The 972,017-nt window shown below is 44.4% G+C and overlaps 10 protein-coding genes, 2 long non-coding RNA genes and 1 pseudogene across 78 annotated transcripts; 6 read left to right on the forward strand and 7 right to left on the reverse strand.

Annotated features, from left to right (window-relative positions):
- Window positions 1-53,713: 53,713 nt before the first annotated feature.
- On the reverse strand, window positions 53,714-59,310 carry LOC108407386 (uncharacterized). Of its 23 annotated transcripts, none has more exons than XR_012123746.1 (9): window positions 58,818-59,304; window positions 58,273-58,404; window positions 58,099-58,171; window positions 57,327-57,998; window positions 56,864-56,972; window positions 56,445-56,491; window positions 56,058-56,230; window positions 54,561-54,821; window positions 53,714-54,452 (listed from the first exon to the last, which is right to left on the reverse strand). XR_012123746.1 is itself a non-coding variant. In XM_073218779.1 (6 exons), the coding sequence occupies exons 1-6, from the start codon at window positions 58,826-58,828 to the stop codon at window positions 53,799-53,801; spliced, it is 1,125 nt and encodes a 374-aa protein (XP_073074880.1). In that variant the 5' UTR covers window positions 58,829-59,310; the 3' UTR covers window positions 53,714-53,798. The 23 variants fall into 23 exon arrangements, 4 of the variants coding, with proteins under 4 accessions (XP_073074880.1, XP_073074879.1, XP_073074878.1 ...); XR_012123747.1 differs by having other exon boundaries at window positions 56,445-56,540; XR_012123739.1 differs by lacking the exon at window positions 56,864-56,972 and having other exon boundaries at window positions 53,847-53,906; window positions 54,374-54,452; window positions 56,445-56,585; window positions 58,818-59,305.
- A 101,983-nt stretch (window positions 59,311-161,293) lies between these two features.
- On the reverse strand, window positions 161,294-228,852 carry LOC108403398 (uncharacterized). 16 transcript variants are annotated; one of them, XM_073218795.1, is made up of 12 exons: window positions 228,702-228,852; window positions 227,461-227,548; window positions 225,580-225,753; window positions 200,943-201,044; window positions 200,284-200,440; window positions 199,852-199,954; window positions 199,128-199,268; window positions 198,851-198,979; window positions 192,721-192,962; window positions 191,891-192,520; window positions 190,224-190,362; window positions 161,294-163,174 (listed from the first exon to the last, which is right to left on the reverse strand). In XM_073218795.1, the coding sequence occupies exon 12, from the start codon at window positions 162,930-162,932 to the stop codon at window positions 161,901-161,903; it is 1,032 nt and encodes a 343-aa protein (XP_073074896.1). In that variant the 5' UTR covers window positions 162,933-163,174; window positions 190,224-190,362; window positions 191,891-192,520; window positions 192,721-192,962; window positions 198,851-198,979; window positions 199,128-199,268; window positions 199,852-199,954; window positions 200,284-200,440; window positions 200,943-201,044; window positions 225,580-225,753; window positions 227,461-227,548; window positions 228,702-228,852; the 3' UTR covers window positions 161,294-161,900. The 16 variants fall into 16 exon arrangements, 14 of the variants coding, with proteins under 14 accessions (XP_073074896.1, XP_073074888.1, XP_073074889.1 ...); XM_073218787.1 differs by adding an exon at window positions 166,054-166,162 and having other exon boundaries at window positions 227,461-228,815; XM_073218788.1 differs by having other exon boundaries at window positions 191,891-192,537; window positions 227,461-228,815.
- A 204-nt stretch (window positions 228,853-229,056) lies between these two features.
- Window positions 229,057-281,114, forward strand: SH2D4A (SH2 domain containing 4A). 3 transcript variants are annotated; one of them, XM_037015023.2, is made up of 10 exons: window positions 229,057-229,196; window positions 233,444-233,823; window positions 243,825-243,984; window positions 245,292-245,463; window positions 258,828-258,908; window positions 262,595-262,706; window positions 264,328-264,538; window positions 267,219-267,349; window positions 280,050-280,270; window positions 280,697-281,114. In XM_037015023.2, exons 2-10 carry the CDS (start codon window positions 233,643-233,645, stop codon window positions 280,787-280,789), a joined length of 1,362 nt encoding a protein of 453 aa, XP_036870918.2. In that variant the 5' UTR covers window positions 229,057-229,196; window positions 233,444-233,642; the 3' UTR covers window positions 280,790-281,114. The 3 variants fall into 3 exon arrangements, with proteins under 3 accessions (XP_036870918.2, XP_036870919.2, XP_073074886.1); XM_073218785.1 differs by having other exon boundaries at window positions 229,059-229,196; window positions 233,619-233,823; XM_037015024.2 differs by lacking the exon at window positions 258,828-258,908.
- A 1,643-nt stretch (window positions 281,115-282,757) lies between these two features.
- On the reverse strand, window positions 282,758-286,310 carry LOC118971788 (uncharacterized). The gene is made up of 3 exons (XR_005060452.2): window positions 286,042-286,310; window positions 285,640-285,768; window positions 282,758-282,996 (listed from the first exon to the last, which is right to left on the reverse strand). It is a non-coding gene; the product is annotated as an uncharacterized lncRNA (long non-coding RNA).
- A 3,466-nt stretch (window positions 286,311-289,776) lies between these two features.
- Window positions 289,777-655,884, reverse strand: CSGALNACT1 (chondroitin sulfate N-acetylgalactosaminyltransferase 1). 8 transcript variants are annotated; one of them, XM_073218782.1, is made up of 11 exons: window positions 655,728-655,876; window positions 552,638-552,742; window positions 475,109-475,209; window positions 391,221-391,291; window positions 389,881-390,778; window positions 339,259-339,475; window positions 318,707-318,808; window positions 301,748-301,926; window positions 300,647-300,741; window positions 293,989-294,070; window positions 289,777-291,412 (listed from the first exon to the last, which is right to left on the reverse strand). In XM_073218782.1, the coding sequence occupies exons 5-11, from the start codon at window positions 390,500-390,502 to the stop codon at window positions 291,123-291,125; spliced, it is 1,587 nt and encodes a 528-aa protein (XP_073074883.1). In that variant the 5' UTR covers window positions 390,503-390,778; window positions 391,221-391,291; window positions 475,109-475,209; window positions 552,638-552,742; window positions 655,728-655,876; the 3' UTR covers window positions 289,777-291,122. The 8 variants fall into 8 exon arrangements, with proteins under 8 accessions (XP_073074883.1, XP_036870912.1, XP_073074884.1 ...); XM_037015017.2 differs by lacking the exon at window positions 552,638-552,742 and having other exon boundaries at window positions 655,728-655,884; XM_073218783.1 differs by lacking the exons at window positions 552,638-552,742; window positions 655,728-655,876 and adding an exon at window positions 635,694-635,718.
- Window positions 516,233-523,805, forward strand: LOC140845279 (uncharacterized). Its single transcript, XM_073219273.1, has 4 exons — window positions 516,233-516,254; window positions 516,993-517,713; window positions 517,857-520,594; window positions 521,344-523,805. The coding sequence occupies exons 1-4, from the start codon at window positions 516,233-516,235 to the stop codon at window positions 521,346-521,348; spliced, it is 3,486 nt and encodes a 1,161-aa protein (XP_073075374.1). The 3' UTR covers window positions 521,349-523,805.
- LOC140845084 (uncharacterized) lies at window positions 523,814-532,374 on the reverse strand. The gene is given in 3 exon segments (XM_073218781.1): window positions 523,814-529,835; window positions 529,838-531,797; window positions 531,799-532,374. Coding segments are annotated over 3 exon segments (3,567 nt in total). The 5' UTR covers window positions 532,198-532,374; the 3' UTR covers window positions 523,814-528,627.
- A 69,532-nt stretch (window positions 655,885-725,416) lies between the features above and the next one.
- On the forward strand, window positions 725,417-753,070 carry INTS10 (integrator complex subunit 10). 12 transcript variants are annotated; one of them, XR_012123758.1, is made up of 18 exons: window positions 725,418-725,661; window positions 726,040-726,107; window positions 727,767-727,870; window positions 728,894-729,033; window positions 730,791-730,872; window positions 731,365-731,505; window positions 731,930-732,101; window positions 732,572-732,741; window positions 733,480-733,613; window positions 737,580-737,736; window positions 738,887-738,969; window positions 739,566-739,718; window positions 742,425-742,533; window positions 745,706-745,785; window positions 746,862-746,995; window positions 747,936-748,029; window positions 750,727-750,804; window positions 752,788-752,802. XR_012123758.1 is itself a non-coding variant. In XM_037015003.2 (18 exons), exons 1-18 carry the CDS (start codon window positions 725,485-725,487, stop codon window positions 752,942-752,944), a joined length of 2,346 nt encoding a protein of 781 aa, XP_036870898.2. In that variant the 5' UTR covers window positions 725,419-725,484; the 3' UTR covers window positions 752,945-753,070. The 12 variants fall into 12 exon arrangements, 11 of the variants coding, with proteins under 11 accessions (XP_036870903.2, XP_036870898.2, XP_036870901.2 ...); XM_037015003.2 differs by having other exon boundaries at window positions 725,419-725,661; window positions 746,862-747,024; window positions 752,704-753,070; XM_037015006.2 differs by having other exon boundaries at window positions 725,419-725,661; window positions 746,862-747,024; window positions 752,788-753,070.
- An 8,366-nt stretch (window positions 753,071-761,436) lies between these two features.
- Window positions 761,437-790,591, forward strand: CHRNB3 (cholinergic receptor nicotinic beta 3 subunit). Of its 10 annotated transcripts, XM_073218805.1 has the most exons (8): window positions 764,759-764,901; window positions 767,787-767,938; window positions 769,101-769,145; window positions 776,968-777,054; window positions 781,771-781,880; window positions 782,121-782,270; window positions 782,730-783,003; window positions 785,500-790,591. In XM_073218805.1, exons 1-8 carry the CDS (start codon window positions 764,820-764,822, stop codon window positions 785,632-785,634), a joined length of 1,035 nt encoding a protein of 344 aa, XP_073074906.1. In that variant the 5' UTR covers window positions 764,759-764,819; the 3' UTR covers window positions 785,635-790,591. The 10 variants fall into 10 exon arrangements, with proteins under 10 accessions (XP_073074899.1, XP_073074902.1, XP_073074906.1 ...); XM_073218798.1 differs by lacking the exon at window positions 764,759-764,901 and adding an exon at window positions 761,437-761,637 and having other exon boundaries at window positions 782,121-783,003; XM_073218801.1 differs by lacking the exon at window positions 764,759-764,901 and adding an exon at window positions 764,497-764,752 and having other exon boundaries at window positions 782,121-783,003.
- Window positions 790,592-797,577: 6,986 nt separating this feature from the next.
- CHRNA6 (cholinergic receptor nicotinic alpha 6 subunit) lies at window positions 797,578-813,558 on the reverse strand. The gene is made up of 6 exons (XM_017655622.3): window positions 813,436-813,558; window positions 811,571-811,710; window positions 803,548-803,592; window positions 802,681-802,790; window positions 801,603-802,581; window positions 797,578-800,269 (listed from the first exon to the last, which is right to left on the reverse strand). Exons 1-6 carry the CDS (start codon window positions 813,512-813,514, stop codon window positions 800,138-800,140), a joined length of 1,485 nt encoding a protein of 494 aa, XP_017511111.1. The 5' UTR covers window positions 813,515-813,558; the 3' UTR covers window positions 797,578-800,137.
- A 32,801-nt stretch (window positions 813,559-846,359) lies between these two features.
- Window positions 846,360-856,388, forward strand: LOC118971796 (uncharacterized). The gene is made up of 2 exons (XR_012123761.1): window positions 846,360-846,555; window positions 856,023-856,388. It is a non-coding gene; the product is annotated as an uncharacterized lncRNA (long non-coding RNA).
- A 2,345-nt stretch (window positions 856,389-858,733) lies between these two features.
- On the reverse strand, window positions 858,734-912,530 carry HGSNAT (heparan-alpha-glucosaminide N-acetyltransferase). Its single transcript, XM_073218807.1, is given in 19 exon segments — window positions 858,734-861,329; window positions 868,251-868,363; window positions 868,472-868,542; window positions 869,163-869,240; window positions 870,889-870,975; window positions 871,993-872,119; window positions 872,449-872,570; window positions 874,564-874,679; window positions 875,801-875,961; window positions 878,446-878,476; window positions 879,190-879,266; window positions 881,101-881,189; window positions 881,846-881,915; window positions 884,554-884,623; window positions 888,045-888,166; window positions 888,385-888,521; window positions 907,340-907,449; window positions 912,337-912,446; window positions 912,448-912,530. Coding segments are annotated over 19 exon segments (1,956 nt in total). The 3' UTR covers window positions 858,734-861,147.
- Window positions 912,531-923,137: 10,607 nt separating this feature from the next.
- LOC140845280 (cytochrome c oxidase subunit 3-like) lies at window positions 923,138-925,666 on the forward strand (annotated as a pseudogene).
- The last annotated feature ends 46,351 nt before the right edge of the window (window positions 925,667-972,017 follow it).

Consider the following 972,017-nt stretch of genomic DNA (forward strand, 5'->3'; position numbering starts at 1 on the left):
CTGAGTAACGGGAGGGGCGCTGTAGCGGCGCTTCCTCGCGGGAAGGGGCTCGGGACTCGCTCCACGCGTTTGCCTCCGCGGGAGTCGTGCTCACACCGCGCGCAGTGCCGCCTCGGGCCGCCCCACACCGAAAGCGCGGCCGCGGGCAGCGCCCCTAAAACTGCGGTTTAACCGAAAGCGCCGCAGACACCGGCCGTTTCCCCTCTGACCGGGGACCACGGAGGCAGGGGCGGGAAGGCGCCCTCCCCGGGCTCAGGGAGCGGAGACCTGAAGCCGCCTCTGCAACGTCGCGGCAGGGAGAGCGCCTCGCCTTCAAGCTCGGAGCGGGTCGGGCCGAAGCCCCGGGTGGAGCCCCTGGGCGCCCGCCGTGGCGGCCTGTCGTGTATTTGTGTCACAGCTTTACCGTCACCGAGACGGGTCTTACTCCTTTGACCGCAAGAACGTACCCGAATAAAGGGACGTGACCAACACGGCCCAGCTTTGTTCTGGGGATGGAGGTCCGGGCTCTTGGCGGCCCGCGGAGCCGGAATGAGGGAGTGGATGCATTTATGCAAGTTCGTTCCAACTTCTGACAAAGCATAGGTCCATCTCCCCCTGCCAGAGCAGCAGTGGGTTAGATGTGTAGGTTTAAAGCACCCCAGTTCCTGGGGCATGTTTCTCCTTCATGGATCGTTCCTTCATCCTTAGGAAATACACTCCCGGTGGGCCTATTCCCAGTGAACTTCTGCTTTCCGTGAACCTTGGGATCTAATGATTTTGTTAACAAAGAGGAGTTAGACCAAGTAGGAAATGGAGATGCTACCTGGGACTTGACCACGGGGCTGGTGGCCTTTACCTGGAAAATGAACTCATGAAAAGAAAAAGGTCAAGGATTTTAGCTGAATCTAAAAATACCAGCTATACCCAGACATAACTATTCATATGGAAGCAGAATGGACCTAGAGTTACATAAGTTTTCTTATTAAGGGACCTGGGAATAGACACCTGTAATCTGAGCCTGTTTCATCAATTATAAAATGAGGATAATACTATCTTGCCTAGTTGTTACTAGCCTGAGGAATTGTGTAAAGTTCCTGGCCCTTAGTAAATGTTCAGTAAAGGGGTATTTCAAAAGGTTAAGTAACAGAATTGTGTTTCCCATTCTAATCACACAGGACATTTTCTGTTTTCTCACTGAATTCAAAACGTTTCAAGATCTTAGCAACAAACCTGATTACATCTACTAAAACATCCATTTTTCCTTGCCTAAATAACCAAAGGTATAATTGTTGGAGATTCTAATCAATGTAAATTAACCAGTGTTACCACTTCTGAGTTGGTAAAACCCAAAGCAAATCACATTAAGATGACATTTCATTTTGCCAGCATGTATTTTGTGTGTAAATACTTTGTTAGGCTTTTTGAAATATTGGAAATAGAGTAAGAATCCCCATTTCTGACCCTGTTCCACAGAGATCCTGGGCACCTGGCTCAAATGAGCACAGTCGTGCTCAAGTTCAGTGTCAGCATACACAGACATCCACTTTGGTAAGAGGAGGGAGCAGGCACACAGGCCAGCGAGGAGCAGCAGCCCTGAAAGAGGCACGAGCTGGTCCACGTTTGTCCAGTACCACATCCCTCCCCCAGCTCCGTTCGTGAACCTAGGGTATGTTGTGTGGAAAGAGAAGCTATAGAAAGGCAAGACATTAGATATCGGAGGTCAAAAGAAGAAGGTAAAAATGAAATTAAAATGTTCTCATGCATTATTCATGAATACAGTTAATCCTTCCTATTTCTAAGGACCAGTTTGAAATACCAGATTATGTAACATGTACTTGGGGGTACAAAAGTGAATATTTACTTAGACTAGAAAAAATTCAAATGCTAAAATAAAGTTGACAAATTCCACAAACATTACCAAATCCAAAAAACAATCACATATGTTAATTAGCTTCCTGCATAGTATTTTTATTAATTAGCTTACTAAAATACCTCTATAATACTTTACCCCCATGTGTTTTGGCTGCATACCCTTTTTTTTCTTTAAATGGATTAGTGACTGCACACTCTCGATCATCTCTTTAGAATGATTTTTTAAAACAGCTTTATTGAGATATAATTCATACACCATCCAATCCACCCTTTTAAAGTGTACAAGTCAATGGTTTTTCATAGACTCACAGAGTTGTGTAACCATCCCCATGGTCAATTTTACAACATTTTATTACCCCAAAAAGACACCTTCTACTCTTAGCAGTCACTCATTTTCCTCCCATCACCTCAGCCCTTGGGAACCACTAATCTACTTTCTGTCTAGGGGGATTTGCCTGTTCCAGACATTTTATATAAATAGAATCATGCAACATGTGGTCTTTTAATGACTGGCTTCTTTCACTTGGCGTAATATTTTCAGTGCTCATCCATGTTGTAGCATGATTCAGAACTTCATTCCTTTTTGTTGCCAAATAATATTCCACCATAGGGATAGGCCACATTTTATTGATCTATTCCACTTTTTGGCTTTTATGAATAATGTTGCTGTAATTGTTTGTGTACAGGTCTTTGTGTGGATTTTACATTTTCATTTCTCTTGAGTAAATATCTAAAGTAGAATCTGGGTCACATGCAGCCTCCCACTCTATGAGAAAATGCTCTGCCATTAAAATAATTGCTGAAGCTAGTGGGGAAAAGTCCCTATTTCCCTCAAAAAACAAATCACTTTTTCAGAATTATTTAACAAATGAAAAGGAATTGTTTCCAAAACAGTGTTGTATTGAAGGGGGATTCCATACAAAATATTTCTTTGCTGAAATAAGCATTTCACTTGTAATATTTTTTTCCAGAGTAGAAATTACCTATGGGAATTACCAGTGCCTGTGTGTGTTCAAGTTATGAAAGTACTCTGGCATTTCTCCATGAAGGCAGCACAGCATAGTAACACCACTGCTCTGCTCTCAGTGACAAGGAGACCAACGAAGCCATTACTTGACCCGGAGTCAGGAGACCAGTAGGTCCCAGCTCCACCACTGTCTAACATGGGATGCAGCCTTCTTGTTCCTAAGCCTCCATTTCCTTGTCTATGAATAGGAAAGATTGACTTTCCCACTTGGAGAATTCCAGAATTCTGGGATTTAAAGAGCTTTAATTAAAGGCATTTATTATTTTCATGATCCTCACAGTCTTTCTGGCAAGACTTTAGTGACAATGGCAAATCCCAGAAGCTGAATCTCTAAATGTTCTGAATTGTGAACTTCAAGAAATTTCCACCAGCAGCATTCTCCAGAGAGCAGAGACCTTATTCACACCCTGTTCATTTACTTACTCTTGTCTCCAGTACAGGACACATTGCCAGCCACAGAGGTGGTGCTCAGCAAATGTTCACTGGGCGCAGAAATGAATGAATCCTCTCTCTCTTAATTTGTATGAATTCTCTCTGTCTTGGGAGAGAATAGCATGTGGTTTAAGAATTCCTTTGATTTCAGTGGCTCTAAAATGTTGATAAACATTGTCAACAAGGTAGGTAGAAGGACCTCAGAGAATTCTTGTCACAAAATACATGCATTATGAACTCTTATGTTTAAGAATTTCTATAAATTTTAGTGTTTCTGAAAGGAGAGAAATCTATCAGGTCTCTCCCTATGTCCCATTACAGACTCTCCTTTGGGACAGAACTGCTCAATTACCTGCAAAGGAGGCAAGCGCCTGGGGCTGAGCTCTGACAGCGGCTCTGTTACTTCACTTTGAAGCTCTGTGAGCCCAGCTCTTTCTGTCTACTGAGTCATATAACTCCACACTCAGGAGCCCTGGAGAAAAAGATTTTTTTTCCCTTCAAGATCAGCTTTATTGACGTATAATTTACATACTGTAAAACTCACCAATTATGTTGTGATATTGTTACGTACAATAAAAAATGTGTATTTGGTCTCTGTCCCCATTCCTGACACAGAGCTCCTAAAACCCTCAGAACTTCCTAAGCAATGAGAGCATAAAAGTGGTTTTTGTTATGCTAAGGAGGTGACTTTGGGGGTCTCCCCAACCTGAGGATGGGAGCTGGTTGCCAGAACCAACCATGTGATTAGAGGGTTGGGACTTTGAGTCCTACCCCAGAGGAAAGGAGAGAGGGGCTGGAGGATGAATCCATTCCAAAGGCCAATGATTTAGTCTACTATGCCTGTGTAATGAAGCCTCCATAAAAACCCGAAAGGATGAGGTCCAGAGAGCTTCCAGGCTGGCGAACACGCTGACCCTTGTGGGGAGCCGTGCCCCTGAGAAGGTGTGAGGGCTCCTGACTTCTCCACAGACCTTGGCAGTTGCATCTCCTCCAGCTGGCTGTTCCTGAGTTATATCCTTTTCTAATAACCATGATCTAGTAAGAAAATGTTTCCCAGAGTCCTGTGAGCTGCTCTAGCCAATTAATTGAGCTCAAGGAGGGGGTTGTGGGAACCTCCAATCTATAGCTGATCAGTCAGAGGCCCAGGTGACAACCTGGCAGGACGGGGGGCTCAGTCTTGCCCTTAGTCCCTTAAAGACTAAGCCCTTAACCTGTATGATCTGATGCTATCTCTGGGTAGATGGTGTCAGAATTGCGTTGAATTGTGGGACACCCAGCTATTGTCAGAGAATTGCTTCGTGTTATGGGGGAAAAAACCGACATACGTTGGGACTGGTGATCAGAATCACTAAACATACAATTCAGTGGGCTCTGGCAAATGTGTAGAGTTGTATGAATCACCACTGCGACCAAGATATTTCACCTCTTACCTCTCCCCGGCAAAATTCATGCCCTTATGCAGTCAGCCCTCCCTCCAGACCCCAGATCCTAGCAGCTAGTGACATGCTTTTCTCTCACCCTAGTCTTGTCTTTTCTAGAATTCCATATAAATAAAATGAAATATTTTGTTGTCTGCCTGCTTTTACATACCACACTGCTTTTAAGATTGATATGTGTTTTTATGTGGATCTGTAGTTCATTCCTTTTTATTGTTGACTAGAACACTTTCCATTGTGTGGAGATGTAATTTATCTACCAGTTGATGGACATTTGGGTTGTGTCCACTTTTGGCTATTACAAAGCAAATGTTATAAACATATATGTTCAATTTTTTGTGTGTCCATTTTTTTTCTTGGATAATACTCAGAAGTAGTAATTGCTGGATCATATGGTTAATGTGTGTTTAACTTTAATTTTAATGCCAGTTTTCCAAAGTAGCCATATTATTTTGCATTCTTATCTGCAGTATATGAGAGTTACAGCATTCTACATCACTGTCAACACTTTGTATTACCAGGTTTCTTTTTCTGGCCTTGTGCATGGTTAGTGGTATCTCACTGTAGTTTAACTAGCATTTAATGATGAATGATACTGAGTATCCTCTCATGGGCTTGTTTTCAGTTTGTATGTCTTCTTTCATAAAGCATCTGTTTAAAATCTTTTGCCCATTTTTTAAAAACAGATGATTTTTTTCTCCTATGGGTTTGTGTTTTTCATGTCGCAAGAAATTTTTGCCTAAAAATGTCACAAAGATTTTCTCCTATGCTTGCTTGTAGAAGTTTTACAGTTTTAACTCCTATGTTTAATTAAAAACTTAATTTTTATATATGGTATGAGTCAAGAGTCAAGGTTCCTTTCTTCCATATGGATAGCCCATTGTTCTAACACCATTTTTGAAAAGATAATCCTTTCCTCACATAATTATCTTGTTCAAAATCAAATGATCATATATGCATGAGTCTATTTTTGAACACTCTCTTCTATACCATTGATCTATGTGTCTGTCTTTTCACTAATACACAGTCCTAATTACTAGCTTAACAGTACATCTTGAGATGAGATAGTGTAAATATTGCAACTTTGTTCTTTCAATTACCTAACCAAAATTGTTCTGGCTCCTCTAAGTTCTTTAAATTTCCATATAAATTTGAAAATCAACTTGTTAATTTCTTTAAAGATGTCTACTAAGATTCCAGCTGGGATAGCATTGAATCTACAGATCAGTTTGAGAGAATTAACATGAATTTCAACCATACTTAGTCTTTTGAAATATGAACATGTCATGTATATCCATTCATTTAAGTCTCCTTTGACAATGCTATGTAGTTTTCATCATACATTACATGCACATTTTTTATTAAAGATACTGAGTTTATACTCAAATATTTCATGCTTTTTGATGCTATTGTAAATGTTATTTTTATTATACTTTACAATTTTTTTACTGTTAATATAAAGAAATTTTATTTGTATATATTTATCTTGTATCCGGCAATCTTACTAAAATCACTTATTCTACTAGTTTTAAATAATTCTTTATGATTTCCTACATAGCTGATCATGTCATTTGTGAATAAGGACAGTTTTACTCCTTGCTTTACTACACTGATCAAGAACTATAGTACAATATTACATGGAATTGATAAAAACAGATATTCTTGCCTAGTTTCTGATCTTGGGAGAAAGCATTTAGTCTTTGCCTGTTAGGATGATACTAGCTATAAGTTTTTGGCAATAGGTGCCTTTAATTGGATTGAAAAAGTTTCCTTCTATTTCTAGTTTGTTGAGAGGTTTTGTTTTTATTTGTAATCATGAATGAGTGTTGAATTTTGTCAAATGCTTTTTCTGCATCTATTGAGATATTCATATAATTTTTCTTATGCTGTAATGTTGATGGATTACATTGATTGATTCTCACATGTTGAACCAACTTTACATTCCTGAGATAAACCTCACTTGATCATGATATATTATCATATTAGTCTGCCAAAGCAGCCATAACAGAACACTACAGGCTGCGTGGCTTAAACAGCAGAAATTAATTTTTTCATGGTTCTGAAGGCTAGGTGTCCATGATCAAGGTACCAAGCAAGTTCGGTTTCTTATGAGGCCTCTCTTCCTGGCTTGCAGACAATCGCCTTCTTGCTATGTCCTCACATGGTTTTCCTCTGTGTGTGCACATTCCTGGTGTCTTTCTCTCTTATGAGGACACCAGTCCTATTGGATTAGGGGTCCACCCTTATGATCTCATTCAACCTTAATTACCTCCTTAAAACCCCTACCTCTAAACACAGTCATAAGGGGCAGGGTGGGGAGGGGATAGAGTTTTAACTTACTATCTTTGAAGGACATAATTCAGTTCATAACAATTTGGTTTTTAACAATGATACCATTTATATGTTGCTGCATTCAACTTGCTAATCATTTTTACTATTTTTGCATCTACATTTATGAAGGATAGTGGTCTTTAGTTTCTTTTATTTTTCTGGTTTGAGTATTATACTAATGCTGGCCTCATAAAATAAGTTAGGAAGTGTTTTCTCTTCTCATACTTTCTAGAAAAGTTCCTATGGAATCAGTATTATTTCTTCCTTAAATGTTTGCTGTAATTTACTTGTATCTATCCCTTGTGTTTGTATGTTTAGTATAGTACTTGGAAACAAAGGTGAAAGCCAGATTGATTAATTTTGTAATTTAAGCTATATTGACCTGCTACTGATTTTTTTTAGGTAAGAAAATATTTCCAAATAAAGTATTAGTGTGTTCAGCATTAATGTCAGAGTGTAGGACTTACCTTTCATTCTGTTGTGAATATAAGTTGAATATGCCCATATTATTGCTAAAGAACTTCTGAAACTATTGACATTAAGAAGGAGGGCTACTTAAGGGCTCTAAAATTTGTCACTTGGTAAAAATGCCACATAGACACACACACATAAAACAAGCGCTTATCTTTGAATCCATTTTGTGCCGAGAATAGAGTTTCTATATGATTATTACAAGTTGTTTAGTGGATAGAGACACACAGTCATCATATTTCTGGATATGAGATTGTTTTCTCCTTTAATTGTTTTCTCATTTATGGTTTACTACAGAAAGTGCCTGAACAGGACATACTAGTTTAACAGGACATACTAGTTTACACCATCCACACTGTCACAGGGTTTCCAGTAAATGATTGATTCTAGAATGGCTATCTGTAAAAGGACATTTTTCTCTTCTCTTTTACTCCCTATTTTGTTCTTCAAACCTCAATCTTTAATCCCTCCCAAGAATAGTTTCTGCTGCATTTGAAGGGTCTGTGTGGATGTAAGACTTAAAGGTAAAAATCCAGGCAGATTTTAAGCCTCTGTCCTCTGTCTCTCTGCTTTGTGCTCGTCTTTTCCTTCTGTCTCCTTTCTGCTTGGTACTGTTTCCTTTTCCCAGCCTTGGTTACCTCCCTAGGAGTCACCTTCTCATTTATTTCCCCCTCAGCTCCCTGAATTCTCTTCAAGGGTCTTGCCTGTTGCATAGTGATAGCCACACTCCCGGAACCTCAGCCCTGGGTGGTGGGGATGGACTGACATGGTGCCCACCACAAGCCTGTAACTCTGTGGATTTCATCAGATCTGTGCAGACGTTTAGCATCTGGGCCAGAGCTGTCACCATACAGGGTTGACGAAAGGAAGAATAAGAACAAGAAAAATGATGAGAAAGAAGTCCACACTGTTTAAAACCTAGATTGGTACAATGCCTGCTCACCCGTAGCAGAGTTAAATATCTATACATATTTAGGAATAGATACTTAGGGAAATGTGACTATAGGCAGAGAACGTTCTGGATATTAAGTAAAATAATATGTAATTTTAGAACACTGCGAGCCACAAACTTAAGGAAACTAATTGGAAAAAAATCTCCATTTGAAAAGAACCTAAGGGATTTCAGAGGAAAACCTGGCAGAGACTGGTAGTCAAAATTTGTGGATGTTTTTCAGGGCAAAAGTGTGAAAGAGAAAAGTTCAGTTCATATAATACCATTTAACCAGGAATGCTGTCACAAACATGGGTCCCCCAAGTATTACATCGAGGTAAGAATCCAGTGTAGGAAAGGCTGAAGGATGAAAACTGAAGTCCTTCCTCTTTCCCCTCCCAAAATTCATGGAAACCTATGGACCTGGAAATCATCTGTTTCAGCCTCACCCCAAAAGCAGGAAGCCCTTATGCAATATTTTTAATAGGTGACCTTCCAGTTTCTGCTTCATTGCCTCTGGTGACAGAGAAGTGAGTCATTGCCTCAATAAAGCAGCCCATCCCATTTTTAAAAGAAAAATCCTCCACTAATAAAGAGCTAACACTACTTACCACGTAGCAGGCACAGGCCTGACAGTTTTCTCGGTGCATTAATTTGGTAACCCCCACCTGACTGCATGCAGCAGGCCTGCGGCTTAGAGCAGGTAGCTGACCACAGAAGAGACGAGGTCTGGACTTAGGCCCAGGCTGCTCACTCCAGAGCGGTGGCAGCAACCCCTACGCCATGAGGCTGCAGATTGCACCATCTTCCACCGTTCACTCCAGTCTGGACCCAGAGGACAAGTTCCCAGGCCAGCCCCTCTCCCTCACCCGGAGCCCTTCAGACATTTGAAGATGGCAACTGTGCCATCTCCCTGTGCTTCCCCACAGTGCCTCTAATGGCAAAACTTTTGAAGCCTCTTCTCTTTCATTCTGATGACACTCTTGTCAGGATGGGTACCCAGGAACAAACACAACAGGTAAGACAGAAACAGAGTAATAACAAATGTTTCCAGTTCTCAGATTCAGTAAAGGAAAATGTGTATGGAAACAAATATAAAAATTATATTTATAAATATTTGCTATTGCATCTATTTATGCATACTTGCAAATCTTTTCATTGTGAACATAGGAATCCTCATTCTAAGCACATTAGAGTGCTACATAATGATGATTTATCACCCAAACTGAATTACGTTTCAGGAGCTAAGAACGAATTTGATGGATGCAGCCCTTTCTGTGTATATCTACTTACTACCATGGCAACCAATTAAAATAGGCTTCCTTAATTAATTTGTTGGTAAAGCACTATGAAGATGAAAACTACTATTAACAGATACAGTGTTTAGCAACATGAGTGTTAGTATCATAAATAGTGATGTGTTTATGGCCAGAATTATACCAATTCATTTTCCATTAACAGCAAGAATTTCATTGTTGAATTAAGAAGAGGATTTTTGAAAACATTTCTTCCCTTTTATTTTTAAAACAAATTGTCTTGCCTCTCTTGACCAAATCTTAGTCAGCTTACAATATACACTGAGGCAGAAGAGAACATTAATACACACAGTGGTAACCAAAGCTTCCTCGTGGAAAAGGAATTTCTTCTGATGGCGGTGGTGATGGTCAGAGGGCTGAACAGATTACCAGGGGTGCAGAGCCGGGGGACTCTCACATCATCTACTGGGAACTATTTCTGGAAATGGCACAAGGTTTTGTTTGTGGGGAGCTTAGATCCCCTGATCTTGCCAAACTCCCCTAACTCCCCCAATGCTTTTGCATTCCTAGTAGAAACAGCCACTTGCCATGTAGATGGAGTTCCATGACCACCACCTCAGCCCCCCTCCAAATACTCTGGCCCCAAGTCTGTTCCAGGTTGAAATCTGGAGCTGCCGCTGCTCTTCCCCACCCCCTGCCATGACCCCCTGAGTTTACAGCTGAGCTCCTACCATGGAATTTAGAAGTGGGAAGACCCGCCAGAGGCCCACTAATCCAGCTCCCTGCATTCTCTCAGGGAAAGTGTTTTACAGGTGAGGAAACATGAAGTTCAGGGGTACCTGAACTCAGAGGGGGCAGGGCAGGGCGGGGCAGGGCTCCATCTGGATCCTGGTCGGTTATGTGGCTGGAGCTGGAAGTCATATCCAGGGGCAGGTGGAGAATGCCACCAGGGGTCCTTCCTAGCAGACCCATGAGCCTCTGGCTGGGTCCATTGGCTGGATTAAATGGACTTTCTCATTGCCAGTAACTGAAATGTCCTCTTTTACAGGAGGGTGATGAGTGGATGCTCAGACCTGGCTCCCCTTTAGATGGTAGCCCACCCAGTACCTAGCTAGGGACAGAACAGGCCAAGGGGGGAAGAAGGACAAATGTGACGTCAGGACTTCCCTTCCTCTGAATGACCTGCACTTTCCTGTCTCAGCTCTGACGCTTTCCACACTCCCTAATGCCCATCAACATGCCCTGTGCTCCGGCCCTCACTGCATGGAGAATTCACCCACCCTCCTCTCTGGCCCCCATGGCACAGGACAATTCACCCACCCCCTGCTCTGGCCCCCACAGCATGGAGAATTTGCCTATCCTTAGGTCATCCTGGGTGACTGACAAAGGATCATAGATCAGGCATGACCAGCATCTTCATTTTCAGGTTGTGTAACTGTGGTTTAAATGAATCCTTTAAGGAGTCACCAACAATGGCAAGTTCCAGGCCTATGGCTGATCAGGAAGAACTTTCTGTGCTGAAGAATCCAACCTGAGGAATAGAGGTTGTTGGCTGGCAAGGTACCAAAGGGGATGCTGTTGACACACACCTTCTAAGAAACTACCTGCTGGAAGGATAATGTGCAGGGAATTCAGGTGACATTGGACCAGATAGCCTTTCAACTGCCTCTAACTTGATTTGATGTTGACCAACAGCAACTTGGTGAGGCTGTCTGGGGTATGCCTTAGGGCTCTACCCTGAGCTCTGCGGTGCTCATCAAACTTGATTGCTTCAGAATGTTGGAATTATTTGGCCAACAGGTGGCATCAGATGGAAAGGCCCTGCAGGCCCTCACCAAGCTGGGGCTGTGGACAGATCTAATAGGATAATACTGGAATATGCTTCCCTTTATCAAAATATCCATATCTCTTCTCACCTCTGTGATCTGTTTTGTGCTCCTGTCTTAACATTTACCTTCTCTTCCCTAAAACAAAGTTCCATGCCTCAATTTTTGATGTGTTTCCTTTCTTTACAGGATTTTGTTCATTCAGGAGATTTCCCTTGACCCTGTTAATCCCCCAAATTTATATTTTATCTTTCTCCTTCATTCATAGTCCAAACTCTTGCCAAGAGAAATAGTATCTGAATTTATTGAGCAGTTACTACATGTCAGGTACTGGGCTAAAAAATATACATGGATCATTTCATTTATTTTTCATAGTACTTTTATGTGCTAGATATTAATTTTATCCCTGTTTAATATATGAGGCAATAAGGTTCAGAGAGACTAAAAATCTTGCCAGAGGACCTACAATAAATGCTGAAGTCCAGATCCAAATCCAGGCAGTTTGATTCTGGAGCTCTTAATCACCAAGCCCTCATCCTCATTATCTCAAGCCCCAGCGGTCCGACCATTTACCCCACACTGCTGGAACTGCCTCTCTCCTGCCGAGTCCTTGTCCTACTCAATCTCCCCTAGGCTGGCCTTCTTTCTTTCTTGACTTTATGAAACCACCTGGATCCTTTTTTCTCTGTAAAACTCTTCGGTATATAAGCTATGTAGTCCTATGTGACCAACAAAGGACTCTTATAAATCAGGCATTACCAATGTCTTCATTCCCAGTTTATGTGTTTGTAGTTTACAAAAATCCTCCAGTCCCTTAAGCCTAAGGAGTAATTGAAAGTGGCAATTTCAAGGCTGATGTCAGATGGGTGGGGGACAGTGACAGAGAGCCATGGTGATACATATAACAGCAGCGCACGGGGCTCAGGATGGATTCCTATGGCGCCCCATCAGCAGCCTCTCCCAGTTGCCACTGACCAACACTGAATCAAGTTGCAGTTGATTCAACACATTCTTTTTAGAGTCTCAGGGCTGGAGGGCTTCTGGCCTTAGCCTTCTTTACTTCTCCTTTTCTCAAAATGTTTTCCTTTATCCACCCTTGGCAATCTCATCTTTTCCTGCAGTGCCAATTTCAAAATCAATGCAGAAATCTGAGCTCGTTTCTGAGTTTACATTTTTACGTCTATGGCACATGACACATGACCCTGAGTGTCCCAGGGACTCCTCCAGCTCGGCATGTCCAAAGCTGGTTTGTCATATTCCCTTTACCATTTTATCTACACTCCTACCTCTTCTCCTGCTGACTCAAATGAGATGGTATGACGTTATGGGAAGAACACAAGTCTGGAAAATCAAAAGACATGCTCCCAGCCCTGACATACTGGCTACGTGATCTCAAGGTCATCATTCAACCGTGTCTCTAGATAAGGTGTGGACTAGATGATAGATGACCTCATCTCTGTAGTCCTAACTCCTGGTGTCCCACCTCTGTCATTCTTTCAACCACCCACAGATGGAATCTTAGAGTCACCTTTCACCCCACATAAATCCAGTCTTGAAATGGAAATATTTCTAATTGACCAATTTATTCATAAATAATTAAGTGATTCATTCTATCAGAATATACTTATAGAATATCCAATAGGTGACAACACTAGGGAACACAGTAGAGAAGGACAGACACAGTCCCTACCTTGTGGAGCTTACAGTCCAGAGGGGGACTAGTAAACATCTACACAAACACTAAATAATGAGAAGGGGCAATAGAGCTATGAAGAAAAGGCAGCTAGACGGCTTGCCAGCGACCTGGTGGGAGGGATGTATTTCAGCTGGAGTGGTCTGAGGAGGCGGTAGTGGAGCATTGATGTCACTTAATGAGGAGGTTTCCCACACAAAGATGCAGCAACGAGTCCTGAGGCACAGGGAACAGCCGGCAAAGGTTGGGAAATGGGGACAGCAGGGAGACCACGGGTCAGGAGAGGCCTGCGGAGAGGGTAGGAGGTGAGGGCGGGAAGCCAGGGGGCCTAAGGCCACATGGTAAGAGTTTGGATTTAGATGTTCAGTGTGGTGGGAATACTTTAGAGAATTTGGGGGCCCAAGAATAACTTGGCCTGATTCTGCTTGCAAAAGATCCCTGGCTGCTATGTGGAGAATAGGCCATGGGGCTGGACAGAGTGACCACAGGAAGACCTGTTCAGATTCGGTCACCCAGGTGAGAGAATGGACTTGGACCAGAATATTAGTGCAGGTGATGAGCTTGCTGCATAAGTAAGCCATGTCCCTTATTATTGGAGGTGTCCTAGAAAAGGAGGGAATGAGGATGTCTTCTGTGAGTTGTGCTTGGACAATGATAACGCAAGGCTTCTTCAACTCCAACATTCTACACATTGTGAAATCAATCCCATTTTAGGTACAGCCTGCCTTATTTGCCTTTTATATTGCCTCCCACATCCTGAAATCAGAAGCCCAATGGGAAAAGCATTTACTCAGGGAAGGACAAAACCAACTGGAGCTGGTCTAGCTAATTATCCTGTCTTAATAGCTCACGTACCTCTAATGTGGGAGTTGGGCTACTGAGCACTGCATAGTGAGTGGGCCCCACTGCAGGACACTAACAAGTTACCAGAATCTCCTGAGCCTTAAATTCATGGTAAAAGGGTTATAAATTTGTGAAAATTAAATGAGAGAATGTATGTGAAAGCAATAAAATTATAAAGTTCTATAGAAAACTGTTACTCTTCTTTAATTTAGATAAAACTTAATTTATTCAAATGAAATCAGTATAAAAGGTACGATTAAATATTTTCTAATGTGCAACGTCACTTCACAAAGCTGTAACTGCTGGAAATGCTATGCCTCTTGCCCTTACCTGGGCTGTGCATAAAGACAGCTAAAAACCGTCAGTCAGGGTATAGCAGATAAACATACTGACTATATGCCCAGGCAGCTGCTCAGTAGTTGAGATGAAAGGAAGGACTGGTCCCAACCAGCTCTGGAAGCACACTATTCCTCTCTGTTTTGAGCTTGTCAGCAAAAATTTTCTGACGTATTATCTTTTCTCATTAAAAGGCAACCAAAAGCTTGATTGCTAATACTATTTCAAAATTGTGCTTTTCCTGTGTGGCTTTATAGAGTAAAAAGAATGAAGGAACATATGTGAACAACAGACACGAGACAAAGACATCAGTGGTACTTTAAGGGAAAAGCAATTTCTCTTTTCATTAAAATTGTTTTGTTTTATGTGTATGTGTTTACATGGGAACAAAACAAAACTGATGAGAAACAGCTGGATGAACATGTGGTTTTAAAAAGATTACATAATAAAAGAGAAGGAAGAGATTCAAATTCCCACGTGGCACCTAACATACGGTATTTCGTCCCTGTAGGCTCCATTTTATTTTTTTTTAGGATATCAAATTCCAAAGTGATTTCACAGGTGACCTAGATTCTAGGATTACATTCTGCAAAGTTATTTCCCTTCCATATGTGCAGTGAAATGTGGAGCATGACTCCCATATGAGTGTGCGTCTCCAGCATGTTCTCCAAGGAAACCCAGGCACACATTTAAAAGCAAAATGTCAGGCATGATAAATCTAGGTCTATAATACACAAAGTAAAGAAAATCGTGTGTAAGAGCAGGACATCAGTGACTGAAATATCAAAAACCTTCAATTCTGTCCTAGCAAAGTAGGTTGCCTACAAAGTTGACCAGGTCTAGACACCAACGGAATTTCTGCAGTTTTCTTTAAAAAAAAAAAAAAGTCTGGGATATAAGCACTTCGTGAAAGCAGTTTATTTATGGGTCATGAAAACTCAAAATAACTAAATTCATGAAGAGCTCAAAGGAGTACCATAAATCCACATAATGCTGTTCGGCGTAGGCTTGGCATTTTAATTTCCTTCGTAATGCTTGCATTTGCTGCCAGTTCAACTGTCTTTTTTAAATTGAATTAAATGCCTATGAAACAACCGTACTTTCTAAAAAGAAAAACATAGCTTTACAAGAGAAGAAAAATCTCACTCCTTTCCAGTTAAGTACGATGTCCACCTTGGTAAAACTTAAGAAAGTCTAGTCAGCTAGTGGGCTGGCCACTGATGCAGAGGTGGGAATTACAGAAAGACGTGGTCCTCGCTTCCTCCCACCTCCTCGTCCCAATAATCTGGTTCTTGTCCATAACGACCTTGACCTCATAGAAAGAAAAGGTCTATAAAAAGTGAGTGGAACAGAAAGAGTAGGAAAAAAGAGTGACTGCCCGAGACCGGAAGCCGGCGAACCAGGGGCCGGCTCTCGGTCTGGCGTCAGACCACACATTCCGTCACGTTCTATCGCCGCACAGTATCTCTGTGCGTGAGAATTCATGTGTGCACTCACGTCACACCAACAATACTTCAAAATGGCTGTAGTGGTAGTTCAGGGTCACAGAGCTTCCCGTGTGCCGCGCGACCCCGCCGGACAGACCCCGCCTCTGTGCGGCGGCCCGCGAGCCCCGCGGACCTGCCGGGGCGGGCTCGAGGGGGGCGGAGTCCGCCTGCGGCTCCGGCAGGCCCCGTTCAGGCGCAAAGACTGGGCCCCGTGCCCGCATGCTCTGTCCCGTCTCAGACGCCCAGAGGCATCAGCAGCTTTGGGCTTCCTGCAGGCCGGAAGTCCTCCCGCGCGGGCGGCGGGGCTGCGTCCCAGGGCGAGGCCCGGAGCACCGCCTCCAGGACCCGGCACAGGACTGGGTCCCGCCCCGCCGCAGCCGCCCCGCCCGCCATCTGCAGCCACCCCTGCGGTGGTCTCCACAGCCGGCCCCGCCTCTGCCTGCCCCTCCGCCCGCCTCCTCCTTGTCCGTGTCTGTCACTTTCCTCCGTGCCTCTCTGTTTATCACTTTTACGCAGGCCCTCATGACCTCACAACTGAATTACTCCGTGGGTCTACCTACCTGCTTTTTCTCCCCTCTCAAATCCCGCGCGCTTCCCGATGCCAGCCTGTGTCTTCAAATGCAGCGTTTCTTTCTCTCAGCCAGCCTGGTGTAATGCCGAGGGCCCAGGCTTAGGGGCATCAGTGAGATTCGAATCTAGGCCCCGTCTGTAATTAGTCTAAAGCCACTCTATCCTTAAACCCAGCTACTAATCTGCAAATGTGTTAATCTCCACATGCTTGTCAGACAGATTAAATGAGGTTATATTGATTATATTTTACACAGCATCTAGCACAGTAACCAGCTTTTAGCAGATATTGAATGATGTAAGTTATGACCTGTTCTTTCTCACTGTATTTAGTGTTATCAACTCATTCCATAGCCTTTAGTCATCAAGACCCAATACCCAGGGCTTTGTCTCTACGAGTTTGCAGTCTGATGAAGACAAAGACATAAAAATAATTACAATTAAATGTGGAAAATACTGTGAGATCGAAATAATTATGGAGTCCTATGAGAAAGAACCCTGCCTGTGGTGTATAGCATGAAGCTTCTCAGAATCGGTTCTCCAAGGATGGAGAGATGGGGAAGGCAACAGAGAAAATGTGAAGGCTTAGCCATGTTGCAGGAAGACAGGGAGATGAGACTTTTAAAGAAGCCCAGGTCTGAACTGCGCAAATCAAAGAGTGCCGTTATAAGAGTTGGACTTCATTTCTTACAGGCTATGTGGAAAAAGATTTAAGGAGAGGGTGATATAAAGCCAAGAGATTCACAATCCCATTGGGAAAGTTGGATAAAGGGCCTGGAGGGTATTTCCCTCCCACACCTTTTATTTTGACTGTATCAGAAGTGTTAAGGGAGTTGAGACTGACAGTAGCCAAACTCCCTTAAACACAGCCAAGTATCTTTTCTGAAGAAATAATAAGCATTTCTAGGCAACATCATGGAGCTCTTAAAAATAACAGTAGCTGTTTTCTGGGACTGATTCTTCAGAAGTTCACCCAAGTGATTAGAGAACTCTTTGCCCATGCAACGAAGAAGTCTCTATAGAATGAGAGAAAGGTAATAATAATCCTTTGCCTCCATAACATCTTCTCCATTAAACGGGGGAGGAAATACTGGAAATGGGAGGAAGTAAAAGAAACCAGCCACAGGATTCAGCCACAAATCATCTAGTTTGGAGAGACTTGAGAGGTGGCAATTAACAGCTGTTGGGCACCACCTAGGTGCCAGCCTTATGCCAGATGCTTTACACACATTATCTCCTTTACTCCTCACAGTAACCAAAGGTGGGCATTTGTATTCCCAGTTGAATTCAGGGCTTGCATCGGTCTAATCTTACTAGAGTCTTAAATATTTTCCTTTAAATCTTCTTTTTTAGCCATAACTATTATCACTTACTCTGTGTCCTTACTAGGCTGCTACCAAAGGCAGCTGAAATTAATATCAAGTTTGGTTTGAGTAGGCCAACTCTGACTGGGATTATCCAATAGGAGACAAGAGAATGTTGTATAGAACAAGAACGAAATAAGTAGATCTTATGCTCTCAGACCTGATGCAGAACCTGATTTTATTCATCATTTTAGCACTGAGAGATTTCCTTTCTTGGGCTATCATTATTCATTCAACAAATATGAGTGCAGTTTCCCGCACCATGCATCTGGCTGAAGTCAGACTTAACAAAGGGCTATGCCTACTTCTTACTGAGTCTGGGCACTGTACCCTTTATCATTTCCTTCTGCCTCTTGACATGCCCAAGTGGAACCTGGCCTTGAATTTCCAAAGCGAGCTAAACTTTTTTCTTACAAGTTGGATGCAATGTTGCATTACCCAAGTCAAACTGCAGATGCTAATCCTTTCGGTAAGATTGGATGAGGTTTTGTTAAAGCTGACAAAAGAAGTTTCCAAGAAATACTACTAAATAGTATTTAATTCTGTATTTAATCCTGAAGCTTACTATCATTCAAGTCTTGGCAAGTGAAATGGTTGGTTAGCTCTGCAGTAGAAGAAAAGGCTTTAAAATGGGTAGAGACAGGGACAAAGTTCTCAGGTGTGGACCTCAGGTGAACACTTGTCTTTGATCAAGAGTGGTCTCTACACATCTTCAGCACACGTAGTACCTGGAGAATTAGGAGTTAAATCTTCCAGCTTTCAGCCCTGGACCAACAGCTGCCAGCAATTACATTTGTTAGCATCCTCCACAAACCCTCTACCCTTCTGGGACTGTCTGCCAGCAGGCCTTTTATTTCTGTGTATGGGGGACATAAATCTCCTTGCAGGAAGCAGAAACTCAGCTAGGTGCTTGAGCAGACGAAGTACTTAAGAGTGTCAGCTGAGAAATGCAGTGCCAGCAAGCTGTTTATTTGCTAATGACAAGATGCACTGCTGATGTGGAAGCCTGGAGGTCTGTACCTGCAGTTCTCAGCTCTCTGGGGCAGCCTACATATGCCTGCACGTGGCCTCCAGGACACCTCAGGATGAGTGTACTGTGCAGGCTCATCACAAGCAGGGGAGTCAGGCTGTGTCACTGGAGGGGAAACAAGATTTTTTTTTATAATAAAATACCTCCTAGGCAGATGATAGAATTCTGCTATTAGGGATTCATACCCTGGATAAGCATCATTACTCTTCCTACAGTCTTATGGAATGCAAACCTCTGGGAGTGTGCAGGGGACAGATGAGTGTAAGAGGGAGATAAAGAGTGTGGGTGGAGAAAGAAACACAACCTTTGTTTCCTAAAGAACTACACTGTTGAGCTCCCAGGGGCAGGGGCCATGTCTGTCTATTCACGTGTTTTCCCACACCTTCATAACATCTGGCACAAGGTAGGCATTCCAAAGGGACATGCTGAATGATGTGAACTAACTGTGCGGAGAGCCAGCCCTTCTTCTCTAAGAATGGGGACCCATTAGAACAAGGGTCCCAAGGTGCTTTGGGCAGAAGCTGGCATCACACTGCCCTGGGGCTGATGCTCTGGCCAGGTGGGCCACCTGCTCTGAAGTTTCTGCTGTGAGGTGGCATCTACTCACTGAGTGTCCCATGGTTAGATTTTTTTTAAGTGATGCTTCCTGCAAATTCGCCTTGTAACCTTGCTTCTGCAGCAGCCCCCCTGACCAGCCTGCCAGCAGCCTTGCCCAAAGCTAAAAAGAAGCCGTGTGTACACACATAAAGACTTCAAAGAAGGGCAGACAGCTTCTGCTTCACGCTCCTGAAGGCCCCACCAGGAGCACCAGCCAGGGGGAGGCTGGCCTTGATGGCCACCCACTGGGACCAAAATTAACCCAAATGCCAGTGAGCCTGGTGGGACAATGGAGCCAGCTCTTCAGCACTTCAAACAGAAGTGTCCCCACCCTCTCTGCTGGCAACCATTGTCTCGGAGGTGAGAGCAGCCAGAGAGGTTCCTCATGGGGTCCTTTATGAGGAGAAGGTGTACTTTGTCTCCCCATTGAAAGGCAATGCCTTTGGAAGTCAGATTCCTGGAAAAATGGTTTATAGCCCTCAGTGAGGTGAAAGTCATTTACAAAGACAAGTGGATAAAATAGTGAGAGGTGCTCAGCTGCTGAATGAATACTTCATGGACTCCAAGCATTTCTGCTGCTAAAGTGCTAGCTTCTGTCCCCTTGGAAGAGAAATGAGGAACAGAGGAGACTCAAATCATAACACGGTCAGCAAACACGAGACCTGAGAGAGGCTGAGCTGGAGGAGCAGAGAGGTCGCTTGCTCGTGGATCCGCAAGCAGGCTCATTCACTAAACTGAGGAACCTGCCACAGAGTCAGATTTATTCTCTACAAGCAGGAGAGCAAGGACACTGAGCCAGGGTTCCTCATTTACAAGGGTTTGGTGGAGCTCCGTCCGGCTCTGTGTTGGTCTGCGGGGGCCGCTGTAACAGCTGTCGGGCTGAAGCGACAGAGGCTTGTTTCCTCACCGCTCTGGGGCGGGGACAGCTGTGATGAAGGCATTGCCCCTTCCCTGTATGTTCTCACCGCTGCCTCTCAGTTGTCTTCATCTCTTCCTATAAGGACACTTACATTGGATTAGGGCCTATATTACCTCATTTTACCTTCATCATCTCTCTAAAGGCTCCATCTCCAAGCACAGTCACATTCTGAGGTACTGGGAATTCCTACTTCAGCATATGAATTTGGGTGGGGGCACGGTTCACCCATAACAGACTTGAAAAGGAGGTGATATTCTTCAAAAAGGTGGGAAGAGAGCATGTCCCATCACGGTCATCCTACACAGAGGCAGGAGGTCAGCAAGCTACTAGCCTAAGTCATGTGCATGCATGAACTTGCTGTGCCTCCAAGATCTAGGAGAGAAGGCGATGGCCAAGATGGCTTCATTTTCTCATCTAAGTGAAAAAAGGTGAAAACCGAGGCATTTTCCCTCCATGGCTCTTAAGCCTGCATGAAGTTGTGAGGCAGCAGTTACCTGGCAGAATCCAGAGTCGGAAGCCAGACTGCCTGCATTTGATTCCATTCCTGCCACTTGTTAGCTTAACCTCTTACTTGACTGACCCATTAATGAAAAACAAGCACATCAAGGGAAGGAATGGAACAATTAAAATCCTTAGTTCCGGCCAGTACCTAGTAGAAAGTGGAAAGTCTTGAAGAAGCCAAGATTTTGATAAAATAACACTTTTGTTCCAACAAGCCAGCCCATTTGTGATGGAGACTGCAATAATTCTTAGATCAAGAACTCATTCCTTAGGATGTAGGTCAAGGCCACATCAGATCTGCTAAGTTACAGGTCTATAATATGCAAATTAGAAAAAAAAAGAAAGTGTTCTAATTTACGTGCCTCCAACTCTCCTGGGCCTGTGAGGTAAAACTGAATGTGCTCTTTGAACTAACCGCAAAAATGTGGTGGTCTCACCATCTACACCATCACCTACATCCTCACTTGTCAGACAAATAATGGCTATGAAGCTTAGACAAAATGAAAAAGATACAGTACTCAACAAATGGGCTGAAGATGTCCTGTGGGCCACGCCCTAGTCCCATACACCATCTCCCAACTGTTCCACTGTCCAGAGGAGGAAACCAGCATCAAGAAGAAGAGTTTGCCCAAAGTCACTGAGCTCCTGAGATAGAACCAGTGACTCTCAATGCCAAGGCTGGCACCCTTCCAGTTTCACCAAACCCCTCGATGCGGTGCCTCATCCAGCAGCTGGAGCGCTCCTTTACCCACACAGCTTATCATGTCCCCTTTTTGCGTGCAGAGCTTCGGCAACTTCTTATCCTGGCCTGTGAGACCCTCCCCTGTGGTGTGTCTCCACCTTACATGCATGTTCCCAGCCTCCCACAGCACCCCCTCACCAGCCCCTGCCAGCCCTGTGGCCTCGTCAGCTCCCTCCCTTGAGGGCTCTGCACAGGCCACCTCCATCTCAGTCTCGAAAGCCAGCCCTCACCCTCAGTTCCTGATTCCATTGGTCAGGGTCCAGGGAAGCTGCCTTCTGGGATTAGACTACCTGCTCTATTATTCTCTCTCCTAAGACCCAGCCTTGCCTCTTTTTGGCACTGACCATAGTTCATAGTTATTCGCATGATTAAAGCTTGTCTTCTTCAGCTATCTATAAACTCCATGAGTGCAAGGACCTTGTCAGTTTTTGCTCATTAAGGGGCTCCAACACCCCCATGGTGTTGACAAATAGTAGACTGTAAGTACTTTCTGAATGAATTAATTGATGAATGCATTTGCACACATGTTCTCCCTTTCTATTTATTTTGCTGCTGGAATGGGGAAACTGGCTCAGGGGTAGTAGGAAGGCTTAGGAAATGAAAACACCCCATTGGAATAACTACTCCTTGCTGCAAACACCTGCAGAACTACTGGCTATTGGGTCAGGGAAAGAACATGTTTCACTACCATCTTCCCCTACTGGTCTGAGAGCAGGGGCCACCTTCCATTCTTTATTATACCCACTGCCCACTAGCACAGGGCAGGCACTCACACATTGGTTGAAGGGGGCAGAAGCTCAAAATGTTGCTGAAAATGGCCGACTGCAGAAGATGCTAGAAAGAAATGGTATGACACAGAAATAAGATCTCCCAGCTTGGATGTAGAGAAGTTTAAGCACAGGTTGATGGATTAACTCGAGGAAGGAACAGGAAACTCTCTTCCTTTGACAGCATAACAAAGGAAGAGAAAACAGATGGAGGAATAAAATAGACAAAGTGGATGGGGAATGGGGCATTTGTGCCAGGTGCCCCCAATTTGCCTGTGTCAGCCTGTCCTGTGAGGTCCTGAAGTAGGCGTGTGGGGAGTGGGAGAATGGATGGAAGCTGAAGACTGTGAGGATGGTCCAGAAAAGCCAGTGTGGTGGTAAAGCCAGAAAGTCAATAAAAAACAGGGACCGTTATAAAAGCAGGTGTCAGGAGTGGAGGGTTAGTTTGCTATGAATATGTATATGGGCCCCTTGGAATTTCTCCAACTGTGCTTCAATACTTCGACTCAGAGCTTGAGGAGGGGGTGGAGGCTCGGAGTCGCAGTCATCAAGGAGTCCAGGCTGCGGAAGGAGTCCAGTGACTCCCGGCGGGGGCAGGCTGTCTGTGCAAAGCAGGAGAAGCCAGTCCCGGGAAATCCTGGGGACGCCAAAGCTCGGCCCCCGAGGCAGTGAGAGGGCTCACAGGGTGCCCCAGGACACAGACCGCCCATGGGGGGCAGCCGCCTGGGGACAGACCAGAGTGCCCGTGGGAAGAGCAGCCCTGCCGTGTTTGCTCGCGGAGGGCCTGCTGGGTGTCCGCCTGGGCGTCGCACGGATACCACCTCGAGTCCTCACTGTGCAGGAAGGCCGGCGGGAGCGGCGGGGCGCCGGCAGGCCCGAAGGGACCGTGGGGCTGGGACGGTGGCAGCCCCGGAGTGACACTGCCACTGCGCAGGCCGTCGACATGGGAGCTCGTTACGTTACTCGTAGTTCAAGTAGAAAGAAATCATCAGCCAGGTGTGAAAGCCATCCTGGGGGTGAAAGTGGGTCTGGAGAGCATGGTGGGCCCCTGGAGCAACAAGCTAAAGGCAGGTAGAGGGGGCAGGTGAGGAGGCACGGTGCTTCTGGAACCAGCGCTGGGAGGGTGGGATTATCCTCACACACACACACCCCAACGCACATGCACTCACGTGCACGCACGCGCGCACACACACACACACACACACACACACACACACACACACACACACACATGTTCACACTCCTTCCCTCTGGACCGTGAGAATAGGAGAATGTGGGGTCCTCAGGGAAAGGAGATCGGGGGCAGAGTTTTCTAGAGAAAGGCAAGTTTCTTCTAAGATGCGGGGATGAAGTAAAGCTAGAAAGGGATTCACAGTGAGATGGAAACACCCACAGCGCAATCAAGAGAGAACACAGCCCCGTGAGGAGGCTGCGCTGAGGCGCCCAGGCCCAGAGATCGTCTTGACCATCCCATTCAAGTCCACATGGCTGGGCTGGAGCTGGCAGGTTGGTGTTTGCCCGCAAATCACCGCGAGTCCCCAGGCTCGTGCTTGTGTCCTAGCTTCACAGAGCACTGATGGCTCCAGTGGTGAGCAGGGTTGCGTGACGCAGACCAGGCAGGCAAAGCCGTGCCGTTAAAAATGCTTTGCTGATAAGCAGCCTGCCCAGCCAAGGGAACTCAGATGGTTTGGCGTTTGCCCAAATAAAAGAGATTTTCCCAGGAGAGCAGCCTGATGATCCCATGTTCCAGCACATACAAGGCCACTTCCACAGTCACAAAGGTTTCAGTCTGGTGAATTATCTTGAAGATAATAAAATTAACGGGGTCCCTCCCATTAGAAGCGCCCTGGTGGCAGCCAGGGTACTGGATTCTGGAAGACAAATGCCCCAGAGACCTCGGCAGCAGTCTTTGCAAAGATGAGGGAAGCCACCACTGCGACGGTGTGCCTCCCTACCACTGCTTCCCGCCTGGACGCCCTGCTCCCACTGTGGCCTTTTCACACTCCTCAGGGCAGGAAGGACTAATGTCTCCCCCAGGCGGGACTACTAGTTGAGATAGAGCCAGGAATATATGGGATGTTTGGGAAGAGGGGCTGTGGGAAGAAGATAGGAGGAAAGGAGTCTCGCTAAAGAGGGACCCGAAACAATTCAAGCGGCGTGGCAACAGTGGGTGAAGATACGCCGAACACATGCTTACATCCAGCTTTCTCCAATCTTAATGCTATGCCATATTTGCTCTAGATTTTTCTAAGGGAAATTATACCTTACAGACATATCTGAGGCCCTCTGTGTATCCCTTCCTGGTCTCTTGTCCTCTGCTGACCCCTCCGTGGGGTTAACAGCCACTGTTCAGAATTCATCATGCCTGTGCATGTTTGGAACTTTTAATACACACTTGTATTATCCATGAAGAGTGTACAATATTGTTTCTCAGGGTTTTAACACTTCTTCAAATGTAGTCCTGGTCTGTGAGTCATCATTGTGCATTTGCATTTTTTCACACAGTATTGTTTTCTAGAGTTTTATCCATGTTAATAGTGGTAGCTCAAGTTTTTCCAGTCCATCTGCTTTATCGTATTCTATTGAATAAGTATGTTATGATTTCTCCATCTTTCCTACTTGCTTCCATAGTTTAGCTCTTACAAACAATAATGCAGTAAAACATTTCAACATGGTTCCTCAGTTACATGTGCTAGATGTTGTAACAGGGATAGACCTAAAAGTAGAATTTTTGTTAAAAACATTTTAAACTGTACATTCCTCTTATGAGAAAATGATTTGTCTATTTTGTTCACTACAGTATCCCCTATATCTAGAATATTGCCTAGAAGAACACGTACTAATGATTATTTGTTGAGCAAATGAATGAATAAAATTTTTGTTTTTATTTCCCTAAACAAGGACTCCTTTGGCTTGTTTCTCTCTGGTCCAGAAAGTCTCTTCTGCTTCTGTCCCTGTGTAGCAGCATTCAGACGTGGGATTGCTACATAGCACTGCCAGGCCGGGCCTATAAAGTCCCCCAAGTGGGATCATCCCCGTGCTGTGCCCTTGTGCTGGCTTGCTGCTGTCAGGCTCTTTGGAAGCTACATGTAATGTGTGCAGAGCCACGTGAGTGAGTCACAGGACGGAAAACAGCCTCCCGCTGCTCCAAAACACACATTTTGGATTGTTCATGAATTAAAAGTCAGCTTATATTGTGTGAAGCCACTGAGCCTTTGGGGTTTATCTGTAGGAGCGCCCAGCCTTACCCCAAATAACCCCAGAATAACGGCTACCTTCATGGGGATCACTGCCCTGTGCCTGGCAGAGTTAGTGTCATGCTGCAGAGATCAAGAGTGTTGATGGAGGAAAGAAGAAAGATGGGAAGGGAGGGTAAAAAGGAGGAGGGCGAGGGAGGGTGGAACGATGCTCCCCAGCTCTGCGTTCCTGAGGCATGGATCCAGGCCCTTTGTCCCCTCGGTCCCCATTGTCTTCCTCCCATCTCCCCTACTTTTTTTTATGCTGAAGAACACAGCAGGGCATCTTCACATGGGAATTTACCAAATGTAGCCTAGGAGATTCAGATTTCTGGTAAACTTACTTTTAATAATACCTGAGAGCTAAACGGAATGAATCTGAAACTATTTTATAAAAACAGGATTTAAAAAAGGCCTGTTCTCAAACAGGAATCATAATAATAAATTTTCCCCTTAATAACATCTAATAATGCAAACAATTTTTAATCCTGGTAAACCTGCGATTCTAGGCTTGAGGGACTTTTGAACTAAGTCATTTGAAAATAAGAATATAATATACATTACACATTATAGATGTATACGGTACTCTATATATTGCCAGCACAAAGCAAATTTGTGGTAGAAGCTTCTCTGTCCTGTTCCTTCTCCTTCCTGGGCATGGGGAACTGTACGCATTCAGCCCCCTCGCAGGTACGCAGCCAGTGTGATGGGCCCTAGCCAGGGTGAGGAAGGAATGTGTGTGTCACTCTGCTCTGTGACAGTGAAATGCCTCTGCATGGCCCTCTTGATCTGTCTTCTCTTTACTTACTTGACTTTGCATGAGCAAGAAAATACCTTTGCTGTGTTAATTCTCTGAGATTCAGGATGTGCTGTGTTGCCAAGGAACAGTTTAGCCTAACAAATACAACTACGAGTGAGTTACTGAGAGGCAGATCATACTTAACTAACGACCCATCTACTTCCTACATGACTTGGAGGCTTTTCAGGGATCTGCACCCTAGTGCTAGGTGAAAGGACTAAGCTATGTATTTCAGTGTCAAGATAGCAACAAAAGGCCAAAGGTTTAAAAAGGGCAGGTGTACCAGGTGCTCAGGATAAAGGATATTGACAAAGCAAAATTACACAATTCAGACCAGTATGTTGAAATCCTAGACCCAACTGAGTCCACATTCTGCTCTGTGACCTATTGCAGATTTAATCTTCTCGATGGTTCCTTTTCCTATATTCAGATTACATTTAACAGGATTGGAAAGTCTTTCTGCCAAACTAAGGTAGATGCAGGACTCAGTGCCACCCAGCCTCAGCCTTCATGCCAATGCACACAGCAGGATGACACATTGCTGCCCACATTATCTGCTCTGGTGCTAAAAATGCCACTATGTGTCTTATTAAAGATACATTCTTCTGAAAAGTTATTCTATTATCTTGAATAACTGTGTTTCTTGGTCTGATTTTCTTTCTCCCTTGATGTTAAGTACCATGCCCCTTGTTGCTGTTGAGTTTTAATCTCATTTTAATGCAATCATTTACAGCAACTTCCTGATGATGTAATTTCTTCCCTGTCATCTTTTTCAAATACAAGTGGATGGAAGATAATTCTTTCAATGCAAAATCTAAAACTCAGAAGCCACAGAAGAAGCCTGTTGTGGCATCTGGACAGTTTGTTACATTGCAGCTTTGCGAATGGAGATAAAGCACGTTGTCCGTTCTAGGCCCTAATTAAGCCAGACAGAGCATGTGCATTTGTATTAAATCCAAACCGGGTCTTGGAACTCCTTTCCCTCAGTAGAAGAGAAGCTTGTCAGATTTTTTACTCCTTGTGCAATTGCAGGGTAAAGAGGCTCCTGATGGAGAGTCTGGACAGATTCCGTGCAGGCAATCTAACTAACACAGAAAATGCACTGGCAAACCAAGATCCGGCCATGCAGAGTCTGTGTTAGTGAGGCAGCTATTATCATTTCAAATGTCAACAGGCAGCAAACATTCTATTCAGACTCCAAAATGCATGTTTGTCTGTGTACTTTCTTCATTACCAGGCTGCCTTCCACAGCAGATCTTCCAAACCCTTTCCTGGATTCCTAGTTTCCATATTCTGAGCATAAGTGAGCACTAGTATCTGTCCAGTACACATATGTCCAAATATCCCTTGCTAATCCCATCCTTGGTTACATGGATTCAAAACAAATGAATGACAAAAATACAGATGAAACAGAAATATAAAAATACAATGAAGAGATTCACCTTGTGGAAAGTTGCAAAAAGAAGTTGGGTAGAAGCTTGCTTTGCTCCCCAAACGTTCCTTCTCTCCTGGGCTGTTGGAGATGATGACCTTGACTTGCTCTTCATCAAGAAACTGTAAGACCTTGGACAAGGCTATGAGCTTTCATCTGCCCTGTCCAAACCACATGACAGCTGCCTTTGCCCTCACCTGTCTTCTCAGCTTCTGATGAGCCCACGATGCTGCTTTGTCTCTCTCCTCCTTGATGCTGTGCGCCTCAGTTCTCCCTCTGACTCTGCACCACCAGTACCCACAGCCCTGGGCTGCCTTTCTTGGCACACACACATATTTTACTGACTCTTCACACATCTCTCCATTCAGGGCCTCAGTTCTCTTCTCTCTTTCAGAGCCACTTCTCAAAGACTGGCTCTTCAACCCACTGGAATTTGCCTCCTCTCCCGTTTTTCCACTGAATCTTGTCAAGGTCTCCATGCTGCCTCATTTCAACAGTGTTGGACACAGTGAACCCTTTAAGCTACTAACACAGCAAGAACTCTGTCTGCCACCCTTGCTAGTCCTTCTGTGTTCCTTTGCAGGGTCCAGGACTGATATTCAGCTGGTCTGTACCAGGGCGGTGTATCAGTTGCCAGAAAATTTCAATAGTTCATACTGGTTGTAAGTAGCTACTGTCGTGTGCTGCTCCTGCCCCAGCCCTTCTGCTGTCTTGGCCCCTCCTCTGGACCCACTAAATATCTGCTTAGTCCCACACAGCTGGGGGCCTCTGGGACCCTGTTTCAGAGTTGCCACTGGCATCTGTTTTGACTGGCCAGTGTCTGTGCCTGAACTTGCGGCCACTTGGACTCCTCTGCTGCCTGGTCTACAAATGTTTTAGAGGCCCAAAGCTTTGTCCCAAACTCTACCATTTTCCCTCTCTCCCTGAGTGATTTCACCTGTATCTGTTGATTGAAATATCTCCAATATGCTAATGATTCCTAAACTTCTATCTTCAGCCCCATCTTCTCACCAGAGTTCAAGTGCTTCCCCAACATTTCCATCTGGATGAATTCAGAGTCATCTCAGACTTTACATCCCAACTAAGTTCTTAATCTATGACCCCCACCACCCCCGCACATCAATTTATCTGCCCATAGTCTTTGCCATAGTCCAGTTGCCCAAGAGTCTTCCTTAACCCCCCCTTGACTCATCCATTTCCTTCCCTTCTTCTGCCAGTTCCATAGGGTAATGTACCCTGTGCTAATCTCCATATCATTGCTCTCCTGAACCACTGAATACCTCCATGCTGTGTTCCCTGCTTCCATTTTTTACTGTATCCAATCTGTTTTCCTCACAGTGCTCAGAGGGATCTAAAAATATACATCCTAGTATAGTATCCCCCAGCCTCAAACTCTTCAGTGACTTCCCATAGCAATTGGAATAAACCAGAACACATAAGTAGTGAGTCAACCACACTACTTCCTGTTTTCTTTCTGGAATCTCATCACATAGGCCATCTTTCAATTCACCAAGCCTTTTCCAACCTTAGGACCTTTGCATCCCTACCTGAAATGCTCTTCCCTTCTACTCTTTTGGAAATTCTTCCCAGCCTCAGGTCTTACATGACATCTATGAGAGGTCTTTCTTAGATACCAAATGTAAAGTATGCCCTTCTATATCCTCCCATTATTTTCACCCAAAGTCTCTGTTCTTTTTCTTTGTAGTACCTTCCTCAATCTGTAATTCTATTTTGTAGTCTTTCTCCCTAATTAGGGAGTAGGCTATAAGAGGGTAGGAACCCTATCTATTACATCATATTATATACCAAGAGCCTGACGCTGCCACAAAAGAAAAAAGCTTTTGTCTTGCCAATGGGTTTCAGCCCTGGGCAAGTTCACTATGGATTCAGTGTGACCAAAGAAAATGACAGCCAAACATTCTTGGGGTGAAAGGGTTATACCCAACTTTATTTCCAGGTGGCAGGTCAGTCACTAAAATCCTGTTCACTCAGGGTGAGTCTGCATGCAGCAAGCTGGTCTCTGCCTCTGGACCCCTCTGTCCACACAGCTCTCCCGCACAGCCATCCTCTGGGCCTCTCTGCACAGTCATCTCGCACAGCCATCCTCTGGGCCTCTGTCCTCAGCGCTGCCACCACTCCAGCCTCTGCTCTGCTCTCCTGCAGCCTTGCAGCCCTGCCACTGTGTTGCACCCAGAGCATGGGCAGAGCTCTTTATATAGAGTCAACAGCCATGTATTGCCCATAGGTGTGCAGTGAGCTAGTCAGCCAGGACCAGGTAAGAATCCTGGTCATAGGAACTCTCATTTTATCCACACTCCACCCCTCCAGGAATCTCTCCTCTCGATCTATGTGCCCTTAGTCCTCTGCAATGGTCCCTGTGCAAGGAAGCTCAAACATTATTCTCCAGCCTGTCCAGCAAAAAGTCTTGCAGACACACAGGCCAGACTCATGACTCTGTCTCTGACCTCTGCCTCGTTGGTCTTAATGGCTGGAACTGCTGCTCTGGTTTCAGTTGTTGCCATAGCTCCAGTAAGATCTTATTTGGCTTCCCGTCTAATTTCCTTCCATCTACTCCTGCCCGTATCAAATCAACCCACATCTGGGTCCTTGTAACCCTCATGAGGCTTCTCAAATTCCTCCTGTGAGTAACAGGTCTTATTTCTTTCTGGGTTCCTGTTGCTTCAGCTACTGTACGTGTCACCTCGCATTTTGTAATCACTGCCTCAAGGCGGGCTGCACTGTCAGGGAAGAGCTTTCCCATCTCTGATCTTGACAGAACAATTCCATCCACCCCTAAGTCCCACAGCCACTGGCTCAGCCTGAGTATAGGGGCAGACCATAGAGTGCTCCCCGACCCTGGGAGGGAGCTGCTCTTCTCCCTGGGGAACTCTCAGCTGCTGGGTCTTTATTTTCTTCACAACCATTGGGCATGCTTTCAATACAGGAGGCGCCAGTGCCTCCGGCACCACCCCTTCATCCTTCCCCAGCTCCTCCATTTCTGAGGCTGATGGCACCTTTCTCTCCCCTCCCCCGAGTGCCTCCTCTGCTACAGCGCCTCCCAGCAATGCCAGCTCAGTCTTCAGAAGGTCTCTTACCTTCAGCTCAATGCTTCACAGCTGACGTTCTCGCACCACCTCCACCTGTGCTTCCCTCAGGAGTTTGTCCTTTTCCTTGATGGCCTCTTCCTCCTTTCACCTGGCAGAACTGCCATCTCATCTCCAATGGCACCTTGCTGCCGGCACTCTCGTGCTGCCTCCTTCCGCATCAATGCCATCTCCTTCCTTGGAATCTACTGAAGTCTGCAGCTCACATTCTTGCGCTGCCATTTCTTGGGTCTCCTCTGTAGACCTTTTTAAGACTGTGAGAAGCAGCCAACCCACAGTCCCTGCTGCCTCACGGGCACTCTGCTTCTCAAAGGATCTGCTTACTATATCAAGAGCCACCCCTACTGCCTCAGGTGTCACGTCCACTTGCCTCCAGTCCTGGGGTGGGGCCCAGTCCTCTAGGAGACAAGCCACCTCAGGCCACATACCCATTGGGGGACAATCCACTGTCTCCCCATTCACAGGGGCAGCCCACTGAGGCACCCCTCCCTTAAGGGCAGCCTGTCTTTTTCCTTGGTCAACAATGAACCCTGAGGACTCTTGCCAATTGTCTTGCCAATGGGTTTCAGCCCCGGGCAAGTTCGCTATGGATTCAGTGTGACCAAAGAAAATGACAGCCAAATGTTCTTGGGGTGAAAGGATTATACCCAACTTTATTTCCAGTTGGCAGGTCAGTCACTAAAATCCTGTTCACTCAGAGCGACTCTGCATGCAGCAAGCCGGTCTCTGCCTCTGGGCCCCTCTGTCCACACAGCCGTCCCGCACAGTGGTCCTCCAGGCCTCTCTGCACTGTTGTCCTGCACAGCCATCCTCTGGGCCTCTGTCCTTGGTGCTGCCACCACTCCAGCCTCTGCTCTGCTCTCCTACAGCCTTGCAGCTCTGCCACCATGTCATGTCCAGAGCACTGGGCGGAGCTCTTTTTATAGAGTCAAAAGCCATGTATTGCCCATAGGTGTGCAGTGAGCTAGTCAACCACGGCCAGGTGAAAATCCTGGCCACAGGAACTCTCATTTTATCCACAGCTTTCCTTAGATTTCCTGGTCAACCAAACTCTTCCCATTGAGCCACACAGTCAGCTGTCTAATGGTGATAACGTCAGAAAAGGGCTTTAAGTAAACCATAGAACAAATAGAAGCCTTTCACACTCAGAATTATAAAATCAAGATGTATATGATTTCACTCAATGAAAGCATATTTTTAGGACCTACCAGTTTAATAAAGCACATGTATTTGCAACTTGAGATTTTTCAGCTGCTGGCCAGTGGAAGGGTATAAGGAAGTACCTATTTATGTCAGTATAAGAAAGCTAACATTTATGTGCCAGTCCATAGGGTGTGCATTCACATTCAACATCTCTTCTTTCCACACCAACCCTCTAAAGCAGAAGGTCTCAACATTGGCCAGACATGGTTATTACTCAGAATCCTTAAAATACTGATGCTTGCATCCAACCTCAGAGATTCGGATATATTTGTATAGTTATATATTTATTTTAACAGGTATCAGAAAACATATAATTAAAATATCAAATCTTCAGGGATATTTATTTAAGGAAAGAAATCATGGAGGTAATATATAAATTACATTACTGAAGTTTCTTGGAAACACTGTGAGGCCAAGCTAAGTTCCTACAGAAGTCAGAAAACTCTTGTTCTTTAGGAAAGTGCCCTTTCCAATCTGCAGGATCCTCTCAAGGTGGTGCTGGGCATTGCTGGGCTGTCTAGCAGCAGAAGGGAAAAAACCAGGCTCTTAGAGCAACTGGTTAGCCTCATCCTCTCTTAATAAAAGGCCACCTTCCCACCCGTGACCCCTCCCTCACTGCATAGCAGCTGTGCACCTCTCTTTTCTCACATTCATAAGTTGCAAAGAGAGAAAAATTACAGTTGAGGAGCAGGCAGGATAATTCTATAGGTGCCTGGTGGCAGGGAGGTTCAGGACCCCAGACCAAGTTTGGAGGTAACCCCTGAAAGCTCAGATCACATTGTAATTTTTGCTGCTCCCCAGTGGTCAGAAGACACAGGATAGGCTCTGCGCCTCTGTTTCCCAGCACAAGGGAAGGTAGATTCCAATATTCAGAGACCACCCTGTCCTCCGCAGGCCCTCTTGATTTAGCCCACTGGTGTGAGGGAAGAATGCAGGAGACAGGAGATACGAGAGGTGCTGTCTTCCAAGGACAACTGTACAGACTGAGGCTGGCTCCTGAGAGAAGGATGCCTCGGGAACCATGCAGCATGGGAGCAGAGGGTTATTGAGGTTGCCCTTTGGAGATGGACAGGGAGCGCAAGAAGCTGCTATTGTCATCTGTTCCATGAAGACTATCAAGCAGCACTTGTGAGGTTCAAGTTGGCACAATATGGGGACATGTGGGTTCATTTCTTTACATTTGACAAAAATATTTCTAAGAAGAAACAGCGTTGGACTATACTGACATTTTAGAGCTAGAACCACACTGAAGAATGATGTCAGCTGATCACACAGGGTGGCCTGTGCTCCTTTGAAGAGCTGCAAACGAGGGTCCTGGCCCTGATGTAAAAAACTAATGCCCAAGAATGTCTGAGGGCAACCACCTGACAACAGATTCAGAAACGTTATTGGGCCGTTGCTGTGTGCAAAGTGGATACCAAGGATGAGAAGGGCACAGGGGACCTTCTCAGCACTCTGGACAGGACACCTTTAGGGAAATTCTACCAAGCAAATGTAAAGTGTTGTTAGTTTAAAAAATAAGGCCTAGTTAGAGCTTTCTCAAATCAAGGGAGTGGGCTTAGCAGGGAATCCTAATTTTTTCAGCATTTAGAATTGAATTCTTGCTAAATTGTTCTTCAGAAAAACAGTGAACAAGTACATATTCACCTAATAAGAAGACTCGCTTTTGCAGTAAATTTCAAGGAAAACTGTGGATTATTTTGTATAAATAGATACCTATAGTCAAGGAAAAACTCCAGATTTTCATTGGTGTTTTTGTTGCTTAGCTTTCATGTATAAATTTCATTGTATTTTACTTGTTTAGCTTTCACATGTAAGTACAAAACTGACATGTCACATTTTTCCTATATTCTATATAATTGCTTAAAATTTGTCCTTTTATCTCTCATTGTATATATTTTTTAAATATCAAAAATTGACTTCATCTTACAGAAGTGATTAATATCTTTCTGATTAATGCTATACGATGATGATGCCAAATGCTTATATAACTCTATGTTTAAGTCATGTCAGTATTACACCTATATTACCATATCTAAACCTCATAACAACTCTGTAAAATACGAATTGTTATTCTCTCCAGTTTACAGAAGAGAAAGCTGAAGCATGGAGATATTACGGATTTAGCAAGCTGTCACCTCATTTGTATATAATGATGCTTTAATTAACAACATGGCCTCAAAAGAAATTGGTCACATTAAAAAAAATTATTCCTGCAGAAGCTGTAAAGGTTCTGGTTCCAGATATGATAGAATATGCACACATACCCTTTTTCTCACTGAACACAACAGTAAAACCTAGACAGAATGACTGGCTCAGTTATTTGAAGACCCTGCAAAGGAAATCTACACCAGCAAGCAGACCTGGGAAGAACACTGGAATTCAAAACAGCACTACTGGTGGTACACTCACTATTTTGCTTTCCTTCCAGCATCCCCTAACTTGAAGTTGAGGCAGCTGGAGATGTGGATGTGAACACCATGATGCAGGAGGGGAGAAGCCAGGAACAATAGGTCATCTTTATGCAAAAAAAGTATACCTCAATTTAAATCTCATAGAAAAAATAACTAAAAATGGATCATAGACTTAAATGTAAAACCTACAACTATAATACGTTAAGAAGAAAACAAGTGAAAATCTCATGACTTAGAGTTAGGCGAAGTTAGGTGATATTCCATAAGCGTGATCTATATAAAAAAAAGTGATAAATTGTAGTTCATCAAAAAATAAAATCTTTTGTTCTGTGAAGGACACTGTTAAGAAATTGAAAAGGCAAGCTACAGACTGATAAAATGTTTACAAGTCACATATCAGACAAAGGACCTGTATCCAGAATATATAAGGAACACTCTAAACTCAAGAAAAACAATTAAAAATAACTCAATAAATGGAAAATGGGCAAAGGACTTGAACCGTTGCTTCACTGGGGGGGTTATAAGGATAGCCACTAGGGAGTGCAAACTAAAACCATGAGGACATACCACCATGCACATATTAGAAAGGCAAAACTAAGAAAATTCTGTAAATACCAAATGCTGGCCAGGATGAGGAGAAACTAGACCTCATACATTGCTGGCAGAACTGCAAATGGCAGGGCCATTCTGGAAAAAAATGCTTGACAGATTTTTTATAGTTAAACATACACTTACTATATAACCCAGCAATCTCTCTCCTGAGTATTTTCCCTAAATAAATGAAAATTTATGTTCACACAGAACCTACCAAAACTTAAAAACAGCCCAAATGTCTTTCAAAGGGTAAATGGATGAATAAAGTGTGGAACATGCTTATAATGTTCCTCAGCAATAAAAAGGAACAAAGTATTGATATATGCAATGATTAATAACTTGTTGAATTTCAAAATTGTTGAGATTTGCTAGGTCAAAGCAGGAAGTCTCAAAAGCTTGCCTATTTTATCATTCCATTTTTATGACATTCTTAAGAAACAAAACTATTGTAATAAAGAACAGATCAGTAGTTCGAGGGATGCTGACTGGGGGCATAGCTTAAGCAAGTTTTTTGGGGGGTGATGTGACAATTGTATTTCCTGGTATAATATGTGTGCTTGGCTACACAAATTTAAATATATGTGTGTGTGTGTTAAAATTCATACAACTGTACACACACATGTCAATTTTACTTTATGAGAGTAGTGTAAAATCTAACTCCACTAGAGAGGTCCAGCTAAAGTATTGCCCACATCGCTTCCTTTTCCTGGAATTGGGGTGAGGAAGCACATAATTTGGAGGAAATGTTTCTCAGAGTGGGGGAGGGTGCCACCTCCTTATCTAGATAATTTTGATGGCACGTGGCTCGTCAGTCCCTAGGCCAGCAGGGTGAGAGAGGACGGTAGGGTGGAACACACCCAGCAGAGAGAAAGTGAGGGCATGCTGTCCTATTCTCTGTGGCTTTGGGGATAAACGCAAAAACTCAGCTGGTTTCTGTGACCCAAGTGAGGCTGCTTGAGGGACGGGCGCCAACAGCTGGTCCTTGCGCTCGCTCTGGGAGGGTTACAGCCTGTTCATGCAGGGCAGGGTCCCAAGCCCCGACACCGCTGACCGGCTGCGCCGGAGCTGAACGCCACCCATGAAAACTGCGTGCAGCCTGCACTGGCTCCGTTCAGCAGAGACCGTGACACAGGACGACTGAGGGCTAAGCCGCGGGCACTCCGTCCACGCAAACGCACCCCGCTGTGGCTGAGGCGCCTCGCCCTGCCTGGAACCGGGCCAGGCAGGGCCGGCGGGGGAGAGGCAGGGCCGGGCTCCTGAGCTCCGCGGGGGGACGCGGCGAAGAGAACGCGGGCCCTGAGGACAGGAAGCGTGCGTGCCAGCCCTCAGCTACTTCCAACAGCAGCGCCACAGCTGCTCCTGGGCAAAAGTGGCCGAGCAGCAGGGAGACATTTTAGCTTTCAGAAAAGTGGAAAGTTTCAGCCAGTAGATCAGATGGGACTGAGATGCTGTGTTTGACGAGATCAAATGCGTCCCCCCTAACCCTCAACTCCAACCTGGACAGGGAGCTTATGAGAGCAAGTTTGTTATCAGTCATTAAAAAAACATTAAAATTTTCTGTTTTGAGAATGCTGAGTTGAGACCTTTAATCAGTCCCACGACAGAAAGAAGAAAAGTTAAGGGAACAGATTCTGGAGACAACAAAAGTAGATGGGAAAGAAACCGCTGTTCATAGGAGGTTCATGGTTTTCTTTCTCCTGGATCACTTCTTCTTTCCAGCCTTCCAGGATCCCCAGCATCTCTGCGGCCAGCCTTCCGCGCAGGATACCTGCCGGGCACCTCTGTCTGATGCGGCCGCGGGCCTGGTGGCTCTGCTCAGCGCGCGCCGGGGACCAGCCGGTCGGCAGGCTGCGTGGGCGGCCGTCACTAGTGCTTGAGACGGAGCCTGGAGCCGAGGCGCCCTAAATGCCGCCGGCCTTTCCCACGATAGCCTTTATATTGTATCGTGATGTCTAGAGGGTCTTAACCCCTTGAAACATCAGGTATTGTTGGGCTGGGGTTGGCTTTCTTCGTCTGTGAATAACATTAGGTGAAGGAAGTGAATGCATTTGGAAGTCTGGGGATTTAAGAGGGTTGTGGTTTCAGGCGACTACATGAAAGTAAGACAATGGAGTTTCCAAGAAGCAGCTACAGGAATAGCTATATAGAGACTTTGCTCTCAATACTTCTTATGTATCAATATATAGATATCTATAGCTTCACTTATATGGTTACTGCTTTCCTTACGTCTGTAGTCACAGAGCTCTGTAGATCTTACATACAGTTCAGCACGAACATACTGATACATGTCAGGTCTTGTTAGTGTGAAACCCAGTTGATAACTGTCCCACCGTTACGCCTGTTTTTCATTGATAGGATGGAATTCTCCTTTATGATCTCCTCAACTACAAGGTTAACTAAAGGAGGAGAAAGAAATAAAAGATGATACACGGAAGCAAGGACTCACACAAGGGCATGAGGCTTCAGAACGGCAGGTGGCTCAGAGGTGGCCTGGCCGGGGTTGTCTAGCTATCTTCTTTGGTCAGGTATCAACAGCCCCTTGTTGAAGGCTCTGGCTTCTACCTACTCTGACTGGCCCTTTCTTTGACCCTTTTCAATCAGCCACAGTGGGACTCATTCATTAGCCATGGTTTCCTTCACAGCCCTGGCACACTTTGCAGGCATCAGCCAGGTGCCCACCTCCCCTGTGGGTGTCTGATTATGTCTCATTTATTCTCTCCCCTACCCATTTTCCTATAACAGCCTAGAATTTCTTAAAAAGAGGTCAGTGAAATCATAGTTGACAGTCCTTATAAATACACACACACACACACACCCCACATTTACAAAGCACACAAACAAAAAAGATAAAATAATCTAGTTTGTCAAAATCCTTCCAGTTGGAAAACATTTGGGGAAATAAAAAAAGGACATGGTTATTTATTTTATCATCAATGACAAGATAGAACTGACTCAGTGATTCCACCAACAAGATCGTCAGATGGCAGATGCTGGGCCTGAGTCAGGAGTAGACAGGTATTACTATTTTTTTAATTACTATTTTTGCTTGTTTGCTGGTAAACTTGCAAGATGATACGTTTAAAAACAGCACTTCCCACACTGAGCACCGGCAGCTCCCTTTATGTTACACTCCTCTTCCTTCAAGATCATGGCTGTCTCCTTCCCAGACTTGCTGACAACTTGCCCTGCCCCGCCCTGGATGAGACTCATCACATACAATTGTATTTGCTCGTCTCACACCTGTCTCTCCTCCCCTGCCTTCCCGAAGGAACTGTGGGCACCTCTGCAGACATTCAGCATTTCTGACGCTTCTCTTGTTCATTGTCCAGGACACAAATTAACCCAACACACTGTTTAAATATTCAAGCTTGTGGTTACACAATGTATAACTGAAAAGAAAAGAAAAATGCTAATTGCTGTAGACTTAGAGGGATTCTCCAACAGCATAATTGGAGCAGAGCAGCCTCAGTTAACTTACTGAATCTCATAGTCACACCGGGGTCACACTGGTAGTTGGAAGAGAAAGATAAGTAAAGGGCAGTCTGTAAGCTCAGGATGCTATCAGCTCCAATCCATCCTGCAGATGAGGAAACTGAAGCTCAGGAGAGTGAAGTGACTTGCCCAAGATACTCAGAGAAGGGCATAAATATCACCTTCTTCCTCCAGTGTTACCCCCTCACACACCTACACTAATATTGTTGCATATGAAACATCTGTTAAATTCCTAGTGGGATTTTTAACTTAAATAACTTAAAAAAAGGAATCTTTAGAAGTATTATCAATAAATGGCAACCGATATCATGTTCTATAAGTAGAAGATAAACACTAACATTCTTTAAAATACATTAGGTTTAAATAAAAATAATGAAAGTTGTGTTATCACCTAAAGTCCACATTTTGAGAAACATTACATCAAAATCCATGCTGACCAATCAGATAGATCAGTGTGCATTTCACATAGATGTTAGCATGTACCTGTGGTATGACCCACATCTGAAAAAACAATCTTTTCAAAGTCATATCTATTTGATTTGATCTGTTTTACCCCAAATGCAAAAGAAAAGAAAATTCAGAACCATTTAAAACCAGTCAAGAAAAAGGTCTGTTAGCTCTGCAAATGTGAATGTGCCAATAGGTATTCAGCAGGAAACAGAGCTAAGAAATCAATTCGAAGGCATGTGTAAGACAGCGAGACTTGAAGAATTCAGAATTAAAAAGTTTTAAAAAGGCAGAGAAAAACAGCACTAGTTCCTACCTGACAATTTATTTAGACTTTGGTGAAAATTAGAGTTGACAGTTTTATTGACTCTGAAAGAAGTTCCTGTGTCTCTGTGGATAAAACACTGTAGTTTCTGAATATAGGAAAAAACAAGTCTTTATTAATCCAAATATTTTCTAAATTGGGCATTCTGATTGCAGTTTACTGAGGATTAACCAGAAAAATATTTTTAACTATCACTGTTAAAAACAACTTGAAAATATGAAGGCATAATTTTCTGTCAGGCTTAATACAGAGTAGAGCAATGCCACATTTTTTTGATTATTTGTGATACTGTGGTGGCTCAGGCTAAATCTTGATTTTAAATGCTTTCTGTCTCCTGACACCAGTGATGAGCTGGCAGAGTTCTGTGTCGCGTGCCCTGTCCTCGCCGGCAAGAACAGCATGCAACAACAGCAGGATTCTTCTGCAGAAAGCTTTATTCTTCAGCTCTTTGTGAAACAAATGAGTTGGGCAGGACCCAGAGGGGAAGGAGAGGCTTGCTTATATAGTTCTCATGCTCTGACCTGGTTGGTGCGGCTCCATATGCCTTATTAGCATAACCATTTGGTGGGTCTCATTGGTCCTTATGCCAAGGCGCAATTAGCATGTAGTTTAGTGGTGTGGGATGATTTGTCATTAGGAAGTTCGGGGCCTTCCGGCTGCCCTGCATTGGGCGCTATTTTCTGAGCGCGGCTGCCAACATCTCCCCCTTTTTTGTCTAACAGAAGCTCAAGGCGGAACTTGCCAGCATAGGCGGAGACAGAGGCCTGACCTCCATCATACTTCTTGATGCCCCCTTTTTGGAGAGGGGTTCTGGGCATCTACCCCTATGCAGTCAGGCATGCCTCTCAGAGGGGTCCAAGACCTCTTGCAGTGCTTTGCCTCGCATCCTCTGGCTGGCGTTGGGACTGCTTGGTACAAAGGGTTTGGATCCTTTTTCTCAACCCTCTTGCACCATGAGCTTCTTAAAGAAAGCTGTGATTAAGCATTGAGGTACTCGGGCCTGGTGCAGTGCCACATGGGCTCAGGGTGCAAGAGCTACCTCAAGCTAAAGCCGAGCTTCCTTCTTAAGCATGTTGAGCCACACTTGGGGAGAGGCGCCAACGTCTATCGCCATTAGGGCTTGAGCAAGGATCACCTTGTCCTGCTTATGTTGGTTGCGGAGTCTGCATAACAACCAGAGTAAGAGCATGAGACCTCCAAGCAGGAACACGCCCATCCCAGCCATGCCCGCCCACTCCTTGACGTGGGAGAGAGCTCTGAGGAACTAGGAAGAGAGTCCTTCCGCTACGGAGATATCTAGACGGGTGGAGTTGATGTGGATAATTTCTCGCCGCAGCTCTTCTAGTGTCCCATCGAAGTCCTGGGACCAGTTTCCTGAAAGATACTGGGACAGGTCTCGTGACAGATTAGTGAAAGCATTTAATACTTCTGTTAGCGATCCTGGCTTGTTTGTGGCTCTGTAATATGGCTGCGGCTAGGCCTGCGTTGGTGAGTGGTCCTCCTATTTCTCTACAGGCTTTCAACCAGGCATGTATCCCTTTTTGTTTCCAGGGTGTTATCGCCTGTCTGCATTCCTTGGTACATTGTTCAAATACTAATTGCTCCACTAGGGGCATTGCTTGTTCCTGATCTCCAAATATTCTGCCTGCGGCCTCCATCATACGAGCGACAAAGTCAGAAAATGGCTCGCTCAGCCCCTGAATAATTTTTGTCAAATTGCCTGATACTTCTCCTTTGTTGGTGAGGGCTTTCCATGCCTTGGCGGCGCACGTGTTTATTTGTGCGTATACCTGTAAGGGAAAGGCGGTCTGGTTGGCTGCCCACTGTCCTTGGCCCGTCAGCATATCATATGACCACGCAGGCTGTCCTTCGGCCACGTTTGCGCGTGCCTGGGTCATGCTGATATCATGCCACAATGCCTTCCATTCTATGTATTGCCCCATACTAGAAAGGCATGCCTTAGTTACATATTGCCAGTCTGCGGGTGTCATGGCTGTCTCTGTTAGTCTTTCAATTTGTGCTATGGTGTAGTTAGCACTGACTTCATAAGCCCGAACGGATTCTGCTAACTCCTTAACTTGTTTATGGCTCAGGGGCTGGTGAGAGCGTACGCCATTATCCTCAAATACAGGAAACATTTGTCTAATTGCCTGAAGAGTATCTGGGTGGCAAAAGGAGAGTGCGCCACTCACGTAAGGTGGCGGGGCAAAGGGCGTCGGGGGACACCCTGCTTTCATTTTTTCCTTGGTCTGCTTTTCAACTTTGCTGGTTCCCTTACTTCTACACTCTGCGGTTTTATTTTCTTCCCCTTCCTCTGCGGACGTTAATTCCTCCTCAGATTCCCTATTGGAGAGTTGGAGGTCCCTCAACTCTTTCCAGGGGTATTTACTATTTTCTCCGAGGCGATCGTCACTCGCTTCTCGGGGCTCTTTCGCTTTTGCCCTAGGCGGGCTTTCTCCCTCACTCTGAGGTTTCTTTACCTTCGTTTTTGTGGCCTTTTTTCGGCCGCGCGCGCTCTCTGTTTCCCGTTCCGTTTCTGACATGCTCTCTTGGATATCTGTCAATGCTCTCTGACCTTCTTTTATTACCTTTTCACATCTCTCATCTTGCAGACAAGCTCTAATCAGTTTCCAGAGGGGCCTGGTGCCTCCCCTCAGGCTACCCTCCTCCTCCTCTCTATCAAGCTCTTTCCCCAGTTTGTCCCAGCTCGGGATTGAGAGGGACCCTGAACAAATGAACCAGGGGGCCACATGGTCTATCTCCTTCACAAAAGATCCTAAGACTTTGCTGGAGACCTTCAAGTTTCGCTCTTTGAGAGCTGTCTGCAGCGCCGTGACTAATGACGGTGCATTCCCCATGGTGCCTCCTTATTTACAGAGAACCATCAACCATCATCCTAAAAAGCAGGGGCCTCTCGGAACTTACCCCTCCGGGCTTTCTTCTGACCTGCAGTTCTGAATCCTCTCCAGATGTCTGAAGGGTCCTCCCTGTGCCGGTGATGTTCTGGTTCCCGGGATTCGGCGACTTGTCGCGTGCCCTGTCCTCGCCGGCAAGAACAGCACGCAACAACAGCAGGATTCTTCTGCAGAAAGCTTTATTCTTCAGCTCTTTGTGAAACAAATGAGTTGGGCAGGACCCAGAGGGGAAGGAGAGGCTTGCTTATATAGTTCTCATGCTCTGACCTGGTTGGTGCGGCTCCATATGCCTTATTAGCATAACCATTTGGTGGGTCTCATTGGTCCTTATGCCAAGGCGCAATTAGCATGTAGTTTAGTGGTGTGGGATGATTTGTCATTAGGAAGTTCGGGGCCTTCCAGCTGCCCTGCATTGGGCGCTATTTTCTGAGCGCGGCTGCCAACAGTTCTGCTTTATTTATGTGACCCCATTTGACTCTTTCCACATCACGGCAAGACAATATTACGATCCCTTTTGTGCAGATGAATAAATTAAGCTATCAAGAACTTAAATGACTCACCTGGAGACAAACAGCGAGAGTAATAAGGACGTTTGGCATCCATCGGATTTCTAAACTCATGCTTGTCATCCCAAGTATTGGGAGAGCACAGAATCCTGGCCCGGGGTGCAGTCAGAGTGACATTCCTTCATCTTAAAATATGTGAGCTGGCTTTTTTTCCCTAACACATTATAATCGGTCAATTACCTTAAACCTTAGATATAATACAAAAAGAAATTCAGGTTAATTGAGAACTCCAGGTAGCTGATTTCTAGTTAACTACGCTTTAATAGTATGTAAATCCTAATAATTACACATGTTGTCAGTGAGCTCCTAGATGAAATGCCACTGGACATGGGTGTGCTTAACCTGCTTCTTTTGAAGTTCAGCTGGCAACATTCTAATAATACTGAGTCTAAATGGTGCCCAGCAAGTCCTTCTCTGAACATTATGAGGTCAACCCTAGCCCAGATACTTTCAAATGAAACTTTTCAGAGCTATGCTTAAAATGTCAGGAACAAAACTGCTAGCTCCCGCTGTATTTCCTCATATTCATACGTTTTTTCCAACCAGTAATTTCAAGAATTGAGAAAAAGAACCTGTGGAATCAATGCCTTTGAGGCTTTAGCCAGAATTATTCCATTTTAAAATAGCGAACAACTGGGGTTTTGTGTGTGTGTGTGTGTGTGTGTGTGTGTGTGTGTATGTGTGTTTGTGAACTTTTACAGTTTTTGCCACATGACAGATACCAGAGAGTTTCATTAAAATCATTACAGAATCTTATTACTCAAGGCTTATAGATAATTAGGTTCTGCAATCCATCTGTCTTATGAGAAATTTTTACTTCAAGGAGATTTTACTTCTCATAAACCCTGGCACCTCTGACTGCATGTATACAAACCATCCCATCTCTCTCTTTCCTGAACTAGAAAACCGCCAGTTTTCCTTTCGCAAACAACTCTCTCCCTCAGGGAGCAGAGGGCGAGGAGCAAGCCCCCTGCCCCCAGCAGCCCCTGGCTCACTCGCGCCAGGTGATGCCCCCTCCCAGTTCATTTCACACCATCCACCAAGTCCCGCAGGGGCTGGCCGGCCTTTGAGGCTTGTCCAGCTTCCCTTCCTCCCCAGTCAGCCCGGTGCCCCACTGGCTGCACCACAGCCCCGTGTCAGCGCCAACTAGCCCGGAGCCTGGGGCGTGCTTCCCACCTCTTGTGCCTTGATTTCTTTGGTCTGCAAGTAGAAAACAGACCCTACCTGGTGGGGTTGTCCCAAAGGTTAAATGACAGACTGCACATCACATAAGGACATATAATAAATGTTAACTGTGTCAACATATTATTAACCCGGGTACTGTTACCCCCAGCAGGGAGCTTCCCCTCTCCGCTCAACCCAGGCTGGGTGCCCCGTTACACATTCCCTCAGACCCTGACTTTCCCTGTAACGCTCGCCACACTCAGTTACTTCAGTGTCTGTCTTCTCAGCTGGATTATATCCACTTCAAAATCAGGTCTGTCTGTATTACTATTTTTATTTATATCCTTAGGGTCCAGCACAGAACCTGAAAATGAATGTTTGTTAAGTGAGTGAAAGTTAATTGCTGAAGGTGTAAGATGGTTGATTTCTTTGGGTACACATTCAATTCTCATTTTTAAAAATAGGTCAGTTTGCAGGAACCATGAGAGAAATTGGTATGTGCTACACCTTAGTTTGTGGTGTGATTCAGAGGAAAAACCATGATGGCACCAATGATATCTAAGCTGTCTCAAGGGTCATGATGTGTTTATGCCTTATTCCATCTCAGAGGCTCACAGAACATGAGTTGGGAGAAACTCCAGAGTCGCCTCATACACAGCTTCCTTGGCGAGGAGGGGAAACCAAAAGCTGGCATGGCACAGACCCAAAGGGCCCCTGCAGGAAGGGCCCCAGGAGAGCCTGGGACTCTGACCACGTGCTCTATGAGCTCAAACCCCGCTGGGCATCACTCAGATAACGTATGAAGGACAGGAAACCCCACCAAACTGGGCAGGTGGGACTGGAAGGTGGAATTACAGTTTGGTGGTCCAGTCTTCCCTAGGACTTCAGGGTGGCACTCCAGGCTCCGGGGGGACAGCGGCTGTGTATGGGCTGAGGGGACCGGGCTAGGGGGACAGCTGCTGTGTATGGGCAGAGGGGACCGGGCTAGGGGGACAGCCGCTGTGTACGGGCTGAGGGGAAGAGCAGCAGGCCGGTGAGGCAGGCACAGAGCTGCTCCCAGAGCCACAGCAGTCACCGCGCTGTGAGTCATGTCCTCCCGTCTGAGCCCACCAGGTAACTGCTGGGCTTATCAAACGCGGCCCTTTGTCCTGCTTTCTGGCCAGCTTGGAGTGAGGTTTCCTGGCATCTGCCTGTGCATTCTGTCTCTTCTGCCAACTGCAGCCGTCTCCCTTTTGCTTTCTAGCATGGAACACCTGGGGGCTGAAGGAAAACCACGCCCTCAGTGAGACATATGGGAAACGCCTCTGACAACATGTGGAGACAATGATCTGCTCGCCCGAAGCTAACCTGGTTCATCCTTGACAGCTCTGGGCCACCTGCTGGCAATGCAGGACTCACTGCCCATTTCCCTGCTTTGGGCTCCTCCGCAGCCTGTGTGGGGGTGCCTGCCAGAGCCCCCAGAGTGCCTGAGGAGAGCGGGTGGCCCAGCGGAACACTTAGGAACAGCTGAGCTCAGATGGGGGAAGGCTAAGGTCAGGGACTTTTTAAAACATGAAGTCAGACACAGGTTGTCTTTAGTCTTCCCTCCTGATACTGGGAGAGCTGATGTGGAAGGTGGGTGACATACAGACCCGCTGGGGCTGGGCTCTCTGTGACCATGGGCACCACAGTGGTGCTTCCTCTGGGCTCCTCGGCTTCCTCTGAAGGGGTGGGCTGGACAGGTGGGTGGGCCAGGAGGTCCTTCCCACCGTCCGTCACTACCCTTGCAGCACCCGCCCCCAAAGCTTGGTATGCCTCATAATTCTATAGAAACATCCACATTCCCATAAGGCCCAGCCCACAGTTCTGATGGGCACTGTTAACACACCTTGAATTAAGGTCAAGCTAACACAGGGCAAGCTGTTTTTTGTGTCTAACCTCAACAGAAGAATCATAATTATTTACTTTCAGCAGCTTAAATGCAAATATCATTCATTAAATCTTTACAATGGTTCTAATGAATGCCATTCATTTTCATCTGTAGTCTCAAAGAATTACACAGAGGAGCTTGTCAATTTACTATAAATGATGAGTCTTATATATGCTGCGGGAACTACTGGCCCTCTAATTTCCATAAGGGCTTAGCTTGCCTGAGATAACCTAAGAACAAAGCTTCATTCTTCCTGGGGGGTAAGACAATGGAAAGAGCAGAGGAGAATGTGAAGAGGGGGCCCGCCAACTAGCCAGCCAACCAGAGTCAAGAGAAGAGCTTGGGCAGAAGCCCTTCTTACACAAAATGCCACAAATCATGCACTCATTTAGGGCAAGTCCGTGCAGACGTGGATCCCATCTTCTGGGAAAGGAGATAAAAATTGCACATTAATTCCTGGAACTGGGTTGCAAGTAACAAGGTCACTGTCATTATGGTAGTACCTATAATGTACCGAGAACTTTATTCTGTGCAGGAACTCTGCCAAGTGCTTGATGTTCATGGTAAAAAGGATGCTTACAGCAACAGAAGGGTAGAAAGAAAAAGAGGCTCAAAGACATTAATTTGCCCAAGATCACTCAGTTAGCTGAGTTCAAGTTCTGGTTCAACACTAGAGCCAACTCCAAACGAGGGTTGCTAGATAAAAAACAGGACGCCAGTTAAATCTAAATGTCAGATGAACAACATATAATTATACTGAAAAGTATATAAGTATGTCCCAAATATTGCTATTTTGTTAAATCTAGCAACTCTACTCCAAATGTCATCCTATAAAACTGTTCTTAAGTAATTTGGATTTCAAGACTAGGAGTGATTCCTTCTGGTTAGGAGTATCACAAAATAACCTAATTGCCTGTGTGTGATATTGTGATTAACAATACATATTTAGTCTTTGTCCAGTTCCTGGCATAAAGCTCCTAAAACTCTTGGAACTTCCTAAAAGATAAGAGCCATGAAGGTGACTTTTGTTATGTTAACAAGGTAACTTTTGGAAAGCCCCTAAGGTTGGGAGCTGGTCAGGAGGTCTGGGGAGAGTGGTGCCCTCAGGGAGGGCATGGAAGCTGAGACCTTCCCCCAGATTTTCCCTGTTCATCGTTTCCATCTGGCTGTGGAGTTATATCCCTTTGTAATAAACCAGAGATCTAGCAAGGAAACTGTTTCTCTGAGTTCTGTGAGCCACTCTAGCAAATCAATGGGACCTGAGAAGGGAATCATGGGAACCTCTGATCTACAACTGGTTGGTCAGAAGCCCAGGCGACACCTAGAACTTGCCACTGGCGTCTGAATTTGAGGGCAGGAAAGTCTTGTGGGACTGAGCCTCCTGCCTGTGGGATGTGGCGCTCTCTCCAGGTAAATGGTGTCAGAAATGAACTGAATTGTAGGACACCCAGCTGGAGTCTGAGAATTGGTTGGTGGTGTGGGAAAACCTCCACACACTGGAATTTGAAGCAGAAGTAGACTGTAATTCTGGGTACACCAGCCCTGATTCAGACGAATCATGGTGGCTACAAGAAGCATCAGGCTTAGACAAAATTGTTATGTAGGTAATATTTGTTTTTAGTGTGATAAGCCTAGTAACGTTTAAACTTTTTTCCTGAACCCCAGCATCAAAATCATTTGAGCATTTGCCAGCAAAATATACATATTTATTTATAATTTATATAGTAATACTATTATATTAATATATCATGTACACTGTAAAACTCAAAATCAAGTTTCAAAAGATGAGATATAAAAATCTAAAAAGGAGTACTGCCTTTTCCCTAATTCCTGACCTTGCCTTAGAACCCTGGGCCCCGCGGGACCTCACTCTCCCCATTCCAGAGCTCTCTCTTGTGTTCCTGGGGATGGCTAAGCCTTGGTAGTTTTTTTTTTTTTTTTGCTATTATTAATATACAATTACATGAGCAATATTATGGTTACTACACTCCGCTTATTATCAAGAACCCACCACATACCCCATTTCAGTCACTGTCCATCAGCGTAGTAAGATGCTATAGAATCACTACTTGTCTTCTCTGTGTTATACTGCCTTTCCCGTATCCCCCCCCAATTACATTATGTGTACTAATCGTAATACTCCTTATCCCTCCCTTCCCACCCATCCTCCCCAGTCCCTTTCCCTTTGGTAACTGTTAGTCCATTCTTGTGTTCTGTGAGTCTGCTGCTGTTTTGTTCCTTCAGTTTTTGCTTTGTTCTTATACTCCACAGATGAGTGAAATAATTTGATACTTGTCTTTCTCTGCCTGGCTTATTTCACTGAGCATAATACCCTCTAGCTCCATCCATGTTGTTGCAAATGGTAGGATTTGTTTCTTCTTATGCCTGAATAATATTCCATTGTGTATATGTACCACCTCTTCTTTATCCATTCATCTACTGATGGACATTTAGGTTGCTTCCATTTCTTGGCTATTGTAAATAGTGCTGTGATAAACATAGGAGTGCATATGTCTTTTTCAAACTGGGATCCTGCATTCTTAGGGTAAATTCCTAGGAATGGAATTCCTGGGTCAAATGGTATTTCTATTTTGAGATTTTTAGGAACCTCCATACTGCTTTCCACAATGATTGAACTAATTTACATTCCCACCAGCAGTGTAGGAGGGTTCCCCTTTCTCCACAACCTCGTCAACATTTGTTGTTGTTTGTCTTTTGGATGGCGGCCATTCTAACTGGTGTGAGGTGATATCTCATTGTGGTTTTAATTTGCATTTCTCTGATGATTAGTGATGTGGAGCATATTTTCGTGTGCTTGTTGGTCATCTGAATTTCTTCTTTGGAGAACTGTCTGTTCAGCTCCTCTGCCCATTTTGTAATTGGCTTATTTGCTTTTTGTTTGTTGAGGTGTGTGAGCTCTTTATATAATTTGGATGTCAACCCTTTGTCGGATCCGTCATTTATGAATATATTCTCCAATACTGTAGGATGTCATTTTGTTCTATTGATGGTGTCCTTTGCTCTACAGAAACTTTTCAGCTTGATATAGTCCCACTTGTTCATTTTTGCTTTTGTTTCCCTTGCCCGGGGAGATATGTTCATGAAGAAGTCGCTCATGTTTATGTCCAAAAGATTTTTGCCAATGTTTTTTTCTAAGAATTTTATGGTTTCGTGAGGAGACCACAAGTCAAGCCTATGCCCAACAACACCCCCGCCCTTTACCCCATCCTTGAAAGCCTTAAAAGACAGAATAATCCCCAAGCTTTCAGTGAGCCTCCTCCCTGAGAACGCCTGCACTTTCCTTTAAGTGCATACTTTTAAGTAAAGCTTTCTCACTGCTCATGTTATTGCAGCTTGTCTTTTTGCTATTTCATTTTATTTCCAAGTCTTCACTTTGTCTCCATTTTACTCCTAATAAGTAGGAAGGGGCTGCTAAGGGCTCAGATTTGGGCCTGCATGTTTCTGTCACCTGGTGACCCGGATGGAACTGTCGCTGTGTGATCTGCTCTTAGTGGCCTACCTGAAAATCTCCTTTCTTTGGGAAGTTCTCAGAAAATAGTCTCACTCTATCCTGTGCTCTGTGGCTGCCCCAAATCCTGAGGTGGTAGGAGCATGTCTCCATGCCGTGCAGATCCAAGCGGACACAGGACGCCAGGTGACCCTGGCTTCAGGAGCTGGCAAGGGAATCTGCCCTTGGCCCAGGTCTTCCCTCTTTCCTTCTGTACTTTCCTGCTCTCTGCTGCCTGCAAGGCTGCTGCCATTACCTGCTGCTCTCACTCTAATGAATTCTTTCCTTACCCACACTAGTCTGACCTACTCAGGAATTCTTTCCTGCTCAGCGTCAGAACCTTCCCCAGGTTGAGGTTTTACCTGATGTGCAGGGAGAGACTTCCCCAGACGCAGCTGCCCGGCAACAACTCTTTTTTACCATTTACCTTCACCATTATTTTTATTTGTTATTTGTGCTACAGTTATAGAACACTTGAAATCCTCTTTGGAAAAAAAATTCAGTGTATATAAACAAAATCCCCTGAGATCTCTGTGCTTATGGCCTGGGATAAATGGGATGACATTTTAATTGTTACCTTGTCTATAGTCAGAGTGAGAACTCAGTGATGAATAATCAAGCTCCTTGCTGATAAAATGGAATTTTCAAATGATAATACATTGGAAGTGCTTGAATAATGCCCTAGAGCTTTTTAGCTCATAAGCTGCTGCACCTGGTAATTGAAAGGTGACTGCAAATTCACACATCCAGAAAATTGAAAGTTAAATTCCAGAAAGCTAAAACTGACTAAATATGCTCACAGGAAATACACCCAACACAAAGGGCAGCCAAAAAATCCACAGCTGCTGGTTGCTTAGAATGAAGGAAAGTGAACTTCCTGAAAGGACAGCCCGGCAACAGCCAGGGAGGTTAACCCTGGAGCTGCCACTGTTTCTTCTGCCCACCTTTTGTCTTTCACTGGTACAGTTCAGCTCCAGGCCTGACTTCTCGATTCATGGGTCAGGAGCCCCACTGAGCTGCTCTAAAGCTGAAGGGGTCCCATGCAGAACCCGAGGTGTATCTGCTTAGATCAGAAGCCCACTTTCACCTAACAAACTTCCATTCAATAAAAACTTGTAGCATCATATTATCTCAAGGGCAAAGATATTTGAAAGGCAAAATTTATCATGTCATAGCCAGGAGCAGATTCTGAGAGTAAATCTGTTTATGAACCACATCAGGCAATAATTTCATTCTAATGTATTGCTTAGTTCAGGGATGGTCTTTTTAAAAATCTCCCCTAAGTCTATAAAAACTGGCTTCCCTCAAATCTAAGAAGGCTCAGGTGGGACACTTATACAATTTTAGATGTCAATGTTCTGAAAGTGGGGGGTCATCGATTGGGTCGGCTGACCACAACGGCCCCCCTCACCTCCACATCCCATCAGTTCCTAAAACTCTCCTGTCTTGCCAATGGGTTTCAGCCCCGGCCAAGTTCGCTACGGATTCAGTGTGACCAAAGAAATTGACAGCAAAACGTTCTTGGGGTGAAAGGGTTATATCCAACTTTATTTCCAGGTGGCAGGTCAGTCACTAAAATCTTATTCACTCAGAGCAAGTCTGCATGCAGCAAGCCAGTCTCTGCCTCTGGGCCCCTCTGTCCACACAGCCTTCCTGCACAGTGGTCCTCCAGACCTCTCTGCACAGCCATCCCGCACAGCTGTCCTCTGGGCCTCTGTCCTCGGCACTGCCACCACTCCAGCCTCTGCTCTACTTTCCTGCAGCCTTGCAGCCCTGCCACCTGTCGTGCCCAGAGCACTGGGTGGAGCTCTTTTTATAGAGTCAACAGCCATGTATTGCTCACAGGTGTGCAATGAGCTAGTCAACCACAGCCAGTTGAGAATCCTGGCCACAAGAACTCTCATTTTATCCACATCTCCCTTTCCCAGATTTACCTGGTTATAGCCATCTCTGGTCTCTCAGCAGACCTGACAGTGCCAGTACAATGTGAGCCACACCCATCCCCACCTTAGAAGATTGGTGGGCATCCAACCCCTGTGGACCAAGGAGCCTTCAGGGGGATTGGGAAGCAGGTCTTAAAAGATTGCAGCCTTAGTCTGGCTTCTGGTTGGTCCTGAGGACCATTGACATTTTTGCCCTTGGGTTCTGCCAGACTCTACACTTTTACACGTGTCCTCCTTCTAATGAGCCTTACTTAGGGTTAAGTTGCCTTGATGGTTTCTATTACACATAACCAAGAATCCTAACTGAATCTACAAGAGATAGAAAACTTTTGCACAAGGGTACAAAACTTCAAAGTTAAACTGAGGCAATCTGTTGGAACTGATTCAAACTAGCCAGGCAAGGACAAATCTCTTGGCATTCTAGGCCTTAATTCCTAACTGGGATTGATTTTCAATATTGCCTTTGCTGAGTAATTGATTCAAGCACAGATAAAGCACAGAACAATCCTCTTCAGCAAACTTTTTTCTTTTTAATATGGGAGAATACAAAAACACAACTTCTTTGTGTATATTTATAAAAAAAACTCAGTATTAGTCTTTTTGTCTGAATCCCTCAGGCTAAACTTAATACTTGACTGATGCTACCAATATCTGATAAAAAGAAAAACAAATTAACACTGGAGAGTAGAAAATTGGGTGTATATTGGAATAAAATTATACTTTAGATCCTATTTATCCTCTGGATACTAGAGTGGCATCTAATTTTTACCAAAAAAGGAATTTCCCACCATGTAGTGACTTCTGAATACAATGGGCTTTTAGAGATTTGTCATTCATCAAAGACTGTAGTTTGGGTTGAGATTTCACAAATATAGGCACAAATGGATCAGCAGGAACATCATGGAGTCAGAAGGGAGGAGACCAGTGCCCAGTCTTGTCGTGTGACAGGTAATTAAGGAATAATAAGTTCAGGAATTAAGACCCAGAAGGACGAGACTTGCCCTTACTCAGCTAGGCTGGATTAGAGAGGGGCCGGAACCCCCAGGTCCCAGCTGCACGCCGGGGCCTACCTCCATGTCGCAGGTACCCCCGGCTGTGAAGTGGTCCGTGCGCCCTCTGCCCTCTGCTCTGGTCAAGGTGCTGACGTGTGTGTGCCTCCCCACGGGCAGCCTGCGCAGCAAGCCACAGGACGCACGTGATCAAGCCCAAAGGGGAGGGTGGTGGGGGAAAGGAGGGAGAGAACACTGCCATGGGGATGCAAACCACGAGGCAAAAAAGAACTGAACCCATTCTGCTACCTCAGCTTTGTTTACTCACGTAGTAAATCAAGACATCCGTGTCAAGACCGATGCAGTGTAAAATAGTCTAGAAATAAGCTTATAGCAACATCTTTTAAAAAGGGACGCCACTGCCCATTTATTCACATTGGTATCAAAATTACAACATAGGCATTTGTACACATTCCCCTTTTGTTCTAGTTTCATTTTAATAATTCCAATTTGTTCACCAGGGAGGGTTCACAGAAAAGCAGACTTATGTAAAATGCCATTTCATGGGCAGAACAGTTTCTAAATTTACAAGAGGCCAGAAATATCAAACAGGCTTAGGTGATTGTTCACCCCAGATGAGATAAATGACCTCTTCCTGGGATTAAGTATACCAAGGAGTCAGTATTCGACTCCACAAGAGAGTTTCCTCCACTAGAATCCTGTCAGAGAAGGAAATTGCAATCACTAGGGGTAGATGGCTTGCAGTTCTGGCCCTTAAAATTCTGTGGTGGGGATTTGTGTCAGTACTGACTCTTCCACATCACTGAAAGCTCCAGCCTTTCAGAGGTTCATGCATTCATTCAACTAATTGTTAGGCACCTGCTCTGTGCCGGGCACTGTGCTCTTCATGAATATAACTGTTCTTGCTCCCCACCAGATCCCCCTGAGAAGGGCATGCTTCCCTGTAGTGAAGTCATTTGACAAAAGGGTTACTTTTAGAAACAAGCTGAGGTAGATGAAATTTAATTGTTTTAATACTTCTACTCCGTGAGATGATTTCATTTCTCTCTGGATTCAGAGATCCTTACTTATCACAGGACGTCGGAACTGGGAGGCCTCCAAGAACACTGAGGTACCCTAGCTTGTCCCGTGAGGTGCGGGGGGCTGCTTAGCTAGTTGGCTCCTGGGACCATGGCTTCACTTTCCTCCTTGAACTGCAGTGCCCGTGACCTTTCTATGAAAACTGTCTATCAAAAATTTCACGTATTTACAGACATATTTCAGACACTGGTTTTATTTTACGGCAAAACCATCCAAGACGCAGAAAGTTAAAACCATTTTGTCTAGTGGGTTAGCCGGGCCTGCCTGTAGGGAATGAGCCCACCATCAGGAGTCCGGCCCCGGCACCTCCTGCACACCACGCCTGCTGTCTTGACCGTTCCCACTTTTCCTCTGTGCTCTGGTGAGGAAAACTCCACAAGTGACTGCTTTTGAGGTGAGAGGGAGAGGACAGGGAAGACCGAAATAGAGAGGTGGGCCTTCTGGGAAATTCAAAGCTACAACTAAAAATTTGGTGGGGTTTGTGAAAAGGGGCTTTGGGGAGAAATTCTTGAAATATAGTCACTGCTCATTTTCTGATTTCATTTATATACCAAAAGCCATGTTAGTTCAAAGCACAAAGACCTAGTTTAAAAAAATATTTGGAGATTTCCCAAAATGATTGTGGAAAAGCTTTTTTTCCTGTCTTTTTGAGTTGTGTCTGTTTTCTGTCTTTGTGGGGGGCTTCTTATCTTTAGTCCCAAGCCTGAGTCACATGTGGACAGTCCCCCACGTTCCCACAGAGCCGGCAGGATGTGGGGCCCCGGAAACTGGGCAGGCAGGCTCTGGCCAGACCATGGAACATCTGGTTCACACCGAGGGACTCACCACAGGGCTGCTGTGGCCTGCAGCTGGCACGGCCCAGAGCTGGAGCCCGTGTCTTCCAGGTCCTTCTAGAGGGCGGTGCCTGTTGACACACGGCAGGATCCTGAGGCCCGACATCCCTGAGGCCTTCTCCTACCAGAGAGAGTAAGGGGGCTCCACCAGAGAGAGTAAGGGGGAAGTCTAGACTCACCATCCCAGGAGTGGCCGAGTGCCTCCCAAGGATGTCTCACCCTCTCGGGAGATGGAGAGAGAAGAGGGCGGGGGCCCTGGCCTCAGTGTGAAAAATTGGAGTGCCACCCTGAGCCCCCGTCTCCTCATCTTGATCCCGAGCAGCAACTGACTGTTGTCAAGCATCTGCTTCCTCATCTGTGAAGTGGGGATAGTCATGCATATCCTCATGGAGCCCCGAGGTCCTGGGAAGCCCTCTGCAGGCAGCAGAGCGTCAGGATGTCTGCTAAAGCCAAGTCACAGCGTGAACTACGAGCGACTGACATGGGTCACCACACTCACTCGTGGCACTTGCAAGATGGAGGCCAGCAGTCCCCCTTGGAGCCCATTCGTGTCCCTACGAGAGAGTGAGCGCAGCCACTGGGAGCACCACAAGGGAGAGCTTGGTGCTTGAGATCCAGACTCTCCTGCTTGGAAAGTTCATACGAGGGCCTCAAATCTTTGGGAAATGCAGGAATGGATTTTGCTTCCATGTAAGAACGCTTCACTTTAATAAATATAACCGATCACATGTTTATCTGAGTATATCCAGTCAAAGGCCCCACTAAGGCCAACCAAGGACGTCACCACTCACAGCTGGCAAGGAGAGACTTTTAACCAGCCTTTGGCCACTTTGCTGGGAGAGAACCAGGGGATTCTCATGCACTACTCAGGCCCAAGGATACTTAGTCCGCTCAGGGTGGGGCAGATGGGGACCTGTCTGCTGATCTTGCTCCTTTAATACCCAGGACCGGGCAGGGCCGGCGGGTTACTAACAGCTGAGGCGGTTAAAGGGCCTGTGACCTGAGGGCACAGATTTTCCAGCTCCTGCTCCTGGTGCAGGGGCCACGGGCGCCTGGTCAGCAGGGTCAAGAATGAGGTTGTGCAGCCCTGCTTCCCTGCCAGGCCCTCGGGCCCCACCCCACCCCACCTCGGCTCCATGGCTCTGGCTCCATGGCTTCCCTGGTCCTACCCAGTGTCCCCTGATGTTGTCGCTCTCCTTCTGTCCCCTGAAGGCAGGGCTACTACTGCGGGTCCCTTTCACAGGACAGCACTTCAGTGTACAAATCTCCATGGCAACTATGAGCCAGGGCATGTCATCAAGTGTTCTCTGGATGGAAACTGGGAGCTCTGGTGGTTTGCTCAAGGTTAGGACATGAACCTGGGGTTTCTAAGTTTCGAGCCAGAAACCCTGTGATCCGTACTTCAGATGCGGCAGATGCCTGCTGGCTCATTAGCAAAAGTGGCTCAATGAGGCAGACAAGGTAGAAATCTACCCACATGGACCAACTCCCAGAGGGCCTACCCCCAGGGAAATGGGGACAGCGCTGAAGCTTTGGCTTGTCCCAGAAGGTGGGAGGGGACACAGGGAAACATGAAGTTTCCAAGACATCAGAGCAGCATTGAAGTACACAAACAACCACTGTGTGAGCCCCATGCAGAGGCTGAGCCCTGACGCAGAGGCTGAGCCCTGACGCACCGGCGAGTCGCTCCTCCTAAGCCCCACAGGAAATGATGATACAAGAACAACGGTGGAATGTAAACTGTTTCTCAAAGAAGCGTGCTAGCATCCCTCTTCTCCCAAGAGTCCCCCTCCCAGGAGCACTGGGGCTCCCCTTCTCCCTGGTTCCTCACTCCGGCTGCCCAGGCACCCTGTTGAAAGGAGAAAGGGAGGGAGGGTGGTGTGGAGGGTGTGTGGGGGACAGCCACAGAATCCAGATGAGCAGCACCACATCTGAGCCACGGAAGGCCCCCTTCCCATGTGAATTCCACCCGTTTCCCCTGGGACTTCCTCAAGAGTCCCCTCCATGCTGACCCACACATGCAAGAGTGCCCCCTCCTCTGTCTCACGCACCCTCATCCTCACCTTCAGCACTGTCACGAACACACATGCAGAATAGGAAGATGCCCCTGCTGTTGGAAAAGGCAGCAAGAAAGCATCCTTTTACCATGTCCGCCAGAGCTGGGGGAAGAGGGCAGGCTGGCTCAGGCACGCACAATGAGGAGGCTGAGTCAGGACACAGAGAGTAGGATGCTAATGACAAGGAGCAGGGGTGGCCAGGAGCAGGCGCAGAGCCCGGAGAGACCTGGAGACCCCGGGGCAACCTCTCTTCCTGATGGGAAATGAGGCCAGCAGGCTGATGCCCAGGGCTCTGAGGCCACTTGGAGGAGGGCTAGGAGGTGGACGGGAGTCCCAGAAGGTCAAGTGTGTAAGGAGATGGCTGCCCTCCAGTTCTGGAAACTCCACAAGCTCACGGGAGCCTCCCCAGAGTCCCCAGTGCTCACTCTGGAAAACAGGTTTTGCATTTCCCTTGTCCTCTGGAAGGAGGGTTTATGCATAGCCACTTCACTCTCATCTGAAACTGGGGCTACGAAGTTCTATTTCTCAGGGTTGCTGTGAGGACACGAGAATACGTGGGCTATGAAAACTCCAGCAGAGCGGCAGCACTTTGCAGGGCCATAAGGTGCCTCCTCACCCCTTCCCTTGGGTCTCTGCAGCAAGTAGGCATGCCACCTGGCCTGGCCTCTCTTGGCTTTGGTAGGGGGCTTGGCAAACAGATATTCATGCTCTTCTTCCAAACAAAAGGCTGCTAGTGGCTGGGACAGTGGCCGAGCACAGAGGAAGGAGCCAGGCCTGGGGAAAGGTGGCAGGGAAACCTGAGCAAGAGGAATGGGGCCCCACTGGGCACAGCTGCACCCACCCCATTCTCCCGCCTGGCGGGGGATTCAGCCACACACACTTTCTTACCTTGAGAGGCAGGGTGGCAGGCGGGGCCAGGGAGCTCTTGCTGGTCTGAATGGGCGGGTGGCATCGGTAGAGCCGCGCCCTCCTGGGCTGCGCCATGGTACCTGTGTCCTCCCCGCAGTTCTCTGGGAGCATGTGGCAGGTGACACCACCTCCCAGCAGCACAGCCCTGTCATCACAGTCAGGGTGAGCTTGGATGGCCTGTGGCATCAAGCAGCCCAAGGCATCCCAAGACAGAGGGTCGGCACCCCACAGGCCCTGGGGGGCAGCAAGGAGAGGCCAGAGCTCGCAGCTCGCGCCATCACTCATGACGGGAGCTGGGCTAGGCAGCCCGCGTGGCAGGGGCGGGAGCCCTGCAGGTTTCCTGCAGGCAGGGGCCAAGGAAGGCCTGCACATGCCACCCCTCCTCACATCCACACCCCAGGGGTTGTCCTCCCCCTCCGTGTCCTGCGCAGCGGGGCGACTGCAAGCAGCTGGCTGCGTCCCACGGCTGCCCTTCAGCAGGCGCAGAGGACGGGCAGCCAAGTGCTGTGCGTGCCCGAGGTCCGGGCCTGCCAAGAAGCCAGTCCTGGGATGTGGGAAGACGCGTTCCTCCCCCAGGCTCCCTGGGGCTGCTGTCCGGGCTGGGGCAGCTGGAGACAGGGAGGAGAGTCCTCGGGCTGGGGGGGCCTGCAGCTGGATGAGGGGGAAGGAAGTTTCATCTGCTGTTGCTGGGCTGTTCAGCCGTTTCCTCCAGGGAGGTAGGGCTGGTCCTCGCCGGGGTCGAGTTTCAGACCTGAGTGCCCAGGGAGGCGAACGCCAGTAGCAGCTGCGTGCAGAGCTGACCAGGCCCCTGGACCCACCGGCAGCTGGAGGAAGCCAAGGACACACCGCCAGCACGGGGGTGAGGGGGTCTCCAGGGAGCAGGGAGCAGCGGGATCCTGGCCATGGGACGGGACTCTGCACTCACGTCACAGACTCATAGAAACAGACAGACGGTGCAGAGCCGTTGGGGACTGAGCACTGGGAGGGGATGGTCACGAAGTGGCCCCTCTCACGTTGGTGTGTCCACTCTCCGTCTTCACTGTCTCCCTCTACACATCTGAAATGAAAATAACAAAATTATTCACTTCATTGTTAAATCGTCAATCTGTATTATGCACACCAGCTATTTGGTGTCTGGCCTGGAGACACTGTGGGATTTACAGATGAAGCCCCTGATACACGTCAAAGCACCCCTTTAATCCGCTTGCTGGCACTAGGAGCACAGGGCTGTAAACAGCCTCAGGGCTCTGAGGAATTTCCACTTTAAATTCTGTGGCTATTCAGGAGTTCCCCAGAGGAAGTCCCACAGACACACACACAAAATACTTGACACCACACACACAAATAAACAAAATAAAGACAAAAGGGTGAAAAAGAGAAAATAAGGAAAAGAGAGAGAGAGATGAAATAAGAAAAAATATTCCGGTAACAATCAAATGGAAAGTTGTTTTTTTTTTTAAATACTTGTACCTGCTTAACATGTGAGTACAGCAGCCATCCCATAAGCTCCTGAGGCGCCGGCATGCTGAGGGCTACCGCATGTTGCTGTTGGGGAACCTTCTGAGTCCACTTAACTCGCTCCTAGGGAGGGAGCGGACGCGTTGGGAAAGGTTGTCTCTTTCTCAGTTCCTACTTGATTGAACAGGAAGCAGGCACTCATCCTGTTCCTGGAGACAAACTGAGCAGGTGGCTGAGAAAGCTGGCTGCTCTGTGCAGAACTCAGGCTGTCTCCCAGGTCCGCAGCGGCCCTGGCTGACCCCCCAGCCAGGGCGCATCTTGGAGATCTCAGATGGGTGTGCGGGCCTGTTTAAACCTCTTCACACAGCCCGTTCACCACGCTTACGCAGCTCTGCCCACATTTCCAGCAGCAGGCAAATGACGGTCTGCATTTCCTCAGAAATGTGTCCACAGGCCACCACAATCCCTTCATAACAAGCACCACTACAGAGAAAACCTGAGCAGAACAATATCATGTCCAACTCTTAGAGGCACCCCTTGAAATAGTGATATGTTCATCTGATGACACTAATTTTCAACCAAACTCTTGTGTGAGTGTCATCCAGCCTTTTTTAGGTAATTATGTAATTTCTCACTCTCCTATGAAAATATTTGCTTGAACACTGTAATCACTCAACAAATACTAGTTAACCAACCAGTTAACTAATTAACTGATTGACGGCTAATAAGGCAAGGAGCTATGGACGAGAAGCAACTATTTTTTGTAGCTTCTAGTGCTAGTGCTGCCAAGCATTACACAAGGTGCCTGACATTATTCGGGCCATGACACAGTCCTGCGAGCCAGCAGCGTGTCCTCCATTTGGCACCTGAGGAGCATGAGCTCTGGGCATGAACCATCACCCGATGCCTTTTTACCACAACTGCCCGAGACAGGCAGGGGCTTTACAGGGCGACTGGGTGGCTAATTTCACCTCAGCTCCAAACAAAACAATGCACTGATGGTGGGGGTGGGGTGGGTCCAGGACACTCTGTCCTCCAGCTTTCGGTTTGAAAACCTACCCAGAGGTGATTGCAATCAAATATTTCATTTCTTAGTTACGTGGGCTGGAAAAGGAAGTGAAGAAATGGTGGACAGAGGGGACCTATTTGGAGGACACATGATGTCATATGCCTTCTTAGGACACCCGTAAGTGTTTGGGACACACTTTTAAGGGGCTGGAGTTCTGTATGAAAATAACAGGTAAGTGCCAGAGACATGGGGGTTTCTACAGTGATGTAAACAGCCAGTGATAGAGAGCCTGTGCTCTGGGGCCAGACTGACATTTCTCTGTGTCTGCTGTGTGGCTGTGTGATCTTGAGTAAGTTACTTAACCTCACTGATAATGTATCCTTTCTTCCAAGATGAGGTAACAATACCTACTTCATATATTGTTGAGAGGATTAAGGAAAAGTGCATGTAAAGGGCTTACTTAACATCATATGTGGCACACAATGGTTTCTCAATAAATGTTAGCAACCCTTAGAATTTATAGCCACACACAGTTGAGGCCTAGAGAAAACTGGCTGGCCCAATGGAACCACTCGAGCTGTCACATGAGATGTATCTATTTTTCTTTTTTTAACCTACATGGACAATTGCGTGCATGTTTTTATGCTCTCTATCTGATGGGTAAGCACGTAGGAGCTGAGGAATTAATTGGGATGTGGGAAAAGTCAAGAGAGTTTGGGGTCTGGAGACATCTGTTTGAGTCCTAGAATGATCGTTTATGAGGTGTGACTCACAGCAAGTCTCTAAACCTGGGAGAAATAAATGTCTGCTCTTCCTACCCTACAGAATTGTTTTGAAGGCCAAATAGGATAATCTGTGTGAGAACATTTTGTAAACACAAAATGAGTATATATTGTCTTTAAGTCAGGAAGAGCTGTTAAAATAAAACCATTTATAATAACTCTAAACTAAATAAATCATTGTCTCTGATTTCTCTGAAGACTCAAGATTTCTTTGTCTGGAAGGATTCTACCTTGACTTCATATTTCTCCACCACCTCTGACCTTCAAGATTCATCTGGTGTGAATGCAAACCACACAATTCAAGCTATAATCTCTATCTTCTAGTGATTTCTTCCCATCACTTCTAGAGAAGAGTGAAACATTCTAGCATCTTAAGGGGGCAAGGAGAGAGGGTCCTGGGGAGGGGTGTCAGAGCACTCACGTCTCTCACGTCACCCTATGACGGCCTTATGACATGGGCAGCATGGTCCCCATTCTACAAGTGCAGGAAAAGAGACTGGGAAGATGAAGTTACCTGCCTAATGCAACGTGGTTTGGGGGGCAGGACAGAGGCTTGCATCCAGGCGTGGTTCTTTCCTGTCCTTGCCGTGGCCAGTGGCCTCATCCACACAGCTCGCCAGCTTGTTTGCACCTCCCATCTCCAAAGCCTGGATTCCCATGTGTGTCCCCTTTCCTAACCAGGGGGCTTTATTCTCCCTAAAGTTGTTTCCCTAGTGTTTTTAAGGGCTTAAATGCTTTGAGATGTCACAAAATGATACCTTATCAAGATCTGTTGTCTGAGTTGAAGAAAAATAATTCTCCTACCAATGGTGATTCCAGAGTGCAAGTGTTCCTGGAAATACTTCGTTCAGAGTTTTAAGCTGAGGGAGTGGCAGCCTGCCGCTCGACACCGTGCATCTTCTCAGAAGGTGGAGTCCGCTGCAGTCTGTCCTTGGCAGTTAAACTGGGGGCCGTTTGGAGTCACTGTGCCCCATTCCGTTGTGACCTGTTGGTCACTCACAGTCTGACAGAAAGAAAAGGGGAGAGTAACTATAGCCCTCTCCTGCGTTTCGAAAACGCATCCTTGAGCCCAGAAAGAATGACAGTAAGGCAGAGGTGGGGGTGAGGTGAGCTCGGCAGAAATGAATCCTGAATAGTCAGGGAGGCACGAAGAGGCTAGAACAGGGCGTGTCAGGGACACAGATGCGGGGACTGAACTGAAGCACGTGAGCTAGGGCAGTGAGAGCCTCGCCATAGCACTGAGCACCCCATCCTTGCCATGTCATGTAAGGCTTCAAGGTTTTCCAGAACGTTCTGGTGCTGGTTAGAAATACACCTTCACAGTTGTAGCTCAGTTTCTTCCATTATCACAAGATTTGCCTGGCAGTGGACTAGATGGTACTGCTGATGAGAACTACTGTTTACTGGACGTCTGCTGTACGCCTGACCCTGCCGTGGGCACTTTGTGTATGTATTCACTCTGCTCCTCAGAGCAAGGTCAACATTAGGATCTCTGTCTTGGGGACAGGGACCTTGAAGTCTGCAGAAGTGAAACCATCTTCCCGAGGCGCTGTAGCAATCTGGTGCATGTCGACCAGGTCGTTCAGGCTCCCAAGTCCGTGCTCCTTCCTGACGCTCCCCAGTGCAAATAGCTAGGGACCAACTTATCTTCTATTTTATTAATGAAGGCTTGAGCCTTGGAGGGGTTATTTTCTTGCACTCTCTCCCACATGGGGGCACATGGCCGCTTAGCTCCCCCACCTGTGGCTTTCTTCAGACTCACTGCCCCGTGACCACTGCTTGCCTCTCCCCCAAAAGCAAGCCCGGCTCATTTCTTCAGGAAAGGACACCATGTCAGATATTCCCCTTTCGATGATTATTTATGGAAGAGCCAGATGGGGACACTTGGGAAGTATTCTCATTAGAGCCTTTTCTCCCTTTACTGGCTGCCTCCCTGACCCGTACACGCATGGGTGTGTTTTGAACGATTCTTTGCATTTTAGGCTGCTGTGTGCCTATCCTGGCATCTGATTGTACAGCCTGGCTGCTTTTGAAGTAAATGGGCGCTGCTGGCCTGAGGTGGCTGACAGGAGGAGCCGTTCTGTCGTTAAGTCTACGCCTGAAGGGCCACCGCCCATTCCAGAGCCGCTCAGGGCCTCCCTAGGGCCCCCCGGGGGCTTCCTCCTCCCCATCAGCCAATTCCAAAGCAGTGTGCTGGGACCCCAGGTCTGCCATGCCCGTGACCTGTGTGAAGACCACCCGTCCAGGCAGGGTTTGCGTGGACCCTCCCTGCTTTTCCAGACTCGTCACCCCGCTCCCGTGTCGCCCGTCCCGGGCCCGCCATGCAGGGCCTGCCTCAGACCCTTGCTCTGGCTCTTCCCCAGCTAGGCAGCACCACCTCCTGGGGGCCCACCTGGCTTCTACCAGCCTCCTTTCATCCTTGCAGACACTCTAGCCATTAGTAATCCTTCCCTTTCTCAAACTTTCTGCCAATAACATTTACTCTGATGCCAATCACATGTCGTTCATTCCCTGTGGTGAAAGTAAGAAAGAAAAAGGAAATAAAGAAAGAAGTTTTTGAAGGGTTTAAGATATCTCCTCTTTTCTAACTCCTGAATCAGTCTCAAAAGCCATTCAACTTATTTTAGCGTTGAAACTCTTTGTCCAATAAGTGAAACTTGCCTAAGTTGTAAACTCAGACCGGAACTACACATGGGTAAACTTTTTCATGCACCAGACAACAAAATTATCTGAAACACTATCAAAGAATGACTAATTCAGCAGCAAGTTTGAAAAGCTGTGTGTCTGATACTGAGTTGCACAATGGGGCACTATTTAAATAGAAGCAAAGGAGGGTCCTCAGGCCTTAATAAAGGCAATTACTGAACATGTACTGACTGGACACCCGCACATACCCTGCAGTAATACTGTCCTTTAGGAATGCCCTGCATAAAGGCTTCAAAGAGAAAATGGGACCCCAGTCTTTCTTGGGGAGGAGAATCTTTTGCTCTAGTCCCTAATTGCTGCAAGAATGATGATACAGAAATCAAGAACCAGTCACCTGGATCAGTGTCAAACACAATTTCTAGTCCAAGAGAGGCATGATTTGATCCCTTAAGCAGCAGGAAGAGAAAAATCTAGAACCTAAGAAGGCCAGATAACATTTGGGATTGATATTTGTCCAAAATGGATCCCTGTCTTAGTTTTAGGACTTCTGGGCCTCTGCTGCCCTCCGCAAGAGGTGCTTCAGGACGAGGGGTCGTGATGCTGGGACTGGAGAGGAGCGTCTGAACCTGGCGCCTTCTTTTCAGGCTAGACAAGTTGATGGAACAATGGATATGTGCGAAGAGCAGGTAGAGGCCTGCCTGAAAGCCTGAGTTCTCCCAGGATTCACATGCTGGAACCTGGTCCCATCGCTATGGCTTTGGGAGGTGGGGCCTCTGGGCAGTTGCCAGGTCATAAGGATGGAGCCCGTTTGGCGGGATTCGTGTCCTTGTGAAGAGAGGCCAGAGGGCATTGCTCCCCATCTGCCATGTGAGGATGTGGCAGGAAGCCATCAGTGTGCAGCCAGGACTCTCACCACACACTGAATCGGCACCTGGATGGTGTATTTCCCAGCCTGCAGAACTGTGAACAATAAGTTCCTATTGTTGGTAAGCCACTGAGTTTATGTTATTTTGTGATAGCCCCCAAGCTGACCCACATGGAAACTGATAGTATGAAATGGGAAGGCTGTAATAACAACTATCTAAAAATGTGGAGGCAGCTTTGAAACTGGGTCGTAGGTCAGGCTGAAGAGCTTTAGGTGCACTGGGTGAAGCTGAGTGCATCACAGAGGGATTTTCCCAAGCAATCCTGACGAGAGCTCAGAAAGGAAAGGTGGGCTGGAGAGAAAGTTTCCATTGTGGATGATATAGCAGTAATTGTGCACAGAATGTTGGGAGAAATGCAGACAGCAAAGGCCATCTGAAGAGGTTGTAGGTGAAAATAAGGACAGCGAGAAAAGGCAATCTTCCTTATAAAGGGGCAAAGAACTTGGCTGAACTGTGTTTCTGTCCTAGTGTTTTATGGAAGGTAGCACTTGTCAGTGATGAGACTGGATAGTTGGCTGGGAAGATTTCTAAACGAAATGTTGAAGGAGGGGCTTGGTTCCTTCTGACTTCTTACAGTAAAGTGTTGAGAAGAGAGAAATGGTTTACAGATGGAATTTTTAAGCAAAAAAGAACTACAACTTAAAGATTTGGAAAGTCCTCATATTGCAAAAACTGAGAAAGCCTGTGTAGAAGAGAACACTTAGGGTTTGGCCAACTGCCAAGTAAGATACATCATAAACTTTAGGTCACCTGGAGGTGAGAATAGGGGAAGGAGGGCCATTTAGCAAACATTTACTTACTTACGGATGAGTCTCTATAATGGCAGCGTTTAGAGCACACATCACAGCACGTCATTACAGTGTCTAGCTAATTAATTGAGCTTCCTTAATTGTTTGAAGTCTGCTTCCCCCAGCACCAGGGCAGGCATCATGGGGTTTTGTTCTCCACACTATACCTAGTCCCTAGCACAGAGTTTAGCACACAGTAGATGTTCAGAGGGTATTTGTTAAATGAAAAAATGGCATATAAATGGACACATTCATGCCTCTAATAAGTTTGTAATCTAATGGGAAGAACAGGCAAACAAGCAGCTTTCATGTAAAACAGAATGTGATACATACTGAATGATTTCCGAGAGGCCAATTCTCTGGAGCTGTCAGGGAATGCTCAGGAACAAGGGCCATTTGAGGAGGGCCTTGTGGGTCAGCATTTCAACACGTAAAGCCCAAGGAGTCTTGCAATCAAGGCTGGGGAAGCCAGAGGAAAGGCCCAGAAACGGGAAACACAGCCAGTTCAGGGCCCAGCACATGGCTCAGAGGACGGAGCACATGCAGAGCATGGGTGTTTACAGTGGAAACAAAGGCAGGCCTGCGTAGGGCCCTGCAAGCCGAGTGAAGGGGTCTCCTAAGGTTTTGGGGCAGGAGGCTACTTTGAGTCATCAGCATATCATTTCAGTCCCTCAGCCCCACAAACCTTTCTTGGGGATCTGGCAAAAGCTACCTCACTCTGCCGGGCACGAAGGAAGAGGGCTGATGATGTGGCCACAGACTCACAGGTTGTGCCCCACCAGCCCTCACAGTGCCCACGGGCACCCTGTCTGAAGTGTGAGCAGGGGCTCTGAGGTGGCTGCAGCCTCCCCACTGGTGTGTCTGCCAGGCTTCAGTGCTATTCTCTGTGGCTTGGGCAGCACATGGAGACGCTGCCACAGAGCGACCTTTCTGCTAGAGAACCCAGCGTCCATGTTGGGGCAGGGGGCACCAAAAGGGCAGGATCCAGCTCAGCTCTGCCACAGGAGCGGCAGTGCTTCTCCCGTTCTGGGCCTGTCAGTGGGAAATTGTGCAATTAGCAGGGCCTTAGTCATCCTGAAAGGCCACACCAAGTAGAAGAGGGGGAGTGGGTAGAGAACAGAAAGTGACATTAATAGTACAACTGTTGGAAATCAGAATGCTTTCATTAGGTCTACACATATGTTTAAATAACGAAAAATAGCTATTATGTGGAATTTATCACATAATTGTATTAGGACCTCTTTTTCAACTTAGCATCACTCCCATCCCCTGGTAGTCAGGATGCCTTATGTGTGGGAGAGGAGAAGGTCCTTCCATAGGATGCAATTTGAAAGATGCCAGGAAGGCCTGCTTGGCCTAAAAGATGCTCATCAGAGTGACACAGATGCTTACAGATTAGTTTCTGGGTTAATACTGTTTTAGGGGTGCAGGTGGGCCTTCCTTCAAAACACTACTTACTCTGGGAGGAGCATGCCCACATATCCCCAATCGTCGGTGCAAGTCCTTTTCCAGGCTGCCTCGTTATAGACTGCCCAGGTCAGCACCTGAGATGGGGACCCGGTGGCAGGAGGAAAGAATGAGACATAGGCAGGCTGGGGAGAAGCCTTACCAGCATCACCAAGCAAATGGCACACAAGTCAAGGGCATGGGGTGGCTCATGAAGATAAAGTCCTACAACAGCACAGATTTATTGGGCTCAGTGTTTGCAACTGTAGTTGGAGAATTTTCCTGTAGTCGTTTTTTACTAAAATGACTTTTAAAATATGGCAAACGATGCAAAATAAATTTTTAAGGCAAGTTTCATTCTTTATAGTTTCTTGTTATTACAAATATTTGCTTCAAAAAAAAGTGTGCCAGCATGTGTACACAAATGACTGTGCTTTTTATTGGTTTTGCCTTTAGTAATAGGAAAAAAACTGTTAACACCCTTTAAAAAAAATCCTGCCAAGCAGAAAGTTCAGAACAGCTGAGGAAAGAGGCGCTTACATGGCACACGAATGGATTTTCTTCCCCCATGGGCTCTGTCCTCAGTCACCAGGGGCCCATGCACGGGGCAGGCGGGGCAGAAGTGTGTGTTAGAGGAGATGAGGGGCGGGAGAATAGTTAGATGATTTGTTTGAGAACAAACTTCTCAGATGCTTCGAGTCTTCTGCTGCTAAGGACTCACGCTCCCACAGGGAGGATAGGCCTCAGCTTTGAAGTGAGAATGCCCTTCCTCTGCCTCTTCCAGTTGGGGTGATCTTGGACTAGGCACTTGGTCTTTCTGAGCCTCATTTCTCACCTATAAAATGCAAGTAATAATTTTGTCTCCCTGCAGAAGAAGAAGCAAGGACTAAATGAGATAATACATAAGGAAGCAGTTTACAGAATAGATATTGCTATGTACAGGTGAGTTATTTTTCTGAATAGATGGCCCCACTCAAGGTTACAAAATATTCTGATTATGTTTTCCTGGGGGATCCTCACGCAAATCTTGAAAGATGAATAGGAATTCGCCAAAGAGGAGGGAGTGCATTTGCGAGCAGAGTGTGTTTATGTTCCCAATGAGCAAAACACACACAAAGGAACTGTGAGACACGTAGTTTGCGGGACTGGCTGTTGTGTGCAGACTGGGCACAGAGGGAGCAGAGATGAGCCCCAGGTGACTTGGCTTGGAGTACTAAACAAAGGTTTGAGGCAGGCAGGCGTGATTCTTTGGGGCATTATATGCCTTGTTAGGTATTTAGCTGTTGTGTTTAGTGGAATTTTAATAAACACATGTGTTTTAAAGCCTCTATAGTCAAGCAAGTTAAAGATCAAATAGTCCCGTTTCTTTACTGCAGGACTTGTCAGAGCCTTTAATGTGCTAATACGTTAAAATGCTAATAGCATTCTACCGTAAATCTTCAACAGGGGAACGTACATGGCCATATTTTTTCATATTGTTTCATGGGGCCTTTTCCTGGCCGCGACTGCGCCTGGAGCTCCCACGGCCCAGGGGTTTCCATCAGCTCCACACGCTGGGACAAGCTGCCACCGCCAAGCCCCGTGTACCAGGCCCACCCGTGCCCGCTTGCAGATGCCGCGGCAACTTTCCGGCTTCCTCTGATGCCCATCTGCGTGGGGGGACACCCCTCCTGGCCTCCTTTCCAGGGGCCCCGGCTCCCCCGCGGAAGGTGAGGGTCTCAGCTCCGCTGCTGGTGCGCCCGGGCCCGCAGCCCCGACTGTCCAGGGTGGTGCCCCTCCTTCCCACGGTGGACGCCCACATCCCGGTCTCCGCGGAGGGGAGGGCGCAGGGCACTCGGAGGAGGCCGGGCCGGCCTCGAACTCACGCCGCTGGCACCCGGGAGGGTGGGTGGCTTCTGCCACCGGCGGCCGCCCAACGCCCGCCGGGAGCAGTCCTGGCCCTCGAGGCCCATGGGTCTCCCCTGTGAGGGCTGTTCCGGTCCCTCCTTTTCCTGCGTGTTTTCTTCGGGATGAACCTCCCTTGTCCTTCATCTACCCAGGGATGAATACGATGCTCTCTGTCTCTACAGCTAAAGTGGAGACTGATTTATTCAGCTGTCTTTCATAAGAGCTCCATTTTTTTTTCTCTTTTGAGCATTTTCTCTGGCTCCCACCGGGCTAAGGGTGCTCAGCAGGTGGCAGCGAGGACTCACTGGGCAGAGTCCGCGAGGAAGGGCGTCTGGGGGGTTCCTCCAGTCGGCGGTGAGCTCCGCTTCCGTGGCCGCGGCCCCTCCTGCCCCACCGGCAGAAAACCAGGCACACCGTGCGGTGCGTTGGCTGCCCTTGAAGGGTTTGGCTTTTGAGATGAATAAACATGTGAATGAAACAGCCCTTTGGGGTCCTCTGCTAGAGACGCGCTTCTCGGCATCTGCTCGGTTCAATCCTTTCTCTCCTGTTGACCTCCTTGGTGTTTGGCCTCTTTCTTCTCCAGGTACTTTGGGTAGAATTAGTCATTGATTGCTTGTTTTTAAATACAGCTTTAAAATCTCTATGACTATTTTTGAAGTTTTAAAGTAATCACTTTTTCCAGGCACCTCTTCAGCCCAGATGCTTTGAAGGGATGGCCCGTGGACTCCAGGGCTGGTGCACATGCCCGAATAGGAGCACTTCTCCCCGTTGAAAGCAATCTGGTTTGGAAGGAGTGAGAGGTTGCTTGTGTTTAAAAATAAGCAGCTGAACATGGGAGGCTTTTTCCAATTACTGTGGAAAGATACTTTCGGGCCTGGTTAGCCCCCAGACCACAAACTATAAACGTTTTCCAGCTTATGGTAAGAAACATATTCTGAGATAATCTAGGACACTCATTCAAAAACTACGATAATTTCAACATGTCAAATCCAGGGCTGGACTATATAATCAAGTCAAATATTATTAATTGTTAGGGAAGAATGTAATTACTATATGACAGTGTGACCATACATTCAGATAGTCTGTTTACCTTTTAAAAGAATATCTTCTATCATCTATCTATCTATCTATCTATCTATCTATCTATCTATCTATCTATCTATCTATCTATCATCTATCTATCTATCCTGTCTGTCTACTTGTCTTCTATCTATATAGCTGCAGAATCATTTTTGTTCTTCCAGCTGCTTTGCCTCCAATCCCTTCCTAGTTTAATCCATCCCCAATATTGCTGCTAGAGATACTTGCCTATGACAAGTGACATGTGACAGAGAAAGGAATTTCTGGCACTTGTAAAAAGCTACTGGCTTGGTGGAGCATGGGATTGACCAAGGCACGGGGGCAGTGGGCATTTGTGAGGCTGTGGATGGACAGTGAGCTAGGAACCCTGGAGAGGCTGTGGGCTTCCCCAGGCGGGACCCTTGCTCAGTTAGACTGGATGGCAGTGGCTGGCATGGGAGCATGGTGTTGACACCCGAGAGCCTGAGGGACAGTGGTGGCTGAAGCAGAGGAGGGAAGATGGTGTGACACAGGAGGTGAAGAAATGGAGAAGCTGGGGAACTGAAATGGCCTTTCCTGGGAATGTCAAAGTCACCAGGACTGGCAGCATTTGGGGGTCCGGGGATGCAGAGGAGTGACTGGGAGGTGAGGAAACAAGGTGGAAGTGTGTGACATGGACACTATGTCAAAGGGCAAAGGTTTGGCAGAACAAGGGGACCAGTGGTCTAGAGGTGGCAGAGGGCTGCCAGGAGGCCACCCTGGTTACGTGGGCTGTGGAATCAAAAACAGGCTTTACAACAGGATATACATTCTTCTCAAGTGCACATGGAACATTCTCCAGAATAGATCACATAATAGCTCACAAAAAGAGCCTCAGTAAAGTCCAAAATATTGAAATTCTACCAACCAATTTTTCAGACCACAAAGGTATAAAAGTAGAAATAAATTCTACAAAGAAAACAAAAAGGCTCACAAACACATGGAGGCTTAACAACATGCTACTAAATAATCAATGGATCAATGAACAAATCAAAATAGAGATCAAGGAATATATAGAAACAAATGACAACAACAACACAAAGCACCAACTTCTGTGGGACGCAGCGAAACCAGTCTTAAGAGGAAAGTATATAGCAATCCAGGCACACTTGAAGAAGGAAGAACAATCCCAAATGAATAGTCTAACATCACAATTATTAAAACTGGAAAAAGAAGAACAAATGAGGCCTAAAGTCAGCAGAAGGAGGGACATAATAAAGATCAGAGAAGAAATAAACAAAATTGAGAAGAATAAAACAATAGCAAAAATCAACGAAACCAAGAGCTGGTTCTTTGAGAAAATAAACAAAATAGATAAGCCTCTAGCCAAACTTATTAAGAGAAAAAGAGAATCAACACAAATCAACATAATCAGAAATGAGAATCGAAAAATCATGACAGGCTCCACAGAAATACAAAGAATTATTAAAGACTACTATGAAAACCTATATGCCAACAAACTGGAAAACCTAGAAGAAATGGACAACTTCCTAGAAAAATACAACCTCCCAAGACTGACCAAGGAAGAAACACAAAAGTTAAACAAACCAATTACGAGCAAAGAAATTGAAACGGTAATCAAAAAACTACCCAAGAACAAAACCCCAGGGCCGGACGTATTTACCTCGGAATTTTATCAGACACACAGAGAAGACATAATACCCATTCTCCTTAAAGTGTTCCAAAAAATACAAGAGGAGGGAATACTCCCAAACTCATTCTATGAAGCCAACATCACCCTAATACCAAAACCAGGCAAAGACCCCACCAAAAAAGAAAATTACAGACCAATATCCCTGATGAATGTAGATGCAAAAATACTCAATAAAATATTAGCAAACAGAATTCAACAGTATATCAAAAGGATCATACACCATGACCAAGTGGGATTCATCCCAGGGATGCAAGGATGGTACAACATTCGAAAATCCATCAACATCATCCACCACATCAACAAAAAGAAAGACAAAAACCACATGATCATCTCCATAGATGCTGAAAAAGCATTTGACAAAATTCAACATCCATTCATGATAAAAACTCTCAGCAAAATGGGAATAGAGGGCAAGTACCTCAACATAATAAAGGCCATATATGATAAACCCACAGCCAGCATTATACTGAACAGCGGGAAGCTGAAAGCATTTCCTCTGAGATCGGGAACCAGACAGGGATGCCCACTCTCCCCACTGTTATTTAACATAGTACTGGAGGTCCTAGCCACGGCAATCACACAAAACAAAGAAATACAAGGAATCCAGATTGGTAAAGGAGAAGTTAAACTGTCACTATTTGCAGATGATATGATACTGTACATAAAAAACCCTAAAGACTCCACTCCAAAACTACTAGAACTGATATCAGAATACAGCAAAGTTGCAGGATACAAAATTAACACACAGAAATCTGTAGCTTTCCTATACACTAACAATGAATCAATAGAAAGACAAATCAGGAAAACAATTCCATTCACCATTGCATCAAAAAGAATAAAATACCTAGGAATAAACCTAACCAAAGAAGTGAAAGACTTATACTCTGAAAACTACAAGTCACTCTTAAGAGAAATTAAAGGGGACACTAATAAATGGAAACTCATCCCATGCTCATGGCTAGGAATAATTAATATCATCAAAATGGCCATCCTGCCCAAAGCAATATACAGATTTGATGCAATCCCTATCAAATTACCAGCAACATTCTTCAATGAATTGGAACGAATAATTCAAAAATTCATATGGAAACACCAAAGACCCCGAATAGCCAAAGCAATCCTGAAAAAGAAGAATAAAGTAGGGGCAATCTCACTCCCCAACTTCAAGCTCTACTACAAAGCCATAGTAATCAAGACAATTTGGTACTGGCACAAGAACAGAGCCACACACCAGTGGAACAGATTAGAGACTCCAGAAATTAACCCAAACATATATGGTCAATTAATATTTGATAAAGGAGCCATGGACATACAATGGCAAAATGACAGTCTCTTCAACAGATGGTGCTGGCAAAACTGGACAGCTACTTGTAGGAGAATGAAACTGGACCATTGTCTAACCCCATATACAAAAGTAAAATCAAAATGGGTCAAAGACCTGAATGTAAGTCATGAAACCATTAAACTCTTGGAAAAAAACATAGGCAAAAACCTCTTAGCCATAAACATGAGTGACCTATTCTTGAACATATCTCCCCGGGCAAGGAAAACAACAGCAAAAATGAGCAAGTGGGACTACATTAAGCTGAAAAGCTTCTGTACAGTGAAAGACACCATCAATAGAACAAAAAGGAACCCTACAGTATGGGAGAATATATTTGAAAATGACAGATCCGATAAAGGCTTGACATCCAGAATATATAAAGAGCTCACATGCCTCAACAAACAAAAAACAAATAACCCAATTAAAAAATGGGCAGAGGAACTGAACAGACAGTTCTCTAAAAAAGAAATACAGATGGCCAACAGACACATGAAAAGATGCTCCACATCGCTAATTATCAGAGAAATGCAAATTAAAACTACAATGAGGTATCACCTCACACCAGTAAGGATAGCTGCCATCCAAAAGACAAACAACAACAAATGTTGGCGAGGCTGTGGAGAAAGGGGAGCCCTCCTACACTGCTGGTGGGAATGTAAATTAGTTCAACCATTGTGGAAAGCAGTATGGAGGTTCATCAAAATGCTCAAAACAGACCTACCATTTGACCCAGGAATTCCACTCCTAGGAATTTACCCTAAGAACGCAGCAATCAAGTTTGAGAAAGACAGATGCACCCCTATGTTTATCGCAGCACTATTTACAATAGCCAAGAATTGGAAGCAACCTAAATGTCCATCTGTAGATGAATGGATAAAGAAGATGTGGTACATATACACAATGGAATACTACTCAGCCATAAGAAGTGGAAAAATCCAACCATTTGCAGCAACATGGATGGAGCTGGAGAGTATTATGCTCAGTGAAATAAGCCAAGCAGATAAAGAGAAATACCAAATGATTTCACTCATCTGAGGAGTGTAGGAACAAAGGAAAAACTGAAGGAACAAAACAGCAGTGGAATTACAGAACCCAAAAATGGACTAACAGGTACCAAAGGGAAAGGAACTGGGGAGGATGGGTGGGCAGGGAGGGATAAGGGGGGGGAAGAAGAAGGGGGATATTAAGATTAGCATGCATGGCGGGGGAGGGAGAAAGGGGAGGGTGGGCTGTACAACACAGAGAGGACAAGTAGTGATACTACAACATTTTGCTAAGCTGATGGACAGTAACCGTAATATGGTTTTTAGGGGGATATAGGGGAGAGCATAGTAAACATAGTATTCTTCATTTAAGTGTAGATTAAAGATTTAAAAAAAAAGAAAGAAAGAAAGAAAGTAAAGGGGGATTACTCCTTGATAGGATAAAACTATTGGTAAATCAAAGATCAACGCATGCTTTAAATATCCTTAATGTTGATCACTTAAAGGGTGTCAGATGATCAGCTATGGAGGTACTCTTTTCTGATAATATTCCTTTCTCTTAATTAAAAAAAAAAAGCAGTTCCTGTGTGCTGACCTCCAATGAGTTCTGCACAGTGATATAGAGGGCATGTCAAAGTGTGGGCAAAGGGTCTGTTTGTTTCTATGCAGAAGATCAAGGCCTAGCTTGGATACCCAGAAAATGAACTAAGATACGATATGAGGAGGAGCTTCCGGCATCAGCACTCTCTGGAGGACTTGTGCCGGGGGATGATCATCAAAAAGCCTCCACAGGGATCCGGACGATGCTGCGGTTGTGGCTGCATCCAGCCCACCGTCTCCTGGACTTGCCATTGGAATGAGGAGGGAGATGTCTAGGCTGGCATGTGCATACAGTGAGACAACGAATTTGACCGGATCTGTACTGTTGGAACTCAACCAGGAGTTGGGAGGGGTGCAAGTTGTAGCACTCCAAAATCTTATGACTATAGACTATCTACGGTTAAAAGAACATATGGGATGTGAACAGATCCCAGAAATGGGTTGCTTTAATTTGTCTGATTTCTCTCAGACTGTTCAAGTACAGTTGGACAATATCCATCATATCATAGACAAATTTTCACAAATGCCTAGGGTGCCTAAATGGTTTTCTTGGCTCCACTGGAGATGGATGGTAATTATAGATTTGCTTTGTTTATGTCACCATATTCCTATTATGTTAATATGTGAGCACAAATTAGTTGGTAGTTTAAAACCTATACATACTTAAGGTATTCTACAAGAAGATATGTCAAAGAAATAATCAATCCTCCCATGTTTTCTTCCATATGCTACCTCTATAGCTTTCCTTCTTCCTTCCTAATTACAACCCTTAAATAGAATTCATGCCTCATATCAAATTTACCGAGTATCATAATTCCTCCAGGTGGTAAAGATACCTCGAGACAAGTGCTGGGCATAGAAGCCACAGGGCATAAATCTGCAAAGAAGTAAAAAGCTAACCTTTGCAAACAATATTGCTTTTCTCTCACTTACCAACTTTACATTTCCCTGTATGGCCCCGGAAGATGACTGGTTAGCCAGAGACGGGTAAGATTCCTCAAGGGAGGAACAACCTAAGGCAGGCACAGTTGCAGGGGGGCCATCAGGTGAGAAATTGGGGATCAACAGAGGTGAGGCTCAGAACCTAACCCCCCCTATTTTGAGAGAAATCTTCTGCATCCGTGGATGTTTTGCTGCCCTTGTCTAGTTTGGATTAATACTTAGTCCATAGGCACACACCTGATCATCTGATCATCTACATTTGCCCTCTTACAGCACTAAACTATGTTTTCTACCTTTATCTTGCATCTACCTACCACTTCAGCATTTTATTAAAAATAAAAATAATAATAATAATAAAGGGACAAATGTGGGATCAACATATAAATCAAGTATAAAAATCAAATGAATATTCATATTTGACCTGATTGTTTAATAGTTCATAATGCGTGATCAAAACTGAAAGTTTCTGTGATGAATGCCCTTGTACTGTTCACTATGTAAGAATTCATTCACCATGTAAGAACTTGTTCGTTATGCTTCAGAAGATTGGAGACTGACGAGAATTAGGCTTGAGATGGATTAATGATTGTACATTGAGCATTGAGTCTCCTATACAGAATTTTATTGTTGTTAACAACCATTTGATCAATAAATATGAGAGATGCCCACTCAAAAAAAAAACAAAACAGGCTTTAGCAGCTGTGGGAGAAGTGCCTTCATGGGAGTTTCAGGAGGGAACAGATGGTGAACGGACAAATCAGGGCACAGATGCAGAAGTGTGGCTGCAGGCCTGGGAGGTGGAGCCAGGGTGCTGGCCCCCAGGGGTTTCCGAGGCTGAGGCAGGGGGCTTGCCGGCCTCTTAGCAGAGGGACTGGACCAGGGCAGCGACTTCCCCTCGGATGCCGTCCATGCTGGGGCCTCGAAGCTCCCTGAACACCCTGCGTTCTCCCGCAGCTGGCCTCTGCCCCCAGGGGCCCTCCCCACAGAGGCCCCATTTTCCTTCCATCTCTCATGCCTGACATAGTGCCATGCTTCCTGCAAGACATTTCCAGTCACCGACTGAATCGGTGTAACTGGAAAGAGGTGTGGAATTCTAAACAGAGGCTCTGAAATAATTTTTTCCCTTTTTCAGCAGAAAACCTCTTTTCTGCACATCCTCGAGGGAGGTGAGGCGTTCCCCCCCAGGGAGGGAGGCCCTGTATTCCTAAGGCACCCACCTGCCCCTCCAGGGATGGACATGAGCCGTGTGCTGCCCAGGGTGGGCTCCAGGCAGGAGGCCAGGGTGAGGCTTTGGTGAAGGAGGGCCAAGGAGGGGTGGGGGGCCTGGGAGGAGGCCCGGGTGGAAGGGGCAGACAGCAGAGGAGAGAAAGCTGGGACCAGGGGCCCCATGCAGGGCTGCAGAGCCAGGGCCGGCCTGGGTCCTCCCTGGGTGGGGCATCGCTCACCTGAGCAGAGCCCTCTCCTGTTCATTGCCCAGGCCGCTGTACCGCGGCTCTGCTGCTTTCTAGCCAGGGGCCTCGTGCATGTGAGCCAAGGGCTCCGGGTAGGTTTACTGGGTTAATGCACCATCCTGCGAGGGGTGTGGGAGGGTATCATCCCCCACATTTTCCTGGAGATTCTGCGGCATAACAAGGTTAAGACAATATTCATGTGTTACTTAAACTGTAACTGACAGAGCAGGAGCAAGAATCCTGGCAGCATCTCGCCATTTGTTTTAGCTCAGCTATCCACTCCCCTGAATGAAGAGAATGCATGTCAGAAAAGAAAGGCAGAATGGTATGATTCTGCATTAAAATGATCCTTTTCCAAAGAGAATCTTTTGTAAAACTTGGGCCTTGTGTTTGAATCAAAAAGAGGCCATGTAAAGGTAATTTCCTGGTAAGGACACTGCAATAGTAATAGTGTAAAGATTGGAGTGAATGTGGACAGGACCACGGATTGTAAGTAATCCCCCCTGACTTTTCTTCCATACTTAGTTTACTATTTTTATGTTCTGTTTTCAATAGAAATATGTGAGAAAATCTCAACTTTACAAGCAGGCAGCAGCTAATAGCATCTGTTGAATTGCTGTTAAAAAGAATCACAGATCCAGTGTCGCTGCTGCTCCTGGAAGATAGAAAGAACGTCCTTGAGGCTAGAGCCACGTCGGAGGCGCCCCCACCCAGGGCTCTCCTCCTGGGATGCGCAGGGCCCTGGGCATTCACTGGGGACCCTATGGGTTGAATGCCACAGCCCCAGGTGCCTTTTGTGATTTTGCTCATCAGCATGCAGTTGAGAAGCAGAAGAGATGACTAAGGAGAAGGCTGGTAAATGGGAGGCAGGCGAAGCTGCAAATGCTGTCATCCTCATATCCTCGTCAAGTACACTCATTATCAGACACCTCCCCTTACCCCCGCCACCCCAGCCACCTCCCAGCTGTCATATGACACCTCCAGCTGGCATTTCCTGAGCCAATTCCTACTGAGGTAGACACGAAGTCTCAGGACCTCAGATCTGTCATTGCAGATTAGACCTGTGGCTGTAACCTGTGCGGCCTGGGGGCCCGAGGCCAAGCCTTCCTCTGAGTCCTGCCAGTAGACGGTAAACCTGACCAGATTGATGTCCACCCTTAGAGAGTGGGTGGCAGTTACCCACAGGGGGTGTGGACTGTGCCTGGAAGGGAGCAACAGGGAATCTCTGGAGCCTGTTCAGATTTGGGAAAGCCCACTGAGCTGCTGTGCGCTTATGGTATGTGCACTTTTCTGTGTGTATATTATAATGTACGGAAGAGTCGAAGGAAGGCAGGCAAGTGTGGAGGGAGGAAGTCAGGGAGGACTGATTGTACAGCCAGGGGAGCAGCCTGAACCCAACTCGGGAGGCATTGTGTGCCTCTAGCTGCTCGGCTGGGATAAAACCTGACAGCTGCATTATTCTGGGAAGATTAATTTGACTGTGAAGAGCAGTTCAAGAGGCAAGAGAATGAGGAGTCGCCACCATGGCCTCAGGCTGGGTGATGAGGAGTTGGATTAGATGGGCATCGACAGTGGCGCCAATAGCTGCAAAAGGAGCCAGTTTCAAAGTTGCTACTGCAGTAATGACCGTATGCAGCACACACCGCGGCTGCCTTCCATCAGCCAGTACTTAATATTGGGTTGCATAAAATTAAAACTTGATTTGTTTAAATAGTGGTCCTCATTCTTGCTGTTATCAGGTGGGAAGGGTCCAGGCCATCCTGCTTAGATGTACGTGCTCAAGTCTGTGGCTGAGCTCCAGAGCTCTGGGCCTGAACAGCCACCATCCCCAGATTTGTGCCATCCGTCAGGAGGCACTGAGTGAGGGCAGCAAGCCACTCTAGCACAGACCAGACAAATGGTTGCAGCATGAACCTTGTTTTTTTTTGTTTTGTTTTGTTTTTGAAAACATCATGATAAGCCTTCCAGATAGAACTAGTACATTTTTTTTTTTTAGTGATTTTTTTTTTTTGAGTGGGCATCTCTCATATTTATTGATCAAATGGTTGTTAACAACAATAAAATTCAGTATAGGGGGGTCAACGCTCAATGTACAATCATTAATCCATCTCAAGCCTAATTCTCGTCAGTCTCCAATCTTCTGAAGCATAACGAACAAGTTCTTACATGGTGAACGAATTCTTACATAGTGAATAAATTCTTACATGGTGAACAGTACAAGGGCATTCATCACAGAAACTTTCGGTTTTGATCATGCATTATGACCTATAAACAATCAGGTCAAATATGAATATTCGTTTGATTTTTGTACTTGATTTATATGTGGATCCCACATTTGTCCCTTTATTATTATTATTTTTATTTTTAATAAAATGCTGAAGTGGTAGGTAGATGCAAGATAAAGGTAGAAAACATAGTTTAGTGCTGTAAGAAGGCAAATGTAAATGATCAGATGATCAGGTGTGTGCCTATGGACTAAGTATTAATCTAGGCTAGACAAGGGCAGCAAGACATCCACGGATGCAGAAGATTTCTCTCAAAGCAGGGGGGGTGAGGTTCTGAGCCTCACCTCTGTTGATCCCCAAATTCTCACCTGATGGCCCCCCTGCAACTGTGCCTGCCTTAGGTTGTTCCTCCCTTGAGGAATCTTACCCGTCTCTGGCTAACCAGTCATCTTCCGGGGCCATACAGGGAAATGTAAAGTTGGTAAGTGAGAGAGAAGCCACATTGTTTGCAAAGGTTAGCTTTTTACTTCTTTGCAGATTTATGCCCTGTGGCTTCTATGCCCAGCACTTGTCTCGAGGTATCTTTACCACCTGGAGGAATTATGATACTCGGTAAATTCGATATGAGGCACGAATTCTATTTAAGGGTTGTAATTAGGAAGGAAGAAGAAAAGCTATAGAGGTAGCATATGAAGGAAACATGGGAGGATTGATTATTTCTTTGACATATCTTCTTGTATAGTACCTTAAGTATGTATAGGTTTTAAACTACTAACTAATTTGCACACACATATTAACATAATAGGAATACGGTGACATAAACAAAGCAAATCTATAATTACCATCCATCTCCAGTGAAGCCAAGAAAACCATTTAGGCACCCTAGGCATTTGTGAAAATTTATCTATGATATGATGGATATTGTCCAACTGTACTTGAACCATCAGACAAATTAAAGCAGCCCATTTCTGGGATCTGTTCACATCCCATATGTTCTTTTAACCATAGATAGTCTATAGTCATGAGATTTTGGAGTGCTACAACTTGCACCCCTCCCAACTCCTGGTTGAGTTCCAACAGTACAGATCCGGTCAAATTCGTTGTCTCACTGTATGCACATGCCAGCCTAGACATCTCCCTCCTCATTCCAATGGCAAGTCCAGGAGACGGTGGGCTGGATGCAGCCACAACCGCAGCATCGTCCGGATCCCTGTGGAGGCTTTTTGATGATCATCCCCCGGCACAAGTCCTCCAGAGAGTGCTGATGCCGGAAGCTCCTCCTCATATCGTATCTTAGTTCATTTTCTGGGTATCCAAGCTAGGCCTTGATCTTCTGCATAGAAACAAACAGACCCTTTGCCCACCCTTTGACATGCCCTCTATACCACTGTGCAGAGCTCATTGGAGGTCAGCACACAGTAACTGCTTTTTTTTTTTTTTTTTAATTAAGAGAAAGGAATATTATCAGAAAAGAGTACCTCCATAGCTGATCATCTGACACCCCTTAAGTGATCAACATTAAGGATATTTAAAGCATGCGTTGATCTTTGATTTATCAATAGTTTTATCCTGTTAAGGAGTAATCCCCCTTTTCTTTCTTTCTTTCTTTCTTTTTTTTTTTTTTTAATTTTTAATCTACACTTACATGAAGAATACTATGTTTACTATGCTCTCCCCTATATCAGGTTCCCACTAACAACTACATTACGGTTACTGTCCATCAGCTTAGCAAAATGTTGTAGAGTCACTACTTGTCCTCTCTGTGTTGTGCAGCCCACCCTCCCCTTTCTCCCTCCCCACCATGCATGCTAATCTTAATACCCCCCTTCTTCTTCCCCCGCCTTATCCCTCCTTGCCCACCCATCCTCCCCAGTTCCTTTCCCTTTGGTACCTGTTAGTCCATTTTTGGGTTCTGTAATTCCACTGCTGTTTTGTTCCTTCAGTTTTTCCTTTGTTCCTACACTCCTCAGATGAGTGAAATCATTTGGTATTTCTCTTTATCTGCTTGGCTTATTTCACTGAGCATAATACTCTCCAGCTCCATCCATGTTGCTGCAAATGGTTGGATTTTTCCACTTCTTATGGCTGAGTAGTATTCCATTGTGTATATGTACCACATGTTCTTTATCCATTCATCTACCGATGGACATTTAGGTTGCTTCCAATTCTTGGCTATTGTAAATAGTGCTGCGATAAACATAGGGGTGCATCTGTCTTTCTCAAACTTGATTGCTGCGTTCTTAGGGTAAATTCCTAGGAGTGGAATTCCTGGGTCAAATGGTAGGTCTGTTTTGAGCATTTTGATGAACCTCCATACTGCTTTCCACAATGGTTGAACTAATTTACATTCCCACCAGCAGTGTAGGAGGGCTCCCCTTTCTCCACAGCCTCGCCAACATTTGTTGTTGTTTGTCTTTTGGATGGCAGCTATCCTTACTGGTGTGAGGTGATACCTCATTGTAGTTTTAATTTGCATTTCTCTGATAATTAGCGATGTGGAGCATCTTTTCATGTGTCTGTTGGCCATCTGTATTTCTTTTTTGGAAAACTGTCTGTTCAGATCCTCTGCCCATTTTTTAATTGGGTTATTTGTTTTTTGTTTGTTGAGGGGTGTGAGCTCTTTATATATTTTGGACGTCAAGCCTTTATCGGATCTATCATTTTCAAATATATTCTCCCATACTGTAGGGTTCCTTTTTGTTCTATTGATGGTGTCTTTCACTGTACAGAAGCTTTTCAGCTTAATGTAGTCCTACTTGCTCATTTTTGCTGTTGTTTTCCTTGCCCGGGGAGATATGTTCAAGAAGAGATCACTCATGTTTATGTCTAAGAGGTTTTTGCCTATGTTTTTTTCCAAAAGTTTATTGGTTTCATGACTTACATTCAGGTCTTTGATCCATTTTGATTTTACCTTTGTATATGGGGTTAGACAATGGTCCAGTTTCATTCTCCTACATGTAGCTGTCCAGTTTTGCCAGCACCATCTGTTGAAGAGACTGTCATTTTGCCATTGTATGTCCATGGCTCCTTTATCAAATATTAATTGACCATATATGTTTGGGTTAATTTCTGGAGTCTCTAATCTGTTCCACTGGTGTGTGGCTCTGTTCTTGTGCCAGTACCAAATTGTCTTGATTACTATGGCTTTGTAGTAGAGCTTGAAGTTGGGGAGTGAGATTGCCCCTACTTTATTCTTCTTTTTCAGGATTGCTTTGGCTATTCGGGGTCTTTGGTGTTTCCATATGAATTTTTGAATTATTTGTTCCAATTCATTGAAGAATGTTACTGGTAATTTGATAGGGATTGCATCAAATCTGTATATTGCTTTGGGCAGGATGGCCATTTTGATGATATTAATTATTCCTAGCCATGAGCATGGGATGAGTTTCCATTTATTAGTGTCCCCTTTAATTTCTCTTAAGAGTGACTTGTAGTTTTCAGAGTATAAGTCTTTCACTTCTTTGGTTAGGTTTATTCCTAGGTGTTTTATTCTTTTTGATGCAATGGTGAATGGAATTGTTTTCCTGATTTCTCTTTCTATTGATTCGTTGTTAGTGTATAGGAAAGCTACAGATTTCTGTGTGTTAATTTTGTATCCTGCAACTTTGCTGTATTCCGATATCAGTTCTAGTAGTTTTGGAGTGGAGTCTTTAGGGTTTTTTATGTACAGTATCATATCATCTGCAAATAGTGACAGTTTAACTTCTTCTTTAACAATCTGGATTCCTTGTATTTCTTTGTTTTGTGTGATTGCCGTGGCTAGGATCTCCAGTACTATGTTAAATAACAGTGGGGAGAGTGGGCATCCCTGTCTTGTTCCCGATCTCAGAGGAAATGCTTTCAGCTTCCCGCTGTTCAGTATAATGCTGGCTGTGGGTTTATCATATATGGCCTTTATTATGTTGAGGTACTTGCCCTCTATTCCCATTTTGCTGAGAGTTTTTATCATGAATGGATGTTGAATTTTGCCAAATGCTTTTTCAGCATCTATGGAGATGATCATGTGGTTTTTGTCTTTCTTTTTGTTGATGTGGTGGATGATGTTGATGGATTTTTGAATGTTGTACCATCCTTGCATCCCTGGGATGAACCCCACTTGGTCATGGTGTATGATCCTTTTGATATACTGTTGAGTTCTGTTTGCTAATATTTTATTGAGTATTTTTGCATCTACATTCATCAGGGATATTGGTCTGTAATTTTCTTTTTTGGTGGGGTCTTTGCCTGGTTTTGGTATTAGGGTGATGTTGGCCTCATAGAATGAGTTTGGGAGTATTCCCTCCTCTTGTATTTTTTGGAACACTTTAAGGAGAATGGGTATTATGTCTTCTCTGTGTGTCAGATAAAATTCCGAGGTAAATCCGTCCGGCCCCGGGGTTTTGTTCTTGGGTAGTTTTTTGATTACTGTTTCAATTTCTTTGCTTGTAATTGGTTTGTTTAACTTTTGTGTTTCTTCCTTGGTCAGACTTGGGAGGTTGTATTTTTCTAGGAAGTTGTCCATTTCTTCTAGGTTTTCCAGCTTGTTGGCGTATAGGTTTTCATAGTAGTCTTTAATAATTTTTTGTATTTCTGTGGAGCCTGTCATGATTTTTCCATTCTCATTTCTGATTATGTTGATTTGTGTTGACTCTCTTTTTCTCTTAATAAGTTTGGCTAGAGGCTTATCTATTTTGTTTATTTTCTCAAAGAACCAGCTCTTGGTTTCGTTGATTTTTGCTATTGTTTTATTCTTCTCAATTTTGTTTATTTCTTCTCTGATCTTTATTATGTCCCTCCTTCTGCTGACTTTAGGCCTCATTTGTTCTTCTTTTTCCAGTTTTAATAATTGTGATGTTAGACTATTCATTTGGGATTGTTCTTCCTTCTTCACGTGTGCCTGGATTGCTATATACTTTCCTCTTACGACTGCTTTCGCTGCATCCCACAGAAGTTGGGGCTTAGTGTTGTTGTTGTCATTTGTTTCTATATATTCCTTGATCTCTATTTTGATTTGTTCATTGATCCATTGATTATTTAGTAGCATGTTGTTAAGCCTCCATGTGTTTGTGAGCCTTTTTGTTTTCTTTGTAGAATTTATTTCTACTTTTATACCTTTGTGGTCTGAAAAATTGGTTGGTAGAATTTCCATATTTTGGACTTTACTGAGGCTCTTTTTGTGAGCTAGTATGTGGTCTATTCTGGAGAATGTTCCATGTGCACTTGAGAAGAATGTATATCCTGTTGCTTTTGGATATAGAGTTCTATAGATGTCTATTACGTGCATCTGTTCTAATGTGTTGTTCAGTGCCTGTGTGTCTTTACTTATGTTCTGCCCGGTGGATCTATCCTTTGGGGTGAGTGGTGTCTTGAAGTCTCCTACAATGAATGCATTGCAGTCTATTTCCCTCTTTAGTTCTGTTAGTATTTGCTTCACATATGCTGGTGCTCCTGTATTGGGTGCATATATATTTAGAATGGTTATATCCTCTTGTTGGACTGAGCCCTTTATCATTATGTAGTATCCTTCTTTATCTCTTGTTACTTTCTTTGTTTTGAAGTCTATTTTGTCTGATATTAGTACTGCAACCCCTGCTTTCTTCTCACTGTTGTTTGCCTGAAATATGTTTTTCCATCCCTTGACTTTTAGTCTATGCTTATCTTTGGGTTTAAGGTGAGTTTCTTGTAAGCAGCATATAGATGGGTCTTGCTTTTTTTATCCATTCTATTACTCTATGTCTTTTGATTGGTGCATTAAGTCCATTTACATTTAGGGTGATTATTGAGAGATATGTACTTATTGCCATTGCACGCTTTAGATTCGTGGTTACCAAAGGTTCAAGGTTAGCTTCTTTAGTATCTTACTGCCTAACTTATCTCGCTTATTGAGCTGTTATATACACTGTCTGGAGATTCTTTTCTTCTCTCCCTTCTTATTCCTCCTCCTCCATTCTTCACATGTTGTGTGTTTTGTCCTGTGCTCTTTTTAGGGGTGCTCCCATCTAGAGCAGTCCCTGTAGGATGCCCTGTAGAGGTGGTTTGTGGGAAGCAAATTCCCTCAGCTTTTGCTTGTCTGGGAATTGTTTCATCCCGCCATCATATTTAAATGATAGTCGTGCTGGATACAGTATCCTTGGTTCAAGGCCCTTCTGTTTCATTGCATTAAGTATATCATGCCATTCTCTTCTGGCCTGTAGGGTTTCTGTTGAGAAGTCTGATGTTAGCCTGATGGGTTTTCCTTTATAGGTGACCTTTTTCTCTCTAGCTGCCTTTAAAACTCTTTCCTTGTCCTTGATCCTTGCCATTTTAATTACTATGTGTCTTGGTGTTGTCCTCCTTGGATCCTTTCTGTTGGGAGTTTTGTGTAATTCCATGGTCTGTTCGATTATTTCCTCCCCCAGTTTGGGGAAGTTTTCAGCAATTATTTCTTCAAAGAGACTTTCTATCCCTTTTCCTCTTTCTTCTTCTTCTGGTATCCCTATAATACGAATATTATTCCTTTTGGCTTGGTCACATAGTTCTCTTAGTGTTGTTTCATTCCTGGAGATCCTTTTATCTCTCTCTATGTCAGCTTCTATACGTTCCTGTTCTCTGGCTTCTATTCCTTCAATGGCCTCTTGCATCTTATCCATTCTGCTTATAAATCCTTCCAGGGATTGTTTCACTTCTGTGATCTCCTTCCTGACCTCTGTGATCTCCTTCCGGACTTCATCCCACTGCTCTTGCATTTTTCTCTGCATCTCATCCCACTGCTCTTGCATTTTTCTCTGCACCTCATCCCATTGCTCTTGCATTTTTCTCTGCATCTCTGTCAGCATGTTCATGATTTTTATTTTGAATTCTTTTTCAGGAGGACTAGTTAGGTCTGTCTCCCTCTCAGGTGTTGTCTCTGTGATCTTTGTCTGCCTGTAGTTTTGCCTTTTCATGGTGATAGAGATAGTTTGCAGAGCTGGTACAAGTGACCACTGGAAGAGCTTCCCTTCTTGTTGGTTTGTGGCCTTTTCCTGGGAGAATAGCGACCTCTAGTTGCTTGTGCTGGGCAGGTGTGCGCAGACAGGGCTTCTGCTTCCTGCCCAGTTGCTTTGTGGTTTATCTCCGCTGTTGCTGTGGGCTTGGCCTGGCTGGGGCTGTTCCTCCAAAATGGTGGAGCCCCGTTGGAGTGGGAGCGGCCGTGGGGCTATTTATCTCAGTAAGGGGCCTCTGTGCTCCCTGCTGCCCAGGGGGTTAGAGTGCCCAGAGATCCCCAGATTCCCTGCCTCTGGTCTAAGTGACCTGTCCTGCCCCTTTAAGACTTCCAAAAAGCACTCTCCAAACCAAAACAACAACAGCAACAATGCGAGAGGGAACAGAAAGAAAAAAAAGGAAAAAACACGCGATTTTATTTATTTTTTTGTCCTCAGGTGCCGGTCCCAGGCACCCGCTCACTGGTCCTGCTGCCCTGTCTCTCTAGCACCAGGGTCCCTGTCCTTTTAAGGCTTCCAAAAAGCACCCACCCACCGGTCCCGCAGGGAAGGAACGCTCGATATTCTTTGTCCTCAGGCACTGGTCCCAGGCACCTGCTCACCAGTCCCGCCACCCTGCCTCCCTAGCACCGGGGTCCCTGTCCCTTTAAGGCTTCCAAAAAGCACTTGCCAAAAAGAGAGAAAAAAAGGGGAAAAACGCGCGATTTCCTCCGTCCTCAGGTGCCGGTCTCAGGCACCTGCCCACCGGTCCCACAGGGAAAAACGCACGATATTCTTTGTCCTCAGGCACCGGTCCCAGGCACCCGCTCACCAGTCTCGCCACCCTGCCTCCCTATCACCGGGGTCCCTGTCCCTTTAAGGCTTCCAAAAAGCACTCGCAAAAAAGAGAGAAAAAAAAAAAGGGGAAAAACGCGCGATTTCCTCTGTCCTCAAGTGCCGGTCTCAGGCACCCGCCCCCCCGGTCCTGCAGGGAAAAACGTGGGATATTCTTTGTCCTCAGGCGCCGGTCCCAGGCATCTGCTCACCAGTCCCGCCACCCTGCCTCCCTAGCACCGGGGTCCCTGTCCCTTTAAGGCTTCCAAAAAGCGCTCGCCAAAAAGAGAAAAAAAAGGGAAAAACGCGCGATTTCCTCCGTCCTCAGGCACCGGTCTCAGGCACCCGCCCGCCGGTCCCGCAGGGAGAAACGTGGGATATTCTTTGTCCTCAGGCGCCGGTCCCAGGCACCTGCTCACCGGTCCCGCCACCCTGCCTCCCTAGCAATGGGGGCCCGTCCCTTTAAGGCTTCAAAAAAGCACTCGCCAAAAAAAAAACCGCTCTGGTTTCTTTCCACCCACCGGGAGCTGGGGGGAGGGGCGCTCGGGTCCCGCCGGGCCGGGGCTTGTATCTTACCCCCTTCGCAAGGCGCTGGGTTCTTGCAGGTGTGGATGTGGTCTGCATGTTGTCCTGTGTCCTGTGGTCTCTATTTTAGGAAGATTTTTCTTTGTTATATTTTCATAGCTCTATGTGTTTTGGGGAGGAGATTTCCACTGCTCTACTCACGCCGCCCCCAGAACTAGTACATTTTTTAAGGACTCCTTCAATAGATAATTTATTGGCTGAATACTTGAGATTAAAGAAGATATTGCTGTCCTAAGCATATAATGAAGATTTTAAAGTTGGCTTGCACAGATCAAATCTCATCCTTTGAAAAAATAGTATGAAGGATGTATTAGCCCTGGGTCCTTAGTAGAATTTGGATTTCCACAAATCTTCAATTTTCCACAATCCCAAATTAACAAACTCAGAATGACACAAATTTGTTGAAATGTAATGCAAACTAAACATTGTGGTGCATGTTCTTAGAATTCAACAGAATATTGACATCTGAATTCACATTATGCACCTCATTTAATTTCTGTGTGATGAACCAACAGAAATAGATAAATTGCTGACAGGCTGACTTTCTGCCAGCTCCCAGGAGGAAAACAAAGGTTCCCAGTCAGGTGAGGGAGGAGTTCTGGTTCATTAATTTACCTAAATCCATAATTATGTACACCAGTAATTTGTATGTGCTGCACTATTATTATTATTTAGCTTTGCCATGATGCAGTCATTGAAAGATAATCCAATTTTATTAAGTTCTTCAAAGCCTTGGAGATTCTCCATGATAAGCTGCTGCTCTGCTCATTAGCACTGACCTCTATGATTTGTTTATTTGGATATTTTTTTTGCCTCCTGCCTCCAAGTTAACACCCCCTTTGTTCCATAATCCACACTGTCATTGTGTCCTCTTGACCCAGAAGAGAGGCAGATGAATGGAAGAACTGATGCCAACGTTTCAGCTTCTGCAAACAGGCAAGAGGCCCAAATGCCCACTCACTTGACTCTGATTTATTTGGAAACAAAGAAGAAAGGAGGAGAAAGAATTCAAGGTCTTCCTGAATTCATCTTTAAGCACCACTGTACGTGATGGGACCACATCGTGCATGGCACATAGTAAGTCCTATGTCAGTAACATTTGTGATGCTGTCTCTTGTTGGCATTTTTGAGCATTTCCATGTCAGTCTTGTGTTCTACCTCGAGCTTTGTCCAAGGGGGCTGTATCCCCACTCCAATTCCCAGCCAGCTGAGCAGCCTTCTGCCACCTTCAGAAAGAATCGGGTGCAATACCCAGCAAGATGGGTGGTGCTTGCTGAGGAGGCACACAGCCTGTGCAGAAGACGGGGCAGCATCGTGCGCAGAATCCAGAGATCTCGGCGGCACGCACAAGAGGAACATGAGCAGTCCCTAGGTCTAGTAGTCAGGTGACAAGTGGATTCTGAAGTTCTAAGGGTTTAGAACAAATAAAATGAAGTTTTACCTCACACAGTTGATAAGAAACTGAAAAAATTCACTACTGGAAAGGTTCATGTAGGAAATATAATTGAACTATGGAGTGTCCAACATATTTAACAACTGCCCTCCAAAGAGCTATAATGAAACTATATCATACAAGCTACCTAAAAACTTGAGAAATTTTATATAATTTCAAAAACAAATAAAGCAGAATTTAAATTAAATGTATTTCACAAATATAGTAATATAAAAACATGGAAACTTGGAACAAAGGATAGAGGGATTTACAAAAATGAAAATAAGTGTGGTTAAGCTTTGGGCAGTTTTTGGCATTCTTTATCCAAAAAGCTATTTAATGTACTATTGCTCTACATTAGTATTTATCTGCTATATCATTTTCCATGCATTTATCTCAACTTTTTGGTGCTACTATGTTTTAGGTATATAAATAGTATATAGCTGGATTTTTTTCCCTCCCTCTCTCTTTGATTTACTTTGTTTCTAACTTACAAAGTTAATAACATTTATATTCATTGTGTTTATTGATATATTTAGACTTGTTTGTACCATTGTTACTATTTTGTTTATTGACTTTCACTATGCCTCTTTTCCCCTCTCCTTGCCTTTTAAAAAATTTAACAAGATTTTTATCCATTTGTTTTTCTATGCTCATTTTTTCATCTTCTTGTTTACAAGCTAAATATTCCTTTTTTTTCAATAATCTTTTCTGAGTAAACAAGCCTCATTATAATCAATACCTTAATCTTCTCCACAAAATACTTTATTTATATGTAGAATGCTTTATTACAAACTAGACCTCATTTTTCTTATAAACCCCATAGTCTCTCATTTATCTCCTTACCCTTCCATCCTATATCTCAGAATTCCATCTGGATCATCCTCCTCTATCTTTAAGAAGTTTCCTTAGCAAAGTTCTGCTGGTGACCATCCTCTGAGCCTTTGTTTATCTAAAATTGGTGTTATTTCACTCTTAATTTATTTTATTTTATTTTGGTATCATTAATGTACAATTATATGTGCAACATTGTGGTTACTACATTCCCCCCATTATTCAAGTCCCACCACATACCCCATTACAGTCACTGTCCATCAGCACAGTGTTCACTGTGCTATACTGACTCCCCCATGTCCCCCACCCACATACATTACATGTGCTCATCGTAACACCTCCTTTTTACCCCTTATCCCTCCCTTCCCACCCATCCTCCCCAGTCCCTTTCCCTTTGGTAACTGTCAGTCCATTCTTGGGTTCTGTGAGTCTACTGCTGTTTTGTTCCTTCAGTTTTTGCTTCTTATACTCCACAGATGAGTGAAATCACTTGAAACTTGTCTTATTCTGCCTGGTTTATTTCACTGAGCATAATATCCTCTAGCTCCATCCATGTTGTTGCAAATGGTAGGATTTGTTTTCTTCTTATGGCTGAATAATATTCCATTGTGCATATGTACCGCATCTTCTTTATCCATTCATCTACTGATGGACACTTAGGTTGCTTCCATTTCTTGGCTATTGTAAATAGTGCTGCGATAAACATAGGGGTGCATATGTCATTTTCACACTGGGCTGCTGCATTCTTAGGGTAAATTCCTAGGAATGGAATTCCTGGGTCAAATGGCATTTCTATTTTGAGATTTTTGAGGAACCTCCATACTGCTTTCCACAACGGTTGAGCTACTTTACATTCCCACCAGCAGTGTAGGAGGATTCCTCTTTCTTCACAACCTTGCCAACATTTGTTTTTGTTTGTCTTTTGGAATATTGGCCATCCTAACTGGTATGAGGTGATATCTCATTGTGGTTTTAATTTGCATTTCTCTGATGATTAGCCATATGGAGCATATTTTCATGTGTCTGTTGGCTATCTGAATTTCTTCTTTGGAGAAGTGCCTGTTCAGCTCTCTGCCCATTTTTTAATTGGCTTATTTGCTTTTTGTTTATTGAGGTGCATGAGCTCTTTATATAATTTAGATGCCAACCCCTTATCGGGTATGTTATTTATGAATATATTCTCCCATACTGTAGGATGTCTATTTGTTCTGCTGGTGGTATTTTTTGCTGTACAGAAGCTTTTTAGTTTGATATAGTCCCACTTGTTCATTTTTGCTTTTGTTTCCCTTGCCCGGGGAGATATGTTCATGAAGAAGTTGCTTATGTTTATGTCCAAGAGATTTTTGCCTATGTTTTTTCCTAAGAGTTTTATAGTTTTGTGACTTACATTCAGGTCTTTGATCCATTTTGAATTTACTTTTGTGTATGGGGTTAGACAATGATCCAGTTTTATTCTCTTACATGTAGCTGTCTGGTTTTTCCAACACCAGTGGTTGAAGAGGCTGTCATTTCCCCATTGTATATCCATGGCTCCTTTATCATATACTAATTGACCATATATGTTTGGGTTAATGTCTGGACTCTCTAGTCTGTTCCATTGGTCTATGGGTCTGTTCTTGTGCCAGTACCAAATTGTCTTGATTACTGTGCCTTTGTAGTAGAGCTTGAAGTTGAGAAGCATAATCCCCCCAGCTTTATTCTTCCTTCTCAGGATTGCTTTAGCTATTAGGGGTCTTTTGTGGTTCCATATGAAATTTAGAACAATTTGCTCTAGTTCATTGAAGAATGCTGTTGGTATTTTGATAGGAATTGCATTGAATCTTTAGATTCCTTTAGGCAGGATGGCCATTTTGACAATATCAATTCTTTCTATACATGGACACGGGATGTGTTTCCACTTATTGGTATCTTCTTTAATTTCTTTCATGAGTGTCTTATAGTTTTCAGGGTATAGGTCTTTCACTTCCTTGGTTTGGTTTATTCCTAGGTATTTTATTCTTTTTGATGCAATTGGAAATGGAATTGTTTTCCTGATTTCTCCTTCTGTAAGTTCATCATTAGTGTCTAGGAAAGCAAAAGATTTCTGTGTATTAATTTTGTATCCCGCAACTTTGCTGAATTCAGATATTAGATCTAGTAGTTTTGGAGTGGATTCTTTAGTGTTTTTTATGTACAATATCATTTCATCTGCAAACAGGGAGAGGTTGACTTCTTCCTTACCAATCTGGATTCCTTGTATTTCTTTGTTTTGTCTGACTGCCGTGGCTAGGACCTCCAGTACTATGATGAATAACAGTAGGGAGAGTGGGTATCCCTGCCTTGCTCCCAATCTTAGAGGAAAATCTTTCAGTTTCCTGCTGTTAAGTATAATGTTGTCTGTGGGTTTGTCATATGTGGCCTTTATTATGTTGAGGTACTTGTCCTCTATACTCATTTTGTTGAGAGTTTTGATCATGAATGAATGTTGAATTTTGTCGAATGCTTTTTCAGCATCTATGGAGATGATCATGTGGTTTTTGTCCTTCTTTTTGTTGATGTGGTGGATGATGTTGATGGATTTTCGAATGTTGTACCATCCTTGCGTCCCTGGAATAAATCCTGCTTGATCATGATGAATGATATTTTTGATTTATTTTTGAATTTGGTTTGCTAATATTTTGTTGAGTATTTTTGCATCTATGTTCATTAGGGATATTGGTCTGTAATTTTCTTTTTTTGCTGTGTCTTTGCCTGGTTTTGGTAATAGAGTGATGTTGGCCTCTAGAATGAGTTTGGGAGTATTCCCTCCTCTTCTACTTTTTGGAAATCTTTAAAGAGGATGGGTCTTAGGTCTTCACTAAATGCTTGATAAAATTCAGCTGTGAGACCATCTGGTCCAGGAGTTTCATTCTTAGATAGTGTTTTGATTACCAATTCAATTTCCTTGCTGGTAATTGGTCTATTCAGATTTTCTTTTTCTTCCTGGGTTAGCCTTGGAAGGTTCTATTTTTCTAGAAAGTTGCCCATTTCTTCTAGGTTATCCAGTTTGTTACCATATAATTTTTCATAGTATTCTCTCATAATTCTATGTATTTCTGCAGTGTCTATAGTGATATTTCCTAGCTTATTTCTGATTCTGTTTATATGTGTAGATTCTCTTTTTCTCTTGATAAGTCTGGCTAGGGGTTTATCTACTTTGCTTATTTTCTCAAAGAACTAGCTCCTGCTTTCAGTGATTCTTTCTATTATTTTATTCTTCTCAATTTTATTTATTTCTGCTCTAATCTTTATTATGTCCCTCCTTCTACTGACTTTGGGCCTCATTTGTTCTTCCTTTTCTAGTTTCATTAATTGTGAGTTTAGACTATTCATATGGGATTGTTCTTCTTTCCTGAGGTAGGCCTGTATTGCAATATACTTCCTTCTTAGCATGGCTTTCAGTGCATCCCACAGATTTTGCAGTGTTGAATTATTATTGTCATTTGTCTTCATATATTGCTTGATCTCTGTTTTTAGTTTGTTTCACTGATTACTGTTCCATCATTGATCCACTGATTACTTAGGAGCATGTTATTAAGCCATCATGTGTTTGTGAACTTTTTCATTTTATTTGTGTAATTTATTTCTAGTTTCATACCTTTGTGATCTGAGAAGCTGGTTGGTACAATTTCAATCTTTTTGAATTTATTGAGACTCTTTTTGTGGCCTAGTGTATGATCTATTCTTGAAAATGTTCCATGGGCACTTGAGAAGAATGTGTATCCTGTTGCTTTTGGATGGAGTGTTCTGTAGATGTCTGTTAGGTCCATCTGTTCTAATACATTGTTCAGTGTCTCTGTCTCCTTGCTTATTTTCTGTCTGGCTGATCTGTCCTTTGGAGTGAGTGGTGTGTTGAAGTCTCCTAAAATGAATGCATTACATTCTATTCCCCCCTTTAATTCTGTTAGTATTTGTTTCACATATGTAGGTGCTCCTGTGTTGAGTGCATAGATATTTATAATGGTTATATCCTCTTGTTGGACTGAGCCCTTTATCATTATGTAATGTCCTTCTTTGTCTTTTGTTACTTTCTTTGTTTTGAAGTCTATTTTGTCTGGTTCAAGTACTGCAACTCCTGCTTTTTTCTCCCTGTTAGTTGCATCAAATGTCTTTTTCCATCCCTTTACTTTCAGTCTGTGTATGTCTTTGGGTTTGAAGTGAGTCTCTTATAGGCAGCATATAGACAGGCCTTTTTTTTTTATCCACTCAGTGACTCCATGTCTTTTGATTGGTGCATTCAGACCATTTACATTTAGGGTGATTATCGATAGGTATGTACTTATTGCCATTGCAGGCTGTAAGTTTGTGGTTACCTAAGGTTCAAGGGTAATTCCCTTACTATCTAACAGTCTAATTTAACTCATTTTATATGCTATTACAAACCCAACCTAAAAGTTCTTTTTTTCTCCTCCTTTTTCTTCCTCCTCCATTCTTTATACATTGGGTATCTTGTTCTGTACTCTTTGTCTATCCCTTGATTGACTTTGGGGGTAGTTGATTTGATTTTGCATCTGTTTAGTAAGTAATTGTTCTACTTTGCTGTGGTTTTATTTCCCCTGGTGACATCTCTTTAGCCTTAGGAATACTTCCATCTATAGCAGTCTTTCCAGAATGTACTGTACAGGTGGTTTGTAGGAGGTAAATTCTCTCAGCTTTTGCATATCTGAAAATTGTTTAATCCCTCCTTCAAATTTAAGTGATAATCTTGCCGGGTAGAGTATTCTTAGTTCAAGGCCCTTCTGCTTCATTGCATTAAATATATCATGCCACTCCCTTCTGGCCTGTCAGGTTTTTGCTGAGAAATCTGATAATAGCCTGATGGGTTTTCCTTTGTACGTGTTCTTTTTTCTCTAGCTGCTTTTAAAAGTCTGTCCTTATCCTTGATCTTTGCCATTTTAATTATTATATGTCTTAGTGTTGTCTTCCTTGGGTCCCCTGTGTGGGGAGATCTGTGTACCTTCATGGCTTGAGAGACTCTCTCCTTCCCCAGATTGGGGAACTTTTCAGCAATTACCTCCTCAATGACACTTTCTGTCCCTTTTTCTTTCTCTTCTTCTTCTGGTACCCCTATAATGTAAATATTGCTCCATTTGAATTTGTCACACAATTTTCTCAATATTCTTTCATTCTTAGAGATCTTTTATTTCTTCCTGTACCTCAGCTTCTTTGTATTCCTCTTCTCCGATTTCTGTTCCATTTGACTGTCTCTTCTACTACATCTGAGGTGCTTTTAAATCCTTCCATTGTATGTTTCATTTCAGATACAGAATTTCTTAATGATTGAATCCCCATCTTAAATATGTTCCTGAGTTCTTGAATCTTATTCTGTACCTCCATGAGCATGTTTATGATTTTTATTTTGAACTCTCTTTCAGGAAGACTGATGAATTCAGTTTCATTTGGCCCCTTTTCTGGGGTTTGTGAGATTTTGGTCTGAAACAGGTTCCTTTGATGTTTCATTTCTATGTGGTGCCCTCTAGTGCCCAGAGACTCCAGTCTCTGGAGCTGCTCAGCCCCTAGAGTGAGGTTGCAGGTCATAGGGGAGCAGAGCTGGTGCCTGGGGAGAGGAAAGACCTGTTTCCTGATTCCCGGCTGCAGTGCCTGTCTCCAGTATCAGAGCCAGTGGGCCGAGCACACAGGTGTAAGCCTCTTTACTTTGAGTCTCCAGCTGCTGTAGGCGGGGCCTCCCTCTGGCTGGCCTGACACCAGCACAGTGACAGCCGGTTTGCAAACTGGTGCTGGCAGGCCAGGAGGAAGGCTCGGCAGGCTGTGTGTCAGAGTGGGGGGCCTCGGAGCTAAGTAGCCAGCCAGGGGGATGGAGTTCCTGAAGCTTCTCAAAGTTTCCAACCAGCTGGGCAGAATGCGCCCAGACAACCTTGTCTAGCTCTCCCCTCCCGCACAGCAAGCTCCATGCAAACCCCGCCCCTTCAGCAGCCCTTTCTCTGCTAGGAAGCCTGTCAGCCTTTCCCTTGTCCCAGAGCAGCCGGGTGTGGATCCCCTCCTCCAGAAACGGCTGGAAACTCAGTCTCTCAAGCACTCCTCTTGTCCCAGCTCCCCAACGTCCAGAGCACCACACAATATAGGTTTCTGCTTACAAAGCAGACCTCCAGGGCTGGGTGATCAGCAGTCCCAGGCTTCCACCCTCTCCCGGCTCTGTTTATCTTCCTCCCGCCCATGAGCTGAGATAGGGAAAGGGCCTGGGTCCTGCCAGATCAAGGCTTTGGTACGTTACCCTGTTTTGTGAGGTCTGCTCTGTTCCTGAGGTCTGCGTGCAGTCTGGTGCAGCCTTCTTTCCTGTTGCTGTTTTAGGGTTAGTTGTGTTAATTGTATTTTCATACTATATGTGGTTTTGGGATTGGGAGGAGTTCTCTGTCTCACCTGTCATGCCACCATCTTGAATCCAAGTCCTCCTATTTCACTCTTTTTTTGAAAAACAGTTTTTCCAAGTTTTCATTCCCTAACTGCTGATATTATCCCAGTTCCCGGCTTCTTTTCATGTGTGTGCTAGCTGGTAAGCTTGACCACCTTTCCTGTGTGATCTGCACTTTCCCTTTGGCCCCTTGAAGGTCTCCCTGCTTAGATATTTTGCAGTTTCACTGTAGTGCAGCTAAGTGTACTTTTTATTTGTCCTACTGGTAAGTTTTCTCTCATCAGGAGCCCATTTCTTCTCTTCCATGATCACCCCTCCTCCCTTTTTTCTGTTATCTACTCTGGGGTTCTGATTGCACATGTGTGGGGTTCTCATTCTATCCTTCATGCCCATTATCACTCCCATATTTTCTATGTTTGGACTAATACAGTCTCTCTTCAGCTGTGTTTAATCCACTATTTAACCTGTTAATTGAGCTTTTAATTTCAACAATGATATCTCTCACTTTTAAAAGTTCCATCCGGTTCTTTTGTAAATCACTGATCATTTTGCTCCTTGATCAGATTTATGATTTCATCCCTCCTTTCTATAAACAATGCATATTTAATTATTATGTATTCTTTATCTAATAATTTCACAATATGAAGTCCTTGGGGGGCTTAATTCTGTTTATTTCCTTTCTCTGTGACAGTGTGACTTGTTATATTTGTGGTTTTGAGAATGTCTTTGAACTCATATGTGCTTGATCTTAAATCATGGAAATCATGCCGGTTTCTTCAGACTTTGTGCCTGCTTTTGTTACTGCTGAAACTGGCCCTGTCTCAGTCCCCTCTACAGACCGCCAGTGAATGCCAGAATGGGAGCCTACTGTACCCACCTGGTGCCCCCAAGGCTTCAGGTCCCGACTGCAGTACAACTTTTAGCCTTTGTGTTCAGGGAAATATGGACATTTCTCCTTTGCTTACTGCTCCTGGCTCTGAGCCTGCTTTTGTTTCACTGACGGTGGGCCTGGAGGGGAGCTGGGGGCTGGAGCCTGTGGGAGTGTTCCTTTACCTCTCATGAGCCCAGCCATGCTTTAAAAGCAATGATTTATCTCAGTAGAGATGTCTTCCTCAGCTCTGACTCCTTCAGCACCTAACACGGTGTTTGGCGCTGTATTTATTTAATGAATGGATAATAAAAAGGCTATAAAAGCATTCATTGAGTATAGCCTTGTGTCAGTCTCTATACCTTTAGAAAGCAGTATCCTATTTAATCTTCCCAATAACCTTACAAGATCAATATGTTTATTATTTACATATTTTACAAATAGTAAATGGCAGCAGTGACCCTAACCCAAGTCTGTTCTCCTCCAAAAGTCTATGTACGTAATTACTATGCGTGTTGTTTCAGCAAAATGAATGAATAAATATAAAAACCATTCATTACTTCAATTGGTAAACATTTATTGCAGATTTACTAAGATCCAAACGATGTTCTTAGGTACTCAAAATATAGAGGTGAACATATGGGAAAAAAGTCTCACCTGTATGGCGCTTACATCATTCAGGATGGAGAGAGACAACAGAAACATGTAATTTAAGTAAATTTATAATAAGGAATTTGTATATATATTTATAATTTACATATTTACAATAAGGAATTTATATGTATAAAGTTATATTTAAGGAAGATTGAGATTGCCACAAGCTAGGCAAGACTTTACTATTTTACTTTAAGTGGTCAGAGAAAATCTCACTGATAGATGATATCTGAGCAGAATAAATGAATGAATGACTTTAAATTTTAGCTGTCTTGGTATGATATGAGACAAACTACATATCGTTTAAACATAAAATAAGATTTCCTTTAACAAAGGTCATTTTTACTAGTAAATGGTTATTTTTGAACATTAGTGTATTGCATTTATACTATCTATGGCTGCTATTTAAGATGCTGAGGTTCATCTTATTTTCACTTCTCTGATAAATCTAGGAGGTTAGAGAATAATGCTTATTAACATGAGTTTGAATTCTATTTCAGTTCTTAGCTGTGTAATGTTTGGTAATTTACCTTTTCAGTCTCAATTTCATCTTTCAAGTGGAAATAAAATATAGTATCTTCCTTATGCAATTATTAAACAAGCCCATACATATAATATGCAGAAAACAGTGCCTATAATAAATGTTAGATATTATTCTCATTTTATAGTTGTGAAAACTAAATGCAGCTGGTTCCCACAAAAGAACATTGAAAAAATCTAAAATCCCTGATTCCAAAGAGAAACCAAACTACATAAACACACATGAATTTCATTTCTGAATCATCTCAACACTCGTTTATTAGCATGTTAGTTAGTTAAGTTGCAACCAACAGAAGTTCAGAGTTAAAGTCAACAGATACCTGGTTTTGCAAATTTCTTTGCAAGAAGACAGATGGGCAACACTCTTCCTATTGCAGTTTCCTCCAATATTGGATTCGAATTGTGACTTCTACTTTGCCAAGGAATGACCCAATTCTTAGCATGAATCAAGTGTATTTCACTAGTTTATTGGAAGTATTAGAAATTATTTTTAGTAGCTGATGGTCTTTATTTTTGTTTATAAACATAGCAGAATAAATATGAAAGGAAAGTCAAAATAGGAGACATTCTTTTTTCAGAAGAATCACTAATTGCTCAGGATTTGGGTGCCAGCCTTTTCTAAATGTTCAGATCCCTGCCCTGTCCAATACAGTGGCCAGTAGTCATATGTGGCCTCTGGGCGCTTGAAATATGTCTGATGCAAATTGAGGTGTTCTTTAAGTATAAAATATACACAAGATTTCAAAGATGTGAAAAAAGAATGTGAAATATTTTATTAGTTTTTATACTAATTACATATGAGAAAGTTAATGTTTTGGATATATTGGCTTAAATAAAATGTATTGCTAAAATTAATTTCACTTGTTTATCCTTTTTCAATTGGCAAGTGTGGCTCACATTATGTTTCTATTAGACAGCACTGAGTGCTGGTCTAATAATTGGTCTGCATAGCTACCAGGAGTCCTTTCTGACACAGCCCTTGTGACTTAGCCCAGCCGAGAACCTTCCCCACTGAGGGGGTCTGAAGACCAAGAAAAAGACATTTTTAGTTCATAGACTGACAGCTTTCCCAAATCAAACAGAAAAATTGGTTCACAATCAAAAAAAGCAACTTTATTTCACAATGACTACATTTGTTATGCTTGTGAATACCCAAAATATGGATACAAAATATGCTCAATATCCAAAATACAAAATTTCAGAGTTTGCTTCCACTTTTAACCCCATCTAACTTGGACTGTGAGCACAGGGTTCAGTGGGGAGACAAACGGAGCAGATAGAACAAAAGGTCAGAAATGTCTTTTTGTCATCAGATTTCTTGGGCTGCTTAGAGGAATGATACTGGTAACACAGATAATGGTGAAAGATGGAGTGAGATTCCCCAAGATAATTATTTGAAAACTCACATAGTAACTATGATTCACCAGTTCCAACAATTAACAAAATCCTCCTCTTGGGTGTGTAATTAACAAGGATCTATGTATCTGAGCATCAACTTCCCCTCTATCCAGACACAATGACAGGTCACAGCCAGGGTCACACAGGGGTAAGCACTGTTGTCTTTTGCTCAAGCTCTGTTGTGAAGGGTCCAGGGGAAACAGAGGCTGGAGAAGACAGGAGAAGGATGGTCCCCTGACAAACCAAGAAAGCATTTTCCTCTGTGCAGGATGTAGAGGGCATAGTCTTTTAACTTTAATTACAGGTTCACCATCTTTTATGCACAATTCCAAGAAAAAAAATCTCTGAAAATTGAAAGATTTTTCAGAATTCATTTGAAGGAAAAACTGATCTGAACTGATGGGAGGCTATTGTGTGTGTCTTTATCCGGTTGAGTGTGTGGTTCACACATTAAACTGCAGTCATGCTAGTAAGTTCACCTATGAGCTGCTTCCCCAGTCACCCTGGGGCTGTCGCATCATGTGCAGCATGTCTGAAATAGATTATCTTTTCAAAGCCCAAAACATTTGTAATCCAAAGCACATCTGATCCCACGAATTTGAGAAGAGGGACTGTGAGCTTACTGTGCGGTCCCATAGCCCAGGAGGCGAGGGAGGAACCTGGCTCCCCCTACCCATTTTTTCTCCTAATAGCCATTTCCCCAAAAGTTACTTTTCCCTTTGGTGTTTAGCTCCTCATTAGCCTCCCCACCCCAAATGCAAAGGTAACTTACTAGATGATTTAACGGTTGCCAGATATGTTTCAAATACACTGTGACAATGTGCATGCTGTCTATGACATGGGCCAGTCTTTGTTGGCAAGCCTACAGGACATTCTACAAACCACATTCACCTTCTCTAAACTGACTGAAACAGAAAAAGGATATATAGGATCTTTTTAATACAACCACAAAGAGAAAAAGAATTCCATGCATAGTAAGAGAGTAATGTGTGAAGATACACTCTGTTAAGATCATAAATTATTTTGAGAAACTATGCAACATTCTAATCTATTGAGAGAGCTTCATTGTTCTCAGATTTCCTATAAGAAACACGGTTTTAATTCATTTTCATGAAAGATTTCAAGGATTTGGCAACTAAAGTGTAAGTAGATCTGATTTACCTTAGCCAGGAAGTCAGAGAAAAAATCCTACATTGTTTCTTTAACACTTCCAATGATCTGGCCTTGGTGAAAGTATTTACTTTTCCTTCTGGGAATCATTTCCTTGGTGACTATTCATATACACTCCAGATGGATGTTGTGTATTTGGTACTGCTTACCAACCCTTGGACCTAAATTTTATTTTACATGATGACAGTACGTAAGAAAACTCATAAAAAAGATATATACTTTTTTTTGTCTTAAAAAAAGCTAATCTTCCCATTTTTCTCTCTGTTGGGAGAGAGCAAATTATGTAACTCTCTTTATAACTCACCACACGCAGTGATCATGGTCAAATGTCTGCCAATTACTATTTGTTTGCTTTTGAGTGCGTACTGTTGCTCTGGTAAAATTCAGAACTCTGGTGTAGTCAGCTACGTGGTACACAGACACGATGGACTTCTCAAACCTTGTGCCCTACAGGTCTGTTGGGGACCTTCTCATCCTCCTGCCTGAGGTCATCTTAGTCCTGACTTGAGAATCCAGACAAGGTTATCTAGGCCCTTCTGCAATCAATCCCAGGTCCCCTAAGGAAGCTGAACTTGACCTCATGTCAAGGCTGGCTCATTTTCTCCCTGGAGCCTGAGTCTCACACTGCTTCTCCCGTCTCTCTCACAGTTCCCAACTCCAGCTCAAAGAGAGGACTGTCAGACTGTCTCCTCCCAGGACTGATACTATCAGATGTGTTTCTGGGTTGTAAACTTTTATTTGGCTCATATTTTTAGGCATGTTGGTCTTTTGCCATTTAAATCAATTCTTATAGGTTTTGGGAATGGATTCAAATGAACACTGATTTAACCGGCTCACCGATCCTGACCTCCATGGAAGACGGGAGAGAAGGCACCCATGCACAGATAATTTCCCTGTAATGTGTGAAACCACTGTGCTCTTATGTCAGTGGTGGTGTTTTGGCTCTGCTCTTGCTTCCCTCTTTCTGGGATTCAGTATCATTTCTGCCCGAGTCTTGTGAGAATGTATGAAAGTTCTCCTCTAACTCGGCCTAAGGGCATGGGAGGCATCCCTTAAATTGGACCGTCTATACTTCCTTGTGGGCTTTCAGGTGCCCCACCCACACTGTGTTCACTCAGCTTGAACGATGGCATTTTCACACCTGGAACACGACAGCAGTCACCCCGGGAGCACAGGGACCTGAGGACTCAGCCCTCCTCTGCTTCCCCAAGGGTGTCACCCAGTGTGGCTGGAAGAATTCTCCACAAACTCCTCCCCAGTGGAAATCTACAGTACAGTCTCCATTAGCCATTTGTTTATTATCTGGAGCACAAAGTTGTTTCTAATGCTCCAAATACTAATTTCTAGAGGACACCATTTTTTTTGCAATGTTTATTTGGGATATAACACATATAACAGTATTCACCATTTTAAAGTGGTTTTAGTATATCCACAATGTTGTGCAACTGTCACCACTATATATTCCAGAACAATTTTCACAACCAAAAAGAACTGCCGTACCTGTTAGCAGTCTCTTCCTGGAAACCACCACTCTACTTTCTTTCTGTATGGATTTGCCAATTCTGGACATTTCAAATAAATGGAATAATACAATATGTGGCCTTTGGCATCTGACTTTCTATTTTAGTTAATACAGTATTTTCAAGGTTCATCCATGTTATAGTGTGTATCAGAGCTTCATTCCTTCACAAGGCTAAATAATATCCCACTATATGGATAGACCATATTTTGTTCAATGGACAACATTTGGGTTGTTTCATTTGGAGCTATTTTGAAATATTGCTGCTATGAAAATTTGTGTACAAGTTTTTGTGTGAACATGTTTTTACTTCTCTTGGTTGTATGCTGAAGAGCAGAATTGCTGAGTCATTCGTAACTCCGCTTAACTCTTTGAACAAATGCAAAACTGTTGTCTATGGCAGCTGCACCATCTTACCGTCCCAGCCAAGATGCATGAGGGCTCCAATCCCCCCACGGCCTCGTCAGCACTTGTCATTACCTCTCTGCTCATTACAGCCATCCTAGTGGGTGTGAAGCAACATCTCATCTAGTTTTAATTTGCACTTCCATGGTGACTAATAATGTTGAGCATCTTTTTACATGTTTTGGCCATTTACATATCATTTTTGGAGAAATGTAGTCAACTCCTTTGTTCCTTTTAAAATTGGATTTTTAAAATTGATTTGAGGAATTCTTTACACATTCTGGATACTGGAGTCTTACCAGATTATATGATTTGCAAATATTTCCCCCTGCTCTGTTCACTTCTTGTGTCTTTTGGTCCACGAAAGGTTTTAATTTTCATGAAGTTCAGCTTATCTTTTTTTTTTTTTTTGGTTCCTTGAGGTTCTAGAGCCCCTTTTAAAAGAAATTAAATGTATGTGGAAACCCACTGTATAAAAGGGACAGAAAGTGAAGGTGCTCTGGTGAAGATGAAGTGGGGATCCCCCACCTCTGATTGCAGTGGAAGTCTCCCAGCACATCAGTTCTCTGGGGTCTGGTGAGGAGATGGAAGCCTTTAGGGCTGATCTCTAAATACTCATCTTCCTCGACTTACAATAGGGTTATGCCCTGGTAAGCCCATCTGCTTTTAATATGTCTAACCTACTGAGTATCAGCTCAGCTCAGCCACCTTGAACATGCTCAGAACACTTCCATGGCTTACAGTTGGGAAAATCACCTAATGCAAGGCCTACTCTGATGAAGTGCTGACTCTCTCATGTAATGGACTGAATACTATACTGAAAGTGAAAAACAGAACGGCTGTGTGGAGACAGGATGGCTGTCAGCCTGCGGGGTGCTATGGCTGACTGGGAGCAGCACTCCGCGCCCTGCCCTGCATAACGAGAGAGGATCACAACACAAGTCACTAGCCCAGGAAGAGATCTAAATTCAAAGTTCAAAGTATGGCTTCTACTGAATGCATATCACCTACACACCAGCATAATGTCTGTTGTAAGTGGGGGACCATCTCTGTCCGTGTTTCGTCACCTGCCTTGGTGCTCTACAAAAAACATGATTTCCGTTACTGGCACACAGGCTTACAAAAGAAAATAAATCAGTGAATGTGGGGAAGTGTTTGTGAACTTTAATGGGCAGGAAAATGAAGTGAGAGCTCATAGAGAATCATAATGAAATGAGTCTCAATGGGGACCTAGTCTAGTACCAGGCTATGTACACGTTAGGTGAGAGTTCTCACAGAGAGATTTTCAACACGCTGCCTCTGGAGATGGCTGAGATCCCCACAACTTTCTCAGGGAGTCTGTGAGGTTAAAACTATTTTCATAATAATCCTAAGACACTATTTGCCTTTTTCACCCACATTCTCTCACAAGTATACTATAGTTTCCTATGATGTCATTTTTCTAACAGCTAATGGAGTATCTGTGTATTCTTGTGTTTTATAACTTTCTCAGATTTACTTTACAATATATGTAGCTAACTTACATATATGTATCTCATCTATTTACTTATATACTTATCTACCAAGCTCTCATACAAACAAATACCAATAGCTCTTACAGGATTCAGTGATTTTTAACCTTGTAAAGGGATCCTGAGACCAAAAGTTTAAGAATGTTTGTCTAAAGAGAGTATAACTAATTATATTTTCTGTGATATATTTTATTTCTTCTATTTTGTAAAGAAAATGAAACATGAGAAAAATATGGGATATATAGTTGTATGCTTGTTTAAAACTCATTAATTGTAAATATAAGAATTGGGTCAATTAGACACTTTACTAATACATGTTTATGCCTCAATTTAAAAATAATTTTAAAATTTAGACATAAAAAAAGAATTCTGGTGTTGAAAAAAGTAGAAAATAAATAGCTTTCCACAAATCCCAGATAATTGTTCAGATCATTAATATTTGCAAAAATTATCAATATTTGCATAAAAGGAGGAGTGATTTTACAAAAGCAGATTTTACCTCCCTACTAATTATTACCCCATTCCTAAAGAATCTTTACCTTAGAACCCCTCTCAGAAACTAAAGGAGAAAATATCTCACAAGTGATGGGCAGGTTCTCAAAAATGAAATTCTATTGGTGCATGATATATAAAAATCAGACTTCTATTTGAAGGTGGAGGAGATACATGTGCAGACTGGAACAGCAGAGGCAGATATAGAGGGTGAAATTGTATTTGGGGACTGAGCCAGCTTGTTCTCTTCTACTCACTTCTTCCTACTTGGATTGTGTGACACAGACCAACTCTAGTCCTGGGGAGGGCAGTTGTTAGAAATGAAGCACCTTCTAGGTGGGATCACGATAATCTGGGGGTGAGGAGATGGTGGCTATGCAGCACCAATCCCTTCCCGTCTCCTTGGCTTATTAAAGAGCTCTAAGATTGGGAGAGAAAGGAGGGGAAGAAGCAGTGTAAAGTCCATGTGTACTGCCCCATCTCCACCTTCCAGAATGAGTTGGGAGGTAACCAGGAGAAGCTTTAAGGTTTGGGGCTCCAAAGGAGAGAAGGTTTGGCGTATAGCCTATGGTGAGGAGTAGCCAGCCTTGGAGAGCATGCTTACCCCACTCCATGCCATCCTGCAGGTGCAAAGCAGAAAGCAAATCACCATGTATGAGCCCCAACAGGCAATCTCATTCAGCTCCATGGCTCCAGGGGCAGCTTATGTGCCAGCAGTTTCCAAGTGCCATCTCCAGGCCCAACCTTCCTTCTCATCTTTACGCTAAGACATCCAACTGCCTATTCACCATGTCCATTCAGACCCCTCATAAGCATTATAAATTCAATGTTGAAAGCCCAATTTAAGCCTTCCCCCATTCACATTGCTCCTTTGCCATTGTTTCCAATATAAGTTAATGACATCATTCCCTAGCTCAATAACACGGACATCTCTGTGTGGATGTTTAACAGCACTCTCAAAGGGTGTGAAGAACTCCTGGCTTTTTATGCCTAGTCTTTGCCATAGCAGCCAGTGGTATCACCAGCCAGGTCAACAGTAGTCCTTACCTGGGCTTCATTTTGGGGGACTTCAACACACCACTCACTCCAAAGGACAGATCAACCAGACAGAAAAAAAGTAAGGAGAGAGAGGTATTGAACAATGTATCAGAACAGATGGACCTAATAGACATCTACAGAACACTCCACCCAAAAGCAACAGGATACACATTCTTCTCAAGTGCACATGGAACATTTTCAAGAATAGATCATATACTAGGCCACAAAAAGAGCCTCAGTAAATTTTAAAAGATTGAAACTGTACTAACCAGCTTCTAGACCACAAAGGTATGAAACTAGAAAAGCAAAGAAAACAAAAAAGCCCACAAACACATGGAGGCTTAACAACATGCTCCTAAATGACCAATGGATCAATGACCAAATAAAAACAGAGATCAAGCATTATATGGAGAGAAATGACAACAATAATTCAACACCGCAAAAGCTGTGGGACGCAGTGAAAGCCGTGCTAAGAGGAAACTATATTGCAATACAGGCCTATTTCAGGAAAGAAGAACAATCCCACATGAACTGTCTGAATTCACAATTAACAAAACTAGAAAAAGAATAACAAATGAGGCTCAAGGTCAGTACAAGGAGGGACATAATAAAGATTAGAGCAGAAATAAATAAAATCAAGAAGAATAAAATAATAGAAAGAATCAATGAAAGCAGGAGCTGGTTTTTCGAGAAAATAAACAAAATAGAAAAACTCCTAGCCAGGCTTATCAAGAAAAAAAGAGAGTCTACACACATAAACACAATCAGAAATGAAAAAGAAAAAATCACTATGGACACTACAGAAATACAAATAATTATGAAGGAATACTATGAAAAATTATATGGTAACAAACTGGATAACCTAGAAGAAATGGACAACGTTCTAGAAAAATACAACTTTCCAAGGTTGACCCAGGAAGAAACAGAAAATCTAAACAGACCAATTACCAACAACAAAATTGAATTGGTAATCAAAAAACTACCTAAGAACAAAACCCCTGGACCAGATGGCTTCATAAATTTTATGAAACATTTAGTGAGGACATAATACCCATTCTTCTTAAAGTTTTCCAAAAAGTAGAAGAGGAGGGAATACTTCCAAATTCATTCTAAGAGGCCAGTATCACTCGAATATCAAAACCAGGTAAAGACACCACAAAAAAAGAAAATTACAGACTAAAAATATCCCTGATGAACATAGATGCAAAAATACTCAACAAAATATTAGAAAACCAAATACAAAAATACATCAAAAACATCATCCATCATGATCAAGTAGGATTTATTCCATGGATACAAGGATTGTACAATATTACAAAAATCCATCAACATCATCCAACACATCAACAAAAGGACAAAAATACATGATCATCTCCATGGACGCCAAAAAAGTATTCAACAAAATTCAACATCCATTCATGATAAAAACTCACAACAAAATGGGTATAGAGGGCAAGTACATCAACATAATAAAGGCCATATTTGACAAACCCACAGCCAACATCATATTTAACAGTCAGAAGCTGAAAGCCTATCCTTTGAGGAGGGAAATAAGACAAGGATGCCCACTCTCTCCACTTTTACTCAACATAGTTCTGGAGGTCCTTGCCACTGCAATCAGACAACACAAAGAAATAAAAGGCATCCAGATTGGTAAAGAAAAAGTTAAACTGTCTCTGTTTGCAGATGACATGATATTGTACATAAAAAACCCTTAAGAATCCACTCCAAAACTACTAGATCTAATATCTCAATTCAGCAAAGTTGCAGGATAGAAAATTAATGCACAGAAATATGTTGCATTCCTTTACACTAAGGATGAACTAACAGAAAGAGAAATCAGGAAAAAAATTCTATTCACAATTGCATCAAAAAAAATAAAATATCTAGGAATAAACTTAACCAAGGAAATGAAAGACCTATACCCTGAAAACTGTAAGACACTCATAGAGAAATTAAAGAAGATACCAATAAATGGAAACATATCTTATGCTCATGGATACAAAGACTTGATATTGTCAAAATGGCCATCCTGTCTAAAGAAATCTACAGATTCAGTGTAATTCTTATCAAAATGTCAACAGCATTCTTCAACAAACTTGAGCAGATAGTTCTAAAGTTCATATGGTACCACAAAAGACCCAGAATAGCCAAAGCAATCCTGAGAAGGAAGATAAAGCTGGGGGGATTACACTCCCCAACTTTAATCTCTACTACAAAGCACAGTAATCAAGACAATTTGGTACTGTCACAAGAACTGACCCATAGACCAATGGAGCAGACTAGAGAGTCCAGATATAAACCCAAGCATATATGGTCAATTAATATATGATAAAGGAGCCATGTATATACAATGGGGAAATGACAGCCTCTTCAACAATTGGTGTTGGCAAAACCGGACAGCTACATGCAAGAGAATGAAACTGGATTATTGTCTAATCCCATACACAAAAGTAAACTCAAAATGGATCAAAGACCTGAATGTAAGTCATGAAACCATAAAACTCTTAGAAGAAAACATAGGCAAAAATCTCTTGAATATAAACATGAGCAACTTTTTTCATGAACGCATTTCTTCAAGCAAGGGAAACATAATAAAAAATGAACAAATGGAACTACATCATGCTAAAAAGCTTCTGTACAGCAAAGGACACCATCAGTAGAACAAAAAGGCATCCTACAGTATGAGAGAATATATTTGTAAATGGAATATCCAAAAAGGGGTTAACATCCAAAATATATAAAGAACTCACATGCCTCAACACACAAAAAGCAAATAACCCTATTAAAAAATGAGTGGGGGATATGAACAGACACTTCTCCAAAGAAGAAATTCAGATGGCCAACAGGCACATGAAACGATGCTCCACATTGCTAATTATCAGGGAAATGCAAATTAAAACCACAATGAGATATCACATCACACCAGTTAGGATGGCCAACATGGAAAAGACTAGGAACAACAAATGTTGGTGAGGATGCAGAGAAAGGGAAACCCTCCTACCAGTGGGAATGTAAACTAGGTCAACCACTGTATAAAGCAGTATTGAAGTTCCTCAAAAAATTCAAAATAGAAATACCATTTGACCCAGGTATTCCACTCCTAGAAATTTACCCTAAGAATGCAGGATCCCAGTTTCAAAAAGACATGTGCACCCCTATGTTTATCACAGCAGTATTTACAATAGCCAAGAAATGGAGGCAACCTAAGTGTCCATCAGTAGATGAATGGATACAGAAGATGTGGTACATATACACATGGAATATTATTCAGCCATAAGAAGAAAATAAATCCTACCATTTGCAACAACATGGATGGAGCTAGAGGGTATTATGCTCAGTGAAATAAGCCAGGCGGAGAAAGACAAGTACCAAATGATTTCACTCACATGTGGAGTATAAGAACAAAGAAAAATCTGAAGGAACAAAACAGCAGCAGAATCACAGAACCCAAGAATGGACTAACAGTTACCAAAGGGAGAGGGACTGGAGAGGATGGGTGGGAAGGGAGGGATAAGGGGAATAAGGGGCATTACGATTAGCACACATAATGTAAGGGGTGGGGGCACAGGGAAGACAGTGTAGCACAGAGAATACAAGTATTGACTCTATAGCATCTTACTACACTGATGTACAGTGACTGTAATGGTGTATGTGGTGGGGACTTGATAATGGGGGGAATCTAGTAACCACAGTGTTGCTCATGTGATTTGATATTAGTGATACCAAAATAAAAAAAGAATTGGTGGGGGATATGAATAGACAATTCTCCAAAGAAGAAACTGAGATGGCCAACAGGCACATGAAAAGATTGTTCATGTCACTAATTATAAGGGAAATGCAAATAAAAACCACAATGAGATATCACCTCACACCAGTAAGGATGGCCAGCATTGAAAAGACTAAGAACAACAAATGCTGGCGAGGATACAGAGAAAGGGAACCGAACCCTCATACACTGCTGGTGGGAATGTAAGCTACTTCAACCATTGTGGAAAGCAGTATGGAGTTTCCTCAAAAAACTAAAAATAGAAATACCATTTGACCCGGGAATTCCACTCTTGGAATTTACCCAAAGAATACAAGTTCTCAGATTTAAAAAGACATATGTACCGCTATGTTTATTGCAGTGCTATTTACAATAGCCAAGATATGGCTGCAACCTAAGTGTTCATCAATAGGTGAATGGATAAAGAAGATGTGGTACATATACACAATGGAATACTATTCAGCCATAATAAGAAAACATATCCTACCATTTGCAACAGCATGGGTGGAGCTAGAGGGTATTATGCTCAGGGAAATAAGCCAGGCAGAGAAAGACAAGTACCAAATGATTTCCCTCCTTTGTGGAGTATAACAATGAAGCAAAACTGAAGGAACAAAACAGCAGCAGACTCACAGACTCCAAGAAGGGACTAGCGATTATGAAAGGAGAGGGGTGGGGGAGGGCAGGTGGGGGAGGGAGGGAGAATGGGATTGAGGGGCACTATGATTGGTACATATGGTGTGGGGGTATCATGGGGAAGACAGTGTAGCACGAGAAGGCAAATAGTGACTCTGTGGCATCTACTACACCAATGGGCAGTGACTGCAATGGGGCATGGGGGTACCTAATATTATGGTGAATGTAGCAACCACATTGTTTTTCATGTTAAACCTTCACAAGAGTGTATTTCAATAATACCTTAATGAAAATAAAACAAAACAAAAAAATTAAGTTCGGTTTATAGAGTAATGAGCAGAAAGTAGAGATTCTATACAGCCTCTTCCCCCACATGCATTTTCCTGATATTAGTGTCTTGCATTCTGTGGTACATTTGTTACAAATGGTGAACCAGTAGTCACACCTCATTATTAAATACAGTCCATGGTTCACATTCAGAGTCACTCTTCATGTTGCACAATGCTATGAGTTTTGACAACTGTCTAAGGACATGCATGCTTATTGGCCACTTATGTATCTTCTTTGGAGATTTCAGTGTAATATGGAGTAGTTCCACTGCCTTAAAATCCCCTATGCTCCACCTACTTAGCCCGCCTCAATTCCTCTTCAACTCTCAGTGTCCACTGATCATTTTGCTCTCTTTCATTTTGCCTCTTCCAGAATGTCATATCATTGGAATTACATAGTATGTGCCATCAGACTGGCTTCTTTCAGTTAGCAAAATGCATTTAAGTTTCCTCCATGTCTTTTTGTGGCTTGATAGCTCACTTCTTATTGCTGAATAATAGCTTATTGTATGGATGTACTAACATTTATCTATTCACCTATTGAAGAATATGTCTGTGTTTCCAAGTCTGGCAATTATGAATGAAGCTGCTATCAACATTTATGTGCAGGACTTGTGTGGATTTAAATTTTCAGCTCATTTGGGTAAATACCAAAGAGTGTGATTGCTGGATCAGATAGTTAAGAATATGTTTAGCTTTGTAAGAAATTGTCAAAGTATCTTCCAAAGTGGCTGCACATTTTGCATTCCCACCAGCAAAGAATGAGAGTTCCTGTTGCCCCACATCCTCACCAGCATTTGGTGTTTGGGATTCTAAGCATTGTAATAGCCATACAGTTTGTTTTAATTTGCAATTTTCCTGATGACATTGGAAAGATATTGACCATTTTTGCAGATACTTATTGCTCTCTATATATCTTCTTTGCTGAATGTCTGTTCAGATCTCTTATTTTTATAATTGGGTTGTTTGTTCCTTATTGAGTTTTAAGAGTTTTTTTATATACTTTGTGTACAAGTTCTTTATATGTTTTGCGAATATTTTCTCCCCGTTTTTGGCTTGTTCTTTCATTCTCTTAATAGTATCTTTCACAAAGCAGAAGTTAAATTTTAAGAAAGTCCAACTTCTAAATTTTTTTTCTTTCATGAATTGTAGTTTTTGGTGTTGGATTTAAAAAGTCATCACCAAATGCACCATTTAGATTTTCTCATATGTTATCACAGAATATATGTGATTTACATTTAGGTCTGTGATCCATTTTGAGCTAATTTGGGGGAAGGATGTGTGACCTGCACCCAGACAGATTTGTTTGTGGGTGGATACCCAGTTGTTTCAGCACCACCTGTGGAAAAACTATCCTTTCTCTATTGAACTGCCTTTATATCTTTGTCAAGGATCACTTGACTATATTTACGGGGGTCTATTTCTAGCCAAAACATGTGAGAATTGCTTATATCAGGTAACTGAGTTTGGTAGGAAACATAGGTTCTAAGAAATATCTATAATGTTTTTGTCACTGGTAAGATTGTATCTCATTCTAATTCTAATTAGTAGGCATCCTTCACTGAAATGAAATGGGATTTTAATAAATGATGATTGTGGCTACTCTAAAATAATAATAGACATTTGCTATGTGCCAGTCTCCACCCGTGCTCTGCACAGAGGCCTCAGCAGTGCTTAGACACCATTCTTCCTCAGGGAGCTCAGTCTAACAGAGAAGCAGACACTGAAAGGGACTTTGCACGTGGTGTGTGAATGCTGCCACTCAATTCAGGGTGCTAGAGATCAAGAGAAGTAAAAGATTTGAACAGACACCCAGCAAAGAAGATGCATGGAGGGCAAGCATCTGAAAAAATGCTCAACATTTTATGTCATCAGGAAATAACAAATTAAAACAAACTATACAGCCATCAGTATGGTTAGAATCCAAGAGTTTGCACAGCCAAAACTGTAGCTTAGTGTTTAGTGCATGTGCAAATTCTTTCAAAGTATTTAAAAAAGAAAATATGATGGTCCATTGTGGTACAACGATCAGCCCTGAGTGTAAGTACAGTTTGGGGCACTACACTTTAAGAGGGATCTTGAGAATCCAGAATCTGCGCAACATACAAATGACTAAGACACCAAAATTCGTCCCAGGGAAGAGAAGAATGATATACCATCATTTCAACCAGCTGCCCTATGCAGGAGACACTGAACCCAGTCCGTGTGGTTTCAGAGGGCAAGAAATATGTGTGTTGATGCATGTGTTAATGTTACAAGGAGGTAGATTCTTACTCAATGCAAGAATTTCCAAACAACTCGATCTATTGAAAAGCAGAACAGGCTACTTCACGAGGTGACCAGCTCCTGTCTTAACAAGGCTTTAGACCAAGACTGAGTGACCTTCAGACAAGGATGGTGTGGGGTGGGGACCAAAGGCCTGTCCCCTGAGCACAGCACACTGTGGGAGGGGCTGGCTTCCGGGAGGCAGTGCTCAACAGGGCCATTAAGGTAAAATGCTAAAGAAGGGTCACTCGCAGGCTTCGGTCCACTCTCTGAAGATGAAGTAAATGCCAAAATAAAGGCATTTATACAATTATTGAAATAAACTGGAAGTTTTCTTTGTTGTTTTATGTGTTATGTCTGATTTTTCCCCTCTATTTCTTTACCTCCTGCTCTCCCTGAAATCACCTCCACAACCAAGTTTGCCATGATCACTTTAGTTTATGCCTTAAACCCTGAAAAATTAAAAATAATAAAACCAGAGAAGAAACCATCCCTGTCCTCACGCAGCATCTGCCTCAGGCTGGCCATTTACCTGCCAGCACCGTGGGTCAGCCCACCACCTGGCGTTCACCTGGCCGTTTTTCTTTCTTGCCTGCTGCCACATGGCTGCCTCTGTCCTTAGCTGGGCTCTCTTCTATCCTGACCTCTGGCCCGCTCACAGCTGGCGATTCCCCAGGACCTTCAGCCTTGGCTTGGATGTCTTGGTTCCCAGGGTTTGGTTGACTCTTGTTACCCTGGTTGCTGCCATATTCTCCTGGATCTTAGTCATTTGAATCTTTTCTAATCTGCAGCAGCCAGTGGAGAGGCCCTGCCTACTGTCCCTACCCACCCTGCTGCCCATGTAGGGCAATGCCTCTGTGTCTGCGCTTGGCTGAGATCCCACAGCTCTGCTGTCAGGCTGGAGCACCGAAGGTGGGGCGGGTGGTGGACAGCGCTGAGAGCAGAGGCTTGGAAATGAGCCCCGCAGGGTCACATCTGGAAGAAACTTAGAGATTATAGAGCTTCATTAAAAGAGAGACTAATGCCCAGAGAAAAGCCGGCCTAAGCCACAGGGCTGTTTGGCGGCAGAGCCTCTATGAAAATCTGGTCCTTGCTGCCGAATCTCTCAGTCTGTACTCGGGTGCACTGTGACCTTGGGCAAGGAAGTGTTTTCCTGTCTCGGAGCCTCGGTTCCCTCGTCTCCCAGAAGCGCGTGGTAATACCTTCCCTACACGCAACAGAAGTTGTTTTGAGAATTAAATAGGACCGAATGTGTAGAAAAGATTATAAAGTCTCAAATGCTATATAGATGCAGTTTATGATGAAGTCTTTCAATTGCCTTCCCGACAGGCAATAGGTATTTACTAATGTACCTTATTGTTCTTGTGCTTATTTTTTGAGGTATAATATGTACATGTTAAAGACACAAAGAAATACATGACACCAACCAAAGGTTAGACTTGACTTACCTACCTGGGGCTGATCACAAGAATAATAACCACTTGACTAATCAAGTTAGCTAAGGCTTTGAAGAATAGTGAATGTTGTTGCATTTTTCATGATTACTCTACTTTTTCTTCAGAATCTGTAAGGTGAGTTCAATGAAATTATACGTACAGTTTATTTATTTGCTTATTCACTTTGGGGGAGGTGGGAGGCATTCACAGCCACTGTAAATTGGCAAAATCTTAAATATCCACAACTTTTTTTCTCAGTAATTCTACTCCTAGACATCAGTTATACCAAATAACATAATGGGGCAAAAACACACACACAAGATGTTTACAGCAGCATTGTCCGTAACAGGCAAAAATGAGAAATAATCCAAATGCACGTCAACAGGATATTGGCCAAAGGAGGGGACATCTGCAGAGTCCGGCTCCCTGAGAGGATGGCACCGATGCCCACACGCTGACACACAGGTGCGTGGTGTGAAGGCAAAGCCGAGCAGCACAGAGTGACTATGTTCCTAGGGGCAGGCTCCTGAAAACACATGTCGTGCTCACCAGTGTATGCACAGAACAGTAGGGAGAACACTGGGAATTTCATCAAGTCATATATTTATATTGTTTGCAATTTTTTTTAATTAAAGTATCATTGATATACAATCTTATGTTGGTTTCAAATATACAATACAACACAGTGGCTCACCAGTTACCCACAATGTTATTACATCCTCACCCCCTCCACTGTGGTTACTAAGATGTTACAGAATCTTGACTGTGTTCTCTGTGCTGTCCTGCCATCCCTGTGACCAGTTTACATTGTGATCAGGAATTATTATGCCCCTTTGTTCTCCTCCCCCTCCCCCCACGCACCCCACCCCCTCTCCCTTGGTAACCACTAGTCCCTTCTTGGTGTCTATGAGTCCACTGCTGTTTTATTCCTCCTGTTTTGCTTTACATATAATTTGTGTTTGTATATTTACTTTGGTCTCAGATAATCTGTAGGACTAGGAAGGAAAAAGAAGGTAACCATAATCTGAAGTTTGTCTCAATCTTCTGAACTTAACTAAAAGGAATAGAGGAAACAGCATTAGATTTGAACCAAGAGGCTTAGACTTGGGAAAGCTTGGATTTACGTAATTGGATAATTTACATAATTCATCCTGTCTCAGGTCATTGCCGTATCAGTAAAGCACAATAACATACTTCTGCTCATACCAACAGATATGTTTAGTTTCACATATACTGTTGGTCCACACGTTTAACATTCTTTTCCTGCCGACTAACCTTTATAAAAGGAGATTCCATATGAAACCCCCAATTTGGCACCCTGGACGCACATTCCCGGGGCCACAGAGGCCCAGGGACACTGCCACTGACCACTGGGCCTGCCTCTTGTTTTTACTACACTGGAATTTTTCTTGTAATAGAGTGCAAAGGAAAGTGAAGCATCTCTTAGATTCATGTCTTTATCACAAATTAAAAAGTGAAAGCTAGATTATAAGGAGAAACAAGAGAACAAGAGGGAGTGTGTTCTTTGTAAAAGAATAAGCTTACCCGGTTAATATATAAATGAAACATATCTGTGTCCGGAGCATGTCCTTGAACGCTTTTATAAAACAAACCCAGCCTGAATCTTGTGCTCCTTACTCCACCATGTTATACAATTTAACAAGTATGTGTCAGCATCCACTTATCCATTATTTATTTCTCCTCCTCTCTTCTATTTACCAGGATATGAATTGCATTTATGATCGTGAAACTCCTCTGTGACCTTGAGGCACTCTATGATAATATTTTGTAGATTATCTAATACATTTCAAGTGTCGCCTCCAATCTGAGTATGAATACCTCATTTTTAATATCCCCCCATTTCTAGCCTTATATTCCATATTAGGGAATATGAATTTAAGGAACCAAAGGACAGACCATAGCTAGTATGCCCACCATATGCTATAGGAAATCACTCACATTAGGTGTAAAAATTGACATATAGCATAAGAGCGATTTTAAAGTCCAAAAGCTAGCCAATATGCATTTCCTTCTGGAAGACACCATTATTAGCTTGTGGGTAACACGTTCTAACTTTATTTAAAGGCATTTAGACACATGTCCAAGCACCCAGGCTAGAAACTCAGAGTTACCTTTGGGGGGTCCTTCTGCTTCACTTTCTGCATTAATTTAGCTACTGCGTTTCATGAATTCTATCCTAAAAGCCTCTGGAAGCTGTATAATGTTCTCCATCCTCACTGTCTGATCATTGCAATAATTTTTTAAGTCTTCCTGCCTTCCCCCCACCCTGTTGTATTCCTTGTGTGGTATATACTTATATATCATATCTACACACACATGGGGTACCACCTCTCTTACCCCTGCGGTCTCCTATTTTTTGGTGAGGCTCTAAGCGCTCACCATGTCTCTTCAACCTCAGTTGTGATCATTTCTTACTCCATTCAGACCCCAGCACTCATTCATGAATTTCACAAATATTTATCACATATCTTTAATCTTCTGAGTGTTTTTCTAGGCTCAGAGGACACAGCAGACAAAAATCTCGGTCCTTCTGGAGCTTATATCCTGGCAATGAGTTGTAGACAGCACATAATGAACAAAATAAACATGGGAATACAAAGTGTGTTTGATAGTTATATATATCGTGAGAAAAGTAGGAAAAGAAGAGGAGAGAGTACAAGAGGAGAGGCTGCAACTTACATAAGGGGATCAGGAAGACTGCCTGGGAAGGGTCCCCGAGGAATAGCTGGAGGGGGTGGCAAGTGTGCCTGGGGGGCTGGAGGCAGAGCCAGGCTCTGAGGGTGGAGAAGGGGTTCAAGAAGGGGAGAGGGGGGGGAGGCAATGGGCGTGAGAGATCACACGGGCCCTTGGTCCGCCACAGCCAGGATGTTAGCTGTCCTCTATGCCGAGGACAGACGGTTGTGGGCGACCCTGTGGGCGATGACGGTGGCGAGGACCAGGTGGAAGCAACAGAGCAAGCGAGACGTGCTCAGGTTCTGGATTCTTCCAGCGAGCTGGGAGCTGCCGATGCCGTGGACATGGGATGCAGGAGAGATGCAGAGTGACTCCTAGGCACTCGGCTTGAGCAACCGAAGGACGCATGTACACGAAGTAAGAAAAGGGAGACCACGGGAGAAGCTGATGGTGGTGGGGCGGAGGGAAGAGGGGCTCCTTTAGGGTTTTCCTCGGTGCGAGAAGCTCGCTGGAGACCCACGGGGACACACTGAGAAGGTGGTTGGAGGTGAGGCTCCCCAGCCTCGGGGCAGCAGCTCTCAGCTCTCCGTCAAGACGGTGCTCTTGTCTCCCTGCTCTGAGCTTGCTTTAAAGGTACTTTCCTTGTGGCCTCCACTTCCCACTTACTGCTTTGCACTGTGATCATTAACTCATCTTGGATCCTTTCACCGTGCTGTCCCACTACTCACCCTCAGCACGATGCCTGATACAAAATAAATAATCAAGAGGTTCACCGAATTAACTGAAACCTGAGGCGGTGGGGACAGGAGGGGCTGCATAGTTTCCTACATTCAGTTGTTAGGTTTCTTGATGTACGTTGCTGTTTTTCCTCTCCCATAAAAAAGCTGTTTGGAACATACTGTTTTAATCAATGTGAATTAAATTCTATTTTTGTTGATGTGCTTTCTTGGTATTTCCTTGGGCAGACCACTTATCAAGCATGAGTAATATCTGGCACATAGTTTCCAATGGCTTCCTATGATTATTAAATCAATGATTGGCTGAATTACTGGGAAAGGAAATACCTAGAAAGAGAATGCCCCAGTTTCTCGAAAATGGTGCTAAAGAGAAGACAGGACAGTATACAAGCATTAACAATGATGTTCCTTTGGGGACACTTGAATTCTTATGGAAACTTGGAACCATTTTTAAAGTATAATTTCAGCAGCCAGTGACTTAGTAATGATAGCTTGGCTCTGAAAATTGAATGCATTTATTGTGTCTTTCTTTAATGTTTGGCATATTTTTAAGATAAAAACTCATTTTAATAAATTCTCCCTCATACCTCTCTACCTTCCCCAGCCCACCAGTCCCTATCTGGAGCCTAACCTGGTTAATAGCCTTTTCTGAGACTATCTAAGCCTTAATATATATTTATATTTACATCTATCCTATTTTTTATATACAAATGGACCCCGACTGCATAGTTTTTTCTATCACATAGTTTTCTTTCATTTAACATATCATATGCATGTTTATCAAATAATGTATGCTCATACATACAGTTTCTTCTTGTCAACCGCTCCCTAATATCCTACTGTATAGGTGGGCCATAATCTAATTAAAAATATTCTACTTTTGTCGGACATTTATTGTGGTTATAAAAAATGCTACCGTGAACTGTGTATACACACACATATATACCTAGAGATACATATAGCTACATTAGCATTAAGTACTTATGTATGTATTATGTATCTGTATATATAGGCATATCTATGTATACATAGCCACAAAATTGTTCACGTATATATATATGTCCTTGGATGTATAAATATATATATATTTTATTTATATTTATATTTACATAATATATATATTTATATTTATATAAATATATATATTTAATGCTAATTATCTACAGGATACTGATTAAAAATGCACTTGCTTTTCTAATTTTTGGCAGATAATCAACAACTGAGAAAACCAGCAAGATACACAGATGTCCACACACACATAGGCTGCCCAAAATCTAATCAAGACCCAGATTTCTATTCTTGAAGCCTCACGAACCAAGCCACCTACACCCATTTTCGAGAAGGCTACCTGGCCGGAAAGCAGGCGGCAGATGTCGGCCCTGCGCAGGTTCACCTGACGGAGTTGCACTGCATCCAGGTTGTATCACTGCTCCACAGCCGTCCTGACAGCCGGGTCACAGGCGGCCGAGGTGATGTCATGGTGCTGCCCTGGTGGGTGGGCGCCAGAGTGTGACTCACACCTCTGCCCTGAAACGCTCCACTGTCATCTGCTCCGGGTGGAGGGGGGCCTGACTCACTTGCTCAGTCCCGCAGCACACCCTCAAGTCTGCTCGTGGAGCCTCCACGTGGGGACAGTGACGCCATCATGCCCTCCTCTCCAGCAGGAGGTCGAGGTACCGAGAGCCCCAGTGGAGGATGATCTTCGGCTGTGCAGAATGTGGCTTATTCCTGGATGTCCGCCCCCTCCTCCCTCCCGACCCCCACGGCCACTCCTCGGCTCCCTAAAGGCACTTTAAATGCAAATGGATCATTAAATAGAACTCAGCAAGCATGGCCTGGGGACGCTATGACTAGACATTGCAGTTCCTTCTGCGTGCTTGCTGACAGACACACACCTGCCTATAAATCACGCCAGAGCGAGCCTTCCGAGCGAAGTCGGCCTTCCCGGGGAGCGGCGAGCAGCCTCCCTGCTTTGCTTGGGTTCCCGCCCCTGTGCCGAAGCCCCCGCCTGTCCGCCGCCTCCAGATGCCCTCGGGCCTGTGCTGAGAGCCACGGGCACGGGCACAGGCACGGGCACTACGGGGTGAACTCGCTGCCGTCTCTCCACGTTTGCTCTGTTCCTTCGCTTTCTCCTCTCTCTCCCTCAGGGGCCCCTGCTTCTTCCAAAACACGCCCCGGTTTCCTCATTTTCCTCTGGTGTCAGCGTCCAAATTGCGCAAACGTCTGGTCTGTGTTTGTCCAGATCTTTCTGTCTCGCCGAATTTTTCTGGGACAGGCTCTTTTCGTGGAAGGAGGGGCTGTGGCTCTGCCGGGAAACCTGGTTCATTAGCAGGTCGGGAAGGACGGGCTTTCAAGTGCAGCCCTTGGTGAGAGTGCTCCCTCCCCAGCACACACAGACACACACACACACACACACACACACACACACACACACACACACACACACACACACGCCTTGCCCTCCTAAGCCATTCACCGCTTCATGTTAAAAGCCAGGTAATCCTGTTACACCTTCGAGCCGTCCTGAGGTTCATGGTGTTGGCAGATGGGAGGGATGGAGACGCGCCCACACAGAAGAGGTGAGGCAGGAGGGGGGCGTGTTTGTTTCATCGTCTGGGTAAAACGCTGTTACAGGTGGGCCAGGATGGGAAGGCTCTGAGCCTGCTCCCGGCGAGGGGCTTGTTCTGAGCGATGGTTTTCATGTTAGCTGCCTTTCCTATGTTCTTCTAAACTGGCCAGTTGGAAGCACCCATCTGCCATTTGCAGGGACCACTCCTTGTGCCACCCTCCCCACTTCATTCTATGCTTTGACAGTGCAGCTTGTCCCAGAGCCGCCCAGATATCCCCCCGAGCTGGCAGCCGCCCGCCCGGTCCTAGGAACCACGGCACCCGCCTGGCCCCGGAAGCCCCCAGGTGGAGCCCTCCTGGACTCACCCCTGGGCTCGCGACCAGCCCTGCCTGCCTGTCCCCACGCCGCCTGGCCACCTGCCCTCCACCCCACTCCAGGCCCACTAGCCTTTTTCCCTGTCCAGCTAGAACCCCTTAAACTTGACCCTTTGCCCTTTGTGCTCTCCTTTCCTCACTTCACATGATTTGCTCCTTCTTTTCATTCAGATCTCAGCCTCTGCGACATATTTTAGACTTTCCCCAGTGACCCCATTCTCTTCCACAGCGCTTATTTTCATCTTTACACAGCATTTGCCACGAACTGACTCCAGAATCTCAGAGTATGACCTTATTTGGAAATAGGGTCTTTGCAGATGTAGGTAGTTAAGGATTTCCAAAACATCACCCCAGGCTTAGGACTGGCTTAAATTCAATGTTTGGCGTCCTTATGAGAAGAGGAGAAACATGCAGACAGAGCGAGCGAAGGCGCAGGAAGGCAAAGGCAGAGATCAGAGCCATACAGTTACCAGTCAAGGAGTGGCAGGGGCCACCAGAAACAGGAGGGTAAGGAAGGGTCTGCCCTGCAGCCTTCATCTCAGGCTTCTAGCATCCAGAACTGTGAGAGAAGGAATTTCTGTTGTGTAAGCCACCTGTTTGTACAGCAGCCCTACGAAATTGGTACCCAGTCTGGTTGTTGAAAGTTTTGCCAGGGGCACATTGGGAACCAGTGGGAGGACATCAGTTGCTGGGATGAAGTACCAGGTGTGATGAGTCTGGAGGAAACCTGACCTACAATGGCAGTGGAATTCGGGAGCTGGTACTAAGGTAAGTTGACACCCTAGACAAGGTCATGAAAATCTGAGAACTTACAGAGACTGAGAGCCGATGTGGAGGCCCAGGGACCTCTGTGCAGGGTGCAAAGAGGCCCTCGCCTCCTGGGGGGCAGGGGGCAGGGAATGCTACCAGGTTGGGACCTACCGTCAGAATGCAAAGCTCCAAAGAAGGCGACGCTTCCGACAAGGACATGTGGGTCGGTTCCAGCTCCCCTCCAACCCAGAAACTCGTAACCCCCCAGGCCCTCCGGGCCCACAGTGGGCCCACCCCCCTTTGCAGAGCAGCACTCCCCGTGGCATGAGGACAGAGTGGAGACCTTTACCCACAAGACATGTGTCCCCATCAGAGCCTGCCCCCACTGGCCTCTTGACCCATCCTGTAATTACGGTTAGAGCTCAGCATGACCCAGGTGCTGAGGATCAGTAAGCCTGCGCCTCCTCTGAGAGGAGTGGCTCCTGAGGGCTCCCAGTGCGCCTCCTGGGGGCTAGTCCTGTCGTGGGGCCTATACCAGGAAATCCTACCAAAGCAACAAGCACCGTCATCGTCTCGGAGTCTGACTATTTGCATACAACTTCACATTTTTAAATAAGTTTCAATAAATAAAAAAGGAAATTAGGAACAAAGGCGGAGAAACCAGTATCCATAAATCTCCCACAGCGGACTTGACAGCTCTGAGAGCTCCATAAATGACTCCCAAATTCTCTGAGCTTCCGGTCACGTGTGTGAGTGGATTTAAGAACATCTCATCTGTAATAGTTCCATGCAAACTTACAATTTGCTAATTGCAAGACTGCCTGAAACTAAAAGCAGGCTTTGCATACCATAAGCCCTCTTGCATGTCAGAATCAAAGGGCTCTCAAGAGATTTCAGGTTTACAGTCACATTCATGATTGGAAATTTGTGGGTTTAGCATTTTCTATTAGGTTGTTTCCTATCTGTAGGTTTGAGATCGGAGAATTGAGAATATGCAGGTTTGGTCATGGAACATTCGTTGGGAATAATGAAGTTTTCTCAGTACCTCTGAACCACCCCAAGGAAGACACTTGATTTAAAGTTCATGCGATGTGCACTGTGCCTTCACTAATTAGATTACCTGGGACTAAATGTGAAGAGTTAAATAATTTCTTAACAGAAAAGTTCTAATGATGATGTAACCCAGAGGGGAGCTAGCAAAGACGCTTCTACTTCAAGCCAATGGGCTTTGGTGACCTTGAACTCCAGTAAAGGCAGAAATGGTAGGAGCAGACATGGCCCCAGGGCTGTCCAGCAAGCCCCAGCCAGTTGGCTCGCTTCTCAGGGCTCCTCCAGCACAGGCTGCCGCACAAAGAGAGGAGGCTTTATATTGTGGCTGTTTAAGGACTTAGTCTCAGCCAGTGCTAATTTCCTTTCTGTCATGCTGACCAACTGGGCAGAGGAGGCAAGATCTGGGGACAAAGACATATGAAGTCATGGCTTTCCACACCCAAGTCCCTCACCTCATTAGAAATGAAGCAGTACAGAGGTGCTGGCATGAAAGAATTAAAACCTAATAGCTAATGCAAAGGAATTCATTCTATCAATTCATCCACATCAAGAAAGGGAAAAAACAACCCATAGAATGGGAGAACATATAAGCAAATCGCTTATCTGATGAGGGGCTGGAATCCAGAATATACAAAGAACTCTTAGAACTCAATAACAAATAACAAATAAACTAATTAAAAATGATCAAAGTCTTTGAGTAGAAATTTCTCCAAAAAAGGTATACAAATGGTCAATAGGCACATTGGAAAGATGTTCAACATCATTAGCTGCTTAGAAAAGCAAATCAGACCCACATGAAGTATTATTAGGATACTAGAATAAAAAAGACAGATAATAATAAATGTTGGTGAAGATGTGGAGAAATCGGGAACCCTACACGGTGCTGGTGAAGATCTAAAATCATGCTGGTGCTTTGGAAAAGTCTGGCAGGTCTCCTGAAGATTAAACATAGAATTACCACTCACACAACAGTCCCACTCCCAGGCATCTGCCCAAGAAAAATGAAAACACATCCACACAAAATCCTCTACACCAATGTTCACAAGCGTCAAAAAGTAAAACGACCTGAATGCTTACCCACTGATGAGTGGGTAACAAACTGTGGTCCACCTGCACAGCAGAATGTTTTTCAGCTGTAAAGAATCATGAAGTGATACACGTGTCAACATACATGAACCCTACAAACACATGCCAGGTGAAAGGGGGCGGCCACAGGTGGCAACATGCTGCATGATTGCCCTTCTGTGGTGGGTCTGCAGTGGGGAGCCTGACGAGACTGAGCAGCTTAGGACTGCAGGATGGTTGAAAGAGGGAGACGGTCACTGAGCATGGGTTTCTGCCCCTTCAGGACCCTAAAGCCGCTGAGTTGAACTCTGCCCTTCAAGCAGCTGAACATAATGACGTGGAGCTTCTATCTCAATAAAAATGCTTAAAAATGTTTAAATTAACTTCATTCCATGAAGACTGCTCTCTCTGTCTTCCTCCCTGTCCATCTGTCTGTCTCTCTCTCTTCCTCCCTGTCTGTCTGTCTCTCTCTTCCTCCCTGTCTGTCTCTCTCTGTCTTCCTCCCTGTCCATCTGTCTGTCTCTCTCTGTCTTCCTCCCTGTCCATCTGTCTGTCTCTCTTCCTCCCTGTCTGTCTCTCCTCCTCCCTGTCTGTCTGTCTTCCTCCCTGTCTGTCTGTCTTCCACCCTGTCTGTCTTCTCTCTCTCCTCCTCCCTGTCCATCTGTCTGTCTCTCTTCCTCCCTGTCTGTCTCCCTCCCTCCCTGCCCATCTGTTTGTCTGTCTTCCTCCCTGTCTGTCTCTCCTCCTCCCTGTGTGTCTCTCTCCCTCCTCACTCTCTGCCACCTTTCTGACTTTGGCGCACTCAACCCGCAGTACTGGCAGAGGCGGGGGAGCGACCCCCTGGGCAGAGGTGCCCCACAGGGAGGAGGTGAGCCCAGCCCTCTTGCACAGAGAACACGCCCCATTAGAGGAGAGAGTCCAGAGGAGAGGCTGGCCCATTGGAATTCGGTCCCTCTGATTTCAGTACTGGTGGAGGCCTCCCCTTCCCCACCTTCCCCCTACCTCCCATCACTGTACTGTGAGGAGGGGAGGCCCAGAGATGCGGACGGACTCACTCAGAGTCACACAGCCTGTACAGTGGCAGCCCCAGGACTTGGGAGCAGGCCTCTTTGATTCTCCATTCTGTTCTTACTTTTATTTGTAATAATCTTGGTCAGATTTCCCCCATCTTGCCTTGTGGTGAGATCAGTTTAAAAACTGGACCTACAGGTTGGTGGTTTAGAGCCCAGGGTGCAGGGCGGGTAGGCTCGGGAAGGCATGGGAGCCTGGGCCACCCCCTGGGTGGGCCGTGGGTGTGCAGGTATGAGGCCCATGAAGGATGGGACAGGCTCTTTCATTCAAGATTGAACAAGGTCCTGAGACAAGATCATTGGAGTGGGAAAGACCTTACAAATAGAAGGGACAGAGGGGATGAAGACAGAGAATGGGAACACATGCTTAAAGAAAAGCTAGTGCTCTGGTTTGGGGACATTTGGGGTCATGATGTGGGTGCATCCTGCAGCCCACAGGGAGACAGGTGAACTTGCCCAGCAAGCGCCAGGGTGGAGAGGCCAACGCCGCCAGGCAGGCCTGTCCTCCGCACTGGCTGTCCCTGTAGGACGGAGAAGAGCCAGGGCCCTCGTGCTGCCCAGCAAGCTGTCTGTGCCCTGGCCACAACGCCAGACAAGCCTCTGAAATATATTCCATCCTTCAGAGCAGGAGGCCGGGGCTGGAAAAATCCTGAAGTGACCGGAACAGCCTTGCGGAAACAGGCTTAGTTGGAACTACTAGCTTTCCTAACATCAGGAATAACGGGGCTTAAGATAGATGTGGGAAAACACAGTTATTGGAAAACAGGATTATACGGTTAGTGAGAGGAAAACAGAGGCAGATGGGTTTCTGCACCCTCAAGGCTGCCTGTGAGAGTCCTGTTCGCTGCTCACAGGAGGGCAGCGGCCACTCCGAAGGAAGCTGTTGGTCTGAGGGGGCCAGGTGTCTGGGTTAGCACGCGGAGGCCTGTTCCTTCAGATGACTGTTCCATTCCATTCCATTTGCTAAAATAAAGTCCTGCATTTTCCATCTATGTGTTATAACTAAGGCCTAAGCAGAAACACCAAACCCACAAGAAAAATCAACACATTTCCTTTTCTTCTAAACTGAAGGCATGCTTTGGAAATGTGGAATTTCCTTTCAAACGTTTCTCTTAAAACATCCCTACCCACAATCTCCATCTTGTTTAAAAAGTACATTTTTACTAAGGGAAACCTGTAAGTACCTTTATTGCAATAAACTTAAACAGACCACAAGTACACTCAAAAGACTCCAAACTGTGGTGAAATTATACAGACATTTTGACAATTTGAATTTTGACTTTTACTTACATTTTTATGAAATCAAAACAATAGGAAAACCTATTCTAATTTCTTTCAGTCAATTTTAGGATAACCACTTGGTCCCAGGACAATCTATGGCAGCAACGGGTTTTAGAAGACTGATTTTGGCGACTCCAGTGAATGCCAGTAGGAGTGCCAAGTGGGCCTGGCTCTCCCGGGAACTCCCCGGGGGCTGGGGCACGCCACCTCCTGCCGCTGGCTCTCATCAACTCATCCCTAAAATGAGCAGGCCCCTGCGACCTCTGGGCCTTGTCCGGCTGCCACACTCTTTGGTTCTCTTTTTTTTTCATGAAACTTTAGATTCACAGCTTAACAACTGAATCCCTTAGAACTGAAGCTTTTTTCTCCTAATAACACATCCACTGGAAGTAGTTTTGTTAATTTTCTTAAAGGTTGACTCAGAATTTATCCCTATACACTAGGCGATCGGGGTATCATACAGACAGGATGGCAGAAAGACAGACACTTGCAGGCAGCCGGGGCCAAGTCAGCAGGAAGAGGCCACCAGATCTCCCTGAGCTGAGTGGGAGTGTCCTAGCAGCCCCGCGGGTGCCAGGACAGCCCCTCCAGCCGGGGCAGGGGAGGGCCCATGAGCATGGCATGTGTGGAGGCCCCTGCCCACCCCCACCCACGTCAGAGGCAGGACATCCCCCCCGCACACTCAGAGGCCAACCCGGAGGAGTGGGACGGGTCTGGAGAGCTGAGAATAACAGTTGAGGCAGTTATCCCAAGACAGGTAGTTCAGTGGGCTGCTTAAATGATTGGATCAAAACAAACAAACAAATAAATTACTGGATCAAATTCAGTTTACAAAACTATAGTAAACTTGGTTGTTTTATCTCCTGAGCAAGAGGTGTAGAGGTAGGAGTTGTCATTTGTGAAGAAGTCCAGAATATCTATAAACAAATTAAAGCTACAATTTATCTGCAAAACTGAGTATGGTAGGCCTTTGTTTAAAAAAAAACCCCTGTTCTGCATGTGAACAGTGAACTACAGCAAGGTGTGGGGAGTGTTGTAGGAAAACGGTATCACGGTGCTTACCGTGTGTCAGGCGCTGTCCGAAGCACATAACACCGGTCAGCCCACTGACAGCTTAACGTAGGCCGTGCTGTTTTCATCCCCATTGTGCAGATGAGGAAACTAGACACAGAGAGGTTAGTAACTGGCTCAAAATCACACCGTCTGTCTTTGAAAACAGCTTACAAACAAGATGTTATATGCAGTCACGGAGGAGGCCAGCCAGAAGCTCATGACAGTTGATCATTTAATAATTTCCTCCAGAATATCTATTCTCAAAACATCTTTGTGTGTGTGCTTGTGTGTCCTATTTGATTTTCTGTAAATATTATTGGGATGACAAGTGTGCAAAAAAGAAAGGAAAACAACCTCATTTTCATGAAATGGTGCTAATAAAATGAATAGTCTTTGTAGCCATCTGTGAAGACAGCTCACAGGGTGTATCAGTGATGTGATCACAGCAAAGCTCCCATTGGCCTCCGTGTTGTATTCATACAAACTGTTTTATTTCATTATTTTAATCCTTTCTTTGCTTTTTTTCTTTCCCATTTAAAAGTACCCTGACCTGCATTCTCTTTTTAAATTCATCTGTGTCATTTTTATTTCTTTGGCTTTATTACTTCATCTTATCCTTAGCTTCATCAATTTTAACCATCAGAGTGTTTTTATTTCTACTGAGCTAAAAAGGAGGTTTCTTGTTTTGTTTTCTCTCAGAGCCTCCAATCCCCCTGGAGGTGGTACTACCTCCCTTTGTTATTAGTTTTGGGGAACGTGAACAATCTTTGCTGATTCTTTTAACCCAGCAACTCAACTCTGTACATAATCCATCATTCAAGTCCCTCCATCTGAACCTCGTGGACTGACTGTTCTTCTTCCGACAGCCCTGAGGGACACAGCGGTACTCATCTTTGCCTCCCCCTCCCTTTTATAATTATAATAGAGTTATGTGTTTATTGTGGGAATTTTGGAAAACAAAGCATGCATAAAAAAGAAAATAAAACCAGCCAGCAGCCTACCAAAAAGAGATAATCCTTACTGACTTACACATTGTATCTCCTATTGGTGTATGAGAGGAGAGAGCCATAGGTAAATTGTGTGTATCCTATTTCTTTAAACATTCTTCAATTTAATTTTTAGTGGTTGCCTATTATTCTGTAGTATTTTAACTGTCTTGTGAAATTTGGATTATAGATTATTTTCTGCCCGTAACAGAAATTCAGTCAATTTACTGTAACAGAGGTCAATTTACTATAACAGAGGTCAATTTACTGTGTCATTCAATCAGCTCAGTCCCTTACACATTAGTGCTGTTCATTCATAGACACATCATTTGCCTCATCCCGTCAAAGATGTAGACTAGTTTGCAGAGATAAAATACAGCAAAAGAAAGGGAATTTTAAATATAGAAGAATAAAAGAGAAAATCAGCATAGTACAATGAGATGGATCTGAGTGGGGACAGACTCCAACACTATGCCCAGGATCTTAGAAAGTGGCCCCGAACTTGATGCTAAGCTTTCTGATAACCCAGGCAGAGAAGAGAACTCTAGAAGTTACTCAATTCAGAATATCTGTGAAAGAAAAGCAGTCAGTCCCTCAGGAGCAGAGCTGACAGAAAGGCATCAACTAAATGGTTTTCCACTAACCTTCACAGTGAGGGCAGCGAGGAATTTCACACAGCTGTTCCTCACGAGACCTGCGTACAGAAGTGAGGGCGTCCTGCCAAACTGTGGTTCAGGGAAAGCAACTCTATAGGGGCCCAGTGGGATGCATTTCTGGTATACAGCTCTTGATCTGGCTAACCCAGGAGGGGAGCTCAGAGAACCTACAGGAAAGAGGAAAAAATCAGCAAAGATTGTTCACGTTCCCCAAAACTAATAACAATCTGAACAGAACTGAAAACAAAGTAGATAGTCAGTGAAGCTAAAAATTCAAAACATGGCCCAAATAACAGATCAGACAAAACTAAAGAGACCAATGACCTGAGAAAATACCCCAGAACTCAGCTCAGAGATAAAACATTCTCAGATACGAATGACAATAAATTCAAGATCAGATTTAACTTGGCCCTTACTTAGCACTCAGTTTGGGCAGCCCTGGACGGGGTTCTTTATAAATATCATTTCACTTACCCTTGTGATATTCCTTTCTTCAGATGGGTTAACTGAGGCACAGAGAGTCTGACTTGCTCACCAAAGCCTTACGGTTGGGATGTAGGCAGCTGCCTGAGCAGAGGAAACACCGGGAGGCCCCGACGCCGGGCCATCCATCTGCTGCTCAGCCCCACGGTATGCAGTAGTGTTGTCTCTTTCCAACACCTAAATAATCCCCTCTTGACTGTATAGTCTCTGCCAGCTGCCAACGGCAGTATTTTGCTCTTCCCCACAACGACATGTATCAAAGATTTCTGCAAAGGCTCTTGACTTCCCTACCTACTATTTCCTCTTCGATCCCCTCTCTCACCTGTATTACATTCCCCTGGGCTTCAGATGCAGATATGCATGATTGCCTCTTTGGTACTGCAAAGTTAACATACCTAAAACAAATCTCTTCATCCCTTGTCATCCTCATTTTTATTACACAAATGTAACAAATATATGAAAACAAATTATCTCTCCACAAGACACTGATTAATGACAAAGAGAAAAGGAAGCTTTGCTGGTATAAATGACCTCAATCAAGGAAAGTTAATCACCAATCATGTGACAAACAGATACTGGGCGACTCTTGATGTGATTCACTGAGAAGGATTCAGCATCACTTCTGTGGTCTTCCTTCCAGGAATATATGACCTAAATCTAATCTTAAGCAAACATCTGACAAATTAGGGAAAATCAGACCTACATTAACTGTCCCAGATTTTAAGGAAACTAAAGAGATTATATGAACAACTGCTAAATGCGATGTGCAGTCCTGGATTGGATCCTGGACCAGAAAAAAACAATTATTTCTCTTTGGCTGTAAAAGATAATATGAGACATTTAGTGACATTTGAAAGCTATGTAGATAATATTTATGAGTGTCTAAATATTGATTTCCTGATCTTGATAATTGTCCTGTGGGTATGGAGCAGAATGAAGGTGTTTGTTGGAAATACACATTCGTAGGGGTAAATGGCATTATGTCTGAAACTTATTCTAAAATAGTTTGATTGAAATAAACAAGCATCACTGCCCTATACAGAAAATGATGAAGCACAATGGGTACGTCACCAACGTTTGGGGAATCTGGGCGAAGTATATACAGGAATTTTTGTGTTGTTTTTGCAACTTTTCTGTAAGCCAGTTATTTCAAAATGAAATGTTACACACACACACACATGCACACCACAGATGGAGCAAATGGGCACCCACCTGCCACCCAGCTGCAGTTATCTTCAGCGCATGGCTGACTCCGCTGCACCTTAACCTGCACCTCCTTGCTCCGCTGGCACTCTGCTGTACTTCCGAACAGTTCAACGAATTACTTCCTGTTGAACCTCACAGGAGCCCTACCAGAGGAAGAGTAGGAATCACCCTGTTGCATGGGCAGTCGGGACGGAGAAGGGTTAGGAGACTTGCCTTCGCCCACAGCCGGTCAGCGGCACCCGCGGGACGCAAAGGGCTTTCTGACTTGGGTTCATCTCAGCGAGCGTCATTCATCTGAAGTAGTACGTGTGGAAACCGCAGCACAGCGGGGTCTCTGGGCGTCTCCTCTTCCAGGGCCTGTGCCGCCGTCGTCCCCTAACCAGCCCCACAGCTCCGAGCTCTACAGGAGACAAGCCCAGCACCTCCAGACCCCTGAGTGCCACCTTCCAGTAGGTCACCTCTACCTTTCGGGGAAAACTTTGCTCTTTCCTCAGGGCTCTGGTACCTCTTTGCACGAACCTTCCTGTCGGTCTCTCCAGCCGGAATGTGAGCTCCTCGATGGTGAGTCTATATCTTCACCCCTTGGGTCCCAGCCGCTCAAATTAGTAAGTAATGATGAGCGAGTTTAACACAGGGACTATTTGTTTACAAAGATGTGAGCAGGTTTAGGAAGATGAGAGGAATCCCTCAGTAGCCTCTCCTCTGTTCTCCCATCCCCTCCCTGCCCCACCCTAGACCCGACCGCTCCCAGGAACCCTTCTGGCATCAGGCAAGGCATACGGATAGGGCTGCTGATGGGTGAGCCCTGCTAGCAGGTACAGCAGACCCTAGCCAGAAGCCAGACGGCAAAGGAGCCCCCTGGTGGGGGCCAGCGCCCCAGGCCCCGGGCAGGGAGGAGGGGGCGGCTGGGACACACGACCACACCCCTGCACCCCCGGCACATCGCCGAGCGGTGACATTTGAGTGGGATGTAGAGTGGATGATAGTGTGTAAGTACTTAGAATGGTGTATAGTATTGATTTCCTTTGCACACGGTGCGCAGAGATATTTTTTATTGAATTGCTGATTCTTAGATAATGCTTGTCAGTGTACCCTGGAAATAGAGAAAACATCTCCCATTATTGCTACAGCATATTTAGCAGTTTAAATTAGAGACACACCAACCAAGCCAAAGTTTAAAGTGTTAGGCTGTCAAGATGACCTTAAATTTCTAAACCAAAGCAAAAAGCGACTGTTCTATTTAAGAATGTTACAGCCCTGCTACGTGAATTCAGCTAAATATCTTGTATACCCCTAAATATGAGAAAAATCTACTTCTTGTTTTATTTTTCTCGCCCAAACACTGAAACCCCTCCGGCCGTTCAGTAGTGACAACACCTTGAGAGCTGGACAGAAGGGCAAGCACAGTCGCAGCCTCTGGTAACTCCACACAAGCGTCCGTTGCGCCCCCTCTGGAGATGCAGCAGAGACGCGGGGACTCCCTGCAGGGGCTGCCAGGGCTCCAGAGCAGGCACTGTGGGTCCTGTATGCCAAAGCTTGTCTTCCCTGGCTCTCAGAGTCTCTGCTTTGGGAATTTTGCAACATACTCCTGGTTTCAAAGGTCACTCCGTATTCATTTCTTGAATCAATCTTTTTATCAACACCCTGCAGTGTTTGCCTCACACACTTGGATTCCTTGAACATTTGTAATTAATAGACTGAAGTTGTGGCTCTAAGAACAAACTCACCAGTGACCACAAAGATGCTGGAATTTAATAGCTTAAGCCGTTAATCACAGGGCAGCTGGGCTAGGATGCACACCTGCTATCTAAGTATAATCAGTGATAGCACATTCTCCTTTCCTCAAAGTCTTCCGATTTGGTCATAAATTACATGGTCGCTCTACTGATTGGTCATTCCTACTGACTGGAAGATTGGTCGTTCCAATCTTCAGAACTTCATTGCACATGGATGATAGCATGCACCATGGAGCAGCTCACTGACACTGAAACTGCAGTATCTCGGCCAGTTTGTGGACTTATTGCTGTATTGTATTAGTTTCCCCGTGGCTGCTGTAACAAATCAGCACCAACTTGGTGGCTTAACATAGCAGAAACCCATTTGTTCACAGTTCTGGACGTCAGCAGTCCACAGCCTGGCCTGGGCCAGCCTGCATGCCTTCTGAGGCTCGAGGGGCATCTGTTCTTCACCCCTGCCAGCGCCTGTGGCTGTTGGCACCCCTGGCTGTCCCCGGGTCTGCAGCCACACCACTCCTCATCTTCTGTGTCCTCTCCCTCTGTGTCACTCTCACGAGGACACTGTCATTGGAGCTAGGTCCCCTGGGATAACACAGGATGAGCTCTTCATCTCAAAACCCTCTACCTAATTGTATCTGCAAATACTTTTCTCTTTCAGGCAAGGTCCCATTCACAGGGCCCAGGGGCTAGGACTTGGACAGATCTTTTTGGGGACCACCACTCAACCCACTACATGTATTAATAAAGTCAGGCTTACGGGATTTCTGTGCTACATTTTGGAGATCCTGTTGTGTCACTTACACTTAACACCACTACAAATTAAAAACCAATGGAGGATGGGTTCCCTGTCCCATGCCCTGAGAACTCTTTCCATAACCCTTTTCACAGGAAATTAGTCCAATTCACCCAGAGTCCATGGACGGTGCAAGGCAGAGGGGAGGCCCAGAACTTAAGGGGGCACCAAACCTTCAGCCTTCAGGATAAGCACTATGATTACACATTATATTTTATACTATTCAATCATGTTTTATTCTGTATCACATTATGTATGGTGACGACTGGGGTACTGGCGTCCCTTGAAGTGAGCACCGCGGTGAAGGCCTCCTTGGCCTCACCCTGCAGCTCCATCTTCAGCTGCTTTCCTTTGTAAGATCAGACGTCACAGACCCTGTGTTTGTGGCTTTCATAATGACTGTATGAAATCTGCTTGTTCCTTTCCTCCCTCAGTATTTCTCAGGATCATAATCCACATCTCAGTAAACAAAAATAGTAACTGTTTCAAAGGATTAAGCTTTCCTCAGTTCCATCCTGCCCCCTCACCACCAGCCTGCCCCACAGTCTCTTTCTGTCCTGGAGCCCAGAGGAAAAACAGACTTTCTGATTTTCCCTTTTTGAAGTGGCCACAAGCCAGTGAAGACCATATTTTTTCTGGATTGAAAAGGCATTTCCATCAATCAATAAATAGCTGTTGGGTGTCTGTTGAAGGGGACTTAGTTTTTTCCCCCAGAAGTTAATTTTATTTTTAGACCTCCCCTTAGCATAAGTGCTGCCATTTCAAGGATCCTACCTCAGCCAATCAGGACACAGATCCTACTTCAGCCAATCGGGACCCGGATCCTACCTCAGCCAATCGGAGCTTTGGCTCTCTCCTCACCAGTCAGCAAGAAGCCCACCAACCACCCTTAGACCCTGCCAATGGACCAGAGCCACGACCTCTCACCCCACCAACCTAGACCCAGCCAATCAGCCAAGGCCACACCTCTCACCCCACCAACCGCCCCTAGATCCCCAATAAAACCTTTGTACTTTTAAAACTCGCTCCCTTTCTCTGCCATCTTGCCACTGCGTTGGCGCTGATGAGAGACTGAGCTCGAGCTAGCTCGAATAAAGGCTCTTTGCTTTTGCATCAGTGTTGGCTCCTTGGCGGTCTTCTGGAATTCACAACTTTGAGCACAACATTTGTAAGTGTGTCCCCCCAACCCCAATAAAAAAACACTCAGGATCTTATGCTCCTTCACTTGTCAACACATATTGATTGATACATTACCACCATTCTATCTCATTCCGACAAGTCACATTCAAAGTCACGAAAATCGCAAGCCACCACTCTGAAAGGCTGGCGTGGCAGGCAATTATCTTGTGAGCTAAGCCAGCAGGACCTGAGAACACCTGGCCCAAAAGACCTCTGAGTCCTTCCTTACCTGAGCCCGGTTCTCTCAAATCTCCCGTCTATAGAATTCCAGCTATTCTGACATTGCCCTCCTCCACCCCTGAGGGCTCTCCAGGCTTCAGAGATCCTTCCCCAAAGAGTCTTGGTCTGAACCTCTGTTCCTGACTCAGAGTCCTCCCCGAGTGGGGAGTGTGAGGGGTGGATCTAAGCAGCCCCACGGAGGGCCTCCCACAGCACCTCTGAGTCTCCTAAGGGCCTGCTCAGCTTCACCTTCAGAGCAGAGTGGAACTTCATGGCTGGCTTCCTTCCTGAGCAATTACTTCTTCAAAGTCACTGCATTGGCATGACGTCAAGCCAGGAGGAGGTAGTAAATTGTGTGGACACAAGTTGAATCTGTTATGTCTCTGTGTTTCCAAATACAAATGCTTAAGAAACAAAGAGAATTTCTTGCTTAGTCTTTTCTATCTCGCCCAAACATATGCATCTGGTGACTGTTAACTAAGTCATTAATAGCTTATTGATGGACTGAATCCCTGGTATTTCTGTTCAGCTTGATTTTGCTTACTGACCACCGTCAAAAGTCATTGTTTTTAAAGAGCTGTAAAACCATAGCCTTAGGAGCTTGTAAAGGAAAATAATTTATCCTTTTGTCAAGCCCAAAAACTTTTGTTATAATATGGTTTATTAAATAAACCACTGGGTTGGGAATTATAAAAATACATTCCCAATCTTTCAGTTTTTGCACCGTAAACTAGTAGGAGAGGTACAGCCATTCAATCAATAATTTAACACCTACTAAAAATATGAGGCAATATATGGGTTGCCTATTATCCTGGAGAATAGTCACTCATAATCTAAATCACAGATTTATTGGCTTTTGCATGCGATGTTTGCAGATTATTATTTTTTAAGTTATGTCTTGGAATACTAGTATTAAGAGTTACAGAAAGCACATACAGTTGGGCAATAAAGTAACCTGGGAGTTTGTTGGGAAAGGAGTTTTCAGTCTGAGACTAAGAAAAAAAAATGGAAAACAAATGAGACTGAATAACCTAGAAAATAGAATTGAGAATGTCTATTCTAGTCACAGCTATAACAGGATTGTTTCTCGGGAGCAGTTTAGATAACCAGTACATGACTTTGTTATCATTTTATATATTAGAAGAGGAAGGTGCTGGTGGAAGGGAGAGTCAGCAAGCAGAACAAAAGAGAAGGGAAAGGTGAAGGCTAAGAGGACCTCCTTGGCTGGCTCCACCCCTCCTGGTGGCTACTGTCACTTTTGCACCCAATTCTCACTTGAAAAGTTAAGGGAAGCAATCCAGATGAGGCAGTTCAAAGACATGCCTGACAATTGTCTTGCCTGAGCATTTTCAGCCCCAGACAAGTTCACTGCAGAACTTTGGTGAGACCAAGAAATGACAACAGAGCGTTACTTGGGTAAAGGGATTTATGACCAGCTTTATTCTCATGGTGGCAGGTCGAGCCCTAGAATCAGTTCTGTGTCCAGCAGTCTGCCGGTCTGAATCCTCCTTCTCTTTGCCTCCACCCAGAGCACTGGGCAGAGCTCTTTATATAGTGACTCAGTCAGTAATAGCTCATTGTCTACAGGTGTGGAAGCAGTAGCCTAGCAGGAGGCCAGTTACATCATCAAGTACTTTAGGGTCAGGTGAGAGTCCTGGCCATGGGAACTTCCATTTTTCCCACACCACCACCAACCAAATGTACTATTGTGGCTGTTTCCCAAGGTTTTCCCTAAGATCACTCTGCTAACGCAGGGATCACCAGCTCTTTTAGACTGGCTGGATGTGACAGGACACCAAACGCTTGGAAAGCACAATGTTTAGGCACTTCTGCTGCTGTGTGCATTTAACACTCAAAGCAATTCCACTGTTCTTTAGCAGCCCCGTACCACCCTGCCAGAGTTACTGGTCTCCGGGTATGTCCCACCTGCGCGGCCCCAAGTCATCGCCAGGTGGCACCCACAGCCACTCCCAAGCTGGGTCCCGTGGAGCTGACTTTCTCATAGTTCTGAGCATGTGCTCATGACAGCTCCTCACTCTCCTGTCTCTTTTGACACTTGGGCTTTAAAAAAAGTTGGAATATCATATGGGGAATATTTAAAAAGCAGACTGGTGTCTACAGATGATTCAAAAGCCATAAAAACATAAAACTTTTAAAAAAGTGAGGCCAAACCAAGAAAAACATGTTCTAGGGCATCTTACACCACCGCTTTGAATAGGGTCGCAGGTAATCCTAGTAGTATCTGAACTCCAAAGCTGTAATTTCCAGAAAAAGACACTTAGTGCCCTGTGCTGGGGCTGGATTCAATCCTGCTAGCTGGGTGGATGACAGCTAATTAAATACTGTGATGTCAGAGTCCAGCCAGATCGACATGCAACTGGATAGTGGACTGGACAGCTTTTGTGTATAAATGGGTCCAGGCTCAACAACAGCCACCTGCCAGTGAATCTTATGGTTCATTTGCAAAGGCAACACCAAGGAGCAGCATCCCACAGTGGCCAGCTCCGAGAGCAAGGGGATGGGGCTTCCTCATCTCGGTTGTTTTATCTGTGCCGCATTACACTTTGGAGGTCACAGAGAGAGTAGGCTTTTAAATATAATTTCCTCAATAAGTGTTCATCAAAACTTTAAAATCCCACATTAATCTTTCAGTTTCTCTTGCAAACTCAGAGAGCAGAAATAGAAACTGATGTAAATCATGGCGTGTAATGATCAGGCTGTGAGCCTCTGCTCAAGCAGCCACTTCCACAATGCAGTCTCTGAGCTTCCAGGTCAAGCTTTCTGCTTCCTTCTCCCTCAGGGAGAAGATGCACACAAGTCTCACATCTTATTTTGGCATCTGTGGATAAAGTGAAGGTTCCTGTGCCCAGGATTCTCACCTGGCCCTGGCTGGCTAGCTCGCCTGGAACCTGTTTGGAAAGCAAAACTCTCCAGCTACCCCAGAACCACAGAATCAGAAACTCTGGAGGAAAGGCCCAGAAATCTGTATGGAGCAAGCCCTCCAGGTGATTCTGATACAAGGCAACGTTTGAGAACAACATCTTGGTTCTTTATTACTGATTACCATGACATTATTATAAATTAAGCAAAAGGAAATACTCAGTTGTACATTTTCCGTCTCTTCTCACATCTGCTAATTCAGCAAGACAGTTTTGGAATTGTGTTCACATGTACCTAAAACATAAATACTCAACTCCTCCTTTTGGAAATGGAATTCCGTAAGGATATTTGCCTGCTATTTGCCAACTACTTCTGAAGAGACATTAGACCTTGGAAAGACTCTGTAGCAGAGTTCCTGACATTGTAGATGAATCCAAAGGGTAGAAGTTGTGTAGCTTCAGAGTCTGGATGGTGTTTTATTAGACGGGGCAGCTTAAATTTCCACAGTAACTAGTGAGCACTCTGAACTCAAAAATGACATGTGAAACAAAACTAAACATGAAGGAATAAACAGCAACTTTTTCTTTAGACAAAATGTATGGCAATATTTGGGAGACTGAAGGAAACACAAATAATATGCAGTATCATTAGCATGATCAACCCTTCCAGCTTGAATCAAAGCTATGTCTTCTCCCAGTGTAAACCCTGGAAGCTGTCTAGGATAGTGTCTTGCCAATTGGTTTCATCCCCGGACAAGTTCACTATGGATTCAATGAAACCAAAGAAATGACAGTAGAACGTTCTTGGAGTGAAAGGGTTATACCCAACTTTATTTCCAGGGGGCAGGTCAGTCTCTAGAATCCCATCCACTCAGAGCGAGTCTGCACGCAGCAAGCAGGTCTCTGCCTCTGGGCCTCCCTGTCTGCACAGCTGTCCTCTGGGCCTCTCCACCCCCGCAGCCATCTGAGTCTCTATCCTTGGCGCTGCTCTCCTGCAGCCTTGAAGTCAGGCCACAGTGTTGCCCAGAGCACTGGGCAGAGCTCTTTATATTATATAGAGCCAGTAACAATGTATTGCTGCGCATGTGCAGTGAGCAAGCTGACGAGGTTCAGTGAGAATCCTGGCCACAGGAACCTTCATTTTATCAACAGATGGACACAAGTAGAAAACAAGGTCAGGAAAGGGAAAGTCTCCTGATCAAGCTTCACAACCTAAGCGCACAGCTGTAAATGAACGCTTCTTGGAAAATTATCAAGAGTGTTCACATTCCTCTGAAAGTTAAGTCTTGAAAAAGGACAATTGAAGCCTGATAAAATCTCTACATCCTCCAAAAATCAGTACACTGGGCTTTGCATGAGTGCTAGAAATGAACTTCACTATGACTGTGAGCAGTGTCGCAATAAATGAACTTTGGACCTCTAAATTCTCAGCTTCCTATCTGGTATGATCAGGTCTCGATCATGCTTACTGCTACCAAGGGGGCAGGAAGGGCTTTTGGAATTTCTAGAGCTTCCAGGTCAGGCTTTCTGCTTCCTTCTCCCTCAGGTCATGAGATGCACACAAGTCTTACATCTTATTTTGGCATCTGTGGATAAAGTGAAAGTTCCTGTGGCCAGTATTCTCACCTGGCCCTGGTCCTCAAGCTCACTACACACGTGTGAGCAATACGTCGTTATGGACTCTATATAAAGAGCTCTGCCCACTTGCTCTGGGTGACACTGTGACACGGCTGCAAGGCTGCAGGAGAGCAGAGGAGAGGCTGGAGTGGTGGCAGCGCTGAGGACAGAGATTGAGATGGCCGCGGGGGTGGAGAGGCCCAAGGACAGAGACCGGCTTGCTGCGTGCAGACTCGCTCTGAGTGGATGGGATTCTAGTGACAGACCTGCCACCTGGAAATAAAGTTGGATATAAACCCTTTCACCCCAAGAACATCCTACTGTCATTTCTGTGGTCACATTGAATCCATAGAGAACTTGTCCGGGGATGAAACCCATTGGCAAGACAGCATCTTTGCTACTTTTCAAGTTTTCCCCTCCCAGTTTAGCATTTGCACTACTTCTTTTGTCTCACCTTCTGTTTTTTGGAGGACAGTCTTGAAAGTGCAGTTTTGGGGGTTATTACTGGTTTTCAGTAAAACAGCCCTGTGAGCAAGAAGGAAAAAAGAGCAGAAAAGAAAAAAAATGGAAGAGGAAGGAAGACTCCGCTGAAGTGAGAAGCAGGCGAGTAACCACTCTCTGCCTACGTGAATCCACAGCGTAAACAGATCCTCTAACTTGGGGAGCCCGGGCCCAGAGCCCCAGCAAGGCCTCGCTAGGTGATTTCCTGCAGGGCTCTCCAGGCCGCGGGAAACAAGCGCTGTGTGCCTTGTAAAAAGTACCGCCGTCTTCTAAATAAAGACACAGAACCTGCGCCCCAACAACATTTTCTGCAGCGCCTCCTCCCTAGCTGCCCCGAGGGCCGCTTGCGCCGCTGGGTGCGTGGACGCAGGCCGCGGGCACAGGGCTGCCCTGTAGCGCCTTTCGTGCAGACGCTCACTCCCAGGTGCAGGGCCCAGATCCAAGTTTTTACATATCCTCATAAAAACCCGGTTTTGTTCTGACCCAGTTCAACAGCCAGCGCACGCCGGAGAGAAGGCCCAGGGCGTCCGTCAGCAGAGCAGCCTCCCTCCCGCATGAGGGTGAGGCGGGAAGGGGAGCTTCTGGGCCAGCGGCCCGAGCCCTCGACTCCGCGATGCCCACAGGAAGGAGAGAGGACGGAGGGCAGAGGATGGCTGCACCACTGTGTCACCAGGGGGGACACAGTAAGAGCCCCCTCCACGGCCGCGTCCCAGACGGTGAGTCGGCAGCGAGCTGGAGGACGGGAGGGACGCCGGAGAGGGGACAGGAGGGCAGGCGGCGTCCAGGCCATGCCTGGGCACGTTCGTGGGCAGGGAGAAAGGAGCAAAGAGACGAGGAAAACTGTAGGAAATGGCGTAAATCCCCAGAGAAGGGAGAAGGAGAAAGGCCGTTGGCAAAGATGAAAAAACACTGGTTTTAGAAATGGGGTTTCTTTTTCCTCTAAGATAGGAGGGAGAACAAGATGGGTGAATATATGGTAACTTAAGGGAAACCGAGGCATGATGCATCTCATGGCCTCTTTCCTGGTGAGCCAGGCGGCCAGGCCCTCTGCGGAGGCCTGACGGACGGGGCACAGGGGCACACTGAGTTCACGTACAGATGTCAGGGACACTGGCTCCAGGGACCAATGCTTAGAAAACAAAAAACTTAATTTATCTTTTTCCCCTACGTAAAACAGCGCATTAAAATGAGGGGAAGAGTGCTGCTCGGCGAGGCCGGGAGGTGACCCCCGTGGGCGCCACCGTCGTCCGGAGAGCGGCCATGGCCGACGGGCCTCGGATCTGAGCGCAGGCACGGAGACCTCGGCGGCTCCCGCTGGGGACGAAAGCAGCGCCCCCACGAGGCCGGGCACCGTCTGCCCCGTGGCCTCCTGCAGCGCCAGCTGGGCAACCTCGCCTTGGCCTCCCCTCGGGTGTCCCTGGTCCGCCTGCCAGCGCAGGTCAGGGAGAGAGCACAGCCCAAGGGGGCGATCCGCACCCCCTTCGAGGCGCCCCTTTCCAGCCTCCTCCGAGGCAGGAGGAGCCCGTGCCAGGCCCAGCGGAGCGCCAAGGCAAGCGGGTGTCGGCAGAGCGCCACGTAGTGTGCCCTGCTCCCCACACAGCACAGGGAGCCCCAGGAAGCTGGGGTTTTATTAAAAAAAGGAGGATATTCACCCTTCCATTTAGACACTGATCCAATATGTGTAACAACCTTTTATAAAATATTAAGCCTAAATTGTGTGCAAGCACAAAAGTACATACATACTAGCCTTGAGCACTGATTATGTTATGAACAGTGAAGCTGCCGCAGGGTAAAAAGTGACGCTGTGAGGTATGGATGCACAGGTGAGCTGTGGGTACCTGCCAGCTACAAAACAATTCACTTAGGCACTGTTCAGCCAATTACTCTTTTCTAAAAGTATATTGAGAGGATAAATATCTACTGACTCTTGCATAACTAACACAAGCTGATATAGAGCAAGATTTAAAGAAACACAAACATCCAGGCATTTTTGGTATTGTATGAACTAGAATTCAAATCTAATATTTCTGACTTTGAGAAGAGACTCACTGAGCCTTTTCTTAAGATCAGAAATTAAAGCTTATTGTTTTAGCTACCAGGCCTCTACTTACTTCCTTTTTCTAATTATTAGGACTTTATGTGTATCTCCTAATTATTCCAGGAATCTAAATTTCCATGGATCTTCTTTCCTAGAAGAAATTTACTTTTCCTCCTCTCGCCTCCCAAACCCTGAATGTTCTCTTCCTCACAGCTAGAAGAAAAAATAGAAAAAAAAAAGCCATGGCATACACTGTATTTTCCTGTGTCTTTCTTCAGTTGTCATAAAATGTTGCCTTGGCAATTAAGTGACTAACTTCCTCTAAACTCCTCCCTTCATTTTCAGAATTGTGTGTTGCACCGAATAATTTCTTTGCTTAACCTTGAGACTCTTAGTCCTAAGAGACATCCTTTTCTCTTTTCATTTTATTAGGATATAACTGACATATAACACTATGTAAGTTTAAGGTGTACAGCATAATGACAGGACCTTCATATATCATGAAATAATGAAGAGACTTCTTAAATAGCTCAAGAATTTTTTCTGAACATTTTAAAATCATGCCACACCCAAAAGGTTTTTTAGCCAAGCTATCCAATAGTTTCTTAAAAATATGTTTAGAAAAACTAATTTAAAGCATTTTGTTATACCTTTCATTATCTTCCCACTGTCAAATTTGTTGAATATACCCATTTTTATGCATGAGTTTAGGGCAAATTTCTCTCTGAATTTATTTATTTATTCAGCACACTTATTTTTATCTCCAGTCACTACTGAAGTCTCATAAGATAGTTGTGAAAATGATATAATTAGTGTAAATTTATTATATGGAATGTAAAACACTTTAGAGGTGAGCAACTGCTGTAACAATGTTGGCTGCTATTATTACCATTTCAGGAGAAAATATTATTTATTCTGATAGTTGGCCTGTATTTTCTGACTAAAAAATCTACAAGTTTGTTTTTTTTCCAGAAAAGGCAACTGAAAGCCAAATTTTTTAAAGATATTAAACTCCTTGTTTAAAAGTGAACAGGTATTGTGGTCAACCCAACATTTCCTATTAAAACTTCAGGCATAATACGGATATAGAACAGAACAACTTCAAAGCTAAATATGAGATGTAGACTACAGAGGGACATTATGTTTGCTATCATTTCTCAAGCCACTCTCTCAAATTCTAAATTACCAGCATCTACTGATATATCACTGAGGTCATGTTTTCCTGAGCTCGCCTAAAGTCTGGCTCCAGTAAAACCGTGTGAGTCACAGTCTGCTCTTTTGTAACTGGAACAAAAAATTAAATTCTGTAAAAGTTGTAAAATACTGCAGCACTGTACCATACTGTGCTAGATTATATGGCCTTCAGAATGCGGGGCATGGGGGATGAAGCCTTTCATACACGGTGATTGCATAGTAGTGTGAAAGTATGTGTTTCAAACTACAGGCACCCAGATAGGTCTCCAGGAGCTCAACTAGGAAGAAACCAAACAGCTCAGAGAAGCCCAAATATGTGGTTTCTCCCTTTAATGGTGGGGACTTTTTGTCCTGTGAAGGTCTACTGACAATGCCCAGGTGTTTAAAGAGAAATCAACTCAAAATAGATGAAGGGGATCGAGAGGTATAAACTTCCAATTACAAAATAAAAGTCACCAGAATGAAGGTACAGCATAAGGACTATAGCCAATACTATTGTAATATCTTTGTATGGTGACAGATGGTAACCACCTACTGCAGTGAGCATGTCCCAATGTATAAAATGTTGAATCACTTGTACACTTGAAACTAATACAATATTGTGTATCAACTACTTTTCAATAAAAAATTTTTAATGTAAAGAAACCAACTGAAGACTTCATGTAGATTCAAAGGAATTTAATTTTTGAGACAAGTGTATAAAATAATCCAATCACTTTGCAAATTAAGAACAGATGATACAGAACTTTACAAAAGTAATATATATTTAGAAAGGCAGAGAGGAGGGAAAAAAAGGGACCAAAGGGGGAGAATCAGGAGAAGGAAAAAGGAGAAGTACAGCCACAGAGACACTTCACAGAAGCAGAGAGACAAGTCAGGGAAGTCACAGGCAGAGGCAAAGTGACACAGGAAAATGATTAAAAGAGTTCGTTCTACATTAAAGAAGAGAAAAAGATTTTCCATATTTGTTTTCAAACTTAAACATTTATTTTTAAATATGAATTCATTGATCAAATTGTGGGGTTTCCATTGCCTTGGGTCACAATCATGTGCCTACGCATAAAATGTGCATCCAGCTCATAGCTTTTAGGGTAATTTTTTTAAATGTGTTTCATTTTAGTTGGCTTTCACTATGGCAGAAGTATAAATACAATCCTTGTAAAGAAAAATCAGTGTGACCCAATCAAGGGAATTAAGGCCATATAGGAGGCTCCATTTGAGTTGGACCTCAACCTCCTGAAGTGAAAAATATATATAAACTTATTAAGGACATTTTCAAACATACAGTAAAGTGGAGAGAATAGTAAATAAATTCATATACTCATCACCCAACATCTACAGTGATTAACACATTGTCAATCTCATTGCAGCTCCCCCTGCCCCCTTCCACCCCACACACAGGCAGAGAGGATGAATGAGGTGCCTCTATGTGTATATGTAGTTTCAAATGGGGGGACACATACACATTATAGTTGAAGTGAAATTATATCTCAATCACCCCTGAAATGGCAATAACTGCAGCTCATATTGTTACAGCACTTGATTACCTGTAGACACTTTCCTAAGTGAATTAGCACACTAGTGCTGATCAAAGTGTGGTCTAAAACCTAGCAATGCCAGGATCATCAGGAGCCTTTCTGGAAATGCGAACTCTCAGGTCCTGTCTAGACCACTGAATCAGGATCTCTGGAGCTCAGTCTTCTGTGTTTTAATTCTGTGTTTTATTCTCTAGGTGATTCGGATGCACATACAAGTTTGAGAAGCAATGTTTGCAAGCAAATTGCACATAACATGTCATGTGACCTTAGGTACTTCCACATGAACCTGTAACTGATATTACTACATCTAGCAAAATGAAGAGTGATTCCCTAATGACACCCAACCTAGGGTTGTCCTGGGGCCCTCTCGGCTCTGGTCAGTCCAGTTTATGCCCATTGTTCTGAATTATTATTATTACCACCACGCCTTTTCACTCTCAAAGGTGTCCCAGTTAGTGTTTTAGAACTGCTGTGTGCTTTCTGTTCCTGCTGTCTGGACCGAAGCATCTAGAGTAGTTGTCCTATGCTGACCTGCCATTGTAGGCTGCACGTAGAGAGGACAGATAAGGCAGTCTGTTAAGTTCGCAGGTCTTTTGTATTGAGATAAATGTTACTCCAGGCTCTGTACACGAGGAAGTGCACTTGGGAAGCCTTAGCACCCCCTGTACTTGACCCTGAGCCTTAAGCCTGAGCCTGGTGCCTTCATGTGAGATGTTGGCATTCATGTGAGAGGGGATAAATGCATTTTGTACATGGTTGGGATGTGGATTATTATAGCCAGAGGATAAACTGTGGTATCTGTAAGATCAATTCTAGCCGGAATAAGCAGGCAAAGAGAGGCAACAAAGGGCCAGGTAATTTATTTAAATACCCCCGGGTGAGATTCTGTGGCCTTATTGTCAGAGGCCAGAGAAGTCACACCCAGTTAGGGAGGTGGGGCGCTTATAAGGGATCAGGAGGGGGAGGAGTGGGCAAGCTATCTTAGGGGGTGTTGAGAGGTATGATTGGCTAAAGGTGACATAATAGTCAACTAGAAACTTTTTTCTTTCCAAGAGGGAGGAGACTGACATCCGGGTCTTAGTTGGCACATCAGGATGGAATTTAGGGAGAGCTGTCCCCTTTCTATATACGGCACGGACTTTGGGGTCTGGTCTGTTCTCCCCCTATGGCATCTCTCTGTTCTGTTTGCATGTCCTTGTTTTTCCTTTCTCCAGCCTAACAGTATATATTTCCCCAAAATGAACAACACTCCTGATCTCACTGACCCTTCCAGAACTTTTCAACTCTGCCATCAAGAGATGGAGTTTATGGAATTTACCCTTGATCTTGGGTAGGGCTTGGGGACTGTCTCAGCGGATAGAGTCTGGCAGAAGTGACGGAGGATGCCTCCCAAGGCAAGGCCATCAGCGGCAGCACAGTCTCCTCCCGTCTCTCTCTCGAGACTCTAGCTTTTGGAGCCGTGTGTCCCCATGCAAAAGTCTGGGGCTGCCACGCCACAAGGAAGCATAAACTAGCCAATAGAAGAGACCCGTGGAGAAAGAGGGGCCTACCCATCGCCAGATCCTCCAGCACACTGCCAATGCCACCACAGCCACCAGCAAAGATGCCACACAAGACACGGAGCCAGAACTGCTCACTTGAGCCACCCCCACATTCCTGACTCACAAAACCATGAGGAATCTGCAGGAGAGTGATAGTCTCAGAGTTAGCTGCTGTGTGATACTGTGTGACTGGAACAGATTTTGCTCCTTGCTCACAAAGTAAGAGAAATTCCAATTCCTTATGAAATTTAAACTCAAAAAAGAAACTTAGGAACAGTGGCTGAAGGACAGCTCAAGCTTTAGAAATTCATTCTGAAATGTAAGAGATGTTGGTTAATTTAATACATATCATCTGTAAGTTAAAGTAATCGGACTGCTTACACTCTGCTCTGCAACAAGGAGACCTAATGTCTGAATCTTCTAGCCAACACTTATTTGATAGGAGACTTTAATTGTTCCCACAGAATTAAACTAGGTTTAAAAAAAATTCTAGTCGGTACAAATTAGGATAATACATAAAAAGAACAACACCGCCAAAAGGAAACATACTCTGGGAATAAAATTGGGACTACTGTTCTCAGGTCTTCATCAGTTATTATAAAATTTGTTGTGAATGGAAATAATAAGCTATTGGATAGAACTTACCCTGTGAGTCAAAATAATATCCCTTTCAAGAATAACTGACCAATCAAATTCATCTAAAGAAAATTGGGAGCTTACAGAAGTTTTGAAAACGTTAACTTCTATCATTCGATATTACCATAGTCACTATATGGATCTAATTTCCAATGGTATTACTTCATCATATTAAAAAATAGCACCAAACTCTTGCCTTGAATCAAGTAGTAAGCAACAATAATGCTGGGTCATATACTTTTGGCCCCAAAGAAGTATCTGAGCTGTTTGTAAGCATAGAAAAGGCATCACATTACTGAGGCAATAGAGTGTCACTGTGGCTGTGATTTGATAATTAAAACAAGTTAGCATTTCCACTTTTAGGTGGTTATTGTGGTTTTCTTCTGAAAGCTTCTGGAGTCTCAGCACATTTCATCATATTTAATGGGTGTTCCCTCTTTTGATTTTTAACAGGAGACAGGTAAGGCTCGAAAGAACCAAAACCTGCTCTATAAAGCTTATCCCACCGCCCAACTCAAGCTGTAAAAAAGGCTGATGTGATGCAGGAAGAGCGCCGGGACATCTGCTCCGAAGGGGCCACAGTGTGCGGGCTCTCCTGCACCACCCGCGTCCTGGCCTGGGGAGGAGGAGAGGATGCTGCGCCCTGGCCAGGAGCCAAGCGGGCCCCGTGCAGAACCCGTGCAGAACCTTGGCACAGCATGAAGGTGGGCTGAGAGGCGCTGCCGGGTCAGGGCAGAAAGTGAAAGGGCTGCACTGGGAGAGCACTGCCCTCCACGAAAGGCCATGCCGAGGGCCACATGTCTTCCTGAGGGTCAGCGGGGCAGGCGCGGATGGGGGCCCAGTGGGTCCCGTACAAAGGGTTGCTTCCCCAAGGCCTTCTGCCAGGGCCAAGCCCACTTCACTTCAGCGCCATGGAACTGGGGGCAGAGCTCAGTCAGGGGGCCTGGGGGTTAGAAGAGGCTGAAGGTGCCCGGCCAGCTAAGCCAAGACCCACTTTCCTGGAGCTCAGCCGGAGGCACCCGGAGGGAATTCTTGCTCCTGAAAGCTCCTTCTCCCCCAGAAAAGGAATCGTTGGTGTGGATCCAGCATGTAGAGGGCGCAGCCCCGGCCCGGGGGCTTGGAGCCACACCGGGAGGGCTCCTGGGCCTCCGTGCCCCTTCCTGGGCCGGCGAACCAGCCGTCGGTGGGCGGTGCTCACGGCGGGCTCAGGCGTGAAGGTGGCCGGAGAGCCAACGCGCGGTAACCAGGCCTTCTTATTTCCTGTTGCCCAGGCTCTGGTACTTGGGGCCTTGCCAACCCGACAGACGGCCCCTCCCAAGGCCGGCCGAATGCTGGGTGACAAAGACCTGCCTGCGGGGCATTTTTCTTACACCGGCCCACCAAGCCCACTCCCACCGCCTCCTCCCTGGGAGGCCGCTCTGCGCGCTGCAGCCCCCGCCCTCGTCACCGCAGGGCCAAGTGCGGGGAGCTGGGGGCGATGCAGACCCGCCCGTCCTGATCCGCGGCCCCGGGAGGCACGGGAGAGGCGGTGCCGGTCCTCCCCTCGACCCTCGGCCGCCTGCGGCGCTGTGCTCTCTGCTGCACGCCTCTCACTTCTGGCGAACTGAGTAAAGGCTTCTCGCGGCAGTCATTTCTCTGCACATCCTAGCAGACGAGCAGAACGATCCCAGCACCCTACGGACAGGAAGCCGCCCGCCCAGGGCTTCCTGGCATGAAACACGCGCGGGGATGGGGAAGCCTCTCCCTCAGTGGGGCTTGGCGCTTGATTACTTCCCACTGGTTTGGGCATTAATTACCAGTGTGCGACTCTTGTAACTGTGCTGGAGACGATGCTGTGTTCTCTAGGGGAAGAGGGCCGAGGACCTCCGTGGGACCCGCGTGAGAGTCTACAGGTTCTGGGGAGAAAGAATTTGAAGACACAAGTAGTTGGACAGAACCGAGTTGTTTTCGCCTTGATCCTACTGCATTCGGCTTATTTCATGGTCTGGCTGTGTAACAAAAATACACAAATATATCAATCACCACTCAGTTACTTGAGAAAGGAAGTCCTTTGTGACAATGAAATGCTCTAAGGGAAAATGTATTTCAGAACATTCTGGACAAAAGACATCCTGAGACATGGTTATTTGTAGTGACTAAAGTACAGTATCACACTAATAGCGCATTACTTAACTCTAGTTTTATTTAGAAATGTCCTCTCTCTTGTCCAGTTTTGTCTATAATACATAATTGGAAATTTCTCTGAAAACTGCCTCAAGTAGAGGCCTGAACATATATTGGAAATCTTGACACATCCTTTGACTTGCAGTCTTTCTTTTAGCAATTGATCTTAACTAATTAAAAAGATGTACCAAATATTAAGAAAGGATATTGACTGTAGCATTATTTACAGTGATAAAACTTGGAGACATCCTGTAATCAATAACAGATTGAAGAATATTTCCCTTAATTAATTACAGTGTGTCATGCAAAGGAATACTGTTCTGTTATATAAAATGATGCTGTAGGTCAGTGTTTCTCAAACTTGTTGCAATATTGCCTCTCTAAGCAGTCTCTTTAGATGTTTTTTCTTAGTAGTTCCCCCCCAACCTGTTTTCCCCCCAAAGTTTTAATTCATAGATGGACTGTACATCTGTATGTACTGTGGTCCCTTGGTGAGTCAGACCACTGTAAAAATCTAAGATTTTCTCCCCCAAGAACCAATATTTTACAACCTGGGGGCAGTACCAAACTCACTGTATGTTGTTGATGAATGTGCATCCCCATGGAAAGATGTTCATATTTTGGAAAGTAAAAAAATAGGATGTACAATATAATCCACACTTTGTTTATTTGTAAATGGGTATAGAAAAACGTCCAGAAGTTTCTATAATGTTATTGGTACTGGTTATCTCTGATGGAAACCAGACCTAATATGTACTCATCCCCCATCATGAGTGGGCGTTTGTCACCATTTGCCCGTATAATAGCCCCCTGAGGTTCTGCAGGCCTGCAGTGGGGCCAGGCAGGCCGCAAGCATAGCGTTTTGCACAAGCTGGCATTTAGCAAATGGTAGCTATTTTTGTTATCTTATTACTGTACTGCTCTCTCACTGTAGAGGCTCTGTATGGTTTTTAGACTAAGACAGCACAGGTGGAAAGGTATAAGGAGCCCATGGAGTGAGATCGCCTGGGTGTGACTCTGCGCTGTCACTGGGTAGCCATAGATGGGCCACTTAATCATCTGTTCTGCTTCCTCACTCATTAAATGATGCTGATGACAGAAAGTTACCTACCTCATAGGGTGGTCATGAGGGTTAAGGAAATTAACCCATAGGATGTGCTTAGAACAGTGTCTGGTATCCAGCCAGCACTCTATAAATGCTGGCTTTTATTTTCTTACTTAATCCTCATAATGAGTGCATGGGGGGTATAATTATTTCAATTTTGCAGATGAGAAGATTGACGCTCAGAAGGGTTGAATAATGGAATGATGGTGGCTGAGGGGAAGGACGTCTGAAAATAGGAGACACTGAACAGGCATCCAAGGGTAACGCAAAGGCCAGAAGGTGAGAGGTGCCAGAGGTGAGTTTTGCCAGCTTCTCATCCAGCCTGTGGTGAACACTGCCTACACACATGCACAGTGCACGTTTCACATTCACACTCACACATCTGCCGTGTACTCCTGGGACACTGCGGAGGCACAGGACTGGGGAAAGTGCACAGTCTGGGGGCTGAATCCTGGCCCCACCACCACTAGCTAAGCGACTCTATGGTATACAGCCTCCCTCTGAGACAGTTTCCTTACCTGTTAAAACAGGACCGTAACATCCACCTCATGAGTCAGTAAAAAAACATTAAATGAGAACAGCCACCATGTAATGGGTATGTTACGTTATACAAATGACACAGCAAGCCCTCCACCAAGGCCACTTGCCCTCTGCTGTGCTTCCCATCCCCAGCCGAGGGACACACACCGCTCAGCAAGCAGCTCCTCCCTTCCCAGTGCCAGCCAAGGAGGTACTGTATTCATCTGCCGACCCGGCCGGTTCTCCTCGCTGTCCCTGGGTCCAGCAGCAGGCCGTGCTTCGGGAGGAGAGAGGAGAAACACCTCGCCCTAACTCTGGAGTGGCACTCGGGACAGGTAGGGGACAGTCACATAAATACAGCACTAGAGTACAGCATTACGCAGCACCCATGTGACAGGCATAGGCTGCTTTCAAAAGACTTAATAACATTCCATTTCAAGCTGCAAAGATTCCCTGAATAAACCTTTCCTCATTCTGCCTTCCCTGCCAAACTATATTTGTCTCTGAGATTTGTAACCATCCCCAAGGGTCATTAGCACTTGTCTCACTTTCTATGGGCCTCTTCTCCCATCAAATTGTGATTTTTTTCTCTTTCTTTAGAACAATGTCGTTTCTCCTGCAAGTGACTTCCTTTGCCTGCTGTAAAACCTCTCTCAAGGGCTAGAAACCACAGAAACTCGGTGTTGACTTAAAGGAATCCAGAACACAACACTTAGGAAAAGAAGGTTGAGGAAGTGTGGCCCAGTAAATCTCTGTGTTTCTAATATGCACGTGCTTGCAGGGTGACCAGAGGGATGAGAACTCTTACAGGTGAAAGTTAGTTGGGTAAAAAGAAAAACACTTACGATGAAGCCTGTAAAACAATGGGGAGGGTTACCTTTCCTGCAGACATTCCCTGGAAGACAGAAAGAGTGCTTCCTAAAGATGGAGAGATGTACAACATAACTGTTTCAAGATCCATGTCCTCCAGCTGGGGGAAAGCATAGACTAATAAATACAACAAATATTTATGGAGTAACAAACATTCAGCACCAGGTGCCGGCATCTGGGATGCATCAGTAAACAAAAGAGCCAAACTTCTCCCTTGTTGGACTTAGCTTCTAGTTAGGACAATAAATATAATAATACACAAAGCATGTCTTAGAACGTATTAATTGCTAACTAAAAAAAAAAAAACAGTGCTAGCTAAGAAACAGAGCTAGTCAGGGTGATGATAGGGATGTGAGGGTGTAATTTTAAATAGGTGTTCAGCATAGGTATCACTGGGGTGTTGTTTAAGTGAAGACTTGAAGTGGGCGAGATAGAGAGTCATGCCAACAGCCGAAGACACACGTTCCAGGTGGGTGAACAGCCAATGTGAAAACCCTGAGGCAGGAACGTGCATGATGTGTTTGAAGAACCATAAGGAGACCAGATGAGGAGGAGATGAGGTAAGAGAGATGATGGCAGAGCAACAGATGTCAGGAGGACTTGGAGGCCATTCATTGGCAGGACTGTGGTTTTTACTCCAAGACAACAAGGAGCCATTGAAGGGGCTTCTGTGAAGAAGAGTAAGTGATCTGACTTGTGCTTTAAAAGGGTCACTCAGGCCGCTGTGCTGAAAACATACATGGAGGCGCATGTGAGGAAGCAGGGAGAGCAGGCACTGCAGTGATCCTGGTGGGGGGCTAGGGCCCGGGGGCCAACTGTCCAGGTTCTGGATGTTTCTGAAGGCAGAGCTGAGCAGAGCTCCTGGACTGGCTGGAGCATGAGAAAAGAAGAATCAAGAATGACCCTGAAGTTTCTGGAAGGATGGAGATGCTATTAATGGAGAAAGATTGTACACAGAGATCTAAGAGGAGTTTGGGATCTGTTAAATTTGGACATTTGTAGCAGCTTTGAACTGTGTCAGCCCAGCTAAGATAAAGCACATTTCCCAGAATTTCCTTCCCTGTAATGTTCCAGGTTACACAGGCCATGAGACAAACCTGCATGGAGTCTGGAAGGTGAAGCCGACGCAGCAGCCATTACATCCTGAAGGTGAGCAGAGGCCTTGCCCACGTGGCCACCGGTGTGCCTTGCTGCCCCCCATCGGGCGCCTCCAGCCCCCAACAGATCTCCTTCAGCCTTGCCGATTCCTGGGCCAAGGACATGCGCAGCCCAGTGGCAAAGGGAACCAGGTCTCGCTGCAGGTCATCCGTGTCGCAGAAGTGGAGGCCGCGAGACGGATGTGGTTCCAGTTTGTCGTGCTCCGAACCTCTTCAGGTCCAGTTCTTCGACTGTAACTACGACTTCAGGCCCACACCTGGTGCACCGCCAAGGGCTTTCCATGGGTTTCTTCACATGCTCCCACCGCTGCACAGGTTCCAAGCCCTGTAAGGAAACCCCGCGGCTGCCTTTCCGGGGCTCCGCCCTTCTCGCTGGACTCTGACACTGTCCAGGTGGGGCGCCGGGCAGGCACCGGGTTCCAGGGAAAGGCCCCGGCCGGGTGCATTCATTTGGGATTCATCAACATCAAATTGAAATCTGAAGCCACAGGCTGGATTCGATCACCCAAAGGGATAGCGTATGAATAGAAGACGAAGGTGTCCGAGAACCAGGCCTTTGGGAACGCCACAGCAAAGATGGGGGCACAGCCATAGGGGGCAGGGAGAGCGACCCCCGAGGCAGGGGAAGGCGGACGAGCACGTGCAGCTCCCAGGGAAGAAGGCAGGTGTGGGGGAGGCCGTGCACCGCTGTCACGCTCCACGGCTGAGGACGGTGCAGGCCTTGGAGCGGCCGTTGTGTGCAGCGGCTGGAGTCCGACGAGTTGGGGCCTGGAAACTGCAGTTTGGGAGGAAGTAGGATGAGAAGAATCGGGGAGGATAACTCTTAGAAATGTCTTTGTGGAGGAGCAGAGAAATGGTGAGGAAAAACATGAGGTCAATACAAAGCTGGGTTTTTTTTAAAATATGGGAGGAATAAAACCTGTATGCCTTCTGGTGGGGCTGATTCAGTAGAGGGGGTGCAGATGCTGGAGAGAGGGGCAGCGCTGGAGGAGCGCCCCGGGGTGGGTGGCAGGGCATGGGGTCCAGTCGCGGAGGGTGCTGCGTGCGGGGCGGGAAACTCGGGCCCCCAGCCTCCTGATCAGCCGCGTCCTGCGTGCGTGGGACTCTCTTCTGAGTACCTTGTTCTCTCAGTGAGGTAGAAAACAGAGCCATCAGCTGAGAGGCGGAGTAAAGGGAGAGGTGTTGGGATTTTTAAGAGGGGAGAAGGCATGAAACATTTCTCTAGTGTGGCCACCAGGCAGCGTTAGGGCCCATGCGAGAAGCAGGTCATGAATTGAAGGTGAGACCACGTGGCGTGAGTGCGTGGGGGCCAGCTCGGTGGCCCACATGCAGCAGTGAAGACAGCAAGGGTGGCTTTAGCCAGATCTGTAGTCTTGTCCAGTGAGGACAATAAGAGAGAGACGTGTGTGCAGGGATGCAGGTGTATGCAAGGGGGCGATCGTGAAAACCCACAGTAGCATTTTAACTGGGTAAAGGGGGAAGAGAGTAGCCGATGGTCGACGGAATGAAGGTCCCCGGGGGGTCAAAGGACGGTTGGAATGGAAGTTTAGAAGGAGTGAAGTGGGGAGCCGGGAGATGGAGGCTGTCAGGGGAGTGCGTGAAAAGAAGACCATGGAAGGCAGGAGAGATCGGTAATGATGTGAAAGTGAGGGGCTGAGGTCAGCAGAGGACAGGACCCCTGGGGAACAGGACTGAGGAACTGGCAGACCAGGACACTGGAAGGATCACATACATGATTCATGTGGGGAGAGTGTTGAAAAGAATGGTAGTGATTCAGGAGCTAAAATGGTGGGAAATGAGGGGCCTGACCTGATCACCTCCGAGTCACTCACTGATGAGGGCGGGATCCCTGCCTTGAGCGGTTAGAGCTGGCTGAACACGAGGTGCTCTGCACTGCACGCTGTGATGGGCAGTGGCTCATCGGCCACAGGGACCGACAGCTCAGGGCTGAAGGCACCTTGGCTGTGCGGGGCCTCAGGGGGCCTGCACTCAAGAGCAGCCTGAGCCCGCAGAAGCTGTGGGAGTCAGGCTCTGCAGTAATGAGAGGGTGTGGTGCCTGGTTCCTGCAGGAGGATGTGCCCGGCTTGTCTGAGTACTTTTGCAGGCTGGCAGGGAAGTGACCTTGTTAAGTTTGAGGACCAGGTGGAGAACAGCTGGTCCAAGGGATAGGGGAACCAGGGCATAGGGCCTCTCCGCTGGGAGGGAGGCCTATCTGATGAAAGCAGGGTAACTCATGATTAGGCCTGCAGGCCCTGGGCTCAAAGATGTCAGGGCAGTATTTGAAATTTTAGGCTTCACAATATGATTGGCCCAAGTTGATAATGTCAGCAATGAGAAGGTCACAGTCTGATGGCTCAAGATCAGAGCTGGAGATCTCTGGACCAGGGGAAGGGGTGTGCAAGCCAGCCCCTTGGTGGGCCAGGGAGGGGCACAGAGGCCCTGCTGACTTGACCAGCTGTCAGCTACAAAATCTTGGATTAATCTCAGGGCTTCCCTTTTTATGTGTATGAAATGAGGAGTTGGAATAGTTCTTAACTTTAAGAACAGTTGGTTCTTAAACGGCAGTTAAGAGTAATAGTACTGAAGGTAACTTTCAGCCCACAATACTTGATTTCAGCCAGCTTGCCTCCCCATGGTATAGGGCAAACAACAGGCCCAACGTATGGCAGCCCCTTTAGGCAACCACGGCCGGTCATCCGGCATGTCAGTGCACTTTCTGTTAGCAGAGCCGTCCCAGAGCCACTCACCATGATTCCCTCCCTGCAGCAGCCCCTTCTGCCGTTGCCTCTCCCCACCTTCACTTCTAACGTCCGACTTCCTTGTCCTGGACACCACACCTGTTCTTCACTGGGATCCTAATGCTCCAGTGCCCTCGCCCTCCACTTGAGTCTTCATCTCAGCCTCCTGGAGCAACCTGAGCTGCCCAGGTTAGCCTCAGTTTCTCTCATAGCCCTCACCCCCTCCATCACTTCTTGAGCAAGACTAAGCCAACCACAGCATTTGCAGACTGCCCTGGCTGACCCGGGTCTGCCTACAGAGAGCAGAATGTTCCCTCCTCTCTGCACACAGACATCTGTACAAAGCCAGAGCAGAGAGGTCTGGAATCGGCCTCTGCTGTCACGCAGACCCTGAGTGCAGAGTGCGGGGGCTGCTGCGGGTCAGACTTGTCTCTCCTTTTCCGCTCCTGCTTTCCTTCAACATCCTCCTTATGCAAAGGCTGATTCTCCGACCAGCAATTCTGCATAAATTGCAGGGTTCATAGGCCTCAGAGGCCCCCCCACTCAGGGACAGACCCTCTAGAGTCCCATGGGTCCCCGTAGGGTCTCTACCTTGGCCAGGATCCCTTCTGGGGATTTCTTTCCCCACTCTTCACAGACAGAGAATATCCAGAACAGAGGCTGAGAAGGCTCCATCCCTCCCTCACCTCGAGGAAGTGAAATCCCCAGGGCAGAGGAGGGGAAACATCGCATCTCAGGATTGTAAGAGGAGAGACGAGTCTGACCTGCAGCTGCTCTTTGTGTAAGCATCAGCTGCCTTTAGAGGGAACGTGCCCACCCCGGGGTGGTAGCTGCTCGCTCTGGCCGACAGGTTTCCCCTCGACATTCCACAAACCACAGTGGTTGCACGTTTAGGCATTTCCTCACTTGAAGATAGTAAAGGACAATATAAACAGCCAATTTAGTGGGTACGATTACAAAAATTAAGACAATTTTTATGGATGAGTAGAAAGTAAAAAGTTACCTTTTCTACTTGTTTTTTGCAGTTTAAATGCCCAGGTTTTCTTTAGAAATAGGTGACATCTTCTTCAAATATTTTTCCTGATTATAGGTTTTCTTTGTAATGTATTTGTCATCAGCCCAGTGCTTTGGTTACAGTTTTGTCTCTGTAACACTAAGGATGTTATTACATGGAGGGCAAAAAGCAAAGGTTTTAAAAAAATGGAACTAGATCTTTTTAGATCAGGAAAGATTTAGGCTTTTCAATAAGATCACCCTTAGTGTGTGTTCATGAACACAACTTCCGCGAGTCAATGTTTCAGATTATACTGAAAGAAAAGCATAATTCAGTGGCCATCATGTGCCTAGATCCTGAGATTCCAAGCCCCTGGCAATCTGATTCTATGAGTAGATTTAGATGGTAAAACCAAGCATATTTTTCTGACTCCCCTTCCCCAAAAGAAAACATACCCCACAGCAGCCAAACAAAAGAGCCCAGACCACCTCTCCCACCATGTGAGAATTCTTATTTTTACATACTCATGGTTATAGAAAAAATTTTTAAGGACCCAAACACTTCTTCCTAAAATATATCCTTGCCGGTATTCTGCTTCATATGGAAGTCCAGCCCCAGTCACTGACCTACCAGGTGCATCTGCTCAGGCCCTGGAGACGCTCCTCTTTGCTCTGAGGTTGGGTCTGGGACTTAAATACAGAAGCCTTCAGTCAAGCTGCTGGTGCCAGGGGCAACAGTCCCCACCCCTCCTCCTTACAATCTTACAGTTACTTTCTTCCTCACCCTCCTTCTCTTCTACACTGCAGGCCACGACGAAAATCACAGTCTTGGTTTATTTGTCAAGGAAAATGTGTGAAATGTACACGTATCAAGCAAAATGAGAATCATCAGTTGCAAAATGATTTAAGTTTCTTCAAATAGATATAGCTAAGGCCATGTGCTCTCTGCTTGGATATATCTGTCAAAAGAGTGAGTTTCTCAATGGTGTGAACATAACAATCGGAGAAAGGGAGCTGGAGGGAAACGGGACCCTTCAGCTCTGACCTTTAACCTGAAGCTCACCACAGAAGTGCCCTGTTAGCTAAAGTCAGAGAAGCGGTGGCCTCTTACAGAGCCCAAGATGTCACACGATTATACACAGGGTGGTAACCTGCAGTTTATTTTAACAGTCTTTCAAGTTAAAAATACAGGATGGGAGGGTTGCAAGTGAAAAGCCATCTCAGCTTATTTCACTTTTATAAATAAGGTCAAAAGGTTCCATTCTGTTATCATCCTCTATCTTTCAACCCCAGCTATATTACCTTCCTCCTCATACACATTTTAATGATACAAACAAACTCTAATGAGGTTCAACTTAAAAAAAATTAGTATAAATGCATAGATTTTTGTTTTCCCAAGGTTTCTGGCATGCTCTATGGTGATACCATAAGCAAACAATCTTAGGATATTTACTTTTACAACCCACATTGAAAACTATCTTATACCTGAGAAAAATTTTCCATCTCTATATGAAGCAGTTTTGCTCACTTGGCACATAAAATACAGGCAGGAATCACAAACACAGGGCATGGCAAGAGGTTGTGAGAAATTCAGGTTTTCTCACTATTTGCTACTTTGATTTATGCCATTTTCACAAATGCGGGCACAGCCAAGACAAGTAGCACATGCGGGTCTACCCAACGTCCAAGAAGCTGACCCCAAAGAAAGCCAGACAGAGAGGCTGCACCCTGACCCCTCAGATTTGGCATTTACTGGGGCTTAGGGGGCTTTGCATCTTGTGAACTCTAACCCTTTCCCAGGTATACCCTGGTGTGCTTCACCTGTGATAAGGTAATGTGACAGCCACAACAGACAGTACCAGTAAACGCGGGCAATGTAACATATCACTGTAAATTGTAGGGAAGAGAAAAAATATCTGGGGAGAGTTTCCAGCACTTTAAGTAGCTTGGAAAATGACGATGACAGGTAAACGTAACATAAACTCAAAGATCAATGAACAGAAATGCTCCATTTGTCAGAGCTTATCTGTTAAAGATGATTCCCATTGTTTCAAGGTCAGTGAGAGCACAGGGTCATGTGAAATAGCACGTTTAGCAGAAAAATCTGCTAAAGACTGGGTTCCCATACACTGCCTTACATATTATCTATCCCCTAAGCGCCAAACTAGAAATTACCCTGGATCAATATCAGTATCAAAATTACAGGATAGTTATTCTATTGGTTTTTCAATTATTATTTTCCTCCAGGGCACATTTGTGGCCTTATTTCCTAGAAATATTTTGTTTAGTTACATAGAAATCTATGGAGAATTCCCACATAAATGCATAAATGTCTCATGATGTCATTGGTGGCCGATTCTCACTTGTGCCTGACACCCATTCACTGGGCACATTCTGCAGGCAGTGAAGAACCAAGAGGGATCCTGGCCAGCATCCGCCGGGGGTTAGCATGCCTGATGAAATTCTGCGTACAATGACACATTGTTTGTGACTGTGACACAGGCATCCTTACCTGCTTCCGGACTTGCTTTTGTATTTATCTGAGCAGTAAACATTTTCCAAAGACCAGACTGTTGTGAAGAGAAGTCCTCTGGTTTCCCTGCAGTGAGGAGGCCTATGCCTCTGCTGTGCCTTTGCTGTGGCACATCCTCTTCAGCTCTAGTGCCCGTTTCCCATGAAGGGCACCTGCCTCTGCCATGTCTCAGAATCCACTCCACTCCACTCATCTTTTCTAAGTCAGAGAAGGGTGCCACCCCACCACGTATGATATGCTATTTTACTTGGAGAACGATTATAAGGGACACAACACATTTACAGATTTTCAACAGTAGAATTGATCTCATTTCTTTTTCTTTTTTCCTAAATATTTTTCTTCTCATTATAAAAGAATAAAGGCTCATTACACAAAATTTGGAAATTCCAGAAAGGTACAAAGTACAAAAGTGATAACACAAATCAGTCTCATGACCATCAGCCAGAGATAATCGCTCTGGTAATGAGAGTCACAGAGATAGTTATCGGAGATAATAATCATAGAGATAATTAACACAGAGAAAATGTTTTTTTTTCTGGTCCTTTTTTCTATTCAGATATTTATTTTTAATAATAGATAGTATTGCGTCCTGTTTTCTCCACCAAACCTTGTATTTGGAATATGTATGTCCCCAACTTCGATTTCTACATAATAATCATTATTTATTTACTTCTTTCCCCATTCTGGAGCATTTAGACATTTCCCAATTTTTTATTATTTTAAAAGATGATATTGAGAGTATCTTTCTAGACACTTTTAGATTGTCCCTCTTCATTAAAGCAATGATCCATCCAGCAGTTCTGCATGTAAATAAAGGGTTTCAGTCATCTGTGAGGTGAGGGCTGCCATTACATTTTCTTCAGATGAGAGGCCCAGAGAAATTCTATGACTCATCTGGGGCCACGTAACTTGTTATTTGAAAATTGTAATTCTTTGATTTTTTTTCACTTCCTCCATCTCTCATGCGCACACACTAAGTCTTTCCTTTTGAATTTACTTTTTTAAAACCCCCATTTATTTTGGCTTTTATTAACCTTTGCCACCCTGTTCCAGACCCTTCCTTGTACCCATGCCCCAAAGCCACCCAGACGGCCTTCCTGTCTCTGAGACCTCCTTATTCTAATCGTCCCTGCAAATCACTATCCGGTGGATCGTTCTTTACACAACTATCTAGTTCAGAAATGTCACTGACTTCTTACTGAAACCCTACCTGAAATACAAGCACCTTTGCCTGGTTCTCAAAGCCCCCCTTTCCCACCCAATCTGTCTGCTCACTATCCCCTCCATGGCTTCCTGCCTTCTTCTTATAGGACTCACCCATCCAGAATATTCTTTTGTTTCCGCTCAGCTCTGCAAACCTTACTCAGTCCTCTAAGGCCCGGCTTAGTTTCATTACTCCAAGAAATAAAGGGAGCCTCCCATTGGGTTTGAAGTTGGTTGACCTGAGTTCAGAACTCTGCTTTGCTAGTTTTGCTGGGAAATTTGGCAGGAAATAATTATTTCCTTTGAGCCTATTTCTGCATACGCAAATATGAAAGATTATACTAATACCTGGCCCTATATCGACCTCTCAGGATCCTAGGAAGGAGTGAACGGGTGTTACAGTTTAGGTAAGCTGCTAAGTGCTTTGCAAATGACAGGAAATATCACCTACCTTTGAACCAGTTCAGTGTCCAGGTCTGTGCCACATAATGGAGCACTGACTTACATCCTGTCCCATCATACTCGCTCCTTATTTTATGCATGTTGGTTATTCTTTGTCACCTTGGCTGTGAGGTTTGAATTCAATAGCATGTCTTACATTTCTTCTATAACCCCACAGCCTAACAATGCACCTTATCTTAATGACTGTGGGGCTAATACAGATGCTGTCTAGCTGGTAAGGTCTAGATTTGGGTCACATTGGGATCTAGGTATAAATGGAAGAGCCCCAGCCTTCTGGAAGTCGTCTGGAGTAGGAAAATCTTACACTTTTGGGAGTCCCAGAAGACTGAGATCAAGGTAAACCTTCGTGAAGTGTGGAAAATATACTCTGTCTGTGCCTTGCCCTTCAGAGATATTCACTGAATTTTCACAACAACCATTATTAAGTACTTACTGAAATCAGCAAGAGAAGCAGGGATGTCCTGTAGACATCCAGCATAATACCCAGGCCTTTAGGTATCTTTATCAGAAAGGCCAGGTCACCTAATCAAGGTATGTTGTTAAAGATGGTCTGCTGATGACCTACTTATAAATTACTCATTTAATCTGAAATGCGTTCCCCAGTTTTGATTATCTAGTTACTACAGACCTAAGGAGCACTTTCCACTAATAAGTCTACCCTAAAAAAGTCAGTTCTAGGGTTAAGGCTAGAGTTAGGGTTAGTGCTATACTGAGGCTTAGAGTTGGGGTTACAATTAGCTTTGTGGTTAATGTTATAGTTAAATTCAGCTTAAGATGAGGGGTAGATTTTGGCTGTGGATGTAGATTCATGTTAGAGTTGGTGTTATACTTAGGATTAGGGTTGGGGGATAGTTAGGGGTAAGGCTACAGTTTAGGTCACAGTTAAGGTCAGAGTCTGGTTTGATTCCCAGACACAAAGGACACAGAGAGGTATTCCTGAAACTTCCACTTTATGTCTTAAAGGACAATAGGCCTTTCCCATTTTTACCAGCTGCCCAGGGCCTAATAAAGCACTGTTGAGAAAGTGCCTTCATTTTATAGTATTCCAAGATTAAGCACACCTTCACAGCTTTTCATAGTTTATCAGAGTGTTTTTCAAAACTCTCTGATCCTGAAAAGGCAAGGCACACTTCCAGTGGCAATGTTAACACCCTAAGGATCAACTTGTAGGCCATATTCAGTGTGTTCTGCCTCTTGCCACATGCCCAACCGCCTATACAAACACTGACACCATTAGAGAAAAAAGCCATGATCTGGAAGCCACTGGAATTTACCCAAAAACTATGTTTTCAAATAAACACTATATGCTTTTGAAGCACTAGTCATCTGTCAAGCACCATAAACAGAAAACCCAAACTATTTTTAATAAAATCATGCTTCCAGATTGTTAGATGTCACTCACATTTCCATTTCCAGCCTGGATCCCCTTCTCAAACTACAAACTTGGATTTCCAATGAATGAATGATGTCCCCACATGCACTTGAAGTTCAGGAAGTCCCACAGCGAGCCCAGTGTCTCCCCGACTCTCATCCAACTCACCTGCGTCTTCTTTTCCTTTAATGGCGGCACCATTTACCAGGCACTCCAAACAAAACAGGAAACTTCACTCAACTTTCCTCACCTCCCACTGTCCCATCCTATCGCAAAAATTCTATCAAATCTCTTTTGTGCCTCCCACCCTGTCCTCGGATAGACACTTATCACCTCTTGCCTAAATCATTGCAACAGTCTCTTAAATAACCTTCAAATAATTTTCCAACTTTCAAGCTCTTCCTTGTCCAATCTGTTCCCCAACATTGTCACTAAAATGGGAGATCTTTGTCATGTCCCCGATCAGCTGGAAATCTTTCCTAGATTCCATTCTAGAGCCCTTCTATGAAACCTTTCTCATTCCTCTTTCCCTAGAATGTTCATCCTCCTTTGCATCCTGCTGTACCTTGCAAGTCTATGATTGCACTTACCACACTTCATCACACTTGTCTCCCTGGAACACATGGCAGGCTTCTGGAAGCCAGAACTGTCTCACCCATCCCCGCACCGCCAGGGCACTGGAGAGCACCTGTCACACAGTGAGTGCCCACCAAATTCTGCTGAAAGAAAATCACTCATGGGATTAAGTAACTCTCACAGATCCTCTTTATACATGAGTAAGTCCAGTCCAAAATAAAACTTATGCTGTGTAAGGTTTCTTTAAAAAGCACACCCTGCATCTCAACAGGAAGTTACAGATTAATAAACAGCTGACAGAACAAACTGAGTAGATTCCAGTGAATCACCCTCAGCAGTTCAGTTGCTGTTGAACAGAGGCAGAGAGAGCAGAGAGGAGGCGAACCACCACTCTTCACTGGTGGAAGACTTTGCAAGATGCTCAAAAGCTCTGGGGATCAGGGCATACATAGCATGGTGGTGAACTATGGCACCACTTACACTGTGGTGAACAGTCAGGCCCAGAAAAAAGCGATAACAGAAATGAATTTGGGAGGCTCTGTGAGCACAGAGACTGAACTAATGCGATTTGTGGCCACCGAGTGTCCAGCACACCCCACCTCGTCCTCATGTGTACCACAGAGCCTCTGGGTGGTGTATTCTCAGATGTTTAGTTACTATTCATGAGAATACAACCTATATAGACAGCACATGGCTCTCTGTAACTATTGTCTGTCTGTGCTGTCAGAGAACTAAGGCTGGTAGGGCTGGTTTCACAATTTTAAAACCAAGGAACCTGCTACCCATGTGCCTTAGGGAACTGACGGCCTAGACGCAGCCCTGCGCACGGACTCTGGGTACTAGATCCAGTTCTACCACCTAAAGCTGGAAAAATGCTAAACCACAGCACCTTGCATGGTAGAGCCTGTTGAGAGTCCCGAGGACAGCGTTCACTTGGGAAGGCGGACATGGTGGAGGGAGCAGAGGGGGTGGCTGCTGGGAGACGAGGTACAGGGGTGGGGGCCAGACCCACCAGAACAGAGCTCTGGTGCGCCAGCTCCGTGGCCACCACACCTGAAGGCTCAAGAGCCGATCTGCAGGTGCAAGCCTTCCTTGGGTTTGCCCTGCTGCCCTCCATGCTTCCAACTCGGGACCAAACAGGAAGAGCCAGCACACCTCCCCACACCCAGGACCTTGCCTCGTTTCGGTCCCACGGCCTGCAGTGAGGGTCTGCCTGGGGCCCCGTTTGCCGCCGGGAAACTTTCCTCCTCCCCGCCGGCCTCTGAGCCTGTGTCCAGGTGAGGCAGTGGCTGGCTCCGAGGACAGCAAGCTCCGAGCGAATACCCTGCTGGCCCCCATCGGCTTTCCACCCCGGTTCTTCGGGGCAACCGGAGAGCCAGCCGCTGCGGCGGGAGTAGGACCGACGGGGCGGGGGCACTGGGCTCTCGCCAGGGCACTCCCGAGTTCCGTGCGTGCTCAGCGGCGCAGGCAGAGGGCCAGGGCGGGCCCGTGGGCCGCGGGAGCGGGAAGGGACACCAGGGCCCCCGCGCGGGGCGGGCCCGGGCCGGGCCGCTCTGCAGGCTGTGTGCCGGGACCCCGCCGCAGAGCCCCGTCCGCGCAGCCGGTCCCGGAGCCGGGGCGGGGCGCGGCGGGGCCCTCCGAGCCCGAGGACGGCCGGCACAGCCCCCGAGGGCAGTGGCCAAGCTGCCGAAAACGCGCGGTCGGCGACCACACCCCGCTGCCTATGGCCGAGCGGGCACTTGCAGGGAACCCCAGGCAAACGGGTGCCCGTAGGGACTGAGAGGCCAGCAGATGCGGCGGACTGGGGCATCTCCAGGGCCAAGGGGCACCTAGAGCCCCACAGCCCGGGCGGCGGTGTGGTTGCTCGTGGCGGTGCGCACCCTCTCCGTGACAAACTTCGGGTACGCTTCTGCAACTGGGGGCACAGGTGACTTCAGCTGGTACTGCAGTTGGTAGGGGAGACACCGTTCAGGTTTCCATTGTCCGTGGGACAGTGTTGTAGCGGCTGTCTCTGGAAGCCTTCATTTGCAGTGTCTCTTTCCTTGGCTTATTCTGTAAAGAAAATAGTAACAGCTAATAACTTGGTGAGTCATTTGGATGCATGAGAAGCTATCGGGAACGCAGCCATCACTTGCTCAGATAAAACAAGGACGTTGATGATTAGCAGCATGGTACGCCGGCTCACGTCTGGAGACAGAACGGAACCTCCACACTTCAGTCCCTTCCAGACCCATTTGGAATGCCTTTGAATACATACTGTGTATTGTTAATTGTTCTTATTCCCACGGTTCATTTAGATGCCCGTGCTCCACCACAACAGACTGGCAATAAAATAAAACATGCTTTGTGAGGACATCTGCATTTAAAAATAGGTGGTGAGAAAAAGCCAGAAGGAAACAGTACAGTATAAAATAGTTTTTACAGAAAGTCCATACCTTCAACTCAGGAAATCCATGGCTACTGTCTTAAAGCTGCCTGATGGGGGGTTTCAGTTGTTCACCAAGGGACCCAGAACACTACTAACGACTGGTGTCACATCCTGGATGAAGAGGGAATACCTATGGAGCTGGCAAAAGCAAGTGCAGATGTTTCCCAAAGGCTTAGGTTCCTATGCCTGACATTTGGAAATTCTCCAGATACCGAGCCAACCTGACCGGCCAGCCTGCTGAGATACTAAAGCTCCCTGGAGCCTTTCCTGGTGGGCCCACGCCGAAGCGTCCTGTAGCGGCTCTGACAAACTCCCACCAACGGGCGGCTTAAAACAACAAATCCTTGCTCTCACAGTTCTGAAGGCCGGTTAGAGGCCCAAGGTCAGGGCCACGCTTTCTCTGAGGCTCCAAGGAAGAACTGTCCTTGCCTCTTCTGGCAACTCTTGGTGTGCTTAGCTTGCGGCCCCTCATCCACTCTCTGCCTCATCTTCCCCTATGTGTCTGTGTCCGTGCTTCCCTCTTCTGATAAGGACTAGTTGCTGGACTAGGGCCCACCTTATATAGTATGACCCCATCTTAGTTACAACTGCAAAGACCATATTTCCAAATAAGGTCATCTTCACATGTACTGGAGTGAGGCCTGAACATACCTCTTTGGGAGGCACAATTTAACCCACATGCTTGAGGTACCCAAAAGAAGTAAATGCCAGCATGCCAGGATCACTTGTGTGTATGATTACTGGTGATAACTTCCATACTGTGAGAGCCATTTGTTGCCTTGAAATGTAGCACCAAAAGGCCCCTGAGGGTTGTCTATGTTTAGAGGAAACAGATTTCAATGAACTCATACATAATAATAAAAATAGAGAAAAAAAAAGGCTCATTAATAGGGCTTGGCCATAACGCCGTGTACTTGCAAGATCTAGTCCTACTGATAATACAACCTAGTAAAAGGTAAAACAAGAGTGATGTTTTGGGACAGAGGCAAACGGTAACAGTCACTGAGAGTGATGCTAGTAATGATGGATGGCCCGGTGTTAAAGGCAGCCCATGGGGGACTTACAATGGTACTAACAGGAACAGATGAAGGTAAAAAAAAGCCTCCAACATTCTTACCAATGACCACCTCAAGAGCACTGTCAACGCAGGGGATGGGGTAGGCATGCTCGCGAGGGCATCTCCAGATGCCTTCAGTTTCAGCTGACTGTCCATGTGGCTTCCATAGGAGCATGTGTTGTCCAAGATTCTCCTCTTACCGCTGCATTTCTCTGGGTGGGTCTCATAATGGATGTTTTTGCTATCCTTGTGCTGGCAACTGAAAAGCCAGTCAAGCCCCTTTCCTCAGCAAACCTTATCAAATGGGAATCTCTCTTGTCCATTTCAGTTATAAAATTGATGATTTTACAGTCACTTTTAGTCTTACGTGGGTGATATCCTTTCTGACAGTATAAGAAACACTACCCCATATGCTCTTTCTACTTGTTATACAATGGTATTTAATACTTCCATGATGTCACTTTTTAATGAAATCTCCAGGAAGCTTTGTGGCAAAATAAATATATATAAGAGATTTTTTAATAACAGTATCTTTTACCTAACTGCCAGGGGCCCATTTGTTGAACAATTTTGCATTGTGCCATATGGGAGACAGGTGTTCAACTGTACAAATTTTAGTCCAGACTTGGTTACAGTGCATTTTCCTAGGAGTAGAGGTGTTAATGTGGGTTGTTCTAAACTACCATTTCAAATGGCTTTGTGGAGCCTGTTATAACACTTTCACTGGAGGAAAGAAGTAAGCTGTGAAGAGTCAGGATTAAAGTAACAAGCAAAGATCCATTGTGGGTTCTGCACCCAAGCAGAATCACAGGCCAGAACAGAATGCAGGGCATTTAATCCTTCCTTCATTCACTGTCCTCATCAGGTCATCCAGTATAAGGAAAGGGAATCTTTCAGAATTTCCCCAAATTCCATCTTAAATACCATATCTATCCTAATAACAAAATGCATTTTTAATTTTTTTCTAAAAATTTACATTTTATTTTTATAATAAACGTGATTTGAGTATCTTCACTGCTCCATTGTAAAGCTGTTGAGAGTGAAGGAAACATGTTATATTTTAGACTGAGAGGTAATATGGGAATTATTTATAACCAAAATGTGGACGAGAGAAAATATCCTATTTTATTTCCTTTGATCTTTTTTTTTAGAGGTCCAAGAGCAAAATTATTAATAAATTAATAACATGCTGTTAATAAAAATCAGCTACATTATAGAAGATAAAGGCATATTTAGAAGGCAAAGTATGTTCTTTGAAACTACTAATTTTTTGTTATATACTGCAGGTAAATAATACATGTTATAAGAAGACAGGCAACATGAGTGCTTTCTAAAAATACAGGCAGCTGTGGTCTAATATCATAGACTTTGAAGTAATTTGTTCTTTAAGTACAGTTGCTCTTTATAGTTACTAAAAAGAAAAGTAGAAAAACTCAAAATGCCAACCTTTTCTCTCTTTATTATCTGGCCCAAGTTACCACCGAACTGCCCTCTCACTGGGCCTGAGACATGACCAGGGCCCCGTGAGGAACCAAGCACAGGAGTAAGAGGATTACTGAAAAAAAGTAAGATAAATAATTGACTTTTGCCTGTGCGATAACTGTAATCATTGAAATGTGCCTCATTTTTCCCTTTAGACACCCTTGCCTGAGTTAACTTTAAGATTTTGGCTGGAGAGTTTCATGTTTTCATTTGCCACCAAACCCCAGCAACGTTGCTCTTCATTACCCACCACTAGAGAACAACTGAATCCCTGCCCTCCTTTATTTCTGCTCAGTTGTTCCACATACTGAACTTGAAATGATCCCCAGAGACAGGGCACACCGCCTGGGCACAGGGGTCAGGGAATGGGACCCTTTCACTCTGTTCCTCTCCTTATTATCTATGTAGGTTCTCTCAGTAAGTCAGGCACTTGAAAACCCCAGTGTGGACAAAACGAGTGTCACAGGGAGCAGAACCATGCTTCTTGTTTTCAGGCGACTTCTGTGAGAAGCAAACTTTGCAGAGCATGGATACGCTTGATAAAGGCTTAGGTTACAGATCAAAGAACCCAGGGAACTCCTGGGCCTATGGATGGCGGCCTCCTGTGTGCCAGAGAACCCAGTGAGAATTCAGGTGGCAAAAAATAGAATAAGCTTCATATTCTACTTGGGACTTTGTAAAACTTATAATTTTACTAATAGATACTGCTTTTTCCTAAAAAGGACAGAGGATCTTCCTGTGATGGCTGTGATTTGTGTTCTTGGACAACTAGTGACAGGAACCACCTAAGCAAGCCTAGTAATTGGAGGAACCCAAACCAAAGCCTCCTAAGAAAAAGTGGGCATATTGATTGTACCTATGGCAGTGTTAACTTTAAACACGGCAAAGAGAAATTTTATTTAAGTAATAAAAAATGAATTTATTTGGGAATAGCACAGTAATTGCAATTCAGATCAAGCAAACTATGGTGAACCTTAGGAAATCCAGAGAGACAAAGGGAAGATCAGCTTTTATGAGGTTTTAGGAGGAAATCGGAGAGGTTTGAGATGGTGGGAGTTTCTCACTGGCTGCAGGCGGTGGCTGTTACAGGGCAGGGCTCTTCCTGCCTTTCCTCAAAGGCGGAAGACAAATTCCTTTATGAAAAGTACCCTCTTGTTGAAATAACTCTTTTTCTCCTTTCCGCTGGTTATGCAGGCTGCAGGGAGGGGCACGTGCAGGAGGGCGCCCCCTGCAGGGCTTCCCGGCTCCATTTGAAATGAGGGTTCCTTTATTTTCACAAAATCATGGAAACATCTCTTATCTGGATTATTTGAATGCCTTCATAATAGTGGATTTTCAAAAAAATTAATTTGCTGGTTTCTGTAATTAATACATTTAAAATAATCACTGATTTAAAACAATCAGTGTGGGGAAAAAAAGATGGTGGCATGAGAAGAATGGCAGAAGTCTCCTCCCAAAACCACACATATTTTGAAAATACAGCAAGTACAATTATTCCTAAAAGGGTGACCAGAAGTAAGAGTGCACCAACCTGTGTACATCTGGGAGAAGTGAACATCTCAGGGAAAGGGTAAAGTACAAAGCCGTGACCCAGCAGGACCAAGCACTCTCCCCACCCCAGCTCACCAGCAGGAGGAAAAGAATCAGAGCAGGGAGGGAGAGGAAGCACAGAACTGTTAACTACCCAGCCCTAGAAATCTACCCCAGGAGCACAGACACACATAGCGTGGTGCTCTGGAGATGAGAGGGGCTGAAAGGCAAAGTCTGAGACTAAGACTGCGAACAGGTTCCCACAAGCAGCTGCCCTGGCACAAAAGAAAAGCAAGCACTTTAAGGGACCTCTCAACAGTCAGAGGGCTGCTAAAGGGGCAAGGATTTAGGAAAAGGACAAAATCAGCTGGGCACATTCAGCCTAGCAGGTTGGGAACTTTCAGGAGCTTCAGATGCTCCATCCCCCTGGTTGGCAATGCAGACCCGAGGTCCCTCACAAGCTATGCAGGCTGCCACTCCTTCCTCCCCACCATACCTGCTTACAAACCTGCCAGAAGGCAGTCCCACCTACAGCAACTACACAGCTTAATGCACAGGCTTCTCGCTGCGTGTGGTTAACCAGCTCAGACACCAGAGACAGGCACCATGACTGGGAAGCATGAAAGGGCTTTGCCCTTCCTGCAAACAACTATGCCACTAGGCTGCAAGCCCCTCCATCACCCTAGGCCATCCCAAGAGCCAACCGCCCAGTGCAGCTTAGGGGATTAACACAGAGGCTACTCCTGGCATGCAGCTAACCAGCTCAGACACCAGGGACGGACATGGCGACAGGGAAGCACGAAAGGGTTTTGTCCTTGTGGCAGACACATGCACTGCTCGCCTGCAACCCCCCGCCATTGCCCTAAGCCATCCCGAGGGCTGCCCTGCCCATGGCAGCTTAGGGGATCACTGAAAGGCTGCTCCCTATGCACGGTTAACCAGCACAGACAGTGGAGACAGACATGGTGACTGGGAAGCAAAAAAGGGCTTTGTCCTTGCAGCAGATGCCTGCACCGCTCCTGGCTATGCCCCTACCATCCCCCTAGGCCATCCTGAGGGCTGTCCCGCCCACAGCAGCTTAGGGGATCAACCCAGAGGCTGATCCCTGGGCACAGTTAACTGGCACAGACAGCGGAGACAGGCACAGTGCCAGGAATCAAGAAAGGACTTTGTCCTCCCAGATGACACCCATGCCACTTGCTTGCGACCCCTCCCATCACTCCAGGGCAATGAAAAGGCAGGAGAACTTTGTTTAATCCATAATTCCTCAAACACCAGAAAGAGGGCTCAGTGAGACTGAAATAATCAATCTTCCTGAAAAACAATTCGAAATAAAAGTCACAAGCATGCTAATGGAGCTACAGAAAAATATTCAAGAGCTAAGGGATGAATTCAGGAGGGAGATGACTGAAATGAAACAAACAATGGAGGGATTTTAAAGCAGATTAGATGATGTAGAGGAGACAGTAAATGGAATAGAAATTAGAGAACAGGAATACAGAGAAGCTGAGGCAGAGGGAGAAAAAAGGACCTCTAGGAATGAAAGAATATTGAGAGAACTCGGTGACCAATCCAAACAGAACAATATATGCATTATAGGGGCACCAGAAGAAGAGAGAATAAAAGGGATAGAAAGTGTCTTTGAAGAAATAATTGCTGAAAAACTCCCCAATCTGGGCAAGATCTCCCAACATAAGGGACCCAAGGAGGACAACACCAAGACATATAATAATTAAAATGGCAAAGATAAAGGACAAGGACAGAGTATTAAAAGTAGCCAGAGAAAGGAAAAAGGTCACCTACAAAGGAAAACCCATTAGGCTATCATTAGACTTCTCAACAGAAACCCTACAGGCCAGAAGAGAATGGCACCATATACTTAATGCAATGAAACAGAAGGGCCTTGAACCAAGAATACTGTATCCAGCAAGATTATCATTTAAATTTGAAGGACGGATTAAACAATTCCCAAATAAGCAAAAGTTGAGGGAATTTACCTCCCACAAACTGTCTCTACAGGATATTTTAAAGGGACTGCTCTAGACGAAAGTGCACCTATGACTAAATAGCTATCACCAGAGAAAATAAAACCACAGCAAACAAAGTAGACCAATTAAATACTAACCAAATGCTAAATTAAATCAGTTACCCACAAAGTCAGTCAAGGGATACATAAAGAGTACAGAACATGACACCTAACATATAAAGAGTGGAGGAGGAAGAAAAAGAAGGGGGGGAAGAAAAGAATCTTCAGATTGTGTTTAAAATAGCACAATAAGTGAGTTAAGGTAGACTGCTAGATAGTAAAGAACCTGCCCTTGAACTTTTGGTAACCATGAATCTAAAGCCTGCAATGGCAATAAGTACATATTTATCAATAATCACCTAAATGTAAATGGACTGAATGCAACAATCAAAAGACATAGAATTACAGAATGGATAAAAAAGCAAGACACATCTATATGCTGCCTACAATAGACTCACTTCAAACCCAACATACACAGACTAAAAGTGAAGGGATGGAAAAAGATATTTCATGCAAACAAGAGGGAGAAAAAAGCAGGAGTTGCAATACTTGCATCAAATAAAATAAGACTTCAAAACAAAGAAAGTAACAAGAGACAAAGAAGAACAGTACATAATGATGAAGGGGTCAGTTCAAAAAGAAGATATAACCATTATAAATATCTATGCACTTGACATAGCATCCAAATATGTACAACAAATATTAACAGAATTAAAGGGGGAAATAGAATGCAATGAATTCATTTTAGGAAACTCCAACACACCACTTACTCCAAAGGACAGATCCACCAGACAGAAAATAAGTAAGGACACAGAGGCACTGAACAACACTAGAACAGATGGATCTAAGAGACATCTACCAAACACTCCACCCCAAAGCAGGAGTATACAGATTCTTCTCAAGTGCACATGGAACATTTTCCAGAATAGACCACATACTAGGTCACAAAAAGAGCCTCAGAAAATTCAAAAAGATTGAAATTGTACCGAACCAATTTCTCATATCGCAAAGGTATGAAAATAGAAATAAATTGTACAAATAAAACATAAAGGCTCACAAACACATGGAGGCTTAAGAACATGCTCCTAAATAACCAATGGATCAATAACAAAATTAAAACAGAGATCAAGCAATATATGAAGACAAATGAAAACAACAGCTCAATGCCCCAACTTCTGTGGGATGCAGCAAAGGCAGGTCTAAAAGGAAAGTATATAGCAATTCAGACCTATTTAAAGAAGGAAGAACAATCCCAAATGAACGGTCTACATTCACAATTATTGAAACTCAAAAAAGAAGAACAAATAAGTTCCAAAAGTCAGTAGAAGGAGGGACATAATAAAGATCAGAGAAGAAATAAATAAAATTGAGAAGAATAAAATAGAAGGAATTAATGACACTTAGAGCTGGCTCTTTGAGAAAATAAACAAAATAGATAACCCCCTGGCCAGCCTTATAAAGAAAAAACGAGAATCTACACACATAAACAGAATCAGAAATGAGAAAGGAAAAATCACTATGGACACCACCAAAATACAAAGAATTATTAGAGAATACTATGAAAAATTATATGCTAAGAAACTGGATAATCTAGAAGAAATGGAAAACTTTCTATAAAAAATATAACCATCCAAGACTGACCCATGAAGAAACAGAAAATCTGAACAGACCAAATACCAGCAATGAAATTGAATCAGTAATCAAAAACTACCCAGGAACAAAAACCCCAGACCATGGCTTCACTGCTGAATTTTATCAGATATTTAGTTAGAGAAGACATAATACCCATTCTCCTTAAAGTTTTCTGAGAAATAGAAGAAGAGGGAATACTTCCAAACTTATTCTATGAAGCCAGCATCACTCTAATACCAAAGCCAGGAAAAGACACTACAAAAAAAGACAACTACAGACTAATATCCCCAAATAACATAGATGCAAAAATACTCAACAAAATATTAGCAAGGTGAATTCAAAAATACATCAAAAAGATCATGCACCATGATCAAGTAGGATTTATTCCAGGGATGTAAGGATGGTACAATATTAGAAAATCCATCAACATCATCTACCACATCAACAAAAAGGATAAAAACCACATGATCATAGATGCTGAAAAAACATTTGACAAAATTCAACACCCATTCATGCTAAACACTCTCAACAAAATGGGTATAGAGGGCAAGTACCTCAACATAATAAAGGCCATATATGACAAACCCACAGACAACATTATACTTAACAGCAAGAAGCTGAAAGCTTTTCCCCTAATATCAGAAACAAGACAAGGATGCCCACTCTCCCCACTTTTACTCAACATAGTACTGGAGGTGCTCGCCACAGCAATAAGACAACACAAAGAAATAAAAGGCATCCAGACTGGTAAGGAAGAAGGCAAACTGTCACTGTTTGCAGATGACATGATATTGTACATAACAAACCCTAAAGAATCTACTCCAAAACTACTAGAACTAATATTTGAATTCAGCAAAGTTGCAGGATACAAAATTAATACACAGAAATCTGTTGCACTCCTATACACTAACGATGAACTAGCAGAAAGAGAAATCAGGAAAACAATTCCACTCACAATTACATTAAAAAGAATAAAATACCTAGGAATAAACCTAACCAAGGAAGTGAAATACCTATGCCCTACTACAAGATACTCCCAAGAGAAATTAAAGAGGACACTAATAAGTGGAAATTCACCCCATGCTCTTGGGTAGGAAGAATTAATATTGTCAAAAAGGCCATCCTGCCTAAACAATCTAAAGATTCGATGCAATCCCTATCAAAATACCAAAAGCATTCTTCAATGAACTGGAACAAATACTTCTAAAATTCATATGGAACCACAAGACCCTGAATAGTCAAAGCAATCCTGAGAAGGAAAAAAGAAAGCAGGGTGGAATCTCGCTCCCCAACTTCAAACTCTACTACAAAGCACAGTAATCAAGACAATTTGGTACTGGCACAAGAACAGACTCATAAATCAATGGAATAAAATAGCCCAGATATAAACCCACACATATATGGTCAATTAATACATGATAAAGGAGCCATAGACATACAATGGGGAAATGACAGCCTCTTCAACACCTGGTGTTGGCAAAACTGGATCACTGTCTAACCCCACACAAAAGTAAACTCAAAATGGATCAAAGACCTGAATGTAAGTCATGAAACCATAAAACTCTTAGAAGAAAACATAGGCAAAACCCTCTTGAATATAAACATTAGAAACTTTTTCATGAACATATCTCCTCAGTCAAGGGAAACAAAAGGAAAAATGAACAAGTGGGACTATATAAAAAATGAAAAGCTTTTGTACAGCAAAGGACACTACCAGTAGTACAAAAAGGAATCCTAGAGTGTGGGAGAATATATTCATAAATGACATATCTGATAAGGGGTTGACATCCAAATTATATAAAGAACTCAGGTGCCTCAACAATCAAAAAGCAAACAACCCAATTAAAAAATGGGCAGAGGATCTGAACAGACACTTCTCCAAAGAAGAAATTCAGATGGCCAACAGGCACATGAGAAGATGCTCCACATCACTAGTCATCAGAGAAATTCAATTTAAAACCACAATGAGATATCAGCTCAGACCAGTTAGGATGGCCAACATCCAAAAGACAAACAACAACAAATGCTGGCAAGGATGTGGAGAAAGGGGAACCCTCCTACACTGCTGGTGAGAATGTAAATTAGTTCCACCATTGTGGAAAGCTGTATGGAAGTTCCTCAAAAAACTAGAAATAGAAATTTGACTCAGGAATTCCACTCCTAGGAATTTACTCTAAGAAAACCAGATCCCAGTTTCAAAAAGACATATGCACCCCAATGTTTATTGCAGCACTATTTACAATAGCCAAGAAATGGAAGCAACCTAAGTGTCCATCAGTAGATGAATGGATAAAGAATATATGGTACATATACACAATGGAATATTATTCAGCCATAAGAAGAAAACAAATCCTACCATTTGCAACAACATGGATGGAGCTAGAGGGTATTATGCTCAGTGAAATAAGCCAGGTGGAGAAGACAAGTATCAAATGATTTCACTCATCTGTGGAGTATAAGAACAAAGCAAAAACTGAAGGAACAAAATAGCAGCAGACTCACAAAACCCAAGGATGGACTAACAGTTATCAAAGGGAAAGGGACTGGGGAGGATGGGTGGGAAGGGAGGGATAAGGGGATTAAGGGGCATTATGATTAGCACACATAATATAGGGGGCACAGGGAAGGAAGTACAGAGAAGATGAGTACTGACTCTTTAGCATCTTACTGTGCTGATGGACCATGCCTGTAATGGGGTAAGTGGTGAGGACTTGATAATAGGGGGAATGTATTAACCACAATGCTGCTCATGTGAAACCTGAGCATAAGGTTGTATATCAATGATATCTTAATAAAAATAATAGAATAAAATAAACCAAATCTTAGCAAATTCAAGAAGATTCAAATCATACCAGTATATTATTTGATTATAATGAGAAGAAACCAATAAGAAGCAAAATGGAAAATTCACAATGCATGGAAATTAAATAACACTTTCCTGAACAATCGATGGATCAAAGAACAAATTAAACAGTACATTAAAAAGTTCTTGAGACAAATGAAAATTAAAACATATCACAGCAAAACTTGGGAGATGTGGCAAAAGCAGATCTAAGAGGGAAATTCATAGCAATTAATACCCCCAGTAAGAAGCTAGAAAGATCACAAATAAACAACCTAACTCTATACCTTATGGATCTAGAAAAAAGAACAAACAGCCCACAGTTAGCAGAAGGTAGGAAATAATAATGATTAGAGCAGAAACAAATGATATATAGCATAGGAAAATAATAGTAAAGATTAACCAAACTCAGAGTTGGTTCTTTGGAAAGATAAAATGCAGAATTTTTTTGCTAGGAAAAAGAAAGAGGACCCAAATCAACTAAACTACAAGTGAAAAAGGAGACATTACATCTGACACCACAGAAATGTTTTATCATAAATATTTAAAAATATTTATCACAAAAGGCTACTATGAACAACTATATGCCAACAAACTGGACAATCTAGAAGAAACAGAAAATATATAAGAAACATACAAACTACCAACATTGGATCAGGAAAAAATAGAAAGTCTGAGTAGATCAATTACTAATAAGGAGACTGAATCAGTAATCAAAAATCTCACAATGAAGAAAATCCCATGACCACATAGCTTCACTGGTAAATGTTACTAAACATTTAAAAAAGTAATAATGACAACACTTCTCAAATTTTTCTAAAAAAAATCAAAATGAGGGAATACTGCCAAACCCATTTTACAATACCAGCATCAACCTGATATCAAAGCTAGAAAAGCACACTACCAAAAATGAAAACTACAGACCAGTACCCTTGATGAATACAGACGTAGAAATTCTCAATAAAATACTAGCAAGCTGAATTTATCAGAACCTTAAAAGGATCATTGACCTGATCAAATGGGATTTATTCTTGGGATTCAAGGATGGTTTAATGTATGAAAATAGATCAATGTGATACATCATATTAACAGAAGTAAAGAGGAAACCATATGCTCATCTCAACAAATGCAAAAAAACCACATTTGACAAAGTTCAACATCTGTTCATGGTAAAAACATCTAACAAATTAGGTATAGAAGTAACATACCTCAATGTAATAAAGGCCATATATGATAAGCCCACAGCTAAGATCACACTCAATGGTGAAAGGTTCAAAACTTCCCATTTAAGGCCAAAAACAAGATAAGGGTGTCAACTCTCACTACTCCTATTCAACATACTACTGGAAGTTCTTGCCAGAGAAACCAGTCAAGAAAAAGGAAAAAAAGGCATCAGAATTGGAAAAGAAGTAAAATAGTCTCTATTTGCAGATAACATGACTTTATATATAGAAAATCCTAAAGACTCCACAAAAAAACTGTTGGAGGTAACCAATAAATTCAGTAAAGTAGCAGGAAACAAATTTAACATACAAAAATCAGTCTTTTTATATAAAAATGATAAATTATCAAGATGGCGGCGTGAGCAGAGCAGTGGAAATCTCCTCCCAAAAACACATAGAGCTATGAAAATATAACAAAGAAAAATCTTCCTAAAATAGAGCCCACAGGACACAGGACAACATCCAGACCACATCCACACCTGCAAGAACCCAGCGCCTTGCAAAGGGGGTAAGATACAAGCCCCGGCCCGGTGGAACCTGAGCGCCCCTCCCCCCGGCTTCCGGCGGGTGGAAAGAAACCGCAGCGGTTTTTTTTTTTTTTTTTGGCGAGTGCTTTTTGGAAGCCTTAAAGGGAGAGGGACCCCATTGCTAGGGAGGCAGGGTGGCGGGACTGGTGAGTGGGTGCCTGGGACCGGCACTTGAGGACGGAGGAAATCGCACATTTTTCCCCTTTATTTTTTCTCTTTTGGTGAGTGCTTTTTGGAAGCATTAAAGGGACAGGGACCCCAGTGCAAGGGAGACAGGGCGGCGGGACTAGTGAGCGGGTGCCTGGGACTGGCGCCTGAGGACAAAGAATATCCCGCGTTTTTCCCTGCGGGACCGGTGGGCAGGTGCCTGAGACCGGCACTTGAGGACGGAGGAAATTGCATGTTTTTCCCTTTTTTTCCTCTTTTTGGCGAGTGCTTTATGGAAGCCTTAAAGGGACAGGGATCCCGGTGCTAGGGAGGCAGGGCGGTGGGACTGGTGAGAGGGTGCCTGGGACCGGTGCCTGAGGACAAAGAATATCCCGCGTTTTTCCCTGTGGGACCGGTGGGCGGGTGCCTGAGACCGGCACCTGAGGACGGAGGAAATTGCGCATTTTTCCCCTTTTTCTTTTCTTTCTCTTTTTGGTGAGTGCTTTTTGGAAGCCTTAAAGGGACAGGGACCCTGGTGCTAGGGAGGCAGGGCGGCGGGACTGGTGAGCGGGTGCCTGGGACCGGCGCCTGAGGACAAAGAATATCGCGCGTTTTTCCCTGAAGGACCAGTGGGCGGGTGATTTTTGGAAGCCTTGAAGGAACAGGGGCCCTGGTGCTAGGGAGGCAGGGCAGCAGGACCAGTGAGCGGGTGCCTGGGACCGGCGCCTGAGGACAAAAAACAAAAATCAAGTGTTTTTTCCTTTTTTTTTTTTTTCTGTTCCCTCTCTAATTGTTGCTGTTGTTGTTTTGGTTAGGAAAGTGCTTTTTGGAAGTCTTAAAGGGGCAGGACAGGTCACCTAGACCAGAGGCAGGGAATCTGGGGATCTCTGGGCACTCTAACCCCCTGGGCAGCAGGGAGCACAGAGGCCCCTTACAGAGATAAATAGCCTCCCAGCTGCTCCCACTCCAACGGGGCTCCACCATTTTGGAGGAGAAGCCCCAGCCAGGCCATGCCAACAGCAACAGCGGAGATAAACCCCATAGCAACTGGGCAGGAAGCAGAAGCCCTGTCTGCACACAGCTGCCCAGCACAAGCCACTAGAGGTCGCTATTCTCCCAGGAGAGGAAGGCCACAAACCAACAAGAAGAGAAGCTCTTTCAGCGGTAACTTGTACCAGCTCTGCACACTATCTCTATCACCATGAAAAGACAAAACTACAGGCAGACAAAGATCACAGAGACAACACCTGAGAAGGAGACAGACCTAACCAGTCCTCCTGAAAAAGAATTCAAAATAAAAATCATGAACATGCTGGCAGAGATGCAGAGAAAAATGCAAGAGCAATGGTATGAGATGCAGAGAAAAATGCAAGAGCAGTGGGATGAAGTCCGGAGGGAGATCACAGATGTCAGGAAGGAGATCACAGAAGTGAAACAATCCCTGGAAGGATTTATAAGCAGAATGGATAAGATGCAAGAGGCCATTGAAGGAATAGAAGCCAGAGAACAGGAACGTATAGAAGCTGACAGAGAGAGAGATAAAAGGATCTCCAGGAATGAAACAACACTAAGAGAACTATGTGACCAAGCCAAAAGGAATAATATTCGTATTATAGGGATACCAGAAGAAGAAGAAAGAGGAAAAGGGATAGAAAGTCTCTTTGAAGAAATAATTGCTGAAAACTTCCCCAAACTGGGGGAGGAAATAATTGAACAGTCCATGGAATTACACAGAACCCCCAACAGAAAGGATCCAAGGAGAACAACACCAAGACACATAGTAATTAAAATGGCAAGGATCAAGGACAAGGAAAGAGTTTTAAAGGCAGCTAGAGAGAAAAAGGTCACCTATAAAGGAAAACCCATCAGGCTAACATCAGACTTCTCAACAGAAACCCTACAGGCCAGAAGAGAATGGCATGATATACTTAATGCAATGAAACAGAAGGGCCTTGAACCAAGGATACTGTATCCAGCACGACTATCATTTAAATATGATGGCGGGATTAAACAATTCCCAGACAAGCAAAAGCTGAGGGAATTTGCTTCCCACAAACCACCTCTACAGGGCATCCTACAGGGACTTCTCTAAATGGGAAGACCCCTAAAAAGAGCACAGAACAAAACACACAACATATGAAGAATGGAGGAGGAGGAATAAGAAGGGAGAGAAGAAAAGAATCTCCAGACAGTGTATATAACAGCTCAATAAGCGAGCTAAGTTAGGCAGTAAGATACTAAAGAAGCTAACCTTGAACCTTTGGTAACCACGAATCTAAAGCCTGCAATGGCAATAAATACATATCTCTCAATAGTCACCCTAAATGTAAATGGACTTAATGCACCAATCAAAAGACACAGAGTAATAGAATGGATAAAAAAGAAAGACCCATCTATATGCTGCTTACAAGAAACTCACCTTAAACCCAAAGATAAGCATAGACTAAAAGTCAAGGGATGGAAAAACATATTTCAGGCAAACAACAGTGAGAAGAAAGCAGGGGTTGCAGTACTAATATCAGACAAAATAGACTTCAAAACAAAGAAAGTAACAAGAGATAAAGAAGGACACTACATAATGATAAAGGGCTCCGTCCAACAAGAGGATATAACCATTCTAAATATATATGCACCCAATACAGGAGCATCAACATATGTGAAGCAAATACTAACAGAACTAAAGAGGGAAATAGACTGCAATGCATTCATTTTAGGAGACTTCAACACACCACTCACCCCGAAGGATAGATCCACAGGGCAGAAAATAAGTAAGGACACAGAGGCACTGAACAACACCCTAGAATAGATGGACCTAATAGACATCCATAGAACTCTACATCCAAAAGCAACAGGATATACATTCTTCTCAAGTGCACATGGAACATTCTCCAGAATAGACCACATACTAGCTCACAAAAAGAGCCTTAGTAAACTCCAAAATATTGAAATTCTACCAACCAATTTTTCAGACCACAAAGGTATAAAAGTAGAAATAAATTCTACAAAGAAAACAAAAAGGCTCACAAACACATGGAGGCTTAACAACATGGTACTAAATAATCAACGGATCAATGAACAAATCAAAATAGAGATCAAGGAATATATAGAAACAAATGACAACAACAACACTAAGCCCCAACTTCTGTGGGATGCAGCAAAACCAGTCTTAAGAGGAAAGTATATAGCAATCCAGGCACACTTGAAGAAGGAAGAACAATCCCAAATGAATAGTCTAACATCACAATTATCAAAACTGGAAAAAGAAGAACAAATGAGGCCTAAAGTCAGCAGAAGGAGGGACATAATAAAGATCAGAGAAGAAATAAACAAAATTTAGAAGAATAAAACAATAGCAAAAATCAACGAAACCAAGAGCTGGTTCTTTGAGAAAATAAACAAAATAGATAAGCCTCAAGCCAAACTTATTAAGAGAAAAAGAGAATCAACACAAATCAACAGAATCAGAAATGAGAATGGAAAAATCACGACAGACTCCACAGAAATACAAAGAATTATTAAAGACTACTATGAAAACCTATATGCCAACAAGCTGGAAAACGTAGAAGAAATGGACAACTTCCTAGAAAAATACAACCTCCCAAGACTGACCAAGGAAGAAACACAAAAGTTAAACAAACCAATTACGAGCAAAGAAATTGAAACGGTAATCAAAAAACTACCTAAGAACAAAACCCCGGGGCCAGACAGATTTACCTCGGAATTTTATCAGACACACAGAGAAGACATAATACCCATTCTCCTTAAAGTGTTCCACAAAATAGAAGAAGAGGGAATACTCCCAAACTCATTCTATGAAGCCAACATCACCCTAATACCAAAACCAGGTAAAGACCTCACCAAAAAAGAAAATTACAGACCAATATCCCTGATGAATGTAGATGCAAAAATACTCAATAAAATATTAGCAAACAGAATTCAACAGTATATCAAAAGGATCATACACCATGACCAAGTGGGATTCATCCCAGGGATGCAAGGATGGTACAACATTCGAAAATCCATCAACATCATCCACCACATCAACACAAAGAAAGACAAAAACCACATGATCATCTCCATAGATGCTGAAAAAGCATTTGACAAAATTCAACATCCATTCATGATAAAAACCCTCAGCAAAATGGGAATAGAGGGCAAGTACCTCAACATAATAAAGGCCATATATGATAAACCCACAGCCAGCATTACACTGAACAGCGAGAAGCTGAAAGCATTTCCTCTGAGATCGGGAACCAGACAGGGATGCCCACTCTCCCCACTGTTATTTAACATAGTACTGGAGGTCCTAGCCACGGCAATCAGACAAAACAAAGAAATACAAGGAATCCAGATTGTTAAAGAAGAAGTTAAACTGTCACTATTTGCAGATGATATGATACTGTACATAAAAAACCCTAAAGACTCCACTCCAAAACTACTAGAACTGATATCAGAATACAGCAAAGTTGCAGGATACAAAATTAACACACAGAAATCTGTAGCTTTCCTATACACTAACAGTGAATCAATAGAAAGAGAAATCAGGAAAACAATTCCATTCACCATTGCATCAAAAAGGATAAAATACCTAGGAATAAACCTAACCAAAGAAGTGAAAGACTTATACTCTGAAAACTATAAGTCACTCTTAAGAGAAATTAAAGGGGACACTAATAAATAGAAACTCATCCCATGCTCATGGCTAGGAAGAATTAATATCATCAAAATGGCCATCCTGCCCAAAGCAATATACAGATTTGATGCAATCCCTATCAAATTACCAGCAACATTCTTCAATGAATTGGAACAAATGATTCAAAAATTCATATGGAAACACCAAAGACCCCGAATAGCCAAAGCAATCCTGAAAAAGAAGAATAAAGTAGGGGCAATCTCACTCCCCAACTTCAAGCTCTACTACAAAGCCATAGTAATCAAGACAATTTGGTACTGGCACAAGAACAGAGCCACAGACCAGTGGAACAGATTAGAGACTCCAGACATTAACCCAAACATATATGGTCAATTAATATTTGATAAAGGAGCCATGGACATACAATGGCAAAATGACAGTCTCTTCAACAGATGGTGCTGGCAAAACTGGACAGCTACATGTAGGAGAATGAAACTGGACCATTGTCTAACCCCATATACAAAGGTAAACTCAAAATGGATCAAAGACCTAAATGTAAGTCATGAAACCATTAAACTCTTGGAAAAAAACATAGGCAAAAACCTCTTAGCCATAAACATGAGTGACCTATTCTTGAACATATCTCCCCGGGCAAGGAAAACAACAGCAAAAATGAGCAAGTGGGACTACATTAAGCTGAAAAGCTTCTGTACAGCGAAGGACACCATCAATAGAACAAAAAGGAACCCTACAGTATGGGAGAATATATTTGAAAATGACACATCCGATAAAGGCTTGACGTCCAGAATATATAAAGAGCTCACATGCCTCAACAAACAAAAAACAAATAACCCAATTAAAAAATGGGCAGAGGAACTGAACAGAGAGTTCTCTAAAAAAGAAATACAGATGGCCAACAGACACATGAAAAGATGCTCCACATCGCTAATTATCAGAGAAATGCAAATTAAAACTACAATGAGGTATCACCTCACACCAGTAAGGATAGCTGTCATCCAAAAGACAAACAACAACAAATGTTGGCGAGGCTGTGGAGAAAGGGGAACCCTCCTACACTGCTGGTGGGAATGTAAATTAGTTCAACCATTGTGGAAAGCAGTATGGAGGTTCATCAAAATGCTCAAAACAGACCTACCAGTTGACCCAGGAATTCCACTCCTAGGAATTTACCCTAAGAACGCAGCAATCAAGTTTGAGAAAGACAGATGCACCCCTATGTTTATCGCAGCACTATTTACAATAGCCAAGAATTGGAAGCAACCTAAATGTCCATCGGTAGATGAATGGATAAAGAAGATGTGGTACATATACACAATGGAATACTACTCAGCCATGAGAAGTGGAAAAATCCAACCATTTGCAGCAACATAGATGGACCTGGAGAGTATTACGCTCAGTGGAATAAGCCAAGCAGAGAAAGAGAAATACCAAATGATTTCACTCATCTGAGGAGTATAGGAACAAAGGAAAAACTGAAGGAACAAAACAGCAGCGGAATTACAGAACCCAAAAATGGACTAACAAGTACCAAAGGGAAAGGAACTGGGGAGGATGGGTGGGTAGGGAGGGATAAGGGGGAAGAAGAAGAAGGGGGGTATTAAGATTAGCATGCATGGGGGGGAGGGAGAAAGTGGAGGGTGGGCTGCACAACACAGAGAGGACAAGTAGTGACTTTACAACATTTTGCTAAGCTGATGGACAGTAACCGTAATGTGGTTGTTAGGGGGGACCTGATATAGGGGAGAGCATAGTAAACTTAGTATTCTTCATGTAGGTATAGATTAAAAATTTAAAAAAAAAAGGAAAGAAAGAAAGAAAGAAAAGGGGGATTACTCCTTGATAGGATAAAACCATTGGTAAATCAAAGATCAACGCATGCTTTAAATATCCTTAATGTTGATCACTTAAAGGGTGTCAGATGATCAGCTATGGAGGTACTCTTTTCTGATAATATTCCTTTCTCTTAATAATTAAAAAAAAAAAAAAGCAGTTACTGTGTGCTGACCTCCAATGAGTTCTGCACAGTGGTACAGAGGGCATGCCTAAGTGTGGGCAAAGGGTCTGTTTGTTTCTATGCAGAAGATCAAGGCCTAGCTTGGATACCCAGAAAATGAACTAAGATACAATATGAGGAGGAGCTTCTGGCATCAGCACTCTCTGGAGGACTTGTGCCAGGGGATGATCATCCGGACGATGCTGCGGTTGTGGCTGCATCCAGCCCACCGTCTCCTGGACTTGCCATTGGAATGAGGAGGGAGATGTCTAGGCTGGCATGTGCATACAGTGAGACAACGAATTTGACCGGATCTGTACTGTTGGAACTCAACCAGGAGTTGGGAGGGGTGCAAGGTGTAGCACTCCAAAATCTTATGACTATAGACTATCTACGGTTAAAAGAACATATGGGATGTGAACAGATCCCAGAAATGGGCTGCTTTAATTTGTCTGATTGTTCAAGTACAGTTGGACAATATCCATCATATCGTAGATAAATTTTCACAAATGCCTAGGGTGCCTAAATGGTTTTCTTGGCTTCACTGGAGATGGATGGTAATTATAGATTTGCTTTGTTTATGTCACCGTATTCCTATTATGTTAATATGTGTGTGCAAATTAGTTAGTAGTTTAAAACCTATACATACTTAAGGTACTCTACAAGAAGATATGTCAAAGAAATAATCAATCCTCCCATGTTTCCTTCCATATGCTACATCTGTAGCTTTTCTTCTTTCTTCCTAATTACAACCCTTAAATAGAATTCGTGCCTCATATCGAATTACCGAGTATCATAATTCCTCCAGGTGGTAAAGATACCTCGAGACAAGTGCTGGGCATAGAAGCCACAGGGCATAAATCTGCAAAGAAGTAAAAAGCTAACCTTTTCAAACAATATGGCTTCTCTCTCACTTACCAACTTTACATTTCCCTGTATGGCCCCGGAAGATGACTGGTTAGCCAGAGACGGGTAAGATTCCTCAAGGGAGGAACAACCTAAGACAGGCACAGTCGCAGGGGGGGGCCATCAGGTGAGAATTTGGGGATCAACAGAGGTGAGGCTCAGAACCTCACCCCCCCTGCTTTGAGAGAAATCTTCTGCATCCGTGGATGTTTTGCTGCCCTTGTCTAGCCTGGATTAATACTTAGTCCATAGGCACACACCTGATCATCTGATCATCTACATTTGCCCTCTTACAGCACTAAACTATGTTTTCTACCTTTATCTTGCATCTACCTACCACTTCAGCATTTTATTAAAAATAAAAATAGTAATAATAATAAAGGGAGAAATGTGGGATCAACATATAAATCAAGTTCAAAAATCAAATGAATATTCATATTTGACCTGATTGTTTATAGGTCATAATGCATGATCAAAACCGAAAGTTTCTGTGATGAATGCCCTTGTACTGTTCACCATGTAAGAATTTATTCACTATGTAAGAATTCGTTCACCATGTAAGAACTTGTTCGTTATGCTTCAGAAGATTGGAGACTGACGAGAATTAGACTTGAGATGGATTAATGATTGTACATTGAGCATTGACCCCCCTATACTGAATTTTATTGTTGTTAACAACCATTTGATCAATAAATATGAGATGCCCTCTCAAACAAACAAAAAAAAAACATAAAAAAAAAATCGAACGAATATTCATATCTGACCTGATTGTTTATAATTCATAATGCATGATCAAAACGGAAAGTTTCTGTAATGAATGCCCTTGTACTGTTTACCATGTAAGAACTTATTCACTATGTAAGAACTCGTTCACCATGTAAGAACTTGTTCATTATGCTTCAGAAGATTGGAGACTGATGAGAATTAGGCTTGAGATGGATTAATGATTGTGCATTGAGCATTGACCCCCCTATACAGAATTTTATTGTTGTTCACAACCATTTGATCAATAAATATGAGAGATGACCTCTCAAAAAAAAAATGACAAATTATCTGAAACAGAAATAAAATGATCCCATTTACAACAGCATCAAAAAACAATAAAATACTCAGGAATAAGTCTAACCAAGAGGTGAAAGATCTCTAGTATGAAAACTACAAGACATTGATCAAAGCAATTAAAGAAGACACAAATAAATGAAAAGGTATCATTTGTGCATGGGTTGGAAGAACTAACATTGTTAAAATTTCTTTACCACAAAAAGCCATCTATAGATTCAATACAATCCCTATCAAGGTTTCAATAGCATTTTATACAGAAGTAGAAAAAAAACTCCTAAAATTTATATGGAACCACACAAGACCCTAAATAGCCAAAGCAATCCTGAGAAAAAACAAAGCAGGAAGTATCATACTTCATGATTTCAAGCTATACTATAAAACTATAATAATCAAATCAGTATGGTACTGGTAGGAAAACAGACACACAGACTATATATATATAGTCAACTAGCATTTGACAAGGAAGCCAAGAATACCCAATGGTGAAAAGACAATCTATTCAATAAATGGTACTGGGAAAACTGGTTATTCACATGTAAAAGAATGAAACTCAACCCCATCTTACACCATTCACAAAAATTAAATTGAAATGTATTAAAGACTTAAAAACCATAAGACCTGAAACCATGAAACTCCTAGAAGAAAATGTAGGAAAAAAGCTCCTTGACAGGGGTCTTGGCAATGATTTTTTTTTCTGTGACACCTAAAGCACAAAATCAAAAATCAACAAGTGGGACCACCTCAAACTAAAAAGCTTCTGAACAGCAAAAGAAACTATCAACGAAGCGAAAGACAATATAAGGAATGGGAAAAGATATTTGCAAACCAAATATCTGATAAGGGATTAATATCCAAAATATATAAAGAGCTCATAACACTCAATAGCAAAGAAACAAATAATACAATTTAAAAATAAGCAAAAGACCTGAATAGATATTTCTTCAAAGACATGAAAAGACGCTTAACTTCCCTAAGTCATGGGGGAAACGCAAATCAAAACCGCAGTGAACCATCCGCATTTACGCCTTCACAGTTTTTGTCGGCCTGGCCTAGCCAGGTGCCTCTGACTCAGGGTATCTCACCAGGGCGCAGGCAGTAAGTCTGGGCTTTCCTGCGGGAGAATCTGCTCCCAAACTCACTCACGTGGCTCTTGGCAGGTCTCAGAAATCCACTTCTAAGTTCAGTCACACGGCTGTTCACAAGCCGCAGGCCCTGAGTGTTGCTCCCACACACCACCAGTTCCTTGCCTGTGAGCCTCTTTATAAGGCTTCCCCACTGCACGGCACCCTGTTCCCTCAAAGCCGGGGCTGGGAGAGAAAAGGAGAGCCACAGAGGGCCAGATGACGTCACCGTGTTTCTGTAACCTGAACATGGAATGACATCCGATCAGCTCACCATATCCTGTTTGCTAGAAGAGAGTTACAAAGTCCAGCCCACACTCAAGGGCAGTGAGATTACACAAGGGCATGAATCCCAGGAGGTAGAGATCATTGACAGCCATTTCAGAGGCTGCCTACCAGTGTGTGTGTGTGTGTGTGTGTGTGTGTGTGTGTGTGTTTAAATGCTCTTTAAAAAGTCATGTGTACTTAGTGGTCTATTTAATTTTTAAATTTGTCTTTGTGCCAGTTTTTATGTTTTCTATGAATTATATGATTCAGGATTTATCAGTTATTCATTAATAACTGTTTTTTTTCTGTAATTATTTCCCCTTTTTATTATGTGTTTTGTACCTTTGGATCTTCTTTTTCCCTTTATATATCTTTCTTACTAATCCTTTTGACAAACTAGCTGCTGGCTTTGTTAATCTGTTGGTATTTTTCTTCTCATTAATTTCTGTCCTTATTTTTGTTTCATGTTTCTTTGTGTTTGTTCTACTGCATTTTCCAAACTCTTGAGATGAACAATTTTTGGTGATTTTTTACCTTTTTTATTCTCTATTAAACATAGTTAAGGCTATGATTTTATCTCAAAGTACCCCGTTAGCTGTTTCACAGATTTTAACATGCAGTATAAGCATTTATTTATAATTATAAGCATTTATTCATTTTCTTTATTTCCCCTTAAAACCAAGGCTCACTTAGTAATGCGCTACTAAATTTCCAAGCGTAAAGGATTTTTGAAGTTACACCTTTTCTATTAATTTCTAATTTTACTGAATAAACTACAGTTTCTACTTCAATAAATTGTAAGTTGCAAGTCCTCAGGGAGCCTTTATCTATGCGGAGCCTGAGCAGAAGCTGCAGTATCTCCTTGCTCTCTTCCTGGGCGTCTGTGTCCAGCCCTCACAGGCCTGGCTTCTGTGAAGGGCTCGCTCTGTCCCTGCACCGTGGGGCCAGCAGCATCTCTCTTGTCCCCGGCCATGCCCCAGGGCAGCTGTGGTGTCGTGCGAAGTCACCCTGGCTCAGTGCCACTCTCATTCTCAGCACCTGAGCATTTCCCTTTCCTGCCAGCTCAGCTCTGTGTGAAAGGGCTGTTTGGACTATGCAGTGTAGCACTGCAAAGTGATTGAAATAGGAAGATTTTCAGGTAACCTGGTTTTCTGTTACTTATAACTGGAACAAATTCAAACAATACAGACAGATGTACAATGAAAGTCCATACTAGCAATCTCAGTCTACAGAGCAAACCTCTGTGAAAAGTACAGCCTCTTTCTGTAAAACTTGTCTCTAAGCTTTATATAGTCTATGCATTTGGGGTGACAGACGTGAGAGATCCCAGCTCTGTTACAAACAACCTGGGGGGACCTGGAGAAAAACCATTAACTTCTGTAGACGTGTTTTTCTCCTTTGGGAAATGAAGGGGCTAAGTGTTGGGGACCGCCTTTGTCTTCTCACATGTTTGTAGGCAGGATGGGAAAGCACCTTCCCCCATGTCTGAACGCAGCATGGGAAAGCACCAGCTTGAGAACAGCTGGTGCAGTCCTTGGAAGTTATCTGCCCACAAAAACATATCTTGTCCTCCTCACTCTGAAAATAGGGAGACCTTGAAGATGTGTGGAAACACTGCCCCTGCTTCTGGCTATGCCCTTCCCCCACTTGCCGATATGGTGGGAATGGAGAACAAAAAACATTCTGTTTACGCATTCCATGAGTAACTAACAGGAACCCTGCTATAGCTCAGTTGGTACAGCATGGGACTCCTAACCTCAGAGTCGTGAGTTTGAGCCGAACTGGAGCAGCTGAGGCAAGCAAGAGGGCTAGTGGCTGGCAGTGTGAAGGAGCATCAGCCTTCCCCATCTGCCCAGCTAGCTCAGTCCGTAGAGCATGAGACTCTTACTCTCAGAGTTGTGAGATCAAGCTCAACTAGGAGTGGCAGAGGGAAGCAGCCAGGCTGCTGGCTGGGGACGTGTGGGAGCGTCAGCCCTCCCAGTTCTTTCTTTCTTTATTTTCTTCGCCCCCCTTCTGCACTTCAGGACCTGCTCAACTAGGCGCGGCTGGACCGCGTCAGCTAAGGAGACACTAAGATGTAGCATTAATAAGCTTATTTTTTTCTCTGACTTCTTACTTAGTCTGTCCTTTTTTGGTTTCTGTATTTTTTTCATGGAAGTAGACTGTGGTTAGTAATATATAGCTTTTCTGTAATTAAAAGGGGAAAAGGTTAGAGGGTTTATGTAATGTCTAAGGTCCTTTTAAGCACAAAAACCTCTTTGTGGTTATCTATATGAATAGTCCTGATAACCTAGACAGGTATTCCAAACCCGCTATACACCAGAATCACCCGGGAGCATATGTTAACAATGTTAAATATATAGAATCTTGGCTTTGAAGAAGAGTCCTAGGAAATTCTGATAAGCAGCTGGTGGAACATGGAGTAAAGCTGTGGCATCTGGAACTGGCCTCATCAGTGGCCCCGGGGACTGCCCAAGGGCATTGCTCACGTCACTGCAAAGCCATTCTGCATAAGGACTGTGAGGTCCCTGTGCTGACCTTGGACAGGATCCTTCCTCTCCCTGGGCCTCAGCTGCTACTTCTATGAAATGAAGGTTTTCATTCTCTTCAAACCTGGACACTACCCATTCACAATACAGATGCAGGGCTATCTTGTACCAAAGCTGCCGTTCATAGTAGGACATCTCTCTGCCCAGAGATGGCCCTCCACAGAATCCCAAGAGGACACTTGTTCTTCCAGTCCTGTGCTCCTGGGTGTGGTTCACTGAGCCACCTGAACCTTTCCTCCTGCCAAGCGGCAATATTTGGTAATCATTCTTATTCCAAGGGGGTGGTCCATCCTTCCTAGGGATGTAGGCCCTCAGGCATGGGCAATGTGTAACCCAAAGAAATAAATTATGTGTAAAATTAAATATCTGCTGGGCTGATATATGGGAGACTGGGAGGTGGGGCATGTTGCAGGTTCTGTTTATTTCAGACTTTTTCCTTAAATGGACCACCCATATTTACTGAGGATGAGGAAAACCCTACTTGTCTGTTAGTCTTGCATCATTCATTCATTCACTCTACTTTGAAGGAGTCAGAGTCCCTGGGCTCAGGGAGCTTGGGTCTAATGGAGACACATATTTGTAACATAAAAGCCCAGGAGAGGTGGGACTAACACACTGAGAGGAGGCGGAAGGCCCCAGAGAAGCCGACCTCTGATCCCCTCCAGATGGGGGTGGAGGAGCGCAGACGGGTGGGGACTGGCCCCTGTTTACAAGGGGGCTGGTGCTAGCAGAGGGGCCAGCTGGGTCGGTGTGAGCTGGGAGGTGCCGAGGGGCACCATCTGCCTGTGTTCACACTCCAGGTCTTCCCAGGACCTCTTCTTCTAGTTACTTCTCTTAATAAGAGTGAACAAAATCACTAGTGTCCATATTACTTTCCTCCTGTGAACAAATTTAATTATTCTTCTGTGGAGTATCTGAGTTCCACATCATTAAATAATTAGGGACCTGAATGAGCACTGTTTTAAGACTCATTTGCTACTTCTTAGACTATGAAATGAAAGATGCTTAATTTCCTAATACCAGCGTGGGGGGAGGGATCAAGTTAATCCTGTTAGGGACATCGTTATGTAATAACTGATTAGTGAGGAATGTGGTGTCTTCTAGCACAGTCCCGGCACTTTTTTGGGGGGCAGGGGGCAGGTAGGGGGGCAATGCAAAGAGGTCTGGGCACCTGATCATAGCTAGCCTGGACTCTGGGTTTGAGGTACTTCACTTCTGCCACTTGGCCCATTTTATATAGATGGGCAAACTGACTCAGAAAAGTGAAAGCTCCTAGAGGTGACTTGTTCATCCCATTGTATCACACTAACGGATACACACATGGCTTTTGTAGCTTGTACCAGATGCTAGAAGTATTCACTGGAATCATCTGTGGAACTTAAGGAAACGCAGATTTCCAGGGCCTACCCAGACGAATTCAACTGGGCATTCAGGGGTGGGGCCGAGGCATGTTTATTTTGTTGTAAGCTCTCAGAGTGATTCTGATGAGTACCACTGATTAAGAACCAGCATTATCATATGCTCTCTTTCTACTTAAGTTACTGGCTTATTTGGTTTGTTTATTTGTTTTTCCGCTTTTCACCAGAACCGTTTCTGTTAACATATCTACAGCCAGCACTTTGGTGCTTCACCTCTGCGCACTTTGCCTAACTCACCCTTTATTTCTTCAGGACTGTAGCACTTAGGAAGGCTGGATTCCTCAACGGATTGTCTTGTCTGTAAAAGGATCACATGACGATGCTGTCGGATTCCAGGAAGAAATCCTGGGCACGCCTCTTTGGCTTTGAACAAAACCTAGAAAGTAAGGGTTCTTTTCTGAATGTGGGACGTGAGTCTCGTACTGACGTCAGTGGCTTCCAGGGCCTCTGGAAGCCTACAGTGCCGTCTGCTGGAAGAACTTATTATTTCATGCAATCTTAGGAAGTTGACGGTGTGAACCTCAAAAACACAAAAATGCAAAAGCCATCAAGCACTCGATGCAGGCCCACACACTGCAGGCAGACGGAGGCCCTCTAGAAGGGGCATTCTGCCCACAGGACGGAGGCACGAGAGCAGCGGAGAGAGGGAGGCAGGCAGGAAGGACAGTGGATTACTGCACTTCAGTCAGGCCGTCTCTATGTTAACTGTCGCACACATGCTCTCTAAAGCCAGTGTACAGCTGGACAGATTTATTATGAGTTGCCCAGGAGTAACGGCATTCAATATGATACATAACATATATGCTCCTTAAACGAAAACAGCAAAAGCCTGATATTAGAACCCATGGACCTGCTCTACAATGAATGATTACATTTTACGCCAACAAGAGATTCTAAGCTATCAAAATAGCTCTCCGCTTGATAAGTCTTGCTTAAAATAATAACTACAAAGGGTAAACAGACCTAGGAACTACCCCAGCTAGAAGCAAAACTGATGGGCTTTGACAGGTTCTAAGGAGGAGAAAGGAAAGGCACTATTTCAGAGGAATGGTCTGGCAAGCGATGACAGCTATTTACAAGGAGGAAAAATTCAACCTGGGGATAAGCCAGAAACCTAAAATATAAAACACCAATAAGATTCTGGAAATTTTAATCTGGGATTTTTCAGTTCTATGAACTGCAGGAGTTGATGGCTGCTCTCAGGTGGGCTGCCATCACTGTCACCACAGCAGAGACTCTTTGTCATTGATGATGCTGTGCGTAGGAATGCAAAACCCAGCTCTAAAAAATGAAAATGTATTAGTTTCCTCATTCCACATCTAGCACAACCAGGCATTGTTTATTCCTTTGAATAGCATACATTCCCAGACTAAGGGGGAAGTCTGTGCAGGTGCACCTGGCCTCTAGCTCACCTGCCCTCGGAGCTTCTGTTCCCTAACGCCCGTGTGAATAGTGGACACCCACCCCGGACAGCATCTTCCATTAGCTGGGGGTCTCCCACACTGCGCTGCTGATGTACACAGGGGCAGGACGTTTGCGTGAGGCCACCTGAGTCCCTGTGCTGGGAGATCCTCAGGGCCCCTTGGAAGTCAGGCTCCCCCCGGGGTACCCCAACAGCCCACACCCTGGCCCCAGCCAGGACTGCAAGGATTTTAAGTTCCTAGTATATCGGGCGTCAGGGAAAATAGCTACTGGTTTTGCAATAGCGTGGACCTTGACATTGCTGAGTCCTCCAGAAGTCCCTGCCGGCTGCCAAGTCCGGCCCTGCAAGGCCTGCCCCGCGGACTGATGCCCGACGCCCGGGGCGCTGTCACCGCCGCCCCCAGCTGCGCAGCCCGCCCCGCCCGCCTGCCGCCAGGCAACACGCCCACCCGGCCTGTTGGCTAAGTCCTGCCCTTGCTCACCGGGCCGTCTTCTAGGGTCAGCGTTTCTCCACACTGAGCTGTTGGTGAAGAGCTGTGAATAGCAGTTACCTGGGGACACCCTCGGGTCTCCCGGGCTTCCTGGACTAGGGAACTGCGGCGCAGCCACAACTACCAGGCTCCTCCCACCCCGCAGCCCCGGTCAGACCCGAATTAGCTTCTGCGATGGCATGAGGCCTGGCTCTGTGATCCCGCGAGGTGTGGCGACTGGGTTCCACACCTGTTTCTGAGCAGGGTGGGCCCTTTTCTCTCTGTGTGGACCTCATAAGTCCATGCCTGCATCCGAAAGATCAATACGCGGCCCTGACCCAGAGGCCCTTTCCAAGGGGCCTGGTTTTCGCTGGGAGCGGAGAACGCACGCGCAGTTCTCCGCCTGCCCTCCTGCACTCGGGCCTCCCATTCCGGCCCCGCTGGACGGGCGCCCCCCACCCGGCAGGGCCCCTCCTGGAGCCCGGGCTTCCTGCACCGCACTCCTGGGGTGCAGAGGGCACTGTCCTCTGAGAGAAACCCCTCTTGGCCCTGTGCTGGCGGATCTCCCGCAGGTGTCTCTCATCAGGGGGTTTCCAGGCTGGGCCCAGGATGGCAAGGCTGAGGACTTCCAGGGGATCTCATCTGCAGGGTACAGGGAACTGTGTTATGAAGCAGGGTGGATCTTAGCATATTGTGAGTCCCCCAGAAGTCCCCACCAGGGCTCCAGCCCATTCCTGGCTATCTGACCGCAGTTGTGCACTGTCTGCTCCGCCATCTGTCTCCCATCCACCACTCCCGCCTCAGCACCCTCAGCCTGTCCAGGCGTGCCTGCCCCCACTTACCAGGACATCCTCTAGCTTAGGCTTTCTCCTCCTGCACTACTGATGAACAACTTGGCATGGTGGCCACCGCCAACCACCTATGTTCCTGCTGTCTTCAGAGCTCTCCGGGCTTGGTTGGCAATCACGATTCCCAGGTGTCTGCCACCCCACGGAGCTCTGGTGAGGCCTGCAGTGGATTCTGAGATTCCTGCCAGTCCTGGCTCCGAGATCCTGCGAGGTGTGGCTTCAGGGGCCTGTAGGTACTGCGTTTTGGAGCACAATGAACTGCGGTGAGCCCGTGGGATTCCCGCTTGAGGCCCAGACCATCCCTGCACTACCCAACCCGGGACCCATGCCAGGTGGCTGGCTGCGAGGTCGGGGGCGCTGGCCCATGCGCACTTTGTCGCCAGGGCACCTCCTGCTCTTCAGCCTCCAGGGCCTTTAGGACTGTGTGAACAGGGGCCGCCCCAGCCCAGCGGGCCATCTTCCAATAGCTAGGGTTGCCTGCACTGCAGTGCTGATGACAGGGGTGAAGGGCTTTTCAACGAGTCCCCTTGAGGCCCTGGGCTGGGGGACTCAGAGCCTCTAGGGAGTCAGATGTCCCAGACCTCTCTCAATAGCAAACTTGCAGCGGACCCAGGACAGCAAGTCTGAGGCGTTCCTGGATCTGGCCTCGGGGAGCACAGGTGACTCACTTCTGGAGCAGCACGCACCTTGAAATCTCTGAGTTCCTCATAATTCCACACTGGGCGCCCCGCACATACCCCTGAGGCCCATATGGTGGGGGCAGGGAGGGGTAGAGGGCGAAATCCCCCGGGTCCTGGTTGCTGAGTCACTGTGTCCCGAGTATTATGCATGTCCTCCTGCACAGCTGTTGCCACTAATCAGCCTGCTCTGCCTGTTGGACCTGCACCTTGCTCACCGCTCCATCTTCCTAATCTGTGGTGCTCTGCTGTGGTCCACTGCTGAAGAGCTTGGAATGGTGGCTATCTTGGGACCCCAGAGGGCAGTCCTGTCCTTATTTGACTAGGGGCCTGTCCAGCAATCATGATTCCATGGTGTTCCCATCCCACAAGCCCTGGTCAGGTGCAGAATGGCTTCCAAGATCCCACAAGAGTTGGCTTTGTGATCACGAGAAATCTGGGGCCACAGGAATTAGCTACTTTATTTTGGAGCATGATATGGCCACTTCTGGCCCCTGCTGTATCCCTGCCTGTGGCTCAAACTCTCCTGACATGGACCTGACACAGAGGCTGGACCAGCAAGCCTGGATTTAGCTTCAGCGCAGCCAACACGTGTGCACTTCACACCTGGCCGCGGGCCGGGAGGGGTCCCAAACTCCTCCCCGTGTCAGTGTGAGGCATGAGTGCAGGTGGCTCTCTGCTCCAGGACACAGCCCTGCTGTGCTGGGCGGTCCTTATCCACACAGGCTGGGGGCGCCTAGAAACCCGAGGGCAGGAATTGCCTGGGGAGTCAAGTGCCTCCACACGTGCCCACCAGGGCATCCTCCTCCGAGACAGGGTACCTAAGGCACCCACACCACATCTCAAGGGATCTTAGAGCCACACCAGGCACAATCTCAGGATCCATTTCAGGCCTCACCAGAGCTCCAGGAGGTGGAAGACACCTGGGAATCATGAAGGCCCAACACCCCCCAGTCTCTCTAAAGTCAGCAGGAATGTGTGGGGGCTGATGTTAGCTCCCATACAGACTTCCTCCTGAATGGCAAAGGGCGGCGGGAAAAGGCTGCCCTAGGGAGATGTCCTGGTGGCAGAGGGCAGGCCCCACTCTACAGGCAAAGAGGGTCTGATGCCTGGTGGTAAGATAGGTGGGAGTGAAAGTGGATTTGCAAGCCTCTGAGACTCAGCCAGCAGGCACCCTCCCTTCAGTCCCTCTGTTTGGGACCTCTTGGGGATGGACTGGACCCTGTATACACTCCTGGGGGACCCACAGATGGTTTGGTCCACCACGCTCCAAAAGAGAGCCACCTGTTGCCCTGAAGCCAGATCCCCTGGAACTCCAGAGCCTTGCCATCCTGGGCACAGCCTGGAATCCCCGTGATGAGAGACCCCTGGGAGGCCTGCCTCCCACATACGCTCTGAGATCCGCCAGCACAGGGCCAAGAGGGGTTTCACTCAGAGGACCGTGCCCTCTGCGCACCCGGAGTGTGGCGCAGGAAGCTCGGGCTCCATGAGGGGGGCCCTACCAGCTGGGAGGCCCTGTCCTGCTGGCCGAATGGGAGCCCCGAGGGCAGGGAGGGACCTGTGCTTGGGTTATCCCCCGGGAGGAAAGTGAGGCTCCTGACTGGGGTCCTGGGTCAGGGCTGAGAGTTGGTATGGGTGGTATGGGTGCAGGCGGAGACTTGTGAGGTCCTCAAGGGGCCAAAGGGCCCATCTTGTACCAAAACAGAGGTGCCAATTCCTTTGCCACCAGATCTTGTGGAATATTGAGTGCCATTCCAGGCCTGATCTGGGCTATGAGCAATAGAAGACACCTGAGAATGACTTTGGACTCATAGTGCCAAAGGACAGCAGGGCATAGGGTGTTTGGAAGTGACCACCACTTTATCATCTTCATCCATGGAGCTGTGTGGAGAAACTCTGCCCAGGAAAATGGCCTGGTAGGTGGGGCAGGCCCTTCCCAATGGCTGCAGGCCTGCTCTCTGGGGGCAGGTGTGCAGGAAGTAGTGTGACTCAGCATCCAGGCATCCTCAGATCTGTCCCTGTGTCCAGGCCTTGTATGGAAGGACCAGCCCCTTGTGCAAATTTCTGGTGGACCCACAGAAATTGCACAGTCCATCCCCCTCCAAAACAGAGTTGCCTGCTATTCTGAAGCCAGATCTCCTGGGAACTCCTTAGCCTTGCTGTCCAAAACAATTCCAGGGGCTCTGCAGGGGAGAGACACCTGGGAAAGCAGGTTCGCCTGGCATCCTCTTGGACACGTCCACAGGGGTCTGATTCAAATGACCTTACCTACTCTGTGTCAGGAGTACAGTGCAGGGAACCCCTAGTCAATGGCCTGTAAGACTGCTTTGCCCACTGTCCACACAAACCTAGAGGTTCCGGATGCCTGAGGGCAGGAGGTACATGGGGAGAAGGGTGCATGCCTGTGCCTCACTGGCCAGGCAGCCCGGCTCTCTGGAGCCAGTCCCCAGGTCAGGGGTGTGTGGAGATAGCTCCAGACACAGACGGGCACTTGTAAGGGTCACACGAGGATACTGGGTTCACCAGTCTCCAGGACAGAGTAGCTTATTGCCCGATATCACATCTCTGGAGATTTTGAAGCAAGATCAGGTGGAATCCCTGAAGCCATGTTGGGCCTGATCTGAGCTATGTGGGATGGGAGACACATAGGAATCTTGATTACCAGATAGGCCCCTGGTGCCCCTAAAGACAGCAGGGGCCCTACAGGGGCTGATGGTAACCATCCAAAATGTCCTCATTATTGGTGCAGTGTGGGGACAGGCTGCCCCAGGAAGATGGCCTGGGAAAGGACAGGCCCTATCCACATGCCAAGAGGGCCTGATGCCTGAGGGCTGGTGCACGGGAGTGACCTGCACATGAGCGGGCCACTGTGACAGCCTCCAGGTGCCATGGGATGGTTCCAGGATCTGGGACTTGTGGGAATGGGCCAGGCCCCTTGTGGGGACTTTCGGGGGATACACGGTGGTGCTGAGGCCCACTCTGCTTCAGAACATAGTTATCTGCACCTTTGTAGTCAAGTCTCAAGGAACCCCGTAGCCTTGCCATCCTAGACATGTCCAGGAAGACACCTGACTCCTTCAGAGGCCCTTAGCGTCTCCGTGACACAGGTCCACAAGGGGTCTGACTCTAAAGACCTTCCCCATTCGGCAGTGTAAATGCAGTGCCGGGAATGCCTGACCCCAGGAAGAGGGCCTGCGGGGTCAGGTGGCACCTGCTCACACACACCTGGGGTCTTGGGTACCTTAGGCAAGTGTGTGGGGGTGAACCCATGTGTGCAGGCCATGGCACTAAGCATCCAGGCTCTCTGAATTCAGCCCCCGAGTCTTGCCCTTGTAAGGACAGGCTTGGCCATGGTAGGGACTTCTGGGGGCCATACAGTTCCACCAAGGTCCATCCTGCCCCCCAGAAGGAGTTGCCAGTTCTCCTGAAGCCAAATGTATGTAGAATCCATATACACCACAGATGCATGCGTATGGAAACAAGAACTGCACTGTAACAAATACAGCAATATATATATACTTCTTAATCGCAAGACTCAACTTAGTAACATAATTGTTCCCTAATTTGCATATTTAATACAATTTCAGAGCTGGCAGGCAGTATGAATCAGAGTACCTCCTATATCAATGGTGGCTTTGTGAAGCCATACGATCCTTTGGAAAGCAAGTTGGCAACATGTATAAAGAACCATAAAAATAGTAAATCTCCTTGGCCCGTAATTCTGCCTCTGGGAATGTATCCTAAGGATAAAATCCAACTATAAGGAAAACCATTTGCTCACAGAGGCTGGTGCAGTACTTACAATAATGAAAAATGGAAGCAATTAAAATGCTAACTAATGGAGAATGATTATGGTCCATCACAGAAGGAATATTATGCAGATATTAAAATTCCTGCACAGGAAATAATGTTAAGGAACAAAGTACAGGTCTCTATTGGTACAGGAGTAAAAAGCTTAGAAGCAAATGTCTAAGAAATTACTCTCTAAGCAAGGCAGTAGTGACTTCTTACTAAATGATTTACAATGTTCCTGCCTTAATAAAAGAAAAGTGAAATGAGTATAATTGAGTTAGAAAAGTACTTTCAGTCTTTGTGATTCAACAAACTGCATACAAATGAGAGGTGGGAAATTTTGGCCTGCCAGATAGCACTAGTTACTTGTTCATTTTTTCTTAATTGCAAACGTGGTGCCAAAGAAGAAGAAAACAGTTCTTGAATGTTTTTGGTATGCCTTGGAAATCAAATCCATTCAATGTGAGCAAACATTCTATCTCAAAGTGACCACTGCATAGAGCAGGCCAGGATACACACCCGATCTGCACAAACCAAGCCAGGGGGGTGTGCTGTCTTCCCTCCGGGACACTTGACCGAGTGTTCCAAAGCACCAGGGTATTCATTTCCAGTGAGAGGGACGTCTGCCCCATGAACTGGCACAAGGACCACAAGCAGTGGGCGTTCTCAGCTTTATAGCCAGCCCCACACGGGAGGCCGAGCCATCCATAGCACTGCGCAGCCCTCTGCACTGGGACGACGCGTCCCGAAGCTCCGCGGCTCTCAGCCAGGGCGAACCTCCCCTGGCCCCGGCCCGCACCTGGAGGAAGGCCAGCCCCCTCCTTCAACCCTCTGTCTCCATTCTCCTTCCCTGCCCTGCCTGGGCCCCTTGGGGGACGTGCATCCCCAGGTTCTCCTGCCTGCCGGCTTCCAGCTGGATGCCAGGGGGAGGCACCCACAGGCAGATGCAGGGCAGGAAGAGAAAGAGTCAGGGTACTTCCCCAGCTGCCCACGGTGGGCCGGCAGCTTGGCTTTTAGGCCCAGTGATGCGGCTCCTCCCTCTGGCCTCCGGCCCCCAGGGCGGTGATAGCGCCCCTCTGGGCAGAATCTCCAGATGCTTACCATCTCTTGTTCACTTAGCCTTATCCACACCATCATAAATGACCAAATTTACTAAACACTCCTTAATGAACCCTCTGAGTGTGCCATCTGTTTGCTTCCAGGACCCAGACCAATGCAATCTCACTGTCGGGGTTTGACATGCAGACACTCCATTGTCTCTAGTTCAAAGGTGAAACAACAGTCCAGTAGTTTTCTAGATCAGCGCAGTCCAGTAGAGCTTCCTGTGACAGGACCTTCATCTGTGCTGACCGCTTAATAGCCACTAGCCACATCAGCACTTGGAATGTGACTAGTGAGGCTGGGAGACTGAATTTTTAATTTGACTTGATTTAATTTAAATGTAAATATCCACATGTGGCCACCATGTTGGTAGCACAGGTCTAGCTACTTAGTCAAGTACTGCTGGTCTGGTAGTTATTATTTGTCCTTCAAATGACATATCAGGTATCTCATTTTATGGTAACAGTCTTCCTAATTTCCTGGTTTTTAGTAAAAAACTCACCACAGGCCCCAGGACTTATCACAAAATTATCCAAAGAGGTCAAACAACTTACCAAAGTGAGGTGTGAGACAGTAGCTATGGAGTGTTGAATAAACAATGGTTCTTGCCCGTAATCAGGGGGAGGTGCAGCCCTGCTGCTACACAGGACTTGCTTCAGGGGGTTCCACATTCTGCCCTGTTTCTGTTGGGGAAATGGAACAAAATTTCTCCCTTTATCCTGATAGGGGGTGAATTTTAAATATTTGTATTATTATTTATATTGCCTTATAATAGCAAATAGATAATAATATAACAATAGGGAGTAGGTTCGAGGAGGAGGAGAGACTTACTGATGTGGATCAGGTGGAGGAACTGATGTGCACGAGCCACGCTTTTTCCTCCTCTTAGGAGCCAGCTGCCTGAGGGAAGCCCGCTGGCTCTCTGCTCTCCCCTCCATCAGGAAGCCACCTGGGCAGTGGCCTAGTGGGGGGCTGGAACCGACCCAGGCCCAGTGTCAGAAAGCCTCTGCACAGCAGTTAGAAGCACTGCCCTAGCACCCACAGGCTTCGAGGAGTCAGTTAGGGCTCCCATCTGCCTTACTCTGATTCCTCAAATGGTTCAGAACTTGGAAAAGAATGGTGCTGGGACTCTTCAAAGACTCCAGTTTAAGAACAAGTAAGTGTTCCACGATGTTGACAGTGATGCCATCTGAAATGGCAGGAAAGCCGGCAAGGGCATAAGGTAGCCCCCGCAAAGGCCCCTGTGAAAGGCGGGGTGCATAGGAAGCGCAGGAGCAGGGGAGCAGATCAAGCCTCAGTATCCCCGTGTGTCTGAGCGGAGCATGCTTCCCCTGTTACTTTATCAGTTAGGCATGTGGCTCCATGACAGAAGGCACTTTGTTTTGTTCACTGCTGACTCTTCAGCCCCTAGCATTCTGATGGGCACATAGTAGTTGCTCAATGAATATTTTTGAATGAATAAACAAAACACAGTCACCATAGTAGACTTCTTTTACAGGTGAATGAACCCAGGCCAAGGGGACTTGATTCCCCAGGGGAGATGGCTCATTCTCACCAGAACCCTGCTTTGCAGCTCCCACTCCGGTGCCCGTCCCAGGATAACGTGCCGCCTTTCCTCCAGCCTGCCTCCCAGCTCCAGGCTGTTGGCAGTCTCTCACCTTTAAGCAAATTCACCGGAATGCTCTTTAATCTTTGAGTTTAATTTTTTGCGCTAGTCAGACAAAGTGGTTCATCTTCCCAAAATATGACTTGTTTACCAGTCCTCTGTGCATGCTCTTCTCACTAATTACAGTAGGCAATGCCTTGCCAAACCAGGCCCCTTAAAGCCCATTTAAGCCTTCTCTCCTCTAAGAGCTCCTTACCGGTCATCATTACCTAGCTTTAACAGCACCATAAAAGCAGTTATTTTATCTACTTAACAATATCTTCTGAGCTACGGTAGTTTGAGTAGAACTGAAAGATGTTGGTTTGCCCGCCCAGCTTTCACCTTTCTGTCTTTCTCCATCCTGTCCACGATGCAGGGTGGGTCCCAGAGGTTCTGTTTGTACTCTGATTCTGTCTCCCGGTCGTAGATGATTAATCCAGGCATGAACGGCTGACCCCACTTAGGCTGATCAGATGTTCCTCCCAGCAACTGGAATTTTCTAGTTGAGAGACACAGAGCCTTAGGGGAGGCCCGGGGGGAACGGAGGGGAGGTCCCTGCTGCTGCATGTAGGGTGTAGCAACCTAGACAGAAAATTCTCGAATCTGCCTGCTGAGCTTCCTGCAGCTCCCTGGTCCCTGCTGTTTCCAGGGTCTGGGTTTTCAGCCCTTCCCTGGGCTTTCCCCACCCCCCAGCATCTTTCCAGCACATTCTTTCATAGTAGCCAGTTAGAGTTCTTTCTGTGAATTGGTATCAAATTAAGACACAATCCAAATTCCTCACCTTGAAGATAATAACTCGAGGCCTGCAGATAGCTTTGTGGGCGTGTCCGTCCTCTTCTCTCCCATCAGCCTGTCACCTTTCTCCTACCTCCCCCCACACACACCTGCCTCCTGCTCACCAGAGAGCCTGGGACCCCCCTCACGCCTGTACACCATCTTGCCCCTCTCCCCACCTGCATGGCCCCGCTTTAAGGAAGGGTTTGAATTTTATTTTTTTTTACCTTTTTTACAAAGAGTGCAGTTTCTATCCCCATCCACCTTGTACCGTTGCTTCCCAACCTTGGGAGACTTGGAAGCTTTGAGAATGGCTCTCAGAGTTGTATCTATATAAAAAGATCATATAAATGCTTTAATGTAGAATTAATGCTGAATAAGGCTGATCAGGAAAGAGCTCTTAGAGGAAAGGTTTGAATGGGCATTTAAAGGGACCCGGTTTGATGAGACACTGCCTATTGTAGCTGGCGAGAATAGCTTTATAAAACACGTGTTGCTTTTATGGACATTTTGGCCTTGGTCTCTCCACAGCCACACATCCCTGGTCATCCATCAAGGCCATTTGCTCACTAGCTTCCCAGTTGAGATAGTATAAAAACCACTGTTTAAGAACAAGACTCCACCGATTATCTGCATGAGTTTTATCAGCTCGATGATTTAAAAACCAAATTCTGGATTCCATAATAGGAGCTCATGCTTCCAGCTGGAAGAGTTCACTTTTATTTGCAGCTCTGCTTTTCTGCAGGACTGTGGACAAGGAACTGGATTGTGTTGAGACAGTCCTCTAAATGTCGGGAAGTGACAGCACACATGGATGGGAAGAGAAACTGCCTAATTTATTATAAAATAAATTAAATATGAACACTGACAATTTTATTTATTTACTTTAAATTCTTTGTGAGAAAACCTAGTATATTTGTTTCTGGGACTGGATGTCTTTCAGGAACTCACATTATTCTTTGATTTTTTTTTAGAAAAGATAACTTAAAAAAAAAGAAAGATAACTTTTTACCATAACTATTCCATTATATTCACAAAGATGGGCCATTTAATTCTAATTTTAAAATAAATAAAAAAGGAGACTTGAGGTCCCTTGGGGAGTAAAGGAGAATACTTATTTTCCAGATTAATTCCGAAGTTTTGTTTATTAGTTATGGCTTGACTTTTAATAACTAATGATAATCTAGTAGCTGTACATTTCTTATTTCATTTTTTTCAGTTATACTAAGTATTGCACCATCTCCAGCAGTCTTGATGTGTCTTTAAGGAGTTTAAAATCCAAAGGTAGAGACAAGAATTTCACATATGAAGCAATCCCATGACCTCAGGCGGAACAGATCTGCCTTCCATAGAGGTCAAGAAGCAGGAAATTATTGTACAAATATGCTTATGATTGTCAGAGAATGGTTTCCCTTTCAAAAGGGTTGTACTGATTGACTCCCCAGCAATTCAAATTGTGAAACACACTTAGTGAGGTAACATATTATCCAATGACTCTAAAAACTGACATGCTTCATGAATGACATCTTTAAGTATTTAAGGAAAAGAGGATAATTTTCAAGCCATGTTTCATAGCCACTTAAATAACACCATTATCCAAGGAACTGAGTAAAGTACAGAGACACCTGAAAGACTTATTTCCTTGTGTGATGTCAGTTGAAAAGCCAGTTCAGCAGCTTCTCTCCTAGATGGGCGGGCGTGGTGGCCCAGAGGCATGAGCTCCAGTCGGATGCATACCCCATGAGTGACTTGGGGGTGTGTTGGTTGTTCTGCGACAGAGGAAGCCAGCACTCCAGATAGATGAGCTTCTATGGACGCCAAACATAGTTGGTTGACACAAATTCAAGAGGAACATGAAATATGACAAAGAAGACACCTGATCTGTTCTTCAATCCAGGATGAACAGAATGCGTAAAGGTTAAGAACGCAAACTTGGGAGACCAATAGCCTGAATTGGTATCCTAGCTTTAGCTAGAATCTTGAGGAGTAACTTCTTGGCCTGTTACCTCATCTGTAATGTGGACATAACAAAAGGCTTATTACAATGGTTAAATGGATAAAAGCATGTAAGACATGCGGTGCCAGGCACACAGTAAACAATCAATGTAAGGCATTTTTTCACTAAAGCCTATTTGAATTGTTTCTGAAAGGATACACCAGTGCACACAGGGCAGCAGTCTCTGCACCCTTGTCCTCAGAACCATATTCAGTTGTATAAAACAACTGGGGTAAAGAAAATCTTCAGGATGGGAGTATTTGGTGCATCCACTTTTTGTATCATTTCCGTCTGCACGTGTACCTACATTTCTGTTGTCTACCTGGGTTACATGACCTAGAACTATGTAGCTCTCAAGGTAGATAACCTCCGGGATGGCAGTAATAAGCTGCAATCATTTCATCAATTTTTCTATTTCAAAGTATATGGTAGGCAGAGGACAAAAGTAGGGCCAAGCAAAGAGAGAAGAGGGGGCATCAGAACCTGGGCTTCCTAGAGAGAGGAGGGAGGGTGCTGCCCTGGTAGTGTTTTGAGTACTGAGTCCTGTGACATCTCTGCTGCCAATGGACCTTTTAGGAGAGAGGTAGTGATCAGGACATTTAAAGTTTGAGTGATATTTTTGCTCAAATAATCCTGGTCTTCTGCTACAGGAGCCTGGTAGAAATCTACCTGAAATCTTCAATCTGAAAAATGCTATCCTTTCCCCCTGGACCTAAAGCCTGAGGGCAAAAGCTTGATCTTCCCTGCTTTTCTACATATTCCCTACTGAGCACTGTGCTTAGAACATATTAGTACTCAGCACATGTTTTTGACTGCTGGGTCAGATCCTGGAAACTTGTAACTGGGGATAATTCAAATAGTTCAGATCTACATGGGTGCCAGTGCATTTGAACCCCTCCCTTTGGAAGTCTTGGGGGACAGCCAGAGAGTGGGCAATGGATTTGGGAAGGCTCTCCAAGTGAACTCTCGAAATCGTAAAGAGTTCTAGTCTCCAAAGCCTCCTATGCTGCCAAGCTCTCCCTAACCAGCACCGCGCAATGAATCTGATGTCATCTGACCTTTGGCACACGGCAGAGTGGTTCAGAAACTCATCTAGGTGCCTGATCAAGAGAAGCACCAGAAGGATCTTTACATCCTCCCAGACACTTGTTCTTGATGAATCTCCAGCAAACTACTTCACTGATCAATGTTTATTTGACACATCAATGCTAAATATAACTAGACTGCCTTTGAGAACAACAACAAAAAATTAAGGATTACAGCAACACACCTCTAGCCCTACTGATACAACTAGAATTTCTAGTCTTGAATCATTTCAACACTTAGGCCTCAAGTCATTAGATGCCTGATTTTTTAAAGGAAAAGGAAATAGATTGATAAATGGATAAATGTTATCATGGGCTAGAAAAACCAAACTAGTGAATTTTAAAAATCTCCCTCATTTGTTCTTTATTGTGACTATGTATAGAATATTTGTTGGAACTTGGATACTTATTGCATATGTCTTTAATTACATTTAGCTCATATTCTCTATCTAATTGGTTGTCTACTCAAGATTCATGAAATTGCAGAATTTCAGACTTTTAGACTACTTTCCTTATAAATCCTTCATTACATAGATGAGGAGACGGGGGCTGGGGAGAGGCATGGCTGTGCACTGTCCTCCCCCACATTTGTACTGTCAGAGCCAAGATGAGCCCCTGGGTATCCCCATCCCTCTTTCTACCTTCAGCTGGTCTTACTCTGCTTCCAAACTCTCATCTCTTTTTCAACCATGGGCCAGTCTACAAGACAACAGGATTCAGTTTGTAGGGACTCATTTCCAGGGGCATAGATGTTTTAGTTAATGATTAATTTACTACTTCCAGAAGTGGAACTGCAAAAAGGTTCTTCTGTCCCCTAATGAGTTGAGTTCCCTGCTGAAGGACACGACCACCCAGATGAGGGAACACAGAGGCCAGCCCGGTGCTGCTTGTTGCCGCTCTGAGATGCACTTAGGGAAGCAGAGTCTCCGGCTACAAAGAGTACACAGGCAGAGGGCAGCACATGCTCACAGGGCAGGGGCAGGGGACAGCAGCTGGGGAAAGAAGCGGTTCCAGGAGAGTTGCAAGGATTCCAACAGAACAGTAGGAACCAGAGTTGACATCGTTCCGCAGGCTGAGAACCCAGAGATTCTGGCCATCACGAGGCTCATGGTCCCGGCCTCTCACTGAGAGTGGCCATGTCACCATGAGCTACATTGCTCATAAATGACAATAACCCACCAGCCCTTTCAAGTTTCCTTAGTCAAAGCCAATTATATGCTTGCAAGCAAAAACATTTGTGCCTAAAAACTGCACTCTAACACATTTTTGTTATTTTCATTATACTGCAGTATTTACAGGTATAGTCTGTGGAAGGGAACTCTTCTTTATTTAATAAATAAAGAGAAGAAGTCTCTGTACCTGGTTACATTTGCTCTGAGATTCCAGATTCCGCCAATAAAGGGACTCAGTTTGGGACCCATACAAATGTGGATGATTAATGAAAATAAAGAACTCAACATTTTCTTTAATTAAAATACATAAACAAATACTTTTTAAAATTTATCTTTCTGGCTATTTGGCCAGTCCAGGGTCCAACAGAATTTTGCATGGTGGTAAGTGGAGCAGTTTTCAGTGTTCCATTTTCACAGAGGATGGAGCATCTGGGCCCCTGTGAACCCTACTTGGTGGACTGGTATTCTGGCAACTCATGTGGCGGTTACTAGCTCTGCTTAGTGACTGCCCTCAAGAGGATTCCCCAGCTAAGGGTTAGGCCATTTAAGGATGCAACATGCCAGTTCAAGGAACCTAAAAACCTTCGCAAGTTGGGCCATTGTCACCTCATGGGAATCAGAACTCCTTTCTTTTATGAGAATCTAAAGGAAGCATATTTACCACATTGTGCCATTCATTTAATTCTCTTCCTAATGATTCATCTATTGTGTAGTTTAACAACTGACCTTTTAAACTCTCACTTGCTCTAATTCCAGCTCAAAGGTCGCAGGACTTTCCCACGGCATAGTCCTTCTTACTTTTCCTCCAGATCTTGGGCATGCCCTGACCATCCAGGGTGAGAGATGCATCTTAATTTTAGACAGAAGGTCGCCTTTATTCTGCCATGCTTCTCACACTGATGGGGCAACTATGTAAACATGGCTTTTAAAGTCTGTTAGAAATGTGTTTCTGTAATATCTTAAGTCTTAACCATAAGATTGTAAACTGGTAGAGCCATTTTTCATATGTTATCAGGATGGTGATAAGGGATGGGAGGGTTAACACCAAAAACCTGACTCCAGGATTTGTAAAGGTAATCCTTTATTTCACTTGTTTCTCAGACATTAGTGAAGTTCCTACTAGCTGCCAGGCGTTTTACTGGGTTCTGAGGTTACAACAAAGAATGAGACAAACTTTTCTCTTAAGAAAGGTACAGGTTTCGTAGGGCAGAAGACCTAATTATAACTGGATGTTATAAAATATCAAGCAGGTGCTGTGAGGAGTACATAACAGGCATTGTGGGAGCACTCAGAAGGGGCACCTAACTCTGTAGTGGCGGAGAGGCGGTCAGGGGCTGGGGTGGGGGCTGGAGTGGCGATGCAGGCAGGAGAAAGGGAAGAGCCTTCCAGGCAGAAGCGATGGCACGAACACAGGCGGAGAAAGCACAGCCAGCGTGGAGCGGCAAGCAGCTAATGAACTATTGGCACTGCTGAAGCCTAAGCTGGAGAGAAGGTGAGGCGTGAGGCTGGAGAGGGGGGCAGGGATCCGCCTCCCCGAGAGATGATGGGTTTTGAGATGTAATGATATAGTTGGTTTAAAATTGTTAATATCTCTTTTTTGGATTTGGAGAGGATAAAATGGGAAGAAAGGACACAAGTTAGGAGACTAGATCAGTTAGAAATTCAGAAAGATGATGAGACCCTGGACCAAGACAGCAAAACTAGAAGGGCTCTGATGAATTTGAGAAATATTCAGGCATTAGAATTGACATGGCCTGATGAGAATTAACATGGGATGAGAGATAATAAAGAAAAAAGAAATGCTGAGAATAACTTGAAGGAGGGGTTGATATAACAAACTAAGAGAGTCTAGACTAAAGGAGGAAAGATTAATTCTGTTTGTGCTATGCTGAGTTGACATCCAGGTGTGATGTTCAAGTGGGCATGTTAATCAGGGATTTTACTGTCCAAGAGCAAATTTGAAGGAAGAGGTCTGGACTAGGGGCACAGATTTGGGAGGCGTCTACATACCTGTGGGTGCAAAAAATGCAAGTAGACAGTCACCAGAGTCCATTAGAGTCATAAGACTCAGCGGAGTGATGGGCTTAGGAACCCCAGGAAGTGGGAGAGGAGAAGTGGACGATGATGGGCCCCTGAAGAAGCATAAAGGACTGCTTAGAGAGGTAAGGAAGACCAGGAGAGCAGGCAGTCATGGAAGCAGAAGACTCTAGCGGCTATATAACAGGAGCAGAGAGGGCATAACAAGTATCCACAGCAGATTCTTGTGCAAAATATAGTCACCGTGAGCCTGCCATGGAAGCAGAAGACTCTGTCAGCTATATAATGGTGTAGACAAGGCAACACAAGTATCCACAGCAGGTTCTCATAGAAAATACAGTCAGTGCGAGCCAGCCACAGAAGCAGAAGACTCTCACGGCTAAATCACAGAAGCAGAAAAGGCAAAACAACTATCCACAGCAGGTTCTCATGCAAAATATAGTCACTGCGAGGTTCTCGTGCCAAGTATAGTCACTGCGAGGTTTTTGTGCAAAATATAATCACCGCAAGCCTGCCACGGAAACAGAAGTCTATGTCAGCTATATAACGGTAGTAGACAAGGCAACACAAGTATCCGCGGCAGGTTCTTGTGCAAAATATAGTCACTGCGAGGTTCGGATTCTCCTGGTATCACTCTCAGGGATGAGTCAAGTCACACATCTGGGGATTTGAAAACTGAAGGTTGTTGATCTTTCAACAAAACTGGAAGTTTCTTTAGAATGTCAACTAGTTGAAAGAAATCAAATTCTTCGATAACAGCTGGTATCTACGAAAGCAATGAGAAAGAAATGTGTAAAGAACAAAACAAGTCTGAAAAAACGTTGAGACAGGAAATCAGAAACCTTAAAACCCACATGACAATGATTTCTCTGGAACACAACAATACGGAACAGTGCCGATGGGAGACTGAAGAAAGAGCAAGACAGGAAACGATGGAAAAACTAAAAGAAGTCGACTGGTTTTTACAGGTTAATTTATTAATCAGTAACAGTAATGTGCCTTAATTCATCTCCCTGCAGATTACATTTTGGATGTATACATTATCTCTGTTTCCTCTACTTACAGCAGTCGGTTTTATAGATTTCTGGGAGGATGGCAGCATCCCTTTAAATGTTTCAGTTTCCATCATTATCACAAAATCTACCAAATGATTCTCACTAGACAGTCATTTAAAATTTTTAAGACTGGTTGGGTATAAGACAAGAGGAAAAGAAAATTGTGATTGAAAAATTATACCGTACTCTTGGATTATACTGTTTAGATATTTTAACCCTAGATTGTTATTCTTTGAATTGTCAGATTATATGAGTAGTAAAATAAGAATGATTCGACTTAAAAAAAAAAAGAAAGAAAGGAGAGGATAGATGGAGAACATGGAAGAAGCAGAAAGGGGTGGAGTTTAGACTAGAATTAAAGGGGATGACCTTCCCAAGTAGAAGGCACTGCGATTGAAGAAAGGAGACACGAAGGGTATGGAGAGAGATGGAGCTTCAAGTGGGGATGTGAAGCTGAAGGATTACAGGGGACGTTCTTCACACTTGTAGCTGGCAAGTATCTTGACCACCCCTCTTATATTTGAAGAACTTCCCGCATTATGACCCTGTCCCTGCAAGGTAGGAACCAGAGCTCATTCTCCTGTCATCCCCTGCTGTGACGACGAGGTATGCGTTCCAACTTCCACCAGTCGGATGCTCTGATATATGTTGACTTGAAAGGGGGCACCATGAAGAGGGGAACATATGCAGACCCCATATTTGGGCAAGTAAAGTGAAGTGTTTATCTCTTCAAATGCACTAGGAACTTCTGACCTGGCCAGTTGTGAGCATCATCAGTGCACTGTCCAAGCTGAAGTTTGGATTCTGGCAGTGGTGTTTACTACAACAGCCCCCATGGCGTGGTTGGGGCTGGAGAGCTTCCAAGCTGGCTCTCTGGATGAAATAATATCTAACAAGTATGGCATTTAGCCAGTAGGCTGGATTCTGTTGTTTATAACAAAGATTCCCTGACTGATGCAGCCACCATGTCTAAAAGCATCAGTTTTCTCCAGAAAGGGGGCAAGGTAATAGGCGGAAATTGAGGGCTAGCATCTTGAAGAGTGTGACAGTGGTTTAGAGGGCTTGATAAGGACACTGAGAGAAGCTGACCCAAGACTGACAGAAGGGAAGCCTGCAGGTCCAGCTGAAGTCAGAGCATGACTCACAGGACCCCCTATTTCCATGACTGTGGATTTTCTTTCTCCAGAAGAATAAGGTAGGGAGTAAGGGAAGTGAAGGTGATGGTAAGAAATCAACCAAGGAGGATTATGTTGGGGTGGGGAGAGAGGAAGGGAACAGAGGTGGATGCTAAGCCAATAAAATTGGAGGAATCAAGAGAATCAGTTCCTTTGAGCTAAATGAGCAATATAGTGGGAGCAAGCTCATGAGAAGACTGGGAGAACAGCACCTTGTGGCCAGCAGTTACAGAGCTCAAATACTCAGTATTATAGGGAGAGAAGATCCGGGTCTTGGGCAGATCCAAAGGAGTAGAGGTTGTCTCTGGATGAAAGAGACCCAGGAACGTGAGCTATGCTGTAGGCTTCATCATACGTCTACATAGACGGGTGAAATTTTTAAAAATGATCGTCAGAATTGGAGTGGATGTATGTGTGCGTGTGTGTGTGTGTGTGTGTATCAGGTCTCAAAGTCTATGCATGAGAGTGCTTGGGAGCTGAGTAGGTTAAAGTGGAGAAAGGGATGAAATGGTATAGCCTGACATAGGAGTTTGGAACCATGGAATGAACTTTAATACAGAAACATAATGGACTAGACGCAGCAGTGGTGGGTAAATATGTTTAGAAAGGAGACAGGGCCAGAGTTAAGGTTTACAAAACCTAGTGTAGCAGTAAATAAGAAAATGGACTAGTAGAGGGAGAAGGTGGTAGTCATGTCCTGGCTGTCCTCATTTGGTAAATGAAGGTCATCAGGAGAGGTGAGATCTGGTGAGCAATAACTGATCTCAAATTTCATTTTGTCTAAAGTACTTCTAGTACCCGTGAGATAGAACAGGGAAATGGGACAAGGGTCATGTCATTATAAAATCAATTTAGCCTGTGAAAAGGGCCCAGCATATATTTTACCTTGATCTATGTGCTGTTTAAGTAACTTTGTAAGCAGGCCAAGAGATAGACCTTTGAAGTGTAACTGAATCTATGTGGATAAAGAATGCCAAGATCCAGATCAACACAATCACCTAAATAACCCTATCCTGAAGACAAAACTTCAAAGGAGTCAGGAATCACCTGTATATGGCCTGCCTTATGCCTACCCTTACCCAAAGGCCCTATAAAACCCTAAACCCTCGAGCCTGCCTCCTATCTCCCACACTCCCATCTGAGTGTGTACTGTCTTATCAAATACATTTTCCTGTTGCATAAGCCTACTGCACTTATCTCTGAACTTTTCCCTGATAAAGACAAAAACTCCCCAACCTGCACCTCCAGAGGAAAATGTCTCTTTGCTATTTCATTCTTCTATTTCAACTTTCTAGTCTTAACACAATCCTTTTCTCTCTCCCTGTTTTATTTCAGACCAGTAGGGAAATGGAAGTTCTCAGAACGTAATCTCACTCCAACCAGTGCTCTATAGCTCCCCCAAATTCTGGAATAATAGGGATACAATTCCTGCACTATGCAGATCAAGTGGACACCAGACGCCAGGTGACCCTGGTTTCAGGAGTTGGCAAGGGATTTTCCCTGTGCTGAGCAGGAGGTCAACGAACTCCCCTCCCCTCCCTCTGCTCTGCCTTGCTCTCTGCTGCCTGCACAGCTGCTGACATCCACTTCTACTCTTGCTTTAATGAATTCCTTCCTTGCTGGAACTTGTCTGACCTGACTGAGAATTCTTTCCTGATCAGAGTCAAGAGCCCACTCCACTCTGGGTTGAGGGTCTGACAAGTGCACTGGGAGACACCTCCCAAGACACAGCTGCCCAGAAACACCCGAACTAACTAGGCCACACCCGAGACCAGATGAGACTCCTTCAGACGAAACTGTTCCCACATACTCTGAAGCCTTCTTTTGCTCAGGCTAACCATCCCAATTCCTTTAACCATCTGTACTCATGCATTCTTCTCTGGGAACACTATACTTCTTGGTTGTGATTGATTGTGGCACTCAAAAATCAAACAAAAGTTTCCAGAGGCAGCCTGCCAGTAGAGTGTGGCGGAACTGGGTAGCCTTCTCTTCCTACAGCCTGACATTGCTTTGCTGAGCCAAAAGCCAGACCTGACATCATTCACTGTGACGCCCCACTTCTCTCTGTTCCCTTCACATGTATTTGTGCCTGAACAAAATTTGCTCACCGACGACAAGTAAGGAGAACAAGGTGAATAATGATGTTGTTAATGATGCAGCTCAGAGCGCTGCGGCGACAGGCATTCCACAGATCCAGGCTTAGCACTCAAGAGGTAGGCAATGAATAGGTTTTCTTTCATTCTGTTTGTTTGTTTGTTTGTTCAACCTGAACCTTACGTATAGAACAGACTATGTGCTTGACCAGGGACCTGCTCTCCTAATACCCAAGTCACCTCTGGATTTAAATCCGGTAGTGCCAGTTCAAAGTCTTCCTGGGGCTTCCAGCGGTGCCTTGCTCACCCCCACTCAGTGGCGACATCCTGGGAAACTCGGACTCTTCCATCAGAAAGAAGCACTCAACACTCTGCTCCTACTTAGCAATCTGTTGTTTGTATAATTATACCCTTAGGCTTAATGAAAATTAAAATCTATTAAAAATGTACTTCAAATTCACTTATAGTTAGAAGTTGAGGTCTGTTTGCTGTGGAACAATCACCTCTTCTCAGAAAAACAAACCACATGATCATATATCAGACCACAGTCTCATACTCAGCATACCAGCTAAACAAGGTAAACCAAAGTTAATCATAAACAGGAAGAAACATAGTTTGGGGAGTGAAAGTCTCAGTGCTGCAAGATCTGGTTTGGGGCCACTCCTTTCTACTGTTCCTACTGGTTAATGTTAAACATGGTAAAAACAAAATTTATGAGAAATTATGCATTTTATTCATAGCATTGAAAAGCAGAGGACATATCAAATCAATTAATTATAAACATTGAAAACCACATAGAACATTAGATAAGAAGTCCTCAAATGTGTGGTTTAAAGTAAATGAAAGTGGAGACTACATGCCCACGGGGATGGGGAGGGAGGTTGTGCAAACATCACTGGGTTGTGGTTTGTCTGTACAAAGATTGATTGAGATCTGAATTCTAGCCTTTAATGCCCCTAAGTTAGGAAGGAAAAAAGGGGGGAGGGGGAGATGGAAGGAAGGAGGGAAGGAACAGAAGGAGGGAGGAAGGGAAGAAGGAAGGGAGGGAGGTAAGGAAGTCCTTGTAGGAAGCACCACAGTGGTTTTTTTCTAATTTTTGAGTTGTCCAGATTCTACACATCAGATGTCTGCAGAAACAAGCCATCCCAAGACACAAGGGAATAAATTCCTACACAGCTGAGTTTCCATGGGCATGTTGTTCACATTCTAGAGAGTTCTGTGTTGGACTGTGTGGTAGACTGTCACACTAATGGTTCCCAGTGGTTCACACCTCCCAGTATCCATGCCACTGGGCAATCCACCCTACACAGCTCTGGGCACTGCCATGCGCTTGCCTCTGCCAGCAGAACATCAGCTAGTGTGCTGCTCCATGACAGGACGGTGCCTGGGGAATGCTGCCCTGCTGTGAAGAAACAGGCCCAGATTCCTTGAGGGTGGAAGGCCCCATGCAAGGAGAGGACCCACCGTTTGAGCCACCCCAGGGTCCAGCAGGCCTGCAAGAGCAAGTCCAGGCGAGACCAGCAGGATGGCCATCCAGCCAGCCCACAGGTCCATGAGGAATAGTCAAGTGCTACTGCTCAGAGTCTCTAGGCTTGGGGGTATTTGTTATGCAGCAAAAGATGACTGATACAAGCTGGAAAGATCAGACCAGAGGACTAAAAATTTCTAGTTAAGAAAATGTTCCTAAAATCCTAGAGTCTTCTAACCTTATTACATGTTCTGCCTCACTGACAATCCCAAAGGCCTCTGTGATCGCCCCATGAATCTCCACCGTTCCCTTACCAAGAAACTCAGGATAAGTAGGCAATGTAAGGCACATTTTATGATAAAGAAGGGGAGGAAACCTTTTCCTTTCTTCACTTCTAGGTTCTGTGGCTCGTCTAATAATAAAGTTGATATTAAAGAGATTAACAGGAGAAAAACAAATTTAAGTTCATATGTATGGGAGCACATAAAAATATGAAAATCAAAGTGACAGTGATCAAAGCCATGGTCTTTATACATTTTAGACAAAGAAACAGTAAGTTTATGAAGAACTGACAAGACAAAGGCTTGGGGCAGTCGATTGGTGAAGAAGTAACAGGGCCTGTTCAGGCAGCCTTCACACCCTGAGTCCCCGGCTCTGGTGATGAGATGTCTCTCTACATCGCGGCCCAGGGAGGGCACCTTCCACATGGGAGACTTATTTCTTGCTTTCAGGGAGACAAAGAAGGACTACAGTTCTTTTTTGCCCTGGCTGTTTCTTTTTTTTTTTTTTGAGAGGGCATCTCTCATATTTATTGATCAAATGGTTGTTAACAACAATAAAATTCTGTATAGGGGACTCAATGCTCAATGCACAATCATTAATCCATCTCAAGCCTAATTCTCATCAGTCTCCAATCTTCTGAAGCATAATGAACAAGTTCTTACATGGTGAACGAATTCTTACATAGTGAATAAGTTCTTACACGGTGAACAGTACAAGGGCATTCATCACAGAAACTTTCAGTTTTGATCACGCATTATGAACTATAAACAATCAGGTCAAATATGAATATTCATTTGACTTTTATACTTGATTTATATGTGGATCCCACATTTCTCCCTTTATTATTATTATTTTTTTTATTTTTAATAAAATGCTGAAGTGGTAGGTAGATGCAAGATAAAGGTAGAAAACATAGTTTAGTGTTGTAGGAGAGCAATTGTAGATGATCATGTGTGTGCCTGTAGACTATGTGCTAATCCGAGCTAGACAAGGGCAATAAAACATCCACGGATGCAGACGCTTTCTCTCAAAACAGGCGGGGGTGAGGTTCTAAGCTTCACCACTGTTGTTCCCTGATTTCTCACCTGATGGCCCCCCTGCGACTGTGCCTGTCTTAGGTTGTTCCTCCCTTGAGGAATCTTACCCGTCTCTGGCTAACCAGTCATCTTCCTGGGCTATACAGGGAAATGTAAAGTTGGTAAGTGAGAGAGAAGCCATATTGTTTGAAAAGGTTAGCTTTTTACTTCTTTGCAGATTTATGCCCTGTGGCTTATATGCTCAGCACTTGTCTCGAGGTATCTTTACCACCTGGAGGAATTATGATGCTTGGTAAATTCGATATGAGGCACGAATTCTATTTAAGGGTTGTGATTAGGAAGGAAGAAGAAAAGCTATAGAGGTAGCATATGAAGGAAACATGGGAGGATTGATTATTTCTTTGACATATCTTCTTGTAGAGTACTTTAAGCATGCATAGGTTTTAAACTACTAACTAACTTGTGCACACATATTAACATAATAGGAATACGGTGACATAAACTAAGCAGATCTATAATTACCAGCCATCTCCAGTGAAGCCAAGAAAACCAGTTAGCCACCTTAGGCATTTGTGAAAATTTGTCTATGATATGATGGATATTGTCCAACTGTACTTGAACAGTCTGAGATAAATCAGACAAATTAAAGCAACCCATTTCTGGGATCTGTTCACATCCCGTATGTTCTTTTAACTGTAGATAGTCTATAGTCGTAAGATTTTGGAGCGCTACAACTTGCACCCTTCCCAACTCCTGGTTGAGTTCCAACAGTACAGATCCACTCAAATTTGTTGTCTCACTGTATGCACATGCCACCCTGGCTGTTTCTTAGGTAACTTTAAAATAATCCATATGTCATAGTGGCCCATGTGGGGCAGCCTACCCTGAGCCCCATCAATCACCATCAGGGTTTGACACACGTAGGATGCAGAATCCCCCACACTGGTGCAATACGTCTTCCCCTGAACACTTACAGCTTTGTGTCTGTGGCTTCTGTAGTATATACACTTTCCTCCCCTCTATTAAAGTTATTCCAGTTGGTTTTGTTCATGACTTTCCCCCTTTTTGATATTATGCCCATCGACATCTGGGGCTGTTTCTTTTCATTACCCTCTATCCCAGCAATAACAGGCACTTACTGCATGTTTGACAAGCAAGCAGATACAATCATTCATTTCCACAGGAACTCCATACCTGTAGGTCTTAGCATGTCATATGAGTAGTAAGAAGAGAAGGAGAGCCACAGGGGGCTTTTCTTCTTAACTAGAATATCCTGGAAGTAGCTCTCCAAATTCTGTCTACATTTTTTGCCCTACCAACAAAAAATTTCATTATAAATATATATAACTCTCAGGAAATACTATGAGAAGTTCAATAAAACAGAATTCCATTCAACTTCAGTATTTGTTAAGTTGAATCAAGATGAAAATTTTAAAAAATACATTATCTAACAAGTATTTTCAGACCACATCAAGAGCTCCATCAACTGCTACATTCTTTGCCTTGATTTGTGTGCTCATAAGTCCATCTTTACATAGTCATTTCTTCACTGGGTATGGGAGGATGTAAAAATAAATAAAATACACAAGCATCGATCTGAAGGAATTCGTAACCTAATTAGAGTACCAAGAACAATTAAATTATTGAATAACAATTCAAAATGGTATATTACTAAAATTGCAAGACCAATCATATAAATAACACTCTTTTTAGGTCAGAGTTCTAGAAATGCTATGTATTTCAAAGCAATAGTTAACTCAAATGTGTGTCATTCACATCCTAGGGATGAAAGATTTATATCATTGCATATAATGAATGGTGACTTGAAAAATAATAAAACTTCAAGGGAAAATAAAAATAGAGGCATATGATTCCGTGATAGGAAAATAATATAATCCCTATAAAATTATCTCCTCCTTTCATACAAAAGAGCATCTCATTTCAGAACAGTTAAGTTATATAAGTCATTCCTGGGGCTAAGATAATTCCACACACACACACACACACACACACACACACACACACACACACACACACAAACCCTGGTAATTTATTAGCTTACAAAGCTATATAACCTTAACTTCCAAAAATGAGTTTACCCAGACTTTTCAGGGAGGCACTGAATTTCTCTGGACTGATTTTCTTGAGTTTGTCTCTGGACAAACACAAATTTAGATTCATTCATTTCTCAACAAACATGTTTTAAGTCCTTGCTCTGTACTGTGCACTGTGCTAGGTCCTAGGGATGCGAATACAATGAAACAAAGTTCTAGCCTTCCTATACATGTATGGGAAATGACAGTGCCAGAGGCAGGCAGGTGTAGGGGACAGAGACTTGGACCATATGGTAGAAGTCATGAATTCCATCTGGTCCCACCACTACACAGGCTATTGTGTAAACAAGGCAAATCATCAAATTGGCCTGTAACTGAGGGTCCTCATTTGTCAAATAAGATCAAAAGGCCTACCTTACCAAACATACTGTGAGGACTGAATGAAATAATGGCTTGAAAGTCCTCTGAAATGTTAAGCTGTACAGTTTATGGTGTCATTACTTATAGCACAAAAAGAGGATTAGAAACTATTTCCATCTAGCATTAAGTGACATATATTACTTCCTTGGAATCTAACTAGGAAATATTTTAAAAAACAGTAAGATTTGGGTTTTTTGTTCCTGCTATGTTACTTAGACTTTTATTTAGCCAACTTAGGAGGGATGCTCCCATGTAGCAAAATTAACAATAAAATTCATGCTTTAGAGGAGGTGTTGCTCAGGATGACGGCGTAGGAGGATCCTGAACTCACTTCGTCCCACAGATACAACACATCTACAGCTCCATAGGCAAAAATTCTCTCTGAAAAAAACCTGAGAACAGATAAAAATCCTCCAAAACAAGAGACAAAAAGGCCACATTGAGATGGATGGAGAGGCCAAGATGCAACCTTGCCAAAACCCCACCCCTGGCATAGTGACCTACGACAGCAAGAAGCTGGGAAGGTTCTCTCAGATGTGGTGCTTCTCCCTGAGGAGAGAGGGGTTTGTGCCTCCCGGTAGGCACCCAAGCCCTTGGGACGTAACTGGAGAGAGGAGCCCCCAAAACATCTGGCTTCAGAGACCAATGAGGCTCATGTTGAGGAGAAACAGGGCTATAGGGAAAGAGATGCAGCTCTTAGGGGGCTTACACACATACTCGGTTCCCCATGACCCAGTGCAGAAGTAACACATTGAAAAGCACCTAGACAACAGGTGAGCGAGACCCCTTTGCCACCCTTAAGGTATTTGCAGGAGAGGCAGAAGCCTGGAGGGACTCTTGAGGGATGGATGTGCTGGCAGCCACCATTTCTGGTGTTCTTTCTCTACCTTGCTAGTGCCTGCACAGGTGGGCACAATTTTTTCAGTTTCACTCTAGCCTGCTGGCACCAGTGAGCAAATGCCCCACCCTCTGTGTCACTCCTCAGCCACCACCAGATCTGACAGGACTAAAACAACTGGAAAGACAGTTTGAGAGACAACAAAGAGCTACATGCAAGGGAAAGATAAGTTTCATCTCGCACACAGCCCACTCCTTTGAGACTGAGACAGCTATTTCACTTCTTACCCTGAAACACTCAGAGAGTCAAGCAAAAAGAGAAAACAGAAGTATATGTTCTGAATGAAAGATAAAGATAAAACTCCAGCAAAAATCCTTAATGAAGTAGAGGTAAGTAATTTACCTGTAAAGTATTCAAAGGAATAGTCATAAAGATATCCACTGAACTCAGGAGAAGAATGGATGTACAGAGTGAGAACTTCCACAAAGAGATAGAAAATATGAGAAAGTACCAAACAGAAGTCATAAAGCTAAAGAACACAATAACCAAAAAAAAAATACACTAAAGGGTTTCAGCAGCAGACTGGATGAAGCAGAGGAAAGAATCAGAATGAGCCAGAAGATGGGGTAGTGCAATTCACCCAAATAGGGCAACAAAAAGAAAAAATAATTTTTAAAAGTGAAGATAGCATAAGGGACCTATGGAACAACATCAAGTGGAATAATATTCATGTTATAGAGGTCTCAGAAGGCGAGGAGAGAGCAAGGGACAGAAAATTTCTTGGGAGAAATAATAGCTGGAAACATCCTGAACCTGGGGAAAGAAACAGACCTCCAGATCCAGACCTAATGAGCCTAGAGATTTCCAAACAAAATGAACCCAAAGAGACCCAGTATAATTGAGACCCAGTATAATTAAAATCTCAAAAGTTAAAGAGAGAATCTTAAAGTCAACAAGAGAAAAATAATTTGTTACATACAAGGGACTATCAGCATATTTTTCAGCAGAAACTTTATAAGCCAGAAGGGAGTGACATGATATATTCACATTGCTGAGAAAAAAGAAGCTTCCAACCAAAAATACTCTACCCAGAAAGACTATCATTCAGAATTGAAGAAGCAATAATGAGTTTTCCAGACAAGCAGAAGCTAAGTGAGTTTATCACCACTAAATCAGCCTCAATAAAATGCAAAAGGGACTTCTTTCAAATGAAAAGGGCACTGATTAGTAAAAAGAAAACATAAGAAAGTAAAAATCTCACTGCTAAAGGTATATATATATATATATATATATATATATGAGATAAAAGTAGTGAATTAATCACTTATAATGCTAATATGAAGATTAAAAGACAAAAGCAGTAAAAATAAATATAACTACAAAAATTAGATAAAGGGATCCACAAAATAAAAAGAAAATGTGACTTCAAAAACATAAAGCATGAGTGGGGGAGTAAAAACAGGTTTAGAATGTGCTCAAATTTAACTTGCCATTAACTTAAAATACACTATTATATATTTAATTTCTTATATGTGAGCCATATGGTAATCACAAAGCAAAAACCTATGTTAGATAGACAAAAGATAATGAGAAAGGATCTCAGCATGACACTACATTAAAGCATAAAAGAAGAAAGCAAAAGGAGAAAGAAACAGAGAGAAACTACAAAACTACAGAGAGGAAGTAAAAAAAGTACCATGAGTACATACTTATTAAAAATCACTTTAAATATAAATCAACTAAATAATCCAATCAAAAGATATACAGTAACTGAATGGATTAAAAAACAAGACCTATCTATATGCTGCCTATAAGAAACACATTTCAGATGTTAAGACATACACAGACTGAAAGTGAAAGAATGGGGAAAATGTTTCATACAAATGAAAAACAAAAGAAATTGGAGCAGCTATATTTATATCAGATAAAACAGACTTTGAGCAAAGACTGCAATAAAAGACAAAGATGAGTATTACATAATAATAGAAGGGTCAATCTAACAAGAAGCTATAACACTTGTAAATATTTATGTACCCAACATAGGAGTACCTAAATATATAAAGTAAATAATAACAGACCTTAAGGCATAAATTGCCAGCAGTAAAATAATAGTAGGGGGCTTTAATACCCCTCTTACATTAATGGATAGATAATCCAGACACAGAATCCATAAGGAAACATCAGCTTTAAATGACACATTAGACCAGATAGACTTAATAGATTTATACAGAACATTCTATCCAAAAGCAACAGAATACACATTCCTCTCAGGTGCACATGGAACGTTCTCAGGATAGATCACAGGTTAGGTCACAACTAAGTCTTAATAAATTAAAAAAGATTAAAACCATATCAAACATCTTTTCTGACCACAATGGAATGAAACTAGGAATCAATTACTAGAAGAAAACTGGAAAAAATCCCAAATCAAATGTGGAGATTAAGCAACATACTATTGAATAACCAGTGGATCAATGAAGAAAATCAAAGGAGAAATTTTATAAATATGTTGAGACCAAAAAAAAGGGGAATACAATGAATCAAACCTATGGGATGCAACAAAAGCATGCAAAGGGAGAAGATTATAGCAATAAAGCTGTACCTCAAACTAGAAATATTTCAAGCAATATAACTTTACACCTAAAGGAACTAGAAAAAAATGGATAAAGCTCAAAGTTCGTAGAAGGAAGTAATAAAAACCAGAGTGAAATAAGTGAATAGAGGCCAAAAACAACAGAAAAAAAATCAATGAAACTAAAAACTGGTTCTTTGAAAAGATAAAACTGACAAATGTTTAGCTAGACTCACTAAGAAAAAAACAGAGAAGGCCTGTATAAAATCAGAAATGAGAAAGGAGAAGTTATAAATTATACCATGGAAATGTGACCATAAGGGACTAGGTGAACAATTATACACTAAAAATTGGATAACCTAGAAGAAATGAATAAATCCCTAGAAACATATACTCTTTCAAGACTGAATCATGAAGAAATAGAATATCTATATAGACTGATTACTAGTAAGGAGAATGAATCAATAACCGAAAACCTCCCAACAATTAAAGTCCAATACTAGGCAGCTTCACTGGTGAATTCTACTTAACATTCAAGAAAGATTTCATACTTACCCTTCTTAGTTATTCCAAAACAACAGCAAAGAGGGAATGCTTCCAAACTCATTTTATAAGGCCAGCATTACCCTGATACCAAAATCAGACAAGGACACCACAAAAAAAAGAAAATTACAGACCAGACCAGTATCCCTGATGAACAAAGATACAAAAATCCTCAACAAAATACTAGCAAACCAAATTCAACAATACATTAAAAGATTAAACACCTTGGTCAAGTGGGATTTATTCCAAGGATGCAAGGATGGTTCAATATCTGCAAAGCAATCTATCTGTTACAACACATTAATTAAATGAAGGCTAAAAATCATAGGAGCATCTCAGTAGATGCAGACCAAGCATTTGATAAAATTCAACATCCATTTATGATAGGAGCTTTCAATAAAGTGGGTATAGGTGGAACATACCTCAACATAATAAAGGCAATATATGACAAGCCCTCAGTTAACATCATACTCAATGATGTAAAGGTAAAAGCTTTTGCTATAACATCAGGACAAATATGCCCATTCTTGTCACTTTTATTCAACATAGTATTGAAGCCAGAATAATTAGGCAAGAGAAAGAAATAAAAGGCATCCAAATTGGAAAGGGGGCAAAACTGTCACTATTTGTGCACATGATTTTATATACAGAAAACCCTTAAGACTCCACCAAAAACTACTAGAAATAATAAATGAATTCAATAAAGTTACAGAGTATACACTCAAAAATCGGTTGCAATTTTATATACTAAGAGCACACTATAAGAAAAAGAAATTAAGAAAACAATCCCCCACTTAAAATTGCATCAAAAAGAATAAGACACCTAGGAATAAATTTAATCAAGGGCATGAAAGACCTGTCCACTGCAAACTATAAGACAAGATGATGGTAAAATAAATTGAAGGAAACACAGACAAATGCAAAATTATTCCACGCTCATAGATTGGAAGAATCAGTGTTAAAATTTCCGTATTACCCAAAGGAATCTACAATTTAATACATTACCTATCAAAATCTCAATAGTGTTTTTCACAGAAAGAGAATAATTTTAAAATTTGTATGGAACCATAAAAGATACCAAATAATCAAAGTAATTTTGAGAAAGAAAAATAAAGCTGGACACATACCCAGATTTTAAGCTGTATCAGAAAGGTTTAGTAATCAAAAGAATATGTATTGGCCTAAAAACAGACACATAGATCAATGAAACAGGATAGAGAGCCCAGAAATAAACTGATGCATTTATGGTCAAATAATTTATGACAAAGGACCCAGGAATATACAATAGGGAAAGGACAAAAGTCTCTTCAATAAATGGTGCTGGGAAAACTGGACAGCTACAAGCAAAAGAATGAAACTGGTCCCCTATCTTACACCATACACAAAAATTAACTCAAAATGTACCAAAGACCTGAATATCAGACTAGAAACCAAAAACTCTTAGAAGAAAATAGAGGTGGCAAGCTCCTTGACATCACTCTTGGCGACATTTTTCTTTATCTGGTTCCAGAGACAATGGAGACAAAATCAAACATAAATAAATGGGGTTACATAAAACTAAAAAGCCTCTGCACAGTTAAAGAAACCATCATCAAAATGAAAAGGTAAGCTACTGAATGGGAGAAGATATTTGCAAATCATATATCCAAAAAGGAGTTACTATCCAAAATATATAAAGAACTCACATAACTTAATAACAAAAAAAACCTGACTAAAACATGGGCAGAGGACCTGGATAGACATTTTTCTAGAGGGGACACACTGATGACCAACAGACACCTGGAAAGATGCTCAACATCACTAATCCTCAGGGAAATGCAAATCAAAACACAGGGAGATGCCACTGCACACCTGTCAGGATGGGTAATATCAAAGAGACAAATAACAAGTGTTGGCGAGGATGTGGGGAAACGGTGCACCTTGTGCACTATAGCGGGAGTGCTAATCAGAGCAGCCGCTGGAAAACAGTATCCAGGTTCCTCCAAAAATTAAATATAGCCAAAGCAATATTTATCGAGCAATTCCATCTCTGGGTATTTACTTGAAGAAAACAAAAACAGTAATTCAAAAAGATATATGCACTTCCATGTTCACTGCAGTGTTATTTCAATAGCCAAGATTAATTTGGAAAAACCTAAACATCTACTGATGTATGAACAGATAAAGAAGAGGTAGTATGTGTGTGTGTGTGTGTGTGTGTGTGTGTATACACACACACACATATATATATATAATGGAATACTACTCAGCCACAAAAAAGAATGAAATCTTGCCATTTGGGACAACAAAGATGGGCCTTGAGGGTATTACACTATGTGAAATAAGTCTACAGAGAAAGATAAATACTGTATGATTTCACTTACATGTGGAATCTAAAAGCAAACAAAACAAAACCCATAGATACTGCAAACTGGTTGGCGGCTGTGCAAAACCTCAAAATCATTTCTGGAGACCAGATGCATTCCTCCTCCCTTTCTTACGTGGGCCTTTCCCCTGCAGGGAAGGAGTGTGGCTCTGAGGCTCCATGGGAAAGCGCCAGAGGAAAGGAAAGATCACCAGGAGATCCAATGAGCTCTGTATTCATCTTTAAAAGTCACCTCCATTCTCTTTATTCTCCTGGTGTTGATTCCTCTGCTCCTCTCATTTTTCCCCTCCTTCTTCTCCCGCTTCCCCCTTTGGTCAGAACCTGAGGAAACACCCAGAACTGACTTGACTGTTCCAGCAATACCCATTACTATACTGCAGAGGGTCACAGCCCCAGATGTTTTCTCCAGAGGGATTAGCCTGACAGTCTGACGTGGCACCTGCTGGCCTTCTACTCCCATCTCAGTGCTGTCAGTCAAGAATGGAGTGAGTCCTCTTATCCAATGGCTGGCCCTGGGCTCGTGGACCCCGAAGGCAGCTGGAGTCTGCCTCTTCAAGAGACAGAGGTGCTTTACATCGGGAGAGAAACACGAGTAATGGTTCCCCTCAGTCTTCCTCCTGAATTCAGTAAGGTTAATGAGCTAGTTGTTAATGTAAGTATAGTACCTTGGTAATGATTACATTACAGATTCAGAGTACCTCTGAAACTCTTTAATTCTGGATATGCCACTAACTAGTTCCATGATGGCTGACCTTGCTTCCCCCGTCTTTTTTTTTTTTCAGCTACAAAATGAAGTTCAGATAATGCCCGGATTCCTCCTAGCCCTAAACATTGTGTGCTTTATTATCTTCTACTGAGGAGTTGTAAAGATGTAGCATTCATTCCCAGTGAGTGTTGGCAAGTGTGGTTATAGAAATTCCATGTGGATACAGATTCCTTTCTCCAAAGGGAGTCTGCTATCTTGCATATTTCTCTGTATAACATGATCTGTCATTTACTGGACATAACCTTCCACTATAGTGGATGCTGTGCAAATTTCTTTGTCATTAAAATATGAACTGCTAATGAGAATCAACTGCCTCAAACTTGAACAATGGCACTCATCACTGAGGCCCTGGCTGGCTCTCACGTGAATACCACTTAGAGGAAGAGGCAGAGCGTCTGACTTTATCCAAAGGTAGAAGGAACTTCAACTTATAGCTAGTCTTTAGGCAGAGTAAAACTGCGGGAAATGGTTCTGTGGGAAAGGGAAGCATTCTGGGAGCAGAACTTGAGCTATCTTCAGGAAGGACAAGGACCTGACTGAGCTGCCTGGAGCCCTGGGTGGGAGTGGGGAGTCTGAGCCAGAAAGGGAAGTGCTTCGTTCGACTAAACAGCCGGAGGGAACAGTGGGTTTCATAACCAGGAAGCAGTGAAAGGAAAGAGGCGAAGCTGGAATACACTGGGCAGCTACAATGGGCCAGACCCCAGCATCTCTCGCACTGCATGTAATTGCCACTCTATTAATTGATGGGCTGAGTTTGGTGGAACACCCATCCCAAGACAAGGCTGGGGACACATTCCAAGACTAGAACCTAGAAGATGAACATCTAGCTTCATGCTTATTCTAGTAAAATCTAGGGGCTGTCATTACTACTACTTTAAAATCTGCTGTAACCAATTAGCTGTTCATTTTTAGTGCTTCTCAATGTTGGCCACACTTTAGGATACCCTGGGATACTTTGAAAAAATGTTGATATTTGTGCTCCTTCCCATGCCAATCAATAAAAAGTCCTTGGAGGAAGGGACAAAGGGACAAACACTAAGAAGTCTCCCGAAGTTATTTTAATGTTTTTGAAAACTACATCTGTGCTCACTGGCAGTAAACCCCTATAAAACTAAAATAATGAGTGTACTATTTACAAAGACTGCAAAATTATTAGGAAATTGAAACCTGATTCTGAATGTGGTCCAAGGAAGAGACGAGGTTTTGGTTTCATTAGCATTAGTAGACCTGCTCAGAGCTCCTGGGAAGATCCAAGTCCCTTCCTCAGAGCTTTGATCTGTAAAAGAGCACTGGTGACCATGGACTATTCACAGATGTCTCATGTCACCTGTGGTAGGGGTTGTCCAATTCCACCCACAGTCTGAGGTCAGTAGTTCATCTGGGCCACTGGTGGCTTACCACTGCATTGCAGAGGCACAAGAAACACAGAATGTCTTATCAACAAACCACAGCGTGGATTTTGAGGAAACATTTCATAAAGATAATTCAGGGAGAAACATACAAAAATTAGAGCCATTAATTCAAAAATTAATGTGAAGACCATTAAATCATCTTGATATTTACAAAGATGAAAAGCAAAAGCCCATAGAGAGTCATACAGGAATGGAAATGGTTCAGAATCAATCCAACTGCTGGCAGAGAACTAAAATCATAGTAGATCTTCAGTATATTTTTTTATGATTAGTGACAGCTACATTTTGAGATTTAATCAATTTTTAGCAGAGTTGAAGTGTTAGTCTTTCTGATCTACTTCATTCACTGTGGGACAAATGTGTAACTTCTTTGAGAATTAAACATGTGGTTGGATTTCTGATGCTCTAAATATGACAGGAAAAATATTGGTGTTTTTCCTGTTTCTAATCTGAAGGCAACTTTCATTTTCTGTAGAATTTAAACACAAACTGACCTTCACGTATGAAAAGTGAGAAGTGGCTTCTCTAGTCTTTCTGGCAGCAACGGGGGCTGCTGTGTCACACCGCTGTGGGGGTGCCGTGCACTGGGGAGTCTCTGCCTGGCCCCTCCAGCTGGATGGTTCCATGCACGTGGCTGTACAGCTCTGGAACGGCTCCTAAGCAGCACTCTAAAAGGAATGCGAGGGAGCAGGCCCATAAAATGTAAGCCATGTGTTTCATGTCCATTCCAACAAATTAATGACACATTTTTAAACTAGTGTATAGCAAATAGATACTAGCTTTTCTCTTAGAACACTGGCCCTGGGTGGGCATCAGGGCACTCCTGAACATGAGCGCTGGAGTTGCCCATCATACACGGCTTGGACTCGCCCTTGGCCAGCCAGCAGTGGAGGCTCAGCCCCTGTCCCAGTCCAAGGCTGGCCGCCCAGACCCCACCTTGCCAACCTGGGAAGGCAGCAGTCCTCCCCGAGACGTGTCCTATGTCACGAAGTGGGGAAATGTTTTCTGCAAGAGCCCTGGCCATAGGGAAGGGCAAAGTAATTGAGGACCTCTTAAGAAGTAACAGAACCACTTGATATATTTTTAAAGCAATCTAAAACAGTTTGTTTACTTTTGAAAACAAGGATGAATAATTTCTCTTCCAGATTATGCCAACTGAAAGAGGAGATGGAAAAGAAAAGGAGTAAAAGGGGGAAGGTGGTAGAGGAGAAGAGAGGTGAAGTGAAGAGGATGGAGAAGGAGCAACAGGAATTGTTGGAGAAGGGAGGTATTTACAAATATGGGAAAGAAGCACATGAATAGAAGAATGGGAAGGAAACAAGAACAGAAAAAGAGATACTAGATTCCAAGTTGAGTGAATGACTGTAGTATTTGTGCACAGTCTGCACTCCTCAGGCTGGAACATCTGTTCAGCTGAAAGGCACTGCCTAGGCATTGGGTGCCTAGGTGCTGGGCAGGATTCAAACTTGCACAGGACTGAGCCTTGCCATCAAGACATGCATGATTCCATGGATGCACAACACTCACACACAGCTACTGTGCAGGCTGGGCTGCATGGAAGATGGCAGCAGGCGCCCTGGTGGTCTGCTCTCTGCTGTCCCTCGGTCCCTACAGGACCTGTACCTACCAGGTCTTCACTAAATGGTTTTCAGGTGTGTTAAATGCTAATTTGTCATCTAAGTGTTATGAACATGAAAAAGGCAGGGAAGATTTCCTCAAGATTGATGCTGAACGGGTGGGCGGATTTTCATAGAGCAAGATGTGGGGCAAGACATTTTAGACAAAGGCTGCAGTGTGAAACAGCAGAGCCTGTGTACGTGTAGGGACCAGAAGCTCCAGGTTATTTAAATGCAGGGTTTGTAGTAGGAAGATGGTAAAGTGGAGGGAGATTAGTGTCAGATGATCTAGTCCTTGAAGGCTGGCAAGAGGTTTAGTATAACTTTGGACAGGAAGGTGGAGTGGGCATCAAAGATTTTTTAGCAACCAAATGAAGGATCAGAGTTAAGATTAAAAAGATGGATTTGGCAACTGCATTCAGAAATGTCTGAGCTGGAGAGCCTCTAACTGTTCTGAAAACATGATCTGCAGCTCCGTCTTTGATCCAATTGTTGGAGTGCTTATTCGAAATGCAGATGCCTGAACCTGGCACATATTTCTTGGCTCTGGGGTGAGGTCCTAGATCTGCGTTTAAGTAAGTTATCCAGTGTATGAAATTTTCTGTACACAAAAGCTAGTTAAAAGTGGCTTAGAAACAAGACCAGTGAGGAGGTACATTGGTTATCTATTGCTGTGTAACACCTCCCAGAAGTTAGTGGCTTATATAACACAGGTTCACTGCCTCAGTGTTGTACGTCAGGAATTCAAGAGTGACTTACTTGGGTGGGTGTGTGTATCCGCAGTGAAGCTTAAGCACAGCCATCAAAAGGCTCGTCTGCAGTTGGCAGATCCACTTCCAAGCTTGTCCTGTGGCAGGTGGCAGGTGACAGGAGTCCTGAGTTCCACTCCACGTGGGCCTCTCCACAGGATTGCTCACGACATGGCAGCTGGCTTCCCTCAGAGTGAATGATCCCGAATGGGAGACACCCACGCACCCAGACAAACTGTAAGGTCTTCTATAACCTGACCTCAGAATTGACATACCAGAAGGTGCGGGGAACAGGAGTCGTCGTCTAGATATCACAGTAGGCAAAATCCATAGCCTAAGTGTGAAGTGGTAACTTGAAAATTATAGTAGGTGATGTGAAATGATATGAGCTAATGTTTGAACACCTACATATGCCTATGTTCTAAGCACTTGACTTGTATTATCTCATTCAACCCTCACAACAGAATGAGACAGACGCTGCTATTATCCAGAGAGGGAAACTGGAGCGCAGAGAGGTTAAGTGGATTCGTTGGGCGTGGAAAGAGTTTGCATGTAGGGGAAGACGACTGGCTGTGACCAGTGTCCTGTGGGATTTTTACTGGCGGATGAACCACCCCTTATGGTTCTTCAACTGTTCAGCCCATGCAGTCTGGGCTGGCCAGAGCAGCTAACCAGGGGCAAGTGACGGTCCAGCCAAAAGCAATCCACAGGCCATTTCATAGGCAGGGGAAACAAAACCAGACCAGAAATTCCCCGATAGGATCCCTAGAATGGTTCCTAAATAGCTAAGTCTGGAGGACTGATCTCAGCCCCAGGGCTCTAACTTCGAGCATCTTCTGCAGTCCAAAGACACAAGGAAAGACAGTTTCGTTTTTGAACAGAGTAGGTGAGGCTCCTGACTCCTGGATGCCCTGTTTCAGGTGCCCCCAATACATGCAATCTGGGTTTCCCCAAAGCAGGCTGTTTTCTCCACACATTCTGAGTGTTCCTCTAGGATGGAAAATGCCCTCCAACGTTTCTACCTGCTTCTGCTGAACTTCCTCCAAGAATTCCAGTGGGCTCCTTCCTTCAACCTGTTCTTGCTACAATTCACAAGATTCTTTGGCTTTCTTTCCTGTTCTCCAGATTTCTTTCATTTTCTCTCCCTGCTCAGTTGTTTTCAGTCACCAGCTTTCCAGCCTTTCCCCTCCTTGGTCCTGTCCTACAAACCACACCTGTTCTGATAAGGGGATGAGAGTCTGATAAACTTACTTAATGTCAACAAAAGAGAAAGAAAGAAAAGTAAGTTCCAGAGTCGCAGGAGCAAAACCTGAGAGGTGAGCTGCCTGGGCCTGCGGGCCTGGTGTCACCGAGAAGGGCCTGCCCGCCTCCGCAGGCCCCACCTTGCCAGAAACCCGGAGCTCCGGGTGGAGAAGGGGCCGGGCCGCTGGCAGTAATAACGTCCACAGGTCCCGGGATGGGGACGCGCCACCGCCGAGTGCAGGCGGCGCGGTGGGCCTGCAGCCCGCCGCCCGCAATGGCCTCCGGACGCCGCGCTGGGGCGCGTCCAGGCGACAGGGTGGGGCCCCGCTCCCCGTCAGTCACCCGGCATGTGCGCCGCGGGTGGGGCCGCTGTTGGCCGACGTCCCGGCCGGCCGGGTGTTCGTCCCGCCAGCTGGGGCCGCTCGCGCCGCCTCTGCCTTCCGCTGCCCCCGACGGCTCCAGCGGCCCGTCTGGACGCGGCGGACGCCCGGGCGGCCTGAGCAGGTGGGTGCCGGGGGGCGGGCGGCCGGGAGGCGCGGCGGCGGAGGCGCTCGGCGGTTGGTGGGGGCCCCGCGGGGCGGCACGCGCCCTCCCCGGCCCGGCGGCCCAGGTGCGGGCGCTGCGCGCGGCGGTGTCGGTGTCGGGTGTCGGGTCGGCTGGCGGGCGGGGAACGGCTGGGCTCGGGCTCGGGCAGGAGGGCCTCCGCCGCCCCGCACGCTCCGCGCCCCCGCCCGCGGCCCGCGCGCTGTGCGGTGGGGCCGGGCCCGCGCCCCAACTGGGAGGGCGCCGACCCCCGCCGCGCTGCAGGTAGCCCCAGGCCGTGCCTCTGCCGCCCCCGCGGGACCTTTCGCGGCCCGGGCGCCCCCCGCGCGCTCCCGCCCCCGGGGTGCCGCTGAGCCGGCGCGGCTGGGCCCGGGGCCGCCCTCCCCCGACAGGGGCCGGGCGGAAAGCAGGCGCGGGCGCCCCTCTCTGTCTGAACGTGGTCTCCTCGCTTAACAGGCTGTCGTTTGATCGTCACTAGAGACGACTTGGATCCGCCGGGGTTTTTTTTTAAGTGAATACGCGGAAGGCATATGTGGGCATAGATTTGGCTTATCAGTGGAATTTTCTAGATAAATCCTCGTGTACAGTACTTTCAGATCTCCGAGGAATGGTGTATATTTACAAGACTTAACCAAACTGTTGTCATCTCTGGTAATTCACTTTATCCAGGAAAACAGCCCTTTTGCAGATAAACTATTAGGTAACGTTGAATGAGATAACTGAAAGTTTGAAACGTGGCTGTTTTAAAAGAACTGGAACTCAAACTATATTCTGCACATTAACGTTATTCTGCCCGTGTTACAATATTTTTGTGATTTAGGCTGCATCTCAGGCTTTTCTTTAGGTCTCAGCGTCGTTAAGAAGGGTTTGTTTTGTAGAACAGGGCTGTGGGAGGTGTGACAGGCCACATGTCCTAGGAAACAAATGATCCTGTGACCCCTTAGGAAAAAAAAAATGTTTTTTAAATAAATAGCAGATGTGGGCTTGTGGCTTGTCATTTCTCTTTTAAGAAAATGATGTAAAAGAAAAAAAGAGAATTAGCCGCGCTTTTGTTTTCATTGGACCTTGAGTAACTGGATGTTTGGTGTACTGGGTGTCAGCCGGAAAGCATGGGAGTCAGCACAGCACTGACTGTCCCTGCGGGAGTGAAGGCGGGAAAAACCCTGTTTGGTGAATTTCCTCATTCCGACTTCCTCTCCCCTGGCGCCTCTGGTCTCTGTAACTTCACGCAGATCATGCGGCACCACGGTGCGCAGTGCAGGCCCTCATTTCACAGATGAGGAAAGTGAATCCAGGGAAATGAAAGGGCATCCCGACATCACACTGCTCGTGAGGGGCACAGCTGGGAGTCCAGCTGGGGTCCCCCCTGGCTGTCCTGTGAGCACCCTGTCTGTGAGTTTGCCGTCTGAAAGCGCAGGCGAGGAGAGCGGATCCACCCTGTGGGCATCAACAGCCTTAGAGTGGCATGCATGTTGCTCAGCGTGCCGACCACACAGTCGTCAGCTGGGTCCTCCGTTTTCTCCGAGGACACAGTCCTTCTGTCAGGATCCACTAGTTAACTTCCATGCTAAAAATCCCATGTCTGTTAAGAAAGACAAAACAAAACTGTGTGTGCGTCTTCTTACAAGTGCTGTGGAATGGTTCCCACTTGGCAAAAGCAGCACCGTTGGTCGGCTCCTGGTGGCTGTGTGAGAGCCGAGACAAGGAGGCTCTGCCCCCTGGCTGAGGCAGGCAACAGCACCCACACCTGGGCCAGCATTCCTGCAGCTCCCGGCTGCCTTTCCTGGGCTAGAGGGCGTTTTTTCAACGCCTGGCCTCCCCCAGCTTATCTGCAGTCCCAGGATGAGGCTCCTGCCCTCGAGAGGCCCTGTGCATTGGGCCCCTCCATTCAGCTTCGTGGCCGTAGCATGAATTTGCACGTCTTCATTCTGAAATTCCACATCCCGATGATGTTCTTATTCTGGGCTCACAAAGAAACTCCACTGGGCTGTGGGAGTGCAGTAAACCCGACTGAGAGCCATGCTCCACCCTGACACTCACCCGCCCTTCATCTGTGAAGTGGGAGTGAGGACGCATGAGTTGATGCATGTAAGGTGCTGCAGGCAGTGGCTGGCACAGAGGGGACAGCTCTTGTAAGGTGTGTTTGGGGGCCTGGGGGTGGGCTGTGGGGGTGGGGATACGTGCATTTGATGCTTTCAAGGTTTTAGTTTTTAGGCCCCTTCATACAGTCACTATTGCTGGGATTCACCCCATTCAGAGTGGGATACAGAGCAGAAACCTCAGACTTCCTCAGGCCCCTCATTTTCTGCCAGGTCTGATTTCTGTGGCCGTCAGTGTTACTTTTAAAGGATGTGCTAACATCAGGACACTTTCTGGAATGTCAAGGAGTCCTCCACTTTGTTGTCTTACCACCTCACCTCAAAGCACTGGAGTCACATGGTCCAGGAGCCACATTCTTCCCAAGTTCCTCTCGTCTGCAGACAGGAGCTCAGCCTCTGGAAACCTGGCCTTCAGGATGGCTTGAGTTGGCCCTGACCCTCGAGAAGCTGTTAGAACCCCAAAGTCAAGAAAACATTACAGGACATCAATTCCGTGGCCATTCCAGCCTTTGAGGGTCACCTCAAGACAAAATCTGACGCTAGAAAGAGAGCTGAGAGGGGCGTGACTGACTGAGTTTTAATTCTTTTTTTATTTTCTCACAATATTGTGTTCCACTTGGGTGCCTGGAGTTGAATGTTGCAGGAGATTGTAAGGTACAGTTAGCAAGGTGCTTGTAACCTCAGTAAGGGGCCCTGCACATGACCATTAGTTAGTGAACCTAATGAGGTGCTCTGTATGCAAACCACCGTGGGCGCCTCAACTGTTGAGCATGCTTGTCTCAAAGACTGGTGTGAATGGAGAAACCATTTGGAAGAAAAGGAGGAAGAGGGAAACTGAAGGCTCCCAGGGAGTGTCGCTGTCTGACTGTGTCAGTGACAGGTGGAGAGCTAGGAGGAGCCATGTGTGACTAAGTGACTCGCCTGTAGTTTAAGAGCATTTGGACTTAGTTTCGAGAAACAAGATGTTTGAGAGGGCATGGCTAGATGAGATTATTGAGGCGTTGTAAGCACCATATTATTAGTCAATGTTTTAGAACACAGGTGATCCTGAAAAGTCACATAGCAAGCTTTTTTTGTGTCTCCTGTTATATTTAAGCAGATTAAAAGGTTTTTTTTCCCAGAATGGAAATGTGTAACTAGTTTCCTTCTGATTATAGAAGTATGATGGTTTGCAGTTTTTTTTAAAAAAATCTGCCAATTAGAAATGTGTAGAATGGACTGAAACCTCAGTGGAATTGCCACCTCCCTCCCCGCTTTCAGACAAGCTTTCACCGTGAAGCCATGTGTGTCCACCTGAGGCCATGGCTGTGTTTTGAGGTTTTGTGCCCTCTAATAAGCTCTTTTATAAAGCAAGCGTGCTTTGTGATGAACCTTGTTATCTCTTCACTCCCTGGGTTATCAGGGGAATTCAGATTTTATGAAATTAGATTATCTGGACGAGGTATACCTAGGGCCCGGTGACCGTCCATATGTGCATGAACGTTCTCTCCTGCGCGCATGCTCCTTCCGTGCTCCCAGCAGGGTGTCTGGAAATTGCATTGTCCTTTGGTGAAGATGAAAATACCTAATTGTGTTTATTTAGTGTTACTTTTAAAGGGAAATGGGAACATTGCATTGTAGTCTAATTTTTAGTTCTTCTTTTGCATTCCCTGCACACAGCTCTGTTTTGGTTTGGTTTGGAGTGGGTAATACTAGAAAATCTCACAAACAGTATTTTCTTTTCAAATAAGTTGTTTGGAAGGAGCCTTTTTGTTTCTTCCTGTGCCTTGTTTTGTTTCTTTTCTCAGCTACAGTGTGGTGGTTAGGCTCAGAGGTAGTAATATGTCTGCTTAGTTGGGAGAAAGTCAAGCCTCTATTAATTTTTTTTTGTTTCCCTGAGATTGACCTGTAAAAAGTTAGGGTTTGTCTTGGGTTTTTGATCAAGTGTCTTTGGAAATTACAGGGTAGAGGTTACACAAACTCTTAGCGAAGCGTGTCTTGGCTTTTCTTCTCTTTTCCCCTGAAAGGAAAGCGACACTGTATTTCCTCCAGGCTTTATTCATAAGCCCACCCTTGCCAGGTATCTACTCCTTCTAATACCGCCTGCTTTTTGGATGTTTCTCTCTGCAGGTTCACGAACGGTGTTTTGAACGGGGTGTTTGGTGCTGAGAACCGAGAGCGGGCTTGCTGAGTTACTGTCCGAGTGGCTCGGGATCGCCCCGAGGCTCTGGGCAGCTGTGGGTGCGACCAAGTCCAGCCCAAGTGGGGTTCACTGGGACACCATTTTCAAGAAGTTTCCCTGCAGGTGTAATACTCCAGGCCTGCAAAGATGCTGAAACAGATACTGTCAGAGATGTACATCGATCCTGATCTTCTGGCAGAGCTCAGTGAAGAGCAGAAGCAGATCCTGTTCTTCAAGATGAGGGAGGAACAGATCCGCCGATGGAAAGAAAGAGAAGCAGCAATGGAAAAACAGGAGAGCTTGCCAGAGAAATCCAGACCCGAGAAAGGTGAGCTTCCCCACGACTCTTCCGTGAATGTGTTAGTACAGTAGCTCCCGGCTGGTTTTAACATTTCACATACTAAGCAGCAAGTCAGGGCACATTCCAGTTTAGTAGGTGGACCCTAAATGCTATTGAGATTTTAATAGTGCAACTTAAGGACTTTTGGTCTACACTCACACACACGTATGCTCACACTCACAGTGGTGACTGTTGTGGTGTAGCCAAGAGCAGATCTCTTACTTCACACCAGGCTGACCTGAAGCTGAAGTAAAAAGTCACCTGCAGAGTTTGATTTGAGGGTAATGAGGTTTCTATCTGCCTTAGTGTCACAGATTCCTTGTATTCTACCACCAGCATACAAAGTCCTTGTATCAGCATCTTGATAGTGATTGTGTTTGTATATCTTAAGAGGTTTTTCTTTGAGTTACCTTTGTTTTAGGGAAACGTCCTCTTAAAATGCAAGTACTGCTGTCAGGAGAAGCATCATAATACTGATTTTTTAGTGTTAGTTGATTTTTCAGGTGTATTTCTTCCTGTCTCAAGGAATCTCGGTAGCTTGAGAGGACCTTTGGAGGCCATGAGAGAGAACTCTGTACATAAAGTATGTTCACACAGACAGAAAAGCACGCAGTAGCCACTCCCACCCCCCTGCCAAATTCTGTCATGGATGAATACCTAAGTTGTTTAAAAAAAGTTTTCAAGGTCCTTTCCACAGACATTCAGGACCAATTTCTCCTTGTTTTTCATTAAGCCAGGAGAAATAAATTTTGATTGAACCATTCAGGGTTTCAAAGATTGAGAAAACGAATCTCGTATGCTCGTAGATAACAGACAAAAACGAAGGAAGCCAGTTTAGGACCTTCATCTTATACTGCCTGTTATTAAAACCTTTCCAATGAAGCCTTTATAATGATGGAGACATAGCTATGAGTGTCTCATTTTCTGTTGTCATTGTCAGTGTTAGTAGCTGCCATTTGTGAATTACCTGTTTTGCCTGACACAGCAAAGCACTTTGGCCCACATTATGTCTCATCTTCACCAAACGTCCACAAAGTCGGTATTAAGTGTCCTGCATTACAGATGAAGAAACTTTAGAATCTGAGAAGTTAAGCCATATATGCAAGGTCACACTGCCAGCAGGTGCCCAGATCTGTTGGATTTCACAGTACTCTACATGAATTTTTCCTTTAACAAGTAACATGTGCGAACTGAGGCAGGACCCTCGTGGCTTTCTGACCTGGTTTATGCGTCCCTTGCATTCTTCACTCAGAGTTCATCAGCTGTAACTGGTCTCTGGGACCACGGTGTCTGGCCAGTGGGTTTCAGCCCCGGGCAAGTTCACTGTGGAGTCAGTGGGACCGAAAATGACGGTGGGCTGTTCTTGGGGTAAAAGGGTTTATACCCAACTTTACTCCCATGGTGGCAGGTGATGCACTAGGGTCCCATCCACTCAGAGCAAGTCTGCACACAGCAAGCCAGTCTCTGCCTCTGGGCCTCTCTGCCCCTGCAGCCGTCTCAGTCTCTGTTCTCAGTGCTGCCACCACATCAGCCTCTGCTCTCCTGCAGCCCTGCCAGCCCTGCAGCACAGAGCACTGAAGGGCTCTTTATATAGAGTCAGTAGCAACGCATTGCCTACACATGTGTAGTGAGCTAGCCAGCCAGGGCCAGGTGAGAGTCCTGGCCACAGGCACCTTCCCTTTCTCCACACTTGGTCATTGTGGGCAGAGTATATTGGTGTGGTGGGTGGCTACTAAGCCTTCAGGGTGCTTGCCCCTCGAAGCAAGGGCCTAGACTCTATAAGACTTTGGGCTTCTTCTATTTGCTGAGCTGGTCTCCTTGTGATGACTGAAGACAATAATTTCAATTTCTTTGCTTAAATTCTTCATTTGCAGAGTTTTGAATCTGCCTCTCAGAAAACCTATATTTATTAGTTAAATGAAAAAGTACATTTATATACACAGTGAGAAGTTCTACCGCTATTTCATGTCAACAGTCCATTACTCTCTTAAATTTCACACTTGGAAAAATACTGAAGTCATTCCTTTTCTGACTACACAACAGGGAAGGTTTGAAATTCTTCCCATTTTCCCTAAAAAGACAGCAGTGCTCTTTCATCTTGTTCTGCCCTTGAAGACAAGGCCCCCAGTAGTGCAAGGCAGTGTCCGCACGGCTGGGGCTCCCCGGGGGTGTACCTGTGCTGCAGACCTGCTCAGCCCCTGGCCACTGTTTGTCAAGACCTCCCTGTGAGCTGCTCCCACCAGGCCTGTGCTCCCTGCTCCCCCAACTCCTGAATCCCCCCCACCCAATACATGTTGCTTTCTTATAGCTGTTCTCAGCCAGGGTGTGTTTTTGGAGACTGTCCTTTTCTCGGTTTGTTAATGTATGGTATGCCCACCTCCCATTCCCTTGCACCCTTCCAGCTGACACTTAGCAGCTTTCATTTCCCTATACAGTCAACTATGGTGGGTTTTCATAGCGTCATGAAAATGTCTGCACTTTATGTATCCCAGGAACCTGTCCACCTTCCAATCATTTTTAAGGCTAAAGTAGAAGGGGCTGAACAACAATCAGAAGTATGGATTTAACTCAGAAATAGATCATAAAATCATTTCAAAAGGCAGTGGGACATGTGATTCCCAGAGAGCAGAGAATTCTGGACCTCGTCTGCCCACTGGGGTGCACACGTGTAACGAGGGGCCCAGAGCCAGCTGCCCCGTCCAGAACAGTAGCCACTAGCCTCCTGTGGCGGCCAAGCACATGAAATGAAGGTGGTCTGGGTTGAGGTATGTTTAGAATGTAAATTACAGATTCCAAAGACTTAGGAAGAGCAAGAAAATAATGTAAAATACTACATTTATAATTTTATATTCACTGTCTATTGACATACAATACTTTGTGTAATTTGGGTGAAATAAAATACATTACAATTATTTTCACCTGTTTCTTCTGATTTTTTTTTTAATGGCACTACTATAAAAGATGTAATTACAGTTGTAATTTGGACGGCGCTGCTCTAGGTCATAAATGGAGCACCAGCCCGTGCTTATTGACTGGATGGCATGTGGTACCCTGAGCTCAGTGCCTAAGTGTATTGTCTCATTAAGGAATCAGCACCGAGCCTGAAGCTGGATTACTGTTCAGTTTGTAGCTGAGGAAAGGGAGCTAAGGGGCACTGCCTGCCTGCCTGGGGCAATGCCTAGACAGTGATGGAGCACCGGCCAGCTGGGCCCCCTTGCCCCCCGAGCTGGTGCTGCCAACAAGCACGCTCCTTGTCAAGCGCGCCTGGGGCCTACTGAGAGTCACTGCTGCCTGCGGGGCCTTGCGTGATCTCACATGTGCACTTGCGTCAGGGCTCTCCTGTGGGGCCTTTATCATGTGTGATTTTTTTCTGGAAACACAAACCTAGGCGGCGTCCATGTAGTGAGCAGAGGAGGGCCGCCCGGTACTTGTTGCACTGGGTCTCTCCGGCCAGGACCCAGTCACCAAGGTGCAGGAGCAGCTGTGTGTGTGCCCTTGAAACAGATTGAGCTTGTGCAGCTTCGTTTGCTGGCTTCTCCTTCTCCCAGATGGGCCCGGTCCTGTACGTGGAGCCTTCCCCTCTCCATGAGGCCCTGGCTTTGCCACGGGCTCTGCCACCTGCCGCGTCTCCCTCCTGAGCCCACCCACGGTCCTGCCTGCTGGAGTCAGTTCTTACCCCACCTGTCCCTCGGCCTCAGCCGGCTCTGTTGGGTTGCCTCTCCCAGTTCGAATCTTTCTTGGTGTCCTGGGTCTCTTGCTCTCTCCATGATTGTTTATTCTTTGTCTCTGCCTGACTCCTTAGCATCCACAATCCCAGGGTGCCTCACTCTACCCTGGATACTTGGAACCTTGAGGCTTATAGACAACTTTGAGAATTTACTGAAAGTTTGGGCCTTGGAAAATGCACACAGACCACATTTTGTGTATAGTTTCTCAATGTTCAAAACTCCCCAGAGCTCATTCACAGACTCTCGAGCTCACAGATGCTGGGTTAAGGCCTCTGTATTGTCTCTCTGGGGCAACACCACCTAGATGCCAGTGACTCTCAAGCACCTGTTGCCAAGTCAGGCCTCTCACCTGAGCTTTGGTCCCAGTGCCAGGACCCACTGAGCACGTCTGCTCAGAAGACCCTTCAGCCCTGCAAGCTTGGTGAAAACCGAGTTCATCAGTGTCACCCAGTCGTTCCCCACCCCCGCCCTGCCCCTCATCCCCTGTCCCCTTGAGAGCACTGCGTTCTCCTTAGTCACCGAAGCCAGGAGCCTGGCAGCTACCCTGGTTACTGCCTAACCTCACCAGGCACCTAGTCACTGAACCTGGCAGATTTTACACCGTCTGCTCTGTTCCATAGAGCTTTTCTCCTCCTGAGGTCCTGTCTGTTAGTAAGTGCCAGGCATAAGCATTGTATTTATGGTATTTCATTTAATCCTTGAAAGAATCCAGTAAGGTAAACATCATCCACATTATTCTTACAAATAAGGAAACAAATGTAGGGAAAGTAATTTGTAGGGTCAGAGGAGGCAGGATTTGAACCCAGGTCCAGATCCACCCCAAGCCTGTCAGAACCGCTGGTGTGGGCCTGGTTTCCTGTCCCCCCGACACTGAGCTCGACGGTTTAACTGGGCCTGGCTTCTTGGGCGGGGAGCCCTGGGGTGGCACACGTGTGTTCATCCATCTCGGCCGCCGGCGCCAGGGCTTCTTCCGGCCCCTCTTGACTGCTCTCCGCTTGGCTGTGCTGCCCCTGCTGCCCCAGCTGCAGGGCCCTGCACGCTCTCCAACTTCCTCTCTGTCCCTTTGTCTCCACAAGAAACATACAAATATATTAAAGTTTTGATGAACTTCGGTGTTAGTAGCTACCAGTCAATGCAGGTTAACAAATCTAGAAAACAACAGGGAAGGCAACAGTCCTAAGTAGTTTCAGGAAATTCCAATAGGACTCTGCCTGGGTCTTCATTAATATGCTCGTGGGGCTGAATCTTGCCCGAACTGGCCGTCTTGCTCTTTGGGGCTGGGGGAAACAGTGACCCCACATTCCAGGGTGCCCAGCGCAGCCCTGGTTACCTGCACTGTCCTGGTGTCCTTTCTGGTCTCCTTTTTGCTCTCAAAGGTATTTCAGTCTGGACGATTCATGATGAGGCTGTCCTAAACACAGGTTTGCAGACTCATGGCTGGCTTTGAATTCTGGCTCTGATTCACTACTTCTGTGATCTTGGGCAAGTCACTTACCCACCCTGAGCCTCAATTTCTTCATTGGAAACAGGGTTCAGAACATCCTGGGTGATGCTGTCCCTAGTGGCAGACATGGCACAGGCATCAGCCTGAGGGGATGCGGCCAGAGCACCTGAGTCCAGGAGGCCCACCCCGCTGGGCAGGCAGGCATCTTTTAGTTCCTGGGTGGGGGGCTGGGATGTCCCAGACGAGCCATCAGAGAGGTGGGAGATCCTTGGGAGGTGGGGAGTTTAGGGAAGTTGATCAGTTTTTAAGCAGCCTGGGGATTGGTTGGCAGGTTCCCTGCCTTCCTCCGCCCTGATGACACCCCCATTGTATTTCACACGTACACTTGTCAGGAGGCCTGGTGTGGATGCTCTTCTGCCTCCCATTCACCCAGTCCTTGGTCTTCTCTTGGGGAACAGGGCATAGAATCTCTCTCACCCTCTCGCCCTCACCTGGCGCTGTGGCTGTCCTTCTGAGTTGGATCCAGTTGGGGTGGAGACCAGGTGCTAACTCTCTGAAGCGTGGCATAGACCCCGGAGGGCTGTGTTTGCACGGCTGCCCCTGCGGAGACGAGCCACACGGAACCCTCCAGGTGCCCTGCTCCCCTGCAGGCCTGCCTGCCAGGGAGCCATCAGGCAGAGAGAAGGTGTGAGCAGGGCTGTGCTCTAACCGGAGTGAGTCCAGCTGCTTCCTTGCCAAGGACGTGATGTGATAGTTTACAACACTGCCTGGGTAGAGGTTTCCTATGGGGAATGAGGTGTGAGTCCCTGCACAGCAGTTCTGTGTTGGTGTGGTACCGAGCAGGAAAGTTGATTCTAGAAGTTCTCAAGGATCCTTAAGATGGCAAACATGAACAACACTGCAGTATACAAACATGGTTCAACAACTGGGAAAAAACTTATAATAAATGGAAGTGCTGTTAAAAGGTCCCTTGCTCACTGTCCTCTGATTAAAGAGTGTGTATAGTTTCAAGGTGAAGCAGATGGAAAGTCTAGAATGCCTGGACAGCACTAACATGACAAGTACGTGCCCCTTTGGGGTCCCTTAAGTTCATACCTTTACCTTTACAGGAAGTACACTGGAGACAGAAACGTGGTTCCATGCAGACCCGATTTCAGCTCTTACCAGACCGGAGCTCCTCTCCTCTCCGGTCAGCACTCTTCTCTTTACATGTTCCCTGCACGTCCTTCTATCCATTCCTCCCTGGCCTGGTCCCGGCATCCTTCGCCCTCCACTTCCCACAGCTCGGGGGTCAGGCCTGGCCATGCGTCCCCTATGTAAAGAACTCGGCTCCTAGGCTGCTCCTCCTGTCTGCGGCCCGCAGCACAGTGCCAGGAACACAGCAGATGCTCAATAAATGTTTATTAACTGATCCCTTTTTTTCCTTTGTAATCAGGACTCTTTTTCCTCCCTTTCTTCTGCCTCCAGAAGGAGCCATGCTTCTCCAAGTTCTCTCCTAGGCTTCATTCTCTGTAGGTTCATCCATGCTGGTGGCTTTGCTGATGACACTGATTAAATAGTCCCCAGATTTACACTGTCAATCTCCACCTTGCTCCTGAGCTCCACTTCTGTATTTCACTCTCCGTGTAGATTCCAGGTCAAATGAAAACCCACTTGCCTGCATTTCCAAACCAGCTCACTTTCTTCCTCCCCCTTTAATTTTCTTGGTGTCCCTGTTCTGCTTATTAGCCGCTCCCCCTCAGGTGGTGAGTCTCAAACTGCTGGCATCATGTTTGAGTCCTTCCTTGACTGGGCACCTGAAGCTGACTGCCCCATGAGGCATCCTTTCCCTCACCCAGGCCCCAGTGCCCCTGCTGTCCCCTCGCTGAACAGCCCCCTCGCACTCCCTGGCCCACCCCACATGCTGACATGCCGTGTTGCTCCTGAGTCACTTCTCTGACCTGGGGCCACCCACACAGAGACACTCACAGGCCAGTCCTTGGCCACTCAGTCAAGACATGGGACTCTTGCTTTTGTAGAATTTGTCGCGTGATGGGTCTGCGAGGTTGGGCTTATTACTCTGTTCTATCCAAAAGGGGACTCCGGCTCAGAGAGGTGAAGTGCTGCACACATGGATGCATAAACAGCTGATAGCAACACTGGGATTTTAATCTCACTTCTGGCTCATGCCACCAGGGCTGAAGTGTAAACCTTTTGGCCAGTATCTGGGACTTGTCCTTGGTGTTGTGCTGAACCCATGGCTGGGTGGCTCCTAAGGCCTCTCAGCTCTGGCTGAGCCCCTCATTCCCGTGGCCCCTCCCCGAGTCCCTTGTCTGATCTTTGATTATGCTTTGTTCTGGGCACCGCTCCCACCCCACTGTCTAAATTCCATTTCTGTCCTCCAAACCACCGTACAAAGGCCTTCTCTTCTGATTTCTTCTCTGCCCTCCATCCTACGAACCCTGTCTGGACTCAGAATCTACTGCGTGGCAGTGAGTGTCCCCGGCCCTGCAAACTGGTGCACCCTTCTGGAGCATTCCCATGGTGCCCTTTACCGCTCTCGCCCCAAGTTGCATTACTTCTAGAATTAGTTAATTGTTCAGTGTCTGCCACCTCCAGCTACAAAGCAGGTTCCTGAGGGCAGATGTGGTCACTCTTGTCACATATCTACAATGCGTCTACCTCAGGTCCTGGCACATGGGTGAAATCTGTTAAACAAGGGGCCTACTGCCTAGCTCTTCTCTCCCGGGCTGTAGGCAGCCACACCTACCTTATCCCTATGTCCCCACAGCCCCCAGATCTGCCTTGTGTGCAGAGCCTGCTCAGTGAGTTCTGTGGAATGAGGGCATCGGGGCTGAGCCTTACGTCACCAGCCGACTCTGTCCCCCAGGGATAGGGAGTTGTGTGCAGACACTGCTGCGCAGTAAGGGGCAGTCACACGAGGTTGCCATCAGTGCCGACTGTGCACAGCCAGTCTTGACATGGGCCACATCTGATGTCTTTTCACCCCCAAACCACTGTTGCTTTTCTCCCCAGGCGCATGTCCCACTCCTCCTTTTAGGATATCAGGGTCCCCTCGTTCGGCTCCCTTCTACTGGTAGTGTCCGCTCACAGGCAGCAGGGCTGCCACCCCCAGCCAGGCGCAGCACCTTCTCCCCTGAGAGCTCTGGCCCTGTGCCCTCTCTGCAGCCGGCCTCGGGGGAGGGAAGCACATGCGGGCCAAGCAGGGCTGCTGGAGCCTCTGTTTCCCTCTCTTTGCCTCCCTGACGCTCCCCACCCTCCTCTAGGATGGCTTTCTCCTGGAGGGAGTCTCTTAGGTGTAAGCTGAGAGAGGGAAACCATGAGAAACCTTATTAGTTGCCCTAAGAGAGTGTCACAAGGGGAGGTTACTGAGGTAGGAGCGCTTTCCCAAGTAAATAACTCAGCTGGCGTCTCCTGGAGCCAAGCTGGCCAGGGCCGTGCCCCCCAGGGCACACTTGGGGGTCCGTCTTCCCTTCAGACCTGGGAGCCTTTCTCTGTTTCCCCACTTGTGAAAACAGGGGGAGGCCAGCTTCCTTCTGGATGGTGCCTTTGGCTCCTTAGACGGTGGTGCTGTCCCCAGCCTCCCCTGGAGTTGAGAACTTTATTCTGCTGCAGGGAGTCCCCGCTGCACGGAGAATAGTGGAAGGGGGCAAAATGAAGGACAGGCCTGACTTTGGGCAGGTTTTTGATGGGCCCTGAGGCAACAGTAGGAAGGAGGGCAACAATTCATTGGGCAGAAGATTACACTTAGTGTAAGAACACAAGGTGGGGTCCCAGAGTGGGTTTCCAGCCCACCAGCATGGCCTGGCCTGTGTTCCTGGCAGGTGCCCCATTTCACATGTGCACACCACTGGCTAGTCTGGGGGTCCTTGGGAGCTGGGGGTCTTGACTAGAGCCAACTGTGGACTATAATGGCCCAACCATAATGGGAAGGTCTGCTTTGGGGCCTTTAGATTTAGGGACCACACCTCTTGGCCTCTGCTTGGTGTGCTCCAGCTTCCCTAGGCTTCAGGGAGCATGGCCGGGAGGCTGCACCGTAGGAGCAGGGAACTAGAAGGTAATACAACCCCTGCAACCAATTGTAAACAAGGGTTATTTAAGTAGCTTCACCAGGTATCACACTACCAGAAGTATTACCTTCTCACAAACTGGTGTGAATCTCTGAGTAGCCGTATAAGTAGACGATAGAAGGGTGATGACAGCAGTTAACCTCCCCTGAACTCCCGTCATGTAGCAGGCACTGTGAAGTTCCAGCATACATCGCCTGCCTACTCCCCACAGCAGCCTCTGTAACACACTAGTATTCCCATTTTGCAGATGAAGAAATTGAGGCTTACAGAGATGAAGTCATTGTCCAAGTAACAGAACTAGAGAGTGGCTAGGATCTAAACTAAAGCCAGTTGAACTCTGAAAGGCATGTTTTTTACCCAGAATGAAGCCTGTAAAGATAGTGGAAACACCAAAGCCTGGAGCAGCTGTGGACTTCTGGGTTACAGGGCAATTTTAGGCTTCAGAGATTCTGACATCTGCCCTGTTCCCCTAAAGGACAATGTAAATAATGCACGCTTTCTTCCCATCTCACCTTCTTCGCTTAGAAAGCAGACATGCTCAGAGACCACATTCATCCTGTTCCACAGCAAACATGGCAGCCGCCACTTCCACTGCCCCCTGGGAAGGGTGCTTGCTTCTGAACAGGCTGGAGGTGTTCCACCTCAAATAATTTTCTTTTCCTGAAGACCCAAATACTTCAGCGATGGGTAGTGTACTAACCCGTGACTAGAGGTGTTTGTTGAGTACGAATCTTGTTCTGCTTGCAGAGAACAGCAAGTCTGTCCGCTGGAAACTGGGAGCCAATAAGGAAGTCTGGGTCTGGGTGATGGGAGAACACCACCTAGACAAGCCCTACGATGTGCTCTGTAATGAAATCATTGCCAAGAGGGCTCAGCTGAAAGCAGAGGAGGAAGCAGAAGAACCGAGGTATGAGGTCTGCAAGTTGGTCAGGCTGGCTGGACGTCGTAGGGCACGGGGCTGCCTCTTGCTCACAGTACCAGCGCGGAGAGTGAGGTGGGATCTCAGGGTCATGAACGAAATTTGCGATCTCTCTGGGAGGTTTCTGTAGACTTGGGGTGACTCCCTTCATTCCCACAAAGCTGTCAGATCAGCTGTCTCATCCCCCGACTTGTCATTCCGGCTTTGATGTGGATGTGGCTTCCCCAGCGACTGCTGGCTTCAGTCTCCTCCTGCCCGAGCAATGCAGGATAAGTGAGACATGCAGCTACTGCTGAAGCTTCAGGCCCCTGGAGAAGAGTGCTTCCATGGGGGTGGCAGAGCCACAGGCCCTCAGGTGCCTACACTGTCCTGGGCTCTGGGAATTCAGACATGAACCGGGGGTTTCCAGTGTAGGGGGAGAATCAGGCAGATACACAGGCTGTGCTACGCACTATAATTAAGTTATAAACAGAGCATTAACTGAGCCTGTCCTCCTCCACACAAGAGGTGAAATCGGAATTGAACCTTGAAAGTTATGTAGCATTTTCCAACTGCAGGTCAGGAAGGAAATTGCAGGCAGAGGGCATAATCCTGACTTCTAGACAATAGGTATGACTGGCTGGGTAATGAGTTCTTCTGAGTGTTTGGGGTACAGATAGGCGGAAGTCGGAGAGAAGGGGCCACACCCTAAAGTACCTGGGAGGCCAGATTTGGGAGTTTGGATCTTATTTGGTGGACAGTGAGGAGGCTTTTGAACGAGGAAGTGACACGATCAACCGTGGGGTGGTGGTGGAGCCCTCTGCTGGAGGCCAGGTGGCCTTAGGGAGCCTGTGATCCCTTGAGTGCTGACAGCCCTGCCAGAGCTGGTGAAAGAGAAATCACACGTGGACCTCGGTTCAGTTCCCAAGGGCGGGGGATGCTGCCCTCCAGCCCCGTACCTTGGGCCTACAGAGGTGAAGGAATTATTGGGGGCTGATCACAGGAAAGCACTGTGCTCGAGCAGTGCAGCTCCTGAACCCAGAGTTGGGCGGACCTGGGTTCAAATCCTGACTGTGCCACTCTGTGGCCTTGGATAAATAATATAATTGTTTTGAGACTCTTACTTTGATAAAGCGAGGATTACAATGCCTTCCCACCGGGTTGTTCTGACTGTTACATTAATGTCTCTACAATACCTAGCACTCGGCAAATGGTATCTGTTTCTGCTTTTCACGTGATGGGAAGGTAGACATTTGCTTTGGATAAGCTTTCCACGTGGAAGGTGGTCCTGATCACTCCACACCTGCCTCTCTTAGAAAACCTCAGTGCGGAGACTTCACCAGTAGCGTGCAGACACAATCACAGCGCCCTGACCGGCGAGCGGCAGGTGCCCGGGACCCACAGCGCGTCGGCGAGGAAGCCTCCGCAGGGGCGGCACCGAGGCCGGGCCCTGGAGCGGACCGGCCCCCCGGGCCGGAGGAGACCCGGGTGAGTCCCATTCCTGCTAGGGGAGGGGGCTGCGCACCAGGCTCCTCCCAGCCCCTCTGAGGGACCCCCCCCCCCGCCGGGAGGCCCCCCGCCCGCCTCACGGGGGCCTTTGGCTCCCCTGTTGCTTCGCAAGGCAGGCAGAGCGACCCTTCCCACGGGGCTGAAGGTGCAAAGAAAGAAAATTTTGCCCGTTAAGGTATTTTGAGGGCATATTTTCTCTTGTTATATGGCTTCTATCACAGGGCCGGCCACGATTTTGTGAAGGGCCAGAGAGTAAACGCCTGAGGCTCCATGGCCCGCAGGGTCTCTGCGACGAGAGGGGGCAAATGACTGCGTGTGGCTGGGCCCCCACGCAGTGCTGCTTACAGCGGGCTAGGCCCCGGGCTGTGGTTCGCTGACCCCTGCCCTGCAACGCGGGTGCGCTCGTGACCTAACTACAACCGTTGGGTCTCCCCTTTGAGGACCAAATGGCAGAGCCTCCGGCTCCCAGATTCGGCCTCTGACTGTAGGGCGGTCAAGTTCTCAGGACAGCAGGATTTCATCCTCAGACTGATATGAAGTCGCTCACATTTCAGTCGGTTTGAGAAGCTCTAACATAATTTGCTGCTTAGATTATACTTGGGTAGAACAACAAAACTGATCACCAAGCACCTTCTTCTGCCAGGAATGTAATTACCCTGATAATTAACGGGGTTCGCAGTTGTTTGACTTCTGTTCAGGTCCCCAGCTCTGCCACCGTGGCTGTAGATGCTCTCCCCCTCCTTGAGGCTGTCAGGTGGGGACGCAGGTATCCCTCCTGCGTCCTTCTGGGCCCATCAGTGGCAGACCGCGTACTGCTGTGCTCTCATTGGCCCCTCAGCGCTGCGGCCTGGTGGCTCTCTGTGTTCGTCCATTCTGCAGGTGAGGAACCTGAGGCTAGGGACAGTCGCCCAGCCTGCCCAAAGTCTTACAGTGATAAAAGACTGGACCATGGTTCAAACCTCAGCCTGCAAGACTCCTAGGTCACTGCTCAGCTGCTGTCCTAGATTAATAGAAGGGTGAAGAAGCTTCTTAAAGGCTACAAATAAGAGGCAGAAAGCTTTTGGAGTCTGAAATTCCAAGATTTGTTTATGTTCCTGGGACAGCCCTGGGCACTGTCTTCACATCTGCATGAAGCGCCCCTGCTTCCCCAGGCCTGACCACGCTGCCTCCAATCAGCTAGCTCCCTTTCCAGCACCCCTAAAATGAGGAGCTGTGAGGGCAGCAATGGAGCACTGCCTTCAAGAGCATTAAGTGGGGATGCTCTTCCTTGGCTTGAATCACAATGCTTTCCTAGAAAAGGAATTTCAGAAATAGGACAAAAGATTAAAATGGAAGTTACAATAGATACCATGGTTATTATTCGTTTACTATATCACAAATATTATAGGGAGGGTGGCACTCTTCCATTCCTCAGATACTTGCTAAACCATCAAATGAAGAGAGATTGGGGTGGGGGTAAGACAACATTCAGGGGCAAGGAACAGGGAAAAGTAGGGGAGAGTTTCTCACATTCCCACTTTTCATCTTCCCCTGTGTTGAGGAAATACTTTCACTGTCTTAAAAAATATAGACAATAGACAGAGTGAGAGAGAGAGAGAGAGAGAGAGAGAGTGAGCTCAAGGGTCTTTGATCGATAGACTGACAGACAGTGAGGAGCAGATCCCAAGACTGACTGATTCACTCATTCATTCAGAAAGCAGCCCCTCTGTGCCAGGCACTGAGATTGCAGTGCAGGAGTTACAACAGACTCACTGCTGTCATGACTCTGTAGTCGAGGAAGCAGGGAGAGACTTCCCGTAAGGAGAAGAAGTGCTCCAGGGAAAGGGGTATGTCCTGTGCACCCCTTCCCCTAGACCCTGAGCAATCCCAGGGCGTGCAGGGGTTTTTGCAGAGAACTTGGAGCTGGTGATGACAACAGGAAGGCTGAGGTGGGCGGTCCCAGCAAAGGGACCGTGTGGGCAGAGGCTGTGGTTGGGGTGTAGAAGAGCAGGAGGAGAACATGTGACTGAGGGGGTGTGGGCAACGCCAGGCAGGACTGGCTTTTGGGGGTGATGTATGTGTTTTGACCCTGTTTTTCAAGAACAATTATAAATTGTCAGGGATTTTTGAGCAAGGGGTTGATCTGGTCAGGTTTATATTTTGAGAGAAGACGATCATTCGTGAATCAGAGTGGGTAGAGGAGCTCTGTATTTCTAGCACAACCCAGCCTTCTAAGCTTGGGGGTGTCATCAGCATAAACAGGACTATCTAAGGGAAGAGCCAGTTTTAAAGGAGATGAGTCTAGAGCCATCAAGGATTTCCCATGCTGCTCAAGGTGGTAATGGTAGAAACACACTGATTTCATACATAATAATATGGACGTACAATGTGACTTAGAGCCCACACACCTTTTTCTCATGTGGTCACTTCTTTGCACAGTACTCCTGTGAAGGTACGGTGCAAATATTTTCTCTTTTGTCCAGATGAAGAAACTATTGCTCAGAGAGATGAAGTGATTTGCCCCCAAATCACAGAAAGTCCTGTTTTGTGTATCTACTTTAATTCCCACTCTTGTCATGAGCTTGATGTATGTACAGCAGAGTTCATCACCTTCCCCAGATCTGCTCCTTCAGACAAGAGCCCTGGTGAGAAATCGGGTCAAGAGCCCCAGGCAGTACCCAGGACATGTTTGCAAAATGCAGCCCAGGTGTGTGCCATAACCGTTTCCACATTCCAGCCCTCATTCATTTCAACTATACTATCTATAAGGATGCTGTCATGTTTTTAAGATGTAATTATCTATGCAAGAGCTAAAATATGTGATAGAAAGGTCTCCAAGTGGTTGTTACAAAGTCAGTGATTGCAATGCTGATCGGAATGTCCAAGGAAGGATTTAAAGAGCAATCCATATTCCAGAATTATAAACGATATTCAAAGAAAATAAGCTATAGATTTACTAAAGTAAAATGGTCTTGTTGGATTTTATATAAATTTCTACATGACAGATCATCACCAGGAAATGTGCCCCATGTTCTAGTGAGGCTCTTCATGCCTGAATCTGAAAATACTCTTCTTGCTGGTCTGGTCTAAGTTGCTCTTTCTAGTTAGCAGTGACCCCTTTATACTGAGACGAAGATAAGATTGGATTTCTGTACCTCCATCAGCCAGGGTTTTTCAGATATGTGCGGATTATCTTTAAAAAGTCTGGGGCAAATGTAATCAGGGACCCCTTTGGACCCTTGTAGCACTTAGGGAAAATCCCATGGTTACCCCCTCATTATCCTCCTTTACCCACTAATATTTTGAATAAGAAGAAATCAGGTTCACAGAACACCAAGCCAGCTTCAGAGAAAGAGAACACTACATCCTAAGAACACAGCTAGGAGCCTGGGTGCCCCTCGGTGAAACAGGCAGATTTGCTGTAGTGCTGGGGTGGTGGTGGTCTGGTGAGGAATTTCACATTTTAAATACATGTCACCCTGCACAGCTGTCATAATACTCAATCACTGTTTCGCTCCATCCTCACAGCAACCGTAATGTGGAACGGGGTCGTGTTTACACCCAGTGGAGGCATTACAGGCAATGGTTTGTGCAAACCGGGGCCTGCGCACTGGCCCCCCCACCTGCCCCGGGAAAGGCCCCTCTGTGTCTTAATGATCACAACACTGCCATTAGACGTTTTGCTTTTCTTTTCGCTAAAGCAGAAGTGCTTTAGACCTAGATGTTGTCCGCCTTAACTTTAAACAAAAGAGCTTTTCCTGTAAGAAAACACGAAGAAGTGAGGAAGCAGAGGAGAAACAGACACAACGGACTCTCGCCCCCGCAGCCTGGGGACAGTGTGGTCCACAGCCGCCCCTCCCCACGCTTCCCCCCGCAGCTGCTTCTCAGGTGGGCAGCGTGGCTTCGCTGCCCGGCTGGGTCAGCCTGAGCCTGGGCGGCAGGGTTTATCACGTGGGTGAGCCGGGTGAATCCCAGGCCCTTTTGGAGCCTGCATTTTTCTCATCTATAAAAGCTGGGAATTACAAAGCCTGCCTTGCTCATCTCAAGGCTTTTTCTAAAAATTACACGAGATAACATGAGGAATGCTTGGAAAAGTGCAAATCCCAGTACGAACCCGAGGGCTTCTTTTTACTAAAAATACTTTAAGCCATGCCTCTTCTGTGTGAGTGTCCTGTGCACGGGCTGCACGTGCTAGCATCTTGCAGGGTCAGGATGGGTGGCTTGAATCCTTCCTTCCTTGAGCAGATTTGTCAGGCGTCTCACACGTGCAGTGGTAGGTGGTGGAGCCACCTGGGAGGCCCGCGGCAAGGTCTTTGTCATTCAGGAGTTGGGATAGAAGAGAAGCACTTAGAAAGCACTGAGGAAGGCCGGGCATAATCACACTCTGGGTGGGGAGCAGCCTGCTCCGCTGGTTTGCCGCAGGTGGGGAAAGGGGGAGGCCTGAGGCCTGGGGAAGAGGAGTCAGCAGGCGTGGTGGTAAGAATGTGAGAAGCTTCCCACGTGAGGACGCAGGGAGGAGAGCAGCCTGACTGGATAAAGGGCTTTCTGGGACGCAGGGAAGGCATGTTTGTGAAGGTACTGGGAGGTCACAGGAAGAGGAATCAGGCTCGTCTCATGTATTCGCTTTCTATTGCTGCCAAAGCAAATTAACTTGAAACTTAATGGCCTAAAATAACACCTGTTTGTCATCTCACAGAAACTTAGGCTGGCACATGCCTTGCCTGGGCTCTCTGTTTTTGGGTCTCACAAGGCGGACCTCAAGGTGGTGGCTGAGATGGATTCCTGCCTGGAAGCTTGGGAAAGGAATCGCTTCCGTGCTTATTCCGACCGTTGGCCATAGGAGTTAGCTGTAGGGACAGAATTCGTTTGCTGAGATGATGCCTCCTATGTTTTCTTCCAGCTCTAAGCTGTTGTTTCCTAAACAACACTTATGCCCACATGAGCTGAAGTAGAACACTGTTCTCACATCTACAGCTGTGAAGGAGGTTACAGTGAAAAGCCACAGCATGAGGTCTGGACTCTCCGTACAAGCAAAAGGTAGGCAGACGTGTGAGGTCCAGGTCCAGTAGCACAGGGCTGAGGTTAACTCAGTTTCATTTCTGGAAATAAAATACAAATCACGTCTTCCTTGGTCAAATGGCAAGCCTATCTTGAGTTTCTCAACACAGCCCTCCAGCCCTAGACTCAAAACTTTTTCTTGGCCCACCTGGGAAATAGCTGAACTCCTTACATGTACAAGATGTAGAGGGCCGTTCTCTTCCCTCTGTGGAAACAGAGCTAAACAGCTCAGTCCACACGTTTGCACCTGGATTATTTTATACCAAGGTAACAGCATTTTGTATCTCCATTGGCAGATGGCTTTGATCCAAGGAGATCTCTTCTAGAACAATGAAATATTTGCCCCCGTACCAAGGGTGAGAAATAGCCCAGGAAGCAAGTCTGGGGGCTTGGAGAAAAGTAATTTGATTCCTGGCCCAGGTTTAGAAGATGGGGGCAGGGGGTCCAGTCTCAGAGCACCTTTCCACACACTCAACATAATTTTTACAAAATATTTTTTAAAGAACATATTTATGTGGATTTAAAATTTTCATTCTAACAAGTAGGTAGCCAAAAGTCAGACTACCAATTGATACCAGACACCTGAAACCATACTGCTGATACCGTAGAGGGCTTCTAGGACCCTCGGCAGCTTTGTGACTGGGGTCTTTTTAGGAATCATCCCTCTATAAAATAGTGTCTCAGAGAGCAACATTGTCTGTTACAAAGGAAGCTGAGAAGGCTTAAAAACATGAGGATGCTTGCCCAACATCCTCTGATAAAAGCAGCAAGAATTGTCCCCTGAGTCCTTCAATTATAGGATGCTGTTCCTAGCACGAGCCTGGCCTCAGTCCCTTCCATCTGTCAGATGAAGAGGTAGAGGCAGTGGCGTCCCCGTGGTTTGTGTGACCTGAGAGGAGGCTGACAGAAGCCTCTGTGAGAGCCGAGTGTAAGGTCTTTATTCTGAAGGGCTGGGGCTTCTGCAAACATCAGTCCTCATTTTTGGCAGTGGGATAGTGCTTGGGAAACTCTGAAATGCTGCTGTAGTGAGAGTGTCACCGTTCTCAGTGGACCAGAGCAAACGCTCAGTGTACTGGCCCCTGTCACTGAGCTGCTGGCGATGGTAAATAGCATTTGGCTGCCCCCCAGTACCTGGCTGGGACGCGCAGGTCAGGAAGCAGATGCTGCTCCTGGCATAGCCAGGGCTGGTGGGGAGCCCGCGGAGCCAGAGTGAATGACAGGTGATGTGTGGCGGGACATTCACCCCCTGCGGGCAGTCTGGCAGGAGCTGGGAGGGCCCCACAGCTGAGTAGGGACCAGTGGGGACCCTCTGAATGTGGTCGGTCTCCCCCAGCCTGCAGGAGCGCCTGCAGGGAGAGAACAGTACAGTGCTGAGGGGCTGGGGCAATGGCAGAGTTTGCTACTGCAGGGTCAGCCCCTTGGCGGTTCTCTGCGTATCTGTAATTTGTAGGCTGGGGACTCCTTATAATCAGCAGGCTGACTGTCCTTGCCCCGAAGGGGACCTTGAGTAAGACTATATCTTCTCACTTTTAGGTTTTATCTTCAGAGAATTACTGGTTATTTTTATAGAAATGGCCTTCAGAGTGGACCACACTGCAAAACAGGATATTAAAAAATTTAGAACACAAACATCTGGGATTCAAAGCATTAAAAAAAAAAGACCTTGAGGCTAGCAGCTTAAAAAACCTCGAGCAAGATTTGCCCCTACATATCTTGTTTAAACAAACAAAGTTAGAGATGAGGTCTCCTGCCTGTCCACACCTGCTGTGTACACAGGCACAAGTGTATGCACACACAGCATACACATACATACGTGTCCCACACTGCCCCAAGGCTCTGATACCTGCATTTAAATCTGCCATTTCACTGTAACTGACATGCTGCTAAGTGTACATTTTCACTATAAACTTGACACTGAAATCATGTGGTTTTCAGTTATAATTTTAAGTGTTACTCTAACTCATAGCATCATGTTCCCAGTACTAGACAGAAGGGCAGGAGCAACCTCTAAGATGATTTTCAGGCATAACGGAAGACTTCCACTGGGCATTCTCCTATCCGTATACCCCTCCCAAACCAGAGTTAAGCCTGCCGTCTACTCGGAAACAGCAGGTCTCTCAAACCAGGCTGGAGTTGTTTGTCGTTATAAAGGAGAAATTCAGGAGCAGGACACTTAGATCAGACCACTTCTTTGAAAGACAGAAAAGAATACGTTGGATTGTATTTTGGCCCCTTATTCATGTCCGGGTGCCACTGTATAGCATCCAGAACGAAGGGTCTCTTGTGGCTTGGTTTCTCTGTGAAGGGCGAGCAGCAGCATAAGAGCTCAGGTCCTCGGCTGAAGCACCAAAGGTGAGATGGGAAAATGTATTCTTGAAATGCAGACTAGAATTTTAAGGATTGAGTTGGTTGTGAAGAGAAAAAAGGGCTAATCCCAATCCAGTAACTGTTCCCCTTCATGTGTATTCCCTTCTCATATATGTGCAGAAGCATCTCAGTTATTTTTTGTGAGAGAAAATATTGGCATACCAGGCAGAAACAGACAAGGAATTAATCATGCTTATTTTATTAATTCAGGAGTAGAGCCATAAGCAGTTACACAATTATCCAAGCAGTTTCCATATAATGGTAATAGAATTTCATGCTAGTTGGTAATGTAAAATTTTACATAAGATATAACCGCAAAATCCTAGGGCCTTAAAAGTCATGTAAGCTGTTGTGTTTTAAAAAGCAGTATGTTATATAAAAAGCTTACTATAAAGTAAATTACGAAAGAGAAAAACATTTCTAGTCTTGAGAGTTGTAGCTATGAAGTTGGTAACAATTCTACTTTGCATGATTGCAAGTGATGCTTGCAAGAATTCACTTATCCAACTTACTAGAAGTAGTGTGCCAGCAAGAAAAATATGGAATCCTGAGCCAGGAGATGTGGGTCCTGTGGACCACTGAGAGTGGTCATTTAACCCCTCTGGGCCTTAGTCCCCTTATCTAAAAAAATGCCTATTATAATAGCTACATATCACTGGGTAGGATATGAGAATCAAATGAAATAATGTACTTAAAAGTGTTTTTGTATGGCAGAAATGTTACTTCCTATTATTATTTATAATTAGGTTCCTATTTTCAGTTCACGAAGACTTCCCAAATCAATCATGTTTTTAAGACTCCTTGCCTATTGTCTTAACAATCCCTTATTACATCATGCTTATACTTTATGTTTAATAATTATTTTATTTCCCTGGCTTATCTTCTGTTTCTCTTTCTTGGCTCGTACATCAGGTATTTCCCTGGTGAGAGTAAGCACGGCCTTTGAAGCTCTCCCACACGTGAAATGCTTTACCAGTTCTGCCTTCCTGTGTTCTCTGAGGCTGTTAAGCCCAGTGCTGCTGTCTGAAGCTTGTTTTGAAGGGTTACCCGGGAGAGGTGTGGTGGGAGTGGACACACGCTCCCCCTGTGTGACAGTGCAGTGCTCTGATCCACTCAAAATGAACTCAGACACTAAAGACGATGCATTATTTAAAGAGGTGCCATTAAATGGCACAGCATGGTACAGTGTGCAGTACTTTTAAGTCAAGCTGCCCAGATGTTCTGTGCATGGAGTTCACCAGGAACAATGTTAGGGAAATGGAGAAAAGATTTACTATGGTCTCTGTTGTCCTAATTCAGTAAAATCATCCCACAGGGATCATGCACCATATCGTCAGCAGTAACATTGACTGGCCCATTTATCATCTTGTTAGTCTAGTTGGCCTTGGGAAAATATCTCCACTCCCTCTGTAATTATTCTTCATTAGCTTTATCAAAGCACAGTTCAATTTTCTGCCTCTCTCACTGTTTAGAAAGTGAACACTAGATCCCAGTATGCTCAAAAGCTTAATATTATAGTCATCATTTGGAAATTCCCTTTTTATTTTAAAAGGCTGGAATAGGAATGCTCTGAGTATTCCAACAAGCTGGTTAGCAAGATGGGTGAGTTACAGGCCATTGATTTCCTGAGAAGTTGAATCCAGTCTATTCTGATTAATATTAAAACTAGACTGAATATCTTTTGAGTGGTTGAGAAAGTGTTTCATGAATTTAGAGCAGGTTCGTTCATTCACCAAATTCATTGAGGTCCTACTCAATGCCAGTCACTTCTGTTTGCTGAGGCTCCAGATGTCAGTGAAATTGAGCTGACATGGTCTTTGCCCTTATGAAAGTTATTATTCCAACCATCAGTCTACTAGGAAATACCACAGATGTAAATGTGAGAACAGGGTGAGTAATACTTAACCTAGTATTTTGTTATAAAAAAATCTCTTGATTTTAGCTCATTAGTTCACCATTTTTATCTTCGCCATAAAAACTGAGTGCTGAATATGTTCTGTTTATTGGAACTTCCCGGTTTATTTACAATTAAAGGTGCTTGGCATTTGATCACATAGCGCTACTTTTAAACAAAGTGAATATTAAGTTAGAAGCCAGAATGAGCCATTTTTCAGAGTTTTGAAAGTGATTATCATTAGAACGATCCCCACCTGGCACAGGTCTCTGAGGAAAGGGCACTCTGTGACCATGTAGCATGGATGCTGCTAGCTGCATCTTTTGATAACCCAGCTGCTTATGCAGATTTGAATCGCCCTATTTCCAAGTTTATACATACATGCACAGGTACACTGTCCTTTGGCCAGTGCACACGGGCTCCTCTCCAGGTCGGAGCGGGGCTGCTCTGACCCAGAAAGGCCCATTCTGACTCAGTGTCTGCAGGAGGTCCACTAGCTTCTCATGCCTTTGGCTTTCAAGTTTCCTCTTTATTTTCTGGAGCTTTTGCATAAATATTCTATAGCAGTTTTTATTTTTAAATAAAGCAAATATGAAGCACGGTAAAGGGACAGTACATGCTTTGGCACTGTTTGAGGGTTGAAATGAAGATCAGTGATATCTTGGACTTGAAAGTGCTTTGTAAGCAAAAATGATGCAGGCAGTTGGGTACTTTCTCTATCTCTTGTGTTACCAATGGGAGTGGCCAAGAGTCTATTTCCTGGAATGAGGTCATAGAAGCTTCAGGGAGGGCATTATCCTCTCCAGGAAGCCTCTTCATCTTCGTGCCAGGAATGTATTCCTGAGGTTGTCTCTCCTGGGTATTGGCATCATAAACCCTCACTTTGGAGACACTAATCTGGTTGTTTTTTTAGTAAAGGAAGTCCTTTTGGACCATACTGTTTTCAGTCTGTCACACTGTGCTTGGAGTATTTTGTGGATTTGTAGAACATGCAAGTGTATCTGCATGAACTTGCTCTACACAAGCCTTGATTACATTCTTCATATTATTTTAGCACTTCAGAAGAATGGCAGTCTTGGTTTACCTTGAAAAACTAAGGATTTTTTTAAAAAAGAAAATTAGAATTTTTATAAATGTTCTTGGTACATATGAATAGTTTTAGAATTTACAGTATGTTTTAACATACAGAAGTATTTGAGTAAAAATACTGACCTCCGGGTTTGTTGTTAAACTAATCAATTGTTAATGCTGAAACTCTTCTATTCAGGAACCACCTTTGAACTTCCTTATGCTGAAAACAAAACGCAGAACAGCAAAGAAAGGCTGCAATTCTGAATGTCACCAGTAGGTGGCGCTAGCAGTCACAGCGGTCCTTTCGGTCCCAGGCATCATTTCCACGTCATTGTCTGGCTCATGTGCCTGTGTTTAGTTTTTAATTATTTTAAGAAAATTGATAATATCAACATATCTGACAAGTGCTAGAACATTGACCATGTTGAAAGTGCTGATAAAAAGAGGCACATGAGGATGATAGGCAAAAAGTAAGATAAAAAAAGTTAAGTGGTGAGAAAACAGTGTTTTAAGTGTGCATGAGATGAACAGTTCAATGAACAGAACAACTCAAGGGACAAAGAATAACCCACACAATATGTTTAAAGTGTTGTCCCCGTGCAGAGGCAGTGATTGTCAAGTGATGGGGGAAAAATGTTTGACCAAGTGGAGTATATATGGGCTAAAAGAGCAGTGTCAAATGCCTGTTAGCCTGATGCTAATTCAAGAAACAGCTAAGAATTTTTGTTCAGAAGCTTACAGGCCGAGCTTAGTGGAGATGCTGCCAAAGCTCTGCCAGTTGTATAGGTCTAGGTCTATCTGAGACAAACAAGCGGACAGACTGGGAGTACAGCTAACATGGTTGGGGCAATATCTCTAGTACTCGAGGAGGAAGGGAGGTGGTTACCTGCCTCCTAATCTTCAACATAGAGGAAACTGATCCTTTTGGCAAAATGATGCCTCTGAGATCTTATACCACTGAGGAAAAGGTGAGTGAGCCTGTTCTTAAAGCTCACCTTCCTTATGATGGAAATGTAGTCAGAGACTGCACCCCAGGCCCTTCAAAGTCATCGTGAACTTTTGAACAGACAGACTTACCCAGCAGCTGTTGGAGCAGTTCTAACCTGTTTGTAAGTAGGAGAACTGCTTACTCTACCATTCTATTTTAGATGCAGAGCAGCTGTGCATACTTTTATGATATTAAAATAAGGTTGTAAAACCTACAGGATTCATTATTCTGCCAAGTAATAAGCATAAAAAATATTCTGACTGATGACTTATTTTCTTGTCATCACAATGTTGACATAGTGGAAAAAGCATAAACTCTGGCACAAGCCAGCTGTGTGACCCCAGGAAGCTATACAACTCCACTGAGATTCAGTTTCTTCATCTGAAAATTGGGTATCATGTTGCCCATCCATCATAGATGTTGTGAGGAGTCAGAATAATACTGAGTCACTGACAAAGGGCCTAGTCATCACAGGCCTCCGGTGACTTGCAGCCATTAGTGGAATTAGCATTAATTGCATTCCCCCTAATTAATAAAAGAGCTCAGCGGACAGCTTGACATGAGCCACTAGTTGTTATGGCCAGTTTATCAGCTAAGAAAGACTAAACTTTTGTAACAAATAGACCAAACAGGCAGTGGTCAACACCCAACAGAAGCTCATCGTTCCCCCTTATACCATCCAGGATGGGTGCTCTGGTTCAGAAAGGCTTGGGTCCACACAGACACTCAGGGACTCGGGCTCTTGGTGGCTCTGCCTTGTTGACTAGTAGCATGACTGCCTTCACCATCTCGGCCCAGAGGAAGGGGGCAGAGGCCTAGAGGTGTGGAGAAGGGGGTTTGCAGGGCCTGTATAGAAGGGGCAACTGCCAGTCATCACATGCCTTACACTGGAGGGAACTCTCCCATGAGCACACCTGACTGCTAGCACCGAGGGGAATGCAGCATGGCTGTACAGCCGCGCACCCAGTGACTGTGAAGAAGGCACATTGAGGTGCCCATACTGGTTTGTTACACAGCATGGTGATGATCCTGAAGTACCCTCCGTGCACCACGCTTAATGCTGATACCAACCTTTTGCCAACAATTTGCTGACAGTTTCTGTTCTGTGCCAACATTCAGACATGCATCTTCAGACATGAGGCACATACGTCATGATAATGTGGGTTGTGGATGGCTGCATGGGGCTCTCAGGGCATGTAGTTGCCCATACCTGGACTTGGCCCCGACTCTGCACTCAGGCCAGGTACAGGGTGGCGGGGTCCTGTGTAGCTGACCTGGTCTTAAAGGTCATTGGCGTGGTATGCCAGCTCAGTCACAATGCCAGAGGGCTTGGCACATGGCAGGCCAGATTGTCCAGGGAATCCAGCCAGTGGGTGTGGGAACCCCACTGGCAGGAGTCGCCTCCTGGAAATCCTTCTAGAAGCAGAAACTCAGACACTGGGCTGGATAAGGGGGGTGATGTGATGGGGCAAGCATATGATCAGGCAGGGAAAGTGGGCAGGGCTCCCGGACAGCAAGCTGGCACTGCAGGCATGCCTCCAGGCCTAGACTGGGGGCATAGTAGTCAGATGGCAAAGTCAAAGCATTTCTTTGGTCTAACCTTAAACAGGATAGGGCAGAGCAGGGATTCAGGAAGGAAGAAGAGAATTTAAGTTAAGCTTTAACATTGATGCCTGGAAGTCACCCCAGGGGCCTTGGGACCAGCTGGGAGCAAGACACTCAAACCCACTTGTCCTTTGCAAACCACCAGCTCCTGGGTGTTGGGCAGGAATTCCTTTCCAAGCCCTCCGTGGGGAGGCTTGCATACCTGCTGCCTCAGTCAGCTGGCTCAGGAGTTCAGGTGCTGGTGGGAAACAGGGGTCAACCCCACTGTGCCCAAGGGGGCAGTACAGGGAACATTGAAACGAAGGAAGCATTAGGAAATTATTCTCTAAAATTGCATTGCAGCTCTACACAGTATAAAAATGTGTTTCATTTAATTTTTAGTCACCCTCCAGTTCCTCAAGAAATATTCAACGAATGTTGGCAGATTCTATCAATCGTATGAAGGCATATGGATTTCACCAGGTAAAAGAGTTACGTTCTGTCTTCAGGGGCTAAATGCATAGCCATTTCCACTAATGTTTCCAAAATTGGTGTATGAGTCTCATGCAAACGTGAAAGTAAGCAGCAGACGTGGAGTCTGTCTTTAAAAGCTGTGAACCTAGCTTTTAAACCTACCTGTTTATCTGGAGTTGGAAGAGTCTTGGTAAACAGACAAACAGATGCCAAGCTGTATCTGCTAAGATCCTCTCTGAACATCTGAAACTGATGCTAACATGGGCTGCAGGATGAAGCATTCAATTTGGCAGAAAGAATGAATTCAGATTAAGTTCCTGATGTGTTCTTGTTCCTGAGAGGCTGTCCCTTTATGATGAGCAGCCTCCTATGCCATCCATGTCCCCTATGCGAGGAGCCGGGGCATTAGGATTTCTCTCATTTCCATCCATAGATTCCCCTATGGGTGGTGCCTGCATTCTCCATCCTGCTACATTGTTATCATATCATATGTTGCTCACAATAAATGAGTACAGACTGACACTAGGAAGCCATGGTAGGATTTGACCTGCACAAAGTCGGAAGAAATGAGGTGAGATAGGAAGCTGTAAGGAGAAGGTCCTGAGTGACCACCGGCCTGAGATGGGGGCCGTGGTGGAGGCAAGCCCCCAGCTGCATTCTGTGGACATGCATGAACTGCGTAGCTCCCCTGGAGATTTCAAGACAGCATATGAGTTCTTGGTGTGCACACTGCTTGTAGAATACATCCCTGCTTCTAAATGGCAGCAATAGAGTATCTGAAGATCCTCAGTAACACTGCCCAGATTGCATCAGATCATTTTAAATGAGGATGGCTGAGAAAGACGAAGGACCACATGCTGACCTGACTCACCTTTGTTGGGTGTCCCCCAGGTGCCAGGTGCTGTTACAGGCTTTGGGAACACAGTGAACAAAACACACATCACCCCTGCCTCCACAAAGCTCATTCTGGCTGGGAGTGACAGACCACAGTGCATCTGTGCAGTCAGGTGGTCACAGCTCTGTGGAGGACAGTAATGCAGGGCGAGGTTGCTGAGGGATGCCGGGAGCGTGCATGTTGGTTTTTATAGCGGTGGCCGGCAAAGGCTGCTCTGAGGAGTAGAGACCTGGGGAATGAGGGACGGAGCAGCAGGCACGGCTGAGCGAAAGTATGTTCCACGCAGAGGAAACCGCAAGCATGAAGGCACCGAAGCAAGGGCTCGACATGATCAAAGAATGGCGGGGAGGTCAGTGTTGGAGGGCTCAGGAATCATAGACCCTCATTAGGAGTTTGGTAACTAGATCTTATTTCAAGCCATCATGAAAGATGAAATCATCTAGAGAGTGAGTTCAGATGGAAAGAAGGGTGGTCGGAGGCTGCGGCACGGCAGTGTCTCGCTTGGCCCGAGGTCTCTTGTCTCTAATATAAGGGGGGTGGACCAGATCAGTGGTTCTCAAACATTTTTAGACATGAGACAGCCAGACTCACAGTCTTCTACCCTCTCATGAGCATGCCCAGAGCCACATGCCTTCCATCCTTCTCCAGCCTACGGACTCAGAGTGAGTGAGCGGATCGCTTACCAAGCTGCTCTGCAAAAAGGAATAAAACAGAGCCTTCCTACTCTGGGGGCAGTTGAGAGGGTCTAATGAGAAAACTGGTGGCAAGTGTTTCCACCTACAGGGCAGGATGAGAGGCTTTCTATAGGAGATGATTTGGCACCGACTCTCCACACCCAGCCCCCTGGCGTCTGGATGTGTCCGGCCTCTGCTCGGCTGCCCTTCCCCCTGGCCTTCACCTTGATCTTGGCTTGGTTCCTAGTTCCCCTTCCTAGACCTGCATGCTTACAGAAAAACTCTTATAAAGAAGAAGTGATAGTTGTCTAAGTAAAGAAAATAACAATCACCTTGTAAAGATTTTACTGAAAAGTGCATTTTCTGGAGGAATTCTTAGAGAAACTAGACAAGCTCTTCTAGCTGCTCTGCATAAAAACAGTGGTCAGGGCCATCTCCTCTGCTGTTACCCTGTGAAACCATTAATTTTGTCTCCTTTCCCACTGAGCCTGTACATAATTACACTACAGATTGAAAAGGAATATGACATTAAATAGAGCACTTTCAGACAGCCCCATCTTACCAACCAAGTTCCTCCTACATTATTTATTTAGTATTTTCCCTTCAGTAGACTTTGTAGACTTCGTGCTTTTCCTAAACAACAGTAGCTGTGAGATCATAGTTTAATGTTGTAACCATACTTTTTTCTAATCTAAAGTTTGAATCATTTAAAAATATGCATGGGAAGGATGAACAAAACTGCATCCACTTTGAAGGGGTATTTTTTCTTTCTGTTTAAGCTTAGATGTTGCTAGCAGCCCTTTTAATGTAATTCCAGGTTTTGTAAACAGCTTCATAAAGGGATGACAAATTTTAACAATCATTTCAAACACCGGAAGTTGTTCTTTCATTTTTATAATATTGGCAAATAAAGAGGGCTTAGGTCTGGGCAGGAGAAGAATGGGGGAAAAAAGGAAAACAATCAATACACAAAAGTTTAGTTACATCTGAAGTGAAGAGCAGTTAATGAATTATCATCTTCCACTCTGTGATTTATGACTTTTCATGATGAAGGAAAACAAGTTTCACAACATCAAAGTTTGTATTTTAGTTGTGGTGAAATAATTTAACAGCAAGAAAGTCTTTATCTTTCTATAGGAAAACACAACAGGAAAAACCTGTCATTTTTGTGATGGAGAACAAAGTGGTCAGTCTGCCCTGGCCCTCTCAGCTTGCTTCATTATTTAGGTGATCGAGGCTTTTATTTAGTTCACCAAGTTGTAAATTCAGTATTTTTATATGCACTCAGAAGGCTGCACCTGGATAAACAAAGTACATATTAGGTCTAAGCAATTTGGTGTTAGTTTCTCTTCAGTTAAAAACTAGTTTCCTTCAATGTACTTAATGCCACTGAACTGTACACTTGAAATGGTAAGATGGGAAAATTTTATGCTGTGTATTTTACCACAATTTTTCAAAAAGGTTAAAAGGGTCATTTTTATGTTATATGTATTTTACCATAATAAAAAAAACTTCCCTTTTTAAGGAAGGCTCGTGTTATATTTTCCCTTATCAGAGATGATGCTTTGTAAAAATGTTCCCTTTTTTTTAAAACAAAAAAGTGTTCCTTTTTGAGACACCTAAAATCAGGTATAAGTACCACATTTTCAGACACATGGTTCAAGGGCTCTAGGAACATCCCACTGTTCTATGGGAGAGACACTCTGCACTGCAGTGTGCATCCTGGTGCCACAGAACAGAGTTGACAGACTTTTCAGTGAGTTCAGTTTAAAGCTGATAAGACCTAGGTCTAAGGAAAATAAATTATTGAGTACTTACTATGTGTTACACACTGTCCTGGGTACATTGAAAAAACTATTTAACCCTCCTTATAACCCTATGAAATGTTACAAATTTTCTAATTTTGCTTAGAGGAAAATAGCGTGAGAGAGGAGGTATAGTAACCAGCCATGTGGTTGTTCAGCAATGTAGCAGCAGATCTGGCTTCAGGTAGCAATGGCTCCAGGCCTTCCCCACACACTGAATGGGGACTTGAATGTGAACCAGGGGTTCCCAGCGCACTCACAGAAGACACGGAAGACTACCGGAGTCTTCACTGGTGTTTCATTTCTGTTTTTTTTAAACAGAAGAAAGAATCCATAAAGAAAACACAAGATGAAGAAATAAAACAAATAGATGAGGAAAGAACCAAGCAGATTTATAAAAGCTGGAAAGAAGATTCAGAGTGGCAGGCGTCTTGTGAGTATCTATGAGTCCACGACACCTCAGAATCTCTAAGCCAGTTGGTTCACTTATTAAAATGATCAATCCAGGAAGTACTTAAAGTAGTTGTTGAGAGATGTTTTAACACTGAATTATTATTCAGACACTTACGAGCCACTTGTTGAATAGAAAGGTTCTCCATTCATCTTTGTACCACCCAAATCATGATGGTTTATGGCTATGAAAAACGTGTTCTGGAAAAGTGTTTAATGACCTTGGAGTATGTTTGTATCTTTGTGGCTTGAAGAAGAAAAAATATTATAAAATAGTATAAAAATATCCCCAATTTAAAATGTCTAAATATAGAGGAGCACAACCAGCAGGTTACTCATATGAAAGTCAGTTTTCTTGGAAAAGTGGGCTTTGAGATTATTTGAATTCTTGTTTTGCTGTATTTTTGTAAATTTCCAACAGTGAGCACACCCTAATGCTGTAATCCGAAGAACACAGTGACAACAGGCTGGGTGTGTCAGCATCCCTCCCGTGCCTGTGGCTCAGCTGACTCCTTTCTGAGCCAGCAGGGCCAGAGAGAGGCCTCCTCGGGGAAGCTGGTGCAGAGGAGGGCAGAGCCGGGCATGCTCGTGGGCACTAAAATTCAGGTTTGGGACAATTAGGGCTTCCGTCTGCCTCAGAGAAGGAAGCCTGAACTCAAGGCAGATGAGGAAGAGAACGGGAGGATGCTGGGAATCCTACCTACGGTTCCATTACCATGGACACCATTAAAATGACATTTTTTTGTGAAATGAAAATATTTGCAAGATCCAGTCACTTCTATGTAGTGAAATCCTGGTGTAATGGAATATTTCTGGTATCTCTTTGAAGTCAACTATAACAGGATTTGGCCAATAAAGCCTGACATGTAAATACACTCAGTAAAAATTATTCTTACAGCTTGCATTAGAGTCTTTTAATACTATGTTGCTAAAACAGAAACAAAAACAGTAAACCTTCTATTTTACAAAGCAATATTAAAAGGCAGGCTTTGGGTACTTTTAGGTGTGCTGACACATTCTAGGATTGTCTCTATGTGAGAGTCACTTTATTTTTTGTGCCGCTGGCCAGTTCATGCTTGGTCCAGCCCACTGGAGGCTCGGAGTGTTACCCGCGGCGAGCCTCACTGCCACTTCTGTCCACAGCCATGAGCCACTGAGCAGCCCCTAATGAGGCTGGTCTTTGCTGGTGGCTCAGAGTACGTGACAGCCTGCACTCGAGTGTGTAAGGGATGTGATGCTCCCTGCTATTCAGAGGCCCTCTGCCAACTGGAAACCTCACTTAGACTGTGAGTCCTCACTTGGTCTTGCCAGCTACAGGGGATTCTCCATTTCTACCTCGTCCCCTCCCCCTCCTCTTCCTTTTCTCTCCTTCTCAGGAAGGCCCGAAACTCCCAGACAGAGGAAGTCCGCAGTGAAGGCTGGGCAGTGTGAATGTGCGGGGCTTGGCTCTGCGTGGGAGGGTTGGTAGTGACGGCTCATTTCCACCAGCGGGCGACACCTCTGCTGAGCGCTGAGCGCCTGCTCTGTTCTCCACCTGCCGTGCTGATTCTTCACCATCCCTCTGGGCTGACGAGGGCCTTTCTCCAACCCCTTTGTTCTTCTAGTGCAAAAATCCAAAGCAGCAGATGAGAAGAGGCGTTCCTTGGCCAAACAAGCACGGGAGGACTACAAGAGGTTGTCCTTAGCAGCCCAAAAGGGAAGAAGCAATGAGGGACCACGAGGCTCCCCAGCTGTTCCACAGAAACCCAAAAGGCCCCCCCTTCCACCCAAACCTCAGTTCCTAAACCCAGTGGGATACCTTCGAATACCTGTTAGGTAAGAAGCCACACATGGCTTTGAGCACTGGGCTGCAGTGGGCTGATGATGGAGGGGGACCAAGTGGCTGCCTGTGTAATTGAATTGAATTCAACCTCACCTCTGAGCCTGTCTTCTCAGCTACCTGGTCTGGCATTCATCCCTTTATCTGTAAAATACCTGCAGTTACTATGATTAGTGTACCCAGTAACTTAGAGCAGATGCACACTGAATTCAGTAACTTCCTGACCACTGCCCACCCCCACCAAGAGGCAGCAGGCGAGCCAGAGAGGGGAGACGAGGACCCCTCAGGGGTCTCATCGGTGTAGAATGGCACTCTTGGTGGCAAGAGAATATCAGAGGGCTTGCTGACTTCCACGTCAGTGAGCTGCGTCTTCATGGCTCAGGACTAAAGGTTCCATGGTGATTCTCATTCTGAGACGCAGAGCCAGGCTCACAGGAGAGTCGGGTGATGTCCCAGTTTCGGGTGAACCCTCCTCTGGGTCATGGCAGTGGTCTTGCCTTCTAGTGGAGGAATTAGGCCAAGAAATTTGTTTTGAAAAATCCCTGAAGAAAAATACAGCGATGTCACAGCAGAAACCCCTTCTCCCTTATGTGACCTGATTATAAAATGATTTTCTCCTGGTTATTGATATTATATGACTTTTTCTATATTCTGACAGGTAGAAGGACACTAAAATATACAGGGGAAGTCAAAAATGGAATGAAGCAGAACTGTCTAAAGTCTTGCCTTCTGATATAAAAATTAAAAATTCTTCTCTGTACCAAGAACTCTCCCTTTGCTTAGAGCCAGCAGTTATCTTCAGGGGTTTTTCCTGATGGGGATTATGACCTCAGAAGAAACACGAAGGTGGACCTTTTCCTCCACTATGATTATTTCTGCTTACTCAGCCGAAAGCTCCCATTTGGGGATTTGGGGCCCAGCACTAAATGGCTGTGTTCTACAGAGTGACAGCCTGGGGGTGATGTTTTCTCTTTGAACAAGACTAAATGAGACAGGCAATCAGGAAACGGGTTCCCGCCGCTCTGTGACCAGTCATAAAGGGGGAGCCTCCTGCGCAGGGCCTGAGCCGTGCTCCAGCTCGCTGGGGCGTGTTGGATGCAGATCCCGGCCGGGCCGCCTGCCCATCCACCCTGCCCTGCAGGCTCCAGCCCTGGTGCGGGTGTGACATGTAACAGGCTCACACCCACAGTATTTTAGAGCACAGCGTCTGTGAGTAACAGCAGTGAAGGTGGCCTTCAATAACGGCAATTCTTGTGTTAAGCTGTGCTTGGTGAGCTCACGTTTTCTGACTTACTGCATGAAGTGCTCCTTGTGAGGCACCCCGACTGAGTGGGCTGTGGCTTTAAACAGTGATGAACGAGGTCAGCAGGAGCCACCCAGGAGGGGACAGAGACTGGTTGTCCTTGGAGTTTTTGCTTCATCTCCCAAAGGAAGAAGCACCCAGTTTGAACGCTTGTAAGAGAATGTACATGTGATCCCATGTATGTGCGGTGTCTGCCCCCCAGGAGAGTCAAATACTGGAGGCTGTTTTCATCAAAGTGCTAGCTGCATGTGAATATGCATATGTACACATGTGTAAGTACACCTGACATGTGTGCCACCTGTAACTCCTGGTAGTATATGTTACAATCAAAAGCATAAAGAGCCATCGGTTAATCACATGACAGGCCATTCCAGTAGCTTTTCCAAACTCGTTGTTTTTGCATTGAATTATGCTCAAAATGAGCAGGCTGTTGTTTGGGACTTGGGAATATGTTTATTACATTTCAGTATTACCATCTGTAATGGAAATAGACTTCCACCCCAGAACTTAAGTTCTGCTACTGAATGCATTTTGAAAGGATTCTGCGGCTGTATCTTTTTCTTACCAATCTTCAAACACTCTTCTTTCTTTTCTTTAAATTTATGAGACTGTCTTTCAGCAGAACTAAACCTCTTCAAAGTGTGGGAGAGAAAAAAGCAAGTCAGGGAGGTGAGTGGAAACAGGAAGAAGAGAAAATACGAGGATTAAATGCTAGGAAAGAAGTTCATTTTATTGCATTTGAATTGTTTGCAGAAACATGCTCTCCAGAAGAACACTGCCAGAGGTGTATTTCACTTCTTAATGCTTTTTCCCCTGATTTTAATTGGGAGTTAATGGAGCTTTTATTCATATTAAATGAATTAAAATCTGTGTATTAACACAGCAGTAGCTCGTACCCCTGACTAGCTCTGTAGGTGGAAGGGCAGGTGGCAGATTGATGTTCGTGCCTGTTTCCTGCCCTTGAGAAGTTGTGTGACAGCAGTGTGTGGGTCCCGCTTCCCATTAGCTCAGCCCATGCAATTGGATCTTCAGATGTCTGTGGTTTTCACCTTCTCCCTCCCTCCCTCTCTCCCTCTTTCTCTTTCTATATATGTGTTGTGTATTACACACACACATGTTCATATGCACACATATCTACATGACACATCAATGCACACACATGTACACACATACATGTGTACACATATATGTGCACACATATATGTGCATACGTATAAATACATACACACACCTATACATATATATATATATACAGCCTTCAAGAATCATATAAACACACACACACACACACACACACACACACACATATAAAATCTGATTTTTGAAGGTTTTGTTTTTAAAAATCTAACTTGAAAAACTTTCATAAATACCAGAAACCCAGGCGTGACAAGGACGGCGTCCAGCTCTGCCCAGGAGGACATCGTGCGGTGGTTTAAAGAGCAGCAGATGCCGCTGCGGGCGGGCTTCGAGCAAAGCTCAGACAGCATAGCACCCTGGTTCCACGGTGAGTGCAGAGCCCCTGGGCGCAGTCTCTGTGGACGGTGGGTGTGGCTGTGTTAGCCCCCCTGGAGGGCAGAAGGAGGAACAGACTCCTTTTCTCTGCTGCCCAAGGAGAGTCTGAAATCATCTGCACAAAGCAGTCTGTCTGAGGTTCCTCAGTGAGCTGCATTCTTGTGACGAACTTAGGAAGCGGTCGGGGCCCTGGGCTCTGTGGGTTCACATACCACCACCAGTAAAACGCCCCTGGGCTGGTGGGAAGCAGAGCCTGCTGCTCACCTCCACCAGGGCGCTCTGTGGACTCCCATCAGATCCCATCAAATGGTGCTGCCGTCCGGGCGCAGAGCCTGGGCTCAGCAGTCAGGCCAGCCCCTTGCTGCCAGCCAAGGGCCCTGGAGCAAATGCCTTCCTTCTGGGTGGCAGGTTGGCTGAGCCTTGTTTGCCTCAGCTGGGAAGTGAAGGCCTCGAACGCTGGACCTTTCAGTGAGAAACTGGTTTTGATCCTTATTGTGGGGCACCGTCAAGGCTGCAGCAGAGCTCCTAGGAGCCTGAGCAGCTGTTGGCTGATAAACCGTCTCTTCCCTTGACCCTAGAAATGTGATTGATTCAAGGCTGTCTGTCCAGCTCACATTTCACAGAGCCCCAAGCTCCTTGGGTGGCAAGGAAAGGAAGTGACTCCCTGCCCCAGGAGGCCTCTGTAAGGGCCGCGACGTGGGCTGACCAGCTCTGCGGACAGCGAAAGCACTTTGAAACAGAAGTGAGGTTGTCCCTGAGCTCGCACCTGCTGGAGGGTGTCTTGGTTTGCGTCACGTCTAGGGCTTTTCTTGGAGAAGCGTGGGGCCCCAAACCTGGGCCAGGTCTCCTCTCCCGCTCGGGCTATGTGGAGGCAAAATGGGGCACGTGCTCTGTGGGTGCCAGTTCCATGACCCGTGAAACAGGCTACTGCTTCTGAACTTCTAGAGGGAGGAGCTGGAATCAAAGTTCAAGGGCAAGAGAGACCCTGAAATGCACACTGGCCTCCACTTGCCAGGCACCGTTTGACCATCCCAAGCAAATCTAGATACACAGAGGCCGTGGGGCTCAGCTCTCCCTGGGCATTCAGCCCCACTGGCCAAGTGGGACTCGGGGAGGGCCCACTGAAGAGATTCTCGGATTCTTACTCATTTATTGTTAGTTTTCCTTAGAGCCAAAGCACATGTCAGCTTCCCCCTGGAGCAGTTTGATGTTAGGACCCAGACGGACTGGCATAGAGGCGAGCTGGTGCTCTCGTGGCTGCCTCCTGGTGTTCCAGGGGGTTGGAGACCTGGGCCTGCTTCGAGGTGGCGTGCACGGGTCCCTCCCCAGGGCGCTTTTCCTCCCGCACCCTGGGGGGACTTCCCTGTGGATCTGTAGCCCCCCTTGCTAAACGGTGCAACCACAGAATTGTGAATACTCAAAGCCGGGAGTTTGGGCAGAGGGCTTTGTGAAGGAACTCTGTGGTTGGTATTTTTCTATTTTTTTTTTAATATTCTGGAGATGTGGTTAATATTGGTTCATTTGGAGATTTAATGCTCGCAGTCATTTTGGAGGGCTGTGAAAATGCTGTCGTGCATATCTGAAAGCCTCCTGCCTTGCTGAGACCTTTCAGTGGGAGAAAGTTCTGGGTTTCATCATGATGTGAATGACCGGGTCCATTTGGCCTCCTAGATTGGCCTCCAGCCTGGTCTCCATCTCTGTCCCCTCCTCACCATAACCAAACTGCAGTGAGAGGAAAACCCAAGGCCCCTCCGGGCTCCACAGAGCCCGCTTGGTGGCTGCTCCAGACCTGTCCGAAACCGCATCCCCTGCCTCGCTGGCTGCTCCCCGACAGTCATCTCCCTCCTGCCCCTGCACACGGTGCTTGTGCCTACCTCAGGCCTTAGCAGTTATCTGTCTTGAAAGTCCTCCATGGCCAGTTCTCAGGGAACTGGCTCACATGCTCCTGGAGGCTCAGGGGCCCCACATCTGCTGCTCAGGCAGCAGGCTGGGACGCGGGAGCCTGCAGCTCAGCTCACAGCCCGGCTCTGCGGGGCCCCTTCCGGCTCAGGACGGCCAGTCCCGTCCCGTCAGGCTTTCCATGGAGTGCTGGGGCTCCCCCACAGCCTGGAGGATTCTGCTCCCTTCCCTCATCCAATGAGTGATTTTTCTGACTGAAATACTTAAATGAAAGAGAGTGTGGAGGAAACTCTAAACCCAACGTGTAGCAAGTGTTCCCCCCACTCTCCAGACACGGTGAGTGTTAGATCTGCATTTACTTCATGCCTCCTTTTCTTAGGAAGAAATGAAACCTGACAGCGAATTAAGGCCCCCGTTTTTACTTCCTTCTCGATTCTATTTCCTTCTCTCCTTCTCCACAAGTGAACCACTCTTGTGAGGCGGTCCTTCTATCCATATTTTTATACTTTTATTATATATGTGTGTATTTCTGTAAAATATATTAGTAATATATAGAACATGCTTGTATATCTTTCTAGAAAACATATATATAGTATTGTATTTAACATTTACATGGTATTATACACATTCTTCTGCAACTTTTAACATTATGTTCTTTGGATTCTTTTGTTTATAAATATAGACTGGATCATTCATTTTACATACTGTACAGTATTTTATAATATACATATATGTTATTTATAATGTACTTACATATGCTATAAAACATGTTTTATATGTGTACAGTAAGATAATTATATTTTATTACACATGCACATCATTGATTCATCCCTTCTACATTTGGTACAGTTTTTTGCTGTTACAGAAAATGATACACTGTACATCCTTGCCCGTGTTTCATTGTGAAATTTCTTCAGGGTGTATATCTAGAAGTGGAACTGCTGGGATGCAGGGTGTGTGCATCTCTAATTATATTAAGCATTGCCAGGTGCCCTCCAAAGCGACGATGAACCCATACTCCCACCTGCTGTGCCGCAGAGCCTGTTTTCCCACCTTCTTGCCATACCTGGTGTTGCCAGGCTCCTTTCCCACTAGTCTTAGGGGCCCACTGTGCCCACATTATTTTAATTTGCACCGATTTGTAGTGAGGTTGAGCCTTTCAAGGTTCCTGGCTGGGTGAGTGTCTTCTTCTGTAATTATTTGTAATCGTTTGACCATTTTTCCAATAAATTGAGTTTTTAATATTGATCTATAGGCTTGGGATATTCTAGGTGCTGATCCTCTGTCAGATGAGGGGTTGCATGTATCTTCTACTTTGTGATTTGCCTGTTAGCTTTTGTGCACAGTTTGAGGTGTAGATGTTTTTCATTTCAGTGAGGTTGAGTTTAGCTATTTTTCCTATGGCTTTTGATTGTTTTATAATACACAATCCACCTATAATTTGTTTTTGTGTATGAGCTGTGGTGTAGAGACCCAATTTATTCTTTTTCATACAAGTGGCCAATTGTCTCAACATCATTCATTACATAATTAAATAGTTCTTCCTTTCTCCACTTGATTTGTAATGCTACCTCGGTTGATGCCATGATCCCGTATATGGGGATTACTGTGTAGAAAAGGCTTGAGCAGGTCAGGTTCTCCCTCCTACTCCTTTGAATTGTCTTAACTTTTCTTGGCCCCTTGATATGCTCACAAAACTGTTAGGGGAACATGTCAAGGAATGGGAATATTTGAATGGAATTGCATTGAATTTATAGATTAATTTGGAGAGATAATTGCCATCTTTGTTATTGTATCTTTCCATCCATGGACATGGTAAATCTCTCCTTACATTTCATTTTAAATTGTTAGATTAATTTCCCACACATACATGTACCTTTAAAAAAAGGCAAATTAGATTTGCCCTATGTACTGATAATTTGTTTGTATTTTAAAAGGATTTCTAAAAATCATGTAATTGGCTGTTATTGGTGTAAGGAATTATGTTTTTATATGTTGATCTTGAATCTAGTCACCCTGTTGAACTCTCTTACTAACTCTAATTAATTCAAACAAAAAATTGTTTGTCAGAAGATTCTGTTAGAGCTTAAGGGCAATATGTGCCAAGCATTATACTGCACACTTATTTCCACCGTATGGGAAAAGAACCTAGGAACTAAGATGTTGAGTTCTTTCCAACATCTACCACTAGCTGGGGGCAGGGTCCACATCCAGACCCCAACCCATCTAACTTCAAACCCACAGCCTGGCTGACTGCTAACAGTGGGGGCTCCCACATCATGTGCTTTATATAACCTGTGAAATTTTAATCAGTGGACAGTAATAGCACAGAGATTGTTTCTTCAATAAAGGAATGAGTTCTCTAAATCTCACTGTCAATGGAGAGGTCCCAGTGGCCAGGAGCCCTCCTTCAGCAGTGTTGCCCCTTCCCCAACCAGGAGAAGAAGGAAAAACCACATTTTTATGTGGACACTGTTTTGCTCACTCCCAGGTAGAATCCTAGGAAGCAGATATTTAACATTCAGACCTTTAATAAGGTGCCCCAAGTGTTTGGGATAATAGAAATGCAGGCAATATTACGATTGTGGCAGTGGTTACCCAACTGTATACCTTTGCCAAAACAAATTCGTGAATTCTGCTGTATGTAAATTATATCTCAAGCTGATTTTTTTTTTAATGGAATACTCCCAAATTAGCACAGAGTTTTCTTAGTTCCTAGCGGGCTTGGCACAAGACTCCAAGATGAGCATGCCAGGTTTGAGTGGCATTTTCTCCCTTGTAGTAGCATCTACACTGTAGAGTAGGTTTCTAAAAGTAACTCGGCTAATCCACGTACAGAGCATTTCTATTATTAGGGCTTACCAGCCCTGAGCCGTTCAAGGGTCAGCTCATCCTGCCCTTCTCTTCATTCTAATCCTGACCTCACCACAAAATCCTGTCATGTACAAGCAGTAAGCAGCTTCCATAAAGTAGACCTTAATCACTACAAAAATGCCCTGTGCTAGTCCACAAGTATTTGTTTAGGACCTGTCCTTAAAAAGCCCAGAAGCCAGGAGGTCATCCCAGAAGGCTTCGTGCTTTGGAAGGATGAAAGGACAGCAGCCCTTCAAACAGGGCGTAAAGCTGTCTGGAGCATCTGGCAGAGCCCTGCCAGTTAGGGTTGAGTGGGTGCTGGGAGGGGGATGCAGCGCGTCCAGCACTGCTGGTGTCTTATATTCTGTTTCCTAGATTGGTTATCTCCACACCAGACTTGATTAAGTCTGCAATTTTGTCTCCTGAAGGATTGTTTCCTTCTCTCTTCATCTCCTTTTATCTCCTCGAGCCCTGTGGTCCTTCACTGATCAGTTCAGGACCAGCTTGACCCTCAAATACAAGTCTAGCTTTTATTCATCTCCCTCTTGCATCTGGTCAGCACAGGGTAGCAGGCTTGAGGATGGGCCTCATGGTCTAGAATGTCCGTAAGTTGGTGGCAAACGCTGGGGAGCCCACCTGGCTAAATTTAACATCCTGATATGCAAAGTCGTTTTCCTTATTCTGAGTCTCCAAAGTGTGTTAGTGTATCATTCACTGTACTCAGTAACATGCTTTTTTTATGCTTCATGGAGAAACGGGCCAAAGAACAACAGCAAAAAAAAAAACCCCGAAGCTTGAAGGTCTGTCCAGAAACCCACAGATGCATTTCTTCATCCTGTCCACCAGCATTTTCCTACTTGTGTTAAATACACAACAATGTCCAGGAGCTTAGCAGCCAGCAAGGACCATGAGTGGGAAGGTGGGAATAAAATAGAAATGAATGTATAAACAAATTCCTGATTTAGGAATTTTCTAATTGCTTCTGTTGTTTTTAGGAGAATTCACTTGCTTTATGCATCAGTAGTGGATCATTATTCCCCTGAAATGTAATTAACACTTACTCAAATATGGATACAATTAGATTGTCCATCAGATATTTCCACCCTGATTTGTTCCTTGCCAGTGTCTTCTGCAGTTATGACATATAATTGAACCTATCCTGCAAACATTTTAGTCCCAATATTTTATGTGTTAAGCTACTTAAAAAGCAAATCCCTTTAACATCGGATATCAGCACAGTTCACACTGCAGCTGTTTTGATTACTTCTATTTTTACACATCCCTCCAGACTGCCATTCTCCTTGGGGAGGAAGTTCTGCCCATCTCTGCAGAGGCAGATCCTCCCTGTAACTCAAGTCCCAAGAGATGCTGTGGCCCGGGGGTGTCCAGTGTCCCTCTCCTCCTGGCACTGTGCCTTCCACAGCCCATTTAGGAGTGAGTGCACTGCAATCCCAAGATTTGTTTGGGGATAAAATTTTAATGAATCCGGGAATTAGCTCCCATAAGTGATAATCTGTCCTTTAATTCTTTTGCTGAGGAGTGGAGATTTTTTCACTGTAGATTCATCAAAATTCTGCCCACCTCCCACAAAGGGATTTCCAAGGTTCTGTCTTAACTAAACATAAATTACTGACTCGTGTGACTTCTCAAAGTCACACAAAAGTACACATCCTGCCTCATTTGAACATATGATTCATACACTTCATGGAGTGTGACAGGCTGTGGCCAGTGGCTGGAATATGTCACTGCTTGTCTGTGGCAAAGAAGGGCAGCTGGCAGTCCCTTCCTGCCCTTGAGACAGACCAGCAAGGCTTCAGCATGAAGCCCTGGGAATCCACTTACATTTCAGCATGAAGGCTTCATCGACACTCATGACATCGAAACATTTTGTCTGGATTATTCTTCATCGCTCTCCTGTGTGACTGCCTGTAGAAGTGCAGTTTTCTGAAGTAGCTGAAGATGAAACAGATGCTAAAGCTACACACATTTATTCAGATTTCAGAAGAGCTAGCTTTTCTGCAGCAAATCCTGTGCAGCGCTGGCTTTTCTGGAAGACCCTGACATCATCTATGCCCCAGTGCGGCCAGCTTACTGCAGAGATGTTAGTATCTTTTTCCACTGATGTTGAGAGTTGTCCATTAACCCCAAAGCCTTCTCTGACTTGAGTTTTTCCAGCAGGTATGGGGCCTGCCTGCGCGGGAGCTCACAGCCCCGTTCCAGACACCGGGGGGCTCCAGCCTTCCCATCCCCTTTGGGCGCAGGGGGGACCTAAAGGGACCTCGAGGCCAGGGAGAGGTGGTGGGTGGGTGAGGGGCAAAGGAGAGTGCCTCTCAAGGGGGGTTCTGCTGCTGAGAGAAGTATTTTGAAATCCACACTGTCGTCAGGCTTTCTTTGCTGTCACATGCTTTGTGTACTGGATTTCTACTGCCCCAGCCAGAGGGCGTTGACACCACTTCTCTCCGCCAGGGGAAGAGGTGGCAGAGTGTAGGGGTTAAGAGGCACCTCTGGGGCCACACTGCCTGAGTCCAAAGCCCAGGTCCCCACCGGCCAGCTGCGTGGCCTCAGGCAGGTCCCACGACTGCTGTACTGACGGTCACGCAGAGAATGTATTGCTTGCCACATAGGGTTGTTCTGAAGACCCGGTGAGTTCACATGTAAGTACCTGGAACAAGGCCCCAGGCTTTGGCTGTAATTTTAACCTTTGATTATTAAGGAGACGCGATGGACCATAGTTTAAGAGCTCTGAGCACTTTCCTCCTGCCCCAGGCGCCCAAGCCCACAAGACTGAATGCCGGCCACTCCGTGCGTCTCCATCCCGATAGAGACTGAGGCTGGTCCCAGAGCCTCTCGGAAACACTTCCTTTCAACACGGAAGGGGTGAAGGAGAGCATAACGTAGGAGGCAGCTGAAGGGGGAAAATACCGAGCTGTCTTTCAACTGTAAGACCCCCAGGGGCTAATGTGGTCACTCTTGAGTCCGGCAGGGTTGTCACTTGGAAATAAGTTTTAAGTGGAAACTTTTAAGTCAGTTTTTCTTTCATTCACCCCCTTCTCTGGGCAGACTGCAGTATGGGACTTGGAGGTCGCCTGAGTAGCAGAGGCGCGCCCCTTCATGACGCTGCCTGGCGCCGTCCCCCTGCACTGCATTCTGGGCAGCCAAGAGGCAGAGACAGTATGAGCAGCAGAGCCATAGGGCAGCGCCCAGGTGGCCCAGCAGCCCCGCGCATGCGCAGTGAGGACGTGGGGGGCTTTTCTGTCCTCAGGAGTGTGAACCTGAGCTTGGGAGAGGTGGCAGAGGTCACTGATAGTGCAGGTGACTTAATCACTGAAGACTGTGCCTTTATGTTGCCCAGGTGAGACATGAACACCTCTTTGTGCAATAAATGCTCATATTTTATTTTCAGCCAATTCCAGGAAAAGTCCATGAGCCTGGGGGCATAAAAGCTGACTGGTGAGAGTGGGGGACAGAGCCCTGGCCCACCACGAGTCCTGTAGCCTGGGGCCTGCGCCCTTCCCGCCGCGGGTCCCCCACCTGCAGAAAGGGGATGGTAGTAGGCTTGTGTGGGGCACGTGGGAGGACGCCGTGGAAGGGCCCGTGGAGGCGTGCTGAGCGGCGTGAGGTGCCAGCGCAGGGATGGCGCTGTGGGTGGGCTGCCTGGGGTCAGCGCGCCGTGACGGCTCGGTGATTCAGTTCTCTCGCTGGTTACTAGAGGTCAGCGACACAGCCTTTGCCCGGCGCTGTGAGGACCGTGAGGTCCTGCACACTTGGAGGAGTGCCAGGCCGACGGTGAGAGCTGCAGGTGCCGTTGTTATCTGGTTCTCTTCCACTTGGTTTTAAGCACCTATTTTCCAGATGCTGGAAGTAGGGCAGGCAGATGTGCATATATAAACAAAGTGAAGCCTGGCAGTGCTGCAGAGAAACATGGAGGGCACCTTTGGGCCACTGGTAACAATTCTCAGGCCACAGGTAGTGGCTGCTTTTAAGTGCCCCTGGGAAGGAAGTTTCTGACTTGATTATAATGAATTTATTTGTTAGCTCTTTCCTGAGCGTCTTCTAAGTGACAGGTGCTGAGAAATAGATAAGATGTGGTAGTTGCTTTCTAGGAGCTCACAGGACAGGGGTGGGGCAGGGAGACACACAGCAGAATGTGCTGTGAGCACTGACAGAGCTGTGACTGCGGGAGCTGAGGTTGGGGGGGAGCCCGTGAGGCCTCGAGTGGGCCGGGTGAATACCCAGCTGGGGCGGGAGCAGGCAAGATCTTGTGTGGGCCAGGTGAGTGCCCACCTGGGGCGGGAGCAGGAGAGACCTCCGGTGGCCCGGGTAAGTGCCCAGCTGGGGTGGGAACCCCTGACACCTCAGGTAGGCTGGGTGAGTGCCCAGCTGGGGTGGGAACCCCTGACACCTCAGGTGGGCCAGGTGAGTGCCCAGCTGGGGTAGGAGTAGGTGAGACCTCGGGTGGGCCGGGTGAGTGCCCAGCTGGGGTGGGAGTAGGGGAGACCTTGGATAGGCAGTCAGCTGGAGGTAGAAGTGGGAGCTTAGCGGGCCTAGGGGAACCTGAGACCTACAGCTCAGGGGGAAATCAGGAAGCTTCGTGCCATTGAGCTGGCTCTTGGAGAATGAGTTGGTACTTCGGGGAGGAAGCTGTGGAGCGGGGCACCAGTGGGCCTGTCCTCCTTCTGTAGGAGTGTCACTGCTGCTGGGTTTCCAGCCAGCACCCTCCTAGAGTTTCTGAGTTTTTTCAGGTCTCCTGAGAACTGTTCACCCTCTCCAGTGGTTTTCCTGGGCCTGCCAGGGAGCCTTAAACCTCCACTCCAGAGGGCCTTACAGCTGCACTGTCCAGTGTGACCACTGGCCACATGTGGCTTTTTATATTGAAATTAATGAAAATTAAATAAAATTAAAGGTTGAGTTCTCTCAGTCACACTGACCGCATTTCAGCTGCTCAGTAGGCACATGTGGCCAGCAAGGTATTTCCATCATCACAGGGAATTCTGTGGAACAGTACTGTTCTAGAAGCACCTGGCATCATGCAGCGAGGGGCGCTTGCCCTCAACTCCAGCCATGTGAACCTCCGAGCTCGCAGAAGCCGGCGCGGCTACCACAGCCTCTTCAGAAGACCCTGTGCAGGGTCCTTGGTGTCTGCTGGGCCCTGTAGTTCTGCCGCACCCTGCCCGGATTCAGCTCTAAACACACTGCCCCTGTGTGGAGGAGACCTGGTGTATTTCAAAAACTGATGATGTTTATTTACCCCTTTTCACTAGCACAGAAATCCTCCTATGACATCTGAAAGGTTTGGTTCTTTTAATATGTGGGAAGAGAGCTGGTAAAAATGAGGCAGCCTGGGGTGTCACCACTTTTGGAGAGGCTGGGTGGAGACCACGGCTTCAGAATTCCGAGTCGTGCCCGGGGAAGTCGATCAGGGGATAAGTACTGTGAGGAGGCAGCCTGCGTCCACAGTGATTAGTACCTGACCCTGGATTTTGGCTTTGCGTTCGAGAGCTCTATTTGTGGGCAGCCCAGGCTCACTGCTGGCCAGCTGGCGCAGCCAGCCCACTGCTGTTGTTGGGATCGTGAGAAATTATACATGGACCTGCATCAGTGGAGGCTCCAAGAGAGGGTGCTCTTCAGGAACGGCAGTCCTGCTGTGATGCAATAGCACAGCCTCGGCTCCGCAGCGCTTTCCTTCCGAGTCTGCTGTCAGTACCGGGGTGTTCAGCAGCTTCCTGAATAAAATCATTTTATTGTGTTCCGGTGTCTGTGGAGGGTAGACAGTGCCCAGGTGTATGTGTAAGGGTAATAATTTCAGATTGAGAGGCTCTCAGGCAGTTTGAGGTGGAGCTACTCTGACCTGATTTCAGGAGGAATTCAGCCCAGGGTTGGTTATAATTCTCCAGAATAGCTCTTGTTTGGGGAACCGAAATCCATCTGGGTAACATTCAGATGTAAATTACACCATCTGCCTAAGCAACTGCGGATTGCACAGTTAGCCTGCTGTGAGTCTGGAGGAGAGAGAAGTCTTGTCCCTAACGCCGCCCCACTGTCCCTCATGGTTTATCAGCCCCTGGGCTCTGCAGGGCAGTAACTGGGTGGGTGAAACTGTCCCTGGTCATGTGCGGTCACCGGGCAGCCTGGTTACCTGTTGCCTTGTTTCCACTTTTGGTGTCACCTGAAATTGATCAGCGGGACAGGTGTGTTTGGAAAGCTAAATCGGCCCCGGCAAGCAGCGTGGTGTTCGCTAGCCCTGGCTGGGCCTCCTCTGAGCGCCTGACATGGCTGGCACGGCAGCCATGCCCAGGTCCCCACTGTCCCCAGAGGCTCAGAACCTGCTGTGCCTATAGATGCCAGCGGATCCATCTCACCCAGGAGAGGCAGGGAGCTACAGGCTGTGCTGGAGATAACATGCAGGCCGCAGATGCTTCCAGGCAACACAGTGGAGTGGGAGGCCCTGCAGGACAGGACAGGAGACTGCCTCACTTCAGGGCCCCTTCCTGTGTGTGGGGAGACTGCCAGGCCTCCCCGCACCTCATTCTCACCCCGCCATCACTGCACCTGAGCCTCCTGCCCCGCGCTTTGGAGAGCAGGCCCTGGGGGCCCCCGGATGGAGCACAGGAGAAGGCAGGACAGAGGCTGGGTCAATCTTTGCTGGGGAAGAACAGGCAGTTTTTATTAAAGTTCTGCTAAAAAAATTTATAAATAAATGTTTCATTTTACATTTTACTCTGGATAATTGGGTTCGATTCTCAATTAACTTCATTAATAAGAGTAACAGACTATGATAATCCATTGCCTTTTCACTGGGAGGGTTTTGTCTGTTTGTTTTCCTAATAATATCCTGAGTATCACCCCGGAGCTGATGGTGGCATCTGTCTGCTGAAGTGAAAAGGGCCTCTAGGAGAATGTGGCTCCTCCTCCCAAGTGGAGCTCGCTGGATAACATGCCCTGTCTTTCTGAGAGGCGTTTGTGCGCATTCTGTGTGTGTGATAACATCACGATTCATCTGAGGAATTAAATAGGAGTAAGAAGGAAACTGTATATGAGTCAGACCTCATGGGCTTGGACAAATTAGGCAAAAGGCTGGTCTGAATTAGTGTGAATTCATGAGGCATATGAGCTATAAATGTGTGTGTGTGTGTGTGTGTGTGTAATATATACATTGTATATATAATGTATATGTAATGTGTTACACAGAATGTAATATATGTCATATATAACTTCATGTATATGAAGCATTTCATTCTTTTGAATACATATGAAGACATGTGAAGACATAAGTGTGTAAACATTTACACACACACGTAAGTACAGATACACTTTTATTCCTTGAATGCCAATAAACGCCATGTAGGAGCAGTTGCAGCACAGGGTGTTCAGCAGGCCTGGGGCGGCCCTGGTTCTTCACTAACCTGCCGACTCCCAGGCTGGTGTCTCTCAGCATCAGCACGATCGGCATTTGGGGCCAGATCACTCTTTGCTGGGGGGTGCCCTGGGCTCAGTGGGAGGTTTAGCAGTGCACCAGCCCCACCGGCCAGTGACAACCAAATCTATCTCTGCCATGTCCAGACGCTGCTCTAGCCGAGAGCCACTGTTCAGGACTAGGATCCTTTCTCAGGCCTCACCAAGTGCCTCCCTGGCCCAGCCCTCCCAGTAGGCCTGGCAAGGGCTCCCCAGGCTCAGCAGCCATCTCACACCTATGCCACCGAACCCGGGTGTGGGAGGGAAATGGATTCTCCAGGTCACATGTGTGCCCCCGGCCCTTGGCTTCCTCAGCCTTCCCTCGCCAATGGCCAAATGTTAGGCACGCTGCTGTGCTGCATGCCTGAGAGCCTCAAGGTGGGCTTCAAGTTGCCCTTCCCTTTCACTAATCGCGACCCACACAGCTGTGCTAAACAGACGAGTTTTGGAAATGGTCTGGCCGAACCTCCTGCTTTTCCTTCCCACAGGCATTCTCACGCTAAAGAGAGCCAACGAGCTTCTGAGCACCTGCGTGCCAGGCAGCTTTCTGATCCGCGTCAGCGAAAGGATCAAAGGCTACGCCCTGTCCTACCTGTCCGAGGACGGCTGCAAGCATTTCCTCATAGACGCCTCTGGGGACTCCTACAGCTTCCTGGGGGTGGACCGGCTGCAGCACACCTCGCTGGCGGCGCTGGTGGAATACCATAAGGTAGGGCGCCCTACAGACTTCATTTCCATGAGTTGTGATCCTGCAGCTGCTCTAATCACGAAAGGCAGTTCCACGGGAAAAGACTGAGACAAGTAATGGAGGGACGAGCCTTTGAGTATTCTGCCTGATAATCAGGAGGAATTGCATTTCCTTGCCCTGGAAGCTGGTCCCTCCTAAGATACTTAGGGAGACCCCACTGGGGCAGGGAATATAGGCGATGCTAAGTGTCTGTGCTTACTGTGCCCATCTGAGAATGCTCTTAGCTTAGAACCTGAGCCCGGGAGGGAAAACCAGTCAAACTTTGTGTGAGTCCCGGGGAGGCAGGAAGCGACATGCTCTGCAGACGTGGGAAGGGCACCACCGTTATTTCGACTGTCCTAACAACCTGCCCCACAGCCCGCCTGACCTGTGTCTTCTGATTCCCAGGAGGAGCCCCTCACTTCCCTGGGGCAGGAGCGCCTTCTGTACCCCTGCGGTCAGCAGGACCAGCCGCCCGACTACATGGAGCTGTTTGGGTGATGGCCCCCAGCGTGTCCCGCGGCCTCCAGCCGGGCTTTCCTCTGGACAAATACTGATGAAATGGACATCTATGCGTGAGGCCAAAGTCCCCCTGCAGCGAGCCAGTACCTGTCAACCCAAGTATCTCAGAGCCCCCTGGAAATCCCTGCGCCAACGTTGGGCTTCAGTGTTAAAAGTACCTCTGCATCATGAGTTCCCAAAGAAAAGGGAGAAGACCCCCAATTTCAGCAGCTATCTAAGCTGAAGGATGTACCCTTAATGACGTATGTTAGTAAAAACAATAGAGAAACTGAAGCCCATTAGGGATGAAGGAGTACTTCAAGAACCGTAGCTGTGTGAGCTCCTTCCTGACCTCCACACGCCGTCTTTGCATCATCTCAAAAAGTCTCGGGTCCTGTTTGCACGAAGTTCCATGCTGGCCTCGGGAGGCTAGCAAGGAAGCCTTTCCTAGAGGCTGAGGTGACCCGGCAGACACAGTGCCCCTTGGGGGCGGGTGGGAGCCAGGATGGAAGGCACACAGGGAAACCCAAGCTGGTAATGCACATTGAATGAGGAGTTTTAAAATGTAGGATTTTAACAAGAGAGGCTCAACTCGTTGGGGGGAAAACAAACCGCCGCTGCGCACTGTGGCGGGGTAGCGTGCGTCCCGGACGCTTCCTCACCGAGAACTGGGGCCGGCCCTCACCCCATGCGCCTCGGCCCCTGTGGGCTACCCCGGACGGGGATATGCGCACGCCGGCGGAGGCCCCACTTACCAGTGACAGTGGCGGACCCGCGGACCGTTCGGGTGCTGTTTGCGGGGGGCTGTGTCCCCAAAAAGAGATGCTGGCGTGCAGCCCCGTGCCCGTGCCCTGCTGCGGGCCCGGGGTCTCTGCTGGCGCGTCAGGGTCAGAGGCGGTCCCACCGCGGGTGGCGGGCCGGAATCCGCGCCGGCGGCGGGGGGAGGAGTGGGGGGCTCGGACAGAGGCGCTCGGCGGGGCGGCTGCAGGCCGCGGCTCTCTGGGGCCTGGGACGGAGGCGCCGCCCGGCAACCTGATTTCAGACTTCCAGAAGTGAGAGAGGGGCGTGTCTCGTTCGACGCCACGGGACCCCGCGGCCGACTGTCAGGGCGGCCTGGGGGACGAAGACGGAAGTTTGTGTCGTTTCTGGGCCTGCCGCGCGTCGTGCGCCGTTTATTGCTGTGCAGCCTCATGATACAGCAGGCGCGGGCGTGGCGGCGGCGCCCGCCTGGCCCTGCAGGCGTCTTGGGCGCCCCACACCGCCGCGGGAGCCCAGCCCCAGCCCGGCGTCAGCACAAGAACGACGCAGAGGGCTGCGCAGCTGCTTGGGGAAAATACCAGTTGACAATGTAAAACAACCAGAGAAGGCAGGGCGGGTGGGGCTGGGGGGCGGGTGCCTGTGCTCCACTGAAAGGGCTTTTAAACAGACCATTGTTAGGAGTCTCTTGAAATTTCCATGTGGTTTCCAGTGTCTGAGAGAGGCTTTTGTTCCTAAGTGTGATTACACAGCCATGACATTACAGAGAGCACAGCGCTGGGCGTCGGAGACTTCTACTCCGTCCCCATCTCTGCCCATCCCTGCTCTGCGAATCGGACAGGTTCCTTTACCTCTCTGAACCTCAGGTTTCATTTCTAATTTTAAAAAAGGCATCTTTTATATTGAGATATAATTGACATTTAACACAATTAGTTTCAGGTGTACAACATAATGATTCAGTATTTGTATATGCTGCAAGAATGATCAGCACAATGAGTCTAGTTACCATCCGTCACCATAAAAGTTACAAAAAAAGTTTTTCTTATGAGATTAAGATTTACTCTCAGCAACTTCCAAATACGTAATACAGTGTTACTGACTATAGTCACCATGCTATACATCTGCATGACTCATTTATTTTGTAACTGGACATTTGTACCTCTTGATCCCCTTCACCCAATCCGCCCACCCCAGAAATCCCTTCCCCTTGGGTGCCCACCTGTCTGTTCTCTGTATTCATGAGTTTTGTTGATTTGTTTTTATGTACCACATATATGTGAAGTACTATGGTATTTGTCTTTCTCTGTCCAGCTTGTTTAGCGTAATACCCTCTAGGTCCATCCATCTTGTCACAAATGGCAAGATTTCATTCAATGGCTGAGTTGTGTCCATTGCATATATCTTCTTTATCCATTCTTTGTCCACATCTTCTTTATCCACTCATCTAATGGCTTAAATAATTCAGAAATGAGTTAAAACAAAATGGGGTGGAAAAGGCCTGAATTCTCATCCTAGCTCTGCTCTCAAACTCCTGGCACTAGTTAGACACTTCCACTGATAGACATTTCCATTGCTTCCATATCTTGGCTATTGTAAATAATGCTTCAATGAACGGGGGATGGGGGTGCAGATATCTTTTTGAATTAGTGTTTTGTTTTCTTCAGATAAATACCCAGAAGTAAAATTGCTGGATCGTATGATAGTTCTATTTTTTATTTTAAGAAGGTATTTGAACTAGGTGATCTTTATTATTTTCATCAAGCTCTGAAATCTTAAGGTTCTGGAATAAACAGAAAAGTACACTCTTGTCACTAATCATAATGAAGACATAAGGTCCCAGCATCATCCTCTGCCTAAAATAACCCTGGAGGAAATAGAATCACATCCACATATAACTACACTAAGTGACATCCTACTGGAGGAACATTTAGAAAACAGGAAATAACCTGACCTATTTAACCTGTATTATAACGGGAGCAGACTGGAGTTCTGTGCTGTTTTATCCTGTTGTTGTTGCTATTCAGAGGAATAAACCATCCAGTGTTTGATGACATGACGACAAGCAGTAATACTTGAAATTCTTGGGAGGGAGAATGGCTTAAATAATTCAGAAATGAGTTAAAACAAAATGGGGTGGAAAAGGCCTGAATTCTCATCCTAGCTCTGCTTTCACACTCCTGACACTAGTTATGGCCTAAGGCAAGGATGTCCAAACCCTGGCCCTGGTCCTCTAAGCAAGCCCAGATCCCTGACCTGCCCATCTGTGGTCCGTTGGTCTGGCATGCTGCCCTCCGGTAACCACCCAAGTTCTAATCTCAGGCACTCTGGCCTGCCTATCTCTTTGGGCCTGTGTGCAAATGCCACCCTCTGCTCACAGTGACGCTTCTCTCCTTCGACTCCCTCAGTAAGTCTGCAGTCTTGTCTTATAGTCATCCCAGACATTCTGGCTGCCACCTCCCTCCTGCCAGACCTTCACAGACCCATCAATCCCCTCAGGTAACCTGAAGGCCCCTGGTTCTGGTCTCCAGCCCCACCAGCTACAGTGGGATGCCCAAGGAAGTTACTTTGTCCCTCAGAGTCACCAGCAGTGCTGAGCAATATCAACTATTAGTAGGCTCAAACCTTATACCAAGAAGAGGGAAAACATGGGATAGTTAAGAAAAAGATCAAAGAGAAAGAAGGAAAATTGAAAATGAGACATGGACAGGTCACTTAAAATATCTCAGGGCATTTACAAAACCAAAAACCCCTATCTGGGCTGACACTATAGAATTAACCATCCCTTTAAGTGTAAAGCAATGGCATATGCTAATATGGCATAAAATCTAATTTTAGATAAAGAAAAAAATTCATTTTTTTCTTTTACAATTTTTACAATTTTATAATTTTTATGATGTTATAATTTTATAATTTTTACAATCGCTGCTTCCTGTAGACACAGCTTTCTTCACATGCTAGAGTCCAAACATGTTGTGGGCTTCAAACATATATGCCCTGGGAGTCCTGCCATTTGGTGCACAGAAGACACAAGAAATGATGCATAGAGTGCACGGCGGTTTTTCCAGCAGGGCCCTCTGCTTTCATTTTTATCAAATGCATTCATTTCCATCTGCATTGCAAGGATGTTTTTTTAGAACCTAAGTTTTCTACAATTACATCTTTAAATAATACTTCTGTTTGTGCGCCCCCACCCCACTCAGGAAGAGTTATAAATCTTAGATTTCTTTGCCTTCCATTTTTATAATTTTATCCTCATTGTTTTCATCTCTCCATCCTTTTCTGTTGTTTTCGGAGAGCTTCTCATGGCTTTCCTGTCCACATCACATTAAATTTTCTGCAGTGTTAATTCTGCTCCTACTGCCTGCAATGTGGATTTCAGTACTTCTATTTCCAGTTTACATGCTGTGCTTCCTTATCAAGGAATCCTTCCTATGCAAGGATCTTTAGACTTCCTACTGCCGCCCCAGATTGAGAACTGTCAGGACGCTTAAATGATAAAAGTGCCCTCTTATTATTGTGTAGTAAAAACACATTATTTGCACTCCACAGATCCCTTATCAACTCAGCTTATATAACCAGTGGGCTCTGTATCCTAATGGCCTATTTTCTAGAGTCTCTAGGATGAATTTCAAGGGGGAAACTTTTAAAGAGTAAGGGATGAAAGGATGGATCACACAATACACTAGCCAGTTGTCTCGCAGAGGAACAGCTCGCTTAGCTTGGATTTGAATGGCATAGGGAATGCGTTCTCTGATGTCTGGCTTTGACAGCCCCCAACTTAACAGTGGGCAGTCTTTACCTCCAAATTAGTCATTAACAAACTGGTCTGGCTGCCCTGGGATTCCTGATCACAGATGCCCAAGTACTTGCCTCCCTTTTTGACCAGACTTACTACAAACCCAGGTCCTTGTCTCTGCCCCGTCTCCTGAAAAGGTCAGGCAGTACCAGCAACACTACGCCTGACTTCGGGAGGCCAAGCCCCGCCCCCTCCCCAGTGTAGATGTTCCCTCATGAAGTCTCCCTGCAACGGAGCCAGCGTCGGGGACCCGTCACCGTGCTGCCCCTCAGCAGGCAGACCGAGGCAAGCCCCTTACCTTTGCAGCTGCTCTTGGAGGTGTGGCAGGGCTCCAATCAGGCCCCCACCAGGCACCCCCATCTGCCGGCCCCACTTGCTCGGCCGTCATGTTCCGTCATGTTCGCATGGCTCTGTTGGAGACCCAGGACTAGAAAGACGAACAAGCTAAGTAGGTATGTTTTTCCTCTGGCTTTTTTAAAATTTAACTTGAGGGGTTTTGTGTTTTAAATTTTTATGCATTTATTTTTACATTTTTATTTTTCTTAAACTTTTCAAATGGGGTTCACCATCCTAGCAGGCCAGGTAGTATTTATTTTAGTTCCTTAAACACTGGAGAGGGGGGTGTTCTGGTCGTGGGCTGGTCGTGGGCTGGAAGCTGGGGAGACCTGCGGAGGCAGATGGAATTGCCAGCAGTACTCACCTCCTTTCCGGCTGAAGTGTCTGACTCTCAGGATGACCAGGAGTCCAGTTCACCGGGCGACCCTCCAGGGAACCACCTGCAGCAGGCAAGCCATCTGCACAGGCAGCTGCCAGGCTGAGGGCGCTGGGTGCTGGGGCAGTGGCCTCCCTGAGCTCTGGGTGGTGCGAGCTGGACGCAGCCCTGAGGCGGCACGGGCTTCTCCCCCGCAGAAGGGCGGGAAGGTCAGCATAGCCAGCGGCTGCAGGAGACTCTGTCTGCAGGGCGGGCTCCAGGATCTGCGGTGCAGAGGCCTTTAGAGAGGCCCCTCTGCTGACCAAGGGAAAGACAACCCCCACCCACCAGCACAGGCCCCACCGTTTCTGTCAACAGCGAAGCACGGAGTCCTGCCAGGAGAAGCAGCTTTGAATTCAGGTAGGAAGCTGATCAGAGCGAGGATCACACAGAGCTGCCCGTTACTGGACGGGTTTGGAAGGGAAACACGCCCATCCTTCTGAGGGACACAAAGGGCTTTCTCTCTGATCAGCACTCTTCAGGAACAATGTCAAAGCTTTTGCAAAAAGCAAGTATTCCCCGCTGCCCTCCCCTCCTCCTCTAGGCGGTCTTTAGGTCCCAGGACTTGGGGGCCTGCGGAGGGTGGTTTCTGAGGCCTGAACCCGCTGACAACCAGCAGCCAGAGGCACGGGCAACTGGCTCCGCGTCCTGGGTGTCCGTGTTAGCAGGCTCCCGCTCACCGTCAGGGGTGGCGCTCAGGTGCGGCGGGGGAGCAGGAAACCAGGGGAAACTGCCCACAAGAGGATAGGCTCCGGACTCACCCCAGGCCAAAGCCAGGCACCTGCCAGCCCCGCCAGTCCCCCACCCACCAGGCCTCTGGGCCAGGATGTGGGGCTTGGAGCCCGCCGCCAGCTGGCTGGGTCTCAGGGCCAGGTCCCGACCACTCCCAAGCCTCAGCTTTTCTGTACCTGGAAAATAGAAGTTAACAATGTTGTCTTAGCAGGCTCACCCTGTGCACATTACGTGCCTGGCTCTGCCTTTACTTCAACGACCTCTAATGCTTCTCTACTGCCTAGGGGACCATCAACTCCAAATTACTGAGCATGCCATTTGAGGGAGAAATTACCCATTATATCTTCCACTCCCGGCAACCTTTCTCCAGCTTTACTGAAACTGTGTTCAGAATGACAGAAATAAAGGACAACAGTGCACACGACAGGTTCCTCTCTCATGTGTGACCAGGCACAGCCTCTGCTCGCACCCAAGAGTTGCTGGGCATGCCCGGATGCAGAGAGACCCTGAGACTGCAGATCTGGTATTAACAGTGGGACCCAGCCACCTGCCACGCGCCTCCACAGCCTCAGGACTCACACTTACAACATTTCATCTCCACAGCAGTCACCTGACAGGGATGTGCTCACATGCATCACCCCGATGAGGAAATGGGGATGGGGTGCCTAGCAACTGCATTAAGGTCACATAGGCTGCACATTAAAGAACTGGAATTTCAACCCTGGCAGCTGTCTGGGGAAGCCATTAATACCATGTAAACTACTGTGTGTACCTCAATATAAAAATGTTTTTTAAAAATAAGGTAGACCAACATATACTGACGTGCTAAGCTATTCAATATGTTTTGTTAGGAGATAAAAGTATGTGCAAAACAATTTAAAATATAACTGCTGCACTGAACCGAGCCCAGGTGAGAGAAAATTAGATAAAATGGGATGATTTTCTCTGAAACAAAGTGCACTGAAATCAGATTCTGGTTAGCTCTTCTTTTCAGCGTTGGTATTCAGTGTATTATTTCCTAACTTGGTTCAGGCAGAACCTTAAAAATAGGTGTGACATCTTTTACCTGATAAAGATCCCGCCGCCTGTCTCATCACTGGTGTGTGGAGGCAGGTTGGCCACATGAGTGCAGAAGAGGGGCTAGAAAGTAGACAATTGGTGGGAAAGGGTGCACAGTCAGGTGTGGGGGGCTGGCAGCAGGGGTGTGCTGGAGAGCAGCCTTTTGGGCCTGGGAGGCCTGGCGGGTGGCCTCTGCCAGGCACCCGCTTCCTGGTGTAACGGCTCCCACTGTGCCTGACTCCAAGCGTGGGAAGAGGTGTGGACGAGCGGCTCCCACACCCACACTGCTGCTTGGAGGGCTCAGGCCTAGTGCAGTAGAGACCCCTGCTCCTGTGCGGGGACTCGGCCAGTGACCAGGCAGCTTATACGCAGTGACACGGAGGGAGGCGACAAGGGGGACAGTGAGGCAAGCCTGAGCCTCTGGCTCCTGTGGTGCATCTCTCCTATGGATGCGTGTGCCCACCTCCAAGGACAGGCCTAGTGGCCCTTCCTTTGTGGCTACAGTTGGATTGCGAGCTCCTCTGATGGTTCCCGTGGGGCCTCTGCCAGCCCGGCCGTTGTCCGCGTCTCGGTGGGGAGGGGGCAGGTCCTGTGAGGCCCCTGCTGAAGCCCCACTGTGATGGCATTTGGAGGTGGGCCTCTGGAAGGCAAGCAGGTGGTGAGGGTGGCGCCTGAGATGGGATGCGGGTCCCTTTAAGAGCAGGAGGACAGCTGGCCCCCTGTTGGCTCTTGGCCACATGGGGCTGCACGGAGAAGGGTCCTGATCAGACACCGGATCGGCAGCCCCTTGACCTTGGATTCCCAGCCCCCACAACCTTGAGAAACCACTTGCGGTTTAAGCCACCCAGTCCGTGGCATTTTTGGTACAGCCGCCCAGACTCATGTGCCCTCATAGACAAGCTAAGACAGAGGGTTACTGACTATGCTTTAAAAAGAGAGAAGACATTTAATATTGTGCTGTTTCCTCTTCTCTTCTGCTACCTTCAGCAACTTTTAAAACCCATTCATAGCCATTGTCTCGGCCTGTGTGATACACAGTTTAAACAAGCAGAACTGCAGAGAGCAGGACACCCAGGTGCAGCCGAGTCCCCGGCCAAGGCACCTGTGCCCCACAGCCAGTGTGATGAGCAGCACATCCTCCCAGCACCGGGGGAACACAGCAGGACAGGAGTGTGCGGTGCGCCCCACTGAGTCCTCAGGGCCACAGGAGAGACGGCAGATGCGCGCCTGAATCAGTGTCACCATCATACGTGGAAACAGGACACACGATGAGTCAAAAGGGGCCTTGGACATAATGTCTCAATTTCTTCTCATTAAAAAGGACAAATAAAATGTATTAACAGCTAGGTTTTTCCTTACTCTTTTCTCTAGATCAGTGGTTCTCCAACCAGGGGTGGTTTTGCCCCAGGGGACATTGGGCGCTGACCACAGAGACTGTGGCTGTCACCCTCGGTGAGGGGCGCTCCTGGCGCCAATGGGCAGGGGCCAGGGATGCTGGCAAACACCCTCCAGCACGGGGGACACACAGGACAGCGCCTGCAACTGTCGAGAGTGCCTAGGCTGGGAAACCCAGGGCTGTGCACAGGAAGCTGTTTTCCAAAAACTAAAGCCATGATCTTCTTGCTCCAAAAAGAAATCATACCCACAAATCATGTTTTATTAGTTGTCCAGTGCCACCTTCCAGTCATATCCTGTGTTTTAATTGAATTTTATGAACTACCAGTACAAATCAATACAATGTATGTTTTTTTTATACACCGATGGCTTGAATGTTCTTGAAGCTTTTGAACAATATGTAGACTGTGGACACATAGAGGGCAAGGAATCAGAGGTAACAACTAGCTTGTGCATCTGGTGCTGGCTAATGAATAATTTTCACATGAATGAAACCACTCAATGTTAACTGTATTTTTTTTTAATAGTTAGAAACTGTAATAAAATGCAATTTTCAAAAGCATCTTGGTGACTGAATAGAACTGCTTAATTTAAAAAATAATTAAGTTACTTCCCCCTAGATTGGGGCCATGTAGCAAAATCTACCCATCTGACTCTGGCAGGTGAAAGGATCTTTGACAGAATACATTTCTTCTGCATTTCTTCCTATGAAAGCCAGAAGCCAGGAAGAGCACCTCCTTTGGAAAGAGACTGTTTGGTTCGCACAGTACACTTTGGTTTATTGAGACAGGTAAGAAAGTGGTCCCATTTCTCCTGAGGAGAAAATGTGTTTTTCTGAGTTGTGAATAAATCAAGATATCACTAGTCTGAACAAGTTTCCTTTCCTCTTAAGGTAAAAAATATATCTTTATTTTCTCCAGTGTTCAGCTGCTCCTTTTGGGAAATACTCTTCAGATGAATTCTTTCTAAGTCCTGGTCTATCAGGAGCCCTACCCAGTGCCTCCCCAGTATTTGACACATGTCCTTGGATATGGGTATCAATCTGATGCTCCTAACTGGAAGTTCTTACAATACATCTAAAACTGTCTTCCTAAAAAATATAAAGATGTATACTAACTTGTGCTCTCTTAGTAAGGCTTGCAAATTGGTAATTAAATAAGCAGAATATAACTCGTAAGCAAAAAGAAAAAGTGCATTTTTAAATGAAATTAACAAACGGAGATGGTCAAAACTATAACCAAGAAGTTGAGCAGATTATTTTTGGTTAATCTTGGGGAAAAATGCCACAATAGGTTTTTTGTCTTTTTTAATCCATTTGGTTTTGCTTAATACACTCAGAAGTTTCGGGATGAATTTATCTTTGAATTTCACATGGTCTCCTTGCCTGCCTTCTGATATTTTCGAATCCTTAGACACTAGAGCTCTACTGAATAATCATTCACGTGGGGAACAATGTGCTTGCCTCTCATTCTAATGAACTTTTTACAAAATCAGTCTTAATTCATGAATATTTCAGTGGGCATAGAAAAGAACAGATCTCACTTGCTATAAACACAATCAAAACCTCCCGCCATTAGGCTTCTAATCTCACAATCATTCTGCCTTTGTTGGGCATGGCACGGGCTCTGCATCTGGGTTCCTCTGCAGGCAAAGGGTGAGATTTTATTCCTGTTACAAAGCCAAATAGGCAGAAAGAAACTGGAGGCTTCCCCTCATCTCTTTGACTGATCCGTTAGATTCTTGTTTCACCCTCCACAGGCCTCTTGTCCCTGTTTGCAGACACTCCTTCAGGAATTGCAAAAGCTAAAAAAATAGAATGTCTCCCCAGTGCTACCCCTGGGAGTTCATGTTTTCTTGCTACCCGTCTTCTGTCTCTGTTTGCGCAGGTGAGCCTCTATCTCGGGCCTGAAGACCAGCATGCCCAGCTGCCCGTGGGATGCCTCATTCATGGCTTTGGACTGCATGCACATCTTGTACTGCTCGGGCGCCAGCTCGTCCACACAGTGCTTCTCGTGCCACAAGTGGAAGAGGCCCCGCACGGGTGTCCGCACCACCACCAGGTTGCTGTGCAGGTACTTGCGATAAAGGTGCACGTCCTCCCCACCCCAACCTTTGATGTCCAAGTCAAACCCACCTGCGGGAGAGAGAGCACACGCGGGGTCGGGCTGGCAGGGAGAGAGCCCACACGGGGTTGGGCTGGCGGGGAGAGAGCACACGCGGGGCCGGGCTGGTGGGGAGAGAGCACACGCAGGGTCAGGCTGGCAGGCGCCACTGGGCCTCCTCTGCTTTCCTGGCCTGCACAAGCTCCAGAGAAGGGACATCTGCGGAGAGGGTCTCACTGCCCTGCACGTGACCATATGTCCCTCCAGGTCAAGAACTCAGAGCCCCCGCACAGGGAAGCACCCTGGCAGCCGGCACCCACCTGAGGGACAAGGCTGTACCCAGCATTCCCGGCGGCTGCCCGCTTCTGGAGCCGGGGGCAGCACTAACAGAGAGCCCCAGCCTTGGACGAAGAGCCAAAGCGGCCCAACTTTTTGACGTGCCACCTCTGAATGCAAACTCTTGTGCATCTGTGTGAGTGTGGACCCCACCTGTCATTCTGGCAGCACGAGAGCACTGGGAACCCGGAATGAAAAACTCAAGAGCCCACAAAAGCGCTCATCCTTCCCCAGACTGACGTGCTCCAGAGAGGCTGTGTGTGTGGCCCCGGCTGGTGAGCGAGTCGTGGTAGAGGGATGGCCTCACAGGCAGCCCTGAAGTCCCACTCGGACCCTTGCCTCACTTCCTGGCGGACTGCCCCACAGAGTGAGGGGTGCTCCGCAAAGCCTCAACCGTGTGAGCCGAGAGGCCCCCTGTCTGTCCTTTCGCTAAAGCCCACTGCGACCCAAATGGAACCAAAGGGGCTTCTTTTGATCGTGTTCTTTGTGTGCTTAGGAGGTTCATTCCACAAGAAACAGTGAGGTGGCTCTCAGCCACGGCTCTCAGTCACTGTGTAGCCCTCTGTCCCCTTCAGCCCCCAAGCTGTGAGGCTCTGACCATGGCTGTCGCCGGAACCACGGAGGGGCTGCGCTCAGGGAGAACCACGCCCAGCCCTGTGGCCCCTCGGTGGAGAGGAGGCAAAGGAAGGTGGGTGTGTGTGAGTCAAGGGCCTGGAATTTATGTCTTGGTTCTCATACAAGCTGCCACTTTACCTCTCCTGGGTTTGGGTCTCTTTACCCTGAAATGAAGCAGGTGTCAGAATCAAACAAGACCATAATGTAAGGGGCTTGTCTTGCTCATCTGTAACTGATATATCATCACAGGCAGCATTACAAGTTATCAAATAGAAGATGCACAAGGAAGACGCTTGCCAATTGAGGCCACGCTGCAAAGAATGAGCAGGGTTCAGATGTGGCCCAAAGGTCAGAGGTCATGGAAGGGTTTGCTGAGGTGCGCCCTTCCCAGCCTGCCATGCTCGCATTTTTCAGTTACAGCCATGCCCCACCTTTAGGAAAATCCGATATGATATAAACCCAAATTTGATGAGCATACATCATGCTCAAATAATCTTATCTTCTATGTAGAAATACAGAGTTCTCAAAATGGAAATCTCTTTCAGAAACTTTTAAAAATATGCCACTTCAGGAAATTTGATTTGTACATAATCAGTAAGGAATATTTCTTGGAAAAATTAAAAAACACCTGGGGTTCGCTGCTGGGTGTCTAAGAACAGCCCCTACACAGAGACCAAAGTCCCGGGTGCTCTGCTGCTTCTTAGAGGACTTGACTTCAAGGTTTTTATTTGTTCCTTTTGAACCCAGTAATTTCCGTAAGGGTTCTGCAGTCCCTGTAGTCGACCTCACTTCTGAACAAAAACCTGGGGCCGCTCAGATCCACTCACTGACCTTAAGAGAAGCTTTAGGCCCCAGGCCGGGGGAGTAGACGATAAAGGGGCAAGAGGAGCGGGCTCCGGGAGCCTGGGGAACCTGGGAGGGGCACCTCCATGCTGGGGGAGTGCAGGGGCTCCCCAACGCCATCCCAACTTGGGGTCCACCCTGAGCCCAAGATAAGGTTTCCGAACGGCTCACCCACACCTTGGTCACATATAAGCCACAACTCCATGTCCTCCTGAGGCACATGGGTGGGGCTCACTCCAGGCAGGTGGGGCGGCACATCCATGGGGACATTCTATGCTCATCCTATGTCCCTCGGAGCCCGTGTGTGTGCATGCATGTGTGTGTGTGTGTGTGCGTGTGTGTGTGCATGTGTGCATGCATGTGTGCTGATGGTAACTATACACTCAGCCAGAGCTTGAAGTGACACCCAGAATATTCAAGGTTCAGCAGAGAGAAATTTGGATCTTTTTTGATATGTCATTTTCCAAAATTCCCCACCTTGCCCTTATTTTTTAACGGACTCCCAACTGTGGAGGCCAGTATGTTCTACAGGAGAGGCAGCAGGATGGAGGCCCTGGGGAACTTGCCTCAGCTGCCTCTGTGCAGAAAAATTACCTTCTCCTGAGTGTGCCTCATTCGGGGAGACAGCGATGACAGGCGAAGGAGCCCCACACTCCCAGGGCCCCTCTCAGTCCTGCCTCCATGCCCACAGGAGGGGCGCCTTCTCAGGGATGCTTCCAGCCGCTGCCCAGAACCCAGCCCGCCTGGCCCGGGCCCCTCACTGGCCTCAGGTGGCAGCAGAGAGGCGGACCTGCCACCAGCCTGGGTGCCTTACCTACGTTGATGAAGTCAGACCGATACTGACATGTCATCCCAAACCCAAAGTCTCTCCAGAATCCAGTTTCCTTCTTTATGACCTGCAGGGAAAGTGCCATCATTGGAGGGGGAAGGACAGAGCGGATGTAGAACAACAGAGCATCTACCGCAGCGTGTGAGCTGTTCGCCACCCAGTGGGGGCCTGGGCCACCCACACCCGCAGCCCGGGGGCTGGCAGGCGGACCTGAGGCCCCCCGGACGGCCAGCCACACTGGACACTCGCTGGCCCCGAGATGAAGCCTGGGATTTTGGAATCTCTGACTGGAACGTTTCTAGGATGTAGGCATGAAACACACACACACACACATACATACTCTCACACTCACTCTCAACGCTTAAAAACAAACCAGAAGAGCAAGATTTTGAGCAGGGCCATGGAAAAGCCACCTACATGTCTCTCCCCACACCAGAGCCAGGAGAACTGGAGGCCACGGCCTCTCACCCTGAGCCGAGCAGGGAGCCAGCAGAGGGCTCTGGAAGTTGAGAAGAAGGGCAGAGAACAACTCGGAATTCGGCCGCTGGCACAGTGCACACGCAGGACTCCCGGGGGACCCTCGGCTAACTTGCCTGCCAGGGAGCAGGGTGCTCGGTGTCCAGGCTCCTAGGACAGGCTGCGCCCATTCAGCTCCAGACTGTCCCACAGCCAAACGGCTCCCCAGCACGTGCAGTGGTGCCAGGCTGCAGGGCCGCCGAGGGGCCATCCAGGCCGCGACTGTCTTTAGACAGCGAGGCCTGGCTTCGCCTGGGCTCTTCCTCTGCAGGTAAATCTCCATTGTGTTTGCTGAAGCAGCAAGACTTTTTAAACACATCTGTTTACGTATATTTTGGCTGAGATAATGCCGGGATGGTTCTGAGACCTTACTAGTTCTTTGTCATGATTCATTCTTGTAGTTAACATGGGGCAGAGACGACAGGAAGCCCCCCCCACCCCCCAGGGAAATGGAGCCACCAGGCCCCGCCCATGAGGATCCCTGCCTCATCCATCCATCCGGGTGCCTGGCTCTGCTCCCCGCGGATTAGCCACTGTGTGTGTGGCGGAGTGGGTGGGGGGGACGGGACGGGTTGTAGGGGGGAGCGGGGCGAAGCAGCGTCTTGTCCTAACCTGACCGCTGGCTGGTGTCTTTGCCCCAGGCAGGTCCTTTGCTTCTTCCAGCCTCTATTTCCTTCCCCCTGAAGGAGGAGGTAGAGCCTAAGCACCCCTAAAGGCTCTTCTTGCTCTAACACCCAAACACTTCCCCTCCCTCTGCTATTCCACCTTCCCCAGCTTTGATCTCCACCAGAGGTAAAATACATTCGACAGATGGCTTGCAGAGGGGTGGATAAACTTACAAATTCTTTTACTCTGTAACTTAGGACACCATCTTGTTCTCATTACACCCTACACAGGATGCCTCCTGCACTGCCATTAGCCTGCATCAGGGCTGCCCATGGAAAATCCTTTGGCCCGTGTGCCCCCGGCAGATGCTCTCCAGTGCTTCTGCAGAAGAAAGGCCTGTTATAGAGTGTCTCCCACGGGACAAGACAATGTCATTGGTATTAACTGGAAAGAATTTGCAGGGCAGGAAAAATCTCCACTGAGTCATTTCTTAAAAATGGTTTCTGTTTCCTCCCCATCATGCCTGGTGCACAGTTTGATGCCCTTCCCACCAGCCAGGACATGGGTCCTTCTAAGCTTCCAGATAAAAATGGAGTCAAAGAGAAGTGCCAGGACCCAAGCTTCAGATATTTGGCTGAGGTCTTTACAGACTCTCAAAGAGTAAGCCCCACAGAGGAAAAACAATGGGCCAGGAACTCAGACAGAAGGACGACAGGGATTGCAGGAGGGAGACACCCCAGGCCCCATGCTGAGCAGACGCTGAGCCCAGCAAGGCTGAACAAGGTGAAGAGTGACCCTCAGCTAGGGACGGCGTGACAGAGAAGGCCTGACTGATGAGCTCGGGAATGCACTATATAAATGCTTAGTGACACTGGCTTTAATGTTGGCTGGCCACAAAAGGCCGCTGTGTGAGGAGCTCATTGAAATTCAGGCCTTGGTGAGGACTGCCCACCATCTGGTTGGCCCACAGCGCGCAGTGTCGGTGAGATGCACACACCCCACCTGGAGTGGTGCCCGCAGTGAGCGGCCTAGCTTAGGGAGCATGCTCAGGTGCTCAGGGCTCAGACCACAGTCTGCTCCTGTGAAGGCCCCGCAGTGGTTCTCACCGCATCCTCCCTGACGCACTTAGAATAAAATCCACGAGGATGCCACCAGCCTGCCTCACCCATCTCGTGTCCCTTTCCAGGCCCTTCCATTCTGCCCTTGAATGCACCATGGTCACAGGCTGCACGGGCTTACTGCCTGGCCACCCTCTCCCTGCTCACCACTGGGCTCGTCCCAATGTCACTGGCTCAGAGTGGTCATCCGAACCCTCCCAGTGAGTGTCACCCCCACCAAGGTCACTCTCTATACTGTCACCTGGCTTATTTTCTCTGGCACACCATGGCTCTCTGAAATTTGCCTGTGATGTACCTGTGTCTGCTGACCATCCCCATAGGTAAACATAAGCTCAGAGCCATGGTCATGCTCACAGTTGTGTCCGCAGCACCCAGGCCACTGTCCCGCACACAGCAGATACTCAATAAACACTTCCCCACTGGGTGGGTGAGCAGCGGTCCCAGGGCAGAGGCGGCTACATGCCCGTGGAGACAGATGTGGCTCAGTCGGGAGTTCTTGTTGACTAGTTCAGCAAAGGCCGAGGAATTCCAATGGGAAAACTCAGAATCGTGTGGCTCTGGACCACCTTCCTGGGGTCTAAGCAGAGGGCTTTGCCCCAGACATAAGGAGCCGCACGGCTGTGTGCAAACATTCAAGCACACACACACTAGCGATGTCCACTATCGCAGAGGAGGGGACCCGAAGACAAAGATTACATCCAAAAGAAAAACATCCCCTCCTTTTCTGAGCTGCACTAATCTGCTTCCAGTGACAGCCTCATTTTAAAGACTGCCTTCCAAGGGCCAGCGCCTCTCAGCTCTCCGCAGCTCCCTGTATCTCCTATATGGTCTCCGCAGAGACTGGAGAGAACTCACCAGAAAGGACCGTTGTCAAGCCTGCTCTCCACAGGAACCTGCAGAACCACAGCTCCATGGGTGAGTCACTCGGCAGGGGGAGTATTTTTCTATTAGGCCCAAAACACAAATAGGAGCCTCTCCCCAGAGATGTGGGAAGGAGGCCGCCCTGCAGCTGCGCCTGTCCGGGTGGTGGTGCTGATTTGGATGGCTACCCGTGCAACAACCTGGGCCCTTCAATAAAGGGACTAACATACTCATGCAGAGTATTTTTCCTCTACATCAGAGGGCGTCTCCCAAGAGGCGAAGCTTTGTGTGAACAGTCTCACAGTCGGCAGAAAGTCCAGTGGCAGGCTGCCCAAGCAGGCCCCAGGCCCCACCTGCAGAAGGCTTTGTGCTCTGCAGCTGCCATCCTGAAATTCCTCATAGTTTTTGACCAAAGGCCCTGCATTTTCACTGTGTGCTGGGCCATGCTGATTATGCAGCCAGTCCTGCCCGCGAGCAGCAGACACCCTGAGCTTCAGAGGCTTCTGTGGCTGGGCAGGGTGCCCCGCGCCCCACACTGTCTGGGCCCTGAGGGTGCAGCGGTCACACCACACAGGACTCAGGGGCAGCAGGGAGCATGCATTCCTTGTGGCGTGGACGTAGAGTGACTTGCCCAGGATCACTGAGGCCTAGACCAACACCAAAAGTCCTGTGACAACACCTGTTGCTTAAAAAAAATATTCTGGAGCCGCAGCTTCCAAAGAAGTGGTTTAGGAATAGACCTCGAATGCCAACTCCTCCAAGATGGACACTAATCCACATTTTTCTACAAGTCTTTTATCAGCATCTGCATTTGAAAAAATGAAGTATCTCCTGAAGGGTGTCATGCTGGACAAAGACCCCCCGTCCAGGCTCCCTCTGTTCTAGGAATCTGTACTCTTGAGCCAGATCCCATGCCCTCCTGGAAGCCCTCTGAGGCCAAGCAGTGTGCCCCTGCCTCCAGGCCCCATCACGTGGGGTAGCACCTGAGTCCGACTCTGCCACTTAGTCTGAGCAAGTAACGCAGGGGTCTAAGCTTCCAGTTCCTCACCTGTGCACCGAGCACAGCTGTCCTCACCCAGAACCACACGAGGGCGGCACAGGGCTGGCTCACAAAAGGCTGCCCAGGTGGCATCTGGCAGGATTGCATTTCATACCCTGGGAGCGCCTGCTTCTTGAATAAAGAAAAGCAGACTGAAAGGATAGTGTGCCCAGTCAGCAATTTCTAGAAATTTAAGCTGAAATGCAGGTCAGTGGTCAAGTACCTTTGGAGAGGGGTGACCACAGGCTGCGGAGAATGGGAGCCAGTACCTACTGGCATGTGAACAGGTGGTACAAAGGAACCAGATTTAGATGGCTTCCATTCTGCTGAAGCTCTCATCTAGATCCTAAGCAAGTCTGTTCCTACCGTACCAGGGCAAGGACACCCCGCTCCGGCCTGAGTTCTGCTGCCAGCTGGCGGTGTGATCTTGGGCAGGTCCGTGAGAAGGAAGTGAGAGAGTGGAATGGTCTCGCGGATCACTTCTGAGTACATGAAACTGCTCAGGCATTCTGCCTCCCCCTCTAACTCCCAGTCAGGTCTCTGTAGGCAGCACGTGCTCAAGAGAGAATCTCAGCAATAGCTCTCCTTTCCAGAGGGGGAGCCCTTCGTCTCAGAGACAACGGCTGTGCTTCTCTGGACTAAACTAAACACCAAAGCCTGAAATGGCAGACATAGGTGCTCTAGGAAAAGTCTAAGGTAGAAGCGAATGTCAAAGGGTACAGGATAGTCTGAGACTCTAGCCATGGACACAGCATCTGAACTCTGTTTCTGGCTGGGCCACGAATTCTGAGGATCTGAGGAACTGGCTTAGCTGTGCCCTCCCTCTAGCTTCTCTTTGTACCTGCTTCCCTGCAGGAATGGTAATAAAAGCACAAAACTTTTAAGGTGTGAAAAGAATTCTTTGCAAGCAAATAAGATCTTTATGAGTTTAAAGTCAAAATATTAATCACATTGAGTATCAAATGGGAATCAGTACTTAATTTAAAATCAAAGGAACTTTTATTGTGATGGGTTGAAAGAAAATAAATCCTGTATCCCATTCCCCCTGAAGCTTAGAACTATTACAGAAAGGGAATGAGATGTTTTCCTGTCTCAACAGGGGCAATATTGCCCCAAAATAGATAAACATTAGTTCTTTTGAAGGGAAAATCTCTTACTGTGTTTATGTATAAAGCAGATATATACATACAATGCATGAATAGTTTATTCAGCAGCCCTGTGGGATTAGGATTTCACTGGGGGAGGAGAGACCATGTCATTACTGTGCCGTACGGTTTGGCCCAGAGTGACACCAGGCAAGGACATGGTTGAGGAGCAAGCCTTGTCCGACCTGAGGGGACACGCTGAAACTTTCCAGCAAAGGTCATTACATCAGTTGCCAGAGGGTCCCTGTAGGCAGGCACAGATGGGGCTGAAGAGAACACGTTTTGCTACTTTGGGAAGCTTCCATACAGAATCGGTCTTTCAAAAGAGTTTCATAGACCACGTTTTCAAGGTAAATCATGTTACTCTGAGAGTGCACAGAAGCAGGAGAGACTTGTCCTTTCACATCTTCCTGTTTACACAGAGATTTCCCTTCTCCACCCTGAGAGGTTCTTGATGGGGAGAAACACAGCTCTGCTAACCAGGAGACAGAGCTACCCACAGCAGTGAGAACAGACAGCCCTGCGGTCAGATGCCCCTCGGAGCTACAACACAGCGCGGGACAGACTCAAGAGATCTCTGTGCAGGGAAAGATCACAGCCCAACTTGGGGTGACAACAGCGACGGGAAACTTGGTCTTGGGTATGTGCTCATGTGTGGTGCAGAGACCCCCCTTCCGGCTGCACCTCATCCTCCCACTGCCGGCACTGCTTCTCTGCTGGATGGACTAGGGGCCACCACTCCCAACAGGGCCCTCCCAGCTCACAGAGATCCTTGGTGGCTGTGTGGTCCACTACCCATCACTTCCGCAGCCATGATACTGCTTTGAAAGCCACCTCACCGGTGACACGTCTGAGGCTAACACCCACCCCATGACACCACGTTGTCAGGGATGGCGGCATGACGGATGGACACTGGGAGTGGCCCCTGCTGCCCATGGACCCACTTGCTGCGTGCCCTGGGGCGAGCCGCCCACTGCCACCTCGGTTTCCATCTGTCCAATGGGAGCATAAATCTCACCTTTCTTATCTTATAGGATTTTGTAATAATAAAGAAAAAATGTGCTGTTCCCACAATGCAATAATACTAGTTTCCAAAACCCACAGAAGGAAACTATGACGGTGTGAAATTACCTTTCTCTAAGGCACTGTTCCTGTTTATTTTTCACCTTTAAATATTGCAAAAACTTTTCATCAACAAGACGCTGGAAGCAAAGGCCAGAACGTCTGTCTGCCAAACTTAAAAATTACCACGGGAATCAGTCCACAGATTCCCACTCACCTTTACTCATGGTCAGGTGCCCCTGGTAATGAAAGACATGAAACAGCCACAGAAAGGCTCCTGCGGGGTGATTACTCACCAGCTGTTGTTCCAAGGGAGGGACCGCATCCTGGTGGCCGTATATTATACCTGGATTGTACTGGCTGAAAAGGACTGGGTAAAACACCTTCTTCCCTGCAAACCAGAAAACAAACACTTGCTTAAGTGACAGATAGAACTGTTGTGGCTGTTCATTTATAGTCAGCCCCCATGAAATAAACCAGATATTTGTACCACTCTTCCTCTTCCCATCACTCAACGCCAAAACAGATCTGAGACATTCTGCATAGGGTAGACGAGATAGACTGATCCTCAGATGCCTCTGATCTCCTGGGATTACTCAAAATATCGACGGTGGGTGGCCCTTGCGCTAGTGGAGTGGGTGTGAGAGAGACACCTGGTGTCCCCGCCCTACTGTGCAGGAGAGCACGGTAGGAAAATGGCGGACTCGGATTTAGAAGACTCGGATTTAGAAGACCCGGACTGTCTCGGACCCAGCTCTCCTGCAGATGAGCTCTGTGGGCCAGGCAAGCCCCTAAAGTTCCCAGAACCTCAGCTCCCTTTTGTGTTGGCTCCTGGGGCAGTCTGAAGGGTCGCTAGATGGGCCGGAGTGAGCTCGGGCATCAGGAGCAGTTGGGGAGCCCAGAGCAGGAGCTCTTTACCAATTTACACAGAAGAGTTTTGATATTTTAACAACTCCCATGTCTGTTCCAGCATTTACCAGCTGAATACCAGCTTTGCCTACAAAAGTAATTTTCACATTGCGGGTTCTCTCTGCTCAGAGCCGTCCCCCCAGGACTGCCCCCAGCTACTCCCTTCCCGTCAGCTTCGGGCAGCTTCTCCAGATCCACGCTCTCTCCTGTGCATGTTCACTAACACTAACTTCCTGGCTGAAAATGGAAAACATTCTATGAACACAAACTCGGGACAAAGAGTCCCAGAATTATGCTGGCTGACAGGCCCACACTGTGACATCAAAGGAGAAATCATACCAGATGGTTTCCTTTTCTTTGTCACTGGTGGTAAAATAAGGGAGACTTAGAAGCAGGATGTCAGAGTCAACTGTGAAGAGAACAGTGTCTGAACGTGAGAAGCCAGACAGCAGAGGGACAGGACACAAGCCAACCGCACACGCCCCTACCTGGCTGGGTGTTCAGCCTGCACGTGTTCAGGAATTCGGAGGTGAAGTAGATGTCTACATCACAGAAGAAGAGAAGGACGTTGCTTCCCTTCCAGAAGCGGGCTCCGACATCGAGCCCCTTTCCCCGAGAAAACTCCCCGTTCAGCTGGATGAAGGTGAAGTTCCTGAAGTTGGCAGCCCTAGAAGGGACAGAGGACACGGTCAATTGCGGGCCCACACTTCCAGGCCGGCAGCAGCCCGTGGGAAATCCGGATCAGACCGGGCCCACCTGTTCCTCCCCATGTTTCTCTTGTAGCCCTGAGGGCACTGGGGCGACCCCGGCAGCTAGAGAATGCCCCAGGCTCACTGAAACTCGGCGGGATTAAAGGTGCCAAGACCACTTTGAGAAGTTTTGACACCAACTTTTTAAAATGTCCCCATGTTGAATACTGTACTGTCATGGCTGGTGAACATTCTCTGTGATGCAGCCGATGTGAGCCTGGGAAGGCCAGGTCAGCAGAGGCCAGAAAGACCTCCATGCCTCCTGAGCCTCCTGGGTGAAACCCCTGCACCAAAGAAGGGAGCTGACACTGGAATGGCCTCATCTAACGCCCTTCCGTCGCACCCGGCTCCAGGGCTCGGGCCCGACGGACCTGGTGTGCGTCTGTCCCCAGACAAGTTAAACCTAGAGGCCGTCCCCACCCGAAACAGGAGAGCACGGTAGGAAAATGGCGGACTCGGATTTAGAAGACTCGGATTTAGAAGACCCGGACTGTCTCGGACCCAGCTCTCCTGCAGATGAGCTCTGTGGGCCAGGCAAGCCCCTAAAGTTCCCAGAACCTCAGCTCCCGACTCTGTGAGGTGGGAGTACCACCACCCTCCTTAACAATCTCACGATTATTACACATAAACACTGCAGCGTAGAAAAGCGCTATTAAGCATCAGCTATGGCCACTACTAGCACAGGCGCAGACTCCCAGACCAGTGGTAGGGAAACTGGGGTATTTCCTCATTTGGCTGTTCTTTCCCAGGAACACAGAACCTTCCAAAATGGGCCATGTCTTGAGCAGAAGTCCCAGGACTTCATTTAGCGCCTAGTCAGACACGGCCTGTCATCTATCAGACAGAACTAGAGAACCACTTTTCATCCTATTCTAGCTCCTATTTCTTCTCCCGCAGTGGCCTGGCATTTGGAAAATGCCCATTTCCTGCCAGCACTGCCCTGCTCTCACACCTGAGCCCTCCCCACTCCCCACCCTCGCTCCCTTTCCCAGCTTCTCTCTAAGCTCAATGTAGTCAAACCAGGTGCAGAAACCCATTTCCATTTTTAAAGTCTGTATTCCAAGTAACGGTCTCGGGTAAAGGTACACACGAACACAGAGTGCTAAGCTTTCAAGTGCCAAGGTGTGCTTGCATCTGGTAACTTAATCAGTGCAGCCGGTTCTGCTGCCCCTTCCTTGATTCATCTTCTTCCTTCAGATCTAGAAGGTAGCTTGGTTGTATATCTTGGGAATCTGTGGGCCCAACCTCGTCTGAGTCCGATGCCAGACATGCCTTCAATCTAGACCAAGGCAGGGAGCCTGGGGACTGGAAGAGCACTGTGTCTGAGTCAGGACACCCGGATCCAGGGCAGGGAACTGTGCCGGGCCCCTGGGGGTGCTCAGCAGAGTTTGTGAATAAACGCACGACTAGATGAATGAGTCTTGGCCTGCTCTGTCTCTAATTTACTTGGGACAAGTCACTTCACCTCTGTTTCCTCACTGCGAAGTCTGCCAGGCGCGGAGCCCCAAGGCTCCCTGACCTCGCCCATGCCGCTCCCCTGGGCTGCTGCTCAGTTTAGTACCGCTCCACCGTCGCCGGGGTTCCCCTCCTTCGAAAGTTCACCCGGACTCTTTGGTGGGTAGGTGCCCAGTGCACGTTTCCTGTGAGCAGCCCTGAAGTCACGCTCCAGCGCCTGCCCAGCACTCGGTGTGACCCGCACCCAGGACAGCGTCATGGCCCCGGCCCAGAGACGTCCCGCGGAGTGCGGCCTTGCGGCCATGTTCACATCCCCTGGAGGTTTCTACAGTCCAGCTCCTGGGAGGCGGGCCCAATCCACTTCTCCCTGCCCTGTTTGGTCGGTTTCCGGAGCATTCTCCTGGGGGACACCTGGGTTGTCACCTGCTCGTCTAAGGGGCTCTCCAGCTACACCTCACAGGATCCATCCCCTGTCATGTGCCCGTCTTTCTCTCAAAGCCAGTGGGTCTCAGTTCATTTCCCAAGGTCCGTACTCTGTGGGACCCTCCATGACTGCGGGATCTCTGTTAGTCATATGCAGACCTTCCTCATGCTAGCTGCATCTGACTCCTATGCAGGTGCCTCCTCCCAGTAGTTCTCCAGGGTCTATCATTAGATAGTTCCAATATAAAAATGCTTTCTATTTGAACAACAGCAAGCAGCTTTCACCAAGGGAAGAGGAATGTAGTTCCTTAATATGCAGCATTAAAAGAACTGCCAGATTTTCCTCCTGGAACAGCTACTGTCCATTTGTGCAGATGTACCAAATATTTACAAAATTTAAGTCATGTTGAACACTTAAATAAGAGTATAAAGCATCATTAGAGATGAGGTAACACTGTTAAAGTATGACAAGCCTGTTGGTGATTAATCATTGAGTGGATGGTAGAGAGACAGCTGAGTGCTATAGATCTGGAGGGGGAGGGCGGCAATGCGGTGGAGGCACTTGCTCAGTGCACCGGTCAGTCAAGGTTGTTCAGTCCCAGAGTCCCCCAGACCTGGTAGAGCTGTAGCAGGGGAGGGGCAGGGGCTGGCTTACCTCTCAGTCATGGGCACACAGGTGGAGAGAACACTGAGCCTAGTGCTTGAGATGAACTTAATTTGAAATAACTTTTCTTAAAAAGTCTTAAAACATCAACTTCTAGACTTCAGTGTGTTCCCCTAGAGAAAGAGAATTCAGGAAAACTGATGCAGGGGGCCCTCCAGATGGCCTAATGCAAATGGTGATCTGCTTCCTTCTCTTCACACAACCTCTCTTCAAGATGAGGCGGTCGTGGTACATGTGTGGCACTACCCAACCTGAATATGCAGTGTCCGCAGGCCACACAGTGAGCTGCAGGACATGGCACCTGCTCTGTACCCCCATGGTCCACACAGCAGCCCCTCCACCGCCCGGGGCCAGTGCATATGTGGCACCAGCAGCCTCTGCCTCCCATACCCCTGCACCCGCAGAGACCACCCCCCAGCTCTGCCTGGCTTCCCCACACACCCTGACCAGCCTGGGCAGCAGGAGACAAATGTCGTCACTGCTAGCCTGGCAGCATGCATATGTGACAGCGCTGCACGGAGGGCTCATCAGGGAGCTGGCAGGAGCGTGCAGAGGCAGGGTGGGGACGGTCATCGCCGGCCTCGGAAGCACCGTCAGCCAATCATGGGCACTGAAAAGGCCCAGGGTGAACTCTCCCATCCACCTCGGTCCCCAGTGTGGCTGCCAGGTCACTCACTGCTCAGCTGAGTCGTCTGCAGATGGACAGAGGTCCCCATCCCCCCTCCTGACCCCTCCACCCCAGCCCGTCCCATGAGCAGCCAGGATATGGAAGAATTCCTCCTCTCTCTTGCCATCAGGAAGGGCCTCTGATAATTAGCAAGTGTTCTTTGCTAAGACAGACGACTGAGCTGAAAACACGAGAAAAAGAATTGGAACTTCATTCCCCTCTTTTCCAGAACAGACAGAGAAATATACTGCCAGAGGGAAACCCTCTTCTCATCGCAAACTCAGCGGCACCAGCCCCAGAACACAGGATGCAACACGATGAGGAGAACTTGGCTTCTGCAAGATAGCCAGCCCCTTTCCTCAAGACACCCCATACCTTCCTTCAGAAACACTGCTCGTCAGGCAAGGGGCCTGCTCTCTAGGCCAGAATACCTCCCGCTCAACAGCGCACGAAGCAGGATATTCAGAGGCAGCAAAGTCACACACAGGCAAGGACACGTTTCAATGCAAAGCACTGATTTGCCCCAGCGGCGTCTGGCAGTTGGGTTGGGAATGTGCACAACAGCCACAAGGCTACAACCCCAAAATGCAGACCATAGAGGTTCACAGGCAGGGACCCCATTTTGGCCTCTGTCCATAACCACCCCCTTGACAGTGACCAGCCAGAAGATGGTTGCTGATGGCATGCACATGGCTGGGGCCTCTTCTTTCTGCTCAGTGGTCCCCCCTGGACCACTTCCTCCATCTGCTGCAGTGAAAATCCCCCTCACTCTTCATGGCCCATGTCAAGCCCATGCCACAGCATTCACGCCACGGTGCAAACTGAAGTGCCCTCTCCAGGCTCCAGGGTGCTGCCCAGTCTTGCCTCTCTTGTCCTAAGCCTGGTGCTTCCCTGTTGCCTTGGCTTGGACACATATGCACTTGCCAACCTAGCAGGCTCTACGCCCTCGGGGGGCTGCCTATCCATCTTCAGAGATGGTCTGGCCTGTGCAGTAAGCAGCACCCGGGGGGTCTGTGCAGGCTTGGGGGGCCAGGGAAGCAGAGAAGCAGAGGCTGCTGGTGCCACACATGCTCTGACCCCATGGTGGGGAGGGTCTGCTGTGTGGACTGTGAGTGCCATATGCTGCAGACCAATAAACACTGGCTGAATCGAGAGGAATCAATGGAAAACACTGAGGTGCACTTCAGGTCTGTTCCTGTGGGGGGAGGGTGTCACTGCCCCAAGATGCCTCCTTCTGCCCTCAGGTGGGCACTGGAGGAGCCCCCACCCTTCATGAGCCCCCTCCCACATCAGAAAGAGTCTCCAACCAACAGATTCCAAACAAGAGGCACAAACCCAACCTTGTAAGAAGACGACAAATATGTAAATAACAGTCAAAAAGAGAGCTGAGGAAAATAAGGTGCCCTTTGGTTCAAAATATTTAATTTACCCATACAAAGGAATGTAATCTTTAATGGCATGCCAGAAGTGACAGCCTGGTCAGAAATGTGCTTCCTTCCTGGCAGTTGGAGGCAGTACACTCTGCGCTCTGTTATTTCCTATTACAGGTCAGATGTGCAGCTCCAAAAGGCCACTCATAATTATTTCTTCTTGAATTACATTATCAACAGATCAAACTCTTGAGTTTCTTATTCAAGTTCTTTCTTTTACACAATAAATCTGGTGTGTGGGGACCCCTCCCAGTCATATGTAATCATTCTGACTGAGCTTACAATGACCTGAGAAAGCTACTGTTTCTACTGGAGATTTAATTTCTCTAATTGAATTGCAGTTCCCAGAATTGTGGATTTAAAAGTGATAAGAGATCTTGCTGTCTAATAAGATTTACTCTCATACAGACTTCTTCCCACCATTGCAAGGCGATTCTCTTAATGTGACATTTCCCACAATAGCCCTTCAAAAAAAATAAACAGTATTACATTCAAGGTGTAATGAAAAATTTTAAATCTAACAGCCCTAAATATTGAAATTACTTGTGAGTTCTACGTACTGAAGACATCTGAATAGAGTAAAGAATTTAAAACTAAACATAGCCTCAGCCAGTTTTCCATAGCAGGCACTTTCAACAACTTAGAATTTTCCAGATTCTGAGCTTATATGAGCCTGCTTAGACAACTCTGTTCTAGCAATTTTCTTTTGAAGCAATAAACAAATGGACAAACTTTTAACTAGACTACCTAAGAAAATAAGAGAGATGACGCAGATTAATAAAATTATACATGAAAGAGGAGACATTACAACCTATAAGCACAAAGTATAAGATACTACTATGAAGAAGGATATGCCACCAAATTAGATAACTTAGAGGAAATGGACAAATTCCTAGAAACTCACAACTTATCAAGACTGAATCATGAAGAAATAGAAAATCGAAACAGACCGATAATGACTAAAGAGATTGAACCAGTAATAAAAAATCTCCCAACCAGCAGAGTGCAGAGAACACTGAGCCTAGTGCTTGAGATGAACTTAATTTGGAAAAACTTATTTTAAAAAGTCTTAAAACATCAACTTCTCCCCAGCCCCACTGTGGCCCCTGGTGGCCACCAGGTTGTGGCTGTTGCTATGCTTGTGGGCGGTCGGGCTTCAGGGCTGCTGAAGAGCCAAGGGGACTGGGGTAAGGCAGGTGGGAGCTCCGCAAAGTTCCCTGCTCACACCAAGATTTAGTCATTTTTCTTGGATAAACACTTTCTAGAGTGTTGCAAGCTTTAATTTACAGAGTTCTTACATAGCTGATTCTGACCATTTTTAACAGTTTTCTCACTGCTTTTATGGAGAAGAGTGTTTGAAGAGGACTTTATTTCACCATTTGCTGACATTGCCTTCCTTTCAACTGTTACATTATATTCCATTGTATGAGCTTAATGTTGCTTAATTCTTTTCATAATGTATTTTCCAAATATTTTTATTTGGAAAAATTTTAAACCTTTGGAAATGTAAGAGTAGTATAAAAACCCACATACCCTTCACCTAGATTCACCGAGGGTTAACTTTTTCTTTTGTTCCTTCCTGCCTTCTTCTTTCTTCCTCAGAACAATTTGGGAATTAGTTGCAGACATCAGGACAACTTTACCCTCAAAGATAAGTATCTCCCCCCAAACCAGGACACTCTCCTTTGTCACATAACAATAATGACACTCAGTGAATTTACCACTGTTACAATACTATAACCTATAGGCCATATTTGAATAACCCAAAGAACAATTTAGAATGCCTAAAAATACAGGCATGTCTCCATAAAGAGCTGGCACACAGAGCAAAATCCCGCTTAGCAACTTCTCTGGCCAATGCCAGGTGAGATGCCACTGGTCTGAGATGCTGCCTTAACCTGTGAGGTGCTTCCCAGGGTGCTTCATTGTATGAATTCTTTCACTTTAGCAGATGGGATTATCCAAGCATTTCTTGTTTAAGAAAAAAGTAATATAAGGCAACAATTCTGCTCAAATTTCAAAAACAAAACAGAGCAATATTTCTCCCCCAATTTTCTTCTCATACGTCCTAATAAAATCTTCCTGGGAGTACATGTCAAACAAATTCCTTCAAAGAGGCATGAAATGCTGACACACACATGGCAGGACCCTGAAAACACAACTAGCCCTCTCTTCTGTCACATACTTGCAAGACTAAGGTGGTATCTCATTGCTAGCACTTTGATCTGGATAATTCCTCTGAAAGTGCTTTCGTGTCCTCTTGACTGGACAAAGATGGAATCACAATAGTAAACTTCAACTCACACTACATCTACCAGTTACAATTTTTTAAAAATTCATAATGCATAGCTCCAAGCAAATGTCTATCCAGACCATCATTTCTGATGATATTGGCCATGGACCACCATATCAACATCACACGTGAAATGCATTCTAAGTGTTGGCTCCCAACCTTGATCTACTGACAGAATTTCTGGGGCTGGATTCTAGGAATATGTATTTTAAAAAGTACCCCAGGTTATTCCAATGCACATGTATATTTGAGAACCACTGAGCTAGTCATTTAATCTGAGACTAATTAAAACTTAATATGGAAAACTATGGAATAAGAACCAGATACTGAGAACCAATTTGTACTGTATATCTATGGCAATGACTTTCAAGGATTTTTTTACCACAACCCATAGAAAGGAATATAGTATACATCAGGACACAGTACACATACACACACACATGCATGCATGCGCACACACACAGTAAAATTTCATGAAGCAATATTTTTCCTCACTACCTCTGATGTACTCTGACATCTTCTATCCTATTCTATTTCAATTTTTTAAGAACACTGGACATAAACCACTAAATCTATTTCACAACCCTCTAAATGAATCACAAATTGCAGTTTGCAAAACACTGACCTATAACAATCAACTGAAATGTTAAGCTCAATTGAGTAAACAAAAACCTAGAGAGAAAGAAAAAACACTGCACACTTGTTGTTAAAGTAGATTTTTAAAAGATATTCTTAACATATAAACATTTAGCTGGATTTATAAGAGTTTAATAAAAGTACTGCTATCCAAATGAAATAAATTTCATTTAGACTGATTTCAAATCTTATTACTTTCAACTCACAATTATGGATTTTGAAGGGAGTATGTTGGAGTGAAAGTCTGACTCAACGCTAAGAGCACGAGTCCTGGAAGTGAACAAATGAGGCTTGGCCACTGGCTCTCCCAGGTGTCAGGGACGGCAGCCTCTCTAAGCCTCAGATTTGTCATCTAGAAATGGGCTCACAAAAGCATCTATCCCCTAAGGTTGCTGTGAGTATTAAATAAGATAATTCATTAAGTAGTAATGGCTAATATTATTCAAAGATAAGATATGTTTGAACAAAAGTTTTACCATCTAAAAGAATGATGAAAATATTTAAATAAGGCTTCTTATATAAGTGTTCATATAGATTATTAAGTACACAAATTTACTAAGTACCTGGTATTATCATTCTCTTGATCAACCAACATTGAGCATTTTCTCAGAAGGTTCAATGCTAAGTACTGGAGTAACCAAGAGGCATGTGATGCGCTATCACTTAGTAAGCACCTTATGATCTACTCAGGGCAGTGGGAAGAACTGTAAATAGCCAAATCGTATGTCTAATGCCAAATAGAAGAGATGCTGAAGGGGAGTATGGTTGGAGTTCAGAAAGGAGAGGTCAGGAGGTCAGGGAAAGCTCCTGGGGAGGGGACTCAGGTGGGGATGGAAGGGTGGGGGTTCCCTGAAGTGGAGGGGGATGGGGGAATGCCAAGAAGAAGACAATAACGCGAGTAAAGACAAAGGGGCAGTAAGTCATCAAGTCAAGGTTGGAAAAGAGAGACAGTTGGGGTACCAGGCGAGGGCAACAGGTCATCAGGAAGGGTCACCAGGAAGGTGGAACAGCAGGGCGGCAACATGAAGTCAGCTCACACCGGCTGCCGGTGGGACATTCCAGGACAGGTGATGTGACAAAGCAACACTGCGGGGGGCGGGGGGTGCCAAGACATCAACCCTGCAGACACCCACAGCTAACAGAATGAGGGCGTCGACACAGAAAGACGGGGTCCAATAGGTGTCGACAAAGCTCCCGTAGCCCCACTTTAGGGCGCTGATTGCCTCAGCCTCTAGCACGAGGTTCTCTGTTATGAGAGGATTAACCTTTGGAAATCTTCCAAAATTTTAAGCAAACCATCCATGCCAATCCCATGATTTACTTCTCTTGTTCAGAGCCTATTTATTTTTTGCTCACCAAGCAACCTTCTGATGGAGAATTGCTCTTGCCAGGTAATTGGATATGAAGAAGAATGCTTGATAATTAGAGTCGATAAGCATTTCATCAGTAGAAAGCGTACTCCCCTAACAACATCTAAACTGGCCTCCCACGTACCTGACTCGTGTAAGTTTGGTTATGCGTATCTATTGGCAAATGTCTGGTCATCTTTTGATGTGCTCAGAAGGTGTCAGACCCAACAGGGCTGGGGCTCTCAGTCCTAGCTGCACCTGAGAGTCACCTGAATAGCTACCTATGAAATCCTCAGAATGGGGTGGCTGGCTGCACTCGGGCCTCTTGTGGGCAGCCCTTGGGACCACTGCTTTCTCAGACACCACATGTTAGAATCATCTAGGAAGTTTTTAAAAAGACCTGTGCCAAGGGATGGATACTCCAGAGATTTTAAAACCTAACAACTGGACAGAGAACAAGGATTGTAATAATTCACAGTTGTCATTCCTAAGCAGAGATTAAAGGATACTACAGTGCACTGGAGTCAAGAAATTTCTATTTCACTTCCATGTAGGACCTTCAATTATTATATTCTCTTTGATCTCCCTCCAACAGGGGCCATGACTTTAACCTACACTAGTTTTAAACTCCTAACTCCTTATTGCTTTAGAACAGAGGTCAGCAAACTTCCACCATAAAGGACCAGGTAGTAAAGAGCCCAGACTTTGCGAGCCACATGGTTTCTGTCACAACTGCTCCACTCTGTAGCTGCAGCATGAAAGTGGCCATAAATTACAGGCAAACAAGTGGATGCACCTGCACCTGCATTCCAATGAAATTTTATTTACAAAAACAAGTAGTGGACAAAATTTGGCTTCAGAAAGTTTTAGCAATTATAATTAGCATTGTGATCTTGTGCCCATTGATCCAAAACTAGCAACAAACCAAGAAAATAAACACAGAAGTGCACTCAGTCTTGGAATCTTGTCCTTTGAGTATCCTCTTGCTGTTTACCAGGAGCTGGAAACAGGCCCTGGTTACCTTTAGGCACAGTGACCTACTCAAGCTATTTCTGCCACTGAGCACTACTGATCATGCTGTAGCTTCACTTGTGAAAAAGCTGCCCGCACCTCCCCAGCCCCCACCCTGGTTAATCCCCTGAAGCCCCGCTAACCCTCCAGGGCGAGCCGGAGGGCAGGGCAGCACTGCCATTCCAACTTCCTCACTAGGAGAAAATGCCACAGACATTCATTTACTAAATGAATCCTTGTTTTATAATTTTGGTCAGGAAAAAACCATCTCTGCCTCTTTTGAATGCATTTATTCCTTCATGTAACTGATTAATGAGCTATAAATATACAACCCTGACTCTGAAGTTTTTGGTCAAATAATTTCTGCCTGATGTGGATTAAAGATAGTGGCATGAGAGGAGAGACAGAGGCTTCCTCCTAAAACCGTATACAATTAGAAAACTAGTGCAACTAATCCTGAAAGAGCAACAGGAAACAGAACTGCACCAGACTGCACACACCTGGAGAAAAGAGCAGACCTCACAGAACAGGGTAATGTACCAAATCCATGTCCCGGCAGAACCCAAGCCCCTCCCTGACCCCAGCTCACCAGCGGGAGAAAGAGAAACTGAGCGGGGAGGGAGTGGAGGCCTGGGACTGCTGAATACCTAGCTCCGGAGATCTGCGCTGGGAGCACAAACTTACATTTCATGGTGCCTTCCTGATACTCATGTGATTACAGTGTTGGAAAGCTAATACAGGCAGAATTCCTGGAGAGACTGAGATTCTAGCCACATGTGGAAGCAGGGATCCATATCCGACTGCTCTGGGACAAAAGCTTATACCTGTGTGCTCGGCCCACTGGATCAGGCAGTGGAGACAGGCACAGCAGCCGGGAAGCAGGGAACAGCTCTTTCCTTCCCCCAGGCACCAGTACCGCTCCCCTGTGATTCCCAACATTGCTTCAGGGGCTGAGCAGCTCCAGAATAGAGCTTCTGGACACTAGAGGGCACCATATACAAATATGAAAGGCCAAAGAAACCTGGTCCAGAGTAAAATTAATATAACCCTGGAGAAAAATTTAAATGACATGAACCTTATGGCTCTTCCTGAAAGGGAGTTCAAAATAAAAATCATCAACATGCTAATGGAGGTACGCAAGATATCCAAGAACTCAGGAATGAATTCAGGTCAGAGATCCAATCATTGAAGAGCACAATGGAGGGTATTAAAAGAAGGTTGGGTAAGGTGGAGGAGACAATAAATGAAATAGAAACTAGAGAAGAGGAATACAAAAAAGCTGAGGTATAGAGAGAAAAAAGGATCTCTAAGAATGAAAGAATATTGAGAGAACTGTGTGACAAAACCAAACAGAACAATATTCACATTATAGGGATACCAGAAGAAGAAGAGAGAGAGAAAGGGATAGAAAGTGTCTTTGAGGAGGTAGTTGCTGAAAACTTCCCCAATCTGGGGAAGGACATAGTCTCTCAGGCCATGGAGATCCACAGATCTCCCAACACAAGGGACCCAAGGAGGACAACACCAAGACATATAATAATTAAAATGGGAAAGATCAAGGATAAGGACAGACTGACTATTAAAAGTAGCCAGAGACAGAAATAAGATCACACACAAAAGAAAGCCCATCAGACTAACATCAGACTTCTCAGCAGAAACCTTACAGGCCAGAAGGGAGTGGCATGATGTATTCAATGCCATGAAGCAGAAGAGCCTGGAACCAAGATAAATTTATCTGGCAAGATTATCATTTAAATTTGAAGGAGGGATTAAACAATTTCCAGATAAGCAAAAACTGAGAGAATTTACCTCCCACAAACCATCTCTACAGTCTATTTTGGAGGGACTGCTATAGATGGAAGTGTTCCTAAGGTTGAATAGCTGTCACCACAGGTAATAAAACCACAGTAAAGAAAGTAGAACAGCTAATTATGAAGCAAATGCAAAATTAAATTAACTAGCCCCAAAGTCAATCAAGGGATAGATGAAGAATACATGATACCTAATATATAAAGAATGGAGGAGGAAGAAAAAGGAGGAGAAAAAGAAAAGAACCTTTAGATTATGTTTGTAACAGAATATTAAGTGAGTTAAGTTAGACTCTTAGATAGTAAGGAAATTAACCTTGAACTTTTTGGTAACCACAAATCTAAAGCCTGCAACAGCAACAAGTACATACGTATCAATAATCACCCTAAATGTAAATGGACTGAATGCACAAATCAAAAGACATAGAGTCACTAAATGGGTAAAAAAACAAGACCCATCTATATGCTGCCTACAAGAGACTCACTTTAAACCCAAAGATATACACAGACTAAAAGTGAAGGGATGGAAAAAGATATTTCATGCAACTAACAGAGAAAAAAGCAGGAGTTCTAGTACTTGTATCAGACAAAATAGACTTCAAAACAAAGAAAGTAACAAGAGACAAAGAAGGACATTACATAATGATAAAGGGGTCAATCCAACAAGAAGATAAAACCATTATACATATCTGTACTCCCAACACAGGAGCACCCACATATGTGAAACAAACACTAACAGGAATAAAAGGAGAAATAGAATGCAATGCATTCATTCTAGGAGACTTCAACACACCACTCACTCTGAAGGACAGATCAACCAGACAGAAGATAAGTAAGGAGACAGAGGCACTGAACAACACAACAGAACAGATGGACCTAACAGGCATCTACAGAACTCTACACCCAAAAGCAACAGAATACACATTCTTCTCTAGTGCACATGGAACATTTTCAAGAATAGATCCATATACTAGGCCACAAAAAGAGCCTCAGTAAATTTAAAAAGATTGAAATTGTATGAACCACTTTCTCAGATCACAAAGGTATGAAACTAGAAATAAATTATGCAAAGAAAATGAAAAATCCCACAAACACATGGAGGCCTCACAACATGCTCCTAAATAACCAATGGATCAATGACCAAATAAAAACAAAGATCAAGCAATATATGGAGACAAATGTCAACAATAATTCAACACTGCAAAATCTGTGGGACGCAGCCAAGGCTGTGCTAAGAGGAATGTATATTCCAATAAAGGCCTACCTCAAGAAAGAATCCCATACAAGCAGTCTAACCTCACAATTAATGAAACTAGAAAAAGAACAACAAATGAGGCCTGAAGTAGGGACATAATAAAGATTAGAGCAGAAATAAATAAAATTGAGAAGAATAAAACAATAGAAAGAATCAATGAAAGCAGGAGCTGGTTCTTCGAGAAATAAACAAAATAGATAAATCCCTAGCCAGACTTATCAAGAAAAAAAGAGAGTCTACACACATAAACAGAATCAGAAATGAGAAAGGAAAAATCACTATGGACACCACAGAAATATAAAGAATTATGAGCAAATACTATGAAAAATTATATGCTAACAAACTGGATAACCTAGAAGAAATGGACAACTTTCTAGAAAAATATAACCTTCCAAGACTGACCAAGGAAGAAACAGAAAATCTGAACAGACTAATTACCAGCAATGAAATTGAACTGGTAATCAAAAACCTACGTAAGAACAAAACTCCTGGACCAGATGGCTTCACCGCTGAATTTTATCAAACATTTAGTGAAGACCTAATACCCATTCTTTTTAAAGTTTTCCAAAAAATAGAAGAGGAGGGAATACTTCCAAACTCATTCTATGAGGCCAACATCGCTCTAATACCAAAACCAGGCAAAGACACCACAAAATAAGAAAATTACAGACCAATATCCTTGATGAACATAGATGCAAAAATACTTAACAAAATATTAGCAAACTGAATTAAAAAATACATAAAAAAAACATCCATCATGATCAAGTAGGATTTATGCTGGGGATGCAAGGATGGTACAACATTCGAAAATCCATCACCATCATCCACCACATCGATAAAAAGGACAAAAACCACATGATCATCTCCATAGATGCTGAAAAAGCATTCGACAAAATTCAACATCGATTCATAACAAAAACTCTTGATAAAATGGGTATACAGGGCAAGTACCTCAACATAATAAAGGCTATATATGACAAACCCACAGCCAACATTATACTTAACAGCAGGAAGCTGAAAGCTTTTCCTTTAAGATCGGGAACAAGACAAGGATGCCCACTCTCCCCAATTCCATTCATCATAGTACTGGAGGTCCTAGCCACAGCGATCAGACAACACAAAGAAAGAAAAGGCGTCCAGATTGGCAAGGAAGAAGTTAAACTGTCCCTATTTGCAGATGACATGATATTGTACATAAAAAACCCTAAAGACTCCACTCCGAAACTACTAGAACTAATATCTGAATTCAGCAAAGTTGCAGGATACAAAATTAATACACAGAAATCTGTGGCTTTCCTATGCGCTAACAATGAACTAGCAGAGGGAGAAATCAGGAAAACAATTCCATTCACAACTGCATCAAAAAGAATAAAATACCTAGGAATAAACCTAACCAAGGAAGTGAAAGACCTATACCCTGAAAACTACAAGACACTCATGAGGGAAATTAAAGAAGACACCAATAAATGGAAACACATCCCACGCTCATGGATAGGAAGAATTAATATTGTCAAAATGGCCATCCTGCCTAAAGCAATCTATAGATTCAGTGCAATTCCTATCAAAATGCCAACAGCATTCTTCAACAAACTAGAGAAAATCATCCTAAAATTCATATAGAACCACAGAAGACCTCGAATAGCCAAAGCAATCCTGAGAAGGAAGAATAAAGCAGGGGGAGTTACGCTCCCCAACTCCAAGCTCTACTACAAAGCCACAGTAATCAAGACAATTTGGTATTGGCACAAGAACAGACCCATAGACCAGTGGAACAGACTAGAGAGCCCTGATATAAGCCCAATCATATATGGTCAATTAATATATGATAAAGGAGCCATGGACATACAATGGGGAAATGACAGCCTCTTCAACAGATGGTGTTGGCAGAACTGGACAGCTACATGCAAGAGAATGAAACTGGATTATTGTTTAACCCCATACAGAAAAGTAAACTCAAAATGGATTAAAGACTTGAATGTAAGTCATGAAACCATAAAACTCTTAGAAGACAGCATAGGCAATCATCTCCTGAATATAAGCATGAGCAACTTCTTCCTGAATCCATCTCCTCGAGAAAGGGAAACAAAAGCAAAAATGAACTCATGGGACTACATCAAACTAAAAACTTTTGGTACAGCAAAGGACATCATCAACAAAACAAAAAGGCATCCTACAGTATGGGAGAATATAGTGGTAAATGACATATCTGACAAGAGGTTAACATCCAAAATATATAAAGAACTTACACACCTCAACACCCAAAAAGCAAATAACCCGATTAACAAATGGGCAGAGGATATAAAGAGACAGTTCTCCAAAGAAGAAATTCAGATGGCCAACAGGCACATGAGAAGATGCTCCACATCACTAATCATCAGGGAAATGCAAATTAAAACCACAATGAGATATCACCTCACACCAATAAGGATGGCCAGCATCAAAAAGACCAAGAACAACAAATGCTGGTGAGGATGCGGAGAAGGGGGAACCCTCCTACACTGCTGGTGGGAATGTAAGCTAGTTCAACCATTGTGGAAAGCAATATGGAGGTTCCTCAAAAAACTAAAAAAGAAATACCATTTGACCCCAGAATCCCACTCCTTGGAATTTACCCAAAGAATACAACTTCTCAGATTCAGAAAGACATGTGCACTTCTGTGTTTATCACAGCACTTTTTACAATAGCCAAGATATGGAAGCAACCTAAGTGTCCATCAGGAGGTGAATGGATAAAGAAGATGTGGTACATATACACAATGGAATACTATTCAGCCATAAGAAAGAAACAAATCTGACCATGTGCAACAACATGGATGGAGCTGGAGGACATTATGCTCAGTGAAATAAGCCAGGTGGAGAAAGACAAGTGCCAAATGATTTCACTCATTTGTGGAGTGTAACAATGAAGCAAAACTGAAGGAACAAAATGGCAGCAGACTCACAGACTCCAAGAATGAACTAGTGGTTACCAAAGGCGAGGGGTGGGGAAGGGGGTGGGGAGGGAGGGAGAAGGGGATTGAGGGGTATTATGTTTAGTACACATGGTGTGGGGGATCACGGGGAGAACAGTGTATCACAGAGAAGGGACATAGTGGATCTCTGGCCACTTGCTGCACTGATGGACAGTGACTGCACTGGGGTATGGGTGGGGACTTGATAATATGGGTAAATGTAGTAACCACATTGTTTCTTCATGTGAAAGCTTTGTAAGAGTGTATATCAATCGTACCTTTAAAAAATAATAATAATAATAATTTCTGCCCAACTGGGTACATTTAATCACGGATCGTGCCCCAGCCATCCCTTTGGGCTTCCCCCTAATCTCTCAAAATGCATCCTGGATGAAAATCAGAAGGGTGAGGCCATTTGCCAAGTGGGCGAGACTTGTGCAGGGACAGTCTCTCAGTTTCCGGGCTGTGGCTGAGCAGGAGCTCCCTGCACAGCTCCACGCTCCGGAATTCCCCCTCTGCGACCTTACCGAGTTCCCCTCCGCGGTGTTGAGGGCTGACAGCCAGCCATGCAGAAGCCCAGAGGCCCGTGTTCCCACCCTTGCTGCTTCCAGGGGAAGCTACACACAGGACCAGCAACCAACCAGCCTCCCTGTTCGCCCGTGTTAGTGAAAATAAAACTACAGCAGAAGGCCCAGCCGGGAGGTGTGCTCCTGAGCGTTGCCATGATTCCTTATTACAGGTGCACATAGCACTTACCTAGACGTGTTTTCAAGTATCCCTTTGACCTCGTTCATTTCTTCCTTCCCAAAGTAAACAACGGTGAGATGGATTCTCCCATCCTGTTGAATGCACATCTCCCTAGAAAACAAAACACACATCTGTTTGGGCCTGTTTTCACATTAATAAGCAATGCCCAAACAAACGCCTATTTGGTGAAGTGCAAATGAGTCTTAAAGTAAGTGAACTGCCGGGAAAGCAGAGATGGGGACCTAGGCATTTCTGGCTGGCATCACAATTACGTATTTTTGTCATTTACCTTACCAAGAAAACAGTGAAATTTGAACATACAGATCGGATCAGAAAACTCAGATGCAAGAGGTGTGGGTCCCATCTGCCACAGGCCTTGCCCCCGGGGCCGTCCAGTGGCATGGAAAGGGCACTGGCCCTTCTTTGCTGAAACAAGTCTATGAAGTACAGAAGACACCAATTCCATGGGCAGGTGAGGAAGCTCAAGTCCAGAGGGGGTAAGACTAGCATCCTTGTTGACTTTCCTTGTGTGTACCAGACACAAACAGTCTAAAGAGGTAAAGACATTGTGCCAGGCAGGGCTCCAGACGCCTCAGTGTCACAGCGTGATGGCAAGGCCAAAGCACAGCTGCTGTGTCTCACCCTCCCAAGCAGACCCAGTGCCCCGCACTGCGGCCCCACTTCCCCTCTGTGATGGAGTTTTAGGCACCTGGCTCCGAGGTCTGAGAGCTAGGCCTCTGGCTCTGGACTGGTCTCGACGTGCCTTCCCCACCACAGCCATCTGTAACCTGCCCATGTCCTATTCTCTCAATGGTAACCCCAACCTAAGCTGGTGAGAGCCTCTGCTGAGGGTTGACTTCATATATGTGTGTAATACCTGTGCAAATGTATATGTAGACATGTGCATATATGTGTGTATATGACTATGTGCTTATGTATACATGTACATGTGTACACATATGTATATGTCTGCAGAATTTTAACAGGAGTTTTCTGGAAGCAAGTTAATGACAGATTCTACCGGTGGGATGATACTGTGTGACATTTGGTATTCTACACGCTCTTCCATTTTATTCCTTTTGTCTCTGTGTTAGTTTTTATCCTTAACCCCCAAATAACATTCCACATCATAGCTTTCCAGAAATCCCTGAGTCCTAATCTAGTCAATGCTTTTTATGACATTAAAAAGGAGTGACTGTCTACCTGGGGTTTCTGGGAGAAACCCAAAGAAATAGAGGATATGGTTCCTGCTCTCAAAAAACTTTTCTGAGAAAAAAAAAATGAGCTCAAGTAATATAATGACACCCCATGGTACTAACCAAAAGTATGCAGAATCAGAAAGCATGGCAAAAACCGTGGGCTGGAACCGCTGGGGACTTAAAGGACAGATGGGGTGGAGGTAAAGAGGAGGAAGAAGGGAATTCTAGTTGGAAGACGCATCTGGGAAGAGTCTACCACCAGGGCAAGAGGCACACAAGGGCTCACCCTGGTCCCAGGCTTGCTTCTCAGAATTGCTTCTTGCCTGTGGAAGACAGGAAGAGCTGCCCCTGAAGCCTGGTCTAATGGTGGAGGTCTCAAAAGCAGGCAAGGGACCAGGATCAGAGGGCTGGGTGCAACCACGTGCTTCAAAACTGTGAGCTCCCTCCCAGCCCGGTCCCTGCAGACAGAATCACCAACTACGGACAACGAAATTCCCTGTACACAGAAGAGTCCTTTGCAAACCTGCCAGATGACATTTAACTTCCTTTTCCAGGGTGGAATAAAAGCAGACTCCCAGCACCAAGCCCCCAAAAATCCAGGCTTTAAAATTGTGTGTGCAGCTGGAAGATGTCCATCCCCAATCAGGAGAGGGCCGCCCACTGTGCCTGAACAAAAAGCACTCTCGTTTTTCTAGCAACATCTTTGCCAGCATTTTAAAATCCATTCAAAGCACTTCCTGTTTTCATGGATAAAACAGAAATACACTGAACATTTATTCTTTATTCACCAGCTGAGGCTTCCCCAAAAGGCAATGCAGGGTTTGTTCTGAGGCCCACCTCCAGGGTTCTCTTCCACTTATTCATTTCTGCCTTCCTTTATTCATTCAACAAACAGTAACTAAACAAATAAACAGCATGCCATGTGCCTGATGCTCCATTAGGGCATCTTAAAAAATGAGCAAGAGATTTCTGCCTGTGCAAGCTCTCCATCTACTGTGTATGACTGAAACTATTGATAATGCAGTGAACAAATGCTCTGGGAGAGAAAGAGCATGGTACCTGGAAACACAGTCTCCACCTTCTCTGAACGATCTTGCAATTCTTGGGTTTTTCTAAACAATTCTCAGTAGACCCCACCCCCTGGAAAGATGTGTGTGACAGAGTGTGCATGTGGGTGACTGTGTACATGGAGACACCTGTTTAGGTGTAATTATTTGCTACCACCTGGATCTCTCGAGCTGGTTTATGCACCCCTGACAGCACATATCTTAACAACCACAGTAGCATTATAGCAAAACCTTCAGAACGAATTTCAGGGAACCCAACTTCTTAAGATGCCATTGGGCAAGCTCTTATATCATGGCTGCTTTGCATTACTAGCTCCACATCCTATTTGGTCCTTCTTCCATCTTAACCTGGAAGCCTAAAAATTCTGTTTCTATTTCACAAGGACCTTGTCTCTTAGGACTTTTTTTCTGGAAAACAGCAGTTTCCTCTCCCCCAGGATATTGTAGCACAGAGACCAATTAAGATATATTTTCAGTCACAACATGTATCACAGTTGCTTACACATCTATGTCTTTATTTCCCAAGAGGCCAAAAGCACGGACCTGTCCGAGGTCCATCACAAATTCGCACAGCTGTGCTGCAGAGGAGGCCCTGTTCACACCCTCAGTGAACAGGTCTGGAAACGAGCTCCAGCGGCTGCCCAGGCTGTGGGGTGGCTAGGCATGCCGTGTGGGTTTCCTGAGTACCAGCTAGGCATCTGCCAACCCCTGGTGGCCTTGGCAGGAGGAAGAATGTGCCGGAAAAGCTGCCGAGTCACACAGGAAGAAAACTGCCGAGTCACAAAGTGGGTGGAAATGAGGACCTGGTACTGCCTGAAGAGGGACAGGAGTGATCTGAGGCCTTCTGGGATCTGGCTTTAAAATACAATAGTCTTCTTTTGGCTTGGTTGACGTTGGGGTCTGCTCCCCCATGTCAATCCCAGCCCCCAGCCCAAGCTGAACATATACACAATCCCTCTATTCTGTTACTCGAGCAGGCCGGTCAGTGTTGGGAAATGGGGCTGGTTTTGCCTTTAATCAGGCAGTCAGGACCTCCTCTCCCAGTTGCCCATTTCACAACAGCAAACGAGATCATTTCCCAACTGACTGTTTTCCGCTCTTGGGTAGACGTCTACATAATCTATGGCTCAGATGAAATAAGAAACCAATTCCATTATCTAAATAAGGTGAACGATGTCAATTAGTGTTTCTCAAACATATTAGCCATAAAATCTTCCTGGGTGCAACACTGTGTGAAGTGAGGAAGGATCTGTGGGAGCAGTAGGGGGTGTGAAGAGGTGACAGAGCTACACTGTGAACATGACAGCCGCTTCTCTTTTGAGAAACATGAAGGCCAGAGGTCTGTCTCCATTGCGCTCCCACCTTTGATGACCTGAGGCCTTTCTATTACACTGCAAATCACACCAGCTTAGCCTATATTTGGGCTCATTTCAATCTCAGAGAGTCTACTGTTATTGTTTTAAAAGAATCCAGAAATGTCCAGAAATATCTTAATGGATCAAGGCAGAAAAAGGATTTTAAAAATTGCTAAAGGAAATTCAAGTCAAAGATGTCCCTGGTGCTGCCTTAAAATGTCCTGAGTGGGATGAGAAAAGAGTCCAGAGAAGAAAAGAAAGCAGAAGATTAAACCAAAAATAACAGCAAAATCTGAGGAGAATCAGAGCAACATGAGAAAGGGTTCTCAGTCCAACTAGAAGCAGTCAAAATAAAAATCAAGCAAACTTGGAATGAATTGGGATTTTTGAAAATCGTAAAAAGTCATTTCCATAAAAATCCATTTTTTCTGGGAGAGGCTCAGAGATTAAGACACAAAGAGACTCCAGAGCTCTACTATTGTGAGGTTCTTCCCGCTACCCCCCAATGAAGGACACAGGGAAGTAACAAACCCACTTTCCAGAAGCCAAGGGAACGAAGCAGCCAGAAAGCAAATGTGAGGACAGTTTCAAAGGAAAAATCACAAGGATGTCAGCCAGGGAAGGAGAGTGAAAAGCCATCTCATCTCCAAGAACAAGGGCATCACTGAGCACACGGGCCCCCCAGAGGCCCTGCGACACCAGATCATGGCCATCCATGCTGCTCCCACCAGGGGCACTGGGGCTTTTATTCCGAGTCAGGGAGATGATAGCATTGAAGCTTTAGCTTCATAATTTCTTGTAAATCCTAGGAACATTGCACAGGTAATGCTCACTGCCTCTTAAATAAAGGCTATTAGGGTCTAGTGCTAAGGAAAAGGCTTGTCTCCCCAGTAAAGAGCAGCCTTCTTTTCCCTGAGGGCTGCAGTAAACTAGTCTTTGTTTTTCCATTTTCCCCTTGTCTGCCAGGAAGCTCAGAGGTGGAGTTTTTGACAAGCTGCAGTTGTTTCTCTTAGCCCCAGCTTCCAGATATCCTGGCCACCATTCCACATTCCCCATTGTTACTGAATGTTTGCCCACTGAGTTTTATGAAAATGGCTTTATTAAATTTGTATTATTTTGTAAACACAAATAATTTTTAGGGTTAGTTGAGATGATTATAATCTCAGTCCATGTACTCCATGCATCCAGGAATCAATTTTGTCAGCAGGCCCCCACTGACACACTCCTGGAGCATGACAGCTTGGTCTCTAGTTCCTGCAGACTGTACCCCACGCAGGGACATGGCCCCAAGTGAGCCAGTCTCTCAGGCCCAGCTTCCCAGGGGCCACTCTGTGTCCTGTGGCCAGGCCTGTTCCCTCTAGGGAATTCCATGTTCTTCATCTATTTCTTCTGTCCAAAAAGGCACATGAGTTATAATTCTTAGCCATTCAGGTCTTTTCTAGGTGAATAACTAGCAAAGTGATGCTGAAGGGGAAGAAGTCCCCAAAACCATAGTAACCAGTGTCCAAGCTGTGAGGGTCCCATTGGTGCCAGTCCTTTGGTTATAGAAGATACTGAGGCCCTTGGACAACCTGCAGAAGACTGATCAGCCAAATGGCATCCAAGTAAAGGATGTTTCCATTTTAAAGGAGATACACCAGAAGGAGAATGTTTTAAATAAATTAGTCCAAAACAGCGATCATTATAAACCATGTGCCAAAAATGGTGAAAAACGGCAAAGTTTTGCCACCAGTAAGTGACCCATAAAGGGGACATAATCTTCCATCTGAAACATCCCAAAGGAGAGGCCATGGAAAGAAATGGAGGGCTCTGTTTCAGCTTCACGAGACTCCTGCTCCCGCTGCTCCTGCAGGAGAGGAGGTGGAGAGGCTGCCAGTCAGGGAGAGGCCGCCCGACCCCCACTGCGGGACCCCAGCACAGAGGGGTGGCAGGGAACCAACTGGTCTCCCCATGTCACAGAGGAAGGAGAGGAGGAGGGTGGAACTATCTTAGCCAGGCTCTGTGAACTGGCGCCTGCGCCAAAGGTGGACTTGGCAGAATCAAAGGCAAAAAGGCCGTCACATTTATTCAGGTACTTCCCAAGGGCAGGGCAGGAGGGTAGGAGATGCTGACAGGCCGGTGAAGCATCCTGGATGCATCCCCCATTAAGTGGAGTGCCCAGACCCACCTCTTCCCCCTTTGCCGACATGAGGGATAGGTAAGAGCTCCTCACCACAATGGGAGGAGGCTGAGATGAAGTAGGTAAGCAAGTGGGTGAGTCTCTGACGTGCAGCTCAGCCTCAGTGGAGGCCCGGCCTCAGCGCCCAGTGATCTGCCCCTGGAGGGCAAAGCTCTGCCTGCAGTGAGGCAGCCGGAGCCGACGCCTCCTGGAACAGCACCCCGGGGCTCCAAGAGCCCCAGGAGCTGGGGCCCTCCAGGGAGGGCACACAAAGCCTCTGGGGGGTTCTTCCTCTCTCCACCCATTCTCTCATACCATGATTATATGAATAGAACAGTGACACCGAGTCCTTAAAACGGAGCCAGAAGTGGTCCACACACAGTCCCCCACCAGCAAGGGGAGGAGGCCAAGGAGAACCCAACTTCCAATATGGGAGCGAACGGACAGTCCAGGTGGCCTTACGTGAGCTGGGCACAGAGAGGAGGGGAGACATCAGGGCAGCCCCAGGTCAGGAACAACAAAATGAAAGCAAGAAACAGAAGGAATTAAGAAAGCAACAGTGTTCACAAAGCAAATGAAGGCTTAGTCTTAAAGAAAGGGAGCCAAGATGGTGGCATGAGTAGGTCAGTGGGAATCTCCTCCCAAAAACATATATTTTTGAAAATACAACAAATACAACTATCCCTAAAAGAGAGACCAGAAGATACAGGACAACAGCCAGACTACATCCACACCCACAAGAACCCAGCGCCTCGTGAAGGGGCACCCGCCATAGCAGAGTAGTAGCCCAAGGCTAGCCATGCCCACAGCAAGGGAGCTTCATCCATAGCAGCTGGGCAAGAAACAGACCCAGTCTACGCACAACTTCCCAACACAGGCCGCTAGGGGTTGCTGTTGTCCCAGTAAAGAAAGGCCAGGAGCCAAGTGGAGAGGGTCTTGGCTCTCCCAGTTGACAGACGAGTCAATAGCATACCACTGCATCTATCAACATGAAAAGGCAAAAAAATTTGATCCAGACCAGACTAACCCAGACGTCCTCCACATCCTCCCCTGAGAAAAATCTGGGGAGAAAGATTTAACCAATCTTCCTGAAAAGGAATTCAAAACAAAAGTCATAACCATGCTGATGGACTTGCAGAGAAATATGCAAGAACTAAGGAGGGAGAATACAGAAATAAAACAATTTCTGGAAGGACTTCAAAGCAGAATGGACGAGATGCAAGAGACCATTAATAGACTAGAAATCCGAGAACAGGAAAGTAGAGAAGCTGATGCAGAGAGAGATAAAAGGATCTCCAGGAATGAAAGAATATTAAGAGAACTGTGTGAACATTCGAAACAGAACAATATTCACATTATAGGGGTACCAGAAGAAGAAGAAGAGAGAAAAAGGGATAGAAAGTATCTTTGAAGAAATAATTGCTGAAAACTTCCCCAAACTAGGGGAGGAAGTGGCCTCTCAGACCACAGAAGCACACAGAACTCCCATGACAAGGGACCCAGGGAGGACAACACCAAGATACATAATAATTAAAATGGCAAAGATCAAAGACAAGGACAGAGTATTAAAGGCAGCCAGAGAGAAAAAAAGAAAAAAAAAGGTCACCTACAAAGGAAAACCCATCAGGCTATCATCAGACTTCTCAACAGAAACCTTACAGGCCAGAAGAGAATGACATGATATATTTAATGAAATGAAACAGAAGGGCCTTGAACCAAGGATACTGTATCCAGCACAATTATCATTTAAATATGAAGGAGGGATTAAACAATTCCCAGATGAAAGAAAATGTAAATCAGAAGAAAATGTCTTACAAACGTTTCACACTTTCTTAATAAAAATGTTAATTCAATTTTAAAAAGTACAAAGAGGAAATGATAAAAGACACAGATTAACCAGCACATTTCAGGCTCAGAAAGTAAGTTGACAGCCAAAACAAACAGAAGTAATAAATTAAAAATAGCGAGGTAGAGAATAGATAGATCTGGAAATCAAATTCCTCACATAAAGGAAATGCTTACGTGAAAGCAAATAACAGCCTAAGGCTCTAACAAACAGGGAGAAGCTGATAAATGCGGACCTGTGACACACACAGCTGTGTCTGTGAGGCAGGGAACCCAACCAGCGGAGCAGGGCGAGCACTCAAAATTAAAACCAAAAACAATTTCCCTGAAATGAAGGAATCCACAAAACAAAAAAGGAAGTTGAATTACAGGAAATGCTCAGAAAGACACTGAGAGGAGACCTACCTAGATTAAGTCATCAGGGTTCAAGACCAAAGAACGGCTTCCTCAGGCCTCGAGGCGCAAGTCAGTTATTTTCAGGACAGAGAAAATAAAGTTTTCCTTATGCTTCTCCACAGCATCATCAGATGCCAGAAGAAAATCCTTAGGAAAGAAACTTGGTCCCAAGAAGTTTCAGCCAAGTTACCATTACACTCTAAGGACAATAGCTGGACGTTCCATTCTCAAGCACTCACGACTCCACCTGAAAAGATTTCCTGACCATGAAATCTAGCCAACCAAGGTCTCAGGAATGAAGGGACTCCTACCAGAGAACTGCCATGAATAAACGAAGCCCCCACTTAAACACAGAACTGTGGTTCTAAGAGAATGTAAAGACCGAGAACCCTGACAAGGTGAAAATAACAGATGGCTAACAAAAATTGGAGGATGGGGCAAAAGAGACAAAGTGTAACCATGCTAGTTTCCTCTCCTCATTGTAACTTTTCAATCAATCCAGTTTAAAATTAAAATAGGTAGTAAAAAATATATAATAATTCCAACCTTTTCTGATGAGTAAAATCACTTTTTTAACGTTAGAGGAATCTCTTATGAACTAGTATCTCTTATAGCAGAGAAACATTTCTTAAAGATCAGCAATTGCGGGGGCGGAGCCAGGATGGCTGCGTGAGTAGAGCAGTGGAAATCTCCTCCCAAAAACACATACATCTATGAAAATATAACAAAGAAACCTCTTCCTAAAATAGAGACCAGAGGACACAGGACAACATCCAGACCACATCCACACCTGCAAGAACCCAGTGCCTTGCGAAGGGGGTAAGATACAAGCCCCGGCCCTACGGGACCCGAGCGCCCCTCCCCCTGACTTCCGGCGGGTGGAAAGAAACCGGAGCGGTTTCTTTTTTTTGGCGACTGCTTTTTGGAAGCCTTAAAGGGACAGGGACCCTGGTGCTAGGGAGGCAGGGCGGCGGGACTGGTGAGCGGGTGCCTGGGACCGGCACCTGAGGACAAAGAATATCGCACATTTTTCCCTGCGGGACCGGTGGGCGGGTGCCTGAGACCGGCACCTGAGGACGGAGGAAATTGCGCATTTTTCCCCCTTTTTTTTTCTCTTTTTGGCGAGTGCTTTTTGGAAGCCTTAAAGTGACAGGGACCCCAATACCAGCGAAACAGGGCAGCAAGACTGGTGAGTGGGTGCCTGAGACCGGCACCTGGGGACAAAGAAAATCGTGCGTTTTTCCCAATACTAAGGAGGCAGGGCGGCGGGACCAGTGGGCGGGGGCCTGGGGCTGGCGCCTGAGGACAAAGAAAATCGCGCGTTTCTCCCGTTTTTTTCTTTTTCGCAAGTGCTCTTTGGAGGCCTCACGGGGACAGGGACCCCAGTGCCAGGGAGGCAGGGTGGCAGGGCAGCAGGGCCGGTGAGCAGGTGCCTGGGACTGGCGCCTGGGGACGAAGAGGGTCGCGCATTTCTCCCTTTTTTTTGGCGAGTGTTTTTTGGAGGCCTTGGAGGGACAGGGACCCCAGTGCCAGGGAGGCAGGGTGGTAGGACCGGTGGGTGGGTGCCTGGGACCGGCGCCTGAGGACAAACAATATTGCACATTTTTCCCTTTTTTTTTTTTGGCAGGTGCTTTTTGGAAGCCTTGAAGGGACAGGGACCCCGGTGCTAGGCAGGCAGGGCAGCAGGACCAGTGAGCAGGTGCCTGGGACTGGCGCCTAAGGACAAAAAAATCGAGTGTTTTTCCCTTTTTTTTTTTTTTTGTTCCTGTTTCCCCTCTCATTGTTGCTGTTGTGGTTTTGGTTTGGAGAGTGCTTTTTGGAAGTCTTAAAGGGGTGGGACAGGACACTTAGAGCAGAGATCTGGAGATCTCTGGGCATTCGAACCCCTGGGCAACAAGGAGCACAGAGGCCCCTAACGGAGATAAATAGCCTCCCAGCCGCTCCCCCTCCAATGGGGCTCCACCATTTTGGAGGAGCAGCCCCAGCCAGGCCACACCCACAGCAACAGCAGAGATAAACTCCATAGCAAAAGGGCAGGTAGCAGAAGCCCTGTCTGTGCACAGCTGACAAGCATAAGCCACTAGAGGTCGCTATTCTCCCAGGAGAGGAAGGCCACAAACCAACAAGAAGGGAAGCTCTTCCAGCGGTCACTCGTACCAGCTCTGCAAACTATCTCTATCACCATGAAAAGGCAAAACTATGGGCAGACAAAGATAACAGAGACAACACCTGAGAAGGAGACAGACCTAACCAGTCCTGAAAAAGAATTAAAAATAAAAATCACGAACATGCTGACAGAGATGCAGAGAAAAATGCAAGAGCAATGGGATGAGATGCAGAGAAAAATGCAAGAGCAATGGGATGAAGTCCGGAGGGAGATCACAGATCTCAGGAAGGAGATCACAGAAGTGAAACAATCCCTGGAAGAATTTATAAGCAGAATGGATAAGATGCAAGAGGCCATTGAAGGAATAGAAGCCAGAGAACAGGAACGTATAGAAGCTGACATAGAGAGAGATAAAAGGATCTCCAGGAATGAAACAACACTAAGAGAAATATGTGACCAATCCAAAAGGAATAATATTCGTATTATAGGGGTACCAGTAGAAGAAGAAAGAGGAAAAGGGATAGAAAATCTCTTTGAAGAAATAATTGCTGAAAACTTCCCCAAACTGGGGGAGGAAATAATCGAACAGACTATGGAATTACACAGAACCCCCAACAGAAAGGATCCAAGGAGGACAACACCAAGACACATAGTAATTAAAATGGCAAGGATCAAGGACAAGGAAAGAGTTTTAAAGGCAGCTAGAGAGAAAAAGGTCACCTATAAAGGAAAACCTATCAGGCTAACATCAGACTTCTCAACAGAAACCCTACAGGCCAGAAGAGAATGGCATGATATACATAATGCAATGAAACAGAAGGGTCTTGAACCAAGGATACTGTATCCAGCACGACTATCATTTAAATATGATGGCGGGATTAAACAATTCCCAGACAAGCAAAAGCTGAGGGAATTTGCTTCCCACAAACCACCTCTACAGGGCATCCTACAGGGACTGCTCTAGATGGGAGCACCCCTAAAAAGAGCACAGAACAAAACACACAACATATGAAGAATGGAGGAGGAGGAATAAGAAGGGAGAGAAGAAAAGAATCTCCAGACAGTGTATATAACAGCTCAATAAGCGAACTAAGTTAGGCAGTAAGATACTAAAGAAGCTGACCTTGAACTTTTGGTAACCACGAATCTAAAGCCTGCAATGGCAATAAGTACATATCTCTCCATAGTCACCCTAAATGTAAATGGACTTAATGCACCAATCAAAAGACACAGAATAAAGAATGGATAAAAAAGCAAGACCCATCTATATGCTGCTTACAAGAAACTCACCTTAAACCCAAAGACAAGCACAGACTAAAAGTCAAGGGATGGAAAAACATATTTCAGGCAAACAACAGTGAGAAGAAAGCAGGGGTTGCAGTACTAATATCAGACAAAATAGACTTCAAAACAAAGAAAGTAACAAGAGATAAAGAAGGACACTACATAATGATAAAGGGCTCAGTCCAACAAGAGGATATAACCATTCTAAATATATATGCACCCAACACAGGAGCACCAGCATATGTGAAACAAATACTAACAGAACTAAAGAGGGAAATAGACTGAAATGCATTCATTTTAGGAGACTTCAACACACCACTCACCCCAAAGGATAGATCCACTGGGCAGAAAATAAGTAAGGACACACAGGCACTGAACAACACACTAGAACAGATGGACCTAATAGACATCTATAGAACTCTACATCCAAAAGCAACAGGATATACATTCTTCTCAAGTGCACATGGAACATTCTCCAAAATAGACCACATACTAGCTCACAAAAAGAGCCTCAGTAAATTCCAAAATATTGAAATTCTACCAACCAATTTTTCAGACCACAAAGGTATAAAAGTAGAAATAAATTATACAAAGAAAACAAAAAGGCTCACAAACACATGGAGGCTTAACAACATGCTACTAAATAATCAATGGATCAATGAACAAATCAAAATAGACATCAAGGAATATATAGAAACAAATGACAACAACAACACAAAGCCCCAACTTCTGTGGGACGCAGCGAAAGAAGCCTTAAGAGGAAAGTATATAGCAATCCAGGCACACTTGAAGAAGGATGAACAATCCCAAATGAATAGTCTAACATCACAATTATTGAAACTGGAAAAAGAAGAACAAATGAGGCCTAAGTCAGCAGAAGGAGGGACATAATAAAGATCAGAGAAGAAATAAACAAAATTGAGAAGAATAAAACAATAGCAAAAATCAACGAAACCAAGAGCTGGTTCTTTGAGAAAATAAACAAAATAGATAAGCCTCAAGCCAAACTTATTAAGAGAAAAAGAGAATCAACACAAATCAACAGAATCAGAAATGAGAATGGAAAAATCACGACAGACTCCACAGAAATACAAAGAATTATTAAAGACTACTATGAAAACCTATATGCCAACAAGCTGGAAAACCTAGAAGAAATGGACAACTTCCTAGAAAAATACAACCTTCCAAGACTGACCAAGGAAGAAACACAAAAGTTAAACAAACCAATTACAAGCAAAGAAATTGAAACAGTAGTCAAAAAACTACCCAAGAAAAAAACCCCGGGGCTGGATGGATTTACCTCGGAATTTTATCAGACACACAGAGAAGACATAATACCCATTCTCCTTAAAGTGTTCCACAAAATAGAAGAAGAGGGAATACTCCCAAACTCATTCTATGAAGCCAACATCACCCTAATAGCAAAACCAGGCAAAGACCCCTCCAAAAAAGAAAACTACAGACCAATATCCCTGATGAATGTAGATGCAAAAATACTCAATAAAATATTAGCAAACAGAATTCAACAGTATATCAAAAGGATCATACACCATGACCAAGTGGGATTCATCCCAGGGATGCAAGGATGGTACAACATTCGAAAATCCATCAACATCATCCACCACATCAACAGAAAGAAAGACAAAAACCACATGATCATCTCCATAGATGCTGAAAAAGCATTTGACAAAATTCAACATCCATTCATGATAAAAACTCTCAGCAAAATGGGAATAGAGAGCAAGTACCTCAACATAATAAAGGCCATATATGATAAACCCACAGCCAGCATTATACTGAACAGCAAGAAGCTGAAAACATTTCCTCTGAGATCGGGAACCAGACAGGGATGCCCACTCTCCCCACTGTTATTTAACATAGTACTAGAGGTCCTAGCCACGGCAATCAGACAAAACAAAGAAATACAAGGAATCCAGATTGGTAAAGAAGAAGTTAAACTGTCACTATTTGCAGATGATATGATACTGTACATAGAAAACCCTAAAGACTCCACTCCAAAACTACTAGAACTGATATCGGAATACAGCAAAGTTGCAGGATACAAAACTAACACACAGAAATCTGTAGCTTTCCTATACACTAACAATGAATCAATAGAAAGAGAAATCAGGAAAACAATTCCATTCACCATTGCATCAAAAACAATAAAATACCTAGGAATAAACCTAACCAAAGAAGTGAAAGACTTATACTCTGAAAACTACAAGTCACTCTTAAGAGAAATTAAAGGGGACACTACCAAATGGAAACTCATCCCATGCTCGTGGCTAGGAAGAATTAATATCGTCAAAATGGCCATCCTACCCAAAGCAATATACAGATTTGATGCAATCCCTATCAAACTACCAGCAACATTCTTCAATGAACTGGAACAAATAATTCAAAAATTCATATGGAAACACCAAAGACCCTGAACAGCCAAAGCAATCCTGAGAAAGAAGAATAAAGTAGGGGGGATGTCACTCCCCAACTTCAAGCTCTACTATAAAGCCATAGTAATCAAGACAATTTGGTACCGGCACAAGAACAGAGCCACAGACCAGTGGTACAGACTAGAGACTCCAGACATTAACCCAAACATATATGGTCAATTAGTATTTGATAAAGGAACCATGGACATACAATGACAAAATGACAGTCTCTTCAACAGATGGTGCTGGCAAAACTGGACAGCTACATGTAGGAGAATGAAACTGGACCATTGTCTAACCCCATATACAAAGGTAAACTCAAAATGGATCAAAGACCTGAATGTAAGTCACGAAACCATTAAACTCTTGGAAAAAAACATAGGCAAAAACCTCTTAGCCATAAACATGAGTGACTTCTTCTTGAACATATCTCCCCGGGCAAGGAAAACAACAGCAAAAATGAGCAAGTGGGACTACATTAAGCTGAAAAGCTTCTGTACAGCGAAAGACACCATCAATAGAACTAAAAGGAACCCTACAGTATGGGAGAATATATTTGAAAATGACAGATCCGATAAAGGCTTGATGTCCAGCATATATAAAGAGCTCACACACCTTAACAAACAAAAAACAAATAACCCAATTAAAAAATGGGCAGAGGAACTGAACAGACAGTTCTCTAAAAAAGAAATACAGATGGCCAACAGACACATGAAAACATGCTCCACATCGCTAATTATCAGAGAAATGCAAATTAAAACTACAATGAGGTATCACCTCACGCCAGTAAGGATAGCTGCCATCCAAAAGACAAACAACAACAAATGTTGGCGAGGCTGTGGAGAAAGGGGAACCCTCCTGCACTGCTGGTGGGAATGTAAATTAGTTCAACCATTGTGGAAAGCAGTATGGAGATTCATCAAAATGCTCAAAACAGACCTACCATTTGACCCAGGAATTCCACTCCTAGGAATTTACCCTAAGAACGCAGCAATCAAGTTTGAGAAAGACAGATGCACCCCTATGTTTATCGCAGCACTATTTACAATAGCCAAGAATTGGAAGCAATCTAAATGTCCATCGGTAGATGAATGGATAAAGAAGATGTGGTACATATACACAATGGAATACTACTCAGCCATAAGAAGTGGAAAAATCCAACCATTTGCAGCAACATGTATGGAGCTGGAGAGTATTATGCTCAGTGAAATAAGCCAAGTGGAGAAAGAGAAATACCAAATGATTTCACTCATCTGAGGAGTATAAGAACAAAGGAAAAACTGAAGGAACAAAACAGCAGCGGAATTACAGAACCCAAAATGGACTAACAGGTACCAAAGGGAAAGGAACTGGGGAGGATGGGTGGGCAGGGAGGGATAAGGGGGGGGAAGAAGAAGGGGGTATTAAGATTAGCATGTATGGGGGGGGGAGGGAGAAAGGGGAGGGTGGGCTGTACAACACAGAGAGGACAAGTAGTGAGTCTACAACATTTTGCTAAGCTGATGGACAGTAACCGTAATGTGGTTGTTAGGGGGGACCTGATATAGGGGAGAGCATAGTAAACATAGTATTCTTTATGTAAGTGTAGATTAAAGATAAAAAAGAAAGAAAGAAAGAAAGAAAAGGGGGATTACTCCTTGATAAAACTATTGGTAAATCAAAGATCAATGCATGCTTTAAATATCCTTAATGTTGATCACTTAAAGGGTGTCAGATGATCAGCTATGGAGGTACTCTTTTCTGATAATATTCCTTTCTCTTAATAAAAAAAAAAAAAGCAGTTCCTGTGTGCTGACCTCCAATGAGTTCTGCACAGTGGTATAGAGGGTATTTCAAAGTGTGGGCAAAGGGTCTGTTTGTTTCTATGCAGAAGAACAAGGCCTAGCTTGGATACCCAGAAAATGAACTAAGATACGATATGAGGAGGAGCTTCCGGCATCAGCACTCTCTGGAGGACTTGTGCCAGGGGGATGATCATCAAAAAGCCTCCACAGGGATCTGGGCGATGCTGCGGTTGTGGCTGCATCCAGCCCACCGTTTCCTGGACTTGCCATTGGAATGGGGAGGGAGATGTCTAGGCTGGCATGTGCATACAGTGAGACAACGAATTTGACCGGATCTGTACTGTTGGAACTTAACCAGGAGTTGGGAGGGGTGCAAGTTATAGCACTCCAAAATCTTATGACTATAGACTATCTACGGTTAAAAGAACATATGGGATGTGAACAGATCCCAGAAATGGGCTGCTTTAATTTGTCTGATTTCTCTCAGACTGTTCAAGTACAGTTGGACAATATCCATCATATCATAGACAAATTTTCACAAATGCCTAGGGTGCCTAAATGGTTTTCTTGGCTTCACTGGAGATGGATGGTAATTATAGATTTGCTTTGTTTATGTCACCGTATTCCTATTATGTTAATATGTGAGCACAAATTAGTTGGTAGTTTAAAACCTATACATGCTTAAGGTACTCTACAAGAAGATATGTCAAAGAAATAATCAATCCTCCCATGTTTTCTTCCATATGCTACCCCTATAGCTCTTCTTCCTCCTTCCTAATTACAACCCTTAAATAGAATTCGTGCCTCATATCGAATTTACCGAGCATCATAATTCCTCCAGGTGGTGAGACAAGTGCTGGTCATAGAAGCCACAGGGCATAAATCTGCAAAGAAGTAAAAAGCTAACCCTTTCAAACAATATGGCTTCTCTCTCACTTACCAACTTTACATTTCCCTGTATGGCCCCGAAAGATGACTGGTTAGCCAGAGACGAGTAAGATTCCTCAAGGGAGGAACAACCTAAGACAGGCACAGTCACAGGGGGGCCATCAGGTGAGAAATTGAGGATCAACAGAGGCTCAGAACCTCACCCCCCCCTGTTTTGAGAGAAATCTTCTGCATCCGTGGATGTTTTGCTGCCCTTGTCTGGCTTGGATTAACACATAGTCTACAGGCACACACCTGATCATCACAATTGCTCTCTTACAACACTAAACTATGTTTTCTACCTTTATCTTGCATCTACCTACCACTTCAGCATTTTATTAAAAATAAAAATAATAATAATAATAAAGGGAGAAATGTGGGATCCACATATAAATCAAGTATAAAAATCAAACGAATATTCATATTTGACCTGATTGTTTATAGTTCATAATGCGTGATCAAAACCGAAGTTTCTGTGATGAATGCCCTTGTACTGTTCACCATGTAAGAATTTATTCACTATGTAAGAATTCGTTCACCATGTAAGAACTTGTTCGTTATGCTTCAGACGATTGGAGACTGATGAGAATTAGGCTTGAGATGGATTAATGATTGTACATTGAGCATTGACCCCCCTACACAGAATTTTATTGTTGTTAAAAAAAAAATTAGGGGAAATAGTAAAAAAAAAGATCAGCAATTGCTTCTGTGATACTTCAGATGCCATTCTATAAATTTAAGAAAGGTAAGACTTAATTCTTTATTTAGAAATAGAATAGATCACATATCTTATGTTGTATTAAATTAGTTCTAGCTAGCAAGTTATTCTATCTGCATATATACAGTAAAAGATATCTAGAATGGTATTCAATTAATGTTCAAAATGGTTAATTTGGGGAAGGCAGGGTCAGGAGTTAATTTTTAAGTAATTTATTCCTTATTGTATTCTATATTGTTTTACATCTTATGATAGCCATGTATCACTACAAACTAATAAATGTTTAAATTGCAAAAGCCAAAAGAGCCTTTCATTGAATTTGTAAACAAAACATAAGACACATCATAACTCTATAAAAATTTATAAAATAGAATTCAAAAGAAGGAAATAAAAATCACTTATAGTACCATCTTCAGTGCCAAGTAGAATTAATGGTTTCCAATCCTGGGATGGAAGGAACTTCATAAAGACAACACCTAATATTTAAGAAATAGCACCTCATATTTTCTCCCAATATTCTTGCATCATATTAATTGCATTTAGATGTTTAATGTACCAGAAGGTATTTGGGGATTGTGTGAAATAAGGATTGAATTTTTTCTGCCGTGCTCGGTGGGTTGTCCTAAAGCCATGCACTGAACATCCATTCTCTGCTGGAGGATATGGAATGCCACCTTTTACAAAGTTCTGACATGGAAGGAATACCCTCTGGTTTGAGCACCCACTCTCGCTTCCTTTTTTTCTTTCAGAGACCTTGACACACTCAGAAACCCTGGACTGCACAGCAAATGCCCACTCAAGCATCCTGCCCTTGGGACCCCTTCTGTGTCCCATGGCCCCTGGTCTCTCTTTCCACTGCAGCTTCTCCCTCTACTCTCAGTGGGGGCAGGCACTGCAGCTGCACTTGTCTCCTCACCCCTCCACCTGGTCGAGCATCTGGAACACATACAGGCCTCCAAAGTCCGCCCACCCACCCTGTCCTGCCTATGTGCAAGTACGGGCACCTGACTGGTGAGCCAAGAGAAAAGGCCCTAGGATTTTGGTTCGTTATTTCAGCATCTCACTTTGGGAGAGTTGTAACCTACTAATTTTATTTTTTTTCAACAATATTTCCCTTCTGGTTTTATTCATATTGTCAGTTACTTGCAATTCCCGTGACACAAAGGCACTAGCCAATCATACATACCCCTGCTCTTCCAGGTCCTGGGGTCCTTCCCTGAGCAGACAGTCTTTTAGGGCAAGCACACTTTACCTTAGGGCAAACACACCTTACCTTAGGTCAAGCACACCTTACCTTAGGGCAAACACACCTTACCTTAGGGCAAGCCACCTTACCTTAGGGCAAGCATACTGTACCTTAGGGCAAACACACCTTACCTTAGGGCAAGCCACCTTACCTTAGTGCAAGCATACTGTACCTTAGGGCAAGCACACCTTACCTTAGGGCAAGCACACCTTACCTTAGTGCAAGCATACTGTACCTTAGGGCAAACACAACTTTCCTTAGTGCAAGCACACCTTACCTTAGGGCAAACACACTTTACCTTAGGGCAAATACACCTTTCCTTAGTGCAAGCACACCTTACTTTAGGGGAAGCATGCCTCACCTTAGGGCAAGCACCATCTCACAAGCCCAGCACAATCAGGGACTGGCCTGTGTTTGGAAGCAAATCTCAGGGCCCTTCGCTAGGCTACCTGTAGGCAGCTTCCCAGCCAAAGGGACTTCCCATACAGCAGTCCTAGAAACGGGCTCACCAGCTGCTGCTAGCAGTGGCTCAACTTACTACCCAGCACCAATCATAGGATCGGTCCTTCTTAGGAGGAAGGCTTAGTCAGCCCACAGCACTGCCGTTCTAATGAGACAACAGGCAGAGGACATGGGACACCAGAGGTTGGCCAAGAGGAAGCTGGAGCTGCAGACACTCCAGAGCCAGAGGGAAAGCCCACAGGCAAGTGGCTGTGCCCAAGGGGGTGCTCTACAAACTGGGGACAACTGCGAAGATCAGCCCATCCTACTCTCCATGATTTCATAGTCAAGGGCACAACTCTTGAACCTGGGGACGAAAGACAAAGGGGGTAGTGGCAGCATTCTTCAGATGCTGGAAGGCGACGATGCAGGCTAAGAGCGAATGGATTTGCTAAGACCTAGCACTAGGCACACGGGGGAGATGACAGGGAAGTGTCCTCAGGGCCCAGGCATGGTGCGCTCCCTGCCCAGAGCCTGCCCTGTGAGGTAGGTAGGCAGTTGCCTGGTGTACACACACACACGTGCACACGCGCGCATGCACACGCATGCACACACAGCTCAGAGGACAGACGTGAGGGCTCCAACTGAGGGATTCCAAATCAAGGGAGGGTCAGAGCAGAAGACAGCCAGGACCACTAGATCCTGACCTTAAAACCAAACGAGTAAAGTATAATTCTTCAACTGTAAAAATTTTTACAAAGAAGGCTTTCATTATCCAGAATTAGAGGAAGCATCAGCCACACCCTTACACTGAGCTTACTGCCGCTTAATAATGTGAATTTAATAAGATTAAAAGTAAGTTTGGTCTTCCAATTTATCACTGGATACATCACTTTCTATCTTTAAAATAAGCTGGCTAGGTAAGCTGCTTGACCTCAACTAGTATGTGCACGTTGGCCGTCAGAGCACCAACAGGGACGAAACGATAGGCACTCGGACCCACGGACAGCTACCTCACGCCTCTGAAAACAAAACCCTGTTAGTCTCCCTCAGCAGCTCAAATACAAGAGCTTGGAAACGGCCTGGCATAATTCCGAATTTCATCTCTGAGGAAACGCAGGTCAGAGTAAGAAACAGGGTCTGACCCCGTCCTGGCCTCCGCCAGGTCTGCGCAGCAAGTGAAGCCGGCGCCCAGCGAAGGAGCTCACCCCGCAGCCCCAGCACCTGGCCAGCTGGGCCTGCCCTGGAGCCTGGAGAGGGCCCACTGCTGTGGTGGAGCAGCACGTCCCCTGCTGTTCACAAACCTGAGCCCAAACTCAAGTCAGAAGGGAGCACAGCGGGCACTGGGCCACCTTCAGATCCATGAGATGCCAGCCCGTCCTTATTTTCACTTCTGAAGGTAAATCTGCTTACCTAGCAGTTTTCTAATTGTTTTAGAGAAAGGCAAATACAAATGATAAACTCCACACAAAGAAACCGGAGCTGAACACGAAGGAAAGGGGCCTTTGTTCCTGGCAGGGGAAATGAGGGAGATGACGGGAAATGGTATCAGCACAGAACACACACCACACTGCAGAAGATAAACACGGGCTAACAACAAACCTGAAATTCTGCATGAACTGCCGGAACTTGCCCACCCTCCTTGCCAGCGGCACGATGACATTGATAAGTGTGTGGGCCATGCTGAGTCTTTCTTTCTTTACTTTCATGATGGGGCCAAATGGTCGAAACAAGACAAGCCGTCTGAATTCATGCTTCTGGTCCCCTCTGAACGTCAGTTCATACAAAGTGCCTTTATCCTTTTCTGTGCGGTAGATCCCTGTTAAACGAAACACAAGGAAAGATAGTTTTAAAGTTAACCTTGGCTTCTGAGTGCTTTTTTTTAATAGCCAAGATCTAGCACAAAATTTCTTTTTTTTTAATTAGATCTCTACAGTTAATAATTATGAGAAAACTCAACATCTTCCCACTTGAAAAAAATTCCATAAGAAATCAAAATACCATCAATTTAAAAATCACAGTTATAAAGATTTCATAAAAACATAGGGAAAAGTTTGTAATGTTAAATATAAAACTGTATTTATACTATTCAGAGGCATTAAAAGAAGGACTGTAAAGAAACATGCCAAAATAAGACTGGCTGTGGTGGGGAGTGGAATTATATGTTTTTTTTCTTTTCTGCTATTACCCACATTTTCTGCAATATGATCAAGTATATATTATAATTGTTATATTTATTTAGCTTAAAAGATGTGTTGAAATTATCTCTTAGAAATAATAGCCATTTCAGATGATCTGACCATAGTGACTCCTATTTGGAGTGGCTCAGGGCCAGTCCCATGGGTCATGTGGCCCTCTGGAACCTTCTGGAACCTTCTGGAAGCATCAAACAACACACCAAGTACCCAGCACAGTGGCAGGCACACATGTTATCTGATCACACGTCATCTTTCTCACCTCTGAGGAGCAGTACAGCTCAGGGCCTCAGAGCAGACTATTGGGAGGTTCGTTGCTGGACCCCCAACTGCTCCGCTTCCTCACTGGCACTGAAACTCCACACGGTCGCACCTGTCAGGCTGTGGATGGGAGCCAGCAGCTCAGCTCAGGATGCGCCTCCCCAGGGCCCGAGCTGACAGAGTTTCTCTATTTAAGGAGCAGATGTGTCCCTGGTGCCTGAGTTCCACTGCCTTCCTATGTCACTGGCACTGTGGGTGTTTTTTCTACAGTCAGAGAAAAGCCCCATAAATTCAACAAATCACCAGATAAGCTCTTTCACTTTTATCTTCGATTTGCCATGTTTTCCATTCCACGTCTCTTCCTTCCTCTTACTCCCCAGGTCAGCTAGGAGGAACCCGCCAGTCTCTGAGCAGCTTCTAAAGTTAATCTCCAGCAAGGACCTGCCCAGGGTCAGTTCCAGAGCTCAAGGCCTCTCTCAAACCACTCCTCTCCTTTCTTCCTTGCCCTCCCTGTAACTACAGGACTTCCTCACAAACACCGCCAGGTTCTTTTCTCTGTCCTTTGCCTTGGAGCTTTTCATCCTACAGCAGCTTTCACGGCCTCTTTGATCCTGTTCAAAGTTTACATCCATCAGCTGCAGAGAGAGGAGTTCGTCCGGGCAGACGGCCAAGGGAGCCGCATGTCTCAGCTGTCCCAGGGGGCTGCCTACAAGTTCTGAGCATGCAGCCTGCTGGCAGCCAGTGCAGGTGACTTACGGACCCAGGCACAGAGGCACAAAGCCTGAGTTCCCTTCCAAAGCCTTCATTGATTCTGGGCTAACAGGGCATACCGTGCAGGACCTTAAAGTCAGGGAAGCTGAGCTCGTGTGGGAACAGGATTCAGCATCCCTGCAGGGGCTCTCCGTGGAAGAAGAAGAAGGTTCATTTCTGAGGAAGCTCAAAGGCCTTCTTTGAAAATGTGAAGTGGTTCCTTTCAAAGTCTGTTAATTCTTTCAAGCAATTAGTACTCAGAGAGGAAACAGGCCCTTCCCACCTCTAAGACCGTCTACAGCAGCTGTGTGAACCCCCAGCTCCCAGGGCCCAAGCTGAGCTGAGTGAGGAGGAGGCGCACTTGGTAACAGAGCATCTCCGCAAAGCAGCAGTAAGACTGCCACGCTTCTGCTGCTCGGTGCCAGCAGGTGCACCATCTCGACACAGCAGTAAATGTGCAAAAGGCTGCTGACAGTTTAACTTGCAGATGAAAATGTATGTGGGCTGCAGATTGTTTTTTGAATTGAGTCATTTTCTTTCTCAGCACCAGGATAAGAATCACTAACTTTTTAAGATCTGAATCTACAGATTGGAAAATACAGGTAGAAATAGATACAAACCCACCTCAAGGGATGGACCTCTATTTATAAAAAACCAGAGAATGCAATAATTCTTATAATGATTCCTACAACATGTAAGAACGCCTTTGTGGGCATCGGCTGGCAGGCAGGTTGCTGGCTTCCAGTGCAGCCCCTTCCTCTCAGGGAGGCCAGGACAGCCAGGCTGATCTTGGGCACCATGACTTCATTTGTATATTCATTGCCTTGTCCACCGTAGACCTTGAAAGAGTTGTTACATCAACTTTTCACATTATTTCCCCATATTCGGCCTTATCAAGTTAATTATGCCTTACAAATCTGATTGCAGGTCCCTTAATTCCATCTGTTTTAAATAAGTTACTTAAAACTGTCTTGCAACCTATGTCTACCAAAACACCCAGCCCACCACGCCCTAGGCACACCCTCCCACACCTGCATACAGAGAGCACCATCTCCTAGCACGAAGCACAACATCTAAGGGGATCTTTGTGCCTCCTGGAAATCTTCAGTGGTGGAAACACAGAAGGGCTGAAAGCCAGAGGGGTCGGGTTACTCCAAGGCAAGAGTGTTTTTGCAGTCACTAGACTGGCAGGTACAATGAGAAACACAAAGCAAAGCGGGGTTGCACAGGACACTACTGTTTTGATGCACAGTGCAAATTAAAGACCAAAGGAAGAACTTTGGAGCGAGCTCAGGCACCCGAACTGGCCCTGTCCTTTCCCTTGTGTCTCTTCATCAGTGCTGAGCTCACTCTCAGTCTGGTGATTCCACTCCCCGCACAAGCAGCCTAATGCCCTCACCTCATCCTATGCAAGGGGCCAGGCCCGAGGTGGGGGACGCCTCCAAGTGTCCCAGATACAGCTCCACGGCCTGTTGGAAACGTCTGCTCCTTCACTAGGCAAGGAGCTCCCCAGGTGCAGGCCCCCTCCCTACATCCTGTCTTCAACTTAGGACATCAGAAATCAAGATGCTGAAGGTCAGGGAGGTACCACTCCTGACCCTCACTCGACATGAAGGTACACAGGTGGTGGCCGGTGAGGCCCCACTGATCCCAGAAGGCATCCACTTTCATCCCCACTTTTCCTACCTGCTGGTATGGCACCTCGGTCTCCCAGCTGGATAACTGCAGCCCTCTGCCAAGCCACAGCCCGCTTCCAGGGCCCAGTCCACCCTGCACACATCCTCCAGCCCACGGCCTTCCTACAGTAGCTCTCAACCTGCATCCCTCCCTCAAAAGAAGCTGCCACCAACTGCCCACGGACTGCAGAATATACTACCAATACCAAGGCCAAGCCTTCAAAACCTTCCAGAACCTGACCCCCCTCTGCTGTCCTAACTGTGGGTCTTGCCCCTGCTTCATGGGAAATCTGGGCACCAGTGAGGCTGGTTTGTATTGAGCACATACAACTACTCTCCCTTTGGAGAAACAGTGAAGCCCCCCTTCAGGGCTGGTGGGAATGGAGAATATCCTGTGGGAAACAGTTTGGCAGTTCCTCAAAAAGCTGAACAGAATCAAATGATCCAGCAATTCCACTTCTGGATATGCACCCAAAAGAAATGAAATCAGAGACTTCAAAAGGTATGTGTGCACACATGTTCATACCAGCATTCCTCAAAATAGCTGAAAGATGGAAACAATCCAAACCTTCATCCACACGTGGATGGATAAAGTGTGGTCTATACATCCATGCAATGGAGTATTACTCAGCCTTAAAAAGGAAGGAAATTCTGACACCTGCTACAGCATGAAGGAACCTTAAAAACATGTGCTCAGTGAAATAATCCAGGCACCAAAGGACAAAAACTGTTTGGCTGTGCTTCCATGAGGGCTGTAGAGTCAAATTCAGAGAGACAGAAAGTAGATCGGGGGCTCTCAAGGGCTTGGGGAACAGGGAATGGGGAGTGAGTGTTTAATGGGTACAGAGTTTCTGTTTGACATGATCAAAAAGTTCTAGAAATGGGCAGTGATGATGGTTCATAACAGTATGAATGTACTTAATGTCACTGAACTGTACACTTTAAAATGGTTCAAATGGTAAATTTTTTGTTATCTATATTTTACACAATAACTGCTTTCCTCTGAAAAGGCTTTGTACTTTCAAGACCCACTTCCCCATCAGCCTACCTTTCCCCTTCTGCCCTTTCTAAATCTGAACCTCCCCCTGGAAGACACCCATGACATTCTCAGTCCACAGGGGTCGTTCAATCCTCCAGACACTTTGGTCTTAGAACTTTTTAAACTCCCCTCTGCTGAACTACTTCTTGACACATGAGAACATGACAGGACTCTGGAGGCCATCCCGTCCAGCCTCCCCATTTTACAGACAAGCAAACCGAGACCAGAGAAGTTGATTTGCCTACAATAACCAAAATTGACAGCCTCTGGCAGGAATGTACCCCTGTGCAAGGCTTTCCTCCCTAGAGGTCGCTTTTCATATGAAACAGTAACAGCTCAGAGTGTATGAAAGCAGGAATGTAAAAACAGACTCAGAATAAACCATATAAAGTCTGTAGTAAAACTACTGTTTTTAACTCACTTACCCACAGATCATCCTCACATCTACCCTCAGAGATTTTCTTTGACTTTAACACACAGATGTGACAGCTGTTAAATAACAATCATCAGCTAAGTGAAGTCAGAGAAAGACAAATACCATATGATTTCACTCATATGAGGAATCTAAAAACAAAACAAATGAACAAACAAAACAGAAACAGACTAAAAAACACAGAGAACAGACTGGTGGTTGCAGTAAGGGATTGGTGTAGAGGGATGGGTAAATAGGTGAAGGGGATCAAGAAATACAAAATTCCAGTTATAAAATAAGTAAGTTACAGGGATAAAGGTACAGCATAGGGAATATAGCCAATACTATTGTCATAACTTTGTATGGTGAGAGACAGGAACCACACCTATCACAGTGAGCATTTCCTGATGTATGTAACAACTGAAACCAATGTAATATTGTATAGCAACTATGTTCCAATTTTAAAAAGTCATTTCACCTGACAAGATCCCTGATTCAAAAAGACATATGCAACCCTATGTTTGTCACAGCACTATTTACAATAGCCAAGATATGGAAGCAACCTAAGTGTCCATGAGTAGATGAATGGATAAAGAAGAGGTGGTACATACACACAATGGAATATTATTCAACCATAAGAAAACAAATCCTACCATTTGCAACAAACACGGGTGGAGCTAGAGGGTATTATGCTCAGTGAAATAAGCTAGGTGGAGAAAGACAAGTACCAAATGATTTCACTCATCTGTGGAGGATAACAACAAAGCAAAACTGAAGGAACAAAACAGCAGCAGACTCACAGACTCCAAGAAGGGACTAGTGGTTACTAAAGGGGAGGGATTGGGGAAGGTGGAGGGGATAGGGAGGGGATAAAGGGGCACAATAATTTGCAATCACAGTGTAGGTTGGTCACAGGGATGGCAGTACAGCATGGAGAGTACAGTTAATGATTCTGTCACATCTTACTACGTCAATGGACAGAGACCACACTGCAAGGGCTGAGGACTTGATAACATGGGTGCATGTTGAACCACTGTGCTGTGTATTTGAAACCAACATAACACTGTGTATCAATGACACTTTAATTTTTAAAAAAGTCATTTCACCTGAAAAAAATAACAATCACCTGAAATCATAATCTACAACACAATAAAAATGGAAAATTTTGTAAGGGGTGGTTTTCATAAAAAAGAATTCTAACAAGAAAAAAAGAAAAGAAAATGGGAAGAGAATATCTCTAACAGGCAGAAATGCTGACAGTAGTAAATAGTGACAGGTCACCTCCTGACAGCAGAGGAGGATGAATAATTTTTTTTTTAATTTTAAATGTTTCAAATCACTTAATGTAAAGAAAAAACACTGCACCCATGGCAATTGCCTTTAAAGACATCATTTACTCTGTTACACTGTAAGAGCATATTCTCCTTACTCTGTTCAAAAAGAGAAACAGAAAGGTTTTACTCCACAAGAGTAGTTTTTAACTATTCTGGTGCTTCAGGCACCTAGAAAATTCTGCTTAAACAGAATATCTCGTTTCAGGCCACGTGTGATAAATGAGACATACAGTGCCATCTGTTCTCAGCTCTATTAGGGAATGTAGTAGACATCTGACATTTATGAAAGGTATGTTCTGAGACTGCCATAATCCAGAAATGCTCAGATACCATAAATGTAAATGATTTTCCCCATAAAAACACTAAAAGTACCCATTTCAAGGTTTTTTCTCACCTGCCAGGTTACGGAAATGCCTGTATACACCTTGCTTTCTCCTGCATCACAGTGCAGCAGTTCACAGCAACTTCGGGACATGTCCTGACTCAAGTTTATCCCTATTTTCAACTCCCACTACACATTTCTTTTACTTGATAAAAAATGGTCGCACTGACTGATGTCCTTGCCAAAGCAATTCATGAATTGCCTTTATTTGCACTTGGTGTGTATTTGTTTTTGTCACAGATTCATGCAGACAAATTCAACACCTGGTTCTTAATCTATCAGCAATTCCTAAAACCTCACTCCCTGAGAGCCCCTCCTTACCTAATCACTGGTAGTAACATTTGACCTTATTTTCAGAGCCACTCCTCCCTTCCCCCACAAAACTACAACCTGCCTATTGCTTCATGAAGCCCATTGGACATTTGACAATAAACAGGAAGCAGTCATGTCATGATTCTGATGCGGCGGTGGGCTGGGATCCTCACCAGGCGGCCCGCCGGCCTCCCGTGATTCAGCCACACAGCGTGGTCATGGTTATCTTTGCCCTTACCGATCTTTCCTGCGGGCATGATTGACCGTGGGTTGTGTTCTGTATTAGAGATATTCAGATGAACATGATAAAGACACAGAGTCCTGAGAAACCCCATTCTAGAGACAGGCGGATGGGTGAGCAGACCTGGCATAAAGAGATGATGATCACCCAAGGAGCCTGCCCGAGGCGTGAGCCAACAGGAGGGGCCCACCTGCTGGGGCACGCGGCCAGTCCAGCAGAAGCTACTTAACGGGAACCGAAGACTGAGTGGGTGTTTGCCAAGGCTACAACACCAGAGAGGGCGTCTCCAAAACACAACAGCATAAGCCAAGACGGTGAAAAAAACGAAACAGGATCCAACCTAAGGCAGTTCAGCGAAGCTGCAGTACAAAACGTGGTATTGGAGATAAAGCTGGCAAGTCAGGTGGCCTCGCCCCGTGGGCCCCTAAGTCCCGGAGCGCGCAGGGCAGTGCAGCTGGCCTTCAACGGGGGCCACCAGATGGTGCTCGCGCCCGCCCCGTGGGGCCGTGTGGGGCGTGGATGGGCGGCAGGGCATGAGATCGGAGAGCACCGAGGGGAGAGCCACCAGGATTCGGCAAGAAAAGACAAAGGCCAAAGAGGCCGGCGGCAGTGGAGATGTAAAGTGGAAAAACAAGAGCGAACTTGGTTAGTAGAAGGGACGGCAGTGGTGGAGAAATGCAGCATGTAGGAAAGGGGTTGGGGGAGGTGGGCTCGGGCGCGCTGGCTGGAGGGGCCGCCAGAGCAGGTCTGAGCTCGGAAGATAGGTAAGCAGTCAGGACCCCCAGCAGGGCGCTGAAGCGGGGGCACCTGGGGCACACATCCTGCAGGGCAGAGCGCGTGATCAGCGAAGGAGACGGGCAGGTGAGTCAAGTCGCATGGAGACAAGTCCTCAGGGGGCAGCGGGGGCCCCGGGGACACAAGGCGTCACTCAGCAGCGCCAGTGTCACAGCAAGGCGAATGGGGTTGGGGACGCAATGGCCCACTGGATGAAGCAGGACACCCCCGTGGCCTGACCAGTACTGGTTTCAGAGAAGTGACGGACAAGAGCAGATGGGAAAGATGAGAACAAGTAGCAGGAGGGAGTGGAGGGAAGGGAGTATTTTTCTTTCAGTGCCTTGAAGCTGCCGATTTTCTGCCTCAGGGCCTCTGCGTTTTCTTTCCCCTCTGTCTGGGATGCTTCCTGCCTGGGTACCAGGTCCTGGACCGCTAGACCCTTCTCACCTTCTGGGCTGCAACACGAGAGCCACCCCCTCGAAGAGGCCTCCCCTAGGCTGTCTCTCTGCCGCCTCCCAAGTGACCATTTCCATGTTTTCATGGCACGTCCTCTGAATGTGTCTGCTCACCACCCACTACTGCTCCCACCAGAGAAGGCAAGCCCAGGAGAAACCAGATCCCCCTCTGCAACCCTCCTGAAGACGCACGGCCCGGAGGAGGGACCCAATGCAGCAGCGGAGAAGCGGAGGCACAGACTGAGCTGTGTTCTCTTAAAAAAAAAAAAAAAAAAAAACCTGGGGAAAAGAAACAACCCCTTCATATGCTGAGGGGAAGGCAGAAACAGAAACAGATAATGCGGATACCTGCATGGAATGAGAAAGAGAGGGGTGGGCAACCAGGACGGACAAGGGCTCGGGCAGAAAAGGGGCACCTGCTCCCCAGTGTGGACAGGAGGGCAGGGGGGCTTGGGGCAAGGACCCAAAGGAAGCCATGGGAACCCCGTCCTTCAGCTCTCAGGAGCAGAAGGCGGGGCTGGCACTGCGGGGGGCCATGAGGGGGAGGGGCGGGGCGGGGAGCACGAGGGCTGGGCGGAGGTCACCAGTGTGGGCTCCCGTCCTGTTCCTCCGGCTGCACTGGGAGCAGGGAAAGGAGGAGGAGGGTGGTGCCCACCCCAGGCCCGGACTGGGCTCTGCGGGACAGGCGTGCAGGCGGGGGCCAGGGGCCGCAGGAACCCAGGGGTCTGGGTGGCAGATGGAGGGGCAGACCCCGAGGCGGGGCGGGTCAAAGGACGCAAAATGCAGTGGGGAAACCAAGGAGGAAGCGACCGAGTGTCAGGAGCAGTCAAAGAGGTCACGGAAATGTATTTCAGAGTGTGTAATGAGAAAGCTCTTGCGGGAGATGAGCCCCGCATGCGGCCACTCTGGAACCGGCCCCCTCTCTCCCTCCACGCCCTCACGCTGGCCGACCACACAGGTGCTGCTCAAGACCCCATCTTCTTCACCCTGAGTTCTTGCTCTTCAAAGACTGTGGGTTTCTTAGGGAGCAGATGGCAGATCCATCAATGTCTATAATCTGACTCCAAGAAACCACAGGTGAAAAATCACACCTACTAGGGGCCTGCCTGGGCTCACGATGCCCCCCAGGCTAGACAGCAGTGGTGGGGACCGAGATGGGGGCATCCTGCAGGGATTCCAGAGCAAACATACGAGGAAGGGAAGTTAGGGTCACCATTATCAGGGGAGGTTTCCCAACAGCTCTGCGACTTCCTCTCCAAACGCCTGGGGCGGTACCTCCAGGATGTGGAGGAAAAGCAGAAAACTTAAGATACAGATAGCAGCAACAAGCAGGCGTTGAAAAGGTCAAAGAGTAAGGGATGTGTGACTGTTCTGTTGTCTCCGGCTAACCTCACGCAACTTACCCTGGGCCTAACGGCACGTCCATGACCCCAGCCCGTGTTTCTCAGACCACGTTCACAAATACCATCTTGAGTCTAAAAAGGTCTTCCAAAGAGTAAGCCATGTACCCATTTGCTTTTACAGATGTGTGAACTGAGGTCTTTACAGAAGTTAAACAGTAACTTGTTCAATGTCACAAATGATATGATGGGTACAAGGACTGTGAATTTAAGAACATGTCACAGTGAAGCTTTCTAAAAGTAAATTAACTCTACCACCAGAAGGATGTTTACAAGTCTTCTTTCTTTTCTGTTCTTCCTTTCTTTTTGAGATTGACTTGAGGATAGAAAAAGATCAATAAATATATGTCAGAAAGCTAATCCACCTTCCAAAGCATATCAGGAAAGTCAGCCTTAAACCTCCCCTTTGAAATTTAAGATAATATATTATTGATTCCTTGACATCAATTTCCTCATCTTCAAGAGATGGGATTGATAATAATAACTATTTCTTCATAGGGCTGCCGTGAATATTAAATAAACTGTTCGGGTAAACACACAGCCCGGTACACAGGGCATACTCAGTGACGTCAGCTAGAGCAGGGCTGATGGCAGCTGTCAGCACTGCCATCACCATCACGTCCTCCCTCTCGGCCCCACCGGTCGTTCAATGCATCACTGCCCTCGCTCAGGCCGGTTGGGGCTCCAGAGCAAGCCCTCCTCCTGCCACGCTATGCCCTGCCTTAAACATGCTTGGAAGCTGTACCAATCATTTATTTTCTAAGGTCATCGCTGTGGATCCAGAAATAGAGGAGAATATTTGATATTCTGGTAAAAAGCCTTGTGATCAACAATAAACATATAGAGTATTTGAGTCAAGGTTAGTTTTTTTTTTTTTTTTTTTTTTTGAGAGGGCATCTCTCATATTTATTGATCAAATGGTTGTTAACAACAATAAAATTCAGTATAGGGGGGTCAATGCTCAATGTACAATCATTAATCCATCTCAAGCCTAATTCTCGTCAGTCTCCAATCTTCTGAAGCATAACGAACAAGTTCTTACATGGTGAACGAATTCTTACAGAGTGAATAAATTCTTACATGGTGAACAGTACAAGGGCATTCATCACAGAAACTTTCGGTTTTGATCATGCAATATGACCTATAAACCATCAGGTCAAATATGAATATTCATTTGATTTTTGTACTTGATTTATATGTTGATCCCACATTTCTCCTATTATTATTATTATTTTTATTTTTAATAAAATGCTGAAGTGGTAGGTAGATGCAAGATAAAGGTAGAAAACATAGTTTAGTGCTGTAAGAAGGCAAATGTAGATGATCAGATGATCAGGTGTGTGCCTATGGACTAAGTATTAATCCAGGCTAGACAAGAGCAGCAAGACATCCACGGATGCAGAAGATTTCTCTCAAAGCAGGGGGGGTGAGGTTCTGAGCCTCACCTCTGTTGATACCCAAATTCTCACCTGATGGCCCCCCTGCGACTGTGCCTGTCTTAGGTTGTTCCTCCCTTGAGGAATCTTACCCGTCTCTGGCTAACCAGTCATCTTCCGGGGCCATACAGGGAAATGTAAAGTTGGTAAGTGAGAGAGAAGCCATATTGTTTGCAAAGGTTAGCTTTTAACTTCTTTGCAGATTTATGCCCTGTGGCTTCTATGCCCAGCACTTGTCTCGAGGTATCTTTACCACCTGGAGGAATTATGATACTCGGTAAATTCGATATGAGGCACGAATTCTATTTAAGGTTTGTAATTAGGAAGGAAGAAGAAAAGCTATAGATGTAGCATATGAAGGAAACTTGGGAGGATTGATTATTTCTTTGACATATCTTCTTGTATAGTACCTTAAGTATGTATAGGTTTTAAACTACTAACTAATTTGCACACACATATTAACATAATAGGAATACGGTGACATAAACAAAGCAAATCTATAATTACCAGCCATCTCCAGTGAAGCCAAGAAAACCATTTAGGCACCCTAGGCATTTGTGAAAATTTATCTATGATATGATGGATATTTTCGAACTGTACTTGAACCATCAGACAATTTAAAGCAGCCCATTTCTGGGATCTGTTCACATCCCATATGTTCTTTTAACCATAGATAGTCTATAGTCATGAGATTTTGGGGTGCTACAACTTGCACCCCTCCCAACTCCTGGTTGAGTTCCAACAGTACAGATCCAGTCAAATTCGTTGTCTCACTGTATGCACATGCCAGCCTAGACATCTCCCTCCTCCTTCTTATGGCAAGTCCAGGAGACGGTGGGCTGGATGCAGCCACAACCGCAGCATCGTCCGGATCCCTGTGGAGGCTTTTTGATGATCATCCCCCGGCACGAGTCCTCCAGAGAGTGCTGATGCTGGAAGCTCCTCCTCATATCGTATCTTAGTTCATTTTCTGGGTATCCAAGCTAGGCCTTGATCTTCTGCGTAGAAACAAACAGACCCTTTGCCCACACTTTGACATGCCCTCTATACCACTGTGCAGAACTCATTGGAGGTCAGCACACAGTAACTGCTTTTTTTTTTTTTTTTTAATTAAGAGAAAGGAATATTATCAGAAAAGAGTACCTCCATAGCTGATCATCTGACACCCTTTAAGTGATCAACATTAAGGATATTTAAAGCATGCGTTGATCTTTGATTTACCAATAGTTTTATGCTGTTAAGGAGTAATCCCCCTTTTCTTTCTTTCTTTCTTTTTTTTTTTTAAATTTTTAATCTACACTTACCTGAAGAATACTATGTTTACTATGCTCTCCCCTATATCAGGTCCCCCCTAACAACCACATTACGGTTACTGTCCATCAGCTTAGCAAAATGTGGTAGAGTCACTACTTGTCCTCTCTGTGTTGTGCAGCCCACCCTCCCCTTTCTCCCTCCCCCCCATGCATGCTAATCTTAATACCCCCCTTCTTCTTCCCCCCCCTTATCCCTCCCTGCCCACCCATCCTCCCCAGTTCCTTTCCCTTTGGTACCTGTTAGTCCATTTTTGGGTTCTGTAATTCTGCTGCTGTTTTGTTCCTTCAGTTTTTCCTTTGTTCCTATACTCCTCAGATGAGTGAAATCATTTGGTATTTCTCTTTCTCCGCTTGGCTTATTTCACTGAGCATAATACTCTCCAGCTCCATCCATGTTGCTGCAAATGGTTGGATTTTTCCACTTCTTATGGCTGAGTAGTATTCCATTGTGTATATGTACCACATCTTCTTTATCCATTCATCTACAGATGGACATTTAGGTTGCTTCCAATTCTTGGCTATTGTAAATAGTGCTGCGATAAACATAGGAGTGCATCTGTCTTTCTCAAACTTGATTGCTGCGTTCTTAGGGTAAATTCCTAGGAGTGGAATTCCTGGGTCAAATGGTAGGTCTGTTTTGAGCATTTTGATGCACCTCCATACTGCTTTCCACAATGGTTGAACTAATTTACATTCCCACCAGCAGTGTAGGAGGGTTCCCTTTTCTCCACAGCCTCGCCAACATTTGTTGTTGTTTGTCTTTTGGATGGCAGCTATCCTTACTGGTGTGAGGTGATACCTCATTGTAGTTTTAATTTGCATTTCTCTGATAATTAGCGATGTGGAGCATCTTTTCATGTGTCTCTTGGCCATCTGTATTTCTTTTTTGGAGAACTGTCTGTTCAGTTCCTCTGCCCATTTTTTAATTGGGTTATTTGTTTTTTGTTTGTTGAGGCATGTGAGCTCTTTATATATTCTGGACGTCAAGCCTTTATCAGATCTGTCATTTTCAAATATATTCTCCCATACTGTAGGGTTCCTTTTTGTTCTATTGATGGTGTCTTTCGCTGTACAGAAGCTTTTCAGCTTAATGTAGTCCCACTTGCTCATTTTTGCTGTTGTTTTCCTTGCCCGGGGAGATATGTTCAAGAAGAGATCACTCATGTTTATGTCTAAGAGGTTTTTGCCTATGTTTTTTTCCAAGAGTTTAATGGTTTCGTGACTTACATTCAGGTCTTTGATCCATTTTGAGTTTACCTTTGTATATGGGGTTAGACAATGGTCCAGTTTCATTCTCCTACATGTAGCTGTCCAGTTTTGCCAGCACCATCTGTTGAAGAGACTGTCATTTTGCCATTGTATGTCCATGGCTCCTTTATCAAATATTAATTGACCATATATGTTTGGGTTAATTTCTGGGGTCTCTAATCTGTTCCACTGGTCTGTGGCTCTGTTCTTGTGCCAGTACCAAATTGTCTTGATTACTATGGCTTTGTAGTAGAGCTTGAAGTTGGGGAGTGAGATCCCCCCTACTTTATTCTTCTTTTTCAGGATTGCTTTGGCTATTCGGGGTCTTTGGTGTTTCCATATGAATTTTTGAATTATTTGTTCCAATTCATTGAAGAATGTTGCTGGTAATTTGAGAGGGATTGCATCAAATTTGTATATTGCTTTCGGCAGGATGGCCATTTTGACGATATTAATTCTTCCTAGCCATGAGCATGGGATGAGTTTCCATTTATTAGTGTCCCCTTTAATTTCTCTTAAGAGTGACTTGTAGTTTTCAGAGTATAAGTCTTTCACTTCCTTGGTTAGGTTTATTCCTAGGTATTTTATTCTTTTTGATGCAATGGTGAATGGAATTGTTTTCCTGATTTCTCTTTCTATTGATTCGTTGTTAGTGTATAGGAAAGCTACAGATTTCTGTGTGTTGATTTTGTATCCTGCAACTTTGCTGTATTCCGATATCAGTTCTAGTAGTTTTGGAGTGGAGTCTTTAGGGTTTTCTATGTACAGTATCATATCATCTGCAAATAGTGACAGTTTAACTTCTTCTTTACCAATCTGGATTCCTTGTATTTCTTTGTTTTGTCTGATTGCCGTGGCTAGGACCTCCAGTACTATGTTAAATAACAGTGGGGAGAGTGGGCATCCCTGTCTGGTTCCCGATCTCAGTGGAAATGCTTTCAGCTTCTCGCTGTTCAGTATAATGCTGGCTGTGGGTTTATCATATATGGCCTTTATTATGTTGAGGTACTTGCCCTCTATTCCCATTTTGCTGAGAGTTTTTATCATGAATGGATGTTGAATTTTGTCAAATGCTTTTTCAGCATCTATGGAGATGATCATGTGGTTTTTGTCTTTCTTTTTGTTGATGTGGTGGATGATGTTGATGGATTTTCGAATGTTGTACCATCCTTGCATCCCTGGGATGAACCCCACTTGGTCATGGTGTATGATCCTTTTGATATACTGTTGAATTCTGTTTGCTAATATTTTATTGAGTATTTTTGCATCTACATTCATCAGGGATATTGGTCTGTAATTTTCTTTTTTGGTGGGGTCTTTTCCTGGTTTTGGTATTAGGGTGATGTTGGCTTCATAGAATGAGTTTGGGAGTATTCCCTCTTCTTCTATTTTGTGGAACACTTTAAGGAGAATGGGTATTATGTCTTCTCTGTGTGTCTGATAAAATTCCGAGGTAAATCCGTCCGGCCCCGGGGTTTTGTTCTTGGGTAGTTTTTTGATTACTGTTTCAATTTCTTTGCTTGTAATTGGTTTGTTTAACTTTTGTGTTTCTTCCTTGGTCAGTCTTGGAAGGTTGTATTTTTCTAGGAAGTTGTCCATTTCTTCTAGGTTTTCCAGCTTGTTGGCATATAGGTTTTCATAGTAGTCTTTAATAATTCTTTGTATTTCTGTGGAGTCTGTCGTGATTTTTCCATTCTCATTTCTGATTATGTTGATTTGTGTTGACTCTCTTTTTCTCTTAATAAGTTGGGCTAGAGGCTTATCTGTTTTGTTTGTTTTCTCAAAGAACCAGCTCTTGGTTTCGTTGATTTTTGCTATTGTTTTATTCTTCTCAATTTTGTTTATTTCTTCTCTGATCTTTATTATGTCCCTCCTTCTGCTGACTTTAGGCCTCATTTGTTCTTCTTTTTCCAGTTTTAATAATTGTGATGTTAGACTATTCATTTGGGATTGTTCTTCCTTCTTCAAGTGTGCCTGGATTGCTATATACTTTCCTCTTAAGACTGCTTTCGCTGCATCCCACAGAAGTTGGGGCTTAGTGTTGTTGTTGTCATTTGTTTCTATATATTCCTTGATCTCTATTTTGATTTGTTCATTGATCCATTGATTATTTAGTAGCATGTTGTTAAGCCTCCATGTGTTTGTGAGCCTTTTTGTTTTCTTTGTAGAATTTATTTCTACTTTCATACCTTTGTGGTCTGAAAAATTGGTTGGTAGAATTTCAATATTGTGGAATTTACTGAGGCTCTTTTTGTGAGCTAGTATGTGGTCTATTCTGGAGAATGTTCCATGTGCACTTGAGAAGAATGTATATCCTGTTGCTTTTGGATGTAAAGTTCTATAGATGTCTATTAGGTCCATCTGTTCTAGTGTGTTGTTCAGTGCCTGTGTGTCTTTACTTATTTTCTGCCCGGTGGATCTATCCTTTGGGGTGAGTGGTGTGTTGAAGTCTCCTACAATGAATGCATTGCAGTCTATTTCCCTCTTTAGTTCTGTTAGTATTTGCTTCACATATGCTGGTGCTCCTGTATTGGGTGCATATATATTTAGAATGGTTATATCCTCTTGTTGGACTAAGCCCTTTATCATTATGTAGTGGCCTTCTTTATCTCTTGTTACTTTCTTTGTTTTGAAGTCTATTTTGTCTGATATTAGTACTGCAACCCCTGCTTTCTTCTCACTGTTGTTTGCCTGAAATATGTTTTTCCATCCCTTGACTTTTAGTCTATGCTTATCTTTGGATTTAAGGTGAGTTTCTTGTAAGCAGCATATAGATGGGTCTTGCTTTTTTATCCATTCTATTACTCTATGTCTTTTGATTGGTGCATTAAGTCCATTTACATTTAGGGTGACTATTGAAAGATATGTACTTATTGCCATTGCAGGCTTTAGATTCGTGGTTACCAAAGGTTCAAGGTTAGCTTCTTTAGTATCTTACTGCCTAACTTAGCTCGCTTATTGAGCTGTTATATACACTGTCTGGAGAGTCTTTTCTTCTCTCCCTTCTTATTCCTCCTCCTCCATTCTTCATATGTTGTGTGTTTTGTTCTGTGCTCTTTTTAGGGGTGCTCCCATCTAGAGCAGTCCCTGTAGGATGCCCTGTAGAGGTGGTTTGTGGGAAGCAAATTCCCTCAGCTTTTGCTTGTCTGGGAATTGTTTGATCCCACCATCATATTTAAATGATAGTCGTGCTGGATACAGTATCCTTGGTTCAAGGCCCTTCTGTTTCATTGCATTAAGTATATCATGCCATTCTCTTCTGGCCTGTAGGGTTTCTGTTGAGAAGTCTGATGTTAGCCTGATTGGTTTTCCTTTATAGGTGACCTTTTTCTCTCTAGCTGCCTTTAAAACTCTTTCCTTGTCCTTGATCCTTGCCATTTTAATTATTATGTGTCTTGGTGTTGTCCTCCTTGGATCCTTTCTGTTGGGGGTTCTGTATAATTCCATGGTCTGTTCGATTATTTCCTCCCCCAGTTTGGGGAAGTTTTCAGCAATTATTTCTTCAAAGACACTTTCTATCCCTTTTCCTCTTTCTTCCTCTTCTGGTATCCCTATAATACGAATGTTTTTCCTTTTGTATTGGTCACATATTTCTCTTAGTGTTGTTTCATTCCTGGAGATCCTTTTATCTCTCTCTATGTCAGCTTCTATACGTTTCTGTTCTCTGGCTTCTATTCCTTCAATGGCCTCTTGCATCTTATCCATTCTGCTTATAAATCCTTCCAGGGATTGTTTCACTTCTGTGATCTCTTTCCTGACATCTGTGATCTCCTTCCGGACTTCATCCCACTGCTCTTGCATTTTTCTCTGCATCTCATCCCACTGCTCTTGCATTTTTCTCTGCATCTCATCCCATTGCTCTTGCATTTTTCTCTGCATCTCTGTCAGCATGTTCATGATTTTTATTTTGAATTCTTTTTCAGGAAGACTAGTTAGGTCTGTCTCCTTCTCAGGTGTTGTCTCTGTGATCTTTGTCTGCCTGTAGTTTTGCCTTTTCATGGTGATAGAGATAGTTTGCAGAGCTGGTACAAGTGACCGCTGGAAGAGCTTCCCTTCTTGTTGGTTTGTAGCCTTTTCCTGGGTGAATAGCGACCTCTAGTGGCTTGTGCTGGGCAGCTGCGCGCAGACAGGGCTTCTGCTTCCTGCCCAGTTGCTTTGGGGTTTATCTCCGCTGTTGCTGTGGGCTTGGCCTGGCTGGGGCTGTTCCTCCAAAATGGTGGAGCCCCGTTGGAGGGGGAGCAGCCAGGAGACTATTTATCTCCGTAAGGGGCCTCTGTGCTCCCTGCTGCCCAGGGGGTTAGAGTGCCCAGAGATCCCCAGATTCCCTGCTTCTGGTCTAAGTGACCTGTCCTGCCCCTTTAAGATTTCCAAAAAGCACTCCCCTTCACAAGGCGCTGGGTTCTTGCAGGTGTGGATGTTGTCTGGATGTTGTCCTGTGTCCTGTGGTCTCTATTTTAGGAAGATTTTTCTTTGTTATATTTTCATAGCTCTATGTGTTTTTGGGAGGAGATTTCCACTGCTCTACTCACGCCGCCATCTTGGCTCCCCAAGGTTAGTTTTTTAGCAGTATGGCAATAGGAGCTTTTTAGCCTTTGCTTAAGAAATTTGTTTTATGCATAGTATCAACTAGAATTTCTATTTCTAATGCATAGAATCAACTGGAATTTTCAGATGATTGACCCCACGGTCGTCTGTCAGATATCATGACCTTTTACCTGACTGTGGCCCTTCCCCCATGACTCACTGATTGGTAAAGCCCTGCACCATATCACATCCCCGCTGACAGCAACATGATTAGGCTGGCCTCCTGCCGCAGGCAGACACTCCCCTCTCTGGCTACCACGGACAGCCTCTGCACCCGGCCAGCTCCCATGCCAGAGGCACATGGTCTCATCCTGGCTTCACCACTCACTTTGTACTACCTAAAACAAGATAGAGGGTTCTTGTTCTTGGTCTTAAAAATCAAATCACCTTGTATGTTCAAAGCATCAAGAGCAACTGCTTTGTACTTTAAAGAACATCATAAGCTGCATCTCTCCTAAGCATTTATTTTATTTGACTAATTCATCTAATTAGTCGGTGGTGAGAGTTCAGTTTAGCTTTTCAAAAAGGCTACAGGATCAAATCACTAGACATTTGGGGAAAAATTTCTGCTGGAATTTCTCAACTACAGATAAACCACAGCAAGCTTAGGAGCAAAAAATGAATCAGGAGAGCTAGAATATAGGTCACAATTTTCTACTGTAATAGACATTAGTTGACTGGACTCGTTTCTGTCGGTAGAAACTGGTACGCTTTAGAAAATACAGGTCCTTGGACCCTACACCAGACCTATTAAGTTGGGTCTAAGGCCTAGCCTCTGGGAATGATCAGTTTACCCCAGATGGGTACAAACGTTAAACAGTACAAATGAAGAACTGGCCATTGTAATGAGTGATAATGGTCCACATCAGTGGGGTTTCTGATGAGAGGGAAGCTATGACCCAATGCTCACAGTGCTGCACTGTGCCAAGGCTTCAGCGTCTCCTTCATGACAGAGAGAAAGGCTGGAGCTCAGGCCCAAACTTTGGCAGTGCTTTACATGAAATCTGAATAGAGGCATACCTCAGAGATGGTGAGAGTTAGGCTCCAAACCACCACAATCAAAGGAGCATTCCATAAAAGCAAGCCAGAGGAATTCTGGGGTTTCCTGGTGCATATAAACTTATGCTTACACTACACTGTGGTCTGGTGTGTGTGCAATAACATTTTGTCTAAAAAAATAACATACATCTGAGTTACGCTGAGGAGGAGCTGTGTAATAGGAAGACTTAATATGGGGCAGGCGAGAGGGACCCTCCAGGCACCAGACCGGCATGCGCAGTAGGGTACCGCAGAGTGGAGGAAGAAAAGGGCCAGGCAGGAAGGTGGGGCCAGGGGCCAGGGGAGGGACACAGCAAGACAGGAGGCTGAAGGGCCAGGCGTTTCTAAATCACAGGAGGCCCAACTGTCGCGCTAAGGAGGTCTTGCCATTTGCCACCACATAGGTTTTGGGTTTTGCTTGGATACTGGTTTGTGGATTTTCTGTTATTTTTTGGACAACTGCTATAGCTAAAATATAGCAATCTGAATCTTAAGCTGTAAAAAAGAGCATTCTGAGTACCAGGAAGTTTTGAAGAAAGACCCCTTGGGATTAGCTTTCACCTGGAAGGACGAATCCAGGGCCATGCTGTCTGCTGCATCCCTAGAAATACAGACCCAGACATGGATGCACATCCCACAAGAAAACAGACACATGAAGAGAAAGTGAAAAGCACTTTCCTGCGAGATGGAAAGAGTACTAAGCAAAACTTCAGCACGGACTCTGGGGAGCTGTGACATATGTTAATCCAACAGGCACATCCTTTATAATCTTATAACCTGCTCAGAATGCCACGCCGTGCTACAATCATGCTAACCCCAGTAAGGCGGCATGTCATTAAGCGCCACCTTAGACAACAAAGCCGGGGAACGTTCTCACAGAGAGAGTCTGGTCCAGGAAGAAGAGAGACCTGAGTTTTAATTCCGTTCAACCATTAACCTGCTCCATGACTTCAGACACAGTATTCTCAGAGCTTCTGTTTCCTCAAGCATAAAACACAGGCACTTAGAACATACAACTCACTGCATCCAAGAAAAAGCAATGGTCCAGAAGAAACACAACTCTAATCTTAGAATCAGGAGAGCCAGTGCCTCTACAAAATTCCTACAGTAGCTTTAGGAACATATAACAAGACTGAGGTACTACCAAAGCATAAAACAATTCCATAGGAAGTCAAAACATCACCATCTATTAGATATGCAACCTTTACTTGATCGTTTAATACAAGGAATCATGTTAACTCGGAGAATCTATGAGAACAGATAATCTATGAGAACTATTAGGTAGTACACCCTAAATATGCTCTCTCAAATAAGTTATGTCCCCCAAATTATTCAACAATGTTCTCATCAAGGGGATGGGTCTATGTCCCCGCCTTGAATATGAGGGGCTTGTGGCCACTTTGACTCAGAAACAATGGTGGAGTGACGAAGCCTCCACTGCGTCTACAGGGCATTTTCTCTCGGAGCCCAGACTGTCTTGGAAGAAGCCCAGCGGGCCCGCGGTCCCCCTGCTGTGCAGTCACACTCAAGGGACAGGCCGCTGTGGGCAGGTGGTCAGCAGACCGGGTCCTCTAGCCATCAGCCCAGTTGCCCAATCGGTGAGTGAATGAGCCTCCAGATGTCTCCGTTCCCCCAGCCATCCAGCCACCCCAGCCTTCCAGCTTCCCAGATGAGCCCCCGCACGTGCTGGGACAGACAAGCCATCCCCACTGCGTCATTTCCAAACTCCTGACCCACAGAATGTTAGCATATGAAAATGGTACTCTCAAGCCACTGAATTCTGAAACAATCTGTGATGCATAATCAGCCCCTGAGTAACCAGTGACAGCGTGTAAATGTGTGAATATGCTATGCTGCTCACTAAGAGCAGATGCAAACGGTATCCGTTACCATGCACACAGTGCTGACATTCTCCCATGACACAGTAGCTGTGTGCCAGAACATCAGGCCACCCACCTCAGCAAGGCACTGTGCAGAGAGCTCCCCAGACAGGACTAAAACTTTCCAAAGAAAAAATTTCTGGGCCCACTAAACATATGGACAAATGGGCAACTGAGACCCTGAACCCCACACAAGTAAGCATGGCAACAATAAATTTAGCCTAGAAAACTTTTCAAGTGGGTGATATCAAGCTTTTATTTTGGCCATAAAATCATGCCAATAAGCAAAGACCCCTGGGTCAAGTACTACTGATAACTATTTTTGATTTAATCTCTTGGTGAATTCTCTAAAATAAAAGTGTACCCTGATTATGTAAATAGTTAACCTGGAAGACATAAATTCTAACATATCGATGATTACCTTAAGTCTCAATGATCTAAATATACCAATTAAAAGGAAAGGATTGACACAGTGGATTAAAAATATACACACATACAAACAATACAACTAGAGGCCAATTATAAGAACCTCACTTAAAATTCACGAATGACATAGGTTAATGGAAAGAAAAGAGGATGGAGAAAGATATGCCATGCAAACAGAAAAGAAGGAGAAGCTATATAAGATAAAGTAGACTTGAGAACAAAGAAAATTATACTAGAGACAAAGAAGGACATTATATAGTGATAAAAGGATCAATCCAACAGGAAGACAGAGTGTTCCTAAATGTGCATGCACCAAAGAACCGAGCCTCACCACACTTTATGCTGGGAGAAATAGACAATTCCACAATTACACATGGGGACTTAATCCTCTTTTCAGCAGCTAATAGAACTACTAGATATAAAATCAGTAAGTATCAGAACACAATCAACCAACAGTATCTAATCGATATATATAGAGAGAATATTCCACCCCAAAATATCATGATGTACATATTCTCAAGCACCTATAGAACCTTCTACAAGACAGACTATATCTTGGGCTATAAAATAAACCAACAATTTTAAAAGAATTGAAATCATACAGAGTATGCTCTCCAATCATAATGGATTCAAAGTAGACACCAATAACAGAAAGGCAAGAAAATCTCTAACACTTAGAAATTAAACAAAGAACTTCTAAATAATCCAGAAGTTAAGGAGGGAGTCTCAGAGAAAATTTTAAAAATACATTCAACTAAACAGTGAGCTTGCTGTATGAGCTTGTGAGAGTTGATTTTATAGGACATCCACCAAAAATAATTACTTGGAAAACAATTGATTTTAAGTCATTTATCTGACAAGCACATATAGGTCTGTTATCTGTTAAGCCATCCCTAATTCACAACAATACGAGTATGAGTAAGCATGCCTGAACACCTAGAGCAGTGCCTGGCACATCATGATGCTCAGTCAATATTTGTTGAATGAATCAACACTTGACTCTCTGTGCGAACTCGGTAACAGATGGCCTTTGAATCTTTCTTTGCCTCTGTGTCCTCACTTGTAAAATAAAATGATCATGAAAAAAGACCTATCTCATGAGGTTCTCATGAGGATTGAAATACATAGAAGCACTTAATACACAAAATATTCTAAGCACTCAGTGAGCATTAGCTAGCATATTATTTGGTGGTCTGGGAAGAAAGACTTCAGTGCCCACTCAAATGAAGGTCATGTGCTAGTTAAAGAGAAGGTCAAATACACATTATGATGTTCCTCAAAGAGTGGCCCAATTTCCAGGGTCCAGCTCCCCGAACAGGCACAGGCTGGAGAGCTCTTACCTACAAGGCTACCCCAGTTCCAGCCAGGTGGTTCCTTTAAAGCAGTGTGTCACAACCCAGGCTGCACACTGAAATCACCTGGGAGCTCTAAAAATCCCGATGCCCAGGCCCCACCCCCAGAGAGTCTGACTTACTTAGTCTGCCATGTGGCCTGGACAACCCGAGAGGCTGTCATGCACAGCCGAGGTGGGAAAGCACTGCCTTAGGGAATGCGGCTTCCACTCTGCCACGATTCAGTGATTCCCAAAGGGAGCCATCCGGTGCTGGTACTCTTCAGAATGATGCTGGTAGCTAAGTGATGAGGAGAACAATGCTGCCCTCTATCCCCTACTGAGCTGCTCCATTACTCTAAATCGCTTTGGTAAAGGAGCGTTAATGCTGCAGAGACCGAATGCGGCAGGAGCTTTTCTCCTTAAGGGCCTAATATTCAAATGAAACCAGAATGACCACCGGAATCCGGGTGGGCTTCCAGCCTCGTGGTTGCTCTTCTCTTTCGGTACATGGCACATCTTTGCTGCGTGTGCGAAGGTCGGGATCTGGATGAGCGCTGGTTTTCTCTGGACACAAAATCCCTTTCAGGCTGTTAGCATTGGGCTGGTGGACGCTTCCGTGAGAAGAACCCAGGGAGGATACTGGGAGCACGAGGACATAGCAAATGGCTTCGATGGTGTTACAGACACAAGGGGCAAAGCATGAACGCCGTGGGTAAGCGGTCCATGAGTGACGTGCGATGCGGTGTCGTGATGGTGGAGACGGAGTTGGGGATAGATGAGGAAATACCACGCTTCAGGACAGGGATCAATCTGTAGAACTTGTGTAAAAACTTGTGCTGGGTCCAGGCCCATCTACTCCAGGAAAGACGGCAGTCATCACAGCTGACAGGATGAGCCACCTCCCGGGCCACAGCCACCAGCCACCCCTGTGTGGGAGTTGGTTCTCTGGGCACGCTCGGGGGAAGGTCGCTAAGGACTGGAGGCCTCAGCCCCTGCTGAGAAGCGGGTCCCAACGTGCCCTCTGCAGGAGTGATCCCGGTGCCCAGCAGGCTGGCCTTTGGTCATCAATATTAGTAATTTGACAGGCTGGATTTCTTCTTTTTCTTCATTATTATTCTCTGGTAAAATCTGGATACTCCATGTGTCACTCTTCTCACCAATTCTGTTTTAATCTCCTTCATATGCTTATGACATCTTGACCATAGTAGTTGAGGCTTACAGAGAAATCTGGTGCCACATAGAAGGAATAGAGTTCAAAAGGTGTGCAAAGCGCTGTTACAGCCAGGCAAATACCCAGAATTAAGGGACATAATACAGACCCAGAAACCCTGGGCAGTTAGCATTCCTCACTCAGCACCCTCACAGGATGAGGTTTAGTAAGTCCTGGGGCGACACCCATACATCGTATGTAAGAAAGATTCCTGTCCGTGAGTCACACTAGCACCTGTCTTCAGCAAAGAAGTCCGCCCTGCACAGTGGGGCTCGCAAAGCACCATGTGTGACACATACAAACGCTGGGATGACAGAGTCCTTTTTGTAGCAGAGCCCTAAAAGAATAATTCCCAATATGGCTTATTTTTTTAAGTCTGAATTACAAATAATGACAGCAATGCAGCATTTCAGCTGCCTCCTTAAATTCTGATTAGTGAACAAGTAGTATATCTTATTCAAACCTAGCAAAGTGCCCAGAAGCTGAAGCCTCACTGGGAACCTCTAATTCTCTGAGTAATGCAGTGTCTGGACTGCCTTGCATTTCAGAGTGCAATGTGTACTTACAAGCAGTTTCTCTGGAAATGCTCTCTTCGCATTCACGTTCCCACCGCGCTTCCCCACAGTGAGTGATCATGAGATTAGAAGCGGCTCCCACAGCACGGGCCAGGCTGCCCACCAGGCAAGCTCCACCTGCATGGGGTTACCTCCCTGCTCACACACCTCAAGTGTTCCCCGTCGCTGGGAACGTCCACTGCAAGTCTCTTTCTCTAAGTTTCAAAGGTTGTCATTAATCAGACACTAGCCCGACCGTGGGCAGGTTCTTGTGTGCGGCTGATAAAATCACAACAACTTGCAGTCACACATTGCTCCCCTCTGGCCTTGCGGCCACTGTTTGGTCCATGCTCTGTCCAATGGCGCCTTCTGTGGCCCGGGTGCTTGCCCTTGCAGCCCGCCGTGCACTCCCAGCTGGCACCTTACTAATCACTGTCCTGTTTTTATCTTTCTGGTCACATTTTCCCAATGAGAGCAGACATTTTATCTTACTTTAAAATCTTTGCTACACCTGGGGCCTGACAATGGGTAGGCATGTGGCAGGAATCCAATAACCCTATGGGGATAGGTCTGACCACAGAGGCTGCAGTGTGCCTGGGAATATATAGTCTCTACTCACTGTCCAACCCCAAGGACTTCAGCAAAGCTACCCAAACTCCCTGTGACCCAAATCACAGTGCAGGAACACCTGAGTGGGTCTCAGAACCACTGAGGGAAAGAATACAAAACTGGGCCACAAATACATTCTCACTGTCAAAACCCATTTCTATAAACTCAATGCCCAGCACAGAGCTGGAGCACAGGAGGTGCTCAGCACGTTTGCTGTGTGATCACGCAACGTGCCACATTACTGGGGTGTGGATGCCGCAACCACAATTCAGGGTTTAAATCAACAAACATGTTTCCACCCCATTTTATGTGGGAAGAATTATAGAGATACAAGGATAAAACACTATTTTCTCTTCCTAAATAAACTTTTTAACCCTCCTATAAATATTCCAAAAAATTTTCTATAAACTACAGCTACCGCACAGGATGGAGGCAAACATGTGTCCCTCATGAGATCTCCTTCACAAACTCTCCGTTTCTTATCCATTAAATACATGTACACACACACACACACACACAAACTCCCCCCGAATACACGCACGTGCTCAGAACAGCTACTACTATTGGGCTTCTTTCTTCTCCTTTACTGCTCAGCATCAATGTCAGAGAGTTTTCTACTTTGATGGACATGTTCTTAATCTGTGCTGTCAAATGGCTACTGGGCACTTGAAATATGGCTGTAGAACATGAGGAATTGGTTTTTTATTTTACATCACTAATTAATTTTAATTTTAATAGCCACGTATGCTGAGTGGCTTCGGTGTGGGACAGAGCCGCTGGGTCCTGGTCTACATCCAGCGACTCCACTTCCTTCCGGTCCTCGGCCCACTGCCCTGGTATTTCCTCCCTGGCATAGCACCGAAAACGCCCCCCCAACCCAGACCATCAGCGATGCCTTGCAGCCAAATCCAACAGACACAGCGCTCCTCCCTGGCCCTGCCTCTCACCAGCACCCAGTGTGAACACCTTCTCTCTGCATCCACACTGCCTGCTTGCCTTGGCTTTCAAGATCCCAAACTCTTCTGATCTCCAGCCCACTTCCTTGGCTGTTCAGAGGAAGGTGCCCCGCCTCTGCCTGACCCCAGCTGTGAGCAGCCCCCAGAGTTCTGGACTCAGGTCTCTTCACTTGAAACCCTGCCACCAAACAGTCTCCTCCGTCTCCGCAGCCCAAGTACGTCCCAACTTGACTTCTGTCTTGAGCTCCAAACCCACACCGCAGTAACCTTGGCCACCTCCCAGCACATGCCCCAGAGACACCTCAGGTCACCGGCCCGCACTGGGATGATCACCTCCCCGTTGCCCTAGCCCTTCCCCGTCCAAGGAGCAGCGCCCGCCCGGTGCCGGCACTAAAGGAGCTGCCCTGACCTGAGACAGCCACTCCTTCCCCCGAGGGGCCCCCAGCAAGCTTTATGTAAATGGCAGTTTCTGTTACCGCATAAGGACTCATCATCTCTGGAACTGTCCCCTTCTTTCCTCCCCAGTTCTGCTCCTGCAGGTGAGGCCAGCAACTTCCCAGCCCGAATCACTACCAAGGATCTCTGCCTCTGCAGGCCAAGTCCCTCCAGGGCCCTGACCACAGAGCAGCTGGGTGCTGTTTCCACTACCGGGGGGCATCACCCTTCTGGTCCACCCCTTCACAGCTCCCAGGTGAGGCCCAAATGCATGGGAAACTAAGGAGCTTTGTCCTCTGGATCTCAGTGACATCCCAGCCTCATCCAACATGCTCTGACCCCGAACTCAAAGCTCCGGCCATCATGGGCTCCAGCCCCCAGAGTCCCCAAGCCCTGCCTTGTCCCTGGAGCTTTGAATATTGTCACTACTGCCACCCACCCCCAGCCCACCTCTTCCCCTCCCAAAGGTGGGCCTGACAGCTCCTTCCTGCATGCTCCCAGAAGTCTGGCTGTGATCCCGGTGATCCACAATACAAAACTCTCAGCAGCTTGTCTTATGCACTAAACGGATCGCCTGCTGACCTGGATGCCCACCCAGGGCCCAGCGTAGGGAGACTCTTCATTCACCATTGTTTCAGTGCCTCACTTAATGTAAGTACTTAAAATGTTATGGAGTGAGTGAAATGAATATATATGTATATCAACATTTTAATAGATTTATACTTTACTCTGATATTCGGACTATACTTGACATTTTCCTTTCAAAAGTCATTTCCCCTGGCTGCAGGACGCAAGGCCTCCAGACCCCCATATGCCAACGACGACCATTGTTATGTGAATTGTATCCCTCTGGAATCCATATGCTAACCCCCAGTACTCAGGATGTGACTGTATTTGGAGAAAGGACCTCTGAAGAGATTAAATTAAAATGAGGCCATTAAAGCAGGCCCTAATCCAATCTGGCTGGGGTCCTTCTGACAAGAGGGGTCAGGACACAGTGGCCCCAAGGGCGCGTGAGCACAGGAGAGGCCCATGGGAGGACGTGGGAGTGGGCATCCATCTGCCAGCCAGAGAGAAGGGCTTTGGAAGAAACCACAGCTGCTGGCACCTTGACCAATGACTTCCAGTCCCTAGAACTGTAAGAAAATAAATCTCTGCTGTTTAAGCCACTCTATATGCTGTTGTGTTCTGTGGCCTCCCAGATGTACAGTGTGCATGTGTGTGTGTTTTAGGAAATCTATTACCAGAGTACATACCTTATAATTTTCTCAAAAACAAGCTTCATGCACTTTAGACATCTGAAAGGCATTTGTAACTTACAAAACAGACTCTGTTCCCCTTCCCCTTCCCCCGCCAACACACACAGCCTTGCACACATACACATCCCCACCCAGAGTCCCCCCATGTCCCCGAGCAGCAGTACACCCCCAGCTGCTCAGCTGAGACCCACAGGGCCCTCTCCAGCTCCGTTCTTGCTCTCAGCCATCCCTCAGCAAACCAGGCTGTGCTCCCTTCAAGAGATGCCCAGAGTCCAACCTGGCTGACACCCCCCCATCACCAAGCCCCTGCAGCTGGTGCCTGGTCACCGTGACAGCCACCTGGCAGTGCCCCACATCACCCTGCCTCCCACAGTGCACGCCAACACAGCACCCTAAGTAACCCTTCTAGAACTGAAGTCAGATCATGTCACACCCTTGCTTACCAGCCAGGGGCTTCCCACCTCCCAGGATAAGGCCCCGAGTCCCCAGGATGGCGCACGTGGGCCCTGGCTCCGCCTCCCCCCACCCGCTCTCCTCCAGCCCATGGGCGGCTCCTGCCCACAACGGCGCACCAGCCACTCCTCTTGGCAACCGTTTTCCTCCCTCCCCCTCCAGGCTCCTGCTCAGATAGCACCTTGTCCACAAGGCTTGGTCTGTCCTATTTAAGACTGTAGTACTCTTCCCAGGCCCTACGGCCCTTAGACTCCATTCCTTTCCTATAAAGGGAATCACCTTGGCTCTTCCTATATAACTCGCCTATGGAGAGATTTGTGTTCATTCTCTCCCCAAGCCAGCACGCCCGCCCTGCGAGCCCGGCTGTCTGTCCGGGTTCTCCCTGCTGGGCGGCCAGGCACAGGACATGCCGCACAGAGTGGGCCTCAGGGCCGTGCAGGGTGAACGGGGCCAGGCCAGGCTAGCTGCCGGCTCATGCGGCTGGGCACGGCTCTCAGGACCTACTACGCGTACTCCTAGGAGGCCAAGGCAAAGCGAGATCCTTTGCCCATTACGGCACGATAACCCACATCCAGATGCCAACTCACACTTTTTACTTCCCTTCTGAAGAGCTTAAATTTTTTCTCAAGCTGACGGCTTTAAAGAGCATAAATTTTATTCCTGAAAGCTTGTACTGCAGCATTTACTCATGTTCTGTCCTGGAGGCTCATCTATCATGTTAATATTTGACAAGCACAATGAAATAAACTATATCCTAAACACAATATGGCTTTAAAGAGACAATATCACTCCAACCAACACCCCAGGAAGGGCACATGTCCCCTCCCAGTGGAAGCTGTGGTATCTGGAAATACAAGGATGAGCTGCCTTTCCTGCTGCTCATGCTTTATCAGATTGGTTCCAGACCCAAAGCACCCTGGATGCCCCGCCTGCACAACAGGAAGGTCCTGGCACAGCCCGCAGTCGAGGAAGGGGCCACCCAGTGTCAAGACCACAGTCGAGACTGTGCCAGATGCAAATGGCAGAGCAGATGAGCCTGGGCCAGAGAAACCAGAGCCTAGCGACAATGAACACGATGAATGGAAAGTCAGTATCAGGTAAAATTCCAGACGGGAAGAACGGCCAGGCATTGACAGTCTCAGCTGTTCATGAGCTCCAAGAGGCGAGAAGTTACGCCCGTCACAAACTGCCTGCAGCTTCTGCCAGGGGCTCAGTGACATGCCTGCTGCTCACAGTGGTGCTCAGCACAGAAGTGTCTTTTCACACGCCAGCTGAGAGACCCTTCCTGTGCCATCCATCTCCTAACTGGATTCCAACTGGGAAAACACTGCAGAGACCGTGAAAACACTGCAGAGACCATGAAAACACTGCAGAGACCGAGCTCCCTGAGAATGGAACACAGCAGCACAAAGAAATGAGACAGAATGAAAACTCCCATTCCAAGATATGCTCAAATAAATGTGAATGAATCCTGGTACTCATCCTAGATCCCAAATCCACATGTTATATACTTGCTAAGAGACAACAGATACTGGGACACACAAAAACTATGATTAATACACTGCAAACATTTTAAATATGACCACTGATAACCACAACATTAACATGGGGTTAGGTCAGAACTGCAGCATTGCAAAGAGAATTTTCTTAAAACTTCTTCACTGGAGAACTTTAAATTTTTCTAATATTAAGTGATATTCTGGAGATAAGTCAAGAAAAAGAAATGACCCTACCACTATCTCAGTAACGTCTTAGAGAAAATCAACTCTTGAAGAGTATGAAGAGACAGGGAAGGAGTCTAAAATAATTCTGGGCTATAAAAATGCTTTCTCCAGGCCTACCAAGAAATGATAAACACAGTATTACAAACACAGTAATAATAATAATTAACATTTACTGTGCCAGGCATGGCACTATGTATATTAACCCATTTATTCCTTGCAATGGCCCCATGAGGTATTAATAATGTTCATTTCACAGATAGAGAAACAGAAGCAGATTTAACTCAACACAGTTAGTTAAGTGGCTCAGCTGAGATTTAAATACAGGCAGCCAGACTGCAAAGCCAGACTTATAAGATGGCATAGGGATAGGATTATCTAATAAATGCTCCCCACTGTGAGGTAACAGAGGCTCTACTGGTCTCTGTCCCTGGTTCCTGACACACAACTCCAGAAACCCTCGTAATGTCTTGGGTGATAAGAGTCTTCTGTTTGGTGAATCAGTGACTCTCGGTGGCTCCTGTGTGGTGCTGCTCACTAGAAAGAATGAGCCATGATTAGCAGCTTGGAATTTTCAGCCCTGCCTCCCCACCCCACCGCTCTCTGGAAAAGAGAGAACGGCAAAAAATGGAGTTAATGATCAATCATGCCTATGTGATGAAACATCTGTAAAAATTCCAGAAGTACAGGGTTCGGGGAGCTTCCCAGTTGGTGAAGAGGTGGAGGTGCAGGGAGCATGGCACGCCCCGCTTCCCACACACCTGCCCTACGCATCTCCTCCATCTGATGGTTGTCTGTATCCTTTACCATATCCTTCTACAATAAACTGGTAATCTAGTAAGCAACCTGTTTGAGTTCTGTGAGCTGCTCTAGCAAATTAACCAAGCCCAAGGAGGGGTCATGGAAACCTCCCACCTACAGCAGGCTGGACAGAAGCACGGGTGGCAACGTGGACCTGCAATTGGCATCTGAAGTCAGGGGCAGGTGGGGAGGAGTCTCATGGGACTGAGCCCTTAGTCTGTGGGATCTGACTGTCTCTAGGAAGATGGTGTCAGAACTGAGTTAAATTGTAGGACACCCATGGATGCTGGAGAATTGCTTGGTAGATGTGTGGAACACCGGAATCAGGCATAGAGCCCTTTTACCAGCCACAAATCATAGTAAAAGTAGAGGGTTTTCACTTTACATTGAGCCAGGATTGTTGAAAATTAAAGCTGTGTAGTTATGATTGTGTGTAAGTATGTCCAAAACAAAGAATGGCCCCTATATGAAGGGCAGAAGACATATTTCCTGCAGGTACAGTATAGCGATGAGAGATGGGGAGGCCAGGTCCCACCTACGGTGGTCAGTAATGGAGAGTGGTGTGACTTGCATGGGACTGGGGGAGCCTTGGAAAAGCAGGAAGATGGACCAAGGGAGAGACCCAGGGCGATTACTAAAATAGAAACGCCACACACACAACTGAATTAGCTTTTTACTGTAAAGACTCAAATCAGAATACACAGACATGTGAAGGAATAAAAGTGTCACATGAAATCAACACTGCCAAACATTTACTGAATAGTACAGTAATTATTTTTATGTGTTTAGACCTTAAATTCCTAGTCTTTCTCTCAGAGGACAAATCGAATAAGCAAAAATTTACTGATCCCTCTGTAGAGCCATCCTTTCCCCAGGTCTCAAAGGCAGCATTCTCCTTCCTCCTGGGCAAGGTCAGTCCCTCTCCCTGTGCTCTTGTTCCTACACCCTCTGTGAGTTCCTTTATTCACTCAACAAATATTTATCAGTATCTATGTACCAGGCACTCTGCTTAAGTGTTAGGGCTAAAGAATGGAATGAGAGGTGGTCCATCATCTCAGCCTAGTGGGGGAACCCAGAAGACAACAATCACAGGCCCCAAGCACCATGCCATCAAGTGTCCTGCCTGGCATTTTCACTGGCTCTCAGCCAAACAGCACTGAGGAGCTCCAAATTTAAACTGAAACAGAACAAACTCTCCTTCTGCCTTTTTGCTAGGAACCGTCTCCTTGGGAAGCCAAGATGAGCCCCTATTGCACATCTTCTGGGGCTACAAGTTCTAAGCAAAGCCTCTGTCCACAACTTGAATGGCACAACAGGAGTGAAATTCTGCTCCCAGCTCAGAAAATGGCCAATTGCTTCTGTGGACTAATTACTACCAGGACCAGCTGCTTTCACAGACCATCTGTTCTCCCAGTGTCCCCAAAATATCTCTCACTTCTGGGATTCAAGCACAAGAGCCAACACATTCAGAAGCCAGTCCTGATCAGTAGCCTTTCTCTTCCATCTGACTTTCCAGCTCCTCTTCAAACAGCACATGGAACACTACTAATTTAGGTATTCTAAATATATGGCACATAAGACAGCCCAGGCTATAGATGGAAGCCACATATGAGAGGCTGCTGCAGCTCACACTAGTTTTCACAAACCAACTGCAGAACATATTTTTGGAAAAAAAGGGAAAGGGGAGAGACAGTCTAAAAAAAAAACAAAGGCACCTAACAGCAGGGTCTTTTTTGAAGAGAAGAAAGAAGAGGTGTTTTGTCCCTCTTCCTCTCACCATTTAAAACTCCTATTCCTCTAGGAGTACGAAGAAGGATTTTTAAAAAGTCAGAAAGCAGCGAAAGATGCCACAAGGGAAGAATCTGGATGGAGAGCCCCGGAGCTGCTGGCTGTGTCAGTGGCAAAGAGGTTCTGGCAAACGGCTGCCTAGGAGCCTTGAGGCCCTAAAGCTCCAGCTTGCAGAGCTGCCTGGTGAGGGTGAGCCGGCGTCCACACAGAGCTTTTTGCTGAGCTGCTCCCTCCAGCATGGACATCTGCCTCCATCACACTGAAGGCAGAGACGGGAGCCAGGGCACATAGCTGTATTCAGACTTCTTCCGAGGGGCCGGTAACCACCTGCCTGAAAGCTACTCTCACCATTGCGGGCTGGCTGCCTCCTCCAGTCTCCGTATTTAGGGAACACTGGTCAAGACTGACAAAGCAACCTACCACTTTTGTTTCTCTCTTCCTGAATGTCCAGACATCCGAGGAAGCAGGAAGTGCCCTGTACCACCACCTTGAATTCTGTGTGTGTTTGAACCACCAACTTTGTCACCTTTTAAAGTCAAACATCATTTTGTTTTTTAATCATGTCAACATGATTCCAGTATTGTTATATCTTTTATGCAGAGTATAAGAGCAACAGTTTTTCAAAGAAGAATATTTGGAAAACGCAGCATTGCCTAGAATTCTGCCACTTAGGAATATAATCATAAATGCTTCGATAAAATATTTTCATCCCCTCAGTCTTTTTTTCTTTACACAGATAGATGCAAACTTTATAATTATTTTCACAAGTAAAATTATAGTTTTTCTTATGGCATAGGCTTTGCCCAATTTTACTTAATAGTTGCTGGATAAATTATTTTTAGCTGCTGCAAAATATCTCACTATATAGATACTGCATGATTTTACCAGTGTCCCCTTGGCAGACATCAGGGTTGTTCCTATTTTTTCACTATCATAAATACTCCCTGATGAATATTCTTGATATGAATTTCATGGGCATTTCTAAGTTTTCAGAAATGCAATTACAGTTGACCCTTGAACAACACAGGTTTGAACTGGATGGGACTACTTGTACATGGATTTTTTTCAATAAATGTATTAGAAACTTTTTGGAGATTTGCAACAGTTTGAAAAACTCTCAAAGACAAAGTGCATAGCCTAGAAATATTGAAAAACTGAAAAGAAAGTTAGGTATGTCATAATGCATAAAATATGTATAGATACTAGTCTATTTTGTCATTTACTACCATAAAAGCTACAGGAAGCCATTAGTAGCTAAGTTTTGGGGAGTCAGAGATTATAGATGGATCTTTGACAGTGTGGGGGTCAGTGCCCTGTGCCCCCAGGTTGTTCAAGGGCCAACTGCACTGGAAAAGTCATGAACATCATAAAGGTTCTTGATAAAAATTAGAGAACACTTGTACCAGTTTATATACTCTCATCACTGAATAACGAGAGTAATAATTTCACCTCACCCTCACCAATGCCCTGTACTCACTGTTTTTCTATTATGGCAATTTAGTATTCTACGTTTGCTTTAAGTTTTATCTCTTTCTCACTTTTTCATGTATATATAAGACACCTGTGACTCTTCTTTTGGGGTCTGTTCTTATCTTTTTCCCTTTTCTCTTTCATGATGTTTGTCTGGATTTCAGTTTAAGCAAGACCTACACCATGCTCATGTGTATCTTTAACCCACTAAGTAAGGTCCTTTTAGATCTCACTCAGCACTTCCTGAGCGTCTCTCTGTTGTCCAGTAATCCGCACAGGATATGACTGACCGAATAAATCTGGTACATAACTGAAGAGTACTAAGACACACTTTTATAACCCACACTTTATACGAGGCCATATAGTCTACTATTTTTCATTTGTGGGTAGAGGTTACAGAGATTAATGACTCCATTAAACATGGAGGGAAAGCCGAAGTACACTCTGTCCTATTAATAAACTCTGTTTCCTTACTGATCATAAACATTCATAATTTGAGAAGGCTCATCCATGAACTTGAAAGTGAATAGCATGTTTAAAACAGAGCCTTCTAGGAGCACTGGCAACTGGTGAGACTCCTTTAGAAGACGTCTAGAAAATTACAGGATTTAAGTAACGAATATTAACTCCCCGGGAATCAGGAAGGCCCTTCTCAGGGACCCACACAGCCCTCATTCTGAGATGAACCAGTCTACCCTTGGGCTGTGCCCGGCATGCAGAAGGCATTCAGAAGGGTTGTTGAACAATAATCATCCCATATAAGTACGTGCACTTGCTAGTGTCTCCAGGCTCCAGCCCCCACTACTCCTGTTTCCTGGAGTCCGGCTGACCCCAAACCTCTCCCGGTGGCCAGTGTCTCGGGCTCCATGCCACCTTCCCGGCTCAGGCTGGCCCGCCAACTGGTGCCAACCTTCACCTGTGCTGGGCCCAGTGCCCCAGTGGGCCTGGCTCTGCCCTCATGGCTTCCCCTCACCAGCTGCAGGCCTGGCTGTGCTCTCTGGTAGCCACTCCAGCCCGTCAGCTTCTCCTGGGCCTCCAGGCCAACAGCACCCCACCCAGCAAAGGCACACTGGCTCCCGGCTGGGCTCCCTGGATGTTCGGCCTCCATCGCATGATAACACGTTTGGAAGATCGTTTCCAAATTGGAAATTCATTTTTAAGGCAATCAATGGCCATGGTCGAGACATATAAACAGAGATTTTCATATTTGTCTTGAATTAAGCTTAAAATGAAAATGTGACCTAGGTTTTACTTTGTTGAGCCTCCCCAGCCTCGGGTCTGACCAGGTTTGTGTCTTACATCAGAAGGATATGCTTTAGCACTTACCTAAGTGGGAAAGAGGTTTGACACCAGCAAATACCACAGCCACCCTAAACTCTTTTTTGACAGGGCCATGATATACATACATATGTTCATAGTAGCTTTTTCATTAAACACTCTTGAGAAACGACAATGGAAAGCCCAGGATGCCTGGTTGGACCTAATAAGGCCATATGTGAACACACACAGCATCCTGCCCTGCGTCGGTCCCACTGCTGGACCCTCCGTGCAGGAAATGTCATCATGTCACCTATTTTTAAAGCCTTTTCATCAGTCTCCCAGGTTCCTCCTTTCTTTTGAGGACAGAGATTGTGTGGCAGTTATTTTTATCTATTTACAAGTGGTTTTATTGAGATATAATTCACATACCAAACAATTCACCCTTTAAAGGGTCTAAGTTGGCTTCCTCACTGTACTCAGGGGCGTGCAGCCATGTTCGCAATCTAAGTTTAGAGTGTTTCCTCTCCATACCAAAGAAACCTGCACCTGTTAGCAGTCCCTGCTCCCCCCTGAAACCTAGAGTCCTAGGCAAACAATAGTCTCCTCTCTGCATCTATAGATCTGCCTGCTGGACATTTCATGTAGTTTTTATGTCTGCGTTCTTTCACCCAGCAGATTGTTTTCAAGGGACATCCACGTTCTAGCGTGTATCCATACTTCATTGCTTCCTATGACAAAATAATGTCTGTTGTATGGATATGTCACATTTTGTTTATCGTTCCATCCTTTGATGGACATTTGGATGGTTTCCACCATTGGCCATTATGAACTGCTGCTAGGAACATTTGTGCACAAGTTTCTGTGTGAATGTATGCTTCCACTTCTCATGGGTTCATTCCTGGGAGTAGAATTGCTGGGTCATATGGTAATGGTATGTTTACCATTTTGAGGAAAGGCCAAACTCTTTTCCAAACCTGCCTCTACCCTCAAATATACCCTCTACCCCTCATGAAGCAAACATAACCATGATTTTAATGGTCAATATGCCCCATGGGATGAACTATAAACCCTTAGCATGTAAACCCCTTGTAATCCTGGCCCTGCCTACCTCCTCAGGGTCGTCCCTTGCCATGCTTCTCCTCCCACCCAGACCCATCGTGCTCCTGCTTACCCCCCAGCAATACCTGACTGCCTGTGGCCCCTGGAATGCCCCAAGCTTCCACACGCCTCCATGTTCTGCCCGAAGCCCTCCCCTCCCCATAGCTCATGCACACCTTAGGCCTGAACAATTCTTACTCATTTTTCAAAACCCGGCAGAAGGGTAGCCTTCCTTCTGCAGGCCACCTTACCGCTAATTCTCTCCCCCATGCCACTTGTTTGAGTGTAGCTCTGAGCAGTCAACACCTATGTACGTGGGCGACCCCCCTCCCCCACTGGCTCTGGGGCTTGTGAAGGGGACAGGGACCACGTGTGTAACTCTGTCCACGCCCAGCACCAACGAAGCCTGGGGCTTAGGGTATGTCTGATGGGAGAACAGAGTCATGCCTGTCCAAGCCTCTCAAAATCTCAAAGCACAGATCTCCGTCTCCCACCGCCACTCACCCCTGCACTTAACAAGCTGGGAAGTTCTGAGTCACACCTTACCTGATGACCTCCTCCTGCAATTTAGGTTCCTCCTGGCTCTGTTCTCTACCACCAGCGTATCCCTACAAAATCTCACAGATGAAGTCACTTCTCAGAGTTGCATTTTCCACCACCACTGATAAACTCCATGGAACCACCAAGGTCGGAAAGGCCTGTTCCTTCATCTACGTCCACAGTAACACAAGAGGCCAGGGACAGGAGGGCCGCTGGCCTTAGCCAAGCACTCCCTCACAGAGCCCCTCTTCCCGCTGTCCCCTCCCCCAGCTCTGCAACTCCAGGTCCGAGAATGAGAAGAAAGTCATCTGGGCATTAGGCTGGGCAGACCTCTCTCTCTGAGGAGGAGCAAGCCTGTTTCTCTCTGAGGATGATGACTTCTGCGCAGGAACCCCAGTGGAGGCAGAGAGGAAAACCCCAGGGGAGAGAGAGGAAAGACGCTTCCCTGTCTTGCTTACAGTCAAAATAATCTCATCACTGCCTCCCATAGGCTCTCTTTCCCTGGTAAATCAGATAGATTCTAACATGTGCAGAAAGGCTCTGGCAGCTGCTGAGACAGACAGTTACACTGCAAAGGAAATACAGGGGTAGGCCTCTAGTTACAAATGGGCTGTGTTCTAAAGGTTATCTGTTAGTCACCGCAAAGGGCCAGAAGCAGTACCATCTGTTGTGGTGAAGTCCTCAGACCCGCCCACCTCGTTCCTGCAGGACAGCACTGATAGGCTGTACCAGTCGGCCCAGCAGCTAACTGAAGTCATTCCCAGGCATAACTTCAGAAGTCAGAACAGCGTTATGAGTGTGGGAAGATCCCCCACACACACCCCATCCCCCACAGGACAGGCAGGGGGTTGGGGAGGGGGAACTGGGGATGCGGGAGCTCTAAGTCACTGGCGGTGGCTTACAGGATACAGGCTCCGGGCCGTGGGATGGGCGGAGGAAGGGAGGGAGGAGCGGTGACTGCCGGGGACAAGCCGAGAGGAGGAACAGGACAGGATTCAGAGGGAGAGTGCAGGCTTCTGGGGTTTCAAAGTCTTGGCTTCATTTCCTAACCAACGGCTTGAAGAGGGGCAGGATTAAGGATTAAGAGATGGGGCAGCGGAGTGGACACCTCAGCTGCTGCCACGTCTCAGGCCCACAGTGGGAGGCGGAACACTCACGACAACGCCTTCTCCCTCCCCTCTGTTGCCCTTTCACCTCCCTGTCCAGCTAACAGCCTCATGTCCACCCTGGTATGAGGGCAATAGGGATTCCAGGAGCACTGAGGTGAGAGGAAGGACAGAGAAGGATGCCCCCAGATTCTGGCAACGAGGAGATGGGTGGCTCAGTACCCCCAGGCCGGGGAAGCATGCTTGTAAATTATAAACTGTCACAATAAGGATGATTTTACTTCATGATAATACAGCACTTGAGAGAAGAAATACAAGTACCTACCCTTAACCACTAAAACTCAAAGACAGGGACATGATAGAAGATAGAGTTTTAAGCAACAGTGCCATTTCTTTGATTCATGGCCATAGAAAAGTGATCATGGAATGTGAGGTTTCTGCTCCAAGAAAACCTTCTAATAATGGATTTCCAGATTTGGAATGTTACCACGACATTCCCACTCATGAATAAAATCAACACAATTCAGGTTATCTTTAAGCCATCGTATGGCACATGATGGCTGGAACTAGATTGTGAGAAGAGATTATGGATTTGCAGAGAAACGGAAGTAGACAAAGTGGTCAACAGGTTCTAAAATATTACTTTAGAAAGTGGTTTCACACTTCTGCTTCCCCCTCAGGAAGCTTATAGGGAGCTTGAGGAAGCATCACTCACAATGAAAAAGAGCTGATTTACTTCAAATGCAAGACTTTCGAGCTCAGTGGATGGTGGGCTGAGATCACGGAACAGATCACAGAGCAGCCTGCAGGCAGAGAAGAGCCACGAGCACCTGCCTGCTGGGGCAGAGGCAACGGGAAGCGGGAAAGCAGAACCTCCAAGAACGATGAAGGACAAGCATAGGCTGGCAGGAAGGGTGGCCCAGGTTCAGAAATGTGGAGAAATCTGCACTCTCTTGCTGGCTCCTTCTCCAGGAACCTCACTGGGTGCTTACAAAAGATTCAGAGAGCTCCTCAGGAGAGTGTCCCTGTGATGCAGGCCCAGGGAGGGAACAGCAGCCACATGGGAGGGGTAAGGAATGCCCCCCTACACCTTCCCTGCTGCCTCCTGTCCATGGAACAGATGTGTTGGTGGGCAGCCCCCAGGGAGCTGGTGATGGCTCAGTGCAGCGGGAGGAGGAATATCAGAGCCTTATTCCTGGGGGTGGGACAGAAGCCCCACTGACATGGTGCCTGTGTAGAGCAGAGATTTCATCAGAACACCGGAGGTCACCCCATTCCCCACTGCCCCACACAGCTGAGCTGACAAGCTGACAGTACAACTGCTGGGATGGGATAGGAGAGATGCACCAGGACCTCCCCCAGGTGCAGAGCAAGGAAGGACAGACCTCAGGGCTTAGCACACAGCCCTCCAGCAACCTCCACCCTGTACCCAGGCATCTCTAAGGAGTGAAGCCTGTGGGGTCCTGAGGGTGACCACACTGACAATAGACCTCAGACCCAGCCCAACTCCTGAGCAAGCCAGCTCCCCCCACAGACACACATGAGGGCCTGAGAGGGGGAAGTGGGCCCTTTCCAGGTGTAAGCACCATTTATCTCCCTCTCTACTGCCTACACAGTATGCAGCTTTCAACAAAAGTTATGAGGCATGGGAAAAGGCAAGAAAAAATCCAAGATACAAAGCAGTCAGCAGAACCAGACTCAGACATGACACAGGTGCTGGAAATACCTGAGAAGGCATTTAACATAACTATGATGAACACATTACAGGCTCCAGTGGGAAAAGCAGACAGTGTGTGATCAGATGGGTAGCACCAGCAGAGAATGGAAATGATGAGAATCAAATGGAAAAGCTAGAATTAAAAATACAGCAACAGAGACAAAGAACACCTTGGATGGGCTCAGCCATAGCTTTCTGCTTGCTCAGGAAAGAACTTGAGGTAGGTCAGTAAAAGTTGCCCAAACTGAAACACAAAGAGAGCAAAAGTCAAAACAAACAGAACATCCAAGAGCTGTGAGACTATGGTGAGCATCATGACATGCACATAATTGGGATTCCAGAAGACAGAAGGAATGGGGCAAAGAAATATTTAAAGAAATATTGGCTTGTAATTTCCCAAAATGAATGACGGACACCAAATCACAGACCTAAGAAGCTCAGAGAACACCAAGTTGGAGAAATACAAAAACAAAACAAAGCCTAAGCAGGACTTCTTTCATATTATGGCACTAGTGTCGTCTTCCCGGTGGTTATGGAAAGTATTGACATTAGGGGAAGCTGGGTGAGGAGTAGACAGGAACTCTGCATGCTACTTTTCAAACTCTTCTGTGACTCTAAAATTACTTCAAAATAAAGAGTTTTTAAAAAATGATTTTAGCATTAGGTGCTACTTTGAGAATATGTCAGTAATACCTAGAGGGCAGAAAACGAAAATACCTTCTAAAGAAGCTACTTTCTGCACCCACTTAGCCTCAACCTCTGGCTAAATGTGGAGTTTAAATCAGATGTATGTTTGATCCCAGGAACTCAACTACTATTTATGGTATTAGTTCTATAGAAGATACCCTCTCGTCCAAACAACTAATTTACAATGGAACTTTCAGAGCAGAGCAGATTTGTAAGGTATTGTGTATACCTTGGATTTTATATAAGCTTTCCTTCCAAAGGTTTCAAGCAGTTTCTTTTATATGTATGGATTGTGTAGTGCACACAGTGGGTATGGATTGTGTAGTGCACCATGGATATGGTAGCTGCAAGTTGAATGAGGCATGGGGAGAAAAAAGGATCTCTAAGAATGAAAGAATATTGAGAGAACTGTGTGACCAATCCAAACGGAACAATATTCACATTATAGGGGTACCAGAAGAAGAAGAGAGAGAAAAAAGGATAGAAAGTGTCATTGAGGAGGTAATTGCAGAAAACGTCCCCAGTCTGGGGAAGGAGATAGTTTCTCAAGCTGTGGAGGTGCGCAGATCTCCCAACATAAGGAAGACAACATCAAGACATACAATAATTAAAATGGCAAAGATCACAGACAAAGACAGACTTTTAAAAGCAGCTAGAGAGAAAAAAGATCACCTACAAAGGGAAAACCCATCAGGCTATCATCAGATTTCCCAACAGAAATCTTACAGGCCAGAAGGGAGTGGCATGATATATTTAACACAATGAAGCAGAAGGGCATTGAACTAAGAATACTCTACCTGGCAAGGTTATCATTTAAATTTGAAGGAGGGATTAAACAATTATCAGATAAGCAAAAGCTGAGAGAAGTTACCTCCCACAAACCACCTCTACAGTGCATTTTGGAGGGACTCCTATAGATGGAAGTACTTCTAAGGCTAAATAGATGTCACCAGGGGAAATAAAACCACAGGAAAGTAGAACAATTAATTACTAAGCAAATGCAAAATCAAATCAACTACTGAAAAAGTCAATCAAGGGACAGACAAAGAGTACAGAATATAAAGGATGGAGGAGGAAGAAAAAGGAGGAAAAAAAAAGAACCTTTAGGTTGTGTTTGTAATAGCATATTAAGTGAGTTAAATTAGATTGTTAGATAGTAAGGGAATTACCCTTGAACCTTTGGTAACCACAAATCTAAAGCCTGCAATGGCAATAAGTACATACCTATCAATAATCACCCTAAATGTAAATGGTATTAGCGCACCAATCAAAAGACATAGAGTCACTGAAAGGATAAAAAACAAGACCCATCTATATGCTGCCTACAAGAGACTCACTTCAAACCCAAAGACATACACAGATTGAAAGTAAAGGGATGTAAAAAGATATTTCACGCAACTAATAGGGAGAAAAATGCAGGAGTTGCAGTACTTGTATGAGACAAAATAGACATCAAAAAAAAAGAAAGTAACAAGAGACAAAGAAGGACATTACATAATGATAAAGGGGCCAGTCCAACAAGAGGATATAACTATTATAAATATTATAAATAACAGAATTAAAGGGGGAAACAGAATGCAATGCATTCATTTTAGGAGACTTCAACACACCACTCACTCCAAAGGATAGATCCACCAGACAAAAAAATAAGTAAGGAGACAGAGGCACTGAAGAATGTATTAGAACAGATGGACCTAACGGACATCTATAGAACACTCCATCCAAAAGCAACATGATACACATACTTCTCAAATGCACATGGAACATTTTCAAGAATAGATCATATACTAGGTCACGAACAGAATCAGTAAATTCAAAAAGATTGAAATTGTACCAACCAGCTTCTCAGATCACGAGGGTATGAAACTAGAAATAAATTACACAAAGAAAACAAAAAAGCCAACAAACACATGGAGGCTTAATAACATAGTCCTAAACAACCAATGGATCAATGACCAAATAAAACCAGAGATCAAGCAATATACGGAGACAAATGATAACAATAATTCAACACTGCAAAATCTGTGGGATGCAACAAAGGCTGTCCTAAGAGGGAAGTATATTGCAATATAGGCCTATCTCAGGAAAGAAGAACAATCCCAAATGAACAATCTAAACTCACAACTAATGAAACAAGAAAAAAAAATGAAGCCCAAAGTCAGTAGAAGGAGGGACATAATAAAGATTAGAGGAGAAATAAATAAAATCAAGAAGAATAAAACAATAGAAAGAATCAATGAAAGTAGGAGCTGGTTCTTCGAGAAAATAAACAAAATAGATAAACCCCTAGCGAGACTTATCAAGAAAAAAAGAGTCTACACACATAAACCGAATCAGAAATGAGAACGGAAAAATCACTACGGACAACACAGAAATACAAAGAATTATGAGCAAATACTATGAAAAATTATATGTTAACAAACTGGATAACCTAGAAGAAATGGACAACTTTCTAGAAAAAAACAACCTTCCAAGACTGACCCAAGAAGAAACAGAAAATCTGAATAGACTAATTACCAGCAATGAAATTGAATTAGTAATAAAAAAAATGACCTAAGAACAAGATGGTTTTACTGCTGAATTTTACCAAACATTTAGTGAAGACCTAATACCCATCCTCCTTAAAGTTTGTCAAAAAAGTAGAAGAGGAGGGAATACTTCCAAACTCATTCTAAGAGACCAGCATCAATCTAATACCAAAACCAGGCAAAGACACCACAAAAAAAGAAAATTACAGATCAATATCCCTGATGAACATAGATGCAAAAATACTCAACAAAATATTAGCAAACTGAATTAAAAAATAAATCAATAAGATCATCCATCATGATCAAGTAGAATTTATTCCAGGGATGCACGGATGGTACAACATTTGAAAATGCATCAAATATCATCCACCACATCAACAAAAAGGAGGACACAAACCATATGATCATCTCCATAGATTCTGAAAAAGCATTCGACAACCTTCAACATCCATTCATGATAAAAACTCTCAACAAAATGGGTAAGGGGGCAAGTACCTCAACATAATAAAGGCCATATATGATAAACCCACAGCCAACATCATATTTAACAGCGAGAAGCCAAAAGCTTTTCCCTTAAGATCGGGAACAAGACAAGGATGCCCACTCTCCCCACTATTTTTCAACATAGTTCTGAAGGTCCTAGTCACAGCAATCAGACAACACAAAGAAATACAAGGCATCCAGATTGGCAAGGAAGAATTTAAACTGTCTCTCTTTGCAGATGACATGATACTGTAGATAAAAAACACTAAAGGCTCCACTCAAAACTACCAGATCTAATATCTGAATTTAGCAAAGTTGCAGCATACAATGTTAATACACAGAAATCTGTTGCATTCCTAGACACTAACAGTGAATTAGCAGAAAGAGAAATCAGGAAAACAATTTCATTCACAGTTGCATCAAAAAGAATAAAATACCTAGGAATAAACCTAACCAAGGAAGTGAAAGATCTATAGTCTGAAAACTACAAGACACTCATGAGAGAAACTAAAGAAGATTAGGAAGAATTAATATTGTCAAAATGGCCATCCTGCCTAAAGCAATCTACAGATTCAATGCAATCCCTATCAAAACACCAACAGCATTCTTCAATGAACTAGAGCAAATAATTCTAAAATTCATGTGGAACCATAAAAGACCCTGAATAGCCAGAGCAATCCTAAGAAGAAAGAATAAAGCTGGGGTGATTATGCTCCCTGACTTCACATTTTACTACAAAGCCACAGTAATCAAAACAATTTGGTACTGGCACCGAAGAGACCCATAGATCGATGGAACAGAATAGAGAGCCCAGATATAAACCCAAGCATATATGGTCAACTAATATACAATAAAGGAGTCATGGACATACAATGGGGAAATGACAGCCTCTTCAACAGCTGGTGTTGGCAAAACTGGACAGCTACAAGTAAGAGAATGAAACTGGATCATTGTCTAACCCCATACACAAAAGTAAACTTGAAATTGATCAAAGACCTGAATGTAAGTCATGAAACCATAAAACTCTTAGAGGAAAACATAGGCAAAACTCTCCTGAACATAAACATGAGCAACTTTTTCTTGAATGTACCTCCTTGGGCAAGGGAAACAAAAGCAAAAATGAACATATGGGACTACATCAAGATAAAAGGCTTCTATACAGCAAAGGACACCAACAGTAGAACAAAAAGGCATCCTACAGTATGGGAGAATATATTCGTAAATGACATATCTAACATGGGGTTAACATCCAAAATACATAAAGAACTCACATGCCTCAACACCCAAAAAGCAAATAATCCTATTAAAAAATGGGCAAAGGATATGAACAGACAATTCTCCAAAGAAGAAATTCAGATGGTCAACAGGCACATGAAAAGATGCTCCACATCACTAATTATCAGGAAAATGCAAAGTAAAACCACAATGAGATATCACCTCATACCAGTTAGGATGACCAACATCAAAAAGACTAGGAAAAACAAATGCTAGCAAGGATGCGGAGAAAGGGGAACCCTCCTACACTGCTGGTGGGAATGTAAATTAGCTCAACCATTGTGGAAAGCAATATGGAGGTTCCTCAAAAAACTAAAAATATAAATACCATTTGATGCAGGAATTCCACTCCTAGGAATTTATCCAAAGAATACAAGTTCTCAGATTCAAAAAGACATATGCACCCCTATGTTTATTGTAGCACTATTTACAATAGCCAAGATATGGAAGCAACCTAAGCATCCATCAGTAGATGAATGGATAAAGAAGATGTGGTACATATACACAATGGAGTATTATTCAGGCATAAGAAGAAAAAAATTCCTACCATTTGCAGCAACATGGATGGAGCTAGAGGGTATTATGCTCAGTGAAATAAGCCAGGCAGAGAAAGACAAGCACCAAATGATTTCCCTCATTTGTGGAGCATAACAGTGAAGGAACAAAACAGCAGCAGACTCACAGACTCCAAGAAGAGACTAGATGTTACCAAAGAGGAGGGGTGGGGTGGAAGGCATTGGGTGTGGAGAGAGGTAGAAGGGGATTGTGGGGTATCATGACTGGTGCACATGGTGTGTGTGGGGTTATGGGGAAGACAGTGTAGCACAGAGAAGCCAAGTAGTGACTCTGTGGCATCTTACCACACTGATGGACAGTGACTGCAATGGGGTATGGGGGTGACTCGATAATATGGGTGGATATAGTAACCACAATGTTTTTCATGGGAAACCTTCATAAGAGTGTATATCAATGATACCTTAATTTGAGAAAAAACAAAAGTACAAACCCTTTCTATGAGCATCATTCCCATGACTGGGCAGGCTAGAGTGTGAACAGCATCCCCTATGCAACCATCGTGGTTGAAGGGGCCCCTTACCCAGGGCCCCCCACCACTCCCTTCCCGCTTCTGTGGGGTGTCAGTCAGGCATTTCTCCATCAGGCCTTTGCCCACTGTTCTTGCCAATGCCACGTTCCTCCACGCCAGACACCCCAGGACGCTGCAACACTCTCTCATAGCACATTCTCAACAAGAAACATAGGAAGAACAAAACACCTCCATTAAAAAAAAAATCTCCTGAACAGGACTGCCTTGAGTACAATAAAAACACTAACAAAACATCACTTCTGTCATCTTGCAACAACATACTCTGTACACACAGATGTATGTCACACTCAGCTCCCACCTCTCCCAGCAGTAGGAGGTTGACAGAGCTGACGCTCAGCAAGGTGTCAGGATCAGCGTGGCACAGCTCAGTTTCTTGGCCCATCTTCCTCTTTCCTTGCCTTTCCCTCCAGACTCTCAACCTTGGAGGTAGGAATGCTAACCTAGTTTGCAGGGCCTGGTGCAAAATGAAAACGTAGGGTCCATTGTTTGAGTGGGAGCAAGAATGTCAAAATATGCTGTGACAGCAGAGCATGTATCCTAGCGTGAGCTCCTCTGCTTGTCCTAATGGAGGCCAGACTCTGCCCACTGGGGGACTCCAAGGCTGGGCTAGTTTCTTCTCACCATCACCGCACAAAGAATTCCTCCTACCTGAGCCCTAGGGACCTTGTGCCCTGGAGATACTGGCTGAGAACTGAGGCCAGCGCAGGACCTGAAGTCCTCTTGCTGTCTTGCCTGCCAGCAGGTCTCTCTGCTCCATTCCCATCCACACACCCTTCAAACACATGCCAGACCCACAGAATCCCTGCTTCCTCTTACTTCTACACCATGACCCCCGGAAGCCCCCCAAATACCCAGAAATGCACCTGAAATCCTTACCTCGTCTCCCCTAGTCACAAGGTGGCTGAGAAGGAAGCATACGGCTGAAAGGCCGACTGAGGAAAGGGCCCCCAGGGAAGTCCCCAGAGCCCCAAGCACTGGCCCATGGCACTGCATTTGACTCGTCTAAGGAAGCTCTAGCAAAGCACTCCAGGGCATCTCTCAGGGGTCCTGGCGAGACCCGAGGAACAGAAGTCAAAAACTCGGTCTCCTTGTGGCTGGTCTTAGCTTCCCAGAAAGCACAAGGTCCAGGGTGTGGAGCACAGGAGACCAGGCCTTGCTGGGAGGGCAGCTACCAAGGTGTTTTAGCTGCTTCTAGATCCTGTTTAGGATGCATCTCCAGGGGTCCTTGAACCCTCCAATGTCCTGTGGATCTGGTTTGGCTCCATCTCACCCCAAAACCAACTCTTTTAGTATCTAACACACTCTTGCCACCGCTAAATCGCGCAAAAGCTGGAGGAGGGCGAGCTGCACAGGCTGGTGGCAGAAGAGCAACCCCTGGCAACAGAGGACACGAATGCTTCCCAGAGCGCTGGGCAGCAGACGTGGTCATGGGTGGTAACGGAGGAAAAACTCAGAAAGCTGAACTGCTTTATGGAATGATGCCACATTTATGACTGCCGAACAGTCCAAGAGTTGTTTTTACAGTCATGAAATTCAAGCCAAAAATTGTGCCACTCAGATTTAAATAGGAATCTATATCCCACACTGAAGGAATAGCTAAGCCACACACATAAAGAGAGGTTTCCAGTTTACTCGAGGAGATAAACAGCCAGGCATCCTTAAACATGGGACCTGATCTTTGTTTTTCTACTTTAACTTCTCTCCCCAGATGGTTGTAAAAAATAATTCAAGCTATCATGTGAGAATCCAAAGCAGAAATCAGTGCCAATGAACATCTTGGGAAAAGAGGAAAAGGCCGAGGTTGCTCCCTCCATGTTTTAGAGATAGATGATAATTAAATCAATAGGTAATAAATTAGTCATCGACACCTTGTTCTCCACCCACGAGCTTCACAGAACTGTAGAAAGTGGCCATAGTCAGACCAGACTGCACAAATAATCCATTTGACTTCCTCCTTTTAGGGAGGATTTGCCCAAAGGGTAGGTGCCATGCTCTGGGTCACCCAGCAGAGTGGGTAGCAGAGCAGGAGTGGTGGCTTGGCAAAGCAAAAATAAAGGAATAGAAATATTTTGCAAAAGACTGGGACTGAGAAGGACTTGGAGGATGTCTAAGTCGAGTCTCTTACTGACAGATCAGGAAACGGAGTCTCAAGGAGGGTCAGGGTCTTGGTCAAAGCCACACAGCATCCCAGGCAAATGCCATCAAGCCACCTGCCCCGAGGTCTTACATAATTATTACCATCTGGAAGCATTCCACAGGCTTTTATTATTATTTCTTTAAACAAAAACAATCCCATCTACATTTAGGGTCCCACAAAACTGTCACTTCCATCTAGAACAGTGAGCGTGTGGAACCCCCACTTGCACTCTGAACTTTCTCCATGGGCTTCCACTAAACTGCTCCAGCTTTTGGACCACTGACACTGTAAACACAAAATCAATATAAAGGTTTGATTTCCTTTTAGAAACCTAAATAAATTATTTGAAAGATCTACTTCACCCCCATTTTGTAATGTATATAATTGAATCATTATGTTGTACACCTGAAACCAATATATCATCTATCAACTCTATCTGAATTTTAAATATATATATATATATACTTCACTCTGACAAGGTCCCCAGGTTCTAACTCATTATAGAAAACAGATTTCCAATCAGACCGTTTCCATTCCATTCTTTCTCCTTCACTAGGTATAGGTCTAAGAATCGCAAACCAGGACTGAAAAGGTCCTCAAACGTGATCCAGTCCACCCGCCTTCCTGATGCTAGAATCGGGGGTTACAGCCTGACCATGGGACCCTCCAGCGGGTGACAGGACTTCCACCTTGTTGAAACATCACTATGTAAAAGCTTCTCCATATGCTGAATTTACTCTACCTCCCTGCAGCTCCCTCTGACTAGAGGAAATGCTGAAAATGCCCCATTTCCTGAGAATATACAACATAGCCTGCACAATCTTTTGTGGTAAGAATGAAAAATGAAATAAGCTGTGCTTCTTATGACAGTCAAATATGTATAAGTATGTCTATTTATAGTGTCTATTTACTCATCGTATGAAAACAGCTGACCAGACCTTCACAAAGTTTGGCCTCAAAACACAGGCTGTGTAGCACCCATGAGAGCAGCATTGGGCAGCTATGGAACCGTGTCCCTAATGGGAAGTCAGCCTCACCGCAGAGCCAATAAACCCAGAGACAAGAGGCCTACGTCACCACCTATCGAGAACAACAGGCCCTAAAATGCTGTACAGAGAAAAGTAGGCAGAAATTTCAAATATGGAGGCAGATTAAAAATCACAAGGGCAAACATTCCAAACTGCAGGCTCTGATAGGTAATCAAGCTCTTTCAAATGGCTTTGCATGTGGGCAGCTCTTACAGCACATTCCGGGGCCAGCTAGGAGGATGATGTACGTGGAAAGGCTTCAGGTGCTCTAAAACACTGTAGAACGCGATGCCACTGCATTGTGGTACTTCCACTCGCCCTGAGTACTCACCCGATACTTACACCTGCCAGCTAATGAATGTGCTAGGTGTTTTTAGCAGCTCACATAAATGAGGTTTTTTTTAAATCCTGACACCAAACGCTTGCTCTTGTAAAAGATTTCTTTACTTAGCTCTAGGTATGTGACAAATGACACTACACTAAATTGCATGAATTTATGGTTCGCATACAAAGTAGAAAATATCATAAGGGAAAGTGTCCAAAGAGAACAGGCATAGGCAGCGGCCGGAGGGTTTCTGATCCCAGCAGGCCCATGAGGTGTCACGGCCAGTGCAGGGACAGGATGATGTGGACACACCCTCATGTCTGGGAAGTTGGAGTAGATTCTACCCAGAAATGGGAAGAACTGGCTGTCCGCCGAGGCACTTTCTCGCCCAAATTATCAGTTGATTTTTGAACTAGTAACAATGGGAAAATTGGTAAGAAGCAGTTACTCATGAGTCTTCCAAGAAACTAGACAAGGCCACTTTCTTCTAAACTTAGATACAAACACAAACTAATAGCAGGGTTTCCTGCATCCATGAAAAAAGGACAGGCTTTCATCTCATTAGTTTCCAGGAACCCAGACAATCTGTGTAACATAACCTAGAGCTTAAGACCACGGAATCAGACTTCCCAGGTTCAAATCCTTGCTCTGTCACTTCCTAACTGAGGAAACTTAGGTAATTTACTTAATTAACCTGAACTTCAATTTCTTCACCCCCTAATGGGGTCAGTCTGAGGAGAAAGTGAATTAAATTAGTAAGTGTAAAGTTCCTAGAACAGTACCTGGCACATGGTTACTATTATTCTGTTCATAGGCCTGAAAATCGGGCCCAATCTCTAGATGGGCTGGAGAAGGGACAAATTAAAGCCTATCATTCTCTATTAGGTTTCAAAGTTCTATATATTTGGTTCATTTTTAAAAAACGAAAGCCAGGAAGTTCTACCTTCTGCCAAGCCACAGTGAAGCTGCCCACTCAAGGGCTGTGCTTTCCTTGACCAGACAGCCGAGACAGGCGTTTCTGGAGAATAAAGATTCGCACCATCGACCTTTGGTGTTGCCCACATAAAACTTCCCCCCACCCCAGCCATCCCCGAAGCCCCCTGCTGGACTCCTGAGACTAGGACCTACTGGGTGCCTGGGCCCAGGGGCCTTTTCTTCTATTTTCCACCCCAATTCACAAATTTGCCAACCTTCAATGAAATCCGAGGCCGTGTACGACCGCTGATTCGGGCCGTTCTCCACAGGGCTGTTCAGGGTCTCCAAGGCTGATTCAATAGCTTCCACCAGCTCATCCCGCTTGTCCTTCCTCACGGGCTTCTCCTCGGGGTGGCGGGTCAGGCCCGTCTCCAGCTGGTACACTTTCTGCAGCGTGAAGCTATCGAAAGGCACCGCGGCGTACTCGGTGGCCAGCTTGGCGCCGGTGTGCACCTCTGCCTTGTCCACCTGGGAGTGCAGGAAGGCCAGCAGGTCAGCCTGGGTTTTCTCAGGGGCGCCCTGGTCCGGGCCCAGACCCGCGGCGTCACTGGCGCGGTCCTGGGCACCCCTGAGCTGCTCGCTCCTCTCCTGCAGCTCCTCCTTGAGCTGCACGATCTGCCTCTTGAGGCTGCTGACGTAGTTGCGCTGCTGCTCTTCCCACTCCTGCAGCTGGTACCCTTCCTTGCCCGTGGGGCCACTGGCCCTGGGCAGCGCGCGCTGCTCGTCGTCGCCTCTCGGAGTGCAGGCCAGCATGTAGAGGACGGAGATGGCGCAGCAGAGCAGCACCGGGAGGAGCACGACCCGGGAGACACACGCGAGCAGCCCCCGGCGCACCATCGCCACTCAGCAGTCGCAGTGCACCCGGGACTGGTGGCGTCCTCGCGGCCCGGCCTCCCCGAACTAGACCGCAGGCGGCGTGGTCTTCATGAATGGCCTTCATCCATTCCTTCTACAGGGCGTCTTGGCCCTTGGAGTCAACCACCTCGTGGAGCAGCTGTCCTGCTTCTAAAGTATGATGTCCCAGGCAGAGCGATGAGTCAGGGGAAACCTCCAGGTGCTCACCCTCATTCCCATCACAGGCCTCCAGATGTGCAGCGGACGACAAGCAGGGACCTGGGGAAGGACCAAACAGCAGGAACTTTTAATCAAGATAACAGCACCCTCATGTTCACTAGGACAATCAGTATTCAGAAGACCTCTCACGAGGTTTAGGGAAAATGTGCATGACCAGTGATTAAATGTTGTTAGTTGTTTGTAAATCAGATGCAAATATGCATCTCCAGAGTAACACATATGCAAAACAAAGGATGCCAGGAAAAGACTGGAAGAAAATATGGCAAAAAGTGCATTCTATCTAGATGGAAGGATTAATAACGGGGTTTTTCTGCTTCTCTATATTTGTCTGTATCTTGTAAATTTTCCACAGGCTCGTATTATTTGGTGGTCTAAAGGGAAAAAGCAAAACTTTAAAGACACTACAGTTGCAGACAGGGACTTCAGCCAGGGCCTGCAACAGCATGGGTGGGGGTGAGAGGTGAGGCCCACTCGTGCTTACCTGTACGCACACATTCAGCACAGGCTGAGAGCTGGCACCAAACAGTTTCAAGGTTTCTGATGAGGAAGCACCTGGAAGTTCAAATATGCACACAGTCAATGGGGAGAACATAGTCAGAAGGAATCAGGGGACCATTGTCCCTGCCAGCTCCCCAATTCTGCTTGCAGATGGGGTGAGGAGTTTACCATAACAAGGGGTGGGGCTGCGAGAATGGAGAGCAGAGGTATTGCCTGTCAGAGCTCCGATCTCAGGCATGCCTCTGCTCCAGCCTCCAGAGGAGCCCCGCATCCTGGCTGCTGCTCGGGAATCCAGGCGAATCACAGGGCCTTTCATGCAGATACACGCTCCATGCCTGGCCTCCAGACCCCTGTGATGAACGCGGAGCCATCCTGACTGCCTCCCTGCTCTGCCGCCCATCATGTACACCCTGCAGCCCACTCTTTCCCTAAGCCCCGGTCCCCATCTCCCTCTTCCCACCTGAGCCAGGGAAAAGAAAGAATGGTAAGTAGAAAATACATCAAACAAAATTTCTTGCTCAGGGAAATGTTTATAAAGTCTTCCTAGATGTTTCTCTTTATATCACGTCTTTTAAAAACAAACTCCCTGAGGGTACCGTGTGCTGGTCCTTTTATAAAAATTCAAAATCTTTAATAATCCCTACCCTAACTAAATTATTCTTTACATGGTCTTCACTCGACCCAGAAATCCAGATTGTGGGCCAGTATGGCCTCATACACCAGTGGTCTACTCTATTTATGACTGGAGAAAGGACTCCAGTCAATCAGCAACTTCAGGTCCCCTGAGAGAAGAGAGAGGTGTCCCTTCTAGCACCCTCTCCATGCCGAAAACACAGGAAACAGTAACGGGCTCACTGACTTTGTCTGAATATTCACCTACTGCGCACTATGCCCACACATAAGGTTCCTCTTCTGTTACTCTGACATGCCTCTTACAGATACCATTATGTTATCAAAACAGTTTATTTCTCAATTTTCCTTAAAACTTTAATGCAAAACATTCTCTCCAATATTCCGCCTGGCCTGAGGTTTCTGTCTCCTGTAATTTAGAACAATATGCAGTTATTAGTGCTCTGTTTAAGTGCATGCTTAGCCCTGGAAGCCTTTTCTGTCTGATGAAAATCTTGGAATTTGTATAATTACTATAATTCTGTGATTAAAAACATCTCAGCTTTGGTATTCAGGCACCTTGCTGTTTTTAATGAAATCTCTTTGATGAACTCATTATATCCAAGTATTAAATTACCAGTGAAGACATGTTACCACATTATTCTGCCACTTTAAAGACTTTTGCTTTAAATGGTTTGTCATTAGGGACAAAACAAGTGAATCCAAAAACAAAAATGGAACACTCACCATTTACTGTGCTGCAGAAAACAAAGTATGCAATCTTTCCAGCAGATTTTTAATGGAATAATTGTTAGATTTGCATAATAAATTGAAATCATGTTGGTTAACTGAAGCAATGTATTGAAGCTATGGCTAAAGAAATTTAAAACAGTACAATAGTTATTGTGTTCCATTCCATAAGTCTCCTCCCAGTCTAATCCGGCTTTTGAAATTCACTCGTATAAATTTCAACGTTATTTAGTATTCCATTCTTATGGCTATAAAAGAAGAAAAAAAAGCAGATCTTAGGAAGAAATAACTTTTTAAAAGAAATAACAAAAAGGCATAAAAATTACTGCCAAAGCAGCAGTGATGAATTTCTCCTTTTAAATGTCAGGAGCAGATAATGCACATCAGTAACAAGTTTTCTAAGGATTTCAGCAATCCAACCCGTAGTCAGAATCATAACAACTGGCTAAACGATAGAGGCTACGGGCATCTGCTTGCAAAAGTCAGAAGATTCTTGCTTCTGTGCATACTTTGAGGTTTTTCATTTGGCAGCACAGAACGTCATTCTTCTTTTTTCTTTTTTTTATTAAGGTATCATTGATACACAATCTTATGCTCATGTTTCACATGAGCAACATTGTGGTGACTACATTCCCCCTATTATCAAGTCCCCACCACATACTCCTTTACAGTCACTGTCCATCAGCATAGCAAGATGTTATAGAGTCACTACTTGTCTTCTCTGTGCTATACTTCCTTCCCTGTGCCCCCCCTGTATTATGTGTGCTAATCATAATGCCCTTTAATCCCCTTATCCCTCCCTTCCCACCCACCTTCCAGAGTCCCTTTCCCGTTGGTAACTGTTAGTCCATTCTTGGGTTCTGGGAGTCTGCTGCTGCAGAACATCATTCTTGAGAGCAGATGTTCCTCAACTACCTCCATCACACACAGGAAAGAACACCTTGAGCAGATGTAACCAGACCAAACATACAGCTAACCCACAGAGGCACGTGCAGTTTCTCCCTCTCTGTGGAGGCATCAGGAGAATTGAAGAGTTAACATTTATAATGTGTTTACAGACTTGCTAATGGAAAGCACTGTGTAATTACCAAGCCCTATTACAAGTTAGAAATGACAGTGAAAATATGGTTTTATGTGATCACAGCAGCATTGTGCTACTATTTTAAAAATGTAGCCAAGGCACCCAGATTTTAGACCAGCTCAGTCTTTGGGGGTGTTTGGTAACAGGGAAGGAGGGTGGAGTGGAAAACAAGATGGAGCCCTTCTCAATAACCGATTTTAGGACCTTTGGGAGCAGAGAGATGCATATTCCCTTTTTTTTTAAATTACAGAAAGTCCTTTGTGCTCACTGGTTTTCTTGCCATTTATTTTTAAACACCCATCCTTACTAATTGCTCTCACCAGTCATTTCCTGACCTTGGTCAAACCCCAAGGATGGCTCAGTCACACACTTGCCCAAAACACTGGATTTATTGATGAGATGGAAAGGAACATCCAAGCACATGGCTTGGCTGGCATTCTCACCATCTGGGCCACAAAATGGCGAGTAGAAGCCTCCGCACAGTCCACTGTGAAGGCAGAACAGTGCTGCACAGCGACACTTCCTAGTACCCACCCAGGTCTGAGCACGCCCTGAGGCAAGGTTATCCACAGACCTCAGACTGGAAGGTTCTCAGTGCAGACTGCTGTTCTGTCATCCTTGGTCTATAATGACCCTAAGAACTTTTTCCCTAGGTAGGGGGCTGCTTAAGGAACATACACTACTTTCTGAACATTTAAGGCAGACAGTCTGGAAGACACAGAGCTTATGGAAGACTCAGACCCCAGGTGCAAGTGGTCCGATAGCCTGATATCCTGCCCAGACCAGGAAGCACCCCAGTTACCCCCCAGGCCTCCAAATAACACAGCACAGACCCAACAGTGGGTCAGCACCACCATCTACTCCATCTGGGATACTGTCGTTATTCATCCTTACAACAATAGTTACAAGGGATGAAAGAATGAAGCAAGTGCAAATTGCAACATCGTTTATAAGCTTGGAGTGGAATTGAGGCCTTATCAAACCACATATAGGAGCCCAACAGGCACACACCATTAGAATGGGTATGAAGTGTGAGTGCCAAGCTCCCACCCACCAAATGCTTGTGGGAGCTAGGGGGGAGGTTGAGAAGTATAGATAAATGCATTTTAAAATAATGAAAGTTTAAAATAAATGTCAGGAATCAACACGTGTTCAGATAGGCAATGGCTACAGGTACTGTTTGTCTTCCATCTGAGAGGGGAGGCTCTGAGAGGGTGAAAGCAGGACAGGTCCACATCTGGTCCAGGGTCTACCATGAACCCCAGATGGGCCCAAAGGGACCTCAGTCGGGAATTCCCAAACTGAAATCAAAACAAAAAATAGCAAAAAGAGTTTGGAGCTGTTTCCCAGCTTTTTAGTGTGTGGAGTTGTGATTAATCTCTGTGCTTTGGCCCCCAATTCTTTTTGCCACATTTCCCTTTTCCTGCTTCCAAGGAGGGAAGAAGGAACCAGAATGGTCTCTGCACTAATACCAGGTCCACTGCACCAGAAAAGCCAGCCCTGGCATCTGTGGGGACTCAGGAAAGCGAGTCCCGGGGAGAGCAGTCCTGGGGTCACACAGCACAGCTTCAAGCGCGATGCAGCTGTTGATTAACTAGGAGAGGACTGACTCAAAGCAAGCAGCCATGGCAGCCAAGCACCCTCCTGCGAAGCAGTGGATGCCAGGAAGCTGCCGAGCTCCAAGGTGTGACCGCACCTTACTGTGCCCGGAAGCTGACGTAGCAGGGTTCAGGTGTCTTGGGCAAGGATAAGAAATAAGGCTCACCAAATGCTTCTACCATGTGCCATCTGTGGCTTTAATACACTTCCAGATACAGAGACCCAGAGCCACATGAGTGCTCCCTCAGGGTCAAGGGCGGGAACCTGGTGTCCTGTCAGGTGGCCCTGCAGGCCCCCCGAGGGCCGTCAGAGAATCACTGGGCCTTCTCACTAAACCTCACATGGTCATGGATCCCTGTTCTCCCAGACTAGAGAACCGCAGCTTGGGGAGTCCAGGTGATTGGCCGCAGGGCTAGCAGGCATCCACATCACAAACGCCTCCAGCAGCCTGACACCTCAGAGGGCACACAGAGCACACAACATGTGCAGAACTGAACCAGACCAGCCGAGGGAGGCAGAGTCCAGCCAGGGGGCTGCAGAGGAGGAGCAGGCACACAGAGGGCAGAGGCGGCAGGGAAGCCCCAGGACTGGCACAGCAGGGCCTCCGAGGAGAGCGGAGCAGGCTCCGGGACCCAAAGTGTGGCCCGCAGGCCGAGCTGGGGATGCACACAGCACCCTCTCACTATCTTGGGCTCCCCTGGGTGACACCCTGCTTTAGTGCCAATAGGGCAGCCCTACTGCACTAAAAGAAAAGCCTGTTTTCCTCTGGCACCTGTTGTTGCCTCGTGGCTGGTGTGAGGCCTTCTCCCAGGACGTCATCCTGTGCTCTTCAGCAGCCAGTCCTGGGCATCAGTCAGCACAAGGCCAGGGCGGGGTCTGCCCTGGGTCCCCTGAGAGAAGGGCACGAGCACAGCTGGGCCCCCCGGGTGCCCAGCACACCCCGAATGAGAGCCCCCTGGAGACACTGATGGGAAAGGCTGCCCCCATGCCCAGGAGTCATTTGACGTGTTTTGCTGGCATGTCTGCGGTGAGAAGGATTATGGAGGAAACTGCTACTTTTAGTCAAGACAAAATAAACAGCCTGGTTCCTCCAGCTTGTCCTCTTCCCACTTACAAGGAAGGCATGGGCACTCAAATAAGGGGCTCTCTTTTAGGAAGTGGTTATTATATAACAGGACCAGAGGAAGCATGGAATCGTGCAGAATTATTTTAGAAACCCCATGCAGCTAGATCAGCAAAGCCTTCTCTCTCTGAATATGTGAACAGAAGCAGTAACATAGAAAAATTAACAGGGGGATGTTCTATTACATTAATGCAAGGGGCATCATGATTTTTCACACAAACAAAACCCAAGCTGATTGTGGACAATATTTTTCAGGTTCTGGTGCTAGCCCACTGCCTGTGAGCAGGAGGGTCTGGCACTCCTCACCCTTCCCTCCACTTCCCACGCCCAGCACCTGGTGCCAACCCTGTGCTGTCGTCAGCAACACCTGCTGGGCTAGCTGATGATTAAGGTATCGGCTAAACACATTTCAAGATACTACTATAAAGAAATTTACCTGCAATAGACATTGTCCTATTTGCAGTTTAATACTATTTAACATCCCACTAGCATGTTCTCTCTGCATCACTCTTAAAATTTTCCATGCTCTGTCTATACACTGTCACCTTCTTATCTGGACCCCACTCGATCGCATCTCCCTCCTCCTCCTCTGATGCTTCTTATGGGGCAGGTCCTATTCACATCATGCCCATTTTGCAGATAAGTATCCTGAAGCAGAGGTTAGTCACTTGCTCAAGTGACCCAGCCATGAAATGACAAAACTGGGTTTGTGATCCAGGTAGTGCCTCTCTGTTGCCTGTGCTGTTAATGACTATGCCACATCGCTTCACTTGATTTACAACACGCTCTAACAGAGGCGTGTTCATCGTAAAGGGAACACCCAGAGACAGAGAAGGTTGACCTAGGAGTGCATGGTGAACGCTTCAGGAAGCAGTGCTTGGGTGTAAGGGGGCAGGAGAGGAGCTGGACAGCTTTTAGAGCAAAGGACCCTGATCTCGGACCTCCAGTTTCCAAAATATTCTCCAGCTGTGAGAAGTCAATGTTTTTTAAGCCCCCAGTCCATAGTAGTTTTGTTTTGTTTTTTGGAGGGAGGTTCCTTTTTTTATTGAAGTATAGTTGATATACAATATTATATTGGTTCCAGGTATACAACACAGTTACTTGACAGTATTTATATTACTAAACGCTCACCACATTAAGTGTGGTTATGGTTACCATCTATTAACATAGAAAGATATTACAATTGTCTATATTCCTGTTACTAATTTATTTTATAATTGGAAATTTGTACCCCTTGATCCTCTTCACCTATTTTAACCATCTCCCCACCCCTCCCCTATGGCAACCACCATTTTGACCTCTGTTTATGAGTCTATTTCTATGTGAGTCTATTTCTGGTTTGTTTTTTCTTTTTTAGATCCCATATATAAGTGAAATCATATGGTATTAAGTCTTTCTCTGGCTCATTTCATTTAGCATAATACCCTCTTCAGGGTGACTTTCCTGTCTCTGAACCCCACTGACTCCATCCTGGGGCACCCAATACCTCAAAGCCCTCAAGGGTCTGCTCTGCAGGGTCCTCCCTGTAACCCAGCTCCAAGAGCGCATTCTCTAGGGACCTTCCCCGAGGGTGAAGGTTCCCAAGCCCAGGCTTCTCACCTGAACCTAAACTGCTTGGTGATGTCACTGGCCTCCTGCTAGGCTACTGCTTGCATGCCCTAGGCAATGAGCTACTAGTGACTGAGTCACAACATAAAGAGCTCTGCCCAGTGCTCTGGGGGGAGGCTGAGGCGAAGGAGGATTACAGACCTGCAGACTTGGATGCAGACGTGATCCTAGTGCTTGCCCTATCGCTGCTGGGAGAACAAGTCCGGTAATAAACCTTTCACCCCAAGAACGTTCCATTGTCATTCCTTGGTCTCACCGAATCCACAGTGACCTTGCCCAGGGCTGAAACCCTCAGGCAAGACACATGCGTCCAGCCTACAAGGAGCGGATCCCTATCCTGTCCCGGCGTGGTGTTCTCACTGCCATGCAGTGACCCGTTTCAGTCAGAGCGAGTATTACTGTGTCAGTCAGTGTTCAGACCCTTTCCGGCAGACAGTGCCTGGGATTTCTCCCGCCTCCCCCTTCTGTGGACGCGCAGGCTCCTGAAGGGAGGGGAAGGGCCGGTCCCCTCGCAATCTCTCTACTTCTGCCTGCTGCCTGAGTTTTCCCTTCCCATTCTCAAGAACACGGCCCGGGTGCCACCACACCATCTACCAGTGCTCGGGGTCCCTGTAAACTCCATGCGTGACCATCAGCCTTGGTCCTTTTTTGTCCTTCTGTTGTCTCCTTCTTTCCTTCTCTCAACAAAGCCTAGCTTTTGGAATATAAAATGCTTGCTTTCAGATTCTTGTCTCGCTATGGACCTTGAAAGAAACTCTCGTTTTGATCCCAGAAGCCCGGCCATGCCTACTTTATCCAGGCAGAATGCACCCAACTCCAGAAACACTGAAGATCCACGTTTCAGAGGGTGTATAGCTGCGGAGCAACGAGAAACAACAAGGGGTCCTGGGAACAAGAACGCATTGGGCTGGTGTTTTCTAAAACCTTATCCGTATTACAAAAGCCTTTTGTAGTCATCCTCTCTCGCCTATCCCCTTAAACATCTCTGGGTCTTAGGTTCTGACCCTACCTCCCTAGCTGGTATCCCCATTCCACATCCTCCTCCATAGCTGCCGTTACAGTTTTCCCAAACTCACAGCTTCAATCATGATTTTTAAAAATATGTAACTGGAAAACTCCTCATGCTGACCTTCGAAGGCCCTCTAATTTGGACCTCCTGCACCCTGCCGCCACACAGCCTACAACAGACCAGCGGCAGGAGGGCTCAGATGAGAGCTGGCACCCGAAGAGTGAGTGAGGGCTCCATCTCCACGCTGCCCACGCACTTGTGCCTGGAGTCAGACCGCCCAGCCCTGGGATGGCGTCGCACAGACCCCCACCTCTCTGGACCACAGGGGAACTAGAAAAGAAGCTGCTTGTCAACTGTGCTCTGCAGTTTCCTACCACGGTGCCTTTGTTCATATGATCTTTGAAACAGTCTTCTGTTCCATTCCCTTCTTTTAATTTATCCCTTTCCAAATTCTACACCTTCTTCGAGACTTACTTTAAATACTACATTCTCCATGAAGCTTTTCTTTACTGCTGTATATTCTACCCTGCTTGGTCTTGAAGCCCTCCAAGTTCACCTCTCTCCTGGCTCGCGTCACATTCTCTTTCAGATCCCATCTTTTTGTGTATTTCACATCCTCCTAACAGACCATAGGTCCTGGGAGAATAAGGATCGGATCTTGCCCATTCTGTGCATCAACACCATAAAGGGCCCAGAATAAAATTCCATTTCCATTTGTTGAGCAACTACAATGTATTTATAATGCTCCCTGCTGTATAGTTTAGAAGACATTTCTAAAGATTCTTTTCTTCAGGAAATATGAAATCTAATTGGGGAGAAAAAAATTTAGACAGATGAAAAGTAAAACTTAAACAGAAATTTTTAAAAAGGTCAAAACCATGAGGGAAGGAAAAAGAGAATCTTCAGTATTAACCAAAAAGTACAGCTTCCAAAATTTCCTGGCGAGTCTCTCCTCACCCTCCCTTCACACCAAATCAATTATTTTGAGGAAGTCAGATCCAGTGCTTGGTCTTCTTTCAAAAGACTAAATTTAGAGTGAATACAATAATGGAAACATATCCTATTCAGTGATGTGTGAAAAACCGAATAAATTTTTGGAAAAAAATACTTGGTATTAGTAAGCACATAGCTGGATATAACATTCAGCTGCATACCAGTGGTTATATAAACAAGAGGCAAATTTCAGGGGAATTGATGCTGACCTCTCACATTGCTGCAGATGGTGGTGTGTCAGAGGGAAACACACCAATCATAACCCTGTAGCAGCCATGAGGCCACAGGCCGGAGATTAAATGAAATCCTCCAAGAACTCTCTTGGAAGAATGGAAGGAAGAGGGAACATAAAATTGAATCAGAAATGGAAAAGCCCCAAGTGACCTAAACTCCCTCACACATATCTAAAATGCACAAGGAATGACACTTTAAAGAGGCATAAAAAATGCCTGGAAAAAAAATTAAATAATAAAAATAGGCCATTTATTAGGACTGATCTTGCATGTGGTAATATTTTTTTCCTCTCCAAGCAGGGAGTTTGTGATCCAAACAGTTCGGGTGATCATTCCAATATATTTTGTGTACAGCCATTGCACTTCACAGTATTCACTCCCGGAAGAAGCTTCAAGCCCAGAAAGCTGTCAAGATATATGTGGTGGCTGACACGGCCAAAACGGGTTGCCAGGTTCAGGAAGTGAGGCCACGGAGTCAGGGATGAGCGCCAGGAGAGTGTCTAGAGAGCGGAACAGCAAAGGCTTACAACCACCTGCAGGAAGGGAAAGCATGTGCGAAGAGATAGGTTTCTAACATACTTAAAAAATTTAACCCTATTTCCAAATCATCAGTGCTGTGCCTATAATCCGCAAGTAGACCACATCGTACAATAAGAAAAGAAATATTCTCTCTCATGTTTAATTTTATGGAATAATCAGTGACACTTTCAGCTCTTTATCTAAAGGTCTGCAAGAAAAATTTAAGGGTGTTCTCCTAGAACTCAGAGAGGGTTTTTCCTCTAAGCTGCTCCTTAAATGATTTCCAAAACCAATGATCTACCACAGCTTAGTAATTTACAACTTCTGTTCCAATGCTCGCCGTAAAAAATCAGATAAAAGTTAATTATGTACTATTTAAAACAGACCTCCTTGTAATGGGTGATTCATCAACTGAACTCTCCTGATTAGAAGGTTTAGAAAAAATACACGTTCTCAAAATCACTAGTTCAATTAAAGGTTCATTAATAACACTAATATTTTACTTATGTATGTATTTATTATTTTTCTTAATTTTTATTGAGGTACATACAATAAATGCACAAATCTTAGTATACAGCTTGATGAATTTTGACATGTGTACACACTGTAACATCACCATCACCCAGATCACCTTATCAAACATTCTAACACAACTATATTTCCCCTTCACCTACCTCACCCATTCCCTCCCCTATGGCAACCACCAGTCTGTTCTCTACATTTGAGCCAATTTCTATTTTGTTTGCTGTTTTTTACATCCCACATGAGTGAAATCACATGGTGTTTGTCATTGTCTGACTTAGCAAAACACCCTCCACGTCCGTCCATGTTATCCCAAAGGCAAGATTTCATTCTCTTTTTTTTTGAGTAACATTCCATTGTATAAATGTACCACATATTTAACCATTCATCTACCAACGGACACCTGGGTTGCTTCCTTACCTTGGCTATTGTAAATAATGCTGCAATAAAATAGGGGTGCACATATCTTTTCAAATAAGTGATTTTGTTTTCTTTGGAAAAATTCCCAGAAGTGGAGTTACTGGGTTGTGTGAGTTTTTTTGAGAAACCCCGTAACACTTTCTGTAATGGCGGCACCAATATTTGTTTCCACCAACATTGTAGGAGGGTTCCCTTTTTCCACATCCTCACCAGCACTTGTTTTTTGTCTTGGTGAGATTAGCCATTCTAACAAGTATTAGGTGATATCTCATTGTGGATTTGGTTTGCATTTCCCTGATGATTAGTGATGTGGAGCATCTTTCCATGTGCCTGTTGGCCATCTGTAGGAGTTCTTTGGAAAAATGTCTGTTCGGGTCCTCTGCCCACTTTAAAATCAGATTATTTGTTTTCTGGTTTTGAGTTGCTTGAGTTCTGTATATTTTCGGTTATTAACCCCTTATTGGGCTTATCATTTGTAAACACATTCTCCCACTCAGTGCCTTTTCATTTTGTTGGTTTCCTTTACTGTGAAGGAGCTTTTTAGTTTGATGTAGTCCCACTTGTTTATTTTTGCTTGTTTCCCTTGCCTGGGGACATGTGTCCAGAAAAAGTTACTAATGCTGATGTTCAAGACTTTTCTGCCTGTTTTCTTTTAGTTCTAAGGCTTCAGGTCTTACATTTAGGTCTTTACTCCATTTTGAATTTATTTTTGTGTGTGGTGTAAGACAGTGGTTGAGTTTCATTATTTTGCATGTAACTGCCCAGCTTTCCCAATACCACTTATTGAAGAGGTCTTTTCTCCTTTGTCTTGCCTCCTTTGTCATATATTAATTGGCCATATATGCATGGGTTTATTTCTGGGCCATTTGTACTGTTTCACTGATTTGTGGTACATGTGCCAGTACTCTACCATTTTGATAATTACAGCTTTGAGTATAGTTTTCAACCAGAAGTGGAATACTTCCAGTGGGTTCAAATTTTCTATTTCTTCCTGGTTCAGTCTTGGAAGACTGCACGCTTCTAGGAAATTATCCATTTCTTCCTGGTTGTCCAATATATAATTTTCATAGCAATCTTTAATAATTGTTCATATTTCTGTGATGTTGGTTGTAACTTCTCTTTCATTTCGATTTTGAGTCCTTTTCTTGATGAGTCTAGCTGAAGGTCTGTCAATTTTAACTTTTCAAAGAACCAGCTCTTAGTTTCATTGATCTTTTGTATTATTTTCTTAGTCTGTATTTCATTTATTTCTGGTCTAATCTTTATTACTTCTCTCTTTCTACTAACTTTGGGGCTTTGTTCTTCTTTTCCTAGTTCCTTTAGGTGTACAGTAAGGTTGAGATTTTTACTGTTTCTAGAGGTAGGTGTGTGTGTACTGCTGTAAACTTCCTTTAGACTACTTTGACTTGCATCCCCAAGATTTTGAGCCATTGTGTTTTTATTTTCATTATTCTCCAAGCATTTTAAAATTTCCACTTTGATTTCTTCATTGACCCACTGGTTGTTTAGTAACATGCTAATATTTAGCCTCCATGTCTTTTTTTTCCCATTTATTTTGTGTAATTGGTTTCTGGTTTCATACCATTGTGGTCAGAGAAGATAATTGGTATGATTTTAATCTTAAATCTACTGAGTCTTGTTTTGGGGCCTAACGTGTGATATATCCTGGAGATGTTCTATATGAACTTGAAATGAATGTGTATTCTAATGCTTTTGGATTGAATGTTCTACATACCTATTAAGTCCACTTAGTCTAACATGTTATTCAAAACCACTGTTTCCTTGTTGATCTTCTGTCTGAATGATCTATTCACTGATGTAAATGGGGTGTTAACTATTGTATTATTGTCAGTTTCTCCCTTTATGTCTGTTAACATTTGCTTTATATATTTAGGTGCTCCTCTGTTGGGTGCATAGTCACTTACTATTGATATATCTTCTTGCTGGACTGAGCATTTTATTGTTATACAATGTCCTTGTCTCTTGTTATAGTCTTTGTTTTAAAGTCTATTTTGTCTGATATAAGTACTGCTAGTCCAGATTTTTGTTCATTTCTATTTTTGTGAAATAGAAATCCTCAGTTTCAGTCTGTGTGTTTTTAGGTGTGAAGTGATTCTCTTGCAAGTAGCATATAGATGGGTCTTGTTTTTTTATCCATTCAGTCACTCCACGTGGATTGGAGCATTTAGTCCATTTACATTTAAATTGACAGTTATGTACTTATTGCCATTTTTTAACTGTTTTCTGTTTGGTTTTGTAATTCTCTGATCCTTTCTTCTTTTGCTGTCTTCCATTGTGCACAATGACTTTCTTTAGTGTTATATGACTGGATTCCTTTTTTTTTACTTTTTGTGTATTTATTATAGGCTTTTGGCTTGTGATTACCATGGGGTTTGTATATAGCAGTCCATGCTAAGTTGATGGTTGCTTAAGTTTGAATTCATATTAATAGCACTACATTTTTTTATTCTCCCTCCTCCATGTTTGTGTTTTGATATTTTCTTTACACCTTTTTATTTAGTGATCCATTTAACTAATATTTTAGATATAACTGATTTATTATTTTTAGACTTCTGATCTCCAGTACTCTTTTTCCAAGTGTGTTTTATACTTAGCTTGTCTTCTTCCTACTGTTGTTTGAGCACATGTTTTATTGTCGTTGTCTGTCAAATTGGTACTGGCTACTGGCTGGGAGCCCATCTAACGGTGGTGGTGGGGAGATTCCTTTCTAGAATGGCCACTCCATGTGGGTACTCAAGCTCTTTTGCAGCACGTGGCTGCGTTCCAAGAACTAGTGCTCAACAGTCAGATGAAGAGATGCAGGGCAAGGTACGGGGAAAGGGCTTCCCCGCTCTTTGAGTGCACCTCTCCCCAGGCTCCACCAGCCAACACAAACTTTTTAAACATTTTTAATCATTCCAACAATGATTAATTGACCCACATCAAGAATGAAAAGTATAATTTTATTTCTCATAACTGAGGTAAACATACTGTTCCAGTTTAATTTCTGGAAATTAAAAATCTAAACATGATTCCCATTGTTAAGACAGTGAATTGAACCCATTTATTTAGACTAATGTATATACCATATTAACATGTTATAGAAGAAAAGGCACAAGGATCTTATCAACTGATGTGAAAAGGCATTTGATGAATTTAACATACATTCATTATAAAAACTCTAAGGAAACTAAGACTAGAAGGAACTTCCTCAACTTGATAAAGAATATCTACAAAATAACCTACAACTAAAATTAACTACAACTCAATGGTAAAATAAAGAATTGGGAACAGAACAAGGATGGCCATTTTTACAACATTTATTAGATCTAATACTGAAAGTTCTAGCTAGTACAACAGTCAACAAAAGGAAATAAAGGGCATATACATTAGAAATAAATAAACTGCCCATATTTGCAGATGACATGATTGTCTATATGGAAATACAAAAATAACTTGTATCTACATACTATCAATGAACAGACAGACACTGAAATTAGAAATATAATAGCATTTATAAGCACTCAAAAAACTGAAATACTTAGGTGAAAAATCTAACAATACACGACCTGTGTGCTGAAAACTGCAGAGTACTGATAAAAGAATTCAAAGATCTAAATAAATGAATTCATGGGCTGGAAAACATATTCCTAAATTGGAAGACTCACCATAGGAAAGAAATAAATTATCTCCAAACTGATATACATATTTAATGCAATGCCTATAAAAATTTCACCAAAATTGTTTTATACATACACACTACATTATTCTAAGATGTATATGAGAAGGCAAATGAACTGGAATAGCTAGAACAATTTGAAAAAGAAGAATAAAATGGGAGGAATCAGTCTACCCATTTCAAGAATATATAGCTACAGTAATCACGACTATGATACTGGCAGAGGGACAGACACATAGATCAATGAACCTGAAATAAGTGCAATGATATGCCTAACTGATTTTTTATAAAGGTGAAAAGTAATTCAATGGGGGATGAATAACCTTTTCAACAAATAGTATTGGAGTAACCGAGCATCCACAGCCCCGCAACATCCCCTCAAAAAAGAATCTTAACCAAAGTGTGACACCTTATACAAAATTAACTCAAAATGGATCACAGATTTAAATGTAAGATGTTAAACTATAAAGCTTTTAGAAAAAAAGGTAGGAGAAATTATTTGGAATCTAAGACCAGACAGAGAGTTCTTTGATTGACACCAAAGAGCCAATGAGCTGTGCTTTGGCCGGGGCAAGCTATCTAGGATTGTTGGAAGGTCAGTGGAGATGACAGGGCTTGTCTCCTTCTCTCTGTGCTTGGTCAGGGTCATGCAGTCGGTCTTTTTCCTGTCCGCTCGCTCCCATGATGGCCCCACACTAGCTTAGCCTCTTCCTCTGAGCCCACCACACTCATTCTTCCTCCAGGCTAGTGCACCTCTCTTCTCTCTGCCTGCAGTGTTCCCCTGAGGCCTCTGCCCTCCTGACTCCTTCTCGTCTGGCAGGGCTCAGCTCAGACACGTTCTCCTTAAAGGTCCTGTGCTGATCACACGCCAGAACGTGGTGCTGATGCCAGACACACTCTCTCACATTTTGTTTCATTCTCTTCACAGAGGAGGAATCTTAGTGCATAGAGCAGGGTCTGGCACTCAGAAGACACTCAGTGAGTACATTTTTACTCGGGGGAGGATGAAAGGAAGTACCTTTTTACCAAAGGAAGGAGGAGAGGGAACTGAGACCAAGATCTCTATAAATCATGAATATCATGTATTTCCTGTTAGGTATGAAATGTCCTCTTAAAAAATGCCGAGCAATGTAATGCAACCAAGATTATCCTGATAAATATATGCTTCCCAGATTAAAGGAGGTGGAAGTCCTACTAAATACAGCACAGGTCAGACCACCTGGAATCTGCAATAGTGACATGCAGCACAGCAGTATTTATCCTTGAGAACAAACCTGAGATGACCGGTACCAGACATGGTAGCTGCAGTGGTGGTGACCCCCCCACACCCATTCTAGGACATGATTCCCTCCTGCACCCCTGCTGAGGGGATGGTCTTGGGCTGCTGCACACGGATGGCCAGCAAGTTAGCCTCGAGGGGCTGGCAGGAAAAGAGAGGAGACCTTTGAGGAAGCCCAGAAAGAAAGTCCCTGTCCAGGAGTGGTGGTGGAGAGCTGGCCGTCAGAGTCCTCCCTCCGCATGAGGAATCACAGAGATTCGGTCACTGGTTGGGGTGAGTCACACAGAGATGCAGAGAGCAGCAGAGCCACAAGACACCAGACTAAAGATCACAGACTCCTGACACTACACAGGACATAAAACAACATCTCTACAAATTGCCCCAGATCCTGAAAAATAGTTTCTGATTCCCATGAGATTTCTGCCTCTCCACTGTTTCTCTACCATCTCCCAGCTCATGTGTTACTTGGGAATTTGTTCCCTTACTACGAAAATAGTCTAACAACCTAAATATGCAACCAGAAAATCTTGTCCAATCCAGTTAATTGTGATCCTTCCATCTGTTAGATTATTATACGGATGCTTTAAATGATTGTGAAACAGGCTGTGTGGAAACACAGATAAAGGATTCATACTACCACGTCACCTGGGTCAGGATTATAAAGAAGATCCCCTATAAAGAAGATCCCCTGCTCCCGGGTTCCCACCACACTGTGGGGCACAAAAATGACTACATTTGAGTTCCAAGACTCACACAGTAAGTGCTTATAAATCTCTGTTGGTAAACAGATGTTTGCACTGTGGTTTCCACTAAGGAGAAACCATTACACAAAGTAAGAAACCGGAAGGAAAAACACCAGAATGAGTGTTTTTCAAATTTAGTGACATGGACAGCCAGGTTCTTTGTGATCTGCCTCAACTCCTAGCCCTCCCTTCTCAGACTCTGTGCTTTGTCATAGGTCTCTCGGCAGGCCGCACTTTCTCCTCACCCGTAGATCTCTGTCCTGGGCCCTCTGCCTGGGCATCCTTCCTCTTCCTCCACCACCTTTGCCTGAATAATCCCCATTCATCCTTCAGCAGCCACTGGGATGTCACCTTCCAGGAAGCCTCGTGTGACCCCACGTTAAACGGCCACCCTTGTGCTCATGTAAGGCAGCGCTCCTCGCTGGAGCTGGGGCTGCCTGCTCACGCCACCCTGTCCACCCTGCTCTGTCCCCAGACTGTGCGTCACTTAAAGAAAGAACTGTGCTTACTCCTTGTCACCTCCACCCACCACAAGCCATGCCTGTATCCATACAGAAGGCACAATCATTTTCTCTGGGTTATAACAAATTTTGGGGTTATAACAAATTTTTTCAATTGTTAATGTGGCTTTTACAGGTTTTCAATATTTGTTTTAATAGAAATGCTTTTGTAATAGAAATAAATACAATTCTTGAATGTTTCTCTGTACCCGTTCCTTAAAATAAGTGTCTCAAACAGAAGAATAGAGGTCCGCTTTTAAACGAAGCCACCTTAGGCTCATGTGAAATACTGCTTTGGGCAGCTCTCACGTGAACCTCACAGTTGACAAGGGCATGGCTGCCAAACTATAGATTTAGACGGAGCCCAGACAGTGAATCTGCTCCTTGCCAGAGGCAACGAAATAAAGCAGAGCACACAGGTGGAACATGTGCTCCCACCACAGAGACTAGGTTTATTTCTCTGACTCAATCTTTAGAAAAATACAATGTAATAGGATTTACCTTTGCAGCTTTTTAAATACACAGTTTAAAAGACATCGAGAACAAGTTATCCCTGAGTAACTTGCATTACTGAAATAGTAAACATTATAGTAAGCATGAAACCTCTAATGTGTAAAATAGCAAGAATATGAAATGTAAAAAGTTTTCTCCAATGGTGAAGCAAAAAAACTATAGAGCTTCTTAGTAACTCTGAAGAAAAAGTCTGTGTTTTACTACTTTAGAAATATGTAAAACTAAACCAAAGCTGACCCCAAATAAACATGCACTACTTGAATGACCTTCTTTTTTGAACCACTCTGATGTTATAAGTTCTACAGAGGACTGGAAACTGGCTCATCCAGGTATTTCATTATCATTCTAGAGAAGCATGGAAGGTGGCCCCATAGCTATGCTGGGAGAAAACCAGGGCGGATTGACGAAGCCCGGCAGCTGACAGTGCTGACAGCCCTTGCAGAGTTTTCCCCATTCGGCGAGTCTGGGTTTCATCCATCAGCCTGGGGAACTGTGGACACGTCGCTCATGCTCCAAACGGAGGCGGTGTGTCAAGAAAGGAGAACCCGCTTGAAGACAACGAAGAAAGAGACTGTAGTTGATAGAAGGGACTTTGGGCATCTTTCCCTCCAACAGGAGAAGCTTTCAAAGACAAAGGGGAGAACCCAGCCCCTCCTTCAGGCACTTTCCATTTTCAGTGACTTAGCTTAGGACCAGGACAGAACCTGGTCTGCACAGGGACAGGTGGGGGTGGAGCTGAAGCAAGCAAGGCCACTCTCATGTCATCTCTGAAGCTAGAAACTCATCTTTCTCCAGTGAACCTATTAAAGCCATATTTCTGGACCTGACCGACCACAGGCCAAGTCTTGCTGGCCCAGGGAGGCCTGTCCACAGCCAGGAAACCGCTGCTGTGTTTGGTGTCCCACCATCTGCAGCAGAACATCCTCTTGGTAAGCAGAGGTGCAGGGAATGCAACCCCCAAAAAGACTTTTCTATGGGACAATTAACATTTAACTGAAGATTCAAATTCACAGGTAAGTCTTTCAAGGAAAAGGTAATTGTGAGAATTTTCTCATGGACTTATCCTGGAAAAGCAGCCCTTGGCCATCACTCGTTTTTGGTTTGATAATAACAGAGGCTAAGAAAGTAGAACATGCTACCACTGATTGTGCCCGTGAGTTGCCAGCTGGCAAATCTGCCAACACCAAAGGCGTTTTGTTATTCCTTCCCAAGACCAGGCTTCCAATGTAACAGGCACTCAACAAATGCTTCTGGGTGAAAGAAATGAGTTTATGAGAGAGATGAGGTAGCAAAACAATGGAGAAAAAGAAAACTCTGAAGAAGTAAATGAGCCAAATTATCAGACTAAGTCACAATACATTTTTCCGCCACACAGTCTCCGGGAAGCCAAATGAGGAAGATGCCGTGGGGCAGACACTGAGGCTCTATTATTCTAAAGCAACACTAAAAGGAAAATGTCATATGCTTCCACTTGTGTGAGGCCCTTAGCCCGGTGAGATTCAGAGGCAGGTGGCTGCCAGGGGTGGGGAGGAGGCAGGGATGGTAGTCAGGGTTTAATGGGTACAGAATTTCAATTTTGCAACATAAAAAGAGTTATGCAGATGGTTGGTGGTGCTGACTCCCCAACAATGTGAGTACATTTAATGACACTGAACTTAAGTGAACAACTGAACACTTAAAAATGTTTATGATGGTATATTTTATGTTATGCGTATTAAAACTTTTAATTAAATTTTTTAATTAATTAAAATTCTTAATTTTTTAAAAAGTAGTTTAAGTGGCAGTTTGTTACATATACTTTACCATAACTTTAAATTAATATCGTAATACATCAAAATCATTGACGTGTATACTTTAAATAGTTGCTCTGTATAATATGTCATCGAGAAAGTGAAGGTTCCTGTGGCCAGGATTCTCACCAGGCCCTGGTCAGCTAGCTCACTACACACGTGTGGGTAATACGTTGCCATTGACTCTGTATAAAGAGCTCTGCCAGTGCTCCATGTGACACAGTGACATGGCAGCAAGGTTGCAGGAGAGCAGAGATGGGAGTGGTGGCAGCGCCGAGGACAGAGACTGAGACAGCTGCGGGGATAGACGCGCCCAGGGACAGAGACCGGCTTGCTGCATGCAGACTCGCTCTGAGTGGACGGGATTCTAGTGACTGACCTACCACCGTGGGAATAAAGTTGGGTATAAATCCTTTCACCCCAAGAATGTTCCACTGTCATTTTCTCAGTCTCATTGAATCCATAGTGAACTTGCCTGGGTCTGAAACCCACTGGCAAGACATATGTGAACTCAAGGAAACTGTTTTCAAAAAAGAAGAAATTGGTCCTTCCAATGTGACGAATTCCCAATTTAATTGAATCAACAGCATCTGAGGCCCCCCCTGCCAGAATCACAACCCAATACTTGATGAATTGATGCCTGCTAGATGGTGCAGATCATTAGAGATGAGCAAAATCAGGCTGCTTAAAGGGACTGACCCAAGTATCCATGCTTCTCTCTGTGTGACCTTCCATCTACTCCTTGCTCATCATGCAATTATTTATAGAGTCCTGCCAAATTGCCAATAAAATAGTATCTTAAAAGTTGTCTTCATGTCTATCCAAACTCATTTGAAAACTAAAACACAAGTAACTGTTCTTCACAAAGAACTCCAAGTCAGCCAAGCTGAGGTCTCGCCACTGCAGCCGAGGTCCCTGCCCAAGGCCCCTAGAAGAGCATCGCATTAGGGGCCAGCGTGCGGGGTGCTCCTGTGGCTTCACATGGTCAGTTAGCTAGTGGGGTGTTCTTCCCAGAGGAAGCTGCCAGCAGCTGGATCATCAGAAGCCTCTTGCCTAGAAATATCTGACAGTGATTTTCCAAAAACATTTCCGAGAACCACCAATGCCTCAGAGCAGACTCTCATGATATTTTTACACCCAAGAATATAATAGACACAAAAAAGATATCCTGAGACTTACTGGCTAAAAAAGAAATATGTTAGCCAAGAGGTGAGGCTTTCATGATGCCAAAGGATGATGCAACAACAGAAACACTCTTTTGCTGAAAGTCTTCTCATCACTTACTGAGATTTTTTGAGGCTTAATGTAACAGGTACCCAAATGAGGGAGAGAAGTAAAACCTCTTTACTCCTTATTTGTGGTCCAAGCTTGATCATTAGGAATCAGAAATGCATTCAGATATTTAGTAGAATACAGTACAGTTGCTCTAGGGATTTTCATACATCAAAAATAATAATTTATGGATAAAGAAGTGTGGTACATACATACAATGGAACATTACTCAGCCATAAAAAAGAATGAAATCATGCCATTTGCAACAACATGGATGGACTTAGAAGGTATTATGCTAAGTGAAATAATTCAGACAGAGAAGGGCAAATATCATATGATTCCACTTTTATGTGGAATCTAAAACAAATCAACAAACAACAGAAATCGACTCAAACACAGAACAGGCTGGTGGTTACCATAGGGCAGGGGTTGGGGGATGAGGTGAAATAAGTGAAGGGAATAAAGAGGTACAAACTTCCAGTTATAAAATAAATTAGTCAACAGGGATGGAAGTACACCATAGGAAAGATAGTCTATAACATCATATTATCTTTGTACAGTGACAGATGGTAATTACATTTACTGTGGTGAGCATTTTGTAACAATATATAATTGTTGAATCACTGTGTTGTACACCTGAAACCAATATAGTATTGTATATGAACTATATCTAAATAAAAAAGAGTTATTTAAAATTTCTTGGAAAAAAGAGATAGATCACTGATATGTAAAATAAATTTTGACTAGTAAATAATACTGAGATGGGAAAGAAAGAGCAAAACTTAAATAAAAGGCAAGCAGGACAAGACAGCTACTGCCTGCCCCAAGGGACTGGGGTGTGTCCCAGGGGCCCGTGGTGACAAGGGGCATGGTGAGCAGCTACTATCTAAGTTTCTATGATATTCCAAGCACTAGATTAAGAAATCTGTACATGTGATATGGCACATTGCTCGTGCTAACTCTGAAGTTGTAAGTCTAGGAGAGTCCAAAGCTGGAAGCAGACCATTATAGGATCGAGCATGGAATGTTTCAAGTTAAGTAGTGCACTTAGAGCACACATCAGTCCAGGCACAGTCAGCACCGGCCACTGAAGTCAGAAGAGGCAACTGGCCCACGTCATTACAGCTGGAATTTCCTCAAGGATGACAGATTTGAGGGTTACAATCTTTTTATTGAAACATAGTTGATATATAATATCATATTGGTTTAAGGTGTACAACATAGTGATTCAACAATTATATACATCATGAATGCATGGTTTCCACGTGTGAACACATTTGAATTCCAATGGTGCCGGCAGCTTTACGCCGGCAGCTTTACCAATGCCTGATAAACATTACAGAAGAAAGCGGGTAACACATGTGTGAATGACAGAGCTACATCCTCACAGATCCCAATGTCAAATATCAAATCAGCCCTAACTCGGAACCCATGTTTCATGACATATTAAAAACTATATCACCTTTTCAATATATTCCAAAAGCTCATTGCTGTTAGTTACTCTCAAAGAAATATTATTTAAAATATTATGTGAAATACGCTAAAAATTTACACAGGCAAATATACTTTCATGTAAATGTATTTATTTTACTTTTACCAAAATAATAGATACATACAACTTTAAAATCAAATGGTACTTTATGGCTGACAATTTAGAACAGCAGTTCCCTGCCCTCCCCAACCTCCCATTCTTGAGTCACAGGGACCAAAAGCAATCATTTTCAACACTTTTCACTGTGTCTTTCAATATTTACCCTCATATTTTAACTAATATTCATCAACTACTTCTTACCCAATTTTTAATGTCTCTTGGTTTCTTACTGTACAAAATGAGGGTTTAACTCTCCTACCCTCTGCACATACTTCCCCTGCCCCCTGCCTCCAAAATCCTCTCAATTTAATTCTATCGCAATTTTTGGCTACAAAAATACTCAGTATTTGCATTACATTATTACATATGTTTAAATATTGTTCAGAACTGAGCCCAACAGTATTATCAAATTTCCTTTCTCATACAAACTTTTATTTCCCCTGATATTATCTCAATTTTTCTTTTTTTTTCCTGTGTCTAACACTAATTTTCCCCATTCTTTAAGACAGATCCCAAAAACTCATCCATCCCAGATAAACGCATTAGGTGACCTTTCTCACTGTTACTTGCTACCATCTCTCCTGGCCTCTCCATCCTCCTGCCCAATCTGGGAAGGATGTCCTCCAGGAGTCACCCGGGAATGTCTCCGTACCTCCCATCAGAACTTCCTTCACCTTCCCCTAGTTCCTGAATAATTTCTGGCTTATTCTCTCATCTTGGAAGAGCACTTCCTCCAGGAACTACCCAAAAAAGCGTGCCTAAGAGGCCAGTTTTTGAGGCCTTGCACGTCTATCTGAGAACAGCCTTGTTTTATTTAGCCTGGCATGTGCTTGATGGTTTAGCCAGACACAGGGTTCCAGACTGGAGATCGCTTTCTCTCGGATTTGGAAGGTAGAGCTCTATTTCTTTTAGGCTCCACTATTGGAGTTAAGATGTCAGAAACCAGATATTAGCCTGCTTCCTGAGCCTTTATATGCAACCTACTTTTTTCTGTTCAAACTTCGGAGAAATTTTAATTTTATTCAGAGACTAACAGATACGTCTTAGAATTGGTCTGATTTTCCTTCACTGTGCAGGCCCTTCATGTGCCCTTCTATATGGAAATTTATGTCCCTTGATTTTGTAAAAGTATTCTGTATCATTCTTCTACAATTTTCCCCTGCATTTTCTTTCTAAAACTCTTATTAATTAGATTTTGAACTTCCTTCCTAATAAGGAGTCTCTTATTTCCTCCTCTTTTCTCTCATGTTTTCTGTCTCTGTCTTTCCATTCTGCTTTCTGGGAGGTGCCATCACGTTCCAACTCTTCACTGAATATTCCATTTCTGCTATCATTATTTTTAGTATCCAAGCCCTCTTTCATGAATGCAGTCTCTTAGAGAACATCAATTGTAATTTTTGAAGTTTTTTCCCCCTGCTTGTCCCTCTTTTTCTTTTGAGCCTCCTTTCCTGACTGTTCATTCGTTTTGGTCCCATTTGTTCATGTTAGAGGCTGTCCTCAAATACGTGGTGATCCCTGGCTGTCCAGCATGAGCCCTGAAAGGCTGAACTTAGGTGCTGTGATTAAGTGGGAATCCTGGTGTTTTATGGAAGGCTAGGCTCCTATGTCTGTTCTCCTCAACTGGTCAGTGTCCCAGAGAAGGATCCTCTATTACTCTAACCCAGGGATGGAGGGCGCTATGGGTGGTTGTCGGGGTTCTGGGGCCCAGAGGGAGACAGCCCCTCTCCATGTGTAGATTTCTACAGAACATTCTTACTTTCTTTAAGTAGGAATTTTCTTCACACTTTCTTCTGTATCTGTTGTGTCCAAGTGCAAAGCTTCTCTGTCTGGCCTAAGTTCTTTAGAAAATGCACCTGCTGGGGTGTTTGTCCAGTGTCTGGGGTGGAAGAGGGTCTCACTGCTCCTTATTTGGGCTTCCCACCCATCACCACTTTTGACCTCCCCCTTCACCCCCTATCCCCTGGTGCAGCTCTGGTCCCAAGTGCACAGCCTTTCTGGTCCTGACCACAAATCCCTCTCTTCAAGTGGGCTTCCCTTTCTGTGGGTGCTTGGCTCTCAGCTGTCTCCCCTCTAATAATTCAATACCCATTCACCCACTGGCTTTCTATCTTCCAAAACTGTGTTGACATCCCTCACCTACAGGCTGTATCCTCCCATTTTCCTTGACCCTGTGGATTTACACCTTTTTTTGTCTGTTACCTGTCATATGGGGTAGTCTTAGGAAGCAAAGATAAACAAATGTTTTCAAACTGCCACAATGAGCCAGAAGTGCAAACAGCTTTCCACCATGAAAATCTCAGCTCACAAGTCTTATTTAGAGAGCCCTTTAAAATAAAGTATCACCCCGATAGATAAACTAGCACTTGGTCATGCATTGGCAAAATATTAGGTTCAAATTTTGAGCCTATAAATCATAATTTATAGATGACATGGAGAGAAATACAATGGGATATAAAAACAGTAATTAGAGGATTTGAAACTGGCTCAAGAGAAAGAGTTAAACATATTATATCATGAAAAGAAGGCCGATGGGGGATTTAGTAATGGCCATCAAGTAGATGGAAGACTATTACAGACACAAGATGAGTGGCCCAATTTCTGTTTCCATTTGAAGCAGAGTAAGAAAACACATTTGAGACAAAGCATAAGGAAAATTCACTGAAAGCATAGTACATTAACTACCAGGAGAGGGTGTGGAATTTTCTGTTCTGAAATTACATTAAAAGTGAGAACTGTCAACTTCCTAGAGGTAAAATTCTGCACTAGATGATACATTAAATTCCTTCTAGCTGGATGTTTCTTTTCCCTCCAATAGATCTGTATGCAGAAAGTGATCACTGCTATTTCAAGCTTCCTTTTCTGCTAACAAAAACATCATTCTTGTGGGAATAAGAGAGGTTATTTCTAAAGCAAATTCCTTTCAACTTCAAGATTCACACTAATTTTTCAGTGAAATTAAAGATTGACTTTCTACACATTAAAAGCTGCATTCAACATGTGGGTAGCACTTCAATATTGAGACACAATTTAGCATTGCGGAAGCTTTAGATTTTGCTTTGTAATAAGGTGTAGTTTAAAAAGTATGTTTCCGGGGGAGCCAAAATGGCAGTGTGAGTAGGACAGGAGGAATCTCCTCCCAAAAACATATATATTTTTGAAAATAAAACAAATACAACTATCCCTAAAAGAAAGACCATAAGACACAGGACAACAGTCAGAATACATCCACACGTGCGAGAGCCCAGGACCTGGTGAAAGGGGTAAGATACAAGCCCCGGCCCGGCGGGACCCGAGCGCCCCTCACCCCAGCTCCCGGCGGGAGGAGAAGAGTCAGAGCAGGGAGGGAGAGGGAGCCCAGGACTGCCAAACACCCAGCCCTAGCCATCCGCACCAGAGCGCAGACACAGTGCATGCGTGGGGTGCTGGAAACTAGGGAAACAGGGCAGTAAGACCTCTGAGCAGGTTCTGAAGCTGATGCCCCTGTGACAAAGAAAAGAGACTGCTTTTTGAAAGTCTTAAAGGGACGGGGACGCAACAGCTGGACAGAAACAACACAGGTCACAGTCCAGCAGCTGGAAATTACAGGGAAAACTGGGTGCATTAACCACCTGGGCAACAGCTCTGAGACCCCTCATGGAAGTAAACAGCCAAAGAGTCCCCCATCCATTACCCCTTCGGGGCATGGCGAAAGCAGAGAAGCAGCCAAAGGTGGGTCACACCCTCAGCAAGGGAGCTTCCTCCATATTGGCGGGGAAAGACACAAAGACACAGTCTACACGCAATTACCCAACACAAGCCACTAGGGGTTGCAGTTGTCCCAGTAAAGAAAGGCCAGTAGCAAGTGGAAAGTTTGGCCCACCCACCTGACAGTCAATAGCACCAATTAACATGAAAAGGCAAAAAAAATATGATCCAGACAAGACTAACCCAGACAGCTTCGGCATCTGCTACATCTTCCCCTGAGAAGGAACCTGGGGAGATAGATTTAACCAGTCCTCCTGAAAAAGAATTCAAAACAAAAGTCATAACCATCCTGATTGACTTGCAGAAAAATATGCAAGAACTAAGTAAAGGAGAATACAGAAATAAAACAAGCTCTGGAAGGACTTCAAAACAGAATGGACGAGATGCAAGAGACCATTAATGGACTAGAAAACAGAGAACAGGAACGCAGAGAAGCTGATGCAGAGAGAGATAATAGGATCTCCAGGAATGAAAGAATTCTAAGAGAGCTGAGTGACCAATCAAAATGGAACAATATCCACATTAAAGGGGTACCAGAAGAAGAAGAGAGAGAAAAAGGGATAGAAAGTGTCTTTGAAGAAATAATTACTGAAAACTTCCCCAAACTAGGGGAGGAAATGGCCTCTCAGACCACAGAGGTACACAGAATCCCCATGACAAGGGATCCAAGGAGGGCAACACCAAGACACATGATAATTAAAATGGCAAAGATCAAAGACAAGGACAAAGTATTAAAGGCAGCCAGAGAGGAAAAAAAGGTTTCCTACAAAGGAAAACCCATCAGGCTATCATCAGACTTCTCAACAGAAACCCTACAGGCCAGAAGAGAATGGCATGATATACTTAATGCAATGAAACAGAAGGGCCTTGAGCCAAGACTACTGTATCCAGCACAAATATCATTTAAATATGAAGGGGGGATTAAACAATTCCCAGACAAGCAAAAGATGAGAGAATTTGCCTCCCACAAACCATCTCTACAGGGCACCCTACAGGGACTGCTCTAGATGGAAGCACTCCTAAAAAGAGCACAGAACAAAACACCCAACATATGAAGAAGGGAGGAGGAGGAATAAGAAGGGAGAGAAATAAAGAATCATAAGACCGTGTTTATAATAGCTCAACAAGAGAGTTAAGTTAGACAGTAAGATAGCAAAGAAGCTAACCCTGAACCTTTGGTACAACAAACTTAAAGCCTGCAATGGCAATAAGTACATACTTTTCAATAATCACCCTAAATGTAAATGGACTGAATGCACCAATCAAAAGACACAGAGTAATAGAATGGAGGAAAAAGCAACATCCATCCATATGCTGCTTACAAGAGACTCACGTCAAACCCAAAGACATGCACAGACTTAAAGACAAGGGATGGAAAAAGATATTTAATGCAAACAACAGAGAGAAAACAGCAGGTGTTGCAATACTAGTATCAGACAAAATGGACTTCAAAATAAAGAAAGTAACAAAAGATAAAGAAGGACATTACATAATCATAAAGGGCTCAGTCCAACAAGAGGATATAACCATTATAAATATACATATACCCAATACAGGAGCACCAACATATCTGAAACAAATACTAACAGAACTAAAGGAGGAAATAGAATGCAATGCATTCATTCTGGGAGACTTCAACACACCAATCACTCCAAAGGACAGATCCATCAGACAGAAAATAAGTCAGGACACAGAGGCACTGAGCAACACGCTAGAACAGATGAACCTAATAGACATCTACATAACTCTACATCCAAAAGGAACAAGATACACATTCTTCTCAAGTGCACATGGAACACTCTCCAGAACAGACCACATACTAGGCCACAAAAAGAGCCTCAGTAAATTCCAAAAGATTGAAATACTACCAACCAATTTTTCAGACCACAAAGGCATAAAACTAGAAATAAACTGTACAAAGAAAGCAAAAGGGCTTACAAACACATGGAGGCTTAACAACACGCTCCTAAATAATCAATGGATCAACGACCAAATCAAAATGGAGATCCAGCAATATATGGAAACAAACGACAACAACAACACAAAGACCCAACTACTGTGGGATACAGCAAAAGCAGTCTTAAGAGGAAAGTATATAGCAATCCAGGCATATTTAAAGAAGGAAGAACAATCCCAAATAAATGGTCTAATGTCATAACTATCGAAATTGGAAAAAGAAGAACAAATGAGGCCTAAGGTCAGCAGAAGGAGGGACATAATAAAGATGAGAGAAGAAATAAATAAAATTGAGAAGAATAAAACAATAGCAAAAATCAATGAAACCAACAGCTGGTTCTTCGAGAAAATAAAATAGACAAGCCTCTAGCCAGACTTATTAAGAGGAAAAGAGAGTCAACACAAATCAACAGAATCAGAAACAAGAAAGGAAAAATCATGACGGACCCCACAGAAATAAAAAGAATTATTAGAGAGTACTATGAAAACCTATATGCTAACAAACTGGGAAACCTAGGAGAAATGGACAACTTCCTAGAAAAATACAACCTTCCAAGACCGACCCAGAAAGAAACAGAAAATCTAAACAGACCAAATATCAGCAACGAAATTTAAGTGGTAATCAAAAAACTACCCAAGAACAAATCCCCCGGGCCAGATGGATTCACCTCGGAATCTTATCAGACATACAGGGAAGACATAATGTCATTCTCCTTAAAGTTTTCTAAAAAATAGGAGAGGAGGGAATACCCCCAAACTCATTCTATGAAGCCAACATCACCCTAATACCAAAACCAGGCAAAGACCCCACCAGAAAAGAAAACTACAGACCAATATCCCTGATGAATGTAGATGCAAAAATACTCAATAAAATATTAGCAAACAGAATTCAACAGTATATCAAAAGGATCATACACCATGACCAAGTGGGATTCATCCCAGGGATGCAAGGATGGTACAACATTCGAAAATCCATCAACATCATCCACCACATCAACAGAAAGAAAGACAAAAACCACATGATCATCTCCATAGATGCTGAAAAAGCATTTGACAAAATTCAACATCCATTCATGATAAAAACTCTCAGCAAAATGGGAATAGAGAGCAAGTACCTCAACATAATAAAGGCCATATATGATAAACCCACAGCCAGCATTATACTGAACAGCAAGAGCTGAAAGCATTTCCTCTGAGATCGGGAACCAGACAGGGATGCCCACTCTCCCCACTGTTATTTAACATAGTACTAGAGGTCCTAGCCACGGCAATCAGACAAAACAAAGAAATACAAGGAATCCAGATTGGTAAAGAAGAAGTTAAACTGTCACTATTTGCAGATGATATGATACTGTACATAGAAAACCCTAAAGACTCCACTCCAAAACTACTAGAACTGATATCGGAATACAGCAAAGTTGCAGGATACAAAACTAACACACAGAAATCTGTAGCTTTCCTATACACTAACAATGAATCAATAGAAAGAGAAATCAGGAAAACAATTCCATTCACCATTGCATCAAAAACAATAAAATACCTAGGAATAAACCTAACCAAAGAAGTGAAAGACTTATACTCTGAAAACTACAAGTCACTCTTAAGAGAAATTAAAGGGGACACTACCAAATGGAAACTCATCCCATGCTCGTGGCTAGGAAGAATTAATATCGTCAAAATGGCCATCCTACCCAAAGCAATATACAGATTTGATGCAATCCCTCTCAAATTACCAGCAACATTCTTCAATGAACTGGAACAAATAATTCAAAAATTCATATGGAAACACCAAACACCCTGAACAGCCAAAGCAATCCTGAGAAAGAAGAATAAAGTAGGGGGGATGTCACTCCCCAACTTCAAGCTCTACTATAAAGCCATAGTAATCAAGACAATTTGGTACCGGCACAAGAACAGAGCCACAGACCAGTGGTACAGACTAGAGACTCCAGACATTAACCCAAACATATATGGTCAATTAGTATTTGATAAAGGAGCCATGGACATACAATGACAAAATGACAGTCTCTTCAACAGATGGTGCTGGCAAAACTGCACAGCTACATGTAGGAGAATGAAACTGGACCATTGTCTAACCCCATATACAAAGGTAAACTCAAAATGGATCAGAGACCTGAATGTAAGTCACGAAACCATTAAACTCTTGGAAAAAAGCATAGGCAAAAACCTCTTAGCCATAAACATGAGTGACTTCTTCTTGAACATATCTCCCCGGGCAAGGAAAACAACAGCAAAAATGAGCAAGTGGGACTACATTAAGCTGAAAAGCTTCTGTACAGCGAAAGACACCATCAATAGAACTAAAAGGAACCCTACAGTATGGGAGAATATATTTGTAAATGACAGATCTGATAAAGGCTTGACATCCAAAATATATAAAGAGCTCACACACCTCAACAAACAAAAAACAAATAACCGAATTAAAAAATGGGCAGAGGAACTGAACAGACAGTTCTCCAAAAAAGAAATACAGATGGCCAACAGACACATGAAAAGATGCTCCACATCGCTAATTATCAGATAAATGCAAATTAAAACTACAATGAGGTATCACCTCACACCAGTAAGGATCGCTGCCATCCAAAAGACAAACAACAACAAATGTTGGCGAGGCTGTGGAGAAAGGGGAACCCTCCTACACTGCTGGTGGGAATGTAAATTAGTTCAACCATTGTGGAAAGCAGTATGGAGGTTCATCAAAATGCTCAAAACAGACTTACCATTTGACCCAGGAATTCCACTCCTAGGAATTTACCCTAAGAACGCAGCAATCAAGTTTGAGAAAGACAGATGCACTCTTATGTTTATCGCAGCACTATTTACAATAGCCAAGAATTGGAAGCAACCTAAATGTCCATCGGTAGATGAATGGATAAAGAAGATGTGGTACATATACACAATGGAATACTACTCAGCCATAAGAAGAGGGCAAATCCTACCATTTGCAGCAACATGGATGGAGCTGGAGGGTATTATGCTCAGTGAAATAAGCCAAGTGGAGAAAGAGAAATACCAAATGATTTCACTCATCTGTGGAGTATAAGAACAAAGGAAAAAAACTGAAGGAACAAAACAGCAGCGGAATCACAGAACCCAAGAATGGACTAACAGGTACCAAAGGGATAGGGACTGGGGAGGATGGGTGGGTAGGGAGGGATAAGGGGGGGGAGAAGAAGGGGGGTATTAAGATTAGCATGCATAATGGTGGGGTGGGAGAAAGGGGAGGGCTGTACAACACAGAGAAGACAAGTAGTGCTTCTACAACATTTTGCTATGCTGATGGACAGTGACTGTAAAGGGGTTTATAGGGGGGACCTGGTATAGGGGAGAGCCTAGTAAACATAATATTGTTCATGTAAGTGTAGATTAATGATAACAAAAAAAAAAGAAAGAAAGAAAAGGGAGATTACTCCCTGATAGCATAAAACTAACTGTAAATCAACGATTGGTGCATGCTTTAAATATCCTTAATTTTGATCACTTAAAGGGTGTCAGATGATCGGCTATCGAGGTACATTTTTCTGATAATATTTCTTTCTCTTAAAAAAAAAGCAGTTCCTGTGTGATGACCTCCAATGAGTTCTACACAATGGTATAAAGGGCATATCAAAGTGTGGGCAAAGGGTCTGTTTGTGTTTATACAGAGGATCAAAGCCTAATTTGGCTACCCAGAAAATGAACTAAGATACAATATGAAGAAGAACTTCCAACATCAGCACTCTCTGGAAGAGACATACCAGAAGATGATCATCAAAAAAACCTCAACAAAGATCCAGGCGATGCTGCAGTAGTAGCTGCATTCATCCCACCAGTTCCTCGACTTACCATTGGAATGAAGAAGGAGATATCTAAGCTAACCTGTGCATACAGTAAAACAACAAATTTGACTGGATCTATACTGTTGGAACTCAACCAATAATTAGGAGAAGTGCAAGTTGTAGCACTCCAAACTCTTATAACTACAGACTATCTACTGTTATAAGAACATACAGGATGTGAACAGTCCCCAGGAATGGGTTGTTTTAATTTGTCTGATTTCTCTCAGACTGTTCAAGTTCAGTTGGACAATATCCACCATATCATATATAAGTTTTCACAAATGCCTAGGGTGCCTAACTGGCTTTCTTGGTTTCACTGGATATGGCTGGTAATTATAGGTCTGCTTTGGTTATGTAACTGTATTCCTAGTATGTTAATGTGTGTATGCAATTTAATTAGTAGTTTAAAACCTATACATGCTTAAGTTACTCTACAAGAAGATATGTCAAAGAAATAATCAATCTTCCCACGTTATCTTCCATCTGCTACTCCTATAGCATTTCTTCTTCCTTCCTAAATACAACCCTTAAATAGAATTCGTGCCTCATATCGAATTTATCAAGTATCATAATTCTTCCAAATGGTAAAGATACCTCAAGACAAATACTGGACATAAAAGCCACAGGGTATGAATCTGCAAAGAAGTAAAAAGCTAACCTTTTCAAAGAATATTGCCTCTCTCTCACTTACCAACTTTACATTTCCCTGCATGGCCCCAGAAGATGACTGGTTAGCCAGAGACGGGTAAGATTCCTCAAGGGAGGAACAACCTAAGACAGGCACAGTCACAGGGGGGCCATCAGGTGAGAAATTGGGGATCAACAGAGGTGAGGCTTAGAACCTCACCCCGCCTGTTTTGAGAGAAATCTTCTGCATTCGGGGATGTTTTATTGCCCTTGTCTAGCTTGGATTAATGCTTAGTCTACAGGCACACACCTGATCATCTAAATTTGCTCTCTTACAGCACTAAACTATGTTTTCTACCTTTATCTTGCATCTACCTATCACTTCAGCATTTTATTAAAAATAATAATAATAATAATAAGGGGGAAAAGTGGGATTCACATATAAATCAAGTATAAAAATCAAATGAATATTCATATTTGATCTGATTGTTTATAGTTCATAATGTGTGATCAAAACTGAAAGTTTCTGTGATGACTGCCCTTGTACTGTTCACCAAGTAAGAACTTATTCACTATGTAAGAACTTGTTAACCATGTAAGAACTTGTTCGTTATGCTTCAGAAGATTGGAGACTGACAAGAATTAGGCTTAGGGTGGATTAATGATTGTACATTGAGCATTGAGTCCCCTGTACAGAATTTTATTGTTGTTAACAACCATTTGATCAATAAATATGAGAGATGCCCTCTCAAAAAAAATAATAAATTTTTTTAAAAAAGTATGTTTCCTCATGTGAAAAGACTCGTGAAAATAGAGTCAAACTTCAGCTCAACAGAATGTTTATAAGGTCAGGAGGTCAAGTACTTCTCCTTTCCCATTCACCTTCAAGAATGACTAACCAAAAATGGGTCAGTGGCTACTAAGGGGCCACTGGTAGGGACAGCCAGAGGAGAACGGACTTCAGATGGATGAAGGCACAGCCAGGGACATGGCAAAGGCTCAAGCACATCCCCTGACCCCGTCATGCCCTTGGTGGTTATGCTGTTGTCATTAAAGAAATACAGCTTTGTGTCTGCTTGTTTTTAGTACATAAGTTTGAGCCTGCCTCACACCACACACACAAATCAGTTCCGGGTGGGCTGAAGACCTAAACATGGGACATTAAACAAAGCTTTTAGGAAAAAAAGATAATACCTTCCTGACCTCTGATTAGGAAAATATTTCCTGTATAAGACAGAAAAGCACTATCCACAAATACTGCTTAACTGGACCAGGATACAATAAAACATCTTTTTATTGAAAGGTATGCTAAAGGAAGTTAAAAGGCAAGTCACAGTGTGGCAAAAGGTGTCTGTGACACAGTTATATGTGTTCAGATCATTTGAATCCGAAACACACTTTTTTAAAACTCCTACAAATCAAAATGAAAATGATAATCCAACAGCAAAGAAGAAATCCAAATGGCCAACTGACATGTAAAAATGAGTGCAACTTCATCAGTCATTAGCAAAATGTAAATAAAAACTACAGTAAGATGGCACTCTACACCCACCAGAGTAACAATTATTTTTTAAAACCTGACAACATGTTGCATAAATTTGTATAACATCTTTAGAAAACTGTTTGGCAATATTTAGTAGAGTGGAAGATATAGATGCTTTATAAGCAGCAATTCCATTCCTCAAATATATATGTAGCAAAAATATGAGTATACATTCATCAGGATACTTGTGCAAGAGGATTCCTAGCAGCATAATTTATAATACTGTAAAACTGGAAACAACTCCATGGCCATGAATAGCAGACTGGGTAAATAAATTAACATATATTCTTATAATGCAATATTTTGCAGCAAGTAAAATGCACTAGATCTAGATGCAACCGTGGGAATGAGTCTCACAGAAATTAAGTTTTAAGCCAAAGAAACTGGACACAAAGAAATAACTCCAGCTAGGTGTGATTCTGTTTCATGATCCCACTTAAAGTTTATGTCCAAAAAAGTGGTTAGGAATCCATAGTTAGGGCGTGGAACTACAAAGACATTCAAGGACGTAACAACCTTGCCGATCTGAATGGTGGTTACTCTGGGTAAGAGCGGGCACTGTGACTGGGAAGGGACACAGCAGAGCCTCTGCAGGACTGGCCGTGTCCTGGTTCTGGATCTGGACGCTGGTAACATAGTTGTTTGCTTGGGATAATTCTGTCAGCTGTATGTTTATGCTGCTATGCACTTCTTTGTAACTAGGTTCTATTTCAAAATTTATAAGGAGAACACATCCAGCATTACACAAAGTGGATACTCCAGTTCCCATTGCACACTCACAAAATAACAACTACTGGCAACTTGGTGTGTATCCTTCCAGATGTGCCTGCAGCTTTCCTGATAACTGAAAAAGAACTACAAGGACAGAACCCCACATGGACTCATGCAACCCCAAACGCCCCGCCGGCGCACTCCAGGGGGAGGTTGGCGAGCCTCCTTGTCACGGGCTGAGTCAGAACCCCCTGCGGCTCCCAGCGCTCCAGCTCCATCACAGTGAGGACACAGGACCCAAGGCGAATAACAGATCAACTACTTTCTTACATACGAGTAGAATTTGAAATTTAAAAAAATACCATTTACATTAGCACCCAAGAACACAAAATACTTAGATACAAACCTAACAAAATACATAGAAGATTCAGGTGAGAAGACTGCAAAACTCTGCAAAATCAAGGAATTAAGTCAATGGAGAGCCTGAGACTGACTCAGTGTTGTCAAGATGTCAGTTCTTCCTACTTTGATCTATAGATTCAGGGCAATCCCAGTCAAAATCTCAGCAGGTTGTTCTGTGCATATCAATCAAACTGACTCTCAAGTTTACAGTGAGAGGCTGAAGACCTGGAATAGCAGCCATGACATGGAGGAAAAAAGGTGGAGGGCAGGCCTACCTGACCAGACACGGAACCCATGTCTTTGTTTTTAAATTGAAGGCATTCCGCACTATCTGACATTTTGGCCACGGGCGGGAGTTGCTTGATAACAACTTTTAAAGGTGCTGTGTCATATGGCATATGTCTCACTGGTCATCGATCCGCTGTTGCGGGGAAGGCTGTGCGTGACCTGGAGTGGGTGGTGGGGTCGCCAGCTGAGACAGCGTGCAGACAGAAGCCCAGGCAGTGGGGCAAAGTGAGGGGCTGATGGGGACGGCCAAGCCTGGGGTGCCGGTGGCACACCCAGGAAGACATGATTGCCCAGGTGTGACTGCGGATCCAGTGCTTGAGGGAGAGGCTGAGCCTGTTGGAGTTTGTCAGTCATCTGTCCACAGGTGAATGAAACCAAGATGAGAAGGCTGTGGGGCAGGGTTAGGGGGCAGGCCGAGGGTGGGACCCCACCTCACAGCATGTCACATGGAGGGAGGAGCCTGCATGGGACAACAGGGAAGGTCCAGTGTTCTGGAAGCCGAAGGGCTGGAGTCTGAAGAAGCAGAGTGACAGACGAGCAGGTGCAATAGGAAGTGCTGCACCTCCCAAGATTCTCAGGACTTCATCTGCTACCCCGAAGTACTCCTTGACCAAAGTATTTGAAGTCTGTCCAGTAGACTGATGCATAATTCCCACGAACCTGTAAAGAGCCCAACAAGGCCCTGACACTGGCTCACCGGAGACATATGAGCATTCAGACACAGCTCTGTGGTCACGACACCATTTAGTGCCCCAAACCATATTCTTTGCAATTGCACTTGGCATGTTACAAGCCAGCAGCTTCCACGGGCATTAAGAATATCCATCCTGGCAGCATGAGAGGAGAGACAGAGGCTTCCTCCTAAAACTGGATACAATTAGAAAATATAGTTGGCACAACTAAATCCTGAGAGAGCAACAGGAAAGAGGACACGTCAGACTGCACAAACCTGGAGAAAAGAGCAGACCTCAGCGAACGGGGTAACGTACCAGAGCTGTGCCCCAGCAGGACCCAAGCCCCTCCCCAAGCCAAGCTCACCAGCGAGAGGAAGAGAAATGGAGCAGGGAGGGGGTGGAAGGCTGAGGACGGCTGAATAACTAGCTCCGGATACCTGCACTGGGAGCACAAACCTACATTTCATGGTGCTTTCATGAGACTCACATGACTACCATAGGGTTGGAAAGTTAATACAGGCAGAGTTCCTGGGGAGACTGGGATTCCGGCTGCTTGTGGAAAGCAGGGATCCATATTTGGCTGCTCTGGAACAAAAACTTATACCTGTATGACAGGCCCACTGGCTCAGGCAGTGGAGACAGGGACAGCGGCCGGTAGGTGGGAAACAGCTCTTTCCTCACCCCAGGCACCAGTACCGCTCCCCTGCGACCCCAAACACTGCTTCAGGGGATGAGCAGCTCCACAGATACAGCTTCTGGACACTAGAGGGTGCCATATACAAACATGAAACACCAAAGGAACCTTGTCCAGAGTAAAATTGTTAATACAACTCCCGAGAAAGATTTAAATGATATGGACATCATGGCTCTTCCTGAAAGGGAGTTCAAAATAAAAATCATCAACATGCTAATGGAGGTATGGAAAGACATCCAAGAAGTCAGGAATGAATTCAGGTTGGAAATCCAATCGTTGAAGAGCATGATGGAGGGTATTAAAAGCAGGCTGGATACAGTGGAGGAGACAATAAATGAAATAGAAACTAGAGAAGAGGAATACAAAGAAGCCGAGGCACAGAGAAAAAAAGGGATCTCTAAGAATTAAAGAATATTGAGAGAACTGTGTGACCAATCCAAGTGGAACAATATTCGCATTATAGGGATACCAGAAGAAGAAGAGATAGAAAAAGGGATAGAAAGTGTCTTTGAGGAGGGAGTTGCTGAAAACTTCCCCAATCTGGGGAAAGACATAGGCTCTCAGGCCATGGAGATCCACAGATCTCCCAACACAAGGGACCCAAGGAGGACAACACCAAGACACATAGTAATTAAAATGGGAAAGATCAAGGATAAAGAGAGACTGCTAAAAGCAGCAGGAGAGAGAAATAAGATCACATACAAAGGAAAGCCCATCAGGCTAACATGAGACTTCTCAGCAGAAACCTTACAGGCCAGAAGGGAGTGGCATGATGTATTCAATGCCATGAAGCAGAAGAGCCTGGAACCAAGATAAATTTATCTGGCAAGATTATCATTTAAATTTGAAGGAGGGATTAAACAATTTCCAGATAAGCAAAAGCTGAGAGAATTTACCTCCCACAAACCATCTCTACAGTCTATTTTGGAGGGACTGCTATAGATGGAAGTGTTCCTAAGGTTGAATAGCTGTCACCAGAGGTAATAAAACCACAGTAAAGAAAGTAGAACAGCTAATTAGGAAGCAAATGCAAAATTAATTTAACTATCCCCAAAGTCAATGAAGGGATAGACAAAACGTACAGAATTTCATACCTAATATATAAAGAATGAAGGATGAAGAAAAAGAAGGAGAAATAGAAAAGAACCTTTAGATTGTGTTTATAACAGCATACTAAGTGAGTTAAGTTAGACTCTTAGATAGTAAGGAAAGTAACCTGGAACCTTTGGTAATGATGAATCTAAAGACTGAAATGGCAGTAAGTACATACGTATCGATAATCACCCTAAACGTAAATGGACTGAATGCACCAATCAAAAGACAGAGAGTCACAGAATGGATAGAAAAAAAAGACCCATCTATATGCTGCTTACAAGAGACTCACCTTAAACCCAAACACATGCACAGACTAAAAGTCAAGGGATGGAAAAAGATATTTCATGAAAACAATAGGGAGAAAAAAGCAGGTGTTGCAGTACTAGTATCAGACAAATAGACTTCAAAACAAAGAAATTAACAAGAGATAAAGAAGGACATTACATAATGATAAATGGCTCAGTCCAACAAGAGGATATAAGCATTATAAATACATACACACCCAACACAGGAGCACCAGCATATGTGAAACAAATACTAACAGAACTAAAGGAGAAAATAGAATGCAATGCATTCACTTTAGGAGACTTCAACACACCATTCACCCCAAAGGACAGATACACCAGACAGAAAATAAGTAAGGACACAGAGGCACTGAACAACACACTAGAACAGATGGACCTAACACAAATCTACACAACCCTACACCCAAAAGCAACAGGATACACATTCTTCTCAAGTGCACATGGAACATTCTCCAGAATAGACCACATACTAGACCACAAAAAGAGCTTCAGTAAATTCAGAAACATTGAAATTCTACCAACCAACTTTTCAGACCACAAAGGTATAAAACTAGAAATAAATTGTACAAAGAAAACAAAAAGGCTCACAAACACATGGAGGCTCAACAACATGCTCCTAAATAGTCAATGGATCAATGACCAAATTAAAATGGAGATCCAGCAATATATGGAAATAAATGACAACAACAACACAAAGCCCCAACCTCTGTGGGATGCAGCAAAAGCAGTCTTAAGAGGAAAGTATATAGCAATACAGGCATATTTAAAGAAGGAAGAACAAACCCTAATGAATAGTCTAATGGCACAATTGTCAAAATCAGAAAAAGAAGAACAAATGAGGCCTAAAGTCAGCAGAAGGAGGGACATAAAAAAGATCGGAAAAAGAAATAAATAAAATTGAGAAGAATAAAACAATAGAAAAAAATCAATGAAACCAAGAGGTGGTTCTTTGAGAAAATAAACAAAATAGATAAGCCTCTAGCCAGACTTATAAAGAGAAAAAGAGAATCAACACACATCAACAGAATCAGAAACGAGAAAGGAAACATCACAACGGACCCCATAGAAATAAAAAGAATTATTAGAGACTACTATGAAAACCTATATGCTGAGAAGCTGGAAAACCTAGAAGAAATTGACAACTTCCTAGAAAAATACAACCTTCCAAGACTGACCAAGGAAGAAACACAAAATCTAAACACACCAATTACCAGCAAAGAAATTGAAGCGGTAATCAAAAAACTACCCAAGAACAAAACCCCCAGGCCAGATGGATTCACCTCGGAATTTTATCAGACATATAGAAAAGATATAATTCCCATTCTCCTCAAAGTTTTCCAAAAAATAGAAGAGGAGGGAATACTCCCAAACTCATTCTATGAAGCCAACATCACCCTATACCAAAACCAGGCAAAGACCCCACCAAAAAAGAAAACTACAGACCAATATCCCTGATGAAAGTAGGTGCAAAAATACTCAACAAAATATTAGCAAACTGAATTCAAAAATACATCAAAAGGATTGTACACCATGACCAAGTGGGATTCATCCCAGGGATGCAAGCATGGTACAACATTTGAAAATCCATCAACATCATCCACCACATCAACAAAAGAAAGACAAAAACCACATAATCATCTCCATAGATGCTGAAAAAGCATTCGACAAAATTCAACATCCATTCATGATAAAATATCTCAACAAAATAGGTATAGAGGGCAGGTACCTCAACATAATAAAGGCCATATATGATAAACCCACAGCCAACATCATACTGAACAGCGAGAGGCTGAAAGCTTTTCCTCTGAGATCGGGAACAAGACAGGGATGCCCACTGTCCCCACTGTTATTCAACATAGTACTGGATGTCCTAGCCTCAGCCATCAGACAAAACAAAGAAATACAAGGAATCTAAATTGGTAAAGAAGAAGTCAAACTGTCACTATTTGCAGATGACATGATATTGTACATAAAAAACTCTAAAGACTCCACTCCAAAACTACTAGTACTGATATTGGAATACAGCAAATTTGCAGGATACAAAATTAACACACAGAAATCTGTGGCTTTCCTATACACTAACAATGAACGAATAGAAAGAGAAATCAGGAAAACAATTCCATTCACAATTGCATCAAAAAGAATAAAATACCTAGGAATAAACCTTACCAAGGAAGTGAAAGACCTATACCCTGAAAACTACAAGACACTCTTAAGAGAAATTAAAGAGGACACTAACAAATGGAAACTCATCCCATGCTCCTGGCTAGGAAGAATTAATATAGTCAAAATGGCCATACTGCCCAAAGCAATATACAGATTTGACACAATCCCTATCAAAATACCAGCAGCATTCTTCAACGAACTAGAACAAATAGTTCAAAAATTCATATGGAAACACCAAAGACTCTGAATGGCCAAAGCAATACTGAGAAGGAAGAATAAAGTTGGGGGAATCTCGCTCCCCAACTTCAAGTTCTACTATAAAGCCACAGTAATCAAGACAGTTTGGTACTGGCACAGAAACAGAGCTACAGACCAGTGGAACAGAATAGGACCCCATATATTAACCCAAACATTTATGGTCAATTAATATGTGATAAAGGAGCCATGGACATAGAATGGGGAAATGACAGTCTTTTCAACAGATGGTGCTGGCAAAACTGGACAGCTACATGTAAGAGTATGAAACTGGATCATTGTCTAACCCCATACACAAAACTAAATTCGAAATGGATCAAAGACCTGAATGTAAGTCATGAAACCATAAAACTCTTAGAAAAAAACAGGCAAAAATCTCTTGGACATAAACATGAGTGACTTCTTCATGAATATATCTCCCTGGGCAAGGGAAACAAAAGCAAAAATGAACAAGTGGGACTATATCAAGCTGAAAAGCTTCTGTACAGGAAAGGACACCATCAATAGAACAAAAAGGTTCCCTACAGTATGGGAGAATATATTCATAAATGGCAGATCCAATAAAGGATTGATATCCAAAATATATAAAGAGCTCACTCACCTCAACAAACAAAAAGCAAATAATCCAATTAAAAAATGGGCAGAGGAGCTGAACAGACAGTTCTCCAAAGAAGAAATTCAGATAGCCAACAGACACATGAAAAGATGCTCCACATCACTAGTTATCAGAGAAATGCAAATTAAAACCACAATGAGATATCACCTCACACCAGTAAGGATCACCACCATCCAAAAGACAAACAACAACAAATGTTGGTGAGGTTTCAGAGAAAGGAGAACCCTCCTACATTGCTGTTTGGAATGCAAATTAGCTCAACCATTGTGGAAAGCAGTATGGAGGTTCCTCCAAAATGCTCAAAATAGAAATACCATTTGACCCAGGAATTCCACTTTTAGGAATTTACCCTAAGAATGCAACACTCCAGTTTGAAAAAGACAGATGCACCCCTATGTTTATTGCAGCACTATTTACAATAGCCAAGAAATGGAAGTAACCTAAAGGTCCAACAGTAGATGAATGGATAAAGAAGATGTGGTACATATACACAATGGAATATTATTCAGCCATAAGAAGAAAACAACTCCTACCATTTGCAACAACATGGATGGAGCTAGAGGGTATTATGCTCAGTGAAATAAGCCAGGCGGAGAAAGACAAGTACCAAATGATTTCACTCATATGTGGAGTATAAGAACAAAGAAAAACTGAAGGAACAAAACAGCAGAAAAATCACAGAACCCAAGAATGGACTAACGGTTACCAAAGGGAAAGGGACTGGGCAGGAGGGGTGGGGAGGGAGGGATAAGGGCAGGGAAAAAGAAAGGGGGTCTAACAATTAGCATGTACAATGGGGGAGCATAGGGAGGGATGTGCAACACAGAGAAGACAAGTAGTGAGTCTACAGCATCTTACTACATTGATGAACAGTGACTGTAATGGGGTTTGTTGTGGGGGACTTGCTGAAGGGGGGAATCTAGTAACCATAATGTTCTTCATGTAATTGTAGATTAATGATAATAAAATGAATAATAAATTAAAGAAAAAAGAATATCCATCTCTACTAATATAAGCTTACAAGATTAAATATAGCATCACCTTTATAGGCTCTGCCTAAAACTGAAATGTGTCTGTTTGGTGGGAAATATTCAACCTAGTATCTACACTGCTGGTACAAATGCAGCCCTGTGCACATGCACCAGCTCCATGCACTCCCCCCTTGGAGACTTAGAAGTGGGGAGAGTCATGGAAATGGAAGGATTTTGCCCCTGGAATCCCATTTTTAAAACAGCCATCTGGAATGTGTATTCTATGGTGTATTTTCCCCTCAAAGATAAGAACAATCGGACTAGTTGTTGTGATGATAAGCATCAGCAACATTGTGCATTAACAAACTACATGAAAAGGGATATTTTACTAGTGAATGAAATTTTAGCATGTGTTTCTTTTCATATAGAGCAGGGGGGAACGGGCAGCAATCAGCATTCAGGAAACTCAGGGCTGCTCTCCAGGAGTGCGCTCCCCGGTCCATGTAATGAGCTGGCACCATCAGAACTCGGCATTCTTGGGACTGTTTTGTATGCAAGCTCCTATCTGCAAGTGGGCACAAACTGACAGATTCTTTTTTTTTCCCAGGATAATTCCCTTAAGTGACAATATGCAGAGCTACGATACTTGTATTACTGCACCACCTATCTGGAATAAATCTGACCTCAAAAAGACTTAGCAATTTTCAGGTCAATGCAGAGATTAAAGGGAAACATAATTTCTAGGTGGAAACTAAACCTGACTCAGTTGCAGACATTTACAGTAAATCAGCTACAAAGTTAGTGACACCTGTGGGCAAGGCCTGTAAACAAACCTTACTGGCAGATGAGGAAGACCATCTGCCCAGAAAACAAAGTCTTCAACCTTGACTAGAACATCCTCCAGAAAAGCAAAGCATCATCATTCCCTTATTTCAAACTATATTACAGAGTTACAGTAGTAACTGTGGTTTTGGCATAAAAACACACAGAGCAATGGAACAGAATAGAGAGCTGAGAAATAAGCCCACACATACATGGTCAATCCATTTACAACAAAGAATCCAAGACTATACAATGGGGAAATGACAGACTCTTCAATAAATAGTGTCAGCAAAACTGGACAGCCACGTGCAAAAGACTGAAAACTCATCTATCTTTCACCACACACAAAAATTAACTCAAAATGGATTAAAGACTTGAACATAAGATTTGAAACCACAAAACTCCTAAAAGAAAACAGGCAGTCAGCTACTTGCTATCAGCTTTGGTGATGATTTTTTGAGTCTGACAACAACAGCAAAAATAAGTAAATGGGACCACATTACACTAAAAGCTTCTACACAGCAAAGTAAACCCTCAACAAAGTAAAAGAGTAATCTACTGAATGGGAGAAAATATGTGCAAGTCAATTATCTGATAAGGGCTTAATATCCAAATATATAAAGAACACATACAATGCAAGAGCAAAAAACAATCCAATTAAAAAATGGACAGAAGATGTGAACAGACGTTTTTCTAAAGAAGACATGCAGATGGCCAACAGGCACATGAAAAGATGCTCCATGTCACCAATCAGTCACCAGGGAAATGCAAATGCAAATCCAAACCACAGTAAGATACCACCTCACACCTGTCAGAATGGCTAGTATCAAAAAGACAAGAAATGTAACAAGTGTTGGCAAGGATGTGCAGAAAAGGGAGCCCTCCTACACTTGGTGGGAATGTAAACTGGTGCAGCCACTATAGAAGACAGTATAGAGGTTCCTCAAAAAATTAAAACTGTAACAACCATACAACCCAGTAATTCCACTTCAGGTATTCACCTGAAGAAAACACAACACTAACTCTGAAAGATATCTGCACCCCATGATTACTGCAGCATTATTGACAATAGCCAAGACTTGGAGGCAACCTAAGTGTCCAGAGATGGAGGAATGGATAAGGAAGGTCTGAGGGTGGGGGAGGGCGGGGGAGGGGCGGGGAGCACGAAAGGAAGGACTCGCGGACCCCCGCTGCCTTGTTACTAGAAACCACCAGGAGGCCCAGAGCAAAAAATAACTCGACGGGAAGCTAATGATACTTTCAAGACGCAGCAGGGTGGGGAAGGCCACTGGCCGCAACTGAGGGCTGCAGGGAGAAGAGTAGCGCCAGGGGCCAGGGAGACAGGCAGGTGAGGAGGGCCTGGGCCCCATGGGAGTCACGGGGGCCACTCCTTCTGGAACGGCACCCCTCATTCCCACCTTTCTCACTCCTGAGCCCTACCGTGTCTGGGCCCTTCCCTCCTCTTCTGCCCCAAGCCTCTGCCCTCCTCTCCTGCTGGCGCTCCTGTGCGGCCTGCACCAGCGAGGGTGGGGAGCTGCACTGTGGATGCCCTTCTCTGCCCCGCCTTCTCCCAAACCCTGAGGCTGCCTGCGGCCTGACGAGATTCGGGGTCCGAAGGCACTGACACTCTGGCTTTAAGATGTATCATTCACGATGCAACTTTGAAAATTCATGGTCTTTTTGTTGTAATTGTTGTTGTTGCAAAAGTCAAATTTTGTTGATTGTAGTACTGAGACTCTATACATTTCTCGGTTTTGTTTCATTTTTATTTATTTTATTTTAGCATCATTAATATACAACTACATGAGCAACATTGTGGTTACTACATTTCCCCCATTATCAAGTCCCCACCACATACCCCATTTCAGTCATTGTCCATCAGCATAGTAAGATACCATAGAGTCACTATTTGTCTCCACTGTGCTGTACTGACTTCCCCATGCCCCCCCTCTACATTATGTGTGCTAATTGTAATGCCCCTCATCCCCTTACCCCTCCCTTCCCTCCTATCCTCCCCAGTCCCATTTCCTTTGGTAACTGTTAGTCCATTCTTGGTTCTGAGTTGGCTGCTGTTTTGTTCCTTCAGTTTTTGCATTGTTCTTATGCTCCAGAGATGAGTGAAATCATTTGGTTCTTGTCTTTCTCCACCTCCCTTATTTCACTGAGCATAATACCCTCTAGCTCCATTCATGTTGTTGCAAATGGTAGGATTTGTTTTATTCTTAAGGCTGAATAATATTCCATTGTGTATATGTACCACATCTTCTTTATCCATTCATCTACTGATGGACACTTAGGTTGCTTCCATTTCTTGGCTATTGTAAATAGTGCTGCAATAAACACAGGGGTGTATATGTCTTTTTGAATCTGAGAAGCTGTTTTCTTTAGGTAAATACCTAGGAGTGGAGTTCCTGGGTCAAATGGTACTCCTATTTTTAGTTTTTTGAGGAACCTCCATACTGCTTTCCACAATGGTTGAACTAATTTACATTCCCACCAGCAGTGTAGGAGGGTTCCCCTTTCTCCACAACCTGGCCAACATTTGTTGTTGTTTGTCTTTTGGATGGTGGCGATCCTTACTGGTGTGAGGTGATATCTCATTGTGGTTTTAATTTGCATTTCTCTGATGATTAGTGCTGTGGAGCATCTTTTCATGTGCGTGTTGGTCATCTAAATTTCTTTGGAGAGGTGTCTGTTCAGATCCTCGGCCCATTTTTCAATTGGATTATTTGATTTTTGTTTGCTGAGGTGTGTGAGCTCTTTCTGTATTTTGGAAGTCAACCCCTTATTGGATATGCCTTTTTGTTCTACTGATGGTGTCCTTTGTTGTACTTTGATATAGTACTGCGTGTTCATTTTTGCTATTGTTTCCCTTGCCTGAGGAGATATGTTCATGAAGAAGTTGTTCATGTTTATATTCAAGAAAGTTTTGCCTATGTTTTCTTCTAAAAGTTTTATGGTTTCATGACTTACATTCAGGTCTTTGATCCATTTCAAATTTACTTTTGTGTATGGGGTTAGACAGTAATCCAGTTTCATTCTCTTACATGCACCTGTCCAGTTTTGCCAACACCAGCTGTTGAAGAGGCTGTCTGTCATTTCCCCATTGTATATCCATGGCTACTTTATTGTATATTAATTGGCCATATATGTTTGGGTTAATATCTGGGCTCTCTATTCTGTTCCACTGGTCTATGGGTCTGTTCTTGTGCCAGTACCAAATTTTCCTGATTACTGTGGCTTTGGAGTAGAGCTTGAAGTTTGGAAGTTAGATTCCCCCATCTTTATTCTTCCTTCTCAGGATTGCTTTGGCTATTCAGGGTATTTTGTGGTTCCATATGAATTTTTGAACTATTTGTTTCAGTTCATTGAAGAATGCTGTTGGTATTTTAATAGGGATTGCATTGAATCTGTAGATTCCTTTAGGCAGGATGGCCATTTTGACAATATTAATTCTTCCTAGCCAAGAGGATGGGATGAATTTCCATTTATTAGTGTCCTCTTTATTTCTCTTCAGAGTGTCTTGTAGTTTTCAGGGTATAGGTCTTTCACTTCTGTGCTTAGGTTTCTTCCTAGGTATTTTTATTCTTTTTGATGCAATTGTGAATGGAATTGTTTTTCTGATTTCTTTTTCTGCTAGTTCATCATTAGTATATAGGAAAACAACAGATTTCTGTGTTTTGTATCCTGCAACTTTGCTGAATTCAGACATTCTAGTAGTTTTGGAGTGAATTCTCTAGGGTTTTATATGTACAATATAATGTCATCGGCAAATAGTGACAGTTTGACTTCTTCCTTACCAATCTGGATTCCTTGTATTTCTTTGTGCTGTCTGATGGCCGAGGCTAGGACCTCCAGTACTATGTTGAATAAAAGTGGGGAGAGTGGGCATCCCTGCATTTTTCCCAATCTTAGGTGAAAAGCTTTCAGCTTCTCGCTGTTAAGTATGATGTTGGCTGTGTGTTTGTCATATATGGCCTTTATTATGTTGAAATACTTGCCCTCTATACTCATTTTGTTGAGAGTTTTTATCATGAATGGATGTTGAATTTTGTCAAATGCCTTCTCATCATTTATGGAGATGATCATGTGGTTTTTGTCTTTCTTTTTGTTGATGTGGTGGATGATGTTGATGGATTTTCGAATGTTGTACCATCCTTGCACCCCTTAGATGAATCCCACTTGATCATGATGTATGATCCTCTTGATGTATTTTTGAATTCGGCTTGCTAATATTTTTTGAGTATTTTTGCATCTATGTTCATCAGGGATATTAGTCTGTAGTTTTCTTTTTTCTGGTGTCTTTGCCTGGTTTTCATATTAGAGTGATGCTGGCATCATATAATGAGTTTGGAAGTATTCCATCCTCTTCTATTTTTTGGAAAACTTTAAGGAGAATGGGTATTATGTCTTCTCTAAATGTGTGATAAAATTCAACAGTGAATCCATCTGGTCCAGGAATTTTGTTCTTGGGTTGTTTTTTGATCACCAATTCAATTTCATTGCTGGTAATTGGTCTGTTTAGATTCTCTGTTTCTTCCTGGGTCAGTCTTAGAAGGTTGTATTTTTTTAGAAAGTTGTCCATTTCTTCTAGGTTATCCAGTTTGTTAGCATATACTTTTTCATAGTATTCTCTAATAGTTCTTTGTATTTCTGTGGTGTCCATAGTGATTTTTCCTTTCTCATTTCTGATTCTGTTTATGTGTGTAGACCTCCTTTTTTCTTGATAAGTTTGGCTCAGACTTTATCTATTTTGTTCATTTTCTCAAAGAACCAGTTCTTGGTTTCACTGATTTTTTTCTATTGTTTTATTCTTCTCAATTTTATTTATTTCTTCTCTGATCTTTATTATGTCCATCCCTCTGCTGACTTTGGGCCTCATTTGTTTTTCTTTTTCCAGTTTCAATAATTGTGACTTTAAACTATTCATTTGGGATTGTTGTTCCTTCTTTAAATAGGCCTGGATTGCTATATACTTTCCTCTTAGAGCTGCCTTCACTGTGTCCCACAAAGTTGGGGCATTGTGCTGTTGTTTTCATTTGTTTCCATATATTGCTTGATCTCTGTTTTAATTTGGTCATTGATCCATTGATTATTTAGGAGCATGTTGTTAAGCCTCCATGTGTTTGTGAGCCTTTTTGTTTTCTTTGTACGATTTATTTCTAGTTTTATACATTTGTGATCGAGAAGTTGGTTTTTACAATTTCAATATTTTTTAATTTATTGAGGTTATTTTTGTGGCCTAGTATATGATCTATTCTTGAAAATGTTTCATGTGCACTTGAGAAGAAAGTGTGTCCTGCTGCTTTTGGGTAGAATGTTCTATAGATGTCTGTTAGACCCATTTGTTCCAATGTGTTGTTCAGTGCCTCTGTCTCCTTACTTATTTTCTGCTGGTTGATCTGTCCTTTCAAGTGAATGGTGTGTTGAAGTCTCCTAAAATGAATGCATTGCATTCTATTCCCCCTTTAATTCTGTTAGTATTTGTTTCACACACATAGATGCTCCTGTGTTTGGTGCATAGATATTTATAATGGTTATATCTTCTTGTTGGATTGACTCCTTTATCATTATGTAATGTCTTTCTTTATGTCTTGTTACTTTCTTTGTTTTGAAGTCTATTTTGTCTGATACAAGTACTGCAACACCTGCTTTTTTCTCCCTATTTTTGCATGAAATATCTTTTTCCATCCCTTGACTTAAAAGTCCATGTATATCTGTGTATATCTTTGGGTTTGAAGTGAGTCTCCTGTAAGCAGCATATAGATGGGTCTTGCTTTTTTATCCATTCTGTAACTCTCTGTCTTTTGATTGGTGCATTCAGACCATTTACATTTAGGGTGATTGTCGATAGATAGTACTTATTGCTATTGCAGGCTTTGGATTCATGTTTACCAAAAGTTCAAGGGCAGCTTTTTTACTATTTAACCATCTAACTTAACTCACTTATTATACTATTATAAACACAGTCTGATGATTCTTTATTTCGCTCCCTTCCTTTTCTTCCTCCTCCACTCTATATATATTAAGTGTTTTATTTTGTACTGTTTGTGTTTCCCTTGACTGAATTTGTGGATAGCTGATTTTATTTTGCATTTAGTATTTAGCTGGTCTACTTCCTTTGCTGTGGTTTTATTTTCTCTAATGACAGTTCTTTAGCTTTAGGCATACTTCCATCTAGAGCAGTCCCTTTAAGATAAATTGTAGAGATAGTTTGTGGGAGGTAAATTCCCTCAACTTTTGCTTTTCTGGGAATTATTTAATCCCTCTTTCAAATTTAAATGATAATCTTGCTGGATACAGTATTTTTGGTTCAAGGCCCTACTGTTTCATTGCACTGAGTATATCATGCCATTCCCTTCTTGCCTGTAAAGTTTCTGCTGTGAAATTTGATGATAGCCTGATGGGTTTTCCTTTGTAGGTTATCTTTTTTCTCTCTCTGGCTCCTTTTAATACTCTGTCCTTGTCTTTGATCTTTGCCATTTTAATTATTGTATGTATTGGTGTTGTCTTCCTCAGGTCCCTTGTCTTGAGAGATATGTAGACTTCCATGGTCTGAGAGACTATTTCCTTCCCCAGTTTGGGGAAGTTTTCAGCAATTATTATCTATCTCTTTCTCTCTCTTCTTCTTCTTCTAGTACCCCTATAATGCAAATATTGTTCTGTTTGGATTGGTCACACAGTTCTCTTAATATTCTTTCATTCCTAGAGATCCTGTTATCTCTCTTTGCCTCAGGTTCTCTGTATTCCTGTTCTCTGATTTCTATTCCTTTAACAGTCTCTTCCACCTCATCCAGTCTGCTTTTCAATCCTTCCATTGTTTATTTCATTTCTATTATCTGACTCCTGAATTCATCCCTTAACTCTTGAATATTTTTCTGTAGCTCCATTAGCATGCTTATGACTTTTATTTTGAATTCTTTTTAGAAACATTTGTGATTTCAATCTCACCAAGCTCTCTCTCTGGTGTTTGAGGGATCTGGGACTTAAAAAGGTTCTTCTGCCTTTTCATGGTAATGGGAGTGGTCGCCGGCAAGTGCATGTGTCAGCTGGGAGAACCAAGTCCCTTCCTGCTTGCCAGTCACCTTGCCCTTCTCTGCTATCTATACTGGTTAACCGCACACAGGGAGACATCTCTGGGTTAATCCCCTGAGCTGCCATGCATGGGGTAGCCATCGGGACGGCTTATGGAAGTGGCAGGGATTGCAGGCGAGCGGCACATGTTCTGCCAGGAGAACAGAGCCCCTTCATGCCTTCCAGACTCTGCGCCCATTTCCAACTGTCTGTACTGGTCAACCATGTGCAGAGAGCAGTCTGTCTCTGGGTCTGGGCCAGTTAGCTGTGCACAGTGAGAAGCCTCTGTGTTAAGCTGTGTGGTTGCTGTAGGCGGGGCTGCTCCCCCACTGGTCCGCAACAATGGTGGGTCAGCCGGTTTGCTTGTATTGCCAGTTGGAGGGAAGGAATGGGAGGCTGCTTATTGCCATGAGGGGCCTAGGAGCTGCATTGCCAACCATGGGGTTAGGGCGCCTGAGGTTCCTTAAAGTTTCCAAGACTTTAAAGCACCCGCTTTTCTTTTGTCCCAGGGCAGGTGGCTGTGGAATGTGTTCACAGTCTTAGTCTCAGATTTTGCTTTTCTGCTCCTCTGATATCTAGAGCACCATGCAATGTGTGTCTGTGCTCCCAGGGCAGATTTCTAGGGCTGGGTAGTTAACAGTACTGTGCTTCCACTCCCTCCCCACTCTGATTCTTTTCCTCCCACAGGTGAGCTGGTGTTGGAGGAGTGCTCGGGTCCCACCAGGTCACAGCTTTGTATCTTACCCTTTTCTGTGAGATGTTGGATTCTTGCAGATGTAGCCTGGTTGGTGTACTGTATCTTCTGGTCACTCTTTCAGGAATAGTTGTATTTGCTGTATTTTCAAAATATATATGGTTGGGGGGGAGATTTCCACCACCCTACTCATGCCACCATCTTTTCCTCCTCACTCCATTCCTGGTCTTTTAAAGTGTGTTTTCTAATTAGTTTGATTTGCTCATTTCACACAAATTTTTTAGGCTCACCCAAAACATTTATTTTGAAGTTGCCTTTCACACAGAATGGTAATGACTTAGAAACAATAGGAAAAAGCACACAGAAGCAATAGCAAGCCACAGGTGACCTGCGGCCATCACCCGCTGCTCTGCTCTGTGAAAGCCTGTCCTCACCTTCCACCTGTTGTCCAGAGGGCCCAGTGCAACGGTCACCATCATCACTCCGGCTCTGTCTGCTCTCTGCAAGCCCCACAGCCCTGCCTGCTCCGGGTCCTCCTGCAGGGCTCACCATGACTTACCACCATAGCCTCCTAAGTGCTCTCCCTGCCTCCTCTTGTTTCCTTGACCCATCCTGCATGGTCTCTGGCCCAGATGTCCTAACCACAAGTCTGCTCAGCCCTCTCAGCCTCTGACAAACTCCCAGTGGCTCAGCCTTACATGCCCTGCACACACGCAGAGCCTGCAGCTCACCCCCGGGGCCTTGCCTCCCACGGCCAACTCCTTCCAGCTACCCCCACCCCATGGCTCCACTCCGTGGCTATTTCTGAGGCCTGGAAGGTGTGTGCCCACAGTTCTACTCACCTACTCCTTCAAAGAATATTCCTTTCCCTGGGAACTTCCCCATCCTGATTTGATCCTTCTGTGTTCTATGCACCTGCAGGACTTCGCTGAAACTTAAGTTGAAGCATTTAATTCACTTAGCTTGTCTACTGCCAACTCTCCATTTTCCTCCCCAAACCTGACCCTCCCCTGGGCTTCTCTGTCTCAGTCTTCGGAGCTGCCATCCCACCCACCTGGCTGCTCTGACTAGGAATGCCTCCTGATGCCTTTCTCTCTCCTCCCCCATATGCAGTCCACCAGGACTACCTCCAGAATGTGGCCCAGCTGATGACTCCTCTCCAGCCCACTCCTGGGGCCATGGCCACTACCTCCTGATGGCTCCCCTTGTCTGGTTCTGTACCCCTTCACCCCTTCTCCACAAAGGAGCCAGAGAGGCATTTAAGAACATAAAGCCATCATCCCTTTTGTTTAAAGGACTCCACTGACATTCCATGGATTTTTAAATAAAATTCCTACCTTTTCAAAACTCTAAATTTCCATGCTGGATTCATATTAGATTAGGATTCCTTTGGAAACAAAACAAAATTTTCTTTTAAAAAAGTGGGGGGGAGCAACAAAAATGGATGTCAGGTTCCACCCTCAGAGATTCTGACCTAATGTGTTTGGAATGAGATCCAGGTAAGTTTTTGAAGTTCCTGCAGGCATTTCTGATGTGAGCCAGGAGCTGAGCACCACAGGAAGAGGTGACTGACCCCAACTCCCTCTAACCTCACTTCCCACCACAGACCCTTCACCCACTGTGCATCCTTTTCTGGTTCCTCAAAGACGTCAGGCTCATTCTTGCCTTGGGGGCCTCTGTAAAAGCTGTTCCCACTGCTCCCTCCCCGCCCCCTATCCAGTCCACCCTACGGCTTCCTCCTTCATGTCCCACCTGCATTCACCTTAAATACTACCCCCTTAAAGGGGCCTTCCTGGGGCACCCAAACAAAAGAAGCCACTGGTCATTCTGTAGCGTATCTGACTTTAATTCTCTGCCTGGCGTATTCTCTAATATAGCTGACCCTTAAATAACTCTCGGGTTCAGGCCACGGATCCCCCTCTGCACAGTCAAAAATATATATATAACTTTTTGACTACCAAAAACTTAACTACTAATAACTGCTGTTGACCGGAAGCTTTACTGGCAACAGTTGATTAGCATATATTTTGTATGTCACAGGTATTATATACTATATTATTACAATGAAGTAAGCCAAAGAAAAGAAAATGTTCTTTCCAATTGTACAAATCTCCAAAAAGTTTTCCAATTAAAAAAAATCCATATATAATTAGAGCCTCACAGTTCAAACCCGTGTTATTCAAGGGTTAACTGCATTTATTTTGTATATTAGTTGTTCTCCCCACTAGAACACACTCCATGAAAGTAAAATCTTTATCTGTGTTCATCACAGTTCTCCAAGCTCCTAGAACAGTGCCTGGCAAGCAGCAGGCATCCAGTAAATATTTGTTGAAGAAATGAATGATAAGCAAGTGAACATACCCAGGTCACCTCCATCTGTCATGCTGAGTGGTGCTTTGCCCATGAAAGGACCTCAATGAGTCCATTCCCTTTCACAACTGAAAATTACCATTATATTTCAAATTTGGCCAAACTTTACAGGGTATAGTCATCCTTACAAAAAAACATCCTTTTCCTACCCTATATATAGAGAAAAGAACTCATTTATCCAACTTTCAGAAAAGTTCTAAAACTGATAAAATATACTCCCAGACTGACTATGTTTAATATAACACATCCCTTCAATCTCTTCTGGCATGAATGTAGCTCCTCTAGGTAACGCTGTAGACTGCTTCCTTGCCAGACTACAACTACTGTATCTTCAACATCATGTGAATTTTTTAACTAAATCTTTTAACCTATATTTATGACATTGATTCATATAATCAAATTGTTAGAGGTATCTTTCAATTTAACATCCTCCAATAATCAGCTTTAGTGAAAACAAACAGGAAGTCCAACAAGAGAGGTATTCAAATATTATTTTCTCTAGCTCTACTTTCTGGACATTAAAAGTAGAGGCAACTCTATTCATACATTAAAGAAACACAAGGCTGATCAGGCCTTTAAGTGTCTGTTTCTAGTTATCTTGAGAACATCATCATCATCAAAAAAATGGATTTCACTTTTTAGTGGGCTGCATGATGGTCTCCAAAAAGATCCCATGTTGTGACCTCTAGAATCTTGGACCATTAGCTTACAGGGCAAAAAATAACCTTACCTTATATGGCAGAAGATGTGAATAAGTTAGTGATCTTGAGAGCAGGCACTTATCCAGGATTATCTGGGTGGGCCTAAATGCAATCCTGTGGACTTTTATAAGATAAAGACAGAGTCAGTTCTGACACAGAAGAGGAGAAAGCAATGTGATCCTGGAGGGAGAGCCTGGAGCAATGCGCCAAAAGCCAAGGAATGCCTGGGACTTCCAGAAGCCCCAAGAGCAAGGAATGGGTCTCCCTAGAGGAAGCACAGCCCTGCGGACACCTTGACTTTCGGCTGCTGGCCTCCAGAACTGCAAGAGAATAAATTTTCACTGCTTTAAGCTTCCTAGTTTGTGGTCATTTGTTCCTCAGCCATAGTAAACAGATACACTCTTAATTATCACTAATACATCCTGGACATTATGAAAAGTATGATACAAGAAATTTGACAGCTATCAAAAACAAGTTTTTGTTTCAAGATAAATAAATTCCTTTAACATTTATAGTCTAAATTAAAGTATAATTTAAGTACATTCAGTTTCCATTTTGCAGGACAGATCTAAAATATGGTGCTCCATATTCATGTTGACTTGAAGCCACTCACTTGATGTCTCTGTAAGGTAGTTTCCCATCTAAAAATATAAGAGTTACAGGGACAATGTGGAAAAGGATGATAATGGGCTACTCCTCCAAAACTCAATAGTCTTAGGGCTAAAATAGTCCTTGAAGAATACTCAGCACCAATGCTCATTCTCAGGAAGGGGACACAGGGCCCAGGAGGATGAGGCCCTTGCCATGGTCTCACAACAGTCGTTCCAGGTCTCTCAGTTCTGGCTCAGAGCCCTTTTCCCAGCAATTTGCTGCCTACAGAAGGACAAAGATGATATTCTCTGTTCACCTATCCTCTGGTTTCTTCCTCCAGTAACACGGCTAAGTTTTCTTGGATTCCATGCAAACACCCAGTCACGTTTAAGGCTAATGGCAAAATATGGGGATGGAATACAGATTGTTTCAAAACTCTCAAGCCTAGGCTTGATGGAGGGAAAGAAATGACAAAAAGAAACCCACAATATACTGTGATGACAATGAGCCAAGCCAGATTTTCACTAGCTCAAAAAGGAAGCCTTAGGCAGTTACAAACATCAATTCTTCCAGCATCAATTACCCAAGAAAGTGAAAGGATCTGCCTGGAAGCCCTGCCAGGAATACCAAACAATCTAAAAGATCACATTTTAATGAGTGTGTGTCTGCCCTACCACCTTCCCACTAAAGAGTCAATGTGACAAAGTTTGTGATAAATTTAATCATCCATCAGGATAAATATTCCTAACTGGGTGTAGAAGGCAACATCCTTAATTTGATAAAAGGTAATTATAAAAACCCTGCAATAGGCATCCATACTTACTGATTAAATGTTCCAAAGTTTTCCCCTTGGGATAAAGAATAAAATAAGAATACCCATCACCACCACTTCCCTTCAACATTGTACTCAAGACCCAGGCCTATGCAGTAAGGCAAGAAAAACAAATAAAAATTATAAGGAATGGAAAAGAAGAAAAAATTATCATTATTTTATGCTAAGTCAATATACATGTAGGAAATCCAAAAGAAAGCAGAGATATTATAGTTAGTAAGGGAGTTGTTTAACAAGTTTGCTAGATACAAAATGCAATATGGAAAAATCAGTGGTTTTCCCATTACCTAGCACAAAGAGTTAGGAAATGAAAGATACCAGAAAGTTTTTTTAAAAGATACCACTGACTCTATTATCAAAAATATAAAGTATGAAGAAATTGATTTTACAAAAGATGTACAAAACCTATACTAGGAAAGCCATATAACTTCACTGGGTTTTCCAAAAGTAACCAGGTGTACATAAGTTTTAGTCCCAACAAATAAAAGAAAAAATAGATTGGATATAATTATCACCCTATATTCTCATTCAAACATTGGTTTCGAACTCTATAGATCTTGGTGTGTCATATAAAAATTCTGATTAGACAGGTATAATGTAGGTTTGATGGTACTGGAATTCTTAACATTATCTCAACTTTTAACTAACCATTGAAGAAACATTTTAATTTCCAGACTAAGTACTACAGTAACTGTGAAAAACAAAAAGATGTTAAGTCACTTAATTTTATCAGTATAAAGCAAGTGTGTTGAAATATAAGATCTGAAGTGGGATTTTTATGGATATACATAAAATTTTGACACATCTGAGATTCTATGAACCAATCCACTAAGAAAAAATGGTCTAAATCAATGGTATATATTGGGGTATATATTGGTATATAATGGTATACATTGGTATATAATGGGGCCAATTCATCCTTGAATGAGAATTATTTAGAATTTCTGCCTTATTTTTCAGTCATTCTCCTGTTAGAGCTACCTTTAAATGTAGATGGAATAGACAGATTGCCTTAATGTGATGTCTATAAGACAGATTTCTCAAAATTCTCCATTAGCCTGAAAACATCCGAAATATAAGCATAATGGTTAATTCCCCTGAGATAAAACACAATGTCTCCTGGAATCCATTTTTAAAAGGAAAATACTTCTCAGAGGAGGTAACACATATGGGCCACTAACCAATTTTAATACCAAACTGAACCTACTGACTCACAAGCCTGATTTGGGGGAACCAATTCTGCTAATGAAGAAGAGAAAGGCAAAGCAGTCTTAGGGATTCAGACCCAGAGTACACAGGGCTACCATTAGCCAGATGGGTTGGCACAGTGAGGTATCCTGGCAAGTACAAAGTTAACACAGTTACAGCACTGAAGGAAAAGTGAAAAGACGCTAGAGAGAGGCCTCACGCACTAGAAAATTTAGCCAAAGACACGGTCCTGCTGTCAAGATGTGCTGGACAAACTACCAGCGACAGCGCTTTCCCATATCCTGCCTCATGCTGCTTATGATCTGTTCACTACGGCACCCTAATGGAACATGGTAGGCCCATAAAAGCAGGGGTTTTGTTTCATTCTCTTACAGACCCCATGGCACAGTAAAGCCCTTTAAATTCAGTAGATACTCAATAATAGCAGTTAGTGAATTAAAAATTCATTTAAAAACAAGTAACTCAAATGTTGGCGAGGATGTGGAGAAAGGGGAACCCTCCTACACTGCTGATGGGAATGTAAATTAGTTCAATCATTGTGGAAAGCAGTACGGAGGTTCTTCAAAAAACTAAAAATAGAAATACCATTTGACCCAGGAATTCCACTTCTAGGAATTTACCCTAAGAATGTAGCAGCCCAGTTTGAAAAAGACATACACACCCCTATGTTTATCACAGCACTATTTACAATAGCCAAGAAATGGAAGCAACCTAAGTGTCCATCAGTAGATGAATGGATAAAGAAAATGCAGTACATATACACAATGGAATATTATTCAGCCATAAGAAGAAGACAAATTCTACCATTTGCAAAAACATGGATGGAGCTAGAGGATATTATGCTTAGCGAAATAAGCCAGGTGGAGAAAAACAAGTATCAGTATCAAATTATTTCACTCATCTGTGGAGTATAAGAACAGAGTAAAAACTGAAGGAACAAAACAGCAGCGGAATCACAGAACCCAAGAATGGACTAACAGTTACCAAAGGAAAAGGGACTGAAGAGGATGGGTGGGAAGGGAGGGATAAGGGGAAAAGGAGGCATTACGATTAGCATGCATAATGTAGTCAGGGCAAACACAGGGATGGCAGTATAGCACAGAGAAGACAAGTAGTGATTTTATAGCATCTTACTATGCTGACGGACAGTCACTGTAATGGGGTATGTAGTGGGGACTTAATAATTGGGGGTGTCTAGTAACCAGAATGTTGCTCATGTAATTGTACATTAATGATACCAAAACCAGAAAATAAAAATAAATAAAGCAAGTGAGTTCTGAGGATATAAAAATTGTATTTTTTAATTAGAACAGCAATTTTTTAATGGTAAAAGTTGGTTATTGACAATACCAAGTGTTGAGAAAGATGGAGAGCAAATGGAACATGCATACATGGCTGGTGGGAGTCTAAACCAATGCAGCCAACTTGGAAAACCATCTAGGGGTGGGTTCTAAAGAAACACCAAGGCCTTACTCTATGACCCAGTAATTCAGGAACAGATATGTCTACCAGAAAACACGTAAAAGGAAATTCAGAGAGACTTTATTCACAACAGCCAAAAATTAGAAAACACAAATTGTCCATCAACAGGAAAATGGACAGATTTTAACACATTCATACAATGGATTACTACACAACAACAAAGAACAAAACAGGGCTATATGCAGCTACAAAGATCTATCTCATAGGTTCAGTTAAAGAAGCCAGACACAAAGGAGTACATATTTTATAATCCCACTTACATGAAATTCAAAAACAGCAAACTAGGCCAAGATGCTGGATTAGATGAGAAGTCAGAATAGTACTTTTGGGGGAAGGTTATTAACCAAGAGGGGGCAGATAGGGAGCGTTTTTTTTTTGGTGCTAGATGTGTTTTAAGTTTTTATCTGTGTGATGACTAAGTGGGTAAAACTCTGTTGAACTGTACACTTAAGAGTTGTGCACTTAATCTAAATTATACTCATTAAAAATGTAAATAAGGGAAAATATTGGTTGTCTTCCCATGCTTAATATTTGTTTTAATCACTTTAATTATGGGAAGCCAATTTTCTTTAAATGTATTATTGCTGTTGGCTGTAATCTGAATGTCTGAACACTTGGAAGGACCCTTTAGCCAATCAAATAAGAAACAGTATACCTCTCCCCTATGTAGATGGAGAAGCCGTGATGTCTCCAGAATTTGCTGATCATTAACATCTAAAAGGAGCCTTAAGCAAAATGCAGACACAAATGAAGAGCAAGAGGTAATGAGGACAGGCACGGGAATGGGTGACACTCCAACTTCATGACTGAAGGGTCCCGAAGGGGCTGAACGCAGCGACTTATGCTACCCGAGGGTGCCACTAATTTAAAAAGACATGTACAGAAATGGCTCTGATTCCTGAAGCTCTACATTTCATATGCCTAAGACACTCATGTGCTAAGCTTTCCATCCTGAATGAGCCAGTCCCTCACTAAAGACCTATTCCTCAGAGAGTCTTAGAAGCCTGGAGGAGGAGGCACTGGGGAATTACTACTGACCTAAGTCTGGTGTCTCTGTGGTGGAAGTCTCTGTGATGGAAGTACAAACAGCCACTGAGAGCAGTCAGAAATCAGAGCCAGGGAGTCACAGTCAGCCGCCACCCTTGTCTGTTGACTAATGTGGCAAATATATGATTTGCACTAAAAATGTGCTAAACATTTTAAGTTAATGGTTAAAATAGAAAGTTTTTGAAAGTGATTCCAGATGAAAATTTCCTGTATTTTAAAAAATTCTATTGAACAGCCATAGAGAAAAGCATTAACTTCAGTGCTCACATGGAAAATGGCCTGAGGTATTTAGCCACTGACTTTTCAGAGCTTTAAAGCACCCCTGCAGTCCACCAGCAAGATGGGAATAGAAACCTTTGACCTTTCTTCTGTCAGCCCAGGTCTACCTGAAAGTTAATGCATGATCCATCTGACTTTCTTAGAAACAGATACTCTAAGTGTTCTGTATGGCCTCCTAGACAGATGAGTTGGATTCATTTAAAAATATTTAGATTAAAAGTGCCTGCCTCATTTTCATTACATTATTTTTCCCCTTCAATGGACTTCCCACACGAATGGGAACATGCTCGTCATATGTCACATTCCAGTTTCGCATTTTAAATGGCTCAATAAAATCATCCCCATCAAGGATTTTCCTCCTACTGAAAACAGTAAGTTCTGCCTGTCAACCGGAGAAACATCAGTGGCAACAACGCATGTAAATTCTTCCCCTTCTAGTAGCAGTAATATTTGCACGAGCTTTTTTAATTTTGCAGCTGTGTCTCGCCGCATCCCCAGCGTCGCCAGACTGTGTCCGAGAGGCTCTAAGCGTTTGTCTATCTGCGGAATTTCACCTCCCCTGATGAAAGGGACGAAAAGACTTAAAATTCACGCCACTGGTTTTCTCTCTTGTCATTCCTTATGAATATGATGCGGTGAGAGAAACACAGTATTCTAGGTTCAACTCTGATCCTAAGAGAAAAATCACAGTGGTTTTCAGAGCAGGCCAACACAGAAGTCATGAGAGCAGAAAGCAGCGATATTCAGGGGTCCAGTGACCAGGGCCCGGACCCCAAATGGGCGGAGGCTCCAGCGGCCGGCAGACGGCACCACAGGGCTCACCCACGCAGCCAACATCACAACCGCCCCGCGGTTCACGCTGATGCTGTTCACCCGACTACAGACAGACACTTCACCTTCAGGTGGGTGACGCTGCCAGGCGCACTTGCTATGCAAAACGAAGGAAATTGGATAGCAAATGCCAAAAATGCCATTTTATAAGGCAAAGATTCAATGTTTACACAACTTCATGGTCTCTATTCCGGGTCACTTATGACAATTCACACTGAAGTTTTTCACAGATGCCCATAAAAGACAAAAGATATTTTTTCATTCTGTCCTAATTAAGAGAAATAACCTGAAAAGAGATATAGTCGAGTACTTTCTCTGGAAAACTGCTGTGGTCCTAAAAATCATATTTAGAAAGCAAGAAAACAATAAAAAGGATTCAGAGTCAAACTTGCACATGTTATGACCTATGGAAATGACACTAAATAAGAAATACATCGAGGACAAAGGATGAAACAAACCAAAGGCGAGTTAGCACCTCCCACCAGCAGGTCATTTAAAAGGACGTGGCTTTACAGCTGGCAGCATTCAGGGGTTTTCCTCTGATTTAAAGAAGCGAGTCCAGCGTGGTCCGTCCCTGCTCACCTCCCCACCCGGCAGGTCAGCCCTCACCCCACCTTTCCACAAACACTGACCTGTGAGAACCAGCGGTGCACAAGGCCGCCGTGCCATGTGAGCCAAGCCAAACTTCTCCCTCTGGTCTTTTTAAAATCTGTCCATGGGAGGGGGCCTTGCCTTGCTCCACGCCAGTGCCAAGTCCTTTCTGTCACTAAGAGTTGGTCAGTCATCACTTGGAGATCAGATCCCCAATCCCTTTCAGTAACAGTAACTCCACATTCAATATGGAGCTCCGTCCACTTCCAGGGCTAGGCTGGGGTCGCACCCACAGTCCTGGGGAGGCAGGTGGGCCGGGCTTTCCTCGCACAGCCACTGGTCCCCTCAGTGTGGGGTGGTAACGAAGGTGAAGGAGTATAAGAAAGGCCCTCCTAAACTGTTTCCATCATCCCGTCCTGGGCCTGGCAGATGGCGAAAGCTCATTCTTCCTGCTTTAATGGGCTCTTGGGAGATTCTCATCACTGGGAACCCCTCTTCCAGGTCCCTTGGCCTGAGTAAATGCATCTCAGTGCCATCAACCTCCACAACCCCTTGGAATCCGGCATCTATTTCCAGCCTCTTGCTGTTGGGGACCCTCTGTAGGCCCTGCTCGTCAGAGGCTGCTCTCTAGTGCGTGGCTCACCTCTGGTGCACTGACAACAATCATTTAACCTTTCTCAGCTCAACTGAACCTGCAGGAGCAGGCAGAGCACAGTGCCAGAGCCAAGGGCCATAGCCAGCCCATCACTGGTCACCCCCCAGCCATGGAATCCCTGCCCCAGGAGCCCCGCCCCATCCCACAAGGCATGGGGTAACAGGGCCGGCTGTGTCCAAGATCCTCTCTCCTCCCCAGAGTCGGACCAGTTTACAGCAGTGGGGCTGGTTTACAAAACTGCCTTGTCTGCCAACTCACACATCTATTGAATTTGGATCCCCAGTGGAAAAAGCAATTTTAGAATTCCATTACACCTCGCCTCTATAACCAAGTGCCAAAGACACTCAGCTGACTGAGTAACACAGTGGCTTCATTTTTTCCAATAACAGCTACTGGTTGCACACACTGTGTGCCCCTCTCCCCCTGGGAAGGGAGTGACTGTTACTCTCAGTCCATCTCAAAACATTTGAGTCACTTTTGGTTATATGAATAGTCCAGCATGTACACCACCACCTATGAAATATTCTTGCCTAAAAATAATTGAACCTAAATCAAACCAAGTTTCTAAACCCACCTACTGGCTTACAGGTATATACCAGGGATAGAGAAACAAGTCCAATGTCACCACTAGGAAGCACTCCGTGGGGAAGGTGAAAGTTTCTATAAAACAAGTGAATGGGCTTCTCCACCAGATCAATGTCAGGAACTAAAACAAAGAGAGCAGAAGGGCGGGACAACTATATGTAAAAAGACACAAAGTACACTAACCAAGTGCAAACCGTGGACCTTCCCTGTATACAAATGTGAAAAGCAACTGTGAAAAGATGCCTTTGAAACAACTGGGGAAATTTGAATGTGGATTGAGTGTTATCTGATATTAAGGAATTAATACTGATTTTGGTAGAAACAATAATGGCATAATGGTATTGCAAAAAATAAAGTCCTTATCTGTTAGAAATATACACAAAGGTATTTACATGTGAAATGACCTAGTGGCTAGGGCTTGCATTATAAAAGTCCCACAAAGGTTTTTTTTAAATAAAATAAAAGTTGGGAAACAACAGAAGAAACAAGCTTGGCAAAATGATAACTGTTGAGGTTGGTCTACTTTTGTACACACATGGCCCTTGAACAACATGGGTTTGAACTGCACAGGACCACTTATAAGTGGGGTTTTTTTTCAATAAATGTGTTGGAAAACATTTTTTGAGATTTGCAACATTCTGAAAAGACATTTTTCTTTTCTCTAGCTTTCTTTATTGTGAGAATACAGTATACAATACATACAACATATAAAATACGTGTGATTGTTTATGTTATCAGTAAGGCTTCCTGTCAACAGTGGGCTATTAGCACTTAAATTTTCGGAGAACCAAAAGTTACATGTGAATTTTCAGCCATGCAGGGGGTTGGCCTCTCTGACCTCCTCCGGGAAGAGGAGAGGAGCGACCTTTATGCGCACATGTGCACAGAGCCTACTTCCTTCTCTGTCCCTGGTGTCTTGTAAGCCACTTGTAAAAGTGTGACACACCAGTGCTTCTTGCACTTGGAAACAGCCTGGGGGCTGCATTTGGCCTTGAAGAGCTTTTAATTTTGTTCTCAACAGGACACTTGCTCTTCTGCCAGGGCTGGGGGAGTCACATAAGGCATTCAGCACCTCCCAGCACCTTGGGGCCTCTGCCAGACATCAGGTTACCACCCCAGGCAGCGAACATAGCAAGGTGCACACGACACACTCCCACGGGCTTTAAAATCACAAGGAAGGAATTTAGGAAAGGATCTGCCACTTCCCAGCCATCTGACTTGAATGAGAAACTGGAGCCAGCACTGGAGTTAAGACTGGGTCTGTAACTGGAAAATGGGAGAGGTGGCAGAGATGACTCCCAGATCATGGGACACTCGGCCAACAACTGAGCAAAACTGCTGGCATCACGAATCCAGCCCTCTGCCACAGTTCATTCGAAAGTAAAATAAAGAGCTAGCTGGCACGGCAGATGAGTGGATCCTGTAGGTGTGGTTGCACTAAATGGGATGGTGGAACAAGTTATGCACGCCATAGCCTGCTTTCCCTCAGCCAACCACCTGGGGCAGGTCCCAGGTCAGCCCCAGGCTCCGCGGGTCAGGTGGTGGGCACAGACGACCCGACACAGGCAGCGTGTGTGTCCACCAGGCCAGCCCCTCTGCCACTGGCACTTAGCATCATAACTTACAGTCATTTCACATTCTCTCTCTCCAAAGTTCAGTCCTATTATGTGAGCCAGGCCAGCACACGGCCAGCTGAGAGGACTGTACGATGAACCCCAGAAGTGGACACTTGTCACACTCTGGGACTCAGTGTACACCCTTCCTATACTTGTTCCTTCTGCCCTGAGGAAGAAGGCATCTATTTCCTCAGCCTCTCTTGTATTTAGAGTGAACTATCACCTCCAGACTTTGAGTAAAAGCAACTTTTCTTTAAGTCTCTGTCTTTGGAAGTGGCTCAGCCTGTCTCTAAAACACAAGCAAAATGAGAAGATTCTGTTCTGTAGGACTGCAGACCTACTATCTCTGTATACCTATGGATTCACCCCTGGTGTGTGTGTGTGTGTGTGTGTGTGTGTGTGTGTGTGTGTGTGTGTGTGCACGTGTGTGCACAGTACTGCTCACACCTGGTCACACAGCTCCCTCTACCTGCACAGCCAAGTTTCTCAGAATAGTGCCCCCCTGGCTGCCCATGTTCTTTCTCTCCACTCCTCAATCTAGCTGCCGGCTCCACCACCCCACTCAAACTGCTCTTTCACCCCTTTTTCCGTACCCTCTACCTCCTGCCTCTGGCAGCCACTAATGTATTTCTGTTCTCTGTGTCTATGAGCTCAGTTTTTGTCGTATTTTATTTGGTTTTTTTTTTAATTTCACATATAAATGAGATTTTATGTTATTTGTTCTCTGCCTCACTCATTCCACTTAGTGTGATGCCCTAAAGGTCCACCCATGTTGTCTCAAATGACACAATTTCATTCTTTTTATGGCTCAGTAATATTCCATTGTGTGTATAAATATATTTTCTTTATTCATCCATCAGTGGAAATGGGTGAAGGGGGTCAAAAGGTACAAACCTCCAGTTATAAAATAAGTAAGTCATGGACTGGTAGGCACAGCATGGTGACTATAGTTAAAAATATCATATTACATACCTGAAAGCTGCTAAGAGAGGAAATCTTAAAGGTTCTCATGATTTAAGATAAAAATTTTGTGATTTGTGGTGGTGGATGATAACTAGATTTACTGTGGTGGTCATTCTGAAATACAAATAGTGAATCATTACACTTTATACCTGAAACTAATATAATGTTGTATGTCAATTATGCCTCAGTAAAAATAAAGAAACAAACAATTCTTCCTGAGGCCACCATGATTTCCCTCCAAAGCCCTGAGTGCCAAACCCTAGGGATATTTCTGAGTCCCCGTCTCAGCTCAGCGCTGCCATCATTCCCTCCTTCCTTACACTGTCCTTCCTCTGGGCTCCCACCACCCCACCCTCTCCTGGAGACCCCTGACCCCTCAGGCTGCTCTGCTTGGCTCTGCCAGCTCCAGCGCCCCCAAGACGGTTCCACGAGGGAGCCCCAAAAGCTGTCCTCTTCCTCTTGTCCCAGACAGGCCTACCCTCCCTGCTGGCAGTCCCCATCTGCTGCCTACCCTAAAGCTGCCAAAACTCTCTCTGGGTTTCAGACGCATTTATCCAACTCCCTACAAATACTCCGCACTCAGATGTTTAATTGATTTGATTGGTTAACTGGTTTACCTCCAAAGCTGAACTCCAGATCCCCCACCAGATCCCTCCTCCCCGCTTTCTACATACCAGCGCCTGCAGCCACTCAGGTGTTCATGTTTGAAGCCCATTCCTACTCACTCCCTTCTGTTTGTTCTAATTCCAGAATTTCTCTTAAGCCTGTCCACTTGCTCCGCCCCTGTCATAATCCCAGTCCAACCCAGCATCATCCATGCCTGGATCACTGCAATGGCTTCCAGTGGGGCTGCTACTCCACAGTTGCTGCCTCTGATCCATGAACCACACAGCAGCCAGCCACCACCTTAAACCACAAAACTCCACCTGCTCGAAACCCTGCAGTGGCTTTCCCACCGCTTTTAGGAAATGTTCCATGCTCCTTAGCATGGCCTAAAAGGCCCAGCTACAAGCCTACCTCGTGTCACTCCCCCGACCCCCTCCCTGCACACCCTCTACACTCTGGAAAGCCATGCTGGCACTTTCTCAGTTGTTCAAATGAACCAAGTTCTTGGTTCTCAGAATCTGCACACATGCTATTTCTTCTAGAAAGCTCTTCTCCTTCTCTTTGCCTGGTTAATTCCTTTTCTGTCTTCAATTTTCATCCAACACTTCCAAAGGGGAACATTCTCTATAACCTTTCCCCAAGTCTAAATTAAGTCACCCATTCATTCTTTTTAATAATGCTTTTTACTTTTCCTCTGTAGAATTTACAATTTGTAATTATATATAGATGGAAACAGAGGCAAAGAGACATAAATATTTGTTTCTACAACTAGGCTACATGATCCTCAAGAGCAGGCATTAGGCTTACTTAGTTCACAGCATATTCATTAATGAATTAAGAAAAAGCTAATGGGTGAATACAAATAGTATATATCATGATTAGAACAGTTATTTATTTTTAAAAAGTTATAGTATTTTCCAGCTTTATTAAGCTATAATTGATTTATAGCATTGCATCAATTTAAGATGTACACTGTAATGATTTATGCATAAACTGCAAGATGATTACGTGTTTACATTTCTCTCAACTGTGAATGGCACCATGTATGGTCTACATTTGAAGTTCTGATACATTGTTTACAGTAGTAAATGACAAAATAGACAAGTATCTACATATATTTTATGCATTCATGACATACATTTTTCTTAATTTTTTAGTATTTCTAGACTACACAATTCATCTCTGTGAGTATGTTCAGCTGCAAATCCCCCCAAAATTTTCCAATATGAAAAAAATCTGCATATAAGACCACCCACACACTTCAAACCCCTGCTGTTCAAGAGTCAGCTGTATTTTGCTAGCAATCTGATCTTGATCATTTTGATCCAATAAAAAATACTATCTTCAGTAGATTACTTTTCAACTCTTCTTAAAGAGAAAGACAGAAATGTGGAAAAACACTCATTTTCAAAGGGATTCACCAAGATTTTATATATATTGTCCTCTTTTTCTTTAATCCTAAAGCTATTTTCCTTCTTTCATTTTTTTATTGAGGTATCACTGACATATTAGTTTCAGACATACAATATGATTTAATATTTTATATATTATGAAATAATCACCACAATAAGTCTAGTTAACACCCACCACCATATATAGTTACATAATTTTTTGTGTGATGAGAATTTTTAAGGTTTACACTCTAACTTTGAAATATGCAATACAGTATTTCCTACCTATAGTAACCATGCTGTCTATTACATCTCCATGACATATTTATTTTATAATGGGAAGTTTGTACCTTTTTACGCCCTTCAACCACCTCCCAACCTCTGGCAATATCCAGAGTTAAAAATAGTTATAATACTAGCATACTCCTTTTTCTGAAGTAAAACCTTGTTTTGAATAGACAATACTTCCACACATACTGCATCCACGGAAAAGGGTTGCAAAATAATTCCAAAATGTAAAGGCACAATCATGTGACACTAAGTTTCCACAGGGAGCAACTAGGAAAGCTGGACTGAAGGAGAGGAGGGGGAGGAGGGGGAGGGGGAGGGGAGGGACTTTCTAAAGTGAAAGAGATGTCAGTAGAAAATTTCCAAACAGAAGCACAGAGGGAAAAAAATTGAAAATACATAAAAGAGCTTAAGCGACTATGCATAAAGTGAAGGTGCCTGTGGCCAGGACTCTCACCTGGCCCTGGTCGGCCAGCTCACTACATGTGTGGGCACTACTACTGACTCTACATAAAGAGCTCCGCCCAGTGCTCTGGCAGGGCTGCAGGAGAGCAGAGCAGAGGCTGGAGTGGTGGCAGCACCTAGGACAGAGACTGAGATGGCCGTGGGGGCGGAGAGGCCCAGAGGCAAAGACCGGCTTGCTGCGTGCAGACTCGCTCTGAGTGGACAAGATTCTAGTGACTGACCTGTCACCATGGGAATAAAGTTGAGTATAACCCTTTCACCCCAAGAACATTTTACTGTCACTTCTCTGGTCACACTGAATCCACAGTGAACTTGGCCAGGGCTGAAACCCACTGGCTAGACAGTGACACACAACACAGGGATTAAAAAAACTAGCAATACAACTGGTATCCCAAAAGAAAAAAGAGGAGAAAGAAGTCAGAGCTGTAGAGATAGTCACCAAGAGTTTTCCAAAACTGAATATATCAAGCCACAGATCCAAGAAGCTGCATGAACCACAATTATGGGAAATATAAAGAACACACACCAAAAACCCTATATAGTTATGGGGAAAATGGAAGTTCTTATGGCCAGGACCCTCACCTGACCCTAAACTACTTGACGATGTAACTGGTCTCCTGCTAGGCTACTGCTTCCACACCCACAGGCAATTAGCTATTACTGTCTGAGTCACTATATAAAGAGCTCTGCCCAGTGCTCTGGGAGAAGGCAGAGATGAGGGAGGGATCACAGACCTGCAGACTGCTGGATGCAGACGTGATTCTAGTGCTCAACCTACCACTGGGAGAATAAAGCCGGGTATAAACCATTTACCCCAAGAATGTTCCCTTGTCATTTCTTGGTCTCACCGAATCCACAGTGAACTTGCCCAGGGCTGAAACCTTCAGGCAAGACAACAGTAAAACCGCTGAAAACCAAATATAAAGAGAAAATTTTAGAAGCATCCAGATAGGGGTAGGTGGGGAAGTAATGCAGATATAAACAGCATATTCAGGCCTGACTCATTGTTTCATGCTCAATTACGGCATTTTGATAGTTTCTCCCACCTACTTCGCTATTTAAATCAAACTAAGGACTAAAGTTTATAGAATACTCTCCTAAAGTCCCAAAGTTAAATTTTTTTATTAATTTTGGGCAGATTCCACAAGATATCAATTGCAGCATACAAATTTTCTTTTTCTTTTTTTTAATTTCAAAAACCTGTCAGTGAATAAAAAGACTTTTATTGAAGTCTAATACTTCCCTCTGCTAAAATAAATACAGAAAATATATCAGCTACTGAGAATCAACACTATAGCAACATATATCCATAATCACTTTCCAGGAATGCAAGGCCCATAAAGTAGAGAATAAAAATGAGTTATTAGCCTGTGTGGTAAGACTGATCTCTTAGCAGACAGACAGCTGCTGTGGTAAATATTTAAGAGTGGTGAGTTTATCACAATTTCAAAGGACTCAGAAAATTATCCTGATTTTTCCTGGCTCAGAAAATTATTCGTCTTGATTAACAGGGTAAGATTCAGATGCAAAGCCTTAAAGATAATTTTGTGATAATAATCTACCAGCCCAGGCTCTGTCTGAGCTGTCTTTACCCAAATGAGTCCTGGAAATGCTGGGACAGAAAAATGACACTTAAATGCAAAAGTGTCCTGTCACTCAGGCCCAAGGAGGCCAGGGCTGTGCTAGGCACAGAGCTGACAATATGTCTGCACTGCCTGGCACTGTAGTCATTATCCTAGTGAATCACAGCATAATGGAAGAACACAATTCAAGTTTTCACAGGTGATTCGGAGAAACCAACAGAAGAAAATTTGGGGGAAAAAATTGAGACTTCTCTTGAAAGATGACTCCTTAGGCCATTCAAATCTGTAATGCATGTTGGCAACTCCACAGAGTGCAGGCTGAGGAAAAGAACCCCTAAAATGCCCATTTCCCCTCAAAGTCTGGCATTTTAATTGAAAGAGTCTGACGTTGTCTCTGGCTCATGTGTGAAGGAAACCATCTGGCTGCAGGAGTGACATACACAGCCAACTGAGTGACTCAGTCCCTCAACCACCACAACTGGCTCAGAGATGGACCCCTGACCCCATCGAAGCCAATGACAGTAGCCTTGGGATTTGCTGGGAAGACTAAGAGAGAAGCATGCACACTCTGCAGCTAGTCTTAAATCTAGAGATGCTGTAATCCTTTCCACCACCTAATAATGAAGCCAACATAAAGAGCGGAGACACTGAATCAAGGAATACCAGGGGCAGTTGCCTCTGTACATTTACAAAAGCCAATATAAAAAAAATTTTGACTGGAGCCAGTATGAGCTGGGTTTTCTATTTCTTGTAACTGAAAGAGTCTGAACCGATAGGCTCATGCTAGAGAAAGGCAGCCATTTTTACAGGTACCATTGTGAGAAGCTGCAAGCGATTTCTCAGCAGGAAGTCCTGGCAACTGGAGTCATCAACAGCCAAGTTAGACCACGGAGGCCAGACACCAACAAGGACACATGCACTTTGAAGAAAAAAATTCTAAGCTGCACTGAAGCCTGTGCAAAAACTATGGAGTGTATATAGTCTCCGAATAGCATTAAAAGTAGGGTCTTTTGATTCCATGCTAAGTGACCTTTTCCCCAGAAGTCATCAGGCTGCCAAATGTATCTGCCTTTCTGATGATAATAAGCAAGTATAATTCAGGGTAATGTAACAGCAAAGAACTATATTCAATTTTCACTATAATTATCAACCACTATAAATCTAATTATTTTGATTATAGGCTCCGGTTGGGATTATGCTCACTTGCAGGCATTCAGTTTCAACTTATTTAAACTCTCCAGTCACCTTCCTGGTACCTTTCACGAGAAAAGTCACACAGCCTCCGCATTTGGGTTTGAAACGGCCAGTGATTGTTCTGCAGTAACTGAGCAACTGAAATAAAATTTCAAGGGCTTCTCAATTCTCCTGGCCACCTGTTCTTCCTTGGGGTCTGAGAGGACTCAAGCCAATGAGGCTGAACACTGACAGCTGTCACTCTATGTAGCCTGCAGCTTTGGGGCTATGTGTCTGTCACTCTGTTATGATTGAATGACACATAAGAAGCACAAACTGGGCCAAGCCTAATAATCTATTACATTAATAGTCATGGCTAAAGTGTTTATTAAAAACACTCCAATTAAAGGCAACAGTATCTATGGTGACAAAATAAGAAGTCGTGTCTGCCACCACCAGCCACGTGACTTTTGAAAGATCACTAGCCTCTGTACTTTTTCATCTGTAGAATATAATAATCAAATTAAATGATCACCACCTAGAGCTAACATTTGAGAAATCTGTGCTCCCTAAACCTAGAGGCTCACAGTCATGTGCCTCCAGGGCAATGGCATTTGGTATTCTGTGATTACATTACAGGGACGGTTAGTTAATATTACTCATGCTGAGTTTCTGCAAGTTGATGGTGATTTTCACATTAGAATTTCAAACTGGGCTGAAATAAGGTATTTATTTTGATAGAGTAAGGCTTAGATTGGAGTTTGAATTAAGAGAAAGCTTAGGCTACCAGTTAACTTGGGTTCATATTTATTTTACTAATGTTAGCTTTACATTATATAGTGATACACTATTTCCTCCAGGAAATTTGTATGCCATTATAAAATTCTAATGAAGTAGTTAATGCCACTATGTTCTAGACATAAGGCACACTGCTAGTGAACACTATTAATTGCTTATTCAAAAACCAATTGCCCATTTACAAAACCTAAGACATATACCTAAAAGTATGCTCAGCAGAGAAAATGAATGCATCCTCTGCCTCCGTACTCTTTTCTTTCACAGTCCATTCCAGAATGACTGGAACAGACAGTCCCAGGTCCAGGACTGTAGCAGTTTACAGTCAGCAATAAAGTATTATAAGGCACCTCTTTATTTAAGACTGTTGGCACCACTATCACTGATACCAAAACAGACAGCAGGATGGAGCTGGGGAGCATCAAAAGACTTAAATTTCTATTTTCTAGAAATTTCTAGAATTTCTTAAATTCTAGCCCCATTGCTACCTTCTGACAGGTTATTTTTTCTCTCTCTGAGCCTCCAGGTTTCATCTTTATTTAAAGAACCAGTAGGAAGTACTTCCCAGGGCTGTTGCATGAAAGAAATGAGGGAATTATGTATATCAAATAGATGGCGCAGCGCTCAGAACAGTGTGTGGAAACCGGCTCCCTCTCCCCTCCTCTTCCTCCAGCCCACCCCTAAGCGAGTCACTGCAGAGCACAGCACAGAGGAGGCTGCCTGGCAGCGGCTCTCTCCTCCCACCACAGCAAGGTCACAGTGAGGGCTGCTTTCCACCTGGTTTCCACCCGCAGCAGCGACTGGCCTCATTCCGCAGCAGGTGAGGGAGGCACATGTGGTCCTCGTCACAGCACCTCGTCGGCCATGCAAAGGTGACTGTCTGTCATCTCTGCTTAAACATCCAGTGATGTGGCCTTTTCCACAAGCTACCGTAGGTTTGCTGGGTGGCCTCGGCGCCCTCAGCCCTCCCCTGGGCCCTTTCCTGGCAACACCATGGGAGAGCTTACCAACAAAGCAGATTCCCACGTGTGAGTGCCTCCCTTGAGGAGCTCAGGAAAGGACCTCCAACAGAGCTGCCCCTCTTGACCACTTCTGTTCCCCTCCCAGCAACCTCCAGGAGCTCACCCGCAAGGGAATGTGCCAGCACCCCAGCACGTGATAGCCAGAGGAGGGAGACCCGGGGGCTGACCACCTCTGAGCCAGACCATCATATCTATTTTCTTTCAACATGAAATGTTGCCCTTTAGGAAACATGTCCAAGATCAAAAAGAGTTGTGAGATGGAGACACCTCTGCAGCCTTGGAGAAAAGAAATGAAATGTAGCAGCCTCTTCCAGGCAGGGAGATTCTCAATTTCCAGAACATACAAGCCCAATGGGGAGCTTCTCAAAGATGTAGGTCACCTGCACCACACAGGCCGCATAATCAGAAATTGCAGGACTGGGCTTGGGAGGTGTATCTCCTGAAAGGGCCAAGTCAGAGCTTGAGAAACGCTGGCTTACTCGATGACCACCAGTGAGATGCCACTCAAACGTGGAATCGGGTTTCCATCATGGGCATGTGCTGCTCAAAGGCTGGCTGGGGGGCAGTTCTTAAAAGGGCTGAGAAATGTCCTGCTGGAAAGGGTGCTGTGAAGGGGGCTGGGAACCACAGGTCAAACCAAGCATCTGTCTTTACCTTAAATGCCCAGAACCTTTAAGAAGCAGGGTGAGCTGTGCCCTAGAGCAGAAGATTCCTATACAGTATTTTTTTTCAAACTATCTGATCAGAAAATTCTCCTTTTGAGAGCATCCCAGAGCAACCATCATCTGTGGAAAACACTATGGGAAGTACTGGTCTGAGGTAATTGTCCTCCATTGATTGTCTAGAGGTTTCTGGAAAGGACCATCCAGTAAAAACAATCATTTCGAAGTGTGTTTGTGCTCCTGCCCTCAGGGCTGGAGTTCAGGAAAGGGCCATCACTGAAAACTGGTTCCACTAGAAAATGAGCATAGCATCAGGTGAGGAGGACACTTTTCCCCACTTCTCTCCACCTAGCATGCTACTGTGAACTCAACAGTTTCCTAACTGAGTCCCAACATAAACAAACCTAAGTAATCAATAATAACTAGGAGGTTGTGAATGAAAATGAGACAGTGCACACCCCACCAAATTTCCCTGAAGAAAGTTGCCAGGCATATTCACATTCTCAGCAATTCTGAAAACTGCCTTGCGTAAGGATGAGGCTACCACGTGCTGTTATTCTACAAGCCAGTGACCAGGACACAAACACCTCTGTGTCCCAAGAGGTCCTCAAAACGGGGCTGCCTCCCAACTTCAGGTCAGGTATGTCACAGTCACCAAGGGGCGTGGCTTTCTTCTCTGTGCCCCCTTCTTAAGTCTCCACACAAGCAACAGACAACCAGCTCTGATTAACTACACACCCATACTACCTTTTCTAACAAACATTACAAATACACAACAACCAAACAGCCAGAGGAAAGGTGGTAACTGCACACAGCGTGGTGAGCATTTCACAGTGTGTGTTAACTGTCAATTCAGTATGCTGTACACCTGAAACTAATAGTGTGTATCAACTATATTTGTAGTTTTTTTAAAAAGCCATAGGCAGGGTATTAAGTTGGTCATAACAAATACTATCATCAATATCATTTTCTAGCCAATGAGAACTCTTTGCAAACATTATTATTATTTCTGTATATGAAATAAACTTAATCTAAGCAAACTTAAAAAGAATCCAGTAACACATATTCTACCAGAATGCTGACTGTTTAAGTATAAACACCACCCACAAATATTACCCATAAATGATAGTGTGCCATGTACACCATTTCCAGATTGTTGAGTACATCCTATGTAGGAGTTGGAAATATAGCAGCGAACTGAGATAAAAATTTCTGCCCTCATGAAGTTTTTAGCAGATCTAGGAATCCAAAGATTCAGCAAGTTAACTGGAGTTCTGTCATTTCCATTTCTTCCAAGGTTCATCCACTATAGTAGTTTAAGGTCCCTCTGATCACAAATATCTTGCATTCTTACAGCTGAAAGAAATGCCTTCAGGAGCTCTGGGCATGGCCTGAATTCAAGGCAGGTGGACAGGGGGCCTGGATCCCGGCTGTACTTACATGTTACCTTAGATGGTCCTTATACTTCTCTGGGTCTCAGAATCCCGATCTGTTAAACAAGGAGTGAGTCAAGCGCAGTGGCCCAGGGGTGTCTGGAAGTGTATAGGGGCAGGGGCACATTCTGGCTGGCACAGTGACACAGCGAGCAGGCCCAGGAATGCTGGATGCCCTGCATTCTGCAGGGTGAGCCTGACTCAGGTCACTGAGCTTTGGAGATCTGAGCTGGGGACATGCCCGAGATCTGCTGTATTCAATCTGGGGTCTTTTCAGGACACCATGCCATTCTATTCTTCTAAGGACTGTCCAGGGTGACACACTCCCTGATTTCATTTGGAATATAACCCTATAGCCTGGGTCATAGGCTGGGGCAGGCTGTGGAGCTGCCTTAGAGGGAAAGCCATCTGCCAAGACCCCCATGCTGACGTCCTCTGTCTGGGTACAGCAGGCAGCCACGAGTTACCATTCTAAAGCTACCCATCTTTTCATAGATGAATCTCAAATACCTAAAATTTAAATTATCATGTCAATTAGATTTAATTCTACTAGGATGTAGCTAATTTTCACAGCTATTGTATCTTGCTGTGCAAAGATACAAATCTTATTACAACCTAAGATTTACAGCATTCTTCCAAAGCCTGAAGTGAATAATGCTAAAATATGTTACAAGAAAATCACTAATCCATAGAAAATAAGCAGCCTGTGGGGAGAAACATATGGGAACAAACCAAAAAGTACGAAAATCTTATCAAATTAACCATGTAGTCAAACAGCTATTCTTCTATTCACTGGAAAACAGGGTGTAATGCAATACTATCCGAGAGGTAAAATCAGGCCTCTCTAGGACCATGCTATGGGCTCCTTGAGGGCAAGAGCTGTTAAACTCCTCCCCAAGTCTCCAGCATCTAGCAATGGCTGACTTCAAGCTAACATTTGTTAAATTAATTAATTCATTAATTAACCAACAAATGCCAGAATTCAAACTGCGTCAGCTGGGTAAAGAAAAGGGAGGGAGCAGTGATCAGAGATTGGTTTTTCCACTTCAGAATAATGTAAAAGTTGCTATCATGTTAGTTAATGCTGACAACAATTTACTGCATGCCTACTATGTGCCTGGTACTTCACAAGCACCAATCTCAATCCTTACAACAACTCTAAAAGGTACCATCTGAGAGGGGGGTGGAGCCAAGATGGTGGCGTGAGTAGGACAGTGGGAATCGCCTCCCAAAAACATATATATTTTTGAAAATACAACAAATACAACTATCCCTAAAAGAGAGACCAGAAGACACAGGACAACAGCCAGACTCCATCCACACCTGCAAGAACCCAGCGCCTGGTGACAGGGGTAAGATACAAGCTGCAGCCCGGCGGGACCTGAGGCCCCTCACCCCAGCTCCCGGCGGGAGGAGAGGAGTCAGAGCAGGGAGGGAGAGGGAGCCCAGGACTGCTAAACACCCAGCCCTAGCCATTCGCACCAGAGCACAGACACACTGAGTGCGTGGGGTGCTGGAAACTAGGGAAGCAGGACAGTAAGACCTGTGAGCAGGTCCCACAGCGGGCGCCCCTGGGACAAAGAAAAGCGAGTCCTTTTTGAAAGTCTTAAAGGGACAGGGACCCCACTGCCAGACGGAAGCATCCCGGGTCACAGTCCAGCAGCTGGAAATTCCAGGGAACTCTGGGTGCACCAACCCCCTGGGCAACAGCTCTGAGACCCCTCACGGAGGTAAACAGCCAAACAGCCCCCAGTCCATTACCCCTCCGGGGCCCCACCATAGCAGAGTAGCAGCCTGAGGCTGGCAATGCCCACAGCAAGGGAGCTTCCTCCATACCGGCCAGGCAAGATACAGAGACCCAGTCTACACGCAATTGCCCAACACAAGCCACTAGGGGTCGCAGTTGTCCCAGTAAAGAAAGGCCAGGAGCAAGTGAAGAGTCTTGACTCTCCCAGCTGACAGACGAGTCAATAGCATACCACTGCACCTATCAACATGAAAAGGCAAAAAAATTTGATCCAGACAAGACTAACCCAGACAGCTTCGACATCTTCTACATCTTCCCCTGAGAAGGAACCTGGGGAGATAGATTTAACCAATCTTCCTGAAAAAGAATTCAAAACAAAAGTCATAACCATGCTGATGGACTTGTAGAGAAATATGCAAGAACTAAGGAGGGAGAATACAGAAATAAAACAATCTCTGGAAGGACTTCAAAGCAGAATGGACGAGATGCAAGAGACCATTAATGGACTAGAAAACAGAGAACAGGAACGCAGAGAAGCTGATGCAGAGAGAGATAAAAGGATCTCCAGGAATGGAAGAATTTTAAGAGAACTGTGTGACCAATCCAAATGGAACAATATTTGCATCATAGGAGTACCAGAAGAAGAAGAGAGAGAAAAAGGGATAGAAAGTGTCTTTGAAGAAATAATTGCTGAAAACTTCCCCAAACTAGGGAGGAAATGGCCTCTCAGACCACAGAGGTACACAGAACTCCCATGACAAGGAATCCAAGGAGGGCAACACCAAGACACATAATAATTAAAATGGCAAAGATCAAAGACAAGGACAAAGTATTAAAGGCAGCCAGAGAGAAAAAAAGGTCACCTACAAAGGAAAACCCATCAGGCTATCATCAGACTTCTCAACAGAAACCTTACAGGCCAGAAGAGAATGGCATGATATATTTAATGCAATTAAACAGAAGGGCCTCGAACCAAGAATACTATATCCAGCACAATTATCATTTAAATATGAAGGAGGGATTAAACAATTCCCAGACAAGCAAAAGTTGAGGGAATTTGCCTCCCACAAACCACCTCTACAGGGCATCTTACAGGGACTGCTCTAGATGGGAGCACTCCTAAAAAGAGCACAGAACAAAACACCCAACATATGAAGAAGGGAGGAGGAGGAATAAGAAGGGAGAGAAATAAAGAATCATCAGACCATGTTTATAATAGCTCAATAAGCGAGTTAAGTTAGACAGTAAGGTAGTAAACAAGCTAACCTTGAACCTTTGGTAACCATGAATCTAAGGCCTGCAATGGCAATAAGTACACATCTTTCAATAATTACCCTAAATGTAAATGGACTGAATGCACCAATCAAAAGACACAGAGTAATAGAATGGATAAAAAAGCAAGACCCATCTATATGCTGCTTACAAGAAACTCACCTCAAACCCAAAGACATGCACAGACTTAAAGTCAAGGGATGGAAAAACATATTTCATGCAAACAACAGAGAGAAAACAGCAGGTGTTGCAATACTAGTATCAGACAAAATAGACTTCAAAATAAAGTAACAAAAGATAAAGAAGGACATTACATAATGATAAAGGGCTCAGTCCAACAAGAGGATATAACCATTATAAATATATATGCACCCAATACGGGAGCACCAGCATACAGAATTAAAGGAGGAAATAGAATGCAATGCAATCATTCTAGGAGACTTCAACACACCACTCACTCTAAAAGGTACCATCCGTCCTATTTTCCAGATGGAGAAAGTGAATGCCAGAGGGGTTATGTAACGCAGAACACATGGCTACAAGAAATAGTGCTGAGGTTCCAATCCTGTCTCTGGAGCCCTGTGATGCCAAACTGCCCCTCCTCTGGGAAAGGTCCAGCAATGACCCTAACACCAAACTTAATCCACAAGTCAGCCCAGGGCGGGAGGGAGCCTGGAGGAAGATAAGCCAAGTCTTGGCGAACGAGCAGGAACAGGCCCAGGAGATGAGCGTGGGAGGATCTCCCAGGGAGGGGATCCAGCAAGGGTGCTGGCCCCGGGGGAACGGGGCCCTGCCAGGGAGCACAGGGGGTGGGGCAGCATGGCCGTACACCAGGACACGGGCCACCCAGGAGGTGCTGGGATGCAGCCAGCAGATTTCAGACCTGGGATGCAGCCTGAGCAATGACACACTTTAGAGAGGCCATGGGGTGGCAGGGTGGAGGGTGAGGAAGGCAGGGAGACAGGCAGGGAGAGCCCAGAGTGGCCCAAGCTGAAGTGATAAATAAGGGCCTGAGATACCTCTTCCAGTAGAGCAGAAGGGAGGTGGACAAATTTGAGAACAGGCGGGCACGACGGTGGCACTTGGTGACAGACCGCATAAGCACGGTGAATGGAAGTAAGGATGTCATCAGGGATGCCTTCCGGGTATCTGGTTTGGGTAACCGGGTGGGAGCTCAGCTGGGGACACTGGTGGAACGGGCTGGTGGGCATGCTGGATGGATGGCCAGGGGCCCACGGTAGCACGAGCTGGGGGATAAACACAGAAGTCAGCAGAAAAGGGATGACAGATCGCCACTGAGACTGCAAGAAACTACACAGTTGGTTCAGAATGAGAACCAGAGACTGGAACACTGCCGTGTAAGGGCCAAAAAGATGACTCTGCAGGGACAGCCAGAGAAGCAGGGGAAACCACAGCGCTTGTCGTCACATTACACCAGCCACAGGAAGTGAGCTTCAAGGACAGCGGTCAAAGTGTCCAACGCTGGAGAGAAGTCCGGTTGCACCTGATATCCACAATCTGGCTTTCTAAGTACTAAAAGTTTGAGTTAAGACACCTTCCATCAAATTACAGTGAGATGAACAATAGCACTGAGATGGAAACACACAACATGGATTTCAGGCAAAGAAAAGTTAGAGGATCGGGCAACACGAACACCACACTACTGGCCCGCACGCGGGCGGCTAACCCACCGGTGGGTGCAGCTCATGGCAGCCTGAGGCCGCGACTCAAATTAGGACAGTTGTTCTAAGGCTCTGGGTAAGTGTTTTAGTTCACTTGCTGCAAAAAAATTTATCACAGAAGTCAAATTTATAAATCATAAGATAGTATTTAATTTAGGTTTAATTTAATCCTTTTTTACCCCTATTAAGACCTCAGTTCCTTGGCATATATCCCACAGACTTGGGACAGGTTAGCTATTCACATGTTTTATAAACTTATAAAGTACATATAATGATACAAGTAGTCCTGACTCCAAGCTTTCATTATATATGAAATTTAGGTTCTGCTATAAATTCTGTGGGACATTCTTCCAAGAGATTCCTTTCCTACTTAAAATAGCCTAGTTGATCTCTATTTCTTACAACCAAGAATCCAAAATAATAATAATATCCAATATTTTAAGTTGCCGGGAATAGAATTTTAACTATTAGCTATAATTATGTTCTAAGAGAATAAACATTTTAAATTTTAATACATAGGAAAAAAGACCAGAAGCTCAAAGTGTAAGTTTTTCCTTTACAGTGAATATTAGCTCTTTGAAAACATCACTTTATTTTTCTCATTTCTCTGCAGATGACTGACACCTTCACCAGAGACTGGATTCCAGTTCAAGAACTGGCACTTAGTAACCACAAGTGCATTTAAAGTTTAACATGTGGTAAGCCCCATATGTTTGTTGAGCTGAAAATGTACAACTCTTTGTTAAAACATTTAAGTGTAAACATTAACTAATATTTCTAATCACCATCTATTTTTAAGGGACTTTAGGAAAAATTTTTAAGTATCAATGTGGATTAGCTTCCCGGTGGTCAAGATGAATTTTGTTTTCCTTTTTTCTAGAGTCCCTGACCATAATAAGATCATGTTTGTAACATGAAAGAAAATGCAAGCAACAGTTGAGCTGGAATTTTCCAGAAGGTTATATTTCTTTCTTTTTCCCACCCTCCAACTCTAATTTTCATCCCCACTTTTCCCTCAACCCTTTACACACCACCAGATCCTTCTCCAACAGATCCTTCCCTTCCCTTCACAGCAAACGTGCCCCATATCAAGTTTCGTTTTAAGTTCTTCAGGGAAGAAAGATATGATGCAGTGGATCAGAACCTTTGAATAAAAGAGAACTGCTTCCTAGGAGTCAGCTGAACAGCGTGAAACGGCTCTCTTTCCAGCACCAGAGGGTTATTTACGATTTTGGAGCTACAGTTTTGCACATGCAAGGTTCAGCAGTGTGATAGGGGAGAAAAATGACGTAGGCGGGTGCCGCATGAGCAATCAAATCAAACCTGGAGTTTGTCATGCCCTCTGCTTGTGGCCGAACAAACATTTCTGCTCTTAATCATAAGAGTAATTTTTTAAGTGTCACACAAGCATTTCTGGATGAGCAGTAAGATTGTATTATCTTTGTTGAAGAAAAACAGGTGAAGAAGTTGATATTTTGAATCAGATTTTAACTGCAAATATAGGCAACAATAAGAAAAGGAGAAATAAAGCCTAAAATTAAATTCTGATGATCTTATCAATGTAAATAGTCATTTTTGTTACATAATAGATTTTTAAATAAAAAAGTGATTTAAAAATCTGAGCAAATAAAAAATAAAGTGCAAGGAAGAGAAAGTCCCCAAATCAAAGAAATTTCTTTCAATTTCTTTTACTCTTAAAGAATTAATTCTCTTTTTAAAAGCAAGGTCTTTGACTTAGTTTTTGTTATTTTTAACTGTGGTAAAACATATAGGACATAAAATTTGCCATCTCAATGATTTTTAAGTTTACAGATCAGTAGTGTTCAGTATATTCACACTGTTGTGCAACCAATCTCCAGAACTTTCCATCTTGGAAAATTGACACCCTGTACCAATTAAACAACATTCCATTCTCCCTGTCCTCTGCCCCTGGCACCCACCCTTCCACTTTCTGTCTCTATGAACCTCATAGAAGGGGAAGCACACGGGATTTGTCTTTTTGTGACTGGCTTATTTCACTTCACAGAATGTCCACCAGGTTCATTCATGTTGTAGGTGTCAGGACACCCTTGGTTTCTAAGGTTGAATGCTGTCCCGTTCCCCCTATAGATCACATCTGTTAATCTACTCATCTTCTGATGAACACTTATTTCCAACCTTCCAACTTACTTTTTCAACAATTTAACTCGGCAGGCACTGGTGCTAAAGCCAGACCACCTGTGTTCAAATCCCTCATCTCCACTGCAGCACAGAAAATACAAATGTTAAATATAATATTGTATATTAGCTACACTTCAGTAAAAAATATCCCAAAAATTGGGTAAAGGAAAGATAGGCACGCCCTGGAAAGCAAGTGCTTGGTGAATGAAAACACTGCCATTGCTGGGTTTTCAGATACCAGAAATTCATTCCAACATTTGTTCATGAGTATGAACAAACACATCCTGGATGTGGAAAGTGCAGAGATAGGGCGTCTTCCAGGACAGTGGTGGCCAAAGGACAGCCGTGGGACAGGCAGATAACCACCAGCACTGGAGAAATGGGGTGACAGGCAGTGGGAGAGCGCTGCCCCACCCTGGGTTGGCGTCAGGGTGGGCTTTCCAGAGCTGAGTCCTAGAGAAGGAAAGAGTCGGGAGGGCACGCAAGGCAGGAGGCGCTGCAGGCAGGGGACAGCAGAGCCAGCTGTGCAGGGGAGGCTGAGGCTCAGGACGGGAGGTGGGAAGCTAACTCAGGGAAAAGGGAAAGCCCCCAAACTGACCAGAAAAGACAGAAAGAGGCCTAAACAAATGTCCGTCAATACGAGGAAATGAAAGCCCGTGCGGAGGCGTGTGTCCCTGGATGCCCATTCTGGCACCAGCGTGGATCTCCTGACCCGTGCCTGTGGGGCTGCCTCACCTGCTGGAAACAAACCACAGTTCAGGGGAGAAGGGGAAGCTGTAGCAGCAAAAGCTGACGTGCATTAAAAGCTTATGGACTTGATGTTGCACCTCATTCCATTAAATGGGAATATTTTAGAAGTCTAAGACACGTCCCACAAAAGGCCACTTTACACAATACAAACTATTTAATTCTCCAGTTTTTCAAATACGAGGAACTTGTCACATCACTACATTATAGTTCTATATTAGTATTTATTTATAATGCCCACTTTATTCAAAAACAACACTGAATCAACTACCATCTTATGCTATATGGCAGTCACGTTTTATAGGTTATAAAATTGCAAAAAAACCTACAAGGTTATTTGCCTATGAAAAGAGTTTCTAGTCCAAGACACTAGCCAGGAGCTCACCGGACCACCAAAATGAGAACAGAAAGGTCTGAACCCTGCTCAGGGAAGAGTCAGGACACCGCTGTGCCAGTAGTGATGATGATGCAATGCCACGTGCCCGCAAGGAGGACGCAGAAGGGCAGGGGTTGGGGGAGGCACTTCAGGGTGCAAACACCCCTTATGGACTTTGCCATTCACTCCCCCATGCATCCCCTCCCCTAGTGCCTCACGGTGCCAGGAGCTGTTCTGGGTGTTGGAGGTGTCTGCCCAGGAATGCTCCATGGAGGACATTGCTGCTAAAAACTAAGTAAAAGTTCCCTGGGTGGGGTGGCCAGAAGGAAGCTATTCCAGGCAGAAAGAAGAGTGTGGGGTCCAACCGAGCTTCAAGGGGTTATAGCACGGGGGTGGGGATAGGCTGGGGGCGGGCCCAGGAGCACTCCTTTCCCTTGGCAGGAGGGAAGGGACTAGGGTATGTGGGAATGAGGATACCCTGCAGGGTGGGGAAAGGCTGGGAGCACAGCAACAGGACATGGAGTGTGGGTAAAAGCACTGTGAGCGGCCCATCACGGAGAGGGAATGCTGGTGGAACAGGCTGCAAGAAGGACATGCCCAGGACACCAGGAGGGCCCCGCTGGCAAACCGCCTATGGCCTAACGCTGTGAAACATTCCAATCAATTAGCTATCCCCGCTTGGATTCCATGACCACCAGCTGTCCGTGTGCTGTATCTGCCTACCAGTCGGAGAATATAACCCAGGTGCTCTTTCCCCAGGGTCCACATTTGTTCCTCACAAGTTTGGGGGGGACCCACTGCTAAAGGACACTTGAGTCCCTGGGCCTCTGAAGGACTCAATCTATCAGGAGCAGCTCCTGGAAAACTGCTTTCCCAAGCTGATGGCACTGCCAGGTGGAGCCTCTGCTCAGGACCCATCAAAACCCAGCTCGGGCCACACGGCATTGCCCTTGTGCCACCCTGTCCTGCTACTCTGCTGGCTTCATGTTAGAGCATTGACTTCCTGTAACTCTGTGTCTGGCCAAGGAGGCTTCAATGAGCTTTTGATGGCTTCTCTCTTTTGTGAAGTTGCCTTTGGCTCTTTTCTACTATTATCCCAAGGTTGTAATAATTACAGTCCACCTGGGGTTCTAATGATGATGTTCTCACCTTCCTCATCTGACTCATTCTCAAAAACGCTAAACACCACAGACCTAAGATTACAACAAATCCATGTGCCCCTTAAGTTAGTCCTGACTCGCTTAGGCCTCTTAGCCACTTGACTTTTGACTCTGAACATGACTTGTGAAGAACTGTCCTTTGGTTACTTTCATTTGTATTATTAACTTTTGGGCAAGGTTGTTTTTATTGTTCTATTATTAGTAACTCAGTTACAATTCCTCTTAAGCCCCACATACTCTGGTATGTAAGTATAAAGCAGTTCATCATGCAAAATCAAATAAAATGCTTTGACTTCTACTCTTTTATCTTAATGAGTGTAACAAAAGTAAAAATAATAAAATTCACAATCCTGAACAAAACCTCTGTAGAAATTTGTTAAATGAAGAGGAAGGGCAAGGGAAGCTTCTTCAAGATAAGTATACACTGAGCACAGCTGACCTGTTTCCACCTTCATGTCTGCTGAACCATTTCTACAGAAAACTAAAAAAGGTCTGCCCTGCTGAAGACACAAACCATATAAGCCATTTCCCATTTCATACTGTTAATGTTGAAATGCAACATTATGAAGTCCCTAAAGTTCTCAGGGTTTTTTTTAACTTTAGTTTTGCCAGATGTAATAAAATATCTTATTGCAGAGAAACTCAAAATGACGGGTTACAAGACCAGAACTAAAACAACATTTATATTTGTCCTCAGACTAACATCAACCATACAAAGCCATTAGGGTCCTCCTACACTAAGAGTTCCACAAAGTATACCCCTAAGATATTAAAAGTTAGAAAATAAGATCATTCTTCAATTTCCTAACCATTTTATTTAAATAATTACTTTGTAGCATGGTCAAAATTATGGTGCCCACTTGATCCTGGGGTAAATATTTGAGAAAGATTAAAACTCTGTCACAACTTCCAAAAGGAAAACAAATGTTCCTATTCAAATGAACATTTTTTTTTAAGAATTATGCAGTTCTTCTAACTACATTATGGGTTTAAGTCATTTGCCACTTTAATAAGAGATAAATTCTGAATAAGTTTGGAAAGTTAAATGTAGATTACAAGCTTTACCAAGTGAATAGGATTCCTTTGAAAAAGTATTCATATCTTAAAATAGTAATTTGTTATTAATCAGACTATTCAAAGTAAAATGAAACTGAACACATTTCAAACATAGCCAGAATACCGAATACAACTCAAGATGAAACCCAGGTTCGCTTCTTAAGTAATTTATGATTAAATAGGCTCACTTACCTGGAAGCCTAAGAAAAGCAGGTCAGGAAGGAGCTGGGAACTACAGCATTCCTCCACTGGGCAAATATACCTCGGCTTCCCTCCTTGAAACAAAACGGAATCTAAAATATAAAAAAATAAAATAAAACAAAAATAAGAGGTAGCTCCTGTGCATCTCCCTGTCTCCAACGTAGGTTATACTAGAAAATGGTAAAATCTGAAATCATTTAAGATACCAAATACAAACTCATCCTAAGTATTGCCACACACACAAAAAAAAACCAGGATGGTATTTTCCCCTCCCTATTTTAAGGGGTTCGATACAAAATATTCGTTTAAAAGAACACGCGTAAGCGAGGTTTAAAGTAAATGGTGGAAGCCATGTAGAACCGTGTTCGGAGCCACATTCGAGAACGAAAAAAAACACCGAAAAACACACCCCCACAAGCAAACCTCGCCAGGCAGAAACGTGCCCGCGGCCCACGCGCTGCGTCCTGGCCTCGCCCGGGGAGGCTCGGTCCGCGCGACCGCCGCTCGGCTCCAGAGCTACGGGGCCAGGGTCGGGGCCGGGGCCGGGGCCGGGCCGGGCCTCCCCCCCCGCCGCCCCCACCGAACGCGCTGTGCTCGGCGCCACCAGTTTTTTTTTTTTTTGATGGTTCCAGGAGATGAAATGTTAAAAATATATATCAAGTCCTCCTGGAAGTTTCCCCAGGGAAGGAAAGGGCGCGCACGCCGCGATGGGCTCCGAGGGCGCCAGAGGGACCCGGCCCTCCTCCCGGGTGCGCCCCGCCCGGCCGCCGCGGCGGAAGGACCCCTGGGACCCCAGTTCCAGTCCCGCGGCCCCGAGGCCCCGCCGGGCTCCCCCGACCCAACCGCGCCTTTGTGGAATTCCGCCGGGGGCCCAGATGTGTCCACGAAGATAACAGCAGATGCAGGAGAAAACAAGCAAAACATTCTGGAGGCAGAGGCAGGAGAAATGTTCTGGAAAAGCCTCCTGCAGAATGAGCGTTAAGAATGCTATCTTCAATTAAGATTATTGAAGATTGAAGAATTATTAAGATTATAAGAAAGACTTATCTTTCCCAAGAGTTTTCATAATGTTACCTCATCTGTCTTTATAATTCAAGTAATAGCAAAAAGTAAACAAAAAAAAAAGATTTGAATACTATTGTTCTCATGTCACATGCTGGAATTAAAAATAGTCCAGAATGGTTAAGAGGAGGCCAAAGACATAAGCGCAGGTCTGTGACCCTAGTGCCTTTTCCATCTTTTCCATGGGGACGCGCCCCCCACCCCAGTCACTGCAGAAGACCTATCTCGTTCTGGTTTCTTTCTTCAGCTAAGTTGGAAGTTTTTCCTCTGAGACTTTGCCATTAACATGGTCAGAAGTGTGAAGTTACTACCATGGAAGTTTGGGGTCTGTTTATATCCACGAGCTTACCTGTTTACTGTGGGTTCAGTGTTAAAGGGGGCTGGCCAGCCTGAGCCCCATCATCCCAGGCCCCCACGGTCCCCCATTTCCAGCAGGACTGCAGGCTGCCGCTCTGGCTTTGCTCTCACAACCCACTTCCGCCTCTGCCTGGCTAATTAATCTGTGTCTAAATGGAACTGCAGTTGGCAGAAAGACAGCAATGCCAAAGTGGAATAATCACTTGGACCTGAATCTGCCTCGTTTTCCATCCTTGACAACAAATAATGTGACTCCAGAGCCTGCAGGCCAAGGGTTGAAATGAGTTTGTAATTTGGCTTCCATTCTCATTCTCAACCACTTAAATTTTCTTTTCTGTCTTTTAGCGATGCAGGGAGCACCTTTGCAGGCCACATCGCTGATGTGGGTGTTACTGATATCCTTAATGAACATTCCTTGCCATCTAAATAAAAGGGGCAAAAGTCCACATCATCTCAAACCACACTTGCTTTAATAATGAAACTAGATCCACTGTGAGCTCGTATCTCATATGATGATTAACATTCTAGTTCATACTTCTCACTCCAGCAACGTGAAGAGAAATGTTCACCGTGTTTTCATCCAACAGAGTCTACGTTCATCCAGCCTCCAAGCCTTCCTAGCAATGCCAGGCTGCAGGTTAAGAGCCATGGAGGGTGTAGCTCCTCCCTCTTTTCCTACTGCGAGAACTCATTAAGGCTCTGATCCCTGGTTCTGGCAAGTACATTGTCTCCTTAGTAGGTCCAAACATCGGCTCCCCAAGAAGGGAGTCATCTGGAGCTAGATGGAGGACGAAAGAGATGGGAAGGCAGGAGTGCTGACAAGGCTCCCTTAGAGATTTGCACAGAAAGGGAATCAGCACCGTGGATTCCTGAAGGTAAACCGCAGGTATGCTACCGAGGAGTGGGTGTGTCCAAGTGGACACTCCCCTGCTACGAGGGGAGGCAACAGCACCTGCACAGGGGCCGCACTCCACGCACTGGGCCAACTGCACGGCCTGTGAACTCATCTATCCCCACAACAACACCATTGGTGTGTGTATGTTAACATACCCATTTTACAAATGGGGAAAATGAGGCTCCAAGGTGTTAAGAAACCTCCCCGACTAGCATATGATAAAGCAGGAGTTTTCTGACTTCAAAACCAAGGTCTGAAAAGAAAAAGGAAAACAAGCCATTACTTTCTGTTATGCAGCACTGCCTCACATGCAAATGCCAGGCCTCACACGTGGTTCTCTATGGGGAATGGGGCTTCATAGGAGCTTATATTGCATTAAAGTGATGCCCTGGTAGACATGCTGCCAGCATGTAAAGGCTGCCATTGAGGCCTTGAGACTCGGCCTTCAAGAGAAATCACTGTGACACAAATGTACTCTCAGACAATCTTCCTGGGTATCAAAGAAAGAGGCAACAAGTGCTAGAAGTATAAGCTCACTCCAGGAAAGCAGCTGCAGGTACACAGAATATACAAACACAGTGCCTCGCTCTGTCCTGTTTGGAAATAGCTTTCAACCACACCCCTCACCCAGGATCCAGGTGTAAGGTCCCCTCTCTTGCCATCTGATGCCCTGGGTGTTCTCAACAGTTTTGCAGGAACCTTGAGGGTTATGAGGAGCTCATGTGGCCTCACAAGCTGTAGTTATGGTAAAAAGGAGGCAAGAGAAGCCGAAAGTGTGTGAGAGCAGCTGGGAGAATGTCCATGGAAAAAGCACAGACTTGCGATTTGCAAGTGTCCCAGCTGGGATTAGAATGGTTGGGAGGGGGCTGCCCCACTCCACCCCCACAGTAACAGAGTTAGACAAACGTTCATTAGCAGTGCTTCACAAATAAGTCAGCTTTTAATCATGCTAAAGAGAGACGACCAGCAATCAACTACTGAAAAGAGCAATCAAAAACGTGGGAAAAGTGCACACTGAAATCAGTAATATTTTAACAGTGCGGGAACCCATTCTATTCAGTGTATAATTAATACGTGAAAGTTCCTGGCACTTTAATTTCTGAAGAGCTTCAAAAATACAGTTGGTCCAATGGTGTGACAATACCCATCCATGTGTCTTAAGTTCCAAGGACTTAAATATCAATCTTTAAATCTTTAGTCCATCTAAACCGTGTGTCAGACACATTGATTCCTGAAATGTGAAGTATAAGAAGAGAAGATTAAAAGGCTGTGCCTAAAATAACAACTGAAAAGCACCAAAATATGGCAGAGACTAGCTATGTGTCTGCCAACCCAAGCTGCCTGGTGAGATTTTCTTTGTGCATATGTGAATATGTTTCAAAATCTTGATGGTAATGTTTTTTATTTGCATAAACCAGTGGAGTCCTCTATGTTATGGTAATGGAAGACAGCATGCACAGGGTCAGGAACTATGCGGCCAGTTGCTAAAATTATCTTCCTCAAGACTATGTTTTCAAAAAAGAAAGTGTTCTTGAATGCTACACATTACAAATCTCATGTTACTATATTCTTGACCACATTCCTTCCACATTAAATAATTTTACTGAAAATAGTATGTTTTAGGGCACAACTGGCTTTAAAAGTCATGAGTTGTCCCCCCACCACCTCCAAATATTGCTGTTCTGTCTGTGAAATGAAAAACAGGATCTCCACGTCCTGGTCTAGAGTATACAGAGCAGACTAAATGAGGAGACACCTCTTTTTCCTAATCCTTCCAATTAGGTAGGTGGCCTCTTTTTTCTTCACTTCAATTTCTTGCTCTGATAAATGGGAACAATCTCAGATACTATTAGCAGAACTACCAAGACTATGAACAAAATTACATGAGTTCCCTGGTAGAACTATCTTCACATTTTTAACACGTGAACCACTAATATGATGGAGAATGAAATGACTCACTTACTGAATAGAGGCACAAATCATATGATGTTAGAGCAGAAAGAAAGACAGACTGATTTGGAGTAGAGAGGACCAGAGCTACAGACTGGTCTCTTGGAAAGAAACTAAATTGCTCTGTTTGCCATTGGAGGTTAGCCCGGTAACAGATGATTCTTCTGAATCAGTTACGATACAGACAGACGGTTGATGTGCCTCCATGAAAGAGAGCTGTTCTCCAGCACCCAGTCCACACCACCAGTCACACTTACATGCAACTGTTCATTTTATTAGACAGCCTCTCCCAGTAAACTCTTCTGGGCCAGCCCTGGCCCTCTCAGGCACTGCAGCTGCCTGGCTTGTGCTAAATACAGTCACAGACACTTGTGAGGCAGGAACAGCGTTTCAGGGAGATCAGCTATATGCAATTCTGTGCAGAGTAAGAGATTGGGTTTTCGTCTGCTATCGGCGGAATGTTTGTGCCCCCCAAAATTCGGATGTTGAAATTCAGATCCCAGTGTGACAGTATTTGGAGTGGGCCTTTTGGAGGACCCTCATGAGTAGGATCAGTGCCCTTGTAGGAAAAGGCCACACTGCTTGCTAGCATTTTTTTTCCAAGTAAGGCTATAAGGAGAAGCCGGCAGTCTGCAGCCTGGAAGGCAGGCTCTCAGCAGAACCGAACCATGCTGACACCACGACCTTGGCTTTCCAGCCTCCAGAACTGAGAGAAGTAAATGACCATTGTTAATAAGCTACACAGTTTGTGATATTTTGTAACAGCCTGAAATAAGGCGTTATCTTAAATGCATTACTGTGAGACTTCAGGTGAGTCCATAACTTCTTAGGTCTCTGATCCTAGATCTTTTAAAGGTGTTGGACTGCGTGATTCTCAGGGAAGGCGGGCGCTGTTTGTCCGTGGCCACCCCACCCCCACCAAGAATCCCCGGGTATGAGGAGGCCTGTTGCAGGTGGCAGCTAGCTGCACAAATAAATGTGCAAGGCAGTGTTTAGACTCAGATGTTAAGACCAGGGAAGGGGAGCTTCCAAAAGTACAAGCTCTTGTTAAGACTTACAGTATGGCCTTCCTGCGTAGAAGGATTTTACCTGACTAGTGGGTAACGGGAACTTGACAGTCATAACCACAGGTTTGTCTCACAGAGCTGGCTGGAGTCAGGCAAGCCCAGTGGTCCACTCAACAAGGTAAACTCACCCCCAAGGAAGACACAACGCTCAAGAACAGCTCAGTGAGGACGCAGTTTCCCAGGAAACAGGACCCCTACATGGGCAGCCCCAAGAGAGCAAATCATACCATGCAACATGTCACACCAACCAGACCGGCCCCGGCACAATGGAAGCAGCACCCTAGAGGGAGCAGGAGTTTGTTGCTCAGAAATTCCAGACCTGCCATTAAGTTGTTTTGTGACCTTGAGCTGGTCTCCTGCAAAATACAAGTCTGAGCCAGCTAATTTCCAAATTACCTTCCAGTACAGAACTGCACTTACTTTTTATTGTTCTACATAAAAATCTATCTGCTACTAGAATCCTTGTAGTATCTTTAAGGTCAGTATATACATCTCCTCTATGGGATCATTTTTTAAATCACTGCATTCCCAGCCTTCCCAGGCAAGAGCACTCAAGACTGCCACCCAGAACACAAGCTGCACGTGCAGAGTGGGTAAGGCATGTTTCCTCTGGCTTCTTTATGATTCCCTCTGGCTAAATTCTACCCTCTGCACTTCCGAGTTGTCCGTACTCTGGCTCTAAGGCTTGATCTATATAGTATCCATAGGGTTCATGGCACTGTGATAAATGAAGAAATTAAATCTTTCACCAAACTTGAGTGGGCATTTTGGATGGGAAGTTTTATCTTCTCCCTTCCCAGATGCAGGAATATCAATAGCTGAGAGACACTATGATGTTGGTAAGAAGTCATTACAAAAATGGACTCGCCTCACAAATGATCTTTCTTTATCTTGTAAATGTGTTATTTTTGCTGTATCAATTTTTTTGTGTGTCATGTTATGCTCCAGCTGTGAGGGAATTGAGAACACACTGTCCACATTTTCCAAAAGAGACTGTACCATTAACAGAATAAATATTTCACCATGAAAATGAAAACTGTATGTAAACATTTAAATAATCAAATTTAGTCAATCAATTCACTTGGTTAAGCCAATGGAAGATTGCCTTTTTTTTAATATGGAGAGCCAAGGAGATGGGAGAAAATTTTAATCTTGTGTTTAAATAAATAAACAGTAATATTGCTTATAGACGTCATTTTTAAAATATGCATACAGAACATAAATGGGTATTTCTCTCAGGGAACCTACAGTTGTTGTACATGATGTAGTCAGTATACTGGGTAACAATAAAATAGAAAGAGCAAGCATGAAACACAGATATTGACTCAATAAATATTTAAAAATCATTAAAATGTGTTTTCATTCCATACCATGGCCAGTTAAGCAAGAGAGGGGTAAAGATTAAACAAACAAAAAAATTATTGGAATACTCAGTAATAAAAACAAATGAATTACAGGTACATGTACCAACACAGATGATAACATGAAAGGAACCAAATATACTGTATGAAACATACAGAAACATATGAAACCAGAAAACTTACAGTATGATTCCATAAGTTCCATACATTTTTATATAAAATTCTAGCAGATCATTGGGGAGGGAGTGAGGTCATGTGTGGGAGGCATCAGCGGAGCACATGAAAACTCTCCTGGTGATGTGTGTATGTTCATTCCTTGATTGTGGTGATGGTTCCATACATGTACCAAAATCAATCAAAGTATACACTTCAAATATGTGACTTTATTATATATGAATTATACCTCAATAAGCTATACAAATTATTGAGTAAAGAGACAAAAACAGGGAAAAATATTTAAAGATGGAGTAGTTAAATTTGGAGCAATTAAGATAGTTGTTGGACAAAAAGCTATCGGAAAAATAAGCTACACCAAGCCTGTAAAAGACTACCAGAGAAAGATTTCTGGCTGCTGGAAGTTCAAGAGGTTTTACAATCCCAGAAAAATCTTTCTGAGCACCCAAAGACCATGCCTAGACAACACTCATCCCTTCCTCAAAACAAAAACACACACACACACACACACACACACACACACACACATATGTATTATTTCTTTAAGATTTTGACAAAGTAGTTGTAACTGCCCACAGAATGGTAGTATCGGTGACTGGCATTTATTGGCCACTTACTATAAACCAGGCCCCAGTCAAATGGATTATCCCGTTTAATCCTTACCTGAGGAACCTAACAGGTGGCACTGGTACAGTCCTCCGTTTTACCGATGAGGATACTGAGGTTCAGAGAGGCTGGGTAACTTGCTCAATGCCCCCACCTTCCCAGTAGTGGGGCTGGACGTTGAACTCAGGTGGTCTGATTCCTGAGTCAAGCTCTTGAAGTGAAATTTCTCTCCCTCTGCTAGACAGACAGATCCTGGAACGGTGCTGACGCACACATCTGACGGCTCAAAGGAACTCTTTGTGCATTAAAGCTACATTTCTAACTCTGAAGGCTAATCTTTTGTGTGGCAGAGGCAGAAAAGGTCCGTAAAGAAGGGATGGTGGAAGGCAGGGGAATTGCAGCGAGGCGGAGTAGGAAAAATAATGGCCGGAAATCACCAGACTTGGTTTGGGCCGTGCCTGCACTGGCAGCTGTAAACCGGGGCAGGCCATTTCTCGTCCCTGGGTCTGTTTCCTCCATGGTAAAATTAACGGTTTGAACCCATCGGCTTCTAAGACTTGCAGCTCTGTGATTCTGCCAGTCCTTTTTTAGGGAACCCTGCTTGCATCATGCAACCTGGGTCAAAAACTTTCCATGACAACAAATACGTTGCAGATACAAAGGCCCCCCACCCCTAAAACACCTGGACTCCTCCCACAGCTGGCACACCCCTTCATTACTTCCTAAGGGTACTGTGGTCCCTAGGAGCAGCCCTGAAGGAAGACCCAAGGGGGGGAGGAGGGCCTGCAAGCAAGGCCCCCCACGTTCTTCCGAGCACTCCCACAATCTTTTCACATCAAAAACCCTCAGAGCTGATGTGGGCTTCCAGGTGGCGAAAGGAGGCACCCACCGCCCAGCAGCTCTCCCCGTTTTCCCTGTGAGCTTCAGACCCCTGAGTGCACTGTGTTCTGAGTGCACTGCGGCTGCAGGTGTCAAACTCCATTTATTTCCATTTTTAAAGTGGCTATTCTCTCTTTGCACTAAAAACACACCAATTTCTCTTTTTAAATGATGGATTTTGTGACCCTTTGAGGAGAAATAAAAAAATAAGAGCAACTAAATAAGTCAATGGCAAACCATTTCAATGTCTGTAAAACCTTCTCCTTTATCACAAAAGAAAAGGAAGAGAAAGCAGCTGGAAAAAACGCAGCTGGTTGGGAACTTGATATCTTTAGGAACAACTTCTCATGAATTTTCATCTCCATATCTAGGGGTTTCAGCCAGCTTGAAAATTATTTCTGAGAAAAGCATTTCTCATGTGTGAGAACTACTTTCACAATGTATTATTGGTAAGGCAAACTCAAAAATTATGAGGAATAAAATCTCTATGTTCTTCTACACATTTAGTCTGTGTTTTATACACTATTTTCATAGATATCTTATTCTAGCTCAGAACATATAATTTATGTTTTTACTTTATTTTTATTGACTCACTCAGGAATCACTGTACTGAATTAAACCAAATATTAAAATACATAGATTATGCTTTTCCCACATAAAACCAGAGATTTACAGATTCACCTCCAACCTTTTTCATTGCACAGACGTTGGTTTTCCATGGTTGAGCTCACTAAGTGCACACTGTTTTTTAACATTTTGCTGCAATTCTCCATGTATCCACTTAGTCCCTATCTCTGTCATTTTAAGTGGGGAAAAATTCTGCTGTATTGCTAAAATTGTTTAATTAGCTATCTTTCAGCTTAATTTTTCCCACATTATTATAACCCAGTCAATCATTAGAAAATAAATAAATTTTGCTTTTCTTCTCTGAGATGTTCTTCAGGCTATACTCTGAAAAGTGAGGTTAACAGTTTAAAGACCATAATCAGCTGGGTGATTTTTATCACAAATTGCCAGTACCAATTTGCCAACTCACCAGAGAAAAAATGAGCCTAGCTTTTTTTTCTCCATGGTCCCTTTAACACCAGAATTTGGGGGTTTATTTATTTTAGGGTGCTTTCAAAAGAATGATGTCACATCTTTCAGTTCTTTGAATCTTTCATGTGTTTGTTTAGTAATCTGAGTGCCTCTTTATAAAAATATGTATCGGGGTGGAGCCAAGATGGCGGAGTGAGTAGAGCAGCGGAAATCTCCTCCCAAAACCACATATATCTATGAAAATATAACAAAGACAATTCTTCCTAGAATAAAGACAAGAGTACACAGGACAACATCCAGACCACATCCACACCTGCAAGAACCCAGCGCCTCCCAAAGGGGCAGCCCAAGCCAGGCCATGCCCAAAGCAACAGCAGAGATGAACTCCATAGCAGCCGGGCAGGAAGCAGAAGCCCTGTCTGTGTGCAGCTACCCAGCACAAGCCACTAGAGGTCACTATTCTCCCAGGAGAGGAAGGCCACAAACCAACAAGAAGGGAAGTTCTTCCAGCCGTCACTAGTCCCAGCTCTGCAAACTATTCCTATCACCATGAAAAGACAAAATTACAGGCAAACCAAGATCACAGAGACATGAGAGGAGACAGACCTAACCAGTCTTCCTGAAAAAGAATTCAAAATAAAAATCATAAACATGCTGACAGAGATGCAGAGAAATACGCAAGAGAAATGGGATGAAGTCCAGAGGGAGATCACAGATGTCAGAAAGGAGATTACAGAAATGAAACAAACTCTGGAAGGATTTATAAGTAGAATGGATAAGATGCAAGACACCATTGATGGAACTGAAACCAGAGAACAGGAACGCATAGAAGCTGACATAGAGATAAAAGGATCTCCAGGAATGAAACAATATTAAGAGAACTGTGTGACCAATCCAAAAGGAACAATATCCGTATTATAGGGGTACCAGAAGAAGAACAGAGAGGAAAAGGGATGGAAAGTATCTTGGAAGAAATAATTCCTGAAAACTTCCCAAACTGGGGGAGGAAATAATTGAACAGACCACGGAAATACACAGAACCCCCAACAGAAAGGATCCAAGGAGGCCAACACCAAGAAACATAATAATTAAAATGGCACAGATCAAGGACAAGAAAAGAGCTTTAAAGGCAGCTAGAGAGAAAAAGGTCACATATAAAGGAAAACCCACCAGGCTAACATCAGACTTCTCGACAGAAACCCTACAGGCCAGAAGAGAATGGCATGATACATTTAATGCAATTAAACAGAAGGGCCTTGAACCAAGGATACGGTATCCAGAACAACTATCATTTAAATATGATGGTGGGATTAAACAATTCCCAAACAAGCAAAAGCTGAGGGAATTTGCTTCCCACAAACCACCTCTAGAGGGCATCCTACAGGGACTGCTCTAGATGGGAGCACTCCTAGAAAGAGCACAGAACAAAACATACAACATATGAAGAATGGAGGAGGAGGAATAAGAAGGAAGAGAAGAAAACAATCTCCAGACAGTGTATATAACAGCTCAATAAGCGAGCTAAGTTAGGCGGTAAGATACTAAAGAGGCTAACCTTGAACCTTTGGTAACCACGAATTTAAAGCCTGCAATGGCAATAAGTACATATCTTTCAATAGTCACCTAAATGTAAATGGACTGAATGCACTAATCAAAAGACACAGAGTAATAGAATGGATAAAAAAGCAAGACCCATCTATATGCTGCTAACAAGAAACTCACCTCAAACCCAAAGACATGTACAGACTAAAAGTCAAGGGATGGAAAAACATATTTCAGGCAAACAACAGCGAGAAGAAAGCAGGGGTTGCAGTACTAATATCAGACAAAATAGACTTCAAAACAAAGAAAGTAACAAGAGATAAAGAAGGACACTACATAATGATAAAGGGCTCAGTCCAACAAGAGGATATAACCATTCTAAATATATATGCACCCAACACAGGAGCACCAGCATATGTGAAACAAATACTAACAGAACTAAAGGGGGAAATAGACTGTAATGCATTCATTTTAGGAGACTTCAACACACCACTCACCGCAAAGGATAGATCCACTGGGCAGAAAATAAGTAATGACAGGGAAGCACTGAACAACACAGTAGAGCAGATGGACCTAACAGACATCTATAGAACTCTACATCCAAAAGCAACAGGATATACATTCTTCTCAAGCACACATGGAACATTCTCCATAATAGACCACATACTAGCCCACAAAAAGAGCCTCAGAAAAATCCAAAATATGAAATTCTACCAACCAAAAGTAGAAATAAATTCTACAAAGAAAACAAAAAGGCTCACAAACACATGGAGGCTTAACAACATGCTCCTAAATTATCAATAGATCAATGAACAAATTAAAATAGAGATCAAGGAATATATAGAAACAAATGACAACAACAACACAAAGCCCCAACTTCTGTGGGACGCAGCGAAAGCAGTCCTAAGAGGAAAGCATATAGCAATCCAGGCACACTTGAGGAAGGAAGAACAATCCCAAATGAATATTATCGAAATTGGAAAAAGAAGAACAAGTGAGGCCTAAAGTCAGCAGAAGGAGGGACATAATAAAGATCAGAGAAGAAATAAACAAAATTGAGAAGAATAAAACAATAGCAAAAATCAATTAAACCAAGAGCTGCTTCTTTGAGAAAATAAACAAAATAGATAAGCCTCCAGCCAAACTTATTAAGAGAAAAAGAGAATCAACACAAATCAACAGAATCAGAAATAAAAATGGAAAAATCACAACAGACTCCACAGAAATACAAAGAATTATTAAAGACTACTATGAAAACCTATATGCCAACAAGCTGGAAAACCTAGAAGAAATGGACAACTTCCTAGAAAAATACAACCTTCCAAGACTGACGAAGGAAGAAACAGAGAATCTAAACAGACCAGTTACCAAGAACGAAATTGAAGTGGTAGTCAAAAAACTACCCAAGAGCAAAACCCCTGGTCCAGAGGGATTTACTGTGGAACTTTATCAGACATACAGAAAAGACATAATTCGCATTCTCGTTAAAGTTTTCCAAAAAATAGAAGAAGTGGGAATACTTTCAGACTCATTCAATGAAGACAGCATCACCCTAATACCAAAAGTAGGCAAAGACCCCACCAAAAAAGAAAACAACAGACCAATATACCTGATGAACATAGATGCAAAAATACTCAATAAAATATTAGCAAACCGAATTCAAAAATACATCAAGAGGATCATACACCATGACCAAGTGGGATTCATCCCAGGGATGCAAGGATGGTACAACATTCGAAAATCCATCAACATCTTCCACCACATAAACAAAAAGGACAAAAACCACATGATTATCTCCTTAGATGCTGAAAAAGCATTCAACAAAATTCAACATCCATACATGATAAAAACTCTCAACAAAATGGGTATAGAGGGCAAGTACCTCAACATAATAATGGCCATATATGATAAACCCACAGCCAACATCATACTTAACAGCAAGAAACTGAAAGCTTTTCCTCTCAGATTGGGAACAAGACAGGGATGCTCACTCTCCCCACTGTATTCAACATAGTACTGGAGGTCCTAGCCACAGCAATTAGACAAAATAAAGAAATACAAGGAATCCAGATTGGTAAAGAAGAAGTCAAACTGTCACTATTTGCAGATGACATGATATTGTACATAAAAAATCCTAAAGACTCCACTCCAAAACTACTAGAACTAATATCAGAATACAGCAAAGTTGTAGGATACAAAATTAACACACAGAAATCTGTGGCATTCCTATACACTAAAAATGACCTAGCAGAAAGAGAAATCACGAAAACAATTCCATTCACAATTGCATCAAAAAGAATAAAATACCTACAAATAAACCTAACCAAGGAAGTGAAAGACTTATACCCTGAAAACTACAAGACACTCTTAAGAGAAATTAAAGAGGACACTAACAAATGGAAACACATCCCATGCTCCTGGCTAGGAAGAATTAATATCATCAAAATGGCCATCTTGCCCAAAGCAATGTACAGATTCGATGCACTATCAAATTACCAACAACATTCTTCAACGAACTGGAACAAATAGTTCAAAAATTTATATGGAAACACCAAAGACCCCAAATAGCCAAAGCAATCCTGAAAAAGAAGAATAAAGTGGAAGGAATATCGCTCCCCAACTTCAAGCTCTACTACAAAGCCACAGTAATCAAGACAATTTGGTGCTCAAACAAGAACAGAGCCACAGACCAGTGGAACAGAATAGAGAGTCCATATATTAACCCAAACATATATGGTCAATTAATATACAATAAAGTAGCCATGGATATACAATGGGGAAATGACAGACAGCCTCTTCAATGGTTGGTGCTGGTAAAACTGGACAGCTACATGTAAGAGAATGAAACTGGATCATTGTCTAACCCCATACACAAAAAGTAAATCTGAAATGGATCAACGACCTGAATGTAAGTCATGAAACCATAAAACTCTTAGAAAAAAACAGAGGCAAAAATCTCTTGCACAAGAATGGAATAACAGTTACCAAAGGGAAAGGAACTGGGGAGGGTGGGTGCAAAGGGAGGGATAAGGGGGGGATAAAAAGAAAGGGGGCATTATGATTAGCATGTATAATGGGGGGGACATGGGGATGGCTGTGCAACACAGAGAAGACAAGTAGTGATTCTACAGCATCTTACTATGCTGATGGACAGTGACTGTAATGCTGTAATGTGGTTTGTGGGGGGGACCTGGTGATGGGGGGAGTCTAATAAACATAATGTTCTTCATGTAATTGTAGATCAATGACACCAAAAAAAAAGTCTCTTGGACATAAACATGAGCGAGTTTTTCAAGAACATATCTCCCCAGGCAAGGGAAACAAAAGCAAAAATGAACAAGTGGGACTCTATCAAACTACAAAGCTTCTGTACAGCAAAGGACACCATCAATAGAACAAAAAGGCATCCTACAGTATGGGATAATATATTCATAAATGATAGATCTGATAAAGGGTTGACATCCAAAATATATAAAGAGCTCAGGCACCTCAACAAACAAAAAGAAAATAATCCAATTAAAAAATGGGCAGAGGAACTGAACAGACAGTTCTCCAAAGAAGAAATTCAGATGGCCAACAGGCACATGAAAAGATGCTCCACATCGCTAATCACCAGAGAAATGCAAATTAAAACCACAATGAGATATCACCTCACACTGGTAAGGATCGCCACCCTCCAAAAGACAAACAACACAAATGTCGGCGAGGTTGTGGAGAAAGGCGAACCCTCCTACACTGCTGGTCGAAATGTAAATTAGTTCAACCATTGTGGAAAGCAGTATGGAGGTTCCTCAGAATGCTCAAAATAGACTTACCATTTGACCCAGGAATTCCACTCCTAGGAATTTACCCTAAGAATGCAGCAGCCTAGTTTGAAAAAGACATATGCACCCCTATGTTTATGGCAGCACTATCTACAAGAGGCAAGAAATGGAAGCAACCTAAGTGTCCATCAGTAGATGAATGGATAAAGAAAAGGTGGTACATATACACAATGGAATATTATTCAGCCATAAGAAGAAAACAAATCTTACCATTTGCAACAACATGGAAGGATCTAGAGGGTATTATGCTCAGGGAAATAAGCCAGGCTGAGAAAGACAAGTATCAAATGATTTTTCACTCATACGTGGAGTATAAGAATAAAGAAAAACTAAAGGAACAAAACAGTAGCAGAATCACAGAACCCAAGAATGGACTAACAGTTACCAAAGGGAAAGCATCTAGGAAGGATGGGGGGAAAGGAGGGATAAAGGGGGGGGGGGCAGGAAGTGAAAGGGGGCATTACAATTAACATGTATAATGTGGGGGGGGCACAGTGAGGGCTGTGCAACACAGAGAAGACAAGTAGTGATTCTACGGCATCTTACTACACTGATGGACAGTGACTGTAATGGGGTTTGGGGTGGGACTTCGTGATGGGGTGAGTCTAGTAAATATAATGTTCCTCCTGTAATTGTAGATTAATGATACCAAAATAAATAAATAAATAACCAAATAAATAAATAAGTAAATAAAGTTTATAAAACAAAGGGCTATCAAATGTGACTCTAAGGTTGGTATTTACAGACCCAAAAGAATCTTTAGCAATCATGGTGTCCAACTACCCATTCTCCTAGAACCACAGTCCAGAGAGGTAACATGACTCCCCAGCATCCTTGGCTAGTATTTTCTCCTAACAGAGCTGCATCTGTCATCTTTTCTAATTTTTTCCCTCCCACTGGATTTATGTAACACAATGATCACCACCGTCCATATGCTTCTACACTGAGCTCTTTACTCTTTCTAATGGAAAAAAGCACAGGTGGTTGAACAGACAAATCTCTCCTCTCTCATTCATCCAGCAGAAATGTACCAAGTGCCTCCAAAGTGTCAAGTTCTACAATGGGGTCACAGTCACTGCCCTCTAGGAGCTCACAGGCTTTCTGTGCCCCCATCACCCACAGGGTGGAAGATTGTGCCGAACTGGGGGCATGTGCAGCGAGGCAGAGGAAAAGGGAATCCTGTCAGACTAGACTGGGGCATGAGAGGCAGATGGGAGCAGATGGGGAAGAAATGGGGGATAGGAAAATAGTATTCCAGGCAGGGCACTCACAGAAAAGGCACAGACACAAGGAAGTGTGACAGAGTTCCAGACCTGCAAGGAGCTCAGCATGCCATGAATTTCAGACATTTGTGGCAAGTGGGAGCAGGTGGGGCTGAGGGAAGCCAACTTCTGCAGAGGGAAGGAACCATGTCCCACTGCAATGGAACCATGAAAGCAATTTAAGTGATAATCTGAAATGCTCATTGTAGGGAAAATCCCAGTTCCCATGGCCAGGATTCTCACCTGACCCTAATCTACTTGATGATATAATTGGCCTACTGTTGGCTAATTCTTCCACACCTGCGGGCATGAGCCATTACTGTCTGTGTTGCTACACAAAGAGCTCCGCCCAATGCTCGGTCCGGAGGTGAACTGAGGCAAATTACAGACTTGCCAGTTACAAACGTGATCCTAGCACCTGACCTGCCACTGTGAGAAAAAGGTTTGGCATAAACCCTTTTACTTCCAACATTACTGTCTTGCCAATGGGTTTCAGCACCAAGCAAGCTCACTATGAATTCAATGTGGCCAAAGAAATGACAATGGAACGTTCTTGAGTGAAAGGATTATACCCAACTTTATTCCCATGGTGGCAGGTCAATCACTAGAATCCCATCCAATCAGAGCAAGTCTGCATGCAGCAAGCTGGTCTCTGCCTCTGGGCCCCTCTGTTTGCACAGCTGTCCTCTGGGCCCCTCTGCCCACACAGCCATCCTCTGGGCCTCTCTGCCCACACAGCTGTCCTCTGGGCTTCTCTGCCTGCACAGCCATCAACTGGGCCTCTGTCCTTGGCGCTGACATGACTCCTGCCTCTGCTCTGCTCTCCTGCAGCCGTGCCACCATGTCTCGCAGAGCACTGGGTGGAGCTCTTTGTATAGAGTCAATAACAATGTATTACCCGCCCACCATTTGTAATGAGCTTGCCAACCAGGGCCAGGTGAGAATCCTGGCCACAAGAACCTTCATTTTATCCACAATTATATTATCATGTTTCTGTCTCACTGAATCCATAGTGAACTTGCCAGGAGCAGGAAACCCCTCTTGCACAGAGCTACAGTCATATTCACGTTTCAAATGCTCTTTGAAGGGCCATGCGGAGGCTGGGCTGGAGAGTTGAAGACCCAGCGTGTAGGACTAAGCAGCAGGCTCCAGCAGTTGCCCCCTGGAAGGACTGGGGCAGGGCCAGATGAGGGGCAGGTTCCAGAGACACCAAGACACATGGTCAGCATGGGGGTCACGGTCATGAAAGCTGGGGGCTAAAGGGTGCTATGCACAGCTTTAAATTTCTTTTTTTTTCAAACAACATTTTTGCATCCTTTACACATTCATGGCACTACAACAATAAGGGCCAGACCTCACACTTTAAGTTTCAAGGGATACTGACTGAACTCTGGCAATAAAAAGGGAAGCAGGGGCCAGTGAGGTTACTTGAGAGACAAGGGACAAACAGCAGAGATGTGCTGAAATATCACAGAATGATACAGTGATAACAGTGCCATGAGAACTTGGGTTCAAGTCCCAGTCTGGCCTCTTGAAACCTTGGGTAAGTTATCCTTTTTAAACTGTTTTCTCATTTCTAAAATGAGGGTAATGATGGAACCTACCTTAGGAGGTTAATTAGGAGACTGATAGAAGGCGAAACCGCAAGGTGAGCCCTTGTTTAAATGATCACTATTATCACATGGTAGAGAGGGTTTCCCAGGGCTAGAAGAGATTTTTTTTTTACAATATTACCTTTTACTGTTAAGATATCCCTAGTTCTGGGTATTAGGCAAGAAAGAAAGTATCAACATGCTGAAAGGTAGCAACTGACTTAAAGTGCTGTCAGATGCTCCTCAGTTGCAAGCAGGTCATAGAAGGAACAAAGGTCCTGATGCGGGGACTATGAGATGCACCCACAGCCCAAATCTGTCAGGGGAACTGAGGGAAGTAAAAGCTTAAAAGGTGAGGACACTGTAACAGAAAAATATTTTAGCCAAAAGGAGAGGAATGAAATGTTTTTTCATTCTGAATAGATAAGCAGAGAAACTCAATGCTATTTTTTAAAAAGGGAGATAACAGAAATGCAACAACTGATAGAAGAGCTTAAGAGCAGATTAGATGAGGTGCAAGAGACTGTTAATGGAATAGAAATCAGAGAACAGGAATACAGAGAAGCTGAGGCAGAGACAGATAAAAGGATGTCCAGGAATGAAAGAATATTAAGAAAACTGTGTGACCAATCCAGATGGAACAATATTCACATTAGGGGTACCAGAAGAAGAAGAGAGAGGAAAAGGGATACAAAGTGTCTCTGAAGAAATAATTGCTGAGAACTTTCCAAAGCTAGGGAAGGAAACAGCCTCTCAGACCATGGAAGCCCACAGATGTCCCAACACAAGGGAACCAAGGAGGACAACACCAACACATATCATAATTGAAATGGCAAAGATCAAAGACAAACACAGAGTATTAAAGGCAGCCAGAAAGAGAAAAATGACTACCTACAAAGGAAAACCCATCAGGCTATCATCAGACTTCTCAACAGAAACCTTACAGGCCAGAACAGAATGGCATGATATACTTACTGCAATGAAACAGAAGGGCCTTGAACCAAAAATACTGTATCCAGCACAATCATCATTTAAATTTGAAACAGAGGTTAAACAATTTCCAGAGAAGCAAAAGTTGAGGTAATTGCCTCCCACAAACCACCTCTACAGGGTATTTAAAAGGAACTGCTCCAGATGGAAGCACTCCTAAGGCTAAATAGATGTGACTAGAGAAAGTAAAATCACAGCAAAGAAAGCAGACCAACCAAATATGAACTAAAGGCAAAAAATAAAATCAACCCAAAAAAGCAGTCAAAGGAAACACAAAAGAGCACAGAATAAAACACCAAACATATAAAGAATGGAGGAGGAGGAATAAGAAGGGAGAGAAATAAAGAATCACCAGACAATGTCTATAATAGCTCAATAAGTGAGTTAAGTTAGGCAGTAAGATACTAAAGAAGCTAACCTTGAACCTTTGGTAACCATGACTCTAAAGCCTGGAATGGCAATAAGTACTTATCTTTCAATAATCACCCCAAATGTAAATGGACTGAAAGCACCAATCAAAAGACACATACTAACAGCATGGATAAAAAAGCAAGACCCATCTATATGCTGCTTACAAGAGACCCACCTCAAACCCAAAGACATACACAGACTAAAAGTGAAGGATGGAAAAAGGCATTTCATGCAAACAATAGGGAGAAAAAAGCAGGTGTTGCAGTACTAGTATCAGACAAAATAGACTTCAAACAAACGAAGTAACCAAAGATAAAGAAGGACATTACATAAAGAAAAATGGGTCAGTCCAACAAGAGGATATAACCATTATAAATATCTACGCATGCAACACAGGAGCACCGACATATGTAACACAAATACTAACAGAATTAAAGGAGAAAATAGCATGCAATGGAGGAGGCTTCAACACACCACTCACTCCAAAGGACAGATCAACCAGACAGAAAATAAGTAAGGACACAGAGGCACTGAACAACACACTAGAACAGATGGACCTAACAGACATCTACAGAACTCTACACCCTAGAGCAGCAGGATACACATTCTTCTCAAGTTCACACAGAACATTCTCCAGAATAGACCACATACCAGGCCACAAAAAAGCCTCAGTAAATTAAAAAAGATTGAAATTCTACCAACCAAATTCTCAGATCACAAAGGTACATAACTAGAAATAAATTGTACAAAGAAAATAAAAAGCCTCACAAACATATGGAGGCTTAACACATGCTCCTAAATAAACAATGGACCAAAGACCAAATTAAAACAGATATCAAGCAATATATGGAAACAAATGAAGAAAACAGCAAAAAGCCCCAACTTTGTGGGACACTGCAAATGCAATTCTAAGCGAAAAGTATATAGCAATCCAGGCCTACTTAAAGAAGGAAGAACAATCCCAAATGAATAGTCTAAATTCACAATTATTGAAACTGGGAAAAGAAGAACAAATGAGACCCAAAGTCAGTAGAGGGAGGGACATAATAAAGATCAGAGAAGAAATAAATAAAATGAGAATAAAATAATAGAAAAAAAAATCAATGAAACCAAGAGCTGGTTCTTTGAGAAAATAAACAAAATGGATAAACCCCTAGCCAGACTTCTTAAGAGAAAAAGAGAATCTACACACATCAACAGAATCAGAAATGAGAAAGGAAAATCATGATGGACACCACAGAACTACAAAGAATTATTAGAGAATACTATGAAAATATATATGCTAACAAACTGGATAACCTAGAAGAAATGGACAACTTCCTAGAAAAATACAATCTTCCAAGTCTGACCAAGGAAGAAAAAGAAAATCTAAACAGACCAGTTACCAGCAATGAAATCGAAGGGGTAATCAAAAAAGTACCCAAGAGCAAAACTCCCGGGTCAGATGAATTCACTGCTAAATTTTATCAGACATATAGAGAAGATATAATACCCATTCTCCTTAAAGTTTTCTAAAAAATATAAGAGGAGGGAATACTTCAAACTCACTTTATGAAGCCCGCATCACTCTAATACCCAAACCAGGCAAACACCACATAAAAAAAGAAAATTACAGAACAATATCCCTGAAGAACATAGATGTGAAAATACTCAAAAAAGTATTAGCAAAATGAATTCGAAAGTACATCAAGAGGATCATACACCATAATCAAGTGGAATTTATCCCAGGGATGCAAGGATGGTACAATATCAGAAAATCCATCAATACCATCCACCACATCAACAAAAGGAAAAACCAAATCCTCATAATCATCTCCATAGATGCTGAAAAAACATTCGACAAAATTCAACATTCATTCATGATAAAAACTCTCAAAAAATGGGTATAGAGGGCAAGTACTCCAACATAATAAAGGCCGTATATGACAAACCCACAGCCAACATCATACTTAACAGTGAGAAGCTGAAAGCTTTTAACCTAAGATTGGGAAAAAGACAAGGATGCCCACTCTCCCCACTTTTATTCAACATAGTACTGGAGGTCCTAGCCATGGCAATCAGACAGCACAAAGAAATACAAGGAATCCAGATTGGTAAGGAAGAAGTCAAACTGTCACTATTTGCAGATGACATGATATTTTATGTTAAAAACCCTTAAGAATCCACTCCAAAACTACTAGATCTAATCTCTGAATTCAGCAAAGTTGCAGGATACAAAATTAATACACAGAAATCTGTTGCATTCCTATACACTAATGATGAACTAGCAGAAAGAGAAATCACAAAAACAATTCCATTCACAAATACATCAAAAGGAATAAAATACCTAGAATAAACCTACCAAGGAAGTGAAAGACCTACACCCTGAAAACTACAAGACACTTCTCAGAGAAATTAAAGAGGACACTAATAAATGGAAATTCATCCCATGCTCTTGGGTAGGAAGAATTATATTATCAAAATGGCCATCCAGCCCAAAGCAATATACAGATTCAATGCAATCCCTATCAAAATACCAACAGTATCCTTCAACGAACTGAAACTAATAGTTGTAAAATTCATATGGAACCACAAAAGACCCTGAATAGCCAAAGCAATCCTGAGAAGGAAGAACAAAGCAGGGGGGGATCTCGCTTCCCAACTTCAAGCTCTACTCCAAAGCCACAGTAATCAAGACAATTTGGTACTGGCACAAGAACAGAGCCACAGACCAGTGGAACAGATTAGAGACTCCAGACATTAACCCAAACATACATGGTCAATTAATATTTGATAAAGGAGCCATGGATATGGCAGTCTCTTCAACAGATGGTGCTGGCAAAACTGGATAGCTACATGTAAGAGAATGAAACTGGACCATTGTCTAACCCCATACACAAAAGTAAATTCGAAATGGATCAAAGACCTGAATATAAGTCATGAAACCATAAAACTCTTAGAAAAAAACATAGGCAAAAATCTCATGGACATAAACATATCTCCCCGGGCAAGGGAAACAAAGGCAAAAATGAACAAGTGGGACTCTATCAAGCTGAAAAGCTTCTGTACAGCAAAAGACACCATCAATAGAACAAAAAGGTACTCTACAGTGTGGGAGAATATATTTGTAAATGACAGATCTGATAAAGGCTTGTCATCCAAAATGTATAAAGAGCTCACCCACCACAACAAACAAAAAACAAATAATCCAATTAAAAAATGGGCTGAGGAACTGAACAGTTCTCTAAGAAAGAAATTCAGATGGCCAACAGACACATGAAAGATGCTCCACATCGCTAATTATCAGAGAAATGCAAATTAAAACCACAATGAGATATCACCTCACACCAGTAAGGATGGCTACCATCCAAAAGACAAACAACAACAAATGCTGGCGATGTTGTGGAGAAAGGGGCACCCTCCTACACTGCTGGTGGGAATGTAAATCAGTCCAACCATTGTGGAAAGCAGTATGGAGGTTCCTCAAAATGCTCAAAATAGAAATACCATTTGACCCAGGAATTCCACTTCTAGCAATTTACCCTAAGAATGCAGCACTCCAGTTTGAAAAAGACAGATGCACCCCTATGTTTATCGCAGCACTATTTACAATAACCAAGAATTGGAAGCAACCTAAGTGTCCATCAGTAGATGAATGGATAAAGAAGAGGTGGTACATATACACAATGGAATATTATTCAGCCATAAGAAGAAAACAAATCCTACCATTTGCAACAACATGGATGGAGCTAGAGGGTATTATGCTCAGTGAAATAAGACAAGCAGAGAAAGACAAATACCAAATGATTTCACTCATCTGTGGAAAAACTGAAGGAACAAAACAGCAGCAGAATTACAGAACCCAAGAATGGACTAAGAGGTACCAAAGGGAAAGGGACTGGGAAGGATAGATGGGTAGGGAGGGATAAGGTGGGGGGGGAGAGGAAAGGGGGTATTATGATTAGCATGTATAATGTGGGGGGTGGGAGAAAGGGGAGGGCTGTGCAACACAGAGAAGACAAGTAGTGATTCTACAACATTTTGCTATGCTGATGGACAGTGACTGTCATGGGGTTTGTGGGGGGGACTTGGTGAAGGGGGAGAGCCTAGTAAACATAATATTCTTCATGTAATTGTAGATTAGTGATAACAAAAAAAAAAGAGAAAGGAAAGGGGGATTACTCCCTGATAGGATAAAACTAACTGCAAATCAATGATTAATACATGCTTTACATATCCTTAGTTTTAATCTTTTAAAGGGTATCAGATGATCAGCTATGGAAGTACATTTTTCTGATAATATTCCTTTCTCCTAAAAAAAAAAAAAAAAGCGGTTCCTGTGTGGTGATCTCCAATAGTTCTTCACAATGGTATAAAGGTCATATCAAAGTGTGGGCAAAGGGTTTGTTTGTGTTTATACAGAGGATCAAAGCCTAATTTGGCTACCCAGAAAATGAATTAAGATATGATATGAAGAACTTCCAACATCAACATCCTCTGGAAGAGTCATTCCAGAATATGATCATCAAAATACTTCAACAAAGATCCTGGCACTGTTGCAGTTGTAGCTGCATTCATCCCACCGGTTTCTGGACTTGCCATTGGAATGAAGAAGGAGATATCTAAGCTGGCCTGTGCATACAGTAAAACAACAAATTTGACTGGATCTATATTGTCGGAACTCAGCCAAGAATAAGGAGAAGTGCACATTGCAGTGCTCCAAAATCGTGCGACTATCTACTGTTAAAAGAACATATGGAATGTGAACAGTTCCCAGGAATGTGTTGTTTTAATTTGTCTGATTTTTCTCAAACTATTCAGATTCAGTTAGACAATATCCATCATATCATTGATAAGTTTTCACAAATGCCTAGGGTACCTAACTGGTTTTCTTGGTTTCACTGGATATGGCTGGCTGGTAATTGTAGGTCTGCTTTTGTTATGTAGCTGTATTCCTATTATGTTAATGTGTGTTCACAATTTAATTAGTAGTTTAAAACCTATATATGCTTATATTACTCTACAAGAAGATATGTCAAAGAAATAATCAATCTTCCTATGTTTTCTTCCATCTGCTACTTCTATAGCTTTTCTTCTTCCTTCCTAATTACAATAGTAGAATTCGTGCCTCATATGGAAATTCCCAAGTATCATAATTCTTCCAAGTGGTAAAGATACCTCAAGACAAATGCTGGACATAGAAGCCACAGGGCATAAATCTGCAAAGAAGTAAAAAGCTAACCTTTTCAAAGAATATTGCTTCTCTCTCACTTACCAACTTTACATTTCCCTGTATGGCCCCAGAAGATGACTGGTTAGCCAGAGACGGGTAAGATTCCTCAAGGGAGGAACAACCTAAGACAGGCACAGTCGCAGGGGGGCCATCAGGTGAGAAATTGGGGATCCACAGAGATGAGGCTTAGAACTTCACCCCCCACTGTTTTGAGAGAAATTTTCTGCATCTGTGGATGTTTTGTTGCCCTTGTCTAGCTTGGATTAATACTTAGTCTATAGGCACAGACCTGATCATCTACATTTGCCCTCTTACAGCACTAAATTATGTTTTCTACCTTTATCTTGCATCTACCTACCACTTCAGCATTTTATTAAAAAAAATAATAATAATAATAAGGGAGAAATGTGGGATTCACATATAAATCAAGTATAAAAATCAAACAAATAATCATATCTGACTTGATTGTTTATAGTTCATGATGCGTGATCAAAACCGAAAGTTTCTGTGATATGACTGCCCTTGCACTGTTCACCATGTAAGAACTTATTCACTATGTAAGAACTTGTTCGTTATGCTTCAGAAGACTGGAGACTGTTAAGAATTAGGCTTGGGGTTGATTAATGATTGTGCATTGAGTCCCCTATACAGAATTTTATTGTTGTTAACACTGGATCAATAAATATGAAAGATGCCCTCTAAAAAAGAAAAAAAACTACAAATGCATAAAACCTACAAAAATAGGTTTTTTCGGGCTTGAAAAACTTTTCTTATTCACCACAACTGAGGATTTCCACGTCCTGCTGAAATGCTTGCGTGCTTTAGACTGTATTTCCTGTAGCCCAGGTAAATTATAAAGCACTTAGAATATCATAACAAATACAATATTCAAATGATAATTTAAAATTTTTTAATCATTCAACCATATGTTAATTAGAGTAAATAATGCTAAGTGCTATAATCCATACCCCAAAACCTCAACAAAGGTTGAATTCTCTTTTGAATCACCATTTAATACAGTTAATGGAGGCACTCTCCTCCACATGGTTACTCAAGGAATCAGGCTGCTACCACCTTCCTGCTTTAGTATCACCCGGGTACCATGCAGCTAGCAGAAGCAGATGCGTGCACAGGGAGATCAAATCAAATCCTTAGCCGTCTCAGCCTGGAAGTGACACATCTGGGTTACACTCAGATTCCACTGGCCAGGACTAGTCGATGACCTTTCCTAGCTGCAAAGGGGCTGACAAATGCAGTCCTCCCAGTGATCAGAAGGAAAGTGAAACAGTTTATTAAACACTTAACACTGTCTCAGCCTCAAATAGATATCAAACCTCACAGTCTAGAAGGAAGAAGGAAAGGAAGTAGCATTCACTGACTTTGGGTGCCAAGTTTAATGCTAAGAACTTTACAAACACTGTGTTTAATCAGTAATAAAACTTGTGAACCAGATGCCATTACCCCCACTTCATACAGGAAGAAACTGAAGCATAGAGTTATGAAACTATTAAGTGAGGAATTAGACCCAGATCAAAGCCAAGGCCCATGTCTCTTCCTCAATCATCTCCAGGCGCTCTGAGTGTGGTCTGTGGCCCTTGCATCGGAGTCTCCTGAGGTACCTTTTCCAATTGCAGGTTCCAGAGTCCACACCTCACCTGCTGAACAAGAATCTCTAGGGTATAGGGGCCTGCACTTCCCACACATTTCTAAGGGAACTCTTCACTATCGATCATGTTATCTCTGTAATACAATAATGAAATTCTTAATAATCCCTTCCAAGAAAGTAGAAAAATGTATGGAAAAGAGGTAAGACTCAGTAGGTCTAGAGGGAAGACTTTGTAGCAAACTGAAAATCCTAGAAATCAAAGATTCAGAGGCCATGGACACTGGTCCTAGACCAGTCAACCTTCTGAGTGACCTCACTGAATCTGTTCCAAAGAGAGATCACATTTTCTCCATGAAAAAAGCAAATACAGAATGAGGAAAGTAATAATGACATTACAACAATGACTGATTCCAGCAAGGCTTCTTGTAGATATAGACAAGCTTCTTCTATAATTTATATGGAAAGGCCAAAGAACTAAAATAGCTATAAAATTTTTGAAAAAGAAGAATAAAGTTAGAGGAATCCCAATACCCAACTATAAGGCTTACTATATAACTACAGTAATCAAGATAATGACACATAGATGAACAGAGTGGATTTAAGACCCCAGAAATAGCTCTACAGAAGTATGGCCAATGGATTTTTTACAAAGACACAAAAGCAATTGAATGGAGGATGGACTGGATTCTCAACAAATGGTGCTAGAACAACCAGATATCCATACCAAAAAGGAAAAAGGAAGAATTTCAATCTAAAACTCACATGTTAAAAATCAAAATGGATCCTAGATCTCAATGTAAAATGTAAACATATAAAACTTTTGGGAAAAAACTTGGGTGAAAATCTTTTTGTGACTTAGATTTAGGCAAAGAAATATTAGCAAACCACCAAAAGCATAGTTGAGGAGAAAGTGCTTGTTATTTTTATATGGTTTTATTGTTTTTTAAGAATGGGAACATAAAATGGGCTATTGAAAATTTAAGATGCTTTCTAACAATTTTTCAGGGTAGATGTGCTACATGATTTTGAAGAAAAAAGTCAATAAACTAAAAACTTTTCTTCTGCAAAGTATCATGTGAAAAAGATTAAGAGACAAGCCACAAAAAGGCAGAAAATATCTGCAAATCACGTATCTCACAAAGGGCTTATATTCTGAATATACAAAGAACTTCTCTAAACTCAATAGTGAGAAAACAGAGAGTCCTAATATTTTTAAATGGCAAACAAAACACTGGAACAGACCTTCAAAAGAGAATATACGGATGGCAGATAAGTACATGAAGAGATGTTCAACATCATTAGCCAGTAGGGAAATGTAAATTAAAGCCACAATGAGACACCTCTTCACATAATGATAACACCAAATTCTGGCAAGGATGCAGACACTGCCGGTGGAAATGCAAAATGGTACAGCCACTCAAGAAAACGGTTTGATAGTTTTTTTTAACTTAAATATGCCCTTAACTTATGACTCGGCAATCACACATTTAGGTATTTATCCTTTGAGAAATGTACATGCAAATGTACATGCAAAATGTACATGAATTTTCAGAGTAGCTTTATCTGTAATAGCCAAAAAGCTGACGACAATCCAAATGTCTTTCAAGAAGTAAGTGGAGGAACTGTGGTGCATGTATGCAGTGGGCTACACCTCGGGAATAAGAAGGAATCAACTGCTGATCACAGTGGGCTTGGTGGTGGGGACTTGCAATATGGGTGGATGTCGAAACCACAATGTTGGTCATGTGAAACCTTCCTAAGACTGTATATCAATGATGCCTTAATTTAAAAGACGCTTTCTTGACCATTTAAGGAGGGGTAAACTAGGACAGATTAGAGGCCCATTGACTCTCCCAGACCTTCAAGCAGGAGAGAATGTGCTCTCACTGGCCGTTCATCCTACAAAAACCTAACAAACCCATGTCACCTGCCCATGCCAGGCCCCACAGAGCCACTTTATATATGTTATCAGCTAATTATAAAGCAGCTGTGACCATTCCCATTTTATAGGCAAGCAAACTGAGCTCCAGAGAGGCCGAGCTTCAAAGGCCCCCAGCTGCCCATGGGTGGTGGATGAGACTGAAACCCAGCTATCTCTGCCCTCACAGACCAGACCTTTCCCCTGAATTACAGCACTGTGAGCTGGAGCCTTAGGGTCTGGAGAATCCCCTGCCTGCTGGCATGAAACTGGACCAAATAATTCAATGACAGTCCCTTCCAGTTACAAAAGTCTACCATCAAAATGCTACTCTTACGATCAGCACACATAACCTGGGTTGGGGGGCACAGGGAAGGCAGTATAGCACAGAGAGGTAGTGACTCTATAGCATCTTACTACGCTGATGGACAGTGACTGTAACGGGACATGTGGTGGGGACTTGATAATGGGGGGAATCCAATAACCACAATGTTGCCTATGTGATTTTATGTTAATGATATCAAAATTTTTTAAAATGGTATACTCACCTGACTTTACATCAGCTCCATCTCCGCTCATCATTCTCAGAATCTTCTTTTAGGAATTCAATTTTGTCCAAGAGGTTTTAACACATGTTTCTAATTATCATTCTGCTTACAACATCCCTGTGGCATATGATAAATTGAATCGGAAGACACAAAACAGAAGAAGTATGCACAGTGATGCCCATTTACAGATGAGAAACCACGCAGTCCAGTAAGTCAGGTGTGGCATCAAAATCAATCAGAACTGTGGATGAGAGCAGAGACCCAGGGAGCTGGGAGTGCAACGTGCTGAAGACTTCAAACCAGAACCAGGACAGCTCAGTGGAAGCCACCGCAGAGTAAAGGCCACACTGGGAGGGCTCCCCATCCAGCCAACAGCACCCAGTGATGGTCACTGGCCCCCCAGCTGGTTTGGTCATCCATTTGCTACTGGAAGACATTTTGGTTGCTCTTAATTTTGGTCAATCAACAAATAGAAGTGCTACAAACATTTGTGTGCAGGTCTGTGTTGGACATAAGTTTTCAGTTCATTTAGGTAAATGACCAGGAGCATGATGGCTGGATCATAGGGTGACAAATGTTTAGCTTTGCAAGAAACTGCAAAGTGTCTTCCAAAGCAGCTGCAGCTTTTGCATCCCCACTGGCACTGAATGAGAGCTCCTGTCACCCCAGATCCTCACCAGCCCAAAATGGTGCTGTCAGCGCTTTCATCCAACAGGTGTGTACTGGTATCTCATTGTTGTTACAACCCACGTGAATTTTTTTAAAGCAGTCTGTTCAACTCCCTAAAGGGAAAAGTACTAATAAACATCATGACAAACTGCCAGGATTCAGCCCATAAGTGTCATACTCAGAAATTCTAATCAAACAAGACAGCTCTGTTGAGAGAAAAAATTATTCAGAACAATTCATTACTATTGCTGAAGGCAGAGCTGGTATTATTTGGTACCAGAAATACACTGTTCTTGGAAAAGACAAAGCAAAATGTGTCCCTTTCTTACTAATATACTAAAATGAAGTTTGAAGGGCATAAAGATATCTAAAGTACAAAGATAAAAGTTGTCTTCTGTTGACTACTAAGCATGTAAGGTCATTTTCTTTGACCTTTTGCAGGATTTCGCTTTGCTTAACAAGTTTTCCTCAGAGTTACGCAGACATTGCACAATCCTAAATTGCTCTGTATCATTTCTAAGGCACAAGAAGCTGCGGCTGGGGAGATGGGAAGGTCTGGGGTTTTCCTTCTTCTATAAGCTTCTCCAGATGTTCTCTGAACTTTTATGGGAAGTGGAGCCACAGCATCACGGGCAGAAAGCCTCTGCTGTCCATTAGGACACCTGCTGTGGCTGCAATTTTCAAATAGTGAAAGGCATTTTCTTACTATGTTTATTTGAAAGCACCATGTCACACCTGCACATTTATATAATGGCCTTGATGCTCATTAACTCTCTAAAGAGTCAGGCAATAAAATGCAAAAAAAAAAAAAAAAAAAAAAAAAAGATGCCTGAGGAAAGAAAATTTCATTCAATTTCTTAATTTTCACAAACACGTGAATCTGTCATAGTTATGACTTTATGATTATTAAATTTAACATAATCAAAATCATGTAGCACATCTACCCTGAAAAATTGTTAGAAAGCATCTTAAATTTTCAACAGCCCATTTTATGTTTCCATTCTTAAAAAACAATAAAACCATTTAAAAATAACAATCACTTTCTCCTCAACTATGGATCTGCTATTTAGGGTAGCACCTCAAAAGCCTTGGAAATAGTCCTTCATTAGATGGCAAAGATGCATGAAAACCTTTCGAAACCAAATGGCAAAACATTTAAGAAAAGCAGCAAAAAAGCATTTGTTGGGAATAAATTTCACATTTGGATACCTTTTCTTTGTGCTTTCATTACTGCATTTTTTTGAGGGAACATTCAAATTCTTAATTCTGGCCGCATACACGAAATGATGCTAGGTATCCCAATATTTTATATGGAAACTAGACATCCTCTAGTCTAAGAAACTTCAGGTAAAATGCTGAAAACCCCACTCTTCTGTAGTGCTGGGAAAATCCTCTCCATTATTCTGCTGTCAAGCTAAGCAGAGTGACTATGCATTCCGCTGAGAGCTTTTTTATGGAGAGTTTTGAGGCTACTAAGGGTAAAATGCTGCATAACTTTAGAAACATTTCCAGTGAGGGACTTCAGCCGAGAGAATACTTGGTACTGTCGCTGAACTGAAGGTGTCTTGTCTGGGTCAGCCATACATGCTCACTAATCCTGTTGTGGCATCTCCAGGACAGAAGAGCTGCAGACGTTTAATACAGCACAAGTAAATGGAAGAGTTTTGTAATCCATTTCTTTCCTTTTTCACCCTACAGCTTGAGAAACATACTGCTCCCACCCACACCAATGATGGAAGCTTTCCGGCACAGTTATGGGCTGTCTCTGACCCTCACGGTCAGCCATGCGGGAGGCCACGGCATGTCAGAGTCAAGGGCTTGGGGTGCGGAGGCAGCTCTCTGTCCAGCTTCCTCTGCCCGCTCCTTGTCTGTGGTAGCACCAGGGGTCTCGGGCTCCTCCTTCACTGTCTGTTGCGTTGCTGAACTTCCTCAGCGTTTGGGGGCCACTTCATAAAGGGATGGGCAGAAGGGAGCAGATCTGAGGCGTCCAGGGTGGGGCAGGCAGGGAGCCTTACCAGCCTCCTCTGCATCTTTTCACTGCCCCATCTTTTCCAGCTTCTTAGAACACTGCTCGCACAGTTTCTCAAATGTAATGGTAGCATTCCCAGAAACAATATATAAAAGACCCAGAATTTCAGGGAGAATAATGTCTCTGAAATCAGCACGACTTTGCATAGCTGAGCTCACTTAACTAGAGAAGGGCCTACTTTTTTTTAAAATTCTGCATTTCTTTGTCTCTGACAAGTACTAACAGGTCCCACAAAGTCACACTGGTTTATTATCTTGTGTACACTTGGACAGCACACCCATCTGGCCCTCACAGCAGCAGCAGTTCACTGGTGTCTCGTGTGCACAGCCACCAGTGTTTTCCCCAACCACACACACCTCTGTAATATCCTCCTAGAATGCTCTGTTCAATGCAAATAGCTTGAGGACCTTTCTTCTCAGAGGTTTTATGAAGCTTTTTCACCTTGATTATGCCATGCATCCTTTTATAACATTTGAATGTGGATGCTTCCATAGGCTAATCAGAATCCTCAAAACAGGGGTTTCAAAGGGATCATTCATTAAAGCAAGCTGTGATTTGCACTGTGTCGTCTTTTTCATTAAAGTGTCTTCAGGAAACTGTTCTGCCTTAAAGGCTCTCTGTCCCAGCTGATGTGCAGCCAACTCCACCCCACCCCCCTTTCCAGGAAAAACCTTTATCTTCTCAAGTTAGAGCTGTTATTTTCATATTTGGTAACAGCAGCAATCATTCTTTTTTATTTACCATATGCAGTTGGTAAGATTTTTATTTTATTGTTTTTCTTTCCACTTTATGATAATGTTCTCTTTTTTATATGATAATGTCATAAGCCTTATTTTCCCTTCTGTTAGGTCTTGATTATTCTCCCCAAAGGCTGATATTTAAAATAAAAGCATTTAAAACTTTATGCTAGCAGAATGGTTATGTGGCCATATGTGTGTATGAGAGAAATAAGCCTACAGATATTGTTAATATTATTCTGTGCAAATTAAGTCTATGGCAGCACATGTAATAAGCAGGTTCCCTTCGGGGCCGATGTAACTGTAAAACTGAAGGTAAAGTCCTAAAAAGGAAATAAGTAAGAGGGAGGGGAAATAACCAGGACTAACCCGACCTCCTAAGCATCATTTGCATCTGACACGGAAAACTGCAGCCCAAGAAAGGGAGGAAAGTGCTTCCCTTCTCCCTTCTAGGTTCTTTGGCTGGTCTAAGAATTAAATTGACTGAGATTATTAAGAGAAAACAAATTCGATCTCATATGTATAGGAGCTCCCACAGTATGAGCTCAAAGAAGTGACCAGGGCAGGCAAGTTTTATACCTTTCAGCAAGGAAGCAATAAATCGGTAAAGATTTGACACGATGAAGGTTAGTGAATTGGTGAAGGAGCAACAAGCTTTGCTGATACAGACTTCTCTGCCCTGGACCCCCACCTCTGGTGACAGGTTGGCCTTCTACCGAGCTGGCACAGGGAGGGCACCTGCCATGTGGGGGTTTAACCTCCGGCTCCTGGCAGGACAAAGGAGGTCAGAAGGTCATTCTTGCACTAGCTGTTTTTCAAGTAATTTTAATTCAAAATAATTGATACATCAAAATGACCTACCCTGGGATGGCCTACTCTGCCATCGCTAAATTAACCTGGCCAGCTTTTTGTTGTTTTTTAACGAGCACACCAGAGCTGGTGCCTCTTGCGGACATTAGCTGAGGCCGACCAGAGGAATCAGCTAAACAGCCCCTTCCAGGTCGTCTGGAGTGGCTCGCAGACACTGGTGAAACTGAAGCCAGAGGACAGGGTTCCAGGAAGCATCCATTTCAGGGAGGAGAGGGAAGGGCAGTGGGGGAAGCTTAGTGGCTTGACAACCATCCCAAACGGTCAGTTTCTTGAGACCAGGCGCTTAGTAAGACTTCTCTCCAGCCTCCCGCCCCCTCCTCCCCACCTGCGGGAACACTTCCTGTGCCCAGAACTCCCTCCCCACCTCGCAGCACAGCCAGCCCCACCTCGCCCTCTAGGGCTCAGCTCCAACGTCAGCTCCTGAGCTGGGGCGGGTCACGGCCCCGTCCACAACTGCAGCAGGCAGAGCAGAGGAGGCGAAGGACAAGGACAAGGACAGCCTGGAGGGCGGAGGTGCCGTGAGGCCACCCAGAGTGGCAGCCTCAGCCCACCAAGGCCAACGTGTCTTTGGGCTCAGCTAGCCCTGGACCTACCTGCCCTCTTCTTCCTACCCTGCAAGGTTTCTCATCGCAGTTGGTGTTGTCCCAATTAATTACGGTCCTCAGAAGCATCAAAAATGTTATCCCAAAGTGAAGCAAAAGAAGCAGGGTAAATTGGAAAGGGAAAAAAAGAATAAAGGGACATATAATACTCTCAATGTATTATAAGTGAATGAAATCTAAATGCACAGAAGTCTGACCCACCTGGAATTTAAACAGTTTCAGGAGCCCTTTGCAGGAGGTGGTTATGTGAACGGGCTGAAACAACAGGAACGCAAAGGAAGTATCACTCAGTCACCACCTCCGCCAGCCAAGGTAGTGTCAGGTCCCTGCTCCTACTGTGAAAGGGCTGAACTAGGCCTCTGGGAGGATATTTTGTAAATTCAATAGGTTACCATTATTTTTACAGACCACATTCTGATATAAATTCTGATTTTACAGACCACACGCAAAGACTTACGTAAATTCAAGGTCAGTTAAAACCACCACATATATAATTTGCCAAAGGCTTTTAATACTATAAATGCCTACTTTCGTGTTCTTTCTCTGAACTTTTATGGCTTCCAATACAGAGATGTGTCACCATGATCTATTCTCTCATGAATCTTCCCTCTCTGATCAGCACTCTGGGAAAGGAAAAATCGAGAGGAAAGGTAAACGTTTCCCTAACCACTCTAAAAGTACAAAATTAAAGAGGCCCATTACCCACTAATGAAAATGTTACATTTAAATGAAATCTCATTTTCAAGTGACCCAACTGCAGAACAATCAACAAAAACAGGCTTTATCTCTAACTGGGAGAAAGAAAGGCGTAGCCTGCTTGCCTTAGTTCTGAAGGGTTACAGTTAAACAATGTGGGGTGAACGTGTCTATAAGATGGGGTCTAAGGAAAATATGCTGGGTATTCTTTTTAATTAATGGAAATTTTGCTCCCAAACTTGCACAGAAACGTTTTGGTTTATTCACTGACCTGTTAAAGCACTCTCCACGGATTGTAAAAATCTGTTATATTACATCTGAAGCGACGTGAGGCAGGGCTGATGTAAGATCAGGGCACGTGCAGTGGGCCGTGGGCTGCACATCCCAGCAGGACTGAGGGCTCCCAGGAGGCCCAGGGAGGGACTGGCTACAGGGCATCAGGCCTGGGAGATACCCAGCAGAGGAGACAAATACTGAGAGAGTGACATCACAACAGGCTTTGGGAAACAGACCACTGGGGCCAGTAGGTTAACACATTTGACAAAGAAGATTCTCCTCTGACACCTACAAAGGAAGAGGTTGCTTTTCTTTATTAGGCATCAGACAACCTGCCCCCTCCACGTCACCATATACAGGTGGCAAAACATTAAAGAGTTTCCTGAGCTTATAGTGACACATCCATTTGCAACACTCACTTTTAAAAGGACAGTTTCTGAAAACTTACATAATAAAAGGATAAGGGGAAAGGGATTGGAAGGGGGGAGCTAAATAATTTCATTTAAATTAACATCATTTTGGTCTAATGAGACATCTGGAAAGATTATAACAAGGAGCTTTATCTTATAGCTTTTTATGTAACATACAGTACATTTTTTTGCAAAGAAAACAACTAAATATACCAACATTAACATATTTGGTTATTTTCTTGTAAGAACCTTAAAGCTTGTTGCCTGTGGAAACCTGCCCAAGACCAAGGCGTGAGGTGGGCGTCAGCAGTCACCCCACGGTATCTTCATGCAGCGCCTACACCTCCCCAGGTCCATGGTCTGCTCTGGCAACTATTATTCCCACGTGAGATGAGCCCAGAGAAGTGGCTTAGCTACATGTAACAGAGAATCTGTGATGAATCAGTCCGATGAACCAGGTTCCCAAATCCCAAATCCAGTACCTTTATTATTCTCCCCTTCACTGAAGTCAAGTTTTCTTTGGAAGAAATTTTCCTCAAGAAAGGTAGTATTGACTGGTGGTAAAGAGTATGGGCTTCAAAAACAAACAAACCTAAATTCCAGGCCTTCCTCTGCCATACACATACCAGCTGTGTAACTTTGAACAAGTGACCTATCCACCCTGGGCCTCAGTTTATGATCTGTAAACTGGTGATAACTACATAATGGACCTACGATAGCCATTACCATCACACGCCAATCCCTGTTTCCTCCCCTTCCCAGCACACAGTGGACTGTACTTCCCAGCACACAGCGGACTGTACTTCCCAGCCCCCTGCCTTTGGATGGAGCCCTGTGACTTGCTCGGAGCCACAGAAGTGAACATATGTAGGGCACATGGCTTCCAGGTCTAGAAAGTGAGAAGTCCGTGCATGATGCCATAGCCTCCCTCTTTCCCAGCCTGGGCATGAGGTGGCAGAGACGTGCTAAGGTCACCAAGGCACCTCCTGACGTGTGTGTGGCCCAGGTATGGTGAGCTGAACTTTGCTGCGTGAAACCCACTGAAAACCCCCACCACAGGGTTGGGGCCACAGTGCACCCTAGCACCCTGACCGTGTGGGGCCGGGGCCACAGCACACCCTAGTACCCTGACCGTGTGCTCCTCATGCCTCTTGTCATGAAGATTTAGTGGAATTACAGAGGAAGTTCTTAATTCAGTAACTTGTGTGGTCACCAGTCCATAAACGTCAGCCCCCGTTGTGATCTGGAAGGGGGGTGAATGTAAGAACTAGGACTATAGCCGCGAGACACCTAACAGATGGTCTCTCTATCCCCACAGATGTTCGTGGAGCAGCCCCCACGTGCAGGTGCCGTGCGGGAGCCGGATATGTGACAGAGCGAGGCAGGGCACACAGCCCCAAGAAATGAACATCTATAAAAGCTGTCCTGTGTCCCTTTCTGAGGGAGCGTAGGCCCCATTCTTCCAGTGCCTTGGGAAAGGATGAGCCTGGGCTGGCAAGCATCTGAGGGATGACAGCACCCACCCAGGAGGCTCCCGAGGCCTCCACGCAGCCCACACACGGGACCCACTGCCCACCCCCACCTGCTGCTGAGAGCCCCGTGTGTCCAACGCACCTCGTGGAAATGACAGACACGCAAGTGAAAGACCTCTGGTTTCCATCAGGATATTCCAGTGAACAGACAGGTCACAAGAATCAACATCTTACAGTGCATCCTCTTGCCCCTGCCAGGAGTCCAGCTCACTTTATGAAATATGTCAGCCCTATATATATATACACACACAGATACATATTTACATATGCCTATGTATGTACGTATATGTAAACACACTCACACACACAAATCTCCCAGTATTTTAATCTCACTGTGTTTTCTTTGTTTTTCAAAATTATACATTTCTTGAGCAGGAAATTCTCCAAAGACTCCTTGGAGTTCAGCTGCTAGAATATTCTTGACTGAGCACCAAACTGCTGCTAGACACATGCTTACTGTGGTAGCTTTGAGTCCCTGATACAACCATGTCTTCATTTACGTGGGAAAAGTGATTGCATCTGGAAAATGTATATACTTGCATTCAATACTCAGAATCAGCACCCACTGCATCCAAAAAACACCACTATTAATTGTAGGCAGATTCCTGTAGAATTTAACAGTGAGGCCCTGTAGCATTTCTTAGTAGTCAATCTGTCACACTCAAATCTAATTTAAATTTCCAACGACTTTGCTTCAGAAGTTTTTCCATGAAATTTGGTCTTTCCCTGACTTGCCTGCTGTAAATTCTATTAACCAAACTCTGCAGGGCCCTATGACACTCTTGAGTAATTCTACATTTGGGGAAGAAAAAAAAAAAGATTGTGAGGCCTCTAGCAAACACCTCAAACATTTCAGAGAGTAAATTTAGGAGCTTAGGGGTTCTATTATAGTTTGTCTTTTCAGATTATTCAATGGCTGAACAACTGTATTTTCCAAGACACAGGGGAGAAACCCTTCTGAACCCCATTAGAGTTTGGACCCACGTGGTGGGCCGAGGCTGCTCAATCGTGAGCCCAGGGCTGACCCGGGCCTCTCCTGCCCTTACTTCAACAACAGTGGTAACATCTGGAGCAGAGGCAGATCAGTAGCACTTCTTCTGGCCCATCTCTCTCAAGTTCCTCTTTTCCCAGGGTTTCCAGCTCTCGAGGGGTAGGGATGTACCAGCACTGCACCAGTCTGCAGTGACAGGAGGTCCTGTCTCTTCTTGCAGCCATCTCTCTGCCTCACGCCTCCTCCTGAGACCACGCAGAAGTATTCCAGCTCCTTCAGGATACACAGGAGTCTCCCCTGAGCCCCTCCCCTGCCTGAGCCTGACAGACCCCCATTCCCTGTCCTGTCCCTGGGCAGTCCGGCCTTTTCTCTGGTGGAAATGGATGCAAGTGAATCGGATAATAAACAGATCACACCAGGTTAGCAAAATGCTTTACTCGAGGTGAGAGGATTCTACAAAATAGCACTGCTGCTTCTCTGTTTTTAAAATACATAAAAACATTTTTAAATGTAGAGAGAAAGCAAAGGAAGAAAGAAACAAAGCCTGTGAACATTTGTTAATAGTCTCATATAAGATTACCTGAGATACATTCAACAAACAAAAACCACCCCAGAAATGTACTGCCGAGCAGCAAGGGAGTGGAAGCTCCGACTTAAATTCACGCAGGCTCCAGGGCCTTCAGTGTGCTTGCCAGCCTGCCACAGGGTGCCCCCAGCAAACTCTATCTGTAAAGAGCCAGACAGTAAATATTTTAAGCTTTGTGGGCCACATAAGGTTTCTGCTGCATATTCTTCATTGGTTTGTTTTACAATCCATTAAAAGCGTAAAAAACACTCTAGTGGGAAGGCCGTTTCTGGCAGCATTGGGCCATATTTGCCCATTTGCAGGCTGCAGTCACACAGTTCTGCCTTAAAACATCTTTGGTGCTCAGAAAGGGATGCATGATAACCATCTAACCCAGCAAAATTATTGATGAAACAGAGCTTTTGTTTAAGAGGGAAGTGCCTTTTCAAATAACCACTAAAAGAGCTCAGTTCTACCTAAATTAATTTAGTGGTTTATCTCACTAACATCCAACAGAAATCCTGGAGCTGTCTGTGTTCCCTTTGGTTATTATTTTGTTAGATTTTTGCTTTAGGGTAGGAGGAGGAGGTCAGGGGAGACAGAGGATAAGGAATTTGGAAAAAGGTTTCGATGATTTATATTTTAGAAAATTAAAAAGTTAAAATAAGTTTGGGACAATAACTCTAAGGAGAAATACAACCTCTCATATAATAAAAGATATTACAAAGCTACTGTAATTAAGAGTATAATGCTAGGTAAAAAAGAAACAGAAGAATAAAACTAAACACCATAGAGGCAGACCCTAAGACATGAATACATGATGAAGTAATGGCAAAAATCTGTGGTGATACCATGGCTTATTCAACAAAAATATTGCTGGGTCAACTGATTATCTATAGAGGGAAATTAAGTTAGAGGGGCTTTTTTAATCTCAAAATGTACTCCAAAACAAATCCCAAGTAAATCATAAAGTTTTAAAATTCCATTAGAGGAGCTAGAAAAAATATAGTTAAGTATAATTATTTTTCTTCTGTATGGGAAAAAGCTTTCTATAACTATGACAGAAATCAAAAACATACACACAAGATATAAATGACTACTTAAAAGTTAAAATGAGGAAATTGAATTAATGTATTTTTACATGGTAAATTTTATAGTCTTATGTACACTGTAATATACAGTATTAATATGGTAAAGAAATATCAGTAAATTTAAAACATGTAAACATCAAAAAAAATTTTTAATAAAAGCCAAAAACGAATTAGGAAAATATTTTCAAAAATATAATAAAAACAGGGTCAATATCCTTAATATATAAAGACCCCGTATAAGCTGTAAGAAATACACCAAACTTCGATAAAATGTAGAGAGTTTCTTTAAAGAAGATAAAAAGTTAATATACAGATAAAAATGGCTAGAATGGAAATTCACCAGAGGGTAAATAACCTGGCAAGCATTATGTACCAAGAACCTTTAAAGTGGTCTACTTTTTGACATATTAATTTCATTTCAAGGAATTAATCTAAATGAACCAATTGTAAATTTTAGATTGATGCACTAAGATGTACACAGGAACATTATTCATAAAACTGGGAACAATTTAAATGCCTAATACTGGATAATGGTTAGCAAGTTATGGCATATACATACTATTGAGACAGGGACCATGGGTGTAGTCAGAGTAGGGTGAGGGCCCTCCAGGGAAAAGCAGGGCGGAATATTTACAGTGAGAGCAATGTAACAATGGGCAAAGAAGTCCCCATTGAAACTCTGTTAAGCATTATGCAAAGTCAAGGTCTCACTAATTCTCTAGGGAAAGATACCTAAGAATACAGACATCTTCAGTGAGATCAGTTAAAGGTCAAAAGGACAGGAGCAACTTGGCCTGGAATGTTGCTGTTCTGCAAGGGTATCAGCATAACCCATGACCCTGCTGTCAGCCCTGGCAATCAGGCTAGGACCCAGCCCACCTTGAGGACAGGGCAGGTGATGCAAGTCCACACTGTAAAGGAGGGCAGAGGGCATCAAGAGTCAGGAAAGAGGACTAATAACATTTAACCTAACTGCCTGTGTGCTTTGTTCTCAGCATGGGCCATCCAGTTTTGAATAAACAACACGAGGCTAAGCTTAGAAATGCGCCTGCTTTAAGTTAGATAACTAGAAGTGGGCAACAGCCTGGGGGCGTGATCCGTGATAAGTCACATAGACATGCTTGGGTAAGCAAGAGATAACAATTGAAGCGGTCAAGCAGCTGGAGTGTTTCCTGAAAGATTACAATATAGAATGTGTTTTAAAATTATTGGTTGTAGAAATGCGCGGGCTTCTATGTAACGCTGTGAAAATCCTATATAAGCAATACCTAAAGTTGCCTGGGGGTCGGCAGCTCGGACTCGGCCTGCGTGTCAGGGGAGGTGCTGTCGACCCCAGCTTGCTGGCTGAATAAAGACTTTGCCTGTATTTACATCTCTATGCCTGTGTAGTTTGTTCTCTGGAGAAGCCTCGGAAGCCCGGACCCTAACATTTGAGGGCTCGTCCGGGATACGAGCGGCTTCCCTGAGAACAAAGGACAGCTGGAGGCAAGGTCTAATTGTCCGGACGGGGCAGTGTAATTCGAGGGTTGCCCCCTCGTGTCTGCATAAATCCATTATAAAGCAGGAGTCGCCATCCCGTGTATGGTCTTGGGTTAGTGGTCCCGAGTGAGGAAGTCCGGGTTGGTAGTCCCGGTCCCCAGGTTAGCGACCCTGGGTGAAGCCCAGGTAACCAATCCTGGCCCTAAGGTCCCAGTGACTCGGCCTTAGGAAGGCAAGTCCGATCGGCAGAAAACTGGCACCCGAGGAGGAAGGGATCGAGCTTGTCACCCTGCGGCAGTCCGAGTGGACGCCCTTTGGGAGAATTACGAGAGTTTTTGAGGACCCTGAAAGTGGTGAGTGTGGTGTGCACCAGAGTGGGAGAAGGACCGGTCCAAATGAGTGTGATCAGATGTGGTGTGTGTGCTTGGTGTCATCATTGATTGTTTTACTGTGTTTTGGTTTTGGTTTATATTTCTTTTTGCACTTCTCATTTTAAGTTTCCTTGTTCTAAAGTTCTCCTGCTCTCTCCGTTCCTCCTTTCTGCCACTACATCATTCCCTGTGGGCACGGGTCGAGCAATTAAAAGCCATTAGGGTGCCCGCCGCTAGAAGACTCCCATGACAGGATAAGGGGGTCACAGCCACGAATCCCAGATAAAGTCGCGTCCCCCGCGGAAAAAAAAACTGTGCAATGACAGGCACTCGTTCACAAGCACATACAACAGTCATTTTGTTTGAAGTGGCATCTTCATCCTTCGCCTTTGTCTCCCTCATAGTCTTTTTCCTTCTTCTTTCTCATCATGGGTCAGACTCAGGCTACTCCTAAGAGTCTGATCCTCTCTCATTTCCCCAAAGTCAAGGAACAGGTCTTAAGTATGAACCTTGGCATCAAGAAGGGTAAGCTCGACACCTTTTGCTCAGTCGAGTGGCCTTCCTTCAGAGTAGGCTGGCCAGCCCAGGGGTCTCTTTCTTTGGACCTTATTGGCAAGATCAAAGCCATTATCTCCTGGCCAGGTCCTGAGGGCCACCCTGACCAACTTCCCTATATTCTTGTCTGGGAAAATTTGGCCGAGAATCCCCCTTCCTGGTTGGAGCCCTTTTTGGTGGAGAAACCTCATACTGACCCACAAAAGACCACCGTCCTAGATGCCCAGGAAAAATTAAAGCCCTCTGATCGCAGAGCCAGAAATCCTGTGCGCCCAAGTGCGCCGCCTGTCCTCCCCGACAGTTCTCCTCTTTATCCCCTCCCGCCGATTGAGCAGCCACCCCCTTATGTAGAGGAGAGGGGTGAAGCTGCCGGGGGAACAGAAAATGCGGCTAGGGAACCTAGCGAGAACCAGGCGGCTGCAGCTTCCACAGACTCTTCAGCAGAGGGAGACGGGAGGCCGGAAAAAGCTTCCTCACACTCCCCCGCCCTGGCCCCACGCTGGGCGCCAGGTAGAACTGGAGGAGAACAGCTAAGGTCTCGAGGGGCCAGGGAATAAGAAGGGGAGGCTCCCTCCTCCACCTCAGAAGGAGCAGTGCCGGTTCTGCCTGTGCATGCCATTGGTACCGGCATTGCTCAGCAATATCAATATTGGCCCTTTTCATCTAGTGACCTTTATAATTGGAGGACTCAGAATCCTCCCTTCTCAGAGGACCCCAAGTGTCTTAGAGGTTTAGTGGAGTCCATTATGTTTACCCATCGTCCCCCATGGGACGACTGCCAGCAATTACTCCGCACTCTCTTCACAACGGAAGAACGAGAGCGTATCCTCAATGAAGCCAGGAAAAATGTCCTCGGAGAAAATGGAAGACCCACTACCCTCCAGCCCATCATCGACGAGGTGTTCCCACTTACACGCCCAGATTGGGACTTCAGAACTGCAGAAGGTAGGGAGCGTCTCCGGGTCTACTGCCAGACTCTGATGAACGGTCTCCGGGTGGCCGCCAGACGGCCCACTAACTTGGCTAAGGTAAAAACTATTGTTCAGGGGGAAATGGAAAGCCCAGCCGCGTATCTGGAAAGGCTGTTTGACGCTTACCGGCAGTATACTCCCATAAACCCGGAAGCAGAGGAACATAGGTCAGCTGTAGTCCTCTCATTTATCAACCAGGCAGCCCCCGATATCCGGAGAAAACTCCACAAGCGGGAGGACCTAGGGGAGATCTCTATTAGGGAACTGCTGCAGCAGGCAGAAAAAGTCTTCAATGCTAGAGAAACTCTGGAAGATAGAGAAGAAAGGCTGAGGAAAGAGAAATGGGTAATGCAGGAGAAAAATAGGAAGGAAGACAGAGAATTTCAGAAAAGGGAGAACAAGAGGCAGAGGGAGGAGATTGCCAGGATATTCCTGGCCGGGGTGAAGGAGGGTCCTAGGCCACCTCGAGGAACAGGATCCCGACAATCCCGACTAGGACAAGATCAGTGCACCCTGTGTAAGAGATATGGACATTGGAAGAGGGAGTGCCCCTAAAGGAGGGAACAAGGGAGAGGGAACCCTGTTAAGACCCTGAACCTAGGAGAGGAAGATTGACGGGGACGGGCTCGGCACCCCTCCCCGAGTCCTGGGTAACCCTGTGCGTGGAGGGGACTCCCATTGGGTTTATGGTAGATACTGGGGCACAGTATTCAGTTCTCAACCAGGCCCACGGCCCCCTAAACCTAGGATGCACAAGTATAGTCCAGGGAGCGACAGGGTCCAGGATATGTGCCCGGACTACTAACAGAAAAGTGGACCTAGGAAGGCATCAGGTCTCTCACTCATTCCTGGTCGTACCCGAGAGCCCCGCACCGTTGCTGGGCAGAGATTTATTAACCAAGGTCGGGGCTCGCATTCATTTTGAACCCGAAGGGATAAAAATCATGGACAAAGAAGGGCAGCCCCTACAACCGGCGCATGTGCTAACTCTGTCCCTGGCCGACGAACATGGTCTGTTACAGGCGGATCAAGAAAAGGGGGGCCAGGGAGAAATGGACTCTTGGGTACAGAAGTTTCCTTCCGCATGGGCCGAGACTGGAGGAATTGGTCTCACCAAACACCTATCCCCACTCATTGTTCAACTCAAAGCTGCAGCTCTACCCATCTGGGTCCAGCAATATCCAATGCCAGAAGAGGCTAGAAAAGGGATAGCACCCCATATCCATAGACTGTTAGAGACAGGAATCCTTAAGACCTGCCAATCTGCATGGAATATGCCTCTGCTTCCAGTGAGGAAGCCTGGCAGTAAAGATTATAGGCCAGTGCAAGACTTGCAGAAAGTCAATGAGAGGGTGGAAGACATCCATCCTACAGTGCCTAACCCTTACACCTTACTCAGCCACCTGCCACCCACGCATGTGTGGTATACTACTCTGGACCTGAAAGATGCCTTCTTTAGTATTCCACTCTCTGAAGTTAGTCAGCCTTTGTTTGCCTTTGAGTTGCAAGAGCCAGGGGGAGGAAGAAAAGGGCAGCTTACCTGGACTAGACTGCCTCAGGGCTTCAAGAACTCTCCCACCTTATTCAATGAAGCCCTAAGCCAGGACTTGGAGCCCTTTCGCAGGAGCCACCCCCACGTGACGTTGTTGCAGTATATAGATGATCTGTTGTTGGCCACAGAAACCCGTAAAGAGTGCGAAGAAGCCACGGGGAACTTGCTGGCTGAACTAGGCGAACTGGGATATCGGGCCAGTGCCAAGAAAGCCCACATCTGCCAGAGGTCAGTAGTCTACTTGGGGTACAAAATATCTAATGGGGCCAGGTGGCTAACACGGGCCATGAATCAAACTGTCCTAGCTATCCCCGTCCCTTCCTCACCCCGGGCAGTGAGAGAATTTCTTGGCTCAGCCGGGTTTTGCAGGCTCTGGATTCCAGGGTATGCAGAAATAGCCTGGCTGCTCTATGAAGCAACCAAAGAAGGGCCGGGCTGGCAATGGACGCAGGAACAACAAGAGGCGTTTGACAGATTAAAAGCAGCTCTCCTCCGGGCCCCTGCCCTATCTCTGCCAGACCCAGAAAAACCCTTTATCCTGTTTGTAGATGAAAAGAAGGGAGTGGCTAAAGGAGTTCTGGCTCAGCAGCTGGGCCCGTGGAAGAGACCTGTGGCTTATTTGTCCAAGCGGCTAGACCCAGTGGCCTCCGGGTGGCCACCTTGTCTGCGTATCCTAGCAGCCATCGCTCTACTGGTAAGAGAGGCACACAAGCTGACTTTTGGCCAAAATCTGAGAATAACAGCCCCACATACCGTGGAGGGGATCCTCAATCATCCTCCGGGAAAATGGATGACGAACGCAAGACTCATCCACTATCAAGGGCTCCTACTAGATTCTCCCCGAATCGCCTTCTCTGACCCGGTAACCCTAAATCCTGCCACCCTTCTGCCGGACCCAGATCTGATGACCCCCATCCATGACTGTAGAGATATCCTTTCCGAAATTATCCAGGTGCGAGCAGGCCTGAAAGACACCCTGTTACTGAACTGTGAGCTAAATTGGTATACGGATGGGAGCAGCTTTGTGCAGGAGGGGGTCAGGAGAGCAGGGGAAGAAGTAGTAACCCACGAAGGGGAAGTTGTCTGGAGCACAGCTCTGCCCCCTGGCACCTCAGCACAGAAGGCGGAACTTATTGCTCTCGCTGAGGCCCTGGAAAGAGCGGAAGGCAAGCGGGCCAACATTTACACAGAGAGCAGATATGCCTTTGGCACTGTTCATGTCCACGGTGCCATCTACCGAGAAAGAGGATTCCGTTCCACGGAAGGAAAGGGACTGAGGAATCTGCAAGAAGTCCAAAGACTACTAACTGTCGAAAAACCCAAAGCGGTAGCAATTATACATGTACCGGGCCACCAATCAAGGAAGACACCTGAGGCCGTCGGCAACAGCCATGCTGATGCGGAAGCTAAAAGGGCAGCCCTCTCGGACTCCCTTGTACTTGCAGCCCTCGAAATACCCATACCTGAACTGCCCGCCTTGCCACCCAAACCTGAGTATTCCCCCCAGGATCTTGAGTGGATTAAGAAACAAGTCTCGGGGAAAGTGCTTAGGGAGGGAAACTGGAGTAGGGACCAAGAAGGTAGGTTGATCCTGCCTGAAGCATTGGGACAGTACATGCTTGCTAATCTGCACAAGTCCACCCATCTAGGCTGGAAAAAGCTGCTCAGCCTTTTCCAGTCTGCGCAGTTGGTGTTTCCCCACCAGAATGAGGCAGCTCGTCAGATCACGAATGAATGCAGTAGCTGTGCAAGGCTAAGACCAGCCCCAAGAGGGCTGCACCCGGCAGGTACCCAGGAAAGGGGGAGGGCTCCAGGGAGGAGTTGGGAAATAGACTTCACCGAAATAAAACCAGGAAAGTATGGATACAAGTATTTGCTGGTTATGGTAGATACTTTCTCTGGGTGGGTGGAGGCCTTTCCAACCAAGCATGAGACTAGCCAGGTAGTAGCAAAAAGATTAATTGAGGAAATCATCCCCAGATATGGGGTCCCTGAAGCAATAGGTTCCGATAACGGCCTGGCTTTCGTTAGCAAAGTCCTGCAAGGACTAGCCCTAGCTTTGGGAGTAGATTGGAAGTTACATTGTGCTTATAACCCACAAAGCTCTGGGCAAGTAGAAAGAATGAATCGGACCCTGAAGGAGACCCTTTCTAAATTGGTATTGGAGACTGGCGGGGACTGGGTGACCCTCCTTCCCTTAGCCATCTTCCGTGCTCGGAACTCCCCCTATGTACATAGTTTAACTCCATTTGAGATAATGTACGGGGCTCCTCCACCCATAATCCGGCGAGTGCAGCTTCCCGGTGTAGAGGACCCGTCCCCTGACTATCTGAAGGTGTTGCAAGCTCTTGCTAAAGTGCAGCAGGAAATCTGGCCCCTGATCAGAGCGTATTACGAGGGCAGGAAAATTCCGAGCCCGGAACATGGCATAGTCCCAGGGGATATGGTGTGGGTCAAGAGACACCAAGTGAAGGCTCTTGAGCCCAGGTGGAAAGGACCTTACGTTGTATTGTTTACCACCCCCACTGCTCTCAAGGTTGACGGTATCGCTCCTTGGGTGCACCACACCCACGTTCGGAAGATCCTGCCTCATCAGGATCCAGGGGCCCACAAGGAGGAGTGGAAGGTGCAGCAGCATCCTGCGAATCCCCTGAAACTACACCTAAGATGAAGATGAAGGGGATCCTGCTGATAAGTGCCTTAGTATGGACCTTAAAGGGAACCACATCTGTGACCAGCCCCCCCCCCCGCCATGGGGCCTGACCTGGGTGCTGGTCAACGGCGCAACTGGGGAAGTCATCAGTACCACAGAACACAGTGCGCCACTCGGAACCTGGTGGCCTGACCTGTTTTTCTGCCTTCAACGGATTAACCAAGGTTACCGGACCCTTTGGGGAATCGCCCCTTCAGCTGGCACTCAGGCCCAGGGATTTTATGCCTGCCCAAAAGCAGGTAAAGGAGAATCATGTGGGTGGGGGCCCTTCTGGTGTGCCAAATTGATCTGTGTAACCTCAAATGATGGGGGTCAGAAATGGCCGGTTACAAAAGGGGATGCTGTCAAATTTTCTTATGTCAACCAGGGCCTCCCATGTCACGTGCAAAGGGACAGGGCTTGTGACGGGGACCAGGATTGGGTACGAATTCAATTCACTGAGATGGGCAAAAAGACTGAGGTGTCACGTTGGATAAGAGGGCTAACATGGGGGATAAAGTACTGTAAATCTTGGGGACATGAGGAAGAAGGCTCAACCCTCACCATTAAATTAACCGCGTTAGCTCCCACCGCCGCCGTAGGTCCCAACCCGGTTATAAATCCCCAGAAACCTTCAATCCAAGATAAGGGCCTGAGCAAAAAGGATGAGAAAATGCCGACCAGGACGCTTGCTCCAGAACCCACGAGAGGACTGGGTCCATCGACCTCTGGGTTATGGGCCCAGCACACTCCCTCCGGGTTAGATAATCCCATGTGGGAAATGGTGCAGGCAGTAGTAGAGACTCTTAACCACACCACTTCCTCCCTCACTGATCCCTGTTGGCTATGCTACCCAGGTTCACCCCCCTTCTACAAGGCAATCGGGATAAATGGCTCCTACACTATCAACAACTCCCATCCCACCTACTGGGACGGGAGACCATGGAGACTTACAATCGCTCAAGTCTCTATTGCTGGTACATGTGTAGGCACAGTCCCGACGGCCCAGAGCCAGTTATGCTCCTCCTATAATAGCACCCCGTGGGAGCAAGGAAAGTGGATTATACCCTCCTCGGGTTGGTGGCTCTGTTCAAAGACAGGCCTCACCCCGGCCCTATCCACCTCTGTGTTCAATACTAATAATGAGTTTTGTGTGCTGGTGGCCATTCTACCTCGCCTAATATATCGTTCTCATGACTCTCTCCTTTCTTATTGGGAAGAAAGGCCGAATCCCCACCGGAGCAAGAGGGAGGCTGTTACTACCCTGACCATTGGGATCCTCGTCTCCCTAGGGATAGCAGGGGCAGGCACTGGGGTCGCAGCCCTCGTGACACGGGAAAAAGGGCTCACAACCCTGAGGCTGGCAGTTGACAGGGACCTAGAACAGCTCTGACAGTCAGTATCAAACCTGGAGCAATCCCTCACCTCCTTGGCAGAGATGGTCCTACAGAACCGAAGAGGCCTGGACCTCTTGTTCTTAAAAGAAGGTGGGCTATGCGCAGCCCTAAAAGAAGAATGCTGTTTCTATGTAGATAAGACAGGTGCAGTTAGAGATTCCTTAGCCAAACTGAAAAAAGAACTTGACAGGCGGCGTAAAGAATATGAAAGCAGCAGCAGCGAAGGCTGGTTTGAATCTTGGTTTAAGCACAAGCCATGGTTTGCTACCCTCCTCTCGGCCGTTGCAGGGCCACTGGTCATCCTGCTGCTTTTGCTTACCATCGGCCCGTGTATAATAAATAGGCTGCTTAAGTTTGTGCAAGAGAAGTTTGACACCGTCCAACTCCTAGTCCTTCGCCAAAAATATCAGGCCCTAGATACCACTGCGGAAGATTCCTTAGTCTGATCAAGAAAAGGGGGGGAGATGTAAAGGAGGGCAGAGGGCATCAAGAGTCAGGAAAGAGGACTAATAACATTTAACCTAACTGCCTGTGTGCTTTGTTCTCAGCATGGGCCACCCAGTTTTGAATAAACAACCCGAGGCTAAGCTTAGAAATGCGCCTGCTTTAAGTTAGATAACTAGAAGTGGGCAACAGCCTGGGGGCGTGATCCGTGATAAGTCACATGGACATGCTTGGGTAAGCAAGAGATAACAATTGAAGCGGTCAAGCAGCTGGAGTGTTTCCTGAAAGATTACAATATAGAATGTGTTTTAAAATTATTGGTTGTAGAAATGCGCGGGCTTCTATGTAACGCTGTGAAAATCCTATATAAGCAATACCTAAAGTTGCCTGGGGGTTGGCAGCTCAGACTCGGCCTGCGTGTCAGGGGAGGTGCTGTCGACCCCAGCTTGCTGGCTGAATAAAGACTTTGCCTGTATTTACATCTCTATGCCTGTGTAGTTTGTTCTCTGGAGAAGCCTCGGAAGCCCGGACCCTAACACACACCCCTAAGTTTTTTTCACGTTCTCGAAAAATCCTCGACTGCCTATAAAACCCCCTAGACAACGCACCACTACAGGCTCTCTTGTCCCCTCCTGGCATGAGCCAGGAACTCTATTCTCTCACTTTATTTCAAATAAAAGCCTGTACCTTGCTCTCCTACCTTGAGTGTGAAGCTCATTCTTCGGCTTCATGAACAAGAACCCTGGCATCACTATGAAATATTATATTGCCATTAAAATTGTCCTCATAAGGAATTTTTAATGATAAAGAATTTATCATCTATATTAAATGAGAAAGAAAACAAAATTGTGTATGGGTTGGGATCTTAGGTGTGATAAAATGCATACTTTCATGCACATACACACAAGGACTAAACAGTAATATACCAAAATGTTCAACAGTGGTTATCTCTAGAGAGTGAGATTATGGGTGGTTATTATTTTATTCTTTTTATATTTCTACATTTTCCACAATTAATATACATTAAGTTCCCAGTCAGAAAAGACACACCTTAAGGACAGATCTCAGCCCCTCCAAAAACAGACAGTAAAAAAGGAAATGTTGATACCCTAAACCAGAATTACAGAACTGAAAATTATCTCAGGCATCTAATATGCTTTGTATTGCAGATTAATATTCATTATAAGTATTTTGTGAAACTGAAACATATTCTAAATTTGTCAAGATCTCCCAACCTGCAGTCAGCCTGATATTAATAATATTCCTAGGCAAGCGGGCAGCAGAATGCTCCACATAGGCAAGACACAGATATAAGAGTAAAAATCAGTATCAGTAAAAGGAAAAGATCCGTGTAAAAAAAAAAAAAGCCCTGTAAGCAGCAAAGTTTAATTCATTAAAAGGAAAAAAAATCAATGACCTCGATTTTGATACTAGACTGTATTAGAGCACACATGATGATTAACTTAGACTTGCTCTCACTGTGGCAGGAAGCTGGGAAACAGGATTATACAACTACTTGATGCTAATAAGATGAACAAAGGAAACAATGTACTGGGACTGTCAATAGGGAGAAATGAGTAACTCTGGGAAGCGTGATGCAATAGTACTAAGATACAACAGAAGGGTGTGGCTCAGACACCCTCTAGTTAGGACACAGGGGTCTAATCCAAATGCAGGCAACAAAAGGTGTGCGAAGTGCTGAAGTGGCAAGTCCATTCTGGTGGAAAGGGAAACCACGTCCTGGAAACAGTGTGGACCGTGGAGTCACACGACAGGGGCTGGAAACCCAGCATGCGCACTGACATGCTGTGTGCTCCTCAGCAAGATTCTAGCCTCTGAGACCATCTCCTCTGCTGTCACACATGAACACTAATCAACCTCGCAGACAGGGTGTAAGGTTTGGGACAGTACACCCTGGACACGCGGTGCAAATGTCAAACCCAGCAGCCCTGGTGCCGGGGGCACTGTTCTCCCTTTGCCGGCCCACTCGCAACCACTGGGAGAAAACCTTGCTTGGTGCCGGCAGGGTCCTGGGGCAGGTAGGGAGCAGATGATACAGCTGTCACCGCAAGCCTCACACTCCCTGCCAGTTCCCCCAGAGGGTGCTGGCCGGGGCTCTGTTCCACCACACCTCAACCCAGACTCCAAACAGCCTGGAACAGAACTGGGGACAACATGGATGGAAAAACAGGAAAAATAATCCCCAGAAGAGGAACAAAATAATGTCGGAGGGGAGGAGTGGGGAGGGGAGAAGCATGTTACAGAAAATACAAAGCCTTACAATTATAGGAAAAATAACAAGAAATAAATAAAGAATGAGACATCAACAAATGTAAAAAAAACTTAGTGAGTAACAATTTAAAAGATGTTGAACACAAAGGATGAAGAGAATTGGCAGTGATGGGATGAATGAAGACAAGAATCAGTACTTTCTACTGAGTAGAAAGACAAGAGAAAAACACTAGAATACAAGGTCATGTGTAAAATAAGAATGCTGCCTGGTGTGCGTCAGGGTCCTAAGAGAATTAGACAGTGACTGTTAGGGTCCAGGACTCCGGGGTTTCCCAGAGAACAAGACACACAGACACGGAGATGAAAATCCAAGCAAAGTCTTTATTCAGCCAGCAAGCTGGGGTCGACAGCACCTCCCCTGACACGCAGGCCGAGTCCGAGCTGCCGACCCCCAAGCAACTTTAGGTATGGTTTATATGGGATTTCTACAGTCATTGCACCAGAGCCTGCACATTACCCCAACCAATGAATTTGAAACACATTCTATACTTTGGCCAATAAAATTGGAACAGGGATACACCAGGTGCCTGACCTTTGCACAAGCATTCCTATGTGACTTATCACGAGTTTCGACCCCAGGGGGGTCGTTTACTTCTAGTTATCTAACTTAGGGTAGGGTCCAGGAATGTTAGCCTCATGTAGTTTCTATGAAAACTGGGTGGCTCAGCCCTGTTCCCTGCATTCCTCTACATTCCCCCCTTTTCTTGATTAAACTGAGGAATCTTCCACAGCGGCATCCAGGGCCTGATATTTCTGTCGAAGGACGAGAAGTTGGACAGCGTTAACCCTTTCCCGCACAAACCTAAGCAGCCTATTTACTATGCACGGACCAATCGTAAGCAATAACAGCAGGATGACCAGTGGCCCTGTAACAGCCGAGAGTAGGGTAGCAAACCAAAGTTTGTATTTGAACCAAGAGTCAAACCAGCTTTCGCTACTGTCATATTCTTTACGCCTCTTCTCTAGATCTTTCTTTAGTTTGGCCAGGGAATCTCTGACTGCACCTGTTTTGTCTACATAGAAGCAACACTCTTCCTTTAAGGCCGTGCACAGTCCACCTTCTTTTAAGAACAGGAGGTCCAGGCCCCTTCTGTTTTGTAGGACCACCTCAGCTAAGGAGGTAAGAGATTGTTCCAAGTCTGATATTGTCTTTCGAAGTTGTTCTAGGTCCCTGTCGACAGCCCGCCTCAGAGCTGTGAGCCCCTGTTCTCGAGTTACAAGGGCAGCAACCCCTGTGCCAGCCCCTGCCATCCCTAGGGCAAAAAGGGCCCCAATGGTCAAGGCAGTAATAACTTCCCTTTTTTCCCAGTGGGGGTTTGGCCATTCTTCCCAATAAGAAAGGAGGGTCTCATGAGAACGATATACTAGGCGTGGTAGAATGGCCACAAGTACACAAAACTCACTGTTAGCATTAAACACAGAGGTGGATATGGCTGGGGTGAGGCCTGTCTTTAAACAGAGCCACCAACCCGAGGAGGGTATAATCCATTTGTCCTGCTTCCATGTATTGTACATGTAGGACGAGAATAACTGGCTCCGGACTATCGGGACTGAGCTCACACAGGTTCCCGTGACTGAGACCTGAGCGATTGTAATTCCCCTCGGCCCCCTGTCTAATAAGTGGGATAGGAGTCGTTAATGGTGTAGGAGCCATTTATCCCAATTGCTTCATAGAAGGGGGGTGAACCTGGATAGCATAACCAACAGGGATCGGTGAGGGAGGGAGTGGTGTGGTTCAGAGTCTCTGCAAATGCCTGCACCATTTCCCATAAGGGGTTACCTAACCCAGAGAGACCCGAACCCGGTTTTCTTGCAGGCCCTGGAATCAGCTTCACCGATGTAGCTTCCTTGAGAGTCCATACGAAGGCACTTATCAGCAGGATCCCCTTCATCTTCGGCTTAGGTGTATTTTGAGGGGATTCGCAGGATGCTGCTGCACTTTCCACTCTTCCTAGTGATCACCCAGGTTTTTGTGAAGCAGGATTTTCCGAACGTGGGTGTGATGCACCCAAGGAGCGATACCATCAACCTTGAGAGCAGTGGGGGTGGTAAACAATACAATGTAAGGTCCCTTCCACCTGGGTTCAAGAGTCCTTACTTGGTGTCTTTTGACCCATACCGTATCCCCAGGGACTATGCCATGTTCCGGGCTCGGAATTTTCCCGCCCTCGTAATATGCTCTGATTAGGGGCCAGATTTCCTGCTGCACTTTGGCAAGAGCCTGCAAAACATTCAGATAGTCAGGGGCCAGGTTCTCTGCACCGGGAAGCTGCACTCGCCGAATTATGGGTGGAAGAGCCCCGTACATTATCTCAAATGGAGTTAAACCATGTACATAGGGGGAGTTCCGAGTACGGAAGATGGCTAAGGGAAGGAGGGTCACCCAGTCCCCGCCAGTCTCCAATACCAATTTAGAAAGGGTCTCCTTTAGGGTCCGATTCATTCTTTCTACCTGCCCAGAGCTTTGTGGATTATAAGCACAGTGTAACTTCCAATCTATTCCCAAAGCTCGGGCTAATCCTTGCAGGATTTTGCTTACGAAAGCCAGGCCGTTATCGGAACCTATTGCTTCAGGGACCCCATACCTGGGGATGATTTCCTCAATTAATCTTTTTGCTACTACCTGGCTAGTCTCATGCTTGGTTGGAAAAGCCTCCACCCACACAGAGAAAGTATCTACCATAACCAGCAAATACTTGTATCCATACTTTCCTGGTTTTACTTCGGTGAAGTTTATTTCCCAGTTCCTCCCTGGAGCCCTCCCCCTTTCCCGGGTACCTGCTGGGTGCAGCCCTCTAGGGGCTGGTCTTAGCATTGCACAGCTACTGCATTCTTTTGGGATCTGACGAGCTGCCTCATTTTGGTGGGGAAACACCAACTGCGCAGACTGAAAAAGGCTGAGCAGCTTTTTCCGGCCTAGATGGGTGGACTTATGCAGATTAGCAAGCATCTACTGTCCTAATGCTTCTGGCAGGATCAACCTACCTTCTTGGTCTCACCTCCAGTTTCCCTCCCCAGACACTTCTCCCGATACTTGTTTCCTAATCCACTCAAGATGCTGGGGGGAATACTCAGGTTTGGGTGGCAAGGCGGGCAGTTCAGGTATGGGTATTTCGAGGGCTGCAAGTACAAGGGAGTCTGAGAGGGCTGCCCTCTTAGCTTCCGCATCAGCATGGCTGTTGCCGACGGCCTCAGGTGTCTTCCTTGATTGGTGGCCCAGTACATGTATAACTGCTACCGCTTTGGGTTTTTCGACAGCTAGTAGTCTTTGGACTTCTTGCAGATTCCTCAGTCCCTTTCCTTCCGCGGAACGGAATCCTCTTTCTCGGTAGATGGCACCGTGGACATGAACAGTGCCAAAGGCATATCTGCTCTCTGTGTAAATGTTGGCCCGCTTGCCTTCTGCTCTTTCCAGGGCCTCACCGAGAGCAATAAGTTCCACCTTCTGTGCTGAGGTGCCAGGGGGCAGAGCTGTGCTCCAGACAACTTCCCCTTCGTGGGTTACTACTGCTGCCCCTGCTCTCCTGACCCCCTCCTGCACAAAGCTGCTCCCATCCGTACACCAATTTAGCTCACAGTTTGGTAACGGTGTGTCTTTCAGGTCTGCTCGCACCTGGATAATTTCGGAAAGGATGTCTCTACAGTCGTGGGTGGGGGTCAACAGATCTGGGTCCAGCAGAAGGGTGGCAGGATTTAGGGTTACCGGGTCAGAGAAGGCGATTCGGGGAGAATCTAGTAGCAGCCCTTCATAGTGGGTGAGTCTTGATTTCATCATCCATATTCCTGGAGGATGCCTGAGGATCCCTTCTACGGTATGTGGGTCTGTTACTCTCAGGTTCTGGCCAAAAGTCAGCTTGTCTGCCTCCTTTACCAGTAGAGCGATAGCTGCTAGGATACACAGACAAGGGGGCCACCTGGAGGCCACTGGGTCTAGCCGCTTGGACAAATAGGCCACAGGTCTTTTCCACGGGCCCAGCTGCTGAGCCAGGACTCCTTTAGCCACTCCCTTCTTTTCATCTATAAACAGGATAAAGGGTTTTTCTGGGTCTGGCAGAGATAGGGCGGGGGCCCGGAGGAGAGCTTCTTTTAGTCTATCAAAAGCCTCTTGTTGTTCCTGAGTCCATTGCCAGCCCGGCCCTTCTTTGGTTGCTTCATATAGCGGTCAGGCTATTTCTGCGTACCCTGGAATCCAGAGCCTGCAAACCCAGCTGAGCCAAGAAATTCTCTCACTGCCCGGGGTGAGGAAGGGATGGGGTTAGTCAGGATAGTTTGTTTCATGGCCTGCGTTAGCCACCTGCCCCCATTAGATATTTTGTACCCCAAGTAGACCACTGACCTCTGACAGATGTGGGCTTTCTTGGCGCTGGCTCGATATCCCAGTTCATCCAGTTCATCCAGCAAGTTCCCCGTGGCTTCTTCGCACTCCTCACGGGTTTCTGTGGCCAGCAACAGGTCATTCACATACTGCAGCAGTGTCACACGGGGGTGGCTCCTGTGAAAGGGCTCCAGGTCCTGGCTTAGGGCTTCATTGAATAAAGTGGGAGAGTTCTTGAAGCCCTGTGGTAGTCTAGTCCAGGTAAGCTGCCCTTTTCTTCCTCCCCCTGGCTCTTGCCACTCAAAGGCAAACAAAGGCTGACTAACTTCAGAGAGTGGGATACTAAAGAAGGCATCTTTCAGGTCCAGAGTAGTATACCACACATGTGTAGGTGGCAGGTGGCTGAGTAGGATGTAAGGATTGGGCACTGTAGGATGGATGTCTTCTACCCTCTCATTGACCTTTCGCAAGTCCTGCACCGGTCGGTAATCTCTACTGCCAGGCTTCCTCACTGGAAGCAGGGGCATATTCCGTGCAGATTGGCAGGTTTTAAGGATTCCTGTTTCCAACAGTCTATGGATATGGGGTGCTATCCCTTTCCTAGCCTCTTCCGGCATTGGATATTGCCGGACCTGGATGGGTAGAGCTGCGGCTTTGAGTTGAACAACGACCGGGGATAGATGTTTAGCGAGACCAATTCCTCCGGTCTCGGCCCATGCGGAAGGGAACCTCTGCAACCAAGAGTCCATTTCTCCCTGGCCCCCCTTTTCTTGATCCGCCTGAAACAGACGATGTTCGTCGGCCAGGGACAGAGTTAACACATGCGCCGGTTGTAGGGGCTGCCCTTCTTTGTCCATGATTTTTATCTCTTCGGGTTCAAAATGAATGCGCGCCCCAACCTTGGTTAGTAAGTCTCTACCTAACAACGGTGCAGGGCTCTCAGGTATGACCAGAAATGAGTGAGAGACCTGATGCCTTCCTAGGTCCACTTTTCTGCTAGTGGTCCAGGTACATTTCTTGGACCCTTTCGCTCCCTGGACTATACTTGTGCATCCTGGGCTCAGGGGACCGTGGGCCTGGTTGAGAACTGAATATTGTGCCCCAGTATCTACCATGAACCCAATGGGAGTCCCCTCCACGCACAGGGTTAACCAGGACTCGGGGAGGGGTGCCGAGCCCCGTCCCCATCAATCCTCCTTTCCTAGGTACAGGGTTTTAACGGGGTTCCCTCCTCCTTGTTCCCCCCTTTGGGGGCACTCCCTCTTCCAATGTCCATATCTCTTACACAGGGCGCATTGATCTCGTCCTAGTCGGGATTGACGGGGTCCTGTTCCTCGAGGTGGCCTAGGGCCCTCCTTCACCCCAGCCAGGAATATCCTGGCCATCTCCTCCCTCTGCTTCTTGTTCTCCCTTTTCTGAAATTCTCTGTCTTCCTTCCTATTTTTCTCCTGCATTACCCATTTCTCTTTCCTCAGCCTTTCCTCTCTATCCTCTGAAGTTTCCCTAGCATTGAAGACCTTCTCCACCTGCTGCAGCAGTTCCCTAATAGAGATCTCCCCGGGGTCCTCCCGCTTGTGGAGTTTTCTCCGGATATCAGGGGCTGCCTGGTTGATGAATGAGAGGACTACAGCTGACCTATGTTCCTCTGCTTCCGGGATTATGGGGGTGTACTGCCTGTAAGCGTCAAACAGCCTTTCCAGATACGTGGCTGGGCTTTCCATTTCCCCCTGAACGATAGTTTTTACCTTAGCCAGGTTAGTGGGCCGTCTGGTGGCTGCCCGGAGACCGGTCATCAGAGTCTGGCGGTAGACCCAGAGACGCTCCCTACGTTCTGCAGTCCCGAAGTCCCAATCCGGGTGCGTTAAGTGGGAACGCCTCATCGATGATGGGCTGGAGGGTAGTGGGTCTTCCATTCTCTCTGAGGACATTTCTCCTGGCCTCATTGAGGATACACTCTCGCTCTTCCATCGTGAAGAGAGTGCGGAGCAATTGCTGGCAGTCGTCCCATGTGGGACGATGGGTAAACATAATGGACTCCACCAGACCTATAAGACACTTGGGGTCCTCTGAGAAGGGAGGGTTCTGAGTCCTCCAATTATAGAGGTCACTAGATGAAAAGGGCCAGTATTGATATTGTTGAGCGATGCCTGTACCGATGGCATGCACAGGCAGAACCGGCACTGCTCCTTCTGAGGTGGAGGAGGGAGCCTCCCCTTCTTGTTCCCTGGCCCCCCGAGGCCTTAACTGCATTCCTCCTGCTCTACCTGGTGCCCAGCATGGGGCCAGGGTGGGGAGTGTGGGGAATGTCTTTCCGGCCTCCTGCCTTCCTCTGCTGAAGAGTCTGGGGAAGCTGCGGCCGCCTGGTTCCCGCTGGGTTCCCTGGCCTCGTTTTCTATCCTCCCGGCAGCTTCACCCCTCTCCTCCACATACGGGGGTGGCTGCTCAATCGGCAGAAGGGGGTAAAGAGGAGAACTGTCAGGGAGGACAGGCGGTGCAGTCGGGTTTTTGGCCCTGCGATTAGGGGACTTTAAATCTTCCTGGGTAACTAGGACGGAGGCTCTTGGTTGGTCGGTGTGAGGTTTCTCCACCAAAAAGGGCCTCAGCCAGGAAGGGGGATTCTTAGCCAAATTTTCCCAAACAAGGATATAGGGAAGTTGGTTGGGGTGGCCCTCAGGGTTTGGCCAGGAGATAACGGCTTTGACCTTGTCTATAAGGTCCATGGGAAGAGACCCCTGGGTCGGCCAGCCTACTCCAAAGGAAGGCCACTCGGCCGAGCAAAAAGCATCGAGCCTACCTTTCTCGATATTAAGACCCATATTCAGGGCCTGTTTCCTAACCTTCAGAAAGTGGGAAAGGATCAGACCTTTAGGAGTAGTCTGAGTCTGGCCCATAGTGAAAAATACGAGGAAGACAAGGGTAAAAGGTAGAGATGCCACTCTAACAAGATGACTGGTGTATGTGCTTGTGAACGGGTGCCTGTTGTTGCAGTTTTTCTTCTGCGGGGGACGCGAATTTATCTGGGATTCACAGCTGTGACCCCCTTATCCTGTCACGGGAGTCTTCTAGCGGCGGGCGCCCTAATGGCTCTTAATTGCCCGACCCGTGCCCGCAGGGAATGATTTAGTGGCAGAGAGGAGGAACGGAAAGAACAGGGAACCTTAGAACAGGGAGACTTAAAATAAAAAGCGCAGAAAGAAATATAAACCGAAACCAAAACACAATAAAACAATCAATGATAACACTAAGCACACACACCACATCTGATCGCACTCATTCGGACCGGTCCTTCTTTCACTCTGGTGCGCACCACACTCACCACTTTCAGGATCCTCAAAAACTCTCGTGATTCTCCCGAAAGGCGTCCACTCAGACTGCCGCAGGGTGACGAGCTCGATCCCTTCCTCCTCGGGTGCCAGGTTCCTGCTGATCGGACTTGCTTTCCTAAGGCCGAGTCACTCGGACCCTAGGGCCAGGATTAGTCACCTGGACTTCACCCAGGGTCACTAATCCGGGGGCCGGGACTACCAACCCGGACTTTCTCACTCGGGGTCACTAACCCGAGACCATACACGGGATGGTGACTCCTGCTTTATAATGGATTTATGCAGACACGAGGGGGCGACCCTCGAATTACACCGCCCCATCCGGACAATTAGACCTTGCCTCCAGCAGTCCTTTGTTCTCAGGGAAGCCGCGCGGATCCCGGACGAGCCCCCAAATGTTAGGGTCCAGGACTCCGGGGTTTCCCAGAGAACAAGACACACAGACACGGAGATGAAAATCCAAGCAAAGTCTTTATTCAGCCAGCAAGCTGGGGTCGACAGCACCTCCCCTGACACGCAGGCCGAGTCCGAGCTGCCGACCCCCAAGCAACTTTAGGTATGGTTTATATGGGATTTCTACAGTCATTGCACCAGAGCCTGCACATTACCCCAACCAATGAATTTGAAACACATTCTATACTTTGGCCAATAAAATTGGAACAGGGATACACCAGGTGCCTGACCTTTGCACAAGCATTCCTATGTGACTTATCACGAGTTTCGACCCCAGGGGGGTCGTTTACTTCTAGTTATCTAACTTAGGGTAGGGTCCAGGAATGTTAGCCTCATGTAGTTTCTATGAAAACTGGGTGGCTCAGCCCTGTTCCCTGCATTCCTCTACATGACCTTGCTGAGAGAGAGCAAGCAGGGGAGAGCGAGAGGGACAGAGACACAGGGACAGAGGAGCAAGCCTGCGGGCTCCAGGCATCAGGAGCTGATGAAAGACTCTGGGTGGTATTGCTGATCACTGGGAAGCTAAAGGACAATTCTGACATGTCAGTTAATTAAGCCTCTGTTTTCAGAGAGGCAATAAAGATAATCTGCCATCACTGAAAATCATTAGCAACATGAAAATGGATCGTAATTATATTACAGGAAGTTGAACTGGGTGTATTAAGGAGCCCTTACTTAGAAAAGAGCATTGTGCCAGGCAAATGCTAGGGCTCCAAACACTGGTATAGGCAATGCTATTTGTAGCCGGCAGGGCAGCATGGTGGGTAAGGAAGCCCCATCTTCAGTGTGAGAAAGCCCAGGCGTGAATCTCAACACTGTCTCCTTACTACTTTGCACATGTCAGTTAATCTCTCTAAGCCTTCATTTTTCATCTACCTCACTGGGGTGTGTGATAGTTAACACTTAATTGACAAAAAGACCCAGCACATAGTAAAAGTCACATAAACGGTACGGATTTTAAGGTTTCAGAGCATCTATTGTGTTGAGCTAGGTTCTCTAAAGGGGGTAGAAAGACACACCTGCACAAGGTGAAGATCTTGTCAAGTTGCTAAGGAAGAACCAGGACAGCTGTGTTGATAGTCTGGTGCTCCCCTTTCGCAGAAACCACACGTCATCTCCTTTGTCTAAGCCACCAGGTCAGCACCAGATGCCTGTGCGATGCAGCTCACCACAGGGTATCTGCCACCCCTCCTGTCCCCTGGGCCCATAAACAAGAGCTGGCCTTCTGCGGCCCCATGGCAGCCCCCAGAGCTGCCCAGCAAACATCACAAGCCGCCCTGAGGCCAACCCTGGAGTCCGGCCGCAGCAACAACGGCATTCCTTCCGGGCTGGGAGAGTTCAGCAGAGAGCCCTGTGCTGTGGACCCCCTGCACCAGGTGCCACATTCAACACACCTGGTGGCCCACAAGTATTTCCCGACTGATGCCAGTGACTGAAAGTGGCTGTGTGTTTACATGCCTCTTGGAATGCACTGACCTATGTTTCTGTCAATTCCTCAGCTCATCTGAATATCCAAAAGAACCTAGCATTCACCTGCTAAATTGGTTAAAAACGTGTATTTTGGTGCTGATGGTAATTCTCACCCAGACCAGAGCTGTATTTTTGGGGATCAGTATATCATATACTCTGGAAAAGTCAATGGCTGAATTACTTACAAAATGTAAAATAGATAAGGGGATGGCAAACATTTTGGATTGCTCCAAAGTTACTAACCAAAGTGCAAAGGTCACATGTTACAGGATACTAGATTCTGGTCTTACTTACTTTGGAGATTATATTAATTTTTAAAAGTATTTAGAAGAAACGGTTTTGCCTACTTCCTAAGTAAAAGCTGTCTGGCCAGCTTGGCAGCAAGAATTTGCATAATGAGATATTTGAGTAAAAGAAAGAGGCTCTCGCTGTTGTATCAATCTCAAAAAATGAATGCAAGAGCACTAAAAAGCCAAGACATTGCGAGGGGCACTCGGGAAGCCAGGCACTGACGAAACTAAAAGAGGAAATCACTGTGTTGGGGGTTTTCCAGACTCTTTGTTTTGTTTCCGTGGCTCAAGGATACTTTAGAAGTTAGTGAATACAATGGCCCTCAGTGCATATGATACAGATCTGCTTTAAAAACAGCTCGCTACACTACCTGGTTGCTCCTCTGAACATTCACCAAAGTATTATCTTCCTACCCTACCCACCAACCCATTCCAAAGAATCCAGCAATCTTAACCAAATCCCCAAATATATGTGTGTGTGGGGGGGGGGGGTATGTTTATTATATAATTCATGAACAAAATCATATCTTTTTAAGTTACAATTAAAATCTGACTGTCAAAACAAGCATGAGAATACTTACTGGTGATATTTACTCTCTGGAGGCAAATCATCGATATCTAGCAAAATGAACACCTCTGCTTTGACCATTTCTAAATGCCATTTCTGGAAACTTACCCTACAGACAAATGATCACATGTACACATGCCGTTTCACCCAAGCTATCTGTAATATCATAAGAATGGAAACAACCTAAATGTCCACCAATAGGAGTTGGATAAAAAAATTACATCCATAAAACACAATATTGTACAGCCATGAAAAAGAATGTGGCAGTTCTATACATAGTAAAATGAACCAATCTCCACATTGTTAGAGGAAGATCTCACACTGCTAGGTTAAAAAAAAATGCAAAGAGTGGAAGTATATAGAGTGTGCTACTATTTTTATATAAGTAAATGCTCACACATAGTATTACGTTAATATTTGTAGAGTGTATTCTGTACACCACAAATTATTCTTAGCACTTTACATGAATTATCTCATTAGCTCCCCTCAACAACTCTGAAAGAAACTATTAATATACCCATCTTACAGATGAGAAAACTGAGGCCCAGTAAAGTTGCCCTTTGCCCAAGGTCACAGAGCTAATGGTGTAGGTTCAAACTCTGTCTGGCCTCAGAACTCACCCAATATAGTCTCCATATACTGAAATTCCCTAAGCTATACACTATCTCTGCAAGTGTTCCTAAGTAACTGGTATGAAGATTTGTCCCCATGGAGAGAACTGCCTGGCTAGTGGGTGGGAATGGGAAGGAGATTAACTTTCACTGTAACTGCTGAATTCTGTATATGTGTGTGACTTGTCCAAAAGTAAACAAACAAATGCAATAATTTTTTACTGTGCTTGGATTAATTGGCAAAAGGATCGTATGAATTACTGTTTAAAAATTATGTATTTTTAAAGAAATGCAGTTTGATTCCTATATTTACTTGTCTTATATTTAATTAGTCAATCACTTTTTATAAGAACTTGAAAAAAATGGGAAATAAAATCTCATCCAGTACAGAATTCATAGTTATGCACACAAGCAATTTCCAATATAATCAAAGATAAAACAAAAATTTCAAGATAAAATGTGCACACATAAAAACAGCAATTAAGCCCAACACGACAAGTGAGGGTTAATGTTTGTTCATTTGCCACCGATTTTCCCAGACTCCCATCAAAGACAGTAGTTTTAGACTTTGTAATTCCTATATAAAGAAATTAAATGCATGTTAGGTTGTGGAAAGAACAGAAGTGTACTCGACCTGTCTCTTCATCATGATTTCTCTCCAACAGTAATGAAGAAAAAACAACAGAATTTTTCTGGTAGGGGAAACATTCAAAATAAAATATAAAACCACACCATCAAACACACAAAAGCTATGACAAGCCTGGGAGGCAGGGCCCTATGTTGGGTGTGTTTCTCTGAAACACAAGGTCAGTGGTCCAGAGCAGCGCTGCTCACACTTAAATGTGCAATGGGCTCTTGTTAAAATACAGATTCTGATTCACTAAGTCTGGGGCGGGACCCAAGACTGCATTTCTAACAAGCCCCCAAGTGAGTCTGTACTCTGGTGGGCCCACCGCAGGCTCCCCGGCGAGGCGTCAGGCAATCCGTGTAGTTAAAAGCAGCTACGAGCTGATAGATGAAGCTGCAGAACTAAATCGCAACTCTTCAAATCTTAACCCCTTCAGAAGCATTTGAAAATTCAGCAAAGAAACAGATTTGCATGGATTTGTATTTTCCCTTGAAAACTCAGCACTGTGACGTAAAGAATAAAAATGTACCTGTAAATACACTGCTTTCTTTCAAATCTGGTGCACGATTCTAAGCAGAATTGAAAAGTTTCAGAAGAGAATCTGGTTTCAAGAATGGTTGAGAAGAGCTAATAATTAGCATACTACTTTATGCCCAAGGGAGCAAGTTTGAAGCACTTAAATTTTTTCAGCTTAATCAAAACTCAGCGGATGAGCACCATGAACACGTTCAGCAGCCGCCGAACAAAGGGGCTGATGACAGGCCAGTACGGTCTCTGTGCTCCCGGGGGTTAGACGCCGAGACAGTGCCGGGCCCCTGTCACCACTAGGGTCTCTCACAGGACGCAGATGGCTCAAAAATGCGCGGACGGTGGAAACGATGCATTGCGAGCTGAGGAAACCCAAAGCAACGAGACAGCACCGCTGGGATCAGGGATACGTGGGGGTTTTGGTGATGACTCCAAGGGCAGTCTTGGCTTAGCAAATGTGCAGAAAAGCAACCGCAGCAAGCAGAATAAACCAGCACGTCCCGGGCCACAGAGGGTGGGCCAGGGCCACGGGGGGTGGGGGTGGGGATGCTGCCCTGCTTTGGCACCCGGCCCTTAGGAGGCGCTGAGACGCGGTGCACTGCTAGGGCAGGAGTCGAACAGGCGGAAGTCTGATCGCATTTACAATCGATCTAATTTAAACTGTGGACAGTTCCGGAGAAAGGCGTCCCAGGCAGGGTCCCGCAGAGCCAGAGCGGTCTCAGACCGACGAGCACAGAGGGGTCCTCTGAGGTCGGCCGTCACCCTGGGCCTCGGTTTGACCAACTGTACAGAGGTCAGCAAGCTTTTCTGACTGCTGTGCAAAAGCAGCTCTATGCAATATGTAATTGAGTGAATTTGAGCGTTGGCCTTGTGGCAATAAAACTTTATTTTACATAACAGGCAGCAGGTGGCTGGATTTGTCAGTGCCCCTGAATTGTGAAATGGGGGTGGTAAAAGCTTTCCTGGTGTTAAATATTTTTGGGTCAATATCAAAGGGGGAGTTGAATAATTTATAAGTGATACTGCATATCAATTCAAATATTCATTGGCAATAAGCACCTATGCACACCTAGGAACATCTGTATCTCGCTCCTCTTTACCCCCATGCCTCCTAACTTGGGTTGAAGTGTCTCCCTGAATCCACCTCCTGTCTTCTCGGGAACCCCGCCCCCTAAATCTTCTCCTTTCCAGTGCCTCTAACTTCCCTTTCTGTGCTGCCACCTTCCGTGAGCAAACACACAGCACGGGGCCACCCCAAACACCAGAATTAATAGCCGCCACTTCTTGGTCCTTGTGCCTCTACACCTACCACTCCGGCCATACTCGGCTCCAAGAGGCACCCATCTGTACCAGATGCCCCCACTCCTCAGCTCTTGGCACTTAAGGTCCTGGTTACCTGGAGTTGGACCCCATTACTCTTACATAATACCCTTTGCCAGAATAAGGAGACACTTCTCAGTCATTAACTTACCTGAGCCTCTCCAGCGAGGGAAACGGCTGGCAGCCACCCCTTCCTTCACAGTCTCCCCAAGGGGCTCCCCAGACACGCCTCCTCACACCTCCTGGGCCTCCCTGGCCTCCCAGCCTTCCTCACATGCCCCTCGTCCCTCAGATGTTTTCATTCACCAGCTTTCTGCTCTGAGCCTCCTCTCTGCACGTGTATCATTTTTGGAATATAGGCTTGAGAGTCATAAACTTACTGTTTTAATTAAAGCCATGAAAGCGAATTATGAACTGATGCAAACCAAATCCGCCACCTTCTCTTCAGACCTGCTCATCCTGGATCTGCCGCCCCCACCCACAGAACGAGCATTCACCCCGTTACCCAAGAAGAGTTCTTCTGCCCCCTTCTCTTCCCCTTCAGCCTACATGCCCAACTGACGGGCATCGCCTGTGAGTTTTAGTTTCCCCATAGTTGGCACATCTTGCCAAATGAATACAGTGAACACTTCTCAAATTTACTGCGACCTGAGCTCTCGGCAGTGTTGACCCTGTTGAGCTCGCCCTCAGTGGGCAGCACCCTCTTCTCCGATTTTTGAGGTCACATATTTGTGCCTCTTTGGGCACCTGCCCCCATTGCCGGCTGGAGGCTCCTTCTCTATGGTCCGCTGTGTGCCTCGGGGTCCCAAGCAGAGTCCTGATCTGGCCCCACGGCCTTAAGTCCCATCTATCTAGAGGCCTTCAGTACCAAATCTGAACCTTTAGCCGTACATTTCTCTTGAGCATCAGACCATTACACCCACTACCCACACACATTTCCAACTAGTTATCAAGGGCACAATAATGGATATAGTTGGATTTTATTTTCATTGAAGTATAGTTGGTATACAATATCATATTGGTTTCAGGTATACATAGCTCACAGTGATTTGACATTTACATACATTACAAAATGCTCACCACGGTAAGTATAGTTAATCATTTGTCACCATACAAAGTTATAACAATATTTATGACTATATTCCCTATGCTCTACCATCATCCCTGCAACTTGTTTATTTCATAACTGGATGTTGGTGCCTCTTAATCTCCTTCCCTTATTTCACACATCCCCCTACTCTTCTCCTTTATGACAACTACCAGTTTGCTCTCTGTATTTATGAGTCTATTTCTGTTCCTTTGTTCACTCATGTTTTGTTTTTTAGATTCTAATAAAAGTAATATCATAGATATTTGTCTCTATTTCACTTAGCATAATACCCATGTTGTCACAAATGGCAAGATTTCATCCCTTTTTATGGCTGAGTGATATTCCATTGCATATACATACCACATCTTTTTTATCCATTCCCCTATCACTGCACACTCAGGTTGCTTCCAGATCTTGGCTTCCGCAGCTGTACTTTTTGTTTGCCTGGCATTCCCCCACTGTACAGTAATGGTACTTCTCTTGTGAGGAACCCATCCTGGGTGGCTTACCCCAGCATCCCAGCACAGGTAGGGTCAAAGCCTGGTCAACACAACCCTGCACCCCTCTCTGTGCCCATCTTGGGAAGAGTGCCTTGCTCAACAATCACGGAAAACACACCTTAGAGTGAGGTAGGACCTCCACATTAGGACATAAACATCAGTCATTAAGTCATAAGAGTCACTGAACATAATATTTTCCAGTTGTTTTTCCAAATACAAAATAAATAGAAGAACTAGAACGTTCAATCACTTTCTTGCCCTGTTAATATCACAGTGAGCTTTAAATTTCAAATGGGAGGGGAAGGAGTTTAAACATGTTTAAAGGTTACCATTTAAAATCTGACCAATCACACTAGGAAGCTACACCTGTGAATGTGTGGCATGCTGAAGAGAAAGCAGAGCTTTGTGGTCAGTTGAAGCCATGTCCAAATCACAGTAGTTGCCCCTTAATGGCTGAGTGACAAGGATAAGTCATTTTGCCTCCGGTTCCCCATCTTTAAAATGTGGATCTTGTTGAATCTTTAAAGATTTAGACCATGTAATTTATAAAAAGTGCCCAGTATCAGATAAAGCAACCTCAAAATTTTAAAGAAAGCATTTTCCTATTCTTGCTAAAAAAATAATTTTTAAAAGTTCTAAAATCACCCGATTTTGGAAAAGAGTTGGAAAAGAAGAAAAACTGTGACATGCATTCACTCACTTAACAATTTGTGAAAAATATACTGATTAATAATCAAATAAATTTTAGGGCATAATATTGGTAGAAAAGAATGGCTTCACATTTCTTTGGAAAACAGTGATTGCTGTAAATCATTTTTCTGGAATGATATGAAGGTTTTCCTCTGTAACACATCTGTAAGTCTTTTATGAACAGATGTTTTATATAACAAACTTCAGTCAGTGAGATGATGCAAAAAAACCAAAGCTCTCTCTAGCATAGCACGCCATCACCCAGAGAAGCTCGTACCCACTATGACAGCCTTCCTGAACTATACATGTGGGACTTAAAGAATCTTTATGCACCATCCAAATCACTAGGCTTTTGCAATCCTTTGCTTAGTAGGTTCACATCCTATTATTCAATTAAATTCTTTACCTTGAATTATTGAACAAAAATATTCCAACTATCTGCTTGAAGCCCTCCACTGAGTGCAATGGAACACTGAAATATGAGTAAAACATGCTGCTGTCATTCTGGTAATGGAGATTTAAAAAGAATAACTAACAGAAAGTAGTAAATTTGTTATAAATGCACTGCTGCCACTATGGGAATTCAGAACAGGGGTGCCATTTGGAGTCAGAGCTGGGGCGTAGGGATGTCTTCTCAGAAGAGGAATTACTTGAGTAAAGCACTGGAGGCCAGGCAGGACTGATGGGGCAGAAAAGGCTGGGAACATGTCAGGCAGAAGGAGGGCAGCTTGTGCCTCACACACTCCAGGGACACCATTCACTTCATAGTCATCTTGGATTTTAACATTATTATGAAAATTTTCCGACAGATGGCAATAAAGTAGCTCAAGAAATGAGTGCTTTTTTCTAATTTGCACAACGTCATGATATAACAAGCAGTATGGCTACCTCCCAAGGACTCTAAGAAAATCTGACTGTCTCAAACCCTCTGGATATATGAAGGAGGAAAAATATCTCCCCTGAAAACCTGCCATCAAAGTCTGACCCTCACATGCGACCTCTAGTCCAAATTCACAGTACTTGGGTGGCCTGGAAAACTGCAAGCAAAAAATCAGTTCTAAGGGGCTCCCAGATTGTAGTATTCTCAGGAAATCTGGCAGCAGCAGGCACAGCTCCTCTAGAGGAATCTCCCTTCCATCTAGACCTCCAAGCCCCACAGGTAAATACCCAAACCATTAAGTTCAATCCTGAAGTCACAAATATACAGCAGCAAGAACCAGCAGAAACCAGATCAGCAAAGACTTTGGATATTAGAACTATCAAATACAAAATATAAAACAATTATGTTTAAAGACATGAAAGTAGCAATTGATAGAGTACAAAACAAGAAACTATTAAAATACGCAAAAATTTTAACTAAATAAAACTTTGAGAAATAAAAGCATTTAAGATACCTAATGTTTAAAACACAAAGGACAGACCAGACACACATGAAGAGACAATATGTGAACGTGATAAAGCTGAAGACATTTTGAAGAATAAAGCAGAGAAAGAGATAGAAAATTTAATAAGAGGTTAAAAGACATGAGGATGTTGAAGATGTCTGACAGAGGCAACTGGATTTCCATGAGAAAGGAAAAGAGAATGGATCAGAGGCAGCACAGGAAGAAGTGATGGCCGGGTAGTGTCTAGAACTGATGAGACCCCAATCCACAGACGCAGAAGGCCCAAATCCAGAGCAGACTCATGAGAAGAGGCCCTCACCGAGGCACCAGGCAGCACCAAGGACAAAGAGACCTGTGGCTGGAAGGTTCCTGTGGCCGGGATTCTCACCGGGCCCTGGCCGGCTTGCTCACTACACACATGTGGGCAGTACATTGTTATTGACTCTGTATAAAGAGCTCCGCCCAGTGCTCTGGGCTGTACAGCTGCAGGAGAGCAGAGGCTGGAGTAGTGGCAGCGCCAAGGACAGAGACTGAGACGGCTGTCGGGGTAGAGGCCCAGAGGCAGGGACCAGCTTGCTGCCTGCAGACTCGCTCTGAGTGGACGGGATTCTAGTGATTGACCTGCCACCATGGGAATAAAGTTGGGTATAAACCTTTCACCCCAAGAACGTTCCATTGTCATTTTTCAGTCTCATTGAATCTATAGTGAACTTGTCTGGGTCTGAAACCCATTGGCAAGACAAGACCTTAAAAGCAGCCAGAAAGAAAAGACAGATTACCTTCAAAGGAACAATCATTAGCTGATTTCTCAAAGGCTACAAGTCAAAAACCAGTGGAATAATACTTTCAGTGTAATGACAGAAAATAAATGTCAATCTAGCATTAATATGGGTTGAGGGACTATCCTAAGAACAAGGGCAAAATAAATATATCCCAGAAAGAGAATCCAAACAGAGGGAAGGGAAAAGAAAGTTCAAAGTACAGAGGTCTGGCGATGGGCACGTGGTTGGGATGTTTGGGAAAGGCCGGTATTATGGGACGGAGTCAAGGCAGGAGATGAGGGGTGCCATCAGAGCAGATTATATGGGCTGTTAAGGGTGATTTTAAGGGCTGGAGCTTCTCCACTGGGAAAGTCAATGGAGATCCCAATAAGACACGTTGGCTGAGTCCCACACTGTTGAGTGCCCAGACGTCAGTTGGACGGCCTGATGCACAGAAGTCTCAGGCATTAGCTTTGTGGTCTAATTACCTGATCTTTAAAGCTCTTCTCAGCCTTGAAATCTTATTCAGACAGAACAATGATAGAAGAACTATGGTTAATTACTATTCAACCAACCACTCTTTATTAAAATACGTTTCAAGACAGTAACTTCCAAGAAAAGCCAAGAAAGGAATTCCAAAATCCAAGCAAGATGTATGCACCACCAGATTTTCATCAGTTATGGCTTTTAGAAAACTTCAACTCCTTTAAGGTAATTTTGAGGCCAAAAAATAATACATGGTGGTGGAAGACCTGAACAGACATTTTTTCCAAAGAAGAAATACAGATGGCCAACAGGCGTGTGAAAAGATGCTCTGCAATGCTAATCATCAGGGAAATGCAAAACAAAACCACTAGATATCACCTCACTCCAGTTAGAATGGCCATTATCTAAATGACAAGAAGTAACAAGTATTGGTGAGGATGTGGACAACCGGGAATCCTTCTATACTGTTGGTGGGAATGTCAATTGGTACAGCCACTGTGGAAAGCACTATGGAGGTTCCTCAAAAAACTAAAAGTAGAAATACTATTTGACCCAGTAATTCCACTTCTAGAAATTTACCCAAAGAAAATAAAATCCTGGATTCAAAAAGATTATGCATCCCTAGGTTTACTGCCACATTATTTACAATAGCCAAGTTATGGAAGCAACCTAAGTGTCCATCAAAAATGGATGAATAAAGAAATGTGGTACATATACACAATGGAATATTATTCAGCAAAAAAAAGAATGAAAGAAACATGGATGGACCTAGAGGGTATTACGCTCAGTGAAATAAGCTAGGTGGAAAAAGACAAATATCATATGATTCCACTTTTTTGAAGCCATGTCCAAATCACAGTATTTTTGTGAAATATAAAAACTAAGCAAAACAGAATGAACAAAACAGCAGTAGACTCAGAAGTGACTAGAGGTTAACATGGGTGAGGGGGATAAAGGGGCATAAAATCTCAATCATAATATAAGTTGGTTACGGGGACAGTAGTACAGCGTGGAGAATACAGCAAATGATTCTGTAACATCTTCCAATGTTGACAGAAAGTAACCACCTAGGGGGGTGAGGATTTAATAATATGGGTAACTGTTTTACCACTGTGTTGTATATTTGAAATCAGTATAAGATTGTATATTATATATTAACAATTATTCAATTATTTTTAACAGCATTAAAAAAAAAGCAGTATAGCCAACCATGTACTAGCTAGGTAACCCTCGCCAAGCTAAACATTATAAACCTCAGATTCCCCATCTGTAATAATATATAACAGGAATATTAAGAATATTAAAAAGATGGGCCATAAAAAAACGTAACTCATAGTGTTGTTCACCTTCTAATCTCTCAGACGCTGTTGGTTGTCGAGTATGATCTTAGAGTGTCATATTCAGAAGCCATTCCCTGAAGGCCAGTTACATTTGTTGAAGTTGTGAATAACTAGCTGCATAAATGGTTTTTCTATTGTAAGTAATCCAATCATTTGTTCAATTCTCACTGAAAAGGCAAGTTTTTCTTTCCAACTCTCGTGTCTTTGTCATATACGTTTTCTACAGGATGGCTTTGGCATGTTAATATTCAGTGTACCCAAGGGAAATATATATATATTCTGGGCAAATTTATCAAGAATCTTGTAGAAGAAGAGCAAGCAATGGTACTTCTTTGCCCATCACGTGAAATTCATCTAAAAAGCCCAGTCCTGCGCTGCCTATGTCGTCCCCCATTACATCCCACTAGTAACTCTCAGCTCTAAACGACTCTTCCTGTGCCTCACTACGTCATAATCCTTCAGTGCGGCAATTCCCTTGTCCTAGACGTTCTCCATACTCTCTTTGCATCAACGCAAAACATTAATTCTCATCACCCATTCACACACTTCCACAAAGCCTTCTGCTCGTAGTCGTGTAACAAACCTGAATGTTCCTCAGGAGTAAACAGCAGTCATATGAATCCCCCAGGATTTGTATCTCTGCATTGGCTCTAAAAATATTTGAATTGAATCTGCCCAGACCTTATAAATTACCGTGAAAGTATTTTTCATCAAAACCGCATATCAGGAAAAAAAAAACAGGTATCAGCTTCAATTCTCATTTTCTTTATTTGCATAAGAGCATAGAATGCATGTCCTGTTAACCTCTGCCTAGATTGTTGGCTAAAAATCGGCAGCTCATCCAGTCTTGCTTACTGTGTTGCCTAGAACAGGGCCATCAAAGCACACACCCATCCAGCCAGGCCCCACACAGGGGCTTCCTGCCAAGCTAAAAGTGCCGACCTTTTTTTTGCCTGAAGAGATGGCAGCAAATCATGGCAAACGTAACAGTGGCTCACATTTATTGAATGCTTACCATATGCTTGACTCTGTGCTCAGAGCTTTCTAAACAAAAATCATTTAATACTCTAACAATACAAGGTAGGTACTGTGTGGTCCCTGGTTTACGAAGGGGGAACTGAGGCACAGAGAAGCCAAGCAACTTACCAGTCTCACACCGAGGATGTGGCAGGGCCTTGATTTTAAGCTTGATTACTCTATGGGGCTCATGGTTAAGGGTACATAACGGGTTCACACTGTTAAGCACAATTTCCCACACACATCTCTAAAGGGTGTACTGTACCATCCCAGTCTTCTGTGGGATGAGAGAGGATAAGAATGGCTGCCCCCCACGCCACCCCAACACACAGCACACACAAAAGATAAAGGTGTGCGGTCTGGGGGCCAGACAGGCTTCTCACTATGTGACCATCACTTCATCTCCCCAAGCCTCCATTTCCTCCTGTGTAAATGGGGACAATTACACCTTCTGTCGCTGCCGGCAGTGGAAGCAGCAGGACGCAAGCCCACCACCTTCCCATACACGACGGTGCCGTATCCTCCGGAAATGTGGGGCCATCTAAAAAGTCTGGGGCTCTGAGTTCATCAGTGCACCATTGCACAGGAAGCACTAGATAGCAGAGCAAGCCACCCCCACCCCCGCCCGCCCCCGAACTGCTCCACCAGCCGACAGGAGCATGCTTAGAGCCCACCTCCCTGCAGCTGCCCACATCAGGACCATGGCCTCGGACGCGAAAATTACCAGCACCTGGAACCCCAACGTCTCCGCCGCCCAGCGCACACACTCCCCCTACACCCGCAAAGCGCAATGCCCTCAGATGGGGATCGCATCCCCCAAGCCTCCTCGACTGACCTCATTCCAGGGAGGAGGGCTTTTCAGTCCTCCCAGCTCCAAGCAGGGAGTGCTCCAAGCCTCGTCCCACCAGCCCCGCGGGGCTCAGCTCGGGGCACCTGAGGATGAGTAGCCGCAGGGCAGGCCCCTCTGGCTCGCCCACCCACTGGTCCCATGGGGGACACTGCCGGGTGCGCACACACTCCTATGCAGCACGGAGCAGAGCTGTTTATAAACCAAGGTAAAAACGGTCTAGAATCTAAGGACGCACCAGACCAAGTGTCTGTGTGGGCATCTGGGCATAGTAGTTTTTGTTAAACAGATCTTTTTTAATATCACATTCAGCAGGTAGCCTGGATCAGAAGAGACATAGTATCTCCAGCCTTGATCCATTTCGTGATGACCTGTGTTACCTTCCTTACAAAAATAATGGGCCAGGGTTCATGATGCGTGATCAAAACTGAAAGTTTCTGTGATATGACTGCCCTTGCACACTGTTCACCATGTAAGAACTTATTCACTATGTAAGAACTTGTTCACCATGTAAGAACTTGTTCATTATGCTTCAGAAGATTGGAGACTGTTGAGAATTAGGCTTGGGGTTGATTAATGATTGTGCATTGAGTCCCCTATACAGAATTTTATTGTTGTTAACAACCATTTGATCAATAAATATGAGAGATGCCCTCTCAAAAAAAAAATAATAATAATAATCATGGGCCAGGCGCCTAGAACTATCTGCCCTGTGGGAGGCCAGCCCCCTGCAGGACCCTCCAGGGCAGGTGCGGCTCAGCTTCTGATGGACGTCCTTAGGGTTCTGCTCCCGACACACAGAGGCGTGAGCACGTCCTGCCTTCCCATCTCGGTGACAAAGTTCATATGTGAATAATGTCTCCCCTCATTACACCTGAACTTATTTTGACCAAAAAGTGCCCTTTCTTCCTAACATTTCAAGATTTGGGGAACAAGTCCATATTCCACATCAACCATTCCCCTTCCTAATTTTCACTCTTCTGGGATTAAGAGGTTGGATATTTTTAGAGAATCCCTACTTAGCAGCTCCATCCCACACGTCATTTTAAGTCCCTCTTTGCATTTTCACCAGCTCCTGCTCTTTCTTGAAATTCAGTGATTAAACCTGCTACATAAATTTATGTTACCAACACTCCTACTAATTTAAAAAGTCAAAGTTAAATGTTACAGTGATGTTTTGGTTTAAAACGTTTGCCTGATCCAATAATTGTATGCAATCAAAATAGTTAATAAGTATGTATTACTAATAAACAGTATTTCCTCTTCCTGGGAAAGCCTCCCATTATTCTATCATTTCCTTTTTCCTGATAAGAGATCTTTGAGTCCTCAGTAAAAACACAAGTATTGAGAACTCTTCTGCTAGGTGGACCTGAGTTGCGTGCAGTGAACACACCAGGAAGAGGTGACATTTGCTCCAATCCATTCCCTGGTGACAGTGGCCCATACGGCGATGCTCATCCCAGGCTCTGTCCCGCCCAGAGGGGCGGGGACACAGTAAGACCACCTGCAGTGACAGCAGCAGGGCTGCCACCTTCCCACCCCACTCAGAAGGCCACTTTGGGCCTTCAGCACCTCCCAGGGAGAAAACAGCACTGCCCCAAGTGCTCCACTGCCAGGCCCCTAAGGGCAGGACCCGCGCATCACCTGCCCACAGTGCCAAGTGCACCCGTGCTGACAGAAGGGGAGGACAGAGGCCAGTGGGCACCGCCCGTCTGGGAGAGGACCCTGAGGACGGAGCTTCTCTGTCCCTCTATCTATCGTGTTTCTCTGCAGTCAGGACCACTCTGCTTGCGTGATGCACGAATCCCCAAAACAGTGAGGAAAACAGTTCCCTGGAACAATATCGGCACAGTTAGAGAACCAGGGCTGGAGGGGGACTTTCCCACCTTCCACGACTTAGGGTCAAGTCTGCACATTTTGTATGTTTTTAACCTCCCATCATGGCTTAAGTCTAAAATACTATGAGAACTCTGTTTTCATTCAGGAATTATTTTTCTTTTAAACCTCTCCATCAACTCCAGAAAATCTAAAAGCACATGTACTAAATATCACTCACTACAATTAAATACACCCAGGGCAAATTTCAAATTTAAAACAAGCAATGACCTCAGTCCCAGTTTACTTCTCCCCCCCTGGGATGGGGGTTCCTACAATGGGCTTTCATGCTTCCTGAGTTTGGAATAGATGATCCTGGAGGCTGCAGAGATGGCCTGTTGACATGCCAGGCATGCATGGCCAGGGATGGCAGCATTTTCTTCAGCTCTGACAACTCAAACCTTAGACAAAGTTAACAGGGATGGGGGCAGGGAGGTAGGGGAAAGTGCATGTATGATCTTAAGGAGACAAACTTATTACCTGAAACAACTTGGGGGAAATGTAGTACTATATTTCTGTGTTTCTGTATTTCTACATTCAAGACTATGTTGTGCAAAATTTCAATTCAACAAGAAGGAATCTTAGGTATATGAGATCGGGTAAGAGTCAAGGAGATGGCCTGGCACCCCCACCCCCCTCGCTCCCAGCATTACAATCCTTCCTGCTTGACGTTACCTTGAAATTGTCTTCAGGTCTGGGTTAAAACAGACACTGGCAACTTTAAAACAACAGACAAATGTCACTTCCTATATAAGACTAAGAGTGACACTCTCCTCATAGCAAAGGTTTTCCAATTACCAGCAGAGGGTCTCCCAGCTGGAGAGAGCATGTCCAGTACTGGGACATGATCCCACGGCCCTGGGGGCACCCAGGCAATGGCTCAGAGCTAAACCCTTAGAAATAGAGCAGGTTAGTTCCCATTACCTCTTGGTATTGATATATTCTCACCAAGTGGAAATATACCCGGGGCAAATCTCAGACCCACATTTATGCTAAAAACATTTCCCAAAGCTGTAAATCTACAAGTGAAATGAAGACATTGCTGTTTTTACAAGGTTGCTGAATAAAGAAACAGCATTTTTTTACCCAGCTTCAAATTATCCTGATCAATAAACTTGGAGACTTGTAAGAATAAAAGACTGATTTGTTTGTAAAAATATTCACTGCTGAACTGTGTTAAATACCATGATTTCTTCAGACTTTTAACACAGTGTTTAAAAATAGTTACAACACATCTATTTAGATCCAGCTCACCTCCTAAGATAATACACAGCAGCCAGAACTCGGAAGAAAGGATAAAGAAACAGCAACGGTCTCAAAGGTGCCCAGACCCTGAGTGGGCCTGTGATGGAATAAATGCTCTTATGCACAGCCCGTGCTGGAATCTCCCTGCACAGTGATGACTCACCTCCCCTCCTCCTGACATCAACCCAGGGATGCCAGGGGCCTCACCACCATCACTGCTGCCTTGCAACCCCTGGGGCAGAACCACAGTCCACCTGATGCAGAACTAGGCTCTGCCGTTAGAACCTATGTAGATTTGTAGCCAAGGACGGCATGGTCCTCCCATGTTAACTACCCAAAGGACATGAACTTCCCCCACACTTTAACACATTATGCTAAGATGTAGGAGTAGTTACATTTGGAATAAAATCATTCCCTGGGTAAAATGCAAACTCTATTCATTTATATTTAACTTTTCAACTTCCAGTAGGTCCCCTCCAGACTGGCCTCCCAGGATGAGGTCAGGGGCCAAATGCACCTAACACATTCTTGGTGATTTTCCCGTCTTCTTATCTTCACCTCGCACCTTACCAATCAAAGCTTTCTCATCTTCTCACATTTTCTACATTCGCTTCCACAGAGAAGTCTAAATTTAGGTTACTTTCATTCTTTTTGGAGTCATTTCTGATTGTTTAGCTTAAGTCTGGGCAACCTTTAAGATACTTCCATTTATTTCTGTGAAATGTTAAGTAACCGGAGGTGTCCTGTGCCCTCCTAATAAAGCTCATGAACTTAGATCAACACACTGGAAGAAGAGAAACATGATATCTCATTGTTGTTCCCTTGGCTCCATAGCCCGAGTCACTGGCCTTTTGCAGCAGACGCTAAATGTCGATGCTCTAGGGGAACTAAGTAGGGTGAAAAGAAAAAGATGGCGGCATAACTAGGGTAGAGGAAATCTCCTCCAAAAAACATATATATTTTCAAAATACACCAAATACAACTATTCCTAACACAGTGACCAGAAGTTACAGTACAACAGTCAGGCTACATCTACATCTGTGAGAACCCAGCATCTCATGGAAAAGGGTAAGATACAAAGCCGCTATGTGGTGGGACCCAAGCACACCCCCAAACCCAGCTCACCAGTGGGAGGAAAAGAATCAGAGCAGGGAGGGAGTGGAAGCACAGGACTGCTAAATAACCAACCCTAGTAATCTGCACCGGGAGCACAAACACACATTGCATGGTGCTCTGGATATTAGAGGAGCAGAAAAGTAAAATCCAAGACTAAGACTGAGAACATGTTTCCATAGCTGACTACCCAGGGACAAAAGAAAAGGAGGCGCTTTAAAAATCTCAAAGGGACAGGGGTTTAACAGGTGAACAAAATCTTCCTGGTACACTCAGCCCAGCTGGCTGAGAACTGTAATGATTGTGAGGTACCCTAACTACCTGGTTGGCAATGCAGCTCCAAGGCCCCTCATGGCGATAAGCAGCCTGCTGTTTCTTCCCCTCCACTGCACTGCAAGCAAACCAGCTGACCCGACATTGCTGCAGAACAGCTGGGAGAAGCCCTGCCTACAGCAACCACACAGCTTAACACACAGGCTTCTCCCTGTGTGCAGCTAACTGGCCCAGACCTAGAGGCTGCTCCCTGAAAGCAGTTAACTGGCACAGACAGCGGAGAGAGGTGCAGAGACCAGGAGGCATGAAGGGGCCTTGTTCTCACAACAGAACATGCACCACTTGTCTGCAACCCCCGTCAGTACCCTGGGCCAACCTGAGGGCTGACCCACCCAAGGCAGCTTTGGGGATTAACCTAGAGGCTGCTCCCTGTGTGTGGCTGACTGGCACAGAGGAGATGGGTATCAACACCAGGAGGCACAAAGGGGCCTTGTCCTTGCAGCAGATACACGCACTGCTGGCATGCAATCTGCATCAGTGCCCTAGGCAATCCTAAGGGCAGCCCTTACCATGCAGCTTGGGGGATTAACCCAGAGGCTGCTCCAGGCGTGCAGCTGACTGGCACAGAGGAGATGGGCATCAACACTGGGAGGCACAAAGGGGCCTTGTCCTTGTGGCAGACACATGCACTGCTGGAATGCAATCCCCGCCAGTGCCCTCAGCCATCCCAAGAGCCGCTCTGCCCATGGCAGCATAGGGGATTAACCCAGAAGCTGCTCCCTATGCACAGTTAACTGGCACAGACAGCAGAGACAGGTGAGGCAACCAGCAAGGAGGAAGGGACTTTGCTCTCCCAGCTGAAAAACACCCCACTCACCAGTGACCACTCCCATTACCATGAAAAGGCAGAAGAACTGCGTTCAGTCCAAAATCTCTCAAACACCAGAAGGAGGGCTTGGTGAGACTGAAATCACCAATCTTCCTGCAAAAGAATTCAAAATAACAGTCATAAGCATGCTGATGGAGCTACAGAGAAATATTCAAGAGCTAAGGGATGAATTCAGGAGGGAAATGACAAAAATGAAACAAATAATGGAAGATTTTAAGAGCAGACTGGATGAGATGGAAGAGACTGTTAATGGACTAGATAGAAATCAGAGAACAGGAATACAGAGAAGCTGAGGCAGAGAGAGATAAAAGGATCTCTAGAAATGAAAGAATATTAAGAGAACTGTGTGACCAATAGACACAGAACAATATTTGCATTATAGGGGTAACAGAAGAAGAAGAGAAAGAAAAAGTGATAGAAAGTGTCTTTGAAGAAATGGTTGCTGAAAAATTCCCCAATATGGGGAAAGAAATAATCTCTCAGGCCATGGAATTCCACAGACCTACCAACAAAAGGAACCCAAGGAGGACAACACTGAGACATATAATAATTTAAATGGCAAAGATCAAAGAAAAGGACAGAGTATTAAAATGAGCCAGAGAGATAAAAAAGCTCACCTACAAAGGAAAACCCATCAGGCTATCACCAGACTTCTCAGCAGAAATCTTACAGGCCAGAAGGGAGTGGCATGATATATTCAATGCAATGAAACAGAAGGGTCTCGAAACAATAACACTCTACCCAGCAAGATTATCATTTAAATTTGAAGGAGGTATTAAACAATTTCCAGAGAAGCAAAAGTTGAAGAAATTTACCTCCCACAAACCATCTCTACAGTGTATTTTAAAGGGACTGCTCTAGATGGAAGTATGCCTAAGGCTAAATAGCTGTCACCAAAGAAAATAAAACCACAGCAAAGGAAGTACTACAGCTAAATACTAAATAAATGCAAAATAAAATTAGCTATCCACAAAGTCAGTCAAGGGAAACACAAACAGGACAGAATAAAACACCTAACATATAAAGAGTGGAGGAGGAAGAAAAAGAAGGCAGAGAAATAAAGAATCATCAGGCTGTGTTTATAATAGTGTAATAAGTGAGTTAATTTAGATGGTTAGATAGTAAAGAAGCTGCCCTTGAACCTTTGGTAACCACAAATCCAAAGCCTGCAATGGCAATAAGTACATATCTATCGATAACCACCCTAAATGTAAATGGACTGAATGTACCAATCAAAAGCCATAGAGTTACAGAATGGATAAAAAAGCAAGACCCATCTATATGCTGCCTACAAGAGACTCACTTCAAACCCAAAGACATATACAGACTAAAAGTCAAGGGATGGAAAAAGATATTTCATGCAAAAATAGGGAGAAAAAAGCAGGTGTTGCAGTACTAGTATCAGACAAAATAGACTTCAAAACAAAGAAACTAACAAGAGACAAAGAGGACATTACATAATCATAAAGGGGTCAGTCCAACAAGAAGATATAACCATTATAAATACCTATGCACCCAACACAGGAGCACCTACATATGTGAAAGAAATACTAAAGAGGGAAATAAATGCAATGCATTCATTTTAGGAAGCTTCAACAAACCAATCACTCCAAAGGACAGATCAACCAGACAGAAAATAAGTAAGGACACAGAGGCACTGAACAACACACTAGAACAGATGGACTAACAGATATCTATAGAAGATTCCACCCAAAAGCAGCAGGATACACATTCTTCTCAAGTGCACATGGAACATTCTCCAGAATAGACCACATACTAGGCCACAAAAAGAGCCTCAGAAAATTCCAAAAGATTGAAATTCTACCAGCCAACTTCTCAGACCACAAAGGTATATAACTAGAAATAAATTATACAAAGAAAACAAAAAGGCTCACAAATACATGGAGGCTTAACAACATGCTACTAAATAATCAATGGATCAATGACCAAATTAAAACAGAGATCAAACAATATATGGAGACAAATGAAAACAACAGCACAAAGCCCCAACTTCTGTGGGATGCAGCAAAGGCAGTTCTAAGAGGAATGTATATAGCAATACAGGCCTATTTAAAGAAGGAAGGAACAATCGCAAATGAATAGTCTCATGTCACAATTATTGAAACTGGAAAAAGAAGAATGAGGCCCAAAGTCAATAGAGGGAGGGACATAATAAAGATCAGAGAAGAAATAAATAAAATGAGAAGAATGAAACAATTTAAAAAATCAATGAAACCAAGAGCTGGTTCTTTGAGAAAATAAACAAAATAGATAAACCCCTAGCCAGACTTATTAAGACAAAAAGAGAATCTACACACATCAACAGAATCAGAGATGAGAAAGGAAAAATCATGATGGACAATACAGAAATACAAAGAATTATTAGAGAATAATATGAAAATCTATATGCTAACAAACTGGATAACCTGCAAGAAATGGACAACTTTCTAGAAAAATACAACCTTCCAAGACTGACCAAGGAAGAAACAGAAAATCTAAACAGATCAATTAACAGCAATGAAAATGAATCAGTAATCAAAAAACTACCCAGGAACAAAACGGCTGGACCAGATGCATTCACCACTGAATTTTATCAGACATTTTGGAGAAGACATAATACCCATTCTCCCTAAAGTTTTCCAAAAAATCAAAGAGGAGGGAATACTTTCAGACTCATTCTATGAAGCCAGCATCACTCTAATATCAAAACCAGGCAAAGACACCACAAAAAAAGAAAACTACAGACCAATATCCCTGATGAACATAGATCCAAAAATACTCAACAAAATATTAGCAAACCAAATTCAAAAATTCATCAAGAGAATCGTAGTGGGATTCATCTCAGGAATGCAAGGATGGTACAACATTCGAAAATCCATCAACATCATCCACCACAACAACAAAAAGAAAGACAAAAACCACATGATCATCTCCATAAATGATGAGAAGGCATTTGACAAAATTCAACATACATTCATGATAAAAACTCTCAACAAAATGAGTATAGAGGGCAAGTACCTCAGCATAATAAAGGCCATATATGACAAACCCATAGCCAACATCATACTTAATAGTGAGAAGCTGAAGGCTTTTCCCCTAAGATCGGGAACAAGTCAAGGATGCCCACTCTCCCCACTTTTATTCAGCATAGTACTGGAGGTCCTAGCCATGACAATCAGACAACACAAAGAAATTAAAGTCATCCAGATTGGTAAAGAAGAAGCCAAACTGTGACTGTTTGTGGATGACATGATATTGTAGATAAAAAGCCCTAAAGAATCCACTCCAAAACTACTAGATCCAATATCTGAATTCAGCAAAGTTGCAGGATACAAAATCAATACACAGAAATCTGTTGCACTCCTATATGCTAATGATGAACTAGCAGAAAGAGAAATCAGGAAAACAATTCCATTCACAATGGCATCAAAAAGAATAAAATATTTAGGAATAAACCTAAGCAAGGAAGTGACAGACATATACCCTGAAAACAAGACACTCTTAAGAGAAATTAAAGAGGACACTAATAAATGGAAATTCATCCCATGCTCTTGGGTAGGAAGAATTATATTATCAAAATGGCCATCCAGCCCAAAGCAATATACAGATTCAATGCAATCCCTATCAAAATACCAACAGTATCCTTCAACGAACTGAAACTAATAGTTGTAAAATTCATATGGAACCACAAAAGACCCTGAATAGCCAAAGCAATCCTGAGAAGGAAGAACAAAGCAGGGGGGATCTTGCTTCCCAACTTCAAGCTCTACTCCAAAGCCACAGTAATCAAGACAATTTGGTACTGGCACAAGAACAGAGCCACAGACCAGTGGGACAGATTAGAGACTCCAGACATTAACCCAAACATATATGGTCAATTAATATTTGATAAAGGAGCCATGGACATACAATGGCGAAATGACAGTCTCTTCAACAGATGGTGCTGGCAAAACTGGACAGCTACATGTAGGAGAATGAAACTGGACCATTGTCTAACCCCATACACAAAAGTAAATTCAAAATAGATCAAAGACCTGAATGTAAGTCATGAAACCATTAAACTCTTAGAATAAAACATAGGCAAAACTTTCTTGAATATAAACATGAACAACTTCTTCATGAACATATCTCCCTTGGCAGGGGAAACAAAAGCAAAAATGAACAAGTGGGACTATATTAAACTAAAAGGCTTCTGTTCAGCAAAGGACACCATCAGTAGAACAAAAAGACATCCTACAGTATGGGAGAATATATTCATAAATGACATATCTGATAAGGGGTTGAGATCCAAATTATATAAAGAGCTAACACACATCAACAAAGAGAAAATAATCCAATTAAAAAATGGGCAGAGGAGCTGAACAGACACTTCTCCAAAGATGAAATTCAGATGGCCAACAGACACATGTAAAGATGCTCCACATTGCTAGTCATCAGAGAAATGCAAATTAAAACCACAATGAGATATCACCTCACACCAGCCAGGATGGCCAACATCCAAAAGGCAAACAACAGCAAATGTTGGCAAGGATGTGGAGAGAAGGGAACCTTCCTACACTGCTGGTGGGAATGTAAACTAGTTGAACCATTGTAGAAAGCAGTAAGGAGGTTCCTCAAAAAACTCAAAACAGAAATACCATTCAACCCAGGAATTCCACTCCTAGGAATTTACCCTAAGAATGCAGGAGCCCAGTTTGAAAAAGACAGATGCACTCCTGTGTTTATTGCAGCATTATTTACAATAGCCAAGAAATGGAAGCAACCTAAGTGTCCATCAGTAGATGAATGGATAAAGAAGGTGTGGTACATGTACATATACACAATGGAATATTATTCAGCCATAAGAAGAAAACAAATCCTACCATTTGCAACAACATGGATGGAGCTAGAGGGTATTATGCTCAGTGAAATAAGTCAGGCGGAGAAAAACAAGTACCAAATGATTTCACTCATCTGTGGAGCATAAGAACAAAGCAAAAACTGAAAGAACAAAACAGCAGCAGCCTCACAGAACCCAAGAATGGACTAACAGTTGCCAAAGGGAAAGGGACTGGTGAGGGTTGAGGGGGTGAGAAGGGAGGGAGAAGAGGAATCAGGGGCATTATGAGTAGCAAACATAAAACGTGGGGTGGGGCACAAAGAAGGCAGTATAGCACAGAGAAGACAAGTAGTGACTCTATAGCATCTCACTACACTGATGGACAGTGACTGTAATGGGGTATGTGGTGGGGACTTGATAATGGGGGCAATCCAGTAACCACAATATTGCTCATGTAATTGTATATTAATGATACCAAAATAAAAAACAATAAATGAATAAATAAACATCCCTGTTCATGGTCTTCCTTTTCCAACCATGAGAATGGAGGCCCAGAGAAACTCCACAGCTTGCCCCAGGCCCAGGAAGAAAACCGCATCTTTTTTATTTTTCCCTATCCTTCTAGCCACTTCACCCAAGGCACTTACTAACACTTTCTCCTCAAAAGACTGAATTTCTATTCTACACTTGCACTTAAAGCATGAAGTGAGTTGAGCATTACTTCACACAAGAGAAGCAGGTGGAGACTGGTACACTCCCTTTAAACCAAACACCACAGGGTGTGGACAGACCAGACCCTAAATCCAACACAGCCACAAAATGATAGGCAGTTAAAACCCAGTGTCTCTCCCTCAAAGGAGGAGCACTTCCAAAAAGCTAAGTGGGTCATTTGCTGCTTCATGAGAGAGAATGAGATAAGAATCACAGCCCATAAATCACTCTAAGTTACACCACAGAGAATGGAATGTAGGATTAGAGCATCCCCAGGTTTCACTGTAAGGGTATTACATAGTCCGAAGAATTCAAAAATTTGAGAAAGGCAAATGAAAAAAGTATTAAACTCCATGAGTGTTCATGGAATTTCCTTCAACTAAATATTTTAAAAGGAAATATATTAAAGAACAGATTATTACTCCTCTGAAAATGAGCACAGTAATGCTGAATGGAAGGAACTACAAAAATCCAGATGTTAGAAGATGCTGGAAGTGCATTAAGAAAATAAAAACCTGAGCAGCATACTTTGTATCCTGAAGCTTTTTCAAGGTGAAAGAAAAAAAATGCCTCCAAAATGTGAAGCACAGCAATCTATACAGTGAAAAAAATAGTTTTGACAAGTATTTTTTTGTTTTTTATTCAAAAATGAAAAAAAGAAAGGTGAAAATCACACATAATGTCACCATTTCTTTTCAGAGCACATTAAGTGAGAAGTGACCGTCCCTCCCTCCATTCCTCAGTCCCGGTCTCATCCCTGCAGTGACCTCCAGGGAGCAGTCTGGGGACAGGTGCATGTGTGCATCCACAGACATGCACACACACGTGCACACACACACACACTTTCACAGGAACAGGCAAACATTCCCCAGAGAAGTCTTCAATCTGCTTTCTTTCTGAATACATCATGGAATGCAAAAACTAAAAAAAAGTAAAAAGTTGAGTCTTTTTTAAGTAATAAAAAAAGAATTCTTAAGTCATTGATCAATTACTTGAGGAGTAACTGAGACCCAAAGAGTCTGAGCTGTATACTTGTAAACTGCAAACCTATTTTAAATGAGAAAATTATATAAATCATATAGGGTTAGGAATACATACTTGCTAAACCTTTTCAAATATTATGAAAAATAATGTATGGATTTCCAGGGATCATGGTTCGCCCTCCTCCCCAAAATGCTTAAAAACAAAAACAGCCAGTTTGAGATGACTATTCTACACAAAGCAACAGATAGAAAAAAACATTCAGATCAGCCTACTTACTGCACAGATGCAGGATCACTCACACTGGTGGGATTCAAACAGCATCACAAGGTTTCTGATACAGCAGGTTCCTTAGAGTCCAGACACATGGATTCTATTCAGTATTTTAATAATTTGCTTTATGGCTCCATGAGAAAATAATTTCACCATTTAAACTTTACTCCCATTTCTCCACCAGTAGTTTGGGTACAGCTGCAAATTCAAGCTCTACCCCAATCCAGAAGTTATGCGACCTCCGGATCAGGAGAACCTATGTTTCTAGAAGCAAACAACTTTCTCTTTGATTTTATGCCCTCACTTAGTAAATTTCATTATGAGATGAAAATCACCATTAAAAGTACCACAGATATCAAAAGCATATGGTTACTCTTCTATTTATCAAACCAAATAAAAACGTAAACTTTTTCATTCAGAACCCATTTGTGACACCCAAAGGTCCGTGGGAGGCTGTAAACAAAGCCGCCCGCTGCACAGGAAGGCTTTCCCCCTGGGGCCCAATTCCGCTTGGAGCTGCGTCTCTGGCCCCGCCCCTCGCTGGGCCCCCGCGGTCCTGCTCAGGAACAGCCCACAGTTCTGGACACCTTCACCGGTCCTCTTTGATGTTGTTACCTACACCAGGAACCCTCTAACTCCCCGGTATCTTCTATCTCCCACCTAACAAAATTCATAGTTCTGGGCTCACCACCGTGTCCCCTATTCACACAAGTTCACCTGCACCCAGGTCACATGCACTCTCCCTCCTTTAAACCTCCAATAGTGTATCTTTCCTTCTTCTCTAGGGCATTGTTTACGTGCTTAGAAATCCCACCTCTACCAGTTCATGGACTCCTTTCAGCCGACCTTTACAGTTCCCTCCAGGCCTTATGTGGCACCTTGCAAATAGGAGAATCTCAGTGAACATTTACTGAATTAAATAATCTCTTATATAATACTCTGCTTCCTGAACACCAATCTGTATTCCCTGAATAAAAATTGTACAATTTTAACAGCAAAAGGTTATTGCAGCCAAGTTATATCCTGAACATTTCACCAGTTTATTAGCTTTTAAATTATTCATATCAAACTGTCATTAAATATACATGTGCCTACATATAGAATACCTTCGAAAGCGCCCCAATCACTGCCCCCAGATCATCCTTACGCCACTTCTGAAGGGTCACAAACAAATCTGGATACAGGAAACCCAGGACCAGCCAACCAGGATGTGAGAACAACCTGGGGATGAGCTCTTCCTGCTCTACTGAACACAAGTAGGAAACAGAGACCTTGTTCTCCGGCAGCTTGTCATTACTTGCAGAAAAAAGGTAACACCTGAGACATATGGAACATATGTGCCTGATGTATCTCTACGGTTTCTGCGTTAAAACAGATTCGGCCTGGCCCCTCGGTCACTGCCTGCACCACACGCGTCTCCCCCGAAGGCCAGCTGGGCGGCGCAGGGACTGGGCCTGTCAGGCAGGCGCCCTTGAGTGCTGTGTGCTCGGCCCTCTGCGGGTGCCGGGGGGACTCGGGGGAGGACGAGCCGTAAAAAGAAGGCAGGACTCAAGCTGGCGTTTGAAGAAAACATAGAATTTGAAACAGTGACTGGGAAAAATGCACCCTAGGAAGGAGAAGTAGGAGCGAGGCACAGAGCAGCCCTGCGCTGGGGTAGGTGGGGGAAATAGTGGACAGGGAGGCTCAGCCCCCAGCCCACAGTCAGCACGGGGCCCCGACCTGCGCCCCCGACAATGTCGCCTACAAGGGAAGCCTTGCAGAAGCGAGATGGGGCCGCCAGCCACTTCCCCCTGATGAACTGGTGAGGTCTAGACAAGGAATATGTGGGCAACACACGTTTTCAAACTTTTTCTCTAATTACAGAGATAATCCATGTTTACTACAGAAAATGTAGAAAATCAGGAAAAGGAAAAAGGAAAAATCAACCATAATAATCCAACCACATTTCCTTCATCATTTCTTCAATAAGTATGATATTTATCAGGACCTGCCCTGCCCCAGACACTGCACCAGGCTTTTCAGACACATCGGAAAAACACACCCCTGCCCTCCTACAGGCTGCACTCTATCAGGAGGGAAAGACAACAGGCAGTAGTATGGACAGTGAATTGTACAGCTTGTTAGCGGGAGGTAAGCACAGAAAGGTAAAGGGCGGGGCAGGGAGGTGCCTGGGGGCTGCGGGGGGCGGTGGGGGGACAGCTGCAATTTCAACGAAGTGGGGGAGGCCGGACTTAGAATGAGGCATCACCACACTGGGCCTTTGGTTTCACAGGGGTTTTCCCACTTACTAGATGATGAGCATATTCCCATTATTCTTTTACAACACGACTTTTAATGACTGTCGAGAACTCCATCTCGTGAATGCACTGTATTTAATTCCACCATTCTGCTCTATGGAGCAATTGGATTTTCTCCTTTTTTTAAACTATTATACATAAGGCTTCTATTTTCTCAAGAATAATGGGAGGAAGTGGAATTACATAGACTTGAACACAAACAGCAGTCAAGGCGCATGGCAGACCTAACGGCACAGGGCAGCAACATCTGGAAGGTAGGGGCTCAGGACTCTCCCGCTCTCTGGCAAGGTTCCTGCCACCCCCCGTGACAGCCTTTCATCAGACTCACAGAGGTGCTCTGGCTCCCTTAAGTCCATGGAGAGGAAATGCTGGGGCAAAATACCTCTAAAAACAGAAATCAGTCAAAGGGAGAAATAAAGTTTAAAACCCGCTTATTGCTTACAAACTGCGGTCCAACTGTCTCCCCTGCTCCAGAAGGAAGCCATCCAGCCAGCCCCTCCCCTTAACCTCTCAGGTTCAGACACGCCTCCATTGCCCAGGTCATTACCCACTGACATGGAGATGACCTTCTCTCCACCCCTGAGGATATGCAAATGCACTAAAGCCAGGCGAGATATTCTGGAAATGTTACAATTTTACCCACAGGCCACCCCTCCAGAAATCTCACCTTACAATCTACTTGTTCCCCCTCTTCCACAATGGTCCCTGGGCGAGAAAACTGGGGCATTGTAACCAGACTAATGACATAACAATAGCAACAGCAATAAAATCATGACTGTCCTCAAGCTGGAGGATTCAACCAGGTTCAAAGTCTTATGCAGATCAAGTCCATAGCTCATCCACTCCATAGGCAGGCAGGAGCCGAGGGTTCAAAGCAATCATCAGGCGGCAGCTGCAGCCAGGTGGCACATTCAAGCCACAAGGACTGTAGGAGAAAATAACCTTAAGAGCTATAAGATACATGTTTTAATGACACCAGCGTAGGCAAATCTTGTCCATCAGGCAGGGTACATGCAAGAGAGTGGTCCTGTGATAAAACAGTGGCAAGAATGGGATCTCATCCTGGTCTATTTACCAGACTTTCACCCCCCTCCGTGTGGGAGTTACAGGTGGGTCAATATACAGAGCTACAGGAGGTACATGCACTGGCCATAAAGATAAAACAAATTTCCCCACAAGATGCTCTTACCTCCTGGACGTTTTGGGTACACTACCGTGACCTTTGGGGGCCATTCAGCAGTTATTCCAGGAGTACACATCAGGCCAGCTTCCAGGCCTTTCCCCCAAGGTGCCAGAAGGGCCAGACATTGCTAGTCCATGTGTCAAAATGTCCAGGGCCAGGTCCATTCAAGTGTCCCCAGGACTTAATGCAGTAGGGGCTGGCAGCAGTATGTTGCTCTGCTGGCCATATCCTGGCTTCAATAGCTCTTCTTTGGTTTGCACATACAGCTGTATAGGAGGCAGCAAGGTGTGTGAGCACGTCCACAGGGCTCAAAGCTCCTTTACGTGGCTTCTCATTCAAACACGGCAGCACCATCCATAGGCGAAATGACCAACCACGTAGACTACTGGTGTCCAACTTCAGGCCTGATTTCAACAAACCGTTGTACCTCTCTATCATGCCTGCCCCAGTAGGATTATATGGTACGTGAAATTTCCACTTTATTCCTAACTGCTGCACCCATCCTTGTAATGCATGTCCAGTAAAGTGGGTGCCTTGATTGCTCTCAATCACCTCCATCCAGCCACAGGCTGCAAAGAGATCTCCAGGCCCCTCTTGATGGTTTGCTGATCTGCACAAACTGCAGGAAAAGCTACCAATAGTCCAGTAGCCATGTCCACACAAGTCATGGCATACGTTATCCTTCTGATAAGGGCAGAGACCCAGTATAGTCTATCTACCACCTGACAAGGGGTATTGGCCCCCTTACTATTGTCCCATGTTGCTGTGGGACTCTCTGTAAATCCCTCTTAGAGCACACAAGGCACTCCTTCCGGGCACTGCTGACTTCAAAGGTCAACGGCAAGCCCCACCTATGGGCTACAGCCTACATTGTCTTGCCCTGTGTGCAACAAACACTGATATAGCCATTGGGCCCCATCAGAGGCAGGCTTTCCTTCTGGGCAGTGCACATGGGCCAGTGTGTCTGCTTCATCACTCCTTGGGGATGCCAAAGGCAAATGGCCAGCAACATGATATATGGTACCTGCCTTAGTCTGACCAGAGGCCCATAGGTCTTGCCACAGCTCTTGCCCCCAAAGGGGCCGGTGACCAACCATCCAGTTGGCATGGTACCATGTCAGTAGCCACAGGGTCAAGCCCCGATAGATAGCCCAGCTGTCAGTGCAGACAACTATGGGAGAGGGCTCCTGAGTGATCATGAGCCATACTGTCTGCTACTCAGCCCACTGGCTGCTCTTCCCCTCTCCATCCTCCATCCACATTGCCTCAGTTTTAGGATGGAAAGCCACAGCCCTCCACTTGGGGGGCTGCCCACGACTGGAGCCATCTGTGTACCAAGCATCTTCAGGTATAGGGGCTTTTCTCTCCTGATAAGGACTCTCAGCTACCAATGCTCAAAATCAAGTCTTTCCTGCTTTCCACTGGTATAGGTCACTGGCCCCAGTAAGTGTTAGAGTTCTCCACTTAAGGGGCTGGTAGAGAGGGCGCTGTGCTGCTGCAAATATGTGCCCCATTTGGCCAGTGTAGGTGTCTGTGCCATGCCACTCCATGTCCTTTGGGTCCAGTCTTGCACCCACCCTGTGATGGAATAGGTGAATATTACCTTGGTTGGAGCTGCTCCGGTGATGGGGTCCATAGCCATCAAGGTGTGGTACACAGCAGCCAGTTGCTTCTCTGTCAAGGTGTACCAGACTTCTGCTCCTTTCCATAGTTGTGACCAGTATCCAATAGGTTGCTGTGTCCGTTCAAGCCGCTGCCAAAGACCCCATCCATAACCATCTTCGGTTACATGAACATCTAGCTCACAGGGCCTTAACGAGTCCATTACATTCAAGGCCTATACAGCCTTGGACTGCCCACTTGGCAGCAGTAAAAGCAGCTGCACATGTCTCATACTCTTTCGTACCAACCGGCATAAGGGCTTCAGAATCTGTGCCAAGTGCAGGATAAACACTCTCCAGTAGCCCAAAAGACCCAAAAACTCTTGTAATACTGCCACAGAGGTAGGGGTGGGGAAAGCCTGGACTTTGTCTATAACTGATTCAACTTTAGTTTTACCTGACCAGACAAGCCCCAAGAATTTCAGACTAACCAGGACCCTGAACCTTGGTGCTGTTCACAGCCCATCCTTTTTCCTGTAGATGTTGCAACAGCCTAAGAACTGCCCCTTTCAAATCTGCAAGAGAATCAGATGTGAGCATAATATCATCAATGTAGTGATACAGTGGCCAGGTCCTGGGCTAAAGCCCATGACAAATGGTGGGACTGTGGAGGTATCCCTGTGGAAGGACAGTGAATGTCCACTGCCAGCCTTCCCACATGAAGGCAAACTGTTCCTGGCTTTCCTGTGCTATGTTAATAGAGAAGAAGCCATTAGCAAGGTCTACTATATAATGACACATTCCCAGTTCATGGCTGAGGGTGTCCAGAATGTCTGCTATAGAGGGGACAGCAGCATGCAAAGGGGATGTGACTTTATTTAATTCTCTGTAGTTGACAGTCTTATGCCAGGAGCCATCTGGCTTTCTCACTGGCCACACTGGGGAATTAAAAGGGCTGTGAGTGGGCTGTATAATGCCCACCCTCTCCAACTCCTGGAGAGTTTCTCCAATTTCCTTGTGCCCCTCCAAGCAATTCATACTGCTTAATATTTGTCACCCGCCGATGTACAGGCAGAGCTATGGGTGGGTGCTTAGCATGTCCCCTCAGAACTGCCTTTACCAGACGTACCCTCAGTCTGAACTCACCTGAAGTAGTCTGTAACAGGCCCTGCAGGATATCTACCCCCAAAATATATTCAGGGATGGGAGAAATGTACACAGTATCCTCCTTTGGGGGTAAACGCCCTAGCCCTTCACTCTAATTGCCTTCCCCCTATAGCATCTATCACAGCAGGGGTCCCAGAAAACCGCTCAGGGTTGCCATGAATCAGAGAACACTTGGCTCCGGTGTCCACCAGTGCCAGGACACGCTGTAAATTCACAGAGGACCAATAAATTGCTAATTCTACATGTGGCCTCTGGTCCCCACCAAAGTGGGGACTTTGACCCGGCCCTCAGTCTAACCGCCATGCCCAATCATTGTCCTGTGGGCATGAGGGCTCAGGCGAGTCCTGAGTACTGTGTCCCAGGAAGTGTTGCAGGGACACAGGCTGTGTAAGACCCAATGGCCTTATTCTGGTCTGCACTTCCCCCCAGTGAGGAGACGAAGGCCACGGCAGATTGATGCAAGCAAGAGGTTTATTATTATTCCAGCTAGCTGGGGTCCAAGTGTCTGCCCAACACAGCGGGTTTCAACAAGGACCCCGAGCACTCAAAGCCAAGGGTTTATATAACATTTTCAAAGCACTTAACTCATAGTAATTTCCCACAGCTATACATTATTCTTGCAAGACATACATGCTGGGGTTAAGCAGGAGCAAGATAAGACCACTCCTCAATTGTCAGGGCAGTTCCGCACAATAAGCTTGGTATGTAGGATTAACTGACCAAGGCTAGCTGACCATGGGTCACCACTGCCTGATTCCACTGCTCATGATTGATTAACTTGTTTTTCAAAGCCTTACCCAGTTTCTGTTTTTCTTTTTAAGTCACACACACTCAGAAAATGGCTTCTAGGCCCTTAAGATGGCTATGCTTATGCTAACCTATTTCCATTCTAACATTCCCCTCTTCATCTTGTACCTATTTCAATCATGAAACTAAGGGTCATCTGTTTGGTCAACACTCTGATAGTTCTGTCTCAACACCATGATTTGCACGGTGCTAATGCGTTCTTTGATAAAGGTAACACATGGAGTGACTCTGGTTTGGCAGGCCCACCACCTGTTAGAATAAGCTGGGGTGGTGCTGATTACTTCTGTCCTGTTGCAGAGGGAGGTGTAAGTTTTAGGAACTTTCCCAATGCAGGTTCTTTGCCTACTTACAGAGGATAAAGTGAGTCTTGGTCCCTGTCTCATTCTCCTCTCTACAGATAGAGACTCTAGCTGCTGCTAGGGAAAAGGGGCAATGACCACTCTGGCTGCTTCCTGCTGAGAAGGGGGCGCAGTAAAGGGTGCAGCTAGGTCTCCATCACTGGTCAGTTGAGAGGGCCTCAGAAGGTTGGCGCTTCTATTCTGGGTTTCATTTCTATTACTATTTGCAGTTTTGTGGCTTCTAGGCAAGATAAAACAAATTGTGTTATTAGGTTATATAGCAACATCTGGAGTTGGATTTTCCATTCTGGAAGGACAAACTTGAGTATTAGGATTTAGTATGGATAAGGCTGCATTATTGAAACAATACTTTTCTCTAAAATCACTCTCATTTTTATTAGAAGTAACCAGGTTAAGAAAATAATTAACAGCTGGCTTGATTATTTGCACAAGTGCAGCAAGAAGAGCAATTGATTACACAGGCTCTTTTAAATATGCTTTCCTGGAACTTTTTGTAAGGAATTTCAGATTGAACTTTTAAAGGCCTCTTGAGGCCAGACAGCCAAGCCAGACTTGCCATCAGGCTTTGCCTGCAGTGCCTGTAGATTTGGATGAATTCTTCTCTTCTCGAGATCTCTGCACCTGCCAGGAAGTGACCTTCTTTCTCTCACCTGGTAAGGCTGCTGGGAACTCTGTAAGCAAGGTACCAGGCCTGTTCTTCCAAGGGGCTTTGTTGGCTTTATAAAGTCAATCTTAGTTCTTTAAAGTTGTTCACATCTGAGTCCATGCACATGTCTCTCAGGTATGACATTCCAGTCAAAGCCCTGGCAGTGTAACCAGTGTTCTTAATTAGTCTTCTCACAAGGAAAGCAGATTCTTATTGAACTAGTGCAAATAAACATACTGCCATGGAATACAAAAATAGTCACTGAAAGTTTTTAAACTCTGGAGGGATCAGGTAGAGAGAAGGATGTTTCAATTCTGAGTCATTTACTAAACTGTTGTCAGCTTAAGAGAACAAGCTTAAAACACTTTATCAGCAACATTTGAACTAATACCTGTTCTGCTGAAATCCAGTTCTTTACTAGTTTAGGAATAATAAAACAGTGACTATAAATGACAAAAGACTTACAAATGACAATGGTTAAAGATCTGATGAGAGCTTACTGTAAGACAGTTGACATAAGGAAATTCTGATATTTCTGTAATACAAAACATTCAGTAACAAAGTTTAGCATCATTCTCTTTGACAGTGCTTTCCTGGTATATATATATATCAGATAAATAAGCCAAATTAGTCAAATACTTTCTCTAATGAGAAAAAAACTCCTCTGACATGTTCCAGGGGCCCTCTGGAAAATATCAGAGTTAACTAGAGGCAAAAGCACCTTTTTGCATTTAATTCTTTTAGAACTGTCTATCATTACACATTTATTGTCAATATACCCAGCACAGTAAACAAGATACCTTAAAAAGGTGGGGCAGCAGGGTAGACTGCTGCTGTCAGTTTTTAAAGACAATATATAGAAAGTCAAAATAATTCTAGGTTACCAAGCATTCTTGAGAGAATGGTAGCAGATGGTAGATTCCTCTGCTTTCATCTTCAGGAGGGGAAAAAAAGCTACAATAAGAATTCACATTTAGCTGAAAGAACTGTCTAAACTCAAGGCAGAGTATAATATCACCAGGCATACAAAAGACCTGTTAGAGATACATACAAAGAATGAATATGGCTATAGTCAAATTCAACTTAAAAGTTTAAGCAGAATCTCAAATTTAAATGTCTCTTTCCTTCACACTGATATTCAGATCTGACCAGAAACATGCTTTGAGATGAAAGAGATAAGGCATTTTACCTCTTCATTTAGGGATTGAGAAATGATGATCTTTGGCTTTCTAACCAGCCATTTCATTCATGGCGTCAATAGGGGGTTGTGGTGACATGGAAATGTATGCTGGATATTTGGATGGTTTAAAGATTATATACAATCAATAGCTTATAAACAGTGAAAATAATAAGAACATAATTCAGCATAAGTGTCCAAGACCAGATATAAAAAAGCACAGAAAGTGCTTAAGTCTACAGGTCTTCCCTGAAAGCTTCAAGAATGTTTTACTCTTTAATAGTAGATAGAGCTTTTAATAGAATTTGCATAGCAGCTTATAAGACCATTTGCATTAAAAAATATGCAGAGTCCTCCATGTTTTTTAAAACATACAAACATATCCACAGCATATAAATTAAACAAGAAGACCTGGTGGTTCTCAAAAAAATCAATTACAACGTTTCTCAAAAGTGGTCATCCATCTAAACCTTTACAGTGAAACCTGTTTTTCTGGGAGAAACATAATCTTGTCCAGATTCTACACAGTTTAATTTTTAAGAATAAATTTTGGTTTGTTAACTAAGTGCATTTAATCAGCTGAAAAAAGCTTTGTCACCATTCTGCTTAGGAGGATAAATTAAGAAAACAAATAATCAGTAACAACTTTAATCATTTGTTGGTTACAGATTTTTCTACTTATAAAAATATATGGAATAAATAATTCAATTTCTCATGCCATGCAATCGTTGTCAATAACAAAATATTTCAAAGGCAAATAAAGGTTACACAGTTATTAACAAAGTTTAGCTTTTAGTCTTTTTAATATTAAGATCTCATTTTTTAAAAAATATTCGGCAACTCACTGAGATTTTAAGCATGAGAAACTGCTTTGATAAAACAATTAGAGAACCTTTTGCAATCTTTCAACATTAAGAGCAGACTTACAGTTAAAGAAAACTTTTTTTTTTAACTGGAAACGAGATTCTAATTTTGCTGTGTACTTGATATCAAGACTCACTTGCTTTAATTTCACATACCACGACTATATCTGTAAGAATATAGTAATTTATTCTTCATTTGCCCCATGGTCCCAAGCACATAAATTGGTGAGAATTATGCCTGGACTTGCCTGGGGCTTGACTGGGTTTATCCCCCCTTATCTCTAAACATCCTGACCCTCCCCCAAAGCAACAGGCTGAGCGGATCCCCCACAACAAAAGGCACCACCCTGCTGCACCACACTGCTCTCTCTCTTTGTCTCTCTTTAAATAAATAGCTGTACTTTAGAACAAAGTTACTTTCTTTTATCAAAAAACACATTCTTTAGCATGCAGACTGAAGGGTCCCCACCAGTAAGATGGCAAACTTCCGGCTTCTCTTGGGGTGGGGGGGTCCTCGGTTCCCGCCACGGCCACCTGAAGCCCAATCACCTCTCACCCCACTCCCAATCCCAGCACCTAGCCAACAGCCACCAGCCCCATAGAAGTAACACCACAATCACCCTATGCCCCTTCCTATATAACCCAGCACCTTTCCCTAATAAAGTGGAATTCTCTGCTGAATTGCTGCTGTGTGTCACTCCTTTCCTTTCATTGGTGCCGAAACCCGGGAGACGGGACACCCCAACTGGGCCCTGTCTTCCCCCCGACACCAGCAGCAGCTTGCCCTCGTCCTCTTTTTCCGGTGCTGGCTCATCACACTCACCACTTCTCTCCGGCCTTAAGTTTTCAAGCTATCACAGTGCCATTGACCGTGATCGTCCGGCAAGGCCCTGATGCTCGGGGACGAGGAGGGAACTCTCCCCGCCTCAGGCCTTCACGGCTGCGGCGGACCCTCAGACCCCTCCTCGAACAGCCATAAACCCTCGCCTCAGGCCTTAAACTTTTTAAGCAAAATTTCCCCAGAGTGGGCCACTCTTCCTCGAGCTATCGCAGTGCCATTGACCATGATTGTCCGGCAAGGCCCTGACGCTCGGGGACAAAGAGGGAACTCTCCCCGCCTCAGGCCTTCACGGCTGCGGCGGACCCTCAGGCCCCTCTTCCAACAGCCATAAACCCCCGCCTCAGGCCCTAAACATTTTAAGCAAAATTTCCCTAGAGTGAGCCACTCTTCTCCCAGCTATGGCAGTGCCATTGACCGTGATACTCCGGCAAGGCCCTGATGCTCGGGGACGAGGAGGGAACTCTCCCCGCCTCAGGCCTTGACGGCTGCAGCGGACCCTCAGGCCCCTCCTCTGACAGTCATAAATCCCCGCCTCAAGCCTTCACGGCAGCGGCGGAACCTCAGGCCCCTCCTCCGACAGCCATAAATCCCCGCCTCAAGCCTTCACGGCTGTGGCGGACCCTCAGGCCCCTCCTCCGACAGCCATAAATGCCCGCCTCAGGCCTTCATGGGTGCGGCAGACCCTTCATTCCCCCTTCAGGCCCCCCTACAACAGCCATAAACAAGATGACTCTTTTGCAGATGAGAACGCTCCCTCCCCTCCCACTCCTTCTGTTCCGTCCACTGAAATCTGTTCTGTCTGCCGAAAACTCCCAGCTCTAGGTACCTCGTGACTCCGGCAAACTGCCTTCTTAGGGAAGTCTGGGTGATGACCCACACTTCCTAAGAAATTCCGACTCATGTACAAGTTTCCGCAGACCACCAAGGATCATCAGGGACACCCTTTGTCTCCTTGCGGTCTGCTTCCAGTCCGAGAATCTCCGTTTGTCTTCCCCTGTTTGTCTCCTTCTCTGTCCTTTAGCCATGGGAGCCTCCTCATCCCTCCCTGAAAGTTCACCTCTTGAATGCCTGCTTAAGCATCTGGCTACCCTCTCCCTGATGCCTGATATAAAACCAAAACTTCTCCGTAAATACTGCTCCCAAGATTGGCCGACATACCCCCTAGACAATAACAACCAATGGCCCACAGGGGGAACTCTTGATCCTAACATCACTCGCGATCTCTTTAACTACTGCCAGCGCCTGAAAAAATGGAAGGAGATTCCCTATATCGAAGCTTTTCGCCTCCTAGCTCAAAATCCCAGCCTCTGCACCACCTGCTCCCCACCACAAGTTCTCCTAGCCTGCAAGCCGTCTCCCTCCCCTCCACACACTCCCAGTCCCTCTTCAATTACCTTTGACCTGGCCAATGAGCCTCCGCCATACAGACTTCCCCCTTCGGCCCCTCCCCCTCCTACAACCCCTCCACCCTCCGCCGCCGCTACTGCCCCTTTCCCCGCGGCGGAAGCCTCCTGTCCTCTCCCTTCCCCTTCTTCTCCTACAACAGCCCCACCCCCTTCCTCCACCGCCGCCACCGCTGCCTCTTTCCCCGCGGCGGAAGCCTCCCGTCCTCTCCCTTCCCCTTCTTCTCGTACAACACCCCCTCTCCCTTCCTCTCCCGCCACACCGCTGCATCTTTCCCCACGTCAGAACCCTCCCATCCTCTCCCTTCCCCCTTCTCCCCTCCCTCCACCACCAACTCCTCCCCCACCTCACCCCCTCCTCCTCCATCCCCCTCACTTCCCCCCTCCTGCAGATCGAGCCTGAGCCTTTCAGCCCCCCTCTAACTGAGTTCCAGGAGCCTCCTCCGTCTTTGCACCCACAGACTCGGTCCCGAGGGCCTCCCAAAATTATCGCAGCTTTGCCCCCATCACCTGTTTCTCCCGCACAGACTGAGCCAGAACCCTTCAGTCCCCCTCAGACCTGGTCCCGAGGGCCTCCCAAAATTATCGCCCCCCTCCGGGAAGTAGCAGGATCAGAAGGCATCATGCGCGTTCATGTCCCTTTCTCCTTAGGAGATTTAGCCCAACTAGAGAAACGCCTAGGTTCCTTTTCACTGATCCCATGACATACATCAGGGAGTTTCAATGGACTCTCCAGTCTTACAGCCTCACACATCATGACATTTTCATGGTCCTGGCCAATACTCTCCTCCCTGAAGAGCGTAGACGAGTTTGGGACTTCGCCCAAACGCACGCTACTGAAACCCACAGGACTAACCCCACCTATCCCCCTGGCCCCACTGCTGTCCCGAACAAGACCCACACTGGGATTATAACACTGCCGTGGGTCTCCACTCTCGAGATATAATTGCCTCGTGCTTAATAGAAGGTCTAAAAAAGGCAGCTCGTAAAGTAGTCAATTTCCAAAAGCTCCAAAACATAATTCAAAAGAGAGATGAAACCCCCTCCGAGTTCTTAGACAGACTCACTCAAGCCCTATTACAGTATACCAGCCTGGACCCAAAAACACTTGAGGAAGACATGTCCTTATGACATACTTCCTAGCTCAAAGCTACCCCGACATTAAAGCTAAACTCAAAAAGTTAGAACAGGGCCCCGATACCCCACAGACTGAGATTCTAACAGTGGCCTTTAAAGTCTTCCATAACCGGGAGGAGGAGAAAGAACGCCGTAAACAAAAGGCTGATCGGACCAATTTCCAGATGTTGGCCCAGCTGATAAAACCACAACCTGGGCGCCCCTCTACAAACAAGCCCCCTTTAAGAGCTTGTTTCAAGTGCAGAAAAGAGGGACATTGGTCAAGGGTGTGCCCCTCCCCCAGATCTCGTACCACCCCATGCCCCAGATGCCACAAAAAGGGTCACTGGGGGTCTGATTGCCCAACCACTGGAAGGGGAGGCTGGACGAACAACCCCCATCCTAAGCCCACCGTAGTGGGGCTAGCAGAAGAAGATTGACGGGGCCCGGGGGCTTCTCACCCGACCATTTCCATCACCAAACAGGAGCCCAGGTTACTTTTAACAATAGACGCCCCATCTCCTTCCTCCTAGATACAGGAGCCACCTTCTCAGTTTTGCAAGAATACCAGGGCCCTACCATGCCAGCCATTACTCCTATAGTCGGGGTAGGAGGTAAACAGATTTTCCCATTAAAACCCCCCCCTTTTATGCGCAATCCTAGACAATCCCATACCTTTCTCCCACTCCTTCCTAGTTATGCCCCAGTGTCCCATCCCTTTACTAGGAAGGGACATCCTTTCCCTCCTCCACGTTTCCATAACTATATCCACTCCCACAGCCCCCAGTATTGCCTTTCTGATGGCCCTCATAGCTGACGGCCCCTCTCTACCCAATGAAAGCTCCAGTTTCACCCTCATATACCCTGTAAATCCCAAAGTTTGGGACATTACCAGCCCCTCCATAGCTCTATGTCCTCCTGCCTCTATCAAATTACGTGACCCCTCTCAGTATATCTGTCAGGCCCAATATCCCCTAACCACTTCAGCCCTCATAGGCCTCCAATCCATCATTCAAGATCTCTTAAACAAAAATTAACTCAGACCCACTCACTCCCCGTTTAATACCCCCATATTAGCTGTTAAAAAAACCAACGGATCTTTCTGCCTTGTCCAAGACCTTCGCCTTATCAACATGGACGTTGTCCCTATCCATCCCTTAGTTCCAAATCCATACACCCTTTTATCGCAGATCCCTGCCTCAGCATCCCACTTCTCAGTCCTAGATCTTAAGGACGCATTTTTTTCTATCCCTCTAGACCCCTCCTCCAAAGATTTTTTCACCTTCACCTGGACGGACCCATGCACCAGACATTCTGAACAACTTACATCGACAGTTTTGCCACAAGGCTTCCGAGATAGTCCCTATATTTTTGGACAAGTTCTAGCTCAAGACCTCAAACAGTTTCATCAGGATCACGCCGAGTCCACTTTATTACAATATGTAGATGATCTTCTACTCTGCAGTCCCTCGTGGGAACAGTCTCAACTTGACACCGTGTCTCTACTTAACCTTCTAGCTTCCAGAGGTTACTGGGTATCCCCCATCAAAGCTCAAATCTCTTCCCCTTCTGTCACTTACCTTGGATTCCTTCTGTCTCAACAAAGAAAGTCCATTACCTTAGACAGAAAAAGACTCCTCTCTGACCTGCCCGTTCCCAAAACCAAGACAGAAATCCTTTCCTTTCTAGGCCTGGCTGGGTATTTTAGAGCATGGATTCCTAACTTCTCCCTGTTGGCAAGACCCCTATATGACCTCAGGAAGGGCCCCCCTGAAGAACCATTATCATCCTCACCCTGACACTCCTTCATTAAGCTCCATCAAGCCCTTGTGGAAGCTCCAGCTCTCCATCTCCCTGATTTGTCAAACCCTTCTCATTATACATTCATGAGAGGTCCAGTCAAGCTCTAGGAGTCCTAGGCCAATATTATGGCCCATCCTTCGCCCCAGTAGCTTATCTCTCCAAGCAATTAGACCCCACAGTTCGGGGATGGTCTCCCTGCCTACGGGCATTAGCCACTGGACAGCTCTTGCAGAAAGAAGCTCATAAACTAACATTCGGAGCACCCCTTACCATTCTGTCCCCACATCACCTAAAAGATCTCTTAACCTAAAAAGTTTACAGACTCTCCCTCCCTCCAGACTCCTGACCTTACTATCCTCTTTCCTCCAAAATCCAAACATTTCTTTCCTCCCCTGCCAGCCCCTGAATCCGGCCACTCTTCTTCCTCTACCCTACTCTCCTCATACTCCCTCGCATGATTGCCTAGAATCCCTTCACAACTTCCTTCCGTGCCACTCCACGATCTCCGAAGGAGTCCTCTCACACTCCGACCTCATCTGGTTTACTGATGGGTCCTCCTTTAAACATGAGGGCACCCACTACTCAGGATACGCAGTAGTATCCCTCGAAGATGTCATTGAGGCATGAGCCCTAACCCCTGGTACAACCAATCAGCAGGCCGAACTCATTGCAGCCACCAGAGCTTGCACTGTGGCCCGGGACACGTCTCTCACATTGTACACTGACTCCAAGTACATATTCCACATTCTCTTGTCTCACGTGGCAGTATGGAAAGAACGAGGCCTCCTCACCACAAAAGGAAATTCCATAACTAATTCAGCCTTAATTACTAAACTTCTAGAGGCTTCACAACTCCCACATCGACTAGGCATACTCCACTGCAAATCACATCAAAAGGATGACTCCCCCATTGCAAGAGGTAACAACAAAGCCGACAGAGTAGCCCGGTCAGTTGCCCTATCAGAAGACACACCAGACAACAATCCGTCTGCCCTTGCAGTTTTAGCCTTATCACAAGACACCCTCTGCTCCCAGGACAGAGTCTCTCTTCCGCCTCTTACATGATCTGTTCCATCCCAGCCGCCAATCCTTGATCCATTTTTTACAATCTTTTTTTCCTCTCTCTCCTGAAGACAAAACCCTACTTAACCAAATCACCTGCAAATGCACCATCTGCCAACGCACTAATCCTAATACCCCCCTCAAGGCCCGACCCTTCCCAGCACATCAAGCAAGAGGTAATGTCCCCGCTGCAGACTGGCAAATAGACTTCACTAACATACCCCCTGTACGGCGTACCAGATACCTACTCGTGTTAGTAGATATATTTTCAGGATGGGTCGAAGCTTTCCCCACCACTAAAAAACGAGAGTCCGCGGTTGCCTCTATCCTCCTCACCCAGATCTTTCCTAGGTTCGGGATGCCCACTTCCCTCCAATCAGATAACGGCCCTGAGTTCACTGCCCAAATTATCCAGAACCTCTCCAAGTCGCTCTCACTCCCCTGGCATTTACATTGTCCTTATCGACCACAAGCTTCGGGAAAAGTAGAAAGAGCCAATAGGACTCTAAAAGACATCCTGACCAAACTATCTCTAGAACTACACCTTGACTGTGTTCACTTGCTTCCCTTAGCTCTACTCTGCATTCAAGCCCTCCCAAAGAAACCTTCCTTCTTGTCGCCCTTTGAGATCATGTATGGCCGCCCAATTCTACCCCCGGGACTCCCTTCCCACAAAGGACCAATTTCTCCCAATATGGCCCACTACTCTCTCTCCTCCGCACTGAATTGTGGAAATATCAGGATTGGCTCCTTCCTGATTCATCTGCCTCCCAAAATCCTCCTGTCTTACAGCCTGGCCAACTAGTGTTTTATAAGCCACCAGAGGATCGGCCCTCTCTCACCCCGAAATGGGAAGGTCCACACCCAGTTATTCTCTGCACCTCCTTGGCTGCCAAGCTCTCACTGCCTGATAACTCTGTCACCCCTTGGATTCATATCTCCAGGTTGAAACCAAATACCCAAGACCCACCTTCTCTGGACACCCAAGACCCATCAGTCACAATCCAGAGTCCCTCGGATACAGCTCAAGACGCTGTCTACTCTACCATGCCTCATCCCTCTGATCTCTTGAAGCTCCGCATCTCCCATGCACCCCCTTTGCCGTCCATACCCAAATCATGACTTTTTCCTCCTTTACTGCTCTCTCGCTTTTTTTCCTCATTCCTATTGTCATCCCCGCCACCCCACCCTCCTTTGTATGGTGATTCAAAGTCAGGCAGACTTACACACAGCATCAAACAAAAGTTACTGCCCTCATTGCCACATCAGACTGCCCTCTGAAAGGCTGCTCTGAGCCTTTGTACCTCCACTTTCCTCCCTCCACCGAAGTGTTCACTTACAGCTACCTTTATTCTCCCTACCTCTGCTTCCTCTATGACCAAAGACAAGCCTATTGCAAGCGATGGCAAGACACTTACAGGGGATATCCCTACTGGTCTTGTGCCATTCACTACATGGGTGACTTCCAGTACCCACAGTATTACTCCTCCAACCGTTTCATGAAATATCCCAACGGCACAATCTCCTTATCAATCCCAGATCCCTGGGACTCTCGATGGGCCGCTGGAGTCACAGCCTCAGTTTAATATGGGGGGTCCTCGACCCGCCACGGTACCCTTCATATATCTCGAGAGTATGTTCCCTCTTGCTCCCAGATCTCTCAAGTTGCATCAGATAGCAGACATTCCGAAAAAGTCATTATCCAAACTCTTGAAGGCACCTCTTCATCTTCTTATTCCTCCTACTCTTGGTTACAGCTCATTCAGGACACCACCAACTTTCTCAACCACACACTCAACACCGCCAATTGTTTCCTGTGCACATCACTACAGCGCCCACTGCTGGCCGCCGTGCCCCTTAATATTTCCAACTACTCCTTCCATGCAGAAGGACAACCCCTCCACCCCCTGGCAGACATACCCCTATGGGAACCAGAATACGCAGATAATCTCACCATCCACGACTGTGTAGGCCCAACTCCACCCCCCTCCAGCGCACTTCACTGCCTCTCTATCTACACCCCTACCTCCAGCTCTAAGACTTTTACACAACCGGGACACTTCTTTTGGTGTAATGGCAGTCTTTTCAACTCACTGCTTCTCAACTCCGATACACCCTGCATTCTCGTCACCCTAATCCCACAGCTTATACTTTACAGCATGGCAGACTTCCTTGAGCTCCAACCTCCCTTGCCGTCGTGCACAAAAAGGGCTACTTTCCTTCCCACCATGGTCGGTATTTCTTTGATCACCTCAGCCATTGGGGCAGGGTTTTCGAGAGAAGCCATGGGTCACTCTCTATGGGCAGTTAGAAATCTCAACGCCAAACTTGAGGGAGCCCTGACATCCACTGCCGATTCCCTAGCCTCTCTCCAAAGACAGGTCACTTCGCTAGCTAAGGTCCCCTTCAAAACCGGCAGGCCCTAGATCTGCTTACAGCCGAGAAGGGCGGCACCTGCGTCTTCCTCCAGGAAGAGTGCTGCTATTACATCAACGAATCCGGCATTGTAGAAACTGACATCACCAAACTCACCGCCCTTGCCTCCAGTCTCCACTCTGCTTCCAATTCCAACCCATTCTCTTCAATACTAACAAACCCCCTCCTGACCTGGGTCTGGCCCACTGCAGGCCCCATAATAGTCATTCTTCTCATCTGTCTCTTCTTACCCTGTATAATAAAGTTCATCAAATCCCAAGTCGGAAAAATCTCTAATCAAGCTTTCAACCAGCTTTTACTCAGGAACTACCAGCTTCTGGCCACAGAAGATCCCTCACCATCACGTAACCTCCTCACCACACGCTGAGATGGACCCCTCTCTCCACTGGAAACTGTTTCTGGAAACAATAGCTGCAGACGCCAGGCTCCTGACACCCATATCCTCTTGGCACTATTGGAATCAACAGGTCCTCGACCTATGGTTACAGGGAACCTTCATTGATTTCCAACCTGAAGAAGTCCACATCTACTGATCCTTACTGTGCGGAATCCTATCAACCCTTTCCTCCCAATCCTCAAGCCCTCACTCCCTTCTCCGCCCCTGTTCAGCAAGAAGCAGTCAGAGAGAAAGCAACGTCCACAACCCCACAGAGGAGAAAGGGGGGAATGAAGGGTCCCCACCAGTAAGATGGCAAACTTCCGGCTTCTCTTCGGCGTCCTCAGTTCCCGCCGGCACCACCTGTAGCCCAATCACCTCTCGCCCCCCTCCCAATCCCAGCACCTAGCCAACAGCCACCAGCCCCGTAGAAGTAACACGACAATCATCCTATGCCCCTTCCTATATAACCCAGCACCTTTCCCTAATAAAGCGGAATTCTCCGGTGAATTGCTGCTGTGTGTCAATCCTTTCCTTTCACAGACGAGTTTTCATTCTTTATACTTTCTCTTATTAAAACATACATCTTTTAACATAGAGAAATGTTTTCTTTATTACTTTAAGTTGTTTTAATTAGAACTTAAAACCATTAGAAACTTTAATTTCCAGTGAACACTGAGAAGTAGGCTATTGTAAACTGTTAAACTAACATTCTTTAGATTGACAAATTTATTAACACATTTTATAATTTCTGTAACCATGAGCTTGACAGCACAATCTCTCACTAAACATAGAGTATATCTTCTTAACTTAGCAAAACTTTAAGGTTTTAGGTTACTACAAAGATTCTCAGGCTGTAGGTAGGTATACACACTGTAACACAATTAAAAAGGTGTTCACTTGCCACATTCATTTAGTTCACTCATTTGTGACAACTATGCTAGATTACTTACAAGACCTTTTAAAGGGCCCCCACCAGTAAGATGGCGAACTACCGGCTTCTCTTTGGGGGGTCCTCTGTTCCTGCCAGCGCCACCTGAAGCCCAATCACCTCTCACCCCCCTCCCAATCCCAGCACCTAGCCAACAGCCACCAGCCCTGTAGAAGTGACACCACAATCACTCCATGCCCCTTCCTACATAACCCAGCACCTTTCCCTAATAAAGCGGAATTCTCTGGTGAATTGCTGCTGTGTGTCGCTCCTTTCCTTTCACTGGTGCCGAAACCCGGGAGACGGGACACCCCAAATGGGCCCCGTCTTCCCCCCGACACCAGCAGCAGCTTGCCCTCATCCTCTTTTTCTGGCGCTGGCTCATCACTCTCACCACTCCTCTCTGGCCTTTAGGTAAGTTTTCCCCCCGGGGTGGGCCACTCTTCCCCGAGCTATCGCAGTGCCATTGACCGTGATCGTCCTGCAAAGCCCTGACGCTCGGGGACGAGGAGGGAACTCTCCCCGCCTCAGGCCTTCACGGCTGTGGCGGACCCTCAGGCCCCTCCTCCAACAGCCATAAATCCCCGCCTCAGGCCTTCACGGCTGCGGCGGACCCTCAGGCCCCTCCTCCAACAGCCATAAATCCCCACTTAAGGCCTTCAGAGCTGCGGTGGACCCTCAGGCCCCCCTCCAACAGCCATAAACGAAGTGACTCCTTTGCGGATGAGAACGCTTCCTTTTTCCCCCCTCCTCCTTCCGTTCTGTCTGCCGAAATCCGTTCCGTCCGCCAAAAATTCCTAGTACTAGATACCTCGTGAGTCCAGCACTCTGCCTTCTTAGAGAAGTCTGGGTGATGACCCACACTTCCTAAGAAATTCCGACTTGTATACGAGTTTCCGCAGACCACCAGGGATCACCAGGGACGCCCTTTGTCTCCTTGCGGTCTGCCTCCAGTCCGAGGATCTCCATTCGTCTTTCCCTGTTTGTCTCCTTCTCTGTCCTTCAGCCATGGGAGCCTCCTCATCCCTCCCTGAAAGTTCACCTCTTGAATGCCTGCTCAAGTATCTAGCCACCCTCTCCCTGACACCTGATATAATACCAAAACTTCTCTGTAAATACTGCTCCCAAGATTGGCCAACATACCCCCTAGACAATAACAACCAATGGCCCGCAGGGGGCACTCTTGATCCTAACATCACTCGCAATCTTTTTAACTACTGCCAGCACCTGAAAAAATGGAAGGAGTTTCCCTATATAGAAGCTTTCTGCCTCCTCCTCCCCCTGCCCCCCCAAGTTCTCCTAGCTTGCAAGCCGCCGCCCCCGCAGAAGCCTCCCGTTCATTCCCTTCCCCTTCTTCTCCTACAACAGCCCTTCTCCCTTCCTCCCCCATCATCTCCTCCCCATCTCACCTCCTCTGCCTTCATCCCCCACGGATTAAGCCTGAGCCATTCAGCCCCCCTTTAACTAAGCCCGGGGGGCCTCCTCCGTCTTTGCTCTCATCACCTGTTTCTCCCCTGTTGGGGACCGCCTTTGTCTTCTCACATGTTTGTAGGGAGAATGGGAAAGCACCTTCCCCTATGTCTGAACGCAGCATAGGAAAACACAAGCTTGAGAACAACTGGTGCAGTCCTTGGAAGTAATCTGTCCACAAAAACATATCTTGTCCTCGAAGACGAGCCGAGACTCCTCACTCTGAAAATAGGGAGACCTTGAAGATGTGTAGAAACACTGCCCCTGCTTCTAGCTATGCCCTTCCCCCACTTGCCAATGTGGCAGGAATGGAGAACAAAGAACATTTTGTTTACACATTCCATAAGCAACTAACTAGAGCCCTGCTGTAGCTCAGTTGGTAAAGCATGGGCCTTTTAACCTCAGAGTCGTGAGTTCAAGCCCAACTGGAGAAGAAAAGCAAGCAGCTGGGCTGCTGGCTGGTGATGTGTGGGAGCGTCAGCCCTCCCAGTTCTTTCTTTCTTTCTTTATTTCCTTCGCCACCCCCCCTCCACACTTCAGGACCTGCTGGACTAGGTGCAGCTGGACCGCGTCACTCCCCCACAGACTGAGCCAGAACCCTTCACTCCCCCTCAGACTCGGTCCCGAGGGCCTCCCAAAATTATCGACCCCCTCTGGGACATAGCTTAGACAGACTCACTCAAGCCCTATTAAAGTATACCAGCCTTGACCCAGAAACGCCTGATAGAAGACATGTCCTTATGACATACTTCCTAGCTCAAAGCTACCCCGACATTAAAGCTAAACTCAAAAAGTTAGAACAGGGCCCCGCTACCCCACAGACTGAGATTCTAACAGTGGCCTTTAAAGTCTTCCATAACCGGGAGGAGGAGAAAGAACGCCGTAAACAAAAGGCTGATCAGGCTAATTTCCAAATGTTGGCCCAGCTGATAAAACCACAACCTGGGCGCCCCTCTACAAACAAGCCCCCTCTAAGAGCTTGTTTCAAGTGCAGAAAAGAAGGGCATTGGTCAAGGGCATGCCCCTCCCGCAGATCTCCTACCACCCCATGCCCCAGATGCCACAAAAAGGGTCACTGGGGGTCTGATTGCCCAGCCACCCGAAGGGGAGGCTGGATGAACAACCCCCATCCTAAGCCCGCCATAGTGGGACTGGCAGAAGAAGACTGACGGGGCCCGGGGGCTTCTCGCCTGACCATTTCCATCACCAAACAGGAGCCCAGTATTACTTTAATAGTAGATGGTCGCCCCATCTCCTTCCTCCTAGATACAGGAGCCACATTCTCAGTCTTGCAGGCATACCGGGGCCCTAGCACACCTGCCGTTACTCCTATAGTTGGGGTAGGAGGTAAACAGATTTTCCCGTTAAACCCCCCCCCTTTTATGCACAATCCTAAACAATCCCATACCTTTCACCCACTCCTTCCTGGTTATACCCCAGTGTCCCATGCCTTTACTAAGACGGGACATCCTTTCCCTCCTCCACGTTTCCATAACTATATCCACTCCCACAGCCCCCAGTATTCCCTTTCTGATGGCCCTCATAGCTGACGGCCCCTCTCTACCCAATGAAAGCTCCAGTTTCACCCTCATATACCCTGTAAATCCCAAAGTTTGGGACATTACCAGCCCCTCCATAGCTCTATGTCCTCCTGCCTCTATCAAATTACGTGACCCCTCTCAGTAAATCTGTCAGGCCCAATATCCCCTAACCACTTCAGCCCTCATAGGCCTCCAACCCATCATCCAAGATCTCTTAAACAAAAATTACCTCAGACCCACTCACTCCCCGTTTAATACCCCCATATTAGCTGTTAAAAAACCAATGGATCTTTCTGCCTTGTCCAAGACCTTTGCCTCAACATGGCCGTTGTCCCTATCCATCCCTTAGTTCCAAATCCATACACCCTTTTATCACAGATCCCTGCCTCAGCCTCCCACTTCTCAGTCCCAGATCTCAAGGACGCATTTTTTTCTATCCCTCTGGACCCCTCCTCCCAAGACTTCTTCGCCTTCACCTGGACGGACCCATACACAAGACACTCTGAACAACTCACTTGACAGTTTTGCCACAAGGCTTCCGAGATAGTCCCATATTTTTGGACAGGTCCTAGCTCAGGACCTCAAACAGTTTAATCACAATAACTCCAAGTCCACCTTATTACAATACATGGACGATCTTCTACTCTGCAGTCCCTCGTGGAACAGTCTCAACTTGACACTGCCTCCCTACTTAACCTTCTAGCTTCCAGAAGTTACCAGGTATCCCCTGTCAAAGCTCAAATCTCTTCCCCTTCTGTCACTTACCTCAAATTCCTCCTATCTCAACAAAGAAAGTCCATTACCTTAGACAGAAAACAGCTCCTCTCTGACCTGCCCGTTCCCAAAACCAAGACAGAAATCCTTTCCCTTCTAGGTCTGGCTGGTTATTTTAGAGCGTGGATCCCTAACCTCTCCCTGTCAGCAAGACCCCTATACGACCTCAGCAAGGGCCCCCCTGAAGAACCGTTATCCTCCTCACCCCGACACTCCTTCACTAAGCTCCATCAAGCCCTTGTGGAAGCACCAGCTCTCCATCTTCCTGATTTGTCGAAGCCCATCTCATTACACATTCATGAGAGGTCCAGTCAAGCTCTAGGAGTCCTAGGCCAATATTATGGCCCATCCTTTGCCCCAGTAGCTTATCTCTCTAAGCAATTAGACCCCACAGTTGGGGATGGGCCCCCTGCGGACGGGCATTAGCCGCTGGGCAGCTCTTGCAGAAGGAAGCTCATAAACTGACATTCAGGGCGCCCCTTACCATTCTATCCCCACATCACCTAAAAGATCTCTTAACCTACAAAAGTTAACAGACTTTCCCTCCCTCCAGACTCCTGACCTTACTGTCCTCTTTCCTCCAAAATCCCGTTCACTCCCTTTGCCATACATACCCGAATCACGACTTTTTCCTCCTTTACTGCTCTCTCGCTTTTTTTCCTCATTCCTATTGTCTTCCCCGCCACACAGCCTCCTTTGTATGGCGATTCAAAGTCAGACAAACTTACACACAGCATCAAACAAAAGTTACTGCCCTCATTGCCACATCAGACTGCCCTCTGAAAAGCTGCTCTGAGCCTTTATACCTCCACTTTCCTTCCTCCACCGAAGTGTTCACTAGCAGCTACCTTTATTCTCCCTACCTCTGCTTCCTCTATGACCAAAAACAAGCCTATTGAAGGCGATGGCCAGACACCTAGGGGAGATGTCCCTACTGGTCTTGCACCATTCACTACATGGGTAACTCCCAGTACCCGCAGTATTACTCCTCCAACCATTTCATGAAATATTCCAACGGCTCATTCTCCTTATCAATCCCAGATCCCTGGGACTCTCGATGAGCTGCCAGAGTCACAGCCTCAGTTTACTACGGGGGTCCTCGACCCGCCACGGTACCCTTCATATTTCTCGAGAGTATGTTCCCTCTCACTCCCAGATCTCTCAAGTTGCATCAGATATCAGACATCCCGAAAAAGTCATTATACAAACTCTTGACGGCGCCTCTTCATCTCCTTATCCCCACCCCTCTTCCAATTTCTCCTACTCTTTGTTACAGCTCATTCAGGACACCACCATCTTTTTCAACTACACCCTCAACACCACCAATTGTTTCTTGTGCACATCACTACAGCGCCCACCGCTGGCCACCGTGCCCCTTAATATTTCCAACTACTCCTTCCATCCAGACAACCCCTCTGCCCCCTGGCAGACATACCCCTATGAGAACCAGAATACGCAGATAATCTCACCATCCACCACTGTGTAGGCCTGATTCCACCCTCCTCCAGTGCACTTCACTGCCTCCCAACTCCAGCACACCCTGCATTCTCGTCACCCTAATCCCACAGTTTACACTTTACAGCATGGCGGAATTCCTTGAGCTCCTCCCTTGCCGTTGCACACAAAAAGGGCTGCTTTCCTTCCCATCATGGTTGGTATCTCTTTGACCACCTCAGCCATTGAGGCAGGATTTTCTGCGGGAGGCTTGAGTCACTCTCTATGGGCAATTAGTGCTCTCAACGCCAAACTTGAGGGAGCCCTGACATCCACTGCCGATTCCCTAGCCTCTCTCCAAAGACAGGTCACTTCGCTAGCTAAGGTCCCCTTCAAAACTGGCAGGCCCTAGATCTGCTTACAGCCGAGAAGGGCGGCACCTGCGTCTTCCTCCAGGAAGAGTGCTGCTATTACATCAACGAATCCGGCATTGTAGAAACTGACATCACCAAACTCACCGCCCTTGCCTCCAGTCTCCACTCTGCTTCCAATTCCAACCCATCTCATCAGTACTAACAAACCCCCTTCCTCACCTGGCTCTGGCCCACTGCAGGCCCCATAATAATCATTCTTCTCGCCTGTCTCTTCTTATCCTGTATAATAAAGTTCATCAAATCCCAAATCGGAAAATCTCTAATCAAACTTTCAACCAGCTTTTACTCAGGCACTATCAGCTTCTGGCCACAGAAGATCCCTCACCCTCACGTAACCTCCTCACCACACGCTGAGATGGACCCCTCTCTCCGCTGGAAACTGTTCCTGGAAACAATGGCCGTAGACACCTGGCTCCTGACACCCATATCCTCTTGGCACCATTGGAATCAACAGGTCCTCGACCTATGGTTACAGGGAACCTTCATTGATTTCCAACCTGAAGAAGTCCACATCTACTGATCCTTACTGTGGGGAGTCCTATCAACCCTTTCCTCCCAATCCTCAAGCCCTCACTCCCTTCTCCACCCCCGTTCAGCAGGAAGCAGTCAGAGAGAAAGCAACGTCCACAACCCCATAGAGGAGAAAGGGGGGAATGACGGCCCCCACCAGTAAGATGGCGAACTTCCGGCTTCTCTTTGGGGTCCTCGGTTCCCACCAGCGCCACCTGTAGCCCAATCACCTCTCGCCCCCCTCCCAATCCCAGCACCTAGCCAACAGCCACCAGCCCCGTAGAAGTAACACCACAATCACCCCATGCCCCTTCCTACATAACCCAGCACATTTCCCTAATAAAGCGGAATTCTCTAGTGAATTGCTGCTGTGTGTCGCTCCTTTCCTTTCACCTTTACTGAATATTAGACAAAGCCAAGCCTTTAAGCATTTTATTCTTAAAAGATTTAGCAGATAACATGACTTAAATGACCTTAGGTAAACTTAGGCAGCTGATAACCACAAGGACATGCCCGCCTCAGGCAAACTCAAATTAGCATTAATGCTTAACATTTTTTATCAGGTTTTCTGGATTTTTAGAATGCCCAATTTTCACAAGCGCTTGTCTTTAAATCAATTTCATTAATACCATCCGGAGGTAGAAAGCTATATCCATTTACACACTTAGGGGGTCATCTGAGTCTGTCCCATTTCTTATGTCAACAAGACTAAGACAAACACGACAAACAACAAACAGGCGCCTACAGAGAAGAATCTGCCATGGCCGCGGAGGCAAAACTGAAACTGAGTTGAAGGCTTGTCAGACTGCAGCGGCAGCTGACTTTCCTCACAGATGAGGACCTCATCCTCCCGACGGGGGCAAGGGATGTCTCCCAAGACCCTTGGCCAGTGACCTGCCAGCACGTCCGCCTAAGTCAATGCCGACCAAGATACAGATTGGAGCTCCTACAGGCTTATACAGGCTTGTTCGCAAACAAAAACACTGGGTGCGCTCACCATCCGGCAAGGCACTTTCTGATTAAACACAGAACGTTCTTACAGGTTTGACAAGAGATACACAGACACAAACACAGTAATACCTGGCCAGGGTAAGCCTCCGATCCTTGGCTTGTCGTTCCTCTGGGAGGGGGGGCACGCCATCCCGGACGAGCCCCCAAATGTAAGACCCAATGGCCTTATTCCGGTCTGTGCTTCCCCCCAGTGAGGAGACGAAGGCCACGGCAGATCGATGCAACAAGCAAGAGGTTGATTATTATTCCAGCTAGCTGGGGTCCAAGTGTCTGCCCAGCACAGCGAGTTTCAACAAGGACCCCGAGCACTCAAAGCCAAGGGTTTATATAGCATTTTCAAAGCACTTAACTCATAGTAATTTCCCACAGCTATACATTATTCTTGCAAGACATACATCCTGGGGTTAGGCAGAAGCAAGATAAGACCACTCCTCAATTGTCAGGGTGGTTCCACACGATAAGCTTGGTATGTAGGATTAACTGACCAAGGCTAGCTGACCAGGGGTCACCACTGCCTGATTCCAGTGCTCATGATTGATTAACTGGTTTTTCAAAGCCTTACCCAGTTCCTGTTTTTCTTTTTAAGTCACACACACTCAGAAAATGGCTTCTAGGCCCTTACGATGGCTACTCTTATGCTAACCTATTTCTATTCTTACAGCCGGGCATAGGCCTTGATTCTGGTTTCCGTGTCCTGGACCTCAGTGGCTGAAACTGCTGCTCTGGCTTTAATTGGTGCCACAGTTCTAACAATACTCTATTGGGCTGCCCATTGAGTTTTGCTTTCACTACCCCGGCCTTTATCAGATCAACCCACACCCGAGTCCTCGAGACCTTCACAGGGCCCTTTGCACCTCTCCTTTCAGTGTGGCCCGCACTTCCCTCCGAGCCCTTATTGTTTCAACCTCCCCCAGATCTGCTAAAGTACGAGTAGCCTCACTTATGGGTTGCCCTAGGTGGGGGGAAGAGTATTCACTAGGGACCCAAAGAGAGATGTGGGAGCTGTATGCAGCACTAGGTTTCTCATTCCTATAGAGAACATCTCCTCATTAGGGCTGTGGTGGTCCATATTATAGACGATGTTTTTCATAGCCAATTCCCGCAGTACCTGTTGGAGCTCTGCATACATTTCCAACTACTGGGAAAATATGGTAAATCGCCTTGATTAGGCCACACTACCCTGATGGCAGCCATTCCAGGAGTGTCCGATTCCCTGAAGCATGACGGGCATTTTGCAACTGCTGCCAGAGGGAAGAGGGAGTCCTCAGGGAAGCCATTCTACTCAGTACCCTACACAACAATGTTCTCCACCCCCATGTCCCAGAGACGTAAAAGCCATGTAGGCAGAGATTCCAATGGCCTCTGCCTATACCAGACCCTCATGTCCACCAGCTCATCCTGGCTATGGGGGTGGAGAGTGGAGTGCTCCACAACCTGGGGAGGGGCTGCTCCTCCCCCTGAGGAGCCTGCGGTTGTTTCCTTTTTATTTTCTTAATTACAGCTAGGCAGGCCTTTAAAACAGGAGGAGATGGTACCTCCGGCAGTGGCCTGGGTAGCAGATCCGCCAATGGCCCCGCCTCCTCCTTTTCTCCCTCGGGCTCCTCCACTGACATCTCCTCCTCCACCATTTCTGGGGCTGAAGGCACCCCTCTTTCCTCCCCCTCCCCCACGGCCTGCTGCAGCACGGCTTCTCCTGTCGTCTCCCCCTTGTCGCTGCTACAGAATCTTCTAGAAGCATGAGCTGCCTTTTCAGTAACTGTGTCTCTTCTTTAACAGCATCTCACAGGTTATCGCTCAGCTCCTCCAAGCGATGCTGAAGTGCGTCTCTCTCCCGCCTAAGTCCCCCCTCTCTCCTGTATAACATTTTCCATTATCTTGATGAAAAGAGACCCTACAATGCCAGCCGCTACACAACCCCCTAAGGTCTCCAAGCAGTCCTCCAAGTCACGAGAGGCTAATTCTGCAGCTTCTGGTGTTTCCACCCATCCCCAGTTCTGGGGAAGGCCCCACCCCTCTAGGAGGTACTATACCCTAGACCAGTTCCCCACTAGGGGTTCCCAAGTTGGAAGCCCCACAGCTGGGGGGATAATAACAGGTGAGGTGGCACCTTCTGCTGCTGCATCTGCTGGGGCCTCCCCACCATCCACAGGAGCAGCCCTCCCAAAGGTCGCACCCATTATGACAGATTTCGGGTTCAGAGGAATCCTGCCAACTGCTGCCAGATGTGAGTTCAGTAAGAGGAAATTCCAGGGCAAAATACCTCTAAAAACCGAAATCAGTGAAAGGGAGAAATAAAGTTTAAAACCCATTTACTGCTTACAAACTGCAGTCCAGGGCCGTCTCTCTCCCCTGCTCTGGAAGGAAGCCAGCCAGCCAGCCCCTCCCTTTAACCTCTCAGGTTCAGACACACCCTCTGTTGCTCAGGTAATTACCCACTGACATGGAGATGAACTTCTCTCCATCCCTGAGGATATGCAAATACACCAAAGCCAGGCGAGATATTCTGGAAATGTTACAATTTTACCCACACTTCCCCATCGCTTCACTAGCAGCTACTGTGTGTATCAGAGAGGAGCTCTCCCTAGCTGCCTAGCTAGGATAGTGGCTGGTACAGAGCAGAACATGCAATATCTATTTTGGATTAATAAATGAATTAAAAAGTGATGGAGTACTCAAAAAATTCTCTGGCTTTCATACAGCTGGGGAGATGCTAGCAATTTTTCCCCCCACTAGGCTTCCTTCCAGCAAGGGGGATGCATCATCCCCACAGATACTCAGCATCTCCTTGACGGGGCAATGAATGATTTCCCCTTAGTGCCTATTACTCTCCAAATGTGATGCCAAATAGTGTACAGAGACTATGCAGAAAGCATTTCTGTTACTTTCCCTCCTCCTAGTCATTTAAAGATGACAATTATATAATACTGTACTCTTGAAACATAAATGAGAAGTATGTCTTTTAAGAGTTCATAAACCACCATTCATCCTAAATTCCAACTGTAGCTTTATAAACTACTTCATCAAAAACAAGAAACAAAACAATAACTTATACTATCACATAAAGGAGGAAAAGGCTTAGAATGATGTGTAAAAAGCTTTGCAAACAAGAACAACTGCACTCAAAAAGCAAAAAAAGAAGGTGAGAGGCGGGACCGGGGAAAAAAAAAAAAAAAGCAAAAAAAGAACAAGAGGACCCATCAGTTATTTACCACCTAAGCGGGTCTGGTATGGGCCATGCTGCCGAGCAGTGAAAATTTCATTGCTGGGCAGTGGGGGACTCTGAGTGGTAAGCACTCTCCTTCACTATGAGAATAACATCCTCAAAATCCTTCTCTCCAAAGCCCACTTCCAGAAGTTAGAAGTAAATCCAGAAAGCCATCTCCAAAGACTTCCTAATTTATAATGAAGCCTTAGAAAGAACTAGAGGAAAGCATCCTCTTACACTCACCAGTGGTAAGAACACACACTTGGGGTAACAACTATCCTTTCTGGGAACACACTCATCCATTGCACTACAAATGGACCGATGCAAAGAACAAAGGTGATATGGGTCTCAGAGTCTTCACTGGGTTTCTAGGTTTAAGTATTTGAGCCACGTAAGGACTGCATCTTCACAAGTGTCTTGGCTGTGCTTTGGAGGAGCTGGAAAGAGAGGTGAGGACTCCAGCCTCAGCAAGTGGCTGTTGGAAGTTGCTCATACTCAGGACAGCTGTTCACTCAGTCATGATCAGGGGACCTGGTCACAGCCGAGCAACACAGCAGGGATCATGAGGCCAAAGTGCCATGTACAACGAGGTCTGTGCTGGCTTCCACGCTGCTATGTCCCACCATTGCTGGCCTTCAAAAGCACTTTGGGCATGAGCTAAGTGTTTCCATCTTCATTCCAGCAGCCGTCCTCAGAAAGCTGGCCCCATGAGGACCAAGCACCCAGTCCAAGTATCTAAGAGTTAGAAATTAATTCATCTGCTTCCACCAGGGCACTAATGTTCTGTACACCAAAGGGAGGCTTGTGGACATCAACATCTTAGAACACTTACTACCATAACAATCCTGCATCTTTCTCTTAACATAGTGTTTTCAGAAAAGATTGGAAAGTTACCCTACCAAATTCCTTTCTGTGAAGAGATACTCTGAATATATTATTTGTCCTTTGTTTTGTCCATTCATCAAATATTTATTGAGTGCCAGTCATGTGCCAGGCACTGTTCTAGGCACCTTAGAGACAATACTGGAAAAATAAATATGAAGAACTTGTCATCAAAGAGCCCAGCTAATGAGAGGAAACATACAAATGAGTAACATGTCAGATTTGATGAACACTATGTGCAAGGTAAGAGGGGATGAAGATGGCAGGAGGGCTCTCTCAGAAGGTGATATCTGAGTGGAGATTAGAAGGTGGGTGAAAGGCAGAGCCCTGCAGGTACCTGGAGGAGGAGCTCTCCAGGTGAGGAACTGGTGCAAAGGCCCTGAGGCAGGGGTACAATAGACGAGTTGAAGAACAGGCAGGAGCTGTGTGGCTAGAGCCAAAAGAGTAAGAGAACAATGGGAAAAGCAGAAATAGGGATGGTTAGAGACCACCTTGGGCCTCTGAGGTCATGTGGGGACTTTACCTTTTATACAAAGTGAGGTGAGTAGTCACTGATAGAGGTGGGGGGCTGAGCCAAAACTTGACATATTCTGACTTCCTAGAGAGTGAAAAACACACTGAGGGGGAAGAGTGGAGGCAAGGACAACAGCTATGAGGACGTCACTGTCTGGAGGTAAGAGATGGTGATACCATGGGTGTGGTAAGACAATGTCTGAGTTTAGCTATAATTGGGAAGTGGTGCCAGGATGGCTAATGCTTTGGATGTGGGCATGAGCCAAGGCGAGGAGGCATCCATGGCTCCAGGTGTGTGGCCTGAGCAGTGGAAGGATGGCAGTCCCGTTCCTAGGAGGGGAGGACTGGGGGAGGAGGGGTGGGCGGGCAGGTCAAGAGCTCAGCGTCAGACCTGTGAGGCTGAGATGGCTGGCTGGCATCCAGAATAAGTGCAGTTCAGGGGAGAGGTGCCAGCAGGACACAGAAATCTGGATGTTGCCAATCAGGCACTTAAAATTGTGGAAATATCAATGCGGTGAACACCCAGGACACGCGTCCTCCCTCTAACTGCCACTAGAAACTCTGGATAAAAGTGACTGCCTGAGGACTATGAAGAGGAAACAAAAGCAGGCCGATTATGGCTACAGCAATTAAAACGGTGTGGCACTGGCACACAGACAGATAGAGACCAACAGGACAGACTAGAGAGCCCTGGACCCTCAGGCATTCGGTCAGCTGCTTTTTGACAAGGATGCCGAGACCATCCAGTGGGGGAAGGGATGGTCTTTTCAACTAAAGGTGCAGGGAGACTGTATACCACATGCAAAAGAAGCTGGGCCCTCACCTAACTCCACAATCAAAAATTAACTCAAAACTGGATCAAAGACCAAGAACTATAAACTTTTAGAAGAAAACATAGGGCAAAAACTTCATGACATTGGATTGGCAAGGGTTTCTTGGATACCAAAGGCACAGCCAACAAAAGATAAGAGAATCAAATTAGAGTTCATGAAAATTTAAAACTTTTCTGAACCAAGGACAGTATCAACAGAGTTAAAAGGCAATGCTTTTAACAGAATGGGAGAAAAGATTTTCAAATCATGTATCTGATAAGGAATTTATATCCAGAACACATAGAAACTCAACAACAAAAGAACAAAGTAATTAAAAAATGGGTAAAGGATTTGAATAGATATTTCTCCAAAGGTGTACAAATGGCCAATAATCTCACAAATCTGATCATTAGAAGTATGTACATCAAAATTACTACGAGATACCACCTCACACCCATTAGGATGGCTATTATAAAATAAAGTTTAAAAAAACAGAAAATGAAAAGTGTTTAATGAGGATGTGGAGAAACTGTTTTCCAGAATGAAACCCTTATTCGCTGTGGGTAGAATGTGAATGGCGCAGCCATTCTAGAAAACAGTATGTCAGCTCCTCAAAAAAATGAAAAATGGAATTATCATATGCTTCAGCAATTCCACTTGCATATATACCCAAAATAATTGAAAGCAGCATCACAAAGAGCCATTTGCACTCCCATGTTTAGCAGCATTATTCACAATAGCTAAAATGTAGAAGCAATGTGTCCATCAATAGGCAAACAGATAAGCAAAAGTGGTATATCCACAAAATGGAGTATTAGTCAGCCTTTAAAAAGGAAGGCATTCTGACATATGCCACAGTAGGGATGGACTCTGAGCTAAGTGAAATAAGCCAGTCAAAAAAAAGATAAATATTGTACGGTTCTACATTCCTAAGATATTTAGAGCAGTCAAATTCACAGGGACAGAAAGGAGAATGGCGGTTTCCAGGGGCCGGAGGGAGGCAGGAGACGGGAGTCAGTGTCTAACGAGTACAGGGCTCCCATTTTACAAGATGAAAAGAGCTGTGGGGATGGTGGTGGTGGTGGTTATACAACATTACAAATGTATGTCATACTACTGAACTGTACACTTAAAATGGCTAACATAGTAAATTTTATGTTATGTATGTGTATTTGACCACAATATAAAAAATTTTGTAAAAGATCAGGAAGATTGTGGAAATGAGTCAAAAATTGGACAAGTGACCTATAAAGGCTTACTCCCCACTCCCCACTTCCACGCCCCCATCTGTCTCTCCCCCTTTCGTCTTGAGGCTGTGCCCCAAGGATGGGCCCCAATCGCAGAGGGTCACAGTCAGATAAATCTTAGAAATGCCAGGCATGTGGCTCCTGCGAGCCAACAAGTGTGAGTGGAACTAAAGGGAACCCCCTAATTCTGTGTGGCCTCCCTGAGTCTCAGGCGCACCCCTGAGTGACACTTGGGCCGGACAGACCCAAAACAGACAGCAAAGCTTAGGAAACTCAGCTATGTTAGAATTGCCGTTCACTCAGAGAGGGTGAGCCAGAATGCGTGGCCTGAACGTAACCATGCTGACTGCCTGTTAAAACAACTAACCTTCTCAGCAGGGACGGTGGTGGCTTCCTCTCTAAGGAGCACTGCAAGTCACAGGTGATGGGGCTTCCAAACTGCCCGACAAACACACCCTACTAAGAGCTACTCAGCCACCTTATCAACACATTTCCAAAGTCACTGCTGCAGGTCTAATCCCAAACCGTAGACAATCACTTTAACCTTAACACCCAGCACTGGGGCAGAGGCACTGACAGGAGGTATAAAGAGGTCTCTATTTGCTTTCTGGCCTAAAGGCGATTGGATGGTGCAAATTAATGTAAAATGCTGAAACCCAGTAAATAGACACAGGTCAGGAGACGGGAAACTCCAGGTCAAGAATTCCGCTAATGACCAGCCACGGAACACAAAAACCATTCCCAGAGAAGCAGCAGAAAGGGTAACTCAGTCTTAAGAGTTTCATCTCATTTAGTCCTCAAGGCTAAGTAGTTACTGCTGACGTCTGACATAAATGCAAAATCAGGAACCTGACAGAGAAAGCAGGCAGGCTTAAGGGATACCCCTGTGCCCCCAGCCCGTTAGGGAAAGAAGGTCTGGGACTGATGGTGCAGGGAGCAGTCGAGAGAAATGCCAGAGCTGGAAGGATGCAGAGGCAGCAGAGAGGGAGCTCAAGTATGGACAACAAAATAATCATAAAGAAGGAAGAAATTCTGTACCTCCTGACCCATGAGGCAGATTGCTCTGGAGTGATAGAAAATAGTGCCAAATTCAGGAGGTGCCAAAATGCACAAAGAAACCCAGTAAGGAGCAGACAGGAGCAGACTCCTGGCAGTGACAGTGACAGCAAGAGACACCACACAGTGGTAGACGCCTGCGGGTGGGCACAGCGCTCGGGGCTTCACGGGAATCCCGTGTCCTGCTGATGTTATCCCTTCCTTCATTTTACAGATGAGGAAACAGTCTCACAGATATTATGCAATCACACCTATAGAAAACAAATTTCATAGTGACAAAAACAGTAGATATTATTCTGTGTACTGGAACTCATAAAGAATTCCAACAATTAACTCAGCATGCAAATCAATCTCGTTTTAAAGTTTGGACAGAGACACTGAAAACATTGAGCAAATGACCCCTCCAGCTGCCTTTAAATTCTAAAAAGCTACAATTATTGCTGCCTCTCTTCAAATATCTTCTCATCTTAATGTGGTCACATGGATGAAATCTACTGAGCACTCATGGTGGTGGGACCCCCCCCTGCCATCTTTTTCTAAGGCTCCTGTGGACACAGGTGGGTCCGGCAGGGTGTGCCATGGCTCCAGGTGGCCCTGCTCACCTCCACGGGCCCTTTGCCCCCAGGCAGATGCAGGTGCTCAGATCCTCTGGTGATCAAAACACCAGCCTTTCCTCCTGACGCTACAAGAAGTCCACAAGATAGGAGCAGAGGCCTGGGCCCAGATGAGGCTTTGTGTTTGGTTTTACAGAAACCACTTCACATTCTCTGATGACAGTTTCCTCACCTATAAAAACATACGGAACTAGACTAAAATCCAGACCTTCAGAGCTGCAAGGGCCCCCACCCCCATCGGGTTAGATTTGATTCAATCCATTTAGTGAGGTACACAGAGCACCTTCAGATTCTAAATTTTAAAAATAACAGCCACAGTGACAAACACATTTTGTTCTGAAAGCTCATTTGTAAATCAGTTTTGAAAACTGGAAATGTACTTCTCCATAGAAATAATGTGATGAGAGACAAGCTTCTGTGTCAACCCGCAAAAGCCTATTCATTTGTAAAATACCTGAATGTAGTCCTCCTCTAATAATATCACAGCTCCCTGGCGTGCAAAGGAAGTATCTCCAGCTCCCCGTAAAGCCATCACCAAGAATCAGGAAGAAGGAAATCCTTGGGCAAAAAAAAGAATGGAAAATGGGGATGGGAACAAAGTGACAGGTCCTGGGAGGATGAGGGAGGCTGAGGCCAAAAATGAGGAGCAGGCCAAACAGGTGTGTAAGAGCAGAGAGAGCAGCAGCCAAAGGCCATCTGCTCTCCGTTCCTCTCCAGCCCTGCCACTGGTTCCTTCCGTCGGGAGCTAACACGGAAGCCAGATAAGGAAGCCCTGGGGACTGGGAAGGACTGGGGAGGAGAGGAGTCTGAGACAGGCAGGACACGTCCTCTGGGTCTAATCAGACGGGTGGTCAATCTGTACACATGCTGCCTACGATACACAAGTAACAAAAGAGCATCTTTTAAGATGAAAAGTTGGCACATCCCAGCCTTGGATCTCACCCCTGAGAGCTAATCCCCTGCTCTGGGGTCCCAGGCTCCCACCTGCTCCGTCTGCTCCCCCATCTCCATCCCCTGCCCTGAGTCCGGGCTGGGCCCATGCCCTGCGCATCATGCTTAGAGGACCCTGCTCACACCTTCTCCAGCCACACACATCCACGGGGCAAGGAGTCCACAGAGCCCCCAGATGTGCCTGCCTGGCCCCCGCCCTGCCTGTGGACCTCAGCACAGGTCCTGGGACCTGCTCCAGTCCCTCCTGGGCCCATTCTCCCAGCAGTGGACGCCTCCTCTGGTCTGCACAGGCAGGCTGTGTGCAGGAGGGGCAGGCACACCTGGGACTGTGGCCAGGGCAGTTCTCCCAGCGGTGGACGCCTCCTCCGGTCTGCACAGGAGGGCTGTGTGCAGGAGGGGCAGGCACACCTGGGACTGTGGCCAGGGTAGTCTACACATCCCACAGGGAGACTCTGCGCAAGAAACTTGAGGAGCACAAGAAATCTAAGTTTGAATCTGGCCATCCAGGTTGTTACAAAGTTATATTTATCAAACAAGGAGGATAGAACTTAATTCGATAGGTTGACTTATTACTGAAACATGTATTTGGACACAGTGTGTGAGTTTCCATTTGTGCTCCTGCCATAAGCACAGCATGCTATGGGTGGGGCTGGCTCTCCTGCCTGCTGCCGGCCGGGGTGCCTCAAAGGACCAGTCAGAATGTGTGTTCAGGAGCTGGCAAGCTAACTGATTTCCCTTCTTTGGGGCTCTTCTTAATTAGAAATACAATGATTCCCAGCACTCCCCCAAGAGAAGGTTCCCCAAGTTCCACTCCCACCGGGGACACTGCCCTCTGCCACCACCCACACAGGAGATCAGAGAGATGACCCCTGCCATCTCAGCATCCCTGGGGCTATGGGCATTCCCCTTCCCTGCTCTGCTGACACCAGCTCACACTGGGGTGTAAAGCCCACAAATTAAGTTGCTCTAATGTGAAACAACGTTCAAGTAAATTGTTCTAAATCACAAGTAAGTCACAGATACTGGCCTCAGGTTACTCACCTCCAGCACAGCTTAGCAAGGCTGCAGGTCTGGCTGCTCATGTCTGAGACCCGGGTCTCAGCAGCCTTTCCAGCATGTGGAGGCGGGCGTTGCAGCCAGGGGCCGCAAGCGTGGCAGCAGACCACCGTGAGCATGCCCGCAGGTATCTGGGAAGCCCCTGCCACCCATGTTCATCTAGGCCCAGGTCAGTGTGCTGAGCTGCTCTACTCAATGAAGAGCAACCAGAACAAGTTCACTCTGAACACAGTGTCCCTAGGCACCCAATTCGCTACCATCAGAGGGTCAAGACAGGGTGACCGGTAAGCAGTGGGCACTACCGAGGGCTGTCACTGAGGTAAATGGCAGACCAGCGCATGTGATCTGATCTCTGCTACAGCTAAATCTGTGCTACGTGACTCAGGCTTTTGATGATTCATAACAAATTCTACAAGTTCTGTACATCCTAGCCTCGCCCCAGCTTCACTCATTTATTATAATTAGTATTACAACATTTGATCAGCATAACATATGACATATAACATATGACAATCATTATGTCCAGTGACCCTGCCTGATGAGGCCACCATGGCCACGTCCTCAGGCCCTGGCCACCTCCCACCTCCCCCTGGCCTAAGGGCCAGCTAAGCTGTTCTAGCATTTTATCAAGGTTTTATTCATCAGAAACCACTCCAAAAATGGGCTTCAAAAAGTGGGAACAAGGTAAAAAGATCTGACAATTGGAAAACTATTTGAATTACTAAGAATTTCCTAAGGTGTCAAATCCCTTTTTAAAAAGCCCTTCTCTATACAAGTGAAATGTCTTTAGTAGATGTAGAAATTAAATCTGTTTCTTCTTGAGTTAGTTTTGGTAGTTTGTATCAAGGAATTTGTCCATTTCATGTAAGTTTTTGGATTTGTTGGAATAAAGTTGTTCACAATAAAAAAAAAAAAGCCCTTCTCTATACCAATAGCAGCCGTTAGAAAAGACTACGGGAGAGGAATAGGAGATCCCTGTGGCAACAAAAGCAAAAAATAACTACTTAGACCTGAATATTAAAAATTTGCCAAAAAACAAAAAAGTACCAATCATAATAAAGGAAAACAGAATAAATAAAGAGAAATATCACATTCCTGGAAAACATATTTTAATAATATATAGATTTCACCTCTTTAAGGGCTTAATACCAATCCATTCAAATCCCAACAGAATTTTGCTTTTTCTGGAAGCTGTCAAAAATGATTCTGAATATCATCTGGATTAATAAATATGTGAGAAGTAAGAAAAAATTTTTAAAGAAAAGCTATTGCGGGACAGGGCAAGACCCCATCCCACCAAGCACAAGGATCAAGTGCGGTGACTGAGTGACGGACCCATAAAAAACAGGCCTATCGGTGCAAAAGAACAGAAAATTCAGAAACAGCTAAAAAATGGTTTTGAAGCAACTGGTTAAAATCTGGAAAAGACAATAATAAAAAATTAGATCCCTACTTCAAAACAATCGCCACACAGATGATGACTTAAACACACATGCTTCCTCTATTGGTCAGAAAAACTTAGGTGGTAAATGCATAACTCATATCTCATCCTTTGCAGAAGTTTGGTTTAGAAACGAGTTGAGTGGCTCTGAAAGAGATGCCTCACTGAAAAAAGTTATAGATGCACATATCGCAACAATAATTTAAATGTATACAGAGCTCTACAGATGTGCAAATTATTAAAAAAGAAATGAACTAATGATGAAATTCTTTTCATTCAGCAATTAGCATGAATTATGACTTGGATTATATTACTCTTTCCATGCTGTATGCTTGAGACCATTAACCACACTAATAATTCCCGGAATGTCTTCAACCATTTCTCATGTGTCACAGGAACTGTAGCTTCTCAAGACACGTGACTCCACAGATGAAATGCCACTGGCCCATTATTTACTCTTAATCAGTGGTTTTTACTCCTTAGAAAGAAAAAAGACTACAGTGAATACTGTCATTACTGTAATACTGTCTTTTACAACTATAGATCCTAAAGCAAAAAAAACACTATAATTTTTCAACTGCTTACACGTCCAGGTCAATTTTGTGTCTAAGTCAAAATATGGAAAAGTGACTGAAGCAGATACGATATAGCCCACAGAGAAAAACAGGTTTTCTAATAAAATGTAAACACCCTCATGGACCTATGAGACTACAAATCATCAGTTCCTTACATGTGTATAGTGCTCTGCTGGTAACAGCTTTTACAGTTTAGAAAGTGCTTTTTGGAAGTGATCAATCATGTGACATCCATCCAAAGTGTGTGTCATACCGTTTTACAGATGACCAGTTGACGCTCAGAGAGAGAGTGAGTCTGACTACATCAGCAGATGGTCCCTGCGGCCACCTGTGGGGCTCCGTGCAGCCCTCCACGGCCCGGGTCTTCCCACGGCCTGTTTTGCGTCAGTGGGTGATTTGGGGAGATAGGGTTTGCTGGGGAGGTCTCTGAGGTTGGGGGAAGGGGAAGTCACAGACACAGATCCCGGTGGGGGTCCCTGAGACGGTTGCAGAGCGCATCAACAGGGAGACTGGTTTTTATTTCGAACTTCCCTGCTCTGCTGGGAAACAGAATGGCAGACCCAAGGTCACACCCTGCCAGGGAAGGAAAGAGGTCGCCCATGAACATCTTCCTACAGGCGGAGCGCCTTCGTTCTGCAGCAATTGTTCATCAGGTATCTACTGTGTACCACGCTCTGCCAGGATCCCCGCATTTCAGAAGCCGGAAGAGAAACTGAGTCACGTAGGTGATCAAGAACACCACCACCTTACTTTTACACTGGTTCTTTGTATTGGCTCAAGTCCCCCATCCTTGAAAAAATTAAACATAGAGAGAAAGACAAGAAACAGAACATTCTCTCAACTCACTGTCACCACCTTGTTACGGTCCCTGCTGTCTTCTTGTCTCAGCCGAGCTTTGCGAAAGCCCGTCCACCCCCTGGCCCCACAGCACACGCCTGATGAACCCGGTCAGCACGTACCCAGTGGGCCGAGATGGACTCCAATCGGCAGCGGGCCCGAAGTGAGGGGAGTCTCCTTCAGAAACACCAGTCACATGCTCGTCAGAGGCTCCTCCTGCGCGGCGACAGCACCAAAGCGCGTCCTCAAGCCCTTGCGCACTCCTGTAGCCCGCAGGTGTGGTTTGTGGCTCCCTGCCCTTCGACCCGGGCTGATGGGTGGAGGACGGCGGAGACCAAGGCAGCCGTGAAGACTGCCTCACGGCTTCCCACCTGGCTCTCCTGATGATGGCTCTGGGGGCCCGGCTACCACAGCACAGGGAAGGCCAGCAGCCCCGCGGGGGGTCTACGGGGACAGGGGCCGGGCTCCCCGCCCCCGCCCCCGCCCGGCCGAGCCCCCAGTCTGCTGCTGGTGCCGGCTCGCAGCTGGGCAAGTGGCCGTCCTGGAAGAGGCTTCTCGAGCCCCTCCCGCCCGCGCTGAACCTGCGCAGCTGATGCGCACAAAGTGAAGCTTTCTGAGCCAAGCGCTGAGCCACTCTGTTTGGGAAAGGTTTGCTACGCGGCAATAAATAACTGATAGGTAGGACTATAGGGACCCTGGCTTCCACTTAAAAATTCCACAAGAAAGATGGTGAAAATTTCCTATTATTAAACCCAATCTATAAAATACAATACTATATTGTAGAGACAACTGGAAAACTGCAGGTACAAATTTACCAGGATCTGAATAAAACTGTCTTTCAAAGAAAAGGTCACAAGCAGTTATTTTCTGATAGATTGCCCACTATTCATTGGGCAATTGATACATGAATACTTCTGGAAACAGTTCCTAAAGTGACAGAAAATATAATTTTATATCTTTTCTTTCCAGAAGGCAGCATTAATTGCATTTGCAGCCAAGTAAAGCTGTTGTTAAATCTTTATTATCCAGATTACCTGTATTGTTATAAATTCATCAATTTTTCTAATGTAATTCATGTCCCAGGACATAGATTTCTCTACTTGGAGTGTTTTAACTCACTCTTTCAGCACAGGAAACATGAGGAAGCTGCTGCAAGTCTGATATACAGAATGTTAAATAGCAAAATAGCCCACAGTTCTCCTTAGAATTTGGCTGCAGTGTACCAAAAGGAAAGAACAGATACCACATATAAAACAGCCTTTCCTTTATAAGCAAAGCCCCCTAGTAATAAACTACATGAGATATTCAAATTGCTTGATCATAATAAAGCTGTTTAAAAATACATGGCTGAAATTCACATTTGCAGTCTGGACATGGAACAATAAAGATACTCTGAGTTAATAATTAATGTGCGATGCAAATCCAATAGGGAAGGAGGTGGTGTGTCGCGCACACCATCCCACCGTTTTTACCTTTCCAGCCCCAGGTCTTCCTGTGGGCTGTTCCGCTCAATAGGTGACTTGGGAAATTAGGTGGTCTGTTGGTAAGGAGTCTGAGACCAGGGGTGAGAGTCAGCAGGAGTGCTGCAGTATCCACCAACATGAGAGACTGATTATTACTAATATCACAGGTCTGTTGTGAAACAAAATGCCAGGCTATAGGCCATACCCTGAGGTGGGAGGGAAGAGGTCTGAGCATGGAGGGGGACACCATACTCCGCAGGCCACGGGCCCAGGAGGGTGCAGAGGGTCCCTCCCTGAACGCCTCCGAGTCTCACCGCCTCAGACAATCCGACTGGCCTCAGCCAGCAGGGCCATCTGCACCAAAAGGTAAAAAGCCCACTGATCAATCCAAACAGGGCCCAATTTTCTAAAAACTGTGACCTACCAATCCAGTTTCACCACAGAATGAAGTTTAAGAAACCCGCAAGGGCTGTCAGACCAAACCACAAAGTCCACAGGTGGTCAGCGGCCTGGCCCAGGGCGGCAGCCAGCAGGGCCTGCAGCACCAGAGGCCTAATGACAGTCCAGGCTGACCCATGCCAGGTCCTGGGCTGCAACACCAACACCAGCCCGAGCAGTGAGCTCCTGCCGCAGATCCCTGGCCTCAGGGCCTTGAGCTAGTGACACGGCCTGTTTCAGCCCCGTTCCTGTGCCACAGGGTGTAGATGACACCACCTGCCCGAGGAGCTGAGGCACTAATCCAGCGGTTCTCAAAGTGCATCCCAGGAGGAACCCCAGCACCACCTGGAAGCTAGTGAGAGATGCATGTTCTCAGGCACCCCCAGACCTGCTGAATAACCGAGGGGGAGGCCAGAGGAAAGGAAGCTAAGAAGCCCTGTTGGTGATTCTGAGTCGCACTAAGGTTTGAAGATCGCTGTGTGGCTGTTCTTAAAACACTTCACACAGTGCCTAGTACACATTAACAGTTGGATAAATGGAAATTGTCACTGTTACAAATAGCTGAACCCTGCTTACCTCCCCCCCTCACCCCGTGCAGGCATCACCGTGCTCTGCTTCCATGTGTGCTCGTTGTCTGTGATGATCGCGTGGGGACAGTGACAAGGACGATGGGGATGATAAAAGGGTAATTTTTCTAAACAGAGTGACTGGAAGGGAGACAGAGACCAGCTGAGGATTTATATGACTGACTCAGAAAAGTGTTGCCTCTGTGGCCATCCAGGATGGGATGGCATGAAAGCAGCCTTTTATACAGACCTTCTCTATATCGGTACTCATCCTAGAGCCTCAGAGGCCACGTAAAGGGAGGTTTGGGGGCCCTGGTCAGAGGCCGGCTGCTGGGCCTTCACATGGTGGTGTGAAATCTAACAAGGAGGCCTGCACCCTGAAAGGCCACCACCCCCAGGTCTCACTGAGCTTCCCATGGACCAGAGGAGCACAGCAACCTGACACCCACGGGCCCCCGGGCACAGCTGGGGAAAGCCGGGTGAGTCCTACACTTCGGGCTCCTTGGCCCTTCCGGGGAGGCTTCCTCTGTGGCTCCAGAAGAATCTCTCAAGCTACAGTGGCCTCCGATCAGCACAAAACTTGCCACAACCCTCTGCCATCCTGAGGTCTGTGTGCTGGTCATTTGCCTGTTGGTGACTTGATCCATTCCCTCCCCTCCCCTCCTTTTTCCACACTCACTTGCCAAAGGGCTCTGGCTGGGTTTAGGTAGAAGGATGGAAGGGAGGAAGAAGCCAGAGTATTTCTTGCCCTTCCTCTCTCTGATGTGGCTGGAATCTCCAAGGCGGCCTTCTCCTCCCCGTTGGTTCCAGCTCCCCGCAGAGAGGCCTTCCCTCCAATGTCCCAGATGCTTCTGGGAGCCTCCACACAGATCCAGCTCTGGGCCTCTGGTAACAGTGCCCCCACCCACCAGCCCTGCTTCGTTCCACCAGCCTCAAGGGTGGGAGGGGTTTCCTGCTATTGCTAATCACTAAGTGACCTCACTGTCCGCTCCTTGACCCTCAGATCTTCCAGAGACCTTTGTCACTAAGTCCCGGCCCTGAAGGGCTTCTGTCCGACCAAGCGGGCCGTGACAAAGGCAGCCTCTTCTCACAGCTTGGTCCAGACCGTGCCTTAGCTGATGCCTGCCCACCTGACTGAGCTCCCTCCTGAACTCAGAAGCAGTTAACACACAAGCTGAGATTCTTGATAAATATCTTATATTTTAAATTTTTCCCAAGAGCAGCCATATACTGGGTTAATCAGTGAATTTGTGACTTGAAATAACAATCCAACTGGCCCAAAACTCACCTGATATTTTCACAACTTTCCACTTCCTTTTGGCTAGAAAGATACAACAGATGTGCAAACTAGAGGCAGAACACAGTGTTCCAGAAAAGGATTATTGCCTTTTGGCAACTGCCTGCATAAGTGCAATAAATACACTATTAATGACTGCTAGCTGGATGCTTCTTGTTTTGTAGAGATCTAACCCATTTCAAGTCTCACATGCCACTGAAATCACTGAATTATCCTTAATGACAAACCTTAGAAAGCTCAAATTCCTTAATTAATTTTTCAAAAAGTTAAAAATGTTAAAAAGCAGAAGAGAGACAACCGCACAGACAGCAAACTCATGCTGCTTCTGACTTGGGGCTGCAGCTGGGACCTGCAGCGCAGGGCCTTCCTGGGCAGCCAGGCAGGGCATCAGTACTGTTCCCTACTGTGCTACAGAGTTTGGTAACATTTAGTGCCCGTGAGACCTTCTACAAGTGGAAAGGGAAACTGCTACAAGTGTCTGACCACCTTAATATGTGCTTCTCAGTCCTCCTGTCATTATTGCTATTCCCTGGTTGTCATTAAGCAAATGCAGGGGGCTGTCTTAAGAAAAAGCACATTAAGAAAAAGAAGAAAGAAAAGAAACAGACACAAATTTTCTAAAACAATCCATGGCACAAACACCCAGGGTCCCTCAGATTTTGTGCTGTGCCCCCCTTCTATCTGACAGGCCCAGCAGACCAGATGCTGAGGTCCCCCTCTCGGCCAGAGTCCAGTATTTTCACCCCACTTAATGCTGCAAATGGTGATATAAAGACCCCAGAAAAGTTGTCTATAGAAACATCAATGTGAAATTTAGTGCATTTTCAAAGTACATTGTTATTTTTATCCTAAAACCATTGGCTTAATATTAAGCTCCTACAGAATTGGAAACAATTTAAATCATAATGACTTAATTTGAAAAATAAGACTTAGACTTTTATTATTTCTTCCCACTCAAGTTTCTGGGTGATTGCATCCCTGAAAACTTACAAAAGGAAAAAAAATCACTAAGAAATTTTAATATGTGGGTCTTGTCCTGGTTCTTGTCTCTGCTCTGCCGCTACCCAGGTGTATGACCATGAGTGTATTTCATAATCTCTCTCCTAGCCTCACTTTCTTTCTGAAAAAACAAGCAAGTGGTTGGCCCCTTCCCAGCCTAAAATATTCCAATTATCATAACTGTACAACTGGCTCTAAATTAATAAGAATCTAAGAAATGCAGGTTTTAATTCCAGGTAAATTTGAAGCCTGATGGAATCAAAACACGGGCTCTCTGACTTCGACAATTGTTCTGGAGGCTACACTGGAGTTTGGGGCAGAGATTGTGAATGTAAGAAAAACAATGTAAAGACAAAGGAATATCTGTGATTTCAAATAGCTTCCAGAAGTTACTAAGGTTTCACATGATCTCATGCACATGCTTTTTAACTTGGACTCAAAAGCTTTTCTTTCAGCACAGATTTATTTATATTTCTAAATGATCTAGCCTGACAGCGTCCGAGGAAGGGAAAAATCAAACATCCCACTATGGGAACCTTCCTCCTGTCACAAAGCCATTAGAGCTACTGAAAAACGATGGCACTGCTTAGTTTTATTTATAGTTTCTTTTTAATAAAATGAAAAATGAACACGAAAACACTCCGAATATAAATTTTAAAGACCTTCAAGATCCAAGACCAGCAGCAAAACTATATACATAGACACAAGCCTATAAATAGTCCTTTCTTTTTAATGTGTAGAAAGGACGGCTTATGACTCCTGCTGAGTTTTGCCTTTCTCCAATACATCATGAATAACAGATTAGATATCCTGCAGCCCAGGTCACTGTCATCAGGAATTTGGGGACCTCACAACGTGACACAGATTCAGTCTCCAACTTAAGTTTTATACAATCTGTCCTAAACACTGCTGACTACCCCCCAGTATAACCTAATAAAGCCAGACACTCTGGGCCGTATTTTTCCAGTCACCTAGCCTTAAATCAACTAACCACATTACCCCAAATTAGGCTTAGGAACAGGAAAAGGGAAAAGAACATTTGTTTATACTTACTGCTTCAAGAACTGTACCCCAATTAATCAGACAAAACTTTCTACATTTTTAATACCCCCTCATAACACTTGATATGTAATTCTTGAGAACAATGACCGCAACACTGTCATTAAACCCCTTGAGGAGGGGTCAGCAAACTTCCTAGTTGAAGGCCCAAGAGTAAATAATTTAGGGTTTGCTGGCTGAGAGGCAAAACTGAGGATATCATGTAGGTAAGTATATAACAAGAGAGCACACAAATGTCTTCATATTTTTATTGACAAAATTCAACAGACAGTGACAACTGACTCTAACACAGATCTGCTTAGGACAGAATGCCTGTGAGAGGGACATTTCACTTACTTGCGGTTTAGAGTTACTCTTCCCTGTCATCATATCAGATGCAAACATTCCCCTGTGAACACCATTCCTAGCTTGTGGGCAGTGCAAAAACAGGCCTACACCTGGCTGAGCCCTGCTTTACACCTTACAACATGTTTTCGCTACTCATCCATTTCTCCATTTCATCTTTCAAAACAACATTTGAGCAGCATGTACCACACGCCAGGTGCTCCCCAGGATGATGAGGATAAGGAAAGGGCGAGTCGGGCTCCCATGTATATGCACATGACTTAAAGACAGGTCTGCCCACAGGGGCGCACTACGTGCTCAGAAGACGTAAATACCGTGAGACGGGGTGGATGAGTCAGGTGGGGCGGCAACAACACGGAGGAAGCAGCCCTGTGACCCAGCCGGGCTGCTCCGTGGTTAAAAGCCCAAAGTCTAGAGTGAGACTGGGGCCTTCACATCCCAGCTGCCAGCTGCTAGCTTGGTGACTCTAAGCAAGATCCTGAACATCCCTGCACCTCCTTTCCCAACTGCAAAGTGGGAGTGGTAAGGATGGTGCCTACCCTCCAGGTGCCACAGCAGACTCAGCAGACTGACCCATGCAGAGCATCCAGAACACTGACAGATGCGCCTGAGCCCACGCAAGCCTTGGCCGCTCTCCTCACCACAGAGAGGGAGCAATGAGCTGAATCTGACATGGTGAGGGGGGTTTTCCCAGGAGGACAAGGTGGAGAGCCTTCCAGGCAGAACACAGTGAGTGCAGACAACACATGCATGAAAAGCAGCCCTTGTGATTTGGTGTAGTCTGAAAGTGAGGTGGTTGAGAGGCAGGTGAGGAACATGGCAAGAACACACGGCAGAGGCTGTGTGTACCATTCACAGCAACGGGTCCTTGATCCTACAGGCAAGAGGGTGCATGTGCTGTAGGAGATGGTGCATCTGCATGGTGGGATCTAGCAGCAGCATGGAGGATGGCCAGGAGACAGTGAGGATGGAGACACAGCAATGAGGGAAGGGGCTAGGGCAGCAGTGACCATGGCCTGGAAAAGAGAAATGGTGGTTGAAGACACAGAGTCGGGGACCGGGGACCATGCCAAGCAGTTCCATAGTCTTGGTGACCTAGCTGTGGGTCACAAGAGAAACGACGGGAGGAATCGGAAGGACACCAAGATCTCTGGCCTTGTTGAAAGATGAATGGTGGGAGTCACCATGAGGGGAATTCCAGTGCGGGTCCAGACAGCACAGTGGACCAGTGAGCACGGGGAGGCCCAGCCGAATGCCTGCAAGACAAGCAGCACGAAATCCCAGGGCAGTAGAACAGAAGGAGGAGAGAGATGAATGGTCAGGGAAACCTGGAGATGGACCAAGTGAAACTGGGGTGGGGTGATGGCAGAGAGTGAGGGGCGGCGCACACCTGGGAATGGGGCACCTGAACACACCAGGCCACAGGCCTGCTGTGGGGCCAGCAGAATGCGTGGCAGTGACATGCTGATGTCAGGAGCTCAGAAAAGGAGGCCTGGGAATGCAGCTTCAGGGTTATCAGAAAATCTGTGGTGGGTGATGTTCCCCTGGAGAGAGTAAGGAGGATCAGACAAGGGGGAGAAACAGGACACAGAGAACTACCTAAAGGAGAGGAAACGCCAAAGAGAAAGGGCACCCTGGGAACCAGTAAGGAAGGTCAGGAATGAACACAGACAGTCAAATGGTGCAGAGCAGTCACGGAAGATGGAAGCCCGGGGCACCCCAATCAGACTGTCATGGTGAGAGGGTCAGGGCCATCTCCAGGGAAGCCTGAACTTCAGGGGTGAGGAGCGAATGGGAAGTATAAGGCGGCAGCAAACCACAGGCTGCTGGAGTCCCACTTCTGGAAGCATATCCAAAGGAAAGGAAAGCACCATCTCAAAAAGGGTGTCTCTGCCCCTGCTCACGGGCACTACTCACAACCGCCCGCTGTCCACCAAGGTGAATACTCACAACAGACGTTATTCCACAAAGGCCACTGAAACAACCTAAGCATCTATCAACAGATGAATGGATAAGGAAGAAGCAGTACATATACACAATGGAATATTATCAGCCATAAAAAAGAGGAAATCCTGCCCTTTGTGACAACATGGAGGGACTTGAGGGCATTCTGCTAAGTGAAGTAAGCCAGGCAGGGAAATTCAAGTACCTCATGTTCTCACTTATATGTGGAATATAAAAACTCCGAACTCATAGAAACAGAGTGGAATGGTGGTTACCAGGGCTGGGGGTGGAGGAAATGGGGGAAGAGGTTGCTCAAAGGGTACAAACTCCCAGCTATAAAATGAAGTTATGGAAACCTACTGTACACCATGGTGGCTGTAATTAACAATACTGTATTATAGGCTGGAAAGTTCTTAGAAGACATCTTAAACATTATAACCACACACCAAAAAACAAGAAATGGTAATTATGTGAGGGGATAGAGGAGTTAGCTGACCTTAGTGTGGCAATCTTTGCGCATTATATACATGTACCAAATCATGGCTGGTACACCTTAAACTTACATGTTATATGTCAGTAACACCTCAATAAAGATGGGAAAAAACTCCAGGTTCATGGGGGCAGGCACGGAGAGGTAGTTGTAAAAGACCAGTCCCACGAGGTGCCCATGTTTATGACTTTTTTTTACAGATAAAGGAAATAAGGCCCAGATATTTGTCCAAGGTGCCCCAGGTAGAAGTGGGAAATGTGGAATTCAGTTCCATGCTTTCCAGCTAGTTCCAAAACCAACACTCTTTCAACCATAACACTTTGGAAACATCATGTTCTTGCAAGCAGAAACCTACAGCTAGGAGCAGTGGATTCAAATAGTAACCACAATGCGCTTTGTTAATGCTTTAATGCTAATTAATTAAAATTCACATTTGGATGGCACAAAGCATGGGGCAGTTATCACGTCAATATCCATACAACCTTCCCGGCAGACAGTCACACTGTGCAGAAAATGAAATGAGGCTTGCAGCTAAGGAAGTACAAGGATTAAGCACAGTGCAGTGATTCATGACAGAGTTAATATGGAGATACTGCCTTAAAATTTAGGTAGATACCTAAATAGGTAGCCACGCCAATTAGGATGGGTACTATCAAGAAAACGGAAAACAGCAAGTGTTGGTGAGGATGTGGAGAAACTGGAACACTTGTGCCCTGTTGGTGGGAATGTAAAATGGTGCAGCTGCCATGGAAAACAGCATGGCAGTTTTTCAAAAAGTTAAAAATAGATTTACCATATGATCCAGCAATGTCACTCCTGGGTATGTGCCAGAGAGAACAGAAAGCAGGTTCCCATTGAAACATTTATACACCTGTATTCAGAGCAGCATTATTTGTACTCGCCAAATGGCAGAGGCAACCTAGCTGCCCATCAACAAATGAACAGATAACCAAAATGTGGTCTATACATACAATGGAGTATCACTCAACCTTCAAAAAGAAGGAAATTCGGACACCTGCTACAACATGGACCTTGCTAAGTGAAAAAAAGCCAGTCACAAATGGACAAATACTGTGTGATTACACTTACATGAAGAACGAAAATTGGTCAAATTCATACAAAGTAGGCTGGCAGTTGCTGGGGGCTGGCAGGATACAGAGGTGTTGTTTCACTGGTATAAAGTTTCAGTTTTGCAAAATGAAGAGTCCTGGAGATGGATTATGGTGAGAGTCACACCATGTGAATGCACACAATGCCACTGACCTATACACGCAATGGTGAAGATGGGAAGTTTTATGTGTATTTCACACAATTAACACAGAAACTCAGGTATTATTTCTTATTTTAAAATAAGAAATGAGACAAGATGAGGGCAAGTCCCTTGTCTGTAGTTACATGACTGTTCCCTGCAGAACTGGGCCCAGACCCCACAGCGCCTGCTCCGGGCACACGGCCTGAGCTGACCGGTCATGGGTGCGCTTCCAGCTTCAACTGTGATCCGAGGGAAAGAAAGTCATTATCACCGCCGTGGGCCTCACTCATGTACAAACCCTGCCTGATGACCTTTATCTGCAGAATCAGGCTAATTACCTTCCTTCTATGTGTCTCATGATGATATCTGTAGTGTTTTTATATTACTGTCAACCTACAGACAGAAATATGACAGGTGAGGCATGGACCACGTGACAAAGTCCAGACCACAAAGTGATGTGAACTGGACTATAGCTGAGATGCCCCCCACACCTATACTGACAAGTGATTGAGCTCACAACATCCGATGCTCCCATCTGCTCTCTAATTCTCTTTTCTTTCTTGAACAAACTTCTTAAAGGCAAAACTTAACATGTGCTAAAACTGAAAGATCAGTTAAATGATTAGACTACCTGGGAGAAGGCCATCAATTGCTAACCTGAAACAGACAAAATCCTTCGAAGCTCTTGGCGAGCTTTCCTGCAGTGAGGTCCCTCTGGGGCAGAGACCTACCACTAGCTGCCCACACAATACCCAGCCTTCCCTGTTTTCTTAGTAACAGGACATTTGTATTTTTGAGGGGAACAAAGTGCCAGAGAAATAACCTTTCCCAACATGCCCTGAAAACAGAGATGGCCAGTGAGCTGCCAGAGCAAATCCCCAGGCCAGGTACTAGGGAGGAGTGTTAGAGGGCTGGCTGTCCCATGCCCCCGAGCTATGGGCTCCCTGAGGGCAGCACCAGGCCTGGGTTGCTCTTCCAGCTACACTGCACATGGGTGGTCCCTCCTTTAAGTTTTGAATAAATGAACAGGAATGCTCTGAATTAGCTGCATTTCATGGTTAATTAGGCAAATGAGTTGGACATTATCACTTTCTCCCCTCCCTCCCCCTTCCCCCACCTCTCCCACCCCTGGAAAAACGGGCAAGAAGTGACTGTGGCACCCGAGAGGACCGAAGATGATTCACAGGGCCTGTAAGTCACCCTCCCCTCCAGACTCGTCTCCCAGGGTGCCGGGCGGGTTCCCCTGAAGCAGCACTACTGCTGAAGCAGCAGGGGCTGAGCCAGGGCTCCGCCTGGAATGAGCCCCCCTTGGGACGCCCACCTAACTTGAAAAATTATTTCTTAGGAGAGCACCTGACCGAGGAGGACAAGGTTTGGGCCAACTAGCCTGTGACAATTTATTATTAACATTCTTTTTTTTTCTGAAAGCCTCTGTTCTAGGGCCTCAAAAGAAACCTTTTGACTGACAGACTGTGAGATTATAAACTGACGTCTGTTAAACGTCAAAGTGGTTGCCTGACCCAGAGACATCCCGGCACAAAAACATCAAGAAAGGTCAGTCACTGTCACACTTTTGATCCCCTGGGCCTTCCAACTGGCTTTGTAAACCCCACACCACCCCCTTTCCAGGGGGCCTGGCTTCTCTTTCCATGGGCTCCCCAGATTACAAGCTATCTCTAATAAACTCCACCTGCTTCCTTTCTTTCGAGTTCAGTGTTCATTTCTGTAACAGTGAAACTCAGGAACCTGGCCTTGGGGGTCTGCTAACACTGGGACAGTCCCGGGCAAACTGGGTACGGTCACCCTCCTCAGAGCCCACATTCCAATCAGTTCCTCAGAGGAGGACTGGGGTTTAACAGACATGCTTCCAAAATCCACCCGGAAACACCCTGAAAGTGACATTAGATATGAGCAGAAACACAGTGCAGCTTCCAGCTCCACTCTGAGAGAAGGTGGGAGCTCAGCAGAGGGAGGGACGTGCAGGTCCTGAGAGCGGGAGTGAGGCTGGACCAGGGGAGGCAGGTCCGCTCACTTCCACCGCCACGGTCACCGATCACCCAACCCTGCTCTATTCTCACATGCAGTGGCTGAACGACACAGTATTTCCTACATGCAGAGGACCACACGCAGGGCAGACATCTGATTAGGAAGCTCACCAGTCGGCTCGGCAGATGTGAGCCCACCAACCCCCTCAGACCCACAGTGGCCCTGACCACACTGCTTCCCATGGGAGGCCCGTCAAGGTATTTTAATTTCCATTAGTCAGGCTCTTTGAGCCACTGATTAAAGTAATGACTACTCCAGATTGTAGGATGTTTTCCTAAACCTGGTCTCCCCTGATTAGGGCACTCTGGGCAGGACCCTGAGTGGGGAAGGCTTCCTTCCTTCACCAGCCCAGTGCAAACAGCCAAGGTGCTCCAAGTCCTCATCCTCAAAACCTGCTCCCAGCATCCACGGGGAGCCGGGAGGGTCCTGACAACCAGGTGTGCACGAACCATTACATTATAGGTACTCAGCTACATACAAGCCAAAGAGGCAGACTGCACCCAGAGAGGCTTTTCACATGTAAGGAAGACATGAGAAAGGCCACCTCCTCCTGCCCCTCTATCCTTCCTCCATCTCCACTCACTCTCCTCTCCACTCCCTGGGAGCTTTCAAACCTGGAGAGATAGAAGTTCAGGGGAGAGGGTGTAATCGTCAGTGGGAGTGGGGGGCAGCAAGTGCCCCCAGCCTGGAGAGGCCTGATGCCCTGTTATCCCTCTCATGATTTCCAGAGTAGGCATACATCCCAACTCTGTCACTGTCACGTATGCGGACATGGACCTGTTAAATAACCTCTCTGAGCCTGTTTCCCATCTGTTAATGACCATACCCAACCCCAGGAAAGGGTCACATCAGATAAGTATGCAGATGTCCCTCAAACTGATTATTATTACAAACACATGTGAGTTGGTATTTTTGGTTTTGTTGCCATTATTCATTAGGAGATAATGAGGGCAAGGTCAGGAAACAGGGCCAGGGCCAAAATCAAGGACAAGTTGCCTACATTCTCATTAAATGCTTACAAAGAGACAGCTACATCTTTCTAGGAAAGAAGTTAACACTTTCTTAGATCTTAGAAAAAGGACTTGAATTTATGCTCCATGGCCCTTCGATGCCTCTTGATAGTAAATTCATTCTCATTTAACAAATATTTTTTATGTATGTGTTATGCCAGGCACAGCACTGGGCACCAAGAATAAGTGATAAATGAGAAAGTGAGGTCCTGCCCTCAAGGGGCTTATATTCTGGCTTGCGGAGGGAAGAAAACTCGCAAGTGAACAAACTAACAGACATTCCAGATGAGGCCAGCGCTGGAAGGAAATAAACAGTGCAACACCTCACCCTAGCTGGTGCAGGGTGAGGGCTGGTCAAGGAAAGTGCAATTTGAACTAAGAGAATACCAGCTAGTGCTCATGGGTCTAGGCCAGTTCAAGAGCCTAGAAGGCGGCCTGCATGCTCTAAAGCAGTGCTTCTGAATTGGCAAACGGGGGACCCCCAGTGGGTCCTTTGGCGCCCAAGTCAGCCCCGCGGGCTGGGCGTGGGGAGTTCGCCAGGCTGCCCGGTGGTTCCGAGACTCAGCCCAGGTGAGCACCACACAGGTAAGACTAAAGAAGGCTAAGGACAGCGCCCCTGCGCACACAAGGATTGAGGCCTTCCTCTTTAAAGGCTACCTGGGGCCCTGGCTCAGGTCACCAACCACACAGTACAGGAGGGGAAGGCCAGGCGGAGGGCACTGGTGGTAGATGTGGATGATGAGTCACTGCCTGTGGTGACTTTACAGCCTAGAAGTGGCCAAGGCAATGTGCGCAGATCACAGACTCCCCGGAGGCTCCGTCTTTCCTCCGTATGGATGCTTCTAGGAAAACACTGCAACCACATCAGCTTAACCCACATCCCTGGACATTATCTGTGACTTCTGATTTAAAGTGTTTTTTAAAATGCCAAAAAGGAAGGCATCAATTAATTATCATTATCTCTGTCAATCCATAAAGTGTGTAATTAAAAATTAAAACAGCATGACTATGCATGGGGAGTGAAAAAAGTTTATATCCATGCATCAGGAGTAATGAGCCTCTGAGAGCACCTGGGCCAGGCTGCCGCTGTCCTGCAGCCTCCACGGCGCGGATCACAGAGCGGGAAATCACCTGCAAGAGGGATGCTCCCTGTAGAGGCAGGTCACCTATGCCATCACAGGCTCATGCGCTGGGTGACAGAAAACGCAGCGAATTCACCAGGGAGGGAGAGGGAACCAAAAGCACTTTTACCAGAAATATCTTGTTTCTTTCATGGAAAGAGACCTGAAGCGAACATGGCATGACTTTAATATTCATTCATTCAGGGAGGGGTCCTGTTGTATTACTCCCTATACTTTCTGTACAAAAAAGAAAAGAGAACATATTTAAAGGGTAAAACATCTTCACTTAACATTTCTTGCACAATGTGCTAAACTGGGCTGAAACCCTGTAATTACTTCTTACCACTACTCCTTGCCAGTTTTGGAGATCGTGCTCCTGAATTCAGCAGCAGTGTCCGTGTCTCCCTGTTACATCCGTGCTCAAGTGCCGGGGAGAGCGCCGACAGGCCCTCACAGGTCGTCTGTCTCACATTCTCTTTTATTCTGTTGAGTCACCACCTTAAGCTCCTCTGACGCTCTTCCTGATAGCAGCACTGCAGGAGGAAGGACTAAAAAGACAGCGTCCATATTCCCCCGGAAAGACGCTGTGCTGCACTCATGCACCAGAACCCTGCCACTGGCTCAGATTCCTGGTCAACATTTACATAGTCCGTTTTTTTCTTAATTTGTGCTTTCAATATAAGCATATTTCAGAGGGCAATATAATTTTGGATTCTCCCATGTTTTTAAAGGACAATTCATAGTCCTTGTGCTAAGTCAGGCCCAATAAAAAGTAAGTACTCATCCAGAGTGATCATTGAGCAGGGCTGGGGGAAAAAAAGACAGAAGCTCAAAGTTTTAAAGCTGCTATTTTCTTCCTGAAATGTTTAGCAATCTATTTTACAGCAGTAGAAAATACTTTCCTCCTGCAAGAAGGTGGGGCGGGGAGGAAGCAGAAAGAGACAAAGGAGTTAAGTCTGACCAGTTCGGCCATAAATTTCAAGAAGGTTCACTTTGGTGGTGAAACAGTGGATTAAATCCTTCGTGCTGGAAGCCGGGGGGGGGGGGGGGGGGCAACGCGCTCCAGCACGGTGGTGTCTGTTGAGAGGGCCATCACCAATACAACTTACAAAGGAAGAACAACCCGTAGAAACACTAACGCCCTGCAGACTTCCCCTGGCGGGGATGCAAACCCTCCCACTTGGCCCCTCCCACTGCCTGGCACGCCACCCGCTTTCCTTCTGCTCCTGGTGTCACGTGGCTTTGACTGCTCCCAAGACCCCCAGTGTGACCTCATCTCCGTCCACAGGTGAGGCCCAAGATCACAGGCTACTAACATGGTTGAGGCCATGTCGGAACTCAGAGATGATCAAGACCAAACCTCTGGCTCCTTCCTTAATACTCCAGACAACCTCACAGGACAATAAGAGGACGGCTGTGCCGAAGTAGGTCTCGCTGCCTTGGGTGGGGCCCAGTGAAGGCACCTTGCCTGTTCACTCTGCCTGCCTCCAGTCACTGAGCAACTTCTGAAATCCCACCTGTTGTCCGTGTGGCCTGGGAGCGCTTCCACCAAACTACCACAGCCTGGGGATTCTCCCAGAGCCCGCCCTCATATGCACCAAGTCTCTGCACCCCAACCACGACCATCCAAAAGACCAAAGCAGCAACCATTGCATCTTTTAAATTGCTTCCCTGGCCAAACAGTACCCAAAACATGTAAAAAGTGCAGAGATGGGCAACATCTGTTACCCCACTAAAGACAGGTGGCCGGCTCAGTGAGGTGCCTAAATGCACAGACAGGAACATAACAGTGTGTCCACAACTGTGCAGAGGGAAGCACTTGACAGAGTGCACCCCGGCTGTCACTGTGAACAGTGAGTCCCATAACCCTGACTGAGTGCTGCCCGGCTACTGGGGAACCAGGCAGAACACACAAACATCGTCATGAGGAAGCGTGGCCACGACCTCACCCTCCAAATCAAAAAACACTTTCAACAAACAGCTTAGAATGTTCTCTCTTCCTCCCATCTCTTTAGGGAAGGCCTCCTGACTGTCTCCTTCTACTGATAACCGCTTTCTCCTGAATTACCAAATTTTCCTGAGCAACGGTTTGTGCTGACTTGTGAGCTCCTGAGCTGTTTCACATGGAAGTGCCTCTGCTATGTGAACGGTGCACAGAGCAGGTGGACATTCTGCTGTCAGGGAAGGTGAGCCAGAGATGATGAGCCACATAGGAGACAGACTTTATCTGGGGAGCAGGGAAGGCAGAGCAGCAGGGAGGGAAGTCCACGACAGGGCTTCAGGGAGGAGGCATTTCAGCGGCTTCAGCTGCTGAGTTAGACTTCTCTAGAAGAAAATTTGTAAAGGGGAGAGAGGCTTAGTAGGCATATGGATTGAATTGTATCTCCCCAAGAAGACATGAGGGGTCCCTAACCCCCAGTATCGCACAATGGGACTTGATCTAGAAACAGTGTTGTCACAGATGTTCCCAGGGGTAAGGTGAGGTCATAATGGAGCAGGCTGGGCCCTTAGTTCAGTATCACTGGTGCCCTTGTAGGAAGACAGAGACATGCAGGGAGAGGGCCGCGTGACAACAGTCAGAGGCGGAGAGGTGCAGTCGCAAGCCAGGGCACCTGGGGTGCTGGCCACCCGGAGAGGCTGGCCCAGGCAAGGGCGCACTCTCCACGACAGCCTTCAGAGGGCACATGGCCCAGCCCACACCGCAATTTCAGACTTCCGGCCTCCAGAACTGAGACAATAAATTTGTTTTTCTAAGTCATCCAGTGTGAGGTACTTGGTTAGGGCAGCCTTAGGAAACCCATACAGTAGGGACGGGAAGACAGAGCACAAGCAAGATGCAGTGAAAGGAAACCACAAGACACACCCTGAAAACTCTCCCACGTGCAGGAGCCCTGCACCCTGCTTCCCTCCGCTCGGTCCTCCCTCCGCGTCCTCCCTCCGCGTCCGAGGGCTCTCTAGCTTCTCCTCCCCTCCTTTCAGCCTCTTTGTACAGGGGATCCGTTTCTCCTTCCGAAGGCTAGCTCTCCACCGATAAACTTGACCCAATTACTCCCCACACATCTCAAGACCTTACTCCAGTGACCTGACGCTTCTGCTGTCGCTGGGCCCGCCGCGGATGCTTCCAGCGATCCCACTGCCTCCCTCCGACTCGCCACCTGCAGGCCACCCATCTTCTCCTTTGGAAAGCGGCCTATGGTGGAGTCTGTTCACCGCTCAACCCTGTGTTAAAGTGTCCTCTCCCGACTCCCCCAGGGCAGCTGTCCTGGAAGGATGCCGGTCAGGCTCCTGGTCACAGGGCCTGAAGGGCACTTTCCTTCTCATTCTCTGCAAACTCCACCCTGTTTGATGCTGACATCCACTTCCTCCCCACTTGAAATGCTCTCTCAGTCTCCTGGCTTCCGACGGATCTGCTTCCCTTTATCTCCACTTACCCCAAAGACTGCAACTTATCTGTCTCCTTCATATGCCCAAGACAATCCAGGTGTTAACTGCTGTGCTCTGTGTAGACTTCTATTACAGCAACTACGCCAAGTATTTGCCTTCGGATTTACAATACGCATCTTCAACTAAGCAGAGCTCACTTCTGGATGCTACCACACCGCTCCTCAGGTAGTGTAAGCGCCTTGCCATGGCGTATTCCGAATTCCTCACTCCCATTACTTGTGCAATAGTTGACGTACATTTTTAAAGGTAGGTTAGAAATATACAATGTATTTTTATAAATATATAAAATATACAAAAAGCAACTACTTTTGCTCTGGACAGTGTTCTCTGTATAGCATTAAAAACAGGAAAAACTGAATTTTATTTTATCCTCATTTGTTCAGTTTCTAAGGCTCTTCACTCCTTCAGGTAGATCCAATATTGTAACTGGTATCATAATCCTTCTTCCTAAAACCTCTCTTGAATACATACTCTTTAGAGTATGTAATCTGGCAATGAATTTCCAGTTTTTGTTTGTCTGGGAAAATCTTTCTTTCCATTTTTGAAACAGACTCACATGAGGCACAGAATTCTGGGTTGATAGCGCTTTGCTTTTAGCCCTTTAAAAATGTTACTCCATTATATTCCAAATTGCATAGTTTCAGAAAAGGGGTCTGACTAAAAAAAGACTGTCTCTTATTCTTTCATTCACAGCAGTTTGAATATCATGTGTTTTGGTTTGTTGCATTTATCCTGCCTGGTATTGTCTGAGTTCTTAGGTCCATGATCTAAGTGTCAGTAATTTGGAGAATTTCTCAGCCATTAGTTCTTCAAATATCTTTTTTCTTCCCCATTCTCTTTCTTTCACATCTCCTGGTAGTCCCACAACGTATATGTTAGACTGACATTATCCCACCACTCTTCGGTGGTCGTCTTATTTGTTTTGTTCTGTTCTTACTGATTTTACTTTCCCTTTGTCTTCATTTTTCAGTGTGGGTAATTCTATTGACCCATCTGACCTTGCACATTGTCCATCTTTCCTACCAACATTTAGCCTCTTTAATCATCATTGTTAGTTTAATTAAACTCCCTAACAGGTAGTCCCAACACCCATGACATATTTGAGTCAGGTTCTAAAGATTGCTTTGTCTCCTGGGGTCTTTTTTTCTCACTTTTTCATATGCCTAGTAATTTTTTATTGATAGTTGGACGCCTTATGTCACAGAGTGGAGACTGAAGTAAACATTTTTACTGCCTTTCCTTCTGTGTGAGGGTTTGAGTCAATCTAATTGGGAGCTGGGCTGACGCTATGGTTATCCTCAGGGTCCCACAGGCCAGCAATATCCCATGTCCATGCGAGCGTGGCATGCTGGAGTCTGTTTCCTGATGACTGCTTCACCCTCTGCCCTACACCTTTCCTTTGCATCATGCCTCAGAGGTCTGCCTCCTCAAATCACTCATTAGCCTGGTGGTGGAGTGGGGAGGGTGTCCTCTCCTGTTCCAATTAAGCCCCAGCCTGACAGGTACTGCATCCCTGGATCTCGGGGGCATGGGCCACTCTGCAATCCTGCCCATCCTTCACTGATCCCACCCTCCCCTGCAGCCGCAGTCCTGACTCTAGCTTGTAATTGTGCCCTTCCTCCAGGGCTGCGATCTGCTTTCCTGTTTTCTTCTCCAGCTACAGAGAGATTTCACAGCGCCCTGAAAGTGATGGTGCCTGTTGCCCCTCCCTCAGAGCAAAGCTTCTGTTCTGTAGGGAGATTAGGGGAGCTCCTTGCCCTGCCCACAGCAGCTTCTGGTTCCTCCCCCATTTCTACCTCATGTGGCGCAGTAAGGACAGAGGTACAAAAGCCATTTGGAAAGCTTGACAATGACAGAAGAGCAGAAACCCACAGCATCCTGGGACACTGACATGGAGGAGCTGCCACACCAGCCCTAGATCACAGCCTCTGCCCTTCCCGTTGTAGGAGGAAAACATCCCCCTGCACTGCAGGCCAGAGCTTAAGGTTTTCTGTCACATGCAGCTGAACTGTGGTGCAGGAAGTGCTGTACTTACAGAGGAGAGAAACAGATCAGACCTGTTCCCAGCCCCAGGTGGTTCCAATCTGTCAGGAGAGACCAGAGACTCAGACGAATGATCACAGTACCAGGTGGAATGTGACAAGCACTTGGGCCATAGCCCAGGTGCTAAAGAGAACCCAGAAGAGGGAGAAAGGGCTTCTAGCTAAAAGCATTTAAATTGGGCCACTTCACACTAAAATATCACATTTACCTCACCTGGAAAAACACTAGTCAATCCAAGGGAATAAATTTCTACTGGTGGAATTGTATCCTTTTGAGTGTCTTAGTGGCTAATTCTGAGTGGGGGCGCCCCGTCCACAGCCAGGGCTCAGGAGTGGCTGGCCGGGCACGGGCATGGGAGCACATCACTCTGCGCTCTCCACGCAGCTTCTCCTTCTCCTGCCCACCCAGCCACGTTTTTCTCAGAGAGTCCTAAGTGGGCATTCTCAGGGCCCAAATGGAAAACACCTCCCCCGTCCCTCACTAGATGTCCTGGCGCTGCTGGCTCATGCCCAGAAATGCCCTGGCAGCGCAGCTCCCCAGATGAGGGTTTGGGCCGCTTTTTTAAACCATCACAGCAGGAGCCTTGATGAGGAGCCGGAGCCAAACACCTGCTCTGAAGGTGGCCTGCCGAGGCTGTGACGACAGGCCCATGCAGAAGCCTTGGGGACATCTGACCTCCGGTCCTGGGGTGCTGCATGGCCAGGACAGCCAAAAAAACAGACCCAGGGCTTGACAGTAGGCTTCTGGATAACAGGAGGCTGGGGCAGTGCATGGAGTCTCAGGAAACAGTGACCCAACTGTGCGGCCCAGCCCTCTCCCTCCCTGCTGGAACTCAGCCACCCTGAAGTGTTCACCATTGGGTTTTGAGGTCAGACTACTCAGGAGCTGTGTGCGGACATCCACCATGTCTTCCCTGCAGAATCACCAGGTGAGCCCTCTGTCACCAGCCACCTCCACCACGGGCTACCAGGGCCGCACCCTCCACCCGAACTTAATGGCCTGTTGCCCCTTCTTCCAGTCCGAGTCCCTGACTCGCCCACACGGAGGAGCCAGCCTCGTACCCACCCAGGCCATGAGCAGCACTGCCCTGTGCTTTCAACATGCCACACTGCTTTGAAAAGCATCCCTGCCTGCTGGAGCTTGGGCACAAGGCCAAAAGGCCAGGCAGAGGGCACCGGGCTGGGCATAAACCCCATCTTACTCTCTATAGCTGACACCCCTCAGGTCTGCACCCTTTCCTAGGAGGCCCCCAGTCCTCCTTGTAAACAACACCCTGCGACCTCCCAGCCAAACCCTCAAGTCCTCTGCCTCTGCAGACCACACTCCGCCTGTGCAAAAGGATTCAGAACCCAAAAGTGTGAAGAGCGCTGTTTTCACTGTGAAATCCATAACTACAAAAATATTTTAACTAAAACACATAAGCTGCAACAAGTGAACAGAATCCTGTCTGTCATCTAAAAGGTTAAATTTGAAAGCCATGTCTTCTGTGCATATCACGTAGCAGGAAAATACCATGCACTACATTGAAAACACATTTGTGTATAATGAGCTGGACCACATATGCTAATTAATACACGCTAATTGGCTTTGGCCATTTCTTTTACATAAAGTCAATATTTTTATGGATCATTAACTGTATCCCTTAGCATATTAATTTCAAAAGAAAAATGAATGGCTATAAAAACAAATTCTCTGGTGCAACCAATATAAAGATTTAAAACTAAAATGTTGCTGTAGTAGAATGTGCTAAAGTCAAGCTATTGAGTGGCAGAGCCAAGATAGAAATGTGTGGCCACGAAACTCCCAACACCACCTGTACACCATTTCCCTATACTGGTGCCCATGGGCGGTTACTGGGGAGATGTGCAGACGGGCGTGGGTGGCCACCAGATGCAGTCTGCCCAGCCACCCCTCGGGAGGCCTCACAGCCCTGGGACTCACTGCGGCCCAGAGTCATGGTGGCGCACTTGCCTTGCACACCAGGAACCCAGTGTAACAAGCAAGTGCACAGTCATCGCCCAAAGAGGCTCAGATTAACCAAGCCCAGAGTGCTGGGCCTAGAGCACCATTCCTTCCGCAATGGGAAATCACACCACAGGGACCAGCATATTCTCCCAAATAGCAAGATCTGTAATATGGGATCCCAAGCAATTATCAGAGTGTTGCTGGGGAAACCAGAATGAGGATGGAGCCAGCAAGTCTTTCCAGAACAGCTACACTATTTGGATCTCCCTGGCTGTCACTCCCTGCCACTATCTCTGCTCTAGGGACAAAGTGTGGACTGACAATTCCAATGTCCATGTCCCAAGATCTTCCCTTTTCAGTGTCTCCACCTTGGAGCATGCCTCCTCTGCTCACACATTCTAACTCACTTAGGCTACCCTCCCACTGAAGCCCAGGGAACTCTTCACCTCTTTTAAAAGATGCAGCATACTGGACTCTGGCCCAAAGACCCAACAGATGGCTGTCAAAATTGAAGGTCAATTCTTATTTCCCTTATTTTCAAGTTCTCATATTTGGGAGGACTTTTGGTATCAGCCTAAAAAACTGAAAACAATGTTGTACCTGTGTATGTGTTCCCTATTTTCAGCACACTAATAAAAAACAAGTGTGTTAATAAAAAACCTCTGACCATTAGCAATGTATGTTAGCACTACATATTAGCACAGTATCACTGAAAATGTCACATCATTTTCATCCTGTCCAAAGACCAGGTACTAATCTGAAAAAGAATAAATGTTTATCTCAAATCTTAAGGGTAGCTGCCTTTGTTGGTTCTCAGATTAGCAAGAGTAAAAAAAGGAAATGGAAATTATAAATCTAACCACTAACAAGCAGATGCAGCTAGGATAAAGAAAGAAGGTGAAGACAGGCGGAGGGAGACAAGTCAACAGACCTATTTTCCTGTTCAAGGGTACAGGGGTCATGACTAGTTCCTCCCACACTGCGTGACTTTCTTTTTGGAAAAAATACCTCCTTTGAGAAGTTCATAATTAAGCTTAATGATACACCGTCACTGTTTAATGGTACTCTACGTGAGAAAATTCCATAGACACTTCGGAAAATTCAAGTGGCTATATTATGATCTGTGAGCATTCCTGGTCCCAAATTCAAATGAAAGTAAAAAAAAGTCTGGCTTGAAACAGAGCTCTGACCTATGTAGTTCCACTCTTAACCAAAGAATCCATCTTTAAAAATTAGTAGTAGTAATAGATTACCATTTATTTTGAGGAGGGAGGCTTCAAATACCCCATTTATAAAACTTAGGATTTTCTGGCTCTTGGGTGTATTTGTGCCTAAATTCCCCCCAAACAAGTGGGGTTTCTGCACAGTACCTTCCTGCTGGCTCCCTAATTTCCAATCAGCCGAGCAGGGCTTCCCCAGGTAGGCAAGGCCAACCCAGCAGCTCATATTCATTTCCTATGGCTGTGGTGACAAACGGCCACCGACTTGGTGGCTTGACACAGCACTTACTTATTCTCTTCCAGTCATGAGATCTGTCCAAAATGGGTCTGACTGGGTCAAATGAAGGAGTCAGCACGGCTGCATTTCTCCTTAGACTCCAGGAGCATCTTCTAGAACAGAATCCCTTTCTGTACCTTTTCCAGGTTCCAGAAGCCACCTTCATTCTTTGGCTGGTGGCTCCTCCTCCAAAGCTAGCAATGCCGGTTCCATTTTTCTCACATTGCACCAGTCTGGGTTTCTGTCGTCCATGTCACGTCTCCTCTGACTCACGTAGGACTTGTGAGTACATCGAGCTGCCCAGATGACCCAGAATAATCTCCCACCTCTAGGTCCTGAACCCTAGTCCCTCTGCAAAGCCCTCTTCACCTTGTCGGGTAACATGCCTGGTGATTTCAGGGATTCAGATGCCACCAGCTTGGAGGCCATCACCCAGCCTGCACAACGTGCTCAGCTAACAAACAAGGCAACGACGATGCAGAGAGTGCAAACCTCAGCACAGACATAAGTCTGTTCCGCTCAGACATCCCAGGTCCCTCAGCCTTAGGGCTGCCTGCACAGACACACTCCATGCTGTGTGTGGCATGACCTTCAGGGAGGTTAGAGGGGTGGCATGGAGGGGGCACAGGTGGGAGGGAAAGGGCATCACATGCACTTGGCACCCCCACATTCCCCTCATATCTCCAGGCCCACCTTGTGTGGGCAGGGAGTTTGACCCTCAGCCCCTCCTTGACCCCTGCTGCTTCTGAATGGGGGGAGAAGGCAGGGGGTGGGGGGCTTCATCACGGCTGTCTGATGCATGAACTGCAACCTCACTTTTGCCCATGACCGCTGCTATTTAACTTGACCTTGATTTCATCCTTACCCATAAGCTTCATCAGATCCAGATTAAGCCGTCTTCACCTAACAGCATGGGTAACTGTCCATTACCAGACAGGTAGAGAATTCCAAGGTGCATCTTGCCGGTGCAGCGTACCCTGCACACAGCTAAAGGGCTGGGGGAGTCCTGAAACACACGGCTATCAGCATCACAACCTGCTGGTTCCCCAAGACACTGGAGAGCATCCAGTGTGGCTCTGGACACAGCTCAGTTAAGTATGATGAAGCCCAGGACAAAGCGCTAATAGATCTGAACTTCAGCAAAGACTCCGTGGCCATTAGGGAGGGTCATGGGACCTTGATTCCTAGCAAAATATTGGTAATTCTGCCTGAATTGCTTAAGTTAGAAAGCATATAAATGCCACATATTTGGACTTTTTTTTAATACTGTAAACAGTTACAAGCTTTAAGATAAATGAAAACTAAATTTTAATGCAGCAATATTCAGGACCTTTAATAAATGAAATAGCCCTATGGTCCTAACATGATGCACAATAGAGAAAAAAATTTCTTAAGACACAAAAAAGTTAACTACCTTAATAAATATGGCTCATCCATGCAAATTAATATTTCACAGCTGCTTTTGTGAAATGGAAACAATACTTATTCATAGAATGGGTATAACACTGTGTGAACAATACAATATCAACTATGTAAAAATATATTAAGAGATGGTGGAAAGTATGTCAAATGTTGGCAGAGATTTCCTCTGTATGGCAAGTGCTACCAGTTTGAGATCTTTAGCTGTAAACATCAGGGACCAATTCTGACTACCTTCAATAAAAGGGGTTTTATGGCGATACTGGGAGTTCTGGGGATTGAAAGCTAGGAAGCCAAACTTGTAAATAAGTAGGAACTCAGGAAGCTGGAGGCTTCCTGGTGGCAGCTTCAGGAATGTCCCCCCACAGGAATGCTGGCCAGAGTGCCACCTCCAGGAAGAAGCAAGCAACAGCATTTTTAATCTCTGTTGCTCTCTGCACAGGAATGTTCCGTCCCCTCAGCCCCAGTCACACACCCACCGCCAGGGTCGGGGTGGCAGCGCGCCTGCTGTCCGACCCCACTAGACTCAATGGAGAGAGTGGTAATCCCCCGAAAGGAACTGGTGGGCTTGTGGGAAGGAATGGATGATGGACAATTTAGATTCCTACAATTCCACTTCAGTAAAATTGAGAGTGACTTATTTCTCTTTCTGAAGTATTTTCTTTAGTTGGTGGGTTTCTTACAATGACGAAGTTACTTTTATCAATATAATTGTTGTCTTTTTTTAAACACGTGGTGAAGACTGCTGGCTGCCCATAACCTCTGCTCTCCCCTTTTTCCTAAAACCATGGCTAGATTACAGCTCCCATCTTTCCCTGCCAGTAAGTTTGGCCGTGTGGCCACAGCAGGTGACCAGGTTCCCCCAGTGGGAGGCAAGCAAAAGTACAGCAGGCCGGCTGCCCAGGGGCAGAGGGCAGAAGGCAAGCCACCGCCACACTTCCTTCCCTCCCCTGCCGGGGGCCGAGCACGGATGCCATCCAGCCCCCATCGCACTAATGGCAACAGTGCCCAAAAGAGGTTGGAGCAATGATTTGGAAGGAACCTGTGTCCCTTTGCTGACTCCTTGCAGCACAAGTGGCCTGCTCACCCGGAATGCTCCCCTCAGACCATTTGAGGGGGAAATAAAAACCTGTACTTCCTTAACACTCTAAAATTATTGTGGAGTTTCGTGGTTGTAACCTGCTGGCTTTATCCTAATTAAACACAGCAGCAGCAGGTGTCCTTACAAGGGTGTCCGTAGCTCTGCTAGCCACACTCGGGGGGTCTGTGCCTAGTGGGGAGCGAAGTTCACACTGAGGACAGACGCAGGCTTAACCCTGGGCCCTGCCACTTAGCAGAGGCCCAGCCTGGCGAGGAAGGCACCACCAGGGCCTCAGTCTCTGCATCTGTAAAATGGAGCTGACTGCAGTGCCTGCCTCACAAGGGCGTTCTGAGGATTTAGGGAGTTAGTCTACGGAAGGCACAGTAGTGACTAGCACAAGGAGTCACTATTCTACTTTCTGCACTATTTCCAAAACAATCATCCCACTTTTTACAGTCATATTTCAGCAACTGGACTTGGAAAAAATGAACACATCTAAAGGTAGGCCCTAAAAATAAAAACAGAACAAGGATGAAGGCTAAAATATGCAGCGTTATTTGTTTGTAGAGCAAGAATTATTAATGTAACGGTAAGAATTATCTGTTTGAGATGCCCAAAGAAATGCACCACCTCACTGGGGTGAGCTGAAGATAAGAATTTTATTCTAAATGCTTCTGGGGGTTCGGGTCAGAGCTTTGATCTTATTTGCACAGCCTCAGCCTGATCTGAGCACACCTTTCTGACTTAGAGGCCACATGCTCGCTCTGCATTTCAGCCCACGATTTATGCAGCTGGTGAATAAAGTGCTATTCATTCCACCAGGGGCAAACTACTGCTGCATAAAAAGGTGGCTTGTTAATTCATTTCTCCAGTTTTAATACTTTCTTAGAATTTCTACCAAAAATACTGGAATGTTTTTAGATGCACATTACTGCCCTGGGGGAAAATTAACCCTTTCCTCCACCCAAGAGGCTTCACTTGCCTTCAACATGGGCCTTTCACGACAGTGAAATAAAAGAGGATTAAAATAAAATTGTCCTTCAAGCAAACAGCCAGCTTTCCAAGGAGCAATGGCTTACAAATGTCAAGTTCCTAAACAAGTTTACTAAGGGAAACTTTTTAACTGTTCCCTTTCTTATTTATGCTGAATATATTTCCCCAAGGCAATTAACACAAATCTCCTCTTATTTCTGCTTTAAAACTATCTCAAGGATATTTCCATAACAGTATTGACCAGTTAAATATGACCTCAGGTTCAACTAGCAGTTGAAATGTACCACTATGGATAAAAAGGAAAGAGTATCTTTTGAATATTAGCACATACCCTCCAAAGCCTTTGGGCAACTAACCTAGGCAGTTAAACAGCACAAAGTAACACAGGGAGTTAAGGCGGACACAGCTCACTCGGACCCTTCCTTATTCATGTGTTTGCTTACTCACCTGTTACATGATTGGTTGCGTATTTCTAGACAGTGCTCAGGTACAACTGGTACCCATTCCTACCCATTGTTTGTCATGCCTCTGTGGGGCAGAACTTAGGACTAGTGGGTAGAAAATGCAGAGAACACAGCGAAAACTTTCATACTGTGCATCCAGACTGGGAATGACTGCCCTGTAAAGTAGTGAGTTTGCTGTCCTGAGAAGTATCCAAACATAGATGGGCAGCTCAGGGCGTTAGAGAGAGGCATCAGATCAGAGAGGGCTGCCTGGGCTAGATACAGGCTCCCTGTACTCGCAGAGCCTCGGGCCTTGCCAAGCCAGAGCAAAGGGCTCTGGCTTCCTTCCCTTCCATCTGATGCTGTTACGGTCCTGACGTCCCAGCCCAGGGAGAGCCTGCCGCAGGGACGCGGGCACATGCCTAAGAATGTGACAGGCGCACCCTCCCCCCTCCTCACCTCTGCCTTGACCACACAGAGAAGGGTGACCCCAGCTGACCCAGCCCCTGGGGGCCTCCTGGGGCCCCTGCTGACAGGTGCTCCACAGCAGCCAGGAGGAAGAGCTGAACGGTGTCCCTCGAGGAAGCCCCCAGCCCTCCATCCCGGGGAGTGCCTGCCACCTTTTCATGAGGCGCCATCATTTTTTATGCTGCAATGCCTCCAGCCCTGTGGAGGGAGCTCAGATGAGCTCTCAGCTGGAGCAATAAGGACACGAGCAGGACAAAGTTGCTGATGTCACCCGCCAGGCCCTGCGTGCAGAGGGGGAGGCCTCAGGCAGGGGCACCAGCAGAGCCCTCCAGACTGGGGACCTGCTAGGCAATCCTTCCAAATCGTTCTGGTGGTGCCCACGGAGCCTTCAGAGATTCCCGATCTACAATCCCAGCTCCGCGTCGGGTACAGAAAAGCAGAGCTCTCCCTCCTGGAGAAGGAACCACATGAGAAGTCCTCACACGCCATCTTCACACTCTCAGGATCACCGCTCCTGCCCAAACGCCCTACACCCACCAGAGGACCGTGAAGGCCCGACAGCACCCAGGGAAACGGGACCCATGGCCACGCCCGGCCCAGACCGGCCCTGGAGGCCGACCGTTTGGTCACCGAGAGAAGCTGCAGGTGGTGGAAGGTACTTTTGCTACGACCAAAAATGCCCCGCACTGTGGAACTTGCATCCTGTGCCGGCTGAAGCAGGGGTCACCAGGTCTGAATGGGCCACTGTTCTGAATGGCCTTGACCCCCTCGGGGGTGCGGGGCAGGCAGGAAGGAAAATGCCCGCGGCAGGCCCACAGGCGGGAAGGCTGGGACGGCGCTCCGGCCTGCCCGCCGTCCATCCTGGCACGGAGCCCCGGCCACGCTCCCCCACAGACCCGCCCAGGGACAAGGGCAGGACGGACCCCCGTGGGCCACGAGAGCCCCGGGGCCCAGCACGCCTCCCTCAGACTGTTCTCCCGAGCACAGTCCTCTGAGCTGCTGGCATCCATTTTCTGTGAAACAATTCTTGGACGCCTCCCCTCTAGTCTTCGTGCAAACTAGACTCCAACTGCCTGGGCCCACCTCCTGTCTGGTCCAGGCCTGGCCCTCAGGCAGGCCGAAAACAGCTCTCGACCAGGCCAGCGGAACCCCACTCCCGGCTCTGTCACAGCACCAGGACCCCCGCCAGCGTCTGCAGGACTTTGGGCAGAAACCCTGGAGAAGTGGTGGGAACACTTGCAGCAGCTCTCAGGAACTAACCTCAGCAGGGACCCCACTGGGCTCAGGGGTGTGAGGCCATGGAGGACCCCTCCAGGACAGAAGTCATCAGCCCTCCACGGACAGGCATTCTGTGACACAGCACTTCACCACTCAAAGACCTGCACCCTGTGATGCCACTTTGCATAACGAAATCCCTATAGGCCAGCTAGAATGCAGCACCTCAAAATAACCAGTAGTGAAAATAAGCTCCCGGAATACAGTTGACGGTTTTGTTACATCTTACCGCACTGATGGACAGTGACCACACTGCTGGGGTGAGGACTTGATGACATGGGTGCATGTTGAACCCCTGTCCTATGTCTTTGAAATCAACATAAGATTGTATATCAATGACACTTTAAAAAAATAAAAGAAGAAAAATGTATTTCAAGGGGAGAGATCATTTTTAAAATGGGTGAGGCAGTAAAAACCCCATAGAGATGCTGAGACATACACTCCAATAAAGGAAATATAATCTTTTTAATGAAGAGAACTTCTAGATCCAGGTATTTGAAAATTGTTGTTAAGGGAAGAAGTTTTTTTTGGTATGTTTAATATACAATCACTTGACAACACTTTGGTCACTAGACTCCCCCTATTATCAAGTCCCCCTCACATACCCCATTACACTCACTGTCCATCACCCTAGTAAGATGCTATAGAATCATTACCTTGTCTTCTCTGCACATACTGCCTTTCCCGTGTCCCTCCTGCTACATTATGTGTGCTAATCGTCCCCCTATTTCCCCCTTACCCTCCCTTCCCACCCATCCTCCCCAGTCCCTTTCCCTTTGGTAACGTTAGTTCATTCTTGGGTTCTGTGAGTCTGCTGCTGTTGTTCCTTCAGTTTCTGCTTTCCTCTTATACTCCACATATGAGTGAAATCATTTGAGACTTTTTCTCCACCTGGCTTATTTCACTGAGCATAATACCCTCCATTGTTGCAAATGGTAGGATTTGTTTTCTTCTTATGGCTGGATAATATTCCATAGTGTATATGTACCACATCTTCTTTATCTATTCATCTACTGATGGACACTAAGGTTGCTTCCATTTCTTGGCTATTGTAAATAGTGCAGTGATAAACACAGGGGTGCATATGTCTTTTTCAAACTGGGCTGCTGCATTCTTAGGGTAAATTCCTAGAAGTGGAATTCCTGGGTCAAATAGTATTTCTATTTTGAGCTTTTTGAGGAACCTCCATACTGCTTTCCACAATGGTTGAACTAATTTACATTCCCACCAGCAGTGTAGGAGGGTTCCCCTTTCTCCACAACCTCACCAACATTTGTTGTTGCTTGTCTTTTGGATGGTGGCCATCCTAACTGGTGTGAGGTGATATCTCATTGTGGTTTTAATTGGCATTTCTCTGATGATTAGCCATGTGGAACATCTTTTCATGTGCCTGTTGGCCATCTGAATTTCTTCTTTGGAGAAGTGTCTGTTCAGATCCTTTGCCCATTTTTTAATTGGATTATTTGCTTTTTGTTTGTTGAGGTGCATGAGCTCCTTATATAATTTGGATGTCAACCCCTTATTGGATCTGTTACTTGTGAATATATTCTCCCATACTGTAGGATGTCTTTTTGTTCTACTGATGGTGTCCTTTGCTGTACAGAAGCTTTGTAGTTTGATATAGTCCCACTTGTTCATTTTTGCTTTTGTTTCCCTTGCTCAGGGAGATATGTCCATGGAGAAGTTGCTCATGTTTACATTCAAGAGAGTTTTGCCTGTATTTTCTTCTAAGAATTTTATGGTTTCATGACTTACATTTAGATCTTTGATCTTTTTGAAGTTTACTTTTGTGTATGGGGTTAGACATTGATCCAGTTTCATTCTCTTACATGTAGCTGTCCAGTTTTGCCAACATCAGCTGTTGAAGAGGCTGTCATTTCCCCATTGTATATCCATGGCTCCATTACCATATATTAATTGACCGTATATGTTTGGGTGAATATCTGGACTCTCTAGTCTGTTCCATTGCTCTATGGGTCTGTTCTTGTGCCAGTACCAAATTGTCTTTTCTTGATTACTGTGGCGTTGTAGTAGAGCTTGAAGTTGGGGAGCCTAATCCCCCTGCTTTATTCTTCCTTCTCAGGATTTCTTTGGCTATTCAGGGTCTTTGGTGGTTCCATATGAATTTTAGAACTATTTGCTCTAGTTCATTGAAGAATACTGTAGGTATTTTAATAGGAGTTGCATTGAATCTATAGATTGCTTTAGGCAGGATGGCCATTTTGACAATACTAATTCTTTCTAGCCAAGAGCATGGGATGAATTTCCATTTATTAGTGTCCTCTTTAATTTCTCTTAAGAGTGCCTTTCCACTGACGCAGAGCAGCTGGGTGTGGATCCCGTCCTCCACAAATGGCTGGAATCTCAGTCTCTCAAGCACTCTGCCTGTCCCAGCTCCCCAACCCCAGCAACCTTCAGAGCACCACACAGTGTAGGTCTGTGGTCCAAAGCAGACCTCCAGGGCTGGGTGTTCAGCAGTCCCAGGCTTCCACCCGCTCCCTGCTCCATTTCTCTTCCTCCCGCCGGTGAGCTGGGGTGGAGGAAGGGCTCAGATCCTGCCGGACCAAGGCTTTGGTACATTACCCTGTTTCGTGAGGTCTACTTGGTTCATGAGGTCTGTGTGCAGTCTGGTGCAGCCTTCTTTCTTGTTGCTATTTTATGGTTAGTTGTACTAATAAACTATATTTTCATACTATTTGTGGTTTGGGGAGGAGTTCTCCATCTCACCTCTCACGCCACCATCTTGAATCTCCTAAACAAGGTTTTTAATATGTTATTCTGTTGGTAAGGAAATTTTTTAAATCACCAATTTTATAAAATTCAATAAAATGATTCATAAATGCAAAAAAAGTAATAAGCTCCTGAGAGTTCTGGAGAGGGACAATGGATACGGCTGCACAACAATGTGACTGTATTTAATGTCACTGAATGGTACACTCAGAAGTGGTTGAGATGGTAAATTTGATGCTATGTACATTTTTAAAAAGCTCTTGTTTAGGCTTTAAGTCTTGATCAACAGCAAATATTTGCTTGTCAACATCCTCTGTAATTTTTTACTAAGAGCTTCTTTTAAACTGTTGCCATCATTAATGATTTAGAAAATGAATCAAAATGCTGAATCAAATAATAGCCAAGTTGTCAGACCAGGTGCAACTCTTTGGCATTTCAATTATATATGGCATTAGAGTTTTGACCTCCATAATGCATCGATAGTACATAGAAAACAAGTCCATTTCTTTAAAAAGTGTCATTTGCCAAACCCTTTCTTAAAATCATTTCTAAATCTTCCAAGTTAAGAGAATTAGGAAATGTAAATTAGTGCTGTAATCTGGATCAATATAGCTTTAATCAGCTCCCCCCTTTTTCTAGAACTTAGTGTGCCAAAAATGGCATGTTTTCAAATAAACTAACAAAATGGTTAACTGTATTCCTCCTCCTGTCTTTGATGGATATTAACTAAAAAGAAAAACCTACACTCAAAAACACTATTTTTAATTTCCTGAAATATAGAAGTTAGAGACTTTTTAAGAGTATATTTCTACAACAAGACTCACCAGTTTAAGAACAGTACCCGCCTACTGTGGTTAATCCCATCAGCTACCATTAGACACGTACTGGAATTAGACACTGAGCTCAGGGACCACCTCTTGAAAACCAGAACATGAAAACAAAAATTCTGACTCGCTGTACTTGACCTTCCACTTCGATATTAAATTTCCCCAACCTGAAATCAGAATGAAAAGCAGCTGCTGTCTTCATGTAACTTTTCCAGGGCACTGGGCACCTGTACACCAGCACTTAGCAGGTCTCGACGGGCATGTGTCAGAGGAGAAACAAGAATCACGCCAAGGTCCAAGGGGTTACGATCTATACCAAAAGAAGGATTCACAGACACTACTTTTGGCAACAGAACAAGTTGTAAAAAGGTTTCACATATGCACCTTTATAAATTATGTCATTTCAAAATATTATGTCATTTCCTTGCCATATGAATTGCTATTATATTACTTTGTGTTACTGCATCCTATGAAGGAAAGCTGGTGGGTTTTTGTTATGGAATGTAAATAATTACCTAATTTATCTAGTTAGTAACTTTGATACTGGATTTGTTGGCCATTCTTTTTTTTTTTTTGGTATCATTGATCTACAGTTATGTCAGGGACCTTATGTTTACTACACTCCCCCCATCACCAAATCCCCCCCCAACAAACCCCATTACAGTCACTGTCCATCAGCGTAGTAAGATGCTGTGGAATCACTACTTGTCTTCTCTGTGTTGCACAGCCCTCCCCATGCCCCCCACACACTATACATGCTAGTAATGCCACCTTTCTTTTCCACTGCCCTTATCCCTCCCTTCCCACCTGTCCTCCCCAGTCCCTTTCCCTTTGGTAACTGTTAGTCCATTCTTGGGTTCTGTGATTCTGCTGCTGTTTTGTTCCTTCAGTTTTTTCTTTGTTCTTTGTTCTTACACTCCACATATGAGTGAAATCATTTGGTACTTGTCTTTCTCCACCTGTTGGCCATTCCTTTTTAAAAGAAGAACATGTAGAGGTCTCAAATTCATTTTGGGAGTATGAAGATAAAACATAAATAACTAAAAAGCAGAATATTCATATTTTCAAATGGATATACTTCCTAAACATCCCTTTATGCTGAAAAACACAGCAGATGGCACAGACCTGAAAGATGATTTCTGAGCACTCATAACATAATTTGATAAAGAGTAGAACATTTGGACAGAAGTGGGGAGAAGAGGCAGGATCACCCTAACAAAACCCAATCTTTTATATTTCTTTTGTTTTATACAGTAGTGCTTTATATGGAAGGTGTCCAAGAAATCCAAGTGAAATAAAAATAAAATCCTACCCATATAATCTAAACACAATTTTATAAAGCCCTCTCGTCAATTAGGAAAATGCTCCTTGTGGTATGTTACCAATTATAAGGTAACATCCAAAGCCCGGACTCTACCAGTGGTCATTGTGAGATTCTATTTAAGTGTAAAATAGATTCCATTACTTTTCGCTTCAAAGACCTATACTTGCCATTAGTAAGAATAAATCAATTCCCTGATCAGGATAACCACCAAGTCAAACTTCATTGTCTCAAAACTTTCTGATTCAGGAGTTTGCAGCTTTGGACACACAGAGTGTTACACTGCCATGAAATGTTGTTGACCTCCTCCACAAACCCTAAGCCACAATTTTAATCTAAGGGTAACAGAAGCAACACACAAGGCATTTGTGTGCCAAGAGCTCCAGGTCCTTCCATCGGCACAGGAGCATCACATGCTGATGTAGGCACACTTTTTGCACACACCTCAAATATACACATGCTGATCTTTTGCAAATCAAAACAAGATTCAAACAAACAAGAGATACCTTTTTGAGATAAAGGAAAATTTATTTAGTTTTCTCTCATTAATGCATTTCAATCATATTTTCTTATTAATCATCTATATCATCATTTTGAAAAACTAATAGTAATTCCTTTCTCTGGAGGTATTGTAATGGTTCAACCATGTCTATTGATTGGTACTTAGGATTATTTTCCCTATACACAGGGCTTCAATAACCATGCTTTATATACATCTTTGGATACTAATCTGATGATCTTCTTAGGATGAATCTTCAGAAGCAGATTTACTAGGTTAGAATATGTGTGTTTTTTTTTAATTGACGTATAATTGGCCTAAATTGCATTAGTTTCAGGTGTACAATGTAATGATGTTTGTATATATTGCCAAACCTATCCATCACCACACAGTTACAAGAGAAGGGAAATTTAAATGGCATGAATAGTAGGTGATTTTTAAAGGATGATATTTTGCAGGTGAGAAAATGGCATGGTGCTTATGTACAATAAAGACTTTAGAAAGTTGAGCTATGTATAATATTCAGGTGCTGTATTTTTCACCTGTTACTCAAGCAGGTCCTATAATTCTCTGGCCATGTATAAGTAACAGGAAGCCCTAAAATTACTTTAAGTCACAAGAAACAATTGTGATTCAGAAAATGGAATATTCAGGTCAATGTATTAATCCATCCTTTAAGTAAGGCCCAGTGCACTGTCTCATATGCCCAGCTAAGATATGCACAGGTGGGCCATCAGCTTCTGAATTTCCTCCCACCTCCTCCCCACCTTGCTGGCTGCTGTTACTCTCTCCTCCAGGGCTGGAACATGTAGAGAAAGGCCACTTGACTGCTACTGTCATGAAAATGAAGTGAACTAGGTTGCTGGCTGCCTCCCAATATCTTCCTCTTTATAAAAAAGAATCCCAATTTTAAGCTAGGCCCAACAACAAGCTTCTATTTCCTAGTCTCTCTCAGAGGTAGGCATGACCCTATGACTGAACTCTGGCTCATGAGATGTAAGCAGAAATGCCAGGTGCTGTATCCTGAAAGAATCCTTAAGAGAGGCCAGACCCTCCCTCTGCCATTCCTTTCCCTGGGATGCCTGGAACATAACATGATGGCTGGAGCTGCAGCAGCTCCCTCTGACCACGAGTATGGGGCCACATTCATGGGCTGTGGGGCCAGTGGCCTGGGACGCTTGTCCTGGTAAGCGTGTGGAGCCACCATCCCACCCCTGAATCGCCTACTTCCTGACTTAGTCTATGTACGAGAGAAATGAGCTTCTATTTTGTGTTACCATTGTCCTTCCACTGATATGCAGGTAGATTTGCTCATTACCAGCAAACATGGCTTCACATTCTCTGGACCAGCAGATACTTGAACCCGGCTCCCTATCTCTCACGGGTGCTTTTGTGGGTTCTCCAGGAGCTCCCCTCACAATCCTTATGACATGAGTGATGCATTCAATTCCTCTGTGTGCCACCCCACCCCAGCCCGACGTCACTCCAAAGCTCTCTGCTGGCTGTGCCTCTTGGGCAGAGGTCAAACGGTCCCAGGCTGGCTCTCCACCCCTGCATGGGCCACATCTGGTCTATGGGGAGCACCAACAAGCACTCCAGCAAACTTGGCAGTGGGGGGAGCCCTACCTAACCCTCACCACCAAAACATCTCAGCAGAGTCAGGCCCAGCCCACCATGCTCCCAGCTGGAGGAGACATGGAAGGCGATTCCCAGGTGGCCTCTCCCCAGCTTGTAGTGGAGAGCAGCAACCCCACCTCCCACTTCCTCCATGAAAAGGGGGTGATGCAGACTCACAGCAGAGGCTTCGAGTAAATCTCCTTACAAATCCTGTATTGGTGCTTTTTATACCCTCAGGGTGAGGAGGATTTCCAGGAGCTGTGAAAGTGGTGTGCAGACATTTCCTTTGAAAAAGCCAGTCTTGCTCTTTGTCGCTGATGTTAGCAGCTCTTATCTTTAGGTGTTAAGTCAAATTTTCCAATTCAACGGCCTGTCACAAAGACAACAAGCTATGTGAGGAAGCACATGTGTGGTAAAACCCCCAAGAAAAGCACAGAAATGGCTAGCACAGCATTTGGAGGAACAGATACTCCCGGGGGAAAGTGGGGGTGGAGGAAGGAAGGAGGATGACCAGTAAGCACGTGTGAGGGGTGCACAGGGAAGGTTCTAGATGCTTAGCTGGATAGTTGCTCACTTTATTATTATAAATTAAAATGTACACACATCCATATACATATATTCATCTGTAACTTACGGATTTAAGAGTAAACAAGACACGAGAGGGATCATGGGAAGATAGTGGCATGAGTAGTTCAGAGGAAATCTCCTCCCCAAAACATATATATTTATGAAAATACAATAAATACAACTATTCCTAAAAGAGACACCAGTGGATGCAGTACAACAGCCAGGATACATCTACATCTGTGAGACCTCAGCATCACATGAAAGGGGTAAGATACAAGCCTTGGCCAGGCGGGAGCTGAACACTCCCCCACCCCAAAACCCAGCGGGAAGAAAGGAGTCGGAATGGGGAGGGAGTGAAAGCCCAGGACTGCTAAACAACCAGCTCTAGAAGTCTGCACCTGGAACGCAGACACAAGGTGCACGGGGTGCTGGATATTAGAGAAACAGAAAAGCAAAACCTGTGGGCAGGTCCCTGCAACTGGTGCCCCAGAGACAAAAGAAAAGCAAGTGCTTTCTGCAAGTCTTAAAGAGACAGGGACCCCATAGCTGGACGAAGTCGTCCCGGCACACTTAGCCAGCAGCTGGTAATCCCGGGGAACCTTAGGCGCCCTAAACCCTGGGGAGGCAGCGCAGCTCTGAAGCCCCTCACAGCACTAAACAGCCTGCCAGTCATTCCTCCAACTGGAGAAGACCCCAACACACCAGCCCAGTAGCAGGAGAGGGGTAGTGCGTGCCAGGGGTGGCTGCACCAGAAGGGACCAGGAGCAGATTGTGTGCACCAATGGCGCCACAGGAGCCCAGGAGAGGCTTGTGTGAGCCCACAGCAGTGGCAACCAAACAGCCCTCGTGCGGCTCACGTGCACCGGCAGCAGTGGAGTCAGAGGAGCCCGGTAGAGGCCTACGTGGGAGAGCCCCGCGTGCACCTGCAGTGGTGCCAGAGGGAGCAGGCGCGGTCCCAGCAGCTGACCGGAATCCCAGCCCAACGCACAGCCACCCAGGCCAGACCCAAAGGCCGCTGCTGGTACACAGCTGCCCAGCAGGGGCGCCGCTATCATGGAGGAGCGCACCTGGTGTGCCTGCCACTCCCTGCAGGGCTCCACGCTGTTCTGATGATGACCCCACCCACAGCAGCTTAGGGGACTAACCTCTTCTCCCAGCTGACACACCTGCAACCTGCCTACAGCCATCGCTATCATCAAGAAAAGGCAAAAAACTTTAGTCCAGTCCAAAATAGTTCAGACAACCCCTGAGAGGATCTGCAGAGACAGACCTAACCAGTCTCCCTGAAAAAGAATTCAAAATAAAAATCATAAACATGCTGACAGAGCTGCAGAGAAATATACAAGAGCTAAGGGATGATGTCTGGAGGGAGATTACAGACGTCCGGAGGGAGACTGCAGAAGTGAAACAAACTCTGGAAGGATTTATAAGCAGAATGGATAAGATGAAAGGGGCCATTAATGGAATAGAAACCAGAGAACAGGAACGCATAGAAGCTGATACAGAGAGAGATAAGGATCTCCAGGAATGAAACAATATTAAGAGAACTGTGTGACCAATCCAAAAGGAACAATACCTGCATTATAGGGGTACCAGAGGAAGAAGAGAGAGAAAAAGGGATAGAAAGTGTCTTTGAAGAAATAATTGCTGAGAACTTCCCCAAACTGGGGGAGGAAATAGTTGCTCAGACTATGGAGGCACACAGAACTCCCGAGAGACGGGACCCAGAGAGGACAACACCAAGACACATAATAATTAAAATGAAAAAGATCAAGGACAAGGACAGAGTATTAAAGACAGCCAGAGAGAGAAAAAAGGTCACCTACAAAGGAAAACCCATCAGGCTATCAACAGACTTCTCAACAGAAACCTTACAGGCCAGAAGAGATTGGCATGATATATTTAGTGAATGAAACAGAAGGGCCTTGAACCAAGGATACTGTATCTGGCACGATTATCATTTAAATATGAAGGAGGGATTAAACAATTCCCAGACAAGCAAAAGTTGAAGGAATCTGCCTCCCACAAACCACTCCACAGGTTATCTTAGAGGGACTGCTCTAGATGGGAGCACTCCTAAAAAGAGAACAGAACAAAACACCCAACATATGAAGAATGGAGGAGGAGGAATAAGAAGGGAGAGAAATAATCATCAGACTGTGTTTATAATAGCTCAATAAGCGAGTTAAGTTAGACAGTAAGGTAGTAAACAAGCTAACCTTGAACCTTTGGTAACCATGAATCTAAGGCCTGCAATGGCAATAAGTACATATCTTTCAATAATCACCCTAAATGTAAATGGACTGAATGCACCAATCAAAAGACACAGAGTAATAGAATGGATAAAAAAGCAAGACCCATCTATATGCTGCTTACAAGAGACTCACCTCAAACCCAAAGACATGCACAGACTAAAAGTCAAGGGATGGAAAAAGTATTTCATGCAAAGAACAAGGAGAAAAGAGCAGGTGTTGCAGTACTAGTATCAGACAAAATAGACTTCAAAACAAAGAAAGTAACAACAGACAAAGAATGACATTACATAATGATAAAGGGGTCAGCCCAACAAGAGGATATAACCAATATAAATATCTTTACACCCAATACAGGAGCATCAACATATGTGAAACAAATACTAACAGAATTAAAGGAGGAAATAGAATGCAATGCATTCATTTTAGGAGACTTCAACACACCACTCACTCCAAAGGACAGATCCACCAGACAGAAAATAACTAAGGACACAGAGGCACTGAACAACACACTAGAACAGATGGACTTAATAGACATCTATAGAACTCTACACTCAAAAGCAACAGGATACACATTCTTCTCAAGAGCACATGGAACATTCTCCAAAATAGACCACATACTAGGCCACAAAAAGAGCCTCAGTAAATTCAAAAAGATTGAAATTCTACCAACCAACTTCTCACACCACAAAGGTATAAAACTAGAAATAAGCTGTACAAAGAAATCAAACAGGCTCACAAACACATGGAGGCTTAACAACATGCTCCTAAATAATCAATGGATCAATGACCAAATTAAAATGGAAATCCAGTAATATATGGAAACAAATGAAAACAACACAAAGCCCCAACTTCTGTGGGACACAGCAAAAGCAGTCTTAAGAGGAAAGTATATAGCAATCCAGGCATATTTAAAGAAGGAAGAACAATCCCAAATGAATACTCTAATGTCATAATTAACGAAATTGGAAAAAGAAGAACAAATGAGGTCTAAGGTCAGCAGACAGAGGGATACAAAAAAGATCAGAGAAGAAATAAATAAAATTGAGAAGAATAAAACAATAGAAAAAAATCAATGAAACCAAAAGCTGGTTCTTCGAGAAAATAAACAAAATAGATAAGCCTCTAGCCAGACTTATTAAGAGAAAAAGAGAATGAACACACATCAACAGAATCAGAAACAAGAAAGGAAAAATCAAGATGGACCCCACAGAAATACAAAGAATTATTAGTGAGTACTACGAAAACCTATATGCTAACAAGCTGGAAAACCTAGGAGAAATGGACAACTTCCTAGAAAAATACAACCTTCCAAGACTGACCCAGAAAGAAACAGAAAATCTAAAGAGACCAATTATCAGCAACGAAATAAAAAACTACCCAAGAACAAAACCCCGGGACAGATGGATTTACCTCGGAATTTATCAGACATACACAGAAGACATAATACCCATTCTCCTTGAAGTTTTCCAAAAAATAGAAGAGGAGGGAATACTCCCAAACTCATTCTATGAAGCCAACATCACCCTAATACCAAAACCAGGAAAAGACCCCACCAAAAAAAGCTACAGACCAATATGCCTGATGAACGTAGATGCAAAGATACTCAATAAAATATTAGCAAACCGAATTCAAAAATATATCAAAAGGATCATACACCATGACCAAGTGGAATTCATCCCAGGGATGCAAGGATGGTACAACATTCGAAAATCCATCAACATCATACACCACATCAACAAAAAGAAGGACAAAAACCACATGATCATCTCCATAGATGCTGAAAAAGCATTAGACAAAACTCAACATCCATTTATGATAAAAACTCTCAACAAAATGGGCATAGAGGGCAAGTACCTCAACATAATAAAGGCCATATATGATAAACCCACAGCTAACATCATACGGAACATTAAGAGGCTGAAAGCTTTTCCTCTGAGATGGAGAACAAGTCAGGGATGCGCACTCTCCCCACTGTTATTCAACATAGTACTGGAGGTCCTAGCCACGGCAATCAGACAAAACAAAGAAATACAAGGAATCCAGATTGGTAAAGAAGAAGTCAAACTGTCACTATTTGCAGATGACATGATATTGTACATAAAAAACCCTAAAGACTCCACTGCAAAACTACTAGAACTAATATCGGAATTCAGCTAATTTGCAGGATACAAAATTAAAACACAGAAATCTGTAGCTTTCATATACACTAACAATGAACTAATAGAAAGAGAAATCAGGAAAACAATTCCATTCACAATAGCATCAAAAAGAATAAAATACCTAGGAATAAACCTAACTAAGGAAGTGAAAGACTTATACCCTGAAAACTACAAGACACTCTCAAGAGAAATTAAAGAGGACAGTAACAAATGGAAACTCATCCCATGCTCCTGGCTAGGAAGAATTAATATCATCAAAATGGCCATCCTGCCCAAAGCAATATACAGATTCGATGCAATGCCTATCAAATTACCAACAGCATTATTCAATGAACTGGAACAAATAGTTCAAAAATTCATATGGAACCACCAAAGACCCCGAATAGCCAAAGCAATCCTGAGAAGGAAGAATGAAGTGGGGGGGGATCTCACTCCCCAATTTCAAGCTCTACTACAAAGCCACAGTAATCAAGACAATTTGGTACTGGCACAAGAACAGAGCCACAGACCAGTGGAACAGAATAGAGACTCCAGATATTAACCCAAACATATATGGCCAATTAATATATGATAAAAGGAGCCATGGACACACAGTGGGGAAATGACAGCCTCTTCAACAGATGGTGCTGGCAAAACTGGAAAGCTACATGGAAGAGAATAAAACTGGATCACTGTCTAACCCCATACACAAAAGTAAATTTGAAATGGATCAAAGACCTGAATGTAAGTCATGAAACCATAAAACTCTTAGAAAAAAACATAGGCAAAAATCTCATGGACATAAACGTGAGTGACTTCTTCATGAACATATCTCCCCGGGCAAGGGAAACAAAGGCAAAAATGAACAAGTGGGACTCTATCAAGCTGAAAAGCTTCTGTACAGCAAAGGGCACCATCAATAGAACAAAAAGGTACCCTACAGTATGGGAGAATATATTCATAAATGACAGATCCGATAAAGGATTGACATCCAAAATATATAAAGAGCTCACACACCTCAACAAACAAAAAGCAAATAATCCAATTAAAAAATGGGCAGAGGAGCTGAACAGACAGTTCTCTAAAGAAGAAATCCAGATGGCCAACAGGCACATGAAAAGATGCTGCACATCGCTAATCATCAGAGAAATGCAAATTAAAACCACAATGAGATATCACCTCACACCAGTAAGGATCGCCACCATCCAAAAGACAAACAACAACAAATGTTGGCAAGGTTGTGGAGAAAGGGGCACCCTCCTACACTGCTGGTGGGAATGTAAATTAGTTCAACCATTGTGGAAAGCAGTATGGAGGTTCCTCAGAATGCTCAAAATAGAAATACCATTTGACCCAGGAATTCCACTTCTAGCAATTTACCCTAAGAATGCAGCACTTCAGTTTGAAAAAGACAGATGCACCCCTATGTTTATCGCTGTACTATTTACAATAGCCAAGATTTGGAAGCTACCTAAATGTCCATCAGTAGATGAATGGATAAAGAAGATGTGGTACATATACACAATGGAATATTATTCAGCCATAAGAATAAAACAGATCTGACCATTCACAACAACATTGATGGAGCTAGAGGGTATTATGCTCAGTGAAATAAGCCAGGCAGAGAAAGACAAGCACCAAATGATTTCACTCATATGTGGAGTATGAGAACAAAAGAAAACTAAAGGAACAAAACAGCAGCAGAATCATAGAACCCAAGAATGGACTAACAGTTATGAAAGGGAAAGGGACTGGGGAGGATGGGTGGGAAGGGAGGGATAAGGGCGGGGAAAAAGAAAGAGGGCATTAGGATTAGCAAGTATAGTGCGTGGGGGGCACGGGGAGGGCTGTGCAACACAGAGAAGACAAGTAGTGATTTTACAGCATCTTACTACACAGATGGACAGTGACTGTGAAGGGGTATGTGGGGGGGACTTGGTGAAGGGGGGAGCCTAGTAAACATAATGTTCCTCATGTAATTGTATATTAATGATTCCAAAAAAAAAAAAAAAAGAATACTGGGTAGAAAATCAGAGTTTACCACAATTCACACAATGGAATGTCATATAGCCATTTATTTTTGAAGAATATTTATTGACATGGGAAAATGCCCACATTGTTAAAGAAGGAAGCAGGATACAAATTTGTAAACACCACATGACCCCAGTTTTATAGTAAAATAAGTTATATATGCATAGAAAAAAAAAGAGTAAACAAGACACAAGATAACATCTAAACTCCACACAAAACAATTTGGAAATTAGATTGCAGTCTGAGAAATAGGCTATGAACTCAACACAAAGTGGAGGAAGCCAGTCAAAAAATGACTTCTACAACCGGCTGAGGGATTTCCTCCAAAGATCAGAGTGCTGTCCTTAGGATTTCTGGAGAGGTGGTTAGCTCTGTGGCAGGACAGTGCCCTTAGCATGTCTGATCTACTTCCTCATCTGGATGACAGGAGAAAGCATTCGGGATGCTCGTCGGCACCTCGGGGTGATCTGTGGTAAAAAAGCCTGCCAGCCTGCAGAGCTGAAAAGGAGTCTTGGCCAAAAACTGAGGTGCGCTGACCCCACTTGCTGACTTACTATGGCTATACCGATGCTGCCTGGGCCATCGGGGCGTGGTACAAAGTCTTCTGAATGCTCTCTGTGTCACTTCTGTGATTCCAAAGCAATGCTCTGACTATGAGCTGGCACCTGCAGAGCTGTCTGCGGGAAAAGAGGTGCTGATCGTGTAGATGTTACTGCTGGGGCTACTGAGGCAATGTCAGCTGTGTTATAATTAATGATGACAGCCACCATTTCTGTGTCTTGCCCCACGTGATCCTCACAGTAATCTTATCCTGCTGAGGCTGCAAGGGAAAGTGACAGAGAGCAATGGCCTGCTGAGATTCACACCCCAGCTCTGACCCTCAACAGCTGTATAACCTTGAGCACCACAGCAGCTTTGGGCCTCAGCCTCCTCACCTGTAAAGTGGAAACAGTGGCTGCACTTACCTCACAGGGTTATTGTGAGAAGTAGATTGCCCTAAAGCAGAGACAGCAGCTGTCACACATGGAGGACAATCGAAAGGTTTGCTTTCAATTCCCATTTTACAGACAAAACAACTGAGGCTCAGAATGGTAAAGTAACTTGACTAAGTTCCATCACTAGCATATGGCAGCTAGTCTAACCCAAATGAGTTAGGCTTCAGACCACATGTGCTTAACCACCATGCTTGTTATCAAGCATGACAGTTACCTGCCAAGGTAAATGAACCCTGTGCAGCTGGATCCTCCTCACTCAGGGCCTCATGATGGCCATGCAGGCTGAGAAAAGCCAGACTCTGGGCCTTGGAAACACAGGACCTGACCTTCCAGCTGAGCCTGGTCTGGCCCAGCAGCGGCCAACCTCCCCTAGGACAGCCCAGGGCTGCTGTCTGGTCCTGCCGGACTCCCTACTGAACAAAGACTCTCAAAGGCAGGCACTGGCTTTGAGTTCTCAGTTTCCAGCCACATGCCAATTTGCAAATATAAAACAATCAATGCTCCTGTCTCCCCAGAGTGATTCTGATTATACCAACAAACTTTCCTCCTAAACCTTGCTAACCCACCCAGGCCGAGGCACACTGTACCCAGCCCTGAAGGGCCCAGGGAGTGTGAGATGGTCTGAACGTCATTGTCCGTGGGGCCCCTGCTGCCTGAAGAGGCAGTGCAGGGCTCGGGTGCCATCTCCACTGCTGACATCCCCAGTGAACTGGGCTGAGCCACGCTGCCTCTCCGGGCTTCAGCCTCCCCGTTCAGGGAAAAATAAGACCAGATGATCCGTGAGTTCCCATCCATTCTTCCATCTTTATAGCCATATTTTAATTCAGAGCCAAATCTCATTTTGATTTGAACATACTCAAAAACAACTCAAAATATATTCTCACTTTAAAAAGATACACAGGCTGCTTTCTATCATGCATAAATGGAAAGCAGTCCTGTGCCATTTGCAATTGTTAAGGGATAAAGGCACTTTCAAAACCCCAGCATAAGCTGCTGGGACCACTGAGAGGGAAAATCTTTTAGCATGATATCTATGCATTACATGAAACTGATGGCCTAAAAGTTTTTCTCCCTAAGAATAATAAGCAATAAACAAGACCTACTCCTAATCTGGTTCACACCAATCAGCCCTGGATTACAGGTGTGAGCATGGCTTGCCCACGTTTGTGCCTCCATTAGCAGACTGCAGACTTTTTATTTAGAAATTTAAATAATAAATGAGAAAGTACTATGAACACCTCAAAAAAAGACAAATTCATTACAGTGATTGTCTCAGAATGGATGCCAGCTCACTTAAAGCTACTAGAGGGACTCAGGATCTTATTTTGGGCCTTGTGCTAATAAAAAGCCTGTTACTTAATCAGCAATGCAAGTACATTTTGAACTAGCACAGAAGAAATAAGTTGAAAAGTAAGTTATGAATCACATGGACTTCCAGGTGGTTTGGTATCTAAAATTATTCTGTTTATATAAGTAGCATGTACGAAACGTGACTACTTACTGACTGGTTTTCTTTGCTCCCAAACATCATTGTAACTTCTATTTTTATCCTTTAAAGCTATTTTAAGATTCCTTAATTAAGACAGATTAATTTCATCAGATATAGCTGTTCAGATGCCTGATTCATGAAAAATGCAAACTACAGATAATAAATTTCTCCACTGCTTTTTAGAAGGTTTCATAATCTTTGTAGCATGACCCTTCTTCACGGCCAACGGTGTTGACCCCTTCATCAAACTGTCATGTGCAATACGAGTACACTGGACTCAGACAGAAGGAAAGAAGACAAATCATCCGGGAAGCTAAGGTATGGCACAGGTAACGACCGGGCTATTATTCTGAATGAAAACACCATTGCACTGAAAACTCTGCCTAATTAGATTTCACACAAGGGGGGAAATGCTTTAATATTTAACAAGTATAATGGTGTAATCAATGTACATAAATCAGGCCTGATAAGGAACACTGCTTATTAAAGAGAGAGACAGATGGCAATGGGAAAGGTATAATCATTAAATGTAAAATCTCACAGGCTCCAACTGTGCACACCAGCCACGAACTTTCAAATTACTACTCTGAACCCAGACACTCCATGCATTATTTAGTCCTGTCCTCTTTCTCAGACGATTACAGATACAACGACGCTACAGCGTTAATAAAATAACTTGGTTCAAGTAGATCACCTCTGCTGCTTCAAAAAGCCATCTTTTCTTAACCACTTTGGCTGCTGTCAAGATCCCAGTGAGTCAAGATGTCCAACTACTCTTACAATCATCTCAGTGAGATAATTAGTCTTCCTTTTTATCACCGTCAAGAACACTTAATGTGTTGGAAGCCTTCCTGATTTTATTAAATCCACCCAACCTACCACAAGATTATGAAAACATAATTTGTTTATAGGTAGCTTTGAAGAAAACACAAAGTAAGAAAACAGTATGAAGGAATATTGTTTAAAAGCCATGTTTATGAACTGCAAAGTATGGTAAAAGAAACTTCTAAGGGTGGGTTCTCTGGTCTCTGCAAAGTTAGCTTTAGACTGAAATACAGAGATCCTAGAAGGCAACTTTCTCATTTGTGAACACAGTTCCTTACTAATCCTATTGACTATTAAATTGCTGCATTTCTTCATTCCACATATTTATTGAGAACATACTGTGCCTCCACACTGTGCTAGACTCCTTGGAATATATATATTTTTTAAAACTGTAAGTGAGGGTCCATATGCTCCAGGAGTCGACAGTCCTGTCCAAGTGGGACACATGAGCAACTACAGTGCCCGCCACCCAGAATGCCTGGTTGTGCTTGGCACCCAGGGAGCCACTACAGCAGTCCTGGGAGTGGGGCTTTAATGGCAAACAGACCTATGCTCAGATGCTGATTCTGCCTGTCATGGTCATCTGACCCAGCCAAAGTATGTTATCTATAAGAATCTCAGGTCTTTAAGTATTTTTGTAAGGGTTTTTAAAAATTCCACCAACAATGTGCTTCAGAGAGTATTTAGCACATCACAAATTCCTTCCTAACCTTCTGCCATCTCTGCATTCCCAGGAGAAGATGGGTCTCATTTAATTGAAAATCCAACCACTCAGCCGTAGTGATGCCCATTCCCACATAGATCTCTCTCTTTGGAACAAACAACCCCATCTTTGACTTGTGTCCATAAACAAACTCCTCCAGAAATGTTCTCATCAAAGCTCTCCAGAAAGATCATGGATGTGAAGTGCAGAGAACAAAGGACTCACACGGTAACCCACTAGCTGGATGTGCACAGACAAAGTTGAGATCACTTACAGTCCATTTGATTCATGTCTCTTACTGCCATCATTTCCATTTCTGATGTTAAAAAATCAACAGGAAAAGAAAGTCAATGCCCTTGGCCTTACTTAGAATTGCCACGCAAGGTGTTCTACATGTCACTGAGCCTCAACTTTATGATGCATTCCCTACTCTGTGCTTCCCTTTGCTGCGAACTCCTTGAGGTCAGAAACCCATCTTTTAATCTACACACCTCTAGCCACGACCACAGTGCCGAGCACACAGTAGGACCTCCATAACCAGAACCCTAACGACCTGAGAGCAGGCATCACCATAGGGGCACCTAAATACCTACCAGCCAGCCAGTCATGGGACCTAGGGACCTTGGATGGCCCATCAAGAGCAGTGTGATGGAAGCAAGGGACCTGGGTTCCATTCCTAACAATGCTGTTCCACTAAGGAGCTGGGTCATCTTGGATAAGTCACTTCACCTCTCTAGTCTCTGTTCATCTGCAAAATATGGAGATAGTCCAAATGATCTCTAACATGAATGATTTCTGCAAACACTGCTAGATCAAATGATCTCAGAGATACTATTATTTCTATTGATGTATTATTGCTAACCAGTGGTCTTCCCATTACTTCTAACTCCAACAAGTCATTGAAAAGACCACTAAATGAAGTCTACAAACCCTTCAGGGCCCAAGAATCCCTTTTAAATGCACAATTTTGCTGTTTCAAAGACTTCTAGTCCATAGAGATAAAAGAAATGAACATGTCCAGTTTTACTCAAAGCTTCTCCATTCATTCTCTGACCCTCGTTCCTGAGTGACTAAGAGCATCAGTAACAGCCATCCATTCCACACTGGCATGACTTCTGCACCCACGATCATCAGCTGGTCATTTATTAAGACCAGGGAAAGGAGTTTCAAGATGCTGGGGCCTCCCGCGTGTCTTCACCCTAGGCCACACCATCTCCATGAGCCAAGCACACACCTCCTCATGCCTTCAGGCAACCAGACAGTTGTATAAAACACTGACACCAGCCTCCCACCTGCCCTCAAACCCTGAGGAAAAGTGCCAACACTCACTTATCACCCTTGGCACTAATAAAACTCGCCAAATGGAGAGAATGGGAAAGACACTGCAGTCCTGGTCACCAGCAAGCAAATGATAAGTAGAGTTGGCTCCTGGGGCCACTGTCTTGAGGGGGAGGAACCCAAAAGCTTATAGATTCTCCCACCTCATTTCCATCAGAACATAAGCATTTAGACACCTGCTCTGCATAAAGGCTCCAAATTCTCATTGCCTCTGTCGTCCACACTAGCAATAGCCCAGGCATGGGGTCTAGACTCATTCTCAAGAGAAGACAGAAAGGTGATTCCATTGACACTGAATAAATTCTCTGTATTCCTAAGGATACTAAGGGAAGACACCCTCAGGATTTTTCATTACTTAAGTAAATAATATCTTCTCTACAAAGATAAAATATTTTTGAGGCAGCACGAGACCTAAGGTGTTTAATCAGCTTACTCAATCCAACAGAGAAACTTGATTTATGCTCAGATTTTGGCTTGGGCCACAATTTGGACTGATGAATCCATTCACAGTCCATAAATTTCAATGCTTCCTATTTGAATGTCCCTTGAGACTCAATGATTAGATGTCTAGGTTAGGGACTAAAACTTCTCTCATGCCATAAAGTGAGTCAGCTCTGGGATCCTTTCCCCACCAATCTAGTCTTCTTCTGTACCTCCTAGTATACCCCGCTATCTGGAGGAGAGATACCACAGAAAAACAAAACAAAACAAAAGACTCCTCAAACCTGGCACTCTCCTGTTAGTCAGCCCCAGAAATCTCTGGGCCATGGGTTTAGTGAAAAACCAAAAAGTCCATCCCCAGCAAACAGCATGCTTTAGAGAGAAGCCAGAGCTTGCAGGTCATGGGTGCATCCAGAGAAATAGCTCCCCTAACACAAGTCTCCTCCCCTTGGTTCCCATTATGTACCCACCATCATACTTTCGTAAATCTTATTTCTAGGCAAATAAGATACCCAAATGTACCCTCGGTATTTTGAGTTACTTATTCCTAAGGAGGCTCAAGAAGTCCCTATTTCCTACCCATTTGGATACAGAGTAGATGGGAAATAGGAAAAGGACAGCTGATCAAAGTAGCCAAGGGACATTACAAATTCACTTTCACAACAAGTCCCAGTCACTAAGTGGTTCCAACACTGTAAGCTACGTAACGACACCAAGGGTGGTTTTCTGGGCTTAGTGTCCGTACCCAAGCCTCTTATCAGAGTGGCATATACACTATGGGGGCCCCAAGACATATATGGTTATAATCATGTAAAACTTATGAACATTAAAAACTATCCAAAAGTAAATTAGAAGATTCAAGGGCAAATACAGAATGCTTCTCCTCATTTTCCAAATGCTCCTCGATCCCTGCTTTCTGTTCCATGCCCCCTCCCTGTGGGCCTTTCCATGACAACAACTGATGTGTACTAAGTGTCTACCTTGTGCTAAGCAGTTACGTACGTGGCCTAAATCAGTCAGTAAACCACCCAATAAGACAGGTTCTATTGCCGTCACCTAAGAGATGAGAAACCTGGAATGTTGGGGATGAAGTAGCTTGTCGGAGACCAGAGTTAAGGCGTCGTGAAACTGGGGGAACTGACTCCCTCCCAAGTCCGCTCCCCGAGGCGCCACTGCCTCATTCAGGTCCTTGTGTTCCTGTTTTCTCTGATAGGAGTGCTTGGCATATATTTATTCCACTCACTTTCCCAAGAGCCATATGAACTCTTTGGAATTCACTTCAAGGACTATTCTTTCCACAAACTCTCCTTCTGTTGTTTCATTAAAGTTTGCTTGCTTGTTTCATTTTAATACACTCTATTAATTCTAAAAAATGGGCTTTTGAAAATTACGGTAACTTGCTATAAACAAACTGTTCCCCAATTCAACATTGCTTTTAATTTTTTAACATTTAAGAAGAAAAAAACCTGAATCAAGCTTCTCTTGCACCAGGGCAGGTTCTGTTTGCTTATTTGCAGAAGGGCTGCTTTATGCCTATGTACCAATGCATAATAAATAAGGAATCCAGGCCTCCTGCTCCCTGGTTTGAGGTAGACGTTCTGAACTATAACGATTTGTAAAAGCCGCATTCCCTCCCCACCGCAGGCAGCACCTCCCCTGGACACAGAACAAGGCGCCCATCATTATGAAACCACTAGGAACATCTCTCTAAAAACACTCCTGATTTCAGAACACAGTCCACTCTACAGCAATGCCAGCAGAACCCTGGGCAGAGCCCCGTGGACCTGGCCCTCGCCTCACCATGAGACAAATATGGGTGTATTTAACCAACTCTCTAATGGGGTGGAGGGGGGAGAGGCTTGTTTTCCTGGGACACCAACTAACCCTTGAAGGTTTAGAGCAAGAACTGTCACAACTAGGAGTTCTGCCATAGCCTCCTGCTGAGGGAGGGTGCACTGCTTCGGGAACACCCGGTCGTTAAGGACAGCAGAGAGCTAGAAGTCTGTACAAGCACAGCCATCTGAGGCTGCAGACAGGCTGCAGACCGCTTCCCAGCTACTCGGGAGAGCCCACCCGACCTGGAGCAGCGCAGCCAAGCCACGTGACCCAACCCAAACTGCTCACGTTCTTGCCTTGCCCTCCACCTAGATCCAAAATTCCATCTACTTAGCCCACCTCAAGCTTCATCACTGACTTACTCCAATTTCCGCAAGACCTGAGTTCTTGGCTACTCCCCAAAAGAGCCTCTCACCCTCAGGCCTTGGGCCCACGCCTTATTCTACACCATAGGCACCTATCCTGGGCCCCAAGCTGCCAGTGCCTCCTGAAATTCATCCTCTCCCAGCCAGCCTGGGGACAGCCAGAATGGGGCAGCTCACGAACCACCCAACATCACTCCCAGATCTGTCCAGCCCCCAAGGGGGAGAAGCAAAGAGGAATGGTGTAAGTGCATGCATCGCAGTCCACCCTGCATTTTAGGTATCTTTCTCTACCACCCCAACCCCATGAGTGTGTGGACGAGAGCGGGGAGAGAAGGGAGTGGTGAGAAGACACAGGTTAAGAGGAAAGACACCACTATCAGTCGGTGCCTACCACCTCACATAGCTGACACTTTCCCTTTACACCTCATTTACTTCTTGCAACAGTGTGTAAGGTATGGTCTCCGTTATGCACACGAGGAAACTAAGTGTCAAAGATGTTCAGTGATGGGACCAGCACCCCCAGGCTGAGATTCAGATCCACAATTGCCCAGCTCCAAAGGCTCAAATGCCTTCCTCGCTACTGCCACCTGCCCCACCCTTGCCATCTCTGTGGCGTCTAGCAAAGTGCTTAACATAAGAGGCAAATAATAAATATTTGTTGAATGAAGGCATTACTGGTTGGATCCAGCTGTCACACCTTAATATTCTGCAACCCACATACCTGGTTTGATTTGTGTTTCTACTTATAGGATGCCTGCAAAGTGCCTTGATAACATAATGCTGTACAGAAATTAAGTTGTCCCACATTGTATTGTATTTTGAGCTACTAGAAAATGCTACATACAAAAATCGATAAATAAAATGTGTTGGAAGCAGACCCACTGATAAAAAGTAATTGGTCATCTTGCTCTGTCACGTCCAGCAATGGATCTAAAAACAGTAATCTAAGGATAATCAATGTTAGTTACCATGTTGTGTTAGCCCTCAGACCGCTGAGACAGGTCCTGTGCTGTACTGCACATCCAATGAGTATTTATGCTGGAAAAGTCGGCACACAGGTGCAAGTCCTGTTACCTGGAAGACGGGGACTCAATGCCCAGCTGCATCACTGACAAGCTGACGCAGGGCAAGCAGCTCACCTCTGTAAACCCGGGTGTTCTTGTTTGTGCGTGCTCCCCAAGGGGGCCATGCTGACTATGCCAGGAACTCATGGCCCGCACTGAGCAGAGCAGTGTTAGCCATTTTATCACATGAAGAGAAAAATTGTAATGAAGTACAACAAGAAACCTGAAATAAATCACTTGCCTTTGCAAATGTAACTCTAAGCACTGACTTCACCTGACTCCTTTGTTTCGGACTACTGTGACTACTACAGTCATCCACCCTGAGATCAATGCCATCGACAATAAGAATAAATCAAAAGACCCCCAAGCAATGACATATCTCTTATTTACTATGCCCAGGCACTGCTCCAGCCACTTCTACAGACAGCACATCACACAGCTGTGCAGACTGCACCCGGCAGGAGAAGAGTGGTGTGGAAGCCCAGGCTGCCACTAAGGGCACCTTGTGGGCTAGTGGCCGTCCTGTTTACACGCTGACTGAGACTTCAGCAGGTTTCACTTTGGGGAGCCCCCAGGACCTAAGTCAAAGACCAAATCACCACTCTAGTAATTTCAATAATGGAGTAGCTGACTGTACCCCCAGACCACCAAAGGACAGCACCCATTACTGAGCTGCCAGCATGTACCCACGCACCTTGGGGATGTGAAAATAAGGCAGGCCCTGGTGTTCCGTCCAAACAGACAATTCCCATCCACCACCCACCTTTCCCACTTCCCTTTTCCACCAATGCACATGTCCTTGTGTGTGAAAATGAAACAAAGTATCGGATGTGACCCCAAGATAAACAAATGTTATGATTCGCATTGTCTAAAAACAATAAAAGCGATCTGCAACGTTTCAGGAAGTCATAGGTTCGGAACACTCCCTCACAGATTCTAACCAGCAGTTGCCACATGGGCCCTTCCAAGAGGCACAGCCCAAGTGCAGGTTCCTGAAAATGACTCCTAGGCAAAAAAGAATTGCTTATTTCCTGCCACGTGGGTGATCTAGCCCTTGATGAAAAAACAGCAAAAATCAGACTGACTTGTTTTAAGATCCCAGCATGTGAAAATCAGAATTGGATGCCTGATAATTTTCTGAACACAAAGACTTCTGCTAACCGAAGAAACCCCTTGGTAAGATTTAGGGCCTCCAGCGCCATGCACTGAACTCTTCTCTGTTGTTAATTTTACTCTACAGGTTAATGGTGTTTACTTGATCGCTGTAATTAAACCTCACAAAATCTGAAAATATAATATTCTCTTACTCACTTGCAAACAATATGGCAATATTTTGAATAATAATGGTTACCTACAAACATTGTAGGTATTTTTTCTACCTGATAGCACATTACATCTGACAAATAAAAACACCAACACACCTTCCAGTTATTCAATAATCTTAATGACTAACTTCATTCAAATTAGAATTTAGAAATTAGCTCTTTTCAAAATCCGGCAAAGAAAAATGTTTTTCAGTGATGCATCTTGGAATGTAATAAAGCATGTTTTTAAAGGTAGAATTTAATGTGGCCCCCTTTTTTAACAGAAAAGACACCAGGGACTTCAACTAGCCAGATAAAATTCCTTGAGAAACAACTTGGGCTGTTGCTGTATACCGATTCAGGAAATAAAGCAATTTCAAACACATTAAAAGATAAAAATAAGATCCATCAAAGACATACCAAAAAAAAAAACCTTGAAAATACTAGACCAAAATCGTATCTTTGGTTTTTTAGTTTTTAAATATCATATATTTGAATACAAGGATGTGCAAAGTGAAAAGCCCGTTTCTTAAATCTCCTTTAAACCTTTAAAATTATTCTAAAATGGTACTGAAGCTGTCATTTAAGACCTCTTTCATTTATTTTTAGGCCTTTGGTAATGCTTTTCACACAACATTGCCCTATGCTAATAAAGTATTACCTGTGGAGAACCCAGGAAGTTAAATTCCTTTGCTACCTTAAAGGACAAAATAATGGCAATAACTGCCAGCTCAGGGTGATTCACTATGCAGAGGAGGCCCCTAGTGGTCACGCTGCTGCTCCAACTTGCCTTTGTATGTTTTATAAGGCTGCTCCGACACAAGGGCAAAATCATTAGGTAATAAAGGCTACCTGAGCTTTGCTTAATAACCTCTACTAGGCCTAATAGATAGTAGGGCTATCATTCAGAATCCCCAGTTCCTGTCAACAGAAATGTTTTTTACAGGATGTCACCCGAAGAATATCTTCATTATATTCTGTATTTCAAATCAACAAATACTAAGCCCTTTCAGCGGCCAGGCACTGAGCAGGGCATGGACAAAGCAAATAGGAGGTGAGCACCCCAACAGAGCTTCCTATTATTTCTGTTCAATGTAAGAACATCACATTAAGTAGAGAGCAAGAACAGGTGAAGACTGGGAATACAGTGTATCCACCGTCATATGATCTTAAAAAGAGGTCCTGACCAACAGGAAAAGCTGAAGGATGGCCCACCCCTACCCTCAGAGTGTCAGCTCCTCATTTTCAAACACCCAGACAGGACAGCGTCTGAGGTTCAATACATAATGGTTGCATGAACAAACAGATGGAAAGTAAAATTGCACAGAAGAAATTTCTATTTTGTATTAAATATTGAGACACAACAGAGTGGGGGAATTCCTAAAAGTACAGGAAGACAAGAGACAACATTAACAAAGTGCTTGTGCTCCAGGCACTGGGTTAAGTTCCTAAATGCTGTTCATTCTGCCTAACACCTCCATAAGGTGAGGAATACAGGCATTTTACCAGGTAGGAAAGCAAGGCTGGGAAAGGTCATACAGTTAATAATTGGGGCAGGCTGCTTGGAGCCCAGGTACTTGAAATGGCAAAGCAAATGTTCACTTCACTATACAGCACATAATGGTGAATCCAAAAGTTTGAGACTTCACTATAAACCCTATTAATACAGTTTGCAAATAGATGAGATTTAGAACACAAGGGTGAACAGAATTAGAGTATATCAGCTCTGCATAATTAAAGTACATATGGTATTCAATGCAACGGAATTATTAAATATTTATTGGGCAAAGGTTACTGTTGTTTTCCAGGAACCGGTATTTTCTGGGAGCATAACACACAATTCTGTATCCTATTATGCATTAGTTCACGTGTTCAAGTCACTTTTTATGACGAAGGCTTTGTGTGCTTGCCTTATGAAAGTTTGATACTTTCCTCCTTCCAATTAGCAACATGACAGCACCACACAGGGCTTATTAATGCTTGCTGCTGCAAGGAACACTATTAAAATTAGGACTTTCTTGTATGAACAACGTTAACAAAATCCAAGAAATCCAGTAGAATTTAAATATAAATGTCTAGGTGTGAAAGAACAGCTAATTATCTTCATTATCTAGACCTAATGACATTTAAGCGAAAACCATTCCGAGGTTCTGAAAACACACTAAGAGTGGACTTTGCAAAATAACCACTCTCGTTTGTCAGTGTTTCTCAAGGCTCACGTTTCCGCGTGTACAAAGCTGTTACACTTTTTCCTCTTCCATAATTTTTTCTTTGCTCGTCGATGCAACGATAACTCAAAACCACTGACGGCAGTGCAGGTGCAGGAAGAGCCGCGGAAACTACAGCTCAGCCTTCCCTTAGGACGCTTTCCTCTTCCTCCGGCCGCTTCAAGCCCGCTGCTCCCAGACCGGGACCCGCACAGGTTCTCTCCGCTGACCGCGCCAAGCGCTTCCTCCGGCCACCACCGGACCGCGCGCCGCGCGCACAGACACCGCCGCCCGGGTCCGAGGCAGGGGCGCGCCGCCCGCCGGCCGCCCTCGGCTCCCGCTCCGCGCTCTCCGGCGCGGCGCAGCGGGCACGTGTGCAGGCTGCTTCCTACGGGGTGCCGGACAGCAGCCGGAGACCGCGAGAAAGGCCGGCGACGCCGAAGCGGCCCGGGACCCTCCCCGCAGCCGCCCCCGCGGCCTCGCGCGTTCACCTGCAGGCCCGCGCCCTCCGCGGGGTCCCGCCGCCCACAGCCCCGGCCCCGCCCCGCGCCCCCGGCGGACAGCGACGGCGGGAGGCTGGGCGCGGCGCCGTCTCCCCGCGGCACGAGCCCCCCGAGGTCGCGCTCCGACGCCCGGGAGGGAAGCCGACTCACCGCCAGGTCCTGCTGCTCCGGCGCCGCCGGATCTCCCCTCCTGAGCGGCCGCCGCGGGCTCGGCCCCACCTCCCGCTTCGGCAGCCTCGGGCCTCCAGGAACCCAGGGCGGGGAGCGGCGGCGGCGGCGGCGGCGGGCGGAACGGCGGCCAGGCCCAGCGCCCCGCCGCGCGGTGGGAGCCGGCGCCGCAGCGCCTGCGCGGGGCGCCCCCTGCCGTCGAACACGGCGCCCTCCCCGGCGCGGCCTGCGGGGCAGCGGGGTCCCTGCAAGTGGGCGGCTTTGCGCGCGACCGGCGCTGGGACCCGGATAAGTTGGGGGGCGCGGCCCGTGCCCCCGGAGAGCGCTGGTCGGGGGCCGCCTCCACACGTGTGTGGTCCTCCCCCTTCAAGACAGTCCCGGACCCCCACCTGCCGCCCGCTCTGTCCCCTCTGCGGTCACGCGGCTGCCGCCCCCCCCTTCGTGGGCCGACTTACTCACATAACTTTGACAAGTGGACGTGCGGGAATTAATTCCGCAGCCTGCGGCTTTGCGGCCCCGTCTGTTTTAACGCCCTAACTAGAGGGCATGTGGTTACAGGGAAGCGCAGAAACGCCTTTGACTGAGACCCGCCGTGGCGGGCAGGGATATCAGCAGACCCCCTGATGGCCACTGGGAGGCCGGGGGAGGGTCTGGAGGGAAGGGGGCAGACAGGCGGGCTGTGCCGAGGACCATAGCCCCTCGTGCACACGCACCCCGAGCAGTAAACGGTGCCTTTCACGAATCGTGTTCCGCTGGAAGAAGTCGTCTCTCCACTACAGAGATAACCTGCAGAGGCCCCAGAGCTGAGATTACAGGGCCGCGGCTCGCGCTGCCCGGCCGTTGGAAGGCCCTCAGGCCCCACCAGGGAGTCAGCAAGCAGACCTCATGTGACGCAGGTCGTGGCCCTGGAGACAACGGGAGCGCTGAGACAGCCAGTAAACACGCATTTGCCTGCAGGAAACACCCCAGAAGCCTTGCTTCCTCCCCCGACCCCACAGCTACGGGGTCAGTCCAACCCAGACTGCCCTGGGACCTCAGGTGGCAGTGTTCCTACCCCCACGCCAATGGGTGAATTAACCGCCCTAGTGACACGAAAGCCCCACAACAACTGAATTGGGATTTTGGAAAGAGCAAGGAAGCGGTATAACGGAACCAAACAAACCTGGGCCTGCTCACCAGACGCACAGCAAAGCTGAACACGGACCTCAGGATTAGTCAAAGACTGGGCGTTTATTGCAGGGCACCAAGCAAGGACAACAGGTAGCTAATGCTTAGTGTACCAAACTCCCCGTCGGCTTACAAGCAAGGGGTTTTTAAAGGCAAAATTATGGGAAAGGGTTGCAGAGTGTGCGATGAGCTCCTGCCCATTCTTCTGATTGGTCAGTGGTGAGGTGACGGGACTGTTTTAAGGATCTTAGCCATCAGTCTTCTGGCTCCATCCAATCTTGGGTCTACCTGTTTATGGTCAGCAGGTGGCCAATCTCCTAAGGTCTAAATTCCTGCAAATTACCTCAAGAATACATGAGTCAAGAGTTTTTGGCCTTGAGGCAGAACTAAGACTCCTGTGTCCATTCAGTTTGCTTTATATTTATACTCCTATTTTCTTTCATCTCTAACTACCCAGTCTAATTCCCACATGCTGGATGATCATTGAGGGACTTGGGCTTCTTTGCCAATGAGAAGTCTGAGGGGCCTCATCAAAAGGGGGCTACCTGTGTGGTTACAATTGGTGTTTACAAATGACAAAAAAGGTGGAGGGAAGGACCCCAATTACTGCAATTGTCTCTATTCCTGTTGTGAAAATTGATAAAGGGAAACTTCACTGACATGGAGTCTGGAGGCCAGCAAGGGGTGCTTTCCTGGTCAATGGCAGATAACAGGAAGGGAAGGGATAGACACCTTGTGATTCATACTATTCTGGCCACTTTATCACCCAGTAGGAGGAGGGAAGGGTTTCTGCCTCCCCCGGCAACAGCCCAGCCAATGAGAGACTGTTAAAACTCAGCCAATGAGCAGCCAAGACTTGCGGGACTCCCAGTTTCCTCCCTTGAGCTTTTTCCTTAGCAAGTTCACCCCAAATTCCCTCCTTTCCTCTGTACAGAGCCTTTTCCATCCCCTATGTTCTCTGGAGGTGCCCGTGGTGGTGTCACAACTTGCTTGTCCCTAATTGCTGCTGTCTGCTGTTCCCAAATAAACTCACCTTGCTAAAGTAACCGAGAGTTTTATTTTTAAAGTTAACACTGTATCTAGGAGAAGGGGGATCACTTAGGGATCAATTACATTCCTGTAGGGGCACATAACACACTTGTTAAGGTACCTGCAGAAGTTTTCCAAGATTTTTTGGTTAGACTACTAATATATCATCAGAGCAATAAAATATGACATTAACATGTATCATATCAATATATATCAAAAGTCATAAAGCCAATGACTAAAGGTTTGGTGCCTCTAGATACATTTTGACAATAATTAGTACATGAAAAAATGAGGGAGTCCTTGGAATTTACCCAAAGAATACAACTTCTCAAATTCAAAAAGACATATGCACCCCTATGTTCATCGCAGCCCTTTTTACAATAGCCAAGATATGGAAGCAACCTAAGTGTCCATCAGTAGACGAATGGATAAAGATGTGGTACATATACACAATGGAATACTATTCAGCCATAAGAAAGAAACAAATCCTACCATTTGCAACAACAGGGATGGAGCTGGAGGACATTATGCTCAGTGAAATAAGCCAGGTGGAGAAAGACAAGTGCCAAATGATTTCACTCATTTGTGGAGTATAACAATGAAGCAAAACTGAAGGAACAAAATGGCAGCAGACTCAGAGACTCCAACAATGAACTAGTGGTTACCAAAGGGGAGGGGTGGGGAAGGGTGGGTGGGGAGGGAGGGAGAAGGGGATTGAGGGGTATTATGGTGTGGAGGGTCACGGGGAGAGCAGTGTATCACAGAGAAGGGACATAGTGGACCTCTAGCAACTTGCTGCACTGATGGACAGTGACTGCACTGGGGTATGGGTGGGGACTTGATAATGTGGGTAAATGTAGTAACCACATTGTTTCTTCACGTGAAATCTTCATAAGAGTGTTTATCAATCACACCTTAATAAAAACAATTTTTTTAATAAAATAAAGTAAGGGAGTTGAAAGGGTATTAAGCAATAGCATAATGTGCAAAAAGGTACATTTTTCTGTATGTACTACTACCCAGAAATAAAGATATTATTTCCATTATTATTAGATGTTATTTGGATTATCCTTTTGGAGGCCACTACAAGGAAGCAGTGTCAGTTATCCACAGGCCTCATCATTAGCAGAAACAGCAGCGTCTGAAGGGAAAAGACCAACCAGCTCACCTCTGTGCTCCCTTCCCAAAAGCATATCTGTAGCATTAAGAGAGTGAAACCAGTAGAGTGGGTTCCGAAGGACCAGAATAATGAGTCTGAACGCCAAACTCAGGTGTTAAATACCAATTTTTAAGGCTTACTACAAAAAAAAAGATAGGTTTTCTACATGGATTTTAGCTCTTAGCCTCAGTGGTCTAAAGTAAACATTCTTTATAAGCATAATGACTTAGGGATCAGAATATGTTATTTGAATTTCCAAGCACAATAAAAAGGTGCTTGCACCTTTATATGGTACTGGTAATGTGGAAACAGTACAAAAAATATGTAGACAGCTCTGGAAATAAGGTCATGATGCTGGAGTGATTTCATCCTCTTGGGAGAAAAACTACTCCATTTAAAAATATATTCTAAAAATGATACATAAGGTGTCAAACTTTTACATTTATAATATGCAAAAGATGCATACTATAATATGTAATTTGCTTAATAACTTGTTTCAAATATACACTGCATAGGTATTATAAGTACAAAAATTTGTCACACAGTTCATGATCAGACTTCCCAACCTCAACAGGATCCTTGAGAACCTTGACTCAGCCACCCAAGAGCCAAAAGAGCAGTTGCAAAGTTTATTCATTAAAACTCAATTACTTTACTTTATAAGAGAGTATGCCGCCAGTCACTCAAGTTATGTTGGTGACTGTTACTGCAAATACAGTAATAATCAGGGTTGCCTGATTTCTGAGATCACAGCAGACCAGCCGTGTAGTCAGTGATAGCTCATTAGGTGGGCCAGGTCTGTGGTTCTCGGGCACAGACTGAGCAGATGGTACTACTATGAGTGGTGAATCACTGGGATAGGATCTAATTATATTCCATAGGGTCTACTTCAGAAATCTTGAAAAAATGCAATATATTTCCAAATATGTTTTCACTTAAAATGAGTAAAATAAATAATGTGTGACCCAAAAAGGCAAGCTTTGTATTTCTGGAAAAAAACCACATGTGTGAAAGCCCTCATTTTGTAAGCACTACAACTCAAACATTGTGGGGCTCAGTTAACATGTGTTGACTGAATAAAGGGTGCTTTTAACTTCTACGTGTTTTAGATTAACATCTTTAAATATACACATCAAAATCAAAGAGTTGGTTCATAATATTTGCCATCCTACACTCTCCACTATTCACGCCATCTCTCTCAGGGTCAGTCCCAGCTGAGGACTCGCAGGCGACGTCGTGCTCCCACATGGACGTCCTACCAAGCTCTTTTCTCCTGGCAACAGGAGACTGGGGCAGTTCTGCAGCACGGCCCAGCCAGCAGCCTAACTGATCTCACATAAAAGCCATCCAGTGCACCAAGTGCTTCTGGTGACTTTCTGTTCTACTGTGCACTCAACGTTGCCGCCCCCTGTGTGCAGGAGGAACACAGAGGGGGCCACAGAACGAGAGCTGGGAAGCACTGGTCAGCCCACGTCTGGTGTGCGTCCGCCTGACTCGAAATACACATGTCTGAAAACAGATCCCCTCAAAACGGTATATTTTATTTCTACAGTATTGCACTGATTCACCCATGTGCAGACCTAGCTCACCAGGCCTTTCTTTCTGGAGACCCAGGAATACTGGTTTTCAAACAATTCCCTCAGTTAAGTCAGGTCTCTATGGTTTACAGAGAAGGGGTCCTCTGACTTTCACTCTGGCTTTATTTTTTAAACTCCGATGGATAGACTATTTTAAATTATTATTGTTTGTTCTTTCCAAGAGTTATTAACATCTTTTTTTAAAAAAGGTCATTTATCAACTGCATTAATATCAATTACATTAATTAATGCCAAAGTCCTGTCCCATTTCCTGGCCTCAGTCTGTGCCCTCTGACTATCGTAAATATTCGTTATGTTTAAGATCTCCACTAACAGGAGGATGTTTCAACGACAGATGTTGTAAGGCCCTTCATTAATGACAGTAGGAACAGGACGTACTCGATGTTAGAACAGGAGATTAGGTGACATGAGTGTATACACATGCCAAAATTCATCAAGCTGTTCATGAAGACTTGTGCGTTAAGATAAAATAAAATAATAAAACCGAAAACAATTTTTTAATTAAAGAAAAATTAGAGCAAGTGATCTACTGCATAAAATATTAGCACTGAACAGGGAAAATGGTCTGGAGACAGGAAGGGCAGGTAGAGTTTAACCAATAGGTCCCAACATAAGAAATACTAAAGGTGAGGCAGCAAGTGGGGCACCCACCAAAGAGTGAGAAAGACATAGGAAGGCAAAGACGGTGACGTGGGAAATGAGCCCTCCTTCAATTTCAAAAGCAAGGGTACATCCTGTCCTTTTTGTCACACATATCCAAGGCCCGTGTAAGGAAGCAATTCATTTCATACAACCATAAACATGTGCATTTGAGGAGGACCCTTGCCTTCAAACCAGACAAGACCAGTCTTGCTCTCTTGCTATAGGAGGGAATATTTGGCTTTGTTGTAAACGCCAGCAGAAATGTTTTGGTCAAATCATTATTCACCCATAACACTAAGGAAGCACTTCGGTGTGTTCCAGGCACTGTGGAAATAACAAAAACGACTAAGCACAGTCTTTAATCTCAAGGAACCCAAAACCAAGTAGGCAAGACTAAACACAGCATCACAGGAATTCAAAGGAGCAAGAAAGAAAGAGCTCCCTGAGGTGCCAATAGCTGGTTCCCTGGTGCTGTCGTGCTTCAGGTAGGTCTTCAGGATGAGTGGGATTGTAATGAGCAGACCCAAAAAAATGTATGAAATGGTACATCCAGGAAGTAACGCCTTACCAGTGAGGCAGAGCTGGAAGGTGCTGCACACACCCTGAACACGGCGATGCATGACGGGCATAATGGGACACCCAGGGAGGAAGGTGAGAGTCTAAAAGAGGCCTGAGTCTAGATCACAGGGGACTGTTTATGCCAGATAACGAATATATTATATGAATTTTACTGAGACAGGAATGTGTGTATGTGAGCAGACACTGTCAGTGACCTAAGCAATGCCAGAAGAACTGTAAACTATTCAGAGCCATCCCCAGGAGGCCATCCATGAGGTCCAAAAAGGCAGGTGAGCTCTAAGTGGGGGTGTGGAGATGAATCATGGTTGGTTTGATCCAACAGAAATATCAATGCAAAAAATGGCAAGCTCATGGCATCTGTGAGACCCCCCAGAGGAGGTCTGGCTCTCCATTAAAATGCAGACTGAAAGCTCAGGATCATTGAGAAAGAGAAAATAGGGAGTTCTGCATGCACAAAACATAATCATAAAAATGAGAAGGAAAAAATCAATGCGTGAAAGTATATAAAGTGAAAGAAGGTGGCTGAGAGCACAATCCAGGGAAACAGAACTGACAGGACAAGGGAAGGGGTTTCATACAGGAAACGGGGAAGGTTGGTGAGAGAGACAGGAAAACCATAATGGTCTTAGGAGCCAGAGAGCTTCAGGCAGTGGGTGATGGTCACATGCAGTTTTCAAGATACTTTAGTTGCAGTGTGAGCCATTGTAATTATTCCAAAACCCAATGGAAAAGGTGTATTTATCCACAGTAGAACAGCATGGCTAACTAACAATAAAAAGCTTCCTTGCAGAAATAGAAGTACCCAAATACGTACAACAAATAATAGCAGAATTAAAGTGGGAAATAAAATGCAACACACTCATTTTAGGAGACTTCAACACACAACTCACTCCAAAGGACAGATGATCCAGACAGAAAATAAGTAAGGAGACAGAGGCACAGACCAACACATTAGAACACATGGACCTGACATCTACAGAACACACCACCCAAAAGCAACAGGATACACATTCTTCTCAAAATGGAACATTTTGCAGAATAGATCACATACTAGGCCACAAAAAAGAGCCTCAGCAAATTCAAAAAGATAGAAATTGTACCAACCAACTTCTTAGATCACAAAGGTATGAAACTAGAAAAAAATTGTACAAAGAAAACAAAAAGGCTCACAGACACATGGAGGCTTAACAATATGCTCCTAAATAATCAATGAATCAGTGACCAAACTTAACACAGAGATGAAGCGATACATGGAGACAAATGAAAACAACAACTCAATGCCCCCAACATCTGTGGGACACAATGAAGGCAGTTCTAAGAGAAAAGTATATAGCAATCCAGGTGTATTTAAAGAAGGAAGAACAATCCCAAATAAACAGTCTAAATTCACAATTATTGAAACTGGAGAAAGAAGAACAAATGAGGCCCAAAGTTAGTACAAGGAGGGACATAATAAAGATCAGAGAAGAAATAAATAAAATTGAGAAGAAAAAAAAGATAGAAATAATTGATGAAACCAAGAGCTAGCTCTTTGAGAAAATAAACAAAATAGTAAACCCCTAGCCAGACTTATCAAGAAAAAAAGAGTCTACACACATAAAATCAGAAATGTGAAAGGAAAAATCACTATGGGCACCACCAAAATACAAAGAATTATAGAGAATAATATGAAAAATTATATGCTAACAAACTGGATAACCTAGAAGAAATGGACACATTCTAGAAAAACACAACTTTCCAAGACTGACCCAGGAAGAAACAAAACCTCTGGACCAGAGAACTTAACCACTGAATTTTATCAGACATTTGGATAAGACATAATACCCACCTTCCTTAAAGTTTTCCAAAAAATAGAAAAGGAGGAGATATTTCCAACCTCATTCTATGAAGCCAGCATCACCCTAATACCAAAACCAGGCAGACACCACAAAAAAAGAAAACTACAGACCAATATCCCTGATGAACATAGATGCAAAAATACTCAACAAAATATTAACAAACTGAATTCAAAAATACACCAAGAGAATCATACACCATGATCAAATAGGATTCATCCTAGGGATACAAAGATGGTATAACATTCAAAAATCCATCAACATCATCCACTACATCAATAAAAAGAAGGACAAAAATCACAGATCATTTCCATAGATGCCAAAAAAAGCATTTGACAAAATTCAACATCCATTCTTGATAAAAACTCTCAACAAAATGGGTATAGAGGGCAAGTAGCTCAACATAATAAATGGCATGTGTGACAAACCTACAGCCAACATCATACTTAACAGCGAGAAGCTGAAAGCTTTTCCTTTAAGATCGGGAACAAGACAAGGATGCCCACTCTCCTACTTTTATTCAACATACCAGTGGAAGTCCTACCCATGGCAATCAGACAACACAAAGAAATAAAAGGCATCCAGATTGGTAAAGAAGAAGTTGAACTATCCCTGTTTGCAGATGACATGATACTGTACATAAAAAACCCTAAAGAATCCACTCCAAAACTATTAGACTAATATCTGAATTCAGCAAAGTTGCAGGATACAAAATTAATACACAGAAATCTGTTGCATTCCTATACACTAACAATGAACTAGCAGAAAGAGAAATCAGGAAAACAATTTCATTCACAATTGCTTCAAAAAGAATAAAATACCTAGGAATAAACCTAACATAGGAAGTGAAAGACCTATACCCTGAAAACTACAAGAAACTCATGAGGGAAATTAAAGAGGACACTAATAAATGGAAATTCATCCCATGCTCTTGGCTAGGAAGAATTAATATTGTCAAAATGGCCATCCTGCCTAAAGCAATCTACAGATTCAATGCAATCCCTATCAAAATACCAACAGAATTCTTCAACAAACTAGAGAAAATAGTTTTAAAATTCATATGGAACCACAAAAGACCCTGAATAGCCAAAGCAAGCCTGAGAAGGAAGAATAAAGCAGGGGGGATTATGCTTCCAACTTCAAGCTCTACTACAAAGCCACAGTAATCAAGACAATTTGGTACTGGCACAAGAACAGACCCATAGACCAGTGGAACAGACTATACAGCCCAGATATAAACCCAAATATGTATGGTCAATTAATATATGGTCAATAATACAGGGAAGGAAGCAGAGAATACTCTATAGCAACTTACTGTGCTGATGGACAGTGACTGTAATGGGGTGTGTGGGGGACTTGATAATAGGGGGGATGTAGTAACCACAATGTTGCTGAAGTGAAACCTGAGCATAAGATTGTATATCAATGACACCTTAATAAAAAATAAAAAAGTTTCCTTGCTTTTTTACTACAATTACATAAAATCTGTGCCATTACTGATGTCTCAATACTCCCCTCTGGGAAAAGGCAAGTCCAGAACCGGGATCTAGCCCACCTGATTCACAGTCCAGGCCTCCTCTGCAGTCACACACAGTAGGTCTTCTAACGTGATAAACATGACTGATCAGAGTTACGAGCAAGTGTGACAAAGTATTAAATGGGAAGTTAAACAAAATTTTAATGAATACATCTGTTGCTTCGGTCACTTGCTTCATTCTTAGCCACATGATCTCGTGTTTTGTGCCCTGAGGTGACAATTTCAGCTAAATATTCTTGATTAAGCCAATAAGTATCCAAACTAGTTATTAAGTTATTAATAACTAAGCCAAAACTAACAGTTTACCTAAGGAAATAGAGAAGCTTTTTGTTTCTTTTCCATCTCACAGAACAGATACTTCTCATCCTAATTTTTTTTTACCAACATCTTGGAAAACTATAGTCTCAGGATCTATAAACAGTTCTTTCCTCCAGACAGAGCTTTTATCTTGATTGGGCAGAGAAAGATAGATTGTTCCCTCACTGATAAAAGGTTTTTTGAGGACTTCTATAGAATTTGGGCTGTGCCCTGGAGAATAACACCCAGGAAAAAAGGGTGAAAATACTCTTATTGTTGTACATACATTTTTTTTCAGAGTAATATGGTGATTACAGATAAAATAAGAAAATAAATAATTTAACAATACCACGTGGCAGTTGAATTTCATCAAAAGAGAATTGGGCATTCATCCACTAACTTTTGGGTAACTTGCACATGTGGCCTTGCTCTCCCAGGGAAGCGAGGGGCTGCAAGAGCCAAGTCTTCCTGGAAAGTCTATCTAGAACTCCAGTCAGCTTCAGCAGCAGCCATGTTCATCCTCTCTCTGACCCTATCACCATACAACCCACTCAGAGAAAAACTAGGAAGTGACGCTATTTTTAATTTGAGAAGCTGTCACACTTACACAGGAAAATGTTTCCTAGTCAGGGTTCTCTGTAGTCCTCTGAGCCCTGATGAGCCCTGAATTTCTAGCTACAATTAAGTAGGCATTAACTATGGCTATGCTATCTTAGATTTTGGATTTTGCAGTCTATTTATATAATTCTAGTGTACCTAGTCTTAGCTTTTAGACTGTCTTTCTTCAAAGGAACCACTCAGAGAGAGATAACTTGAGAGGCCAGGCCAGGCAGCATCTTAGAGTAACAATCTGTAAGAGAAGATACACATATCACTAAAATAAATCAGAATGATAGTCCTAGTTAGACTGAGTAAAATCTAACTGGTTTCACCACTTTTGAAATAGACAACACTGGGGAGTGGGACACACACATACCTAACTGTTGAGTATTTGTCAGTGTACATGTGCTAAATAGTAACTAGTTGCCTTCAGCTGATATTTTGAAATCAAATAATATATGGCATAAAGTTTACTGAAGGGAATGAGTTGTTTATTAGTCACAATTTTAGAGCCCTTAATGTACCTCCTAAGATGTTTGGTTCAGAAAAATCCTAAAAGGAAATTTAAGTGCAAATAAGAACTGCAGAGAAAGGAAAAATAAATTCAAACAAATTTGTCACCAGCCAATGAAGTCAACTAAGTGACTCTTATTCTATACACTGTTCATTACTATAAACTAGTTTCTTCCCACTCCCACTAGATAAAGGGTAGGTAATTATTTAAAGAATGTGATTTGGGTTGTGTGGCACTATTAGCTCACACAGGGTGCTCTCATAAAAATTTCAGAGCTACCCTACAGTATGGGTGAATATATTCATAAATGACAGATCCAATAAAGGGTTGACATCCAAAATATATAAAGAGCTCACACACCTCAACAAACAAAAAGCAAATAATCCAATTAAAAAATGGGCAGAGCTGAACAGACACTTCTCCAAAGAAGAAATTCAGATGGCCAACAGACACATGAAAAGATGCTCCACATCACTAGTCACCAGAGAAATGCAAATTAAAATCACAATGAGATATCACCTCACACCAGTAAGGATTGCCACCATCCAAAAGACAAACAACAACAAATGTTGACCAGGTTGCGGACAAAGGGGAACCCTCCTACACTGCTGGTGGGAATGTAAATTAGTTCAACCATTGTGGAAGCAGTATGGAGGTTCCTCAAAAAACTCAAAATAGAAATACCATTTGACCCAGGAATTCCACTTCTCAGAATTTACCCTAAGAATACAGCAGCCCAGTTTGAAAAAGACATATGCACCCCTATGTTTACTGCTGCATTATTTACAAGAGCCAAGAAATGGAAGCAACCTAAGTGTCCATCAGTAGATGAATGGATAAAGAAGAGGTGGTACATATACACAATGGAATATTATTCAGCAATAAGAAGAAAACAAATCCTACCATTTGCAACAACATGGATGGAGCTAGAGGGTATTATGCTCAGTGAAATAAGCCAGGTGGAGAAAGACAAGTATCAAATGATTTCACTCATATGTGGAGTATAAGAACAAAGAAAAACTGAAGGAACAAAATAGCAGCAGAATCACAGAACCCAAGAATGGACTAACAGTTACCAAAGGCAAAGGGACTGGGGAGGATGGGTGGGAAGGGAGGGGTAAGGGCTGGAAAAAAGAAAGGGGCATTACGATTAGCATGTATAATGTTTTGGGGGCATGGGGAGGGCTGTGCAACACAGAGAAGACAAGTAGTGATTCTACAGCATCTTACTACGCTGATGGACAGTGACTGTAATGGGGATTGTAGGGGGGACTTAGTGCAGGGGATAGCCTAGTAAACATAATGTTCTGCAAGTAATTGTAGATTAATGATAACAAAATAAAAATAATGAAAATAATAAAAAAATAATTTAAAAAATCTCAGGGCCAACGTCAGAAACACACATACTTTTTCAACACCAAAGTAAAGGGAAAAAATTGGCTTCTGTTGCTTTGGAAAATGGTTTGGCAGTTTCTTAAAAAGTTACACACATATGACTCCTGTGATCCAGTCATTTCACTTCTAAATATTCACCCGAAAGAAAAGGAAAGATATATCCAAACAAAGATTTCTACACAAATATCTGTAACAGCATTATTTGCAATAGGCAGAAACTGGAAACAACCTTAATGTCCATCAACAGTTGAATGAATAAAGAAACTGTGGTATAGCTACACAATGGATCACTACTCAGAGAAAAAACAAATCAACTACTTAGACACTCAGCAACACGGATGAACCTCAAAACAGTCTTGCTCAGTGAAGGAAGCCAGACCAAAAGGGGGCGTATTTTACAATTTCATTTATATAAAATCCTAGGAAATGCAAACTGATCTCTAGTGACAAAAAGAAGATCAGTGGATGCTTGGGTATGGGGTGGGCAGGAAGGGGTAGAAAGAAGAATCACAAAAGGCATGAGAAACCTTTTCGGGGGATGATGAATATGTTCACAATCTTGATTGCAGCAATGATTTGTCAAAACTCAGCAATGTCAAAACTCAGCAACTGTACACTCCAAATATGTGCTGTCTATTGTTTAGTAATTATACCTTTATAAAACTATTTGTAATTAATTTAAAAAATTTAAAAACAGGGCCCTGCATTTGAAAGAACACTTTTTGTATTTGCTTTCAGGAAAAATCAGACAGACCCTTTGGAGACTAATTAAATGGACCCTGATTTTTTTGTTCAACGGCTAAACAATGATTCTCTAAGTTTAGTAGGCAGAAGAATACCTGAGACGCTCATTTGAAATGCAGATTCCTGTGCTTCACCTAGAGGTGTGCTGGACTTTTTTTACAAATAGCTCTCAAAAAAACAAAAAACAGAACAATGTAGGCATTTTATTCGTGCATAAATACATATTTTGCTGATAAAAAGGATGTGTTTTATGCAGTTTACAAATAATAATATAATCAATGTTTTTCACAATTTTTTTTGAAGTTTGTAAAATGAATTCATTCTTACAGAATGCTTTGGTGATTTTTGCCAAACTCCAATACACGGCCAACTTATGGTTGCAACTTAAGGATGGACAAGTGTAGTTCCAATATGAATGTTGGTTAATGTTTTAATTTACAAGAATGAGTAAAACTAAAGTAAAAGATCACTTACCAATAATGTGAGACACTTCTTTGTTGAATTGTGTAACAGTTTTGAATATTGGAAGACAGCGTCCTCGTGTCCTCATATTTTGTACTATTTACAATGTAATGGCTGTTTTAAGTTGAATCTGCATTATTACCATTTTCTCCATCAAGTCTAGACATGCAACAACAACAAAAAATCAAGCTGGTTTGTATTTGCCAGTTTCCATGGTGTAAATGCTTCCACGAGGCCAATCCTAGGTTACCCCTGAGTGTGCTGTTGGAAAGAGGGACACAGTAGAACACCATTACACAGTGTTTCCACCACACAGAGACAAGGGACATGGCCTCAGAAGCATAGATAATAGTAAAGTCTGTAGAAAGTGATGAGTTTTGAATATTTATTGCCCTTGTTTTTAAAATAATTTATTTAACTTTAAGTTTATATACTTAAATTTTTAAAGACTTTTAGTAATTGGCTTATAATATTCCTTAAAATTTAATAGTTGTCTCTCAAAAGCCAGTATAACTTGGCCCCAGCAAACCACTGGCTTCACCTCAGCCCTAAGAAATTAGATCCTCTAGGACTGGGGCTCAGGAATTTCCATTTTTAGTATCTCCCAAGATGATTCTGGTGTATGACACTGATACTCTAATTGCAATTTTTTCCGTTTTTAGCTGGTAAGGAGGTAATCTTCAGAAGTAGCACTTAAGGGGAAAGAACACAGGATGAGGTATTAGAAGCACTGAAGTTCTCACTTTAGTTCTGCCATTATTAACCTGGCCAATCACTAACCTTGTTTTCTGATCTAATAAGAAGAGAGTGAGCCTTAAGGATTAGGAGATGTAATTTTTAAATGGGTTACTTATATACCAAAGTATATATGGGCTTACTGATCTGATATCTATGAATTACTTTAAAATGCTTCAGGAAACAGAAAAAACATTGGGGCTGGGAAGTAGGAAAAATAAGATTGGAAAACTGTTTTAGTGATAAGAACATGCGGTTTTATTACACTATTCTACTTTTGAGTATGTTTGAAATTTTCCATCATAAAAATTTCTTGGAAGTCAATAACAAGGAAAGTCAAAATAAAGAATAAAGTCAACAACCTTTTAGGATCCCTTCTATCGTTAAAAATATGTTTCACATCATCCTTGGATTTCTAAATTCTTTAACAGGTCAAGGGTCAGATATTAGCATCTACTACCTATTTGATACTTAGGAATTTGAATCTATTTAGAAGTCTCAGAGCAAATCAGCTGAGCTGGAATTCAAACACCAATCGGCCAGGCTCCAAAGCCCATGCAACCATTTCAGTCACACCAACTGCTTGGTGCTGGTAGCGCAGCAGCAAATGGAAGAGATGAGAGTGTGACTTGTGACTCAGATTTTTCCAGGTCGAGCTTCAATATATTTTTCAAAATACATCCTGCTTCTGAACCTGTAAAGTTGGGGGCACACATTGCTACAGACAATTTAAAAGCTAGTCACAGAGAATCCTCTCAGCAGGTTCTGGGAGGATTGTGCCCATTTCCACTGATCCTTTCAGAATGTAAATAGGGAAGAAAGGGTCATCAGTGCAAGCCAGCAGGGAATTTTCTGTTTCAATTAGGCTGACACCTGACACAGAATTTAGCAAATAGTAAACATTCAGTCCATGGATTTGGTGGAATCTGGGCAACCGTAAACAATTTTTAGTTATTCACTCTAAATAGTATGAGGCAACATTTAGAACTTTTATATTGTTGATTAATTTCCTGCTCCATCTAATTATTAACAAATCATTTTACGAATAATGCTGCTGAAATTTTTCTGTTTGGGAATTTTTAGGCCCCTCCTGTATAAATTCCATACAATAAAATCAACTCTATAATCATCAGTTAAGACACATTGTTAGACTGGAATAATTTTTCAAAAAACAAGACTCGATTACATGCTGTCTGCAAGAAACCAACATTAAATATAAAGACACAGACAGGTTAAAAGTAAAAGGGTGAGAAAAGATATACTTTTCAGACTCTAATCAAAAGAAAGAGTTGGAGTGGCTATCTCATATCACACAAAGTAGGCTTCAGAACAAGGAATGTTACCCAGGACCCAAGGGCATTACATGACATTAAGGGGATCAGTTCACCAAGAAGACACATAAATCCTAATGTGTATGCACTTAACAGCAGAGGTTCAAAGTACATGAAGCAAAAACTGGTAGGATTGAAAGGTGAAGCAGAAAAACCCAATGTATATCAACTCATAACAAACCCAAATGTATATCAACAGAAGAATGGATAAATTTTAAAAGAATTAGTCAAAACTAGTATACAGAAATAACATGAGTGAAATACAACTGCTTGTGATAAGATCAATAATGTTGAATGGAAAAAAACAAGTTACAAAAGACCACCTCCATTATGATACCTTTTTTATACAGGGTAGAAAAGCAAAATTAAAGAGTAATTTAGGGATACATGCATATGATATGACTATTTTTAAAAGGCAAAGCAGTGATTGAGATAAAACTTAAGAATACTGGTTACTTTTGGGAAAAAGCAGTGCAGTGGAAGTTGGGAAGGATTCCACAGTATTGAGCATGTTTTAATTCATAAATTGGGAGGTGGGCATATAAATATTCATGCAGTACATATTACTTACATATATTTATATCATCATATTTATAAAATGTGAGTGCATAATTACTTATACATATTCTTTTGTATGTGTCAAATATTACTTAATAGTATTGGATATTAAAAACACCTCTTATGATAAACTTTTCATGTGGACCTATTTGGGAATGGATGCCAATTCATTTAATACTATTTTATAGTTCTCATCCTAATTTCTTGTCATATTGTTAGAATAATTTACTGATGGTGTAGAGTTATAATGAGTCTTTGTAGAGGGTATAATGTGTTTCTGGCACATGATTATCCATGTATCAAAGTCCCTTCTTTTGTAGTTCAAATATAATACATTTGTGATTTTATCCCATGAGCATAGCAATAGCATAGTCAAAATCTACCTATTTCTTTTAATCTCTTATCCTGATAAATTAATGATTGTAATAGTAGGTCATACTGAGTGCTTTCTTAGAGCTGGTTTGTCAGCCTCGGCTCTATTGACAATTTGGGCCAGATAATTCTTTGGGCCAGATAATAGGAAACTGTCCTGAGTGCATCTAGGCTGTTTAGCCGCATCCCTAGCCTCTACCACTAGATGTCAGTAGCACCCCCATCCCCACATCTACTTACGACAATTAAAGAAGATGTCGTCAAACATTGCCAAATATCCCTTGGGATAATACCACTCCTGATTTAGAACCACTGTTCTAGAGCATTCCTGATGTGGATGAGAAACCCCACACGGGAAATTCCATTTTCTTACTCCACTCACCTGTCTTGCCAAATAAATTCCTGTTTTATTCCTTGATGTAAGATCTTTGCCACCAAAACAATGCTGACCACATTGTCACATTGAAGCACTAGCGATAAATGAATCTGATTTATTTTTTAATATTTCACTTCACAAAAGAGCGTGGATATAGAGTGAAGAGAAAGCACCTAAATTTCTCTGTGTTGTCCTGGTAAAAAACCATAAACTTCAATATTCTGCCCACTTACATTATGAGTAGAACTGTAAAATACTATGCAAAAATTTTTCTATCTACTTCTTCATAGAACACTCTCTATATATTTAAGATTATTCTTAGAATGGATTTATCAGAAGTGAAATTATTGGCCCAAGGTTAAGAATTGTTTTAGAGCTCTTGAATGTACTGCCAGATGTATTGCTTTACAAAAGGGTTGCACCAATTCATACCACTACCGTCTCTGGTTTGAAATAATATACTTACTGCTGTGAAAATGAGTAAAGAAAGCCTCAATTAAAATGCAGCCAGGAAGCCCTGGAGGGTGAGCTCTCAGGCACAGACTGCTCCTGGGAGCCTGCATAACCAGCAGGAAGAAGGAAGAGGGCATAGGAATTTTGTTTCCTGCCTTTAAGAAAAAGAGATCTCCCCTGCCCCAGCAACAATGCACTGACCACCACTGCGGCCAGTGAGAAACCACCATGACCCCAAATTCTTGTTCCTCTCCAGTGAACTTCAGTTTAAAACAACCCTCCCCAGTTTCCTCCTAAAACCTAATAAAAACTGCCCTTGCCCATGGTTTGCCATAGCTTGCTTGTGGCAATTCCTCTGCTATTCTTGAACAAACTCTTTTGGCTAGTAAAATAACTGGTCATTTTATTTTTAAGGTTGACACTAGACAACCTTACTAAAACAATAAGACAATAAGATATTGTCTTTCTTGGCTTATTGGAATCTTTTCAATATCTGAAAACTCAATTCTAGAAACTCAATTTCTAAAAGAAAATTTCTGCAACATGATTAAGTCAATATAGAAAAAACCCACAGCTAACATCACACTTAACGGTGAAAGACTGAAAGCTTTTCCCCCAATGAGGACAAGGCAAATAGGCCCACTCTTGCCACTTCTATTCAACATAATACTGAAAGTCCTTGCCAGAGCAATTAGGCAAGAAAAAGAAAGAAAGGCATCCAACCGGAAAGGAAGAAGTAAAATTATTTGTTTATAGATGACATGATCTCATATGTAAAAAGCTCTAAAGAGTCCACACAAAAAACCTGTTAGAACTAATAAGTGAATACTAATAAGTGACACAAAGGTCAGAATACAAAATCAGCACACAAAATCTGTTCAATTTCTATACACTAGCAATGAACAATCCAAAAAGAAAATAAGGAAAATAATTCCATTTACCATAGCATTAAAAAGAATAAATTTAACTAAAGAGACAAAAGACTTATGCAATGAAACTATGAAACACTCCTGAAATAAATTAAAGAAGATATAAACAAATAGACTGTTAGGGTCCAGAAATCCGGGGATTTCCCGAGAGAACAAAGCACACAGGCACGGAGATGTAAGTACAAGCAAAGTCTTTATTCAGCCAGCTAGCTGGGGCCGACAGCTCCTCCCCTGCCTGACACACAGGCCGGGTCAGAGCAGCCGACCCCCAGGCAACTTTAGGTATGGATTATATAGGGTTTTCACAGCCGTTGCACCGAAGCCCGCGCATTTCTACAACTAATAATTTTAAAAACACATTCTATATTGTAACTAATGGGAAACATTGTAACCTTTTAGGGAACGCGTCAGTTGCCTGACCGCTTCAGTTGTTATCTCTTGCTTACCCAAGCATGTCTACGTGATTTATCACGGATTACGTCCCCAGGCTGTTGCCCACTTCTAGTTATCTAACTTAGGGCAGGCGCATTTCTAAACTTAGCCTCGGGTAGTTTATACAAAAACTGGGTGGCTAGGGTCAGGTTAAGTGTTATTAGTTCTTTTTCCTGACTCTTGATGCTCTCTGCACTCCTTTACACAGACATCCTGTGTTCAAGGAATGGAAGATTTAATATTATTAAGATGACAATACTATCTAAAGAGGTCTACAGATTCAATGCAATCCCTTTCAAAATCCAATCATTTTTTTTGCAGAAATAGAAAAATCCAACTTAAAATTCCTATGGAATCTCTAGGAACCCCAAATAGCCAAAACAATCTTAAAGAAAAGAAAAAAGTTGAAACTTTCCACAGTTCCTGATGTCAAAATTTATTACAAAACCTTGGTAATCAAAACAATGTAGCACTGGCATAAGAACAGACATAAAGTAATGGAATAGAAGCCCAAAAACAGAGCCCTAAACTAACCCTCATATATGCTCAGTTGATTTTTGACAAGAGTGCCAAGACCATTCAAGGAGGAAAGGACAGTCTTTTCAAAAAATGGTGCAGGGGAAACTAGATATCCTCCTATCATATAGAAATTAACTCAAAAATTAACAAAAATTTAACAGAAGACTTAAACATAAAAGCTAAAACTATAAAGCTTTTAGAAGAAAGCATAGGAAAAAATCTGCATAACTTTGAATCTGGTGATGATTTCTTGGATATGACACTCAAAGAACAGGCAACAAATTTTTTTAAAAAAGATAAATTGGACTTCATCAAAACTTAAAATTTTGTACCTAAATGGACACTATCAAGAATAAAAAGATAGCCCAGAGAATGAAATATTTGCAAATCACTTATCTGATGAGAGATTAATATTGGGAATATATAAAGAACCCCTACAACAAAACACCGACAAAAAACCAACAACTCAGTCCACAAATGGGCAAGGACTTGAAGAGACATTTCTCCAAGGAAGTTATACAATAGCCAAGAAACACATGAAACCGTGTTCAACATCATTAGTCATTAGGAAAGTGCAAATCAAAATCAGGGTGAGTTACCCCATCACATTCATTAGGATGGCTATTATTTTTAAAATGGGGGAAACAGAAGTATTTGCCAGGACATGGGAAAATTGTGGTGCATTGTTATGGTTGCTGGTGGGAATTTTAAATGGTGCATCTGCTGTGGAAAACATTTTAGCAAATACTTAACATATCAAGGAGTTAAACATATAATTATCATATAACTTAGTAACTCACTCACAGGTATATACCCAAAAGAACTGAAAGTAGAGACTCAAACAATTACCTGTATAGTAGTGCGCGTTATTCAAAACAGCCAAAAGGCAGGCACATCTTTTGTGTCCATCAGCAGATGAATGAAAAAACAAAATGTGATCTATACATACAGTGGTATATTATTCAGTCATAAAAGGAATGAAATTGTGATCCATGATATTATGTGGATGAACCTCGAAAACATTAGGCTAAGTGAAATCAGCCAAACACTAACAAGTAAATATTATATCATTCCACTTATTCGACATTCCTACGGCACGGGCCATGCTGCTCGTGCTGTTTGACAAGGTCCAGGCACAAGGAGGAATCCTGAACACAGGAAACCTCCATAGCTGGCCCCTGCTAATTCTCACACTTATTTTTGCAGTTATGATGTTGGTGATTGGGCTCATATATGGGAAATCTTATGTATTTAAGATTTATTAATCTTTAGTAAATAGCATAACCCAAAATATTGATCAAAGCAGCAATTCCGGAAACGAAAGCGGTATTACGGGACCAACTGTTCCAGGCATATTGCCACAAAGAAGTGAGGCAGCACAGCCCAGGCCTCTCTTACAACTAGATGCAGTTTGTCCTCCCCTTTGTAACAATTCAAATGCGACTAACCAGGATTTCTTTAGAATATTGGCAGAGAAGGAGGTATGGGAACCTAGGCCATGGAAAAACACATTCTCCCAAGAAACTTACATGAAACAGCAAAGTAATAAAGATTAACAGTCCCCACTGCCCAGGGTCCCCCTTATGTTGTTTATAATATTAAAAGACCCCTCTGGTATTCCCCTCATAAAAAGAATTTATGAGCAAAATAGGAAAATTTATATTTATAAATATCCCATATATAAAAGTTTATAATAAATTTATGATAAAATATTATTATATTAGTGGTAAGGTAGTAAGAGCAAATTTAGTGTCACTATGTAAAGGATAAAAAGGACTGCAAGGCCCTGGTGCCTGTGGACACAAGAGGAAAGGTGTAAACATCTGAAATTGTGAAATGAATATTGTAAAAGAATAAGGTGTTTTTATTGTATCCCTAAAAATGTTGAATGGGTGATAGAAGTACCATCCCTAGACTTTAGATGTAAGCCTAAACCCACATGTGTAGGATAAGATTTAATTAATACTACATTTAATAACCAGAAGACATATAGCTTCCATTTTATATAACCTGCTTAAACTTTACATAGCCTTAGACACATATCTTAAACTCTATATAATCTTACACGCTTTTAAGTAAAAATCATAGCCCACACGCCTTGCCCACACACTGTCTTACGCCATTTCCTGTCTAGCACCTAGCAGGTAACCTACATCTCTGGCCAAAAAGGTTAAGGGAAAGTTAAACATTAAATGTTACAAGAAAGCTGTTTTAAAAAATGATAACATCTGTAATAAGCCGGAATTATACAAAAACTGAAAGGAAAAAACATTGTACCATCCATGATCAAAGAAAATGTGTAACATTATGTAAACCTTAAAAAGATATAAAAATAAAGACCCTGCCGCTTGATGTCAGGAGATGTTACAACCTTAATCAGGTGTTTCATCTCCTCACTGGTCTCCTCACTCGCCGACGCTGTCCTTTCCTTCGTGACCCACCCCTCAGCTGGAGCTGGACTCCCGGCATTCCTAGAATAGGGAGATTCACAGAGACAGAAAGCAGAATAGAAGATACTATGGACTAGGAGGAGAGGGACCGAAGAGTTACTGTTTAATGGGTACAGAGCTTCTGTTTGGATGTTGAGAAAGATCTAGAACTGGGTATGGTAACGGTTGTACAACAATGTGAATATACTTAATGTCCCTGAATTGTACACCCTCAATTGTATACTTAAGATGATAAATTTTATGTATATTTTCACAATAAAAAATAATAATAACAACAAGCAGGTAGTCTGAACTATCAACTCACAATTAGGTATCACTGATATATAAAGTTTTTAAATGACAAACCAACATTTGAAAAATCTGCTTACCCATATTACCATTGACTACAGTTAAACCCTTGTCTTATCTGATTTAGCTGGGTACTCTCATACATTCTCTTTGCTATCTTTAGATAGCAAAATTTAGACACTTACCAATTTTTAAAAGAAAATGGTGTGGTTCTTAGGAAACAAAAAAATCTATCATATTTAAAAAGAGGTGTTTGCAAAAATTAGGGTTAAAAAGAAGGTTGAACTTGCTTTAATAATAGCACTCAGCCATGTGTATGACACACCCCCAAGCAAGTCCTTAGTTTCCTGATCTGTAAATGAGGACAGCACTGCCTGTCCACACACTTCATCTGCTTCCCCCCCCCACCCTCCGCCAGCCTTACTAAAGGACACACCTGGGGAGAGCTCAGGCTCTACACTGAAAACAAGCAAAGTGGATACTCTCATTTTTAAAATGTTTAATCCATGTTTAATACACATCATAAAAGATATATAGTACATTCATTTTTTTAATTAAGCAAATTTTGGGGCTGGCAGGGGGGCTTTTCCCAGGGATTCACACATAAATTTTCCTGGATTTAGTATGAAGGGAAATCTAGTTTATGGAAGCATCACACCCATTTTTATGTAACACTTTTTTAAAGTAACATTAAATGACACATAAATCAATAGAACAAAAAACACCGAAATAGGTTCTCTTATACCGCAGAATTTGAAACATGATAATGGAGGTGCCCCAAATCATTGGGGAAGACCAGGATTATGAAGTCCATGGTTTGGGGACACCTGGCTCACAATTTAGGAAAAAAACTGCATTTACATCATTGTCTCACAATTTATACACCAAAATTAATTTCTTGATAAACCAAATTATACTTAAATCATCACCGTACAATGTATACCAAAATAAAAACCATAATAAAAACTAGTAGAATAAAAAACTTAGTATTTATTGTGCCTTTAAATGAAAAGATCTTTTAAAATGGGAAGAATTTTTTTTAAACACACAAAGGAAAAGATCATAAATTTGCAATAGCAACAAAGGCAAAAATAAAGGCTAACAATAAGCAGGAAAAAAAATTTATATATATATATATATATATACATGTCTAGCATGCACACAAAACACAGGTGATCTTTGTTTCATAAAGAACTCATATCAGAGTCATCCTCCCTCACTACCACCACCACCACCAAACAAAACAAGCTTAATTCCTAAATCTTAGAGAAAGGTCTAGAGAGCACAAACAAACCAGCCTGGGAGAGTGAGATTAAAGGGATGCAGAGAAGTACAGGAGTTTCTGTTTTGATGTGCATTCCATGTTGTTTTTATTCACAGTAAGTGTGTACAGTTGACCCTGAACAATGCAGGGGTTAGGGCACCCACACCCACTGCCTCCACACGCACAGCAGCTGTTGAAAATCTGCATATAACTGACTCCCCCAAAACTTAACTGACAGTAGCTCACTGTTGATGGGAAGCCTTAGGGAAAACAAACCTAACAGATTAACATACATTTTGCTTGTTGTATGTATTATATACTGTATTCTTACAATAAACTATGCTAGAGAAAAGAAAATGTCTTTTCAATTGTCACAAATCTCCAAAAAATGTTCCAATATACTTACTGAAAAAATCTGCATATAAGTGGGTCCACATAGTTTCAGCTCTTGTTGTTGAAGGGTGAAGTGTATTACTTTTATGATTTAAAAAGACATGTTTGAGGACAAAATGCAACATCACAATATATAAACAACTCATTTAAAAAAGAAATGATACTAGTAAATGTGGGTGAATGATAAACTCAGTCATAATCAAGGAGAAACAAATGAAATACACACTGTCATTTTGCTTCTATCAAATTACAAAAGAGAATTCCCAGTGCTGGCAATATGAATTGGCACAGCCCTCTGGTAAAGCAATTTGAAAATACATCAAGAGCCTAATATTATTCATTCCTTTCAGCCAATAATTTCATGTCTGACAAATCTATTCCAAGAAATACTTCATTCTAAGAACAAATCTATTCTGAAAAATAATATACAAGGAGCTTTATGTGGAACAAGTAGAAATAATAAATATCCAACAGTATGAAAATGGTTAAATGAATTCTATACATGCATACAACTGGTAAAAGGATGCTTCAAAAAGATTGTCTGATAGCATGCTATAAAAATGACATAAAAGAATATATAGTATCACAGAAAAATTTTTTATCTTTAATTGGAATAAAGTTGATACACAATACTGTATTGGTTTCAGATGTACACAAAGTAACTCAATAATTATGCATATTACTAGTACAATACATTATGTACATTACAGTAAGTGTAGTTACCCCATTAACTTACCAAGATATACAATATTATTTAATATATTCTTTATGTTGTACTTCCATTCCTAAGACTAACTTAGTTTACAATTTGTAGTTTATGCCTCTTTACCCCCTTCATCTATCCCGCCCTTCCCCCAAGCCTCCTCCCTATGGCAACTAACACTCTGTTGTCAATATTTATGGGTCTTTTTCTTTCTTGTTTTGTTTTTCAGATTTCACATAAATCATATGGTATTTCTTGTCCTACAGAAAAAATATCTATTAATAATCAGAATCAAAACAGTTTATATACTATTATTATAACCTTTCTTTAAATTTTAAAAATGCCTATACACAGAATGAAAGAAAGGATCAAAAATTAATATTCCAAATGTTACCCAAAATATGATTGTGTTTTCATACATGTACTAAGCTTTTCCCACTGAGCAAGCACATAGGGAACAGCTGTTAGCATAGTTTTAATGATCATTATTAATGGGACTATGTTCTTTTATTTTTAATGAACATGCATTACTTCAAAATAAAAACTAATCTTTTTAAAAAGCATTAAAAATGAGATATTAGTGGTTGTCACTTCTGGAGAGTGGAATTGTGGATAAAATACTCTTTCTTACTTGTCTGTTCCTTCTGAATTTCATACAAGAAATATATATTGCTCATATAAAACCTGACGGGTTGTAAAGCTTGTTAATTTATTTTTAACACATATATTTAACCTGTGGTTTTTCCTGATCTGAATAGATTGCTGTTCTTAAATTCATCCTAAGACAATTTGCTGAATTATATGCACTACTCTATGTTGATATCGGTCAAGATAAGTGTGCTGAAAGTGGGACTCACAGCTTTTACTCCATACATCTCTGTAAAGTTTTACATTCTTATACTGAGCATGTGTAAGTGCATTACCTGTAATTTTAAAAATAATTTAAAAGAAAACTTGAAGAAACAAAAACTGCTTTGTTCTCAGACTATTATCAAGGCACATAATACTCCTGCTAAAACATGAATTCAGTGACTAGTCAACTCAAGCCAGGAACCTCCAACAGATACACACAGCTTTAGGAAGGAGATGACTGCATTTGGAAAGTGTTTCTGAGGAGAGAAAAAAGGCAAGAAGCCAGTTATTTCTCGGTTTTGCTGTCTTGGCAGTTAAGGCAGCCGCATGAACTCTTTTCTGTTATTTTCCAATTCTGTCACAGAAAGAAAATTTTCAAATGGGAAAGCAGATGTGCCAAGCATATAATTAATCTCTATGAAAATGACCCATTAACAGTGTCAGTGAGCATCAGGATAAAAATGAGTCCACACAAAAGAACTAGAAAAATATAAGCCTAGAGCCAAGGTGTTAACCATTTTGTTCCCTTCATAAAGTAATATGAAAGATTTTGTCACAGGCTAAAAATCTCTAAAGCTGGACTCTGCAGAGGCCCAGGCAAGCTCATGCAGAAACAGTCAGAGTGGGAAAAGGATTCCTGGGCCAAGACCACTCACACAAAGAAATACAATTCCTGCCAATGAAAGCTCGGAGAGTATGACTTCAGGGGATAAATGCTTCCAAACGGTGTGTGTTCAACAGCATGTGTAAAATGAGAAATTAATTCTACCACAGAAACCCGATCAGGAAAACAGCCTTGCACGCAACTACCATTTCGGGTCAGTGTGTGTGTGAGGATCTCACAAAACATTTGCATGCCTGTAGCTTTCTGAAACAGGTCAGTTACAGTTAACCACACGATTCCACCCACCTCCATGAAGTGGAAATATAAATAGAGAAAGACTGTGTACTCGGGTTTGATTTGGGGCAAGTTTCAAGTCAGCTGAACTCCATGCAATTGGAAATGCTAACTTTTTATTAGACTCTGAGGGAGTAGAAAAGATCAGGGACCTTTTTTTCTGCTTTTCATTTTCACTGTCCATGAATGGTTTGTCTTTTAGTGACTCAATAAGCCACTGGGAAAAATGTCAAGAGAGATCTGTTATCAGTTAAACAGAGACAGCCTCAGATGCAAGCAATTAATAGATAAAATAAGCAGCATTGTTATCTGGATACTCTCACCTCAAAAAAATTTTTTGAAGACTTAAAAAAAAACTCTTCGGGTCATCCTAAGAACCATACTCTTTAAGTTACCCCCATACAGGAATGAGTTGAACTATAGGGCTTTTTCTATACTTCAAAATAAAGTTTCCAGTTATTTTCTTATTACAAAAATAAATGATGCTCATTGGCCTCCCCTCATAAAAAAGAACAAAGAGAGGGGAGAAGGCAAGATGGCGGTATGAGTAGGACAGCGGAAATGTCCTCCCAAAAACATATATATATTTGAAAATACAACAGATACAACTATTCCTAAAAGAGAGACCAGAAGATACAGGACAACAGCCAGGCAACATCTACACCTGTGAGAACCCAGCGCCCCACAAAGAGGGTAAGATACAAGAGCAGCCTGGCGGGACCCGAGCGCCCCTCACCCCAGCTCCCAGCAGGAGGAGAGGAGTCGGAGCAGGGAGGGAGAGGGAGCCCAGGACAGCTAAATAGCCAGCCCTAGCCATCTGCATTGGGAGCACAGACACACAGTGCAGGCATGATGTGCTGGAAACTAGGGAAACAGGACAATAAAACATGCGAGCATATCCCCGCAGTGGGTGCCCCTGGAGCAAAGAAAAGAGGGTGCTTTTTGAAAGTCTTAAAGGGACAGGGGACTTACAGGTGGATGGAAATGTCCTGGCACAAACAGCCCAGTGGCTGGGAATCCCAGGGAACTCTGGGCACCCTAACCCCCTGGTCGGCAGCACAGCTCTGAGGCACCTTGCAGTGATAAACAGCCTTCTGCCCGTTCCTCCTCTGGCGCAGCCCTGCCATAGAGGAGTAGCAGCCTGAGAACAGTCACGCCCACAGCACCCAAACAGAGCTTACTCCACAGTGGCCAGACAAGATTCAGAGACTCCGTCTGCACACAGCTGCCCATCACAAGCCACTACGGGTCACCGATCTCTTGGGAGAGGAACGCGAGGAGAAGCAAGAAGGGATGTTGTTCTCCCAGCTGAAAAACGCGCCAACTGCCCATCACCATGAAAAGGCAGAAGTATTTGATTCAGACCAGACTCACACAGACATACACACTGAGAGGGAACGTGGGGAGATAGACCTAACCAATCCTCATGAAAAAGAATTTAAACCAAAGGTCATAACCATGCTCATGGACTTGCAGAGAAATATGCAAGAGCTAAGGAAGAAGAATACAGAAATAGAACAATCTCTGGAAGGACTTAAAAGCAGAATGGACGAGATATAAGAGGCCATTAATGTAATAGAAATCAGAGAACAGTAATGCAGAGCTGACGCAGAGAGAGATAAAAGGACCTCCAGGAATGAAAGACTATTAAGAGAACTGTGTGACCAATTGAAATGGAACAATACTGCATTATAGGGGTACCAGAAAAAGAGAGAGAAAAAGGGACAGAAAGTGTCTTAGAAGAAATAACTGCTGAAAACCTCCCCAAAGTGGGGAAGGAAATGGCCTCTCAGACCACGGAACCACACAGAACTCCCAAGACAAGGGACCCAAGGAGGAAAACACCAAGACACATAATAATTAAAATGACAAAGATCAAAGACAAGGACAGAGTATTAAAGGCAGCCAGAGAGAGAAAAAAGGTCACCTACAAAGGAAAACCCATCAGGCTATCAACAGACTTCTCAACAGAAACCGTACAGGCCAGAAGAGATTGGCATGATATATTTAATGCAATGAAACAGAAGGGCCTTGAACCAAGGATACTGTATCCAGCACAATTATCATTTAAATATGAAGGAGGGATTAAACAATTTCCAGACAAGCAAAAGTTGAGGGAATTTGCCTCCCACAAACCACCTCTACAGGATATTTTAAAGGGACTGCTCTAGATGGAAGCACTACTATGGCTAAACAGATGTCACCAGAGAAAATGAAATCAGAGCAAAGAAAGCGGAACAATCAAATACTAACTAAAGGCAAAAAATAAACTCAACTACCTAGAAAAGCAGTCAAAGGAAACACAAAAGAGCACACAAAAAAAACCTAACATACAAAGAATGGAGGAGGAGGAATAAGAAGGGAGAGAAATAAAGAATCATCAGACAGTGTTTATAATAGCTCAATAAGTGAGTTAAGTTAGACAGTAAGATAGTAAAGAGGCTAACCTTGAACCTTTGGTAACCATGAATCTAAAGCCTGCAATGGCAATAAGTACATATCTTTCAATAACCACCCTAAATGTAAATGGACTGAATGAACCAATCAAAAGACACGGAGTAATAGAATGGATAAAAAAGCAAGACCAATCTATATGTTGCTTATAAGAGACTCACCTCAAACACAAAGATACGCACAGACTAAAAGTCAAGGAATGGAAAAGGGTATTTCATGCAAACAACAAGGAGAAAAAAGCAGATGTTGCAGTATTACTATCAGACAAAATAGACTTCAAAACAAAGAAAGTCACAAGAGATAAAGAAGGACATTATATAATGATAAAGGGATCAATCCAACAAGAGGATATAACCATTATAAATATATATGCACCCACTACAGGAGCACCAACATATGTGAAACAAATACTAACAGAATTAAAGGAACAAATAGAATGCAATCCATTTATTTCAGGAGACTTCAACACACCATTCACTCCAAAGGACAGATCCACCAGACAGAAAATAACTAAGGACACAGAGGCACTGAACAACACACTAGAACAGATGGACCTAATAGACATCTATAGAATTCTACACCCAAAAGCAACAGGAGACACATTCTTCTCAAGTGCACATGGAACATTCACCAGAATAGACCACATGCTAGGCCACAAAAAGAGCCTCAGTAAATTCAAAAAGATTGAAATTCTACCCACCAACCTCTCAGACCACAAAGGTATAAAACTAGAAATAAATTGTACAAAGAAAGCAAAAAGGCTCACAAACACATGGAGCCTTAACAACATGCTCATAAAAAAATCAATGGATCAACGACCAAATCAAAACAGACATCAAGTAATACATGGAAATAAATGGCAACAACAACACAAAGCCCCAACCTCTGTGGGACAAAGTGAAAGCAGTCTTAAGAGGAAAGTATATAGCAATCCAGGCATATTTAAAGAAGGAAGAACAATCCCAAATGAATAGTCTAAAGACACAATTATGGAAATTGGAGAAAGAAGAACAAATGAGGCCTAAAGTCAGCAGAAGGAGAGACATAATAAGGATCAGAGAAGAAATAAATAAAATTCAGAAGAATAAAACAATAGAAAAAAAATCAATGAAACCAAGAGCTGGTTCTTTGAGAAAATAAACAAAATAGATAAGCCCCTAGCCAGACTTATAAAAGAAAAGCAGAATGTACACACATCAGCAGAATCAGAAATGAGAAAGGGAAAATCACAATGGACCCAAGAAATACAAAGAATTTTTAGAGAGGACTACAAAAAACTATATGCTAACAAGCTGAAAAACCTAGAAGAAATGGACAACTTCCTAGAAAAATACAACCTTCCAAGACTGACCAAGGAAGAAACAGAAAATCTAAACAGACCAAGTACCAGCAAAGAAATTGAATCGGTAATCAAAAAACTACCCAACAGCAAAACCCCTGGGCCAAATGGATTTACCGCGGAGTTTTATGAGACACACAGAGAAAACATAATACCCATTCTCCTTAAAGTTTTCCAAAAAATAGAAGAGGAGGGAATACTGCCAGACTCATTCTATGAATACAGCATCACACGAATACCAAAACCAGGTAAAAAACCCACAAAAAAAGAAAATTACACACCAATATCCCTGATGAACATAGATGCGAAAATACTCAACAAAATATTAGCAAACCGAATTCAAAAGCACAACAGGAGGATCATACACCATAATCAAGTGGAATTCATCTCAGGGAAGCAAGGATGGTGCAACATTTGAAATCCATCAACATCATCCACCACATAAACAAAAAGAAGGACAAAAATCACATGATCATCTCCATAGATTCTGAAACAGCATTCAAGAAAATTCAACATCCATTCATGATAAAAAAAACTCTCAGCAAAATGGGTATAGAGGGCAAGTACCTCAACATAATAAAGGCCATATATGAAAAACCCACAGCCAACATCATACTGAACACCAAGAAGCTGAAAGCATTTCCTCTAAGATAGGGAACAAGACAGGGATGCCCAATCTCCCCACTGTTATTCAACATAGTACTGGAGGTACTAGTCATGGCAATTAGACAAAACAAGGAAATACAAGGAATCCAGACTGGTAGAGAAGAAGTCAAGCTGTCACTATTTGCAGATGACATGACATTATACACAAAAAACCCTAAAGACTCCACTCCAAAACTACTAGAACTAATATCAGAATACAGCAAAGTTGCAGGATACAAAATTAATACACAGAAATCTGAGGCTTTCCTATACACCAACAATGAACTAATACAAAGAGAAACCAGGAAAACAATTCCATTCACAATTGCATCAAAAAGAATAAAAATACCTAGGAATAAACCTAACCAAAGAACTGAAAGACCTATACCCTGAAAACTACAAGACACTCTTAAGAGAAATTAAAGGGGACACTAACAAATGAAAACTCATCCCATGCTCTTGGCTAGTAAGAATTAATATAGTCAAAATGGCCATCCTGCCCAGAGCAATATACAGATTTGATACAATCCCTATCAAATTTCCAGCAACATTCTTCAATTAACTGGAACAAATAGTTCTGAAATTCATATGGAAACACCAAAGACCCCGAATACCCAAAGCAATGCAGAGAAAGAAGAATAAAGTGGGGGACCTCACTCCCCAACTTAAGCTCTACTACAAAGCCAAAGTAATCAAGACAATTTGGTACTGGCACAAGAAGAGAGCCACAGAGCAGTGGAACAGATTAAAGACTCCAAACATTAACCCAAACATATATTGTCAATTAATATTTGATAAAGGAGCCATGGACATACAATGGTGAAATGACAGTCTCTTCAACAGATGGTGCTGGCAAAACTGGACAGCTACATGTAGGAGAATGAAACTGGACCATTGTCTAACCCCATACACAAAAGTAAATTCAAAATGGATCAAAGACCTGAATGTAAGTCATGAAACCATAAAACTCTTAGAAAAAAACATAGGCAAAAATCTCTTGGACATAAACATGAGCGACTTCTTCATGAACATATCTCCCCAGGCAAGGAAAACCAAAGAAAAAATGAACAAGTGGGACTATATCAAGCTGAAAAGCTTCTGTACAGCAAAGGACACCATCAATTGAACAAAAAGGTACCCTACAGTATGGCAGAATTTGTAAATGACAGATCCGTTAAAGGCTTGACATCCAAAATATATAAAGAGCTCATGCACCTCAACAAACAAAAAGCAAATAATCCAATTAAAAAATGGGCAGAGGAACTGAACAGACAGTTCTCCAAAAAAGAAATTCACATGGCCAACAGACACATGAAAAGGTGCTCCACATCGCTAGCTATCAGAGAAATGCAAATTAAAACCACAATGAGATATCACGTCACACCAGTAAGGATGGCTACCATCCAAAAGACAAACAACAACAAATGTTGGTGAGGTTGTGGAGAAAGGGGAACCCTCCTCCACTGCTCGTAGGAATGTAAATTAGTTCAACCATTGTGGAAAACACTATGGAGGTTCCTCAAAATGCTCAAAATAGCCTTACCATTTGACCCAGGAATTCCAGTTCTAGAAATTTACCCTAAGGATGCAGCACTCCAGTTTGAAAAAGACAGATGCAGCCCTATGTTTATCGCAGCACTATTTACAATAGCCAAGAAATGGACACAACCTAAGCTTAGTTCATCAGTAGATGAATGGATAAAGAAGATGTGGTACATATACACAATGGAATATTATTCAGCCATAAGAAGAAAACAAATCCTACCACTTGCAAGAACATGGATGGAGCTAGAGGGTATTATGCTCAGTAAAATAAGCCAAACGGAGAAAGAGAAATACCAAATGATTTCACTCACCTGTGGAGTATAAGAGCAAAGGAAAAACTGAAGGAACAAATAGCAGCAGACTCACAGAACCCAAGAAGGGACTAAGAGTTACAAAAGGGAAAGAGACTGGGGAGAATGGGAGGGTAGGGAGGGATAAGGGTGGGGAAAAAGAAAGGGGGTATTATGATTAGCATGTATAATGTGGGGGGTGGGGGAAAGTGGAGGGCTGTGCAACACAGAGAAGACAAGTAGTGATTCTACAACATTGTGGTATGCTGATGGACAGTGACTGTAATGGGGTTTGTGGGGGGGACTTGGTGTAGGGGAGAGCCTAGTAAACATAATATTCTTCATGTAATTGTAGATTAATGATAACAAAAACAGGGGGGATTACTCCCTTATAGGATAAAATTAACTGCAAATCAATGATTAATGCATGTTTACATATCCTTAATTTTGATCTTTTAAAGGGTGTCAGATGATCACCTATGGAAGTACAATTTTCTGATAATATTTCTTTCTCTTAAAAAAAATCAGTTCCTGTGTGGTGGTCTCCAACAGGTTCTTCACAATGGTATAAAGGTCATATCAAAGTGTGGGCAAAGGGTTTGTTTGTGTTTATACAGGATCAAAGCCTAATTTGGCTACCCAGAAAATGAATTAAGATACGATATGAAGAAGAACTTCCAACATCAACATCCTCTGGAAGAGTCATTCCAGAAGATGATCATCAAAATACTTCAACAAAGATCCTGGCTCTGTTGCAGTTGTAGCTGCATTCATCCCGCCAGTTCCTGGACTTGCCATTGGAATGAAGAAGGAGATATCTAAGCTGGCCTGTGCATACAGTAAAACAACAAATTTGACTGGATCTATATTGTCGGGACTCAACCAAGAATTAGGAGAAGTGCAAGTTGCAGTGCTCCAGAATCATGTGACTATAGACTATCTACTGTTAAAAGAACATATGGGATATGAACAGTTCCCAGGAATGTGTTGTTTTAATTTGTCTGATTTTTCTCAAACTATTCAAATTCAGTTGGACAATATCCATCATATTATCGATAAGTTTCCACAAATGCCTAACTGGTTTTCTTGGTTTCACTGGATATGCCTGGTAATTGTAGGTCTGTTTTTGTTATGTATTTGTATTCCTATTCTGTTAATGTGTCTATGCAATTTAAATAGTAGTTTGTTAAAACCTATACATGCTTATGTTACTCTACAAGAAATTATGTCAAAGAAATAATCAATCTTCCCATGTTTTCTTCCGTCTGCTACTTCTAAAGCCTTTCTTCTTCCTTCCTAATTACAACCCTTTAGTAGAATTCGTGCCTCATATAGAAAATTATGGAGTATCATAATTCTTCCAAGTGGTAAAGATACCTCAAGACAAATGCTGGGCATAGAAGCCACAGGGCATAAATCTGCAAAGAAGTAAAAAGCTAACCTTTTCAAACAATATTGCTTCTCTCTCACTTACCAACTTTACATTTCCCTGTATGGCCCCAGAAGACGACTGGTTAGCCAGAGATGGGTAAGATTCATCAAGGGAGGAACAACCTAAAACAGGCACAGTCGCAGGGGGGTCATCAGGTGGTAAATTGGGGATCAACAGAGGTGAGGCTTAGAACCTCACCCCCGCTGTTTTGAGAGAAATCTTCTGTATCCGTGGATGTTTTGTTGCCCTTGTCTAGCTTGGATTAATACTTAGTCTATAGGCACAGACCTGATCATCTACATTTGCCCTCTTACAGCACTAAACTATGTTTTCTACCTTTATCTTGCATCTACCAACCACTTCAGCATTTTATTAAAAGAATAATAATAATAATAATAATAAGGTTGAAATGTGGGATTCACATATAAATCAAGTATAAAAATCAAATGTATAATCATATCTGACTTGATTGTTTATAGTTCATGATGCGTGATCAAAACCAAAAGTTTATGTGATATGACTGCCCTTGCACTGTTCACCATGTAAGAATTTATTCACTATGTAAGAATTTGTTCACCATGTAAGAACTTGTTCATTATGCTTCAGAGGATGGGAGACTGTTCAGAATTAGGCATGGGGTTGATGAATGATTGTGCATTGAGTCCCCTACACAGAATTTTATTGTTGTTAACAACCATTTGATCAATAAATATGAAAGCTGCCCTCTCAAAAAATTAGTTAATTAATTAATTTAATTAAATTAAATACTTAGAAAGAAACCTAACCAAGGAAGTGAAAGACCTATACCCCGAAAACTACAAGACATTTTTAAGAGAAATTAAAGAGGACACTAACAAATGGAAACTCATCCCATGCTCTTGGCTAGATAGAATTAATATTGTCAAAATGACCATCCTGCCAAAAGCAATATACAGATTTAATGCAATCTCTATCAAATTACCAACAGTATTCTTCAATGAACTGGAACAAATAGTTCTGAAATTCATATGGAACCAACGAAGACCGCAAATTGCCAAAGCAATCCTGAGAAGGAAGAATAAAGTGGGGGGGATCTTGCTCCCCAACTTCAAGCTCTACTACAAAGCCACAGTAATCAAGACAATTTGGTACTGGCACAAGAACAGAGCCACAGACCAGTGGAACAGAATAGAGACTCCATATATTAACCCAAACATATATGGTCAATTAATATTTGATAAAGGAGCCATGGACATACAATGGGGAAATGACAACCTCTTCAACAGATGGTGTTGGCAAAACTGGACAGCTACATGGAAGAGAATGAAACTGGACCATTGTCTAACTCCATACAAAAAAGTAAATTTGAAATGGATCAAAGACCTGAATGTAAACCAATAAACCATAAAACTCTTAGAAAAAAACATAGGCAAAAATCTCTTGGACATAAACATGAGCAACTTCTTCATGAACATATCTCCCCGGGCAAGGGAAACAAAAGCAAAAATGAGCAAGTGGGACTATATCAAGCTGAAAAGCTTCTGTACAGCAAAGGACACCATCAACAGAACAAAAAGGTACCCTACAGTATGGGAGAATATATTCATAAATGACACATCCAATAAAGGCTTGACATTCAAAATATAAAGAGAGCTCACACACCTCAACAAAAAGCAAACAGTCCAATTAAAAAATGGGCAGAGGAACTGAACAGACACTTCTTCAAAGAAGAAATTCAGATGGTCAACAGACACATGAAAGATGCTCCACATCACTTGTCATCAGAGAAATGCAAATTAAAACCACAATGAGATATCACCTCACATGAGTAAGGATCACCACCATCCAAAAGACAAACCATAACAAATGTTGGCAAGGTTGTGGAGAAAGGGGAACTGTCCTACACTGCTGGTGGGAATGTAAATTAGTTCTACCATTGTGGAAAGCAGTATGGAGGTTCCTTAAAAAGCTCAAAATAGAAATACCATTTGACCCAGAAATCCCACTTCTAGGAATTTACCCTATGAATGCAGCAGCCCAGTTTTCAAAACACGGATGCACCCCTATGTTTATCACAGCACTATTTACAATAGCCGAGAAACGGAAGCAACCTTAGTGTCCATCAGTAGATGAATGGATAAAGAAGATGTGGTACATATACATAATGGAATATTATTCAGCCATAAGAAGAAAACAAATACTACCATTTGCAACAACATGGGTTGAGGTAGAGGGTATTATGCTCAGTGAAATAAGCCACAGAGAAAGACAAGTACCAAATGATTTCACTCATATGTGAAATATAAGAACAAAGGAAAAACTGAAGAAAATAAACACCAGTAGAATCACAGAACCCAAGAATGGACTAACAGTTACCAAAGGGAAAGGGACTGGGGAGGATGGGTGGGAAGGGAGCGATAAGGGCGGGGAAAATGAAAGGGGGCCTTATGATTAGCATGTATAGTGGGAGGAGCACAGGGAGGGCTGTGCAACACAGAGAAGACAAGTAGTGATCCTACAGCATCTTACTACACAGATGGACAGTGACTGTAATGGGGTTTGTGGGGGGACTTGGTGAAGGGGGGAGTCTAGTAAACATAATGTTCCTCATGTAACTGTAGATGAATGACACCAAAAAGAAGAACAAAGAGGAAGACTTGGAGTAAGAGAGGAGGGTGAAATAAAATTGAGAGGAGCAAAACAAGAAAAGGAAATTAAGACAAAGCCCAGTCTCTCAGGGGCAGCCGCTGTGGACCATCTGGACATATGGGTGTCCGGATTCTTTTATTCAAATGTGCAAAATTCCCCCAAACATATTATTTTATAACATTTATTTTCACTTAAAAGTATACATTGTACTTTCCTCTTTCCCTTTCTCTTCTTCTCCTCCTTTCCCTTCCTTTCCATTATTGGACAATTTGGTCAATGAGTCATCAGCCCATTGGTGGCTGAGTCAGCAGGTACGGGTGAGGTTGAGTGTGAGAGGCTGCCCACAGGGAAGGATGCTTGAGTCTGACAGGGTGAGCCGGGGATGGGGACATGGGGAGTGATGTTGGCAGTCAGTGCCAAGTGCCAGAAGCCACATGGGTGACGAGGACACCAGCATGAGGGACAGCTTGCACACAGGACAAATTGAACATCCAATAAATAGTGAGAGTAGCAGATTATAACCCAGAGAGTAAAACAGGACTCCATGTGCCCATACAGTAATTAATTGAGAGTTTGATAAGGAATGAAAGTTTACATAGTCTTAACGTACCTCTGCCCAAAATGCTTACTAATTACAAAGTGAGAAAAGTAATTTTACAGTGGAGAAGACTGACAGATCCCACCTTCATCAGGTATCCTAGGAATGAGACAAATCGCAAGTGTATGCTCTACCAGCTGATACAGAACGCAACAAGAAACATCATTTCTGAGATCTTTTTGCCAAAGGTGTGTTAGCTGAAACTAACCAAGCAAACCCAACTGAGGGTGTCATGAGATCAAAGGCAGACTGAGGGGCTGTTCCAGATTGAAGGAGACTAAGGACACATGATAACCAAATGCAGCGCATCATCCTGAACTGGGTCCTCCTGCCAGGAAGGGCCACTGTCAGAACAACTATAAAAGCCTTATTGAGGTCTGAGGATTAAATGGTAGCAAGATATTGTGATGGTTAATTTTATGTGTCAACTTGGTTCGGCCACAGTGCCCATACATTTGGTCAAATATTATTCTGGATGTTTCTGGGAAAGTGTTTTTTAGGTGAGAATAACATTTAAATCTGTGTACTTTGAGTAAAGCAGATTAAAGGCCGTAGTGTGGGTGGGCCTCATCCAGTCAGTTGAAGGCCTGAATGGAACAAGGGCTGGCCTTCCCCAAGCAAAAAGGAATTCTGCTAGCAGATGGCTGAGGTGAGTGGCGGCTTTTCACAGGGTCTCCAGCCTGCTCACCTCCCCTGTACAACTGCATGAGCCAGTTCCTTCAAGTAAATCTATCTGTACACATCCTACTGATTCTGTTTCTCTGGAGTACCCTCATTAATATAATCAATGTTAATTTCTTGATTTTGATGTTGTTCTGTGGTTATATAGGAGAATGACCTGTATCTAACCACGTAAACAAGTATTCAGGGGAAAGGGAACATATGTTGACAACTTACTTTACCATGGTTAAGGAAAAAAATACTTAGTGTTTCTATAACTTTTCTGTTATAGGTTATTTTCTGTTTGAGATTATTTCAAAATAAAATTAATTCAACAGTGTGGTTTTTAAAAAGTGTACTGTAAATACTTTTCACAACAGCAGATACATTGCATGTAACATTATTTTAAATGGTTTTATACATTGGATGTATCTGTCATTACTTATTTAACCAAATCTTCTAGTATCAGACATTTACAGACTTTCCAACTTTGCATTATTTCAAATAGTGATTCATTGAATATCATTGTACTAATATATCTGAGTATATTCTTAATGATTTCTTTAACCCAAAGATCTAGACGTGGAATTTCTGGGTCAATGGCATTCATTTGAAACTTCCAAATACATACATTGTCAAACTACCTTCCAAAACACCAAATTCCCTTGCCAACAACAAATTTAGACCATTACTTTATGTAAAATGATAGGCTACTGCTCAGCCAAAACTCACAATTGCTAAAAAGCCCTAGCCTAGCTCTCTAACCATCCAGATTCCAGTCCCGGCTCCTCCTTCCTGTAAGAAAATAGTAATTTATCCTCCATTTGCCCCATGGTCCCAAGCACATAAGCCGGTGAGAATTATGCCTGGGCTTGCATGGGGCTTGCTGGGCTTACCCGGCCTTATCTCTAAACATTCCGACCCTCCCCCAAAGCAACAGGCCGAGCGGATACTCCACAATAAAAGGCACAATGCTCTGCACCATGCTGCTGCTCTGTCTCTCTTTGTCTCTGTCTCTCTGTCTCCCTGCTCTCTCCCCCTCTCTCTCTTTCCCTCTCTCTCTCTCTGCTCCCTCTGTCCCGCTGCTCTCTCTGCTGCTCCCTCTCTCTCTCTCTCTCTCTCTCTCTCTCTCCCCACCTCCCTCTGGGGCAGCCACTCTCTCTTAAAGATAATAAAGTCTCTTGCGTGGGCCCGTGTCTCCTGAGTCCTTTCTGGTAAGGAGGGTCGCTGCGAGATACCCTTTCACTTCCCACTTTAAATTCATCTTTTTGACACGCAGCCACCATGTCAGGCAGATGGCACTAATATTCAATGCCCCTCAAATCGTAAACCACACGTGTAAGCTGAGTATGGGCTTTGGAGCCAGACCTGTATTGGAATTATCAGTTCAACCATTTATTAGAACCAGCTCTTCCACTTCATGAAAACGACTCTCCTGGTACATAGTTTTAGCCATATCATATGCTTTTTCCAAAATTCTAAGATCAAAATGATTTAAAAATACTAGACTACAGTACCCTGTGTGTTAGTCCAGGTCCTCGGAGAAATAAGTGCCAAAATGGTATTAAACATCCAAGTGAGACAGGGACTGTGGATGTAGTCAGAGTAGGGTGAGGGCCTCGGGAAGGGGCAGGGCAGGATATTTGCAGTCAGAGCGATGTAACTACTTGCAAGGAAACCCCGCTGCTAAAACTCTGTTAAACATTGAGCTCTAGAATCATTCTTCAGTAAAATCAGTTAATGTTCCCCAGATAAAGAAGAATAGCATATGTTTTATTATGCTAACCATTTATAATCATGTGTAAGGTTCACTTTAGCATACTAAAAGGCCCAGGCCTATGTGCTGTCTTTCCTCCTTCAGATCTGATGAAGTGATTTTGCAAGCTGGGCAACTCATTTAGCAAGTAAGCCCAGGCAAAAACAACACAGTAAAAGGCAGGAAGGATTCCACCATAAAGATAAGATTGCATTTTAATACCCAAGAAGTTAAGACGTTAGAAATTCTTCACTTACTCTTTAGCAAACAATGCCTCAGCCCACCTTGGGGGCTGAGCAGGTGGCCTTGTTTCATATACCCCCAGACCAAGATGCTGGTATCTCAGAGAGAAATCATCAGGGGAAGTTGCTTGTGTTAAGTTAATTCTAAATATTCAGAGAGCACTTAACAAGTTCACACCCCTAAGTTTTTTTCATGTTCTCGGAAAATCCTCAACTGTCTATAAAACCCCTTAGACAATGCACCACTATGGACTCTCTTGTCACGCCAGGAGCTCTGTCCTTTCACTTTATCTCTACATAAAAGCTTGTACCTTGCTCTCCTACCTTGACTGTTTGTGAAGCTCATTCTTCGGTTTCTGCAAACAAGAACAGCGGCATCACAAGGATGAGATTAAGGAAAATATCTGTGGGAGAAAATGGGGAGGGAGCCAGGAAGGCTGGGAGAGCCATCAGACTGGGTTGCAAAAAGGGCCTGGGTGAAGGAAGTGGCGGGTGGGGGAAGCTGAGCAGAGACACCTTAGACATCCTGGCAGGGGCCGCAGGCTCTGCGGAGGGAGGCTCGGGCAGGGCCTTGGAGGGGCCCGCGCCTCCCAGGAGCAGGGTGCTCAGTACCCCAGGGCAATACGGCCCTTTATAAACAATGTATGTTCGGTTATGCAGATGACCAAAATGTATTTCTCATATACATTGAACCTTCATCCACAGTTCCTAGATCGCAATTCTCAAAACTCTTGGCCTTTCCTAAGCAATAAGAGCAATGGGGGCACTTTCTTATATCTGGTCTCTTGGCCTCAGTTCCCAGAGCCTTAAAGGTGAAACAAATGTCTTATTATTCAAAACAAGTCCCTTTCCACCACTCCTTTGTTTATGTTAATGAGATAACTTTGGAAATCCCTAAAAGAGGGGGGTGGTTGCCAGGAGAACTTTCGGTCCCACCCCTGACCTTGGGGAGGAGGAGAGGAACTAATGGTGAATCAGTTACCAATGACCAATGATTTAATCAGTCAAGCCCGTTCAATGAAGGCTCCATGACACCCCAGAAGGAGGGAGTTCAGAGTGCGTCCAGGCTGGTAACCCGAAACACTTCCCGCGCCTCCACGCAGGGCCCCAAGCGCCACGAGGACGGACGCTCTCTGTTCAACCTCGCCCTGTACATCGGAGGGGGTCGTGGGAACCTCTGGTTTATAGCCAGTTGGTCAGAAGCACAGGCGACAAGCTGGGCTTGCGACTGGCATCTGAACAGGAGGGCAGTTTTGTAGGACTGAGCCCTTGTGCCTGTGGGATCTAATGCTGCCTCTGGGTGGACAGTGTCAGAATTGTAGGACCCCTAGCTGGTGTCTGATATGTGCTGGTTGGAGTGGGGAGCCCCCACCCACCACACTGGAACTGGGTGCAGAACTTCACAGCCGGTCACACTCAGTCACGAGCCTGGAGCACTGATGGGAGTCAGAGCGCAGTATGTTCCCAGATGTTGGAGGGTGGTGTTAGGGTCCGGGCTTCCGAGGCCTCTCCAGAGATTAAACTACACAGGCATAGAGATGTAAATTCAAGCAAAGTCTTTATTCAGCCAGCTAGCTGGGGTCCAATGTCAGCCCGACGCAGCGGGTCTCAACAAGGACCCCAAGCACTCAAAGCCAAGGGTTTATATAGCATTTTCAAAACACTTAACTCATAGTAATTTTCCACAGCTGCACATTATTCTTGCAAGACATACATCCTGGGGTTAGGCAGGAGCAAGATAAGACCACTCCTCAATTGTCAGGGAGGTTCTGCACGATAAGCTTGGTATGTAGGATTAGCTGACCAAGGTTAGCTGACTAAAGCCACAGCTGCCCACCACCTGGTGTTCATGATTAGCTTGTTTTTCAAGGCCTTACGCAGTTCCAGTTTTTCTTTCTAAGTCACATACTCAGAAAATGGCTTCTAGGCCTTTAAGATGGCTATGCTTATGCTAACCTATTTCTATTCTTACAGTGGCAGGCACATGCTCGTGGCCACCCCACCTTGCTCGCTGCCTGTCCCTGAAATTTCCAGCGGTGGGCAAGGCAACATTTAGCCCCACCTAGGGAGTCAGCAGCCATAGTTTGGAAATCATCCTGCTTCTTGGAAGGAGATAAGACATTACATTTTCTAATCAAGAAGCAATTTGGAAAATATTGACAGGGCCACAAGAGAAGATGAGAAAAAATGAAGAAATACACTCTTTTTTTTAATCAAAAAGTTCCTGTATTATGAAAATATCATTTCTTCCTATTATTTGCCATGTGAATCAAATAATGGAGTTTGTTCTAATATCTATCTTTAAGAATAAATAGGGAGGAATAGTTAGGAAATGCTGAAAAGGATAAGTAATAAGGCTTTTCTACTTACCAGATATGGAAAATTATAAAATTTGGTCATTAAAATAGTATGATGTGTACCCAGAAATAGACAAACAGGTGGAAATTATTAGAGAGCTGAGCAATAGACCTATGGTGATGAGGCCTTTTAAATCAATGCTGATATAAGTAAGTAAATGGTTTTGGAAATGGCTATTTGGACAATAAAAGCAGGTCCCTAAGTGTCACCAAACACCAAAATAAATTACACATGGCTTACATTTCTTAATGTACAAAAAAAGAGAAATAATGAAGTACTAAAAATACATGAGAAATTATCTGAGTTTAGCATAGAGGAAGCCCTTCTAAACATACAAGCAAAAGCATAAAACCATAACATTGAAGACTTGATCAATTTCACTATATTAAAATTTAAGACTAATGCCAAGTAAAAAAACACCATAAAATATCCTGGGAAGATTGTGGTGGGACAGAGGACATAGTTTGGGGGACTTCCTGAATCCCCATGTAACAAACGGAGAAACTAGACAGCAGAGTCAATATTTATAATAACCTGAATGACAGTTAGCCCCCGCAGACCCCAGAAACAGATAGGGACAAACTACCAAGAGCCACAATACCTGCGCAGTATCAACATATTTTCAGGAGGAAGCAGAGGGAAGCCCCAAACGAGGCATTTAACAAATCTGAGAACATTAACACCATAAAACAAGTAGATATTCACCAAAAAGCACAGCAGATCACCTGAGAGCAAAAGCTAAACCTGCAATCCAACAGCAGGTGGCAGCCAAGAGCCGACCTTTAGGTCTGAAAGCAGTTCACACTTCCGGGTACATATCCAAAGGAAATGAATATAGCATATCAAAGAGATATCTGCGCTCCCATGTTCACTGAGGCATTATTCACACTAGCCAAGATATGGAAATACCTAAGTGCCCAGCAACAGGGGAATGAATAAAGAAGATGTGATATGTATATACATACACAATGGACTGTTATTCAGCCATGAGGAAGGAGGAAACCCTGCCATGTGTGACAACATGGATGTGCCTTGAGGGCATTCTGCTAAATGAAATAAGCCAGACAAAGAAAAATAATGCCTGGTATCAGTTATATATTAGAATCTAACAACAAAAAAAGTCAAACTCCAGAAACAGAGTAGAAAAATGCTTGCCAGGAGCAGAGGGATTCAGGAAATCAGGAGAAGTTGATAGAATGGCAAACTTTCAGCTATGAGATGAATAAGGTCTGAAGATCTAATATATAACATGGTAACAATAGTTGATAACACTATATCCTATCATTGAAATTTGCTGAAAGGAGAACTTGAATGTCCTCATATGTATGTGTACAAAAATATATGCACATATATATGTATGTATGTATATATACAGTTGACCCATGAACACTGTGGGGGTCAGAGGTGTTGACCCCTTGTGCAGTGGGAAATCCATGTATAACTTTTGACTCCCCAAAACTAATTACTAACATCCTACTGTTGACCAGAAACTTTACCAATAACAAAAGTTGATTAACACATATTTTGTATATTATATGTATTATGCACTGTATTCTTACAAAAAAGTAAGCTAGAGAAAGGAAATGTTTTTTTCAAATTGTCACAAGTCTCCAAAAATGTAAAAGGTCTACTGTAATATTTTGTTTCCTTTTAAACATTTTTATTGCTCAGTATGATACTTCTATAACAGTGTACAAGAGAAACAAACATAGCTGCTCTATCAAAGTAAGTATATTGTAACCACTACCCAGGTTGAGAAGTAGGGCCATTCAAGCATCCCAGAAGCACCACCTCCCAATCTTTACTCCCTCCTCACCCCAAGTGAACCACACTCCAGACATGATTGTAATCACCTCCTTACCTTTCCTTATAGTTTTACTGCTTGTGTATATATCAGTCAATTGGTGTAATTTAGTTTTGTCTATTTCCATTACTTTATGTAAATGAAATTATATGGTCTATGCCCTTATGTGTCTAGCCTCGTCTACTCCATGTTGGTGAACATAGTGATCATTTTTCATTGTTGTATATTGGCATGAGGAAATCCTTTAAGGGCTTGCATACATACCACAGTTTATTCATCCTGCTCTTGAAGGACATTTTGAGGCTATTATGAATAATGCTACAATGAACATTATTCTATGTGTCTTTTATTGCATAAGAGCATACATCCTGCTGAGTAGATATTTAGGAGTGAAACTGTTAGGTGAAGTGATGTGTGGGACTTCAGCTTTACTAAATAATGTCAGTTTTCCAAACTGCCTATAACCAACTGACACTTTCATCAGCAGGGTAAGAATTACCATTATTCCACATCCTTAATAGTCTTTCTTAATTTTAGTAGTTACATGGTTATATAGCAGCACCTTGTGATTTTAATATGCATTTTCCTTATTTCCAATGGATTTATTGGTTAAACGCTTTGCTGAAGCGCTCATTCTCATCTCTTGCCCGTTTGTTCTATTGGATTGTTTTTTTTTAAGTATAGAAAATAGTGGAAAAAAATATTTTCAAAAGTCACACAGATATGCCATCACAGTAATAATAGTTATTTCTGAGTGAGAGAATTATGAGTGAATTATTCCTTGTGCTTTTCTGAACTTCTCTAATTTCCTATACTGAATATGTGTTATTTTCAGAATATTAAGTCTTGCGTAAGTCTAATGAATAAAAACAATGGGTTTTTGCAAAAGGTACTGCCTAGAGAGTAAAGTTTGAATGCTGGACTGGTAAATTTATGGAATATTTGGATGATTTATGGTAATGATTCTCAAGCTGTTCCAAGGTGTTCCCCCACTAAGCTTGAGTAATAGTGCCCTTTTCCAATTTGCAATGATCTCATTTATTTTGTTTAATGCCCTAGAACAAAATCTAATACATCAAGTTATCAACCTATACACACATCAATGAATTATTAATGTGCCAAATTGAATCCAGCAGAAACAAAGTTATGGGAGAAGTTTGTCCCATAATTATACCAATCCCACTCCTGTGTCAGGAATTCCTCCTTTTATTACTATCAGAGCTCATATTAATGTAGCAGCTTCTAAGATAAAAATATTTGCACCCTGACAAGTCACACATTAAAGGTCTTAGATTTCTCACACTCTGAAAAATTAATTACCAAATATTAACTGAATACCAACTGTTTCCAGTAGTGTGTAGCATGAAGAATTAAACATGGTGCTTAATTCTCAAGGAGCTCGCTCTCTAATTGGAGAAATAAGCCAATCCCCTACGAAACTAACAAAATGCATGACAATGTACAAATGATGGAGGAAGGCAGCTTTAAATGTAGGATGAAACCTCAAGAGAATGTCTAATAGAAGAGGAACAAAACTGTAAGTATTTTTTCCTCATTATTGGGACTCTGCCTGGGTACTCTGTCCCACAACAGATGCTCCCATGCAACAATGTAAGATTTTTATCTGAATGTACACTTCCTTCTTGCTGTAGTCATAGTGGCAAATTAATGGTTTTAGGGTGGCCTCTTCGCTACAACTCCCCAGGATCCCAATCCTTTCTCTGCTGGTTCACTATGCTCTACATCTTACTTATATGCGCAAACATGCTCTCTTTTGGCCAAGGGACCAAGTATGCCCCTGCAAAATCTGGACTATAACTTAAAAAAGCCCTTAAAATGTTATTAAAAATTAATTTCCAGCTATCACTCTCAATGAATTCAAATTCCACACAGCAAGTTGCAAGTCAGTTTTCATAACTTAAATTACAATTTTGACACTGAGAATTTAACATGAAATCTACCAGCATGTGAAACTCAATGAGCCTGGGATGTCAGAGGAGGTGGCTGGGTAGAATGTTCCAGGAATTTGTCTCTCTCCCTGGACAACATTGTACTGGCAAAATCTCTTATGTAATCACTTTAGAATTCTGTAGTCTATTCAAAGGCTTGCAGCAACCAGGGAAAGATGCTTGCCTGATAAATTGTGGTTAATTTTGATCTATTTCAGCCAGACACAGTAGGGGCTACGTGTTCCCCCCACTCCCCAGATCTATGACAGGCATCTATACCAGTGCCGCTAGAGCGGCTTGCAGGAGCCAGAGCGGCCAATAAGGATGCAGAGATCTGTCTTCTAATCACTAATTGCTGCTTCAGCTCTTGGTGCAGGCACAGAGGCAGGCCGCCTTTGTCTCATGCTCCTCCAACTGAAGCCGCTTCCAGGGAGTTTAAAGAGACAACGGCTATTTTATTCCCTTCAATTTCCCCTTTGCCCCTTTTGGGAGCCAGACTTTAAGGATTAATTGCATATTCAGGGAAAGTTAGAAAGTCATCCCACGAGCCCAAGAAGCAGGCTCAGCAAAGACCTGAGAACCCTTATATTTATGCCTCAGGCTGATTCCTGACACACAGGTACCCTACAAAAAAATTTTTTTAATACAAACAAACCAAAACCACAAACCCTGGGAAAGGGGGAAAATCGGACTTACAGAGGTACCACATTATAAGATTCAGATGTCCAGTTCTTAATGAAAAATCTCAAGGAATACAAAGAAACAGGAAGGTGTGGCACATTCAAAGAAAAATAAACTAACAGAAAACATCCCTGGGGAAGATACAAAAGATAAGATTTACTTCAAACTGAAAAAATAAAATGTTTTAAATGACAAAATAGTCATAATAATCTTCTATAGTAACTTATGGTTGTGGCCTTGATGGATTAGTTTAAATGGCACTTATATTCCCACTAAAAACAACTTAAATCATTAGAACGCCAGAATGCCCATTCCTGCAAGTAAAGACCATGACCTAGAACTGAGGACAAAACGGAGAGAGACAGACTTTTAAAAGCTTAGAACAAAACCTTAATATGATCAAGGTGACCCACAATAATTTAGCTACCTGAAAAAATATAATTCAACACCCTTCTGAAGAAAATAAAATGATCCAGATCATTTAAATAAGTCATCAATTATCCGGTGTACAGTCAAAAATAACTATAAATTCAAAGAAAGAAAAATACAATCAAGAGAAAAAGAAGCAGTCAACTGAAGCAGACACACATACACCTCACATGTTGAAATTAACAGGGACAAGAACTAAAAAATAACTATGTGTAGAAGAGTCTAGAAAAAAAGGTGGATATAATGGATAAAGAGAGAAGGAATCTGAGGAATTTTTCAATATATATGAAAAAAGAATCAGATGGAAACTAAAATTGAAAAAACAGTATCTGGAATCAAATATTCATTGAATGGGATTAACTGAAGATTGGACACAACGGGAGGAAGGATTAGCAAATTTGAAGATAGCACAAAAAAATCACTTAAACTGCAACACAAATAAATATTAGGAGAGAAACAAAGAAAAATGCCTCACCTCTGGGACAGTATAATATGGTCTAACACAAGTGTTAGAATTCCAGAAAGAGGAGACAAAAAATGAAGCAGACATAATATTTGAAGAACATTTTATCAAAACTCTAAATTTCATTGAAAAAAAAACCCCACAGACAGGATAAATCAAATAACCTCAACAGAAAAGAAATCATACCAGAATGAAATACACCTACGAAGAAAGTCACACCTAGGCATGTCATAGTCTAACTGCGAAAAACCAAAGAGAAAGATAAAAATCTTAAAAGTAAGCAGATGCAGCATCTTGAAGCGAATATCTGTGTTCAAAGTGCATAGCAGCATTATTCACAATAGCCAAAAAGTGGGAGCAGGACAAGTGTCCACCAACAGAAAAACGGATAAACAGGCTAGACACACAATGGAATATTACTCAGCCTTGAAAAGGGAGGCAATTCTGACACCTGCTACAGTACAGATGAGCCTGGAGGACATGATGTTGAGTGAAATAAGCGAGTCATGAAAAAATAAATACTGTCTGATTCCACCTACTTAAGTGTGTAGAGCAGCCAAACTCATAAAAACATTAAGTGGAATGTTGAGAAAGGCTGGGGTATGGGAAATGAGGAGCAATGGACTTGGAGTTTCAGTTTTGCAAGATGAGAAAGTTTTGGAGATGGATTACACAGCAGTGTCAATACACTCACTGTTAAGGAACCATATACTTAAAAACTGTGAAAATGGTAAATCCTATGTTACATATATTTTACATTAAAATTGTTTTTGACTTTTTTTTAACAGCTTTATTGATATATAATTCACATACCATTCAATTCACTTATTTTAAGTATTCAGGTCACTGTTTAGTATATTCATAGATATGTGCAATCATCACCATAGTCAATTTAGAATATTTGCACCATCTCCAAAAGAAATGCTGTACCCCTTAACTATTACTCCCCCCAACTCTGTCATCCCTCCCCAGTGCTGAGTAACCACTATATAGTCATTTGTGATAGGCTCTTTTTATTTAACATGTTTTCAAGGTTAATCTATATGTAGCTCATGTCAGTATTTCATTCCTTTTTTTTTTTTGAGAGGGCATCTCTCATATTTACTGATCAAATGGTTGTTAACAACAATAAAATTCTATATAGGGGACTCAATGCACAATCATTAATCCACCTCAGGCCTAATTCTCAACAGTCTCCAATCTTCTGAAGCATAACGAACAAGTTCTTACATGGTGAACAATTTCTTACATAATGAATAAGTTCTTACATGGTGAACAGTGCAAGGCAGTCATATCACAGAAACTTTCAGTTTTGATCATGCATCATGAACTATAAACAATCAAGTCAGATATAATAAATCGTTTGATTTTTATACTTGTATTTCATTCCTTTCTATGGCTGAATTATACTCTGTTGTATACCAGGTTTCTTTATTTGTCTATTGATGGACACTTGGGTCTTTTCCACATTCTGGCTATAGTGAATAATACTGCTGTAAACGTTAATGTATAAGCATTTGTGTTCATATATGCTTTCCTTTTTTATTTTTATTTTTTTATTTCAGTATCATTAATCTAGAATTACATGAAGAACATTATGTTTACTAGGCTCCCCCCTCACCAAGTCCCCCCCACAAACCCCATTACAGTCATTGTCCATCAGTGTAGTAACATGCTGCAGAATTCCTACTCGTCTTCCCTGTGTTGTACAGCCCTCCCTGTGCACCCCCCACGACACATGCTAATCATAATGCCTCCTTTCTTTTCCCCAGCCCTTATCCCTCCCTTCCCACCCATCCTCTTCAGTCCCTTTCACTTTGGTAACTGTTAGTCCATTCTTGGGTTCTGTGATTCTGCTGCTGTTTTGTTCCTTCAGTTTTTCCTTTGTTCTTATACTCCACATATGAGTGAAATCATTGGTACATGTCTCTCTCCGCCTGGCTTATTTCACTTAGAATAATACCCTCTAGGTCCATCCATGTTGTTGCAAATGGTAGGATTTGTCTTCTTCTTATGGCTGAATAATATTCTATTGTGTGTATGTACCACATCTTCTTTATCCATTCCTCTACTGATGAACACTTAGGTTGCTTCCATTACTTGGCTATTGTAAATAGTGCTGTGATAAACATAGGGGTGCACCTGTGTTTTTCAAACTGGGCTGCTGCATTCCTAGGGTAAAGTCCTAGACGTGGAATTCCTGGGTCAAATGGCATTTCTATTTTGAGCATTTTAAGGAATCTCCATACTACTTTCCACAATGGTTGAACTAATTTATATTCTCACCAGCAGTGTTGGAGGGTTCCCCTTTCTCCACAACCTGGCCGACATTTGTTGTTGTTTGTCTTTTGGATGGTGGTGATCCTTACTGGGGTGAGGTGATATCTCATTGTGGTTTTAATTTGCATTTCTCTGATGATTAGCGATGTGGAGCATCTTTTCATGTGTCTGTTGGCCATGTGAATTTCTTCTTCAGAGAACTGTCTATTCAGCTCTCTGCCAATTTTTTAAATAGATTATTTGTTTTATCTTTGTTGAACTGCATGAGCTCTTTATATATTTTGGATGTCAACCCTTTATTGGATCTGTCATTTATGAATATATTCTCCTATACTGTAGGACACCCTTTTGTTCTATTGATGGTGTCCTTTGCTGTACATAAGCTTTTCAGCTTGATATAGTCAAACTTGTTCATTTTTGCTTTTGCTTCCCTTGCCCAGGGAGATATGTTCATGAAGAAGTCGCTCATGTTTATGTCCAAGAGATTTTTGCCTATGTTTTTTTCTAAGGATTTTATGGTTTCATGACTTACATTCAGGTCTTTGATCCATTTCGAATTTACTTTTGTGTATGGGGTTAGACAGTGATCCAGTTTCATTCTTCTACATGTAGCTGTCAAGTTTTGCCAGCACCATCTGTTGAAGAGGCTGACATTTCCCCATTGTGTGTCCATGGCTCCTTTATTGAATGTTAAGTGACCATTTATGTTTGGGTTTATGTATGGAGTCTCCATTCTGTTCCACTGGTCTGTGGCTCTGTTCTTGTGCCAGTACCAAATTGTCTTGATTACTGTAGCTTTGTAGTAGAGCTTGAAGTTGGGGAGTGAGATCCCTCCCACTTTATTTTTCCTTCGCAGGATTGCTTTGGCTATTCAGTGTCTTTGCTGGTTCCATATGAATTTTAGAACTATTTGTTCCAGTTTGTTGAAGAATGCTGTTGGTAAATTGATAGGCATTGCATCAAATCTGTGTATTGCTTTGGGCAAGATGGCTATTTTGAGTATACTAATTCTTCCTAGCCAGGAGCGTGGAATGAGTTTCCATTTATTAGTGTCTTCTTTAATTTCTCTTAAAAGTGTCATATAGTTTTCAGGGTATAGGACTTTCACTTCTTTCATTAGGTTTATTCCTAGGTATTTTATTCTTCTTGATGCTATTGTGAATGGAATTGTTTTCCTGATTTCTCTTTCTGTTAGTTCATTGTTAGTGTATAGGAAAGCCACAGATTTCTGAGTGTTAATTTTGTATCCTGCAACACTGCTGAATTCTGATATTAGTTCTAGTAGTTTTGGTGTGGAGTCTTTAGGGTTTTTTTATGTACAATATCATGTCATCTGCAAAGAGTGACAGTTTAACTTCTTCCTTACCAATCTTGATTCCCTGTATTTCTTTGTTTTGCCTAGTTGCCATGGCTAGGACCTCCAGTGGGGAGACTGGGCATCCCTGTCTTGTTCCCGATCTCGGAGGAAAAGCTTTCAGCTTCTTGCTGTTCAGTATGATGTTGGCTGTGGGTTTATTATATATGGTCTTTATTATGTTGAGGTACTTTCACTCTATACCCATTTTGCTGAGAGTTTTTATCATGAACGGATGCTGAATTTTGTCAAATGCTTTTTCAACATCTATGGAGATGATCATGTGGTTTTTATCCTTCTTTTTTCTTTATGGATTTTCAAATGTTGTACCATCCTTGCATCTCCTGGATGAATCCCACTTGGTCATGGTGTATGATCCTTTTGATATATTTTGCTAATATTTTATTGAGTATTTTTTCATCTACATTCATCAGGGATATTGGTCTATAATTTTCTTTTTGATGGGGTCTTTGCCTGGTTTTGGTATTAGGGTGATGTTGGCTTCATAGAATGAGTTTGGGATTATTCCGTCCTCTTCTATTTTTTGGAAAACTTTAAGGAGAATGGGTATTATGTCTTGTCTGTATGTCTGATAAAATTCCAAGGTAAATCCATCTGGCATGGGGAGTTTGTTCTTGGGTAGTTTTTTATTACCTCTTCAATTTCATTGCTGGTAATTGGTTTGTTTAGGTTTTCTGTCTCTTCCTTGGTCAGTGTTGGAAGGTTGTATTTTTCTAGGAAGTTGTCCATTTCTTCTAGTTTTCCAGCTTGTTAGCATGTAGGTTTTCACAGTATTCTCTAATAATTCTTTGTATTTCTGTGGGATCCGTCGTGATTTTTCCTTCTTGTTTCTGATTCTGTTGATGTGTGTAGATTCTCTTTTTCTCTAATAAGCCTGGCTAAAGGCTTGTTGATATTATTTATTTTCTCAGAGAACCAGCTCTTGGTTTCGTTGATTTTTTTCTATTGTTTTTTCTTCTCAATTTTATTTATTTCTTCTCTGATCGTATGATATCCATCCTTATGCTGACTTTAGGCCTCATTTGTTCTTTTCCCAATGTTGATACTTGTGATGTTAATCTATTCATTTGGGATTGTTCTTCCTTCTTTATTATGCCTGGATTGCTCTATACTTTCCTCTTAAGACTGCTTTCACTGTGTTCCACAGAAGTTGGAGCTTTGTGTTGTTGTTGTCATTTGTTTCCATATATTGCTTGATCTCTATTTTAATGTTGTCATTGATCCACTGATTATGTAGGAGCATGTTGTTAAGCCTCCATGTGTTTGTGAGCCTTTTTGCTTTCTTTGTACAACTGATTTTTAGTTTTAAACCTTCGTGGTCTGAAATGTTGGTTGGTAGGATTTCAAGCTTTCCAATTTATTGAGACTCTTTTTGTGACCTAGTATGTGGTCTATTCTGGAGAATGTTCCATGTGCACTTGAGAAGAATGTATATCCTGTTGCTTTTGGATGTAGAGTTCTATAGATGTCTATTAGGTCCTTCTGTTCTAGTGTGTTGTTCAGTGCCTCTGTGTCCTTACTTATTTTCTGTTTTGTGGATCTGTCTTTTGGAGTGAGTGGTGTGTTGAAGTCTCCTAAAATTACTGCATTGCATTCAATTTCCTACTTTAGTTCTATTAATATTTGTTTCACATATGCTGGTGCTACTCTGTTGGGTGAATATATATTTATAATGGTTATATTTTCTTGTTGGACTGATCCCTTTATCATTATATAATGTCCTTCTTTATCTCTTGTTACTTTCTTTGTTTTGAAGTCTGCTTTATCTGATACTAATACTGCAACACCTGCTTTTTTCTCCCTGTTGTTTGCATGAAATATCTTTTTCCATCCCTTGACTTTTAGTCTGTGTATGTCTTTGGGTTTGAGGTGAGTCTCTTGTAAGCAGCATATAGATGGGTCTTGCTTATTCTATTACTCTGTGTCTTTTGATTGGTGCATTCAGTCCATTAACATTTAGGGTGATTATTGAAAGATACATACTCATTGTCATTGCAGGCTTTAGGTTCATGGTTCCCAAAGGTTCAAGGTTAGTTTCTTTACTATCTTACTGTCTAACTTAATTCACTTATTGAGCTATTATAAACACTGTCTGTTGATTCTTTATTTCTCTCCCTTCTCATTCCTCCTCCTCCATTCTTCATATGTTGGGTGTTTTGTTCTGTGCTTTTTGTGTTTCCTTTGACTGCTTTTGTGGGTAGTTGATTTTATTTTTTGTCTTTAGTTAGTATTTGGTTGGTCTTCTTTCTTTGCTGTGATTTTATTTTCTCTGGTGACATCTATTTAGCCTTAGGAGTGCTCCCATCTTGAGCAGTCCCTCTAAAATAGCCTGCAGAGTTGGTTTGTGGGAGGCAAATTCCCTCAACTTTTGCTTGTCTGGGAATTGTTTAATCCCTCCTTCATATTTAAATGATAATAGTGCTGGATACAGTGTTCTTGGTTCAAGGCCCTTCTGTTTCATTGCATTAAATATGTCATGCCATTCTCTTCTGGCCTGTGAGGTTTCTGTTGAGAAGTCTGATGATAGCTTGATCAGTTTTCCATGTAGGTGACCTTTTTCCTCTCTCTAGCTGCCTTTAAAACTCTGTTCTTGTCCTTGATCTTTGCCATTTTAACTATTATGTGTCTTGGTGTTGTTCTCCTTGGGTCCCTTCTGTTGGGAATTCTGTGTGCCTCTGTGGTCTTAGCAACTATTTCCTCCCCCAGTTTGGGGAAGTTTTCAGCAATTATTTCTTCAAAGACACTTTCTTTCCCTTTTTCTCTCTCTTCTTCTGGTACCCCTATAGTGCGAATATTGTTCCATTTGGATTGGTCACACAGTTCTCTTAATATCCTTTCATTACTGGAGATCCTCTTATCTGTCTCTGTGTCAGCTTCTCTACGTTCCTGTTCTCTGATTTCTATTCGATTAATGGCCTCTTGCTCCTCATCCAGACTGCTCTTACATCCTTCCAGAGATTGTTTCATTTCTGAAATCTCCCTCCGGTCTTCATCCCTTAGCTCTTGCATATTTCTCTGAAGATCCATCAGCATGGTTATGACCTATATTTTGAATTCTTTTTCAGACAGAATGGCTAGGTCTATCTCCCTCGGCCCTCTCTCAGGGGTTGTCTGGACTATTTTTGACTGGACTAAATTCTTCTGCCTTCTCATGGTGATAGAGGTAGCTGAAGGCCAGTAGCGCATGTGTTAGCTGCGAGAACAAAGTTGTTTCCTGCTTGCTGGTTGCCTTGCCCTTCTCCGCTGCCTGTGTCTGTTACCCGCACTCCTGGAGCAGCTTCCGGGTTAATCCCCTAAACTGCTGTGGGCGGGATCTCTGTCACAGTAGTGCAGAGTCCTGCAGGGAGTGGCAGGCGCACTGGGTGCACTCTCTCCCGAAAGCGGCGCCCTTGCCCGGCAGCTGTGTACTGACAGTGGCCTTTGGGTCTTGCCCAGATGGCTGTGCGCTGGGCTGAATGGCTGCTGGGGGCATGGCTGCTCCTGGACTGCTCCTCCACTGCTGCCACCAGCATCCACAAGCTGCTCCCGGGCCCCTCTGGTGCTACCGCGGGCTTGCATGGGCCTCTCCTTGGCCCCTCAGGCGCTGCAGCTGCCGGCATGCACAGGCCACTCCCAGGCCACTCGGTCACCACTGCTGTGGTCTTGTGCAGGCCACTCCTGGTCCCTTCTGATGCCGCCACTGAAGTCTTGTGCAGGCCACTTCCGGCCCCATCCAGCACCACTGCTGCGGGTTCGTGCAGGCTGCTCTGTCACCACTGCTGTTGGCCCACGCAGGCTGTTCCCGGGCCCCTCAGATGGTGCTGTCATGAGCTCGTGCGGGCCGCTCTGTCGCTGCCTCCACAACTGGCCCATGCGGGTCGGCCCTGGGCCACTCAGCCACCACCGCAGCGAGCTTGCGCAGGCTGCTCCGATGCCCCTCTAGTGCCACCTCCTCCCAGCACATGCTACTGCTCTCCCAGTACTGGTCCGTTGTTTCGGGATCCTCACCAGTAGGAGAAACGCCTGGCAGGCTGCTTATCACCATGAGGGGCTTCAGAGCTGCACTACCACACCAGGGATTAGGTTGCCTAGAGTTCCCCGGATTCTCAGGTTCTGGGGTGTGTGTGTTGGGGCGACTTCGTCCATCTGTGAGGCCCCTGCCCATTTATGTCTTGCAAAATGCACCCGCTTTTCTTTTGTTTCAGGAGCGCCAGTTGTGGGGACCTGCTCAAAGATTTTGCTTTTTCGTTTCTCTAATATCCAGCACCCTGTGCACCATGTGTCTGCGCTCCTGGTGTGGATTTCTAGAGCTGGTTGTTTAGCAGTGTTGGGATTTCACTCCCTCCCCACTCCGACTCTTTTCTTCCCACCGAGGTCTGGGGTGGGGGAGCATTCGGGTCTTATTCGGTCGTGGCTTATATCTTACACCCTGTGTGCGATGCTGAGTTCTCGCAGATGTAGATGTAGTCTGGCTGTTGTACTGTATCTACTGGTGTCTCTTTTAGGAATAGTTGTATTTGTTCTATTTCAAAAATATATATGATTTTGGGAGGAGATTTCCACTGAACTACTCCTGCAGCCATCTTGGCAACTCCATAAATTTTTTTAATTAAAAAAAAAACTATGAAGGTGGAGCCAAGATGGCGGCATGAGCAGAGCAGTGGAAATCTCCCAAAAACACACAGAGCTATGAAAATATAACAAAGAAAAATCTTCCTAAAATAGAGCCCACAGGACACAGGACAACATCCAGACCACATTCACACCTGCAAGAACCCAGCGTCTTGCAAAGGGGGTAAGATACAAGCCCCGGCCCAGCGGGACCCGAGCGGCCATCCCCCCGGCTCCCGGCGGGTGGAAAGAAACCGGAGCGTTTTTTTTTTTTTTTTTGGCGAGTGCTTTTTGGAAGCCTTAAAGGGATAGGGACCCCATTGCTAGGGAGGCAGGGTGGCGGGACCGGTGGGCGGGTGCCTGAGACCGGCACCTGAGGACGGAGGAAATCGCGCGTTTCCCCCCTTTTTTTTTCTCTTTTTGGCAAGTGCTTTTTGGAAGCCTTAAAGGGACAGGGATCCTGGTGCTAGGGAGGCAGGACGGTGGGACTGGTGAGCGGGTGCCTGGGACCGGCGCCTGAGGAAAAAGAATATCGCGCATTTTTCCCTGCGGGACCAGTGGACAGGTGCTTTTTGGAAGCCTTGAAGGGACAGGGACCCTGGTGCGAGGGAGGCAGGGCAGCAGGACCAGTGAGCGGGTGCCTGGGACTGGCGCCTGAGGACAAAAAAAAAATCAAGTGTTTTTTCCTTTTTTTTTTTTTTTCTCTGTTCCCTCTCTAATTGTTGCTGTTTTTGTTTTGGTTAGGCGAGTGCTTTTTGGAAGTCTTAAAGGGGCAGGACAGGTCACCTAGATCAGAGGCAGGGAATCTGGGGATCTCTGGGCACTCTAACCCCCTGGGCAGCAGGGAGCACAGAGGCCCCTTACGGAGATAAATAGCCTCCCAGCCGCTCCCCCTCCAATGGGGCTCCACCATCTTGGAGGAGCAGCCCCAGCCAGGCCAATCCCACAGCAACAACGGAGATAAACCCCATAGCAACCGGACAGGAAGCAGAAGCCCTGTCTGCACACAGCTGCGCAGCACAAGCCACTAGAGGTCGCTATTCTCCCAGGTGAGGAAGGCCACAAACCAACAAGAAGGGAAGCTCTTCCAGCGGTAACTTGTACCAGCTCTGCACACTATCTCTATCACTATGAAAAGGCAAAACTACAGGCAGACAAAGATCACAGAAACAACACCTGAGAAGGAGACAGACCTAACCAGTCCTCCTGAAAAAGAATTCAAAATAAAAATCATGAACATGCTGACAGAGATGCAGAGAAAAATGCAAGAGCAATGGGATGAGATGCAGAGAAAAATGCAAGAGCAGTGGGATGAAGTCCGGAGGGAGATCACAGATGTCAGGAAGGAGATCACAGAAGGAAACAATCCCTGGAAGGATTTATAAGCAGAATGGATAAGATGCAAGAGGCCATTGAAGGAATAGAAGCCAGAGAAAAGGAACGTATAGAAGCTGACATAGAGAGAGATAAAAGGATCTCCAGGAATGAAAAAACACTAAGAGAACTATGTGACCAAGCCAAAAGGAATAATATTCGTATTATAGGAATACCAGAAGAAGAAGAAAGAGGAAAAGGGATAGAAAGTCTCTTTGAAGAAATAATTGCTGAAAACTTCCCCAAACTGGGGGAGGAAATAATCGAACAGACCATGGAATTACACAGAACCAGCAACAGAAAGGATCCAAGGAGAACAACACCAAAACACATAGCAATTAAAATGGCACGGATCAAGGACAAGGAAAGAGTTTTAAAGGCAGCTAGAGAGAAAAAGGTCACCTATAAAGGAAAACCCATCAGGCTAAGATCAGACTTCTCAACAGAAACCCTACAGGCCAGAAGAGAATGCCATGATATACTTAATGCAATGAAACAGAAGGGCCTTCAACCAAGGATACTGTATCCAGCACGACTATCATTTAAATATGATGGCGGGATTAAACAATTCCCAGACAAGCAAAAGCTGAGGGAATTTGCTTCCCACAAACCACCTCTACAGGGCATCCTACAGGGACTGCTCTAAATGGGAAGACCCCTAAAAAGAGCACAGAACAAAACACACAACATATGAAGAATGGAGGAGGAGGAGGAATAAGAAGGGAGAGAAGAAAAGAATCTCCAGACAGTGTATATAACAGCTCAATAAGCGAGCTAAGTTAGGCAGTAAGACACTAAAGAAGCTAACCTTGAACCTTTGGTAACCACGCATCTAAAGCCTGTACTGGCAATAAGTACATATCTCTCAATAGTCACCCTAAATGTAAATGGACTTAATGCACCAATCAAAAGACACAGAGTAATACAATGGATAAAAAAGCAAGACCCATCTATATGCTGCTTACAAGAAACTCACCTTAAACCCAAAGATAAGCATAGACTAAAAGTCAAGGGATGGAAAAACATATTTCAGGCAAACAACAGTGAGAAGAAAGCAGGGGTTGCAGTACTAATATCAGACAAAATAGACTTCAAAACAAAGAAAGTAACAAGAGATAAAGAAGGACACTACATAATGATAAAGGGCTCAGTCCAACAAGAGGATATAACCATTCTAAATGTATATGCACCCAACACAGGAGCACCAGCATATGTGAAGCAAATACTAACAGAACTAAAGAGGGAAAAACAGACTGCAATGCATTCATTTTAGGAGACTTCAACACACCACTCACCCCGAAGGATAGATCCACCGGGCAGAAAATAAGTAAGGACACAGAGGCTCTGAACAGCACCCTAGAACAGATGGACCTAATAGACATCTATAGAACTCTACATCCAAAAGCAAGAGGATATACATTCTTCTCAAGTGTACATGGAACATTCTCCAGAATAGACCACATACTAGCTCACAAAAAGAGCCGCAGTAAACTCCAAAATATTGAAATTCTACCAACCAATTTATCAGACCACAAAGGTATAAAAGTAGAAATAAATTCTACAAAGAAAACAAAAAGGCTCACAAACACATGGAGGCTTAACAACATGCTACTAAATAATCAATGGATCAATGAACAAATCAAAATAGAGATCAAGGAATATATAGAAACAAATGACAACAACAACACTAAGCCCCAACTTCTGTGGGACGCAGCGAAAGCAGTCTTAAGAGGAAAGTATATAGCAATCCAGGCACACTTGAAGAAGGAAGAAGAATCCCAAATGAATAGTCTAACGTCACAATTATCAAAACTGGAAAAAAAAGAACAAATGAGGCCTAAAGTCAGCAGAAGGAGGGACATAATAAAGATCAGAGAAGAAATAAACAAAATTGAGAAGAATAAAACAATTGCAAAAATCAATGAAACCAAGAGCTGGTTCTTTGAGAAAATAAACAAAATAGATAAGCCTCTAGCCCAACTTATTAAGAGAAAAAGAGAATCAACACAAATCAACAGAATCAGAAATGAGACTGGAAAAATCACGACAGACTCCACAGAAATACAAAGAATTATTAAAGACTACTATGAAAACCTATATTCCAACAAGCTGGAAAACCTAGAAGAAATGGACAACTTCCTAGAAAAATACAACCTCCCAAGACTGACCAAGGAAGAAACACAAAAGTTAAACAAACCAATTAGGAGCAAAGAAATTGAAACGGTAATCAAAAAACTACCAAAGAACAAAACCCCGGGGCCAGACGGATTTACCTCGGAATTTTATCAGACACACAGAGAAGACATAATACCCATTCTCCTTAAAGTGTTCCACAAAATAGAAGAAGAGGGAATACTCCCAAACTCATTCTATGAAGCCAACATCACCCTAATACCAAAACCAGGAAAAGACCCCACCAAAAAAGAAAATTACAGACCAATATCCCTGATGAATGTAGATGCAAAAATACTCAATAAAATATTAGGAAACAGAATTCAACAGTATATCAAAAGGATCATACACCATGACCAAGTGGGATTCATCCCACGGATGCAAGGATGGTACAACATTCGAAAATCCATCAACATCATCCACCACATCAACAAAAAGAAAAACAAAAACCACATGATCTCCATAGATGCTGAAAAAGTATTTGACAAAATTCAACATCCATTCATGATAAAAACTCTCACCAAAATGGGAATAGAGAGCAACTACCTCAACATAATAAAGGCCATATATGATAAACCCACAGCCAGCATTATACTGAACAGCGAGAAGCTGAAAGCATTTCCTCTGAGATCGGGAACCAGACAGGGATGCCCACTCTCCCCACTGTTATTTAACATAGTACTGGAGGTCCTAGCCATGGCAATCAGACAAAACAAAGAAATACAAGGAATCCAGATTGTTGAAGAAGAAGTTAAACTGTCACTATTTGCAGATGATATGATACTGTACATAAAAAACCCTAAAGACTCCACTCCAAAACTACTAAAACTGATATCGGAATACAGCAAAGTTGCAGGATACAAAATTAACACACAGAAATCTGTAGCTTTCCTATGCACTAACAATGAATCAATAAAAAGAGAAATCAGGAAAACAATTCCATTCACCATTGCATCAAAAAGAATAAAACACCTAGGAATAAACCTAACCAAAGAAGTGAAAGACTTATACTCTGAAAACTACAAGTCACTCTAAAGAGAAATTAAAGGGGACACTAATAAATGGAAACTCATCCCATGCTCATGGCTAGGAAAAATTAATATCGTCAAAATGGCCATCCTGCCCAAAGCAATATACAGATTTGATGCAATCCCTTTCAAATTACCAGCAACATTCTTCAATGAATTGGAGCAAATAATTCAAAAATTCATATGGAAACACCAAAGACCCCGAATAGCCAAAGCAATCCTGAAAAAGAAGAATAAAGTAGGGGAGATCTCACTCCCCAACTTCAAGCTCTACTACAAAGCCATAGTAATCAAGACAATTTGGTACTGGCACAAGAACAGAGCCACAGACCAGTGGAACAGATTAGAGACTCCAGACATTAACCCAAACATATATGGTCAATTAATATTTGATAAAGGAGCCATGGACATACAATGGCAAAATATCAATTAATATTTGATAAAGGAGCCATGGACATACAATGGCAAAATGACTTCAACAGATGGTGCTGGCAAAACTGGACAGCTACATGTAGGAGAATGAAACTGGACCATTGTCTAACCCCATATACAAAGGTAAACTCAAAATGGATCAAAGACCTGAATGTAAGTCATGAAACCATTAAACTCTTGGAAAAAAACATAGGCAAAAACCTCTTAGACATAAACATGAGTGACCTCTTCTTGAACATATCTCCCTCGGCAAGGAAAACAACAGCAAAAATGAGCGAGTAGGACTACATTAAGCTGAAAAGCTTCTGTACAGCGAAAGACACCATCAATAGAACAAAAAGAAACCCTACAGTATGGGAGAATATATTTGAAAATGACAGATCCGATAAAGGCTTGACATCCAGAATATATAAAGAGCTCACATGCCTCAACAAACAAAAAACAAATAACCCAATTAAAAAATGGGCAGAGGAACTGAACAGACAGTTCTCTAAAAAAGAAATACAGATGGCCAAGAGACACATGAAAAGATGCTCCACATCGCTAATTATCAGAGAAATGCAAATTAAAACTACAATGAGGTATCACCTCACACCAGTAAGGATAGCTGCCATCCAAAAGACAAACAACAACAAATGTTGGCGAGGCTGTGGAGAAGGGGAACCCTCCTACACTGCCGGTGGTAATGTAAATTAGTTCAACCATTGTGGAAAGCAGTATGGAGGTTCATCAAAATGCTCAAAACAGACCTACCATTTGACCCAGGAATTCCACTCCTAGGAATTTACCCTAAGAACGCAGCAACGAAGTTTGAGAAAGACAGATGCACCCCTATGTTTATTGCAGCACTATTTACAATAGCCAAGAATTGGAAGCAACCCTAATGTCCATCGGTAGATGAATGGATAAAGAAGATGTGGTACATATACACAATGGAATACTACTCAGCCATCAGAAGTGGAAAAATCCAACCATTTGCAGCAACATGGATGGAGCTGGAGAGTATTATGCTCAGTGAAATAAGCCAAGCGGAGAAAGAGAAATACCAAATGATTTCACTCATCTGAGGAGTATAGGAACAAAGGAAAAACAGAAGGAACAAAATAGCAGCGGAATTACAGAACCCAAAAATGGACTAACAGGTACCAAAGGGAAATGAACTGGGGAGGATGGGTGGGCAGGGAGGGTTAAGGGGGGGAGAAGAAGAAGGGGGGTTTTAAGATTAGCATGCATGGGGGGAGGGAGAAAGGGGAGGGTGTGCTGCACAACACAGAGAGGACAAGTAGTGACTCTACAACATTTTGCTAAGCTGATGGACAGTAATCATAATGTGGTTGTTAGGGGGGACCTGATATAGGGGAGAGCATCGTAAACATAGTATTCTTCATGTAGGTATAGATTAAAAATTTTTAAAAAATAAGAAAGAAAGAAAGAAAGAAAAGGGGGATTACTCCTTGATAGGATAAAACCATTGGTAAATCAAAGATCAACACACGCTTTAAATATCCTTAATGTTGATCACTTAAAGGGTGTCAGATGATCAGCTATGGAGGTACTCTTTTCTGATAATATTCCTTTCCTTTAGTAAAAAAAAAAAAAAAGCAGTTCCTGTGTGCTGACCTCCAATGAGTTCTGCACAGTGGTATAGAGGGCATGCCAAAGTGTGGGCAAAGGGTCTGTTTGTTTCTATGCAGAAGATCAAGGCCTAGCTTGGATACCCAGAAAATGATCTAAGATACGATATGAGGAGGAGCTTCCGGCATCAGCACTCTCTGGAGGACTTGTGCCGGGGGATGATCATCAAAAAGCCTCCACAGGGATCTGGACGATGCTGCGGTTGTGGCTGCATCCAGCCCACCATCTCCTGGACTTGCCATAGGAATGAGGAGGCAGATGTCTAGGCTGGCATGCGCATACAGTGAGACAACGAATTTGACTGGATCTGTACTGTTGGAACTCAACCAGGAGTTGGGAGGGGTGCAAGGTGTAGCACTCCAAAATCTTATGACTATAGACTATCTACAGTTAAAAGAACATATGGAATGTGAACAGATCCCAGAAATGGGCTGCTTTAATTTGTCTGATTTCTCTCAGATGGTTCAAGTACAGTTGGACAATATCCATCATATCATAGACAAATTTTCACAAATGCCTAGGGTGCCTAAATGGTTTTCTTGGCTTCACTGGAGATGGATGGTAATTATAGATTTGCTTTGTTTATGTCACCGTATTCCCATTATGTTAATATGTGTGTGCAAATTAGTTAGTAGTTTAAAACCTATACATACTTAAGGTACTCTACAAGAAGATATGTCAAAGAAATAATCAGTCCTCCCATGTTTCCTTCCATATGCTACATCTGTAGCTTTTCTTCTTTCTTCCTAATTACAACGCTTAAATAGAATTCGTGGCTCATATCGAATTTACCGAGTATCATAATTCCTCCAGGTGGTAAAGATACCTCGAGACAAGTGCTGGGCATAGAAACCCCAGGGCATAAATCTGCAAAGAAGTAAAAAGCTAAGCTTTTCAAACAATATGGCTTCTCTCTCACTTACCAACTTTACATTTCCCTGTATGGCCCCGGAAGATGACTGGTTAGCCAGAGACGGGTAAGATTCCTCAAGGGAGGAACAACCTGAGACAGGCACAGTCGCAGGGGGGCCATCAGGTGAGAATTTGGGGATCAACAGAGGTGAGGCTCAGAACCTCACCCCCCCTGCTTTGAGAGAAATCCTCTGCATCCGTGGATGTTTTGCTGCCCTTGTCTAGCCTGGATTAATACTTAGTCCATAGGCACACACCTGATCATCTGATCATCTACCTTTGCCCTCTTACAGTACTAAACTATGTTTTCTACCTTTATCTTGCATCTACCTACCACTTCAGCATTTTATTAAAAATAAAAATAATAATAATAATAAAGGGAGAAATGTGGGATCAACATATAAATCAAGTACAAAAATCAAACAAATATTCATATTTGACCTGATTGTTTATAGGTCATAATGCGTGATCAAAACCAAAAGTTTCTGTGATGAATGCCCTTGTACTGTTCACCATGTAAGAATTTATTCACTATGTAAGAATTCATTCACCATGTAAGAACTTGTTCATTATGCTTCAGAAGATTGGAGACTGAGGACAATTAGACTTGAGATGGATTAATGATTGTACATTGAGAATTGACCACCCTATACTGAATTTTATTGTTGTTAACAACCATGTGATCAATAAATATGAGAGATGCCCTCTCAAAAAAAAAAAAACTAACAGAAAATATATATTAAATGCAAATAAACAACAATAAAAATGAAGCTGACTTCTTATTAGAACAAATGGAGGCCAGAACAAGGTAAAGGCATTTTTTAGGGCTGAAACAAAATTTTAAAAATCAACTGTCAACCTAACATTCTATGTCAAGTGAAACTATCCTACTGCCTCAGCACCTCCCCCTGAACTCGTATCTGTGGCCTCAAGGGAGCACCCAGTGTACAGAGGCTGTCATGGTGAGCAGGCACCTGGCAACGCGAGTCCAGAGAATGGCAGCCACACGCAGGGGTTGACCTGTAACACAATGGAGGGAAGGATATCCCGGAGGCAGAATCTCGGGCAGTTCACAGTCTGCTCTGGAAAGGCAGCTGGAAGTATGATGAGTCTACTGATACCGGAAGTGGCTGACGGCAGTCTGACGCATTAGGGACGTGGAAAGAACAAACCGAGAAGATGGCTGGCAAGGAGATGTAGGAGAGAAGTACACACACTCTCAGGATGGGCTCAAAGCGCCAAGGCAGCTGTATTCCCCGTAAATGCTCCCGAGAGGACATCCAGGCCAAGAGGACACTCACTGATTGGGGGCCAGCAAGATGCCTCATCCTGTGGCTGTCACTCAGCGTCTCTTCCAGCCACCGGGGTTTGCTCCACAGATGCATGGACTGGGTGCTGGCAGGGCTGCTGCGTGGGCTCAACATGAACATCCCCTCGCCAGGGGTGATGTGTCTCCAGCGACCACTGGGTGCCCCACGAGCCTACGGCTGAAGCCAGAACTAGAGCCCCAGAATGGCACCAATCCCCAGGGGGACCAGCCAGCTACCTGGCAGAAAATTGGTTATTTTGGACCTTTTCCTGTCACGGAGAAGGGAGTGGTTTGCCCTCGTGGGAAGTCACGCTAGTACGGATTCAGATTTGCCCCCGTGACACCTCAGCGTGTGTCCCCATTCCCGCACTTGCAGAACCCCTTACTCATTACCGCTGTGTCCCGTACAATGTCACTTCAGATCCAAGAGCCCATTCTGTGGCAAAGGAAATAGGGACAGAGGGAACAGGCCTGAGGCATCCACTTGTCTTAGCCCTGTTCCCATCACCCAGAAGAAGGTGCCTGACAGATGCTGGAAAATGGTCTCCTGGGGGCCTGACTAGGGTGTCGGCTAAAATCACACCCTGAGAGACTGGGCTCCTGTCTTACAGACACTGTATATGCCTTAAACCCACCAAGGGTGGGAGGAAGGAGTGGCCCCGCAAAACACACCTAATAATCCACTGACAGAATTTTACCTAAACATCCCCCACCCTGTGCTTTGAGAATTTGGAAGTCCTAATTCCCAAGGGAGGAGGGTGCCCACGAGGCAACAGAGTCGCGGTTCCACTGAATCAGGATGGAGACTGCCAGCGAACATACGGACTCCTTAGGCCACTGAACAGGCAGAAGACAAAGCGGTTATGCAGGCCTGTGAGCAGAGGTGACACCATCTTGACAAACCCGCCATGGTGACAGCTGACTCGTGTCACCCCTCCCCACATCCTGCATGCATGCAAATAGGAAACGTCCCATAGTAAGATCTCACTGGGAACTATTAACATGGCTAAGACTCCCACCCCGGCTTTGACTAGACACACAGACACACCTTGTGCATAGACCCTTTCTCCTTGCCTCCCTAAAAAGTGCCCTCCCTAAACCCCAAAGCGTCCTGCCGGCGCCCAGGACAAGCTTCTGTAGGTGAGCTCCCAATAAGCCTCTGCGGCATACAGTCTGGACTTGTAAGCCTCTGCCTTTGGTCTCACAGCCCCTTTGGCCTTCAGGGACTGGTTTGCTTATACCTCCCCCATGTGGGACAATTTCTTAGTCAGATGACTGGTCCTAATTACCAAGGGAAAATGTCACTGCTGCACAAACGATGCAAAGCCACTATGTGGATCCAGAGAGGGCACAAGGCACCCCCTATTGCTCCCAGGCCCAGTAATTGTTGTCTTAGGTGGGGTTACCGGAAGTGCCCGAGTGAATGTGGGGAGCATGTGATTTATTGAGGGAGCACCCTTGAAGAAAAACTGTGAAGGAAGGAAGCAGGACGGGAAGGGGAAAGAGCCCAGCATGAATGCGGTCACAGACAAATCTTGCTCTGGATCATGAACTATGCCATGACCTGCCCCCCTTGAGAGAAGGGCACCAGCCTTTCATACCCTGACTCATCCTTGGAGAAGGGCTGACTTCTCAAGGAAGCTGATGCCAATGCTCCAGAGAAGGGACAGCTGTGAGCGGTTAGCTGCCAAGACTCACAGCAGGAGGGACGACGTGCCAGCTGGTGAAGGGGTCAGGACGGCCCCTAAGCACACAGCATGGACTGGCACCTACGGGAAACAGCTGTAGCCCAGTACAAACGTCCTTTTCTGGAAGGAACCAGCATAGATAGATTGAAACTGTAGACTGGGGATCACTGATAAGGCAGATTCTCCAAGGAAGCCAAGGCTATGGGGTGGAGCACAGGTGCAAATTTGGGTCTTGAACAAACAGGACCCCTTATCCTCTGAAACTAGAGGCAATAAAATTCATATGAAATGAGAGATTTTACGTAACTTCATGAGCAAAGGGGGGAGAAATAAAAAATTCACCTAAATGTTATTGGTACCTAATATTGATGTGTCTGCCATGCCTTAGGGGCTGGGAAAGGAATAGTAAAAAATACAGAGTATAAAATAGTATAAAAGGTCCCTGATCTGATGGAGCTTAATGTCTGATAACCTCACTTACAAAACAGTACAAGGACCCTGGAACAAAGGAGGCGCGGGACCAGGGAAGGTTTCCCTGAGACAGAGAACCAGCCCCTCCATGCTGGCAGTGGGAGTGTACTGGCCTAAGCAGAGCAGAAGTGATGGCTTGCATGACCTTGCGGAGGTGACACAGAACACACCACACCCAAGAACCGAAAGCTCTGGGTCCGGGTGGTGGCAAAAGCTAAGGCAAACGTGACGTCGGCACACGGGAAACCATCCCAAGAGTTATACGAATACAGATATGATCAGATGTGTGGTCCTGAGAGAAAGAGGGTCGTGGTGTCCGAGGCGGATGGGGTTTAAGGCTTGATGGCCTCAGTCTTATGAGAAAAAGGCCATCATCTGCCCAAGATGAAGGTTACAAGCCCTTGAGAAAGATGACAAAGGCCTGGAAGCTTTGATGAGAGAAGGGGAGGTGGAGTCGCTGAGAACCTGGATGGACACGACCCCCTGGAGTCCACAACAGCAGCCACCTGCCCACAGAGCGCTCCTCCCAAACAGGACCCAGCCTCCTCCGTATTCACTGAACATTTATTCACTGTACCCATTTCAAGCAAGTCTCGGATCTGTGAAGAGGCACCACAGCACGGATCCAGGGCTGGTCATTTGAAGACTGCACACAGCGGTAGGGTAAGAAGGCAGCGATGTTGAACATGCTGAGGGGCGGAGCAAGGCTCTGGCACCAGTAGGCAAAGAGTAAGCCTCGGAGGAGGCAGACTCCCTAGGAGACAAATGCAGGTGTCGAGGGAATGTGCCTGTGAAAGGTGTCTGTGGAGCTGAAATCCAGGAGGAGACACGAGAGCAAGCTGCTGCAAAGATCCAAGGACGGAGCTGAGGGCAGGCAAGTCAAGAGGTTGTGTTAGTAAGAGAGGTTGTTGCATTTGTTGAGTTTTAAGATTTTGAAGTGGAAAGAAAATAGCAACACAGAGTTTAATACAAATCACCAAACTGAGTTCAAGCATCTTTAGGCTGAATGCCAGCGGCTGGGCATCTTACATGACTGAGAAGTTGTGGGGAACAAGAGTCAGGTACCCAGATTCTTAGCGAGGCTTCAAGATCAGAGCAAGGAGGCTGAGATGTAAATGCACTTTGTGTGGTACCTCCCTTCTGTGCTTTCAGAGCCAGCATGGCATCCGAGGAGAAATGTTTAGCTAGAGACCTTTCAGAATGAAGAAGGTGGTTGGAAAATAGCCACAAATGTGACGTTATATTGTGGCGGAAAGCAAGACGCAGTCTCAATTGGTTGGCATCTGAAATACATCAAGTCCCCTTATTTAGGCCCTAGATTAAAAATGTTCAGTTACAACTGTTATCTAACAGAACACTAGAGAACTAAAAACTCAGAGATAAGGGTACAGTTTTCTTTTGGGTATTGTTTTGGTAATTCCAGACCAAAAACATAAAAGTTTAATAACAAAACAGTCATTTTTCCATTCAAATATCCTTACATAACAATTTATTTTTTTAAATCAGTTAAATAATAAAACTAATTTAGCCAGCAATGTTTTTATGACCTATAATTTATAAGATAAAAATTTTCCTTATCTGTTTAAATTCAATTTTCTATATTCTTCATCTTTTCTATGAAAGCCAAAAGAACTCTGCTACTGGGCAATCCCAGCCTACAAAGTAATCACATAATTAGGCTGTTGCTGTGCATAATCAGGGGACATTAAACAGCATCTTTAGAATCAAAATGCTTCCTTGAATACACAAATCAGTAGAGCAGAGTATGAAGTTAACACAGTGAATCTTACCTAAAGATGTCATGGAGGATGGTAATGAAACCAAACTTAAATTTAAAAAATTTTGCATAAAGGGCAAAGATATTGAAAATTCCCATTTTAGAATATCATAAACAAAATAACATAAGAGAGCTTGGACATTATGAATTTGATAGCACTGATGTCTCTCATAGAGTTCCTTTGCACCTGTTTTTCTGGTACTTACCTCTAAAACGAGCACACTAACTCACTACTAACCTTAGGACTGTTCACTTATAAATTATCATAATTAGTAAGCACATATTATACTTCACATATAACATATATCCATGAATAAAAATGTATATACTCATATTTATTTAAAATGCAATTTTGACATGTATACAAATACATAGTAATTTTTATTTTTATTTTTTAAAACAAATCAGCTTTCAGTCCTTAATCTCTTGGTTTTAAATCAAAGATCAGTGCGAAAAGTTTTGCACACAGAACTTGGATTGAAAACTGATGAATCCACATTTCTTCCTATTAGGCAAAAAATCCTTCTTCCTCCAGCTCTTAAGTGCAGCCTCCCTTCGCCAGAGCTGGGAGATGATATTCTTTTCCTTCTCTCAAGTGAAAAACACATCTGGAGCGTTGGTGAGAATGACATGGATTCTGGCGGCACGTCCATAACATTGTAAAATCCTCGCCGAGATAGAGTCCATCATCTCTGCGGCTCCCACTGCAGGCAGCAAAGCCCTTTCCAAGTGCTAATTACCGCAGCTCCTCAATAAATGTTGAAGAAACCAGCGAACACAGGCGCCACAATAAGATGTGGCCACTCTTGGAAAACACGAGGGGCACGAGACGAAGCGCGAGGCATTACTACTCCCGCTGTGCGGGGGCCCAGACTTTCCCTCGCAACCCTAACCCCGCTCAGGGTCCCAGGGGAAGGGTCCCCCACCGGCCCGGGCCCCCTCTGCCTTCTCCCTCACACTGCTTCCCGGCCTGGTCCCGGACTCCAGGCCTCGGGGACACCCAGAAACTGCCCGTGCGCCCGGCACTAGCCGTCTCCCAACGCGGCCAGAAACGCGGGCGCGGAGAGGATGGAGCGACCGGGCTCCGCAGCTTCTCGGCTGCGGACCCCGGCGCGTACTCCTGGTCACGCTGGAGCTCCCTAGGGTGGAATCCCCTTTTCCACTAGAAGGTGACCTGGGAGAGTCGGAATAGAGACTCCGGCTTCCGTAAGGCGGCTGCGGCATTGGGGCAAAGAGGCCGACCGGAAGAGGCCGTTCGCGAAACCCGGAAGAGTCCTTCCGCTCCGCCCTTTCGGCGTGCGGTCGCCCGAGCATGCGCAGTAGCTCCCCCGAGGGTCTGGTGCCTCCTGGCCTTCCCGTCATGTCGGCGCAAGGCGACTGCGAGTTCCTGGTGCAGCGAGCCCGGGAGCTGGTGCAGCACGACCTGTGGGCGGCCAAGTCGTGGCTGATCACGGCCCGCAGCCTCTACCCCGCCGACTTCAACATCCAGGTGGGGCAGGGCCATGCCGGCGCCGGGGGTGTGGCGGTCGCGGCGCTAGCCGCGCGCTGTGCGCCGCCGCCCGGACATCCCCGCGAGGCCGGCGCCCGGCGTCCCCCAGGCGGGTCAGGGGGCGGGGGCGGGGCGGGGGCCTGTGGCCCCGCTGCGAGGCCTGGTCCCGAGGCGGGGGCCGTTCGTTCCCTCGTTCATCCCGACGGCGGCCGTCTGTTCCCACATCTGAGACGCTGTTCCTCCAGCCCTGGGAGCCCCGGGGCCTTAAGTGAGCCGGGGGCCCAGAGTTCCCGGATGTCGCGTTGCTCTCACGCGGCCGACCGCGGGGTTGGGGCGGGGCGCGCCGCGCAGTTGTGACGGGCCTGACCTGTGTTGCAGTATGAGATGTACACCATCGAGCGGAATGCGGAGCGCACCGCCCCCGCCGGGAGGCTGCTCTACGACATGTGAGTGGGCGCTGGCCCTGCGCGCGGCTGTCGGCAGTGGGGACCCTCAGACCCACTTGCACGTCCGCGCCCTGGGGCTTCCTTTGCTACGAGGCCGCGCCTTGCGTTAATGGCTGGCCTTCCTTCTGCTGAGAAATCTTATGTTTTGTTCCTGCTAAAATTTTCTGTCCAGTAACTTATTTGGGAAATAATACATGCTCTTCACAAAGGTTCAGACAATACTGAAAGATAGAGAATCACTAGGGGAAGTCCCTCCTGACGTCAACCGGAGTCGTGTAAAGTGTATACATACGAAGAGTACATATAAGTAGCTGTCTGTGCGGAGGGGTGACGGAAGTGAGATCCTCCTAGTCCCGTTATGCTGCAGCTTGCTGTCTTCACCCTCCGTAAAGGGACCCTTTCCATGTCAGCATGTGGAGATCTACTTCATTCTTTCTCATGTCTGCATAGCATTTCATAACCACTCTTAATTGTCAGAAGTTTAGATAGTTTCCTGTTATTTGGAAATTAGAGTGTCAGGTAAGCAATTTTGTACCTGTACTTTGGAGTTTTTCTGTAGTATAGATTCTTAGACATGGATTTTCATAGTCAAAGAGCATGTACATTTAACATTCTGATACCTATCAAATTACTCTCCGAAAATTAAGAGTAATTTTTTTTACACCATTGTAAATTGGTGTAGAATTGCCTCTAAAGGTGTATAAGGGTGCTCGTTTTCCCACCCCAGTGCCCACCTAGATATCAAGTCTATCAGATTTTGATTCTGTGTAAGAAGAGAAAATGGTATCTTGCTATTTTTTAAAAATTTGTGTTCATTGTTACTAATATGTTTATCTTTTCAAATGTTCTCTTTGCCAATTTGTGTTTTTCCGTGATTTGCTTATACCCACTTTCTCTTTTAGGTCGTTTTTTTCCTTGTTCATATTTAGGAGTGATTTATATATCATGGTCATTTGTGTTTTCACTTATTAAAAACTCTAAAGACTTCTTCCCTCATTTTTCATGTTTAGTTTCAATTTTTGTATCTTTATTTTGGTTTGTTTTGGTACATCTACAATTCACTTGGAATAAAGAGAACTGTGTTATAGTCTACAGGCACACACCTGATCATCTACAATTGCTCTCTTACAACACTAAACTATGTTTTCTACCTTTATCTTGCATCTACCTACCACTTCAGCATTTTACTAAAAATAAAAATAATAATAATAAAGGGAGAAATGTGGGATCCACATATAAATCAAGTATAAAAATCAAATGAATATTCATATTTGACCTGATTGTTTATAATTCATAATGCGTGATGAAAACCGAAAGTTTCTGTGATGAATGCCCTTGTACTGTTCACCATGTAAGAACTTATTCACTATGTAAGAATTCGTTCACCATGTAAGAACTTGTTCGTTTTATGCTTCAGAAGATTGGAGACTGATGAGAATTAGGCTTGAGATGGATTAATGATTGTGCATTGAGCATTGACCCCCCTATACAGAATTTTATTGTTGTTAACAACCATTTGATCAATAAATATGAGAGATGCCCTCTCAAAAGAAAAAAAAAAAAACTGCGTTTTTCTCCAAATGCTAATGTTCTTACTTTCTTTTTCTGGTACTATATAGAATCTGGCATTTTAATTTAATGCATTCGTTTTAAAAATAGGTTTGTGAATTTCCCAGATCAGCCTGTGGTGTGGAGAGAAATCAGCATTATTACATCAGCATTAAGGAATGATTCACAGGACAAACAAACCCAGTTTTTAAGAAGTAAGAATGGAGTGATGACTTAATGGTGTACAAATTATCATTTCTGGAATAACAAGTTACATATACTAATTTCACAAAAAAGTCACATCTGTGGTGTTGGTACCCATATGTATGTTTTATTCTTAGCAACTACAGACAAGTGACAAATGATGTCACTTGGTCTTTTGAGCATTTGCTTATTAAGCTTCTTTAAAGGATGTGCATTTATCAGTTGCCTAGGGAACTGAATATATTTTTTCCAGGTTTTACAGTAATCAGCACCTGTAGATTACATCTCCATGAAACGAGGAACTCTTAGTAATTTATTACCTTTCTTATTAACCTTCAGCCTATGTTGATTGCAGTATCCAAAGATTTCAAGATATGGATAAAAAAGTTTTATCAACAACACAGGGATTAAGGGAATAGACCCCCAGTGCAGTCAAAAATCTGCATAGAACTTTTGACTGCCCCAAAACTTAATTGTAATAGCCAACTGTTGACCAGAGGCTTTACCGATAGTGTAGTCAATTAACATGTAGTTTGTATATTAAATGTATTATAGGCTGTATTCTTACAATAAAGTAAGTTAAAGAAAAGAAAATTTTTTTTTAATTGTCTCAAATCTCCAAAAATTTTTCCACTATAAATTTTTGGAAGAAAATCCACATGTCAGTGGACCTACATGGTTCAAACCAATGTCATTCAAGAGTTACCTGTAGATGGTTTAAGTCATTTCAACTGAAACAGGTGCATGCCCTCTATCTCAGCCAGCAGGAAGCAGTGTTGTGAACCTTCACAGACCTTATTCTGGATCCCTTAAGTCCTCCAGTGTTTCATGGCCATTCGGCAAACATGTTATACCTAAAACCATCTGGTCCAAACCATCTGGTCCAAAACCATCTGGTCCAAAAGCCTACTCATAGGTAGAACCCAGCGATTCTTCATGTAGTATTTACTGATCTGTATGAAAATACCTTCCACTTTTGCTTCAGTATTTTCTTTCCAAAAGAAACTTTTTAAAGTGAAATGTGTTCTGTACAGGTTTATTTGAAACTCTCCCTGGTCGCGTCCAGTGTGAAATGTTGCTGAAGGTTACAGAACAATGCTTCAACACGTTGGAACGATCAGAAATGCTGCTGCTACTTTTGAGACGCTTCCCTGAGACAGTGGTGCAACATGGGGTGAGAGTGGATCTTTTCCTTTTTCTTAAGAAAATAAAATTGATCAACAGATTCATCATTATGAGTAGGAACTATAGTGTGTATTGTAAGACAAATTCGGAGCACTGTAAAAGATTGAACTTGAATCAAGGAATCTTTGTCAGTAAAGCTAAAAGGATGTTACCCTTCAATCAAACTTTATAAATTTCTTTATCAAACCATGAATTTCTAGAAGTTGTCTTATCAGTGTAAGGCAACAGTCACCAAGCTTTGACAGTGCTAGTTATTTGCAATCTATAAAGTTTAAAAAAATAATATTATTCCATTGTAGTCAACAGTGTGTTCGAATTTACTTGAGAGCCAGTCTAGTCTTAACAGACTTGTTTTTCATATGCTTCTGCCCTGTGGACATGTTTTCCCTCTTTGTATTCCTGCCCTTCCTTTGTATCTGTGATAATGACTGAGTGCCCCTGGCAGGCCTTACTAAGAGTGAGGTCTCTCCTTCTGTACTCCCCCGTCCCCTTAACATGGATAGGACTGCACTTTACAGATGAGGAAACAGAGTCTTACGTATGTTAGTAACTTCCCACAACCAGCAAGGGGGAAAGTCTGCGTTCGGTCATTAACTCTAGTCATTCAAACTCTTCTGCTTACTCTTCCCACGCCATTCTCCTGCCTTCTGGCCCCAGCTCACCTCTGCATCTCCGTGTGTTGGTTTCCCAGGGCTGCTGTTACAAAGTACCAGAAACTGGGTGGCTTGGAGCAACAGCAGTTTATCCTCACAATTCTAGAAGCCAGAGGCATGGTGTGGGCAGGGTTCTGCTCCCTTCAGAAGCTCTGGGGAAGACTCTCCCCTACCTCTCCCAGCTTCTGGTGGCCACCGGCCATCTTTGTCAGACCTCGGCTCGCAGCTTCATCGTTACCATCTCTGCTCCATTGTCACAGGGCCTTCTTCCCTGCATGTCTGTCTTTACATAACCTTCTTATAAAGACATAATGGATTTAGGATCTGCCCTGATCCAGTATGACCTCATTGTAACTAATTGCATCTATAAACACCCTACTTTTTTAATAAAATGGTATATATGTTACCTGACGTTCTGAGGTTCTGAGTGGGCGTGAGTTTTGGAGGGACGCGACTCAGCTCGGTACACTCTCTGATCGTTGCTCTGTTAACTTTCTGTCATGTAATCTTTTACACTGTCCCACCCTCCCCCATGCATCCCCGAGCAGTGGCAGGGAAGATAATGCAGACATCTTGGAGGGTTTTGGTAAGCTGACTTTCTACTCTCCTAGAGCATCAGTAATGGAAAGGCGGCCTTAAAACCCAGACAGTTCTGTCTGGTCTAGCCCAGGCTGTATGACCGGCTTCTGACAGCTCTTGAAGGTGATAAGTTTGTCTACATAATACATCTTGGTGTGGAGAATAAAGTTACCACATTTCTTAGAAAATCTCTACACCTCAATTATCATTCTAATTGTACTTTCAGTGCTTCAAGTTCAGTGCTTCAAGTAGGCATTTGGTTAACGTTTTAATTTTGCTCGTTCAAAGGAGAAGAACCAAGACAAAGTAGGCTGTGGTTGGGTGAATTTAGGGTTCCCTTCTTGGCTATGTTGCTGATGCATTCTTTTCTAGTCTTTGAAATAAGAATATTTGTTTCTCCTCAAAGTTTGAGTATACAATCTATGTGGCAAATTTAAACATAGCCTGTTTCTTCATGTAATTCTGACGTCTTACACTGTAACACATTTACATGGTTAATTGTGTTTTGAAACAGGTTGGCCTTGGGGAGGCACTATTAGAGGCTGAAACTATTGAAGAACAAGAATCCCCTGTTAACTGCTTTAGAAAATTATTTGGTGAGAAAAATTGTACTTTTTATTACAAAATAAGTAAGCAGAATATGCTGGTATACATATCCTTTCAGGGTTAAAAAAAAGCAGGAGCTTTTTTTGTATTATGGAATATATACTCTTGTCTATATTTTAAGCCCAGAAAGCACTTTAAATAACTTCTCAATTTTTATTATGTAATATTTGATACCTCCAAAAGAATATGTGTGACCATATACTTAAGTATCAAGCATAGTAATAAACATCTGAATTACCACCCAATTTAAGAAATGGACCCTTGCCGGTAATGTAGAATCTGCCTTTGTGCTGCCCCCTAGCTCCATCTACTGGTGACCCTATGCACTACAGGTTTTAACTAAATGTGCCAAAAGGGTTTTTTCCCCCATGTGGTTCAGGTACTACATTAAATGAACTCTAAAATGATTCATTTTTTTTTGCCAGAACTTGGGATAGACAGAAAGTTTAATAGTTTTTTCCTTATTTTTCCCTCTTCAACAGTTTGTGATGTCCTTCCTCTAATAATTAACAACCATGATGTTCGATTGCCTGCCAATTTATTATATAAATACTTGAACAAAGCAGCTGAATTTTATATCAATTATGTCACTAGGTCTACTCAGACAGAGAATCAGCATCAAGGTAGGTAGGACTGTCCTGCAGTTTTATTCAGACGCTAGTAAAATTGCAAACTCAGAAATCCCTCTTCATTCTGACGATTCCCCTCTGGACACATACCAGTTTGTAGTGTCTCTAAAAGGTGGTTCCCAGAAAAAAGTAGTACAGTGAAGAACTGAGGCTTTTCTGGAACCAGTTTTACCCCTTGGTAGAAACAGTCACCTTGCTGAACTGTAACGTTAGGGCCTTGAGCTTCATTCATGTACCTCAGCTCGAAAGTCACTTCCCACTGTGCCGGCAGCCAGCTGTGGGTGCTGGGACAAGCACAGAGGATGCTGGGAGGCTGTGCTCCTGTCTTTTGAATGGGGATTCACACTTCCGTTTATCAAGTAACACATAAATGGTATGTAGTAATGTTAACTAGAGGCTCCTTTTTTTCACATCTCAGGTGCCCAAGAAACATCTGATTTAATATCACCTAGCAAACGTAGCTCTCAGAAGTATGTAATAGAAGGGCTGACTGAGAAATCATCCCAGATTGTGGACCCTTGGGAGAGGTTGTTTAAGATTTTGAATGTTGTTGGCATGAGATGTGAATGGCAGATGGATAAAGGAAGACGGTAAAAAATTGTTAACTTCTAGAATTACTTAACCTTTCAATAGCATAATCTCAGGAGCCTTAAATACAAAAACACTTTTTTTCTAAAGCATATAATGTGTAGGTACACTCTTCTTTGAGCAAATCCTGTAACATTCAGTATTTATCCAAAAGAGGATGGTTTTTGTGTTATTAAAATATTCCCAACGGAAGTATAAACTCTTAAGATGATGTTGAATCTGAAGCACTCCTTGTTGTTTGGAGGAAAAAGAAGCTAATTGGTAACTTCATGCAGTGGCATGTTCAGATCATGAGATCTTGGTCTGATCACTGTTCTAATTCAGTAGGGGAATTTGTATGCAAACAGTAAAAAAATTTACATGCCTTGAGCTACATTTGGTAAATGTAATGGTTCTGTTGGGGCTTTTCTCTAGACCTGTTGCTGATAAGTGCAGAGTAATTAAATAATTTCCCTCATCCTTCATCTTTCAGAAACTATGGTGATATTTTGCATAGAATGAAGGATCTCTGCAGATACATGAATAACTTCGATAATGAAGCTCATGCAAAATATAAAAACCAAGTGGTTTATTCCACTATGTTGGTCTTCTTTAAGAATGCATTCCAGTATGTCAACAGCATACAGCCATCTCTATTCCAAGGTTGGTTTAAGAATTTTGGAGTATTCCAGAATACTGAGCTGGGATGGTGAGGAAGATGAAAATATTCACATTAGCATTGTTCTCGGATCCAAGTAACTATAGAGTGATGCCAGTGCTTTTTTTAGTTGTTGGTTTTTATATATTTTCATTTGAAATTTCTATATTAAAGGGTGTAGTGGTTTTGTGAAACAAAATATAGAGAGTGAATGCCTTGGTTTTGAAAAAGCAGGCATAGCAAAGTATTGAAGTAGATTTCACAAAAACTTAGCAGTTGACAAAAGATTTCTTAAATGATACATGTGCATTTTACAAACTGAAATATAGAAAAACAAGAGGGTGAAATGACCCACAATTCCTCCAGTATAACAGCTCTCATTTTTGTGTATTGCCTTCTAGAGTTTTGTACATTTAGATTTTTTGAAATCTATAATCATAGTGCATATTTAACTTTGTGGTCTTAACATTTCAGTAATTTTGATTCGTCATTATTGTAAAGCATTTGTAGGCTTGTGAGAACAATTGTAGAGAAGGAACCTGCACTGTTAACCCGTCACAAAGGCCTCTGTGAACAGTTTGGTGTTTACCTGTAGTCATTTTCCTATACATGTATACTTATTTGTTGGCCTAATCAGGATCACAAGAAACATTTCTCACACCACAGTTGAGCAGAAGTCCACCTACTGTTACGTACGCCTTTCCTTGCTGCACTTTGACATCTTGGTGTTTCCCCATCCATAGGTGCGAATGCCCCAAGCCATGTTCCACTCATTCTTCTTGAGGATGTGTCAAATGTGTACGGTGATGCAGAAATCGATCGTAGTAAACACGTACATAAAAAGAGGAAGCTAGCTGAGGGAAGAGAAAAAACCATGGTAATCCTTCCAGATACATTTATTAAATAGATGATGTGTTTATGGTTGGTGAAATGAATCTTTGTAAAAGATAGCTCTGGAGCTACACTGATAAAGCTTAGATCTCTTAATTATAAGAAACAATTTACTAGGTAAGTCAGTGGTTCTCAGCTGGAAATGATTTCACCCCCAGGAACCTTTGGCGATGTCTGAGGCCGTTTGTGGCTCTCTTGGCTTAGCATGCAAGGGTTATGCTCTGATGTCTCTAGCAGGTGGAGGCCAGGGACACTGCCAAACAAGTGACAGTGCGCAGGACAGCCCCACCACAGGGAACTCCCAGCCCAAAAGGGCAGTTGGGCTGGTGTTGAGAAAGCCTGGTGTGAGTTTTCTCTACCTTTGTGACTGAATGGGATTGAGTCAATTTAAACAAACCCTAGTGAGCTGCACCGCCCACCTAGAGCAGGGTGCTGTGGCGAGTGCTGGCCGTGGAATGGCAGGTGTCTTGGCATTCAGGGTGGGAAGTAAGTACAGCCCGGCTGAGACGTTGGAAAGGTTTCAGGAGGAGACCAGAATTTGCAGTCAGCCCTGACGGATGTCTAGGCTTTTGTCAAGAGAGCTCAGTTTACACAAAGAGGCCAGAGAGAGGGAAGGGCTGTCAGTCTTCCCGTCTGGCCAGGCAGCACAGCTGTGAAAGAACAGTGAGTTCTGAACTTGTTCCAAAGCAGAGGGGCCCTGTCCTTGAGTAAAAAGCCTTAGTGGAGGCCCAGCATGGAACATAGTAGTGGAAACGCTCTAAGTCAGGAGTCAGCAGGCCTCTCCTGTGAAGGGCTGAGGAATAAATAGTTTGGACATTACAGACTATCTGGTCTTGGTGGCAGCTCCCCGGCTGTGCTGTCACTGTGCCTGAGTAGCTGAAGCTGGCAGTACACACCTGAGGTGGCCACGTTCTGGTAAAGCTGTGTTCACAAGAACAGGATTGGCCCCCAGGACTTGGTTTGCTAAGCTCTGCTGTAGCTGAAATGTCCAAGGGGAGCCTGGAGTCTCCCCACTTTTTATCTCTTCTACTCCCCTCCTTTAACCCTTACCTCCTCTTCAGTACTTGAGTAACATTTTACTAGACCCTGGCATGACGGTGTGCCTTACAATCAGTTAATCAGAATCAGAGCAAGGAAGATGTGGCTTTTCTGAATGCTTGCAAGGTTAGTACCCCTTTTGATAAGCTAGTTTGTTTCTCAGACAAAAATGCACGCATGCACCATTTTGCAAGTAATTTCAGAGCTTGGCAGATGCTTTGCTATCCAGCCGTGTGCCCCAGGTTGAGAACCCTGCTAACCAGGCTCTCCCTAATGCCCTCTGAGTCATGTGTGGAGGCATGTGTGGCAAAACCATCACTAGTGGGCTCCTCCGTCCTTCCCTCCTAGCATTCCCCGGTGGAGCCACCCCTGCAGCTCTCCCTCGTGGTTCCCAAGGCTGTGTGGTTACCCAGGCACTTTACGGTGAGACCCCAGACTCTTCCTCCCAGTTATATAGCAAGTTGAGTAGCTCATATAATTCAATGTATGTCACACAGCCCCCTCCAGCCATTTCTCTCCACTGCCACCACTTCCTGCCCAGCAGCCTTAGTGGTCTTGGTAAAACAAGGATCAGATCACTGCCCTGCTTTAACACCTCTTAACAGGTTCCCATCATGCTTAGAAAAAAATCTAGCCTCTTCAGAGCTCTTGCTGAGCAGGTCCCACACTGCAGACATGGGAGTCCCCCTGGCCCTCCAGCCCTCTGCCCCCAGGCCTCCACCCCGGTCCCAGCTCTGCTCCAGGGCTGAGTGCTTCTCCCTGCCAGGCCGGGCCCTTCTCACTTAGCTCTCAGCCCATACATTTCTTCCTCTGTGGCCTCCTCTAAATGCCCATCGAGTTTTCTTTTTATCACTCTAATTCTGCATGCCTGTACTGCTGTCTGCTTTTTCTTTTTGTTGGGGAGCTTATCTGTGTCCCCTCCCTGGAGTATAAGCTCCAATGGCCAAGGCCGTTGTCTGTCTGATTCACACTGTGTCCTGGCCCGCAGGACAGTGCCTGAACCCCAGCAGGTTCTGAGCCCGAGCCCCCGCAGGCCTTGGCTGAGCGTCTGGTGACTGAGTGAATTCCGTCCCTGCCCTCCTGGGTTTGGGAGCCATGTAAACCCTCCACCCTGTCTGTGTCTCTGTTGGGTTTTCCCCGGTCACGTTACCTAGCTGGCCCTGCTCACATGCTCTAGCCCTCCAGCCAGTCTAGGGGTTCCATCAATTTGTCTTTTCACTCTCTTACCTGATTCCACCCTGGTCTCCCTACTGTCCATAGTCTGCACCACATGGTGCAGGTCCAGCCAGATGTGTGTCTAATCACCAGAGAGGACACACTGATGGCCCATGAGATCAGCTCATGGACACACCTTACTTTACTTAGTGTTTTGTTTTGTTTATTTAATAACCTAGCACCTAAAAATTGGGAGATTTTCCCCAACAGTCCAGATGTCTTACTTCCCTTGAGGAACTGGAGTATCTGTTAACGCTGGCCCCTGATGCTAGCGGACAGCTGGACGCATGTAGGCGCCCCCTTCAGGTGGGTGTGCATCCTCCCCCAGCCCACTCCTGGCTCCGGGGCTGGGCCCTCCCCCAAGGCTGGGACCTCCTCCACCACACAGACTCATGGACACCCCTGCTGTCAGGAGGCTCGCTCCAGAGCACCCCCCAGACCTTGAGTGTACTTTTCTTCTCAAAATCAGTTTCTTTTAATTCTAGAAACTTACTTGGAACTCTACACTGTTCCCACACATCTGAGGTCTCTTCCTTAAACTCCTGATCTCGTTTTGAGGCAGAAATGTTTTTCGTAAGCTGCAGCAGCAATGAACACACCATTCATATTAGTATATCTTACTAGATTGGCAACATGCGGCAAGGAAATAGGATAGCTGCCAGATGGGTTTGGATGGTGAGAGGGGCCTGGGTGTGTGCCCTTACTGAGGGAGCACAAGGATAGGAGGCTGACTAGGGTGTGCGGGGAGGTTCCAGGCACCAAGGAGTAGCCGATGGGCACTAAGTTCTGACAGCAGGCAGAAGGGTGGGTAGCAGGAGGGAGGTACTGTTTTCCTGAGATTTGCTTGAGGAATGGAATTTTTGGCTAAAATATTTGTGTATATTTTTAAGTGATCTCAGTGGAGTAAAAATCTACGGAGAGAATGTAAGTCAGATCATTAAATTAGTACAATGGCCTAAGTGTAGATAGAGTAGGAGGTTCAAGAAGTTCTAAGCAAAATTCAGAGGAACTCTTCTCCCTGAGCAGACCCAGTGGCATTTATAAAGCCGCCTTTCTCTGAGGCCCTCTCTTTTCTTTGGCTTTTTATTACCTGAGATGAAGAGCCAGAGAGTAGGAATCTGTTGTAAAATGCAGAGGGCATTAATAGATCCGTACAGTTAAATGTCATTCCCGGCCAGGCACCTTGAGTGGGGGGTGCAGAGACAAGTAGTGGTAACTGGAGAAGCATGTGCAGTGAGCAAAAGGCAAATAATTTCTCTGAATTATTTCTTAGGGGACTGAGGCCTTCATTTTATTCTGTTACATGACAAACTTACTTGGAAGCAGATAAAGTCACTGTAGAGCAGGTGCCGAATGTGAAGACCTAATTTTTGGTTCTTATAACATTGATATGTTTTTAAATTATTGGAAATTTTAATTCCATAGCTTTACTCAAGCCAACATAAGCTTACAATTTGTCATCAAAAAAACATAAGCTTAATTTTTTAAGTAAAACTTAGGTGTATAAAAGTGGAAGATGAAAAATTTATATTAATTTTTTAAATGAAATTGTTAAATTGAGAAAATTTTTATCATACTCATGATAGTATCCCTTGATGTGAAATCCTTAAGATAACCAGAATTGGCAGCAATTAACATAGTTCCAGTATACGATTACATTTATAATTTTAAATGAATCATATTGTCTGCATTCTCCAAGCAGAGTTCAGATGATGAAGACTGTTCAGCCAAAGGAAGAAACAGGCATGTGGCAGTCAACAAAGCCGACCTTGCGAACTCCATCGAGGTGCTGGAGAGCTTTAAGTGGGCCCGGGAGAGCTGGGAGCTGCTCTGCTCCCAAGAATTCCTTGACAAGGGTAAGAATACACTTGTCATCAGTGCTGTTTAATTTGTTATATAAAACCATTATGCTATAAAATTGTTATTCTACTTGAACTGTCACATCACTGGTGTTAAGTTGATTGCAGTAGTCACACGTTTTACAGGATTCCGTTTTGAGCAGGATATCTAATCAGTTATTCGTTCTCAACTGATGGTTCACTTCTTGGCTTCTACTCCAAGGCTGTATGATGATCAGAGTTGGGAAGGAGTTTGAGGGGGAGTTTTTGGTCTTTCTTCAAAATTTGTGTTGTTGGCTGTTTTCCCCTGTGTTTTGCTGGTTTGGCTTGTTTTATGCTTTTAGTTGTTTGGTCCTCCTGCCCTTATCTTCTAGAAGCCACATCACTAAGAATACAAAAGGCAATAATGCTGTTTTTATCTGTATGAATTCCATTGCCTAGAAACCTCAAATGCTACCGAAAATCTATTTTCTTTTGTGTGTAGACATAAAACTAGAGGGAGTTTTATTTGTATAAACTCAAACTATTAAGTATTTCAACATCATTTAGAAATCACCAGCATTTGGCTCACCAGTGTATTTTTAGCATCTTTTAGAATCAAGGCCCATTAGTCCTTTGAGCCAGCGGGTCCCCACCCCCTGGCCCGCTGTCAGGCGCCATCACAGAGCCCTCAGTCAGGTGGGTCTTGTGTCTCCTGGATAAATACAGCACCACTGGGTTTTCCCTGTCACGTCTAGAATTGGGAACACATATGTGATGATTTCCCTTCAGTTACAAAGTGACTTTTTTAAAAATGAGTAGACCTCTTAGTGCTGTATATTTATTACTTCAACTGGGTGAAAGTAAACCTATTCTGGAGGAAAGCAAAGAAATACAAATTGTAGATGAGGTGAATATGCGAAAAGCATTTTGGAGAGCTCATGGTCCATGGTTTCCGCCGAATGAAGGTTGGTGCCTAATAAAAATGCTGCTTGTGTGTTATGGTATTATATTTCTAACTTTGCTGTCCAGTTGAAATTCTAGACCATCGTTTTAGAAATCAGCATGTATTAAGCTTCCTTGCCATTTTTGATTTTGTCTTTCTTCTGTTCTCTCTTGCTGTGTTTGTTAGTTTTGTTTCTGCTTCTGTGTTAACATATTTTTGATAAATTTGCTTTTGAATTCTCAGAATTTACAAGAATTTGTTTGGCATGGAAGACGGACACCTGGCTTTGGCTAAGAATCTTCCTCACTGATGTGATCATCTATCAGGTAGAGCAGCTGTGTGTCTGCAGGATGGCTGTGGGCACGCAGGTTGTCCGCCCCTTGGACCAGCACACGCTCTGAAGACAGGTTCTGTCGTCTGTGGCAGAGGCAGTGTGGCCCACTGTCACCACCAAACACAGTGACCTTTGAATGACATGGGTCTGAACTGCGGGGGTCCACTTACACACGGGTTTTTTTCGAAAGTATACTTGCAAATCTGGGGAACATTTGCATCAATTTGAAAAAACATTTCCTTTTCCTTAGCTTTAGTGTAAGAATGCAGTATATAAGACGTGAACCGTAGGAAGTCTGTGTTAACTGGCTGACTGTGTTGTCACTCAGGCTTCCTGTCAGCAGTAGGGTATTTGTAGTTAAGTTTTGGGGAGTCAGATGTTATGTGTGGATTTTCAAGTGCTCAGGGGTCAGCACCCCAAGCACCCACGTTGTTCAAGAGTCAGCTGTACACTGGTTTATTTTGTTGCTAAGTCTCCCTTTTCCCCCTCAGATGGTACCTCACTTGTAGCCATTGCCAGTTGCTTAATCAGCTCTGGAGATACTTTTAATGACAGTGTTTTCCCCGCCCTGTTCTGTGGCCTTCTCAGGGTCAGTATAAAAAGGCAGTAGCCAGCCTGCACCATCTAGCAGCTCTCCAGGGATCACTGCCGCAACCGCAGATCACAGGGCAGGGGACCTTGGAGCACCAGAGGGCACTCATCCAGCTGGCAACGTGCCACTTTGCCCTGGGGGAGTACAGGGTGAGTACTGCCTGCCGTGCAGGGGACGCCGGGGCCTGGGCACCTCTCCGACAGTGCCTGCGGAATTCATGCACATTTACTTGAAATTTGATCTCTCTGCCTAGACTTCATTACCTGATCTGGCAAAAAGCTTGATGATTTTGTTGTACTTCATTTTCTCTTCACTGTAGCTTCCCTGGAGTCAGGCTTCCATACTCTTCACAGTTCTTGTTCATGATCCCGTTTCATTGGGGCACGCTCCTGGCCTGGCTCCCTGTGCTGTGGGTCCTGGGCTGTCTCCCTTGGACAGAAGAGGCTGTTTTGAAGTGAGAAGTGGGAGGTTTGCATGGGCTTGTCCCACCCTCAGATTCTTTTCCACACGGTCATGACACTGGCAGAGGTGTTGCAGAAGCAGGTGTATAAACGGGCGTCTCCGCCGTGATGGTGGGCCACCCAGCACAGGGTGGGGACCACATCCTTTGCCCTGAGTCTCCCTGAGCACCTACCACAATGGTGTGCAGAGCCTCCCTACCCAGTAAATGTGTGAATTCAGTTAAAATAGTGAGCACATTTTTTATAAATTCTAGGCCACAGCTAATCACACAAACTGATTTCATCTCTCTATATGTTATTTTGGGGCTAGAAACCCTAAATTAACTTTTTTAACTTCAACTTTGAAATATGGTCAATAATGTGCCATGATAATTTTTAGAAAGAAACAATCAGGTTATGTAAAATATGTGCATTTAAAACTGAAAATACTTCCCACATCACCACATCATTTATGTCATTATTAGGTACCTACTTCAGAGTTTCAAATCCGTCAGAAAACTCAGAAAGAAAGCACGTGTTCCCCCACACAGATGTACGTAGCCATGCAGAAGCAGACAGCCATAGTGTTCTGCTGTTGAGCACCATAGTTGGGAATGTAAAATAAACCAGTAGATTCCATTAAATTAGGCAAGCTTGCTGTCTTTGAGGGCTTTCGTTTCCTCCTCCAAGCTGCTCACTGTGGGGCCTACCCTTTGCTTTCTAATTTACCCGATTCCCGAGTCTCTTCCTCCCTGTCCTCAGCAAAGGCCCAGCAGCCCCAGGTGGGTGCTCCCTCAGTTCTCTGGTGCTTAGACGGAAACCGTCCAGTCGCGGCTGGCTCTTCCTTACTCCAGCCAGTCTTCAGCTCCTCCAGGAGACGCGAGTGTCTCAGCGTGGTGCCTTTTATTTCCACTGCCACCACCCAAATCAAGGCTTTTAAGTGGGTTTCTTACCTGTAACCTTTTTTCCATCCCTGTACATTATAGTCATTGCTTTCTAAAAACGCTGCTGCTGTCATTCCCCTATTGAAGTATTGATTTTCTAGGTGCCCAGAGTTGAACCGTGTGCTGGGCTTGGGAGTACAAGCCAGATGTGGGGCTTTGGGACCCCTGCATGCAAGGGCATGTGAATGAGTCAAAGAGAAAAGTATGGGTGTTTATATAAGACGATTTAAAGTCAGCTGTTCAGTGGTATGCCTCGGCCAGGCACACAGTAGGCCTTCAGGGGAGGGTGTTTTCACCAGGGTCCATGTAGTCGAGGAAGGCTCACGGAAGGGATTGCTGGAGGCAGGCATTGAGCTGGTGGCTCATGCTCTGGAGCCCAGGCGCTACCTCCGCGACTGGGTCTGTGATCTGGGGCAGGTTACCTCACCGAGCCTGACTAGCTGCGGAGGGCAAGCTCTTCGCTACCAGGATGCCAACCCCTTGACGCCAGAGCTTCACAGCCCTGTGCCGCAGGTGGGTTCTAGGCATGTCCACAGGGCCGTTAGCCGTGGCTTAGGGCCACTAGAGTCCCAGGTTCGTTGCTGCCAACTCTGAGCAGCCTTAGAGTTATTCTGGACATGCCAAGACTTGGAAAGTTCGGGTATAGGACCCAACTTCCCCATCTGGAAATTGGGCACATAAGAGGATGGTGCCTGACATGTAGAAAGTGCTCCCTAAATGGATGTAATTGTTCTCAGTGGGATTGGAATCGGTGGGCCGCGGGGTGGCCTTCTTCCTGTGTATGGAGACCAGTCCGCACAGTGTGGCACCGAGGGTCACTCAGCCGCTGCACCACCTCTGTCCAGTTTGTGTCTGTTTCTCACACCACACTCCCCACTCCCCTTCCCTCAAGGTGACCACCTAAACCAGTGCACAGCCCTTGCCCACATCTTTCTCCTCCTTTGAAAACCCTTTTTTCCCTTCACATTCCGGACCCTGCCCCCCTTGAAGGCTAGGATGGCCTTCCTGTCTGAAACTTTTCCTGCTGGCTTAGCCTGTGCATATTTTCACTTCACTTTAAATTACGCTCCATATTATACCATCAGTCCTCTGCTATCTGCCCCTTGATTTTTCTGTTCAGGAGTTAGTAAATCCCTCTAAGTCAGGAATATACTTCTTGTGATATACTTCTTGTGGGTGCCACTGCGCTGTTAAACAGCTTGGTAGTTTAGTTAATAGTTGATTCATTTTTAAGTTGTTTTTGAACAGCAAAGAATGGATTATTGTCCCTTAAAGGTCTAGTACATAGATTTAATCTTAGTTCCTTTTTCTGCATCTGCTGTTGGCAGACGGTGACGGGCACATGGAGACCCTGGGGCAGTGCCCCGGAGCCCTGTAAGCACGCTGCCCGGCACACACTGCAGGTATTTAATGCTGACTGGCTGCAGTCAGAGGACTTCAGATGGGTTAATTTTGGTTTTATCTTCCTTAGGTGACATGTGAAAAAGTCCTTGATTTGATGTGCTACATGGTTCTCCCCATCCAAGATGGAGGCAAATCCCAGGAAGAACCTTCAAAAATAAAGCCCAAATTTAGGAAAGGTACGGTGATGAATTTTATTTTTATTTTGTAAAAATGGCTTTAGGACCCAAGGCCTGGAAATGTTCACAATTCATGGTGAGAGAATTCTGTGTGATCTGCAGAGTTTGACAAATTGCATAAAAAGTTAATCCCCCACTAAGCTTTTCCTTGCCCTGATTTCATGAGCAGCTGCAATTTGCCTTTCTTCCCGAGTTCTCTTCACTTCCTGAGTTTGTGATCTCTTTGGAAGTTATCTGTAAACTCCTTTTTCTCTTTGCCAATTCTGGGAAAACTTGTAGATGATTAGTTAGAAAGTATCTCTTAGCATATCTGTTGAGTTATTTTGAGCTTCACCTCAGGTTACACATGGCTTAAAACACTGAAACTGAAAATTTTGTTCTAATACTTATATAAGAAAGGAAGAAAGACTCAGTATCATTGATCTAAGTTTCCAACTTTAGAAAATCCAAACTAAAAAAAATAAGCAAGTTTTAAACCCAAAGAAAGTAGAAGACCGGAAATGATACGAGCAGAAATCAATGAAATGGAAAACAAAATAGAGAAAATTAGTAAAGCCAAAAGTTGGTTTTTGAAAAAATAAAGTTGATAAGCCCCTAACAAGATTGATCAGGAAGAAAGTGAATGCAAATTACCAATATCAGGAGTAAAAGAGGGAGTATCACTACAAATCCTGCGGATGCCAAAGGGCATAGAGAGAGCACGTGAGGAATGACCTTATGCCAGTACATTCAACAGTTTGGATGAAAAGGAAAAATTCATTGAAAAATTCAACTTACCAAAACTGATACACAATAAAATAGACAGTCTGGATGTTATATATCTGTCCAAGGAATAAGCTTTTTATCAAAAGCCTTCCCACAAAGAAACCTCCAGATCCGTGTGTCTTGGCTGGTAATTCTATCAAGGATTTAGGAAGAAACACCACCAATCCTACACACACATACACTCTTTGAGAAGATAGAAACAGGGGAGACACTTTCCCTTCCACATTTAAGGCCAACAAGCTCTAATAGCAAAACCAAGCAAGAGCATTACAAAATAAAGGCCAGTGTCCATCATGAGCATAGATGCCAAAATCCTTAACAAAATATCAGCAAATCAAATACAGCGATATATAAGGTTAGTGCGTACGATCGAGTACAGCAGGAATGCCAAGGTAGCTTAACATAGGAAAACCAATCACGGTAATTCCCTTTAGCATTAAAGGTGAAAAAAATCATGTGATTGTTCTAATAGATGCAGACAGAATTCAGTATGTCTACATTTCTCACTCATGATATAAAGAAGTTTGGCACATTAGAAATAGAATGTTCTATTCCTCAGCATCATACTGAGCTGTGATACTGACTGCTTTCCCCAAGAGCGGCAGCATATGAGGATTCTGCTCACACTGCTTCAGTTCAGCGTACTGAAAATTCAGGCCAATATGATAGGCAACAAAAAGAAATAAAGGCTGAAAATAACTGCCCTTTTTTTTCAAGCCATGAAAAATAATTTTTATTATTTTTTAGAAGGAAACAGACCACCAAATAATGCATGTACTTAGTTGTATAAAATTCAGATTATGCAGAAAGATATAAGGAGGGAAAATTACTCTCCCCTTTCCTCTCTTCCCTTCCCTGTTATTAAGAAAACTATCTGGCTATTAGGTGACCTCATGCAAACCCTCTAACCTCTCTAAACATGAGTCCTTGCATGTTATGGAATCATAGTAAAGCCTAGCTCATTATTATTTTCTTTTATTTAATTGAAGTATAGTTGACATTCAGTATTATATTAGTTTTGGGTGTACAACAGAGTCATTCAACAATTCTGTATATCACCAAATGCTCACCATGGTGTGTGGTTACCATCTGTCACCATACAGTTATTACAATAGTATTGAGTATATTCCCTTTACTGTCCCTTCATCCCCATGACAAATTTATTTTGTAGCAGGAAGTTTGTATCTCTTTATCCCCCTCACCTGTTTCACCCATTCCCCTGTGTCCTTCTCCCCTACGGCAGCCAACAGTTTGTTCTCTGTATTTGTGAGTCTGTTTCTGTTTTGTTTGTTCATTTGTGTTTTTTAGATTTCACATGTAAGTGAAATCGTGATATTTGTCTTTTTCTGACTTATTTTACTTAGCATAATATCCTCTCTAGGTCCATCCACGTTACAAATGGCAAGAATCCATTATTTGTTATGGCTGAGTGATACTCCATTGTAGCTCTCTCAGTGGGATAGGCTATAATAATAATGTTAAAATAAGTGCATCTCCAATAGGGTAAATTTTATGTCTTCAATCTTTTGTTTAAGGTAAACGTGTACATATGTGTGTACAGGATGCCCATGTAGAAAGTGTATTTATTTCTTGCTACTTCTTGCCCTTAGAGTAGAAAAGGATTAAGGGTATAAAGAAGACACACTGTAAAAGAAAGGATTATGGTCTGGGTTTGAAAACCATTGCCTAAAGTTTTTTCCACAAGTGCACAAGAAAATACATAATAAGAATGTTTATTTCAGCATTGTTTGTACTAGTGACAAATTAGAAACCTCAGTATCTGCCATAAAAGAAGGGGTAAATCAATCGTGGTGTGTCTACGCACAGAGCACTGTATGTCCATGAGAATCAGTGAGCTGGAGCTGCGGGTCTTAGTACGGACAACAGTTTCTGGAAGGATACATGTGCTAGGACACAGTTTATACAGCAGACTGAAAACATGCAAGCGTTCCTCTGTGGTGATTCATAGACGTGAAAGCACCGCATTGAGAATAGCGGTTACCTGTGGGGAGGAAGAAGAAAATGGGATCAGGAAAGACACCTAGAGGCTGCAGCTAAATTGGTGATACTTTATATTAAAATCTCTAAAACTTAAAGCAAAATATAGACATTTTAGAAAGCTGAGTGGTAAGCACAGTGGTGTTTGTAGTTTTCTCTCTATAGTTTTCTGTATATTTGAAATGTTTTTATAGAAAGTAAGTGAATTTAGGAAAGATAACAGTTAAATGAAATCCAGAGAACATTCAAAACCAATTTCACAATCCTGTATAATTGTGGTAGTTTAACTATATTTGAAATTATGTGGCTATTGCTTATCTTTTTTTTTTTTTAATGGAATGCATCTTAAACATTTGCTTTTCAAAGCTGTTGTCTTTGGTAATAACAAACATATGTAAACTTTTCTTAGGTTCGGATCTGAAGCTCCTGCCCTGTACCAGCAAGGCTATCATGCCGTACTGCCTGCATTTAATGTTAGCTTGTTTTAAGGTAAGCTTAAGGTTGGTTAGCATGGAAGACGTTTAGTTTGGAGTATTGTTCTGATGATCTGGAATGACTTGGGGTAGTGGGGAAAGCACATAAGCTACAATGAGCAAACCCTTTTTAACTTTTTGACTGCACGAGGCAAAAATGAGTAAGAAATGATCCCCACATGGGGAAGTTTATAAATAATAGTGGACAAATATGCAAATCACCTTCCCTGTGGTACTGCTCAGTCAGTGTTCTATGGATCAGTGTATATACATCAGCATGTGTCAGCTACAGCAAGGAATACAAATGCTGCTGCGGGCGTAGAGGGGCGGTGCGTTTGCTATCGTGAAGATGGGGCGGGCACGGGCATCTTCGACATCCAGAGGAACGCCCGCGAAGGCCACGCCGGGCTGGGAGGTCTAAGGACGGTGTAAGAACACGAACGCGCTGGTCACAGATGGGCTAGCGCCTTGCAGGAGCCCGGCCTATGTGTCTCAGCAGGGTTTATGAGCAAGAATATCGAGTCTCCACCCGAGGGCAGTAATTCCCAAACCTTTGGAATCGTGGGGGTGACAGAAACCATTGTAGGCGTGTATGTGATTTCAGGCACAGCTGCTCATTTGGAACCAAAGGTCCGGGGCCGTTTCTCCTGGGCACGCTGGTGCCACCGTCCTTGTTACTGCTTTTCTTTCTCTCTGTCCCATGTTCTGAAGCCCTTCTCTCTGGATGGCTTCTTGCGCACCCTCTACTCCCAAGCTGCCCCCTTAAAAGAAATCCCTTCCGTTATATAGAAGCACCCGGTTTCCTCTTGCTCTTCGCCCGCTCAGGGCGCCAGGTGCCCGTGCGCTCACGTAACACCTGCCGCAGCCCGTCTGCAGGCACAGGGAGCCATGGCTCCCGAGCTTAGGGCCCACGCCCGTGGGAGGAGCTGTGATGTGCACAGAGCCGGAGCCTTTTCTACTTTGTTCCCTTTTTACTCTAATGACCTCCGTCCCAGTTTCTCATAGCGGCACTTCTTACACGTGATACTCGGGGTTCCTCCGACTGCCCGTGATCCCCCTCCCTTCTATGTCCGCACAACCCCTGTCTTGCAGCTCAGAGCCTTCACAGACAGCAGGGACGACATGGCCCTGGGACACGTGATTGTTTTGCTTCAGCAAGAGTGGCCGCGGGGAGAGAACCTTTTTCTGAAAGCTGTCAATAAGATTTGCCAACAAGGAAATTTCCAGTATGAAAATTTTTTCAATTATGTTACAAGTATCCTTTTTCTTGTGAGCATAAGAAATTCTGTTTTTTTTCTTTGAATGCATGGTACAGAAATGAGTGAGCCAATCCGAGTAGAAACCATTCAGTATTTGGGGGGATAAGAGAAGAAATGATTCAAAGTGGGACTGTGGCAGTTGGTCTTGTGAAAGTCATAAGTTTCAAGGAGTTAAGCAGGGAATCGGGAATATCAACAATCCTGTTCCATTTCTACTTAGACTTCTGGAAAGGATCCCAGGCAGCCAGAACGATAGCCTACAAGTTTCTGGCAGGCCCAGGGGTGGCTGGTTCGGCCGAGAATGTGGTAGCTCGTGGGCCTTCAGCTATCAGCAGAGCGCCCCCTGGGGCATCGGCTGCCCCAGGATCAGCAGTTGGAGCCCCAGGCTCCCCTGTGACTGCTGCCCTGAGAACTCCGCCTTGCTGCCCAGCCCACATTCGCTCTCAACGGGGGTGTGTATTTCACACTGTGTACTGGGGAAAGCCCTCCTTGACTTGAAGGTCACACATTGGTTTGGTCTTTATATTCCATTGCTTATTTTGATACATTATTTCTGAGTTGCAAGGAATCTGATACTCCAGGTGCCTAGAGCAAGACTTCTTACCTTGTTTTAGGAATACAGCAGCCCCATCACTTCTAATATTTCCCACCAAGAAAACAAGACCTTTCCCTTAGACCCCTGTAGACTGTTCAATTCTTGTCTACATGAAAAACATGTTTACTTTTGTGACGGAGTTTGGTTGTCTTAAGAACCATTCGTTTTGGAGGCAGACAGACCTGGGTTCCGGTCCAGGTGACGGGGCTGGTTGCGGGCAAGTTTCTCAGTCCCTCCCTGTAAGCTTTTTCCTCACCCAGGAGAACAGGGCCCCTTGTTTCCACACGTGGTTAACTTAAATCTGGCCTGCAGACATCGATATGCTGGAGGAATTTGCCTACTTAAGAACTCAGGAAGGTGGGAAGATTCACCTGGAATTACTGCCCAATCAAGGCATGCTGATCAAGTAAGCAGACTTTCCAATCTTCCATACTGTGCTCACCTGTGTGCCTCTAGGGAACATTTGTACATCAATGCCTTTCAGAAATTTAATAGGAAGGAGTCCAAACCTGGTGTCTGTTTCTGAGAGTAAATAAGATTCTGGGTACCTTTTGAAAGACCCAGTGTTCCCTTAGCTACATTTCTGTTAAAACATTGTTTAAATGGGTGTGTTTCTGTCACTTTTAAAACTTACACACTAGACAGAAATCTTGTATCATCTCCTTTCCAAAAAGTATAGACTGATCCTATAAATTTCTGAAATAGAGGGTGCTTTTAACTAAGAAAAGCCATGCTTAATTCAAGCTGTACTGAGTAGGAAAATTCATTAGGAAAAACGACAGGTTTTATTGTAACTGACCTGGACATCAGTATTTACTTAAAGCCAGCCTGAGCAAGCCTCCGGCTCACAGGGCACACAGAGCCGGGACCGAGCCTCCACAATGCCGCCACCCCAAGGAGTGACAGAGCGTGCGGTCTCAGGCGTGCCCTCCCACACCTACGTGAAGCTGGTGACCATTTGTGATTTTTAAATAGCTCATGTACCTTGCTTTCTATCCTTGAATACTCATTGCAGTTTGGATGATATCCTCTGTGTCAGTGCCACATGTAGTTTGATTTGCACACATCCTCCCTTGCCTCCTGTGTACTCGGCACGTCCACCAGCCAGCATCAGCCCCACTGCAGGAGACTGACCCCTGAGTGAGGAGAAGGGTTCCTTTTTTCCCCAATTGTGCATTGAATGAGTTTTCAGTTGTCAAAAGCAAAAATCTTCATCTTGTTCTATCTTTGTAGAACCTTAGAGTCAAGAGGGAAGTAAGAGATGCTCATTCTAGACATCTGTAACCTCAACACTTAATCAGGTGCAAATATTAATTACTCTGTCCTTTTGAGAATAGGATCTTGTGGCATCCATTCGGAAGGATGGGAAGGTTAAGTGGGTTCTTGTTTTTCATCTTAAAGTTATTAACTATTTTAAACATTTAAAAGAACAAATAGGTATTTTTTTAAACATGAGACTACTCTTAGGCAAGATGGGCTGTACATGCTCACTCCCATCTCCGGGTACTCTCCTAAGGCTGGGGAAAAATCTAGGGGAAAAGGAATTGCACTGTTCGATACCTTCCAGCAGCATTTGAGAATAAAGTTCCTTTTGATATAAGGGCCTAGGTAACCCTGCTCATCTTGTGATTTCCTAACTAGGTTTTGAGGCCCAGCACACAGACACACCTTACATGGCTTTTTGGTTAATTCTCAGTAACGTACAAATGAGCACAATACAGAGACAGCCTCAGGAGGAGCAGCTCCACTGACTTAGGATTGACCCTAGGGATGGTTCTTACTTGACCCCAGTAATAATTGGAAATGCGACAGAATGGATTGTCAGAAAAATCAACAAATTTCAAACTTCATTGTGCTGAGCCTTTCTTCTGAGCTGAGCAGTGACGTGGGCCAGGCGGAGCAGCCCGCACAGGAAGGGAAAGCTGGCAGTTGTGCCCCGGGTAGTTCCCGGGGAAGGGCGGCGAGGGGCTGGGGCCCGTCACACTGGCGCAACGGGCACTTCCATGCCCTTGGGAGAAGCTCAGAAACGCGCTCTGTCAGCATTGCCCAGAGAAGACCATCAGGCCTCCCGGGAAATCTGTCCCATCAGGTTTGGATAGAACAGTTTGGAAGCTGGGATGTGACTGAGCTGAGCTCGTAGGAATTTACGTGAGTCTTGGCCTTGATTTCAACCTGTGTTTCAAATTCCTTGCGCCCCAACTGCAGCAGGAGAGGCAAAAGCTCCGTGAGCCGTGAGCTTGTGCCAGCGGGGGTGGGGCAGAGTCTTGAGTATCTACATTCCCTTTCCTTTGGGTGCCAAACAAATTCTCCGAAGCCACTGAGCCTGTGTGGGTGGCCCCTCCAGCTGAGTGGCCGGGGTGCTGCTGTGAGGCCGTATGGCTGCGGCATCTCAGACGGGAGCAGGTACAGTACCAGCACGCGGGCTCCTGCCCCACTAACAGGAGGAAGGAGCTCTTTATTTGTTCCCTAGAATTTTGTTCTTATGTACTTTAAAATAGAGGAACGTGCAGTATCTTAGTTGCCTGATGAAAATGGACAGTGGCGTCCTGCGTGTGCTCTGAAAAGGGTGGATGTAAGGTCTGGGAGGCAGGCCCCCAGCTAATGGACTGTCTTCGTTGTTACAAAACCCTGAGGAACCCTGGGCCTCCGGCGTGGCCCAGTCTGTTCCACTCTCAATACTTTATGAAATTCAGTCTTAGCCTTTCTTAATCAAAAATATGCGAGCCCCATTAGGCCTCTTGTAAGGGTCTCTCCCACCTTGAGACTTCAGTCCAATCCAAGAGGGTCCCAGAGAGCCACCAGGTTCCTTTCTGGGGTCGGTGTGGGGTGCGGGAGTGGGGAGTGGAGGAGGCTGGTGCCAGCGGATGTCTCAGGTTCCCCTCCCCCTGCCGTTCAGCTGCATCCGTATTCTTCCTCACCAGTTGCTTTTGCCCCCAAGAGTCAAGGGGGCTAGGCTTGGGGACGGGAACCAAGATCCCTGTGGCGTGGAGGACACGGATGTCTGGTCGTGTCCAGTCCTGGGCATTTGTGCGGAGTGTTGTTTTTGCAGTGCAGGGTGAGTCGGTGTGGGTGTTTGAATGCCGCTATTTGCTGTCTTTTAAAGGCCTTCTAGCCCTGCCATGGGGCTACCGCGGCAGGAATTCTTGCCTGTGCTTCAGCCCAGCGTGCAGACTGCTGACAGGTACCACACGGAAACCACCTGCTCATAGTGTGCTGTGTGTCAGCATGTTTGCGCCCATGGTTCCCAGCTCTCTGTTCTCAGTGCTCTTTTTCACGCTTTATTTTTTTGTTCTGCATTCCTTGGCAAACCATCCGGTTGTAATATTGTAACATTTCTTTTTTTTTTTCCCATAACTTGCCAGTGTTTTTGTGTTCAATTTAAAAATCATTATGGATCTGGAAAAAAATGAAAGTTGTAAAACTGTGTTAGATGCAGTGCATATTAGATTAGGCACTAAACTATGTACAATTCTTTTAATAAAACAAGGCAAGTAGGTCATACATATTAAGGGGAGTCAAGTTTGTTCTTGGATTTTCACATTAGACCAGTTCTGTGGTCTCGCTCTAAATAGGCCTTAGGACAGTGTATCTTCGTGCCTTTTCAGGGCCCTCCCTTTCTGACCTGAGCGTGTGTGATAGGCTAGAGTGCCACATTTTTAGCTGGCTTAGCCAGTTCTTCACGGCCAAAGCTAAGTAATTCTTCTCTTCACCTGAACTTACCAGAGGGCTAGAGACTCTGATAGAAATATAATTGATTCACACTGCTCTTTATATATGGAAGCAATACTATCAAACCAGGATGGACAGTCTACAGTTTATTGTATTTTTACTAGTACTAAGGGGAGAATTTGCTCTTTAATGTACTGTCCGCAATACTGGTTAACTTTGGGCTGGTCAGAGAGTCAGCTCCCATTTAGGGTTGCAGTCTGGGACTCAGAAGAGCAGTATCTCAGGGCAGTTCAAAAGGTCTCCGTCTGTTCCCCGTGGGATTCACAGCCCTGGCCTCATTGGCACTGTGATCTTGTGCAGAGTTAACCAGCCGGGCTTTCCTAGAAATGCCCACGAGGAACTGCGTGTTTTTCCCCACGGTGTTGCCATTTTACTGCGTAGTCCTTTAAGCTGTCCGTGGGCATTGTGGAGTGCCCTTCAATACCTTTACTAGTTTAACAAAGCCTTTTTTTTTTAATTTTGCAATCCAACTTTATGGCTTCTGTTGTACTTATTTTCTATGATAATGTAAGTTTTCAAAGCAGAAACTGTTCAGAGTGGTTTCAGCAGTTTTATTTTGGCCAGTACATACAAATCTAATTTTAAGTCCCATTACTGTGTCTGCGGGAAGCCAGGCAGTGGGGGTGGGGGACGGAGTGGCTTCTTTTCTGAATCTACCAAATGACCAAACTAGCATTTACAGCTCTTCCTCTTAACCAAACCCATTGAACATTGCTAGACTTTTCCTTCCTTCATTCCAGGGTCTCACGTTTTCTGGGAGTTCCGCTGTAGCTCCTTCTGTAAAGCCTGGCTTTTGGGGTGTGGTCAGGCACCTCGGCTGTGCTCCCGCCGACCCGTCCACAGGCCGCAGGGCCCGAGTGCGGGGCCGGGCTGCCCACAGGGCTCTGGCCACTGACTGCTCCCCAGCGAGTCTGCGCCTCACTCCCCACCTGTGCCAGACTCTCGTCTCGGGCCGCCCAACTTCTGCTGCTGCTCAAACAGACACGAGTCTGGATGCACTCGGGGCTTGGAGGAGCTTCGGGCTCCGACCTCGCTCACAGAGGGAGGCTCGCAGCACCAGCCACAGGGACCACGGCCAGGCCCAGGCTGTGACCCATGCAGTCTGCTGCCGCCTCTGTGGCCGGTGGCCCCACTGGGCGCGAGTCCAGGAGACTGAGCTATGCACGGCCAGCATAGGGCTGCATGCAGGGCTGCAGAGCAGGTGGCATTCTACCTGATGCTGAGGTGTTTAAGTTCAGCAGCCTTTTATTGAGTGAAGATGTCCCTTTAGGTGTGTTTCTTAGAAGGAATGGGTAGAGGGTTGTGTGCTTAGGGCTTTTCTTTCTTTTTTGAATTTTCTACTCACACGTAGATTTGAGGCAGGCCTCACTCCCACCGCAGAAGCACGGACGGAGCTGACCGCGGTGTCCGTGTGTTTCCCTGTCGCCGCCCTCAGGCACCACACGGTCACACGGGGCATCACCAAGGGCGTGAAGGAGGACTTCCGCCTGGCCATGGAGCGCCAGGTGTCCCGCTGTGGGGAGAGCCTGGCGACAGTGCTGCACAGATTCTGCACCAATGAGAAGGTCCTGCTCCTGCAGACGCTGGCCTGAGCGGCGTCCCGTGAAGCAGCTATGGGGTGGGTGCCTGAGAGTCGGGGAAGCTATTTCTATTTTTGAGTCACTTTTTTGTAATTTGTGTAAAACAAAATCTGTTTTGTAAATAAAAATCAACCTTAATTTGGGGTGTTGTTTATTTTAATGCTTAGGAGTTTCTGAACAGGAGAGCCCTTGACTTAAAAGTACCTCTCAAGGCTTCATCTGCCCTAGTTAGCCTTCGGCGAGGAGCGCCCTCCCCTCGGCACCATCTGCGAGCCTGTCACCCGGGAGCCCGGGACCAAACTGGAGGGGACTGCCGCTGGGCTGCCCTGATGCTCACCCTGCAGGCCGCCCCTGGGGACCCGGTGGTTGCCCCGAAGGTCGTCACTGGAAGCCCTGCCGGGACGGCGGGCCCCTCGCGGGGTGTGTGGAGACTGAGAGCCCGCGAATGGCCGCAGGGACACCGCGCACATCCCGAGTCCTCGGCAGCGCCAGCCTCAGGTTTCCCTCTGGCCGCTCCTGAAGCGCAGCACGGGAGGCACAGACGTTTGTGCTTAGCGCTTTGAAAAGAGCCGAATGGTTCACTTACTTCGCATACAAAGTTCTAGAGCTTTCCTAAATAAGACCCTTTCTGTAGAAACATTAGAACCAGTGAAGTGCGGAAGGACACGCCGGGCCTCAGAGTCTCCCACCTAGCTGGTAAGGTGTCAGTGCCATGGGTCAGTGACCCAGAAGACATCCTGTCTTCACCACGGGGTGCTATCGCCCACGCTTTCAGATTAAACACTCCGCTACCTTTGGTTTTATAACCCCTTCCTCAGGTCGCTGTTGGGGGCCGCACGCCTCCAGCAGGACTTCCTGGTGTGTGCAAGGCACCACACAAAGAGCCTGTCCTCTCTGTTAAGATTCGGTGGCGCCCCTCCTGTGTGCAGAGTGGCAGGGAAGGGCCAGGAATAAATGGGGAAGGAGGCCAAGTCTGCAGGTCAGGCAGGGCCAGGAGAGGCGGCCAGACCCTGGCGCTGGGACCAAGCTCCTGTGCGGCATCTAACAGCCTCGGGGTCCCCTTAAAACGTCTGCCTGGGAAAGCTGCATGCTGCCTGGGAACTGTCCGTTAGGGCCAAAGCATGGGGTTGAGCAGCTAGGTCCTGATCCGCCTCTTAAAGCACTTATTTTAGAAAGCTTGCTTCCAATTATAATCCACTGTTCTGTGAGGTGTAAAGTCACCACCCACAACTTCCCTCAGGACCCAGTGCTGTCTGACATGCAAACATGGGGGAGGGAGGGGCTGATTTAGGTTGGCACCTTCCACTTGCACCACCGCCTCCTCGGGTCAGCGAGAGGAGAAACGCCAACAAGCTGACCCAGCTGCCTCGTCAGACCTCCTTGGAGCCTCTGCCTGAGTTTGCCACGCCTTTCGTTTTGGAAACCTTTGCTTCACGCCGACCCTGGTGCAGTGCTGCCTCCAGGGGCCTTGCAGTGCCTGGCTGTGCTGGTGTGACACTGGGCAGGCATCCCCTGTGATCTGCTCAGCTGACACGAGCTGTTGCCGGCGGGGCACTAGCAGGATTTGGACGGATGGAGGCAGTCATTTACAGACCAAATGACCTTTGGAGTTTAATCAAAGCTCAGAAGAACCTTCTTGTTATCAAAGTGGGAGGGAGTGACCATAAGTAGGATAAAACCCACGGAGCCCCAGTGGTCAGGACAGAGTTCCACCAGACTCCAGCATGACAGTGCACACTGGGAAGCCAGCTACTGGGCACTGCAGGGAGCAAGACCAGCTGTCCCAGGCTAGTGTTCGGGAGGGAGTTCTGCAAAGGTAAGCCAGCAACTCTGTGGCATCCTTTGCCTATGGCAGTGTTTTGACATAACACGATTAGATGAGGGGTTTATGAGATCTGAGGCATTTTATGACATGATACGGACATCTAACATTTCCATCTGCTTTGAATCTGGTAATGCATGTAGTCTGAAGAAGATGTTTTGGAAAGAATGCCCAAGAAACAGAGGAACATGCTGGTTCGCTGCACTCTGGTGAAAGCAGATTGCATAAATATGCAACTGAAGACAAGGCGGTGTCTCACCTAATTCCAAAGTTTAAGCAACAGGCGTATTAAAAACTCCAGAGCTGGAATTATGCCAGAAGCTGCGTTGTTAATAGAGGAATGGTTTCTACAGCGTATCAGTATTTTTAAAGATCTATCCCTCATTTTTTACAATTGATACAGAGATCTCTTTGTGAAAGCAGTTTGATATGTTGAGTCTTCTAAAAGTCCATTTATCTCCCCATTTATTTGGAAAACAAATACCTTAAAGAAAAAACTAGTATGCTGGAATTTCATATAAGCTGATACCCCTTGATACAACATGGATTACTATACACTCATAACCAATGCCCTTTATTGGCCAGAGTGAGAAAGAGGCAAAGAAGAGCAGAAGAAATAGATGAAATGAATAAACAGTGTCAAGTCATTACACCCATCTACTGGTTTTTTGCTTTATTCTTAAGAACTCCTGATTTCCCTATAAGATGCAGTGTGCCATGTACAGCTGCCCTTTGAACCTGGGTTTGAACTACATGTGTCCACTTATATGTGGATTTATTTCAATAAATATTTTGGAATATGTTTTGGATATTTGTGACAATCTGAAAAAACGTCTTCTTTCTAGTGCACTTCATTGTAAGAATACAGCATATGATACATGACATGTGCACACTGTGCACGTTCTCGGTAAGGCTTCCAGTCAGCAGGCAGTTGATTCTGGGGGGATCAGAAGTTACCTGGGTTTTTGACTGCACGGGATCAGCACCCTCACCCCTGTGTTAATCAGCTTGTCGACTGCATTCATCCTTGGTTGTCCTCCCCACTGCTTCCTGACTGCTGGGCGCAGGAGGCTGCCTCCCGGTGGCCTGTGTGTCTGGTCAATCCCAGTTCCCTTGTCACTGAGTCAGAGACAGTGGGTGTAGTCAGAGTAGGGTGAGGTCCTCCTGGAAAAGCAGGGCGGAATATTTACAGTCAGAGCAATGACAATGGGCAGAGAAGTCCCTATTGAAAGTCTGTGCTAAGCATTATGCAAAGTCAAGGTCACACCTATTCTCTAGGGAAAGATACCTAAGAATATAGACATCTTCAGTGAGATCAGTTAAATGTCAAAAGGCCAAGAGCAACTTGGCCTGAAATGTTTGACTGTTCTGCAAGGGTATCAGCATAACCCATGACCCCGCTGTCAGCCCTGGCAATCAGACTATGACCCGACCCACCTTGAGGACAGGGCAGGTGATGCAAGTCCACTCCCCTAAGTTTTTTTCATGTTCTCGAAAAATCCTCAACTGCCTATAAAACCCCCTAGACAACGCACCACTACGGGCTCTCTTGTCCCCTCCTCTTGTGAGCCAGGGGCTCTATTCTCTGACTTTATCTCTAAATAAAAGCCTGTACCTTGCTCTCCTACCTTAAGTGTTTGTGAAGCTCATTCTTCGGTTTCGTGAACAAGAACCCTGGCATCACCACCACCGGCCAACGACAGGTGGGCGCCCCAGCGGCTCCCACTGGGGGCCGTGCACAGGGAGGCCTGGACTTGGGCCCCAGGCAGCAGAGACACGACCACCTCACGCAGCTTCCCTGGGATCAGCCCCGTTCCGAGCTCCTGGAGCCCGGCAGCCCCCCATGTCCTGACCACCACAGGCTCTGCCCCGCCGCCCTGGATCCACCAAGCACCGCAGAGCTGGGGATGCCCAGAATTCCGCCTGGGACACAACCAGCTGTGGCCGCCTGGATGGTCAGTTCGTGGCTGGTGGGGGGCGGGGGGAGGTCAAGTAAGGTGTGCTTCTCCCCACTACCGTCTAGTGGTCCTTCTTCTTACCCTCTTACTGTTCTTGCATCAATACGGAATCAAATACAGGGAAATGTACCGCGTTCTTCAGGGTCAGACTCGGCGAGTCTTTAAAGCCAGTTCCCTAAGTAGCTCACACCCTCATGGATGTGTGGGTCACACCCTTTGACACGGACCCCACTTTCCCTCTATACCCACCACCTGTCAGCATTGGTACCAACCCAGGATGTCATTCTTGGACCACTTTCCTAACTCAGCAGCGCATCCCCTGCTGACCTCCAGGCTCCTGACTGTAAATCTCCTGTGCACCGTCCTGAGCCCACAGTCACTCTCACTTTCCAAGCCTTGGCGGAGAGACAGACTCCCTCCTGCAAGGGCTCCTCCATGGCATCTCCCCCTGGACGTCCCACCTGCCCAAACCAAGGCGGGTCCCCCAAACCTGCTGTCCGTGGGTGCCCTCCCAGGACAGCAGCTCCCCCCGACAGGAGTTCACCCTGCGTGCCTCCTTCCTGCCTCTCCCCCTCCCCACCTCCTCACCCCCTCCACAGAAAGCCCCTGTTCCCAGGTCAGAAGCTGTCCTCATCTCACCCCTTATCTGCCCCCCACCCCTGGAAGGATGACTGGCTGCTCCGAGCCACACTCTGCTCCTGCCCAGGCCTCCAGTCTGCTGTCCACACAGTGCCAGGGGACCCAGCCAGGACCCTGTGCAGCTCAGACCCCAACAGCTTCCCTCTCGTCAGAGTTCAAGCCAGTCATGCACCCATCCATGAGCCCTGCACGACCTGACCCCGGTCACCTCACTGCTCTGACCCCACAGCAGGGCCTGCTGCAGCCTCACAGGCCCCCTTTGTGCCCCTGCAGTGTGTGGGATGCTTCCACCTGGTCTGGGCATTTGCACTTCCTCCACCTCGGAACCTGTCCCCTGACAGCCACATGGGGCCTCCCTCCCTCCCTCCAGGTCTCTGTTCACATGCCAATGATGAGTGAGGGTCTCAGGACCCTCATCCTGGTCGCCCTCTGGGAGCAGGGAGCCCCTCCCACACCACCAGCCCCACCCCCTTCCTGCCTCAGTTGTGCTTGCAGCCTTATCATCTGTGACCTGCGGAGCCTGGCCTTGTGGAGGGCCTGGGTCCTCAGTCCGTCCTTAGCTTCCAGCAGGCAGGGGCTGCACGTGCCATTTTGTCCCTGCTGTCTAGCACACATGACCACGTGGTGCACAATAAATGCCTTTTGAAAGAATGACTCAATTACACGAGAACATAATGGGTTTGATTTTACTGAAATAAAGATCTGACCAGCTCCAAGCCTGCATGTGGACACACATATCACCATTTTTCATCAACTTCTTAGTCTTCTAAAATTAATTTGAGTGGATGTGAAGCTGTTCTATATGTGAAGCATAGATCTTAATGAATAACTATATCATCTGTTACCACTTGAAAGACAGGAATATGTCATTTATTTTACGTCCCCCTATGACCCCTTCGTGTTTTCTCTTCCTTTCGGTCCTTGTGCAGTGAGTTTTTTGTTCTCATCCTCTTTGGCGATGCAGGGCGTCCCCTCGTAAAAATAACTTCCTTAAGATCTCCCTGGGAGTTTCAGTAAAAAATTCATTACGTATTAAGAAAGTGGGAGAAACCTAAAAACAACACGGAGTGAAGGACACCTACCACCCACGTGAGCTCCCCTGGCAGCTGCTGTGGGCAGAGGCTCATCAAAAGGGACGGAGTGTGAGCCTCTGAGTCCCCGTCTGTGGGGATGCGACCTGTGTATTGCCCGCAGGAGCCCATGACCGAGCAGGAAGTCACAGCCTGGAGCCTTGTCACTCCTGCTCAGCTCCCTCCATGCTGGCCTCAGGCGTGACTTAGGACAGGTGCTGTCCTGGGGGTCCTGTCTCTCCCTATACACAAGTGGGGGTGAGGCCACGCAGGTCATCCTCATGACTAAGGGGGGAGTCAGCACCCAGAAACTGTTGCAGTAGGAGCTATTAGGTCATTATAGTTGTATTCAGGATGCTAGTTATATTTTAATCCACTTCTGTAAATGTTACCAGATACCATATTATAAACAAATGGGTCCATGACTATGATTAACAAGCTGTTCCCTACCACTGAGTCCGGGTGGGGTGGGGGGAGGATACACTGTTTCATTGTTTTAATCCTAAGCACCCGAGCACCTTGTGAATCCTCTGCACTTCTGAAGCCTCAATAGAAACCCTGTTTCCTTGGCTTCCTTGGCTTCCCGCCACACCTGCCAAGAGGGAGAGGGATTTGAGAACTTTCTACTTCCTCGTCACCTCCGTCCTCATGACTAATTTACTTTATAATGTCAAGTCACTTTCCCAATTTAAAGGATGCTGACCATAACTTTTAAACTCCTCAGCTGGAAGTGCATCTGCCTCCCCTCCCGTCAGCTGTTGCTTCACCATCCTGAGCACATCTTGCGTGGAAGCTGTCCCGCCCGCCTCCCAGGGCCGTCAGAACGAGTGTGCTCACTCGTCACTCGGGGCAGAGGTTTGGCTCAGGGTCCTAGGATGCACACTTCTGGTTATTTCTGTTCTGGCAGACATGCCACACTCCAGGCAGCTGCTTGGAGAGTTGCCCGTTGGTCATAGAATAGGTGAGGGAACGAGAACACACGGGCTCCGAACAGGATGATTTTTTGGGGTGAGGATTTGTGTTTTTGTTCTCTGTATGGCTTTTTCCCATATTTTCCAAGAAAGGAGCTAGGCTTCTTATGTTTATAAGGCCCAAAGACAGAAGGGGCTTAAAGGACAACCTCTCTTCTTGTTTTTTGTGTGTGTGTTTTCACTGAAAATCTGAACTCACCCAGGAACTACTAGAGCCGTATGGAGACGCGGTGAGTGCCTCTTCACGGAGAAAGGGAGCTCTAAGGGGAGATAGGGGAGAACCTCCCTGGGGCTGGCTGGGCCTCCAGCAGCGGTGGCTCCTGGAGTGGCCGTCATCAGGGGGCAGTAGCTGAGTGGAGGCTTAGGGAGGGGGGTCCTGCCCCCCAGACATCTAGACCTGACAGAGTCCTGGGCACATGACCAGGCAGAGGATAGCAAAACTGCCAGTTCCAAGGGGCACGTGGCTGGTCACCGACCATCCACTGTGATCAAGATGGGCTGGAGGCTACGGGGCCTGCCCAGTATTCTGAGGCTGCAAAAGCCTTCCCACTTCCTAGGCAAGGGGATGGGGCTCCTGCAATGGCTGAGACTGAATTTCCTGCCAGCATGGAATGGCAAGCTCCATTTTATTTGATTTATTGAAAATAAAGGTGATAGTTTCTGCACCCCTGGATTCATGGCTAATTTATTCCTGAGATGGTTGTAAATTCACAGCAGGCCCCAAACACAATTCAGATGGATAAGGAAGCTGATTGTGCCTGATTGTCTTCTTCCTCCTTTCTCTCAGATGGCATTTTTAAGTGTTTCGTGTGACAGACACTGGAGGCAGGGATTACAGAGCCCAGCCTGCTCCTTAGAGTGTGTGGTCCAGCAGGGAGACAGCCATATGGTGAGAGGGGTCCCCTGAGGGAGGGGACGTGGGGAGGGACAGAGTCCTGCCTCCTAGGTCTGGGCTGTTTGATTATATGTTGTTACCTTTATGAGCATCTCTGGCGGTTTGAAAGTGGCTAATGGCACACAGTGGGGGCTTCACGAGATATTACAAGATGTTTAAAAATTGGATTAAATCCTTACCTCCCAAGTCAAGTTCCTCAGCCCTCCATCTCCTGCCAGATAACTGCTGTCACCTGACCCTCTCCTCTACCAGGCCCTGCCTCACACTGGCCCATTAAATATGGGTTTATTAGAGGCAACCTAGGTGTGGACAGCTCTGAACTAGATGAGAATCTGATCAGCTGTGAAGAAGGCAAATTAAAGAAAGGGTGCCACCGTCGCCCTCCAAGTCCCTTAGGGGAAACAGAGCAAGACCCAACTCTGCCCTTACTTATGCCTGTGGACCCAGCAGATTCAAGGGAACCACAGAGGATGCCCTGACATTAAAACACATGAGAACCGTTAGAAAAGGGAGCTGAAGGACATATTCATTATTCTTTTTAAAAACTGAGATGTAATTGGCATATGACATATTTGCTTCCAGTGAACAGCATAACGACTCAGTATTTGTATACATTGGGAAATGATCACAAGAAATCTAGTTACCATCCATCACCAGACATGATTATTGCAAAATATTTAACATTTTTTCTTGTGATGAGAACTTTTAAGATCTGCTGCCTTAGCAACTCTCAAATGTGCAATGCACGCTGCCCATTATATCCCTGGAAGTTTGTATCTTAAACTGCAAGTTTGTATCTTTTGACACTCACCTTCATATTCATTATTCTTAAGCTGCAAGTCCAAAATAAAGAGACAATACAGAAAAAATATGAAGGAGAAACTTGTCACTGACTTCCATGGTGCATGTTATGAAAGCAGTTTTTCTCTTGTACACACATCTCCAACTCTAAGAAAAACAGCACAGAAGTCAGAAGGTTCCTAGCTTCATCCTCTCTCTGTTGCCCTGCATCTCTTTGCAAGAGAGTAAATTAATAAGTCAGGAGTTAGGACCCAGAGATAGTTTTAGCCTCACATGATCTGACAGCTGACTGGAAATCAATGTAGTGTACTTTAAGTAACATCACACTGATGCAAGATAGTTGCCCACGGTTCTACCCCGACTCCAGGTGTCCGTTTTCCCCTGGGGTTCTGCTTCGGGCTTTGAACTAGTGCATTTTCTTTGCAAAAGCCCCCTTTCTGATGGAAACATGCAGTGGTTAGAAAGGAAGAAATTATCTTCCTAAAGCTGACATCATGCCACTGGCTTACCTCATCCGGGGGCTCCTTGCTGTTAGTGTCACCTCCTCAGGTAAGCTCACATTACACTACATGAACTCCATAATTGTAGAAGTATTTAAGCAAGAGAGTCTGGTGCTTATAATGTTAGAATTACAAAATATAATGTATAGGTGTCTTTAGGATAAAATGTGGCTCCAATGAGTAATTCTATGAAATCTGATTATTGCTAAATCATATCTGTGAATGCTATAATGTTTATGCTTTTGTCATTTCTTGTTGTCTTCTTTTTGCGTCATTGCAAACTTGGCAGAAAGATATAAAATCAGGAGAAATGTTACCAAGTGCACTGAATGTTACTCAGAGAATTGTGAAAGTATTTGACACAGAAATTTATCCACATTTTTGTATCATATCTACCAGTAATCACCATATCTATGTGTAGATACTTAACTTTATCCAATAGATCTTGCAGGCTTATGTAAATACTTTAATACATTTGTGTATGTAGGAGTATTTAGCATATGTGTATATCACCAGTAAACAAAAATGTATATCAAATGTCTTTGAACATTTGAGAATTTTCTCTGCAACTGTTGTCCACCTGAAAATAGAGGGATTTTGAATAAAGAAAGATGAAAAGAGAGAGAGAGAGAAGGAGAGTGGGGCAGGGAAGAGAAATGGAAAGAAGGAAAAAAAAACTGAAAATTTTAGGAAAAAGTGGTAATTTGCACCTACCAGTTTTCTGTTTTGGAATCATTTCACTTTTTTATACAATGTAAGAATAGAGGGCTCTTCCCACGGCACCGGAAACTCTCCAGAGCAGGAGACAGATGGCCAGGTGTTGTTCCATTGGCAATTTGTATTTATTTCTTGCTAGTATTTTTGACACATTTGATTACTGCAATTTTCAGATGGAGAACCAGAGGCACTGAGATAGATTTGTCCAAATTCTGAAATAAACCCTAGATTTGAAAGGACTTTAAATCTAGGCTCATTCACCTGAACATTATCATCTCTTCAAAACATAGCCTATCCTCATATTGAGGACTCAAAAACAGAGTAATTTCTAAGCACAGACAGCACCAAATCCACTTTCAAATATCACTAGATTTGGTCTCTGCAAAGTCTGAATTGCAACGTGTCAGTCATTAAATTATAATCACCTTCTGTGTGTTTTAGTGTACAATTAATATGTACATGTCCCATATTTTCCTGCCTTAATTTACTAGAGCACTCTGCTTACTGTGAAAGAATTGATTCTTTCTATTCTCTCCCCAGGGAAATCATTTCACTGGTCAGCAGAGGTGGTTAGCATAAACCCTCTTGATTCGCCCACTCATCCTCCTCCAGACATAGTTACATAAGAAAATTGGAAATGGAGGGGGTGGGGTGTACAGTGTCCACTGTGCAGGCTGCGAGTTTGGGAATGTGGGCTGAGCTGTGCACATTTGTCACAGATCTCTAACAAATCTATGTAGTAACTCTCACATTTGTGAATATTTCTAGAGCCATCAGAGTGTGTATATATTTTTAGATCTGTACAACCAACTTTTTCAAATTACAAGGGGCAACCCTTCACTTTCATATTTTTGGCTCTGGTGAAAAAGATTATTGTGTGTGGCCATGTGCCATCTCTCGTACTGCTAATTCACACTTGGTGTGTTTGTATCTGCTCCCAGAAATGGGGAATCTATCTTATTCATATTCCTGTCAATCTTTTTTTCAAAATTCAAGTATTGTCGATATATAATCTTATGTTGGTTTCAAATACACAGCACAGTGGCTCAACAGTTACCCACATTATTAAATCCTCACCCCCTCTAGTGCGGTCACTATCAATGTAGAAAGATGTTACAAAATCATCGGCTATATTCTCCATGCTGTACTGCTGTCCCTGTGACCAACTTATATTGTGATTGCCAATTACTGTGCCCCTTTATCTCCCTCCCCCTCTCCCTCCCCCCCATCTCCCAAGCCCTTCCCCTTGGTAACCACTAATCCCTTCTTGGTGTGTATGAGTCTGCTGCTGTTTTGTTCCTTCTGTTTTGCTTTGTTTTTATTCCACAAATAAGTGAGATCATTTGGTACTTGCCTTTCTCTACCTGGCTTATTTCACTAAGCATAATACCTTCTATCTCCATCCATGTTATTGCAAATGCATCTTCCTGTCACTCTTACCAGATGACGATGTGTGCTTATTCATTCAATAAATATTTATTGAGGATCTAACTGTATCCTAAGAATGGTTCCAGCATGTGGGATGCAAGAGGGAACAAAACATTATTCCAATAAACTCTCCTGCCAGCAAGGGTCCATTAGATGCTGATCCCGCCCTGGGAGCTGGCCCAGACGAGGCTGCCACATTTGGGATATGCTAGTTTTGGACAAGGTAGAGATAATGTAAGGCAAAACTAAAATAGACCAAAGGTGTCAAAACAAAAAATACGCCTCTCCCACCAGACTTGCTGAGGTTGAAAGTCTTCCACTATTTCCTTCCTCTCCTAGCTGAGGACAAACAATGGTGTTGCCTTCAATAAAACTATAATAGTCATGGAAGTTTCATCTATTAAGTCTAATCAGTTATTTGTACTTTGGTGTGAGTGAGTTTGTCCAGATTGGCTGAATATGGAGGTAAGGAGACAGCAGAGGGTCTGAGAGTCTGAGGAAGGAAAGGAAACACAGTCCAAGAATAGAAGGCAGACACTCGGTGGTGTGGGGTCCCTCCCTCCCCCACTCTCTCCCTTCCTTCCTTTCGGGAGGGAAAGTTCTGTTTTGGTCAATACAGATTTGCACTAGTCAGCTAGGGCTGCTGTAACAAAACCCCACAGACTGGGTGGCTTAACAGAAATGTATTTTCTCATAGATCTGGAGGCTAGAAGTCCATGATCAAGGTGCTGACAAGCTCAGTTTCTGGGGAAAACTCTTCCTGGCTTGTGAACAGCTGCTTCCTGGCCTTGTCTGGCCCTGTTACCTCATAATAGGCCTCAAGTCCAACAGTCACGTTGGCGGTTGGGGCTCCTGCATATGGATTTCAAGAGACAAACATTCCACCCGTAACAGCCAGTGCAGATGTGCACTCTTCCTTCCTCCATTCAGCCAGCAGCACTCCCTATGACATCAGCAGCAGGGGTCAAAACACACAGGTCCCTGAAAGAGCAGAGTCGCTCCCTCCGCTTCGGGCCCTGGTGAGGAGTGGGGCCCATCTGTCCTCGTGGAGGGCTTTGAGAGTGGTGGCAAGTGCTGGGGAATGTCATGGTTCTACTTTTAGAGGATCCCTCCCTATGTGTAACTCCACCTCCCTACAAACTGACAGCACAATTTTCCTGCCAGGAAAGTAAGTTCAAAAGCAATCTCTGCTCTTCTAGAATCCCTTTCCCTTGTCCAGAACTGTAATTGTCCACGCTAAGAAGCCAGTGTGTGTATTTGTGTGTTGAGATGGTATTTAAGCAGTTTGTTCTCACTGGGCTGACTGGGACCCAGGACCATGGGTGGGGCGGTTCCCGGGCTCTGAGCAGTCAGCAATGCACTCTGAAGCCAGTAGCAGGGACCCGAGTGGTCAATAGGGGGATGGTTTTTCTCACATACCAAGAAATCTGGAGGCAGGCAGTCCAGAGCTGGGGTGGTGGTCCTGTAATGCTATCAGGGACCCCGGATCCATCTGTCTCTCTATTCTGCCATCTTATGTCTGTAAGCTTTCACCAGGCGTGAAATCCTCAGGTGGCCAAATGTCTCGATGTCTGCCAGTTACAGGCAGGAAGGAGAAAGGCTAAAGGGCAGAAAGGTGCATGCAAACTGGGTTCACCCTCCTCCATGATGTTTCCTCTAAACCTTACCGAGTGGCATCTGGGTCTTAATCAGCCACATGTATGTCACATGGACATCCCTCTCTGTAAAGGGACCCGAGGGGGGTACATATAAGCTGGCATCATGCAACCCTGATAAATTTTGTATCTGTTATCAAGGTAGAAGGGACAAATGGCTGTTGGGCAGGGAAGTAGCAGGGCCTACCACAGGACTCCTCAAATAGTGCTCCTCTTTGGGGTGGGGGCCTGCCCCCACAGGGGAGGCCAGAGACGGGTGCAGCTGCAGCCTCCCTGTTCTCTTTCCTCCCAAGCGATTCAGTTCTGGCCACACGCTCCACGTACCGTCAGCAAACAAAAGCCACATGGCTACCTGCACCTTTGCTCAGCGGCCACCATGCGCCGGGCGCTGTCCTGGCAGTGGAACACTGCAGTGAGAAGGGCACGGCATTGACCAGAGGGGCAGACAGACAAAAGAGACATAAAATATGATCAAGGGCTCTGATGCAAGAGAAAGTGCCAGAAGGGGATGGGCGGAAGGGAGTTTTAGGTGCTGTAACATAGAATGACCTCTTCAGGGAGATGACGGGACTTGTGAGCCAAGGTGGGACAAAGTGCACGGATGGGGGGTGGGGCTCTTCAGGGCAAGAGCTGGCTGCAAGTTCCGGAGAGACCGATGGCCGGAGGCCCTGGCGGGGAGGGGCCAGGGCGCGGAGAGGGCGGGGCCACGGAGGGCCCGCGAGACCCCGGAGAGAGCTCAGGTTTTCCGGAGTTTGATGGGAAGCCAACGGACATGATCTTCTTCGGCTTTTACGAGATGGTGCGGTTGACAGGCAGCAAAGGGTCCGTGAAAGGGGCGAGAATAGAAGCCGTTCGGAAGCAGCGCAAATCCGACAGAGAAGGGGCGCGATGTGAAGCGGGTGGTCATGGCGGAGAAGGGAGCGGGCAGAACTGCCGTGGATTCTGAAGACGTTCAGGCCGGTGTGGCTTGCTTAAGTCATTCTCACAGTTCAGCCTCAGCGAGCGAACGCCTCTTCCCTCAGAAGGCTTTGGGAAATTCCCCTTTGCTCCCTCGCCTGCATCTCCAGTAAGGTTTTAGGGCCCTCACGGCGCTGCCCCCGCAGTCACCCAGCCCACTGTTCCTTGATGCTCCTTGATGCAGCTCTGCCTGCTAAGAATGGCTGAAGTACCAAGTTGAGGACAGCTAGCTTTCTAAATAAATAAGTGCAAATGTAAGGTTACACCTCTCTCTGTCACTCATATGCTTCCTAGAGCAGAAGAGAAAGGGATGGGGGTAACCAGAGCATGCAGCCCACCTCATCCCTGCCGCTGTTCCCCGGAGGAGCGTTAGCACGTGCATTTCGGCGTGCTAAGCCCTTAGTAAGGTAGAGATCTCGTGCACTTCCAGAATTTGGGCCATTTTGCTCTTCTTCCTAAGAATCTCTGGGTTTTGATTGGGTGAACCTAGAGGTGGGTCTTTCATGTGATCATTGCCCTTCATGGGTGTTTCTTGGTGGGAATATAGGTTTTCCATGGTAAAGCAGTGTGGATCGAGTGGGTGCAGGATACTAATAGGATGCTCAATACACGAACAGGGGCTGTATTTAAAACAGCTGGCGAAGAACTCCTTTGTTTCAGACTGGACGGCACCACATCAAAGAGAAACAAAACTTCCCTCTAGGCTGCATTTCCTAAGCAGTGTCTTTAAATGGAGGATTGAAGCTTAGGGTGTTTCTCAGGCTTTTGCACATTTAGGGGTAGAGTGTTAGAAGCTGGCTTTTGGCCAGGAAGGGCTTCCTAGGGGGAGTCTTCCTCAAGAAGATGGCAAGGGGGCGGCAAGGGGGCAGCACAGGGCACGTCTCACGTGTCCCATGGATGTGTGCTGAGGCCGTGGAAAATGTCCCGTCCCCTTGGCTGGTTCATGCACGAAACAGAGGAACAAGGGGCCCACGGTGGGCTGGGCGCTGTTCCAGGTGCTGGATAAACCTCACCCCACAGCATGAACACTGTGCTTGCCGTCACAGGGCTCTGGGGGAGCCACAGGCAGGAATGACCATCCAAGAGACAGGATGGAGTGGGGAAGACTAGCGTGTGGCAGAGACCATGTCTGTAGACAGGTGGTGGCATCTCAGGTGAGATATGAGGTGGAGGGTAAAAAAGTGGCTGTAGATGATCTTTTGGGGGTCGAGGTGTTGACCTCATGGAGGGAAAACCCCTCGAGAGAGTACAGCTCTGGGTAAAGTACGGAGGCTGCTTTTAGCTGTGTGGTGGACAAGGAGGAGGGTTGCAAAGAACTCCTACACACTCAAAGCTGCCTTTGCTGATAGGCTCTTTGCAAACTATAAGGCCCAAACCACAGGACGCTGATGCGGCCATTGTGCCTTGGCCACTAATTCAAATTCCCTCCTGGTTCTTACAGCCACTGCAGGATTCAGTTCAATAGCTGAAAATGAAGATGCCCTCCTCAGACATTTATTCCAAGGTTATCAGAAGTGGGTTCGTCCTGTACTAAATTCCAATGACACCATAAAAGTATATTTTGGATTGAAAATATCTCAGCTTGTAGATGTGGTGAGTAATCCTTGGCACTAAGCTGAAAATAACATGCATTCCTTAACCTGTTTGGGAGTCTAAGATTTTATTTTGTCTGCCACCTCCACCTTAAGAATAACTCCCTGTGAGAGAAAATCTGCCCCAAGAGTCCAGTGAAATGACGGGCACCCAGGGTGAGGGCTGGGCCAGAGGGAAGCGGGGACTGAGCCCAAGGATGATTTGCTGTCATCTGGGCTGATCTATGTCACTTAGACTGCGCCAGGCTGCAGGGGCACTTGCAGGGAGAGGGAAGATGGTGACAGCACCCCACCATGTGCCTGGGCGACCCCATTGTCTTCAGGACCCAATACCTTTTCCAAACACCACTCACACCTTAATGTTATTTGCTGATTTTCCTGTTGGGCTTGAGCTTCTGCCATGATTGCTTTCCGAGTAACTTCTAACAACCTCAAGTCTGCAAAATCATCCTGCGGTGGTCCCCAAAGCCCAAGAATAATTCTCCGTGTTGCCCAAATCCCCTATTCCACCACACACACACACACACACACACACACACACACACACACAGCCCAAGAATAATCCTCCGTGTTGCCCAAATCCCCTACTCCACCACACACACACACACACACACACACACACACAGCCCAAGAATAATCCTCCATGTTGCCCAAATCCCCTACTCCACCACACACACACACACACACACACACACACACACACACACACACACACACACACACACACACACACACACACACACACACACACACACACACACACACACACACACACACACACACACACACACACACACACACACACCCCTGAGCTACTGAAATGCTCCAGGACTCCTGGGAGATCATGCAAAACCCACCCACAATTTAGCTAATATTTCATTCTGCTTTGCACCCTTAACATGCCTTCCAGGTTATGTGATTTTATATAAATATTGCCACTGTGAACTACTATTGCTTTAATTATTATTTTTCATTTTGAGCAAAATATGCATCATATTTTAGGATCCCATGCCATGTACCTGTTCTTAAGTTGTGAACCCTTTACACTTTGACCTCCTCAAAGGTAAGACTCAGAGAGGTCTTCCTGACCAAACAAACAAAAAACCCCACAGCACAATTTCCCTTACTCTGAACTGACATCTTTTTAATTTTTATTTTCTTAGGATGAAAAGAACCAGCTGATGACAACAAACGTGTGGATCAAACAGGTGAATGTCCATCCAAGCACTGTATCTGCCAACATAATTATTTCAATTATTTTCTATTTCTTTCTAATTTCTTTCTTTAAAATAAGGATTTTTAAAAGCATGTTGGGTTCCTCAGGGAGATGCCTGGGAATAGCTGGTAAGAGTCTAGAGTTTTTTATTTTCTTCTGCGCTGCGTGGCGAGCAGATGCAGGAAGATGGGAGGCTTCCGCGAGTGTTATGCCTCTGGGAGGCGGCAGGGGGACTCCGACGCCAGGCCGGGGGCGGTGCCTGGGCTTCTAGAGGTAAAGGGCGGACTTCCCTGATTACGGCAACTGGACAAGAAATCAGCCAGGGTAAGCACTGCCTCATCCCCCTGGAATCCCAGGGGACGAATCTACCCCTAATGTTTCCTGTTGCTACTAAAATTAGAAAATAGAGGAAGTAAGGGATGAAAGCCCACCTCCAGTTTTCACAAAAAAGTGGAGCCCAAAACCAAATAACAAACACTCGTTTTTCTGATACAACTGAAAATGCATCTTGAATGGCGTTCCTTCAGCAATCTGCTCAGACACATGTTTTTAGCTCGACTATGGACTGTTGCCTAAAACAGAAGCATCTGTTCAATGGCGCTCATTCTAGAGCTTTCGGGAAATAATTAGCTTCCAAAACCCAATTTTGCCTTTTAAGTAAAGGAAAAAATATTGATACTTTCTTGATAGGAGGTGAGAAGTTTGGTTTAATTGCTTATTTTTCATTTTATTGTGGTAGCAATTACTTGTTTTTTAAGGAATGTCCAGATAAAATCTTCCTAGTGGGGATATCTTAAATATCTCACTTAATCTTAAGTATTCATTTGTTTATGTTGAAATAAATTAGTTACCTGTTCCAGTTTAATAGACATTGTTCAGTTCTTTCTGCTGAAGTTTATAAGGAACAATGGATAAAACAGATTGTAAGGAAGGGAGGAACAACCCAAGACAGGCACAGTCGCAGGGGGGCCATCAGGTGAGAAATTGGGGATCAACAGAGGTGAGGCTTAGAACCTCACCACCACCTCCCGCCTGTTTTGAGAGAAATCTTCTGCATCCGTGGATGTTTTATTGCCCTTGTCTAGCTTGGATTAATACATAGTCTACAGGCACACACCTGATCATCTACATTTGCCCTCTTACAACACTAAACTATGTTTTCTACCTTTATCTTGCATCTACCTACCACTTCAGCATCTTATTAAAAAATAATAAATAATAATAATGATAATAATAATAAGGGAGAAATGTGGGATTCACATATAAATCAAGTATAAAAATCAAACGAATATTCATATTTGACCTGATTGTTTATAGTTCATAATGAGTGATCAAAACCAAAAGTTTTTGTGGTGATTGCCCTTGTACTGTTCACCATGTAAGAACTTATTCACTATGCAAGAATTTGGTCACCATGTAAGAATTTGTGCGTTAATGCTTCAGAAGATTGGAGACTGACTAGAATTAGGCTGGGGGTGGATTAATGATTGTGCATTGAACACTGAGTCCCCTATACAGAATTTTATTGTTGTTAACAACCATTTGATCAATAAATATGAGAGATGCTCTCTCAACAAAAAAAAAAAAAAGAGAGATTGTAAGGAGATTCCCTGGGTTCCATCTACTGTCATTGAATTTCTTCCATTCAAAAACCTTGTCAGAGTTAAGAGAATTACCATCAGAAAGATAATATCATAAACTATTTTCTATTCTTGTAATTCTTTAATTGGTAGGTAGTTAGCAAGTTGTGAAATGGATCTGCATATTATTTTACTTGCAAATAAAAATGTCCAGCAGAAAATAATAAGCCTGGAATGTAGATATAAAAATACAATTTAAATAAACATCTTTTTCTGTACATCCATATCATTCCTCAGTGACTTATCCCACCTATGCAATTTAGAGGCTGTGGAATTCAGAAGTATTCTGAGTTAACAAATTCAATAAGAAGTCCTATATTTGAGCTTGCAAGGGAGAGAAGAAAAAATCTTTTTTTAAAAATTAAGGTATCATTGATAAACAATCTTAGGAAGGTTTCACATGAACAACATTGTGCTGAGAGAAGAAAAATCTCTTAAAGTGTGAATAGGTCTAGGAAGTTAACAAAATTAAACAAACAAAACGTTTGGGGTTTCCCATACGCCTCCTTCTCCAACTGCCCTTTGCAATTAAGCTTTTATTAATCTCTCACATAAAACAGTGGTCCAGGGACTCTTGGCCCTTACTTTTAGGAGAGTGGGTATTTTTCGCTTTGCTTGAGATTTTGAAAGCAAGAAGTCATTTCAGCCCAAGAGAACAAGAAGCCAAGATTCCTCAGGCCTTAACTGTAACTTTGGAAATGACTTCCAGCAAAGTCAGGCCACCAGAACCCCAGAGGCCTGGTGGACACCTCCATCTCAAGACAGAATGAAAATCTAAAACACCCAACACCCAAAGTAGAGCGGTGGAGCAAGCTGACACTTGGAAAAGCCCACCTGCTAACTTAGGTTTCCATTCCGTAGAAGGAATGAGAATAATAGCTTTCCATTGCATCTGATTTGCAAAAGGTTGTCATTAAAGTATCCCATTTACACTTCTCAGCCACTCTAAATCAGCAAGGCAATCATCACTTTACCCCTGTGCATAGAGACAGAAGAGTCAAGTGACTCATCTGGCCGGAATCTGGTTCCCCAGCTGGGCCTTCTCTGCCATACCCAGACTCTGCACTAGACATCAAGGTCTGTTTCTAAATCCTGGAAGGAGGAGAAACAGCTGCACAGCTGACAGAACCACAGAGAACATCATCAAAGCTATGCCACTCACACAGATTGGATTTGGCGTGGGAACGTCGCAATAGATAGTAGACAATAAATGCTATGTTATGGCACAAACAGTGTGGGAGCAGAAAGAGAGATGAATCCTAGGCATGAGTGGCAGGCAGGGAAGGCTTAATGGAACAGGAGGCATTTGAGTTCTGCCATATTATTTTTATACTATATTTTCTTAGCTTTTTTAATCTGAAAGGGTAAAAGAAAGATGAAAGGTTAAACAAAAGGGATGATAAAGGCAAGACAAAATTGATGTTTTAAAAAAGCTGCCCTTTGTGTTTTACACAGATCTGTTTCAGAGGAGCTAAATAATACCTAAGATTTATTGAGCACTTCCTAAGTTCTCAGGGGCAGGGCTGAGCGTGTCATGGGAAGAAGCTCATTTAATGCTCCCAGCCACCTTATGAGGTATGGTCTATGATTTCCCATGTTACAGATGGGAAAACTGAGGACTGGAAATGGCAATGACTTGTCCAAGGCTGCACAATGTTTAGGGGAGTCTGGCTTCTGTGACACAGTCATCCCCTTGCCTCAGACAAGGGAGCTCAGGGAAGATGCTTCCAGTTCTCTCAGTGCTGTCCCTGCTAGTCTCCGTCCAGTCCCTGTCGTCTAAGGTTGTGATGCCTCTCCCTATGGGACATCGGATGGAGTTGGTCTGGAAAGACACTTAGGAGCAAAGGAGGTGAGGATTTGCTTCCTTCCATGCTGCAGGGTTTATTGAGAGCCTATTCAGTGCCAGGTGCTCTGCCGGACCTAGATGTACAGAAAGTAAAGCACAGCCCTGCTTTCACAGAGAGGACACAGTGCCAGCTGTCAAAAAATAATTACTGTGCTGTGATAAATACCATAAGGAAAGCATACATGTGATGCTGTGTTATTACACAATGACAATGGGACAGTGAGAAAATCAGAGAACGCTTCCAAGTGGAGGAGGTATTTAAGTTGGGTCTTACAGGATCAATAGGAGTTCTGCAAACCTAAAATCATGTGCACAGCATTCCCAATTATATGACTTCCTGAAGCTCTCCCACCAGAGCAAGCCTAATGGAAACTCTTTCCAGTCACCCCTGGTACCTAGACAAGATAAAGACAAAATTGACCAAACCCTCCTCTTTCTCATTTCCTCCCAGACACTGAAAAAGACTCCCTAATTCATATCCACAGAGAGAACAAAATTCTCCCTTGGAAGAAAAGCAAATTCCATGGCAGTGTACACAAGTGAGGTGCTGGGGCTTTTTAACGGAATTCTTCAGTCTTATCCTCCTTCCCATCCTCCTCCTCTGGTATATTTATTCCCCTTCTAGCCTCTCAACCAAAGGCCTTCACCAAGCACAAATTAATGACATCCTGAGAAAGTCCTCTATGTAGAGCTACTTTTATTTTATTAATTTTATTTTGCAAACTCACCTGTCTTCCTCCTTCATGCTTCCAGAAGGTAAACAAAACCCTATAAATCACAAATAGCTTATTAACCCTGACTCCCAAGAACTACATGAGAATTACTTAAAGCCCTAGCTGCTCAGATTCTGCTGTCATACTCAAGGTTAGGAAAACTGACTTGTAAGCACCTTAAAGGCAATGGAAAATGAAACCACCCTTCCTTTACAGCACAAAGGTTGGAACTTTTGCCTGAACTTTATCGTGTGAATCATCATTATAATGACAGATATCAAATTTAGTCACTCAACAAGCATTTACTGAGCACTTACTATGCACTGGCACTGTGTAAGACCCTGGGTGGTGTACTCCCTACACTGTTGGGTGTAAACGCCAATAAGACAGTGAGATTCTGAGAGACCTGGCTTCACAGCAGCTGAGAGCATGTTGTTCTCCTATCCCTGTGACAATACTGAGGAAAATAAATCTGCCTAAATATCTTCCAAGGCCCACATCTCAAATTAGTGTTGGTTCTCCAACTGCCGACTCCTGTTTTAGATCAACGAAAAGGTCAGCAAACAGAATGAAGCTCTCATTGGACAGATCCCTAGAGCTGGTCTTTGGGGAGAAGTAAGAAATAAGCCTGCTGTGGAAGGGACAGCCTCACCGGGAAGGTCCAGGCAACCTCCCCAAAGTCTAATTATCTTCTCCAATCTGCAATGGCACTTACAAGTCCATGAAGTGATCTCAGACCTTCACATTTTATTTTCCTGTCTCCTCTAGAGTCCCACTGACCTTAGCAAAGAGGCAGTTTGGTCTCCTTCAAGGGGACCCTGAACAAGAATCAAGCAGAGTGAGTTTGGAATCCAACGTCCTGCCACATAAGCTTGGACAAGTCATTTGGCCTCTCTGACCCTCAATATCTTACTCTATAAAGAAGAGGCGATTCCCTACCTCAAAGTGCCATTACGTTAAATGAGATCACGTGTGTGAATGGGACTTGTACATTATCTGGCATGCAATGGGGACTCAGTAAGTGTCATTTCCTGGTGCCGCCTTTGTGACATTCTTAATGACAAATCCTATTTGTTGGCCTTGATAATGCAGGGATATAATAGGAATATGAGACATATAACAGACCATATTGCTGTTTTAAGATTAAAGTGACAATGCCCAGGGATGTCCCACAGGCTGCAAATCCAGGCACAGGCAAGGAATATTTGTTTCTTACTACCTTTTGGTCTTAGTATTAAACTAAGAATAATTCGAAGAACTTTTTGCAGTAAAAAAAAAATCTTATGATATTTAGTTCTGGATAATAGCTAGACATTCATGAGTGATATTTCAGGTAATCTGTTTTAAGGGAGTATTTGTGATATGGATTTGAAATGGCACTTTTCAGAATTAAAAAACCTAGGCTTGGCATGTTTTCCCATTTTTTCTTGCCACAGATTAACTCTTGACATTTGGCCCTGGCACATCCCGCGTTCTCCGGTTTCCTGCAATAACAAAGCCCTCAACCCGGGGACTGCTGCGAAGCGGAGCTGATGTTTATAAAGGGCTTTGAGAATCTTGGCGGGAACGTGCCCTGTGAGCACAGGATATTATTTTAAGAAGGGAGAAATGCGAGGTTAATCTCCAGATGCCCCAGGGTTTCAGAGAAAACAGCGAAGTGACCAGAGAGTCTCACAGCTCCTTAAGGAGCAAGCTGGAGGATTTGGGCTCTGCACCCTACCCCTGGCACTGCGGGCTCTACCCGGGCAGTCATTCGGGGCTGGGGCTCCACCAGCCTCGGGGAGACAGGAGGGAGCCCCTCTGGCTGCGCAGGTCAGCCAGAACATCTGAGGGCCCAAGCCCGGTCACAGGAGCACGTCGAGGGGGTGAGTCATGCCTCCCCACCCGGGAAGGACAGCGCCTGGGAATGACCCCCAGGCGCCGAGCTGCCGCGGACGCTCTTCAGGGTTCTTTGCCTTCCAGGCGCACTGAGTAAGCGGCACAGACCGCAAGTCCTGCCTAGCTGCTGCTTCACCGGTCAGGAAGGAACCCGAACCCGCCGCAGGTCTCTGCATCCTCCTCCAGGACCCAAACGCACCCCCATCAACCCATTCACTCATTTCTGCTGGGCGCGCTCCCAGTGCTGGTCCAGCGCCGCAAGCCTTCCCCTGCTCCCCGCCCCGCCCCCTGCCCCCCTCCCCCTCCCCCCTCCCCCTCCCCTCCCCTCCTTCTCCTTCTTTCCCCTTCCCTCCCCTTCCGCTTTTCCCCGCACCTGTACGCTAAAGGCCTTCCCCTCCAAACCAACCTGGTCGCTGTCCCCTCGCTCTGTGCCTCGACACACCCTCTTTATAGCAACAGCCACAGGGTGTGCTGGTGTCCGTGAGGACTCTAACCTGCCTACTGCCTGGGACAGCCCCAACGGGTAGTACGCGGCTGTGTGCTCAGTGCAAGCGTGAGCTGGGCATCTTTGGGGAGTGCATGAGGTCCCCCCAGGGTGTGAGCCCAAGCCACTGCCTCGCCCTGGGTTGTGTCCCTGTTCCCTTAGGACACTTAGTACATCCGAGATTCATGTGCTGGGATCTGCCACCAGACAGGCCCCGGAATTCTGACTGTCCACCTGACTCCTTTGCGGAGTAGAACCGGGGTGGGGCGGAGGTAACGGCGGGCGTGGGCCTGGAGCAGAGGGAAAACGATCCGCGGCGCAGGCGATTTCATTTCCAGCAATCTGTGTGTTCCAAAGGGGGGCCCGAGCGGTCGACACGGTGGCGCTGCTCACTAACCTTGCTTTTTCAAGGTGGAGCGTTAGGAGCGAGGCGCCAACCAATCTGTCCGCTTTCCCAGAATCGGCTGAGAACCTTCTTAGTTCCCAGTGACGGAAAACCCAGCCCAAATTGGCAGAAGTAAAAATAGAACTTACTGGCTTTCACAATCTGAAAGGTCCAGGGATGAGGCTGACTTTACACGCAGCTCGACCCAGGAGCTCATGCAATTTCCCCAGGGCCTGGGGTTCCCCAGAGCATCCCCACTGCGAGCCCGGCCCTCCTCTAGTGGTGGCAGGGGGGCCACATCACCTCCAGCCTTGAAGTGCCTTCTGTGTTCAAATTCAGCAGGAAAGAGAATGGCTGGCCCCTCCACTGGTCCTGGAAAGTCGCTGGTACTTCAACAGTCCTATTTAGTTCCCTGTCGTCCCTGCAGATAGGGGGGTGGGGGGTGGAGGGGGCAGGTGTGAGGTGCACTCCCACTTCTGCAGCAGAAGGAAGTCAGACCACCCACAGCTGTGGGTGACAGAGGCGTGAGGTGGTGACCAAAGAGGAAATGGGGCACCCTCACAGGAGAAGGGCAGGAGAAGGTGGGGCAGCAGAGAGCAGATGCCCGCCTCATTTCCGAAACCGATTTTTTCCTTTTCGTAGAAGGACCTCTTGACATGCCACCTCCTTCCCAAAGCCTTGCCTAAGTGGAAGTCAGCTGTAGGCTCCTGTTACATAGTTCATCTTTATCCCGTAATTCTCTCCCAGTGTTTATCACTGAACTTGGATACAGCGTAACTTGTTTATTTGTTTAATTCTGTAGCTTTTTATATTTTCTGAGGAAGGCCAGATTTTCTGTGTTTACTGCTGTTGCTATTTTTTTTTTTAGAGAGGAGATGGAATAGGCTGTTCTAGAGTGAGCACAAGGTCTATAGGCTTTAGAAATACCCATGAGACCAGAGGCACTGAAAACATGGTAAGAACAAAGTTTTGAAGAATGTCAGACCGTAAGTCTTTCCACCGTAAGGCAGCATGGGGAGAGGGCAAAGAGGGCAGGACACGGCTTTCCACCCACATTGGCTTGCACACCATTACCACCACTGGGCTGCACACCTGCAGGGGGCGCCATTCATACATAGTCGATGGGAATGGCCTCTCCTGGAGTTGTTACTGCACAGCTACTCAGTCACATGCAGCAGCCTCAAATCCTGTTTCCTTTGCTGACTGGCTGTGATTCTAGATAAGGTACTTGAACTCTCAGAGCCACATTGCCTCATCTAATATGGCATAATAATAAGTAACTTGTAGGTCATGGAAAAAATTAGAATTATAAAACAGGTCAATGCCTGGCACATCATCAGCCCTCAATAAAGTTAACTTTTATTACTTTACTATCAGCATGGCCATTATTAGTAACCAAAACAGTAGATTTTTAAAGAATGCCACAGTTTTATTTAAATAACCGTATACACATAAACATTTCCCAAAGCAAAGTAAAAAGCATTTCACACTGTAAATAGGGAAATATATGGGTTGTTTTCCTCTCTATAATTAACCCAGACTTATATTAGGTAGGTAGTGAATTATTAGAATGTATTTTTCACTCTTACAAGCAAGAATTTTTTTTTAAATGCATCAGTATTAAAAGCACAAAGGTACATGCCATCCATCTCATTGCCTTCGTGTCTTTGCAAGGAAACCTCAACTGTATTTTGATTTCAATTCAAATAACATTGGGAGAGCCACTAGAGGAATAACCTTCTTGCCAACACATCCCCATTTTAGATGTCTACATCTTAGTCCTGATACAGGTAGAAAAAGTATTATATAAGCTGTAAGACATCATGGCCTCGTGGGGTGGGTCTCAAGAATGCAAGGCTGGTTCAACATCTGAAAATCAATCAGTGTAATTCATCTTATTAAGAGGCAAAAGAAGAAGAATAAAGAAAATCATCTCAATAGATGCTGAAAAGCTTTTTACCCAATTCAGTATCCATTCATGATTAAAAAAAAATAAATTGCAGCAAACTAGAAATACAAAGGATCTTCCTTAACCAAATACAAGGCATTTACAGAAAACTAACAGCTAACATAATAATGGTGAACAGGCAGATGCTTTCTGCCTAGGATCAAGCAAGTAGATCTGCCCTCCTGTTCCTATTTAACATCATACTGGAGGACCTAGCCAGTGAAATACAGAAAAGAAAAACAATAAAGGCATTCAGATTGGAAATAAATAAATAAAACTATTTGCAAATGACATAATTGAGTAGAAAATCTACACACAGAAAAAGCTAAAGCTAAATGAACCAAGCAGTATACATACAAGGTCAATATACAAAAGTCAATTGTATGTTCAAGTTCTAGCAATGCACAATTGAACTTTATTTTTGAATTTCAAAGTACATTTACCAGAGCATCTACAAAACATGAAATACTTAGGTATAAATCTAATTAAATATGTGAGTGGTCTGGAACTTGAAAACACTGATTAGAAAACATCAAAGATGACTAAATAAATGGAGAGAGAAGTTACATTTCTGGGTCCAAAAAGTCGCTGTTGTGATGTCAGTTCTCCCCAAATCAAATCTATCAGTTAAAATTTCAGCAGGAAATTTTTGCAGATGGCAACACATGTTTAGCTACATGGAAAAGCATGGGAACCAGATGGCCAAGACATTTTTGAAAAGGGAGAATATAGTTAAGGGGCAAATATGATGTGATTTCCAAACTTCTAGAAAGCAACAGTAATCAAGACAGTGTGGTGTTGAGAAAAGAAAGACAAAGAGATGAATAAAACAGAACAAAAAGCCCATAAATAGATCCACACACAGCCATGGTTAGTCAATTTTTGGCACATGTGCAATGGTAATTCAGTGGAAAATGTTTAGTCTTTTCAACAAAAAGTGCTGGAACAATTGGACATCTATGTGCAAAATAAACCAACTTTAACCCACATTCACACTGTAGTAAATTACCTTAAAATGGATCTTGGACCTAAATGTAAAACCTTAAACTATAAAATTTCTAGGAGAAATCTTAAGATTTCTAAGAAAATCTTAGGCAAAAATTTCTTAAAATCAACACAATCCATACAAGACAAACTTCATCAAAATTTAGGATGTCTGTCTTGTAAAAGACAATCTTTAATGAATTAGGAAACCACAGACTGTGGGGAAAATATTCGCAAATCAAATATTTGACAGAGGGCTTTTACCTAGAATATATATAGAATTCTAAAAACTCAGTAATAAGAAAACAAGCAACCCAATTTAATAATATGCAAAAGGTTTAACAGCCACTTCTCCAAAAAAAATAGATGGCTGGCAAATAAGCACAGGAAGAGATGCTCTGTGTCAGGAGCCATTAGGCATACTTAGGTCAAACACCACAATGAGATACCACATGGCAGCGATTACAACACAGTTAAAATAAAAAATGTGACAATCCCAAGTACTACAGAAGATGCCAGATAACCGGAGCTCTCATACACTGATGTGGGGAAGTCAAAATGATACAGCCACTTGGCAGCACAGTGTGACAGTTTCATAGAAAGTTAAGCACACACTTACCATATGTCACAGCCATCCTCCTCCTAGGTATTTACTCAAGAGAAAAGATTTTTTGCCCAAAAAAACTGTACAAAATGTTCGTAGTGGCTTTATAATCGTTAATAACTGGAAAGAGTCCAAATATCCTACTTGGTGATCAATAAATCATGGTATAATCATACAGTGGAATTCATGGATAGAAAAGTCATGGTATGGTCACACAATGGAATACTGCTCACTAACAAAAGTGAGTGATCTACTAATATAATAGGTACTATGATAGAAGAATCCAAAATGCATTAGATAAGTAAAAGGCAAAATTATAGGATCAGAAAATAGATCAGGGGTTACCAAGAGGTGGGGATTTGGATGGGGTTGATTGTAAAGGAGCAGCACCAGGAAAACTGGGGGGCAACAAAGCTGATCTGGTATCTTGATGGTGTCAGTGGTTATACTATTGTTTGCATAAAGAACTGCCCACAAAAAGTGAGCTTTAAGTCAATTCTTAAACGTAAATGAAGTGAGAGCGAAACAAACAGAAAATGTTACTCTGAGTTCCCTTCAACATGTCTCAGATTCAGACCTGCTGCTGCTAGTAAAAGTCTCCTTAGCAGGAGACAAATTATTCATAGGAAGGAAATTATTTTTGCTTTTCAAAATGGGCAGAGGAAGAGGCAAAAAGAGAAGCTGCAGAGTACCAAGTAAACATGGTAAATACTTTGTTAGTGTGGGCTCTTAAACTGTCAGTCTTCACATGCATCGTTTTCTCTAAACAGTCATGCAATTTTTTATCTTTTCAATTGTAGCTATTAAAAACCTGCATCCTCTGAGAACAGAGGCCCAGAGGATGGCTGTGTGGGACGACTGTGCAGAGAGGCCCAGAGTACGGCTGTGCAGAGGGGCCCAGAGGCAGAGACCAGCTTGCTACATGCAGACTGGCTCTGAGTGAGCAGGCTTTTAGTGAATAACCTGCCACCTGAAAATAAAGTTGTTTATAATTCTTTCACCCCCCCCAAAAAAAAAACCTGCATCCTTTTCAATTTTTTAAGGATCAAGCCTCACAAATATTGCCCAAGGTAGAATATGTCTCATCTGGAGTGTACAGTTCCATCATCTTTCAGGTGCTCATGCATATTTCAGTATTTCATCCACTAGTGGAATCATCCATCTGCTGACTCCTGATTTTGTTTAATGACGAAGTTGGCATAACTGGATTCCAGGAAGCCTCCCACTAGGCTTGCCCTTCTAACTTCTGAAATGTCATTTAATATCATCTGTCATTGCTCAGCTGTCCACCTGAGGGACAGTAGAATAGAAGATTTTAATTTTCAGGTCTGATTTCATAAGTTCTGGGTCCAAATCTTTTTAAGAAACCCCATCTTCTGCTATAATTAGGTCATCCATGCATCATCCTCTTGACATTCATAATCCAGTCAATTAATGGTCAGGTTTGTTAACCTAGTGCCCCATCCGTTCCTATAAAACATGCTAAATTATTTCATCCTATTATAGGGAAAAATATATAAGTATCTGCAGCTAACGATATTAGGAATATAACTTAAAACTGTAATTGGGTGCTTAAATTCAGATTAGAATTTAAAAGGAGACTCTTGGAAAATATTTCTTCATTCTGTTGAAGTTTTAATGTCATCAAGAGCAGTCAGTAGATACTGGATGTTTCATATTAACATACCGGGTGGATGTTTGTCTGAGATTCTCCAGTGACATTCAAAATCATTTGTACCCATTACCTTGAGATTAAAATATCACTGGACCAACTCTCGTAGAATAAACCAAGTTAGCTCTATCATTGCTTTTTTCTTTTGTTTCTTAAGAGAAAATAGGCTGAAAAAACAAACTCGTGAATCAGCGGCATTTCTTGCCGAGCCTTATTTTGGGAGGTAGATACAGCAATTTTGGAAATCCCAGACAGGACCAGTGTGGGCCTGTGTAAAATCAGAGGACAGGCAGGTTGTATCTTTCCAACTGTACTGAGCTACCTAAATGGTTGTAAGTTCTTAAGTGGATGAATCTCCCTTTTTAAATAAAACACTGGATTAGTAAATTAACATAAACTTGGAGATTCCAAATCTAACAGTTTGAATTTTCAGGGTGAAATCACAGTGTTCTAATTTATGCAGGAATGGATAGACTACAAATTACGCTGGAACCCTCCTGAGTATGGTGGAATTCGTTCAATTAAAGTCCCCTCAGAATCTCTCTGGCTTCCTGACATTGTTCTCCTTGAAAAGTAAGTATTCTAGAAGAAAAATACATGGTCAGATTGGGACTAGAAATAGAAAAGCCTGATTTGGGCAAAGTAATTAAAGAAAGCTACAACTTTAGGTAGCAAGGGAATTGTTTCTTTTGAAATATTGTTTGACACTTTTGTAGGAAGGTGATAATTAAAAACAAATACAACGGTGGTGGGAAAAAAAAATCTAATTAATATGTGTTCAAGTAACCATTGAGAATGAAACTTCTACTCCAGTGCTGATGGCCGCTTCGAAGGCTCCCTCATGACCAAGGCCATCGTGGGATGGAACGGGACCGTCACTTGGACCCCACCTGCAAGTTACAAAAGCTCCTGCACCATGGACGTCACCTTCTTTCCGTTTGACCGGCAGAACTGCTCCATGAGGTTCGGGTCTTGGACTTACGATGGGACCATGGTTGACCTTGTTTTGATAAATGAAAATGTTGACAGAAAAGACTTCTTTGATAATGGAGAGTGGGAAATCCTCAATGCAAAGGGGGTGAAGGGGAACAGAAGAGACGGTGTATACTCCTACCCATTCATCACTTACTCTTTCGTCCTGAGGCGCCTGCCGCTGTTCTACACCCTCTTTCTGATAATCCCCTGCCTGGGGCTGTCTTTTCTGACAGTTCTCGTGTTCTATTTACCGTCCGATGAAGGAGAAAAACTTTCCTTGTCAACCTCTGTCTTGGTTTCCCTGACGGTTTTTCTTTTAGTCATTGAGGAAATAATCCCATCTTCTTCCAAGGTCCTCCCTCTCATCGGTGAATACCTGCTGTTCATTATGATTTTCGTCACGCTGTCCATCATTGTTACTGTTTTCGTAATTAATGTTCACCACAGATCTTCCCCAACCTACCACCCTGTGGCGCCCTGGGTGAAGAGGCTCTTTCTGCAGAAACTCCCAAAATTACTTTGCATGAAGGACCACGGGGATCGCTACCCTTTCCCGGATGGAGAGGAGAGTCAGCCCGCCGTGAAAGGGAGAGTCCCAGAGAAAAAGCAGCAGATGCAGATTAGTGATGGGGAGAAAGTTCTGGCTGCTTTCTTGGAAAAGGCTGCTGATTCCATAAGGTACATTTCCAGGCATGTGAGGAAAGAGCATTTTGTCAGCCAGGTGAGTAAATTGATCTTCATAAAAATGCTGCCGTGAAGATGGGCAAGAACTAACATTTTGACATCTGTTTCCAACAAAATGCTGTCATTGTTTGAATTGCGACACTGTTAGCTATCTGCTTTACACATATAAAGTGCAAAACAAGCCCTGACATAAAATCGGGATCTCAGTATGGATTTGGGGGAAGAGGTTCACAAGAACAGAATGAGCAGCAGTGAAGCAAGGACAGACTAAGCACTTTTCCTTAAAACTGGACTTACTTCTATTGAAAATAATTCAATTCTACATTTTAAGTTGATTATCCTGGTCTCTGGTAATTTCTCTCTCATTTTTCTTGGGATGCTGGATATTTGTATCCACAGTACTTGGAAATAGAAGGACAGAAAGAATCAGATTTTGAAAATTAAGACAAAAGTACAGTATTACAGCAGGTATTTGGGGGAGGGAAGAGAATGTAACTATTTAGCTTACAGATTTTTTTTTAAGTGTGGCAAGAGTGTGGATTTCAGACCCAAAACAGTCTTGGACTCAGATCCTACTTGTTTCCTATGTGACTTGAGACAAGGTATTCAACCTGAACTTCAGTTTCCTGAAACCCACCTTGATGAGTTATAGTGAAGAATAAATGACACTAAATGTAAAGCGCCCCGTGTGCCCAGCACCTGCAGCCCTGGCCCCTGATTATGTAAATAGTCAATAGATACTCATTTTCATCTTTCTCTTCACCTCTATAGTTCCTTTAAGTCCCTCTAAGTTTCTCTAAGTCCATTGGTCCTTCCCCAATGGAATGAAAATATTATTTGACATATAAATATTCAGTATAAAAACTGGTCTGTTAGGATATTATGCTCAGTGAAAGAAGCCAGGTGCAGAAAGACAAGTACCAAATGATTTCACTCATCTGTGGAGTATAAGAACAAAGAAAAACTGAAGGAACAATACAGCAGCAGAATCAGAGAACCCAAAAATGGACTAACAGTTACCAAAGGGAAAGGGACTGGGGAGGATGGGTGGGAAGAGAGGGATAAGGGCAAGGAAAAACAAAGGGCACATTACAATTAACATGTATAATGTGGGGGGGGGGCGGGTACAGGGCCGACTCTACAACACAGAAGACAAGTAGTGATTTTACAGCATCTTACTACTCAGATGGACAGTGACTGTGAAGGGATATGTGTGGGGGACTTGGTGAAGGGGGAGCCTAGTAAACATAATGTTCTTCATGTAATTGTAGATTAATGATACCAAATAAATAAATAAACAAACAAAACAAAAACAAACAAACAAAAAAACTGGTCTGTTGCCTAAAACAACGTTTAGACCAATTTATAGGATTCGATTATTTTACTCTAAAATCAGCGAAAATGTGAGTCAAGAGCCTGACCCATAAACACATTCCTGAGAGAGTGTTTTTTAGAAATAGCCTTCTACATCTGATATACACACTGACGACCATGTCCTCTCTCATACAATTTGTCATGTTTTCCATCCACTGAAAAAGATTTTTTTAAAAGTGTTCTAAACGTGATTTCTGTTACAAAACAAACATTTCAGCTTTTCCTAAGGGTTTTTTTGTTGTTTCTTTACATCTTTTAAAAATTATAATACAAGGATTTAAAATAGCTTTTAAAAAAATTATCAAAGAAACACATTATCAGTGTAGAGAACTCGAAAAAAACAAAACGTGTAAACGAGATTAAAATCTCTATAAATCTGCCATTCGAGGTTGACATTTTAAACATTTTAATCTCTCTTCTTTGTGTTTCTTTCCCAAGGCTTGATTTCTAAATCTCTTTGTGCACAGAATATATCATTCAGGTTTTACACGCAAGCACCTGTGTCCCTTCTAGAATGGCAGGCATCCTTCTCTAGCCCATCTTCACGAAATCGCCGTAGAGTAGAAATGGGACATTTATTTTCCCTTGAAAGACAACTGGCCGCTGGCCTCTCGGCCCTCGGCTGGCCGCTCCTGCTCTGACCTTGCTTTCTCCAGCTTGCCGCGCGTTCGGGCCCAGGTCCCTTCCTCCAAAGGGAAGAGGGACTCGGTCCCCTCTCTCGCTACGAGCTCTGGCCCCTGGTCCTTTCTCCCCCTTGCGGTGTCCATCATCTGGAGCTGCAGCAGCCAGCCCCACAGGTGGGGTGGGAAGAAGGCTGTGACCTCTGGCCATGAGAATTCTTAACTTATAACCTTGTGATTCATTTCATATGCAATCAGGAAGCAATAAGAGACACTGATTTTTTATTTGTGTACCGATCTGGCTTTTCCCATTCTGTTGTTTCTGTCGCACGTCTTCAGCATTGAATGCAGGGCTCCCAGGCCATTTCTGGGAAGTGTCACAGGGAAGAATGGGAGCCTGTATTGTGCATGATGTGTTAGGTGCGTTTTGAAAACTGAAGGGTTATGAATCTGAATATTACTGTTTTTAAATCACTTGAAAAGGATTCAGAAGACTAGCCCAGCATCTTGAACGGAAGGCATCTTTTTCTCTTTTGCAGGTAGTGCAAGACTGGAAATTTGTAGCTCAAGTTCTCGACCGCATCTTCCTTTGGCTCTTTCTGATTGTGTCGGTCACAGGCTCCATTCTGATTTTCACTCCTGCTTTGAAGATGTGGCTGCATAGTCACCACTAGGAATGAGGGTCCTGAGCAATGTACCATAACGACAAACTCCCTCATAGAGCTGGCAGCCGCCTGGCCTGTATATACTAACACCCACATGCACGTGCTCAAGTGGAGGGCCTGTGTCATCCTCGGGGAAACTGAGCCCTGCTAGTTGTGGGTTTGCCATTAGAGTGAGTTGGGTTTAAGTAAACAGACTCTTCTCAGGCTGTGCCCTGGCTTCCCACAATGCCCTGGAAGGAGTCAGATGTCTAGGCCTGAGGTCATGGCCAGGACGTGCTAGGACAGTTGCTGGTGGCCAGACTGAGGCTCCCAGGAAGCCGGACTGAGGCCACCTAAGGAGGCCGGCCAGGAATCCAAGGAGGTCTCTGAGCCAAGCTGTTCGTCTGGGCCGACCGGGGTCTCCTGCCTCTCCCAGTGTCCTTGGTGTGGTTTATCCTGAGTTGCAAACTGGTGCTGAGTGTTCTGCTTGCATGGCGATGTGGATGAACAAATCTCACCAGCCTTGGGGGAGAAACAGCACCTGGGACAGCACACCTGAACTCACGAAGGTTCCATGATGCCTGGTAACGAGCATCACCCCAAGCACAGCATTCCTTACAGATGGTCTGGTCTCGCCCCAGCATGGTAACCTCTTCATGGATTATCCATAACATTATAAAGGGATTTTTGTTTTTTGCCAATAAATTAGCATTCTATTACGACCAGAGCCATCTTTCCAATTTCCTCTGGATGCATTTCATCCCCCCACCCCACCACACCCTCTAAGACTCACCAGGAGCCCCTTCAGATGCTTTCTGCCTCTCAAATTGCTGCTGCAAATCCTAGGTTTCAGTGTGAAGGAATCCTTCTCGTGCCCCGGTATAAATCCAGATCTCTCTCTATTATTTTGAGGCATGTGTCTTATAAACAGTTTGTAGCTGGACTTTTGAAAATCTCAACATAAGGGTTTAACCTTTTCACATACACTGTTTAGTCTTATTCATGCCATTTTATTTTATGTTTTCTGTATGTTTTCTTGTTCCTTCTCTTTTTCCTCCTTTTCACCCTTGACTGAGTTTGTCCTTCTTTTCCTATAATGGTTTGAGAGTTATGCATCCATCCCTATTGATTACTAAACATAGTCAATGTTTTTAAATCTGTGTTGAGCATTAATGCCTGCAGCAGCCACTCTCCGAATGAAATAATCACTCCCCCTCTCTCTTTCTCACCTTTTATGTTTTATCTAAATCACCCAGAATTTCAGTTCCAAATGACTAATTTTTATTAGTGATGTGTCTCTTTCTTCAGAATAATTTATTGACAATACATTTTATCCACAATCACATTAAAAACAAAAAAAATTGTTTTATTTATTTCTTGCTTCACCACTGTTTTTTATCCTGTTTTCTTCTCATTATTTCAGAGGACCACTTCTCGAAGTAATTCTTTCAGAGAGGTCTGAGTGTGGTAACCTTTCTGAATCCTTGCATTTCTGAAGTTGTAATTTATTATTTCTTCACAAAATAGGTTGGCTGGGCCTAGAATTCTGAGTTCAAAATCATTTCCCTCTGCCCTAAACAACATAGTAAAAACAGGAAGGATTCCATCTTGAAATTAAGATTGCATTTTAAAACCCAATTAGTTAAAAAGTAAGTTTCTTAACAAACAGACAATAACTCAGCCCACCTTGGGAGCAAAGCAGACAGCCTTGAGTGATATGCTCCGAGACCAGGAAGCTGCTATCCTGGGAGGAAATCAGAGCAGTAAATTTCTTGTAAATAACCCGAAAGACTAACAAGAAACCTAATGTCTCTTGCAAAGATAAACATTTTGGGACCACTTAGCAGGTCTGCATCCCTAGCCCTTTGTCTCTCAACCGCCTATAAAACCCCTAAACAACGCACCACCCCGGGCTCTCTTGTCCCCTCCTGGTGTGAGCTGGGAGCTCTGTCCTCTCACTTTATCTCCAAATAAAAGCCTCTGCCTTGCTCTCCTAAAAAAAAATAATTTCCCTTGGAACTTTGAAGACATTACTCTATGCTGTCTTATAGGCGAGCAGTATGATAAATGCTGGTTCTTACTCCTTTTTTCTATCAATTCTTGTTGTTTTCATTCTTAAAACTCAGGCTTTTTGCTTTATCTTTGGACTTTAGAATGCCACCTATACATTGGATCTATCTAAATACAGGACTCTCTCTGTTTTTGTCTTGGCACTTGATGGCTACTGTCTTTCTTCAACTCACATAAATTTTCTTCTCTAATTTCTTTCATTGTTTCCTGTCCTCCATTCTCCAGCTTTTCTTTTTGAAATTCTAGTAAAGGGTCTTGGTATTTCTGGATCTGTCTTCCACGTTTATTAATTCATTAGCCTTTCTCTCATAATTTTTATTTCTTTAATTCCTTACACCGTCTAGAAGTTAATGATCCACATACATTGTTCAACTCACCAGGAGGAGCATGTGCGCTTACTGGGGCTCTCACAGCTGGCTCCTCCCCGTCTCCGGGACATCTGCGGCCTTCTCGGAGCCGCCTTCCCTGCTGCCTTGCAGATCTCCGTCCAGTTGGTACCAAATGGCCCTTCTCCTTCCCGGCGCCCTGATCCTTCCTCCCTCCTGGAAACAGTTCCTCTAATGACCCTTGGCTCCCTTCCTAAGCCTACAAAGCGCTCAGGTCTGCTGTGTTCTTAGAACAAACACAGACCATCGTGAACAGAAATAACACAATTATTCAAATAGCCTGGATTGCTTGCTTTTTAGAGATTCATGCTGTTCAAATCACCCTGCAACGCGATTCTGCATTCCAAACGAGAAATCGTATTTACAGATTTTAAGTGTCTAAGTAATATGGTCAATGTATTTGTTTTCAACAGATATCGGATGTTGTACCATAGAACTGTGTGTTTAGGAGCTATGTGCACACATTATGGAATACTGGCCATCTCTGTATGGGCGACATATCCATTACTTCTCAGCATGTTTTCTGGATTTTTTAAGGGGAGGCGGCATGGTGAAATAGAAACCAAGGCACTGGAACTCTTGGGATTCTAGACCAGCCATTACCCAGCTGTGTGAGCTGTGGGGCCTTAGAAAAGTCACTTGCCCTCTCTGGGTTTTAGTTTCCTGGTCTGTGACTCATGGCCTTTGAAGCTCTCCTCTAAAATTCTCTGGTTTGGATATTATACTGGAACTTTCACAATTTTTAAACTACACAACTTCTAATTATAACTTCATTCCTTTGGGAAAATGTAATCTGCTTTATCACTACTTAAGGACAGAGTCTGCTCGCCTCCATTGTGATAACAATCAGGGGGTCCCTGCCTTCAAATCCTGACAGGACTGTGGATTCAAAGGGCAAATCACTGCTTTTCCTTTACTGAGAACACTATTGACATTAACTCATTAATTAGCTTTATTTAACTCATTTGTTTGCTAGGTAAATGACAATACTAATCTTAGAAAAACCCATTTAGCTATGAATTCCATTTTAAATTTTGAAAAATGCCTCATGAAACACTTCCCCCAGCAAGGCTCTTTCTGACCAGGCACAAATACAGCAAAGGTCAAATTACGTGTGTGCACGCAGCTTAAGCCTCACTGCAGCTCAGGCAGGAGACGGTAACAGCTTCAAATATGGAGAAGGATAAATGTTTATATATCACAGTTAATCCTAAGGAGATAACTAGAAAAGATAACTTGAAAGCAAAGAAATTTTCATTTCGAATAAATAGCAAGAAAAATCTTCTGTGGGCAAAACCTACCAGCTGTTTCCAACAAGCAGATGTTGGGAGACCCATTTGGCTCTCCATTGCAGGCATGAGCATGTGGGACACACATGTGCCCGAACACACCAGTGCACGTGTGTGCAAGGAGCCCTCCTAAACTGTTCTCCTTCAGATTCTGCTCACACCCACCTCCTCCTGCAGCCTTCACACAACGCCCAGCCCCCCTGAGCTCCCTGTCTCTGAAAGCCCGAGGCTTTTCCAGTCTCTGCTACATGGTTCAGGATGTAATTGTCCTCTATTGTTTTATTACGTAAATTTTATTTTCTTATCATAGCATATCCTGCATTATATCCTCAATAGCATTTAATAGAGCTGAATACATGCTCAAGGCTTAACTAATATTTGTTAATTAATTAAACCAGTACCGGAAAGTGTGATTGGGTTATTTGTCTAAAATCAGGACAAATTCATACTCTTGCTCAGCCCCTCCCAATATTTCCAGCCCTGTGTGTGTGTATAATTTTCAGTATGCATCTTAAACATTTTCCTACATTAAAGTGTTTCTAAAATACTATCATCATACTTAGAAAAATGAATAACCCCATTTTCAGGTTTCCCTAAATATTTCAAGAATAGCTTAAGTTTATAGTTACCATGTCTAAAATAAGATTCAACCCATAGTATTATGCCTTTTATCTATGTTTCTTGGCACTGATGTAAAAAGACTAGATCAGTTTTTCCCCAAAAATGTCTTTACAGTTTTCTGGTTACTTGTTTCCAGCATCCTTTAACTTGTTCCTCTGTCTCCTGTATTTCCTATAAACTAGAAGTTGCAACTTTACTTCCCTTTTGGTATTTGGGGCCTGAATACCTCACAGATGATGATGTGTAGTTGACACTGCACCTTAGGAGGAGACATGCTCTCTGACCATCTCATCATTAGTGTTTGGACTAGTCCCTGGGTTAAGATGATGGCAGCCAGTGGTAAGTTCTGTGGGATAGCTGGTGGGCACAGCACAAAAAGTTATGAAGACTCTTACCTATGACTTTGGTTCCTTTAAAGATGTGCTCTAACCAGCTACAGGGGACACTTTAATTTCCAAAGAGTAATATTTTTATGGTGTTGTGGACCTTTGGGTTGTGTCATAATTCTTTCTCAGAAGTACCTACTATTATGTACTAAAGTGAATTAGTTTAGTTAACAGGACTGTGACTACCATTTATGTTTAACCTGACATTAGTCCCTCTTTGTATTAAGACTTTCTGTGTACTATGTCAATAAAATAACAGTAAGAATAAAAGTGGCATCATTTCTTTGGTTCATGGACAAGCTTGGGTTTGGGAAAACTAGCCAAGAGCAGCAATATACCCACTGTGGTACACAGTCACACCTGCGGGCACAGGAACCCCTGTCGGGCAGGCCAGCCTAGCCTGTTGTGGAATCAGACATGCCCCTGAACAGTCAGGGATGGTTCCAGCTTTGGGCAAAAGAGGAGATGCAGCCAGGCCAGAAGGATGTAGCATACAAGGGGAAATCACAGATAAAAGGGCACACCTTGTGAGGATGAACTCAGGCAACCCTCCAAACAGCCCTGTGAGGGAAACACAATCTTCGCCCCTGTGTACGGGTAATGGTCCTGCCTCACCATCTGTGGGGCATGGTGGGCATGGTGTAGTGGGTGTGGTGAGCGTGGCAAGTGTGGTGGGTGTGTTGGGCATGGCAGGCATGGCAGTGGGTGTGGCAGGTGGTAAGCATGGTGGGATGTGGCAGGCGTGGCATGTGGCTGCCCCCAACAAGCCTGCTCAGCATGTGCACACAGGCCTGTGCTCCAAACTCACATCAAGAGGGCTCTGATTTTTCACAGAGGCTGCACCTGCCCATCCCACACATTGTTGGATGCTTGGCATCCCTAGCCCCAGGCGCTATTGTTAATAGCTTCCCCAACATTGTGGCAACTAAAAATGCCCACTTAGACATTTCCAAATGCCAACTGGAAAGAGAACGAGAGAAGGGGGCAACAGCATTTCCGGCTGAGAATGGCTGGGTGCTGTGAAGGGTCCAGATTTGTTTCCTTGTCAGAGGGGATGGAAAGGTTGGTGCTCAGATGCTGTGGCCTGCTGTCCGCCCCTCACTACACACAAGTGCACACCATAGGCCCTGGGGGTTGGGGCTGGACCGGGACACCCCATGTAGATGCTCTTGGGGCCCTGCAACAGGGCTGCCACAGTTCTGAGCCCACCCCCTCCCCACTTCTTGCACTTCCTTACCCGTCCTGTAGGACCTCGCCCAACAGGAGGAATCACGCCTGTGTGTTTAAAGGCTGCAAACTCATGACCTGCATAAACGTTTTGTTTGGCTAACCCAGAGACTTTATTTTTGTATCTTAATTTTGTCACCACATTTTAAAACTAGATCTCATATAAAAACTGGATTTTCAGTTCCTCTTGACAAATGAGAAGTTCAAGCACCCAGGCCCACATTCCAGCCTGACAACGGACTGGAGCCCCCTGGAAGCACACGGGCCTCTCCAGGAGCTCGCCACTCCGTCGGCCCCGGGAGCCAGGAGTGGTGCCCGCCTGCCGTGGAGTCCTATCTTTGCACTTCCGCATCTGCTACTGTCAAAGGGTTTCCTTTCTGCCCACTTTCTGCGGCCTCAGCCAAGGGAGGCATGCCCAGGTGGGGCAGTTACGGAGGGGAAAGCCTGGATGTTTGCACCGAGTGATTCATATTCCCCAAAATGCCCTACTCAGCTCAGTAGTGGAGGATGTCAGTCTGAAGGCTTAGTCCACGTGAGCTGCTGGTGTCCCCTGGCGCCATCTAAACAAACTCTGGTGCTGCTAATAGCCCTGACCTTCCTAAATAAGGGAGCATTTGCTGCTGCTTCATCTCTCCAACCTGGGGTACATTTCAAAGCTGTCTTCCTCCTCCTGACCACTGATAGTGAAAGATGATTCTCCTGCCTGTGAGGTGGGTGTGAGGATGGTGGGGGCAGAAGCTGGGCTATCTCAGCTGACTTCTGTCTTTTTCCATTACCATCTCGTGAGAAAGACTGAGTTGTACAGAGTCAGAGAAATGGTTTACGAGGCAAGAGACAGGGGGTCTGCAGTTGAATCTGTTAGTCACTCTACCTTGTGAGATTAAAAAAAAGTGAGCTGGGCTAAATAACCCATGAGGTCCATTCCCTCCCATAAAGTCATTGATCTTATAGTTCAGGTACACAGACACCCCCATGCTTGTGCACCAGTGTGATATTGCTATTGAAATCATAATAAAGAGAATTTCAAGTCAATTCTGAAAATAAAAAATTTTAGTAAACAAAGAGATCTTTAATGTTTTACTATCGTCATGACCCTTTTCAAATTTTCAATACATGCTTCTCTTTATTCTTCTATTTAATCAAATGCTGCAGTGTCCCTTTTATCTAAATGCTTATTTCATTTTTTTTAAAATTGTTTACTTGTGAGTACAAGATCCTCTCTCCTCTGAGATCACTGAGCAAATTCTGGAAAGTTGGGCTGGGAAGTCTGAGGTATCTTCAAGTACAAACAAATGTGTTAACAAGTCAGTGTTTAGATCAGGGTTTAATTGCCCCTGGCTGGGAGCATTTTCCCCCATCTTCCTGCTTTGCAGTTCTTAAAACTCTATTAATATCTCATAAGGGGTTAATATCCAGAATATAAAAAGAACTCCTGGCGGAGCCAAGATCGCGGCATGAGTAGAACAGCAGAAATCTCCTCCCAAAACCACATATATCTATGAAAATATAACAAAGACAATACAGCAAAGTTGCAGGAAACAAAATTAACACACAGAAATCTGTAGCTTTCCTATACACTAACAATGAATCAATAGAAAGAGAAATCAGGAAAACAATTCCATTCACAAGTGGATCAAAAAGAATAAAACACCTAGGAATAAACCTAACCAAAGAAGTGAAAGATCTATACCCTGAAAACTACAAGTCACTCTTAAGAGAAATTAAAGGGGACACTAACAAATGGAAACGCATCCCATGCTCATGGCTAGGAAGAATTAATATCGTCAAAATGGCCATCCTGCCCAAAGCAATCCCTATCAAATTACCAGCAACATTCTTCAATGAACTGGAACAAATAATTCAAAAATTCATATGGAAACACCAAAGACCCCGAATAGCCAAAGCAATCCTGAGAAAGAAGAATACAGTACGGGGATCTCACTCCCCAACTTCAAGCTCTACTACAAAGTTATAGTAATCAAGACAATTTGGTACTGGCACAAGAACAGAGCCACAGACCAGTGGAACAGATTAGAGAATCCAGACATTAACCCAAACATATATGGTCAATTAATATTTGATAAAGGAGCCATGGACACACAGTGGGGAAATGACAGCCTCTTCAACAGATGGTGCTGGCAAAACTGGAAAGCTACATGTAGGAGAATGAAACTGGACCATTGTCTAACCCCATACACAAAAGTAAATTCAAAATGGATCAAAGACCTGAATGTAAGTCATGAAATCATAAAACTCTTAGAAAAAAACATAGGCAAAAACTGTTTAGACATAAACATGAGTGAACTCTTCTTGAACATATTTCCCTGGGCAAGGAAAACAATAGCAAAAATGAACAAGTGGGACTACATTAAGCTGAAAAGCTTCTGTACAGCAAAAGACATCATCAATAGAACAAAAAGGAACCCTACAGTATGGGAGAATATATTTGTAAATGACAGATCCAATAAAGGCTTGACGTCCAAAATATATAAAGAGCTCACATGTCTCAACAAACAAAAACAAATAATCCCATTAAAAAATGGGCAGAGGAACTTAACAGACAGTTCTCCAAAAAAGAAATTCATATGGCCAACAGACACATGAAAAGATGCTCCACATCACTAATTATCAGAGAAATGCAAATTAAAACTACAGTGAGGTATCACCTCACACCAGTAAGGATAGCTGCCATCCAAAAGACAAACAACAACAAATGTTGGCGAGGCTGTGGAGAAAGGGGAACCCTCCTACACTGCTGGTGGGAATGTAAATTAGTTCAACCATTGGGGAAAGCAGTATGGAGGTTCATCAAAATGCTCAAAACAGACCTACCATTTAACCCAGGAATTCCACTCCTAGGAATTTACCCTAAGAATGCAGCAATCAAGTTTGAGAAAGACAGATGCACCCCTATGTTTATCGCAGCACTATTTACAATAGCGAAGAATTGGAAGCAACCTAAATGTCCATCGATAGATGAATGGATAAAGAAGATGTGGTACATATACATAATGGAATACTACTCAGTCATAAGAATAGGGCAAATCCTACCATTTGCAGCAACATGGATGGAGCTGGAGGGTGTTTTGCTCAGTGAAATAAGCCAAGCAGAGAAGGAGAAATACCAAATGATTTCACTCATCTGTGGAGTATAAGAACAAAGGAAAAACTGAAGGAACAAAACAGCAGCGGAATTACAGAACCCAAAAATGGACTAACAGGTACCAAAGGGAAAGGAACTGGGGAGGATGGGTGGGCAGGGAGGGATAAGTGGGGGGGATGAAGAAGCAGGATATTAAGATTAGCGTGCATAGGCGGTGGTGAGATAAAGGGTACAACACAGAGAAGACAAGTAGTGATTCTACAACATTTTGCTATGCTGATGGACAGTGACTGTAAAGCGGTTTATAGGGGGGACCTGGTATAGGGGAGAGCCTAGTAAACATAATATTCTGCATATAAGTGTAGATTAATGATAATAAAAAAAAAGAAAGAAAGAAAAGGGGGATAACTCCTTGATAGGATAAAACTAACTGTAAATCATCGATTAATGCATGCTTTAAATATCCTTAATTTTGATCACTTAAAGGGTGTCAGATGATCGGCTATGGAGGTACACTTTTCTGATAATATCCCTTTCTGTTAAAAAAAAAAGCAGTTCCTGTGTGGTGACCTCCAATGAGTTCTACACAATGGTATAAAGGGCATATCAAAGTGTGGGCAAAGGGTCTGTTTGTGTTTATACAGAAGATCAAAGCCTAATTTGGCTACCCAGAAAATGAACTAAGATACAATATGAAGAAGAACTTCCAACATCAGCACTCTCTGGAAGACTCATACCAGAAGATGATCATCAAAAAACCTCAACAAAGATGCAGGCGATGCTGCAGTTGTAGCTGCATCCATCCCACCGATTCCTGGGCTTGCCATTGGAATGAAGAAGGAGATATCTAAGCTGGCCTGTGCTTTCAGTAAAACAACACATTTGACTGGATCTATACTGTTGGAACTCAACCAAGAATTATGAGAAGTGCAAGTTGTAGCGCTCCAAAATCTTACAACTACAGACTATCTACTGTTAAAAGAACATATGGGATGTGAACAGTTCCCAGGAATGGGTTGTTTTAATTTATCTGATTTCTCTCAGACTGTTCAAGTACAGTTGGACAATATCCATCATATCATAGACAAATCTTCACAAATGCCTAGGGTGCCTAACTGGTTTTCTTGGCTTCACTGGAGATGGCTGGTAATTATAGATCTGCTTTGGTTATGTAACTGTATTCCTATTATGTTAATGTGTGTGTGCAATTTAATTAGTAGTTTAAAACGTATACATGCTTAAGTTACTCTACAAGAAGATATGTCAAAGAAATAATCAATCCTCCCATGTTTTCTTCCGTCTGCTACCTCTATAGCTTTTCTTCTTCCTTCCTAATTACAACGCTTAAATAAAATTCGTGCCTCAGATCGAATTCACCATGTATCATAATTCCTCCAAGTGGTAAAGATACCTCAAGGCAAATGCTGGGCATAGAAGCCACAGGGCATAAATCTGCAAAGAAGTAAAAAGCTAACCTTTTCAAACAATATGGCTTCTCTCTCACTTAACAACTTTACATCTCCCTGTATGGCCCTGGAAGATGACTGGTTAGCCAGAGACAGGTAAGATTCCTCAAGAGAGGAACAACCTAAGACAGGCACAGTCACAGGGGGGCCATCAGGTGAGAAACTGGGGATCAACAGAGGGGAGGCTTAGAACCTCACCCCCCCTGTTCTGTGAGAAATCTTCTGCATCCATGGATGTTTTATTGCCCTTGTCTAGCTTGGATTAACACATAGTCTACAGGCACACACCTGATCATCTACGTTTGCTCTCTTACAACACTAAAGTATATTTTCTACCTTTATCTTTTATCTACCTACCACCTTAGCATTTTATTAAAAATAATAATAATAATAATAAATGGAGAAATGTGGGATCCACATATATAAAAATCAAACAAATATTCATATTTGACCTGATTGTTTATAGTTCATAATGCGTGATCAAAACCGAAAGTTTCTGTGATGACTGCCCTTGTACTGGTCACCATGTAAGAACTTGTTCGTTATGCTTCAGGAGATTGGAGACTGACGAGAATTAGGCTTGAGGTGGATTAATGATTGCGCATTGAGCATTGACCCCCCTATACAGAATTTTATTGTTGTTAACAACCATTTGATCAATAAATATGAGAAAGCCCTCTCAAAAAAAAAATTAGACCTCTCCTTAGATTAACATGTTATCAAATTGTGCCTTTCAATTTTAGGGTTTCTTGGAATACAAGGGTATCATAGGTCTCTCTACTATTTACAACACTCAGGATTCTATAAAGAAGGTTGGCATAGTGTCAGTGGGAAAAGAAAAACAAAAATATTCTCTAAATTAGTAATCAGAAACCTTCTATTCTAGTTCAGATATTATCTGAGTAACTCATCTCAATCCCAGTTGACATTAAGAAAACTATCTGATAAATAAAAAAAAAAGAACTCCTACTACTCAACAACAACAAAAAACAAGTAACCTGCTTTTTAAAAGGGCGAAGAACTTGAATACACACATTTCTCCAGAGAAGACATACAAATGTCCAACAAGCACATGAAAAGATGTTCAGCATTACTGATCATTAGGGAAATCCATATCCAAACCGCAAGGAGGTATGACCTCACACACATAAGGATAGCTGCTGTCCAAAAAAAACCCAGAAAATGACAAGTGTTGGCAGGGATGTGGAGAAAGTGGAGCCCCTGTGCACTGCTGGAAGGAATGTAAACTGGAACAGCTTCTGAGAAAAACTACATGGCAGCTCTTCAAGAAGTTAAGAACAGAACTACCATATAACCCCACAATCCCTCTTCTGGGCATATACCCAAATGAATTGAAAGCTGAGACTCAAAGAGATACTTGTACTCTCATATTCATAGCAGCATTATTTACAATATCCAAAAAAGCAGAAACAACCCAAGTGTCTGTTGATGGATGAATAAAACAAGGTCTATACATACGCTGCAATATTCTTCAGCCTTAAAATGCAAAGAAATTCTTACATAAGCTACAACATGGACAAATCTTGAAGACATTATACTTGGTGAAACATGTCAGTTGCACATAGACAAATACTGTTTGATTCCACTTATATAAGGTACCTAAAGTTGTCAAATTTATGGAGACAAAGTAGAAGGGTGTGTACCAGGGGCTGAGGGAGGGGGCATGGGGAGCTGTTGGTTAATGGGTGCGGAGTTTCAGTTTTGCAAGATGAAAAAAGTTTATGGGTGGTGGTGGTGATGGTTATACCATTGTGTATGGCTTAACATTACTAAACTATACACTTCAAAATGGTTAAGACGCTGAACTTTATTATATGTATTTTAACATAATTGACATTTTTAAAAGAATGATATTAAATATTGATTTGGTTTAATAGTAAAAAAAAGTATCAAATAGCAGCCAACCCTCTTTCTGGACAGAAGGATAAGATATAGGTACTACAGTCACAAATACAAGAGGGAATTCAAATTCGAGTCCTCTGTCTGGTGTGCCCCAGTATGCCTTATGCCCCAGTATGAGATAAACAAGAACTAACAGGTGGCAATGCAAGTTATGGTGTAGCAACACAATAGACACTACGCAGTCATAAAAATTATACTTCAACACTAGGTGACATCATGCAGAAATGCTGTTGACATGGTGTTCTGAGAAAACAGCAAAATACAAAATTGAGAGGTAAAATTATATATAGAGAGAAAAGGACTGGAAGGGAAAAGGCAAAGTGAAATCAGTCCCCTTGTTAGGATAGATTTATTTCTTTCTGCTTTAAATAAATCTTTCAAATTATAATAAATAGTGTTTATACAAAAAATAAGAAAATAATACTTAAGAGTGGAATAAAACAGAATTCCCAAGGTTCTCTCTCAGAAAAAGAATTGCTCCAAAAGGCACAAAGTCACAACTGCTTATAGAAGGAATACTTTTATTTTTAGTCTCAGCTACACTGAACAAAAGGAAACTGTTGAGGAGAAAAGACACCTTTTGGACCCCAAAGAGGCTGCTCCAGGCTTGCCTGGCCACACCGCCTCCATCCCCCTGCTCTGATGGCTCTAGTTACGGCCCCTGTGAGACCTGGTCCTGGAGATCAGTGTGTGTATGACTTCTCCTAAAAATCTGTAAGTGCTTGGGGACAGCATCTATTTCTTTTTCTTTTTTTACTGAAGTATAGTTAATATACAATATTATATTGGTTTCAAGGTACAACAGAGTAATTCAACAATTACATCCACATTACAAAATGCTCACCACAGTAAGTGGTTACCATCTATCACCATATAAAGAAATTACAATATTATTGACAATATTCCCTATGCAGTACTTCCATTGCTGTGATTGATTTATTTTATAATTGGGATTTCATACCTCTTTATTCCCTTCCCCTATTTCCCCCATTCCCTCTTCAACCCTCATGGCCACCACCAGTCTCTTTTCTGCATCTATGAATCTATTTCTGTTTTGCTGATTTGTTTGCTTATTCATTTGTTTTGTTTTTTTAGAATCCACATGTAAGTGAAATCATGGTATTTGTGTTTCTCCTGGTTTATTTCACTCAGCATAATGCCTTCTAGATCCATCCATGTTGTTGCAAATGGCAAGATTTAGCTCCTTTGTGTGTCTGCATAGTATTCCATTGTGTAGAGTGCCGTTTCTTCTCCATCCGTTCATTTATTGATGGACACTTTGGTTGCTTCTGTATCTTGGCTATTGTGAATAATGCTGTTATAAACACAGGAGTGCATACATCTTAACAAATCAGTGAGTTTGTTTTCTTCAGGTAAATTCCCAGAAGTGGAATTGCTGGGTGGTATGGCACTTCTATTTTTAGCTCTTGAGAAGCCTCGATTCTGCTTCCCACGGTGGGACAGAACCTGTTTCTGTTACCCTTGCAGTGCTGGTTACCACTCAGGTATCTTGCCAGATGGGTCCTCATCACACACAACCTGTTGAGATACTCTACCTGCTATTACTTCTTGCTGATCAATGTGTCAAATAATGCTGAAGTGTGTGAGCTCCATCACAGACATGTGCAAGAAAGCAAGCGCACAAATTCACAAGCATTACAAACATCAGCAAGGTCCAAATTCCAGAGTTTCATGTCTGGCATCTGACATAATGATAAGCAGCATATACTGAAGGGATGACAGAACCTTTTAGCACAGCTTGGCATTGGTCACGTGGTTTCTTGTATTATGGGTCAGTCACATCCATGGAAGCCAAGCATGTAGCCTATGGTGCTGCCAGCTCCAGGCTCCAGTATTATAAAACATCTTAAAACACTCCTCTGTGCTACCAAGGAGAGCACTCGGGCTCCTAATTGACAATAAAGTCCTCTTTTCCACCTAACCATCAGCTTTAGTAGATGGGAGGCTTGGGTGGAAAGTTTTAGGTCCCTCTCCTTGTTGTAGGGAACACAGAACAAATGTGTCACCCATAAGCTGCTGAAGCTACAAGGAAAATACACCCTTAAGATTTTCCTGTGTTCCCCAATAGTGGCTGTACAAAAAGCCCTGCAGTCCCAAGCACACAGAGGACTATGAATACCCAAAGAAATACTCTGTCCACCACCATGGCCACGTACTTCCAGTCGTCTTCTACCTGAAAGGCAAACAACGGCAAAGCAGTTTTTAAAAACCAAAACCATGGGAAATGCACTCCTTCATAAATATGCTACTTCCTTTTCAGAGATCTCTCTGGTAATTTTTAAAGCCAGCAGGGGAATTCGTCAGGTTAACCGGTGACTCCTATATAATTACAGAGGCAATTCTGTTTTGTCTGAAGAAGGTGCCCCGTGTGGCTGGTGCAGAGTAAGCGGGATTCCCTGAGCCACAAAGGACTTTCCCTGACTGCAAGAATAACTGCTGAGAAACAGCTGCTCTGACAGCTCAGCTCTTGTCATTGGCACGTCGGGCAATGGGCCTGAGGTTGGGGAGTGGGGGTGTGTGGATGTGAGTACGATGGAGGTCCACTTACAGGCCTAGGAAGCCCTCCTGGCTTCAAAGCCGTGCTGGCTATGGAGAGCTCATTGCATTTCTCATGTCCTTCCAATTCCTGACCTCCAATTTCTGTCAAAGGCTCTGTGGTTGTGTCATGAGCACCCCAACTGGTAGGGATTAAGTTAACCCACAGCTGTCTAGGTTGTACGGAGGTGTCCCCAAGAAAGTGAGCACGGGGCTCACCTGTCCCTTAATGCACTTCCCTCCCACGCCCACCTGTGTGGTATGCTGTGCTGTCCCTGCACCACCGCGGCAGACTCCAGGCTTCGCAGCGCCCTTCCGCTAGGAGACACGGGTGCTGGCAGCTGCAGCGTGGGGTCAAACCAGACACCTGGCCGAGCCCTCAGGACCCTCCGCTCCTCGTCCTGACATAGGGAAGTGGCGCTATCTGCTCAAGCTCCCACTTCGGGGGGTGGGGGAGGGCTGCACTGCTGCAGCTGGACTCTGGACATTAGACTCCGAATGTGTCCGTGCGAAACGTATCCCTGAGGCTCATTCAATCTGCGCCTAAATACCCCTCAAGTGGAAAAAGTGCGGGTGGAGCTGCGGAGGACGCCCACCTACCCGGTACCCTCCGCTCTCAGACTGCAGTCACGCCTCCTTCCGCGGGAGGCGTGGGGGCAGCTGTGCCCTTTCCACCCTTCTGTCTACTGTTTTCTATGCAGGGGCTCTTGGGTGAATCGACCAAGGGTGCCCTGAATGTTTACTGCAACAGGTTTCACTTGAGCTGACCTTTCTGAAAGTGGAGATTTGCTCTGAGGTCATGCCTTACGGGCGCACCCCCAGGCCAGTTCACTCACAGCTGCACGGTCACTGAGCTGGCTGTCAGAGCGATGCTGCCCTACCCCCTATGCAAACAAACGGAGCTCACACGGAGCTCTGCCCACATCCGCGCAGCACCTCCGGACGATAGGCTGGAGGAGACGAGCACTTACCTCCTTCCTGGCATTCTGGCTGGTCATGCTTTCTGCTATGAACTGAACACTGCTGATTACATCTTCAACTTCGGGCGAGTGCTCTGAATTTCCAGCCCTCCGCTGTAAAGGCCGACGACTTAATCGTCTCTTGCTGGTGGCAAGCTCACCTGACTGACCACAGCGGCAGCGTTCTTGAAGAAGTTTGGGCTCTCTGCGGGGACCCAACTTGACTCTGGTGGGCCGGCTGGGAGTGTCCTTCGGGTTTTCACCTGAACTTGTCTCCCTCGCCTCGTCCAGAGGCCCCCTCCTCCTCAGGACCTGGGGGAACCGCTGGAGGAAGCCCACCTTCACCCACTGTGGCATGGTGTGTGTGGCCGGAGTGCGATAGTGTACGTTCAACACAAACACAGTCCCCACGATGGACAGGGTGGCAAGGATCGTGGTGAACAGGAGGTACTCGCCCACCAGCGGGATCGCGAGGGACGTGGACGGGACGGTCTCCGTGATCACCAGCAGGAACACGGTCAGGGAGAGCAGAACCGACACGCAGAGGGTCACCTTTTCACCGCAGTCGGAAGGAAGGTAAAAGACCAGCACGGTCAGAAATGAAATAAATAGACAGGGGATTATCAGATTAATGGTGTAAAACATCGGCAGTCTTCTGATGTAAAAGGAGTAGGTTATGTCTGTGTATATCTCTTCACAGCAGTTGTATTTTATGTCATGCTTGTAGCCCGAAGCGTCAACAATTTCCCACTCGCTGTTTTCCCAAAAGTCATTCATATCCACTTTAGAGCCAATGATGAGAAGGTCAATTTCAGCTTTGTCATATGTCCAGGAACCAAATTTCAGGGAACAATTTTGATGATCAAAAGGGAAGAAAGTGATATCCATAGGGCAGGAGCTCTTGAAAACAGCCGGGGGCCTCCAGGTGATCGTGCCATCGTGTTGAAGAAGAGCTTTTGTCTTGCCTTCAGCTTGGAAGTCGCCGACGGCGCTGCAAAGCAAACCCCACCCGGTTAGTAACACCCACTTTGCGACGGTCAGCATGTGCCAAAGGCAGCCCTGGGCGACACTGGCCACCAGACACCCATACTTGTTATAGAGGACAATGTCAGGCTTCCAGATCCTGTCCACAGGAACACGAAGGGTCTCGATGCCGCCATAGTCCACTGGGTCCCAGCGCAATTTATAATCGTTCCAGATCTAAAGGAAATACAAGTCTGCTTTTGAAGAATTTTCTTACTTAACTTTCTCCCAATGTTATTTCTCCATTGGTTCTGTAGCTTTGGGGGAAAAAATATGTTCCTGTTTGAAGTACTTTGGCTTCTATCACTAGTTGGAAGATTAAAATCCATGAGGAAGAGGGGTGAGCTGTCTTTGGCAAATATAAATTATCTAATAGATACTAGATAATTACCTATTGATTATCAGTTAGCTGGCCAAAGCTATAGGCCCAACTTCCATGTTCACTGAGTATAGCCACAATGGAGCAAAGACTTGTTTCTAACATTAAAAAAAGAGTTCAAGTGCATGATGATGGGTTTGCTACAAAACATGTGTAAGGGATTAGGACAGGAAGGGAGAATGAGACTGTGCGACCGATGAAACCACATGCTCCAGGCCAGCTACTGACTTCTCTAGGCTCTGTGCAGCAGGATCAAAGAACTGGCAAGCACCTGACTCTGGGGCTCAAGTTACAGGTAAAACTAGGGTGAGAGCCCAAACTAGAAAGGACAAAGTCTCAGAGAACTTTGTCACTAAGTTTTTGCACCATGAAGCTCGCATCAAGCCAGCTATTACCAGAGCTGGGCTTTAGGCTAAGAGATAGATGATATTTGATGCTCTATCATAAGCTGGAGGTGTAAGGAGGGAATGCAAGTGGAATTTATCTGTTAGACACTGTTAGGTGGGCACACAGGAGCACACGTCCAAGAGAAGGACACAGGACATAGATACATACGTGGCGTAGCCACAAATTGGTTTCCATGATCTGGTTTACTTCATCCTGGGAAGAAGAAATAATATTTTTAGCCTCAAACATATTTACTAATAAAGGTGAGTCTTAGAACAAGAATTACAACTAAAAAGAGCCAGATCTGAGTTATTCATGCTAGTGGAGGAAAACAAAGAAAACAGAAAAGGCAACTTATAAAAAGCAATGAGAAATATATTTCCACATCTGGTCCCAACCCTGTTGGCTTGGAAAGGAAATGTGACTTAAAGATGGTCTTTTTAATTTTTTTTTTCATAGTATATCTCTCCATTTATTTAGGTCTTCCTGTTGTGATACATTTTTAAGTCCATTGAAACATTAGGTTTATACACATATTTACCATTTTATTTTATTTATTTTTATTTTTTAAATTTTATTTATTTATTTATTTATTTTGGTATCATTAATCTACAATTACATGAAGAACATTATGTTTACTAGGCTCCCCTCTTCACCAAGTCCCCCCCACATACCCCTTCACAGTCACTGTCCATCTGCGTAGTAAGATGCTGTAAAATCACTACTTGTAAAGACAGTCTTTTTAATCTGAGTTAAGTCTTACCTCTTCTGTGAAGCTTTTCTGATCACTTCTGCCCATAAACTTTTCTGATTTCATGAAAGGAAAGAAAGAAGGGAAAGAAGAGAGAATGGAAGGAGGGAGGACAAATACTACAGATGGTGATAGGCGTCCAAACGGTCTGCTATTTTTGTCATCTTCCTCCCCAGTCCCTGAGACCTCCCTTCCCCACCTGTGCCTCAGTACTGGCTAGGCTCTGAGTCCAGAGCCCAGCTGCACCTGGAGATGTCAGCATCAGCTCACCGTGGAGTTTCCAGCTGGAACCTTCCACCCCCTGCACCACATCCCCACTCCCACCCAAGCCATGGCTCTTTGTTCCAATCATTCATTATGCAAGTACTTACTGAGTACCTATAAAGCATTCCATAAATGCTGAGACTACAGCAGTTCCCTTAAGAATGAGAACAAGGCAAGGGTGTCTTCTCTCTCTGCTCTTATTCAACAAATACTAGAAATTGTAGCCACTACAATGAGGTAAGAAAAGAAAAAAAAGGCACAGATTGGAAAGGAATAAGTATAACTATCTCTCTTTGCATATGACATGGTTACCTACATGGAAAATCCAATAGAATCTATACAAATCTGAAATTAATGAGTTTGGTAAGATCTCAAGATATAAGATCAACATAAAAATCAATTGTATTCCTATATACTAATAATGAGCTTTTAAGTTTGTCGTCAAAATCAAAAGCATACACTTTCAAAATTAAAAGCATAATACTATTTCAATTACCCCAAATAAAACAAAATACTTATGTATACACATAACAGCACATGGATAGGACCTGTATGCTGAAAATTACAAACTGCTGATGAAAGAATAACTAACTAAATGGAGAAAAATCCTGCATTCATAGATTAAGATACTCAGCATAGTAACGATGTCACTTGTCCCCAAATTGATCTATAAGTTCAATGCAATTCCTATCAAAAGCCCACCCAAGGCTTTTTGTATACATAGCCAGCTGGAACCTTCCACCTTATTATAAATCATAGGTCCCAGAGGAGCTAAGACAATCTTGACAAAGAAGAATAAAGCACATCAAGAATCACTCTAGCCAATATAAAGATTTACTATTGGTGGAGGGATAGCTCCAATGATCAACCAGACAGAATAGAGGACTCTGAAATGGACCCACACAAATATGCTCAACTGATTTTCTCACAAAGGTGCAAAATCAATTCAGTGGAAAAAAGGTAACCTTTTCAACAAATGGTATTGGAGCAATTGGACACCAATAGACAAAAAAAAAAAGACAGACCAAAGTCTCATATCCTATACAAAACTAACTCAAAATGGATCATAGTCTTAAATGTAAAATATAAATAAAACTTTTAGGAGAAAATTTCCAGAATCTGTAATAAGGCAAAGAATTCTTAGACTTGACACCAAATGCATGACACATAAACGGAAAGATTGATATATTGAACTTCAACAAACTTAAAAATGTCGTGTGAAAGTTCATGTGAAGAGGCTGAAGATAAGCCACCAAACAGATAAAATATTTGCAACCCCCCCGAATAGCCAAAGCAATCCTGAAAAAGAAGAATAAAGTAGGGGGGGTCTCACTCCCCAACTTCAAGCTCTACTATAAAGCCATAATAATCAAGACAATTGGTACTGGCACAAGAACAGAGCCACAGACCAGTGGAACAGACTAGAGACTCCAGACATTAACCCAGACATATATGGTCGATTAATATTTGATAAAGGAGCCATGGACATACAATGGCAAAATGACAGTCTCTTCAACAGATGGTGCTGGCAAAACTGGACAGCTATATGTAGGAGAATGAAACTGGACCATTGTCTAACCCCATATACAAAAGTAAACTCAAAATGAATCAAAGACCTGAATGTAAGTCATGAAACCATTAAACTCTTGGAAAAAAACATAGGCAAAAACCTCTTAGACATAAACATGAGTGACTTCTTCTTGAACATATCTCCCCAGGCAAGGAAAACAATAGCAAAAATGAACAAGTGGAACTATATCAAGCTGAAAAGCTTCTGTACAGCAAAAGACACCATCAATAGAACAAAAAGGAACCCTACAGTATGGGAGAATATATTTATAAACGACAGATCCAATAAAGGCTTGATGTCCAAAATATATAAAGAGCTTACATGCCTCAACAAACAAAAAACAAACAATCCACTTAAAAAATGGGCACAGGAACTGAACAGACAGTTCTCCAAAAAAGAAATACAGATGGCCAACAGACACATGAAAAGATGCTCCACATCACTAATTATCAGAGAAATGCAAATTAAAACTACAGTGAGGTATCACCTCACACCAGTAAGGATAGCTGCCATCCAAAAGACAAACAACAACAAATGTTGGTGAGGCTGTGGAGAAAGGGGAACCCTCCTACACTGCTGGTGGGAATGTAAATTAGTTCAACCATTGTGGAAAGCAGTATGGAGGTTCATCAAAATGCTCAAAACAGACCTACCATTTGACCCAGGAATTCCACTCCTAGGAATTTACCCTAAGAACGCAGCAATCGAGTTTGAGAAAGACAGATGCACCCCTATGTTTATCGCAGTACTATTTACAATAGCGAAGAATTGGAAGCAACCTAAATGTCCATCGATAGATGAATGGATAAAGAAGATGTGGTACATATACATAATGGAATACTACTCAGTCATAAGAATAGGGCAAATCCTACCATTTGCAGCAACATGGATGAAGCTGGAGGGTATTATGCTCAGTGAAATAAGCCAAGCAGAGAAGGAGAAATACCAAATGATTTCACTCATCTGTGGAGTATAAGAACAAAGGAAAAACTGAAGGAACAAAACAGCAGCGGAATTACAGAACCCAAAAATGGACTAACAGGTACCAAACGGAAAGGAACTGGGGAGGATGGGTGGGCAGGGAGGGATAAGGGGGGGGAGAAGAAGGGGGATATTAAGATTAGCGTGCATAGGCGGTGGTGGGATAAAGGGTACAACACAGAGAAGACAAGTAGTGATTCTACAACATTTTGCTATGCTGATGGACAGTGACTGTAAAGCGGTTTATAGGGGGACCTGGTATAGGGGAGAGCCTAGTAAACATAATATTCTGCATATAAGTGTAGATTAATGATAATAAAAAAAAAAGAAAGAAAGAAAAGGGGGATAACTCCTTGATAGGATAAAACTAACTGTAAATCATCGATTAATGCATGCTTTAAATATCCTTAATTTTGATCACTTAAAGGGTGTCAGATGATCGGCTATGGAGGTACACTTTTCTGATAATATCCCTTTCTGTTAAAAAAAAAAAGCAGTTCCTGTGTGGTGACCTCCAATGAGTTCTACACAATGGTATAAAGGGCATATCAAAGTGTGGGCAAAGGGTCTGTTTGTGTTTATACAGAAGATCAAAGCCTAATTTGGCTACCCAGAAAATGAACTAAGATACAATATGAAGAAGAACTTCCAACATCAGCACTCTCTGGAAGACTCATACCAGAAGATGATCATCAAAAAACCTCAACAAAGATGCAGGCGATGCTGCAGTTGTAGCTGCATCCATCCCACCGATTCCTGGGCTTGCCATTGGAATGAAGAAGGAGATATCTAAGCTGGCCTGTGCTTTCAGTAAAACAACACATTTGACTGGATCTATACTGTTGGAACTCAACCAAGAATTATGAGAAGTGCAAGTTGTAGCGCTCCAAAATCTTACAACTACAGACTATCTACTGTTAAAAGAACATATGGGATGTGAACAGTTCCCAGGAATGGGTTGTTTTAATTTATCTGATTTCTCTCAGACTGTTCAAGTACAGTTGGACAATATCCATCATATCATAGACAAATCTTCACAAATGCCTAGGGTGCCTAACTGGTTTTCTTGGCTTCACTGGAGATGGCTGGTAATTATAGATCTGCTTTGGTTATGTAACTGTATTCCTATTATGTTAATGTGTGTGTGCAATTTAATTAGTAGTTTAAAACGTATACATGCTTAAGTTACTCTACAAGAAGATATGTCAAAGAAATAATCAATCCTCCCATGTTTTCTTCCATCTGCTACCTCTATAGCTTTTCTTCTTCCTTCCTAATTACAACGCTTAAATAGAATTCGTGCCTCATATCGAATTCACCGAGTATCATAATTCCTCCAAGTGGTAAAGATACCTCAAGACAAATGCTGGGCATAGAAGCCACAGGGCATAAATCTGCAAAGAAGTAAAAAGCTAACCTTTTCAAACAATATGGCTTCTCTCTCACTTAACAACTTTACATCTCCCTGTATGGCCCTGGAAGATGACTGGTTAGCCAGAGACAGGTAAGATTCCTCAAGAGAGGAACAACCTAAGACAGGCACAGTCACAGGGGGGCCATCAGGTGAGAAACTGGGGATCAACAGAGGGGAGGCTTAGAACCTCACCCCCCCTGTTCTGTGAGAAATCTTCTGCATCCATGGATGTTTTATTGCCCTTGTCTAGCTTGGATTAACACATAGTCTACAGGCACACACCTGATCATCTACGTTTGCTCTCTTACAACACTAAAGTATATTTTCTACCTTTACCTTTTATCTACCTACCACCTTAGCATTTTATTTAAAAAAATAATAATAATAATAATAAATGGAGAAATATGGGATCCACATATATAAAAATCAAACAAATATTCATATTTGACCTGATTGTTTATAGTTCATAATGCATGATCAAAACCGAAAGTTTCTGTGATGACTGCCCTTGTACTGTTCACCATGTAAGAACTTATTCACTATGTAAGAATTCGTTCACCATGTAAGAACTTGTTTGTTATGCTTCAGAAGATTGGAGACTGACGAGAATTAGGCTTGAGATGGATTAATGATTGTGCATTGAGCATTGACTCCCCTATACAGAATTTTATTGTTGTTAACAACCATTTGATCAATAAATATGAGAGATGCCCTCTCAAAAAAAAAAATTTGCAAACCACATGAAAGAAACTTGAACAATCCAATTAGAAAATGGGCAAAAGGACATGAACAAACATTGCACCAAAGAGGATATGCAGGTGGGAGCAAGCACATGAAAAGATGTCCTACGTTATTAGTCATTAAAGAAATGCAAATTAAGACTATGATGAAATGTCATCACAGACTATTAGAATGGCTAAATAAAAAAATAGTGTCAACACCAAATGCTGGTGAAGGTGTGGATAAGCATGATCATGCACATATTATTGGTTGGAATGGAAAAGCGTACAGCCACTCTGGAAAGCATTTTGGCAGTTTCTTTAAAAACTAAATGTGCAACTACCATATGACCCAGCAGGTACACACCTGGAGATTTATCCCAGAGAAATAAATATTAATGTTCACACAAAAACCTGTACATGAATGTTTATAGCAGCTTTATTGGTAATAGACCAAAACTGGAATCAGCCCAGATGTTCTTCAGCCAGCAAAAGGTTAAACAAACTGTGGTGCATAAATACCGTGGAATGCTACTCAGCAACAGGATGAAATGAGCTGTTGCTACAATCAACAACTTGGATGAATTGCTATGGAAGTATGATGCATGAGACAGCCAGTCCCACAAAGTTACATACTACATCATTCCACTTGCATATAATTACCTGAAATGACAGAATTTCATAGATGGACAACAGATGAATGGTTGCCACTGGGGAAACTGGGCAAAGTGTACAGTAGGGGGGTCTCTCTATTGTTTCTTCCAACCACATGCAGATCTATAATTGCTTCAATAAATAAAATTCCAATTTGAAAACCTATGTTTCTCAAGTCTCCCTTGCAGCTAGCAGTGCCAATGACAGAGGAGGCAGAAGAGGTCAGTAGGACTTCTTAGAAAACTCTTAAAGGAAGTTACAGATGTCTGTTATCTGCCTCTTTTCTGCTCCTTGCCAAGAATGTGAATATGATAAGAGAAAGTCAGCTGTTATCTTGGGACATGAGGCAACACTGAGAAACCACATACTAAGGATGGTGAAATAGAAAGATGGAAGGAACCTGGTCACTGTCACCAGGTAGGGCTTCTGCCTGAAGCGTCATAGTCTATGTGATTGACATCCCCTGGGCAACCAGACAGCGGTGCAACCACTGACACGGTGAAGCCAAATGGTGTTACCCTCCTGGACTGTTAACCTTTAGATTTCTGTTACATAAGACAGGAATAAACTTGTTTTATTTACTCTGTGTTTTTTTTTTTAATTTCTGATAGGAGTCAAATGCAAATGTCAAAATCAGCTCCCCATCCACCTTCTTCAGAACAATGTCCTGGAAGGACATGAACCAGGGATTTGAAGTGATGCTGTATGGTGAGATGGTCATCATAGACTTCAGGTGAGACTCAGTTTAGTTCTCCATCCAGAACAATCCAATCTATAGCAAGTTAGGGCTTCCAGCCCAGTTAGAAACCAGTAACTAGTACTAAGCCATTAGGCAGGAAATAAGAGAGAATGGAATCAGAATAGGTATTAAATAAATACTTGCTAAAGGAATGAGTGGGCCCAGCTACACAAAAGAAAACATTTGGCACTTTTTTTTAAATCAAAATGTGTATACAAGCTTCCAGCTGAGGCCAGAAGCTAGAGGAGCAGGCCAGGGTCGGCCTAGTCCCCTAGGAAGCATGACTAGAGAAATATTGCCTTCGTACCTGCCATCAATGCTTTTCCCCAAGTGACCTAAATGGCCGCCACTGTTTCCCCCAGCAAAGCCTGGGAGGCAGGAGGGCTCCTTCCCCACCCCTGGGCTGGGACTGGCGTGACGACAGGGGCCCCTCCTTCCATGCCCTGCTGTCCCTCCCCTCTCCGGAGATGCCCTAGACTTCCCTTGCCTCCTGAGCCCGGCTAGTCCTGGCACTGGGTCTGAGCCCCTCCTGCGCCTGCGGCCAGCCCTGCCCTGCCCCACGCCCTGGAGCCCAGGACCCTGCTCTACGTCATAGTCACAGGCCCCACTCCGTCCTCTCCCAGCAACCAGGGCATGGAGATTATTCAAAGGAAAGGAATCTGTTCCTACTTGAACCTGTTAGCAATAAATTAAAATAAGAGCTCCAAATTCCCATGTTTTTTTCAGGGCTGGATGGAACTCTATATGAAAGAAGGTGAATTTTTTATTACTTCCATAACATAGCAGGCTTAAAGCCATTCTTTTTCAAGGGAATAAAAACAGCATGAGCTCTGGAGTTAACAAGCCTGACTTATATATCTCAGTTCCAGCATTTTAAAATTGTATGGCCTTGGAGAAGTTACAGCTTCCATCTCCTCAGCTGTAAAACACAGGTGATAACCACTAACAGTACACAGAGTGTCTGGTGCATAATACATGCTCAATGAAGTTAGCTCCCTTTGTATTCTCTGTGCAGTAACTGCGGCAGTGACCTGGAACTGCTCTGACCACCTCCGAGTTGGGGTCCTCCAGGCCCATGTGGTCACCTGGCGGCACTCACCACGTTGGCCAGCTGTGTGATGGCCACTTCAAAGTGCACCGTGACAGGATCCGAAACATTTTCCACGGGCCTGATGAGCTGGTTATAATGAGAAAACAGTGTGTGAAAGAGCCTCTCCTCAGATGCACAGCCTGCAGAGCCTGCAGAGCCAAACAGAGGGAAGAGTTAGAAAAGCAGAGGGGGTGCTGGCAGGTGGGAGGTTCTGGAAGCTTCCTTCAGCAGGCGACTCAGGAGGCGGGGTGTCCAAGCCTATTGAGCACCCGGCTTCTGCCTCTCTCACCTTTGTAGAGGCCTGGGCTGGTCACCTTTGCTTCGAAGATAAAGAGTAATGCTTACCTCTCAGGACTAGTGGGACATCAAATAAAATAATGTCAATAAGAGAGTCCTTAAAAGTCCTGGGCACCACATATAATATTGCAAATCAACTACACTTGAATAAAACACACACACGAAAAAAAAAATTCTACAAAACAAAGTCTTAGGCACCACAAATGTAAAGGGCTAGGATGAGCTCCAATTTTTACTTATGTCACTGACTTACTGATCCAGTGATTAAGGAAAAGTCCTGCCCTTTCTTGTCAAAATACTTACCCACTGACCTGTTTCCACAGCTCTCCGAGTTTTCAGCTGGGGAGCCTCACCAGACAAACTGAGGTAACTGGCCATTTCATTAAGGTCTTAATGACATTCCTTTTTAACATGATTTTGAGTTCACTTGCTTTGGAGATTGGTGAGAAAAGCAAGATTTTAAGGCAAATTTACTCAAAATATTTTTAAAAGAACTCCATGTTGGTTAGTATATAACAGCATTTTCAGTCATTATATTTTGGACAATAGTTGAATGCATATCTTTGTATTTTTCCAAGAATTCATTAAAAGTATGTTATTTGTCCTCATTTGACATAATTCATTTCATTAACACCCCTCTAATAATGTCCCTTACAGAATTCAACTTTGACACCTGATATATTATTCTGCAAAATTTCTAAAGGGATTTATACCCTGGAAGACAAAAAAAAATTGAAGGAATTGAAGAACTCATTAGGCAAAAATGAACAAAAGGATAGCTGTTATATTCCAAAATAAAAAGAGTTGTATGACAGCTGCATTTGGAAACACTGAGATTTCAGCAGGAAAGCATAGTTTTAAATGTAAACTATCATTCTTGCTGTCATAATTTATAATGATAGAAATATTTCTACATAAAACAGACAATAAAAAACATCCTTCCCATTACCCATCCCTCTCCCCCAGCTTTGAGACTTTTTTCCCTTTTGAGGCATATTAGATAAAACTCCAGGAGCTTGAAGAGCAAGTTCCCTACAAAGCAACAGCACATGGAAATTTGATTTTGTTCAGCAGAATCAAGCATTTGTCCATTTCTAAGTCTTAACTTTTAAAAGGCATGATTTCACTATTAGGAGATCATCGTCGTGATATGACATGTTTCCCACAGCAAAGGTGATCATCTACCAAATGGAAGGCTAAGTAATCGTATAGCTAACAAATAAATCACAGTTTTGAAAAAACATTAAAAATAAATACAAATAAACAAGTATAATACATGCACAGCAGAGGATAGAAAACTATCATTATTATTATACCATATTTTAATTGGGGAAATAAAATTTGGTTTACAATGTTTCATTGTCTTCCCTACCCCAAAAATCTCATCTTACCTAACCAATAAAATAAAATAGCAGTCATAACAGTAGTTTACTCCTGTGAAGACCCTCTACACATTTACCCATAGAATAGTTCATCTCCCTGAAAATGAAATGAAAAATCTCATCTCAAGCACAACTAGAAAAGAAGAAATACATGTAGCTTAAAAGGGAATAAGATAAAGCAGAACTAAAACCTACCTTTAAAGAAAGGTATGAATATACACAACCAGAGACACAAACCCAATTGAAGGACCCCCTGATCCTGGCTGGTCAGCATGATTCAAACACAGTTTGATTTCTTTTTCTAGTCAAAGGACTGTGGAAAACAAAGAGCTATCAGACAGTCATGTGCATCAGACCTTTAAATAATCAGAGTCCTCCTGAAATCTATGTGCGTCTCCTGTGCAATGAAAACACTCGCGGGCACCGCGGTGCTTCCCGGGAGCAGAGACGGACACCAACAAAAAGGGCGGATGAGGACTCCATCCAGTGTCAGATGAGCCATCACTTTCACTGTCACCCTAGAGCTCTTTTCGTGCAAGACCAGTGAAGAAAAGCCAGGAGGAAGCCAGCAGACAGGACCGGGAGAGGAGGAGAAAAGCCGGGCCGTGGCTTAGTACACCTTTTCGTAGCGCAGTCTGGACCATAAATCCTTAAGGGAATAAACACATTTATTGACCTCCAATTATAGGTAAAGCCTATACTAGGTCCTGAATTGTGTATTCTGATTCACTGAGTTCTCCAGGAAATCAAGGCTTAATCTTGTTATTAGAAAACTTTCTAAAATATGAGTCCCCATTCCTGTCACAGTCCTCTATGTGTGGCTTCGAGAGATTGGAATTAATTTGTGCCTTGTCTTCTGAGTCAGCGGTCACCATCCGGGACTAGAGATTTCTGAGGATGAGAGGGGTGAGCCCTAAAACAGAGGCCACCTGGACAGTTCTGTTCATTTAAACATTCTTGTTATCAACTGGTTTTCTTATAATTTTCTCTTTCCTCTACAAATTTAGTGTCAATAGGATTCTGATAAACTGGGCTTTCCATTCAGGTTTTGGTGTTGGTTAAAAAGAAGTTAGACCCACAGCAAAATGAAGAGGCAACCTATGGGAGAAAATATTTGCAAACTATATATCTGATAAAAAGTAAGTGTCCAAATTTTATAAGAAACTCAATGAAATTCGATAGCAAATGTATACATATCTTCAATTTTAAAATGGGCAAAGGACCTGAATAGACATTTTCCCAAAGAAGACACACAAATGGCCAACAGGTACATGAAAAGGTGCTCAGCATCACTAATCATCAGGGAAGTGCAAATCAAAGCCTCACAGCTATTAGAATGGCCACCATCCAAAAGACAAGGCATAGAAAGTGCCGGAGAGGATGTGGAGAAGGGAAACCCTCGTGCACTGTTGGTGGGAATGTAAATTAGGGCAGCCACTGGAAAGCCATGTGGAGGTTCCTCAAAACATTAAAAAGAACACTACCACGTGATCCAACAATCCCACATCTGGGATTATATCCAAAAGAAATGGAATCAGTATCTTGAAGACATACCTGCACTCCCATGTTCACTGCAGAATTATTCTCAGTAACCAAGACATGGAAACAACCTAAGTGTCCATCGGTGGATGAATGGAGGAAAAAGCTGTGGTACATATACATGGAATGGAATGGAATGCATTTTATTCAGCCATGAGAAAAAAGGAAATCCTGCTATTTATGACAACATGGATGAATGTGGAGAACATTACACTAAGAGAAATAATCCAGACAAAGAGAAATAGTGCATGGCCTGACTTAAGTGTCAAATCTAAAATAGTTGATCTTAATCGAAACAGAGAGTAGAATGGTGGTTGTTAGGAGCTGGGGGGTGGGGTGACGGGGAGATTCTGGTCAAAGGGGACAAACTCTCAGTTATAAGATTAATTAGTGCTGGTGATCTAATGTACCACATGGTGCCTAGAGTTACTATATGCTTGAAAACTGCTAAGAAAGTAGACCGTAAGTGTTCTCACTGCACACACACAAACATGGTGACTAAGTGAGGTGGTAGGTGTGTTCATTAGCTTGATTGTGGTAAGATTTCACCATGTTCACGTATATCAAAGCATCACCATGTACACCTTAAATAAATACAGTTTCTTTTCTTAATTACACCTCCGTAAAGCTAGGTGGGAAAGGAGTTAACCTCAGAGATGATCCCTCAGGGCCTCCCCGTCCAGTCGTTCTATGACATCATCACAAATACAGTTCGCTTTGCAATTGTACAGAGTTCAGACCGATGACCCCTCAAAATTCTATTAGCCTCACATCTCTTGAGGGAACAAAAGAGAGCTAACATTTATTTAGCACCCAACTTGACCAGGCACTGGGAGATGCCTCCATACATCATCTTATCTTGTTATACAAGCTCTCCCCTTAGTAAATGGGCTTTTGTCCTTTGCTGAGGTGTACTGTGGAGAATGGAGTAAACCTAAGCAGTAAGGAGAAAAATCCTAGGCAACATTTCACTGTGACAGATAAAATGCCACCTCACACCCCAAATGGGGCAGTGCCTCACCGATCCTTAGGATAAAACCCAAATCCAGTCGGCTGATTTCCAAAGCATTAAGGCACCACCCTCAACCATTCTTACTGCTCACGCTTTAATTGATTTGCTCTTCTTACTTTTGAATAGACACACACTGTAGTCTTTAAAGAAACTTGTTTCACGTCTCTTGTTTTATACAACATTCTTCTCTATGGCCATCACCTGTTATGTTAGAGAATACACTGGAGGAGGGATCTTCTGGGATGCACCCAAAATCAGCCCTGGTTTCTTCCAAAAGCTTGCTAGATTTGTCCTTGGGAGTCCAGGTGCACAGTGGAAATGGGAAGACCTTATAAGTGGGGGTCACAGTGCAGCCTCACCACAGGCAAAGACTGCCAAGGAGAGGATATACACGGGAGTCAGACCTGGATTTAGATTCTGGCCTTGACTCACTCAGGGGATGTTGGGGGAGTTACTTATGCTCCCTCAGCCCTGTCCTCATCAGACAAATGTGATTCAGTTCAGTAACATAAACCATTTAATCTCCACCTACCATCTTCATGTGATGTTTCACTCACTCTCTCACCAGTACCACTAGGTAGCACAGGTAGCACTCAGACCTGAACTTGCAAGAAGAGTATATTTAAATGCTGGTAAGGAAATTCTCTCACTCAAAGTACACTTTTAAACTATCCCCTCATCAACAGAAAAATTTTTGAGTTTTGTAATCAAATTGTGGGTTTATTTTTATAACCTGCTTCAAACCCTTTTTGAAAATTGCAGAGACAGAAGTTAAAACCAAATACACAGGGAATCTTTAAATTACATTAAATTTAAACTGTTTTTCAAATTCAAGAAATGAAAGAATTAAAGACATTTTGTCTTTTACTGATGTTTCTGGGTAGTGTTTCATGTTCATATTCTAGTAATTCATTTTGGTTTAGATGTGCTCTGAGCCAGCAGGAAGGGTAGTGGGCTGCCCCGGGCTTACAGAGGGAAGAGCCCCGCTTTCTCCCTCTCCTCTCTGCCTGCATCTCTGCACCCCCATTCCTCTTGGCCAGTTCCAAAGAGAGAAAGGAAGAAGCCACGGGCCTTCATTGTCTTCAAATCCATAAATCTGATCACACTCTGGCTCTGAAGCCTCAGCCCCGTGCCCAGGCACATACCAAACAAGATGTGATACACACAGGCACACCGTGGACATGGCTGAGGGTGGGTTTCAGATCACCACAATAAAATGAGTCAAATAAATTTTTTGTTTCCCAGTGCATACAAAAGTTATGTTTACATGACGGTGTATTAAGTATGTGATAGCATTATGTCTAAACAAAATGCACATACCTAAATCTAAAGATCCTCTATTGCTAAAAATGCTAAGTATCTTCTGAGCTTTCAGAGAGTCATAGCACAGATGGCAGCTCACCATAACAAATATAATAACAATGAAAAAGTTTGAAATATCATGAGAATTACCAAAATGTGACACAAACAGAGTGAGTAAATTGCTGTCAGCAACATGGTACCCTAGACCTGCTCCACACAAGTTGTCACACACCTTCAATTTGTAAAAAACACAGTATCTGCGAAGCTCAGTAAAGGGAAGCAAAATGAAATGAGGTATGCCTGTAATCCCTATGGATTCTCAAATGCATGAAGGGCAACCGTAGGTGGAGGGTAACCACAGCTGGTGTTATAGTTTCCCCAAGATCTGCCCCAGTCATTCCCCATCATCCTTTTTTAAAATTACATATTGTAAAGCATTCATGTATCAGGAATTGGTAGGTTTCAGAGACCAATCTTGGGTTGCCTTTGTTTTTGTCCATAGAAGATGACTTCACTTTCAAGGTTTTCTGGCAAAATAAATGAATAAATAAATGGTACTGCTTAATGCAACTTTTAATTATTAATACTGTTTAAAGCCATTGCCTCATTCTGCTATAAAAATAAGGGAGACTATTTGATGTGGTTATATAAAATTGGTCATGTTCCTATTTGAAGGTTGAGGGGTTTTTGAAACAGAAACGACACGAATGAACATTTTGTTGAACTGTCTTCAACTGTCAGTTCTCTTTAAACTCAAAATGAGAAGACTCTGTGGTTGTCCCTACAGAAATGTGAAGGAAATAATCCTTTAAACATGTATTATTTATAAATCCACTGCAGCAAAAATATCATCAATAATGTAAGGATTCCACATGCTTGGTTTTGTTTTTTTTGCAAAAACCACGGTCATTAAAATTCTCACATGTTCAATATCCCATCAGTAGCCTTTCACTTCCAAATGACATTTCTCACGCAGGACAAATAAAACAGCAGTAGGGCAATTATTCAAATGAAATGCTAATTTAAGATCACAAAGAAACATTTAATAAATAGCTCATAGGAGAGGCTCAAATTAACCCTACCCTGCCTACCTCTTGACCACCTAAATTTTAAGGAAAAGGGAATAACTTAGGAGCTGGGGTGCAGCAAAGCAGTGGAAGGAAGGCCTGTGGAAATGTTAAGGCATCGGGTAATTACTGTGCCTGTCCCTCAGCACTTCCTGCTGCGGAGCGCAGCGCTAAACCCTGCCCTTTGTCTCCCAGGCCTCCCGGAGCCTCGGGTGAGTGAGAAGCGGGTCTGCAAGAACGGGACACTCAGGCCGGCAAAGGGACTTGCTGAAAAGGCCCATCCCCGTTGATAAATGGCGGGGTTAGGATTCCAGTCCAGTTCAGCCTCAATCTCCAGTTAATGCTTAACCCAAAGCTCTACTCAAGTGTTTTAGATTCATGAATACTTTATAAGTTCAGTGTATTTTCAGAGGCTTGTTACCGCAGCGGGCCGTAGTTCGGCCCACTTCATCAGCGGCCCCTGGTAAAGGGAGTTGAAGCGGAGGATATAACGGCAGCTCAAAGCTGGGAGAGCACCCCACTCAGAGCACACGCTGCCGTCGGGCAAGTTCCCAGTCCTGGAGGACGGGCCAGAGCAGCCGCGGCCCCTTTGCGGCGGCTGTGGCGTGCTGAGCCACGGTCAGGGGAAGGACGGCCGCAGTGATTGCCGCACGGGGCCCTGCGGATGCCGCCTTCCCCGTGGCCGTTCACCTCACCGAGCAGGCAATCATTACCTCCGGCCCCTCAAGGTGGGGAGAATGTGCTTAGATCATAAATCTCCGAAAAGGAAGGTTCAGCTCCAGGTTACCATTGTCCTAGAATCCAGGGGTACTGTTGTAAAACTCATTCCACGTAAATGGGAACGCCACCCATCTGCAGGAGTGTCCCAGGCTGGGGTGACAGAGCACCTCAAACTTGCTAGCTCAAAACAACATGAAATGATTAGTCCACAGTTCTGGAGGTGAGGAGTTCAAGGTGTCGGCGGGACGGTGCTATCCCGGAAGGATCTGGGGCAGAATCTTCCTGCCTCCTCCAGCTTCTGGAGGCTCCAGGTGTCCCGTGACCTGTGGCAACAGGGCTCTTGTCTCTGCCTCTGTCATTACAGACCTTGTCCTGTGCCTTCTCCTCTGTGTCTCTTACAAGACAGCTGTCGTTCAATCAGGTCCTACTGGACAACCCTGTGAATACTTTATATTCAATCTCACATGTGCAAAGACTCCTTTTCAGAGAAGGTAACATTCACAGTAGCAGAGGTTAGGATGTGGACAGGACAGAACCCTGTGCAGTATCTCACAGGACTTCTGTGTGGACTGAATTGGCACAGTATGTGATACCAGCTGCTGGAGTACTGTGGGTCAGTCACATACATCTCCTACCTCCGGACAGCTCCTATACATACAAGCTATATACAAGCTCTGTGTCTCTGCTTCTGTATATACAACAGACTTTGGGGACCAGGATGGAGGCCCAGAAAGTATGACTTGTTTTACATAAAATGACACTGATTTCTTTTGTTTTGAAGAAGAAAATCTGAAAAGTCATTTATATAATAGCTCCTAATTAGTAGTTCTCAAATTTTAGTGTGCATGAGAATCAAAGGTGGGAGGCAATCGCACAAGATCAGACCCCAAGCCCCGTCCTCCAAAATTCTGATTCGGTAGGCCTGGGGTGGGACCTGAACACTGCATTTTAAAAAGATCCTAAGTTGATCCTGACGCAGGTGGTCAGCACCACACATGCAAGGAGCCCCATCAGGAGCCGCGGGAAGATTCCCACATGGCCGTCTACAGTGCTTCTGTGACATTATAGAGTTAGACATTTCTGGGACATACAAATGTGTATGTCACAAAACAAAAATGTTAGAGATATTCAGAAGTTGCCATATAGGCACTTAGTCTATATGCCTAAGGCTCCAGGGCCCAGAGGCAACAAGTGCATAATGGGAATGAATAGGGAGGAGTAGGGGCCCCCAGTTATATGCCCCAATCAACGCACAAAGGGTCGGGGAAGAGAAGGGGAATCAAACTTGTGGAAAAGCAGTTGCACCATGTAGTAAAAGCTGATTCAGCACTGGAATTTACTTAGTCCTACTGTGCTCTGGGCACAGTGATAGGTGCTGAAATGTAGTTACAGAAAATACACATGCATTTTTTCAAGTGTCCATGGAATATTTACAAAAATTAGCCTCTTGTTAAGACCCAAGAAAATTTCAACAGTAACAAGGAATCTATACCATACAGAATATTCTCTGTCCACAAGAAAACAAAATTAAAGACAAATTCCAAGATAATGCCCCAAATTTCCCTTTCTTGCAGATCTTAAAATGTCCTATCAGCCTTTATTTTTTAAGGGACAGGCAGGTAATGCTAATAATGCATAGAACTCACATGGCTCAGGTTTGGGGGTCCAAATACACCTGAGATCATATTAATCTTAGCTCCTGATCACACCCGTTGAACCCCCTCTAGCGGTGGGATGTAGCACCTCCCTAGGCTGCCCTGCCATTGGGGGCTGCCCTGCCTCTGTGGGAGCTTAACTCTGCTTCCGGCTTTCCAGCGACTTTGCTGAGCACACCTGTCTTCCAAAGGCCAAAGCCTCCCTAAGGTTCCTGGTGGCGAGAGGGATGAGGAATGGGAGGGGCACGTGGGCAGGGGTGCCAGGACACTCCCCCACCCCAACAGTGTGCTGAAGCAGAGCTGCTCAGGGCCTTCAGCCTGTAGGGGCACCACAGCCTCCAGTGCCCACCCCTACACCCAAACCAGAGCACCTCCCTCTTCCTCAGACCCAAAAGGCAGAGCCCTGAATGCCTACCTGTGGATGTGGACCGCTGGGAGAGGGGTGGCTCCAGGAGGCTCCAGGAACCAGAGGCAACAAGCAAGTAGTGGGAATGAAAAGTGAGGAGTAGGGGCCCCACAATTATATCCCCCCACCTCAACACACTGTTACTCATGAACAAAGGGGAGAACCACACTTGTGGAAGAGCACTTGCACCACGCCTGACACACAACGTCAAAGCAGTGTGCTGGGGGCAGCCACGGGAGGGGTCCGGCCCAGACCCTGCCCCCTAACCCCCCTCCCCCACGAAATCCTGGTACTCTAGGCTGCGGTTTCTCCCTTCTAACCACGGGCAGAACCAGATGAACTCAAGACCCTGACTACAATAAAATAGAGCAATATGATCCCATATACAGTGATAGCCTAATTGGCTGGTGTTTTATTTTAAAAACTAGTCTAATGTTAGAAAGCACTTAGAATGCAAAGAGGCCTCGAAAGAAAGCAAGAGTCTCACTTAATTGAGATGAGGAAAGGGGAGCATTCCAGGCAGGGGGAAAAGCCAAGACCTGAGAAAGCAGGAGGAACAGAGCGGCAAGGAGGTCAGCCGGCTACCTGGCTGGGGAGTGAGGACGCCTCGGAGGGCAGCTTACTGCTCTGGGCTTGAGGGAAATTGAATTTAAGCTAACAAGTTTGGTCTTTGAGTAATAGAAAACCCCGAAGGGTTTGAATAAGCGATTGACTGGATGGAAACAGCATTTCAAGAACATTAGCTTCTACCTTATGCTGTGTTTGTTTTGAGGAATCAGACTTTGTTTTTAATAATTCATAAGCATTTTCTCTAGAATCCCTCTAGGAATTGAAAAAGATTGAAATACATTCAATTCATTCCCTTCAGACATCCAAAGATTTTTAAACCCTGTGCTCTTTGTGCATTCAATGCTCTCATGACTTGCAATAAAAATTTTAGAACCTACTACAAACTCATAGTATGCTACCAAAGTTTTTGCATTTTAGTTTAAACTTAAGGAGTTTATAATAAACTTGAATTATATGTTTAATTAGTTTCCATATGCTCTCCAGAGAGTTCAGAACTAAGAAGGCTAATTTACAGATACTTGGGTTGAACCAAAGGGATTGCTGTTATTCAATGGTTTTGACCTACAAAATGGTAATTTTGTATGGTTCAGAGTGAATGTATTCTTGTGTGTTTTATTAGTATATATTTCATGTTCTATTTTCATTTAACAGTGTTCATAAAATATGTACTACATGTTAGGTATTAGGGGAGAGGAAGAGGTTACTGAAAAAAGTATCAGCAATTCTTATCTTCATATACCTTAAAATCTAGAAGGTTCTCAAACTTGCAGGGATATATGATTCATGTGGATTTTTTTTAATAATTCAAATCCCAGAGACTCTAATTCTTACTTACATGTAAGGCATGAGTTCTCAGAATGATCCTTTCTCAAACCTACAGAGAGAAGTGTTTTAGTGAGTACTGTGGGTGGGAGGTAACACAGGTGGTTGTCAAAGGGACTGTTTTCTCGCTGGAGCTCTGAGGAATTCAGAACATTTAGAAGTTATGATCTACTCAAGGTCTCCCCAAAACAACCAGGGATGACCTTTGGAGAAAAGGATTAGTTAGAAAGAAGAATCAATTTGGGACTATTCATAGGACTGCTCTTGGCCCCTAGGTCTCTAACTTTAGTTACATTATTTTTTTCAAAAGTGTCCAGAAATTTATCATTCACCTAACTGGCTCAGTTTGGTAAAAATATTCTAAATGGCCAAACTTCTATTTTCTAAGTGGAAAGTAAATATTGTAACTTCTAATTCATCAGTGTAAAGTCACCTTTAGCAGTGGACCTGGGTGTTTATTTGACTGAGGGAATGACCTATGCACTATTTATGTATACTAATGAGACAGGGATGGTGGGTTTAGGCAGAGAAGGGTGAGGGCCTCTGGAGAATAAGCAGAGCAAGATAATTACCATCAGAACAATATAGCAATATGCAAAGAAGCCCCTATTGAAACTGTGTTAAGCATTACACAAAGTCAGAGTCACACTAATTCTCTAGGGTAAACATACCAGACTAGGAATATAGACATCTTCAGTGAGATCAGTTAAAGCTCAAAAGGCCAGGAGCAACTTGGCCTGGAATGTCTGTGTGTTCTGCAGATAAAGATAAGTGTCTCAGCATAACCTGTGACTTCACTGTGTCAATTTAGATCATGACACTAAAATTTACCCTAGCCTGCTAAAAGGCCCAGGTTATTTTAACTGTACCTATGTGCTGTATTTCCTTCTCTGATCCTAACCAAGAAATCTGCAACCTAGGAAAAAAGATAATTTAGTTAACAAGGCCAACTATAAACAGCCCAAGAAGTTAAGAAGTAAGATTCTTAACACACTTTAGCAAACAGGCAACAACCCAGCCCACCCTGGGGGCAGGGTAAGCAGCCTTAATTGACATACTCCCAGAGGGCAACTATCCTGAGAAAGAATCAGAGCAGGAAATTTCTTCTATTACTCATCAGAAATGAGCATTCTGGGATCACTCAACAAGTATGCACCCTTAGCCCTTTACCCCCATTCCTAAAAATCCTCAACTGCGCATAAAACCCCTAGGCAACACACCACCCCAGACTCTCTTGTCTCCTCCTGACGTGAGCCGGGAGCTCTGTCCTTTCACTTTATCTCTAAATAAAAGCCTGTATCTTGCTCTCCTACCTTGAGTGTTTGTGAGGCTCATTCTTCAGCTTCGTGAACAAGAACCCAGGCATCACTATTTACATTGTATCTATCAAAGTATGGAGATTATTTTCAGGCATAATATAGTGAGATGGTAAAGGCAAGAGGCTAATGAAAGTCACTCACTCTAAGACCTGGAACCGCAGAGGGAGGAAAGCTTTGGAGCCTGTGGTTACACTGCCTGAATCCTGCGGGGCTAACCAGTGACAGTGACCCTTTCCTTCCGGGTGAAGAGGCATCTTAAATGTCAAGGAGCTAAACAGGATCATGGTGGCTTTCAAACTAAACAGTAAATCAAATGACTTCAAAGACTCTACTCTTAGGGTCATATTTATATAACAATGGCCAAATTGGACTGGATCAAAAAGTTTGAGCTGTTTGTTTACTGTGGCGTATATATGTATAGGTACACATATATATTTGTATACATATATGTGTATTCTATACATATATAAATATATATTTATTTATTTATTTGGGACACTCATTTGAAACCCTGGTTCTATTCTGTAAGTCATAAAAAAGCTGTCTAACAAATTCAATCAAGTGAAGTTTTCATCTGAAAGTAAGATTTATCATAATCATAAAGTTTAGGCTTAATATGAAATTTTAAGAGGAAGTAAATTTATTAAACAGACCACAGAAGACATGGTTATATTGGTTGCCTAAAAAACAAACAGGCAAAAAACATGGAAGGGTTTGTCTTCTCATAGTTCTGAATTGTCTGCTACAAAAGCCTTGCTCTTTAAGAAAGAAATGAGATTAAAGAGTTTCCATCTTTTTCACACCTCCTAAATGTCTTGTTAAGAGCTGTTTAAGTATGTTTAAATGCATATTTTGGCATAGATGTGGGTGCATGACTGAAAAAGAATGTAGGGATCTCTGAGAAGAGCATTCAGCAAAAACTGTTATTGAGCTTCTTGTTTGCAGCAACCCAGAAAGTCACCGGCCACCTCCCACTTTCAAAGCTGATGAGCCATACACTTTTGAAATAATGAAGATACATTAAAAATTCTAAGCTGCTTCTAAAGAAAAGTGCAAAATGAGTTACGTTAAAATTTTATCAAATAAGTAGAGCAAATACATTAGTACTTTTTCTACAAAGGGACATTGTATTGATGATAGAATTTACTTTCCGACAATATCACAGTCTTTATGTGCAATGCATATGTGGAAAAATAATAAGTCTCTAAAAATGATGCCCCTTTCCAGCAAGCACATGGGTTTATATCTTCCCCATGGGGAATTTACTCAAAGCTTCATAGAGGAAAAGAATATAGGAAATCTTCTAAGCTTTCGAAAATGATGGGTGATATATCAGAGACAAAGTCATTTACACTCTTCTCTGGTGTTTCAAAAAAAACACAGTATAATCAGATTTTTTTTTTTAAGGTAGCAAAACTGCAGATGGTTAAAAATACGGATCCCATATCTTAAGGTGTTCATATTGCCGGTAATAGAGATAAGGGGGCAAATGACGGTATACATGGAACCCGGGTCCTCCGCTGCCCACCCCGCCCCACAAGGGACGTGTGCGGTAGTGGGGAGGAAATATTTACTGTTTTAAAAGCAAGCCTCAGCTTAGGCCTGTCGGTCTAGGCAAGGGCTGCCAACTCCAGCACCTTTGGAGGCCAGCAAGTTACAGCCAAGAGGGAAAGGGAGCCAAGCCGACGGCCCCCGGCCCCCGCAGAGACCGCAGCAGCCGTGTTCTGCTCCAGCCCACTGGGCCACGAGGAATGGTGCTGGCAGAATTCCATATTTTCCAAGAGAAATGTCAAGTTTCAATGTTAGGTGACCTCTGTTGGTTTTTAATTTCGACAAATAAAAACACATTTTAAAATAGCTTGTGGCCCCACCAAGTATATACCTTCCATTTCTTAACTGCTCAATGAGAGAAAACAGAATTTCGGTGAGAGGGAGGATTGCTGTTATTTAGAAACACACAGATGCCTCTTTCGTGGAGCTAGTGCACGTTGCTTAGCTGCTGTACGATGCATGCTCAATTTCTGTAGCATCTTGGGGGCCAAAAAAAAAAAAAAGACAGAAGAAGGTTTTGGGGAGTGAGTGGGAAAGCTAACATCAGCAATATGGATGATGGTCTGCACTTAAGGGAGATGGTAAGAAACTCACAGTGACGAGCTGCTTTAAGCTTTGCTATGCGTGTCTGCGTGTGGCTGTGCCTGTAAGTCTGCGTGTCTGCGTGCGTGAAGCTGCGATAACCCTCTGTTTTCATGAACTTCCAGCGCAATCCTGTTTTATTGCAGTAACGGGACTGGGGAAGGGGAGCCAGAGTCGCCCCACTGGAAAATTAAAGAGATTTTGAAGGAAACGTTACAGTGTTAGTATTAGGAAAGATGAATACCCACTTGATAGTATCAGGTATCTGCATTTTTTCAGTTCTGCTGGGTGTGCAAATGTGTATGAGAAAGAATAGCTTGAACTAATTCATTTTCATTTGGAGAATGACATGTGGTCACTGGAACTTTAAAGAAGGAATTATTTTTATGTGATTAGGGGGAAAAAACTAATCTCTTCTTTCAGACACAGCAAATACCAAGCTTTCCCTGCCACCTACTGGCTATTGGTTGCAATTTTTAAAAAAATTTCTGGGTGAGACATCAAATGTAAAAAACACCAGTGCAATCAATATGCCGGCTGAGGAAATAAAATATGATCAGTAAAGTTTGAAATCGTCTGTGTATCACCCCGGACAGAATCTCCCTCCTCTTCAGAAGTGTTATCTAGAATTATATGTTTATTATCCCAACACACTTCTTTATAATTTTCTGCATAAATTTGTCTCTCTAAGCTATGCTGTTATTGTTTTGCATGTTTTTGAAGTTCTTATAAATATCATTTTGTATGGGATCTTCTGTGTGAAATCTGCAGATGACTTTTTAAACCCTCATCATGTTTATAAGATTCATCCATGTTGAACAGCACAATAGCTGTATGGAATTTTTAACTGCCAAGTAGAAATCTATTTAATGGGTATGCCATATTTATTTGGCTGTATTCCTTTTGATGAGCATTTAGTTTCCAATTTTTTGCTAATACAACTATTGCTTCTCTGAACGTTCTAGAATATGTCCACACGTGTAAATGTTGAGTTTCTTAGTGAGATAGCAATAATGTAATTGTTTTATCACAATGTTTACACATCTCATCTCTCTTATCACTGCAAATTGTTTCTCCAGATGGTTGTATGAATTTATAGATAAGGGTCCTCATTGCTCTGCATGGTCATCCCATCTTGATATTGTGAGATTTCTGAATTTCTGCAGTTCTGGACAGTATGCAGTGATCTCTCTTTTGTTAGTTTCATATCCTGGATGGACCTCTGCACAAGATTTATAAATCAACTTGGAAAGAACCTTTGCTACTCAGTTTTTCTTTTCACAAATGTTTTATTTAGGGCATCTTGAATAAAATTTATGATCTCTTCCATAAAGATCTTACATTTTATTTATTAGATTCTTGCTTAGGTATCCCATCTTTTTATTTGTAAATGTTTTGTTTTTAAATGAGATTTCCTAACTTATTTTTTGGTATGAGGTATATTAATACAACCAATTTTTTTATATTGAGTTTGTGTCCAGTACCATTGTCCAATTCTTCCATCAACCCCCAAGACTTTAATTACAGATTCTTATGAATTTACTGTGAAGGCAGATATATTTTATACGAATTTAAATTATATTTTTAAAGTTCTTATTCCTGTTACCTATTTTCCTGATCTTATTACACTGTCCTGGAATGTAGCACAGTGTTGAATAGATAGGATGAAAAACAGCACCTTTGTACAGCCTTTGATCTGATCAGGAAATACTCTTCCGTCTAGTTTTCTAAGAGTTTGCATTTTTTTTTAGATCATGTATGTGCATCAGAATTTATCTTTTTGGCTCTGCATATATTGATCATTGTATTTGGCTTGTCTACTTTATTCTGTTAATCTAGTAAATTACATTAATAGATTTTTTTCCCCCAGATTTAAACCACCCTCGCATTTGGGAGATAAACTTAACTTGAGTTTATCTCACAGTGAGCAAGCTCAGCCTATAATTTTCTTCTCATGTTGTTTTTTTCTGGTTTTGATATATTGGTCACAAAAAATTTTAAAAATTGGGACATATTCTCTCCTTATCTATTCTCTGTCATGAAAATTAAGACTCAGTAGAAATATTTGTTCCTGAATTCTGAGGGGTCAGTGAGAACATTAAAAAAATGTATCATTTCACTTTACAAATGTATGGCTTGCTAATTATGCACTAGATAAATCTACGCTAGGAAGAAAGAGAACAGGTTTCCTCATACGCCCATGAGGTAATAGAACATTGTTGAACCAGGCTGGTTTATCCAAGTATTCACATGGACTAAGTGAACTTGGCTTCTGATAGAAAATTTCTTCTGAGGCAGTAATTTCTGTGAGAAGGGTTTTTCTCAAAAGGCTATTACATTTGACATATTAGAAGTTCTGTTTATTTTCTGGGAATTCTGGAAGCACAAGCTTTATGAAAGTGCTTAATTAGTCTCTGAAAACCAGTCACAACAGAGTACCTATTTTAAGAGACTATCATCTAAATTATGAGCACTTTCCAGGAATAAGGACATATTTCACACTAAAAGAAAAGGTTTTTCTCAATTGTAACTTCAATTTTATAGCGCCAGTCATTAGTCAAAAGTAAACAAGGGAAGGGGCTGGAACAAGGCAAGATGGCGGCAAGAGTAGAGCAGTGGAAATCTCCTCCCAAAACAATATATACTTTGAAAATACAACTATTCCTAAAAGAGAGACCACACGATACAGCACAACAGCCAGGCTACATCTACACCTGTGAGAACGCAGCACCTCATGAAGGGGGTAAGATACAAGCCGCAGCCCGGTGGGGCCTGAGTGCGCCCCCCACTCCAGCTGCCTGGCGGGAGGAGAGGAGTCAGAGCGGGAGGGTAAGGAAGCCCAGGACTGCTAAACACTCAGCCCTAGCCATCTGCACTGGGAGCGGAGACACACAGTGTGTGGGGTGCTGAATACTAGGGAAATGGAATGGTAAAACCTGTGAGCAGGTTCCCACAGCCGGTGCCCCTGGGACAAAAGGAAAGCGAGTACTTTTTGAAAGTCTTAAAGGGACAGGAGCCTCAGAGCTGGACAGAATCGCTGGGGCACACTCAGCCCAGCAGCTGGGAATCCCGGACAACTCTGGGCACCCTAACCCCCTGGGCAGCAGCGCTGCTCAGAGGCCCCTCACAGCTATAAACAGCCTCCCACCTGTTCCCCCTCTGGCACGACCCCTCCATAGTGGAGTAGCAGCCTGAGGCCGGCCACGCCCACAGCAGCTGTGTGGAGCTTCCTCCACAGTGGCCTGTGCCAGACTCACAGAGCCCGTCGGTGTGCAGCTGCCCAGCACAAGCTGCTAGGGGTCACTATATGGGGAGGAGAGGAAGGCGATGAGCAAGGGGGAAGGGACTTTGGTCTTTTAGCTGACACACATGTCAATTGCCTATGACTACCTCTATCACTATGAAAAGGCAGAAGAATTTGATCCAGACAAGAATCACACAGACATACTCCCCTGAGAGGGAACCTGGGGAGATAGATTTAATCAATCTTCCTGTAAAAGAATTCAAAATAAAGGTCATAACCATACTGATGGAGCTGCAGAGAATAATGCAAGAGCAAAAGGATCAAGTTGGGAGGGAGAATACAGAAATGAAACAATCTCTGGAAGGACTTAAAAGCAGACTGGATGAGGTGCAAGAGGCCTTTAATGGAATAGAAATTAGAGAATAGGAACACAGAGAAGCTGACACAGAGTGAGATTAAAGGATCTCCAGGAATGAAAGAATATTAAGAGAACTGTGTGACCAATCCAAATGGAACAATACCTGCATTATAGGGGTACCAGAAGAAGAAGAGAGAGAAAAAGAGATAGAAAGCGAATTTGAAGAAATACTTCTTGAAAACTTTCCCAAACTGGGGGAGGAAATAGTAGCTCAGACCACGGAATCACACAGAACTCCCAACAGAAGGGACCCAAAGAGGACGACACCAAGACACATAATAATTAAAATGGCAAAGATCAAGGACAAGGACAGAGTATTAAAGGCAGCCAGAGAGAGAAAAAATGTCACCTACAAAGGTAAACCCATCAGGCTATCCATCAGACTTCTCAACAGAAACCCTACAGGCCAGAAGAGAATGGCATGATACATTTAATGCAATAAAACAGAAGGGCCTTGAACCAAGGATACTGTATCCAGCATGATTATCATTTAAATATGAAGGAGGGATTAAACAGTTCCCAGACAAGCAAAAGTTGAGGGAATTTGCCTCCCACAAACCACCTCTAGAGGGCATTTTAGAGGGACTGCTCTAGATGGAAGCACTCCTAAGCTAAACAGACGTCACCAGAGAAAAGAAAATCACAGCAAAGAAAGCAGACCAAACAAATTCAAACTAAAGGCAAAAAATAAAATCAACTACCCACAAAAGCAGTCAAAGAAAACACAAAATAGCACAAAACAAAACACCTAACCTATAAAGGATGGAGGAGGAGGAATAAGAACGGAGAGAAATCAAGAATCATCAGACTGTATTTATAATAGCTCTACAAGCGAGTTAAGTTAGACAGTTAAATAGTAAAGAAGCTATCCTTGAACCTTGGTAATCATGAATCTAAAGCCTGCAATGGCAATAAGTACATATCTTTCAATAATCACCCTAAATGTAAATGGACTGAAAGCATCAATCAAAAGACACAGAGTAATAGAATGGATAAAAAAGCAAGACCCATCTATATGCTGCTTACAAGAGACTCACCTCAAACCCAAAGACATGCACAGACTAAAAGTCAAGGGATGGAAAAAGATATTTCATGCAAACAACAAGGAGAAAAGAGCAGGTGTTGCAGTACTAGTATCAGACAAAATAGACTTCAAAACAAAGAAAGTAACAAGAGACAAAGAATGACATTACATAATGATAAAGGGGTCAGCCCAACAAGAGGATATAACCAATATAAATATCTTTACACCCAATACAGGAGCATCAACATATGTGAAACAAATACTAACAGAATTAAAGGAGGAAATAGAATGCAGTGCATTCATTTTAGGAGACTTCAACACACCACTCACTCCAAAGGACAGATCCACCAGACAGGAAATAAGTAAGGACACAGAGGCACTGAACAACACACTAGAACAGATGGACCTAACAGACATCTATAGAACTCTACACTCAAAAGCAACAGGATACACATTCTTCTCAAGAGCACATGGAACATTCTCCAAAATAGACCACATACTAGATCACAAAAATAGCCTCAGTAAATTCAGAAAGATTGAAATTCTACCAACCACCTTCTCAGACCACAAAGGTATAAAACTAGAACTAAATTGTACAAAGAAAGCATAAAGGCTCACAAACACATGGAGGCTTAACAACATGCTCCTAAGTAATCAATAGATCAATGACCAAATTAAAATAGAGATCAAGCAATATATAGAAACAAATGACAACAACACAAAACCCTAACTTCAGTGGGACGCAACGAAACCAGTCTTAAGAGGAAAATATGTAGCAATCCAGGCATATTTAAAGAAGGAAGAATAATCCCAAATGAATAGTCTAAAATCACAATTATCAAAATTGGAAAAAGAAGAACAAATGAGACCTAAGTTCAGCAGAAGGAGGGACATAATAAAGATCAGAGAAGAAATACATAAATTTGAGAAGAATAAAACAATAGAAAAAAATCAATGAAACCAAGAGCTGGTTCTTCAATAAAATAAACAAAATAGATAAGCCTCTAGCCAGACTTATTAAGAGAAAAAGAGAATCAACACAAATAAACAGCATGAGAAATGAGAAAGGAAAAATCACAACAGACCCCATAGAAATACAAAGAATTATTAGAGAATACTATGAAAACCTATATGCTAACAAGCTGGAAAACCTAGGAGAAATGGACAACTTCTTAGAAAAACACAACCTTCCAAGACTGAACCAGAAAGAAACAGAAAATCTAAACAGACCAATTACCAGCAACGACATTGAATCGGTAATCAAAAAACTACCCGAGAACAAAACCCTCGGGCCAGATGGATTTACCTCGGAGTTTTATCAGACATACACAGAAGACATAATACCCATTCTCCTTAAAGTTTTCCAAAAAATAGAAGGGAGGGAATACTCCTAAACTCATTCTATGAAGCCTACATCACCTAATACCAAAACCAGGCAAAGACCCCACCAAAAAAGAAAATTACAGACCAATATCCCTGATAAATGTAGATGCAAAAATACTCAACAAAATATTAGCAAACCGAATTCAAAAATATATCAAAAGGATCATACACCATGACCAAGTGGGATTCATCCCAGGGATGCAAGGATGGTACAACATTCGAAAATCCATCAACATCATCCACCACATCAACAAAAAGAAGGACAAAAACCACATGATCATCTCCATAGATGCTGAAAAACCATTCAACAAAATTCAACATCCATGCATGATAAAAACTGTCAACAAAATGTGTATAGAGAGCAAGTACCTCAACATAATAAAGGCAATATATGATAAACCCACAGCAAACATCATACTGAACAGAGAGAAGCTGAAAGCTTTTCCTCTGAGATCGGGAACAAGACAGGGATGCCCACTCTCCCCACTGTTATTCAACATAGTACCTGGAGGTCCTAGCCACAGCAGTCAGACAAAACAAAGAAATACAAGGAATCCAGATTGGTAAGGAAGAAGTCAAACTGTCACTATTTGCAGATAACATTATATTGTACATAAAAACCCTAAAGACTCCACTCCAAAGCTACTAGACCTGATATCAGAATTCAGCACAGTTGCAGGATACAAAATTAACACACAGAATCTGTGGCCTTCCTATACACTAACAATGAACTAATAGAAAGAGAAATCAGGAAAACAATTCCATTCACAATAGGATCAAGAAGAATAAAATACCTAGGAATAAACCTAACTAAGGAAGTGAAAGACTTATACCCTGAAAACTACAAGACACTCTTAAGGGAAATTAAAGAGGACACTAACAAATGGAAACTCATCCCATGTTCCTGGCTAGGAAGAATAAATATTGTCAAAATGGTCATCCTGCCCAAAGCAACATACAGATTCAATGCAATTCCTATCAAATTACCAACAGCATTCTTCAATGAACTGGAACAAATACTTCAAAAATTCATATGGAACCACCAAAGACCCCGAATAACCAAAGCAATCCTGACAAAGAAGAAGGGGGAGATCTCGCTCCCCAAATTCAAGCCCTACTACAAAGCCACAGTAATCAAGACAATTTGGTACTGGCACAAGAACAGAGCCACAGACCAGTGGAACAGAATAGAGACTCCAGACATTAACTGAAACATATATGGTCAATTAATATACGATAAAGGAGCAATGGATATACAATGGGGAAATGACAGTCTCTTCAACAGATGGTGCTGGCAAAACTGGACAGCTACATGTAAGCGAATGAAACTGGATCACTGTCTAACCCCATACACAAAGTAAATTCGAAATGGATCAAATACCTGAATGTAAGTCATGAAACCATGAAACTCTTAGAAAAAAACATAGGCAAAAATCTCTTGGACATTAACATGAGCAACTTCTTCATGAACATATCTCCCCGGGCAAGGGAAACAAAAGCAAAAATGAACAAGTGGGACTATATCAAGCTGAAAAGCTTCTGTACAGCGAAGAACACCACCAATAGAACAAAAAGGCATCCTACAGTATGGGAGAATATATGCATAAATGACAGATCCGATAAAGGGTTGACATCCAAAATAAATAAAGAGCTCACGCACCTCAAAAAACAAAAAGCAAATAATCCAATTAAAAAATGGGCAGAGGAACTAAATAGACAGTTCTCTAAAGAAGAAATTCAGATGGCCAACAGACACATGAAAAGGTGATCCACATCGCTTGTCATCATATAAATGCAAATTAAAATCACAATGAGATATCACCTCACACCAGTAAGGATGGCTACCATCCAAAAGACAAACAGCAACAAATGTTGGTGAGGTTGTGGAGAAAGGGGAACCCTCCTACACTGCTGGTGGGAATGTAAATTAGTTTAACCTTGTAGAAAGCCTTATGGAGGTTTCTCAAAAGGCTCAAAATAGAAATACCATTTGACCCAGGAATTCTACTCCTAGGAATTTACCCTAAGAATGCAGCAGCCCAGTTTGAAAAAGACACATGCACCCCTATGTTTACCACAGCATTATTAACAATAACCAAGAAATGGAGGCAACCTAAATGTCCATCAGTAAATGAATGGATAAAGAAGATGTGGTACATACACAACAATGGAATATTATTCAGCCATAAGAAGAACACAAATCCTACCATTTGCAACAACATGGAAGGAGCTAGATGGTATTATGCTCAGTGAAATAAGCCAGATGGAGAAAGACAAGTATCAAATGATTTCACTCATATGTGGAGTTAAGAACAAAGAAAAACGGAAGGAACAAAACAGCAGCAGAATCACAGAACCCAAGAATGGACTAACAGGTACCAAAGGGAAAGGGACTGGGGAGGATGGGTGGGAAGGGAAGGATAAGGGTGGACAAAAAGAAAGGGGGCATTACAATTAGCATGTGTAATGTGGGGGGAACATTCGGGGTGGGCTATACAACACAGAGAAGACAAGTAGTTATTTTACAGCATCTTACTATGCTGATGGACAGTGACTGTGAAAAGGTATGTGGGGGGGACTTAGTGAAGGGGGGAGCCTAGTAAACATGTAATTGTAGATTAAAGATACCAAAATAAAAACAATATATATATAGATTATGAGAAAAAAAAAGAATAAGGAAAAAACTGAAGGAACAAAACAGCAGCAGAATCACAGAACCCAAGAATGGACTAACAGTTACCAAAGGGAAAGGGGCTGGGGAGGATGGGTGGGAAGGGAGGGATAAGGGGGAAGAAGAAGAAAGGGGTCATTACGATTAGCATGTATAATGTGGGGGGGCACGGGGAGGGCTGCGCAACACAGAGAAGACAAGTAGTTATTTTACAGCATCTTACTATGCTGATGGACAGTGACTGTAATAGGGTTTGTGGGGGGGACTTGGTGAAGGGGGGAGAAGTTTGTCCCATAATTAGACCAATCCTACTCCTATGTCAAGAATTCTTCCTTTTATTAATATCAGATCTTGTATTAATGTAGCAGCTTCTAAAATAAAAATATGTGCATCCTGACAAGTCACACATTAAAGGTCTTAGATTTCTCACACTCTGAAAAATTAATTACCAAATATTAACTGAATACCAACTGTTTCCAATAGTGTGTAGCATAAAGAAGAATTAAACATGGTGCTTAATTCTCAAAGAGCTCGCCCACTAATTGTTGAAATAAGCCAATCCCCTACAAAACTAACAAAATGCATGACAATGTACAAATGATGGAGGAAGGCAGCTTTAAATGTAGGATGAAACCTGAAGAGAATGTTGAATAGAAGAGGAACGAAACTGTAAGTATTCTTTCCTCATTATTGGGACTCTGCCTGGGTACTCTGTCCCACAACAGATGCTCCCATGCAACAATATAAGATTTTTATCTGAATGTACACTTCCTTCTTGCTGTAGTCATAGTGGCAAATCAATGGTTTTAGGGTGGCCTCTTCGCTACAACTCCCAAGGATCCCAATCCTTTCTCTGCTGGTTCACTATGCTCTACATCTTACTTATATGCGCAAACATGCTCTCTTTTGGCCAAGGGACCAAGTATACCCCTGCAAAATCTGGACTATGAAAAAGCCCTTAAAATGTCATTAAAAATTAATTTCCAGCTATCATTCTCAATGATTCAAATTCCACACAGCAAGTTGCAAGTCAGTTTTCATAACTTAAATTACAATTTTGACACTAAGAACTTAACATGAAATCTACCAGCATGTGAAACTCAATGAGCCTGGGATGTCAGAGGAGGTGGCTGGGTAGAATGTTCCAGGAATTTGTCTCTCTCCCTGGACAGCATTGCACTGGCAAAATCTCTTATGTAATCACTTTAGAATTCTGTAGTCTATTCAAAGGCTTGCAGCAACCAGGGGAAGATATATGCCTGATAAATTGTGGTTAATTTTGATCTATTTCAGCCAGACACAGTAGGGGCTACATGTTCCCCCCACTCCCCAGATCTATGACAGACATCTATACCAGTGCTGCTAGAGCGGCTTGCAGGAGCCAGAGCGGCCAATAAGGATGCAGAGATCTGTCTTCTAATCACTAATTGCTGCTTTGGCTCATGGTGGTGCAGGCACAGAGGCAGGCCGCCTTTGTCTCATGCTCCTCCAACTGAAGCAGCTTCCAGAGAGTTTAAAGTGTCAATGGCTATTTTATTCCCTTCAATTTCCCCTTTGCCCCTTTTGGAAGCCAGACTTTAAGGATTAATTGCATATTCAGGGAAAGTTAGAAAGTCATCCCACGAGCCCAAGAAGCAGGCTCAGCAAAGACCTGAGAACCCTTACATTTATGCCTCAAGCTGATTCCTGACACACAGGTACCCTACAAAAAAATTTTTTTAATACAAACAAACCAAAACCACAAACCCTGGGAAAGGGGGAAAATCGGACTTACAGAGGTACCACATTATAAGATTCAGATGTACAGTTCTTAGTTAAAAATCTCAAGGCAAATTTGGCTACCCAGAAAATGAACTAAGATACAATAGGAAGAAGAACTTCCAACATCAGCACTCTCTGGAAGACTCATACCAGAAGACGATCATCAAAAAACCTCCACAAAGATCCAGGTGATGTTGCAGTTGTAGCTGCATCCATCCCATCGTTTCCTGAACTTGCCATTGGAATGAAGAAGGAGATATCTAAGCTGGCCTGTGCATACAGTAAGACAACAAATTTGACTGGATCTATACTGTTGGAACTCAACCAAGAATTAGGAGAAGTACAAGTTGTAGCACTCCAAAATCTTATGACTACAGACTATCTACGGTTAAAAGAACATATGGGATGTGAACAGATTCCAGAAAAATGGGTTGCTTTAATTTGTCTGATTTCTCTCAGACTGTTCAAGTACAGTTGGACAATATCCATCATATCATAGACAAATCTTCACAAATGCCTAGGGTGCCTAAATGGTTTTCTTGGCTTCACTGAAGATGAATGATAATTATAGATTTGCTTTGTTTATGTCACCGTATTCCTATTATGTTAATATGTGTGCACAATTTAACTAGTAGTTTAAAACCTATACATGCTTAAGTTACTCTACAAGAAGATATGTCAAAGAAATAATCAATCCTCCCATGTTTTCTTCCATATGCTACCTCTATAGCATTTCTTCTTCCTTCCTAATTACAACCCTTAAATAGAATTCATGCCTCATATCGAATTCACCGAGTATCATAATTCCTCCAAGTGGTAAAGATACCTCAAGACAAATGCTGGGCATAGAAACCCCAGGGCATAAATCTGCAAAGAAGTAAAAAGCTAACCTTTTCAAACAATATGGCTTCTCTCTCACTTACCAACTTTACATCTCCCTGTATGGCCCCAGAAGATGACTGGTTAGCCAGAGACAGGTAAGATTCCTCAAGGGAGGAACAACCTAAGACAGGCACAGTCACAGGGGGGCCATCAGGGACAGTGGTGAAGCTTAGAACCTCACCCCCCCTGTTTTGAGAGAAATCTTCTGCATCCGTGGATGTTTTATTGCCCTTGTCTAGCTCGGATTAACACATAGTCTACAGGCACACACCTGATCATCTACAATTGCTCTCTTACAACACTAAACTATGTTTACTACCTTTATCTTGCATCTACCTACCACTTCAGCATTTCATTAAAAATAAAAATGATAATAATAATAATAAAGGGAGAAATGTGGGATCCACATATAAATCAAGTATAAAAATCAAACGAATATTCATATTTGACCTGATTGTTTATAGTTCATAATGCGTGATCAAAACTGAAAGTTCTATGATGACTGCCCTTGTACTGTTCACCATGTAAGAACTTATTCACTATGTAAGAATTCGTTCACCATGTAAGAACTTGTTCATTATGCTTCAGAAGATTGGAGACTGACGAGAATTAGGCTTGAGATGGATTAATGATTGTGCATTGAGCATTGACTCCCCTATACAGAATTTTATTGTTGTCAACAACCATTTGATCAATAAATATGAGAGATGCCCTCTCAAAAAAAAAAAAAGAAATGAGCTATCAAGCCATGTAAAGATATAGAAGAACCTTAAATGCATATTACAAAGTGAAAGACACCAACCTGAAAAGGCTACATACTGTATCATTCTAACTAAATGACATTCCAGAAAAGACAAGACTATGGAAACAGTGAAAAGATTATTGGTTATCAGGGGTTGGGTAGGTAGGGATGAATACGCAGAACACAGAGGATTTTGAGGGCACTGAAAATATTCTGTACGATACTACAATGGTGGATACATGTCATTACACACTTGTCAGTACTCATAGGAAGTAAACACCAAGAGTGAACCCTAATGAAATTGTGAACTTTGGGTAATAATGATGTATCAGCGTAGGTTTATCTATTGTAACCAGGTACCACTCTGGTGGGGGATGCTATGCATGTGTGGGGCAGGGGGTGTATGGGAAATCTCTGTATCTTCTCAACTTTGCTGTGAACCTGTAACCACTCTAAAAAATAAGTCTATTAAAAATCCCAGATCCTAAAAAAAAAAAAATCTCAAGGCATACAAAGAAACAGGAAGTTGTGGCACATTCAAAGAAAAATAAACAAACAGAAACTATCCCTGGGGAAGATACAAAAGATAGGATTTACTTCAAACTGAAAAAATAAAATGTTTTTAATGACAAATGGTCATAATAATTTTCTATAGTAACTTCTGGTTGTGGCCTTGATGGATTAGTTTAAATGGCATTTATATTCCCACTAAAAACAACTTGAATATTAGAAAATGCAAAATAACCATGTTCAAGCACTGAGCAGTATCCAGCACAGGGCTGGGATCCCGGAAGAAAGGAAATGCAGTAGGTGGCCCCAGATCTACCCAGACTTCCTGGAGGCATTTTCCAGAAACAGGATGGGAAAATGGAGGCTACACAGGGAACTTCCTCACTGGCAAAGAAACAAAGATCAGAAGACAGAGTTGCTAAAGCAGCTGAAATTTGGGGAGCAGGTTATCTATCACAAAGGAAGGTGCTACAGAGAAAAAAAAGCCTCAAAATCTGAATAGGGGTTCCCCTAGAGTCCTTTCATAGAGCCTAAGCTATGTTTGTGAAGGATGAGGCTCTGAAAAGCCTGGCAGAGAAAAGCTACCGAGGCATCAAAAGCTGAAGAGAAATATCAGGGACTTCATAGTCTTGGGGAAACACTCACCCAGCCAGAGGGGACAGACACGGGTCAGCACCCTGGCTATTCAGCTGCAACGCCAGAATGCCCATTCCTGCAAGTAAAGACCATGACCTAGAACTGAGGGCAAAACAGAGAGAGACCGACTTTTAAAAGCTTAGAACAAAACCTTAATGCGATCAAGGTGACCCACAATAATTTAGCTACCTGAAAAAATATAATTCAACACCCTTCTGAAGAAAATAAAATGATCCAGATCATTTAAATAAGTCATCAATTATCTGGTGTACAGTCAAAAATTACTATAGGTTCAAAGAAAGGAAAATATGATCAAGAGAAAAAGAAGAATCAGTAAACTGAAGCAGACATACAGGTAAATCAGATGTTGAAATTAACAGGGACAAGAACTAAAAAATAACTATGTGTAGAAGAGTCTAGAAAAAAAGTGGATATAATCGGTAAAGAGATAAGGAATCTGAGGAATTTTCAATATATATGAAAAAAGAATCAAATGGAAACTAAAATTGAGAAAACAGTATATGGAATCAAATATTCATTGATGAGATTAACTGAAGATTGGACACAACATGAGAAAGGATTAGCAAATTTGAAGATAGCACAAAAAAATCATTTAAACTGCAACACAAAGTAAATATCAGGAGAGAAACAGAGAAAAAAGCCTCAGTGACCTCTGGGACAGTATAATATGGTCTAACACAAGTGTTAGAATTCCAGAAGGAGAGGTGACAGAAAATGAAGCAGAAATAATATTTGAAGAACATTTTATCAAGATTCTAAATTTCATTGGGAAAAAGAAACCCCACAGACAGGATAAATCAATTAACCTCAAACAGAAAAGAAGTCAGACCAGAAAGAAATACACCTACAAAGAAAGTCACACCTAGGCATGTCATAGTCTAACTGTGAAAACCAGATAAAGATAAAAATCTTAAAAGCAAGCAGATGCAGCATCTTGAGGTGACTGTGTTCAAAGTGATAGCAGCATTATTCACAATAGCCAAAAAGAGGGAGCAAGACAATTGTCCACCAACAGAAAAATAGATAAACAGGCTAGACACACAATGGAATATTACTCAGCCTTGAAAAGGAAGGCAATTCTGACACCTGCTACAGTACAGATGAGCCTGGAGGACATGATGCTGAGTGAAATAAGCCTGTCATGAAAAAATAAATACTGTCTGATTCCACCTACTTAAGTTGTGTAGAACAGTCAAACTCATAAAAACATTAAGTGGAATGTTGAGAAAGACAGGGGGATGGGAAATGAGGAGCAATGGACATCAGTTTTGCAAGATGAGAAAGTTTTGGAGATGGATTACACAGAAGTGTGAATACACTCACTGTTAAGGAACCATACACTTAAAAACTGTGAAAATGGTAAATCCTATGTTATGTATATTTTACATTAAATTTTTTTAATTAAAAAAATGAACAGAAAATATATATTAAAAGCAAATGACAACAATAAAAATGAAGCTGACTTCTTATTAGAACAAATGGACGCCAGAACAAGGTAAAGGCATTTTTTAGGGCTGAAACAAAATTTTAAAAATCAACTATCAACCTAAAATTCTATATCAAGTGAAACTATCCTACTGCCTCAGCACCTCCCCCTGAACTCACATCTGTGGCCTCAAGGGAGCACCCAGTGTACAGAGGCTGTCATGGTGAGCAGGCACCTGGCAACGCGAGTCCAGAGAATGGCAGCCACACGCAGGGGTTGACCTGTAACACAATGGAGGGAAGGATATCCTGGAGGCAGAATCTCGGGCAGTTCACAGTCTGCTCTGGAAAGGCAGCTGGAAGTATGATGAGTCTACTGATACCGGAAGTGGCTGACGGCAGTCTGACGCATTAGGGACGTGGAAAGAACAAACCGAGAAGATGGCTGGCAAGGAGATGTAGGAGAGAAGTACACAGACTCTCAGGATGGGCTCAAAGCGCCAAGGCAGCTGTATTCCCCGTAAATGCTCCCGAGGAGACATTCAGGCCAAGAGGACACTCACTGATTGGGGGCCAGCAAGATGCCTCATCCTGTGGCTGTCACTCAGCGTCTCTTCCAGCCACCGGGGTTTGCTCCACAGATGCATGGACTGGGTGCTGGCAGGGCTGCTGCGTGGGCTCAACATGAACATCCCCTCGCCAGGGGTGATGTGTCTCCAGCGACCACTGGGTGCCCCACGAGCCTACGGCTGAAGCCAGAACTAGAGCCCCAGAATGGCACCAATCCCCAGGGGGACCAGCCAGCTACCTGGCAGAAAATTGGTTATTTTGGACCTTTTCCTGTCACGGAGAAGGGAGTGGTTTGCCCTCGTGGGAAGTCACGCTAGTACGGATTCAGATTTGCCCCCGTGACACCTCAGCGTGTGTCCCCATTCCCGCACTTGCAGAACCCCTTACTCATTACCGCTGTGTCCCGTACAATGTCACTTCAGATCCAAGAGCCCATTCTGTGGCAAAGGAAATAGGGACAGAGGGAACAGGCCTGAGGCATCCACTTGTCTTAGCCCTGTTCCCATCACCCAGAAGAAGGTGCCTGACAGATGCTGGAAAATGGTCTCCTGGGGGCCTGACTAGGGTGTCGGCTAAAATCACACCCTGAGAGACTGGGCTCCTGTCTTACAGACACTGTATATGCCTTAAACCCACCAAGGGTGGGAGGAAGGAGTGGCCCCGCAAAACACACCTAATAATCCACTGACAGAATTTTACCTAAACATCCCCCACCCTGTGCTTTGAGAATTTGGAAGTCCTAATTCCCAAGGGAGGAGGGTGCCCACGAGGCAACAGAGTCGCGGTTCCACTGAATCAGGATGGAGACTGCCAGCGAACATACGGACTCCTTAGGCCACTGAACAGGCAGAAGACAAAGCGGTTATGCAGGCCTGTGAGCAGAGGTGACACCATCTTGACAAACCCGCCATGGTGACAGCTGACTCGTGTCACCCCTCCCCACATCCTGCATGCATGCAAATAGGAAACGTCCCATAGTAAGATCTCACTGGGAACTATTAACATGGCTAAGACTCCCACCCCGGCTTTGACTAGACACACAGACACACCTTGTGCATAGACCCTTTCTCCTTGCCTCCCTAAAAAGTGCCCTCCCTAAACCCCAAAGCGTCCTGCCGGCGCCCAGGACAAGCTTCTGTAGGTGAGCTCCCAATAAGCCTCTGCGGCATACAGTCTGGACTTGTAAGCCTCTGCCTTTGGTCTCACAGCCCCTTTGGCCTTCAGGGACTGGTTTGCTTATACCTCCCCCATGTGGGACAATTTCTTAGTCAGATGACTGGTCCTAATTACCAAGGGAAAATGTCACTGCTGCACAAACGATGCAAAGCCACTATGTGGATCCAGAGAGGGCACAAGGCACCCCCTATTGCTCCCAGGCCCAGTAATTGTTGTCTTAGGTGGGGTTACCGGAAGTGCCCGAGTGAATGTGGGGAGCATGTGATTTATTGAGGGAGCACCCTTGAAGAAAAACTGTGAAGGAAGGAAGCAGGACGGGAAGGGGAAAGAGCCCAGCATGAATGCGGTCACAGACAAATCTTGCTCTGGATCATGAACTATGCCATGACCTGCCCCCCTTGAGAGAAGGGCACCAGCCTTTCATACCCTGACTCATCCTTGGAGAAGGGCTGACTTCTCAAGGAAGCTGATGCCAATGCTCCAGAGAAGGGACAGCTGTGAGCGGTTAGCTGCCAAGACTCACAGCAGGAGGGACGACGTGCCAGCTGGTGAAGGGGTCAGGACGGCCCCTAAGCACACAGCATGGACTGGCACCTACGGGAAACAGCTGTAGCCCAGTACAAACGTCCTTTTCTGGAAGGAAGCAGCATAGATAGATTGAAACTGTAGACTGGGGATCACTGATAAGGCAGATTCTCCAAGGAAGCCAAGGCTATGGGGTGGAGCACAGGTGCAAATTTGGGTCTTGAACAAACAGGACCCCTTATCCTCTGAAACTAGAGGCAATAAAATTCATATGAAATGAGAGATTTTACGTAACTTCATGAGCAAAGGGGGGAGAAATAAAAAATTCACCTAAATGTTATTGGTACCTAATATTGATGTGTCTGCCATGCCTTAGGGGCTGGGAAAGGAATAGTAAAAAATACAGAGTATAAAATAGTATAAAAGGTCCCTGATCTGATGGAGCTTAATGTCTGATAACCTCACTTACAAAACAGTACAAGGACCCTGGAACAAAGGAGGCGCGGGACCAGGGAAGGTTTCCCTGAGACAGAGAACCAGCCCCTCCATGCTGGCAGTGGGAGTGTACTGGCCTAAGCAGAGCAGAAGTGATGGCTTGCATGACCTTGCGGAGGTGACACAGAACACACCACACCCAAGAACCGAAAGCTCTGGGTCCGGGTGGTGGCAAAAGCTAAGGCAAACGTGACGTCGGCACACGGGAAACCATCCCAAGAGTTATACGAATACAGATATGATCAGATGTGTGGTCCTGAGAGAAAGAGGGTCGTGGTGTCCGAGGCGGATGGGGTTTAAGGCTTGATGGCCTCAGTCTTATGAGAAAAAGGCCATCATCTGCCCAAGATGAAGGTTACAAGCCCTTGAGAAAGATGACAAAGGCCTGGAAGCTTTGATGAGAGAAGGGGAGGTGGAGTCGCTGAGAACCTGGATGGACACGACCCCCTGGAGTCCACAACAGCAGCCACCTGCCCACAGAGCGCTCCTCCCAAACAGGACCCAGCCTCCTCCGTATTCACTGAACATTTATTCACTGTACCCATTTCAAGCAAGTCTCGGATCTGTGAAGAGGCACCACAGCACGGATCCAGGGCTGGTCATTTGAAGAGTGCACACAGCGGTAGGGTAAGAAGGCAGCGATGTTGAACATGCTGAGGGGCGGAGCAAGGCTCTGGCACCAGTAGGCAAAGAGTAAGCCTCGGAGGAGGCAGACTCCCTAGGAGACAAATGCAGGTGTCGAGGGAATGTGCCTGTGAAAGGTGTCTGTGGAGCTGAAATCCAGGAGGAGACACGAGAGCAAGCTGCTGCAAAGATCCAAGGACGGAGCTGAGGGCAGGCAAGTCAAGAGGTTGTGTTAGTAAGAGAGGTTGTTGCATTTGTTGAGTTTTAAGATTTTGAAGTGGAAAGAAAATAGCAACACAGAGTTTAATACAAATCACCGAACTGAGTTCAAGCATCTTTAGGCTGAATGCCAGCGGCTGGGCATCTTACATGACTGAGAAGTTGTGGGGAACAAGAGTCAGGTACCCAGATTCTTAGCGAGGCTTCAAGATCAGAGCAAGGAGGCTGAGATGTAAATGCACTTTGTGTGGTACCTCCCTTCTGTGCTTTCAGAGCCAGCATGGCATCCGAGGAGAAATGTTTAGCTAGAGACCTTTCAGAATGAAGAAGGTGGTTGGAAAATAGCCACAAATGTGACGTTATATTGTGGCGGAAAGCAAGACGCAGTCTCAATTGGTTGGCATCTGAAATACATCAAGTCCCCTTATTTAGGCCCTAGATTAAAAATGTTAGTTACAACTGTTATCTAACAGAACACTAGAGAACTAAAAACTCAGAGATAAGGGTACAGTTTTCTTTTGGGTATTGTTTTGGTAATTCCAGACCAAAAACATAAAAGTTTAATAACAAAACAGTCATTTTTCCATTCAAATATCCTTACATAACAATTTATTTTTTTAAATCAGTTAAATAATAAAACTAATTTAGCCAGCAATGTTTTTATGACCTATAATTTATAAGATAAAAATTTTCCTTATTTGTTTAAATTCAATTTTCTATATTCTTCATCTTTTCTATGAAAGCCAAAAGAACTCTGCTACTGGGCAATCCCAGCCTACAAAGTAATCACATAATTAGGCTGTTGCTGTGCATAATCAGGGGACATTAAACAGCATCTTTAGAATCAAAATGCTTCCTTGAATACACAAATCAGTAGAGCAGAGTATGAAGTTAACACAGTGAATCTTACCTAAAGATGTCATGGAGGATGGTAATGAAACCAAACTTAAATTTAAAAAATTTTGCATAAAGGGCAAAGATATTGAAAATTCCCATTTTAGAATATCATAAACAAAATAACAACATAAGAGAGCTTGGACATTATGAATTTGATAGCACTGATGTCTCTCATAGAGTTCCTTTGCACCTGTTTTTCTGGTACTTACCTCTAAAACGAGCACACTAACTCACTACTAACCTTAGGACTGTTCACTTATAAATTATCATAATTAGTAAGCACATATTATACTTCACATATAACGTATATCCATGAATAAAAATGTATATACTCATATTTAAAATGCAATTTTGACATGTATACAAATACATAATAATTTTTATTTTTATTTTTTAAAACAAATCAGCTTTCAGTCCTTAATCTCTTGGTTTTAAATCAAAGATCAGTGCGAAAAGTTTTGCACACAGAACTTGGATTGAAAACTGATGAATCCACATTTCTTCCTATTAGGCAAAAAATCCTTCTTCCTCCAGCTTTTAAGTGCAGCCTCCCTTCGCCAGAGCTGGGAGATGATGTTCTTTTCCTTCTCTCAAGTGAAAAACACATCTGGAGCGTTGGTGAAAATGACATGGATTCTGGCGGCACATCCATAACATTGTAAAATCCTCGCCGAGATAGAGCCCATCATCTCTGCGGCTCCCACTGCAGGCAGCAAAGCCCTTTCCAAGGGCTAATTACCGCAGCTCCTCAATAAATGTTGCAGAAACCAGCGAACACAGGCGCCACAATAAGATGTGGCCACTCTTGGAAAACACGAGGGGCACGAGACGAAGAGCGAGGCATTACTACTCCCGCTGTGCGGGGGCCCAGACTTTCCCTCGCAACCCTAACCCCGCTCAGGGTCCCAGGGGAAGGGTCCCCCACCGGCCCGGGTCCCCTCTGCCTTCTCCCTCACACTGCTTCCCGGCCTGGTCACGGACTCAAGGACTCCAGGCCTCGGGGACACCCAGGAACTGCCCGTGAGCCCGGCAGTAGCCGTCTCCCCCAGCGCGGCCTAAAACGCGGGCGCGGAGAGGATGGAGCGATCAGGCTCCGCAGCGCGGGCCCCGGCGCGTACTCCTGGTTTGACCCTGGTCACACTGGAGCCCCCTAGGGTGAAATCCACTTTTCCACATTTCGGCGCTGACCTGGGAGGGTCGGGACAGAAACGCCGGCTTCCGTAGGGCGGCAGGGGCACGGGGAGAATGGGAGGCCGACCGGAAGAGGCTCCTCGCGAGACCCGGAAGAGCCTTTCCGCTCCGCGCTGTCCGAGTGCCGAGGCCCGAGCATGCGCGGTAGCTCTCCCGTGGCGGCCGCGGCGCCCGCTGAGCCCGAGGGTCCGGTGGCTCCCGTCTCGCGCTGCGCCGGCCCTCGCGTCATGTCGGCGCAGGGCGACTGCGAGTTCCCGGTGCAGCGAGCCCGGGAGGTGGTGTAGCAGGACGTGTCGGCGGCCAAGGCGTAGCTGATCACGGCCCGCAGCCTCTACCCCGCCGACTTCAACATCCAGGTGGGGCAGGGCCGTGCGGGCGCCGGGGGTGTGGCGGTCGTGTCACCAGCCGCGCGCTGTGCGCCGCCGCCTGGATATCCCCGCGAGGCCGGGTCCCATGGACCTGGCGTCCCCCAGGCGGGGCGGGGGCAGGGGCCTGTGGCGCCGCTGCGAGGCATGGTCCCGGGGGTGGCCATTCGCTCCTTCTTCCATCCCGACGGCGGCCGTCTGTTCTCGCGTCTGAGATGCTGTTCCACCAGCCCTGGGTGCCCCGGGGCCTTAAGTGAGCCGGGGGCCCCGAGTCCCCGGATGACGCGATGCTCTCAGGCCGCCGACCGCGGGGTGGGGGGGCGCGCCTCGCAAGTGTGACGGGCCTGACCTGTGTTGCAATATGAGATGTACACCATCGAGCGGAATGCGGAGCGCCCCGCCCCCGCCGGAGGCTGCTCTACGACATGTGAGTGGGCGCCGGCCCTGCGCGCGGCTGTCGGCAGTGGGGACCCTCAGGCCCACTTGCACGTCCGCGCCCTGGGGCTTCCTTTGCTACGAGGCCGGGCCTTGCTTTAATGGCTGGCCCGCCTTCTGCAGAGAAATCTTACGTTTTCTTGCTAAAATTTTCTATCCAGTAACTTATTTGGGAAATAATACATGCTCTTCACAAAGGTTCAGATAATACTGAAAGATAGAGAATCACTAGGGAAAGTCCCTCCTGACGTCAGCCGGAGTCAAGTTTTGTGTAAAGTGTATACATATTAAGAGTACATATAAGTAAGTAGCTGTCTGCGGAGGGGTGACAGAAGTGAGATCCTTCTAGTCGCATTATGCTGCAGCTTGCTGTCTTAACTGTCCATAAGGGACCCTTTCCATGTCAGCATGTGGAGATCTACTTCATTCTTTCTCGAGTCTGCATAGCATTTCATATCCACTCTTAATTGTCGGAAGTTCAGATAGTTTCCAGTTATTTGGAAATAAGAGTTTCAGAAAGCATTTTTGTACCTGTACCTTGGAGTTTTTCTGTAGTATAGATTCTTAGACATGGATTTTCATATCAAAGAGCATGTATTTAAAATTTTGGTACCTATCAAATTACTCTCCAAAAATTAGAGTAATTTTTTTACACCAATGTAAATTGGTGTAAAATTGCCTCTAAAGGAGTGTAAGAGTGCCCCTTTTCCCACCCCAGTGCCCACCTGAATATTATCAGTCTATCAGATTGTGATACTCGCTAGTGTTAAAATGAGAAAATGGTATCTTGCTATTATTTTAAAATTTGTGTTCTTTTCAATGTTCTCTTTGGGTCTTTGTGTTTTCCATGATTTGCTTATACCCACTTTCTCTTTTAGGTCGTTTTTTTTCTTGTTGATATTTAGGAGTGCTTTGCGTATCATGGTCATTTGTCTTTACACTTATTAAAAAGTCTCAAGACTTTTGTAAGGACCCTCATTTTTCGTGTTTAGTTTTTATTTTTATATCTTTATTTTGGTTTGTTTTGGTATATCTACATATTCACTTTGAATAAAGAGAACTGTGTTTTTCTCCAAATGCTAATGTTCTTACTTTCTTTTTCTGGTACTATATAGAATCTAGCATTTTAATTTAATGCATTCACTTTAAAAATAGGTTTGTGAATTTCCCAGATCAGCCTGTGGTATGGAGAGAAATCAGCATTTTTACATCAGCATTAAGGAATGATTCACAGGACAAACAAACCCAGTTTTAAGAAGTAAGAATGGAGTGCTGACTTAATGGTGTACAAATTATCATTTCTGGAATAACAAGTTACATACACTAATTTCACAAAAGTCACATCTGTGGTATTGGTACCCATATGTATGTTTTGCTCTTAGCAACTAAAGTCAAGTGACAAATGATATCCCTTGGTCTTTTGAGCATTTGCTTATTAAGGTTCTTTAAAGGATGTGCATTTATCAGTTGTCTAGGGAACAGAATATATTTTTTCCAGGTTTTATGGTAATCAGAAAGCATCTGTAGACTAGATCTCCATAAAACAAGAGGAAACTCTAGGTAATTTATTACCTTTGTTTTTATTTTTATTTTTGGGTATCATCAATCTACAATTACATGAGGAACATTATGTTTACTAGAAACCCCCCATCACCAAACCCCCCCCACATACATTACAGTCTCTGTCCATCAGCATAGTAAGATGCTGTAGAATCACTGCTTGTCTTCTCTGTGTTGTACAGCCCTCCCCGTGCCCCCCCCTCATTATACATGCTAATCATAATGCTCACTTTCTTTTTTCCCCCCCGCCACTTATCCCTCCCTTCCCACCCATCCTCCCCAGTCCCTTTCCCTTTGGTAACTGTTAGTCCATTCTTCAGTTCTGTGAGTCTGCTGCTGTTCTGGTCCTTCAGTTTTTTTCTTTGTTCTTATACTCCACAGATGAGTGAAATCATTTGGTACTTTTCTTTCCCTGCCTGGCTTATTTCACTGAGCACAATACCTCTAGCTCCATCCACGTTGTTGCAAATGGTGAGATTTGTTTTCTTCTTATGGCTGAATAATATTCCATTGTGTATATGTACCACATCTTCTTTATCCATTCATCTGCTGATGGACACTTAGGTTGCTTCCAATTGTTGGCTACTGTAAATAGTGCTGCAATAAACATAGGGGTGCATATGTCTTTTTCAAACTTGATTGCTGCGTTCTTAGGGTAAATTCCTAGGAGTGGAATTCCTGGGTCAAATGGTATTTCTATTTTGAGCATTCTAAGGGATCTCCATACTGCTTTCCACAACAGTTGAACTAATTTACATTCCCACCAGCAGTGTTGGAGGGTTCCCCTTTCTCCACAACCTCGCCAACATGTGTTGTTGTCTTTTGGATGGTGGCGATCGTTACTGATGTGAGGTGATATCTCTTTGTGGTTTTAATTTGCATTTATCTGATGATTAGCGATGTGGATCATCTTCTCATGTGTTTGTTGGCAATCTGAATTTCTTCTTTAGAGAACTCTATTCAGCTCCTCTGCCCATTTTTTAATTGGATTATTTGCTTTTTGTTTGTTGAGGTGCGTTAGCTCTTTATGTATTTTGGTTGCCAACCCTTTATCAGATCTGTCATTTATGAATATATTCTACCATACTGTAGGGTACCTTTTTGTTCTATTGGTGGTGTCCTTTGCTGTACAGAAGCTTTTCAGCTTGATATAGTCCCAGTTATACATTTTTTCCTTTTTTCCCCTTACCTAGGGAGATACGTGCATGAAGAAGTTGTTCATGTTTATGTCCAAGAGATTTTTGCCTATGTTTTTTTCTAAGAGTTTTATGGTTTCATGACTTACATTCAGGTCTTTGATCCTTTTCAAATTTACTTTTGTGTATGAGGTTACACAGTGATCCAGTTTTATTCTCTTACATGTAGCTGTTCAGTTTTCCCAACACCAGCTGTTGAAGAGGCTGTCATTTCCCCATTGTATGTCCATGGCTCCTTTATCGTATATTAATTGACCATATATGTTTGGGTTAATATATGGACTCTCCTGTTCCACTTGTCTGTGGGTCTATTCTTGTGCCAGTACCAAATTGTCTTGATTACTGTGGCTTTGTAGTAGAGTTTGAAGTTGGGAAGCAAGATGCCCCCTGATTTATTCTTCCTTCTCAGGATTGCTTTGGCTATTCGGGGTCTTTGGTGGTTCCATATGAATTTTAAGACTATTTGTTCCAGTTCATTGAAGAATGCTGTTGGTATTTTTATAGGGATTGCATTGAATCTGTAGATTGCTTTAGGCAGAATGGCCATTTTGACAATATTAATTCTTCCTAGCCAAGAGCATGGGATGAATTTCCATTTGTTAGTGTCCTCTTTAATTTCTTTTAAGAGTGTCTTGTAGTTTTCAGGGTATAGGTCTTTCACTTCCTTGGTTAGGTTTATTCCTAGGTATTTTAATCTTTGATGCAATGGTGAATGGAATTTTTTCTGAGTTCTCTTTCTGCTAGTTCATTGTTAGTGTATCGGAAAGCAGCAGATTTCTGTGTATTAATTTTGTATCCTGCAACTTTGCTGAATTCAGATATTAGTTCTAGTAGTTTTAGGGTGGAGTCTTTAGGGTTTTTTATGTACAATATCATGTCATCTGCAAATAGTGACAGTTTGATTTCTTCTTTACCAATATGGATGCCTTGTATTTCTTTGTTTTGCCTGATTGCCATGGCTAGGACCTCCAGTACTATGTTGAATAACAGTGGGGAGAGTGGGCATCCCTGTCTTGTTCCCAATATTAGAGGAAAAGCTTTCAGCTTCTCGCTGTTAAGTATGATGTTGGCTGTGAGTTTGTCATATATGGCCTTTATTATGTTGAGGTACTTCCCCTCTATACCCATTTTGTTGAGAGTTTCTATCATGAATGGGTGTTGAATTTTGTTGAATACTTTTTCAGCATCTGTGGAAATGATCATGTGGTTTCTGTCCTTCTTTTTGTTGATGTGGTGGATGATGTTGATGGATTTTCGAATGTTGTACCATCCTTGTATCCCTGAGATGAATTCCACTTGATCATGGTATATGATCTTCTTGATGTATTTTTGAATTTTGTTGAGTATTTTTGCATCTATGTTCATCAGGGATATTGGTCTGTAATTATCTTTTTTGGTGGTGTCTTTGCCTGGTTTTGGTATTAGAGTGATGCCGGCTTCATAGAATGAGTTTGAAAGTATTCCCTCTTCTTCTATTTTTTTGGAAAACTTTAAGGAGAATGGGTATTATGTCTTCTCTATACGTATGATAAAATTCAGCCGAAAATCCATCTAGCCTAGGGGTTTTGTTTTGGGTAGGTTTTTGAGTATCGCTTCAATTTCGTTGCTGGTAATTGGTCTGTTTAGATTTTCTGTTTCTTCCTTGGTCAGTCTTGGAAGATTTTATTTTTCTAGGAAGTTATCCATTTCTTCTAGGCTTTCCAGCTTGTTAGCATATAGATTCTCATAGTATTCTGTAATAATTTTTTGTATTTCTGTGGGGTCCATTGTGATTTTTCCTTTCTCATTTCTTGTGTTTATGTGCGTAGATTTTCTTTTTCTCTTAATAAGTCTGGCAAGGGGCTTGTGTATTTTGTTTATTTTCTCAAAGAACCAGCTCTTGGTGTCATTGATTTTTTTCTATTGTTTTATTCTTCTCAATTTTATTTATTTATTCTCTGATTTTTATTATGTCCCTCCTTTTGCTGACTTTAGGCCTCATTTGTTCTTCTTTTTCCAATTTTGATAATTGTGACTTTAGACTATTCATTTGGGATTGTTCTTCCTTCTTTAAATAGGCCTGAATTGCTATATACTTTACTCTTGTAACTGCTTTAGCTGTATCCCACAGAAGTTGGGGCTTTGTGCTGTCGTTGTCATTTGTCTCCATGTATTGCTTTATCTCTATTTTAATTTGGTCATTGATCTATTGATTATTTAACAGCATGTTGTTAAGCCTCCATGTCTTTGCGAGCCTTTTTGTTTTCTTGTACAATGTATTTCTAGTTTTATGTCTTTGTGGTCTGAGTAGTTGGTTAGTAGAATTTCAATCTTTTTGAATTAACTGAGGCTCTTTTTGTGGCCTACTGTGTGGTCTATTCTGGAAAATGTTCCATGTGCACTTGAGAAGAATGTGTATCCTGCTGCTTTTGGGTGTAAAGTTCTGTAGATGTCTCTTAAGTCCATCTCTTCTATAAGGATCTAGCCTTATGGATTTGATTTTATTTTTTGCCTTACTTAGTATTTGTTTAGTCTGCTTTCTTAGGTGTGATTTTATTTTCAGTGCCTCTGTGTCCTTACTTATTTTCTGTCTGGTGGATCTGTCCTTTGGGGTGAGTGGTGTGTTGAAGTCTCCTAGAACGAATGCATTGCATTCTATTTCCTCCTTTAATTCTGTTAGTATTTGTTTCACATATATTGGTGCTCTTGTATTGCGTGCATATATATTTATAATGGTTATATCCTCTTGTTGGGCTGACCCCTTTATCATTATGTAATGTCCTTCTTTATCTCTTGTTACTTTCTTTGTTTTGAAGTCTATTTTGTCTGATACAAGTACTGCAACACCTGCTTTTTTCTCCCTGTTGTTTGCGTGAAATATCTTTTTCCATCCCTTGATTTTTAGTCTGTGCATATCTTTGGGTTTGAGGTCTCTTGTAAGCAGCATATAGATGTGTCTTGCTCTTTTATCCATTCTGTTACTCTGTCTTTTGATTGGTGCATTCAGTCCATTTACATTTAGGGTGATTATTGAAAGATATGTACTTATTGCCATTGCAGGCTTTAGATTCTAGGTTACCAAAAGTTCAAGGGTAGCTTCTTTACTATCTAATCGTCTAACTTAACTCACTTATTAAGCTATTATAAACACAATTTGATGATTCTTTAGTTCTCTCCCATCTTATTCCTTCTCCTCCATTTTTTATATGTTAGGTGTTTTAATCTGTACTCTTTTGTGTTTCCTTGGCTGCTTTTGTGGGTAGTTGATTTTATTTTTTGCCTTTAGTTGGTATTTGGTTGGTTTGCTTTCTTTGGTTTGGTTTTATTTTCTCTGTTGACATCTATTTAGTCTTATGAGTGCTTCCATCTAGAGCAGTCCCTTTAAAATATCCTGTAGAGGTGGTTTGTGGGAGGCAAATTCCCTCAACTTTTGCTTGTCTGGGAATTGTTTAATTCCTCCTTCATATTTAAGTGCTAATCATGCTGGATACAGTATCCTTGGTTCAAGGCCCTTCTGTTTCATTGCATTAAATATATCATGCCATTCTCTCTGGCCTGTAAGGTTTCTGTTGAGAAGTGTGATGATAGCCTAATGGGTTTTTCTTTGTAGGTGAACTTTTTCCTCTCTGGCTGCCTTTAATACTCTGTCTTTGTCTTTGATCTTTGCCATTTTAATTATTATGTCTTGGTGTTGTCCTCCTTGGGTCCCTTGTGTTGGGAGTTCTGTGGGCTTCAATTGTCTGAAAGACTATTTCCTCCACTATTTCCTCCCTGTTTGGGGAAGTTTTCAGCAAATATTTCTTCAAAGACACTTTCTATCCCTTTTTCTTTCTTCTTCTTCTTCTTGTACCCCTATTATGCAAATATTGTTCCATTTCGATCGGCCACACAGTTCTCTTAATTATTGTCTTTCATTCCTGGGGACCCTTTTATCTGTCTCTGCCTCAGCTTCTCTGTATTCCGGTTCTCTGATTTCTATTCCATTAACTGCCTCTTGCACCTCATCCAGTCTGCTCTTAAGTCCTTCCTGAGATTGTTTTATTTCTGTATTCTCCCTCCCAACTTTATCCTTTAGCTCTTTCATATTTCTCTGCAGGTCCATCAGCATGGTTATGACTTTTATTTTTAATTCTTTTTCAGGAAGATTGGTTAAATCTATCTCCCCCAGTACTCTCTCAGGGGTTGTCCTGGTGATTGTGGACTGAACCAATTTCTTCTACCTTTTCATGGCAATAGAGGTAGTCATAGGCAGGTAGTGCGTGTGTTATCTGGGAGAACAATGTCCCTGTGTGGGTGTTTCAGTGCCACTGTTTGCTGTCTTATAAAGGCTTTCTAGCCCTGCCATGGGGTGACCGCGGCAGGAATTCCTGCCTGTGCTTCAGCCCAGCATGCAGACTGCTGACAGGTACCACGCGGAAACCACCTGCTCATAGTGTGCTGTGTGTCAGCATGTTTGCACCCATGGTTCCCAGCTCTCTGTTCTCAGTGCTCTTTTTCACACTTTATTTTTTTGTTCTGCATTCCTTGGCAAACCATCCGGTTGTAATATTGCAACATTTCTTTTTTTTTTTTCCCATAACTTGCCAGTGTTTTTGTGTTCAATTTAAAAATCATTATGAATCTGGAAAAAATGAAAGTTGTGTAAAACTGTTTTAGATGCAATGCATATTAGATTAGGCATAAACTATGTACAATTCTTTTACTAAAACAAGGCAAGTAGGTCATACATATTAAGGGAAGTCGTTTGTTCTTGGATTTTCACATTAGACCAGTTCTGTGGTCTCGCTCTAAATAGGCCTTAGGACAGTGTATCTTCGTGCCTTTTCAGGGCCCTCCCTTTCTGACCTGAGCGTGTGTGATAGGCTAGAGTGCCACATTTATTAGCTGGCTTAGCCAGTTCTTCACAGCCAACGCTAAGTAATTCTTCTCTTCACCCGAACTTACTGATAGAAATATAATTTATTCACACTGCTCTTTATATATGGAAGGAAGCAATGCCATCAAACCAGGATGGACAGTCTACAGGTTATTGTATTTTTACTAGTACCAAGGGGAGAATTTGCTCCTTAATGTACTGTCTGAAATACTGGATAAGTTTCGGCTGGTCAGAGAGTCAGCTCCCATTTAGGGTTGAAGTCTAGGACTCAGAAGAGCAGTATCTCAGGGCAGTTCAAAAGGTCTCCGTCTGTTCCCCGTGGGATTCACAGCCCTGGGCTCACTGGCACTGTGACCTTGTGCAGAGTTAACCAGCCGGGCTTTCCTAGAAATGCCCACGAGGAACTGCGTTTCTCCCCATGGTGTTGCCGTTTTACTGCGTAGTCCTTTAAGCTGTCCATGGGCATTGTGGAGTGCCCTTCAATACCTTTACTAGTCTAACAAAGCCTTTTTTTTCAAATTTTGCAATCCAACTTTATGGCTTCTGTTGTACTTATTTTCTATGATAATGTAGTTTTCAAAGCAGAAACTCTTCAGAGTGCTTTCAGCAGTTTTATTTTGGCCAGTACATAAAAATCTAATTTTAAGTCCCATTACTGTTTGCGGGAAGCCAGGCAGTGGGGATGGGGGGCGGAGGTGGCTTCTTGTCTGAATCTACCAAATGACCAAACTAGCGGTTACAGCTCTTCCTCTTAACCAAACCCATTGAACATTGCTAGACTTTTCCTTCCTTCGTTCCAGGTCCTCACATTTTCCGGGAGTTCCGCTGTAGCTCCTTCTGTAAAGCCTGGCTTTTATGGTGTGGTCAGGCACCTTGGCTGTGCTCCTGCCAACACATCCACAGGCGGCAGGGCCCGAGTGTGGGGCCGGGCTGCCCACAGGGCTCTGGCCACTGACTGCTCCCCAGCGAGTCTGCGCCTCACTCCCCACCTGTGCCAGACTCTCATCTCGGGCCACCCAACTCCTGCTGCTGCTCAAACAGACGTGAGTCTGGATGCACTCAGGGCTTGGAGGAGCTTCGGGCTCCGGCCTCGCCCGGAGAGGGAGGCTCGTGGCCCCGGCCGCAGGGACCACGGCCAGGCCCAGGCTGTGACCCATGCAGTCTGCTGCCGCCTCTGCAGCTGGTGGCCCATCTGGGCGCGAGTCCAGGAGACTGAGCTATGCATGGCCAGCACAGGGCTGCATGCAGAGCTGCAGAGCAGAGCAGGTGGCATTCTACCAGACGCTGAGGTGTTTAAGTTCAGCAGCCTTTTATTGAGTGAAGATGTCCCTTTAGGTGTGTTTCTTAGAAGGAATGGGTAGAGGGTTGTGTGCTTAGGGCTGTTCTTTCTTTTTTGAATTTTCTACTCGTAGATTTGAGGCAGGCCTCACTCCCACCGCAGAAGCATGGACGTAGCTGACCGCGGTGTCCATATGTTTCCCTGTCACCGCCCTCAGGCACCACACAGTCACGCGGGGCATCACCAGGGCGTGAAGGAGGACTTCCACCTGGCCATGGAGCGCCAGGTGTCCTGCTGCAGGGAGAGCCTGGCAGTGGTGCTGCACAGATTCTGCACCAACGAGGTCCTGCTCCTGCAGACACTGGCCGGGGTGGCGGCCCGCGGGGCAGCTGTGGGGTGGGTGCCTCAGAGTCGGGGAAACTATTTCTATTTTTTAGTCACTTTTTTGTAATTTGCGTAAAACAAAAGAACCTGTTTTGTAAATAAAAATCAACCTTAATTTGGGGTGTTAAATTTATTTTAATGCTTAAGAGTTTCTTAACAGGAGCGCACTTCAGTTAAAAGTACCTCTCAAGGCTTCATCTGCCCTAGTTAGGCTTTGGCAAGGAGCACCCACCCTCGGCACTGTCTGCGAGCCCATCACCCAGGAGTCCGGGACCAAACCAGAGGGGACTGCCGCAGGGCTGCCCTGGTGCTCACCCTGCAGGCAGCCCCTGGGGACCCGGCAGTTCCCCCGAAGCTCATCACTGGAATCCCTGCTGAGACAGCGGGCCCCTCGCGGGGTGTGCACAGACTGAGCACCCACAAATGGCCACAGGGGTGCTGCGTATGTCCCGAGTCCTCTGCAGTCCCAGCCTCAGGTTTCCCTCTGGCCGCTCCTGAAACGCAGGACGGAAGCCACAGACATTTGTGCTTAGCGGCTTTGAAAAGAGCCGAGTGGTTCGCTTACTTCACATACAAAGTTCTACAGCTTTCCTAAATAAGACCCTTTCTGTAGAAACATTAGAACCAGTGAAGTGCGGGAGGACACGCTGGGCCTCAGAGAGTCTCCCACCTAGCTGGTAAGGTGTCAGTGCCATGGGTCGGTGACCCAGAAGCCATCCTGTCTTCACCACAGCGTGCTGCTATCGCCCAGGCTTTCAGAGGAAACACTCCGCTGCCTTTGGTTTTCTAACCCCGTCCTCAGGTCGCTGTTGGGGGCCGCACGCCTCCATAGGACTTCCCGGTGTGTGCAAGGCACCACACAAAGAGCCTGTCCTCTCTGTTAAGATTCGGTGGCGCCCCTCCTGTGTGCAGAGTGGCAGGGAAGGTCCAGGAATAAATGGGGAAGGAGGCCAAGTCTGCAGGTCAGGCAGGGCCAGGAGAGGCAGCCAGACCCTGGCGCTGGGACCAAGCTCCTGCACGGCATCTAACAGCCTCGGGGTCCCCTTAAAACGCCTGCCTGGGAAAGCTGCATGCTGCCTGGGAACTGTCTGTTAGGGCCAAAGCATGGGGTTGAGCAGCTAGGTCCTGATCCGCCTCTTAAAGCACTTATTTTAGAAAGCTTGCTTCCAATTATAATCCACTGTTCTGTGAGGTGTAAAATCACCACCCACGACTTCCCTCAGGACCCAGTGCTGTCTGACATGCAAACATGGGGGAGGGAGGGGCTGATTTAAGTTGGCACCTTCCACTCGCACCACCGCCTCCTCGGGTCAGCGAGAGGAGAAACGCCAACAAGCTGACCCAGGTGCCTCGTCAGACCTCCTTGGAGCCTCTGCCTGAGTTCGCCGCGCCTTTCGTTTTGGAAACCTTTGCTTCACGCCGACCCTGGTGCAGTGCTGCCTCCAGGGGCCTTGCAGTGCCTGGCTGTGCTGGTGTAACACTGGGCAGGCATCCCCTGTGATCTGCTCAGCTGACACGAGCTGTTGCTGGCGGGGCACTAGCAGGATTTGGCCGGATGGAGGCAGTCATTTACAGACCAAATGACCTTTGGAGTTTAATCAAAGCTCAGAAGAACCTTCTTGTTATCAAAGTGGGAGGGAGTGACCATAAGTAGGATAAAACCCACGGAGCCCCAGTGGTCAGGACAGAGTTCCACCAGACTCCAGCATGACAGTGCACACTGGGAAGCCAGCTACTGGGCACTGCAGGGAGCAAGACCAGCTGTCCCAGGCTAGTGTTCGGGAGGGAGTTCTGCAAAGGTAAGCCAGCAACTCTGTGGCATCCTTTGCCTATGGCAGTGTTTTGACATAACACGATTAGATGAGGGGTTTATGAGATCTGAGGCATTTTATGACATGATACGGACATCTAACATTTCCATCTGCTTTGAATCTGGTAATGCATGTAGTCTGAAGAAGATGTTTTGGAAGGAATGCCCAAGAAACAGAGGAACATGCTGGTTCGCTGCACTCTGGTGAAAGCAGATTGCATAAATATGCAACTGAAGACAAGGCGGTGTCTCACCTAATTCCAAAGTTTAAGCATCAGGCGTGTTAAAGACACCAGAGCTGGAATTATGCCAGAAGCTGCGTTAATAGAGGAATGGTTTCTACAGCGTATTAGTATTTTTAAAGATCTATCCCTCATTTTTTACAATTGATACAGAGATCTCTTTGTGAAAGCAGTTTGATATGTTGAGTCTTCTAAAAGTCCGTTTATCTCCCCCATTTATTTGGAAAACAAATGCCTTAATGAAAAAACTAGTATGCTGGAATTTCATATAAGCTGATACCCTTTGATACAACGTGCATTACTGTACACTCGTAACCAATGCCCTTTATTGGCCAGAGTGAGAAGAGGCAAAGAAGAGCAGAAAAAATAGATGAAATGAATAAACAATGTCAAGTCATTACACCCATCTACTGGTTTTTTGCTTTATTCTTAAGAACTCCTGATTTCCCTATAAGATGCAGTGTGCCATGTACAGCTGCCCCTTGAACCTGGGTTTGAACTACATGTGTCCACTTATATGTGGATTTATTTCAATATTTTGGAATATCTTTCGGATATTTGTGACAATCTGAAAAAACGTCTTTTTTCTAGTGCACTTCATTGTAAGAATACAGCATATGATACATAATCTGTGCACACACTGACTGCACATTCTCGGTAAGGCTTCCAGTCAGCAGGCAGTTCAGTTCTTGGGGGATCAGAAGTTACCTCGATTTTTGACTGCATGGGGTCAGTGCCCTGACCCGTGCATTACCAGATCGTCAGCTGCATCCATTGTTGGTTATCCTCCCCACTGCCTCCTGACTGCTGGGTGCAGGAGGCCGCTTCCCAGTGGCCCGTGTCTGGTCAATCCCAGTTCCCTTGTCACTACCAGTTTCACATGTCAGGTGAGGCGCTTGCAGCCAGTGTGACAAGGGATGGCTGCTGGGGGCATGTGGGATCTCCAGCGGATGGGATCGTGGGACGCAGAGGGACGCCCTTGCCCGCCTGTGGGTGTGCGTTTGCTGAGCGCGTGACTGTCAACCCCCCACCCCCCCACCGGGCCTGGCTGAGTGCGGTGTATGCTCAGGTGCAAACACTACCTCAGGCCTTGTCACGTGAGGTTTTCCTGATGACCCAGCTGCGGGAAGGTGAAGTTCCTCATGGGTCAGGGCATCCCAACTTGCTTGCTCCCCAGTTTGAGATATGGTTCTGGACGATTCGTCTGGGGAGGCCCTGGGCAGCAGGGTTTGGAACAGCGCGGCTGACCGTCTACACAGCTCAGTACTGGAAGGGAGGCGACAGGCTCCTCGGAGGTGCCCGTGCACAGCTGCAGGGCATTTCACAGGGCAGGCCACACACGTTTCATCAGCACTTAATTATTAAAAAGCAACCACCACTGCCCGCTTCCATGTTTACTTAGTGCCTGCTGTGCACACGAACAAGGCCTAAGTCTTGCCCTTAACAAGCTCACAGCCGAGTGTGGGAAACTGGACGTGTGCCCAGGTCAGCGTCACAAGGGGCGGAGAGCTGCAGACGCTAGGACACTGACCCCGAGTGGCCCCGAGAGACCAGGAGATTCCAGAGGAAAACACTACTTCTGGCGGGCACTGAGAGAGAAGGTGCCTGAGAGGCAGGTTTAAAGGGACGGGTCACCCACACAGGGGAGAGGAGGGAGGGGGAGGGCAGGGAAGGCCAGGGAGGCAGCTGTGAAGGGGCTAGTGGCGGCCACCCCCACGGTCCCTGTGCAGCAGGCCTCTCATGGAAAACCTGCCGGCGTGACTGTGTGTTGCACAGGAAGGGTCTCTGCACTCCTCGCTTCACCTGAGAAACTCTGTCTTCAGTTGTGTGACTCCAAGCAGGGAGCTACCTCCACGGTGGAGCAGATCGCCTGTAGTGAGCTTTTTAAACTTTTCATCATTGATTTTACGGAGTTTCTATAATAATATCATTTTTCTAAGGATTTCCAAAATGCTACTGATGGATCCCACCTGAATCTAAGACTAAAGGTCCACAGTGGTGCCCTCATTCACTGGTGAGGAAACTGAGGCCCAGACCCGCCACCAGACTTGCCAGCGCCTCACACTCAAGGATGGCAACACCGAGCCACAAGCAAGACCGTGCGCCCCACCCCTCTGTGGCCCTGTCCCTCGGCACCAGCCCCCACCTACATACACAGACAGGCAGACGACAGGTGACTGATGGACAGGTATGTAAGCAGATAACTATAAGCAAGAGTGGCTGGTAATAACACATCTATATGTACTTTTTTTTTCCAAGTGGAGAAAAGGAGAAAATGGCTGCTGATAGAAAAGTATTTTTGGATCCCCCAATGCCTTGCAGCTGAAGAGAAAACTACACTTACTTTCCTCATTAAACTGCCCTTAGCCAAAAACTGTGAGACTGTATTACTTCACACAACGTTCAATGAGTGTCACAGTCAGGCACAGCAGGAATGATGTATCCCTGGCTGGCAGGTGTGCACATGGGAAAGTGATGTGCAGGAAAACCAGATCAGTAAGAACCAGACCTGAGACTGTTTCCACTATCACAGAACCAAAACGACCACGGTGGTCGCCTTTTGAAAAGTTAAATGAGAAATCCTCAGAATAACATTCCACATCTGTCCACATTTACAAAGAGTGAGGAAAAAGGTGATTCCCAGCAAGCAGGGCCCAGACCCCAGCAGAGCCCAGGCAGGCTGTCCCGCCCACCACGGCACTCTCCCCGGGAACCCGGAGTGTGTGCAATCCCTGCGGGACTAGGGCCTCCCTTTGTGGGTCTGTGCCACCTCTACCACAAGGCTCACAAGACTCTGTTGGTAGCAAATTTCAGCAGTCACGTCAGACCTTCCAGAACACCTTCTTTCTGTAGAGAATGTAGGCGATGAGCACCCAGAGAGCTGTGGCGATGATGTTCTGCGTGAGGTGCTCTTTGTGTGACTGGCTGTCCCCCAGCTTCCACTGGAAGGGGAAGTAGCTCTCAAACACTTCGTGGCCAACGTACACCAGAATAGAATTCATTCCTGAGGGAGAGATGCAGAAGGTGATGCTTTCCTGCAGTCACACCTGATCATCCAGGTAGTCCTGGAAATCTGACTTGAGTTCAGTGAAAAAGCAAAAAGCACACCCTCCCATCACTGGCTGCCCCCAATAGTAAGGGACACGTCTTAGACACTTAAGTGTCAACTCTATCAGGAAATTATTAGAAAATACTCATTTTATAACAGTGCAGTTCTTCAATACTAAATCTAAAACAAAAGCCAAAATTAAGAAATTCTATTTTCTAGATAATAAACTTAAGGTACAGGGCAGAGTCAAGATGGTGATGTGAGTAGAGCAGCAGAAATCTCCTCCTAAAACCATATATATTTTTTAAAATACAACAAATACAACTATCCCTAAAAGAGAGACCAGAAGATACAGGACAACAGCCAGGCCACATCTACACCTGCGAGAACCCAGTGCCTCTCGAAGGGAGTAAGATACAAGTCATGGCCCGGTGGGACCCGAGTGCCCCTCACCCCATCTCCCAGCGGTAGGAGAGGAGTCGGAGCGGGGAGGGAGAGGGAGCCCAGGACTGCTAAACACCCAGGCCTAGCCATCCGTACTGCGAGCGCAGACACACAGCGCATGGGCTGCTGGATACTAGGGAAATGGGACAGTAAAACCTGCGAGTGGGTCCCCACAGCCAGCGCCCCTGGGACAAAGAAAAGCAAGGGCTTTTTGAAAGACTTAAAGGGACAGTGACTCCACAGCTGGACGAAAAGGTCCCGGGACACTTAGCTCAGCAGCTGGGAATCCCAGGGAACTCCAGGTGCCCTAACCCCCTGGGTGGCAGCACAGCTCGGAGGCCCCTCATGGAGATAAACAGCCTCCCACCGGTTTCCCCTCCAACCGTGCTCTGCCATAGTGGAGCAGCAGCCTGAGGCTGGCCACGCGCATGGCAGCAGGGCAGAACTTCTTCCACAGTGACCAAGCAAGAATTAGAAATCCTGTCTGTGCACAGCTGCCCAGCAAAAGCCATTAGGGGTCGCCATTCTCCCAGGAGAAGAAGTCCAGAAACCAGCAAGAAGGGACGTTCTCCCAGCTGACACACACACCAGCTCCCCACAACTACCTCTATCACCATGAAAAGGCAGAAGAATTTGATACAGACCAGACTAACCCAGACATCCTCCCCTGAGAAGGAATCTGGGGAGATATACCTAACCAATCTCTCTGAAAAAGAATTCAAAACAAAGGTCATAACCATGCTGATGGAGCTGCAGAGAAATATGCAACAGCTAACAGATGACGTCCGGAGGGAGATTACAGAAATTAAAAAATCTCTGGAAGAATTGTTAACCAGAATACATAAGATGCAAGAGGCCATTGATGGAATAGAAACTAGAGAACAGGAACGCATAGAAGCTGATGCAGAGAGAGATAAAAGGATCTCCAGGAATGAAACAATATTAAGAGAACTGTGTGACCAATCAAAAAGGAACAATATCCACCTTATAGAGGTACCAGAAGAAGAAGAGGGAGAGAAAAACAGGTAGAAAGTGTATTTGAAGAAATAAGTGCTGAAAACTTCCCCAAACTGGGGGAGGAAATCATCGTTCAGACCACGGAAGTACACAGAAGTCCAACAGAAGAAACCCAAGGAGGACAACACCAAGACCTAATAATTAAAATGTCAAAGATCAAAGACAAGGACAGAGTTTTAAAGGCAGCCAGAGAGAGGAAAAAGGTCACCTACAAAGGAAAACCCATCAGGCTATCATCAGACTTCTCAACAGAAACCTTACAGGCCAGAAGAGAATAGCATGATATATTTAATACAATGAAACAGAAGGGCCTTGAACCAAGGATACTGTATCCAGCACGTTTATCATTTAAAGATGAAGGAGGGATTAAACAATTGCCAGACAAGCAAAAGTTTTGGGAATTTGCTTCCCACAAACCACCTCTACAGGGTATTTTAGAGGGACTGCTCTAGATGGAAGCTCTCCTAAGGCTAAACAGATGTCACCAGAGATAATAAAATCACAGCAAGGAAAGCAGACCAACCAAATACTAACTAAAGGCAAAAAATAAAATCAACTACCCACAAAAGCAGTTAAAGGAAACACAAAAGGGTACAGAATAAAACACCCAACATATAAAGAATGGAGAAGGAGGAATAAGAAGGGAGAGAAATCAAGAATCACCAGACAGTGTTTATAACAGCTCAATAAGCGAGTTAAGTTAGGCAGTAAGATACTAAAGTAGCTAACCTTGAACCTTTGGTAACCACGAATCTAAAGCCTGCAATGGCAATAAATACATATCTTTCAATGATCACCCTAAATGTGAATGGACTGAAAGCACCAATCAAAAGACACAGAGTAATAGAATGGATAAAAAAGCAAGACCCATCTATATGCTGCTTACAAGAGACCCACCTCAAACCCAAAGACATGCAGACTAAAAGTCAAGGGATGGAAAAAGATATTCCATGCAAACAACAGAGAAAAAAGCAAGTGTTGCACTACTAGAATCAGACAAAATAGACTTCAAAACAAAGAAAGTAACAAGAGATAAAGTAGGACATTATATAATGATAAAGGGCTTAGTCCAACAAGAGGATATAACCATTATAAATATATATGTACCCAATACAGTAGCACCAGCATATGTGAAACAAATACTAACAGAACTAAAGGAGGAAATAGAATACAATGCATTCATTATGGGAGACTTTAACACACCACTCACTCCAAAGGACAGATCCACCAGACAGAAAATAAGTAAGGACACAGAGGCACTGAACAACACACTAGAACGGATGGACCTAATAGACATCTACAGAACTCTACATCCAAAAGCAACAGGATACACATTCTTCTCAAGTGCACATGGAACATTCTCCAGAATAAACCACATACTAGGCCACAAAAAGAGCCTCAGTAAATTCAGAAAGATTGAAATTCTACCAACCAACTACACAGACCACAAAGGTATAAAACTAGAACTAAAAGAAAGCAAAAAGGCCCACAAACACATGGAGGCTTAACAACATGCTCCTAAATAATCAATGGTTCAATGACCAAATTAAAATAGAGATCAAGCAATATATGGAAACAAATGACAACAATAACACAAAGCCCCAACTTCTGTGGGACACAGTGAAAGCAGTCTTAAGAGTAAAGTATATAGCAATGCAGGCATATTTAAAGAAGGAAGAACAATCCCAAATGAATAGTCCAATGTCACAATTATCGAAATTGGAAAAAGAACAAATGAGGCCTAAGGTCAGCAGAGGGAGGGACATAATAAAAGATCAGAGCAAAAATAAATAAAATTGAGAAGAATAAAACAATAGAAAAAAATCAATGAAATCAAGAGCTGGTTCTTTGAGAAAATAAACAAAATAGATAAGCCTTTAGCCAGACTTATTACGAGAAAAAGAGAATCAACACAAATCAACAGAATCAGAAATGAGAAAGGAAAAATCACAACGGACCCCACAGAAATACAAAGAATTATTAGAGAATACTATGAAATCCTATATGCTAACAAGCTGGAAAACCTAGAAGAAATAGACAACCTCTTAGAAAAATACAACCCTCCAAGACTGACCAAGGAAGAAACAAAAAATCTAAACAAACCAATTACCAGCAAAGAAATTGAAGTGGTAATCAAAAAAACTACCCAGGAACAAAATCCCTGAGCCAGATGGATTTACCTCAGAATTTTATCAGACATACAGAGAAGACATAATACCCATTTTCCTTAATATTTTGCAAAAAATAGAAGAGGAGGGAATATTCCCAAACTCATTCTATGAAGCCAACATTACCCTAATACCAAAACCAGGCAAAGACCGCACAAAAAGAAAATTACAGACCAATATCCCTCATGAACATAGATGCAAATTACTTAACAAAATATTAGCAAACCGAATTCAAAAATACATCAAAAGGATCATACACCATAACGAAGTCGCATTCATCCTAGAGATGCAAGGATGGTACAACATTTGAAAATCCATCAACATCATCTACCACAGAAACAAAAAGAAGAACAAAAACCACATGATCATCTAAATAGATTCTGAAAAAGCTTTCAACAAAATTCAACATGCATTCATGATAAAAACTTTCAGCAAAATGGGTTTACAGGGCAAGTACCTCAACATAATAAAGGCCATATATGACAAGCCCACAGGCAACATCACAGTGAACAGCGAGAAGCTGAAAGCTTTTCCCAAGATATTGGGAACAAGACAGGGATGCCCATTCTCCCCACTGTTATTCAACATATCACTGGAGGTCCTAGCCATGGCAATTAGACAAAACAAAAGAAATACAACCAATCCAAATTGGCAAAGAAGTTAAATTGTCACTATTTGCAGATAACATGATATTGTACATAAAAAACTCTAAAGACTCCATTCCAAAAGTACTAGAACTGATATGGGAATACAGCAAAGTTGCAGGATACAAAATTAACACACAGAAATCTGTGGCTTTCCTATATACTAACAATGAACAAATAGAAAGAGAAATCAGGAAAACAATTCCATTCACCATTGCATCAAAAAGAATAAAGTACCTAGGAATAAACCTAACCAAGGAAGTGAAAGACTTATACTCTGAAAACTATAAGGCACTCTTAAGAGAAATTAAAGAGTTCACTAGCAAATGGAAACTCATCCCATGCTCCTGGCTAGGAAGAATTAATATTGTCAAAATGGCCATCCTGCCCAAACCAATATACAGATTTGATGCAATACCTATAAAGTTACCAACAACATTCTTCAATGAACTGGAACAAATAGTTCAAAAATTCATATGCAAACACCAAAGACCCAGAATAGCCAAAGCAATCCTCAGAAGAAGAATAAAGTGAGGGGGGGATCTCGCTCCCCAACTTCAAGCTCTACTACAAAGCCACAGTAATCAAGACAATTTGGCACTGGCACAAGAACAGAGCCACAGACCAGTGGAATAGAATAGAGACTCCAGACATTACCCCAAACATATATGATCAATTTATATATGATAAAGGAGCCATGGACATATAATTGGGGAAATGACAGTCTCTTCAACAAATGGTGCTGGTAAAACTGGACAGTTACATGTAAGAGAATGAAAACTGGATCACTGTCTAACCCCATACACAAAAGTAAATTCGAAATGGATGAAATATCTGACTGTATGTCATGAAACCATAAAACTCCTAGAGAAAAACATAGGCAAAAATCTCTTGGACATAAACACGAGCGACTTCTTCATGAATGTATCTCTCTGGGCAAGGGAAACAAAAGCCAAAATGAACAAGTGGCACTATATCAAGCTGAAAAGCTTCTGTACAGCAAAGGACACCATCAAGAGAACAAAAAGGTACCCTACAGTATGGGAGAATATATTCATAAATGACAGATCCAATAAACGGTTGACATCCAAAATATATAAAGAGTTCATGCACCTGAACAAACAAAAGCAAATAATCCAATTAAAAAATGGGCAGAGGAGCTGAATAGACAGTTCTCCAAAGAAGAAATCCAGATGGCCAGCAGGCACATGAAAAGATGCTCCACATTGCTAATCATCAGAGAAATGCAAATTAAAACCACAATGAGATATCACCTCACACCAGTAAGGATCACCATTATTGAAAAGACAAACAACAACAAATGTTGGCGAGGTTGTGGAGAAAGGGGCACCCTCCTACACTGCTGGTGGGAATGTAAATTAGCTCAACTGTTTTGGAAAGCAGTATGGAGGTTCCTCAGAATGCTCAAAATAGAAATACCATTTGACCCAGGAATTCCACTTCTAGGAATTTACCCTAAGAATGCAGCACTTCGGTTTGAAAAAGACAGATGCACCCCTATGTTTATCGCTGCACTATTTATAATAGCCAAGATTTGGAAGCTACCTAAATGTCCATCAGTAGATGAATGGATAAAGAAGATGTGGTACATATACACAATGGAATATTATTCAGCCATAAGAAGAAACAAATCCTACCATTTGCAACAACATGGATGAAGCTAGAGGGTTTATGCTCAGTGAAATAAGCCAGGCGGAGAAAGACAAGTATCAAATGATTTCACTCATACGTGGAGTATAAGAACAAAGAAAAACTGAAGGAATAAAACAGCAGCAGAATCACAGAACCGAAGAAAGGACTAACAGTTACCAAAGGGAGAGGGACTAGGCAGGATGGGTGGGAAGGGAGGGATAAGGAGGAAAAAGAAAGGGGGCATTACGATCAGCATGTATAATGTTGCGGGGCCGGTGGGGCACGGGGAGAGCTGTGCAACACAGAGAAGAGCAGTAGTGATTCTATAGAATTTTACTATGCTGATGGACAGTGACTGTAGTGGGGTGTGGGGGGGGACTTGGTGAAGTGGGGTGCCTATTAAACCTAATATTCTTCATGTAATTGTAGTTTAACGATAACAAAATTAAAAAAATAATAAACTTCAGGTACAAAGAACATAACTAGTTCTAGAAAAAGAAGCCTGGCACAAGTCATTGGCATGACCTGGTGTACCTCGGGCCTCAGGCAGAGCTGTATCTACACCATTCCATTTACCTCTTGACAGCATCTCTTGATATTTCTACTGCATGACCTGTAACTAGGACTAGGACATGCCCATTAAGAAAGACAGTAAGGCCCCATTGCTGAAGCGTTAGAAATGGGATGATAGGCACTGGGTCGTTTCTGATGCTCTACCACTTGGTACTGCCTGAAGAAATCTAGATGGTGAAATGGGGTGGGCTGCTTCAGAAGATGCCGGTGGCATCCGACGCAGGACAGCATGGCCTGTACTGCTTCCTCCATGGCCTGCATCCTGGGAACATGCCACCAGGGTTGTAGCACAGGCCCCAGCATGGGGCATGCTCGTCTGGTCTCTGGGCCGGTCTACCTGGTCACTGTTGGACTCCTAGGGGTGTGAGGTGACTCACCTGGGTAAAAGAACGGGGTTCCTGACCACAGCCCCTTCACGTCCACAACAGGGTACAGGATGAGCAGGAGGAAGAAGGCAAAGGAGCTCAGCGTGGTGACATAGGAGAGGGACCTGGGGAGGGGGGTTGAATGAGGTGTTTCAGGGCCCCTGGTTGCCCCATGCACCTGATGTTAACATGACCGATTGTCGGCAGTACAATGACACTGTTTCTGTACCCACCAGAGATTTTTATTTACTGGAATAAAACCTTCATTTTCAGAAATGTTCGTCAAAGCAACAGAAATAAGCCCCTATAATGGGAGAGAAGGATGTTTAAGTTTTTTATTATCTCAGAAAACAATTGTTTTCAAGGCTGAAAAACATTACCCAATTGCTTAGGCAGAGCTGAAAATCATGCCTTGTTTTTTATTCTTTTAAGTGGGAAAATATTTTTAAGATGCATAACTAAAACCACTCTCCAAAAAAATTCTCTGAAGCCTTCTTGAGTTGACAGTGAACTAACTGATAAACTAGAGGGAATTCCGGGGGAAACAGGACCCGTAAAATGAACGGTCAGCCTTACAACTCTTCTGTCCCGCACGAACCTGAGCCTGATGTCTGGGAACCTGTTATTATCTGCCTGGTCTCTCTGGAAGGGCTCCCCACCAGAACTCACTCCCCAGTTCTTGTTCTCCCTGCACTCCTGCTGCCTGCTCGACCGCAACCCTGTTTTATTTATGAAGACGCTTTCTGAAGGAAATAAACCTGAGAATGTTGGTGCAGAGATTCATTCGTATCTGTCACTCAGGTGAAGAATGTCACCTGTTGTGTTATGCTAACCACCACCAAAGCAGTGCTGCTAAGTATTTACTTCTTTTAAATATGTGTGAGTGAAGAAAAAGGATTTTAGTGAGGAATGTTGCTTACTTACCAGAAGACAACACCAGGCACTGAATCTGATCAGAATGGCTGTGGTCTGATCCTTGTAATACAAGAGTATTTTTCCAGCCTGAGAAGAAAACACAGTATGATCAGGAGAATCACCTAAGTTACATTGTTTCATATTCATCCATTGTCCTAATCGCTCAGTGGATTCCTCTGCCAGCTATGCTGCAGATACCAGGATCACAGAGAGGCACAGAAACTTCCCCTGCCGCTGGCTGGCAGAGACCAGGGCACATGGGCACACTGGTGGTGGGCAGACGCAAGAGAGGACACGTGTCAAGGCGAGGGAGGAGTGCAAAGCAGAAACAGCATTCAAGCCACATGGAACAGCATGCTCAGAAGCACCTCTGCTAGGAAGGAGCGCAGCAGTCTGAACGCGGTGCGGGAAATCCAGCGAGGCCGGCAGGTTGGCAAGAGCAAAGAGTGGGAGGCAGGGGCGCCTGGAGGTCTCCCTGCGAGGCACAGGCTTTCTCCCACGGGTGATAGGAAGCCAAGGAGAGTTACTCACTCCCCACCCCCAGAAAAGGAACAGGGACCAGTTCCCACAGCCCATGGCATGGCCCATTCTGAAGCAGGGAGGGACAGAGACAGGGCGAACTCAGAGGCAGAGAAACATTTCTAAAACAGTAAAGTTGGGACTTTGCCAAGAAATCCTCCAAAATTAGGAATTAATTTCTGAAAACACCAAAGGGTAAAAAAAGTGTTCATGCTCATTGGTAATAACAGCTAAAATTTATGAATGTTTTCTATGTTCCAGGGCTCAGAACCCTTTATGATTAACTTATTTATGCCTCTCAGCACCTTTATGAAGCTGGTGCCACTGAAGCACAGAGCGATGAGAAGAGGCCTGGGCCGCCCTGCTGGGAAGCGGGGGCACTGGGCCCAAACCTGGGTGGTGTGGCCCAGGCCTGCACTGCGAGCAGCTGGGCACAGATAGGCAGGGGCCAGGGAGCATATGGAAGGACACCCAGGGTGAGCTGTAGAGACAGGAACGCTTCCAGACAGGAAAATCACTCCCTCACCACACTGTGCACTGTGGGCCTGCACGACCCAGTATGGGAGCCACTAGCCAAAAGGCAGCTACTTGAGGGTGACCAAAATGAATTAAGCAGAAATAAATGCATAGGCGAGCCCCTTATCGTGCACAGCCCTGCGGGCAGCACAGATGGAGACAGCAGGTCATTGTCACTGAGCTCCATTACTGCTCTTAACCCCTCCGTCCCCTCCATTAGCGCCAGTCACCAAACACCAATGAGAGGACCTTTGGGAGGAAAATCTAGGCTGCTCAGAATTTTAACAAAACTGCATGTGAGATGAACCAATAATAACCGGTATTGACTTTGGCGTAAAATATGCATGACCTGAAACCATGTGAGTTGTACACAAAAAGGTGACAGATGGCAGGGCACCTCCCAGCGTCACCAGCACCAACCCCGCCCCTCAGCAAGGACATCATCTGCCAGAAACTTCCCGGCAGCCACGGCGGAGACCAGCTTTTTTGAGAATACAGAAATCATACTGAATTATTTAAATGTGCTGAATTTTAGCACATTCTAGTTTTGATAATCTGTCAGGTACTGACAGAATTCATCAGGCCTGTAATACATGGAAGGTATGCTTCCAAGCACTTATTTGAATGGAATTGTTCTTGAATTAGGGAAGAAGCAATAATCATAGACAGGAAAATATACCCAAAGGAAATGAACAAATACCTGACATCCTAAAAACGCCACCACAATGGAGTTGATGGTCCCCAGGATCCCTTCAGGGTCGTAGGCCACCTCAGTGTGATAAAGCACCTGCAGCGGGACAGGAAGGCAGAGCCACTGAGTGACCACGAGGAGTCACAGGCTAAATGCAAACGGGAAGCCCTGACAGTCAAGGGTTTTGCTTGTGCCAACTTGTGGGGACTGCGGGCAAATACTTCTGGCCAAGGAGGTGTGCAGCATGGACACCACTGAAGGGAGCCAGGGTCCAGCACAGCCACTACCACTCAGGCGGCTCGGGAGGGTCTGGGCCCCGTGCCCACTGGCTGAGCCTCCCTGACCAGTTCCAAACTCCAGGCATGGGCCTTCTCCGTGTTCAGGTTCATTGTCTTTGGTTCACTCTTGTAATATCAACAGTTCCTACCTTCTTTAGCAGCAGATAGCATTTTTAAATGTCTGTTTCATTATAAAATAAACGTTATCATAGAAACTGTAGGAAGGTGGGAACGCTGCCCACTCACCCCCCACCCCCATGGAAGTGTTCATTCCCCAGCTGCCAGAAGTACAAACAGCCACAGCTTTCAGCCGAGCCCATCTTCTGGACTCGTCCACAGGCAGAGAGAGCTGCCCCTCCAGGAGTCACACTCCCTCACTGGGGGCAGCCACATTCTGCCAGGACTCAGAGCGGCCCACAAGGGCCATCCAGGCCCCAGGACCTTAGCAAGGTCTCTGTGTGCCTACAGTGAAGTTCAACTGCCCCCTGCCCCAGCCCGCCTCCTTCATGCCCCAGCAGCTGCTGATCCCAAAAGGATGCATGATGACCTGCCTGCACATGAACCTCTTCTGCTGTGAGCAAGTCCAGCTCGGATGCCGGGAAAGCACGGTGCTACACATGCGATCCAGTGCACGTTTGCTTTAAAATCCATAGCAGCATTTACAGCCTGGCCCACAATGAACCTTGAAGTCCCTAAATCAGCCAGCTTTTCTAATGAAAAGTAGTTCCCAAACAGTATATCAACAGACGTAGTTTCAAGCTGACCAGCCTTCCTATTTGCCTTCAGTTCAGAGAATCCATGGGCCCAGCTCCACGTCCCGGCCAGGCTCACTCACCACTGAAGAAGGGTGCTGGTACAGGTGGCTGTCTCCCAGGAGCACGCGGTCGATGTAACCAGCAGCCCCTCCTGTGCAGTTAGGATGCTTCCCCAGATCACCAATGCCACCAGGACCGAGGTAACCCCTGGGAAGTGGGAACATGCACTTAAGGACGGGGTCTCAGAGGGTACAGGCACACACTGCAACTGACACAGCCCCTCAAAGAGCCCCAGATGCATGCAAGCCTAAGAGCCCCTTGGGCACCAGGCAGGCTCCCCACATTAAGGCGGGGGCCCAACTTCCATTCAAACTGACCCTGAAAAACTTCAGAGTCATTCCTGTAAACACGCACTGACTCCCCTCTCACTGCGAAGAGTGGAAAGGAACTCCTCCGGCTTGGGAAACAAAGCTATCACTCCCCAGAGCCCTGACTCGGCAGAAGGTGATAGGGCACCGCCCACATGGCTCACTTACGTAGGACATCCAGGGACAGGAAAGAAGAAGGTCAGGCCCAGCCACGTGCCTTCCAGCGTCAGAACGAAGAGCCACTGGGGCCAGCTGGAGGTGACGTCTCCCAGAGAGGAGCCCCTTCTGTCCTGGGTGAGTGACACGAGCACATATGAGCCGACCCCGAGTCGGGTGGGACCCGGCAAGCAGCCTGCGTGTCCGGGATGCTCCCTGGGCCTCGCCTCTTGGCCTTTAGGGTAGGGTTACAAAGCAGACACATTCCTTCCTATGTGTTCCTGGTCCAGATGCTCCCTCTCTGGGAAGTAGCAGAGCAGGACATTAGTTAAAAAGAAATCAGTGGGCAGTTCTACTCCCCTGCCCAAGAGAGGTGAAAACATGTCCACACGAGCGCTTGCACACGAAGGTAGACTCATCACTGAGGCCAGCCGAGGCGGGAAACAAGTCAGATGTCCATCAGCTGATGAACAGGCACAGAACATTTTATGAATGTTCATAAAACTCAGCAGTAAAAAGGAGTAGATGCTAACACGTGGCACAGCATGGATAAATACTGTAAAAATAGTATGCTTGAAATATTTTTAAATATATTATGCTAAGTGAAATATTATCATGAAAAGATTATGCTAATTAAAGAAACCAGGACCAAAAGCCAGAAAATAAATAAGATCCCATTTATATGAAGTGTCTCGAACAGGCACATCTGCAGAGACAGAAAGGAGATCAGGGTCGCCTAGGGCTGGCGGGGTTGGGGAGTGAGCACGGGGTCTCTTTCTGGAGTAATGAAAACGTTCTAGAATTGGATAGTGGTGTTGATGGCACAACTGTGAATATATGAAATATCATGGAACCATACGCGTTCCAAACGTGAGTTTTACAGTACAGGAAATAATGATATCTCAATAAAGCTTCTTTTGATATAGATATATCAAAAAAAAAGCAATGAAAAATAAATTTGAGAAAGGGGAGACAAAATTTAACATTCAGAGCTGTTCTGGTTGCCAGGAGTGCGGTCCACTGACCTGATCTCCACCGCCACAGCCCTGGGCAGCCCCAGCACCAAGGGCCCACATGCAGAGCCAGGCCCAGCGTCCCTTGCTCTTGTGCGGTCTCACGTCCCCCTTCGGAGCCAGCAGCAGAGGGTGTGGAGCCAGGGACAGGGGTGGAGGAGGCAAAGGACAGCGATTACATGCACTTGAGGTCATGTAACCAAGCAGTGATCACAGGCAGAGCCCAGGGAATCCGGGACGCATTTGCTGGTTACATACACGGAAAGAAGCTCGCAAACAGCTTTATTAATTTAGCTAAGCAGGACCCCAGATGGAAGAATTTAAACCTTTCGTCCTGAATTTTTACCTCTACTAGGAAAAAAATTGAGTCATCTGAGTAAACTCAGCTCTGCAGTACACAGTGAGAAAGTAATTACAAAGGAGGGGAGACTCACATCCTTCTCACAAAGGAGAAAATGCGACAGCCCAGGGTGGGACTGTCTGTCATCTTCCCACACTCCACCTGGCATTTTTTCTCTAAGTTGAACCCTGATGGCATTTGTACAGATATGGAAATGTTTTGCAGTTTATACACCTTGTATCACAAAGAAATGGTAAAATTCGCAGTAATGCCCCAAAAGACTGCTAGCAAACTAGATGACAGTGACATTATTTAACAGTGCATTTGGTTATGGGATACTTAAAAATCTATGAGGGTGGATCTTATCTTAGATGGTTTTTACCACAGTTCTTTAAAAAATTGACTTAAAGACAAAATAAAAAGTCACCTGAAGGAAAAAAAGAATGCATTTGACTAGCAGAGTTAAAGCATCTATTGAAAGGCTCATGGATACAGAGAACAGACTGCTGGTGACCACAGGGGAGAGAGTAGGGGGACGGATGAAACAGGAAGGGGGAAAAATGAGTGAGAATGATACTTGGATCTGGCTGATGGTCACATTACAGCGTGTACATGTTAGAATTCATCCAACTGTACTAAAATTTGTGCATTTTATCGTATGTACTTCAATTTAAAGGCAGACTCTACTGAGATATACAGTACTGCACTCAGAACTAAATAAAGTTCTAAAAATAATAGGCATTTTTCCCCCTCTTTTTAATACAGGTTTCTCACCGAGGCACAACTTCCAGGCACAGGTTTAGCAAAGAGCAGCTCTGCCACAGCAACGACGAAGTAGGTCAGCCCCAGTCGCTGGAGTACGCCGGGGATCCGCACCCTGTCCCAGGACACTGTGGGAGGCACGGCGGGGAGGGTTAGCCAGGCTGTCTCCTCCCCCAGACGACACGCTGTTTCCTTAGGGGGAGGCTCCCCTACACTGCACCTGCGGCGGTCTCCTCTCAGCTCTGGAGACGGAACACGTACGGCCAGTGACACAGCTCAGACGCCCAGCTGGGAGACGGGTGAGAACCAGCATCTTCCTCGGGGTGGGGCACAGCAAGGACCAGCTGGCTCTGAGGTTCCCCTTCTGGCCCTTTCCCACCAGGAGGACGGCCGCAACTCTCCCAAGACCCAGGGACGTGCAGACCCAGCATGGCACAAGTGACCACACCTGCCCTACAGGCGACGTGCCCGCATCACGGGAAGAGGGGAGCGCTGTAACAAACCATACTGTGGTCCCTGTTCCCAGGGGGACCCACCGAGTTGACCTGTATGACACGTGCTCTTATGGCCCCACCTGGAAGTGACCTGCACCACCCTCCCAAGCCTAAAATCTCAGTGCTTCTTGCCTGAGGAGTTTGTCCTGCTACTCTGGATGGCTGTGTCCTCTTTTGCTAAGGACACTGTAAGCCCCTCGAGGATGGCAACCACTGCCTCCCCGATTCTGACACTGGTCCAAGCACCAGACGCACACCCTCCCATAGCTTTCCTGCCTCACTCACGCTGCCAAAACAGTAACAAAGGTCATTGTTCCCCGCAGCCCAGCTGGAATACACACCATGACCAAGGTGCATGCAAGAACTTCCACCTGTTAGCCTTCCTGGGAAAGCTGATAGGCCCAAAGGGGCAGGAGGGCAAGTCTGAGAACTGGGGACCTGCTTCCGCCCTCCCTGTGCCTACCCTCAGATGATGCAGAGGAAGCAGTTCAATCTCTCCCAGGTCACAACCTTCCTCTGTGACAGAAGGGCCTATGTGGTCTTGGGGAGTGACTCCGCCCTGTCTAACCTTCCAAGGTGATGATGGTAATGCCCCACGTGTGCATGTGCCCTAAGTTCTACAAACACTGTCAATAGACTTCCAGGAAGTCCTCTTTCTGCAGGTACCTCAGAGGAATTCCATTTCTTCAGATTATACTACGCAGTTTCCGTATTTCAGCCTGAATACATGCTAACAAAGGGGAACAAATACTTACATGGACCAAGGCAGTAATTGGGATTCACAATAACAATTCCTATGCAGATGAACAGGAAACTCCTCCATGCAATCTTCCCCAGCAACTTGTATTTTGAACATCCTCGCTGCAGTATGGAAGTCATTGACAGAAAAATCGAAGATCCCATAATAAATACAAACCTAAAAAAAGTCAGCTGTTACTCTGTGGCCATTTCCACTTTTTTTGGTCTATATATCATTAATATTTTATAAACTACCATAGAAGAGAAGCAGCACATGATTTTCTCGAGTAGCAGCTGTTGAAACAACATGTTAGTAGTGGAGGGAGAATGGCTGTCTGCACGGCTTGTGCACCTCCAAACCCCGTCTTGGCAGGAAAATTTGCCACCACAAGGAGCAGTTGCCATGCACCAGCCTCCCGCTCGGTTAGCAGACGGAGGGAAGATGCCACGGTCCAGTCAGCTGGCGCTCCCTAGCACGCCATCAAAGTCCTTGAGATACAAACGACACCTTTCAACCATTTCTTAATTCACCCTTGCTCCTCAAAGAAAAACAAATGCTGTTTTGTGTGTGTGTGATTTTGTCTGAGCCACACATCTTTCTTTTCTTTCCTTTCTTTAAAGATAAGAGTCAGGGATGGCCTGCATTGAAAAGATTAAGAAAAATACTAGTGAGGATGCAGAGAAAGGGGAACCCTCCTACACTGCTGGTGGGAATGTAAGCTAGTTCAACCATTGTGGAAAGCAATATGGAGGTTCCTCAAAAAACTGAAAATAGAAATACCATTTGACCCGGGAATCCCACTCCTTGGAATTTACCCAAAGAATACAAGTTCTCAGATTCAAAAAGACATAATCACCCCTATGTTTATCGCAGCACTATTTACAATAGCCAAGATATGGAAGCAACCTAAGTGTCCATCAGTAGACGAATAGATAAAGAAGATGTACGTATACACAATGGAATACTATTTAGCCATAAGAAAGCAACAAATCCTACCATTTGCAACAACATGGATGGAGCTGGAGGACATTATGCTCAGTGAAATAAGCCAGACGGAGAAAGACAAATGCCAAGTGATTTCCCTCATTTGTGGAGTATAACAACGAAGCAAAACTGAAGGAACAAAACAGCAGCAGACTCACAGACTCCAAGAAGGGACTAGTGGTTACCAAAGGGGAGGGGTGGGGAGGGCAGGTGGGGAGGGAGGGAGAAGGGGATTGAGGGGTATTATGTTTAGTACACATGGTGGGGGGGGATCACGGGGAGAACAGTGTAGCACAAGGAAGGCAAACAGTGGATCTGTGGCATCTTGCTGCACTAATGGACAGTGACTACAATTGATAATATGGGTAAATGTAGTAACCACATTGCTTTATCATGTGAAACCTTCATAAGAGTGTATATGAATAATACCTTAATAAAAAAATTTTTTTAAAAAGTCAGAAGAGCAGTCTTACTCATCACTTCGTCTGCTCTTGCTAAAAGCTTGGCACCCCTGGTTTCCTTTCTTGGGGCCACCTTGTCAGATAAAAGCCTCTAGGAACAGGTGCCCTTCCCTGGAGGTGGCCTCCCTGAGGACATACATAAATGACGGCCAGCCTTCAGGCAGATAAAACTCCCTCCCACCCACACCCATCTCCGAGAAAAGCCCCGAGCCCCACAGAGGAGGCCCCAAGTCCATGGCAGTGATGAAACCCAGGGTGCCGAGGGCAAACCACCTCCTGAGGATGGGCTCAGCCGCTTGGCGCCGCAGCCAGGACTGGGCCCATGCAGGGTGGACAGGCCACAGATGGCCAGGGCCTGAGTCTGGTCACTCCATGATCCTTTCAGCTGCTGTCTCTTCCCCACCACATACGAAGGGGTACAGAACAGGCCTCCCAAGATGGGCCTCGCTGGCACGTGCACTGTTTTGAGCCAAAGGCAATCAAGGTCCTGTGGGCTCAAGAGAAACTTCTGCCTCTCCCTTAACTGTCTAGAAGAATCTCAACTGGAATCTTTCACAAAACAAGGATTATAACCGGAAATAAACTGCATCTGGGTGGTGGATCTGTGCAGCGGGACAAACGCCTCGCCACCGGCCAGCCCGAACGCCGCCCTCCCCCTGTAGCCGCGGCCCCCACCCGGTTCCTTAGCTCAAGGTGGCAGACATCCCTCCCTTCACCTTTGGGCCTCTCGCGTGTGTGGGGTTCCTGCAGGTACAAAATTAAATTTGACTCTCTCCTGTTAATCTGTTTCATGCTGATTTGATTCTTCGATCAGTGAGAATCCTGAAGCACAGAGGAAAAATTTTCCTCCCCAACACATTCTTAGAAGAATTCCCTGGTACCAGTATACTACATTTCTTTTAGGAAATACAATTTTTACGTTTCTTTCCAGGATCAGTGGAGTTTAACTACATATTCAGATTTTATGATTTCCTACAAGATTCCAGCATCTCATATATCGTATCTACACTAACAATTTGTTCCCTCTGAAATCACTCGGATTTTATACTCATCTTAGATAAGCACTACCCCAAGCATGAGAACTATTCGGGAACACAACTTCCGTAAGGCCCTCCTAACGGCAGAGACCCATGCTGCTCTCGGGAAGGCTCCAGCGCCCGCTGACAAAGGGCCGGAGATGACCCACGGGAGAGCTGGTGGTGGACGGGCGACTCACCACGGGAACACGAGGTCGGCCACGGTCAGTCCTGCAGAATAACACAAGCACAGAGTAAGGAGGGGGCTCCGCAAGGTGAATTCCCCCTAAATCTACCATGCTCCGTTATATACAGTATGTATGGGGGTAAACGCACACACAGAGTTTGCAGGGAAACGCTGTGAAGTAACAGGCACTCCCTGAGGACTCTGCCACCAACCACTGGCCTGGGGCATTTTCTAAAAATATAACTGGGCATGGGAGAACCAAACTAGAAGTTTGTGGCCAAGTTTGTTATCTTTGAGCAGTGCTATTCAAAAATCCGTTCTTAAACCAACTTCTAATCAGAGTCACACCCATTACTCAGTACCACTCAGACCAACCCCAGTTCAATGGTCCCCAAGGAGGACCATCAGCTTTGGAAGGCAGACCTGCCATATGGCTGTGACAAAAGGAGAATCTGCAATATGACCAGGATCGCTTACAACTAAAACCTTAACTTCCCCTGGTCCTACAGCGGAGCCATCTGGCATGAACATGTCTTTACCAGGAAGCATCATGCAGCCATGGCACAAGAAAGGAGAGCCAGGGGGCTGAAGGGATGACTGAAAGGCTCTTCCACGGGGACAGAAGCTCAGAGGCTCAGAGGAGGCTGGCAGAGCCTCATCTCTGCAGCTCTGGGGTGGGGGACACTGAGGGATTCTCCTGTGCTCTGGGTCCGCTGAGGGGTCCTACGTCAGCAATGGCACCTTTAGGAAAGCTTACCATTCCAACTCGCATGTTTGAAGTACCAGTATTTCCCTCCACCATAATTAACAAAGACCATGAGGACGAGCGCAATCCTGCAGAACAACAGAGAGCAGAGCACATGCTTTCAGGGCTTGCACACGAGCCAAGGAGTGGCCCCACTGCACGGGACACACTTACACGCCCCAGGTGCCACCGCTAACACAAGATAACCATTAACAAGCAACTACTATTTCTAATTGCTGCAATTAGGACCCTACAGTAAAGCCAACATTTCCAACATGTCTTAAGAAAAGTCTACACTGATGATAAGCTGTGTAAACTTGTGTCAGTGATTTCAGGCTCTCAGGTTAAGGACTGTAGCACAAGCACACAGCCATCAGAGCCAGAGGTGTGGGTCCAGATCTCAGCTCTTCTCTCCAAGTAGCCTTAAGGCCCTGGGCAAGACCACTGGTTATCTGGGCTTCCCTGCATGAGACGGAGCACACCCAACACCAAGGCCATCGGGACTACTGAGGAGGATAATGTGTGTCATGGCACATAGCCAGTGCTTGGCACTCTGCAGGTCCTAATAAATGTCAGCTCCTGTCTACGTATGAACATCTTGTCTCTGAAAGTGGCATTGAGAATTGGAAAGAAAGAGGAATAAAGTGAAGTGGAGGTAATACATGGCTGTTTGATGTAGACTGTGCAGAATGCAAGGAATGAAGACTTTAATAGGTTAAGAGGGTAAAATGTGTGGGGACCCTGGAGCCCAACTGGCAGAACGAGATTCCGGCTGCCCCACTTGGTCCTGAGTGACCACGGGCAAGTCACTTAACTCTGGCTCAGAGTCTTCATCTGTAATGCAGGCATATGAGAAGCATGTACCTCATAGGATTGTTCAGAGACTGAATAAATTAAGACATGTTCGAACAGTACTTGGTGCATAGTACGAACTTGAAGATCATTAGCTGTTGTCATTATTATTATATGTCTTCAAGCACACACACCAGGAGCACAGAGCTGTGGTGAGACACAACTGCATTATAGGGGTACCACCTGAGTGTAATGGCCTCAGGGAGAAACAGAAGACCTCACGCCCAGATATTTATTTTCACCCATATACAGTTAACTCTTGAACAACATGGATTTGAACTGCATAGGTCTACTTATACATGGATATTTTTCAATAAATAAATTGGAAAACTTTTTAGAGATCTGCGACAATTTAAGAAAAACATTTTCTTTTCCCTAGCTTACTTCATTGTAAGAATACGGTATATAATACATGTAACAAGTATGTGAATCAACTGTTTATGTTATCAGTAAGGCTTCCTTCTGGTCAACAGTAGCTTTTAGTAATTAAGTTTTGGGGGAATTAAAAGTTACATGCAGATTTTCAACTGTACGGGATTGGTACCCCACCCCCATGTTTTTGAGGGTCAACTGCAGTTTTATATCTTATTTTCAGAGTGTGCTCCTGGCCTTCATCCTAGCAGGACTATAAAATGACAACGCACCACACGCTGCCGTGGAATTGCTGTCAGGCCTGGTACCCAGCTGCTCTGCCAGCGGCGTTGACAGATGCAGGCTCAATCTTCCATGTGCTGGTGTTTTGTTTCTAGATGGGTGCACCTTGTCATCTGTCATGATGGGTGGACAGAGGGGACAGACGCTGCCCACGTGTGGATGACCTTAGCTCAGCAGACTCTACATCCCAGTGGAAACCAGTCCTGGCCTAGTTCCACTGCTCCCCTCCACAACATGTACAGTGGCCACTGTGACAGATTTCAAGGAAGGACAGGCTGCTGACTTAATAGCAACTAGTCCCTTCTAGCCTAGGAAATAAAAGATATGTACGAGACCTTAACTTAGAAGTGTGTTTATGTGCAAACACGTAATCCTCCACTTCCTGTGCCCCCCATGTCACAATGGAGCCTCACGTACCCTCTGAATGTGTCCACACAGCGGAGGCGCTGGGGAGCGGCAGGCAGGCTGCCATCAAGTGGGCCTGCCCTGCTTGGAGATCCCAGCTCCTTCAGAAAAAGGAGAGAGAGACATGACAAGTGAATGCAAGGAGCAAATTTCATTTTTCTATTTTTTAGAGAAGAAATTAACGGAGTAGAAAGCTATAGATCATTGTTCTGACCACTGTTCTGATTTGCTCTGTAAAGGTCCCATCTGTTGCTTTGTTTCCACTGCATTTGATGTCTGTGCCTCCTGCTGAGCTTGCAGCGGCCACCTCAACGGCCACAAAGATCTGACCCATTAAGATGGTACGAGTGAGCAAGCACATCCACAATGAAGTCACTAACACAAATAATATGTCTAACCACCACAGTAAGCCATCGCACCTGTAAATTACTACCGACATCCCCTGTTCTTGTGTTAATCTTGACACTCTCTACCTAACTGGATGGATTCAAAAGTACTGCCTGCGGAATGAAAAATGTGTCTACATTGTGATTCACAAAGCAGCCCGGAGTCCAACCTTACTGAAGAGAGTGGACGGCACACCCCATTGGTGCTGAAGGGAGGCCGCTCTTTATTAAGAATATTGGACGCAGCACCTGGCCTTCCATAATACAAGTAAGATTAATCAAACCAGTTAACAAAGACGACTGAGTGGGCAACTATAAAGTCCAAGTCTAGAAAACCACCGAGACCACATAGGATGCATCTAATAACTCACAGAATTGATGAGGCGATCAGTTTCCCGAGAATTGATTACTTTAGAAATCCAATTATTAAAGTCATCCAAACTGTAAAAACGTAAAAGACTCTGTTATTTTCTCTGGCAGAATTTTCAAAATGATAAGGCTCATCTTAATTTAGAAAATTTTAGAAAATAAAAGATCACATTCTACACAGTTCAAAGAATTAAACATTTTCAAGTTTTTAAATGAAACAGAAGTAGAAATCAAAGTGTACAGCAGCAGACCTTATAAATGCCTGACGCTTACAGCACATGTCCTCATCAATAAAACAGGAATAAACAGCTTTCATTCAAGACTCATGACAGCGAAACGAGATCATTATTCCCTGTGGCTGGAATTCTTACTGGTACTGTTGTTAATACCAGGCGCTCAGTACAGGATGAGTAAATGTAAATATGACAGGATCAGATACAGCTACTAAAATAACAAGAAAGTGGCTCTGTTTAGACAAGGAAATGTGAATATAAACTAGTAAATACAAAAAGCAAAAATCAATATGCAGATTGGATTATAAAGAAAGAAAAATGCATGTATCTGTGCTGAGAAAGTCTGAAAGTAACTTTAGGAATGATTCACATAGTTAATGTATAGAGTTCTTTTTTCTAGATGGGTACTTTAGTTCAAAAATATATCAGATGACAACTGGATTTGCATGATTAACAAAAAATAAATATAACTGGCTGTTCTTTAAAATGAGGTTTCTATATGGAACTTTTTTCAAAAATACACCTTACCTGGTGAAAAAACAAACTCCACCACATTTTATATAAATTTTGCACATTTGAATTATCTAATGCATAGAATTTTTCCCCTTTTCTTTCCTTTTTTTTTGCCATGGAGAGTTTGAAGCACAGGCACAGGTAGAGAAACTAGCATACTGAACACAGAGGCCCATCACCCATCACAAGTACCCGCACAAGTCGCTCTTACTTCCTCTGTACTGTCACCCACTGCCCCTTTCTCCTGCCTTGGAATGCTTATTTTAAAATATCCAGACCATACACCATTTCATCCATAAATACTTCAGTATGCATCTCTAAAAGATGAGGACTCTATTTTTAAGCATAACTGCAGTACATTTTATTTTTAGGTCATTACTTATTATATTAAGTTATTTATATGTTATTCATTATGTACATATTATTACATTTAAAACTATCATCAAGAAGTCCTTAATATCAAATAGTTGGTTCAATTTCCTTGTCACATGAGTTTTTCTGACAGTTCAATTGTTCAAGTCAGTACCCAGACACGATCCATATATTCAATGCATGTATTTTAGTTTCTTCTTTTTTTTAACCCACAACTCAACTCCTATTTCTGCCTTTAAGCACTGATGACATCACCATCACATGAAAAATGTTAAAATCAGACATCTACGGAAAGGTGAAAAGGGGAAGTTAAGATATTTGAAACCTAACATTTTTTAAAAAGCACTTCATTTTCTTGCATATGCTTGTTCTCCAAGTGAAAGGAGAGTTGCTGTATTCTTACTTCCTTGGGTTCTTTCTGGTTCAGACAGACCTGACTGTCGAGGGCACGCTGGACAGTGATGGGCAGGGACTCCCACTTGGCCAACCAGACCATTCTGGCCGCAGGCAAAAAAAGCAGAATCAAGTGCAAAGAGTTTCAAATTTCTTCCCTTTATAAGGTTTTAAGATCAGCCAACAATTACTTTAAAGAGTGACATGATAATTCCATTCATATTGAAAGCACCAAGTGAAAACTCCCCTAGTCAATCAGAACAGTGTTTACATCTTATCAAAAATACTGACAATGCCTTAATTCAAAGAAATGACACCCCTCTGTTGGAATTATACTCTCTCCCTAAAACAGTGGTTAAGCACCTTCAGAGTGGACAGTTTTCTTCTATGCTCATCCAGTCAGGTTTCTCCTACACAGAGGGAAGCTACTTCAAGGATGCCCAAGGTCAGAGGGTCAGGGTGCCTAAGCTCCCAAGCGCTATAGGGCTTCCCCAGGCTAGCTGACTCAAAGGCGAGGTTTCCTCTCTTCCAGTCTGGAGCCTGCTCACCAGTACAGTCTTGTGGTCCCTCCTGAGACTAACAGGCTGAGCATGTGAAATGCAGTCAATCGTATTCCTTTTAAACTGCGAAAGGGCTTTCCTCTGAAAGGCGATTTGCCAGACCTGGATGGATTTGGCTTTCATGTCTTCTCCTGTCTACTTGCACCAGAATCGCTCTTAGCCAGGCAGGGCGGGAAGGACGTCCCTCCTGGGCCGCTAACCCCAACAAGGGAAAGCCAGTCCACGAGGTACCACGCCTTGTCCCATCTCTGCCGCCAGGTGCCCAGCTGGCAGGGCTTGGGAGCTGATTGGAAAGGTGGCCTCGGGGCCCAGAGCCAGAGGGGAAGCAGAAGGGTCCAGTGTGGCAGCCACCTCCTAAAACCATCACGGGCCATTTCCACGCACGACGAAGCAGCACGTGACATTCTTACAGGAAATAATGATTTCTCAAGCATTTTCTTCTATGTCTTCAGCCACGCAGGAGGACTGAAGCCAATGACCCACAAGAGCTCGGTTACCGCTTCCCGGAAGTCAGGGGCCATCTGCTTTCTACAGCGACCCCTAGTGCCCAGGACAGCACCGGGCAAGGGGCACACAGGAGAACTCACTGAATCCAGCACTCTGCTTCCCAGTTGCACGTCCGCCCACAAACCCACTTACCTCAACAGGAACCGGAGCAGGGACACGGCCACGACAAGCGCAATACCGACAAGGAGCGCGGTGGTCACAGCTGTGAAAAGAAAAGTTACAACCACGTCATCCGAGGCCTCAAAGCTGTCACATCATTGCATTTCATCTGTAAATGAAAAATGCAAACAAATCAACATGACAACAAATGAGGGAAAAGCCTGTATTTTTTGTGCTAATTTTCCTATAAACAGAACACTCTTCATGAGGGAGTGCAATTTTCACAATGAGACAGACTCAAAAGTACAGAGAACTGTTAAGCTCACATTTCCCATTAGATGATTCCAGATTTAAGAAATCTAGATTCTACAATTCTAGAAATTTTCAAGATTCTACAATGATGAGGAGATTGTCACTCTTGCTTCATCTATTACTACTCTCTCCTGTTCTTTTGCCTCAGGTTTTTTTTCACTGAAGTACAGTTGACATATGATAACACACTAGTTTCAGGTGTACAAGGCAGTGATTCAACAATTATATACTTGATCACCTGAGTATTTTTAAACAAACCCCAGACATGTCATTTCCTCCCAGCATGTATCTCTACAGCACAGGGATCATGAAACTCCTGACATGACCACTGGGGAGGGCTCATCACCTCTGGCAATCTACCAAAAATACATAACCTCTCCCTGGTTGTGAGAACACAGCAAGAAGTCCAAGTAAAATCCTCCTCTTTGAAAGTGTCATGGTCACAAAAGACAGAGAGACTGAAGAAACTGCCCTTGATTAGAGGAGGCTAATGAGACTGACAATTAAATGCACCATGGGGTCCTGGGGTGGATCCTGGGCCAGAAGAAGGACAGTGGAAGAGACAAATAGGGGAATCTCAGGAGACTAATGATCAGATAACAACACTGTATCAATGTTAAGTTCATTGTTTCGATAACTGTATATGGGATGTACTATGATTATATAGTTGAGAGGTTTAGGAGAAGCTGGGTGAAAGGCATATGGGGACACTTTGTGCAGTGTTTCCATGAGTCTGAAACTATTTCACAATTACACATTTCTTAAAAATGGGCCTTTTCTTAGATAAGCATAAAACTTAATGTCATAAAAACTAACAAAATTCCCAGGCTAACACTGAGTCTGTATTGAAATTTTTCTAGTTATCCCAAAAAAATCTTTTGTAGTTAGTGTGTTCTACTCAGGACCCAAACAAGGTGCACATCCTGCGTTTGCTTGTTTGGTGTCGTAAGTCTCTGATTCGTGAGCAGCCACTGACTTGCCTTAAACACTAGGTCAGCCGTCGCCTATCAGGACGTCTAACATTCTAGATCTGCTATCATGCTTCCTCGGGGTGTCACTCAACTCGTTCCTCTATCCTCCAAAGGTTCTGTCAATGGGGAATGAGCTGAAAGGCTTGACTAAAGCTCGGCTTTCCTGGACGAGTACTTCACAGGTGGGGCTGTGCCTTCCCCATGGCAACAGGGGGGGCTCTCCTAGAGCTGACCGTGTGCAGATGCCTGTTTGGCTGGTCAAAGCCTGACCCTGCCCAGGCAGAGTTCCCCTTTCATCTCATGATTTCAAACACTCATGATTTTTGCCTTATCCATATTTCACTGGGCAGTCACAAAATATCCTACCATTTGGCCCCATTTACTAGCTGGAATTCTTCTCAGAAGAATTTACCTTCCTTGTCACCACCAAAGGCAACCAAAGTATTGTTTCTGTTTCTGTTTGTGGGGAGGGCTTGTTTTTAGTTTCATAATGGAATGCATTGGCTTTTGAATATTCAATGTGGTTCCGTCAATTACATTCATTACTCTTTTCAATGCTCACATTGTCCCAAGCTGTCATTTTGGCTCTTGCTTTCTTCAGACATGACCCCACAGTCTTCAATAGCTTCCCCGTGAACAGTACCAACCGTTGCCCCAGGGAAGTATCACATAATCCAGTGGGGCTCTGCACGACAGTGTGCTTACTGTGTGGAGTTACCAGAGAGCGGATGGTCCTTCCTTACTCTAAGGGGGCCTCTGGACTATTGACACAAGGCACAGACAGGAGATACTGTAGCCTAAATCCTAAAGCAAGGAAAGACACTGACAGTCAATTGCCCTATTTCTAGTTTCCTTCTACTGCATTAACTTTTTCTTACTGTATTTATGCTTCATAATTAAACTAAATGACAACGAGAATATGTTACCAGGTCATGTAACTTTTGTTTGTATCATATAATTTCCTTGGTATACACCAATGACACAATCAACAATTTATAAATACACCACAACTAAGTGAGATCGGTCACCTATAAATCCATGTTTTAAAATTCTCCACACAGTATGAACACTGTTGTGCTGAGCCCCACTGGATTATGTGATACTTTTCTGGGGCAGCGGTCAGTACTGTTCACAGGGAAACTGTTGAAGACTGTGGGGTCACGTCTGAAGAAAGCAAGAGCCAAAATGACAGGTAGGACAATATGAGCATTAAAAAGAGTAATGAATGTAATTGACGGAAACACACTGAATATACAAAAGCCAATGTATTCCATTATGAAACTAAAAACAAGCCCTCCCCAGTAAGGATCACCACCATCCAAAAGACAAACGACAACAAATGTTGGTGAGGTTGTGGAGAAAGGGGAACCCTCCTACACTGTTGGTGGGAATGAAAATTAGTTCAGCCATTGTAGAAAGCAGTATGCAGGTTCCTCAAAATGCTTAAAATAGAAATACCATTTGACCCAGGAATTCCACTTCTAGGAATTTACCCTAAGAATGCAGCAGCCTGGTTTGAAAAAGACAGATGCACCCCTATGTTTATCGCAGCACTATTTACAATAGCCAAGAAATAGAAGCAACCTAAATGTCCATCAGTAGATGAATGGATAAAGAAGATGTGGTACATATACACAATGGAATATTATTCAGCCATAAGAAGAACACAAATCCTACCATTTGCAACAACATGGATGGAGCTAGAGGGTATTGTGCTCAGTGAAATAAGCCAGGCAGAGAAAGACAAGTACCAAATGATTTCACTCATATGTGGAGTATAAGAGCAAAGAAAAACTGAAGGAACAAAACAGCAGCAGAATCACAGAACCCATGAATGGACTAACAGTTACCAAAGGGAAAGGAACTGGGGAGGATGGGTGGGAAGGGAATGATAAGGGCGGGGAAAAAGAAAGGGGGCATTACAATTAGCATGTATAATGTGGGGGATTACGGGGCGAGCTCTACAACACAGAGAAGACAAGCAGTGATTTTACAGCATCTTACTATGCTGATGGACAGTGACTGTGAAGGGGTATGTGGGGGGGACTTGGTGAAGGGGGCAGCCTAGTAAACATAATGTTCTTTATGTAATTGTAGATTAATGATACCAAAATAAAAAATAAAATAAAATAAAAAAATAAAAACAAGCCCTCCCCACAAACAGAATGTCGCAAACAGTACTGAAAAACTACAACCCCTGAAAACACAAATTAAAAAAATCAACAAAGAGCATGTACGTACGAAGGTTGCTGTCAATGGGGTTCTTATTGACAACTATGTCACAAGCGAATTCACTGGCTTCACTGTGGACACGCTTGACCAAGAGAGAATAGTTGCCAAATTCTCCAAATTTGTATTCCAGCCTACAAAGATTACGTAAAAATCGAGAAAAATGGTTAAACAGGAAACAAGGAGTTGGATTTTGGTAATGGCATCAAGGCAGAGTAACAAGCATTCCTGAGTGCAAACCAGGAAAGACACAGGGAAATATTTTGAAGGAAGAAAAAGCTAAAAACCAAACAGGAAAAAAGGTAGACAGACAATGCAGACCTCAGTAGGTCGCATCAAAGCAGGTACAAACCTACAAATCTCTTTGTTTTCCCATGTGTCATTGAGCTGCAGGATGGATCCGTGCTGGGTGCTCACGACAATGGCTGCAACGTGAGGCTTCCCAGGTGATCCACTCCAGGAAACATTGACCAGAGCCTGAAGCAGGCACTGCAAAACAAAAGCACAAGTCAGGTGTTAGAGGTGTCTGAGAGCCTGTTGGTTGCTGGGGGATAGGAGAGTCCACCTGAAGCTCTTAAGAGGACTTTTCCTTCACACCTATAAAAACACCTTCTAATTCCAATTATTTACATAAAATTTCCCTGTGTGACTATGTGTTGCTATGAAACTGTACAATTTGTACTCATAACTAAACTTTTCACATGTTAACAGCATACACAAAATCTTGCATTCTGTTACTTAATATTAAACAAATTTCTGTGATTCTACCCTATTTGGATATTTATAATTTTTAACGGTTGTATTATATTCCATCAAACTCTATAATTATGAATAGGCTGCTTTAAAGTTTGGTCATATCTTTTTGTATATAACTTATATTTTCAAATATATATAATTATGTAATATATAATATGTATTTATTACTTACATTCTAAACAATTTACACAAATTATATTGTCTTCAAAGCTCTACACATGTTATTTTTTTCAATTCCCTACGTAAAATAAATTTCCAAAAACAAGATTACTGGATAAAACAGTCATTTTAATGGCTCCTGTTACACACGGCCAAACAGACCTCAAATAAGAAAAACTACAACAGTGTATTTATTTCTTGTTAGCCTTACCAGGATTTAAAAATCATTCTTCTTTTTGTTCATATACTAGGTGTTTATGATAACTACAGCATTGAGATTGCACTTCAAATTATCAGATTAAATATTCATTATAATTTCCCACTTTCTGTTTCCTGTGGTGTTAACCATTAAACACCAAATTCCCTTGAACATAATCTTAGAAACATGTCCTAATATACTGGAATTAAACTTTTTTTTGGGGGGGGAACCCTAGAAATTTTTATTTTGAGGTATATACATGTTTAGCCAAACTGAATAGCTTTAATGTTTAAAAAAAATTTCTGCAACTTTAAGAATACTGTATGTACAATTTTCTGTTTTACTTGTGGACCCAATCAACTTTCTTGGAAATTTAAAAATTTAGGTTTTCTAGTCCTTGGCCAGAATATAGGAAAAATAAATCTTCCCTTAGAAAGTGTCCTAGAACTATTAGATTGTTGTTAAATATCTCTATTCAAATGTGCTTCATGACTAAAACCTGACGCCACCTTAAGGTTTTGATTTCTTTTTAATATGTCTACTTGAAAGTATCTCATTTTAAAATGTTTTGCTTGGCGGAGCCAGGATGGCAGCGTGAGTAGAGCAGTGGAAATCTCCTCCCCAAAACACATAAGCTATGAAAATATAACAAAGAAAACTCTTCCTAAAATAGAGACCAGAGGACACAGGACAACATCCAGACCACATCCACACCTGCAAGAACCCAACGCCTTGTGAAAGGGGTAAGATACATGCCCCCGCCCGGTGGGACACGAGCACCCCTCCCCCTGGCTCCCGGCGGGTGGAAAGAAACCGGAGCAGTTTTTTTTTTTGCGAGTGCTTTTTGGAAGTCTTAAAGGGACAGGGACCCCGTTGCTAGGGAGGCAGGGCGGCGGAACCGGTGAGCGGGTGCCTGGGAACGGCACCTGAGGACAAAGATTATCGCGCGTTTTTCCCAACGGGACCGGTGGGCGGGTGCCTGAGACCGGCGCCTGAGGAGAGAGGAAATCGCGCGTTTTTCCCTTTTTTTTTCTCTTTTTGGCGAGTGCTTTTTGGAAGCCTTAAAGGGACAGGGACCCCATTGCAAGGGAGGCAGGGCGGTGGGACCACTGAGCGGGTGCCTGGGACCGGCGCCTGAGGACAAAGATTATCACGCGCTTTTCCCTGTGGGACCGGTGGGCGGGTGCCCGAGACCGGCGCCTGAGAAGGGAGGAAATCGTGCGTTTCTCCCCCTTTTTTTTTTCTTTCTCTTTCTGGCGAGTGCTTTTTGGAAGCCTTAAAGGGACAGGGGCCCCGGTGCTAGGTAGGCAGGGCGGCGGGACCGGTGAGCAGGTGCCTGGGACCGGCGCCTGAGGACAAAGAATATCCCGTGTTTTTCCCTGCGGGACCGGAGGGTGGGTGCCTGAGGACGGAGGAAATCGTGCGTTTTCCCCCTTTTTTTTTCTCTTTGTGGCGAGTGCTTTTTGGAAGCCTTAAAGTGACAGGGACCCTGGTGCTAGGGAGGCAGAGCAGCAGGACCGGTGAGCGGGTGCCTAGGACCGGCGCCTGAGGACAAAGAATATCGCGCGTTTTTCCCTGCGGGACCGGTGGACAGATGCCTGAGACTGGCGCCTGAGGACGGAGGAAATCGTGCGTTTTTCCCCTTTTTTTTTTCTCTTTTTGGCGAGTGCTTTTTGGAAGCCTAAAAGGGACAGGGACCCCGGTGCTAGGGAGGCAGAGCAGCAGGACCGGTGAGCGGGTGCCTGGGACCGGCGACTGAAGACAAAGAATATCGCGCGTTTTTCCCTGCGGGACCGGAGGTCGGGTGCTTTTTGAAAGCCTTGAAGGGACAGGGACCCCAGTGCTAGGGAGCCAGGGCAGCAGGACCAGTGAGCAGGAGCCTGGGACCGGCGCCAGAGGAAAAAAAAAAAAGTCACCTGTTTTTTCCATTTTTTTTTTATCTGTTCCCTCTCTCATTGTTGCTATTGTTGTTTTGGTTAGGAGAGTGCTTTTTGGAAGTCTTAAAGGGGCAAGACAGGACACTTAGACCACAGGCAGGGAATCTGGGGATCTCTGGGCACTCTAACCCCCTGGGCAACAGGGAGCACAGAGGCCCCTTACGGAGATAAATAGCCTCCCGGCTGCTCCCCCTCCAACGGGGCTCCATCACTTCGGAGGAGCAGCCCCAGCCAGGCCACGCCCACTGCAACAGCGGAGATAAACTCCATAGCAAACGGGTAGGTAGCAGAAGCCCTGCCAGCTGACAAGCATAAGCCACTAGAGGTCGCTATTCTCCCAGGAGAGGAAGGCCACAAACCAACAAGAAGGGAAGCTCTTCCAGCGGTCACTTGTACCACCTCTGCAAACTATCCCTACCACCATGAAAAGGCAAAACTACAGGCAAACAAAGATGACAGAGACAACACCTGAGAAGGAGACAGACCTAACCAGTCTTCCTGAAAAAGAATTCAAAATAAAACTCATGAACATGCTGACAGAGATGCAGAGAAAAAAGCAAGAGCAATGGGATGAGATGCAGACAAAAATGCAAGAGCAATGGGATGAAGTCCGGAGGGAGATCACAGATGTCAGGAAGGAGATCACAGAAGTGAAACAATCCCTGGAAGGATTTATAAGCAGAATGGATAAGATGCAAGAGGCCATTGAAGGAATAGAAGCCAGACAACAGGAATGTATAGAAGCTGACACAGAGAGAGATAAAAGGATCTCCAGGAATGAAACAACACTAAGAGAACTATGTGACCAATCCAAAAGGAATAATATTCGTATTATAGGGATACCAGAAGAAGAAAGACGAAAAGGGATAGAAAGTCTCTTTGAAAAAATAATTACTGAAAACTTCCCCAAACTGGGGGAGGAAATAATCGAACAGACCATGGAATTACACAGAACCCCAACAGAAAGGATCCAAGGACAACACCAAGACAGATAGTAATTAAAATGGCAAGGATCAAGGACAAGGAAAGAGTTTTAAAGGCAGCTAGAGAGAAAAAGGTCACCTATAACGGAAAACCCATCAGGCTAACATCAGACTTCTCGACAGAAACCCTACACGCCAGAAGAGAATGGCATGATACATTTTAATACAATGAAACAGAAGGGCCTTGAACCAAGGATACTGTATCCAGCACGACTATCATTTAAATATGATGGTGGGATTAAACAATTCCCAGACAAGCAAAAGCTGAGGGAATTTGCTTCCCACAAACCACCTCCACAGGGCATCCTACAGGGACTGCTCTAGATGGGAGCCCTCCTAAACAGAGCACAGAACAAAACACACAACATATGAAGAATGGAGGAGGAGGAATAATAAGGGAGAGAAGAAAAGAATCTCCAGACAACAGTGTATGTAACAGCTCAATAAGTGAGCTAAGTTAGGCAGTAAGATACTAAAGAAGCTAACCTTGAACCTTTGGTAACCATGAATCTAAAGCCTGCAATGGCAATAATAAGTACATATCTCTCAATAGTCACCCTAAATGTAAATGGACGTCATGCACCAATCAAAAGACACAGAGTAATAGAATGGATAAAAAAGCAAGACCCATCTATATGCTGCTTACAAGAAACTCACCTTAAACCCAAAGATAAGCATAGACTAAAAGTCAAGGGATGGAAAAACATATTTCAGGCAAACAACAGTGAGAAAGCAGGGGTTGCAGTACTAATATCAGACAAAATAGACTTCAAAACAAAGAAACTAACAAGAGATAAAGAAGGATACTACATAATGATAAAGGGCTCAGTCCAACAAGAGGATATAACCATTCTAAATATATATGCACCCAATACAGGAGCACCAGCATATGTGAAGCAAATACTAACAGAACTAAAGAGGGAAATAGACTGCAATGCATTCATTGTAGGAGACTTCAACACACCACTCACCCCAAAGGATAGATCCACCGGGAAGAAAATAAGTAAGGTCACAAAGGCACTGAACAACACACTAGAACAGATGAACCTAATAGACATCTATAGAACTCTACAGCCAAAAGCAACAGGATATACATTCTTCTCAAGTGCACATGGAACATTCTCCAGAATAGACCACATACTGGCTCACAAAAAGAGCTTCAGTAAATTCCAGAATATTGAAATTCTACCAACCAATTTTTCAGACCACAAAGGTATGAAAGGAGAAATAAATTCTACAAAGAAAACAAAAAGGCTCACAAACACATGGAGGCTTAACAACATGCTACTAAATAATCAATGGATCAATGAACAAATCAAAATAGAGATCAAGGAATATATAGAAACAAATGACAACAACAACACTAAGCACCAACTTTTGTGGGACGCAGCAAAAGCAGTCTTAAGAGAAAAGTATATAGCAATCCAGGCACACTTGAAGAAGGAAGAACAATCCCAAATGAATAGTCTAACATCACAATTATCGAAACTGGAAAAAGAAGAACAAATGAGGCTTAAAGTCAGCAGAAGGAGGGACATAATAAAGATCAGAGAAGAAATAAACAAAATTGAGAAGAATAAAACAATAGCAAAAATCAACGAAACCAAGAGCTGATTCTTTGAGAAAATAAACAAAATAGATAAGCCTCTAGCCAAAGTTATTAAGAGAAAAAGAGAATCAACACAAATCAACAGAATCAGAAATGAGAATTGAAAAATCACGACAGACTCCACAGAAATACAAAGAATTATTAAAGACTACTATGAAAACCTATATGCCAACAAGCTGGAAAACCTACAAGAAATGGACAACTTCCTAGAAAAATACAACCTCCCAAGACTGACCAAGGAAGAAACACAAAAGTTAAACCAATTACGAGCAAAGAAATTGAAACGGTACTCAGAAAACTACCCAAGAACAAAACCCCGGGGCCAGACAGATTTACCTCGGAATTTTATCAGACACACAGAGAAGACATAATACCCATTCTCCTTAAAGTGTTCCAAAAAATAGAAGAGGAGGGAATACTCCCAAACTCATTCTATGAAGCCAACATCACCCTAATACCAAAACCAGGCAAAGACCCCACCAAAAAAGAAAATTACAGACCAATATCCCTGATGAATGTAGACGCAAAAATACTCAATAAAATATTAGCAAACAGAATTCAACAGAGTATCAAAAGGATCATACACCATGACCATGTGGGTTTCATCCCAGGGATGCAAGGATGGTACAACATTCGAAAATCCATCAACATCATCCACCACATCAACAAAAAGAAAGACAAAAACCACATGATCACCTCCATAGATGCTGAAAAAGCATTTGACAAAATTCAACATCCATTCATGATAAAAACTCTCAGCAAAATGGGAATAGAGGGCAAGTACCTCAACATAATAAAGGTCATATATGATAAACCCACAGCCAGCATTATACTGAACAGCGAGAAGCTGAAAGCATTTCCTCTGAGATCGGGAACCAGACAGGGATGCCCACTCTCCCCACTGTTATTTAACATAGTACTGGAGATCCTAGCCACGGCAATCAGACAAAACAAAGAAATACAATGAATCCAGATTGGTAAAGAAGAAGTTAAACTGTCACTATTTGCAGATGATATGATACTGTACATAAAAAACCCTAAAGACTCCACTCCAAAACTACTAGAACTGATATCGGAATACAGCAAAGTTGCAGGATACAAAATTAACACACAGAAATCTGTAGCTTTCCTATACACTAACAATGAATCAATAGAAAGAGAAATCAGGAAAACAATTCCATTCACCATTGCATCAAAAAGAATAAAATACCTAGGAATAAACCTAACCAAAGAAGTGAAAGACTTATACTCTGAAAACTACAAGTCACTCTTAAGAGAAATTAAAGGGGACACTAATAAATGGAAACTCATCCCCTGCTCATGGCTAGGAAGAATTAATATCGTCAAAATGGCCATCCTGCCCAAAGCAATATACAGATTTGATGCAATCCCTATCAAATTACCAGCAACATTCTCGAATGAATTGGAACCAATAATTCAAAAATTCATATGGAAACACCAAAGATCCCGAATAGCCAAAGCAATCCTGAAAAAGAAGAATAAAGTAGGGGGGATCTCACTCCCCAACTTCAAGCTCTACTACAAAGGCATAGTAATCAAGACAATTTGGTACTGGCACAAGAACAGAGCCACAGACCAGTGGAACAGATTAGAGACTCCAGACATTAACCCAAACAAATATGGTCAATTAATATTTGATAAAGGAGCCATGGACATACAATGGCAAAATGACAGTCTCTTCAACAGATGGTGCTGGCAAAACTGGATAGCTACGTGTAGGAGAATGAAACTGGACCATTGTCTAACCCCATATACAAAGGTAAACTCAAAATGGATCAAAGACCTGAATGTCAGTCATGAAACCATTAAACTCTTGGAAAAAAACATAGGCAAAAACCTCTTAGACATCAACATGAGTGACCTCTTCTTGAACATATCTCCCCGGGCAAGGAAAACAACAGCAAAAATGAGCAAGTGGGACTACATTAAGCTGAAACGCTTCTGTACAGCGAAAGACACCATCAATAGAACAAAAAAGGAACCCTACAGTATGGGAGAATATATTTGAAACTGACAGATCCGATAAAGGCTTGACATCCAGAATATATAAAGAGCTCACACGCTTCAACAAACAAAAAACAAATAACCCAATTAAAAAATGGGCAGAGGAACTGAACAGTTCTCTAAAAAAGAAATACAGATGGCCAAGAGACACATGAAAAGATGCTCCACATCGCTAATTATCAGAGAAATGCAAATTAAAACTACAATGAGGTATCACCTCACACCAGTAAGGATAGCTGCCATCCAAAAGACAAACAACAACAAATGTTGTCAAGGCTGTGGAGAAAGGGGAACCCTCCTACACTGCTGGTGGGAATGTAAATTAGTTCAACCATTGTGGAAAGCAGTATGGAGGTTCATCAAAATGCTCAAAACAGACCTACCATTTGACCCAGGAATTCCACTCCTAGGAATTTACCCTAAGAACGCAGCAACCAAGTTTGAGAAAGACAGATGCACCCCTATGTTTATCGCAGCACTATTTACAATAGCCAAGAATTGGAAGCAACCTAAATGTCCATCGGTAGATGAATGGATAAAGAAAATGTGGTACATATACACAATGGAATACTACTCAGCCATAAGAATCCAACCATTTGCAGCAACATGGATGGAGCTGGAGAGTATTATGCTCAATGAAATAAGCCAAGCGGTGAAAGAGAAATACCAAATGATTTCACTCATCTGAGGAGTATAAGAAGAAAGGAAAAACAGAAGGAACAAAACAGCAGCGGAATTACAGAACCCAAAAATGGACTAACAGGTACCAAAGGGAAAGGAACTGGGGAGGATGGGTGGGCAGGGAGGGATAAGGGGGGGGAAGAAGAAGGGGAGTATTAAGATTAGCATGCATGGGGGAGAGGGAGAAAGGAGAGGGTGGGCTGCACAACACAGAGAGGACAAGTAGTGATTCTACAACATTTTGCTAAGCTGATGGACAGTAACCGTAATGTGGTTGTTACGGGGGACCTGATATAGGGGAGAGCATAGTAAACATAGTACTCTTCATGTAAGTGTAGATTAAAGATTAAAAAAAAAAAAAAAAGAAAGAAAGAAAGAAAAGGGGGATTACTCCTTGATAGGATAAAACTATTGGTAAATCAAAGATCAATGCATGCTTTAAATATCCTTAATGTTGATCACTTAAAGGGTGTCAGATGATCAGCTATGGAAGTACTCTTTTCTGATAATATTCCTTTCTCTTAATAAAAAAAAAAAAAAAGGCAGTCCCTGTGTGCTGACCTCCAATGAGTTCTGCACAGTGGTATAGAGGGCATGTCAAAGTGTGGGCAAAGGGTCTGTTTGTTTCTATGCGGAAGATCAAGGCCTAGCTTGGATACCCAGAAAATGAACTAAGATATGATAAGAGGAGGAGCTTCCGGCATCAGCACTCTCTGGAGGACTTGTGCCAGGGGATGATCATCAAAAAGCCTCCACAGGGATTCAGGCGATGCTGCGGTTGTGGCTGCATCCACCCCACCATTTCCTGGACTTACCATTGGAATGAGGAGGGAGATGTCTAGGCTGGCATGTGCATACAGTGAGACAACGAATTTGACCGGATCTGTACTGTTGGAACTCAACCAGGAGTTGGGAGGGGTGCAAGTTGTAGCACTCCAAAATCTTATGACTATAGACTATCTACGGTTAAAAGAACATATGGGATGTGAACATATTCCAGAAATGGGCTGCTTTAATTTGTCTGATTTCTCTCAGACTGTTCAAGTACAGTAGGACAATATCCATCAGATCATAGACAAATTTTCACAAATGCCTAGGGTGCCTAAATGGTTTTCTTGGCTTCACTGGAGATGGATGGTAATTATAGATTTGCTTTGTTTATGTCACCGTATTCCTATTATGTTAATATGTGTGTGCAAATTAGTTAGTAGTTTAAAACCTAGACATACTTAAGGTACTCTACAAGAAGATATGTCAAAGAAATAATCAATCCTCCCATGTTTTCTTCCATATGCTACCTCTATAGCTTTTCTTCTTCCTTCCTAATTACAACCCTTAAATAGAATTCGTGCCTCATATCGAATTTACTGAGTATCATAATTTCTCCAGGTGGTAAAGATACCTTGAGACAAGTGCTGAGCATAGAAGCCACAGGGCATAAATCTGCAAAGAAGTAAAAAGCTAACCTTTTCAAACAATATGGCTTCTCTTTCACTTACCAACTTTACATTTCCCTGTATGGCCTCGGAAGATGACTGGTTAGCCAGAGACGGGTAAGATTCCTCAAGGGAGGAACAACCTAAGACAGGCACAGTCGCAGGGGGGCCAACAGGTGAGAAATTGGGGATCAACAGAGGTGAGGCTCAGAACCTCACCCCCCCTGCTTTGAGAGAAATCTTCTGCAGCCGTGGATGTTTTGCTGCCCTTGTCTAGCTTGGATTAATACTTAGTCCATAGGCACTCACCTGATCATCTACATTTGCTCTCTTAGAACACTAAACTATGTTTTCTACCTTTATCTTGCATCTACCTACCACTTCAGCATTTTATTAAAAATAAAAATAATAATAATAATAGGAGAAATGTGGGATCAACATATAAATCAAGTACAAAAATCGAACGAATATTCATATTTGACCTGATTGTTTATAGGTCATATTGCATGATCAAAACCGAAAGTTTCTGTGATGAATGCCCTTGTACTGTTCACCATGTAAGAATTTATTCACTATGTAAGAATTCGTTCACCATCTAAGAACTTGTTCGTTATGCTTCAGAAGATTGGAGACTGACGAGAATTAGGCTTGAGATAGATTAATGATTGTACATTGAGCGTTGACCCCCCTATACTGAATTTTATTGTTGTTAACAACCATTTGATCAATAAGTATGAGAGATGCCCTCTCAAAAAAAAAAGTTTTGCTTATAGTATAATTTTACATTAAGAATTATTTCTATGCAAGTAACTCTAGATGTTGATGGGTAACTAATATGTGTGAAAGTTTTGTAGCATATGTTATCACCAATATAATGTTGAATGGGAAAATAATAAAGTATGAAGTATAGTAACACAATAGAGAACTAGGTTGTTTAGTGCTACACAGAAGAGGCAGGGAGATGATTTCTACCCTACTGGGAATTACAGACTGGTTGTGGAGGCAAGAGTGACACATGTGACACAGGAATGAAGTTACAGAGTAAGTGCTAGCATTAAAGTCGGTGATGAGTGCCAGTGGGTTGGAGGAAGTCTGGATGCGGCAGGGAAGTGTTCACGGAAAGGGAGGGGCCCGAGAGGGCTTTGAACTATAAATACAAGTCAGACAAATAGAAGAGAAAGAAAAAGACGTTCCAGGAAATGGGAACAAAATGAAAGAACAGAAAAATTTGATTTGTAATTTTTAAAAAGATAGTAATTTGACTTGCCTGGGGGTAGTGAGGACAATAGTTTGACTACTTTGGGAACAGGATGTTAAGAAATAGCATATTAATAAAAAATTAATGATCATAACAATAATAATGTTGAGTGAGTAGCCTCAAATGGAGTCAGGATCTAAACTCAAGCCACGTGGCTTCAGAGCCTGTGCACTTTCCACCACATTCAATAAAACAAATGGGTTGAAATAACCTGAATAGAAATTCAGTGCCCCAAAAAGGAAGAGGAAACAAAAGTATTAACCTATTTGCCAGGACAAAAAAAGAAATGTGACTTGTTCATTTATCTACCAAATACTCTTGAAGAGGCTAGACTCCAAGAAAATACAAGTGAAGAAGTTACACTTTCTGCCCCCAAGGAATTCCCAGCCCAAAATGGGAGACAGACATCTTCATTTTCTTTGTTTCAAGTAAATAGGCATCCTCATTTCCATTGTATGTCAGGAAGAGATTTGCTTAGTATCTCCAACAAATTGGACATCCTCTTCGACGTAGATGAATATAAAAAATTCCCGCATGAAAGAATACTTGGGGCAGGCCCATGACTTCTACAGTTATCCACTCCCAGAAAACAGAGGTTCTCCAGTTACAGCCCTCTGAGCTGGGTCAGCTGCATGTCTCTCTGCCTCAGTTTCCTTGCCCAGGCGGGAAGCCCTCCTTCTCGGCAGGGTAATCCTCAGGGAATCGCCTGGTGCGGCCAGGCCCGCGTGGGCAGCAGGACGAGCGGCGGCTCTCGCTCCCGCCCCGACTTTACCTCGGGGGCCCCGGGCCAGGGAGGGGGCGGCAAACCGGCCAGCTGAGCGGCTTTGCAACAGGCGCGGGCTGCAATATTACACTTTTAACTATCTCAAGTTTCCAATTTTAGTGCTTTCCTTTGCATCTTGTTATATTCTGTTGTTTTCAATTACAAGTTTTTAAAGTTTTATATAGTCATATTACCCTGGCTTGTTACCTTATTTCTTCTATTGCTTCATCAGTTGAAAAATATATTTTTTATATATATGTTCTGTGTGTACACACACACACACACACACACACACACACGGAGTGTTTGCCATAAAAGAATGAAATCTTACCATTCCTGACAACATGGTTGAATCCGGAGGGCAGGATGCTAAAGGAAATGTATCAAAGACACTCACTCACATGTGAGATCTAAAAAACAAAACATACGAACAAACAAAAACCCAGAAACAGACTCACACAGAAAACAGCCTGGTGGCTGCGTGATGGGAGGGGGATGGAGGATGGGCAAAATAAGTGAAGGGGATAAAGAAGTACAAATTTCCAATTATAAAATAAATAAGTCATGAGAATGAAATGTACAGCAAAGGGAATATAGTCAACAACACAGACAATGTGGTATGATGACAGGTGGTAATTCCACTTATTGTGACAAGCATTTCATAATGCATATAAATGTTATAAATGTTGAATCACTATATTTTATACCAGAAACTAATGTATCAACTATATTTCAATTAAAAAAATATATTCTGCTCTTTTTCGTATTTTTTGAATTTGTGGAGGTTTTTTTAACATAAATCCACTTGGAGTACCTATATACATACACTTACATAATTACACTCATGTACTTACATACAAGTACTCTTATATACTTACATTTTTAATACAATATATATACAATAAGAATACTTGCAAATTATGTATGTAAATTAGATTCTACTTGCTCCACTCTGGTTCTTCTGTCCTCATTTATCTTTTCCGGCTACACAAATGATGGTGGCTTTCTAGGAGGTCTTACCTGACGCTGTAAGTCTCCACGCTGCCCATTCTTTTGGGCCACCTGTTGATTCTCTTGTTCATTTACTTTTTCATTATGAATTTTGGAATCATTTACATAGATTCTATAAAGTAGCCATTGATATATTAACAGAAACTGCATTAAATTTGTGAATTCATTTGGGAAGTACTGCCATTTTTCCTGTTAAGTCTTCTTATCAGACTACTACTTGGCTATCTCTACATTTAACCTATATTTTTCCCATTAAAATTTCATCATTGTCTTTATATATCAACTCTCTAGATTCCTCCCAGATAAAAATATGTCATAAATAAATCTTTCAATATGCTAACTTACTCTACTTGATAGAATTCTATTTAAGATTTTTGCACCCATTATCAGTTAGAAAGATTGACCTGCATTTCATGTCTTTACCAGATTTTAAGATTAACACCCTATCTATAGTGCAGAATAGACCAAATATCAAGCCATCATTTTTGGGGGGTGGATGTGTATGTTATATTTAGAATCAGTTTATAAAGATTGGGAATTATTTTTATTTGAAAATCTATGAAAAATTACCTATTTTTAGGTAGAGAAATTCCTTATAACTTCCCAAATCTTAATCAGTTGTTTCTTAATTGACAAACATTTATGTTGTCAGTTTCTTAAACCAATCTTTTCTTAAATCAATCTTCATACTATATTTTGTAAGGAAATCAATCCATTTTTGAATTTCAATTTTATCAGCTTACAACTGTCCAATGGATAATGACTTTAATTAGTCACTTAATTTAAAAAATCTCATTGCTCTCTCAAATTTATCAACAATTTATCAATTGTATGACTTATATTTTTTAAATTATCTGGACTCATTCTTATTTAAATTTTTTTCTCATTTTCCAATTAATATAGTTATTATTTGTATTGCTTACCTTTTTCTTTTCATTTGGACAATGACATGTTTGCTTTCCCAAACCTCAAGATCCCCCTACTCAATAGCTTTGCATCCCCCACTTTCTTTAGGATTAATGTAAAGCAGGACCCTGAGAGCCTCTGAAGCTGGAGCGACGGCGGTGAATCCCAGCTGCCACAAAACAGGGGAGTAGCCCAGGAAAAGTCACTTCACTTTCCATCCAGTGTCACACTGGCAGGACCCGGCTGTATCCTCCCTACTGGACCATTCCAGGATGAACCAAGATCTAACCAGTGAAGACAGGAGCAGACCCTAGTAAAGAGCAGCTGCAACTTGTTACCATCATCTTTACTGTCAGAAACACCTAGGGAAAACTTCTCAAAAAAACTGGCCAAATCAAAGAGTTTCTTAGGAGATATTTATGTTTGTATTATTTCTCCTAGTATATCAGTGTGTGTTGTTCAGAATTATGAGATTATAGAATGTATACTCTGCTTTTTGCATTTAGCCTCTTTTGACCTAACACATGATCAATGTTTGGTAAAACACAGGTATTTTTGAAGTTACCTTTTTTCTACTGAATTCCTGCCATTAAGTATCATTTATGTTTATTATCAATAATACTGACACTCACATAGAAGTCTTACTCTGTTCGTGTATATTAAGCCACTGAACACTCACAAGGACCTACCAGGTAGGTTCCGTTATTTTCCCAGCTCTACAGGTGAAGCAGCCACGCCACACAGAAGGCAGGTATCATACCCAAAGTCACAAAGGTAGGAAGTGACAGAGGCAGGATTCAAACTAGGTACTCTGACTGCAGAATGCACAATCCTAACCACTTCACTCCCCACTTCCTGGTTTGGTTCAGTGCACTAGATTTAAAATTAAACCTGAATCAGCTTCCAATCATAAACTACTAATAGTGAATATAATTTCTTACTACAATTTTGATCTGTAGTTTCTACCATTATTTTGTGTTGTAGGGACCCATATAAATTTGAACCCTTTTTATTAATGTGCTAATATTTTAGAATTAATCTTTCTTTTATCATTTTTGAAAATGCTAAAGCTTGACTGGTCCCTTTTATTCCAACATCTACCTCACCAAAGTTTAACTGCAAAATGTCTTTTTGTTTTCAATTTATTATTTCTATGTACAATGTTACTACATTTTAGTTGTTAATGTTCTTTACCAATGTATGTATGTATAACTTTCCTCTTTCCAAAAGAATTTGATGTTATTCACAATATTTTTACTACCATTTGAGGGTCTTATTTTTATATGTTAATCTATTTGTATCATTATAATTAGTCTAGACTGACTTACCCTGAATTACGTCCATTTTTATTGTCTTTTTTCATTCATGTACTTTCCATATTGTATATTTGACTATTTAAAGATATAACATTAACTATTATATTTATCACATTAAGAACATGTCTATTAAAAAAACCCTAAATATCATTATTTACCCTTATGTCTGAAAATAATAAACAATCAAAAGTAATAGGTAATCACTATTTATTCCTTCAAAGCAATAAAAGCACAGTATTTGTCTTCCTCTCTCCCTTATTGCTTCTCCATTCTTCTCTCAACCTCCAGATCCCCTAAAGAATATTGTTTACTATTCTAAAAAGCAATTTTCTTTTTCTTTTTTACTTTCAGGTAGTTACATTCTACTTTCATGTAGTCCATTATAATAATCACTCATAGTTAACACTGTAATAGTAAACTTTCTCCAATTCCTGGTCTCTTCAAAGAAACTAACACATCAAAACTGTCTTCAGCTATCTTGAAGCTATAAAATCTGGTCTACATATTTTTTCAATGTTTGTGTGTCTCTAAGTCTCTCTACTGCAAGGAAAGAGATCAAGAGGAAGGAGATTCTCAGCTGGATGACTGAACTCTAGGGCACCTTCACCTTTCAGTGCACCATTCCTGGGTTTTGATTATCTGGGTCACTAATACAAAGTTATTATAATTTGCATTCTTTTGAATACTTGTCCCCTTACATTTTTTGCCTGAAGATTTAAAAATTATTGCTAATGTTCAAAATGTAAACAGGTTATGTCTAGGCATTATTCTCTAGTTGTTTAACTCTTAAAGGATCTTAAACAGCTTTCCAATTTCCAGGCTAAGATTTTCTTTCTAATTACGGGACATTTTCTACAATTATGTTTCAAGTACAAACTCTGTGCAATTCCTTTACATATTTTCCTAAAGCACAATTATCTCCATGCTCTTTTAAATAAGTTAGCAACTTTTTCCCTGACCTGCATTCATGCAGCTAATGCTTCTGTTTGCTGATTTTCTAAGCCCAGCTCTGTCCTATACCAATGCATCTACTTCTTTCTATTCTAAAGATGCTCTTACTTGGCCTACAGCTACCACCCTGGCAACACAGTCTCCAACATACCCCCTTCCCGATTTCTTTTTCCACAGATTTTAAACCTTCAGTAAGTCTCTCTAGAGAATACTTTGCCCATGCTCTGAATTATTTATGATTCTTGTGGCTTTTAAATTCAATTATTGTTGATTTTTTTCAGGGTTCTTTTAGCTCCTTCTTATGGGCTGACAAATCTCTTCTTTGTCACGAGCTGCATTTTTTTTAACATTATAGATTTCCTTCATCTCACTTTACAGAGCTTTCATGGGTTAAATCCAACAGAGGAAGTATCATGCGTTGCTCCACCAGCTTTTCAGCTCTTACCCACACTGAGGATTTTGCTTATTTGTGTTTTAAGGCTATTTACAATAAACAGTCCCTATCCATATGGTCCCTGACTTAACAATGGTTCAACTTACGATTTTTCAACTTTACAGTGACATGAAAGTAATACGGATTCTAGAAACTGTACATAGAAATTTTGAATTTGGCTCTTCTCCTGGGCTACTGATGTGGGGTCAGATCCTCTCTCATGATGCCAGCAGGGCACCGAGTGTAGTGCCCAGCTGGCCACGTGACAAGGGTAAACACCCTGTAGGCTGACAGCCATCCTGTCCCCAACACTGCCGTTCCGTTTTTCACTTTCAGTACAGTATTCAGTCCATTACATGAGACAGTCAGCACTTTATTATCAGTAGGCTTTCTATTAGGAGATTTTTCCAACTGCGAGCTACGCAAGTGTTCTGAGCACATTTAAGGTCGGCTGAGCTGAGATATGATGTTCAGGAGGTCAGGTGTAGTAAAGGCATTTTCAACTTAAACAATATTTTCAATTTACAATGGGTTTATCAGGACGTAATCAGTAACTTGAGGAAGATTTATACATTAAAATTCCTCCTCTGAAGATAGTACATGGAAACTTCAATTTGGAAAATCAGAATATTTTATTTTACATGGAAGAGTAACAGCCTTGTCCTTAAAAAGCAACAAGGAAGGAGTGACGAGCAAACAGGACTAACACCTTCAGCCAAAATACATTCTTTATCATTGAAGGGCAGATCCCTGGAACAAAAGCCACATCTCAACTTGAGCCTCCCCACTATCCTTGCTGCCCTTACCCCGTGTCTCACTCCTTCCCTCTCTGCTCCAGGAGAGGGTTACGCACCAGGTAGTGGAGTCAAATGATAGACTTGTATGTCAATTTTGCTCACCACCAAGAACTGGGTTTTAAAAAGACAGGTAGGCCCAAACACTGAGAGTGACTGGTGGTTACCATGGGGGAGGGGTTGGGGTGAGTGGGGAGGGGTGAGCAGAATGAACAGGCACGAAAATTCTCTATCATAATATAAGCTGCTCATGGGGATGGTAGTACAACATGAAGAATATAGCCAATGATTCTGTAACATCTTCCCATGTTGACAGATAGTAACTGCACTAGTGGGGGTGAGGATTTAATAATGTGGGTAACTGTTGAACCACTGTGTTGTATACTTAAAACTAATATAAGATTGTATATCACAATAAAGGAGCCATGGACATACAATGGGGAAATGACAGCCTCTTCAACAGTTGGTGTTGGCAAAACTGGACAGCTACATGTAAGTGAATGAAACTGGATCACTGTCTAACCCCACAAACAAAAGTAAATTCGAAATGGATCAGACCTGAATGTAAGTCATGAAACCATAAAATTCTTAGAAAAAAATACAGGCAAAAATCTCTTGGACATAAACATGAGCAACTTCTTCATGAACGTATCTTCCCAGGCAAGGGAAACAAAAGTAAAAATGAACAAGTGAGACTATATCAGCTGAAAAGCTCTGTACAGCAAACAACACCATCAGAAGAACAAAAAGGCATCCTACAGTATGGGAGAATAGATACATAAATGACAGATCCGATAAAGGCTTGACATCCAAAATATATAAAGAGCTCATGCACCTCAACAAACAAAAAGAAAACAATCCAATTAAAAAATGGGCAGACGAGCTGAACAGACACTTCTCCAAAGAAATTCAGATGGCCAACAGACACATGAAAAGATGCTCCACATCGCTAGTCATCAGAGAAATGCAAATCAAAACCACAGTGAGTTATCACCTCACACCCGTAAGGATCGCCACCATCCAAAAGACAAACAACAACAAATGTTGGCAAGGTTGTGGAGAAAGGGGAACCCTCCTATACTGCTGGTGGGAATGTAAATTAGTTCAACCATTGTGGAAAGCAATATGGAGGTTCCTCAAAAAACTCAAAACAGAAATACCATTTGACCCAGGAATTTCATTTCTAGGAATTTACCATAAGAATACAATAGCCCAGTTTGAAAAAGACAGATGCATCCCTATGTTTATCACAGCACTGTTTACAATAGCCAAGAAATGGAAGCAACCTAAGTGTCCATCAGTAGATGAATGGATAAAGAAGATGTGGTAGATACACACAATGGAATATTATTCAGCCATAAAAAGAAAACAAATCCTACCATTTGCAACAACATGGATGGAGCTAGAGGGTATTATGCTCAGTGACATAAGCCAGGTGGAGAAAGACAAGTGACAAATGATTTCACTCATATGTGGAGTATAAGAACAAAGAAAAAAAACTGAAGGAACAAAACAGCAGCAGAATCACAGAACCCAAGAATGGACTAACAGTTACCAAAGGGAAAGGGACTGGGGAGAATGGGTGGGAAGGGAGGGATAAGGTGGGGGAAAAAGAAAGGGGGCATTACGATTAGCACGTGTAATGTGGGGGGTGAGGGGGCACAAGAAAAGCTGTACAACACAGAGAAGACAAGTAGTGATTCTATAGCATCTTACTACACTGATGGACAGTGATTGAAATGGCATTTGTGGGGGAAATTTGGTGAAGGGTGGAGCCTAGTAAACATAATGTTCCTCATGTAATTGTAGATTAATGATACCAAAAAAAAAGATTGTATATCAATGATACTTCAATAAAAAAATAAAAAATAAATAAAGTAAAATAAAGATAAGGAGGAAGAAAAAAAGCTAATGTTGCTCACTGCTAAGCATTCCCCTGATTTTATTTCCTCTGATTCTTTGTACAGCCTGTTGTATTCCTTAGCTATAAAACTGAAGTTAACACATGAAAGGCTTCAGGTACAAAATTAAAGATCCTATCAAACTGGCCCCAAAGCAAACACAATTGTGAGCAAGAACACAATACTTACATGGTAACAGCGCTCGGAATTCCAGTAGACAGTCAAGTTTGTCCCGGCCAGTTCATTATGGATTAGCAGTAAAGCCTGGTCCATCTTCAGCTCTACATGCCTTGTTTTGTCTAAGTATGATGACAATTAGAAAAAAACGTTGGAAAAAAAACAGAAAAACAGGGCACCTGACAGTTATGTTAGAGACAAAGTGTGTGAACAAATGCCTGCACTCCAGGGTCACTGGGGCCTCTCGTCCCTTACTTTGTGTACACACAGATGGGCACGTACATGCTCATGCACACACTGGTCCCCTTTTGCATAGGTGCCTCTATTACAAACGATTCAGCCAACACCATCACATCCAGTGTGTTATCAGACCACGTAAGGACCTTATATACATCAAGTGTTTCGGAGGGACAGGAAACCAGTCTAGGAGTTTCCACACACCGTCTATTTCATAATATCTCAACCTCGCAACCTAGGTATTCTCTCCATTTTACAGATGAAGAAATTAAGGCTCACAATGACTTAATGATTGCCCGTGTCCACAAGGACTCTCTCTAACATCACTGATCTGAACCCAACTTGTTTTCAAAACCCAAGCTTTCCTTAACCACGTTGCTTGGCTCCGAGGGCAGCCGGGGCAGCCCCGAGGCCTGCAGAAGCCTAGATGTCGGGAAGCGGGCCAGCAGGGCCTGGGGGATTTGCACACCCTGTGAGCCAGAGAAGCTCTGCTGCATAGCACTTGAGCATGGGGTTCTGAATCTCCTCCTGCTTTCCACTGTGGATGTGAGGCACGTAAGGAGAGAATAAGCCTCAGTCTGAAGGGCACAAAGGCCCACTGCTTTGGGTTCCCACGGCTTAGAGCTCACCACTTTACTAGAGGCTCTTGGACATCAAAACGATGCGCATTGAAATCTGCCAATTTGGTAGGAAAACAAAGTGAACTATTGCTAGCTAACTTGAGGCAAAATGTTTCATATTATATTATAAGAAAGAAAAATTAATTTGCCCTCTAGCTTCTAGGGAAAACAAAGAGGGAAAACCATTTAATATCACAACAAGAAGGGGTAATCTAGCCTCTTTATTGTGTAATATGGAAGCTTCCTTCAGGGCTCCCTCAACTCATCTGGATGGTTAGTTAATTCAGGAAATTCCTCACTGTAGCCAGCCTAAATCTCTCATGTTTATATTTACCTTAATTTACCCTTATTTAGCTCTCAGTGAAGACAAAATACACAGCACATAACCCTTAATAATCCACTGAAGCTTTTTTTCTTGGCCTAAATAAAGCTTTACCAATCTCTTTTGCTTTTCTTTGGTGTCCTTCTGGAAAGAAAGCTCCTAGCAGAAGCAGTGTTTGGGGCCAGGGGTATAACATGGTGGCCTAAGTGTGAGAACTCAAAGTTAGACCGATTTGAACTTGAATCCTACGCTGCCTCAGTTTCCTCATCAATAAATTGGGAGGCTTAAGGTTCTGCACCCAATTTCCAACATGAGGTAGAGTCCCACACCTCCAAGCAATTCTCCAACACAGGCTGGGAGTCCTACAATCCAACTCAACTCTGACATGATCTATCTACCCTGAGAGGGAGCAGACAGCGTAGGGGCTATCCCCCAAGACTATGGTCACATGGCTGCTTCTCCAGGCAACCAGCCCTGATCTTATATGAAGACCAAATCTCTTCATATAAATCACAATATCAGAAGCCGTAACAGATTATTCTTCATAGGATAGCGGGGAAGGCTATAAACGATAAAATATGTAAAGTGCTTGGCACAGAACCTAAAGCAAAGCAAGTGTTCGACACATGATGAAACGGCCAGGCAACAGCCAACCAGCACAGTTCCTTTAGGGTTAGGAAAATACGGCTAAATGTTTATAAATGCTTTCTTCTTTTGCATTAAATTAATTCATTTGTAATACTTACACAAATTTATTCAATGTATTGAATACTACTTAAATATGAATCAATGTTTATTCAGTTATTCAAATTTATATAATTCATTAGATTTATTTTCAATTTCTTCTCATTACCTATTTCCTCCTATTTTAAGAAATGATGCTATAAACATCTGAAAATTCACGTTTTTCTTGTGACTGGTTTCTTAAGAATGAACTTGTAGGAGTAAAATTTTACAACTTTGTTTTTTAGTGGCTTTTTATTGGTATCATTAATCTACAATTACATGAGGAACATTATGCTTACTAGACTCCCCCCATCACCAAGTTGCCCCCACAAAGACCATTACAGTCACTGTCCATCAGCGTAGTAAGATGTTGTAGAATCACTACTTGTCTTCTGTGTTGTACAGCCCTCCCTGTGCCCCCCCCACATTATAAATGCTAATCGTAATGCCCTCTTTCTTCCCACCCCCTCTTATCCCTCACTTCCGACCCCTCCTCCCCAGTCCCTTTCCCTCTGGTAACTGTTAGTCCATTCTTGGGTTCTGTGAGTCTTCTGCTGTTTTGCTCCTTCAGTTTTTCTTTGTTCTTATACTCCACAGCTGAATGAAAAATTTTACAGCTTTTTAAATCGCTTTTGATACATATTGCCTTCCCAACAGAAAATAGTTTGGAACAACAGCTGGCTTTGTCTAATGTCTCATGACTTTTTTTGTGGATAATCTAACCATAATTGATAAGAATGAGTGTACTGAATCAATGTACATAGGATAACAAGTTTTTAGGTGAACTTTAAAAATATTTTCCCCCAATTCTCTTTGGAAACCTAAAAACCGTAAAGTTTGGCTAAGAAGCTAAGTGATGAGTTAAGTTAAATGTATTGAGTATTCAGATCATTTCCAAATAAGATAATGCACCCAAACACTAATCACTGAACACAGGCTTATCCACTTTCTGCTCCTTTTACAGAAGAACTAAAGTGGTGGGTGGAGTAAGTTAAAAATGTATGCTTACATTTTTCTATGTGAATTTCAGACTTTAAAAGCTCTTAATATTCATCAATACTAATTCTTTTATATGGGGGAGTGTGAAGGGCTCAGTCCTAGCTAAATTAGAATCGCCTGGAAGCTAAAAAAGCAAAAGCAAAAGCAAAAACCACCAATGCCCTGGCTCCACCCCAGACCAATTAAATCAGGACTCTGCCCACCCAGTTTCATTTTTAAGATTTCCTCTCAAAACAATACAAAAACCTCCCCAAGTGATTTCAATGTGCAGCCACCCTTGAAGAAACTGTAAGGAACAGGAGATTTTGACACCATTGCACTGTTTTGCATTATTTGGACGTTCAAAGAAACACTGAGTCGGTATCACACACCCATTTAGGAAGGACGAAATTCCGAAACCATCCAATATGACATCTAAAATGAATCGAAGCTCAGTTTCAAGAAAAAGTTGCCAGCTTCCAATACAGCTGACCTTAGAAGGAGCAGGGCAACATCAAGGGGCGTTACATAAGAACCGGCAATTCCTTCCTCCGCTTCCTGTCTGCAATCCTTGAGGAGGAAAACAACCGAAGTCACCTTTCAATAGTGGCTGAGTTAGTTGACCGTGCTGTTTGTATATTAGACTTTTATTTCATTTCCAAATATTTAATTTCTGGTTCTAGCTTTCTGCGCATGAATATATTTGCTGGGAATATTTTAAAAGACATATTCCATGCGGTTTTTTTTCTTTTTCGGTAAACTTGGGTCCTCAAATCATAGGAAGATGAAGTTTTTCGTAGGAGGCTGTCGGGGAAAAGCTGGGATCCGGGTGGCACTGAAATAAAGCCTGGCTGCCCTCTCAGCCCAGCTTCGTGAAGGTTCTGGGGTGCGTCGCTTAAGTACACCAGTATGTTCTCCCTCACTGCACAAAAGTACTATTACAAACCACCTTTTTCCTAAAATGATAATCGTGATTAATTGGGGCTGACGTGCAAAGACAAAGCGCTGTACGGGATGGATCCCTGGCCAATTGTGAGCGGGCAGGTTATGTAACCTCTTGGGGTCTGTTGCCTCCATTATAATAAAAGGAGGGAGTGGCGGGAGTTTTGGTGGGGGTGGGAAAGGCACACCAACCGAGCAGCTAGGATACTTTTTCCAAATGCACTTCGCCTTTGCCCTACAAGATTCCGATTGGGGAGGGGCGGCCGTTTGTACTACACACTCCTGCACCCAAATGCCCGTAATGGATACAGGAAAACGGAAGCGAGAAGGGGGGAGAGAAGAAGGTGACTATCAGCTCCGGCGACAGACCTTCGCCATACGCTGACCGGCCAGGCTCTGCCGCGTGACTGACCCCACGGTCCCCGACCAGACCATCCCCGGGGAGGATCTCGGGGCCTGGGAGGCGCGTCCTGGGGTCCAAGAGAGGCCCGGGTATTTACATTTCTCCCCAGCTTCTCTGGTGAGTTCGGAGACCAGCCAAGTTCGGGACACACTCGGGAAGCCGCGTGCCTGTCCTCGCGGGCCGCACAGTGGATTCGCCGGCAGCGGGACCCCGCCCGGTCGCGAGCCCGCGGGGGCGACCCCTCCCGGCCCCTTGGCGCGAGCCCGGCCCGCGGGCGGGCGGGCGGGCGGCTGGGAGAGGGTCCGACCACCGGCGCCGCCGCCAGCGGAGCCCTCCCTCCGTGGGCCGTTCCCGGGAAGCGGGCTGCCCGCGCGGCAGAGCTCCGGGCCCGCCCGCGGGTGCTTCCCCGGCCTTCCCGCCCCGCCGGGCCCACCAAGGCTCGGTCCCCCTCAGGCGCGGGTTGCACCGTGCAAAGGACCCTGTCGCCGCCCTCCAGGCGCGGCCGGGCGTCCAGCACGCCCTCCCGAGGCCTGTCCGTCCCTCCCTGAGCCCGGCCCGTGGGGAGGCGCGGGTCCCCGGCCGGGACCGTCCGGCCGGAAGTCGCCCGCAGACTCGGCGCTCACGGCCGGGGCAGCCCCGCGTGCTTCCCGGGAGCCGGCGGCCTCTCGCGGGGGTCCGATCGGCCAGGGGACGCCGGATGCCCACGGCGCCCGCTCCGGATTGTCCGCGAGCGCGCGCCCGGACCCGGCGAGCCTCCGGGCGGCGGCGGCGCAAGACCCACCTCGGGGCGGGGCGGCCCTAGCGTCGCGCTCCGGGGAGCCTCCGGGGGCCAGCAGCGCGGCGCTCAGCACCGACGCCACCAGCAGCAGCGCGCCCAGCGCCCGGCCCGCAACCCGCGGCCCGCTCATGCCGCCCGCCGCCGCCGCGCTCCCGGGCCCTGCGCTTCGTGGCGGCGCCAGGCCGCGCTCCCGTCATCACCCCCCGCGGGCTGCCGTCACCGCCCGGGCGGCGCGGGGCGGGGAAAGGGCCGCGCGCTCCCGCGGATCTCGTCGGGCGCGCGGCCAGGATCCGGGTGCGCAGCGCCTTCTGCCCTGGGGACAGACGCCTGGGAGACGCGCCCGCCGGGTTCTGCCGGCTCCCTGAGCAGCGCTCCGCTGGGCTCCGGCGTCAGGCCGGGCACCGCACACACGGGTATCCTCGTCCTCCGCGCACATTCCGGAGGTGCGCTGGTGAGCAAGACACGCAGAGTCCCGGCCCAAAGGCGTTACTATCCGGAGGAGAGGTGCGACCTAAAGGCCGCCACGCGCTGACATGGGAGCTCTTGTTTGCAGAGTCAAATGAACTTGGCAAACACTCAAGGTAGGAAAGCAAGGGAGGGGCTTTTATTCAGAGATAAAGTGAGAGGACAGAGTCCCTGGCTCACTCTGGGAGGGGACAAGAGAACCCGGGGTGCGTTCTCTAGCGGATTTATAGGCGGTTTAGGATTTTTAGGAATGTGATAAAGGGTTAGGGGTGCAGACTTTTTAAGTGGTCCCAGAATGCTTATGTGTGGTGAGACACCATGTCTCCTCTCCTATTACTAGTCTTCCAACTAATTCTGCGGAATAAACTCAACACAAGGAATTTACCTATCCTGTTCTTCACCAAGATAGTGGTTACTCAAGCAGTGGGGACATATCAGTTAAGACTGCCTGCCCTGCCTTAAGATAGGCTGTTGGATTGTTGTCTGATTACCAGAGAATATGTTAGGAATCTTACTTCTCAACTGTCTGCTTTTTTTTAAATGGAACTTTAGCCTTGAGATGGAGTCCCTCCTGTTCTTACTATACTGTTTGTATCTCAGCATTTTTCATCATCGGCAGGAAAAGTTGATGAGGCTTGTCCCCCGTCTCTGCCCCACCTCAGTGCCACCTCTCAGGCAACGCTGATAACGCTCAGATACCAGGCTCTGAGAAGGATGATGCGCAGCGACACTCCTAGCTCCAGCCTGGGAAGCTCTCACCGTTCTCATGGGACCAGTATAAAAATGCTCCTGCAAGTAGTGACTCTGGCATCTTACTACACTGAAGAGCAGTGACTGCAATGGGGTGTGGTGGAGACTTGATAACATGGGTGAATGTAGTAACTGAAGGGTCCCCACCAGTAAGATGGCAAACTTCCGGCTTCTCTTTGGGGTCCTCAGTTCCCGCCGGCGCCACCTGAAGCCCAATCACCTCTCGCCCCCCTCCCAATCCCAGCACCTAGCTAACAGCCACCAGCCCCGCAGAAGTGACACCTCAATCAATTCATGCCCCTTCCTATATAACCCAGCACCTTTCCCTAATAAAGCAGAACTCTCCGGTGAATTGCTGCTATGTGTCGCTCCTTTCCTTTCAGTAACCACATTGTTTTTCATGTGAAACCTTCATACGAGTGTATATCAATGATACCTTAGTAAAAAAAAATTTTTTAATAATGCTCCTAGCACATGGGAGGAAGTTGAGGGGGATAAAGGGGCACAAAAATTCTCTTAGTGTAATAGTGTAAGCTGGTCACGGGAATGGCAGTCCACATGGAGAACATTCTGTAACATCTTCCTGTGTTAATAGCTAGTTAACCGCACTAGGGAGAGGTGAGGATTTTATAACATCAGTAACTGTTGAACCACTGTGTTGTATGTTGAAACCAATATATAGTTGTATATATATTGAAACCAAGATGGTATATCAAGGACACTTTCATTTTAAAAAAATAGGCTACCTATACATATATATATAAAAGAATGTTTGTAGTGGAGTGGTTTGAAATTGCAAAAACCTGCAAACAGTTCACATATCTATCAGTAGAGAAAATGGGTAAATTGTGGTGTAATACATGCAGCACTAGAAATGATCTAGAGTTGCATCTGTTGGCATGGATGAATCTCAAAAATAAGGCTGAGAGGTAAAGACAAGTTGTAAAAATACCTTAGCAATGACTTAGATACTAAGTGTAAAGTCAAGAAAAACAATACTTTATGTTGTTTAGGGATATATGCATATATAATAAGAGTATAAAGACACAGAAGGATAAACATTCAGTTCAAGTAACAGTCGGGAGTAGAGCAGAAACAATGTTAAGAGAGCTGTTTTGCTTCAGATGGCAATGTTCTATTGCTTCACAAGGTGATAGGTATATGGATACCTGTATATTATTTTTTATACTTCACTGTATGAATTAATTGATAGTCTTTTAAAGCTACAATACAGTGTGATGAGTGCTATGTTCCTAGAAGAACAGTATGCCAAGATAGCATCTGCAGAAGTGCCTTGGCTAGTCTGGGAAGATTCCCAGGAGGACTGACATTTAAACTGAGTTGGAGGGATCATAGCAGGGAGAAGGGAGGAAGAGTGTTCCTAACAGAAGGAACAGGCTTTGCAAAGGCTCAGAGAAAGCAGGGTTCAGTGTGACAAGCAGAATTCTGTGAAGGGAGGAACGTGACAGGAGGTGAGCTAGGCAACAGGGTTGGTTGTAGGCTTCCTTCTAAGTACAGTAGCAAGGTGTCAGTGACTTTGCAGGTGGAGAATAGCTTTCAGGAAAGTAATGGTCATGAACTATCTCGCAAGGGCCAGTCACATGATTTTTCTCCAAGAAAACAAGCCTACATGCCAGAGGTCAGGAAGAAGTTCTGTTACTTCTGCTCCCCTCTCTGAACTGCCCCACTCATAAAAATCTGAGAGTCAAGGGACACGTGTCTATACAGTCGGGTAAGCTAACTGCCAATGAGTTGTCTACTGTCACACAGTAGCTTGGGTCCCCACAGAACCAGAGTGACTGTCTTAGGCCATGCATGGCTGTCTACCGGGAACACCCTTCCGCCAGGTACCTCATGGAAACAGTCTTCAGACCATGGAAGCCCACAGATCTGCCAACACAAGGGGCCAAAGGAGGACAACACCAAGACATATAATAATTAAAATGGCAAAGATCAAAGACAAGGACAGAGTATTAAAAGCAGACAGAGTGAGAAAAAAGATCACCTATGAAGGAAAACCCATCAGGCTATCATCAGACTTCTCAACAGAAACTTTACAGGCCAGAAGAGAATGACATGATATACTTACTGCAATGAAACAAAAGGGCCTTGAACCAAGAGTACTGTATCCAGCACGATTATCATTCAAATTTGAAGGAGGGATTAAACAATTTTCAGACAAGCAAAAGTTCAGCGAATTTGCCTCCCACAAATCACCTCTACAGGATATTTTAAAAGGACTGCTCTAGATGGAAGCACTTCTAAGGCTAAATAGATGTCACCAGAGAAAATAAAATCACAGCAAAGAAAGCAGACCAACCAAATACTAACAAAAGGCAAAAAATAAAATCAACTATCCACAAAAGCAGTCAAAGGAAACACAAAAGACTACAGAATAAAACACCTAACATATAAAGAATGGAGGAGGAAGAATAGGAAGGAAAAGAAATAAAGAATCATCAGACCGTGTTTATAATAGGTTAATGAGGGTGAAGTTACACAGATAGTAAAGAAGCTACCCTTGAAATTTTGGTAACCAAAAATCCAAACACTACAATAGCAATAAGTACATATCTATCAGTAAACACCAAAAATGGAAATGGACTGAATGTGAAAATTAAGCTACACAGAATAAGAGAATGAATAAAAAAGCAAGACCCATCTACATGCTGCTTAGAAGAGACTCACCTCAAACCCAAAGACATACACAGACTAAAAGTGAAGTGATGGAAAAAGATGTTTCATGAAAACAATATGGAGAAAAAAGAACGTGTTGCATATTTTTATCAGACAAAATAGATTTCAAAAACAAAGAAAGTAACAAGAGATAAAGGACATTACATAATGATAAAGAGAGCAGTCCAACAAGAGGATATAACCATTAAAAATATATATGCACCTAATACAGGAGCACCGACATATGTTAAACAAACACTAACAGAATTAATGGAGGAAATAGAATGGAATGCATTCATTCTACGAGACGTCAACACACCTCTCACTCCAAAGGACAGATCCACCAGACAAAAAATAAGTAGGTACACAGAGGCATTGAACAACACACTAGAACAGATGGATCTAACAGACATCTACAAAACTCTGCACCCAAAAGCAAAAGGAAACAAACTCTTCTCAAGTGCACATGGAACATTTTTGAGAATAGACCACATACTAGGCCACAAAAAAGAGACTCACTAAATTAAAAAAGATTGAAATTCTACCAACCAACTTCTCAGACCACAGAGGGATAAAACTAGAAATAAATTAAACAAAGAAACCAAAAACCTCACAAACACGTGAAGGCTTAACAACATGCTCCTAAATAATCAATGGATCAATGACAAAATTAAAACAGATCAAGTAATATATGGAGACAAATGACAACAACAGCACAAAGCCCCAACTTCTGTGGGATGCAAAGAAGACAATTCTAAGAGGAAAGTATATAGGAATACAGGCCTATTTAAAGAAGGAAGGAACACTCCCAAATGAATAGTCACAATTATCAAAATTGGAAAAAGAAGAACAAATGAGGTCTAAAGTCAGAAGGAGGGACATAATAAAGATCAGAGAAGAAGTAAATAAAATTGAGAAGAATAAAACAATAGAAAAAAATCAATGAAACCAAGAGCTGGTTCTTTGAGAAAATAAACAAAATAGGTAAGCCCCTAGCCAGACATATTAAGAGAAAAAGAGAATCTATACAAATCAACAGAATCAGAAATGAGAAAAAAAAATTACGACAGACCCCACAGAAATACAAAGACTTATTAAAGAATACTATGAAAATCTATATGCTAGCAAACTGGATAACCTAGAAGAAATGGACAACTTCCTAGAAAAATACAACCTTCCAAGACTGACCCAGGAAGAAACAGAAAATCTAAACAGACCAATTACCAGCAATTAAATTGAACTGGTAATCAAAAAACCACCCAAGAACAAAATCCCTGGGCCAGATGGACACACCACTAAATTTTATCAGACATATACAGAGAAGACATACCGATACTCCTTAAAGTTTTCCAAAAAATAGAAGAGGGGGGAATACTTCCAAACTCATTCTATGAAGCCAGCATCACTCTAATAACAAAACCAGGCAAAGACCACACAAAAAAAGAAAATTATAGACCAATATCCCTGATGAATATAGATGCAAAAATACTCAACAAAATATTAGCAAGCCAAATTCAAAAATACATCAACAGGATCATACACCATGATCAAGTGGGAATCATCTCAGGGATGAAAGGATGGTACAATATTTGAAAATCCATCAATAGCATCCACCATATCAACAAAAAGAAGGACAATCACCACATGATCATCTCCATACATGCTGAAGAAGCATTCGAAAAAACTCAACATCCATTCTTGATAAAACTTCAACAAATGGGTAAAGAGGGCAAGTACCTCAACATAATAAAGGCCATATACAACAAACCCACAGCGAACATCATACTGAAGAGCGAGAAGCTGAAAGGTTTTCTTCTAAGATCAGGAACAAGACAGGGATGCCCACTCTCCCCACTGTTATTCAACATAGTACTGGAGGTCCTAGCCACCGCAATCAAGCAAAACAAAGAAATACAAGAAACCCAGATTGGTAAAGAAGAAGTAAACTGTCACTATTTGTAGATGACATGATATTGTACATAAAAAAAACCTAAAGACTCTAGTCCAAGACTACTAGAACTAGTATCTGAATTCAGCAAAGTTGCAGGATACAAAATTAATACACAGAAATCTGTTGGTTTCCTATACACTAAAGATGAACTAACAGAAAGAGAAATCAGGAAAATGATTTCATTCACCATGGCATCAAAAAGAATAAAATACCTAGGAATTAGGAATAAACCTAACCAAGTAAGTGAAAGACCTATACCCTGAAAACTACAAGACACTCTTAAGAGAAATTAAAGAGGACACTAACAAATGGAAATTCATTCCACGCTCTTGGCTAGGAAGAATTAATATTGTCAAAATGGCCATCCTGCCTAAAGCAATCTACAGACTCAATGAAATGACTATCAAAATACCAACAGCATTCTTCAATGAACTGGAACAACTAGTTTTAAAATTCATATGGAACCACAAAAGACCCCAAATAGCCAAAGCAATCCTGAGAAGGAAGAATAAAGTTGGGGGGATCTCGCTCCCCAACTTCAAGCTCTACTACAAAGCCACAGTAAACAAGACAATTTGGTACTGGCACAAGAACAGAGCCACAGACCAGTGGAAGAGAATAGAGAGCCCCAGATATTAACCAAAACATATATGGTCAATTAATATATGATAAAGGAGCCATGGACATACCATGGGGAAATGACAGCCTCTTTAAAAGCTCGTGTTGGCAAAACTGGACAGCTACATGTAAGGGAATGAAACTGGATCATTGTCTAACCCTATACACAAAAGTAAACTCAAAATCGATTAAAGACCTGAATGTAAGCCATGAAACCATAAAACTCTCAGAAAAAAACACAGGCAAAATTCTCTTAGATGTAAACATGAGTGACTTCTTCATAAACATATCTTCCCAGGCAATGAAAACTAAAGCTAAAATGAACAAGTGGGACTATATCAAACTGAAAACCTTCTGTACAGAAAAGAACACCACCATTAGAACAAAAAAGGCATTCTGCAGTATGGGAGAATATATTCATAAATGACAGATCCGATAAAGGGTTGACATCCAAAATATATAAAGAGCTCATGCACCTCAACAAACAAAAAGCAAATAATCCAATCAAAAAATGGTCAGAAGAACTGCACAGAGAGCTCTCCAAAGAAGAAATTCAGATGGCCAACAGACACATGAAAAGATGCTCCACATTGCTAATCAGAGAAATGCAAATTAAAACCACAATGAGATATCACCTCACACCAGAAAGGATGGCCACCATCCAAAACACAAACGACAACAAGTGTTAGCAAGGATGTGGAGAAAGGGGAATCCTCCTACATTGTTGGTGGGAATGTAAATTACTTCAGCCATTCTGGAAAGCTGTATGGAGGTTTGTCAAAAAACTCAAAATAGAAATACCATTTGACCCAGGAATGCAGGGAATTTACCCTAAGAATGCAGCAGCCCAGTGTGAAAAGGACATATGCACCCCTATGTTTATCGCAGCGCTATTTACAATAGCCAAGAAATGGAAGCAACCTAAGTGTCCATCAGTAGATGAATGGGTAAAGAAGATGTGGTACATATACACAATGGAATATTATTCAGCCATAAAAAAAACAAATCCTACCATTTGCAACAACATGGATGGAGGCAAGAGAGTATTATGCTCAGTGAAATAAATAACCCAGGAGGAGAAAGACAAGTACCAAATGATTTCACTCATATGTGGAGTATAAGAACAAAGGAAAACTGAAGGAACAAAGGAAAACTGAAGGAACAAAACAGCAGCAGACTCACAGAACCTAAGAATGGACTGACAGTTACCAAAGGGAAAAGGACTGGGGAGGATGGGTGGGAAGGGAGCGATAAGGGGGAGAAAGGGGCATTAGGAGTAACACACATAATGTGGGGGAGAGGGGGCAGGGAGGGCTGTACAACACAGAGAAGACAAGTAGTGATTCTGTAGCATCTTACTACTCTGATCAACAGTGACTGTAATGGGGTATGTGTTGGGGACTTGATAATGGTAACCATAGTGTTGCTCATATAATTGTACATTAATGATAGAAAAAAACCCAATTAGTTATAAAGTAAGTTTCTTAACAAACAGACAATAACTCAGCCCACCTTGGGAGCAAAGCAGGCAGCTTGAGTGATATGCTCCCACACCAGGAAGCTGCTCTCCTGGGAGGAAATCAGAGTTGTAAAATTCTTGTAAGTAACCAGGAAGACTAATAAGAAATATAGTGTTTCTTCAAAAGTAAACATTTTGGGGCCACTTAGCAAGTGTACATCCCTAGCCCTTTGTCTCTCAACCGCCTATAAAACCCCTAGACAGCGCACCACCCAGAGGCTCTCTTGTCCCCTCCTGGCCTGAGTGAGGAACTCTGTCCTCTTGCCTTTTCTCTAAATAAAAGCCTCTGCCGTACTCTCCTAAAAAAAAAGAATGATACCACTGCGTCTCTCATCATTACCGCAGCCACAGCCATAACACTGGGAATAGCCCCATTCCCCTTCTGAGTTCACAAGCAGCACAAGCAACCGTGCCATCGTCGGGCATGCTACTATGAACCTGACAAAAAATCGCACCCATTTCAGTTCTATGTCAGATTTCACCCACAATTAACATAAACTTGATAAGCACTATAGCAACATTCTCAATTTTAACTGGGGGCTGAGGGGGTCTAAACCAAACGCAATTATGAAAAACTATAGCTTACTCCTCAATTGCCCACATAGGTTGAATAATAATAATCATAACATATAACCCAATTATTGCTATTCTCAACCTCCTAATATATATTATAATGACCCTATCAATATTCATAATGCTACTATACAACTCATTGACATCAACCTTATCTTTGTCTCATCTATCAAATAAGACACCACTAATTGTAATTATGCTCAGAATCCTACTATCTGTTGGAGGCCTTCCACCATTATCCGGACTTTTACCTAAATGAATGATCATTCAAGAACTTACCAAAAACAATGAAATAATGACCAACAATAATAGCAGTGATAGCACTACTAAACTTACATTTTTATATGCGCCTACCTTACTCCACAACACTAACAATATTCCGAATAACCAACAACATAAAAATAAAGTGACAATTTGAAACTACAAAACACAAAAAATTAGCCCCACCCCTAATTATTCTATCCACAGTAATACTTCCACTAATTCCAACCATATCAATTCTAAACTAGAAATTTAGGTTAAACAGAACAAGAGTCTTCAAAGCTCTAAGCAAGTATAAAACACTTAATTTCTGGTCCTACGGACTGTAAGACTCTATCCTACATCACTTGAATGCAAATCAAACTTTTCTTAAGCTAAATCCTCGCTAGACTGAGGGGATACAAAACCATGAAACTTTAGTTAACAGCTAAAACCCTCATCAGCTGGCTTCAATCTGCTTCTCCTGCCATAAAAAAAAAGGTGGGAGAAGTCCTGGCAGAATTGAAGCTGCCTCTCTGAATTTGCAATTCAATTCAGTATGTAAAACACCTCAGACTTGGCAAGAAGAGGACTTTACCTCTATCTTTAGATTTACAGTCTAATACTTATTCAGCCACATTACCCATGTTCCTCAATGGTCAATTATTTTCAACTAATCCCAAAGACACCGGCACATTGTATCTTCTGTTTGGCGCTTGAACGGGAATAGTGGACACCACTCTAAGCCTCCCTATCCGTGCTGAACTGGCGGCCAGCCTGGGACCCTCTTAGGTGATGACCAGATCTGTAATGTAACTGTAACTGTAACTGCACACGCCTATGTAATGATTTTCTTTATGGTGATGCCTATTACAACTGGGGGCTTTGGAAACTGACTAGTGACTTTAATAATTGGTGCCCCGGACATAACATAGCATTTCCATGTATAAATAACATAAGGTTTTGACTCCTCCCTCCCTTTTTTCCTCTTCTGCCGGCATCCCCTCTATACTCGAAACAGGAGCTGGAACCGGTCGAACCGTTTATCTCCCCTTAGCAGGTAATTTAGCACATGCAGGGCCCTCAGTAGATTGAACTATCTTTCCTCTTCACTTAGCAAGTGTCTCATCAATTCTAGGGTCTATTAACTTCATCACAACTATTATTAACATAAACCCTCCCACTATAAGCCAATATCAAACTCCACTATTTGTGTGATCAGTTCTAGTTACAGCCGTACTCCTACTACTGTTTCTACCTGTTCTAGCTGCCGGCATTACAATATTTTTAACAGACCGCAACCTAAATACAACATTTTTTTATCCTGCTGGGGGAAGGGATCCAATTTTATATCAACACTTATTCTGATTTTTTGGTCACCCCGAAGTATATATCTTAATCCTTCCTGACTTTGGAATAATCTCTCATATTGTAGCCTACCACTCAGAGAAAAAAGATCCTTTTGGGCATATGGGCATAGTCTGGGCAATAATGTCAATCGGCTTTCTAGGTTTCATTGTATGAGCACATCATATATTTACAGTAGGCGTAGACGTTAATACATGCCCCTATTTTACATCCACCACTATAATTATTGCAGTTCCAACAGGTGTGAAAGTATTCAGTTGATTAGCAACTCTGCACAGTGGAAATGTAAAATGATCCCCAGCTATATTATGGGCTCTGGGCTTTATTTTCTTGTTTACAGTAGGGGGTTTAATTGGTATTGTACTAGCTAATTCATCATTAGATATTGTTCTTCATGATACTTACTATGTAGTAGCCAGTTTTCACTATGTGCTCTTCATAGGTGCAGTTTTTGCTATTATGGGGGGATTTGTACATTGATTTCCTCTATTTTCAGCATATACCCTCAACCCTACATAAGCAAAGATTCACTTTACAATTACATTTATGGGTGTTAATATAACTTTTTTCCCTCAACATTCTCTTGGACTTGCAGGAATACCACGACATTATTCTGATTACCCAGATGCTTACACAACATGAAATACTGTGTCATCCACAGGATCCTTTATCTCACTAACTGCCATTATACTTATAATTTTTATAATCTGAGAAGCTTTTGCTTCTAAATGAGAAGTGCACATAGTAGAACTAACTAATACTAATCTTGAATGGTTACACGGCTGCCACCCACCTTACCATACATTTGAGGAGCCTGCCTTTGTAAACTTGAGCAAACGAGAAAGGAAGGAATCGAACCCCGCAAAAATGGTTTCAAGCCAGTATCATAACCTCTATGTGTTTCTCAATTATTGAAGTATTAGTAAAATTTACATAACTTTGTCAAAGTTCAATTATAGGTTTAAGTCCTTTATACTTCCATGGCATGCCCCTTTCAACTAGGCTTTCAAGATGCCACATCCCCTATTATGGAGGAGTTACTTCATTTTCACGACTAAACACTGATCATTGTTTTCTTAATTAGTTCTTTAGCCTTATACATTATTTCACTTATATTAACTAAACTCACTCATACAAGAGAAGCCCAAGAAGTAGAAACTATTTGAACTATCCTACCTGCAATTATTCTTATTCTCATTGCCCTGCCCTCATTATGTATTCTTTATATAATGGATGAAATTAACAGCCCTTCACTAACTGTAAAAACAATAGGTCACCAATGGTACTGAAGCTCTGAATACACAGACTAGGAGACTATGAAGATCTAAATTGACATGTATATAATCCCTGCACAAGACTTAAAACCAGGTGAACGACTCCTAGAAGTAGATAATTGACTTGTGCTACCCAGAGAAATAACCATTCAAATACTTATCTCATCAGAAGACACCCTGCACTCCTGAGCAGCCCCATCTGTCTAGGCCTCAAAACAGATGCTCTCCCTGGGCGACTGAGCCAGACAACTCTCATACCAACCCGACCTGGTTTATTTCAGGGGCAGTGCTCAGAAATTTATGGCTCAAATCACAGCTTCATGCCAACTGTCCTCGAATCAGTTCCACTGAAAACATTCGAAAACTGATCTGTATAATTCTGTAAGAGCATTAAGAAGCTAGTAGCATTAACCTTTTAAGTTAAAGATACATACTTTTCCTTAATGACATGCCTCAGACAACACAACATTATTTATCACAATCATACCTATAATCTTAACTCTCTTTATTTTATTTCAATTAGAAGTATCTAAGCATAGAAATTACAATAAAACTGTACAACAAAATCACCACCCCGACAAGAAAAATGAGCAAAAATCTATTTGCCTCTTTTATTACCCCAATAATAGGAAATCCTATTATTACAATTATTATTATATTCCCAACCATCCTCTTCCCAACATCAGAACTAGTCACCAATCATACCCTGTCTATTCAACAATGGTTTCTACAACAAACATCCAAATATAACTATGCACAACCACAAAGGACAAATCTGAACTCTAATATTAATATCACTAATCATTTTTATTGCTTCTACAAACTTATTAGGTCTCTTACCTCATTCATTTACTGCCATAACCCAGTTATCAATAAATCTAGGCATGGCTATCCCCTATGGGCAGCAACAGTTATTACAGGGTTTCGACATAAAAGTATCTAGCCCATTTTTTACCTCAAGGCACACCGACCCCTCTCATCCCTATATTAGTGGTTATCAAGACAATCAGTACATTTACTGAACCTGTTGCACTTGCAGTACAATTAACAGCTAACATTACTGCAGGTCACTTATTAATACACCTGATTGGAAGTGCAACCTTAGCTTTAATATCAATTAGCCTCATTGTGACAACAACTACTTTTATTATTTTAATCTTACAATTCTTGAATTTGCAGTAGCACTTATTCAAGTGTATGTATTCACTCTACTAGTTAGCCTCTACCTGCATGGCAACACATAATGACCCACCAAACCCACTCCTACCACACAGTGAATCCAAGCCCCTGACCTCTAACTGGAGCACTGCCTGCTCTTTTAATGATATCATGTGAGAAAGTACCTTTCAAGGTCATCACACACCAACAGTCCAAAAAGGACTTCAATATGGTATAATCTTATCATCTCCGAAGTATTTTCTGAGCATTTTATCACGCAAATCTAGCTCCAACTCCTGAGCTAGGAGGGTGTTGACCTCCTACAGGCATTAACCCCCTTAATCCCCTAGAAGTTCCGTTACTTAACACATCCGTGCTACTAGCCTCTGGAGGTTCAATGACTTCAGCACATCTAGTCTGACGGAGGGTAACCGGAGTCATATACTCCAAGCCCTATCGATCACAATTCTCCTAGGCATCTACTTCTCCCTTCTAAAAATATCCAAATGCTATGAGGCACCATTTACAATCTCTGATGGAGTATACGGCTCTACATTTTTCATAACAACCGGATTTCGTGGATTACACGTTATTATCGGATCCTCCTTCCTAGCTGCATGCCTTCTACAACAACTCAAATATCACTTTACATCTAACTACCATTTCGGTTTCAAAGCTCCTGCCTGATATTGACACTTCGTAGACATAGTACGATCATTCCTATATGTCTCCACTTATTGATGAGGCTCTTGTTTTCTCAGTACACATAGTGTAGTTGACTTCTAATCAACAACAGGCTCTGGTAAAAACCCAGAAGAAAATAATAAACCTACTACTGGCGATAGCAACTAACACTTTATTAGCATCTTTACTTATATTAGTTGCCTTCTGACTCCCACAACTAAACGCATACTCAGAAAAAGTAACCCTTACAATGTGGATTCGACCCCATAGGGTCAGCATGTCTGCCCTTTTCTATAAAAATTTTCCTCATCGCAATTACATTTCTACTGTTTGACCTGGAAATTGCACTACTTCTTCCAATTCTATGAGCATCACAGACAAACCATCTAGACATGATACTTACAGTAGCCCTATTACTTATTTTGCTATTAGCTACCAGTCTAGCTTATGAATGAACACAAAAGGGCCTTGAATGAACTGAATATGATAGCTACTTTAGCTAAAATGAATGATTTCGACTCATTAGATCATGACTTGCCCATAGCTATCAAGTGTCTTTAGTATTTACTAACATTATATTGCCATTTATTATTTCCCTCATAGGAATACTGATATATCATCACACCTTATATCCTCACTACTATGTCTAGAGGGCATGATATTATCTTTATTTATCATACTCGCTATTACAATCTTAAATACCCATTTCACACTAGCTAGCATAGTACCCAATATTCTGCTCATATTCACAGCATGTGAAGCTGCCTTAGGCCTGTCCTTACTAGTATTAGTATCCAATATATATGGCACAGATTATGCACAAAACTGAAACTTCTCCAACGTTAAAACTAATTATTCCCAGTTATACTAATCTAACATGATTATCAAACAAGAATATGGTATGAATTAACATAACATCTCACAGATTGCTAATTAGCCTTGTATCTTTATCCACCCTAAATCAGCATGACAGCAATAGCCTAAACTTCACTTTTTTCTCTCTGATCCCTTATCAGCACCTCTACTAACATTAACAATAGGACTTCTACCTCTAATACTAATAGCTAGTCAAGCCCATTTATATAACGAGCATTTAGCCTGAAGAAAATTGTCACTATATTAATTACACTTCAAATACTATTGATTATAACATTTACCCCCTCTGAATTTATTATATTTTATATCCTATTTGAGGCAACACTTGTACCAACTCTTACCATCGTTACACGCTGAGGAGATCAGACCGCTTAAATGCAGGATTTTTACTTTCTCTTTTATACAATAGTAGGCTCACTTCCTCTCCTATAGTAATCCTCATATACACTCAAAATATAATAAGAACTCTCAATTTACTACTACAATACTGAGCAAAACCTATAAACAACTCTTGATCCAATATACTGATTTGACTACCATGTATGATGACATTTATACTAAAAATACCACTATATGGCCTACACCTTTGATTGCCCAAAGCCCATGTTGAAGCCCCCATTGAGGGATCCATAGTACTTGCAGCAGTCCTAGCTTCAGGGATATGGAATATTACGCATTACTATTATACTTGAGCCAATAACAACTTTCGTAGCCTATCCGTTTCTAATATTCTCTCTATGAGGCATGATTATAACAAGTTATATCTGTTTATGACAAACCGATCTAAAGTCACTAATAGCCTACTCATCTGTAAGTTACATAGCACTCGTAATCACAGCAAGTTTAATCCAAACACCATGAAGCTACATAGGGGCCACAGCCCTCACAACTGCACACGTCATCTATATTATTTTGCTTGGCCAACACAAACTATGAATGAATTCACAGTCGAACTATGATACTAGCATGAGGATTGCAGACACTCCTACCACTGAAAACTGCCTGAGGACTTCGAACAAGTTTAACCTTAGCTCTGCCACCTACAATTAACTGGAGAACTACTTGTAGTAATAGCAACATTTTCATGATCTCACGCTACCTTTATTCTAACAGGAACAAATATTATAATCATGACCAACTACTCTTTATATATGTTAATATCTACTCAATGAAGTAAATATACACATCACATTCACATTAACCCCTCCTTTACACAAGAGAATACTCTTAATAGCCCTATACATACTGCCCCTCACAATACTATCTATTAACCCCTAAATTATCCTAGGCTTACTTTACTGGAAATATAGTTTAACAAAAACATCAGATTGTGAATCTGATAATAGAAGACCCTGACTCCTTATTTACTGAAAAAACTTGCAAGAACTGCTAATTCATGCTCCCATATGTAAATATATGGCTTTCTCAAACTTGTAAAAGGATAGTAGTTATCCACTAGTCTTGGGAATCAAAAAATAGGTGCAACTTCAAATAAAAGTAATTAATATTATAGTATGCTCTTCACTTGTACCAATCTTAATTAGTCCTACCAATATGTATGTAAAAATATAGTTGCATTTGCTTTTGCTATTAGCACAATCCCTGCAATAGCATTCATTCACTCAAACAAAGAAACAGGCATTTCTAACCGACACTGGGTGTTAAGTCTGGGGAAAGGAAATCCTGGGCAAAATTCCTTTAAAAACCGAAATTAGTCAAAGGGAGAAATAAAGTTTAAAACCTGTTTATTGCTCATAAACTGCAGTCCGGCCCACTGCTCTCTCCGGCTCAAGCAGCAGCAAAACCGGCCCTCCCCCTGACCTCTCAGGTACAGACAAGCCCTCCACTGCTCTCTTAATTACCCACTGATATGGAAATGAACTTCTCCACCCGTGAAGAAAGATGCAAGTGCACTAAAGCCATACTTCTTTCCACCTCTGAATGCCTGTTGATATTCAGGTGTACTAAAGTCAGGTGAGATATTCTGGAAATGTTTCAGTTTTACCCACAGGCCACCCCTCAGGAAATCTTGCCTTACAATTTACTCGTCAAGGAGTGTAGAAGTAAATAACTGTGATTGTGGGGGGCCACTCAGGAATACACAGGAGGCCAGCTTCCAGGCCTTTTCCCCAAGGTGCCAGAAAACCCGTGTGTTGAAACGTCCAAGGCCACATCCATTTTATTCCTAATTGTTGCACCTGATTCCTAATTGCTGCACCTATCCTTGCAAAGCATTTCCAATATTGTGAGTGCCTCAATCGCTCTTAAGTCACCTGTGGCTGGCCATAGGTTGCAAAGAGATGCTCTAGGCCCCTCTTGGTGGTTTTCTGATCTGCACAACGTGCGGGGCTCTCCTGGGCTCCGCTGACTTCTTCAAAGGTCAATGGCAAGCCCCACCAATGGGCTACAGCCCACATTGTCTTTTGCCCTGCATGCAATAAACGCTGATGTAGTCATTCGGCTACATCAGAGGCAGGCTGTCCTTCTAGCCAGCGCACCAGGGCCAGTGTGTCTGCTTCATCATTCCCTGGGGATGCCAAAGGCAAATGGCCAGGCACAGGATATATGGTAGGTGTCTGTGCCACATGACTCCGTGGCCTTTGGGTCCAGTCTCTCACACACCCTGTGATGGAATAGGTGGTTATTACCTTGGTTGGAGCTTTTCCAGCAATGGGCTACGTAGCCAAGAAGGTGTGGTACCGGACCTCTGCTCCTTTCCATAATTGTGAAATTTTCCCTGTGCACCTGTCACCCAGGGGATTTGTTCAAATGAACAAATTTTTCCTCATCTCTGCAAATACTTGGGTTGGAAGTCAAACAGGGGCTGTGGCTTTAGACAGAGTAGGGTGAGGGCCTCTGGAAAAAAAGCAGGTTAATCACAGTCAGAACAATGTAACAATGTGCAAAGAAACCCCTATGAAACTCCATGTTAAACATTAAGCAAAGTCAGAGTCACATTAATTCTCTAAGGTAAAAATATCAAACTGAGAATTACAGGCATTCTTCAGTGAAATGAGTTAAAGAAAAACTAAAAAGCCAGGAGTAACATGGCCTAGAATGTTTGAATATCCCCCAGATAAGAAAATACCTCAGCATAGCCCAAGTCCTCATTGTGTCAGTTAAGTCATACTATGGTAAGATTTCCTTGAGCCTGCTGCAAGACCCAGCTTATGTTTTCAACTTTACTCAGATGCTGCTTTCCCTCCTCAGGCCCTAATAAAATAATTTGCAACCTGGACAATTGATTTCAGCAAACAAGCCCAGTCATTTATCTGGGTAAAACAAGAAGGATTCCATCATAAAGATAAGATTGCATTTAAAAACCCAAGATGTTAAAAAAGTAAGTTTCTTAACATACTCGCTAACAGACAGACAATAACTCAGCCCATCTTGAAGCAGTCTTGGATGATATGCTCCGAGACCAAGAAGCTGTGATCCTGAGAGAATCAGAGCAGTACATTTCTTGTGTTAAGCTTATTTTGCAGAAGACCGATAAGAAACTTAATGTCTCCTCAAAGATAAACACTTTGGGACCACTTAGCAGGTCTGCATCCCTAGCCCTTTGTCTCTCAACCGCCTATGAATCCCCTACCATACTCACCACCCTGGACTTGCTTGTCCCCTCCCAGCGTGAGCCAGGAGCTCTATCCTCACGCTTCCTCTCTAGATAAAAGCCTCTCCGTTGCTCTCCTACTTTGGAGTGTTGGTCAAGTTCATTCTTTGACTCCATGAACAAGAACCCATGGAACGGAAGGGTTCGTTTATGAGTTAGGAAGCTGGCCTTAATGGGTTGCTTAGCCAGCTGTCTGGAAGGTGGGGGTTCTGGTAAAGGGAGGGTTGGGGCAGGAAAGGAAAGCAGCTTTGCTGGGGCCATGGGAGGTGCGTTTTGCCCGGAAGGGAACTCCCCTCCCTGACGCCATGGGGCACGCCCCTTGTCCCTGGCCTTTCCATTTTCCCCCAAGTCCCAGCTGTAGGAAAAGATACTCAGATTGACTGAAATCCAGCTCCACAGCTGCCGCTTAGCCCCAGTTCTCCTCTGGGGCCAGAATAGGCAGCTCCGGTCTCCTCTTCTGTCCTCCCCTTAAGGCCTCAGAATATCTCTATGACTACTGCCTGGTGTAGTCTTTTTCCAACCAAGTCCCTCCCTTCTTAGATTCTTCCACTTATTTCCAGATAGCCCTCCTTTGGCTTTACGTTTTCATCTGCTCACAGGCCATCTCTGCCTGGACCTTTACGGAATCTTCCACGAGTGCTCATGAATGGCTAAAATCGTAACATTTCCAGAATATCTCGCCTGGCTTTAGTACATCTGCATATCAATAGGTGCTCAGAGGTGGAAAGAAGAAGTATGCCTTCAATGCATTTGCATCATTCCTCAGGGGTGAAGAGTTCATCTCTGTACCAACGGGTAAATACCTGGGCAATGGAGGGCTTATCGGCTGTACCTGAGAGGAGACGACGGGGAGGGCTAGTTTTGCTTCTGCTGGAGCAGGAAAGAGAGAAGGCCACAGACTGCAGTTTGTAAGCAATAAATGAATTTTGAACTTTATTTCTTCCTTTGACTGATTTCCATTGTTAAAGGTATTTTGGCCTGGGATTTCCTCTCCCCGGACTTACACCACAGATCCCCCTCTGCCACCAGCAGCCAACCAGGAGGCCAGGCAGAAAGGGATAGCTGGCCCCAACTTCTGTCCCTCCTGTCATCCTTTCTCCTGTAGATGCTACAGCAGTCTAGGTGCTGTACCTTTTAGATCTGGAAGAGAATCAGATGTGAGCATAATGTCATCAATATAATGATACAGCTGCACTGTTGGCAGTTTCTCCCATGCTGCCAAGTCCTGAGCTACAAGTCCGTGACACATGGTGGGGCTGCAGAGGTGTCCCTGCAGATAGACAGCGAACATCCTCGGCCAGCCTTCCCACATGAAGGCAAACTGTTCCTGGCTCTCCTGTGTTATGTCAATAGAGAAGAAAGCATTAGCAAGGCCGTCAACATGATGTGTCACACCGGGGAAGTAAAAGGCCTATGAGGGCACTTTACGATGCCCACCTTCTCCAGCTCCTCTAGGGTTTCTTCCAATTTCTTTGTGCCCCCTGGCAATACATACTGCTTAGCATTTGTCACTTGCCGAGGTACAGACAGAGCTATGGGCGAGTGCTTAGCAAGTCCCCTCCGAGCTGCCTTTACCACACATATCCTCAGTCTGAACTCACCCGCAGTGGTCTGTAACCACAGGCCCTGCAGGGTATCCAACCCCAAAATATATTCAGGGATTGGAGAAATATACTTTGCGGGTAAATGCCCCTTCACCAATGTATTTTGGGCTTTCTTCACTCTAATTGTCTTACCCCCGAAGCATCTATCACAGTGGGGGTCCCAGGAAACCACTCAGGGCTACCATAAATCAGAGAACATTCAGCTCCGGACTCCACCAGTGTCAGAACTGGTACATTCTGTACAGTCACTGGGGACCAGTGAATCGCTAATTGTTACATGTGGCCTCCAGTTCTCACCACGTCCCCAAGGTGGGGGCCATGACTCTCCCCAATCACCCTCCCATGGGGTCAGGGACCCAGGAAGTTCTGCAGGCACATGGGCCAGAGGAGGGGCTTTGCCTCTGGCTTCTGTGTCTTGTACCTCAGCGGCTTGGACTGCTGCTTTGGCTTTAATAGGTGCCACAGTTCTAGGAAGATTCTACTGGGCTCTCCATGGAGTATTTCTTTCACTGCCCCCACCTTTATCAAATCAACCCACAATCTGGGTCCTCGAGACCTTCACAGGGCCCTGTAAACCTCTTCTTTCAGCCACAGACCACATTTCCTTCTGTGCTCTTGATTTCAGCCTCCCCCAGATCTGAGCAGCAGGAGTGACCTCACTTACAGGTTTTCCTACATGAAGGAGCAAGAACAGTCACTAGGGACCCAGAGAAGGATGGAGGAGCTGTAGGGAGCACCAGAGTCCTCATCCCTGTGGTGAACAACTCCTCACAGGGGCCCTGTTGGTCCACATAACAGCTGACACTTCCCCTGCCCAGCTCCCCAGCACCTGCTGGAGTGCTGCATGTTTTCCAAATAGCAGGGAAGTATGGCAACTCACCCTAATTAGGCCAAACTGCCCTTAGGGCTGCAGTCAGGCAATCCAAAAGTACATCATTCCCTGGTGCTCACTGGCATTTTGTATCCTCTGCCAGAGAGATGGGTGAGTCGTCAGGGAAGCCACTTTACTCATTTCTGACCCAGATGGAACAATGCCCTCGACTCCTAAATCCCAAAGATGCAAAGGCCATGTAGGCGGAGGCTCCAGCTCCGCCTGGGTATAGGCGTGGAGCGTGGAATGTTCCACAGTGGGGTGCTGTCTGCTCCACTCAGTGTGAGGAACATGTGGTTGTTGCATCTTTATTTGCCTAACAAACTGGGCAGGGCTTCAATATGGGAGGGTTGGTGCCCAGGCGGCAGCCTCACCAACAGCCCTGTCCTCGGTCCCACCCCGTCATTGTCCCCGGCTCCTCCTACCCTGCTGTCTCCTCTGCTGTCTCCAGGACTGAAGGCACCACCCCTTCCTTCAGCACCCCCATGGGCTATCTCCTGTTTTTGTGCTGTCCCCTCCTGTGCCACCAGTGTGTCTCTCAGCAGTGGGACCTGTTTTCTTTCCCTTCTCAGACCACCCCACAACTCATCTTCCTGGATGCTTGCCACTGGAGGGTATTTCTCTCATTAGTAACCCTTTCTAATGCTGCGAGAAACAACCACCCCAGTTTTCCTGCCACCTCATGGTCACTCAGTTCCTGAGTCCCTGATTTTCCATGGGGCTGACTCCACTGCCTCCAGTGTCCCCATTTTTCCCAGATTCTGGGGAGAGGCCCACTCCTCCAGGAGGCACTTTCCCGCAGACACCATCCCCACTGTGGGATCTCCAGGTGAAGCCTCACCACCCACACGGGAATCCCCTGGGAATCCCTGCCATCCCTAGGGGGGTCCCCAGATGTATCCCCACCGCCTCTAGGGGACTAAGAGTACCTCCACACCATCTAAACGAGCAGTCCGCACCAACAGGGAACCATGAGGACCGATTTCAGGTTCACCTGATCCTGCCAACTATGCCGGATATAGCCTTGGAGGGAGAGATGTTCCCAGGCCAGGGCAAGTCACCCTATGAGACTGCAAAACCGAAATCAGTCAAGGCAAGGAGAAGGGAGAAAGGCTTTTATCTCTTACGGTTGCTAGCCAGGCTCAGCACCGTCCGACTCCTCCAGCCACGGCTGATGCTCTCCTTCCCCTACCCACCCCTTCTAGCAGGAACTTTGCCAGATGCCAGACCAGTTACATACCAGGAATGGAGGGGAGGAGAGAATGGCTATTTCCTCTCCACCCCTTGTCCTGGAGGTCCCGAGGCCCAGCATTGGTTACAACCATTGATCCGTAAATGCACTTAAAAGAACTGCTGGATTCCTTAAGGGAAGAGACAACCACACCAAGAAGCGGATATCCAACCAAGAGATTGATTTAGCAGCGGCGAGGTGGCTTCCCGCGAGAGTGAGAGCGGCAGCGCAGGCTGGGGAGCTTTGGCTTATTTATATACCCTATTAAGGCACTGGCATCAGCTAATTGGCTATGGAGTCATTAGGGTTAGCTGGTGGGACTTTATTGGTCTGCGTCACGGGTGTTCAGTTGTCATGAGTGGGAAGCTGAACTTAATTCTGGGAAACTGAAACTTAATGGTCGCCACCTTAGATAGAAGAGTGTGGGGGTTGGGCACCAATTTTACTAACAGGACTAAGGCTAGGTGGGAGGTTCTGGAAATTCTGCATTGACCCCTTAGCTCTGTGCCCTCTGGAGCTTACACACAGGGTAGAGGAATGTAACAATAGATTTATACTAACTAGATGAAGCACTTGTGATGTGCCAGGCCTTCCAAGCCTTCTTCCCAGGGTAACTCCCTCAATGCTCTCTGTGACCTCATGCAACCAAGATCCTACGATGATGGCCAAGGGACAGGTGGAGAAACTGAGGCCCATGCTAACAAGGTTGGTGACTCACCCACAGTCAAATGCCTACTAAGTGGTTAAAGCTGGATGTTGAACATGAGCTAGTAGCTCCGTCCCTATTCTGTGATTGAAACCATAACATGTTCCCTAAATATGCCACACCATGAACAAAATGGATGAATATATCCATTTTCTCTGTGTACCCAGACCTCACTCCCTTGTCTGAAACAGAATTATGTGCATAGAAGCCATGACACACACATACACGCTGATATGGGCTCCCAAGTTCACTGCCCTGGGCCGCATCAGGACCCTTTTGGACAGAGAGCACTAAAAGTGGGGAAGTGACTGACTGGTTGTCATGAAATGTGGCTGTGACAGCACATCCCCTTAGCTGTGCTGTTCACACCATACAGTGGTCATGGGTTATGTGCTTTCTAAGAGGGATTATTAGGTTCACCATACAGACTGGCCACCACATACACCAACACCTTCATCTTCTCTCATTGCCACCCCTTCAAGGTGCACACCTGAAAATGGCCTAGAGGAGAGGTGACTTGCCCAAGATCACAGGCCCGAACCCGGGCCTGACTTGCGTGGTGTTCCACACTCCATGCAAAGTTGGGTTGGCATTCTTCCATCTCCAAGTCTGTGCATCAGACACATGTGACACCAGCCCCCAGGAGTTGGAGGTGTCATCCATATATCTCTGAGGATGTCCCTAGGGAACAATGTCTGGCATGACCCTGCCTGTGCAGGTTGGGATGTTGGGCAGCTCCTGGGAGGCACTGTGGCTTCAGCAGGACATGGAACTGGTGAGAAAAGGAGGTCTGAGCTCAGCTCTCATCACAGAGCTGGGACCCTAGTGACATTGCCGAAGCACGAGGGGAGGGCTCTGGTGGAGATCTGTGTAGTCATGCATGGCAAGGGGTCCAGGACAATGGGCAGTCAGCAGCCCAGAGGCACATGTAAGCGTGTCTGAATGCAGGGAACCTTGAGGAAGTGATGTCACCGATGACATGCACAGTAGAACCTGAATTGTGACCTGGTGCCCAGTTCCTGGTCACAGACCCCAGTCCTGCTCACTTGACCGGAGACATTTGACAGAGCAACATACGGTCTTGTTGTGCAGAGCCTTCTGAAGGCATGGAAGTCAGGGAAGCAAACAGGGACGGTCTTCCTGCTCACTGTGGGCGTTGGCTCAGAGACCACCTCCAACGCCTCTGTCTGTGTTGTCCAAGGAACCCCGAGGTAACACAGGGCAGCCCAGAGCGGACCACTCCAGGTCCAGGCCCCAAGTGTGACCCATCCCGGGATGACCTCCCCCACCCCTCGGCCCCTTCCGTGTGTGTGCAGTGGGTGTGGGGTATGGGCAGGACTGAAAGCTGGGGAGGAGGGGGGGCCATTCCTGGGTGGCAGCATGTTGTGAGGTGGTGGCCCCCTGGTGGGGCAGTCAGTGTCACACCTCTGGTCCCATCATTCAGGACATGGAGGTGCGTGTTGGGACCAGGTACTTCCACCCACGTGTTAGTCCTGAGCCCAGGGTATGTCCTCTCCTTCCCTTACTGACCAGTCATATGCAGATGGCCCTGTGTGCCTGATGTCAGGGGCAGGGACTGAGGCCCACATTTCCCCAAGGGGAGGTCCAGGCAGCCCCGGGTGGCACCTCCCAAGCTACTAGGCGCTAGCTTTTCGGAGCTCCACCCTGGGGAGCATGGAGGAGCTGGTGGATGGATTCACCTACTCCATCTCTCTAGGCCCGGGGCAGGCTGTCTACACTCAGGACCCCATTCCAAACCTGGCAGCCTGCCAGGGCCCTCCCAGGGCTTCCCCACGAGAGTGGTCGACAGTCCCACTCCAGAGGGCCTGGAATCTCATTCCCTGGGGGCACCCCTTCCCTCTCCTTGATCGCACCCCAGAGGGCTGGAGACTCTCGGGTGAGTTGCAAACCTCCCTCGTCCTGGTGGTTTCCTGGGTTTCCCGCTGACGATAGTCCCCCTGCCCCCTTCAGCATGAAGAGGAGTCAACTCTCCGTGGCAATAAGGTCCGCAGGCGGAGGGCTCCCGGGACAGGTGTGAGGAAGAAATGGAGAATGAGGACGGCACGAGAGACCCCTGTGCTGGAGCTACGGCCGGTGTCACCTGCTTCAGCCCCGGCAGAGCCAGAGGATGTCCCAGCAGTGGCCTCAGCCCTGGGGCCCGGAGCACCTGCTGGAATGGCACCGGGCCTGGCAGAGCCAGCGCCAGGTCCAGAGCCCACCAGCCCCTGTGGGGCGAGCATCTGGGACATCCCAGGAGTGGTCTTGGGCCCCGAGGTGGAGCCCCATGAGCCTTCAGAACCCAGCAGGTGACCAATCTTTGGATTCCCACAGGCGGGCTGATGACTGGGGACTTCCTCTTTGGGAGGATGGGAAAGGATGGGGTCCCAGGACACACAGGGTCAAAAAGGGGGAGGAGCAGTTGCCTGGACAGGCAGGGGAATGCAGAGCGGCCAGGCCCACACAAGGGTGGGCTGGGAGGGCAGTGTGGCTGGGAAGACCAGGCTTCTCACTCTTCCACCCCCAGGCCTTCCCCCAGCCCCAGGATGGGCCAGGCTAGGCGCCGTGCCTGGGAGCCCAATGATGTGACCAGCGTCCTCCATGGCAGCCAGCTTTCATCCATCCCAGAGGGCCAAGTCCTCCACCACTTGGCCCAGGAGGAGCACCTGGGGCCCACTGTGGCAGAGCTGGAAGGTGAGGGGCTGCAGCCAGGGAACCGTCTAGGGTGGGCTTCCCGGACCGGGGTTGCCTTCAATGCAGTGAGGGCTTTTCTGTCATTGTAAGGTGTGGGGAATCAGCCCCGGGGTGACCCTTTCTCTGTGTCCTGCCTGCTCCAGAACCACAGCAGACGCAGCTGGCTCCAGAGACATGGGGAGGGCCGGCTTCATGGCTAAAGCCAGTTCAGGAGCTCCCTGAGACCCCTGTGCTGGAGCTACGGCCAGTGTCACCTGCTCCAGCCCCTGCAGAGCCGGAGGACGTCCCAGCAGTGCCCTCAGCCCCACCGCCGAGCCCTGAGCTTGAGCCCCATGAGCCCTCGGGTACGGGGCCCAGGGCACCTGCCAGAATGGCACCGGGCCTGGCAGAGCCAGAGCAGGCTCCAGAGTCCACCCTCCTGGCATTCCCCCACCCCACCGCCTGGTGGCCGAGCAGCTGACCCTGATGTATGCAGTGAGTGGAGCGGGATCGAAGTTGGGGTGGGCCTTCCCTGTGCCACGAGCTGCCCCAGACCTGCTGTCCCAATGTGCACTCCTGTGATCTGGGCCGACATGCCACCTTCCCACCATGTGCCCTGAGAAACTCTCCTCACCCCCAAGCCTTCACTGACCACAGGGACAGTAGGGCTGGCACTTAGGGATCCTTGCAGACCAATGAGAAATAGCAGAGGGAAGGTGGGCAGGGCCTGGTTGGGGTGGGAGGGGCAGTGTAGTAGAGGGGTGCTCAGAGAGGTGCTGCCAGGGCCTTAGGTCCTCGGGCTGTTGGCCTGGCAGGTCTCCACAGCCTCCGCACTTCAGATGCCCCTGCCATGTACCTGACTGCATGGGAGACACAGACACCAACAAAGGCCTGGTTGGAGTTGTTTTGGGGGTAACTGCACCTGAGTGGGTAGCAGGATCCATGGGGTGACAGAATGGGAGGCAGATGCCCCGGGACGTGCAGGCCTGAGCTGCCTTGTGCTGCAGGAAGGAGGTGAGGGAGGATGCCTGTTCTCAGTGAGCCCCTCTGTTCCCCACCACTGTGGGGTCCAGTGCATCCGTTCCTGGGTGCCTCAGTGGATGGAGTCTGAAGCCTGGACTGCCATAAGGCTCACACCACATCCTCAGTGGCCTGGGCTCCAGCTCTGAGTAGTAACTGCCTGGGCCCAGGGGCACCGTGGACACAGCTAAATGACGCCCCCTTGCCATCCCCAGGAACTGTTCACCAAGGTGGCAGTGGCCGACAGCATGACCCGCTGCAAGAGCCAGTCATATAACAGAAATGTTGAGCACCTGGCCCCCACCGCCAATAAGATCATAAAACAATTTGATGACACAGCCAACCTGGTCATCTCCTCCTGCCTTGGGGCCCCAGGCATGACGGCATGGGACAGGGCCCGAGTGGTAGAGTTCTGGATCCAGGTGGCCAAGGTGTGCCATGGAACAGCCCCCAGGGTCCATCCTGGCATCTTGGGACCTGCTCCCCTCCTTGACCAACTCTCAGGATGAAGTCCTACAGTCTGACCCTTCCCGGTCCCTGGGCCCCTCCTGCCAGGGGTGTGCTGACCTGGACTCACAGGCCCCGGGGGTGGGACAGCCATCCCTGGCCCCTTCCTTGGGTTGAGATACAGTCCTCCACCCAGGAGGGCTACTCAACAGGTCCTGGGTGTGCTGGGCTCCTGGGCGTCTGTCTCCTTAAGGACAGGAGTTCATAGGGGGACAGAAGCAGGCCACGTTCTCGGCTCTGTCTTCCCTCCCAGGAGTGTCTGGACCTGGAGAATTTTGCGTCCCTCCACGCCATTCTCTTGGCCCTGTAGAGCCCTGCCATCAGTCGTCTGCAATGCACCTGGGGGCGTGTTTCCTGGTAGGTAGTCCTGTCACTGGGACCAGGTCACCTGAGTGGGCCAGAGACACCACCCCTAGGTCTGGCAGTGTCCCCTCAGTTGGCTGGGGCTCCCGGGAGGTGGCAGACCCTGGGGACAGGGGCTTACAGGATGGCGGGCTCTCAGAGCCCCCATGGGTTAGGCCAGCAGTTCCCCCCCAGGAATCGGGTTTCTTCGTCAGGTGTGGGTTGAAGCCAGTGGGAGATGTTCAGCATGTGTTCTGCAGCAGGAAGTCTCTGCCCCAAGGACAGCCACCTGTCCCAAAGCAGATCCGCCTCCAGGAGAACTGCAGGCCTCAGACTCCCCAGGGCTAAGAGCCGTCCATGGTGGAAAGCCTCATGCAGGCTAGTGGAAAAGGGGTCCAACACCCCCAAAGCCTCCACCTGTTGGCCACATGTCTCCCTCCTCTCTCCTCCCCTTAGGAAGAGCTCCAGGATGCATAAGAGCCTTGAAAAAGAGAAGTGGCTTAACCGGAAGAGGCTCCTCAAGGTAAATGGAGGATAGAGGTCTAGAAGGAAGGGGTCCTTGGGGCAAGCCCTCTGCCGTGCTATGGCCCAGCCTTGGGTGCTGACTCGAGGTGTGCATGGTGAGAGGGGACAGCTGATGGGAGACGTAGGCTCCGCCTGGCCCCCAAGGTGTCCTGTTTGTCTCCCTCCCTGGCTCCACTTGACTGGGGGCCTAACATCCAGTGAGGACCCAGAGAACAGGCTCCTGGTCAGGGCTGGGGCTGGGGCTGGCGCTGGGCTGGGCTGGCAGCAGGGGTGGGGCCTATGGCTGAGCAAGGTCAGCCCCTCCCCAGGGCTCCCTGAGCCCATCAATGCCCCTCTGAGGCCTCAGGCTCCTCATCTGGTCATGGAAGGTTGTCACCCTGGGGTGCGGGCCTCCCAGGTGAGCAAGGTCCAGGGAGCACAAGATGGCCTTCAGCTTTGTGCCCATCCCACCTGGTCGTGTGAGGGGAGCCGTGGTGATAGCCAGGTGACAGTGAGTGCTCAGGGCACCCTGGGAGGCAGAGGGAAGTCCCCTGACACTCTGCAGGTGAGGAAGCCTCTCAGGGTGGCCGGTGTGGCCCAAGGACACCCATGAGTATGAGTGTGTGCTGGAGCTGCGATCGCCCTCAGCTGAGAGCCTGCTGGAGGTGGGGACAGCATAGTACCAGGGGACTCGGGCGAGGCATCCACCAACCAAGCTCTGATTTGTGGGAGGCCATGTGGGAGGGGAGCATGAGCACACCTGAGTGTCCTGGATCTTGCAGGAGGCGACCTCCATGGTAACGCAACAGCATCGTTTCCTCTGGAGATCTGAGGATAGGCAGGAGGTGAGAGTGGCCTGGCCAGGGTCATGGCTGTGGGGGAGACCCTGCACTTGCTGCTGGCGCCACCAGCCCTGAACTGCCAGGACTGGGGTGACCAGGAGGGAGAGAGCAGCTGGGTACAGAGGACGGGTGCAGGGACCACAGGTCTTGGGATTGGCCAAAAGCCAGTCCTAGGAGGGACAGGAGGGGAGAGCAGGGCGAAGGGAGGGCGTGCAAGGAAGCGCAGGGTGGTCCAAGGGGAGCTAGGGGCTGCAAGTGAGGGGTTCAGGGGAGGCTCTATGGGCACCCCTGAGATAGACGGGGCACCTCCCCACCCCAGTGGCACAGCATGGTCCCCTTCTTCGGATTGTTCATGGCTGGCCTGCTGGTCCTAGACAAACCCCTGGAACATAATGATGTGAGTGAGCCCAGAGGGGCACAGGGTGTGCAGGATGGTGAGCTTTGAAGAGGAGAGAGACCCTAGTGAGCCGGAGCTCTCAGCACCAGGCCACCCGCCTCTTGGGAGTCTCCCCTCCACCCCAGGGGCCGGGCTCCTTGGAGAGGGCAGCCAGAAGGACCCCTGCCCCCCTTAAGCCCCGGTCCTGGCCCCAGGGCAGGCGGGGCTGAGGGCTACAGGCTGCAGCCTCTGAGCAGGATGGCCTCTCCCTCAGGCCCTACCCAGGGGGAGGGATGTTGCTCCTTCAAGGCAGGAAGCACAGAAGGAGGCTGCCCATGCCTTCCTGCCTGAGGCCTCAGTCTCCGTGTCATCAGAGAGAGTTGCATGGGAAGCTTGGCCTCAGCTCCTCGGTACCCCAGATCCTGGCTTAGGTCTGGGTGCTGTTTCTGGCAGGCCTGCTGCTTGGAGGGCCCCAGCAGTCTTCCAACTTGAGAAAGGTTGGGGAGGTTTGGACCTCATTCTGGGCACAGGGGGCTGTTTCTGATGCACTCTGGCTGCCTTGGTGCCTTCCAGGGTGATGGGATGAGAGAGGCAGAGTTGAGCTACTGTAGCACCCCACCACAGAAAGTGAGGGGTAGTGCAGAGCCCCTGGGCAGGACCCTGTCCGGCCCAACCCCTGGGTCTAACATGTCTTGAGAATGTTAACACACCAGAGCTGAGGACACTCAAGGCTTTGTCGGGTGGAGGATGGGGGTGGCATCAAGACAGCCTTCCTGGAGGAGCAGCTAGAGACCCAACAGTGGGAACAGGCAGCACTGGATAGCATTTGAGGGAAGGTGGGTTCCCACGTGAGCAAAGATCCAGTACCATCCCACTGCCCCACTCCTCACGCCCCTCCTTGTCTGCATCCTGTCCTTCCTCTGCCCCAGGAAGCTTCCATCATACGTGAGATCCTCATACACAAGTACGCGGCCTCGCTGTATGACCTGAAGCCCGAGGAGCGCTTCAGGTCCTTTTTCCGGGCCGTGGAGCCCCTGGATGAGCAGAAGAGGTGAGGCCGGGAAGGAGTCAGCTGTGGGCTCCAGCTGCAGGCGGGCTGCGGGAGAAGGGCCCCCTGACATGTGGCTCCAGGGGCTCACAGGTGCCCCTCTGTCCTGCAGGCTGGAGCCCCCAGGCCAGAGGGCCGGCAGAAAGGGATTGTTGTTCTTCAGGTTCCATAACATTTAAACTTACTGGCCAGGGCCAGGTGAGTTTATGGGCTGGGGTGATTGGCAAGGGGTGGGCTGCTCCCCAGCCTCAGGGAAGCTTCGGGTCATGTTGGGTGTGGGGGAGTACTGAAGACAGGTTGGGCTGGGATTCTGCTCCCCTGCTGAACAGTCCTGTCAGGCTCAAGGGTGATTCCCCTCCCTCTCTGGGACCCAGTTTCCTCCTCTGTGGGTGGGTGATGCTCATGAGCCTCCCTGTGACAGGGACCCCACGGGTGACGGTGATTGACAGGACCGTCTGCACAGGGCCAGGAGCACAGAGGGTAGTGAGGACAGGGTGGAAGCAGGATAACGTAGGGAACCTGGGATAACCTGCCTCTTCTGTTCACCTGCATGGCCCTGTAGCTGCTGTTATCGGGCCCACGACCCGACCCAGCTGGTACCCTGGCTGTGTGCAGAGGAGAGCTTCCCCTTTGGACAGGAGGCACCCGGCGCCCCAGGACCCTAGTCTGCTTCCTGCTCCTCTTCCCGCTGCTCATCCTGAGCCTCTGCTGGGGCAGGCGCTCTTGCACCTCTTCCATCAGCAGACTTGGGCAGCTTCCCAGGCTGCTGCTGCAGGCTCAGGGACCCGTACGTAGCTGCAGCCAATGGAACAGACTGGAGAGCCCAGATATACATCCAAGTATATATATGGTCAATTAATATATGATAAAGGAGCCATGGACAGACAATGGCAAAATGACAGCCTCTTCAACAGCTGGTGTCCTCAAATTGGACAGCTACATGCAAGAGAACGAAACTGAATTATTGTCTATCCCCATACACAAAAGTAAACTCGAAATGGATCAAAGACCTGAATGTAAGTCATGAAACTATAGAACTCTTAGAAGATAAAAGAGGCAAAAATGCCCGGAATATCAGCATGAGCAACTCTTTTCTGAATGCATCTCCTCGAGCAGGGGAAACAAAAGCAAAAATGAACCGATGGGACTACATCAAACTTAAAAGCAAAGGACACCATCAACAGAACAAAAAGGCATCCTATTGGAGTATATATTTGTAAACTACACATGCGACAGGAGTAAACATCCAAAATATATAAAGAACTCACATGCCTCAACACCCAAAAAGCAAATAACCCAATTAAAAAAATGGGTGGAGGATATGAACAGATAATTCTCCAAAGAAGAAATTCAGATGGCCAACAGGCACATGAAAACATACTCCACATCACTAATTATCAGGGAAATGCAAATAAAAACCACAATGAGATATCACCTCACACCAGTTAGGATGGCCAGTATCGAAAAGACTAAGAACAACAAATGTTCACGAGGATGTGGAGAAAGGGGAACCCTCCTACACTGCTGGCTGGCATGTAAGTTAATTCAACCATTGTGGAAAGCAATATGGAGGTTCCTCAAAAAACTAAAAATAGAAATACCATTTGACCCGGGTATTCCACTCTTAGGAATTTACCCAAAGAATGTAATTTCTCAGACTCAAAAAGACATACCCACCCTATGTTTATTGCAGCACTATTTACGATAGCTAAAATATGGAAGCAACGTAAGTAGATGAATGGATAAAGAAGAGGTGGTACATATATGCAACAGAATACTACTCAGCTATAAAAAGAAACAAATCCTAACATTTGCAACAACATGGACGGAGCTGGAGGATATTATGCTCAGTGAAATAAGCCAGGCGAGAAAGACAAGTACCAAATGATTTCACTCATTTGTGGAGTATAACAATGAAGGAAAACTGAAGGAACAAAACAGCAACAGACTCACAGACTCCAAGAAGGGACTAGCTGTTAAGAAAGGGGAGTGGTGGGGGAGGGCCGGTGGGGGGAGAGGGAGGAGGAAATGTAGCGGAATTATGATTGGCACACATGGTGTGGGGAATCAGGGGGAGGACAGTGTAGCACAGAGAAGACAAATAATGCCTCTGTGGCATCTTACTACACTGACGGGCAGTGACTGCAGTGGGCTATGGTGGGGACACTATAAAGGGTGAATGTAGTAACCACAATGTTCTTTTACGTGAAACCTTCATAGGATGTATATCAAGAACACCTTAATAAAATAAGTAAGTAAATAAATAAATAATCTTACTGCTTGGCAAATAGTGAATCTGTGGCATCTTCACTGATGGAGAGTGACTGCAATGGGGTATGGGAGGGACTCGATAATATGGGTGAATGTATTAACCACATTGTTTTTTCATTTGAAACCCTCATAGGGGTGTATATCAATAATACTTTAATAATATTAATAATAAAGAATCTTACTTCTTAACTTCCTGGGTGTTAAAATGCAATCCTATCTTTAAGGAGAATTATGATTGGCACACATGGTGTGGGGGGGATCCTTCCTGCCTTTCATCGTGTTGCTTGTGACTGGGCTTAGTTGCCATATTAATCAAGTTACATATTACTTGATTAGGGGCTGGAGGAAGAAAAGCAGCATCTGGGCAAAGTTAAAGATAAACGGGGCCTTTTAGCAGGCTAAAGTAAATTTTACAATAGCCTCATTTAATTGACACAATGAAGACATGGGCCATTCTGAGGAACTTTCTTATCTGGGGGATGTTCAAACATTCCAGGCCAACTTACTCCTGGCTTTTTCGTTTTAACTAATCTTCACGGAAGAATGCTTATACGTCTAGTTTGATATTTTACTTCAGAGAATTAACGTGACTCTGATTTTGCTTAATTGTTTAATAGGGAGTTTTGGTAGGGGTCTTTTTCCAGAGGCCCTCACGCCACTCTGACTACACCCCCCGTCCCTGTCTCAGAATCTCTGTGCCTAGTTATATATTACTCAGCTGCAGATTACAAACCTAAATGACAGAAAGATATGAATTTTTTAAATACAAGAAAATGCACTGTCAGTTCCCAGACCAAAGTAAAGAAACTTCATTCCCAAATAAAAAATACGTGAGATACCTCCTGAAACATTTTTTAATTTTAAAGGTGCTTCCTCCGGGCGGCCTCTCCCCCGCCGCCCCGCCGCGGGTCACACTTGAACTTCAGCCCGCCCGGCCCTCGCCCTCGAGGCCCCCGCCGACAAAATCCACACAACGCAAAACGCCCGCCGGCTTCCACGTCTGCGCGGCCCGTCCCGTCCCCTCCGCCTGCGGCTCCGTCCCAGGGGACGGTAGCAGGTTGGCGGTGCGTCCCCAGGCCGGGCGGACGCGCACTGCGAGGCGGAGAGCAGCCGCGCTCACCACCCGGTCCCGGACGGAGGAGCAGCGGCTCCGGCGACCCCCTCCCCCCCTGCCCCGGAGAACTTCGCCCGCCGCTCAGACGTCCGCTCTCGGCGCACCCGCTCCGCTCCCTCCCTTCCCAGGCGGCCCCTCCGGCGCGCCCGCCGACTGCCGACCCCCGGCCGGGACCCGCGAGGCCATCACCCGCGTCGGCCGCTTCCCGGCCCCACGGGCCACGCGCTGCCCGCCGAGCCACCTGCACGGCCGCCCCCTCACCGGCTCCACCGCGACCTCAGGCGGGGGAAGGGACCCCCGCGTCCCCTACGGGTCCGGCCGCGCCCCGCGACCACCTACCTTTCAGCCCGCAGGGCCGTCGCTGTCGCCTTCATCCCTTAAGTGTGGGTCCCGCTCTGGACCCTCCACCGCAGATCTGCAGCAGCAGGAGCCGCTTCTCGGCCGAGCTCTCGCGGCGTTGGCGATGCGGTCGGCGTGGGACAAGTTGCCCCACGCGTTGCGTGGCTGCCCCTCAGCGGCCGCCGAGGCCGAAGGCAGGCCCGCGCGGCGTCGGAGTTCCCGGTCGCGCCGCCCGACGGCGACGGCTGGAGGTGGCAGAGCTCGACTCCCTGAAGTCCGGCCGGGGCAACGGCTTGAAGCCCGGGTCGATCTCCACCACCTGGAGAGCTTCGGCCATAGTGACCGCCGCCCTCTGCCCGCCGCGGGAGAGCCGAGAAGGGGTGACTACGGCGCCCGCAGGACCGCTCCTGCGGACAGGGCCGGCGGACGGAAGCACGGAAGGTGCCGTAGGAAATGCCTGTCTCACCACCGTTCGCGACCTACTAACTCTTGAATACGGCAGCGTCAGCGCCTGCTGTTACTACGCAGCCGCCGGACCTACGTGACCTGAGCGAGCGCCCAATGGCTGCCTTCGCCGCGGCGCCGACCCGCCTCTGACTGACGGCCCTTGCAGCCAGTGATCCCACGGCGCCACGGGGCCATCAGCCAATGGTAGCGCGGCTGGGTGGGGCCGGAGCGGAGGCCGCGCGGGGCCCCGTTTTTCTTTTTTGGCCCTCCGGCCTGACGCCCGGCGACCCCGACGGTGCAAGTTCTGGGAGAGCCGCAGAAGGGTTTGCGAGTTCTGGAGTCACCGGAGGCCTCCCGCGTGTAGATGAAGGGGTCCGAACGGGTTACCTCCCGGGCTCGTCCCTCCTCTCTTCTCCGGCCTTGGCGCGCCAAACTTCGCCGCGACTTGGCGCTCAGTTGATAGGAAGCGGAGCACCCCCGCGGGCGCGCTACCCAGAACCCCGCGCCCAGCGCCCTCTCCGAGGCCGGAGCTCTTCCCCAGGGCCCGCTGCCCCAGAGTTCGCGCCCGTCCAGAGGGGCTCTGATGAGACTTGGATTGGAACTTCTCAAACTCTGAAAAGACAGTCGTGCATCTCAGGCGCCCACCCGAGTCCGCGTCCTACAGCTGCCCTTCTGAATGCCAAAAATAGTTGCCACTTTCTTGGCTGAGCCCGGGGACTTTTGGCACCACCGAAGAGCCCTTATTGCGATGACGTGAGATGATAAAATGCCTGTATGATGAGAAGTGAGATGAATAATGTAGATTACTACTGACCTGGCAATATGTCAAAAGCAGGATCATCTGCTTGCTACCAGGCCACAGCTGAGCATGGATAACTGAAACTGTGGAAATAGAAACTGTGCTCCTTCCGGCATCCGGGATAAAGTTGATTTAGCTCTGCTGCTTCTCAGGGCCTCTTAGTTCCTTTTCTGACAGGTGGCTGTCTTTTTTTTTTTATAACAGCAACATAAGCATTTTTTTTCATTAGGCTTCTTCGTTTCTAGTATCACAATGGAATGATGAGAAAACGAGAACAAAAAAATCATGAGTGCAAATCTCTGTCTGACAAAGAGCAGAGACCACAAGGCAATTGGGGGAGGGAGGGAGGGAGAGGCCTGACAGAAGTGCCAAAGTGTCTGTAAGTCTGCGCGTCTGCGTGTCTGCGTGTGTGAAACACGCTGCGATAACATTCTGTTTTCATGAACTTCCAGCGCGATCCTGTTTTACTGCAGTAACGGCACTGGGGAATGAGAGCCAGAGTCGCCCCACTGGAAAATGAAGGAGATTTTTGAAAGAAAAATCACAGTGTTAATATTAGGAATGATGAATACCCACATGATAGTGTCAGGTTTTTGCATTTTTTCAGTTCTGGTGGGTGTGCAAATGTGTATGAGAAAATAGCTTGAACTAATTCATTTTAATTTGAAGAATGACATGTGGTCGCTGAGACTTTAAAGAATGAATTATTTTTATGTGATTAGGGGAAAAAAAACTAATCTCTTCTTTCAGACACAGCAAATACCAAGCTTTCCATGCCACCTACTGGCTATTGGCTGCAATTTTTAAAAAAATTTCTGGGTGAGACATGCCAAATAATAAAAAACACCACTGCAATCAGTATGTCAACTTAGGAAATAAAATACTATGAGTAAAGTTTGAAATCGCCTGTGAAAAGACAAGAATCAAATGATTTCACTCATCTGTGGAGTATAAGAACAAAGAAAAAAACTGAAGGAACAAAACAGCAGCACACGCACAGAACCCAAGAATGGACTAACAGTTACTAAAGGGAAAGGGACTGGGGCGCGTGGGTAGAAAGGCGAGGAGAAGGGGAATCAGGGGCATTACCATTAGCACACATAACGTGGGGTGGGGGGGGGCACAGGGAAGGCAGTATAGCACAGAGAAGACAAGTAGTGACTCTATAGCATCTTACTATGCTAATGGACAGTGACTATAATGGGGTATGTGGTGGGGACTTGATGGTGGGGGGAGTCTAGTAACCATAATGTTGCTCATGTGATTGTAGATTAATGATACCAAAAACAAACCAAAAGAAATCGGCTGTGTATCCTTCCCTGAAAGCATCTCCCTCCTCTTCAGAAGTATTAATTATCTAGAATTATATGTTTATCATCCCAACACACTTCTTTATAATTTTTCTGCAAAAAAGTTTGTATCTCTAAGCTATGCTGGTATTGTTTTGCATGTTTTTGAAGTTCTTATAAATATTTTGTATGGGATTGTCTGTATGAAATCTGCAGATAACTTTTTAAACCCTCATCATGTTTATGAGATTCATCCATGTTGAACAGCACAATGCTGTATGAAATTTTTAACTGCCAAATAGAAATCTTTTAATGGGTATGCCATATTTATTTATATATGTTGTATTCCTTTTGATGAGCATTTAGTTTCCAATTTTTTGCTAATACAAATATTGCTTCTATGAACGTTCTAGAATATGTCCACATGTGTAAATGCTGAGTTAATTAGAGAGATAGCAGTAATGTAATTGTTTTATCACAATGTTTACACATTTCATCTCTCTTATCACTGCCAAATTGTTTCTCCAGATGGTTGTATGAATTTATAGATAAGGGTCCTCATTGCTCCGCATGGTCATGTCATCTTGATATTGTGAGATTTCTGAATTACTGCAGTTCTGGACAATATGCAGTGATATCTCTTTTGTTATTTTAGTTTCATGTCCTCGATTGACTTCTGCACAGGATTTATGAATTAACTTGGAAAGAACCTTTGCTACTCAGTTTTTGTATTCATAAATATGTTTTATTTAAGACATCTTGAATAAAATTTATAATCTCCATAAATATCTTACATTTCATTTATTAGATTCTTGCTTAGGTATTTCATGTTTTTATTTGTAAATGTTTGTTTTTAAATGACATTTCCTAACTTATTTTTTTGATACTGAGGTATATTAATACAACTGATTTTTTTATATTGACTTTGTGTCCAGTAACATTGTCCAATTCTTCCATCAACCCCCAAGACTTTAATTACAGATTCTTTTGGATTTTCTATGAAAGCAGTTATATTTTCTATGAATTTCAATGATTTTTTTAAAGTTCTTATTCCTGTTACCTATTTTTCTGATCTTATTACACTGTCCTGGGATGTAGTACAGTGTTGAATAGAAATGATGAAAAACAGCACCTTCGTACAGCCTTTGATCTGTCTAGTTTTCTGAGAGTTTGTTTTTCTTATTAAATCATGAATGTGCATCAGAATTTATCTTTTTGGCTCTGCATATATTGATCATTGTATTTGGCTTGTCTACTTTATTCTGTTAATCTAGTAAATTACATTAATAGATTTTTTTTCAGATTTAAACCATCCTCGCATTTGGGAGATAAACTTAATTTGAGTTTATCTCACAGTGAGTGTGCTCAGCCTATAATTTTCTTCTCTTGTGTTGTTTTTTTTCTGGTTATGATATATTGATCACAAAAAAATAAATGAATTGGGGCATCTATTCTCTGTCATAAAAATTAAAAGACTCAGAAATGTTTGTTCTTGAATTCTGAGGGGTCAAAGAGAACATTTAAAGAATGTCTCATTTCACTTTATAAATGTATGGTCTGCTAAATTATGTGCTACAGAAACCTACACAAGGAAGAAAGAGAACAGGTTTCCTCATACGCCCATGAGATAATAGAACATTGTTGAACCAGGCTGGTTTGTCCAAGTATTCACATGGATTATGTGAACGTGGCTTCTGATAGAAAATTTCTTCCGAGCTAGCAATTTCTGTGATTAGGGTTTTTCTTAAAAGACTATTACATTTGACATATTAGAAGTTCTGTTTATTTTCTGGGAATTCTGGAAGCACAAGCTATATGAAAGTGCTAAATTAGTCTCTGCAAACCAGTCAGAACAGAGCACCTATTTTAAGAGACTATCATCTAAATTATGAGTACCTTCCAGGAATAAGGACATATTTCACACTAAAAGAAAAGACTTTTCTCAATTGTAACTTCAATTTTATAGCCCCAGTCATTAGTCAAAAGTAAACAAGGAAGACGAGATCTTCCTAACTGATTTGGACCCACAAAGAGACGGCTTCTCTTATCTGTCACTTAAAGGAGAGTAGATCCCCATTATCTCGATAGAGATCACCAAATATTTGGGGCATAAAATCAGATTCCCAAATATTGCTGCTACCAGTGGAGAATAACTTGTTGGTTATATACAAACCACAGTCACATATACACAGGATGTCTTCTTGCCGTTCTCAAAGGTTGACTTAGGGTCCACTGCACACCAGTTCCTGACCCCAGTTATGGAAATAGGCAGAGCCCAAACCATGAAAGAACAGATGAGCAACAACTGGAAACTAAAAAACATAGAAGAAAAAAGAGGAAGAATCAGAGTCAATGAATGAAAAGTTCTTTCTACTTGGGGTTTATTCTGGGAACCCACAGAAGATGTGCCTGCAGTTAAACAGTCCAGGAGGGGGCCTTTTGGGTACTGTGGTTTCATTAGCTATGCCAAGTTGAATCACATGGGCATCCTGGTGGGCCTCCAAACTGTCCACATATAATTTTTTCAATTAAAAGCATCTTCAGGAGGGCGGAAGTCCACAGAGGTCTCTGCTTTCAGCCTGTCAAACCCATGTCAGAGTTTTAATTCACGGAGGGCCATTGAATGAATGAATAATTTATTCCTTACCTTAAGATAACAGACACTCCCTGCCACAGGGGGCCACAGTGGAAAAGCCAGGTTTGGTCAGAAGGCAGAAGACTTGTCACAAATGTAAAGTGAGCATATGCCAAAGCTTGATTTAACTCCTTCATGAGGGAACCAGCAGAATAATAAAGCTGGTCCAGAATACCTGAAAGTCTGAATACGTAGAGGTAACTGAAGCCACGTGCTGGAATACAGTGGCTACCTCAGATTGAAAACAGGTTCATGTTTGTGCACAGCAATAAAACAGCAACTTCTGGGGTTATCTATTCTACGGGACAGAAATCTCATGCATCCCTGTGGGAAAAAAATGCTACAAGTTAGCATGTAACTTCAAAGGGTCTTTGTCTAATCAGTAGTAAACAGTAAAACAAAGAAAGGTACAGCATCGTAGAGAATGAAATAGTCTTCATGGACAATGCCCTGGTATGACACAGAAGGGACCTGCAGTCAGCCTTTGCTTTATTTCCACATTTTAATATTATTTATTAACAATTGAATGCCTATTATGTGCTGAGCAGCCTACTGTGGACTAAGGTGAGTGACCTGACCCTTGCTTTCAAGTGTACTATAGTCTCACAGAGATAGACAGCCATGTAAACAGCTAAGTCCAAGACTGCATTCTAGTTACTACGAACAAAAATCTCCAGAGAGTACAGGAGAGACCCGAGGGAGGGAGAGGCCAGGAGCTACTAGGAGACCAAGACAGCCAGGAGCGTTTCCCAGGTGCTGGAGAGAGGAGGCCGTTCAGGGAGGGAGAACAATCAAAGGCAAGGAGGTATAAAAACCCAGTCATTTCATTTGTCATAACCACTGTTTATGACCTTTAATTACATACTGTTCTGAACTGTCACTTCGCTGATTTGTGTTATAGCAACATTTCAGCAGCAGCATCTGCTTGGAGTGGGGAACTTCTGGGCAGAGATGGTCTTATACATTTTTGGAAAAAGTAAGAGCAGGCAGCAGATGGGTTGTAAAAATCAGGCAAATTGACTTTTGGAACCCAAGCTCAAATCCCAGTGTGACCGTTTGCTAGCTGGAGACCTCGGGTAAATTAATGAGCAACTGGCTGAGACTGCTTTGTGCAGAAGGGTCCTGAATCCACTTGTTACTAGCATTGTTATTTATCAATAAAGGAGAGGCTTGGTTTTTCTTTTGGAAGCTTGCAGGCAGAAAGGCAGCAAAGTCCAAAGGTCCCCCGTGAGTCACTGGGCTGGCCTGGGCTGGGCTGGGCAGAGGCAGACCCACAAGGCAGTGCCCAAGAGAAGGAGCCTGCTCCCCACTCTGGCTGTGGTAGGGGCAGGGGAGGCCCGGGTGGGGGAGGGAGGTCGTCACCATGGGGACTTCCGGGCTGGAAACGGCCACTTCAGGAGGGCAGACTTCCACAGAGGTCTCTGCTTTCAGCCTGTCAAACCCATGTCATAAAATTACACCTGCAGGGTTTTAATTCATGGAGGTGACTGCATGCCAACAGGAGCAGCCGGGGCCATTGAATGAATGAATAATTTATTCCTTACCTTAAGATAACAGACACTCCCTGACACAGGGGGCCACAGGGGAAAAGCCAGGTTTGGTCAGGAGGCAGAAGACAGGAGCCCAGAGAAAGGGAGCCCGGAGGTTTTTTTTTTTACTGAAGTATAGTTGCTATAGAATATTATATTGGTTTCAAGTACGCAACATAATGATTCTACAGTTATCTACGTTATTAAATCCTCACCCCTACTAGTGTGGTTACTATCTGTCAACATGTATTACAGCATTTCTGACTATATTCTCTATGCCATATTTTATCCCGTTCACCTACTTCTCCCATCCCAACTCCTCCCCCATAGTAACCACCAGTCTCTTCTCAGTGTCTATGAATCTATTTCTGTCTTGTTCGTTTGTTTGTTTTGTTTTTTTAGATTCCATGTATGAGTCCTATGGTATTTGTCTTTTTCTGCCTGGTTTATTTCACTGGGCAGAATACCCTCTAGGTCCATCCATGTTGTTGCAAATGGCAAGATTTCTGTCTTTTTTATGGTTGAATAACAGTCTATTGTGTATATGTACCACATCTTTATCCATTCATCTACCGATGAATACTTAGGTTGCTTCCATATCTTGGCTATTGTAAATAATGCAGCAATACATATAGGAATGCATAAGTCTTTTTTTTTTATAATTTACATAAACCATTTACTCATGTTTTTTCCTTGTTAATAACAAAAATTTCTAGATCTTGAGAGATTTTTTTACTTACATTTTGTGCCTTATACATAAAAGTGTATTAGAACTACAATATCTATGTTACTCTCATTTCACAAGTGAAGAAAGGCAGGCCCAGAAGCATCGTGAAGCCAGCTGAAATGCATTTAGGGTTGCATTTCTTAGAATCATTCAAAGTTTCTAAAATGCTTGACATTCATTTGGTCATTTAATAAATTTTTTTTTTGAGAGGGCATCTCTCATATTTATTGATCAAATGGTTGTTAACAACAATAAAATTCTGTGTAGGGGGGTCAATGCTCAATGCACAATCATTAATCCATCTCAAGCCTAATTCTCGTCAGTCTCCAATATTCTGAAGCATAACGAACAAGTTCTTACATGGTGAACGAATTCTTACATAGTGAATAAGTTCTTACATGGTGAACAGTACAAGGGCATTCATCACAGAAACTTTCGGTTTTGATAACGCATTATGAACTATAAACAATAAGGTCAAATATGAATATTCGTTTGATTTTTTTTTTTTGAGAGGGCATCTCTCATATTTATTGATCAAATGGTTGTTAACAACAATAAAATTCAGTATAGGGGGGTCAACGCTCAATGTACAATCATTAATCTATCTCAAGCCTAATTCTCGTCAGTCTCCAATCTTCTGAAGCATAACGAACAAGTTCTTAGATGGTGAACGAATTCTTACATAGTGAATAAATTCTTACATGGTGAACAGTACAAGGGCATTCATCACAGAAACTTTCGGTTTTGATCATGCAATATGACCTATAAACAATCAGGTCAAATATGAATATTCGTTCGATTTTTGTACTTGATTTATATGTTGATCCCACATTTCTCCTATTATTATTATTATTTTTATTTTTAATAAAATGCTGAAGTGGTAGGTAGATGCAAGATAAAGGTAGAAAACATACTTTAGTGTTCTAAGAGAGCAAATGTAGATGATCAGGTGAGTGCCTATGGACTAAGTATTAATCCAAGCTAGACAAGGGCAGTAAAACATCCACGGCTGCAGAAGATTTCTCTCAAAGCAGGGGGGGTGAGGTTCTGAGCCTCACCTCTGTTGATCCCCAATTTCTCACCTGATGTCCCCCCTGCGACTGTGCCTGTCTTAGGTTGTTCCTCCCTTGAGGAATCTTATCCGTCTCTGGCTAACCAGTCATCTTCCAGGGCCATACAGGGAAATGTAAAGTTCGTAAGTGAGAGAGAAGCCATATTGTTTGAAAAGGTTAGCTTTTTACTTCTTTGCAGATTTATGCCCTGTGGTTTCTATGCCCAGCACTTGTCTCAAGGTATCTTTACCACCTGAAGAAATTATGATACTCGGTAAATTCGATATCAGGCACGAATTCTATTTAAGGGTTGTAATTAGGAAGGAAGAAGAAAAGCTATAGAGGTAGCATATGGAAGAAAACATGGGAGGATTGATTATTTCTTTGACATATCTTCTTGTAAAGTACCTTAAGATGTCTAGGTTTTAAACTACTAACTAATTTACACACACATATTAACATAATAGGAATACGGTGACATAAACAAAGCAAATCTATAATTACCATCCATCTCCAGTGAAGCCAAGAAAACCATTTAGGCACCCTAGGCATTTGTGAAAATTTGTCTATGATCTGATGGATATTGTCCTACTGTACTTGAACAGTCTGAGAGAAATCAGACAAATTAAAGCAACCCATTTCTGGGATCTGTTCACATCCCATATGTTCTTTTAACCTTAGATAGTCTATAGTCATAAGATTTTGGAGTGCTACAACTTGCACCCCTCCCAACTCCTGGTTGAGTTCCAACAGTACAGATCCGGTCAAATTCGTTGTCTCACTGTATGCACATGCCAGCCTAGACATCTCCCTCCTCATTCCACTGGCAAGTCCAGGAAATGGTGGGGTGGATGCAGCCACAACCGCAGCATCGTCCGGATCCCTGTGGAGGCTTTTTGATGATCATCCCCCGGCACAAGTCCTCCAGAGAGTGCTGATGCCGGAAGCTCCTCCTCATATCATATCTTAGTTCACTTTCTGGGTATCCAAGCTAGGCTTTGATCTTCTGCATAGAAACAAACAGACCCTTTGCCCACACTTTGACATGCCCTCTATACCACTGTGCAGAACTCATTGGAAGTCAGCACACAGGAACTGCTTTTTTTTCTTTCTTTTTTTTTTTTTAGTTGAGAGAAAGCAATATTATCAGAAAAGAGTACCTCCATAGCTGATCATCTGACACCCTTTAAGTGATCAACATTAAGGATATTTAAAGCATGCGTTGATCTTTGATTTACCAATAGTTTTATCCTATCAAGGAGTAATCCCCCTTTTCTTTCTTTCTTTCTTTCTTTTTTTTAAATCTTTAATCTACACTTACATGAAGAGTACTATGTTTACTATACTCTCCCCTATATCAGGTCCCCCCTAACAACCACATTACGGTTACTGTCCATCAGCTTAGCAAAATGTTGTAGAATCACTACTTGTCCTCTCTGTGTTGTGCAGCCCACCCTCCCCTTTCTCCCTCCCCCCCATGCATGCTAATCTTAATACCCCCTTCTTCTTCCCCCCCTTATCCCTCCCTGCCCACCCATCCTCCCCAGTTCCTTTCCCTTTGGTACCTGTTAGTCCATTTTTGGGTTCTGTAATTCTGCTGCTGTTTTGTTCCTTCTGTTTTTCCTTTGTTCTTATATTCCTCAGATGAGTGAAATCATTTGGTATTTCTCTTTCACCGCTTGGCTTATTTCACTGAGCATAATACTCTCCAGCTCCATCCATGTTGCTGCAAATGGTTGGATTTTTCCACTTCTGATGGCTGAGTAGTATTCCATTGTGTATATGTACGACATCTTCTTTATCCATTCATCTACCGATGGACATTTAGGTTGCTTCCAATTCTTGGCTATTGTAAATAGTGCTGCGATAAACACAGGGGTGCATCTGTCTTTCTCAAACTTGATTGCTGCGTTCTTAGGGTAAATTCCTAGGAGTGGAATTCCTGGGTCAAATGGTAGGTCTGTTTTGAGCATTTTGATGAACCTCCATACTGCTTTCCACAATGGTTGAACTAATTTACATTCCCACCAGCAGTGTAGGAGGGTTCCCCTTTCTCCACAGCCTCTCCAACATTTGTTGTTGTTTGTCTTTTGGATGGCAGCTATCCTTACTGGCGTGAGGTGATACCTCATTGTAGTTTTAATTTGCATTTCTCTGATAATTAGCGATGTGGAGCATCTTTTCATGTGTCTCTTGGCCATCTGTATTTCTTTTTTAGAGAACTGTCTGTTCAGTTCCTCTGCCCATTTTTTAATTGGGTTATTTGTTTTTTGTTTGTTGAGGCATGTGAGCTCTTTATATATTCTGGACGTCAAGCCTTTATCGGATCTGTCATTTTCAAATATATTCTCCCATACTGTAGGGTTTCTTTTTGTTCTATTGATGGTGTCTTTCGCTGTACAGAAGCTTTTCAGCTTAATGTAGTCCTACTCGCTCATTTTTGCTGTTGTTTTCCTTGCCGAGGGAGATATGTTCAAGAAGAGGTCACTCATGTTTATGTCTAAGAGGTTTTTGCCTATGTTTTTTTCCAAGAGTTTAATGGTTTCATGACTTACATTCAGGTTTTTGATCCATTTTGAGTTTACCTTTGTATATGGCGTTAGACAATGGTCCAGTTTCATTCTCCTACATGTAGCTGTCCAGTTTTGCCAGCACCATCTGTTGAAGTCATTTTGCCATTGTATGTCCATGGCTCCTTTATCAAATATTAATTGATATTTTGCCATTGTATGTCCATGGCTCCTTTATCAAATATTAATTGACCATATATGTTTGGGTTAATGTCTGGAGTCTCTAATCTGTTCCACTGGTCTGTGGCTCTGTTCTTGTGCCAGTACCAAATTGTCTTGATTACTATGGCTTTGTAGTAGAGCTTGAAGTTGGGGAGTGAGATCCCCCCTACTTTATTCTTCTTTTTCAGGATTGCTTCGGCTATTCGGGGTCTTTGGTGTTTCCATATGAATTTTTGAGTTATTTGTTCCAATTCATTGAAGAATGTTGCTGGTAATTTGATAGGGATTGCATCAAATCTGTATATTGCTTTGGGCAGGATGGCCATTTTGATGATATTAATTCTTCCTAGCCATGAGCAGGGGATGAGATTCCATTTGTTAGTGTCCCCTTTAATTTCTCTTAAGAGTGACTTGTAGTTTTCAGAGTATAAGTCTTTCACTTCTTTGGTTAGGTTTATTCCTAGCTTTTTTATTCTTTTTGATGCAATGGTGAATGGAATTGTTTTCCTGATTTCTCTTTCTATTGATTCGTTGTTAGTGTATAGGAAAGCTACAGATTTCTGTGTGTTAATTTTGTATCCTGCAACTTTGCTGTATTCCGATATCAGTTCTAGTAGTTTTGGAGTGGAGTCTTTAGGGTTTTTTATGTACAGTATCATATCATCTGCAAATAGTGACAGTTTAACTTCTTCTTTACCAATCTGGATTCCTTGTATTTCTTTGTTTTGTCTGATTGCCGTGGCTAGGACCTCCAGTACTATGTTAAATAACAGTGGGGAGAGTGGGCATCCCTGTCTGGTTCCCGATCTCAGAGGAAATGCTTTCAGCTTCTAGCTGTTCAGTATAATGCTGGCTGTGGGTTTATCATATATGGCCTTTATTATGTTGAGGTACTTGCCCTCTATCCCCATTTTGCTGAGAGTTTTTATCATGAATGGATGCTGAATTTTGTCAAATGCTTTTTCAGCATCTATGGAGATGATCATGTGGTTTTTGTCTTTCTTTTTGTTGATGTGGTGGATGATGCTGATGGATTTTCGAATGTTGTACCATCCTTGCATCCCTGGGATGAATCCCACTTGGTCATGGTGTATGATCCTTTTGATACTCTGTTGAATTCTGTTTGCTAATATTTTATTGAGTATTTTTGCATCTACATTCATCAGGGATATTGGTCTGTAATTTTCTTTTTTTGGTGGGGTCTTTGCCTGGTTTTGGTATTAGGGTGATGTTGGCTTCATAGAATGAGTTTGGGAGTATTCCCTCTTCTTCTATTTTTTGGAACACTTTAAGGAGAATGGGTATTATGTCTTCTCTGTGTGTCTGATAAAATTCTGACGTTAATCCGTCCGGCCCTGGGGTTTTGTTCTTGGGTAGTTTTTTGATTACCGTTTCAATTTCTTTGCTCCTAATTGGTTTGTTTAACTTTTGTGTTTCTTCCTTGGTCAGTCTTGGGAGGTTGTATTTTTCTAGGAAGTTGTCCATTTCTTCTAGGTTTTCCAGCTTGTTGGCATATAGGTTTCAATAGTAGTCTTTAATAATTCTTTGTATTTCTGTGGAGTCTGTCGTGATTTTTCCATTCTCATTTCTGGTTCTGTTGATTTGTGTTGATTCTCTTTTTCTCTTAATAAGTTTGGCTAGAGGCTTATCTATTTTGTTTATTTTCTCAAAGAACCAGCTCTTGGTTTCATTGATTTTTGCTATTGTTTTATTCTTCTCAATTTTGTATATTTCTTCTCTGATCTTTATTATGTCCCTCCTTCTGCTGACTTTAGGCCTCATTTGTTCTTCTTTTTCCAGTTTCGATAATTGTGATGTTGAATGAATAGTCTAATTCATTTGGGATTGTTCTTCCTTCTTCAAGTGTGCCTGGATTGCTATATACTTTCCTCTTAAGACTGCTTTCGCTGCATCCCACAGAAGTTGGGGCTTAGTGTTGCTGTTGTCATTTGTTTCAATATATTCCTTGATCTCTATTTTGATTTGTTCATTGATCCATTGATTATTTAGTAGCATGTTGTTAAGTCTCCATGTGTTTGTGAGCCTTTTTGTTTTCTTTGTAGAATTTATTTCTACTTTTATACCTTTGTGGTCTGAAAAATTGGTTGGTAGAATTTCAATATTTTGGAATTTACTGAGGCTCTTTTTGTGAGCTAGTATGTGGTCTATTCTGGAGAATGTTCCATGTGCACTTGAGAAGAATGTATATCCTGTTGCTTTTGGATGTAGGGTTCTATAGATGTCTATTAGGTCCATCTGTTCTAGTGTGTTGTTCAGTGCCTGTGTGTCCTTACTTATTTTCTGCCCGGTGGATCTATCCTTTGGGGTGAGTGGTGTGTTGAAGTGTCCTAAAATGAATGCATTGCAGTCTATTTCCCTCTTTAGTTCTCTCAGTATTTACTTCACATATGCTGGTGCTCCTGTATTGGGTGCATATATATTTAGAATGGTTATATCCTCTTGTTGGACTGAGCCCTTTATCATTATGTAGTATCCTTCTTTATCTCTTGTTACTTTCTTTGTTTTGAAGTCTATTTTCTCTGATATTAGTACTGCAACCCCTTCTTTCTTCTCACTGTTGTTTGCCTGAAATATGTTTTTCCATCCCTTGACTTTTAGTCTATGCTTGTCTTTGGGTTTAAGGTGAGTTTCTTGTAAGCAGCATATAGATGGGTCTTGCTTTTTAATCCATTCTATTACTCTGTGTCTTTTGATTGGTGCATGATGTCCATTTACATTTAGGGTGACTATTGAGAGATATGTACTTATTATTGCCATTGCAGGCTTTAGATTCATGGTTACCAAAGGTTCAAGGTTAGCTTCTTTAGTATCTTACTGCCTAACTTAGCTCACTTATTGAGCTGTTACATACACTGTTGTCTGGAGATTCTTTTCTTCTCTCCCTTCTTATTCCTCCTCCTCCATTCTTCATATGTTGTGTGTTTTGTTCTGTGCTCTGTTTAGGAGTGCTCCCATCTAGAGCAGTCCCTGTAGGATGCCCTGTAGAGGTGGTTTGTGGGAAGCAAATTCCCTCATCTTTTGCTTGTCTGGGAATTGTTTAATCCCACCATCATATTTAAATGATAGTCGTGCTGGATACAGTATACTTGGTTCAAGGCCCTTCTGTTTCATCGTATTAAAATGTATCATGCCATTCTCTTCTGGCGTGTAGGGTTTCTGTCGAGAAGTCTGATGTTAGCCTGATGGGTTTTCCTTTATAGGTGACCTTTTTCTCTCTAGCTGCCTTTAAAACTCTTTCCTTGTCCTTGATCCTTGCCATTTTAATTACTATCTGTCTTGGTGTTGTCCTCCTTGGATCCTTTCTGTTGGGGGTTCTGTGTAATTCCATGGTCTGTTCGATTATTTCCTCCCCCAGTTTGGGGAAGTTTTCAGCAATTATTTCTTCAAAGAGACTTTCTATCCCTTTTCCTCTTTCTTCTTCTTCTGCTACCCCTATAATACGAATATTATTCCTTTTGGATTGGTCACATAGTTCTCTTAGTGTTGTTTCATTCCTGGAGATCCTTTTATCTCTCTCTATGTCAGCTTCTATACGTTCCTCTTGTCTGGCTTCTATTCCTTCAATGGCCTCTTGCATCTTATCCATTCTGCTTATAAATCCTTCCAGGGATTGTTTCACTTCTGTGGTCTCCTTCCTGACATCTGTGATCTCCCTCTGGACTTCATCCCATTGCTCTTGCATTTTTCTCTGCATCTCATCCCATTGCTCTTGCATTTTTCTCTGCATCTCTGTCAGCATGTTCATGATTTTTATTTTGAATTCTTTTTCAGGAGGACTGGTTAGGTCTGTCTCCTTCTCAGGTGTTGTCTCTGTGATCTTTGTCTGCCTGTAGTTTTGCCTTTTCATGGTGATAGAGATAGTTTGTAGAGCTAGTACGAGTGACCGCTGGAAGAGCTTCCCTTCTTGTTGGTTTGTGGCCTTCCTCTCCCCCTTCGCAAGGCGCTGGGTTCTTGGAGGTGTGGATGTGGTCTGGATGTTGTCCTGTGTCCTCTGGTCTCTATTTTAGGAACAGTTTTCTTTGTTATATTTTCATAGCTCTATGTGTTTTTGGGAGGAGATTTCCACTGCTCTACTCACGCTGCCATCCTGGCTCTGCCCCCCATAAGTCTTTTTTGAATCAGGAGTTTTGTTTCCTTCAGGTAAATTCCCAGAAGTAGAATTACTGGGTCATATGGTAGTTCTATTTTTAGTTTTTTGAAGAACCACCTTACAGCTTTCCAGTGTCCGCACCAATTTACATTCTCAGCAACACTGTAGGATGGTTCCCTTTTAGGGAAGCCCAGAGTTTTTATTAGGGTTTCTTTGGGAAAGGCAAGACAGGGCCGAGTACATAGTTCAGGATTGGCTAGTCTGAATAATTCTGGTGGGCTTTGGGCTCCAAGGCAGTCTCCAGTTGTCCCATTCCTGGCCCTGGGGTGATTTAGGGCAGGGGAAATATTGACGGGACTATGGTTAGAGAGGGGGTGGGCTGGACATGGCCTTGCGTCTGACAGTCTGCACAGGAAAGGTGTGTTCCAGGCAAGCTTGTCCCCTGGGCCCAGGAATTAGCTAGCTCTGGGAGAGGCAGTGTGTCCCTGGGTGTGAAAGGCCCAAGAAATGTCAAAATATCATAAGACACAGAAAATAAAAAGCATAATGAATACAACCTGCTAGGTTAGCTTCTTGCTAAGCTGCTGAGGCACCTCCCCCACCACCAGGGCTTTTGTCTCCCCACCTCATCCGTGACGTTGGAGCAGGAGTGTTAAGTCTGCCCACCAGGTCACTGAGACCTCAGTGTGGTAGCACCCACTTCATAGGTGGCCCCGTGGGACCTCTTTCACCAGCCTGAGCTTCACTAACCCCACATTGCTTTTTCTTTTATTTTAGTAAAATAAAATGTACTGTCTTCACCATTTTAAGTGTACATTAAATGCATTCATAATGTGTCACCATCACCACCACCCATCTCCCTCACTCCATTCCTCTTGTGAAACCCCCATTTGGCAATGACTCCCCAGGCTCTCCCCGCCCCCCACCGCCCCAGCCCCGGCAACACCCTTCTTTCCTACTCTACGAGTCAGACTACTCTAGGTGCCTCATGTATGTGGGATCACACAGTATTCGTCTTTTGTAACTGCTTTTTTTCACTCACCATAATGTCCTCAAGGTCCATGCATATTGTAGCATGTGTCAGAATTTCCTTCTTTTTTAGGCTGGATAAGAATACACATATACACAGAGTTCAAATCCTAGCTCTGCCTCTTTCTGCCTATGAGATTTCTCTGTCCCTCAGTGGTCCCAATTGTAACATGAGGATAATAGTATCTTCCTGACTCATTGAAATGTCCTGAGGATTAAATGGCATGACGTGTTTGGCAAGGTGTCTAACGTACATTAACTGGTAGTAGATTAACTATTTTTTATTACTTCCCTTTTTCTTCTGTATTTGGAACCTCAGGTGGACAAAATTATATAAATTACAATCCTTGGTGCATAGCCCATCATCATCATTGGCCTCTTTTGCTGTATTCATTTTATATAATTTGTGCTTATTTTTAATTTTTGCATGTTAACTTGTTTTAATAATATATCAAACACACAACCCCACTCAATGTTAGAATTAGATGATTGCCAATAACTTATATCTATTTAAAGGCTCTTATCTTGCCCTATTCTTTAGCCTCTCCCACCCCAGAGATCACCATCTTGAATTTTGTGTTAATCCTAAATACCTTAAAAAAAAAATTATACAGTGTATACCTGTATGGCTAAACAATATGTTATCTAATCTTGTTGGTTTTGCACTTTAGAAAAAGGATGCAAAACTACATTATTTCATGAGCTCTAATCATTTATTTTCACTGTTGTGTAATATTCTATTGTGTGACTAAACTACAATTTATCCAGTCTCCTATCAATGGGGATTAGGATCATTTCCTTTTTTCTTTTTTCTAATAGTGTTTCTAGGAACATTTTGGTTCATGTCTCTGGTACATATGTGCAGCAATTTCTCTTGGGCATATAAATATAAATATATAATATATAATAAATATATGCTAATTTATATCTCATGTGAATAAAATGGGTGTAGCAATTTACACTCTCACTAATATATAAAGTATCACATTTGTCTATGTTTTTGCTAATTCTCAGTATTGTCAGACTTTTTTCAGTAACACATTCATTTTTTGGCATCATTAGATAATTATACAATAAGCAACTGATTTGCTGTTAATCTATTAAAAATGAAGATGTATAATTGGAAAATTTGTGTTATTTCAATTGCTGAGGATCAAAGCTGATTTTGTGCTTGATGGAAAAAATATAGAATGGACATTATCAATTTTATTTAAATATTCTTTATTCACTCATGTACATATTGTGATAAAAATGCTAGGCTAAAATATGAAATAATATTTATTAAATGAAAGTTGAATGAGTAAATTTTATATTCTTATTTTTTATGAAATGATCAGATTGTATCAGATTATATTTCAGCCAATATATTCATTAATAGATATTTTTTGTTTTTTTATCTTTTGACTTCTTAATTCTTAACTGTTGAATGACTATGTAATTGTATATTATGGTTTCCATTTCCATTTCTGTAATTATTAACAGGATTTAAAATGCTCTTATATTTTTATTAGCCAAATGCATTTTCACTTTTTTGAAATTCATGTAAGCAGGCAGCTATATTGGAATTTAATGACTATTAGTCTAGCTAAAAGTTTGTCCAGCTTGTCTCCTGTGGTTGGGGGCAGTGTTTTATAGACAGATGGCTGTTAGGTCTAGTTGGTTGAAAGTGTTGTTAAAGTTTTCCAAATTCTTGTCAATCTTCTATTTAGTTGTTCTATTAGTTGTTGAAAGTGGTGTATTGAAATCTTCCAGTGTTGTTGTTGAATTGTCTATTCCTCCCTTAATTTCTGTCAGTTTTTATTTCATGTATTTTGAGACTCTATTGTTCAGCACATGTATGTCTATAATGGCTATAGCTTCCTGATGGATTGACCCTTTTATCATTACAAAATATCCCTCTACATCTAGTAATGTTTTATTTTTCTTTTAAAATCTATTTTTTCTGACATTAGTATAGTCACTTTAGCTGTTTTGGTTGTTGTTTACTTGGAAGGTCATTTCCATCCTTTTACTTTCAACCTATTTTTATCTTTAATATAAAGTGTGTCTTCTATAGACATCATATACAGCTGATCTTTGAACATGGAGTTGGGGCACCAACTCTGCCACCCACTCAGTCAAAAATCCACATGACTTATGACTCCCCAAAAACTGAACTACTAATAGCCTACTGTTGACCACAAGCTTTATCAATAACATAAAGTTTATTTTTTGTTATGTCTATTTGTATTATATACTGTATTCTTACAATAAAGCAAGATAGAGAAAAGAAAAGGTTTTTTCAAATTGTTGCAAATCTCCAAAAACTTTTCCAATAAATTTGTTGAAAAAAATTCACAGATGAGTAGAACCATGCATGTTGTTCAAGGGTCTACTGTAGCTGGAACTTATTTTTCTTATGCAATCTGACAATCACTGCCTTGTGATTGAATTGTTTAATAATCCATTCACATTAAATACTATTATTGATATTGCTGCCTTTATGTCTAGCATTTTGCTTTTTGTTTTCTGTACATTTCATGTCGTTTTTTATCCCTCCTTTAATGTTTTCTTTAGCATTAATGAATGTTTCCAACTTAATATTTTAATTCCTATAATGATTTTTTTCACTACACTTTGGAGTTATTTTCTTAGTGGTTGTTATGGGGCTCACCATATACATCTAAACTTATCATTTACTTCAGAGATAAGCCAACTTAACTCTGAGATATAGAAGTATTACTTTTATGTAGCACTACTACCTCTTCTGCCATTTATCCTATTATAATTATTATACATATTAAATCTATATATTACAAACCCACGATACAATGCTTTTTTATATTTTATTGCATATTTTATAAATTGTATATCTTCTAAGGAAGCTGAGAGAAGAAAGAAGTATATATTTATAGTTACATTAACCTTAATTTATCATTTTTAATCTATCATTTCTTCTTATGGATTCAAGTTACCATCTGGTGTTATCTCCTTATTGCATACAGCTTTCTTCCCATCCATTTGTTATTATCAAATAGATTACATTTCTATATGTAACAGGGCTAATGATAAAGTTCTATACACATTTTTATGCAATTGCTTCTCAAATCACTTAAGAAGAAAAAATGCAATTACACTGCCTTTTTAAATTACCTACACAATTACCGTTAGTGACAATCTAGTTTTTTTTTAATTCAAATTACTGTGGGGTGTAAATGCAAGTTACATGCTTTCAGCCTGAAAAGCTTCCTTTAGCCTACTTAAGGTTGGGTTGGTTAGCACAGATTCTCTCAATTTTTGTTTATCCGAGAATTTTTACTTCACTTTCATTTTCATAGAACTGTCTATTTCTCTTTTCAATTCTGTCAAATTTTGTCCCATGTATTTTAATGATCTGTTATTGTGTATAAATTATATATTCTGACTATAAGAAAAACCATGAAACAAATGAAAACAATAGTGCAAGGGATGGGAAAAAGCTATAAAGCATATTGAAATTAAATATCCAAAAGACAGAAGTCCCTCTTTATTGATAATTACTCTAAGTGTAAATGGAATAATGTTCCAATCAAAGCACAAAGATTGGCAGAATGGACTTTTTAAAAATGGTCTAACTATGCTTTCTTTATAGTTTATAGTTGTTATACCTTATTGCTATATTGAACCTTTTATTAATATAAAATGTCCTTTGTCTCTTGTAAATGTTTTTGATCTAAGTCTATTTTGTCTGATATTAGTATAGCCACATTTCTGTTACTATTTACATGGAATATCTTTTTTCATTCTTTCACTTTTAATCTGTGTGGGTCTCTTAGAGACAGCCTAGTTAGACCAATTTTTAAAAATCCATTCTGCCAATCTTTGTGCTTTGATATGAATATTATTCCATTTACACTTGAAGTATTACTGATCAGGAGAGACTTCTATCTTTTAGCTATTTCATTTCAATATACTTTATAGCTTTTTTCCCATTGCCTGCACTGTTTTTTTTGTGTGTGTGTTTCATGGTTTTTCTTATAGTGAAACATTTTAATTCCACTTTCATTTCCTTTTTGTGTATTCTATAACTATTTTCGTTGTGGTTACCATGGAATTACATTTTACATTCTGAAGTTATAACATTCCAACTTGAATCTACATTCACTTAACTTCATTAACATATAAAACTCTCCTTTATAGCTCAGTTGCCATCCCTTCCAATTATTGATGTCACAAAATTTTATCATTATACAGGTATGTGCAAAAACGTAAGCTGGTGATTGTTCTTTTTAATGCATTAGTCTCTTAATTAGGCAGAAAACAAAATAGTTACAAAGTTAGACTAATAATTGGTTTTCTTTTTATTTCTTCAATTATGTAGAAAACAAAAAGTGGAGTAACAAGCTATTGTTATAATAATACTAGCTTTTATAATTGCCCATGCGTTTATTGAGATCTTTATTTCTTCATACTCCTTCAAGTTGCTGTTTCCTTTTATTTTAACCTGCAGAACTCCCTTTAGCATTTCTTGCAGGGCAGATTTAGTGGTGATGTATTCCCTCAACTTCTGTTTTCTTAGGAATGTCATAATTTCTTACTTTTGAAGGGCAGTTTTCTCAGATATAGGATTCCTGAGTTACAGTTTTTTTCTTTTAACACTTTGAAGTGTTTGCCTCTGGCCTCCAAATTTTTGCATGAGAAATCTGCTGATAATCATATTGAGTATCCCTTAGATGTGATGAGTGCCTTCTCTCTTGCTGCTTTCAATATTCTCTTTGTCTTTCGACAGTTTGATTATAATGTGTCTTAGTGTGAGTCTCTTTTAATTCATCCTCCTTGGATATCATTGACCTTGAATGTTTAGATTCATGTCTTTCATTGTACTTGGGAAATGTTCATCTATTATTTCCTTAAATAATCTCTCTGCCCCTTCTTTTTTTCCCTCTGGGACTCATGAAATGGATATGTTGATCTACTGATTGGTGTCCTTGTGTTCTATTTTTTCTCCAATCCTTTTTCTTTCTCTTCTTCAGACTTAATAATGTCAATTGTTCTGGCTTCATGTTTGCTGATTTTTTTTTTTTTTTGCCTGCTCAAATTTGCCTTTAGTGTTCAGTTTGTTATTTTACTTTTTAGCCGAGAATTTATTTTTGATTCCCTTTTTGGGCTTTCTATTTCTTTATCGATATTTCCATTTTGTTCATACATCATTTCCTGACTTTCTCCATGTCTTCTTTTAGTTCTTGAGCATCTTTAAGACAGTTGTTTTAAAGTCTTTATCTAATAAGTCTGCCATTTGGTGTTTTGCAGTGATGGTTGCTTTGGATTTATTTTTTCCTTGATTAGGTCATACTTACTGGTTTGTGTGTGTGTGTGTGTGTGTGTGTGTGTGTGTGTTTGTGGCTTATGGTATTTTTCGTTAAAAACCGGACATTTGAATCTAATGATGCAGTGAATCTGGAAATCAGGTTCTCTCCACCTCCTCAGGGCTTGCTGGGTTTTGCTTTTATTTTGTCTTGTTCTTCATTTCAAGAAGTCTCCTAAGGACCTGCAACTTTCCTAAGGTACTTATGTTGACTTTCTAACTCCCCAGTATGTGTGGATGCTTTTGAATGCCCTAGTCTTTAATGCCTGGCTCTCAAGAGGGGAGAAAAAATGAAGACAGGAGAGGAAGGCACCAGCCCCTCGAATTCCCTAAAGTCACTTCAGCCAGAGGGGAGGGGCTTGCAGCAGTGAGAGGAATGGAACAGTGGCTGCCCACCTCTGTATCTGCCCTTCACGTTCAGAAACAGCAATCAGAGATCAGAACACAAATCTCTGATATTTGGAAAGCAGGATACTTACTGCCTACCATGGCTCTCACAAGCTGTATGTAAGTTTTTCCTGCAACTCCTCCACTGCCTGCCATGGGGCTCAGCATGCGGAGCTGTCACTGAGCTAAGGGCCAAGAAGGACTGATACTAATCTCAATTTACCATCCAGGTCCTCTCCTGGGGGTTGCAAGCTTCAATACCAGAGTTTCAAAATTTTATATCAGATAGATATGTGCCATTATTGCCTTCATGGGAGGGCAGAAAGCTGGTGCTTCCTACTCCACCATTTTCCCAGAAAACTCCTTCACATTCATTTTTGAAAAATAGCTTTTCTACATATAATATTCTTGGTTAACAAGTTTTTCTTTCAGCATTTTGTATGTCATCTCACTGCCCCTTGGCCTTGATTTTTCTGAGAAGTTGGCTGTTAATCTGATTGGGGTTCCCTTGTACGTAACACCATTTCTCTGCTTCTAATTTTTCTTTGTCTTTGGTTTTGATCATTTTTTCTGTGATGTGTCTGGGTGTGGATGTTTTTTCTTGGTGTTTCTTGAGCTTTTGGGTGCATAGATCATTGTTTTTAATCACCAATGGGGTTTTCAGCCATTATTTCTTCAGATATTTTTTCTGCTTCTCCCTCCCTCTTCCTCCCTCCTTCTTCTGGTACCCACAGTATGCATATATTGGTGTGTTTAGTGGTGTCCCATGTTTCTCTGAAGCTCTATTCATTTTTCTTCATTCTTTTCTCTCTGTTCTTCAGATTGCAAGAGTTCTATGTCAAAGTTTACTGATTTTTCTTCTGCCAGTGCAAACTACTGTTGAGCTTTTTTAGTAAATTTCTCATTTTGATCATTGTACTTTACAACTCCAGAATATCCACTTGGCTCTTTTTTGTGTCTCCTTATTGACATTTTCCTTTTGATGAAGTATTGTCCTCATACCTTCCTTTATTTCTTGAAGCACCGTTTCCAGTAATTCTTTGAACATATTTATAATGGCCTCCTTTGTCTTTGTTAATTCTGACATGTAGGATCTCTCAGAGTTTCTCTTGCCTGCTCTTCCCCCTCATGTATGAGTTATATTTTCCTGTTTCTTTGCATGTTTCATAACTTTTTGTTAAAAATTGCTCATTTCATATATTGTAGGATTTCTGGACACTAATTCCAGACCTCCCTCCCATCTCTGCTACACATCCAGGTTCATGATTGCCTTTTTGGTTAATTACATGGCTGGACTAATTTAGTGAAGTTTATTTCTGTTCACCACTTTCCATGTGAAATCTCTTATTTCATTCCTCAGGAGGTGCAGCCATGGAAGTGCACACAGCCACCTGGGAGACAAAGGCTTTAACAGGACTTTCTCTATTTCCCTGATCTCTCTGTTCAATTATCTGTTGATATCACACTCAGATGTTGGGTCCAATTGCCAGTTGATTTCTTTGTTTTTGATGATGCCTTGGTGCATAAATTTCTCTGAACTTTGATCCAATTAGATTTGGGCCTTTTTGCAGAGGCAGTTTTTGAGGTTTATGACCCCAATAGGGCTTTTTTTTTAAGTTTAGTACCTTTTATTCAAAACTTTGGAGGTCATGGAGATGGTTTGAATCATGTTGACAAAGCTTTCTGCAATTTGTCTCACCCATCCACCCCTGGTTGTTTCATGACCTCCACATTTTTCTCTGCTATGGGCAGAAGAAACACAGCTGTCCATATCTCTTATTTACCAACATGAATGTCCTAACCTATCAACATGCTCTGTAGAACAAAAGGCCATGCATTATCAGAATTTCACTTTATTCAAAAGCAATTAGAGTTACAGATCACTATTTTTTCTTTCTGTTACACACAATACTTACTTTTATTATATATTTATAACTATGTGCTCAAACCAACTCCCCTGTTTTTTTTTTTTTTTTGGTTTTGTAGGTTTGTTTCCCTCTCATTCTTTTTTATTATTATTGAAGTTATCGATGATATACAATCTTATGTTGCATTCAAACATACTACACAGTGGTTCAACAGTTACCCATATTATTAAATCCTCCCCCCTCTAGTGTGGTCACTATCAATGTTTTAAGATGTTACAGAATCATTCACTGTATTCTCTGTGGCTGTACTACCATCCCAATGGCCAGCCTATATTGTAATTGCAAATAATTGTCCCCCTTAATCCCTTTCCCCTCCTTCTGGACCCTTCGCAACCCCTCCTCCATAGTGACACTAGTCCCTTCAGGGTGTCTGTGAGTCTAGTGCTATTTTGTTCCTTCTGTTTTTATACTCTACAAATAAGTGAAATCATTTGGTATTTACCTTTCTCTGCCTGGCTTATTTCACTGGGCATAATACCCTCTAGATTCATCCATGTTGTTGCAAATAGCAGGATTTCTTTTCCTTTTATGGCTGAATAATATTCCATTGTGCATATGTACATCTTTTTATCCATTCATCTATTGATGGACACCTAGGTTACTTCCTTATCTTGGCTATTGCAAATAGTGCCACAATAAGCATAGGGGTGCATATGTCTTTTCAAATCGGAGATCTTTTTTTCTTCAGGTAAATTCCTAGGAGTGGAATTACTGGGCCAAATGGTATTTCTATTTTTAGTTTGTTGAGGAGCCACCATATTGCTTTCCACAATGGTTGCACCAATTTACATACCTACCAACAGTGTAGGAGGGTTCTCATTTCTCTGCATTCTCACCAGCATTTGTTGTTTGTCTTTTGGATGTTGGCCATCCTAACTGGTGTGAGGGGATATCTCACTGTGGTTTTAATTTGCATTTCCCTGATGATTAGTGATGTAGAACATCTTTTCATGTGTCTGTTGGCCATCTGAGTTTCTTCTTTGGAAAATTGTCTGTTCAGGTCCTCCCCCCATTTTTTAAGTGGGTTGTTTCTTGAGTGTTGAGGCATACGAGTTCTATATATATTTTGGACATTAACCCCTTATTAGATGAGTGATTTATGAATATATTTTCCCACACTGTAGGGTATCTTTTTGTTCTGCTGATGGTATCCTTTGCTGTAGAGAAGCTTTTTAGTTTGATATAGTCCCAGTTCATTTTTTATTTTGTTTCCCTTGCCTAAGGAGATGTGTCCAGGAAAAAGTTGCTTGTTTATGTTCAGATTTTTGCCTATGTTTTCTTCTAAGAATTTTATGACTTACATTCAGGTCTTTGATCCATTTTGAGTTTACTTTTGTGTATGGAGTTAGACAATAAAGATGGCTCTTCTTACCTCTCTCCTTGGTTCTCTCTGGTAAATTAGCTAGCCACAATTAATATAGCTTGTTGCTCTCTTGGAGCTACCAGCCACCTCTTCTTACCACTGAATTCTCCCATTGTTAAGTTCTCTGGGGTTCTTCCCTCCATTTGGGACCCAGTTTCTTTCCTACTTTTTCTTCACTTTCTTACCATCCATTAAAGCCCCTCCATCTGATGGTTCTTGAGGGCACCTTTAGGCCTGAACTTCCTGATACTCCTCCAAGTAAAATCAGTTCCTTTGGAAAGAGCTTTAGAACTCTGTTCTTACGACCTTACTCCCCCTGGGAAAACAACTGGTCTCTGCTCTGGGGCTGAGGACCATGGCCTGCTTCTCCAAGGTTGATGTCTGTGTTATGAACAGAGCTCGGTTAGTATGGTAGACTCTGGTCTTCTTGGCTTGCCTCTCCTGGCATGGAAACTTTATGAGCAAGTTAGGGAGAGAGTAGTCAGGGTTCCAGTATTCTTGGCCTGTGTACCCGAGGTGAGCTTCCACCCTGAGTGGAAATGGTGGAGGAAGGGAATTCTGACCTCTTGGCTGCCCTTGTTTAGAGTTTAGACTTTGGGACACAAAGTTGGAGGGCATGAGAAATACTTACAGCCCGCCTCTCCGATATATTCTTGATTGGGAATTGGGAAGAGAAGGAGCATTGTCTTCTTGGCCATACCCACTCAGAGTGGAGCTTCTGGCACTGAACTGTGGAGGATGGAGGGAGAATGGTGGTCAGTGAGAGAACAGGTTGTGGTATGAATGCCTCAGACTCCTAATGTTCTTACAGAGTTTTAGAGTTTCCTGAATGTTTCTTCATGCTATAAGTTTCCTGAGTGTTTCTTCATGCATGTCCTTCATGCATGTAGGACAACATGCAAATACAGAGAACAGTTTTGAGCATTTTCTTTATCCAATTATGGCAGTTAGGGTGAAGAGCAGCTCAGAGCTCCTTGTGTAGCCAATCCAGAAGTGATTTGTCTATTTATTATCAACATTGCAGTTTATCTTACCAAAATAATAATTTAAAGCAATAGTTTATTCATATCCCTTAGGATATTTAAAAAAATGGAATTTTGGTAATCTCAAAACCCCGAGTACC

This window comes from Manis javanica, chromosome 12, assembly GCF_040802235.1.
Source record: "Manis javanica isolate MJ-LG chromosome 12, MJ_LKY, whole genome shotgun sequence".
Taxonomy (NCBI): domain Eukaryota; kingdom Metazoa; phylum Chordata; class Mammalia; order Pholidota; family Manidae; genus Manis; species Manis javanica.

Coding starts and splice junctions, on each gene's coding strand:
- LOC108407386 (XM_073218777.1), bottom strand. Junction 58,172..58,272: donor TGTTTCTATGAGTCTGTGAC/GTGAGTGCAGAG, acceptor GGCTTCCTCCAG/CTGCCGGTGGGTCCAGGGGC. Junction 53,935..54,373: donor CAGGCCACAGCAGCCCTGTG/GTGAGTCCCTCG, acceptor TCACCTCAAAAG/CAGTCACTTGTGGAGTTTTC.
- LOC108403398 (XM_073218795.1), bottom strand. CDS start 162,932: ATGCCCCAGTCCGCCGCATCTGCTGGCCTCTCAGTCCCTACGGGCACC.
- SH2D4A (XM_037015023.2), top strand. CDS start 233,643: ATGCTGAAACAGATACTGTCAGAGATGTACATCGATCCTGATCTTCTG. Junction 233,824..243,824: donor GAAATCCAGACCCGAGAAAG/GTGAGCTTCCCC, acceptor TTCTGCTTGCAG/AGAACAGCAAGTCTGTCCGC. Junction 243,985..245,291: donor GAGGAAGCAGAAGAACCGAG/GTATGAGGTCTG, acceptor TGCCTCTCTTAG/AAAACCTCAGTGCGGAGACT.
- CSGALNACT1 (XM_037015017.2), bottom strand. CDS start 390,502: ATGGTGCGCCGGGGGCTGCTCGCGTGTGTCTCCCGGGTCGTGCTCCTC. Junction 318,809..339,258: donor CAGTTCATGCAGAATTTCAG/GTTTGTTGTTAG, acceptor TTTGTTTTCTAG/GGAGATGTGCATTCAACAGG. Junction 300,742..301,747: donor CAGGCTGAACACCCAGCCAG/GTAGGGGCGTGT, acceptor TCTGGTTTGCAG/GGAAGAAGGTGTTTTACCCA.
- LOC140845279 (XM_073219273.1), top strand. CDS start 516,233: ATGAACCTTGGCATCAAGAAGG. Junction 516,255..516,992: donor GAACCTTGGCATCAAGAAGG/GTAAGCTCGACA, acceptor CTCCCTTCTCAG/AGGACCCCAAGTGTCTTAGA. Junction 517,714..517,856: donor GGGGTGAAGGAGGGTCCTAG/GCCACCTCGAGG, acceptor CCCTGAACCTAG/GAGAGGAAGATTGACGGGGA.
- INTS10 (XM_037015003.2), top strand. CDS start 725,485: ATGCGCAGTAGCTCCCCCGAGGGTCTGGTGCCTCCTGGCCTTCCCGTC. Junction 726,108..727,766: donor GGGAGGCTGCTCTACGACAT/GTGAGTGGGCGC, acceptor TTTTAAAAATAG/GTTTGTGAATTTCCCAGATC. Junction 745,786..746,861: donor TAATGTTAGCTTGTTTTAAG/GTAAGCTTAAGG, acceptor CCTGTCTTGCAG/CTCAGAGCCTTCACAGACAG.
- CHRNB3 (XM_073218797.1), top strand. CDS start 764,820: ATGGTTCTACTTTTAGAGGATCCCTCCCTATGTGTAACTCCACCTCCC. Junction 777,055..781,770: donor CCAGAGGCACTGAAAACATG/GTAAGAACAAAG, acceptor TAATTTATGCAG/GAATGGATAGACTACAAATT. Junction 783,004..785,499: donor AAGAGCATTTTGTCAGCCAG/GTGAGTAAATTG, acceptor TCTCTTTTGCAG/GTAGTGCAAGACTGGAAATT.
- CHRNA6 (XM_017655622.3), bottom strand. CDS start 813,514: ATGCTGACCAGCCAGGATCAGGGGGTCCTTCAATTGGGTTTGTGTCTC. Junction 811,711..813,435: donor ATTCATACCTTTCTTTAAAG/GTAGGTTTTAGT, acceptor TTGGCTCTGCAG/GCTCTGCAGGCTGTGCATCT. Junction 802,582..802,680: donor GACATTGTCCTCTATAACAA/GTATGGGTGTCT, acceptor TTTGCTTTGCAG/CGCCGTCGGCGACTTCCAAG.